A 1,152,500-nucleotide genomic window follows, 5' to 3' on the forward strand; every position below is an offset into this window, starting at 1 on the left:
CTTTACATTTAAAATAAATATTTTTTTTTCACTGTAATAGAAGAGCAGTTAGTTGTCTGCAAGCGTCTGTGTTTCAGGCCTACTTCAGCGTGTGCTCTGCAGACCTGTGCCAGCGTGCTTTGACAGTTGCCACTCATATCTTGTGTCTCTATAGCGTGCTTTTACAACCAAAATTTTTTTCCACTGTAATAGAAGAGCAGTTGCCTGCCTGCCAGCTTCTGTGTGAGGTTCACATTGGATACTGTGCCTATTTGCCCAGTGCCACCACTCATACCTGTTTTAACAATAGGTTAAGCTTTACATTTAAAATAAATATTTTTTTTTCACTGTAATAGAAGAGCAGTTAGTTGTCTGCAAGCGTCTGTGTTTCAGGCCTACTTCAGCGTGTGCGCTGCAGACCTGTGCCAGCGTGCTTTGACAGTTGCCACTCATATCTTGTGTCTCTATAGCGTGCTTTTACAACCAAAATTTTGTTTTACGTTCTCTGCAACTCCACGCACCGACTCATCCAATACGTGAAGATCTGGGGTTTCTCTGACTCTCCTCAGTAGTGTATCAAACAGAGTCTGCACTGTGGTAACACGGACATCTTCAGGACATAACTCAACTATTTGCAGATAGGCAGTCTGCAGCTTCTCTTTCACCTGTTCTCTTCTTTCTCTTATGCGTATTCTTGTCTATATGCAGGTGGTCTCTTGCCTTTCTTTTAACCAATTCGTTCCTTCCATATGGTTTCAAAAGATCTCTGGCATCATTACTTTCAACGCAAATAACATCATCATAGTTAGTCTCCTCATTATTCACCGGGAAGAGAGTGTTTGCACTGACTACCCACAGCATGCTCTTGCCATTGCCTACTCCACCTTCAACGACAGGGTGCAAGTCCCAAGGAGAAGGATCATTCACTTTATTATCTGTCTTTATTTCACAAGTAGTGCCTGGAACATCCTCATGGGTCACAAGATGTAAATCTGGACTAATGTCAACCCCAGGGTCTGGAAAATCATCAATTTGAAATTTTTCGAATAATCCCAGTGGGCTGCCACATTCTTCCTCCTCTGATGGTATTAAAGTTTGCAGAGATTCACTATGGGGTGGTGTCAAGCATTTTGGAGAACAATTAAGCATCTCCATCCCAATACGTTTCAGATGTCCTATCAGCTCTTTCACCCTATGCGATACTATGGGCAGGCTACCCGTGACGTCATTACTCACGGCCCTATTTCACGCGGACACTCTGTGTCAGTGTGTATCATGGTGTCTGTGGACAGGGAACAGTCTATTCTGCTCTGTGTCAGTGTGTATCATGGTCTCTGTGGACGGTGAACAGTCTCTATTCTGCTCTGTGTCAGTGTGTATAATGGTCTCTGTGGACAGGGAACAGTCTCTATTCTGCTCTGTGTCAGTGTGTATCAGGGGTTTTGAGGACAGGTGTCAATCCATATCTGCCAAGTGACCCTATGTAGGGGGAACAGTCCCTATTCTGCTCTGTGTCAGTGTGTATCATGGTCTCTGTGGACGGTGAACAGTCTCTATTCTGCTCTGTGTCAGTGTGTATCATGGTCTCTGTGGACAGGGAACAGTCTCTATTCTGCTCTGTGTCAGTGTGTATCAGGGGTTTTGAGGACAGGTGTCAATCCATATCTGCCAAGTGACCCTATGTAGGGGGAACAGTCCCTATTCTGCTCTGTGTCAGTGTGTATCAGGGGTTTTGAGGACAGGTGTCAATCCATATCTGCCAAGTGACCCTATGCAGGGGGAACAGTCTCTATTCTGCTCTGTGTCAGTGTATATCAGGGATCATTAGGATAGGTGTCAATCCATATCTGCCAAGTGACCCTATGTAGGGGGAACAGTCCCTATTCTGCTCTGTGTCAGTGTGTATCAGGGGTTTTGAGGACAGGTGTCAATCCATATCTGCCAAGTGACCCGATGTAGGGGGAACAGTCTCTATTCTGCTCTGTGTCAGTGTGTATCAGGGCTGGGCTTTGAGGACAGGTGTCAATGTTAGGTGATTTCTGCCCTTTATGGATTAAAAGCAGACTCTGCATCAACTGTGCAATTTTCCATGGGAGTTTTGCCATGGATCCCCCTCTGGCATGCCACAGTCCAGGTGTTAGTCCCCTTGAAACAACTTTTCCATCACTATTGTGGCCAGAAAGAGTCCCTGTTGTTTTTAAAATTCGCCTGCCCATTGAAGTCAATGGCGGATCGCGCGGTTCGCCGGTTCGCGAACATTTGCGGAAGTTCGCGTTCGCCGTTCGCGAACCGAAAATTTCGGGTTCGCGACAACACTAGTTGAGAAAGCAGGGACTCCTTCCTGCTTCCCCCTCAGTGTGCAGCAGCAACTTGGTAGTGGTACAGGCCGCTGCTCTGTCCCTGCTGTTCATTTAGCTCCACTCAATTTTTTTAAACTTGCCACGGCACCTCCTGCCCTTGCATGTGCAAGCTATTTCTGCCGTGGCACCCTGTGCGCCCACACAGCTCACACAGCTTAAGATTGGCAATAGGCCTGCCACTCCTCTATACATATCGGAAAAGCTCTAAGTAAAGAGGGAGAAAAATGCTTGCAGAATATATATTGATATAGTTTGGAAGAGGTATAGAAACTGGGGTAGCAGATTAATTTTGATTTGAGTCTATATGTCCTAACCATGCGATATGTGGTACTGATCACACCCTTCTCTTGAAAATGAGGCTGCATCATAGTGAAGTTTAGCCAATAAAGAATTTTCAAGTCTCTGTGGACCTGCACTCCTAGGTAGCATGAATTGCACATATCTAATAAACTTCATTTCTTCTCTGCCCAATTTTTTCACATAATTGCCTCCTCTCCAGTCTTTCTTTACCTCTTTAATTGCGTAAAAAATCAGACCTTCTTAAAACACTATGTGTTTCTACACCTTTTTTTTTATATTCCTAACATGTTCTGCAATACTGACTTTAACTGGTCTAATAGTTCCAGGTACATACAGCAGGTTGCATGAACATCTTAGGATATATATAACTCCTTTGGAGTGGCACGTCAAGTGGTCTTTTATAATATATGGTTGTTTAGTGATATTGCTTATGTGTGTGTGCTAAATGTCTTCTGACGTTTTTGGTTTCTCGACAAGTAAGACAGGAACCGCATCCAAAAATCCTGTGAGGTTTAGTAAAAAATGGTCAGGTTTTTTGGGGCTTAAACAGCTCTCAACTAAAATACTATTACAATTCTTTGCTCCCATGTAGGTAATTTTTGGAATAGGGGTTAAAATTTTATTTAAAATAGGGTCATCTCTTAATAAGTGCCAATGTTTTTTAATTGCTTGTTGTATTTTTAAATTATGTCCATTATAATTGCAAATTAAGGGTATGAAAAGAAAAAAAGGGACTAGAAGGTGGTAGGCAAAACCCGCCCCTAATAGACCTAGTATCATTTGAAAGGAGGATAGCTCTTAGAGTAACTGGACAAGTGTCTAATTATAGAGCAGAGAAGTAAAAACTATTTGAACTTTAATGGTCCCTCATAAGGAACAAAAATAAAAGTTAATAAAATGTGTACTAACTAAATAGATGATAAATAACAAAACTTTAAAAAGACCAAACGTATATACATTGTTATAGATCCGATATATCCAGTATCTAGCTCTACATAGTATGTTGCAAAGTGTTGCAAAAAGTAGAGAATCTAAATAACTCGTTAGTAGGATCTAAAACAGAGTGGTATATAGATCGGCTACATTAGAGTGAGGAGATTTAGCCGTTATTAACCCTCAAAGATATACAAAGACAATGTTAGGTGAACGGGTATTAGTGGCAGTATGTGGTGATAGTGCCTGAATTCTATCGAGAATGTTAGAGAAAAGACCTGTAAGCCACAATTATGATACCCGGTAACGTAGTAGGCAGATATACCAGTCTGTAAGAGGGTAAAGAGTCAGTGGATAAACCGCTACAAATATGAGCGGTTAGTGACCCAGTTGGTAGCCGTGGTGATTATCTGAGAATGTAGTGACTTAGTAGTACAGCCATAGATTCACCATTAAATAGCTGGTATTCGTCTAGAGCAGAGGTAGGCAACCTACGGCACTAGTGCCGTGCACGGCACTCGAGGTGTCTTTGCACGGCACTCAAGGCTGCTAGAGCCAAACAGGCTCTGGCCTATCAGGAGTCCCAGTAAAGCTTCAAATATCTGCTATTACGAAAAGATGGTGAAGGACAATCCTCAATTTAAGCATTGCAGCACATAGAGGAAATGATCTCAGATCACTTCCTCCAAGCACTTGTGAATGGGAATCCACAACGTAGTAGAGCAGCCTGCAGCTGCTGTTGCAGCTCCTGTCTTTGACCTGTACCAGGCCAGCCTGGTCCCCACTGGAACCCAGGGAAGCCAACCATACTGCTAGATATACACAGATATTGTGGATCAAACCAAGTGTTTATCTGAGTATCTGCTCCTTTCCAAATTGTTCAAATAAATGCGTGCACGTTTTGAAGTAAATTACACTGAGACACAGGTATCAGGTTAATAAAAAACTTCGGAATGTTTACTCAGGGGGCGGCAAGCCCCTTATAAAGGCAAAAATACATCATATGGAAAAATGTAGATAACAGAGAGAATACATCTCTAATTGGTTAAGTGTCTTATCTAATGCACATCCTACAAGGCGTGATGTCACCATCATCCCGGGATTTTACTCCGGATGTAGGCGCCGTCTTGTTACACGAGGTAGTTAGTCGGTGGGAGCGGGTGCTCAACAGCCATTTTGAGTAGATATTGAATACAGGTATACACAGTAAATAGACATTTTTACTATCACTAATTTACATTCATAACACAGAAATGAAGAATAACCCTCCCCTTATACAAATAATACGAACAGCCCACACACAAACATACACACAATCTGCACAAACGTAACCCGCTAACAATCCACATACATGCACACAAACCCCACATGCAGCCTTTCACATGCAATACCCCAAACAGCCCACACGCACTACCAAACACACAATGTGACATATCCATCCACACACAATTCCACAAGCAGCCCTCATACACAGCCCACATTCATATGTATCATACACAATACCATAAACTACTAATGAACATATACAATATAATAGCTCATATACGCACAAATACAATGATGCAAAGCAACTGCAGTAAAAATAACACAAACAGAATACGGCAGCATACACACCTAAATTTAAAAAAATAGGACTGGCACGCTATGGGACATCACAATCCTATATCGGCACAGTGCTGCTAAAAGGTTGCCTACCCCTGGTCTAGAGGTAGGTGCCCCTCAAGCAGTCAAATTGCAAAACTATAATTTAGTAGGCAAAAGCTGCTCAAAGTGTATGGACTTTGTTGAAAATAGATCCTGCTTGGGACCGAGACGTAAATCTAAGTGTCTCGGATAGTGAGGCGGTACATGCCGCCAGAACCCCTAAATCCCAACATACAGAAGCCAATGTACGTCTAGAGGTAGATATAGCTGAATAGAAAGTGGCTTAAAGCCTTCATATGTAGCTCCCTGTAGTACTGTGGGAAATTGAGGGGAGAAGAATATCCCTAATGGCAGATTGCCAAGTAAAGACTAGCACTGGCTTTTAGCCAAAAAAAATCCTTCTTAAGATCTAGACATATATCTGAAGATCTCGAATACATGCAATTAGACCCCAAAGCACCCAAGTCCCACCGTATAGAAGCCAATATCCGTCCGCAGACAAGTATGACTAGTACTATAGGCGATTTGGGGGAAGGGTGTCCCTAAAGGTAGATATCAAAGAAAAAACTAACACTGTACAAAACCTTTTAGAGGTCCTCTTAAATAGATAGAGAGAGAAAAACTCTAATGGTCTAAATTTAAAATAATAAAACATCCGCAGTACAGGAAGAACTGGCTCAACGCGCGTTTCGGCGAACCCTTTCACCTTTGTCAAGAGCTGACTGCGGGCTTGGACGCGCCTCTTTTTAACCCCACAATGGGGTACGCCCATCAAGCGTGACATCATGTGGAGTCCGAGAATCAAATTGACGAGGGGGCGTGTTCACTGATGGAATGGAGGGCGTGATAAAAAGTAGTGTATTAACTCCTAAGTCACCAGATTGGGACTATATCCTGTTTGAATATCCTCACAGAGGATTAGACTTTAATAGGAGTTAAATACTAAACATTAAGTCGCCAAGTATAATGGCAAGAGTAGTTAAATGTTAATCACTAAATAAACCTTCACAGTTTGCCAAACATAATGGCAAAAGAGTATCCTTATTAGAAGGGGTATAAATATGGGGAATTCTCTAATTCTCTTTTCACTATCTGAATCTTTCACACTATATTTATACCCCATCTAATAAGGATACTCTTTTGCCATTATGTTTGGCAAACTGTTGGCTGTTTCTTCGTATCCTTTTTCTACAAATTGCTTTTTCAAGTAACGTGCTTGCTCTATATAATCAGAATCCTCCATGCAATTTCGTCAAATTTTAAGGAATTGTCCATTAGGGGCATCGGTGAGCCATGGTTTGTGGTGGCAACTTGTTTTTTCAATGTAACTATTGTTATCTATGGGTTTAAAATAACTCTTGTTAGTATTGTTGAATCTCGGATGCTGATGTTGAGGTCTAAGAAATTGATCTCAACTGAACTACTGACACTTGTAAGGTGTATGCCCCATTCATTTAGGTTTAGATGCTGAATCACTTTCTTAGACCTCAACATAAGCATCTGGGATTCAAGGGTCATGATGGGGCAGTCTGCGTAGTGTAGCAGGAGGCCTGCTAGCTACTGAGTACACAAGTACTAAACAAAAGATGACCGAAAATAACAGAACAGTGGGTGTGTAGAGAGAGAGCTTGACAAGCTGTGTGAAAACAAGTAACAAGAGTCTCAGCCTTGCGGTCAGCCTATATCCATTATAGGGATGAGACAGTCCCAGATAAGATTGCCAGTCTGCAGACCCGGCGGGGTCAGCTGTGGGTTCCTAGTATGCAGTTGCTGCACGTGCCATCCTCTTTATCTGTCTTCCTACTCCTCATGTATGCTACACAGATGTTGAGTGCTGATACGGATCTACCTTCTACCTTTTTCGAGGCATTCTGGATAGGCCTCCACCACCTTTGTCAGGCAGGTTGATGCTGGGAGCTTCAGAGACTCTGTTTAGGTAACCGGTCAACCTCAGGAACAGACAGAGACTCCCTGTAACTCAGCTTCTTCCAGAAAGCTTGAAACAATGTGTCCAACCGGTGTCAGATGTTGGGCGCTTCTCCCTGCGTGTTCTGGTCGCACACGGTGTCCGCCATCTTACTTGCATCACCGGCATGGTCAGGAATATTTTCAGCACCATCATGCAGCTCTCCTAAATCCCTTTCATCAGATGTTGAGGTTAGTACTGTTTTAAATATTCTATACTCTGCCCTTGGGTTTTTACGCCCAAGATGATCTTGCACTTAATATAGCAGTTCAGAATAATATTGGCCAATAGCTGGAGCATGATTCAGGGTCTTTACCTTCCTTGGGCAGAATGGTGATATGAGCCACTGCAATATCTCTCCCCACTGTCCCCTGCTGAAGTAAGGAGTTGAAAGATGACAATAGGTATGTCAAATACCGTATATACTCGAGTATAAGCCGACCCGAATATAAGCCAAGGCCCCTAATTTTACCCCAAAAAACTGGGAAAACTTATTGACTCGAGTATAAAACTAGGGTGGGAAATGCAGCAGCTACTGGTACATTTCTAAATAAAATTAGATCCTAAAAAAATAGTTAATTGAATATTTATTTATAGTGTGTGTATATCATGAGTGCAGTGTGTGTGTATGAGTGCAGTGTGTGTATGAATGCAGTGTGTGTGTATGAATGCAGTGTGTGTGTGAGTGCAGTGTGTGTATGAATGCAGTGTGTGTGTGTATGAGTGCAGTGTGTGTATGAATGCAGTGTGTGTGTATGAGTGCAGAGTGTGTGTATGAGTGCAGTGTGTGTGTGAGTGCAGTGTGTGTATATGAATGCAGTGTGTGTATGAATGCAGTGTGTGTATGAGTGCAGTGTGTGTATGAATGCAGTGTGTGTGTATGAGTGCAGTGTATGTGTGAGTGCAGTGTGTGTATATGAATGCAGTGTGTGTGTATGAGTGCAGTGTGTGTATGAGTGCAGTGTGTGTATGAATGCAGTGTGTGTGTATATGAATGCAGTGTGTGTGTGAGTGCAGTGTGTGTGTATGAGTGCAGTGTGTGTGCATGAATGAAGTGTGATGCAGTGTGTGTATGTGTTGGTGGGGTGGGCATTTTGATTATTGTTTTTATTAATTATTATTTAAATCATTTTTTGTTCTATTAATATTTATTTTTTAATTATTATTTTAATATTTTTATTATTAATTATTTTATTATTTTATTTTATTAATATTTATTTTTTCGTCCCCCCTCCCTGCTTGATACATGGCAGGGAGGGGGGCTCTCCTTCCCTGGGGGTCCAGTGGCATTGGTAGTTCAGTGGGGGTGGAGGGGGGCTGTCAGAGAGCACTTACCTCTCCTGCAGCTCCTGTCAGCTCCCTTCTCCTCCGCGCCGCTCCGTGCAGCTCCTCTGTCAGCTCACAGTGTAAGTCTCGCGAGAGCCGCACTATGACCCCGCGGCTCTCGCAAGATTTACATTGGGAGCTGACCGAGGTGCTGAACGGACCGGCGAGGAAGAGAAGGGAGCTGACAGGAGCTGCAGGAGAGGTAAGCGCTCACTGCCAGCCCCCAGTATGTATTATGGCAATGTAAATTGCCATAATACAAACACTGACTCGAGTATAAGCCGAGTTGGGGTTTTTCAGCACAAAAAATTTGCTGAAAAACTTGGCTTATACTCGAGTATATACGGTACTTTATAATATTTTTAATACCCAAATACTTTATAATATTTGAGTGGGAATCCATCTGGTCCCAGAGCTCTGTCTGTCATGGAGATCTTGATTGCCTCCTGTAATTCTTCGATTGTTATGTCAGATTCCAGTGGCGAAGCCTCCTCCTCATCTAGAGTATGTGTCACATATGTGGCAAGATATTCCTCAATCATAGCATGCTTCATGGTTATCCCTTCGATGGAGGACCATGTGTTTAAGATATATACCGCAGAGCTGAAAGGATGGTAGCCTCAGCAGCTCCTGCTGCATGAAGCAGAAAACACTAACTTTCACCACCAAAAAGGCTACTACTCGATACAATAAGGCCACCAGGTGAAGGTGGGACATCAAGCTGAAAAAGATGACACCACCCAAGCGACATCCCAAGCAGTATTCATCCGACACTATGGTGAGGTCTACAAGCATGGTAGGCACTGGAGGGACGGCTGCTCTCCTGCTGCTGCGACATGCCGAGAACCTGAACCAGAGCCCTCGTTCCCCCCCATAGACCGTGAGGGTTATCCCGGTCTACCCCAACATGATCCCCCAGCACAGCAGTGAACAAGCGACTTTACTGAGGAGTCCCGGGACTACTAACAGCGGGACTCACAAAATGGCGGATGCCTCCTACAACGCTGACCCAGGTAGTGCAAGGCTGGAGATGGAGCTACACTTAAACAAAATCTTAAAAGCCTTCTGGGGGAAACTAGAGGCCCGCATGAACCCTCCGGTGTCGGAGACTGATCCCAATGATCTGGCACACTGGTCACCACGGATAGCCAAGCGAAGGGGAACAGTAACTCCCCCTACCACTACAGCCACGACAGGCCAACACCAACAAGGGACCAACACGGGACCATGCTAATGGAACCTGCCTAAAAGTCAGCACCAAAGACCCCCACACCCATGAGCAGCGGACCGGCAGAAAACCAAGAGAGGCACAAATAGCCCAAACAGACCGAGGTCAGGCAAAGCATGAAGCCTAAAAGTTCAACAGCACCTACCAGGTCCTCCCAGAGCCTTGGCAGACCGCGATTGGACCAAGAAACATACCACATACAGGGAACTGCAGGGGGTACTTGGGGCACTCCACAGAACTTACACCTTCTCGGCACCAGGACTTTACACTCCCCTATATTCAAGACACCAAAATGGACTCAACGATCCACAGGGAAGGATCACACATGACCCCTGCAAGGCATCGGCTGAGTCGAAGACCGGGACTTTACCTCAGAAACAGTAACTACTGCTTTGTACCTTACACAGAACACTCATATAGGTTTCACTCCTGCTACACCGCATCTATTGATGTTACTTGACTACTCAAGGGACCGGGGGAGGTATCAACCTAAGTACATAGAATGAATGCACATAGCACCCTCGCGAGGCACACCCTCAAGATGACCACGCATACTTTCCTGATAAGTTATACAAGTCATTACACCAACTATAAGCAGATCTAGTTAAATGCAGTGTGCTAGCCTATGTCGTGTCTAACTTCCTTTTTTCGTAGTTAGACATGACCCGATTAACCTGATTGTACTTATATAAAAATGTGCAGCTACTCTACATGACATGACACAGTTTAAGCTTATGATATAATCCTGTTTATTTCTCTATATAAAACAAAAAAGTGCAATGTATTTTATGGCATGTGAATACAAATCTGTTTGCACCAGCTGTTGTGGCAGTGCAAATTACATATTCAATATCTGCACGACCAAAATAAAGAATTAAAAAAAAAAAAAAGATATATAGTGCGGTATATTGTTATGGGCAAATGCAAATATTACAAGTTTTAGAATGAAATGTTGTATTTCTTAACCCCTTAAGGACCAAACTTCTGGAATAAAAGGGAATCATGACATGTCACACATGTCATGTGTCTTTAAGGGGTTAAACTGTGTACTTTGTCTATAAGAGATATTGCAAACTGACAAGGTGTTAGAAATGGAACATATTGTTTTTCATAACTGTTTCTCTAAGCAATAACCTCTTACCTACTTTCAGTGCATAATATATTTATGCCAATTTGTCTTAGCTTAATACAAAACAAGTAATGCAATATCATCTTCAAGGCTATGCTACGTCATCCTGACTTACTCCATTTTGTCCTAGGATAATGGAAATTTAGTATAAACAATAAATAAGACGCTTTGTCTTATAATGACAGAGAGGCGGACATGATGAAATGTTCTGGAGGGTATGTTAATCTATTAAGATATTGCAAGCATTTAGTTTAATCTTATAAACTCTGTTATAAATTATTGTAATGGATTTTATATGTCTATATTTATGTTTTTATTTAATAAATATAAAAGACAAAACTTTATTACTTCCAAGACAATCCTTATTTTATATTGTATTCTCTATTATTTATATATTTTGAATAGAGGATCTCTTACTAACTATGTAAAATTATGGCTAATGATATCGGTATGGTTAGCCCTGCTAAGTTCTGTGCTTTAAGACGTTATAGTGGTAATGTCAGCTACCATGTCCCGTGGAAAGGAGGTGGATTTGTCTGTGTTCACTTTAAATCAGTGTATGTGGAGCCATTGCTGTCTCTTACATAATATGCTAATAACCTACTCAGTGGTGTACAGACAATCCATGGGGCCCCAGTGCGAAATTGATCCATGGGCCCCTCCGTCTTATCCCCCTCTCCCCTCCGACAGACACACACACACATATACATACAGACACACATACTGTGACGGTTAACCCTATGGAGTGGTGGTATCTACCGTCTGGGCATCCTTCTTCCCAGTACTGGAGGCCACGGCAGAGCTCAAACTCAAGGTCCTGCAGAATGGGTAGAGCGGGGCTCCCTCCTCCAGGGACACCTCTTGTTTGCATACCACCTTAGGGCCCGGTAGGCTCCATCCAGCCACAGTTCTTTCCTAACCAACCGCTGAAGTTCCAGGACCACTTGTCCCATGGGTGGACACCCCAGGAAGGACGTCCTCAGCGCTGCTTGTTTTTGACTGCGCTCTTCTCCGCTTAAAAGGATCTCTTCCCATGAACGGTGGGCCCCCTCTAAGGCCTCTAGCCAGAGCTCTCGCCGTATCCCATCTCTCCAGGCCAGCTCCTCCTCGGCTGAAATAGGGCCACACTCCTGGGACCAGGCATTTTGTAGTCTCCACAGGAACTCTTCCTCATAGGGTGACGCAGCTGCGACCCCTATATGTACGCCAATGAACCTACTGCATTTGTTGGAATCTCATAGAACAGGCCCTGGGATTTTTGAAGAGAGAGATAACTGTAATACGTAAATAAGCTCAACAACTCTTTCCTTGCCAGGTGACGTTCATGGTAGAGTGGTTCAGACAATGATAGTTTGTGTTGAGTCTGTAGGTTTGTAATGTTCTGCATGTCATTTTGAATTATGACCAACGTTATGCAGGGTGGCCTGTCAGTGTAAGCACATGTAATGTAGCACAGCATTGTACTGAAGGAGGCGTTACTTGGACTGGTGTGCCCTGTTCCATTCCCCCCGATACCATACCCACGAACAACCCAACAAAACAAGAAGCAGTTAGGCTAGAGCTTGACAAAGCAAGCATGTGACCAGCTGATGGAGAATGGAGGCCGCGAGTGAGCAGTAATCTTCCTGACATTTTTGCCCTGCTCCCTCACATTCTGCTGTGATGTCGGGAGCTGGGATATGACCTAATTCTGGCCTGGCATCACTGAAGAGCACGCGATGAAGCAGAGAACTTGACGATTACAGCAACCCAACTGCATCCCAGGGAAAGGATCCACTACAGTTTTCCTAAATGTTTTAAAATAAAAAAATAACAATAATTTGTTAGTGTATGAGAAAATGTGTGTGTGTGTGTGTATGTGTCTGTCTGGGAGTGTGTATGTGTCTGTCAGTGTGTGTATCTGTAAGAGTGTATGTGTGTGTCTGTCAGTGAGAGTGTGTGTGTGTTTCTGTCAGTGTGTCTGTCAGTGAGTGTGTGTGTGCCTGTCAGTGAGTGTGTCACTTATTTTCCCATACCATGTCGGTCTTGCAGTGGTTGGTCCCACCTCCATGTCTCAGATAATCAATCTTGGATTGGAAGGCTATTGCACATGCACGGCAAAACGCCATGCTGCGGCAATCAGTATCTCCTCATAGAGATGCATCAGAACCACTACATTATAGTGTCCCTTTAAGAATTGCGTTTGTAAATGGCCCCACAGGTAGGCAATACTCCTTTCATGGAGAATGGGAGCTACTGGACGCAAGGCCCATACCAACTTGGGTTTACTTATAAGAGTATAAGAGCAAGTAAGAGTTTTGGTGAAGCATATATTCATAAATGTGCAACTTTGTACAGCCAGAACTAGAAAACTGTTCCGAGCCCTACCTTTTGCATGCATAATGCATAACAAAATATATGATAAATTGTCTAGGATAAGCTTTTTTAGAACTAAAGGTCTAGAGGCCTTTTTGGGACTCTTTTGATTCATATGGCTTCTTATATAAAGATTTTGGTGATTTGCAAATTATATAATTTTAATATACTATCAGATTTGTTACCAACCTTAATTCATATAGAACATACTGTCTATGTCACCAGACCACACTGCCTACTTACCTATCTTCTATTTGCATAATTTCCCCTTCCTGAGCCAGACCTGTTTAATGGTTCTTTTTTTCTTTTCACAGGGTGTGCTAGTTTGGTATGTTTATGCTGCTTAGATAATGTGTACACTTCCTGCTAAAGCCATAATATGACCTTTGTTTTACAATGCATTAAGTATGCTGCATGTGATGTAAGAATCCCCACACTGTACGAAAAGCATTTCTACTTTTTTGCCTCCCCCTCCATACATTGAAAAACTCAAATTAAATATAACTTTAAATGATTGGGGTTTTTTTCAGTGTTTTTAAGGATATCCCAGTATGAGTGCACGCGTTACTATAAATAATAGTACAGCTCAAAGGGATATAGGAAGGTGTCAGGTATGATTCCCTAACCATTTATTTAACTAAACTGTAAATGCTGCAATGTGCTTCTCAACTTGTAAAAAAAAAGTTCACTGTTTATTTTCTCAACTTTTTTAACTGAGAAGCAGTTTCAATTACAGATGGGAGGATTTTGCAAATGTTATTACAAAATAACACAAAGGTGGTTCTCAGCCTTCCTAAATGAGGTACTCGTTTTGGTGAATGGAAAAGAAAAGTCACAGGAAAAAAAAGTTCCTTGATTTAAATACCATAATCAAGTAATTTCAAAACATGTATTAATTAACAATACATGATTGTATATGCTGACGACATCATTAAATTCATACTGACAACATAGTTTTCACAAATGTGAACCAAACATTTAATACAGACATTTTGAGACAAAATATACAGTATGTATATACAGTGTTTTTAATGTTGTCACACACACATTGCTCAACTGTTTAAACTCAGAAATCCATGTGCTAATATCAGTAATATCAATAATGATTGGTTAAAGTTTTTTCACCACTTTTTTTAATTTTCACTTGACCAGGTAAGTAGCCAAACAATAGGGAGAAAGATGGAGCTGAATGAGAGTGAGAAATTGAGCTGGGGAGAGAGGTATGGAGCTGGAGGAGATAAAGATGGAGCTGTAGGTGAGAAGGAGGAAGATGGAGCTGGAGGGGGATGTGGAGATTAAGATGGAGCTTGGGGAAGAAGGAGATGAAGCTGGAGGTGTGAAGGAGGAAGATGGAGCTGGGGGATAGGGAGATTGACATGGAGCTCGGGGGAGAAGGAGATGAAGCTGGAGGTGTGAGGAAAGAAGATGGACCTGGGGGATAGAGAGATTGAGATGGAGCACGGGGGAGAGGGAGATGAAGCTGGAGGTGTGAAGGAGGAAGAAGGAGTTGGAGGGGATAGAGAGATTGAAATGGAGCTAGGGGGAGAAGGAGATGAAGCTGGAGGTGTGAGGAAGGAAGATGGAGCTGGAGATGGATAGGGAGATTGAGATGGAGCTCGGGGAGAAGGAGATGAAGCTGGAGGTGTGAGGGAGGAAGATGGAGCGGAATGGGATAGGGAGATTGAGATGGAGCTCGGGGAGAAGGAGAAGAAGCTGAAGGTGTGAGGGAGGAAGATGGAGTGGGGTGGGATAGGGAGATTGAGATGGAGCTAGGGGGAGTAGGAGATAAAGCTGAAGGTTTGAGGGAGGAAGATGGAGCTGGGTGGGATAGGGAAATTGAGATGGAACCGGGGGAGAAGGAGATGAAGCTGGAAAAGGATATGAAGCTGGGAGGAAGTGACTGACACAATTATAGGGCTGATTTTAAAAATTTCTCCTGGACTGCTTTTTATTCCCAGTCCGGCCTTTAAGAAAATAGCGAAAGTTACTGGTTTAGGGCAAGAATATGAGAAAAGAGACAGAAGGTGGGGAGAGAATACTGTGAAAGTTGAATATGTGGAGCCAAAATTTGGATAGCAGGACAGAGAGTGGTGAATATGGAAAGAAGGGCACTAGGTGCTATGAAAAAAAGGAAAGCAAAAGCACTGGGGGAAGGGGGGCAGATGGGAAGAAGTTCACTTGTAGGGAGCATTGTGGGATAAGTACAGAATGATGTCATCTAAGTGGTACTTATATTTAATGAATGCTCACACAGGCTCTTCACTAAACTCTGAACTAAAGTAAATTGAAAACCAAATTGCAATATTGAATATAGAAAAAGCACTTCAGCTTGCTGTTAAAAAAAAAAAAACTTTTTAAATGATTTATCTGCACAATTTCCTGTATAATCTAATCAGGGCCGGCGCCACCATTAAGCGAACTAGGCATTCCTGAGGAGAGGGTGACGGAGAAGCCAGGTGGCGAGGGAGGCTGTTCTTGCAGCCTCTCACTCCTCGCTTGTGCTCCGTCTGTGATGCCTGGAGCCAGAATATGACATCATTCCGGCCCTGGCATACTAAACAGCGGGTGGGAGGAGTGAGGAGCTGCCCCACACTGGACCCCAGGGAGTGTTTGACTGACAGTGTGTGTGTGTGTGTGTCTGTCAGTGAGTGAGTGTATGTATGTCAGTGAGACTGCCTGTGTGTGTGTGTGTGTGTGTGTCAGTGTTTGACTGTCAGTGTGTGTGTGTGTATCTGTCTGTCTGTCAGTGAGTGAGTGTATGTATGTCAGTGAGTATCTGCCTGTGTGTTTGTGTGTGTCTGTCAGTGAGTGTCTGCCTGTGTGTGTGTTTGTCAGTGAGTGTATGTATATCAGTATGTGTCAGTGAGTGTGTGTTTGTTTGTGTGTGTCTGTCAGTGAGTGAGTGTAAGTCTGTCAGTGATGGTATGTCTGTCAGTAATTGTCTGTTTGTGTGTGTGTGTGTGTGTGTCAGTGAGTGAGTGTATGTCTGTCAGTGAGTGAGTGTATGTCTGTCAGTAAGTGTCTCTGTGTGTGTGTGTGTGTCTGTCTGTCTGTCAATGAGTGAGTTTATGTATGTCAGTGAGTGTGTGTGTGTGTATGTCTATCAGTAAGTGCCTGTGTGTCTGTCTGTCTGTGTGTGTGTGTGTGTGTGTGTGTGTGTGTGTGTGTGTGTCAGTGAGTGTCTGTCAGTGAATGAGTGTATGTATGTCAGTGAGTATCTGCCTGTGTGTGTGTCTGTCAGTGAGTGTCTGCCTGTGTGTGTGTTTGTCAGTGACTGATTGCATGTATATCAGTATATCAGTATGTGTTAGTAAGTGTGTGTTTGTTTGTGTGTGTGTCTGTCAGTGAGTGAGTGTAAGTCTGTCAGTAAGTGTATGTCTGTCAGTAAGTGTCTGTGTGTGTGTGTGTGTGTGTGTGCCTGTCAGCCTGTCAGTGAGTGAGTGTATGTCTGTCAGTAAGTGTCTGTGTGTGTGTCTGTCTGTCTGTCTGTCAGTAGGTGAGTGTATGTCTGTCAGTGATTGTGTGTGTGTGTGTGTCTTTCTGTCGGTCAATGAATGAGTGTATGTATGTCAGTGAGTGTGTGTGTGTCTGTCTGTCTGTCTGTCAGTAAGTGAGTGTATGTCTGTCAGTGATTGTGTGTGTGTCTGTCTGTCTGTCAATGAGTGAGTGTATGTCTGTCAGTAAGTGTCTGTGTGTGTGTGTGTTTGTCAGTGACTGATTGTATGTATATCAGTATATCAGTATGTGTTAGTAAGTGTGTGTTTGTTTGTGTGTGTGTCTGTCAGTGAGTGAGTGTAAGTCTGTCAGTAAGTGTATGTCTGTCAGTAAGTGTCTGTGTGTGTGTGTGCCTGTCAGCCTGTCAGTGAGTGAGTGTATGTCTGTCAGTGATTGTGTGTGTGTGTATGTGTGTGTCTTTCTGTCGGTCAATGAGTGAGTGTATGTATGTCAGTGAGTGTGTGTGTCTGTCTGTCAGTAAGTGAGTGTATGTCTGTCAGTGATTGTATGTGTGTGTGTGTGTCTGTCTGTCAATGAGTGAGTGTATGTCTGTCAGTAAGGGTCTTTGTGTGTGTCTGTCTGTCTGTCAGTAAGTGAGTGTATGTCTGTCAGTGATTGTGTGTGTGTGTGTGTGTGTGTGTGTGTCTGTCTTTCTGTCAATGAGTGAGTGTATGTCTGTCAGTAAGTGTCTGTGTGTGTGTCTGTCTGTCAGTAAGTGAGTGTATGTCTGTCAGTGATTGTATGTTTCTGTCTGTCTGTCAATGAGTGAGTGTGTCTATCAGTGTCTGTGTGTGTGTGTGTGTGTGTGTGTGTATGTGTATGTCTGTCATTGAGTTTCTGTGTGTGTCAGTGAGTGTATGTGTGTCAGTGAGTGAGTTTATGTGTGTCAGTGAGTGTGTGTCTTTCTGTGTGTCTGTCAGTGAGTGTGTGTGTCTGCCAGTGTGTGTCTGTCAGTGAGTGAGTGACATGAGGGGGCAGCAAAATGGATCTTTGCCTAGGGCGGCAGAAATCCTTGCACCGGCCCTGATTTTAATTGTAATTTATGTAGATAAATTATCTGTAAAGGTTTTTTTCTTTTTTTTTGTTTAATTTCGTTTTTATTGAGTTTTAAGTTCCAAGTGGAATCATCAAAACAAGGGGTAAAGAAGAAGGAAGGACATTAATAAGTTGTACATAGTGGGGTTGCACAGATTTATACATTGTTATTAAAATAATTAAACAACAGCGTCAGCATATCCCCAGTATACCGTTGTCATGTTTCAGCGTTACAAAGGTTGTCGGAAGGGGGGGGGGACTTGAGTCTGAGGGTATATGCAGGGGTAAGGGGTTAGGACGTGGGGAAACCTGTTGCTACTAGGCTAGGAAGTGTGTGGAGATCGTTAACCAATGCAGTGTGGCCTATCATACTATTTAGCGCTGCATAATTAGTTCTCTAGTCGCTGGTAGTCGTGAGTGGCGGTGTCGTGGGGGGGTCCTCCAGTAATGAAGCCATGGTTCCCAGGTTTTTGAGTACTTGTCCCTCTTACCCTGGGTTGCCCAATGTACGTCTTCCAATTCCCTGGTCTTTTCTACTTGTTGAACCCACTGTTCCCTTGTGGGGATCCTAATTTGGCGCCAATGTCTAGGTATGAGGGCATTGGCCTCTCCAAGGAGGATGTTCAATAGGCGTTGTTTGTGAGTGTCTAATTGGGACCGGGGCCACCCTAGGAGTATTTGCGAGGGGGATAATTGTGTTCTCAGGGGCATTAGTTTCTTAATAACGGTAAGGATTTGAGTCCAGAATGGAGCTATCCTCTTGCACCCCCACCATATATGTTCCATGTTCCCTTGTGCCTCTTCACATCTCCAGCATCTGTCGCTGACTGTGGGCCAGTAGGTGTGCAGTAGTGCTGGGGTTCTATACCACCTGGTAATACTTTTATAGAATGTCTCTTTACGGGCTATACTAAGTGGGGCTTTCATCCCTGATCCCATAATGTGCGTCCAGTCGGCAGATGACATGTGTATATGGAGCTCTTTCATCCATTTACTCTGAAATGGATGTGTGGGTGGATTACTAGTTTCTGATTGGAGGAGGCGATATATGGCTGAGAGGGGTCTCTTGGTTTTGTTTCCCTGTGTGCATAGGAGTTCAAATGGCGTTTTGGGTCTGTGCGTCCAGTTCAGGAGAACCGAGCGGGTTAGGAAATGGGTCAATTGGGCCCGAGCCATAGCTTCCAACATTGTCTGTCGACAGGTCGGTTTGAGACAGGGCTTTAATGAGGGCGGGTTGTCTGCTGTCAGAATCGTTGCTAAATCTGGGCATGGGTTTCCAGTTAGTCGGGATAGGATATTGCTGCCGTGGCTGTCCTGGAAGTCTGGATTATTCGCCAATGGGAAGAGCGGGGATATTCCTGGGGACAATCCCCAGTTCTCTCTATGTCTCCTCCAGGTTTGGAGTGTGTTGTGGATAAGTGGATGGTGTGTTGGGGAGAGTTTTGTGAGCTGGCATGTTTGCCAGGGTAGGCTGTGGAGGGGTACTGATGCAAAGCTCTGTTCAAGCTTGTACCATGCTTTAGGTGAATCTACACACGTCCATTCCCTGACTCTCGTGAGCAGAATTGCTACGTAGTATTTGTACAGGTGGGGCAGCCCCAACCCACCCAGCTTGGGTGTGGATGTTAATGTGGAGTACGCTAATCTCGCAGGTTTGTGTCCCCACGTGTATTTCGTTAGGGATGTCTTCATGCGTCTAAAGAAGGCAGCCGGGAGGGGTATGGGAAGCGCCTGGAACAAGTACAGGACTCTCGGTAAGATCATCATTTTAATTATATTAACTCGTCCCATTAAGGAGAAGTGGGGCAGGTCCCATTTTTTAAAGTCCCGGTCTATAGCCTCTATAAGGATTGTGAAGTTCTGCGCGTATAGATCTTTGGTGTTAGGCGGACTCCTAGGTATGTTAGTCCTTTTTGTGACCAGGAGAATTCGTGGGAGTCACGGATCTGGGCCTGCAATGTCGGTGTTGTTATCAGTGTTGATCTTAAAGTTTGACAGAGCTCCGAACGTGTTTATCTCTGTTTGTACATGGGTGAGTGATTGGAGAGGGTCTGTAATGGAGAACAGCACGTCATCTGCGAAAGCAGAGACCTTGACCTCGCCCTCTGGATAGCGGTATCCCCTGATTTTTGTGTTATTGCGGACCGTCGCTAGGAACGGCTCTATCGCCAGAACAAATAGGAGGGGGGACAGTGGACATCCCTGACGTGTACCGTTACTTATTTGGAACGGTGCTGATAACTGTCCATTTACCCTGACCGAGGCCGAAGGGCCCCGATACAGAGTTTGTATCCAGTTCCTCATTCTTGGACCAAGACCCAAGTGTTCCAAGACTGTGAATAAGTACACCCAGTCTACCCTGTCAAAGGCTTTTTCAGCATCTATACCTAGTAGTATTGTTGGGATGTTAGTGGAGTTTGCTCCGTGTATGATATTCAATATTCGTAAAGTGTTGTCCCTAGCCTCGCGGCCAGGCACAAAACCTGCTTGATCTGGGTGGATCAAGGTCGGCAATAGAGGTTTAAGACGGTTGGCAATTAGTTTGGCGATCAGTTTAAGGTCGAGGTTGATGAGAGAGATGGGTCTGCAACTCCCACATGCCGCAGGATTCTTCCCTGGTTTGGGAATAATGGAAATGGATGCATTTAACATTGGGGGACATAGGGGGGTGTCCTGTTGTAGCCCATTTAACATTTTAAGTAAGTATGGACCTAAGTCAACTGCCAGTGTTTGATAGTATTGGGCTGTCAGGCCATCTGGGCCGGGGCTTTTGCCCTTTGGAATATTATGAATGGCTGAGGAGAGCTCCGCCAGGGAGAACGGGGCGTCCAGAGCCTGCTCCGACTCAGATGGGATTTTGTGAAGAAGGTTGGCCCTCAAATATTTTTGTAGGTCGTGAGTTGTACCTGTAGGTGGTGGGAGGTTGTAGAGATTGTGATAGAATCCTCGGAAGGCTTTCACTATTTCAGTAGTGGTGTTGCATTGAGTCCCCTGGCTGTCTTTAACATGGGCTATAAAGGATTTCTGGTGTTTGGATTTTAGCGCCCTTGCCAATAGTTTTCCGCTCTTGTTACCATGGGCATAAAAGGAACTTCTTGTTAGTTGGGTTGCCCTGTATGCATAAAGGGAGAGAAGGGATCTAAGTTCTATTCTGAGATCTGTCAGTTTATGAAAGATTTCTGGTGTGGGGTTTTGTTTGTGTAGTGTTTCCTTTTTTTTTTTATGGCCGTCCTTAGGGTGGTCAGTGTGTGTGCACGTTCTTTTTTAATTCTGGATCCCCACTTGATCAGGAGTCCCCTAATCACTCCTTTATGAGCTTCCCAGACCCATGTGTCCGAGACCTCAGCTGTGGAGCTTTCAATGAAATAGTTGCGTAAGGACGCCTGTAGATCCTTGAGTACTCTCGGATCATCCAGGAGGTTCTCATTGAGTCGCCATTGTGGGCTAAAGTCAGTGGTGTCGTGCAGGGAGAGAGTCAGGAAGATCGGAGCATGATCCGACCAAGTAATGTTACCTATACTCGCCTCCGTTAACATGGGAAGAGATTTGTGGTTAATGTGGAACATATCAATCCTAGAGTAGCTTAGGGCGCTTTGGGAGTAGAAGGAATAATCCCTGTCTTGTGGATGTGTTATGTGCCAGCAGTCCATTAGCTGGTGTGCATACAATGCATTTGCTAGAAGGGTACGTTGATGTTGTCGTTTGTCTGTGGAGTGGGTGGAGCTATCCATCGAGTGGTCCAATACCATGTTCCATTCACCTCCCACAACCACCACTCCCTCTGCAAAGCCCTCTAGTTTGTTTAAGCATGACCTAGCGAAGGAGCCCTGGTCCATATTCGGGCGTATATATTAGCCAGTGTTAATAGTGTGCCTTGACACTTCCCCTTAACGAACAAAAACCTCCCTCCCGGGTCCGCTTTCACGGTAGTGTCAGTGAGAGCTGCCCTAGTGTTTACTAAAATTGCTACCCCTCTCGATTTGCTTTTCCCATAGTTGCTATGATAGGATTGTTGAATATGTTTAGACCGAATCCTAGGTTGTATGTCACCCCTGTAGTGCGTTTCCAGAATAAAGATAATGTCAGCTTTCTGTCTGGCTATTTCCTGTGCAAGCATACTGCGTTTTTCAGGAGTGTTGAGTCCCCTCACATTAAGGGACATTAGTTTAAGTGGTGCCATCATAGTAGAGTAATTGGTAACATTTTTTTGTATGGAGGAGCGTCTGCTTGGTTAAGTAGGCAACAGTTGTGAGGGTTGAGGTGGGAGGGAGAAAACACAAACTATATACAAATAAACAGTGTTGTAACATCTTATGTACAAGGAGTTGGCGCTACACTTGATGGAGACTCGGTCGTGTCCTCAAGCCAAAACTAAGCGCCTCTCTGTGGGGGATGGTGGGACTCAATACGTCACGGCCGGGTCCGATGGGGGGGATGATGGAGATATATGGGATTCCCATGGGATGTGTCATATATACCCCGTAGGGCGATAGTCACCATTCCCTAAAAATGCACCCGGATCCGGGCTCCAGTGGGGCTCCTAAATATAACTTAATGTCATAATAGCAATATGTGGAGCCTTACTGGCTCGGCTAGCTTTCTATGACTGATGTAATTGGCGGCAAAATTTAAATTTCAAGGGCAAGTAAAACTTGTAAACCAGGCATGATTTTGCAATCATGAGAATAGAAAAGGATATGTTGGAGTTGTGGAAATGTCTCTCAGGATTCCCCATCTCTGGTCATGCTGGAGGTCTCATAACCCGCCTGAGGTTGACGTCTCCGCTTTTTGGGTGTTCTTTGCCATTTGGGTTTTTGCTGTTGTGGTGCTGCTATCGAGTAAGATAGGCCTGTCCAATCTTCAATCGTAACGTTGGGTAGGCCCAGTGCCCGTTGGAAGTCAGGAACATCTATTGGAGTGGTTATCATATGTGTCCCATTTTGATTTGTCACTGATAGGGCGAACGGGAAGTTCCACCTAAATTTGATCTGCTTTTCCAGTAGAGCCGTGGTGATCGGCTTCAGTGCCCGCCTGGCCTGCAAAGTGGAAGGTGAGAGGTCTTGGAAGACAGTCACGGAGGCGCCATCAAATTTTAATGATTTGTTTTGTCGGGCCTTATGGAATATTTCCTCTTTCAGGGGAAAGTTGTGAATGCGGCATATGAGGTCTCGCGGCTTATCCCTCGGTAGCTGTTTGGGCCGTGCCGCTCTTTGGGCCCTGTCAAATAGGATTGGTGTGTCGGCTGGCCTGGCGAGGATCCTATTAAAGAGAGTAGTCAGTACCTTAATAGGGTCTTCTGTGGAGCCCTCCGGTCACTCCGGAATCCTTCTCACCCTCAAGTTATTCCTTCTCCCTCTGTTGTCCAGGTCATCAAGTTTTCTTTGGAGATAGAATATGGCTTCATGTTGCTGAGATTGTGTGGTGTGGCATTCCGACCAGTGCCGTTCTGCTGCTTCTTCAGAGTCCTCTAGAGCTTGCACTCTAGTTCCTAGCTGCTGGACCTCTGCACTTACAGCCTGCAGTTTCTCACTGAAACAATGCTCCAGTTTCTGGAACATTTCCCTGAGGTATGTCTTCGAGGGCAGTTGGTAAGTAGAGCCCTGATGTCTGTTTCGTCTATTGAGCCCTCTGATGGTGACGGGCTAGACGGCTGACTGCCGCGTGTAGCGCTCGCGGGCGCCATTTTGTGGGGCTGGTGTGACTCCGGGTGTTCTGTAAAGAACCCCCGCAAGGAGGACTTCGCGGGCAGGTTTTCTGCAGCCAGGGTATTCCCCCTGGCGTTACGGGGTTTTTTCGTTGCCATTGCCGCTTAAGTGTGGCCGGGTAGAGCTTATTTACCCCCGATCGGTGCGGAGCTCCTCTACTCTGCTTCCAGTCTCGTCAGAGTCCAGGCCACGCCCCATCAAAGGTTTTTTTCCAACTGACTGGAAAATATTCTGAATCTAAATTCAATCAAATTAAATTGTGCCCTATATCCGAATATGAATTCAGACGAATTTCGGGCAATTCGGACATTCGGGTATGTAACGGATCACCTGGCACCCGACTGAGTACCTCCGTTAATGGATGCTCCTAGTGCTTCCTGAGGACTCCAAGCACTCTGGCAGACACCACAATCACCGAATCCGAGAAACCTTTAAATTCTCCCAAGCATATGAATGCTGTAGACCATTGAATAGGAACCATACGAATAGGCTTGTACTCCTAGCAGTCAACTGGAACAGCATACAATAAATCCTTCCCCCAATAATGAGACGACACATCACTTTGAGGGTAAAACAGGAACTCTGGACTGGCTCATCCAGCCTGGCTTTTATTTCCAACTCACACATACAGGCCACACCCAGGGGGAGGCATAAAAGAACCAATGACATAGATGTTACCTCCCACACATCCCCTCCCCTTAGTGTGACACATAATCCCATTATGCATACAGTGTAAAATATACTTTTACACAACTTTCATAACTTTAAAACCATACATCACATTCACATAAAAATACATATCCACAATCAATCCATTCAGGGGAACAACATATTAAAAAATGGCATGAATCCGACCAGGGGTTCAAAAGTTACTAAAAGTATCTTTTGTTCCTTTCTGGCTGGCAGAAAAACATCCCCACAATGCACCCTGGTTTCCTCCCTTCTGCCCTGGAGTTAATTGGAGAAGTAATCCAATTACCCAGGACTAAAGGCAGACTCCATTAACCACATGGTTGCAAAACGACATAAAACTTTAAAATACATAAAGTCACATTTACACATAACACACAGACATTTCACCTATCCCCAGATAGCTGGGATCTGCACGCACAAAACTACCGAATAGCGTGCAGATCCTACTCACACAGTACAATTGCCATGGAGCTAAAGTCTTTCCCATAGTCTTTCATTATATGAATAGGCTCCATGGTATGGCTATCTGGGGTATCACATTCCCATAAAGTCTGGTCCATAGTCCAAAGGCAAGAGGCGGGCAATCAGCCCCCTCCAAGGACACGTGGCGAGGTCGGTTTCGCCACAGGGTACTTCCGAATGTCCGAATAGCCGAAGTGCCGAATTGCTGAATTACCGAGGTCCCGAAGTTCCGAAGTTGCCGAAGTGCCGAATTGCCGAAGTTCCGAAGCACAGTATTGCCTAAGTACTAATATACTTACCCAGTGGAAGAAGAAGAATGTTACACTGTATACAATTTTAAATAAAAAGTATACAAACATAGCCAGGATTCAGTTGTAAGCATTTGCAACACTTACAACAATCAAGTAACATACATTCATATAAAATGTAAGTTACTTGGCCAGTCAGTGTAATGACAGGAATGAATAAGTAGATAACTCTCTAATTCCCACGGTATTAGGGAGCTATCTACTAAAAGGCTGAAAGACCTGAATTGGTCTTTCATCAAAATTTACTAATACTAAGTAAATATTACTTAGTATTAGTAAATTATGCCCCTACTCGCTATACCGCGAGTAGGGGCATGTCTATTACACAGTGAGCAGCCTGTGGCTGCTCCCTGTAAAAAAACAACAACAACAAAAAAATACGTCCCCCCTCCTAACCTGAAGGGGGACCTATTGCCCCCCACCTAACCCGCACCCCTGAACGGGGACCTAATGTCCTCCCCCCTGGCCCCCACCCCTGAGCGGTGGGTGGAGGCCCTAAATTAGAATGAGGGGGGAGGACCTAATGTCCTCCCCCCTGGCCCCCGCCCCTGACTTGTGAGTGGGGGCCCTAAAATACTAATTAGGGGGGGTCCTAATGTCCTCCCCCCTGGCCCCCACCCCTGAGCGGTGGGTAGGGGCCCTAAAATACTAATTGGGGGGGCCTAAAGTCCTCCCCCCTGGCCCACACCCCTGAGCGGTGGGTGGGGGCCCTAAATTAGAATGAGGGGGGAGGACCTAATGTCCTTTCCCCTGGCCCCCACCCCTGAGCGGTGGGTGGGGGTCCTAAAATAGTAATTAGGGGGGACCTAATGTCCTACCCCTGGCCCCCACCCCTGAGCGGTGGGTGGGGGCCCTAAAATACTAATTGGGGGGACCTAATATCCTCCCCCCGGCCCCCACCCCTGAGCGGTGGGTGGGGGCCCTAAATACTAATTAGGGGGGACCTAATGTCCTCCCCCCTGGCCCCCACCCCTGAGCGGTGGGTGGGGGCCCTAAATTAAAAAAAATAACCCCCCTCCCCTGGGTGACTAGGGGTTCCCAAACCCCTAGTCACTCCCCTTCCCAAAAAAATTAACCCCTACCTACCCCCCTCACCCTAAAAATAATGAAGGGGGACCATTTAACTAAGAACCTGAAAAAAAAAACTTACCATTGATATTTTCTTTCTTCTAAAATCTTCTTATTTCAGCCCCCAAAAAGGCCAAATAAAAAGCCATAATAACCGACGCACTTAAATTTTTTTATTTTTTTTAAATAATCCATCTTCACCCGGCGAGGGCTCCGCACAGACTGAGCTCTGCAGGGCGGGGGAAGGCTTATAAAGCCTTGCCCCGCCCTGCAATTAGGATCAGAGCACTCTGCTTGGTGGGTTTAAGCCATCCAATCAGAGTGTTCTGACAGGTAAATGAAGAGACTGACAGGTAAGTCTCTACATTTACCTGTCACAGCACTCTGATTGGTTGGTTTGAAATCCAACAATCAGAGTGCTCTGTGTCATTTTACACAGTGTCAGAAAGTTCTTTGGAATTTTCCCACCCTGTGTAATTTGACTCATAACTCTGATTGGTGGATTAAGTAACCAATCAGAGAGTTATGAGTCAAATTACACAGCATGGGAAAATTCCAAGGAACTTTCCCACGCTGTGTAAAATGACACAGCGCACTCTGATTGGTGGATTTCAAACCAACCAATCAGAGTGCTGTGACAGGTAAATGTAGAGACCTACCTGTCAGTCTCTTCATTTACCTGTCAGAGCACTCTGATTGGATGGCTTAAACCCACCAATAAGAGTGCTCTGAGCATAATTGCAGGGCGGGGCTAGGCTTTATAAGCCTTCCCCCGCCCTGCAGAGCTCAGTCTGTGCGGAGCACTCGCCGGGTGAAGATGGATTTTTTTTTTTGCGCTCTTTTTTTTTTTTTTTAAGTGCGTCGGTTATTATGGATTTTTATTTGTCCTTTTTTGGGGCTGAAAAAAGAAGATTTTAGAAGAAAGAATACATCAAATGGTAAGTTTTATTTTTTTTCAGGTACTTAGTTAAATGGTCCCCCCTCATTATTTTTAGGGTGAGGGGGGTAGGTAGGGTTTAATTTTTTGGGGGAGGGAGGTGACTAGGGGTTTGGGGACCCCTACTCACCCGAGGAAGGGGGGTTATTTTTTATTTAGGGCCCCCACCCACCGCTCAGGGGTGGGGGTCAGGGGGGAGGACATTAGGTCCCCCCCCTAATTAGTATTTTAGGGCCCCCACCCACCGCCTTGGGGGTGGGGGCAAGGAAGGAGGACATTAGGTCCCCCCCTAATTAGTATTTTAGGGCCCCCACCCACCGCTCCGGGGTGGGGGTCAGGGGGGAGGACATTAGGTCCCCCCTAATCAGTATTTTAGGGCCCCCACCCACCGCCTTGGGGTGGGGGCCAGGGGGAGGACATTAGGACCCCCTTATTAGTATTTAGGGCCCCCACCCACCGCTCAGGGGTGGGGGCCAGGGGGGAGGACGTTAGGTCCCCCCGCTAATTAGTTTTTAGGGCCCCCACCCACCGCTCAGGGGTGACGGCCAGGGGGGAGGACGTTAGGTCCCCCCCTAATTCGTTTTTAGGGCCCCCACCCACCGCTCAGGGGTGGGGGCCATGGGGGAGGTCAATAGGTACCCTCCCTAATTAGTTTTTAGGGCCCCCACCCACCGTTCAGGGGTGGGGACCAGGGGGGAGGACGTTAGGTCCCCTCCCTAATTAGTTTTTAGGGCCCCCACCCACCGTTCAGGGGTGGGGACCAGGGGGGAGGATGTTAGGTCCCCCCCTAATTAGTTTTTAGGGCCCCCACCCGCCTCTCAGATGTGGGGGGCGGGGGGGAGGACAATAGGTCCCCCCCATTATTTTACTTAGGGCCCTCACCCGCGCGCAGGGGTGGGGGACGGGGGGAGGACAATAGGTCCCCCATTATTTTACTTTAGGGCCCCCACCCCTGAGCGGCGGGTGGGGGCCCTAAATAAAAAAATAACCCCCCTTCCCCCGGGTGAATAGGGGTCCCCAAACCCCTAGTCACCTCCCTCCCCCAAAAAATTAAACCCTACCTACCCCCTCACCCTAAAAATAATGAGGGAGGACCATTTAACCTTTAGTTTAAAAGCCCCCACTCACGCATCGCGGGTGGGGCTCGGGAGGGGGGACCCATTTTTTTTATTTTTTTTTAACAGTGAGCAGCCACTTGCTGCTCACTGTTTAATAGACATCCCCCTACTCGCGGGCACAATTTACTAATACTAAGTATACTAATACTAAATTTTTACTTAGTATTAGTAAATTTGGCTGAAAGACCAATTTAGGTCTTTCAGCCTTTTGGTAGATAACTCCCTAATACCGTGGGAATTAGGAAGTTATCTACCAAGCGGCTGCAAGAGATGTTCCGAAATTCCGAAGTCCCGAAGTGCCGAAGTTGCCGAAGTGCCGAATTGCCGAGGTCCCGAAGTTCCAAAATTACCAAATTTCCGAAGTGTCAAAGTGCCGAAGTTCCGAAGTGTCGAAGTCCTGAATTTCAGAATGCCGAACCGAAATTTTTTCCCATGCACATGAAACTATGTTACCTTTTGAAACTCATTGTTACTAATTGTTACTTGTGTTTTCACGTTTCCTCATACATCAAAAAATCATTGACAGCACAGACCGGAACCAAGCCACAGATGAAAGTATGACATGCCATGTATATTCCTTTTTCTGTACCAACTGCAGATATTTGTACCATGCTCAGGCTTTTGCACAAGTCTTTATACAGTGGATATGTCACTACTTCTGTCATTGCAAAAATAAAGAATTATAAAAAAAATATTTAAAACATTTAATCGTGCCCTATTTATGATGCTGATAAATTAGAGCTAAGAGGCCATGCCTGAGGGAGTGAATAAAGGTAAGGAGTATTTTTTATAAGTCTACCTATCATACTTTGTTTTAGGAGCTTTTTGAGTAACAGTGGTGCAAGAATATTTTCAGTAAACAATCTACAACCTAAAATGTAGGAACCTTACCTGTCCTAAGCCTGCGTTGAAAAGCTGTTATACAACTGTAACAAAAACTATATATTCTTTGAATTATTATTTCTGCTTAATGTTGTTACCATTTTGTTTTGCAATCATTGTCGTTTTCATTTTATATTAAAATGAATTATACGAACTTTTAATTTAGGGGTCAAGTAGATCCACTCAAATATGAGATATATGCCACTTCAGGGCCAAGTCCTCTGGCTGCTCAGGGTGTAGATGGCAAATTATGTTAGTCTGGGTGATAATGCAACATAATTAGCAAACATGTTCCTAAAGAATAAGGTGGGACATTGAGCCAAAGGCAGTTTAAGAACCAGAAAGTAGTCCTAGCTATTCTTGCACAAAAGGTCTAACTCGAAATAGGAATGCATTGTGCTTCAGGATTCTTAAAGCATAATGCATTCATAGTTTGTTCTTTATCCCAAGGACATCGATTTAAAACCCAGTATCCAATGGCTGAATGGCTGCCCTCTGCATTCTGATAGGAAAGGGATACTAATGCTTGATCTGCAATAGCAGACATACTGGTAAGAACTCAATCTTTGACTCTATGGTGCAAGTATGAACTTCCTACAGTTAGAACTTGACTAAAATCTTAAAATGCTTAATGTTATGCTAACCATAGCACAACTAGCTTCTTACCCACATTTATGTTATCGTATTACCCCTAACTATTTAATCTAGGCTGTTTTCCAAAAGAGGAGGTTCCTATATGGGCCTCGATTTAATATTTTTAGATAAACTTTGCAAATGATTTTTGGGTACACTTTTAAAAGGATTTTTTTTTTTTTTTAAATATTAAAATATGGGGGCGGGGCCTGACCGCCATGCTGACCGGTCGCAGGCCAAAGAGGCTCCTGATAGACCTGGTCCACTATGGTGAAAAATATAAGCAACAACGCAAAATGAGTGACCGGGAGCTATACCAAGCATTCGGGCAGAAGCTGGAGCCACCGCGGACCCTGAGATCGGGAGTGCCGGAGCCCCCCGCGGGCGACATGGGACTTCGGGGTCTGCGGCCTATGAGGGTGGAGAGCGGGACGGACGGCCGCCGTCCTGTTTGCGAACCTGGCCGCCACTCGATAGCCTTGTGATGCACCTCACAGGCCTCGCTTCCCCCCCCATGGACCGGGGGGGTTATCCCGGTCCCCACCGAGGGGAATCCTCACCCTACATAGCCCAGCATTGGACCTACCTGAAGGCGCGCACCACGAGCCAGGCCTCTAAAATGGCGGCACTGCGATCTGCACTATACCACGCAACCTTGCATGCCTTCAGGCGAAAACAACCCGCTGAGCATCACCCTCACTGAAGATGCCCGCATAGGATCATACCTTCCGACTACATGGAGAACGGGCTGGGGCAGGAGATGGAGAATAGCGTCGGCGAACGGAGCCCACAGAAGCACCACTCACCTGGTATCCCTGAGGCTGGGCCTGGGAAAAAAGGCCGACTGAAACGACTCACTAGCGGCACCAACGGAAAATCTAAGCCGACACCAAAGCAACAGAGCCCATCGGCTGCCCTCCCCACTCGCATATGCCACTAACCGACGAGCGGCTCACCCACACCATGAGATTCTCATGCACAGACCTCCATACCTCATCAACCAACGTAGATGGCGGCCCCAGCATCGGACTTGCCTACCACCCAGAGCCCCCTATGTTACACCACAGCACTCTGGGGACAGGGACATGCATATGGACAGGTCTACCAGCGGTGGTTTTACTTTTAATTTAATTTTTACTTTTTAATTTTGAAAATATTCATGCTCGCTATTGCACGCTACACTGGTATGCTATGCTAATTCACCTATCCTCTAGCTGATGAACCATGCTTAACCGCACTAGCCTGTGTAACCTACTCACATAACTGTATAGCACTGCTCCTTATCTAGCATGCTTTTTCAGTGATAGTGCCTACAACATTGAGTTGGCATAACATGTTCCTTTTGCAGGCAGTGTCCCAGCCTTTTAGTTTATAATATCTGCTAAGTCTATACTTTATTTCCATGACCAACTTAGAAGTCAGCCTGTGTAGCGTGGTCTTGCACTCTCCAGAGTTTCTACCAACTGACCACTCAGTATAAGCATAATCACACTTTAGACTATCTTGTAATATCTTGTTTAGCCATGAACACCAGACCTGACTATGAAGCCTATCTTTATTACTTTTGTTTATTATCTTAAAAAAAAATGTGCAATTGATCTACATATGCCATGTACCTATGTTTTTTAAAGTGCTTATAATTGCTATTGTGGCATTGCAAGCATAACTGTCATCTCCTGCACATCAAAAATAAAGAATCAAAAAAAAAAAATATTAAAATATATAAAAAATATAGTATACATTAAATATTAATATATAAAAAAAAATATCAATATATGAAAATATGACAGGCATTTTTTTAAATATTAAAATCATTTTAAAAGTGTATCCAAAAATATTAAATAATTTGAAAAGCTCTTTCCAAAATATTAAATCAAGTCTATAGTTCACCCAAACATGCAAAAAATACATTATTTTTTTCACACAAAATAAACGTATTGATTTTTTTTTTTTTAAATAAAACATCTGGCATACCTGCAAAAAAGGTTTCGGTAAAAGATACCCTTTTAATATAGACCATCAATTTATAGTAAAGCTGTTTTGTAAAATCCAGACAAACATGCATTTGTAATTTATATATAATCAAGAATTTCTTTAATTAAAATGATTAAATACACATACACCTGACATGCAAGTGTACATAAACTTAGGCAAGGTTTAAATATTGAACGAGGATAATAAAATTTCCTTGACCATACATTATGCATTCTTCTGAACAAAGCCTCACTGTGAGATTTTGCACAGGAGGGAATCCATTAAAAGAAAGAAAAACTAATTGCTTTTACAACCCACTCACTTAAACTGCAAAATAATATGCAACATAGATCACTTACTTTGCAAGGTAATTAAATTATTCTAAATTACTGTGCTTGGCTTCTCAGAATGAGCGACATGGTTTTGCATGGCTCAGATTTAAAAATTGACTTGACTATAACTTCTTTGGATCTGGGCCCATTTGGCTTCTTCTCGGCTTGCATTACAGCCTCGATCAGCCTGCGAAGGTCTGGGTAGACTTCATTCAATTTCATCGTTGCAACTCTATTAAAAATTCCAGTAAACACTATTGGGTGGATTACATGCATACTGTGCATTCTGCTTTATAATGGCCTTTTTTCCACTGGGGGTTGTAAGTCAGCATATTTTTGTTCCCAGGTGAAGTTTACAACAAGATCCAAAACATTCATTTTATATTGGTATATCTAAAAATATTTATTTTAATTAAGTTAAATGCCATTACACAGCCGGCATTTATACCCTTATGGCTTAGTGTATGTCTTGCCTTTTTAACGCTGTTTATTCTTCCTATATATGTGCCATATAAACACCACAAATGAGAGACAGAAGGAGCCTATTGGGCATTCGTTCTAAATGCTCATTTGCTTGTATTGATGTGAATATTGGAAACCACACACAAATGTCTCCCTTGACTTTTAAGGATGAACTGCCATGCGTGTGGTTAAGGCAATATCTGATAGCTACTTACAAGTTAGCGGTTATTTGTAAATGTTTTCTTTTGCTTAAACCCACAATGAAAAAAATAGATCTGTTATAAAAATATCTGCTTCCTATAAATAAGGGTAAGGCTTCTTAATTTATTGATGTGCAACACCCATAATTCTCTGCCAGTCATATAACGGCAAATAATGACGGAGATTGTATATTTGCAATGTCTATTAAGGCAAAAGCTTAACACCCATATAGAGAGGATAGGGAGATTGCAACTATGCAAGGTCAGACTCCCTACACCAGTGGCTCATAAACATCTTAATAAGAACAAAATATTTTGTGCATTGCATTTCCTTGCTTACCTAATTTTCAGTTGTAATATGACTCAGTGACCAATTTTATTAATGACACGGAGGCTCCTATTATGCTATCTCTTTCTTACTTTATTCCTCAGCAGCAAAGAGAAAATATAACTGAAAGAGAAAAAATTTAAAATATGAACAATATATAACAGATACAACCAGATCTGCCTAGTAACAGGGCAGCCAATCAGCTTATAGGAACAGCCCATAAATGTCATGCTATGTACTTCCACTTCCTCTTTCTTTGCTGCTGTCCTCAGACCAGCTAAGTATATTTTTTTCTGTCCTGTATATTTGTGCTTATTACTGTTACCAGGATTGTTTTTACCTGTTGTAGCATTTTGTTTGATTAATTGTTTGATTTATGGTTTCTGTTTCATGTGTTTCTGTGTATTTTATTGACTTTTGTACTTGTATTTGTGTATTTTTACATCCCCTGCGCTCTGCCCGGTTTCCCTGCCTGTTCTGCACTGTTCTTACTACAGGCAAGGATCCCAGGCTAGCAGAGGACGTTTTCTCTTGGAGCTTTTCTGCTCCCTGGTTCCCCCTCCGCAGCCGCATTATCAGCCAGCCCGATCGGTCTCCTCGTACCCGCTGGTGCGAGGGAGTTCCCGGCCATGTGTGGTGCACGCGCTCCCCGGCCATTGACGGGGGAGGAGCTCTGAGGCACCCGCAGCGCGCCCTGCATGCGGCGGCCATCTTTTGCCTCGGCACGCACGTGGCTGGTGTTACTCGGCGGGTCGGCTCCCTGTACCTCTCCCCTATCGTTTTTTACTTACTGTAAAGGTATTTTCCTCAGTGGGTTACTCAACCCCTCTCTGTTTAGGTTATTTGTTTTCCCCATTCAGTCTGTCATTCTGCTGTTAGGGTCCACTTGCTAACCTGTACTTGCCCTGTGAATGTATATTTAAAGGTACAGTTCTACTTACCTTGGATTGGTGTTTCTCTGCTCTGCAAACTATGCAAGCAAGAGGTGGAGGGTCTGATAGCCCCAATTATCCCAGTATGGATCCATTACAGACCCCTATCCATTACAGACCCCTATCACTCAAGAGTTCCAGGCCCTCATTGATTCCACCATGCAGAGGGCGCTGGCCTCGGCCATGGGAACTGTGTCTTCGTCCCTGTCTCATACCATTCAGCAGGCGTTGACACAGCCCCTGGCCCCTTCTATTTGGCCCACTCCCCAGCCTGTGCTACAGCCTCAGGCGAGTCGCAAGGCTCAGGCAAAGACTAAACACGTCTCTCCCGATGTGATGCAGGTGTTACCTGCCCTGACTGACATGCCTATAGCCGTCCAAGATGGCGCGTTACCGCGCAAGAGAGCCGCTGGCCGGGCAAAATCGTCCAGAAAGTGGAAACGAGCGCGTGCCCGTGGTGATGATGGATCGGATACCGATCAGAGTGGGGAGACGGACTCGGATGCCCCTGACTACGCCTCTTATGAGGAAGGGGGCTCCGGCGATGAGGCGGCGTTTGACGCTTCGGCGCTTCCTCCGGGTGAGGGGCAAGGCATATGTGATCCTCAGGGTTAACCCCTGTTCAATCCTGATGACCTTCGCCATCCTCACTCGGCGGAATGGGACCTGCCCGCGCACATTGCTAGTTATCTGGCACTGCGTATGCATACCCCTCTATCCAAGGAGGGGCGCAATAAATTGCGGGCTGAGTGCCTAAGGCCTTCAGTGCCTGATGCGGCGTGCAAGACGTCAGAGGTTGATCCTCAAATTACTCAGTTCCTGGCAAAAACGGGTTGGAAACCCTTCACCGCCCTAGATAAGGCCCAGTCAAACCTGAAGTGTGTTTTTGGCCCAAAGGTTTTCCATGGAGCCGGGAGGTATAGGAGCCGTCTGCCCGGCCGTGGAGCTCGAGGTTCCTCGCGGACTCACAGAGGTTCCTTTACTGCCCCTCGGGCCTACCAGGATTATAAGCCCGCGCCCTTCTTTCCCTCACGCGGGAGACTGTGGCAGAATCGAGGAGGACGTGGACAACCCTCGTACAGACGCCCTTACGGTGAGTACCCCCGAGTGTGTGTTTTTCCGGGCAAGCGTGGGGGGCAGACTAGCTCTGTTTCTCGATATGCGGGGCATGATTACCACAGATTTATGGGTTTTGGATACGGTCAGGGGTTTCCGCCTAGATTTGTTGTCTCCCCCTGTTCAGATTTGTGTCCCACAGGAAATGAAATTACCGGAAGAGCAGTCCGGGTTGATTACCGCAGAGATCGCGGAACTTTCTGCCAAACGAGCTATCCAGGAAATCCCCTACGATCACCCGGGGTTCCTAAGCAATTTGTTCCTCGTTGCCAAGAAAGGCGGAGGAGTCCGGCCGATGATAAACCTCAAACGCCTCAACGGTTTCCTCCGTTACCATCACTTCAAGATGGAAGGTGTTCATTGTCTCAGAGACCTACTCCGCCAAGGAGACTGGATGGTCAAACTGGACCTCAAAGATGCCTATTTGACCATACCCATGGCGGAAGAGCACTGGGACTTATTGCACTTTACGTGGCAAGGACATCAGTGGTGGTTTACCTGTCTGCCGTTTGGTCTATCTTCGGCTCCATGGTGTTTCACAAAGGTGATGAAGCCAGTAGTGGCGTTCCTCAGAGCTCGAGGGGTCCGCATGATTATCTACCTGGACGACATACTGATTATGTCTTCGTCCCCCGACCAACTTCTCAGACACCTGGAATGGACGGTGAATCTTCTGGAAGGCTTAGGTTTCCTCATAAATTGGGAAAAGTCCATTGTAGCCCCAGTACAGAGGATAGAATTCCTAGGTTTCGAGGTCGATTCGTTCGCCCAGTTCTTGTTCCTCCCAGAGGCCAAGTTAAAGTCTATGAAGAAGGAAATAAGGCGTGCGCTGCGGGCCACCTCTCTCTCCGTACGACAACTAGCGAGGGTGATCGGTCTTTTGGCCTCATCGATTCAGGCGATTTTTCCGGGACCACTGTCGGGCCCTACAACTGTCAGGATCGGGACAGGGATCCAACACGCAGAGTACAAACAGTAGCCAGATACGTATACCGGACCTTAGAATGGCCGGACTAACGTAAGTAGTACAGTATAGAATGGTCAAAGACAAGCTGAGGTCGAGGGTAACAGAAGACAGGTAAGCGAGAGACAAGCCGAATCAAGGGTAACAGAGATAAGCAGAGTAAGGTAAACAAGCCGGGTCAAAACCAAAAGGGATAATAGAATACACAAGCACTGAGAGACTAGAACAAGCTAGAACCACGACAGGGCAATGAGCTAATGAAAGAAGCTCTGTTAAATACCCTGTTCAGAGCAGTAACCACGCCTCCGAGGCGTCCTGATTGGTCCTGCAGCAATTGAGTGACAGGTCGTTCCGGAGGAGTGTCCTGATGACAACTTCCTGCCTAGATGCTGTAAAAGGCAGTCACTCCCTCGCGGCCGGCCTTGCATGACCGGATAGACCGTGGAGAAGGGAGCCATCAGGCCGTCTGGATGGAGGAACAGCTAAGTCTCTACCTCTTTCAGAGGTAGAGACCACAGGTACCCTGACAGTACCCCCCCCCTCTCAGATACGCCCACCGGGCGGAATACACCAGGGCGAGAAGGGAATCGAGAGTGAAACGCCCTGCGGAGACGGGGAGCATGCACCTCCTCCTGAGGTACCCAACTTCTCTCCTCAGGACCATAACCCTTCCAATCGACCAGATATTGCAGTTTCCCCCGGGAGATTCGAGAATCAACGATGGAATTGACCTCATACTCCTCCTGACCCTCCACCTGAACTGAGCGGAGAGGGGCGATCGTGGAGGAGAACCTGTTACATATTAATGGTTTTAGCAAGGAAGCATGAAATGAATTAGGAATGCGTAAGGCATTAGGCAACGCTAAACGATACGCAACTGGGTTAATTTGAGACAGTACCCTGTACGGTCCAATATATCGAGGAGCAAATTTCATGGACGGCACTTTTAACCGAATGTTTCTAGTACTTAACCATACTCTATCGCCTGGAACAAACACCGGTGCTGCCCTTCTACGTTTGTCAGCGTGTTTTTTAACCAGCGTAGAATTGTGCAGAAGGATTTGTCGAGTTCGATCCCACAACTTTCTTAAATTGGCAACATGAACATCCACCGACGGTATCCCTTGAGAAGAAGACTCCGAAGGAAGGATGGAAGGATGAAAGCCATAATTCAAGAAAAAAGGGCTAGAATGCGTAGAATCACAAATGAGATTGTTATGTGCAAACTCCGCCCAAGGAATCAAACCGACCCAATCGTCCTGGTGTTATGAAACGAAACAACGTAAATATTGTTCAACTTTTTGGTTAGTGCGTTCAGCAGCTCCATTGGACTGAGGATGATAGGCAGAGGAGAAATTCAATTTGATGCCTAGTTGGAAGCAGAATGATCTCCAAAAACGGGAAACAAATTGGGAGCCTCTGTCAGAGACAATTTGGGAAGGTATCCCATGCAAACGGAAAATCTCCCTGGCGAATATCTCCGCTAACTCGGGCGAAGATGGGAGTTTAGGTAAGGGAATGAAGTGAGCCATTTTAGTAAATCTGTCTACCACAGTGAGGATGACAGTCTGCTTTTTAGAGATAGGCAAATCAACAATGAAGTCCATTGCCAGGCAGGACCAAGGCTTTTCAGGAACCTCTAAAGGGTGCAGAAATCCGCATGGAAGCGAATGGGGTAGCTTGGTCTTGGTACAAACTTTACATGCCCCGATGAATTCTTTAATATCCTTGCGTAAGTCAGGCCACCAAAAATCTTTAGAGACCAGCGCATAAGTCTTGCGGATGCCAGGATGCCCAGCCACCTTGCTGTTATGGAGACAGCGTAGCACCTCCAGTTGGAGAGCGGCAGGAACGAAGTGTCGACCCCCAGGGGTCTGTTTGGGTGCCAAATGCTGAAACTTCATGATCTCAGAAAGCAATGGAGAGTGAATCCTGAGATTCGTGTTCGCGATGATATTCCCCTTAGGAACTATGGAGGACAGAAGTGGTTCAGTTATAGTGGATGGTTCATATTGACGAGACAAAGCATCGGCTTTAGAGTTCTTAGAACCAGGTCTATACGTAAGTACATAATTAAAGTGAGTGAGGAACAAGGCCCAGCGAGCCTGCCTGGCGGACAAGCGCTTAGCCTCCCCAATATAAGACAAGTTCTTATGATCCGCTAGAATAGTAACAGGGTGTAGTGTCCCTTCCAGTAAATGTCTCCACTCCTTTAAAGCCTTAATGACCGCTAACAGTTCCCTCTCCCCGATGTCATATCTGCTCTCAGGCCCAGAAATTTTTTTAGAGAAGAAACCACAAGGGTGTAACGGTTTATCCACCTCTAACCTTTGAGACAGAACAGCCCCAACTCCTGTCTCAGAAGCATCGACCTCGAGCAAGAAAGGCAGAGTCGTATCAGGATGAACTAGAATGGGAGCTGAGGCAAAAAGTTCCTTGAGAGTCTTAAAAGCACCAAGAGCTTCCTCAGACCAGAACTTAGTATCAGCCCCTTGTTTGGTCATATTGGTAATAGGCGCAATGATAGAGGAGTAACCCTTAATGAAGCGCCTATAGTAGTTGGAAAAACCAATAAACCTTTGGATAGCCTTGAGTCCTTTGGGCAAAGGCCAGTCTAAAATAGATTGGAGTTTACCAGGATCCATTTTAAAACCTTCCCCAGAAATCACGTACCCAAGAAAGTCTACCTGAGACTGATCAAAACTGCACTTCTCCAATTTGCAGTATAGACCATGTTGCAGAAGTTTGTGTAACACCTTTCTGACCTGTCTATGGTGAGTCTCAATCTCCTTAGAGTGTATTAGTATGTCGTCCAGGTAAACAATAACACAATCATGCTGAAACTCCCTAAGTACCTCATTAATCAAATCCTGAAATACTGCAGGAGCATTGCATAGTCCAAATGGCACAACAGTGTATTCGTAATGGCCATACCGGGTATTGAATGCCGTCATCCACTCGTGACCTTGCTGGATTCTCACCAAATTGTAAGCCCCTCTGAGATCTAACTTGGTGAAGATTTTGGAGCCCTTAAGACGATCAAATAACTCGGTAATCAGTGGGATAGGATAGGCATTTCTGACAGTTATTTTATTCAAGCCTCGGTAATCGATACAAGGTCTCAGCGTGCCATCCTTCTTCTTAATGAAAAAGAACCCCGCCCCGGCCGGAGAAGAAGACCTCCTGATGAATCCGTTTTCTAAATTCTCCTGAATATACTCTTCTAGAACCGAGTTTTCCTGAACAGACAAAGGATATACATGGCCCCTCGGAGGCATAGTCCCGGGTAGAAGCTTAATTTTACAGTCAAATGACCTGTGTGGCGGCAAAGAATCGGCATTCTTCTTGTCAAACACTGCCCTTAAGTATTTGTCTTTCTGTGGACTGAGTAGGATTCTCCTGTATGTTAATATTAGCTAATGGAGAAACCTTGCACAAACACCGATCCTGGCAGCCCTGGCCCCACGAGAGTATCTCCCCTAACTCCCAATCGATAATAGGGTTATGTTCTTTCAACCATGGATACCCCAGAACTATGGGAACGGAAGGAGACTAAATGAGCAGAAGAGATAACTTCTCCACGTGTAGGATACCAACATTTAAATCAATGGGTATGGTCTCACGAAAGATAACAGGGTCTAGTAGTGGTCTACCATCTATGGCCTCAACGGCCAAGGGTGTCTCCCTTAGCTGGGATGGGAAATTGTTTTTACTAGCAAAGGCTTGGTCGATAAAATTCTCAGCAGCACCGGAATCTATCAAAGCCATAGCCCTTACTACTTCCCTCCCGCAAGTTAAGGAAACTGGTAGTAGAAGCCTGTGATCTTTATAATTAGGAGTAGAGGACAATATAGAAACACCCAAGGCCTGTCCTCTAGAGAGACTTAGGTGCGAGCGTTTCCCGGGCGGTTAGAACAGTTCGAGAGTAAATGACCCTTAGCTCCACAATACATACACAAACCCTCTCTTCTCCTGTACTGTCTTTCCTCCTCAGAGAGGCGGGTATACCCTATCTGCATAGGTTCAGGAAGCAAAGATACCGTGGAGTCAGGACTTGGAAAAGCGGGGGCTAACCTAAAAGAAGGTCTCCGGTTCCTCTCTCGAGTGTTCTGTCTCTCTCTTAAACGTTCATCTATACGAGAGATGAACGAAATTAAATCCTCTAAATTCTCGGGGAGTTCTCTGGTAGCAACCTCATCAAGGATTACTTCAGATAAGCCATTCAAAAATACATCCATATACGCCTGCTCATTCCACTTGACCTCTGACGCCAGAGACCTGAACTCTAGTGCATAATCCACCAGTGTTCGGTTCTCCTGTTTCAGACGCAACAGTAATCTGGCTGCATTAACCTTTCTACCTGGAGGGTCAAATGTTCTTCTAAAAGCAGCTACAAAGGCGTTATAGTTATAAACTAATGGGTTATCGTTCTCCCATAATGGGTTGGCCCATCTCAGAGCTTTCTCAATAAGTAGGGTGATAATAAATCCTACCTTTGCCCTATCTGTAGGATAAGAGCGAGGTTGCAATTCAAAGTGGATACTAATTTGGTTTAAGAAACCACGACACTTCTCAGGAGCCCCACCATAGCGTACTGGGGGGGTAATGCGAGAAGAAGCACCCACTGTGGCTACCTCTAGACCTGAACCGACAGGAGAAACAGGGGTATTACGTATCTCCTCTGGTGGGTTATTGGCACGAGATAATAGAGCCTGTAGCGCAAGCGCCATCTGATCCATTCTGTGATCCATGGCCTCAAACCTAGGATCAGGAGAAGCCAGCTGACTGTTTGTACTTGCAGGATCCATTGGCCCTGTCGTAATGTCAGGATCGGGACAGGGATCCAACACGCAGAGTACAAACAGTAGCCAGATACGTATACCGGACCTTAGAATGGCCGGACTAACGTAAGTAGTACAGTATAGAATGGTCAAAGACAAGCCGAGGTCGAGGGTAACAGAAGACAGGTAAGCGAGAGACAAGCCGAATCAAGGGTAACAGAGATAAGCAGAGTAAGGTAAACAAGCCGGGTCAAAACCAAAAGGGATAATAGAATACACAAGCACTGAGAGACTAGAACAAGCTAGAACCACGACAGGGCAATGAGCTAATGAAAGAAGCTCTGTTAAATACCCTGTTCAGAGCAGTAACCACGCCTCCGAGGCGTCCTGATTGGTCCTGCAGCAATTGAGTGACAGGTCGTTCCGGAGGAGTGTCCTGATGACAACTTCCTGCCTAGATGCTGTAAAAGGCAGTCACTCCCTCGCAGCCGGCCTTGCATGACCGGATAGACCGTGGAGAAGGGAGCCATCAGGCCGTCTGGATGGAGGAACAGCTAAGTCTCTACCTCTTTCAGAGGTAGAGACCACAGGTACCCTGACAACAACGTCTGAAGGGATCCTAACTTCGGTCGGGCGGTTCGTACGAGAGCGAATTGAGCCTGGACAGGGATTCCAAAGAGGAACCGCTGTGGTGGTTGGACCATATGGAGGCTTGGAACGGCCGGGCCATCTTCGGTACCGCTCCGGACGTGGTAATAGAATCGGACGCCAGCCTACATGGTTGGGGCGCTCGCTGCGGCAGTGTCTCCACAGGTGGAAGATAATCCGAAGTCGAGTCGAGGCTGCACATAAATTGCCTGGAACTGCTAGCGGGATCATTCGCCGTTCGGAGTCTTTCTCCGACTCAGGGAAACTGTTGCGTTCTTCTGCGCATGGACAATGTGTCCGCGGTCAGGTATATAAATCACCTGGGTGGATCAAAATCAAAACAACTGGGGAACTTGGCAAAGGACTTCTGGCAGTTTTGCCTCCACAGCGCTGTATCGGTTACGGCTGAACACATCCCGGGATTGGACAACGAATGGGCGGATTGGAATTCGCGTTACTTGAAAGACTCAGGAGATTGGCATCTGCTACCTTCGACCTTTCGACTGATAGATCGGTTATGGGGTCCGTTGCAACTGGATTTGTTCGCGTCCAGACTGATCTCCCAACTGCCCCAATACTTCAGTTGGAGGCCGGACCCAGCGACCACAGCGGTGGATGCGTTCCTACAAATGTGGGCGCAGGGGCGTCATTTTGCATTTCTGCCATTCAACCTGATCTCTCGGACACTGGTGTACTCGTCCAGACAGGATTGTTCGTTGGTCTGCGACCGGATGTGCTTCTGGATCCGGATGGGAACTTGCACGAATTGGTGGATCAGAACCTGCTCCAGCTCATGGCTTGGTTGATCTCAGGGGACCCTGGTGTGTCGCGGACGTTCCGCAAGCTACTGCACGACTCTTGGAGAATGCTTGGGCACCAGGTACCAGAACATCTTACAAATCTGTGTGGCGCGTGTGGTCTGGCTGGTGAGTGGGAAGACTGTTGGATCCACTTTCTGCCCCTCTGAAAGAGGTGCTCAGTTTCTTGACAACGCTTTTTGGATCTGGTTTGGCATACCGCACCATTAATGTCTATAGATCGGCCATCTCAGCCGGGCATCTGGGGATTGACGGATCTCCGATTGGACAACATCCATTTGTGTGTCGCTTGTTGAAGGGTATCCGTTTCTCTAGACCTCCGAGATCCAGGTATTCATCATTTGGGACTAAAACAGTGGGACTAAAACAGTTGTCATGGAAACTAGTTATGCTCTTATGTCTCCTTTCATGCAAGAGAGTCTCGGACGTCAGAGCTTTGGACTGGAACGCGATCTCGTTCACCCCCGAGGGTGTGTCGTTTAACATCTCGAGGAGAACTAAGACGGCTTCTAAGTCGGTGGATTACCCTAGGTGTTCAGTTAGACCTGCCCTGTGTCCTGTGGCTTGTCTCCGAGTTTACTTGGATCGCACTCGCCAGTTGAGGTCATCGGAATTATGTCAACTGTTTATTTCCTTTAGGTCACCGTTTCTCCAGGTCTCCTCGACTACGCTGGCTCGTTGGGTTAAGAGTCTCCTTTCCGCTGCAGGGATTGATACTTCAATCTTTTCAGCTCATTCGGTTAGAGGTGCCATGGCATCGAAGGCTTCTACGATGGGATGTCGTTTGGATGATATCTTGAAGGCGGCGGATTGGTCTAAGGAAACTACCTTCCGCAATTTTTATTTCCGCACGATTGAACATGTTTCCTCGTTAGTTGTGGCTCAGCTTTAAACTAGCATAATAGGAGCCTCCATGTCATTAATAAAATTCCCAGATTTTACTAATAACATGACGTAAAGTCATGATTTTATTAATGACACGGAGGCGAGTATTATTCCTGCCCACCCACCCATGGGTCTGGGTCAGATTTACGATATTGGTTCTTCTTCTCTTACGGTAAGTACCCATGATTTACTTGTTATTAGGTATGCAGTGTAGTCTTTGTATTGTGATATATATGATATACTGACAGTGGTGTATTTTGTATACAGGCCGCATGATTCTGATATGTTGCACTCAGATCCTAAGTTTGGATTTTACCACCTATTTCTCTTCTATTTTACAGCTTGATTTCGTTGTGATGACGTCTACCATGTTGGCGATTGTTAATTCCTGAACTGGATGTTTCGGTTGTTGGGTCTTCGTTTCAGAAGGCAAAGAAGCGGAAGTGGATGTACATAGCAAGACATTAATGGACTGTTCCTATAAGCTGATTGGCTGCCATGTTACTAGGCATATCTGGTTGCATCTGTTATATATTGTTCATATTTTACATATTTTCTCTTTCAGTTATATTTTCTCTTTGCTGCTGAGGAATAAAGTAAGAAAGAGATAGCATAATACTCGCCTCCGTGTCATTCTTTACGTCATGTTATTAGTAAAATCTGGGAATTCTTCAACCGTTATTAAAGCGGCACTGTCATGCCGAACTTACCTTTCCCCAATCGATTCCTCTTCTCTCCCTCTCTCAGGATCTGTTATTCATTTATTCCTGTCTGCTCTAGTTTTCTTTAAAAATTAAGACAAAGTAGGGACTATTTTTCTTCTGGAGGTTTCCTACGCCATGGCCAGCTACGACCAGCGGAGGAGCAAAGTGTGCTTCGTTTTCCGGTGGTCAGAGCAATTTTCCCATAATCCTTCGCTTTCCTCCGTGTTCCCGCGATGCTTCCTGTCAGTATTGCTATTGTCACTATCACTTAGACAGAACGTCGGCAAAACTGCCGAATTGCGTCCTAACAGAATGAGAACAGTTTCTCCATTCGCTGTACTGCGAGTAGGGGCATGTCTAGTAAACAGTGAGCAGCCAGTGGCTGCTCACTGTAAAAAAAAATGTAAAAAACCTATTGCCCCCCCACCCCCACTGCCCCCACCCCTGAATGGCGGGTGGGGGCACTAAAGTAAAATAATGGGGGGACCTATTGTCGTCCCCCCCGGCCCCCACCCCTGAGTGGCAGGTGGGGGCCCTAAATAACAATAAGGGGGGACCTATTGTCCTCCCCCCAGCCCCCACCATGTGTGGTGGGTGGGGGCCCCAAATAACAATGAGGGGGGGGCCTACTGTCCTCCCCCCGGCTCCCACCCCTGCATGGCAGGTGGGGGCCCTAAATAACAATGAGGGGGGAGACCTACTGTCTTCCCCCCGGCCCCCACTCCTGTGCGGTGGGTGGGGGCCCAAAATAACAATGAGGGGGGGTGAACCTACTGTCCTCCCCTACCAGCCCCCACCCCTGAGCGGTGGGTGGGGGCCATAAATAAGAATGTGGGGGGAACCTACTGTCCTCCCCCCAGCCCCCACCCCTGCGCGGCAGGTGGGGGCCCTAAATAACAATAAGGGGGGACCTACTGTCCTCCCCCTCACGGCCCCCACCCCTGCGCGGTGGGTGAGGGCCCTAAATGATAATGAGGGGGACCTACTGTCCTCCCCCCAGCCCCTACCCCTGAGCGGCGGGTGGGGGCCCTAAATGAACCCCCCCCCTTCCAAGGTGACTAGGGGTCCCCAAGCCCCTAGTCACCAACCCCACCCAAATAAAAGCTATCCCCTACCTACCTACCTCTTCCTAAGAATAGTAAGGGGGAATAAAATAACTAACATGTAAATAAAAATAAAACTTACCATTTGATGTCTTCTTTCTTCTAAAATCTTAATTTTTCAGCCCTAAAAAAGGCCAAATAAAAAACCATCACCCGCTCAGGGGTGGGGGCAGGGGGGGGAGGACAGTAGGTGGCTGCTCACTGTTTACTAGCCATGCCCCTACTCGCGGTATAGCGAGTAGGGGCTGAATTTACTAATACTAAGTAATCTTTACTTAGTATTAGTAAATGTGGCTGAAAGACCAATTTAGGTCTTTTAGCCTTTTGGTAGATAGCTCCCTAATACCGTGGGAATTGAGGAGTTATCTACTAAGCGGATGCAAGATGCAGCCACAGCACAAAAAGGGTTGGAGTTTCATTCATTAGAATGAAATTGCAATCCGAACAAAGTCCCGAATTGCGTTCTAACACAAATGGAGAAACTGTTCTCATTCTGTTAGGAGGCAATTCGGCAGTTTTCCCGGCGTGACAGGACATTCGGCAATACTGACAGGATGCATCGCGGGAACAGGGAGGAAAGCTAAGGATTATGGGAAAATTGCTCTGACCACCGGAAACGAGGCACACTGTGCTCCTCCGCTGGTCATGGCATAGGAACCCTCCAGAAGAGAAATAGTCCCTACTTTGTCTTAATTTTTTAAGAAAACTAGAGCAGACAGGAAGAAATGAATAACAGATCCTGACAGAGGGAGAGAAGAGGAATCGATTGGGGAAAGATAAGTTCGGCATGACAGTGCCGCTTTAATTTTGAAAAGTCTCTTCATCAGGCTCTTCCCAATATTAGATGAAACTCCATTGCATTTAGTAAGCAAGGAAAAATATCCGATTTATTGAAGGCAGTTGAGAGGGTCCTTTTGAATATTAATGAGGATTTGTAAAAATGTTCTTAAATGTGTTTTTTTATTTGTAGTGTCCAATCTGTTTGTATTAATTTGCTTATATTGGCTTTTCTCTGTTTGAATGCTAACATTTTCCCAGAAATATCAATTTCAGAAAAGATTACTATATTTAGAGTGGCAGAAAAAAGAAGTTAAACAGAACGCTTTTCCGGTGGAAAAGGTGACAGAAATATTGATAATTCCACTGTGTCGCCACTGTGTACACATGTACAGGGCACAAAAGAATGAACAACTGAAAAAAAATGAAAGATTCAGTCATTTCCACCAAAAAGGCAGAAACCTGACTACAACATTTTGATAAATCTCTCCCTATGTGTCTGTTCCAACTAGCCACTCAATAGCATGGGGACCCAATTTTGGCTCTCGACCCAAGATTTAAGAATAATTATCTTTGACAGAGGTAGAGAGAAAATACAACATAATTACAATAAGGAGCATTATAAAGTCCACCTGACGTATACAATAGCAATCTGCGTTTATTTTGGTAGTATTTGAAGTGTTCAGTAACTCCAGTTTGTTAACTCTTTCTGCAACCATTACTTTATATCTACATGTGTGGAAAAGACCCAGGAACAGAAGGGTGAAAAGGGAACTCATCTGATTTTATAATTGCTTATGATTTGCCAGGGCCGGCGTTACCATAAGGCGGCACAAGCGGCCGCCTTAGGGCGCACGGACCCGAGGGGCGCAAAAATGTCCAAGTGACCGGCGGGAGCACGGAGAACTCCGCTCCCACCGGTCAGTTTCTGCAGCAATCTGCCCAGCTGGCTGGGAAACGTGCAGCCACTGAGGAAAGGGGGCGGAACAGCGAGGAGCGACCGCGGCAAATCTCTGCTGTGGAGAGAGGAGGAAAGCTACAACAGTGCAGCGGGACCTCTGTTTAGTAACTATAAGAAACAGTAAGTGTGTGTGTGTGTGTGTGTAAGAGTTAGTGTGTGTAAGAGTTAGTGTGTGTGTGTGTGTGTAAGAGTTAGTGTGTGTGTGTGTGTGTGTGTGTGTCTATAAGCTGTGTGTGTGTAAGAGACTGTGTGTGTGAGAGAATGTGTGTGTGTTACAGCCAGTGAGTGTAAGAGACTGTTTCTATGTGTCTGTTAGAGCCAGTGAGTGTGTATAAGCAGTGCAAGTGTGTAAGAAACTGTGTGTGTTAGAGCCAGTGTGTGTATGTAAGAGTTAGTGTTTGTGTGTGTGTGTGTGTGTGTGTGTTAGAGCCAGTGTGTGTGTCTGTGTAAGAGTTAGTGTGTGTGTATGTGTGTTAGAGCCAGTGTGTGTGTCTGTGTAAGAGTTAGTGTGTGTGTCTGTGTGTGTAAGAGTTAGTGTGTGTGTAAGAGTTAGTGTGTGTGTGTGTGTGTGGGGGGGTTAGACCCAGTGTGTGTGTGTGTGTGTGTGTGTGTGTGTGTGTGTGTGTGTGTGTGTGTTAGAGCCAGTGTGTGTGTCTGTGTAAGAGTTAGTGTGTGTGTGTTAGAGCCAGTGTGTGTGTCTGTGTAAGAGTTAGTGTGTGTGTGTAAGAGTTAGTGTGTGTGTGTGTGTGTGTGTGTGTGTGTGTGTGTTAGACCCAGTGTGTGTGTGTAAGAGATAATGTGTGTGTGTTAGAGTCAGTGTGTGTTAGAGCCAGTGTGTTTGTTAGAGCCAGTGTGTGTATGTGAGAGTTAGTGTGTGTGTGTGTGTGTGTGTGTGTGTTAGAGCCAGTGTGTGTGTATGTGTAAGAGTTAGTGTGTGTGTCTGTGTGTGTAAGAGTTAGTATGTGTCTGTGTGTGTAAGAGTTAGTGTGTGTGTGTGTGTAACAGTCAGTGTGTGTGTGTGTGTGTTAGAGCCAGTGTGTGTATGTAAGTTAGTGTGTGTGTGTTAGAGCCAGTGTGTGTGTCTGTGTAAGAGTTAGTGTGTGTCTGTGTGTGTAAGTGTTAGTATGTGTCTGTGTGTGTAAGAGTTAGTGTGTGTGTGTGTGTGTGTGTGTGTGTGTCTATAAGCTGTGTGTGTGTAAGAGACTGTGTGTGTGAGAGAATGTGTGTGTGTTACAGCCAGTGAGTGTAAGAGACTGTTTCTATGTGTCTGTTAGAGCCAGTGAGTGTGTATAAGCAGTGCAAGTGTGTAAGAAACTGTGTGTGTTAGAGCCAGTGTGTGTGTATAAGCAGTGTGTGTGTGTGAGTGTGTGTGTAAGCAGTATGTGTGTAATGGTCAGTGTGTGTATGTAACGGTCAGTGTGTGTGTGTGTGTGTGTGTGTGTGTGTGTGTGTGTGTGTGTGTGTGTATGAGCGAGTGAGTGTGTGACGCAAGGGGGTAAAGAAAAGTGGAATGAAGACATACAACACATAAAAAAGAATGCCAAACAGGGGATACAATATACAAAAAGGGAAAACAGGAGAAAAGGGTGGTAAGATGCACAAAAGGGGCAAAAGAATGGGTAAGAGGGACAAAAGTGGGAATATTAGACAGACAGGTGAAGATAAATTTGGGGGACAGAAAAATGTGTCTTCGCCTGTGTAGACAGAAGTCCTTGCACCGGCCCTGTACTTTGCATGTGGATTTTTGCAATGTTTGTAATGTTTGCCCTTAGATATCTGTAGAATACTACGTTGTAGATTTCACTTTATTTTATTTTATCATACAAGATTATTCCTATATGCCACAATTGCTCAATTCTTTGAATTTCAGTTTTCTTCCCTCATTTCCCATTGTCTATCCTTATATGTTACATATGTAGCATCATTCCTAAGTAGTATGTACCCTTGTTTCTTTTGAAGCTCTGCTGTGAATGTATTCATTAAAGGGATATGCATCACTTTGAGACAACTATTTCATTCAAAAGCTTTAGCTTTGAATGAGACAGTTGAATCACTATGGAAGACGGAAAAAAAAAAAACCAAGTAAATTGGATTTTGTTTTCATGTTTAACTGCTTCTTCCTTCTTATGCTTTCCACACCCACTTCAAAAGAGACACTGATCTAACCAATAAGTTTTCTATCCCTAGGAATACTGGTAAAGTGCATTGGACGTGCCTGACAGATTTACACATGTGCAGTTGGAAGATCTCGTCGCCTTGCAACAGTTATGAATACAAAATCATATCTGAAGATTCTACAACTTAGATATTAGATATTTTCTTGATGGTCGGATATACCCTATTTCCCCGATATGGCAGCAGTATCCAGAACGTGATCTGAGGAAGCCGATTGGGCGAAACGCGTCATCACGCACGACGTTACCACGTGATTTCTCTGAAACCCGGAAGTATTTTGTATGCGGCGATCGAGTAAGAAAACCGGCAAGTTTGAACTGTGTTTCCTGTGACCGCTTTATTTTGGGGACATCTCCTGTACGGGCTATAAGAGATATATCACTCTGAATAATCTTATGTATGTACATCTACCAATAAACCAATTTTAAAGGTTGGAACTGCTGCTTTATGGATCCTAAAGGTCTCTAAGTCCTGAGAAAAGAGGACTCATGCCAACTAAGTTAGAGCAGACTTTCACTGCTCTACCATTGTGAGTGTTACTCTTTTATATCCAAGTTTTTTAAATCTTGTGCTACATATTATCCTATGAGATTTCTCTTTGTGTTTATTTTATATATTACCCTGAGGGACATACTGAATTATATGTTCCAGTTGCCATTTGAAAGTGTGCTTTTTCCTTATTGAAGGTACCCTCACGTGTTGCACATTGCACTTGCACTTTAAGTTATTTATGCACTACTTATATACTTATTTATATTTTTTAAAGGTATAGCGCACCTTATTCGTTTTTCTATTGCATGTTCAGTGATGTTGAGCTATTTTTCACTTTGAGGTGCAGCTTTTATAGCAATACATAGTGTTTCACTGATTTGAAAGTCATTTATTATTATTTATATCACATAGCGCCTTTTTTTTGCTTGTATACATATATTGTTTACTGTATTTCGTGTATAGCTCCTGACAAGCAAGGCTGCTCCAACAATGTCACTCTTTGAGTATAGAGATAGAATGAAATGTGGGTTTGATGAAGTTAATGATGCACAGTATGGCAATAATCACATCTCTAACAATGACGATATTGAGATTACATTTAAAGATCTAGAAAAGATTTTGGCGAAAGAAATAAAATATAAATGGGAAATAGCCACCCTAGAAAGATATCTACAAGATAAAATCACACCGAGAGGTCTGAGATTTTCTAAAACTCCGACCTTCGAGAATGAAAAAAATCAGAAATATGTTAAAATGTGGAATGAAGCATTAGAAAGATTTTCGATAGAGATGATGAATATTGTCATATTGTGCAGAAGTGAAGCACTGACTGATATAGACAAAGAGGTTAAAGATATACAAAAAACATTAGAACCAACTGTAGAAACCAGGGACTATGATGAACTAACTAAACAAACTAAAGAGAATCTAAATAGATTAGAAGAACAAGTTAAACAAAACAAATACAGAAAGTACCGAAGGAACATGGACGACTATAAATACAACAAAGTTAGAAATTTCCAGAGATCAACAGATGAACAGATTATGTGAAAAAAGATTTTCCCAGTTACCATAGAAACACCTATGAAAAAAAGAGATCTAATACCAGCTACAATCCATCTAATACAGATCCTAACATCCCTAAATGGAAAACGCCAGATAGTAACAAAAGAAAAGAATGGACAAAAGTTGAACCCTACAACAGACGGGGCTATAGACCCTATAGAAAAAGAAATTCCCCTACTATAAATAGAAACAGAGAAATAGAGCTACGCAACAGATATGATCCACTTGTCCAGGCCAATAAACAGGATGATTTTTTAGAGAAACCGAGGGGGAAAGTGTCTTTCTCCCCCATGAAGAGGAGACGAGACAGAGAGGATGCAGAGGAGGAATCAGATTACAATGACGGAAAAAGAGGAAGGACGTCAAACTGGAGGGAGTGATTAACCTGTCGGACTTTGTACCTAAGGAAGATCAAATTCAGATTCTGAACAAAGGTTTAAAATTCGCCCCCAGTAAGAAATCCAATTCTTTTTCTGCACATGTGGACATTTTAAAATACTCTAGAACCCTTACCATAAAAAGATTTTTTGAAATAAATAAATTTGCCGATACCAAAAAATGTGATACTCATACTACTTTAAAAAATAAGTCAAATTTTTATCCGAGAAACTACAGAACTAGTGCTATTGATATGTTCGAGAAATCTGTTATTGAGGACTTTGAAAAATTAGACAAAAATAATAGCAAGGGACGATTTCAGGGAAATCTTAACCCCAATGAATATAGAGCGTTACAAGAATTAAGAAACAATAGAGAAATCATTATCAAACCCGCGGACAAAGGCGGAAGTATAGTGATTCAGAATACGTCAGATTATTTAAAGGAATGCTACCGCCAATTAGAGGATAAAAAAATATATAAGGAACTGAAGAAAGATCCCACCACAGATATTAAAGGATCTCTCGATGTGCTATTAGACAGAGGCAAAGAGGAAGGTATTTTAAACGATAAAGAATATAAATTTCTTAAGATAGAGTCCCCTAGAACACCGGTCTTTTATGCACTGCCGAAAGTACATAAGGATTTTAATCACCCTCCCGGGAGACCTATCGTGTCCGGGATAGGTTTGATTTCATGCAATCTGTCTAAATATGTAGATATATGGTTACAAAATATGGTAAAAAAATATGCCGTCATATATAAAAGACACCACAGATATGATAAAGGCCCTAAAAGAGATACATTGGACAGAAGGGTATTTTTTAGTCACCTCGGATGTATCTGCTCTTTATACATCTATCCCTCATACATTAGGCTGCAGCACAGTACGAAAGTGTCTACAAAAGTCTAACATTTTATCTAACGAACATATAGATTTTATTATAGATAGTATTAAATGGATTTTAGAGAATAATTATTTTATGTTTAATTCTAGATTTTATATACAACGGGTACGGCTATGGGGACCAGGTTCGCCCCCAGTTATGCAAATTTATTCATGTCAGGTTGGGAAGAAGAAGTCATCTATGGTCATGAAGCATGGGGGACGAACCTGGTCTCATACAGAAGGTATATCGACGATCTGTTCTTTATATGGAGGGGCTCCCAAAGAGATTTGGAGACGTTTCTTAAAGATATAAATATTAATACCTGGGAAATACAGTTAACTAGTAATTTTAGCAAGTCTGATATACATTTTTTGGATCTGGATATTTATGTTGAGGATGGACTTTTAAAAACCAAAATTTTTTTTTAAAAAAGTGGATGCAAACAGCTACGTCCTATACAACAGCGGACACTATACCCCGTGGCTTAATAATATCCCCAAAGGACAACTCCAACGGATTAGAAGAAACTGTACCGATAGTGATAAATTTGAGGAACAAGCTATGGTTGTAATGGAGAAGCTTTCCCAAAAAGAATACCCTAATGAATTGCTGCTAAAAGCCTATGAGGAAGTAAATAAATTGATACGTGTAACGGACCGTTTCAGCCAAAAAGGGGAAAAATGCGTTTAGGCGATAATCCCCTTTTCCATAGACCAGCAGTTACTATAAGCACCAACTTCCCGAACTCCCAAACTGCACGAATTCACCAACTCTCGAACAGCAGACACACGAACCCTGGAAGCAGCCGAACAGGAAAAGCAATATGAACAGCTTACACTCCTGGCAGTCGGCATACAGTCCCCTTTCCCCCCAAGAAAGAGACACACTCCAGCTTCAGGGTTAAACAGCAACTCCTTTACTCAGGGCTACCTGCCCAGTATTTATGCAGGTCTCCCACCTGGTGGACACTCCCCTAGGGGACCAAATGGAAGACTGTAACAAAGGACAGACATAAACCAATTACAGACACACAGCAGTAAACATTCCCACAATGCATCCTGGTTTCCTCCCTTCTGCCCTGGAGATAATTGTAGAGGTAATCCAATTATCTCCCAGGACAAAGACAAGACTCCATTACACATGTGGGGATCTAAATACAGTATTATGCTTTAAAATATATAAAGTCACTTTTATTCCACCCAACACAGACATGTTACATATCCCCAGATAGCTCAGGTCTGGGTGCACATTATTAGGTGAATGGCACCCAGACTACACGAATACAGTTTAATCGCCATGGAGCCAAAGTCTTTAATCACACAAATAGGCTCCATGGTATAGCTATCTGGGTTACTACAATTCCCATAGAAATACCGAATTCCAGTGTTCGGTTAACCTTGTACGATTAGGACCCAGGCGACAGACGGCTCAGCGGTGTTCGTGCAATTAAGTGTCCGTTTATAGTTCCATAGAATCCTCGCCGAACACCGCTGGTCTTTCGCACGATTAAAATGGCCGCTACCTCGTGGTTGGCAAACGAACAAAGGCCACCCAGCGTTCATCAATTAAGCTGCGGTTAACCACAGCTTCTGGGCGGTTAATTGACGGCACACTCCATCTCCTAGGTGGTCCCTCATACGGTAGTTTGTTCGGTAGCTGGAATCTACTGAACACCCCGGCTGAAAGGCACGAATATGCCTTTCTGCAGGTAAAATAAAGCTTTTTAAAGTCTGGTCCATAGTCCAAAGGAAGCAGGCGAGCAACCAGGCTTCTCCAGCTCATAGTGGCGAGGTTGGTTTCGCCACACTTCTCCCCTTTACCAACTAGACTAACAGGGTACCTGACCTCCTGCCGGTCAGTGCCCTGGTTAGTCCAGCAACCCACCCACAAAACACAACTATTAGTACAGCCCCCCCACAATAACTGGGTACTACACCTGAAAAAATTACAAACTTGTCCAGGTCCAGGTGTCTCACCACGGCTGTGTGGGGGGCTGGTAGGCTGCCTTGGTGGGTTGCTGAGGGGGCAGAGACCAGCGGTACTCTGTCCTGTTGCCAGCACTACCACGGGAGTAGTCTGGTTGGAGCCTGGTTGCTGGAGACCGACTGTCTCCCCTTTGGATATATCGCTCTGTGGCTGGGGAACAGGACCGACCGTTCCTACCCCTGGTGCTGTAAGTGCAGAGACTACGGTCCCATCTGCACAGCTGTGGGGCTTAACATCTCCCCTTGGTGGGTTAGGCTGCCGCTGGAGAGAGGGTGTAACAAGCTCCTCTCTCTGGATGGTAAACTGCCGCTGGGGAGAGGGGTTAGCAGGCTCCTCTCCCTGGCACTCTCTCTGCTGGTGGAAAGGGGAACCAGCTGTCTCCCCTTTCATTCTCTGGTCCGGCTGCTGGGGTGCGAGACTGACTGTCTCTGCTCCCTGCAGGACACACTGCCGCTGGGGAGGATGTACGACACCATCAGCTCCCTGGGGTACACACTGCCGCTGGGGAGGGAGGACGCTGTTCTCCTCTCCCTTCACTTCACACTGCCTTCTTGGCATATCACTTTGCTGCTGGGGGGCAGGAACAACTACCTCTGCCCCCTGTAACTCAGCCTGCCGCTGGGGAGGAAGGACTGCACCTTCGGCTCCCTGGGACACACACGGCCGCTGGGGAGGATGGACGACACCATCAGCTCCCTGGGGTACACACTGCCGCTGGGGAGGGAGGACGCTGCTCTCCTCTCCCTTCACTTCACACTGCCTTCTTGGCATATCACTTTGCTGCTGGGGGGCAGGAACAACTACCTCTGCCCCCTGTAACTCAGCCTGCCGCTGGGGAGGAAGGACTGCACCTTCGGCTCCCTGGGACACACACGGCCGCTGGGGAGGATGGACGACACCATCAGCTCCCTGGGGTACACACTGCCGCTGGGGAGGGAGGACGCTGCTCTCCTCTCCCTTCACTTCACACTGCCTTCTTGGCATATCACTTTGCTGCTTGGGGGCAGGAACAACTACCTCTGCCCCCTGTAACTCAGCCTGCCGCTGGGGAGGAAGGACTGCACCTTCAGCTCCCTGGGACACACACGGCCGCTGGGGAGGATGTACGACACCATCAGCTCCCTGGGGTACACACTGCCGCTGGGGAGGGAGGACGCTGCTCTCCTCTCCCTTCACTTCACACTGCCTTCTTGGCATATCACTTTGCTGCTGGGGGGCAGGAACAACTACCTCTGCCCCCTGTAACTCAGCCTGCCGCTGGGGAGGATGGACGACACCATCAGCTCCCTGGGGTACACACTGCCGCTTGGGAGGATGGACGACACCATCAGCTCCCTGGGGTACACACTGCCGTTGGGGATCTGGGCCGACTGCCCAGCATCCCTGTAGGGCCGGTAGAGAGACCTCGGTCCCATCTCCACCTGCCTGCTGGGGGCCTTTCCAGTACCACTCCATGCAGTCCTCTACTTTGGGTTTCTCTGGTTTGTGTTGGAGGAGGATATCGGCTACCTCATCTTCTTGACCACGACTCACCATTAACAGGATGAAATCGTGCTCGAGATCACGTGACCTCTGGTTCTCTTCAAGCAGTTGCTGTATAGCTGCATCAACAATCACCTTCAGGGGATTCGGGCCATATTTGGCTATTCTCCTCATCACCTCAGTAGCAAACTCTACGCCTTCATATCGATAGAACATGACTGCTGGTGGGGACGCTGTACGAGTACTGGCGTTGCCCTTACTTTGTAATCCAGGAATGGTGTTGTCTGTAGCTGTCCCTCTGGTTGTAGGAACGATCCCGCCGCTTGCCACCAATTGTAACGGACCGTTTCAGCCAAAAAGGGGAAAAATGCGTTTAGGCGATAATCCCCTTTTCCATAGACCAGCAGCTACTATAAGCACCAACTTCCCGAACTCCCAAACTGCACGAATTCACCAACTCTCGAACAGCAGACACACGAACCCTGGAAGCAGCCGAACAGGAAAAGCAATATGAACAGCTTACACTCCTGGCAGTCGGCATACAGTCCCCTTTCCCCCCAAGAAAGAGACACACTCCAGCTTCAGGGTTAAACAGCAACTCCTTTACTCAGGGCTACCTGCCCAGTATTTATGCAGGTCTCCCACCTGGTGGACACTCCCCTAGGGGACCAAATGGAAGACTGTAACAAAGGACAGACATAAACCAATTACAGACACACAGCAGTAAACATTCCCACAATGCATCCTGGTTTCCTCCCTTCTGCCCTGGAGATAATTGTAGAGGTAATCCAATTATCTCCCAGGACAAAGACAAGACTCCATTACACATGTGGGGATCTAAATACAGTATTATGCTTTAAAATATATAAAGTCACTTTTATTCCACCCAACACAGACATGTTACATATCCCCAGATAGCTCAGGTCTGGGTGCACATTATTAGGTGAATGGCACCCAGACTACACGAATACAGTTTAATCGCCATGGAGCCAAAGTCTTTAATCACACAAATAGGCTCCATGGTATAGCTATCTGGGTTACTACAATTCCCATAGAAATACCGAATTCCAGTGTTCGGTTAACCTTGTACGATTAGGACCCAGGTGACAGACGGCTCAGCGGTGTTCGTGCAATTAAGTGTCCGTTTATAGTTCCATAGAATCCTCGCCGAACACCGCTGGTCTTTCGCACGATTAAAATGGCCGCTACCTCGTGGTTGGCAAACGAACAAAGGCCACCCAGCGTTCATCAATTAAGCTGCGGTTAACCGCAGCTTCTGGGCGGTTAATTGACGGCACACTCCATCTCCTAGGTGGTCCCTCATACGGTAGTTTGTTCGGTAGCTGGAATCTACTGAACACCCCGGCTGAAAGGCACGAATATGCCTTTCTGCAGGTAAAATAAAGCTTTTTAAAGTCTGGTCCATAGTCCAAAGGAAGCAGGCGAGCAACCAGGCTTCTCCAGCTCATAGTGGCGAGGTTGGTTTCGCCACAATACGTTACTCTTCAAAAACAGAAATGAAAAAGACAAGGACAAGACCCTCCAACCCCTAGTTTTAGATTTTAATAGAGATTCACATAAAATTAAATCTATTATAAATAAGCACTGGCACCTTTTAAAAAAAGATATAGAACTGAGAAACATTATTCCACAAAAACCTTTTATCACCTTTAGAGGTGCAACCAATCTGAAACAAATACTAACGTTTAATCATCCTATAAAGGAAAGGCTAGACACGTTTTTAACAACTAACAAGAAAGGTTTTTATTCATGTGGGACATGTGTAGGATGCAAGTGCAGTAAGAATAGGACCCTCAAAGGCATCAATAAATTTAAAAGCAAACATTCGGATTACGAATTCAGTGTTAAGGACTTACGTGCTTTAGTAAGAACATAATTTATCTACTAATATGTCCATGCGGGCTGCAATATGTAGGTAGAACGATACGCCCACTACATAAGAGGATCTATGAGCACATTAATAACATACGTAAGGGATTTGAATTACATAGTGTCTCCGCACATTTTAAAAGGTGTCACAACAAAGATCCAAGTGGACTAACCTTTGTAGGGATACAAGAAGTTAAAAAATCATGGCGTGGAGGAGACCATATACAGCACATAGGTAGAGAAGAGATTAAATGGGTCCACAAATTAAGCACTTTAGAACCAAAAGGTCTTAATATTGAATTTGACCTGTTTAATTTTTTATAATCTTTTATAGAGGCTTGTATACATATTTTCTATTTTTATATTAATATTATGAAATAATTGTTCTATTTCTCTTTTTATGGTAGGATGTAAGTTTGTCCATTGGGTGTTATCAAAACCAGGAAATGGATACCCAATATATTTACATTTTAATGTGTTAGTAAAGCTGGTAAAATGATGCCCAGCATATTTATATATTTATATATTTTTATTTATTTTTATACATTTTTATACATATGTGTTAATATATTTGAATATACATTTAAAACATAAGAACACATGAGTTATGTTTTTAATATTTGTTTAGTAAAGCTATGTATAAGATGTAAAATTGTTTGTGTATAAAATAATATTGTTTCTATATTTGATAACGATGTTTAGGTGATATACCCCTTATTAAGATCAGACTTTAAACTGATTTGATCCATCAGTAGGTTTTAAATGGTATCCAATAAAAGTTGTCTTTTAAATAAAACACGCCCATAGAGGCTGTTATAAGAACGATATGGCAGCAGTATCCAGAAAGTGATCTGAGGAAGCCGATTGGGCGAAACGCGTCATCACGCACGACGTTACCACGTGATTTCTCTGAAACCCGGAAGTATTTTGTATGCGGCGATCGAGTAAGAAAACCGGCAAGTTTGAACTGTGTTTCCTGTGACCGCTTTATTTTGGGGACATCTCCTGTACGGGCTATAAGAGATATATCACTCTGAATAATCTTATGTATGTACATCTACCAATAAACCAATTTTAAAGGTTGGAACTGCTGCTTTATGGATCCTAAAGGTCTCTAAGTCCTGAGAAAAGAGGACTCATGCCAACTAAGTTAGAGCAGACTTTCACTGCTCTACCATTGTGAGTGTTACTCTTTTATATCCGAGTTTTTTAAATCTTGTGCTACATATTATCCTATGAGATTTCTCTTTGTGTTTATTTTATATATTACCCTGAGGGACATACTGAATTATATGTTCCAGTTGCCATTTGAAAGTGTGCTTTTTCCTTATTGAAGGTACCCTCACGTGTTGCACATTGCACTTGCACTTTAAGTTATTTATGCACTACTTATATACTTATTTATATTTTTTAAAGGTATAGCGCACCTTATTCGTTTTTCTATTGTATGTTCAGTGATGTTGAGCTATTTTTCACTTTGAGGTGCAGCTTTTATAGCAATACATAGTGTTTCACTGATTTGAAAGTCATTTATTATTATTTATATCACATAGCGCCTTTTTTTTGCTTGTATACATATATTGTTTACTGGATATACCCTATTTCCCCAATACACCGCCCCAGCCATGCACATATATGGGGTATGAAATTGAATTGGTTAATTCGACTAGTATGACGTTTCTTGCTTTATTTTGGTTTGTATATTTGTTTAAAAGTGTTTGCTTGGAGGTTTAGAAAAATAATTACAAGTTTACAAGGCTAATCAAAATCACCTATCTTAGCAAACAAATACAGGGGACCCAGTTGTACCATATGGCCATATTGTGTTAAGCAACCACTACGTCACAGTACTGAAAATATCAGAGGGTCCTACACTAATTTTAACATGGAAGATTAACATATTAACTGCAATACTTACTGCTCAAAATTCTTACAGAAACTTTCCTCAATTTATGCTTTCCTGTGGTCACTTACAAAAGGGCACCTATATGGGGCAGGGATTGACCGTCATGTCGTGCAGAAGCATCAGTCATGAGCTCTGTAATTAAATTGCCACAGTTATTGACTTATTGATATGCCGGTTGCTTTACCATATTGTGTGGATGCCTGGTGATGTCTGAGAATTGAGGCACTTCAGATGTTTGCTGACTGCGAAGCTCCGACTATCCTGAACTGATGGCATGTTTCAGCTGCCGAAGCCTACAGCTTTTCATTGAAAACTTCTAGATTAGGCAACATTTGGCACTCCAGATTTTGTGTACCGCATCTCCCATAATGCTCTTACAGCCATAATGCTGGCAAAGCATCAGGAGAGAGGTAGTCCACAACATTTGGAGTGCCGAAGATTGCCTGTCCCTGTTCTAGATGGTATGCCAGAAAATACATTGTTTCTCCTGAGTGGCCACTTTTTATGCAGTACATTTGAACTTGAATGTGAATTTGTTTCTATGATCTGTGGGTACATGGGGCACTAGAGTTACACAGCCAGGTGTGTGTGTGTGTTTAAAGGTAAATTATAGTGCCAGGAAAACAAACTTGTTTTCTTGGCTCTGTAGCTTCCTCTTTTGTCAGGGCCCCTCCTGCAACTCTGAAGGGGTTAATAACCCTTTCTGTCACTTACCTGGGTCCAGCACCGACGTCCCTCCGCCTGCCAGCGGGGGAGACCAAATGCGCATGCGCGGCAATGGCCTTGCTTGCATTAGGATCTAATGCACTGCACTAGAGGGACTTCTGGGTTATTAGACGTCAAAACGACGCTGGACGTCCTTACGCTATGCATGAGGACTTCCAGCGTCGCCGGTATCCCCATAGGAAAACAATGAATAATGCTTTCCTATGGGGATTCTGGCGACGCTAGAAGTCCTTATGCATAGCGTGGGAACGTCCAGCGTCGTTTTGACAACTAAAAGTCGTCTAAGAACCCGGATGTCTCTTTAGTGCAGTAATGGCTAACCTTGACACCATAAATTGTTTCTGAACTACATTTCCTATGTTGCTCAGCTAGCTGTTAGAGTCTAAAAGGTAGCTGAGCATCATGGGAAATGTAGTCCAGAAACAATTTATGGTGTCAAGGTTAGCCATCACTGCTCTAGTGGCTGTCTGGTAGACAGCCACTGTCTGGTAGACAGCCACTAGAGGAGGACTTAACCCTGCAAGGTAATTATTGCCGTTTATAAAACTGCAATAATTACATGCTCAGAGTCAAGATTAAGGGTGATGGGAGTTGGCACCCATACCACTTCAATGGGCTGAAGTGGTCTGGGTGCTTACAGTGTCCCTTTAAGCTAAAGAGAAATAATTGATGATCTGTAACAAAGATCCATAGCTAGCTTTATAAACATAGGCTTAGCAAAGATGGAATTTATCATAAGTGCTATGTACTGTATGAAATATACACCGTATTATTTACAAAGGATTCCCTATGAACAATCTGTTATATGAACGCAACATTTTGCACCTAATTTCTGCCTTCAAATGTTTTTTTCTCAGTCTGCTGTGGTTCGGGATTTTCTTTTTTAAATACAGTATCAATACATATATGGGGTATGAAATTGAACACTATCCATAACAACAAAACAAGTGTAACAAGAGAGAACGGATGCATATTATTTTTACACTTTTTGCTAATGGCAGTAAGCTAAGCATTTAGAAGCATTAAATGAGGAAGCCTTGCAAAACCTTTTTGGTTTGTTCATATTCACCATCAGTGGGTGATAGCCAGTACTCTGCTAAAGGGCCTAGACAATTAATAAGGCCTACATGAACAAACCCCTAAAGAGCCTAGACAATTAATAAGGCCTACATGAACAAACCCCTAAACTGCCTGCCCCCTCTTCACTCCTGAATGGCAGCTTGTGAAAGCCGTGCAGGATATCTGCAAAGGAGCCTACAGCCCACAATCCAGAGCCCTGTGCAAGATTAGTGGACCCAGGGAAGCTAACCTCCAGCTGCAACTTGGTAATTAAAGGGACACTATAGTCACCAGAACAACTACATCTTATTGAATTTGTTCTGGTGAGTAGAATCATTACATAGTTACATAGCTGAAAAGAGACTTGCGTCCATCAAGTTCAGCCTTGTTACCTTCAGGCTTTTTGCTGTAAACAATGTATTTTCAGAGAAAATGCAGTGTTTACATTACAGCCTAGTGATAACTTCACTGGCCACTCCTCAGATGGCTGTTAGATATCCTTCCTGGGTCATGGCTGCCTAAAATGCATCCAAACATTCAGTGTCTCCTCCTTCTGCATGCAGACACTGAATTTTCCTCATAGAGATTCATTGATTCAATTCATCTCTATGAGGAGATGCTGATTGGCCAGGGTTGTGTTTGCATTGTGCTGGCTCTGCCCCTGATCTGCCTCCTTGTCAGTCTCAGCCAATCCTATAGAGAAGCATTGTGATTGGATCAGGCCACCACTTCTGATGATGTCAGCAGACAGCTTGTTATTCTGAGGCAAACAGCATGCAGATCTACAGCTTCAGGCTTTAATACAAGTAAGATTTTTGCTATGTTTAGGGAGGCATGAGGTGCCCAGGGGGGCTAGATGGTGGTTTTAACACTATAGGGTCAGGAATACATGTTTGTGTTTCTGACCCTATAGTGTTCCTTTAAAAAAGGGGAAGGCTAAATAAAACAGTTTACGTGTGTTCACTTGCTGGCTGATATATCCCACCCCTTGACAGGTGCCATTGTAATGATATAATCAATGTAATTCACTTCGTCTATCAGTCGTTTTAAGGTAGTGGCTGATCAGTGTATCAATAAAATTTTCTTTACTGCCATCCTTGGATCATGGCTCTGAAATTTGTAAGTGGTTCTATTTATCTTCACCAGTATTATAATTATTTTATATGTTACGCAATGATTTTTCTCTTATTATTTTGTGTTTGTTTATTCATATTTTTAAGGTTAAACATCCTGATTCATGTAATATATTTTGAGGGGTTATCTACTTTATATTTGTATAAGGTATCCACTAAAGAAGACCTATTTGCACACTTGGGTATTTTTTAAGGCCATTTTTTTAATGGTATTGTCATGCGTACAATGGGGTATTAATTCTCCGGACAAGCACATCATTTTGTCTCTTTGTAAATCAAAGATAAGACCACACCTAAACTATGCCTTGCATTTTTTTGTACCTGTTCTAAAGAAGGATATTATAGTGCTAGAAAAAGTTCAGATGTGGACAACAAAATTAATAAGGGGATTTGAAGATTTTCATAATGAACAAAGGCTACCACATTTAAAATTGTTTAGCTGATGAAAAATAGATCCTTCTAGGTGGTATGATAACAATAAACACATATATTCTGTGTCTAGAAATCTATTCATTAATATGAATATACATAGGACACAAGAACACTCATGGCTGTCGACTAGCTCCTGCAAAACCCGGTCCTCCTCCCAGATATGAGACATCCATTGCGGTAGTGTAAATGTGCATCACTTGCTCATTCCCGCCCTTTGCCCTGTACATGGGGACAAGTGGGTGGGAGGAAAGAAGAAAATGGTGCTCAGAAAGGGAGTGATGGGCTGCCAGGCAGCTTCAAGATACCTGGAACACACGAACAGCAAAGTGATATATGTAATGAAGATAAGAGGACAAATGGGAGGGATAAGAGGGTAAAACCTCACAGTGTATGTTTCAGAAAGTGTTTGTCAGTCTGCTTCAGTCAGTATGTTTGTGTATGTCAGTCTGCATAGGTCAGTGTTTGTGTATGTCAGTCTGCTTGGGTCAGTGGGTGTGTGTGAGTTAGTCTGCATGGGTCATTGCTTGTGTGTGAGTCAGTCTGCATGTGTCCGAGTGTGTGCATCAGTTTGCATGGGTCATTGTGTGTGCATCAGTCTGTATGGGTCAGTGTCAGTGTGTGTGTCAGTCTGCATGAGCGGGTGGAGCAAATAGGGGCGGAACATTTTTTTTGCCTAGAGCAGCAAAAACCCTTGCGCCGACCCTTGTCAGTCGGCATGGGTCAGTGTGTGAGTTAGTCAGCATGAGTCAGTGTGTGAGTCAATCGGCATGGGTCAGTGTGTGTGTTTCAGTCTGAGTGGGTAGAGCAAATGGGGCGGTAACATTTTTTTGCTTAGGGTGGCAAAAATCCTTGTACCGGCCCTGGCAGCAGGTTACTGATAGACTATATTACCTTTGCAGCTGGAAATATAATTAATCTGCAGCAGTAATATGGAGTCAAGAAAGCTTAAGCAACAATCATTGCGACTTAAAATCAGAATCTGAGTAAAATCCAGAGCCTGCAACTTTTTAACTAACCACAGAATTCGTGTCTCAGATCTCAGCTACAAAGTGAAGATGGTGGATACTTGGTAGCTGAGCCTATACTATGCAGTGTGCTGTATGGATTATTAAAATTATTAGTCACAGGCAGCATAGTGCGGTCAGAAATGTTTACATTTTCACTCCTTTCTCTTGTCCTCTCTTGGCTTCACTGGCTTTATTTTTTATTTTTTTTTATTAGATGTTTATTATTTTTTTCTTACTAAAACAATACAAACATTCAGTACAATCCAATATAGTACAAGACAAAGAAATATACAATCACAGGAAGATAGTGTAGTTCTCATTATACTATTTAGAATACGTCATGTAGTCTACATCATATGTTTCATCATAAGTTTCATCCAACTTTTAGTAGGATCAGAGGTATATGTGCACTCTGGTGTGTGCCCAAAGGTGATTATCACCCCAGGCTTCCCTGGCTTTAAATATGAATAATAATTATATATTTTGGTAAATGTCCTTGCTTAATAAGCCCTCAGGCAAACACTCAGGCTATTGGGGAGAGGAAATTAGAATCTTGTACACTTACATTTGGCAGGAACCAGGAGCAGCTGCTGCTGTGCTCACTCTCTGCAACTTTCAAGATGGCTCCCTGTTTCTTTCTGCTGAGGGCACTTTAACCCCACTCTCTGGTGCTATGAGCCAGTGATGGTCCCTGAATAGAAAGGTCATTAGAATGCCCCAACTCATGGGCAGCTGGCTCTGGTGCCTGAATGGCAACTCAAAGGGAGTACCCTGAAATTCCTTCTTAAATGAGACTAGTTATTTGCAAAACATTAGACATGTGCAACTCGTTTCGTTCTGAATGTACATTCGTACGAATTTCATGCCATTCGGATGCTTACTTATGTCCGAAGTGCTGAGGTTCTGACGCGCCGAAGTTCCGAAGTGACTCAGATTTCTGAAAAGTGGCTAAACAAGAGAGAGGGAGGGAAAATTCTGTGATGACAGGAATCTTAACCAATAAGCTAATTCATTTTGTGCAATGTAATGCTTGCTTGCACAATCCTGTTTCACTATTCTCTGTCCAATGAAATGAGCAAATTCTTGTGATTGATGTTAGAGGACAGCCAATTAATGGTGATTTTGTTACTGACACTTGGCCAATGAAGGCACACATAGTCATGTTGGTGGGATAGTATATAAATCAGGCTGTCAGGGTGTTGGCTTGGATTCATGTGGCAAGACTAGTTGTGACAGCTCAAGAGACTGAGAGAGATAAATTACATTACATTTATTGTACTTTACTTGTTGCAAACTTGGGGAGCCACATTGCTTTTAAGTCTGTGTTCCACTGAGACAGAGAGAGAGAGGGAGTTTTGCCCTTTTCTTCTGCATTTTGTTTCTTTTTTGAAGGGGGTGGAGGGTCAGAGAGTGTGTGGCTATACAAGCCAGGTTGTCTGATTGCCAGGGTGTCTCTCTGCTGCACGGTGACTTTACTGCAGTGATTAATTTTGTGTTTTTTAGCTGTTGCCAGGTAGCCTGATTGCCAGGGTATCTCTCTGCTGCACTGTGACTCTGCTACAGTGAATAATTTTGTGTGTTTTAGTTTTCTGTGATTTAAATTAAATAAAAAGTTAATAAAACAAAAGAAACCATAATGGATTGTCCACGTCCTCCTCATATTCTCCCCTCAAGCAAAGTGACTGAAGAAACTGGTAGCCGTCATGTCGCTCCTGGTAGTACCCCTACTAGCTCCTCCACCAGTACTAGTGTTAAGAGGCAGAGCATAGGTAGTGGTACACTTGCTTTCTCTTCAACTCACCTGAAGCGGAGGCAAATGAAACAGCAGGAGCTGCTAGTGCCACCACCCTCTCTGCCCCTAGAACACATACCTTCCCTCCCACCAGCCACCTGGGGTAAATCTCCCACAACTACCCCACTACCACCACCACCACCTGGGGGACCCCACACTGCTCTCCCTATCAGCCATCACTTGCTCTCACTTTGCTCTCTCTATCTCTCACTTGCTTGTTCACACACAAATTGCTTTCTCTCTGCTCTCACACTCTGCTCACTATCTGCTCCTAAACTCTCCACAAAGATGGTGTCACAGGGGTGGGATTATATAGTGTGCAGAAGTGTTGCATGCTGGTAGTGCTCCCTGATTGGCTGCACTATCTGTATAGTGAAAGTAAAATTTTGTACATTGTATATATACCAAACTAACACTACTAATTATTAATTAAACCCAGACCACTTCTTTAAGATTAAGTGGTCTGGATGCTGCTGTGGTCCACTATGCAATGTAAAACATTGCTGTTTAAGAAAAAAACACACAAATGTTTATTTTTCAAAACCAATGACATTCCTAACTGCCGAATGCATGAAACGAATGACATACCGAACTGCCGAATTCCCAAAACGAATGCCCGAATGCCGATTGTCCAAACCATATGCCATTCGGCAGTTCCGAAGTGCCGAACCGAATGCCATTGGTCTGAAATGCCGAAGCCGAAATTTTTTTTTCCTTACCCGAATTTCTGAACCAAATTTTTTGCCCATGCACATCCCTACAAAACATGCTGAAATGCTACAGGCTACAGGTTTTTAATAGTGATGTCGCGAACATAACATTTTCGGTTCGCGAACGGCGAACGCGAACTTCCGCAAACGTTCGCGAACCGCCGAACCGGGCGAACCGCCATAGACTTCAATGGGCAGGCAAATTTTAAAACCCACAGGGACTCTTTCTGGCCACAATAGTGATGGAAAAGTTGTTTCAAGGGGACTAACACCTGTGGCATGCCAGAGGGGAATCCATGGCAAAACTCCCATGGACAATTACACAGTTGGTGCAGAGTCTGGTTTTAATCCATAAAGGGCAGAAATCACCTAACATTCCTGAATCACAATGGATATGGATTGGCACCTGACATATGACATATTGACACCTTGACATATGGATTGACACCTGTCCTCAGAGACCCTGATACACACTGACACAGAGCAGAATAGGGACTGTTCACCATACATAGGGTCACTTGGCAGATATGGATTGACACCTGTCCTCAGGGACCCTGATACACACTGACACAGAGCAGAATAGGGACTGTTCCCCCTACATAGGGTCACTTGGCAGATATGGATTGACACCTGTCCTCAGGGACCCTGATACACACTGACACAGAGCAGAATAGGGACTGTTCCTCCTACATAGGGTCACTTGGCAGATATGGATTGACACCTGTCCTCAGAGACCCTGATACACGCTGACACAGAGCAGAATAGGGACTGTTCCCCCTACATAGGGTCACTTGGCAGATATGGATTGACACCTGTCCTCAGAGACCCTGATACACACTGACACAGAGCAGAATAGGGACTGTTCCCCCTAAATAGGGTCACTTGGCAGATATGGATTGACACCTATCCTAATGATCCCTGATACACACTGACACAGAGCAGAATAGGGACTGTTCCCCCTACATAGGGTCACTTGGCAGATATGGATTGACACCTATCCTAATGATCCCTGATACACACTGACACAGAGCAGAATAGGGTATGTTCCCCCTACATAGGGTCACTTGGCAGATATGGATTGACACCTATCCTAATGATCCCTGATACACACTGACACAGAGCAGAATAGGGAATGTTCCCCCTACATAGGGTCACTTGGCAGATATGGATTGACACCTGTCCTCAGAGACCCTGATACACACTGACACAGAGCAGAATAGGGACTGTTCCCCCTACATAGGGTCACTTGGCAGATATGGATTGACACATATCCTAATGATCCCTGATACACACTGAGACAGAGCAGAATAGGGACTGTTCCCCCTACATAGGGTCACTTGGCAGATATGGATTGACACCTGTCCTCAGAGACCCTGATACACACTGACACAGAGCAGAATAGGGACTGTTCCCCCTACATAGGGTCAATTGGCAGATATGGATTGACACCTGTCCTCAGAGACCCTGATACACACTGACACAGAGCAGAATAGGGACTGTTCCCCCTACATAGGGTCACTTGGCAGATATGGATTGACACCTATCCTAATGATCCCTGATACACATTGACACAGAGCAGAATAGGGACTGTTCCCCCTACATAGGGTCACTTAGCAGATATGGATTGACACCTGTCCTCAGAGACCCTGATACACAGTGACACAGAGCAGAACAGGGACTGTTCCCCCTACATAGGGTCAATTGGCAGATATGGATTGACACCTGTCCTCAGAGACCCTGATACACACTGACACAGAGCAGAATAGGGACTGTTCCCCCTACATAGGGTCACTTGGCAGATATGGATTGACACCTGTCCTCAGAGACCCTGATACACACTCACACCGAGCAGAATAGGGACTGTTCCCCCTACATAGGGTCACTTAGCAGATATGGATTGACACCTGTCCTCAGAGACCCTGATACACAGTGACACAGAGCAGAACAGGGACTGTTTCCCCTACATAGGGTCACTTGGCAGATATGGATTGACACCTGTCCTCAGGGACCCTGATACACACTGACACAGAGCAGAATAGGGACTGTTCCTCCTACATAGGGTCACCATTTTTAGCCCAAGGAAACTCATCTCATCAGGCCTATTTTAGTCAAATGTATCGCCCACTGTCAGTCCCTTCGGGATCCATCCCTCATTCATCTTATAAAGGTGAGGTAATCTAGACTTTTTTGACCTAGGCGACTTCTCTTCTCAGTGACAATACACTGATAGGTCTAAAGTGGAGTTTTTGATGCATCAACTTACTGACAAAGCACTTGAGTGGGCAAATCCTATTTGGGAGGCCAATGGACCTATGGTGCATAATTTCAATAGTTTTCTTACGGCTTTCCGTAGAACTTTTGACACAACTAAAAAGTCAAAGAATGCCACCAGAATATTAATGAGAATCAAACAGGGCTCTAGGTATGTGGCTGACTATGCCATTCAGTTTTGTACCCTTGCTTCACAGGTAGATTGGACCAACAATGGGTTAACTACTGCATTTATGGAAGGTTTAGCTGACACTATATTGGATGAGGTAGCAGCTAGGGAGCTTCCTATTGCATTAGAGGACCTTATTGACTACCTCATTGATATAGATAACAGAATTTGTGACAGGCTCTATACCAAGAACAGGAATAGACGTTTAGTTACACCTAATAACCCCAAAGTTGATTAACCTGAGAGTTTCAGAATATCTGAGGAGGAACCCATGCAATTAGGGGTTGCCAAACTCTCTGATAATGAAAAATTGCATAGAAGAAGGGACGGACTCTGCCTATACTGTGGTAGGAGAGACCATATGATAAAAGAATGTCCTGTGCTTCCGGAAAACTCTTGCACCTAAGACCTTATAGGGGACTGGCCTTGGGTGTGATATCTAAGTCTCCTAAATTGCCTCCTAACCGTTTGCTTCTCCCTGTTTCTCTTCATATGGGAGAGAGTTGTATAGCTGAAAGCATACTAGCCTTGGTTGATTCCGGGGCTGCTGAGAACTTCAAAGACTCTGGTTTTGTTACAAAAAACAACATTCCCATCAGAGAGAGGGAGACACCCTTGGCCATTGAGGCCATAGATGGTAGACCTTTAAGTACTCCAGTTGTTACCCATGAAACTGTACCATTATTCATGTATACAGGGGTTTTACACTTTGAGACTGTTCAGTTCCAGGTTATCACCTCTCCCTCTTCTCATATCGTGTTAGGGTACCCATGGCTACGTTCTCACAATCCCATTTTCGACTGGGAGTCGGGGCAATTAAAATCATGGAGCAAAACCTGCCACGAATCTTATATTATTAAATTCACCCCTTTAAATTTGATTAATGTTCCTACTACTCCTCCTTTGTCTACTGTTATACCTCCTCAGTACTTGTTTCTCAAGACTGTATTCGATAAAAGGGAGGCTGATAAATTACCGCCTCACAGACCCTATGATTGCACTATCGATTTATTGCCTGGCACTATACCTCCAAAGGGCAGGGTGTACCCTTCATCTATTCAAGAAAACCGTATCATGGAGGAGTATGTTAAGGAACTAGAAAAGGGGTTCATTAGGAGATCCTCTTCTCACGCTGGAGCGGGGTTCTTCTTCGTATCTAAGAAAGAAGGTGATTTAAGACCGTGCATCGATTATAGAGGTCTAAATAAAATCACTATCAAAAATGCATACCCTATACCTTTAATCACAGAATTGTTTGACAGGCTGAAACATGCTACTGTATTCACTAAATTGGACCTTAGAGGTGCATACAATTTAATACGTATTAAGAAAGACCACGAATGGAAGACGTCATTCAACACTAGATCCGGTCATTATGAGTATACTGTTATGCCATTTGGTCTTTGCAATGCCCCAGCAGTATTTCAAGAATTTATTCATGACGTTTTAAGAGACTTTATTCACACATTTGTAATTGTGTACTTGGACGACATACTAATATTTTCTACAGATTTACACACTCATCACAGACATGTTACAACAGTCCTGAAGACCCTTCTTGCTAATGGTCTTTATTGTAAACTAGAAAAATGTTTATTTGACCAATCCGAAGTCCAGTTTTTGGGGTATTTGATTTCCGCTAAAGGTTTTCGTATGGATCCCCATAAGCTTTCTGCTGTCATAGAGTGGCCTCTACCACAAAGTTTGAAAGCCATTCAGCGTTTTCTTGGTTTCTCTAACTATTATACACGCTTTATTAAGGGTTTTTCTTCTATTGTAGCACCTATCACCCGTATGACAAAAAAGGGTGGTAATACTCGTGTTTGGTCTCCCGAGGCACTTCAGGCTTTTGAATTTCTTAAAACTACATTCGCCTCTGCACCTATTTTACACCATCCTATCCCCTCACTGCCTTATATTCTTGAAGTTGATGCTTCTGATATCGGGGTGGGTGCTGTTTTGTCCCAAAGAGAGTCGCCTGAAAAGCCATTGCATCCTTGTGGCTTCTTTTCTAGACAAATGTCCAAAGCTGAAAAGAATTATGATGTGGGTAATCGCGAACTCCTTGCTATTATCTTAGCTCTTAAAGAATGGAGACACTTGTTAGAAGGAACTAAGGATCCTATCCTCATTTTTACGGATCACAAGAACCTATCCTACCTTGGTGAAGCGAAAAGATTATCTTCTAGGCAGGCTAGGTGGTCACTGTTTTTGTCCCATTTCAATTATATTATCACCTATAGACCAGGTGATCGTAACATTAAAGCAGACGCTTTGTCCAGACAGTTCGAAACTGCTGACAAACAGGAGATTGATGTTACTCCTGTCATTCCCCCAGACAGGATAATAGCTACTAATATTTTGTCTATTTCTTCATCCCTCTTGCAGGCCATACAGGCGAAACAAAGCATGGCACCCAGCGAGAGTCCTATTGATAAATTGTTCGTTGATGTTCCCGAGAGACGGGATATTCTGTCGTTATATCATGATACTAAGACTGCTGGACATCCTGGTATTTGCAAAAATATGTCAGCTGTTTCTGTATTTTTGGTGGGATTCCTTACGCAAGGATGTCACAGACTATATAGGTGCTTGTACTACTTGAGCCTGTATGAAATCTTCTCGTAGAGTTCCTTGTGGGCTTCTGCATCCGTTACCCGTTCCCGAGAGACCTTGGTCTAACCTATCCATGGATTTTATTGTTGAATCACCCCCTTCGAATGGTTACACAGTTATCCTGATGATAGTAGATCGGTTTTCCAAAATGGCTCACTTTGTGCCTCTTCACAAGTTGCCCACATCCAGGGAACTAGCTCTTATCTACGCTAGAGAGGTATTCCGGTTACATGGTATTCCCGTATTTATTGTGTCCGATATGGGTAGCCAATTTATTTCCAGGTTCTGGAAAGCCTTTTGTTCAGAAATGGGTATTTCTCTCTCATTTTCTTCCGCTTACCATACCCAGTCTAATGGAGCTGCAGAACGTGCCAACCAGTCTCTAGAGCAGTACCTTCGTTGTTTTGTGTCCCACCATCAGAACAATTGGTCTGACCTTCTTCCTTGGGCTGAGTTTGCTCGGAATAACGCCACTCATGATTCTTCCGGCAAAAGCCCTTTTTACATTGTCTATGGCCAGCATCCCGTTGTTCTTCCGGCTGCATTCTCCTCACAGGGCATGCCAGTTCTGGATGAGCATTTGGCTGGTTTGCGTAATACTTGGGAGCAGGTTCAGCATTCTTTGGTGGACTCCGCTGCTGGCCAGAAGGCTCAGGCTGACAAGCATCGCAGAGCGGCTCCTTCTTATGTTGTGGGGGACAGGGTTTTGCTTTCCACGCGGAATATTCGCCTCCGGGTGCCTTCTATGAAATTTGCTCCCCGCTTCATTGGTCCTTATCGTATTCTGCATAAGGTTAATCCTGTTTCATATGCCTTGGCCCTTCCTAAGAATCTGCGTATTCCTAATGTCTTTCACACCTCATTGTTGAAGCCTTACGTACGCAACCGCTATACCCGGCATACTCCCCCTCCCCCTCCTGTCTCTGTGGAGGGTCATGAGGAATTCAAAGTTTCTGCTGTTCTTGACTCTCGTTTCCTTAGGGGTCGACTTCAGTACTTGGTGCATTGGAAGGGCTAGGGGCCTGAGGAGCGCAGTTGGATTTCAGCTGATGCTGTTCACGCTCCCCGCCTTGTGCGTTCTTTCCTTTCTCGTTTTCCTGCCAGACCTGGCCCTACCCGCCCGGAGGGCGTGTCCTCGGGGGGGTACTGTAGCGTTACTTACCTTATCCAGGGGCCGGCCGCGGCCCTCTCTTTGAGCCGCGCGCGGTCCTGCTGCTGCACGAGCCGCGCGCGGCTCATCCGACGGCTGCAACAGGAAGGCGGGCAGTGACCGCGAGAAGCGGTCACGTGTTCCGCCTGAATCTAAGAGCGCGCCGCAGGTCTCGGGCGCGCTCTTAAAAAAACAGCGGGAGCCTAAATTGGCAAAAGGCTCCCATTGGACCCTCCCCATACACTTACCTTTTGGGGCTGTGGATATGACAGAAGCCAATCACATTAATTTAGAAGGTACTCATACTCACCTTTTTCCCTTAGTCCTTGTCCTATCGTGGTTTCTGTTGCAGTTCCCTTTAGCGCTTGTTGTGTTCAGTTGTGTTCCTTCGTATTGACCTTGGCTTTGTTTCTGACTACGTTATCTCTTTATCCTTATCTGTTCTGTTTGCCGGTTTGCTGTTTACTGTGTACCAGACCCCGGCTAGTCCTAGTTTACGCTGTCTCTTTGTGCCCTTGACCTCGGATCGTTCCTGACTCTGTCTCCTCTCATATACGTCGAGTCCGGCCATTCTAAGGTCCGGTAGACGTATCTCTCCTCTGTGTTGTCTTTTGTTGAGTTGAATCCTGCGAGTTGGGGTATATTTTCGTTACAAGTACACGCTGTAGGCCTGACACACCCGCTTGAAGACAAGTAACTGCTATTCAATCTTTAACAGTGAAAAACGTTTTTTGGTTTTAAATGCATGCTATTGTGACACCAGATATTAGTGGCAATGTGCACTTGCAGAGGTTGGGAGAGTATACGCTGTAGGCCTGACACACCCGCTTATAGACAACTAACTGCTATTCAATCTATAACAGTGAAAAAAGTTTTTTGGTTTTAAATGCACGCTATTGTGACACCAGATATGAGTGACAATGTGCACTGGCAGAGGTTGGCAGAGTACACGCTGTAGGCCTGACACACCCACTTGAAGACAACTAACTGCTATTTAATCTATAACAGTGAAAAACGTTTTGGGGTTTTAAATGCACGCTATTGTGACACCAGCTATGAGTGGCAATGTGCACTTGCAGAGGTTGGCAGAGTACACACTGTAGGCCTGACACACTCACTTGAAGACAAGTAACTGCTATTCAATCTATAACAGTGAAAAAAGTTTGTTGGTTTTAAATGCACGCTATTGTGACACCAGATATGGGTGGCAATGTGCACTTGCAGAGGTTGGCAGAGTACATGCTGTAGGCCTGACACACCCGCTTGAAGACAAGTAACTGCTATTCAATCTATAACAGTGAAAAAGTTTTTTGTTTTTAAATGCATGCTATTGTGACACCAGATATGAGTGGCACTGTGCACTGTCAGAGGTTGGCAGAGTACACGCTGTTGGCCTAACACACAGACGCTTGCAGACAACTAACTGCTATTCAACTATTACAGTGAAAAAAAAGTTTTGGGGTTTTTAAAGGCACGCTATTGTGTCACCAGATATGAGTGGCAATGTGCACTTGCAGAGGTTGGCAGAGTACACGCTGTAGGCCTGACACACCGCTTGAAGACAACTAACTGCTATTCAATATATAACAGTGAAAAATGTTTTTGTTTTTAAATGCACGCTATTGCGCCACCAGATATGAGTGGCACTGTACACTGGCAGAGTACACGCTGTTGGCCTGACACACAGACGCTTGCAGACAACTAACTGCTATTCAATCTATAACAGTGAAAAAAGTTTTTTGTTTTTAAATGCACGCTATTGTGACACCAGATATAAGTGGCAATGTGCACTGGCAGAGGTTGGCAGAGTACACGCTGTTGGCCTGACACACAGACGCTTGCAGACAACTAACTGCTATTCAATCTATTACAGTGAAAAAAAAGTTTTTGGGTTTTTAAATGCACGCTATTGTGCCACCAGATATGAGTGGCACTGTGCACTGGCAGAGTACACGCTGTTGGCCTGACACACAGACGCTTGCAGACAACTAACTGCTATTCAATCTATAACAGTGAAAAAAGTTTTTTGTTTTTAAATGCAAGCTATTGTGACACCAGATATGAGTGGTGGCACTGGGCAAGTGGGCACAGTATCCACTGTGAGCCTGACACAAAGACGCTTGCAGACAACTAACTGCTATTCAATCTATTACAGTGAAAAAAGGTTTTGGGGTTTTTAAATGCATGCTATTGTGCCACCAGATATGAGTGGCACTGTGCACTGACAGAGTACACGCTGTTGGCCTGACACACAGACGCTTGTAGACAACTAACTGCTAATTAATCTATTACAGTGAAAAAAAATTTTTGTTTTTAAATGCAAGCTATTGTGACACCAGATATGAGTGGTGGCACTGGGCAAGTGGGAACAGTATCCACTGTGAGCCTGACACATAGACGCTTGCAGACAACTAACTGCTATTCAATCTATTACAGTGAAAAAAAAGTTTTGGGGTTTTTAAATGCACGCTATTGTGCCACCAGATATGAGTTGCACGGTGCACTGGCAGAGTACACGCTGTTGGCCTGACAAACAGACGCTTGCAGACAACTAACTGCTAATTAATCTATTACAGTGAAAAAAAATGTTTTGTTTTTAAATGCAAGCTATTATAACACCAGATATGAGTGGTGGCACTGGGCAAGTGGGCACAGTATCCACTGTGAGCCTGACACAGAATCAGATCACACAAAAAAAAAAGCAGACTGATGTTCTGTTTTAGATCCAGTTCTAGCCCTAAAAAGGGCTTTTTGGGGTGCTGTCCTTACAGCAGAGATCAGATGAGTCCTTCAGGACTGTAGTGGACACTGAATACACTAGCCTAGCTATACATTTCCCTATATAGCTAGCAGCAGCTACACTTTCCCTCCTCTATCTAAGAATGCAGCTTCAGAATGAATCTAAAATGGATGCTGTACAGGAGGTGGGAGGGTCTGGAAGGGAGGGTCTGCTGCTGATTGGCTGGAATGTGTCTGCTGACTGTGAGGCACAAGGTCAAAGTTTAGTCAATGATGACGAGTAGGGGGCGGATCGAACCGCGCATGTGTTCGCCCGCCGTGGCGAACGCGAACACGCTATGTTCGCCAGGAACTATTCGCCAGCGAACAGTTTGGTACATCACTAGTTTTTAATCTGGCCCATTTTAATAACTCTCAAGAAAGCTTCTGTACACAGCCATCAGTTTCAGATTTAAAGATTTTTTTATTATTATTTGGACACACATACACACATGGATGAATATTTGCAAAGCATAATATTCAGGGATATTATTTTTAAATTGTGGGGTAATAGATTCTTGATCCAAGGAGAGATCTAATTGACATTCTGGGATCAAGAAGGATTTTTTTCCTAGCTTGTTTCAAAATTAGAAGTGTTTCAAACTGGGTTTTTTGCCTTCTTTTGGATCAACAGCAAAACAGATATTGAAAGAGGCTGAATTTGGTGGACACGTCTCTTTTCAACTTATGTATTTTTCTTTCTTATGTAACTGCATAGGCAATGACTAGAGTATGTTAATGTACTTTTTCCCTCCAAATTTTTTAGATTACCTCCCCACCTTCCCCTAGAAAAAGAACCTTAATGTTTCTAAACTATTGCAAATAATTTTTTTTCCACCCCACATAAAAACTGGTGGGGTGCTGCCGCAGGTGCCCCTACAGTGTATGGTCTGGTTGGGAAATATATCTCTCCTAGACACAACACACTGCAGATCTATGAGGGAACAAGCCACTTAATGGACTGAACTGATTTATCCCTGTCCTGTGCAGCAGCCCATTCTCTGTTAAGGGGTCTGGTCAAGGGCAGGTGTCCTATAACACTATGCGGTTTTGCTGGGGAAATAGAAATATCTTCCCAAACTGATCACATTCAGTAGCCGCACCAGCCTAAGCCCCTGAACAGACAAAACCAGCTGACTGTTCCCCAGGCAGCAGGGCTGCACTAAAAGGAAGTGATTGCATATCCTTTCTCCACAGAGCACTGCGGATACGGCATGTGGGAGATAGAAAGTTCTTCACTAGACCACAGGCAAGCCACTTTACTGCAAACAAAAAGAATGCAAACAGAAGAGCACTGAAGTCGGGATTTGTGTTTGTATGTGTACAGAAATGTGCATTTGAGTGTATGTGTGTAATTGTGTGTGTGGCAGTGATTATATGTTTGGAGTGGTGTGATTCTGAGTGTGTATTAGTGTTTATCTGAGTGTGTGTTAGTGTTTATCTGTGTGTGGGGTGTGGCGATGTGGCAGTGTGCATTTGTGCATGTGTTTCTTTGTGTCTGAGTGTGGGTCACTCTGCATATCATTGTGTATATGTGTGTATCTGTTATTGTGTAATTGTGTATCTGAATGTCTAGCAGTGTATATTTTTGTGTGTCTGGGGGTTTGTATTGTTGTGTGTGCGTCTACAAATGCATGCCACTGGCAGGGACGGACTGAGCACTCAGACACTTCAATCATGGATTAAAGGCCCGAGGCAGGCAAGGGCCCGGCAGCAGCTGAGCAGTAGTGGGCCAGTTAGGGAGATCAGTAAATCACCATAACTAGTCCACAATGCCAGCTTCATACACTGCACATGCTCTGACCCTGCACATGTTTTGTCAGAGCGCTCAGTGCTGCAGTCACTTCCTGTGTGAGGGGCTCTGAAAGGACAGGATATGACATCACAGCCCCGCCCCAGCACACAGAGAAGCTCCTCCAGGTAACCTAAGCAAGCTGTGTTGTGAGGAAGACAGACAGCAGCACCCAGCCAGCCAACCAGCCAGCCAACCACAGCACGAAGGCAAGGGAGTGGAAGACATATTAATAGGCCTAGGAAGAAAGACAGGAGAGAAATGGGGGTTAGAAAGACAGACTGGAGGAGAGACACAAACAGAGGCTGGGGAAAAGAGAGAGACAAGTGAGGCTTACTGAAGAGACAGACACACAAACACACACACAAACACACTAGATGGACCTCGCACCCAGACCACTTCATTGGTCTGAAGTGGTCTGGGTGCCTATAGTGGTCCTTTAATAGACATGCCTTCACACTAAACACGCACAAACAAATACACACAGACTTTATTCTGGGAATAGTAGAAAACTTTATTGAACTGGGAATAGTAGATAACTGACAAAAGAATTTTGAAGGTCAAAATAACCAATTTAAAAAATATTTTGCAACTCAGGTGATTAAGGTCCATTTTTTGCTGCTTACAATTTTAATTTCTTGTCAGTTTTTCACCATTTATTGCTAAACAACTATGGGATTCATTTACTAAACAGTTATGTTTAGTGACTTGAAAATCAAATCACAAAATTCAGGCTAAAACAGACAAGATGTGAATATAGCAGTGTTCTAAAATGTATCCAATGTATCCGATATTCCGGATTCTGGCAAATATTGGTATCGGCCACTATTAATACTCATGTTGATGATAATGTGAGAGGCGGCAGTGGCCCATCGCACACACGGCAGGCGCTTACATAAGGCGAAAAAAGGGGCCACACTAGGCCGCACCGGCTCTGGGGGTGCAAGAATTGAGTGACCTGCAGGAAGAAAGTGCACAGCGTCACCCCTACCAGTCACTCTGTGTAGCGTGGTCGAGTGGAACAGAGCGGACCGCGGTACAGGAGCTTCAGTTCCTGTACCCAGCCGGACTGACAGGAAGTGCTCACTGAAAGAGCACTTCCTGTCAGTCCGGCCAGTTACAGGAAACTAAAGCTCCTATACCACGGTCCGCTCTGCTTGGCCACACTACTAGAGAGGTAATGAGGCACACCAGGAAGAGGACCACTAAGGAGGGGGACAGGAGCACTAAGGAACAGGGAATGGAGAGGTACACTATGGGCCCAGGAGTGGAGGGGAACACTAAGGGAGAAGGAGGGGAGAGGAACACTAAGGGACAGGGAGGGGAGAGGAAGACTTAAGGAACAGGGAGGGGAGAGGTACACTAAGGGATGGGGAGGGAGGAGGGGGGAGAGAGGAGAGGAACACTAAGGGCCAGGGAAGGGAGAGGAACACTAAATATTCTTAAAAACATAAAAGAAATCTGACTGGCATGTATATTTTTTGCATTTACCGCTTAATATAAAAAAATAATATTAAACATGTTCAGTTAACAGTAGATTTTGGAGAAATTGTTTCTTTTTTCAAAATGGTAAATGTACAGAATATTGGTATTGGTAAGTTATCAGCTATTGGCCTGAAAGTTCACAGATTATCGGTATCAGCTCTAAAAAATCAATATCGGTTGATCCCTAATCCAAACCCCCTATATTTCCTTAAATTTTGCAATTCAATACAATTAACTCTTTAGTGAATAAAATCTTGTGCAGTTGTGTGCGTTTTGGATGTGACAGGGGCCCAGGGCTGAAATATGCCCTGGCGGCCCAGGCTACTATCAGTCAGCCCCTGGTCACTTGGTTTATTTGAGAATCTGTATGTGTATCTATATGTGTATGTCTGGGAATGTGTATGTGTCTGTGAGTTTTTATCTATGTGGTTGACTGGGAGGATGTGTTAAGTGTGCCTGAAAAATGTTTTTTTAATTGGCCCTATGATTTCTGATGGCCGCTTTGATTAGATCACTTCCTTCTAGTTATCTGCAGAGTGGAGAGAACAGAACCCTCACACTGTACATAGCATGGTGCCCACTAGATCCAAGGAAGCAGCAAAAATAGGCAATTAGGAGGGTGGCTAAAACCAATCTGTATATATTTTTGTGTCATTGTGTGACAGTGTGATTGTGTGTGTGTGTGGCGATGTTTATCTGTGTGTGGCAGTGTGTATCTATATGTGTGCCAGTCTGTCTGACAGTGTATACGTGAGTGTGTCTGGGAATGTGTATCTGTTTGTCAGTGTCTGTAACTGTGGTTAATGTATAAAAAGTGTCTGTTCTGAAAAGTAATGCAAATATGAAAAAGGGTGGAGTCACCGAAGGAATGTGCCTGCTGGTTCCAAATCCATCTTCTAACTTGTTTAAAAAACTATCAAAGACGTATTTCAACTAAATGGCAGCTTTTTAAAGAATGCTGGTGGAGTTAAGTATAGTGAAAACGTGTTCTACATACATATTCTTTTCAGTCTAGACAGCAGAGGGCGCTCCAGCTCTGTCTGCGCTAAGCCCTAACCACCTACAGGTAACTTGTTAAATATGAGTATAAGCACAGCTCCAGAATTACAGCAGGCGTCAGCATTTTCCATCAATAGAAAAAAAAAGTCCTAGGTCTCTATTCCTTCTTCGCATAATATTAGTGATCAGCTGTCAGTGAATAGTCCACTGGATGTGCCTACCTTATATTATAGATGATCTGAAATAGCTTCAGCGGCGGCATGAAACACAATAAATCACTCTTATTGATCCATGAAATACCATTGAAGCAATTTAAAGATTATGGCAGACTAACTCGATCTTAGTCTGTCTTATAGGTAGGGAACAAATTACACACATTAACACTAATCGGAACCTGATGCTGCATTGTCTAATTTAATAGCAATTAATATTGCATTTGAATCATTTAAGGGATTAGATAAATTGGCAGTCCCCAGTACATCACTCTTGAGATTGCTAGCAACATATTTTATTGGCAAAATAAACAGAACTTAATTTCTTAATTAACAGATGGAAGGCAGTGTTTTTTATTCAATGCAATCAGTAAGAGAATTCATGCTTATAGCTGAAGGCTAATAATGAGCCCACGTGGAGAAGATGTGTGTAAATGTACACAATGTCTGAACAGAGATTCTCCCCTATTCTGTGCTGCATCACATTTTCTGCAATAAATCATTAAGAGCAAATATTGGGCAAATATTTTAAAATTGAGCGATCACTAAGTACATTGCGTCGGTTTCCATGGTTACTGATCCATTTCTAAATCCGTGTGCACAATTGCCCTTTATGAATTCTATCTGTTGCCACTGAGCTCAATTAATCGAGATATTAAATGGAAATGCGATTAGATACAGAGATCTTGATACTAAAGCTGGATAGGATAGTACCTCCCTCAAGTAAGCAAATTAGTTTTGTAAATTAATGTATCGGAGTGTGTTTTTACCCCCTAGGATGAAAATGATTTAAACTGTTAGTTTAGTAAATTTCACTAAAAACTAAAGAATTTGGGGAGCAGATTTTGGGACCCTTTTGTTGTATATTTGTGGTATGTTGGATAACCAGTAGATACACGACTGTTAAATATCACTACTATATGACCTGCAAGTGATCATTTTAAATATGGATCCATTTATTAAACTGAGGCAGAGTTTTAGCTGGGTTATTAAGAGCAATTTGATAGTTTATTAATAAATACATTTGTTTCTCAGACCGATCTTTCATTAACTAAATCACAACGTGCTGTTTGAAAGACCTGTAGGCATCATTGTACTTTTTATTCAAAATATATTACTTTGTTGTTTTGTTATTAATGCATGCGATTTCATTCAAAATTAATTTATTCTGTTACTTTATTGCAGAATGTCTGTGTTTCATTTTAACTCGTCCATGACCACATTTTAAGAAACTCCTTATTGTACCAATCCTAACATGCAGTCAGTCCTGAAGGGGTTAATGACCTCTAATTCTCCCTCTTAATTTAAAGGCGCATAATGCAGCATTTTTAAATAAATGTCCCCACTTTTATAGTAATTGAATCTCTAATTATCCTTGTGCCTTAACGGAGTCGGGATCTAGAAGAAGCAAAATATGTTGTTTATTTAATTTTTTATGTATTTTTCTTCATGTTTCACCTTAAGTAACCTCACACGATTCCTTGTCAGCCTCCCAGCCAAGTTCCAAGTATATTACATGTAAATATATTTGCATACGGATGTGAAATGTGTATATTGGGTATTTGTCAAAGCAAAGGAATTATATCCTCAACAGTCCGAGAAAGATTTGGATAATACAGGGGAGAGATGGGGAATGGTTCTTATTCAGGTGCATGAAAGAACTTCAAATTCGAATCCTAATTTCTTCCCAAATAGCAATTCTTTCACAGTCCACAATGATCCACAGTCCACAATGATTTAAATATTTACTCACCATTTTTAAAGACATAAATACATAGAACTGATCGAGTTATATAAAAGATTCATAAAAAAAAATACATGTCACATAATTGCGAGTTTAAAATAAATGTGTTCTGTGTTATGTTTTTAATTTAATATTAATGCTGTTTTGTTATTATTATTATTATTATTATTATTATTACTACCACTCCAGAAACACACATACACACACATATATTTAGTTTACACTGTAACAAATAAATCTTACATTTGACTAATTTTTAAACAACCCTTATTCTCAACGGATTTATTGATGTTTGGAATAATATATTAAGTATTGCAATTTCTATTTAATTAGACCACCCTGAATTTTACATTACATTGTTTTGTATGTATACATAGCTGCCCAGATAACATACTTATTAAATGAAAATAACTAGCTACACAGGGATTATTTGTATTGCATATGATACTTGTATCCATTGCGTTGTATTCCATGAGTTATTAACATTGTAGCACTTTTTCTTCTAAACTCAGAGAGAAGAATCCAATGTTTCCCAAGAACTGGAATTGTTTGCACCCACAGTGACTGCTTCCCAGACTGGCCATGGGAAAGAGCCGGACTGAGGTAATGTGGCTGAGAGACGCCTGTTTATTAAGAAAGGGGGTAGTTAGGGTGAAAAGGGGAGATCTGACTATGTATAAACAGCCTCAGGCAGAAAAATAAAGGTTCATCTCTAGGTCTCTGGGAAGTAAATTTCAGAACAGAAAACTTCTTTCACCTGTACTATGTACCACACCATTGAGTGCAGAAATAAACTATTACACCTCAACTGTTTAACTTATATTACAACAATTATATTATGATACAGAGAAAGAAAGCATTCAGTTCATCGTGACCTAAGACAGATGGCATGAATAAGGGCTGTATTTTTAACAAAATATATTCTGTGACAGCATTGTTCAAATTAAGGAATAATTGGGGAATTACAATGAGACATTAATTAATAAAAAATAATTGACTATCCATAATAAATTATAATGCACCCTTAGATTCCAGCAGTGAGCACTGTGTACTGAGTACAATGAAATGGATCATTTTAATATAAGGATGTCAGATCCCCATTTTGCATGGTGTTTATTCTATGCTGTTTCCGAATATTATTATTAAAATTCCTTCCTGGAGGATTTCCACAAAGTCAGGACATGTTTCGAGTTTGCTATAAAAATGCTTTGTAGGATTTATTTTTAAAAACAGGGAGTTTATACTGAAAAATACATTTTTGGTTTGCATAAAGGGACTATGTAAATAGGAAAATATTGACACAAATTATAAAGATGTATTAATGGGCAATCGGTAATCTGAAAAGGAAAATATTATTCAAATGTTTGTTGAATTCTACACATATTTAGTGCTGATGCTACATATTTTGGCAGGTTTTAAAAAGAGATGCAAATGTGCACAGTTTAATGAATTGGCATTTTTTTCATTCCTGACAGTTTGTGGTGTGGAATTATAACGAGCGAACAAGGAGTTGAATAGGATCGTCGTACTTTTATTATATTATATTGATACATCAAGGCTCCAGTCGTTTTTAATAGAAATTATTTTTTTAAACTGAGTATATTTTTAAAGATAAACGTTGTTTTACCCAGGTCTAAAGGTGTGTAGAAATCACCCATTCACATAATTCGTTTTATCCAATTTAACCAAGGGGAGAAGTCAAATTGATCACAAAAGGAAAGGAATTTTAGACATGATAGGGAGAGTTAACAAGCATTCCCTAACAGGTGTCAATGTGTTTGAATATTGTAAGAGGTCTGTAGACAAACAAACATTTGTTCAGTGCTTGGAAGCAAGTCTGTGAATTTACACACATTGAACAGCCCCCCCCCCCCCCCCCCCCTCCTCCCGATTAACCCTATCCTGTAAGAATGGTAGTGAGAGCTTCCCTGCCCACACAGAAATGGCTGCTTTAAAGGACAGTTGCTTCCCACACAGGGTGGTATCATCTTGAAGTTTACCCCATATGTTTGCTTTGATTTACAAGACTCATCCAGCATCAAGGAAAGTGACAACTCAAAGGCTTCGGGTTAATAATGCCAAATGTGCTCCTTAACAAACCCCCTTAGAAAGAAACAAAGAAAGCTTTCTTTAAATTAACAGCAGAAAGTGTGAAGCTCTTGATATACAAACGCTTTAACGAGTGCCCAAAACTTCACACGTTGGTTCGACTTTTCACAATGGCCTTTAATTAGGTCTAATGGGATTTTCAGGTTTGGGGAACTTCTAGTGTGTGCAATATAAATCTTGGTGATTCTCAGTAACCCATGGATAATTATTCTAGGGAAGATAGAGTTAGATCTGTTGGTTTATCCATTACTCGGCGTGTTGTCACAGTTATGTGTATCCTAAATGTTATTTTAGTTCTAACAAGTACATTTCTGATCCCAACAACCCAAAACACAGTGACAAATAGGTGTCATCTACTCTTAATAATATCATTGCAATTAACCAGATGATCACTGCGTACATGTCCTGTTTATTAGACAGAGACATAGACAGACAGACAGACAGACAGACCCCAGAAACATTCTTATTGTTTGCAGTTATAAGAGAATTTGAGAACAGATCGATGTAAGGGTACAGCCAGTGATGTGTGATGTCACTATACAGGGATTGTCAGCCGGCTGTCACAGAAGGGAAGGTTGCCTGCTCTCATGGGTTGGTCATCCAGCTGTTGGCGGTATTAGCATTGATTGAGTTTCTGTAAAGTATTGAGGATGTGAGATATCTGCTCTGCTAATGCTAGCCTCTCTGGTTCAGACATGTATGCAGAGATTTACCTTGAAAAGATGTCAAGGGCGTGAGGGGGGAACTATATTGCAATGTGTGCCTGCAACATATGTATAATTGTATGAGAGTTATATATAACTTCTGTCTGCCTCTCTGTCTGTATCTGTCTGTCTATATCTATCGTTGTGTGTTCGTGGTTTAATGACTCGGTTATTGTGACCACTAATATGAATGACAATAACCACATGAAAGATATGTAATATTAGCTGTGACCCCCATTAGTTGCTCTCCTGTTAGGTCAATGGAGATAGTCGTTACAGGGAGGTATACCAGGAGGGTGTACCCACACATCCAGTCTGACCCTCCCCGTGCCCCGGGTGTGATCCCGTGTAGCAGAGCCTGGCTGGGCCCGGTGTTTGGGGGGCACTGGGTGCCTGGGTGGATCCATTACAGAGGAGCAGAGTGTGTGGTCAGTGCTGGATCCCGCTCCGGCTGCCTGGCCCCCAGTCTATGGAACGCTGTCTGTGTTCTTTCCATTCACAGCACAGTTCCTGCCATCTGATTGGTCCGCAGTGTTCCAATGGGCGGGGCACCAAAACCAACTTAGCTCTGTAAAATTCTATCAGCCTGCTGACCGTGCTCAAAAAGTTCAGAACTTTTCCCAATGCTCCCCCAGCCTGATCCCTGCACCCAGCCTGCACCCATCCTGTCAGTGACTGATCCTTGAACCCAGCCTGGCACCCAGCTTTCCAGTGACTGATCCCCACCCAGGACACTTGTAGGGGACACATTGACTCCATACACTGTGGGAGACTCTATTACTTCTTCATTATCATCATCCTCCTCATCCTCACTGGAGCAGAGCTGCTACGTGTTGATCTAGGAGTAAGGGTACCGGGATCTGCATCCTGGAGCAGGACTGAGTTCACCTGGCTTTACTGTCTGTATCTCTGAGTATCTGGAGAGTCTGAGCCCGGAGTTGTGGGCTCTGAGCGCTGAGTTGGCTCCTTCTCTATGAGTTGACTCTCCAGCTGATCCCGGCCTGGGCAGATCAGGAAGGAGGGAGGAGGGTGTCCGAGCTCTCCGGATTGCCTGTGGATATTGTATGAGTCTTGCTGCCCCCTCTGTGCCCCGTGTGCCCCCCCTGTGCCCTGTGTGAGTGGAGGAGCCATGCAGGCGCGATACTCGGTGTCCAGCCCGAACTCGCTGGGAGTAGTGCCCTACCTGGGGGGGGAGCAGAGCTATTACCGGGCAGCGGCGGCCGCGGCAGCAGCAGGAGGGGGGTACACAGGCATGCCGGCCCCCATGAGCATGTACTCACACCCGGCCCACGAGCAGTACCAGGCCGGCATGGCCAGAGCCTACGGGCCCTACACCCCCCAGCCGCAGCCCAAGGACATGGTGAAACCCCCCTATAGCTACATCGCTCTGATCACCATGGCCATCCAGAACGCCCCCGATAAGAAGATCACCCTGAACGGCATCTACCAGTTCATCATGGAGAGATTCCCCTTCTACCGGGACAACAAGCAGGGCTGGCAGAACAGCATCCGCCACAACCTGTCCCTCAATGAGTGCTTTGTCAAGGTGCCCCGGGATGACAAGAAGCCGGGGAAGGGCAGCTACTGGACCCTGGACCCGGACTCCTACAACATGTTCGAGAACGGCAGCTTTCTGCGCAGGAGGCGGAGGTTCAAGAAGAAGGATGTGATCAAGGACGGGGCCAAGGAGGACAAGGAGCGGCTGATGAAGGACCATGCCGCCCAACCGTGCTCAGCCCAGCGGCAGCCGAGCCAGGCCGGGGGGGAGCAGGAGGGCGGCCCGCAGCCGGTCCGGATTCAGGATATAAAGACCGAGAACGGCTCGGCCTCCCCCCCGCGGGCCATGTCTCCGGCCCTGTCCGCCGTGCCCAAGATAGAGAGCCCGGACAGCAGCAGCAGCATGTCCACCGCTGGCAGCCCGCACAGCATCCCGTCCGCCCGCTCCCTGAGCATGGACTCCGACTCCCACCACCCCCAGCACCACAGCCAGGGCTTCAGCGTGGACAACATCATGACCTCTCTCCGGGGCTCCCCGCAGGGCTCGGGGGACCTGCCAGCTGGACTCATCCCTTCCTCCTCCCGGACTGGCATAGCCCCGGCCCTGTCCATCAACTACCCCTCGGGCCAGGGCACCCTCTACAGCTCGCCCTGCAGCCAGAGCTCCGGCCCGGCCGGGACCTATCACTGCAACATGCAGGCCATGAGCCTGTACTCCGGGGACCGAGCCGGACACCTCACCCCCTCCAACACCCCGGCAGCCAGCACGGTGGAAGAGTCCTTACCTGACTACAACATCACCACCAGCACCACAACCACCTCGGCCCTCAGCCATGGCAGCCAGGAGCACCCCCACCAGAGCCGCCTGCCCTCATGGTACCTGAACCAGGCCGGGGATCTGGGCCACCTGGCCGGGGCCACCTACCCTGGGCAACAGCAGAACTTCCACTCGGTGCGAGAGATGTTTGAGTCCCAGAGGATTGGATTGAACAGCTCCCCTGTGAATGGGAATAGCAGCTGTCAGATGTCCTTCCCATCCAGCCAGTCTCTGTACCGCACCTCGGGGGCATTTGTCTATGACTGCAGCAAATTCTGACCAAAGATCAATCAAAACAAGTTTGAAAAAAAGAAAGAAACTCCTTTATTATTATTAATATTATTATTATATTATTTTTTTTTCTTCTACAAAAAAGGGGGAAAATTGTATAGATATAATTCTCAAATTCCCTCATCCAAAAGTCAAAAAACACCTAGTTTGTACAGAGACACAAATAATGTGTGGTTTGTAAAAGCCAAATCGACACGTAAGTTTCTTCTACTTTTTAGAAAATCGTTATTTTTTCTGTTTGTTTTTTTTGTTTTTGAAGGTATTATTTTGCATATGTTTAAAAGCATATATATATGGCAAGCTTTTATGAACTTGTTCTGAGATGTAAATTGCAATATAGTAATTTATTTTAAAGTGTACTTGGACCAAACGCCAGGCAGTGTTGGCCAGCAGCTCAAAATGAGATATCTGAACTTTAGAGTTCTCATTACAAGGAAGAAAAAATGTACCCAGCATATTTTTATCAATTTGTTTTCTTCTGTTCAAAATATTCTGAAGGCTTAGTATTGTTTGTTTCTTAATAAATTACCATTCTATTTGAATGATAAACATGTCTGACAACTCTTTAAATTTAGTAAAGGCAAACCACGCACAAACATATATACTATACACGATATATCTATCTATCTATCTTTCTTTCTATCTAACTATATATACACATATATAATAATTCTATATATGTGTGTGTGTAAATATATATGTTACATAGTTATGATATATACAACATATAATATATATTATACATATTAATTTATAAATACATTTTTTAAGTATTTGATATGGATGTCACTCGAACAAGATTTTATGTACAGATGTGCTAGAGATTTATGTTTTAATGGGCGGATTTTGAAATATCGATGACATTTTTATTTTACCTAATTGTGTGAAAATCTAAGTGAGATATTTTTGTAGTACTTGTATGAGTTGCTACACTTATACTGTACTTACTACGAAATCACATCCTATGCTCACCCCTTGTCAGGTTAGATATTTTACCAGCAGCTTCCTTAATTTACAAGGTAGACTCCTGAGGCTGTCCTCATCCCCTCCTCCATGTACTGATAAGTCAGGAAATGCAGTAAATTCATTAACTTCTGGTGATCTGTCCTGTCAATCAGTATTTTAAAGTTGATTAGCTGATTAGAGATTTTTAGGCCTGTGCTGAGTCTTTAGATAATGCATCGAGCCTTATCTAGAAGGAGCTTTTAGATGTAATTGTTTGTTGTTAGAGCTGATCGTTAAAGGTTTATTGAGAATTAATAGCAGCTCATATCTATTGTGCAAATATTTCCTCAGCATTTCATTTTATTTTAGGGGTATATTTATTAAACACTTAGTTGTGGAGAGATGACAACAGATTTGTAAAATTTAAGACAGTAAAACATTTTTTTTAAAAGCCTGAATTCAGCTATATTTATTGTACATTTTACAAGTCAGTTGTCATCTCTCCACAAGTCACTGTTTAGCGAATAAACTTTTATTTTGTTTCTATTCTCCCCCTTTATCAGAGTCTAATACAGTTAGTTATTAAGCAGATCTGTCTACACGATATACGTCGAATTACCACACAATCGAATGTTATCTCATAACATTTGAGAAATACATAATAATGCCAAATGAAAATAAATCTACACATATATCTACCGGCTGTTATTAAATGCACCATGAATGGTTTGTCTGTAGTACTGGCATGGAGTTATACTGTAGTGGAAGTGTATACATGTTGCATGCAGTGTGGCTTTCTGGTTAATTCATTCCTGAAGTTTCCTGCTGGTCTTAGGTATCAAGGTGAAAGGTTACTTAAATTGTGTGCACTTTACATTTTATGTGCTACTCGGCTATTAATCTTCCAGTAAACATTTGGGATGCACTGCCATTTATTTAATAGCTGTAATTCATAATAATAGTAATAAAAGTAATAATAATAGTGAACATTACTTTTTAATATCAAACTAATAATTATAATAGTGATACTACTACTGGAAATCTAGCTATAATAAAATTATTATTATTGTTATTAATTATTATTATTATTATTATTATTATTATTATTATTAATTAGGACATGTTTTTTTCTCTTTGATTATTGCTACACGAGCATTTTAATTTATTCCCAAACATGTATCTTCACTGATCAAGTTAGCATAGTGCAGGATTATTGATTAAAAGAGAGATAAAGGACAGAACAGGCTTATTATAAACTCCCTGCCCTGTTTGGTTTGAGGATGTAACAAGAAACCCAACAGGTTAGTCTGAATGTTTTAGTGTGTTTTTCGCTTGATTTATCAGCCAGCCCCTGTCAGCAGTAATATTCGGATTGTATGTTATCCCACGAAATGTCTCGGCTTCGGATTGGTTTTAATGAACGCATTTAGTGCCAAACAATGCAACGAAAGGCATTTCCAAAAAGTCATAATTCGGAGAATTTTGTTTTATTTTGTTGTGCAATGTTGGAGTATTGCTGCTAGTTCAGTCCTAGATAGGAGCTGTATAACTGGCTTCACCTCTGGTCCTGTAGCTGTCTAAATTAAAGTATAACAAAATCACGAACTGACCAGGGAGTCGCACAATTAAGGCTAAAATAGCAGACATTTGAATAATTTTATCATTTTTCCCCATTTGGCTATTTCGGCCTAAGATTTGCAATTGGCAGTTAATTTCCCAAATCTCCTTATTTTAGTGAATACATCTCTCAGTGTGATATGTCTGATTTTGTACAGTTTTCCTGTCTAACTGGATATTCTTCTAATAAACAAGAGATTCCATTATACTACAGCCTGAGCAAGTAACACAATGCAAAGACAATGAAAGACTAACATGCTCAGTAAAAAATAGACAAAAGAGAAAACCGAATATATGTATGTAATTATTACACCATTTGGAGATTATGGTGTGATATTTGTGCATTTACCCACTGTTTATTTATGGAGTGAAATTGATGCAGGTATACAATCAGTGTCACATTTCAGTGTGATCTTGGTGTTAGTGTAAGGGATACCGATATATATATATATATATATATTCAGTAGAAATTGATATATGGTTTTTTTTGTTTGTTTGTTTGTTTACTTTTTCATTTTTCTTTTTGATGTAATTAGGAGACGTGTGTTGTTGCCAGGCTGTGTGTGTACCAGACTAAAAGTGAGCTGGGCAGTGCATGGAGTCACCTATTAGATGGCATCATCCAGCTAGAAGGGTTGTTATGTGTGTGAAACAGGAAAAACAAACATTTCAGACCCGTGACTAATTCTATCCAAATAACACAGTGTTGAACGGAGGATACTTTACCAAACTAGATGGAGGGAGGAGTATGTGTCAGCTATGGCTTCCCTCCATTCTGTTTTATTTGTATTATTGTTTTTGTTTTTTTAATATTGGTTCTAAGAATAAGATTGTTGTTTGTTATTGTTTCTCCTAGTGATTGTGTCTGTATAAGAGATATACATGGAGGGCTGTCACCTGCAGAGAAGTGATCCTAGATCAGGGGGGATATATCCCAGGTCACTGTGTGTCTTTGCTGAGGTCTTTCTAACTATCTCGGGCAGAGCTAGACCTGCATTTGCCTTTTAGGTTAAATCTTAAGGGATCAGCTTTTTTTTTTCTGATTTATGGCTTTTCACATTCTTCTTCCATCAAAAGGGGGAAATTAAGGAGTTTCAACTAAGTAGAATCAGATCTCTCAAAAATCAGATTTAATTAACTTCATTCTCCAGGACAAAGAGTAGCAATAAGAAAATAATATGATAGACAGGTAGGACTGTGGCAGATCAAAGACAGCGGCAACAACAAAATACACACACACACACACATATTTGCTGTAACAGAACATATATATATATATACACACATTTAACGAATTATATATAAATATGTATATACATATATCTATGATATATATATATATATATATATATATATATATATATATATACATATGTATTGGTTCTGCTATATAATAACACACACTAGGGTAAACATTTTCAGGAAAAAAATACAAGTACTTTGCTGATACTTTTAGTTTAATAAAAAGTTAGAGATATTCATACTGCAATGTTCTGTTATTGTATATTAATGTACACACACACACTCCGGCAGGGTTTTTATATAGCTATCCATAGACACGCACTCACAGAGACTACCATTACTGTAAAGATATCATTTTATTGAAGCCTTTTCTAATTCTCACAAACCGTACGCACACTGTGTGTATACATGTATTGGCAGGTACAGTGTATGTGTAAGCTATGTTTCTCTACTTATTCATTATTTGATATATATGTATAATGAATAAGTAGAGAAATGTTGGGGCAGTGTGCATGCCTATAGTCACGCTAAAACTACAAACAGATAGGGTAAAACTAGCTCCACAGACTTTAGAGCCTATTTAGGTATTTATTTATGTATTTATTTACCAGGAAGCATACATTGAGATTTATCTGGGTTTTAAGTATGTCCTAGACCCACAAACATTGCATTGTTACAGTAGAGTACAGTATAACATTAAAATGATAAAATAATATTAAAATACACATATATAAATTTAACACAGAACAGGGAAGAAATATAACCAATTTTCATGGTGACTTTCATAATGTAAACCATAATAGCCGGTACATAATCTGCAGTGCTAGTCATTTCTGAGATATAAATAATAATAATAATAATAATATTGTGTCCATGTAGCTTAGAATAATTCACTAATAATGATAAAGGCTCCCTGGATATTATTCCATCGAGCAGTATGTGACAGTTATAATGTACAGTTATAATGTACAGTCTGGGACAGCCATGCATTATAATAGCTAGCCTGGCACAGAGGGCACTATCGTAGTACTTGGTATTATGGTGGCCCAGTCAGAACTCATACTTGCCAGTCTGCTAACATGTGTCAGTCTCGTTTATTGTCCTCGGAAAATAGCTAATTGTGGGGATCTAAGATTTCAATCTAAGCCAGCCAAGCGGTAGCCATAGCTGTGATAGTTAATGTCATAAAACAGATTATTTTTTTTTTAACCCAAATTTTGAAAATCGGGTTTCATTGTTCTGCATTGGCAGAAATCACATTGCATTAAGGCGTGCATCCAAGTAAACATTTATTTCATTTAATTTATTGAGGATCGAATCATAAAGTGTGATTTGTTTTAATCGACCTAAAATTTAAAAACAAATCATAGAAAAATCATTAAAAAAAAACTAAATATAAAACCTACTAAAAATATAAAAAATACAAAATTAGGTCGAAAATACCAAGTATTTGCCCCCAGAATGAGCCCAATGATTTCACAAACAAGCATTGATTACAATGTTTAACTTAATTTAGATAATAAGCAAATTAAAATTGAACTAAAATGTGTATATAGGGATTTAATATGCGAACTGGTTGCACAAATCAGCCCTGAATTAGGTTGTGTGTAGACAGACTTGGTTCTCCTCATTCGTTTTTTATGGAACAAATGCCAATATTGCAATATTTCCATATCAGGTTAACCGTTTGTATGGTGAGTTACTTGGTTTAACACTTTGACAGCCAGTAGGCCATATGACAAAGGATAAACTGTCTATATGACACAGGGAAAGGCTTTCTTAGAGTGGCAAAGGATACATCTAGCCCAGGCATAGGCAACCTTCGACACTCCAGATGTTTTGGACTACTCCTACCATGATGCTTTGCCAGCACTATGGGTGTTAGAGCATTATGGGGGATGTAGTCCATAACATCTGGAGTGCCGAAGGTTGCCTACCCCTAATCTAGACTAAGTTTTTTTTAAATTAGAAATTAACCGGTTTATGGGGTTTATTCACTAAGCATTGAACTGCAGTTAACTAAAAACCGAATTGCAAAATGTATGAAAAAAGTGCTTCCTTGCTAATTTTCTCAAATGCATTAATTAATCCCAGTTTGTCTACATTATACAATCCCATTCCATTAGGTGTTTAATGAAGAAAACTAAGTCTGCAACATTTAGGGCAAATATCCAAGTTGATAAGAAATGTATAAGAAAGTTGGAGAATGTATTTCAGATCTGCTAGTTTTCTGACATTTAGGCATTTCGATTGGTCAAAATGAGGAAAAAAATAAACCTCAAAGTCTGCTCATTATAAACTGTATTTCTTATTCGGTCATTTTACCGCGATTTAGCAACTGCTTAGTAAATAAGCCATAAGCGGTTATATCTGAGTTTTTAGCTTTTTACATTTTAATAAGTGTCTTTAATATTTCCATCGAATAAAGAGACAGACAGGCAGACAGACAGATAGACAAACAGACAGACACAACTAGAATGTAAGCTCATTGAGCAAGGCCCTCCACCTCTCTATTCCTGTATGTCCAGTTGTCTGGTTACAATTATGTGTCTGTTAGTCCACCCATTGTACAGCGCTACGGAATCTGATGGCGCTATATAAATAATAAAATAATAATACAATAATAATTTTATAAATAGGTGGGTAGGTAGGTAGTACGGTAGGTAGATCTGGGATGCATTGTGCAGTTCACAATACGGACTAGATTTACTAACAGAAAGCTGGGTCAGTTCTGTGTTGTTTTAATAAAAGTATCACCATGGAGACCAGTAGAATGTTTGTGCTAACTGACCCAGTATTGTCCAGGCATGGCAGTAGTCCAGTGTGTAGGTAGCCCATGGCTGTGAATGGCTAGCCGGCTACCTGGCTGGGCCATCACGCTCTCTGCTCATTGTAAAGTTTAGTAAATCCGTCCAGAGGTGGTGCGTGTGTGGATGAATATAACCCTCTCGTTTTAATTATGATCAGGCTCATAAAGTCATTCATTTCATTCCAGAGCTATAAACAAATGTCGCGTTAGTCCAAGATTGATGGGGTCTGTGTAATAAAAGCAGGCCTGGTCAGGAAGGAATAAAATTCAATCAGGGGCTGGGAATCATTTTTCAGGGCAAGGGAAGACAAGAGAGAGACGGGGGTCAGGGAGAGGATGTCGGACCGTGTGCTGGCCCATACACACACATTGATCCTTCTAACAGGCAGAATTGGATTTTGGCTTTTCCAGACACCAGTCACCTTTTGTACCGGCGATCGGCACCGGCGAGATTGTATTTTGTATTTAAAACCCGGATAATATTAATAAACAATATATAGAAGTAGATAGAAAGGCAGAGATAAAGATAGACACTTAGTAATGGAAATATAGCATAGAAATTAAATCTATTTTGTAATGTAAGAATGTTTGTTTTTCTTTAGAGCATAACAGCTTACACATTTAATTTAGTATTTTATTTTTTTCGAAATCGCTCCTATTCTGGTAATGTATCAGTTGAAAGCGCATTAAGTGTAGTGATTGGATTTTTTTTTCAAATGTCTAATTTTGGAAAATCTTATAATAATTCTAAAATTCGAGTAGTTTTCGCCAATTACATATACACATATATGGCAGACTCCATACACACAATGAAACCTTTCTAAATTGCCATCTTATTTTTTTTATTTCATCTTTCTTAATTTGTTGTTACATTCCTACCAGTAAATGCTGTTTCTATATATCCATAGATATGTATTGTGTATATTCAATGTATACTCCTATGTGTCTGTGTGCTTTATACCGTTAGAAACGGGCTTTCCAATTTAGCACGAGTTATTTATACTGTAACATTTACACAAATGCATTACAGCATTACTCGAACACAGATTTAGTAACACAACTGCACCCACATTCATTTTACAGTACAATCATTCTAAGAAAATAATTAATTTTTAATATAAAATGTAAGCAGTACGTTCACGTACAAAGTGCTGTAATAGAAACACAAAGTGCAGTAATACTCAGACACACAAAGTGCAGTAATACTCAGACACACAGAGACCAGTAATACTCAGACACACAGACACACAGAGACCAGTAATACTCAGACACACAGACACACAGAGACCAGTAATACTCAGACACACAGACACACAGAGACCAGTAATACTCAGACACACAGACACACAGAGACCAGTAATACTCAGACACACAGACACACAGAGACCAGTAATACTCAGACACACAGAGACCAGTAATACTCAGACACACAGAGACCAGTACTCAGACAGACACACAAAGCGCAGTAATACTCAGACACACAGAGTGCAGTAATACTCAGACACACAGAGTGCAGTAATACTCAGACACACAGAGACCAGTAATACTCATACGCACAGAGACCAGTACTCAGACAGACACACAAAGTGCAGTAATACTCAGACACACAGAGACCAGTAATACTCAGACACACAGACACACAGAGACCAGTAATACTCAGACACACAGACACACAGAGACCAGTAATACTCAGACACACAGACACACAGAGACCAGTAATACTCAGACACACAGACACACAGAGACCAGTAATACTCAGACACACAGACACACAGAGACCAGTAATACTCAGACACACAGAGACCAGTAATACTCAGACACACAGAGACCAGTACTCAGACAGACACACAAAGCGCAGTAATACTCAGACACACAGAGTGCAGTAATACTCAGACACACAGAGTGCAGTAATACTCAGACACACAGAGACCAGTAATACTCATACGCACAGAGACCAGTACTCAGACAGACACACAAAGTGCAGTAATACTCAGACACACAGACACACAGAGTGCAGTAATACTCAGACACGCAAAGTGCAGTAATACTCAGACACAGTGTACTAATACTCAAAGTGCAGTAATACTCAGACACACAGAGACCAGTAATACTCAGACACAAAGTGCAGTAATACTCAGCCACACAGAGTGCAGTAATACTCAGACACAGTGTACTAATACTCAAAGACCAGTAATACTCAGACACACAGAGACCAGTAATACTCAGACACACAAAGTGCAGTATTCCTCAGACACACGGAGTACAGTAATACTCAGACACACAAAGTGCAGTAATACTCAGACACAGTGTACTAATACTCAAAGTGCAGTAATACTCACAGAGTGAAGTAATACTCACACACAAAGTGCAGTAATACTCATACACTGAGTGTAGTAATGCTTAGACATACAGAATGTAGTAATACGTAGACATAGAGTGCATTAATACTCAGACACAGAGATTCGTAATACTCAGACACAGAGTTCAATAATATTCAGACACAGAGTGCAGTAAAGCTCAGAGACACAGAATACAATAATACTCAGGCACACAGAATCTAGTAATACTCAGACATAGAGTGCAATAATACTCAGACACAGAGATCAGTAATACTCAGACACACAGAGTCCAGAAATACTCAGACACACAAAGTGTAGTAATACACAGATACACAGAGTGCAGTAAAAGTCAGACACACAGAGTGCAGTAATACTCAGACACACAGAGTGCAGTAATATTCAGACACAGAGTGCAGTAATACTCAGATACACAGAGTGCAGTAATACTCAGATACACAGAGTGCAGTAATACGCAGACACACAGAGTGCAGTAAAAGTCAGACACCCAGAGTGCAGTAATATTCAGACACAGAGTGCAGTAATACTCAAAAGTCAGACACACAGAGTGCAGTAATATTCAGACACAGAGTGCAGTAATACTCAGACACAAAGAGTGCAGTAATATTCAGACACAGAGTGCAGCAATACCCAGACACACAGAGTACAGTAAAAGTCAGACACACAGAGTGCATTAATACTCAGACACAGAGTGCAGTAATACTCAGACACACAGAGTGCAGCAAAAGTCAGACACACAGAGTGCAGTAATACTCAGACCGAGTCAAGGATCCACAAGTGTTTCTCAGTGATACACAACACATGGATACCTGGCCACACACACCTTATAGACCTATAATAGTCACCGTCCGATACCTCTCTCAGAACCATGGATCAATAATCCGTACCGAGTGCACTGTGCTATGGGCATACACAATATAAATAATGATTCCTAATGTGCCTGAATGTAATTCGCTCTAGTCTAGGGAATCTCTATGCATCCTGTGCTGCTAAACATAGACAAGGTAAAACTGCAATATGTCCGAATTCTTTATTATTATTTTGTTATTATTATGAGCACCAAGCTTTGTAAATAGATTCGAGATTTATTCCTGGAAAATAACAAATTAAGGTATATGAGTCTCCGGCACTCCATTTTCTGCGCACTCCAACTCCCATCACACCCAGTGGCCAGTGTTGTAGTCGGGCAGCAGCTGGAGTGTCAGAGGTTACATGTTCTGTGTTAACTGTGAGAGGATTTATTGTCTGAGGTAATAGACACAGCAGGCCTGTCAGCCAGGGAACCCAATATGTTATGTGATTATTACATGGGACTAGTGGTCGGATTACGGACTGCAGTTCACTTGTTGTTGTTATGGTTTTAGGGACTACTGGGTGGCAGATATCAACTGCATCGATTGGAAGTAGTTGAGTATTTACACTCCAGCGAGACTGATTAGCAAATAAAGACATGTGTTTCTTTAACAATGGGCAAAGCAGCCTTGGTCCTTTCACCCCAGATAGCTGGAAGAGACTCAGACAGTGCTGCTCCACAGGCTGTGTGTGATTGGAGTCACGCTGCTCTCAGTCCTGTGGGGCATGTAAAGATATAGGGAGCTAGGAGTGGAGCTCTGTGATTACAGCTCCCATACAGCCCATCAGCCAGCATGGGGAGAGAGCTCCAGCAAATACGGTGGAATAGGTCGTGCTGTATATAGTGACTGAGTGCATAGCAGGGACAAGGTAAATCAGTGCCATGGATAAAGTATGTAGAATATTATATGGATGGATGGGGGCAGGCGGTCTCCTGAGCTCTGGATGCAGAGTGCAGCAACCTAGTGCTGGGGGTTCTCTCTCCATTCACTCTCCTGGGGATTCGTTTTGACTGTTTTATGGAGATCTTCCGCCAATGAGATGGTTTTCAGGGGCTCATACAATGTGAATACTCCCCTCCTCTCAGCTCCCGGTTAGTACCGTGAGAGCTACATCAGACATCTCACCATCACAGCAAGCATGCAGGACTGACACTGACACTCTCTAATACAGGGCCTGCACTGCTACAAGGAGAATAGAGACACCCTGCACTGCCACTAGGAGAATAGAGACACCCTGCACTGCCACTAGGAGAATAGAGACAGCCTGCACTGCCACATAGAGACAGCCTGAACAACCACAAGGAGAATAGAGAGACACCCTGCACAGCCACCAGGAGAATAGAGAGACATCCTGCACTGCCACTAGAAGAATAGAGAGACACCCTGCACAACCACAATGAGAATAGAGAGACACCCTGCACAGCCACCAGGAGAATAGAGAGACACCCTGCACAGCCACCAGGAGAATAGAGACACCCTGCACTGTCACAAGGAGAATAGAGAGACACCCTGCACTGCCACTAGGAGAATAGAGACACCCTGCACTGCCACTAGGAGAATAGAGACACCCTGCACTGCCACTAGGAGAATAGAGAGACACCCTGCACTGTCACTAGGAGAATAGAGACACCCTGCACTGTCACTAGGAGAATAGAGAGACACCCTGCACTGTCACTAGGAGAATAGAGAGACACCCTGCACTGCCACTAGGATAATAGAGACACCCTGCACTGCCACTAGGAGAATAGAGACACCCTGCACTGCCACTAGGAGAATAGAGACACCCTGCACTGTCACAAGGATAATAGAGAGACACCCTGCACTGCCACTAGGAGAATAGAGACACTCTGCACTGTCACAAGGAGAATAGAGAGACACCCTGCACTGCCACTAGGAGAATAGAGACACCCTGCACTGCCACTAGGAGAATAGAGACACCATGCACAACCCGAAGAAAAAAAGAACAGACGCCCAGAAGAACCTCAGGGCAAGAGAGAGGCTTCTTGTGCAGTCCTAGAAAAACTCATTGACACGTTATCCGGTATATCTGCAGCTTCTATTCCAGAACTTTAAGAATTAAGCGTGTATTTATTAAACTTCGAATAGATATGAACTGAGAATCGAATCGAATCGAAAAGGTTGGGTATAAAGAGCTGATCTGTGATTATAGCTTATCTGTAGATTTATTTATTTTTTCAAATGAGCACCGAATGCATGTATTTTTTTCAAATCGGTTTTCAATTCCCTAGAATTTGTTTTTAGTGAATAAGGGCAGTCATTCTATTTTTCTATTACTATTAGCTAAAATCTATTTATAAGTGCGTGCTTGTTGCAGTTGGCTATTCTAGATCAGTAACTGTCTGTTTTTTTTTATAAAATCTTCTCGCAAGTGTACATTTTGAATAATAATAAAATGACTGAAGAGAGAGATGTCTATATAGTAACTGTATGCCGAAGTTCTTGGAGCAGTCACCATGGAAACCAAGGCAACACGCCTGCCAATTGCTCCACTTTAGCACTTAGCCTTGTTTTAAAACTCATCACCTTCATACCTTCACACCACCAACTTGCCTGATGAAACTACTTTTTTAGTCCACATATTGTACAGGGCAGCTTGACAAAAGAAGTGATCTGGGTAAACGAATCTTAAGTCCTGCAGTGTTGGAGACTTTTTTCCCAGCTCCCATACGTTGATCTAAATTTTGCATGTCGGCTTAGTGAATAGGTATCTTGGAGTATATTTCCTTTGGTCTTCGGGGCTGTTTGTTGTTCTAGTCGCAGTGCGGTATGTATCATCCGTTCTAAAGCTGTAGATGTGTGATGGAGTGTGAGTGTGTCTTGTCATTAATCCGAGGCACCGAGTTTGCTCTGAATGATTAGCCTCCTGCACTGACAAGTTAGAGAGGAGGAGGAATCGCCTGCAGATACATTAGCTGCTAATAACTCTTGTTTTCATATACTAAACCTTTATCAGAACATAACCGTGTCACACAAGGTAATCTCACTTCCCTCCTATCACCCTCAGCCATGGCAGCTGCCGATCTAATCTGCTCCTATGACGGATTATATGCTAATTAGTAAATACAATGGTTATTATTTCTAATGCAAGCTGTGCAGTCACTGAATTCGGCTATCTATAACAATGTAGCAAATGACAGCATAGAATACCGAACGCCATGCTTAGGAATGCTATTTACTTTAGTTTCTATGGACGACATTGTTACCATTATTGGAGTACACCGATTAATGTGCCATAATTTTAAAGCAGTGTTTTAGTGTGGGATACTTGCAATGCGTGAATAGGATAAGCTTGTTTGAGCAGGGTCCTCAATAACCTATTTTATCATTGTCTCAATTGTTGTTAAATTCCCTCCATTATAATATTGTAAGGCGCTGCGGAATAAGTTGGCGATATATATATATATTAATAATAATAAACTGGGGATTGCAATATTGGATAAGGAGAGGGATCTTGCACTGGTTTTGGGGACATTTAAACCTTGATTTCTAACGGCAGAAAAAGAGAAAGTCACTAATCGATCAGGAGAATACAGATCAGAGTATTGATCCACAGTGTAGAAGTCGACCTATACTCATTAGTAGTAACCTTTTCACTGCCGGAATGCTGTAGAGAAGTCTGATTACCTGATGTCACACACATTGTGTGTTAATATATACTATTAACCCCCCAGCCTGTCAGCACAATACACTCCAGAGATTCCTTTTCTGATGATGCCATTTAATGGCTGTAGTAACGTTGTGCACACACAGTGGCAGAATATCAACGTGATAAATGAGCATTTCTCCAGCAATGCATTGCCATGGGTTCTTTTGTTGGTGTAAATATTTAGCAAGCTGCACTTTATCATTCCCCATCCAACACACACACTCATTATGGATGTGTACTAACTGGGATTGTAAACATGTCTGTCCAGGATAGCTGCTAAACGGAGGTTGATTTGACTATACTGAACAGTTTCAATGTGCGTTTCATTATCAATAGAATGTGTGTGTTAAATCGAGAGAACTCTGTAAAATAGAAGTTAATAATCATTTGCAGATAGATTGTTTCATGTAGATTTTCCCCTAAAATAAAATCCCAATGAAACACACATTATAAGAGGAGACCATATAAAATACAGTCTCTGTGTGCACCTGTAAAGCAAGGTGTTGTGAAGCTGTCTGTGTGATCAAACTCTGCTGGACTGGGCACCTGGATCCCATTAGCAAGAACAGGCTCCTGACCTATGCTTTTCCTACACTTTCAGCAAGATGTCCTCTAAGGATCCAGTCATTTGAGTCCAGGTGTTAAGAGTACTAGGCCAGCAACAGAGTTTCCACTGCAGATCCTTGGAAACTGCACTCCCTCCAAATAACACACAAAGAGACCTCTATCGTTTGCATTTACAGCTCTGTAGCAAGATACAAACAGCAAAAATAAGTCCCAGATTGCTTACATGACTGATATGTTCAGGTACCTACAATATAACAACACATGGCACACACAGTCTGAGATGACTTACCTCTATCTATTACATTTGCATCATTGTAAATATATATTGGAAGAAGTTTAGATTTTTTTTAGTGTGATGAAAGTGTTAAAATTGTTTATTCATTTGTGCAGAATTGAATTAAAGATTGCAGTGAAATTTAACTACAATTAATTAAATCTTAATAACCAGTGTTAAAATGTCAGTGTGCAGAAGCATCATCTGAAATGTAGTTTTAAGGCTTGTTGTACAAGCCATCTGAAATGCTCATTGTTGAGGGACATCTCTATATAATAATAATTAAAAAAAAAAAAAACAACAACTCATATATTTTATTACCTTCTAATCTAAACATGTACATCCTATGTGTCTGCATGTCCATAATCCATGAACGCTGTGCATAAAAAAATACAAATCATTTGGGGTATATTCACTAAGCACACTTTAGTTAATTGGAAATTGAATAGCAAAAGTTAGGCCAAAATAGCAGAGTTGGAAAAATTCACCAACTAAGCTGCAGTCAGAGCGAGGATATTTTAGTCTTTTTTTTGTTTGTTTGTTTTTTGCAATTCTGTTTTCAGTTCCTTGCAGGTTGAGGTTTACTAAGTAAATCCATTAACCCTGTTTAATTCTACAAAGAGGTCTATAAGGTCTACACACTACAAACAATATTTCCACCCACCCAGAAATTGAATATAAGATTTATTTTTTACACAAACCTGGTAATGTGAAGAAACATTTTTTAAGTCCCAGAGTTTGGCAATAGGAACACTTTATATTAGCCCTGAAAAGTTAAATTTTTCATCAGACAAGAAGGACACCTAAATTGCACCAACAAAGGTAAAGGAGGACCGTTGACCAATTAGAGGTTCTCTGATCTCACACTATATCATGGATGGCACTGAAAGGTTTCTACTACGTTTCGGCTGTTTTGAGTACTAGTTCATGACCATTTTAAACATCAGCATTTACATATTTTTCTTTTAACTTTTTTTTTTTTACTCAAACTCAACTAAAATATCTAAAACAAGTTAAATTTTTTTACCTGTCTAGGCCTCGGGGGTAGAAATGAATGTCAAATAAGAAATAAAAAATTAATGGAAGATCCCAGCCCAAATTATGGGCTTATTGACCTCTCAATAACCCGGGTGCCTTGGCAAGAAGGCTCAACCAACATTTACTAACTTTACGGCTTGTAGGTATAGACTTTCTACACTTTACCATTTTCTGAGCTGCTTTGAGATCCTGTGGCTAATTATAGACAGAAGAGACAGGAAAGCGATATGAATGGGGCTATTCTGAAGGAGCGAGGCCACGGGTATAGAGGAGCCTTTTGTCATAAGCTTCTAGACTGCACTGTGCCTCTATACTCTAGCCAAGCTTAAACCTCTGGGCTTACAGATCTTCGGCACAAGCATAATCTAAAAAAGGGCTTTTATGTGAGTAAGGCCTTATACTGAATAAGTGCAAAAAAGAAACATTCAATCAAATAATATATTCTACAAACTATTTGGCTACATAGCTGGTTAACCATTTCAGTAGAGTTTTAACCGTTTCAGGGAGAGGGATTCTAGAAAAACTACAGGGATCTTAATCATGGGAGTAAATATATTATATAAAAAAATAAACAGTGTAATGGAACTGGATTGATTTTCTTTTCTTATCTGTAAGGTTACGAGGAAAACAAACACATAAACTTGGTGAAATGATTGCACGCATTAGCATTTTGTAGAAATGCAATTTAATAAGAAAGAAGAGATATATGAAAGAAGTAGAAAATGGCAAGCTCCAATTGCGTTTCCACGCTTAATAATAATTACACAAAGATCTTACCATATATCTGTGAAAAACAGTAGCAAAATAAAGTAAAATATATGAATGAAGAACCCCATACAAGGTATAAAATAAAGACAAAAAACAAACCCCAATCAAACATCAAGATGTGTTGCAGTACCAGTAATGTGTATGATTAAATAGAGGGACAGTTAATACAGAATATATTGTACTACTAAAATGAGATTCAGCAAGAGGTGGATTATCCAAGGGGTTGCACCAGGCCTTTATTTTTATTCTTCATACTCAGGCGTTGGGATTGGTCTCCATTAAATGGATGTCCGCTTCCACCATCTCCTTCACAAGTTCCTGAAATAAAATTAATTTTCTTTTAATCTATCTTTATGTTGCATATTCACAATTAAATTGAGAAGGGATAGTAACTGTTGTGTGTCCATATATGTATATAGTTACCCTGCCATCAGATTGCAATACTCAGCAAACACAAACATGGAAGAAGTTGTAAATAAGTGTCAGTTTGGGTAGAAGATGTGCACACGTGACTAAGACAGAACACTGTCCATAAATGTCCATGTGGGAAAATATGGTCTTTGTGGCCATACCATAATACACGTGTTGTATATGAATGCAAGTTTCAAGCTCTAAAAATCCGTTCTTTTCAGGACTATAGTTCTTCTGGTAGAACATGGTCCAAAACAAAGAAGAGCCTAACAATAATTTTACAAGTCATAGTGTAATAGGTTCAAATTGACTGTATTGTGTTATGAAGGGGAGGGGGTATCTAAAATATATGAACTACAGTTTTTAATGTATGCGTGTGTGTGTGTATATATATATATATATATATATATATATATATATATTTATTATTATACAAAATCCAGCACACTCACTCATTCACTACACAGCAATTTCAAGTCTCACAGAATGTAAAAATCCTTTTTTTTTTTTTTTAAACACCTAGGCAAAAATAATGGGGGGTTAGTTACAGTATAGGTCAGCCTGCCACAATGTCAAAGTACCCTCATTCTTGGCAGGTCCTACTCTAGCAACCTAATGCCTGCTCATAGGTGTGTGTATGTGTATGTATATATATATATATATATATATATATATAAATTCTAAAGTGTGAATTGTGAGACTTTTTACATTGCTATGTTTTACAGTTTTAAACATGTTTCTGTATATTAAAGAAAAAAATGTCCATAAGGTTTAGAATGTTTCTGTTTCACAATGCCTTACATTACATTTCCATATGCACAGGAAGCTACAGGGCATGCGATTAGTTTCATTTCACATAATCAACTGTTCCAAATATGCTTCAGTTATGAAAAACTGCACCTACATCAAATGATACTCTGCATTGCCATCCTAACTTCTGCTTGGCTTTGCTGCAGTCACCTTGGAGGAATTCCTAATGAAAGAAACAAAAAGCACAATGTAAAGCTGCACTATGTGATACAGAATTTTGACATCTCAATAAGTAAATACATAAACACAAACCCTCACATGCAATCCAAGTAGTAGTTCTCAATAATTAATGGTTTATTACGTTTTTAACGTTTCTGTTATCAGTGTTAAAGCGTCAAGATCTAGTCAACTGGATACATATTATAATGGAAGTACCCCACTATCTTATACATAAACTTATCATTAATCAGAGGTGGTACTAGCACTTTAAGCTGTTGATGAGGACAATTTGAATTTAGTAATTTAGAGCGACACTATAGACACCCAGACCGCCTCAGCTCATTGAAGTTATTGTGAAACTGCAATAATTAATTTGCAGGGTTAACTCCACCTCTACTGGCTGTCCACCAGACAGTCACTAGAGGCATTTCCGGGTCCTCAGCAGACTTCAGGTCACTTGACTTTATCAAAAGGTGTAACAGACATATTCTAATCGGAATATATATTTGTATTTTTCATGTGTTTGTTTACAATTTCAGTTATAGCTTCTTGGACTTCCGTAAAACAGGTGTTCATTATTTATTAAATGATTAAAAAGTTATACTTTTGTCCTAAGGGAAAAGGCTGTTGGCATATCCAGAAGACAAGATTTAAGATAATACATGGGTACATAAAATACTTATAGCTATTTATTTAACTAGGTTAGTTATTTAAAAGAAGAATGGAGTATGGTATTGAGACAGACCATTTTACAATCATATGTGTAACAGTATAAATACGCGCTCCTGTGAGTTGTATTTTTGTGTAGCTTATTGAAACGCACAGCTACAATTAACATTACTTTGAAAAGAGTAACATCATGGTAGGATAGAGAGATCTCAGTCTAAAAGAGGGACTCTACCTCCAAAGAGGAATACTTCAGAAGCATTGCTAAATGAAAACCACCATAGCTCATTTCTGGAAATCAACACCTAATGTACACAGGAGATGCCATAGTGTAAAGCTATATATAATGAGTTTCTGGAAAGGTTAACTAGAATCTGTTATGTTAAATTACATCTAAGGACAATCACAGCAGATTCCTAATGGTATACCAGTGATATGTGTAGTAATGGCTCCCAGTGGTGTCATCACAAGGAATAACAATGCGGAATCTGGAATTCATTTAGTTGTCGGAATCAAGCTATAAGTAGTCCGGTTTAGGACTAGTTCAGCCCTGAATATCACAAGGCTGCAAAGTGTTACAGTGCACACTCAAAAAAAATAAACTACGAAGAAAAAAAAATTTAAGAGTGACGAGTATATTTCCAGCACAAACTAAAATAAAAATAAAAAATAAAATATGTACTGTACCTAAAAAAAAACAAACAAAAAAACATGAATATTAGTGTCTGGTAGAACTGATATAAAACTTGAGTTCAGTTGCCAAGCTTTTTTTTTTTTTTTTAACAAAATGATTAAGTAGAGAGTTTATTCACCAGGCTAATCCGTGTTTCCAGAATGAAAAGCACCCTGAGGGGCTCTTAATAACTCCAATTTGTCCTAAACAATGAAATCAAGCAAGGCCTTGAAGCAACAAAAAGTCTCTGCAAGGCATCACCACTGAGACAATGTACATATTAGGGTGAAAGGTAATGTAAGGGCTAGGCTCCTGCATCTGATTACTCCACAACCTCTAGCATCTCTAACCACAAAGCCGTGTGTGCCATAGCTTCGAACCTAAACACACACATACCACTCAGTCTACTTTAAATTACTTTGGTTACAGTTCATGGTCTCCATTTATCTGAACAACAGACAGATAAATCTGTGCAGATTTCAATTTCTCCTGTGACCAAACCACACTCTGTAAAAACAGCAGAGGCGCACCAGAAATTTAACTGTGCAGCGGTCATGTTACTGCACGGAATGGTTCAAATTATTGTCTTGTTTTGTTTAAAACAGAAGTAAATCACAAAGCAAACACAACAACAAATGATATATTTCACTCTAAATGAAAACACATGCACAGGGGTAAGATGCCCGAAATGGTTAAAGATACAGATTTTCATAATGGTAAAAAGGCTGAATTGTTTTTCGAACATGATTGTGAATAACTAACCTGTTAACTGCTGAATTGGCAAGTAGGGCTCAATTTATAATGTGCAACACTGAGCAATGCTCTACATCTTAATTTAGAAGCAACACCCACTGAGACCATTTTGTTAGATTCTATAAATACATTTCCTGATCAAGATACAAACCCACACAAATAGGTGTAAACGCAAACCATAAACTCTGTGCACTTCTTACTACTGACCGTTATGTATTTTCAGCACCCATAACATTTAAACCTCTGATCATTTTAGGACTGGTAAGCACCCAATTAATACCAACTGGCATCTGTATGTAATTTCAGTGGCATAGCTTGTTCTAAATTACATTAAAGGACTACCAAAATAAAAAGCACCTAAATTGCACCTGTCATGACTAACATGACTTGGCGTTACTTTAAAGAGATTTTAATTTCATCTATACATTACACTAGCCAAGTTGACAGCAAATGTATAGATATCACAATAAATAGATTAAATAAATTAATTTAAAAAACCCAACAAATAAAAAACATACACACACACACACACACACATATATATATATATATATATATATATGTATGTATATGTGTATATATATATGTGTGTGTGTGTGTGTGTTTTATTTGCAGGGTTAATAGATATATAGGATCCCGGTGACTGCAACAGGGGGAGGGGTAACCATTTAGAAAGACACTAAGGGAACACTATAGTGTTAGCAATACAAAACTGTCCATCTCTGACCCCCGCCCCAGTCATGAAATTATTTAAAAACCTTTCTTTCACTTGCCTGATTCAGTGGTGTTTTATATTGCAGGGTTAAACACACTGCACCCAGAGCACTTCAATGAGAGTAAGTGGCTGGGTGCCTATAAAGTCCCCTAAGAAAAAAAACACTTAATCTTAATGCAGTGAATTTCATGCAAACATAATGAAAAATATTGCCATTTTTGAGAAACAGCAACATTTATGTTTCTATGAAACCACGCCTCTATCGGACAGACAGCTACAGGAGACTCTTCCTCGATCAAAAGTCTTCATGTTCAACAATATCCCGCACAACATAATGGTGCTGAAAGGTACTTTATGCACTGGCCTAAAAGTGAGTTTTATAACAATTTTAGGTATATCCCCTTTGAATTTTCACCTTGCTTCTCCTTCAACCAATATGGAGAGGGATACTCAACACGTAAGATACCTCAGAATGCAATCTATTGGATGCTTACTGCACGGGTTATTCAGTCAAAGACCATATATCCTTATACCTACGGGCAGGTGATTCTGATTCCCATTTTGTGCGGGCAAGTCCCATTCTTCTCCAGTGGCTATTGAAACCCACTCCTTAATGGAGAAGCTGCAGGACAAATCCTAGATTCAACCGGCAGACCATTCTTTGACCCGAGGTTAATCCATCACCCCCATTCCACCAAATATGTTCCACCTAGCCATATTGCAGAGTTCTTACAATACTGGCTTAATTGCCCGCTGGACAAGGAAGAGAAATTGAGGGTCGAATGCCCATGTCCTATGGTCCTTTACAAGGTCGCCTGCACGCTGTAATTCAACCCCATGTTGGTGACCTTCCTCAACAGAGCTGGTTGAGACACTTGTAAAGGATTAGAACAGGGCTTGGAGTCTGTGCAGGGAAACGTTATTACACATCTCTGGGCCTATACAGCAGATTTCTATATAGAAATCAGAATTAACAAAGGTTGATAATTCTTGTGTGTAAAGGCATGCAGTGGACTTATTTATTATTAAGAGAATAGTTTGGGAATTACTTCTTTGTCTATTCCAGACAGTGAGGCTAATGAGGGAAACTAACAGATATCATACACTTTCATTTGGCAGAAGCCATAAGCTGCTGAAGCTGTGTTCTCGCTTTCAATATGGATTATTGTAAACCCATTCCTTGGTGCTATGAGGCAATGATGGCGCCTTAATAGAGAGGCCAATAGCATGCCTTCCACTCATGGGCAGCTGGTTCTGCTGTCAAATGGCAGATCAATGCGAGGTCCCTGAAATTCCTTTTTAAAGGAGATTAGGCATGTGCAAATCCTACAAAAATAGGCCAAATTTCAAATCTGTCCAATTCTTTTTACATGCCTAGTTGCTTTGCAGTACCGAAGCCTAATTCAGAAATAAAGATTTTTTAATTATTATTATTTTGGCACACACATAGGCAATAACTGAAATGTTTAAACATACTATTTAAAAATGTTTTTAGCCTATCCCATCCAAGAAAGAAAAATCTTAGTGGTCCCTAATTACTACAAATACATTTTTCCCCCACATAAAAACTAGTGGGGTGCTGCACCATGTGACCCAAGAATGATCCTCCACTGGTGACTCTGACGAGGATTACAAATACATGATATATAACTATACAGAACCTTATTCAACTACTGCCAAGATATGATTGCAACCTCCATAAAATTAACTTGGGCTCTTCATACATCATCCTGATTGTATCACACTATAAATTGTTACATTAACAAAAAAAAGATACCTTACAAGGGAAAACATAATCAGAATATTTTAGTTTATGTAATTGCTGCCAGTAAAGATGTAGAATTAAATGGACAGAATTCTAGTTTTTTTTTTTTTGTGCTCTGCCTAGGTAAGCAGCTTAAAAATTAGGTAAAAACTTTTTGTTAGTAAATAAAAAATATTGTGTTAGACACTGTACTGTTAACCAGTTACTAAGTGCCATCCTTAAGCACCAAAATGTAACTTTGTCTCAAGTTCCAATGCGATTTATATCCCCTCTGGGCACGAGGTGTTGTCACAGGAATGTCTGCCACAACTCCATTGTGATCCTCTGCATCAAAACTCTTCCCCAAAGCATCAACCATGGTAGATCAAACGTCATGACTGCATTATAACAGCAAAAGAGGGTCCCTAGGGCACAAAGTAGACTTTCAGTCGGTAAGAGCAGTATGCACATGCCAATTGTATGTGGGCATTAGACATAATTTTTACATTCTGGCATTTTAAGCAAGCTTGAAAGTACACTATAATCACCAGAAAAACGGCAGCTTAAAGTATGTGGTCTATAGCCTCTCCCTGCAGACTTTTTAGTGTAAGCACTGCCTTTTTCAGAGAAGAGGCAGTGTTTACATTACTGACTAGGAACACCTATAGTGGCAGTCATTTGTACGGCCATTAGAGGTGCTTCCTGGGTCAGTGTTGTCACATAGAAATGCATTGATGTATTGATAGGGGGCCAGGGCCTACATTTTGCTATTTGAACTATAGTGCCAGGAATACATGTTTGTATTCCTGACATTATAGTGTTCCTTCAAGTAATAGAAATGCAGTCATGTTCTTTACCAATGCCCCTAATCAATGTATTTAACATTTTTTATTAACCAGTTTTGTCACACCTACTGATTGACAAAAATTGTATTTCTGCTCTTAAGCTAATTTTTAGAATCTGGATAAAACAAAGGACAAGATAAAATACACAATATTATTTAAAAAATGTAACCCTTTAAATATGTTTGTAAAGAATGGTAAAAAAAAAAAAGAAAAGAGGAACATGAATATAAATGAACAGAATTGTATATATTTGTTTTTGTGGTGAAAGTAACCTCGCCACTTGTACTTGGAGAGGCCTGCTTGCCAGCCTCCTGCCCACAGACTATGGGCCCTGCAGGGAAACTTGTAAAAGACCACCGAACTTGACCGACTGTTAGCACTGATTTCCCTGGAACTGTTTTGGGTATAGGACCATGTGCACGGTCGGTCAAAACTATGACTTCCAGGAAGTTCCTGAACCCCTGAACCGATCTGAGTGATTTTTGGGTATGTTGTTCACCCAGATTGGGGCTATCAGGGGATGTTTTATGGGGTTTTATATGTTCTTAAGGTACTTTTTGGGGTTTCATAAAATTTTATGTTTTTCTGTGCTTGGAGATAATTGGGTTAGATTAGTACAGTTCCTGCTTCAATTATCTCCCAAGCACGGATGAGGGATTTTATTGTTTGTGTATGGGACTGTCTCACTGTTTGACTCTGTTTTTATTGGTTTATTCACTTTGTGTCCCTGTGCCCAACAAGGTCCACCTAGGTGTCACCATTGTTGGGAATCTTGCATAAAAGGCCAGTGTGCCTCCATTAAAACTTCTGTTCCTGCTTACCCTCAACATAGAGTCTCATTTCATGTGTGGGGCAAACGGCTGTATCTATCCTGGGGATTGCTATATCACTATACTCCCCAGGAATTATAATCACTAGCTCTTATAAGAGCTGTTCCTGCTACGCTCTCTGGGAACAGGAGAGGTCTGCCCACTGGAAGCTGGATCCTGGTCTTGGGCCCAGGGTGTGTGAAGGACGGCGAGACCCCGGCGCAGCTGCATCACTGGAAGTGGGGTCTGCAGTGCTTATGGTGTCTGGTGGAGTGCTGGAATTCCTCAGTGAGCACTAGGAGCATCGATTGGGGGAGGCACTCGGTTAGAGTGCCAGGCGGTCCGTCACAGTTTGTATTCCTGGACAGCAGTCTATCAACAAAAGTGCTGCTTTATCATAGATTTATGTGCTAACCATCCATCCTATGTTTCAAATAAACTTCATGCTATTTTTATATAAGAAACATTGTTATGAATGTGTGAAAAAGCATAGATTGAATACTTTTCACATAATTAGCAATTTCATGTATCCCAAACAAATCCATTTGATCTGGGGGAGTAAAAAAAAAAAACCCAAGGCAAAACATGTATATTCTTTATAAACAAATGCTCAAAAATAGTTATGAGTTGAAAACTTATGGAATAAATGTAACAAAATAAAAATTTGCATCACATAAGAGAGTGTACACTGAAGAAAATCTTTCCAGTCATACACAGACGCATATTGTGTGAATCAAACTACTTTAAAAAAAAAAAAATACAAAAACCCCCCCACTTTTTAAAACCTTCGAGAAAAATGTAAAGTATTTTAAAGTAAATACACCACTTCCTGAGCCCTACTTCAGGGTGTGAGAGCTGCATTCATTTGACTGTTTAGGTGAAAGATATGGTCTGAAAGTGTATTTGGTCTAATTCAATTATTGTAATTGAGATTTTGAAACCATTATAGCTGGATACAAAAAAAAAAGGAAAAGGCCACCGTTAAAAGGTTCAGTATGGATAGTAAATCTGAGTTGGGAAAGAAAGAAACACAGCATTGTGTATAACAATCTCACTACTAAAATTGCTTTTTTTGCCTTTAAGACTTTCTAATCCTCTTTTACCATCTAAAGCTATTACAGCAGCTATTGCTAACAGTAACACTACAGATGTCTGAGAACAACATTTTCCAAAATGCTAAGACAACCTGTAGGCTGAAACAGGAGTGTGGGTAGTTGGCTAACATCTGCAGCGCCAAGATTAGCCTTTATTGCCTCAGCAATTATAAACCAGTCTGTTCAAGCTCTTCACCTTGAATCATTCGGTGCAAAATGTATTGACAGTAAATGTAGGGAAAACCTGACATAGTCCACATTTTGTGAGTTGATAGCAAACGAAACCCACCCTTCCATTTTACTCACATTCTCTCCTCCTTTTCTTCTCTTTCTTTCCCCACCAATTTTTAGATCTAAATATCTGAGTCATATGAGAAAACATTAGCCATTGTACTTTGCCATTCCTTTTACACTAGTGAAATATCTTGCTTATATTTAAACACAACTAGTTAGTTAGGATTCAACATTTTTTTCAAAGCATTGCACAGTCCTCTAACCCTGCAGCAGTGGTATAGCAAATTCAAATCCTAGAACACTGCACTCATTACATCCCTGAAGATACTAGCTCATCCAACACTTCACATTAGATGAATTATGCCGTTTTTAAAGCTACTCATAAAGAGGAAAGCTGGGACATGATGGCTCCATCACACATTGCTATAAAACTTAATCAATTGATGGTTGACAACTAAAAGTACTAGTAGACTGTTCCATTTCTTTTACATATTGTGGACTCTGTGGACTTTGGGGCCAAGTGGATGGCATCTCTTGCATAGTTACATAGCTGAAAAGAGACTTGCGTCCATCAAGTTCAGTCTTCCTCACATGTTTTTGCTGTTGATCCAAAAAGAAGGCAAAAAACCCAGTCTGAAGCACTTCCAATTTTGCAACAAACTAGGGAGCAATTCCTTCTTGACCCCAAAATAGCAGCCAGATGTCTCCTTGGATCAAGCAGCTATTACCCCACTAATTAGAAATTATATCCCTGTATGTTATGTTTGTGCAAGTGCTTATCCAATTGCAGTTTAAACATCTGCATGGACTCTGATAAAACCACCTCTTCAGGCAGAGAATTCCATATCCTTATTGCTCTTACTGTAAAAAAATACTTTTCTTTGCCTTAGATGAAATCTCCTTTCTTCCAGCCTAAATGCGTCACCACGTGTCCTATGTATAGCCCTGTTTATGAATAGATTTCCAGATAATGGTTTGTACTGGCCCCGAATATATTTGTATAATGTTATCATATCTCCTCTGAGGCGCCGTTTTTCCAAACTAAAGAGATTTCAATTTTTTAACCTTTCTTCTTAAATAAAATGCTCCATTCCTTTTTTCATGTTTGTAGCTCGTCTCTGCACTTTTTCTAGTGCCATGATATCCTTCTCTAGAACAGGTGCCCAGCATATTCATGGTGTGTTCTTATCAGCGTTTTATAAAGAGGTAAAATTATATTTTCATCCTGAGAATTTATGCCTCTATTTATACATGACAAAACCTTACTGGCCTTAGCAACTGCAGATTGACATTGCATATTGCTGCCTAATTTGTTGTTTATAACAATTCCCAAATCCTTCTCGTGTGTGGTTATCCCTAATTCACTACCATTTAGGGTGTAAGTTGCTTGTGCATTCTTGACCCCGAAGTGCATAACTTTTCATTGCTCTACATTAAATTTCATCTGCCATTTTAGTGCCCAGTCCCCCAATCTATCCAAATCCCTCTGCAGCAAAGCAATATCCTGCTCACATTTTATAACTTTACAAAGTTTTGTGTCATCTGCAAACACTGAAACATGGCTTTCAATGTCTATTTCAAGATCATTTATAAATATGTTTAATAGAAGCGGTCCCAAAATAGAACCCTGAGGGAGACCACTTACCACTTTGGTCCAGCCTGAAAATTTACCATTAATGACAATTCGTTGTAATCTATCCTTAGGCCAGTGTTCTACCCAATTTCTTTAAGTTTGAAGACTAACGATTGTTAGGAACGGTATCAAATGCCTTGGCAAAATCCAAGTAGATCACATTCACTGCAACACCCTGATCTATACTTCTACTTACTTCTTCGTAGAATGCAATTAGGTTAGTTTGACATGACCTATGTTTTATAAAACCATGTTGATTATTGCTGCTAATAAAGTCTTCCCAATGAATTACTGAATATTATCCCTTAATAGCCCTTCAAATATTTTCCAAGCCACAGAAGTTAAGCTCACAGGTCTATAATTTCCAGGCAAGGATTTTGAACCCTTTTTAAACAAAAGAATCTTGAAAGATTAAATACAGAGGTTCACTTATTTTCTCACTTAGCTCCTTAAGTACTCGTGGGTGAATACCATCAGTCCCCAGAGCTTTAATTTTCTTTAACTGCTGAAGCACCTTGTCTCGAATCATCCAATCACAAGTTATCTGCATGTTTTCTTGCAGCAATCATTTGCATATATCTTGCCATAGGATCCTCATTAAAATATGCTGAAGAAAATTACTTATTTAAAATTTCCTCCTTTTCCTGGTCTTCATTAACTAACAGACCCATCTCTGTTTTCAGTGTACCTACACTTTCATTTTTTGTACACTCCCCTCTGTTTAAATAATGTTAATGGTCATGTTTTCTGCCTCCTTAAAGGGATACTCTAAATTCCTACAGAACTTTAACTTACTGTAATGCTGTATGTATAAAGAGTAACTATCTAAAGTGTAGATTTCAATAGAAATTGGAATTTTTATAAATTAACCTGGTTACACCCCCCCCCCCCCTTAGCTGTCAATCAGAAAACAGGTCCTGTTACTTCCTGGTTTGGTTAGCTCAGTGGAGCTAAACTCAAGAGGCAGCAACTGTCCAGATCGCCTGCCTTGCAAAAGCTTATCATCAAGCTACATAGGGAAGTCTCTGATTGGAAAACCTAGGTGAAAGTCTAGGTGAGCAAAGGCAGCAGATAAAATAAGTACAGATTTTACAAGCTGTTTTAGACATACCCCAATGAAAATCATGCATTATTAAATCCATGCATGTTTTCATTTTGGGAATATCCATTAAATAGTGACTTTTTTAAAATTATTTTTTTTTTGGAGGAGGGAAACCAGTGGAGCGTCCTTGTAATATTCTAGTGCAATTATATTACTTCACTTATATTTCTATTGTTCTTAACAAAATTTGAAATTCATGTGTCCTTACATCTCCATCATGCAGCACAGATTGCATCTTGCTTATTGGAGCCCCAGCGGTGGTGGACCTAAACAAGACTACTTTTATGAAATACAGTGTTCTACCAATAATGTATGATGTGTGGTTGTGCATTTATTGACATTCTTCTGGTTCTCTCTATCATATATAAATTTAAAATTATGTGATGTTTTTAATTTGACAATAAAACTTCTTAAAAAGAAAAAAAAATCATATGGAAAAATAAGTAGCCAGGGAAAAATTTCATCTGCTTTTACTACCCTACCTTTAAACAGTTTGCACATTGCTCAGTGTCAGTAAACATTTGCTAACTTCGTCCCACCTCTGTGTCTTGATATGCAGAAAGTAAAAAATGCCTTCTTACGATTTTAATATCCAACAATTCATAGAACCAATTAAGCGATCACATAATTCCCAAACAGTGGCAGAACTAATGTAGAGAAAACCCTGGTGCAGGAAATCTTTTTTTGTGTCCACCTTACCTACTGCAAGGGTGGCCAAAAGGTAGATCACTATCTGTCATACAACTTCCATGAAGCTATGTCAACTGGAGATCTACGATTTGCCCATCCTTTCAGGGTTGTATTTCTTTTTTTTTTTATAAATTCTTTATTTTTGTAATGCATGAAGGTTTAACAATGTGTATGTGGTACCCCGACGGCATTCCACACACTTTTCATTTATGACATTGGGGTACATAGGTAAACTTGCATATATATTTTTTTTTTTCCATTATGAGAGGTCAGCTTTATGGTCAATAGCTTAGAGGGGTGTTCAGCGCTTGAGACAAGGGAGAGTTAAGTAACGTCATGTAGTTATGCATCAAGACTGTCAAACAATATTGTCAGACAGTGGCAAACAATGGGTCCCTGAGACCTGTTAAGATTTGTAACTGAGCATTTTAAAGTGGTGTGAGAATTACCAAGGTGAATAAGTGAGGTACAAGATGTTGGCATAACATACTGGGAGTAGACTGATAAATATACGGAACTGGCAGGCTATACATGTTATCTAGTGGATGCATAGTTAAACAATATTACAGGTTCAAAAATATGTTATGTGTGCAGCACTATGCCACGTTGCTTGCGCTGTGAAATGATTAAAACCAAAAGTGATATTTAAGTAATAAGGCTACACTTGCGTGTGTCTAATGTGGGACATGGTCTTGCTATTAAGTCCCTTGAGGTTACACTGATACGAGTCCCTCTTTGGCCGGGTCCGGTTTGCAATGATTATTTCCCTCAGTGCAGTGCCTTGTGACCTGTTCGGTCTCCCGGTCCTGGAACTCGGCTCCTTGTTGGTTCACCTGATGTCTCGTTGGTGGAGAGTTATATCCTGCTTCAAATGCCCGTGGCTCTCCCCGTGGATGCGGTAGGTAATCGGGAGTGGGTGGGGACAGTTGGTACCTTGGTGCCCGCGGGGGGTCCTCTCTGAGGCCTCAGGTGCCCGGAGCGGGCCCTTGCTTAGGTTCTGCAGGCTCTTTCGTGGGGTCGGTCTGTACAGGTAAGGTGCACGCTTTTTAGACGCCATTTTTGTTGAGAGCGTTTGCCGCCATTTTACACTCTGTTCAGGATCTCGTCCGCAGTAAGGTGGGAATTCTTTGCCATAGGTTCACCACTGTTGCATGGGTCTTGAGGCTTGGGCCGGGATAACCCCCACCGGCCCCAGGGGGGGAGACAGGGCCTGCTCCATGACCCTGAGGGGGTCCGGCGTGATTCAGTCGGGCGGGATAGCGGGGCAGCGGCCGTCTACCCCGCTCACCGCCTAAGTAGGCCTCATCCTGTGCGGACGACTTGAGTCTTTCTGGGGGACTAAAACACGGAGTGCAAGCCTCTCCCCAGGTCCAGTGCCCCCTCATGTATCGGACCGCGTTCTCTGGTCGTTACAAAGGTACCCGTTTAACTTTTACTTAGTAAAATTTCGCTCAATTGCAGGAGCTGTGGTTTTTTGCGGCCGTTCTGCATGGCGGGCAGGCCCCGCCCCCCAGGGTTGTATTTCTAAACAGTGTATGTGCATTTGAAAGTAGTCATGTTTTTGTATGGAGTAAATGGGTGCATGTAGGAGTGTATTTGTACGTACTGTTTGTCACAAACGCACCCTACATCAAGAGTGTGCGTGATGTAGTTGTGGTGGTCAAAAGGGTTAAAGTTCACTATTTGTCTGCACTAGCCCGGAAATAATGATAAAAATCCCTCTTAACACCACCCATACTTAACCATAATACTAATAATATTACTATTTTAACACTGTCACCACCAAGACAATTTATAAATGGGGTGCCTTGGTCCCCCAGGTAACTTGATAATAAAAACCCACCAGATACAACTTAGCACAATACCTATGCAATTGCAAAACACTCATTAGTCTCTTCGGGTAACGTGATTCTTTACCAGACAAAGGCAGAACTTAATAAAGGAATATTTACTATGACAAAAAATAGTCACAGTGCATACGAAAATATAGATGACAATCAAATTAGTTACACCAACAACAGATAAAAACAAAAGAGATAAAATAACAGAAGTCCTAATCAAGTACTCAGGTTTTCAAAGTAAAATTTCCGCCATGGGGTTCTCTGGTAAGGTAGATTCAGACTCACTCAGAATTAGATTCTGGCCCCCAAGCAAGTACAAACACATTTCAGAATCATTAGATATATACCCTGTTAATTACGCCTGGCCTAGAGGTGGAGATAAGGCGGACCTATGAAACAATAAGTGACCACCCCCTTGTGTTCCAGACCAGCATCAATCCAAATGGAAACATTTAGTTTTATCTCCTCTTATGTACTTGCCACAGAAATAAGAATTGCATCTATGAATTTACCAGTTTTCAATCCCATAGATATGTCACACTCCTTACTTGTGACCCAATATAGCGGACATCACAATCCCTTCCCCTATGGTTAAGTTACGCAAATCATGTTTGGACTTGATTAGAAGATTGTGCTTTTCCCATTCTAAATATAATAAAAATGCATATTAAAGAAATTAACTCATCAATTAAGAGGCAGAGGCCATATAAGTGACAGGAACTCACTTCCTCCCAACATCGGCCATATTACAGGGGCATAGTCGTGCTGTTAAAGGGCCACAACACCCAATCGGGCACCTATTCATAAATAACATTGGGTGTCCCGTGCACTTAGGGATACCTTGCATGCAGGCCCTGGTGCTATTGCACCAGCTGCACCGGCAGTAGTTCTGCCGCTGATCCCAAGTGTACCTGTTTAGGAGAAACAGTCCATATTCTAGGGGCACCTATGCCAACTAAATGTAAATGAGAGGACGATATCTCTTGGGACACTTATGCTCAGCAGAGTCAAACTAAATACAAATAAAAGATCATTGATTTACAATCTATATGAACTAAAAACAATGAGCAGTGCAACATAAACTCATTCAAGAGATCCCCATGGATGCGGGACTGCCTCGAGGCTGGAACAAATGGGCGAACTGCATATAATGTCACTTTAATTATAATTTTCATAGAGCAGTTATGATATGCATTGTTAGCATATACATCAAAGCACTATCACTTAATTTGTTTAGGTTTGACACTGCAATTTTTTCATTATCGTAATTTTGCATTATATACATTCACAATTCTCTAACAGATGATTAAAATACACTTTAGTTTATTTAGCACTAGCACTATTTCATTTGTCTCCCACGTTAAAATAAGTGTAGGACCAACCAATACTGGGGTACTGTGAAGTAATGGTGGGCTTAACAAAATATAGCCATATGGAGGAACTGAATAGCCATATTTGTTTGCTGAGATAGGTGATTTTAAGTAGTCTCATGTTCTATTTTTCTGTGTGCACTGTTATTAATCTGTATTATGTATAGGTTTTGGTCATTACAGCAGCACCATTCCTGCAAAATGCATGCTCCGGGTGTAGCCCCAGTTCCTTTTTGCCTTTGCAAGGGTGTGTCAAGTTGTGTGCGTATCTCAGTGTGTATATGAACTTGTGTGTATGTTTCAGTGTGTTAATATGTGTATATATGTGTAAGTCTGTATATATGTAGCGGTGTATGTGTATACATCCAAGCAATCAAACACCAACACAACATGCAAACACACTCCCGCAATCTAACACAAATATTAAATACACACACACTCCTTCACTCAAACACCAATACTACACACAAACATGTATCCACATTTAAAAGCTAACACTACAAGCAAACACACTCCTGCAATCAAGTGCAAACATTAAATAAAAACACTAAAATTGTACACAAACAACCCTTTATTTAAACTCCAACACTACACACAAAAGTAAACTGCATTTAAAAGTCAACACTATACAAATATAACCCTGTATTCAAACACAAACAGTACACCACTGCATTCCAATGGCAACAGTACATACAAATACACCCCTACATGCACAAATATACTCTATACAAAAACATGCTTACATTCAAATGCACAAACCCTACTCACAAATACAACCCTGAAAGGATGGGCATGTGGTAGAACCCCATCTGGCATAGCATTGTTGGAGTTGTACGACAGATCGGGCTCTATCTTTTGGCCAGTCTTGCAGTAGAAGGGGGCAGGGGGAGGGGGCAAGAGACGTTCTTGCACCAGACACCTCTCTACATTAGTTCTATCACTAAATTCACTGCTTGATTCACTATTTATAGAATAAACCCCACTGTTTGTAGTTGAATACATTTGTGAATAAGAGGAATGCTGACTAATAGCAAGAGCATCAAGTAACAAATGACACCCTTTTAAGGATTCTGGACATCTTTAGTTTTGAAATATGTCAAGTAATAGGAGCATATACCATTAGTACACGATATGCAGACTCAGGCAGATTACACTATCAACGATCAGACTTGTCACCCAAACAATCAAGAAAATATTGGAGGTGATTTTTTGAACTTTCCTTTCTACCCAAAGACAAGTTTAGACATCGTTAAACATGATTTTTTGTCCTGCCTTCACTGTGACATAAAAAAGGCAGTTGGATCACAGCTGGAATTGAGAGAGTGAAATCCCTTTCAACATCTCGATCTAATTATGTCATCAATGTTACTCCCCTCCTGTTTAGATTTAAGTGTTTTATGTCAAATTAAGATGTTGGTGGCCGCTGTACAAGTACCACATATCTAGAGTATTACCACCATTTCAAATGTATTCATTCCATCTGCCAAAAAAATTTAGATAATTATCAACCTTTTTTGGTCGATTTTTTAGATTGAATTATGGATGGATTTAATGCTATACATAATTCAAGCTGCCAAACTTGATAAATGGGTTGGCTGACCATAATAAATAATAAACCTTTAATCTATCTCAGTGAAAAGAAAAAAAAAGAAAATACATATCTATTTTAAAAATATCAATGAACAAACGTCACTGGATGCCAACCAAAACTCTTGACACAACCACCTAAACAGTATTTCACATACAGCATTTAAATGCAGCTTTAGGAATTTAAACCTTCTTAAAGTTAAGGATCAAGGCTTTTTTGAGATGCAACAAGTTTGTGACCAAGGCACAAGGCCATGCGTTCATTCTTCCACTATTTCCCACCTTCTGTTTAAGTGCACCAATACTTATTATACAGTTAGGTCTGAAAATATTGGGACACTGACACAAGTTTTGTTATTTTGGTTGTTTACCAAAATAAATTCAAGTTACAGTTAAATAATGAATATGGGCTTAAAGTGGTCTCTTCCTTAATTATTAAAGTGGCCTATTCCTTAATTATGTCTTCATCAGTTAAGCAGGGAAAAGGTCTGAAGTTGATTCCAAGTGTGGCATTTTCATTTGGAAGCTTTCCCTGTGAACAAACAACATGTGGTCAAAGGAGCTCTCAATGCACGCGGAAAAGGCCATCCTTAGGCTGCAAAAACAAACAAACAAAAAAATCCATCAGAGGGATAGCAGGAACATTAGGAGTGGCCTAATCCACACTTTGGTACATTCGGAGAAAAAAAGAACACACTGGTGAGCTCTGAAACACAAAAAGGCCTCGACGTTCACGGAAAACAACAGTGGTGGATGATCGTAGGATTCTTTTGATGGTAAAGAAAAACCCCTTCACACTATCCAGCCCAGGAGACAGATATCACTATCAAAAACCATAAAGTTAACAAGCGCAAACACAAAGGGTTCACTACAAGGTGCAAACTATTCACAATTTACCCTTGGGCTTAAGCTTCTGGTCTTTCTACCATCACAGTACTGCCAAAAAAAAATCAGTGACCCTTTAATAGGATCATCAAAAGTTTAGCCACTGCAACACCTCAAAAGATTGGAAAATGCATTTCTAGCCAGTACTCAAAAATATTTCTAAGTTAGTGTCACTAACAGCTCCCTGTCATAATGGCATGTACAAGCAATCTTAACTAAAAATTCCTTGTTAATTAATTCTACCAATTAAAGGATGAACAAGCACTGTAAGTAATATATACTGGAGCAAAGTTGATAACACAATAAAAACTCATGCACAGAGTGCGTAAAATGTTTTAGAGGTGCCTTTAAGAAAGACAAACGGATTACAATATCCATATAGAACATATTGAAGATAATTAAACACCTGTCATCTATTAGGATAATCAATGCATTTGGCTGTATGTAACCTGAAAACTGTGATGCTTTTTGAAAACCCCTCAAATGTGCAATTTTGTTGTAGATAAAGCGGCACCGAAGAATCTGTATAATCTTTATGGAATACTCATTTTGACTTTGTTGTAATTTCACTGAAATTCCAACTCAGTCAAGAGATATACTGAGACAAAGTAGGAACTAGTATATATCTTACACCTGATACTTCTAGACACTGGGCGGAGCTACCACTGTCTAGAATGTCAATCAGCAATGGCTGTAGGGAATTGGCTCTCTCTATGGAGGAACCTGTGGTCTTGCGGGATCCTCCATAGACGTTAAATCTGTGCTCTCTCACATGCGCTGAAGAGGACCCACCAGAGGAAGTTGACGGCACCCGTGAGGAACAGGTTCAGGTAAGTAAATCTCACCTGTGCCTGTCCCGCCGGCCATTGGGCCCCAAGAAGGTGACATTGCCGATTTAACTTTGCATTATCATTATTATGCATGACATTGCAAATTAACAATGAAACCACAGTTCATGTTCAGTTTTAAAATAATAATGTTTTCTGACTTTGGCATCGTCACCAGCAGAAAAAATTTTTTTTACTTAATTTGGATTGAGAATGCTTTTATACCGATTAATTGATACCGACTGAAAGTCCGTCAACAATATCACTGTTACCAACACTGGATTATAATTTAGGCCAGTGTATGAAAAAACAAAAATTAACATGTGGTGGCATATACAATCAGTGCTATCCCCATATAGTTGTATTAACAGAACAACAGCGCATTTCATCTTCAGCGAATGTGATAACTAATATTATTGTTCTAACATAGCAATATGTTTTAATAACTATGCATTTTCTTCTCACTTCAGGACACAGAAAAAAAGAGGGTCACACAGACTCCGTACACAAATATGCCATAACGTTTAATCAATTGTGCAACAGAAAGAAAAGTTTTCTAATGGTTTCTAAAGCGTAAAAAAAAACCAACTGAATGGTGGGGGCGGGAGGGAGGAAAAGAAAATTTGGATTTGTTTCCATATGCCTTTTTTTATTCATAGATACTGAATATAGAATAAAATGGCACAAAGTTAAGACAAACAGTGGATGAAAACAAGGCCAACTCTTGCTCCTTCCTTGCATTCCTAGAAAACTAGAGCGGTGGAACAGCCGAGGTATCGAGGGAACGAAAGAATGTTTGGGGATTTAGCTTTTATTGTAAACTAGTGGTAAATACAGCTAGAATCACATTTACATGCAAAAGGAAGCAGCTCGAACTGCTCATATTTACACAAAATGTCTTGCTGATCTTGGTTTGAAAAAGAATGAAAGAAAAAAAAAAAGAGAGAAAAACAGACAGGCATTTCCGTTTCCAGAGAAGTTTGAAAATTACGCTTAACTTATCAGTGAAAGCATATCTCCAATTTCATCGTGCACAGGCACGGAAAGCCAAATGCACACTCTGGAAAAAGTGATAATGGAGAGCTGTGACAACACGTACATTGTGCCCTCTTTCTCAGTTTTAGAGTTTTGAGTATCAGCACAAATTAAAGCAGAAACCAGTCCTGTGTTTTAATGACAGGGGGTGATAGGAGACAAGAAGAAAACAGCAAGCTGTCTGGTCTGCTCAGGAAGTTAGGAATCAGTGGCATTGTCCGTCAGCAGGGGCCAAGAGAATTCCGTCAGTGTTCAAACAATGCTTCAGCTCAACCTCAGGGAAATTGAGTCAGTCAGCACTGAGTCTGACAAGCATACAGACACTGGAGATAAAACTGCAAATGGAGAATAACAGAGGGAGCTGCCCCCTGCACTGTGTGCTTCTCCTGGTTAGAGTGTAATTAGTCTCAAGGATGCAATACACACACACACACAATAATCAGCACAAGCTCATAGTGCATCCCACTATTGAATGCATGGAGCGATCAATTCGTTGCACCTAGATGGATTGTTGTTAAGCATGGGTTTATTTAAAGTAGGTGTAAAATGAGAAATACACCCCCCCCCCTTCCCCCCCGCAATGTAATCATGGAAAAGTTTATTGACAACCAATACACTCACATCTCTTAGTGTGTATTGTTTTTTGGTTTTTTTTTTTTAATCATTGCTGAAAATATAAGAATACAGTAAATGTTATTCACATTTAAAAGGTCATAGTAATAGATTAATTAAATAGTAAAATAGTATAGTGCATTTCTAGTTTACAGCTAATACATATTAAAGGGATACTGTAGTCACCAAAACAACTTAAGCTTTATAAAGCAGTTTTGGTGTATAGATCATGCCTCTGAAGTTTCAGTGCTCAATTCACTATCATTTAGGAGTTATATCACTTTTGTTTCTGTCCATGCAGCCCTAGCCACACCTCCCCTGGCTGTGACTCACACAGCCTGCATGAAAAAAAATGGTTTCACTTTCAGTTCAGTTGTAACTCACTTTAAACATTATCTCCTGCGCTCTAAATTGAGCTTTAGTCACACACACGAGGAAGCTATTAACAGTGCAAGGGATCAGAAATTTTAAAGTAAACACAATTTGCCATAAAGGAAGTATGAACATTAGATGAATTTTTACAGGAGGTGTTTAGAAAGGCTGTGTAAGTCACATGTAGGGAGGTGTGACTAGGGTGCATAAACAAAGTGTTTTAGTTCCTAAATGGCAGATAATAGAGCAGTGAGACGGAAGGGACATGATCTATACACCAAAACTGCTTCATTAAGCTAAAGATGTTTTGGTGATTATAGTGTCTCTTTAATATTTCATTTGAAGCTCTGAAACTGTTCCAGAGGGAATTTTTGAGCTAGCCCGGGGATTGTGAATGATTTCAAGAATTATGAACACATACGACCTCTTGGTTACATGTTCTATCTTTCATCTAATAAGTTGTGATTAGGTTCAAAGATGATTTAAAGATGGCTGCTCCCACAGAGCCAGGAAACGTACTTATATGTATTCATTGCAAAATACCACATGCGTTCGATGTGAACTTTAGTTTTAAATAATATAAAAAAATATGATATATCCTCTTTAATAGATAGGTTATAGATGAGGCAGTAATGCCCATTTCATTCCTCCAGAAAGTCAACATTTATTTATTAGACAGAGGACCGTCATTAGTTTATTGTCAGTTATTGGCTGTGAGTAGAATTTTAGCTGTATTATCAGTAATTTAATATGGAGAAACAATAATGCAACCCCATTCCAAAATCAGTCAAATAAATACTTATACCTGTTACCACCATCATTTGGTTATATTTAAAAGTCACTGTCATTAATGCACCCTACTTCAAGAGTGTGCGTGACGTAGTTGTGGTTGTGAAAGGGTTAAATTTCACTATTTGTCTGCACTAGACCGGAAATCATTTTAAAATCCCACTTAACACCACCCACACTTAACCATAATAATATAAATATTACTATTTCAACGCTGCCACAACCAAGGCAATTTATAAATGGGGTGCCTTGGTCCCCCAGGTAACTTAATAATAAAAACCCACCAAATATAACTTACCACAATATCTATGTAATTGCAAAATACTAATTAGTCTCTTCAGGTAACATGATTCTTCACCAGACAAAGGCTGAACTTAATAAAGGAATATTTATTATGAGCAAAAAATAGTCACAGTGCATACACAAATATAGAAGACAATCAAATACAGATAAAAACCAAAAGGGATAAAATAACAGAAGTCCTAAAAACTTACTCAGGTTTTCAAAGTAAAACTTCTACCCAGGGAGTCTCTGCTAAGAAAGGTGGTGACTCACTCAGAATTAGATTCTGGCCCGCAAGCAAGCCCAATACACACTTCAGTATCATTAGATATATACCCTGTGGATTACCAAGCCTTGCCCAGCGGTGTAGGATAAGGCGTTCCTATTGTAACTTTAAGTGACCACCCATTTGTGTTCCAGACCAACATCAATCCAAATTGAAACATTTGGTTCTATCTCCTCTTACATACTTGCCACAGAAATAATATTGCATCTATGAATTTGTTGCCAATCTCCCATTCCATATATATGTCACACTCCTTACTTGTGACCCACTATAGAGGACATCACAATCCCTTCCACTAAGTTACGCAAATCATGTTTGAGCTTGATTAGAAGATTATGCTTGTCCCATTCTAAATATAATAAAAAATTAGGCTTAATTATTAATCTGTGGGTAAATATTAATGTTTCTCTTGGATATGATACTGGAACACAAGGCTAATGGTCATTAACACATCAAAGGACCCCCTAAGAGGGAATCTAGACGAATGGCAATTTAGAGAGTTAGTTTATATTTAAACCAGACTTCCAGGCCACTTATGTGTGACTTCTCACACCTTGCAGAGCCTTTGATTAATCAAAGGATCAATCCATATGGTAAACCATCTGCCCCTTTTTACAATCCTATGCAATTTACATTATCCCTTCTGTCATCTGATCTCTACCAAGTGGCCAATTCATATATACACTACACAAATTACATCAAATGGTAATATTCTATTGTGCAACATTGAATTATGCACTCTTGGCGTGACAGTCACTTTAACTAATTTTTATGCAGATTATTAAAACAAACACACACATTCTACTATATTTTTTTTAATTTTCATTCAATGTTTATTCTAAATATTATGAACATGTGACTTTATCCATGATATCTATAGGATACTACAACCTCCAAAGCAATTAGGATGTGGCTGCTTATTTCAACCAATGAGTGCATTCCCATTTGAAAGAATTGAGAAAAAAAATACTGCTCAGGTGCGCATGGCATCATGTATATATGTGCATACACATGGGTTAAAATATAAAGCAATTACATGCACTATAAGTAGAATAATTATATCTCTAGAATTCTGGTGGAATGTAGCCCTGCAGGTTTACTATTTTTAAAATGTTTGTGTAATAAGTATTTTCCTGACATTAGCAAAACATTTTCCTCCCGTCAACGTCAGGTTCACTAATGCCACTTTTGGTGCCAGGCTTGTTCTCCCAGTGGGTTTCATCAGCTGTGTGACTTCCTCAGTGTACAATCAACAAAGTAAGGACACAATTATATATATATATATATATATATATATATATATATATATATATATATATAAATAAAATAAACAATACACAAGATCCAGCGCACTCTCCTATTTACTAAACAGCAACTTCAATGTTGACAGATTTTATTAGTTTTCAAAAGTTTTTTTAAAAACACCTAATCTAGGCAAAAAAAATAATGGGGATTTAGTTACATTATATGATCATACATTGCATAAGCCTGCCACAACGTCAATGCACCCCATATATATTTATATTTTAAAATTTAGTTTTAGTTGTGTTAATTGTAAGCTGAAATTCAAGCAGTAGAACTCAAGAAATGGGCCGGCTGTTAAAAATAAAACTGGGCAAATAGTTAGAAAAAGCATTTATCAACAACTTTGAGTTCTCAAATCTGATGACGCCATTTATGAGGATATAGGTCACCTCATCTGATATTTTGAATGTAAAGTATAGGTATTGGTTTAAATACTTAAACCAATATTAATCAGCTTCCGAATATGTGCAAAAATCTATGAAAACAGGGAAAAGATAGCTCTTTCGTCCCAAAAATGTACAGATATCACACTCCTGCAGCAACATGCAGAATCGTCATTACAGCGTTTTTCATCCATTCATTATTTGTAGCCTCCATCTTAGGACTGCTGAGAAAGACAATCAGTCCACGAATATTCCATAGTCTAAATAATAAACAGTGACTTTCAGATGATATTTAGAAGATGCTCCTATAGCCTTTTGCAACTGTTGGAAGTAGAACTGTTGGCATGTTCTACTCTGTGTCTTAGATGGGAACCTTGGTAGATTCTCACCAATAGTTTATTGTTGTTTCCTTGATTGCCTGAACTTTAGAAGGTATAGGTAGTCTTGATAAAGTGTAAGTCATCACAAAACGTGTAGATTGCCATAGCTGTGCTGATTTTGTGAGTTTCCACTCTATGTTGACTTGACAGATTTTTAATGAAAATTTCAACAAATTATTTTTTTCATAATAAGCAGTGCTGAATGTCCGTGAAAGTTGATATTTATTATGTTGGCTTCTGATAAGCTTTTATCAGCAGTAATGTCATTGATCTGAACCAATATAAGGCTTATCAAGAGCTGAACCTACAAATTGTGCATTAGTGAGTGAGTTGCTTAAACGTTTTTCTCCTTAGACATTTTAAGCATTGATTTGTTACCACTCTAAGTCAGTTTAACTACTAACAGGTTCTTTATTAAATGGTTAATTTACTAATACAACTCCAAATGAAAAAGTTAAATGATAAAACACTAGTTTCTCTTTTTTTTTTTTCTCGCAGTGTGCCCAATGGAGGAAGTACAAGCCGTGGCCTTTCACATGACATCATAAAAGTCAAAGTTATCACCAGCCACCAAACATCTAGAAAATCATAACATCCTTTCAGGAAAGCTGTGTGGAAAATAATCAGGTTTACTTTGATGAAAGTTTTATTATATAGCCCAGTACTCTGAGCAGTAACTCTTTGTTGGTCTTTACCTGCAGCCACTATTTGATAACCCACTTAAAGCTGCAGGTAGAGACTGGAGAGCGGCTGTTTGACAGGTATTTCCAGTGATATTGCAAGAAAACTCACTTTCACCAGCATTTAAATCTGTTATCAGCAAGTCCACACAGAACTAGAACACATTAAACCGAATGGGTTACAGAATCTTTCGAATTCTTATCTGGATTCTGTCACTATCTCACTATTGGCTACATGATATAAGCTTCTCAGACAGAGCAAGAGTGATACAATTTAATATGTAGCATTGAGGGATTACTTTCCCTTTGTTTACTTAACATTGTTTTTGTAGTTGTAAACTCATTTGAGTAGAAAACTTTCCAAAAGGCTGGTCAAGGATTACAGAAAAATCTTAAAAAAAGAGCAGAGCTTTTTTTAAATAGAAAAATCTCTTGCCATCATCAGCTGCTAATAGGGATATGATAATGACACATTTGGAGATCTGAATTGTTGTGTCACATAATTATGTAAACATAGCTATTCTCAGTTTGCAAACTGAACCCTTTTATAACTCCTATTAATATGAGTCCTATTAGCATTGTACAGCGCTGCGGAATTTGCTGGTACTATATAAATAATAAAATAATAACTATAGTCAATCACCTAGAATTAGAACACATAACAAACCTGTTAAAGTGGCCCAGTCACTCCTCCCCTCCCCGTGGGTGCTTTAGTTTGTGCCCTTAGGCAGCTCAGATTATTTTTCTGTAAAATAAGGTTTGTTTTCAAAGTTATACATAAGGAAAAGTAGGGACTACTTATGAAGAAACCGCAGGAGCTTTAGTCAAACTCCATGTCATTTGTAAAAAAAAAAAAAATGTCATTGGCTGTCAAATTCTTACTCATCTTCTTTCGGCGCTGACTTTCAAAAGATCGCATCGGCAAAGGCAATACACGCCACCTGACGGGTGAACTGGGCATGCGCATTATATGAAGTGCACGCACTACAAAGGACAGAAGAGGAGACTTTTAGTGGGCGCCGTGTATGAAGACCCAGCAGGACTAAATATACCTGCAAAGTCTGAACAGTTAAATGATCATTTTAATTCATCTGTTCATCCTTTGCAGATATATTTCCTTCTGTTTTATAAATATTTAGGGTATAAGTAAAGAATATGGTAGCCCTTGCCTTATAATACTTCATGCAGGTTCTGAAATATAATTGTAGAAGCACAAATATAATTTTATAACAATACTTTAGGTGTAATAAGCAAAAACAAAAATAGTCACACATACTACTTATGGTATTGTAATGAACCTGCTGGTATTTTGGGGAATTTGTATTCCCTGGTTAAAGTATCTTCAGTTCCTAGTGTTCTGGGAGAGCATTTTAAAAAATATTTTTTTTTCTTTTTATACAAAGTTGTGAATTTTTTTTATCTATATAATAAATTATAAAGGTTGGTAAATCCTCCCTGGATCTGCCTTTTAATTAACACTGCTGCATGGTTGCGGGTGAAAGACCCGTCAGAGCAGGTGCTAATGATGATACAATGACACACTGCTAGATAATGTATGTGTAATTGCCATTGATCACACTGGAAGCTATGGTAATTTACATTCTCAAAATGAAGCTATGTAAAGCCTGTATGGGTCTGCAATTCTAATTTTATCAGACGCAGTATCTTCAAACTGAATCTGTCCTCTGTGTGACCTGTGCAGAGTTACACCTACAATTACAAAACATGAAACAAAAGACTTGAATTTGAACACCTATCAACAAAATTGTGCAGAAGTAAGTAACATTTTTACCTGTCAAATTTACCATGGCATTCTAAATGTTTAATAATAATATCAAAAATATCCCATATGCCATTGTAGTTAAAAGGGACACTATAGTCACCAAAACAACTTTAGCTTAAAGGAGCACTATAGTGCCAGGAATGTCCAAATAGTTATTAGGTCCTCCCCTCCCACTCACCCTAATCCAGCGCCGGGCTCCCTCGGCGCTGGTGACCTCTGCTCCCCTGCTGAGGTCAGCTCCTGAGTGGAGCCGAATGCGCATGCGCGGCCAGAGCCACGCGCGCATTCAAACCGCCCATTGGAAAGAATTACTCAATACTTTCCTATGGGCATCTGAACTCAAGATGCGTGAGTTCAATGCGATTTTTGCATTGAGGTTCGCGGTCCTTTAATTAAGCAGTGTTTGTGTATACATCTGAAGTCTCACTGTTCAATTCTCTGCTATTTAGGAGTTTAATTACTTTTGTTTCTGTTTTTGCAACCCAAGCCACACCTGCCCGGGCTGTGACTGAGACAGAGTGCATGAAAACAAAATAGTTCCATTTTCAATCAGATGTAACTTACTTTAAACGTTTTTATCTCCTGCTCTGTAAATTAAACTTGAATTACATACAGCAGGATCCTGTAGGGTCTAGCAAGCTATTAAAACCATTAACAGAGCAGGAAATAAGAAAATATTAAATTAAACAGAATTTGCAATAAAGGTAGTGTAGACATTAGATGACTCTTTACTTGAGGTGTTTTGGAAGGCTGTGCAAGTCACATGCAAGGAGGTGTGGCTAGGGCTGCATAAACAAAGTGACAACTTCTAAATGGCAGATAATTGAGCAGTGAGTCTGCAGGGACATTATCTATACACCATAACTGCTTCATTAAGCTATAGCTGTTTTGGTGACTATAATGTCCTTTAAATGTTGTAACAATGTATTCTATGTTCGCGTGATACACACTACTATAATCTGCTTGTGTCTCTAAGATGATAAACCAATCTTTATACATTAAGCTACTTCCCGAAACTCCTGGAACTGGTTGGACAGTCTTAATTTGGGACACAACTTTTTTGCGCAGCACAATTTCCTTTACCCAGCGTGCCCAACAGTTGCAGAGTCATAAGTGATGCGCAAGGCATTACCAGTCCGCCCGTGTCCTGCATTCATACAATTAAATGTTGGGAGGTGTACAAATCACTCACTGTTTCTTTTTATTTTGCTCCTTTTTATTTTTAGTGTCCTAGACTAACTATTTGGTATCCCAGAGAAAATCAACTGAAAGTTTAATGCATGATAAAGCATGCATAATCGATAATTGCTGGGCATTTCTGCCAATGTATTTGAGCCATATATGTGGAGTTTGCAATGTTCTGTTGCAGCTCTCTTGTAGGACATATCCTATTGTTAGCTGCATCTACTGCTATAGGCAGCAAAGATGATTGGCCAAACCTGAAAGATGAATTAGGTATGTTTAATCTTGGTTCACATTCAAGAGCATGCAGTTATATTGGTCTAAACAAAGAGTTATGTCAATTTACATTCACTTAATAAGAAAATGTCCCATTCATCTTTAGAAAAAGAAATGATCAAAATAGAATATAATTTAAAAAAAATTATGAGAAGGGTTTGGGTATTCAAAATATCTTATCAGTATGAGTGTTAGATTTGTAAAGTAGTTGGAACAGCACCTTATAAAAACTATGGTTATTATTAGCTAATGGAACTATTTTAAAAGAAACACTACATGCACATAAAGGAACACTATAGTCACCTAAATTACTTTAGCTAAATAAAGCAGTTTTAGTGTATAGATCATTCCCCTGCAATTTCACTGCTCAATTCACTGTCATTTAGGAGTTAAATCACTTTGTTTCTGTTTATGCAGCCCTAGCCACACCTCCCCTGGCTATGATTGACAGAGCCTGCATGAAAAAAAAAAAACTGGTTTCACTTTCAAACAGATGTAATTTACCTTACATAATTGTATCTCAATCTCTAAATTGAACTTTAATCACATACAGGAGGCTCTTGCAGGGTCCAGCAAGCTATTAACATAGCAGGGGATAAGAAAATCTTAATTAAACAGAACTTGCAATAAAGAAAGCCTAAATAGGGCTCTCTTTACAGGAAGTGTTTATGGAAGGCTGTGCAAGTCACATGCAGGGAGGTGTGACTAGGGTTCATGAACAAAGGGATTTAACTCCTAAATGGCAGAGGATTGAGCAGTGAGGCTGCAGGGGCATGTTCTATACACCAAAACTGCTTCATTAAGCTAATGTTGTTCAGGTGACTATAGTGTCCCTTTAAGGTATAAGAGTGCATTGTGCTGATTTTTTTTAATGATGCTTGATGCGTGGGTGTGGAAAAAATAAAAAACTGCTTTGCAGTTTCAATAGAATAGAAAAAAGTATAAATTTCCCAAGCATTTCCCCAAAATGTCCCAAGCATTTCCAAAAGTGTATACAAGTCCATACACATATTCCTGGTGCTGGTAGGAATCATTGCAGGAGAAGCAGCTATTCTAAAACCAGATATTAAGGAGAATTGTTTTATTTAATAATGTTTTTTAGATGTATTTAGATGTATTTTTTAGATGTATTATGTTGACTCAAAAAGGAGACTCAACTGCATCATGCAGCGTTACTTTAAGAATAACAAGATTGGCTGAGTGTAATATGGCATTGAGCCCTAACCAACAATACTATAATCATGCTATATAGTGCTGTCTATCTGCTAAAACTCGTTCATTTTATAATGAAAGAATCTTAAAAATTATTAGTCTAACATGAACACGGAGAGCATTTGAGTATAACACAAAATTAATAGCTACACGGCCAAGTTAATTAAACAAACATCTGTTTTAAAACAACTCATAGATCCCTAGTGTGACTATTTATTTTGGCCCCAAATCCCTCTGTCCCTCTTTTCTATCCTAATGTCCCTCTTTTGTAGGATCTCAGTATTTTTGCTTTGCTTACATTTATACCAGACCTTCAGAGCAAAAATAATCCCTGTAATGTGTTTTTAAACTACAATGAATGTGTTTAGAAATCAGTCTGTAAATCAGATACATTGTTCTTATTATAAATTACATTTTAGTTGCACAAATTGGTATTAGTAAGTCATCTAAAACTTCTCAGAACAGCCCAGCTCCTGGTCAGACCCACACCCCTACTATTAAATGTCCTTCTTTGTCCATTGAGATGTTGGGAGGAATGCAACTGGAAATGGCTTTGCAGTAATTATGGGCCAATATGATTTTATTTGTACTCTATTAATTGGAGTGATAACAGCAGAACCATTAATTGTAATTATGGGAAACAGTCAGTTTGTTGGCTACGAATACTCATGTACTTGTAAACATAGTTTAAAACCTGGACACATTCCCTTCTGCAATGTTCCACTTACCCACTGAAATTAAATTTTCTAGCTGCAATGAAACTCGGCTGCCTCTGGGGCATACACATGTTCATATAATTTACAGGTTTCTCAATATCAGAAGAGGGAGGATTGCACTTACTTGTTTAATTTTCACACTTTTACAAAGAAGGACCATTGGCAATGCTTTAAAAACAATCAGTAACTGTTTTCTTTGATTCCTTTGTATATAAGTTTTGTGTGTCTCCAACACAGAAAAAATCCCTACACATTTTCAATTAGTTAATTCTGTGGATAGACATATTTTAAGATTGTGGCATTCAAAGTATATGTAAATCACTCATTTTGGTTCATTGTGAGCCACAAAAACCTTTTCACTACTTGTTGCAAAAAATCAGTTTGAAAAGCTATAGGACAAGGCCATATTACTATTGGCGCCAATGTATTCTGCAGTGCTTTGCAATATTATAATAGAGCTATAGAGTGCTTCATTGCCTACGTTGATTGCCTTTTGAGCTAAAACTCCAGTTGATGGCCAAGTAGAATATTTTTCTTTCTCCTTCTCCAATTGGAAATTGCTAACAATTAATATGAACTGAACCCAGCATTAAAACAGTACGACATGGCCATTAAAACATAGGGAATCCCCAAACAGAAAGGGGGTCTGGGCCTCCCTAATTTATTCTATTACTATCTGGCGGCACAGCTGACACAGATTGCACTGTGGCACTCGCCCTCTGATGAGCGGAAATGGGTAGAGATAGAATCACGAATGATGGGTGCGGATCTCCCCCAGTACGCAATGTGGGTCCCTAGGGAACACAGACCTCTGATCAGGGTTACGTGCCCGGCAATTTTGAACTCCCTCAGACTTTGGGACTCCTATGGACCTAAATTTGCACTGGCGTCTTCCCCATCACCCCTTATGCCGATACTGCGCAACAGAGCGTTTGCCCCGGGAATGGAGGCAAAGAACTTTAGGAATATAGAACGAGCAGGCATACAAAGGATTAACCATATCTACCAGGGCCCCGAGATAATCACTTTTGACGCTCTTAAACAAGAGAGGCATTTCACACCTAGCGATTTCTTTAGATATTTACAGATTAATGACTTCGGCAGACAGTCACATATAAAATCTATAGCACAAAAGAAACTGACATTCTTCAAATCAATATGTCAGTCAGAGATAATCCCCAGAGGTCTCATAACCCAACTGTACACACACCTATGCACGGGAACTAAGGGGGGGACTAGCATATATCGAACGGTGGGAGCGGGATCTTGGGGAAGAACTCAAAGGAATAGAATGGCAGGAGATATGGGAGGCCAGCAGAAACACTTCGGTATGCGTGACATTACAGGAACAATCCTTTAAGATGATGTTGCGATGGTACACGACCCCAGTTATGCTGCTCAAAATGCGCAAAACCATTACTGACGACTGCTGGAGGGGCTGTGGTGTAAAGGGGACATATTTACACATGTGGTGGGAGTGTTCAAGGGTCGCCAGGTTCTGGAGGGACATAAGGGGCCTCCTAGTACAGGTGTTTTCCAGAGCCCCGGATTTGGATCCTTGGGTATATTTATTGAATAGATCCATAGAGAGCTGGACTAGAAGGGAACAAAAACTAATGCATAAAGTCACCCTAGCTGCGAGAAGAGCTATAGCACACACATGGCTACAACCAGATACACCACACACAGCGAGTGTCATAGCAAGAATTAGGGAAGTATCCTTTTTTTTTTTTTAATTCTTTATTTTTGCTGTGCAAGAGTTTGACAAACAAGCTTGCCATGCCACGACGGCAAATACACATATTTCAAAAGGCATACGACTGTGGCATGTAATGGTACTGCACATTTTTTTTTTAAAAGTAATAAACAGGCTGATACATGTAATGTCAGATAATGAGAAGGCAATACGATTGACTGAAACATTCTATATAGGTTGACATTAACATAGTCAAGTAAAATAAATCAAGATAGGGTAACACGCTAAACTGTAGTTAAAGGGACACTCTAGGCACCCAGACCACTTCTGCTCATTGGAGTGGTCTGGGTGCCAACTCCCACTACCCTTAACCCTGCAGCTGTAATTATTGCAGTTTTTTATAAACTGCAATAATTACATTGCAGGGTTAACTCCACCTCTAGTGGCTGTCTACTAGACAGCCACTAGAGGTCACTTCCTGGGTTCTAGCACAGGAAACCTGTGCTAGAGCGTCGCTGGACGTCCTCACGCTGTGTGAGGACCTCCAGCGTCGCTCAAAACCCCATAGGAAAGCATTGAAATGATTTTTCAATGCTTTCCTATGGGGAGACGTAATGCGCATGCGCGGCATTTCCGCGCATGCGCATTACGTCTCCTCGGCCGGTGGGCGAGATCAGTCTCGCCCACCGGCCGACGCAATCACTGGGAGGAGCGTCGCGGAGGCGGAGACAGCGGCGAGGGACATCGCCGCTGTCCCAGGTAAGTGACTGAAGGGGTTTTCACCCCTTCAGTAACCGGGGATTGGGGGGTGGGAGGGAGAGGGACCCTCCAGTGCCAGAAAAACGGATCGTTTTTCTGGCACTGGAGTTTCCCTTTAATTCCTTCGCTGAGTAGCCGCTGGGTACTATTTTCAGTGCATGTGTATGCTAGATTAACAGATTGTACGTTAGTGGCTGGACCAGCACGCCCATAACCGCCGGGGCAGATCCACAGCAAGAGGGAGAATGGTAGCTAAATAGGCTGGTGTGACCATGGAGACGTGCCTCCTAGGGAAGGAGCCCGCCCTGTCCCATCTATCTATATCATTACGGCATGCATTTGTCGTGGGGTAACAGGTTACATGACCTCATACATAGCGGTCAATTAGAGTATGGCATTGCAAAGTTGGAGCACAGTTTTATAGTCATCATAGTAAACATGTTAGGTCATCATATCATGGTAACTGGAAGAGGACTAGCATATTAAATCTACGATACATGGTATTGCTTGGTTGTGTGCCTTATGTGGTATGTGAGATTAACTATAAAGGCATGCAGGAAAAGTTTAATAGTAACTAAAGAAAAGCAGCATAAAACTGAAAATAAAGATTCCCTCTGGAGCTAGAGACAGTGTTGCCCAACTGTGCCACTGTAGATAGGGATTAAAAAAGGTGTATATCTAAATAATATCGTGAGCTGCTTGCAGAGTAGATAATGCAAGATAGTTACCGCATGAGATCATACAGGTCGAGAGTACGAATGAGCTAGTGTGATTTTTGCCTTTCAGAGTTAAAAACAACTTTACATCGAATGGTCCTGTGCGTGGATCTGCCTAGCCGATGCCCATTAATGGCAGGCTGCTAACCCCTGAAAACATAAGTCCACCTTTTCGTGTGTGAGGTCGCTGCCAGCCACAAATGCCTGCGTGCTCCTGCATCCCGCCGACAGACATGCGGCAGAGTCCCTTAACCTGCTCCGGGCCTCTGGGTATTCCTTGTGCTCGTGTTAGTTGCCAACAGGAGTGTACTGTTCGATAGGGCGGTTTGTAAGCACGGACTCGTCTTCCTCCAGAGTGCCGCGCAGAGAAGCAGAGACGAGATGGGAAGGCAGGCCTTTGGTGCTGTCGAGCTGCAGTATGCTTGGATGCCTGGCGATTCGCTGCCACGTGGGGCCCCGACCCAGCGTCGGATCGATGAGCTGCCGCTTCATCCATTACCTCAGCTGTAGCAGGTGAGTTCAGAAGTGCGGATTTAAGTTCCAAGCGCCTCCAGAACGCTTGGCATATACGATTGAACCGCATCTCAAAGCGATCTTTCCATGTCTCGGTCCCTGGATCCCCTCGAGACTGTGGAGATTGAGGCTCGGCGGCCATTTTAGGGTCAGCATGCATGCTTTGCTCCGGCGGGAGATTCGTGCAGCCGGTATACGAAGTTCCCCAGTGGGGACCGGGATAACTCCCACCGGTCCAGGGGGGGGGTTTGCGGGGCATCAAGAGAGTTGCTGCTCAGAGGGGTCCCCATGTCGGGAGATCGGCCGTCTCTCCCGGCCATTAGGTCACTCTCCACTCTAGGCCGCATATGGGAAGTGTGGAAGATCTTGTCAGAAAATCACGGAACAAGTTTCCATGAGCTCCCACTCCTTTCAGCAATGAGCCTCTGTTGTGCAGAGTTGCTAAGATCACAATTATTGTCGATAATAGGTCAAATTAAGCTCAGTTGTGCCAGAGCTCTCTGTATGCACATCTGGTTCACTCGGCAGTCAGGCCCCGCCCCCGGAAGTATACTTAATGGACGACCTGACGGCAAGAGTTAGAGGGACCACAGAGGATTTCCGGAAGCTGTGGGAGCCGTGGGATGACAGCCCACTGAGCTCTTAGATGCTTGGAGGGACTTCAGGGGGTCGCCTCGGTCCCCCCCCCCCTGGTCGCTTGCCCCTTGGCCCCCCGTCTCCTTCGTCTCGTCCTCAGGTGCCCCGCCGAATACTTTGATTTTCCTTCTCTTCCTCCTTCACTCTCTGTCTTTGCTGTTCTTTCTATCCATGTCCTTTTTCTCTCTTTCCTTATCTTCTCAAATCTTCCAGGTTTCACTTTAGTGAAACTCCTTTCTGTTTTTCTTTTTCCTACTCCCGTATGCTTGGATTAGAACACAGCCCCGACATCTACAGGATAAGAAGCAGGAAAATATAGCTAATGAGATCTCTAGTCGTAACCACTAGGTAATAAGCCTAGTGAGGTGCCCATGGGTCCGATTACCCCGGCAGAATTGTTATAGCTAACTAAGAATCTAGGTTACGGCCGGGACGCACTATCTGAAAAATGCACAGTCATATTAGATAGGCCACGAAAAGTTATCTACACTATTATTCTAGAGACAAGTGGTAGGGAGTGTGTCTTGGCTTTCCAGACGGTCAATACTGCCGTGTACGACAAATATAAAGAAAGCACGTTGGTAAATGACGGAGGCATGTGGGTACTGCAGAAATTGTACTAATGTGCGGAGACTGCGAATCAGTCCTGCTGTAAATACTGTATTACAGATGATCGGAGCTGTATTGACAGATGGAAATGTTTATATTGTTTATGTCCAACAAAAATGGAAAAGTGCACATACGCAATGCCTGTCTTACGCTTGCTGTTGTAATATGTTACATGCTACAGGATATATCTATACGAGCTTTGATGGCTCACGAGTTTTGCAATGCACAAATCAAAATAAAGAATTAAAAAAAAAAAACATAGGGAATCATATTTATTAATAGTTACTCTTGGAATTTATTTGCATTTTATCAGTCAGTAACAAAATCTTGTATGATCAGAATGAGAGTAAAAATAGGTCATGGTTCATTCTCTGTGCCCACTATTAGTGGTAGGCCGTTCTTCACCCAGTGAGCTCCATTTCAGAGTGTGTTCTACAATGTGGCAACGGTAACCCTTTCAAGGCAGTGTAACCAGCATGAAGTCACAGTTAGACCATCGTGTTGGGCATTCATATTAATTGTATGTGTTTTACGTAGGGTAAGTCTATGTCCATGTCTAACTAATTAGCATCTTACTCATTTTGAGACCTATGGCAACAGAAAAGCCATCGTGTTAATATCATAGGATCCTAAATACTAACATTGCTGATGAAAACTAACCTTAAAAACTGATATACCAAGTAATCATTCATTGTCTAATATTTTCTGCTTAGCGGATTTACATATGCCATGTCTTAGCAAGATTTTACTTCTGCTTATTCTTAAACATTTATACGGTTTTGTTACGTCAAATCTCAAAAAAGTAAAAATCCACAAACCCAGAGGTACCGTATATGTTAATAATTTACTTTTGGTTTTGGATAACATATCCACAAATGGGAACAATATTTATCTATAAGGGAACCATCATCACAATCTGATTACGACTGGGTGATGGCCCCACTGATAAAGCATCACTCAGAATTTGTGGGAAGGACATGCCATACAAATGCAAAGTCTTACCCTAAAATTATTTTATATAATTTTAATAATTACATTTTTTTTTATGTATATTTATTTGGAGTAAAAACTAAAGGTTTTTGTAGCATGTGATTAACATTTAGTGCAATGCCATTTTTTTGGTCTTGTAATCATAGTTCTTGGATTTTTTTTAAATGACATAATAGTGATATATGCAATCTAGAAATGTTATGATTGCAGAAGAAACATGCACATTAAAACATGTTTTATTTGCTTGAAAACATTGCTGTAATAACTAGCAGGGAGTTGTACGTGTGATCCTAGCTGAACAGAATATGAAATTATTCCATCAAACAAAATCCACCAAAAAACAAAAACACATCAGTCCTTACTACCATTCCCCAAACACTTTATGCATCAAATTTGGAAGCACAGTAATAAAAATCACTACAGAAAAATGTCAGTACTGTGTGGTCTCACCAATCCCAGCACAGTGCCGTCGGGGATACAAATAAATTAGGGGAACAAAAATGATTAAAATCGACATTTAATTGTACTTAGAGGCAAGGAGCAATGTAACAGGATATTACGGATAGGACTGGAACGCTATATAGAAAAAGAAATGCAAATACAGACACAGAGTTGCTTAGTTACCGCTTTGTTGGCAATAGACCCTGCCTTTGGCACTTCAAATAATTATGCTCATGTTTTTATCAAATATTAAAAAATAAATCTAATCAAAGGCTGGGACAACTCATGGCATCGTCTGCTTCTGCACGTAGGCAATGGCTGGCATTCCCTCGCCTTGTGCACTGCTACTCATCTTGACATCACACCTGTCTTACAGGTTAGGAAAATATGATTAATAGGACAAGAAAAAAAAGTTCTAATCCAGACAGCATTAAGAGCGCCTCCCTAAATCACACAATTCTTCCTTCTCTTAACACAGGGCTGCACTGCTTGCTGTTTGCTTGCTTAATAAGTAGGATTAGATGTTTTAAAAGCTGGTTCTGAGGTCAAGGCACACGTACTATGCAAATTAGGTGGTATGGTTAGTAACACTAATCTAGCACAGATTGACAGAATAAGGAGGAGGAGAACTCGGGAAATCATTTATAATGCTCTAGCTTGACGGATATGTATAAAACACACTCAGTCTCTCTCTCTCCATAAGAACCCGTTTACCATACTCAAAGCTAAAAAAATATTTTTGCCGATTTAACAGTGAAATTCCCATTTTATAATTTAACAGATTAAAGGACCACTAAACACAGTTCCTCTAAATGCAATAGTCCTTTCTTTTAACCTGGAAATGTAGAAATTTATGTGAGGAAAACAGTGAATTCAATGCTTACCTAAGATAAGCATTTGAATGTGAGTGCACTGTGCATGTGCATCAGTTTCCAATGCTTCTCTATCATCGGCTTGAAAGCTGCATTACGTTGCTGGGGGCAGAGGGGCCGGCAGCACCAAGGGAGCTTCCGTGCTGGAGAAAAGGTAAGTTACTTACGTTTTTAGTGGAAATGGAAGGACGGGGGCCTAAAGCTAATCTGCAACTAGGGAACGATAACAATTAAAGCCCTTTTAAGGCATCATTAATGGATGGAAAGTAAATATCTAATATTTTGAGCTAAAGAATGATTGCCAACCCCGAATCGACACTACGTGATAAATAATTAAAGCCTATGCCCAGTTAGGTTGATGGTCAAAAGTCATTGATGGGATGCTTATGGAGTGTATGTGTAGCGGAGGCCTGATATTTCACAGGTTAACTCCACTATAGATCCCAGTGAGGCTCAGAAACAAGTAGTAAAAACACCACGAAGCAGTAATTCCAGCAAATAAAGTAATCCACGAATATCCCCATACAGATCCCAATGACTGGACGACACACAGCATCAGGAGCAGAACTAACTTTTAATTCACACAGCCTCCTTTTAAGAGATTATCCCATGCAAGGGAGGGATTTGCAATAATTAGGACAGTAGCCAATAAAGTGATAGTTACCTCCCACACATCTCCTCCCCTTAGTGTGACACATAATCCCATTAAATGTGCTGTACTTTTCCCCAAAACCTGGATGTACCCTAAAACCAGCAGATAGCCTACTACTTAGGATACCCCCTGGTAGCCCTGATCTGGGTGACTAACATATCCAAAATTCACCCAGATCGGACCAGGAGTTCGGGAGTTAGGTGGAGGGTGAAGTTTGACCGACCGCACACGAGGTGGTATCCGAAAAAAGCTCCATGAGTTTTGGCCCTGCGGTCGGTCTCCGTTCGGCAGGTAAATCACATAGTAATCCTTGCCATCCACAGCTACTATTACATTTGCCTTTATTCCCCTGTTCGGTACAGTGTTTATACCAAACGGGGGGCTGCCTAGTCCCTCCGTTCGGGAGTTATGGAGCTCTGGAGGTCTCAGCGGTGTTTGGTTGTTCGAGTGTCTGATTTGAGTTCCAGACACTCGATGACCAAACACCGGTGAGATTTTTGTGCGTAAGATGGCCACCGCGCGTGGTTCATATGCCGAACGGTGACCACACAGGCACTTAGACGGTATCGATTAGGCTGCGGTTTAGAAAGTGTGAATGCTTAACGAGGCGCACACTTCTCACTGGGGTGGTCTGATGGTTCGGTAGTTTCATTCGTATGAAAACTACCGAACCCTCATACGAAAATTATACACACTTTTCCTATAGACATAGATACAATTATACGTATGCATTTTTACACGAATTATACAGGACAGGCTTAATACAATCCGCTACAGTATGTTTTATACCAATAAGAACTTGCAGAGGTGGTTCAGAGGTTGAACACAGTGCAGCCTTTTGTGTTGAATGGCCTAATATGCTTTAAATGTAAGTAAGAAAATTATGAAAAGAGCTACTCCAGATTGGAAATCTCTATGTATTAAAATTCATATTCTTACTGGCACAACAAGAACTCTACACACAAAATACCCCTGCAGATAAAGTGAAATACTTCCACTTGTGGTAGCAATGCGGTTTTAATCCGAGACGGTTTTAGCATATAGGATTCCTCCAGAGAATGAACATTTGCATAAAAATGTCAACTTTTCCAATATGAATACATTTCTATGTTTGCTTTTGATGAATTGGAAACCACCGCACTCAGATAAGAGGTATGCAAAGTATAGTGGTGAGTGGTTGTTCAGGCTGCAAAAAGTGAAGAAAATGCAAAAATAGAAAAATGAAGTCTTTATTGTAACTGCCCTAAAATAAAAAAAATACAGAGCCACAGTGTAAATAGATTAAACTTATAATAAAAATGAATGCACATATTAATAGATTTGTGCCAGAAGTAATGATCAATATTTATATAGATATATATTTGAGATCCAGCGCACTCACTCATTCACTAAATGGCAATTTCAAAGCTGCCACAATGCCAATGTACCGATGTTTGACAGGTCCTATCCTGGAAACCTAACACCTACTCTTATGGGGCCCTGGAATGAAACACGTGTGACAGGGAGGGGTGCAACACTGGAGAGTTGGCCTGGACGCCAATATATAATATATATATATATATGAAACCAAGAGGGCTGCACTCATATGAACATGTATACATTATAATGGTGCTGTTAAGGCCAATTAATACAACATTCAAGATCCAGCGCACTTGCTCATTCACTAAATGGCAATTTCATAAAAAAAAAAAACACTATGGCAAGAAAATAGAAATCTGATATCTATATCTATATATATATTATACATACAACCTAATAAAAAAAAAAACAGGGTTTAGGCGCTCACTAAAATAACCAAATAGAAGGCAGCAATGAACCAGCAGGGCTTCCCAATACCTGCTAATAATAACCAGAAGTGAAAGAAAAACAAAGTGGTACAACCTAATGACTGCAACGCATTTAATATTTTTGTTACATATTTTAAGAAAAGGAGAAATAACTCATTTTTCATCGTAACACAACTAGGCAACTCGTAGGAAACGTGAAATCAATGGGGTCACATATAAATTACTCCCCATCTGATCTTTGTTGATGCTTTGCCTGCGGGGAAATTTCACATTTGTTGCATCAGAAAACAAGGATTATCAGAGGGCAAAAACCACTCCCTGTTGTGTGTGCCAATTCAACTAGATAAACTAAAACAGATATATTTAGTACATAACTATCTTTCAGCATCTATAAGGCATAAAATTTGAAATAAATGAAAATACAAACAAAACATTGTTCAACATGCATAGTAATGTTAAAGGAACAGTTTAGGTATCAAAGCAATTTAATCAAAATTAAATTGTTATGGTGCCAGGATACCCCTCGAATGGTTTAACCCCAAAGTTTTTGTTCCAGTGTCGCGTCGAATCTCCCTGCCTCACTGCTCTTATGTTTTCTAAAATTCTCTTGAAAAATAAAAGTTTCTTTCCAAGCCAGTTTTATGAATGCAGAATCACTGATTGGATTCAGCAAGCCCCTTCTGGTTTAGAGATTTTTAGAAAACAGAAGGGCACAGAGGCCAGGAGATTCTGTGCTGGAACAAAGATTTTGGGATTAAACTGCTTGAGAACAGGAGGTCCCTGGCACAGGCTCACCTTAAGGGGTTAAACTGTTCAAGAACAATTTAACTGCATAAGGTGAGCCTGCGCCAGGGACCCCTTGGCACCATAACAACTTTATTATGCCTGGAGCGTTCCTTTAAATAATGAATCCAGTTACCAAATTTAGTTACCAAAATCTCGGTTTGATTCCATCATCTGAAAACATTTGATAGTTATTGACTTATCAATATGTAATGCCAGCTGAAATGTAAGCAACTGAACCCATATATAGAATGCAGCATTTGCAATCCAGTTAAACCTATGAAACATTGTTGACAAAAACGTTATGATCCAGATCTTAGTTCTTCATTGTGCAGCCTGCAGAGTCTTCACTGCCAGCTCTCAGTAAGCCACAGTATGCACCTAATACATATGTAGAAATGAAGAATTGGGGGTTTTCTGCCGCAGGTGACAGCCGTCATAGGATTGCAGGCAGCAGCCCTCTCCCTGCATTGCTCTGCCCCATACAGTAGGACAAATGAGTGGAACCGAGGCAGAATGTATTTAACCTCCTCCACCTGGTTTGTCAGCTCAGCTTGCAATGTGAGTGGTAGTAAATGTAACTTAACCACATATCCTACCCTCGCTCCACTCACAGTGTATGCTGATTGCGTTCGCGGTAAATGTGTCTCTTCTACTGGTTGTCTCCTTTAGAAAACGGTGAAAAGCACTGATCCAAACAGTTTGCTCCTTTAGAAAAAAAAAACAGTGAAAAGCATTGATCCAAACAGTTTGCTCCTTTTAGAGAAAAAAAAACTGTGAAAAGCACTGATCCAAACAGATACATTTAGGATCCAAGTAGAGATTTAAAAAAAAAAAAAAATACTAGACGTCAAGTGTAATATTTTTAAGAGCCACTGCTCCCTGCCTCCATTGCTGTTTATCTATTTGGATCAAAACCATTAAAGCAATTTACTAAAAAGTTTTGTTTTAGCGTTCAGAGCACACAGGTACTCTTGAAGATATTCCAAGTCTGAGGAGTCAATACCTTGGTTTCATTAACACAATCATAACACTATAAACAAAATTTCAAATTATAGTTCAAATATAGTTCAAAGCGATAAGAGCATCTAGTGCCAATAACTGTGACTTCTAAAATGATTGCCAGCAAAAGCAATCACAGACAAACTCTACAAAGTCCCTTTAAGTGGGAATCCCTCTTAGCATGGTCTATTTTTTTCATTTACTTGCAGTTGTTTTGGTTAGATTTTACATAATGTAAACAGGTGACTAGGACCACCTGTGAGAGCCTTCGTTGCAGATCCTAATGTGACCGTGTCTCTCCAAACAGATCTAAGGACGTAAAACAATGCAGAGATCGAAATACAACACAAACCAGCTTGCAGAAACAACAGTTGCTGAATATAATTATGTAACCAAGTACACAATAATATTTATACACGTATTTCTGCCCTCGAGCAGTGCTAGTAAAACCTTTCACAATCAGCTTTTTTTTCTGTAACCTGAAGTTGAAAAGGTTACAATGCTGCCATTTACAATCCCCTTCCTTCCTCTTTAACACAGGACACTACAGTAAATCTAGACTATGCTAAATCCAGACGTACCCTGGTTTTAGAGAATGCCATGATACTAGGTATTATATGTATATTAGAAAAAGATCAAGATTTATTTACTTCACGTAAATCATAGAATTGTCTACGTGAGACCAAGCAGCTTTGAAAGACAGTTTCCCAAATTCTCCCAGAATTCCATGCAGTAGTAGTATTATTACTGGCGCCAACATATTCTGCAGCGCTGTACAACTAGGGGGAAAAACAGTACAATGTACACAGGCCAATACAAAAGGTGAAGAGGGCCCTGCCAATGAGCGAAGATCTATCCACTGAAGCAATTTTATACAAAGGCTAAATAGCCTGTGAGCTTATAAACTAGATGTTATTAGTATATGCAACTGCTAGGTATCACCTTTTCAATTCACATTTATGCAGATTCTCTTAACAATTACACATTTTTTATTCAAATGCACGGGTTATGATCCGGATCAGAACAGAACAGATTTGTCCATTTGGGGCAGCTCTGGTCCAGTGATGGATATCTGTCTGGCAGCAAATTATCATTAAAGTAGATGTGATATCATTTGATTTAAAGGACCACTCTAGTGCCAGGAAAACATACTCGTTTTCCTGGCACTAGAGTGCCCTGAGGGTGCCCCCACCCTCAGGGACCCCCTCCCGCCCGGCTCTGGAAAGGGGTAAAAACTTACCTTTTTCCAGCGGTGGGCGGAGAGCTCTCCTCCTCCGATCCTCCTCCCCTTCGGCTGAATGCGCACGCGCGGCAAGAGCTGCGCGCGCATTCAGCCAGTCACATAGGAAAGCATTCATAATGCTTTCCTATGGACGCATGCGTGCTCTCACTGTGATTTTCACAGTGAGAATCACGCAAGCGCCTCTAGCGGCTGTCAGTGAGACAGCCACTAGAGGAAATAGGGGAAGGCTTAACCCATTCACAAGCATAGCAGTTTCTCTGAAACTGCTATGTTTATGAAAAAATGGGTTAACCCTAGAAGGACCTGGCACTCAGACCACTTCATTAAGCTGAAGTGGTCCGGGTGCCTAGAGTGGTCCTTTAAGTAAAATTTGAAACTTACTGCTGTGTATCACCTGCATTTTCCAAGGGTTACTGTACACTGCATCTACTTCAAACACAGCAGCCGTGAAATACGGTGTTTTCACAATTCTCCAAAAATGTCATGCTGAATATGCAAAAAAACAAATGCAGGTATCACTTTTTCACATTTCAAACCCACATTAATGCAGGCTCCTTTGGCAATGACATGGTGTTTTAAAATACATTTATATGCCAATGCATGGGTCATGATTAGTATAATTCTGTAAATTTACTTGATTTTATGTATACATTTCTGAAGAGCAATCTATAAAGGAAATATTTTTTTAACTCATGTTTATATGTTAACTATGCATCCCATATTATGAATACATGTTGTGATAACCTTCTTTTAAAGGGACACTATAAGCACCCAGACCAATTCCTCTCTTTGAAGTGGTCTGAGTGCAGTGTCCCTGTCCCCTTTAGTCCTACAATGTAAAGTATTGCAGTTTTTTAAAAAACTCATTTAATTGACTGTTTCAATTTCTTTTCATAGCTGATTGTTGTATTATCTGATTTTGCAAAAAAAGTTTTCATTGATTGTTAAACTTTCCTTGTCTTATGTATCATGTTCATTGGATATTCCTTTGATACTTGTTCTGTCATTGCAAATAGGGATGTGCATGGGAAAAAAAATTTGGTTCAGTTCAGAAATTCAGGTAAGAAAAATAATTCGCACTTCCGAAATTTGGAACTTCAGCAATTCGGGACTTTGGAATTCTGAACATCATTAGGATGAAAATGTCTTGAACAACACAATTGTTACATATTATCACAGCTATGATCTCTGGGAATTGTAGTTGTTAAAAAAGAAAAAAATGTACAAAGCTGATATCCCGGGACTTGTTCACTGTGCAAAGAAATACTAACATAGTCAACAATAGCTTTTCATAGAAAATTAACAAATATCATAATAAAAAGCTCAAATGTGACAAAGACGCTTTAACAGGAGACTTCTGTGACATTCCAGGAACCTGTAGGAGTCCATTTTCTGGCTCCAACTTCCTCAAATACAACATCTAACAAGTCCTCTTATCAGAGGAAGGAGCCTATTAAGATATACTTTTATACTTTAAGATACACTTTTTTTTGCACTCTACTGAAAGAAAACTAATGATTGCAATATATATATATATAGTGATCCTTTATTGCAAATAGCACGGTCCTCTAGGGTATAAAACATTACTTTTAATATAACTCCAGGCTCTTTATTGGGAACTCCACACAGAAGGCAGCATCAAAACAAAAGAAACAATATATCAAAAGTCCCTGTAAACAAAATCTTAGCTCGTCTGAGCGCTTACTAACATTTCATTCCCTATCTATCAATGATAAAACTAAACAAAATACAGGTTTCACCAACCCTGCGTCTTATAAATTCTCTGCACTCCAGCGCTCCGTCACCTTGACTGCCAACTTCTGCACTCCAGCGCTCAGTCACCTTGACTGCCAACTTCTGCACTCCAGCGCTCAGTCACCTTGACTGCCAACTTGGGCAGAACTGGGACATACATGTCAAGGTTTGCCCACAATTAGCGTGAGTTACACTCCCACACCTACTGTATGAACCTGGCTTTGCTGCATTAACCAGTCAACTTACTACATTAAAACCATCCACCCATCTTTAACCACTACCCTAACCTTTAACACTTACACTAATAATTAATTCCTACATTAGCCTTTAACCATTACAGTACCCTAACACTTACAGTGACCCTACACTTCCCCTAACATTAATCCTAACAGGAACCCTAGAAAAAAACTAGCTCTAGCTTACATATATAACTTGATATTGAAATATAAAGATACATAACAGGGGATCCACATACTATGGGAATTAATGCCACCATGCGGTCCTGATGACATTAATAAAACTCTGCTGGATGATGTATCCAGAACTCTTCAATGGCATTATTTATCCATAATGCATGGTTCACAATACCTTATATAGCAATCTATTTCATACATTGAACTTATTTAAATTTCAATAATATATACAATAGCCTCAGCACAATTCACCATAAAATACTCTTGCTTTTGTTTTGGTACATTCAACTAAAAAGCTTCCTGGAAATTCCAGAAAACACAACCGCAGCAACCACAAAATTATCGGCCTTCGAACAAACATGTATGAACAGTCCCACCCACAAAGGCCAAAACTTTCCACCAACTACCTCATTTTAATCATCAACCTCCCCATAGGTGCTCTTACATATGTGTCGGCTTGGGAGAGGGACCTGGGACCACCAAATGAGCTATCTGACTGGCAGGAGATATGGGAAGCCAATGCCTCCATATCTATCTGTGTAAACCATAATGAGCAAGCATATAAAACCTTACTAAGATGGTACCTAACCCCTATCCAACTATACCACATTGGCAGATCAGACTCAGACCTGTGTTGGAAGTGCTGTGGACAGAGGTCGCAAAACTGAAATCCAAACTCCTCCAGTTGGACGTCCCAGACTTCTACTGTTTTACAAACTTCATAGAGATATACCGATGGGGAGATAAAGAGATCACCACATTTAGTTTTTCTTCTTCTTTTAGTTTTCCCATTAGAGTTAAGTTCTGCACTAGAGTGCTCAACCCAAGTTTGAAACCTCTTTACCTATGAAAAACTTGCGGAGGAACGCATAAACCTCGCACATAATCTTAGAGGTGCACTTACTCACAATACTCCCATGCTATATTAGGCACACACGTACCTCAATCCGTATCCTCAGCCTTCCGTAACGCAGTGAAAGTGTAACACCGTAAGCAAACAATACTGTACGTTCCCTTGTCACCATCTTTACGGCTTAATCTAGCAAATTAGGGAAGTTTCACTGTACACCTTTATACATCTAACTCTATTGTAATTCAGAAAAAAAAACTATTACAATCTATGTACTCCTGCAAAACTATGCTTTCCTATTATCATGTACGCCATTTCTTTGCAACCTCAATAAAAAGAAAATTGTAAAATAAAAAAAGTTGGCGATGCCAAGCAATGAAACGCACATTCAAACATCTTAAAATAAAATGTATTAAAATATGTATTTTTTAAAAAAAAACTAATGACAGAGCGAATACATGGTTTCCCTTACATGTAGTATCGGCCCATGGTTTATTATATGCAGCATAGGTTTATTGCTGATCTGTGGCCTTTCTGTGTGATTCACTAGGACACATTTTCGTATATCTACATATATGTTTTACGATAGCACTCTCAAAATCAAAAAGTTACTAACAAAGAAAGTTATTCTTTGCACGAGTTAGCAATTAGAACAATGACAGATGGTGATAGGGGTACACACAAGGCAGCGAGTATTCTACCACACCACTCAAACTGAAAATGCAATATGTTATACTAAATAAATGTAGACAGAGAGGGAGGCCTAGCTCTTCATTAAATTAAGTAGCTGTTCTGCAAGTTCACAACCCAGATGCAAAATGAACTAATGGAAAGCTAAGGCATTACAACCTAGATTACATATAGCTTCATAAAAATCTCCACCCTTTTATTTCACTATAAGAAGATAATTTGCGTAATGACTTAATGGAATGAGAAGGGTGAATAAAGTTATGGTTTACTGCTATGCTCTAACAGTGGCGATTAATTTCAGGATCTTTGAATCGTTTTAATGAAAAAGCACAGTGGATTGAGATATGGCCTCCCATCATATTCCATGGGAGTTGTTAATTATGCTGCAGCGACTCCCACCTCTTACTTGCATACTTAAACATCATCCATTACCATCATGATAGAGAGTCCCTGACACAGTGCCAAGTCTCCAGATGATACCTTCCTTTCACTTCAAATTGTAGCCTACCACCACATAATAATCAGTGATACAAATATGAGCTCTAGAGTTACAAATAGCAGCAAGAAAAAAAATGTTTATAAGCGTGATTTTCTAATGTCTTTCTTTCTAATAAATTTTCATGGCGAACATCCAGCATTGATATTGCAATAGAATCTATAAAAGAACCAAACCTCTAGCATTAGTCATTTGCTTTCTTTTTCGAGGAAACAAATAAGAAACTTTCCCATAATTATAAGAAATAATGAGTTCCATTGGGGAGTTTTTACAGGCTGTAGTGATAGTTACTAAGAGCATCTGTATTTCCCAATAGTACGCTAAACTCTTTTGAATGAAATGTACATCATATATTGGATGCATAAAAAGATATGGTCATTAAATCAGTATACGCAAAAAGAAAGTTCTATATATACAAATAACAGAGAAACAAACCACTGAAATAAATAATCTAATGGTGGAAACAATCTGTTTATGGATTCATTCAAAAGGTCTAAAGACAATAAACATTATCTGTAAGTATACTTCTGGTAGTAGAAAAGGCAGAGAAGGTTCAAAAACTTAGACAATCTAGCTGGAGCTATGTAAACCAATTGCATATGTATTAGAGTTCATCAATCTTTGCTGCAGTTTTCTAAATGGAGGGAATATTGCACCAATAAAATTGATGACGAAGTCCAAGTACATGATTCTTCAACCAAATCACTACAACTACCCTTCCCAGCCATTTAAAACGACTCTATCACTTTTTAGCTTTTCATAAAGATCAGATGTTTATGAAAAGCTATGTTTGACTGCGTTGGAATTTCTTTCAAATTCCAAAGCAATCAAAAGCTATCCATGATACAAAGTAGGGACTACCTTGTCTCATATAATTGGTAAGCTTCAGAAAAAGGATTTTTTTTGTATATCATTTTCCATTAGCTGTCTGTTGCAATGGCTTATGGGAAAATGTTAGTGAGATTATCTGTGGAACTATGGGATATCCTTTAGTCTGATGGGATATTCCATAGACCTTCTACAGTAGTGATGATGGCTACCAGGAGATGAAGTCACCAAGAGCTAAAGAAGTATTTCGGCAAGAAGATGGCGGTGCTGAGGAAGGATGGATTAAAGTAAGTATATCTCTCAAACTGCTCCCTTTTCTCATATAGACATATTACCGGGCTTTAGAGTGGCTCGACTTAATGTTAATAAAGATAGAGACAAAGTCAGTAATAGCCAACGTTAGAATAATAGAAATACGGATATACGAATAAACAAGCTGGGCCAGGATTCCACAAATTCTAAAAGTCAAATATAAGGTCAATATCAGAATATAAAGAGAGACCTCAAGCAGTATCAAGTCAGAAACCACAATAGGGCACTGAACAAGTGCCCAAACAAGCATTATATAGACTTCCATATGTTCTGATTGGTCCAAGTCATCTCTGCAACTCCAAAAAGTCAGATAATTGGGTCATCTAGATGTCGTGGTCACTTTACGGGTGAATATGATGTTTTGCGAATAAACTGTAAACTATATAAAGATGTGCCATTGGAGCTGGCAGTGTCTAAATGAATACATGGAGTATGAAGCTGTAGTTGAACTGTGGATTTGGCCTGCATGAACTAAGAGGAGGAGCAGCAGCTCGCCACTGCCGAATCAGTAAGTAATTTCTCATTCGCTTTATTATGTTTTAGGCCGCGCAGATTGTTCGGCTCATGCGAGCTGAGGAGGGGATCAGTTCGACATTGTTGAACGGGTAAAAGACATTTACAAAGTGGTTTTACAACTGTAATAAGCAAAATACTTAAGAAGTAATTTCTCCTGCTAAAAAGCTTTTCAACATATCAGCATAACTTGAATCCATTCTGTGACGTTTGCCTTGATGTCAACCCTAAGGAAAAAAGGGAAAAAGACCACTCATAGAATGAGTCTCTTGGCGGCAAGGGATGGGTATACCTTTAAAATTGTAGTGCATTCTAATTAAGCTGCGTATTTACACATGACATTCTCACAAAACATAGTTGTGTTTCCTCCACAGCCTAAAGCCGATGTAGGCAAACGTTGCTAGCATTATGGGATATGCCAAAGGTTCTTCATCAAGTCTATTATTGCCCTACCCTCACCCTTTACTTGGAGTAATCACAGGAACCTGATATGTGAGTGTGACACAGGGACATAATGGCTGGGGATCAAGGGAGGTGTTAGGACAGGAGTGTCTACTAGATAGTACAATTCCAGATATTTTGCAAAAAAATAATGTCATATTTTACGATCATCCATTTAGCCTTGAAACACTTGTGAAAATTATAATAAATGAAACAACAGTATGAATGACTAAGGTAGGAACAGATTTATCCATGATGCAAGCTTGCTATGCAGACATTTACATACATACATTTATGTCATTTAACATAAGGGAGTCCTGCACATTGCATTCATTTCTTTGTGGTAATAAAAAAAACAGAAAAAAAACCTTGAATGGGGACAAATTAGGACACGCACTTGACTTTACCAATGAAACTCTAGTAAGTGTCTGTTCTCCTTCATTCACCAAGGACATTTTGGTCAGGGTTATGCTGGGGAAAAGCTCTTCATCAAATGCTTTGATAAGAGAGCCAGATGCGATCAAAGTGTGACTATCCATCTTATCTACGATGCACTATAACTCAGAAATGAAGCTGCACTCTGCTTGCTCCTCCTCACCATTAATAGCCATTCAATCACAGATGAAATTGTTGCACATGCTCCCCCAGCCAGATGTTATCTTTCCCCAGCCTCAACTTATAAACTGAAGCTGAAACCTGAGTGGTTGATGAGACTAGCTAAGCAGTTGTACCTTTGACCTGCTTGCATTAAACTTGCCCAATCAATTTAAGCTTAGTATAAACACTGTTTCCCATAGTCCCTCATGGTTTCAGTGGTGAGAAGAAACGGACTAAGCCTAAACATTTTCTAACAGCAATCTTGTCTTACAACACCAGGGGGATTTGCCCTGCATTGGGGGGCTTTATGAAACCATATGAACATGTTGAAAGTATTAGAGTCATCGAAAACAGAAAAAATTGATGGTGACATTCATTTCTTAAAAATCAAGTCTCTTACCAGCAGTGCGAGTTATTCTAGAACATCGAGAAGTGTTGGAGACCCCCTTCAATAAACAGATTTATATTCCACCCTCTGATAACTTGATCAGGCATATGATTAGCTATTAGGGCACTCTTAAAAGTGTTAGTTCCTTAAAATAATCAAACCTTCCACTCTTCTTAACACTTTAATATTCAGAAAACGTCTTCTGTTGAAACTTTAGAAGCTCGGCTATGGCAGGAAGCCCAGCGCAGCCAAAGGTTCTATCCCTAGAGCTGTAAACCTGTCACAATATGTTATTATTGAAATACAAAATAATCAATACATTACTAAACATATTCCTAAGTGTTATCACAATGGAAATAAATAGCAGAACTCTTGAATGGTAAACTGTGACAAATGTATTCCTTTTGCTTTTATGAGTGAATATATAGTGCTTTGTATCCACAGACCGTTGTACAATATTATGGAATACATAGGCATATTTTTATTACCCAGAATGACAATTCAATATTTAAAAAAAATAAAATAAAATTGATTTGGTCTGCTGCCAGATATCTGAAATATGTATAGTATTAATAGTAATTTATCACATTACTGGAAATATAAATCAGTTTTGTTTTTTTTTGTTAATTAACAAGGGTGAATTTTAAGAAAAAGAAATTGAAAGTGAATTTAATTTTGAATAATTAAAACTTTAATAAAATTAAAAATGAAAATAATGTGGGCGATGTCTACAACTATCTATATTCTAGCTCAAGACATTGTATATACAATACAAACATTTTAGAAAGTCAATTAATCTAGAGAATAGGTAACCCTAAAGGAGAATAGCTGTTTAATAGATGTACCTATTGTTGGTGTGAAATATTCATGCACTGTACAGTCTGCTGTGTTCTACATCAAGTGAAACCACAATTTAATTACAAAATGAAGGCCAAACAGCAGCTTTGCAAAAACAGGAGACAAAGGATTTTTCTAACACACCTGTTAGCAATGCAATGTTGTAATTCTGGGGTTCATTTATCACCATTCACCATTCTCATGTTTGAGCACTATAACCCTGAAATATACACTTTCACTGTCCACGTTTGCTGGACCTTTCAAACATTAGCATATGAAATCCTTCCTTGAATATGAGCAATCTGATTGTGAGTTAGCACAAGTTTGTTGCACTGACGTCTGTATGCTAAATGAGACATGTCAAAATGTGGTCATTCATGTCAACAAGTAACATCAATGTATGAAACTATTTCATAAGGATCTGCTATCCATTGCTGGGTGTATGTAACTCGCTTAGGTCATTCTCACAAGGGAGTCTGTCCATCGCTGTGACAGACAGACAGGCTGTTATTACAGGAAAATTGCATTAAATAATTTTCCTAATGAGGCCTAAATTTCTGCTATGGATTATATACGCCTGATAAAGTACTAACTACTGTCAATGCAAAGATGCAACAAGTGCCATTTACGCTATCCAGCACAGAGCAAACTGTCTCTAGCTATATGTCATGGTGGGAAGGTCCCAACAGTGTACACATATACTAATATGCCTATTCTGTACTTAGTAAATAACACAGGCCAAGTATTGTATATTAGCTTATTTATACACTTACTTTAAAAAAAAAAAAAAAACGAACCCCCAAAAAACAATGCTTGTTATTTTATTTCGTACACTGACATTTATTGCATTAATGGGATTCCTTTAATAGTCTGAAATCTCTGGGCATGTCGCAGCTGGTGATTTACATTGAAATGACTAATGCATGGGCAAGATAACTTCAAATTAATTAATTGCTTAGTTGATATACTGGACTAAAGAAGTTAGTTCATAAGGATTTTTTTAAATGGACGTTAGTGGAAATTCAGACAGGGTGAAAAAGCATTAATGAAAATACAGATGACAGATATCCTTTAGCCCTATCATGACTGCCACTGTATCCTGTACATCAATGTCAATTCATGCAGGTTGTGATGGTTGTTTAATAGCGTACAGCGGCCATTTATTCCCCCACATCCCCAAATTGTGCATCTTGACAATCATTGTAGCGGACCCCTGGTAACTCAACCGGTTACCTCCGCTAATTACTTTCCTTCAGCCTTTCAGGAACCCTTACAGCAAGCAGGCATCCAATTTCCCCCAGTAACTAGACGTCACACATTTTGTGAGTCAAAATCATTGACAATTCGTTATTGGTACACACAGCTTCTATGCACAGGCCCCGCAGAGGGTCTCCACTCTTTCAATACACTTTCGTTTGTCCCAGACAGGAGGAAGGGGGGGGAGGGGATGGGTTACAGATAACCATCTGCTGCTTTGGGAGATACCAACAGGACACAGTTACATACATTTAAACATATTACACACAGGGAGGAAACTTAGGGGCCCCAGGAAGGGAATGGGGTACACACATAAAATCTACATCCCTATCGAATGTACAGAGCCCGAGAAACCATTGTATAAAGTCTGGGGCTTGAGGCTCTGTTCATCCATGAAATCAGTTCCACAGCGTTGCTTGGTTTAGTCAGGTGAATTCAAACTTCTCGCCTAAACCAAGCAATAACCAATCAGTTGAAAGGCACAAACTAATTTGTGCCAATGAGCGCTCAGGGAGGACAGGGGGTTTGCCATCCAATCAGGAGAAAGGGTGAGAAACCCGTTTGCACCAATTCTCGCTCGGGAAGAGAGGAGGTTCGTCGCTCAATCAGGAGAAAGGGCGCGAAACTCAGTTCGAATGGGCGCTTCTTCTCCGATTGGTCGCCTGCGCCCTGCATGGACCAATCAGTGCTCACTCGTGCCGACCTATCAGGAGAAAGGGCGCGAAACTCAGTTCGAATGGGCGCTTCTTCTCCGATTGGTCGCCTGCGCCCTGCATGGACCAATCAGTGCTCACTCGTGCCGACCTATCAGGAGAATGGCGCGAACCCAGTTTGAATGGGAGCTCCGTCTCCTATTGGTCGGCACGGACTTCCAGGTGGCCAGCGGGCCCTTTGTGGCTGTGAAGCCAACTCACAGCCCCAGGGAGCCGGCTGGGGCTCGTGCCTCTCTCCGGTGGCTATCCCCACTTAGGTAGCCCCAGGGAGAGCGCTCTCTGGGCAGCTACGAGCCTGGCCTCGTAGCTCCCGGGTAGGAATGACCGTGATTATTGCTCCGTTAGGAGCAAGTAGGGCAAGCCCCAACACTTGGACTTGAAACCGTGCAGGCATGCCAGTTCGGGATACGAATGCTTCCCCTGGTTGGCGTTCGGCTATACGAACCGGCTGCCACCCAGGGGAGCATTCGTTAATGATTGCCCTTGTTTCAGAAAGCTCTAATGAGAGTTCTAAATGGGAAATCAGGGTGGTCCCCATTCGGGAGACAAACGGGTTCCATCCGTATGAGCTCTCCCGAACGGGGAACAGGCAAACACACAAAATACATACAGATACAAGGGGAAAACACAGAATACAAAGGGAAAACACACAAATAAGCAGTGTAAAAAGTACTCAGTGTATAGTGGTCCGCCACAATCATGTACAGCAACAGACCTCATGTGCCCAAGGTATGTGATTGCCATTGTGCCATGCCATAGAGACTGAATGCCATTTCTATTATGTATTTTATGTCACTAGTGCGGATTCTGGTAAATGTTGACAGGCAATTGTGGAATGTCTCAAGTATGAGACATCCATCAGGAGTTTTGCATAGCTGTTACATTCACTGCCACTCCATAGTGCATGGCTGTAGGCAGCCCCTGTACATGATGCCGGCCACCCTATAGTTTATGGCTGTAGGCAACCTCTACTCGATGCCAGCCACTACATAGTGCAAGACTGAAGGGAGCCTCTGTACCCAATGCCAGCCACTCCATAGTGCAGGGCTTTAGGCAGCCTCTGTATGCGATGCGGGCTACTCCATAGTGCAGGCTGTAGGCAGCCTCTGTACCTGGTGTCGGACACCCCATAGTGCATCCATGTAAGCATCCTCTGTAAATAATGCCGGCCATCCCATAATGCATGGCTGTAGGTAACCTCTGTACCCGATGCCAGCCACTCCATAGTGCATGGCTGCAGGCAGCCTCTGTACCTAATGTCAGCCACTCCATAGTGCATGGCTGTAGGCAGCCTCTGTACCTGATGCCTGCCACTCCATAGTGCATGGCTGTAGGCAGCCTCTGTACCTAATGTCAGCCACTCCATAGTACATGGCTGTAGGCAGCCTCTGTACCTAATGTCGGCCAAACATAGTGCATGGCTGTAGGCAGCCTCTGTACCCTTGATAAGCATGTAGTTGGCTTTTGCTTACTGCCTCACTAGTAGTACAACAATACTGTTTGATTTGCTGCTGGGCCTCCTGACTGTCCTATAAACCGATCAAAGTACCAAGATGCCTTAACTGACAGCTAAGGTAATGTCTTATAGTAATCACTCAGTTTGGGGCATTTTAACAGTCAGAACCAATGGGTAAAGTGTGAATCTATTTTCAGTTACTGTTACATTAATTAATATTCGTGTATTAATTATTGTAAACAAAACTGTGAAAATAAATGGGTTTTGCAATTTCTTTCACATTTTGTTGATATTTTATATATACATCAATATAGAATATGTATAAGTTGGACATAAAGAGAAAAGAGTTAAATTACGGTAATGAACACATGGCAAAAGTTCTTAAAGTCTCAGTCACAAAAGGACAGAATCTCGACAAAATCCATAATCACTACGTGGTTAAGCCTAGTTGTAAAGTGCATTTATACCAATTTCTTAATATAATAATTTTTTTTAAGTGTAGTGTAGGCAATTTCCATAAAAGGGCCGTCTTTATCATAGATTGGACCCTGGGCAAGCATTTGCTTGGGCCCCCTGGACCCTGTTCCCCCCCCCCCACACCCTACCATTCCCCGGCATCAGGGCCGGTGCTACCATTAAGGCGGACTAGGCAGCCGCCAGGAGCGCCGGCCCCCCTAATGCTGCAGCCGCCCGAGTGCTCTGTAGAGCGCCTCAGGCGGCTGCAGCTTCGCCCGGGCTGGTGCGTCCATGAGGGCGCACCGCCCGGGCGCAGCATGAGGAGAGGGGCTGACAGGAGGTAAGTGCTCAGCGCTCCCTCCTGCCACTCCCTCACTGTAGCGTGGCCGAGCGCTGTATGATTCGCCGGTACAGGGAGCATTTGTCTCCTGTACCCGGACGGACTAACAGGAAGTGAACACTGAGTGTTCACTTCCTTTTAGTCCGGCCGGGTACAGGAAACAAAAGCTCACTGTACCCGCGGATCATACAGGGCTCGGCCACACTACAATAGAGGTAGGGGAGGGTGGGTGGAATAAAGGGAGGGGGGGAGAAATAAGTGGAGAGGGAGAGAAATAAATGGGGAGGGAGGGGGGAAATAAATGGAGGGGGGGGAAATAAATGGAGAGGGAGGGAGGGAGGGGCAGGAGAAATAAATGGAGAGGGAGGGGGGAAATAAATGGAGAGGGAGGGGGGAGGAGAAATAAATGGAGGGAGAGGGGGGAGGAGAAATAAATGGAGAGGGAGGGGGGAGAAATAAATGGAGAGGGAGGGGGGGGGAGAAATAAATGGACAGGGAGGGGGAGGAGAAATAAATGGAGAGGGAGGGGAGGAGAAATAAATGGAGAGGGAGGGGGGGAGAAATAAATGGACAGGGAGGGGGGAGAAATAAATGGATAGGGACGGGGGAATAAATGGACAGGGAGGGGGGAGGGAATAAATGGACAGGGAGGGGGGAGGGAATAAATGGACAGGGGGGGGGAATAAATGGACAGGGAGGGGGGGGGAATAAATGGACAGGGAGGGGGGAATAAATGGACAGGGAGGGGGGAATAAATGGACAGGGAGGGGGGATAAATGGACAGGGAGGATGGGGATAAATGGACAGGGAGGGAGGGGGAATAAATGGACAGGCAGGGTGGGGGGAATAAATTGACATGGTGGGGGGGAAGTAATTGACAGGGAGGGGAATTGACGGGTTAGGAGGGGGAATGAGAGTGGGGAGGGGAGAAGAGAGTGACAAGGGAGTGGGGAGAGATTGACATCCATCACACACACACAATGCACCCCTTGCACAGAAAAACACAATGCATTACACACACACACAAGCAATTCAACCCTTACACACAATGCATCCCTTACACACACAGAAACACACAATGCATTCCTTACACACACTCAATGCACCCCTTACACACACTCAATGCACCCCTTACAGACGCACACACTGCATCCCGTACATACACAGAAACACACATTGCAGCCCTTACACATACAAACACAGATTCACACAATGCATTCCTTACACACATATCAGGACATCCCCTACTCCTGTGAACAAACTATTTGGTGGAACATGAAGGTGGACCCTGGGGCCCAGACCATGAGCTGTGTAAAGGGCCTTAAAAAAATGGAGCTGCTTCCCGTTCTCCCAGAACACAAACAGCCTCCAGAGAGCCTGTTCTACACCAAACAAGTGGAGCCAGACTGCAGCTAGAGCCTATAACCATCCTCTAATTTACCTCACATTAAAGGGACACTTTAGTCCCCAGAACCACTGCAGCTTAATGTAGTGGTTCTGGTGTCTATAGCCTGTCCCTGCAGGCCTTTTAATGTAAACACGGCGGCACTGCAGCACTTGCGTTAGTTAACATAGGGTATTGCACTTGCGTTAGTTAACATAGGGTATTTGCCTAGGGCGGCAAAAATCCTTGCACCGGCCCTGCCCGGCATGCATTCACACCCTCCACAACAACACAGTGGCGGAAGTAATGTAGGGATGGCCCTGGTGCAAGATTTTTTTGGGCCTCCCTATTGCAAGGGTGGCCAAAAGGTTAGATCCCCATCTGCCGTGCAACTCCAACAACGCTTTCACAGCTGTGGCTCTACCATTTTCCCATGCTTGCAGGGTTGTATTTAGCACTGAGCAGTGTTTGTGTGTTTGATTAAAAGCATGTTTTTGTATGTAGTATTTCTGTGTGAATGTATGTGGTGTTGGTGTTTGAATGCAAGCGTGCATTTATGTGTAGTGTTGGTTTTTAAATGCAGGGGTGTGCATTTATATATAATTTTGGTGATTAAGACAGAGATGTGTTTGTACGTAGTGTTGACATTTCTGTGCAGGAGTGTATTTGTGTGTAGTGTTGGCATTTAAATGCCGAGATCTTTGCACATATACACATACACTACCACACACACTATGATAAACATACACACACAGATACACACATGCAGATATACAGACACATATACACACTCTGGCACACATACAGTTACAGACACACATATACACCACCTGACACATATGCAGATGCAAATACACACAGATACACACACTGGCACTCATGCAGATACACACACACTGACTACACACAGATACACAGACATATACCGACAAGCATACTGACACTCACAGACAAGCATACTGACACAAACACGGACACTGACAGACATACTGACACACACTGTGACAGACATACTGACACACACTGTGACAGACATACTGACACACACAGACACTGTGACAGACATACTGACACACAGACACTGTGACAGACAAACTGACACACAGACACACTGTGACAGACATACTGACACACAGTGACACCCACACAGACACACACTGACAGACATTGTAACACACACAAACATACTGACACACAAATATACTGACACACAGATATACTGACACGCACAACAACAGAAACAAGAAACCCTGCACACAGGTTCCGCCTGAAAGCTCCAGCCTTCTGTTGTGGAGGTGCTCCGTGCAGAAGGTGGACAATGCTGAATCCACCAGTAGACTCACGGAAGTAGAAGAACACAGGCAACACTCCAGGATCAAGAAGGTAAGTTTATTTCTGGATACACCACCTCACATAGTGCAACGTTTCAGCTCAACAGAGCCTTAATCATGTACTGACACACACACACACACACACTGACAGACATAGTGACACACATGCAAACGTAACATGTTTATAGCCACCCTCCAGTTTCCAACTTTTTATTGGAGGGTGGCTTCCCTGGAGTGGCTTCCTTATTTTTGGGTTGGTTGGGAGTAGGGGCTGTCTCCTTCCCGGCCTGGCCCCCTCCTCTCTGCTTCCTTCCCCCTCCCGCTTGGCTCCAGGGTTCTCTGGGAGGATGTGCTGTCACTTCCTCCCAGCTGCCAATAAGCAAGGGGCCCGGTCGTGCTGTTAAACGGCCACAGCGCCCTAACGGGCCCCTGCTGAAACATACCCACCGGATAGCCCTTAGTGCATGGGCCATCCGGTGGGCCCCCTTACAGTGCTGGCCTCAGTGCAGCCGCACCGCGGCCCATGGGGTAGCTAAAATATTGTGGGGCCACGGGGCAGTTGCTTTGGGCTTCCAGGAGTACCAGGCGCCGGGGCAGCTGCCCTGTGTTTGCCCTGTGTTAAAGATAGCCCTGCTCCATACATATCTATGGCAAAATAGGAGGGGATGGTCATAAACAAACTAACACTGAAATGTTACATGAAATATGACATACTTCTACCTAAACACACACATTAACAAGAGGTTCGTTCTAGAACCAAGCTGTTGCAAGCCCAGAAAAACATACTATATAATACAATTTAAAAAGTAAGTTCAAGAATCTGTGAAAAGATGATACACATGGAGAAAAAAAGTGTTTTTAAAAGCCGACAGTATCTAGGATTGAATCTGTAGATGAATGAGCCATACAGTCCTTGGCCCGATACATTACACAGTGTTCATACTGCAAGTGCAAAGCGTGAAATCCACAGCTGACAGTAAGAGGCCATGTCTGAAATAAATGCCTTTCCTATCAAAAGTATCTCTGCTTACTATGAGTAAGAGCTGCCAATTGCATAAGGCTGCTGCCTGCAAAATAACTTGTGAGTGAGGAACAGCCATTCTGAGCATCTACCTCCCCCAGCTGACACCCAGCAAAACAAAAGACCTTTTGTGTTTAATTTAAGGTGATGCATACCATCCCTAGGCTGACATATACAAACAGTTTAAAAGTCAGTCACTCCAGGGTACATTTCACATCAGCCTACTGCAGTTTATTAAAGACACTGATTGGAGCCTTATGCTTCACTGGTGACACTGTCACTTTCCCGCCCCCTAGTAATAAGCTCCAGATTATTAGCAAAGGGTCGTCTTGGGATTCTAACCAATCTTAAAATAGAAAGATTGTACCATGATAAACCAATATCCTAAATGAATTGTAAGTAACAGAACATTACGTTGTGGCATGTGTGTGCCACTGTGCAGCGGGAGAAAGGAACTGTGTGTTTATATTTTTATTTTCTGGCTTAATAGGCATTCTCTGTAAATGTGTGTCCATTGCTTTCTCAGAGTGTAAGCCTAAAGGCGAGGTCTAGGTTGCTGAAGATTTTATTTTCGAGGAGTTGGACAGGATAGAACACAAGGTCTCACCCACAGCAAATCCATATTAATGTATTAGTCTCGCCATACTTTGCAATTTAACTTCAATCATTATAGATCTCAATGGCACCTTGAAAAGCAGCCAAAATAAAAAGCTTGCTAGTTGCTAAGATAAGGGCACTATGATTAATAAGAAAATGGAAAGCATTGTTTTTTTAAATTATTGTTTAGTAAAGAGTGGACACCACACAGTAAAATTACAGTCAGGAGTGTCAGGAGTTATTGGGTACAGCAATAGCACTTTTATTTGGGCTTTCTATATCAAGATTATACATTTATCGTTTACAGTGCATCAGTTTCACTTCTGCTATTATTTACCCGAAATAGCAAAACCATTCTTTAAAGGAATTTTATAAATAAAAACAACCAAACAAAAAAAAAATGTGTACCCTTTTAAAAAGAGGGACCAGTCAACAGGACTGTGATGCATATTAAAGGAACATCGCATGCAGTTGTTATGGTACCAGGAGAGTCCTGGTGCTTTCCCCCCTCCCCCTTCTCTCCCAAGTTGGCAAAACGTTTAGCTCACTGTTGTGGTTATGGTGCTTGGAGTGTTTCTTTACAGCTTATGGTAAACCAACATATTTAGCTAAATATGCATGTTCTTGTAGTCCAATTGAAAGTGCCAAACAATCTATGTACCCTCACACCAAGTTAGGGCCACCATGGCCATTTAAATAGGGTCGTCTTTTTTATTTTTTTATTTTCTAAGATCACAGAGCTTTATGATGCCCGTGTTTCTGGGTGTTTGGACACTTGGCAGCTGGGCCCTAGTACATTGCACCAGTTGTGCTAACAGTAGTTTTAGCATTAAAATGTTGCTGCAGTAGGTATGTTCAGCATGGACAGATACTCCACCTGTTCACCCTCATCTGTATTTCTGAAACTACGTAGATGGGCTGCCAGAAAACAAAAAAAATGAATCGGGGAAAAAATATATATATATATTTTTAAAAAACGTAAATGAATTGAAATCAGCTCGTTACTTGCCGTTATTGCGCTTTTTAATTTTCAACGTGGGCACCCACCAAAGAAGAGTGCCATCATGTACTTTTATTGGAAGAAAGGGTGCCAAATTAGTGATTAAATAAAATTTGTTCATCTCTGTTTTAACTGGCTTTACCTGCAGTGTAACTTGACTGATTGAAGAGATCAGCCAGATGTCAGCCAAGATTCATATAGCGGTAATGAATAATGAGCATGCTGAAAGTATTCTGACCAAACCTTCAGAAAAAAGGGCCATGAGTTAAATTTACACAACAACTTGGGACACAGAAAACAAATCATCATATAGAGTAAAATTTGAGAATGTAGAATACTTTGATGGAAAAAAATTAGCCTAATAAATATGTCTGTATTAAAATACTGTCATTCACAAGGAAACAAAAGGCCGATAGTTTGAGTTCAACAATCCACCTAAAACCACTAAGTATTGTTGCAATGCAAGAAGATGTTAAATAGTCCTAACATTTATAAATATGTACACTATGGACTTGGTGATCAAGAGTAAAATTTTGAGTAAAGTTTCTTCTAAATAACTTTATATTGATCTTTAAAATGGGTCGAACAATCCACACTTTTTATTAGCCATACACAGTTCAACTTATGTAACACCTGTCACATCAGGATCCACAATACTGAATGCCATGAAACCACACATAGTCTAGAAATAAGGTACAAACGTTTAATGTACACCACAGAAAAACAAAGCAAAAAAATACCCTCTCTATACTCAAACTGTTTGTGTGAAAAGAAAAAGAGTCATGTCTTTTGTTATGCAAAACTAAAAAGTCATAGAGGCATCAACTTTGCATAAAATTCTGGCTTTTCTACAAGCTGGCTAAACCTTGAGAGTACATTTGAGATGATATCTAAAAAGTTTTCAGTTCATTTTCTTTGTATTGTCAGCTCTGCATACCACAATGCTAAATGTAAAAGTCATCTATAGGTCATACCGTTGCCTGAGGTAAAAACTTAACATTTTTTTCCCATCAATAATAACTTTTTTTTTTCCCCTGCAAGGTTTCATAGTTTTACCTTATCTCAACCAATTTGTCTAACTGATACTCTACCCATCTCCCCCTGACCATCTTTTCTATCTGATTGTTAACTAAAAGACAGTCCTGTCAGGAACAACAATACAAGTTGGGTTGGTTTAAGAAAAAAAAAATCAATGACAAAAATATTTGTTAAATTATATCACTTCAATTGTTTTAGGCCTCAATTTAACCCCTTAAGGACACATGACATGTCTGACATGTCATGATTCCCTTTTATTCCAGGAGTTTGGTCCTTAAGGGGTTAACTATAGCTGATCACATTTATCGGTTCCTGATTCACATTTATCGGTTCCTGATAAGACATTTAACGGTTTGCATCCATTTAACTTCCGACATAACCGCTTTATTGTGAGTCGATAATTATTTCTACGAATTTTGTAACTAATTATTCCTTGTATTGAAAATATCAGATAAGGCAATTTAGTCCCATTTATCGGGCACGTAATCTTTGTTAAATGGCTTCATCGGTTTCAAATTCTAAAAGTAGCTAATATATGCTTTTTTACTATTTGCACACTTGTTGCACTAGCAACCAGCGAGCAAATATTTTTAAAAAGCCTAAGGTGGTTTTAAACTTCCCTTATGCTCCAGCTACTATGCCATAGTACTGTACGACGGCTAAGCATAATTCACAAAAAAAAACATGGTCCTAGAGCCCTGAGTGTCGCGCAAGCGTGCCTTATGTGCTCTTATGTTTTTGGGGACAGTTCTATGAAGTCCCCAAAATTGGGACATCAGGGAACAAACGTGGGACAGGGCCCTAAAGCCATGACTGACCCATCAAAACAAGTTGACTGGGAGGCCTGCAATAGGTTAAAAAGTGATGCTGAGCATACAAGCCCTATTTAAGCATTCATTTTTATAAAGTACACAAATAGACCTGATATATTTACAGCCTGAAATGATTAAATATATATCTACTTAATTTACAATAAAAAAATTCAACTAATTGTTTTCTTTGTCTTTTTTTCTGGTTCGATTAATTCAGTTATGAAACTATACATTCAGATTACTCTGATCTAAAATATTATTTTTTATGGTAGATATACATACAGTTCCGCTCTCTCTCTCTCTATATATATATATTAGTTATTCTACCTCAGTCACATGTGTCTAGTAATTGATGCATTGCAAACAGTGAAATGTTGGCCTAAGACTGTCAATCAATAAGCTAAAAATTGCAGTCTGCCTTAAGCAACACACAACATAATTGATAGTTCTTAGGTTGTGTGACAACTTTATCTAGCTGCATAAAATTGCTCTTTTCCCTCCCTGAGGGACCTGTCTTGCTTATTCTTGCCTGAACTATAAATGTATTGTGTACAACAGGCTAGACACGTCCATTAGACAGTTACTATAAAATAGAATATATTTGGACTATCGCTTGCATCCCTTAAAGGACCACTCTAGTGCCAGGGAAGCATACTCGTTTGCCTGGCACTAGAGTGCCCTGAGGGTGCCCCCACCCTCAGGGACCCCCTCCCGCCCAGCTCTGGAAAGGGGAAAGGGGTTAAATCTTACCTTTTTCCAGCGCTGGGCGGAGAGATCTCCTCCTGCTCTCCTCCTCCGATCCTCCTCTTCTCCTCCCCGTCGGCTGAATGCGCACGCGCGGCAAGAGCTGCGCGCGCATTCAGCCGGTCACATAGGAAAGCATTCATAATGCTTTCCTATGGACGCTGGCGTGCTCTCACTGTGAAAATCACAGTGAGAAGCACGCAAGCGCCTCTAGCGGCTGTCAATGAGACAGCCACTAGAGGACATAGGGGGAAGGCTTAACCCATTCATAAACATAGCAGTTTCTCTGAAACTGCTATGTTTATGAAAAAATGGGTTAACCCTAGAAGGACCTGGCACCCAGAAAACCTCATTAAGCTGAAGTGGTCTGGGTGCCTAGAGTGGTCCTTTAAAGGTATATCATCATTTAAAATTATGAGATGCCAATTAAACCTATAACACATTAAAGATTGTCCTTAAAACTTAAAGGGACACTCTAGCACCAAAATAACTACATTTGAATGTAGTAGTCTTGGTAAATTCATGCAGTCACTTTACTCTGGCAACCTAAAGCAATGCAAATGAAAGACAAATGGCATTGTTTACATTTTGCCTCAAGAAAGCCTCTAGAGGCTGTCAATCTGATAGCCACTAAAGGTGCTTCCTCTTTTACAGACTTTTTGATTAATGTTTCTTTATGAAAGGGATCTCACAAAAGCAGTGCGGCAATTGCAGAGTAGGTTCAGTAGGGCCCCCAATGCTTCTCCGTGTGGCTGGTAGGGGCATATCTATTAATCATTTAAATCTAGCAACTGGGCATACATTGTTGTTATTTCATCCGGGGGCCTGTGAAATAACTGGGGTGACAACCCGCCATACAGATGTTATGTGGGTTATTTGACAAAATAAATAAGGGGGAGATTCTTATGTCTTCCCTACCCCCACCCATGACCAGCGGGTGGGGGCTTTTAATATATCAATGGGGGAGGACCTAGCCCATACTCATTGGCAGCAGGAGGACCTAATATTCACATTCATAGGGGAGGACCTAGGGTGCCCCTCCAACCCCCAACACCCACCCATGGGTGACAGGTGGTGTCTCTAACTAATAAAATAAGGGGTGTAGACATGCTATTGAACACTCCCCAAGTAATGGAATATCCCAACCTCTCCTGTGTGGTTAGGAGTCCCCAATCCACCCTCATAAAATTAAATGTCCCTACCTACCCACCCTGACAATAGTGTGTGTGGGGGGGGAGGGGCAATCCGCCCACCCATCCCAATTTCATAACTCTCAATGTATGCTGTCCGTTGTGCATAACAGAAAATCATTGTGTATTAGCCTATTACACTGCATTATACAAGTAAAAACAAAACAAAAACAAAGCAGTACCAGCCAAATAATTACACCATTTGTTGAAATGGCTTTGCAGTCTGCAGTCCATAAATCCAGTTTGACCTCTCTCTCTCTCTCTCTCTCTCTCTCTCACTTTTTTCTTTTTTTTTGCATCCCGATATGAATTGAAATGAACTTTGCAACTTCCTGGAAACCTAATGTAAAAGCTTCAAAGGAATTCCAACTCAACTGGAATCCTTACAACCAAAGAAGTTGTTCTCTTGGTTAGCCAATACATAATGGGGCATGGTGAGAGCCAAAAATAACGCCTGAAAATAGTCTTCATATTTTAGCTTTGAACAATTGTTTGGTGTCATGTTATGAAACATGGACGGACAATGGAATATTCTGTTCTTTGTCTCACCATACACAATGAGGCCAGTGTAATCTGTGGTTTTGAGAAGGTTAATTAGGTTTAACTAAATATTAATCACCCCTTAACGTATATAATCTACACCATATCAGCCGGTTACAAAAACAAAGTTATTATATATTACATGCATACATTTAAAATGAATTAATGCACTAAGATCATTAAAATACTTAAATATAAATGGACCATCATAACAAATCAGCACACTGCCGGTGGAATAAATATTAACAGACATTTTCATTGAGCTGCCAGGTGTGAGAAATACAAACCTCAATCAACAAATAACATATTAATAGGACCTTAAAACAAATGCTAACACCAAAAGGCACACTAAATACAAGTGCTACATTTATTTCGTCCATAAACACATCGATACGTACGGATTGAAATTCTTTCAATCCACACCGTAACGAATGAATTCATTAAGGAAATAATTTATTTTCTTTACGAAGTGATCAGTTCTGGAGTGGATTAAAAAGATTTTGATTTGTACAAATAGATTAATTTATGGACTAAACTATTTTTTTTTATTCTAATGCTAACTAGTGCTTAGTAACAATTATTGAGATATAGGATACTGTAAAGATGTACAGTCCTTAAGGACAGGCTCTTCGAGCAAGGATTCCTTTGTCTTTCATAAGTGCAAATTATTGGCAAAACAACACAAAGGATGGAGCATCCTTCCACATCGCTCAGGATGACTGACTGGAACTGGCATCTACTTGCATGGTGGGTAATAAATGTTCATGCCACCTTCTTAAGGATGCACAAAATCATCTACGAAAGATCCCTGTGTATTGCAGCATCTTCAAAAAAAAAAAAAAAAAAAAGGTTGCACACTTGTACATGCACAACAGCACACCAGGAGCCGGAGACCTGGCGAAAAATACTGGTTCTGCTGTTTATCTAGCTTCCCTTTCTACCCTCTGGTACTAGTATCTAAGCAAACTTAAAAGGACACTATAGTCACATGAACAACTTTAGCTTAATGAAGCAGTGTTGGTGTATAGCTCATGCACCTGCATCCTCACTGCTCAATCCTCTGCCATTTAGGAGTTAAATCCCTTTGTTTATGAACCCTAGTCACACCTCCCTGCATGTGACTTGCACAGCCTTCCATAAACACTTCCTGCAAAGAGAGCCCTATTTAGGCTTTCTTTATTGTGAGTTCTGTTTAATTAATATTTTCTTATCCCCTGCTATGTTAATAGCTTGCTAGACCCTGCAAGAGCCTCCTGTATGTGATTAAAGTTCAATTTAGAGATTGAGATACAATTATTTAAGGTAAATTACATCTGTTTGAAAGTGAAACCATTTTTGTTTTCATGCAGGCTCTGTCAATCATAGCCAGGGGAGGTGTGGCTAGGGCTGCATAAACAGAAACAAAGTGATTTAACTCCTAAATGACAGTGAATTGAGCAGTGAAATTGCAGGGAAATGATCTATATACTAAAACGGCTTTATTTAGCTAAAGTAATTTAGGTGACTATAGTGTTCCTTTAATGTTCTCCATTAAACAATACCACTATATACAGACACACATTGTGGCAGCCAAAATATTTTAATTGAAGTCCTGATAGAACACCACATTATATGGACTTTTATACATCCCTAACTAACTCATCCGCAGCACGTACAATATGAAGGAGTCCACATCCGATAGTGTTAGCCTGGCAGGTTTCCCATTCAACATGATATCTATAAATTACAGAAAAATCCCCAAGACTCTAAATCAAAACCAATCACTGAAGTCATCAGAATGAAGAATTCTTAAAACAATTGCTCACTGATATACCAGTTTCCTACTGATCTAAACCACACTTCTGGTTTTTAGCAGACGGCAGGAAGTAACACTGATTTGCACTCACCACATCCTGCTGTGTTATACCCCAACCTCCTACTGATAAGACAAGTTCCAAAAACTGCAGCAAAATTGCTCCAAAGAGTCAATTGAATATTAAACGGTACATTGAAATTTCAGTGTTTAGAAATACTTTTACACACATATTTTGACATGTTTAAAATAGTCTTTTTCATGTATGACTTGCTTATAATTATAGTTACCCCTTTGAAAAATTAGAACTGCTGAAGTTATTATATGCTCCACGGAATCAAAGATTCCACCTTGTTTTTGGAGACAAACTATTGTTGCATGCATCTTGCTCAGCGTTTTATGGGCTTGTCCTGGTGGAGAAAGATTAGTACAGAAGGGAGTGGAATATGTGGAATACATTTTTGATTTGTGCCAAACTGCTCAGCCAAGAACACACAGGAGTCTACGATTTTATGTGTTCTGATGGCTTCCATTAATTTAACAATGGGAAATATTTTGTTTAACCTCATCAACTTTGAAAGAATATAATACCCACTGCCTTGCACTTAACAAATATCTAATATATGTTCACCATATTACTGGCAAATCTGTCCCGAGTCTGTCTCCAGAGTATGGCTGCACTAACACTTTGTGATATGACTAATGTGGCTATGCTTAATGGTGGATTAAATTAACCAAAACATTCAAATATTATGTTATACTTCTAGGCGAATCGGGAAGCAAATAAACCAACCCAAATACTCTTTTAATTAAATTTATTTCACAGTAATCCTAAACTTCAAATCAGGGTTCACAAGTTCACACAATCATGTCCAGCAGGATTTCACAGGCCCTATTAATAGGCTTTGGCATTTTAGATGTAACTTGCAAAAAGTCTGTTCTGAGATGGGAGAGTAGGACTATAGGAATATAATATATATTATAATATATGTCTAGTGTGCCCAAAACCAGCTGTGCTACTCTGCACATAATTCATTTGGCTTTTAAGGTCTAGTAATAGACTTTTTTTTTTCTTTCTATTACTATTGGCTTTCATTTATATCCAGATAATTATATTTATAAAAATGTTAAATTGTATCTAAATGATATCACACTTACTGGTATACATAAAAGCATTAATGCCATTTAATCACTGATCTGTTGGTTTCTGTGCTATGTGACATAAAAAATATTTAAAGTTTGCAATATATATTCAGTTTTCTGTCAAACAAGAACACATTGCGTGTATACTGTTAAGAAATAATAGCCAATGTGTGCATCACTGCTGTTAAGATCCTTTATTTTTGAAATGACAGCTGACATCTCAAAACTATTTTTTAATATCATAATCCTTGCGTAAAGTTTTGAAAGAATCTTGGGTCAGACAATGTGTTTCCTGTGAGGCTAACAAGGCGTTTGCCTTGGGCCGCACTTTCCAGGAGGTGGCAAAAAATGTCGCCCCCAAGATGCCTTGTTAGCCTTGTTTTAACCCCTTAAGGACCAAACTTCTGGAATAAAAGGGAATCATGACATGTCACACATGTCATGTGTCCTTAAGGGGTTAAGGGGGCACAAGTGCTGGCTGGCTGGCCTCATTTGGGCCCCCCTCCCACGCACATGTTCCATTCCTCGGGTGCCCCGCAGTGATGCCGGGAGCCGGAATATGACATCAGTCCAGCTCCTAGCATCACTATGCGGTGCGCAAGAGAGCTGAACAAGAAGATCACACTCACTCACCGCTTGCTTTACCTGCCCGGCCAACAGCCAGCTCAGAAGCCCCAGCCCATAATCCACTCAGCTCTCGCAATGGTAAGGAGGCTAGGTGTATTTAAATTAAAATTAAGGTAAGTATCGTTGCAAAAACAACCTCTATCAGCAAAAGATACAGGACAGGTTTACATCACTCCAGTTATAACAAAATTGAAATTTTTGTCTCTATCAAACATGTAAAGATTAAAATTGTTAAAAGTGTGAGAACCAAATATACAGTATAAGGACGTTGAGCTAACCTCTAACATGATGGAGCTTTCATAGAAAGATGCTAGCAACAGGGAGTTGATGGGAGCCTAACCTAGCCGTGCTTACAATTTAAATTATGTCACTTGCTAGGTGGAAAGAAAGACAGTTATAAGTATAGAAGTAATAAAGTAGTTACAATGTGGGCTTTGCCAATTAATCTTTAAATATAGAGTATGAACATAGCCAACTGACATGACAATGAAGGGATTACTATGTTAGCTGTCTGAAGGTGTTGATATAAAGGAGGGTAGAAAAAAGTTGTTATGGATTAATAAAGGTTATTATGGCACTAAAAAAAGTGCAGAGGCGGGCTACAAAATTAATAACAGGAATGGAACATATCAGCTATGAAGAAAGGTTAACACATTTAAACCTCTTTAGTTTAGAAAAACGTTGCCTGAGACGGGATATAATAACATTATACAGATATATTCGGGGCCAAAAAATTGGAGAAAATAAGAGTACAGTGGGACCTCGGTTTATGAATTTAATGCGTTCTCCGGGACGTTTCTTATTGCGAAACATTTGTAAACCGAAACGCAGTTTCCCATAGTAATACATTGAAAACCAAGTAATCAGTTCTGGAGGTCAGAAAAAAGTCAAAATGAGCTGGCATGGAAACCAACCCACAATGCAGAACACACAATAAAAAGGCATTCAAACGACGAAGCTCAGCTCCCCACCTTTCCACAGCTTGAGAAATGCACCAAAAAGTCCCAAAACAACTGCAAACAATTTCCAGAATGGCTCCAAAACTTGATGCAAAAGCCGCTCCAACACCTCCACACGCGACGTGGCGAGGCTCCAGCATGCAGGGGCAGTGCTATAAACCTCCCAGGTGCAATGCATCCTGGGGAAACTTGCTTTGTATTGCGAAAAAAAAATTTAAACCGAGGCATTATTTTCAATGGATTTTCATTTGTAAACCGAAAATTATGTTAACCGAGGTGTTTGTATTATCCATAGTTAATACACTCAAAAATAGTAAATGAAACCTTGCAGGTGTAGACAAGGAATTCAGATAAGGGAATTTTTGAGTTATTGCAACTTGTAGAAGATGAAAAATCAGATTAGGTTTTTCCTTTGACAGATGATATAGTACAGAAGTATTTTTGTTACATATTAATGCTTTGTAATATGTAAATGAAAAAAAGTGTTAATAAAAATCTAAACTCTGAGCATAATCACTATGCCTAAACAACCTCTTGCTTGTATGGGTAAAGGCATTTCAATTCTGCACTTAATTCTTGGGAATCAATTTAACCTGAAGGTGTAGTGGGGCTTTACTGTCCTTATCTCCACCCTATCTGCTTAAGTGACATTCTTCTAACACAAAAGAAAGGTCTGATTATCTGATTAACTAATCACCAGTATATACAAAGATGATTGACAATTGCCCCTATTCACAGTCTCATATTATGTTAAAATCCTTAGTGATGTTTTAAAAGCATCAATCACCCGGATTTCACAAAAGATACAAATTACTGCTGCTGGTTAACTTTAGCCTTTTTGGGGCAATTTGCCAAGTGATGATAACTATAGAGAAGGGCATTAAAGACTGTTATGTGCCCGCATTTAAGACTTCAATCTCGTGATCCGGCATATCTAGACTAAATTAGGCTTTATAAAATACAGCTGGACATTTTTGAAGACAGTATTTAAAGGTACATTTTTTCATCATCCAAAACAAATTGGTAGACGTAGGATAAATATGTATTTATTTATTTCAAACATAAAATGCCTTTGAATAACACTATGCCAAAAGTCAAAGTAGAGTGAGATCTAGTGATGCATTGGCATGCATTAAGGAGCATCAGGCTCTTTAAAATGACAATCACGGATAGAATTCTCAGAGGTGGACCCATTTTCTGACACCCAGGGTGAAGTTGTTCTTCCTCGCCCAAACTGTCGATTTTTTTGGGTAGTTATACAGACAGATACTTACATTCATATACGCACAAACAAACATTCACATACTTTCGTTCATATACACACACACACACAAACATTAACATGCTCAGATTCATATACATATACCCAACTTAATATACACAAATTAGAAATAAAAGTGTCTGCACATTTTTTACAAATCTTCCCCAGTCATAGTTATCTCTCAGTGCCCCTCATGTTCAGGTGTTACAGGGATTTGATTTGTCTTTTTTGAGTGTGGCTCAAACCAGGAATAAGATGAGATCTTTAAGCAAGTCCTTAAAATTATAATTATTTATATAGCGCCAACACATTCTGCAGTGCTGTACAATAGGTAAATCAAGACAAAAAAATAATTCTAAAAAAATATGTTTGACATACCGGAACAGTATGGGAATTGGCTTCCCTAGCTTACTATACAAGAATTAATGAGTATGTGCATGCGTTCGATGGCATACTGAAGTGTGCTCACTAATTCCTATTGTAAGTCCAAGATTGGCCTATCACATGTGCACAGCGCAGACTCTCATTTAAAAAAATACAACAGTATTCTTTACCTCTTTGCCAAAGGTTTAGGTGTAAAAACAAATCATGGGAGGCGGGGCCTGACTGCCATGCCGTATGGTTGCATGTGGAGAGAGCTCTGTATGTTAAACTTTAATCTTGACAATTCTTAGGATTATTACTCTGAAGTAACTCTCAATATCTGTGCCTGAGACAAGCCAGATACTCGCTAGCCGAATGTTGCACATTTTGGGTGCACGATTGCCGACCAGAACCTAAAGGAACTCTGCGGCCTACCTCGAGGTGCGGGCGGTGGAGAGAGCAGAGGTTCAGGAAATTCGTGGAAGTCTCTTTTTGACCGACCCATTCGAATTACCAAACGTAGCCATTCGTTAATGTAGTCAGTATATTTCACTTGTTCATGGGCTTCTGCCCACGGAGCGCCGTTCAACTCCCGTTCAAATAGCCGAAGTTCCATGGAAAGTAACTGTTCAGCGGTGCTCGTGCCATCGCATGTCCGATTTAAATTCCATGAACTCGACGACAAAACACAGCGGAACACATTCGACTAAACAAGATGGCCTCTGCCATGTGTTCGACTATACAAAGGGCGACCACCCAGCCGTTCGTCAATTTCGCTGCGGTTAACCATCAGCCTGGGAGGTTGATGGTTAATGGTGATGGTGTGTGGTCCGGCTGTTCGGTGGTTCGAATTGGCACTTCAAACCACTTTGAAAGTTCTAAGAATTATTATCCAAAATCCTAATAGGTAAAAGTAGGGTTTTTAACCATAATAAATTAAAGGGGCTATAGTCACAGGGTAAAAGGCTGGCAAGTAGTCCCCTCCAAACTCCAGTGGTGAAGTGGCTTTCGTCACAGTAGCTATTCCCATTGAGCTGACTAGTCCACTTTTATGACTTCACCTTTATTAATGAAATACTTATACTAACCAGCTGATGTAGTTTACTTTGAAGTAACCAGTGGTATTTCTCCCTCTTGTTAGACACTTGTATTGTCAGTTTGTAAAATCCCCAGTATCACAAGTTCTTTGTTTCCTTCTTACTGACATTCATCTGTATTTTATTCTAAAAAGTGCAGTATACTGACAGTTCATGATCTTCTTATGCCTGTGCATTGTCATATATACTCTTGGAAATGTCAAAATAGGCTTGTATATCCTGCTATGCACTACAAAAATAAAACATATATATATATATTTTACATCACGATAGAAACAAATTAAGTAAAATGCAAATATTTGCTAGCAATTTGGTTATTGCAATGTATAGATGGAACTGTATTCTATATACAGTGCCTTCATGTTTCATGACAGGTACACATTAAAACCAGTGATAAGCTCTTCCTGTAGCCATTCCTTCACATTGTATTACTGTGTTTAGCAGTGTGTGTCATAGCAGTTATCTTTTGCACTCATTTAAATACAATATCAGTGATTTTTCTGTGAGTTATCTTCCTAGAATATATGCTGTCCTTTTAGGCAGTAAGTAACACAGATTTTGGCTGAGTCTGTGCACCTTTTCTTTAATGAGACGGATATGAAACAAGATTACTATATACGTATCAACTGTTTCTTTGGTCATGTCTGTGCTCATTCCCTAAACTAGGAAAAATACGTACAGACTATACTGGTTTATTTAAATAATAACCCAAACCACATAAAAATGAATTCAAAGCTACTAAATAAGACATATACTGTAACATTCATCCTAAAATATAAGTGTGTCACATGTATACAGGGTTGCAAGCAATGGGTACAACCAATAACCTGTTAACAGGCCCAGCCATTCTCTGGGGCCTTCAAGGATTCTTGTAATGCCTTGTAGTCCCATTGGGGAAAGTACCATATTGCAGATCTGTGACCAAGAACAGCCCAGCACAGCTCGCAGCTAATGCTGGATCACAGCTGGACAACAGGGAAGCCACCCTCCTTAGGTAGGTTAATGAGGAGGGTGGCTAAAACAGCTTTCCTTTGTGTGTGTTACTGTCAATGTGTGTTTGGTGTGTGTATGTGTGTGTCTGTCAGTGTATGTGTGTGTGTTTGTCTGTGCATGGCTTTTAGCATGTGTGTGGATGTTTTTCAGTGTGTATTGGTATTTGAGTGTGTCTGGCATTGGGTATCCCTGGGTGTATGTGTCTGCCAGTTACTATCTGGGTATTTGTATTTTGGTATTTGTGTGTATCTGAGTGTGTACGAATGGTATCTATGTGTCAGTGATCATGTGTATGTGTATGGGTGGGTTGTTGGGGGCCCAGCCATTGGGCTTTGAAGGGGCTCCAATTTCAAATGGCAGCCCTGCACGCATAGGTAGTATCATACTTAACACATTTGCTTACTAATAATAAGAACTGACACATTTTATACCTTTTTCCAACACAAAGAATTTCTTTGTTGATTTCATGTCAATAAACTGGATGCTACACTAATCACAGGAAAATGCTGTTTCCACTCTATCACCCTTGGAAAAATGCAGGCGTATTTGTAAAACCGCTGTGGCCTCTTGACATTACTTTTCTTTATCAATTTTGGCTCTGTATCCAAAGTAGAAAGTTTCTGTCAAACCATTTTCTGAGCACAGCTTTTCGCAATGGGCATTTCGGATCCCATCAAGGAGGTCAGAGGACAAGTATCGGAGAGATGCTGCATCATATTTAAAATACCACAATGAGGCAGGAAACCAAGGAGTAGACCTAGATCATTCATTAAATGTTTGACAGTTCTGCTAAGAGCAGATTGACCTGAGGCAAATGGTAGAGCCCTTTGTAGGGATAATTAGCCAGCCAAACTGTTTTCTAATCAACCTCTAATTAGTTGGGCTACAGTGCTCGGGAATGTATAAAAATGGTCAACAACACAAACATGAGGTTTGAATGTGAACATCCCTGCTGTATACTCACTGCATCTAAGTGATGTTAATCTTGGCATCACTTGATTTGTGAAATGTAAGTCACATCATGCAACAAAAGGCATACAGTGAACATCCTTTATAGCACTGACACAGAGGATTAAATATGGCATCTGTGATAATTTGGTAATATAAATTGGGTATTAAAATATTGGTTGGAGATTAATTTGCATAATGTATTTATAAGAAATATATACTTTAAATTACACTTCAAGCTCCAATCAGCTGTAGTGCCTAATTGTGCTAGGAGGCTATGGGTGCTGCCTTTGATTATTTTATCTTCATTATCCAACCAAGAGTATGAATGCATGATCATGCACAATGGGTAACATGATTTGGTTGCATCTTCAGGGATCCTTAAAATCTGGAGTGCCAAAGGTTGCTTATCCCTGTCCTATGTTGTGTCGCCTCTTATTGCACCACATCAACATGAAAAGCATGCTTGTACCACACAGAAAGCCGAGTGGATAACAAGGAAAAATAAACTTCCTGATTATGCAGAGTGCAAGCTTTTGGGTGCTGTAAAATTGTGGGTTTTTTTGTCAAACCATTTGATAATATTCAACAGAATGCAAACCTTTCCAGAGAATCTTAGCACCATAACCACTACAATAAGTTGTAGCACTAGGGAATATATAAGTATCAAATTTGTTTATATATATATATATATATATATGCACTGAAGAGTCTAACAATCTCAAAAACATGTGCGTGAAGCCGCTGAGAGCCCTAGTGTTTAAGTCAATGACTGACCCAATATGCACAGGTGAGATAAGGGCCATACTCTACTCAGTTATACTCTACGTAGGGATTTTGCCATCAAAGTGTAATCTGTCAGTGGTAAGAAAAAGCAGGCAGGAATAAGTGGACTATTACATGTTCTTGGCTACAGGAAGAGGAGAATGATAATGCTGTTGGTATCAGTGTTATCCATTCTTCAAAGACCAACAGGATGTTACAGCTTAATCCTTTTAGTGCCACAGGGGTAAGCGATACACAAAACAGTACAGAGAACCTAGTGTATTAAAGAGACAGGGTCAGTTTCAGGAAAGATTACAAATGTGGGCTGTTTGAGAAACACACACACATTAAAATTCAGAAAATTCACTGTGCATCTATTATATTTCCCAAGGCACACCTTAAAGAAGTAAAAATCTAAAAGACAAAAAATAAGCAAAAAAATATATTGAAATTCCACAATGTTTTATATTAAGCACCTGATTTAGGTATAATACCATGACATAATGATATATTGCATAAGCCTACCACCACCATCAGTGCAGTCCATTTTTGGGAAATTCTCCTCTATGGAAACTTTGTATGAGAACAACACACTTACAAAGTATCCCTCCTCGTGGGGTATTGCAGTTGGTTTAATATGTTTTATCAGTTGGTCTTATCAGCATTCTTACGAAGAATGGTCATTTAGGTGAGTGCATCTTTTCTGTTGTACAGGTCATATGTGTTAGAAAATAATTCCTTCAAGAGTTCTGCTGATCAGTGGCGGCATTAGACTTTGCGAGGCCTTAAGCAAAAAGTAAACACGAGGCCCCTCACTAAAACCCATAGTGAAAAAAATAGGGATTGCATTGTGTCTGTATATAAGGAGTTGTAGTTATATTGAAGTGCGGCCTGCAGCACTGGACACAGAGGCATAGTCTCTGTATTCATCGTTCAGAAGCCTGCAATGACGCTGTTCCCTTTGCCGCGTCAAGGTGAGCTCTGACTCTGTAGTTATGGCATTATTTATTTGCAATCATACTAATTGTTTATACATGATTGAAGCAGTCTTGTATACATATACATAAGTGCTGGTGTGAAGGGGTTATTGAAAACAAAAATGAACATTTTGGTTAGGCAAAAAAGCTTTTAAAAATCATTTACCAAAATAATAAAGTTACAGATAAGAAAACCGTGTGATAAACACTTCCCCACATATTCTATAACCTTTTACATATATATTATCCAAAAGTTCTTTATATGTGTTTCTCCATATGCTGTATATGTGTGTATATTATATGTTCCCACTTCACATTTGCATTGGCCATACCATTCCATCCTCACAATGCAGCCATAGACACACATAGTAATACATACATGCACACATATACACTCTGTTACATACACACTTTGAGACACACACACACAATTACAATGTGTATCTGACTGTGTGTATTTCTGAGTGTGTCTGACATTGTCTACCTGTATATGTGCCTAAGAGTATGTGTCTAACAGTAAGTATCCTTGTGTGTAAATGTGTGTCTCTGTGAACATATGTATATTTGTATCTGGGACTGTATGTGTGTAGGGTAGCTGCGTGCAGTGTGTTGATTGTATGGGGGCTGTCTGTGGTCTTTGTCGAATTTTACGTTGTATTTATGTTGATGCTATGTTTCATAATTGTGTGTGTAAGATGACTGCCTTCAGGGGTGACTTGTGACAGGATGAGTAAAGGGGTAACTGTGGCAGGATGAGTGTAATAGGTTGACGGGGGTGAATGAGACAGGGCGGGTGATGGTGAGTGTGACAGAAGGAGGGAGGGTGAGTGTGCCATGGATGGAGATGGGAGTGTGACAGGGCAAAGGGACGTGAGTGTGACAGGGCAAAGGGACGTGAGTGTGACAGGATTATGGGGTGGGTGTTAAATGTGACACAGTGAGCGTGCCAGGATTGGAGGGGTTAATGAGATGGAGTTAGGGGGGTGAGAATAACAGGACTAGAAGAGATTAATGTGGGTAACAGTGTCTGACAGTGCATGTGGGGTATTTGACAGTGTGTGGGATGGTGAAAGTGTGTATGGAGGTGAGTGTGCGTGGGGTAACATTATGTGTGGGGGGTGACAGTGTGTGGGAAGGCTGTTTTTTAGTGATCAGCCACCCCACATTGACATACCTTTTCTTTCTGCAGTGATGGATTCCATGGTGGTCCAGTGGCCTTGCAATCCGGTCTGCAGTTAAGCCGGGTGCAGATATATTAATATCTCCAGCAGAGGCAGCTCTCTAATTATGCGTGTTAGGCGGCTGCCTGAGGCATCGCACTGACTGGGCCTTACGGCCACCTAGCTCATCTCAGCTCATCAGTCCGTGACCGGGGACCCTGTGGCTTACTTCATATGGCAGAGCTTGCAAGAACTCTTCCACAATGTCTGCACCTTGTGTTAGCTTAAGATTAGTGTGAGTTACAGTTCCTATCTGAAGACTGAAGATTGTGGAACTTGTTGGTAAAAACATCACGTACCTATTCTTTTGACACAGAATAAACACGTGCCCTAAAAAGACCCTAAAAAGTACTGTTCCTACATGTTTATATTTTTATTCCAATAATCTAGTAATAAAGTTTAATTCTTGGAACAAAACGTTCACGTATTACTAGGAGTTAAACAAGAAAAGCATGTAAATTGTGAATAAAATATATATATATATATATATATATATATTCCAAACTTTAAATTGCAACAATTTCACGTGGCAACATGTTGAAGTTGGCTCACGTGATTGCAGCTGGATACAAATCTTATTTATGTCAATTATTAAAGAATATTCTTACATTCCACTAGAAATGTAACCAGTAACAAGGCCAAGATGTTTTCGTTACATGTTTTAATTGTGATTGCCAGAACTGTCACAATCTGAAATGTTCTTATAGCAAGTGACAGCTCAATCGTTCAGACTGAAGATCTGACAAAGGTCTGTTTATTTTGGATAAATGCAATTGGTTTTCTGAAACTGTATTAATTCATGGGCTAGATGACTTGCCCATATCTGATATATGTACAGTGGTATCCAGTTCTCACAATGAATCATACTGTTGGGTTTAAATTTCATTTATTTCTTTGTTTGTATACCTGTAACTCAAGTAGACTTATTTCATTGTGGAACCTGTGTAAGATTTCAGTATTTCAATCTGAAATACATGTCAAGCATAAAGAAATGTTCCTCACACCAATGTTCACATTATATACATATATATATACATATATATATATATATATATATATAATTTTTTTTAAATTACATAAATAAAAAAATATATGTAAATACGATTTGGCGTCACATTCATGCTGTATTTTAATCCTCATTCAAACCTTTTTGATTTGTGGTGAAAGTAACTGGTGTAAACAGTAACAACATGTTCTACAGCTCTGTACACTGCCATGTGACTGACACCTACTTCCTTTCACTGCCATGTGACTGACACCTACTTCCTTTAAGTTATGCTCTACCAAGCAGGTAGTGTCAAGGATTAGAGAGATATTGCAAGAATAGATGTGTATTGATGGCCTTTAGAAGGTTGGCTGATATAATGTAAAGCAGAGGTCAAGGTAGACAGAAATGAGAGACAACTTTAATCCAAACCCAACAGTACCCGAGAGCAGGATGAACAGAAAACTAGCCAAGGTTAGTAATTGGAGCAAAACAGCACTGTAAACGTGCTAAAGGGACAAAAAAATACACACAACAGGGGCAGCATTAAGGCAAAAATGGCCCTAGTGTCAGAAATGGACATATTCTATTATAAAACCAGACAACATCAGAGAGTCAGAAGGTTGACCTGGATCGGTTGATAAGTCAATATGGCAAATGGACCATTTAGTATAACTGATAATTATATCTCCCGTTATTCTATATACTGGGCATCCTCATTTTTGTCAAAAGGCAAAGGATGCCTTGAACCTAGTTGCCAACTGTAAACGCTGTGGTGGATCTTTTACAGTATCCTCGGTTAATCCTAATGTACACGGTTGATACAACAACTATTAGCCATGCCAATGCACTTATAAATACCAATTGAAGAAAGAAGGACTAGGGATTCAAATGCTTTATAAGCACATTAATTGGAACCAGGGGAACACAGTAATGTTTTGACACACAAATTTGGTCTTTGTCAAGCTTTGCAGCTAGAACTACTTCCCCTTTTCTGGGAAGGCTTTGCACAAGTGTTTCTGTGGGAATTTGTGCCCATTTAGCCAAAAGGGCATTTGTGAGGTAGGCACTGATGTTGGATGAGAATGCCTTGCTCAAAATCTTTACTCTAGTTAATCCCAAAGGTGTTTGATGGGGTTGAGGTCAGGGCTCTTTGTGGGCTAGTCAAGTTCTTCCACACCAATATCATCCAACCATGTCTGTAGGGATCTTGCTATGTGCACTGGGGCACATTCATGCTGGAATAGAAAAGGGCTTTCCCCAAACTGTTCCCAATAAGTTGGAAGCGTAGCATTGTCCAAAATGTCTTGGTCCGCTAAAGCATTAAGATTTCCCTTCACTGAAAGTAAAGGGCCTAGTCAACCCCTGAAAAACAGCCCCATACCATTATCCATCCTGCACCAAACTTTACAGTTGGCACAATGTAGTCAGGCCGGTAATGTTCTCCTGGCATCCGTCAAACTCAGACTCGCCCATCAAACTGCCAAACAGTGGCATGTAATTTGTCACTCCACAGAACACTATTCCAGTGCTCCAGAGTCCAGTGGGGGCATGCTTTACGCCATATGATCCTACGCTTGGCATTGTATTTGGTAATGTGAGGCTCATGTGGTTGATTAGCCAGGGGAACCCATTCTATGAAGCTCCAACCACACCATTTTTGTGCTGATATAAATGCCAGTAGAAGATTGTAATTCTTCAGTTATGGAATCAACAGAGCATTGGCGACTTTTAGACACCATGCACCTACGCACTCAGTGACTCTGCTCTGTGACTTTACGTGGTCTTTTGTTTTGTGGCTGAGTTGTGCTGTTTCTAAATGCTTCCACTTTACAATAATACCACTTACAGATGACCATGGATTATCGAGCAGGGATAACGTTCCACGAACTGACATATTGCAAAGATGGCATCCTATCACAGTACCACATGTGACTTCACTGAGCTCTTGAGAATAAACTATATTTTTCACAAATGTTTTGTAAATGCAGACTGCATGGCTAGATGCTTGATTTTATATACCTGTAGCAATGGGTTTGATTGAAACACATAATTCAATAATTAAGAGGTGTGTCTCAGTACTTTTGTCCATTTAGTGTATATATCAGAGGATGGTGGTGGCCCTTTTGTTGTATGTCCCAATGTTAAAAGCACTGTGCATGTGTGCAGATGTACACCCACTTTGCCTGCATCACACATAACAAAATTATCAACATATCTTGCGCAACACAGCTGAGAATCACAGAACACGCACGGCATGCGTAAATGGCCAGACTCATCATCACCAGGCACTGAGCCAAACTCCTCATCACGCAGACTCCGTGTCATCACTCATCAACAGGTAACGAAGGTAATGTAGACGGGGGCAATGTGGCATGGACGTAGATCTGACTTTGGGCATAATAAAATGTAGGCAATGTGGTGTGGTGTTGGCATTACAAAATGGAGGCAAACTGATATATATATATATAGGCAACGTGGCATGTGGGCATAATATACAGCTTGCAATTATATTTGATTTATATTATAACATGCCTATACAGACTTATTAGCCATGAGAGAGGCTGCGACAAAATTATATTGAAACTATTTCAGGTTTACATTTTCACAAGCATTCAGAGCACACATACTTTTAAAACAGGAAAACAAAATTGCACAACATATTTCTGCACACACCAGCTACTACATATTAGAAGGAACATTCGCTGAGAGACATGCAGCAGCGCAGTTTGCCCATGCGTAATGCAGGTTTAAAGCATTTAGGATATGTTTTCACAGTGTGGTAAGTGGTGGCAGTAAATCCACCTGCAGGTGAGGATTTTAGGAAGTCTAGTGCAGGTACACATTTTCAAGAGTGAAGAAAACAATGGTTTTAAATTACATGCTGTATCCCTGGACATTATTCAGAGTTAAAGCATGCTTTCCAGCAAGAGGAAACTTCTCTACCATCACTAATGACCTTATCTTTCATCGGTGGGATCCACCCTTTCAAAGAAAGACAGTTCACATGGTGACTATAATAGCTTACTTTAAAGTCTTTTGTAAGTGTGAACTGCCAAGAAAGTTGAATTATGTGCACTGGTTTTCACATTAGTAGTCGCTGAGGATTTCCTGCAGCTTGTGGGTAATCACAATTTATTGAAGGCATTGAAGGACAGCATAAGGTTTGTGGATCTACATTTGAACTTGCACATCAGTGATTTTATATTTGTATATCTAATAAACAGTCTCTCTCTCTGATAGCAGCATTATGTAAAGCAGACCTTGAGCTGCAGGCTGGAGATACCACTCACGCACGCTCAGCAGTACAGATGTGGGGACCTTGGAGAAAGAGCTCGTGCCATTTCTATCAAGCTAAAGAAACAATAGGCTCATAATATTCCTTAGAGCAGGCAGATGTATTTAGTCAATTCATAAAAATGCTTTATTCTCAAGTCAATTTTTAAGCTACGCAATCCAATCTCAATGCTTTCTACAACCACAACACAAAATGCAGGGAGACAGGAAAAACAGCAAAAGCGCCACTAACATATAACAAACTATCTCTAGACTGTAAGTTCGTTTGAGAAGGGTCCTCATCAACCTATTTTTCCTGTAGCATTTTGTAATTGTCTCATTTATATAAATAAATCTTACTGAGTGGTCTGTGTTGAAAGGGTACTCACACGCACATTGGATTAGCAAGCCCACTGCAATGTCAGTATCATGGGTCTGAATGCGCTTAGTTTAAAAAAAAAAATAATATGTAAGTTATTAATGATAGATGTAAAAATCAACAATGAAAAAAATAACATCAGTCACAAATGCAAACTTGGAAAAAGGCAAGGCTTCATAATACAGCAGTCATATTAGAGTAGAGTATAATATATGGGGAATACTATAGACATAAATATGCAGATTCCAACAAGTCTCAGTATGGACAGGAAACAGACTATTACAATAATGATCCACAAGAAATTGGAAAGTCCATCAAACACGGTCCATCAAAATCAGTGCGGTAACTGAATGGCGACAATGGAAAACGCTCTCCTGAGCATTAAGTCCCAGACTAGGGAAATAAATATTCAGATAGTCTCCCAGACTAGGGAGAGAAAGATTCAGATAGTCTCCCAGACTAGGGAGAGAAAGATTCAGATAGTCTCCCAGACTAGGGAGAGAAAGATTCAGATAGTCTCCCAGACTAGGGAGAGAAAGATTCAGATAGTCTCCCAGACTAGGGAGAGAAAGATTCAGATAGTCTCCCAGACTAGGGAGAGATAGATTCAGATAGTCTCCCAGACTAGGGAGAGATAGATTCAGATAGTCTCCCAGACTAGGGAGAGATAGATTCAGATAGTCTCCCAGACTAGGGAGAGATAGATTCAGATAGTCTCCCAGACTAGGGAGAGAAAGATTCAGATAGTCTCCCAGACTAGGGAGAGATAGATTCAGATAGTCTCCCAGACTAGGGAGAGATAGATTCAGATAGTCTCCCAGACTAGGGAGAGATAGATTCAGATAGTCTCCCAGACTAGGGAGAGAAAGATTCAGATAGTCTCCCAGACTAGGGAGAGATAGATTCAGATAGTTACATAGTTACATAGTTACATAGTTAGATAGCTGAAAAGAGACTTGCGTCCATCAAGTTCAGCCTTCCTCACACCTGTTTTTTGCTGTTGATCCAAAAGAAAAGAAAAAAAAAAAAAAAAAAAAGAAAAAAACCCAGTTTGAAGCACAATTTTGCAACAAGCTAGGACAAAAAATTCCTTCTTGACCCCAGAATGGCAGTCAGATTTATCCTTGAATCAAGCAGTTATTACCCTACATTGAAAGATTATATCCTTGAATATTCTGTCTTTGCAAGTATGCATCTAGTAGCTGTTTGAACATCTGTATGGACTCTGATAAAACCACTTCTTCAGGCAGAGAATTCCACATCCTGATTGTTCTTACAGTAAAAAAACCTTTCCTTTGCCTTAGACGAAATCTTCTTTCTTCCAGTCTAAACGCATGGCCTCGTGTCCTATGTAAAGTCCGGTTTGTGAATAGATTTCCACACAATGGTTTGTATTGGCCCCGAATATATTTGTATAATGTTATCATATCCCCTCTCAGGCGACGTTTTTCTAAACTAAATAGGTTTAAATTTGTTAACCTTTCTTCATAGCTGATATGTTCCATTCCTTTTATTAATTTTGTAGCCCGCCTCTGCACTTTTTCTAGTGCCATGATATCCTTCTTTAGAACAGGTGCCCAAAATTGCACAGCATATTCAATATGTGGTCTTACCAGTGATTTATAGAGAGGCAAAATGATATTCTCGTCCCGAGAATGAATGCCCTTTTTCATGCATGACAATACCTTACTGGCCTTGGCCACTGCTGATTGACATTGCACATTGTTGCATAGTTTGTTGTCTATAACAATTCCCAAGTCCTTTTCGTGTGTTGTTATCCCTAATTCGCTTCCATTAAGGGTATACGTTGCTTGTGTATTCTTTACGCCGAAGTGCATAACTTTGCATTTTTCAACATTAAATTTCATCTGCCATTTGAGTGCCCAGTCCCCCAGTCTATCTAAATCCTTCTGCAGCAAAGTAATATCTTGCTCACATTGTATTATTTTACAAAGTTTTGTGTCATCTGCAAACACTGAAACATGACTTTCAATGCTGTCTTCAAGATCATTTATAAAAATGTTAAATAGAAGGGGTCCCAGAACAGACCCCTGAGGGACACCACTTGCCACCTCTGTCCAGCATGAAAATTTACCATTAACGACAACTCTTTGTATTCTGTTTTTAAGCCAATGTTCTACCCAAGAACAAGCATTTTCATCGAGACCGATTTCCTTGAGTTTGAACACTAATCTTTTGTGTGGAACTGTATCAAATGCCTTGGCAAAATCCAAATAGATCACATCCACTGCAACACCCTGATCTATACTTCTACTTACTTCTTCGTAGAAAGCAATCAAGTTAGTTTGACATGACCTGTGCTTCATAAAACCGTGCTGATTTTTGCTGATAACCATATTCTTCTCAAGGAATTCTTGAATATTATCCCTTAATAACCTTTCAAATATTTTACCAGCCACAGAAGTTAAGCTCACAGGTCTATAATTTCCAGGCAAGGATTTTGAACCCTTTTTGAATATAGGAACCACATCTGCCTTCCTCCAATCCTCCGGAACACTTCCTGAAAGAAAAGAATCTTGAAAGATTAAAAACAGAGGTTCACTTATTTCTACACTTAGTTCCTTAAGTACACGTGGATGGATACCGTCAGGCCCTGGAGCTTTGTTTATATTAACTTTCTTTAGTTGCTGCAGCACATTGTCTTGAGTTAACCAATTACAATTATTCTGCAAGTTTTTAGTAGCAATCATTTGCACATCTATTGCCATGGGTTCTTCTTTAATATATACGGAGGAGAAATAGTTATTTAGAATTCCTGCCTTTTCTTGGTCTTCATTAACCAACACCCCCGTTTCAGTTTTAAGTGTACCTATACTTTCATTTTTGGGTTTTTTGGAATTTATGTACTTAAAAAATGCTTTGGGGTTGGTTTTGCTCTCTTTAGCTATCATTTTTTCATTTTGAAGTTTAGCAAGTTTAATTGCCTTTTTGCACGCATTATTTGCTTTCTTATATCTTTTATAAGATGCATCTGATTTGTCTGATTTAAATGCTTTAAATGCCCTTTTCTTATTTTTAATCTCTTGTTTTACTTCTCTACTAAGCCACATTGGTTTTAATTTGTTTCTTTTATACTTATTTCCCAATGGTACATACTGAGAAATGTACCTTTCTAATATTTGTTGGAAGATGATCCATTTATCCTCAGTGTTCTTTTCACTAAAGAGTTTATGCCAGTCAATATATTGTAAAGCTTCCCTTATCTTATTGAAATTGGCCTTTTTAAAATTATATGTTTTAGTATACCCCATGTGCTAGTCTCCCAGACTAGGGAGAGATAGATTCAGATAGTCTCCCAGACTAGGGAGAGAAAGATTCAGATAGTCTCCCAGTCTAGGGAGAGAAAGATTCAGATAGTCTCCCAGACTAGGGAAAGATAGATTCAGATAGTCTCCCAGACTAGGGAAAGATTCAGATAGTCTCCCAGACTAGGGAGAGAAAGATTCAGATAGTCTCCCAGACTAGGGAGAGATAGATTCAGATAGTCTCCCAGACTAGGGAGAGATAGATTCAGATAGTCTCCCAGACTAGGGAGAGAAAGATTCAGATAGTCTCCCAGACTAGGGAGAGATAGATTCAGATAGTCTCCCAGACTAGGGAGAGATAGATTCAGATAGTCTCCCAGACTAGGGAGAGAAATATTCAGATTGTCTCCCAGTCTAGGGAGAGAAAGATTCAGATAGTCTCCCAGACTAGGGAAAGATAGATTCAGATAGTCTCCCAGACTAGGGAAAGATTCAGATAGTCTCCCAGACTAGGGAGAGAAAGATTCAGATAGTCTCCCAGACTAGGGAGAGATAGATTCAGATAGTCTCCCAGACTAAGGAGAGAAAGATTCAGATAGTCTCCCAGACTAGGGAGAGAGAGATTCAGATAGTCTCCCAGACTAGGGAAAGATAGATTCAGATAGTCTCTGAGATTAGGGAAAGATAGATTCAGATAGTCTCCAAGACTAGGGAAATAAATACTCAGATAGTCTCCAAGTCTGGGGAGAGAAGGATTCAGATAGTCTCCCAGACTAGGGAGAGAAAGACTCTTGTTTGGTCTTGGACTGGAGAAAATAGCTCTCTTTAGAGTAAAATTATCCTGCTCATCCCTGCACTATAATAATAATAATAACAACAAAGTATTTAACCAGGAAAGGCACATTCAGATTACTCAGTTTTTTAAGTACGTCCTAAGGAGGTTACCCTAGCCCTACATCCAGTGGTTGTTACTATTACTCAATTTAATGGTACTCTTTTTATCTACCTCGGAAGAAGGAAGGGCTGAGTCAACCATGCCGACCCAATGGTTGAACAGATTCTACTGATGATGCATTAGTCTCTTAAGGTTATTCATTAAAGAGAATTCCAAGTTAATTTTAGGCCAAACTGGACATATTGTTGGCTTAGAGAAATGCTGCAAGTTGGCTATTTTGGCTTCAAAGTCGAATACTCAGTCAGTTGAGATTTTAAAAAGAGCGCTGGTACTTGGTAATGGGGTGAGCACTACTATAAGGATAGGAGTGCATTTAATAAATGCAGAACAAATTCTATGACACCTGGTAAGGTATTTATCTGTCTACACGTGATTATACCTTTTTTTACCCAGTACGTCTAACTTACTGTGTGCTTAGTCAATAAATCCACTTTATTAAATGGGCTAGAAGTTCAGATAGGCAATCGAACATGGTGGGATCACATACCAATCACGGTCGCGTTCAAAGCTTTATACCCGGCACGAGGGAGAGGTACATTGCGCATTAACCAATCTCTTTTAGACACTAACACCCATCTTACCAAAATTCGGCAAACCATACAGTATCATTTTAAGGAGAACACTGACACCTCCTCCACCATAACGGCTCAGTGGTTGGCCCACAAGGCTGTTGTCAGGGGGGTACTGATTCAGCTGGGCTCTTCGAATAAAAGATGGGTGTACGGCCCAGTTGCGGCTCCTCCACATTTGAGACTCAAAATAAATGCTACCCATCCAAAAAAAACTGACCAAAAGACTAGTGAAGAATGATCTATAAAGAAAAGTGAAGAATGATCTATATACACTATCCTTACAAAAGACGGAAAGACAACTCAGACGCTTAAAGCTCCCATACTACACCCAAGTTGAGAAATCCGGAAAATCGCTGGCTAACAGATTAAAAAAAATTGATTTCTACAAACCAAAATCCCATATGTTAGCGCCACACAAAACATGACATTGTATAACCCCAACACGATTGTGGAAGAACTAGCTAGCTTCTACAATAATCTCTATAATTTAAGTTGCGATCACATGACACACCAACCCACCACGGAGGGCATGGAGAGATTCCTGGTGGAGATCACCCTTCCGCAGATTAGTGATCATCAGACACAAGCGCTCGAAAGCCAGTTTTCCAAAGAGGAAGTTAGGGCTGCTATTCTCTCACTACCTAAACATAAGGCACCAGGCCCGGATGGTTCTCCAACTATTATTTCATTAAATGTGAACCTCTTCTGACCCCCGCACCTCACCAAACTTTACAACCACTTTGAAAATTCAGGTCTAATGTAACAGGAAATGTTAGAAGTCCAATAGTAACCCTGCCCAAACCACTGAATCACCCACTGAATGTACAAACTTAAGACCCATATCGCTGCTGAATGCGGATCTCAAATTATACGCCAAACTATTAGTGTCTAGAATAAAACCACTTTTGCCACACTTAGTGTCACCAGAACAAGCAGGTTTCGTCCCACACAGGCAAGTGGGAGATAATACCAGGCACTTCATCAATCTGATAAACTGGGCACAATTCACCCGCCAACAAGGGATACTATTAACACTGGACGCAGAAAAAGCGTTTCACCGTTTAAACGGGTCATATATGCATAAAACACTATTCAAATTTGGATTTTCCAAATCCTTTTTATCTAGTATAATGGCCCTGTACTCTTGCTCATCAGCAAAAGATTTTATCTCAATTTTTTTTATCCTCCCCTTTCTGCATAACAAATGGTACCCGCCAGGGTTGTCCACTCTCTCATCATTTTTATTCTGTGCCTGGAACCTCTGGTCAGACACATTAAACAGAGTAGAGGGATAACAGGGGTGAATACTCTGGCTGGAGAGGCAAAATTGGCCCTCTTTGCCGACGATATTTCTCTTTTTTTAACTAATCCGTCTCAGGCACTTCCACAGCTGCTAAGTCTCCTGCACACATATGGCAGCGTGTCCTACTATAAAAACAACATACAAAAAACCCAGGCTCTACCAGTGGGGCTTCCAATGGCCCTCTTGAATCAACTCCAGGTGGCACACTCTTTTGATTGGCGTAAACCCTCCATCACTTATCTGGGTATCAAATTAAATAAGTCTAATAACATGCTATCACAAGAAAATCACAATAAAGCGCTGCTCCACAAATTAGAAGATCAATTACGTAAATGGGGGATGGGGGAGGGGTGGAGGTGTTGTGGCTGGGCCGCATACATACCATTAAAATGATGATTTTACATTCTATACCTTTTTCGAACACTCCCCATTGCTCTCCCAAATACGCTTTTTAAACAGTTTCAAATGCTTATTAATGCGCACATTTGGAAGATAAAGTCCCCAAGAATGCCTCAACACCTATTATAGCTCCATCCCAAAAAGGGTGGCTTAGGAATCCCAAAAATTACCTTGTACTATAAAGCCTCACTAATCTCCCAAGCTTTAACGGTACTGACGACCTCTTCACAACCACTTTGGCTCTATCTAGAATATGCGTGCTCGGCCCCAGATGTCATGACACATCTCCTCTGGACTGCTACACCACCAAACCCAACAAAACATACCACTATGCTACCAACTACAAAACACCTTCTTCACACATGGAGGAGACTGGTGCCCTCCCTGTTAGGACCAGGACCAGTACAGTTAATAATATTGGCTCCTTTGGCAGCGCTAACATCTATTACCATTGAACTATACTTACAATCCTGGATAGACAAATTAAACTACATACTTCCTCCGATCTGAACCTCTTTGGCAGCACATGTATGGGCTTACATAGAAACCTCAAAAAAAAAAACTCTCCTTATGCTACAACTCTCAGATAAATACAGGGGACGCACAAAAGCTCCCATACATGTTGACTTGGTAAGCGGATTTAGTGAAAACATTTCACCTGTCAGATTGGCACGCAGCTATTCAAATGACCAAGGCCTCCTCGAGTAGCTTGTCCCATTGAGAAGCATACTGTAAATCCCTGATGAGGTGATACCTGACCCCCACAAAACTAGCTCGGATGTATCTGTCGATCTCTGACGCTTATTGGAGATGCGACAAACATAAAGGTACACTTTACCACATATTTTGGGATTGCCCTGCTGTGCGGCCATATTGTAGTTTAATTGGAGAGTTCCTGTCCTCCACACTACAAATTTAGAATGCTTTTTATTGCAATTAATACCCAACATTAAAAGTATAGAACAAAGAATTTTTGTGATACATGTCCTATTAGCCGCCAAAACTACTTTAGCAGCGAGATGGAAATGGAAATGTGCCCACTTTGCAGGAGGTACTAGACAGAATAGACAAGACAAGCCAATATGAAAAAATGGCATTCAGACTGAAAGGCAAAGAGTCACAATTTGACAAGGAATGGCAAAGTTGGATTAGTTTGCGCAAGAACCAGGTGTCCTAATTAAGGTTAGGTGGTACTTCACATTTTTTTACAGCCAGACACAGTTGGGAGTTACATTAACTGCCCGATTAGTCCCAGCAAGGGCAGGATAGGGGTCCACTCGCTTTACATTAAAGTTGTTCTTTCTGTATCTAGTTGTATACCATGTTATCTCCATATTTCTTGTATACTGATACTACAAGCTGCACAACATTCGTAAAAGGTGACTGTCAAATGGGGGTCGGTGTCTTGCCGCTGTAACTCTAAAAATTGTATTCTATGTATGACACAAGTGACGCTGTATGTAACGCAGAATTGGTAATGTTGTCTGAAATGTATGACGCATGTCATGTAAGAGCCATAGTATTGTGTAATTAACCTGCAAAAAAAAAAATCTTTTCAATAAAACGATTAAAAAACTAATAAATAAATGCAGAACGTAATTCTTCCCTTGTAACAGTACAATGTTTGCCCTGAGACTGGTAGAAATCTGCTCCACGCTGTTTTATCAGCTATTTATTGTATTGCTTTAAACAGCCACGTTGACTATTTTCAGTTCTTTGTTGCCTTTAAATAAAAAAAAGCAAGCAGATTTTTAAAAGTCCATTCTGTTTCACTAAAATATATCAAATGGCACAATAAGAGAAACTGAAAAGCCTTCATAGAACTACGAAGGAAAGGTTATTTTGATCATATTCTTCTTAAGCTAAAAAAAGAGACGTAAGATATCCTTCTGGTAATTCCCAAAGGAGTCAACAGAAAACAGAAGAGACCACACAGATTTCAGCATAATTAAATGTAAAAAAAAATGGTGTCATGGCCTCGACATGAAAGTTTAGAAGATTATAGTCAACTTCTTAATGTGAGCATTCAAAGCCAATATCTTACATTATGTGTGTGTGTGTGCATATATGTATCCAATATATGAATACAGGGAATGTATTAGACTTGATAGCAACCCAAAAAAGATCACTTCTCTTAAATAAACTTAGTGCACTAAAAAAAAACATTGCCAAACACTGCAATAGTTCTTTGTAGTTTTGCATCTGCATTAGTTGTCTCATATGGTAAAATGCCCTAAAACAAAGGCTATTTCCCCCATCAAAACCCACAACTCTAAAAAGCATTTCTAAGAATGTTTAAGAAAATTATGTAAAATGACCTTTGACAGAACCAACAATTAAATATATGACAGAAAGCGACCAAATACGCCTGTATTCCAATTAATTTCAATGTCCTCTTTTGTTAATTAGAGAAATATGGGAAAGAATAAATAAATATATATATAATTTTGTCCTGTTAAATATGAGGTTGTCATCGTGATGTCCACTAGGACAGAAATACTGCAGAATCTTCACATTCTACTCCTTCTCAAATATTCAGCAGAACAAGTGGAATACTATTCTAAAGTTGCAGACACAGCTGTTTTCAACGTCTCATTTGCTATATTAATTACACCTATGCTGCCTAAATTATAGAAGTCTGGACAAGTTGAAGGTTTCCGAAGAATCATTTCTTCTCAAGAGAAATGAGGCTGTACAACATCTTGGCCTGTTTCAAACACATCCTTCATTCCTTGCGTCTTTCTTAAAATGAGCAAACGATTGGGAAGTGGGGGGCGGGAGGAAAATACCATCTAAAACAGGCCTCCTTTTTAGATACTGGCTGGTCTTTGACTTTACCTCAAACACAACATCGTTTTGACATTTTGAAACAAATCTGACACATCTTTTAGAGCAACTGAGACGGGACCAACCGCCATCTTTCATTCAAGTGCAGGCCGAAATGGTGAGCTGGCGTTACGGGATTACTCCAGGAGAATGGTGGGAAATGCCACAACATACATTTCAGTCAACAGAAAAGAAGACTTTTCAGACTTTTTAGCAGTTACCAGCATTGCATTCAGAACAAACCAAGCATCATTTACCTGAGCTTCAGCGAACATCTTGCACATCTTTGTTTACAAAACCAATATCGTAACTAATTTTATAATCCCCCATAAATACGCTGAAATAAAATCTGGGATCAACCAGACCACAGCAGTAGATTAAAGGTTCAGCATTTGCAGATGGCTTCCAACACGCAAAAAACAGCAGGACATGGCCAAAATATCACTCAGAGCCATCCACCCGCCTTTTTACAAGCCACTCTGGAATGAAAAGATTATTTATTTGCTTTCAGGTTAGCTGCTTAACAGAAGAATGTTGCTTTTATTTATTTTTTGTGGGAAAAAAAGGCCGAGGCAGAACAAAGACATTTTTGAGGATCGTGGTTAAGCTAAATTCTGTAGCCAAAGAAATCATAAGTGAGGTAAAAATGAAAAATATAGCTAGCCTTATTATAGAAATAGCTTGTGGCATAAAATAATGTTAGAAGTGAAATCATGGTAGTCAGGCTTCATTAATAGTTTACTAGTATAAGAAACGAACACTGGTATAATAAGATTATAGTCACACGGGCTTATTTACTACAGCGAACATCGAAGTGAATTTCATATGCAAGGTCAAAATCGGAGATATGGAAAAATTCTCTAAGTCACCTATGCTTTCAGTACCGCTACTCTGGCCTAAATTTAAAAAATCTCTTTGAATTCTCACTTTAGTAAATAACCCTGTAAGACTTTAAATCATATCACTTGTGGTTATATAACATAGTCATACTATTATCAGTTTTTGATTTATGCTCTTCATTTGCGTGGGACCGACATTTTAGGGGCAAGTCTCAACGTAACATTTTATACACATCTCCTATGTCAGGAATCTAGAATAAGATTGCTAGGTCATCATGCAGATTTTTATCACTCAGAAAAAAAACCTTCTCTTTATATGTAGGAAAGAAGTACATTAATGGCAGATCTGTTTCCAATACTTGATGAGATACCACAATGTTCTAGTAACAGTGAGCAGGTGGATTAATGTTTGAAACAAGTTCATATATTTTTTAAAAACAAATGGGGCATAGCCGTACTGTTATCTCATTAAATAAATGGTCATTAGCAAACGGTTTCTTTGTCACAGGCTGATTTACATGCAGGAGTTATAACAAGTAGTAATTAACGTAACAAATAGATGTTAATTTGAATAGTAAACATAGAACACATTTGGTCTTCATTGTCATTTTAAATAGAATTATATGGCTTGAGATAAGCATATTTTACAATCCAGGACCTTAAAATTGCTGATACCTATTAATTCACATTATACTCGTTTTTTGTAAAGAGTTAAACTTGTGGTGAGAATAGAAATTATTTCACCAGCTAGGATTAATATTACAAAGTGTTAAATGCTTATTTTGCATATCTTTTTGATCATCATATTAAAAAAAAACAACAAAATTTCTTTCTTTAGAAACCAGTTTTTTTTAAACATGGCTAATCAATAATATATATTGATAATTTATTTGCGTAAATCTGCCAAGAGCGTTGTTAACCATATAGAGTATATATAGATTTTTCTTTATTTTATGCCTGCCGCTTTTGTACTGCTAATAACGATAAATAATCGAAACAACAAACAAAACAAAACAAAAAGAAAGAAAGTTAAAAATATCAACAGAACCAGCAGTGACCTTAGCTGAGCAAACCTTCCTTCTGATTTATGTATTACAACATTCCAGTACTTTCAACTTTCCTGGAGGGTAAAATATATCCATTCTTATTTCTTTTGGCAGCAAATAGAGTCTTTACCTCCTCTCTTAAATCCGTTAATCCCAGCGGAGGGGCCTAAAGAACTGGCTCCTTCAGGAAGGAGGGGTCACTGCATTATCTGATGTCAATATCAATCATGAAATTCTCAAAGTATTCATTCATTTTGCTGTGTGTTCCCTCTGTTATTCCAATAAGCCCCACACTTTCATTGCAGTCGGTGTTACTTATGATACCCCGACACATTTTATCAATATAATCACGTTTATCTTCATACATGTGTGAACTAATTCTCATTGGCAGCCATTTAGATTTTAAGCTTAAACTGCCAATTTTTCAGACTGAAACTGTACTGAATAGATTACTGGACATTTTTTTTTTAAAAGCATGTTTTTTAGGATTTCAAGAAGAAAGGTCACACAGCACAGCATTTACATGGAAAAAAAAATATCACATCATAGCCCAATACAATATTCCACCATGCTCACTTAGATATCTCACTTGGCGAAAGATTAAATAAAGGATTTTAGTAAATGTATGGGCCAAAGTGGGATTACCTCCCGATTTTCTGTTCCCCAGCAATTTGTGCATTCATCATCATCATCCGGGCTCTGATGTCTGTGCCAATCCCTGGTTTCTAGGAGGAACTAATGGTCTTTCCTGTGATGTCACATTTACACATGTTAAGTGGTTACTTGTGATTTGCGCATGTGCAGTGGAGTCATTCACAATATATCATTCACTAATCATAAATTTAATTTCGATTGCTGGAGTGCTGCATTGTCTATTTCAATTTATGTCCTCCTTTTTCCTAAAATAAATCTGTACCTCACCTCTAATCTAGTGTGGGTCTCTGCCAGGCCAATCCATTCCTTGTCATAGAGAAGCATTGTGGTGCTCTGGCACATGAACTGTAGTCACTGTGCTGCGCCAATAGAACACTTCTCAGAGAGAGGCATTGCTTTTTGTTTTAATCAAGTGCTCAAAGACAATAAGAGTACCCTGTCTGTCTGGTTGGCATGCAGGTCATTAATAAAAGTGCGACTTTCTCTTGAAATTGCCATTTTTATAAAATAAAGAAAATGGGACACATGAACAAGATCAGATATTAAGAAAAGAAGAACAGGTTTTGAAAGAGGAAGAAAAGATGAAACAATATGAAAAAGGCAAATTTGAGGTGACAGAGCAACTTTAACAAAAAAATGTGCACTCTGCTAACGGTGTAGCAAAAAATATGCATCTGGTAACATGCAAAACAATAGGATTTTTGTACTCTAGGTGTCTAGACAGTTTATCATTGGATTTCCAGATCACGTATATATAGCAGTGGAACATCACATTCTCCAGATCCAGGCAATTTTTGTATTATGTACAATAGTGCAGGATTTTTGTATCATGTACAATAGTGCAGGATTTTTGTATTACCGGTATGTTCAATAGTGCAGGATTTTTTAAACACGGACCATTTCATACTATGTAGGGTGCTTTGTGTTGTTTAAGTTATGAGCACAGGTGGGCTATTCTTCAATATTTTAGATTACTTACAGACTTATTTATGTAAATGAAAATAATAGGCAAATTACTAGACATATTTATATTAGTTTTCAGTATTTTATTGGATTGCATACACCTTCGGGGAACTTTTTAATTGTGTTCTGTTTTATGAAGTGGTCTAACATTATAAAAGTGAGGCACACGATGTTGCTGAATGGAAGTGGGCACGTTACCATGTATTGGAACACTCTGTAATGTGCTATGTATAGAACTGGGGTACCTTTTTAGACCCTGCCAGAATCCCCTTCTTAGCTTATTAGTGATGTCAGAGGTCACATCATTGCTGCAGGCTTGGTTAAACACAGACATTTAGCCACTTTATGTTAAAGTGTTATAACAGAGATTTACTTTGAGTCCTTGTCACAATTGATCAAACAGCCTGTGTGCATTAGATTGGCCAAAACCTGATACAGCCCCTCGTATTGACTTTTATCTGGATCCCAAAAGAGCCAGCATGGACCTAGCCTTACTGTCATTTAAACGGCTCAATGTTTCATGGCTTCATTGAGCTTGAGCCCTTCAGTTCCAGATGGCACGAGGTGTTCTCTATACCACTTGCTCTTTTCACATCATTGCAAATTCACTGATTTACATAAATGTTCCATGCAACCCCTGATTACTAGATTTGATAACACTGTACTAGTAACATATCATGGTTTGATATTAAAGAGCTACTTATACAAGGTTGCTGGTCACTGGCGTGATTTCAGTTTTAACTGAAATGTAGCTTAAAGGGTTACTCCAACCACCTTGATCAGTTCTGCTTTTAGGGTGGTCATGGAGTAAGCAATCTATATGAGCAGCATTTCAGTTTGAAACACTGACTCTTTAAAGTAATCTGCCATTTTGAGTCGGGTCTAGTTACACAGCCTGGAACTCTGATAAAAAATGTGCAAAAGTGAATTTTGTCATCAGCTCACTCTACGCACTGGTAACAGACATAATCACACAGTCCAATACTCTGCTCATTCCATCTTTTCAAGCTTTGCCTCTCGGTTCACAGCTCATTCTGTCCAGACCTCAATGCCTCCCTACACTGAATTCTCACTAGCTCCCCCCCTTTAGCACTGCCACCGGTACCTCCAGTCCAGCATGTCATACTTACCACTGTCCAGCCGTCTGTACCGGCTTTCTCTTCGGCTCTTCCCATTCATGCATGCAAGGGCCAACAATGCTTCTCTATGAGAAGCATTTGATTGGAACACAGACCAAAAATAAGATGATGCAATGCGGCGAGTGCTTCAGGATTTCAGGTACATTGCTGCCTTTTCCCCCCCTAAGTTTTTAAAATTTATTTTAAAAAGTGTGTGTGTGGAAGGGGAAGGGGGGTGGGGGATTGGCAGTAAGAGCCAGTTGTTGTTAATCCATGTAACCATCTATAGGAAAATTAATATGGATAAACATTTAGCTTGGAGTAAGCCTGTAATTCACAATGTTTTTACATTTATTAGTAAGCTACACTGAATACCTGGCGCAGCCAACACATGCTATGTAACATAGTTTACCCTTCCAATGCTATACACGCACTGCTCTTTGATACTGGAAAGTGAGCAATAAATGAGTATTTTCGGGAATATTTTGCTACATGTATTATAATAAACTTGAATCACTGAGGTAATTTTAAAGCTGAAAATGAGTCACCAAGCTAATTTCATGAACATAATTTGGGTTCTTGACAAAATAAATTAACATTCTTGTCGTGGGCTGGATAATGAAGGCTGCCAAAAGGGGTGTTACACCCCCGGCAGCAATATAAAATATCAAGGTCTGTGCAGCATTTCATATAGAGTAAACAATTAATGCCTCAAACAGGATTAATGATGAGGAGAGTAACAGCTAACATTCCATTTCCTAGTCTTTGTGTGATATGAAACCCAAAGAGCCCTTGTGGTCCTCAATGCTAAGGCCAAATGATTCTATGACTCCATGACTGGTTAGCTCTGTCATACATGGTGTCAGGGAATGGCTCAGAGAAGGAATCCCAAAGTTGCTTCTTGAAGGCACTCATTAAATGTAAACTTGGGCCAGTGTAAAATCACCAAGACTAATAGAAACTCCAGGTCATGATGAAGAGTGTGTCTGCTACACTGAAATCCCAAGAGTGGCTAAATAGCTTTCCTGGAAAAATGACATACAACAGGTAGAGCTGGAAAAAAACATGTTCGCCATACTCTTTGGAAATGGCTACGATACCATTCTCTTACCAAATATCAATATAATGTTCGCATACAAGTGTACACATGAAATAACAATTATGTTTCAGTGTTTGAAATGGATAGATGGAAAGATAGATTTATATAAACATATATACACAAAGACAAATTGTGTTAAAATGAATTATATGGAGAACATTTTATACAAACATATAACATGTTACATTTCAGAACAGTCAAGGATAAAGCAACTTGTTTTAAGGAGGAGCCTCAACTTTAGCCAAACTTAACGGCTAGCTAAAATGTAACTATAAGCTGTCAAACATATTATTCCAAAAAATATTATCATTATTCATAATAATTATTATTATTAATACAATTATTTATTTCAGATTTGTTTCATAATTCTTTCACACAATATTATTGTTAATATTTTGTCCCACATTTATCCCTACAAAGCGGAGCTAAAATTATTTAAAATGATAGAATAGTATATTTTCATTTACATGATTTGTTGGGCAAAGCCTGGCACAGTAAGCAAATGAATTAACTCTTGGAGAGCCGCGGCAGCATTTAAGAACAAGGAATGGTTAAGTCTCTGGAACTATAAACCCATACACTCCCATACTTGAATTTGCATAAAAATCAGAAAAAATTTATTATCATTCCAAACCCCATGCTACATATAGTAATAACTGTGTCTGGGTTACAATTAGGTTGACCTCTAGCATGTAAGCTCATTGAGCAGGGCCCTCCACCTCTCTGTTCCTGTACGTCGAGTTGTCTGGTTACAATTAAATGTCTGTTAGTCCACCCTTTGTACAGCGCTACGGAATTTTGATGGCGCTATAGAAATAATAAAATAATAGTAATAATATTGAAATTGTTACATTTATTCCATTCACAATATCGATTGTGAATGCAAAATTAGTGAGAAAAAAATGTAAAATAAAAAGCAAAAATAACCAGGAAAGACACGAGAGAGAAAATAAATCACAATATCTATTTAACGTATTAATTTACATAGATAAATTATTAAACAAGGTTTGACCAGCAGTTCATATTTATATTGTTTACAACCGAGTGGACTCCCACGTAAATCTAAATGGATGATTTTAAGGATGTTAAAATAAGGTAAAACAAACAACAACAAAAACCACTCACATGTAACTTTCCTAGATTAAACAAAGCACAAGCAGCGTACTGAGAATGCTGAACTAGAAGACACGAATAACATACAGATGGAAATTAGGCAATTGTCTGTCTGTACTATGCCGGCAATAAGGTTTGTTAATGTTAACACCAGAGTTTGTACTGGATAACCGAGCAAATCATCTCCTTGCAGTATGAATAGTCATAGACTGAAGGAGTCGCATTCGTGGGTTTGTGAGCCATGGAAAGGCAGTGACCTGTCACAGAGTTACCAGAGCTGGCATATTAACACATATTGCTTGAGTCAACAAGCAAGGGTTCACCCAAGCTCTAACACATTGACAATGGCTTTATAAGGCCTATAGTGTACATCCTCATTAAAACAAATCCCAGAATGATTCAGTTAAAGATGCTATAATATGAATTTACAGAGTCAGTTCCTACTTAGAGAACACGAGACCTGTAAGGTTGATAAGTTACTCCAACTGCCATTAACCACAGTCAGTGCTGGAGTGAGAAATAACATATGGAGTTTTCCACCCCCTTTAACCTTAAAGGAGGTTTAAAGGAACACTCCTCGACAAAACAATTTCATCTCAGTGAGGTTGTTATGGGGGGCTTCTGTCACCGGGCACCCTCTCAGCTTATTGCTTTAAATGATGTAACATCAAAGTTATTTGTTGTTTTATCAGACGCCCATTTGCCTCCTCACTCCTCTTTGCGGTCACTATACTAAGGAAGGATTGGCTTGGACACGTCATATTTTTTCTGGGTATATTACCAGTGGTTAGGATTATATTTACTATCTATGGTTAAATTAAACCTGTAAAGAGGAAGAAATCACGTTTATAAATGTGCTTAGTGGTTTTAATGGTATCCTGTCTCCATTCTCGCAGTGCACAAATCCTCCTTTTATGCCAGCTGAGGCAGAGCTGCAGAACCCAAATGCCGATCCTGCCATTTATTTATTGGCTGAAAGTGAAATCTAAGCATGCTCAGTCAATCAATGAACCTCTCTGTTCATAAAATATGCACAAGATTAACATGATTTATTCTTGTCCTGAAATGGCTGAAGGATGCGGGAAGTAGAGGTCCACCTCCAGCAGCAATATAAAATATCTAGGTAAGTACAGAATTTCAGCTAATGTTTAGTTTGTGAACCCAAAAAACGGTTGCACCTACTTTGTTTAGAGTGAGTGGGCTTATTTGAAATCACTAGCTTAACTGCTTTTCACTGGGGACATTACTGTTGTACTTTGGAGCATATGGATACAGCCCTGTTTTCTCAATATTTATTGTTTAATGTGATGATGATACTCTTATGGCCTTAATCTAGAAAATGTCAAAATTTCCAGGTTTAATTACAAAAAAAGTAGTGTTGACTAGTTTTAATATTTATAGTTAGGGGTTTTCTTATGGCTTCACAGCTCAACAAAGACACAAACAAGTTAAATCATTGCCAAGTTCAGTTTAACCCCTTAACCCCTTAAGGACCAAACTTCTGGAATAAAAGGGAATCATGACATGTCAGACATGTCATGTGTCCTTAAGGGGTTAATGAGCTGGAGGAGAGAGTAGAGTGCTGCCCTTTAGGAGAGAGCAAGAGACAGGAATGTAAGGTAGAGGTTACTCTGGGAGGCCATAAGCTTTCCTAAAGAGATGGGTTTTAAGGCACTTCTGAAATGATTGAAGACTAGGGGAGAGTCTGATGGCGGTAGGCAGGATATTCCATAGGAAGGGAGCCGCCCGCGTGAAGTCCTGCAAGCACAAGTTGGCCGTACGGGTGCTAGCAGCGGACAGGAAAAGGTCACGGGGGGAGCAGCGAGACAGGGAAGGGGCATACCCATGGATCCGTGAAGAGATATAACAGGGGCTAGAATTGTTCAGTGCTTTATAGGTATGGGTTAAAACTTTGAATTGACTCCTATAGTATACAGGAAGCCAATGTAAGGACTGACAGAGGGGTGAGGAGTGAGAGGATCAACTAGAAAGGAAAATCAGTCTGGCGGTGGGATTCATTACAGACTGTAGCGGGGCAATATGGCTTTTGGCAAGACCAATTAAGAGAGGGTTAGAATAATCCATGCAGGAAATTACTAGAGCATGGACAAGCTCCTTGGTAGCATCTTGCATAAGAAAGGGGTGGATGCGGGCTATATTTTTAAGATAGAATCTACAGGATTTGGCAACATACTGGATTTGAGGCCAGATGTTTTTTTCGGGATAGGTACTACAGTGGCATGTTTACGGTCAGCAGGGACAACGCTAGAAGAGAGAGAGAGCAGTTGACGATGTGTGTTAAGGAAGGCACAAAACAAGGGGAGAGAGATCTGCAAAGGTGAGATGGGATAGGATTGAGCGAGCAAGTGGTGGGGCGAGAGGAGAGGAGAAGTGCAGCCATCTCTTGTTCAGTAGCCGTTAATGTGTTCTATACCCCACTTCCTATAGACTGTAAGCTCGTTTGAGCAGGGTCCTCTTCAACATTTTGTTCCTGTATTTGTAATTGTCCTATTTATAGTTAAATCTCCCCTCTCATAATATTGTAAAGTGCTACGGAATCTGTTGGCGCTATATAAATGGCAATAATAATAATTAAAATGTTGGTGTTGTTTTATAGTGTATGGGTCTTAGTCTGGATTCTTATTTACTGCACATAAGAAGCACATTAACTCAGGTTGCAAGTGCCTGACGCTCCTCACTGGAATCTTAAAAATAGTGCAAGAATTAAGCAGGTGAAGAACTATATGGACAGAGCAAAACATGGGACCACCAGACCAAGCCTACTAAGAATGTCCCTAAATAGGCAAGTTGTCCTATTCCTTAATATAAAACTTTTAAAGCATTCTAACTAATGGACTCAGATTACAGTGGCATGATCTGAGTGGGAGTAAGTCTGATGCTACATCCTGCAATGAAGTCTGTGAGATATATGCAACAAATTAAACTTTTTGCCCTGGGGATTCTAAAGGAAAAAAAATTTTTTTTGGCACTTATTCCTTATTTGTGTCCAATCATTCGAGATATCAGGGATGCTTCTGTGACTGTAACTGCTTGATAAAGAAATAGCCATCTGAATAACTATATCCAGAGTGGAATACAAACATGGATGTATTACAACTCCCGTATGAACACCTACACATAAATTTTATACTGTGGTTCTGCTTGGTCTTGGCTTATCTATTGTTGCGTGTCAATTAGGGAAACCACTTTCTGTCTGCTGGACACATTCCATCTAGCATTACAGTGAAGTAGATGTTAAAGTACAAACATGAAGGTATTAAAAGCTGTATAAAAGTCAGTCACTGAAAGAAATGATCTCATGTATATAACAGCAGCCAAGACATTCAGTGAAGAGTTATGAAATGAGAGAAGTCAGAGGGATAATTGGATTAAGATTGCCTTACGAGAAATCTATGCAGATCACATGTATATCTGTTTTTATCAGAACATGTTGACGATTTGCGAACTGCGGTTGTTTGTTTGGGTGCGGGGCAGTTTCTCATCTTTCAGACTTTTAGAGGTAATAGTCATGTATACAGGTGGAGCACTGGCAACAAAAAAAACAAGGAGTGGTGTTTTCTACATTTGAGTTCGCCCAAAGACATCACACTATTATTACACATAGAGCAAAAGCACTAGAAAGGGATGGAAGTCATTTGTATTTATGGAAGATTAAATGGATGCATGTGCGAAGTATGGACAAACTAATACTCTACTTTGAAAGTAATAATCAAACCCTTAACTGAGAAATTAGTATTCCTTTCTAAACTGATGATTATGGAGATTCAATATATTTGGAGAACTGGGTGAAAGTATTTGTCTAAGGGCGGACTTAAAACTAGTATAACAGAGTTCCTAAACAGTATAAACAGAGGTTTATTTTTTATGAAGATTATAATACATTAATCTTGCAGAATGTTGATGCTGGAAGGAAACAGTGCCACAACACAATAAACACTTTGGTCATAGAGGGGATATGAATTGCTACACAAAGATGTAAAATAACAGAAACCTTTTTTTTTTCTAAAGTGTAATTATGCCAGACATGGTGATGCTATTCATTTATTGAGTGTCAGTAAGATATGTTTGCAGGTCATATGTAAACATTAGAGATGTTTGGAACTGGGAGTAAGAGAGTATTTAATGCCCTTCAGCACCCATTTTGAAAATATTCCATAAAAAAGCATAAATGTTTAAAAGGAATCTGACCCTCTTCCTATGTACATGATTGACAATAAGAATATGACGTACATAGAAAATGTATAACATATCAATGCTTTACATAACTAAAACAATGTATACAACACAAAGTAAACCATATTGAACAGAATCACAGAAGTTGCTATTTGTCTTTACACAGGTATAACCCTAACATTTCCCCTCCATTGTATCGGTTTTACTTAAAGCTCTCCCAGATTATCACATGGAGTGCCTCACATGTGGCCTGGCTTAGCCGGGGGTGGCAGCAGGAGGCCAATTAGGCCTCAAGCAGCTGACCAAACACCAGGAATCACTGCCCTAGAGATTGCATTATCCACGTTTAAGGAGAGAGGGTGGGATTTTCCACTTACCACTTCAGTGGGTCGGTAGTACTTGTGATCTACTCTCACATGGATTCTGCCAGTCTCACTGCAGCGACCAACCTCATCTTCATTCTTGCCTTCCCACCTGTAAAAATGAGAAACACTTTAAGAGCTGCTTTCACACAGTGTGTGTTAAACATTTGGCTGTTTCATTTCAACCCCAAGCATGGTGTCAATCTCCTCTCCCTAGGAGAGTGTAAACTCATTACCAAGAAGAACAAAGGCAGAAGCCAAAATGAAACAAAAATAACTTCCGAAGTTGTCACATTCTTCTCAAGTGTGAAAAAGTCAACTTGTGCATTTGAAATTAAGTAAAGAAACAAACAAACAAACAAACACGCCAGTGACTTATTTAGAATGCATACTTCATCAATAAACAGACTATATCGTTATTGGCTATTTTCAGATTCACTCACACAGTGAAAAATAGACGAAAACGATGCACAAAATAAATAATAGGAAAATAATATGGACTTTACTCCAAATCCAATGATGCTCAACAGATGTCAGAGAACCATGGGAACTGTAATTCTACAGCAACAGGATATATATATCTGTTTTATATATATGCCAATTCTTTTAGTGTTTTAGAACCCATACGGCACAGTTATTATGTCTTCAATTCATTATTTTCCACAATGTGTTGTTCACTTGTGGAGTAAGGCTCAATCTATGTAACCCAGACTGCCCAAGATTAGTGGCCATTATACAAAGTCAAGCAGCTGCCACTATTTTAATTATTTGGTATTTAATTATTGGGAAGAAGACCTAAGAAGACAGATAGATTGCAATGTTCTCTGTGCAGCTCCTCTGCCGGCAGAGTACTGTTGGGAGTAGAGCTCAATTAATGGTGGCAGCTGACTCATGCATCTAAATCCCTATAATCTGGGAAGGTCCACAACCAGGTCTCACATACACATTCAAGATAGATAGAATATACACAAAATGTTTATTGCTTTCTACATGTATAGAAACATTCATTCATAATACCAATTTAAGTCACTATGGTTACTTTATTTTCTGCAATATTCATTCTGAGATTTTTATGTGTATAATTAAGGCAACCAAATCACAAGTAGTATATCTGCAATATACTGCAAACTAAAAACATATCTACAATATATTGTAAATTATATATAAAAAAACAAAAAACAAATACACAACAAAGACAATACTACAAAACCCCAACATTCAGTTTTTTTGAGAGGCTTTGAAAGCATTTTTGCATATTGTAAGTACTGAAAAGCCTTGATGTATTTCAAGGGTCAGAAGTGTACACTCACAAACATATGACCTTCGTGTGAGCTCAGAGGTAGCTTAGAGGTGGTGGGTTACTGGGTATAACAGGAAATACTAAGAATGCCCCTTAACAAATGTCTCAGCAGAGGGGTGCACATTGGATGTTTTGATCGCACAGGATAGAGGAAATGATCCATGAGATAAGGAATGTAGGGATATATCTGGCCTAGGAAAATAAATGTTTGATATAAAAAAATCTTTAAAATGTCCACATTATTTTTGCAACATGTTTTATGTAATGTTTAGTGTGAACATTATTGCATTGTGTTTGGATCGCTTTGCAGTTTGTCTGTCAGTGCCTAGCTGTCCAATGGATCTGGTGCATTTTTATTTGCTTTTCTTGCATAGTATGTACCACAATATGAAAACTGCAGAACCAGGAGCCGCCTGCCAACCTTGATCCACACATTTTTTTTTTTTTTTTTTAAAGAAAGGATGTTTTGAAATTACAAACGTTTAGCAATTCACTGCTATTTATTAAACAAGCTAATATGTAGCGAACTATATTTTTAATTAGCAGTTGAACACTTGTAATACAAACTTTAAAAAATGAAAGTAATATTTTTCATCTAGTAATATGCCTCATTCAGTAAGATAAATTATACTCTTTATCTTCAGATAGTTAATGAGTGATTTCAATTAAGCGCTTGAAGGCATTTAAAGGGACACTATAGTCACCAAAACAACTTTAGCTTTATGAAGCAGTTTTGGCGTATAGATCGCCTTTACGGACCTGAAAGCGTGTACTCCTGAGCTTGGCTATAAGCTCAACTAAATGTGAGTGGTTCTATATACAAGTTTATAATCTATACACTGAATCACAGAGTTGCACTATGAAGATTTAATTTCTTTTTCAGAACATTTTGTTTCAATTTTCATCCACCCTACGACCATTTGGGAAGGGAATACTCCTAAGAGTGTGGACTTAATTGAGTATTGTATGTAGCGCTACACCTTTCTTTTTTGGTATTTGTATTTCGTGTATATGGGAAGTTACACTTGGTGATACAGCGGCTACTGGGTATATCAAGGTTCTGTCAAAAGCGCCAGTATATTTTTCTTATCTATTTGCTATATGTCTGTTAAGTGCACCCACACTTATTACATTTAATTTTGTTCAGGAGAAACAGGGCTTTAATTTCTCATGAACTATTCATATATGAAACATAACTTATTATGAATAAAATGAAAAAAAACTGTGAGAAATTACGTTTAAAAAAAAATAAAATTGTAGTTCCGCCTGACATTTTACTTGTAAATGTCATGATACTGTTCGCTTTTACTGCAATAAAATGCACATATCCATGTATCCATGTGTTTGCTCTCAAATATCGCTCTTTGAGAGCGATCACATGGCTCCCGGGGACCTGATTTGCCGGGGGAGGGCTGCCTGGGCTGTGAGGCAGTCCTCCCGAAGAGGATCGCGGCTGAGGTAAATAGCTGAAGGCTCCAGGGGGCTTAAGCCATTACGGCGTTCTATGCCACCACATTTAAATGGGGACGGCATAGAACGCCATAACGGCGTTAAGGCGTTCATTTAGAATGTTTTATCTCATGCTCTGTTTATCGATTACTAGACCCTGCAGCAGCCTCCTATATGTAATTAAAGATCAATTTACAGAGCAGGAGATACAAACTAAGTCAGAGTAAGTTACATCTGATTGAAATAAAACCATTTTGCTTTCATGCAGTCTGTGTCAATCACAGCCAGGGGATTTGCTGCATTAGCAAAAACAAAAGTGATTTAACTCTTAAAAACAATACTATGTGGTTGGCAAACGTTAATGGTAGTAGCCATATGTTGAGAGATAAGGGTCCTACGTATAAATAGCTTATATTAATAATATGGTGTAACCCGTGCAGATTTGTAATTTTAGGGTTTAACAGGGAAACAAGCCAGAAAGAAAATCACTTTGTAACTATATCCAGCTCACCGACATCAGACAAATAAAAACTTTATAAATGTCACATTTCTACAATATTCAATCGCTGCCTCCCCTCAATAAAGTGTCCATTAAATATTTACATGAGAAAATAAACAGCTAAATGCTATAGGATGCAAAGAGCTTCCAGATTTCCTGCTTCATATTTGGTGTCCAGTCGCTTTCCAATGAAGACTTACTAAAACATTGATTGGAGTACGGAAACATATACTTTCAGCACAGTAAAAGAAGCAGGAGAGAAGATCAGAGAAATAGGCTTCCAGGTTGCAGTCTGAATCAAAGCCCCACTGTGGCCAGGACTAGAACTGCAAGAGAAAACTCCCAAGGTTATGGTTGGTTAAAATGCAACAGGACAAATGTACTTTAGCCCCAGAATCATGACAGTTCTTGCTAAGCACTGTGTCTGACAAGCTTTGCTAAATTTTCTTGTTAATTGATTAATGACAGAAAATTAGGCCAGTGCAAATGTTTTGTATATTAAAATGTTCTACAACGAAAAATGCCAAACAACAAAACAAAGAAATAGTTAAAAGAACAAATTATGTAGCTCAAAGGCTTCTTCTGTCACTCAGAGAAATGGTTAATTTATTTTACATGTCAGTCATCCATGTTGCTCTTGTCAGTCACTAATCAGGACAGTTAACAAATAATGTCTAGATATAATCTAATATATAATCTAATATAGATATATTAGAGAGATAGACAGACAGAAATATAGAAACTAAAATAAGAGTATTGCACAATGATTTTTTTATTTGATGAACAGTGTATATTAAAAGAAAATATTTGGGGAGTTTCTGCTCTTTTTCAGAAATCAATACTGATCAATACAATGGAATTAAACAAATGTTAACTAAGATGTAAGTGATATATTGATTAAAGAGAGGGAGAGTGCAGGGCCGACTTAATAGCAAAGCATAGACCCTGGGCAAAGCAATGCACTGGGGCCCAACCTACACATCCACTCACAGTAATAGAAATTTCAATTATCGCTAAAATTAAGCTTATATTTGTTGCTACCTCCAACAAAATCAATGTTTAAACATTAAAAAACATGCTGTACAGCAGAGATTAATTCACACAAACGTTTGGACAATATAACATGAAAACCAAACAAGTAAGCGTCACAGTAATTTCAGAGACTCATGGAAAATGAGACAATGCTTCTAGCATGCGTGTGTGGTGGGAGGAGGGAAGGAATTGGAAGGAAGGGCTATACAGCAGATCAAAACAGATTTTTGCGTCAAAGAATGCAAACCAGAGTCAAAGAAAAGTAAAACAAAGACATTGTCTCATCATAACTTTCAAACTTCCATTTCTTTCCTTATTTACGTTCAGTAGCTTTAAGATAAACCAGCACTTTGATTAAAGGACCAGTCTCCAACCATAAAGCTCATCAGCTTGCTCATTTTAACGGCACTTTATAAAACTGCATGTTACTTTGAGAAGAAGGCACCTTTATCAATAATTTAAGAAGCATCTCCCCAGCTGTCAATCAAACAGCTGGCGAGGTTCTCCTCCTCTTCTGCTAGCTTCACAAGGCCAATGGAAGTGGTAGGCACACTTTGTTGGGCATGCCTGCCACTGCCTCCCCCAAGTCATATAATGCGGCCGTGCTCGCGCGTCCACAGGGCTCTTAGTTTTTCAGTGACCCTGTTGTCCTCCTCTGCTCCCTTGGATCCTGTGTTCGCCACTCCCATGTCGCCATCAACCCAATTATATATGTGCTGTAATAATATAACCACTCCCTCACTGAAGTGAAAGATAAATAATATAAACGATACTCAAAATAAATAGGACGGCTTCTTCTAGAAACCTTCCCCAATGTCCCATATATCCTACAGTAAAAAAAACAAGACAAACAAGAGATACGAACAATCCTAAATAAATTACTAAAAACACAGAGAACAAAACATCATAGTGTAACACCTTAAAACCTAAATGGCAGTGCAGCTATATTTTATTAAACAAGTAATAAGAAGTAAAGAAACTTGAAAAAGAAGTGTGGCTGGATCTGGATACAGTGTACAAATACCCCTCCTTGAAGAGATGCTCTTTCTAAGATGAACTTTGCAATAAATCTCCATATTGAATCAGAGGATAAAAGAAGTTCAAACTATTGAAAGGGATACCATATTTTTTGCACTCAACTGTTAAAACAAATAAATACGTTTATCATAATGTGGCCAACACAGTGTGTCCAGTGCCCGTGTCTGCAAACTTAACAAAACGTGTTGTGGAAACATTGATTATGTCCAGAGAATACAGAAAGCACATGCACGAAACGCGTAGGGCAGGCACTGGACACACTGTGTTGGTGATATTTTGATATGCCTATTTGAGTTTGGTTTTATTGTGTTGCACTATGATGTTTGTTTCCTTGTTTTGATTTTTAGGATAGGCTGAATTTGTTTTGTTGTTTCTATTAACCCATTTATGTATGTTCACAGAGGCTGCAAACCATTCAACCGCTTTCTCACTTCACCCTCTCCTGCAGATAACCTGCCATGTGGACCTGCAAAACCATGAGGTTAATTTGGAGCTACATGCTTGTACAACAGGCTTTTGAATATTTATTTATGCATAGCAAACCAGTAACCTACCTCATGCTGATGATTTCCATTAACAATGAAACAGCTGTCCATGAAGGGTTCGCTGGCTTTGCATCTTTTCCTAAGTTGTGTTTCAAAGCTGTTTACAGCAAACACAGACTAAAAGGAATCCATGTTTAAAATGGAATGACCCAAAAATGTGATTCTTTGTTAAACTAATTTGCATATGCCCCCGCAGAATCCTTTGCGGTATTAACATTACTGCAGATTTGTGATTTCTGTGGGGAAAGCAAGTCTTATGGCTTGACCGGTGTGCAGGTTTTTGTTTTACATTGTATTAACTATTTATGCATACATAAATATATATATTTTTAAATGTACTATTTTTTTTTGGTGGTGGTGGTGGTGGGGGAGGGGGGAGGAGTGCCCTGGTCACTCCTCCCAGCTTATACAGAGCCCGTGCACGAGGAAGAGGAGGTGTGGAAGGAGTCAGAGTGGGAACTCTGAATCCCATCAGCCTGAGCCACTGAAGCCCAGGGAAGTCACCCTCCTGCACCTAAAAGGTCGGAAACAGGAGGGTGACTAAACCATTGAGCATGTGTGATTGTTTGTGTGTGTCGGTATGTAAGAATGTGTGTGTGTCTATGTATGTGTGTGTTTGTCTCAGTATGTGTGTCTGCATATGTTTCTGTTTGTCTGCATATGTATCTGTATGCCTGTGTATCTGTATATGTCATAGTCAATAGTCAATGTTTCAATCCCAGACCGGGAATTTCCTCAGGACAATGCTAAATTTACAAACACCACTTGCATGCATTTACACAAATAACACATTAAATACATACAAACCTATTCATACTTGGCATGGGTGATTTTAAGTGAGGGTGTGATAAAAGGTATATGAAAGGGTGGCACGTAGGCCAAGGGAAACAACAAAAGAATCAATGAGAGATACACATATAAGTACACCTACAATGCATTGCTGGTGTTCCTTTTTTTTTTTTCGATCCGCATTTTTTTTTTTTTTTTTTTCCTCAAATCCAAGTTACTTAAAAACATGAATGGCTGAAATAAAATATAAAGGAGCGTTGAGTCCCATTGTTGTATCCCCATCACTGCTGACAGCCTACACTATAGTGCAAGGCATACAATAACAGGGGAAGGGAATGATTTGTGTTAATGTGGAAAGCTGGTGGCCTGTAGGATTGATCCCAAACAACAACTAGTAAAATATAACCGGTTGCACTTTATAAATAAATGTGTTTGACAAAAAGAAAAGCCCATGAACGTTCAGGGTATGTTACATAATACAGCATGCCATGTCAGGTATCTGGACAAGGTCCGGTTTAGATGTATTTCTTCATTTCATCGTACAAGACTAGCACAAAAGCACCACCCATTCCTCTGAGGACATTACACCAGGCACCCTTGAAGAAAGCCTTGGTACCTTCATCTTCATATCATGTTCCAGAGTACATGATATCGGCTCCTTTTCTGCCAGACTGCATCATCATTCTTCGACGGACTGTGTCAAATGGATAGGATGCAAAACCTGCCACTGCTGTTACTGTCTGAGCAATCATCCAGCTAATAATGATGTGTGTGTTCTTGGGGTCTGGAAGCATTCCTTTGGCTGTATCATATATTCCAAAATAAGCTGCTCTGTAGATGATAATGCCCTGAACAGATACATTGAAACCTTGGTAAAGGCTTTTAATACCATCGGATTTGGAGATCTTGACTAAGCAGTCACCAAGGCCCTTGAACTCACGATCAGCACCAGCCTTGCCCAAATCAGCAGCCAGCCGTGTTCTGGCAAAGTCAAGAGGGGAAGTGGCACCAGCAGCACCACCAGATGCCAGGATACCGGCAAAGTAGCGCCAGAACTGGGTCCTCTTATCAACATTGTCCAAGAAAATCTGCTTGTACTTGAAGGCGAAGTTGAGGGCCTGAGTTGGGAAATATCGGATCACGTTGGCAAGGTTACCACGCCAGAAAGACACGAAACCTTGTTCTTTGGGAATACGGACAACACAGTCCATAATGCCCTTGTACTGCTTGTCAACGGTAATCTGTTTGCTTGCATGCTGGACTTGCAGGAGAAGCTTGACCCTTTCAATGGGGGCTACAGCAGTCTTGGAGATGGCAGCGGCCACACCGCCGGCCAGGAAGTCCTTGGCGAATGAGATGGCCGCGTCGCTCATGGTGATTTGCCGGTTCGGTCGGTGAGTGGCTTCTGCTGCAGCACTAAAAGCTTCCGAGGGCTGGGGCGGTGGTGTTCCTTTTAAATGATTTCCTTTCCCAGCTCTTGGGATATTTTGGAGGTGCTTGGCATCATTGCTACAGTTAGAAAGCTGTCTTCATTTTCACCGAGCAGACTCCATTACAAGCACAGGAAGGCTGACTTTATTCACATTACAGATACAACTTGTGCCAACTATGTATCTATGTTTTTTGTTTCTTGTACACATTCTCCTGCATAAATGTGAAAGCCTACTTGCCTACTAAATGAAAATCAAAAAGTTATTTGTCATAAGTTGCTTGTAAGGAAATTCATTGGGTATTCTTTTTGTCAGAATTTACAAAGAAAAGCATGTATTTCAAAATATGCCATCTTCCTCTTAATGTTCTGCCAACACTGAATACAGCTCTGTTTTTCAAATATTACATAGACAATCATTTGGAAATGTATTCGAAAAACTAGAAAAAAGTATATAAATATAACATTTTTTTAGGGCCCCCACCCGCCGCTCAGGGGTGGGGGCCAGGGGGGAGGACATTAGCCCCCCCCCCTTATTAGTATTTAGGGCCCTCACCCGCCGCTCAGGGATGCGGGCCAGGGGGGGGACCTTAGGTCCCCCCCATATTTTACTGTAGGGCCCCCACCCACCGCTCAGGGGTGGGGGCCGGGGGGGGGAGGACATTAGGTCCCCCCATTATAATTTAGGGCCCCCACCCACCGCTCAGGGGAGAGGGCCAAGGGGGAGGACATTAGGTCCCCTCCTTATTCTGATTTAGGGCCCCCACCCGCCGCTCAGGGGTGGGGACCAGGGGGGAGGACAATAGGTTCCCCCCCCATCATTTTACGTTAGGGCCACCACCCACTGCTCAGGGGTAGGGGGCCAGGGGGGAGCACATTTGGTCCCCCCCTTATTTTACTGTAGGGCCCCCACCCACCGCTCAGGGGTGGGGGCCAGGGGGGAGGACATTAGGTCCCCCCCATTATAATTTAGGGGCCTCACCCACTGCTCAGGGGTGGGGGCAAGGGGGGAGGACATTAGGTCCCCCCCTTATTCTGATTTAGGGCCCCCACCCGCCGCTCAGGGGTGGGGGCCAGGGGGGAGGACAATAGGTTCCCCCCCATAATTTTACGTTGGGCCCCCACCCGCCACTCAGGGGTGGGGGCCGTGGGGGTACTATTTTTTATTTATTTTTTAAACAGTGAGCAGTCACAGGCTGCTCACTGTTTACTAGACATGCCCCTACTCGCGATATAGCGAGTAGGGGCAAAATTTACTAATACTAAGTAATTTTTACTTAGTATTAGTAAATTTGTCTGAAAGACCAATTTAGGTCTTTCAGCCTTTTGGTAGATAACTCCCTAATACCGTGGGAATTAGGGAGTTATCTACCAAGCGGCTGCAAGAGAAGTCCCGAGGTGCCGAAGTCCCGAAATTCCAAAATGCAGAAGTGACGAAGTTGCCGAATTTCCGAAGTATCGAAGTTGCCGAATTTCCGAAGTGCCGAAGTGCGAAAATCCCGAATTTCGGAATGCCGAACCGAAAATTTTCCCCATGCACATGCCTAGAGTATTTACACTGAGATATAGTGAACACTTTAGAGGTATCTTTAAGAGGATGAGAAATATACTTTATTGTACATAGGAATAATATATACAATATAAATATTGTATATAGGAATTGTACTTGTATTTATAAGCATATCACTTACACCAGGGCTGCCCAAAAGGTAGATCCCTAGACGCTTAAAAACTACAACTTCCATGATGCTCTGGTTCAAATTAAAGTTATTCCAATTCAGCAGGACAATCTTAAATAACAAAGATATATCCTTTTGTTGTCAAATGACCCTGTGAGTCTCCCAACATTTGAAGGTATGAAATTGGGGCAGAAAATGGTGATGGTGTAATGATAAGTTAAGGAAATCCAATTTCGTGCATTCCTATAGCAGGCTGATTCAGGTTCAGTACAGGTAAGATTTGTATTTTTAATTTGGCCATTTAGTCTCCTTATAAAAATGATAAGAACAGTTGTGCTCATCCAATTGCGATAGATAAGGTGTGTAAGAGGTAGATTATTTTAGTGGTAAAGACAGATTTTAACAGACTTTCTTCACACATTAAATGAACAGAGCAGGCCCCATTACAACCTTATCTCAGGGAAGTCATTATCTTAATGGACTACCAATGATAAATGGCTGAACCGAATGATGCAAGATCGTGCTTCATTGAGATTAAGTTGTTATTAGGCCTGCACTAATAATTAAAAGTAATAGTTTCCAGTTGGTTATAGTTTTTCAGTATCCACTGGAGTTGTAGTAACATTGATTGTGGCAGAAGCAGCATGCATAGATAGTCTACGTGGTGATGTTGCCATTTCATATTAGAAGGCAATATGCTGGTGCCGAGAATAGTTGTGTGTTTTAATAAAGCAGTAGATTCCTAGTAAATCCAAATCATGTGTGGTCTTTACTTAAAGGGAACTTGTCATGGCCAAAATTACTTTTGCTCCTTTTAACCCCTTAAGGACACATGACATGTGTGACATGTCATGATTCCTTTTTATTCCAGACGTTTGGTCCTTAAGGGGTTAAAGAGCATCAGATATAATCTATAACAGTTTTTCTAGAAAATGTGTAGATTAAAATAAGATAAAAATCCATTGAAAAATAGGTTTTGCGGCGTAGACTCTCTGCCAAAGTCTTGATTGAAAAGGGAAAGCAGAAGAGACTGCGGGCTTTCTGCCCTCCATGCATAGTTGCTATTGAAGCTCCCTACCAGACTATGCTAGTGCTGGATTGAGAGTACAGAAAAAGAGTGACTGACATCCGTTCGGATTCCAGCATGTCAGTGTCATGGAGTATGTTTGCTCTGCTTGGGATAGTGTCCCAGGCAAGGCAAATCAATGACTAGACCAGTAAGAGTGAGGTTGACTGGAGGTGGATGTTACGGTAGTGTAACACTCACCTCTTTAAGATCAATTCAGCATGGGACCAGAGGCTGGGGTAAGTCATAACAGGAGTCCAACTAATGCTAATATAACTGTTTAACTATGTTAATGAGACCAAGTCCAACTCCTTTTTTACTTCTAAAGTTTGGAGCATAGACCTTTTGTACTTCTTACCATGTTCACATGCTACGATACCTGCAACAGCATTCTGAACCCCTTAAAAAGAATGTCAGCCTCTAACGAAAGCCAACTGTTTGTGTATTATGTTTGGCAAGAAGGATTGTAGGATATTTGTCACTAATTTGTCAACAATTTGAGTCTTAAATAAGAAAGTTGATTAGCCTGATAATGTATGATATTTATGTCAAATACATGCAAAATATATACAGTAGCGGTTTAATTACTAGACTAGAAATTTGGAGAAAAGACAAATACATTGCCAAAATATCACATTTGTAAAAATAAATGTAAAAAATCTCCTTCTCATGCTATATATTCAGAATTTAATATGGAACTTACCAATATATCCGGGCCAACAATCCTTTGAGATAAATATTGTGATATTACATTACTATAACTGCAATAAGAGCACATTTTCCCTTTATTTTACCCAACAATCTTAATCATTTTAGCTCATTGTGAATGCCATTAGTTAATGTAAATCCCTTTATTAAATATAGAAATATAACAGTATGATTTAATATTTCCCTATATACTATCATCTAATCTTTTCTGATCCATTATTTAGATATAAACATTTGGTTTCCCTGAACAATTTTCTAGAAAATAATTTTCGCAGAATTCAGTACAATCAATTTCTCTTTGTGTATGAATGTGTCTAAAGACAGTCGAGTTGGCCACTAGCCAAAGAATATGATGCTCATCCTGTAGGCAGCCATTTTCTCTAGATCTTTAACTATTTCTATTACTAAAATACTTTAAAAAAAAAAAAATATCATTCAATGTTTTATTGAAGCTTTTTAAATGCAGAGGGGGTTATGCATTGTCACAATACAATACAAGTCTCAAGGTACAGTGTGTCATAAAAACAGTAATATGGGATACACTTTTATTTGGTAGCAAGAACTGGGGTGGCTGTACAAGTGGTACTCAACATGGTTTAAGCACGAACTAGCAGGGGAGACAATCTGTGGCATGCAGGTTGATTCATTCACTCGTTGTATATTAGTCATACCTATCCCACCGGTGCCAAATGTAACAACCGGGCCTACTCCTCCGGTCAGGGGTTTCCATAAACATTGGGGGAACTATTTCACATTTGTGCCATATAGCGATGTAACCTGAAGGTTCTTTTTCACTTTTCAAACCCTTACCAGATTTCATTGTCTCTCTGACTTCCCCTCAGAGTATGCATAAGCAATTTCTCTGGTGTAGTGGACCAGTGGGTTAAAGCACGGGTATTATTTATTTGGATATGTTCGGTTTGTGGATTGTAAACTTTTTAGGTGTACCTGTTATCCTTGGTGTGGGTTAGGCCAATTGAGAGAGAGTGACTTTGTCACAGCCTGGTGTGATTTGACAGGGTGTCTGCCGAGACACGGAGATGGGTTTACATCCAGTGGGTATTCATCTAGGGTGGACCATGTAGCCATGGGTTTCATTCAGGGTGGATCAAGGCTTCTCTTAAAGTTTGTGTGTTGGAACCACTCGGAAGGTCTGCCTAGGTAAGACCGGGCGTGGCCGGTTTTGTGGAGTTTATTGGGTGTCAGGTACCACCTGTAAATTAACTTCTTGTGGGCCTCAACGTGGGAGTAACAGTGCCTAATTCCCTTGAGAGCGGTAAGAGATGACTTCTGTGTCAGATGTGAGCAGGTCACACTCAGCGAGCCATTGGGCTATGAATGCCGGGGGTTTTGGTGGTACTGTCTGAAGAATAGTTTGGTAACACAAAGATAGGGATTTGGGTTTGGTTGGGGCCTGCCAACAGCTATCATACAACACATTAAAATTAATATTGCTTGAGTCATCAAGGACAATTTGTGAGCAGACATGTGTGATTATAACGCTTTTGAGTTGCATATATGGCAATACAGAGGAGTTAGATAGGTTAAATTCTCTCCGCAGTTCTGGGAATGGTTTTATATGATTGTGGTGCATTACCTGTGGATATCCTAGTTTGACCCATGAGTTGAGTGAAAGCCAGGGTGATACTACTAGTAGGACCGTTAGTGGGGAACGAGGGTGAAATTTGTGCGTAGTGTGTCCCAATAGCGAAGAGCCAAGATTGTGGTAGAGAGGAGGGTTGTGTCCCTGGGGCGTAATGTTTTAGGGGTACACACAATATTTACCAGGGGCTTGCTAGTGGATTTTGCATTCCCCGTGTCTACCCACTGGAACACGCCTCTGGGGGTGTGTATTTTCACTGCTGTCTCCAGGTTGGCTGCTTTGTAGTAGGTATAAAGGTCTGGTAGGCCTAGCCCACCCCCACTGCCAGTCTCTGCAAAAAGTGGTGGAAAAAGTCCCGGTTTGTGGGTTTCCCACTATGAAGGAGGACAGAACCTGTTGGAGCTTCTTAACCTAAAGGAATCGTGTACACCCCAGTCCTTTGCATCGCAGCCCCACCCGGGCCCAAATCTGGAGCCCAAACGGTGCGGCAAAGCCCAGGCTGAAGTCTTAGCATAAAGTCTAGTAAACTGAACATAATTACAGAAAAACAAAAAGTAACTTGGGAATATGTGGTAACCTCAGCATATGAGAGTAATGGACTAGTGCGCGCTGGTATGAAAGGTAGAGTTATCGTGTGTGCAACATAGTCACTTAGCTGTGGATACTACGCTCCAGTCATTTGGAACTTTGCGTGGGAATCTCTGAGGCTCTTTCACGGAGCCTTGAGTGTGCTGCTGCGGTATTATAATAGCCCATTGCTTGAAAAGTCGCTTGCCTTCTTCTATGGTTAGGATGTGGCGGTCCGTGCCGTTGCGTCTAATAATCAGGCGGGCTGGGGACCCCCATCAATATAAGATATTGGCATCTCACAGAGCTCTCGTAATGGGAGTTAATTCCTTTCTTTTCAGCAGTGTAGATGCAGAGAGGTCGATGAAGAGATGTATACCTGTGAATTTCTCTGGCAAAGTTGGTGTATTTCTTGAGGCCCTTATAATGTTTTCTTTTGTTGAAGCTTCGTAATAACGTCCCAAGGGACTGAGGTTGGTAAGTTTTTCGGCTTCCGTAACCGGTGTATACGGTCAATATGGAAATCTTGTTGTGTGACATCTGGCACCAAGGCTTGGAAGAGGCTTATAGCATATGCCTGAAGGTCTTGAGGCAGAATATCTTGTGTTATTCCCCAAAGGCTTATGATGCTGCGCCTGTCTCTGTCCTCGGGGTCTGCCACTTTGTCAGCGAGGCGGTCCAGTTTACATCTCAGCTAGTGTGTTATGTGCCGATATGATTTCTTTTGTTTTATCTTCGAGAAGCACAGTTCTGTCCCCCAGTGCTTGTATATCAGCTTGTATGTCTCGAGCCATTTTCGTGATGTCCGCCTGTAATGAGGTTTGCAGTTCTTGCAGCATTTTGTGGACCGACAGGTCTGTTGCAGGTGCTGCTTTTGGTGCTGAGACGGAGGTGAGATCACTATGGTCTGAGTTGGCCACCGGTGATCATGGCATGTTGGCGCCATCTTGAGCCTGAGAGCGTGGCGATGTCAGCGCCGAAATTTGTAGCAAAGATTGCTTTTGCCTAGTTTTTTTTCACTGATTTCGATGCCATGCTGGTTAAGGAAGCTGTTGAGGTATAGCACATTCAGTTTGGGGCATACAGTGCTTTTATAATCGCTGTGTTGGGTCGGTTTAGTGAAGAGCTAACAGCTCATGCGACCGTCTCATCGAGCCGCTAGGCCACGTCCCCTAAAATACTTTAAAAAACAAACAAAACAAAACTCTACTATATGTCTTACTTACAACACCGCATTGTGGGGCTAATTCTATCTTTTTATTTAATAGAATTGTTTGTATGAATACAGCAGTGATTTACTCATTTGATGTATGAAAGGCAATTTACACCACTTGTGCTGAAATGTGAATTGATTTGCTTTTAAGTGAACTGCTACTAATGACATCACCCAGTAATATTACAGTTGGTGTTATAATGATGTGGTGTGCTTAGAGAGTAGGCAGATGCTAGACATGCCATTAAATCAGCAGAAGATCGACACTAAAAGTCTAGAAACTGCCTGATATCTGGCTCACACATGGGACTGATTTTGGTGGAAATTTGATGTAATGGATAATGCTGTCAAAAAGTCATTTGGCCACTTTGACCAATTATAGAAGCAAAGAGCAGGGTGTGTGGATGCTCTGCAATCACAGGTTAACAAGCAGAGGCGGCTGATGTATTTTAACAGAAATAAACAGTTGACATTTTTTTTGCAGCCTAGAGATACAATTCCCCGAAACAAAAGTCGTTTTGGCATTTCATGGGATACTGCATGCAGCAGCCTCCATGGTTACAGGTTGAGGTAGTGTTTAACCTTTATCTCCCCCATGTGCATAAAAGATTGATGGTAAAATATTTGAATCTGGAATTGGACCAGGTCCTTCGTCCAGCCATGAAATGACAGAAAAAGGAATCTCTGTCTGACAGAAGATTAATGACACTAGCACAAAATACATGCAGTTACTGTATTCATCGGTGTTAATGGGACATGCAGATTGAGCCAGCATTTCACAGCAAAAGGGGTGTAACCAAATTACTGACACGCAGAGATCTGTCTGTTGCAGATGAATAGTATTTAACCCTTTAATTCGCAAAATACATTTGTCCTGTTTGCAGCAATGATTTTATATATTCATGGATGACATTTTGTAGTTTGCTACATTTCCTAGTTATATTACATTTAATAATGACTTTGGATTTAGGGAAATCTTTACCTTTACGCTAAAGGCATCTATGTGTCCATGGCATCCCCCCGGCATTGCATCCAGGCTAGGAGCCCCTTTCTGTTAAGCTAGTCCTTATGAGGTAGCTATTACTAGTCAGCTGGGAATTTCGAATGGAGAGTTTGGGTTTTAGAACAGAGGGTTTCCCCTCTAAAAGCCACACAATACAATATTCAGATTTTTGTTATAAATTGTTTGACATTTGGAAAGAGAGGGTAACACCAAATAATGTCCAGTCTATAGCAAGAAATAGGAATCGATACTCAACTCTATTGTAAAATATTACTTTAGACCTCTAACTCTTTGAGCTGAATCTCGTAGAAAGAACTTGTTGCCGAAGGCTTCATCAGAGCTACCTATATAAAGCAGGATCACAACTATACAGAACAAGAGATCACGTTTATTTTAAACTGAAATAGTACAACTGCACAGTATGTACCATCACTAATTTGTACCTATTTAAACCATTTGAATATTCAGTGGCCTAAAATCTCCACCTATGGAGAAAGAAATGAATATGTCTCGGAAACAGTAATAATAAACAGGAGCCTTGCCCCAAAGAAATCCACAAACCATTTGGGGTCTTTCACCAAAATTCCCTAAATAAAATAAGTAATACGTCCTAAACTCTAGTATTTGCAAAGATTCTATATTCAGTCATAAATTAACTGACAACATTTTTGGAACATGTAACATGGATTACACATTCAGCAAAATTCCATATTAACCATAATGTATAAATCTGTAAATCATAGATCACTTGGAAAAACCCACAAAATGTTTGATTAATCCATATCGCTTTAAAAAAACAAAAACAATCTATAAGCAGATCTGTGTAATCCATACGACATTTTGTAATTTACATCTGATTGCAATTTTACCACATGACAAGAGGCTTCATATTTTGCATAAACTCTCTTTACTAACTCACATAGCAGTAAAGAAAAAAGGTGAAAACATTAAACAATCAAAATAAAGTAGGAGGTATAGTATTCACAGTAATGAGGCTCCTCCCCCTCTTTCTTTACTGCTCCATCAGCAGACAGGTCAGAGTTTTTGGCTCTTCCCTTTTCACTATTGTATACTATATGTAATTTTTATATAATATATAAATTTATATATATATATTTAAATTTATTATATATTTATATAATACTGGATTTTAACTTATATATGTAGTTTTTATATTTGCTCTATTGTTTTCTACCTTTATTTCATCTGCCCCATTGGGGTTTCGCTCTTGGGGGAGTCTTTTTCCCCCTCCCTGTTTTCTTCACAGGGTCTCTCTCCTTTTCTTCACCCTCTCGGTCCGCCGGCTTTCTCCGCCGTCGGACCGACTGTCTCACACTTTCCCTGAGGGTAACGCTCACCCTCCACCCCCCTTTTTCCTCCACACGGCTTCACAGCCGCTTTCACTGTAGCCGCACGGCGGGAAACCGTTTTTTCCCGCTCCTCCGGCGGCCATCTTGGATCTCGCGTCTCGCGAGATCCACGGCCGCCATCTTGGGAGCATTGCGGTCTCCTCATTCCGGCGCCCGTACACACAGTAACCCGACACAACCAGGCAGGGGTCCCCAGGTCAGTCATCTATAAAGTTATTTACCTGTGCTTGGGGTGTGGCCCCATAATTAAAAACTATTTTACTGCCTACTGGTGCTTTTGCACACTTACAGGGTGAAGCCCTATATTTAGTACCGCTGCTATCAAGTGGATTTCGTGCCACCTATATATATTTGAGCATTTATACCTGGGTGTGGCCCAGAAGAAAAATCCCAATATTCCCTGCTGGGGAAACTGGTGCTTTTTACTACCAGATTTATCATATTCACCCTGCTGGGGTTTGCCTTTTTACACTTCACTGTGTTTTATATATATACCTATACCTACCCTGCTGGGGTTAACTGGGTACTGCAGGTACCCCCCCTTTTTTCTCACTAACTGGGACAGACCCCTAGCCCAACCTTTCCTGTGCTTCAAGCTATTACAGTGGCCCAACTCCTATTATCATGGATACACCTCAAAACCCTGCAGACTTCCAAACCATGATTGCGGAAGCCATCTCCACCTCTATGGAGAAAGCATTATCCAGGGTTATGACGGCAACTGCCGATCAGACTAAAAAAGTCACAACAGCCCAAGCCCATGACTATGACTCTGAGGCTTCAGAATCCCATGCCCAGGCCGACTCACGGCCCAGCAAACGCCACTGGAAGGGCAAGGAAAGGAATGACAACCCGGGCAAAGGCAAGGCACCTGCCAAACGCCACAGGCCAGCCCCACCCACCCCCGCCCATTACTCCTCGGACGAGGGGGAAGAACACACACGCTCCATGGCTGTGTTAGATGAGTGGCAGGCCGCAGATTCCGATCAAGACAATGACTGGGGTTCGGACATGGGATCCCATACGGGTCTCCTACAAGGCACCTTCTTGGACGACATCCAACTGCCGGACGACCCCACACCGGTCCAAGAAGAAGGGGAAGCCATTCTGGACCCCACGGGGCAACGTCTATTCGACCCCCGCAATATACGGCACCCGCGTTCGGGGGACTGGACCCCCCCCGACCATCTCTCCAAATTTATGCACCGTTGGCTCCGCAAACCCCTGGACAAAACGGTGCGCAACCGACTACGTTCGGAATGCCCTCGCCCTTCCCTTCCCGACCACGTGGCCCAAACCCCCGAATTCGACCAGGTCATGAACACATTCATGTCTCGGGGTGGCCGCGACCCCAGGAGAGGAGTGGAGAAGGGCTTCCACGGAGTTCAAGACAAACTCCTAGACTCTATTGGCCCACTTTCCCGCATCATGTTTTTGGCGGACGATGCTTTTACAAGGGCTGACGAATTTGATACCAGCATGGTTAAAGAGTGGGCACACGATATAAGAGAATGGGCACAGAGGTGCTTTTGTTTTGTTGGTAACACCAACGTAGCCCTCTCCTCTGAGAGGCGTAAAGCAGCGCTGCTCCGTATTGACGGAAAGCTGGTGGAATTGGGCACCAAGGAGTTGGGACCGCTTGCACAGGGCAAATTGTTTGTGGAAGCCTTCCTCAAAGAGCTTAATAAGCACGTAAACATTTTCACCTCGCTCAATAAGGCTCAAACTTCAATGAAGCGAGTATTCAGGGGCTACCCCAGTCGGGGTGTTTTTGGACGGGCTGGCTGCTACAGGGGCCAAGCAGCCAGCCGTTTTTGGCCCTCTGGCCCCCGCTCACACAGACCCCAACCCTTCTACCCGGAAGTGGGTTTCAGGCAGCCCTTCTCCTACACCCGTGGAGCAGACAGAGGCAGAGGACCTCGTAGCCGTGGCAGAGCACGCTTCCCCACAGGTAAGCATCATAATGCCTCAATGTCCACTAACCCCGTATACTGCAGGTCGTATCGCTCTGTCTTTTCAGAACTGGACAGCCATCTCCACGGACGCATGGATCCTCCAGACGGTCCAAGGCTACATCATAGATTTTGTGGAAACCCCAGACCGCCCCTCCGTACCCCATTCAGTGCTCCAAGGAAGATCGCCTTCTAATCGATGGCGAACTACAGGAACTCAGGGCCAAAGGAGCGATAGAACCCGCTCACGACCAAAACGGCTTCTTCAGCAACATTTTTCTAGTGAAAAAGAAATCCGGAGACTTACGGCCGGTTATAAACCTAAGGAAGCTCAATGCTTTCGTAACATACAGACATTTCAAGATGGAAGGCATCCATCTCCTAAGAGATCTGCTCCAAGAAGGGGACTGGTTCACAAGACTGGACCTCAAGGACGCCTACCTATCGGTACCCGTCCATACATCCTGCCGACAGTTCCTCAGATTCCGATGGCAAGGCCGCCCCTGGCAGTTTACATGCCTCCCCTTCGGCCTCAGCTCAGCACCGTGGTGCTTCACCAAACTACTGAAGCCAGTAGTGTCTCGACTACGCACTCAAGGAATTCGGTGCATTATTTACCTGGACGACCTGCTACTGTTTTCCTCAGACAGGTACAGTCTAACGCAACACACACAATATACCACCCGACTCCTCACGTCCCTAGGTTTCTTGGTGAACTTTCAAAAGTCGGAAGTATCCCCAGCCCAGAAGATACAATTCCTGGGCTTCGAGATAGATTCCAAGACCAGCACACTACGGCTCCCGACCTCAAAGATCACAGCCATCAAGAAGGAAATACGCAGAGCCATTCGCAGCCACTCCATTCCACTCCGCAACCTGGCTCGGATCGTGGGCTTGCTATCCGCATCTATCCAGGCGATATTCCCGGGTCCACTCCACTACAGAGCGATGCAGCGCTTGAAGGCTTCCTTCCTCCGCCAGAACCCTTCGTACGACCAAACGGTTCCGGTGACGGAGGAAGTCAAAGAAGAACTTGGATGGTGGTTGGACAGCATGGAAGCGTGGAATGGCCGAGCCATCTTCGGGAACACGCCCGACATGGTCCTGGAATCAGATGCCAGCCTCTGGGAATGGGGCGCCACCTGCGAAGGCAGTTCGACGGGAGGCACTTGGACTTCCCAGGAACTCAAACTCCACATCAACTGCCTAGAACTTCTAGCGGGGTCGTTTGCAATTCGCAGCCTAGCGAGAAACCGGACCAACTGCTGCATCCTCCTCCGGATGGACAATGTGTCAGCGGTCCGTTACATCAACAGACTGGGAGGGGCCCGGTCCAGACTCCTCTCAGAGATTACGAAAGAAATATTCGAGTTTTGCCTTCCCTGGAAAATCTCCCTCTTGGCAGAATATCTCCCGGGCGAAACGAACCTGACAGCGGACTGGTTCTCTCGCCATTGGCGGGACAGCAGCGACTGGAGACTGGACCCAACGATCTTCCATCGCCTCTCGGTCAGGAGAGGCCCCCTCCACCTAGACCTCTTCGCATCTCGCAACAACAGGCAGACGGACGAGTACTTCAGCTGGCTACCAGATCTGGAGAGCAAAGCAGTAGACGCCTTTCTCCAACCATGGCCACCCAGGGGCGCTTACGCCTTTCCCCCATTTGCCATGGTGGCAAGGACGATACAATACTTAAAGATGCAACGCGGGTCTCTGCTCCTCGTCACTCCCCTATGGCAGAGCCAACCATGGTTCCCGGACCTTCTAGCGTCATCCTACAGGGATCCTCTCCTCATACCGTCCTACCTGACACTCCTCACAGATCAGAGAGGGAACCCCCATCCTCTCATTCTGGAAGACCGCCTCACTCTAGTAGCCTGGACTCTAACAGGGGCGCTTGGCGGACCGAGGACTTATCGCAGACAGCTAGAGACCTCTTATGGGATTCGTGGGCACCAGGAACCAGACGATGCTATCTTGCAGCATGGAATTCCTGGTCCGCTTGGTGCAGTGAACGGAACTTTGATCCCTTTACGGCACCTGTAACGGCCATCTTGAATTTTCTCTCCCACCTATACTCCGGGGGAGCCGGTCTTACCGATCCCTCAACGTCGTGCGCTCCGCGATTTCAGCGGCTCACGTTCCGGTCCTGGGTACACCCGTCGGGAAAAACCCTCTGGTATGCCACCTCCTCAGGGGCATCAGACTTCAAAGGCCTCCCAGGCCCAAGTACACTCGGTTATGGGACGTGGAAGTCGTCCTACGGTTTCTGCGAGACTGGCCAGATAACGACAGACTCTCACTTCGACAACTGTCGGCCAAACTAACACTCCTACTTTGTCTGGTCTCGTTCCGCAGAGTTTCGGACGTGCGGGCTTTCGACATTGACGCCTTCTCAGTCTCCCCCGAGGGAGTTACCTTCCAAGTGTCACGTCGTACGAAATCGGATTCCTAGCCGGTCTTCTACCCCTTTTTTCCTACGGAACCGCTGCTTTGCGTGGTTTCTGCTCTGCGTCGATATGTTCAGGTCACTTCCCTCCTTCGGGTCTCATCTTCGGGACAACTATTGGTGTCTTATGTTAGACTTCACGTTCCCGTCTCTACTACCACCCTTGCCAGATGGGTACGTTGGATCCTGTCTCTAGCAGGTGTGGAAGACACCTTCGGTGCCCACTCCGTTCGCGGAGAGGCGGCCTCGTCGGCTTTCTCCGCGGGAGCATCACTGGCAGACATCCTACGAGCCGCGGATTGGTCACGCGAAGCGACCTTTCGGACCTTCTATTTCCGCCCAAACTCGGGGGCAGCCGCGTCTCTCCTTCATCAGCGTTAAAAATGCAAAATATGAAGCCTCCTGTCATGTGGTAAAATTGATTATGCTAGCGTTAGTGTACTTATAATCTTAATTTTAGTGACAGGAGGCAAGTATTTTCCCACCCTCCGCACCCTCGAGGGATGAAATCTCATGTAAGTATACCTATACTCTATATATTCCTTCATATATTCTACCTGGTATATATCAGACTTGTACCTTGTTTAACTACAGCTTCGTTACTGTTATCTGTCATACTTAGACTAGTTTACATTTCGTTAGAGTTTGTGCTGGGTTTATTACATTACTGCAAACAGTTGCCAGACCGGTTCCTAACCTTTTCCACGCTCTCTTTCAGCATAACTTCAAGACATTACAGCTTACACTCAGGATGGACATGTTTGGACCTTCCTTCAGAAACCAGGACTTCGCAATTGGAAAAGTCATCTGTTGGTGCATATTTGGATCACCCTAGGACTTCGTACTTGAAAAGTCACCCGTTGGTGCATGTTGCAAGACTTTATCCGTTTAAAAAAAAAAAAATTATTTGTATTTGATGTCGCTCTCGAAAGAGGGGGAGGAGCCTCATTACTGTGAACACTATACCTCCTACTTTCTTTTGATTGGTTAATGTTTTCACCTTTTTTCTTTACTGCTATGTGAGTTAGTAAAGAGAGTTTATGCAAAATACTTGCCTCCTGTCATTACTAAAATTAAGATTATAAGTACACTAACGCTAGCATAATCTTAAATTTTCACTTACCTTGCAGTTTATAGAATCAATACGTAAACACTTATACTAAGGCTTAACAAAGACCCATCTTGGGTTGAACTTTTACCACGTCCTAAAATGTGAAGAGATTTCCCATGTAAGTGAGCAAGTCACCCAAATAGAGGTCAGAAGATGTAAAATGGAAGGATCACACCAGAATAAAAAAAAAAAAATTTAAATTGCAAGCTATTCACTAAATATGAATCAGGGTTAATGTGGACAAATTCTGGGTAACATTTGGCCATATCACAATAAAGAACCATATATATAAAAATGCATGAGATATGCATGGCGATTAAAACCCACCAGCTACTCGCCTACAAATTTCCACTGAAATCAGTAGGGTTGAAGGGATAGCTCATTAAAAATGGAAATTCACGGAGCTCATCTGCTAAGAAGTTTGAGTTAACTTCAAAACTCTAGAACAAGTTGCATAAGTGCCCCATCATGATTAATGAAAACTTTTTCTTTCAATTCCTGTCCAATATACTCAAGTATAAAAACTTTCATTATATTGATTATTTCTGAGATTACTTTTTATTTTAATTTTTTATTTCAATTATTTATTGAGACATTCAGATATACAAGCCGGTGAGAGTAAGCATACATCACTACAATAGGTCGGATACAATAAAGGTTAATCAAAGATATGGCTTAACATGGCCTCAGTGTTACGAATAAATCAGGTAGTGAACTGCCCAGATGCAAGAGGTAAATTCAATGAGATAAACAATGCTATGGTTACTTGCTAACTGAGAGTGGATTAAGTAGAAAGAAATGTTGCAAACTTAGACCTGTGCCAGCTCAGCTTGTGTAGGACCACTTAGAGAGAAACTACAATGAAGAGCTGGAGTGCATAACTAATAGAGAGTGCTTCACCAAGGAGACCTCCAGTGCTGATGCATGAAATACGAAATGCACCTACCATAGACATCTAAATGTAGACTAGATAGTCCCACAGGAACTCAGGAAAACAAAAAGAGAAAAAAACAAACCACAAATAAAAGAAATTACTGTAACTAAGAGCGGTAAGTAGGTGCATGGTGTAAGCATTTGGAGGATTGGCACAGATGCACAATAGTCGCAAGAGGCACAGTTCAGCCGATACCACCACAGGGGAAAGCAGAGTCACGATCTGGTCTGGCATCCTGTGTGCCCCAAATCCCCTGTATTGGCAGGCACAGCATCCAGACGTTGCTGTGCTGGCTCTCACTGTGTTCCGTCCCTCCAGGCTGAGGTAGGGTCAGGTATGTGAGACTTTTGGCCTCTTAGTGGGCAACACGTTGCTGTCACCACGACAGATTGCTTCAGCTGATCCGCCTGGCGCAGGCCATCCACAGAGCCGAAGCTGGTGTCTTCCGCTTAATCCCAGGTGGTAAGCTTTGGGGTGGATGATCACTCCTCTCCCGCTGCACAGATGGGAGAGGTTCAGCTTGTCCCAGAAATCTGCAAAGATTTTGTCGAGTGTGCGGTTAGTGTGAGGTTAGCTTGGGTTGTGTTACTGTCAGTTTGACATGGGGCATCTGCCATTTTGGGTAAGGCAGTACAGCAGAGACTTAGAGCTGTGTTACTGTCAGTTTGACATGGGGCATCTGCCATTTCTGTGTAGCAGTAGAGCAGAGACTCGGAGCTGCATTGACGTCTCCAGGATCATCCCCACTGGTCCAAAATGGGGCGAGGGGGGGAGGGATGAGGCTAACACCACGCAGTGCCAAAGGATCGGCTAGACACCATTGCGCTGGAAAGCAGGATGGCAGCCGTCCACCCCACTCACAGTTTGAGCAGGCCTCAGCCACAAAGTCAGTATATCACCCTCCAAGGGGCTAAAACTCTTCTTGAAAGTCTGGCTTCGGCTCCAGCACCTCTGTGCACAGTGATCTGTAACGTTTAGGCTTTAGGTTGTGAATTTAACAGCTTATTTTGAGCCCATTAGTCAAGAATCTCCAGGAGCTGACCTTTCATGCGACCCTTTAGCATGGCGGCCCAGCCCCACCCCCTCTTCTAAGATTACTTTTAAGTACAGGTAGTTTGAGATTATAATTTAGTGAACTGTCCAAAGTGGACTAAAAATTTAATGATTCCAACATAAAATCTAAATATTGGCTTTCCATGTAGCTGGGAAAACTCAATGCAAAATGAAGTAGCAATTGCTTAGTTTGCCAACATATTGAACTTCACTTAAGCTCATAGCATCAATGGAAGCTCAACCAAAAATAGTTGGGGAAAGGCAGAGCTGTTGGGTAAAAAATAATCTATCCTCAAGTTGTACTTCACTCCCACCATGTTTAGGTACTTTCACTCCCACCGTGTTTAGATACTTTCACTCCCACCGTGTTTAGGTACTTTCACTCCCGCCATGTTTAGGTACTTTCACTCCCACCATGTTTAGGTACTTAACAAGGTGTGTACAGCTGCCCATCCTTTCTTTGAGCATTATTGTTACTGATTTCCTGCACTCATGCAATTTTTCTTACTCTTCTCTATTTCAAAATTGACATTTCTGGTTTCCAATTTGTGCACTGTTGTTTTTCCTCTTCCCTTGTACTTTGAGGGTCTTCTCAGATTGGTTATCTCCCACTTTCTTTTTCTTTATCCCACCCTCCTGAAAGACACACACACATATACATCACGTTACACCTACCAATATGGAATCGCTAATAGTGCTCAAACTCTTTTGTGATTCGAAACATACTGCTTTTAGTGTCTACCATTAATATCACACTAAAAATACATTTATGGTATGCCTAGGTCCAGGATCTAGAGCAGCACGATATTAAAGATGTTGCTAAACCGTACTACTTAAAGCCCTACTTGTTGTATCTTCATGAATTGTTTTCTGCAATCAATTAAATACAGGTATTACAAATCTGCTACATTGCGTGCCATCCTAATTGCATAGAGCATCATCACAATAATGTCACATTAACTTTTTGCTCTTATTAAATACAGTAGAACCTCAACAGTGTTAAAGGAACTGATCAGTAATATCTTACACAGCAGCCTGGAAATAGTGCCAAAAGACTGCCTGATCTCCTCTTGTACTACAATATAAAGCTGGCAACTAGAATACAAAAGTATGCAGTTATTAAAACATTAATAGCTCTCACTCATGAAAAAAGAATCCATCTGCTTCTGTAAGGTAGAGAAGAAATGACTTATGCCCCTTTTAGTGCACTGTACATGTTTTCCTAATCCATATTTCCAAATAACGTACAACTGGCTGGCTTTGATCAGCCAATCACCAAGAAGCCTTCTGGCCAGTATTGCAGTGCAGGGGCTGTGTGCCTTTCCTTCTCGCTCTTGTACAGCTGCTCCTGGTATGTGGACGCAGGGAGGCCAAATGACGATAAAAGGAAGAAAATTGAAAAACATAATAAACAATAAAAATGTAAATGAGGTAAAGTATTCACAAAACCATCATGATTTTATTATCTAGCCTTGAGCAGGAATTTGTATTCACAGTCAAACTATGCAGACTGTGCTCTATAAACAATCTGTACCAACAGCTCAATGCTTGCAGCTTAACAAGACTTTAGCTCAGTAATAACGATATTGTTCATGCCGATTAGAAAAGTGTTCTAGACTAGATTACAATGCTCCTGAAGCAGAACATTTACTTTAAATAATACAAGTAGGTTTTATGATTGCATCACTTGGAAATTAAGGCCTCAGGTTAATTCTATTGACCATATAGACTGTTTTCGGGTAATATATTTTTCAAATTTCAGGCAGTCGAATCCAATAAACAGGTAGGCTGCTCATAAAAAAAAAATAAAACACTGATAAATGTGTATCGGAAGAACATTTATCTGCCTTTTAAAAACTAACCCTGTTAGTATTTAAAAATAAATTGAATAAAAGTCTATGTGGTCATATTGACCCTCACATTATTACAAAGGAGGTTTTCAACCTCCCTTATGCCCCAATTCGTCATGCAGCGGGTGTGAACTTATAAAGTAACCAGTAAACAGCCAGTGTTTGCTCACTGTCAAAAGACTTTCAACTTTGTACCTATTGCTGCCCAGTTTCTAGTGAAGTAAATAGCATACCTGGCACAGGTCCCCCATGTTCCCCCATGGGCATAAGGTGGGGGCTTCAAATAAATGATTAGGTGCATAGGTTATTGTTCATCCTCTGTGCCTCCACCCGTATAGGGGCTATAACATTTTTTAAAATGCAGGGAGACACCCTAGCTCTCATTATAATTAACAGGGAGGATCTAGAGCCCCCCAGGTCCCACCAATAGGCACAGCGGGGGTTATTAATATTGCAATAACCCATGGAGAAATAATGCTTCCTCCAGCCACCACTCATTTGAGGCAGGTGGGCGCTATTTCTATTATTATAACCGGAGGAGGACCCAATGTCCCCTTCAGGACACACCCATTGATGATAGTGGAGCTATAATTAAATTTAGAAGGGGAGTGGCCATGTCATTGTCCATTGCCCTATATTGTGTCTATGTTCTCTCCCTGGGTTGCTAGGGCTAAAGATTCCTCAGCAATATACAGTGTTTACATTGATATTACAGATCCTCTCGTAATGTGCAGTCTGTACAAGGCTTGTATGGAGCTTCCAGTAATGTACAGGGTGTAGTTAGAAATACAGGACTAACCGTAATGTGCAGTGTGTATAGTGATATCACTGAGTCCCTGGTAATGTGCAATTCATATAGGGATTTTTGGAAAAAATGAAGTACGTACAAATTACACATATACTGGCTTTCAAAAGTTTGGGTTCACTTAGATATGTCCTTATTCTCCATCAAAGTATACAGGAAATGAGTTTGAATGGGAAATATAGTAATTAACAAGGTTATAAATAATAACAACAAAGTGTTTAACCAGGAAATGTACATTCAGATATTATCTGGTTTCCACATACGTCCTGGGGATGTTTCTTTTCCCCAACATCGAGGGTATGTTACTATTACCCAATTTAATGGTACTCATTTTATCTACCTCCATGGATAAAGTACAGCGCTATGGAATTGTGCTGGCACTATATAAATAATAAAATAATAAAGGGCTGAGACCACTCTGACATATCGATCATCATAACACTTCATATTACCTGACTCTACTACACAAGTAATTTCTGATTGACAGTGTAACTTGGCAAAATATTTTAGCACAACAAAAAAAAACGTGCCTTCCTCATCTACTCTGTGGGTAAATTGATGCTTAGAGGTCAAATCATCGGCATGGATCCAAAAAATATACTCTTACAAATAGAAAAACTTCATTACATTAGAATCTAAAAAAGAAAATAAAACCCACATGGTCACTAACTACAGCTCGCCAACTAGCAGTCCAACAAAGCAAAATACAGCTCATCAACAAGCCTTTTAGTCTATGTTAGCAACCTTTAGAGCTACAATAGACAAGACAAACATTTTATGAGCATACCCTACTTGCCCATAGAGTACACTCTAAATGACAACTTAACAGATTAGTAAAATACAAAATATTTGAGATAAAATTACCATCAGATAAGCAAACATGTTTTAACAATAATTTAACACACTGGTCTACAATCTAAATTAAACAATGACTTCCACATTCACAATTTTCTTAATACGGTCATTATACAACTCTCATGTCTTCCATGTCTGATATTCTAAATTCTGAGACAATAATGAGAAAAAAAATAAAAAATTGCTGATGCAATTAAGTCCAGGCCAAGTGAGAGTTCAGTTTTGACCCTATTTGACTATCCAACAACAAACAGATCTCCAATTTACTATTATCGCTTGTTGCTGAATAAGCATTTGATCACTTATTAATGCCATACCTTTTTCCGCTGTTAAGACGATTAAGATGACTTTTCTCACAGCCCTAAACATGATCTACCATAATCCTAAAGTGTTCTTTCTCTTTCCTCACACAAACATTTATTCTTTCCAGAGATAGATACCCTTCTCCTGTTTATTATTTGTACCTTCCTTAAAGTCACTCTTACAAGCAGTCCAAGCTAGCCATCTCTGTTGAGACAAAAAATACAAAATGGCAGCTTGTGCTGACGGCACATCCTTGACTATCACAAATCCCTGTACCTCAGTCCCAAGTTAACTCACACTCTTAGATTCCTACCTGGGAGTTTCCGGAAATAAACTGAACTTAGGTAAGATTTATTAACACTAAACCTAACTCTAACAAATAAACTGCAACATACTTACCCCTTTCGTTTTATCTCTTCTCAATTGCTGTATTTGGGGACAAATCGTCAAGCAGAGTTTATCAACACATACATGCTAAACTATAATCACTTAAAGGACCATTATAGTGCCAGGAAAACAAGCCGGGCTGAAGGGGGAGGAAGGGGTTAAATCACTTACCTTTCTCCAGCGCCGGGCTCCCTCGGCGCTGGGGACTCTCCTCCTCCTTCCGACGTCATCGGCTGAATGTGCATGGGCGGCAAGAGCCGCGTGCGCATTCAGTCAGTCCATAGGAAAGCATTCTCAAAGCTTTCCTATGGACGCTGGCGTCTTCTCACTGTAAAAATCACAGTGAGAAGCGCGGAAGTGCCTCTAGCGGCTGTCAATGAGACAGCCACTAGAGGCTGGATTAACCCTAATGTAAACATAGCAGTTTCTCTGAACTGCAATGTTTACAGCAGGCAGGGTTAATCCTAGCTGGACCTGGCATCCAAAACACTTCATTGAGCTGAAGTGGTCTGGGTGCTTATAGTGGTCCTTTAATGTAAGGTTGTACATGACTTACAATCATCTGGGATAAACCTAAAATCTCTTGGTCAGAAAGGATTGAATGCATGAAAACAACTTTATGAACAAGATTCTCTACTTACAGTACACACTCCTCATCCCACTATCTACCATTCATTTTAAATTACTTCAAGTCAAAATAGATCACATCCCAGTGACCTAAAACTAATCCCATCTGCAATCCTTACTGTGGACTACACTTCTCTAAACGCTCTAACCTCTACTCTACTCGTCTCGCTCTTCTTTCATTTTTCTTTTTTTATCATATATATATAAAAATATATATTTCACCGAATATGCGTAGTCTGATTTGTTGTCATAATATTGGTTATGTCATGTGTTTCTCACATGATCCCGCCTGTTTCTTATACATTCAGAGGTCACTAGAAGCTCCACAGAATGCGAATTATCACAGCAACCTATATGCTCCTTTTACAACTGTGACTGAAATTCCTTATGCTTCATGGTCGACATATTACAAACAAACATTGTGGCTACCATCCTTCTTATAGAGGCTAAATTACTATTGCAATCCTTAAAAATGTGTCTTAGAAAACCTGACACAATAGTTGTTTCCGATAACCGTTTATTGCCACGTTTTACTGTGTTCTATGTCAATTACAAAACCATATAAAAATAAAACATTTAAAAAAATATTCTCTAGTTCGTGTTATTTCTGCTCAGTTACCTCCCTTTTAACAGGTTTAACAATATACGTAATCGCAAATTTTACTGCTCTCATGGGTTAAACGTCTAAAATATGTTTATGGTTAGCCATCATCTATTCTGTGATATAATCATTTCTGGAATATGGAATTCAGATTTTTTTTTTTGTGTCCCAGAAATAATAAATGTCAGAACATGTGGCCCTTAGGGTGTTGTCTCTTCTGCTAAAGAGTTTGAAGTTACCTTAACCACTCATCATGGAAACTTTCCTGACTAAGGTCAATCACCCGCGTCTCCTAATGTCTGTTATCTGCTGCTCTAAACTGGATCTGTCTAATGTTCTATTTTACATAACTATAATTCAAACTTTAACTTTTTACTCAAGTACATTAGCTGTATCAGTTGTTAGATAATAAGAACATGTCTTGTTGATATGTAATTTGCTTACACAATTGTCTTCCCGATATGCTTAAAAGCTTTCTCCACAAACTCTCGGACACTGTGGACCTCCCCAGTAGATATCACAAAGTCTTCGGGCTCATCTGTTTGCAACATCAACCACATAGCCTACAAGGAAAACAAACACATCAAAACGGAGTACGACATACTGTAAAACGGAACCAATTCATGCGTTAATTTAACTTCTGAGCCAGATATATTAAAGTATACTGTAACTGTCAGTAAAGCAGAGTATAACTCATTCATGACGTACAATATTTCACACAGAAACACTCTTACTTAAAAGCTATACATAATGATATATTTTGGTACATTAATAACATAAAATGGAAAAACACGGTTAAACATTTTTTCTACAATATTAACCACAGTAAGCAATTACAAGAACGGACATTCTCTTTGGGTTTGATTGGGAGAAGGGTAACCTTTTTCTTTGGAATTTCCATTGCAATATGTTATAGGTTTCTGAGACATTGGGATGATTAATTCAATGCAGATAATGGAAATTAAAATGCAGTGACCAGTTTAATGTAACTTGCAGACACTATCAGGGTTATTCAGTAAACCGTACATTTTTGTGGCAATGCAGAGGCAATAACAGATGATCCTGAAAAATTCTCCAATTCAGTCATAGTCTAAACTTGACTATTTTTGCCTCAGGTTTTTCAAAGTTTAGTGAATAACCCTGAAAGTTACGTTTCTCACATTAAAAGAATCCCATACATTGCGGTCATGAGGTAATGGACTTCCTCTGACTTCCAAACAAATGATAAAAGTACACATTTCTGTTTGTACCTCCTCGTGTTTTTCTCACACAATAACAGCACTTATTGTTCATCTCTTAATGTGAGACCAAGTATATTGTTTAATAGAGCAGTGGAACTCATGCGTTTAAAATACCATACTTCACCATAACAATCTCAAGGCACCAAGAGTGTTCCATCATTACATCGCTGAACATAAGAATAATTGTTACAGTACATCAATACTGTAGGTATACCACTTACTCACACATATATATCCCCCTGACCTAAAAAGAACAATGAAGTGCAACTCCCATCATGCCCACGTATGTAATAAGGTAGAGTGCACAGTACCTTAAGAATGTACCCACTCTTTTTATCTAACTCTTAACCGTAGTAGCACCATTAAATATGGCACTTTTACCCTTACGTACAGTATACCCACTTACCTTTGTACACTCTTACCTCAAAGAGGACAATAAAACGTGACACACTTACGTACAGGTATGCCCACTTACATTTATGCACCTCTTAACCCTAGCAATGGCACTGTAAAGCTGCTCTTTCATGAAAATACCATCAATAGAAATGTATTTTCTTGATGCTCAGCACTTTAAAAGTGCAATTTTACCAGAATGCTTATTAATGTAAAAGCTCAGTGTAGTGGTTATGGTGCAATATGTTTTTTTTTTTTTTTTTTTTATTGTGTCTCCAGATTGCTTTACAGGTTAATGATGTTTCTTCTTTAAAAAAAAAAAAAAAAAAATATTGTATTATTTATATTACATCAGGCAGTTGCTTGTCCAAGTTGCCCCCTTTTATATAATGAAAGACCAGTCAGCAAACACTCCCTTTGTTAGAGGTGACTGTTTTGGTCTTGCTGCACACCTTACTATTAGTTACATTGCATGACATGATCGTACTGAATACCTGGCTTTACAACATGTGCTTGTTTTCAGCTACCCTTTCATCGAATTCCTGGAGAGAATCATGGGCAGAGAAAACGGGACATGAAATATGAAGGTGGGGAAATGTCACGCCACAGTAGTTTCCAACCAAGCAAAGTTGTTTTTTTTTTGGACACTATGAGGGGACCCTATAATCTAAATGGTGTTTAAACACTCCAGCAGTGTAAATAATTGTTTTATTGGTAATGCTGTAGTGATCTTCTAACCCTAAAATTGGCATTGTTGAAATAATTAACAGTTATTCAGTAAATGCTAGATTTTGCAGAATTGACAAAATGTGGCCACAATGGCCAAATCTGACAGGAACGGCAAGTTTCACATTTATTAAAGCCAAATCCGGTCAGAATTCGGTGTGTTGGACTGGATTTGCAGCAATTGACTGGATGCATTCAGTATTGTATCTAGACTGAAATTGGTGCTTTCACATGTGAACCCTATACAAAGTATAGGATTCCGAAGATTTGCAAAGCACCAGTTTTAACAAAATTCAGAATTGAATGCATCTGGTAGGATGCACATTTGCAAATTATTGTTCACTTGCTTTTTACAAGCGAATGATCATTTGTATACATTTTTTTTTTCCTGCAGGGCCTGGTTTCAAAGCATTTAGGTAAGACTTTTAGCCATCAGTCAGCGTTTGGTCCATCAGTCAGACCTAATCCTCAGGCTCGTTCAGAGACCTATACGAAAAATTAGACATTGTTACATAGCATGAACAATGTCCAGATTTTGCATGACGCAGTATGTAGCCAGATGGTTTTGCCCAGTTCTGTACAAGGCTATTTGCACTTTAGTGGATAACCCGTCTAGTGAATGTGTGTCTCACTTTTGTGCTGTGTACAAGTTTGAGTACCTAGAGATACATGTTTAGCGATCTTACGCAATTCTGGTCTCTTTTTTTCTTTTAAAAAAGGTCTCAGTTATCGCGTATCACACACTTCAATACACATTCTTCAGCTGGAATACTAGCAGCAAATTACTGGGAGGTCCAGAATTAATTGACCATATACTCCTTTTGTGTTCCAGTTAGTTAGATACAGGGAGACCAGGCACACTGCTTTCATCTGTGTGTCTGCATGAAGCATATACATGTAGTAAAAGAGGCTAATGAGATAATGCTGAAAACACAAAAGTTGATTTTACTGGTAAGTGTGCAAAACAATGATAGGATCTACAGATACGATAAACCTGACTGCACCTGTAATTCCTCAGCTTCTATATGAGATACATCACTGTCATGTGACATAGTATGATAGGAATTAGAGCACAAGTTCAACTGCTTATACAGAAATGTTAACCCTTTAAGGACCGATTAGAACCAATATGCTGCAAAACCTATGGTGCTTGTAATGTCCCTTTAACTGGATAGTGAATTGTGCATGTGAGTCACTTGCATGCATTAGCTTTTATATGAATTACTTGGATCTCTCTATGTCAGTGATCTGCCACTGGTAAAATAATATATACCTGAAAGTAGGGAGACACGCAAGGTTCAAAACCATACTGATGTTTTACAACATTGTTAATTCTTGAGTGAATTAATCCTGTTTACAGATTTCATTTCAACATGCCCATGAAATCCTATGATTCACCCACGGGTTTTATCATTTGTCAAGATTTTACTTAGCTTGGCCAAATGCCAAATGTTTAGAACATCAAAAACACAAAACCATGGCACAAATCTCTGTTCATATTAATATGGAAATGAAAATCCACACACGTTTTATGAACCTTTAACTTTAAGATGCATTTCATATAAGAAATATTAAGTGTCAAACATCCCCTTTAACCCCTTAAGGACACATGACGTGTGTGACACGTCATGATTCCATTTTATTCCAGAAGTTTGGTCCTTAAGGGGTTAACGTCTCTTGAAAGTCAAGTTTCTGAGGGGGGAAATGTACGCACTTTACGCACCATAAACACTGCATCTTGCTGTATGGTTTAGTTAATGTGTAGTCTCCTGTAGCTGTCCATCTGTTAAAGGGACACTATATGCACACAGACCGTTTTAGCTTATTGAAGTGGTCTGGGTACAAAGTCCCTGTCCCACTTAGTCCTGCAATGTAAATATTTTCTTTTATAAAACTGCAATGATTACATTGTAGTACTAAGACTGCCTACTTAGTACTAAGACTAGTGACTGTTTATCAAACAGTCACTAGAGGTGCTTCCAGGATCCGAAGGGACTCCCTTAAACAATGCTAGATGTCCTCACGCTCTGCATGCGCATTATGCCCCCCTATCGAATAATGTCAGAGGAGGCAGAGTGTGAACCATTGCAAAAGGACATCAGTGTTGGAATTGGGTATGTGACTAAAGAGGTTTTTTAAACCCTTTATGTGCCGGAGGGGTCCGTGAGGGTGGCACTATAGTGCTAAGATTACATATTTTATTCCTAACACTATAGAATCTCTCTAAAATTCAAAATATTTTCAAACGATAGAAGACTTATCTTGGCCTCCAACAGCCTGTAGCCTCTCCTCATATTTGCTGTCTTCATCTTTGGATGGGAGTCATTAGCTGAAATTGTCAGTTGACAACTCCTTAGTCAACTCATTCTGTCCACATTTCGATGGAATCACTATTTTTAAAGTTGATGGGGAACTTTAGCCATGTATGTGAAGAGAGGCAGGATTGCAGGCACCCAGGGGCTTACACACATATCCATCAGTTCAAAAAAGGTTAGAATCTTAGCAGTGCCAGATGTCTCCTGGCACCATAGCCATTACAGTGTACTGTAGTGGTGATGGTGCTTATAGTGTATCTGTAATTTATGCATATTGATGATCACAGATGACCGTAAACAACTCAGAGACGGGTTTTGCCCCCAAATAATAATTTTTATATCAAAATAAAGTTTTATCTTCTTGACTTGAGATACATTATTTAAGGTCAATAGTCTTACTATTTCAATTTAATTCCCATTCCACACTAAAACGCTTACAATATAAGGTGTTCCAAGCAGGGACATTAATTCCATTTGCTACAGGTGGCATTTAGTTGAAGGGTTTCATACAGGGCGATATTTGCCAGTAATCAGCTGCCTACATGTAGTTGTGAGGTGGGGGCTCCTACCGTGAGTACAAATATATGTTTATGTACAGTTTCTGGGTTGTTTTTTTTTAACATTTTTTATTTGTGGTTTTTTTTTTCAGAATTCAATGCATGAACAATAAATTAAAAATGTATCTGATATGCATTTGGTACGATACAGTAGTAGGCAGTTACATACATGGTGTGATACAGGTGAAGTTCGTCCGAATTTCTGTTTGTTTTTTATTAGTGGAGAGAGGGAAAGATGTAGATTGTAAGTTCTTTCGAGCAGGGTCCTCATCAACCTATTGTTCCTTTAACAGTTTATAATTGTCTCATCTATTGTTAAATTCCCCCCTTTATACAATTGTAAAGTGCTTCAGAATATGTTGGTGCACTATAAATAGTAATAATAATGTACTTCTACAACTTTTTTGAGCATCTTCAAATCATAGCACAAGCAACAGAGCTGTGTATTTGTGTGGGGAAGTAGGGGGCGCCAAAGAATTGAGATGTAAATCTGGTCTTGGTTTTAAATATTCAACATATCCCCTTGAAAGAGAATTATAATAATAAGCAAAGCATGATGTCCCATGTGTGCACTACATAATATCAGTGTCCTATAGCCTTTCTCTATGTACCATTTGATATAGATGGGAACAAGAATGGCAATAATTAATTTTTACTAAAGCTATTTCAGTCATAACGGGTTTGCTAGGTACTCTCTTTCCCAATAACCATTCGGGAGTTATTGCATTTCTCCATTACTGGCCTGCTAAGAGAACTGTGCTCTTTAAAAGCCATCTAACTAATCAGTCTCGAGATGCGCATAACAATGAAACATAATCACTTAACAAAAGACTGAATCTACTTGATATTTATTTTGGATCTTCAAGAGGTGGTGCAGGGCTGAGCCAACGAGATGTAGTTGCTGATCCAGGAAATGCTGTTTGGCATGCTGCTTAGAGATCACATATCCTTGTTACATCAACCAGCATGTGACTGGATGGAATTTATATCTATAATACTGCATGCATCATAAACCATTAATGTGCCTATAGAGAAGAAAGATTACTGTGTGAATCTGCTGGTATAAATAGAGATGACTAAGGGAAGCATGCTTTTAATAATTTAAGAACATATACCACTCAGCATTGAAACATGAAAAACTTGGACAGGAACTGCTGGTGAAATGTTCTACATCGTTGGCAATAGAATGGGGAGTATCAGCAAGGTCCTCAGCCAGCCAATCAGGGCTGTACACATGCAGAGTACTGTAAAATCACTCTTGCACATACACAAATGCCCAACATCATACTTTTCATCCCCTCTCTCAAAGCACATCTGTGGTCCAGGATTTGTTAGTATATTCACAGGAAAGGAATAGGGAAATGCCTAAGATTTAGACCATGTGAGGATCACTATCTCACACCCAGGAGATTGTTTAAAGATATTTCTGGGGACTTGTCATGGGACAGAGGGATAGACATCTAACTCAGGACTGTCCTGCCCCATGTTGACAACATAACTTTAGCTAATAACAAGTGGAGTGATGTTTGTTTTATTTTTATAATGGTTAGAGAGATCATGATGAGCTTAATTGGGAACCATTGCTAGTAATAAACTGATTAGTGAAACCACAAAATAAGAAGACACAGCACACAATGTCACTTCCCTCTTCCCGTAAATCCTTGTAGCTGCTGTCAAATGAACACCTTTAGTTTCAGTAAACTCACTGCATTCCATATTCCTTAGCAATAGATGCAATAGTAAGGCCAAAATAACAAAGTCATTCTATTTTAAAACAGTAGCTGCAACGTAAAAAAAAAATTAAAAAAAAATGTACGCTATATTTATCAGGAATTAAAAAAGGAAAAGAAAGGAAGCAGCAAAGTTGCTTTTGAAAACATGATTGGCTAAAATTTGTTTTTGCAGAAATTTGCATAGTATATGAGTTAGCTGTCTGGAACGGGTGCCAGAAATCTGATACAACAATGGTCAGACAGATTCTCCCAGGCCCCTGACCTACCAATTTTTAGGCATTTCCTCTAATAGTTCACATTGTACCAGACCTCAGTCTGAGAATGAGAAATGAGAGCTTATATAAGTGGCTGATTTCTTTTTTTATTTTTAATCTACCATTACTGGGCCTTTATAATAGATTTTTCATATATATTTTTTTTTTTTACATATAGGAAGAAGAAAAACTTTGTTTAAATTTCCGCTGAGTGTAATTAATGGTCTTTGAGATTTAAATGAAGAACAGGTGACATTGTGAAATGGGAAGATAAATGATCTTGTGTTTCAGCGTGATAATGGTTTAGTAATTGCTATAAAAGTTGAGGAATATCGAGGCCCATCATAATGCTAGATCATGCCCAGAGGACAAAGGGCTCTATGTGAGAGGTAGTCAGCCGTATACCTCTCCATACAGCTGCACAGAGGATCTGCTCCATTTATTCCCTGATGGACTGCACAGCTCAGGCAAAAGTTCACCATTGCTCACCTTCCTGTTCACATGCAGAATCACATGACCCATGACACGACTGGGCCACAATCTGAGATACAATCACTGCAACCTCTTGGCTTTTTTTTAACCACATTACATAGGTCACATATTTTAAGAATTGAAGACTTCTTTTCTATTTTTTTTTCTTTTTAGATTAAGTTAAAGTCATGAACTTTACGCTACCTTTATCCACTATATTTATTTGTGTTTATTTTTCTTTTTTAAACCTATCAGGCTATCTATATCAGGCTAGCGTGGAATAATTTAGTAAGCTCAGAAATAAAAAATAAAAAAAAGAAACCTAACAAATGCAGTCAGTGATGCTTGACAGAATGCCAGTGTCAGTGTATTCTCTTGGTTACTAGTGTTGTGGTTCCAGTGATTCACTCTACCTGAGGACAGCCTTAGAGCCATATAAAAGGATTGCCAGTGGAGGTGGTGACTGATAGATGATAAATATGCCAGGTTGAAGCTCTTCGCAGAGCTACGTGACCGGGACACCTGTTCTGCATATTTTACCAACACACGTTGCCAAAATAAAATCTTACACACCTATTCAAGTGATAAAGGCAGGTTTCAAGCTCAGTGTAAAATCCCTGGGCTTTGTAGCATTGTATCAAGGCAACACCCACTGCACAGACACTTGCATGCAATTCACACCTGGACTAGCGAAGGAGAAAAACCTCAAGTGGATTAACATGCTGTGAAATGATTGTGTGACTCCTGTCTGAAGACATTTCAGAGCATGAAACTCCTGGCTAACTTCCCCTTCTTCCGTTCAACATCCCAGCCAGGAATACTTATTAACTGTGCTATCACCCATGACGAACGAGTCTCGTTAATCAAACTGATGGTTAACTTAATTTATCTCTGGTTCATTTTCTTGAGCTCCTGTGTGAGTGATTGAAACACCACTGATCTGCAATTGTAATCATTGTTATTGATGGTCTACATGTCACATCTTGGTGCAAAACTTACAAACATACACACACACGTGTATATATATATAGTATAAAAGGTATAGTGGTAAGTCATTGAGGGCTACTGACTAAACAGTTAATCTGTTTAATAATGCAGTTATTTTAAAACATAAAATGTGTCTTAAAATGTCCCCCAACTCACCGTTCAGTGATTATTATTATTTTCTAATTAAAAAAGTAAAAAATAAAATAAAAAATACAGTGTGTATAAATATATATGAGAAATGGAGAGCCACAGTTTTGAGCCTAGCTAATGTATGAGCTGTTTATAAAATAAATGCTAGTTATTGACCCTTTCAAACACACAGGACACAAAACTACTGCTATCCATTCTCAGGTTTCACATTACCTAGAGAAATTAAACAATTTCAGACCAAATTAATGACCAGAGGATACTGTCTGGCTCACTTATTAACAAATTCAGGAGCGGATGGGAATTTGTTTTGTTACTGAATAAACATTTCTAAACTGTCTATCAGAATACAATCTGCATTTTAATTTTGGTGAATAGGTCAGTCCTCAGGTTCAGGAAATGTGTCCCAGTAATACATATAACCAGAATCTAGAAGTCATTGAAATTCTAGGGGGCAAGTTTGTCAGTGCGAATCGCCTCATTAATTTAGAAAAGACCAATAGTATAATTTGTTTTCAATCGTAATTGCTAATCACTTGGATAATTTCCTGCCTGAGATATGAATATCTTGTGCAATAATATGGGAAGCTGAATACTGTCTGCTCAAACTTAAAACCACTTATAGTTTAGTGATTATGATGAATATAAGATTGCTCATAACATGCAGGCTCCATTGCAACCCACTCATACTATGTTAATAATCCCAATATGCATTCCACTCAATTTAAAGGGAGGTACCCCCAAAGAAGACATGCATTTCTTTTCGGGTATATCTAATAAATTCTTTAAGTGTTCCTATAACTAAAAGTCTAATAGCATGACAGCTTATGTTCAAGTCATGTGGCTGTTGTGCATATGTAATACAGAGTGCTTGCACTTTCCAGACATTCTATATATAAAATAAATATCTAACTCGCACCCTATTACTATTTTATATTGAATTATTAGCGATAACAGATTATGGCAACTGCAAAAGGCAGCATTTAAAGGGCAATATGGGTAGGAGTGTCCTATTGCAGTCTTATCTTCAGGGGTTGTTTTCCAATGGTTTAACCTTGAAATTGGCCCCCAGCAACCCATACCTCTGCCTTATCTCTTCCTTCATCCAAGTTGATGCAGCATCAAGAAGGTATGCTGGGCAGCCGGTGAAAGGACTGATACTTGAGTAGTAGGCAGAGTTACCAGGCGCCAAGGAACCAACTTCATGGTTAAACTGTTGGAAAGTGATTTCATTTCTGAAAGTAAGGATGGTGACTGGACCAGATTTCTATTGGGCAGGACACCCAGATAGTCTCTGGAAGCAGTTTAAGCAGGTAGTATTGCATGTTAGCATGTTAATCTCCCATGTTAAAATTAGTGTAGCACCCATACATATTTGGGCACTGTGACGTAGTGGTGGGCTTAACACAATATGGCCTTATAATGGTACTGAATCCCTATATTTGTTTGCTGAGATAGGTGATTTTAAATAGCCTTGAAAAATATAAAACTGTATTTGTTTGTGTGTGCTGTTCCTTAATCTGTATTTTGTATATATTTTAGTCTTTACTGCAGCATCATTACTGAGAAATGCATGTGCCCACACCTTCCCCCAATTCCCTTTTTAGTCCGGTCTCACTAAACTATTTTCTAGATAAAACAGGAGTACAATTACGTTGGGCAATATATATATATACTTTGGATCTGTGTAGGAAAAGAATGATATACAAGTTGTAATTTTTAAACAGTGATCATTTTAATAAATTAATCTCTTTGACAACCAGAGGTGGGATCAATCATGCACCAAGGGTTAAAGTAGCCGTAATAGGCATAATAAATTCTCAAGTGTGAGTATGACATTGCTCGGGTTATGGTTAATCACATCTACAACAAAGGCATCTTTATGTATCTGTCAAAGAGGGCAGAGCTGCTTTCTTAAACTACAGTGTACAATTAAGTATAATTACATGCATCTTTGTAACTAGAATAAAGGATTGCCCAAATTGATTAAACATATTTGGGTTACTGACAAAACATTCATTCATTTTAATGAGTACATTGGTGAGACCAATCTGTACTTAACATCAAACCAACCCACTGATCGTGAGAGGTTTGCCAAATATGCACTTGTCTTTAGCAAGGCTTTGACCACCAGCAGTCTACAAATACTGATTATCTGCATCCCATGAACACTGTGTAACTCCCGCATCTGTCAGTAGATGGCTGTTAAGCAGGATTCTGTTTAATACCCCTTATACAAAAAAAATAATGTTTTTCTAGTATTAAACCAAAGAGACTACCTCAGATAACCGGAAAAGAAATGTGCTTCCTGTTTCCTAAAACGGCACACATAGATACACACAAAAACAGTTGACAGTATTTGAACTATATTTTTGAGATTTTACGCAAATTATTTCTGTCTCAATTAAAACTTTATTAACATTGCCTATTGCAAACACTCCAATTTTGGATTCCAGCATATTTAAAAGTTTTGTTTAAAACTTTATTAAAACTGACACCACAAGCATTAGAGACTTATGGGGGATTCCAGCTGATATACCAGAAAATATACCACAGTACCACAAACACTGATGCAAGTCCTGGCAAAGTAGGCTGCAAGAACTGTGCCAAAGGAGAATGTGGTGCTGAAACGGATGCATCTAACAGTAAGTTTAAACAGGTTCAATTTCGTTCCATACAAATGGTAAGTTAACTTGAGAAATCCTTTCCCTGTACACAAACATTATCTAGACAAGAATGAAAGAATGATACATTTCTAATCTACTCTCCACTGTTTACCTAAAATAAATGTGAAGTTCACAATGCCACGTAGCACAATTCTCTATTGAAAGAAATACAAAAAGTACATTTTATAGAATATGGTCTTATTGGGTCATTAAAAAAAAATAAAAGCATCCTAAAAGATAGTTTTAATTGCCATATGAGACATCCTTCCCCGGCTAGCTCCCAAGTTTGGATATAGAAAGCTAGAACATGCTGAGTGATACTGGGCCTGGGCAGACCAGTATAATAATAACCAGCCATTACTATGGCTATAAATCAAACTGGCACTGAAATTAGGTAAAATTATAGTAGTGGCATTGTATTTTCAAATATTGATTTAATGCTATTTTTGCTTATGACAGTGAGTGTCAAAATATTGATCTTTCAAAACATGAAGGTATTTGCATAGAGCTTTATTATAGAATGTCAGATGTTTGCCAGAGGCAAAGTAAAATAAGAAAGTGTTAGCTTGGATACCTCCTTAACAATGTAAATGAAAAAGGATTTGCTGTTTTTACATGTGCCAAAATATTATTTCACATAGAATCACTTATTTATTCCACGTTTAGTGGAGGTTTACGACCAGGCCCCCTTTACATTTTGCTAGGCCATGCCCAAGACAGATGTACTCCCTTTCCATCTACACAAACATATAACATTACACATAAACAGGTGTACAGAATCATCGATGCACTTTCCACACACAAAAACATATTTAGCAGCACAATTACACACTAGAACACAGACGTAGATACTCCTTGCCACACAGATGTACACACATTTAGACACATCCCAGCACATAAACATAGGCACATTGTAGACTTTTAGCACTAACGCCAATACAAAATAGCAGACATCTATATGCAAACAATTGAACATCCATAAACAAACACAAATGATATAATTTTATTCTCCATCCCTCTCGTTACCTAACTCACGGAGTGAGGAATAGGGGCTTGGTGCTGCCTCTGGCGTCTAGTGTTGAAGAATTGGAGCTCTGTGCATTGGACAGTGCAGTCCTCCCACGCGCCACCCCTCAACACTTTGCACATTATCAGACAGGCAACATATGCCTCATAAATCCCATATTCTGGGATGCAACTAGCCTCCGTCACAAATGTTCAAATAAAGGATCTCTAAACATGCAGCGTTTCAATCTGAAAAGCTGCACATTCAGTTTCCTACCACCATAACCACTAATAAAAGCAGAAGCGGTCATGGTGGTTGGAGTAACCCTTTAAGCAGAGCTCCCTCTGCTGCTGCATTACAGATCCCAATAGGTTGAATGTGCTAAAGGAATACTTTGTAATCCTGAAACATTGGAACATAAACTCATTAACATATGATAATTTACAGTGTGCAGTGGAAGCTGACACAGAGGGACAATTTCTAAATTAAGAATTGTGTATATAAAGCACTAATATACATTTGTGTTAGTTTATCTATGTTTTTTTTTTTTAATTCTTTATTTTTGTTGCGCAGGTGATTACAAAAACATCGACAAACGCCACAACAGCGTACAAGTGAGTATAAACAGGCTAAACAGTGGCATAGACAATTGCGCATTTTTTTTTTGAGTACAGGCTTAACAATATTATGTTAGCTACAGAAAAAATTGAATATGGTACAGCTATAGGTCAATGATCATAAAATCTGGTTGGTGTGTACAAATTAGGTACTAAAATTCAGATAAGTGGAACCAGTATTCTTGGCTTATGTTGAGCTCCCTTAACCAAAATTTTCATTGCTTCAGTGAAGTATAACCTGTGGTATGTATAATAAGCAGGCTAACCCTGCTTGTCTAGCGTACACGCGTATGTAAACAGGCTAAACAGTGGCATAGATAATTGCGTATTTTTTTGCTTTTGAGTATAGGCTTAACAATTTTTTCCCATTCCAATAGTTTTTGTTGAGCGTGCATGGACAGTTTACCAGCCTGTTTAAGTATATCTTCAGTAATTACCTAGTGTTCATGACATTTATAAAGCATAGTGATCCCACAATAGTGGTCGGTTAGAGGGACATAACATTGCTGTGTTATTATGTTTTGTAGGAGCGTGGCAATGGAGAAGGTTGTACTTTCTCAGTAATTTTAAGTATAGCTTCTCTATGGTCTCGGTTACCAGGGGTTATGTAGGGGGAGCACCAGCTGCTTGTGTGGGGGCCTCTGGTGTGCGTCTGTGTCTCGGTTCCTTACATGCTAGACGGAGTAATTGGGTTTTTGGGCCACTCGTGTTTCTTGTTGTCTGGGGGTTGTGTCCTGTTTTCTGGATTGGTCCCCCTGTTGTCTCTCCTGGTGTCTGGTGTGTTGGTGTCTCGAGTGTCCTATACTTCCTTTTCGTTTATTTCTTCTGGCTTCATGTTTAGTCTGGTAGAGGTTGTTGCATTGCCTATCCCGTCATTCACTCCCGTTAGTCGTTTCTAGTTGTGTGTCTACTAGCTTAGGTGTCTTTGTCCCCCTTTTCGATATTCTTTCGTGTCCCTGTTTAAGGGTGTCCCCTGTGTCAGGGGTATGTGTGCTTGTGATGGGTTAGCGGGGTGTCTAGTGCGGCTCCATGGAAGTGCCCTGGGGGTTCCTATCGTATGTCTCCTTGCGTTAGGGAGAGTCATCCCTTGTTTGGGTGCGTGATGCGTTAGTGGGGCACTACGGTGGGTATCGGGGTTGTTCGGGTTCAGATCTCGTTTCTCCCTAGGTGCGTGGCATGTGAGTCTCTGAGCTTTGGCTGGAAATATGCGTGGGAGTGGTGCGTGTCGTTGCATTGTTGCGAGGGATTCCTGCTGTAGGGGAGGCGCATAGGTTAGTCACGCTAGGGTGTGTGAGCGTTCTTGGCTAGTATTTTTGAGGCCATGGCCATATGAAGGTGGGGGGGAAGTGTCTGAGGGTCCCTATCCCCCCACCCCGCCCGCGGCCCCCCCCCCCCTCTGGGGCCCCATGGAGACCCCCCTCGGTCCTCGTCGGTGTTCAATGGGTGTCCTTGTGTCTGTGTCCGGTCATGTCCCTGGGATTCTTCTTTGGTACCCTAGTTCCTATCTCCGTTTTCTGTTCTTCAGGAATGGGTATTTTATGGTTGTCTGGTCGTCAGCCATCGCAGCCAGTGGAACCATATCTTTTGGTATCTCTGGGTTTGTCCCCTGGCTATTAGGATTAGTTCTTCTATGGTTCTCATGTCTTCAACCCTCGTAATCCAGTCCTTCATGGATGGAATTGCGGTCTTTTTCCAGTATGTTGGGATCAGGCTGCGTGCTGCATTGATTAAGTATGGTATGATTGTTTTTTTGTATGTAGCCAGTGGTAGGGGTGTCAAGTGTACCAGGTAGTTTTCTGGGGTGAGTTCGACTGCGTTGTCTGTTAGTGTGGCGACTGCTTGATGGATTTCTGTCCAAAAGGGTTGGATCCGGGGACATGTCCACCAGATATGGTATAGAGTGCCCAATTCTGTACCGCATCTCCAACATTCCGGTGCACTCGATGTGTGGATGGTTGCGAGTTTCTCGGCGGTTTTATACCAGTGTGATATCATCTTGTATCCCGATTCCTGGTATTTGGTGCTTATGGAGGTTTTGTGCGTCATTGTGAACATTGTGGTCCACTGGTCCTGAGTTAATGGGTGCCCTAGATCTCTCTCCCAGTATCTTACAAAGTAAGGCGGTTGGGCGTTTTCCCTCGGTGTGTTCAGCGTTTGGTATAGTAGTGATATGGCGTGTGGCGTGGGCGCTGGCTGGGTGCAGAAGTTCTCGAACGGAGTGAGTGGTCTTGCCGCCGTTTGGAGATTCGGTATTGTCTTTAGTGCGCTTACTAGTTGATGGTACCTGAGTGTAGTCATCGGGTTTGGAGGTTCGGGTGTAGGTAATTCCGTTAGTGGTGGGATGTTCCCCGTTGCCAGGAGGTGTCGTAGCCTACATGGGGTCGGTAGGCCTAGGCTCGTCATGGTTTGGTTGCTGTTGATCATGTGAAATCTAGGGTTGTCTGTGATATTGTACAAGGGGGATGTCGGGGGGGGCGAGGTCTTTGTTGTCTGCTATTTTCTTCCAGACCCTTAGGGTGGCTGATATTGTGGGATGTCTCTTTCCTGTCCCCTTATCTGTTGAGCGGGCGTCCACGGTAACGTGTGGAGTGGGGGTTGGGTGAAGCTCGCCTCTATAGCGATCCAGAGCTTGTCTTCCGTCCTGAGGGTCCATTCGGCAATTCGTTGGAGGTGGATGGTTCTGTGATATTTGTTGAGGTCGGGGAGGCCCAGACCCCCTTGTGGTTTGGGTTTTGTGAGGATGTCGTATTTTATCCTAGTCTTTCTGTTCCTCCAGACATATCTCGTGAAGGCAGTACGTATTTGGGCCAGGAAGGTCTGGGGGATGAAAATTGGGAGTGTTTGCATCAGGTAAAGGAAGCGTGGTAGGGCGTTCATCTTGAGAACATTTACTCTCCCCAGCCAGGTGATGTGCGGTATGTCCCATTCTCCGAGGTCTTTCAGTATGCGGTCAAGGAGGGGGGGAAGTTGTGGTTGAATATGCGGTGTGGGTCTGCAGTGAGCCAGATGCCTAGGTATTTTATTGCGTCTTTACACCAGCGGAATGGGTATCGCGTTTTTAGGTTTGCCGTTAGGGCGCGTTCGCAGCCTAGGTTTAATATCTCTGACTTTGTATAGTTGATGCTCAGATTTGATAGTGTGTTGTAATCCTCAAATTCTTGCATGATGGCTGGGAGTGAGGTTTGTGGGTCTCGGACTGTAAACAGCAGGTCGTCGGCGTAAGCCGATATCTTACTTTCCCCCCACTGTCCTTGTATGCCTTTGATGTCCAGTCTGCTGCGTACTGCATTCAGGAATGGTTCCAGGCTGAGTACAAATAGCAGAGGTGAGAGGGGGCATCCCTGCCGGGTACCATTGTGTATCTGGAATGGTTTTGATAGTGTGCTGTTGACATAGACACACGCCGTCGGTTTGCTGTAGAGAGCCGCGATCCACGTCCTCATGTTGGGGCCAAACCCTAGGTGTTGTAGCGTCGCGAATAGATAGGTCCAGTCTACTCTATCAAACGCTTTTTCCGCGTCGGTGGATATTAGAAGTGCTGGCGTCTTCTGTACCCTGGCCGCGTACATTAGGTTGATTACTTTGGTGGTGTTGTCTCTGGCCTCTCTATTTTTGAAAAATCCAACCTGGTCCGGGTGTATCAGCTCCGGCAGGAGGGGTTGGATGCGAAGAGCCAGGATTTTGGCGAAAAGTTTCAAGTCCGTATTCAACAGGGAGATTGGTCGGTAGCTTGGACATTCCCTGGGGTCTTTGCCTTCTTTGGGTATCACCACGATGTGCGCCTTTAGTGTGTTCTGGTCGAGGGTCCCCCCCTCCCTGATGGCGTTTAGCATACTCAGTAGATGTGGGGCTAATGTTTTATAGTAGGTTTTGTAGTACTTAACGGTGTAGCCGTCGGGACCCGGGCTTTTCCCAGTCTTGGCTGTTTTCAGTGCCAGGGCTAATTCCTCGGGTGTTATGGGTTCTTCCAGTGTTTGAGCTGTTTCCGCGTCTATTTTGGACGTGAGGTGTTTGGCGAGATATGCGTTGTGTCTGTGGGTCTTGGGTGCGGTAGGGTCTCCCGCCTCCTCTCCCTGGCTGCGGAGGTGGTACAGGGCTTCATAGTACAGTCGGAAGCCATCTGCTATCTCCTTTGGGGTGTGGCGGGTGGCTCCTTTGTAATTGATGTCTGAGATAAAGCATTTTTGTCTGGCTTTCCTTAGGGCCTGTGCCAGGATCTTGCCGCACTTGTTACCGAATTCATAGAAGGTCTTCTGGGCTTGTCTGTATTGGAAGGCGATCCGTTGAGAGAGGTGGGTGTTCAGTGCCGCTCTCGCTGCGACTAGTTGCGCATAGGTGTTGTCGTTGAGTGTGGTTTATGCTGTTTTTCCAGGTCTGCCACTTTCTGCGAGAGGTGTGCTGTTTCTAGCGCGCGCTGTTTTTTCCGTTGTGCGCCATGTCGAATCAGGATGCCACGTATGACACATTTGTGAGCTTCCCACACCTTTTCCGGTGTGGATTCCGGTGTGCAGTTTGTTTGAAAGAAGTGGTCTATGTGGGATTGTATCTCCGTCTGGATTAGGGGATCTTCTATCAGTGACTCGTTTAGTCTCCAAGTCCATTGTTTCAGGTATGGTGTAGGCGAGGTTATCGTGATGATGACCGGGGCATGGTCTGACCAGGACATTGGGGCTATTGTCGCAGAGAGAAGGTTATCTAGATGGCGGTGGCGAAGGAAGAAGTAGTCTATGCGTGAGTACGAATTGTGGGGCGGGGAATAGTACGTATAATCCTTCTCTGTGTGGTGTAGGGTGACCCAGCAGTCTGACATTTGGAATTCGTGCAGGGTAGTTCGCATACCTCTGAGTACATGCTCTGGAAGGGTGGAGTGGCCTGCGGATGTGTCCAGCCTCGGATCCAACGGTGCGTTAAAGTCGCCGCCAAGGATTAGTATGCCATCGCTGAAGAGGTCTAATGCCGTCAGGGTTTTTCTCCCTTGTTAGGGAGGTACAGGTTAGCGAAGGTGAAGCGTGTGGCATGAATTGTGCCCTTCAGGAATAGGTATCTTCCATTGGGGTCTGATAGTTCGTCTTCGATTTGGAACGGTACTTCGGTGGAAAAGAGTATCGCCGTTCCTTTTGATTTTGAGTCCAGGTTGGTGGCGTGGAAACTCAGCGGGTAGTGTTTGTTCGAGAACTTTGGCCTTTTGTCAGTTTTGAAGTGGGTTTCTTGGAAGAATGCTATGGAGACATTTAGGGCTTTCAGTTCTCTCAGTGCCCTTGCACGCTTTTGTGGGGAGTTGAGTCCTTTAGCGTTGATGGTGAGGAGTTTGAAGGCCGAGTGGGTCCGGGGGGTCGCCATCCCCATGCAGGCGGCTGCACGGGGATGGGAGGGCCCGGGAGAGGGGGGAGAGGGTGGGCCGGAGGAGAGGCAAGGTAAGAAGAGAGGGGGGGGGGGCGGGAAGGGCTGCTAGGGGGTCTAGTGGTCACCCACGTGCGCCCGCCGGGACGTTTTTGTCTTCCACCGCCGGGGGCACGCGGGGGAGCTATCTTATGCTGTGGTTGGTCCTTTGCGATGTGTTTGTGTAGGGTGGAGGTTTCGGGAGTGTGTCTTCTCCCTTTGCCTCTTGTGGGTCAGGTTCTATGTGCGGTTGTGTGGTGTTCCTCTCAGTTCGCTATATCCCTCGAATTCGAGGGTGTGAGCCGTATGGACGGCAATAAGGGGCAATCTGCCTCTGGGGTAAGTTCTCACGTACACAGCGAGTGTTCAGTGAGCCTAGCCAGTGGTTTGGCAGTGAGCCCGTGGGGAGGTGGGTGGCGGTCCTTTGCTCGCTAGCAAAGTTCGTCTGGTGGTTTGTTTGGTCAGGTGGCCGGGTCGTCCGAGCCCTGCTACTAGAGCTTTTATGATATGTGGTGAGACCGTGGGTGATACTGCTGGGCAGAAGCGTCAACATGCAACATTCATATTCAACAGAGTTAGAAAAAAAAAAGACATTTGTATAACAAGTTTAAAACATTTGTATGGCAGGTAACGAGGGTAGTTTTTCAAACTGCTAACTTTTAGAGATATGTCCCGGAGGCCGCCAGCGGTCTATTACACTCTCAATGCTTCCCCATTCCATGGTGCGAGTCGTTGGGTGTCTAGTCTGGTCTATGTGTGCGTGTGGTGCGTTTTGGTGGTTGCAGGTGGTGCGTCCATGTGTGTGTGGGAGGTTTGTCGTGCCATGGGGGTCGTGTGGTCATATCCGTCGTTGGGGTTGGGGATAGTTTTTGTGAGTGGTTCGTCATAGTTTGTCGTCCGGTCTGTTCCCTTGTCGGTTCTGAGTCCGTAGTGGGTGGACTGGGTAGGCCTGTCAGTCTTGCGTGGGTTTGCCTGCGGGTTCTGTCAGCGGGGTATGGGTTACTTTTCCGCTGAGGGGGCCGGGTCGTCCCCCTCCCACCCCCATCCGCATCCCCCCCCCACCCCCGCCAGACCCAGTTCCGTGTTCTGAGCTCTCTTGTGTGTGTGCGTTAAGCGCCACGGAGTCTATGGTTCCCACTTAGTTCATGTGGTGGCATACATACATATTGTGACATTGCATATTACATGACTCATATTATATACGACACCGGGTGCTCGTGGGCAGGATCTTCTGGGTGAGTCCGTGAGGGCAGGTTTGGTAAAAAAAACAAAAAAGTCTCTTTGCGGCACAATGTTTCTGTTTGTCTGTCTGTCCTTGCTCTTTGTACGTCTCGTCTAGGGGGACACCTTGGGGTCTGCTTGGGTGTAGAAGGTCGGGCCTCCATTGGCCTCGGGCTTTATTCTTCTTGTGGAGGAATTACTGAGTATTTATATACGATAAACCCAGTGTAAGGTGGAGCGCTATAAAATGAATAAACTTACCCCCCCTGGGGTTTTCAGTATAGCCTAAGGGGGGAGAAAGGTACAATAGTGCAGACTATTAAGTGCAATTTGAGTGAAATAACCAAACAGTGGTTCACTCACATGGGTCTGAGCCTAAATAGGACAGGCTCAGATCTCTCGAGCAGACGTGTCCTTAAGGAGACACGAACCCTTCAGATGCTGATTTTCTAAACTTTCTTTCTGTGGGGTATAATAAAAAACCGAGATCTGGTGCAGTATGTTTCAGGTACCAGTGTGTGCAGATAGATAAAATGTAACTGCTCACCTTTCATAGAGCCTCAGACTTGGCTCTAAGTGTTTCAGCAAATGTGTCTTTAAGGGGACACATACCCTTCTTTTGTTGGAGCGGGAACTGCAGAGTGTAGACTAAATCAGAAGCTCAGGTGGACATATAATAAGTAATAAGAATATATTTATTGGTAAAAATACTTCTGTGTATAACACTATAAAAACAATAAAAATATATAAGTATATATAGAAACAATGTCCAAACTTCTGAGGTGGTCCGAGACGCGTTTCGCCTGGTCGGCTTTCTCAATCGGTGTCTTGCTCTCTTGGTTCCCTGTCTTCTTTTAAATGCTGTTTTTGGGTCCCATTGGTGGATGGTTTCGCGCCCTCCGGTTCCGGTTCAGCTGTGGTCCTGATTGTCTTACTTTCGTTCCGGTTTCGTCGACCGGAAATGACGTTGCGCTGGTTTTCGTCGACCGGAAGTGACGTATCGCTCATGTAAAGTCCTATTTCCTGATAAGTCCATTGTCGCCATTTTGATTACTGGCAGCGATCTAATAGGCAAGTGATACTCCCATAGGGATATAGTGCAGGAGAGATAAGGGCAACATAAAAACTAGTTAAATCCAAGTCTCACACAGGTTAGATATATCCAAGTGTTTCAAATGATCTTAGAAGTGCATTCTATTCTTAGGCATACAGATGCATATATGTTTATACATATCCTTTAGATTGTGATAGTTCTTCTGTATATATAAAGTGCATAGGGTATTCTAGATTCTATACATTGCAAAAATGTTTCAAATAAAAACCGTAGTGGGTGAGTAGTAAGAATAATAAAAATCTGACACCTTCATGCTTTTAGTGCAAATGGAAATTAAAAATACATATGTAGAAAGAAATCTCTACCATATGTAGAGGCAGTGATAAAAGTGCATAAAAAGTTTATAAGAAGTGGCAAAGTTCAAAGTCATTGTTAAGACCATGAGGTGTCAGTGTGTTCAGATTAAATAAATCAAAAGGTTTTTTTGGATGTGGCACTTGCGGTGCATGCAAGAACACACAAAATACAAAAAGACACATCCAGACTTTTAATCACCCCAAAAACCCTAAACAAAGTTTTAAAATAAAAGAACTAATTACATGCTACTCAAAAAAAGTCATATATGTTATTATATGCCCGTGCGGTCTATTTTATGTGGGACGTACGATTCGCAATCTTAACGTACGGATACAAGAGCATATTAGAAATATTAAAAATGGATTTGCAAAACACAGTTTATCAGCACACTTCCTGGAAAAACATGATAAAAACCCAAATAACATGACATTTATGGGTATACATAAACTGGTACCAAATTGGAGAGGGGAGGACCTCATCAAACGTTTGGGGCAATTAGAAATGAGGTGGATTTTTAATCTGAACACACTGACACCTCATGGTCTTAACAATGACTTTGAACTTTGCCACTTCTTATAAACTTTTTATGCACTTTTATCACTGCCTCTACATATGGTAGAGATTTCTTTCTACATATGTATTTTTAATTTCCATTTGCACTAAAAGCATGAAGGTGTCAGATTTTTATTATTCTTACTACTCACCCACTACGGTTTTTATTTGAAACATTTTTGCAATGTATAGAATCTAGAATACCCTATGCACTTTATATATACAGAAGAACTATCACAATCTAAAGGATATGTATAAACATATATGCATCTGTATGCCTAAGAATAGAATGCACTTCTAAGATCATTTGAAACACTTGGATATATCTAACCTGTGTGAGACTTGGATTTAACTAGTTTTTATGTTGCCCTTATCTCTCCTGCACTATATCCCTATGGGAGTATCACTTGCCTATTAGATCGCTGCCAGTAATCAAAATGGCGACAATGGACTTATCAGGAAATAGGACTTTACATGAGCGATACGTCACTTCCGGTCGACGAAAACCAGCGCAACGTCATTTCCGGTCGACGAAACCGGAACGAAAGTAAGACAATCAGGACCACAGCTGAACCGGAACCGGAGGGCGCGAAACCATCCACCAATGGGACCCAAAAACAGCATTTAAAAGAAGACAGGGAACCAAGAGAGCAAGACACCGATTGAGAAAGCCGACCAGGCGAAACGCGTCTCGGACCACCTCAGAAGTTTGGACATTGTTTCTATATATACTTATATATTTTTATTGTTTTTATAGTGTTATACACAGAAGTATTTTTACCAATAAATATATTCTTATTACTTATTATATGTCCACCTGAGCTTCTGATTTAGTCTACACTCTGCAGTTCCCGCTCCAACAAAAGAAGGGTATGTGTCCCCTTAAAGACACATTTGCTGAAACACTTAGAGCCAAGTCTGAGGCTCTATGAAAGGTGAGCAGTTACATTTTATCTATCTGCACACACTGGTACCTGAAACATACTGCACCAGATCTCGGTTTTTTATTATACCCCACAGAAAGAAAGTTTAGAAAATCAGCATCTGAAGGGTTCGTGTCTCCTTAAGGACACGTCTGCTCGAGAGATCTGAGCCTGTCCTATTTAGGCTCAGACCCATGTGAGTGAACCACTGTTTGGTTATTTCACTCAAATTGCACTTAATAGTCTGCACTATTGTACCTTTCTCCCCCCTTAGGCTATACTGAAAACCCCAGGGGGGGTAAGTTTATTCATTTTATAGCGCTCCACCTTACACTGGGTTTATCGTATATAAATACTCAGTAATTCCTCCATATTGTATCTGTGAGTGCCAAGCTGTGAGAGGACGGCACTTTAGGTGGTAGCAGCTCTATACTATTGTACCCTTTTTAAGCGCCACTACACACGAATTCTATAACAAATTTTTTATTCTTCTTGTGCTGTTTGGTGGGGCGGGGCAGCGCCCACGTCCATTCCGTCTGCGTCGATGGGGCGAGTTACCGGTCTGCCGTGGTTTCTTTCGTGGAGGGGGCAGTCTGTCCAGTCTCTAACCGAGGTGGCTGGTAGACCCAGCGTGTCTAGAAAGATGGGGACATCCGCTGGCAGTCGTATTGTAGCTTCAACGTTATCTTTTCTTGCTGTAAGTGCGAACGGGAAGTGCCATCGGTATCTTATATGGTGTTCCTGGAGGAGAGTCGTGATCGGTCTGAGAGCTCTGCACGTTTGCAGGGTGAGGTGGGAGAGGTCATTGTAGAGCTCTACGTTTTGGCCTTTGTACCGCCATGTTCTTTCTGTGCGGGCTCCCTTCATAATTTCGTCTTTCAGCTGGACATCCTGTATGTAGCAGATTACGTCTCTGGGCGGCGCTGTAGGTGTCGGTTTCGGGCGAAGAGCGCGGTGTGCTCTGTCAATGTATAGGCGCGCTTCAGGGGGCCTGTTCAGTATTAGGTTGAAGAGTGGGGTTAGGGTCTCCCTCAGATTTTCTGGGCATGCTGGTTCACGCAGTCCTCTCACTCTAATATTGTTCCTGCGGCTTCTGTTATCCAGGTCTTCTACATGAAGCCGCAGGTCCATAAGCTGTCTGTCGTTATTGTGTGTTAGTTGGGGTACTGGGCCTGCAGATTCCCATGCAGTTTCTAATGTGGCTACTCTTCCCTCCAAATCTGACAGGGAGGTGCGCAGTGAGGCTATCTCTGTACGGAGGGTTGATTTTACCTCCTGGACTATGGTGTGCAAATCCTCTTTCTTTGGGAGGGAGTCAAATAAGACATACCATTTTTGTGAGGGTCCCTCTGTGTCTCGAGTGCCGGCGGAGGTGTGCAGGCTGTCTTCCGACACTGTGGATCCCGAGGAGGCGGGCGCCATGTTGGACGCCTCGTGTTGCGGATCAAGGATCACCGGTGTGCGCAGGTAGGCGTGGATGGAGGCGGATGGTCCGTCCTTCTGTGTCCTCGGTGTGGACGGGGTCATTTGTGCACGTTTCGTGCGGCCCATCGGGTCTCTGGGGGTGCTGAGTGTTGCTGGATTGGGCTGCAGGGCTCGGAGCGCTGTGTTTAAGCCGCCATTCTTTTCGGCGCCAAGCCACGCCCCATCTTATCTATGGTTTATATGTAGAAGTGTCACAATGGCCTGTACACTTGAGGTTTCCATGGTGATTGTATTCCTGCTATCACAGTATCTATAGGGTAGAGACTTTACAGAAGGTTTCTTATTATATCATTTTTTTAAATGGATTCTATAGTGCCAGGAAAACAAAGCCGTTTTCCTGGCACTATAGAATCGTACACACACCCTCCTCCTGCGGCGCTGAATGGGTTAAAACCTTACCTGAATACAGTCACTCGGCACTGGGTCAGGGTCCTCCATTCATCAATAGGAAAAAATTAGAGATGGAGTTAACCATAAGAGGTTATTATTGCAGTTTCTCACTGCAGGGTTAAGGGACATGGGACATTGCACCCAGACCACTTCAATGAGCTGAAGTGGTCTGGGTGCCTACAGTGTCCCTTTAAGCAAAGTGTAAACAACATAGGAGGCTTTGAGATCTAGGTCTCCTCATGGAGATGGCTTCATCAGAGGGATACTACTCAGCCTTAAGCAGTGCTTCTTTGCACAAAACACTGATACCAATTCAATTAAATACATGGGTCTCATGCTTCTAGTGGCTACCTGCATGCCAGTTTCCAGCCTGACTTTAGTAGGTGTTATTGAATGGGGATTGTAACCTTACATGAACCACTTTTTCCCATTTAAGATGTTTAAGTTCATCCTGATCAGAGATTAAATCCAACTGACATTTTTATGGGCAATTAATGATATTTTCTGTTGGTTAGGTCCTGCAGATTGTGACAGTGTTTTATTGATGAATACGTGCTACTATCTACAAGGCATATATTCACTTTTGTTCATCAACCAGTTCACATGGAACGTTGCAGATGGATCAATAATTTATAAATAGAGTTAGAAATGTACTAGCTAACCAGATTCCTGAAAGTTCACCCAAACATTTTTTCACGGTTATTTTCCATGCGATTAAATAAATTACCCCTTTTGCATGAAAGGTGGCTCAGTTTGACAGCATTAGTCACCACTATACCCAATGGGTTGGGTCGAGGTTTCTTTAACCGAACTAAAGAACTAAGTGCCAGGAAAAAAACCCACACTGTTCCCACAAGAAACAACATCAGCCTCAATAGTCACATGTTGGCTGGTTATTACATACCAGATTATTAGCTTGTTTCAATGCTCTTATTGATATCACAAAGAACTATGATGCAACTTGTCTGGAAGAGCATTTAGCTTCTGCCGTTTGTAGTAAGCGCTACTCTCAGCCTCACCCAATTGAATACAATGCAGGATTCTTATTGAATCCCGTTCTGAACAGGTGAAGTCATTGAAAACTATGTGTTTCAATATCCTCCAATAATTATGAAATCAAAACTACTCATTATACTTATTCGTGTTCTTTATTAATTCTAAGACAAGATGAAGGTGAGGTGGGAAGTTTAAAAAAGTACAGAAAATTCTGTTGTAAAGACAAAACAAAGTTTACTAAATCTAGTGAGGACAAGTTGTTCTTTTCTAAAGTTATACAGGAAAAAAGGGGAGAAAAGGCTGCGCCAAGAGATACAATAAAATAAGTCCCAATAAAAATATAAAAAGGATATATATAAATATATATAAAAGTCAATATAAAAAGGAGGATAAATGTCTATGTTGCGCTGGTGTTCTCTCTTCTTATGATGCTTTGGATCCTCCCGTGATATGTAAAATATAAAAGGGAAAAGGACCAATGGTGCAGATTGTGGGGTACGTGGAAAATGAAGAATAAAGATGTAATAAACTCACATTTGTATGAGCTATAACCAGCTCAGGTGGAATGGGCGTTCTGCAGTATAATCCCTGCTAGTAGGATATCAGGAAATTCTGATCCACTGGTGCTGTCCAATTCTCAGGAGAAGGGAGAAAAATATATAACAGATAGTGCTCTCTGAAGATAAGATGTGGTATATACAAAACAAAATAAATATACTAACAGTATACAGTGCAGATGACACTGCACTTGAGATATGGCGTGGGTGGTATAATCCCCACCATAGGATATATAAAATGCCAGGAAAGGATAATATAAAATTGGAGTGATAAAAATATATATAATAAAAATATGAATGGCACAGAGATAAAGCCAAACGTAATTTATTATTAAAAGTATACAATAAAATCCATTAACGCGTTTCACCTCAAGGGTTTTATCAAAATGGAATAACATTTAAAACCTGGCAAGAATAAAATATATATAGGTGCACTGTTACTTTAAAAACGGCGCCAAACATAGCATCAATTAACATTAGCCAATCACAGTTAGGCATAATACATATGAAGGATACAGCTTATAATACTATTAATAGTATTATAAGCTGTATCCTTCATATGTATTATGCCTAACTGTGATTGGCTAATGTTAATTTATGCTATGTTTGGCGCCGTTTTTAAAGTAACAGTGCACCTATATATATTTTATTCTTGCCAGGTTTTAAATGTTATTAATAGTATTATAAGCTGTATCCTTCATATGTATTATGCCTAACTGTGATTGGCTAATGTTAATTGATGCTATGTTTGGCGCCGTTTTTAAAGTAACAGTGCACCTATATATATTTTATTCTTGCCAGGTTTTAAATGTTATTCCATTTTGATAAAACCCTTGAGGTGAAACGCGTTAATGGATTTTATTGTATACTTTTAATAATAAATTACGTTTGGCTTTATCTCTGTGCCATTCATATTTTTATTATATATATTTTTATCACTCCAATTTTATATTATCCTTTCCTGGCATTTTATATATCCTATGGTGGGGATTATACCACCCACGCCATATCTCAAGTGCAGTGTCATCTGCACTGTATACTGTTAGTATATTTATTTTGTTTTGTATATACCACATCTTATCTTCAGAGAGCACTATCTGTTATATATTTTTCTCCCTTCTCCTGAGAATTGGACAGCACCAGTGGATCAGAATTTCCTGATATCCTACTAGCAGGGATTATACTGCAGAACGCCCATTCCACCTAAACTGGTTATAGCTCATACAAATGTGAGTTTATTACATCTTTATTCTTCATTTTCCACGTACCCCACAATCTGCACCATTGGTCCTTTTCCCTTTTATATTTTACATATCACGGGAGGATCCAAAGCATCATAAGAAGAGAGAACACCAGCGCAACAGACATTTATCCTCCTTTTTATATTGACTTTTATATATATTTATATATATCCTTTTTATATTTTTATTGGGACTTATTTTATTGTATCTCTTGGCGCAGCCTTTTCTCCCCCTTTTTTCCTGTACATCCTTATCCCAGAGGGTTAGAGGGTGACCCTCTGTAAGGTTGCTGCCTCCTTTGTATATTATTAGCGCTAACCTACTCTACACTTTTTCTTTTCTAAAGTTAGCCCGAGTGCTTTTGATCTAAACCATTTTTATTTATCATTTATCCGAGGGAGCCCGGCGCTGGATTAAGGTAAGCGGCTGAAGGGGTTTTAACCCCTTCAGCCCAGTGGGAGGGGGACCATGAGAGAGGAGGGGGATCTCATAACCCTATTGTGCCAGGAAAACGGGTTTGTTTTCCTGGCACTATAGTGCTCCTTTAGTGCAGGCATTATCATAAATCTCAGAAGTACTTTATGCTCTTATATGTTCCATCCCGCCGCTCGTGACCCCTTTGTTAGGGGTTCTTAAGCCTATTTCAGTACCTTATACCAGTCACTAGTGCACTTTAAGACTAGCTAAGTTTCTAGTAATAAAACATTATTTTGCACTGTTAGCACAATATAGGCATAGGGACTCACTAATTTCTAAGTTGCTTTATTTATGTTTTTAAAAAATCAGTAATGGAGTACTCAGTGCTTGTTGCTTCCTACTAAGTTCACGGTCGATAAGATGCACTACAGTTTTTTTTCTTTATTTAAAAAAAAAAAGGCATGATTATTCGGTGTGTGATTGTAAACATAATCTTTCAATGCAAGTTCATAGTATTGCTGTGACACCTCTTTTTTTTTTAGATACTCTCCGACTATGTGCCAGTGATAAACTATGTTGATGAAACACAATATTGTCACACTAATGTCTATCTTTACTGTATTTTTATGAGTGCCTCAAAGAAAAGAAAAGAAAAAAAAAACTTTTACAAAAATAATGAAGAATTGCAATCTGTGTGAATCAAGAAGATTCAATGTGGGCTTGTAAACCAGATCTGTGATACATTCAATAAAGCATGCTCTCAACAACACCCTATTACGCTTCATCTACGCCAATACATCTAAAAATGTAAAATCAATACAGAATGAAGTGCTAACTTCTCACAATTGTTGTAACAGATCCCCATATACTCAGGCTGAGTATTTCCGTTATAAGTCTCCCCAAATCTCAAGTGAACCGGTGATCAGAGCTCTTAGCTACCCAAACATCAGCGATACTTGTTGAAGGGTACTACAGGAATTAATTTAATGGGACAAGGTACAGACAATTTATACAAAACATGGACACAGTCAAACCTGCCCTGGAACACTCCTATAGCATGCTCATAACACTCCCACAACACAACTGTGCATAAAGAACACAATGCATAAAAATGCCCAAAAACATAGCAAAGACCTAAAATAACCCCACACATAATATATCCCCAAATAGCTCCTGGTCCCAGCTATGATCCCTGCAAATAGCGTAGCTATTGGATGTACATAGCCCGAAAAATCATTGTACAAAGTCTGGGCTTGAGGCTCTGTACATACCAGCAAATAGTTCCACAGAAACACTTGGCTTAGGCCATTCGATTCAAACTTCGCCCCTAAACCACGCAGTGACCAATCAGCGTTCAGGGAGGGGAGGTGTTCCGCGCTAAGCCCTTTAACTCGCGCTGGCCTATCAGGAGAAAGGGCGCGAACTCAGTTTGCATCGTAGCTAACCAATTATTGAGGAGAGTGTACTATATACTAGAGGCAGGGCTTAACATTGTATTTTCTATGTTACTACGCAGGCCTTAAAACATACTCACCATAGCAAGCTTAGAGGTCTCATGGCACGCTCACCAGCGGTGAATTTCTATTCGTCAAGGCAAAATCTTCACTTACCAATGGCCAGCGGCAAGTGTACATTTTTAGACCTGCAAGAGGTATACACTCACATGGACTAAAACCTTGGATGAGTCTCACAATATAACATGACTGTTTACTAGGCGGCACCTTTCAATCAAGGAATTATCCTAAATTGTGTTTTTGCAGATTTATTTTCTCAAATTGAAATCTTTTAAATATTAAAACAAAACAAAAAACTAAACAATGCACTATATCAGAAAACAGGGTATATAATGCAATCTAATGAAACACTTTTCATCTTCCGTATTTGTTGTAATTTTCTATTATGATATTTTTGTACTCTTGTTTGAGGGATAATTGTAATGTAGGGACACTGTCTCGACAGGACATTCAACAAAACAATGTCAATTGGAATCTGTGTGAAAAGATGGACGGATGCATTGTCTTTGCTATTTTCAAGTGGTTATATGAAAAATGTTTCGTTGATAGATATCCAATCTCAGGCCCATTGTTAGCCTGGTTGCATATTAGCAAATTATAACGTTAGAGATATCCTCTGATTTGGGACAACCTCCTATTTTTTTCTATATATACACACTCATACGGTATTAAAGGGATACACATATTACCATGTACACATAAGGTATTGGGAAGCATCAGAGTCACTGTTGTGTTCATAAATAAAATTGAGTTAATAGAAGTATTTAACTCCTTGATTTTACCATTTGCTTTTTGTTAACTTATATAATCTTTGAGTATGCATTGTAACCCTTTTTGCTATCAAAATCGCAGGAATAATGTGTGAGGGAGGAATACTACAGTAGCACTGTAGAGAATGACACAGTTTATACAACACTGCTTTGTATTATTTTAATACCACCGATGGCATTGCACAACTTGTATTCCTGAATACATTTTGTAAAAATGTGTATTTGCACTATTTACACGGAGTGTATAATGGGCACAACCGCCGTAGGGTAAAGGCATCTGAAAAACAAATTAATTCTCTTGTATATTCTTGTCAATAGGTCTCAACCATTCATCTTAGCAAGTGAAAGTTCGGAAACAGAATGGAGGAAATGGGAAGGAAGAAAGCAAAATGGATAGAAAAACTGTTAAGGCAGAAATAGCTGGTGTGCAAATGTGTAATATGGAAGCGGAAATGCTAGACTGCATCAAAGTACTAGAAGTACAAAGAAAGGAGGAAATCAGAATTAAAACACCTAGAAAGCAGGAAAAGAGGTTAGAGGTGAGAAGCACAAACAATGGGAGCAAGTTGTGCCTCTAAATTGTATAAAGTGGGTTTTATGGATAATGACCATAGATAAAGTAGAGTGTCCTACTTGAGTTGTGCTTTGTGAACAGGTAACATATAATTTAGTAGTATGCAGGGGAAGACGGAGAACATCCTGGGCCCTTAGACCAAAATAGATTTTTCGCTGAGCTGTTCTCACACCAGGAGGTGGCTAATCGTATCAGCCAATCTTTACCTCTCTATTGTTCTCAAAGGAAGGACTGAGTGTATTCCACAAAACCTCTACAGCTTATTGAAGCCATGGCACCGCTTCTGGTTCCTTGCTGAATAGCAAGAGCATGGAATAACCCATAGAAATCTATGAAGGAGCCTGTCAAGACGAGAACTGTAAGATTCCTTAGCAAAATTCTCAAATGCAGGATGATAGTCCTTAAAAAAAACGTGCAATTCTTCTCTACATAGTCATAATGTATTAAACTATATTTTGCAATTTATGGGGGAACTACCCAATCCTGGAATTTACACCATTGAAATCAACTGTAATTCGTTTTGACCTTCTTAATGAGATGCTCTGTTTTCTTTAAAAATTACAAAGAATTAGTAAACAATTTCATAAGCTAGTTCAGATAAGGCATAGCCAGTGCAAACATTGCAAATGAAGAGGAGAAATAGTTAGAAGCATTGACTAATTTCTCCAATTCTCTGTATGCTTTCTCAGTGTTGACTGCCAGGTGCAAAGGATTTTGCTTATACCAATGATTGACAGGAAGCTAATGTGGAGGCTCAGAGTTGCAGGATAAAGAGATGTGGATTAAAGTATTTGAATTTTTTTTTCACAACTCACAAATACATATTGGTTAAGGATAGGTAAACATAATATTAAAAATACTGCGAAGTGATAGTTTAACTTTAGTTTGCATCAATTTCATATATGTGAAAAAAACAAATAGGCACACACTTTATTTCATCCTCACTAGCTCTATGGTGGACATGTTTGATTTGTCTTCTGTAAAGTTTATCGAGAACCCGCAATCTGTAAACTTGAATCGTTTTATTTCTAAAGACGGAATTCTGATGCACTTCGAAGCATAGACAAGACACGTAACACTCTTTAAGAAAAAGATATCAGAATGTGGCAGGATGTGTGCACAAGAAAAATCCCCTGCTGAGAAACCTTAAGAACTGCACCTTTTCATCAGGATGTCTATGTAGCGTTAAGAACTATTGACAAGTAAGAGTGTTTGGCCTTGTGATGGTGACAGCATCTTGGATTAACTGGCAGTTGGGTCATTATTTGACAATGTGAGCAAATATGCAGGTGACTTCAACCAACAAAATAGTGAAAACCCAATAATCTAGCATTCATGTCTACATGACATATTTACCTTACAGATTAACATTTTCACGTTCAGCGCAAAGCTTCTCAAACACAAATGAATGCTTTGTGCTTACCTGAAAGGATGATAAATGACAGAGCAAAGAATGGAACCATAAAAGACATGCCATATTTGATGCAGCAGAGGTAGTTTTTTTGTGTGTGTATTCAGTGGATTTAATAAACTTTTTGATATTTATCTTCAAGAATACAATACTCCTCTAATTCATCTGTTTTGGAATCACATTTCTGAATGTCAAATGTTTCCAACAACTGCAACAATTTGCTTGAATTCAGAACGCCTGCTGGAGCACATGGTTCTCCACTGAATGTTTTCTAAATGACGGCTAAAGTGAAATTCTAGGATATATCCAGGCTTCATTTCTATTTAAGGTGCTCCTACAAGCATGGGAAGGATGGCAAGGACAGCATAGGAACACGTGATCCCCAGGTTAAGCAAGCCATATGCCTAGTCTAAGGATGACCAAGCTGCCAGGAAACAATGAGTTAGTATGATGTCGCTGGAGGTGTTTGCCATTGACTGCTGTGTGAAATGAATGTCATAATACATGCCAGTTGTTATTGGTGCCAATGAAGTTGGTAGAAAAGAGAGCCCGTGTCTCTTACACATGCAGAAATCTGTGCATGTTCCTTCATACTAATGAAGGTTGCAGGGAGGTATGATGGCACACCTTGCAACTCCCATAGCTTCCATCTGTCAAATCTCTGTCTCTCTATATTGCATGTTACACTTGCAAAAACAAAACTATGCATTTGAACTTGCCTCCAGGTCAAAGGTTGACAGCCCTCCCTGCCTACAGGATTGCCCATCAGGACTGGATATAATATATGCATGATAGTCACCTCCATTACGAGAGGAACGTTATAGAGCAGACAGTCCTATCAAATTCATTTTAAAACAGAGCAATGGCGGGGCTCGCAAAACAACTGGAGGATAATTGTCCTCTTGCCCTTCTTGGAGATGCCAGTGCATGCACGGGCAGTGTAAAGGGGCCCTTGGTTTTGTAGTGAGATTGCAAGTTATATGTAAACAGTTGGTCCTGCATAACTGTATTTGCAGTAAACCTTGAGAAGTATTAATCTGTATCTCTGTTGACATCAATGCACATAGACAAATTGCCTGCACTTCTGTACACTGTGTGAGTATTACTTAAAGGGACACTATAGTCACCAAAACAACTTTAGCTTTATGAAGCAGTTTTGGTGTGCAGATCATGCCTCACTGCTCAATTTTCTGCAATTTAGGAGTTTAATCACTTTGTTTATGCAGTCCTAGTCACACCTCCCTGCATGTAACTTGCACAGCTTTCCTAAACACTTGTAAAGTGAGATCTAATGTTTAAACTTCCTTAATTGCACATGCTATTTAAATTAGAATGTCATATCACTTACACTGTTAATAGCTTCCTATACCTTTTAGGAGCCTCCTGTGTGTGATTAAAGTTCAGTTTACAGAGCAGAAGATTAAGAAACATTCTAAAGTAAGTTAACATCTGATTGAAAATAAAACCCTATTGTTTTCTTGCAGTGTGGCTAGGACTGCACAAACAGAAACAAACATGATTTTACTCCTAAATGGCATAAAAATCAGCAGTGAGACTGCAAAGGCATGATTTGTATAAAAAAATTGCTTAATTAAGTTGTTTGGTGACTACGCTGCTCCTTTAAGGTAAGAAGCCATTGTATCATTTAACACAGCATCCCCAACAAACTCACTTCATGCTGACCACTTACATCAAAAGCATTTGAGTCCTTACCATAAGTAGTAATATTGCAACCCAGGTAGTTTAGTTTCCTCAAATAAGGTAAGAATCTCTCTGCTTATCTTGCTGTATGCACCGAGTAAGGCGAGCCAATGTTCTAATGCTTACCCTATGGTCGCAGGGCGGCCGGGCCCCCTGGTGGGCCGGGCCCGGTAGCAGCCGCGACCCCTGTGACCGCGGTATGTACGCCAGTGGTTCAGGAGGCAGATCCAAAAGTACAATGGCAAATTGACAACACTAATAAACTTTATTATTATTGTAATTTATATAGCGCCAACTTATTCTGCAGCGCTTTACAATATTATAAAGTGAGAAATTTAACAAAAATGAGACAACAGCTTTAAAGGCTATTTGGTTTGTAATAAAACTATGCTATTAACCCCTTGTAAATTCAGCTGAGAAGCAAGTTTACTTACAACATTTTACTAAACAGCAGCTGATGTGGATGTTATTACTATTATGCCTGCAATTTCCCCCTTCTTGTTCTTAGATTGGTAAATTAAGAATATGTTTCTTAGTAGTTGAGTTAGCACTCCCCAAGAGAGGGGTATATTGGTGCAGTGAAGAAATATGCTGTGTATGTGACCAAATTTCCATATTTCATATGGGAAATATAATCTTCAGACGCATAGTTTCATGACAGGATGTGCATCGAGACTAAATTGTTTTCTTTATCACTTTTTAGGTCACTGCCTCAAGCATCACTTGTGTTATTGAAATGTACTTGTTTAGGGTGTGTTTAAATGTTTTATGTGATCAGTTACAGACTTGCCCTTCGTTGGCCACTTAGAATTGGGGATTCTAAATAGAAGCTGCTTATTATGATTTCATTGTTAGCTTACTGTACGGCACTGTGGCATTTGTTGGTGTATTTAAAAATACCCATTATACAATATATAATAGGCACGGTCTCTATTCTGTTAGTGCTTGGTTTGTAAAACATTTTCATGTACTTTTGCTTTCGTTTTAAAACAAACAAATAGTGAAAAGGGCTTTAAAATAAATAATAAATAAGTGGACCTCCCTGACGTCTGCTGCTTTCAGCTACCACCTTTCCAGTCCCAGAGTTGACCTCTGAGGCAAGCCAGATGGGATTGGTGGAATGATGTCAAGGAAGTGCTGAAAAGGTGACTTCGGTCTCTGGCAGTTTGTCTGGAGCTAGTTTCCATATGAAATCTCTGGGGGTTGCTACTTTGCAATTTCTCAGGAATGTCTAATTCTCCTCATCCCTCTACCAAGTCTCTCTGGAAGGGTCATAGAGGCCTGTGACATCCCTTGAGGGCACTGCCTAACAAAATTAGCATGAGATAACTTTGGACTCCCTTCCAAACAAGAAAATGCAAGGGGGAGAATTTCATTAAAAGCAGGGGATGAGGTGATCCCAGTTAATCCCAGCCCTGAGCTGCTGCAGAAATGTTCTGTACTCACATTTTGACTTTCATCCACGTTAGAGAGTTCAAGACACGAGCAAATCTAAGCTAACTGTATAGCTTTATAACCATTAGTCACATAGCTGCTTTAGAAAGATGACAATAAACGGCAGGCTACAATGTGCTAGTACTGGTTAAAGGGATGGATGCACAAGGAGGTGAAACACCGGAGAGCAAAAAAGCTGCCCTAGAATATTAAAGGTAGTTCTGTGTTCAAATTTTTTAATGAATGGTTTGGTTACAGGCAGAATTGGGTAAAGATAGGACAGATGGAAATAATTATGCAAATTCAACTAATTCACACAAGCTACAATTAAAATGTGTTGATATTAAAGGCTGTCTCTTTTACATCTAATTATTATCCAATTAATTTCCAAGTCATCATTACACTAATTGCTCCTGCCCTGCCTGTCATCTCTTAATCATGTAACTCAAAAGGCAATGGTTTGTATGTGTTACCAAACACAGCATGGGCAGTTAGTGGTTTTATGTAATGCTAAAGGCCCCAGGTAATAAATAAAAGAATGTATTTGATACAACAGATATTGATAAACAGACATCATTAAGATTTATTTTTTTATTTGCTTTGTGCAAAATGTATGATTTTAAGGAAAATAAAAATAAACCTCTTTAAAAACAATGAAAAAAGCCTGTACTTTATATAGAAGTGATAGCAAGTTGCTGTTATTAAAACACATGAGCAGAGACTCATGTATGCACAATACATCTAGTAACAATCTTCGTAAAAAAAAAATGTAAAAAAAATAAATAGATTTGTTAATTGCTGTATTTTTACATTTGTAGGCTCAGTGTATTCATTTAGCTACAAATTCCTATAAACACATGTTAACGTGATCTAAAGAGGTTCTGATATATTTTGCAATGGCATCTCCATTTGGAATGGCCAAGGGGTAAGCAGAGGTGAGTTATACTTACCTGAAGTACTCCCTCATAGGCTTCACCGTCTTCTTTAATCAGCCCCTGGCACTTCATCAAGCAGGAACTGGGTCACTGCTGTCCTCTCACTGCACAGAGGTCGATGAAGGATCCTGCAGAGATAATCCATTGACCAGCTCTTGCAATGTGTGAGAAGGTGCCTGATTCCCACAGCTGTCGATGGAAGCTCCGCCCATTGACAAGTTCTGTCAACCCCAGGCTTTACCATAAATCCCTAATATGTCTTACATCGTCTTTTGACTACATTGGAATTTCAATTGTGGTAACAGAGCCACATTAAACTTCAGCATATTTAGAGAGGTTTACTAGTAAAAAAAACTACAAATCCCATGATGGAAAGTAGACAAACAGACGGATCAGAGCTAAATGGCCAAACAGAAATTATTGTACTAAAGGCAGCAAACTTAGATTATGGGGGTCCCTCGCAGGCCCCAAAGAGAGATTTTATGGTTAGTTCAAACTGAAGAAGCTGTAATCGCCTGACAACAAGGGGAAAAAATAACAATAAGGACTGGACTATTACATTTGCTGCACCAGATTTTATTATCCATACATCTGGAGTTTTTACTGTTTCTAATTTGTTTTTAAGTTTAAGAAGTGGTATTTTATCTATTTTTAGGCACAATTTATCCTTCTTGTAAATCCCATGATGCATTGGCAATCTTTAGAATAGCAAAGCATTATGGAGTTTGAGCATATACATGTTGGACATTCTGATCTAGGGTAGTAAAATAAACAAGCACAGAATTGACATTCTAAACCACCAGAGTTAGCACAAATATTGTATGTCAATCTGGCACCACAATAGAAACATATATATTTCAAAAAAGAGGGAAGTATCTATATGGCAAGCTCACAATTTAGATAATAATGCTCCCATTGTGATGGAATATCCATGTATTCACAGATTCACTGCTTAGGCAATAATCCCTTTATAGTTCAATCTCAATTCAGCTTATCTTCAGATATCCAGTAGGGCAGTATATCTGATAACCACCACCACAACTATATATGTGAGACTATAAGACTAACTGGTGGTTTATTTTGTTTATAGTTTGGTTTAATAGAGAAAAGCAGCACATGCATTCATTATTTAATATAGATCGTCTGTAGAGATAATCTAGAAAAAGAGCACCCAGATAATATTGATTTACAGAATTGACATTAGCCAGCCTGGAACTCTTTTTCAGGGCTGGCTAATGATGTAATAATATTAATGAAAAAGCTGGGGGTAGCATAATTAAATATCTTTGTCCTACTGAAATGCTACACATACAGACTCCAAGCACCAAGACCACTTCAAATCACTAAAGTGGTCATGGTACTTGGAGTAATGCTTTAACTTGAGTTTTTTTGCCTTGGTAAAACATTATGGAATTCTTAAAGCAGCTCCCTGCCACTGAGAAACTATCATGCAAATCTAAATTGTGGTTAGTTAGGGATGGTTTGTAGCACTGTTAGATTGATAATTTTAGTTTGGAAACACATAAACTTGGACAGTAACTAGGTAACAGAAATTGCTATTGCCCTGAACTATATCTTGACGGCTCCTTCATCTTTTTTTTTGTTAAAGACACTAGTGTTGCTCAGACATTCGTCAGTGAAACATGAAAGATGATTTTCAGGCATTTCAAGATTTCCTGAAAGCTCAGTTTGGAATGCCATATGCTTAACTACAAGGCCAGACAATAGATGACTAAAGAGAGCATATACGTTGGGTGTTCTAAGTAGATTCCAGAGTCTACCACGTTCCCACGTGAAGTCACTTTAGCTAAAGCATGTACATCTGTCTTCCCTATATTGTGCAGTGGGAAGCTCCAACTCTGCACAAGTCAAGTAAGAGCACATGCTGGTCTACATTTTATGTGCTTACAAACACATGATGAGCTAAAATTACACGGAACATGTCCCATGACATCGTTTAAAGTGAGAGAAGAGGCAATAATTCTTTAAGAGCAGGGCCAAATTACTGTGAAGGGATATTCCTACACAGCTGCACATCGTTTTAATATCTCTTAAATCCAAACATTTTATGCCCCTCTACATAATTGTAGCTATTAGAATAGAAAGCAATTCCATTAACATCCCCACAATAGGAACAACTGCATGTGGACTCTAAACTTCACAGCTTACACTTATTTTCTTAAATATATATACACCAGGCAGTCAGGTTTTCAACGTAGCCCTTGTCCCTCACCGAGAAAGGTAAAGTGCAGTAAGGAGAAGAGGATGCCATAATAACATTTCAAACTATATGCCTGCGCTTATGTGTGTGTGAGTGTTTGTCTATATATGAGTGCTAACATCCCTCTGTACTTGTGTGCTAGAATGAATGTACTTGTCTATCTATGTTTGAGAGTGTCCCCATGCTAATTAAGTTGGGGTGTAGGGCCAGTTATGTTTGAGCATTAGTGGATGTGTGTGAATGTATTATCCTTCATGTTTGGGTAATTAGATATTTTGTAAGTGGCTAGTTCTGTATGTGGTTTTATGGATGGAAGCAGAGGAACACACAAAAAAAAAAGACTGCCTCCTGTAAATGTACTGGACAGACAGAGATTTTGTACAACACTAATTTCAGGTAGAGTATGTCTCAAACCATACACCACAGCAACAACACGTTTCCATAAAGCAGTGGCTACAAGGACTATAACATTTGCTATCTTACTGGTGTATGATGTTTGACTACATTAATAAAAGGGTAGAAACTATCTCTATCTAGTATTTACATCCACACGCTTCTGAATGCATGAGCAAAATGAGGCTATTTGTACATATTAATGAGGCATGCCCTTTATTCTCTTTTCAAAAAGTTGAAAATGACTGAATAAATGAATGATAATTCACACATAATAATGGAGTTCAATAATGCTTAAGATGTGATATCAATAAGAACAAAACAGCAATACCAGTCTGGTTAATATTTTTGCTCTCTTATTAACTCGTTTTATGGTTATTAGCCCTTTTGATGTGCTTTGTAGATGTCACATACTTATTTATTTGGAATGTACAAAGCAGTTTCCTGAGATCTATGACCCATGGCTTGCATTGAGATAACGACAGCGTATCTACACCTTTTACTTTACTCTCCTGCTCCCTCTTTCATTACCGTGAGTACCTTGTTTTTCTCCTCTGGTTTGCTGCCTGGATCAATTTATTTTATTTTATTTTACTCGCATATACTGCTTGTCTAAAACGTTTAATAATATTCCATGTTTACTGCGCCTCTGCATTAACATCTATGTACTTTTTATAGATTGTATAAAATATATGTATATATAGTACAGTGATAACGGTAAAAGATTAAAAACACACATAAATTTATTTTGTAGTTTACTAGACACAATATAAATTAACGGAGGCTGTTGGTATGACAGTACATATTAAAAGTCTTTGTCTAAAACCAAATACCAGTATAATCACTGCAATGTCCAGACTGTGTATAGTACTTGCACTTGTGAAAATATGTAACGTGGTCATCACTAGACATATTGGAATGAGTTTAATTTATGGATGTAAATTAATAATAAATGGGGACAATTCATTTAACAGATATACTCCTGAGTGTTTCCTTCCTTTGCAGGGTGTTTCAGCATTTATAAACTGCGAGAACCTGTTAAACAAAAAGTCATACAGATAAAAAAAGAGACTTAAGAAGGAGTGTAAATGGTGCAAATAATAATATATGAAAACACAGAGTACTCTAGAAATGAATCAGTAAAGTTTACAAGTGAAGAACTTAAAAAACTAAGTTAAGGAGGAGGATGACATCACTGTAATTTGAAAGATAGAAAAAAAAATATTTGTTGTCTTTTTTTGGAAATAAATCATATCAGTAATATGCAGTAATCAGACAAGTAACTATGTTCTAAAAAATAATTTAGAAACTTACACTGATAACATGAGATATACAGAATTGTTCACACTAAAGTGAAATGTGTATCAGGTAGGATAAATTCATGCCCTGTGTGAACACAGGCCTCCCAACAGTCCCACTGTCCTGCCGTCCCACTTTGGTTCCCTTGTATCCCACCTCTGTAGAAACCAGAGAACTGTCCCTGGGCAACACAGCACAAGCACAATCTTTAGATGTGTTCCCTCTGTGCAACGGGAACTAGGATCATGTAGAGAACGCTTCAACAGTGCTCCCTGCATTGTCTTAAAGGCTGACGGCTGGCTCAGACAGCACTTACAATGTATTTTATGGCATTTCTTATTATTTATATAGCATCAATGCTTTACAGTCATAGAATGGGGATAACTGACAACGCGTTGTTGACGTACAAAATATTAACAGAGCGAAGGCCATACAAGACCATTAGCAGCGTTTGATGTATGAAAAGACCTGGACTGTCAAACAAGTTTCACAATTATTTTCAAACTAGTAACCAAAAAACTCCACAAAATATATCAGAGACATACTTTTTATGTGCTACCTATACACTTTGAAAATAAATATACGAAAATTAAATATAGTGTAAATATGTTGCCTGTCAACCCTTTGGATTTGTCCATTTAAAATGTCATGAGCAATATATGCTACCATACAGCTAGAATGTATATGTATACATTAAATAATAACAGTCCATACTCTACAAGGAGTACTGGTCAAACTCATGGTAAAGCAGTAAATAAGTACTGCTCCAACTTTAAAAGCAGGTACAAACTATAGTTCAGGGTAGGCAACCTTTGGCACTCCATGTGTTGTGGACTACATCTCTCCTGATGCCAGCAGTATAGCTATAAAAGGATCATGGAAGATGTAGTCAGGGGCAGACCTGCAAATAATCTACCAGATGCCTCCCAATATTACGTTCTGGATGCAAACGTGGATGTAGTACACAACATCTGGAGCACCGAAGGTTGCCTACCTTCTAGTTGAAGGATGAAACAGATTTCTGGAATATCCTCCTTTGTTCTTATACACCATGGATATCAGATGGCCAGTGGCGTACATACCATGATCGCAGGGGTCGCGGCTGCGACCGGGCCCGGCCCATCAGGGGGCCCGGCCGCCCCTGTATGTACCCACTGGGCCAGCCTCTTCTCCTGGGGGCCCCAAGAGCCGGCCACCTCCGGGCCCCCCGAGGCTGGCCCTGCTTACACCCGGCGGCCGGTCAGGCTGGCTGGTGCGCGAGGGAGCACTCTCCCCTGAGTGCTTCCTGTTCAGCTCCCTCGCGCACTGCACTGATACCGGAGCCGGAAGATGACATCATCTGCCGGCATCCCTACGCGGCGCGCGAGGGAGCTGAAGAGGAAGCACTCAGGGGAGAGTGCTCCCTCGCGGACCAGCCAGCCTGACCGGCCGCCTAGGAGCCCAGCAGCACCACTGGACCCCAGGGAATCCCCTCAGCACTCCAAAAGGTAGGGAGGCTGGGGGGATTAAATAAAAAAAAAAACATGTGTAAGTGTGTGTGAGTGTTCGTCTGTGTGAGTGAGTGTTAGTGTAAGTGTGTGTGAGTGTTAGTGTGTTAGTGTGTGTGTGTGTGTGTGAGTGTTAGTGTGTGTGTGTGAGTGAGTGTGTGTGTGAGTGTTAGTGTGAGTGTTAGTGTGTGTGTGTGTGTGTGTGTGTGTGTTAGTGTGAGTGTTGGTGTTTGTGTTAGAGTGTGTGTGTATGCTAGTGAGTGTCAGTAAGTGTGTTACTGTGTGTGTCTGTTACTGAGTGTGTTTGTGTGTGTGTGTTAGTGAGTCTGTTTGTGTGTGTGTGTTAGTGAGTCTGTGTTTGTCAGTGAGAGTGTATGTTTTGTAAGTGAGTGTGTATGTATGTCTGCCGCTGAGTGTGTCAGTAAATGTGTGTGTCTGTTAGCTAGTGTGTATGCATTTGCTCGTGAGATTGTGTGTGTGTGTCTTCAGCACTTACCTTTCTCCAGCGCCGGACTCCCATGGCGCTGGGGATCCCTCCACCTCTCAGCTCCGAATGCGCATGCACGGCAAGAGCCGCGCACGCATTCACACCGTCCATAGGAAAGCATTACTAAATGCTTTCCTATGAACGTTCAGTGTCTTAAAATGGCGGAAGCGCCTCTAGCGGCTGTCAGTGAGAGTGTGTGTGTGTGTGAGTGTGAGTGTTGGTGTTTGTGTTAGAGTGTGTGTGTATGCTAGTGAGTGTCAGTGAGTGTGTTACTGTGTGTGTCTGTTACTGAGTGTGTTTGTGTGTGTGTGTTAGTGAGTTTGTTTGTGTGTGTGTGTTAGTGAGTCTGTGTTTGTCAGTGAGAGTGTATGTTTTGTAAGTGAGTGTGTATGTATGTCTGCCGCTGAGTGTGTCAGTAAATGTGTGTGTCTGTTAGCTAGTGTGTATGCATTTGCTCGTGAGATTGTGTGTGTGTGTCTTCAGCACTTACCTTTCTCCAGCGCCGGACTCCCATGGCGCTGGGGATCCCTCCACCTCTCAGCTCCGAATGCGCATGCACGGCAAGAGCCGCGCACGCATTCACACCGTCCATAGGAAAGCATTACTAAATGCTTTCCTATGAACGTTCAGTGTCTTAAAATGGCGGAAGCGCCTCTAGCGGCTGTCAGTGAGACAGCCACTAGAGGCTGGATTAACCCTCAGTGAAACATAACAGTTTCTCTGAAACTGCTATGCTTTCTGCTGCAGGGTTAAAACTAGAGGGACCTGACACCCAGACCACTTAATTGAGCTGATGTGATCTGGGTGTCTGTAGTAGTCCTTTAAGTGTGTGTGCATCTGCATGCACTGGCGTACATACCGCGGTCGCAGCCCTGCAACCCCTGCGACCAGGTGCCCGCCGCCATGTGTTGCTGCCCCGGCCCGCGCAGAGTAAGCGCGGGGGGGGGGGGGGAGGCACGGATCAATTTTCGCACCGGGGCCCCATGGGTCATGTGTACGCCACTGCAGATGGCTGTATAAAGTTATTTGGTCAATTTTATATTTTATAGTAATTAAAATATTTGCATAGCAACAAAATATAAAAAATATAAATATATGAAATTTTGACTCATTTCAAGACCACAAATATCTGTTCTAATCTATTCATATATCCAGGTTGCACACATGTTTGTATACTTAAAACTACACATGCAGTGCTACAATCTTTGCCCAATGTACATTTCCATACTAGTGTTAGCTTTCATTGGTCAACTTCCGATACCATGACCATTAACCGCTTGAACTACAGTGGCTAAAGCAGGCGTTTCCTTCCTGGTTTCACTATGATTGAAGTAGAACATTAATTATTGTTATAGATTTTTTTTTTTTTATGTAAAGGCTGTGCACACATTGCATGGTAATGTACACATGAAATATATACATGTAACAGGTGAATTATCACTGGTGATCTAGATACAGTGAAAAACAAGCTGAATATAAAAATGAACTATATACTCACGGAGTCCAGCGTCAAATAAGATCCCCATAGGAAAGCATTCAGTAATGCTTTCCTATGGGCAGGTTTAAATGTGCGCACGCCTCTGGCCTCGCATGTGCATTCGGCTCTACTTGGGAGCTGACATCGGCGGGGGAGGAGAGATCCCCAACGCTGAGGGAGCCCGGCACTGGATTAAGATAAGTGGCTGAATGGGTTTTAACCCTTTCAGTGCTAAGGGAGGGGGGCCCTGAGGGAGGGGGGCACTCCAAGAGTGTTTTCCTGGCACTATAGGATCCCTTTAAAACATTCATTGCAGACACAAAGATGCATATCACTGAGAAAAAACATGACCACCATCAGAAAGTAAGACCAATAATGTGAATATGGAACACTTGGCACCAACATACATCATAAAACCATGGCCAAGGTACAAAATGGAGAATGCTTACTGCACTACACAGCACCTTTTGTTGGCCTGATTGGATAGGTAGGTGCATGTAAACTTGGCATGAAATGACACCATGAGGACTGGAATATTAGGGAGAACAAGAAGGATTGCTCAGTGTAAAATGTGTATATGTATAAATAAAACTGACAGTGTGTGAGTGGATGGGCAACAGCATATGTAAGGATGTGAGTGATTGTATATGAGTATCCAGGAGGAAAAGTGTTTGTGAGGCTACACATAGCACAAAATGACACTGGTTTGCAACACCAATAAATGGAATATGAACAAATGTCATGTGGTTGTCAAGCGAGAAAGAAGAGAAAAATTAAGAAATAAAAGGTTACATTAGTTGAAAAAGCAGCCTCTATTTTCTTTGAACACAGATGTAGATATTTCCATCTATATTTCTGGCAGAGGTAGACCAAAATAAGAATATATACATATACAGATCTGAACTGTGCTTGGAAGAGTGTCACGTCCAAAAGCCTCAATGTAAATGAATCCCAATCCACATTATGCCCCAGTACCATGCTGGAATCCATTTATTTGAACATTATGAAATATTTCAGTTTAGTACTCAACACAGTAGGCAATGTGTAGGAACTGGAAATCCTTAAATCCTTCAGTAGGTCTCTGAATTCAGCAAGATGAGTAGTTGAAGTGTGGAAGACAGGCCCAGCAATCAGCTGACAGATCTCAAAGAGAGGCCCAGCAATCAGCTGACAGATTTTGAAGAGAGGCCCAGCAATCAGCTGACAGATTTTGAAGAGAGGCCCAGCAATCAGCTGACATATCTAGAAGAGAGGCCAAGCAATCAGCTGACAGATCTCGAAGAGAGGCCCGGCGATCAGCTGACAGATCTCGAAGAGAGGCCCAGCGATCAGCTGACAGATCTCGAAGAGAGGCCCAGCAATCAGCTGACGGATCTCAAAAAGAGGCCCAGGAATCAGCTGACAGATCTCAAAGAGAGGCCCAGCAATCAGCTGAAGGATCTCGAACAAAGGCCCAGCAATCAGCTGAGAAATCTTGAAGAAAATCCTTAGATCAATGGATGCCCTAAAAGTTGCTTGATTACATTAATGCATTATGACCTGTAAACACCAAATTGTAGTGAGTTGAAATCTGAATTGTAAACTTATGGCTAAAATAGGTGGTTTGGAAAAAAACACTCCAACTTGGCAATAGTCGCACAATGTCTATTTTAGCTTGAATTTGCAAAATTGGATTTCAATTTGTTACATTTCAAAAAATAGTGCCATCCATTTCTGCATGTTTCTATAAAATTTATTATTATTGTAGTAAATTCAGTCAACGCAATATAAATGTAATTAGTCATATCACCATCCCCATGGTGGTGCGTTATTTCTAACAGAAAACCGTTTCTACTTAATCCTTAACAAAAATAAATACATAAATAAATAAATCAATGGATTTAACCACAATCTACTTTGGAAAATGTAATTTCCATAACGTCCTACAAGAGCCCTGCAGCTTTAAGAAACTTAAGTGGTCACTAAACAAAATTTTAACTTGCAATAAAAAGAAAAAAAATAGGCTTGTCTGAGACCTTTATATTAAATTCAATTATTCTAAAATATTAAAGTAAAAAAAAAAAAAAATCTTAATATATATAGAACCCAGTCAGTAAGAAACCTTATCATGAATAATGAACATGCTGGAATTAAAAGCTTTAAACCTGTTAGAAAAGTAATATTAAGTTAGTTATAAATATAGCTGAAATAATCCAGACAGTTTTATGATCCAAGTCCCTCAAATGGAGGGTGCTGAATTCCTTCCTTGGTAATAGTGGTAAGCACAGCTAACAGATGGAAGAGTTGAATGGAAATTTCAATAAAGTAGTCCACAATGAAGCGTTTGTGAGTACAGGGGTGCTCCCTCTCTCTCACTTTCTACAAAAAAAGGAAAAATGGAACTTTGTTTTATTTTGATAGAGTGCCAGAACAGTGCTGCATTCCTTAGAAAGCAGAATAAAGGATCGAGTTAGACTGGCCTTCTCAACACCTTGGCAAAAGCCCCCTTGGGTCCCATTTTACTGGGATGACTATTTATATGACAGGTAAGGGAATAATTTGGTGGGATTTAGTTACACTAGGCCTCCGTGACCCTCAGGTCAAAAGAGCAAATGCAAAAGTGACAATGTGCATAATTGCCCCGTTTAAGATAATGGAATACTGATTGAGGTCAATTATAATAACACCTGAAAGATAAATGAGCCAAGGTTACAGGCTCAGCAGAGATAGCAAACAAAGAAACAGCAAAAGGGCAACAAAGCGTGAGGTGTAACAAGGGGTATTAAACATAGGAGGTTGTTTCCTGAGCTTGCCTGCTTAACTTTTTAGTTTGTAGTCCCCACTCAGATAGGGAACAAGCAACGTTTCTGCATGTAAACACTAGATTTTATAATGCCCGAAAAAAAAACAAACCCTGAAAAAATGTGTCACCAAATAAACTAGTGTCTTAATGACGTGGGGAATAGATTTATTTAACATTTTCTAATGACAGTACTTTTTCCTCTAGGTAGGTGATAAAGATTTAGCGGCACCTACTTTATATATGACCCAGACATTGTGCCCTTCAGAGCTCACATTGTCTCACCAAGTGGTTTCATCCTGCCTTTTGTGGTGGACTGTACCATGTTTTGTCCCAGATTGTTAATTTGCTTCCCATTAAGAAAGACTGAGTTCTTGGGAAACAACCCACCCAATTTACTAGGTTTATTAATAACCCGAGAGTATCTCTAGCTACAAAGCTATTTTTTTTACAGTTAATTACAGGTTACATTGTACTTTTGAAATATAAACAGCCCAAATCGTTTCTTGGGACTGGTTAGGCAAATGCAGTATACAAGTACTTCTGGTTTGAATGAGCACAAAAAAATGTGGAGCTTTCAGAAATGTTTCATCATCATTTATGTATTACTGGCATTTTGTGGCATTGCCGCCGAGCCGCACGTTCCGACTGCTCCATGCGACTGGACAAACCGCGAAGCAGGACGTCTATAAATAGATGTGGACTTAAAGGCCCCCGCCACTCTTAAAGTCACCACGTCATCATTGTGATCCTAATCTGTTTTGGATCGCAGTGATGACGTGGACCTATCAGAACATAGGTAAGCCTGTTCAAGGCTTGTTTTAGCCCCCATCGTGGTTTCTGTTAGATCCTCGTTTAGTGCTCCTAAAGATTCCCTTGTGATTTCCTGTGTTTGACCTCGACTTCATATTTTACCTGTCATTCTGGTATCCTGACCCGGCTTCGTATTTTACTCGTGATTTCTGGTATCCTGACTCGGCTTCGTCTTGACTGAGTATTTCTGTTATCCTGTCCTTGATTTATCTTGACCCTATTTCTTGTTGTATTATACGTTAAGTCCGGCCATTCTAAGGCTCAGTAATACCTATTTCGGATCCACCTTTTGTGGGTTTCCTCTTTCCTGCGTGTTGGGGTACGACTCCCGTGACACATTTATAAAGCACCAATATATCCGCAGTTCTGTACCACTAGGAAAAAGACAGTACAATATAAATAGACCAATACAAAAGATAAAGAGGGCCCTGCCCGAAAGCAAAGATCTAGCCCATGAAAATCTTTTATACAGAATATTTTGCTAGATAGCCCATAAGCTTATAATGTAAAGGTTAAAATGGGGACATGAGACAAGAGGCAATAGGCAATAGGGGGAATTTGGAGGTGATGGTAGAGAGAATTAATTGTATAATTGTAGTAACTGGAAACATGTAAAGGTAATGCGAAGGTGATTTACTCTGAAGTCAAACAGCTGGAAGAGCATGCTATGTAGTTAGAAGGAACTAGGGTTAGTGGACATGAAATGGTTTTGTCGAATAGGGCCTAAGGAATACACAGTTATTTGAAGGACTTTATGTGGGAGGGGAGGGGGGTGGTAGAGTAAAGCAAACACATGTTGTAGACCATGGCTGCTCAATAGGTAGATCCCCAGATGATGTAGAACTACATCTTACATGAAGTTGTAGTTTTACAACATCTGGGGATCCAAGTATTGGGCAGCCATGTGGTATACATTTGAATATTTGCCATCCAAATTCAATCAGCCATAATAATAATAATAATAATCACTACATGTAACTGAAAATACACAATATTACAGTAGTAAACTATGTATCATTATTATAGTAAATAATGTGGAAACAAAGGTAAAATAAATTTCGGTGAAGTATCTTCCAAATTCAATTCGGTATCGTAAAGTGTCAGGGAGAGGTAGAAAGGAAGTGGGAAATTTTCAGTTGCTTTGAGGAGTTGGAATCTTTACACTCCTGAAGAAGAGTATTTGTCCAGCCTCTGGTTAGGGTCAAAATATCTCTAACACCACTGTATAGTCAGACATGTAAAAAACATCTAGCATTATCATAGGCACTTTTCTTTATTATATAAAGAGTGTTAGGAATAATATTTGTTTTGAAAAATGGGTATTTGAACTTAAAGAAATTTATTGTAAGATTGTGCTGCTCTGTAGAGAGCACAAAGGGTTACATGTAACAAAAAGTGTGCTTGCTCTGTGTAAACACTGCGTGAATCCATAAGGACAAGGTGATGTGTATTTGTATTCCAAAACATGACAAACAGCTGTTTGTTTTCACAATTCAATCTTCACAGTTCGGAACAAGAGAGATTAGGCTGATAACACTCATCTTCATCGCCTGATTGATTGTAATGCAGGTGCTGCACTTTGACAGAATTTGTCACAGCTAGCGAAGCACCTACATTATTGTTCACCATGATGAGATCATACAGTATGTGTGCACCCAATAGGAACACACAGCAGTCAGCATAAGAGATGTGCATAGGATTAGCAGTACTACCTCTTCCCCCAATGATGATTGGACAGAAAGTGGATAATATACTGAATAAAAATGAGAACTTTAGCACTGCCATTTTCAGCCCTATCTCCCCTAGAGGTTTTACCCCTTCTTTATAACATATTGTTCCCTTTCTCACCCCCTTCCTTTTTTTCTCTCTAATTGTATTTGTTGCCGAGCATTATCATGGACCAATAAGGACATAGGACCGCAAATTGAGAGGTGGAATGCATCCATGCGTTCCCAAGTAGAAGGAAATGCTCATATAGAATTCAGAGGAAGCAATTACAGTGGAACGCAATACCAACGAAGGAAACCGGACGTACGGCAGATGCAAGTAGACTTTCTGTTCCAACAATGGAACGCAAAACCGGAACCAGAAATTGATTGATCGAAACGCAAGACACCTGAAAGTGGCAGACACAAACCTTTTAAAGAAGGAAGGACTACACATCACTTCCCAGCAAATGAGGAAGCCTCCCAGAGAGGCGAAACACGTTTTGCTAACCACAAGGACTTACTACCAATTCTGTAAGAACTTTTTTTTATTTTTATTGCGTTTATGTTTTGTGCACTTTATAGATAATAAAGCACTTTAATCAATACTTGAATCTGTGGCTACAATCAATAAGTTGAAGGTACTACAACACAGAGAAGAGGGAGTGGGACCCCAAAAATCCCACTAAGCTGATATCTTGAGCCGAGAATTTACTGGCTCTTCACTTGTGAGTGTATCTGCATATATTCATTCACTCCAATACTAATATACAATATTGCGCTAGTGTTTGTCTTTCTTTTTATCTACCTTTAGGACCATACTCCTTAAGAAATTACCATATACAATCCTTTCAAACTACATGTAAGATACTCTGCCTTGTGTATATTTCTGTTTTAAATTTGTTGGTGTGGGTTGAGGGCATCCCACATAGGTGTTAGAGTATCAGATACTGTTTGTAAACTCACTGGGATTTTGTACTCATACTGTCTTAAACTGAATGATCCATTTGAAAAATTAGAAGCAAAATATATACATTTTCTAAATTATAACCTTTTAAAGGGTTTGATCCAGTAATATCTAGTTTATGAACTGAAACTGGAGTTGAAGAGGCAGATGATACCATGGTCAAGCAACATAAAACTGATGCATTAAGTATCTGATGAAGATGAAGAGATCTTAAAGCAGAGCTTCAAATTCGATTGCCATGGTGCCTGACGTACGTTGTGAAGATAGATTATGTAGTTTACAGTCTACTACCAGGAGGGGAATAAGAAACTTTATTTGAAAGAAAAAAAATATCCTCTGTTTTATGAGGGGTATTGTGAGTACCGTTTTTTTTTGGTAGACACCTACCGATGAGAAGAGTGTGAAACAACACAGTGAAATGAAGGATGCGTCATCTTTCCAAAACGAGGCTATGCCTCTCTGTGTTTCTTTTAATGGGGACAGGGGCTCTAGATGAGCTACTCAACCACTTAAAAAATGCATTCCTGCAATGAGGAGGTGCAAATATTTTAGCCACCCTCTCTTTTCTTTTTTTATTTAATAGGTTGGTTGGATGTTAACATGCCAGGCGTTCAGCGTCGCTGGATATTTTACATGGCTTATTCGGGGTACTTCTCTTCTTTTGAGGTGTCTCTATTTTGCGCATCCTTTTCTCTGGCGTTTTATAGAGCTCTCCGGTATTGGTATTGATTAGGAAGGGTTCGAATTCTTCTCTGTTATTTTCTGATGTTTCATGTATTACTGATTCTATTCATCTCTGGATTCATCGGTCCAAGACTAATTGTAGCAGTAACGGAGCAGAGGTGCTGATTTAAGGAGTTGGGGGGGGTGGGGGGAGTTTGTTTCACTCATTTAGGCTGGTTAGGCAATTTGCTGATATCTGCCCTTGGGGAGGTCCTTTTTGGTTCACCAGGAAGTCTCCCCTTATAGGATTTCAATTTACAGAGGTTTTTCGGTGGGTTGCTTAAGTTGTGCTTAGAGGATATAACTTTAGTATCATATTCTTTTCTTATACATGTGGCGACACTGGCCCACGGACATGGTTTTTACAGGAATCAGCTGTGGCCGGTGGGATGATGGGAGTCAGATAGTGCGTGTTTATATGTTCGTCCTCATCTTTTGTAATTTGTTGCATTCCCTGCCCCCGACGGTTATGGTATGGTTGCTTGGGCACTCATACATTTATTGGACCAGCCACTAGGCGGGAGGGAGGAGTTACGGCAGGAACCTTGAGGTGGTTACGTTATGTTGGTATGGAGTTCGAGGTCTGTGGTGAGCTCAGTGCGTCGGGTGGTTTGCAGTTCATTAATATTGGTTGTTCATGCATAATGTCATATATCATGGGCGGTGTATTATTTAAAAAATATAACAAGGAATGATCATTTGATTCTTCTTCATTATTTTGTATTAATTTTTATTTTGCACCCAAGTGCACTTTCCCTCACTGAGGATATATTGGGGGTCACATGGCAATGCCATGTAAATTAACTGCTCTGCTGTGGGATTTTTCTTTTTTTTACTTATATATTTTGTATAAAGTAGCTTAAGAACTGAAATTGAACTTTGCATAAGCTCAATCCATTGCCAAAGATCATGATCTCAATAAGATCTATATAGGCAAGTAAAAAAATAAAAAAAATAAAACAAAACTTGTGGTCATAGAGGTACAGAAAAAAAAAAGAATTAACCACTCCCCCCAAAAAAAGCAAAACCCCCAAAAAACTTTATGCAAGTGCACATATTTGGGCCGATGTGCGAGTTGCCATTTATTGGGAATTACATTATTTTTGTATGCGTTTATTAAGTAATTGTGTGGGGTCTTTTATATGGTTCACAGTACCTCTAAATAGAAGCAGGTGCTCAAAACCCGATTCTCAATACACAATGTACACGTGCACCTAATATGCCCAGTCTCATAAAACTGTGAAAAATATTACCAGTGAATAAACAACCCACTAAATTTGCATAGAGCATCCCATCACATAACTAAATACTGTTCATGAAAAGGTATACCACTTTCACAGATCATCTGACAAGTAATACCTAGAACATGTATAAAGGTACAGAGTGGGGCGAATAATAGACACCATTATGTTTTAGTAGCTGTTTAGTGGTGATGTAAATAGACCCCTACAGTTTACTAGTAGCAGCATTTATTTCAAAGTTTTGAGAGGAATTATGAGCTTCCCTTTTATCCTATTAAGCAACATTCCCAAGAAAAGACAAGCAAATTTAAAAAAAAAGTAATGAGCACTTAAGTGTCTAGAACTAGATGGATGGAGGGAGAGTCATTATCAATGGGGTAAAAGTCAGGAAAAAGGATTAAGGTAGAGAGGAAGAGAAAAAGGACCAAATAATGGAAAACATCTAAGGGAGGGAGGACGGAAGTAAAAAAAACTAAGGAAGGAGAGAGGTAGGGGAAATGACTAGGGGACGGGGCAGACGAGGACTAGGGGGAATGAGGGAAAAGGACAAGGGCGAGATAGGGAGGGTAAAGGACTAGTGGGTATCAAGAGAGAATGTCTAGGGGCAGGGAAGGAAAAGGACTAAGGGGAGAGAGGGAAAAGAAATAGGGGGAGGGAAGAGGACAAGGGGGGACTGAGTGAGGGTAAAGGACAAGGGGTGGGAGTGAGGGAAAAGGACAAGGGGCGGGAGGAAGCAAAAGGACAAGGGGCGGGAGGAAGCAAAAGGACAAGGGGTGGGAGGAAGCAAAAAGACAAGGGGTGGGAAGAGGGAAAAGAACAATGGTCCTTCATAGTGTCCCCCTCCATTCACAACTAGCCTGGATACACTGTGTGGTGCAAAAATAATATAAAGAAGATAGAGGTTGTGTGGAAGGACAATGCTGAAACAAGTATGATAAAGGCCACTTAAAAAAAAAAAAAAGGCCTGACAAGAAATGCCAATTGTCATGAAGAATCTAATTTGGGTCAACCAAAAACAAGTAATGTTAAGGAAAAACGAAATGATGATTGTTTAGGTGGGTTTTATTGTAGTATGGGTAGATCTTTACCCTAATAGTACCAAATTAAACAACCAAATGATTGCTTTCGCCCAGCACATAAGCATTCTTTTTACATCGGTGAAAGAAAGACTCAGTTTAGCTCACATTATCATTTAATGCCTAATAAACGTATACAGATCTCTGCAGACTAAGATTCTTTCTATCACATTGTGCATCATAAAAAGTTTATTACAAACATAGATCTCAAATAGCACTTTAACATGACTTTAGTTCAAGAGGTTGAAATGAGACCCATTGTATCATGTAATTTTGAGTCTTTTAAACAGTTCATCTCAAAATGAAGATTAGAAGATAAAGGGGGAAAAAGCAGAAATCCCCTATACTTTAAAAGACAGAAAAGCTGTCATGGCATGTCAATTGACAAACAGAACTTACTGTGCGCAGCATGTCATAAAATGATGTAGCATGAAAAGTATGGAGAGGTGGAGGCACCATTTGAACACACAGGGTAATGTTTAATTTTACGAAGTGGATTCTTCTAATTAGCTTGTTATTAATAAGGTCATGTAAATAAATGATTACTGCATTCCCCCTCAGGTATTTACCATTGCGTTAATGAAAATATTAATTTACAGCTTTATTTTCAAATATTCTTCTTAGTCATGAGAATGAACAGACCTTCTCTAATGTGAAATATGTAACTTATCGAGGGAACAAGGAACATCAACAATGACTTCCATATCCAGCTCATCTGTTCTTTGGATATGTGTTACACAAACAAGACTTAACATCACAATTGGAAAATTTATAGAATTAGTGGTTACATTGCTTTCAGTGGTATACGGTTTTACAGTAGGTAATATAAAAATAAATAGACCCTACAAGTGCAGGGACACTATTCATTCAGAACTTTTTGCTCATGTTTGATAACATTAGAATTTTGTGTCGTCACTAAATACGAACACAAGCTCTCTCTCTCTCTCTCTCTCTATATATATATATATATATATATATAAAGCCCATATATATATGTATATATATATATATATATATATATATATATATATATATGTATATGTATATATATAAACACACACATATATGGGCTTATTTTTTAATTTATTTTTTTAAATACCTGAAGTTGAAGGGCAGGTTAGCTCCGATATCATGTATTTTTTTCTATATGATATTTTTTTTTTGTAAATATCTGTTTATTTTGGCATGGTGTTTTCCCATCATACAGTTATTTTTTAATCAAGCATGACATAGAACGGTGGAATACACGACTCGCAGGTCTGTGTCAATGAAGCGTAAAACCATGGAACTCGCAGGTTCCTTAAACATTTAGGTAACTTGTGAGACACGCAGGTCTCCATTGTTGTTGGGTTATTAGTTAACAGATGGTTACTAGTCAGTGGTCAGTTGCAGTTACTGTTTCAATATGATATATTTTGTGATATTTTAATTTTTTGAAAAAAATATTTTAAAAGTTTATCTAAAAATATTACATTATTTGGAAAGATCTACTATATAATCAACTATATAAAATCGAGGCCTATGTATCCTGGGTGATTGTTTATTCACATGAGAAGATCGTTCCATGTACATATGCTTAAGGTACTGGTGCTGGTGTAAAGAGAATTTCCCTGCAGTATTAGCAATGTAAGCACTGCCTTTTCTGAGATAAAGCAGAGTTTACATTGTTGCCTAAATCCTCCTATAGTGGCTGTCAGGGCCGCCATCAGGGGGTGACAACCGTGACAGTTGTCACGGGCCCGGCGGCCCTGGGGGGCCCGGACTGCTCTGGCAGTCCTGGGCCCCACTTTCCCTCTCTGCATACATAGATCGCGAATATCGCGATCTATGTGTGCAGCCGCGGGCCCCCGGCTCCCTGTTGCCGCAGAGGGGGCCCAGGCCTCCAGCCTCTTCTCTTCTCCTCCCTGCTAATAACTCTCGCGAGACCCGGTTGCCATGGCAACGCTCCGCGGGTCTCGCGAGAGTTATTGGAGGAGAGAAGAGGAGAAGCTGGAGGCCTGGGCCCCCTCTGCGGCAACAGGGAGCCGGGGGGCCCCACCATGCCACCGGACCACCGGGGATGGAATCTCCCCCCTCCCTAGACACAGGTAAGCAGGGAGGGGGAGAAACAATTTAATTAATCAATTTTTATTTTTTTTTATTTTTTAATAATGTTAAAATGACCCCCCCATCCCCCTCCTCATTACAAATTTACACACACACACTACATACACTGACACAACACACACACACACACACACACACACTACATACACTGACATAACACACACACACACACACACACTACATACACTGACAAAACACACACTGCATACACTGACACAACACACACACACACACTACATACACTGACAAAACACACACACTGCATACACTGACACAACACACACACTACATACACTGACACAACACACACACACACTACATACACTAACACAACACACACTACATACACTGACACAACACACACACTGCATATACCAACACAACACACACTCTGCATACACTGACACAACACACTATGCATGCACTGACACAACACACACTGCATACACTTACACAACCCACACTTTGCATACATTGACACAACACACTCACCGCATACACTAACACAACACACACTCTGCATACACTGACACAACACACACACCGCATACACTAACACAACACACACCGCATACACTGACACAACACACACACCGCATACACTAACACACACACACACACTGCATACACTGACACAACACACACACTGCATACACTGACACAACACACACTCTGCATACACTGACACAACACACTGCATACACTAACACAACACACGCTGCATACACTGACACAACACACACTGCATACACAAACACACACACTGCATACACTAATACAACACACACTGCATACACTAACACACACAGTGCATACACTAATACAATACACACACTGTATTCACTAATACAACATGCACTCTGCATACACTACACACTAACACACTCACTGCATCCACTATACTGACACACACTCTGCATTCGCTACACATTACCACACTCTGCATTCACTACACTAACACACACTCTGCATCCGCTACACACTAACACACTCTGCATTCACTACACTAACACACACTGTGCATCCGCTACACACTAACACACTCTCTGCATTCACTACACTAACACAGACTCTGCATCCGCTACACACTAACACACTCTCTGCATTCACTACACTAACACACACTCTGCATCCGCTACACACTAACACACCCTTTGCATTCACTACACATTAACACACACTCTGCATTCACTACACATTAACACACTCTCTGCATTCACTACACTAACACACTCTCTGCATTCACTACACTAACACACTCTCTGCATTCACTACACTAACACACTCTCTGCATTCACTACACTAAGACACTCTCTGCATTCACTACACATTAACACACACTCTGCATTCACTACACATTTACACACACACTACATTCATTACACTGACACACTCTGCATTCACTACACCCTAACACACACTCTGCATTTATTACACACTAACACACACTCTGCATTCACTAAACTATGCACACACTCTGGATTCACTATACTGACACACACTCTGCATTCACTACACTAACATACACTCTGCATCACCTGTACACACAGCATCCACTACACAAACATCCTGTATTCACAGTACACACACTACATCCACCACAAATTGAAACATTCTGCATTCACTATACACAGACACTGTGTCTAATACACACACTACATCCACTACAGACACTGCATCCACTAAACACATTTCATCTAGTACATACAAACACTACATCCACTACACAAACACACACTACATCACTGTACACACACTACATCCACTACTCAAACACTCTCTGCATTCACTACACATTAACACTCTACATTCACTACACTAACACACACTCTGCATCCGCTACACACTAACACACCCTCTGCATTCACTACACATTAACACACACTCTGCATTCACTACACATTTACAAACACTCTGCATTCGCTGCACTAACACACACACTACATTCATTACACTGACACACTCTGCATTCACTACACACTAACACACACTCTGCATTCATTACACACTAACACACACTCTGCATTCACTAAACTATGCACACACTCTGCATTCACTAAACTATGCACACACTCTGGATTCACTATACGACACACACTCTGCATTAACTGTACACACAGCATCCACTACACAAACATCCTGTATTCACAGTACACACACTACATCCACCACAAATTGAAACACTCTGCATTCACTATACACAGACACTGCGTCTAATACACACACTACATCAACTACAGACACTGCATCCACTAAACACATTTCATCTAGTACATACAAACACTACATCCACTACACAAACACACACTACATCACTGTACACACACTACATCCACTACTCAAACACACTCTGCGTTCACTATACACACTGCATCTGCTACACTAACACACTCTGCATTCACTGCACAAACAGTATCTAATACACACAAACACTACATCCATTACACACATTCTAATTCACTTACACTATACACACCACATTCAGTCCCGCATCATTGTCAGCGGACTAGGTAGGGCGTGGGCGGGCCCGGGAGGGGTCGGGGGGGGGGCCCAGACCTTGTGCTTTGTCAGGGGCCCCAAAATTTCTGATGGCAGCCCTGGTGGCTGTCACTAAGATCCTTCCTGGTGTGTTCTATTATCTTTGTAGGACCAACATTCACGGTCTTCAGAATGCCCCCTATAGAGATGTTTTAAGTCTGTGCATCTGTACTCTCTACGGAGAGATGCCAATGGGTGCAGGGTGGCAATTGCTATGCATGTGCCCTAGCCTCCTGATGATTCCATATGATGAAGCTGTTGATTGGCTGAGATCATCAGTAATAATCATCTTAGTCAAGGCAGGATCAGTGGCTGAGATGAGACAGGCATTCCAGTTTTTTTTAAGGAGGCCCGATAATCAAAATCATTAGCAAAAACACACTCTAATATTAATAATACATGTTTGCATTCCTAATATTAGGAGCATTGAAATCAAGACTGTATTGGAAAAAATGTAAATAAACCTAGTACCCCTATGTTTCATGAAGAACTGGAAGTCCCTATGATGAGTGCATCCCCCATAATGGTAGTATAATAGTCTTCTGACAATGTAGTATGTTGTGTTACTATATTATAGGTATAACAAAGTAAAATCAAAAGAGCATGGGATTTATAGAATAACTTTTATAAAGACAGGATCATTATAAAAACTGATAAAGCCTGCCTTGGAATGTTACCAAAATATATCATAAGACAAAGTAGGAACTACATTATCCTAAGAACCAGATTGTTTTTATTGGCAAAATGTGGCAGCAGGCAAACATTCCTCTGCCAAATCTTGACATATTTCTCAAGTCATTAGTCATGATGGCGGATGGGAACGGGAATCTTCCCATCTGTTCCCACAACAGATACCTATGGCATCGCATTGCATATGTAGGGAATCTCCCATCGATCCCAATTTACAATAGTGACGCAGCTCCTAACATATGGAGCTGTCAGGAGCTAAAACCAGGACCAGGAACAAAAGGGAGGTTTAAAATCAAAGAATGTCTACCTTCTTCTATCCGCGGCGCCTCCATGTAAACAGACGTGATCTCCAGAAGCATTTGTGGGGGAAAAAAATTCTAAAAAATTCCCATAAAAAGTTGCAGAAATAGATTTAAGATTAAAAATGGTCCCTCCTCTCATCTATCAATCAATTCACAGCTTTCAGATCAATGTTAATATCTTTCACTTTGGTGTGGAAATATATAGAGGAAGGAGGTTAAAAATGTTACTATGTGTACATGCTAATAGACTGGCAATGGAAGTAATATATTGGCATTGTCCTGCTTTGGTAAGCATTTCCCATTAGGTCAAACCATGTGGGAGGGGGAGGCAGGAAAGATCATGGCAGGGGTGACGGCACCAGAAAAAAGTATTTAACAGCTCCCAAATGATAAATTACATATTTCTTACTATAGGATGCATAGCACAAAAGAGCTTGTTGTTCATGCTCTGGTAATCTCCTGCATGGATTACTGTAATTCTCTCCTAGTTGGTCTCCGTAGAAGCTGAACAGCCCCGCTACAATTGGTAATTAATGCCGCCGTCAGGCTGATCTTTCTCAACCGTCGGTCCTCCCATACCTCGCCCTCTGTCGATCCTTACACTGGCTTCCTATAGGTGTCAATTCAAAATACTAACCCTTACCTATAATGCACCAACCTACTTTTCTGATTCATAGGTATGCCCCTTCTGTCTCTCCGCTCTTTGTCTCCTGTCCGCTGCTCGCACCCTTACTGCTAGCTCTCACTTGCAGGACTTCTTGCAGGCGGCTCCCTTCCTTTGGAACAGCCTGCCTTCCCCCATCAGACTCTCCAAGAGTCTTCAATTATTTAAAAAGTCCTTCAAAACACATCTGTTCAGAAATGGTTATGGCCTCCCAGAGAACTTATCTATACCTATCCATATCTTTCCTGGTAAAATATTTTATAAATAAATAAATAATATATACCTCCAGTTATGCTACGTTTCCACCTTGTTTAGTGTCCGTCACCCTTGCTGCCCTGTTGTGTATTTGTACCCCACCTCCTCTAGACTGTAAGCTTGTTTGAGCAGGGCCCTCATCTACCTATTGTTCCTGTGTCACTCTGTAAATGTCTCATTTTTTTGTACATTTCCCACCCCTTTATAATATTGTAAAGCTCTGCGGAATTAGTTGGTGTTATATAAATACTACTACTACTACTAATTATAATTACAAAGAGCTACCATTTTTTTGTAGTTGATGTTAGTGGTGATATTTACTTTAATCTATAATATCATTCCCTTTATTTCCATGTGTTACTTTACAGTCTGACAATAAAGAATCGAAATCACTGTTAACTTATTCTTCGTCGGAAGCTCTAGAAGCCATTTTCCAGTAAGTATGCTACATTTTATAATATACCTATACTTTAATAACATTTTCTGCAGCTGTATAACAGCAAAATAATAATTGCCAAATTTGGCTGAAAGAATGAAAAATGTTGTCCATACATTGAAAATATTATTAAATCCTGAAAAATGCAGTGCCACACTGTATAGAGACCCAGCTCTCCTTACAGTGCCTGCCTCCAGCCATACATGTGTTCAGGACAAATAATAGTTTGCTATGGTTTGTTATTTTACAAATACCTTCATTGTTCACATATTTTAGCCGTGCTAGCCAGGGGAAGAGTAAATTAGCTCCCACAAGCCTTAAAACCCACACATGTGGCAAGATGTGCACTATCACAGCACGGCGCAACCGGCAGACTATAAATATTCAGACTTAATAAAATGTCTGAGCAATCGGATAGCACTGATGTGCTTGCTTATTAGTCAGTCTGGTCAGTGCTTAAGGGGCTAATCACAAAGTTGAGAAAGGAGACATCTCAAACAGAAACATAATGTAACTTTTATTAACTCTTCTAAAATAACATCATGTTGTGGTTCCTGATCTATCACTTTCTGATATATTTATTAAAAGTTTCATTTTATTTCTGTATGGAAAAGACACCGATTTTTTTTGTGTATAAAATATTTTACCATGAAAGATACAGGAGATTTCTCGCACAGAATGTTTGTTCTAGATGTCAGAGATGGTGAACTTGGGGCATGGGTGGCTCCACTGGCAATCAGAGACCTCATTTACCAAAGTGATAAATGTCAGGAATTTAAAGTGAATTAAAAACAAATTTAAAATGTAAGGACAAAGTAGCCGAACCAGAAACATATTTCCAATTTGACTATTTTCGTGTTCAATTTGAAATTTGCCCAGATAAGTTTAGGGGAAGGAAACATGGTTAAGAATATAAAAGGTGGAAAAAGAGAAGGAGGAAGGTGAGTGTATGTGTGTAGGGGGACTGTGGTTCCCAGGGAGCTTTTCAAGCGTACTCTTCCCGTAACAATCAGACTATACATTTTGCACATTAGACGCCATTATTTGATTAGGTTTCAATTCCGCTATAACTTTGAACCAGAGGGCCACTAGTGCTTTAAGTGCAACAAAATATATACATATATCTTTTTTTCAATAATTAGATACTACTGTGATACATTTTTGATAGTGGGAAATATAAAATATAATCACTAAATACAGATAAATACTAAGAAAATGACATACTGCTAGCCCAACTAAAAAAGTCACAGAAACAAAACTAAATGAAGAAAAAAAAATATTTACTAGTTGCTAGCTTACTGAATAGAAGTGGGCAAAGCATTTCGTCCGTAATCCAGTTCCTTCCTGCTACCTTCCCTTTCCAGGACTTGTAAAGGTTTGGAGGTAACAGAAAAGGATGTGCTTGCTAAAACATATTTCCTTTACATTCCTGATGAATTTTCGTCTTAGGAACGCTAGCAGGAGATTGGCGGGCTGGTAGTTTCTCTCCCTGCTGTATAGACGCCCTGAAGAAGGTGTACATGTTCAAATGTGACAATACTCACTTTGTATCCCTGGTCAAAATAAATAACGTGTTCAAACATAATTTTTACCATGGACTATCTGTCTTTAACTCGGTAGAGAAAATTTTATTTATAAATGTGCTAGTGCAGAGGTGTTTGGCCTTGGCCATTGAACTGTCGGTTGGCAGAGAATTTTTGGAAGTATAGTCCAAAAACATCTAAAATGCCAAAGTTTGATATCCCTGCATTAGAAGACAGTTCACACCTAACAGTAATGATTTTCTTACTGGAACCCTTGGTCCCATTTATGGATATATAAAATGTTCTCCTGAGATGGACCAGACAATCCCTTCTACTACTTGGTGTATACATCAAAGCTCAGAATGCATGGACAGACACTAAGAGCCCTAACTGCCATCATTCACTACTTGAGGTGCTCTAAACGACAACTTTTATGATGCTGAGCCAAATGCAATGATGGCTCATATTCAAGCTAGTCTTTTTTTTTTAAACTCACTTGTTTTACATTTTAAATAACTTCCACACACACAAAGAAAACAAAAAAGACAACGTTAAAACAAAACATGTAACACTTCACATCGTTCTAGTTAATATCAAAGATTGCTTTGTAATAATACGCTCTTCACTATTTTTATGTTTGCACGACAGCTGTACAACAGTTGAAGGCATGTATCCATGTCTTAGACTAATTTCATGCCTCATTTTGTGCAAGTGAACACCAAAAACAGTGTCGAAAAAGACAGGTATAGTGTAACACCAGCACTTGGGAATCAGTCTTCTGTTTGTTATTAAAAACAGCCTGCACTGAGACAAGCCCAGTCTCAGAAAAGTTCCTGGAAGATCTTTGTTTGTCCTGCTTCCTTCCACATGCTGCCACATATGGCTTAATAGGAGACAACAACATTTACAAGAAATCGCAAAAGAGGGAGAAAGATGATCATCTTTATTAATTTATTTTGTGAATTATGCAGGGTGATGCACACAGGCAATTCTATCTGCAGAATACCAAATAAATTATAATAATATCAAAGTAATTAACAAGCAGTGGTGCACAGAGTTTTTAGTGTTTTTACAGTACATTATGGCATGTTCTTATATAATCTAATGATAATCATTTGATAAGCTTCATTAGGTTGAATTATACTTGCCAGGAATCTGCAACTCAGATACTACATGACTATGCTGCATTTATTGAATTTACAGTCTGGTTATCAGGCGATTTTTAAATCAAGCCAGGGTAATGCTAACTACTAGAATAAAACATAAGTTTAGCCATAGGCAGCAGATAATGTTTAGATCATGGAATTATATATATTGGTCATATATTTAGAGGGTCTATATATACCTGCCTAACTAAACTCACCACATTCCTAAATGTATGACCACCAAACAGGACATGTATTTTATTTATTTATTTTATCACTGTCTTTTTAAACCTGTTGTCGATGTACTTAATTTGACACTTTGGACAAGTTCTAAAACATGCAGCAATTATTTTAAAGAAAAAAAGTGTGTGTGGGGGGAGGTGCAGTTCATTGTCAGTCAATTCTGAATGATGACAAATTGATTGACAGGTGTGCAAAAGAACCATTTAAAAAAAAAAAAAGGTTTGTTTCCCAATCTAAACATTTACTAGCACAATCTATAGATAAAATGTAATGTCCTTTAGAAAGAGCATAAATTAAAGGTCCAATTTTAAAGAAAACAAAGCATCGAGTGCATTATACTTTGGGAAACATATCAACTTGAAGTAATAGAAATGTGATTTTTTTATTTTGCTTTATTTTACCTACCGGTAATTCTAATGTAGGACTCATCATCATTCAGATATATTTTTTTCAGCTTTTTTTCTATAGAACAGAAATGTTTGTGCCGCCATTTGACAAGTCTGTATTTATATTTTTACTCTCTAAAGAAATCCCAAATATTTTCCTGTATGACCTATAAATTCTTGGATATGTTTATTTCCAAAAGGTCAATGCTGGAGAATTATCAGTCTTTCCAACAGTGAGCGCACCATCAGAATGGTCATTTCTCTCAAACTCAATCACTTTCTATGTGATGGAAAAGAGTACAAATTAATTATTATTATGATATTTATATAGCGCCATCAAATTCCGCAGCGCTTTCCAATTAATCAACGTAAACACTTCAATTTCACTGGAGTAAAGGACAGGGCAAACAAATAATGTACAAATATTGTACAATCTAAATCTAAATTTCAAAGAAGAACAAAAATAAATACAAGGGTTCTACAGGATGAAAATAATGCGAAATACCTAGTTTGTTTTTATTCATTGTTTCAATTGAGTTAGTGTTAGAATAAGTGTTACATTTTAATGGACTTACAATACATTGATCAATGACACAAGCTGTACCAAACACTATAATGATTATGAACAATACAAATATTGTACTTCGAAGTAGAAAAGAGAATGAGTTGCGCCTGTTCATCATGCAGTATACTAAATGTGAAGCTTCCAAGAGCAGAAAACGGTTACTAAGGCACTGAAATTCCTTGACAATGGTAGGTTTTCATTTTGGATGAGAGGCAGGATAGACACCCCCACACTCACCTCTGCCAAAGGTCTCCCTGAAGTCAGCAACATAAATGTGGCCTGCCTGAGCAATACTGGAATGCATGTGTTAACAGCAAAGAGAAGGAGGAAAAGATCACGGCTGAATGAACTCACTGTTACCTTTTTTTTTTTAGCATTAGTCTTCTTTTTCCTGATACTGTCTGAATTTGAAACATCTAATTTAATCCATTGAAGGGCCCAGTCTTCCTTTTATTTCCTGTCTGTACTGGAGCAGTCGCCTGTATTAATTATGACTTACTCCAGCTCCTACATGTTTTGCTCTCCAGCTGGCTCACAGCAAGTTTCCTTGGAAGGTAAAATGGACTAAGTGTGCTGATCGGAGGCCGATAGCTGATAAGTCACAGTGTTTAGTAGAAGAGATAAGGAGGGTGGCATGAACTTACATTAAAAAAAGTAATTAGGTGCAATCAATGTTCATTTAGAGCTGGATTACACAGAAACTTAATTATTGAGGGCGCTCAGTTTAAATTTAGGACAACAACCATAAAGTGCTAAAATGTTTTAAAGGAAAACATTAAACTTTGCCGCAGGCTGTAATTAGGGATGGTTTATAATAAAATATATATATATATATATATATATATATATATATATTTATAAAATTACAAAAAAGACCACTTTTCATCTGAAAAAAACATCAGTACAGCGAATTATAATGGCACTAACTGAATAATAAAAATTATTTAAAAAAATAATAAAAATTTAAAGGGATAGCATTGCTCAAACATTGCCCCAACTCTGTCAGCCATAAACTCAGACTTCTCACCACCAATTTTGCTTTTAGTTTCATCCTCTATGTTGGAATCCTTTAACATAATAATTCAAGACATGTTGATTTCTTCTTGGCAAAACTAGGGATCGTCGCTATAAATTTGTAATGTATGTTTATTATAACTGTAAATCATTACATGTTATATTTATTCTCCTCTTTAATCCTGAATAGACACATTCTGCAATTTAAGGTATGATAATAATGTACTATTATATTATTTATTCAATTTTGTTAAAAACCAAAACCCCAAAAAGAAACCATAAACAAAGTTAAAAAATAAATAAAAAATATTTTATCTCTCTCTCTTTCCATATATATATATATATATATATATATATAAAATTAATGGACATGTAGTGAAAGTAAAGAAAGTCAAAACAGCTGTTCGGCATTTTCAAATACAATGTTTACACACGTAATGTCAAATTCTCAAGTCGCTCTTTGGATATTAAACCTCATTTAGTCTGGCTTTGGTTGCTTGCTCTAAGGAAGTCACAAATCTACCTGACACCATTCTTGTTTCTCTCTTTATTCAAGGTAATATAACTGCAGTTTAATCGATTTCAGTAAGCACCCAGTAAGACATGTACTGTCTATATAATGCAGAGAAGCTTGACGTGACTTCAGTGTACTGTAATAATAGGCCAGTGCTCCACTTGGAAAGGCCAAGACTCACACAAAAAAGCAGCTCAGACACTTTATTACAAACCAACAGTGAAGTTTTTTATTGGGCCCCAGAGAAGCAGCCGCGATAATTAGAAAAACACTGCAGAGGTGTTGATCAACACTCACTTATTCTTTAACTCTGCTGTGTCAGTAAAACTGACTGAAACGCTTGAATTAATAAGCATGTCCAGTTCTCTGCATTCAGCCTGAATTGTTGTATTACTTTGACAGAATCGGTGGGCCAAGTTTTATTAATAAAAAAGGGAAAAAAAATATTCCCTCTCATCATTAACTTTTAACTATTTTTCCCAATAAGCCAAAATCAATTTAATGTGGTGAATATTTCTGATGTTGCTCCTAATTAGCTTGCTGCTATGGTAGCAGAATTTGGGCACTCAGAGTTGTTCGTTGTTTGCCAAACCAAGGAACGCAGAGAATTGACATGAAGAAGCTGTCAACTCTCACCATACTGGGATGTTGCTGCTGAGACTCAGTGAAAAATGCATTTGCAGTTAAAAGCCCCTCCCAAAAAGTGATGCCACACCAAATATAAATCCTACTTGCAGGACCTCCAGACAAAAAGCCCCAAAATGACTTACATTTTATGTTGGTTTTGTAAATGTCCACAATGGGGCAGATGGACTGAGCACAGATGCCGACGTTTCCCGGGATTTTTATTATGATTATTAAGTCAGGCTTTGACCAGTGTGGTGCCACAGTCAGTCAGTGCTTATTCCTGTCCTCAATAACAGAACAAATTACAAAGATATAGGACGGTACATTCTCAAAATACCACCAAGAGTACCAAAATAGTCGAGGGAGAACTCAGCCCAATTGACCAGCACAATGAAGTAGTAGAACGGCACAGATATTAAAGGGACACTATAGGCACCGAACAACTACAGCTTAATGTAGTTGTTCTGTGAGTATAGTCAGTCCCTGAAGGCTTTTTTAAATGTAAACACACTGCCTTTTCAGAGAAAAAGCCACTAGAGGCGCTTCCTGGGTCATGCTGCAAAGTGTAGGCGTTGAACATTCCCCATAGAAAAGCATTGATTCAATGATTGAGTGAATGCATCTCTATGAGGAGATACTGATAAGCCAGCGCGGTGTTTGGCTCTCCCCCTCCCACCCCATTGGAAAGCATTGGATTGACTGAGATTGTCAACTCTAAGCCAAATCTTAGCCAAGGAGGCAGGGTGGGGCTGGACATCTAAATAGTGTAATACACTTTTGAATTCTTGACTCTACAGTGCTCCATTATCTTACAACTTTTCAGCTTATAAACAGCTTGAGAAAGGCTCCTGTATGGATATGTTGTATGGTATTATCTGAATAAATCTGTCTGAACCTACTTTATCTGCACGGTCCAATTTTGTTTCATTGTGCATAACAACAGGACTGGCACCGTGAGATGTACACTAAATATACTCTACAAAACATAAATAAATAATCCAGTAATAATATCAACACATTTTCAAACCCATTGCTGATTAGCAGAACTTTAGATAAAACCTGCAAATAAATCTATCCATAAATAATGTTTGCAAGTAACTGTGACCATAAGTACAGATGTCTGTGATTGAGGTAAATGTGACAGACAGACAAAGCAAGGAAGTAGAAGTAGTGTGGAAATAATAGTAGTTAATCTAAACGTTACTCTGATTAATTTATGCTCTTAAAACTTAAACAGGAATTGTGGAAAGTTGGAAAGGGATTAATAATACATTTAGGCCACAGTAGCAACACTAGAAACATAACTCAGCTGGACAATTCTTGCCAAATGGCTACTTGGACCAAGAATTCTCTTGCCAATACTTCACAATGGTCAGTTAATAAGATAAATAAACCCCACTGAGTAAAAAATAAAATAAAAAAATTCTACATTACTCGACAGCACAGCAAAAAAATAAAAAATAAATAAGAAATTGCAATGCTTCTTCCAATTTAGGAAAGAATTAAAGAAAAGAAAGAATAAAAGGGGCCAGCTACCCAGAGATAAAAATGTCAATGTAAAAGTTATTTTGAAGTCACATTCAATGGAACTCTCCCACGGTGTCCTCCACTAATTAAATTCTATAATTGCATCAGTAAATTCCCATGAAATCATTATTAAACATATATTTGATATTGATAGCATACTTCGGTAATAAATAAAGTGCAATCACAACATAATGCTCACAAACCTTGAGTGCTGAACCATTTCTCGTTTCCAGGCCTTATTTTTTATCAGACGTTACATAACGTCTGCTACGTCTGCTAGCAGCATTGCTAAAAAATAGTGGGTTTAAAATATTAAAATATAAAAAATAACACATGCATAACTCAATTGCTATTAAACATACACCCACAATATATACCAGAGAGGTAAGCAGTGTGCAAGGGACTTTGTTAATAAAATGCTGTCAGCAGGAACAGTTTAAATCTAATCTTTATTTTATTTTAAAAACAACTTTATAAAACACAGAACGTGAATATTAACCAGGAAGCCAAGGACACAATTGTTAGAAAAGCTTGATCATGTTGCCTGGTATAATGTATGTGAAAAGTTCAGACATTGCTGCATACTGGAGATATTATTTAATCAACCCTTGTTGATCGTTGAGTGCCACTTTTGCCATTTAACTGGCTTTACTGAATGCCATGCCTCATAAAAACAGGATTTAAATCTTCGTGCAGCGAAGTCAATTTTATTTCTCCTTCAGCTCCACCCCTTGAGATCATTACATTGACTTATAATAGCCCAATCATGTGCAGGACTCCAACAGAATAAACAGAGCCATTCCCATGAAGTAAGTGTAAAATATTAGTGTCCAGACATTCAAGGTATTGTGCAGGTACCTGTGAACCTTTCAGAGTTATATAAGCATGAGACCCTGGCAGTTTGGCTTTTTTAACAGGGTCCATTACCTATAAGAGTTTTATTTGCTTAATAAATTACATTAAAAAAAAGCACAATGGCCAGGTTTCACAGTTGTAAAATTGGCAAACATTGTCAGGGGCTGTTCTCTGGCTATAAATAATCAAATAATGTACAACTCGTGGGCTTTTGTTTTTTTTTCCGTCCAATTCCCAATTGCTTCTCTTTAGACATTACCTTGAAAACATTAAAAAGGTGATTCTATGTAAATTTTTATAGAGTTCATAAATTGCTACAAGCAGATGAAAAGGGACAGATTTGGAGGTAGAAAAAAAAAAAAAGACAAAAATAATAAAATAAATTATATTACAAAAATGTTCATAAAGCGATGAAAGAACAGGGAATGTGTGAGGACAGATTAACAGCAGAAAATCAATATTTTATAGAAAAGGCAAGAAAAGCAGTCTTAATATATGCAAAATTAAAAGACGCAGAGCAACTGAGAACAAGTGAAATGTACCATTTACAACACAATAAATGACAGCAATATCCCTTAAAGGAACAACCTTCATTGGCTGTATCATAGAGCGTTACAGGGAACCTGTCATGACAGATATTGGTAGTAGTTTTCTAATTATCTGCCCTGACTTATCTTATACAATTAAGGATTTTTAATACTAATAGTAATCATTTCCATTACCCCCATCTCTTCATGAGAGCATCAATCATGTATTCGGTGGGTGTTACACGTGCTGTAAGACATACCTCTCCTGTATACCTCTGTTTGGTTCCCATTACAGGCTACAAGTACCCAACACTTTATGTTGCCTTTGTGTAAATATAACTAATATGTTCTCTATCTCCATTCTCAGACTGACTGTCCAAAAGCTGCTACAATAAATTGTTCTGGGTGTTTCTCTCCTTTCTCCATGTTGCTCTCACACAGATCCTACCCCTCCTCCCTACGTCTCCTTTCAGGCATTGCTTTTCCTTAGGCTGAGTTCAAGCAGGAGAGAAACCCAGAGAAGCATTATCTGTGCTGTGCTGATCTGACTGAGATGAGGGTGAAAGGTCTGGGATTTTTTTACCTCTGATTTTAGAGAATTATAGACATTTTCTATCAATTCTGCTAGCACATGTATAGAAATCTGATTCTCAATCATTTAAGATTAAGTATTTGTCATGACCCTTTAATATTTTGGTTTCAGGAGTGATGTTACCTTTAGTCAGGCTTAATGCTTGTTTTACAGCTATCTAAAGAAAGCAGATACCTAAACTATATTTCCAATCCCAGTTGTGTTAAAATACATGTGAACAAGGATTCACTTAAAAGTGTACTTTATTTTAATGTATCTTCAATTTAATTTTTAATTAACAGCCTACATTTAAGTGAAGCAGTTATAGGGAAAAGAAAGTGTTTGAACCATACTGTTCTCGTTTAGGTTTTGTAGCCTGGCTCCTAATTTCAACAACTTACTGTTTAGTGAATAAACAAATCAGAATCATTGAGCATCTTAATACAGGCCACTTAAAGCGGCACTGTCACACCAAACTTACCTTTCTCCTATATTTTCCTCTTCTCTTTCTCTAGTTTTCTTTAAAACATAAGACAGAGTAGGGCCTACTTTGTCTTATGTATTTTTCCTATGATTCACTTTCTTTGACCAAAGGAGGAGCTTAAATCAGCTCCATTTCCTGTGTAAAAGAGAATGGTGAGTACTTTCTATGACACAGGAAATGGAGCTGGCTTAAATACATAAGATGAAAGTAGTCCCTAATTTGTCTTATATTTTAAGGAAAACTAGATCAGATATGAAGAAAAGAAGAACAGATTCTGAAAGATGAAGAAAAGAGGAAACAATAGGAGAAAGGTAAGTTTGGCTTGACAATGCCGCTTTTAAGAAACTGCATGAAACACCTAACACCTATGTGTGTGTGTGTGTGTGTGTGTATATGTATATATATACACACACACACACACACACACACACACACACGTATTATATATATTATAAAAAACACAAATGCTAACTTTATACAGGGATATCATTTCTAATTAGTGGGGGAATAGCTGCTTGATCCAAGGAGACATCTGACTGCTTTTTTGGGGTCAAGAATGATTTTTTTTTTACTAGTTTGTTGCAAAATTGGAAGCTCTTCAGACTGGGTTTTTTTGCCTTCTTTTGGATCAACAGCAAAAACATATGTGAGGAAGGCTGAACTTGATGGGCGCAAGTCTCTTTTCAGTTGTGTAACTATGTAAGTATATGTACTACAAAAGAGTGGAAATACCCCATTTTGAATACCATGAGTTTCCTACATTTGAAAATGGTATGCCATGATGGGGTTAATTCACATTCCTGGGTTACCATAGGCCTCAAAAGGCAACACAGACCCAGCAAACCAATCTGGCAAACTGAATTGGGCAAGCCCTATATATAGGGCTCGACTCCTGCAGGAACGCGTGGCAACGGTGTTCCTGCACTTTTTTTACAGCAGGAACGCTGTTCCCGCAGGCACTCAGGGGACGGCAAAAAGTGTCGCCCCCAGATGCCCCCGTGTTCCCCCTGTCATGGGGGGGCCCAAGAGGTGGCCTATTGGCCACCTGATGGACCCCCTCGGCGGGTGCCTGTCTCCCGATCAGACACGTCGAGGGAGCTGTGTCTCTCTGCTCCCTCTCGCCGCGTGCCTTTTGCTGATGCCGGGAGCCGAAATATGACGTCATATTCTGGCTCCCGGCATCAGTAGACAGCCCACGTGGCGAGAGGGAGCAGAGAGAACACAGCTCCCTCGCCGCGTCTGATCGGGAGACAGTCCCCACTGGACCCCAGGGACAGGTCCACACCAGATCTCCAGGTAAGGAGGCTGGGTGGACATTTTTTTTATTTAAAACAAATAATAATTTGTGAGTGTATGTGTGTCTGTGAGTGTATTTGTGTGTCTGAGTATGTGTGTGTCTGTGAGTGTGTGTTTCTGTGAGTGTATGTGTGTGTGTGTGTGTTTCTGTGAGTGTGTCTGTGTGTGTATGTGTGTGTGTTTGTGTGTGTTTCTGTGAGTGTGTCTGTGAGTGTATGTGTGTGTGTGTCTGAGTTTGTTTGTGTGTCTGAGTGTGTGTCTGTGTGTTTGTGATGTGTGTGTGTCTGTGAATGTATGTCTGTGAGTGTATTTGAGTCTGTGTGTGTGTCTGTGAGTGTGTGTGTCTAAGTATGTATGTGTCTGTGAGTGTGTGTGCACGCGTATATAGATATATACAAGTGTATATTATTTTCGAGGGCCAGGGTTTACGAATAAGTGGCTACTAAAAAAGACTGGACATACCACATTTTGAATACTGTGGGTTGTCTACTTTTACAAATGGTATGCCATGATGGGGTTAATTATCATTCCTGGGCTGCTATATGGGCTCAAAAGCAACATAGGCCCAGCAAACCAATTTGTCAAATTTCAATGTGCAAACAAAGCAAAGGGGAAAGCCCTACATTTGACCCCTGTAAGTTTGCAAAAAACATAAAACCTGTACATTGGGGGCACTGTTGTACTCGGGAGATGTTGCTGAACACATATTGGGGTGTTCATTGTCAGTAACACATAACAGGAACTGAGAATCCATGCCTAAAGTACAACGTGAGAGAGATATAACACAAAAAAATGACTACCCAAAAGTTTGACAAAGACTGTGGTAGAATTAGTGCATGGAAAGTGTTAAAATACCACCATTTGAAATACCCAAGGGTGTCTTCTTTTCAAAATATATATGATGGGGGTAAATTACACTGGCCGGCTTAAAAATTTCCCAAATAGAACATGGCTGCATGATGACCAGCTGTGAAAATTCCCTGTTGGAAAATTGGAATGCACACCCTCCAAATAAGGCCTTTTAGCCCCCAGAGAACCCAACGCACCTATACATGGGTGGTATCACTGTACTCAGGAAGTGTTGCTGAACAGATATCGGGGTGTTCTGTGGCAGTAACCCTTAACCCCTTCAGGACCGCTGACGGTTCAGGACCGTCAGCGGTAAAACGTGCGTTTGGACCGCTGACGGTCCTGAACCGTCATAACGGTTTTGGGCTACTTACCTGATCGCCGTCGGTCCCACGGCGGCGATCAGTGCTCCACTCGGTCCAGGGGGACTGCCTGTCTGCCCGGGCAGTCCCCCCATGGCAGATCAGGACCCCACGGCCATGTGATCACTCGATCACATGACCGCAATAGGGGTCTTTGTATCTGCCTGCAGGGGGACTGTCTGTGCTGACAGGCAGTCTCCCTGCAAGTGAAAAATCAGAAATAAAGTTAAAAAACAAAACAATCAGTGTAAAAAAAATTATAATATGTGTATATATATATGATATATATACATGTATTATATCTATATATATAATATATGCATATGTATCATATATATAATGTCACACTAAGTGTATTTTTATATTTATATATACGTATATTAATATAAAAATACACTTATATTTAAATTACACACGAATATATACAATATATATAATAACTATATATATGGTATATATATATTATTATAAAATACAAATAATATGTTAATAAAAATAAATAACAAAAAATAAAAATAATTTTTAATAATTAAAAAAAAATTATATATATATATTCAATTTTATTCTAACAGTATTTTGATATTGATATATATATATTTATATCAAAATACACTTAGAATGTAATGATATATATATCTATGTATAAATAAATAAATAAAAATAATACGAAATATACATATGTCCACATACAAAATTACATTAATAATTTCATAAATATACACGTAGACGTCAAGTATATAAATATGTATATATATTAAAATTCTACGTGCATATTTATGTAATATTTTTACCTAATTAAGTAATTTTAATGATTGCAATTTGAGGGACCTGCCTGCCAACCCAGGCCAAAAGTCCAGATAATTTAATTTGCTAGCACTGTGCTTAACCCTGTAACTTTCTATGACACCCTAAATCCTGTACATGGGGGTACTGTTTTACTCGGGAGACTTCGCTGAACACAAATATTAGTGTTTCAAAACAGTAAAACATATCACAGCGATGATATTGTCAGTGAAAGTGAAGTTTTTTGCATTTTTCACACACAAACAGCTCTTTCACTGAGGATATTATTGCTGTGATATATTTTACTGTTCTGATACACTAATATTTGTGTTCAGCGAAGTCTCCTGAGTATAACAGTACCCCACATGTAGAGGTTTTATAGTGTTTGTGAAAGTTACAGGGTCAAATATAAGGCTTGATTTTTTTTATTGAAATTTGTCAGATTGGTTAGGTTGCCTTTGACAGCGTATGGTAGCCAAGGAATGAGAATTAGCCCCATGATGGCATACCATTTACAAAAGAAGACAACCCAAGGTATTGCAAATGGGGTATGTTCAGCCTTTTTTAGTAGCCACTTAGTCACAAACACCGGCCAAAGTTAGCGGTTTTTGCATTTTTAACACACAAACAAATATAAATGCTAACTTTGGCCAGTGTTTGTGACTAGGTGGCTACTAAAAAAGACTGGACATACCCCATTTTGAATACCCTGGGTTGTCTACTTTAAAAAATATGTACATGTTAGGTGTGTTTCGGGGATTTATGACAGATAACGGTGTAACAATGTCACTATTGATACATTTAAAATATATATATATTGAAACAGCAATTTCCTACTTGTATTTATAGGCCTATAACTTGCAAAAAAAAGCAATAAAGCATGTAAACACTGGGTGTTTTTAAACTCGGGACAAAATTTTGAATCTATTTAGCAGTTTTTTTCATTAGCTTTTGTAGATAAGTAAAAGATTTTTCAAGTAAAAGTCCAAAAACATGTTTTTTTTTTTATTTTTCACCATATTTCATTATTTTTTTTAAATACAATATATGACATAATATAAATACTGGTATGTAAAGAAAGCCCTTCTTGTCTTGAAAAAAACAATATATAACTTGTATGGGAACCGTAAATGAGAGAGCGGAAAATTACAGCTAAACACAAACACCACAAAAGTGTTAAAACTGCTCTGGTCCTTAACGTACAAACATCGCAAAAACAGGCCGGTCCTGAAGGGGTTAAAGTTCTCAGTACATGTATTATTAAATTGCTATGTGTGTCAAAAAAATCACCAATTATTATTATTTATTTTTTTGGCATAGATTGGTGGTAAAATGGCTGCATGAAAAGAGCATGAAAAGAGTCAAAATACCCCAAGTTTAATACCTTAGGTTGTCTTATTTAAAAAAAAAAATATATATATATATATATATATATAATATATGTGAAGGGTTATTCAGGGATTCCTGACAGATATCAGTGTTACAATGTAACTTGCGTTCATTTTGAAAAAAATGGAAATAGAAAGTGCTACTTGTACTTATTGCCCTATAACTTTCCAAAAAAGCTAAGAACATGTTAACATTGGGTATTTCTAAACTCAGGACAAAATTTTAAAACTATTTAGCACGGGTGTTTTTTGGCGTTTGTGGATGCGCAACAAATTTTGGTGGTCAAAGTTAGAAAAAGTGTGTTTTTTAAAAAATAAATTCATAATATGTTATTACCTTTTTATAGTAAATTATATGATATGATGAAAATAATGGTATCTTTAGAAAGAAAACGGTATATAATATGTGTGGGTACAGTAAATGAGTAAGAGGAAAATTACAGCTAAAAACAAACACCGCGGAAATGTAAAAAGAGCCCTGGTCCTTAACAGTAAGAACATTGAAAAGCTGTCTGGTCCCTAAGGGGTTAAAGAAACACTATAGCGTTAGGAATACAAATGTGTATTACTAATGCTATAGTGCCCCAGCAGGGAGAAAAGGGTACTTTTACTTACCTTTACTCCCTCGCTGCGCCATCTAAGACCAAGAAATTGAAATAGCAGTTACACTCTGCTCTGAAAAAAGTGCCTCTAGTGGCTGTCTGAAAGATAGCCACTGGAGGCATTATAACCCTGCAATGTTTTCAGCTGCATGGTTAAAACAGGACATACCACCCTATCTACTGATGAGATGAGATGGTCTGGGTTTGTATAGTGTTCCTTTAAGCATTATACACAGTATATAAGGATATGCATTTAAATAAAGTTCTATGTTTTCAACCCACAATAGGCACTTTTATACAGCAAACTGAATATGGTTAGCATTTGTAAGGAGGCGATGACTATTTTATTTCTGTATAATTAAATGACTTTTTTTTACTACCACTCCAACTAAAGTTATGAAAATATGCTTGAATAAGGATGTATTTCCCATTGAATGTGCTGCTTTAATAAAACACCTAGTAAACACAAAATAAGTTTAGCAGTTAATGTATGCACAAAAATAAATAAATAAATGTATGTTAAGCCAAAAAAGAAAAACTTTCTTGTGCTCTGTTGGGCCCATTTTAATGGGCAGGTCAGTGACAGTATATGATTGAATGACAAAGCATAATTCACATAAAAAGAGAAAACCGCTTACTGTAACTTTTTGTAATTCCTAATTTTTGGAAATGATAGATTTCTCAAAGACACTGTAGAGCAATAATTCCCATAGAAAATGGCGAGAATATTATAAATGTATCATTCAGTATGGAAGGGTGTTTGTGTTTCACTACAGTTTATGGCAATATGTTGCATTAACACTAAATAATGACCAGATTTTCTTGTTATTTTCTAAACAATTACCTATGCAGTGCAATATGAAGGTAAGTGAATAATTACTTTCGACTTACAAGGGATGGACTTGGCGTCCATTTTAAGTATGAAAAATACAGCGTGCAGAGAGGACAATGGGTACCTTCTTTTGCACTATTGCTGTTCAGCAGTTATGATTTAGAACAAAAATAATGTACCAGCAAAAACATCACTGGAAGGCTATTCCATGCATCCACTACCCTCTCAGTAAAGTAATACTTCCTGATATATTGATACAGTTACCCCTCTAATTTAAGACTATATCCTCTTGTCTCTTTCGTAGTTTTTCTTCCACAACAAGAGGACATAGTCTTAAAGTAGAGGGGCAAAGGTTATAAATTATACAAAAATTATACAGATATACTATTGAGGTACTGAACTTAATTCCATAAATATGACCATAAATATCCTACTAACTGAAACTGTGACATTTAAAAAAAAAAAAAAGCCATTTAATAAATCATGGAAGCAATGATCATCTCTCTCCTAATTGCTCACCTCGTGTGTGAGGTGAAGTGACAGATTAATTAAAAGGAAAATCAGATGGGAATACCTACCAAGTGACCCGAGACAGTCCTTTCTTCTACTGTCCATAAAGTACAGGACACATGCTTCTTTAAAGGACCACTCTAGGCACCCAGACGACTTCAGCTTAATGAAGTGGTCTGGGTGCCAGGTACCTCTAGGATTAACCCTTTTTTTTATAAACATAGCAGTTTCAGAGAAACTGCTATGTTTATAATGAGGGTTAATCCAGCCTCCAAATCCTCTAGTGGCTGTCTCATTGACAGCCGCTAGAGGCGCTTGCGTGCTTCTCACTGTGAAAATCACAGTGAGAGCACGCAAGCGTCCATAGGAAAGCATTGTAAATGCTTTCCTATGCGACCGGCTGAATGTGAGCGCGGCTCCTGCCGCGCATGCGCATTCAGCCGATGACGTCGCGATCAAGATGGAGAGGAGGAGGAAAGCTCCCCGCCCGGCGCTGGAAAAAGAGGTAAGTTTAACCCCTTCCTCTCTCCAGAGCCCGGCGGGAGGGGGTCCCTGAGGGTGGGGGCACCCTCAGGGTACTCTAGTGCCAGGAAAACGAGTATGCTTTCCTGGCACTAGAGTGGTCCTTTAAGCATGTTTGCACATTTGTGCTTATACAAAAGCTCTGCAGCACCACTTGGTGCAATTTAGTGAAGTGATTTGAGCTTGCTGCTTTCATTTTAATACAGTGATATATAGATTTGATAAAGAGAGGGAACACACTTGCGGGAAAAAAAGTCATAGGGTATGCTAAGGCTACAGTTCATAAGATTTACAGCCTTTGCAAGTTCTTTTAATATATAATCCCAATGAATACATACATGTATTCGTTGGGGGAATATCTACTATTTTTTCAGTGCCGTGATAGATACACCAGTTGGTAATGACTTAGCAACAATATTGTAAAAACAGCATGCTTTAGGACTGCTGGGAATTAATAACAAAAAAATCTGTAAACAGAAAACTCTAGGAGATGCCATCTTGAGTTGGTGAGATTTAAACTCGGTTTATCAGTCAGCCTATGCTACTAAGAGTACAGTGTAGGAAGGGCAGTTAAGATTGGTCAGCCCGCAGTGTAAGCCATAGGACCAGTCCAAAATGCCGGACCCGCTTGCCACAACCGGTTCGGTCCTTGTTAGGATGCATGATGTCCAGGATTCAGAGGATGTAGAGGTCCCAGCCTCCGGGTGTGTGAACTGCTGTGCTGTGGGTGCAGCGCCCTGTGGGCCCCCAGCCCAGAACAGGGATAGCAAGCCAGCACAGAGGCTGGCGTGAGCGGCGGTGTGGGAGACGTAAGTACAGGTATTAGATGGGCAAGTCGATTCCAGTAGTTCTGGCAGAGTTGCTCGAATTTTGCCTCAAAACTTTCCCTGCAAGCCTGGTCTACTGAGCCCACTGGACTTAGGAAATGCTGCGGTGCGGTGGGTGGCCATCTTGGTTTAGCCTTATGTTTTTGAGGGAGATGGGATTCAGAGATTTTCTGTTGCGGAGGAGTAGCTTGCCCCAGTGGAGACCAGGATAAATATACCCTCGACCAGAGCGGGGGTGATGGGATTGACTTGAGCTTGCAGTGCTTCAGTCGGAAGAGCAGCAGCCTCCTCCAACCGACAAGCTGGCAGACTCTGTAGGCCGCAATTCCGGACCATGTGATTCCACACCAAATCGGTGCCCACCGATGTCATCAAATTATTCAGTTTGGTAAGCGGTCTGAAGTCTCTTTCTGTCAGTTTTCAGGGTAATTGCTGCACTTTGAAGCACCTTAAGGACAGATGACGGATATATTCCGTCATGATTCCCTTTTATTCCAGAAGTTGTGTCCTTAAGGGGTTAATGGCCCTTGATTGCCAGAGCTATCAGATACATCTGGCCATCTTGAGAGTCAAGTCCCCTCCGCATCCCAAAAGCGGAAGTGCTTTATTGGTGAGGAGTATCTTAGTTTAACCCCAATTTATAAAACTGCCAATTTCTATAAGAAATGTGCACTTTTATAAATTAACTATGGAAAACCCCCTAGATATCAACCAAACAGCCTCACCAATTTTGCAACTTCCTTCCCTTCGCTCCCCTAAGCTAATGGAATGGCAAGCACTTTCTACTTGAGCGCGCCTGCTTCCTCACACACAGACCTTCAAACCAGACGTGAATGCGTGCATGTGGCACCAATTCAGAGGCTTCTCTATAAGAAACCTCTGATTGGTTATTTACCTGAAAAAGTCTGAAAGTCTCCTGCGGGAATAAAGCGGAGGGCTTGCTAAGGCTTTAGTTCATAAGTTCTACAGTATTACTGTATGAATACATGCATGTATTCATTGGAGGAATATCTACTAAACAGTGACTTAATTTATATATATATATATATATATATATATATATACACACATATATATATATATATATATTATATTTTCTCTAACTCAGCTATATTTGCAGCTCCACTATATTGGCCTTGAATTTGCAATTTGCTTGTCAGTTCCGTGGAATTAAATGTTTAGTGAATAACCCTGAAAGCTTCAAACAAAATCTCCATATTTTTTAGTTGATACATGAGATTTTAAGTAGCCTTAAACGGTTTGAAATCATATATTTTGTGTGTGCTCTGTTTTTTTTCTATATATTTTAAGTATATTTATAATACTTTTGGGGTTGTATTCTAGCAGTATATATTTTGGGATTATATGAAAGGCATCAATATAGTTTAAACAGAAACTTAAAAGGAGGAATAATACATGTTTTACAGATATTTCATGGACAAAATATAAAGAAAGAAAAAAAAAACATTTATAACCATCTCCTCTTAACTAAAAATAAATAAAAATAAAATAAATAATATTTTTTTGAAATAAAATTAGGTCAGTACGTTAATCATGCAGTATACTGGAAAAAAAATTTAATTGATCACTATCACTAGCTCAATTAACAAAGATATCGAAAACACGCCCCATAGGGCCCACAACTCTGCAGAACCAAGAAAAGGTTGGCATTCCCCCCTATATGTCAGAGTAACATAACAGAGAGAGTCTGCACAGACCATTATGAGTTTTTTTTAAATTATTATTATTATTCTTTTTTTTCTTGAAAAATATGTACAAAGCAAGCCTCTATTATCCCCGCATGTGTAATGGGTGATTGTGTGATTGTAAAAAAGTAGAAACTGTGCAACTGTGCATTATCCTCCCTCCCCCCCACCCCAATTTCTCTTCTGTAACCCACACCCCACCCACGGAACTGCATAAAATGAACCATAAATAAAGAATTAAAACAATATATTGTCCTTCATTAAAACCAGAGATTTGCCTTTACTGTACTGTACCTTCTCCAGTGATTTAAGTAATTGAAAACACTATCAGCAAAGATGTATGACATTAAGGGAGGAATTTACCCTAGGACACCGACTTTGAGGAATGGATAAGATGGAAATGGCAATTTGTTAGCATTAAACAGCTGTTCATTAAGCATAAGGAAATATGGAATGAGGTAACATGTTTAAAATGGAACACTTAATACTTAGCCTCAGTACCTGTGCTCAACCCATGTATGCCTTATATTCCTATATTTTGCACTCTTTGTCCCTCTCTTACCCCAAACCCACAAATAAACAACGTCTTATTCACTAAAGTCTGCAATATTGGGACTTTAATGTGAAATTCACATTCTAGTCACCGCTAGCCGATTTTCCACATCAGCGATGCTTTAAGTTTAGCAATATTGTTCTAAAAATATAAATTCACTTTACATTTCTGACAAAAAAAAACACCCAAAACTGTGAAAACCCCTGCTAATTCACTCTCAAGCTATTTGTTAAAAAAAGGCAATCCTTGAGATGTTTGTTTTAAATATTTACTCCTAGTTTTGTATGTTTAATGTTTTCTTACTTATTTATGGACCTTAGTGAAGATTCCAGTGCCTACATGTACCCAATAAAACATTTTGCCCATTAAAAAGTTTTTTTTAAAAATGGAAAATAATCTGAGCTTTTAACTGAAGAAAATGTTTGCCCATATCGTTCTATATTTACCTGTCAATAATAAAATGAACCTTTTATTTATACTTTTTATTTATTTTTCATTTTGAATAGTGAAATAACTTGCCCGATTTTTTTTTTTATTATTTATTTTTATTCAAGACAGGAAATATAAATACATTAAATAAAAAAGAAACTACTGTATCAAAATTTTGCTATGGGTACATTATAATATGTTTTTAACTTGAATAACATATGTTTAGTTTTTCCTTTTAACACACAAAGTTTAATTTCTACATGCAACTCAACAAACCCAGGCAAGCATTAGCCAACAGTGATTTAAAAAAAAATACCTACACCTATCTATTTATATCCCACCTCCTATAAACTGTAAGCTTGTTTTGGAAGGGTCCTCATTAACCTATTGTTCCTGTAACATTGTGTAATTATCTCATTTATTGTTGAATTCCCCCCTTTATAATATTGTAAAGCGATGCGGAATAAGTTGCCGCTACATAAATGGCAATAATAATAATAATAATAATAAAAATAATAATAATGTTTTAGGTTTCCTTCCTTTGTATCCCCCAAGTGTATCACATGGAAGAATTACATGAATATATTCGGAGTACGGGTTTAGTGAAGACAAAAAATGTTTACTGAGACACCACTGGTGATTAGGATCAATGAGACGGCTACATGTATGGATGATATGTTTACCAATACTGCTTCATCACAGGCTATAACAACTGCTAGAGTTATAAAGCAAAATATACTACAATACTATGTTTCCTCAAAAAACAGAAAATGCTGGAATAGAAAACAAATCCATACTGTACTGTGAGACAGGAAATGTGTTTTTCCCTCATTTACAGCACTCAGTAATTTATTTGTGCTCTCCCCGCTTGCAGAGTTCGCAGTCACTAGTGTTTCACAAAACAGAAAGACTCCCTGGGGTACTAGAACGCAGCCCGTATTTAATATATGTAACCTAAGAAAACTTCTGCCTTTCTGCTGTGAACTCTGGCTGCTCAAACTCATTCCGCAGTCAGCCTTGCCGAAAGAAATGCTTATTGCCAAGGACCACCAATGTTATACTATGCTGTGCTGGGCCAAACCTTCACAGTATCTCCAAATCGAGGCTGTGGCTGGCCAAAAAAACTCTTCCCCCTCTATTTTTTTTAAAGTAGCTTTAAAGATTAAAATGGGTGAAGACTGTGAAAAAAGTAAAAGGCTTAATTGTTTCGCATGCCCAATGTTTTGATATATAAACTGTGCATCTATTGCCTATGAATAGCCCAGCTGTTAACAATTTTTCCCCTCCTATTTTTAGGTACTAATGGACTTTCCTGCCAAGTGTCGGCTTGCGTAGTGAGTGAGATTTAAAAGCTTCGGTTTAAATCTGTTTGTGACAAAATACATGTAACTCTCACAATGGTGTAGAGGCAGTGAAGGCATTTTACTGCTGTACGCAATATTTATTCATGGGGCAATTAAGAAAGTGCTCTTGAACAAATGACACTTTCGTTTTTTCTCGGTTAATTCTTACCTTTTTACTGTGCTTTAATAAGAATAAAAACATATTAAGTCTTTTGCCTAAAAGCCTGGAATTGAAAGCAAGTCTCTTGTTTCTTTATTCTAACCTAGTGTCCACATCTCACAGAAATCTGTTTTGTTGTGTAATCACATCTGTTTCCAGTGTGATGCTGGTATGCAGACTGTTGTCTATTGGACGGTGTGTTGTGGTAAAGTTTGCCAGGGTTAAAGACAGGGTCAATCTGATTAATAAACTAAAATTAGCTCCTGTCTTTTATCCTGAATGAATGAAAAAGAAGGGGAGGACAGAACAATGTCAATTCTGGGGTGCAATTAAATACAATTTTAGAATCTCTGCAGAGGAAGTCTTGTAGCTGGAGGGAGCATATCGTGGTCTTATGCAACCACAAGTCTTGCAGGATGAGGTGGTCTTTAGGTACCAGCAGGTAGTTATGACAATACATTTTGTAGCAATTGTATAACTGTATGAGCCATTTTTAGTGGTTTCTGTGTAAATCAAATGATTTTGATCATGGGTTCTCACGTGAGATCATATTCAGTAGGTAGATGCAAATAACACGTGGCAGACATCACTATCTCCATCATTCTAGTAGGGAGTCAGAACATCAATACAAGGCAATGGTGTGTGACATGAGGGTGTAACATGGGAAAGGATAGAAACTTATACATCCCAATATTTCAACTGGACAAAGAGGGACCCTTTGGTTTTAGGGGTGAGAGTGGGGGTGGGTGACCAGGTGCACAGCTATTTTGGGAAATTTTAATGACTTACTAATAATATATGCAAGCAAAATGTGATTTAGAACAAGAACAGTGAGATTTCTAAACACATTTATTGTAGTGTAAAGACACATTACTATGGGTACTTTTACAGTAAACTCTGATATACACTTGGGCAGATAGACAATAAGAAACTTGTGGAAAATAGTGACATTAGGATAGGAAAGAGGGACAGAAGGATTTGCACCTACAATAGGGACTGTCCCTCCTAAATAGAGACTATTGGAGCTATTCAAACTGTTAGCGCAGAAGATCTTTAAATGCTGGCCCTAGAATATGTCTGTGCTGCTAGGGGATAAAGAGCTCAAAATAATGTTTACACAGATGAGAAAGGGTATACTAAAAAAAACATAAAAAATTGGATTATACCAGGATTTCTTTTTTACTATTTCTAAAGGACCCATTTATAATACTGTACTTGATGTAAATGACCTCAATGAAGTAATATATTCAATAGTACATTTTTAGGCATTTTCTATAGAAGTATATTGTACTCAGGTTAGCATTTACTGATAACTCAATGCTATCTATACTATAATGGTAGGTTTAAATGTGAACATCCGGGATTAACCCCTTAAGGACACGGCTTAGAAGCCTGTTTTGCACTTAAGGACACAGGCATCGGTTGCTGTTTCTGCTCAACTGCAATTTGCATTTTTCTAATTAATTGCACAGACACATATTATATACTATTTTTAAAGGACAAAACGGCTTTAATGTGATGTGACAGATACATATATTTTTATTTATTATGATAAAAAAAAAAAAGGGAAAACATTTTTCCTCCAGTTTTGGCAATAATTATGTGTGCATAATAAGTGCAGATTGAGAAAAGTTATTCAAATAAATTAATACATTTGTCCTAATATAACTTTATCTGTCATAATTTAACTTTATATGTCCTGATAGTACAGAATGTGTGCAGGATTTCAATTTTTATGATAGTTACAGGTCAGGTTGGTATGTTTGTTTAGAAAGCTTAATAACGACCACTATAAACAAATATATATATATATTAGACATCCTAGGCTATTTACCTAAGGGTGTTTTGACACTTTTTTCAGATTTTTGACATACACACATATAACAAGGTTTTTGAATGTGTATTTCGGAAAGCTGGTGTGTGCCATTCCAATACAAATCCTATATTGTGTTCAGCTACACTTGCTGAGTACAAGGATACCCCCATTCAGTGATGTATTTAGTATCTGAGCTGCCCTAGGCATGACTGAACTTAGGCACTCCGTAATTTACATTTGCCCCACCCCTTCCTGTCAATGCCACACCTCTTCCTGTTAAACGACTAACACACACTTTGACTGACAGACACACACTGATTTGACACAATCAATCACTGACATATACACAATCACTGACATACACACACAATGACACAGACACACATTAACTGACATTCACTCACACATTCACTGACACTCACTCACAGACACACACTGACAGACAGGCAGACACACATACAATCACTCAGAAACAAACACATTCACTGACAGACAGACACACTCACTCACTGACAGACAGCCACACAGTGACAGACATACACACAATCACATAGATACACACTGACAGCCAGACACACACAATCACTCAGACACACACTGACATACACACAATGACAGCCAGACACACACTGACCCCCAACATTAATTAATAAAGAAAGAAATTTCTATTTTAGTTTAAATCCACCCAGCCTCCCTACCTTTGGAAGAGCTGTGTGGATTGTTTTTTACCTGGGGTCCAGTGGGTCTTCTTGCAGGGAGGGAGGCAGAGAGGCAGGCATGCAGGCACTTGGGCGGATAATTGTAATGCAGGAGCGAGGCGCCGGCGAGGGAGCACTGATTTATGAGCTGTCTCTGCTCAGCTCCCTCACGCGCCGCAGAGTGATGCCGGGAGCCGGAATATGACATCATATTCCGGCTCCCGGCATCACTCTGCGGTGCGCGAGGGAACTGAGCAGAGAGCTCACTAGGCAGTGCCCCCTCGCCAGCGCCTCCTGTCCGCCTGGATCTTTAGTTAGCCGAATGCCGCCAGGCTAACAAGGTATTTGCCTGGGCATTTGGGGGCGACGTTTTTTGCCCCCCCCCCCCTGGAAAGTGCCGCCCAAGTGTCGCGGCAAATACGTCCCTGCCCCCTTTGTAGGCCTTTGCCACTATCATGTGAAGCTACAATGCCATATAACAGACCAGGCTATTTCAGTTTTTATAGTTAGAATTTCCATAGCTGGATTTGATGGGCCTATGTTTCATTTTGTGGCATTGTAGCAGTTTGACTGTTCAAATAACTCCACAATGGTCTACCTTTTGTATATGTCTACACTCAGGGTATTTGACATTGTGACTTAACATGCTGCAATTTTTCAACAGTATATGTAAAAATTTACATTAGATACTGTGTTCTGCATTTAAATGGTCATTCTAGGCAGCACAACATCATTACCTTACTGAAGTTGCTATAGTGCCAAGATCCTTCTTTTAAAAATGGTTTAATTTCAGAGATAAATACCATTTTTTTCTGTGTGTAGGGCCAATTTAATGGGATGTGAATAAGCCAGCTAGAATATTCTCTTACTAACCGGCAAGAGAAAGTGTTGTGCAACCTTTGCATCTGAAGTATTGGACGGGCTGTCAACTGTTCCACACACAATTTCAAAGCTCCTGCTACCAGGCTTTCATGCAATTTAACTTTCTAGCTCCCTGATAAAATAGTGAGGTAACCATTTGCTAAACAGTTTACGTGGACTACAACTCTAATCATTATTGTCCAGTGTGTGGCTGAGCCCAATAATAAGTCCACAATAGCTTTATATAGCAAATCATAAAAATGAATACTTAAAGGAACACTTTAGTGGCAGGAATGTAAACATGTATTCCTCACACTATAGTGTTAAACTATTTAGGTGTCGATCCCCTCTCCGATCACGTGATTTGTCCTCAAAGCCTCTTTGATTGGACAATGCCTAGCATTAACATAGAATACTAGGCAAAAAGGTACCTTTTTAGGGATTTGGAAATATTTGGTCTAATTTTAGTAAATGCTGATTTTTTTACAGTGATTAATTATATGCATTTAAACATATATTGATTTTTGGACATAGAGCTTCCCTTTAATTATCTAGAAATGTATCACCACATTTGGAAATCACCAATATTACATGTTAACAGTAATGATTGCAGAATTGGTGATGAGAAATCTTTAATATACAATATTGAGACAAATGCCTGTTTATTCGAGCAATATGAATTCTGCTGGTCACAGAACAGTTCTTTATACATACCTAACTGATGAGAAGACTCTTTGTAATACACCACATATGATATATAGACATACATTTCTAATTATCTGTTTTTAAAATTCACTGGGGAAAACATTTTATTACTCTATCATTTTTTTTTTTTTTTTTTTTAAAGGGCCTCTCAACATTTCTCTTAAATGTATTTCATTGTCTTTCACAAAATTCTGAACTTTAGGACAAAAACAATATACTATGAAGCTGACACTAGAAATACTTCCTGTGATATACATTAACTAGCATTGGTGAAAAGTAAACAAAAAATCGTTAATGGATTGAGGATTGATGTAGCCAATATCAGCCAGTTAAACACTGAATTATACCAATCAGAGTTCCTTATGAAACAGATCAGGAAAGCGCACAATAAATATATTGGCAGATACCCTCACTAACAGTAAGTGAGCGCATAGGTATCTGCCAACAATATTCGGAGTAGAGACAGTGGGGGGGGGGGGGGCATTTAAATAAAAAATGCTAATTTGACAGCTTTTATCCCATGCTGTAGACACGCATGAGTGATAGAAAGAACAGGAAAGTACTGTGGGTGGATCCTGCTGTTCTTTTTCAATTACTAATTATTTGAATTATTATTTCCATGTAGATTAATGGGAAATAGCGTCAAAACTATGATCTTTTAAATCAGCTTCTAGTTAACTGTAGCCTCTTTATAGACTGCACACTAGACAGTTTGTAAAGCCTGAGATACATGGGTTTCATATGATCTCATAGTATGTGTTTCAGAGCTGTCAGACTCTCAAATATCTATAGTGTGTGATCATTTTACATCCCTTTCATTTCTGTTACCATTTGGTGTGTGCAATAAATACTTTGTCACAGTTTATCTTTCTGCATGACCTACAGTTAAAGGAACGCTATAGTATTAGGAATACAAACGTGTATTCCTGACACTATAGTTCTACCAGCCCCCATCAGCAAAGTAAAAGGTAATATTATCCACCTTTTTCCAGCACCATGCGGGTCTCCTTGCGGCTGTCTACGCCCTGCCCACTTGGCTGAAATCATCAACCCATAGGAAAACATTGGGAAGTAAATTGCACATGTGTGGCAAAACGCTCCGCCAATCAGCATCTCCTCATAGAGAGGCATTGAATCAATGCCTCTCTGTGAGGAACGTTCAGCGCCTCCATGCAGAGCGCTGCATGGTGCCCCTAGGCAGTAATGTAAACACTGCTTTACCTCTAAAAAGAACAGAACTATAGTGTCCCTTTAAACTTTAGCTTGCCCCCCTCTCCCCCCACCAAGGCTGCTTAATCTGCCTTGTAGGTCAGCCTTAGTCTGTCCAGTAATATGCTTAGTAATGTCACTATTAGGATGCTCAATATTTAGGGCTTTAAATACTTCATATCCCGAAATCACTTCAGCTTGCCAAAGTGCCTTATGTATGAAGAGTATGTCCTCTTTTATCATTTTACAAAAAGGGCAGATTTCAACAGAAATTGGCATTTTTATAAAGGAAGGAAACACTATTGTTGTTAACGTAGAGGTTCTGGTGTCTATAGCATGTCCCTGCAGGTTTATAGTGATCCTTTAACATTGTTAGACCTCCTCACTGTCAGACAACCAGACAACCAGTCCTGTTACTAATAGGAAAGCCTTGCAGAGACTTCTCACTGAGCTGCATTGGGAAGTCTGTGATTGGACAGACACCGAAAGTGTGAGCTTGGAAAAAAGGAGGGCTTGAAAACGCCATAGAAAAGAGATCAGACGCTTTTTAAACCTGTTTTATCATATAACCCCATAGAAAAAAATGTATTGTTAAATGCATGCATGTTTTCATTGGGAGTATGTTTATGTTTATTAAACAGTCATTTTTACTTTTACTTTTCTAGTTAATCTTTTCAGTGCCAGAGCAGCACAATGCACAGCTACACTGAAGATTTGTGCAATAGTGAGTGGAGCAATATTAAACACAGTATTTAAAAAAAAAAAATGCATACAAACTTATTAGGTTGTTGATGTTTCTTCCAAGAATTAATAGTTGGAATATGTTAGAGAAAAATACAAAAGATACAATAATAGTGCAGATTGTATTAAACACATGTCATGTGTCCTTAAGGGGTTAAAAGGCACCATTTAGCACCCAGATGCTTCTTTTACACTGGAGATTTGTTAACAATGGTTAACAGTAACATGACCGGGTAATACCCAGTCACTTAGGTGAGATTTAGCTGTTGGTCACTTTAGCTGGCAATGGCTTGCTGGTAACAGTTACTGACAACACTGGATATAAGCCTTCAAGCTTTTGAATGCAAGGACACTAAATATCCTTACATGCCGTCAGATACCTCGGATAGGCAGTAACTATAAAGTCATATTGAAAGTAACCCAGCATATTACACATACTCAACTAAATGTATCTACGTGATGCATAAAGGAGCCATGTGACTGCAGGACTGGATAGTGCAGTAAATCTAATATGTGCACATGTGTAATCCTAGTAAACCACATATAGCTATTAATTTTAATTGATGCTTTAATAATGCATACCTCCTTTGTTTTTTAACTTACAATACTTACCTTTGTTCTGTATGTAATCTGTGACAACATGTGGCACTTTTAGCTGTAGATTTCTCACCAGATAACTCAGGTAATGCAAAATAGATACACCTCATCCAAAGCCTTCAAAGGGATGGTATGTAATCCAACCAAATACCTTTTTCAGATGCTTAAAGGAACAACGATGGCTTATGCCAGAGACCACATTTCAGGGTTAGCCTCTTATTGTTGTGTGTTGTTTTGTTCAACATTGCTTATTATCGTTGGGTTTTAGCTTATTATGCAATGGCACACAGCGCACCTTTAGATCATCAGACATGGTACTCAGCACCTGAGCTGCACTTTAGCCTATCTGAGGTCATCCTCCATGTTCAATAAATATGTAGTACATTTATTAAAAGGACTAGATTTTATATAAGGAACCAAGCTGTTGTATAAATGTAGAGCTATCTACACTGAATAAAAAAGGAGCCAACAAAATGTCACGAACATGCAACGTTGACTCATGTTATGTTACTGCTATTATATATATAAAATGTGCACTGCTCAATTGCCACCACTGTATTATCGTTGGGAAATGTTTATGCCTATGAACGCTAATGTGGCAAAGTTACCTGCCTTGAATACCCATGCACTCAAAAATAAAGAATTATAAAAAAAAAAAAAGGAGCCAACAAAAAAGTTGTCTATAGTCACAGACAATGTTTGTGACACATATACAATGAATTCATTATCAACATCAGTGGTTCCAAAACTAGTCCTTATGGCCCACTAACAATCCAGGATTTATGTATTTCCTTTTTTTATTCCAATGGAGATACTGACAAAACTTGAACTGTTGTTGGGTCGTGGGGACTGGTCTTGGAACCACTGTACTATATTAAAGATATATTTTACCTCAATGTGGAAGGCCTTTTCTCTATCTTGGAAAATGAATTCAAATGACGTTTTAAATGACAGATACTTTCCAAACTCTTTCCTATATATATTTTGAAAGCACTATATATTCCTTACTGAGCAAAATAAAAAGTGGCTTTTGTGGATTGGCTATTTGCAAATGAAGACGGCACTTGACATGTAGCACAGCCAAGGATAGCAGGACATTTTACCATGTAACATTACTCTGCTGAAAGCTGTTCAAGAGGCAGATCAAGAACACTTTATGGATTTTTGAACCCCCTAAGTACTAGTCCTTCAACCTACTTGAACACGCTTACACGAAGAAACAGCTGTTAACTGGAAAGGTTGAATAACAATGCTTGGTTAGTATGTTTTGACCCAGTGAAAGGTTTAAAAAATAATGTACATCTTTAACCAACCATCATTTTGTTTTCTGTCCATTTTTGCATATTTATGTGCTGCATATCATGTCCCATACTGCATATGGTAAATACATTTCCTTCTAAATAGATATATGGAACATAGTCTCATTACAAACCTATTTGTGTAAGGGGCAAATAGCCGTATATGGAGTAAGGATCCAGCATAAGCGTAGGATAGTATAAAGGGAGCAGGTCGGTTGTGGTGTGCCGAGACCGACGATACGGTAGGCCTGTAAATAAAGAGGGCCCACCAAGGAGTAAGAAAGTAAAGTCAATGGAAAGAAAAGAGAAAGTGTTGAAATGAGGAGTGGGTGGGAGGGTCATTCTGATGCTGACCTCAAGCGATATGAGTCAGGTAAGGGGTGTCCCTTATATAGGGGAGTGAATTAATTTAAGTCCCTCCCACAAATACAGGCCAAACAGGCCTTAATACTTGTGTAAGGGGCAAATAGCCGTATATGGAGTAAGGATCCAGCATAAGCATAGGATAGTATAAAGGGAGCAAGTCGGTTGTGGTGTGCCGAGACAGACGATACAGTAGGCCTGTAAATAAAGAGGGCAAAAATGAATAATCAAAGATTTAATGCAGTCAACAAATATATACAAATTAACCAGACATTTCCTTAAATGCATTACAGTATTTAATTCCTGGAAGAATTTTGAAGGTAGGAATCTAGGACCGAAAGTGGACACCATTTGTTGTGGGTAGGATAGTACATGAAAGTGAAATGTGATAAGTGGCCAACCAAGTGAGTTCCCCAGAAATATCATGACCTTATGGATGAGTAGTGGCGTTTGTTGATGATATGACATGTGCCTAGTTGTCTGAGTAACAACGGATTGATGACCCTGACCATGATTTACCCCATGCCACAGCAGCTGCTACAATGGGGTAGATCTCCCAAAGGGGCTGAGGTGGTGGAAACATTTCCAAACCTGGATGCCATGGCCAACAGCTCCAAAGCAATCGTTCCCGGTAGATCGCTGCCAAACCCGTGGTAGACGGCGCGTCTAACCATCTGGTTGGAGAAGTGTCAGACAATCCTGGAAGGAACATGCTTTTACCATGCCAAGTGGTTAAGAAATTCCCCCCCCCCATGTGCAGGTCTGCTGTTGCTGAGGTGTCTAGGGACATCCTCTGATCGTCATGTTGGAAGTGTGGAAAAAAGGGGAAAGTACTCTGGATGTGAAAGCGTGGTCTTGTGGTATGATTGGCATGGCAAAATTAAGGAACCTGGTAGGGATTGTAGTTCCTTGCAGTTGTAAGTACTAAGCAAGAGGTAGTGATTGATGTAGTTGAGAATGTTCCCTATTTGTCTTGTGGTAACTTGCGTGTATGGATGCCGACTCAAGTCATATGCCCAGTAATGTGATGATAGTGTCTGGGCCTTCTGTTTCTTATGGGGTACTGGGACGCCTAAGTGGTCAACCAGACTAAGCTGCCGTGAGGCTTCTAGTGAAAAATATGTTATCTTTGATCAACAAGAAGTCTTCTAGATAGTGTATGACTGTAAGACCTCTGGATATGTTATCATAACCAGCACAGAGTATCTGCGAATATCGATAGTAGGCTAATCTGTAGCTCGAAAGTTGAGCGGGGAAAGGATTGCCCAATTTATGCCATGTAAGTGCCAGTGTGTAGGGTAGATGGTAGCCGTTTACTGCGTTGATGATATTGGTCTTACTTAACCAAGCTTCAACCCATGCTTGAGTGATAGCTGTAAAGGTAGATCAATGGTGTTGTATAGTAAGAAAACTCCTCGGAGGGTATGAGGGAGTTGAGTCTTGGGGTAGCGGAGGTGTGGTGCCAATAAGTCTATGGTTAGTCTTTGTTTAAGGGAAGATTCCTTGTGAAAATACCAATGTGTTTGTGTTTGGTGTTATGCTGTAAATTGTGGAGATTGGAAGACCCCTCTGCAAATCTTGGCTATGAGTGTGTTTACAGCCAATGGTTTTGTTGTGCTGACTGTAAGTGAGGGCATGCTATATTCCTTGAAGGTGTGTTTATGATACCTGTATGGGAGCCCTTTGAAGCTCCAGAGCTTTAGTAAATCTACTACAAGTCTGGAAGGGTGATGAGTCAGAAGTGTTGAAAATGCATTGGTGTGTACAGATGGTGAGTACGTTATTTGTAAGTTGTATTGGGACACATGGTTTGTCATGTGCCCTGAACCATTTGAACATATATGCAACAGTCTATATGCAATGCAACTGCTCATATCAATGGTCTCTGGTAGTTCAGAGGTGCTGGTACCTGGAGCCTGAGAGTGCTCGTCCATTTGTTTGGGACAAAATCCCTTCTGTATGGGTACCTGCACAAATAAACATCTCTACATATTCCAAATGCCAACCCAACCAAGGGATGGTCAGTTCCCGATTTACCTGGAATCCCTGGATCTGACCATCACAGATACATCATCATACATATATATGCCTTGCTTCCCCAATGTGCTGACATCATACGTGCAGGGTTAACGTCTTGTGTGTCATAAGAATTGATTGTACCAGGTAACCGAGTTTCGGTTGGTGCTGGTTGTACAGTAGCGTGAGGCCCAGCCTTGTGAGGGCTGTGGTGACCAACTCGAGATTGCCAGTCTGTCATACATTTTTTGGCTCATGAGTTTATGAGTGAGGCTAGCATAGCCTGGGTGTCACCTGAGTTGATGTAGCTGGGCCTTCCCCTGCCTCCGTGTTGTCCGTTGATGTATGGAGGAGTTTGAATAACTCTGCTTTCCTTGCTGTAGCAGGGTAGGGGATTTGTCACCTCCTTAGGTCGGTGGTAATGTGTGGGATCGTCCAGGATCTGATTGCCGCTGGACTAGCAACATCTCCTCTGCTTGAAGGTGTATCAATTCTAGCCGGGGTGCCAGGAAGAGGTGATTCTTCACCATCTTTTTGAGAAATACTTAAATAACAATAATGATTGCAATTATTATTTGTACCCAGGGTTCTTGTACTGGCTTGCTAGCTAAGCCGTAAGGCGAAACGATTAGGCTTTGGTGTTTTTTGGTGACTGGTGAGGCCCTGCTAGTTGCCAAGTGGCTTGAGAGGCTCTATCTATGCTTGGCGCGAGGGGATTTTGTGTGGCCACCGAAAGTTGTGGCAGTATGTTGGCCTCTCGGTGACAGTAACCAGAAAATAGAAAGGGGAGTGACAGGTGAGGCCCTCTCTATGATACAATGCGAGGCGGCTAGCTCACGAGTGGCCTGAGGGGTGTATGCCTCCGAGTGTGAGGTGGGGTGTTGGCCTCGCGGGACAAGTAACCGAAGCATAATGCAGAGAAAAAAGGGGGTAATACCTATTGGGCCCTAGAACCCTAATTGTCAGTATACTATTACTATTCCAGGGAAGGTAAGATATGAATAACTACGTGAGCAGGTGTATGTACCTGGTAGTATGGTATTGAACCTTACAATCCGTATAGGTTTTTTAGTAGTAACTGTAACCTGAATGGATAAAACTGTATGGCATAAGGAAATATGGCATAGACCAAGCTTATCTTAATACGTACAGTATATGTGAAAAGTAAAGTTCCGTGATGTGTAAATATTAAACATCGTAGCAATACTGGTTAAATATGTATCAATCTTAACCCATTAAGTGCCGTATGCACAAGTGAAAATGTGGTCTGTCCCCACCTTGTATGTTGTATGTCCCCTTGCTAGGGGAAAGTCTGTTGCGTGAGCAGCGTGCTGTGAAAAATGTATGTGAACTATATTACCAGTTACGTATATACAGATGCGTCTGCTACTGTGTAATAATATATGTATTTATACCAGATGTTTGATATAGTACTTGCTATGTGAATTGTTGTATGTCTTATTGAATGGTAGGGGTCAGTGAACATGGTGTTGCAAAATGCAAATGCACTGGAGATCTGCCGAGTGCCCTATAGGTGGCATTGTAGTTGGATACTGATTGGTATGTGAAATGTTGTTTGTCTGTTGACCTATAGGTGTCAGTGTTTTGGTGTTTGTAAAACCCCATGAAAATTGGCAATGTACTTGACAGACCTGTAGGTGGCAGTGTTGATAGAACCACTGTTGGTCTTGATGTGAAATGTAAATTATTGTGAATTAAACCTGAAGTTGAGCCTGTGCTGGAGTTTAATTTATGGTTTATGGTTATGTTTAAAACAATCTTATGTGTAATTTATATTGGCTGGTAAATTGTATATGACATGTGAAGACAGTTTTGCTGTTGACCAGTAGGGGTCAGAAATGCTGATCGTATGTTAAAATACCCTTTAACCCCTTAAGGACCAAACTTCTGGAATAAAAGGGGATCATTACATGTCACACATGTCGTGTCTTTAAGGGGTTAATCCTACCGTTTGACAGATAGGAGTCAGTATAAAAGTGAAAATGCTGTAGTTAGTTTGTTTGCTTATGAAGTAAAATAAAGTCTGAGAAGCCTATAGTATACCGATTGACCGGTAGGGGTCAGCATGTAGGCGAAAATGCCGTGGTTAGTTGGTTTGTACATGAAATGCAATAATGTCTGAGAAGCCTGTAGTACACCAAATGACCAGTAGGTGTCAGTGTGTAGGCGCAAATGCAGTGGTTCGTTGATTTGTACATGAAATGCAATAATGTCTAAGTAGCCTGTAGTACACCAAAAACCGGTAGGGGTCAGTGTGTGTAGGTGAAAATGCAGTGGTTTATTGGTTTGTACATGAAAATGCAAAAAACGTCTAAGATACCTGTAGTACACCGAATGACCGATAGGGGTCAGTGTGTAGGTGAAAAATGCGGTGGTTGGTTTTTACATGAACTGCAATAATGTCTGAGAAGCCTGTAGTACACTGAATGACCGGTAGGGGTCAGTGTGCAGACGAAAATGCAGTGGTTCGATGGTTTGTACATGAAATCCAATAATGTCTGAGAAGCCTGTAGTACACCGAATGACCGGTAGGGGTCATTGTGTAGGCGAAAATGCAGTGGTTCGTTGGTTTGTACATGAAATGCGATAATGTCTAAGAAGCCTGTAGTACACCCAAAGACCGGTAGGGGGTTTAAACGAATTATATGCATGAACATGCAATGGTTTTAGAACAGACTTAGACAAAATGCAGCCATAAAGTGAGGTCCTGACCCGTGCATGGTGCAGTGGGACTGATGCCTGGCGTAACGGGTAGGTCGACTTACGGTTTGTGAGTCACTTGGACACCATCCACGGTGATGGATTGAAGAAAGAAGTTGGTAGGCCAGAAAAGCCTGTGGCTGGATTCCTGACACAGCTCTGCTTAGAAAACCTCATGGAGTAATCAGGTAAAATGGCGTCTGGATGACCCAGAAGTGGAAATCATTCTGATGCTGACCTCAAGCGATATGAGTCAGGTAAGGGGTGTCCCTTATATAGGGGAGTGAATTAATTTAAGCCCCTCCCACAAATACAGGCCAAACGGCCTTAATACAGGTGTACATAATTAAATGTCAACAGAATGTAGAAATGGCAAGTAAAAGATGTTGCAAGAAATGTCAAAACTCACCATAAGCACAGTTTTAAAGCAATTTAGCAGCAAAATAGAGCTTTGCACCAATATCTATTGCTGTGTTTTACAAGCCAAAAGAAAAATATTTTTTTTTGTATTTGTATTCACTTTTGTATCACACAGCTATGTAACAATGCCGTTGCCCAACCCATGTTTTCCTTATTAAGGGTTGATAAGCATGTAGGGGTTTATAAAATACCCCTCTCTGTCCCATTAGAGATATATTTGCCAGAAGCTTAAGGAAGCAGGGTGAATAGTCAGTATAGGACCCACCTAAGAGGTTTGCCTTGACGTGGCAGGTGAGCTAAACTCTCATGGCCATTGGAGCAACTAAACCTCCATTTGTTCAAATATGCATAGGGATTTGGGAGGACCACAGGTACCTTTTTCTTTGGTTTTTACTGTATGTATTAGGGCTGATGTGTACTGTGGTCGTTGCCACCGCCAAAGAGTAGTGGGAGTTTGAGTGCAGGACCTGTTTTTTTTTTATAAAGCATCAAAATATGAAAAAAAATCAAACTAAAGAAATAATGTTCACCTCCAACTTTATGAAGACAAAATGAGTGGCTTTTTGGCTACCCAGATGCCACTCACTTTGGGAAAAATATATATTTTTGTTCGATAAACCCAGTCCAGCAGAAGTTAATTGGGTATGTAATTAACTCATATCAATAATTACTAGAGAGGTTAGGTGGAATTGCTGTATAAGCTGGTAGAAGTCATATTATGCTATCAGAGTACATACAGCCCTGTTTAGTCTGGTGTACTAGGCTGTGTGCAGAAATCTCCTGGGTTGTTGGCTAAACATGCACACTGCCATGACTAGGGCACTATCCGGATCAAGAGTGAGGAGGGTACCTGCCATAAACACGAGTTAGATGGATCTGGGACAGCAATAGAATATGCCAAATTTCTAATTTGATGACAATGATCTAGGGAGCAGTCCTATAGCTACAACAACAGCCTCAAACTGTGGCAATTATAAACTGGTTTGTGCCGTGACAGATTAACATCTTTGAACCATTAGCCATGCATTGAGTTGATTTGGAACATACTTGAATCCACAAATTGTGAATTCTTATGCATCATTATCATTTAAGACAGCAATATGATTACATATAAATATCTAATGTAGGCCAAAGTCCCAAGAGTGGATCAATCACTATGGAAACCAACAAAATTTTCATGCAGATTGATGAACACTTAGGGATAACTTCCCAAATTTTGTATTTATTTAGAAAATATTTTACCAGGACGGATACATTGAGATTTCTCTCGTTTTCGATCAATTCGACTTATTGTTTTTTTCTAAATGTATACACAAAGTAATCTTCCCATGTTTATCACTCCACAGAGAAATGGTCTGTATCTAACATAACGAGGAATTTGTCCCCCCAAGCAAAGCAAAAGATTATATAAATAAAAAATATGAATGCCAGGCTTTTTTTAATCAAACAATAGTGATGCTAGAAATTAGGCAGAGGAAACTCTGACATTTGTAAAATCGCATATTTTGTCACTATCTGTATTGCTGGCATTAAACAAAATGCACATATTTATGGTGTGCTAAAGTCACACTAGGAAGGAAGTCTTCAAATACTCTCGATGACATAACAGCAGTGAGTGAAGCTGCTGGCAGTTCCTGAGCATGAGTCCCTAGATATTTGCACAAAGGACAGAAAACTGATGGCGCCACTGGGCCTCCTTGCTAGATCATCCCACAGCTGGATGAGTGAAACGATATGCCACGATAAGGAAGCAAGTGCTGGAAGAAGATCTCGGATGGTATGACTCCTCAGATCCATTAATCACAAGGGCAAGAGGCTGAGTGCAATCTCACTCTGGGATTCACGGTCAAGGCTGCAAGAAAGTTAAACTCGAAAGGGGAGGGGGAGGCACCAGAACATTTCGTAGCATTCTGTGTCCTCTTTCTTTAGGTATGGAAATCTCATCAAGGAGGTGTCGGGATGAAACACAAGATCTGCAGTTTTTCTCCCAGACACTGAGTGATTCACTGCTTTACTGTCCAAGAAGAGGTCGCTGCCATAAAAACTCAAGCAACACCCAGAATTCTTGCAGCTACAATGAATTCTAAACTGATGTATGCACTCTACTTCACTTGTTTATTTTTTTAAGGAAGTCCTTGACACCTTCAATGCTGAAGGGACTTGCAGCACATTCCCATATAAAGTACACTCTAGAGAAATATACATATATTTTTAAAATATCTAATTTAAAGTATGGTCACAATACCCGCAAAAAATAGCCTTCAGTAACCCTAGTAAATTTAAAGGTCATGTTTTAATTGAGTAGAATAGATACACAAAAAGTATTGGTTGGTAAAATGTTTACTATATTTTACACTTAGAAGTGACCGCTTTTGATGTACAGAGGAAAAGTCCCTCAAGTGACACAGGATGCTAATAAATGGTTCTGGAAAAAAACAGAGACTAACTATTCTGTTGAGTGCAGAACGGCCATGCTGCCAATATATTTTCATTCAGCTTGGCACACAACGATGTGTGATACATCACCCCATATACTATTTTTCTTTCAACTATACTACTATAGCACAGACACCAATGAATATAGTAGCTATACATAATGCATTTATAGAAGATTTGGTGGGTCTCATGTGTTTAACACTCCATTGCATGCTGGCTTATAAGGATGGCACAGGGGAGGTATTACTGAATTTAGAAAAATGGCATTCATCTAAAAACAAATATAATTCCAATAATTAACCATTATATTAATAAATGATATGTGACAATATGATGCAGGAGAGGGAATCTTACAAATATGTAATACGTTTTTTCCTCATTTGAAGTGTAACTACATTGCGCCTACAGAGTTGTGATCACATTTGGGACACTCATTTCGCAAAGAACCTATCTATAAAGAAAATCACACATCAAGTATGTACTCTGGGGCCCATGAAGACCAAAAGCTACACATGCAAAATTGGTTGATATGGCTAGAAGTGTGTAATCTCTGCTTTAGCCATATCTACAGTAGATGGATGGGCTGTGGGTGGCCAGGGGCAGTCATTTAGTATTAAACTGCTCAAAAATTGTTTAAGACTGAATGGTGGGGACTCACTGAACAATAACCAATTCAATGATATTAAATGGTTATAGTGTCCCTTTAAGATTGTAAATCTAAGAAACGGTAGAAGAGGGCTATCTTTTCTTCCCTTTATCATTAAATGGCAGGTCTTATATCTATTCAAATAATGTAACCTCACCCTCACCCCTAAAGTGACCATGTCATCTAGGCGATCCCATCTCAAATCATTTAGAGTCGCAGAGATGCCGTGGACCAATCAGAAAGTATGCCAGTGTTTGTGACAAAGTGGCTACTAAAAAAGACTGGACATACCCCATTTGCAATACCTTGGGTTGTCTACTATTGCAAATGGTATGCCATCATAGGGGTAATTTTCATTTTTGGGCTACCATAGGGTCACAAAGGCAACGTAAGCAATCTGGCGAATTTTAATGTGAAAAAAATGAAACACAAACCTTATATTTGACGCTGTAACTTTTGAAAACACCATAAAACCTGTACAATTACGCCCGGTGGCGTTTAGAGCCGCTTAAGAAAGGACGTAATTGTACGCCCTCCGGTCTTAAAGGGTTAATGAAGTATCGCATCTCCATCGATGAAGTGCCTACTAGTGCAGGAGCTGCTTAAATTGAAGAAAAAAAAAGTTAAATGTAAAAACTGGATTTTTTTCCTTTTTTTTGTTTTCCTTTTTTCTTCTCTTTTCTCCTTCCATATTGCAATCCTCAGCAGGAAGGCTGAACTAGATAGCCCACTTTATTAATAGCCAACAACAAAACAATAAAACAGAAAAAAGGAATATCTTTATATCAGGGCTCTCTTTTTCTCTTTATTCTCTCCTTCTCCTTCCTTTACTTCTTTTTCTTTTCAATCTTTTATTTTATGTTAAGTAAACCAAGCAAACAGAAAATAACAGAACTTAGCTTGCCAATATATATTGATATTGATCAGCCACTCTAAATGCCACGCTACTTCCTCTACCTGCTTTCACATTAAGTGCCTCAGCTCCCCTCCTCTTCAGGTGTATTACATCATCACGCCCCTGTGTGTCCCGATCAGGAGTGCAGCCACACGCGCTTCCATTCATCCATCGAGAGAGATTTAGAAAATAGAGGCGTTCTCTCTCGATGGCTGGAGGGAGGCGCATGCCTGCGTGCATCATTTGGTTGTGCCGGAGAACCAAGAGTCACAGATAAACACCACAGCCCACCACAAAAGCTTAAAAAGCCCACTAGTGGGCATTAGGGACAGGTTAACTACCACTGATTTAGAACCTCTGTTTGGAGGATTTGCCATCCCTGTAAGTTGGGGTGCAAGGTCTTGAAGAATCAAATAATGGCTTATTGGCACCACTGTCCCCTGGAGGAAGATGCAATGAACTACACATGGCACAAGCCAACACAGCACAGATTTTTGAAAGAATCAGTAACACCACAAGGAGATCCATAGGCTCATGGGAGATCAAAAGATATATCTTGAGTGAGCGTGCATCTGTACCCTTGGAAGGTGCAGATTAAAGTGATTTTTGTTTCATGATCCAGTGTGTTCTATGAAACTGAGCAAAAACGTAAATTCCCAACAAATCAGGGACCTACTGCTGGATTAACTGCCTAGTGCTGATTCATATAGGAGGACTATTGGGACCACTGAAAGTGATCTGCATCCTTCACATTTTACCCTCCAACAAGCAGCTATGGATCATAACATGCCATGTGTTTAAATGCACACTAAACCACCCCATACGTTTGTCATCCAGCATAGCTCAGAACATCTGCATCTATTGGAGCTGGTACCCTCCGGAGGCAATCAGATGCTCAGCACATTCAGTCTATTACATGGTTTTCTTCAGAGACTTGAGTAATTGGTAGTGAAACTAGTTACCACTTGTGATTCTTAGCATGTAAACTGTAATTCAAACTCAATTTGTTAACTGAACAAATAAACTGAGATTATCAAAAGTGTATTATCAGAAGCATTTACAAAAACACTTGAAATTCCATCAACATTACTACCAAACTTTATTACTTTTATATTCCTTAATCCAAGAAATATACAAACTATTTAGTACACTTAATGACATCCCAAATCCCTGGTGCTTGCTTCTAAACCCCAAAGATGAGCTAAGTGCAAGCATCTAGTCATAAAATACATTAAAAAAGATCATTAAAAAGTCAAATACATAACATCATGTACTGTAAAGTTTAGATATTGAACTTGCACGGCTATTTATCAAAGTGCTCTATTTTGGCTGCAGGACTCAAACCCCAGGAAACCTCGCAGAACAGAGCAGCTCCTTTTCTATTAAATGTGAGGATATTTTATTTGGTTACAAATGAAGTGTGCTTACTTTGACACTGCTGCCTGATGATGAAGTGAGCTGTAGATGGACTAAAAGCAGTTTTCTGCAAGCACAACAGGATCCATCTCAAACAGTAGTATTCAGTTGCTGCAGCAAATGTCTCCCCATATGTTAAACCTAAAAATGTTGGTTCGCTTATTGCAGATCGTGGTTTGGCAGACTGTAGCCCTCCAGCTGTTCTAAGACCATAACCCTCAAGAACCTCAGCCTGCTAGGGAGCAAAAGCCCAAATGAGTTTCCCATCCTAAGTTAGATTACCATTAATGTTAGCGGCAACTACTGTCAAATACTCTATACAACAGAGAACAAATTACAGATACATTGAGATTTATTCATTAAATAATCAATGTAGTGTATTGAAAACCGAGAGGGAATTTCTAGGCTAACACAGTCAAGCTGTGATTATATTGAAAAAAGAATAACAAATCTTTCTTTGAAAAAAACGATTAAAAAAAAAAAGGTTAGATTACCCACATATAACATGTATATCCCACTATAATTGGTAAGAAACAAAAAATTAAAATATAAACTGTATTAGTGTTTAAAGGGCATATCTACATAATAGTGAAAAAGGAAAAAACACACAAAAGTGACTTGTGAAAGTGTAATATTAAAAAGGAGAAACCTAGGGGGGTCTGCCTATCTGGCTTGTATATTTCAATCACAGCAAGCGTGAGAAAATATACTAATTCTTGATCAACCCAAGTAGAAAGATAATATCAAGAAAGACGGCTGTTTAGTAATAAAGTGTTATTCCAATTGGAAGGCTAAAATGTAGCCAATTAATGAGCAGCAGTCTATGGGGATCAGAAGAATAAAGCTTAGCATTTAGACTCAAAATTAGATATATTGTGAAAATTAGAGATATTGGAAAGATTAGAGATATTCAAATAGGTGAACAAAAGTTATGGGTAGATACAATGATAGATATAATGGAAGATAATGGAAGTAAACTGGAATATTAGTAGAGTCTGATTATAAGGAACAGGAGGGTAGGTGTATAGCGTGTTAATTCGCCACCCCCACCTTAATAATTAGACCAAACTCAACTTTAAAAAGGGTGAATATGGGATTTAAAGGGGAAAACAGGAGGGTAGGAGTTCATAGCAGTAATTACCTACCCCTTCCCCACTACATACCACAACCCTGATTGTACACTGGCAATTGACATGAATAGATTCTTCAATTAAAGGCGCAATGTAAGTGAGCCTACAAACATAGAAACATAGAATGTGACAGCAAATAAGTACCATTTGGCCCATCTAGTCTGCCCAATAGAGCACAAATTTATAAAAAAAAAAAAAGTAACCTTTAAAGAGACACACAAAAAAACACTTTTTTAGAGATTTTGCTTCCCTTTTTATCTGACAATATAATATGTACATTTGTCAGAGAACATACCCTCTAGGGGTCATCAGACTGACAGCTGTTACAGACCCTTCCTCCTTATTGAAGACCTTGATTTTTGAAGGTTTCACGTTCAATACTGTCATCTCCATGAGAAGCCTCGGAACGTTGGAGGCAGGGCCGGACTGGCCCACCGGGATACCGGGAAATTTCCCGGTGGGCCGCGGCACCTGGGGGCTGCTCTGGCAATATATGTGCCACCGGGTGGCCGGTCCGGTGGCACATACTTTGAGGGGGCCGGCCGGCAGGCGGCCGCATTGCACGCTGCAGCCTCGCCGGTCCGGCAGCACTGTTATGCTGAGGGCTGAAGGGGGAGGGAGCATATCTCTACCATGCTCCCTCGCGGTTCCCACAATCCCCAGCATAACAGTGCTGCCGGACCGGCGAGGCTGCAGCGTGCAATGCGGCCGGCCCCCTGACTCCTCTCAGGTGTGTGAGGGGGATGGAAGTGGGGGGTTATTAGAGAGAACGACAGAGGGGGGAGGGTGAAAAGAGAGAGAGAGAGACAGAGGGGGGGTGAAAAGAGAGAGAGAGACAGAGGGGGGGGTGAAAAGAGAGAGACAGAGGGGGGGTGAAAAGGGAGAGAGAGAGACAGAGGGGGGGTGAAAAGAGAGAGAGAGAGAGACAGAGGGGGGGGGTGAAAAGAGAGAGAGAGAGACAGAGGGGGGGTGTGAAGAGAGAGAGACAGAGGGGGGGGTGAAGAGAGAGAGAGACAGAGGGGGGGTGAAGAGAGAGAGAGACAGAGGGGGTGAAGAGAGAGAGACAGAGGGGGGGTGAAGAGAGAGAGACAGAGGGGGGGGTGAAGAGAGAGAGACAGAGGGGGGGTGAAGAGAGAGAGACAGAGGGGGTGAAGAGAGAGAGACAGAGGGGGGTGAAGAGAGAGAGACAGAGGGGGGTGAAGAGAGAGAGACAGAGGGGGGTGAAGAGAGAGAGACAGAGGGGGGTGAAGAGAGAGAGAGACAGGGGGGGAATAGAGAGAGAGACGGGGGGGAATAGAGAGAGAGACAGAGGGGGGGAATAGAGAGAGAGACAGAGGGGGGTGAATAGAGAGCGAGACAGAGGGGGGTGAATAGAGAGCGAGACAGAGGGGGGTGAATAGAGAGCGAGACAGAGGGGGGTTGAATAGAGAGAGAGACAGAGGGGGGAGAGTGCCACAGGGAGAGGGAGGAGAGTGAGACACAAGGGGGGAGAGAGGGGCGAATAGAGAGAGACAGAGGGGGAGGGAGAGTGCCACAGGGAAAGGGGGGAGAAAGAGACAGAGGGGGGAGAGTGAGACACAAGGGGAGAAAGAGGGGTGAATAGAGAGAGACAGAGGGGTTGGGAGAGTGCCACAGGGAAAGGAGGGAGAAAGAGACAGAGGGGAGAGAGTGAGACACAAGGGGAGAAAGAGGGGTGAATAGAGAGAGACAGAGGGGGAGGGAGAGTGCCACAGGGAAACTCTAGCCCTGGAGCTACGGGCTAGAGTTCACTCTCACCACTGCGACCACCAGGGATTTCTGGTGGTCCAAGTGGTGAGAGTGAACTCTAGCCCCATACAAACACTGCCCACACACACCATACACATTCACACACTCACACACATGCCCCCCCATACACACATTCCCCTACACACACAGCCACCCATACACACATTGCCCCACGCACCCTACACACTGAACCTTTCACACACATTGCACCCCTCACACATTGCACCACTGCTCCTATACACTACTACAGCCCCATATCCCAGCAGACCCCAGGTAAGTTGTCAAACTGTACTTAAACGGTTTGACTACTTACTCTGGGAGCGGGTCCCGGCACTCCTGGCACCATACCCACTACACAGAGCAGTAGTGGTTATTGTGCATGGATTATTTCTTTAAATAATATATAGGTGCCCCTCCTGAGATCAGGCTCTGGATCCGCCACTGATTTATATTTTATATATATATATATATATATATATATATATATATATATATATATATATATATATAGTTATGCCTAATATATTTACATACAATGTACATTTATATATGCATAATACACTAAGAAATGTCATTGATATGTACAATATGTAATAAGCAGATATTGGCCCAGTCTTGTTGCTAGGTGCATAATCCAGCACAATAACATATTTAAAGTGAAGAGTGCACCCACACGACCTCAAAATAAACAAGATAACGTCATTTTTTACAGTTGTGCCCTACATACATTCACCATTTCAGTCCCATTACCAAGCTTTCCTTAATATGTCATGGTAGTTGGACTGAAACATTGGTTATATGCAAAGGCACGTCTGCTTAAAATAAATCTGCACTCTTTTTTTTTAAGCCTATATGTGCTTTTTTTCACGTTGGAGTAATAATTTTAATTTTAAGTTATCTTTTCTAACTCGGTATCTGCACACTATGCTGGCACGACGCATTATGGGGCTGGTAAATAATTTTTTTCCAGGGCTGCTTTTAATTCCCAGTCCGGCCCTGGTTGGAGGGAGGCAACTGCCATGCATTGGACAAAAGTCATCATAACGTCACATGAGGTAGAGAAGCTGCACCTAGAAGACTGTCTTGGCACTTTTTTTTTTTTTTTTTAATAAGAATAAGTATTAAAGAATCCACTGATGTTAAAAAAAATATATATTTTTATGTTCGAGTGTTCCTTTAAGTTCTGGTTCTCAGACGTCTATAGAAGTGGGTGCACTCTGGCCTGCATTTGTATGTTATGTGGGACATGACTTAGATAAAGCATAGCACAAAGTAAAAAAATTTTGTGTGAAATAAAAGCTGTCATGAACAACCTAATGAAGAGGAATGGTTCAGACAGAAAGGCCTAATGATATCCAGCTGTTGGTATATGTTGCTTGCTGATAAGAGCTTGTTTCAACTTTACAATAGGGAAAGTTTTGGGAAAGGTTAAAAATCCAAATACAGGAAGTCCAGATTTTTTACTTCATCTGCTAGACTTCCTCTGAACTTGCATTCAGTTTATTACATAACATGTTTTACAGTAAAATTATACTTTACATTGAATGGTCTAAATGAATGGGGGTAAGGGGCGTTTTTTTGTGTATTTTTTGTTTTATTTTTTATTTGCCTCAGTGTCTAGAATTGGCTGTCATACACTGTAAATAAATGTACACAATCTTCCTTATCTTCTATGCAGACAGTGCCACTTTGAGCTGCCAGTTCTGTATTCTCAGTAAGAAGTCTAACTCAAATGCTTCAATAACACCAGATCAAAACATCCCGTGGAATCATACGGAGAACTGCAAGATTAATTAAATGTTCATCTGCTGAGAATCATGTAGGAAGGGAAATACAATGATAGGTGTGCTTACCTAAAATATCTATTTATTGGATTTAGAATATGGCTAAAAACATTAAGGCTAAAAATATTCCTCTTGGTTAAAGTGCCATCCTAAACTTTGTCAATAGAAAAATCTGAACTCTTTATATGTATATTTTCTACATACAAGGGCTGAAGTGTCCACTTATCTCTAGCAATTGGTGGGTGACAATGCAGCCCTATAGACTAGAACTTGTGTGTGCTATGGTTTGCAGTGGAGAGTAACCTTTCAGGCATGGCTAGTAGCATATTATTCTGAATTGTAAAGCCTGTATATAGAGATTATATAGATTTATTTACAGATTAAAAGTTTGTAGGATGTGTTTCTAAGGTACACAGGGAGAGAAATGGAGAGAAATGGTACTACGCATGGTCCCATGATGCAGAAATGGCTACAATTTCCCACGCTGGAGCATCCTCTACACCCACACAGGATCACCTTGTGTGACACTGAGAATAGTATTTCTTTCAGAAGTCTCTTGAAGATACGCCAATATAGTGCACATTGCACAGTTGATGAAATAAAATGAATTAATTTATTTATAAAATATTTTACCAGGATGGATACATTGAGATTTCTCTCGTTTTCAAGTATGTCCTGGGTCTTTATCCTCAAAACATTGCATTGTTACAATAGGATAAAATATTCCAAAAACACAATTTACAAACTATATATACACACATATATAAATTTAATACATCACAGGTAATTAATATATTTATCCATGACAGGTGCATTCTGTGCTGAGGTATATTGCCATAGATCTCTTAAAAGATTTTAGATTGAATGAAAATTTGGCTGTGTCACTGAGGTTATTCCATACTTGCGGTGCTCTGTAGGAAACGGAGGATCGAGTCACTTTATTTTTGTATTGTGGTATGTTAAATATCGTGCTAGTACTGGTTCAGAGGTTATAGGAGGTGGGAACAGCTAGGGAGAGCATTCTACTCAGGTAGGGTGGGAGCTTCCCAGAAATACTCTTATGCACAAGGCTGGAAAGATGAAGATTGTGTCGGGACTTCCAGCGATAGCCAGTTTAGCTCTTTTAGCATGTCACAGTGGTGGGTAAAGAAATTACAGTCTAGTACAAAGCAGCAGAACGAATTATATAACGTATTGAGTTTATTAACTCAAAACGCAAGGTAACACAAGAAGATCTTGTTGCATGAACAGGAACAGAGGGTGCCGAGAGCCCTGCTCAAACGCGCTTACATTTTAGAGGGGAGAATCAATATTAATATAGTATGGCTGAAGTTGAGTATTTGTTATTTCCTCTTATGGGTCTGCCTTCTGAAATGAATAACATTTTATAACTCAGCACAATTGTCAGGTCAGCTTCTCCAATATACTTATTTAGGAATATCCCTGAAATGAATTCATTTTATTTTAGATTTGAAATACCTTCATCCATTGTGAGGTACTTCGTTCACCTTTATATAATAAAATGGTTTTGGCCTTTATTTTTTATTTTCATACTGATAGTGTAATCAGTGTTTATATTGAATATTGGATAGTTTCATTTGCATTTCTTTCACAGTACACTAAAATGGTGAATAAGAAAAGTATAATTCTGGAGATAAAACTATTTTTGTGTAGTGTTAACTGCCTGAATTGTCAATTAACCAGCTGAAATACTCTCTTCCTAACTGGCAATATAAGTTTTGCTGTGTACTATTCAGTAAATAGAAGATAAGAAAGCACACAAACAAAGAAAGGTAAATCCATCTAGCTCCACTCCATGCAATACACAAAACACAAGAAGACTCGGCACAATTTGTATATAATCTCAGGTAGATTTATTGTTATTTTGATATTGTTGTACTAAATACATCTATATGATAGCCAATGTGTATCCAATTTGTGCCCTGTCACAATTTCTAAGCTCATGTTGCCTAACTCTCAGGCAATATAACTACTTTTTAGCAAAAGCATAAATTGGTTCTAGCTTCTGACCTCTGCCCTGCCACATGCAACTATGCTGCCAATTTATGTTGTGTCAAATTGACTACAATACATTGTCTGCCCCTACTGGACTACAGAGCCTATCTTTCTCAAGGAATTCTAGATGAGGCTAGTGGAAGTAAAATATACACCTTATGCAATAGTATAGAGAGCTCCGATCAACCTCATCCAGTGGCTGACTGAGCCAGATACAATTTTTATTCAACAATAGCTTTAAAGGGACACTATAGTCACCCAGACCACTTCATCTCAATGAAGTGGTCTGGGTGCCAGGTCCCCCAGGTTTTAACCCTTAACATGTAAACATAACAGTTTCAGAGAAACTGCTATGTTTACATTTGGGATTAATCCAGCCTCTATTGGCTGTCTTCTGGACAACCATTAGAGGCGCATCTGCGACGCTGGAGGCGAATTTCACCTCCATCGCGCAGAGCGTCCATAGGAAAGCATTGAGAAATGCTTTCCTATGGACACTTTGAATGCGCGCGCGGCACTTGCCGAACATGGGCATTCGGCTCCAGTGACGTCGGACGGGGGAGCTGACATCAGACGGGGAGGAGAGGTCACCAGCGCTGAGGGAGCCCGGCACTGGATTAAGGTAAGCTGCTGAAGGGATTTTAACCCCTTCAGCGCCACGGGAGAGGGACACTGAGGGTGGGGGCACTCTTAGGGCACTATAGTGTCAGGAAAACCGCTTTGTTTTCCTGACACTATAGTGAAGCTTTAAATAGAAAGTCATAATTTTAATGGTGACATATGAATTAATACTTAGAAACAGAAGTTGAACCAATACAACCCAACAGCATGATTGTTTTCCCCCTACGGCTTCCTAAATCTAAATAAAACTATCCACCTCTATGTAAAGCATTTGACTGGAAAATGCCCAGAACAAACAAGGAAGTAAATGCCAAGTAAAAAGGGTGTGGGGATTAAATTGCTGCAGAGGCTAGTTCTGCAGCTAAAAAAAAAGTATGGTTTTTTTTTTATGGCATAAGTATGTGGAAATATTAGTATTTCCAAATTACATGAATTTAAAAGTAAATTTGTGGACAAAGAATTTTCCTTTCATATCTGTAAAAACGTCATCTCTACAAACAGTATAAAACTCATTCCTTTTCATACCAATTATGAATAAGAGGGACTACTCAGAATACAATGTTTTGGTGTGTCCTGAAGTTAACTTGGCTTCTAATTGTATTATTTTGTGTATCTAAGCCCACTTTTCTCTTTCAGTAAATTCGTATATAAGAATAGAATTATTTCTATAAAAGGTCAAAAGCAATGAAAACTTGAGAGAAAAACTTATCCACGTTAAAAGCATGCATGGGAATGTAGAAATGACACTAAAATGTGCGACAGATAAGTTATTGTTCTACAGAGAACTAATGGCAAGGAAAACAAGGAAAACAAATTAAATGCAAGAAAACTGTGTTGCTCGAACTTTCCTGTTGGGAGTTCCTTTCAGATTCAGTGGGAAATGTACAGTATTAATAGCTATAAGTATGCTGCACTTTCCCACAGGTCTGGACAGGATCTACACATCAGCTTTAGCTTCTCGGAAAAGGGTGACCCAAATCTACAGCAGGCATTCAAGGCTCTAGAGATCCAGAGAAGGGAAAAGGAGGGCCATAGAGACCTTGAGAATTTAGCCTCAAATTATAACTCACCCAATGTGACCTTTAAACTCTGAAGAAAGCATAAAAACCATGCAACGTGGTGGTCATGGATAGGTATGGCCAAGTCTAGATTTACACAGTTAATGCAAATCCTGAACCCTCCAAGTAAATCCTAAAGGAATGTCTTGGATCAGTAGGAAATCTTAAAGCATAGGAGAGTTCAGAACGCACAATCCTGTCCCTTTGCACTCATTTCATCTACCTTAAGAAAATAGTAGTAGTGATAAATCAGCGAGGGTCCAATTCATGTTTGCAAATTACTGTAACAGCTGGAAAAATAACATTTTTTTAAAGATTCGTTTTGGTAGAACTTAGAGCAGGAAAGATGGCCTTTGAAAGATATATTTCAATGTAATACCAATCTTTGATTGTAGACTTTTCCTTTCCATGTGCATCAGCTTTCTAGTTTCCTTAAATATAAGTGCAATTATAATTCCAGTTTTTATGCTATCGAGACAAAAAATATTATAAACACTAGAAGCATACTAAGTGCTTAAAGGGTTAGACTTTTGAGGTTTTTAAAGGTTCTGATAGGAGTAACCCTTCATAGGCTGATCCTCCTCCCAACATAAAATAAATACAAATTGCTTAAACTTACTTTATAGCACTGAGGCTCCCTTAGCCCACCATCCGTTTATATCATTTCCTCTTGCAGGAGGGGGAAGGAAGTCAGGTAGGGCAGGATGAAGGGAAGGAAATAGCAGCACAGAGAAGGGGGCCGTACATTGGCTGGGGGGTTCTCATATGCCAATTTTGCACAGATTTGATATTGGTCAACCTGAAACTCTTGTTCCAGACTGACTAATAATGATGCCCTAGAACGTTGCCAAAAGGTATAATTACATCTCAGGCAGCAGAAGGGCTAATCTCCATACGTGCACTGTATCCTAGTAAAACACTGCAAATGCAGACACAAGGCTCAATGACTACTTAAAAGCACTTCAGATTACACTGTTTCATTTTATGCCTATAAGTATATAATATACACTGATCAACCACAACATTAAAAGCACATGTCTAATAACCATCCACCTGACCTAAACGTGGTTCATCAGACCAGGCATACTCCTTCCATTTCTCCATGACTGACTTCAGATGTTTATATCTCCATTGAAGGTACTTTCGGCAGTGGACAGGAGTCATCATGTGTATTCAGACTGGTCTGTGGCTACGGGGTCCCATATGCAGCAAACTGTGATGCACTGTGTGTTCTGACACCTTTCTATCATGGCCGGCATTAAAGGGACACTATAATCACGACAACAACTACAGCTTATTGTATTTGTTCTGGTGAGTAGAATCATTACCTTCAGGCTTTTTGCTGTAAACACTGTCTTTTCATAGAAAAGGCAGTGATTACATTACAGCCTAGGGATAACTTAACTGGCCACTAGCCACTGGAGGTGCTTCCTAGGTCGGCGCTGTACAGTGTACAGCACTGACATTCAGTGTCTCCATCCTCTGCATGAAGACACTAAACTTTCCTGGGTAGGGATGGGGAGAGGGAGCAGGGGGCTAAATAGTGTTTTTAACACTATAGGGTTAGGAATACATTTTTGTGTCCCTGGCCCTATGGTGTTCATTTAATGTAAGTTACACCTGATTGAAAGTGGAATTTTTTTTTTCAGCAGGCTGTGTCTGTCACAATCTGTCACCCAAGTTTTGATGAGCCCAAATGCATCTGACAGAGGATCCACATGCCAAAAAAACAATTTAATTAATTTTGCGTTTTGACGTGCATGCGCAATAACCTCCCAATGTATTCTTGTGGAAAAGCATTGTATTGACTGAGATCATTAAGATTGATGATCTAAGCCATGGAGGTAGAGCCAGCCATGGCAAGACTGGTGCAGTGGTGGAGAAAAGGTAAGTAAACTGCCTTTAATCTCCACAGAGAAGGGGGCCGGGAACCTGATGATGTATTCCAGCACTATAGTGTTCCTTTAAATAAGGGCATGTAACATCAAATATATGTACGCAAATGGAAAGAAGAGAGTCCAGGATAGATAAAAGGTGTCAGCCATTTCCTGGATGGGATTGTAGTCACCAAAGCAGAACAAAATACATACAGATGTAAGTATATTTTAGGTTTTGTTTGTGTTTAAATGAATAACTTTTAATTACTAATATTTCTACAATGTATCTCTTTAAAGTGATCTGATTGTAGACAGAATTAGATAAATGAATTATTTTATAATTCAATAATGTTAGAAAAGTTTATCTATAGAATTATCTACAGAAATCGCTATTAAAGTCTATGGGACTTTTTGTAGATAAATCATTTGGACATTTGTTTTAACAGCATTGCATCATTTGCAAAACCTATTAAATCGAGGCAATAGTTGTTAGAAAACACATCAATTCAAACTATATATGTATCTGAATAACATATAATCTCTCAGATATCTTCTTAGAGAGAATTGCCAGTCTCTGTCAATTCACTGCACACCTGCCAACCGTTCATATTTAGGAGAGACAGTAACTACTTTGGATCCAAATCCCTCTGTCCCTTTTCTATCCTAATGTTCCTCTTTTCTAGGTGCTCCATATTGTTGTTGTGTCTGAGTGTATAACAGAGCTCCACAGAAATAATATAGCAATGTGTCTTCAAACTACAATAAGCTACATTGTTCTTCTTCTAAATTACATTTTAATTGCATAAATTGTTATCAGTAAGTCACCCAAAATTTATAAGAACACACATGCCTCTGGCCATAACCCCACTCACACATCTAAAATTAAAGTGTCCCTCTTGGTCAATTGGAAATGTTAAGGCAATTAAAACAATCCACACATTTTTGTACATGATGCCCTAATGTGTAGAAGTAGCCAGCTTTCCATCCTTCCTTTACTTTGCACGCTGTGAAGGGTTGTATAGAGAGAATAATGCAGGGACATCCTCCATCCTGTTACTGTTCCTGTCTAGCCTAAAACCTGGCTTTCCAGGAAGGGATACCCTTTCTTTTCACTGAATTTTTTTAATAGACTGATTTCAAGGAATTACTTAAATAATATTGAATTATAAATCCCTAATAGTGTGCAGTTTTACTTTTTCAAAACACACATATATTATGCATAATTATGTATATATATATATATATATATATATATATATATATAAACATATATATATATATAAAAACACACATATATTTTATATATATATATATATATATACACACACACACATACACTTACACACACAACCTATTGCAGGGGTAGGCAACCTTTTAGCAGCACTGTGCCGATATAGGATTGTGATGTCCCGTAGCGTGCCGGTCCTATTTTTTTTATAAATCGAGGTGTGTGTGCTGCCGTATTCTGCTTGTGTTATTTGTACTGTAATTGCTTTGTATCGTTGTATTTGTGCGTATATATGCAGGGCTGTCTTTAATAATGACTGGACCCTGGGCAAAGCATTTGCTTAGGGCCCCCTGGACCTTGTCCCCCCTCCCAGGCATGCAATCACGTCCTCCACCTCAACACAGTGGCAGACCTAAAGTAGAGAGGTGCAAGAATTCTTGGCGGTCTCCCTGTTGCACGGGTGATAAAAAGGTAGATCCCCATCTGTCGTGCAACTCCAGAAATGCATTGACAGCTGGGGCTCTACCATTTACTCATGTTTGCAGGTCTGTATTTAGCACTAAGCAGTTTTTGTGTGTTTTTGTGGAATATGTTTGTATGTGGTGTTGGCGTGATTGCAAGCACACACACACACATACACACAGATATACTGACACACACAGAGACATACTGACATACACACAGACATGCTGTCATACAAACATACTGACACACACACTCACAGATATACTGACACAGATATACTGACACACACACAGACATACTGACACACACAAAGACATACTGACACATACTGACACACAGACATGCTGACACACAGACATGCTGACACACAGACATACTGACACACACACAAACATACTGACACACACACACTGACAGACATACTGACACAGACATACACTTTAAAACTCACCCTCCAGTTTCCTACCTTTCCTGCTGGTGGCTGAAGGCGTTCGGAGTTGGGGTCTAGAGCTCTTGGCCAGCCCCCCTCCAATCTGCCTACTCTTCTTTCCTGCGTGCTCCTCTCTTTGTGGGAGGAAGTGATGCGTGGCCGTCACTTCCTCCCAGCCTGCTGCCGAAAAGCAAGGGGCCTGCTCGCGCTGTTAAAGCACCTCAGCGTGTGCCGGATCCCTGCTGACAGAAGCCCAGTGGGTGGTCCTTTGTGCATGGGCCACCCGGTGGGCCTCCTTAGTGTGCAGATTACCAGCCAGAGGGTTAGAAATAGTTGAGGCCAGCAGGGCTCACGGTGCAGCTGCCCAGTTTGCCCCACGTTAAAGAAGGCCCTGCGTATATGAGCTATTATATTGTTTATGTTCATGAGTAGTTTATGGTATTGTGTATGATACTAATGAATGTAAGCTGTGTATGGGTGCTGCTTGTGGAATTGTGTGTGTGTGGATGGATATGTCAAAGTGTGTGTTTGGTAGTGTGTGGGGGCTGTTTGGGGTATTGCATGTGGGGTTGTGTGCATGTATGTGGATTGTTAGTGGTGTTTCGTTGTGGATTGTGTGTATGTTTGTGTGTGGGCTGTCCGTATTATTTGTATGAGGGGAGGGTTATTCTGCAGCTCTGTGTATATATAGCAGTGTGGGTGGCTTCCCTGGGTTCCAGTGGGGACTAGTCTGGCCAGGTACAGGTCAAGGACAGGAGCTGCAACAGCAACTGCGAGCTGCTCTACTACAGTGTGGTTTCCTATTCACAAGTGTTGGGAGGAAGTGATCTAAGATCACTACCTCTATGTGCTGCAATGCATAAATTGAGGATTGTCCTTCACCACCTTTTCGGATTAGCAGATATCTGAAGTTTTACTGGGACTCCTGATAGGCCAGAGCCTGTTTGACTCTAGCAGCCTTGAGTGCCGTGCAAAGACACCACGAGTGCCGTGCATGGCACTAGTGCCGTAGGTTGCCTACCCCTGACCTATTGTATAGGGGAGAGTAGGTAATAAATTGCAGCAAGAACTATAGAATTAGCTGTAGGATGGACAGCAGAGAGAACACAATTAAGTTATTTTAATCACTGTTATTATGGATTACTACAGCAACATTGAATAACATTATAATAACTCATTGCCAATGACTGATATGGAAAATACTCATACTATATGGATTTACTTGAAAGATGAAAGCGAGAGATTAGCATAGGGTATGTATTTTCTTATAGCTGCATCCTGTAAGTTTCCTTCTACACCACCTCCACCAGATACATGTTGCTTGGGAGGTATGACTGTTTTGAGGGTTTTCTGTCGATAAGATTCTGTAATTAGGCCCATTATAATTATCAGCACCAGGTTTAATGGGCTCTTAATCCAGCCCTGTATACACTATAGTTTAACATTTCGAGCTGATTCGTTCTGTAGATCACCAGCATGTGTTGTGATGGTCAGTTGGTTTGTGACCACTGGCGTACATATCGTGGTCGCAGGGGTCGAGGCTGTGACCGGGCACCCGCCATCATCTTTTGCGGCCCCGGCCGTCCAAGGGGTCCATCGGGTGGCCCATGTAGTCCATAACATCTGAAGTGCTGAATTAGCCAGGATTGAGTATTCTCATCAGAAATGAATAAAGATGCAGTACTAAATTGCCTTTAGGACTATCATGCTATACATTCTTATTTCATGTGTTTTCCCCACGTTTTGAGTCTTCTACATTTCTCATATGAATTATATGTCTTAACCAGACTTAACAAACACCCTGAAATGCCACCTCAATTCTTACAGCTGCCTTTCGGATTTTACACATTTAACCATGTGACTAATACAAACCACAATCATGCCCAAACTAAACCCAGAGAAGTCTATACATAAGGGGATTAGTGAAATTGTATTTGTGCATTAAAAATAGTAGTATGAATGTGCCAAAATCTATGTACTATACATATGTAACCTGAGATGACATTAGAGCACCAGGCATGTCCTATAACACATTGCACATGATTAACTTCTCTACTTTCTAAAGAAAAAAACAACAACTACCCATTCTATCTACACATTATGTAGAAAGTGTAATTATGGAGCAAAGGTCTAAAAACGGAGCAATCAAATGGAACATTCCATTGTTTTCATGGTAACTGCTACAATTGTAGAACTTTGCCCTTTAATTACTTTTTATACATAACCTAGTATGTTTTAAAAGAATACAATAAAATATGAACAGGTACATTTTTATAAGAATACAAAGTGGTAAATAAACTTGCCATAAACTGTGAACATTTACGTTTTATCCACAGGATAGAACACACATTTAAAAAAAAAAAAAGGTTTATTATATGCATTATTTTCTAAGTAACTGAACATATACTTTTATAAAAGGAAGTAAGGTAGTTGAAAACACTTGATCCGTTGAATTTTCTTGACTGTACAATAAATAAATTTTAAAAAAAACCCACTAAACTGTAGACTTGTGTCTTAATTCAATAATTTGTATGCAATTGTGCGTGCAAACTATGGATAATTATTTGATTGATAAAAAAAAAAAAAAAAACCTTTTCTACATCTTAAGCAATGCCACATATTTTCAGTGTCAAGGCTGAAATTGTTTTGTATCTTGATGGGTAGAAATAAGCAATCACTGTAACCCATGTTGTTATGTTAACAACTGTAAACCACCTGCAATTACCAGCCTGATCCCTAACCTCTGAAAGGTGGTAATCCTGTATTGGTTGTAAGCTGTCAAATTTATTTCCCTTTGGTGAAATATCCCCTGGATTTAATTACAAGTCATTCTCAATACTTTATGGAGTTGAGCCCAAGTGCCGTAGCTTTGACATTTAACCCCGTGACCCTTAAATATTTACCAGCTTTCAAACTGGTTGTGCACAATTATCCCTTCAAGTACAGCAGAGATCCATCATCCCATGGCCAAGAATTACCACGCTGCTCTGTGTGTGCTATGTAATAATGTTTCATTGTCAGTGATATCACACACAGAGTGCGATTAGTCCAGACTATTTCCCTGCTGGAATGAACGTGGTCTGAGAGTAAGTCACTCGCACGCCAACCCCCTCAGAATATATAATAAATGGTAAATCTCTGGGGAATCTGCACACATGACTAAACTTAAGGAGGACATTGTGTTTAATAAACAAATACCTTGAAATATCCAAATACACACCAGTGACAGATTAGGCCCTGCTACAGTTAGGATAAAACCACTTCCGGGAATGAGGAAGGAGAAACATATCACTGAAGATGGCTTGTTATAGCATACCATAAAATACAATGTTGAGCTATGATAGGCTTGTGTATATATGTTTAACCCACATACAATTTTCTAAAGTTATTTTCATACGTCTGTTCGACTACCAGCATGGTTGACTGAGTTGCAATATAAAGCAAGAATAGCTCATTGACAAATTTTAACTGTTTTGTAAGTGTTATATAATACCACTCTAAGTACAATAGTGGTTATAGTGCCAGGAGTATCATGGCGCTCGCCCCCATTGTTAAACTGGGCTTTGCTCAGTTAAACTATCTGAAGCTCCTGCTCAGGAAAGCTTCCAAGTCTCCGTCTTAACTGACAAATACACAAATACACAGTGGTATATTTAATATTTGTTCTGCCCTAGACCCATCGAATCAATGCATCACCATATGCACATCATCATATCCATACTGAAACACCACCTATTTCAGCCACACATACTTTCACAAATGCAACATACATATGCATTAAGCCCCTCTAAATAGTATTTAAATAAGAGCTGAGGTTCCAAAAAAAATTCAGACCCTAATGTTAAAGGGACACTATAATCACCAAAACAAGTTTAGCTTAATGTAGCAGTTTTATGTATAGATCTGAAGTTGCACTCCTCCATTCTCTGCCATTTAGGAGTTAAATCACTTTTGTTTCTGTTTGTGCAGCCCTAGCCACATCTCCTCTGGCTGTGACTGAAACATGCATGAAAACAAAATGGTTATATTTTCAATCAGATGTAACTTACTTTAAAAGTATTCATCAACTGCTCTGTAAATTGAGCTTTAGTTACATACAGGAGGCTCCTGTAGGATCTAGCAATCAATTAACAGAGCAGGAAATAAGAATACAAAATTAAAAAGAATTTGCAATAAAGGAAGTAAAAACATTAGTTGACTCTTTACAGGAAGTGTTTAGGAAGGCTGTGTAAGTCACATGCAGGGAGGTGTGCGTTGGGCTGCATAAACAAAGTGATTTAACTCCTAAATGGCAGAGAATTGAGCAGTAAGGCTGCAGGTACATGATCTATACAGCAAAACTGGTACATTAAGGTAAGGTTGTTTTGGTAACTATAGTGTCCCCTTAGGGTAAAAGGACTACTATAATCACTATAACCACTTCATCACAATGATATAGTCTGTGATCAGGGGCTTGGACGTTTTTCTCCCATAATGTCAAACATTGCCATTTTGGAGAGATTGTAATCTCCAAACTAGTGGCTGTCTCCATGATAGCCAAAAGATGGTGCTTCTCCACCAGCAACCAAATCAGACTGGACTCAATGATTCACTGTGAGTAGCAGTTGATTAACAGAGCTTGGCGATTGCTGCCCTTTGTCTACAAAGCCTCTCTTCGAGAAGCATTTGATTGGACAAAATGTTATCATGCCTGATGACATCAGAGCAGCAGATTGGGCTGCTCAGAAGAGGCTGTCTGGGAGATTGATTTCAAGTAAGATAGGCGTTATCTTAATTAATCTAAATCACTCAGCCCTGCTATTTTAACCATAAAACGGCCTTTCAATTGAATTTACTTGCTTTAACTCAAACTTCGCTCTCTCCTTCTGTCAAAGCTATCCTTGCCTCATTATCCTATGGTGGTCTATAGTTTACGCACAACCCAAGACAGTCTGACAGTAAAGGTGGCGGTATAGGGTTTCTCCTTTCTCCCCACTGCTCCTTCAAACCTTTTCCCACCCCCTTCCCTCTCTTTCTCCTTCTTTGAAATTCACTCAATTTGCTTATTCAAACCCATATATGTAAACATTGCAGTTATTTATCGGCCCCCAGGTTCTCCTCGTCTCTTTCTTGAACATTTTGCTGCATGGCTTCCTTACTTCCTCTTAAGCAATACCCCATCCCTTATTCTAGGGGATTTCAACATTCCCATTAACCCACCCTTGTCCTCAGTAGCCTCAAAACTTATTTCAATCACCTCCTCCTTTGGGCTATCGCAATGGGCTAATTCTCCCCCACATGAAGGCAATATCCTAGATCTTGTTTTTTCAAATGCATGCTCAGTCTCCAATCTCTGTAATACTCCATTTCCTCTATCAGACCACCACCTCCTATGATTTGTTCTCTAGTGCCCCCACACCCTATACCCTCAACCTAACCCCTCGCAACTCAGAGGAATCTGATTTCTCTTGACCTCCAGCAACTCTCAGCTGATCTCCATTCCAAACTCTCATCCACCCCTACATAGGCGTGCGCAGCCTATTGCATTAGGGTGTGCACCCTAAAGCACAAACACATGGCGCGTGTGTATGTGTGTATATATATATATATATATATATTATATATACATATATATATATATATATATACACACTGCTGTGTGCTGTGTGAGGGTGCTGTGTGTGAGGGTGCTGCTAGTGTGCTATGTGGGCGAGGGTGCTGTTTGTGTGCACTGTGTGTGAGGGTGCTGTTTGTGTGCTGTGTGTGTGTGTGGGTGCTGTTTGTGTGCTGTGTGTGTGAGGGTGTTTATTAGGGTCCTGTTAGTGTGCTGTGTGAAGGTGTTGTGTGTGTGTGTGAGGGTGCTGTTTGTGTAATGTGTGGGTGTTGAGTGTTTGTGAGGGTGCTGTTAGTGTGCTGTGTGTGAGTGTGCTGTGTGTTTGTGAGGGTGCTGTTAGTGTAATGTGTGTGAGGGTGCTGTGTGTGTGTGAGGGTGCTGTATGTGTGTGAGGGTGCTGTATGTTTGTAGGTGCTGTGTGTGCTGTATGTGAGGGGGTGCTGTATGTTTGGAGGGATTGTGGGGGTGGAGGTAGGGGCAGATTAGTAAATAACCCCCCTCCCTTCTTACCTTATGTAGGGAGGGGGGATCCTTGCTGCCATGTGCCATCACTGGTGGTCCAGTGGAGAGTGAACCCTAGCGAGATATAAGCGTTGCCATGGCAACGCTCAGACCTCGCAAGAGGAACCCAGCGGTGCTGCTGACTAGAGCTCCCTGGGTCCTCTGCTGCCTCCCTCCATGCTGCTGTGGGCCGGTGAGGTAGATCTTTGATCTCCCCACCAGCCCATGGAGGCTAAAAGCAGAGCCGGTGCTCGGATATCGCTGGCTCTGCATGAGCCGGCAGGGGAGATCCTGAGATCTCTCCTGCCAGTCTCAATCCATAGGCGTACCACGGGGATTAGGGTGTGCCCTAGGCACACGCCTATGCACCCCTACCTTCTCCTGTCCCTCTCTGACTATCTCCTGATATAATGCTACCCTCACCTCTGCCATTGACGCTGCAGCCTTTCTATTGCCTTTCTTCTATTTCTGATTAGATGTCCTCCCGCTATCTGAAACTCAATCTCTCTAAAACAGAGTTTCTTATTTTTCCTCCTCATAACACTGATCCTCCTCCTTCACTCTCCCTGCAGGATGACGGTACCTGCCTCACCCCATCCTTTCAAGCTCGCTGTCTTGGTGTCACTTTTGATCCTGGCCCTTACCTTTGCGCCTCATGTCCAGTCTGTTGCTAAAACCTGTTGATTACAACTTAATAACATTGCCCGCACACGCCCCTTTCTTACACAAGATGCTGCCAAGGAGCTTGTTCATGCTCTAGTACTCTCTTGCATCGATTACTGAATTTCTCTCCTAATTGGTCTCCCCAGAAGCCATACTGCCCCCTACAATCTGTGGTGAATGCTGCTGCCAGGCTGATCTTTCTCTCCTGTCGCTCCTCTCACACCTCACACCTCTGTCAATCCTTACACTGGCTTCCTGTCAGGTGTCAATTTAAAATACCAACCCTTACCTATAAAGCTCTAACCAACTACATTTCTTCACTGATTCATAGGTATGAACCAACCCCTCTCTCCGCTCTACTGGTGACCTTCTCCTTTCTGCTGCTCGCACCCTACTGCAAATTCACACCTGCAAGACTTCTCACGGGCAGCTCATTTCCTTTGGAACAGCCTGCCTACCCGTGTCATACTCTCCCTTAGTCTTTTCAGGATTGCTTATGGCCTCCAAGAGTAACTTCTATCTCTCAAACCTTCATCTTGCTCTCACTTATAGGGCCACACTCCACTCTCACCTCCAGCTCTGCTACTTTCCCACCATGCCTATTTGCTGTCTCTCTCAATACCCTTCCTATTTTTATTTTTTTTTAATCCCCACCTCCTCTAGACTGTAAGCTAATTTGAGCAAGTTCCTCAACTACCTATTGTTCCTGTTACATTTGGTAAATTTGGTAAATACATTTGGTAAATTCCCCTTTTATTGTAAAGCGTTGCGGAATAAGCTGGCGCTATATAAATACCAATAATAATAATAATAATAATTAAGTGACCATAGTATTCCTTTAGTTTATAAATATATATATTGTTTTCTTCTTCTTCTTCTAGAGTGAGTAAGCATATTTTTATAGTAACTCTCCAATGTATGATTAAGAAGTATATTGCTCCGTTCACCATTTAAACTGCATTATTTATGTGGTTATTTTATTAGTCTAATTGTAATGCCCCACCCTCCATATTGAGCCACTGTTATGATTTTAGTTTGAAGTCTCTTCGAAAGAAGACACTCCAAAATGTGTCAGCTCTGTGGCCGTTGAAAAGATTAATCTCTTTTGTAGAAGAAACTTAGATTTGTACACCTTAGTGAGTTAATCCTGTTTATCTTTATATGATCAGTTCACGGTTATGCACAGCTTTCCAGTACAGACTCGTGTTACATGCAACAAAAAGGTAACACGGATTCAAAAGGTCATCTCAGGTTCTTGAAAGGAAGATTACAAGACTGTCATGGAATCTGTATGGCATAAAAAGTAAGCCTGAATGCTCATTGATGCGTCATGGTTTTGATCTCTGACTTAAATATTTGAGGTACGCCTGAAAGGTGCCAAACTGTGTGATGCCTATATAAGTATTTAGGATGCTGGTAGTGAACAAATTATGAGGACTGTCTAGGGGAAGAAAATACTTACATCAGAAAGAGCATCAACAGAATGAGTAGGACCATCAACTACACCATCAGAAGACAAATCATTCAGATGAACACTGTAGACAATGATGCATTGCACGTGTTGCCATCTTCTCTGTTAAGAAACTCTTTGCCCCTATCAGAAATACCTTCCGCAAGTTTGTAAGGTTATTGTGTTTGAGTCGGTTCACATCTGCTATACTTAAATCATGCAGTAGCAGATTAATGTTTTCTATGGAATGTTCCAAAAATAATTCTTTATAAATTGTATAGTAAATACGGTAAGTCGATTCTAGGGTTTACCAAACATGGATTCCATGATCATGGATTTAAAATTAACCATTCAGAATTATTTGAAATGTCTCACAGTCAGGATATCAGTATGTTGGAAGAGAACGTTCTCCTTATCTGGGGGAAGATGGTCTGTCATTTAATTCAAATTACGTAAGGATGTAGTATATTTTCTAACGGAAATTGTGATGCATGTGATTATATCTTTGCCTAAACATATATATAAGTGGATAGCTATATACTATCCACTATATAAGTGGATTTGCCTAAACATATATAAGGGAGGCTCTACCAAAAGCACATTTTAAATCTGCAGCACTGGATTAATACGACTTCAATCTCTGTTCTAACACAATAATATACATATATACATACACACACAAATATATATATATATATATATATATACACATTTTATATATCGCTACGAAGTATCTATCTGACTATGTACTATGTATGTAGCTGACTGTATCTATCTGACTATGTATCTATGTATGCATGTACGTGACTATGTATGTATCTGACTATCTATCTATCTATCTTATGAAATCTAAATGGGATTTACAAAGTTATTCTCACACTGCAGTTTCTCTCATAGTGCAGATAAACTAAGGCAGGGAATTAAAGCCCACTGTGATAAGCCTCCCCACATTGAAATACCTTTATATTTAATGTAATTGGTTCCCTGGTGGTCTGGTGGGTTAGCTTTGGTCTGCAACTCGACAGGGTGCAAAGCTGCAGAACATGTGATCCGCAGCAACGCTCTGATTGGCCGAGCTGGCGAGATCTCTAACGGGCTCTCTCTCTCAGAACAGACTAAATGGAGGGCCCCCTCCAGGTCTACCATAAAGTGAGTTAGGTGTCCGCGAGGCCCCAATCAGCACAAGGCCTTAAGCAGGCGCCTAACTTGCCTAATTAGAGAGTCATCTCTGCTGGCTGGTAATGTACAATTTGTCCACACGCCTTCTCAATGAGAAGCCTCTAATGGGACAATGTCCAGCAAGTCTTTGCTGGAAGGAAATTATTTTTACAACTAATATATGATAGTTTTTTTCATACCTCACTAAAAACAATATGCTACAAATATTGAATATAATGCTTTTGGGGAGTATATCTACTTAACACATGACCTTTTCCCCCCCTTCAATGGAGTATTCCTTTAAATAATCTTATTTGGACTTTAGTGAGAACACCTGTGGCTAAAAGTTGCATGTGCTGAATGTGCTTAGCCCAGATTGCACAATGTCAGCAAAACTAATGACGTCCTCACCCTGCGCTTACTGGGAATATTTCTCTGGTGCACAGATGCAGGACACCAGGAAACAACCTTACGACAGAAGAGAATTGACGGGAAATTGTGACTGTCTAGTTGAGTCGATAAAATATTGTACTGTCATTGCTAATGACTGAAACGAGTAGTAAAACATGAGTGTGTTATAGCTTGTTACAATTACTAACAATAATGTAGTATTAACAATGAAAAAAAAATTACAAGATTATTACTCATTAAAACTCTAACATTACAGATCATATCCACTGGCTGCAGGTAGCGAGTCTGTGGCTGACATGAAAGTTCACAAATGAGTAGTGAAAAGGATCTCACAGACGTGTACAGAAAAACACTTCAAAATACTGATTCCATCTCCAGCTCTGACCAGGAAAACAGTATTATTAGGAGACCTTTTTTTAGGAAACTGTTTCCAATTGCTATCCTTGTCCGTTTTCATTTATTTGACAAAAGCTGTTTTGTGTACACAGGCTGGCAGAGATCCAGGCACTTAATGCATTGGATGAACATTGCTAAGAGGAATTCTTGATGCACCTGTTAATTTTGCCTCTGGGTAAACAGTTGAGGATTCCACTATTTCCTTAAACTGTGTTGGAAGCAAAGAAACAAGAAATTGAAAATGTATATGTGAATATATTATGAAACCTGAGACACGCAGGTTAAAGACAGTATCAAGGACAATCCAGATTCTACAAGACGAAAGAAATAAGCTAGGAGAACACTGAACAAAAAGATTAATCATCTGCACAGCAGGGTAAGAGTTCACTATATTTATCCCAATGATCTTTTCCAGACACAGAAAATGATACATTATTGGATCCAGATCAGAAAACCGCTTTCTAAGACCAACCCCACTAAAGTGTCATTACTTTACCCCTTCTCAAAATCCTGTTGTTACCCTAAACTATCCACTAATTTAGCAATCACCTTCCTCCTTTTCAGCACTGTGGGAATTCGGTATCAGCTGCAAAGGTTCTACTAGCGGAACACCCAAGTTGAATCTAGTAGGGAAGATGGCTATTAGCAGTTAAATATTCCAGACAAATAGAATAACAACCAGAGCATAAATAGAGGCTGAACATGACGTCACCGTGTAACTCCTTATTGTACATTTATCCCTTATCTCAGGGTTAACTACATAAAAGATCATTCAAGACATCAGTTAGTACTTGTTATGCAAATTGTGAACAGGTAAAGCAATAGTTTGTTTTTGCTTCTTGTTTTTTTTTTTATTAAAGGGACACTCCAGGCACCCAGACCACTTCTGCCCATTGGAGTGGTCTGGGTGCCAACTCCCACTACTCTTAACCCTGCAACTGTAATTATTGCAGTTTTTTTATAAACTGCAATAATTACCTTGCAGGGTTAACTCCACCTATAGTGGCTGTCTACTAGACAGCCACTAGAGGTCACTTCCTCCTTCATAGCACAGATTATCTGTGCTAGAGCGTCGCTGGACGTCCTCACGCTTTGTGAGGACCTCCAGCGTTGCTCATTTCCTCATAGGAAAGCATTGAAAATCTTTTTCAATGCTTTCCTATGGGGAGCGCTAATGCGCATTAGGTCTCCTCGGCCGGTGGGCGGGATCAGTCTCGCCCACTGGCCGACGGAGACAGTAGGAGGAGCGGCGTGGAGGAGGAGACAGCGATGAGGGACATCGTTTTCACCCCTTCAGTAACCGGGGATTGGGAGGGAGAGGGTACCTCCAGTGCTTGGAAAACAGATTGTTTTCCTGGCACTGGAGTTTTCCTTTAAGTGGTGTGTTTATAGTAGTATTACTACAGTAATATTATTAGCATTATCCTAGTTACAATTTGTCACCATATATTAAGTGACATCAACAGCCGCTTGCTGTCCACTGCCAGGGAAAATATGTTTCATTTGCTTTTCAGCTGAGCCACATCTGTCACAATTAAATAGAGAAGATCAGGGATTAATTGCACTAAATCATATGAGCCTTAACAAATACAGAGGGTTCAGTATGCCTCCAGAACTGACAAACACACATTTATTGCAGATACTTTAACCCTTCAAATGAGAAAAGGGTACGATGAAGGGCACTGTGAATCCTAAAATACTTAGTTACATCACAACAGCTATGGATTTAGATTTAGATACTCCACACCCTTAAAATGCTTCAGGGGTTAACAGAGTGTCCCCTCTTTCACACTATATAAAAATGCTGATTTAAAAACATAAATTAAAAAGAAAAGAGCACTTTCATTAAAGGGACACTACAGACCCCCAAATAACTTGCTTTAATGCTTTGTGTAACTTTTTTTTATAAAGTGCAGATTTCAATAGAAATTGGCATGTTTCTAAATTAATCTTTTTACTACACCATGACTTTTTTTTTTTTTTTTTAAATTTTTTTTATTTTAATTTTCTTCCTGTGCACAAGATAATACAGAGGTTCACGATGCCACGACAGCATTAGCAAACAGTGAAAACAACATATATGGCATGAGAAAGTGGCACAGTTTTTAAGTATATTAATACATGGGCTAATTATGCTTGTTTAAATGAAAATCACAGAAGATAGATGCACATATTAAACAAGTAACGTTAGAGACCTCGCATCGTATATGTTTGCACGGTAACAAGATTAACACTATAATATATATTTAGCATTAAAGATCAAAGCTTTGCTACTGCAAGGTATGCCTAAGTGATAATTAAACATGCAGTAAGTTGCTCTTAAAGGTATTATGCAAGCTAAGTTTGCCACCCTGAGTGACTGTAGTGGTAGGTGCTAGTGTGGGGATGTTTGGGACACGTGGTGCAGTCTTAAGGTTTAGTTCTTCTGGCTGAGTGTGAGGTGATTGTGGATCCGACAACTTTTTATGCTTTCAGCCTATGCCCGTCATGGGCAGAGTACAGTACCAGGTATTGGGATGACTTATGAGGCGCAGTGACTCAAACAAGGTCGATGCAGTGTCCGTGATGTTTATTGCCTTCTTCTGTATCCCCTGCTCTCCTCTCCCTGCTACATTCTGCTTGTCCTTCTGGCTGCTGGCTCCATAGAATCCCCTGTCTGATGCAGGCCTGCGCTTCCCACCCTCTGTGCTCCGCAGACCCGGTCTTTGTCGCCATTTTCGTGCTTCCTTTGTGCTATGCCTCTTTCGAGGCTGCCGGGGAGCGGGTTTAGGTAGGTGCTCTTGCGAGGTATGTGGGGCGGGTGCCGGTTGTCGGAGGGACAGCGTCCCCCAGAAGTCGGTTAGGAGTTTGTCCAGGAATGCCAGCGTTCTGGACATCACAATGCCATAGTCAGGCATGGATTTCGCAGCCTCCGCCATATTTGGAATGCCATGTGGGGTGTCCATGCTGTTTGAGGCAGGGTCGCTGAATCCTGGTGTAGGGAGTGAGCCTCCAGGGTGGGGACCGGGATCTCCCCCGCCGGTCCAAAGGGGGGGGTTGCAGGGTGCCATCAAGAGTTAGTCAGAGGTCCGCCGGTGCTTGGCTGGAAGAGCGGCCGCCTCTCCCCTCCGCGCTGCTTGCTGGGCCCCACTCCAGCCCCTTGATGGCTTAGTCTGGACGGCTGCTGCCGATCGTGTAAAAACGGTCGCTTGTCACTTGGCGTGCAGTACTTCACTCTCTGGCTCCGAGAGAGCTCCGGTAGTGCGGGTAAGTAGCTTAGGTTCAACGATTTGCCCGGAGCTCTCTGAAAATGCGTCCGGCCGCCATCACAGTCAGGCCCCGCCCCCTCACCATGACTTTTAAGCAGACAACATGTCCTGTTACTTCCTGGTTTGGTTAGCTCAGTGGAGCTAAACTAAATAGGAATGCAACTGCCCAGAGCACCTGCCTTCAAAGACGTCTTATTGAGCTGTATTGGGAAGTCGGTGATTGGACAGCATCAGAAAGTCTGGTTTGAAGAGAAAGACTGCAAACAAGAGATTAAAGGCTTCTGCTTCTGATAATGATTTCATTGAAGGGGTTTGTCTATTTTTTAAATTTGGTCTTTAAGTGTCTTTGTTGCACGATCAGAGTTGTCAGTTGTACTTCCTGTTTTTTTTGTGCCCCAACACAAAGAGGAAGCCATGCTTAGAGAAGCAGTGGATTATATGGTTCTCCATGAAAAGTACTGCAGGCAGAGCACAACTATTTCCTCCCAATACTTCTGAATGAGAAGTACTCTGTTGGTCAGCAGATCAGCACTGTGGCTGGGGACTTGTTTTGCTGCTGGATTTGAGGTATGTCAATTCTTAATTTAGGGGAGCAGGGAGGGCTTAATAAAAAGTCCGGAGGGCGTACATTTACGTCCTTTTTAAAGCGGCTCTAAACGCCGCAGGACGTAAATGTACGCCCTCCGTTTTTTTTTCACTTACCCGGTCGCCGGCGATCGCGGTTGGGGGGACTCCCAGGGAGCCCCCCGCGGCACCTCCGTCCTCTTCAGCCCCCCCCCGGGCCATGTGAGAGTGAGGTCCTTGCGAGGACCTCACAATCACATGGCCGGGATAGCTGGCTGCAGCAATGCCAGCAGGGGGACTAACTGGAATGACAGTTAGTCCCCCTGCTGGCTGAAATCAAATATAAATAAATAAAAATAAGTGTAAAAATAAATAAATTATATTATATATATGTGATCTAAGTATATATATATACACATATACAACACACATACACTGTCTAGATGTATTTTAATATTAATATATATATAATTATATATATATATATTAATATCAAATTACACGTAGACTGATACTGATTAAATATATATAATTATTGTTATATATATATATTTATATATAATATAAAAAAATATGTAAATACGTAAAAAAATAAAATAAAATAAAAAATTAAAAATAAATAATTAAAAATTAAATATTACAAAATATATAGATGTGTTTTATTTTGTTCTAACTGTATTGTGATATTAATATATATATTTATATCAAAATACATGTAGAACGAAATAATATATATATCTATATACATAAATATATACGTATATATCACTATATATACCTATATATAAATAAAAATATTTTTAAAAAATTATATATATATATATATATACGTATATATACATATATTAATTCTACACATATATTTATGTAATAATTTTACATAATTAGGTATCCTAATTAATTACAATTAGCGGGACCTGCCTGACAACCCATGCCGAAAGTATAGGGAATTTAATTTGCTAGCACTGTATTTAACCCTATAACTTTCCAAGACACCATAAAACCTGTACATGGGGGGTACTGTTTTACTCGGGAGACTTCGCTGAACACAAATATTAGTGTTTCAAAACAGTAAAGTCTATTACAACGATGATATCGCCAGTAAAAGTGACGTTTTTTGAATTTTTCACGCACAAACAGCACTTACACGGACGATATTATTGCTGCAATACTTTTTACTGTTTTGAAACACAAATATTTGTGTTCAGCGAAGTCTCCCGAGTACAACAGTACCCCTCATGTACAGGTTTTATGGTGTTTTCAAAAATTACAGCGTCAAATATAAGGCTTGTGTTTCATTTTTTTCACATTAAAATTCGCCAGATTGCTTACGTTGCCTTTATGACCCCAAGGTAGCCCAAGAATTAAAATTACCCCTATGATGGCATACTATTTGCAATAGTAGACAAACCAAGGTATTGCAAATGGGGTATGTCCAGTCTTTTTTAGTAGCCACTTAGTCCCAAACACTGGCCAAAATTGGCGTTTTTTGCATTTTTCACACACAAACAAATACTAACGCTAACTTTGGCCAGTGTTTGTGACCAAATGGCTACTAAAAAAGACTGGACATACCACATTTGCAATACCTTGGGCCGTCTACTATTGCAAATGGTATGCCATTATGGGTGTAAATTTATTTCCTGGGCTACTATACATTCTCAAAGGCAACGTAACCAATCTGGCGAATTTTAATTTCAAATGTAACACGCTATATTTGACCCTGTCACTTCCCAAAACACCATAAAACCTGTACATAGGGGGTACTGTTACACGTGAGACTTTGCTGAATACAAATATGTGTATTTTATTGCAGTAAAAGCAAACAGTATTATGACATTGACAGTTAAAATGTCATGTAGAACTAAAAAAATAAAAAAAATCTTATTTTCTCCCATTTTTTTCATATTAAATTATGTTTCATAGCTAAATATTTGATATTAAATGAAAGCCCTGTTTCCCCTGAGTAAAATTATATATAATAAGGGGGGGTGCATTTAATATGAAAGAGGTGAATTACGGTTGGACAGACATATAGCGCAAATGCCAGGTTTTGTTTACATTTTGTTTCGTTCACAACTTGTACATTTGGCTGCGGTCTTAAGGGGTTAAAATAAATACTTTAAAATACTCAACAGATGGGGTGGAGTCTGACCGCCAAGCTGAACAGACGTGCGGGAAAGAGCTCCTGTCAGGCAGGCAGGAAAAGGGCCAATATCGGCAGCTGTACAGCCCGAAGACCCATCAGGGTGCACTACCCACGTCGGGGGTGCAGCATGGAACCGAAAGATACTTTTCTGGAGCTTATCAGAGCCCAAAAACCCCAAAAAACAACCTGCGGCCTGCGGGAGTTGGAGCCGAGGAGAGACGGCCGCTCTCTTAGACACCGGATCCCCCCGGAATCGTAGCGGATCTCCTCCCCCTCCCCCCCCCGGACCGGTGGGGGTTATTATCCCGGTCCCCACCAGACAAGCAGTCTGAAGCTGACAGCGAATACATGAGGCTACACAGCCTGCAAAGGCACGAGTCTGCCGGAGCATATCTAAAATGGCCGTCCAGCAAGCCATTGAGAGGGAACAAAGAGAGGGAACACAGACAGTCATCCACACTCTCACCCCCTGGAGAAACCCTAGATCGACTCTGCTCGAGCTTCTGCAGGACTCTTTGTGACAGGGGTGTGTCCTACCTTCAAGCGGCTCAGGTGGTTGCCTCGTGGATCCGTCCTGCGACACGCCGCCGCCATTATGGAATCCCACCGCAAGCCTTCAAGGTGGCCAGCCTGCCAAACAAGCGCCAACAACCGCGACAGCTGAAAAAGGACTTGAGCAAACTGGGCGCATGCACCCGCTCCCACTTACGCAGGTATGAGACCGCCGGGCAATCCCAAAGTCCCAGCAACGCACCCGAGCATGGCATCTCAGGCCAGCAAGCCACCAGGTTGCAACCCAAGGCTACAGCAAAATTCCACGCCACAGCACAGAAGATCACGAAGCAAAAACAAGCCGGAGAGGGACTCACAACCAGGGAAGTCATGTATGCTGCCTTACTGAACCCCCACTTTCAGGGTTTATGTTTCCCAGACTTGGGAATTGGCTGACTGTAAACAGATCATTGATCAGTAAAGTCCCTACTAAGCTGGAGACTTCACTATGCATGCTTATTTTATAATGCCTGTTTTCATGTAGTATTATTATTTCCTTTATGCATAATATGTTCTCAAGTTTACTTTTCTTGCTTGTACCCTGTGGAACTAAAGCCTGACAAACATACATATATTTATGCACCCTGTCAACTTAATTGCATAGGTTTTAATCTTCATTTATATATTGCCCATGTTGAAACTAGCAATCCTACTGACAGCACCCTCAGGCGATTATAATATTATACTGGTTACTTATAATGACGAACAGTACCCACTACACCAAACCGGGACCGCAACCTAACCTTGAAGGGCATAGGCTGAGGAGAACAGCGAACTTCGGCAGGTGGACTGTCCATAGGCACATGACACTCCAGTAAAATTACTCATTTGTTTAAACCAAAAACCACCAAGTTTATTTGTATACAGTTGACTCTAGTCCCTCTAACTCAGGCTTAAAAAGTACAACCAAAGTCTCTTACCTATTTGCGTTTACTTTAAAGATACAGAGTATAGCTTTAAAGATGCAGAGTATAGCTTTAAAGATGCAGAGTATAGCTTTAAAGATGCAGAGTATAGCTTTAAAGATACAGAGTATAGCTGAACATTTGCTTTTATTATCGGTACACCTTGTTTAGATATAGAATCGATTACTGCCTTATAATCCAGGAAATGCAATACGCTACATGTTAGCCTTACACTTAACCTGTACATACAGTCATTAGACAGCATAGATATAAATAGGTGTATACAGAAGCCAGTGATATGAGTGTTTCAACTAATACCAGTACTGAAAAGCATGTTACTTGTTTCCTGTACTCTCAGGTGGATGTCTAAGCTCCTTTATGATAGAGATTTAAAGATACGTTAACAGATACCGCTGAATATGAGTATAATTGGCATTAAGCGTGACAATGTTGGAAATATCAGAACCTTTAGTTTACAGCATATTTTGTTTTCCGTCATAACCTTTTCAGATATGGCCTGATGTTATTATTATTTAGAAAAGCGCTGCCAACGAATAGGATATGTTAACTGTCTTGGTGTGACGATATGACATGTTGCCTAGTCAGCATGTAGCTAATCTCAAATCATCTAATGTTATAACTCTCTCTTAACCTACTCAAAAAAAGAAAAAGTGCTGTTTATTCTTATGTAATGTCTTGTCTGTTATCATACTACTTGTGACTGCTATTGGGGCAGAGCAGGTATACTGTTATTTCATGCACAAAAAAATTATAGAATTAAAAAAAAAAAAAAAAATACTCAACAGATACAAATAGGTTTTTATTTGCACAGCTGGAGAGTTCCTGTGGGTGACCTCAACCATACTTAAAGGGTTACATCGACCTTTAAAAATAAAAATAAAAAAATCAAGTATGTGCATTTTGCGTTATAATGCCCTATTGAACCCTATTCACTTGGTTCCCCACGCTGCCGTTATAAACTTGTAAAACAAGATTAAACTTAACTGGAATCAAGTGACGGGTGCAGCTCCTCTCACTGGTTTCAGCATCCCCAACCAACATCACTGGTTCCCCCTCCATAGTCCAATCAAATGCTTCCCATAGAGAGGTCTTTTAAAATAGCAACATGCCACCGGCTCCTCGCTATGTAGTAGACATGCCACTACCTGCAGCATGGCAAATGAGGACATAAGGGAGTTTTAAACCTCCCTTTTACTAACATGACGGTCATATTGTCCTCCATATGCTTGTATGTAATTTCCTTTTTACTGAATAACAGGGTTACAAAGCACATTTAAAGGCGGTTTTATTTCAACCCTTTGACCCAATTACTGAATACAGCTTCTGAAATTCTAGTTGGAATTAAAAGCAGTCTAAATTAGAAAAAAATAAGATCTTAAACAGTTGATAAGGCTTATACTCGATACCAATATGGCATAGAAACTCAAATGGCCAGTCTAAGCACCAAAATCACTTCTTAAGGATTGAACAAACATTTTGATGATTTCACCAGAAGAGGTTCTGCTGCAGTGCGACTGTCCATGAGCTAGAATAAAGCTGAGACAGTATTTTAAAAAGAACAAAAAATAAATACATTTTAAAAATCCTTTTTTTTTTTTGTTTTCTTATATATATGCAAATTAAGACTTTGTTGTCTGTGAAATTAATACACCATTGCAAGAGACAAACATGAAATAAATGCGAGACTAAATAAAAGTGAAAACATTAAGATTGGTATGCAAGATTCTACTGTGTATTTCTAGCTACATTAACTTACATTAAATGGCAGACAGACCATGTTAATTTTCAGTTTTTAGTGCTCACATGCCCAATGGAATGTTTTAAAGCACCAAAATGTTGTTAAACGTTCTCTATATTATGTGCAGCTGCATGGCTTCATACCAGCAACCAAACCTGTTAAATGGGCTAAAACATTAATAAGTATATACTGTATGTATTCTTGTTCATTTTCAATGACAATGTTTACCATAAGCTCTTTTGACTAAAAGCTGTGTTGAATTTCTTGTGTACTATGGAACTTGCCTGTACAATGCAATAAATCGATACTGGGCTCGGAACACTGGCAGGGAGCTAGTGATCTCTGTGAGGCTGTGTGGTCGGGGGTCCAGCTGGGAGGACTGGCAGGATGCCGGGGTTACTGATGTTTGGCAGGCGCTGGGCTATAGCTAGCGATGATCTGGGGTATCCTGGAGCCTTTGAGCTGATTGTCAGACTGATCTGGTGCTGTTAATGTATCAAAGAGGTGCGAGGGGGCCGGAGTCTAGATGCACGCCGGAGCGGTTGCCATTAAGCACGGCTCCAACAAAATAGAGCTGAACCCGGCTGATATCAGCTGATCCACGCACCACACACGGGCACAAGAAACGGGACCTACCTCCGGTCATTCTGCCAAACCCGCAGATGCCCTTCTTTCACGCCTTGGGCGCAAAGCTATGCAAGAGAGGCACTGCGGCCCACACGGGCGTCCACCCACGAGACCTTGCAGGAGAGTTGGAAGCGTGGCTGGAGTCGGGCACACAGCTCACTACTCCAGACTTTTATACCACAGAGGAGATGGATCAGAGGTCTCAAACTCCACAACCAGCAAGGGCCCGGACCACCCAAGAGGCTTCACCCACGAGGTTAGTGGAGGAAGATCCCCACACAGACCAGCCACAGCCATAATTGAAAGGGAGATCCCTCAGAACAGGGGGCCAGATGCTCCAGCATCCAAATAAGACATTAAAGACATGCTGGCAGGCCTGCGACGCAACCTCCATCAAATGTGGCTGACAGACCTGAAGGGGCTTGCAGCTGAAGTACAAACAGTCACAGCCTGTGCCCAGGCCACAGATGAAAAGATGCAAACCCTACGACAAGACCTGAACGATCTGAGAGACACAGTACAAAGGATGCAGGCCTCACACACCACCCTCAAAAGGCAGGTCAAATTGCTGGATGACAGAAGGAGGAGGAAGAACGTGAAAGTAGGGGGTCCCGGAATCGATACCCCTGGATGAACTGCCTCATTTTATACTGTGCCTGGTAACCTCACTGTTGCCCACAAGACAAGCGAAAAACTTCACCTTCGATGGCGTGTACAGGATCGCCACATCGCCGCATGCCGCCCCTTGCGACCTCTTCTTAAGGTGCCAGACGCTATCTGATAAAATGGCGCTAATGGCCGCCATCAAAGGGAAAACGCCATATGAATTTGAAGAGTGCAGCATTGCCTTTGTTCAGGACTTTTTTTAAGCAGGGCCACACTTATATGGCGCAAAAGCATGCAGACCATTACCACCGCTATACAAACTGCAGGTCTCACTTACAGATGGGCAACCCCTAGAGCATTATGGATTAACTAAAGAAGATAAAGCCTACAAGATCATGGACCCGGAGGAGGGCCCATCCTTGCTTGCCACACTGGCGCTCCTAGCCAACACAGGACGGCCACCCACCCAACTAGGGACTCAGGCACACTCGCCAACCTTAACCAGTGGAGCAGACGGAGGCCCAGTAACTTGAAAGATGAGCCACCCACACAAGCAGACCACTGTTTATATTCTCTTTGTTTATACGGCTTCTAAAGTTTGATGTTTAAGGGCCCATGCCAAATCTGTCCCAGCCAACTCAGACGAGACTCGGAAAGAATACTCTGGTGACACATGACATACAACAATCCCCCCAGCACCCCTATAGAACTAGAAAAGTCAGCCACGACTAAATTAGCCTGACAAGCGACCGCATCGAGGTCATCACGACCCGACTAAAATTTATATAGATGCACCCTCATCCACTACATAATGCCTAAGAGCTCTCCCAATGACATTTATCAACCTAGACAAATATACCACGCGAACACATACTTGACGGCGACACATTGAGACAAACAAGCCCAAACGACCACAAGTAACGCCGCATAGTACCTAACCCACTTGAAACATAACACTGGACAGACCCTTATGACTGCCTCGCCCCCTCTCGAAAAGTGCAACTGATATACATGCCATGTACGTCTATTATCTTGTTATCAATGTACTCACTTATTCGCATGATTATGGCAACATATGTTTCGATTATTCTGAATGCACAGAAAATGAAAATAATGAATTTAAAAAAATAAAAAATGCTATAAATCATACATAGGTGGGCAAGAGAAGAAACCTCTCCTTATCAAACCCTCTCTCCACATTTCCAAATTAAGTATAACCCATAGACTATGCACAGCTGCATAAATCTACAAGAATTGGAACTCTTGACCTTAGCATTTACCAACCATATGAAAAAGTATGAAGGGACTTACTGCAAAATGGAATGATACTCTATCACAATATAGTAAAATTTGGCTACCTTTGTTGAACTATACTTTTTGGGATTTAACTTGAAAATAGTCTACGCTATGGTACTTATCTTATCTTTTTTCATGTAAATGTATGATTTATTTTGATAAAAAATTATCTCCCATCTACTTTTTTTTATTTTGTTCTATTTATTTTGCTATATCTTTTGTGTTTGTGGTGATGTTACTTCTAACTCTTTATAACAAAAACATTTTTTTTAAAAAAGGATGGTGAACCTCTTCGATACATGAGTTTCTCTCATTTCTTATCCAACTATGAGACTTTGAATGAATATATAGTGATCACTATCTCAACACTTTAATATCCTCTCCGATTGTATTATTCTGTACACTCTGTACACTTTTTTATGACATTAAAATTCATCTATGGCTCTGTAATGCTTTATTCATTGTTAAATAAAAAGCTTGAAATGTTTGGTCTGATTGTAAAGTTCTGGAAATGTATTTAAAAATACAATTGTATTTTTATCACAAACACAAAAAGAATCATTGTGAATGTGTAACATGGTATATGCCTATAAATTATTTCTTATTTTCGCTTTAACATGTTTTTATTCTTATCATATTTTTTCATATCCCATATACTGTTTCCAGGACTGGAATTCCCTGCAATAATTCTTTGGTGAGCCATGCTAGTTCTTTGTCAGCCCATGACAGCGTGACTGATGGCAGCCTTAGAGTAATTTTACGAGGCTGGTATTATATGGATCTGTGCACATTTAACTGTGTGGACTTGCAGTTTCCTGGTAGTCTAAACACTTTGTCTGAAAGTCCACAATTTGATGGCCTCAAATCCTTTACTAGGCTATACAAATAAAAGCTCACAAGTAATGGGAAATAGACACCAGTTTATCTACACTAGACTGCATTACCCTTTCTTTTCTTCTGAATACTAAGGCTAGTTTATTTTACACTCCAAGTTCCAAGACTTTGTCACATCATAGCACACCAGTACAGCTAAGATATTCACAAGGAATAAAACAAAGTGTGAGTATGCGTGTTTATATATTGGTTATCACCCAAATTATTTCTGCGGGCACTTAGGGTCCAAAGTAGGGACTGGCCCTCATAAATATGGACATTTGTGAGGTATTCTCTTAGATTAAAATAGTTTCCAAATGATGAAGAAAGCATGGTCTAATGCAGTGGTCCTAAAACCAGTCCCGTTTCCATCTAAACCCCTACCATTCCAAGATGCATGGATTATCCAGTTGTGTCTAAGGTGTTTTTTTTTGGGGGGGGGGGGGGGAGGGGGGGTTTAACCCCATTAAGGACCAAACTTCTGGAATAAAAGGGAATCATGACATGTCACACATGTCATGTGTCCTTAAGGGGTTAAAGACACCTATGTTGGAATAGTAGGGGAAACTATTGGTCTAATGTGAACATTGTATTAAAATAAACAGAACTTATTCTATACCTTATTGAACTATTATTATTTTGTAAAAAAAATATATATAAAGGCAGCTATAGTCATGTGTTATTACACAACATTAAATTGGTAATACAGAATATTTCATCACAATAAAACATAGCCGATGTGGACATGAAAGACAAAACCATGAACATCCCTGTTTTTTTGATACACAGAAAAGGCATCAAAAGTAAACAGAAAGGGGGCAGGGCCTGACAGCCGAAAGAGCTCCTCTACGAAAAGCTTGAATCTGACCACAAATCAGGGGTATTGAACCAAATTCCCAACAGCAATCCTTCCCTAGCTACTTACAAGGTAAGCAGGATGAATGCTTCTGAGAAGACAGGCTGTGTGATATCAGCACTGCCAGTGTCCAAGGCCTGCTGCATTGGGGTGGTGGGGACGGCTGCTCCTCCACCTCACACAGTTCCTGCTGGTCTATGTGCCCTGTTTCTCCCCTTTGGACTAGTGGGGGATATCCCGGTTCCCACTGGTGGACTGGTGGATTGAGAGCAGGCCTTAGAGTGCCTTTGGTCTCTATTCTGGGCTACAATAAGCCAAAAAGCAGAGAGGGAAGTTATGACAAGCTCCACACTGACAAACCCTGGAAGTGTCCTCAACCCACAGCCTGCTGGCAGCCTCAACGCACCTAAGCATCAGTCCAACCAGGGTCGACCTCGCTCGCATGGCTCAACCCCTTGACCAGTGTAAGCTCTCTCATAGGCCTGGGGCCAGACGGTAACCATACCCAAGCGTGGAACTGCTGCCTTGTGCCTGAGTCTCCCTTGCCGCATGAGCTCCCTAGCTCTACACTCCATACAGCGCGAGTCTGTGAAAGAGACAATTAGCTTCTATGAACTCTCGGTGTGCACCCTAAGCTTGCCGACCAGCTGAGTAGGCTGAGGGTGCCTTTTATACTGTGTGCTTGCATACGCTCTGAGTACCCTCTGAGATTAAATGCCATTTGCCATACTTAACATGTTTACTCTCACTATAATATACAAAGTTGTGCTTTACCTAGTGCGTCCATTGCCTCCCAACATACCTAATCTGTCTCATGTTAACTTAAGTTCCAGAAGGCTTTACCCAGACGCCAAAGTCTACTACCCAGTGGTAATATTACTAATGGAAATGTCAGTTAATATGTTCCCTATCGCGGACATGTTATAATATGCTGTACTACACTATTCCTACTAACAATAGGTCAGTTAACTAGCCTGCTTATATTAATGCTCATACAAGCATACCTACTGACATTATGTATGACCATGTTTTCTTAGTCAAAAAATTGTGCAGTTAAATCAATGTCATTCGCATTGCCTGTATTAGCTATCACATTACAGGCCTGTTATAAACCCTACAGCAAAAAATATATATATTTTTTTAAAATTGAAAAAAAGTATACAGAAAGACAAATCAAATATATTTTGAACAGTGTCCATGAGGACATCAAAACAGTACATACGCCTCTGCCAGCCAGATTGTCATGTTGCCTGCATTTGTGCCGAGAAAAAGTGGTGTCTATTACGGAGGTAGGTCAAGTGTGGCTCAGGGCATGTAGGTATGTAGCAGCAGCTCCATCTTAGGAGCAGTAACCTCAGAGCGTGCACTATTTGGAGCACTAGGAAAAGAATGTACAAAAATGAGCATGGGGCATGGAGCAAAATCCGAATTCAACTGGCTGCAGCCTACCCACTAGCCATAGTACAGGAGTTTAAAAACACCAAACATAATGCTTGGCTCATATGCCGAGACTACTAATTGACTGGTATGACAAAGACTTAAGTCACTACAATGACAAAGCATGAATATTATAAATAACACTGCTAAGACAAAGGCAAAAAAGTGGAAAGAACTAAAAAAAAAAAAACACATTCCAGTCAATAAAGAGAAAAAAGGACAACAACAAAAAAGAAAGAAAGAAAAAAACGAGTGTGGACACCTCTCCTGGTCTTGTAGGGAAACCCAGCCCTCACAGACTCTAATCTTTGTGATCTCACATATTACCGGTCCGTAGAACGGGCAAATTTAACGTATAAAATAGTCAGAAAGAAAACTGAGATCAAGAGTTTGAGAAAAGAGGACAAACGCTAAATAAGTCAAAGTCACGAACACAGAGAGTAGAGAGACGGTTAAACAAGCCAAAGCCGGTAAGACATCCAAATAAAATATAAGCGCACTCTTGGGTCATCAAGAACCACAACGGCAGTATGCAAATATACATGGGTGAAATGTGTTACGTCACGAGGGGGCAGAGCTAGGTTCTGATACACAAACGTGACAAGAGCAGCCGAATTTTACAAAAAAATTTGTGGTGGGATTTTGTTTTGAATATTTTTATTGTTTTCACAATATAAATGCATGTATCAAACTGATTTGTAAAAAAAAAAGCAAGTGATTGCCCACGCAGGGGTTTAAGCATCGGTTTAAAACAGTGTAAACATTTGGTTGCCTGCGCAGAGGACTGTTTAGCTTAACATTTTTGTTCACAGTTGGTTGCTTTGTGCCTTATACTCTTATGAACTGTGTTGCCCTATTATTTCGGCTACAGCGTTAAGTAAGTGTTTTGTGTTAACTGGTGCGTGCAAGTGCTGTGTGTTTGCTGGTTGCGTAATTGCTTTGTGTTAGCTGTTCGAGCCGTTATCTTATGTTAGTTGGTGTATGCCTTTGGTTTATGTTAGCTGGTTGGCTTCTTTGCTTTGTGTTGGCTGGTGTATGCAAGTGCTTTATGGCAGCTGGTTTGTGTCAGTGCTTTGTGTTAGATAGGTTGCGTGATTGCTGAGACGTTGGAACATACAATGCAGTAATTAGGCAGTATTAAAACATTAGACCTACCTTGCTTATATATAACCAAATAAGATAGTGTACACTGTTCTAACTTTGCAGTAGTAATTCGGATTATCTGCAAGCATTAAGCTTAATCTAAGAATTCAAATAAAGTTTACAGCAATATGTTGAGCTTGGGATACACTTGCCATCTGGCCCACCACCTTAGCACTTGTTTTGAATATCTAATAATGGGCAGCATATATTTGTGTTAGTGAGACAGCTCATTTGCATTGCAATCATACGTCAGGCATGTACCACTAAGCATATAGTCAATCACATTAAAACAGTCAATGCCTGGTAAGGCAGCGTCTAATGTGTCCTGGAAGAGGCATGCAATATAAATAAATGTGTAAAAAATAATATAGTAAACGTTTAAAACTTTTAGCAATACGGGAGCAAGGCTGGCCTTAATATCAGTTCGGTGGGGGACCCTCATGGCACAGCTGCCGTGCATTTCCTGGGCCGCCGAGTCTCCGTCTGTCCTCCCCGCAACAACCCCAGCCCATCGCCAGAGTCCTCCGTGGCTTTGTGGGCAAACGACTCCCACACCTTGAGTCCACAGGCCTCCCTATCCCTGCACCTCCCCATCACCACCAAAGACTCGGCGGAGTGCGTGGCCCGACGTCTCTCCTGGTGCCAGCCGCATACTTAGGACCGGCGCGCGCTTCCCCCGGGCACAGGTCCGCCCCACCGGGCTCACGGCACCAGGGACTTGGCACTCTTGGGACCCCTCAGACCCAGAGGCCAGGGCACTCACTTTCCCAGCAGGCGGGTAATCACCGCGGAGGATCCATCCAGCGCTCAGCTGCACCCAAGTCTGCTCGGGGCGGCCAGATCAGCTCCCCTTGGTTTCTGTTCTGCACAGCTACTCCTTCTCTGGTGTTGCCAAGGTGCCTTTAACCCCTTAAGGACCAAACTTCTGGAATAAAAGGGGATCATGACATGTCACACATGTCATGTGTCCTTAAGGGGTTAAGGAGTGTTCTTGCAGGTTGTGGGGCTCAGCCCTGCCCGGCACTTAGCTTCAGTGACCTCTGTGGCAGCTTGGGCTTCTTTTAATCCCAGTCAGGGTGTTACCTCTGGAGGGTATAACTTCCCCTCCGCGGCTGTGTCTGCTATTGCTGGCTGACCTTCACACGGCCTTCACCAGTGTAGGTGGTCGGCATCCAACTCACGCAGGGGTTCCTGCTGTGGCCCGTGCCACCGCCATGGGACCGGGATAATCCCCCCCCGGCCAAGAGGGGGGAGGCGGGACCGTGCCCCGGGCCGAGGGCCGACCCTTCCCGGGGTGTTTTCCATGTGGCGTGATGTCTCGGTGATATGCTGCTCCGCGGCACCATGCTGCATGTAATGGCCGCTGGTGTTCTGATTCTCGGCCGCATGGAGGCCGGGCCCGGTCCTCTTTGCTTGCCTGACGTGCGGTAAGTGTTGTGCGGGCATCTGGAGTGAGCTGATGCCGGTCTCCGTTCAGGGATGGCGTGGAATAATATTTTTGCGCGGTCTGGGGCTATTTTTAGTGCCTTTTTGCTTGTTTGGCTCTGGAGCCCATGTGGATGGCGTCCACTCGGCCCGGCCCCGCCCCCTTGTGGTGGGATTTTGTGCAATACAAAAACACATTGATCTGTGTAAGCAGTTTTAATCTTGGAATTAATAATCTGGAATTTTATTGGTGAGCTATACAATTGACCATGTGTATGTTATAATATTTTAGCGCAACACCATTTTCTGGTTTATGAACCACAACAGGGCAACTTACTACAGGAAGCCCTGGCTCTATATAGCCAGGGAACTAAAACTATCACCATGGAACACCAAAAGACCCAAATTTGTCCATACGCTGAAATTTTGGACTTTTTCAGTTTGTCTGTGCCGAACAAATCCCCACTCAGTACGTCATGTCATACTGATGTCGGTGTAACTGTATATTGTTGCAATGTCAGTCCCTCCATTGGAACAGGAAGCTCCAACATAGGTAAATTTTACACTATCACACATAGCCAGAACCCCCCCGCCCCCACCTGAAGATGAGCGCAATAACTGGCCAATATTAACAACAGGGAACACAAATAATAACAATAAGGCAATCTTGAGAGTGAAACTGGCAGGCCCATCCGGACCCAGGCACCCATCTGATGCCCCAAGCCAGTCCATGCTTCCACACAATGAGTTCCACAGCACAGTGGGCACTCAGGCACCTTGACAGTCTATATGTCCCCCTGTTCGCAGACCAACTGCCTCCTGCACTTCGGCCAGACCGCCAAAACTCCCTTAGACTTAGATGGATGTCTCCACAAGTCTCTTCCAACACCAGCCACAAATTTAGGATGAGGGACGCAATGTCCATAGCCACCAGTGCACTGGAGGCAAGCACAGTCCCATCACACAGGGCTCACAGTTGTGGGGACAACACTCTCTGGGCCCCCCTCAATCCCATAGTTTCCGGCATGCAGGCAGCTCGGGAAAGCCAGCACCAGCCCAGCAGCCCTAGGGGCCTAGGAAACAGGATTAGGCTGTGCCATAAAGAAGATTAGTATATAATTCCACTGATTCGGTCATCATGCTGACATATGAGCTGGCAGCCACCTCATGAACAGGTGAGTTCTGTGCAGATTTGCACATAGATTTTGGTATCTTTCCTCTGCCGAGGCAAAATCACTGTAAGCAGGCAGTTGTTACAGGATACTACGAGGCGGCATTGAGCATGGACTGAAGCTGTGAGTAGGCTGTAACCGGTGGCGTCTTTGCACATCCAGAGGTGATCAGCTTCATGCCAATATCAAAGTGAAGCCAGGGATATCTGGTGATAAGTCAGGCGATAGCTCGTCAGTAAGTGTTATTTTGGATTGCTTTAGTAGTTTGAGACCACAGCCCAAGAAGATGGCGTCCGTCCAGCTCGGCTGCCTGGCCCCCACCCTCACCTTATTGGATTATAAACAATCAAATCAGCTAAGTGGATATTCAAAGTTGGGACTTGCATCATAAGATACGCTGTTGCACAAAAGTTAATAATTGAAATTCAGTTTTTGCTTGGATAGACGTAGACCTAGCCTTGCTTTCATTTGGATTACATTGGGAGTAACCTGAATATGTTCTACAGAGAGGGTGTTCCATTGCTTGTTATTCTGACTCCTGCTGTTAAGACATTTTTTGTCAGCAATAACAACATTCTTAAACTCTCTCACTGGCAAAGAGGCTGCATTCACTTTAACACATTTGAACTTTGCTCTGCAAATAAACAGCGGCTGCATAGAAACCACTCAAAGAGCCATTCAGGTGAAGAATAAAATATACCAGCAGAGAATATGCAAATGCTTTGATGGTTGCTTACATTCTGGGGTGGACTGAGCCTCTTGTTCTTTCAGACAGCCCAACATTAGGAGGTATGGTGTTCACTTAAACACACAGAATACATCAGGAATTCAGCGCTAATCAACACACAATTTATGCAGAATGGGCAACAACCCAAGCAAAGGAAACCCCTCAAGTCCTTCAATGGATCAAATAAAACACAAAAAAGATGGAGTATGGCTGCGCCAATACGCAAAAATAGTCTTAGAGAGGGTAGGAGGTCTCGTTAGAGTAGCAGTAGACAATCAGGGAAACTTGATAAGACATATTCTCTTCAATGGGAGTGGATACGACTCAGGGTCTTAGTTCGTATATATGAAACAGAGAAGAGGCAGAAAGCAACCAATAGTGCAGTTCGTCTAGAGTCCAAAAGTGCAGTAAGTAACAAAAGGTAGAGAACTCACATTTAAAAGAGCTATGGCCAGCTCTGGTGTGAAGAGCATACAGCGGTATAATCCCCGCTTATGGGATGTGGGAAAATGTATCCGTCAGCACCGTCTGGTAATCCAAAGCTCCAGAGGGAAGATAAAAGGCAACAATAGTGCTGTCAATTGTGATAAAATAGAGTATAAAATAGTGATAAGAGTAATACTCACAAGTGTAGAGCAGAAACACTGCTCTATTGATATAGTGGAATGATCCCCACCTCGGATTTACTTGGAGTGACAGCGTAGGGCAGGCTTACTGCTCGTTGGTATCAGGCTACCTCGGATTTCTTTTGATTAGTAGTAAAAAGCCAAGTAGCAAAGAAAATATATTATCAAATATATTTTAAAATGGTAAATAAAATTTAAAGGAAATTGGCACAAACCAGGTCTATTTGTCCAAAAAAAATCCTTTATTCAGTAGTAAAAGTAAATATAAAACATTCAAATAAGCATTTTGCCGATGTGGCTTTCTCAAAAAAATAAAATTAAAAAAATAGCCATTTTGAGAAAGCCCCATCGCTAGACAGTGGTGTATTTTTGATCTGTGCTGCCCTAGGCATGACGAAATTCGGGCACCTCCTAATTTAAATTTGTCCCGCCCCGTCCTGTCAAGACCACACTGCTTTGATACAATCTGAAAGACACACACAATCACTCACTCACAGACAAATGGATAGACACACACACTCACTGACAGATATACTCATTCAGACACACACACTCACTCACAGACACACATTGACAGACATACACACACTCACAGACACATACTGATAGACATACACACATTCACTTATTCACAGACACACGCTCACTCACAGAAAAACTCTCAGTCTGACAAACACACACAAACTCACCCACATACATACTGACATCTACACACACGCACAGTCACTGAAAGACACACACACTCACAGACACACTGACTCATACACACACACACACACACATTAACTGGCATACATACACACACTGACAGACATACACACACACACATTCACTGACAGAGACAAACACATTTTCCCCCAACACTCACAGATTACTGTTATTTATGTTTTAAATTCAAATCCACCCAGCCTCCCTACCTTTGGGAGAGCTGGGTGGATATTCTTTACCTGCGGTCCAGTGGTGCTGCTGGGCTGGCTGATGGCCACGTTGTTGGGCAGACAGGCAGGAGGGCGTACGGGCAGGCATGCGGGAGGTCGGGTATGCAGGCGGTCATGTGCTTAAAGCAAGCAGCGACTGTGCTGAGCTCTTCCTGCTGGGCTCCTTCATGCGCCACAGAGTAATGCTGGGAGCTGGAATATGACGTCATATTCCGGCTCCCGGCATTACTCTGCTGCGCGTGAGGGAGCTCAGCAGGAAGAGCTCAGCACCCTTGCTGCCTGCATTGCGCGCCCAACCGCTTGGGACAGAACTGGCCGTCTGCCCCGGGGTGGCCTAAAGGTGGCCAGCTGGCCAGCTCTTGGGCCTCCTTAAAATGAGGCTAACAAGGCATTTGCCTGTGCAAAAAACGTTGCCGCCTGGCAAATGCCTTGTTAGCCTCGCAGTAAAAACAGCGCTGCACTGAGATATGGCTTTCAATGCCTATTTCAAAATGATTAATTAATATGTTAAATAGAAGCGGCCCCAGAACAGAACCCTGAAAGACACCACTTAACACTTTTGTCCAGCTTGAAAATGTACCTTTAATGACAACTCTCTGTACTTGATCTTTAAGCCAATGTTCTACCCAAGAACATGAATTGTCATCTAATTATATATCATAGTCATTGCTGCTGCCCAGGAGTAGTGAGAGTTTGAGCGCAGGGCTTATTTTTGTATAGTTATAAAACAAAATATTTGTCTATAGGTGTATGCTTACCTTCTACTGGAGCCCATAAATCACTAGCTCAGAAATTGCAAGGGGGCACGATCCTTCTTTTAACCCGAGGTATAAAGAAATGGAAGGAACTTCATACATTTAACAAGACTTAATTTATAAGTCTAGAAACAAATAAAACGGTTGAATTAAAATATTCGATATCATGTTTTTTTCCCTCTGAGATGCCTTTACCTGATTCAAGCATTTTCAAATCGGTAAGTATTCTTTCCCAGGTTCTCCTATTTAAAGGTGAGGTGAGTCTAAATTAATTCCTCCAATCGGCAAGTAGAATTTGTGTGGGTGGGGATGTAGTCTTTCCTCCTTTAACTAAGTATGTGCATCAGAAGTGATAAATCGCAGTCCATCCAAATATGTCACTTCCAGCAAACCTACACAGACCATTATGCTAATGCGGATATATTGCCGAGGCATCACTTCCGGATTAGGTTTCCGGAAAGACTACTAGGTCCACAATTCTTCAGTTGCCAACATGCTAATATATAATTTCCGGATGGGGTTCCAAAAGGACCACTAAATCCATAATCCTTCACATTATATAGTTTACTCGATAAAATTAAAAAAGCAGAAGATATAAAAAAAAAAAAGCTTGAAAAAATAAAATACTTAATAAAATAACATATTATAGCTTCTTTTGTTAGGAACTACATTTAGGTGAATACATAATACTCATTAAAATGGTGACAGCAGTTAAAATACTTACAAAAAGTGACACAATTCCAAATCTACAAACGACTTTGAGGCTGCACACACAACACAAAACCCATCTTAACTATCACTGTACAGGTGGAATACTGGGAAGCAATTAATAATAATAAAAATAAATATTTTAAAAAGACAGTTTCCTAAGATTGGTGCTCTTCTATGGTGTCACGTGTCACAATAAGAATGTGAGTTAAAAAAGCCCCACACTCTAAATTGTGACTGCTTTAGGCATATTTTAAAACATGGGCCTGGAGCTACTGCTCCAATTTTTATCTGGCCCTAATTTAAAAAAAAAAAAAAAAAAAAACACTGTTAGCATTACAATTTTGCTGAGTAGAATGCATTCACATATCAAAACATTGTTTCCCCTTTAAATTTTTTTTCCATATTTTACTCGAGTCAATCTTGGGCATAAGATCCAAACTTATATAGTGGAGGGGTATATTCTTTTATAACAATATATCCATGATCTTCTCATTTGTCCTTCTCTATCCAACGTTCACAATGGCTGTAAAGTCAGTGTACACACTGGAATACTGTTACAGACTAACATATAGAAAATAGGCCTCTCTCCTCCCCAGACACTGGGCCTCTCCCTCACTGTCTCGCTCAGCGAGCTGGAATTCAGTTTGTCATGCACGGTAACAGAAAAAAGGTCAGACAGAAAGGTCCCTATTATAATAATAGATCATATTAAGCTGTAGCACCAGGAATGAAGACTAAAATAGTTTATTCTCAAAGGGCAAGCATGAAAAAATAATTATATAAAAATGTAGCAAGCATGAATTTAAAAAAGTATACTTTATAACATTTAATTTTGATAACCTAAAACCGATGTATTCAAAAAATTTAAACAATATTCTTATCTAGTATTTAAAAGTAAACATTATCACATTCATGACATTAAAGAGCCCATCAAACACTCAGTAATTCCAGAGACTTAGATAGTGTACAATAATTGGAAAGATCATACATATAAATAACATATTTAATAATGTTAATATTCAAACTTAAGCAGTTTGTAAAGTTGGGAAGTGTGCATTTCTCTTTTAGAGAATGTGACCAGGGATCTGCATTGTTCCAGCAATATATTTGGGGGCTTGTTATAAGAGGTACAAAGGGGGGCATGTCTGTTTTAGGTGATACAACTGGAATTGTCACCAAGGGACAATGAGGAATACAATGCTAGTTATGACTTACACATATGCATTCATAAAGTAAATAATTTGTGGAAATAAAATACACATTTACATTCTAACTAACCTTTCAGCTTTGCATGCTATTTTACGGACAAGATTAACCATTTAAGGAAAGAATTCCCCCCCTCGCTCTTCTCTCTCTCAATCATGCTTTTCCGATTCTACAGGCGTTTTACCCGGCTACTGAACAGGAAGTGCCTCAGCTTCTCCTTTCCTCTCACCCCACCACTTGTCCACGTGATCCTCTTAAACATGCTAGTGTTGTTAAATGGGAGCGGGGACAGCTACCTTTTAACCTCCATCTCATATCTATGCTCCCTTTCTCCGCAAAGCTTATGAAAAAACTTTTCATTACCTATCTGGCATGCATTCTCATTTCATTCTACTGAGACCACTCTGATTAAACAAACAATCTAATAATGGCTGAATCCAAAGGCCATTTCTCTACCTGTATGCCGATGATACACAGGTATATCTCTCCTCCACTGATCTTTCACCCTATCTCCTAGAATGCATCACGGTTGCCTTTATTCCATCTTAGATTGGATGCCTATCTGCTTTCTGAAACACACAGGATCCTCTCCGGGTGCCAAATGCTCTAGGTACGCCCCTACTGTGGTAGTCTTCAATCATTTAAGAAATCCCTCAAAGCCCATCACTTCAGAAAAGCTCATGGCCTCCCGGAGTATATTTCATAAACACGTCCAGTGGCGTACATACCGGGGTCGCAGGGGTCGCGGCTGCGACCGGGCCCGGCCCACCAGGGGGCCCGGCCGCCCTGCGACCCGGTATGTATGTCACTGGGCCAGCCTCTTCTCCTGGGGGGCCCAGGAGCCGGCCACCTCCGGGCCCCCCGAGGCTGGCCCTGCTGTCATCCGGCTGGCCGGTACTGCGGGCGCGCGAGGGAGCACTGTCTCCTGGGTGCTTCCTCTTCAGCTCCCTCGCGCACCGCACTGATACCGGAGCCGGAAGATGACGTCATCTTCCGGCTCCGGCATCAGTACGCGGCGCGCGAGGGAGCTGAAGAGGAAGCACCCAGGAGACAGTGCTCCCTCGCGCGCCCGCCAGCCAGCCTGCCTGCCCACCGGGTGACCGGCCCCCCAGGAGCCCAGCAGCACCACTGGACCCCAGGGAATCCCCTCAGCTCTCCCACAGGTAAGGAGGCTGGGGGGATTTAAAAAAAAAAAGTGTTTGTGAGTGTTAGTGTTAGTGAGTGTGTGTTAGAGTGTGAGTGTATGTTAGTGTGTGTTTGTGAGTGTATGTTAGTGTGTGTTTGTGAGTGTATGTTAGTGTTAGTGAGTGTGTGTTAGAGTGTGAGTGTGTGTTTGTGAGTGTGAGTGTATGTTAGTGTTAGTGAGTATGTGTTAGAGTGTGAGTGTGTGTTAGAGTGTGTTAGTGTTAGTGAGTGTGTGTTAGGGTGTGAGTGTGTGTTTGTGAGTGTGAGTGTATGTTAGTGTTAGTGAGTGTGTGAGTGTGTGTGTGTTTGTGAGTGTGAGTGTATGTTAGTGAGTGTGTGTTTGTGAGTGTGAGTGTATGTTAGTGAGTGTGTGTTTGTGAGTGTATGTTAGTGTTAGTGAGTGTATGTTAGTGTGTGTTTGTGAGTGTTAGTGTGTGAGTGTATGTTAGTGTGTGTTAGAGTGTGAGTGTGTGTTAGTGAGTGTGTTAGTGTGTGTGAGTGTATGTTAGTGTGTGAGTGTGAGTGTGTGTGAGCGTGTGTGTGTTAGTCTTAGAGTGTGTGTGTGAGTGTATGTTAGTGTGTGTGTGTGTGTGTGTGTTAGTGTGTGTGTCTGTTACTGAGTATGTTTGTGTGCATCTGTTAGTGAGTGTGTATGTATGTCTGTCACTGAGTGTGTGTCTGTCAGTAAATGTGTGCGTCTGTTCATGAGAGTCTGTGTGTGTGTGTCTTAAGCACTTACCTTTCTCCAGCGCCGGACTCCCTTGGCGCTGGGAATCTCTCCGCCTCTCAGCTCCGAATACGCATGCGTGGCAAGAGCCACGCGCGCATTCAAACCGCCCATAGGAAAGCATTATTCAATGCTTTCCTATGGACGTTCAGCGTCTTCTCACTGTGATTTTCACAGTGAGAATCGCAGAAAATCCTCTAGCGGCTGTCAATGAGACAGCCACTAGAGGCTGGATTAACCCTCAGTGAAACATAGCCGTTTCTCTGAAACGGCTATGTTTTCAGCTGCAGGGTTAAAACTAGAGACCTGGCACCCAGACCACTTCATTGAGCTGATGTGATCTGGGTGTCTGTAGTGGTCCTTAAAGTGTATGTGTTTATGCATGCACTGGCGTACATACTGCGGTCACACAGGTTGTAGCCCTGCGACCCGGTGCCCGCCGCCATGTGTTGCGGCCCCTGCCCGCGCAGCGTAAGCGCGCGCACGGGGGGGCCCACGGATCAGTTTTCGCACCGGGGCCCCATGGGTTGTGTGTACGCCACTGAACACGTCTCTTGCTCTCTTTTAAAGAGTCACACTCCACTCTCACCTCCAGTACTTGTACTTCTCCACCTTGTTGCCATTCCTATGGTGTCTTTTTACTCCACTCCTCCAGACTGTAAGCTTGTCTGAGCAGGGACTTTATCTACCTTTTGTTCCTGTAACATTTTACATTTGTCTCATTTATTGGTAAATCCCCCTTCTATAATATTGTAAATGGCTGCAGAATAAGTTGGCACTTTATAAATGCCAATAATAATAAAAATGTCCAAGAGTAGTTGCACTAAGAAAGTAGCTGCTGTTAGTTTATATTCTTTATATAGTCTGGTTCACTAAGCAATGTTCCAACCTTATTAAGATCTCAGCAGAGCTGTAGTCTACACATGGTTAGTCCAAGGCTTGGCTCTATCTCCTGAGAGGTGAGAGCTCTGCCCAAGTAGTGCAGACAAAATTTGGATAAAACTAATAAACAAATCTTGGAAACAGGAGTCGGAGGTGGATAGAGATAAAACACATAAAGTGGTTATTGTACTAATAGCAACCCTTTAATGCAATTGGCCAATATCATATTTATTTCACTGAAAGACAAAATGTCCAATAGTATTAATGCCTGTGACATGCCAGTTATCTAATCCAGTTTGTTTCCCATTGCTTAGGCAGCTGAGTATATCTGATGGTTGACAACTCTGGCGTAATATATAGTAATTAAATAAGAAGCAAGCAAGTAATTATAAAGAAGCAAGATGAGGACTTAGTATAATTTTTACCGTACAATAAAACAAAAGTACTGAAATGGGAATAAAAGCAAATTCAGTTTTAAACAGTATTACTGCATTTATTGGGGAATGCAAACACATGGGCAGGGGCCCTATCCTTGATCCAATAATTTTTATATTTTTTTTAAAAGACTCTAGCGGTGCTCATTTCATCCAATATATTTAAAAAGTGCATTTTCCACCCCCAACCCAAGAGGCATCCTATGCAATTTAAAAACTAACAAACTAAGTTCAAGAGTATATGGGGTCAGGAAGGTGTTGGATATAATTCTATGTAAAGAATTTTAAAGACCAATGACATTCCAGGCATGTTATGATAGAAACAAGTTTGCCTAGTGCCTGGACCACAGGAAGATGACATGGTAACTGTCTACAGCTTTATAAAACCATGAACTACCATGATGAATAATTTGATGAAAAACTGTGCACTTCTAAAGCTATACGCACTTCATGAGACAATTTAACAGACATGTGCCTGTGGGAGGAAAATACTTTTTAAATGGATTTCTCCATAATATGCTGCAAATGCTCTCTCTTGTCTCACTTCTTGCTTTAAGACAGCAAATTGACAATGAAAGATAAACATTGCCTGGATATTTTAGATAAATGACAGTGATATTACGCAAGTATAGTCCACAGCAATATTGTTCAGAGGCTCAGTTACTGCCACAGCTGTTTTGCTGCCTTTTGTGTACTATACAGCAAAGTGTATTTGGTATATTTTACAGCAAAGAAATGCTTTGGCGAAGCTTATGCTTACAAAAAAATTCAGGTAAATGTCTTGTAAGGGTTGTCTAAACTCCAGACAAGAAGCAACTCCCTGAGCAAGACCATTAGATTATATATATTTATTTTTTAATTTGAAAACATTGGCATACTTTAATAATATAATCTCAGCCCCCTTCTGTGTTCTCTCGATACTGCCTCCCTTGCCACACGTATTCGTTTCTCTGTGTACCACCTATATGATATATGATATTTTCCTGATTTCTAAAAAGTATCACCAGGTGCTTCATTTCAGTCTCCAACTGGATGTTCTCCCTCTTTTTCAAATTCAGTATTTCAAAAATGTTTCTTCCTTCCTTATAAAACTAATCCTCTGCTATTACTACTGATAGTACTGATAGTACACCCATCAGCCCAATCTTGCAAGTTCACTGCCTTGTTATTATTGTTGAATATGACCTCAACTTTACACTTCATATCCAGTCTGTTGCCAGATTCTCTCTGTCATTTCTACCTTAACATTGTCCACGTTTGCCCTCCTCTTAGGTAAGATGCTGCTAAGGATCTTGTTTACTCTTAATTTCCCTGATCAATTACTGCAATTCTCTCCTTAATGGTCTCTCCAGAAAGTGGCTCTGGGTGTCTGGGCCATATGAGGCTTGGGACCCCTGCAGACCAATATACATCTATAAAAGGGACAGTCCATGTATTGGATTGCAAGTGTATGAAATATGAAAGTATACATGTGTGCATATAGCCACTGTGAGCACTGGTATATATATTTGTGTGTAGTGTGGATGCAGAGTATATTTAAATGCATGTTTTTTGTATACAAGATGGTGTTTTTTTTTACGTGTGTAGCATGTTTGTATAGCATGGCTGTATGTATAAAGAGGGTATTTGTGAATTATGCCAATGTGTTTGCATGTTAGGGGGGGGGGGGTGGAGTGGGGCAGTATGTTTGTATGAATGGATGTATTTATGCAATGTGGCACTATGTTTGTATGACTTTGAGTGTTTGTGTAGTGTGTCAGTATGTTTGCACCATGGGTGTAGTGCCATGTGACTGTATGTGTATGCATGTGATTTAAGTGTGGTGTGCACTCTGCATTCTCACTGTTTTTGTACCCCAATTGTAGTATCTCTTTCCAACAATCCCCCTACATGCCACCTGTTTAATTTATGTAAACATATCTGTACAATTCAAATACAGATTTCAGATAATTTACTTAATTGAGCAATTGTAATCCTCCTACCACAGCCAGTAGTAGCTCATCCTCACCTATCCCTCCCTACAGCCTGCAGTACCAAACTGTATCCCCATCCCTCCCCTTGGTCACTACTAGCCCATTTACCAATGTATCACCATCCTTCCCCATAGCAACCACTAGCCCATTCTCCACTCCTGCCTTCCGCCACAGCCACCACTAGCCCATTCTCCACTCCTGCCTTTCCCCACAACCACCACTAGCCCATTGTTCACCCATGCCTTTTCCCACAGCCAACACTAGCCCATTCTTTAATCCTTTCTCTCCCAAAAGCAAGCACTAGCCCATTCTCCAATCCGGTTTCTCCCCATAGCCACTACTGTCCAACGCTTTTGCTTCAAAAAGTGAACGTTAATCCTTTGGCAATGGTCCACAACTGCCATCAAATATTTGAGGATATGGCTGACAAGAGATTTTCACCAGTTTAACAACAAATTTCCAGTGCCTACTAGACATGTTTTACGACGATATTTACAACAAATAAGTTACATTAATTATGGAATAATTAAAGGGTTTATTTAATACTTTGGAGCGTGGGGAACAGTTTCTGTGTAAATTACCATATTGGGCATTATGGAGAAGGTAACACCACTTCAATTGCTCTAAAACCTAAAGTAAAAGTTTTTTTACTCACCTGGAATCCAGCGCCGGGTGACGTTCTCATCGCTAACTTCCATGCCACCTCCTAATGTCAAAGGGGCTGCACACTGTTCAATCACAGGTTTCTCATAGAGAAGCCTGTGACTGGACCAATTGCCAGCTCAGAGGGCATGCATGCACTCCGGATCACCAGAGGGAGGGTTAAAAAAACAACAACTAAAAAACGCACCAAGAGGGAGGGGGGGGTGCAAGCATTTCCTTGCAAGGGAATAATTTAATATCTGTGCGTGCAATATCTCTTTATGTGTGCAATGTTTAAAGCAGAAACACAGGACCTACAGACTCCTATCACCAGGACTTCAAATCACTGAAGTGGCCATGGTGGTTGGAGTAACCTTTTAACTCATTTCCAGTGCTGAGACTCCTCTGCTTCTCACAGAGAAGCATTGGATTGGGGATGTGCTTTTTTGGCCAAATGTTGTGCTCCTCCAATCAAATCGATTTTCATACCATTCACCATGTCAATTTTTTTTTTTTATTAAAACAAGCATAACCCACAGCATTTAGTAAAACAAACCAAAGAAATATATCACGACAATCATACAGTGTGAAAGTGAAACAGTAATATGCAACCATTTTATTCTACTATAAGTTTTAAATCTATGGTCTTCCTTAGGAATGCCCTGTTGCTCTTCTCACACACATAGGTAAATATATATTTAAATGATCCAGCAAAGTAAAAGAAATATTTTACATTCAAAGGCAAAGAGGCCACTGGCCAGGACAGTCCTAATTAGCATAATATGTTATCTTTGGCAACAGGGTTACATCTTTGCTTTTCTGACCAGAATCCAATTTAGTTCTTAAGGCAGCCTGTTAGGTCAATAAAACAAATGCTTGTTAAAAACGCTTACGCTATGTTCTGAAATGTTTAGATCCCAGTAAGGGCTGTGATTATTCAGACTGAGAGCTGAACTGTAATTTCATCCTGTGAGGGATTATTATGACTTGGAGAAGGAAAAAAAAAAAATGAAGAAATCTAGATTTTGTTTCTAAATTAACAGCTCCTGCTTCTTATCGCTCTGTCCAGATAACCTCTGTTTTCCCTTATGGCTCTAGACTTGAGAACCTGGGAAATGGATTAGGGATGTCAGTTAGTCATTTTATGTCTCTGAATGATAGATTGCTTTTTTTTTGTGTTTATTCCATCCTTCACCAGAAACACTGCCTACAGAAATGTAGGGCTTGGATGCTTAGCTCCGACTGCTAAAACTAAATTATTCAGACACTTCAGAGGAACCACTCAAGGCCTGGTTTTAAGGATGGGGCTCATTTAGTCTAGAAGTCTGACACACACTCATATATTACTAAATATTTACCTCCCGAATTTTAAAAGGACCATTTCAAAGATAGGTAAAAAAAAAAAAAAATAGTTTACTACATATCTGTGTATATTGGCATCTTAATGGTCTAAATTAGGCTATAAAGAGTATGTTTTATGCTCATATAAAAAAAAAAGTGTTTAGTAGATTGTCTGAGTGGTTGGCAGTGCATTGTTATTTAGGTGTTTACTAGAAGGTGCTGTAGCATGTCTCAGTGCATGACTGAGACAGGGGTAAAAATTATGTTTTTTGTTTTTTTGTTTTTTACCAGGGTGAATAAGATAAAATACTGTTTAATGGCTATTTCTACTATTAATCACTCTATAATACAATCTATGTCACTTTAAAAAAACACTATGGCATTAGGAATCCAAACATGTATTTCTAATGGTATAGTGTCCTACTCTCTGCTGAGGTGTCTACCTCCTCCCCAAAATTAAGTAAAAAGGTAAGATTTACTTACCTTTCTTCCCTTGCCATGTCTCTCTGTGGCTGTCCATGCTCCTTGGCTAAGATCATCAATCTTGATGAAGGGAACCATGCTAGGGTACATGCGAGGCAAAACTCCAAGCTGCACCAATCAGCATCTATTTAGTAGAGATGCATTGATTCAATGCATTTCTATAGGGAGCGTTCAGTGTCTCAATACACAGTATGAACGTAGGTCATGCAAAGATTGTAGCACCTCGTCTAGGAAGTATTGCTAGTGTGTCTGAGTGATAGCCACAGGAGGTCGATTTAGGCAGCATTTTAAACACAAACTTTCACTGAAAATACATCATTCTCAAAGGTAACCCTCCGGGACATGCTATACATTCCAGAAACACTACTTTAGGCTGCAGTTGCCCTGGTGTCTAGTGTCCCTTTATTAGCTACATAGTACATTCTAATATTTCTTCTATTTTTATTCTGCTACACTCTTTTTTTATTTATATTAATTTATTTTTCTCCACAAGCTCACCATTTCTGCCACACCTCTCCAACTTGCACGTCCTGGTCTGGGAAGAACTCATGTTAGAAAGGGCATAGTCACAGCAATTGTAGAATCCTCGAATGTAACTATATTTTTTATTTATGTTTATCATAATAATAATAATAATGTCTGACTTTTTTTTGCCAATGACTGCAGTTCTAAGCAATTATGTGTGGAGGGAGTATAGGTTGTTAACGTCCATTGTGTTAAGTCAGAGGGCAACCAGTGACTTCCTCTGGCAGGTAAATGATATTTCATGGTTTTCGCAAACACTAAAACTGTTAACATTACTTATATATAAGGTCTCACATACCCTTGCTAACAATGCACTTATACAAAAGCTGAGTGCAAGTAGGGCTTTAAGTAGCTTCATTAATAAAAACACATGAACAAAGCTACTCCGCAAATTAACATATTTTTCACATATTATTTTTCATGAATCCCAATACTTATTTGATATCGGAACTAAAAAATGAATATAACAATAACAAAATAGTTACTGCACACATGTTTATGGGATATTGATTGAGGAACATTTAGCAAGTTTATGGTCTCAGAAGAACCTGGTATTGGACATAACATAACAATGGACAGAGGTGTACTTTTTTATTTAATTTGTTTTCTTCAATATTTTAAATTGATTATTTCAATAATGCAAAAATAAAGTACACGTAGTACAAGTGTGTGTGTGTGTGTGTATTTTTTATTATTTTTTTAATGTAATATACTAACATAATGCAGAATCAGCAAGAGATACATGGCAAACAGATACATTGTTATTATTCTATAATGATATGGCAAAATATGTGGCACAATCAAGACCGTATAAAACAAATAACTTGTTTCCATGACGATTTGCCCACAGATCTGCTATATATGCTATACTTTTCATTTCCTTTTAAAGGAAACATTGCTGCCATTTTACCATTGGCTTGCACTTCAAGGAATAACAAATATCTACTCCAAATGTAATAAAAGAGGAAACACTTTGAAATGAAAACTTCCAGTGTTTTACTCTATGGGGTAGATTAGGTTAGAGCAGAAATTCTGAGGTGTAGATAAATAAGGATTCCCAAAACAAATGACCTCATTTACAAAGTGGCAAATACGCACTCAAGCGGTACATGAGAATATTGCAATTCTGTGCCATAAAGGACTGAAAACAATCCTACTATATAGCACTGCTTAGGCGACGGTATACAAATGTTTAAACAAGACTAAAATTAAAACCAGCAGTAAACAATCTCTAAAAACCTAGAAAAACACAAACCAGAATTTTTCATTTAAATTTAAATTTTTTTTTTATTGCTACTAATTTCTCTACAGTATATTACAAATTAATATACTGCTTTAGTAAAACAAAGGGGCTTTACATTTTAGTTAAGAAAAAAATATATATATATAAAAAAAAATAAAAAAATCAGAGGTTAAAGCAACAAAAAAAGAGTAAAATTAATTCACTTGAAGGCCAAGAGCTTTAAACCTGGGTTTCAGTAGGCATTCCATCCAGCCAGGCAGGGCTGCAGTAATGTGGGCTTCCACTAACAGAGAGTTCATTGTTTGACCATGGCAGTCACAAAACGCTGCTTTATATCGCCTCACACCACATTTCCAGCGCAAGGCCTATAAGAAACCTAGGCCGGGCTTCATGCTGCACTGAATAACCTACTTTCTCCAGTAAACTGCCCAACATCCCAACCCATGCTCACAAAAATATAGCAGAAGGATGTTGTTTTTTTTGCATAATTTATAACTGACAATTTCTCTTTTATGTGGGATTTGGTAATTTCTCTGTCCTCTCCCCTCCAAAGTCATTGGACTTAGCAAGGTGAAGTCCTTCAAAAAGCAAATCCGCCACATACACCCAGTAAGTAGATAAACATTGCATATTTGGAAGTGTAGTTATTCCACACCTGTTTTACATGTTTATACAGTAATTAAAGATTAATGCCTGTTCCAGACCAGATAAATATATGCACGGTATGAGGAACAAAGCTCGTACTGTTCTAAGCCACTTTCAAATCTTACTGCATTTAACATTATGCTACGAGGTTGAAAAAAGGTAATGTCATGGTACACGGCAGCTCGCGGCCAGCAGCACAAACTAATTATTCAGAGACTTAGCAACGATCACATCTTTTTGAGCAGTTTTCCACTTTAACTCCCGATGTATTTTTATTTATTTTTTTACATTTAGTTTGTCAAGTTACTTTTCGATCTGGGCCATCAATAACAAAATAATTAAATTCTTACAAAATGATTCCTTGTTCTATTTAGGTCAGTATTTGCATTATATGACAGGTTAATCCGTTTGTATTGTTTGATTTCTTGCGTGGGGGTTTACTGTTCTGTGCTAGAAAGTGGCAAACAAATATCAGACAATTTTCAGAAATTCAATTATAATTTAAAACTCCCTAGCCACACTTAACCTGTTAAACATTTTGTGAATTACAGATATTAGGGCAGGCCCTGCACCAGTGCTAAAACTTTGTTGTCAAAATTGTAGGTTCACTTATTCTACTTTACTAAAAGAAAGCTGAACTTAGCTCTGTGTCAGTCCTATAATATGTTACTAATCACGAGTAAACGTGTCATTTCAACTTATTCCACTATTTATTATCCCTGCTTCACCAATGATGAAAACAAACAGTCACAACAATATATTCAGCTGGTTTCATCAAAGGGAATTAAAAATTATTGTTCTGCTAAGTACAGAGGAGTCTCCTTATCATCATAGTTGTATCCCCTCTTTATTGCAGTTTACCAAAATTTTCATCTTTAGCTATACACATACTTACGGTACGTACACAAATAACTTCCGTAAATATTTTTATGAAGGGTAGTTTAAGAATCTGCAACACAATAACTGTAAATAGAGATGATAATACATAATAAACTGTTTTATTAAATCACAGCATATGAAGTCTAATGAGCAAAATGTCATCTTTCATTGTTAGGAAGGAATATAAACAGAATTTCACATGTCTGGGCAGTGGATTATGTGAAAATGTATATATGGCTTGAGAATGTATATATATTTTTTTAAAACCATTTTTATTGTGAATGCATGGTACACAAATCTAACATGAGTGACATTATCATTTATGCTTTTAAGCTGTTATTCGGTAAGTTACATTCATTATTTTGTGATTTTCTCAACATAAACAAAACAGAAAAAAAAAAGCAAAACAAAACAAATAAGAGTTACCAAACCAAATAGGTCATTGTTAATAAGCAAGAGATTGAGCTTAGACAGTTAACTTTAGATGTGGGTGTCCGTCAGGCTCAGCTATTGCCAGTTCTTCCGAGACACTACTTGCGTGGATCAGGGATTATGAGGTGTTGCTGCTCAGGGCAATGGAACGTACAATATTTTGCAGTTTAACAGTTAAGAGCAGAAGAAGGTACACCAAAGAAGGTCTGCGGTTCCATGAATTGTAAGACCAAACTAAATTAAATTGAACAGAACATAGTAAACTAATTGCCGGTTTTCCTTAGCCTCCCGCCCTCCAGCCCAATGGTAAGCCAGTGTTCGGGGATAGGTTGAGCTAAGCCCGTCAAGGAATTACTGCCAGGGAATCTCAACCCGCCAGCACCGCAGCCAAGAACCATGCTGTGTATGACAAAGGGGTTTTTCTCCTTGGTCTTGAAAGATTCGTCTAGGGTGAGTATATATGATCTCCAGGTCAAGAGAATTTTTTTGGCGAGGAGTTCTTTGTTAGTTAGTGTGTCCAACCAATCCATTTTGAGTATGTATATTTTAATATATATACCAGTTACTGTTATCACCAGCAACTGCTGGATTCAAATTTCCTTGACCTTAGAGACCCATTCATAAAAAAAGAAGGGAATACTACTGATAGAACAGGGATCGCAGCCCTATCTACATTAAGAAGGTGAATTTATAAAGATATTTTATCATTTGAAACAGGATGAATTTGATAACAAGGTCTAACGATCTAAAAGTTTATCAAGCATTTTCAAACAGACAAAAATATATATGAATAAATAAACTAAAACAAAAATAAAATGGCAGAAAATGTGAAGATTAACCAAAACGTGTATTTCTCACTCACAAAATTATTTTGCTCTCTGTAGATTATTAGAAAATATAATCCAGTCTCCATTCTGCATTTTAAGGAAGGTTTGTAATGCAAAGTCCCTTTAGTGTCATCCAAAGACAACAAGAGAGCTATGTAACTGCCCACACATTCCCAACTGCATTTCTGAGACAGGGCCACATACCTTAAATTGGTGCTTGAGACCGTAATATTGTGACAAAAAGAACAACAACAATAAACGTCATGTAAATAGACATAAAGCTATGCAGTTTGAATTACATCAGACAGGCAGTTTCGGTTTTCAGGTCAGCTGATGAAGATGAGAATGACCTAGTTATATACAACTAACACAGTACTGACAGCATGTTTTAAAGCAACACATATTTGTGTTTCACAAATCACAGGAGACACAACTACTATTCCAACAAATAATGTAAATAGAAAAGAAAAAAAAAAAGTAAGAGAAGCTTAATTTTACCACCGTTTTCTCATACCTATGGTGGTGTAAATGTTGGTTATAACAAGTGAGGAGAGATGTACGGAGCTAAAACACTCCAGATGGGAGCTGTTTGTAACATGTCTGCTTTGCTGTGTTAGAGTTTCTGACATTTTTACTGCGTGTTGTCCTAGTGATAACGTGCAAGCAAAAAGATATATAGAGATGTTAAACAAAAAATAGAAAAAAAATCAAGATGGAAACTATTAATAGCTTGTACACAGTTATAAGGAAAAGTGAAAACTGCTCCAAAAACAGTGTTATAGGTAGACACTGTGAATTATTATCATTAATATTACTATTGTAAAGCACCAGAATTTTTTGCAGCACTGTACAATATAAATAAACTAAGCATGTTTGCTCTGTTTGATGCAGGGCCGGATTAGGAGGCCATTGGGCCCGACACTGACAATTCCGATAAGTCTAATTACAAAATCGAGTCTGTCCAAAGAGTTGGAAAGTCAACTGTGAATGCATGTAAAGCTGCCAACCAATCATGCAGACAGGCCAACTAAGGGCATACTATGTAGACAGCCCCTGGGCTTTGCACAAGTGCTAATGATGCTCCTGGTCTACACTTTCTGGGAACTGTCCCTTAGCACTCATTTGTCCACTCCTCTTCTTACCTTCTTACTAGCAAGCAGTCTGGGAAAGAGAAAAGGCGAATGTAGTGAGTGTAGGGGGAAAGAAAGGGGATATGACACAGTATTAGAGAGACCGAAGCAGCAGGAGCATTTGCACAGTGCAAAGTCAGCTTTACTTTAACTAATTTAATTGCCACTAATCCACACAAGCTTTGTTCCCCTACATCCCTCTTATGTTTTCATACTTAATTCTCAAAGCAAGAACATGTGAAGCGTAGTTAAATAAATAATTTTACAAAAAGTATGTGCCTATTCCATGAGCATGGGCTGGGAGCTTCAGCTCTATCAGCCCCTACATTAATCCGGCCCTGGTTTGATGGACACTATGTTGTGTTCAGAGGCAGCTTCACTACAGATCACTTTTCGTGTCTCTGTGACATGTCAAAAGAACTGTGGGGATAGTCCAAGCTTTTCCTTATCAAATCATTTGTAAGATAAATAACAATGAAGTGTGTATTGAAGGGGAAATTACACCTTAATGGAATTTATACCAATTAATAAAACTTTGCATGAGATGTCATTTTCTTTTACATTTATATAAGAGACTTAGCAAATGACATTCATAATCCAGATAAGACAAAGAAAAGCCAGGCCAAACACTGAAAATGGGTACTAGGTGTAGAAACATTGCTTCATTTCTCCTTCTTTCTATATCCTTTTTCTATGTGGACTGCCAGGTGGAAATGGCAGAGTTTGTAACATTGGTTGACGGGACGCTAAGATGGAGGCACTCACTTGTCAGATAAAACAGTATGGATTCCTACATTTGGTTTAATGTTTTTAAACCTCACAAATACATATTTTTTTAAATATCAAGATTAGAAAACAGAAAATTAATAATCATGGAAAATGGGAGTTCACCTTTAAGGAACAACAACACTATGTTCGCATTCCAGAGTATATTTCAATTGTATTTTTTTATTTTTTTTATTTCAAGTATGTCCAAGGGTCATTTACAGTCCATTAATATGCATGTAAATGTGTGTTAAAAATACATGAGATATTTAAGGAAGGTTGCCAATGTTTGGCCTGCGACGGGGCAAGTAGTACTGGCAAGTCCTACTGCATTTAATCAGCAGACGAATGGTGCTGTGAGGCTATAGCCTAAAATTACCGTATGCTTGTGGTCAAGAGGACAATGGCCCTTCAACACTCCTTGCCAGCTCTCCCTATAGAAATACTCATATTGGAATGATGTTTGTTTTCTGCAAATCCCCAGTACTTGTTATTCAAGCAGATTCCTAAGTAGTTGAGACCTGTCAGCCAATCCTCCTAATCTTATAGCTTTTGTTAATATTGTTGAATATTTACTCCTAAATCCCAACTGTACAGGAGGGCAATGCAGGGTATACCAGTAGTACGGGTGGATGTGCTAATGACCCTATGGTCGCTTTTCATTGATTTAAAAAAGCATACATCAGAAACAAGTGAATGGAAGCTTGAGTTTTAGTTTATTTGCTCAAATGGGTGAATCTTTATACAAAGTTAAGCAACCTATGTGTCAGTATGCGTGCGTTGCTGTGCAGGCCTTTTAAGTAATACCTATAGGAAAGATGTTTTCTTTAATCTCCCCCTTACTACTGTTATTGAGGTTTTTTTCTTTATGTAAAAGGCTACATATCCTAAATCATGGAAAAAAACAACAACAAACCCTACCCCCCAAAAACAAACAAAAAAACAAAAACGAACTACATAATTAAGGTACATGTGGAGCACATTCACGTTCCTGTAGGACAGACTGACTTGTTTAACTGAGCTTTTTTTTTTCTTCCTTAAATAAGTGTATGCTAACGTCCTTTCGCTAAATCACATTCACTTAAACTATTAAACATATCAACTGCCATTTGTGGTCACCCTTTTAACGTTGCAGATTCACTCTTTCACCAAATAAATGTGTTTAAGAGGCTAAAACTGAATGATTGATGACTAACAAGAGCAAGTTTAAGTGTCTTTCCTTATTTTTTGTATACTTTTAACGGTGCGTTAGTAACCTGATATATGGGGAGGTTTTTACAATCTTACCTCACTCTATGGAATTTTGTCCTGGAAGAACAGCATTGTATTCAAAATGATTTGTCAGATTTGTAAAAGACAAGTTATTTTGTTTTCTTTGCAATTTCCTTGCTCTTGGGCAATGAGGGCCAATCATGGGATTTTAGATGTTGGTGACCTACATTTCCTATAAAAGCTAAGTCAGACAGATTACTTGATCAACAATGCAAATGTAGTTCATGACACCTGAAATGCCAAGGTTGGTCATCACTGTTGTGTGGTTATTTAGTATTGATACATGTTGGTAAATATACAGCTTAAAGAGACAGGATATTTCAGAGTATTTCATTTTAACTGCATTGGAACTGAAATTCTAAAGCAGACAAAATACATCATAAGAAGGCTTAATTTTTATGAAATACTCCAATAAACTTCATTGGCATCGTGCTGAAATTCTAACATAGTCAAAGGACATAAGAAGGCAGGACTTATTTTGCCAAGTTTTGTAACTTTCCAAAGCCACATGCGAGTGATGACTGTGGGAATCAGGCATGTTTGTGCATATCACGCAAGTTTGTCTAAAGATCCTCAGCAGACTTCTGTGTTTTATTCTTCTAAGTTGGTGTTGATTCTGGAAGATGAAGTGCCAGGGGCTGAAGAAATGGCAGAGTCAACACGAGAGAGCTTTGAATAAGCATAAGTCTCCTCATTTAACCCCCCAGGCCGTTGCATAGCAAGAGGGGATGTCACCTTCTGGTCCGCAATCAGGGCATGACAATCACTATTGTCAACGAATGGACATATGTCTCAAGGGGCATGGTCGTACGCTGTGGCCATCTAATAGCTCAACCTTGCTCCTTTAATGATCATGGCAGTGGTGGGAGGAAGTAACAGTAGGCCACTTCCTCCCAGCTAACACTCGTGTAGCAGGGAGGAGGGGAGAACCAAACCCTGCTTCACAACAGCCCCAGCCAGCAAAGGCCACCCTCCTGCACCCAAAAGGTAAGAAACAGGAGGGTGTCTAATAATAAGACCATCATGTGTGTTACTCTGTGTGTATCTGTGTCAGTGTGCACCTGAATGTATGCGTGTATGTCAATGTGTGTAACTGTGTCACTGTGCGTGTATCTGTGTGTAATGGTGTCAGTGACTGTAACTGTGTGTCAATTTTTGTGTAACTGTGTAAAAAACGAATTCTTGCCCACACTACTTTAGTTCCACCACAGCCCCTGCAGGCTCCCAGCAGCCTTCATACTGAAGAGGGGGCCCATCACACACGTTCTTCAGCTTCCAGAAGCTGTCTCCAACTATCGCAATGCCCCGGTCACTACACACACAGGCATACACTAAAAACCCACAGTTCTCAGAGTGGAAGTCCTTCTAGTGTCGGTCAGGAAGACCGCTACTACAGACATATTTAATCCTGCAGTGTAAACATTGCTGTATCTACTTAAAGGGACACTGTAGGCAGCTCACTGAAGTGGTCTGGGTGCAATGTCCCATATCAGTTAACCCCATAGCGGTAATTACTGCAGTTTCTGAGAAACTGCAAAAATTACCTTGCAGGGTTAAGTCCTTCTCTAGTGGAAGTCCTCATGCTACGCATGCATGGGGACTTCCAGCCTCACAGGAATCCTAATGCGAGCACGGCGCATGTGCATTAGGTCTCTCCTGCTGACGTCAGCCGAGGAGTGTGGGCGGAGCCAGATCTAGTGCCAAGGGACATCAGCGCTGGATACAGGTAAGCGACTGAAGGGGTTTTAACCCCTTCAGCTATGTGGGATGAGGGGCGGGAGGGAGGCAGGCACCACGGGATTCTACACTGCCAGGAAAATGGGTTTGTCTTCCTGGCACTAGAGAATCCCTTTAAGGCCCACTGCACCCAGATCACTTCATTAAAATAAAGTTATCTGGGTACCTTCAGTGTTCCATTAATAGACATTGACCTAAGCCTAATCATTTTTTTAAATCTATGTGATTTGTATTTTAGACATGTATGCATTTAGTAAGAAACAAACTTTGGAAACATATATGATTTAAAAACACAACATCCCAGGTAATGTTCTAAACTAACAATACAGCTCATTTAAACAGCTGACATTTTTTTTTTTTTTTTTAAAGCCAGGATTTTCAAGAAAAGAGGTCACCGCAGGGTTTGTGTCACTTCTATAAAATATCAGCTTAAAGACAGCTCCATGACATGGACTTTTGCAACACATGGTTTCAATGTTGGCCTGTAAGAATTCATATTCAACACACACAATATAAAATTATAGTTACATATACTGTTTATATTTCTTTGCAAGAATATTTCCTCTCCACCAACAAACAAACAAAGAAAGAAAGCGAAAAAGAAGAAAGGGCTGTGTGTTTTTAATTTAGTTATGTGTAATTAAATATTTAAGTACATATTTCAAAATGCATGACAAGCATGAGGAGCAGTACTGACCAGTCACAGTATTTCTTTGCCACATGTGACATTGTTCAGAAGGATTCCAATACATCACACAAAGAACAGCTAGCAAGCTGGCAAGTCACATTATTTATTAGAAGCCACACATGTGACAAATTATTTAACTCACTGACTCCTAATAAGTCAAAGAGCAAGCAATTAGCTAACTCACTATGAACGCTGTTTGTGGCAATTTATAGATGCTCTCAAGCTGTCACAGCACTTCAAAGTGCCATTAGGGGAAACCTTTTAATGACTCACTTGAGATGACAAGTATTACACAGCACACATGGCAGCAATGGACTTGGCAAATACTCCATTCTGTGAAGCTTTTTTTCCCCTCTCTCTTTCAACAGCTGTTTACATGTTTGCTGTAAGAACTCATCCCATTTGATTTGAGAACATACACAAAAGCATTAAACAAGGCATGGATTTGCTAAATGTTATAAAAAATAAAATAAAAAATGCTTCCAGATTTCAGGACTCTCTGGTCTGGTGACAAGCTTATGTTCTGCTTAATAGATGCTTGTCATCAAACGGCTAACCTTGCAAACAAGGTGATCCTTACACTGTGCTTAAAAGACATCCCCAATAATATGCAGCAAATTTAGCAGACAGCAGCTTCTAGAAGAGTGTACACTGAGAAAAAGGGCACAGGAACAAAGAAACCTCTCTCATACAGTTCAATATATTAAATGTAATAATAATTAGGCATCATTTTACATTTTATTTTAAAAGATGTGTTTTCATTTCAGCATCCATTATGACTTTTATCCATTTAAAGTGTTTTTTTCCCCCATGAAATAAAGTTTAATTATTAAAAGTACACTCCAAGCCCATAACAACTACAGCACGCTGGGCTGATTATTCTTCCAAGAGCCCTCTGGCCCTGTCCCTCATTGTAAGTAGTCAAACCATTTTAGAAGGATTTCACTTCCTACCTGGGGGGTGCAAATCCCCGCCTCCACTACATCAGACAGAGAGCTTCCGTCGGTACAGGGCTGGTCATTGGCTGAGAGTGATCACCTGATGCTCTCAGCCAGTGAGTTAGACCTGCACCTCAGGGCCTAGCTCAGGATAGCTAACAGAAGCGCCTATGCTGAGGTTTCTGGCAGACGCTGTGCAGGGCTAGCTCATTGGCTGAAAGGGTTTACCGTTTACTCTCAGCAAATGACCTAAGACAGTGATGGCGAACCTTTTTGAGCCCGAGTGCCCAAACCGCAATATATGCCAACTTTTTTTCCCTCAAAGTGCCAACACTGCAATTAAACCTGAATACTGAGGTTTAAGTTTAGAAAAAACAACTTGTACAGTTGTCCGAACTAATTAACATCTTTTGTTTTAAAAGAATAACACAACAGAGAGTTCAATGATACAGATTTTAAATAATGATATAAATAGATAAAATGCAGCTTATATTTATTAGTATCTCCAACAAATGCAATACATACACACAGACTGCAGAACACATTCTTACACCGTCCGCTAAACACATACACACATCGTCCGCTAAACACATACACACATCGTCCGCTAAATACATACACACACACCGTCCGCTAAATACACACACACACACACACACACAGTCCGCTGAGTACACATACAGACAGACTGTTGAATACACACACATACTGCATTGAGGGGTGCAGTGTGTTTGTGTAAGGGTGTGGAGTGCTGTGTGTGTGTGTGTGTGTGTGTGTGTGTGTGTGTGGGGTGTGCTGTATGTGTGTGGGCGGGTAGGGGTGCTGTGCTGTGGGTGGTACTGTGGTGGTAGGGGTCCTGTGGGGGTAAGGGGTAGTAGGGGTGCTGTGGGTGGTAGGGGTGCTGTGGGTGGTTCTGTGGGTGGTAGGGGTGTTGTGGGTGGTACTGTGGTGGTAGGGGTACTGTGGTGGTAGGGGTCCTGTGGGTGGTAGGGGTCCTGTGGGTGGTGCTGTGGGTGGTAAGGGGTGCTGTGGGTGGTAAGGGGTGTTGTGGGTGGTAGGGGTGCTGTGGGTGGTAGGGGTGCTGTGGGTGGTAAGGGGTGCTGTGGGTGGTAAGGGGTGCTGTGGGTGGTTAGGGGTGCTGAGGGTGGTAAGGGGTGCTGTGTGTGGTAAGGGGTGCTGTGGGTGGTTAGGGGTGCTGTGGGTGGTTAGGGGTACTGAGGGTGGTTAGGGGTGCTGAGGGTGGTAAGGGGTGCTGTGGGTGGTAAGGGTGCTGTGGCTGGTAAGGGGTGCTTAGGGTGGTAGGGGTGCTGTGGGGGTAAGGGGTGCTGTGGGGGTAAGGGGTGCTGTGGGTGGTAAGGGGTGCTGAGGGTGGTTAGGGGTGCTGAGGGTGGTAAGGGGTGCTTAGGGTGGTAGGGGTGCTGTGGGGGTAAGGGGTGCTGTGGGGGTAAGGGGTGCTGTGGGTGGTAAGGGGTGCTGAGGGTGGTTAGGGGTGCTGAGGGTGGTAAGGGGTGCTGTGGGTGGTAAGGGGTGCTGTGGGTGGTAAGGGGTGCTGAGGGTGGTTAGGGGTGCTGAGGGTGGTTAGGGGTGCTGAGGGTGGTTAGGGGTGCTGAGGGTGGTAAGGGGTGCTGTGGGTGGTAAGGGTGCTGTGGGTGGTAAGGGGTGCTGAGGGTGGTAAGGGGTGCTGAGGGTGGTAAGGGGTGGTAAGGGGTGCTGTGGGTGGTAAGGGGTAAAAAAACATAACAACCAAAAGAAAAGCTATATTAATGCTGTATGCAGTCATCCCTGGTGGTCTGGTGGTAAGTTTGTTTGTGGCAGCTTCTGTCCTCCTGCGCGATGCTGTGTGGAGCGTTGCCATGGTAACGCGCAGCAACGATCCACACAGCATCGCGCGGGAGGACAGGGGAGCTGCTTGCTAGAGCCCTCCCCCTGCCTCCCGACCCGGAAGCAGAGTAGGCGCCTGCCGTTTCGGGCAGGCAGGTGCCTACTCTGCAGACAGCCAGCAGCCCCCTCTCTCCCGGCGACCTATGGCCGCGTGCCAACAAGGCGGGCCCGGCGTGCCACCTGTGGCACGCGTGCCATAGGTTCGCCATCACTGACCTAAGAAGTCAACTTATTCTAAAACTGTTTGAATACTCTCAAGACTCTCATTGCACCAAAACCACTACTGTGAGCTGCAAATGGTTACGGTGTTTGAAGCGCTTCTATATATCTGATTGTAGCAATGAAAATTTTAATATTGCTTTGCGTCCATGTGTAATGTTAGTAGTTATTATCTAATTTTCTTTATGCTTAGGAAGTTGTCATCCTTCTTTCCTGCTCATGTTACAAGTTTCAATGGGCTACAGGCCCATAAAGTACTTCAACTTGCTGAATTTCTTTATGTGTGAAGAGTGTAAGTCCTCTTATCATGTTTTAAAAATGTGCCTTGTTACAGTCCTATTACTTCTTGATAGTCCAGCTCAGTAGAGCTAAACTCACGAACAATGGAGGATCGTCCATGGGGAATCCGTTTTTGTTGTAATAATAACAAAAAAAAAAAAAAAAAATTGTAAAAAAGAAAATGAAACTAATATTTATATATATATATATATATATTTATATTATATATATTATATTTATATTTATTTATATATACTGGTACATATTTTTTTAAACTTTTTTGTAAACATACCTTTGTGATGTGTCTGTTTGAACATTGTTTTATGTTTGTATTGTTTTTTTGTCTTTTTAATTATTAGTACTGCAGTTTCCCTCTCCTCCCCCTTATTACGTCCCTGTATTACTGCTATGGAGAGTAAAAAAGCATAACTAGATTTGTCATTTGCCCAAAAATCTGATAAATTCCCACAAGAAGTTTTGTTTATTTTGGGGTGGGGGAGTTTACTTTTAAGCTTGTCTTTTCTTCTTTCCTCGTATAACTGAGAACACTGAAAGCTTGCCCATTTTGCTTTGCCCATGACACCTTACACACTCAAAAACACTTGCTTGGGTGTCCACACTGAAAGGCAATCCTGTTATAGTGATGATCACTGTTTTTATCATATGTAGGGTTTTATGTAGTGTTTTCTTTTTAAGAGTCTATAGTACAGCACTACCGAATAAGTTAACACCATATAAATAAAAAATAACTAAACGTTAAGAGAAATTAGAGAGACAACATGAATGTGCAACAATTCCTACTTACACTCCTGTTCAGCAATGAATCCATAAATACAAGTTGAAACAGCACAAATGTGTCCTCATAAATTCCCCATGTGACACTGATCTATGACACACTGGTAGCAGCAACATCTTGAAAAATAGAATACCCAACTCTGTTTGTAAATGTGGGCAGGTACCCTGAGTCACTGTGCTATTTGACCTTTCCCTTCCAGCCCATACAAAACCAGAGGTAATTAAACCTACCATATATCACATATGCACTTTATTAAAATTAAACAATCCACTGATTGTGTTGCAAATATTTCAAACACAGGCACCTTCATGTTACAAGAATACTGGTAATAAAATGCAGTCCATGGAACAGCCACTACCTGAGCTTGGGAAAAACTTCTTGCTGGGTGGGTGCTTATTATTCAGAGAAGACTGTAACAAAACAAGCAACAACTATCTGTTTGTAGCAGGGTAACGTCTTGTGGGATACAAAATCTAGACTTTTAATCACATTCCTATATTTTCAAAACAATATTTGACTTTTGTATTTATTATATAAGAAATTATAAGATGAGAACCTTTCTGTTAAAACATACATTATTTATAAATATATATTTTATGGTAAGGGAGACAAACAGAAGAAGGAACACAAAAAAACCCCAAAACAAATGGATAACAGAAAGAATAGTTTAGTTAGAAAAGTTTGAATAGACAGGAAACATAGAATGTGACTGCAGATAAGAACCGTTCGGCCCATCTAGTCTGCCCAATTTTCTAAAATACTTTCATTAGTCCCTGGCCTTATCTTATAGTTAGGATAGCCTTATGCCTATCCCACGCAAGCTTAAACTCCCTCACTGTGTTAACCTCTACCACTTCAGCTGGAAGGCTTTTCCATTCATCCACTACCCTCTCAGTAAAGTAATACTTCCTGATATTATTTGTAAACCTTTGTCCCTTTAATTTAAGACTATGTCCTCTTGTTGTGGTAGTTTTTCTTCTTTTAAATATAGTCTCCTCCTTTACTGTGTTGATTCCCTTTATGTATTTAAATGTTTCTATCATATCCCCCTGTCTCATCTTTCCTCCAAGCTATACATGTAAAGTTAATTTAACCTTTTCTTGTAAGTTTTATCCTGCAATCCATAAACCAGTTTAGTAGCCTTTATCTGAACTCTCTCTAAAGTATCAATATCCTTCTGAAGATACGGTCTCCAGTACTACATACAATACTCCAAGTGAGGTCTCACCAGTGTTCTCTACAATGGCATGAGCACTTCCCTCTTTCTACTGCTAATACCTCTCCCTATACAACCAAGCATTCTGCTAGCATTTCCTGCTGCTCTATTACATTGTCTGCCTACCTTTAAATCATCAGAAATAATCACCCCTAAATCCCTTTCCTCAGATGTTGAGGTTAAGACTCTATCAAATATTCTGTACTCTGCCCTTGGGTTTTTACGTCCAAGATGCATTATCTTGCACTTATCCACATTAAATGTCAGTTGCCACAACTCTGACCATTTTTCTAGTTTACCTATTTGCCATTTGGCTTATCCCTCCTGGAACATCAACCCTGTTACAACCCTGATTCAATAATGCTGCTGTTAAAGGGATACTATAGTGCTAGGTATACAAATCTTTATTCCAAGCACTATATTTCCTTCTGCCCCCCTTGCACCCACCCCACATATAAATGGTTTAAAAAAAAACAACAACCTTTTATTCACTTCCCTGATTCCAGTGCTGATCTCCCTCGGCGCTGGGTTGGGGCTCTGCCTCCTCTGGCGGGGGAGGAGGGGAGGGCTTATTTCCTATGGGGATATTACTGATACTGGATGTCCTCAAGCAAAGCGTGAGGATGTTCAGTGCCAGTTAGGTGACCAAAAAGCCAGTAAAAAACCTGACAGTGCCTCTAGTTCCTGTCTGGTAGACAGACACTAGAGGCTGCCTTAGTAATGCAATGTGAACATTACAATTTCTCTAAAGGACTAAGTGTGAAAGGGACATTACACCCAGACCACTTTAATGAGCTTAAGTGGTCTGGGTGCCTATAGTGTCCTTGTAAGGTTGCAGCATACAGCTGGATGACCACTAGCCATGTATTGTGTACAAAGCAAATGTTCTACTGTTTACAGAGAAAATATCATCCTGCAACTTAAAATAGCACAGAAAAATGTACCATAGCAAAAATAAGTGTAAACAGGTAAAAACTTCTAACCATTAACAATGGGACAGTTTATCCAAAAACTATAGGAGAAAGAAAAGAAAATAAAGATGCAAGAAAGGTGAAAGGGTCAGTAATAGACTCAAGGAAAGCGGTGGACAGTATGACAGAAGGAGAAAGTAAATAAGAACCAGCGGTACCATCACGGGTAGAAATAGATTTAGGCAGATCATTTTTTGTTGCACAGTTCATTGTTAAAAAAAATATTGTTGTTGTATCCAATCAAAGAGCAGCTGCAAGTACTGTGAATGTTTAATTGTGTGTAACGTTGTATTGTACATGCTTCCCAGCATTGACTTGATGACAAAAGAAAACCCAATGTATTCTTACTGTAAGACACATCCTAAATAACCAAATATGAAACAAAAATATTTGTCCATTTTTTTCCACACAGGATGTTATTGTGTACTAGTTCCTGCAACATGTTTACTTCTATAAAATGACTAGTTATTTCATCTAAGTTTCTTCAAAGACTTCTACATCGGCAGCAGTTGCCTGGACTTAATTCTCCCTTCTTAAGCAGCTGTATTCTGTATTTGATTTATGCGCTCAGGTAAATGTGACTGGGGCCAAATCTTTAAATAATATGTTTGCTGTTTCAAACCAACCATGGTACAAGCATAAATGTAACCTAGGTCAAACATCCAAAAGAATGTGTGCTTCTTGTTACACATGCCCTTATATTTCAAAATCACCCAATGATCACACACCACAAGAAATATCATTAGACTCTATATCAGGGGTTCCCAATTCATTTTCCTGTGGAATCCTTTGACATAGTGTATCAACATCGTGGAAATCGTGACAAGCACACACACTCCCACATTCACTGACAAGCAGGCATACACTCTCACTGACAAACACACAAACACATACAAACTCCCTAACGGGCTGTAAGGGAGCAGTGATCTCCCTGCTCAGCTCCCTCGTGCGCCTCTTAGTGATGCCGGAGCGACGTCATATTCCGGCTTTGGCATCACTGCTGTGGGAGCGAGGGAGCTGAGCAGGGAGATCACTGCCCACTGCTCCCTCGCCGGCCGCGGACATTTTGTTTGCAGAAATTTTGACGGAACCCCATTTGTGTTCTCGCGGTACCTGGAACACCAATTGGGAAACGCTGCTCTATATAATTTTAGCTAAATCTATGAATACGCAACTTACAGATCCTAAAAGAGTATCATTGCACTAGAAGACACCAAGGAAAATTGTAAATGTGGGGGTATTTCGAAACAAGCTGCAATATCTGCATTCTAGCATCAGCATACTTTGGAATAGCCAGTTGTCTCAAAAGCATAAGGAGAAATTAAAGAAACACTATAGCGGTAGGAATACAAATAGGTATTCCTAATGCTATAGCATCTTAGTCACTGTTTAGGTTCAAAGAGGTATTTTACTTATGTTTTTCCCTCGCTCATGCTCTGCTTACTTGACTGAGATCATTGAGATCAATGATCTCAGCCAATCCAATGCTTTCCCATAAAAAAAAGCATTGGGAAACTAGTGCGTGTGACTAAAATACAGTTTTACTCGGCTAATTTTTCAGTGGTTGCTACTAGAAGCAGGTTAACCCTGCAAAGAAAAAGTTGCTACTCCTGGAGAACGGTTATGTTTTCAGCTGCAGGGTTAAAATGCGGAGCACATTGCCCCTCTACCAGTTCACTCAGAGGAAGTGGTTTGGGTGTCTATAGAGATCATTTAAGCAAAAATGTGCCTTATTAAAAAAAAAAAAAAAAAGCCTCATAATCCTACAGCAGCATTGATAAACAATGGCGGATATTCAAACATGAATTGCACCATATGGCTTGCTCTGCAGATGGGTGCTAAACCATCTACAATGAAGTTACCAATATCTTGTTTTGTTGTACTGAGACCCTCTTTCTCACCTTTCTTGCTTTTTATGATGTGTGCTTACTAAACTTATTAAGGAACAGTCACAAAATGTTGATTTTATTTGCAGATAAAGTTAAAAATTACCAACAGATAGGGAAAGGGAGGAGCAGTAATATATATATATATATATATATATATATATATATATCAATGACACAGGCTCTCCCACTCCCACACCACTAAGTGTGTGCGTGTATATATATATATATATTGATGTAAAGTCCGATGTTGTTCAATCCAATGTGTGCGAAGGTGTTGTCAAGGTAGTCCCTCTTAGGCACATTTTCACGCCATTTTGGTCCGTTGGCATAATCTTTCCAAAAACGCAGTGACAACATTTTTCTGAACAAAAAAGGCACATGGACAAAATCTTTTTCTGTGCAAAGGTTTCATTCTTACTTTTTGTTACACAGACATAAATAATTTTGATAGGAGTGAAACAAAAAAAAACTCAATTTGTCTAAATATGCATAGGGATTTGGGGTAGTGCACAGGTAACTCTTTTCTTTAGTTTTTATTGTATGTATTGGGGCTGATGTGTACTGTGGTCATTGCTGCCGCCCAGGAGTAATGGGAGTCTGAGCGCAGGACTTATTTTTGTGTATTTATAAAAATGTTGAACCTGAAACTGTTGACTTGACTTGATCTTCTAATATGACACACTTAGCTTTAATACTAAGACAAGATTAAAGTACAACCTTAAATAATGTGGTCATATAGATTGTATCATACAAAATACTGTGCTGTGTTAGTGATGAAATTGGCCCTTTTATAAACTGGGATTTTAAATAGATACACCACATCAATATAGCTATTCAGCAAGCTGAAGTGCTCTACGGGTGTGGAGTGCTCCTTTAAGCGTACTGTGCTGTTTTAAGGTAAAATAAAAAGAGAATGCATACAGTGCATATGGTGATAACTACATGGATTATACTGCCATTAGGCTTAAACTATGCCCTGGTGGAGATTGTAAACAGGTGAGATACATTGCTTATAGATGAGAAATAAACAGGCTAGGCTAATATATAAAACAGATTAGCATTAATACCACTGGAATTAAAATTTTAATATAACAAATGGCCCTGCACTATTAAACAGTATGGTGGCTTTACTCAGTACTCTCCGGTAGCGTGTGTTCAGCCAATGCCACATGTAGGCCACAGCCGATTCTCCATCTCCAGGCCAGTCATGGTGGCGGACACCCAGGGGTGATACGACCACCGAGAGGCCTTCCGATCGTCTGGGCAACAAGACTGATGTATCTCTGGGTGAGCCTTCTGCTCATAGCTGGAACAAGGAGTCATCCCTTACTTGTTATCTAGTTTAGCAGGCAAACCCAGGTGTTGGGGTCTGGCATGTATGCGCCTCCAATATTTTTGCCATATTTGGATGAATTTGGCCTCAAAGCGCTGTCTTCACTGTGGGCTCTCAGGGTACTCTGGAGGCTGTGTAGGTTGCGTCGTGAGGGCCATCTTTGACTCCTCGTGCAATATGCGGCTCGGCATATGATTCTGCTGCTGCAGATGAGTACCAATGGGCCAAAGAGAAGGGGGAGGGGGGCTGCGGGGCTTCAGAAGTGTAGTCGTTCATAGCGTACCTCGTGTCAGGGAATCGGCCGCCTCCCCCAGCTGCCAGGCCTCCTTCCATGCTAGGCTTCACAGCCAGACCGTCGATGCTTTGTCAGAAATAAATGTTTTGTGTTTATTTTTGCTCCTACTTGTCTCAGCATGAAGCCACCGTTATTCCTGAGTTTTGGTAGCACAACTCCAGGCTGCAAAAGGCAATTTTGAGCTTATCTGAGCTGGAGCTCTCAAAAAACATATCTGGGCATCTTGCCTGTCAGCCCCCCTCCCCCCTTTTCTTTATTTTTTAATGCTGTGCAGATAAGCAACTTAGTTTGCAGTGATGGACAAGAGGTCTGTATCCCCTGACTTCAATCAACCCCCCTGTTTCCACTTCCACCCAGGGCCACGCTCACCACTTCTGCTTTTAGAAGTGGTCATGGAGCAAGGAATCTGTATGTGCAGTGTTTCAGCTTTTTGTTCCGAGCTGCCCAATGTCAACTCTGTGGTAAAATGTCTATCTTCAGTGCGCATTGCATGCTGGTGACAGATATTATCAACTTCTACCCATGCTGTTAGTGTGCCTGCAAAAGTAAGCTCGTTTAGTAGCCTTTTAGTAGGTGTTTTGGTATGTTACATATTTGGTGGCAAATCAAGGACATCATGAAATTGGCATTCTAGTAAGAACTTTTATATAAAGTCTAAGAAATTCATACGATTAACATCAGTACATAGCAGGAAACAATGACCATGACCATTATTAAAGAACATAGTCACAGTGCAATATGTATTTAATCTTTAAAAAAAAGTTCATAAAGTATGCATTTTAATTATTTAATAAAATACATTTTCAAACCAGGAAACTGCTCACATCTTCACGTTTACAAATACACATGAGATGGACATATGGTGCAAACGATTCAGTATGCTTTGCAGAAACCATACCATGTATGTGCTCCATTAGATGCTTTCTTGCATCTTTGGTGCCTGGAGAGTCCTTTTAAAATTGTAGATGTGTCAACTCCCTGGTCCCTGCAGTTTGTTTAGAAGACACAGTCTCAAGCAAAATGATAACATATAACGGATAAGATGTCCCAGGGGCATAAATCACTTGTACTTTACAATGGGCCATCACGTCATCCTTCTCTATATCGCTCATAGTTCCCATGTATTAAATGCAAGAGTTTACAGAGTCTGTCAACCATCTGCCAAGTAACCTCGGATCAAATTACTACACAGACGCATTACCACATCTAGATCATTTTGAACAATATACCCGTGAATAGATTTGACCATTATCACAGATTAAATTAAATCTTATGCTCTGGAAAAGAAGCCATATCATAATATTTTCAGTGCAGGCAGTCTGGGGTTAATGTCAATGCATACATTAAATGAGTTGTCGGAAAGTTGCAGATGAGAAGCAAAGCTCTCAAGAGAACTGAAAAGGAATTTTCAGCATATCAACTTAAAAGTAAATAAATCAGAAACGCTAGGTTACAGGGACTATCTTGTGGCCTGGGATTTTCCCCAATAATCTTAAATCTGGAGTAACCTGAATTCTGTCATCTCAATGCTAAAGGGACAATGTAAGCCAATTCATTTTTCCCGTGGAACCCTTTGACATAATGCACTAACGATGTGCAATCCCCAAAAATGTTTGGCGCAGTAGCGCAGATAGTAGTACTTAGGAGCAGGTGTGCTTTTGTATGTACAGTTGGTGTTTGTATATAATGTTAGCGTTGTGATACAGGGGTATCACAACTCTATGAAGCTGGGAGGAAGTGCTGTCACTTCCTCCCAGCCGGCCTATTCTACAAGGGCCCATTCATGCTCAAAAAGGGCCGCGGCACCCGACCGGGCCCCTGATCAATGGTTGGCAAAATGACGTCAGAACCCCATTTCTGTTCTCGCAAAACCCCGGGGAAACGCTGATCTAAGCACTTGAACCAGTACATCATAATGGAGTGGTATTGATGTGTAGACCATGCCCCTTTTCTCTGAAATTGTAATACCTGTAAGCCAGCAATGTTTATATTTGTTGAAAACAGGCCTCTTGAGGCTGTCAGACTAACAGCCAATACAGGCATTTATGCCATGTGAGCTTTAAAATACCGAAGGTCTTCACGGTCTGCATCATCACACACAGCATGATGATGTTTAATGCGCCCACTGCTTCTCACAGACAATCATTTCAATCAAAGCTTCTCTATGATACACATTGGATTTGTGGAGCACATTGATTGCTGTGTATGTGTTGTAGGCCCCCATGCCTTTCTATGAGAAGCATTTGCTTAGACCAAGAATATTAAGGATGATGGATGTAGAGATGGAGTGACTACGAAGAGTACACTGTCCTGATGCTGATTACTGGTACGTTTTTGGTGAAGATTTTTGTTTGTTTTTTTGAAAGTTTTCTAAAATGGGGAGACCATAATTTAAAGCAATAAAGAAACAAGCTGAGGTTACACATAAATAAAAAATTTTAATGTTAACCTTGGTTTGTTCCTTTAAAATATATACTTATTCCCACTAAAATATTCATCACATTTCTGATTAACTCTAACTAGTACTATTATTACAACAACCCTTATTTATAAATTTTATACACTGTATAGTACAGGGATAGGCAACCTTCGGCACTCCAGATATTTTGGACTACACCTTCCATGATGCTCTGCCAGCATTATGGCTGCAAGAGCATTGTGGGCAGTGGCGGAACTACTACGGTCGCAGGGCCCGTCACTGTGGACTCCTGCGACCTGGCGCCCACCCCCATGTGTTGCGTCCCTGGCCCACCGCACAATAAGGGGCCTATCGGGTGGCCCATGCTGTTAGGGCCACCCAATGGAAATGAATTTCCAAGGGGCCCAGTCAGCGCTGCAGCGTTTTAACAGCGCGACCGGGCCCCCTCTGATGAAATCAGAGGCTGGGAGGAAGTTGCAGCCCCGGTCACTTCCTCCCAGCAAACAGAGAGAGCTGCTCGGGAGTAAGAGAGGAGGGAACCAGAGTGGGAACTCTGATGACTCCCATCAGCCTGAGCCACTGGACCCCAGGGAAAGTCACTCTCCTGCACTAAAATGTAGGAAAATATGTGTCAGTGTGTATGTGTGTGTCTATATGCATGAGTCTCTGTGTGTATGTGTGTGTCTGTATGTGTGTCTGTGTGTATCTGTCTCTGTGTGTATGTGTGTGTTTGTATGTGTGTGTGTATGTATGTATGTGTGTGTACGTATGTGTGTGTCTGTATGTATAGGTCTCTGTGTGTATGTGTATCTGTATGTATGTAAATGTATGTTTGTATGTATGTATGTGTGTGTATCCACGGTCAGCATGATTGTGATTCCTACTGAACCAGACTGAGAGACCATTTAAAGGCTCAGAAACCCTTTGCAGGTGTTATGGCTTACTTAGCTGATTAGAGTGGGACACTGTGAGCCTAGAATATTGCATCTTTTCACAATATTCTAATTTACCGAGATTGTGGATTTGGGGCTTTCATGAGCTGTAAGCCATAATTATCGCACTTATGACAAATCATGGCTTGAACTATCTTGCTTTGCATGTAATGCATCTATCTCATATATTAGTTTCCCCTTTTACGTTGTATTACTGAAATAAATGAACTTTTGAACGATATTCTAATTTTTCGAGTATCACCTGTAGTTATGTTTCTGATTGTGGGAGAAGTAGTCAACAACATCTGGAGTGCTGAAGTTTGATTACCCCTGGTCTAGTATATACTAGGAATGGCAACAGGTAGATCCATGTAGAGAGGGAAAGCATCATGGGTAATGCAGTTCTACAACATATAGGAATCTACCTTTTGCCCACCCCTGCTATATACTGTCAAACCCACTGACATCATAAATACATAAATCCCACAGTTATGTATGTATACTTTGTTTATTGAGTTGCAGCCACATGATCTATGTTTGGTTATTTATGTTAACAAGGAGGTGTTCATGATTGCAAATTCTGTAATATGTAAAAATTAGAATGTGCATTCATGCGGATAATGTTGTAAGCCGAAAACTGCTGCTTATATGCCTATTGTGAAAGTGTATTGATATTGTTATGTGTGCTATGTATAAGTTGTCCTACTTTGGAACAAATAAAGAATTATAAAAACAAAAAAACAAAGAGTTGTATCCAAAAAAAGACTGTGCATCATATATGTCAATATATTATTATGCATAAAGTGCCAACAAATTCAGCATGAGGGCCCTGCTCAAATGAGCTTACTTTCTAGAGGGAATGGGATAACATTGCATATAGATTGCAGTGCAGACAGACAAATAAAATTATGGAATTTTACACTTATATGTTCAGCCTTTATAAAAATATTTGGGAAGTGAAAAACTGTAAGTGTAAAAAAAAATGTCTGCATTTAATCAGAATGCCCACAGACAGTTAAATCATTCAGTATATTGCTAAAAAAGGGTGTATTTAAGTCTGCTATAGCAATCTTTATCAATCTTTGGAATGCAAATGTAATACAAAATTGAGTCTATTTACTCCTCCCCTTTCACGGACTATAGAAATGATATGACCCACTCAAATTTCCTTTACTATTTCAAAACTAGGGGGAGCTTACATTTTCAGCAACCTTGCTGCATTATATCAGTAATTAGTGGTTTCTGGGAGGTAGATGTGTTCCTCTACAGTATGGTAGTCATTCCTAGAGTAAAAAATGTGCGTGAGTGAGGATTTATGGATTTCATAAAATATAAATGTTTATACTCCATGTTGGTAGTGAAGGGGTTAAGACAAAAGAGTCCTTTAGCCCTACAACAACCAACTATGCTTTAAATCTGAAAATACCTGTGGAATTTTAGTCTTTACTGCATACTACTGATGTAATAGTTCTCTGTTTTTGCAATTGCACTGGATTTGCATGCCTAAAGAAATCTAAAGATTCATTTTATATAAATATAATAAAAATGTTTGTGACTTTATTTATACTGCACAAATATGGAAATGTTCCAAAATCTGCATATATTTAAGTACTCAAAAGCACAAACATGAAGCTTACTTAATTTGTAAGGTAATTCATAGGTTATCAAAAATGAAGAGAAATTCACATGGAGACAAGGGACAATATTTCAATATTTTCTTTTTTTTTAAGTTGGTTCATTAACTAAAAGGTTTGTTTTACTTTGCAGTTTATACAGCTGTCAAGTTGTGATTTCTTGCTCTTCATGTTGAAAATTGTCACTGGACAACCATGAAAGAATGCAGTAAAATTAAGATAAAGTACATATATCATGCGATAATATTTCTGTAATTTTATTACCAATAACATGCCAAGTAAATGTTTTTACAAAGATATGTCACCAACATATCAGGTGATCTGTCACATAATACACTGTATTAATCGTAAAAGTTCCTTCATCCAACGGAGACTGTCCTTTAAACATCAAAGGCTTTCACGCTACTTTTTCTTATCAACAGTATCATCAGTTTCACAGCAACTCGATTTTTAGAACATAAGAATCAATGACATGCTGAATTTCAACCGGTGATGTGTACGTTGTAAATCAAATCTAATCTTCAAAAACACTGTATATCTTACAGGGTCACTCTAAATATCACAAGTTATGTTACTTTTATAGGTAATGGTTCAAGGAGTTCCCTGTTCCTGTATCCCTTCCATCCTAATCATAAAATTGAGATTGGCAAAAATCATACATCCCAACAGTCCTAGATTTGGTGGGGCAGTCTCAAATTGGGGCAGTTGTACCTCCGTCTTAGCTTTCTTACCTAATATTCTGTTCAGTACCTTGCAAAAGTATTCACCCCCCATTGGCATTTTTTTTTGTTTTGTTGCCTCACAACCTGGAATTAACATGAATTGTTTGAGGATTTGCATCATTTAATTTATAGAACACAAATTTGCACATTATTTTTATTTAATTGTGAAGCAAACAACAAATAGGACAAAATAACAGAAAAGGTCAATGTGTATAACTATTCACCCCCCTAAAGTCAATACTTTGTAGAGCCACCTTTTGCGGCAATCACAGCTCCAAGTCACTTTGGATAAGTCTCTAAGAGCTTGCCACATCTTACCACTGGGATTTTTTGCCCATTCCTCCTTGCAAAACACCTCCAGCTCCTTCAAGTTGGATGGTTTGCGCTTGTGAACAGCAATCTTTAAGTCTGACCACAGATTTTCTATTAGATTGAGGTCTGGGCTTTGACTAGGCCATTCCAACACATTTACATGTTTGTCTGAAGTATTAATATGTTCTTTAAATCTGTTGTAACGTACTGAGCCATTCTTTCAATATAGTTCTTTCTCTATCAATACCCATTTCCATTTTTGTCTGATATATCACTTGTTCTTTAACTGCCTCCCATACTGGGACTTTTGTAGATTTCCAATTTCTATCGACCAATATTTTAGCCGCTAGCAAAATGTGTATAATCAATATGGAAGATTGCCCAAAGTTTTGGGCTATATGTAATTTCAACAAATAGGTACCCGGGTTTGGATCGATCTTAATGTTAGTCAACACATTTGTCTTACAATTGATCATTTTCCTAAATAAAAAAAAAGATTGGTCCACCTTCCCACCATATTTGCAACATTCCCGCTGCTTGAACCTCACATCGCCAACATTTGTCTGAAGCAACTATATACATTTTAGATATTTTATTTGGTGTTAAGTACCACTTGTTCATTATTGTATACTGTCATTCTACTAGGTTAAGGCAATGTACATTCTCTGAAACCATATTCAGTGTTTTTTTTTCCATTGCTCATAGCTTTAGATTTAGATTTTGTATTATTTGTTCAAGTATTACTTGTTTGTTGGAGGAATCCTTGAGTAAATGCTCTTTAAGATAACCCTTTACTCTAATATATGTAAAGATCTCTTTACTCTCCAAATTATATTCCTCCTTTAAATTGTTAAAATCTTTAATTTTACCATTCTCTATTATATAGTTGATTCCCTTTATCCCTAGATTGATCCAACTCTTTTAACAGATTTAACACGTTATGTTCCATCATTTTATTTGGCTTGTTAGTGATCCCTATACCCAAACATTCTATAGAATTTCTATTACAATTAAATCAAATGTATCAAATAATTTACCTTTAATAATTGGTGTCAAATTAAAAGGGAGGGCTGCGAACTTGTTTAAATTTAGCTTATATCCTGAGTATATAGAAAACTCTCCTATAATGTCCATAACTTTTTCCATAGATATCAGAGGGTCAGTCAACGTAAGTATCAGGTCATCCGCATACATTATAAGTTTTAATGACTCACCTGCAATCTCTACTCTTTTTATGGACTAATTATCTCTTATTTTGTTCGCTAGGGGTTCTATAGTCATCAGCTATAGCAGTGAAGATAATGGGCAACCCTGCCTTGTACCATTCATCAATTGAAGCCAGTCGGAAAAAATACCACTCCCTACTACTCTAGCCGTTGGAAATGTATACAGGACTATTATGGCCATAATAATATTACCCTGTAATCCAAAGCTATATAATGCATTCAAGTGGAGTGTGCATGCAGCACTGGAAGCTTGGAAAATTACTCTCAAGGCATTTAGCCCATGCAGAAGTGCACCAACAGCATTCTGCACATAAGCAGAGTTTGGGCATCCCTTAAACAAACCATCTTCAGTTTATAGTAATTGTTATATTTCTCTGTCAAATGCCATTATTCATTTAATTAATTATTTAGGCATTTAAGTAATAATTAGCTAAGAATCAGCAAGAACCATTTCTTTCTGCAGTACATTTCAGAAACAAAATACTTCCAATATCATGTGTGTATAATTAAATATAGAATAGCCATTAAAATTGTCTCTAGTGCTGTCCAACTTATTAATGGTCAGACTCTGTGTTAACATGAAGCAACACTAGATCAGTGATAAATAGAAGCAAATAATATGAATTCTGAATGTCGCCAAAGGGCTGGTGCCCTTGTTATGGAAGAAAGAAATAGCTCCACCAATGGAACTGTGGTTCCAACGAATGGAAGAACTTAGCTTTATGGAAGACCTGATATTTCGTAGTAGTTGTCACGGTGCCGCGGGTTTTTGTTGGCGTGGCCGCACAGAAACACAGCGGTCAAGCTGACAGAAATAACAAATACTTAACTTACCCGCGGCAGATCAAAGCCCGACTTCCTTCCATCCCAGTTCCCAGAGTGTACGCCGTTACTAGAGATGCCGGCCACTACCAGAAATAGAACCAGACTTATGGCTATGTCATTGGCACCTTGTTTCACCAAACCTGTTGTCCCTGGCCTCTCTGTACAGTCTGAAACCAAACCTATGCAGTTAGGGGTTACTAGACGGTCAGAGGCAGAGAAACAGTATAGGAGAAAGGAGGGTCTTTGTTTATACTGTGGCATAAAAGGACATATGAGAGACTCTTGCCCCATACGTCCGGAAAACTTCCGCACCTAAGAACCTTAACCCCTTAAGGACCAAACTTCTGGAATAAAAGGGAATCATGACGTGTCAGACATGTCATGTGTCCTTAAGGGGTTAAGGGAAAAGGTCTTAGGTGTGATGGAGACGTCCTCTGGTAATAACCAAAGTAGATTCCTTCTTGACATCACCACCCTTTGCAACAAGAAAAGCTTCTCATGCAAAGCCCTGATGGACTCAGGTAACCTCTGATTACCCACAAAACCATGCCTATTAGCATTAGTATAGGAGCTTTACACAAGGGAAACATAACATTTCAGATAATTGCTTCCCCTTCATGTTCCAACATATTAGGATTTCCATGGCTCATCAAGCACAACCCTCATATTGACTGGGCTAAGGGGGAAATATTGGAATAGGGTAAAGACTGTACTGAGAGATGCATGTTACCCATCACTAAGAGAGTGGGCATCATCTCTTTGCCTACTGCGACACCTCAGACCTCCGAAATTCCCATACAGTACTACTAATATTTCAGCCTCTGGTTTCCAAATGGATCCTCGTAAGCTAGAGGCTGTTCTACACTGGCCATTACCTAATGGGTTAAAAGCCATCCAAAGGTTTATTGGTTTTGCATCTGCTGACATCCTGACACTAGCAAATCCTTCATACTGGAGGTTGATGCCTCTGAAACAGGTGTAAGGGCTGTTCTTTCTCAAAGGGAGAGTCAGGATACCCCTTTACATCCTTGCGGTTACTTTTCTAGAAAGTTGTCTCCAGCGGAGCATAACTACGATATTGGCAACAGAGAATTGTTGGCTATTATACTAGTGCTTAAGGAATGGCAACATCTTTTAGAGGGTTCCCCTTCTGATCATAACGGATCACAAAAATTTGGCATATATAAGTGATACTGTATGTGCAGTTTCTAAGGTTCCTCATAAACTTCCATGTGGATTATTACATCCTCTTCCTGTACCCTGTGTTCCATGGTCCCACTTGTTCATGGATTTCATTGTTGAACTTCCGAGTTCTAATGGTTATACTACCATCCTTATGATGGTTGATCGCTTTTCCAAGATGGCTCATTTTATTCCACTAAAAAAATTGCGGTCTTCACAAGATCTGGTTCTTATATTTATACGCGACATTGTCAGAATACATGGTATTCCTCAAAATATTGTATCTGACAGGGGTTCTCAGTTTGTGTCTTGATTTTAGGAAGCTTTTAGTAAAAAGCTGGGAATTGAATTGTCATTCTCTTATTCTTATCATCCCCAAACCAATTGTACAGCTGAGAGGGCTAATCAATCCTTGGAACTATATTTACATTGTTTTGTGAATAGCACACAGGGTAATTGGTATGAATTGCTGCCCTGGGCAGAGTTTGACAGGAACAATGCTACCTATGACTCATCTGGACATAGTCCATTCTTTGTCAATAACGGTCGTCATCCTACTGTTCTGACGGCTGTATTCTCTGAGACTTGGTCCAAAGTTCACTCCACTCTTGAGACTGCGGCTGCTCGTTTCAAATTTCATGCTGATAAACGGCGGGGTGCCAACCCTGTTTACCAGGTGGGTGAGAGGGTGTAGTTATTATCGTGCAACATCAAACTAAAAGTTCCTAGCATTTTTTGATCCATTTTGTGAGAATTAACCCTGTTTCCTATTCTCTAGCGCTCCCGACTCCTTGCGTATTCCTAACTTATTTCATGTTTCCTTACTCAAACCACTTATTTGTAATAGGTATACTGTCCTCGTTGTTCCGCCTCCTGCTTCGATCGTTTCTGGACAGGAGGAGTACGAAGTCTCCTCCATAATTGATTCCAGGTTTTCTCGTGGTTCTTTACAGTATTTAGTCGATTGGAAGGGGCATGGGCCTGACGATCACTCTTGGGTTCCGGCTTCCGACATACATGCTGGCCGCAAGATTCGTTATTTTCCTCTCAAACCTGGTTCTGCCCACCCGGTGGGTGGTCTTCACGTGGGGTGCCGCGGGTTTCTGTCGGCGTGGCCGGACAAAAACACAGCGGTTACGCCAACAGAAATGACAAATACTTAACTCCTTCCATCCCGGTCCCCACCATGTGCGACATTACTAGAGACGCCGGCCACTGCGGTTCCGTTTTTAATAGGGTAATAGCCTTTGCCCATATCAAAGAAAGCGCTTACATGCGTGCGACGTCACAGAAGTGCATGCACGTTTTTGAGTCATAGGCCGCATACAGCCAATTACAGCTTTACGAGGGTCATTTAAACCCAGATTACCTTTTGACCAGTGCCCTGTCATGGTTTTCCTTAGCTGGTTATCCGAGAGAGTGTTCCTGATCGTAGTATTTCTGGTATTTGACTTTGGCTTCGTATGAATTTCCTGATTTCTGGTATCCTTGACTTTTGGCTTACCCTCATCGTTGTGTCTCATTCTGTATCCCTGACCCCGGCAAGTATTTTGACTATTCTTGGATACGTTAAGTCCGGTAATACGTTATCCTTAGTCTTAGGTGTGATACTATTTCTGCGTGCTGGATTAACAGTAATCCTGACAGTAGTGAGTAGCAGTGAGTAGTAGTTAGTACCTGAACATCTGGATTCAGTGGCTTCTGTCAACAGACTCCAGTGAATTCAAGACGATATTGCAATAAAACACTTATAACACCACTTGTAGTGAAGGGGAGATGCAATAGACTGGACACTACACAATTAACTGAGAAAAGGAACTAGACTAAGTGAAGGACTCGTGGAAGTAATGGGAGAGGGATTTAGAGAGATAGAGAGGTTAGAGACTAGACACCCAGAGACACAATGCTATGATGCAGCCCCCTTTTCATAACTGAAAATACTGAGCTTCTTCAAATTTCTCCCCCCACTCCCCAATTTTTTTTCTTCTTCTTCTCTGCTCTGTTCCTCCCTCCCCTTTTTCGTTTATTTAAACTACTCATCACTTTCAACTGACCTCCATGCTAAGCCTCTTTGTCGCTGCCACCATACGGACAATCCGACTGATCACCAGGGCAACAACCTGGCACAGACATTGTTAATGAGACGCTGTACTTCTGACATCATACAGTAATTGTTATATTTCTCTGTCCAGTAAATAACATGCTTGCAACCAACTCCATAAAAATTGAGACCTGCGTGTCTCACATGTTGCGTAGATGTCAACGGAACCTGCAAGTTCCACAGTTTTACATTTACCTGATACAGACCTGCGTGTCTTGTACTACTCTGTTATACCCTGTATTCCATACAAAAAAAAAACACGACAGAAGAATTATCTTGCCGAAATAAACACATATTCACAAAACAAAATAAATAAAAAAAAATAACCAGGCCCTATAAATTAGAATAGGAACTTAAATTTTTTATATGGTTTTGGTAATTACAAAGGGATAGCAGTACTTTCCAATGATATATCCAGTTATTAGTTAAAACACTATTCTGATAAGTGATCATACAATATTTATATGTGAATTATTGTTAGATAGCTAACAAAAAGAAAAGTTATGTATCTAAAATATGTACCAATATATAATCATTACATTTATTTGTATGTTTGTGTGAAATAATAAACACTGCATTATTGAAATCCCAACTGTAAAAATTAGGGTAACATTCCTGAGCTATAACTAAACTGAGTTGGCAAAAAAATTCAAATCATGTACTTTGGCTAACATTTTGCAATTTTATATTTTTGTTACATGACCACTTAGGACAAGGCTAGAACTCTCCTGTCTACTGTCTGAGGTGTATTAGGTAGTTAATGACATCATCTTTCTCTATTCTTGCTAGTGATACTGTTTATTTGCAATGTTTTTGAAAAAGTAAAAGAAGCAAAAAATTATATTTATATTTATTTTTTTAATTCAAAAATCTTATGGGGATGCAGAGTTCATGCATTTCAAATTAATATTTTAAATGAAGGAGAGGACTCAGCATGTTTTAGTTTACATTCTACAGTGTAGTATACTTCATATTCTGAAGGAATTCAAGATAAGAATTTACAAACTGTATGCATTATATAGCATTGAGAACTACACTAATTATGCTTTTCTTCTACTTAGAAACAACTGTGATATATATCTTCAAAATATGTTGACACTAGAGAGAAATTTCTTAATATAACAATACATTTTAATATTAAATAAAACCTGAAGTATGGTAACAAACATTTGATTAACAAGGCTCCAGTATTTGTAATATTCCTACTGACATTCATAATAAACATGTTTTTGATTATTTATCACACATAAATTCTTCTTGGTTTTCATCAAGACTACTAATATTGCACTCGGCATTCTATTATTTTTCAGAGATTATTTTCATAGTCAGACAAAAGAAACAGAAACTTTTTAAAATATCATGTTCTTAAATTTAACATACTAGATACAGAAATAAGTAAAATACATTGATTACAAAAATCTAATTTTGAAAATATACAATAAAAAATAAAAGCATTTTTATAATTTCAGCAGTCAAAAGGATGTGTGTGTTTCACGCGCCTTCTGTATATAAATAGTTAATTGAAACATTACACGGCTTACGAAATTGTCTGCTGTGCCATAATCCCTTTGAGATAATATTCATACACAACTAGGGTGTCTAAAATAAGTAACATTTGCCAAGAAAATGAAATCCGGAGCAGACAATGTCTTTCACATACAGTCATTCAGTGTTAATACCGGACAGACGGCTAACCGAAGTATGTGTGTTCGCAAGACCTCAGAAAGGTGATTACCATACAGAGGGGACATTTTAATCGAATGGAAAAAATATTAGACTTCAAACAATGCATTTATTATAGGAGTAAAACCAAGCCTTTAATTGCAGCCACTTTATCTGAGGAACATTCTTGCTGACTATAAATCTAACAGGGGTTTATTGTGAGTGAGCAGTTATAGTTTATGCAAAGGGAACAATGAAGCATTAAAGAACTGGAAAACCGCTGACCCTTCTTCGAATAACAGAGGAGAATAAAAAAAACAATATCCTCCTTCAACAGCTTTTCAAAGAAAAAAATACAAGCGATTCCCTCCCCCCCCCCAGATCTTTACATATTCATTATTATTCTTTAATATGTCATGATGGTTGCCACGTGGGCCTAGGACATGTGTTCCATTGCAAGTATCTGTGTGATCATACTATGAGACACTGGAAATTTCAGCCAATATAATGCTAGAATATATCACGTACAAGGTTTCACAATCCATGAATGAGACTTTTTGGCTTTAATGTGGTATAACTGCACAATATTAAGAAAGTAAGTGAAATACCTTTAGCACCAAATGGGTACTTGCATCTTAGAAAAATAGAAACATAGGATGTGACGGCAGATCAGAACCATTCGGCCCATTTAGTCTGCTCAATTTTATGTATAATTTCATTAGTCCCTGGCCTTATCTTATAGTTAGGATAGCCTTATGCCTATCCCACGCATGCTTAAACTCCCTCACTGTGTTAACCTCTACCTCTTCAGCTGGAAGGCTATTCCAGAAGTGGTAGAGGTCATATATTACACAGTATACATAATAACACTAGCCATGTTGAAAAAAGTCATCTGTAGTTTGACAATGCAGCTTGGAGATGGAAAGCAAGATGCAATAAATCGTGAAGTACCAAGGGGCACAAATTAACATTTTCCCAGATGCAATTTTAACCTCACAAGTAGCAGATTATTAGATATAATTACTGTATCAGGTTGCAAATGTGTTGTTGATTGTTCATGTTCTCATGGGTAAGACAAAAGGAGATGAATTACAAAAAGTGAACCATTAATAATACCGGATAATGATGTTTAGCGGACGTTTCCCTACCCTGCCAAAGATTATGGATTTTAAAATAGACAGACTGTAAATTAGGCTCCCAGTCAAAAATATGTCTTCACTTGAGTGGCATTTTTTTCCTGCCAGCGAGACTCTTGGCAGTCTTAATGGTCTAAATACGCAACATTGTCCAAATATGGTGGGGTATTTCAAAACACTGGTGATATTAGCATTTTCTTCTGAGCTTAACATAACACAGTCCACTGATTTACCATTCGAGCCCAACAACATATTAAGCTATATCTCAAGCAGTGGAATGCGAGCGATCTATTGGTTCACATAAGTGTTATATCTTAGTGCTTGTGTTTTCAATATGCTTTCTGGATCGCAAGGATATCATATTTCTAAATATTATATTATGAGCTTGTAATATGCAAAGATTATAGGTTTTGTTGTACAGTCTACAGTCAAATGGTTTAAGTGAGACAACCATTAATTTCAGATTTGTCAATTACTTTATCTATATCTCAGTCGAATAATAGATTCATATTGCACACCCATTTTTCCATAATAAACTGTACAGTAGATAATATGCAATAAGGATATTGTGCACTGTTATTGAATAACAACCTACATATCCATCTCCATAATGAACTAGTAACAGGGCGCGTAACTCAAACTGTTACCCAAATGTATTACTGTGAATATAATGCATTGTAACCTCATTAATAACTGAACACTGTGTATGCAGCCACAAACCTATACACTGTCACCTTTTTTGTTTAAATTCACCTTGCACAAACATAAACAAATACATAAAAAGTCCTACTTGAGTCTAGATAATATTTTACAGAAAATGTAACATTCTATGCAAAAACTGAATAATTGGCAAAAATAAAAATAAAAATCTTATAGTTTTGTCAAATCTGAGAGAATCTTAATCTTTATAAACCAAACACCGGCATGCCACATTCATTATCAATTTTGCTGCCCAATAAGGTCTTGTTTGTATCTAACAAACAAATAAACACAGAGCTGTCACTTTGTTTTTCGCTTGTGAAAATCCCCATCACACACACACTTGTGTAGTATTCAATGAGGACATTTGACTGAACAACGGTCATGATGACTTTTGTCCAATCGGTTGCTTCTTTTTATTTTTTTAAATTCTTTATTTTTGTTGTGCACAATAGTAACATATAGCTCTGGTGCGCCACAGCAGCGACATCAGGATAAGTTTAGAAAACATTTGCAATACAGGTAATGGCATATGTTAGTCAGGCACATTTTTAAGTTATTAGGATTATTCTTATTTCAACAGTGTAGATTCTCGCTTGTGTAATTATAAAACATCATTAAAACAATACGGAGGCATCGCTTGTATCAGAATAATAAATGTTGTACCAAAATGCTAATTCGTAGCTCAAGCAATTGCGGTTAGAGTATTTGGCTGCTGGGTATGTGGTAACACGCTAACCTGCTGCTCCTTAACTGCAATTGAACACAAAGCTGACTATGGGTAGCTGATGAGAGCCTAGACAATCTGGTTCCGAACTAGACAGAAGAAATAAAGTAAAAAATAACAAGAGGTAGTCTATGGTATATATTACGGCAGCTCTGTGTATCTTAATTATAAGCGGTGTGATTGGAGCTGTTTGGATAGTCCAGGTAAACCTATTCAGCCGATGCCCGTGCGTGAGGCTGGTTACGGCAGGTTCGTCGGTGGTACAGCTGGAAACTGTTCCCCTGCGTCCCGGAGGTGCAGCTTGTGGGAGACTTTTGTGGGTGACTGCCTGTTTGTGGGGCGCGTTTGCGGTTTCATCCCTGAGGTGAGTATGTGGGTTGAGTGAAGTCGTGGGCTGTCTTGCTGCTTCCCACTCTGTGGTCGTCTTGTTTTCCCCTCTCCCTGGGCGTGGGTGCGCCGCTTGTGCTGGGCTCGTTTGTGGGAAGATTTTTGCACCCTCAGGGAGTGTTGGGGTCTCTGTGGTCGGCCCGGGTGGTCCGCCTTCGGGAGGCCTCATGGGACCTTCGGCAGGGCGCGCATGGTAGTGATGGCTGGCCTCGTCACGTGTGCGTCACTTGGTGCTCATTTCGGTCTAGGGGGCTCCCTTTGGTGATGTCTGCTCCCAGGATGTGCACTTCCCAACTGCCCCTGATTGTGCTGGTCTGCCCTGTGCCCGAGCTTTTGCCAGAATGTCTGGAACAGGTCGTCCAGGCGCTGTTCTAATGTTTTGTGCCGCTCTCCTGTCTCAGTCTCAGTCTCACGACCAGCCGCCGCCATCTTGATTTTGTGACTTGTCCGAGTATGTTGCAGCGGTGGGGAGAAACAGGTGAGTCGAGCTTCTTTCTTGTGACCGGGATAACGCCCACCGGTCGGGGGGGGGGGGGGAGAAGTGTCTTGCTGCGGCTCCTGTCACCGCTGATGCCCCGTCGAGCGGCCGTCTCCCCGCTGCACGGTCCCAGGTAGGCCGCAAGCCTCATATTGTCAGATTGGCTACGCAGGGGCTCGTGAGGGGCACCGTTCGAATCGGTAGCCCCCCCTGAGTAGAGGTAATGTGGGCTTTTGGCTGTAAGCGGTTGTGTTCCGGCATTGTACCCTGTTTTCCCTCTCCCAGACATGGAAGCTCTGTCCAGACACGTCTGGGCTGCTTGCCTGCTTGGCTCCGCCCCCCAATCGGTTGCTTCTTATAGAGAAGCACTGAGGATGTATACGACATGCAGACCAATTGTGATTCATGAGAAATAGCTGTGTGCTATGGCGAATGTGATGTTCTTCGAGAAGTATCTGAAGGAGGAAGTGACTCTAGTGGCGGTCTGGTTGACAGCCATTAGAGGTACATTTTCAGCAAAATGTTTACATGTTTTTTTTCTCAGACACTGCAATGTTTTACTCTGTATGAGAAAAGGGATAGACTCTCCACACCAAATATTCCTTGTCACATTAAGATGCAGTGGTTGTGGTGTTTAGAGTGCCATTTTAAAAAATCCTCAGATATAAATTCATCCTACTATCTTGAAATCATGTGTTTACTTACATGAGTCATATATGCTTTGAAACTTGCCGAAATTTTTTTCAGATTTGTCTATATATACAGGCTGCAAATCTGTATTAGTGGAATCACATTTCTCAGGTCAATATACCGTATTAATAAAACCTTCATATGTAAACAAAATGTTTAAATTGTTGAAACAGAACCACTCTATTGTTTATATACATGTAAGCTAGGTTGAGCTCAAATGTTAACTATTTGTTTGTAAGCCCGCCTATTCCCAGCACTGCGGACTATGCTGGTGTTTTATAAAATAATACATTATGATGCAAGCCATCAATGCCTATATCAGATTTGTAAATTAAACAAAGCAACATTTTAAATTTCCAACAAATTGAACTTTATTTCTGGTGGAATCATCCATGGGGAGACTAACTTTCAAAGTTAGATTTAATTTATTTTTCATTGTACTTTTAATTTTCATTTCTTTTGTTATTTAAAACACGGTCATTGTTATTTTTCATTGTGCATTTAATTTTAATACTATTTTCCCCAAGACAAAACTGTTTTTGTCATTTGAAAAAGCAATAAATAAATAAGTGGTAGAAAGAACAAATCAATGAGAGATGCTTGCTCCTTTATTTTACTCATTCTATTCATATATCAAAAAGCATTTATTTCTGATGATGCAATTAATTACTTACGTACTTATATAATCATCACCATTTAAATTGATTTAAAAAAAAAAAATATATATATATACATATATTTTACATGCACAGGAATGGTTACATCCTTCAGCAAACCATTTTCTAGACTTATCCGGGGATAAATAAATTCAAGAAAATATAGTCGTTGGAGCCAAATTATTGGGTTATTTCCCGGTGTCATTCTGCACACTACTATCAAAGCACTCTGCGTAGCTGGGCGTGATCATGACATGTGACATAATATCATAACTCCACCTTATTAATATAGCAAAGAAAGTAAGAATAAGTTAAATATATATTGAAAAAGTCCACATTTTATATTGATTGGTACATCATTTACCTGAACTGAAAGAAAAAAAAAAAGAAGTTGGTAGAGCCAATTTTCTTTCAAATCGCCAGCCATTTAAATATGAACATTTGCTGCCACAGTCATTTTTGATTAGACATGCTTTCCCAAAAATACAGCTGCAACCATTTTTTATTCCTCGCTTCTTTTCCTATTTCTCCTAGATAAAACCAGACTCTTTTTTTTTGGTACTGAACTTGATCCCGGTTCGCACTGCCAGCTCACCTCCAGCTGCATTTACAAAGTTTCACACTAAACCCCTTGTTTATATCAGTGCTGCAATTAAGACCAGGCCAAGGGGAGAAGTCCCAATGAGGGTGCCAAAAGTGCACAGAGAAAAACCTGCCTTTCAATCTCTCTTTGTAACCAATCCCTCCTGCTCCTTCCATCATGATTTGTGTGTGTGCAAACACACACACACACCAACACACACGCACCCCAGCCCCCGCACTAAAATTACTTGATTCAGTGGCCATTTCAGGACATTTCCACAAACTAAAATGCATTTTCAAGTTGGCCAGAGAAGGGTTTCTGCCATACTGAAATCATTTCCAGGGCTAAATTGGGAAACCTGAGGCCGCTGGGCAATCTTACAGCTGGCTAAACTGAGCCTTGCAATAAAAGGCAGTGTGAATAAGGTATATTGAAGCTAAATTGGATTCGTGTGAAAGGACATTTATTTTGAAGGTCAGAAAGGGAGAATTAATGAACAGATGAAATTAAATTAGGTCAACCAACGTCTTGAAAAAACACATTGAAAACATGCGGTAAATCGAAAAAATGCAGGAAACTCTGACTTAATTTGGTCACATAATCTTAGGAAATATCTCCTACAAAACGTGGTATACAAAACGCAACTTATTTAAAGAGTATCACGCCCAGCACCACATAAATCAGCTCACAGCTCTGTGTCCTGAAGATATACAACACATTTTCAACTCTACTTATACACATGACTATGCATTCAAGCTGGGCAGTTCAAGAAGAGGCCGTAATGCAAGCTTTTGCACTGTCTTATGGTTACCTGCAACTTCCATGCTTTATAATGTCGAGAACCATTTACAAGACTAGAGGGGCAGGAAAAACCTGACCCCAGAATCAAGAGTGGACTAAATGGGTAATATGGGCTTAACCCATAAAAGACAAAATAGAAAAAAGAATAACAAATCTTTCTTTGAAAAAAGGGGGTCCCAAGTCAAGGCTATGGGTAACGATTCTCAAAAAAAGGTTAGATTACCCACATATAACATGTATAACTCACTATAATTGGTAAGAAACAAAAAAATTAACTATAAACTGTATTAGTATTTAAAGGGCATATCTACATAATAGTGAAAAAGGAAAAACACAAAAGTGACTTGTGAAAAGTGTAATCTTAAAGGAGGAGGACGCCATTATAGGCGACTTTATTAGGGTTTCCTAGGGGCTCTGCCATCATGCACTTTGCCAGGATAGTAAGCGTGGCTTCTTTATTTTAGAGCTGCCTCGAAGCAGCCGGAGAGATTTGAGGTGTGTTAGAAACGGTGTGGGACTGATTCTGATTTTCATATGGTTGGGATTTACCTTTAACTCTAAGCACTTGTATCACCCTGGGTATGAGAGTAAGGTTTATGGATTAGGACCTTTAGAAAGGTATGTCAATAGGGAGTCTGTGTGGTATGCTTTAACCCTGGTTTAGGTGCCTTTAGACACAGTATTCACCTAGGTTAGCTACCCTGACTAATCCTGTGGTGGAATCTCGGTAAAAATAAATTTAGTAGGCCGAGATTACCACGTGGCATGTGTACGTGCATATGCTGACGTATCGATCAGTTGGTTGCACGAGGCAAGATACGATCAGTAGTGTACGGAGCATGTGCAAGAATACAGGATATAGTATTCCCCTCCTCCATTGTGCTGGACAGGCCATGCGGTCAAACAGGAAGTTAATTCTTATTTGTGTTGATTGGTTAAGAGAATGTGCGGGTGGAGCTTAATATGGGAGGAGTTATGTGCCTATATAAGGAGCCTGCACTATTGTCCGGGGCTCAGAACTTGCTGTATTTTGGTGACGTTAGTCCCTCTGAGTCCCGATCGGTGATCCAATAAAGAATCTCTTCCTTCCTGAAGAAACCTGTGTCCATCTCTCTGTGCTTCGCTTCCGTCAGTTTCTCCGGTATCAATCCCAGGTACCTCTCATATATATATATATATATATATATATATATATATATATATATATATATATATATATTGACCCAGCCCTTTTGTTTTGTTTTTTAACTATAATCAGAGTTGTGGTTTGTAGTGTGGAAGGTGGCGGGTAATTATTGTTATGAACTCCTACCCTCCTGCTTTCCCCTTTATATGCCATATTCACCTTTTTTAAAGTAGAGTTTGGTCCAATTACACTCCTACATTCACTCACACATTTTCCATACAAAAACATGCTTATATTCTGACGTACAAGAACTGCTCAGTGCAACATTCATTACAAAATATTGCAGGTGTTTTATGCATTTTAAAGTGTGTGGGGGGGGGGGGGGGAAGGAGGGGAGGGGGGGAGATGGGGAGGAGGTGCCATAAGGAGGACCCGCCCTGGGTGCCAAATGATCTAGGTACGCCCCTGCTTATATGGACAGTAGATGCATATTCTGGGTCAGGGGTACCAAGAAATCAGGAATTCATCCAGATAATGAGTGCAACTTAATACCATGGAACATCTGTATATTAAACATTGAAAGGCAATCGAGTGACGTACGTTGTCAAACTTGGATGTTGTGGGGGCAGAGCTTGTCTGCTGATCAGATCAGACGTGTTTTGTCTGAGCTCTTGCAGCTGCTACAGAAAACTGGGGCTAGCTGCGGACCCCACACCTATTCCGACCCAGATCGGTACCTACTCTGCTAAGCTTTTGACGGTGCAGATGGGGATACCTCACACGACCCTGTGTGGCATTGCATTATGGTAACCGAGGATTGAGGCCTACCTAAACTTGAGCTCCGACTGGCGCTTTGTTGTCATCCCCCCTCTGGACCGGTGGGGGTTATCTTGGTCCCCACTGGAGAACACCACTACCTGCAGATGGCGGACATGCTGCAGCCTTGTGAACAGCAACCTGCCATGAATGCACAGAGCGCATGTGAGCTAATACTGCTGCGTCTGGCTGGGGCTTATGACAAATTCTGGGCCATGCCATCAGCCCACCTTGAAGAGCCAAAGGCACCGGTGGAGGAGAAGAGAGCGCGTAGAGAAGAGAGACAGGAAACGAGTGGGCCCCCCCTGGGCGCTCCTTCCACAACAGCGTTGCAGACTCCCACAATTGGCCCACCCAGGCTAAAGACCAACAGGGAAATATTCCCAGTGCATCAGCCACAGACGCGGGGGATCCAGCACCACAGGCGGCTACAGCCCATCAGGATCCACCGCCATCCCGTGCAAGGGAAGAACTTTGTGATACATGGATGCAGGTCTTCATGACGGGCTGGGGGCTGTGGACTCTGCCTCATGATACTGCCCAATCATGTAAGACTGTCACTAAGCTGGGGCATCGGCTAATTCGAGGCTCTACATCCCAAGCACTTGGATAGTAGGTGGTAGGGCCCCCATGTTGGCTTACTCCACTACCCACGGCATGCCAGTCTACACCTACAGTCCTCCAGATGTTTTGCCCTGAGTGAGCACCATTCTATCATTATTTGACTATTTTTCCTGTAATTATGCTGCTTCCCAGCTTATCCTTTATTATGCATGATTAAAACTAAGAGAAGCCGCTTACGATACTATACCAGCTACACGCTGGCTGCTGTGACACCGCCTACCGTAGGTACATACCTCACGCACATACATGGTCTAAGCACCTACCTGCCATCCCAAATGCGATAATAGAGCTACAAACACACCCCATAAATGCGCACCCACCATCACGCCCAACGTGTGTAAAACGCAATCGTCCACAGGGATGCGGACCCAGTGTTCTAATAATCGAGTAACCCTTACCTGAGACGAAACCCATATACTACGCTTGACACACACCTAACGCTTGAACTACACTACTCCAACAGGCATTTCATTCTTAACTACTCTCGAGCACCTAGTTATGCCAGTTACTCCTCTATTGTTAAACATAGATTGATATTCTAGGCATTCCTGTTTTCTTTCTGTACCATTTGAACCGTATGCATGTCTCTACTGAAACATGCCAGTTACGTTACGCTTGTTCATATAACAAAAAATGTGCAATTATTCATGCCACTGTTTAGCCTGTATATAAATGTGTACACTGTTGTGGCATTTGACGATGCTCTGTACCTACCTGCACAACAACAACAAAAATAAAATAAAAAACTTGGATGTTTTAAAGGAAAAGAGAGAAAGTAAATCCCACCTACATATTATAAATTATAACTCAGAAATCATATATTTTACAAATTAAGAGATGCATAACAAACATCTTGAGCAGATTACTAATTTGGTATATTGATTGGGATTAATTTTTGGAACAGTTTATAAGCCCAAAATGTACTAAGCGCCTATGCATGTATTAAAACTTGAAGAAAAAAAAAAAAGAAAGAAGAAATAGCTGAATTTGCCTTTTGTATATAGCCAAATGGATTCACTTTCTCTCTTTTCCTTTAAAACATCCAAGTGTTTTTATTTTTTATTTTGTTGTTGTTGTGGAATGTTGGAATATGCTATTAAGTAACTTAAAACAAGTTTGGAGATACTGGAAAATACATTAGTGACAAACATCTATATAGGCAACATGAATGTAAATCACTAGTAAATTGTAAATATTGCTAGCTAGTATTGTAGAGTGAGGATCATATAGCCAATAAATCATATGAATATTGGAAAGGTTTTACCAAGTAATAAAGGGTGATTATGAAATAAAGAATTCTATTTTTTTTTTTTTTTATTGAATTTCCTTCTATTCACACATTGCTCCAGAGACTTCAGAAATGTAATACAATGGCTTGTCTGGAACCAGTTTTTTTAAGCCACACTGTCACATTTAAGTTTTTTGGATATGCTGCATTGAAATTTCAATAAAATCCCAACAGAATAGAACAATATCAAAAGAAAAAGTAATTACAACTTATAAAGGAGCCAATTTCTGGACAAATGGCACAAAAACACAGAACTTCAATGTCTGCCTGCTCTAGCTTGTCATTTTTTTCTATCAGCTGTTGAAACCGGTATCTTCTTTTGTTGTGTACAATAAATGCTTAGGCCATCTTATTGCACAATTAGATCTGTGGAAGATCTTCAATCCTTTTTTTCTTTATTTTTAAATATTATTCCCATATACTTAACAAGTCATGCAAGGGACTTGCAGAGCATAATGGGAAAGGTGGTTCATTTCCACTTTTAGTCGCCATACACTAATAAAATCATAATATTTCTGAGCTTTGGAGTTGTTACTGTCCACAATCACTGTCAGTATCACTGATGTGACCTGGGACTGTTATATCCTGATTGCTACCTGTTTGTTTCAGACTGTATGTATAGAGCCACTTTGGACTCTGAAGAGTGTATGTAAGTGGGTAATTTACCTATCCACCATTGTACCATATATAATGATAATTGCAAAAATAAATCTGCACAATTATTTTGTATGTGTTTAAAGATATTAATTTAATCAATCCACACACCTTCACCCCTATATATATATATATATATATATATATATATATATATATAAAAATATATACATTAACATATGTGTGTGCGTGCATATTCAGATAAGTACTTAAATAGATTATGCTGTGTCAATAACAATATTAAAGTATCACTATAGGCTCAGGAACACAAAGCATCTAGCCCCCTGCCAATATTTATTATTATAGTGAAATAAAAAAGTGTGTGTGTGTGTGTGTGTATGGGTCTGTTTTTTTTTTTTTTCATGTGCCCCTGTGTGTTTGGGTATATCTATGTATGTATATTAATGTGTGTGTCTGTGTATATATGTCCATATGTGTACGTATGAATGTATGTGTATGCGTGAATTTAAGTATGTGTGAATATGAATGCGTATATGAATGTCAGTATGTGCATGTAGTTTCCCTTAAAAGGGGGGATTAGGGGTGGTGCCGAGGAAGATCCCCAATTGTGTTTTTATAGTCCAGGGGAGGAGGTTTGCCAAAATACATTTACATCTTGGGTGCCACATAACTTAGGTATGCCTCATCCTTTAGTGTCTCTTATTGGGCTTCAGTCTACAGCTGGCGACATGTTCAAGAGATAAGATCAGGATTACAACTGGAGGCATAAGCACAGAGGGGAAGGATACTTATAGTGGCATAATATGTGCGCTTATATCTCCACCTATAATCTGCATATACACCTTGAACTCAATTTCTTGTTATATATTAAAAGATTATCGATGTGTTGACTGGGTTTCTTAAACAAGGGACATTGTTTGGTGCCATGTGCTCTCCTCTATGAAATGAACATCATTGCCAAATGGTCTGCGCTGAGCACACTTCCATCTGTTGTTTAAATATATAAATTGGAACAAATAAAACCTTTGGGTGTTCCCTGTATGGCACACTTTACATGGCTGCTAATGAAAAGAAATTGCCTTTCCTGACATTTTGTATATCTACCCTATCTATAATCACGTCCTGCTTTTAACAAAACCATTTTATTTAAATAAAACTAAAGATTTTTTAAACAACTGCAATACTGTATAAAAACACTTTTTTTTATAAATAATTCTGAAAGGATGCTTAGCTTTTGAAATACAGAGTGACTGAGAAATATTTATATAAGTCGGTTTTTGGGGTTTTTTTTTCATCTTCTTTGAAAGAAAAATGTGTGTACATCCTTCACAGCAAACGGCATAATGAATTTAGGAAAATGAAAAAAAAGGGAGAATTGCATTGTATACTGCTGAGAGAACCACAGGAGTGGAGTGACATACATTAGCTGGCTCCCCTTCCTCTGTTGCTTATCTTTCTGCAGTAGGTTTCTTCTTGGGAAGTCATTTTTCTTTGCAGAGGCTGGAACTACCAACCACCCACTCAGCTCCCAAGAGCCAGGAGAACAAACTTTAAGACATTGTTTTGGTAGTTTCACACAGATACTCCTCTACTTGGCCCTTAAGAAAATGTTCCAAACTCCACTGCAAATTTTAAAGGGATTTGTAAAGCATTACTTTAACTTAAAACAATGCCAAAAGTCAATGTTAAGCCTGTATTACATTAACAGCTTTATAGAAAAAAAGTGTTATTCTTTTAAGTCTTATAAGAAGGACAATCCTCGTTTTTATATTTATTTTTCCTTTTTTTAATTTTTTAATTTTTTATTAATGGACACATAGATTACCCTGTTTTGAATATAATATCTACAAAACATTTAAAAAAAAATAAGATAACTTAATAAATATTTTTTTTATTTTTATTTTTAAATCTGTTGCAGCTAGCAGTTGAATAGACGTCACAGGCTCAGCACAGGTGTGGAATTATCTGCTGAAAATGTACCAAGAAAAGTGAAAAATGAAATGCCATCTTTCTATGGTGAAAATAGAGAAAAATAACAGAAAATGTTAGAAAATATTGTCACTAAAAATGTACCTTACTGGGATGCAACATCACATGTTAACCATATACCCAAATAAACATGCTTTCATGTCATATCAAATTAAAACGTACTTCAAGGTATTAAAAAAACTAGTTAACCTCATACATCTAATCGACTCCCTCGAGATCATCTGCCCATGTGGTCCTATATATATGTGGAACCCTCAACCACCCTGAGGAAACGTACACATGGACATCAGTCTTCTATCTGCATGACCTTAACCAAAGGCAATCATCATTGGGGTAGAATACCAAATATAATTAAAAAAAAATAGTTAACCTCATACATCTAAGAGACTCCCTCAAGATCATCTGCCCATGTGGTCCTATATATATGTGGAACCCTCAACCACCCTGAGGAAACATACATGTGGACATCAGTCTTCTATCTGCATGACCTTAACCAAAGACAATCATCATTGGGGTAGAATACCAAATATAATAACAAAATAAAACAAACACTAATCTATCATTACACCTACTAATCATAAGGATTGGCAGTATAAATGACATTCTATTGCAAGAATAAGCATACTGCACTTGTCAAAATTAAAATTGTACAATACAGCTAGCTTCATTATTGCATGGAAATAGGAAAGGAGAGATGTTTGTTGTTCTTTTGATTGTTCCGAACTCCTATTTAACATCAAGCATGTGGAAGTGCATTGATCTCATAAACATCTGCTCTGATTATGAGATACCTTCACTCTACCCAGATCTTTTATTTCCAAGAGATATAGTGACTGTGGTATCTAATGCCACAGTTCCAAAGACAAGATTTTGCTAAAGATTTTAAATAAACTATTAATATGACTTAAAAACACACACGTCTTTTTGATTTATTCAAATTCATTGTGCAGAAAGGATTGTTTAACCCCTTAAGGACACATGACGTGTGGGACACGTCATGATTCCCTTTTATTCCAGAAGTTTGGTCCTTAAGGGGTTAATGGATCAGTGATGTTTACTAAAGTAAAATATCTCCTAGTGCTTAAAGGGAAACTCCAGTGCCAGGAAAACAATCAGTTTTCCTGGCACTGGAGGGTCCCTCTCCCTCCCACCCCCCAATCCCCGGTTACTGAAGGGGTGAAAACCCCTTCAGTGACTTAACTGAGGCAGCGGCGATGTCCCTCGTCGCTGTCTCCGCCTCCGCGACGCTCCTCCTATCCATTGCGTCGGCCGGTGGGCGAGACTGATCTCGCCCACCGGCCGAGGGGACCTAATGCGCATGCGCGGCAATGCCGCACATGCGCATTACGTCTCCCCATAGGAAAGCATTGAAAAATAATTTCAATGCTTTCCTATGGGGTTTTGAGCGACGCTGGAGGTCCTCACACAGCGTGTGACAGCCACTAGAGGTGGAGTTAACCCTGCAATGTAATTATTGCAGTTTATAAAAAACTGCAATAATTACACTTGCAGGGTTAGGAGTAGTGGGAGTTGGCACCCAGACCACTCCAATGAGCAGAAGTGGTCTGGGTGCCTAGAGGGTCCCCTTAATGTCTGCTAAACGATGCTAGAGGGAATCCCATGTGCAGACAGAGTTAAAGGAACACTATAGTCACCTAAATTACTTTAGCTAAATAAAGCAGTTTTAGTGTATAGATCATTCCCCTGCAATTTCACTGCTCAATTCACTGTAATTTAGGAGTTAAATCACTTTGTTTCTGTTTATGCAGCCCTAGCCACACCTCCCCTGGCTATGATTGACAGAGCCTGCATGAAATAAAAACTGGTTTCACTTTCAAACAGATGTAATTTACCTTAAATAATTGTATCTCAATCTCTAAATTGAACTTTAATCACATACAAGAGGCTCTTGCAGGGTCTAGCAAGCTATTAACATAGCAGGGGATAAGAAAATCTTAATTAAACAGAACTTGCAATAAAGAAAGCCTAAATAGGGCTCTCTTTACAGGAAGTGTTTATGGAAGGCTGTGCAAGTCACATGCAGGGAGGTGTGACTAGGGTTCATAAACAAAGGGATTTAACTCCTAAATGTCAGAGGATTGAGCAGTAAGGCTGCAGGGGCATGATCTACACACCAAAACTGCTTCATTAAGCTAAAGTTGTTCAGGTGACTATAGTGTCCCTTTAGACCATTACAAATTATTCATCTAGTTCTATCATTTATCTTATTTTTCAAACATTCTCCTATCAGATACATCCACTGATCTAGATCAGGGATCCTCAAACTCCGGACCCCCAGATGTTGCTGAACTACAACTCACATGATTCTCTGGCTATCAATGTAATTCAAAGAATCATGGGAGTTGTAGTTCAGCAACATCTGGGGGGTGGGAGTTTGAGGACCCCTGATCTAGATTCTGCAGTATACACTTAGTACAAAATGTGGAATAAATTAAATTCCTTTAAAAGAAACACTATAATAACAATAACCACTACAGCACACTGTAGTGGCTATAGTACCAGGAGTGCCCTGGCACACCCCGCATTGTAAGTAGTCAAACCATTTTAGAAAGTTTTGACTTGCAGCTAGCTCTACTAAGCAAACAACTGGCTGCGCTAGTAAGCCAGCGGATCACATTCAGCCAATGAGCTGGGCCCCGCTGGTCTTACCTCAGACTGCTACCAACTCTCTGAAGGGAGCAGCACCAGGTGGACCCCAGGTAAGTAGTCAAACCGTTCTAAAGCAGTTTTACTACATACCGTACATAGTAATTATGTTTAACCAGTGCATGCATATCAACAAAAATAAAATTCAAGTTTTAGTCCAATATATTTATATCTAAGTCAATACAATAAAAAAAGACAAAATATACAAATAAAAATTGAAATATATACATAATCACTCAGAAATATATGCATAACTTACCCTCCAATACGTATACATGTATCATATCAGAGCAGTACTGCTATCCATATACTAAAACATGTGCAGACCAAACATGAATTATCTTTCCCTACATAATGTTGGCTCTTTTTAAAGTACAGCATATAGTTTTTAAAGATATGAAATGTAAATGTAGAAAGGAAGAAAACAAGAAAGCATCACATATTTAATTATTCCTCCCATTTTGTCTTCCAGATCATACAGTTTGTATGTGCCCACATTTGTATAAAAGATGGGACATACATTGTATTAATGGCAATGGTTGTTCCAAGTATAGGTAAGGCATTGCTTGCCTAAATGATATTATTGTGTCTTATTCTTTCTCAGAGAAAAAAAAAAAAAGGGAAAAAAATAAATCATGTCACGTATACTTGAATTGCTAGATTGTGGCTCATGTGATAGTGTCATTAGAATAGTAGCATTCTGCAATCACTTCAAGTTGGCCAAAGTCAGAATAACTTTAATTGGCATAGCAGTCAGCAGATCAATCGTGGTGCCATGCGTTAACAGTACAGTCATTCAAAATAGGATGGCGTATCATTTATAGCAGACAACACAGCATGCCTAAAGCAGCACAACTACTTAGCCATGAGTTTCTTTGAAAGCAGATGAAAGAAAAATATGTTGTTTTTAAACAGACAACACTACATTTGGTTGTCAAAGAAATACTGCGATTGGTAGGAAAAAAAAGTTATACTTCAAGCACCATAACCATTGCGTACTGTAATGGTTCTTGTGCCAGGAGCACCATGACACTATCGGGTTTTAGTATGTTTTTACAACTTCTATGGGTCTCCTGGGCACCTGTGCCACATTTGGCCATTTCCTGCAAGAGAAGTCAGGTGTCTATTAAATGATCTTATTCAATCAGCAACCCCACATGGTCCTGCTTTGCTAGACAGAGCAATCAGTATTCTCCTATAGGAGAAGAACAGATGCAGCCGCCAGTCATTATCATGTCATATGAATCCCTATCATAATAAATCATCATGAGAATTGGTTCTTGTGGGTACCCTATTTTGCTACAAAACATCCAGCTCAATCAGCATTAGTAGTACTGCTAGTGGTAAATATGCAGCATATCCCATGCTAGCACAGTGTCTTTAAGGATCGGATTTTGATAATGGCATGAAATGTCATTAGTTATTGAGGGCTTTAACATTCTGGATTGCTGAGTCTTCATACAGGATGCCCAAATCCTCCTGTCCCTTTTTATCCAAATGTCCCCTTTTTATAAGCCTAATTTGTTTATATAAGTACATGCAAAAGCTTTGAGGCAATAAAACTTACAATAATATGACTTTAAACCAGTGGCGTACACACAACCCATGGGGCCCTGGTGCGAAAACTGATCCGTGGGCCCCCCCACGCGCGCTTACTCTGTGCGGGCTGGGGCCACAACACAAGGCTGCGACCTGTGTGACCGCGGTATGTACGCCAGTGCATGCATAAACACATACACTTAAAGGACCACTACAGACACCCAGATCACATCAGCTCAATGAAGTGGTCTGGGTGCCAGGTCTCTAGTTTTAACCCTGCAGCTGAAAACATAGCAGTTTCAGAGAAACTGCTATGTTTCACTGAGGGTTAATCCAGCCTCTAGTGGCTGTCTCATTGACAGCAGCTAGAGGATTTTCTGCGATTCTCACTGTGAAAATCACAGTGAGAAGACGCTGAACGTCCATAGGAAAGCATTGAGTAATGCTTTCCTATGGGCGGTTTGAATGCGCACGTGGCTCTTGCCACGCATTCGAAACTGAGAGGCGGATCGGGGCGGAGAGATTCCCAGCGCTAAGGGAGTCCGGCGCTGGAGAAAGGTAAGTGCTTAAGACACACACACACTCTCATGAACAGACGCGCACATTTACTGACAGACACACACACTCACTAACAGATGCACACTCACACATTAACATACACTCACACACACACACACACACACACTAACACACTCACACACTCTAAGACTAACACACTCACTAACACGCACACACACTCACACATTAACATACACTCACACACACACACTCTAAGACTAACACACACACACTAACACACACACACTAACATACACTCACAAACACACACTAACATACACACTAACACTTTTTTTTTAATCCCCCCAGCCTCCTTACCTGTGGGAGAGCTGAGGGGATTCCCTGGGGTCCAGTGGTGTTGCTGGCCCTGCTGTCACCCGGCTGGCCGGTCCTGCGGGCGCGCGAGGGAGCACTGTCTCGCGCGCCGCATACTGATGCCGGAGCCGAAAGATGACATCATCTTCCGGCTCCGGTATCAGTGCGGTGCGCGAGGGAGCTGAAGAGGAAGCACTCAGGAGACAGTGCTCCCTCGCGCGTCCGCAGGACCGGCCAGCCGGGTGACAGCAGGGCCAGCCTCGGGGGGCCCTGAGGTGTCCGGCTCCTGGGCCCCCCAGGAGAAGAGGCTGGCCCAGTGACATACATACCTGGGTCGCAGGGCGGCCTTACCTGTGGGAGAGCTGAGGGGATTCCCTGGGGTCCAGTGGTGTTGCTGGCCCTGCTGTCACCCGGCTGGCCGGTCCTGCGGGCGCGCGAGGGAGCACTGTCTCGCGCGCCGCATACTGATGCCGGAGCCGGAAGATGACATCATCTTCCGGCTCCGGTATCAGTGCGGTGCGCGAGGGAGCTGAAGAGGAAGCACTCAGGAGACAGTGCACCCTCGCGCGCCCGCAGGACCGGCCAGCCGGGTGACAGCAGGGCCAGCCTCGGGGGGCCCTGAGGTGTCCGGCTCCTGGGCCCCCCAGGAGAAGAGGCTGTCCAAGTGACATACATACCTGGGTCGCAGGGCGGCCGGGCCCCCTGGTGGGCCGGGCCCGGTCGCAGCCGCGACCCCTGCGACCCCGGTATGTACGCCACTGCTTTAACCCCTTAAGGACACATGACGTGTGTGACACGTCGTGATTCCCTTTTATTCCAGAAGTTTGGTCATTAAGGGGTTAAACTAATACATGTATTTAGAATAAGCACATCTCCCTTGGCTGTTATTTATTTATTTACATACTTCCTAAAAAAACAAAGCATATTTTTTAGCTTCTCTATTGCCAATAGTGCTTAGTTTCGAATTTCTTATGTTGTGCTCTGTAAATTGCCTGCTAAAACCAGCAGCACCCTCATGTGTGTGATTAAAGTCCAATTATTAGAACAGGAGACCAGAACCTATAAATTAAACACGTCCAGGGTTATTTGCTAAAGTGAAAACTCAATTTGAATTTCAAATTTAAGGGATCAATATAGTCACCTAGACCAATTAATCTCAATGGAGTAGTCTGGGTGCAGTGCCCCTGTCCCCTTAACCCTGGAATGTAAAACAAGGCAGTTTGTGTGAAACTGTAATATTTACATTGCAGGGTTAACTCCTTCTCTGAGTAAAACTCACTCACGTGATGCGGAGGCCACACAGGAAAACATTGATTCAATGCTTTCCTATGGGAAAGGTTGAAACTGCATTCGGTCCCCATTGCTCCTTTCTATGCTGAGAATAGTACCAGGGACATGATCACTATAACTAGAAATACAGGTTTGTATTCCTAATGTTATTGTGTTCCTTTAAGGTCAAAGTACCTGAACTAAGAAAACCCTCTAACTCATCTATGCTGTCAGTTAGGCTACTCTGGCCTTATATTTGAAATTTACTTTGAATCCACACTTTACTAAATAACTCTGATTATTATGTAAGATATGATTGTTTATGTAGCCCTAGTCACACCTTCTTTGGGTAAGACTCACAAAGCTTCCATGAAAAAGAAAAGATTTGATTTCAAAGTGGTTTAACTCCCACATGGCAGGGAATTGAGCAATGAGGCAGTAGGGCATGGTCTATATACACTAAAACGACTTCATTACGCTAAAGTGTTAGTGCTTTGAGGGCTCCTTTAAATATCTCAAATATCCACAACGTGGCCACATGTCATGGAAATACCTCTCTATGACTATTTGAAATGTTGGCGGTTTGGAATACTGGGAGAAATGTTATGGTGTGGAGGCACTGGCTGCTGTGGTTTTGCTAATTTTCAGTGTTCTTATAGTCTCTATTTTTCCTTCAATACATTTGCTTAGATTTAGAGTCTCCCTAAGTTAAGAGGGTAATTCAGGTCTGGAATCAGCTACACCTCAATGGTCAGACCTAAAGAAGGCCGCAATGATTGTCTGGGGTGGCTGAATCTCTCGTGCAGTGGGAACATACTAGCATTTCACACCTGGACTGCTCTTATGAGTGGGATCTGCCTGATATGCAAACAGTATATATTCTCGCTGTGATTGCACAAGTGAGCAAAAATGGTTTTGAGACCAAACACTTTTTTGCCTATTCTCATATTCTCAGTTTTTTCTTTTCTACAGTTTTCCATGATACACAATGCAAAACAAAGACTGTAGAAATATAATTTTGTAGAAGAAAAAAGTACATCAATAAAATAAATGTGTGTAATTCAGTATATGTAGCATACACATTTATAGAGTAAGAGGGGGTGTCTGATGGGTCACAAAGATATGTAGGTAGAAAAAAGTAGAAGAGGGGCGGTAAATCAAGAGGTCCTAAGGTAGTTTGTCATAGCGGGTTAAAAGAGTTAAGAGAGTGTGATCCACAGAGGCTGAAATAGAGCTGTGGAGACTTCCATTTTTTTTTAAATACACACATAGCTCTGTCTTGCAGTTGTCATTTATTTTATTAGAATATAGATCAATGGGTGTGCAAATAAATTATACAATAAAAAATGTGATATTCCATCAAGCTTTGTGAAAAAGTTACTCCAAATATTTTCATGTAAATCAATATGACAAAGTGCACAAGTGACAACAATATTCTCAATATGAACTAGGTACCAATAATTGATTAATAAGTTAAAAACATCAATTAATACTAGAATCACCACACAGGTATAAAAATGATTTTCATAAAAGCACAAACAGATGATATATACTTGCACTAGGTGCACTAGGATGGTTTTTATGTTTTCTATCCTTAGATACTTTTGATTCTCCATAAGGATATTGTGCAAGTATATGTCATCTGTTCGTGCTTTTATGAAAATCACGTTTACACTTGGTGGTGATTTTAGTATAAATTGATGTTTTTAACATATTAATCAATTATTGGTACCTAGTTCATATTGAAAACATTGTTTTCACTTGTGCACTTTGTCATATTGATTTGCATGAAATTATTTGCAGTCACTTTTTCACAAATCTTTGTGAAATATCACATTTTTATTGTATAATTTATTTGTGCACCCATTTATCTATATTTTGTTGTTTGAACCGCTTTACCAGGGTTTTGTGTGGTTGCTGCATGCAGAGATATGTGACACTTTACTATTTAAATATTTATTGCACTTCTTAAAGTGAACCTGCATCATTTTATTCCCTTGGGATTTTTTTAAATGTATTTTATTGGACCAAAGATTATCACTCTGGCCTACCTTAAGCAGGACTGATTTTAGTCCTGAGCCACTATAAAAACATACCAATGGCGTCACGGATAATCAATTTACTGCCTATATATAACACACCTTCACAGCTACTACAAATAGTCATGCTGTGAAGACTGCTACAATTCTCCTTATTTTATCCCTGCACTATATTAAAGCCATATATTATCAGCAACAAGTATTACAATTCTACTAGTTGCATCTGCTACGAATACACAGCAAGAAACATGTGTTGGGAATTTAGTTTAATCTCACAACACAAATCAAAATAACTATGGATGCTTCCTACAGGCAGATACTTAAGTAAGGAGAGATAAAGGATACCAAATCATGCTGATAATGGATGTATAATGCATATAAACAGCCCATATTTAGTAGGTCGTGTGTAGCAAAAGGCATTCAAACATAATATTAATCTCTTTGCACTAGAGATATTTGCATAATGCAGACATTACAGATGATTTTCTCTGTCATTGTATTGATAACACCTAATGATTAATAGCAGATCCAAATAAATAGGAGCTTATGTTAAGCACTTTGTATTTTGATGTAATCACTTTAAGTGGATTAGATGGTATACTATATTATTATATTTTATTTCCTAATTAGGCACATTTGTTTCCTCATCCACAATTTTAGAATAGCAATCTAAAGTAGTCAATTTTTTTTAACTGAAGCCATCACTTTGCTCAGGGGAATAATTAGGATCCACAGGGCACCAGGGGAAGAATAAAAAAAGGTCTCCCTCATCAAACCTCCTTGCTTCTCCATAGGCAATACACCTGAGTGGGATGTGTGTACTGGCTGAGTGTTTGGTTATGCAGGGTTGGCTGAGTGTGATATATATGTGTGACCGAGGGCTGGCTAAGTGTTTGAATTCCTGGTGGTAGAGCTGGATTCTTCCCATAACCCCTCCACATCAAACATAAATCAGGGAGGGCTCAGGTAGGAGGGCAGGCTAGCGGAGGATCAGAGCTGCCATCAGAAATTTTAGGGCCCCTGACACAGCTTAAGATCTGGGCCCCCGGGGCCAGCCCCGAGTCCGCCCACAAGTGTGTGTGTGTATAGTGGATGTGGTATGTGTGTCATGGATGCAGTGTGTATAGTGGATGCAGTGTGTAAGTTTTGTGTAATGTATGTAATGTTTGTATGCATGCATTAGATGCAGAGTGTGTGTGTAGTGAATGCAGGTGTGTGTATAGTGAATGCAGAGTGTGTGTTTTTGTAGTGGATGTAGTGTGTTTGTAGTGAATGTAGTGTGTTTGTAATGAATGTAGTGTGTTTGTAGTGGATGTAGTGTGTATAGTGAATGTAGTGTGTTTGTAGTGAATGCAGTGTGTTTGTAGTGAGTGAAACGTGTGTATAGTGAATGTAGTGTGTGTAGTGCAAAGTGTGTTTAGTGAATGTAGTGTGTGTGTAGTACAAAGTATGTTTAGTGAATGTAGTTCGTGTGTAGTGCAGAGTGTGTTTAGTTAATGTAGTGTTTGTAGTGAGTGCAGAGAGTGTATAGTGAAAGTAGTGCAGAGTGTGTTCCGTGAATGTAGTGTGTGTGTAGTGCAAAATGTGTATAGTGAATGTAGTGTGTGTCTGTAGTGCAAAGTGTGTTTAGTGAATGTAGTGTGTGTCTGTAGCGCAAAGTGTGTTTAGTGAATGTAGTGTGTGTGTGTAGTGCAGAGTGTGTTTAGTAAATGTAGTGTTTGTAGTGAGTGCAGAGTGTGTTTAGTGAATGTAGTGTATGTGTAGTGCAGAGTGTGTTTAGTGAATGTAGTGCAGAGTGTGTTAGTGAACAGTGCAGGGGGCAGGAGCTGCAGTGGGAGCAGGGGGTAGGGGGTGCAGTGGGAGCAGGGGGTAGGGGATGCAGTGGGAGCAGGGGGTAGGGGATGCAGTGGGAGCATGGGGGTAGGGGATGCAGTGGGAGCATGGGGGTAGGGGATGCAGTGGGGGTAGGGGATGCAGTGGGAGCATGGGGATAGGGGATGCAGTGGGGGTAGGGGATGCAGTGGGAGCAGGGGGGTAGGGGATGCAGTGAGAGCGGGAGGGGGGGGGTAGGGGCTCCGAAAACCCTCCCAAACCTTACCTCTCTGGTGGTCCTCTTCTGAAGGAACCTCACAATGCTGACACGCTGCCTGTAAGTCTGCTCAGGGCAGCTCCGCACAGCTCACTCTGCACTGTGACTGGTGATGTCACTTCCTGCAGTACCAGCCGCAGGGAGCTGCCCTGAGCAGTTACAGGCAGCTCAGTAAGGCTGTGTTTGGAGACAGGCACACTGAGGGGCAGCCTAGTGGGGTCTTTGGGAGGGCCCTATAGCTGTCCCTCAGTGTGCCCTGCACGGAGGACATGATTAGTAGCAGCAGGGGCCCGCGGACGGCTGTGCAGGCCCCTTGCTGAGTGCAGGCTGGCTGGGGAGATTGTTTAACTCCCCAGCTCAGCCATTACTTACTGCAGCAGTATGTGGGGCTCGGGGCCCCCCAGGACGGCCGGGCCCATGACAACTGTTATGGTTGTCATGCCCTGATGGCGGCCCTGCGGAGGATTATTGGGAGAGCTCGGTATTGAAGCAGGAGGATGAATCGGGCAGAAGCAAGTGGCAGTGGTCCAAGCAACTCTTGTGAGTGATATACCCCTGGACTCTCTCAAAGAATCCAGAGGTAGATGAGCTGAGCTGCAGCCTGTTTCCATCCCTGGACCCAGGACTGTACTGGAAGTAATAAGCAGACCTAGAAAAAATATGATGACTTATAATGCGTTGCATCACATAGTGTGTATATATATATATATATATTTATATACACACACACACACACACTATCTCACTTATGCACAAGTGCTGCCATTCTGCAGGATATGTGAGTGTTACAACCTCAGTTTCCACCTCTGTCTGATGTTATTAGCTCTGCCTCATTTATTTTATTAGAATATAATTAAATGGGTGCGCAAATAAATTATACAATTAAAAATGTGATATCCCATCAAGCTTTGTGAAAAAGTTACTCCAAATATTTTCATGCAAATCAATATGACAAGGTGCACAAGTGACAACAATATTCTCAATATGAACTAGCTAACATTAATTGATTAATTGACTTGCCAGCACATTGGTGTCAGTGCATTCCATACTCCACCAGCAAGCGTGAGAAACACATTCTGGGGGAGTAATAAAGTGACAGTGAGTGAGTAAATCTACGCCTGACAAAGGACTAAGGTTAAGGATTTTTTATTGACAGGTAAAAGAAGGTCCATATTTCTAAAGAGTATTATATTAAAATCTATACAATTGGTAGCATTTTTGCTAGCACAATGCATAGATGAAATTGAATGCTCTTTTAAATACACCTATTTTATATAGCATTTAATAAAATAAACATATATATATATATATATAAATACACACACACACGTTTGGGAAAATGTCCTTGAACACAGACATGCGCACCAGAGCAGGAAATCCCTTAACTCCTCACTTACAGACCAATTCATTCTACGTCCGGGCCGTAGGAACGGAACCCAGTTGGTAAGTGAGGAGTGTCTGTATTGCAGCTCTGTGTAATTCATCACAGTGATCCTGTCTGTATAAAATAGTTATGAGTATCTCCTTATTGTGCAGAGCTCTGTGTTATTTCTCTGTATATCACTCAGCTCTACCTGTTGTATGGGTATCTCTGTGGTCTGCCGAGCTCTGTGTATTTTATAGGTTATCTTTGTATTGTGCCAATTTTGTCTCAGCTCTGTGTGGTATGGTTATCTCTGTATTGTGCTTAACTCTATGTATTTTATAGATATATTTATGCTGTGCCCAGCTTGTTTTATTGTATGTGCATCTCTGTACTGTCTAGGGATGAGTAAAATTCTGGGGGAGGAGTCTGGCACCCCACCATCTTAAAACTTCATCAGACACCAAATAGCAGCCAGGAGAAACTTGACTCTATCGTGCCACTTTCAAATTGTATGTGTAGCATTAGATTTCATTGTTAGCTAGGTGACCAAGTAGGTCAAACCTTCCTGAATAATGAAACCACTTTGCTATATCTTTATGCCAATCAATTATTCTGCCTGTTGTATTGTTTTATTTTCCTACACCAATTACATATAATACACATTACATGTTATTGTTTGGCTTTTTATTGATTTACGTGGCTCTGTGTTTATATGTCACTGCCACATGTCTCTTTAAAACAAAAAACAAAACCTAAATTGACTCTCTATATCTCAACCTCCTTCCTGACCTAATGTGACCGTCTCATCACCATACGTTCATGCCAACTCATCTGGTCTCACTACCTTCTTTCACAATGTACCCACCAGTCTGACCACTAACACGTGCTCATTAATGAATTTGTTATTGGCTAATCTATAAAGATCTATAAAAATGTAAAGAGCCATGGATCAGGGTATGTTAAATAAATTATATTTGATCGTTTTAGGATTTGCTATGCTACTGAGACACATTAGATTCCTCTGTTAACTCTGTCATTAAATGAGTGTACAAAACTTGTTCCTGTAGAAGTAATTGTATTTGTAATAAGTTGTACTTTCCACTGGCTCATTGTACAGCACAGTGGAATTTTTTGGACCAATAAAAACTCTAATGTAAATGAAATGATTGTTTCAATATCAACTTTGGCATTTAATATAAAGTAAAATAACAGTATTTCCAGAATCCGAACCTGTTGCAAGTTTCCAGTGCTACTGCTGTCTATTACGAATAAGTTATAGGTTTAGGTCTATCACTTGGTGTGTTTTTTTTTTTTTAACTTGTTCAGGACTACGAAAAGGAAAAAAAAAATTGATCTCATAATAGTGCATACTTATCAGGTTAGGGACAAATTTCTCAAACTCCTGCTCTTTTAACTTTGTGACGTTTGACAGTTGTGTGACGTTTTATAAAAATATTATTTTATATAAAAATAGTGAGATACTGGCATTAAAACACATCTGGGATCTGACAAAGAAAATTGCAGCGGTAGTGCCACATTTTTGTGCCTGCCTGACAAATTGCCATTTAAACAATTATAATCAAGCAGGAATTAGCAAACTCAATTACTTTAATTATTTCTTAGTTTTTAGTCTGCTTTTAATGTTGCATGGTACAGAATGCGTCTAGTTTCCTGAGAGGTAGACTCCATAAAACACATTGGGAATAGATGTGAACACATCCCCCCTCCCCACGACCGCCTCCATGTTCCTGGGTGGGCACTTGCTTAGGGAGTCGGTAAGCTGTATTGCCTGAACAAGGCAGCCTGCTACTCTCCTGAAGCACATCTGTAGTTTATATCAGGCCTTTAATTAATCCTCAGTGAAAGCCAAGCAATGACATTTTGACTGAGCAGGCTCCAGTTTTGGACAGGTCTTGATTTATTACGACTGAGTCTCAACCAACTTTGATTTATTTCAGCTTTGGGGAGGAGGCAGAGCAGAGAACAGAAAAAGCACTGTTGCTTGTAAAAGGTGTGTGACGCAAGGAAGGACCTCCCATTACAAGAACTGAAATGACAAAATTCAGACACATTAAAGGAAAGGGAAAACATGCCCTGAGCTCTCTAGGTCTAGGCAAACTTCATTAAGCAAAGACTGGTTGCATTGTCTTCTAGTGACAATCTAGGAAACCTAGGTCTTATCTAAGACAAAAACAGCAAATCCCTGATCACTCATCAGGACTAATCGTGTGCAATCTGATGATCACAGTGAGGGAGACTTGCTGCATTACTGCTGATGTGCTAAAGTCCTGCAGAGGAAGGAGTGTAACTAGGCTGCCAGGAGTGATATCCTTACAAAGTCATTTATCATTTCCTACTCTGAAACCAACTGCAAAGAGGGGCTAAATGATGAACACAATGAGAATCACAATCAGTAAATAAAACTATTAAAAGGACCATCACACTCACAAATAATGTTAACATGGATATCTGCAGCAGCGTGTTTTGAGTAACATCCTGCTAATGGCTGGCTTAATGTATTGGGAATTGTGTGCCAATGCTAGCTGAATAGTCACATGCTGATCTTTCTGCTACAAACGGATTGAACAAACAGATACGCACTTACAAATTGCAAGACAAAATATATCATGCTCTCTCCACCAACGACATGGTGCCCTAATGCCATTTACTGTTTCCTATACACAGTATTACATAATCCCCAAGCAGGAACAGTATCTACAGGCTCCTCTACAGAAGAACACCAGATAGGTGCTTCATAAAGAGGGCTATTCACTAAAGTATGAATTAAACCAAAAAAGGTTTTGTTAAATGAATTTGAGCTGATGAATACTATAGTCATTCCTGCCGCCCAAGAGCAGAGTGGGTTTCAACGCATGTCTTATTTCTGTGTAAATTGTTGGGAATTCAACATGAATTTGAGGTTTTAGGCCAAAGACGCCTAATTGGAAATATGTTCTATGTCAATTGTGTTCTACTTAATTCTCTGTATAAAAAAATCAGGTCTCTGTCATGGTATCTGTTTAGAATAGTGCTGTCAAAATAGCTTTATTTATTAAATCTGTATTGTGCTGCAGCATTACATAGGCATTTCTTAGAGTGTGCTTTGTCCATGGCAGGTTAGGGGGTACATGAGTGTAGGACCATTCCTAACACAGTGGCTACATTTAAAGGGACACTGTGGGCATCAGCACAACTTAAATGGACATTCCACTACTCACATACAAAATCAAATTAATATTTAGTAAATATATGATCACATATGTATGGTTGCATTTAATGATGCATTTTATTGTTGGTATATCTTAAAACAGCTTGCAAAAGCTTCAGTTGTCTTGTCTTCAAGTTTTGCAAGCCTTCCCCATCTAGCCCAGCCCAGAAGTTCTGTGGCTGTCCAATCACAGACTTACAACTGCAGCTCAATGAGAAGTCTTAACAACACAGGTGTTCTGAGCAATTGCTGCCTCTTGAGTTTAGCTCCACTGAGCTAGCCAAACCAGGAAGTAACACGACATGTCTGTTTGACAGCCAGTGGGGATGTATGAAGGTTAATTATAAAAGTGTAAATGTCTACAGAAATTTGCACTTTTTATACAATGAAAGCACTTCAGCAAGCTAAGTGCTGATTAAGTGCATTTGATAGGTTTTACTCTCATATTCATTTAGTATTTGTTACATAGCTGCCAACATACTCTGCCCACCGTCCAGGACAGAGATGGCAGGGAAGAGAGCAGGCGTGCAGGGGGTGGGTTTGCCCATCAAGGGGGTTGGCCCCTATCTGTCAAGGGGGCGGACCTGTCCCGTAAGAAGGTGGCCAGGTTGACTGAGAGGTGCTCCCTCCAGCAGACTGAGTGCATGGTCATTGTGCCCAGTTCCCTATTACATTTTGTAGGTATATATATATATATAGCTTTACAAATTTCTGCAGCATAACTACCCACCCTGCACAATCTCTCCTAATTTCAGAAAACATCAGTGTGCATAAACAGTCCGTCCAATCTAATCACTGACCTACTATTATCTGATACCCTTCCCCATTAGCACTTTAAAATGGTAGATAATATGACGACAGTGATTAGCTATGGGGCAATCAGATATATGTTTTGTGAAAAGGGGAAGTGTGGTGTTGATCTCCAGAAATATTTGAATAAGGAGAAAAATACAGCATAAATTGAGGTCAAACTGTGTAAGAAAAAATTGTAGCAAATTGTTTTGGGTTCCTGTAGTGTCATTTTGAGTTTTGGGGACTAGCCATGTTAATTAGGGGATACTCTCATCAATCTAAGTCATAACATTTCTAGCTCAGAGTGATTGGGATTACAGTCCACAACATCTCAAACATCAAGGTTCTGTTAGTATACACTCCACAGGAGTTACAGGTTAAACAGGCGTACCCCCACACTTAAAGAAGGCAACCTTTTTAGTGCTGTGCCAAAATAATACAGACCCTTGGATTACTAGCCCTTTTTTTTTTCTTTTTAACAAAGAATACAATGTTAAAGGGACACTATAGTCGCCAGAACAACTACAGCTTATTGCATTTGTTCTGGTAAGTAGAGTCATTCCTGTCAGGCTTTTGCTATAAACACTGTTGGTCTCCACTGACCACTCATCAGATGGCTGCTCAAGCTGCTTCCTTGGGCAGTGCTGCAGAGTAAGCAGCACTGACATTCATTGTCTCCTCCCCCCCACCTCCCCAACCCCTCTCTGCATGCTGAAACTGACCTTTCCTCAAAGAGATGCATTGATTAAATGAATCTCTATGAGGAGATGCTGATTGACCAGGGCTGTGTTTGGCTTCTGTTGGCTCTGCCCCTGGTCTGCCTCCTTGACAGTCTCAGTCAATTCTATAGGGATGCATTGTAATTGGCTCAGACCACAACTTCTGATGAAGTCAGCAGACGGGAGCAGGTCAGAGGCAGTTCACAGGCAGAGCCAGCAGCTTCAGACTTGAATACAAGTAAGAGTTTACTATATTTAGGGAGGCAAGAGGGGGCAGGGGGGCTAGATGGTGGTTTTAACACTATAGCGTCAGGAATACATGTTTATATTCCTGACCCTATAGTGCTCCTTTAAGAAAAGGAATGTGCCCCGATGTGTGTCCCTCTCTAACACTCAAGTGCCCTTCTACATATTGTTTTATGCATCTCTCTCCCTCTCTGTGCCATTCTTTTGTCTGCAACATGTAGCATTCACATTCTGCATGATTCTTCAATACATTTCTACATACTACAGTGCAGCAATCCTATTAACACCCTGCACTTGTGTCTATTCCTCTCATCCAGGGTGTCTTCTTCTGACCATCATCTTTGTGCTTTCCATTACACATCTATTGTAATTATGACGGCCATGATACTGCTGCCTCCCTGCTCAGACTCTTTTTCTTGTGCATAACAATTGCTCTGTGTCCTTTAATGGGAAGTTGATATGAATGATACTACCCTTGCCTCTGTCCATGCACAGATCCAGTATTGAAACATATACCAAGTCCTGGAAGTAGAAGCTCACACTACAAATTAGAAGTTTTGGGCCCTTTTATGCCATGGAACAGTGGAGCAACTTTTGTTGGTTCTATCCACTTGATCAGCACACTAAAGCAAATATTTGGTCGTACTGGGAGTTCGTCTAATCTCCCCATTCAACCCATTATTCAAAATCACAAGTTCCTGACTGCCGTAGGACACTTGGTCCATGCCAAAACAGGCATGTCCATGCCAAAACGTTAACTAGCAGGGTCAAGGTACTTATGTACGGTTGCAAGCATTACGACTGTGCCCTATTAATGCTACTATTCTAATAATTCAAAGGAAATTACAAATTCTTTGTAATGAAGCATGTTACTTTAAACACAATTTTGACAGAGAAATTTTAAAAGGATGCCTGTGAAATTGGGCTAAATTAAGGTAATGCTTTGCTGTTTACATGATCCAGTGTTTCAGCATGCTAGACATAATCTCCACATCTGCAAGAAGAATGATAAGCAATTTTGGCATTTTTGCTATGTTTGTGTTCAACCGGAATTTCAATCTTTTGCATTTATTGCACCAACACATATTATATACCGTTAAATGGTTTCAATTTGATGTGACATGTGCATATATAGATTCTCATTTAGTATAGAAAAATTACAGAAGAATGCAAAAAAATAACAAATGATGTTTACATAATATATGCTTTGTGGTTCACAAACCTGATGTGCATTACTCTTATAAAAAAAAAAGACCTGACCATTTCAGTTTTTACAGTTAGAATTTTGATACATGGATTTGATTGGCCTAGTTCTAATTCTCAAAATAGCATTGGAAACACACTCATCCACATATTAACCACAAGGTGTTTAGCTGAAGGAGTTTAGCACATCTTTCATGCAACAATCCAACAAAGAAAAATATCTAGGCACTCAGGGGTTATTCCAAAGCAGATGTAATGAAGTAAAGTGTAACTCAGGAACAAGCAACGTTTCGACCCATATCAGAGGTCTTTGTCAAGCAAACCCACAATATACAAAGTGCATATACAGGGTGGGTCAAAATTCAGAGTAGGATTTGACTGGTAAATAACTTATCTGTTAGTAGTTACTTTTTTTGTTGCAGATACTTATTATAACAGAGTCTTGGGGGATTCATCATAATCATGATAATTTCATGAAGGAACAATGAGTAAAAATTGTGTAAAATGGCAAGTCTATAATTCTGATGCAAAAAAGAAAAGTGTGGTTTCAATGAGTGGTTCATGAGGCTACTACCAATACAGCCAGGAACAATGGACAACTGTTCGGCGAGCAGATAATTTAAAGAAATTCCCGGATTAATTGGCCACCACGTTCACCTTTTTCGCTCCCAATTTATTCCTGTGGGGATATCTGAAGTAGCAGGTGTACGTAAAAAAAAAAATGTGTACACTTGAGCAGCTCAAAAAGAATATCTGTGCAGAAATTCGAGAGCTAGAGCCTCAAACATTAACTAACGTTATGAAAAAACCAGCAGCCTGGGGTCCAGTAGGGCTGCTGAGCGGCTGGCGTGCAGGCGGCGATGGAGCAGTGATCTCCCTGCTCCGCTCCCATTCTTAGTGATGCCGGAGCAACGTCATATTCCGGCTCCACTCCTGTGCGCGCGAGATCACTGCTCCCTCGCGTGCCCGCGGCCATTTTGTTTTTAAAAATTTTGGCTGGGAAACGCTGGTGTAAGGTATACAGATATGTGTGTGTACCTTTAAGCACTATGCTCTTGACTAAATCTAAACTAACTCTTGACTAAATTCTTTGTAGATTTTGCACTAAGCAATTACCGGTATTTGCTTTATGCAATAGCCTAAAGAAATCACAACTGTCAGTGTAAAAATAAATAAAAAAGGAATGACTAAATAACTCAATAAATATTTATATAGATTATTGTGGCCTTATATAATTGATTACAATTGATTTTGGCCTTATATAATTGATTTTGGCTTGAAAAACAAGTTAAGGAAGTATTATCAACCTTAGTTCCAGACAAATCATTGCACACAATTGTATTCATTTTTACAATGTCATTATCATCAATATATTAGACAAGATGTTTCTGTTTTCTGGTTTGCTGACAATTAGACTTTCTTTTCCCATGGTCAATATTTTATGCTTCCCAAATATATTTTATGATCCTATTTAATAATATTGGGAAACATGTGGGTGCATTAAAATACATAGGCATTACACACAACTCTGGATTTGTTCCAATCACATAAAGTCTTTCTTCAGAGTGTGGGAGAGTTGTTGATTAAAATTTTCTGCCCTGGGGAGGAGGGGTGGGGATAGGGTAATGGTTACTAACTTTTCCCATTAGTCTCTTGAAAGAGTTAACATGGCAAGGCTGTAATGAGTAATGAATCAAACTTCCCAGAAACATTCATCTTAAGGAGTAATTAGAAGGAATCCAAAACGGACCGTTACCACTGTACAACGTTTGATTGTATGAAAGAACTAGGTCTTATTAGACGAATATTAAGCAAACCTTCGTCATGACTTTGATTAGCTGCTCTGTGGTTAGGAAACACATTTGGAAAGTATAAGACACTTTTTTGGTTGACCTTTATATTTGTTCTAAAGCATATTGCCCATAAACCTGGGCAATAATTCAGGACTTTAATATAATTTTTTACAATTCATTTTCTTTTGTAACACTAAATTGCACAGGGCACATCATATTTTAGAGTGCTTCTTACTGGGGTTATCTCTGATCCATTTTATGTATTTGCATGACCATCCATAGAAATCTACCTAATTACACCATATTTTCTGCAAATGGCACAAGGCCCAACAGTGTACACTCATGACAGAAAATAAAGTAATATGCACACATTGGTGTATTTGGCTAAGACTGATTGATGGTAGGGAGGCCTAAGTGTAATTGTGTGTAAGGGTTGTATGTGAGCATGATATGTAAAATACCACCACTAAACCACCAGTGATTATACTACCCTTTGCAGGTGTTATATTGCCTCGTAGTCTAGTGGGGGTATGATCCATGGTGGTCCCAGGGTCCTGCTGGCTTCATACTTGGGGCAGTGCAAAGTCAAACGATATTCTTACCCAGTGTACATTGATTGGAGTTAAATCCTTTTATTGCTTATTTTGGATCTCTACCTGCTTATAGTTACTTGTATTGTCTTTGTTCTGTTCTCATCTCATAGATGGCAAGCCTATCCCCATTCTATGATTGCAAAGCGCTGCAGAACATAATACTAATCGTCATCATCGCTATTACATGTTCTGGAATTATAGAACTTTGTCTTCCTTATACCAAATCAGGCTGCTCAACTCGAGTGCTGCTGCTGCGTTTTCACAAAAAGCACACAGTCAATCACAGCAAAATAAGTTAGGCTGAGCAGTCGTTGGACAGATAGCAATAGAGTCTGACCCAACATTGATGCTCAGTCAGACAGAAAAGTGAGTGTTTCTCAAAAAAAATAAAATATATATATATACATTGTTTCAAAACGAAAGATCAATAAATTTCACTGAATGTGTAATTTCAAAAAAATTGAATAAACTTTTAAAACACGATAATTGAACATTTAACGGCATATGTGCTTTAAGCTGGCATCCTACATTCAGAATCCCAGATGTTTCCTTTGATATGTTGCTTTAAACAGAATTAAAAAAAAATATATATATATATATATATATATATATGGACGGCAGAAAACAGAGCTATACAACTTTTCAGATACAGAGATGTTTCTTCACAGACCACTATATTAATAAAGGAAATGCAATGGCTTTCATATATATGAATGAAACCAGAAGCATAATTATAATGACTTACTAAATATAAATTCCAATTTAATAACTTGAGATTTATGCTTCAATAGATCCAAGTACAACTTACACCTATTTGCATCATTTACACCTATACAACTGTACAGCATAGTGTTACTAGTGTCACATTGTGATGTCACTTGATGTATGTGGCCAAATATCTACCAGAGGGGCCCTGGCTGTGATCCAGACCAAACTGTTACTGCAAGCAATACATATTCACGGTTAATTTCAAAGAGCACTCAAAAGGTTAACTTTGATTTTTGAAGTGATAAATACAATTTTCCTTAACCTGTAAGCCTTTCCAATACATGTCTGGCACCCAAGGGCTATTTGTATGTGTGCAATTGTATTTAGATGTGACCTTATGATAAACAGCGAAAAAACACTTCTTTGACCCAGGCTGACCTATCTTGTTACAGAGGACAATACGTTTTAGTATCGCAAATCTAGTAATCCATGTAACTGTATAAAATAAAAGTTTGTCTATTCATAATCCCAAAATATTTTATTTCCATGGCACCTTTTAATAGAGAAAAGTACTTATGAAAGACATAGTTTGTTTTGTTGTGTGTGTGTGTGTCTGTACACACACAGACACAGGTAAAATATGACACACACTTGTTGCATATAGATCGAACATTAAAGGGACAAAATAGTCACCAGTACATCAATAACTTAGTGAGAAAAATAGCTTCAGAGAAAAAGCTGTGTTTACATTACTGCCTAGTAATACCTCCTAGTCACTAAGACAGCCACTAGAGGTGCTTCCTCACTCAGCACTGCACAGTACCTATGTTAAGTGTCTCCACGCTCTGCATGGAGACGCTGAACACTCCCCATAGAGATGCATTGATTCAATTCAGGAGAGGAGATGCTGATTAGCGTACCTCCCACAACCCCTCCACTCCTTGACCAGTTTGCTAACCATGAGGCATATACTAGGATAAGCTTTCCCTTGATTGGATGGGGAGTGGCCTCACACCCTCACTTGCTAAATGACCATTCTGTTTAATTGTAGGAGCTAGTACAACGGGATGTTTAAAATTCTGACTGAGGGTTAGTTATCTGCATTTGCCTTTGACGAAGGTGCCGATCATAGCACCAAAACACACGTCAGGTGTGTGTTCATTCTCACTCCCTCACATTTCACGCATTATGGAGAGCACTTATCATTGTCTTTTTGTTTCTTTTAGTTTAATCACTGTATTGCCTCATGTGAATGGGCTACTCAGTAATACATTATGAGCTATATGATCTGTTGCTAATACTCTTTTTCCCCTGTTAATACATTTTCTTCACGGACTCTCTATCTGCCTTTTTATGGTATGTAGGCACATTCTCTGTTTTATGGTGTACCGAGGTAGTCGCAGGGATTATGGTTACTAGCTATTTTATTTCACCTGTAGGATATCTAGAAATATTCTCTACCTTTGGGTACATGTAGGTTGCCATAGTCTTCACTAGTATTAGCTGCAATATGTATCCATTGTTCTTTGCCTCCCCTCTGGTTTAGTCTACTGTGAGGTTAGTAGGTTCTATTTTGGATTTCCTTTTCGGGGCATATCCACTAGCATTTGAAGATCTCTATGTTATTTTCATTGCTATTAATTTTATGTATCCTAATAAAGTTTCTTCCCAACATTTTTATCTTGGATATCCCCAGCCTGGCGAGCTATTTTGAGTTGTATACCCCTGAGCCCCTATACCCCTTTTTTCTATTACTAGATATGTTTCTTACATGAGTTCAAGTCTACTCTCCCAGGGCTGCATAGTTAGTGACATCTGTCCGTTAAAGTCTTTCAGTATTGGAATAAAATGGAGCCAATGTTATGACCTGGTCCCTGAAAGAGCACGACCTTTCAGCCCAGCATATGTTTCACAAACCACCCTGTGATATTTGAGAAAAATGTCTGAAAAAAAGGTGTTTTTTTTCTAATGGATTTAAAATTATTTATTTCCAATTGATCTTTGCCTTCTCCTTCTTTTCTTTATCTAACATTAGCTGCATGGCAAGCATGTTTTACAAATCATATTGTATAATCAATCTCCATCATTCCCTGAAGTTATACCATAATTCCATGTGTCATATTATACCAAGGCTTGGAAATAAAAAATAAAAAAAACGTAATTACTTAAATGGGTTTATAAATAAAATACTTTTATAGTGGATCTATTATCCCTCTAAACTATTAATTATAGCAGATCTGTAATTTGCAAGTTTGTTGCATACTTTGCAAAGTAATCTGTAGGTGCCACTACTGCAGAGTAAAATACCGGTACTAAGATCCATGGAGGAATCTGCAAGAGGTTGCATAGACTATGTCTCGCAGTGAGTGAGATGATGGCTGATACCAACAAACTTTACTTACGACTGCTCCAAGAACTGGACAAATGTTTACAGTGAAGCTCTGCCTTTTGTAAACTTTTATACATTTGAGGCATGCCCATACATTTTATTGTTTTATCTGTATCTTTTTTTTTTTTTTTTATCTGTATTAGAATGTTGGCCCTATCATGTGGTTGGGAGTTGACAAATTGTTGCCTTTATCACCTCTATTATTAGCATATTTCAATTACACTTGTTACTTAAGAGCACTTTCTCAAATTTCTTCTCCTTTCCTGTGGCAACATCTTGCCGCCATTCCCCTATGATACCTTGATCATCTGAAAAAGTGAGCATTAAAATCCATTTCCTACATAGTTGTTGAGAGCATATAGAGGTTTTACTTTCACCAATTTTTTTATAGCTGGAAGTTTTATACAGCACACACAGCTCATATTACAGTAACCTGATGGCTAAGCATCGTGAGCACTGTATTCCAGAATGGTGCAGGGTGATGTTGATCCACCCATCTCAATTTCAGTCAACAGTTGGATTTTGATCGTGCAAATAGAATCCCTGACTTCTTAACTGGGTATCTGTGATTTTTAATGGCAACAAGAAAAACCAGTGAGATACAGAATGGCTTTACAGGGAAGCAAAGCATCCTGTATAATGGTTTAATCATTCCATACTCATCTACTGGGTCATATTAGTGTCAGCCACAGAATGTCAAGCTCTCTCACGAAAACACACATTCTCTGCAATTTGGTAGATCAATACAAACTTACTCAATGGGGCCTGATGCAATACACCCAAAGTCGACGGGGCCTGATGCAATACACCCAAAGTCGACGGGGCCTGATGCAATACACCCAAAGTTATTAAAATAACTTAGTGGTGTACTAGCAAAACTATTAATGGATTTATTTAGCAAATCATTGTTAACAGGAGTAGTCCCAGAAGATTGGAAATCAGCGAATGTTGTACCCATTCACAAGAAAGGTAGTAGGGAGGAGTCGGGCAACTATAGGCCAGTAAGCCTTACTTCAGTAGTGGGAAAAGTGATGGAAACCATGTTAAAGGATAGGATTGTTGAACATCTAAAATCACATGGATTTCAAGATCAGAGACAACATATGTTTACTTCAGGGAGATCATGCCAAACTAATCTAATTGATTTTTTTGATTGGGTAACTAAAATAATCAGGGTGGTGTAGTAGACATTGCTTACCTAGATTTCAGTAAGGCTTTTGACACTGTTCCACATATAAGGCTTATCAATACACTGCAGTCTTTAAGTTTGGATTCTGATATTGTTGAATGGGTAAGGCAGTGGCTAAATGACAGGCAACAGAGGGTTGTAGTCAACGGAGTATATTCGAAGCATGGTCTAGTTACCAGTGGGGTACCTCAGGTATCTGTACTTGTACCCATTCTCTTTAATATTTCTATTAGTGATATTGCAGCAGGTCTTGATGGTAAGGTATGTCTTTTTGCTGATGATACTAAGATATGTAACAGTGTTGATGTTCCAGGAAGCATAAGCCAAATGGAAAATGATTTAGAAAAATTAGAAAAATGGTCAGAGCTGTGGCAACTGACATTTAATGTGGATAAGTGCAAGATAATGCACCTTGGACGTAAAAACCCAAGGGCAGAGTATAGGATATTTGATACCCTACTAACCTCAACATCTGAGGAAAGGGAGATTTTGGAGTAATTATTTCAGATGACTTAAAGGTAGGGAGACAATGTAATAGAGCAGCTGGAAATGCTAGCAGAATGATTGGTTGTATAGGGAGAGGCATTGACAGTAGAAAGAGAGAAGTGCTCATGCCATTGTACAGAACACTGGTGAGACCTCACTTGGAGTATTGTACGCAGTACTGGAGACCATATCTCCAGAAGGATATTGATACTTTGGAGAGAGTTCAGAGAAGGGCTACTAAACTGGTTCATGGATTGCAGGATAAAACTTGCCAGGAAAGGTTAAAAGAACTTAACATGTATAGCTTGGAGGAAAGACGAGACAGGGGGGATATGATAGAAACATTTAAATACATAAACGGAATCAACACAGTAAAGGAGGAGGCTATATTTAAAAGAAGGAGAACTACCACAACAAGAGGACATAGTCTTACATTAGAGCGGCAAAGGTTTAAAAATAACTTCAGGAAGTATTACTCTACTGAGAGGGTAGTGGATGCATGGAATAGCCTTCCAGCTGAAGTGGTAGAGGTTAACACAGTGAGGGAGTTTAAGCATGCGTGGGATAGGCATATGGCTATCCTAGACTTCAGATAAGGCCTGGGACTAATTAAAAGTATTTTGAAATATTGGGCAGACTAGATGGGCCGAATGGTTCTTATCTGGCGTCACATTCTATGTTTCTGAAACTCTACAATATTTATTCAGGAAACTCCAAGCACTCTTTGTTTTTTTACTAGCATGAACAATGAAGGCAGTCTTCAAATAAACATCTCAGTATTATTTTATATGGATCATATTGGCAAAAATGGGGAGATAATAGATTATCTATGCTTCCCCCTGCAGTTACTTTTATTAAAGAGGAAACAGTTGTGAACTCATTACTTTGAATTCCTGGTGTCTCTTTAACCAAATGTATTGGAGTTGCTTGTCAGTGATGCAGGCTACCTTAGGCCTAAGCCTATTATGTTTATTTCCCCTGTTCACTGCAACCAATTTCCTCTTCACGCAATAGACCATCTCCCTGCAACCGAGAACCACCAAGCTCTTCTGAATATAAATACAATTTGTCAATAACTCCATATGTTAATGGCCCGGATATACAGTTGTACTGTGCATGCAGCATCTTGTTTAACCCCTTAAGACCGCAGCCAAATGTACAAGTTGTGATCCAAAAAAAAACCCGTAAACAAAACCTGGCATTTGCGCTATATGTCTGTCCAACCATAATTCACCTCTTTCATATTAAATGCACCCACACTTATTATATATCATTTTATTCAGGGGAAACAGGGCTTTCGTTTAACATCAAATATTTAGGTATGGAACATAATTTAATATGAAAAAAATATAAAAAATGGGAGAAAATAAGAATTTTTTAAATTGTTTTAGTTCTATGTGACATTTTAACTGTGCATGTCAAAACACTGTTTGCTTTTACTGCAATACAATACACATATTTGTATTCAGCTATGTCTCACGTGTAAAACAGTACCCCCTATCTACAGGTTTTATGGTGTTTTGGGAAGTTACAGGGTCAAATATAGCGTGTTACATATTTCAGTTTTTTTCACATTGAAATTCGCCAGATTGGTTACGTTGCCTTTGAGACCATATGGTAGCCCAGGAATAAGAATTACCCCCATGATGGCATAACATTTGCAAAAGTAGACAACCCAAGGTATTGCAAATGGAGTATGTCCAGTCTTTTTTAGTAGCCACTTGGTCACAAACACTGGCCAAAGTTAGTGTTAATATTTGAAAATGCAAAAAACTAATTTGAATGCAAATTTTGGCCAGTGTTTGTGACTAAGTGGCTACTAAAAAAAACTGAACATACCCTATTTGCAATACCCTGGGTTGTCTACTATTGCAAATGGTATGCCATCATGGGGATAATTTTCATTCCTGGGCTACCATACGGTCTCAAAGGCAACCTGGCGAATTTTAATGTGAAAAAACTGAAACGCAAACCTTATATTTGACTCTGTAACTTTTGAAAACACCATAAAACCTGTACATGAGGGGTACTGTTATACTCAGGAGACTTCGCTGAACACAAATATTAGTGTTTCAAAACAGTAAAACGTATTACAACAATTATATTGTCAGTGTAAGTGCCATTTGTGTGTGAAAAATGCAAAAAATGTCACTGTCACTGACGATATCGTCGTTGTAATATATTTTACTGTTTTGAAACACTAATATTTGTGTTCAGCGAAGTCTTCTGAGTAAAACAGTACCCCCCATGTACAGGTTTTATGGTGTCTTGGAAAGGGTTAAATATAGTGCTAGCAAATTTAATTCCCTGACCTTTCGGCCTGGGTTGTCAGGCAGGTCCTGCAAATTGTAATTAATAAAATGACCTAATTATGTAAAATAATTACATAAATATATATGTAGAATTATTATATATATATATATATATATGTGTGTGTGTGTGTGTATATATATATATATATGTATATATTTTTTTTATTATTTTTATTTATATATAGGTATATATAGTGATATATACATATATACTTATGTATATAGATATATATATATTATTTCGTTCTACATGTATTTTGATATAAATATATATATATATATATATATATATTAATTTTAAAATACAGTTAGAACGAAATTACGCATGTTTATATATTTTTTATCTATTATTTTTTTATTTTTTTTTATTTTATTTTTTTACATATTTATTTATTTTGTATTATATATAAATATATATAATGAAAATTATATATATATATATATATATATATTTAATCAATATCATTGTACGTGTATTTTGATAATATATATATATATAATTATGTATATGTTAATATTAAAATACACAGACAGTGTATGTATGTTTATGTGTATATGTGTATATGTGTGTATATATATACTTAGATCATATATATAATAAATATATATATGATCTAAGTATATATAATCTTATTTTTACACTGTTTTAAAATTTTTAACATCATTACAGGCACTCCCCCTGCTGGCATTGACATGGACGGTGTAACGGACGCCTTCCGCTGACGGATGCTCCTAGTGCTTCCTGAGGACTCCCAGCACTGCAGACGACACCAGAACCACCGCAGACTCCACACCCGCCGTAGCTTAACTGGAGCCGCGCCGTCTTCCTTCCAGCCTGAATGAACCTCCAGTATTCAGGACCGTGTGGGAAAGACCTCTCCTCCAAGGAGAGGGTATCAGGAACAAGAACAAGTGATTAAAGCTCAAGGGAGTATGCAGCGCATAGCAATCCCCAATGTGATATAGCTGTTCCCTCCAATAACGGGACAAGGCTACGTATTGAGGGTCAAGAAGAAGTCTGATGTTTAATGACATGGATTCTGCTTTTATGCAGTGCTCCCCTGCAAGGGAGACGCCCACAGGCAATTAAGCATTAACCAATCAAACAGTGGTTACAACCCACATATTCCCTCTCCTCTGCTTGGGAGATAATTGAGTTTCTTACCGTATCTACTCAATTATGTCCAAGCTAAAACTTATATTTTTTTTATGCATTTTCATAACTTCCCCATTTTACATGGTACATGAACAGAACTTGCATTCTTATGAACAACATAAATTGTGGAACAACATATTCAAAATTCGTGAGAATCCGTCCAGTGGTTCCGGAGATATTAAAAAGTCTCTTTGGACCGACCGCACGCCTGTTTGCATGCCCAAAAACAGTTCCACAGATTCAGGCTGTGCGGTCGGTCTATTTCTGCCCTGAAAATGACAAAGTCCCATCTGAAGATGGCGTTCGAATCGTTGAACTCACTTCGACTTTTGTCGAAGTGTCGAAGTGAAACCGGGGTTGTTTCCGTGGTGTTATAGTGTCTACCAGAGGTCTGTTTTACACCCAGAAATGACAAAGTCCCGTTCGAACGTGTGTTCGAATCTTCGAACGGGACTTAGTCTCCAGCCGCAGTGTCAAAGGGTAGGGGAAGGTACAGCTCACCGCGTGCGACTGGATTAAAATGGCCGCCGCCACGTGTTCGACTGTAATGGCGGCCACTTCGACGGCTTCGGCACTTTGACAGCATTCGAAGTGCTAGTTTAAACGTTGTAATACTGCTCCCAAGTATTTAAAGGGCCAGGAACAGCATACAAAAATCCATTGTGCCCAAATATACTTCTTGAAGGGTTAATACACCCCAGGGCCATAGTCTCAGGGCAGGAGGCTAGCAACCAGGCTTCTCCAGTTCACAGTGGCGAGGTTGGTTCCGCCACAGACGGCTATGCCATCCATGTGATCGCAGGGTCCTCGCGATCACATGGCCCTGGAGGGCCGAAGAGGACAGAGGGGGACTCCCTGGGCTCCCAGGTAAGTCCCCCATACCGCGATCGCCGGCGTGGGATCGCCGGCGACCGGGTAAGTACAAAAGATCGCAGGACGTTCTATGCCGTCCTGCGGCGTTTAGAGCCACCAAAATAAGGACGGCATAGAACGTCCTGCGGTCTTAAGGGGTTAAATGTGCAGTGAGCAGATGTTTATTATACAAGAAGTTCAACTAATTAAAACAAGTTTATGAACCTGACAAAAAATGTTTACAAACAAACTATTGATCTTGTAACATTTTGTGTTTGTCTCATTTATTATTACATTTCCCACCTTTCTAATATTGTAAAGCGCCGCGGAATAAGTTGGTGCTATATAAATAATAATAATATAATGGAGAAAAGCCCCAATTCAATATCTCCATTTAAATCTGGTAATAATAAAAAAAGATGTTTTCTTGAAATCATTCACAGAAGGGAATACTTGACTAACTAACTATAACACGGTGTTGTTTGAAACAAATGAATTACAAAAAAAATTACATGAGCCTCATCAATGCTATTTTAAAGAAGGCCTGACTTGTTAGGTACTTTTCAAACTCAGTGATGTCAAACAAGTCAGCTGCACCATACATTAAAAATAGAACTGCAAACGTCTAAATGGGAAGATGAATATAGAAAATATTTTTTTTTATCCTAGTAGAATAAACAAAACCATAAATATACATGAATGAAATAACAATATTAGGAAAGGAAAATTGTCAAAAGATATTGCAAACCGTTAAAGGGAAACTATAGTGCCAGGAAAACAAACTAGTTTTCCTGGCACTGTAGCTTCCCCTTCTGTCAAGGCCCACCCCTGTGGTGCAAAAAAGGTTAATAACCCCTTCTGTCACTACCTGGGTCCAGCGCCGATGTCCCTCGGCACTGGCTCAGCTCTGCCCACGCTCCTCCCTGGTGGGGGACACCTAAAACGCATGCGTGGCAATGGTTTATAAAAACTGCAATAATTACATGCTCAGGGTTACAGGTGATGGGAGTTGGCACCCAGACCATTTTAATCGGCTGAAGTGGTTTGGGTGCCTACAGTGTCCCTTTAATTTGCCTTGTGAGAGGCACATATTTAACCCATGTGTTTAATTTGTATAAAACAAGGACGATCCTTTGGCAATAAATTTGATAATAAAGATTGCAAAAATATTATAAAAAAATGTGGTTGGCAACCACAAGACAAAGAAGTCCCGGAATAAACCCCTCCCCCCTCCCCCCCCCCCCCCCCCAACAAAAGAAAAAAAACAACTAAATGGTATATATCCACATCTTAACATATTTGGTGGTAAACAGTGTTTTAAGGGACAGAATAAAATAAAATAAACAAATTATATATATATATAGTTGTAGTTAATACAATTTAAAAAAAAAAATCTGCACACCAGTCAAGCCATAAGACTTGCTTTTCCCACATCACTGCGAATTTGTGATTTCTGTGGGAAAAGCAAGTCTTATTGATACCGGAGAAACTGACGGAAGCCAAGCACAGAGAGATGGACACAGGTTTCTTCAGGAAGGAAGAGATTCTTTATTGGATCACCGATCGGGACTCAGAGGGACTAGCGTCACCAAAATACAGCAAAGTCTGAGTACTGAATACATAGAGTACATTCCTTATATAGCACTGTAGCTCCTCCCACAATTAACTACACCCACACATACCCTTAACCTATTTAATAAATAGAGTCTAAACTCATCCATCCGGTCTAACCACGTGGCTCATCTGATACAAAGGAGAGGGACGCGTAATTCCAGTTCTTACATTCCTGCACCTGGTCAGTACAGTGATGACAGTATCTTAGCTACGTGTTATTAACTAACTGATACTACAAACATATATACATACATATGCCTTGTGGCAATCTTAGCCTGCTAAACTTGTATTTTACTGGAATTACATCACATTATGGCTTGACTGGTGTGTAGATTTTTCTTTAACATTGTACTGACTATCCACAGACTTCAGGTGGAAGGGGTTTTCAATCACAACTTTTCCCCCACTATAACCATGTGGTTCATATAAATAAATAAATAAATATATATATATATATATATATATATATATATATATATATATATATATATTGTGTTTTCTCTTTTAGGGTAAGCAATACTATGCTGTACCAGGTGTTGAGGTTCATTTAAGACACAACTGTCACATAATCAAATACATGGCTTATATTGTGCTCACTCCCTCACACACAAACTAATGCTACTGATCCCTAAGTACAAGTCTAGACTCGTGGTGTTCATGGGATAAACCAAAACCAACGATGATGTTAAATTGGCACTTGGGGGGAAAAAAAGTAAAATTTTCTGTCATGTTAGGAGTACATCATGGATGTACTTCCATGTCCTGGTACACAGATTTCTGTACAGATGTTATATGGTTCCTGGAATTGTGATTCACAGTAGTATTTATGCTTTGTGGGATTGCTTTAACATGTAACGGTTCTGATACACAGTTTTAAACTATTGTGGAAAAATGACTAGTTAGGTCCCCGGCACCCTCTCTTTACTTTAAAAAGGTGATTTTACTCTGTGAGTTAACGAGAGGAAGGTAGCACTACCACGAGATATGTACTGGACGGCCAGATACAAATGTACACAGTGGCTAAGCAAATGTTAACCTTTGCTTTTGTATTGAACCAAATGTTTTGCAATACATGTGGCATTGCTGTTTGTCTTGGAATAAATAAAAGAATTTAAAAAAAAGGTGATTTTACTCACCTTTTCTCCCATGCTGGTTTCACTGCGGCTGGCCCAGCCTTGCACTGCCCCCATGGCTTAGATGATCAAATGTGACGATCTCAGACAATCCAATGCTTTCCCATAGTAAAGCATGAGAGGTAGAAGACTGCGTCAATTAGCATCTCCTCATAGAGATACATTGATTCAAAGACGAGCTTTAAGATAATGAACGCCTGTGCAGCAGTGACCCAGAAAGCACCTCTAGTGGATGTCTGAAAAGGCAGTGTTTACATTAAAAAGCCTGCAGGGCCATGCTATAGACCACAGAACAACTACATTAAGCTAAAGTTGATCTGGTGACTATAGTGTTCCTTTAACACAATTTGATCTGTATAGATAAAAATATATATATTTATCCAGTATGTTGCCAAGTCCTGTAGATTCAATCTTAAAAACATAGCCCGCATCCTTCCCTTTCTTACGCAAGATGCTACCAAGGAGCTTGTCCCCGCTTTAGTAATTTCCTGCATGGATTATTGTAACCCTCTCCTAATTGGTCTTCCCAAAAGCCGTATTGCCCTGCTACAGTTTGTAATGAATGCTGCCGCCAAACTGATTTTCCTCTCTAGTCAGTCCTTACATTGGCTTCCTGTATCCTATAAAAGCCAATTCAAAGTGCTAACCCATACCTATAAAGCACTGAACAATTCTAGCCCCTCATATCTCTTCACAGATCCATAGGTATGCCTCTTCTCGGTCTCTGCGCTCGCACCCGTACGGCCAACTCAAGCTTGCAGGACTTCTCGAGGGCAGCTCCCTTCCTATGAAATAGCCTGCCTATTTTCAATCATTTAAGAAGTGCCTTAAAACCCATCTCGTTAGGAAAGCTTATGGTCTCCCAGAGTAATCTCTACCTCACATACCTTTCTCTTGCTCTCTGTTAAAGGCCAGCACTTTACACTCTCCTCCAGCTCTGCTTGACTCAGGGACGTATCTTACACGAGGCAAACAAGGCATCTGCCTTGGGCGGCACTTTGCAGGGGGCGGCAAAAAAAGCAGCCCCCAAACGACCAAGCAGATCCCTTGCTTGCCTCATGTCCTGGGGGGGCTCAAGAGCAGGCAACGGGCAGCGAGGGAGCATAGTCACCTGAGCTCTTTCTGCTCAGCTCCCTTTGCGCCGCTTAATGAAGCCGGGAGCCAGAATATGACGTCAGACCGGCTCCCAGCACCACTAAGCGGCACGCGAGGGAACTGAGCAGGAAAATCAGAGCTCCATCGCTGCCTACTCTGCCTGTCCGCCCCCTGCCTGCCCGCCCAGCAGCCCTAATAGACAGGTAAGTAATCCACTTTAGCTCTCCCAGGGAAGCTGGGTGGATTTAAAATAATAAAAAAAAATAATAATAATTTGTGAGTGTTGGTGGTAATGTCTGTCTATGTGTCTGTGAGTAAATGAGTGTGTGTATCTGTGAGTGTCTGTGAGTTAATGTGTGTGTGTGTCTATTAGTGTGTGTGTCTAAGTGAATGTGTGTGTGTGTCTATAAGTGTGTGTCTAAGTGAATGTATGTGTGTGTGTCTCTAAGTGTGTGTGTCTGTGTCTGTAAGTGTGTGTCTCTAAGTGAATGTGTGTGTGAGTGAATGTGTGCGTGTGTCTGTGAGTGAATGTGTGTGTGTCAGTGAGTTTGTGCATCTGTCAGTGAGAGTGTGCGTCTGTCAGTGTGTGTCCAAGTAATAGTGTGTCTGTCTATCAGTGTGTCAAATCAGTGAGTGTGTGTGTGTCTGTCATTGTTTGTCAGTGTATATGAGTAAAAAAAGGTAAAAAAAAAAAACAACGTTTCGGCTGAAAAGCCTTTGTCAAGGGAGCTCCCTTGACAAAGGCTTTTCAGCCGAAACGTTGTTGTTTTTTTGATTGACTCTGTCCCTGCTTCTCACTTATCTTGGTATGGTTTTTTGCATTTTTTATATGTTTGGGTTTTGTTTATGCTTTATACTATATTGGTCTGTTTGTATGATATTTCTGTTATTTATATACCACGCATTGCGTGTTCATATGTGTTTGTATACATATGTTGTTTTGGTAAATGCTTTTTTATAGCATGACTTTGTATTTCTGTGGATACTATTTAAAGAGACAGACCCAGAGTATATACCCATGTAAATAAAGTTTGTTAATTTCATATATATAAAGATTTTTGGTGTGCTCCTTGCTCTATTCACATTGTTATATTTTTGGGGTTCTTTAGGGGATAGAGCCCTATGTGGGTGAGCACCCTACATATATTACATTAGCCTTTTCCTGGGGCTAATTCAACGTTTAGTCGAGTGTGCCCACCTTGTCTCATTTTTTTTATACTCCTAAATAGGGAGACTTGAGAGGAACACATTTTCTGTATCATTAGAAATGATATTATTTGATTTCACAAAGGAACATATAGCAGAATCCAGATGGGTGGGGCACCAAACTCTGATAAGTGGATTCTCAGAACATTTCGAAGAAAGTGTAATGATTTTTGGACGTCTGTATGAGAAATGCTCTTGAGCTGCTCGCCTGAAAATATCTTTTACTGGTAACTAGTGGATTCTCAGAGTGCTCTGGAGTTGAGGAATTTAACTCCATTACCAATGATTTAGAATAAAATATCTTCACCATTTGCTGCACGGCTAGATAATAACTACTTGCAAACTGCACCCCATCCCCCATAAAAAAGTGTGGAAATGTATAAGGCCTTTTAGGGAGCAAAGTAATAGAGGCGGTAAGAGAGCAATGCAACCAGAGAGATTCCCAGAGGGGAGAGTTTGATTTCTGCTAAAGGAGGCCTGTCTGTTAGTGTAACTTAGGACCATTAACCCTTGATTGATGGTTATTGTGACAGCAAGAGAGGTAACTCTCATAGTTAAATTGTAAAATTTGTGATATTACTCGTCTATATGGAACGTTATCTTCACCTTTGCAGTTATTGTCAACATGATTTACAATAGTTTGTATTAAAAAATACTAAAAATATGTTTATAAAATAGCATGTGGTTTTCAGGAATGTAATAATACTGAGCGATTAAAAGAAAATCTTCACTGTTAAAGGTCTTAAAAATGCATGCAGTTTGGAATGCCTACACACTGATCCTGATTTAAATATAAACTACTAAACAAACTGGCAGAGCAGGGATGTTTCAACACTAGACACATGCTTATGATATTTAACCCCTTAAGGACCAAACTTCTGGAATAAAAGGGAATCATGACATGTCACACATGTCATGTGTCCTTAAGGGGTTTTAAACAAGCACTCTGAACACTCTAAGCACTATAGCCACTGCAGATTATTGAAGTTGCATTGGTTCAAAGAGTCTGTGACCATTTCCTACCCAGTATGTGTCAAACCAGCCCCAGCGCTCTAAGACTATCATTGCTGTCCAAAGTTGGCTATGCTCATGCAGAAGTTCACTACAAAGTGGCAGCAGTGTTGGTCTGTATACACTGGAAGAGCTGTTTTTTTGTCTAGCCTGTAGAAAAGGGTTTGTTAAAACCTGCACCAAAACCACTACAATGAGCTGTAGAGGTCATCCTGCTAAAACTGTTGTTTTTTTTGTTTGTTTTTCAATAAGCCTGCAGCAAAATATTTGTTTGGGTTTCAGAGGGTTTATTTTCTGAATTCCCTGTTCATTTTTAGTTGCAATTCAACTCTTCGCTTTATAGTGATAGTCGCTGGTTTAGAAATTGAGCAAAAAGGTAAGTTCCCAAAATTAGTCAGTTGATTCCCCAACTGCTCACTATACACTATCTGCAAATTCTATTTTCTTAACCACTGAATAAAATCACAACATTCTTAATTGTCCAATAGGTTTTCATTTTTCAGTAATGATTTAATGAGGCTAGTGCATAGTCATGATATTTTAGGGAATGACTCCAGGTAGTAAGCGAACTATGAAGCCACACCTGTTTAAGCGCCTTAAAAGTACTAAGAACACATATGCAGAAGACCTTAAGAGTCAGAGACAAAGTAATAATTTATTTTTTATTTTTATGAAACATCATACTTTACTGTGGGGTAGTAATGCAGCCTTAATTAGAATCTTAATACATGAAAATATATTTTTAAGACTTGCATTCACTGTAATAAATCTACCCGTTGCTTCCCTCTGTAAGAATCCTAATCATCCCCTGTAGGAATCCTACATCCATTTGTATTAAGGATTTGATATTCTCAAAAGACTCTCGTCTCATTCTGATAAAATAGACTCCAGCCAAACACTGACACAGCCATCTGTTCATATTATACATTTAGACTGAAAAATATAAATACCATTTAAATAAAAAATAAATAAATAAATAAAAATTGTTAGAGGATTTTAATACTTGCTTTGCTAGGACTTGTAGATAAAGTGTTAGTCTGTGGTAAAAGCCAATTTCTGAGCTAATGTGTAAACTACAGACTATTTTGCATTAGATGTCACATCCCAGTTACAACCACCCAAGAACTGTGTGTATATAATACAATAACCATGCCCCGCAGAGAAGGTCAAACACCAGCCCTGTCAATTTGGGAGTATAGGAACCCCGAAGGTCAGCAGACATATTATAGATCACGGTTGTTCTGATAGTGGTGATGGGGGAGTAGCTGTGTTGATTAGCTGTCAGATTGTTCTGGGAATGCTCTTACGTCATCATTCTCATTTTTTCAACAACTTTTTGGACCTTTGTTCCGCTTTATTTGGCAAATATTGAATCAATGTAGAAAGAAATGAGAATCCAGTGCTTGCGACTAATAGATTAGAAAGGGAAATAATGATAACACTTTAGAGGACGCTGATGGAGAAAACAGCATATATGATGTGTTGTCTTACATTAGGTGATTATCTGGAATTTATGGCATAACTTCTCAACTAGAAATAAAGAAACTCACCAGAAAATATAAACAAAAATAGATATTGTCCCCTAGACTGTAAGCTTGTTTGAGCAGGGCCCTCATCTACCTATTGTTCCTGTGTCACTGTGTAATTGTCGCATTTATTGTAAATTGACCCCCCTTTGATAATATTGTAAAGCGCTGCGGAATTAGTTGGTGCTATATAAAAAACAATAATAATATTTAGGTATATATATATATGGCTGATGTTAATGGACCCACATGCTCATTTTAGAGTATTTACCTGCTTTATATACCTTACCTTTGGTCCATTATCCATCAAAAAGAAGATGATCAATTCCTTATGTGATTTACTGCAATGTGAGCAAATTAATTCACAGCATTCAGATTAAAAAAAATAGAACTTTCATATTGTTTTGGTGTCCAGGAAATTATATTACCGTACTGTATTTGTTCTATTATCTAAAGTGCTAAATCCAAACTGGTTTAAACATGAATTTTCTAAATATATTGCAGGAAGCATTCAAAGCTTCCCCATTTTTTATGCTCAACCTGTTGTAGTTTTATTTTTGATAACTTTTGAAATATTATGTTCTTGGACAACACACTGAATGCATATTTTGGATGATTTTGCATTTTGTATAACACTTTATGAGCTGGAGTTCTGCTGCATTTACTGAGCAGCACAGAGTTCTCACCGCCAATTTCCTGGTACCAGCTGTCTAATCCATAGGCTTTTTGATGTGACATCACATCCCTCCAACTAAGACTCATTCAAGTGTGCCGTTCAGTAAATACCTACAGCTCCTGCTTCTGTTTCCAAGCTTTGAACAACCAGAGACTGTGCATGATCCTAAGGAATAAAGGCATTAGGCAGAGCAATCAGGTGGAGTGATAACAAATATTCATATGGTGAGGAACTGTTTGAACTACAGGAAAGGCAGATACATGTTGCATACCTACCAACATTTGCGCATTACTCCCAGGTTGGGGGATATGCAATCGAGAAGCTCTAATGACTCGTCAATTGCGTCACTCGTAACAATTATAATAGGCAAGTCTGCATTGAAAGGGGCATGATAGCTTGTGTGGCTGGTCAGTTAGCGTCAGGACCATACAGGGAGTGCTGCTGAAGCTTGCACCTGCTGCACAGAACATCTAATTATGCACTCGTATTGTGCTGTCTGCAGTACAGGACACTGAAATTTGGACTGTTGGCATGCGTGTGGGTAAGGCTATAGGTTTATAATAACGAGTGGATGTTTAGTGATGTGGAGAATAGACATACTAAAGGTGTTATTAAAGGGACACTTGGGGCACCATAACAACTTTATCTCAATTAAGTCATTATTGGAGGTCCGGGGCACCATCTTACCATAGAGTGTAAAACCATTAGCAACTCACCTTTCTAAAGCATTTCTCTCAATCAGCAGCCAGTGATAGGGCTGAGAGTGTCAGTTGAAATTCTCAGAGTATCACTGCTGCCCAAGTGAAAGGCTTCCAAAGGACAGGCACCGTTGAGAGGACTCTGGTGTTAAACAATACACAAACATTTTATCCCACTAGCGTAAGACGGTGCTCACACCCTTAGACACCATAACAAATTAATTGAGATAAAGTTGTTATTTCACTAGGAGTGGTCCTTTAAAGGGTCACATTTAGTATAATCAAAATTTAGCATTATTGAAATGTTGAATATGCTGCATATTGCACCCTGTAGCTACTCTTAGCTCTGACAGTAGCCTAAACTGGCATTGATTTTTATCCAGAGTGAGAGTTTTGTGCTGTCTATGTCAAGTTTGTTAAATTTCACCAAGCCAAGACTGTGCATAAGCAAATCATGGCTCTTGCAAGAGCTTGACATAGTCCAGTTAAAGAGTTACTCCAAGCGCCATGGCCACTTCAGAGTAATTCCATCATTGGGACATCATTAGCCAGCCCAAAACAAGAGTTCCGGGTGGCTAATGCTAAATCTGTGCATATTGAACTTCTGACATGAGCATGCCCAACATGCTGATGATAGACTTCCACTGGCAGCCTATGTCCATGCCCTATGCCCTCCATGCCGCCCAGGTCCTCCCACAGTCTGCCCCCACTGACATCTGTCCGCCTTCCAGCAAGCGGGTGTAATGTTAGCAGGTAGTGGGATGAATGCCTCGGTGCTGGAATAGAGATAAGTTTTCTGACATCACTGTTTTTTGCTTGGAGTAAAGCTTTAATTAAGTGACATCCTAACAATAATGGGCTTTAACACCTTTATGAAGTATGGACATGTCTTGACATTATGGTGTTAGCAGGATTAAATTTGTCTCTCAGCTGAGGCTATTTTTAGTGGCCCCAGACTGACATATGAGCTGTATGCACTGTTCAAAATATTTAAATCTCCATTGGCTGGCATGAGACAGCTTGAGAAATTTCACAATTGGCATGTACTGGTAGTTACACTAGTCGCCAGCTAAGTCCTAAAAGAAAGGCCATCCTACACTTGTGGCATGGTGTAACTGGTATGATGCTTGGGTGGTGGATGGCTGTTACTAGATACTCTTGCTAGTGAAGATTCCAGCAATAGCCAGGTCTCACCATAATTGCCACGACCTGCTTCTTGAGGGTGCTTTAAACAATCACCACACCTGTCATCAGCTGCATAAGTGATGTTGAAATACATGGTACAGAGGGGTTAAGGTATATATATATATTTTTGTATGTTTAATGTATTATCTATAACACTCTGGAGAATTTTAAAATGAGATTGGGGGGTGAATTCTGGAGGAGAGTGTTGGAGAAAATCTTGAAAACAAGGACTGGATAAAAATTAGGACTGGATATAGCAGATATACTGAGAAGGAATAAATATTCAACAATGATAAACCAGCTGAGAAAGATTAGGAAAGGTGGTGTGTTGCGAGAGACATGTTACTGCATAGTGGCATACTATGATACAGGGATTTATTCTCTAAACAGTGATTTGTGGGGAACTTACAGGGACATTGTAAAATTATCATTGAAAAATAGCTGATCTAATTCAGTTATCAATTTCATTGCCAACTGACTACAGTTTCTTATTCAGTATATTTGAATTTCTTTCCACGTCATTGTATGGAAAATGTCATGATATGGAATCAGTCTTCAACTATGCTATAATCATACATGAACAGGGAATATGAGGTGATTGTAGGGCCAACAGGAGCCCATGTTTAGCGCTTAGGCTTGTTTTGAAATTATCCACCTCTGATTCTAATTAATAATTACACACACTTGAGATATTATTTCGGTAGATTAAATATCCGTCCAGATATTCGTTTTGTATTTGACTTTATCCACAAAAATATCTCCCCATCCACACACAATTTTACAGTAAATCACTGTGCACCTAACTCATCTCAGCTACAGACTGTTATTTATAATGTCATGAAATATATTTAAAGCTTCTTTCAAACTGGTCTGAAATTCGAATTTGCCCAATGAAAATAAGTAACATGCAATAATATCAATGGATAATGTTTAACAGAACTAACAAAACAGCATAACAGAAATCTCTGTGTATCCTTCTTGGTGAAATATTTAATAAATAAAAATGTTTATGAAAACTATGCTTTAAACCCGTCCAAAAACAAAATCAGTACCATTTCCTATACGAATATCACACTTACCCCTAAAATCATTATCTGATCTGAGTTGTAATGAGCCATGGTAAGTACAGACATTCACTATTATACTTTTTAAGGATGGCTGTGTCCTATAAGATTTTCCAAGCTGTTCAAACTGGTCTAAGTAGAGAAGAGGCGGCTTAAAACCAAAAGATAATTACTAAATAGGTCAGACTCATTTATGCAACAATGTTATGGAATCTGGAAACGTTAAACATGAAAGAAATTACAGCATGGCCTAATTTTTCCATCAATCCTGTTAATTTGAAAGACCACCGATGTTTTAAGACCACTTAAAAACTATAGGGGTGGCCTTGATAATCAGGCACATCTACTTAGTGCAGCACAGGAAATCTTCCCAGATGGTACAGCTTTCTTCTATATGCAAATTTCGTCCACGAACGTGCATTACCGAGAAGAAACCAATAGTTAAAATACAAAAGTTTCAGCTCATGTCATAATATGTAGATGTGTCCATTTGTTGAAATCATTGTTTCTGTTTTGAGGAAAATATATATTTTTTTTTTTATCAAAAAAGTTTCAAATCTGATTGTTGTTCTTGTCATCATAATTTTTACTATTGTATTATAACAGAAATTCTAAATAATTGTGAACTGCCTTGTTTACCTAGCAGTGAAAAGATGGTAGAGCATATTGATATTTTCTTTTCCGACACCATATGACGAATATATTAGAATTACAATAAATGTCTCTTAAAACCAACCTACAACACAGCTAAAGTTGTCAGATTTAATGTAAAAATACCTAAAATGTATGTGAAATTTAACACTTTATTTACCTTTATCATTTTGCATAAAAGTGCTTTACATGCTCAAATGCAGGCAATCTGTTGGCAGTAGTTTGTAAATACTAAATAATAATACTTCTAAAACACACTACTACGTACATTACAACAATGTGGGAGGCATGTATGCAGGAAGGGAGAGTGGGCGGGATGTTTTCTGAAATGTTCAGCCAATGGTGTTCAGCGCAGTAAGGTTACCGTGTAAAGAAGCAGCGCGTCTCATGATGGACGCATGCTGCACTGAATGGGAACATTTCCATGGTGTCCCTAGAAATGGAACCACAGGCAATACATCTAGGAAGGCAGGATAAATCCATTTAATTACTAAGGTCTCAGTAGATCTGGGACAGCTGGGAGGGATGATAATAAATAATAATACATATATTCTATTCACCCATATAGACTATTTTATGAGACATTATTTTGTATTATTGTTATTAGCATTTATAATGTGCATACAGCACTTTACACTATTATGAAAGGGGGAATTAACAATAAATAAGACAATTGCAAAGTGGTACAGGAACAACAGGTTGATGAGGACCATGCTCAAATGAGGTTAGAATCTAGAGGTTTTGTTAATACAAATATAAACGCAAAACAAACCCATTTTTTTATGTTATCAACATGTGCACTATAAATAGAATTTGGACTTGTCACACTTAAAAGCTAGCTTCAGTAAAGAAGAAACAAAAATCAGAAGAATCCAAAATCAGAGGAGGAAAAACAATGTGGTCCTCTCTTCCCTTTTGACAGAAATCACTAATGGGGTGGGAGGGGGGGAACTGTCCACCTCTGGCTTTATTGCAGCAAAGAGATTAGATGTGTCTAAGGTTTCAGTGAGTGATTAACTAGGATCGGACTCCTGCAAGAAAGGAAAGAAGTGAGCTATTCAACAGCTGCTGATTGTTTATTTTTACAGCTTAAAGATGCAATGAAAACATGAGCAGCAATGAAAGACATAATCAGAATTAGTCAATGTGTGAGCGTGCTTCTATCCAGGGGGGATTTCTGATAGTCCATCCTTCTGTAAGTTGAATGCAATTGTTAGGTCTGTCACACAACAAAGGCACAGAAGAGATAGCTTGTAGACCAGCCATGAAGTACTGTATCAATCAACTGATGAATTGACTAGTGATTAGTCATGAATGAAGTAAAAAAATGGAATAAGTAGTTCATTAGTTTTACTAATGTATAGATTAAGCCAATCATTTTATTAGTTTGTTAATTGGCAAAACATTTAAATGCCAAATCAGGTTCATATTATACAGTATTTCCCCACCTATGTTTTCCTAGTCTACCATAAATGCCAGTCTAGAAGCAAGAATAAATCATTTTACATATTTGCTTAGTATTATATAGCAACAACTTTGCAGGTTAGCAGTGTTGCCTAAGGAAATGAATGATGAAAAATAAAACACAGTGGCTTCCTGTGATGACACAATTCATTTAATCCTCACTGCTGAGTAGGTTGAGGAAAATATTACCGATGGCTATCATACGTTTATGCACAATATAAACGTTTTTTTGTAATATTGTATCCTATTGTAACAATGCAGTATTTGTGGACCCAGGACAAACTCGAAAACGAGAGAAAGCTCAATGTATACGTCCTGGTAAAATATTTTATAATTAAATAAATATATGGGTATTCAGTTGTATTAGGGGACAATGAGGGATAGTAACACAAAACTATTTGTGAAGCTGATATAGAAGGAATTTGCGTCTATCTGAGCAGAACAATGCAGCACAAAACGTCCTCCTATTGGCAGAGTAACTTAATTAGAAACACTAAGACTGCTGCTATATACAGTATTCAGGTGTTCTGGACCGTTTTATGTGCCATAGACCCATTCGAAGAGGTGAGTCTATAAATGTTCTATCATGTCAATGCAGTAATGAGTATAACATGATATCTTGAGATTTATCCGACAATTCCAAAGTGATATCAAATTATCTGTGATATCTATTGGTGACAGAGTCACTGCTAGTGTAGTTTGTAGTCTGTATTGTAATTTTTTTTTTAGGTGTTAGGGAAAGTAAACGTCATTTTTTTTTCTCCACGCATTTACATATTCGTATGACCTAGTAAAATGAAAGTTAGCAAACCACAATGTATTCCAACAAAAGGAATGGAAAAAAAAAAGTATTGATTCGATCTTACCATTGAGACGTTGTTTAAAATCAAAATAAATCGTCATTTCTAATTCATAATTACGGTGTATGTGTAATCTTCATTATTTGCGGCAAAGATCCAGGACCTGCTGCTTATTGAAACTGTGGCTGAGTTGGAGAACGGTTCCAGATCAGCTACTTTTGCCTCAGTTTAGCCATTTGGATTTAATTTGTGAAAACGTGAAGTTTAGTGAATTACCCTGCATGTTTAAGGTATTCAGTCTTCAAAATCAAACTCAAACCAAGTAAACCAAGTGATCACATTATAGGCTTTAGATTAGTTGGTATATTGCAAGGCATTTAAGCACATTCACGAAATAGATTAACCAAATAAACCAAAATGCTTTTTTTTTTTTTTTTTATCGATTTTGTTTTAAATAATAAATGTATTTAATTAAATATCATTTTTTTTTTTTAATATTTTTTTTGAGTGTATGTAAAAGCATTGGGTTTCCATCAACATGTGTAAATACAAGGCTACAGAAATGATTTCCCCATAGTTCCATCAGTAGATTCTGACAACACTCTGCTTAAATGACTGTACTTGTTTCTCGGTGTCACTGGGTTTTATTTATTATTCTTTGTCTGTCAAATGGCAATGTCATCTTGCAACTTGTCTTTAACCAAATGTAAAATTAACCTACAAGGACTGAATTTATCCATTATTATTTCAAGGGTCGAGACATATGGAAAATGTTCTTGCAGTACCTTTGTAATGTCTAACATGTCAGACTGTAAACAGAGATATCTTGTGTTGTGCAAAACCTGCTAAGAATTGCACTAGAAAGTATTTCAACCATTTTATCATTACTTAATTCATACGTTGTATGACAATAAGTAATAAAATGCTTTTTTAGTGTTGGTTGCCTATTTTCTTCCTTTTTATAGAATGTATTGTTGTACAGTTGATCTAACATTTTTTTCTAATCAAAAGGAAATTACAGTCCCTACATTTATACGTTTGTAAACCGCAGGGCACCTTGGAAGAAAAAGCAAAGTTTTCATTTATAAATAAAAAATAAAAACATTCTAACAATTCAGACATTAAAGGAACACTCCACGACCATAAATACATGTATTTATACAACTGCAGTGTTGTGAAGTTTGTTGGGCACTTCTATGCTGTAAAAATATAGAGGGTACTTTGCCTCTAATTGAGCAGTAACAGGATCTCTCAATTCAGCTGCGCTCTACCTCCAGGAATGATGACATTGGGAAGCAGGGGGCATGTAGTGGTTATTGCTGTGGTGCTCTGGCAATGCTTTTCATAGAGAAGCATTGGATCTGATGTTTCTTAATGAGAAGCACAGCCTTCCAAGTTTGTGCTATAGCTGGAAATAGGGACACCAGCACCATTCAGCTAGTGTTTACAATCAAAGTCGATGTTTCAGTCTCCTTGAGATACTTTTATCTTGATAAAAATCTCTAACAGAAATTGAAATGCCAAATTTGTTTATATACACTAGCTGAATAAAAGCAGCACTATTATTGTATGTAGATGGAAAATAACAGATGACATTCATATCTTGTAATACCCTTTTTACTGGGCTAACATTATTGTAGTTCTTAAATGAAAAATTTCAAACTAGACAAAAGTGTTAAGTGGAGCGCCCCACTTCTCTTAAATCTGTTTAGGAATGCTCTTGAAATGGAAATTAAAAGTATATATAGGTGTTTACAGATTAAACAATACTAGGTGATGTAATATAGTCTGAACATTATAATAGCTTCTCTACAGAGGGATTTCAATAAATTGGGGGATTGGGCAGGCTAGTGGCAGATGAGATTCAATGCGAGTAAATGTAAAGTCATGCATTTTGGCAGGGCCGTCTTTAATTTTGTTTGGACCCTGGGCAAGCATTTACTTGGGCCCCCTGACTACATATAGATACGCACAAATACAATACCTGACACACACGCAGATACACACTGACCGCATATAGATACACACAAGAACATACAGATACACACAAGAACATACAGATACACACAAGAACATACAGATACACACAGACTACATATAGATACACTGAGACACACAGATACAAACACTGGCATACATGCAGATACAAAAGTACACACACTGACTTCATATAGATACACCGACACACACACTGACACACATGCAGACACACAGATACACAACCTGACACACATGCAGATATACAGATACAAACACTGACACATACAGATACAAACACAAATGGACAACATACAGACACAGAGACACATTCTGACAGACGTACTGACACAGCCATACTGAAACACACATACAAAAAGACATACTCAACCACACAGACACTGACGGACTCACACACACACACACAGACATACAGATACACTGACAGACATACTGGCACATATACACACAGACAGATGGACATACTGAAACACACAGACATACAGAACCACACGGACACTGACAGACTCACACATAGACATACAGACATTCTGGCACACATACACACAGACAGACAGACATACTGAAACACACATACAGACATACTGACAGACTCTCACACACACACACACACACACACATACATACATACTGACACACTGACAGACTCACACACTGACAGACTCACACACTGACAGACTCACACACTGACAGACTCACACACTGACAGACTCACACACTGACAGACTCACACACTGACAGACTCACACACTGACAGACTCACACACTGACAGACTCACACACTGACAGACTCACACACTGACAGACATGCCCACATACATACATACATACATACATACTGAACCACACAGACACTGACAGACTCACACACACAGACATACAGATACACTGACAGACATACTGGCACACTAACACATACACACATACATATATACATATATACTGAAACACACACACATACATATATATACTGAAACACACACACATACACTCAGACACTCATGCAAAATGTGATAACCACCCTCCAGTTTCTTACCTTTTCCTGGAGGGTGGCTTCCCTGGGGTCTAGTGGGCTGGCTGGGGTGGCTGGGAGTTAAGCTCTCCCGGCCTGGCCCCCTCCGGTACAGCTTCTTCCTCCCGCGCGGCTCCTGTTTCTGTGGGAGGAAGTGACGCGCAGCTGCCGAAAAGCATGGGCCAGGTCGCGCTGTTAAAGCGCCACAGCACCCGACCGGGCCCCTGCTGACACAGGCCCACCAGGTGGCCCTAAGTGCATGGGCCACCCGATGGGCCCCCATAGTTTGCGGGCAGAGGGCAAACGGAGCAGCTGTCTTGGGCCCCCCAGCAGGGACAGGGCCCGGGGCAGCTGCCCCGTTTGCCCCGCGTTAAAGACGGCCCTGCATTTTGGAATAAAGAACCCACAAGCAACTTATAACTTAAATGGGGTTGAGGTAGGGATAACATCAAATGAAAAGAACCTGGGAACAATTATAGATCATAAACTAGGAAAGAGTATGCAATGCAGGTCTGCCACTGCAAAAGCTAGTAAGATGCTATCATGTATGAAAAGGTGTATGAATTCAAGTGATCAAAATATAAATGTGCCTCTTTACCCCCTTAGTGATCAGACCGTTTTTCAATTGTATTACCGTTAAGGACCAGGGCTGTTTTTTCCATTTCTGCAGTGTTATTGAGTTTAGCTGTAATTTTCCTCATTTACAGTACCCACACATATTATATAATTTTTTTCTTGAAATTAAATGGTCTTTCTAAAGATACCATTATTTTCATATCATATAATTTACAATAAAAATAATTATGAAAGGACGACAAAAATGTATAAACACACTTTTTCTAACGTTGACCCCCAAAATCTGTTAAGCATCTACTACCGACAACAAACACCCGTTCTAAATAGTTTCTAAATTTTGTCCCGAAATTAGAAATACTAAATATTAACATGTTCTTAGCTTTTGTTTGCAAGTTATAGGGCTATAAGTACAAGTAGGACATTGCGGTTTCAAAATATATATATTTCAAATTTATCAATAGTGACACTGTTATCACTGTCATAAATCTCTGAATCACACCTCACATGTACATATTTTTTTTTTAAAGTAGACAACCCAGGGTATTCAATATGGGGTATGTCCAGTCTTTTTATTAGTAGCCATTTAATCACAATCACTGGTCAAAGTTAGCATATATATATTTGTTTGTGTGTTAAAAATGCAAAAAACTATTATGAACGCTAACTTTTGCCAGTGTATGTGACTAAATGGCTACTAAAAAAGACTGAACATACCCCATTTGCAATACCCTGGGTTGTCTTCTTTTGCAAATGGTACGCCATCACGGGGGGGGGGGGGGGTAATTCTCGTTCCTGGGCTACCATACGCTCTCAAATGCAATATAACCAATATGGCAAATTTCAATGTAAAAAAACGGAATATCAAGCCTTATATTTGACCCTGTAACTTTCAAAAACACTATAAAACCTTTACATGGGGGGTACTGTTATACTTGGGAGACTTGGCTGAACAAATATTAATGTTTCAAAACAATAAAACGTATCACAACAATATCATCAGTGAAAGTGCCGTTTGTGTGTGAAAAATGCAAAAAACTTCACTTTCACTAACAATATTATCGCTGTGATTTGTTTTACTGTTTTGAAACACTAATATTTGTCCTCAGCGAAGTCTCCCGAGTATAACAGTAACCCCCATGTACAGGTTTTAGGGTGTAATGGAAAGTTACAGGGTTAAATACAGTACTATTGCAGTTTCGGCCTGGGTTCTCAGGCAGGTCCCTCAAATTGCAATCAATAAAATTAATTATGTAAAAATATTACAGAAATATGCATGTAGAATTTAAATATATATACAAATTTATATATTCGAAATCTATGTGTATATTTATGAAATTATTTTTGTAATTATAAAAATATATATATATATATATATATATATATATATTTCATATTTTTATTTATATATGCATAAAAATATATTATTTCATTCTAAGTGTATTTTGATATTAATATTTATATATAAATATATATATATATATATATCAAAATACAGTTAAAATAAAATAAAATATAATTATTATTTTTTTACATTTTGTATTTACTTATTATTTCATAATATATATACAAAATATATACAGTTATTATATATTTTATATATATATATATATATATATATACACGTTTGTACTTTAATTATAAGTGTATTTTTATATTAATACAAATACAGTAGATTAGTGTTCAAACTCAAGGAAATCGGTCTAGATGAAGATGCTTGTTCTTGGGTAGGACACTGGCTTAAAAATAGAGTACAAAGAATTGTCATTAATGGTAAATTTTCAAGCTGGACAGAGGTGGCGAGTGGTGTCCCTCAGGGGTCTGTTCTGGGACCCCTTCTATTTAACATGTTTATAAATCTTGAAAAAAGCATTGAAAGTCATGTTTCAGTGTTTGCAGATGACACAAAACTCTGTAAAATAATACAATGTGAGCAAGATATTACTTTGCTGAGGGATTTAGATAGACTGGGGGACTTGGCACTCAAATGGCAGATGAAATGTAATGTTATGTTATGCACTTCGGCGTAAAGAATACCCAAGCAACGTATGCCCTTAATGGAAGCGAATTAGGGATAACAACACACGAAAAGGACTTGGGAATTGTTTTAGACAACAAACTATACAACAATGTGCAATGTCAATCAGCAGTGGCTAAGGCCAGTAAGGTATTGTCATGCATGAAAAAGGGCATTTTGCCTTCTTTTGGATCAACAGCAAAAAACAAATGTGAGGAAGGCTGAACTTGATGGACGCAAGTCTCTTTTCAGCTATGTAACTATGTAATTAATATAAAAATACACACACACATATATATATATATATATATATATATATATATCTCACATACATACATATACACTTATTTTATTTATTATCATATATCATTTTTATTTTTCAGAAGCAGGGAGACTGCCTGTCAGTTCAGGCAGTCCCCCTGCAGGCAGATGCAAGAACGCCTATTGCGGCCATGTGACTGCTCGTTCAGAGCGATCGCATGGCACGTGGGGGCCTAATTTGCTGTCAGGCAGGCAGTCGCCCCAGACCGGGATAAACACTGACCACCAGCAGGGGAACGGCGGAGATCAGGTAAGTAATAAGGAATGCCACAGACATACTTAAGGAGTTATAAATGAATTTTAACACACACCTGTGTGGTACAAGATTGGGCACCAGTTTTTAAAAAGGATATGGCAAAATAAGAAAAAGTGCTAAGCTACAAAATTATTTTCTATATGTATTATCATTATTATTTTATCATTTATATAGCGCCATCAGATTCCGTAGCGCTGTACAATGGGTGGACTAACAGACATGTAATTGTAACCAGACAACTGGACGTACAGGAACAGAGATGTGGAGGGCCCTGCTCAATGAGCTTACATTCTAGAGGGAGTGGGGTATAGTGACACAAAGGGTAAAAGTAGGGGTATGAAGTAGGTTGTTAGAAAAGTATTCACTGAGGGCTTAGTAGGTAATTTTTGACAGTTGCAGGAGAGGAGTCATAGTGGGGTGGGGGATAAAAACCTGCTAACAGTTTAATTGATATGCTTTCTTGAAGAAGTGAGTTTTCAAAGATTTTTTGAATGAGTGGAGACTGGGTGGAAGTCTTACGGAGAAGGGAAGGGAGTTCCACATAAGAGGTGCAGCCTTAGAGAAATCTTGGAGGCGAGCATCAGAGGTGGGAGTACGGACAGAGGATATATGTAGGTCTTTGGCAGAGCATAGAGGGCCTCGATGGGACATACTTGTGTATTAGGAAGGATAGGTAGGTTGGAGCAGCATTATGTAGGGACTTGTAAGCAAGCACTAGAATTTTAAATTGAGTCCTATATCTTACTAGAAGCCAATGCAGGGACTGACAGAGCGGGGAGGCGTGTGAAGTGCGAGCGGACAGGAAAATGAGCCTCGTCCCCGCATTCATTATAGATTGCAGCAGTGCAATCTAGGAACACGTAAGACCACTGAGAAGGGTATTGAAGTAGTCAAGGCGAGAGAGAACAACAGCATGGACCAGTACCTTTTCCGGGGTTATATAGGGGCGGATGAGCATTATGTTTTTGAGATGGAAGCGACAGGATTTGGTTATTGACTGGATATGAGGGGTGAAGGAGAGGTTGGAGTCAAAAAGAACACCCAGGCAGTGAGCCTGCGAGGTAGAGGTGATGGTAGCACCATTGACTTGGAGTAGATATAAAAAAAAAAAAAAAAGATGCAATTAATGGTAGGTGAGCAGGTTGGTGATTCGAGGTGAAATTTTATTTCCATTCACAGCTGGCTAATGACACTCCAGTGACACATGTCTGTTAGCATAGGGAGTTAAATTCCATGTACCCTCTCATGAGCTGCATCGGCAAAACACAAGCATCAGGGGCTCGAAGTGTTTGCCCTATATCCATATGTGTTGCTTAAACATCATGGGCCTATACAACTACTAGTATGGGATACACTTAGCCTTTGCATTTACCATTTCTTTAGCAATCAGATTTCTGTGTATCAGTTCGGAAGGTGGACAAGCCTAGGTATAATGCCTGTGATTATATGGACTCCCCACTGTTTACTTTGGGTATCCGTATCACAGTGGGGTGCCCTCAAAGACACAGTACAGCTCTTTAGGTTATTAAACCAATTTTTGCATTGTTACCTGACTTGTTAATCAAGTTGCGATTTAGTAAAAATCACTACATGCCATCACATGTGTTACAATCTTTACCTCACTGGCAACAACATGTCTCCCTAGACTTTCCCATTACTGCTACATACTAGTTTGATGCATGTTGTTGAAATGTTATTTCATTTATTTTATCAACAATATTTGTGTTTAGTATCATATAGATAGATTGGTATACCTACCTGATCAGAGTAAACTCACTACTAAGCTCTCTACTTCACACATTTTGAAAGGAAGAGTTATTATGGTATATTTGGCTTCAGTGATCACATACCTAACACTAATACCAACTGTAAATCATGTTATATGTGATTAGATCTAAGCAGCATGCACAGACTATTTTCTAGCTAAGTACATGTGGTGAGGTTACATTCACAATAATGTATTACCTATCCAGCATTTAGGCAACATACCCCTATTTTGTTAAGATTGTGTTCTATCTTTACATATTTGTTGCTTTGATTCATCAAATCAAATATTTTTTTTGGTGATAACGGTATAGACTATAGTTGTTTAATGTAATAATAAATAACAGCAGGAAGATTAGTCCTGGCAACATAGTCTTTACACATTTGTTACACTAATCAGGTCGACCCTTTATTCAACAGTGATAGTTAATTTACTACTGTGCTGATCTGTCCATGATATCTGTGTTGAATTGTTTTTATAACGTTTACATATGTTAAGCGTACATTCAGCATATACAAATTTTTACTGCATCATCGCCTACGCAGAGGCTCTGCTTGTATAACAAAGGTAGTAGAAAATGCGCCTATGCAGAGGCTAACTTTTAGCAATACTTTACAGTTTCATAGTGTTTTATGTGTTATCAGCGTAGTGGCTCGGTTATTTGCAACATTGGCCTATTTCAGTGCGCAACTGTGGTTGACTCTTATATAGTTATATGTGGGTTGGCTTGTGGTGTCTGGAAGGTTTGTGGTGTGAAGAGTATGTGTCCTCGGGATCCTTATGATTAGGCGTTTGGTCCAATGGGTTTGATCCCTTTTGAGTACCACTGTTGGGTGTAATATAGAAGTCTGAGGTGTCGTTGTCATCAGGGTCGTTAATTGGCGTGATTATCCTGGGCAGTCTGAGTACTTGTGGCGCCGTGTGTCCTAGTGTGTCGTTTGTTGGGTTTGGTGTCGGTCGGTGTCCTACCCCATAGCAGTTCAAGTCGTAGCCCTGCCAATAACTATGCATTTTAAGGCTAGCCTGTTGCTTGGCACTCTCTATGGGTTCCTGTAGTGGGTGCTGTGTGGTTTTTGGTGCTTGTTTGTGTGTATGGTTACCCTGCTTCCCCGCGTCTCGCTGTCTGTGAGGGATGGCGTCCGGTATGATATCAGGCGTTACTGTGTTGGCATTGTCCTATTGCTGAAGAGGTGGGTGCCATCTGTGTGTATTGAGCTGTGCCTCGTGCGTCGTGTAGGGATGTAGCAATTCAGGTGCTGGCCATGTGTCTGCTCCCGAGTCATGTGGAAAGCTTGGGCAGTGTGGGTGGGTTACATTGTGTGCCTGCATCTCCTGGTCCGAGTGGCAGGGTGCTGTTCGTTACACTACTGGGTCCTATGCCGACCTGGTTCTTTTGTGGATGTGTGGGTTGTCTGGATTGGATCTTGGAATTGGTCAGTAATTGGATCATGTATGGTGTTGTGGGCGACCACGGGTCTTTACGTGTCGCGATATTAATGGCGTGTGAAAAGTCTGTGGATGGTGTGTTTCCTCCCAGCTCGGAGCCTGGGTCCCGCTGGAACGCGGTTAGGGTAGTGCAGTGGTGTGTCTGGGTCGTAGGGGGTGGTCGTGGTCATTGTCCTGTATTTAGTGCGTCCGTCTGGGTAGGGAGGAAGGGTGTCCATGATATCTGTACTTCCTTAGGGTAAAGGTTCCATACCCTCAATATTCATTGTGGATTTTTAAATGCATAATTTAGGTAATATTTTATGTGGTTATATGTTGGATTCTTTTAAGAAGTTTTTAATAAAAGCTATGTTTTATTTTGGATCTATTCATGATTTCACATACTTTTTGTTTCTACCAACTCCCACTGCATATTGTCTAGTTTTGTCTATATGTGTAGTGTTTCCTACTGAAATGCATCCCATACAGACTCCAGGCAACTTGACCACTTCAAATCACGGAAGAGGTCTTAGTGCTTGGAGTAACCTTATAAGCATTCATACAAAAATACAGACACATAACTGCAGTATATTTCACAAAAAAACACGTATATTTAAGGCATTGGCCTGTAGTTGTGGGAGTGGCTTGATTGCCCGTTAAAAGGGCTGACAATCCACTCCCAACTTATCATGGATTGTCTGGCGAGTCTGAGGACTACTTCTGGTTTCAGTCCGCCATGTTGTTTCTTACCTGATTGTCCCTCGTGGTCCTGGCTCCGGTTCTACGCTTACCTGACCACTTTCCAAATAGTTCGTTATCCCACGGCCCCTTCCGGCGTCCTCGCAGCCCGGTCTCGGCACAGCTAGCGATTCCAGAACCGTAAGTTACATACTTACCGTAAAGCAACGGTCGCAAAGTGACACGCTTTCACGGTAAGGTTTTCGTTTACTTCGGCCGTTCGGTTAAAGTCTCTGTTCGTTAACTTACATAGCTGTCCGTCGATTTGCAGGCGCATTCGTTAAAATGTTCCAGTTAGTTTTATACACAGTTTGCCATACGTGTTAGTTTTGTGCTTTAAACGCACAAATGCAGTCATTCATTTTGTTTCTCTACTCTGTACGTTCGTATGTTTCATCAAGTCATTTCATACAAATTCGTTTCAAATTTTGCAAAACATACGAACGACTAGGTTAAACTATTATTCTATGCAGGGGAATCCTCCCTGTTCGGCAGTTTTAATAGCTATGACACTGTTCACGAATTCAGCTGCTAGACCTGATTGTTAAGTCAGATGCCCCCTATTGGTAATAAACTATATTACAGTTAAAATTAGGTGTTTATGAGTTGTGGTTTTGTATATAATTTAGACTGGTTGAGATATATATATATATATATATATATATATATGTAACTGACTGTTGTCATGATGTAGTTTCCACAGTTTCATTATGGGAATTAAGCTTATGATCTTCAAATAACTTGATTTGTGATAATTTGTCAGAATATTTGCCTTATTAGGTTATTTTAGGTTTTACTACTATAACTTAGTATTTCGTATACATAGAAACATAGAATGTGACAGCAGATAAGAACCATTTGGCCCCTCTGGTCTGCCCAATTTTCTAATACTATCATTGGTCCCTGGCCTTATTTTAGGCCTTATGCCTATCCCATGCATGCTTAAACTCTGTTACTGTGTTAACCTCTACTACTTCAGCTGGAAGGTTATTCCATGCATCCACTACCCTCTCAGTAAAGTAATACTTCCGGATAAATTTTTTTTAAACCTTTGTCCCTCTAATTTAAGACTATGTCCTCGTGTTGTGGTAGTCCTCCTTATTTTAAATATAGTCTCCTCCTTTACTGTGTTGATTCCCTTTATGTATTTAAATGTTTCTATCATATCCCCCCTGTCTCGTCTTTCCTCCAAGCTATACATGTTAAGATCCTTTCCTGGTAAGTTTTATTCTGCAATCCATGAACCATGGATACATTAAAATTTCATTTTACTTGGGTGCCCTGGTCATACTGACGGTTGCTTTACAAGCACAAAAACCCGTCATCTGCCTCTGTCATATTCTCTCTGCTTGCCAATAGTATATGGTAGGTTCCTTGTTATAATTCGGGCCCACGATCTGGCCCACTACAATGTACCCATACGCAAAAATACTCATGCAAGTCCTATCCATGGGTCGCAGCACGTCATCTACTGCCACCCTCTCGTTCATATTTTTCCGCTTAGCATCAGCCTGACTCACACTTTCAGGTACGATGTCATAACCCTGTACATTTTCTATTTTTAGTGTGGTACTGGCTTTCTGAGATTTAGGTTGTCCAAATAGGTTTCTGTTTCTGGTCTTAATCCATGAGGTAGTGGTCCCGCGAGGCCGACACCCATCCTCATACTCAGAGGTAAACGTCCCTCGGGCCAAATCATAGTTAGCCGCCTCGCAGGGTCGCATAGAGAGGGCCTACCATGTCACTCCCATTCTATCTTATGCTTTAGTTATCACCGAGAATCCGACACCCCGCCACAACATGTCGGTGGTCTCATATTTCCCCTCGGGCCAACGCATAGGTAGCGCCTCTCATGCCGCTTGGCAATTAGTAGGGACTCCTCTGTCACGTTCTCAATAGCATAATTATTCGCCGCTTGGCATCTAGCTAGCCTACCAGTACCCGGCCACTTTTGTCTCAGAATAGTAATGTTTGCTGTGGAATCTATTTTGGGGTACACTTCTTTTTGCCACCTTAACCTAAAATTACTCAAAACCATGGTGCCCTGGATAATATTTCGTCACTTTCCCGTAACAACCAAACCAACCATTATTAGAACTTCACGGCTCCATCCCTAAGACATCTATATTGCATGCTTTAAGTTCGCTTACTATTAACTAGGCTCGGCCTAAATGCAAACCTTTTTTCAGGACACTCCTTCCGTATAGGTGCAGCATCTGCATCCTCCTCCAACTACATTCTAGCTCATATCATCAAGGCTATGGGACGCTGGAAACCCTCCTCCTATACTCTTTACATTCCAAACCCAGTTTAAGAGTTAAGACAAGCTTTTCATGACTCGTCCAAATAAAAAATGTTTTGTTATGTGAATAAATTTTGTATGGTACTTTTCTTTTTGCCCACTTTTATTACAGGCCTACTGCTTTGTCGGTTCCGGCACACCACAACCGACTGGTGTCCATTTGTATATGTTTATTAGTTTAATATGTTATGTTACCTTTTTCCATTACGGCCAAATTGCCCCGACTACAAATTTAAGGCCTTGGCCTGTAGTTGTGGGAGGGGCTTGATTTCCCCTTAAAAGGGCTAACAATCCACTCCCAACTTATCGTGGATTGTCTGGCGAGTCACCCCTCCCACCACTCCCTCTAATCATATCACCCTCTAAGGTGGGCCCACTTTTATTACAGGCCTACTGCTTTGTCGGTTCCAGCACACCACAACCGACTGGTGTCCATTTGTATATGTTTATTAGTTTAATATGTTATGTTACCTTTTTCCATTACGGCCAGATTGCCCCAACTACAAATATATACATATATAAATACGAACTCAAACTTTATCTATGCATACCTGGCTTATATACACTTATGAAAGCCCCTGTATGACTACCCTTTTAAATACATACCCGTAACATAGCCACTTAACCTATTCATTTTCACTGCAGACTGCCAAACACATACCGTAACCTTGTGTTTAGCAGCATTCAATGCATTGAAGAGCATATGTGTTTACTGCAGGCCTCCCAACAGTACCACTTCTGGCAGTACGGTCCTAATTTCAGAGTCCTGTTCCACCATCCTGCTTTAGATGCCTGGTATCTTGGAACACCGGGAACTGTCCCCAGGCATCACATAGCAACCACTACATTAGGTGCACTCACGCAGTGCAGGAGGTACTAGAACCATGTAAGGAGCACTTCAGCAGGGCACCCTTCTGAAGACTGGTGGCTGGCCATGTTGGTGACTCTAGTAACGCTTGCCCACTCCTTCCCAATTCTTCCATCCCAATTATGGGGAGGTATGCCATAGTTAAAGCAGAAATTCTAGCACTGCTGTACTGTATGTACAGTGTATATTTACCATTTATTATAACTGTTTTTAAGTTAACCTTTTCACAAAGGAAAAAAAAAAACATCAGTAGTTAGCTCTTTTACAGCCATAACTAGCATGTTCTTATAAATCTTCCTGAACCATCCGTATGTGTCGAACCTAAATTCTTTCTTGTGCTAACTGAATGGGCTGGAGGCACTTTTGGTGGTGTTTGGAATGTGTGTTGTCCCATATCCTTGTATCACTCTTCTACCATTGGCAATAGATATGTATTTATTATGACAATTATCTGGTGGGGCTGTGAGCCCTTATGGTAGAGCCGACACTGGAGGAATTACATTGGGGAAAAAACGTGTCAGGGAGTAGGGAAATAAATATGCTAGAACAACATATAATGTAAATGCAGCCATAGGTGATGTCAGTTTTTGTTCACCAACATGAATATATTTATTTCCATTGTTCAGGAGCGAGAGTAAATGTCAATTGCAGTTCCTACAATTTGATTCAATACTGGTGAGTTTGTTCTATAAGTGAACTGAAAGAAAAATATTTATTTCAACTAAACCTGCAGCCATTTTGAGTGTATGTTCCACATGGCCTCCGTGTGGACTTCTATTTTTATAATGTTCACGTTAGAGCTGCTGTTCAAATGAAGAGTAATGTATATCTAAACACTATTTAATGGGAACGTCTCCAAGTAATTTAAGGAAGTGAGATTAGTCTGCTTTCACACTGCCCTCCTCCTCCATGCAAATTTTCATGTTGACTACATCCTTTCTTGATACTAACCATCTCAATTACAATCATCGGCTACTACCCCTCTTCCCAATCTTTGTTAAGTGCCTGCACAGAGAACTTAAGTCTTGGGTTGGATCCCAACTACCCATGTCAACAGAATTATGGCTTTTGTATGTTTTATTTTATTTCATTATTGTTTCTTTTGTTTTAACAAACGTTTTTTTGAAAATACTTTTTTATAGTAGTAGCAGAAGAGTGGTGCGTTTGTGAACACATGCATTAAATGCATTATACAAGTCATCACTTATAATTAAACATAATTTTTGCAGGTCCTATCCATAGCACATAGAGTTAAAAAAAAAATCACAAAAAAAAGTATTACAGCATATGGGTTTCATAGTTCCAATTTTATATCGTTTGCAAAAAAAAAATAAAAAAAATAAAATAAAGTAGAGATGAACTGAAGATAAATAATTATTTAATGCCTACTTTAGTAAAACTGGGGGTCTCCTCAATCATGTGTGTTCTGAGATGTCATTCACTATTTCAACCGTTTGAAATCACACACATTTTGTTTTTAGCATTTCTAAAGGGTACCAAAAGATGTATTGAAAATCTCTTGAAAATGTCTTTATTTGAATTATTACCCAGCTTTGAAAGAACGATTGATCGAATGTCAAAAAAGCACATTTCTTTCACATTCTTATGTGAACACTAATTTATTTCTTTAACCGATTCCCAAGTTAATTTGTTGAGAAGATAATTGCATGTTGGATACAGTAATTGAAACATTTTGTTCTTTATGCACCATAGGTTAGCTTTCTCGACTAACACTAATTAGTGATTTCACAGTGTAGCGTATGTTAGATCTGTAGCATGTATTTATGATGTATAGAATGTAAACATATCAAATACCAGTACAGACAGAAAATAATTCTGAGGAAATGGCATGACATTAATTTAATTATAGTTTAGGACTGTCATATAAAAATAAATAAATGCCCGATGTATTAGAATTCCAGTAGAAGGGAAAAAAAATAATAAAATTCAAAAAGCTTACATAATCTATTATTTTGGAATGGTGCATTTTAGAATGAAAAGGCAAGGTTCCTTATAGAATCTTTACGTTTCTCACCTTTACTCAATAACATTAAGTTAAGATAAGGCAGTGGGGTTTATTCACTAAACTGGTAAGAAAACTGACAGCAGAATTATACATTTTAGGCCAAAAAAATCTCCAACTCAGTTATTCTCCAGATTGATTTTTAATTATTTCTTTACTTCAACAATGTCATTTTGCTTTTATTTTTCCATTTTGGATTGATTTTTTCCCCTACTTTTGGCCAGTTCAATGTTTCTCTTTTCTTCTCTAAATGTTGCCAAATTGGATTCCAGTTCACTGTTTAGTATATGTACCCTATATTTTATTGATCATGATTTCCCAACAGACTTTCATGGTAAACCAAAGTGCAAATAGAAAAAACGTTATTAGAAACAGTGCTAGACTACTGTTAATCTACCCTTAAGCAGCCAGCAGAAGAATGAAAACCTTCATTTTCTTCAGTATTATAAGATTTATTTTCTGTTCAGGTCACGCCTGGGGTAGACCAGTATTTTACTCAACTCCCTGAACTGAAACTGAGAACACAACGGGGTTAGCTTTCCTCCCCTGGCATAATATCACAAGTTACCCCCTGTAGATCAGACAGTTTTATTTAGAAACGGTGCATTAGGAATTTCAGCCACACAAAACCCACTGTTATTATGAGGAGAATCTGGCCAATAGCCTACCTCAACGTAGTCCTTGGCATGACCCCAATCTCGCTTGGCATCTAGATTTCCAAGACTGAAACACTCCATCTGTCCGAGGTGAATCTTAGCTACTGAACGGCTAATTTTTCGGGTTACGAAATTTGCTCCTGGAATAGAGATAAAAGATATTGTCAGAAATGTTGCGCCAAGGGCTAAAATTCTGGCAGAACCCCATCACTTTTCCACCTCAAAGCAATTTCTTTTATTCTGCAATCCTCGTATCTGATCCCTCATACCCCCTCACAAAAACTAAGGCATCGTTCATCATCTGAGTAAGCTAAGAAGCTCCAATTGCTGGAGCTGCGGGCTCCTCTTTCACATCTCCCTTTTCTGAAAACTTCTTAAGCATTCCTAATTCACTGCTTCAATATTCAATCTAGGCAGAAGGCCAAGGAAAATCAATCGGAATGTCAGTTTATAAACATAAAATGCAAAAGGTTATACAAAGGGAAACACTAGCATGGAAGACAGACATCTAAGACCACCCCAGCTTCAGAATTAAGGACAACTAGGAATATTCTTTTTGCCTTTTAATAAAGCAGCTGGCAAAGTCTTGTAAAATATTGCATTTATTTTTTTTCTAACAGTTAAAAATTGATAGATGGGACTTTCTGTACTACATTCTCTACAATAGGCCACTGAACATTTATTAGTATTGCTGTTTGCATACTTTGTATTATTGTTGTATACTTACTGCATTAATTATTTTGCCATCTTGCATTTTTGAATGTAGAAAATACAATTAGCTATCACATTTAGCCCTTACATACATATACATTATCCACCTGTCTGCTCTTCAGTCTCCAGCCAGGTGGGGGAAAAAAACCCTATAATTGTGTCTTTCCACTTGTAGGAACGAAAGCAAAACAGATTCAATATGGTCGTACTTTACTAATATGGCAGGTTAGGTTCCAGATCATTGCTGTAAAGCAAATCATATGTTTTTTTTTTTTCATTTGCTAGTGCATATAAAAGCCTTAATACATATTTACACTATACAATGCTACCGCCATACGTATTGCTAACTTTAAAACAGTGGACATTCATCATCTGAGTATAATTGAAAAGTTTTGTTTTAGCGAGGCATAGTGCAGTAAAATATTACTGTATCAATATACCTCTGACCAGGTTTAGTTGAGAAAGCAATGCCGGTAGGAGAATTGAAGGAAGGGGACCATGTTATGCAATGCAAAGGGCAGAGTACAGACTATTTGATAGTCCTAACCTCAACATCTGAGGAAAGGGATTTAGGGGTATTTTTTTCAGATGACTTAAAGGTAGGCAGACAATGTAATAGAGCAGCAGGAAATGCTAGCAGAATGCTTGGTTGTATAGGGAGAGGTATTAGCAGTAGAAAGAGAGAAGTGCTCATGCCATTGAACAGAACATTGGTGAGACCTCACTTGGAGTATTGTACGCAGTACTGGAGACCGTATCTTGAGAAGGATATTGATACTTTAGAGAGAGTTCAGAGAAGGGCTACTAAACGGGTTCATGGATTGCAGGATAAAACTTACAAGGAAAGTTTAAAGGAACTTAACATGTATAGCTTGGAGGAAAGACGAGATAGGGGGGATATGATAGATACATTTAAATACATAAAGGGAATCATTATTTTTAGCAATAAGGAATCTAGATTATATCTATACCAACCTGAACGTGAACTTGTCATCCATGTGTGGATGACTGGTTTTCTTTCAATCAGAAATACCAGACATAACTTCCTCTACCACACAATAGAACATACTTGATCTTAGATTATCAAGTGGTGCAAACATGAAATTACATATTTAGGAGAGTGGTGTAGCGTAGTTACATGCATTTGATTTATTTTTGTTAGAAACTGAACTCCCAGGTAGGGAGTATGCAGCAATGATAAAAAATATACATTTGTAGTTGGAAGCATCTCTCAAACAAGCACATGTAGGCTGCTGTCTACTCTGCTAGCTAGTTAAATGCACAATACAAACACTATAGCCTTTACAGCACACTATAGTGGTTTTGGTGTCAGGAGTACATTGGTGCCACCAAGGTAGTAAAACCGTTTTAGAATGTTTTGACTTTTTACCTGAGGTCCGCTGGGCACAGCTCCCCACCTCCTATCAGCAGCCAGGAAGTCAGCATTTCCTGGTTAGGAGCTTTGGTTAGCTCTCCTGAGCTGCCCCCTACCTCATTGGCCTAGAGGATGAGCTGATTGCTCTCAGCCCTGCACCACCAGGTTTAGCTCAGAAATCGAGCTTCAGGCTGTAGTGGAGGTAAGGAGAGACATCCTTTGGGCCACAAGAAAAAGGGCACTCCTGAAACCTTAACCATTACATTGCGTTGGGAATGGTAGTAGCACTTTGTGTATTCCTTGTAATCAGCCCTGGTTACAATAGTTGTAACAAGATTATGTACATTTTATTTTATTTTTTTGAGGAAATATTTACCAATTGTATTCAAATATGTTTATTCATACATTATTAATAAACACAGAACCAGTATGAGTAATAAAAAGATTATGTTGAGAATTATCTTTATGTAAGCCTACCAAAGAGAGCTCTCTGAGCTGATCTGTACAATGCAACTCTGCACTAAAGAACTTCAGCCTTAACGCCTCAGGATTTAAATGAATATTTCTAGGACAGAGTTCTTTTTGCCAGGCTAAAGATGCCAAAAAATCAGAGCAAACAGATGTGCTACTGAATAACGAAGCAGCAGAAAGTGCCAAGGATATTATATCACTGCACAGACAAGAACTGTTTTAAATAGTGCTAATAGTATTATATATCAAAGGATCACTCCCACTTTCTTCATTCAAACAAATAAGTACTGTTTTATTGGTAAGCGGGATTTAAAGGAAATTAAACTTTTGCTCATAAAACCACTTACAATGCCCACGTGCTTACGCAACCTACCTGTGAAGCTCACTGTTTCCACATGGACTGTATGCAGCAGACAAAGTGTTTGTTCATATGTATAATGCAAGATGACAAGGACAGCAACCTACCTCATTTCTTAAATGTTAATAAATGTAAAACAATGTACTCCATGCTCACAGAACAAATGGGTTACTGACTTAAAGGGACATGATGGTTACCAAAACAAGTACAGCTTAATGTAATGATTGTTATGTCCCTGCAGTCTCAGCAATGTAAACGCTTCCTTTTAACATTGCTGCCTAGTAACACCTCTGGGTGCAGTCACTCAGATGCCCACTAGAGGAACTTCTTATTTCATTGTAGTGCCTACGTACAGCGTCTCCACCCCTGCATGGAGGTGCTAAATGCTCCCCATAGAGATATATTGATTCGATGCATCTCTATGAGGAGATGCTGATTGGCACAGCACAGCGTTTTGCTTTCCCATGGGAAAGCATTGTATTGGCTGAGATTGTCGAGATTGTCGATCTCAGCCAGACCAATACGGTGATTGAGAAAAGGAGAATTAAAAACATTTTTACTCTGTTCTGAGGGTAGGGACAGATACCCCAGCACTATAGTGTTAGGGACACATGTCTGTATTCCTAATACACTAGTGTTCCTTTAAAAGTCATCTGTCATATTTTTATTTTTTTTTGTATTATGGCGTGCATTTGGTTTCCCTATTTATTTATTTTTATTCAAATACTTTTTTTTCCCCAAAAGTTATGCATAAGGCAAAATAGAGAATTTCTTTGCTGGTTGACACAAGTTGACAAAAGTGTGAAGCTTTAGTCAAGAAGCATATATTTTGTCAGCTTTGTCATTGGCCAGCCACTTCTCACTCACCTTCCTCCAGCATTGTGTCAAAGGCGAGCCTCCTGAGGTCTAACATGCATGCGCTAAAAATGACAGAGGTAGCATGTCCAGCAAACACCATCTTGGAAATCAGGCAGTATGTAATGTGATAATGTGAAAAAAGATCAGTTTCATTGTCGTGGGGTCAAAAGGTAAGCAGCTAACAGGAAGGTGGCTGCAAATATAAACATTAGGACATGTGTGTCATATTATGTTGTGTGTGTGTGTGTATGTATGTATGTACGTACGTACGTGTCAGAGTGCACATCCGTGTGTGTATATATGTCAGTGTGTGTATCTGTATGTTAGGGTGTGTACATGTGTCACTGTGGGCATGCATCTGTGTGTGTGCACACCTGCATTTAAAATCCAACATTACATACAAACACTCATGTATTCAAATACAAACACTGCACACAACTACACCACTGCATTCCAAATGTAATATAGAACAAGAACAATGTATCTTTTTTATACAGACTGATTTTTAAACATATTTATTGTAGTTTAAAGACACAGTTTAAAGAGTATTATTACTGTGTAGTTCTGTTATATATTAAAACATACCAATAATACTGAGCTCCTAGAAAAGAGGGACAAGATTTAAGCCCAAAAAGGGACAGCGGGGTTTGAGCCTAACACCAATTTATACTTTACAAACTCTGCGTCTCTGCCTGCTTTTTGCCCCTCATGCACAGTCGTACTTTCTTCCACCTTCTGTCTTTTTGTTCTTTGTTTTTATTTAATTATCTTCTCTTCTATTCTTTTTGGGGGTTTTCTGACATCCCGTTTACAAAACTTTGGCTGCATAGGCATATTGTAGCTTTTGGCCTAACCAATTACTTGTCCTTTTACATGCCCAGTTTTGTATAGTTTTGTTCTATATCTTACACCTGCCTCCTCTATCCCACATCATAGTGTCAATTAACATAGCTGCACATCCTCAGATAGCACATGAAAGGTTTCTGGAACTTGTAGTTCAGTTTACATAACTAAAAAAGGTGGTAATTAAACTCCCAGTACCAGAAAACCCTGCTTCAAGTAGTACTGAGGTGGAATACAGAGAGCTATGAGCTCTGCTGTTTAGACCCATTCCTCTACCTTTCATGAGTTAAACCCATTCAACATGCTAGACTCAATCGACACGAATCAGAGACTCTGAGTCCTGATTGGTGAAGCAACTTTTTGAAGTTTAGGTCTAATGATGTCATTATTATTATAATTTATAAAGCACCAACAAATATGTCACTAACAGGCATATTTGCAACAAGATGAGTTTGACGTACAGGAACAGAAGGTGCTGAAGGCTCTGCTCAAATGAGCTTACATTCTAGAGCAATATCTGTAGACTTTCACAACATAAAGGAACTTTAAAATTAAGTAGCTGTTTTACCCTTTATTTTGGATGGCTTTGTATAATTTTAAATAATTTGTCTATATAGTGCATTAAAAAGGAGGCGTCACTTCCTGCCTTTTTACATTGTTAACTTCTAAAGGTAACATACTTCTGCTTCCAACAATCACTGATAACATACTAGACATCCCTAATTTCATACTTTCAACCACAGTGCAATGTAATAAGAATTAGGGTAGAATTTTAAAATATCTTGCAGTATACACCATTTTAAAAAATATATACTGTACATGCAATTTACAGTAGTCATTAAGACTATTGACGTTAACATGCCCCAAGAATGATATGACATTTTCAATGCCATAGTTATATTAGACTTAAATAAAAATCTGTTTAATTGTGTGCAAGCTGAAAATCATGAATAGCACCACCTATTTAAATAAGGTCAGGCATATTTGTGGTCTTCAAGGAATGGGACTGAACAGCCCAACTGTAGCTTATGGTTACAGCTGTTCAGCTATAAAATTCTTAACAAATTACTTTTTTTCTGTGCACATTTTTAAAGAGCACACTTGCCATATAAACTGTTGAAGGCAATATAACAGAATTATATTTAAGAGGGGAGAAAATAGTATATATTGAGGTATCTCATTGTTTGATGCTGCCTGATCTAGAATCTGTTTTTTAACAAGGTTTTAGCAATTGAAATTATCTAGAAACTAGACAAATGGTAACAGGGTTAAAATATTTTATTGATTAAATATATGCATCCATCCAATAACTTTATGAGCACAGCTAACCACTAGGGTTAAACATCTATTATGCTTTACAAAGAATGCACCTTTATAAAACAGTAGAATAGATAAACACACACATACGTACACAGAATTCAAAGTATGTATCTCTAAAAGCCACTATTAACACCTGGTGACACATCTATATGAATATAAATATAATACAAAACTGTGAAGAAAACTTAACTTGTAACGGAACAGAAGACCGTGATGTCAGCTGTACAGATTTTATAAATCTATTGATTTATAAGACAAGGTCTCTCCAGTGTTAGAAGTGGAGATGGAGATTGGTGCCCAGTGGACCACGGGTAAAAACTTAAAATGTCCAAAAAAACTATTTGACTATTTATTATGTGGGGCCCCAGGACACAACAGGCACCATAACCACTACAGTTTGCTACAGGCTGTTAGCTTTTGTTCAATGTTACCTAAATTTGTTATCATGACTTGTAGGTATTGTCTTATTTTAAAATAAATAAATGCACTAATAAAAACAAATCGTTTTTTTATTTTTTATTATTATAAAAATTTCTTTTAATTCTTTTTTTTTTTTTTTTTTTTAAAAACACCAATCAAAAAACATGCCAGGAAATATTACTGAACCGACAAATAAAATGGGGAAAACCTTTGCACTTATTCCTGAACCCAATATGACCCCATTTAGGGGACTTGTCCTTACATTTTCCACAGTCCCTGCCATCTGCTTCAACTCATATGGTAATCTTTGGCTTCCCTATAGAGAATTGACTGGGTCCTGGCTCTGATCAGACTGGGCGTAGTAAGAAGACAGTGAGAATGTCATAGTTGACCGACCAGACTACGAAGATCAGAGAGATTACGCTTCATTTGCTCATTGCATGTTGCCAAAAGCAACACTGTTTAACTGCAGGTACTCAAAACCCAACAGGCATGTTTAAAGGAATGTTTGGGTTTTAAAGAAACCATTTATAATGTAGATGTGTTAGGGGATATCTACCACCTTCTGGCAATTATTCATTTGTGAGTCTTAGAACAAAAATAATAAATAATAATACTAATAAAGCAAAATCCAACAATGGCTTTTCCAACACAGCATACACTCAACACTTTAAAAAATAATTCAAACAAATGCATAACCTTATATTATCGCAATCAGACACTATTGTTAACTGTATAAAACTGGTCATAATTTTATTATGGATGCCTTTAAGCAAATGCCAGATATGTGACTACTCCGTTGAGATGAGCCATTCATAATTAGTAGAGAGTCGACACGTGAATAATTACATACTTATAATACCTGTTCTTAAGTTTGATTATGATGAGCCCTATATAGAGATTTATATTTACGTTTTTCACTGATTTAATAGGTTTTGTTTCAAAGCTAGTTAAAACAAAACTTTGTCAGTAGTCGTAATGAGGAATACTTTGATTGCAAATTAGATGTGTTTATCATGAATTTACGGTCTGCAGGGTACTCCTCTATGTTTCGAGGAGCATACATACCATCGCTGGTAGGTATGGAATTGGAATAGGGGTGAGTGGGCCTCTTGTGTCACTGGTGATGCCCATATCGGGTGGGGCCAGTCCAGGTGAACTGACAGCATCCTGAGCTGGCCCCACTCATGGCAAACCATGTTATTTATTTATTAATTAATGTTCATACTAATAAAGTCATAATTGGCAGAGGTTAATAAGACATGTACTTTTTCACTTGCAAATATTTTAATTCATGAAAAAATGTAAATGAAAGTACTTGACAAGCTTGTTGATTAGCTTCATAGCATATATTACCCAAATATACCCAAATTAACACCCAAATGAAGTCTCGGTGCAATAGAGATACAATGTGGGGTTTAATAAGTGAATACATAAAAAATGCTAAAAAAATAGAGCTGTTACATTCTATCACAATTCAACCTTAAATAAAACTGCAACCTTTGGCACTTCAGATGTGGTGAACTACATCTCCCATAGTGCTCTTAAAGAGGGAGTGCCAAAGGTTGCCTACCCTTAGTCTATAGCATTGTACTCTGGTGGATGTTCATGCAAAACAAAAATATAAAAAAAAAAAGAAAAAAAAAAGAAAAGAGAAGAAGGAAAAAGATTGCTTCTTAAATATTATCTAATGAATTGGTAATTGCCATTGCCATTTACCTTTGGTGGTATATATACACATCCCAATATATCACTGATAAACCATTTAAATAAGCATATAATCTAAGTCTACATAAAAAGACAGATCAATAGGCAAAACACGATGTATAAAGCATCAACAGTCACCCCAGCATGTGCATTCTGTAACCTCAAAATACCCTTTTGAAGCTACTGTCAGCCGGGGTTATTTTGAATTAAGTGACCAGTTTCATAAAATGTTTGACATGGACTTCATTTTTTAACTGCTATGAAAATTAAAAATAACAAGGGAGCACATTGGGCATTCTGTTACGTTGACCTTAGACCGCAGTCTTTTTTTTTTTTTTGCCTTTTATTACCAAGCAGGAAAACTTTTGATCTAGTTTCAGCATTTTGACAGCCTACATGGTCAAGACAAATGGCTGTAAAACAAGGCAATTGGACTTCCTACTGCTAACATATCTTATTTGGCTCCCATGACACAGTGTCTCTGTTATTCAGCCTTGCCATGGCAAAGTAAATGTATATGTTACACACAAAACAGATGAAGGCAATCAGCCTTTTCATAATGATATCGTCTTGACCAAGCAAAGCAAATAACTGTGACTTTGCTGTAATAACTGTTTCTAATACTTCATTTATTGTTTAAACTGTTTATGAAACACTCCAAGCAAGGCTTGGATCCAGGGGAACAAATAATTGCAGACTGAGGGCAGCATCTAAGCATTTTGTATCTGTGAGTAAACACTGCAGCAATTGTTAAGAAGTGGGATACATCAATTAAGAGATTTCTGAACTGAACTCATTTTTATTCCTCAAAATCAGACCATTGAAGTCTACAGCCCTGAAAAAAAGAAAAAGAGAAAAGTAAAAGGGAACTAAACAATGTGCATTAAAGGAGCATTACAACTCTTTCTAGAGTGCAAAGAGTCTGCAGTGCTGTCTTAATGTTACATGTCAAACCACTTTCGGGAAAAAATGGGATTCTTCCAGAGCCTCCGCCCTAACCCCTCATCTGCTTCAGCAAATATGGAAATACATTTTTGCATTAACATATCCATCTTTTGGTGGATATGATAGGCTGGGAGCACTAGGGACTGATTAGTACAGCTCCCTCAGCCTTTCATTACTGTCCAAAGTGAGATGGGCTTATGAAGAAGTTGACTGTCTGTTGGCACCAGAAAAATCAATGACTCTAAAACAGTTTTGACATAAACTGGAGGATGTTGCCCATGGACACATTGCACCATTTTCAATGAGCTGTAGTAATTCTGGTATGAAGAGTGCCCCTCTTACTTTTCTAAAAATTCTATTAGATAAATCCAACACAAATACACTACATACAGGACAACCGGGCAGGATGGTTATGATTTGGATCTTGTAGGCAGTCATAATAAGTTATTCACTAAACACCGGATTTTGTAAATTCCGAAAATTACAGAATTTCCACCACATTAGCAATTCTCAAATTTACTAAAGCCAAATGTGATCGAAATTCAGTTGGTCTGAATTAATTTAGAGCAATCACCCGAATGCATTCGGTATCCAGATTAAAATTGGTGCTTTTGCATCCAAATCCTACACAAAGTATAAGATTCAGGGGATTCACAAAACACAGTTTTAATCAAATGTGGGACCGAATGCAACAGGGTATGCATCCAGAAATTATTATTCACTTGCTTTAAAACCAGTGAATGATAATTTTAAGTACTGGGCAAATAAAAACAAAAATCAAAAACAAAAATCAGAAAACAACAGTTAATTATGTGGTGGCTGGCCAGCACTTACTAACAAAGCTGACGCATTAAAAAAGTAATGTATAAATAAGTAGGCCTAAGAGGGTCAAAAAGAGCCCCATATTAGTATAATGGAGGTTTGAAACCCTCCTATACCCTCACCTGCCGTATATCTACTAAACATTTAAAACTAATGACTTCGGAGGCATTGCTGCCCAGTGGCTAGAAAGGGCCCCATTACATGAGGACTCTAAGGGGACACTATGTCCTCCCCCATGAATATTATAATAACCCTCAATAACGGACCACCAATGTGGGTGGGGTGGACACAAGGATACTCCTCTCTTTATTTTTATTAAACATCTCCACTACGGGTAGGGACATGGAGATGGAAAGCAATCTGTCCATCCTCATTACTTATTTAAAAGTCTCCCTCACACATGTGGCCAGCATGCAAATCATTCGGATTAATTAAAAAATATGGATTTGTGTCATTCGGTGTGGAATTTAGTTGTCCGGCGGGGTTTTATTTGGCTGAAAACAGGGAACAAATGCAGGCCCAATTGGGGCCTGCATTACAAAATCAGGACTTTGTAAAATTGCATGTACAATATCTGGCTTTTGCAGTCCAAATGGCCCTGTATGCAGCCGGATGGTTTTGCTCCATTTGGTACAGTACCATTCGAACTTTAGTTAATAACCACATACAATAAGACTAGAATCCAAATAACAGGCAGCAAGAATTGAAAGAAAGCGTGCTTTTCACCTAGCAATACATTACATAGGAGTAGCAAAATCCATTGAGGTGCACATTGATTGGCCCATGTCACCCCTGCGATATAAAAAATGCAGGAATATATATAGTTTACTAAAAAGATATAAAGAACTGACAAATGTTATTTTATTATAGTACTACTGTAATCATATAAATAATTTCTGTTACTACTATTTACTGTAGCCTTGGAAATATACTCCTATAGGCTAGCACTTTACGGAGCTGATATTTTCCACTTTTATTTTATGCATTTTTATTGCCCAAGACACATGTTTCTACATTCCTGGTTTGCCTGCACGTTTTATGTAGCGCATGCAGTGGTGTATTTAGAATTTGTGCTGCCCTAGGCAAGACGGCGCTCGGGGATCTCCCCCTAATTTAAATTTTCCCCTCCCCTTCCTGTCAAGGCCGCACTTTAACTGACAAACGCACACTCTCACTGACAGACGCACGCACTCACTGACCGACGCACACACACATTCACTCACATAGACACACATATACACACACACTTACAGACACACACACACACTTACAGACACATAAAGTTACAGACATATACACACATTTCTCCCAACACTAACAAATTATTATTTTTAAAATTTTATTTTAAATCCTCCCAGCCTCCCTGGGAGAGCTGGAGTGGATTCCTTACCTGTCCAGTAGGGCTGCTGGTCGGGCAGGCAGGAGGCGGACAGGCTGAGTAGGCAGAGAGGGAGCTTTAATCTTCCTGCTCAGCTCCCTCGTGCGCCGCTTAGTGATGCTGGGAGCCAGTCTGATGTCATATTATGGCTACCGGCTTCATTAAGCGGCGTGGAGGGAGCTGAGCAGGAAGAGCTCAGGTGAGTATGCTCCCTCGCTGCCCGCTGCCAGCCTCAGGGGGGCTCAATAGTGGCCAGCTGGCCAGCTCTTGAGCCCCCCAGGGTACGAGGCAAGCAAGGTATCTGCCTGAGCTTTTTTTGACGCCCCCTGCAAAGTGCTACCCAAGGCAGATCCCTTGTTTGCGTCGCGGAAGACACGTCCCTGAGCGCATACATGCGTTTTTAACAGCATTGGTTTGTGTGATTTCCATGTTACGAATGCACTCTTTCTTTTTTACATCACCCTGGTTTGTTAGAGACACCCACTTCGCAAGTGTGCTTCATGACATAATTACATCTTGCACAATGCCAGGGCGGCGGTACATCTTTTGCGGTCCACTTAGTATAGGAGGTTTTATTCGCGTTCCATTAGCTGGTGCTTTTTTCAACTTCTTGCCCTGCCCCTCATGTTTGTCTGTGACATTAGATAAGATATGGCGAGTTAGACAAAGGACAATATGAAGGGTAAAATGGGAACAGGAAAAAAAAAACTTTTAAAAGGTATATGAAATACAGGTACAGCAGTAACAAAATAAAGTCTTAGTAATAGAGATAAGAAAAAGCCTATAGGTGCCTGGATACATTTTCTCCTTTCTCCTCAAGAAGAAGGACAAGCAGTGAATGAGACTGCATTTATCTCTACCAAAGCCTGTTGAATATTGTATTCTGAAGGAGAAAAGAAATTCACATTTGGCATCCAGCTTTACTTCGCAAGTGATGATCTCACCAGGAATCCTAGGTGGAGATTATACAACCCATACTGATTAATCTCAGCGGGATACCTGCTCAGAAAATTGTGAGTACATTTTATCTTTTATTACTCCTGGTCTATTACTTTTATAGAGAACACTATTGTTGCCTTTTATTATTTTGTTTCTGTTTTTATACACACCTGGCTGCTATGACATCTGCTGACTGTACCTTCTATTGATATCCTATAAGTGGGGGATCAATACCACTGCATGCTCATCACACTAGAGCTGGTTAAAGCTCTATGATCTTTGAGTAGTAAATGTGGAAGTCTATATTTGTGCACTTTACTTTGGACTTATTACACTATTGGAGTCTTATTTCTCTCCCTTTTATTATATATACCTATGGACCCTGAGCATTCCGGTGACTATCAAGTTTAAAGAAGGAGAAAACCTATCCAGGCACCTATAGACTTTTTCTTATCTCTATTACTAAGACTTTATTTTGTTACGGCTGCTATTGTCTTAGGGTACCTGTATTTCATATACCCTTTAAAAGTTTTATTTCCTGTTCCCATTTTACCCTTCATATTGTCCTTTGACGTACCCTATATCTTTGTCTATTAACCCATTATTCAAGGGTTCTTGGAGAGAATTTCTCTTTTTAGGTGTGCTGCCCCATTCTTTTTTTTTTTAATTTTTTAATTTTTTTAAGATATGGTGAGTGACTAGTGACACTAATTGTCTTAATTATTTTATTGTACACTGTATTTAAAGGCTTATTATCTTGTGGTTTATTAGCTTGACAAAGCCCTTATTGGAGTTTGAAAAAAATTATTTAAATTAATTTATCTAAATTTCACTGGAGCTCCGTTGAGGAGCAACACAATTTTCTCTATGTGTGCTTGCCTGTATCTGTGTGTGCCTGTGTTTACCTGTATGTACCTGCTTGCATCTCTGTATGCCTGTCTGTGTGTGTCTGTGTATTTCGGTAAGTAGCTGTGAGTGTATCATGAGGCATGTTAAGCAGTGTTTGGGGACAAGCCAGGTTGGGGATTTAGAAAGGGTCACCAAGGGGGCGGGGCCGGACCGCCATGCAGGCAGGTCGCATGTCTGAGCAGCTCCTGAGGGCTTTATCTTAAAGAGCTGAATTTTGGCAGAGCCGGTACCAACTCGGAGCCCAGAAGCAATAATCTGCTACTTGCTTGACAGCTGGTGCTGGTGCTGGTGCTGGTCCCGGATCCGGGAATACTAAAGCATGAAACAAACAATCGAGACTCCGGAATTTGAGGTCTAGTCGAGCGAGGAGCGGGGTGGACGGCCGCCTCCTTGCTTCCTTGTTCGCTGCCCCACACTGGCTCTCCCATGGAGCAACTGACTGGTCCCGTTCCCCCCCCTTTGGACCGGTGGGGGTCATCCCGGTCCCCACCAGCACACTTCTCTGCCAGACCTGCTAAACCACAAAGGCGATCAGCACCGCTAAACACACCTAAGATGGCGGCACCTCATGTTCCTGAACAACACGAGGCAGCAGAGGCACACAAGATGTGGAAGAAGGTCTCTATGCTGCCTTATGGGGAGCCCTGCACACGCCTCTGGAGAGAGCTGGGAGATTGAAACCTGCAGCTCGGCTTACCAATCGCCGACCCGGCGCCTCTACATACTGAAAGGTACCTGCGTCCATGCCTCCCGATCAGCCATCATCAGCCTGAGCAGTGAGATGTGAAGGGAGAGATCCCAGAAGACAACACACTGGCTCTGATCTGGGGAGTAACCACGGCTAAAGCCTTGCTAAAACAGCGTGAAGAGGCCCCAAAATCTGGCGTGCTGCCCCCTGAGCATATCTGGGGATGGAAGTGCGAAAATGGGGAATTCCAACTTGCCACAATCAGCATCTCTTCGAGCCTGGGTCAGGAGAACTCTCACAGCCCACTCAGTACACCCAGTCTGGGCATAGGCTGAACTCTTTTTTTTTTTTACCACATTAAGTTACTCAGCTCCCAACAGCCTCCATACTGTTTACTCTTGTTTATTACTAATGTTGTTTTTTTTTTTTTTTTTTTTTGTTTAAATGTGTCTAAATGTGTATGATCTTGCTGGTTTATGAGCTGATTGCCTAGTCTTAATTCCAACATACCTTGTCTATCATGCAGGCCTGGCATATATGTCACTATAAAGATGTGCTGGCGGTATTTCTAACCAGGCCACTGGTAATCATACAGCATCTCTCAAAGTCTCTTGTAACTTCCTTACAGTGGCCCTAGTATAAGCAGTAACATACCTTAATTTAGTATACTGACAACTGATTAAACTTCTTGACATGCATAATACAAGCTTGCAATTTCCTCTACTCGATGTTTTTTGTGCATGACGAGGTTTCTCACCTTTTTGAATGTTTATAAAAAAAAAAAGTGCAAGTCTTTAGACATGACCTGTTGTATACCTGCAATATACTTTGTCATATTACTTATCAATGTCATGTCACTATCTACTTATGTTTCCTTCCATGCACTACTAAAATAAAGAATTAAAAAAAAAAAAAAAGAAAGGGTCACCAAATATTTTTTTTGCTCAAGCTCTGGATTTTTACACCTTGCAATGCCCCTGTGCCCAGTTATGTGTTGAAGTGTGAATTAATGCAACACTGAACAAAGGACGGATTGTTTTTTGTTCAGTAAGGGGTATGTCTGTCCAAATTACTTGAAGTTCGGCCTGGCATGACTGCATTCCAGGCTACCTGCCAATCTGCCCACTGAGGGCAGACCATGCAAAGATAACTATTTCAGTGCTCCCTGCAGGGCCTTAGTACCCTGAGTATAGTGCGAGTGTGTCTAATGATGCGCTCGTGCGAGACTTTTTGGGGACAGTCTCCTTGTGTTCCACTTTTTCACACTGCTTAATGGCAATTTGTATCCTCACTATCAAGGCTATCCCACTCCAGGTTGGGATCTATTATATCAAGACTGTGAGAAGAAATCATGTATGTTATTCAAGGCTCTTATTTAGTCAGTGTTAGTGAGTGCAATGCTATATTACATATACATAGTGGTGACAGGGGTACTACACAACTGTTTGTCTCTTCATTTTAGGACTTGCTGTTCCCCCACTACTTGCTCTATATACTTTATCTATCTAGTATGACTTTTTAGTAAGATCAAGGCAAATAAAATTAAGCTATTTTAATTAAGCTTTTCCTCAGTCTTAAATTCCCTTAAAACTGATGAAGAGTATGAAATAGCATTAATAAATTCAACTAAGTGGTTTTGAAGACACAATCTAAGAGCAAGGAAACATTTATATCATTCTCATTTTGTTTTCAAAATTTGTTTTTCATATTTTAACAAGTTTTATATTTATATACAATCAGCAGTGTTATTGGTGTGTCGCTTTGAGGGTTAAATATTATTGAGTATGTCAATTTTGGAAAATCAGAAGAGTATAATTAAAACCTTTTTTTAAAATGTAAACTCCCAAAACTCAATTCATTGAAACTTCAATCTTTAAATAAACCCTTCTCTTTAATCAAAATACAAAACACAATAAAATAGTTAAAAAGAAGCCCAGATGGCTTCTCCGTAATTTTTTGCAAAACATTTGAAAAAATAATTTCATAATTTTTACAGCAGACTTTTAATGAATTCACTACTAGTACATGTATTCCACAAGAATTACTACAAGCCAATGTTCTCCCGATTCCTAAACCGGGTAAGGATCCGGATACCCTGTCAATCTATCGCGCTATCTCCTTGATTAATTAGACATCAATATATTTTCTAAGATACTGGCAGAAAGAATACAACTAGTAATCCCTGGTCGATAATACTTGAAAAATTATAAATTTGATAAAACACTCATATGTTTATGATGCTTTTTTTATGTTTTTATATCTTTAGACGCAGAAAAAGCATTCGACAAGGTGAGCTGGAGCTTCCTTGATTTGGTTCTGGAGACATTTGGCCTGATTTTTTTAAGGATAGTACAATGGCACTTTTTACAATTCCTCAAGGTAGAGTTATAGGCCTTGATATGATATCTGACTGGTTTGACATAAAGAACGGAACTAGACAAGGTTTCCCATTGACGCCATTGCTGTGTATTCTACCGAACCCCTAGAACAAACTGATCCACGGTCTAAACATTTTTATGCAGACAATATTCTTCTTACTCAAACTAATCCAATAAAATCAATCCCCCATGTTCTAGAACTAATAAAATAGTTGGCCAAGTATTCTGGATACAAAATTAATATGAACAAGACTTAATTATTAACAATACATTTAACGGCAGAGGAAACACTGAGAAAGGGGTAAAGGCATCTACTCTCTCAGTTTAAGAATCTATTTATGGCTTTTATCTGGAAAGGTAAAATACCAAAAATCTCATATTATACTCTAATTAAAAGAGTTGAACAAGGTGGAATAAATTTCAAAGATATAATAGAATTGCACGATAGTACTATGTTTACTTATTTTTTAAAATGGGATAATCAGATAGCTCCAAACCCAGGATGAAAGACAATGGAAGAAAGATCTAGGTCTAGAATATCCCTATTTAATTTAGCATGGATCACTCAATTTATTACAAAACTTTTTTTATCATTGAATATAATTGTAAATGATATAAGAACAGCATTAAAAATATTTAAAAACAAATTAGGGATTTTGAACCAGCTCCTCCTGTCTACACCTATTGAAGTTTTACAGATCTATATACGAGGTATTGATTTAAAGGGACACTATGGTCACTTGAACAACTACAACTTATTGAATTTGTTCTGGTGAGTAGAATCATTACCTTCAGGCTTTTTTGCTGTAAACACTGTATTTTCAGAGAAAATGCAGTGTTTACATTACAGTCTAGTTATAACTTCCCTGGCCACTCCTCAGATAGCTGTTAGAGATCCTTCCTGGGTCATGGCTGCCTAAAATGCATCCAAACATTCGGTATCTCCTCCCTCATCATGCAGACACTGAACTTTCCTCATAGAGATTAATTGATTCAATTAATCTCTATGAGGAGATGCTGATTGGCCAGGGCTGTGTTTGAATCATGCTGGCTCTGCCCCTGATCTGCCTCTTTGTCAGTCTCAGCCAATCCTATGGGGAAGCACTGTGATTGGATCAGGCTACCACTTCTGATGATGTCAGCACACTGCTTGTTTTTATGAGTCTAACAGCATGCAGAGTTACAACTTCAAGCTTGAATACAGTAAGATTTTTACTATATTTATGGAGGCATGAGGGGCCCAGGGTGGCTAGATGGTTATGATTTCTCCTAAAGAGAGGGGGGAGGCAAAAAATAAGTCAACCTGCCCAATTAGAACTCAAGAAAGAAATATAGATGAGATTGGAATGGGTAGACTTCTCTTAGATAAAGGACATAATAGCAAACTCTATTTGATTACTCAAACCTACTCTGATATCCTAAGATGACTGAAAATTATACTAGATATATTTCCCCACATGCCCATTTCACCACCCTTACGATATTACCATATAAGATATTTTGATTTCATGATTCTTAGTCCCAATATATCTTATTCTGTATGTTCATTATGTCTGTGTAGAATGAATGTTGCTTAGAACTATATCTGTCAGGCTTATTTTAGCTTTATAAATAATAATACTGACTTAGTCAGCTTAGTATATACTAGTTTTACTTTATCGTCGCACTTTCTAATTGTTTGTCTTGTAATATGTCTAGGTAAAATAAATGTTTAAATATTAAATAAAGTTTTTTTTTATTAGCATATATAATAATGCTTTGAAATAGATTAACAAAGAATAGTCAAATACAAAAAACTAAAATAAACAAATGGTATTGTTGGCTGGTATGAAATTAGAATTAATTTCTTTTAAAAAAGGCCAAATACCTATCTGAAGTTTCAAAAAATGCAATATATATATATATATATATATATATATATATATATATATATATATATTTTTTTTTTTTTTAAATACAAACTCAATGGAGTAGTCATGATGTTTTTAATTTTGTTGTAATTTAACACCTTCATGACCTTGGACGTACCAGGTACGTCCGACAAAAAACGGTCGTTAACGACCCCGGACGTACTTGGTACGTCCGCGCCAATCAGGCACTATTTACTTACCTGGACTGGCGATCTGCTGCAATCCCGGTCTGGGGGGGCTGCCAGAAAGCCTAGCAGTCCCCTGCAGCAGCTCTGGCCACTCCGGCCCTCCAGGGCCATGTGATAACCATGATCACATGGCCGCAATAAGAGTCTATGGAGCTGCAAGCTGAGCTGTCAGGCAGTCCCCCAAGCTGCTAAAAAGTAAAAAAATAAAATAAGAAATACATTTATTATACATATATTATACATGTATAATATTTTATAAAATAATTAAAGCATTGTTTAATATATTATACATAGATAATGCATATTTGATTTCATTATAAGTGTACTTTGAGATATATATACACTTATAATTAAGTCCCACTTAATTATATATATATATACACTTATAATATATATATTGAGATATATATACACTTATAATATATATACGTCCCAGGTCCCAGCACTCAATGCTCCCGGTCTTTTAACCCCTTAAGACCGCAGGACGTACTATGCCGTCCTTATTTTGGTGGCTCTAAACGCCGCAGGACGGCATAGTACGTCCTGGGCGGTCTTCAGCCCCACGTGGCCGGCGGAACATGGCCGCTGCAGATCGCGGTCGGGGGGCATGCCTGGCCCCCCAGGCAGCCCCCCTGTGCCTGGGGACCGCGGTCTGCAGCTTCCGATCGCAGTGACAGGCTGTCACTGCGATCGGTATTTACCATGTGTCAGCCGATTTGAAATCGGCTGACACATGGAGCCGGCCGCATTCTTCTGCAGCAGATCGCGGTCGGGGGACATGCCTGGCCCCCCAGGCAGCCCCCCTGGGGTCAGTGACCGCGATCTGAACTGTCAGGCTGCAGTCTGATCACACTGACAGGCTGCCATAGCCTGTCAGTGCGATCAGTGTTACTATGTGTCAGCCCATTGGCTGACACATGTAACTGCAGCCATTAGCCCCCTACAGATCGCGGTGGGGGCATGCCTGTACCTCCCAGGCATCCCCCTGTGGCCAATTACCGCGATCTGTAGGAGGTGATCACAGTGACAGCCAGTCACTGTGATCACTGTTAGTATGTGTCAGCCAATGATCTCAGATCACTGGCTGACACATTGTCTCTGCCCCTCTCCTCACCTCACTTCGATCTGAGAGAGAGAGGCAGAGAGATCGTGGTTTTTGCAGCTCCTGTGGAAAAAGAAAGTTTAATTTTTTTTTCAAAGTTTTAAAATTTATATTTTATTTAACCCTTTCAGTGCTGATCACAGCATATTACTGTGATCAACCTGATTAGGGTATTTATTTATTATTTTTTTTTTGGATCAAAAAAAAATTATTTCTAATTTTTTTTGATCCTTTGTGTCAGTCGCAGCAACCCAAATCTCCATTACCCTTTCCCCGCTGCCGTGATCACTATACTGTACAGTATATCTGCTGTACAGTACTGTATCAGTGATCACTGTGATCAGAGGGCTCTCTGATCAGACTGACCTTTTTTAGGGTTATTTTTACATATCAAAAAATAACCCTTTCAGTTTTAAAAACTTTTTTGGGTCAAAAAAATTATTTCTAATTTTTTTTGACCCTTTGTGTCAGTCGCAGCAACCCAAATCTCCATTACCCTTTCCCCGCTGCCGTGATCACTATACTGTACAGTATATCTGCTGTACAGTACTGTATCAGTGATCACTGTGATCAGAGGGCTCTCTGATCAGACTGACCTTTTTTAGGGTTATTTTTACAGATCAAAAAATAACCCTTTCAGTTTTAAAAACTTTTTTGGGTCAAAAAAATTATTTCTAATTTTTTTTGACCCTTTGTGTCAGTCGCAGCAACCCAAATCTCCCTTAACCCTTTCCCCGCTGCCGTGATCACTAAACTGTACAGTTTATCTGCTGTACAGTACTGTATCAGTGATCACTGTGATCAGAGGGCTCTCTGATCAGACTGACTTTTTTTTAAGGGTTATTTTTATAGATCTGAAAATAACCCTTTCAGTGTACTGATTGCAGCTGCCTATACTGTGATCAGTACATTTATATTATTTTTTGAGGGCGGGTAGTAGGTGTTAGGCAGGTAGATAATTAATTACCCACTTTAGTATATAAATTAATTAATTTGTCCCCCTAGAATGGCACGTCGCTACTCAGCCGAGGAGGCGTATGCCATTCTGGCAGGCAGTGATAGTGACACTCTGCAAGACAGTGACACTATCACTGCCTCTGACATTGAGCCTCTGAGTGAGACCTCAAGTGATGGTGCCCCACCACCACTCACAAGAGGACGCTCAGCAAGCCCAATGCCAGGCGGAGACTGGGTGCCTCCAAATATGATGGCCCCAGAAATACCGCCGTTCACTGTTACACCTGGCATCACTGTAACAGTGGACGACTGCGAGCCAATTCGTTTTTTTGAGCTCTTTATGTCAGACGATATATTTGAGCTCATGGCTCAGCAAACGAATTTGTTTGCTATGCAGTATCTCTCTGCACATCCGGGGTCCCATCATGGTCGCAGGAATATGTGGAGACCCACGGATGTCGCAGAGATGAAGCGGTTTTGGGCTTTAACCCTAATGATGGGTATTGTAAAAAAGCCCAGTATCAGGTCCTACTGGAGCAAGCAACGTATCCTGGCTACACCTCTTTTCCCTGAGGTTATGTTGAGGGATCGCTACCTGCAACTGCTGCGATTCCTTCATTTTAATGATAACTCGCTGTGTCCCCCTAGAAACGACCCACTGTTTGACAGGCTATATAAAATTCGGCCCTTTATTCAACTCCTGTCAGACAAATTTTCTGAAAATTATGTCCCCGATAAAGATATTTCAATTGACGAGTCCCTTATGAAATTTAAAGGTCGACTGCTATTTAAGCAATATATTCCATCGAAGCGGTCCCGATATGGCGTTAAATTTTATAAATTATGTGAATCCTGTACTGGTTACACATGGGCGTTTCGCATTTACCAGGGGAAGGATAGCCATCTTGACCCACCAGGATGCCCTGATTCTGTGGGTACAAGTGGCAAGATTGTTTGGGATCTAATCCTTCCCTTGTTGAATAAGGGATATAGGCTATGGGTTGACAATTATTATACCAGTATAGAATTATTTAAAAATTTATATTGTTTTGAAACCCTAGCCTGTGGCACAGTGAGGAAGAATCGCAGGGGTTTCCCCCAAGCCCTGGCAAGTGGCAGAAGCAGTAGAGGTTCCTCTTCAGCTCTCCGCCAGGATGAGTTGCTTGCTCTTCGCTTCAGAGATAGGAAAGATGTATACATGCTGTCTACGATGCATGACGAAAGTACAGTGCCAGTGTCTGTGAGAGGTAGCACTGAGCATCTGGAAAAGCCGAAGTGCATTGTAGACTACAGCAAGTTTATGGGGGGAGTAGACTTGGCTGACCAATGCATACAGCCCTATCTGGTGAACCGAAAAACTAGGACCTGGTACAAGAAAATTGCAATCTACGTGAGCCAGATTGCAATTTTCAATGCCTATGTCCTCTATACAAAAGAGGTCATAGGTAGGCCCTGCCCTTTCCTCGAATTCACATTAAGCATTTTGTCCCGTATGTTATTTACCCAGCCCCCCAATCCCACTTTGGAATCAGGAGATCTCCAAAGACTTTGTGGCAAACACTTCCCTTCCCGAATCCCACCCACCCCTAGTAAAAAAGCTCCCCAAAAAAAGTGCCGTGTTTGCTACAAGAAAGGAGTCCGAAAGGACTCCAGTTTTTATTGTCCAACCTGCCCATCTCTACCCGCCCTCTGCATAACAGACTGTTTCAAAGTCTACCATACAGAGCTGAATTTCTGAATCACTCTGTATGGGACTTTGGCAGTTTGTTTGCTTGATTTACCTGGATTTCTGACCTCGGCTTGTCCTGACTACGCTTTGTTAGCTGCCTGTACCGACCCATTGGCTTGTTTTACCGACTACTCTGAATTCTGGATTCCCCTGACCTTGGCCTGTCCCTGTTTACGCTAGCCATTCTAAAGTGGCTACACCAAACAACTCAAAATACTACATTTGTAGTACTTGAAATGTGACTTCCCAATAAAAAACTGATCACAGGGTTAATGCTGTGATTAGCACTGAAAGGGTTACAAAAAATAGTTTATTTTTTTCGTTTTTTTTACTTCTCAAACTTTTCGCACAGTGACTCTCTATGTGATATCAAAGATCTATCTGCCTCTCTCTGCCTTCAGATCAAAGTGTATGTGGGGTACTGTTCTATTCATGTGATATAATAAAAACCTGGAAACATGGTACATGTAGGTACTGTTATATTCAAAAGACAGTGTTAAATCAAAATACTAAGTCTCTAGTGCACTAACTAATATCAGGATTATGACATTTCCAGTGAAAATGCTATTTATCTGATTAAAAAGACAAAAATCAAAGTAGAAATCACTACATGGGCCCAGCATTTCTGTTAAAATGGCTAGACCTAACATCTCAAATTATGCCATTTGTTATACTCTGGGGTGCCTACTTTTGAAAATGGTTTGCCATAACGGTGGGAATGTTATTACCCAGGCTGCCATACTCTCTGAAAAGCTACATAGGCCCAGAAAATAATATTGGCAAACTTACAAGCTGAAAGGGCATCTAATATATTTCGCCCTGTGACTTATCAGTAAAATCTGAAATAATAGTACGTGGGGGTACCGTTATATTCAGAAGACAGTGTTAAATCAAAATACCAAGTCTCTAGTGCACTAACTAATATCTGTATTATGACATTTCCAGTGAAAATGCTATTTATCTGATTAAAAAGACAAAAATCAAAGTAGAAATCGCTACATGGGCCCAGCATTTCTGTTAAAATGGCTAGACCTAACATCTCAAATTATGCCATTTGTTATACTCTGGGGTGCCTACTTTTGAAAATGGTTTGCCATAACGGTGGGAATGTTATTACCCAGGCTGCCATGCTCTCTCAAAGGCGAGAGAGACCCAGAAAATCACTTTGTTAAATTGCCAACTTTGAAAAGGACATCTAATATTTTTGTCCCCATGACTTCCCCCCCCAAAACAGAGAATCTAGTACATGGGGGTACTGTTACATTCAGGAGACAATGTTAAATACAAATAGTGAGGCTTTGTTGCAATAACTCATATCAGGAATATGAAATGTCCTGTGAAAATGGAGTTCATGTGCGTGAAAAAGCACAAATAAAGCTATAACCCCTATGTGGGCCCTTCATTTCTGATAAAGTGGTTAGACCAAACATCTTGCAATGCACCATTTCTTATACTCTGGGTTGCCTACTTTTGAAAATGGTATGCCATAATAGTGGAAATGTTATTACCCAGGCTGCCATGCTCTCTCAAATGCGATATAGGCCCAGAAAATCACTTTGCCAAATTTCAATGTAATAAAGCCTAAATGGATAAGCCGTATATATGACCGTGTAACTTTCCAAAACACCATAAAACCTATACATGGGGGGTACCATGGCACTCGTGAGACCTCACTGAGCAGAACTAGGAGTGTTTCAGGGCAGTAAACTATATACTAACAATAATATTATCAGTGAAAGTACAGATTTTATGTGAAAAATGCAAAAAAAACAAACAAACACTAAATTTGGCTAGGGTTTGTGCCCAAGTGGCTACTACAAAAGACTGGGCATACCCCATTTTGAATACCCTGGGATGTCTACTTTTTCAAATGGTATGCCATGATGGGGGTAATTTTCATTTCTTGGCTGCCATACGGTCTCAAAGGCAGCCTGGACACTGCAAACTAATCTGACAAATTTCAAGGTGAAAAAGCATAAATGGATAAGCCGTATATATGACCCTGAAACTTTCCAAAACCCCATAAAACCTATACATGGGGGGTACCATGGCGCTCGTGAGACCTCACTGAGCAGAACTAGGAGTGTTTCAGGGCAGTAAACTATATACTAACAATAATATTATCAGTGAAAGTACAGATTTTATGTGAAAAATGCAAAAAAAACAAACAAACACTAAATTTGGCTAGGGTTTGTGCCCAAGTGGCTACTAGAAAAGACTGGGCATACCCCATTTTGAATACCCTGGGATGTCTACTTTTTCAAATGGTATGCCATGATGGGGGTAATTTTCATTTCTTGGCTGCCATACGGTCTCAAAGGCAGCCTGGACACTGCAAACTAATCTGACAAATTTCAAGGTGAAAAAGCATAAATGGATAAGCCGTATATATGACCCTGAAACTTTCCAAAACCCCATAAAACCTATACATGGGGGGTACCATGGCGCTCGTGAGACCTCACTGAGCAGAACTAGGAGTGTTTCAGGGCAGTAAACTATATACTAACAATAATATTATCAGTGAAAGTACAGATTTTATGTGAAAAATGCAAAAAAAACAAACAAACACTAAATTTGGCTAGGGTTTGTGCCCAAGTGACTACTAGAAAAGACTGGGCATACCCCATTTTGAATACCCTGGGATGTCTACTTTTTCAAATGGTATGCCATGATGGGGGTAATTTTCATTTCTTGGCTGCCATACGGTCTCAAAGGCAGCCTGGACACTGCAAACTAATCTGACAAATTTCAAGGTGAAAAAGCATAAATGGATAAGCCGTATATATGACCCTGAAACTTTCCAAAACCCCATAAAACCTATACATGGGGGGTACCATGGCGCTCGTGAGACCTCACTGAGCAGAACTAGGAGTGTTTCAGGGCAGTAAACTATATACTAACAATAATATTATCAGTGAAAGTACAGATTTTATGTGAAAAATGCAAAAAAAACAAACAAACACTAAATTTGGCTAGGGTTTGTGCCCAAGTGACTACTAGAAAAGACTGGGCATACCCCATTTTGAATACCCTGGGATGTCTACTTTTTCAAATGGTATGCCATGATGGGGGTAATTTTCATTTCTTGGCTGCCATACGGTCTCAAAGGCAGCCTGGACACTGCAAACTAATCTGACAAATTTCAAGGTGAAAAAGCATAAATGGATAAGCCGTATATATGACCCTGAAACTTTCCAAAACCCCATAAAACCTATACATGGGGGGTACCATGGCGCTCGTGAGACCTCACTGAGCAGAACTAGGAGTGTTTCAGGGCAGTAAACTATATACTAACAATAATATTATCAGTGAAAGTACAGATTTTATGTGAAAAATGCAAAAAAAACAAACAAACACTAAATTTGGCTAGGGTTTGTGCCCAAGTGACTACTAGAAAAGACTGGGCATACCCCATTTTGAATACCCTGGGATGTCTACTTTTTCAAATGGTATGCCATGATGGGGGTAATTTTCATTTCTTGGCTGCCATACGGTCTCAAAGGCAGCCTGGACACTGCAAACTAATCTGACAAATTTCAAGGTGAAAAAGCATAAATGGATAAGCCGTATATATGACCCTGAAACTTTTCAAAACCCCATAAAACCTATACATGGGGGGTACCATGGCGCTCGTGAGACCTCACTGAGCAGAACTAGGAGTGTTTCAGGGCAGTAAACTATATACTAACAATAATATTATCAGTGAAAGTACAGATTTTATGTGAAAAATGCAAAAAAAACAAACAAACACTAAATTTGGCTAGGGTTTGTGCCCAAGTGGCTACTAGAAAAGACTCGGCATACCCCATTTTGAATACCCTGGGATGTCTACTATTTCAAATGGTATGCCATGATGGGGGTAATTTTCATTTCTTGGCTGCCATACGGTCTCAAAGGCAGCCTGGACACTGCAAACTAATCTGACAAATTTCAAGGTGAAAAAGCATAAATGGATAAGCCGTATATATGACCCTGAAACTTTCCAAAACCCCATAAAACCTATACATGGGGGGTACCATGGCGCTCGTGAGACCTCACTGAGCAGAACTAGGAGTGTTTCAGGGCAGTAAACTATATACTAACAATAATATTATCAGTGAAAGTACAGATTTTATGTGAAAAATGCAAAAAAAAAAAACAAACACTAAATTTGGCTAGGGTTTGTGCTCAAGTGGCTACTACAAAAGACTGGGCATACCCCATTTTGAATACCCTGGGATGTCTACTTTTTCAAATGGTATGCCATGATGGGGGTAATTTTCATTTCTTGGCTGCCATACGGTCTCAAAGGCAGCCTGGACACTGCAAACTAATCTGACAAATTTCAAGGTGAAAAAGCATAAATGGATAAGCCGTATATATGACCCTGAAACTTTCCAAAACCCCATAAAACCTATACATGGGGGGTACCATGGCGCTCGTGAGACATCACTGAGCAGAACTAGGAGTGTTTCAGGGCAGTAAACTATATACTAACAATAATATTATCAGTGAAAGTACAGATTTTATGTAAAAAAAAGAAAACACAAAAAAAAACGCTAACTTTGGCTAGGGTTTGTGCCCAAGTGGCTACTACAAAAGACTGGCCATACCCCATTTTGAATACCCTGGGATGTCTACTTTTTCAAATGGTATGCCATGATGGGGGTAATTTTCATTTCTGGGCTGCCATACGGTCTAAAAGGCAACCTAGGTCACTCAAACCAATCTGTCAAATTTCTATGCAGAAAATAAAATAATGGACAAGTCGTATATTTGACCCTGTAACTTTCCAAAACCCCATAAAACCTATACATGGGGGGTACTGTTTTACTCGTGAGACATTTCTGAATACAAATATGTATGTTTTATTGCAGGAAAACCGAATAGTATTCTGACATTAACAGTTAAATTGCCATGCTGAAATTGAAAAATAACAAGATTTCATAATTTTTTCAAGTTTTTTAGATTTTATTCATATAAAATGGAGTTCCATACATGAATGTTTGATATTAAATGAAAGCCCTGTTTCCCCTGAACAAAATGATATATAATAAGTGTGGGTGCACTTAGTATGAAAGAGGTAAATTATTGTTGAACAGACATATAGTAAAATTCTGTGGTTTGTTTACATTTTTTTTGGATCACAACTTGTACATTTGGCTGCGGTCTTAAGGGGTTAATGCTCCGGTGCTGTCTCCAACCAAAAGGTATACGATAACAGTAGAGAGCACTCAGGAGTCTTTCAAGCTAAATTTCATCTGTTGCTTTATTGAGCAATTACAAATTCACACGACGTTTCAGTCTGTAAAAGAATTTTCAAGGTCTTCAAAAAAGTATTTTACAGACTGAAACGTAGACTGGAACGTTGTGTGAATTTGTAATTGCTCAATAAAGCAACAGATGAAATTTACCTTGAAAGACTCCTGAGTGCTCTCTACTGGTATCGTGTGTGTGTATATATATATATATATATATATATATATATATATATATATACACAAACACAATAATAATGTATTTTAACTCCTTCCCGACCTCGAACATACCAGGTATGTCCAACAAAAAACGGTCGTTAATGAACTTGGACGTACCTGGTGCGTCTGCGGCAAATAGACGCCATTTACTTATCTAGAAAGGCGATCCGCGGTGATCCTGGTCAGGGGGGACTGCCAGAGAGCCCAGCAGTCTCCCTGCAGCAGCTCCGGCCCTCCAGGGCCATGTGGAGCAATAGGAGTCTATGGAGCTGCAAGCAGGGCGGACTACCTGAGCTTTCAGGCAGTCCCCCAGACAGCTAAAAGTAAAATAAATAAATAAATATAATCAGGTTAATATATTATATATGTATAATATAATATAAAATACACACACATGTATTATATACACACAAATTATATGTACATACACACACACATATTATATGTATGTGTGTATATTATTATTATTATTATTATTATTATTATTATATAGCGCCATCAGATTCTGTAGCGCTGTACAATGGCTGGGCTAACAGACATGTAATTGTAACCAGACAACTGGATGTACAGGAACAGAGAGGTGGAGGGTGACAAAGTGTAAAAGTAGGGGTACAAAGTAGGTTGTTGGAATAAAAACCTGCTAACAGTTTAATTGATATGCTTTCTTGAAGGAGTGAGTTTTCAATGATCTTTTGAACTAATGGAGACTGGGTGAAAGTCTTTTGGAGAAGGGAAGGGAGTTCCACAGAAAAGGTGCAGCCCTGGAGAAATCTTAGAGGCGAGCATTTGAGGTGGGAGTCAGGACAGAGGATATACGTAGCTCTTTGGCAGAGCATAGGGGCCTTGACGGGACATACTTGTGTATTAGGGAGGATAGGTAGGTTGGAGCAGCATTATGTAGGGACTTGTAAGCAAGCACCAGAATTTTAAATTGAGCCCTATATCTAACTGGAAGCCAATGCCGGGACTGACAGAGCAGGGAGTTGCGAGCGGACAGGAAAATGAGCCTCGCCCCCGCATTCATTATAAATTGCAGCAGTGCAATCTAGGAACACGTAAGACCACTGAGAAGGGGATTGCCGTAGTCAAGGCGAGAGAGAACAACAGCACGGACCAGCACCTTAGCCGCATCTGGCGTTAAATAGGAGCGGATGTTTTTTGAGTTGGAAGCGACAGGATTTGGGGACTTATTGGACATGATGGGTGAAGGAGAGGTTGGAGTCAAAAAGAACACCCAGGCAGCGAGCCTGCGAGGTAGAAGTGATGGTAGCGCCATTGACTTGGAAGGAGACAGACACAGGAGAGGTAAAACTTGAGGGAGGAAAGACCATTAATTCTGTTATGGACAGGTTGAGTTTAAGGGAATGAGCAGCTATCCAGTTGGAAATCGCAGAGAGGCAGTCAGAGACATGAGTCAAGATGGGCGGAGAGAGATCAGGAGAGGACAGGTAGATTTGCGTGTCATCTGCATAGAAATGATAACGGAAGCAAAAGGAGTTGATGAGTTTGCCAAGGGAGGTGGTATACATAGAGAACATTAGGGGACTAAGGACAGAACCTTGGGGGACGCCGACAGAGAGTGGTTGGGGAGGGGGGGGGGGGAAGAGGGGCAGAGTCAGAGAAAGAAACACTGAAAGAGTGCTGGGTGAGGTAGGAGGAGCACCAGGAGAGAGCAGTATCCCGTAGACCAAAATTATGGAGAATGCGGAGAAGATGTTGATGATCAAAAGTTTCAAACGCAGCCGAAAGATCAAGGAGAATTAGGATTGAGTAATGGCTGCGAGATTTAGCAGCAATTAAATCGTTGGATAATTTGGTCTCAGCTGATTCGACAGAATGACCAGTGCGGAATCCAGACTGAAGGGGGTCAAGCAGAGAGTTGGATTGGAGAAAGTCAGTCAGTTTGGTGTACACTACTTTTTCGAGGATCTTGGAGGCAAATGGCAGTAGCGAAATAAGGCGGTAGTTGGGGTCAAGGCTGGGCTTTTTCAGAATTGGGGTTACAGTTGCGTGTTTGAAGGGTGAGGGAAATGTGCCAGAGGAAAGGGAGATAATGAAAATTTTAGTGAGAGGAAGAGCAAGAGAGGGAGACAAAGTGCGGATGAGATATGAGGGAATAGGTTTGAGGGAACAGGTGGTGGGGCGGGAGGACCAGAGCAAAGCAGAAACCTCTTCTGCTGTAGCTGGTGCGAATAAGTGTAGAATTGGTAGGGGAAGGAGAGAAATTAGAGATCTCTTCTCTGATTGTAGAGATCTTCTCAGTGAAGTGAGATGCACAGTTTGTGGCAGACAAGGTGATAGAAGGAGGGGGAGTAAAAGGGCGAAGACGAGCATCAAAAGTGTGAAATAGATTTTTTTGGGTTGATGGGACAGTGTACTTATGAGGGTGTTAAAGTAATTTACTTTTGCGGCGGAAAGAGCCAGGCTGTAGGAGCAAAGCATACATTTATAGTGGAAGAAGTCAGATGCAAAGTGAGACTTTCTCCAGCAGCGTTCAGCAGTTCTAGAACATTTTTGGAGGTAACGGGTCAGTTTGGTGTGCCAGGGATGTAGTTGGGGGCGCTTGCTGCGTTTAATTGTAGGAGGTGCCATGATGTTGAGTTGAGAGGATATACACACACACACATGTAATATATATTTATATATATTTACATTTATATATATATATATCTATATATATATATATAAATATACACACACACATTCTACATATATATTTAACTATTAACTACATAATTATTTGATTTTATCATTATAACCTGCCTGACAACCCAGGCAGACAATCCAAAGAATTCAATTGGCAAGCCCTTTGTTTAACCCCGTAGCTTTCCAAAACACCATAAAACCTTTACATGGGGGTTATTGCTATACTTGGGAGACTTGGCTGAACATAAATATGAGTGTTTTTAAAAGTAAAACTTATCACAACGATGATATCAATAGTAAAAGTGCAGTTTTTGTTTAAAAAAATTCAAAAAAACAAATAAAAACACTAACATTGGCCAGCGTTTGTGACTAAGTGGCTACTACAAAAGACTGGAAATACCCCATTTTGAATACCCTGGGTTTTCCACATTTAAAAATGGTATGCCATGATGAGGTTAATTCACATTCCTGGGCTACCATATGGTCTCAAAAGGCAACATAGACCCAGCAAACCAATCTGGCAAACTACATTGGGCAAGTCCTATATTGACCCTGTAACTTTCCAAAACACCATAAAACTTTTACATGTGGGGTATTGTTATACTCAGGAGACTTCAATGAATACAAATATGAGTGTTTAAAACCTGTACATTGGGGGAACTGTTGTACTCAGGAGATGTAGCTGGACACATATTGGGGTGTTCTTTGTCAATAACACATAACAGAAACCGGGGTTCCATGCCTCAAGTACAATGTGAGAGAAAAATAACACAAAGAAATGACTACTCAAAAGTTTGAAAAAGGTTGGTGGTAGAATTAGTGCATGTAAAGTGTTAAAATACCACCATTTGAAATACCCTAGGGTGTCTACTTTTCAAAAATATATGGTTTGATAGTGGTAAATTATGTTGGCCGGCTTCAAAAAAGTCCCAAATATGACATGGGTGCATAATGACCAGCTGTGAAAATTCCAAGTCTGAAAACTGGAATGCACACCCTCCAAATAAGGTCTTTTAGCCCCCAGAGAACCCAACGCGTCTATACATGGGTGGTATTACTGTACCCAGGAGATGTTGCTGAACACATATTGGGGTGTTCTGTGGCAGTAGCCCTTAAAGTTCTCAATACATGTATTATTAAATGTGTGTCAAAAGAGTCACCAATTATTATTTTTTTTAATTTGGCATAGATTGGTGGTAAAATGGTTGCATGAAAAGAGTCAAAATACCCCAAGTGTATCACCTTAGGTTATTTTCTTTAAAAAAATATATATACATGTAAAGGGTTATTCAGGGATTCCTGACAGATATCAGTGTTACAATGTAAATTAATTAAACGTTAATTTTGAAAAAAATTGTTTGGAAATAGCAAAGTGCTTCTTGTACTTATAGCCCTATAACTTGCAAAATAAAAAAGCCAAGAACATGTTAACATTGGGTATTTCTAAACTCAGGACAAAAGTTAGAAACTATTTAGCACGGGTGTTTTTTGGCGGTTGTAGATGTGTAACAGATTTTGGGGGTCAAAGATAGAAAAAGTGTGTTTTTTAAAAACAATTCACCATATTTTATAAATTATTTATAGTAAATTATACATGATATGATGAAAATAATGGCATCTTTAGAAAGACTATTTCATGGCAAGAAAAACGCTATATATTATGTGTGGGTACAGTAAATGAGTAAGAGGAAAATTGCAGCGAAACACAAACACCGCTGAAATGTAAAAACAGCCTTCGTCCATAACGGTAAAAAAAATAGAAAAATTGATTTGTCGGGGCTCCGGGAGAGGAGGAGTGAGGACGGAGCGCGACGTGATGTGACGTGAGCGCGCACCAGGAGGTGGAGCTTAACGGGGGTAACGGAACGGGAGGAAGGTGCAGCCACGAGGGAATGGCGTATGGCGTCTAGGCTGAGTCCGACGGGGAAACGATAAGCAGCAGCAGCCCAGTCTGGAGTAATGCGGACGCAGCTATGAGGAGATGAGGACTTGGGGTATATACAAATATAAGGCATGAATGCTGTGTGAAGTTATAATCGATTATCCGGCCGTATACATGACTATCAGCTGGTAAATAACTACAACGATTTTCTTGTTTGGTTTACTCTGAAGAAGTGGCCGATATTATATTATACTTTGAAATATAAGTGTTGGAATTGCAAGAATATAGAGCTGAATTTGAACCCTTTTTTTTTTTTTGTTGGCTGATACTAAGGGACTTTTTGCAAACAATCTCCTAAATAACAGGATTATAATAATACGGGATGAAAAACAGTATAGAGGTCAAAATATAATAAGTGGTTTAATACTATGAAAAGTTTATGACCACAAGAATTGATTGCAACGACCGACTGCTCAAATAATAGATGAGCAGAAAAGCTATTAGCTTATCTATCACCTGGTAAACAACTATAAGGATTTTTGTTGCGTTTGTTTTGATGAAGTGGCTGATACCACTTAAAATATAATCGCTGGAACTGTAAGTTTATAGGTTTGAAATTAAAAACGTTTGATTTTTTCCGATTGGAACTATTGGACCTCTAATAGGACCTTATTTGGACCTCTGGACCTCTTGTAAATAATCTTGTAAATAATCTTGTAAATAATAGGATCATACAACTGGAAGAGAAAAACAGTACAAAGGCCAAAACATAATAAGGGGTTTTAGCACTCCAAAAAGGTTATGACCATAGACCATAGAAATTGACCAAAAGAACTGATTGTCCCAAGAAAGAGAAAGAAAGGGAGAAATTTTCAGGGATAAAGTGGAAAGAAAAAGGAGAGAGGAAGAGAAAGGAATACAGAATTTCCATATTGGTTTCTTGATATAATATTAAGTAAAGATGGCGATGCCAAAGATCTCAAAAAAAAACCAAGGAGGTCAAAAAAGATAATAAAAATGAAAAAACTGTTGCAAACTTCTTCTCACCACATAGTAAACAGAGTGAAGATCTATCTTTTCTGGACGAATCAACATTGGAAGATAAAAGATGCTCAATAATTAATTTCCAGGACTTTATAAAGATAAGTCTAGATAATCAAACTGAAATTTTCAAGAAAGAATTAGAAAACAGTACAGCTCAAATGACAAGACAAATGGAAGAAATTAACAGAAAAATAGCTAAAGTGGAAGAAACTCAAGAACAAATAACTAACCACTATAATCTAATTACAGAAGAACAAATTAAGACAAAGGTGGAATTAAAAAATTTAGAAGATTGACTAAACATGATGGAAGAAAAAATGAGAGCTAAAAACATAAGGATAAAAAATATCCCAGAAGCTATTTCGCATGATAAAATCAAGGATTATTTGAACGGTCTGTTTGCAGCATTAAATCTACAACCTCAAGTTTCGGCAGTGTGTATGGAAAATATATATAGAATTAAGAAACCCCAAGGAATCCAGAACGCCTTTCCTAGAGATACGATTGTTACTCTTCATTCCCTGATAGCTAAGCAGCAAATAATAAATGCAATAAGAAGCAAAAAATTTTCAGAAGATGACAAATTCAAAGATATCCAAATTTACCAAGATTTATCCAGAGCAGTAAAAATGGAGAGAAAAAGCTATTTTGAAAAATTGAAACCATTGAAAGAAAGAAATATTGGATATCAATGGGGACCAGGCAAGGCTATTACAATAAACTGGAATGATAGAAGAAAAGTATTTCTGAACCCAAAAGAACTAGAAGAATGGACATCTCAACAATTTAAGTAATAAGGACAAAAACGCAAGAGCTCTGGCGAAAAAGGGAAGAGGAGTGGAGACAGTGATAAAAGATGGGAGAAAGAAGGGATTTTTTTTTTTTTTTTTTTTTTTTCTTCTCTTCCCCGCTCTCCCCATGCAATGAGTAATGTTAAGAAGCAATTGGTTGGGTTTCCTAAAAAGGAGGAGGAAAGAAAAAAGAAAAAGGGGGAAAAAAGAGGAAAATCTTGTATACGGGGGGAACGGTTGGTATGAGGGGGAAATGTTAAATGATGGTAAAACTAATATTTACATAATTAATTAATAATAGGTTAATAGGAGTATTGAATGTGATATTTGAAATGTGATTCGTAGTCACGGATAAGCTCAATATGAGATTTCACAAATATAAATACACTAGATGGAGTGGGTCAAGGGATATAATTTTAACGGGATTTTTCTTTTCTTTTTTTTTTTTTTTTTGGTATAAGGGGAAATAGGGAGTAATGGTAAAATAATATGAGCAATTAAGTACCAAGAGTAACACTATATTTTCACCAATGGAGTTATGAGATGTATTTTGGGATTTAGAGAGGATTTTTGATGAAAAGTGCAAAGGATCACAGGAGCTATTATAAATAATAAGATGGATATAAAGATATTTGCACAAATGGAGGGGTGATATTTTGATTGTGATATGTTGATAAGGGATATGTAAAAATGGATAAATGAATAAGAGATCTCCTAAACAAAGGGGAAAAAAAAAAGAAAAAAAAAAGAGGAAAGAATTTATATAATAGATGGAGTGTGTTTAGGGGATATAACTGAACACGATAATATAGCACTTTGTATGATTAAGGTGAAATAAGGGATTAAGGGTAAATTAATAAAAACAAGTAAATATTAAGGGAAAATATATAGTTTCACCAAAAGTTTTGTGAGATGAATTAGTGATCTATGGAAGATTATAAATAAATAGAATGGATATATTGCTATGTGCACATTGGAAATGGAGGGGTGATATTTTGATTGTGATATGTTAATAAGGGATATGTAAAAATGGATAAATTAATAAAGAGATCTCCTAAACAAAAAGGAAAGAAGGAGAAGGAGAAGAAAGGAGAAAAAGAAGGGAAAAAAATGTATACAATAGATGGAGTGTGTTTAGGGGATATAAATGATCACGATAATATAGCACTTTGTATGATTAAGGTGAAATAAGTGATTAAGGGTAAACTAATAAGAACAATTAAGTATTAAGGGAAAATATATAGTTTCACCAAAAGTTTTGTGAGATGAATTAGTGATCTATGGAAGATTATAAATAAATAGAATGGATATATTGCTTTGTGCACATTGGAAGGGAATTTTTTTTTTTTTTTTGTTCTTCTTTTCTCCCCCCTCTCTCCCCTTTCTCTGTCTCACTGAGTGGGACCAAGGGGAAAGGAGGGAGGGGGAAATAATGTCTGCCTATTTAAACAAATACATAAGAATGCTCTGATTGCCCCTGAGTAGCTACCACTTTAAGGTCAGAGATAGACCTTAGCCCTAGACGGTACACAAGATATTGTCAAGGCTTACAGGTTGAAGAGATGATTAATATTTATTATCTCTTGAAACAACAAGTAAGAATGATTGGGAATGAGTTTCTCTGTTTTATGAGAGCTCAGACGTGTGTGAATGATGTGGGAGGGATGGCAGCAGGAATAGGCGTTACTTGAAAAATATAACTAGCATGAAGTGTATTTCATTAAATGTACAAGGGCTAAATACCCCATATAAAAGAGTTATGATGAGAGAATTGCTCAAAAAAAAAGGAATAGATTTAGCGATGTTGCAAGAGACACATTGGAAACGAGAAGATAGAAATAGGTGGACCTATGAAGGATATGAGATAATTTCACAAGCTGCCTTGAATAAGAAAAAGAAAAGAGGAGTGGCCATAATCCTTTCAAAAAATATAAATAGAGAAATCATATACGAAGATGTAGACATAGAAGGACGGTATCAGATACTAATATGTAAGTTGGACGAGATAGTTTACACCTTGGTAAACGTATACCTCCCAAACATACTACCAACGAAATGTCTTAAAGAAATCATGGAAAAAGTAGATAAAGTCAAAACAGGATTATTAGTCATCTCAGGAGACTTTAATTGTGTGGTGGATACAGTTCTAGACAAAAAAACAAAAAATAATAAACCCATAACTAAACATTTGATAAATCAAGCTAGGATCTTGAGAAATATACTTCTAGAAAATAACTTATTAGATATATGGAGAGTATTTAATTCAGAGGAAAGAGAATACACGCACACCTCAAGGGTACACTCCTCACTCTCCAGAATAGACTATGTGTTGGGGGAAGCTAATTAAGTAGAACAAATAAAAACCATATATATATAGAAGAGAATGTCTGGTCAGACCATAGTTATATTATTTTTTCTATAAATGATGTCAAAAAATATAGACCTAATACGACATGGCGTCTAGATGATAGTATTTTGAAGAATAGTAAAGAACAACTACAAATTAAAGAACTGATTCAACTGTACTTTAAAGAAAATATCTCAGAAGAACTCCCAATAACCACTATATGGTGTGCATTTAAAGCTGTAGTACGGGGGTATCTGATCAAACTTAAAAAAAGGATCCAAAGGGATAGAGGTCTGACTAGAGAAAAACTATATATAGAATACTATCTGTTGGCCAGAAGAAATAAAAGATTTTTAAATAATGAATCATCTAAACAACTATCTGAGATTAAAATGAAAATAGAAAAAATGGAGAAAGAACGAATAGAGAAAAATCTAGAGAGGATGAAATCCAATTTTTACTATGATAGTAATAGGATCAATAAATGGTTAACAAAAAAACTTAAGATCACAAAAAATGGTAAAAATAGGATTAGTAGCATTAGAAATGAATCAATAATTTGTAGAAAACCAGAAACAATAGCAAAGGCATTTCAAATATACTATGAAAAATTGTATAATTTACCAAATCAATCAAAAGAAGAGGCTATAAATGATTACCTGAGGGAAATTAATTTCCCCAGGGTTTCTGAAGATCAAAAAATAATGCTTAATGCCCCTCTACAAATTAGGGAATTTACAGGTGCTATTAAAAAACTTGTGAACTATAAGACCCCTGGCCCAGACGGTCTGACCAATAGATTCTATAAGATATATGGAGATATTTTGGTAGAATATTTGACTAGAACATATAATGAAATCTCATTGAAAGGTACAGGCCCCAAAGAATTATTACAGGCAAACATAATCCCTATTCATAAAAAAGATAAGGATCCGCAAGATTTAAAGAACTATCGTCCGATCTCACTTATTAACGTCGATTCAAAACTGTTTTCATCTATATTGGCAGATAGGTTGAAGAAGATAATTATGGAACTGGTAGATAGAGACCAGATAGGGTTTGTCCCAACTAGACAGGCTAGTACTAATATAAGAAGAATGATCAATGTTCTGGATTGGAGTGATAGAACGCGAATTCCCCTCCTGACCCTGTCACTGGATGCAGAAAAGGCCTTTGACAGGGTCGGGTGGGGATACATGATGGGGGTGTTAAGGGCAATGGGCATAGATGGTTGGATGTTGTCAGCAATAGGCTCTATTTACCAAAATCCCATGGCGAGAGTAGTCGGCATAGATCTATGCTCAGATTGGTTTCCATTGAAAAATGGCACACGGCAAGGGTGTCCACTCTCACCTATTCTATATATTCTTTCAATGGAACCCTTTGCAATTAGAATAAGAGAAAACCCAGATATTCGGGGAGTACCAACCTCCGATAGAGAATTAAAAATAAGTATGTATGCAGACGATACCATCTTGACCCTCATAGACCCAACCAGATCAATTGACAACTTGATAAAAGAAATAGAAATATTTAGTACTATCTCAAACTACAAAATAAACTCAGATAAAACAATTGTGTTATTTAAGAACTGTAGCAAAGAGTGGAAAAATGATTTTTTGAAGACATATTGCTTTACGGATGCGAAGGGGAGTTTTGAATATCTAGGGGTAATATTAACAGATAAATTGGACAAAATGGTGGAGATTAATTTTACTAGGCTTCTGAAGTCCACTGGGATATCGTTAAAAAAATGGAACCCCCTGTTTCTTAGTTGGCTGGGAAGGATAAATGTAATAAATGCGTATATAGTGCCTAGATGGACATACTTTTTTAGAATGGTTCCTCTAAAAATCCCATTGCCATGGCTGGAGATAACACAGAGGGTTATTAAAAACTTTATCTGGAAGGGGAAAAAACCAAGGATTAGGTTAGATCAATTAACAAATACTGTAGAGCATGGAGGGGTGAACTTTCCGAATATAGTAGGTCACTATGAAGCCTCTATCATACCATACCATACACAGTTATTAACCAAAAAAGATTCTGAAAAATCTGGCTGGTTTGGTTTAGAGACTCAAGACCTAAATGGAAAAGAACTATTTAGATATATCTGGCAACCCAAGAAGATCGGGCAAGAAATTAATAGTGTAATTCTAAAATATTTACTGAATGACTGGAATAAGATTAGAAAAAAACTAAAAATCTTGGGAATTATTTTTGGGTTTATGAAGATAGAAATACTAGAAGCCCTAATGCCAGACTTAAAAATAGATTCTTGGAAGGATATGAAAATTGAAAATTTGAAAGATATATTAAGAGGAGATAAAATCAAAGATTTTTTAACTTTATCTAAGGAATTTGGTCTCCCTCAGGCTGAGGTTTTTCGTTATTTAAGAATAAAATCCTTTATAGATAAATCACTTGCTAAGAGTAATATAATCAGTAGTATCCTCATAAAACAGATTTTTGGAAACAATAACTCTCGGAAAAACATGGCAAATTGCTATGATAAGAGCAATCCCTAAAAATATAAGGTCCAAACAAATAAAAAGTTGGGAAAAAGAATGTAATCTAAAAATAGACCCAATAAAGTGGGGAAATATGTTGACACAGTTAAAAAGGAATGTTCACAATGTTACACTGTTTGAGACACATTATAAAGTTTGCTATCGTTGGTATTTAGTGCCAATGAGACTAAATAGAATTGATCACAATGAATCTAAAATATGTTGGAGATGTGGAAGCAACTTGGGAAGTTTTATTCATATTTGGTGGAGTTGTAGATTAATTAAGAATTTATGGGATGAGCTCTTTAGAAAACTGTATGTTTGGGACAAAATTATGATAGAAAAATCCCCAACAACGGCCCTTTTACACCTTCAATGGCCTGATTTACTAATATACCAACAATTTTTGGTCTGCCATTCTTTTATGGCAGCAAAGATTCTGATAGCAAGAGGATGGAAGAACTCTGTGACAATTGAGGTTAACAATTAATACTTCAAATTAAAAATGAAATAGGGCTTTTTAAGAGGAGGGATATTGTACAGAAATATGAAATGGGTAAGAAATGTCTAAAATTTTTAGAAAATAATGAGCAATAACAATAACTATTTAGGATGTATACACTGAAGTGTTTAAATGATAAAATTGATTACCGTATATACTCGAGTATAAGCCGAGTTTTTCAGCACATTTTTTCTGCTGAAAAACCCCAACTCGGCTTATACTCGAGTCAATAGTCTGTATTATGGCAATTTTCATTGCCATAATACAGACTGGGGGCTGCAGAGATGTTACTTACCTCTCCTGCAGCTCCTGTCAGCTTTCTCCTCCTCCGCGCCGTCCGTTCAGCACCTCGGTCAGCTCCCAGTGACTTACAGTGTGAGCTGACAGAGGGAGCTGACCGGACGGCGCGGAGGAGGAGAGAGCTGACAGGAGCTGCAGGAGAGGTAAGTAACATCTCTGCAGCCCCCACAGCCCCCCCACTGAACTACCAACCCCACTGGACCACCAGGGAAGGAGCCCCCCCTCCCTGGCCAGCTAGCAAGCAGGGAGGGGGGACGAAACAAAAATAAATGAATAATAATAATAAAAAATAACATTACAAATAATAAATAATAATACAAAAAATATGAAAATAATGAAAAAAAATAATAAGTAAATAAAAAAAAATAATGAAAAAAAATAATAATAAAATTGCCCACCCCCCCAAGGCTCTGCAACACACACACACACACACACACACTGCACTCATACACACTGCACTCATACACACACACACACACACACACACTGCACTCATACACACACACTGCATTCATACACACTGCACTCATACACACACTGCATTCATACACACACTGCATTCATACACACACTGCACTCATACACACACTGCACTCATACACACACACACACTGCATTCATACACACACTGCATTCATACACACTGCACTCATACACACTGCATTCATACACACTGCATTCATACACGCTGCACTCATATACACACACTGCACTCATACGCACACTGCACTCATACACACACTGCACTCATACACACACTGCACTCATACACACACACACTGCACTCATACACACACACTGCACTCATACACAAACACTGCATTCATACACACACACTGCATTCATACACACGCTGCACTCATACACACACGCTGCACTCATACACACACACTGCATTCATACACACACACTGCATTCATACACACACACTGCATTCATTATATACACACACTGGAAATAAATATTCAATTAATATAAATTTTTTAGGATCTAATTTTATTTAGAAATTTACCAGTAGCTGCTGCATTTCCCACCCTAGTCTTATACTCGAGTCAATAAGTTTTCCCAGTTTTTTGGGGTAAAATTAGGGGCCTCGGCTTATATTCGGGTCGGCTTATACTCGAGTATATACGGTATGTATGTATAACTGATCCTATTGTATGTTGCGGTCTACTCCCACTTTGTATGTATGCAGGACTTAGAATGAACTTCGATGGAAGGTATATGATATAGCTTGAATGGTTTGATGGTCAATACTACTGTCGTAACTGTTTATATTTTTGTATTTTGTATGATGTATGTACTTTGATATTGACTCAAAAATCTTTTTTAAAATCAAATAAAGATATATTTAAAAAAAAAAAAAAAAAAAGAAAAATTGATTTGTCACTAAGGGGATATTTAGGATAGTTTGCAATTATGTTAGATTGCTATATTTGGGATTTTTATTTTCCAATTTTTTTCGAATTATGTTTTAAACATTAGAGCAATTGATAATGTTGCTTACTAGTAGTTGCAACAGCCATTTTTTTTTTATATACATTTTTGCCTCCCTTCTGTAAGATAATATTTAATATTTTGCATTATGAGATTACATCTTGGGTTGTATCACATATTTAAATTTATTTTAGTTCACAGAGTGTTTCTTTTTTTTGGCATTGAGCAGTAGATTATTGTGAACCATCTTGTTAGTTTTAACTGGGTAGAGGAGGAGGTACAGAGGCACATGTATAAATATTCTCCTTTTGGCACTGCCACTTCTTAATTTTGTATTCCTATACTGTTGTAGACAATAACTGTGTAATCAATATAATTCTGTGAAACATTTAGGAAAACATGTAAATGTTTCAATAGTTTGCAGTCTGGATTCAAAAAACTTGCCTTTATGCTATTTTCTGTAGGTGTCCACAAGCTGGGACAGGCAAATTATAATTATTATGAAAGGGGCACCCATCTACAATTGTTGGAAGAGTTTGTAAGCAGTCACTGAGCTAATTATATGATTAAAGATGCCATTCACATTTTTGGACTCTGACAAAACAAAAAGACAAAACCCCTAAACCCATAAACACACCCTCGTCACAATGTGAGACCTACAGAATCTCCATATTCTGGGCAAAAATCAAAAGAATATCTGAATTTTGGAAGTATTCATGTTTCTCCATCACACATCCTCACCTACATACTATAAAAAAATGTTTTATTGTTTGTATGGTAAACATTATCAATCCTGGAGGAATGCTCTATTCTGGAGGAATCACATCATCAAAGACTTATCTTTACCAGTGTAGGTAAGATGAATACACAGCTATTTGGTATCCTTGATCAGTGTTTATTAACTTATCAGAGTTGCACCCTCTCCTGGATTGCTCCCACATCAATTTCTCTATTCGAGCATGGATATTATATTCCCTCAAACTATTAATTTTCTCTTACCCCATCATTTTTAATTTTGGTTACATCACTATGATATTGATCATGTGTTGTTGATTACTCTCATCATTATAAGTAAACCCATAATGAATTAATGTTTTTATCTCTTGGACTTTCTTGATTATTTCACTGTTTACTTGTTTATGTTACCAGTATACAATTATTTTCCAGAACTTTAACCCCTTAACGACGAGTGACGGACGAGGTCCGTCACTCAGGGGAAAGCGTTAATGACGAGTGACGGACTTTGTCCGTCACGCATTAAAATTAACACCCGATTGCTGCAGTACCGGCGATCGCGGGGTTAACGCTGTTGCTGGGTGCCTCCGAGTCAGGGGCAGACCAGCGGCAGCAAATCCCGACATCCCAGCCCAGGTGATCGCTGTGACAGCCAGTCACAGCGGTCACAATGCTGCTGGGATATCTGATCCGCCTGGAGAAAGATGGATCGGTGCTACATTGTGTCCCAGAAGAATAGCTAAGTTTAAAAAAAGTCCCTAATCCCTTTCCCCTTTATTTAAAAAAAAAAATAAAAATAACCCTTTCCCTGCTGCTTGATCACTGCTAGCAGTGATCAATATACAGGTCACAGTACTTTACTGTGATCTATTTTTTATTTTTTATTTTTTTACTTTCAAGGGTTAATTTTTTTTTGTTTTTTTGTAACCCTAAGGGGTTAAATTTTATTATTTGATTTTATTAATTTGTGATTTAGTTATTTTGGTGGGTGGAATTTAGTGGGAATTAGAGAATAAAATAAAATAAAAAATAAATAAATATATTTTTAGTTACATAGAAACATAGAATGTGACGGCAGATAAGAACCATTCGGCCCATCTAGTCTGCCCAGTTTTCTAAATACTTTCATTAGTCCCTGGCATTATCTTATAGTTAGGATAGCCTTATGCCTATCCCACGCATGCTTAAACTCCTTTACTGTTTTAACCTCTACCACTTCAGCTGGAAGGCTATTCCATGCATCCACTACCCTCTCAGTAAAGTAATACTTCCTGATATTATTTTTAAACCTTTGTCCCTCTAATTTTAGACTATGTCCTCTGGTTGTGGTAGTTTTTCTTCTTTTAAATATAGACTCTTCCTTTACTGTGTTGATTCCCTTTATGTATTTAAATGTTTAGAGTTTTGTTAGCTGTGTTAGCTGTATTAACAATGTTTAGAAAGTATAGCGCAGAGGAGGCTTATGCCCTGTTAGCGGCCGACTCAGAGGCGACTGACACTGCCTCAGAGAGTGAAGCAGGGAGTGACGCAGGGGACAGGGACTATGTGCCAGATACTGCAGGACCATCAGGGGAAATCGACAATTCCCCTAATGCTGAACATGGCGCAGATGACTGGGTACTCCATAATAATTTTTCCCCAGACATCCCAGTGTTTACAGCCAATCCTGGCATACAGGCGGACCTGTCTGCCTATAGTGCGCTGGATGTTATGCAGCTGTTCTTGGGGGATGAGATTGTTGGGGAGATAGTCACCCAGACTAATCTCTATGCGGAGCAATATCTGGCACGCAATCCAGACTTTCTTATCTCCAGGAAAGAGAGATGGAACCCAACCAGTGTGCCAGAATTGAAACAATTCTGAGCACTGACCATGTTAATGGGGCTAATTAAAAAGCCCACAATTAGGATGTATTGGGCTAAACATCCTATTTGTAATAACCCCATTTTTGCCGAGACAATGACAAGGGAAAGATATGAAGACATACTAAGATTCATGCACTTTAGTGATCATAACAAGTGCCCCCCAAAAGGTGATCCACAGTATGATCTTCTTTACAAAATACGCCCTTTAATTGCACACTTTAACAGTAAATTTGCCACTATATATACCCCCAATAAAAACATTTCCATTGACAAGTCCCTAATGAAGTTTAAGGGAAGACTGGGGTTTAGACAATATATCCCATCCAAAAGATCCCGATATGGGATCAAATTTTATAAACCATGTGAAAGTGGCAGTGGCTACGTTTACACCTTCCGTGTATACGAAGGAAGGGATAGCCACCTTGATCCCCCAGGTTGCCCCCAGATATATAGTAGGGACAAGTGGGAAAATTGTCTGGGACTTAATAATGCCACTACTTAATAAAGGTTATCATCTATACATCGATAACTTTTATAATAGCATCCCACTGTTAAAAATGTTGTACTGCTTCGGGACCGTGGCCTGTGGCACTATTCAGAGTCGCACAGGTTTCCCAAAGGCTCTAGCGAACAAAAAAATGAAAAGGGGGGAAACAGCAGCTCTCTGCCAGAATGAACTGCAGGAACTCAAGTACAGGGATAAAAAGGATGTTTTCATCTTAACCACCATCCATGGTGAAAACACTCGGAGGGTCGCAGTTCGTGGCAGAGACTAATGTAAACGGGTGCCAGTCTGCATACGGCAATATAATCGGCATATGGGGGGCGTTGACCTGTCCGATCAACTGATGCAGCCGTATTTGATCATGAGAAAGACCAGGGCATGGTATAAAAAAGTGGGCATTTACCTGATGCAGATGGCAATCCACAATGCCTTTGTCATTTTTAAAAAGGCAATGCTGGGCTGAAAGGCACTTTTCTTTCTTTCCAGTTTGAGCTAATTTCTAAGCTGCTAGAATGCCACACAAGGAGACCATCAGTGGAGCCTAGCAGAAGAATGGAGGCAGGTCACTTCTGCTTTAAGATTCCACCAACCCCTAAAAAACAAAACCCCCAGGAAAGGTGCAGGGTATGTTACAAGAGGGGCGTAAGAGTTGAGACCAGCTATTACTGCCCTGATTGTGTCAGGGTACCTGTGGTCTCTACCTCTGAAAGAGGTAGAGACTTAGCTGTTCCTCCATCCAGACGGCCTGATGGCTCCCTTCTCCACGGTCTATCCGGTCATGCAAGGCCGGCCGCGAGGGAGTGACTGCCTTTTACAGCATCTAGGCAGGAAGTTGTCATCAGGACACTCCTCCGGAACGACCTGTCACTCAATTGCTGCAGGACCAATAAGGACGCCTCGGAGGCGTGGCTACTGCTCTGAACAGGGTATTTAACAGAGCTTCTTTCATTAGCTCATTGCCCTGTCGTGGTTCTAGCTTGTTCTAGTCACTCAGTGCTTGTGTATTCTATTATCCCTTTTGGTTTTGACCCGGCTTGTTTACCTTACTCTGCTTATCTCTGTTACCCTTGATTCGGCTTGTCTCTCGCTTACCTGTCTTCTGTTACCCTCGACCTCGGCTTGTCTTTGACCATTCTATACTGTACTACTTACGTTAGTCCGGCCATTCTAAGGTCCGGTATACGTATCTGGCTACTGTTTGTACTCTGCGTGTTGGATCCCTGTCCCGATCCTGACAGATTGCCCCTCTCAGCCCGGCCTATGTATTGGCCATTGTTTTAAAATTTTTCACACCCAGGCCGAATAAGTAGACCAGTTTTGGGGTGTGATTTTTTGTCATCTGTCTGATTGGTTACCGAATCTTGGCTTTGTCTACCATTTATCCTGTCTTCTCTGATCCTTGACCTCGGCTTGTCCTATCGTTGTTCCGTTTCTCTTTACTCCTTTGACCTCGGCTTGTACCTTGACAATTCTCTGCTTGTATAGCCCGGCCATTCTAAGGACCGGTATTACAAGTTTCTCTCTCTGTGTTCTCTCTCTTTGTGGTCTGTCTGTGTTTTGGTTTCGGAATCCATGACAGCTTTGCCCGGGACGCAGATGACTGTGTACTACCCCCGGATCCTCCGGATAAGTTTACCCCAACTATTCCCCCTTTTCACAGCAAATAGTATGCACTTGTTCATAATTTGAATTGATGAGCTGCTTATACTTAAAATATATGAGGCCTTTGAGAGGTAATTTGCAGTCCTGAGCTGCTAAAATGAGACTTGGGCCCAGCATCCACTTTTGAAAAATATGGAAGTGGTGTGTCTCCAATGTGCCCCTTCAACATCCACATAACCATGAAAAAGGTACACATGTGGGTATCGTTGCACTAAGATGACACAGCTGAGCAACATATTAGGTGTTATACTGCCATAGCACACATAAGGATAGCAAAATATACAGTAACATCTCCAAGTGTGTGTCAAAAAGGCCCAGCATCAAAATTCAAAGTTTGGTAAAAACTGATATGGCTTGGTCTCCTATATGGCACTGTAGCTTCACGAAATAGTGCCAAAGACATACAATGGGGGTGTCATTTTACTCAGCAGATGTAACTGAACACAAAATAAAACTTTGTACAGGAATAGCACACACCAACTTTAAAAAATACACACGAGAAGTTCTTTGTTATAAGTTTGCGTGCCAAAACCCCCCAAAAAACACAATTTTACTCCAATATTTAGCAGAGGTTGGCGGTGAAATGGCTACGTAGAAAGTGTCAAAACAACCCTAGGTAAATAGCCTGTGATGTCTACTTTATATAAATATATACTTTTGTGTGGCAATTTTGTTTTCTTTTATGGCTATTAAGCTTACAAGACAAACATACCAAATTCTAAAATTGTTCCACATTAAAAGTTTATTTTACTCCTTGTGCTTTGTGACCTGTAACTACCAAAAAAACTTAAAATCCCAGACACATTATATATTCTGTAATTCAGAACAACTAAATGAATTTATTTTTAATTACTTTCCTTAACCTGCACTAATTATGTACACATTATTATTGCAAAAACTGTAAAAAAAACACAAAAATTCATTTTTTTGCATATTTCTGTATTTTTTTTATAATAAATAAGTATATATATATATATATATATATATATATATATATATATATATATATATATATATGTATATATATGTGTGTGTTACAACAAATTAAAGCCCTTTCTGTCCTTTAAAAAACGGTATATAATATGTGTCGGTGCAATAAATTAGTAAAATGCAAATTGCAGTTGAACGCAAATAGCAAAAAATGCAAAAAATGCTGTTTTCATTAAATGAAAGACAAGCTTCTGAAGCTCTGTCCTTAAGGGGTTAAGGAGCACTATAGTGCCAGGAAAACAAACTTGTTTTCCTGGCAATATAGGGTCATTAGGTCCCCCCACCCTCAGGGCCCTCCTCCCGCTGGGCTAAAGGGGTTAAAACCCCATTCAGCCACTTACCTTTCTCCAGCGCCGGGGAACTCTCCACCCCCTGCCAATGCGTGCGCATTAAAACAGCCCATATGAAAGCATTACTCAATGCTTTCCTATGGACGTCCAGCGTCTTCTCACTGTGATTTTCACAGTGAGAAGCGCGGAAGTGCCTCTAGCGGCTGTCAGTGAGACAGCCACTAGGGGCTGGATTAACACTCAGTGAAACATAGCAGTTTCTCTGAAACTGCTATGTTTTCAGCTGCAGGGTTAAAACTAGAGGGGCCTGGCACCCAGACCACTTCATTGAGCTGAAGTGATCTGGGTGCCTATAGCGGTCCTTTAAACAAAATCATATGCAGAAAAAAATACAATACACGTGTATTATGTGTCCTGCAACCAATAAAGATAGAAACATATTGGTTTTGTCTGTAAACATTATTCTAGATATATAAAGTTAAAATAATTCATAAATGGTATTCCCTACTGTCATATACATTCATTCAAATCACGAAAATAAAGATTTTTATTTAATGCATGTCTCATCGTTATGTAACTGTCAACAATTCCACAAGATGCCTGTGGCAATGGGCTTACAATATTCCTATTCTATAAACTAAAGTTATTTCCCTGTGATATATCTTTTGCTAGGGAGTTGTAAGGGGTTAAAACCCCTTCAGTGACTTACCTGAATCCAGCGCCGATGTCCCTCGGCGCTGGGTCAGGCTACGCCCGCGCTCTTCCTCTGCCGATGTCAGCCGGCAGGGGGTGACCTATTGAGCATGCGCGGCAATGGCCGCATGCACGCATTAAACACCCCCATAGGAAAGCATTATTCAATGCTTTCCTATGGGGATTCCGGCGACGCTGGAGATCCTCATGCATAGCGTGAGGACGTCCAGCGTCGTTTAAAACACTTTTCGTGTTCTAAGAACCCCGAAGTCCCTCTAGTGGCTGTCTAATAGAAAGCCACTAGCAGAGGACTTAACCCTGCAAGGTAATTATTGCAGTTTACAAAAACTGCAATAATTACACTTGCAGGGTTAAGGGTAGTGGGAGTTGGCACCCAGACCACTCCAAAGGGCAGAAGTGCACTGGGTGCCTGGAGTGTCCTTTTAAAAGGACCAAAAATACATAAAAATAGAACCAGAGCAGAAAGTGAACTAAACATCAGACACACTGAAGAACAATAAACCCCAAGTTGAATATGTTGCTAGACCAAATAAACAAATTTGAAAAATTATGGAGTTGTGCCATAAGTCTATACAATACCATAACATCTTTGGATTTTGAAATGTTAAAATAACTGCAAAGCTTATTAAGGAGTTGCTTCCTAACAAAGCAATTACACATTTGGCATAATCCCATAGGTTTGAAAAGAGAGGGATAAAAAAGACTGAGGGATTCATTTTTAAATAACCCGGGTTACCGGTTTTAAAACCCTTCATAGCATTATACAGATATGTGGCTGTTATCTGTCACTGATTATAGTAAAGTGGAGGTGGAGTAACAACACATAGTTACATAACTGAAAAAGAGACTAGCGTCCATCAAGTTCAGCCTTCCTCATCACTGTTCAAATGTTTCAAACAGTCAATGAGCGTTACACAGAGTTTGTAAGAATTTTTCAGATTGACAAGCAAGATTTTATTAAGACACGGAGGCTCCTATTATGCTGCACTCTTTCTTTATTTACCTCAGCAGCAAAGAAAAATAACATTAAAGGACCACTATAGTGCCAGGAAAACATACTCGTTTTCCTGGCACTATAGTGCCCTGAGGGTGCCCCCACCCTCAGTGTCCCCCTCCCGCCCGGCTCTGGAAAGGGGAAAAGGGGTAAAACTTACCTTTTTCCAGCGCTGGGCGGGGAGCTCTCTGCCTCCGATCCTCCTCCGTTCCGCCCCGTCGTCTGAATGCGCACGCGCGGCAAGAGCTGCGCGCGCATTCAGCCGGTCGCATAGGAAAGCATTATCAATGCTTTCCTATGGACGCTTGCGTGTTCTCACTTTGATTTTCACAGTGTGAATCACGCAAGCGCCTCTAGCGGCTGTCAATGAGACAGCCGCTAGAGGCTTTGGGGTAAGGCTTAACCCATTTATAATGTTTATAAAAAAAATGGGTTAACCCTAGCTGGACCTGGCATCCAGACCACTTCATTAAGCTGAAGTGGTCTGGGTGCCTAGAGTGGTCCTTTAAATCAGTATAAAAGAAACCAGTAAATAACATGAGGTATATCTTCCTAGCAACAGGAACAGCCAATCAGCATCCTCTTTCTTTGCTGCTACCTCAGTTAAGTGACACTGGGTCCCATGGTTCTTAACTGTGGAATCTTCTTTATTCATATTATTACTATGGTTAATATAGTTATTAAATTTTAATTATAATATTTTCAAGTTTATAAATATATTTAGTTACTTCATTTTAACTTAATTTGATTTATTACTTCATTTGCTTCAGTTATATGCTTTATTGTACATCCTTTGATAATTTCTTTCCCTTCTGACCTCCCTCGCCCCAAGATTACCATCAATTGGGGCTCAGGGACGTCTTTGAGGATCTTTATCCCCTGAATTTTGCTGTTTTTTCCCCTTCATTTATCTGTGTGGCCGCTGCTCTGCCACCAGCTTCCAGAAATCCAAGTTGGGGTTTAGTTATAGTGGCAGCCTGGCAGCTCCTGTGTTTTTATATTACAATTGCTATGTTTTCACTATTGTGAGTACTTTCATTTCTTTATCCTGTTTAGTTATTTATTTATTTTTTTTACTTGAGGGTTACTCAACCCTTTCCTTTTGGTATTATTTATTCATCCCGTTAGGTTTGTTTGTATATTTATGATGCAGTCTGGCAAGATCTTTCTGGGTCTACAGCAAACATGCAGATTAATGTAGAAGCCTCTCCAGGTATCTCTGGAGATGAGGCTGAATTTCTGCTTTACTGATCCTGCTGACATGCAGGCTTTCATTGACACTTCCATGGCAAAAACAATGACAAGGCCCTGGTGTCAGGCCGCAATGCCTGATATAAGGCTAAACACTCCTCCAAAACAATAGAGATGGATAGTTCCATACCTGTCACGGATGGCGCGATTAATTTACCACCGTGCAAAAGAGCTACTAGTCGGGCAAAATCAACTAGACTTTGGAAAAGGGCAAAAGCACACCTGAACTCTGAATTTCTGATCCTGATAATGAAATTACTGATGAAGAGGATGCTAATCCCGTTTGGGATACACGTCCTGTTAAACCTACCAAGATTTAGGTAGATTATGCAGACTCAGGGACACCGATAGGATCTTGGACACTCAATGTGAACCCCTATTCGAACCTGACGACCTATGTCACCCAGTGGTCTCCTCTGACCATCTAGCCAAGTATATTGCATCCAGAGTACGCAAGCCTTTTGAGAAGGCAAAGTGAAATAAATTGCGGGCTGAATGGCCACGCCGAACAGTGCCTGATGACTTATGTAAAACGCTATCAGTCGACCCTAAGATCATTCCATTCCTGAGTAAGACAGGATGGAAGCCATCTAAAGGCTTAGATTTTCATTGCAAAACTGTTGTGATAAAATCCTGGGCATCTTGGGCTCAGCAGCCAAGATCTTTGAAGCAGTAGAGGATGATCTAGAATTAGATTGCGCCATCTTAAGTGGTTAGATCCAGAGAGTGATTTAAGTTGGCAACACCAACCATGCGGTTGTCACAGAACGCCACAAATCGATTTTGCTCAGGATTGAGCTCAAACGTTTAACTATGGCTCCGAACGAGCCAGATAACACAGGCAAAAGGTTTTCTCTTTGGGGACAACTTTGTAAAATAATTGGGCTCCTTTGTCCAGCTAAACAAACAGAAGTTATTTTAGATAGAACCAAGGCTCTTATAATTGCCGAGCCAATTTCTTTGAACAACCTCCTTCCCACAAAGTGGTCGACCCTGGGTTGTTAGTGGCCTAAGAGGTGCTCCTAAGAAGTCTTCACAATTTCCATTCTTCCTTACTGATCCATCATTTAATCAGATGCTAAGGTTCTTCACGCTGTGAAAGGGTATTGCATAGACCTCGTTTCTCTACCTGTTCAATGTTCCCCATCAAGGGAAATTGTTTTTTCCCAATGAGACGCAGACCTTGTCTCCGTGGACAATCAATCGTAGAGATTCCGGCCCATACCCTGGGTTACGTGAGCAACCTTTTCTTGTTTCCCAAAAAAGGCAATGGTATCTGTCCAGTGATACATTTGAGACAGCTCAATAGTTATGAGCATATCAGCACTTCCAAGATGGAAGGAGGGCATTGTTTAAGAGATCTTCTCCAACCAGCAGATTGGATGGCCAAATTGGATCTGCAGGATGCATATCTCACAGTGCCTATCCCAGTACAACATCAAGATCGAGAACTTCCTGCAATTTACATGGTAGGGCAGTAAATAGAGGTTCAGGTGCCTCCCATTCGGACTGTCTTTGGCTCCATGGTGCTTCACCAAGCTCACGTCTTATAATATATTTAGACGGCATTTTCATACTGGCTCAGTCTATTCAATTCATCCGGACATACCTTGCATGGACTCTGTTAGAGAACCTAGGCTTCCTGATCAATTGGGAGAAATCCATTATCGTTCCCACGTAACAAATCAAATTTCTGGGTTATATTGGATTATTGTAGATTCTACCCTTCAAACTCTACACCAGGGGTTCTCAACCCAGTCGTCGGGACCCCCTACCGGTCCGGGATTTGGGGATTGCCTGGGTGTGTCTGGGGTGTTTGGAAAAGGGGAAAAAGGACACCTTAGACTCTGGGGTATTTTTTTTTCTTTTTCTGGGCGCCTTGGACACACCCGGGTGGTCCCTAGGCCCTGGACTGGTAGGGGGTCCTTGAGGACAATATCAAAAAGGAGATAGGCGAACACTAGCAACCTCTCAGCTCTCTCTCAAACAACTGTTGAGAATGTTAGGCCTTCTAGCGGCATCTATACAGGCCATTTTTCCAGGTCTTCTTGGCTATCGAGCCCTACAACGATTACAAACTTCATCTCAAGGGCAGCGCATCATACACAGATATGGTAACTCTGGACTCAGAAGCAGAGGATGAACTCCAATGGTGGCTTCTTCACATGGAAGCTTGGAATAAGTGCACCATATTTTGTACAGCTCCAGATTTGATAATCAAATCCGACGCAAGTTTGCACGGTTGGGGTGCTCAATGCGGAACTATTTCCACCAAGGGCAGATAATCAAACCTGGAATCGACACTTCACATCAATTGTTTGGAACATCTGGTTCCTTTGCAGTCCACAGTTTCTCCCCAACTCAAGCCCAATGTGCTATCCTTCTGAAGATGGACAACGTGTCAGTAGTCCGCTACATCAATCACTTGGAGGCACAAAATACAAAAGTCTGACCTACATGCCTCGTGATTGCTGGCAATTTTGCCTGAGACACAGTATTTCAGTCACGGCAGAATATATTCAAGGTCTCTCCAACACTACGAAGGACTGGTATTCACGCCAACTCAGAGATTCCAGCGACTGGCACTTGGAGTCCTTGGTCTTCCAAGACATCTGGAACCTATGGGGCTATTGTAAATAGATATTTTCGCTTCTCGATTGAATGCTCAACTTCCCCGTTTTTTCAGTTGGAGACCAGATCCGATAGCACTGGCTATGAATGTTTTCTCCAAGGAATTACAATATTCTGCCCTTTGCACTGATTCCCTATTGCCTTTCCATCTACATCGCCAGTCCGGCACCTGGTGATCGTGGCTCCTCTATCGCTGTCCCAACCATAGTTCTCTCCTCTTCAGGAGATGGTTATCGACCTTCCATCTCTCGAGTGCCTTCTTCAGGATCCAGACGGTGTACCTCATCCCCTTGTTCTCCAAGGTCTCTTGCATCTCATAGCGTAGTCTATTTCAGGGAACCTTGGTCGGTCAAGGGAGTTTTGCAACCAACTCCCCAACTTATCAAGGATGCACCCAACACGAGACAAACTTATAAATCTGCTTGGAGCAGATTGCATAGTTGGTGCATGAAATTAAATTGAAATCCAATTCATGTCTGTCCTCCATTTTTCTGACTTCTATGATGAAGGTAAAGTCTATTGCACTGTGGACCTTACCGATCGTCCATTTCTGTTGGCCTTAAAAGTTTCGATTTGACGCCTGTCGGTTGACATCCTGTCATATATTGACTTCTCTGAGGAATATTGCTCATCTACCCTTACCACGATACTCTGTCTTGTGGGACGTCTCTATTGGCTTGAATTTTTTTCTTGCAAGAGGTTTTTCTGACGTATGAGCTCTTGAGGTGGTTGCTCGTTCCTTTACTCCAGAAGATGTCCTCTTTGACATTTCACGGAGGACAAAAACCTCCTCTAAAATCAATTTTACCCAGTTTTCCCTGATAGATCTCTCCAATGCCCTGTTGTATACTAATGGGCGTGTGAACATCGTTCCACTACGTTACGGAATCCTTTGAAACAGGAACTCTTCATCTCCTTCCAAAAGTCGCGTCTTTCGGTGTCTACTCTACCCTGGTGGGTCAAATACGTTACGTCTCTAGCAGGTATTGATACCTATGTGTCTGTGCCTCATTTGGTTTGTGGGGAAATGACTTCTAAGGCTTCCTCGATTGGTTGTCGCTTGGAGGATATTATGAGAGCGGCTGGTCTTCAGAGTCTACATTCCATAATTTCTACTTTAGACCTTTTCAACACTTCACAGGAGACATAATTTCACAGCTTTGAACTAGCATAATAGGAGCCTCCGTGTCTTAATAAAATTTACAGATTTTACTATTAACATGACGTAAAGTCATGATTTTATTAATGACACGGAGGCGAGTATTATCCCTCCCTCCCATTCCCTGGAGGTTTGGTCTTCTCTGGGTAAGTTGACTTCACGGTAAGTCTTTTTTGATTACTGGGTTTTATCCTTGTTAATGACTGTCAAGAGCTTAAGGTTTAACTAAACTGAATTTCATGTTATGTATATATATATATATATATATATATATGATATTCCATGTAATGCAAATTTATGCATCCAGTTTTATACTTGGATATTACCATATTCTCCTTTCTCTTCCAGCTTGACTTTGTGATCCAGTTTAAGGCTCGTATACCCTCTAATTGGAGCCCACTTTTTATTTGGATTTGTTGTCTTTGTTCGGGATCGCAAGAAAGAGGAAGTAGTATACTGGATACTGCCTATTGAGAGGATGCTGATTGGCTGTTCCTGTTGCTAGGAAGATATACCTTATGTTATTTACTGGTTTCTTTTATACTGATTTAATGTTATTTTTCTTTGCTGCTGAGGTAAATAAAGAAAGAGTGCAGCATAATACTCGCCTCCGTGTCATTAATAAAATCATGACTTTACGTCATGTTAATAGTAAAATCTGTAAATTCAATTCTACAGGACACAACAGTTTACCAGGCTTCAACTCAATAAATTGCAGCTTGAAGTTAAATTACCTAGAGAACTATAAATGGTGAACATCAGCTGATTTTAAGTAGGCGATGACAGACATGCAAATTCAAATTTAGTGTATTTTGTGGTGTGTTTTAGTTTGTTTATTTATAAATCCGAGACATTGTTTAGAATCACAAAAAAGGTAAACCAACAACCTGTATGTCACATTGGAACAAACATATTGACAAGACAGTTTAACAAGTTTCCTGGGTCTCACCATGAACTTGCTGTTGCCTCCATGGGGGGACAGGGGGAGTTTGGAATTTATCTATATATATATATATATGTATATGTGTGTAAAAAACAGATACAATTCGTATCTTGCAATACCTTTTTTATTGGACTAACCAAATTTTTTAATTAAATTATGTTAGTCCAATAAAAAAGGTATTACAATATACGAATTGTATCTGTTTTTTACATCTACATCACTGGACTAATACGGCTACAATCTCTACATATATATATATATATATATATATATATATATATATATATATATATATATATATATAAATCCAGAAATACCTTGCACACAGGCTAACATTGATGTAATCGTGGATGCAGAGTGCCAGACTGTAGTTACGTTAATATATCAAGATAGAAGGTATGGTCCGCATTCACGGCCTTTTTAAAACATACCTTTTAATATTACATTATTAAAAAAGCAATGAACATGATGCTAAACAGCGTCAATGGTTCAGTCCCTGGTTGGGACTTTCCTCAGGACAGCATCAGTATATATATATGTATTTATGTATTATTAATTGTTGTTATTGCTTCTGTCTTTTTATTTCTATTTTTGTTTTAAAGCAGTGAGTTGCTTTTGCATATGTAACAAATGTAAATACAATGTATGAAACTAGATCCATTATATTCAATATAAGCTTATTTGTAGTTTACACTAATGTGCCACAAAGTCGTAGGAGACGTTCAGACTATGCTTACAGTTCTACCCAGCAGCCCTCATCATCACACCTCTACCCTTGTTCCCTATAGACAAAATTGTTCTACAGGCCAATAAAAAATAAATCTCACATATTTTTAAAAGTACCGTATTTTTATTAATCACAGTACTGTCAGTCACTAAGGTTATACATTATTTCAGAGCTCAAAAAGTAGAAGAAGAAAAAAACTACTAATCTGCAACTTATTAACCCTTAGCTGTAATGTCTGCTAGCCGCAAGTACATGCCGAGTCATGACTTGAAGGGGCTGTTAAAATTGTAAAAAAAAAAAAAAAAAAAATTGTTACTAAGAGAGTACGTTTTTAGCAGACATTGTATGCTCAGTTGCTAACTGTTCTTGAGTGCCATTACCTGCTGTTTATCAGTCAACACATTTAGATGTCATTACTTTCTAACATGCTTTTGCTACTATGGTAACCAGGTGATACAAATACAGGTGCAAGTTTCAGATTTTAAATTTGTTCCTAATTAGTCATTGCCACTTTGCAAGCACATACAAAAACACATAACGGATGTTAAAGACGCTCCTTTGTGAATCATAAAGAAAAGATGTTTGCAATATGATGGTTTAATGATGTGTACAGTTTGACATCTCTTAAGAGTCTTTCTACAGGAATATCAATGCATTTTGGAAGGATGTAATATCCTTCTTTTTTATTTAATCATTCATATTAAATAAAAATCCAACACTTTTGCTAGGCAGCCAGCATCCACCCTTAGATAAATGTACTATTTACTAATTACTTTTATTCTGAAAAAAAAAAAAAAAAGCAATGTTTCACTGCACTGTTCCTAGTGTTACTCAGACAGACATTAGAGGTGCTTACGACGAAATAGCAGAAGAAAACTCTGCTAATCAAATGGTCTCACAGATGGCCACAAATGCACACTAGCCTCTCAATGATTTCCTATGGGAAAGCATTTAATTGGCTTAGATAATCGATCTTGATGGGTTTCACTTTCACCTGTCCACTCTATGAGCACTCGACTGGACCATCTCACAGGAGGCCATGACGTTGCTGGGGTAGGACAGTGGTGCAGGCCACGGGAACTTCTGTGCTCGTGAGTAGTAAAAATAAAAAAATAAAGGATTTTTAACCCTTTCTATGCCGAACCTTAGTGTCACAGGAGCTGTACCCCAACACGCAGGAAATAAGAAACCCACAAAAGGTGGATCCAAAAGGCATATTACTGAGCCTTAGAATGGCAGGACTTAACGCTTTAATATTGCGATAATCAAGGTCAAGGATACAGAAATACACAAAGTCAAGACAAAGCCGCGTCAGGATTCCAGAAAATACAAGTCTAATATGAAGCCGAGGTCAAGATACCAGAAATCACAAGGTCAATACGAAGCCGAGTCAGGATACCAGAAGTCACAAAGTCAAATACGAAGCCGAGGTCAAACACAGAAAATCACTAGGGAATCATTAGGAGCACAAAGGGAGGATCTATACAGAAACCAAGATAGGGCAACGAATGGAGGTTAAAACAAGAATGGAGGCTCATAAGAGTTTCTATTGGTCCACTTCATCTCTGCGAGCCCAAACCACATTGGGTCGCATAGATGACTTGGTCCCTTTAAGATAATGACGTCATGGCTTAATTTTAATTTATTTCTAGGGGCTGCAGTTTGTCCCGCGAACCGGCAGAGGGAGCTGTTCGCGGGACCGAATGTAAGCATTCTATTCATGCTGTGCGGCCACGTGGAGCATTTAGGCCGCGCAGTCTAAGGAGAGAAGTGGCACGGGCACCGGGTAAAGGTAAGTTTGTGACACACAGAGAGGGTGCACCGAATACACCCTCTTTGAACTCTATGGTTTTACATATCAGGACATGATATGATATGATATGGTTTTACATTACACAATGACATAATTTATTTAACAAAAATAAAGCCAAAATGCAGTAGCCATGTTTGAAAAGCAGACCTTATGATTCAATAGCTTGTAGTACGACCTGTAGCAGCAATAACTTGAAACAATTGGTTTTGGTATATCTGTATCAGTCTTTCACATCGTTGTGAAGGAATTTTGTCCCACTCTTCTTTACAATGTAGCTTCAGGCAATTGAGGTTTGCTGGCATTTGTTTATGCACAGCTCTCCGAAGGTCCCGCCACAGAATTTCAAATAGACTGAGGTCTGCACTTTGACTGGGCCATTGCAACACCTTGTTTCTTTTCTTTTTCAGCCATTCTAATGTAGATTTGCTGGTGAGCTTGTTATCATTGTCTTGTTGCATGACCCAATTTCGACCAAGCTTTAGCTGTAGGACAGATGGCCTCACATTTGACTCTAGAATACTTTGCTATACAGAGGAGTTCATGGTCAACTCAATGACTGCAAGGTTCCCAGGTCTTGTGACTGCAGAAAAAGCCCAAATCATCACCTCTCTACCACTGTGCTTGACAGTTAGTATGAGGTGTTTTTGCTGATATACGGCGTTTGGTTTTAACCAAATGTGGCATTGTGCATAATTACCAAACATTTCCACTTTGGTCTCATCTGTGCAAAAGACCTTGTTCCAGAAGTTTTGTTGTTTGCTCAGATGCAACTTTGCAAACCTAAGCCATGCTGTAATTTTCTTTTTAAAGATAAAAAGGCTTTCAACCCTTCCAAAAAAAATCATACATGTTCAGTCTTTTTATAATTGTACTTTCATATACTGTAACATCTAACATGCTAACTGAGGCCTGTAGAGTCTGAGATGTAACTCGTTTTTTTGTTTTTTTTGCAATTTCTCTGAGCATTGCATGGTCTGGTCTTTGGGTGAATTTGCTGGAATGTCCACTCCTGGGAAGATTGTCAAATAACTTGAATGTTTTCCACTTCTAAATAATCTTTCTTACTGTAGAATGATAGACTTTAAATTGTTTTGAAATTGCTGTATACCCCTTAACAGTTTGATAGGAAGCAGCAATTGCCTCTCTAAGATCATTGCTGATGTCTTTTCTACTTAGCATTGTGTTAACACACACTTGAATGCTCCACAGCAGAAAAATGCTAAAACGTTGGCTTTTATAGAGGTGGTCACATGTGCTGATGATCAATTAAACAAGGGGATTTGAGCAGCATCTGTCTGTTACCATGAAAACAATAAGAGTGTACTACGTTTTTTTTTTTTTACAAATGGTTCCCATTTGGCTTGTTATATAAATCATGACACAGTGTAATATGTCATGTTTTGTTCATCTGAGATTGCATTTACCCAATTGAAGACCTGCTAAGGAACAGATGATTGTTATTATGTCTCGATATGTAAAACCATAGAATTTAAAGAGGGTGTACTTTCTTTTATTCCGATGACTGTATGTATCTTTGTGTTGAGGTAAGTGATTGTGCATAGCTAGTTGAATGTTTGTGTGGCTTTTTTGGGGGGGGAGGGGGGAGAAATGTGTGTGTCTGTGTGGCTATATTCTAATTTTTGTTTAAATGAAAAAAATAAAAAGACACAAAACTAAATGAGCAGCCAATAACTTGATCAATATTCTTTAATAATAAATTAATTGTAGTTAACATGGCCTATGTAAAAAACTAGAAGCAACATTGAAATGTGTTACGTTTTTGCTTCTCTTGCACTAGATGAGTTAAGCATACAGTGCCCTCCATCGGTGTTATCTACAGACTCCGTGCCAGCTTTTACATAATCTGCATATGACACACCACCCTATATGAACACAATTATTCGACCTGAATGTCACGTGCCATGTTTAATCCCCAATCTCTGAGCAGAGCTGCAACTTCAAAGGGCTCTAAATATCTCATGGTTAAATATAGACAGCAACAAACTACATGTTTAGCATGCCTTTGTAAATCTACTTACAATTTTGGCTAATGTTAAAACCTAAGGTCAAAAAAAAAAAAATCTTACTTTCTTCCAGTAAAACATTACGTACATCAGAATTTATCATTTTTGTTATAGCGGTAACAATATCAATAGTATCACAGGATCAAATAATATTTTTATAATGTAAATAAACTGTTATTTTGAATATTCTGCCCTTTTCCCCTACCACATTGCATCAGTGACCTTATTATAACTTAATACAGCCAGAAAATAAGCTATTGGAAAGCATGACCCTAGCACGAGAAGAGCGGACATTCCTACCAAGCATAATAATGATACCCATCATACGGTTGTGGGGAGATAAAGGATAGGTAAAGTTCCTGAGAATAGATCACATGTGCGATGTGGTAAAATAGGTAGAAATAGAGAAATAAAAATATAATTCTGGGATTCTATTCCTATATATATGGTAGAAATGGGCATGACATTTAGGCATCAGAGGCGATATGACTAAACCGAAGGGGACATTTTTATTGTAAGAACCAAAACAAAATAATGCCCCTGTAACAGAGCAGGCAACACAATATCTGTAAGGAAGGTGTAGCAGAAATGAACTGTCCTCTGCTCAGGATTTGACCTTTCATGACATGTTATTGCATGGTATAAAAAATGAGTATAATATGGGTTTAATGACTGTCCCTCAATTGTTGCTTTATTTTTTAGCAATGGAAAATGCAAGTTATTCATCAAAGAAATTGCAAATTTTAGGCAAAATCAAGTGAATCTGAGCAAATTCAACAAACTAGTTTTTTTGTAGCTCATTTATTAAGGCCTAAAACATACAAATCCTTGATGAATTCCTGACAGTTCAATTTTAGTTACTAAATAGAACATGCACTAACAGCTTAATGGCTTTAGGGCGTTCTGTGCCGTCCTACATAAAGTGGTCTTTAATCCCTGTAGGGCTGTATAGAACACCCTGCATATTTGGTGCTCAAATATATAGCTCAAATTCACGCTTTTGTTTTGATTCAGAATATGGACAATTACCTCCATCCTTACGGGGTTAATATGGTAATGAACTACAATGTTTCAACCTGTCTCTATGTATATATACTGTTCACATTAGTGAGCAAATAAATAAAAATACAAAAAAAAATTAAAAAACAGCATCATTACTGTTTGATTTGTCAAATTAAAATTTTTTTTTTTTTTTTTTAAATATGTTTTTATTTTTTTTTGTGCAGCACGGTATAACAGGCTTGCAAAGCCTCAACAGTCATGTCAAACATTTGAAGTCATACGAGTCATAACAGTGTTGTGGCACATAATGCACATGCACAATAAAAAAAAAAAAGAAAGGGTTATAAGAAACATGCGCAGGTACATAGCCAGTTTAAATTCTATGAACATTTTAGGAGTGCAATAGAGAAGACAAACATTATTAATAAGCTTGAGACACGTTGGGGGCATGCTATCCTACTAACTGGAGGCTGATGATGGTAAACCTTAATTGTGTAGCACAAGACAGCAGGTTGTGGCTTGTACTAAACTTACACCTCCATCACTCTGTGGTAACAGGCCTCTGTCAGGAGGGGTGGGTTTAAGAGCCTGGCTTAGGGCCAGGTAAAACCTGCGCGTATCTCACCTGTGGTTTGGGCAGGTGTGCCACTAAGTGTCAGGATTACTAGTTGATCCAGCAGAAATAGTATCACACCAAGGACTAAGGAAAATGTCTAACCAGACCTTAGAATGGCCGGACTTAACGTACTCAAGAATTGTCAAAATACTTGCCGAGGTCAGGGATAAAGAATGAGACATAACGATGAGGGAAAGCCAAAAGTCAAGCATACCAGAAACAAGGGAAGTCAAAATAAAGCCAAAGTCAAAAAACAGAATAATACGATCAGGAACAACACTCTCTGATAACCAACAAAGGGAAACCACGACAGGACACTGATCAAATGGCAATTTTGGTTTAAATAACCCTCCTAAAGCTGTAATTGGCTGTATGTGGCCTCTGACCCAAAAACGTGCATGCACGTCTATGACGTGACGTCGCACGCACGTAAGCGCCATCTTTAATGTAGGCATAGGCTATATCCCCATTAAAACCGGAACCGCACTGGCCGGCGTCTCTAGGAACACCGCACACGCTGGGGACTGGGACGGAAGGAGGTTGGGTAGTGGTCTGCGTCGAGCAAGGTAAGTATTTATTATTTCTGTCGGCGTGACTGCTGTGTTTCTGTGCGGCCACGCTGACAGAATCCTGCCGAGCCGTGACACTAAGAAAATAAAGAAGGAGAAAGATTTATAAAGAAAAGTCTAACCAACGTCGAACCACAGTGTGTGTAAGTCCCATGCATCCAGGTCGCCTACTTTCCACCTCAGGTAGTTGCTGCTGCGTATGCCGCAGGCACTGCTTTCTTCGGGATGAACGGCGTGATTGTGTTCGGATCCCAGTGGTGAGTCGCCGATGTCGTTGCTTGGTTGCTAGGCTGTTGTAGTGAGTCCCCTGGAAGGCCTAGTTTGGTGAGGAGTGCAGGGGTTTCACAATTATCCGTGATCGAGTGCACCGCATCTCCCTGTCTCACTTGTAAGGCACGTGGGGATCTCTAGCGGTATTCTTTGTCATGGCTGCGGTATAGGGCTGTAAGGAGTTGCAGCGTTTTGCGCCATTGTAGCGTCTCGCCGGATAGATCTGCGAAGAAAGAGAAAGCCATGTTCTCAAAATTAAGTGAGTTAGTCCCTTTAAGTGGCCCTTGTACCAACGCCTTGTCTGCTCCGCTGCATAACTGCACAATCAGGTCTCAATGTGCTGATTCAGGTGCTCTCCTTGGTTTTGGAACCCGGAAGATCCTGTCCCGGTTTATATTTCTGAACTGCTTGGGCTCCAGTAATTGAGCCTTGAGTCTTCGGATGAGATGTAGGAGCTCTGCGGCGGGTATGCCAATCGGAATTCCCCTGATTTTCAAATTGTTGCGGCGTCACATGTCTTCCAGCATGGCAAATCGTAGGTCAGAGGCTGCTTGTCGTTTGGTAAGCATTTGTATGTCTAGATGGAGCTGAGCTATAGTTTGAGTGTGCTGCTCGGAGGTGACTTCCACTGCGACTATGCAGCATACTAGGCCCATGATGTCAGTGCGGAGTAGGGCCACATCCGCCTGTATGGAACTCTGGAGAGCCCTCAGCATGTTCTGGAGCATTTCTGCCATAACCGGTCTGGAGTCTCCGGTCTTGGGCTTAGGTTAAGGCTGTAATGACAGTATTTGTCCACCTCCCTCTTCATCTGGGGACAGCTCTTCAAAGTCTTCTGAGAAATCTCCCAGTTTGGCTTTCATCTTGGGCCCATATGCGCCATGCGCTTGGTGGAGAAGATCTCCAATATTCACGCCCGGTTTGGGTCTGTCAGGTTTCAACTTTTTAGTTTTCCTGCCCATGTTAGGGGCGATGGAGCTGCGGTAGTGAGGCTCAAAAATCAGGTATTATAGCCGGGATTTTCTTTATAGTAGCCCAGAGCTCATTGATCGTGCCTCCGCTCTGGTCAGTTGCTCGGCTCCGCCCAGTGTTATTTTTTTTAGGGTCACTTTAACTGCCACCAATTAAGATTTGATATATCATCCAATAAAAATACATTGGCGGTATATTCACAGAAAGTTTTTTTATTACAAGGAAAAATAGCTTGCAGTTCTTTTTAAACTTTTTTTAAATTACCTTGAATTATCACTTAAATTATATGTCTGATTATCAGCACAAGCAGAACTCACTGATTATGAATTGAGATATATGTATATTAGAGTGATATCAATTTTAGAGTCTGCTAAAGAGATTTAGAAATGACATAGATCCCTGCTGGGTTTTATTTTGGTTCATTTCACATTTAAGAATAGATCTGTATTGAATGATGCCAATGATAAGTATGTTTAAAACCTAAAAGGTGCTGTTTCTTTAAATTTCCTGGAAGTTAACATTTGTGCCAATACACATACAATGTTTTGAGCGTGGGTTGGAGAAAAGATAAATATATCCATAAAAACATAAGAAATACACAGTAAGTGAAAAAATATGTTGCTATCCAGGCAAACCTTGCTTTAAGCAAAGAGAGTCTCAAATGTCAAAAGAAATTTGCATCCTGACAATACAAAATAGCTTTCCGTTTTCTTCCTCTTACTCATTTTCATGTGCATGACCTTGGCATTGAGTATACGCATTTAAACTACAATCCAATACTCAAATACTTCTGTTAACTACTTCATTGATTTTTGGGCACATAGACTTAATACATAGCAAGATGGCAGTTTAACAGAGAACTGTTGCAAACTCATTTCTATATATGGCATGACAATGACAACAAATAAAGAAAAATTTATTTTTCCTAAATGGATACTAAAGTGCCAGAAAACCAAAAAAAATGTCCTGGCTTTGTAGCTACATATAGTGCCCAAATTTAGCAAGCCTTTGCCGCCCAGTGCAGAAGGGGTTAAAACCCCCTTCTGTCACTTACCTGAGTTCAGCACCGATGTCCCTCTGAGCTGGCTCCTCCACAGTTAACGTCACTCGGTGGGGGAGACCAAATGTGCATGCGTGGAATGGCCTCACTCACATTAGTATTACCCCATAGAAAAGCATTATACAATGTTTTCCTATAATGTTTCAGGTGAAACAGAATGTCGTCATGCATAGCGCGAGTACGTCTAGCATCAGTTAGACCAAAAAGTCGCCTAACAACCAGAAAGTCCCTCTGGTAGCTGTCTGGTAGAGAGCCACTAGAGGTGGAGTTAATCCATAAAGGTAATTATTGCAGTTTATTGAAAACTGCAACAAAATACCTTTGTAGGGTCAAGGGGACCTGGAAATATGCACCCAGACGACTTCAATGAGCTGATGTGGTCTGGGTGCCTGTAGTGTCCCTTTAAATAAAAATAAATATTATTATTATTATTATTATTATATATAGTGAGGGGAAAAAAGTATTCAATCCCCTGCTGATTTTGAACGTTTGCCCACTGACAAAGAAATGATCAGTCTATGATTTTAATTGCGTTTCAATATGACATTATTTTTCAATCTTTGTGGCATATTGTGGGTTGACAGTAATACAAACAGTTGCACAAAGAGGTTAACATGAACATAATACTAGAACTAAAAATATGCAGACTATTAATGAAGATACTTTTAATAAAACAAATTATATTTCTGAGGTTTAATTAATGCTTAAGAAGTAGATGTAACAAAGGAACGTCCAACACTAGCCCTTCAGCTGTTACAAAGTATGCAAAGTATGTTACAAAGATGTTACAAAGATATAAGAAATCCCTCACGAGACACTTCCTCAACGCCGCCAAAAGCGTAATCTCTGCCAGATGGAAAACAAAAGACACCCCCACCGTTGCCCAATGGACGGAAAAAGTCGAGGAGATATACGCAATGGAATCCCTCACGGCGGAATTACATGGATCGCAGGAGCGATGTACCAAACTCTGGGCCCCCTGGATCACATATGTGGCCCGCCGCGCGGGGGAGCAGTCGGAGAGGGGGCGTGGGGGCCCAGCCAGACGGCATGGCGCACCCGGGACCCGGGAGTGAGGCCACGTAGGGAGGCATCAGGCTCCCGACCACACTGACGCAGTAAGAGTAAGTAGAAGTGGAGAAGTGCTACACATGTCAAGCATAAGGTAATATTTACCTGTTAGTTAATTGCCCTACTAAACTATAACAGTTGCTTAAAATGTTTGCACTTTTGTTACTTTTTTTCTTTATTGTATTGGATCCATAAATAGAATCTTTCACCTATGCTGTTTGTTACTGTATTTGTGGACCCACGTGTTTAGTTTCTATTTGCGTACTAAATAGTTACAAATAAAAGTTTCCAATATTTTTCACAAGCTATTAAAAGGAATAAATGTACCTGGAAAATAAATAATATATGCTCTCACACATGGGACTAAATCAATATTATAGGACTATACCTAGAAGACAAATGGACTAGTTGCATTTAATTTATTATTTATTAATTTTTTATTTTATTATTATGGCTTAGACAAAAATGGCAATTTTGGGGGGAAAGTAGCAGCCATACACAATGATGAAGTTATCAAATAGTACAATAACAACTTTAGAAAATCCCTGTCTCTTTAAATCTAGTAAAGAGAAATGCTCCTATAACAGCCACCCAGGCAGACCATTTATCCAGCATAGCACAGCCTAGGCATCTGGTTTAGTCATTATCCAGCTACATTGATCCTGAAATGATGTTTTCTCTGGATTAGTAATGAAACCTGTTGTTGTGCGACGATAAGTTTGCTGCTTTGTGGTTTTTTACTTCTATAAATTGTTTTATTTCTGGGCACAAGAGAAAGAATAATTTGGTAAATTGTGATTTCATAAAATGATTTTGTGGTGCTGGCAGTGACTTACACAAATGAAAGAAGCCATGGATTTTTCGGATAGCATTTTTCTAATTCAGCACACATGTGTTAAGACTATTACTACTTGATCACAGGTAAGTCAGTAGAATAATATAAGTAACGTCAAAGCAAACTCATTATTTCTTAAAGAGATGCTCCAGGGAGAATTAACAGGGCATTTTTACTGCATTATATACATTTGTATTTTGTGGTGCAGGTTAAAAAATACATTTATAGCTTTTGTCAATGATAACCACAGATAGTGAGATCGTATACAAGAAGACATAGTAACTATATATATATATATATATATATATATATATATATATATATATTACCCACAGTAAAGATAGGTAGTTCATACATTATATATACAGTTGCAAGAAAAAGTATGTGAACCCTTTGGAATGATGGATTTCTGAACAAATTGGTCATAAAATGTGATCTGATCATCATCTAAGTCACAACAATAGACAATCACAGTCTGCTTAAACTAATAACACACAAAGAATGAAATGTTGCCATGTTTTTATTGAACACACCATGTAAACATTCACAGTGCAGGTGGAAAAAGTATGTGAACCCCTAGACTAATGACATCTCCAAGAGCTAATTGGAGTGAGATGTCAGCCAACTGGAGTCCAATCAATGAGATGAGATTGGAGGTGTTGGTTACAGCTGCCCTGCCCTATAAAAACACACACCAGTTCTGGGTTTGCTTTTCACAAGAAGCATTGCCTGATGTGAATGATGCCTCGCACAAAAGAGCTGTCAGAAGACCTACTATTAAGAATTGTTGACTTGCATAAAGCTGGAAAGGGTTATAAAAGTATCTCCAAAAGCCTTGCTCAGTCCACGATAACAAATTGTCTATAAATGGAGAAAGTTCGGCACTGCTGCTACTCTCCCTAGGAGTGGCCGCCCTGTAAAGATTACTGCAAGAGCACAGCGCAGACTGCTCAATGAGGTGAAGAAGAATCCTAGAGTGTCAGCTAAAGACTTACAAAAGTCATTGGCAAATGCTAACATGCCTGTCAGCGAATCTACAATACGTAAAACACTAAACAAGAATGGATTTCATGGGAGGATACCACAGAGGAAGCCACTGCTGTCCAAACAAAACATTGCTACACGTTTACAGTTTGCACAAGAGCACCTGGATGTTCCACAGCAGTACTGGCAAAATATTCTGTGGACAGATGAAACCAAAGTTGAGTTGTTTGGAAGAAACACACAACACTATGTGTGGCGAAAAAGAGGCACAGCACACCAACATCAAAACCTCATCCCAACTGTGAAGTATGGTGGTGGGGGCATCATGGTCTGGGGCTGCTTTGCTGCGTCAGGGCCTGGACGGATTGCTATGATCGAAGGAAAAATTAATTCCCAAGTTTATCAAGCCATTTTGCAGGAGAACTTAAGGCCATCTGTCTACCAGCTGAAGCTCAACGGAAGATGGGTGTTGCAACAGGACAATGACCCAAAGCATAGAAGTAAATCAACAACAGAATGGCTTAAACAGAAGAAAATACGCCTTCTGAAGTGGCCCAGTCAGAGTCCTGACCTCAACCCAAATTTAGATGCTGTGGCATGACCTCAAGAAAACGATTCACACCAGACATCCCAAGAATATTGCTGAACTGAAACAGTTCTGTAAAGAGGAATGGTCAAGAATTACTCCTGACCGTTGTGCACGTCTGATCTGCAACTACAGGAAACGTTTGGTTGAAGTTATTGCTGCCAAAGGAGGTTCAACCAGTTATTAAATCCAAGGGTTCACATACTTTTTCCACCTGCACTGTGAATGTTTACATGGTGTGTTCTATAAAAACATGGCAACATTTCATTCTTTGTTTGTTATTAGTTTAAGCAGACTGTGATTGTCTATTGTTGTGACTTAGATGATGATCAGATCACATTTTATGACCAACTTGTGCAGAAATCCATAGCATTCCAAAGGGTTCACATACTTTTTCTTGCAACTGTATAACACATTAAAATAATTAAAGAAAAATGCTTATGTGTGCATACCCCACCTTTGTAGATCTTCCCAAGTATCTGGTCTTCCTTATCATTTCTAAAAAATTATAAGTAACGTACAAACCCACACAACGCACTCCTAACCAGGGGCGTATTAGCCGCGAGGTAAACAAGGCATTTGCCTTGGGTGGCATTTTCCAGGGGGCGGCAAAAAAAGCAGCCCCCAAACGCCCAGGGCAAATGCCTTGTTAGCCTTGCGGCTAACTGACATGCCGTCTGGGCGGGCGGCGGGCTGCTGGGCAGTGCTGGCGGGCGGGTGGCCGGCGAGGGAGCACTTCCTCTGAGCTGTCTGCTCAGCTCCCTCGCGCGCCGCAGAGTGAGGCTGGGAGCCGGAATGACATCATATTCCGGCTCCGCCTCCCAGCCTCACTGTGCGGCGCGCGAGGGAGCTGAGCAGACAGCTCAGAGGAAGTGCTCCCTCGCCGGCCGCCCGCCCGCCAGCACTGCCCAGCAGCCACTGGACCACCAGGGAGAAATAGGACCCCCCCCAGCATTCCCAAAGGTAAGGAGGCTGGGGGGGGTAAATTTAAGAAAAAAAAAATGTGTTAAATATGTGAGTGAGTATGTGTGTATGTCTGTTAGTGTGTGTGTGTGTGTATGTCTGTTAGTGTGTGTGTGTGTGTGTGTATGTCTGTTAGTGTGTGTGTATGTATGTCTGTTAGTGTGTGTGTGTGTGTGTGTGTGTGTGTGAATGTCTGTTAGTATGTGTGTGTGAATGTCTGTTAGTGTGTCTGTGTATGTCTGTTAGTGTGTGTGTGTGAATGTATGTTAGTGTGTCTGTGTATGTCTGTTAGTGTGTCTGTGTATGTCTGTTAGTGTGTGTGTATGTCTGTTAGTGTGTGTGTGTGTGTGTGTGTGTGTATGTCTGTTAGTGTGTGTGTGTATGTATGTATGTTAGTGTGTATGTCTCTTAGTGTGTGTGTGTATGTCTGTTAGTGTGTGTGTGTATGTCTGTTAGTGTGTGTGTGTGAATGTCTGTTAGTGTGTGTGTGTGTGTGTGTGTGAATGTATGTTAGTGTGTCTGTGTATGTCTGTTAGTGTGTGTGTGTGTGTGAATGTATGTTAGTGTGTCTGTGTGTCTGTTAGTGTGTGTGTATGTCTGTTAGTGTGTGTGTATGTCTGTTAGTGTGTGTGTGTATGTCTGTTAGTGTGTGTGTATGTATGTCTGTTAGTGTGTGTGTGTGTGTGTATGCATGTCTGTTAGTGTGAGTGTGTGTGTATCTGCTAGTGAGTGTGAGTGTGTCTGTAAGTGTGTGTGTGTTTCTGTTAGCGAGTGTATGTTTCTGTTAGCTAGTGTATGCGTATCTGTAAGTGAATGTGTGTGTATTTAGAAGGCGGGGCGGGGGAAGGGTGTGGGTGGTGCGGGCGGGGGTAAGGGTTGGATGGGGGTGGTGCGGGCGGGAGGGGGGCGCCTGAGTTTTGTCCTGCCTAGGGCAGCACAAAACCAGGATACACCACTGCTCCTAACCCTCCACTGTCAAAATGGACGACCAAACCCTGCAACACCCCCTAGATGTAGCAAATGCCTTTAATAATTATTTTGTTGGATGTGCTACCACCTTGAGTGCTAAGATAACAAATGACATGTTCTCAGACTACAAATGCAGATCAGGCCCTGCTAAATTTGATAAATCCTCATATAGACAGATTCAATTTTAGACCTTTGCCTGTTCGTATCATTATTAAACACTGTAATATTGTAACTGGTTTCATTCATATGTGTCCGATCGATCGCAATATGTGTCCATTTCTCGCAATATGTGTCCATTTCTGACAGTGCATCCCTCTCTTTCCTGGTCACGTGTGGTATCCCCCAAGGCTACCTAATCTGTCCTCTAATATTCAAATTTTTTCATAAATGATCTGCCTAAAATCTGCAAGCCTCGACTGTACAGATGCAGACAACAGCGTAATTTACACTAGCAAACCACATCTTGAGGCTGTGCTCCAAAACCAATTTGCAGAGATAGAAAAGTGGAACGGTGCTTAAATTTCATAAATTGAAAAATTCAGAGCTATGCATCAAAACAAAATAAAATATTACAGTGACCGTAGTTCACTTGTTTAGGTATGTTGCTACACCCCAATCTATCTTATGGCCTCCATATTGAAAAACTCTAATCAAAACTTTATCCAAAACTTTATCAAAAACTAGGTGCCCTGTACAGAAACAAATCCTGCCTAAGCCCCACGGTAAGGAAGCAGATTGTGCAAGAAATGCTAATGCCAGTCATTGAATATGAGGATGTAATGTATGCACCTGCACTGCAAACCCACCTTTATAATACTATGTTGTATAATGCGTTCTCCTGCTTTGTGCTACAAGGAAATTACATGACCCACCATTGTGACATGTTAAAACAGCTAAACTGGCTATCACAGGAATCCAGACGCACCCTTCATCTTTACAGCGTTGTGTTTTAGACCTTATCTGGGAAGCTCCCACCGTATCTGAGTAGAATGCTCACCCCACCTCCTATAATCTCAGATCCAGTACCTGCCCCTTATTTAGTATAACGCATTATGAAAAGAAAGTGACTCGATCCTCATTTTCTTTTAGAGCACCACAATTATGGAACGACCTACCAGACACAATTAAAGTTTCCTCCACTCTAAAGTCCTTTAAGATATCCCTGTCATTATATCTCACTAGAAAATGCACCTGCAATCATGGTTGATTATATTTTACTTGTTCTGTGTTAGATTCTATGTATATTTTAAGACTACTTTGTATTTTTATTTATTACACTGTACTCTATTGTAACAATGCAATGTCAGCCCAGGACATACTTGAAAACGAGAGAAATCTCAATGTATCCTTCCTGGTAAAATATGTTATTCATAAATAATCATACAGATATTGTAAAGGCAATTCCAGCCCATGAATGGGATGCTTAGTGAGCAAGTGCACATAAATGAGGAAACATATGCCCATGTTGTCTAATGCAAGTAAATAGAAAAACATTTCAGTGGTGCTAGTAGATTTGTAATCTCTCTTAATCTCTTAAACAAAAGAAAATAATTCAGATTTTTCCACATGACAGAAAGCTTCACATTTTGCTTATTTCTCTCTTAAACTCCACAGCAGCACCAGTTACACAATAACAAAAATCAACCAATTAGAAGCAATAAAGGTTAATTTAAGTCCCATACGGTGGCCATCTTGTTTTATCCCAGGCCCACGCTCTTGTTTCTTTGACTGCGGCCTCTTCCAAGCTATCCTTTTTCAGGTACTGTGTCATATTCTAATTGGCTGACAATTGAAGATTCTACAGGAACACATAATCACATAGAATTTCTTAAATTAAATTACAGGACATGCTACTTTTGTAAAATGCAATGGAATATGCTGGCACTAAATTAACAATAATAATGATAAGGCAGGGCTTGACACATTTGCTTGGAATCTAGGAGCCAGCTAGAAAAGTTAGGAGCCAGAGAAATCAACGCCAAAAATACAATTCTTAAAGGGACACTATAGTCACCAGAACCACTACAGCTTAATGCAGTTGTTCTGAAGTCTATATTCTGTCCCTGAACGCTTTTCAATGTAAACATTGACTTTTTTTAGACAAAAGGCAGTGTTTACATTGCTGCCTGGTAACACCACTAGCAACAGTCACTCAGATGGCCTCTAGAGGTGCTTCCTGGATCAGTGCTTCACAATGTGCAGCACCTATGTTAATGTTCCCTATAGAGATGCATTGATTCAATGCACCTCTATGAGAAGTTAAATTGGTGCAGTGGCATTTTGCTGTGCATGCGCTATGGTCTCCCAATGCTTTCCTCGGGGGAAGCATTGGATTGGCTGAGATCGTCAAGATTGATAATCTCAGCCATGGAGGTAGGGCCAGCCGTAGCGTCATCAGCACAGCGTGGGGAAAAAAGGTGAGTAAAAACACTCACGGACATACAAAAACACACACTCACAGACACGCATACTCAGACATACAGACGCACTCACAGGTATACAGACAGACACATAAACACACATAAGACACACACACACACAGACATACAGACAGACACATAAGACACACACACAGACATACAGACAGACACACACAGTCACACACTCGCTCACCGACATATTGTCAGGGTACCTGAAGTCTCTACCTCGAAGGAGGTTAGACTTCCCGACGGCCGTTCTCTCAGCGGGGCTGATTCATCCAATCCTCACAGCTCTCATAGTCATTCCCACGCCGGCCGCCAGAGTCCCGCTTCCTTTTATGACACGACGCTCAGGAGTCGACGTCATGACGGCAATCACATCCCGACCTGTCAATCTAGTTCGGAACAACCAATCAGGGCTCGGCAAGGGCGGAGTCATCAATTAAAGAACCGGGGTATAAAAGAGGGATGTGTGTAATGGTTCATTGCCCTGTCGTGGTTCTAGCTTGTCTGGTTCCTCAGTGCTCTTATGTTTATTGTTCTATTTGGTTTTGACTCGGCTTGTACTATCGTTCCTGTTTACCTCTCGTGTCCTTTGACCTCGGCTTGTCTCTCGCTTACCTGTTCTCTCATTCCCTCGACCCCGGCAGGTCTCTGACTATTCTCTGCTCTCTCCTTACGTTAGTCCGGCCATTCTAAGGTCCGGTATACGTACATCTCTCCTGTTCCTACTCTGCGTGTTGGATCCCTGTCCCGATCCTGACATTAGGACAGGGCCATGGATCCTGCAGGTACAAACGCTCAGCTTGGTTCGCCTGACTCGAGGTTTGAAGCCATGGACCATAGAATGGACCAAATGGCTCTAGCACTGCAAGCATTACTATCCCATCCAAGTAATCAAGCAGAGGAGATGCGTACTCCATCTATCTCTCTTGCTAACACAGGCCTAGAGGTAGCCACAGGGGGAACTTCTTCCCGTGTTACTTCCCCTTTACGGTATGGCGGTGCTCCGGATACTTGTTGTGGTTTCCTAAACCAGATAGGAATTCATTTTGAATTACAACCCCGTGCCTACCCTACAGACAGGGCGAAGGTTGGATTCATAATATCGCTATTCATTGACAAAGCTCTTAGATGGGCTAACCCTCTGTGGGAGAATGATAATCCAGTAGTCTATAACTATAATGCTTTCATTACTACTTTTAGGCGGACTTTTGATCCCCCAGGGAGAAAGGCCAGTGCTGCTAGATTACTATTACGTCTTAGACAGCATTGTCTAACCCTTGTGGATTATGCGCTAGAGTTCAGATCCTTGGCGGCAGAGGTCAAGTGGAATGAACAAGCCTATATGGACGTATTTCTGAACGGATTGTCAGATGCGATCTTAGACGAGGTTGCCACAAGGGATCTTCCTGAAAATTTAGAGGAATTAATTTCATTTATTTCTCGTATAGATGAACGCATGAGACAGAGGCAGAACACTCGTGATAATGGTTATAGATCTTCCTTGAGACTAACTCCCGCATTTCAGAATTCTGAATCTACTATTCTAGCTCTCCCAGAACCTATGCAGATTGGTAACACTCACCTTTCAGAGAATGAAAGACAATATAGGAAAAGGGAGGGTCGGTGTATGTATTGTGGAGTAGGAGGCCACCTACGCCTTAATTGCCCTAACCGTCCGGGAAACGCTCGCACCTAAGTTTCTCCAGAGGACAGGCCTTGGGTGTTTCTATTTTGTCCTCTACTTATGATTACAGGGATCATAGGCTACTATTACAGGTTTCTTTAACTTGGGAAAAGGGAGTACTTAAAGCTATGGCATTAATAGATTCCGGAGCAGCTGAAAGCTTTATTGATCAAACCTTTGTCAAGAAACATTCTATCCCATCTCAGTTAAAGGAGACTCCCTTGGCCGTTGAGGCCATAGATGGTAGACCGTTATTAGATCCAGTTATTTCTCGTGAAACTTTACCAGTTAAACTAACCATTGGTATTTTACACGAGGAGGAGATTTCTCTCATGCTTATCTCATCCCCTTCAGTTCCTATAGTTTTGGGGTATCCCTGGCTTAAAAAGCATAACCCTACTATTGATTGGGAACAAGGTGAAATAGTCTCTTGGGGTCAAGGTTGCCAGAAAGGTTGTGTACAGAAAGTCTCACCGTTGTGCCTAGTGGACACACCTAGTAACTCTAACAAGCCCACAGATTTACAGATACCTTCCCAATACCAGGATTTAAAGGCAGTCTTTGATAAGAGGAAGGCTGATACTTTACCCCCACACAGGTCCTTTGATTGTAAGATTAATCTCCTACCTGGTACTATGCCCCCGAGGGGCAATGTATATCCTCTATCCACTAAGGAGAACTTAGTCTTAGAGGAGTACATTCAGGAGAATCTAGACAAAGGCTTTATTAGGAGATCCTCTTCTCCAGCCGGAGCCGGTTTCTTTTTTGTAGATAAAAAAGACGGCACACTACGGCCTTGCATTGATTATCGGGGCTTGAACAAAATAACAATCAGAAATGCTTATCCGATCCCCCTAATTACTGAGCTATTTGATCGCCTGAAAGGTTCTAAGATTTTTACCAAGTTAGATCTGAGGGGAGCTTATAACTTGGTGAGAATTCAGCAGGGTGATGAATGGAAAACGGCTTTCAATACCCGGTATGGCCACTATGAGTACAGGGTAATGCCCTTCGGGCTTTGCAATGCCCCTGCTGTATTCCAGGACTTGATTAATGAGGTTCTTAGGGAATTTCAACATGAATGTGTTATAGTTTATTTGGATGATATACTAATACATTCTAGAGAGTCTGAGATTCATCACAAACAAGTCAGAAGGGTATTGCATAAACTTCTACAGCATGGGTTGTACTGCAAATTGGAGAAGTGTAGCTTTGACCAATCTCAGGTAAATTTTCTTGGTTGCGTTATTTCTGGAGAGGGGTTTAAGATGGACCCTGTTAAACTCCAATCTATCTTGGATTGGCCATTGCCCAAGGGACTCAAGGCCATTCAGAGGTTTATCGGTTTCTCGAATTACTATAGGCGCTTCATTAAGGGGTACTCGTCTATTATCGCTCCTATTACCAACATGACTAAACAGGGTGCTGATACTAAGACATGGTCTCCAGAAGCGCTTGTTGCTTTCAGTACTCTCAAGGAACAGTTTGCCTCAGCACCGATATTAGTTCATCCAGACACTTCCTTGCCTTTCTTACTCGAGGTAGACGCCTCAGAGACAGGTGTAGGCGCTATTCTGTCCCAAAGGTTAAGTTTGAATAAACCACTGCATCCATGTGGTTTTTTTCCAGGAAATTGTCTGGGCCTGAGAGCAGGTATGATATTGGAAACAGGGAACTGTTAGCTGTAATTTTGGCTTTGAAGGAGTGGAGACATTTGTTGGAAGGGACTTTACACCCGGTTACTATTTTGACGGATCACAAGAATTTGTCATATATAGGGGAAGCCAAGCGATTATCTGCCAGGCAGGCTCGTTGGTCTTTGTTCCTTACTCATTTCAACTATGTTCTCACTTATAGACCTGGTTCTAAGAATTCTAAGGCCGATGCATTGTCCCGCCAACACGAACCTTCTACTATGCCTGATATGTTTTTTTTCTTCTATAGTTCCCAAGCGTAATATTGTTGCCAGCACTAGCATTAAGATTCACTCTCCGTTGCTGGATGAGATCAAGAAGTTACAACATCTGGCACCCGGACCTATTCCGGGGGACCGTTACTTCGTTCCTCCTAAACTCCAACTGGAACTTATGCAGTGTTTTCATAACAGTAAATTTGCCGGACATCCTGGCATACGCAAGTCATGTTCTTTGATTTCTAAAGATTTCTGGTGGCCTTCATTACGTAAGGATCTTAAGGAATTCGTCGGGGCATGTGATGTCTGTATGAGGACTAAACAACCTCATACGCTTCCATGTGGGCTTTTGCACCCCCTAGAAATTCCTGTGAAACCATGGTCTTGTCTGGCTATGGACTTCATCGTTGATTTACCGGTTTCTAAAAAACATACGGTTATCCTCACAGTAATTGACAGGTTTACCAAAATGGCTCATTTTGTACCTCTGCTCAAATTGCCCTCTTCTCCCGAATTGGCTGAAATTTTCGCGAGGGAGATTTTTCGTTTACATGGGATTCCTTCTGAAATCATTTCTGATAGAGGTTCCCAATTTGTTTCCCGGTTTTGGAGATCCTTCTGTTCCCAGCTTGGTATCAAATTAAATTTTTCCTCTGCCTATCATCCCCAGTCCAATGGGGCTGCCGAACGCACCAACCAAAAGGTTGAACAGTTCTTGCGCTGTTTTGTTTCTGAACACCAGGACGATTGGGTCGGTCTGATTCCTTGGGCGGAGTTTGCGCACAACAACAGTGTTTGCGATTCTACTCGTTCTAGCCCCTTTTTCATGAATTATGGCTTTCATCCTTCCGTTGGCCTCCCCCTCCCAGGGGATACCGTCGGTTGATATTCATGTTGCCAATCTGAGGAAGTTGTGGGATCAGACTCGACAAATCCTTATTCATAATTCCATGGTGTCCAAACGACACGCTGACAAACGCAGAAGGGTGGCTCCTGTATTCTCTCCGGGTGATAGGGTATGGTTGAGTACCAGAAACATCCGCTTGAAAGTTCCTTCCATGAAATTTGCTCCTCGTTACATAGGCCCTTACAGGGTTCTGTCTCGGATAAATCCTGTTGCATATCGTCTGGCTCTTCCGCCTGCTTTACGCATCCCGAACTCCTTTCATGTTTCTTTATTGAAGCCTTTGGTATGTAACAGGTTTTCCTCCACTGTGCCTTCCCCTCGTTCTGTCCAGGTTGAGGGTCAGGAGGAGTATGAGATCAATTCCATCCTCGATTCTCGGATTTCTCGGGGGAAGGTGCAATATCTTGTTGACTGGAAAGGATATGGTCCTGAGGAGAGGTTTTGGGTGGTCCAGGAGGATGTGCATGCTCCTCGCCTTCTCAGGGCTTTTCATGCTCGCTTTCCGTCTCGCCCCGGTTCCTTCCGCCCGGTGGGCGTTTCTGAGGGGGGGGTACTGTCAGGGTACCTGAAGTCTCTACCTCGGAGGAGGTTAGACTTCCCGACGGCCGTTCTCTCAGCGGGGCTGATTCATCCAATCCTCACAGCTCTCATAGTCATTCCCACGCCGGTCGCGAGAGTCCCGCTTCCTTTTATGACACGACGCTCAGGAGTCGACGTCATGACGGCAATCACATCCCGACCTGTCAATCTAGTTCGGAACAACCAATCAGGGCTCAGCAAGGGCGGAGTCATCAATTAAAGGACCGGGGTATAAAAGAGGGATGTGTGTAATGGTTCATTGCCCTGTCGTGGTTCTAACTTGTCTGGTTCCTCAGTGCTCTTATGTTTATTGTTCTATTTGGTTTTGACTCGGCTTGTACTATCGTTCCTGTTTACCTCTCGTGTCCTTTGACCTCGGCTTGTCTCTCGCTTACCTGTTCTCTCGTTCCCTCGACCCCGGCTTATCTCTGACTATTCTCTGCTCTCTCCTTACGTTAGTCCGGCCATTCTAAGGTCCGGTATACGTACATCTCTCCTGTTCGTACTCTGCGTGTTGGATCCCTGTCCCGATCCTGACACATATAGACAGACAGAGACACACACACACACACAAACACACTCACAGACACACTTACTCACAAGTAATTACTTATTTAAATCCACTCAGGCTTCTTACTTCTGCAGAGCTGGAGTGGATAGGCTTTCACTGGGGTCCAGTGGGGCTGCTGTCATCTCCCTACTCAGCTCCCTACCGCGCATGGTTTAGTGGGCCGAGGGGCCGGAGAGACATCATAACCCGGCTCCTGGCATCACTACAAGCCGCGCGAGGGGGCAGGGCAGGGAGATTACAGCTCCCTTGCTGCTGCATTAAGTCATCCGCCCGCCCGCCTCCCTCTGCACTCCATTACCTGTCCGCTCCTCCGTCAGCTGTCCGCCTCCCTTAGCTCTTTATAGGCTGACCGCCCCCCTACCTCCCTCAGCAATAAATGAGCCGGCCGCCCCACTTCCTGTGTCAGCCACCCCCCTGCTTCTCACAGCTCTCCCTGAGCCGGTACCTGTCTCCCTCCCTTACGTCTCAATGAGCCGGCTGGCCGCCTCCCTCAGTTAGTAGTCCGCCTCAGCCCTGCGTGATCCGACTGCCTGCCTCTGCTCTCAGGCTGCCGGTCACCTCGAGGGCTAAACAGGCTCACAAATCCCAGGTGTCAGGACACATTTCCTGGTCGCCATGGCGACCTGGTGCCTGGGATTTGTCAAGCCCTGTGATAAGTAAAAACATAAATAATCTGATCTCAACATATGCAAGTAGTATATTTTAAAATATTATGAATATATTCATATTCAATGTGGGATATTAATCAGTAAAACTTCCAAATGGACATGAGCTCCTTGAAGTATTATTCACATTTTATGATGAATAGAAAGTCTCTCCTTCTGATTACGGGTTTATATGGTATGCATAGCACTCATAAAATATATATTGGAATGCCTAGGATTGTCTAAAAGGTGACACTCAAATTAGTAGTCTAGGCAGAGAGTACCACAAAAAATAAAACATATCCATTGCATTTGAAATAACCACAGGACTATAAAAAGTTATCTTTACTGTTTTCAGGTTTTATTTGCAAATGTCCTGGTGTCTAGCTAGCCTGCAGAAAATCCTAAGGCTTGAGACCAGCTTGATGACTTGTATTTTTAGCTACCACCATAGGAGCCATATCCCTGCTACTCTACGCAAACCTTGCCAACAATGCGTACCGAGATGTCAATTAAAAATACCGCCAGTGACATGAACAAGATGTGTTGTCAGACATTCAATACAATCCTGCACAATCACACTACTTTAGCAATGGAGAAGGGGTACTGCTAGGACCCTCTGCGTAGCACCCCTCCCGTCACCTGGGGGATCTATATTTCACTTTGCAGCCTGAGGAACACTACACTAATGATTTAAAAACAAAAAACAAAAACATTAACAATATAAGGTGTGTGAGCGATAGGAAGCCTAGTAAGAATGATAAACATATGATAGAGCATGCAAACCTTTTTTCAGGGATTTGTTTTGCCCCCAAACTGGAAAGTAAGTGATAATTTTCGATGTATTTATAAGGTCAATTTACAGTATCATATGTTGCACTCTTTACCTTGTGGCACTAAATCACAAGGGGCTCTTTTGCCTGGGAAATGCAATTTCTTTTGTATGTTCAGGACTGTTTAAAATACACAAACACTGAGCACAAGGTGTTCCCTACTTGCAGCACCTCACAAAATTATTTTACAATCCTATCAAGTGACCTGTTTTATAACACTCTTGGAATTATTTTTATATTAAGTCCATATTATTTAATTATTGCTTATTCTCAATAAAAGAGTTAGAATAATAGATTATTGCCAGCTTGACAAACATTTTCATCATAATGGCCTAATAATATAGAATAGTGGTAACTTCAAGCATAATCAGAAGAATGCTATCTAGGAAGGCCATAAGGTGTTCTGTGCATTTTTTTTTTTTTTTTTTTACTCTATTGCTTTTTACAGTGAAGTCAGTTTTATGCTTAGCTATAGATGCCCAGGTCCATTTCTGCACATTATGACTTCATAACTGTATATGAAGTAGCCGTGGATACCTTTTCATTGCAATGTTTAAAATTGATGCACTACAATAAAATAGCAGTGTTGATAATTAAACTCTAGGATTAACTCCACACAGGGCTAATATATGGATTTGGTAGCTATTTAACTTTTTTTTGCAGAAGTTAGAAATATTTTAGTCACTAGCCCCACACATAGAGAAAACTCACAACTTTAAATCTGTCAAACTGCTGTAGGGGAAAGTTCTTGCAGATTTCACATCACATTAAAACTAGATGTTCCTGATTTTAATTTGGATAATTGGCACACTAAATCAATTCAAAATATATATATGACTTTTTCTTAAATAATTCTTTAATGTCTTTTCTGAAAAGGTAAATTTGGCCTAGCAGATAATATGCAATTAGAACAAAATTAATTATTAATAAAATAAAAGATAAATTTTCCATTCAAAATTTAGATGAAAATGATACAGGAAAAGCATTATCTGATTTGGAAAAAACATACGTACATAACCCTAATAAACGCGGTACTATATCTCAATGTTACTCTTATCTAATGCCCACACCTAGATTAAAAGATGATTACATACTTGCATGGGAGGAATGGCTTAAATTTGTAAATTTGAGTTGCACAGTGCTCAAATCATTGGGAAAACAATTTCAAAATAATGCATAGATGAAAAAAGTGAACTCCAGATATCCAGATAAATATTGGAGAAACTGTGGAATAATTAGCTCACTTTCACATGTTTTTTTGGTATTGTCCCAAACTCACACAATTTTGGCAGCAAATACATAAATTAATCCAAATAGTAAATTCTAATATTACTGTACTCACTTTAGAATTGGCTTTATTCAAATTCTTCCCTGATACTATTGAAAAATGTATAATTGGACATATCCTTTTAGCTGCTACTATGGTCATCCCCATATACTGGAGATCACCAACAATCCCTACTATTAAATACGTTTTTAATTGTAAACTAGATATTAAAGGGGCACTATAGTCACCCAGACCACTTCAGCACAATGAAGTGGTCTGGGTGCCAGGTCCCTCAGGTTTTAACCCTTCACATGTAAACATAGCAGTTTCAGAGAAACATAACAGGGTTAATCCAACCTCTAGTGGCTGTCTTTCTGACAGCCACTACAGGCGCTTCTGTGAGTCTGGATGCGAAATTAGCATCCAGCATGCAGAACGTCCATTGGAAAGCATTGAGAAATGCTTTCCTATGGACTGTTAGAATTTGCGCACGGCTCTTCCTGCGCATGCGGATTCCGCTCCACTCTGGAGCTGACGTAGGCAGGGGAGGAGAGGTCACCAGCCCGGCGCTGGATTAAGGTAAGCTGCTTAAGGGGTTTTAACCTCTTCAGCGCCACAGGAGGGGGACCCTGAGAGTTTGTTTTCCTGACACTATAGTGATCCTTTAAGGGGTAGGAACTGGCTCTCGGACAACCTTTTTGCAGTTAGATAACCTTAGACGAATGGGAAACAAAGATTAAAAGAGAATATAGGTTTTGATTGCTTGCATAAAGAAATGTATTTGGAAAATTGTTTGACAACAAAAAATGTTATACTATTGCGCAATTATCTGAACTAGGTATCCCCTTCCACTTTTTCTCCCTTCTTCCTTTGCCTCCCCACTCCAAATTTTTTTGTTTTTTTTTGTTTTACTTATTAACATTGAAGTTTAATTGCATAGTTCATTCATGCCAATATGTTATCACAACAAAAGTTGACTATAAAGTGCCTGTTCAATACTTTCATCATTGATTTACATATGGGCTGGATAAATATTTACTCTTTTTATGTATAACATACACTGTGTGCAGAATTATTAGGCAAATGAGTATTTTGACCACATCATCCTCTTTATGCATGTTGTCTTACTCCAAGCTGTATAGGCTCGAAAGCCTACTACCAATTAAGCATATTAGGTGATGTGCATCTCTGTAATGAGAAGGGGTGTGGTCTAATGACATCAACACCCTATATCAGGTGTGCATAATTATTAGGCAACTTCCTTTCCTTTGGCAAAATGGGTCAAAAGAAGGACTTGACAGGCTCAGAAAAGTCAAAAATAGTGAGATATCTTGCAGAGGGATGCAGCACTCTTAAAATTGCAAAGCTTCTGAAGCGTGATCATCGAACAATCAAGATTTTCATTCAAAATAGTCAACAGGGTCGCAAGAAGCGTGTGGAGAAACCAAGGCGCAAAATAACTGCCCATGAACTGAGAAAAGTCAAGCGTGCAGCTGCCAAGATGCCACTTGCCACCAGTTTGGCCATATTTCAGAGCTGCAACATCACTGAAATGCCCGAAAGCACAAGGTGTGCAATACTCAGAGACATGGCCAAGGTAAGAAAGGCTGAAAGACGACCATCACTGAACAAGACACACAAGCTGAAACGTCAAGACTGGGCCAAGAAATATCTCAAGACTGATTTTTCTAAGGTTTTATGGACTGATGAAATGAGAGTGAGTCTTGATGGGCCAGATGGATGGATTGGTAAAGGGCAGAGAGCTCCAGTCCGACTCAGACGCCAGCAAGGTGGAGGTGGAGTACTGGTTTGGGCTGGTATCATCAAAGATGAGCTTGTGGGGCCTTTTCGGGTTGAGGATGGAGTCAAGCTCAACTCCCAGTTTCTGGAAGACACCTTCTTCAAGCAGTGGTACAGGAAGAAGTCTGCATCCTTCAAGAAAAACATGATTTTCATGCAGGACAATGCTCCATCACACGCGTCCAAGTACTCCACAGCGTGGCTGGCAAGAAAGGGTATAAAAGAAGAAAATCTAATGACATGGCCTCCTTGTTCACCTGATCTGAACCCCATTGAGAACCTGTGGTCCATCATCAAATGTGAGATTTACAAGGAGGGAAAACAGTACACCTCTCTGAACAGTGTCTGGGAGGCTGTGGTTGCTGCTGCACGCAATGTTGATGGTGAACAGATCAAAACACTGACAGAATCCATGGATGACAGGCTTTTGAGTGTCCTTGCAAAGAAAGGTGGCTATATTGGTCACTGATTTGTTTTTGTTTTGTTTTTGAATGTCAGAAATGTATATTTGTGAATGTTGAGATGTTATATTGGTTTCACTGGTAAAAATAAATAATTGAAATGGGTATATATTTGTTTTTTGTTAAGTTGCCTAATAATTATGCACAGTAATAGTCACCTGCACACACAGATATCCCCCTAAAATAGCTAAAACTAAAAACAAACTAAAAACTACTTCCAAAAATATTCAGCTTTGATATTAATGAGTTTTGTGGGTTAATTGAGAACATGGTTGTTGTTCAATAATAAAATTAATCCTCAAAAATACAACTTGCCTAATAATTCTGCACTCCCTGTATATGTTAGTTTCTTTTACATTATAAAAGTTATTGTAAAATATATCTTTAAAAAAATATATTTGAAAGAATTATCAATTTCGGCCAATCCAATGCTTTCCTATGGGATTGGCTTAGATGATCAATTCTGATAATCTCAACCAAGGAGGCGGATTGGGGGAAGGCTAGCTCTGGCAGACCCACGTGGCGTTTGAAAAAAGGTGAGATGTAATACTACCTAAAAGGGCAAGGGAATAGTGTTTTTAACACCATAGAGTTAGGAATACACATTTATATTCCTGACCCTTGAGTGTTCCTTTAAGCAACAGTTTTAAACTGCATAAAAGTTGTGCTGTGCTTGATGTGTCCCTTTAGAAGAGCACAGCTCCAAAACCACATCATCCTAACCCTTTATAAACGACGCATCGGAAATAGACTCAGTGCAGACAGCACTAGGAATGTCTTCCGGAATTTCAGAACCGACCACCAAAGCACCGAGGCAAAAGCCCCCACACACCTGGGACATTTCCAAAGTAAAACTGTTCCAGCCAGCAGGACCCACCACTCCACTCTCTACCGCATTCAGAGCGCAAAGGGCTAATCGGCACCTAACGGGCACCTGAGACTTTGAAGGGAACACATAGGATCTGGCCAAAAGGACTGTGCATTCAATCAACCGCTGAGTTTGTTTTTATGTTTGTTTTTTATTTGATTTTGGTTTTCTTTGACTTTACGTTTCTCTGTCTCCTGCTTGTTTAAGTCTAAACTGTTCGCACACTGGGGTCCTGACAGGCACACCCACACATGACACCATAGCCAACATTCCCTCTCACACAACTGACCGCGTATACAACCACCACATGAGGAACGTAGGAAGGAGAGCGGTACCATTCCTCCTTAGACGGGAAACTGCACCCCTCCACGTGTGGGCCACATAACACTGTGCACGGCTCCACTAAATATACCCCCAAAGTACTGTATGTCCTGCCCTTCTAACAGCCACGAGGCTGACACTAGGTGGACACAGAGCACAACCAACACTAGCCAAACCGCTCCATAAAGGGACAGGCCACAGTGCGACACTAACCCCCCAGTCCTCCCAAGCTTGGGGATACAGAGCATTCCACCCAGCAACTCTAGCATCCATTAACACTACAGACAGGCGACTTACCTTTCTACATTTAAAATTACAGTTCGATATGTTATTCTACTCATGTGTTTTTCTTTCTTGCATACTTTTAAAACAAAACTGGGCATGGAATATATATTACCTGTACTATTCTTTGAATTTACGATTGTAAAATAGCAACTACTGAAACTGCGTGAACCTTATGCCCGCACAAAATTAAGAATAAAAACAAACCAAAAAAAAACAACAACAAAAAAAAAAAAAAACATCATACTGATGAAGTGGTTTTTGTGCATGGATGCTGACTCTATTCTCTGCCAATGTAAAACATTGCCATTTCTGAGAAATGTTAATATTTACGTTTGTCAGACTGACAGACTATCACAGAAGGCAGAGTGGCTGCATCGAGGAGATTGATCTGGTGCTGGAATAAAGATACTTTCTATGACTTTTTAAAAACTTTATTTACATTGTAGTCGTAACAATAATATAAACACTTGGGGGAAAATTTTTAAATAAATATATTTACTTTTATTGTTGGAGTACTCTTTTAAAAATGACACCTTGTCAAGTTATTGCTCTATCAAATATTTATTAGTATAATTAGTTGCATTAGTGCTTGAAGGATAAATTCCAGATGTGGTCAGTCCAATACTTTTTTACTTTTAACATCCCAGAAGAAATAAAATGTTCTTGTCACTAAAACCAAACAAAAACAGAAAATATCAACAAAAGCATTGTTTTAATAATGGTAACTTCTGAAGGAATATTAGTGAGATTCATACCGCCTGCTGCTAAGTAATAGCCTGGGTGTAAAACGTTTATTGCTTTTCTGCAACATTTTCATGCTTATCCCCAGGAGTCTCTTTATGCTAATTGTTCCCAGGACAAATGTAATCCATCGGGGACCTCTTATTTTCAGTGGTTCATTAAGGCTATTATTTAAACTTACACAGAATTTTGGTGTAATTATTGAATCATATAGTACTAAGCTTATAACTGTCTTGCTATACAAAAATGTAGCGATGTTTAAAATATGGTAACAGCAATAAAACTATGCAAGGCACGGATTTCAAGCTTTTTAAACAGCCTTGCACTGTCGAAATAATTAACACCAAAGGATTTTAGGGCATTACATTTGTTTTGTTAGGTGAACAAAACAGAGCTAAATTTGACAAAGCTATCCGGCAAACAATATAACTACATGCCTAGAATCTCTAATACTTATGGGTAGCAGCGTCATATATAAATTAAAAGTATTGTGATTCACTTTATTGCATCACATTTTTTACATATCTGCCCACGCACTCATCACTAAACTATGCATTTCTGTAATCACAAAGTAGTTCAGTTCTTTTATGTTCCACCGTGGTCACGTCACTGATGCACATGCACGTTTTGGAGTCACAAGGTCAAGTCTGACCAATCATTGCCTTACTAGGGCTATTTAAACCCAAACCTGCCTTTCTGTTAGTTCCCTGCTGTGGTTTCCACTTGTTGTGTTTATCTTGTGATTTGATATTTTAAGTTTTGCTTGCTCTTGACTATTCTAATTCTAGTATCATTGATTTACTGCAGACATAGGCAACCTTCTATCATGGTTGTGTGCTAACCCAACACGCAGTATGTAAACCCACAGAAAACCCAAGCCCGTATTACTGAACCTTAGAATGGTCGGATTTAACGTAGGTAGAAAAGAGTAGTCAGAGGATAGCCAAAAATCAGAATACCAGAGATCAGGAGAACGATACAAGAATAGCCAGGTCAGGATACCAGAAATCAGGAGGTCAAAATACAAGCCGAGTCAGGGAACCAGAAAACAGGAACGTCAAAAGCCAAGCCGGGTCAGTACACAGAAACAACAGTAAATACGAAAGGAGAATCAAAGAGCACTAAGAGGAACACAGGGAACCACAATAGGGCAAGGAACAAGGCAAAAGGTGCCCCTTTTACAATGGAGCATCTTTAGCTTTAAGGCCATGCCCCCCAAATATTTGTGGCTGGTATTGATGACGCGGGACCACGCCAATGACGTCATGACGTCGGCGCGTATGCGCCACGTCATAAAAAGGGATGTGACTCTAGCGTCCGGCGTGGGACATGCTGAACTTGTTGGAAGACGAGTCTGCCCTGGATCCTGCACCACGTGGGCGCGATGGAATAAGGTAAGAGATTGTGCCACCTTCGGCACTCCAGATGTTTTGGACTTCACCTCCCATGATGCTTTGCCAGCATTATGGGTGTAAAAGCATTATGGGGGATGTAGTCCACAACAACTAGAGTCTTTCTGTCTCATTCTGTACCCCATATCTTGGCTTGTTCTTGACCATTCTATATTAATTTAAGTCCAGCCACTCTAATGCCCGGTAATACGTATTTTATGTTATTGTGTTTTTTACTTAAGCATTATATATATATATATATATATATATATATATATTTAGTCCAGACTCTGGCACTCAACCTTAAAGCAACATATATGCAATGTATATTACCAGGGTGCCTCCAGGCCAGTAGATAGAAAGTAAGAATCAGGAGCACTCGCTTGGATTTTTCAACAGTGGATCAAGTGTTTAATCACAACTTTAACATCAACGTTTCGACCCTTCAGGGTCTTTATCAAGATAGTGATAATGCACATAGCATACAAATATATACACAAAAGTGAGTGATTAACTTACCCCACCTGTGTGAAGTGATTCCGGAAGTGCAATTAGCCGGGCGGAGTGTGTGTGGAAAAATGAGAAAGTCCGCATCATGACGTTCATGCGTGCGTGCGCGATGACGTGCGTGCGTGCGTGATGACGTGCGTGCGTGGAAACGTGCCCCCCCGCGTGATGACATCATCACGAGAGAAATAACCATGGTAACAACACAATCCCAGTGTAGCTACCCATACCAAGGAGGAACAAATTAAAAGAATAAAAGAATTCTATATACAGCTAGAGAGGGAAGAAGATATATAGACATGTGTAGCCATACCATAAATTAAGACCCACAATGGTAACTAAGTAAGCAAACCCAAAGGAAGTGTGGACATAAGGTGAGTATGTGTACTGAATCAAACCCAATATATGGGAAAGTAAGTCCTAAAATAATAGGATCTAAACCAGGAAAATGCAATAACGCAAGTGCCCATAAGACAACATGGAATATCTGTGCATGTATAAGTGTGGAAGAAATGTAAGAAATCTGACAACAGTGTGTGTATAAATCTGAAAGTGAGATCTGGAATGTGTGAACCATAAGAAGGAGGGATAAGTCCTACCCTGCAGGTGAGCCAATATGTGTGAGAGCAAAGAAAAAAGAAAGAAAGAAAAAGACCAAAAAGAAATAAAGAAAAGTGAAGAAATGAGCCAATGAAGATACCTCCGTCCCCATAGCAAATACAAGAACCCCAATGAAAACACATAACAACATAAACAAGTCTGCATCCCCGGGTTAAATAATCTATAGCTGTAACCAATTGGTAGACCTCACTATAAGCCTGTCCATATATATAAAAATGTGAATAATACTGGCCCCCTATCTCTTGAATAGGAGAGAGCCCATAAGGTTAGAACAGCTTGTCAAATATCTCCATAATAGACCCTCACTGCCCTCCTAACCTCAAGATCTAAGGAAAGAAGGAAAACAATATAAAAACCCTACGTAACAGGACATAGCCGATGAAGAATAGTACAAAAGAATGTATACCAAAGCAAACGTCTTGATTATAGACGTATGGCCCGTCTCGAGCCAGCCTGGCCCTGATGATAAACTTCTCTAAACAAAAACTACAAACCAATACATGATAGCGATCAGCTTTTGGAAAACGGAAGATCCAAATCAAAGGAAAAGAGAACAAAACCAATCTAGATAATCTAACGAGTATCTAAAAATGAAGAAAATGAGATATACTCATTAAGTCCCCTGGGTTGTAGGGTGTCCAATCGTTTGATCCAAAAGGTCTCTTTCTGGAGTAGTAGTTTGGATCGATCCCCACCTCTCATGAGGGTTGGTATCACATCGATGGCGATAAATTTCAAGGTGGGTAGTCTATGGTTAAATTCCAAGAAGTGCTTGGCCACCGGCTTGTCTGTTTTCCCATCTCTATAGGCTGTCATAATTGATGATCGGTGCCCCCTGATTCTGTCTCGGAGTGTGAGATCCGTCTTCCCCACGTAGCATAATCCACATGGGCATGAGATGAGATATATCACGTGGTCTGTCAGGCAAGAGATATAATGATTAATCTTGTATCTAGTGCCCGAGTGTGGATGTGCAAATGTAGAACCAGGTAGCATATGTCCACACGTGACACATCCCGTACACCTGAAGCACCCCATCTTAGTGGGTTTAGTAGAAGTCAGCTTTTCTCTTGGTAAATCTGTTTTCATCAGTAGATCCTTGAGACTTTTATTCCTACTATAGGCAATTCTAGGGGGATTGGAGAAAATGGTACTCAGAGAGTTGTCAGCAGATAGAATATCCCAGCGTTTTTTAATACTCCGTGAGATGTTCCCACTGGCTGAATTGAATGTCATCGGGATCGTAATTTGTGGGACATTGTATCGGGTGGTGCCTTTGACATAGATCTCTCGTGCCCGTTTAAGGGCTTGTTCAAGCGTATCCTTATAGTATCCCCTTTCCAAGAATGCTCTTTGCATCATCCCAAGTTGTGTTTCACAATTTGTGCTGTCGGAATTGTTCCTCAGTACCCTGAGGAATTGGGAGATGGGTAAAGACTTTTTTAATGCCTGAGGGTGAAAGCTCGTGGAGTGCAATAACGTATTCCGGTCAGATGGTTTCTTATATAGGCTATAGCCAATTTTGTTGTGACATTTGTATACTTCTACATCCAAGAATTGTATCTTGTCAGTGCTCCAATGAAGTGTGAGTTCCACAGGGGATTCATCATTATTGATCACATTAATCATGGACTGTAGTTCTTCCACTGCTCCAGACCAAATGATAAAAATATCGTCCACAAACCTGTGGTATGAAATAATGTGGGCACTAAACATATCCAAAATCTTGTTACGCTCAAAAATGTACATGTAGCAGTTGGCGTAGGATGGAGCTATGGCCGATCCCATCGCAGTTCCCCGAAGTTGTATATAGAAATTCTTTTCAAATCTGAAATAATTATGAAACAATAGAAACTCCAAACATTCTAACAAGAATTCTATGGGGGGGCCATGGTAACAGTTGCTCTCGCATAACCAAGTACGAAGTGCTGCCATCCCTGCATCATGCGGGATAATCGTAAACAGACTTTTCACATCAATAGTAGCAAATATTACTGGTGAATCTGGTAAAGTGAGCTCTTTGATCTTCCCCAGGAAATCCTGAGTGTCCTTCAGGGATGTAGGTATGGTCTCAATGCTAGTTTTACAATGGTAATCCACAAATTTAGCCAAGGGTTCTAATAGACCCCCTCTTGCCGAAACGATCGGTCTGCCCGGAGGTGTATTGGGGTTCTTGTGTACCTTCGGTAATGTGTACAATACCGGGATTTTCGGGTGTTCATTTATCAGGTATGCCGCCGTGTATTCATCAATCCATCCTGAAGCCATACCTTGGTCCACTAATATTCGAAGTTTTTTCAAAAAAGAGGTGGTAGGATCAAAGGTGATCATCTGGTATGTAACATTGTCACTCAATTGGTTGAGAATTTCAGCTCTATAATCCGAGTAGTTTTGGATGACTATGGCACCTCCTTTATCCGCTGGTCGAATCGTTATAGTATGGTCTTTCTTCAGATCCTGCAATGCCACTTTCTCCCCAGCAGTCATGTTTTCTCCCATAGGTTTATGCTGGAGAAGAGTCTGGTTTATATCTTGTCGGATTAGTTGTCCAAACGTCTTAATTGAGGCCTGAGAGGTTTTCGGTTCCCATATGTTCTTCAATTTAAATGGATGTTTTTCTTTATTGCCCCATTGGTCCCGTGTAATGTTCAAATTGAGAGTACGGTTCATCTTAAATAATTCAACATCCAATGCGAACTTATCTGGTTTAGAAAATGGTACAAATGTCAGTCCCTTAGACAGTATGCTAATGTGATCCCTTGTTAACTGTTTAGTTGATAGGTTGAATACGGGGTTTATTTCTTCTTCATTGGTGGTTTGGACCTGAGTTTTATAGATCCTGCCCCTCTGTCCCCTCCTGATAGGTCTATGTTTGTGTTTGCTCTTGCTGCCAATGTTGATGGTGGTGGGTCGTTGGGGTGTTGTCCCCCACCTAAAAAATGTTGGGAGGAATCATATCTCATTTGGGTTCCCATTCGTTGCCTTGAGTCTGCGCCCTCAGTTTCAGACATTGATTCTGCAGAGCTAGTATCAATGGACATGAATTGTGGTTTCCTAATCCTCATTTTCTGCCGTGGAAATTGCGGTCTCCGTCTCTCTCCCCCACATAACCAGTGATATACCTGATGATGCGTGTAGTCGTGATCAACCTTTGCCAGTTTTTGCTTCTTAAATTTAATCAAATCGTTTCTATATCGCATAATCTCATCTTGTAGTTTAATCATCTGTTGTGCAGAAGCTGAAGCCGTTATTAGTGATGTATTGGATGTTTCCACCTTGTTAATCGACTCTTTGACTACCACCAATTCATTCTTCACCTCCTCCACAGTGATAATCATCCAATCTAAAGCACACTTATTGGCTATACCAGCCCATTTGCGACAAAATTCAGGGTTCTGTCTGCCGATGGTAGGTGCATTGCGTACCCTAAATCCTCTAGGGATCCTTTTGGATCTATAGTAATCAGAGATAAATATCCCGTGCAGATCCAAATCTACTTCTCGCCTTTTTAACTTGATCAGTTCATTATATACATCCCTGATGGAATCCACATGCTGTAATTCATCAGTGCCCTTCGGCCACAAAATATTCTCTGCCTCCGCTTCTGAGATTTGTAGTATCTCGGCAGTGTCCACTAGGGCCCCAGCCCTAAGTAAAAAATCCTCCATGGAAAAGTGCTTGATCAAAGATCAAGTGGAATCAATCCCCAAACTTGATGGTAGTAAGATAATATAGGTAAATAATACGGTGGTGCTAACAGAGAGTGTGTGGCAAGCACACTTACAATATATTTAGTCCAGACTCTGGCACTCAACCTTAAAGCAACATATATGCAATGTATATTACCAGGGTGCCTCCAGGCCAGTAGATAGAAAGTAAGAATCAGGAGCACTCGCTTGGATTTTTCAACAGTGGATCAAGTGTTTAATCACAACTTTAACATCAACGTTTCGACCCTTCAGGGTCTTTATCAAGATAGTGATAATGCACATAGCATACAAATATATACACAAAAGTGAGTGATTAACTTACCCCACCTGTGTGAAGTGATTCCGGAAGTGCAATTAGCCGGGCGGAGTGTGTGTGGAAAAATGAGAAAGTCCGCATCATGACGTTCATGCGTGCGTGCGCGATGACGTGCGTGCGTGCGTGATGACGTGCGTGCGTGGAAACGTGCCCCCCCGCGTGATGACATCATCACGAGAGAAATAACCATGGTAACAACACAATCCCAGTGTAGCTACCCATACCAAGGAGGAACAAATTAAAAGAATAAAAGAATTCTATATACAGCTAGAGAGGGAAGAAGATATATAGACATGTGTAGCCATACCATAAATTAAGACCCACAATGGTAACTAAGTAAGCAAACCCAAAGGAAGTGTGGACATAAGGTGAGTATGTGTACTGAATCAAACCCAATATATGGGAAAGTAAGTCCTAAAATAATAGGATCTAAACCAGGAAAATGCAATAACGCAAGTGCCCATAAGACAACATGGAATATCTGTGCATGTATAAGTGTGGAAGAAATGTAAGAAATCTGACAACAGTGTGTGTATAAATCTGAAAGTGAGATCTGGAATGTGTGAACCATAAGAAGGAGGGATAAGTCCTACCCTGCAGGTGAGCCAATATGTGTGAGAGCAAAGAAAAAAGAAAGAAAGAAAAAGACCAAAAAGAAATAAAGAAAAGTGAAGAAATGAGCCAATGAAGATACCTCCGTCCCCATAGCAAATACAAGAACCCCAATGAAAACACATAACAACATAAACAAGTCTGCATCCCCGGGTTAAATAATCTATAGCTGTAACCAATTGGTTACAGCTATAGATTATTTAACCCGGGGATGCAGACTTGTTTATGTTGTTATGTGTTTTCATTGGGGTTCTTGTATTTGCTATGGGGACGGAGGTATCTTCATTGGCTCATTTCTTCACTTTTCTTTATTTCTTTTTGGTCTTTTTCTTTCTTTCTTTTTTCTTTGCTCTCACACATATTGGCTCACCTGCAGGGTAGGACTTATCCCTCCTTCTTATGGTTCACACATTCCAGATCTCACTTTCAGATTTATACACACACTGTTGTCAGATTTCTTACATTTCTTCCACACTTATACATGCACAGATATTCCATGTTGTCTTATGGGCACTTGCGTTATTGCATTTTCCTGGTTTAGATCCTATTATTTTAGGACTTACTTTCCCATATATTGGGTTTGATTCAGTACACATACTCACCTTATGTCCACACTTCCTTTGGGTTTGCTTACTTAGTTACCATTGTGGGTCTTAATTTATGGTATGGCTACACATGTCTATATATCTTCTTCCCTCTCTAGCTGTATATAGAATTCTTTTATTCTTTTAATTTGTTCCTCCTTGGTATGGGTAGCTACACTGGGATTGTGTTGTTACCATGGTTATTTCTCTCGTGATGATGTCATCACGCGGGGGGGCACGTTTCCACGCACGCACGTCATCACGCACGCACGCACGTCATCGCGCACGCACGCATGAACGTCATGATGCGGACTTTCTCATTTTTCCACACACACTCCGCCCGGCTAATTGCACTTCCGGAATCACTTCACACAGGTGGGGTAAGTTAATCACTCACTTTTGTGTATATATTTGTATGCTATGTGCATTATCACTATCTTGATAAAGACCCTGAAGGGTCGAAACGTTGATGTTAAAGTTGTGATTAAACACTTGATCCACTGTTGAAAAATCCAAGCGAGTGCTCCTGATTCTTACTTTCTATCTACTGGCCTGGAGGCACCCTGGTAATATACATTGCATATATGTTGCTTTAAGGTTGAGTGCCAGAGTCTGGACTAAATATATTGTAAGTGTGCTTGCCACACACTCTCTGTTAGCACCACCGTATTATTTACCTATATTATCTTACTACCATCAAGTTTGGGGATTGATTCCACTTGATCTTTGATCAAGCACTTTTCCATGGAGGATTTTTTACTTAGGGCTGGGGCCCTAGTGGACACTGCCGAGATACTACAAATCTCAGAAGCGGAGGCAGAGAATATTTTGTGGCCGAAGGGCACTGATGAATTACAGCATGTGGATTCCATCAGGGATGTATATAATGAACTGATCAAGTTAAAAAGGCGAGAAGTAGATTTGGATCTGCACGGGATATTTATCTCTGATTACTATAGATCCAAAAGGATCCCTAGAGGATTTAGGGTACGCAATGCACCTACCATCGGCAGACAGAACCCTGAATTTTGTCGCAAATGGGCTGGTATAGCCAATAAGTGTGCTTTAGATTGGATGATTATCACTGTGGAGGAGGTGAAGAATGAATTGGTGGTAGTCAAAGAGTCGATTAACAAGGTGGAAACATCCAATACATCACTAATAACGGCTTCAGCTTCTGCACAACAGATGATTAAACTACAAGATGAGATTATGCGATATAGAAACGATTTGATTAAATTTAAGAAGCAAAAACTGGCAAAGGTTGATCACGACTACACGCATCATCAGGTATATCACTGGTTATGTGGGGGAGAGAGACGGAGACCGCAATTTCCACGGCAGAAAATGAGGATTAGGAAACCACAATTCATGTCCATTGATACTAGCTCTGCAGAATCAATGTCTGAAACTGAGGGCGCAGACTCAAGGCAACGAATGGGAACCCAAATGAGATATGATTCCTCCCAACATTTTTTAGGTGGGGGACAACACCCCAACGACCCACCACCATCAACATTGGCAGCAAGAGCAAACACAAACATAGACCTATCAGGAGGGGACAGAGGGGCAGGATCTATAAAACTCAGGTCCAAACCACCAATGAAGAAGAAATAAACCCCGTATTCAACCTATCAACTAAACAGTTAACAAGGGATCACATTAGCATACTGTCTAAGGGACTGACATTTGTACCATTTTCTAAACCAGATAAGTTCGCATTGGATGTTGAATTATTTAAGATGAACCGTACTCTCAATTTGAACATTACACGGGACCAATGGGGCAATAAAGAAAAACATCCATTTAAATTGAAGAACATATGGGAACCGAAAACCTCTCAGGCCTCAATTAAGACGTTTGGACAACTAATCCGACAAGATATAAACCAGACTCTTCTCCAGCATAAACCTATGGGAGAAAACATGACTGCTGGGGAGAAAGTGGCATTGCAGGATCTGAAGAAAGACCATACTATAACGATTCGACCAGCGGATAAAGGAGGTGCCATAGTCATCCAAAACTACTCGGATTATAGAGCTGAAATTCTCAACCAATTGAGTGACAATGTTACATACCAGATGATCACCTTTGATCCTACCACCTCTTTTTTGAAAAAACTTCGAATATTAGTGGACCAAGGTATGGCTTCAGGATGGATTGATGAATACACGGCGGCATACCTGATAAATGAACACCCGAAAATCCCGGTATTGTACACATTACCGAAGGTACACAAGAACCCCAATACACCTCCGGGCAGACCGATCGTTTCGGCAAGAGGGGGTCTATTAGAACCCTTGGCTAAATTTGTGGATTACCATTGTAAAACTAGCATTGAGACCATACCTACATCCCTGAAGGACACTCAGGATTTCCTGGGGAAGATCAAAGAGCTCACTTTACCAGATTCACCAGTAATATTTGCTACTATTGATGTGAAAAGTCTGTTTACGATTATCCCGCATGATGCAGGGATGGCAGCACTTCGTACTTGGTTATGCGAGAGCAACTGTTACCATGGCCCCCCCATAGAATTCTTGTTAGAATGTTTGGAGTTTCTATTGTTTCATAATTATTTCAGATTTGAAAAGAATTTCTATATACAACTTCGGGGAACTGCGATGGGATCGGCCATAGCTCCATCCTACGCCAACTGCTACATGTACATTTTTGAGCGTAACAAGATTTTGGATATGTTTAGTGCCCACATTATTTCATACCACAGGTTTGTGGACGATATTTTTATCATTTGGTCTGGAGCAGTGGAAGAACTACAGTCCATGATTAATGTGATCAATAATGATGAATCCCCTGTGGAACTCACACTTCATTGGAGCACTGACAAGATACAATTCTTGGATGTAGAAGTATACAAATGTCACAACAAAATTGGCTATAGCCTATATAAGAAACCATCTGACCGGAATACGTTATTGCACTCCACGAGCTTTCACCCTCAGGCATTAAAAAAGTCTTTACCCATCTCCCAATTCCTCAGGGTACTGAGGAACAATTCCGACAGCACAAATTGTGAAACACAACTTGGGATGATGCAAAGAGCATTCTTGGAAAGGGGATACTATAAGGATACGCTTGAACAAGCCCTTAAACGGGCACGAGAGATCTATGTCAAAGGCACCACCCGATACAATGTCCCACAAATTACGATCCCGATGACATTCAATTCAGCCAGTGGGAACATCTCACGGAGTATTAAAAAACGCTGGGATATTCTATCTGCTGACAACTCTCTGAGTACCATTTTCTCCAATCCCCCTAGAATTGCCTATAGTAGGAATAAAAGTCTCAAGGATCTACTGATGAAAACAGATTTACCAAGAGAAAAGCTGACTTCTACTAAACCCACTAAGATGGGGTGCTTCAGGTGTACGGGATGTGTCACGTGTGGACATATGCTACCTGGTTCTACATTTGCACATCCACACTCGGGCACTAGATACAAGATTAATCATTATATCTCTTGCCTGACAGACCACGTGATATATCTCATCTCATGCCCATGTGGATTATGCTACGTGGGGAAGACGGATCTCACACTCCGAGACAGAATCAGGGGGCACCGATCATCAATTATGACAGCCTATAGAGATGGGAAAACAGACAAGCCGGTGGCCAAGCACTTCTTGGAATTTAACCATAGACTACCCACCTTGAAATTTATCGCCATCGATGTGATACCAACCCTCATGAGAGGTGGGGATCGATCCAAACTACTACTCCAGAAAGAGACCTTTTGGATCAAACGATTGGACACCCTACAACCCAGGGGACTTAATGAGTATATCTCATTTTCTTCATTTTTAGATACTCGTTAGATTATCTAGATTGGTTTTGTTCTCTTTTCCTTTGATTTGGATCTTCCGTTTTCCAAAAGCTGATCGCTATCATGTATTGGTTTGTAGTTTTTGTTTAGAGAAGTTTATCATCAGGGCCAGGCTGGCTCGAGACGGGCCATACGTCTATAATCAAGACGTTTGCTTTGGTATACATTCTTTTGTACTATTCTTCATCGGCTATGTCCTGTTACGTAGGGTTTTTATATTGTTTTCCTTCTTTCCTTAGATCTTGAGGTTAGGAGGGCAGTGAGGGTCTATTATGGAGATATTTGACAAGCTGTTCTAACCTTATGGGCTCTCTCCTATTCAAGAGATAGGGGGCCAGTATTATTCACATTTTTATATATATGGACAGGCTTATAGTGAGGTCTACCAATTGGTTACAGCTATAGATTATTTAACCCGGGGATGCAGACTTGTTTATGTTGTTATGTGTTTTCATTGGGGTTCTTGTATTTGCTATGGGGACGGAGGTATCTTCATTGGCTCATTTCTTCACTTTTCTTTATTTCTTTTTGGTCTTTTTCTTTCTTTCTTTTTTCTTTGCTCTCACACATATTGGCTCACCTGCAGGGTAGGACTTATCCCTCCTTCTTATGGTTCACACATTCCAGATCTCACTTTCAGATTTATACACACACTGTTGTCAGATTTCTTACATTTCTTCCACACTTATACATGCACAGATATTCCATGTTGTCTTATGGGCACTTGCGTTATTGCATTTTCCTGGTTTAGATCCTATTATTTTAGGACTTACTTTCCCATATATTGGGTTTGATTCAGTACACATACTCACCTTATGTCCACACTTCCTTTGGGTTTGCTTACTTAGTTACCATTGTGGGTCTTAATTTATGGTATGGCTACACATGTCTATATATCTTCTTCCCTCTCTAGCTGTATATAGAATTCTTTTATTCTTTTAATTTGTTCCTCCTTGGTATGGGTAGCTACACTGGGATTGTGTTGTTACCATGGTTATTTCTCTCGTGATGATGTCATCACGCGGGGGGGCACGTTTCCACGCACGCACGTCATCACGCACGCACGCACGTCATCGCGCACGCACGCATGAACGTCATGATGCGGACTTTCTCATTTTTCCACACACACTCCGCCCGGCTAATTGCACTTCCGGAATCACTTCACACAGGTGGGGTAAGTTAATCACTCACTTTTGTGTATATATTTGTATGCTATGTGCATTATCACTATCTTGATAAAGACCCTGAAGGGTCGAAACGTTGATGTTAAAGTTGTGATTAAACACTTGATCCACTGTTGAAAAATCCAAGCGAGTGCTCCTGATTCTTACTTTCTATATATATATATATATATTTCAATACTTATCCAAACCTTCTCTATAGTTAACAGAATATTGCTCTATTGGCAAAGAGCATTGTAAAATGTAGTTTACTGCACAGCACACCCTCTCATATTGTCAGGGGAGTCACGTCGAGATCCAATCAAAGGCTTGGACAATTTTAACAGCTCAAGGCGCATGTGCATGCTCTGAGCCAGGGAGAGGTAGTGAAGGAGGGAATGGAGCAAGAGGGAGGGGAGTTTAAACAAATAGCAGAGGGGGTAGGAGGAACAGAGTTCTGGGCTGTTTATGTAATCTGTGCTGGGGGTACATCTGTCTCCCAGCACACAATTAAAAAATATCTATGGATGTGCAGTGTTTCAAGCTGAAACACTGCACATGCTGACTCATATTACCATGACCACTTAAAAAAGCAGAAGTGGTCTTGATAGTTGGAGTAATCCTTTAAATTGTTTAAAAAAAAAAAAAAGAATAAAATATGCTTTGAAATGTTTTATAAAACTATCCCAGTGAGCAACGGTATTTGGCTCCACAAAGCTCTCCGCTCTCTAAATCTTCATTGATTGCCAAGCTTTGACGCCATGTGTACAATCTGAGTTTTCTTGTTCCCGTAGCTTATCGCTGTGTCAAAATAATGGAATGTGCATGTACAAACAACCTTCTCCCAGTCATCTGTTTCGTTTGTTCTCAATGTGTATCACCATTGATTTCTGTGCAGCGTTAATATATGAGTTTGTACTGTCTCGTCTGGCATGGCTTTAACATAGATACAGAAGTATGTGCTCTGTCACTTTAATCTTTACTGTTTCTAATCCATTCACACACTAAAATATGTGACAGGATCAGCCATCTAGAATCGTCTTCATTAAATGACTTCATTTTTACAAAAAGAACATAAAAGGGCTTTTTAACCTTTTGTTCACTAAAAAGGATAGTATGGGATGCATTCTCACATAGTTATTTACTGAAATGCTGTTGGAAATCAAACTTGAATACAAATTTTAGGCCACAATAGTCAAAATGGAAGGAATATTTGAAAACTCAGCTTTGCATTCATTTTAACTATATAGGTCTAAAATTTTAAATTCACTCTGAATTTCTAAAAGCTCAAATTAGAAGTTTTTATTGCTAAACGGTGAATTGAAAATCCAGTTTGCTAAATTAAATCCAACATAGCCAAGTCCAACATAGCCAAGTCAGAAATATACCTGTGTTGGTTGGCTTTATCTGTTACTTTCATCAAATTGCTTAAAAATTTAATGTTTAGTTCACCATAATAGTGAAAAGACATTCTCTCTAGTCCTCCTCCTTATCTGATGCTTAAAGTTGGTCTTAGCGAATATTTTAGATAGCCCTATAACACATAGGTCTTTAATATTGCTGGATAACATTTTCAAATTATTTAATATTTTTTGATAAACTCTTAAAATTATGTAAAAATTTTAATTTTGTGATATTTTGATGTACTGATTTCTTGTTTTATATAGGATATATTTTTGTATTTTAATATTCTGGAAATAGATATATTTTTACAGTTTATCCAAAAATGTTATATGAACCACTGGGCTTTGTCTTCCCAGTTTATTAGAAAAAGTCAAACTTCTCAAAGATCCATGTCTGATAAAATTTGGCAGCCTCGGTTCCAATTTGTATCCTCCACTCAGAGCAGATAGTGTTAACTCCACTATTAAGCAAAGCGTTCACATATGCATTGCAAGGTCCTTTCTATTAACTGGTCATACGAGACATGTAGCTGTATGATAATGTTTTTTGTTTCCCTTTTGAGTTTCTTATTTTTATGTTCATTTCTTGAGAATTGGTAATATCTCAATTATTGTTGACTTGTACCTACAACTGTCTCTTAAAGGGACACTCCAGGCACCCAGACCACTTCTGCTAATTGGAGTGGTCTGGGTGCCAACTCCCACTACTCTTAACCCTGCACGTGTAATTATTGCAGTTTTTTATAAACTGCAATAATTACCTTGCAGGGTTAACTCCACCTCTAGTGGCTGTCTACTAGACAGCCACTAGAGGGAACTTCCTGCTCTATAGCACAGATTATCTGTGCTAGAGCATCGCTGGACGCCCGCACGCTGTGTGAGGACCTCCAGCTTCGCTCAAATCCCCATAGGAAAGCATTGAAATTCGTTTTCAATGCTTTCCTATGGAGAGACCTAATGCGCATGCGCAGCATTGTCGCGCATGCGCATTAGGTCTCCTCGCCCGATGGGCGGGATCAGTCTCGCCAACCGGCCGACGGAGTAAGAAGGAGGAGCGGCGCGGAGGAGGAGACAGCGACGAGGGACATCGTCGCTGCCTCAGGTGACTGAAGGGGTTTTCACCCCTTCAGTAACCGGGGATTGGGGGGTGGGAGGGAGAGGGAACCTTCCCTTTAATTGAACAACTTTGTAAAAGCAAAAAAAAAAAAAACACACCCACACACACGACAAAGTTATTGGGACACACCTGTTAATTATTGAATTCAGGTGTTTCAAACAGACCCATTGCCACAGGTGTATAAGCTCAAGCACCTAGCCACGAAGCGGAAAACCATGTAAAGTCACAAAGAAGGGTCATAAAGTGCTGAGGCGCATCGTGCGTAAAAGTCGCCAATGATCTGCTGATCCTATAGCGGAAGAGTTCCAAAGTTCCTCTGACATAAATATCAGTACAAAAACTGTGCAGCGGGAGCTTCATGCTATAGGTTTCCATGGCAGAGCAGCTGCATGCAAGCCTCACATCAACAAGTACAAAGCCAAGCGTCAGAACGAGTGGTGTATAGCACGCTGCCATTGGACTCTGGAGTAGTGGAAACATGTTCTGTGGATGAAAAAATCCTGTGTCTCTGTTTGGCAGTCTGATGGGCGAGTCTGGATTTGGCAGAAGCCAGTAGAACGCCTGCACCAACTGTAGTTTGGTGGAGGAGGGATAATGGCTTATGATATATGTATATCTATCTATATCGTAATGGAGTAATTAAAAACTATACTATATATATATATAATAAAAACATGCACATACATACACACACATAAACTATATATAATTATTATTATTTAAAAAAAAACACTTCCATACAAGAGGAAACTATATTTTAGCAAGATCCTAAAAAACACACTTTCATTCACATGCCTGTGAAAACATGGTAACAAGCTTTACACGTGTTCTACAGATGTACGTCTATGTACAATGCTCTCTTAAGAAACAGTTTTTCCAGATCTAAATGTGTGCAAATGTTTATCCGCCAAAAGCAGCGTCTGCACCTACTTGTTATCATACAAGTATTCTGGTCTGTCTGAATGAGGAAGGATGGAGAATAATTTTACAAACGTTTCTGAAACCTCCATCTACGCTCATAAACATGGCATGGGAGAGGTCAGCCAGTCAGAAAAAAAAAAACTATTTACACTGATGTCATCATCACCTTACCCTGGGAATATTTTGCACATGTAATGAACATGGAGCCTGGGAATCTGGAAATGTGATAGGAACTCCGTCCCTTTAGGCCAAAATGTAAAAAGAAAAATGTTTTAGCGGAATATTAAAATACATAAAAATATATATATATATATATATATATATATATATATATCTGTCTGTGTGTGTGAGTACAAATTGTTAAAATAGATGTCACAGAGCACTGGAGTAATGTTCTATCATGTGTCTTATAAGGAAACAAAGAACAAAAAAAAGTAAAATTTGATTGACTGAAAGTGGTAATGATTTTCTACGGAACAGAAATGCATTAATACAGTAATATTAAACATAGGATGTTCTATGAATCCAAAGGCCTGCTGACCACATGACATTCCAAAATGTTTTTATATGTACTCTTCCTAATTCGACTGAAAAATCTTTGTGGTCTTCTGGATTATGTCATCTATCTGATGGAGTTTGGCATGTGATTCAAAATTATATAATGATATAGTGAAATAACGCAACTACTTATTTAAAAACAAAATGATGGTGCTAATGTAAGGAATCCCATTGACAACTACATAGATATCACCTTCAAACTGAAAATACATAATTACATTAAAAAGTACATATAGTAATAGACAAAAATAAATAAATACATAAACAGCACGTGTACATATACGGTCTTGTTCCCCTCAACTAATAAGACCACATGAAATTTAGGTTTGGGAAGAAAATATTAAAATTATTATATGGAATTACCACCAGAAATGTTCTCTTACTCAGCGATTTATGGGGTTTCAGAATACCGCAACATATATTTCCCATTCTGTACTATATTAAATTCTCATTAATTCAACATAATTACTAGTTATTTTTAGGATTTTTTTTTTATTTACTTCTAATTAATGTAGCATAAAATATAAGCTGCTAGTGCTAGATTGTATTTTATTGAGTTCTAATGGGTGATTAAAATGCAATGCAAAATTCCTACATGGTTTGACCTGTTTCACACGCTATGTCTCTGCCTGACTATATGTCTACATTGCTGTTTAAAGCAGCACTGTCACTGTCTGGGGACTTTGCATAATTTGGCTGGGGTGTGTGCAGATAAATGCGCAGGTAATGGTGAGATTTAAATACCTGAACGTGTCCCTCGGGGAGGGGAGCGGCCATCTTCTTTCGGATGGTCCTCTTCTGCCCCTGGTGTTTCAGCGCCAAGAGCCAACGTCACTGCTGTACCCTCACACATGCTCCATAGACACAGCTAATAACTCTGCACCCATCACTGGTGTCGGCTAGGACAGTTAGAGATGGTGGTAGCTTCCACTAGAGGACAAAATATCAGACAAAGTGGTCCCTACTTTGTCTAAGGATATATTTTGACTAGGTTGGAATTCCAGTGAAATTCCAACACAGTCAGTATGAGTATTTTATAAATATTTTATCTTTTTGAAATACTAATTTTGCAGGGAGGAGGGTGACAGTGCCACCTAAGGTCAAAATATGATCTAACAGGTCAGAATTAAAAGGGTGTGCCTACCAAGTAGGCTGCTTGTGAAATGCTGGGCATCTGGCACTATACAAGTGATTTTAACAACCTTGGTGTTTATCACAGACAGAGTACAAGCGTGCATTGTTTTAAAGAACCAGTCAGGGAGGAAATACTGGTTACCTAGAACACTGAAGCAATTGTTTTCCAATAACCACTTGACCCTGGCACCTAGCACTCCCTTATGCTATGCATTGTGACATATTTCAAGGAGCTAGGAATGGTCCATAGAGCAGAGTGCAGTTGAGTGAAGTAACATAATTTAACAGCAGTAATAATACATCAATGGCTTGCTTTATAGGAAATGTCTAAGCAAGTCATTACCTAAAATATTGAATAAATGCACCTTTAATTGCCAAAACTGTTCCTTGTTTTACTCATTAACTCTCTCTGTGTGAGTTAATATCTTAGCCTGTGACATTACTGTAGTATATCTATTATTTTAAACTTTGTCTCATGCCACCTACTGAAAGCAGGATTGTCTGATTTCCATAATAGGTTCCCCTATATTTGTGCAATGTTCATTATATTAGCACTTGATGTGAATATTTTTTTTCATGAATTATAAACCAAACCAAGATAAGTTCTGGACAAATCTGAACAGACACAAAGGTTTTGCACTTAAATCTTTCCTGATGGCGATAATGTTTTGTTAAATGCAAAATACTCTGCACTTCCTTCAACCAATACAAAATTAAACTATTCAAACCCAGTACACATTTACTGCAGTGTTATTTTCATGCATATGTTTAACATCTTCTTTATAAATACATACAGTGATTTCATATTACCAATTACTTTACAAATCTATATTTTGCCTTGAGATGTAATTGAGGATTGCAATTTCATTGTATTATATAATAAATCTCTGTACCAAAATAACTCATATATTACCTCTATATAACTAACTTATCAAATTGAAAAACAAAACAAAACAAGATATCTTCTCTACCTGGTGAAATGTTTAGTTTGTCACACACTATGTTTCCATGCAGAATATTACACTTAAAGGACCACTATAGGCACCCAGATTACTTCAGCTCAATGAAGTGGTGTGGGTGCCAGATCCCTCTAGTTTTAACCCTGCAGCTGTAAACATAGCTGAAACTGCTATGTTTCACTGAGGGTTAATCCAGCCTCTAGTGGCTGTCTCACTGACAGCCACGAGAGGCCGCTTCCGTGGTTCTCACAACGCTGACTTCCATAGGAAAGCATTGAGTAATGCTTTCCTATGAGCGGTTTGAATGCGCGCACGGCTCTTGCCTATCTGGCAAGAGGGGTGGTCAACATATAGTCATCCAGCCATAGCAGAACTGCAACTTCCACGATGCTTTGTCAATATATATTTCACAGAAACAATAATTGACCAGTAGCCTATTAATACACACAAACCTTTTCAAATTTCAGTACTCTTCTTGTAGATTGTTACATTGGTTTGTTAACTAAACTATACATTTAAAGGGAATCTTCAGATCATTATCTTTATGTGTGAAGAGTGTGTCCTCTTTTTATTCCATTTTACAAAAAGTGCAGATTTCAACGGAAAATTATACTTTTATAAAGTAAGCTTGTTACACCCCCTGGCTTTCAATAAGACAACCGGTTCTGTTACTTCCTGGTTTGGTTAGCTCAGTGGAGTTCAACTCAAGAGGCAGACAAGTGCTCAGAGCACATGCCTTGCAAAGGCTTCTTATTGAGCTGCATTGGGAAATCTGTGATTTGACAACTACTGAAAGTCTGGGCTGGGTTAAAAGGGAAGAGCTTGCAAAGGCTGCAGTCAAGAGATCTGCAGCTATTACAATCTGTTTTTAGATATACCCCCAATGAAAAAAATACATAATTAAATGCATGCACACACGCTTTCATCGGGGCAGACAACCATTGATTTTTATTGTTTTTTTTGTGTTTATGCAATGAAATATCCCTTTAAATACATTTATACTGGCTATTTAAAAACATTCTCTTGCATATTTTGTAAATTAGTAATAGTTTCTGTGTGGATCTTGTTGTCCTCTTTTCTTTAACTTGAAATGCTTTGCTATTCTGAGTTCACATTTCATCTTTGTGCCAAACATCTACTTGACCCCAAACGTCTGACTTCTACTTGACAAAGAGGCAGCAAACTGTTATAAATATTGCTAAAGCCTACTCTAACCTTGTTTCTACTCTATCGATTTTATCTATGGCAGAGGAAGACCACCTCGGCACTCCAGATGTTATGGACTACATATCCCATAAAGCTTTTACAGTCATAATACTGGCAAAGCATCACGGGAGACGTAGTCCACAACATCTGGAGTGCGGACAGTTGCCTACCACTGATCTAGGGGATGCAAGTAAAATTATTCTGTGCCTGCATATGAATACACAGATCTACATGTTAACACAAAATTTCTATTTACAACTCTAGAAAGAAAAACCTGTTCACCTCTCCGTGGGCTCTCGTGGTTGAAGAGAATGCCATTAACTGCAAACAGGTTGTAAGCTTCTCTGAAATTTACCACAATCCAATAGGCATAGAGTTTGGCAGCACCTGCAGACAGAAAAATACATCAATCAGTCCACAATTTCCACAGCCATTCACAAGCATATGTTTAAAATCAACTCTTTAATTTAGAAAGCATTGGTTTAATCAACAGAGCACAAAAACATGCTTGTTAACATTTTTTTAAAGTTCCTAAGATATTATTTACAAACACTTGCACTTATATTACCGGTCTACCTTGCTTAGAAAATAACATTTCTTAGAATGCACCTGAAACACACTTGTAATATTAAAACTTTTTAATCATATGACACTGGAAGATACATTGACATAGAGGATCAAATGAACGTAGATCATCACTAATCCGCTGGCGAAGTGGAGCCAAGGGCAGCATATAATTAATGAGGAATGAGTTTTGTGGTCTTAAGGCAATCCTGATTAAATCAGAATGGCTGGGTTTCACAACCGAAGCTCAGACATCACCCATTTTGAGGTTACAAAAGTCTGCAAAAGCGCAATAAATGACACAAGTTGGCATGTGCTTTTTCACTGCTTTATTTTATATATATATATATATATATATATATATATATATATATATATATATATATATATATATATATATATATATATATATATATATATATATATATATATATATATATATATATATATATATAAATACATAGCTTGGCACTCACCCTTCCTCCAAAAAAATCACAGCGTTTTATGCCTAGGTGAAATCCCGCATTGTAAATATATGAAGATGAATGAAGAGATGCACTCTCAGGACTTTTATAAAGATAATAAGGAATTTATTCCAAGTAAAGGTATTACATCAAATCATGATTTCATCAATGGCTACTGGCAAGTCAGCCTGAGGTGAATGCAGTCCAGCTCACTGAGCAGGAAGCACTCTCTGCAGGGTCCTAGTGCTGTGATTGTAGTGCAAGTGAGTCTAGTGATGTGCACTAGCTGCGTGTTTTGGGAACAGTTCCTTGTGTTCCCAATAGTTAAACACAAGGCAACAAAGCCAGGAAGTTGGAGGACCTGAAAATAGGGACTGTCCTGGAGAAACCAGGAAGGTTGGGAGGCATGGGTTGTATGTCACCAGCGACTATTGATTACATGAAGAACAGTGGGGAAATCAAATGGGAATAGCACAATTTAAACCGCTTATATATTTTTCTCACTCTGCTACTTTGGCCTATACACAGGCATAATCAGAAAAAGTAGTCAACTTACCGTACGGTGACCTAGGGTAAAATGGAGTGGTTTCCCTTTGGGGGATTTCCTGAACCTTGCCATACAGTTCACTGGTTGAGGCTTGGTAAAACTTCACAGAGTTAATAAGGCCGCAGGTTTTAATAGCATCTAGAAGACGTAAAGTACCAACTCCATCGACGTCTGCAGTATACTCTGCCAAGTCAAATGAGATCTACGGAAACAAAGTAAATAATACGTTCACATGTTCTAAACATCCACAATCTAAAAAACACCTACATTTGTGTATAAATCAATGTACAAAGCTTTTATTTTCAGTTACAAATGCTACTAGCATATATCACTTTGATTTGTATAAATATAAATTTACTAAATAATATGACTAGTTCGATAAAATATACAGACATATCTCAAAGACAGAGGTGATATATTAAGATACACCAGTTGGCACATCTTTCACTCCAATGAGGGAGTCTAACTGTTTCTATAACATTTCACATAGTGCATTCAAAGCAAACTTTAGTATAATACAGAATAATTACAAAAGTATTGGATAGTGTTTTATAAAATGGAACGGTAAGATCTTGTTCAGTCAATGCAATAAACAAAATTGAAGCAGTTACAGGGGTGAACAGAGCTGCAGAGGGAAGAAAAAATACCTACCTACTTCTGTGACACGTCTGTATTCAGAATGTGTTCACCCATGATGCAATGGATGTGTAATGGCCACCGGAGCATCTTCACAGAAATGCCATACAAGCACATGCTTTTTAGGCATTCTTGCGTATGCAATGCATGGGTTCATTCCAAGAATGCATGTACATAAACAAATAAAATTGCTAAGATGTTTAGTATAATACTCCATATCTAACTTTTGGTTAGCTATTGGGTTTACATTTAATGGCTAAAACAGAACTGTCACTACCTTGGAATTTTTTTAAAAATTCCAATGTAGTGACAGTTCTGTTTTAGTCTTTGGTCAAATTATGTAAGGCATGACCATGGTGCCTGATTTTTCAACTGTAGCATTACCATAGTTATCGTTTCTTCAACTGTTGTGTGATATATATAAAAAAATAATCCTGCACAATCCCTTCACTAAACTTTCATGGGGTCTTAAAAGCACGGAGGGCAGTGCTGCTGTTTTTTGTTGGAAGTTTCCTGTTCAAAGCATGGGGGACCCAATTTTGGATTTGACGTAAAGGACTGCTATAGGAAGACCCAGTGAAAGCATTCCCCCAATATATACAGTTAGAAACAATATTTATTTGTGTTCTAAGCAAATACAAAAGAACAAAACAAGCATCACTAGTGTAGCTACCATTTTGTCCAAAGTAGTATTATTATTTTTTTTTTAAATGCAGCATGTTTGTTTTACCATTTTGACACCTTAAATCAACCTCACCATATTATTTAAACTCACAAGGACCAAACACACGACATATTTTGATTATGTACATTAAAGCAGCTCTGTCATCTCTCCCCCCTTCCAAAATGAGAATTTGATAAAGAGAAAGATAACATGAACACAGTCAAAAAATATACTGAGACAAAAAGGTAGCGCTACGTTTTGTTAATCATTGTCACGTTCACAGCCTGCAAACTGAAGATGAGTGGGAAAATGCTCTCTGTCAGGGTTAATAACTAAAGTGAGAATTCAAACTCAATTTCAAATGTAAGGTGATAACAGCAGAATCTGAAAAATTCTCTAAGTCTGCTTTCCTTTCAGGTCAGCTACATTGGCCTTAACTTTGAATTCTCACTTTAGTAAATAACCCTGTCTGTCTATGGAGGATCCCACGGTCTACTCCATAGACCTCAGTGTTGCACTTTCACCCATGTACGAGAGTACAACTGTAATGTGGGCTGCTCGCAGATAAAGCACCAGAGGCTGAAGATGATCTGGCTCAAAGATAAATATAACAACCTCCTTTGCACTAGTCAGAAAATTATGTACAGATCCCAGATGGTGACAGATCCGCTTTAAATACAGTGGGTTCAATTGAATGTATTAACAAACAGTAATTGCACATTAATGTGTGTTAATTAATTGCAGCAGGGTTTACAGCCAAATTAGCATAGGGGGTTTGGAGCTGAAGCTCCAGGTCCACACATTGCAATATACCCAAGATGTCTGATTTGTTTATATCTATTTGAACAAGCTGCTGCTTTGAAGTACACATCACATGTGGGCAGGGAGGTACCTGGTTGATCAGAATGACACATGAAGTACCAAAGGTTGGTTTGGCACTCTATATACAATCTGGATCTGCCATATGATGAGTAATTCCTCTGCACCATGTCCATTGCAAACCATACCTCTCTCTGTGCCCTTTAAACAATAGTTCAACATGCATTATGACCCATAGACAGTGTCTTATTGTACACATTGCTTTCCCAACAGAGTCCCCTAATCCTCAGACTGAACGTAAACATTGATCTTACAAACATGAAATTCCCAATTTATGAATGCATGTGTGAATGGTTTCATATATAGGTGCAAAGTCTAGTTTCAGACATAGATCTGGTTTATAATTTGTAATTCTGGCATAAAAAAACATGACCATTTTGTAATTAGGCCCACACTAATAGTCAGCGCTAATATTCACCTATGGCCTTACCCCAGCATTGCCTGAAGTTTCAGCCAGGAAAGCATATTCTCTAAATTCCCAGCATTCGAAACCATAATAAATAGGAGGTATTTGGATTAAAATGTCTTTAGAGTGGAAAAGGGTTAAAAAGGTCTTAAAGGTGTACTATATTTAACAATAGTGTGGACTCTAAACCATTTACAATACAATATTTTTAAAGTTAATCTTTCATTTGCCTAAAATAATGGAGCAGCCAACAATAATGCAATTTATTCATAAAAAATGTTAATATACTTGTTAAATTAGCGTTCGTTTGAATATAATCCCAAAGTCAACATAAAAAACCTCCAGAGATTACACAACTTCATAAGCACATGTACTAGTGGTTTGATTAGCGTGTTGGTCTTCCTTCCATCTTGTCACACATATACAGACACATACAATACATGTGCAGTCACACACAGACTATTCCTCTACAATGACCATGTTTATCTTTTGGCGGATTGGAAGGATTATATCTGCGGGAGAATTCACAGGAATTGTGCTTTATATAAAAGTGGTGATGATGATGGCATATACTTGGCAGCAGCAAGGTTAAAGACATTATTTCCAGGAAGTACTGTGCCCAGTTAATAATTATGACTATCTACAGTATGAGGATTGATACAGCATATATATGTAACATGTTTCCATGACCGAGGTGTCACTGTGTTCTGGCATGTGAACGGTGCCCGGGATATTCGCAGCAGGAAAGTGCACTGCTGCAGAAAGGTGTTGCTGGCATAACAGGGGCACAGTGGGTTGATTGAAATACTGTGTTTTGACAGCAGATTGTCACTCATAAAACACTAGCAGTATTTTCAAGCTAGGAGCAATTATTTCCTATGCACAGAAAGGTCATCTTAAATACTCATAAGCCCCAGCCTATAAATGACAGTGTGTGGTCAGCCGGTGCTTTTTCACCTCTGCTCTCAATTACAGGGAGAATGCGACTTTCACTATAAAAGCTAACCAGATGTACACATCACAAAGAGGGCAACTCTGTTTATAGACATGATACTAGTTACTTTGCTACTTGAATGTGAGCTTTTACATGATGTGCCCACCCTTCAGTGCGATATTGAACAATTAATTCTAACTACAGGATTAAAACGGCCATTTTACTGTGAGCAAGGAGACGCCTTGCTTCTGTGATGAACAGGCAATATGCCTTGGAGTCTTAATCACTAGAACACAAGTCCTCCTGCTGTCACTACAAAGAATGGAGAGAGAGAGAGAGAGAGAGAGAGAGAGAGAGAGAGAGAGATAGATTAGCTTAGTTTATAAAAGCTGATCCCAATGTGTCCAAAGACCCTGTTGGTTTTTGTATACAGACTAATTATACCAAAATATACCTTTTCATAACATTAAAATGAAAATAGGTATTATTGTGGTTTCAAGATGGAAAGGTGGAAATATAGAATATAAATTAACAAATAAATTGGATTACTTCATTCAACACTGACAGGTATGCAGTTCTGAGTGGTATGAGGGATGCGGCGTGACGGAATTAAGGCTGAGTGGAATATTGTCATATTAATGAATGAGAGGGGATGAAGTGCAACTCAGTATCAGATATTGCTTCAAGGGTTGCAATAATCCTCCAGCAGATACACCCTAAAATACCTGACAGCTTGTTACTTTGTCCTAAATGGAAAATATATGTTGAGGCTGTATTCAGCATTTAAGTGACAAATTACAATTATTGTATAGCTATTAGTTACACGTATGATTCATGGGAATATTTGCAATAAACAAGTTTCACTCATTCAGTAGCAACACATATTATATCGTATCTTGATTACCTCAATTCTAATTCGATATTGAATAGCTTTTGACATTGTTAAATACTATAGTGTATACATTTCAGCAAACAGCCATGGGAAAAAAAAAAAAATACTCCCTTTTTGAATTATATGGTTTTACAGATCAGGACATAACAATTATCTGAACCGTAGCAGGTCTTAAAAGTAGGTAAATACAGCCTCAGATGAACAACAAATGACATATGACACCATGTTATGATTTATTTAAAAAACAAAAAAACAAAAAGGAGAAACCTTGTGTGAAAAACTAAGTACACTTTACTGCTTCCATAGGATTAAGAGGCTAAGTAGTAGACAGGTGCTGCAAATCAAACGTCCTTGATTAATTCATCATCAGCAAGTGTGACCACCTCTATAAAATCCAAAGTTTTAGCAGTCGGGAGCATTCAGGTGTGTGTTAACACAATGCCAAGGAAGAAAGACATCAGCAATGATCTTAGAGAAGCAATTGTTGCTGGCCATCAAAGTGGGAAGGGTCACAAGACAATTTCCAGACGACTTAAATTCCATCAGTGTACTACAGTGAGAAAGTTCTTTCAAAAGTGGAAAACATTCAAGACAGTTGCCAATCATCCCGGGGGTGGAGGTCCCAGCAAATTGCAAAATTGCAAAAATTGCTCAGAGAAATTGCAAAAAACAATAACTACTCCACAGGCCTCGGTTTGCATGGCTAATGTTAAAGTTCATGACAGTAAAATTAGGAAAAAACTAAGCAAGTTTGGTTGATTTGGAAGGCTTGTCTGGATAAAGCCACTTTTCTCTAAAAAGAACATGACAGCATGGCTTAGATTTGCAAAGTTGCAACTAAACAAACTACAAGACCTCTGGAACAATGTCCTTTGGACAGATGAGACCAAAGTGGAGATGTTTGGCCATAATGCACAGCGCCACTTTTGTTGAAAACCAAACACAGCATATTAGCACAAACACCTCATACCATCTGTCAAGCACAGTGGTGGAGGAGGAATTATGTTGGCTTGTTTTGCAACCACGTGACCTGGGAACCTTTCAGTAATTGAGTCAACCACAAACTCCTCTGTATACCAAAATATACCAGAGACAAATATGAGGCCATCTGGCTGACAGCTAAAGTTTGGCCGAAATTGGGTCATGCAACAGGAAAACGATATTGAGCACACCAGCAAATCTGCAACAAAATAGCTGAAAAATAAAATAATCAAGGTGTTGTAATGGCCCAGTGAAAGTCCAGACCTCAACCCAATTGAAATGCAGTGGGGGAACCTTAAGAGAGCTGTGCATAAACAGAAAAGCTAAATAAAGTGAGGCGACGTTGTAAAGAAGAGTTGGCCAAACGATGTGAAAGACTGATACAGTCATACAGAAAACGATTACCGTATATACTCGAGTATAAGCCGAGTTTTTTAGCACATTTTTTGTGCTAAAAAAACCCAACTCGGCTTATACTCGAGTCAATAGTCTGTATTATGGCAATTTGCATTGCCATAATACAGACTGGGGGGAGAGGGGGGCTGGCAGAGCTGTAACTTACCTTTCCTGCAGCTCCTGTCAGCTTCCTCCTCCTCCGCGCCGTCCGTTCAGCACCTCGGTCAGCTCCCAGTGTAAGTCTCGCGAGAGCCGCGGCTCTCGCGAGACTTACACTGGGAGCTGACAGAGGGAGCTGCACGGACGGCGCGGAGGAGGAGAGAGCTGACAGGAGCTGCAGGAAAGGTAAGTTACAGCTCTGCCAGCCCCCCTCTCCCCCCCACTGAACTACCAATGCTGGACCACCAGGGAGTGAGAGCCCCCCTCCCTGGCCAGCTAGCAAGCAGGGAGGGGGGCCGAAAAAAAAAATTAGTAATAATAAAAAAATAATAATAATTAAATAATACAAAATAATAATTAAATTAAATAAATATAAATAATAAATAATAATTAAAAAAATTAAAATAATAAAAAAATAAAAAATAAATTGCCCACCCCCCACCAAGGCTCTGCCAGCCCCCCTCTCCCCCCCACTGAACTACCAATGCTGGACCACCAGGGAGTGAGAGCCCCCCTCCCTGGCCAGCTAGCAAGCAGGGAGGGGGGCCGAAAAAAAAAAATTGTAATAATAAAAAAAAAATAATAATTAAATAATACAAAAATAATAATTAAATTAAATAAATATAAATAATAATAAATAATAATTAAAAAAAATTAAAATAATAAAAAAATAAAAAATAAATTGCCCACCCCCCACCAAGGCTCTGCAACACACACACACACACACACACTGCACTCATACACACACTGCACTCATACACACGCTGCACTCATACACACGCTGCACTCATACACACACTGCATTCATACACTCACGCTGCATTCATACACTCACGCTGCATTCATACACTCACGCTGCATTCATACACTCACGCTGCACTCATACACACACGCTGCACTCATACACACACTGCATTCATACACTCACACTGCATTCATACACACGCTGCACTCATACACACTGCATTCATACACACACACACTGCATTCATTATACACACACTGTAAATAAATATTCAATTAATATATTTTTTTTAGGATCTAATTTTATTTAGAAATTTACCAGTAGCTGCTGCATTTCTCACCCTAGTCTTATACTCGAGTCAATAAGTTTTCCCAGTTTTTTGGGGTAAAATTAGGGGCCTCGGCTTATATTCGGGTCGGCTTATACTCGAGTATATACGGTACTTCAAGTTATTGTTGCTAAAGGTGGTACTACAAGCTATTGAATCATAAGGTGTACTTAGTTTTTCACAATTGACTTCTCCGTTTTGGATTTATTTTTTCTAAAATAAATCATGACATGGTGTAATATGTTGTGTTGTTCATCTGAGGTTGTATTTACCGAATTTTAAGTCCTGCTAAGGAACAGATGATTGTTTAATATGTCCTGATATGTAAATCCATAGAATTCAAGAGAGTGTACTCTCTTTTTCACGTGACTGTATAGAGTGTTTCTCAAAATCTCACAAAATAAAACCAACACTTTCTGTTTTGCTTAATACACAGGGAAAGTGCTGAAAGATTGTACAATATAAAGATGTCTATAACAATGAAGACATTAGCACAGCATTATACTGTTGCTGTTACTGCTTTTCTTCTGACTTAGCAGTGAGGTTCGATAAGAGTAAAACTGCAAATGTATACAAAGATGGCTATTTCATACAACGAATAAGCTTATTTTCCCCAAGGTGACTCTCTGTAGTCATTCTTTGGGACCCAAGGAACATTTTAGTGTTAGGAATACAAATTTGTATCCGTTTAGGTTACAGGGCCCCACCAGTAGTTTTCTTTGAAGAGCTGATCTCCACGGGTGGCCCTTCTCTGAGATTATCTGATTGAAATAGCAGAGTTTTACTCTGCTATTTCAACTGAAGCACCTCTAGTAGCTGCCTGAGTGACAGCCATTAGTAATGTAAACCCAGCAATGTTTTCAGCTGCAGAGTTAAAACGGGATGTGGGATGAAGTGGTATGGGTGCAAATAATCTGTCCTACTTTTTTACCCATTTGTCCCTCCAAGTTTAAGGATCACTATAGGGTCAAGAACACAAACCAGTATTCCTGACCCTATAGTGTTAAAACCACCATCTAGCCCCCCTGAGCCCCTCATGCCTCCATAAATATAGCAAACTCTTACTGTATTCAAACTTGAAGCTGTAACTCTGCATGCTGTTAGACTCAGAAAAACAAGCAGTATGCTGACATGTGGTAGCCTGATCCAATCACAATGCTTCCCCATAGGATTGGCTGAGACTGACAAGGAGGCAGATCAGGGGCAGAGCCAGCATGATTCAAACACAGCCCTGGCCAATCAGCACTTCCTCATGGAGATGAATTGAATCAATGAATCTCTATGAGGAAAGTTCAGTGCCTGCATGCAGAGGGAGGAGACACTGAATGTTTGGATGCATTTTAGGCAGCCATGACCCAGGAAGGATCTCTAACAGCTATCTGAGGAGTGTCCAGTGAAGTTATCACTAGGCTGTGATGTAAACACTGCATTTTCTCTGAAAAGACCGTGTTTACAGCAAAAAAGCCTGAAGGTAGTGATTCTACTCACAAAAACAAATTCAATAAGCTGTAGTTGTTCTGGTGACTATAGTGTCCCTTTAAAATTGAGAATTGTTTATATGTAGGCATGCATCCTAGAGTTGGACAGCAACATAACTAACATCAGTGTGCCTTTGAAGTACATTAAAAAGGTCTATAAATTATTTTGTTCAAATAAAATGCTTTACTAAATCTAAATTTATTAAGTAATTTAAAATGTTCTTAGGAATCACAAGCACAGTGAAACCTATTAAAGGATTCAGTACCGCCATCCTGATTTTTTTTCCTGGTGTCTTTCATCCATCGCGTCTTTGGCAACTCCCCTGAAGGCTTGCTCACCTGTCCTAACACATAACTCTCAATGTTGAGAGGTATTCATTGGGTTTAAAATACTGTTCATAGAAAAAAAGTAACTAAATAGCTTGAAGGTGCACTTAAAAGGATCCCATAGTGCAGGGAAAACAAAGCCGTTTTCCTGGCTCTATAAGTTTAAAAGGTGCCCCCCTTCCTCAGGGGAAAATCTGATGCTGGAGTTCCTCATGCAGAGCATGAGGACGTCCAGCGTCAGAAAACTGACTTAAGTTCAGTTTCGTTTCCGGAAGCACCCCCAGTGGCTGCCCACTATAGGCAGACTTAGAGTTGCAATGTAAGCATTGCAGTTCTCTGGAACTGCAATGTTTAACATTGCAGCACTACTAAGTGTAATAGGGACATAGCACTCAGACCACTTCAATGAGCTGAAGTGGTCTGGGTGCCTACAGTGTCTCTTTAATAACCCATTGCCATGCAGTGCATATGGTGCAAAGATAAAAAAGGAATAAATACTGGGCACATTTCATACCTCGGGATACTTTATCATAAGTCAATATTAAGCACACACTAGGCAATACTACAGAGCTGCATTTAAATGTTATGTGTATATCCCCACACAAAAAAGAACTATATTATTTTATTTTTTCATTATTTGAATGTAAAACCTTAAGACATTAGGTCAAGTTCTGGCAGATTCTGTGCTTCGCTAACCTAAATTGGGAATGGAGCCAGAGTTGAAAAATACGCCTTATGTTGCCAAGAAATGAAAAATCTAGGTACTTGAAAAAAGAATATAAAGAACACAGGACATAACAATAGTTGTAACCAAGTTCACTACTTAAAGACTTTATTGGAAAACACATTTATGAACAATAGAAATTTCATGGAGATTAATTTTATGACAGTGAAAGTGAATAATGGTCATCCCAATTAAGAAAAATATATTTCTTCATTCCAGACTGAGGACAGAAAGAAAATACAGTTTATTCATATGTTCGGCTTGCTGACAGAATTGTGTAACATTTTAAGAGTAACAAAGATACAGCTGACCTTTATTAGAATAAAACATATTTGACAGATAAATGTTAAAGTGGTTTTGTCACCACCCTGTCACTTTTAAAAATTTCACATAGATATAATCTTTACAAAATGCTCATACTGACTGCATTGGAATTTTATTGAAATCAAAAGAACTCATACGACATAAGAACACAATGGGGGCTGCCCATTTATTATTGAACAACAACCATGTTCTCAATGAACCCAAAAAACTCATTAATATCAAAGCTGAATATTTTTGGAAGTAGTTTTTAGTTTGTTTTTAGTTTTAGCTATTTTAGGGGGATATCTGTGTGTGCAGGTGACTATTACTGTGCATAATTATTAGGCAACTTAACAAAAAACAAATATATACCCATTTCAATTATTTATTTTTACCAGTGAAACCAATATAACATCTCAACATTCACAAATATACATTTCTGACATTCAAAAACATAACAAAAACAAATCAGTGACCAATATAGCCACCTTTCTTTGCAAGGACACTCAAAAGCCTGCCATCCATGGATTCTGTCAGTGTTTTGATCTGTTCACCATCAACATTGCGTGCAGCAGCAACCACAGCCTCCCAGACACTGTTCAGAGAGGTGTACTGTTTTCCCTCCTTGTAAATCTCACATTTGATGATGGACCACAGGTTCTCAATGGGTTTCAGATCAGGTGAACAAGGAGGCCATGTCATTAGATTTTCTTCTTTTATACCCTTTCTTGCCAGCCACGCTGTGGAGTACTTGGACGCGTGTGATGGAGCATTGTCCTGCATGAAAATCATGTTTTTCTTGAAGGATGCAGACTTCTTCCTGTACCACTGCTTGAAGAAGGTGTCTTCCAGAAACTGGGAGTTGAGCTTGACTCCATCCTCAACCCGAAAAGGCCCCACAAGCTCATCTTTGATGATACCAGCCCAAACCAGTACTCCACCTCCACCTTGCTGGCGTCTGAGTCGGACTGGAGCTCTCTGCCCTTTACCAATCCATCCATCTGGCCCATCAAGACTCACTCTCATTTCATCAGTCCATAAAACCTTAGAAAAATCAGTCTTGAGATATTTCTTGGCCCAGTCTTGACGTTTCAGCTTGTGTGTCTTGTTCAGTGGTGGTCGTCTTTCAGCCTTTCTTACCTTGGCCATGTCTCTGAGTATTGCACACCTTGTGCTTTTGGGCACTCCAGTGATGTTGCAGCTCTGAAATATGGCCAAACTGGTGGCAAGTGGCATCTTGGCAGCTGCACGCTTGACTTTTCTCAGTTCATGGGCAGTTATTTTGCGCCTTGGTTTCTCCACACGCTTCTTGCGACCCTGTTGACTATTTTGAATGAAACGCTTGATTGTTCGATGATCACGCTTCAGAAGCTTTGCAATTTTAAGAGTGCTGCATCCCTCTGCAAGATATCTCACTATTTTTGACTTTTCTGAGCCTGTCAAGTCCTTCTTTTGACCCATTTTGCCAAAGGAAAGGAAGTTGCCTAATAATTATGCACACCTGATATAGGGTGTTGATGTCATTAGACCACACCCCTTCTCATTACAGAGATGCACATCACCTAATATGCTTAATTGGTAGTAGGCTTTCGAGCCTATACAGCTTGGAGTAAGACAACATGCATAAAGAGGATGATGTGGTCAAAATACTCATTTGCCTAATAATTCTGCACACAGTGTATATAGGAATGCACTATATTTAAGGATGCCATTATTATTTGGTTTAGAGCAGTGATGGCGAACCTATGGCACGTGTGCCACAGGTGGCACGCAGAGCCCTCTCTGTGGGCATGCGGCCACAGGTTCGCCATTAATGCAAAATAGGCGCCTGTCTGCCCGAAACGGCAGGCGCCTACTCTGCTTCCGGGTCGGGAGGCAGGGGGAGGGATCTGTAAAGCAGCTCCCCTGTCCTCCCGCGTGATGCTGTGTGGAGCGTTTCCGCTCGTTACCATGGCAACGCTCCACACAGCATCGCGCGGGAGGACAGGGGAGCTGCTTCACAGATCCCTCCTCCTCCTGCCTCCCGACACGGAAGCAGTGCTTACCACCACCAGACCACCAGGGATGACTGTGTCTCCCCCCCCCTTCATTAAAGGTAAGAAGGGGGGGGAGGGGAGGAGAAGATAATTTAATATACTTTTTTTTTGTATTGTATGTATTCAGCAGTCTGTGTGTGTGTGTGTATTCAGCGGACTGTGTGTGTATGTATTCAGCGGTCTGTGTGTGTGTACTCAGCAGTCTGTGTATGTGTATTCAGCAGACTGTGTGTGTGTATTCATCAGTCTCTGTATTCAGCAGTCTTGTGTGTGTGTGTGTATTCAGCAGTCTGGGTGTGTATGTATTGCATTTGTATTGCATTTGTGTGTATGTATAATATATATCCTGGTTGTGTGAGTGGTAACCAACTGAGGTATCAATAAGGATAGAAATATTACAAGACCCCCAGACCCATTATACAAGCAGGCATGTCACATTTGGGGGTCTTTGCAAAACATACAAAGACCCTAGAAGGTAACAGAGATACAATAACATGCATATTAGATTCACACATATATTCTAAATAATTGAATAGGACAGTTTCTCATGCGGCAAAACACTGATTCAGGATGCTAGGAGGGATGAACAGGGTTTTTTAAAGCAGAATGGGGAATATGTGCAGCATGTCAGCCTGGTGGAAATGCAGGGCAACAAGAAGCTTTGCCATTCATCACAGCCCATGTCCAGAGTGCTGAAGATGTAAGTTCATTAGAAATGTGGTAAAATGGCTTTGCACTTTATTATGCCCTTCCTATAGTGCCACCAGACGATGGGAAATGGAACAGAGATCCTAAATTGAGACTGTCCCTCTGCATCACTGATTGTTGCTAGTATGATGCTTTTTCTACTGAACTAAAACTTTACAGGCAACAGCTCTTAGAAACTACCGCTTTATCCAAGACAAATACATGTCCATATGTATGCTTTAATAAAGGTACAGTTTTTCCCATGCTATTATATAAATATACACACACACACGCGCACAGTTGGTAAATTCCCTGACTACAAAGCCTGTTCAAAAATGCAAGGTCATAGGTTCAAATACTGGCAGGGTCAACTCACCCCTTCATCCTTCGAGCTCAATAAAATGAGTACCATTAAATTGGGTAACAATAACACCTATTACTATTCTACTACCGAGAGTGTGCGCTGAAAAGCCCTTTGAGTCCTACTGGGAGAAAGGCGCTACATAAATACTAGTTGTTATTATTATTACATGGCATTTGTGAGCAGAATGCCATGCTCATGTTATTTTATCTTATTATAGATTTCATGAAATCTATCTAGTACAGACCATTTTAACTAGAACATAAAGCTGGAAATTGAATAGTTTACATTCAATGTGAATAATCAAACATAAATAAAAAAAAAAAATAAACATTGGCTTAATTGCCGGGCAACAGATGTCCTGCTCTGTATGACAAAGTCACAAAGAAGAGATTTCAGGAAAATCAGATACAGGATTTGAAGCTAAGTGTAGCATTTCTTTTAAAAAAATAAGTTATTTTCATAGCTCAGGTATAGACAGTAGTAATAGGTGCAGAGTTAATCCTAAAAACAAAAAAAGTATTGTATATAACCTATAAAGAAATAGCTTCCCAAGGTAGCCTTCCCAGATAGGTACCTTACGAAATGGTCTATAAAGGAATAAAAGAATATTGGATACAGCTGTACAACCTAAAATAAAAATTTAGAAAACATTTATATTTATATACAAGATATGACACGAGAGATTGCACACTCACAGAATGTAGAGTTTATAATCGCCTGTAGGGTGCCTCCCGCGATATAGTTGGCACGGCTAAACAAGACCTTCTTTCCCACTAGTAACGGAATTACAGGAACCAAACGAAGCAGGAATCAGGTAAAGTATAAAAAAAATACATTTATTTTTAAAATAAAATAATTAAAAGAATAAGCTCAGTCCTATGCGTTTCGTTCTATATATAAACTTCTTCAGGGTCTTAGTGCAATAAAAATACAATCAAGAATGCAGTATAACAAAAATAAACCGCCTCAAACACTACAGCATCCTGCTCCCTCATTTATCATAGTTTAAAAAAAACAACAAAAAACGTATTTTTCTATCACAGAGTCTCCCTTTACACATCAGGCCTCTTCGCTTCATTCCCTCGCTGGTGCAATTAATTGCTCCTCGTACCTAGGCATGTGTACCTATGAGCTGCAAAGTTAGGTTTTACTGAGTCAGTGCAGTGGAAGCTCCTCCAGTGGCTGTCAGCATGACATCCACAAGAGGCATGTTTAGCCCTTCAAGGTAAACCTTGCCCTATCTGAAAAATGACCTTTACTTTGATGGGCTAATCATACAGGATCACTGCACCCAGAATACCTGTCTAAGAAAAAATGGTTTGAGTGACTTCAGTGGTTTATTAATAGTAACAAGATGTCATTGTCAGAGTCCAATAATGATGCCTGGCTCTGGCTAAGCATATTGGTAGTTGCTTATTTGAAATAGAAATGAAACTAACATCCTGAAAGCAAGTGAAAGGAAGTTGGAATTTAGAGTTCAGCCAACGAGTAATCAGAGCAAACCCAGCATGCCATGCAGAAGTTGTAAGCAGTGTGATCAGAATGCTGGCATTGAAAACTGATGCAGGTAGACTTATAGAATTGCCATTACGATTCATTAAACTACAAACTTGATAATGCAAATGTAGGTCAGAATAGTGCTCAGCAAATTCAATTATGGGGCAAAATGAGATTCGCCACACTTTGCAAATCTAGGATCCTATGGATCAGATGGGAATAATACATTAATATGTTCATGTAACAGACTCCTACAAAGAAGCTCTCTGGCTTTTACAAAAGTCTATGCGACCCCTGTGATGGAAATATCTCCATTCAGTTCCAAAGGAGTAAACAAGTAGAGAACAAGAAGCATTTTTTTCGGTACATTCAGAAATAATCCAATGGGCACAACAAAAACATATGAACTGGAGAGTGGAACATGGCACCAAGGGTGTGTACAGGCACAATACTTTGATTGGTCCCCATTTTGTGGCTGCAGGTTTCATGTCCCCACACTGTGTATTTGATTGCCCCGTCTTCCATTATCACGATTATCCCTTCAAGACTTATCTTGTGTTCGTATATGACATGGGGAGGGCTTTTTAGCACTCAATCCAGTGGATAGCTGTGTGATACCTCTGAAGAAGCTTGGGTTGCTAAACAAGTAATGTTGAAGTACCAAGTTGCCTTGCTAGTTCCTGGAGGTCCCTAGTGTCACAGAGAAAGTACAGATGCAGTATAAGTATTAGGCACAATATTCTAAGGCAGGGGTAGGCAACCTTTTAGCAGCACTGTGCCGATATAGGATTGTGATGTCCCGTAGCGTGTCGGTCCTATATTTTTTAATTTAGGTGTGCATGCTGCCGTATTCTGCTTGTTATTTTTACTGCAGTTGCTTTGCATCATTGTATTTGTGCGTATATGAGCTATTATATTGTATATGTTCATTAGTAGTTTATGGTATTGTGTATGATACATCTGAATGTGGGCTGTGTATGGGGGCTGCCTGTGGAATTGTGTGTGTGGATAGATATGCCACATTGTGTGTTTGGTAGTGTGTGTATGTGTGTGAGCTGTTTGGGGTATTGCATGTGAGAGGCTGCATGTGGGGTTTGTGTGCATGTATGTGGATTGTTAGCGGGTTACGTTTGTGCAGATTGTGTGTATGTTTGTGTGTGGGCTGTTCGTATTATTTGTATATGGGGAGGGTTATTCTTCATTTCTGTGTTATGAATGTAAATTAGTGATAGTAAAAATGTGTATACCTGTATTCAATATCTACTCAAAATGGCTGCTAGAGCACCCGCTCCCACCGACTAACTACCTCGTGTAACAAGATGGCGCCTACATCCGGAGTAAATTCCCGGGATGATGGTGACATGACGCCTCGTAGGATGTGCATTAAGACACTTAACACCTAACCAATTAGAGATGTATTCTCTCTGTTATCTACATTTTTGCATATGATGTATTTTTGCCTTTATAAGGGGCTTGCCGCCCCCTGAGTAAACATTCCAAAGTTTTTTATTAACCTGATACCTGTGTCTCAGTGTGATTTACTTCAAAACGTGCACGCATTTATTTTAACAATTTGGAAAGGAGCAGATACTCAGATAAACACTTGGTTTGATCCACAATATCTGTGTGTATCTAGCAGTATGGTTGGCTTCCCTGGGTTCCAGTGGGGACCAGGCTGGCCTGGTACAGGTCAAAGACAGGAGCTGCAACAGCAGCTGCAGGCTGCTCTACTACGTTGTGGATTCCCATTCACAAGTGCTTGGAGGAAGTGATCTGAGATCATTTCCTCTATGTGCTGCAATGCATAAATTGAGGATTGTCCTTCACCATCTTTTCGTATTAGCAGATATTTGAAGTTTTACTGGGACTCCTGATAGACCAGAGCCTGTTTGGCTCTAGCAGCCTTGAGTGCCGTGCAAAGACACCTCGAGTGCCGTGCACGGCACTAGTGCCGTAGGTTGCCTACCTCTGTTCTAAGGCATAGATAAAGGAAGTATAATGAATTTATTAATTGGCTTGCAGGCCTAACAACACTGAAAAATGCATGCTTGTAACATATTTCGTTTGAATATCTGTATATGTTGAGTGTATGCCGCTGTGCAAATGCATGTATGGTTAAATATAATGTTAGAATTGGTTATGGTAAAGGAGGGTTTAAAGCTAGAGAGAGGCTATAGAGTTATATTACATAGGGTGTTCAGTGTTAAAGGACCACTCTAGTGCCAGGAAAACATACTCGTTTTCCTGGCACTAGAGTGCCCTGAGGGTGCCCCCACCCTCAGGGACCCACTCCCGCCGGGCTCTGGGGGGAGGAAGGGGTTAAACTTACCTCTTTCTCCAGCGCCGGGCGGGGAGCTCTACTCCTCCTCCTCTTCTTCCTCGCGACGTCATCGGCTGAATGCGCATGCGCGGCAGGAGCCGCGCTCGCATTCAGCCGGTTGCATAGGAAAGCATTCATAATGCTTTCCTATGGACGCTTGCGTGCTCTCACTGTGATTTTCACAGTGAGAAGCACGCAAGCGCCTCTAGCGGCTTAACCCTCAGAATAAACATAGCAGTTTCTCTGAAACTGCTATGTTTATAAAAAAAAAGGGTAAAAGCTAGCTGGACCTGGCACCCAGACCACTTCATTAAGCTGAAGTGGTCTGGGTGCCTAGAGTGGTCCTTTAAAACTGTATTCCTAACACTAGAGAGACCCTCTGCCTCCATGTACCCCTCTCCAGGTACCTCTGGTCATGAAAAACTGTTAAACTGTAGGAAGCGCCTCTAGTAGACAGACACTAGAGGCAGTCTTAACCCTGTAATGAAAACACTGCAGTTTCTCTCAAACTGCAATGTTTTACCCTGCAGGGCTAAGTGGACAGGGATACTGCACCCAGAGCGTTTCAATGCAACCACATGGACTTGGTGCCTGTAGTGTCCCTTTAGGAAGATTAAAGGTTTAAGATGGGTTAAAGTTGTAGCATAAGGGTGGTTTAGGATTATTAGGCTTAATGTTCAAGTGGGGTTAAATTTAGCATTTGGGTGCAGGGGGTGTTTTAGGAATATTGAGTTTAGGGCTAGAGATGGCTTAAATTCAGTATTGGGGTACATGAGGGTTTATTTTCAGATTTAGACTTTGAGTGCGGGAGTAAATACATAATTAATTAGTTAATACAATGCAAAGTATTCACCCTCCTACATCTTTTCCATGAGAAGTGTCTGATTGGACTGCAGGTGGCCCCAGTGACGTGAGGACGGGGAGTGGAAGGCAGCACCAGAAGCTTTGCGCGGTGCTGGATTCCAGGTAAGTTGAATTTAATGCAATCGGGGTGGAGGGGTCACCTCAATAATGTCCAATAGGACATTTTACACAGAAATGTTCACCCTGCTCCAAAGGGTTAAAGTTACCTTTTAAAACCTTAGTACTTTTGTATCAAGAATGCTGCTTTAAAATAAAACACTACCCATGATCAATTATTAACAGTTAGTTTGATAATTTCAGTTTATGTATGCCAGGTAAAACCAGAAATAAATTTATAAAACCAAACATGTTATAAAGGAGAATAGTGCTTACTATGGGTATACATGCATAACTTGTTTTAACTGTAACTCATGTTTGGAGTATAAGTACTTTTTCTTTGGGTCATTGTATTAACTAATTAATTATATTAGTTGGAAAATAAATGTATGTGCCTCTCCAAAGAGGCACAGTCAAGGTCTCTGAATTTTAGCAATGAACGATTTACTATCCTGGCGGAGGAGTGAAATGCTTTAAAAATGTGATAAATGAAGCAGATAATGTTTGGCCAAGACTGGAGCATCTTGCATAGATCATCAATCCAACACTATGCCCTCTGTACTTTACTCCCATGCAGTCTCAACCAAATGGAATTTTCTCTACGCACAGCTATTCTGGGCTAGTCTGTCACTGCGTAGTGAATCATGTGCCCACCCAGCTTTTAGTGCTTGACAGCCATATGCAAAACTCTATTCTGAAAGGAAAATAACACAACAAAAACTTAATAAATAAAGAGATCCATTCACAATCCAGTAAAATTGACATGATTAGAGAAGGGTTGGTTACAGGTTTTTCCCAACATATTATACCTTAGATTATTGCATGTGATCTCATTCCCTGTGCTAACAGTCCATGTGGTAACAAAGCGTGAGGGTGGGGGAAGCTAAAGTGCCAGGAAAACAAGTTTGTATTCTGGGCACTTTAGTTTCCCTTTAACAAAGAAGTTTGGTGTATTGATTATGCCCCTGTAGCCTCACTGCTCAATTCTCTGCCATTTAGGAGTTAAATCACTTGTGTTTCTGTTTATTCAGCCCTAGCCGCACCTCCCCTGTTGTAACTCACACAGCCAACATGAAAACAATGATTGAATCAGATGTTAACTTGCTTTATAAGTTTTTTTTTATATCCTGCTCTGTAAATTCTGCTTTACTCACACATAGGAGGTTCATTTAGGGTTAGAAAAAAAATTTATAAACACAGCAAGTGAACTAATTTTAAATTAAACAGAATGTGCAATAAAGGAAGTTTAAACATTAGAGGTCTTTTTACGGGAAGATTTTAGAAAGGCTGTGCAAATCACATGAAACAAGGAGTGACTTGGGCTGTATAAACAAAGTGATTATTGTAGGTGCTAAGGTTCAGTAGGGGTTAGTGTTAGTTAGTTCAGGTATTAAGGGACACTAAAGTTACCAAAACAACTTTAGCTTAGTATATCAATTTTGGTGTATAGATCATGTCCCTGTGGTCTTACTGTTCAATTCCCTGCCATTTAGGAGTTAAATCACTTTGTTTATGCAGCCCTAGGCACACATCCATGCATGTGACTTACACAGCCTTCCTAAACACTTCCTGTAAAGAGCCATCTAAAGCTTATACTTCCTTTATTGCAAATTCTGTTTAATTTTGAATTCTTATCTCCAGTTCTGTTAATACCTTGTTAAAATATGCAGGAGCCTCCTGTGTGTAATTAACGCCCAATTTACAGAGAGGATTTAAACACTTTAAAATTAAAATTACAACAGATTGAAAATTAAATCTTTTTTTTTTTTTTTTTTTCATGCAGGATGTGTCAGTCACAGGCAGGGGAGGTGTAACTAGGGCTGCAAAAAACGAAATAAAACTCCTAACTGGCAGAGAATTGAGTAGTTAGAATGTGGGGGCATGGTCTATACACCAAAACTGCTACAATTAACTAAACTTGTTTTGGTGTCCCTTTAAAGGGACACTCCAGGCACCCAGACCACTTCGGCTCATTGGAGTGGTCTGGGTGCCAACTCCCACTACCCTTAACTCTGCAAGTGTAATTATTGCAGTTTTTTTTAAACTGCAATAATTACCTTGCAGGGTTAAGTCCTCCCCTAGTGGCTGTCTATTAGACAGCCACTAGAGGGACTTCCTGCTTCATAGCACAGGTTTTCTGTGCTAGAGCGTCGCTGGACGTCCTCACGCTGTGTGAGGACCTCCAGCGTCGCTCTATTCCCCATAGGGAAGCATTGAAATTAATTTTCAATGCTTTCCTATGGGGTGCGCTAATGCGCATGCGCGGCATTGCCGCGCATGCGCATTAGGTCTCCTCGGCCGGCGGGCGAGATCAGTCTCGCCCACCGGCCGACGTAAGTAGAAGGAGGAGCGGCAGGGGAGGAGGAAGCAGCGACGTGGGACCTGTCGCTGCCCCTGGTAAGTCACTGAAGGGGTTTTCACCCCTTCAGCAACTGGGGATTGGGGGGTGGGAGGGAGAGGGACCCTCCAGTGCCAGGAAAACGGATCGTTTTCCTGGCACTGGAGTTTCCCTTTAATATGTATCGATGTTAGTGTAATGTAGAGGCTACTATTTTTACTAGGAAGTACTGTTTGTTTACACAGATAGCACATACTTTTTTTTTATATTCTGTGTATAGATTGTTGTTCTTAGAAACATAAAAATTAAAGGCCAGTAAATTGAAAACTATTTTGATATAATATTATTATTATTATTTATATAGCGCCATCAGACTCCATAGCGCTGTACAATGGGTGGACTAACAGACATGTAATTGTAACCAAACAACTGGACGTACAGGAACAGAGGGGTGGAGGGCCCTGCTCCATGAGCTTACATTCTAGAGGGAGTGGGGTATAGTGACACAAAGGGTAAAAGTAGGGGTACAAAGTAGGTTGTTAGAAAAATATTAATTGAGGGCTTGGTAGGCAATATTTAACAGTTGCAGGGGAGGAGTCATTGAGGGTGGGGGATGAAAACCTGCTAACAGTTTAATTGATATGCTTTCTTGAAGAAGATAGTTTTCAATGACTTTTTGAATGAGCGGAGACTGGGTAAAATTCTTACGGAGAAGGGAAGGGAGTTCCACAGAAGAGGTCCAGCCCTGGAAAAGTCTTGGAGGCGAGCATTGAGCAGGTGGGAGTACGGGCAGAGGATATACCTAGGTCTTTGGCAGAGCGTAGGGGTCTCGATGGAACATACTTGTGTATTAGGGAGAATAAGTAGGATGGAGCAGCATTATGTAGGGACTTGTAAGCAAGCACCAACATTTGAAATTGAGCCCTATATCTAACTGGAAGCCAATGCAGGGACTGACAGAGTGGGGAGGCGTGAGAGGTGCAGGTGGACAGGAAAATTAGCCTCCTGGGAACATGTAATGCAGTAGTCCAGGCGACAGAGAACAAGAGCATGGGCCAGCACCTTAGCCGCATCCGGGGTTAAATAGGGACGGATGCGAGCTATGTTTTTGAGATGGAAGCGACAGGTTTTGACGATTGATTGGACATGAGGGGTGAAGGAGAGGTTGGAGTCAAAACTAACACCCAGGATGCGAGCCTGTGAGGTAGAGATGATGGTAGCGCCATTGACTTGGAAAGAGACAGACACAGGGGTATTAACACTTGAGGGAGGAAAGACCAGAAGTTCTGTTTTAGACAGGTTGAGTTTAAGGAAGTGAGCAGCCATCCATTTGGAAATCGAAGAGAGGCAGTCAGAGACACGAGTCAAGACGGGTGGAGAGAGATCAGGAGAGGACAGGTAGATTTGCGTGTCATCTGCATAGAAATGATAACGGAAGCCAAAGGAGCTGATGAGTTTACCAAGAGAGGCAGTGTAGATAGAGAACAGTAGGGGACCAAGGACAGAACCTTGAGGGACGCCGACAGAGAGTGGTTGGGGGGGAAGAGGCAGAGTCAGAGAAAGAAACACTGAAAGAGTGTTGGGAGAGGTAGGAGGAGCACCAGGAGAGAACAGTATCCCATAGACCAAAATTACGGAGAATGCAAAGAAGATGTTGATGATCAACAGTATCAAAGGCAGCGGAAAGATCAAGGAGATTTAGGATTGAGTAATGGCCGCGAGATTTAGCAGCAATTAAATCGTTGGATACTTTGGTCACAGCTGTTTCGACAGAATGACCAGCGCGGAATCCAGACTGAAGGGGGTCAAGCAGAGAGTTGGTTTCGAGAAAGTCAGTCAGTCTGGTGTACACAACTCTCTCGAGGATCTTGGAGGCAAATGGCAGTAGCGAGATAGGGCGGTAGTTGGATGGGGAGTTGGGGTCAAGGCTGGGCTTTTTCAGAATTGGGGTTACAGTTGCGTGTTTGAAGGGTGAGGGAAATGTGCCTGAGGAAAGGGAGATTGAAAATTTTAGTGAGGGGAAGAGCAAGAGAGGGAGACATAGTGCGGATGAGATATGAAGGAATAGGATCAAGGGAACAGATGGTGGGGAGGGAGGACCGGAGCAGAGCAGAAACCTCTTCTGCTGTAGCAGGTGTGAATGAGTGTAGAGTGGTGGAGGGAGTGGGGTTGGGCGATGTAATGGTAGGGGAAGGAGAGAAATTAGCGATCTCTTCTCTGATTGTAGAGATCTTCTCAGTGAAGTGAGATGCAAAGCTTGTGGCGGACAAGGTGGTAGAAGGAGGGGGATTAACAGGGCGAAGAAGAGCATCAAAAGTGTGAAATAGGTGTTTGGGTTGATGGGACAGTTTACTTATGAGGGTATTAAAGTAATGTACTTTTGCAGCAGAGAGAGCCAGGCTGTAGGAGCGTAGCATAAATTTATAGTGGAGGAAGTCAGATGCAAAGTGAGACTTTCTCCAGCAGCGTTCAGCAGTTCTAGAACATTTTTGGAGGTAACGGGTCAGTTTGGTGTGCCAGGGATGTAGTTGGGGGCGCTTGCTGCGTTTAATTGTAGGAGGTGCCATGATGTCGAGTTGAGATAATCTGAATTTCATTAAGTTTTGAAAGGAAAAACATTTTTATTTAAAAATTAAGTGTATGTAAAAGTGTAATATAAACACTTCTATTTTTAGTATACGACAAGATCATTCAGCCATATACATACACCTTGGGTCAGACAGTATTTAAAAGCCGTCCGCTAGTCTCTGTGGTCTTCTCCGATTCATTCCCTGAACAGAAGCAGGATAGACCATAGAGAATAACTAGCATAATTCAAACACTGTCTGACCCAAGATATATGTTTTCCCTTTTAAAACTTGATGAAAGAATCATTATTAAAATAAAAACTGTTTTGAAGTGAGAGTTGTTAAAATTATATAAATTTTCATTTGATCATTTATTTGTTCATCTGTGACAGAAATATCAAGGTAATGAAAAGCTATACACAGTATACAGTGTGCCATTTCTTACATTATATCAAATGTTATTATAAAAGGATACTTCCCAACATTTCCAAACTGACAAAGTAGGGCACTTGCATTTTAGTGGTTTGTGAGTGTGGCCAGGGCAGGACCATTTAACCCCTTAAGGACACATGACATGTCTGACACGTCATTATTCCATTTTATTCCAGAAGTTTGGTCCTTAAGGGGTTAAAGAAATTTTAGGTGACTTACTAATAATTTATGCAACTGAAATATAACTGCCCATCATAAACAGGAGCACCTGGGAAGTATGCTAAAGAATAATGCTCAATAAGTCATTATTTATTAAAAAAATAAAACTGTCGAAAAAGGTTTGCAGTAACATTTTACCAGTCCCTGCAGATAGAACGAGAAGCCTACACACAGCCACCAAATGAAGACAGGGTTCAAAACCACAATTTAATAGAACATATTTGTCAGGTATAATAAAACAGTGTAGGGGGCGGGGCCGGGCCGCCAAGATGGACGGTCGCAGGAGAGCTCGGCTCCTGCAAAGTTCAAACAATTCTGCTAGAAACTTAAGCTTTACAGCTCTCACAGCTACCTACCACTGCGACCCATAAGGCATAAAGGCTACCGGATCCGAGGAGAGGCTGGCTCCGGTAGTTTCAGTCCCTCGGAGGTGAGATCTCCGCGACTAACAGCGGGAACTTAGCCGGCGGTGAGTGGGGTGGACGGCCTCCACCCCACTATCCTGCCTAACGTAGCCTGAACGGCACTTCGACTCACCGCGGACCCGGCCCTGTTTCCTCCCCCCTCTGGACCGGGGGGGTGATCCCGGTCCTCGCCCCATAGCCGCACTCACAGCGTGGCAGCAGAGCTCCGGCGGAGCACACAGGCCCAGGGCCCAAACCTAAGATGGCGGAGGCCATGTGCGGCATAGCTGATGCAGATGGAGATGGAGGAGGGAAAACGTCAAGTAAGCGTCGAGTAAGCACCATAGTACCTGTCACCAGCGACTAACCCGAAGTTGTCTGCCAGCACAAAGACCCAGGGAGCTGAAGCCCGGAACAAAAGGCACCCTCCCCTCGCCCACTGCAAGGAGCCTCCTGCCTACCAACCCCGGAACCATGAAACACCCAGCCCGCAGACATGCAGCAGGACAAGGCTCATAGCAGACGCAGAAAACCCCAGAGGACACTGGAAGGCAGACCACCATCTTCTCACCCACAGCCTGAGGGACAGAACGGGACTTGATTGGCCCACTCACTGCTGGCAATCGCAACACACGCGGCAGCAACAACACAGTGCCTTACTACTGGAATGTACCCTGCCCACGGAGGGCGCAGGCTGAGTGAGGCTGCATGGGGGGACCCGGGACTGCTGACTTTTTCTTCACCCAATAACGTATTATAATTTTGTTTAGTAATCCAGCTCATTATTTAGTTTATTGGTTAAATCTTTGCCCTGACTAGTTACTTATATACATTAAACAGATTGTCCTGGCACTATAATTAAACCAAAATGTGCCTGCTAATATGCAAAAGGAGGGCCTCCTAGGGGGAATAAACAACTGTTAAGTTTTGCCACTCTATCTTTTGCTATCGTTCCTCTCTAGTCTAGTTAGATGTTTAATTATTTTTATGATCAAACGTAGATTCTAGTCAAAGTCTAGACAAGCCCGCCTACTCACAATCATATATAATTTTAATTTATCACCAACTGCCGGAACGTATACCTCTTTATTTTACAAGCCTCCTGCGAGCATTATCTACTTACCCTAAACGCAGCTGGCTCGACCCCAGGGGTCAATACAATAATCTAGTCCACCGTCTATATAATCAATTAACATTTAAACGAGGCCAACTGCGCAATACCTAGCATGTAACCAAACCATCATGACACAAGCAATCGCAGTAGTGCCCTGTCCAGCATGTTACTCAGATATAACTATTACCTAAGCAACCTTATTTCTAGAAATGTTTTGCCTATTTTATATGACCTATCTAAGTTGCGTTTATGCTCCACAAAAGTTAATTTGTGAATTATCTTGATTAACTGAACACTAAATATAAAAATGTGCAAGCTTTAACATACTCCTGATTGTTATAAATGTTTTGAAAACGCATGGGGAACGCCGTCGGGGTACCCCAGGCATGTTGTTCTCTTATTTGCACTACGAAAATAAAGAATTAAAAAATAAAAAAATTTAAAAAAATAAAACAGTGTAACATGTATTTGTTTTAACAGCTACTTAATAAAGGAATCAATATAGTGAGTGTATATGCCTTGTTGCAGTTACTCTATTGAAGCTTCATTTGTCATTTCTGCTGACTGATTAAGCTCAGCTTACTGTGAATTGTCCCCTGGCTTCTCAGTCTGAGTCCCTGCAGTCCCAGCATGTGATAAAGCCAAGGGTGCGGAGGTTAAACAGAATCACCCCTATCCATGCTGGTTTATATTTCCTGCTGTGTTTGACGTTTTGGAAAAAGAAATGCTAAGGTAAACGGGACACTCCAGGCTTAAAATGACCCCCAACAACCCAAGTTGTTTCCAAGTGCTAAACAAAACAGGGGGGATATAATTTACCAAAAACAGAAAACACGGGCCAGCATCCATAGCCTATATCACTAATAACTACTACACTAAGCAGAAGAAGTTGTGGTGCTTAGAGTACACTAAATTCAAGCCAAACTCTGGTACATTCTGGAAATGGTTCAGCATCTCCATAATAACGCAACCTAGAATTTTCCTTATACTTTATTATTTTTATACTTCTGTGTGACACTTAAAAAAAATATATAATTGTTTTAGAGAGAAACGCAGATTTCAAAGTAGACAATGGTAATATTTTAAATAACTTTTGTATTTGGAAAAGGCTGATTTTATTTTGGTATGTCTACATGGATGTACAGTGGCCCATTATCAGCAACCATATGTCCTGTGTTATAATGGCAGGTTGTGTTTGCTAATCCAAACCTATAAGTTAAAAAGGCCCTTTTACAATTATGTTAGCACAACTGAAAACTGTTGTTTCGATTAAAGAAGCAATGAAACTGGCCTTCATTACACTAGTTGAGTATCTGGAACATCATGGGAGGTGTAGTCCAAAACATCTGGAGTGCCGAAGGTTGCCTATGCCAGCCCTATACCCTATACCCATACATACTGCTTCTCCTATACACATAAGTTAAAGGTTACTGCAGCTCCAGTAATGGTTGTTTTATTTGTTTTTCTAAATTTCTAGATACATCTTAGAATGCTGAAAAATACTGTACTCTTCTACTCTAACACAGGAAAAAAAAGACAACAAAAAAGTATACATAAGTGTACAGTATATTTACCGTATTTATTCGAGTATAACGCGCACCCCTAATTTTCGATTAAAAATCGGTATAAAATTTTGTACCGATTTTTAATCTAAAATTAGGGTTGCTCGTTATACTCGAATAAATATTAGCCCAGCAGAAGAGGGAGGGGGTGCTCCGATAATACCTCCCAGGACCGCCGGGCAGCAAGCGTTTACTCACCTCCCTGCAGCTCCTCCAGCTCCCCAGTGTAAATCTCGCGAGACCCGCGGCCGTCAGAGCTGGCCGCGGGTCTCGCGAGATTTACACTGGGGAGCTGGAGGAGCTGCAGGGAGGTGAGTAAACGCTTGCTGCCCGCCACCCCAGGACCGCAGGGCTTGTAATGAGCCCGGCGGTCCTGGGAGGTATTATCGGAGCACCCACTCCCTCCCTCTTCTGCTGGGCTAATATTTATTCGAGTATAACGCGCACCCCTAATTTTAGATTAAAAATCGGTACAAAATTTTGCGCTTTATACTCGAATAAATACGGTAACTGTACATTAGACTGCCATGTAGCTGTGTTATATACTCACACATATATACATATCTCCCAGCATTGCAGCTAAGAGAATCGTGACAAAGTGGGTCACTTAAGGGTGTTGTCACGGATGTAAACTGTGTCACTGGCAACACCCATAACGGGAGGTGGGCCCTCCGACTGAAGGGGGCTTGTGAGCCTGGCGTGCTTGACAGCCTCCCGGCCAGCCCCTACATAAATGACCATGGTCCCAGTGCACGTTGTACAGTGTAAGCTTGTAGTATGCTACCTGAGGCTATTCCCTATTGTCACCGAATGCCAGAAAACAGGGAGATGGCGGGAAAAAAGTGAGATGGCGGAACAGGACCCTGAAATCTAAAGTGTCATGCCAAAAGCAGGAAAATTGGGAGGCATGCATATACCAAATATTATAAGCACATAGAAAAACAGGGCTACTAGGACAGAAAAGAGGAGCCTGCAAACCAGTGGAACTGCTGGAACAGTGAAAACACTGGAAACATGTAAAACAAAAGTTATTTTGCTAGGCAATTATGCAGCTTCAGGTTTTTGTCAATACACCACCTGTTTCCTAAAAATATGTCCTTGGCCTCTAAAAATACATTGCATCTCAACGTTCCATAATAGATCCAGGCAAGTTCCATTAAGTCACAAAAACAGAGAGCATCTCTTTATAACTGCAAACACCTTTTTTTGGCAACTTTAATGAGGAAAACTCATTAAGGTATGAGTGGGAGTATAAATGGAACTGTTTTTACTTTAATCAACTAACGTGAGTATTTCTAAAGACAGCATGTATGAGATAATGATCCAAGTGCATTACGAATTAATAGACGTTCAGGCTTTCTATTCATGGAGGGAAAATATCTAATTTAAGCTTTACCAAACAACTCCAAAGGCTTTTTGTTAATTAACAGATGTGAATAAAGTATGACCCAGAATCATTAATTCTGTATTACATTCTAAATTAGCATATTCCTAGCAACTTGAATTTTAAGGTGTCAGTGAATTTTTTTTTTTTTTTTAGCCTGCGCTTTTTATGTGTATGTACTTGGTGGTACAAATGGATATTGAGGTTTAGCTTCTAATTGAAGTATAGTCACTGATAAAAGAGTAATGCAGATGTATCTTACAGGTACAATAAGGAAAATAAAAACAGATGGTAACATTAATGTGTTCTACAGAAATGTAACTTTATGCTGAGAGACACTGCACCTTTTCTACCTTATATCTTTTATAAATGCCTCCTAAAGGAAAATGTAATAAAAATAAGTTTAGGGCTAAATATATCCTGAGAACAAGCTTTCTCCTTTGATATCTTTTTTAAAGTTTCATTAGAGTGATATGACAAAATAAAGACATTGGTAATTTTATCAGACCTAGATAATATTAGTTGCTTTTTTTTTTAACATTAAGAACAATCTTTACTGGTTTACAAATTAATATAATAATAATAATAATAATAATAATAATAATAATAAAGAATAGCTATATTATAAAACTAATAAAACTGTGGTAATTTATACAGACTCTACATCTGAACTGATTCTGACCTGCTATTGTAAACTGTATAGGGTTACAGAAAAGGAATACGTTTTCCCTGCCCATATCCAGCATTGAACAAGCTTGGTTACCCCCATTTTAAAATTATACCTACAGCCACATCAACTCTGGCAGTCAAGGATATGTTTTAATGTACAACCAGCACTGTTCCAAAGAAAACATTTATTTTATATACTTTCTTTAGACAGATGCCCACAATCAAAACAAGGTTTTAATTAATTTAAATTGCATGCACAAGAAAAGGCCTGTGAAAAATTATTCTGCTGTTCGTCAACAATAATGTGGGATCCCCCACAGAGCCCTAAGCTGTGCCTACAAACAGTTATGTGAGCAGTGATACAAGTCTAGGCAAGTGAAGCTGCCACAAGAAGATAGAGCTGCATTTGGGGAACATGTTCTCCAGCATCGCCTGGTTAATCAAGGACCACGGATGTACTAGGTACGCACGACCAAAAATGGTCCTTATGGACCGCGGACATAACAGCGCTCTAAGGGTTTTGCAGCGATGCCTCGATGTCGAGGCATCCTGCAATACCTCTCCTGACTGCCGGGCCGCTGAGCGATCACTTCCGGGTTGCCCCACATGGCGCCCAGCAGTGTAGCAGAGCATTGGAAGCCATCGGGCAGGCTTCCGATGCTTTGCCTGTGTGATGAGTGCCTCGGGGGTAGAGACACTCAGTGATTGAAAGCTTTTGAAAGATAGGATGTAAACATCTTTGATAAAAGAACCAAAGATTGATTTTTAAAGAGGGAAACAAAATAAAGATTAAAAAATCTGAGCAAGTTAAGCCACAAATTAGGCGATGAAAAAGGGATTTGTTTTTAACTTTTACCAAATCAGCTTGTGTATGAGGGTGACACAACATGGTATGCACTTCTCAAAATAAATAAAAAGATTAGAACAAAACAGCAGTACAGCCTAAACCCAATTCTCCCTGGTATGTGATCAATGGATATACTAGAACAGGCCATGAATAGCTTTTACTGTTCTACCTAAAAACTTTAGAGCACTTCCAAGTAGGTTGTATAGCGCTGAGGAGGCGTATGCTATCCTGCGTTAGAGTCTGACGAGTCTATGCCTGACCACGACCCTGATTTTGACCCAGTCAGGTGCTCAGATACATCACTAGATACAGTATCTGCTGCTAGTGATGTATCTAGTGATGTTTCTGTGGCTGCTAGTCCCCCTGCCAGAAGGACACGTGCTGCTCCAGCTGGCAGTGCTGCTGAGGAGTGAGTAGCACCTCATCGCCAGTGGCCAGATATCCCATCCTTCACCCCAAATACTGGCATCAATGTGGATGTTGCAGGATTTAGCCCCCAACAGTTTATTGGAGGTGTTTCTGTGCGATGATGTATTGGGGAACATTGTCGTCCAAACTAATTTATATGCCCATCAGTTCCGTGCTGCAAACCCTGACTCTTTTTTGGCAAAGCAGCAATGGGCCCCCATCGATGTGCCAGAATTAAAAAAAATAATTGCCATTGACAATGCTGATGGGCATCATAAAAAAGCCCTCCATCCGCTCCTACTGGAGCAGTAGCCCCATCATGTCGAGGAAGAGGTATGAAATGATTCTACATTTCTTACACTTCAGCAACAACAGCCTGTGGCTCCCTATAGAGCATCCCCAGTTTGACAGGCTGTATAAAAAAAAGTGATTACCCACTTCGCTGCCAGGTTTGCAGAGACTTGGAAGGAATATATGTGTGGATGAATCCTTGATGAAGTATAAGGGAAAGCTGGGATTCAAGCAGTATATTCCTTCCAAGCACTCTAGGTATGGTGTAAAGGTGTAGAAGCTCTGTGAGAGCGAGACTGGGTATACTCAGGCCTTCCGGGTGTACGAGGGAAAGGATAGCCACCTTGACCCTCCAGATTGCCCAGAACATATGGGAACCAGTGGCAAGATTGTCTGGGACCTGATATTCCCTCTGATGAATAAAGGGTACCACTTGTATATAGACATTTTTTATACAAGTGTCCCTTTGTTCAAGCTACTGTATTGTATTGATACATTACCTTGCGGTACAATCAGAAAGAACTGCACAGGATTCCCAGGACAACTTGCACACACCCAGCTACGAAGGGGAGAGACCTCAGCTCTGCGCCAAGAGGAGCTGTTGGCAGTTAAGTACAGAGACAAGAAAGATGGGTAGATAAGCATCACTTAGTGTGAAAATTAGGTTTAGATGGTAATCCCCTTAAATACACACATGGTGGAATAGTGCAGTGCTAGAAAAAAGGCTTACCCATACAATATGGGAAGTTTCTCATAGGTAGCCGAAAAAGACAAAAAAATAGAGAAACATGTGATAGTACAATACTGCTACAAACAACTGGTATGCACACTGTAAGTTAGAGAAATATATGCTCACAAATCAAGAGCCTTTTAGACATTATGGCTCTGAACATATGTGCTTGCTGTGCCTTTAAGGTAGCAACAGGAACCTTCTTGTGTGTCCCCTTCGTAAGTCAGAGTAGAGTGAGTGTACATGGAAGACAAACAAGCAGCAGAAGATAGTGCAGATGGTAATGAACTTCTAGGATTCCAACTTTAAAAGTGAAATAAAAGTTGTTCACCTGATTCTGGAACCCATAAATGACTGGCTCCGAGTTTGTGCTTTTACTTGCCAATATGAGGAGTGGCAAGGGACCCCCTTTAAATATGGATCAGCATGGAACAGATGGTCCAAGAGGATGATAACTTCTCAAAACTTGTATTAATTACAAAAAAAATATAAAAGTGCTCCAAATTGGAGATAAAAACAAATATCTACATAAAAGTAAAATAATAAAATCATCTTGGCATCCGAGGCGCGTTTTGCCCGCTGTGCAGGCTTTTTCAATCAGCATACCGTACTTTGTCCATCTGACTTCCATGTTTATAGGGCAGGTCCTTCCTTCGTTCGTCCAATCAGTGGTCCGTTCGGCAAGAGGAGTGATTCCTACTCAGCTGGTTCGTATGATCATCCGTTAATACGAATGCTGAGACTGTCCTTGCAGAAAACAACCTGGAGTGTTTTCTTGCAATAACCAACAGGCTCCCCTAAATCACACACAAATGTGTGTGTATAAATGCAAATTGAAAAATTACCACCACACATTTTCTCCAATTTTTTGGGGCTACAACAGTTGCATCAAAGGCATCAAAACCTTCCATATACAATACCTTGGGTTGTCAACTTTTCAAATATTCATGGCATATTCACGTTCATGGCAAGAAAATACATTGGGATATGTAAAAAGGCCCCCAAAAAGAATATAGGCAAATTTGAAAAACACATGTCAGAGGTTAGGCATTGCACCTCCCCCAAACAACCCAACAAACCTATGCATAGGTGGTATCACTGTACCCAGGAGATGTTGCTGAATACATATTGGGGTGTTCTTTGTCAGTAACACATAACAGGAACTGAGAATCCATGTCTAAAGTACAATGTGAGAGAAAAAATAACAGAAAAAATGACTACCCAAAAGTTTGACAAAGACTGGTGGTAGAATAAGTGCATGGAAAGTGTTAAAATGCCATCATTTGAAATATCCTAGGGTGTCTACTTTTCACAAATATATGGTTTGATGGGGGTAAATTACATTGGCCGGCTTAAAAAAATATCCCAAATAGGAATGGTAATAAAATGGTTGCATGAAAAGAGTCAAAATACCCCAAGTTTAATACCTTAGGTGGTCTTCTTAAAAAAATATATACATGTGAAGGGTTATTCAGGGATTCCTGACAAATATCAGTGTTACAATGTAACATTTGTTAATTTTTAAAAAAACAAAATGGCTTGAAAACAGCAAAGTGCTACTTGTACTTATTGCCCTATAACTTGCACACACAAAAAAAGCTAAGAACATGTTAACTTTGGGTATTTCTAAACTCAGGACAAAATTTAGAAACTATTTAGCATGGGCGTTTTTTGGCAGTTGTAGATGTGTAACAGATTTTTTTTCGGAAAAGTGTGTTTTTTAAATTTTTTCATCATATTTTTTTTTATAGTAAATGATATGATGAAAATAATGGTATCTTTAGAAAGACTATTTAATGGCAAGAAAAACTGTATATAATATGTGTGGGTACAGTAAATGAGTAAGAAGAAAATTACAGCTAAACATAAACACTGCAGAAATGTAAAAACAGCCCTGGTACTTAACGGTAAGAAAATTGAAAAACGATCTGGTCACTAAGTGCTTAATAGGTACACCTAGACAACTAGACAGGCTGACCAGATCCACTTCAATGCATTGCTTCCCAAATCATTACAAATGGGATAGTCGACCTGTAGTCTGAAATCACAATTTTAATTATTTTCATTAAACAATGGTGTTAATAAATCAAGGATACAAGATAAAAAAAAAAAGAATCCAGTGTTACAAAGAAATCATTAGTATTACAGAAGGAAAAGCAATAAATGTCATACTGTATTAAAGAGACAGTCTGTAAACTACCATAAATGGGGATGGACTAAGCCAGTGTAAAAAATCTTTTTTTTTTTTGTTATCCAACATGCATTTCCCTTTGACTACAACCTCTTCTACTCACAACCAACCCTGGAGAGGTGAATAGAAGTTTTCCTACAAACCCATATTAACTAGGGACATCCTGCCAATCCACATTACTACAGCTATTTATATTATCGTATGTCAATCAACAAGGCAATGTTATCTCTCTGTTCAGTTTATACTTTAGCGCAGCATATTGGCTAGTTTATATCCATATAGAGCTGCAATGGATACTTGTTTATTGTTCAAGTAAAGTGAGGCTGAAACCATACACATTGTCAATTACACAAAAATATAATCAGCATAACATATAGGATATTTAAATGTGAAAATCCTGAAAAGTAACAGCCTTCATTCCATGGTCCATACGTCAGCACATTTTAAAACATATTGTATTAGCATGTAGCAATCATGACATTTCTTCATATGTCCAGTGTTTTCGGTGGTAAGGCAGGAGGTATTCGTCATAACATAGCCAATGCCACCTGTGCTTTATGTGTGGTATTAATACTCTACAATGTCAAGCAGTCAGACTTGGACTTATCCCAGAAACCCTTCCCAGACTGCTACCCACCCCTAAAGCTTAACGTTATAACGTTGATCGTAAGAGACCAGAAAGACATATCAAGACTTAAAAGATTTAGAAATACACTTCTCAGTAAGTTATTTTTTTACATTGAAAATAGTCTATATTCACATGGAATGTTGCTAAACTAATGTGCATAGATAGTCATTTCTCAAACCATTCCCACCCATAACCGCTTAATGGTGATTGACGCTCTTTCATATCAGGAAATGTTTTTTCACCCCTTAGAGACATAATCTGTGGACTTGTACTAGACTCAGAGGGGCTGCATATTAGTCAGATCCATTGTTAATCATGAAAATGAAAACAGGCCTCCATTTCACATCGATGATTTATGAGCCCAAATGGTCTTTTCTTAACTGGGATTTTCCTGAAGGGCTCGTTGTCATAAATAAGGATGCCACATTCCATAATTTCTGCCTCTTGACTGAACTCTAAGCTCTTCCATGTTAGCACAGCTACACAGGGATGTATACAAATTATTGGAGAACACTATAGTCTTCTACATGGATAAATAGAATTACAGTACCATCAAATTGAAATTCTTACAATATTAAAAAGATAAAACAAATCTGCTTTTAGGAAACTGTAATGCTTTGATTAATGCTCCAGATTTAAACAATTATAGGAGTTGAAAAATATATGTAAATGAAAGTTATGGAATAAACATAGTTTTTGATTATTGTCCAACGAAGCCTGCAAAGTACAGTGCAGCATACAGTGCTGTCACTAGTTTATCATTACCTGTGGAATTTCTGGCCGGTTATGATGATCTCAATCCCAGCTATATTCTAAATGAGGATGAAACAAGTTGACTAATGCAGCTTTTAGTTTTGCTCAGCTCTTTGTTTTTATCTATTCCTGCAGACAGTCAGTAAATTCCAATGGTTCATTCTCCATTGAGAAATGCTCAACATGAAAATATCTTTACTTTGTCACTCAGACCTTAGAACTCAGATATTACAGAAATATGAATCTTTTTTTTTGGTGACCAGAAAGACAAAATGGGGTTTACTTAGAATAAGTAACTTTGAGACAATTTTTTTTAAAAACAGTGGTGTTATACTCCATGAAACCAATGGAATGCTCCAAAATACTGCTATGTCAATAGAACTTTCCCCATAGCTGTTCTTTATACAGTGAGTACAGGGAATAAGAATTTGGATATAAAGGCATTTTATTGCCAAATGCTTCCGCACATCTGATTTAAAATAACGCAAACTATGAGTCACAGTGTCAGTTTTAATTTGAAAGCATTTATATCCATAAATACCTTTGCAGGAATATATAGATCCTGTCTATCAAGGGAACAAATGCTATTGCACATTTTTTTTTTAAAGGACAATAGTATGCACCCAGAAAACTTAATCTCAATGAAGTGGTCTTGGTGCAGTGGCCTTGTAGTTTTAGTCTTGTAATGTAAAACATTGCATTTGGTAGATGCAGCAACGTTCACATTGCAGGGCTAAACACGCCGCTAGTGGCTATCTTACTGACAGCCACTAGAGTGTGCTTCCACCGCTATTATCTTGACAGCCACTAGAGGGTGCTTCCACCACTATAACAGACTGTTCTTCATTTAATGCTTCTCATTGAAAGAATTTGATTGGGGGAGTGTGCAATATTTCCGAATGTGGAGTGGGCAGCTGCAAAGACTGTGTCTCGCAGTAAAATATATTAATGCTGCATTTTTCTCGCATTCATCTTATGATCTCAAAAAAAAAAAAAAAAAAAAAGATTATTTGCAGGACTGTATGTTCTCTTTAAAAAGAGCACTCATATTATTACTTGTTTGCAAAAAAACTTTAATCAATAGCTGCCTGAAGTGTGTGAACTATCAGATGCTAGACATCTTCCCTGTTTTCTTCTCAAGACTTTACTGCAGCCATCTTCTTTTAAATTTTGTTTGTTTCTGTGCACTTTTCCTGTCACACTTGTAAAAAGGCATGGTCCGATCACAACAGCAAGCATTTTCCATCAATACACATCAGGGTATCAATATTCATATGCAATCTACATTCAATTGCATTCCATGAAAATGAACCCTCAGATCAGATATGGTCGTCTCACAATTAAATATTTCTATAATTTTTGGGCTGTTCAATTTCTCTTTCCATGCATGTATTCATTGGGGGTCACTTCACAGGGAAATAGCCAACCAGAGGATTCTCAGGGAGAAGCCTCTGAAGGGCTCCCTCTGTGCAAGCGCATGAACAGCATACTGATCTGAGGTCTGGATGCTGGTCTGAGGTGTCCATGGTGGAGGCAGGGGAGCTAACTGAAGCAGGAAGAAATGGGGGTTCTATTAATTATTTATAAAAGTGCAGATTTCTAGTAAAAATTGTCACTTTTATAAACTGTCATTATTATGGGATACTCCAAGCAAGCTGAAGTGCTCTATCGGAGTGGCCCTTTAGAAAAATACCAAATGTTTCTCCAAACAGATGGGTTTTGAGATAAAGTGAGCGCCTTGATTAAGGAAATGGGACAGGTGGCAGATACTGCCTGGACATCACAGTGAAAAATGTGGCACTCCGTGGTGACTATTCTGTCACAAAAATGGGGTGTGATATACTAGAAGATCTTCACTGAGAATCGTATGCACCACTGGTTAGTAAAACAGATAAACACTTTTAGACTTTTGATGACATGATTCTAAACTCTGTGGTTAAGACGCAGAATTAGCAGGACTGAGAGCTCTGTCTTTATTGTGCTGCCTATCTCCAGCTGAGAGAAGCTTTCCACTTCCCATGTGTCCCAGCTGTTCTCTGTACATTTGGCTTTAATCAGGTGTAGGGCAGGAACTTTACATCCTGTTGCCTTGCACTGATTAGGAGGAGTCAGATTTTACAAATTGGCAGAACTCTTTCCTCAGTGTTCATGGGGTGATGAATCATTTTGCATTGACACATTGATAGGCCCATTACACAAAGCAGACACCTCTGCAAGGAATGACAACCATCATGCACATACACACATAAACCTTTCAATATAAAGTTTTCCCTTCAACAAGCAAAGCCAAATGATTTAGTATGGCACCTAAATAGTTCATGATTATATGTCAATGCTTATGTAACATTGTTACTTAAAAAGTAATAGATAACAAAATAACAAGTTCGGAAAGTCGTTGATACACATATCTCCATTTAGAATGATCATACGATATATATATCTGTAGTCAATAGGGTTTGAACTAATACATAAGTATTGTAGAATATTCAATATGTTTTGTATATTTACAGGGAGTTTTCTTATATACATTTTCAAATTTTAAATGTATGTTAGGAAGCTGAATTAGTGGTACATATAAAACATACAAAATAGTTTATATTATAGATATTATAGATATTTCAAATAGAAACCAAATTAGCCATAAAATGTGCTTTTGTAACTTAATTCAGATTAGAGGGGGGGGTGGGGGGGGAGCAAAAATAACAAAACATCTGTGGTTTCTAATCTCCTTTAGTATAAATATTGTGACAGGAAAAAAAAAAGAAAATGAGGAAGAAAGAGGAGAAAAATTAAGGAGAATAAAATGGAAGAAAGGAAGGAAAAATCTTTCACTAAACAGGTAATGTTTATCATTTGTTAAATTATCTTGTGCAATAACCAAATAACCGTTCATTCAAAAACAAGAATAAAATGCATGCCGTGTTTATTAACCTGTAATAGAGCATTCTATATTGAATTCATCTTTTAAAAAAAACAAGTGCAAATATTTGGCAAGTTCGTTACAATGTAATAAAAATGTTTTACATGAGATCCAGATGAACAAAAGCTCTTCTTGGGATCCACGTGTTTGTATCCCAAAGGATATTTTTATTTACTAACTATTCCAAAGAAATAAAAAAGGGAAAGACAGTGGACGTGCATGTAAAAGAATGTTTTTTGCGGCATGACATTATATTTAGTACTCGCCCAATGACACATTTATGGTGTTAACCACTATAGAAATTTATTGGAGTAAGTTTACAATGCACAGCAGAGCAAGTTAAAGGCAGACCAAGTCAAATGCACACCACCTGGTTTGCTTTAAGGACCTCCTGGTGTGTGAATATATCAATTCCCTTTAGGTCAGGTGGAGGTCTCTTCACACCCTTTCAAACCTCATCTGTCTGAAAGACATTTCCTTCATTAATCAAAATGCTACCAGGAAGGAGTTTGCTCTTCCCAAATGTTCCTGTCACATGAGCATCATATGTCAAAGCAGCTTCCCCAGCAAACTTGTGGCAGGTTCCATTTGCATAGATATAGCTGTGATATTGTCAATGATGTGAAAAGTAAAGATTATGCACAGATTGAATCAATCACAGTACAAGCTTCTGGTTAATTTACAGGAACTTTCTTAGAAGATATACTGCCTAAGCAGTATATATAAATGAGTCATAATAGCTTATTTATTAATACAGGGCTCTCTTTATTTATTAGGAAAAAAGCAATGGGTTGCTAAGGATCACTGTACAACCAAGAAATAGCTAGTGGATGTAGGGAAGGAAAGAGGGAACTAGCATGTTGCTATTTTAGCTACTGAACAATATGTAGAGAGAAAGGGTGGGATGGTAGTCATAAGATTATAACTTGTGTGTACAGTTGCTATTTTACGCCATTTTACAAACTAAAATCTAACATAATTTACAGGGTTCTTCACTAAACATCAGATTTTGTCTGGATGGACAAAACCGTGGAGAAATGGCAATTCCCATGTTTACTAAAGTGAGTCATTTATCAACAAGAAATGCTGAAGTAAATGAATCCCAAGGCAGTATCCACAAAAACATGGTTGACTTGGCAATTCTAATTGAGTAACAATATAAATTTCCAAATAATTATTCAGATCATTTAACTTTTTACCTCTGTCAAGATATGAAGTTATCCCAACACGCAAATCTAGGACAGCTCATAGAAAGTGTAACATACTGGTCCTTGGATGTGTTAGGGTTAACATATGAAACACAGGTAGAATGGTCAAGAGACAAGCAGAGGTCAATTTGTACAGAATAATGACAGAGCAGTTAAACAAGCCAATGTCAGGATTGGAGAAGTCATTCTACAAGCCAAACTCAATAACCAGTTTATGTAATGGAAACATGAATGCATGTGCTTGCTACTAGAGCCTATAGAACAGGCATTACGTTGGAGTGAGCATATGTTATAACATCTTGCCTCACGGCATGGGACAAAACCCAACTGATCCGTATCAAAACTGGGTGGTAAGGTTCCAGACGGTTAGCAAGAATTTTGGCAAAAAGTTTCACATGACATTTGATGAGGGAGATGGGTCTATAGCTCTTGCTGTGGAAACTACAGACCCGTGAGCTTAATATATGTGGTTGGGGAAATAGTTGAAGGGCTAGTAGGGAAAAATATTAGAGAAGGGAAGAACTAATTTTGAACAAACATTTAATTAGCAGGTATCAAGATGGTTTTATAAAAAACAAGTCATGCAAAAGTAATTTAATTGTATTCTGTGAAGACATAACAGAAATATAGATCAGGGTGATTCAGTAGATGTTATCCAGTAGATACTTGGATTTCTCTAAGGCATTTGATATAGGTCCACACAAAAGGTCACTAGTAAAACTGAAATTAGTTTAGAAGAAAAATCATGATCTTGGAAAAGAACACTTAAAGATCTATCTTAAAGATAGGGTGCAGAGAGTAGTTGTATATGAAAAATATTCCAATTGAATAAAAATGGTAAATGCAGTGCCTCAGGCTTCTGTCCTGGGTCCAATTCGCTTTAATCGGTTTATAAATTATCTAAACTGGGCATTTCAAGTCATTTTTCGATGTTTGTAGATGACACAAAACTAGGTAGGAAAATACAGTCTGAACATGACATAAGTTCACTACAGAGGGATTTGGATAAATTGGGGAACTGGGCAGAGAGATGAGATTCAATACGGGTAAATGTAAAGTCATGCATTTTGGAATGAGGAACCCACAAGCCAGTTATACATTAAATGGGTTAAGTTAGGGATAACATTAAATGAAAAGGACTTGAGAACACTGTCCTTTCTCGCCTTGACTACTGTAATCTGCTTCTCAGTGCTCTTATGTGCTCTCAACTTGTGCCATTACAGTCCATAATGAATGCGGCGGCGAGGCTCATCTTCCTGTCCGCCCACACCTCACCCTTCTGTCAGTCCCCAACATTGGCTTCCTGGAAGATACAGGGCTCAATTTAAAATTCTGGTTATTGTTTTAAAATATCTACTTAATGCTGCCCCCACCTATCTATCCTCCCTAATACACAAGTATGTGCCGTCTAAGCTCTTACGCTCTGCTGAAGACTTACGTCTATTTCTGTCCGTACTCCCACCTCTGAGGCTCACCTTCAAGACTTTTCGAGGGCTGCACCGTTCCTATGGAACTCACTTCGTTCCTCCATTGGATGCTCACCCAGTCTCCACTCCTTCAAAAAATCATTAAAAAAAACACCTTCTTCATAAAAGCGTATCAATCAAACTGTTAATAGCTTCTGACTGATTCCTCTCTTGCAACTGTCATTAGTTTAATACTATCCCTACCTTTTGAGTCACTTTACCCCACTTCCTCTAGCATGTAAGCTCATTGAGCAGGGCCCTCAACCCCTCTGTTCCTGTGTGTCCAACTTGTCTGGTTACAACTACATGTTTGTTCGTCCACCTATTGTAAAGCGCTGCAGAATTTTTTGGAGCTCTATAAATAATAACATAATAATAATAATAATAATAATAATAATAGATCACAAACTAGGCAACAGTATGCAATTCCGCTCTACCATTCCGAAAGATAGTCAGGTGCTGTCATATATAAAAAGGGTATTGATTTATGTGATCAAATTCAATAGGATATTTCTAAACTAGAAAAAGTGCAGAGGTGAGTTACAAAATAAGTAAGGGGGATAAAGGCTAGAAAAACTGGATTTGTTTTCTGTAGAAAAAAGGCACCTCAGAAGGTATATGATAGCACTATACAAACATGCACAGGATCAGTATAAACCACTATGTGCTAACCTGCTCAATAGCAGGAGGATACAACAGACAAGAGGTCACCCATTGAGACTGGAAGAAAGGCATTTTCGCTTGCAGCAGAGATGTGAAATTCTCTGACTAAAGAGGTTGTCTTATCAAATTCTATAGATCATTTTTAAAATTAGATTGGATGCTTTTTTGCACAAACAGAATATGTAAGGATATAATTGATATAGTATAGTGCCCTTTACTAATATTGGCACCTTTGGTATATGAGCAAAGAAAGCTTTGAAAATTTGTCTTTATTGTTTAACCTTTTGATCTTCTATATAAAAAAAAAAAAAAAAATACACAAAATTATTTGCAACCCTATGATTTCATATGAGAAAAAAATATATTTGAAATATATTTCCATTTATATTTTAAATTAGTACACCTGGGTGACTAGGATCAGGAAATTGTTCAACTATAACTTCCTGTTTCACAGGATTATCAATGTAAGGTAACGGATAGGCCAAATTCCCTTAGTCATTCATAACAATGGGTATAAAATATAGCTGTAATTTGCAGCAAAAGGTTGTTGAGCTTTAAAAAAAAAAATGGGAAGTGGCTATTAGAAAATACCAAAAGCATTGAAAATCCCATTTCCACCATCAGGGCAATAATTAAGAAGTTCCAGTCAACTGGAAATGTTATAAATCAACCTTGAAGAGGACGTGTGCCTATATCGTCTGAACGCACTGTAAAGAAAATGGCAGAAAAAAATCTCCAAAGATCTCCACAGCTAGAGAAATGCATAAGTTAGTTGCGTCTTGGGGTCAGAAAGTATCAAAAACTACAATCAGACGTTACCTACATCACCACAAATGGTTTGGAAAAGTTTCAAGAAAAAAGTCCTCTACTCTCATCCAAAAACAAACTCAAGCGCTTTCAGTTTGCCGAAATATATTATATGCCAGCAGATAAGAACCATCTGGCATATCTAGTTTGCCCAATTAAACCATATATTTTCATTAGTCCCTGACCTTACCTTATTTCTCTCCTGCCTTACCCTCCAGTCTCCAAGTTATCCAGTAAATAACAAGGTGCTAGTGCTTATGTTCATGCCTAGCATGGCTGGTTTAGCCAAGCAAGTGTATTTGGCTAACATCTATAGGCGCCTTTAATGTCCAAAATGAGTTAAACATGGGACTAGTTATATGATTACATCATGCGGTGAAAGTATCTGATGTAACCTGGATTTGACATGACCTATGGAAAATACTTTGATCCAACAGTCACTAAAAAGTTCTAAGCTACCTTGGAAAACAATGGCATCCCAACAAATGTTAGGCAGGATATTTATTAAATGGATTATGTGAATACACCAAACAACTAGTTTAATTTCCCCCTCTCTTTCTGCTGCTCAAACACTTAATATACACGTGCTTGCATTTAACTCAACCATTATGTTAAGTTTAAAGGCACAATATAGTCACCAGAATTACTACCGCTTAATGTTGTATCTATAGCATGTCCCTGCAGTCTTAGCACTGTAAACACTAACTTGTCAGAGAAAAGGCAGTGTGTATCTTACTGCCTAGGAACACCGCTAGTGGCAGTCACTGAAAGGTGCATCCTTTTCAAACTATTTTTATTGAACAGTATTTATAAAAAAAAAAAAAAAATTCACATTAATTTGGTATATAAAGAAATCAACATTTAACAATAGAAACAAGTAGAAATAAGAAGGGAATGGGGGGAGAAAATATAATGATCAAAAAGAAACAAAAAAGGGAGGGGACGGATACTATCCAAATGTATAATAATAAAATAGTAGAATTTTTTTTTTCTAGACAAAATCTAATCAATTATATGTCTAAATATATTGTATATCAATATGTAACAGGGTGTGTGGAATTGTCTACAGGAGAAATTCTTTGCTCTATCATTTTCCCAGGAGTCCCAATGAAACTGCAAATTCACTTTTTGAGGTGAGGGTTGCCGCAACACCAGTTCATACCTTTTGTTATCGAGCACTAAAATCAATGCTTCCTTAATTGATGGTAAAGTAGTAGACTTCCAATAACAAGGTATGATCGACAAGGTGCTTCCTATCATGCTCTGCATGGAGGCGCTTAAGTTCCCCATAGAGATGTATTGGATCAAAGCGCTGCATTTTGTTGTGCATATGCAATAGCCTCCCAGTGTTTTCCAATGGGAAAGCATTGGATTTGCGGAGATCATAAAGATTGATGATCTCAGCCATGGAGGCGGATCCAGCCAGAGGAGATTGAGGTTGGGAACCTAAATAGTGATTCCTGCACTACAGTGTCAGGCATACATGTTTGTATTCCTGACACTATAGTTTTCCATTAAATATCCCTACCACCCCACATACTTACATGAGAGATTTCACCATAATTCAATTTATAATTTAGTGCATGGGTTTTATTTTAGGTTGAATAAGTAGAACGAGACAACAAAAAACTGATTATCTCTACCAATTATGTTTATAACAGCATAGACTCCGAATGGCACTGTACATTTGCAGCAAAACAGAAGCACTCATTTATGTACATTCGTCCACAGCATTATGATTCTCTGACTCAGCAAATGTCATAAAAAAATACATAATTATCTAGAAAGTGAGACACAGAATTGATAAACCAAAATAAAAGTAGATATTGAGGGATTTTTTTAAATGTATTGTTTTAAATAGCCTCTTGTTTATTAATCTTAACTACTTGTGCAAATCCACAAGAATGAGCTAGTAAAATATATTGCATTTTACATTATCAATTAACCAATTAGGTTTCAATTAAGCAAGATACGAAATATGCAAGCCAAGTTTCCATATAAACTTAAGTGGGAAAATATATTAAACTAACAGGCCTGAGCTATACTTCAACAGAGTGCCCACATAGCACTTGGATCTTAATGTTTGGAGAGAGACCCAATTACATAGACAGTATTTGCTTGGAAACCCAGTCTTTAGTTATAACAGTAACTCAGTGAACCACGTATGAACTATCTTCACTAGACAATACACTTGGAACTAAGTACTGTTACCCCCTCCCCCACTTCTCACTGGTACTTGGATCTGAGACTTTAAATATTTTTTGAATTTTGGGGTGAGGGAGGTTGTGTGAATTTATCTAGAATTTTAGCTAGATCACAAATTACTTATGAGGTCTATGTGTATTGTTTGTACCATTTGCATATTATTCATTATTATTAAACAGAGTATGTCTGAAGATCAACCAGGTGGAGAAGATATGGAGCTTACTGATTCTTTTTGGAATTGTAGAGAATACTACTATAGTAAGCTAGGCAATTGCTTAGGGCCTTACAATATTTTAGGAAGTCCCACTGGTAACGCCCATGAGATATTCATAAGGACCCAATGGTTGAGAACCAACGAGGGTGCCATATAGTACAGTAATTTGCAACATAGTAAGTATCTGGGTTTCTACTAAAGAAACATATAAGAAAGCAAATATTGTACCAGCAGTTCAGTGTCTGCTAAATCATGTGATTGCAATGCAATCTGGTGTGTGTAACTGTGTTTAGTATGTGTGTGTGTGGTGTGTAATTGGTGTATTGGCTTATGTAATGTATGCAAGTGTTTTGGCTGTGTGTGATGTTTACTGGCTGTGTGTGACGTGTGTGGTGTGTACTGGCTGTGTGACGTGTGCGGGGGATTGTCAGTTGTGTGTAATGTGTGTAGGAGGTGTGGACTGTGTGTAATGTGAGTATATGGGTGCTCTATGATTTTGCATCTCCACTGCTTATATTTCATGCAAGGAAGGGGGGTGCTGTAATCACTGGTAGTCCTGTGGGGATTAAAATTCCCTGGTAGTTTAGCAGGAGTTAAATATACACATATTTGAGCTGTGTACTTTCCTAAGTACTGCAATTATATTTACAACATATATATCAGATAATTATGACTTTGTTGGAATAGACACTTTAAAAAAAAAAAGAGGACACAATACGATATCTGAAATATGTAACTGCCCCTCTGCAGTAAAACAGGAAAATGTTTAATCATTCCCAAAACACCATCAGTACAAATGTGTTCAATGCAACACATTATGAAGCTGTACTAAAATGTCCAAACAATGCATCTTGGTGACTTGGGACAAAAGGTCAATTGGCAGGGATGTGCCTTTAAGAGCATACAAAGACTTGATCCTTACTTCTGTATAGAGAAAGGAAGCCTATTACACTAAAGGAAGGATGCCCACTTTAAATAAGGAAATGAGTTTGCAGGATGCACACATGCTGCTTTCTATTAATGACAACCAATGTCTTGGAGAAAAATTGTAGATAAGATCAAAAAAAAAACAAAAAAAACTGTTCATACCTGTCAGAAGCATCTAACATGCAGCATTTACTGAGTACAATAAATTATATATTCTAGGATACAAAAAAGTATAAAAATAATAAACCATACAATCATTTTCTAATTTTAAACGGGAACACCTCAAATTCCTCTTAGAAAGATTTTTTTGAAAATGGTGCTTTAACCCCTTAAGGACACATGACATGTCTGACATGTCATGATTCCCTTTTATTCCAGAAGTTTGGTCCTTAAGGGGTTAAAGGGACACTATAGCCACCAGAACAACTACAGCTTATTGCATTTGTTCTGGTGGGTAGAATCATTCCCTTCAGGCTTTTTGCTGTAAACACTGTCTTTTCAGAGAAAAAGCAGTGTTTACATTACAGCCTAGTGATACCTCACTGGCCACTCTTAAGATGTTGTTAGAGATCCTTCCTGAGTCATGGCTGCCTAAAATGCATCCAAACATTCAGTGTCTCCTCCGTCTGCATGTAGACACTGAACTTTCCTTATAGAGATTAATTGATTCAATTCATCTCTATGAGGAGATGCTGATTGGTCAGGGCTGTGTTTGAATAATGCTGGCTCTGCCCCTGATCTGCCTCTTTGTCAGTCTCAGCCAATCCTATGGAGAAGCACTGTGATTGGATCAGGCCACCACTTCTGATGATGTCAGCAGACTGCTTGTTTTTCTGAGTCTAACAGCATGCAGAGTTACAGCTTCAGGCTTGAATACAGCAAGATTTTGCTATATTTATGGAGGCATGAGGGGCCCTTGGGTTCAAGCAGGAATATGTAATTATTGGCAACACAGGAAAACCTAAGAACCAGCATTGAGGGCAAATTGTTGCTACTAATACTAATCACTAACTTACATTTTTCCATTGAAATGAGCAATTCCAAATAGCAAGACAGTCTGAAAAATAAAACTTACAACAGCAGAACTAAGGACTCGACAATCATAACACCAAGAACTTTACACTACACTCAAAGTAAGCAGTATGTACTTTGACAGAGGAAACGTGTTCACTCCGACAAGGACGAGAGCCTTCTTTAATGTAACATAGATACCGTGTAGAGACAGAACTAACACTATTTTGTATGATTCAGTCAAGCAATATGTTTCTAATAAGTTGATGGTCGTTTATTATTGACAACAGGTGAAGAAGCTCCCTGGTCAGAGAGGTGTTTAGCACAATGCCAGTTGAACGTGTAAAAAGGAAAAGTTTCAAATCCAGCAGTTGGAAAGAATTCCTTGTTTGTTATTTTTGTCTTGGGGCCCAAGCAACTTTAAAGACTTTTTGGAAAAACTGTGTGTAATAGTGGTCCAAAGTCTGAACAAGTATTTAATTTAGTTTTCGAAAAAGCAAAATGCTCTGTCTGTGTTCCTTTGGAGTATGAGAAAGCATTTTTGAGAGAGAAAGGTGGTAATACCTGGATCATGAAGTTGCTTTTATTCTTGTAGCAGTAAATGGAATTTCTATCTCATTTCAGGAATGATAACACTGTGATAATCATTAACAGAAAGAACATTGAGGTATAACTTAGTTGTTAAAGTATGAAAAATGTACTAGACATGTGTCCCTGATATATGACCAGAATAGAAAAAAGAACCCTCTCTTTATGGAGCACAGCGACACATCAGTAGAGGTGCACTGAGAGCAGGTGCCCTAGGCACAATAAACTCTGCTGGGTTCAGTAGTTTTCTAGGGGTTCTGTGGGCTAGATGCCTAGGTACATTCTTGAATGCTCAGCAGCAAGGTAGAGGCAGTTGAGAAGATCAAGAACTGTTGGATGAAATATTGTTGAGATATTACACTGTGAATTGTAAACATCATGGATTCATGGATATATCTTTAGGAGGAGGTAAATGAAGGAAATAGCCGTGTATAATTAAAGGATCACTAGTGTCAGGAAAACAAAGCGGTTTTCCTGACACTATAGTGCTCTGAGGGTGCCTCCACTCTCAGGGTCCCCCTCCTGTGGCGCTGAAGGGGTTAAAACCCCTTCAGCAGCTTGCCTTATTCCAGCGCCGGGCACCCTTGGCGCTGTTGACCTCTCCTCCCCCGCCGCCTTCAGCTCCCTCTGCCGACGTCAGCGGAGCCGAATGCGCATGCGCAGCAAGTGCCGCGCACGCATTCAAGCTGTCAATAGGAAAGCATTTCTCAATGCTTTCCTATGGACGCTCTGTTCTGCGTGATGGAGGCATAATATGCCTCCAGCGTCGCAAATGCGCCTCTAGTGGCTGTCCAGAAGACAGCCACTAGAGGCTGTCTTAAACCTGCAATGTAAACATAGCAGTTTCTATAAAACTGCTATGTTTGCATCTGAAGGGTTAAAACCTGAGGAACCTGGCACCCAGACCACTTCATTGTGCTGAAGTGGTCTGGGAGACTATACTGTCCCTTTAATACCCTCTTGTGCGCATACTGTTACTAGATATGTGTTTAGGCTGTGTAGCTTGTTTTAAAATTAAGTGCTGACGAACATATATCACTATTAACATAGGTGCCAACAGTCCTCTGTCCCGCAAGGTAGGCAGGTAATGGAGGCAGTTATGTACTAATAAAGGAAAAAGTATACCAATTTTCTTGTATTTGTATGCAAAGACACACATCAAAAGCTAAATGTGTATACACTAAGGAAACCACATTAACCCCTTAACGACGAGTGACGGACGAGGTCCGTCACTCAGGGGAATGCGTTAATGACGAGTGACGGACCTCGTCTGTCACCCGTTAAAATTAACCCCAGATCGCCGCAATCGCGGCGATCGCGGGGTTAATGGTGCTCCGGTCTGCCTCTGCATTAGAGGCAGACCGGGAGCACCGGATCGGGCTGTCAGAGTACATGTGCCCGCTCTGACAGCATGCCAGAGCGGGCACATGTGCTCTCTATACTCACCTCCGCCTCCCTGCACTTCCTGGTTCTGTGTGAAGTGCAGGGAGCCGGATCTTCAGTGATCCTGCCCCCTGGTGGAAAGAAAATATAGTCAAATTAAAATCCCCCCCCCTTTACCCATTTTAATAAAAAATTAACCCCTTCCCTGCCAATTGATCACTGACTACAGTGATCAATTGGCAGGGATTACATTTTACTAAGATCTGATTTTTTTTTTAACCCCTGAGGGTTAATTCTTTTTTTTTTTAACCCTCAGGGGTTCAATTTATTTAATTAATTAATTTAAATATTTTAAAATTATAAATTTAGCTAGCTGGGGAGGGTGGAAGTTAGTGGGGAATTGGGGGATTTAGTATTACGCTAACTAGTGGTTAACGTTAAAAAAAGTTTAAAAATACGCTTTAAAAAGTTAAAAAATTAAGTTAAAAAAAAAGTTTTAATAACATTTAAGTAAAAAATGTAAAAAAATAAACCCTTTACCCAGTCCAAATAAAAATTAACCCCTTCCCTGCCAGTCGATCACTGCCTACAGTGATCAAAATACAGATCACAGTATTATACTGTTCTAATTTTTTTTTTAACCCCTGACGATTAACTTTTATTTATTTTTTAACCCTCAGGGGTTAAATTTATTTAATTAACTAATTTAAATATTGTATAATTAAATATTTTGCTAGCTGGGGTGGGTGGGAGTTATGGGAAAATGGGGAATTTACTGTTAGTGCTGCTTACTGCTAGTTAGGGGTTAACGTAAAAAAAAAGCTTAGAAAAATTTTAAATCTGTAAAAAAAAGTTTTACGAAAGTTTAGGAAACTTTAAAAAAATGAATAATCAAAACAAAAGTTTAAAAAATAGTTTTAAAAAGTAAAAAAAGTTTTAAAAAGTAAAAAAATACATTTAATAACGCTCATTACCACTACACCTGGTACAAGCTAGCGGAAAAATGATCCCACGCTAAGGTTCAAAATATGCCTTTTGAAATACCCTGGGATGTCTTCTTTAAGAAATGGTATGGCTTTATGGGGTATTTGGTTTATATAGCCTGGTAAAATACTCTAAAATGGGACATGGGCACAGCGTAAAAATTTAAAGTTTGAAAAAAAATGGAATGGCTGTGTCCCAAATGTGCCCCTCCGATGTCCACATATACCTGGCAAAGGTACATACGGGGGTATTTTTGTACTCAGCAGACATAGCTGAGCAACATATGAAGTATTATACAGTGGTAGTACACATAAGGTTTGCAAAATATACTGTGCAAACTCACTTTGTGTGTCAAAAAGGCAGAAAAAACGCTTATTACCACTACACCTGGTACAAGCTAGCGGAAAAATGATCCCACGCTAAGGTTCAAAATATGCCTTTTGAAATACCCTGGGATGTCTTCTTTAAGAAATGGTATGGCTTTATGGGGTATTTGGATTATATAGCCTGGTAAAATACTCTAAAATGGGACATGGGCACAGCGTAAAAATTCAAAATTTGAAAAAAAATGGAATGGCTCTGTCCCAAATGTGCCCCTCCGATGTCCACATATACCTGGCAAAGGTACATACGGGGGTATTTTTGTACTCAGCAGACATAGCTGAGCAACATATGAAGTATTATACAGTGGTAGTACACATAAGGTTTGCAAAATATACTGTGCAAACTCACTTTGTGTGTCAAAAAGGCAGAAAAAACGCTTATTACCACTACACCTGGTACAAGCTAGCGGAAAAATGATCCCACGCTAAGGTTCAAAATATGCCTTTTGAAATACCCTGGGGTGTCTACTTTAAGAAATGGTAGGCCTTTGTGGGGTAGTTTGAATTTAAAACCTGCAAAGATGCTTGGAAATTGCACATAGGCCCGGCGTCAAAATTCAAAGTTCGGTCAAAACTGATATGGCTTGGTCTCCTATATGGCACTGTAGCTTCACAAAATAGTGCCATAGACATACAATGGGGGTGTCCTTTTACTCAGAAGACTTAGCTGAGCATAATTTGGGGGGTTTGAACTTAGTGGCACACATGAAATATACAAAATGCCCAGCAAAAATGCAATCCGTATGTAAAAAATGCACAAAATTATTTTTTACCACATACTTTGGCATGTAATGGTAAAAAAATGGGGGCATGTTAAGGCACAATATGCACCTTATGAGATACCCTGGAGTGTCTTCTTTTACAAATGGTAGGCCTTTGTGGGGTGTTTTGAACAGTAAAACTGTTATAATACCCCAAATGGAAGCATAGGCTCATTAAATCCGTCTCTCAAAATTCTACTGTGAATACTGAAAAGGACAGGTCTCCTGTATGGCACTGTAGCTTCACGAAATAGTGCCATAGACATACAATGGGGGTGTCCTTTTACTCAGAAGACTTAGCTGAGCATAATTTGGGGGGTTTGAACTTAGTGGCACACATGAAATATACAAAATGGCCAGCAAAAATGCAATCCGTATGTAAAATATGCACAAAATTATTTTTTACCACATACTTTGGCATGTAATGGTAAAAAAATGGGGGCATGTTAAGGCACAATATGCACCTTACGAGATACCCTGGAGTGTCTACTTTTACAAATGGTAGGCCTTTGTGGGGTTTTTTTGAACAGTCAAACTACTATAATACCCCAAATGGAAGCATAGGCTCATTAAATCCGTCTCTCAAAATTCTACTGTGAATACTGAAAAGGACAGGTCTCCTATATGGCACTGTAGCTTCACGAAATAGTGCCAAAGACATACAATGGGGGTACCGTTGTACTCAGCAGAAGTAACTGAACACATAATAAAACTTTGTACAGGAATAGCACACACCAAATTTACAAAATACACATGAGAAGTTCTTTGTTATAAGTTTGTGTGCGAAAACCCCCAAAAAACACAATTTTACTCCAATATTTAGCAGAGGTTGGCGGTAAAATGGCTACGTAGAAAGTGTCAAAACAACCTTAGGTAAATAGCCTGTGGTGTCTACTTTATATAAATATATACTTTTGTGTGGCAATTTTGTTTTCTTTTATGGCTATTAGGCTTACAAGACAAACATACCAAATTCTAAAATCGCTCCACATAAAAAGTTTATTTTACTCCTTGTGCTTTGTGACCTGTAACTACCAAAAAAAAACTGAAAATCCCAGACACATTATATATTCTGTAATTCAGAACAACTAAATGAATTTATTTTTAATTACTTTCCTTAACCTGCACTAATTATGTACACATTATTATTGCAAAAACTGTAAAAAAAAACACACAAAAATTCATTTTTTTGCATATTTCTGTATTTTTTTTTATAATAAATAAGCATTTATATATACATGTGTTACATCAAATTAAAGCCCTTTCTGTCCTTTAAAAAACGGTATATAATATGTGTCGGTGCAATAAATTAGTAAAATGCAAATTGCAGTTGAACGCAAATAGCAAAAAATGCAAAAAATGCCGTTGTCATTAAGTGAAAGACAAGCTTCTGAAGCTCTGTCCTTAAGGGGTTAAACATGCTATAGAAGAAGAGGTTCATAAACCTTGCCACATTACTTTATTACTTTGCTTCTAAATCAACCAACTGACGTAGTAACCCCAGACTATAGCATATGTTTTATGGCAGGATATATGGCCCAATACTATACTACAGAATGAAAAGTCTATTTTAAAGTGTCAATTAGGAAATGAATTAAAAAGAAAGCCATATATTTACCACATGAATGCCATCATGGTGAGAAATCTAGTGTATTACTTACCAATGTAGCAGTCAAGAATTTAAAATAATTTTGTATCCCTTTAGTAAGAGACAGTGTGACACCATGATTTTTGGTTCTTCTGTATCAATAAAACATAAAATTCAGCTTTATATAAAGAGGTTCAATAACAGTTTCATATATGACTGACTCTAAGAAAGCCAAAAACCACACATTGCATGCACACTATATCCCTGTGTAGACTTTGTAGAAATAATAATAATTATATATATTTCATGTGTAGTCAACAAAATATATCTGCACACACCCCAACGTTTAATGATAATGCCGCATTAAAGGAACACTCCAAGTACCATAACTACTACAGTGCACTGTAGTAGTTAGTGAGCCAGGAGTGTCGCTTTGTGGATGTTACTCTTCATGTAACACTCACCTCTTGTCCGTCCTCTACCTCTCCTGGTCAGTGATGTCGGTACGCTGGCTTCATTGCCAGTGTTGGAACGGAGTGATGTCACTGCTTTTCTATACTCCCTAGTCAGCGTTAGAAACGTTAGCATGCAATTTTCCATAGCAACCGCAATGTATGCGCTAAAGTTGCTATGGGAGGAAAGCAGAGGGACCTCCTTTTGGGAGGTCTTTTCTGCTCTCCCTTGTCAGTCAATGTCTCAGCACTGACTGACAGTTGGGAGGAAAACTTATTTTTAAAATAGGGTTTTCTCCTAATCTATAAATTTGCTCGCAGAATGGATAGATAAAATCTTATGCTCAATCTAGTGAGCATAAATTGTTTGGGGAATACAAGGTGCCCTTTAACATTTTTAAGCAATAATTCAAGCATTATTTTTTTATGTGACCAGTCCTCTTCAAGAAGAGTATTTAAAGATCTTTTGTATATGCAGCACACAACAATTCAACTCTTCAACTTTACAAAAACTAATATTTCATTGTGAAAAATCATTTGTGAAAAATGCAAACGTCAAACATTTCCATACTGTGAGGAGTTGGTGGGAGAAAACCAATTTAACCACTGACTCCTACTTAAAATCAAATGAGAAAAATCAGTAAAGCCTAATTAAATGATAAAATAAGCTAGTCCTGCTGACAGATTTATGGTCCTGCTGGAGAAAAGACATTAAGATAACAAAGTGTTAATAAAATTAGCAGTTTCTAGATAAAGATCTAAACACAACCAATTATCTCTACTGTGCTATATTCTTAAACAATAGTAATTCTATATATTTCTAATCCAAATATAGTTAGAATGCAGTACACTGGAAGAATATCTTTTGATAAACACAAATGTAATGGGTAGGAGACTATTTTTATATGATACAGATAAGTTACTCATAATTCTTTATGCAAGTTAATTTTTCATTCTGACACTTACTTGGCCAAAGTCTTGTTACTATTTTTGTAATCAAAGTATTAATCAAAACTAATGGTGGCTCTCTCACTAATGGTGGACAATTGGTGGTAATTAACCATGATCACCTCACTGCTGGGAATTAACAAAAGAATGTCACATTCACTGGATGTGAAATTTAGTACACAAAAGACAAATGGAAGTTAAAGGGGGTTAGCGTGTATCTCTGTTAATGTTATGTAAAGAAATTTAGCAAACAGTGAAACATATAAGGCGAAAAAAGAGAAAACACAGGTTTAAAAAAAATGGCAATTTGAATCGTAAAAAAATAAAAGAAATTAAAAAAACAATTAATTAAAAAAAAAAAAATATATATATATATATATATACGGTATATAAAAAGAAGGGTCTGGCTGCACTCATCTGAACATGCTTAAATGGGGTGCTGCTGGAGGCCAATAAGTACAGTAAAAATGAAAATCCAGCGTACTCCCTTATCTACTAAACAGCTACTTTTGTGCTGACAGATTTTGCTAGTTTTATTAAAAACACTTAATCTAGGCAAAAAATAATGGGGGTTTAGTTACATTATATGATCATACATTGCATAAGCCTGCCACAACACACACACACACACACATATATATATATATATATATATATATATATATATATACACACACACACACACAAACACACAGCTTTTAAAATGACAATATTTTTTATATATTTTAAATACCGTATATTTCTATACATTACATATTGTTTTATATTTTCATATTTTTTGAAAAATGGATTTTAAATGTTTATCCAAAAATATTAAATAATTAAAAAGCTTATCTAAATATATTAAACTGAGGCCTTAGCAAATTAAAATTCCATGTTAATTTCTTAAGGTAGAAATAGCTTTATCATGGATTGTTGGAGGTGTGAAATTTCACTACAATAGTGTCCATTTCTTTATTAAAGAAAACTTTGATACTGGCATGTAGCCCAACAGCCACAATAAATGCTGTTTTACAAAACCCTGTTTGCAATAAGGGAGAAACAAATGATGCAGTTAATTAAAGTATGGTACAATTAAGTAATGTACAGGTCCAGATATTAAAGAATCTGCAGAGAACATTATTTAGCCCCATTAATGGATGAACAACAGTTATACTGACTCTATGTATTCATATGCTAATATTTTGGGCATACCATGTGCCTTGGCAGCCACATTATATACTGTTGATAATAGTACTTCAAGAATAAATTAATAATTTGAATAATAACAGATCCATCTCATGATTGTAAGCTTGTTTGAGTAGGGCCTACTTTACCTCTAAATATCCCCTTTCTATAATTGCAAAGTGCTGCAGAATAGGCTGGTGCTATGTAAATGCGAATATGAATAATGTACTAAGTGTATGGTGCTAAAAAACAACAACTGTGCAATGTAAATAATAATACACAAATTGTTAGCTGTTTATTATAGAAAGCAAAAGCATTGTGAACAGCATCATTTTAAGTAAGGTTTATATGTGGAAAATGACAATATATTAATTAGGTACCTTTTTTTTTACCATGTTTTTCCCCAATATCCAAAAAGAGATTAATAGAAATAAAATGAGTTAAGAACACTGATATGCGGTGTGCCAATCGAACAACATGTTAGTCAGCTTGGCTCTTTGCCTCCCTCTAGTGAGATAACGTGGTTCTTGAATTTATCACAGGTTAAACATAACCGAATGAGTTTCCACATTTTAAAGTAGTTTTCTATGTTTTAACTCTTTGAGTGCGACAGTTAACCACTTTCATATGGGCCTCTTCCTGAACTAGTCATATTGCTCATTTAAAGCACACCTGTCACCTCAAAACAGTTTTTTTATTTTATTTTATAATTATTTCATCAAGTATTCAAACAAAAATGCAGATTTTTTAAAAAATTAAGTATATGTAAAAAAAACAAACAAATGAAAAATCTCCTCTCTACCTTTAGTATAGGACAGGATTGTTCAGCCATTTACATGCATCTTAGGTCAGACAGTCGTTAAAAACAGACAGTTAGTCTTTAAGGTCTCGAACCTTGACTCAAATACTGTCTGACCCAAGGTGTAAGTATAAAGATAGGGATGTGTTTAACTCAATATTTTACATATACTTAATTTAAAAAAATAATATATCTCCTTTCAATACTTGAAAGGTTTATTATAATAAAAAAAATAGGTTTGAGGTGACAGTTGTCTATTAAGGGTTGACACTGCTGTGTTTAAGTTATGTTCGTACTTCAAAACTGAAGCAAGGGGAGAGGATAAGATACAATATCTGTTTTTATTAAAACATTTAAGAAAAACATACACAAAGAAAATAATAAGGTACCACATTTTATTATTATGACATACATACACACATTCATACTATTATCTGTGGAACATCTTGCAACTAAAATTACAAGTGGCTGGAGAGAAGGTCATAAAACACTGGAGGTCATTTAGTGCATACATATGCAATAGTAGTTATTACGATCATACACCGGCAGTAGAACAATCAGTTCTTCTGTTCATACATGCTGGCAAAAGTATTTAGGAATCATACACGAATAATCATATTTTTGGTAAAGTTTGTCAGCAGATCCTTTCAGAAATCTTACCACATTCCTCCCAGATATTTTACAGATTTGCTTGAGATTAACACATTGTCTTATTTAATTACAAATTGTGTCCCCCCAGGTTCACGGACACTATAGAACTCCCTAAAGCGACACTCTAGGCACTAAAACTACTTCATAATTCAGCTTAGTTACCATTAAACAGCACGGTTTACATGAGTCTGATAACATTGCCTCTCTTGGCTGTCAGACAGACAGCCCCTGAAGTCTCTTTCCCATTTAGATCTTTAAAGGAACACTCCACATACCTAAAGCACTTTAACTTGATTCCGTGCTTTATGTATGAAATGATTTTCCTCATTTTACAAAGAGTGCAGTTTTCAATAGAAATTGGCACTTTTATAAATTAACATGCCTGGCTGTCAATTAGACCACAGAATCTGTTACTTCTTGGTAGTTTAGCTCAGTGTAGTTAAACTCAAGAGGAAGCAATTTCCTAGAGAACCTGCTTTGGAAAGACTTCTCAATGAGCTGCATTGGGAAGTTTGTCATTGGATGGCAACAGAAAGTCTGAGCTAGGGAAGAAGAGGAGGGCTTTCAAATACTGCTGGCAAGAGATCTTCAGTTTTTGCAAGCTGTTTTTAGATATCCTCTAATGAATAATTAAATGCATGCAGGTTTTCATTGGAATATACCTACTACATTTTTCAAATAATTAAAAAAAAAAACATTTTCACTCGAGTGTTCCTTTAAAAACAGAATGTCTTCACATCTGCTGTCTTTTCACACAGTGTGATGACACAGAATGTTGTCATTGTTGCTATCAGTTTACAGAGTAGATCCTCTCATGCTATAAAGTGAACTGCTCCAGGAGGATAACATATGTATCCTGTAAACTCACACAGGTTTGTGGAATACGATTAAGTCCATATAACAAAAAGAGATATCCATGATTAAAGTGTCTATTACTGATGAGGGAGGGATCCGTTGTTAGCTGCAGGCCAAAGCAAACTTTAATAATATGTTTTTATTTATTTATTTATTTATTTTTATTCTTTATTTTTACTGTGCATGTAAATTGTACAGGCTGGCGAGAGGTGCCCCAAAAGCAATCCTCCGGCTTTTTCCCACGCTTAACATGCGGGGCACATGAGTGACAGGCACATTTTATTTTTAAATCAAGCTTAAACATTTGGCTTTAAACACGGTTTATTTGTATTTTAATGCATTATCTATATCCAATAAACTGTGTATTTTCATAGAGTTTCCTACAGAATCATATACATAAGTTTTGGAAATAAAAGGAGGTCATATATATTTGGCAATTATAAACAAAATAAGTAAAACTGGTATTTATTTAGTTTTTTACTAGAAAATAATATTCAGTGGCCATTTACAAATAGCTATAATAAAAAAACAACAACAATCTAAGAGCTCTATGGTAATTTCAGCTAAGTACACATACAAACACATCTCAGCACACCTTTACGCCATTAAACTGTGGCACTTGCAATATATATGATCAAGTTACCCTTAACTTAACCCACTGTTCAATTTAAAATTTTTTTTTTTTTTAAAGACTCAACTCAAACTGGCTTTGTATACAGCATTCATACTGAAAAAACAGCTGTTCACTGACAGACTGCTAGCTGGGACCTAAATATGTGACTGAAGTGGTTAAACCACATCCCTCACATTCTGATAAAGTGCTTTGATAAGCAGACTATAGTAGTAAAAACACTGCAAAGCCTGTGCTAGACCTTACATGAATTAATGGCTTTTTTCATTGAAGGTATATGAATCTTTTTTTTTTCCCCTTATATATTCTGGGGCTTTTATAAATATGTATATATTATTTATTTTACTCAATTGCCACAATAATAGCATTTGCTTTAAGTAAATGGAGACACAAATACTTGGAACCGTCAGTCATAGAAAACTGTGACCTTTCTAAAAAAACATAGGCAGAAACTAGAATAAAAAGGATTTATTTTCTAGTTCAAAATAAAGTCAGTCACACCATGGCTTCAATTATGCACAGCATCATCAAAGTTCATTTCTGTGACACCTAAGAAATGTGAAAAATTTCCAAGATTAAATTAATGAGACAAGTAAATGCTATAAATTGAATGTTCAGAAAATGTTACTATATAAAATACAATGTTAAATCTACACACCAGTCAAGCCATACGACTTGCTTTTCCCACAGAAATCCCAAATCTGCAGTGATGTTACTACCACAAAGGATTCTGGGTGGGCATATGCAAATTAGTTGAACAAAGAATTCTATTTTAGTATACACACAAACACATAATAACATGTTCTGAAAATTTAATTTATAGCATTTACTTGTATGTGTGTATATATATATATATATATATTTGTTATGCATACATACACATTTACATATATAACAAACAATACTTCTGAATAATATTATCTCAGTGATATAAGTGTAATACAAAAGTTACTTGCACTGTCTACATGAGTGATAAGCAGGAGGTCATCTCTAAACTCACACAAAATGGCTACAAAAGGAAAAGTCCAGGTTCCAGGTACTACCTAGGAACAAGTAGAAAAAGCTACAGCGGGCATCTTATTTAAAAAAAAAAAAAAAAAACTGGATAACTGTAGATCGAAAAAAAAACATTGTGTTGTCTTTCAAATCTTAATTTAATAACAAAAGGTGTCAAATGTCAAGTGTCTTACACAAGAAAGGTTACTGATAGGTAGAAAACGTCACTTTGTATATAAGCTGAAATCTTTAATTATACAGGAGACACATAAAAAATATATCTTTTTTAATTTAATTGGGGTGGGGCAAGGGCACTCTTGTTCATTTTCCTGACCCAATGCACCACCACCCATGGATACATAGCCTTTACTACCAATTGAAAATTCCATGTCATGAGAAACAACTGCCGGCAGACAGCTCCTTTCATTCCTGCAAGACCCTATTGATATAAGAGTGGAAAGTCATGTGACAAACTTTGCTCGGCTGATATGAGAAAGAAGGTGCCTAAGTTCTATCAACATCTGGAATCCACAGCAAGGTTATAAAGGCTCAGTAGGTATACATCCCCTGCTAATGGTGCAGCTATTACAAATGTAATGTAACACAAGGGTCATCAGAGCCCCAGGAGTATTAGTGACACAAATGTTCATGGTGTTTTAAATAGGTTTTCTCATAGTCCATGTGTCCAGAACCTTTTTTTGGTTACCAAAAAACAAGTGATTTTGTGCTGGTGTCTCTGTCCCAATTTTTTTTTTAGTCTGTTGGTAGCAAGATGTAAAGCAGACCCTAAACAGTTTGTATTTTCTCTGATTCTTTTCATCAAGTAGAATGAACATTAGTTTAGCACACATGTACTGCTCCATCTTTCAGTACTGAAGCAACCTAGAAGTAGCTTTGGCTAAATTAAAGAGAGGCGAGCTCATTACAGTGGCATGTGATCCATACTCTACCTACTACTCAAGAATTCACCTTCATGGCCAACTTTATCAGTCAGTACATGGATCAGGCATTTTAAATCAAAAATCGACCATGCTCAAATTCTCAAAGGAATTACTCTGAAGGGAATCTATTTCTAATGAAATGTGAACATTTAGTCATATTGCACCATGATGACCTTAAACACAACTTCTACAGACTTTTTCAGCTGCTTATCGGAGAGGAGGCACAGCTTGTATATGGCCCACACTGCCGGAGTGACTCTGCAGCAGGGTCTCTGAGAAGGATTCCACGATGCTCTTATGTGACAGAGGCGCAGAAACCTAAATCGTGATCATCTCTTGGTCCACCTGCACATCCAGATCTGACCTTACCTTCGAGCTCTAGTGATCTTCAGTCTGGGACCACAGAGAGGCATTGCTCCAAGGCCATGGCCGACGTGCTACCTTTTCCAGCTTGCCGAGTGGCCGTTGATTTCACAAAGCTGATCTGCGGTAGAGCAGCAAACCATGTGGAGGTCCTGTGATTTTGAGTGGTTAGATGTGGGACTGTTGCTGGCCCAGAAGGGGAATCGGCTAATAGTCTTTTACTCATAAAGGGATCTCCATTGCTCTTATTATAACACATACTCCCGGTATACTCTGCTGTGTTTCCATTGGCTATGCTTATCATTTTATATCTGACTCACCTAACATTCCTAGTCTATTATTTTCTCTATTATATGTGCCTTCTTTGCATGCTATAAAAACAAAACAAAAAAACAGTGCAGTATCTTTGTAGTCATGTATCCATAAGCGTGTATGTTTATTCCTTGCAAATATTATCTAGAACTTAAGTTTTGTATGGTAATACATTTTTTATACAAAAAAATGCAGTGATACAAAGTTACCGTAAATCAAGTCTGTCGTCCTTATGTTCCTTTTAATATTTTGGTTTAATAAATGAACACTCAAATGTAATAAACGCATTTAAATATCTGAACGACATGTTATTGGTCATCACAAAATTAGACCCTCATTTTTGCAGTGACTATAACAGATGCAAATATTATGCCATCATCCATCAAATCCTGGATACAGGATTAGTCCTCATTATCTAAAAGTAAATACAGTTGTTAGAAGTGTGAGACATTGCTGAATGTACTGTGTGACCAAGGAAGCCTAAGTTTGCTATAAAATGATCCTGACTGTTTTATGAAAAACAACCTTCTATGTAGATTTAACTCTAACACAAAATTTAGCTGGTTTAAAAATGATGTTTGGTTGTTCAAGAGGAAACAAACAAACAAACAAATGATAATGGGGATATGTGCCTGTAATTTCCCCGTTTCACTGACCATGTGAAATGCTATCAATCCCATGTTCTTATTTTACCTACAGTAAGATAGTTTAATTCCAACTTTATCTATTGATGCCTTTGTCCTTTTACAATTTCCTACAAGTTATCGCCAGTATTGCAATGCGATTGATAATGCAGTTTCTATTATGGACCTTTCAAGCCACACATCCTGGATGACTAAAACTTAATCGCCTACAATTGTATCATTTTAAAGGAATGTTGTTTCAAAGTTATATGGCAGAAAACAGCTATTTCCTTGCAGATAGGAACACAATAGGCAGTCGCAAATCCTAAGCCTACTTGTTTCAGCAGTGGTAAAAATGACATAAAAAAAAACCTCCAAAAGGCATATCTTGTTGGGCATATTTTAAAAGTGTCACTTAACTCTCAGATTTGCTTTAGATGTTTTTCATAATTATGCAAAATGGACAATTAAGTCATTGTAGAATTGTCTATGTTTGTAAAATGTTCTAAATGTAATAATGTATTATATTATACTACAAAAAAAATATATTACCAACATTTAATTTGGTTTAAAAAAAAATGTTTTATTAGGCTAAAGCATAACACAATTTATCAGGAAAAAGGTACAAAAGCAATGCAATATAGCATGTTACCCAATACACTCAGAATAGCATTGTATTTTTACATGCTTAAAGGAACACTCCAAACACCAAAAGCACTCATGTCTGCTGTAGTGATTATGGTGTCAGGAGTGCTGTACTGATGTTCTCTGCAAATAAGTGAAGTATAGCGTGGCACATGCTTGGCTCAGCAGAGCTAACCGGATTCTACTGCAAGGAGAATCTGGAAATTGTTTGATAAATTACACTAGAATATGGACCTGGACACTAATTTCACCATAAACCCTTAACACCGTTAGGGCATTGTATGCTGTCCTACATAAAGTATGCTTTAAAGTCTGTAGGGTGGCATAGAACATCCTGCATATTTGGTGTGAGCTCAGTTAAATCCCTGCTCAAACCAGGGAGTCACAGTTCTCAATGGATACCTGGGGTTTCCCTCTGTCAGCTGGGGCTATTTGTACTGGTCCCAGACTTTTTAATGATCTATTTGAAATGCTGCAAATAGCTATGTAAATTGGCATTTAAATGCCTATAACTATATTGCAGAGTGAGCAGGGTTAAATCCCTGCTCAAACCTGGAAACCCAAGAATCGATTGAAACCTGGGGCTTCACTCTGTCAGCTAGGGCCCCAGACTTTTTTGATGAGCAGCAAGCACTGCATATAGCCCTTTTTACATACATAGGGAACCCTGCAACTGAGCAACCAAGCTCAGCTACTGTGATTCTCTCACTGGATGTGTCCATGCCCCAATGGCATTTTAATCAGTACTGGGCTTTGTCAGTTGCCGTGCACCGATTCCAATGCACTGGGCATATTATATTCTATGAAAAGACAGGAAGCTGTCATATTAAAAATAACCCTTAGATGGCAGCAGCATAACATTCTGAACTAGCTGAGACTTCCCTCTGATATTACGATTAAATTAGGGATTCTTGTTATGGATTAAGATTAGGTTTAGCATAAATATTAGGTATGTATTTAAAATGGGTTTATAATTAATTTTAGGATTGAGGTTATGTTTAAGATTAGGGTTTTTATTCAGCAAGGGAAACCCTTTGCTGAAATCCACAAAGAAATTCCTTTGCTGACATTAGCAGATGTCTCTGCTGACATTAGAAGACCCTCTAAAACTATTTAAAGGGTTAGGATTGAGATTATGATTAAGGTTATAATTAGGGAATGAGTTAGGAGTAAGGTGAGGTTTATTATTAGATTTAGGGTTAGACTTGATATCGCAAAATCAGCCATGAGCCGATCAAATCCATTGCATAAATTCTAACTGTAAAAACTAAAATTATACCGTCTTTAACACAACGCTGTAGCTTTACAGAACCTTGGCAAAGGCAGTGGGGTATTAATTGTGCTCAGGAGATGTAGCTGAGCACATTATGGAGTTTTGCACAGTAGTAGTGCACATTAGGTTTATGAAATCCACAGTAAAAAATTTTTTGTTATATGTGTATATATTAAAAATCAGAAGATAAATAAATTTCACTACAATATTTAGCAGAGATCGGCAGTTAAATGGCTATATAATATACATCGAAATACAGGTAAATAGACGGTAATGTCTTACGTTATATAAATATATACTTTTGTGTGGCAATTGTGTTTTCTGTGACAGGTATTAAAGGATAACTATAGGGTCAGGAACACAAACATGTATTTCTGACCCTATAGTGTTACCACCACCATCTAGCCCCCCTGGGCCCCTCATGCCTCCATAAATATAGTAAAAAATATTACAGTATTCAAGCCTGAAGCTGTAAATCTGCATGCTGTTAGACTCAGAAAAACAAGCAGTCTGCTGACATGTGGTAGCCTGATCCAATCACAGTGCTTCCCCATAGGATTGGCTGAGACTGACAAAGAGGCAGCTCACGGGCAGAGCCAGCATGATTCAAACACAGCCCTGGCCAATCAGCATCTCCTCATAGAGGTGGATTGAATCAATGAATCTCTATGAGGAAAGTTCAGTGTCTGCATGCAGAGGGAGGAGATACTGAATCACAGGATGCTGTGCACAGTGCTGCCCTGTGCTCTGCTGACAGCAGATCTGAGTGGATGGAGGTATATTATGCCTCCATCAACTCCGAAGTCCCTCTGGTTGCTCCACATTGAAATTGTATTTTACTCCTTATCTTTTGTGACCTATAACTACCAATATATATATATATATATATATATATATATATATATATATATAACAGAAATCCTAGACTAATTATACCCTCTGTAAACCTGAACAAAAATCTATTTATTTTAAATTAGTTTTCATACGCTGCACTAATTATGCATATATTATTAATGCGAAAAATTACAAAAGATTTTTTGCATGTTTGTGTAATTTTTGATAATATAAATGAGAAGTTATATATGTATATGTAACATCAAATTAAAGTCTTTCTATGCTTTAAGAAACAATATATAATATGCATACTTGAAGAGAAACACTTCAATAATGGTGGAACAAACATATAGCTCAAATTGAAGGTTTTGTTTTGGTTCAGAACGTGGACAATTATGCCCATCCTTAAGGGGTTAAGGATCTATTAACTAAATATTGAATTTGCTTTAGCAAATCCAGCTGATTTCACTTGGCTCAGCTCTCCTGCATTTGTGTTAAAATTCCAAAGTGGTTCACTGTATTTACTACCAAGTGAATACTACCCAAAATATTTTCAAATGAATCTCATTGCTGAGATAAGATTGAAAAAGCACTGCTGAAATGCAACCAAATTATAAATGAATTCCCCTGATTGAAATAAACAAATACATGAAGCTAATAATAGCTTTTTCTTTTGGGGAGGGAATTCAGACTTAAGATATCTATTTAAGGTTGAGAGGGTTTGGGGTAGCATTAGGGTTACTTAGGATTATTAAGGCTCAGAATCTTTGTTTTGAATTCCATGGTCTGTATCAGGGGAATTGTAACAACCAAATGAGTTGCAATCCAGCTGTTTGTGATTAGTTGAGCCACCCATGTTATATGAAGATTCAGCTCATTTCAATAGACAACTGAACTACAGCTGAATTGATGTGCAAAATCAGTTGAAATAGCGAATTTAGCTTTTTGTGAATACCCACGTAGGTTAAAACAGACCAAATGTGGCATTTGGCTTTTATGCAGTTGCCATTCATTGTTCGTATATAGCCCACTTAGTCTGGGCTTCAGTAATAGGCTGTTTGTGTAAGATTTAGATTTTCAAAACATTTTACAGAAATGACTAATTAGTCTAAACTGTCAACTACATACCATTTCAGGTTTAAATGTACAATGAATACCTTTACACATTTTCATAGGAAATCAAGTGGCTGTTCCATCATTAAAATGTATGATAACATATTGCAATACTCAATTTTGCTATTGTATCACTGGATTTCGATGGCTATTTAAAACTCAGAACCGACAACGAATAATCGCAAACTATTTCACTATTACCATATATAGATTTCAACCCATTTACTAGAGATTCATAATTTGATAATCCTTGCCCTAAAACAAATACATTCAGCTAAGTTTACATCACAACCAAGTTTCAAAAGTGGAAAATATACTTTAAGATACACCATAAATTTTCACGTCAAACACTTATGTGAAAGGCACAAGATATCAAAGGAAGGAGAGGAGTGTATGTGAAAAATCTAAAAATATTCCACATACATTTTTACAGTAATTAAAATTGTCAAAAATGATTAAATATTTCCACTATTTACTGCCAATGGTCCAGACAAGTCTCAGCGTCTGGCAATCTAGTAGTCTGATACCAAGTATAAATAACGAGACAATTTTTAAGGGAACGAGAATGCCCCATTTCTTCCCATGATTCATCACATCTCGAAAGAAGATGGAGTATGTGAAACATAGAATCTTGATGAAGGCTAACATTTTAGGGCTTAGAAATCTCAAAGGAAAACATTCCAACATCAGTTACATTTTATTCACATAATCTTAACAAAGACCAATCGGTCGAAACGTTGTAGTTCTGTGAGAGTAATATTTATCTGGTCACCATTATGGATTTACTTTGCTTTCTCTGTGCTTTTTGACATAGAGAGAACTGTTAATGTATTATCTGTTTTTCTTACCGGTTGCCTTTGAAACCATATGGCAGCTCAGGAATAAAAATTACCTACACCAAGCATACTATTTGCATAAGTAGATAATACTGGGTATTCAAAATGGGGTATGTCCAGTCTTTTTTTTTAGTAGTCACTAAGTCACATGCCCTGGCCAAAGTCCATGTTTATATTTATTATTTGCATTTTTCACCAACAATCTGCATTTTCACTGATGATATCACCATCATTGTAAATTTGACTGCTCTAAAACATCATTTATCTGTGTTCAGCTACGTCTCTTGAGTACAACAGTACCCACCATGTACATGGGAGTCAGTGTCTCAGGCATTCTACATTAGGTAAAGACAGCATATGGTAAAAAAAGGAACGAAAGGATCAATAGTCTGGTTAATGATGTTTAACACTTTACTACACTTCTATTTTATCCCTCCCTCTCTGTCGCGGCTCCCTGCTCGCCGCGATGCGCGTCAGTGCCTGAGCGGCACGACCGCGCCAGCATGCTGAGCTTATCTGCCGCTCGGGGAAAAACCAAGATGGCGCCGACCATGCGGTCGGCGCAATCAATGGCTCCGCCCCCCCAAATTATACAAACGTGAGCACGACGTCAACGCACACGCACGTTCTTGGGTCAGAGGTCACCCTCTGACCAATCAGAACCTAGAGAGGGATATTTAAATCCCTGATTCACCCCAGTACCTTGCCCTGTCGTGGTTTCTTGTTCCTGGTTCCCGAGAGTGCGTTTTTCCTTGTGATTCTGATATTCTGGTATTTTGATCTTGGCTTTTCCTGGTTATTCCGATTTCTGGTTCCCCTGACTTGGCTTGTTTAAACGGTATTGTGTATTTCTGGCTTCCTTGACCTCGGCTTTCCCTTTGACCATTCTCTGTCTCTAACGTATTAGTCCAGCCATTCTAAGGTCCGGTTTACGTTCTGTCCTTTTATTTCCTTTCTTATTTCTATGTACATGTTTACATAGTTTCTACGTGTTGGACCACCCTAGCAGTCGTGACAGTCCCTTTCTTTCCTTTGCTCCCTATACCTAATATAGAATGCCTGAGACTAACTCCCACCCATTTGTCTCCCTCTAATTTTGTGAATTTTTACTGTATATTGCATTATATGTCTGCCTTTAGGATTGTTATATAAGAATTTATCTACTGTCTAATAATTTTATTTTATTATTTCGATTTATTATGTGTCTTTTGCTGCATTGACAAGGTGTGTTATTTTCCTTTTCTTTGGCAATTTCAGACCACTGTAGTGCTTTCTGTTGGTCCAGCCTGATGCTGTGCCCGTGTACCTTGTTTCCTAGCATCACATGGCCGGAACCAGCAATAAGGCGGCGGACCTCAGATTGGAGTCCCCTCCTCCTCCTTCACTTTGGGGGTAATTTTGTGATGTTATTTCACATTTCCTTATAAAATGATGAGTGCTACATTGATGGTTAAGGACAAGATGAATTGAGAAAGAACCTTGCCCAAAGATGCTTGTTCTTCAATTAAAGCTGTAGTACTTGTTGCACACACTTGTGATTGCGCTTCCCTCCTTTTTTCTAAATTTTGTTTGCATCAGATCAATACACAATCGCAGAACACAAAATACATTTCATAGCAAACAGGGAGACGGGTGGCTTGGACTAAACCATTATTTAAAGCAAGATTCCGCAACTCCACAGTAACTACATCCACAGCAGCGACACAATGAGCACACCAACAGTGGCATTGTATATGACAGTGGCATTCATTGAACCACAAACATGAACTTAAGAAGCTCGAGTTACCTTGGCTAACTAACCAGCAATGGCTTCAATCCAGTCGACTGTACAAGGAATGCCAATACTGAATACTGGCATTGTATACATATAATATATGTGGGGTCTTCATGCTTGTTGCTCACTTAACCCACCACCTACAACTGCTATAGCTCGTAATAAGTTCAAAACATGGCTATGGGCTGATTGAAATCTCTACTGAAAACTTGGCAAGGAGGCAAACAACGTTTTCACAGCACTTATGGCATAACCACCTATAATCTAGAACATAATGTAGCTTTTATATGAAGCCCTAACACAAGGAATACTGTGCTTTGAGGTATTAAACTTAAGCAAGTTGTTTCTCAGTTTAGCAGCTTATAACAATTACCTTATTGTCACTGGGTCCACTGTGCACAGAAAGTCTGATTTCATGTAACAATCCTGTTGCATGCTGTCATGTCTGGGGATAATGACTCTGGTATTTGCACTGTTCAAAATCCTACCTCAGCTAGGATTTTTTTTATACTCATTTTCTTTCTCCCTCTCTGGAGCAGAACATTTTAATCCTTTGGAACTTCACAAGTGTGTGCTGACATCATGGCCTTTAGTAATTCTCCCCGCCACTGATGGCTGTTCCAAGTGGTGAAAGGTATTTTTGGTTCACCTTAGTACAGGTGTTTCAGTTTTAGGTTTCAAGCCCAGTCTTACTTTTTAACATTAAATAGTTAGTAATACATCAAATCTGTTTTCAGTCATCATTTCTATAAATGTTTCATCAATTCTAATTGAGAGCAATTTGCAATGAGTATGGGTAACCTCAAGGGATGATCAGTGCTTCTGATTATTAGGTAAACTCTCTTGGCCTCTATTTCTTCTTACTTTCCCCAACAAAAAAAAAAAAATGTACGTATCTATACACTATAGAGGATACAGAGTTAACTCTCATGGTAAATATGTGCGACAAGTGATAAAAAAAATAATAATAATCTAAATGTTACTGGAACAGTTTAAAACTGGCATTATATACTTATAGATATGTGGGGTTTCAATCTTATAGCTTGTATACGCTTAGGAAGTGAAGCAGTGACTGACTTTAGTCAAACGGAGTAGATTGCTTTATTTAGATCAGTGTTCTGCAACCTTTTAACACCCGCGGCTCGACGAAAAAAAGATAAATAATTTGCGGACCGGCGACAGACAGAAATAAAAAACAATGGTATGTGTGAGGGATGCAGTGTGTGTGTGAGAGGGGTGCAATGTGTGTGTGTGGTGGGCAGAGTGTGTAAGAGTGTGGGGGAGAATTATTGTAGGTCTGTGGGGCTGGAGGGTAGCTTAATAAATTATAAAAACAAATTTAATTTAAAAAAATAATAATAATTTTGATATCTCCCCTCCCTGTTTACCTTTGCCTGGGAGGGAGGACAGTGCTAATCCCTGGTGGTTCATTGGGAAGCCCGGGTAGTCTAAGGGGTGAGGGTGAACTCTAGCAGCCTCGGGTAACCATGGCAACGCTCTGCGCTTGCGAGAGGAGAACCTGGCGGAGGTGCAGGTTAGAGCTCCCCGGGGTCCTCTTTCCCTCCCCTGCTGGCTGCAACATTTCAGTGCTAGAGGGCCAGTGAGGGAGATCTCTGATCTCCTCTCCGGCCATGCACGGCCGGCAGGGGAGAGGGAGGCAAGGTTCCCAGTGCTATGATCATATGACCGGGAAAATATTTTGTGTGAATTTATTGACGGGTTATGGACCAGCAATAAATTCTTGCGGACCGACAACGGTCCGTGGACCACCGGTTTGACACCACTGATTTAGATTATAGGATGATGGTCCCAGGAAGGAGACTCACTTTTATGTTAAAAAGAGCAAGCCGATTTTATTTAAATTAGAGTAAGTGCACTGTAATTTTAACCGTTGAAGTGAAGTATGACGAAAAAAAAAAGACTGAAGTCTTTAGGTCATAGAACTAGTTGTCTTTCCCTGTGTCTGTAGATTTTGTGAGCAGCAGATACGTTTTGAGAATATAGCAGTTGTCTGAAAAACGACTTTGTTAATTTGAGCAGACATATATTGAGCAGGCATTATTTACATTAAAGCAAAACTGTTACTGTCTGTGGATTTTGCATAATTTGCAAAGACCCATGACAGTGACATCACTGCTGGGGGTCCGCTGGCCAAGGGGAGGAGCACAGAAAGGTGAGTTTAACTTACCTGAATCTGTCCCTGCATGCCCCGCCATCCTTTTCTGACCAGTCCTCTTCTGCATGTGCGAGAGTACATTATTGAGGTCTATGGAGGATCCCACGAAACCCTCCAGAGACAGAGCAAATTCCCTGCACCCGTCTCTGGTGATGGCTGGGGAACTGACATATCTTGACTGCAGTAGCTCCACCTAGTGTCAAGAAGTGTCAGGTGGAGAAAATATACAGAGACAATGCAGTCCCTACCTTTTCTCAGTATATCTTTTGAATGGGTTGGAAGTTCAGTGAAATCGTTATAAAAATACACATTTTGCATGGAGATAGTGACAGTGCCACTATATGTTTTTGAAGGGTATGTGACTTTGCAAAACAGAAACAAAAATATTATGCTCCAACCCCAGATTTAAGATGGCACAGTTGTTGTGAGTACAGCATGGCAACATTTAAAAAGACAGGTAGTCTCCTAAGGGGAAATTAAGGAACTTAGAAACAGAATCCTACAGCAAGCCCACTGTATTCCTCTGATGTAATAAGCAAATAACCGGTCTCACTCCAAACACGGCCAGTGAAACCTTTAAGAGACCTCTTAAAAGGTTCAGATTAATACTATAATTATAACGAGTAAAACAAATGTGTGACATAGTAAGAAATGCAAAATGATCTAAACCTAGATGTATTTTGTGTCTTTATTTTTCATTACCCACTATGTCAGTTTTATTTGATCGTTTTCTGTTTTGATTTTTGCTCGTTATATTTGCAGAATAAAGCGGAACCTATTAATATGAATCAACAAGATTTAAGTGGTCTTAAAGGATGAATTGTGAAGTAGGCCGCGCTTTGCTTTTCTACTGTTTGTATGTTCTCACAATAATGGTATCCTACATTAAATGGATGGCACCATTATAAATGTATACATGTGTAAAGGACACAACTAAGTTGCTTCAGATTTGCAACACGTGAATTTATTCTATAAAAAGCAAATCTCACTGTACAGTAAAGTATTTAACCTGGCTTCTGGTTTGAAAGCTGTTTGTAAGCGTTGTGGAAATGTCATTTTTTTTTCTGCTTAGACTTGCCATATGATTGTTGTATTATTCCCTGGCATCACTTTCTCTGTGTGGAATCATTTAGATACAGCTGTTCACACTGTCAGATGATAATTCATCCAGTTTGTGTTTAATAAAAAAAAATAAAAAAAATCCTCTCTTGTTTTTACAATCTAAAAACTATGTATAACAGCATTCTCCATAATACTAGTCTACATCATATGATTGTACTAAGTGCTAAGAAACATTTTATTTAATTTTATTGTAAAAACCATCAATACAAAATAATACATTGAGGAAAAAACATCAACTATGTATGTATAAATTATGGGGATTGCAAATAAGTACTTGCTTTGCTCTAGAACAGGCATAGGCAACCTTCGGCATTCCAGATGTTTTGGACTACACCTTCCATGATGCTTTGCCAGCATTATGGGTGTCAGAGCATTAAGGTGGATGTAGTCCAACACATCTGGAGTGCAAAAGGTTGCCTATCCCTGCTCTAGAACATCTGTATTTTACAGAAGACAGGGACTGTTTTTAGCTGATCCTTAACAGCACATTTTGGCCAGTGGCCACCATCTAATGTCTAGACGTGCATTTCAACAATTGTATACAAGCCGTGTACGTGAAATGTAAAAATAAAAAAATTAAAAACGCAGAAAGTGGTATAAAAATGCAAGTATACCGTCTTTTCTACCTACTCAAAGAAACACTGAGGTTTTTTTCTTAGATAAACTATGCATATAATAAAATACAAGTCACATAAGCAGTGATGCAATATACAAGTTAGGTTTGAATTTTACTCTTTCGGTGTTCATTAGGAATCTCTGCTGTATATTACACATGCTAGATTCTTAATGCCTGCCTTGCTCTTCCTTTATATCCCTGTACCGGATTCACACACCCTCTTACTCCTCTCATTGGCTGCATCAAATTGACGGGATTATCATAGTTTAGTTATGGAGTATCACTCAGTAACTAAACTGTGTTCTTTCAATAATGGTCTCATACATAGCACTGCCTGGTAGAGCCAACAGAAAACATGTCCTGTTCAGAAAACGAGACACATCAATCAATCAAAGGAGGGCAAGTCCATAGCAGACTATACAGTCAATGGGCAGCCAGTAGGACGCAATAAATGAGCAAGCAGGTGATTTAGATGGAGGAAGAGGAAAGACCAGACACCAGGGATTTGGAATGTTTAATAATGAGTTATTGACATCATCCAAGGCATCTTGTATGAATCTGATGCCAAACAGGAACTGGATGGACTGCTACTCTATTGGAGATAAAGAACACTGAAAAAGCTTAAAGGACCACTATAGTGCCAGGAAAACATACTCGTTTTCCTGCCACTATAGTGCCCTGAGGGTGCTCCCAACCTCAGGGACCCCCTCCCGCCCGGCTCTGGGGAGAAGAAAGGGTTAAAACTTACCTTTATTCCAGCGCCGGGCGGGGAGCTCTCCTCCTCCGATCCTCCTCCTCTTCAGCTGAATGCGCATGCGCGGCAAGAGCTGCGCGCGCATTCAGCCGGTCGCATAGGAAAGCATTTACAATGCTTTCCTATGGACGCTTGCGTGCTCTCACTGTGATTTTCACAGTGAGAATCACGCAAGCGCCTCTAGCGGCTGTCAGTGAGACAGCCACTAGAGGATTTAGAGGCTGGCTTAACCCTTATATAAACATAGCAGTTTCTCTGAAACTGCTATGTTTATATAAAAAAGGGTTAAACCTAGCTGGACCTGGCACCCAGACCACTTCATTAAGCTGATGTGGTCTGGGTGCCTAGAGTGGTCCTTTAAAAATTGAAGGGACCTTTTTACATTACGGCTTATACGACTTCTATTTTGTAATTAAACCATTAAAAAAAAACAACAAAAAACAACCCTCAGTGTTTATTTAAGCAAGTTTAGGAATATTCTATAAAAACATCCGGTTTTCTTGGTAACTTTACTAAAGACAGACTGTCACTTCCCTGATATTAGCAGAGCCAAATAGCTAAAAATTATTTTTAAAAACACCCCAAAATAAACTATGAAGAATTTATATATATATATATATATATATATATATATATATATATAATTTTTATTAAATTTATTATTATTATTATTTTTTTACATCCAATCTTTACCAGGGAACACTTGGCAAAACATATAATTAGTTCACCCCTGCTTGTGCTCACGCAGAATTTCTCCATTAGTTTCACAAGAGCAAACAAGGCGTCATCGGGTGGTGAAGTCACCCAGAACACAGTGGATCAAAGATTTTTTTTATTTTACTTTTTGTCCCCACTTACCACCGCTGCTTTACTCACACCAGTAAATGCTGAAATTATGTTTAGAGGGGTGAGGGAATGAGTAACTGTTGCAACTCTGGAAGAGACAGTTTGTCACTATTCATGTCCAATAGCAACCACTATTATGCCATTATATTGTTATTTTATAATCTATGTTCTGTTATTCAGCTTCCTCCCTGTCTTCGGTTTGTGCATAAAAGCCTCAGTGCAAATCTTGGCACCCCTGCTGAGTTGGTGGTGCGCAACCAATACAGTTTGGTAAGAAAAATGTTACAGCTCTCATCAACCATGACTAATGATGATATAGATAGTAGCCAAGGATATATTTTAATAGAAACAGATGTGCAGAATTTACAAGAGAAAACAGCAGTGAGTTTTAGTCTACAGAAGATTCCTTTGAGGCTGGCACACTGGCGTGACAGCCCTGCACCCCACGTAGTCCAAATACACCCATTAGAATGTTGCTGTTATGACAAATAGCCAATTCACACAGAGAAGCACATGTTCTAAATTCTTCATTGTGAGCTCTCCGGGCACATCAATAGTAACAGGGACCGCAGCAAAGTACTGTACCCCCCCCCCCCCCCCCGGACAGGCGGGGGTTATCGCGGTCACCATATAGCAGCCGTACGCATCCACACCTCTCTACTGGTTGGCCAGCGCTGCACACTCGGTTGAGCCGCAGAGACCAAGATGGCAACAGCTGACCACGAGACGGAGACAGGCGAGCAGCACAAAACGCTGGAACAGCGTCTGGACGACCTGTTCAAAAGATTCTGGCGAAAGCTCCGACACAACGCACACAAAAAAATGCAGGTACAGCAGGGATACACACCTCCCGGGGGCCGAAAACAGCAGGGGAAACCCCCCGGGTTGCAGCAATCAACAAGCGCTGAACACGAGGCTGGGCCCAGCAGCGCTACCACGTGCGCCCTGCCGAAGAGACCACAGGGTCCCTCGAGAGCGGCCAAACCTGGCCAGCTGCAGAGACTGCCATACTCCCTCAGGGCGCGCAAAGCACACCATGGAAAAATCCTGTATAAGCGGCGCCAATATGCTCAGGGAGGGGGAAGAACAAGGCACCCAAAAGGCAAAATGCACCAAGACCACTCCCGACCTAACCTACAACACTTATCTGCTACAGGGACAGTCACATAAGCGCTCTCCACTAACGGGCGATCACCCGCACGAATCTCCTGCAAGCTGCATCCCTGGTACGCCTGGAAGCAGACCTCATCGGCACCATCGAAGGCCCCACCGGAACCGGCCTTGCACAGAGGCATTGGCTAAACAGACCCACCTGGACTATCCATACAGTCCTAGGCAGGGGAAAAGACTGACACTGACCGGGGCCACCTATACCCCACCATTGCAATGCCTACTAACATAATTCACTGTATTATTGCTCTAATGTTTTACTCTCAGGTTTTATGCTTTGTTTCCACTGTGCTTGCTATTAGCTACTAATACATATAAATACTCACTGTCATCTACTGAATTCTCAAAAGCAGTTTCGTTGTTCTAGTTAACCGTGCTCCCTTATTAATCTCTCACCTACCGAGGCAGCTGTTATAAGTAACATGTTAACGTTGATGGGGGGCTACAGTGGGTTTATCTTTCTGCTTGGTATCTGCTGGCTAGATGTACCAGCCTGTAACACTAGCTTAATGTATAATAATGTGGCCTAAGACGGTTTACCTAGCTTGATGTGCCTACCTATTGTTAAATAGTACAGGACCATCATATGCATCCCATTAGGCAACGTGTTTTCTCTACCTTGCAAGCAGATTATTGTCTACCTGCATGCTGCCTAATGCTCGACTAATCTCACTTACGTGTACCTAAATGTCTCTGCAAGTTACCCCTTTACGTGTGTTTTATAGGCATGCAATATACGTTTTTCATATCATAACCACTCATATCTGAGTGTCTCACAGTTACCGCTTCAACCATACACCTATACACATCGGACATGCATGTATCACTTGTGCCCTAGCTATTTCACAAAAAATTTGTGCAGTTACCTCTTGTGCTTTAACCTTAACAAAAAATGTGCAGACGCAGCAAAATGGAGCAAAGTAATCACTCTCAAGATTAATTTCTTATGTAATCTGTTTCATTGTGAATTTTGCATGTTCCTGCATACGTTATTGTGACGATGCAGGATGATTTGTTCACCTATGCACAACAAAAATAAAGAATTTAAAAAAAAAAATCTTCATTGTCCATGTGTGAACAATTTCAAATAAAACTGATCTTTGATGAGGCTGCATGTGTCTGCTGAGTCAGTACGGGAGTGTGTCACTGTCATCACTTCTTTTCTTACAACCAGTAGAAAATTACTTGGGAGAGAGTGCTGATATCATCCACCTGGGTGGTCTAAAACAAGACCTTAGTTATCCATTATGTAGCCACTGTCCCATTCAAGACAGCTATCAATGTAACAATAATAAGCTGGTTATCCAGGCAAACAAAAAAAAACTTGCAAATGTGTTTTTTTCCACTACAAGCTTTATAGTGATATACTATTTCAAAATATATGCATAAAGTCGAAAAAAAAAAAAAATCAGCAACTTTTTCAAGTCAGTTACTTTGGTCTAAATTTTAAACATGTTTGTCAAAGCATACCAATTTACCAATTCACTATTTAAAGTGTAACTTTTATGTGGCTGTTTTTTGCCCAACACTATAACATTAAAGTTTTCTATGGGGAATACTATTTCATTTGAACTGTACATCTGGCTCTCCTGGCACAGCCTTTGGACATGTACGTGTACAGCACTACGTAAGGAATGCTTGTGTGCATGTGCTCACATACAACATTTATTTGTAGCTGCTCCTGTGCGCATAAGCAGACCTGGGGAATCATGGGGCTGGCGATGTCACCTGGACACGGATGTACTGTGGAGGAAGTGTGTTATTTACTTATGCACTTCTCACTCCAACAAGTGTATTAATAGTGTTTATGCAAGATTGAGGCATTGTCACGTCCAGCAAGGTTCTGATTTAAAGGAACACTTCAGGCATTACAACTACTGCTTACTGTAGTGGTTATAGTGTTTGGAGTGCCCTGGCACACTCCCAGAGTCAGTAGTAAAACTATTTAAGAGCAGTTTTGGTACTTACCTGGGTACCACAGGGCAGATCAACGCTTCCAGTGCTGTTGGAACCTCCATTCAAGGAGCTTCCATTTACCTCCACTGAGTTGGTCTGTGCAGGACGGTGCTCACTGATTGAACACTCTCAGCCAATGAGTTCTGCCCTGCACGGCCAGGCTTAGTTCAGCAGGATAAGCAGTAGTGGTGCCATAGTGGTTTTCGTGCCAGGAATACCCTGGCACCTTCCCATTGTAAGTAGTCAACCCATCTGTGAATGATCTGACAATTTACCTCTGTCCCAGCAGGTGACTCCTCTTCTGGAGCTTCTGTTAGTTTCCAAGCATAACACTCCCAGCCAATGAGCTAAGCCCTACAACAGCCAGGCTAGTTCAGGGCTGCAGTTCCCGTGCTGTAGAGGAGGAGGTAACTGGCGCACGAAGGACCTTAGTTAAGTTGTCAAACTATTTGCACCTGTTTAATTACACTGAGAGGATGCCAGTGCACACTTGGAACCATAACTGCTGCATTGGGTGGTAGTGGTTATGGATGCATTGTCCTTTAATAAATAAATCACAAAGGAATTAGCATTTTTTTCCACATCCATCCTTCCTAAAATCTAGGACTTCAATATTCGCACAATGGCACAGAGCAATTACAGTAGGATGGGAAATGTTTAACACAGATACATTTATTGTTATAACAGCATGTTTTAAAACACTATTAATAATATAATCTCTGATTTATGAACAAATCTTGCAACCGAGCATAAACTCTGGTGGAAATAAGATGAAAAAATAGCCATGGTCATTATTGCCCAAACTATTAAATCAAAATTGAAGATATGACCATAATTTATTGCATATTTGATAAAGAGGAATTAAAAAAAAAAAAAATTTAATAAATAATACAACATTTCATGGTATGTAATGGTAAAAAGCTTATTTGGAACCTTCTAGGGGTGATTGAGTGAAAGTTATAGTTTCAATTACAGAGGCATGTATGAAAAGTGACCAGAAATAGAGAAGGGTGGGTGAGGCTGAAGTCTTTAAGCAGCCGTCTAACATGATAAAACCAGCCAGCTGTTTAATGGGATTGAATGGTCACCTTTTTCATACTAAGGCAGAGAAGCAAGAGGTTAATGATCTTCTACTCCGTACCAACCACACACGCACAAACATCCAGTCTGCTAACAATTAAGCATTTTTCTCAAAGCTGTACTGAACTAACAAGACTAATAAATCAACTAAATCCACATTTTATAATGTTATGAAATACAATCCTGTTCTTGGATATATTGAACCTGGTTTAGCTTAGAATCACTGCTCATTTTTCGCTGGAATATATTAGGACCTTCTCTGGCAGACTAAGGCTAACATTTGTTTGATTACACTTGCATTTTACGTGTAGGCATTGATGAAGTTGGATCACACGAATACTACAGCAAGTTTTGTCACCCCTGCCAAAACACACACATGTAACCTGTGGAAAAATAAAACATGCTCACATGTTTTAGTGTGCCCTGGTTAGGTGAAGGTATCCTAGAGGTGAATGGGGACCCAGGGAGTTCGATAACGATTACTTGTCTTAAATACTGAAATTCAACACCATCGCCTACAATTTTCGTACAATAAGTAGCGCCATGTTAATTAATAAATACTAAAGATTTATAGCATGGTTTGTGTATTTAGAAGCATTAAATCCTCTTCTCTCTCTTTTACTTTCTGTTCCACTCTGCCTCACCGACTTTTTAAGGAAGCTATTGGTAGTTTGTAGAAACAAGTGACAGAGTTAACAAAAGACACTTAAACCTAATTTTCCCTGGGTCCGGCTCATGGCCTATATACGCATACACACATCTCCCCACCATGGCTTAGATTCAAGCAAGCGCATGACCACTATCAAACCAAAATGAAAGTTTGTCTCAAGCTTATCCCCAACTGGAAATCCCATTGCTTTTGTCTCACAACACTGTCATGTTTGACACCCATGTTCGATGCTAGCTGATTGGTTCACTCTTATATTTGTGCTTCATGTACCTTTCCCTGCATTGATTTCATAAATGAAAACTGAAACCTAAATAAAGATTGTGTAAAAAATGATTCATTTAAAAAAAATAATAATAATTCTGTTATCTTATGTTACCCACAGTGTTACCCCTTCTCCCATCCCCATCTCTTGTAAATTTCTTTAGAAGGCTAACTTAAAATAATATTGGACAGGCTCTCAAATACCAACAGTTAGCTGCACAGATTTAAATTTTTATTTATGTGAATATTTGCCCCCATTGGCAACAGAAGAATATGAATAATAGACATCATTTGTAATGTACTATGTAAATATTGAATAAAAAAAAAAAAAGATACAAAAAAAAGAATATTCTCCTCTAAATATTAATTGCGCAAATTTCAAGGGTCCCCAGAAAACAGAGAGGGATCTTTGCCAATGTTAGTCATGCCACAGTTTGCAATAAGAGCACGTGGGAAAATGACATAAACCCAAGCATGAAACCACACGTAGTTCAGTTTACCTTTTTTGCGTTGAGAGTTGAACAGTGCGGCATTTATGACAATGAGTAGCTTCCTTCGTGGGAATTTTTTTAGCCCCGTTTAAATCATTACTAGCGGGCAGTTCCTAATACTATCTGCATTGATGAGCCTAAACATGGTGGTGTAATGTTAATGACTGCATCAAACAGGAAACTGTTGAACATGTGATGGACCTCCATGTATGTATCATCTTTTGTCAGCATGATGATAATAGACACCTAATATGCACAGAATTAACATTAGCAGGCCCGGGCTGCCTAATGACATTCCCAGAGATGGAGTTACACCTCCAGCAGCAAATTTAAATATCTCTATATTTGAAGTGTTTTAAACTGCAACACTACACATACAGGCTCCAAGCACAATGACCACTTTAAATAACTGAAATTGTCGTGGTGCTTAGAGTAACCGTTTATCAATGATTGTCAATGTTTTATTCAGTGGAGTCATTTCTAGAGAAATAACTGTTGCCCTTTAATGCAGTTCTCTAAATGAGAGGTTAAGGTTCTGTACAAAGTAATTTTATGATCCAACTCCAACGGTTTCAAATGAAAATTAAAAATAACTCCCTAATCTATATTGGAAACACGCTTAAAAAGTAATGCAGACTTGACATAATAGAATTTGTTGAAGAAACATTTAAACAATGCATGTAAACCTGAGCACGATTCAAAGCCTACCTCTTGAAGGCATGTTCCAAGTCCAATAAAGAGAGTTAATGCTACAATGGCTGTCAGATACATGCAAGTCAAAACACAATCTATGTTAAACAAAGCAAGCACACAGCACCAAATTTCAGCAGCACTAAATAATATCCCAGCTGTCATTTTGTCAAATAGCTTGGCACTGTTCCACTGCAAGACAAAAGTCACTGTTGTTTGTAGGGCAAATTTGCTTTAAGCAAAATAGACTGACTGAAAGGTGACTAAATATATCTCAACATATAACAAATGCTGATTGCCAGTGGCTGGAAAAATATCTATAATTTTAGGTACTGTGGCAAATATAGCTACCTGCAAAACAATGTAAATGCTTCTATAATTAATATGTTAAAATTATATATAACTTGATGGGTAAATTTAGATAAAACTGTTGCATAATTGAAAGTGATGATACCCGGAAAATAATCCCCATACATAATGCATTTGGGAAATGCAATTATATCTCTATTATACTGCCAAACAAACAATACCTCATGCTGTGTTTCCAACAAATATAGCTAAACACTGTCAATCTTGCTGAATGCTTACAGAATGACATGAAACAGTTAGCCAATCAGGTTACAAGGTAGCTTATAAATACTGCTGACAATGTTCCGAAGTCCTCTTTGTTTGCAACCGAAAAAGGTTATAATCAAACAAAATAAAAGTAATCCAGCAAATGATGTATAACTTGAGTGAAGAACACAACGAGAATCCCTGAATAAGAAGTACCCTTCCAGAAACCAATAGTAGTTGGACATGATGAAGAGAGTCTTAGTTCTTATCTGCTGTTACATTCTATGTTTCTAAGAAATAAATCCAAGAAATAACAATGTAAATAAAACAAATAGGAGGGAAAATGATAGAGTGGGATAATACTTGCCCCAGTGACATCATGGTTTAGCAAAATCAAATAACTTTATTACAAGATATGGGGACTTAATTGGTTTAAAAAAAATAAATAGAAAATAAAAGTAGATTTATTAGACCAATCAGCAGATTACATAATATCTTCCAATCTACCTCTTGTTGTAAAGATTTTAGAAACCATCTAACCTCAGGAAATATGTGAACTGAACACAGAAATATCAATCTCAATCTCGACTAAATCCAAAAACCATCTGACCGAACGAGTGAGACTTACATTTGTAACTGGTTTATGAGAACTTAGAAAAGATAGTAATAGATGAGGAAATTCTGAATTTCTAAGAAACTACCATATATACTCGAGTATAAGTCTAGTTTTTCCGCACATTTTTTGTGCTGAAAAAACCCCACTCGACTTATACTTGAGTCAATGTCTGTATTATGGCAACTTACATTGCCATAATACAGACTAGGACCGCCGGGCTCATTACAAGCCCGGCGGTCCTGTTGGGGGCTGGCAGGAAGCATTTACAACCTTTCCTGCAGCTCCATTCTCCTGCATTCTGGTCAGCTCCCCTGTAAATCTCGCAAGAGCCGCGGAGTCAGAGCGTTCCCACAGGTTACCGTGGCAACGCTCCGCGCGGCACGCAGACCGCGAGACTTACAGGGGAGCTGACCGGAACGCAGGAGAAGGGAGCTGACAGGAGCTGCAGGAAAGATAAGTAAACGCTTCCTGCCAGCCCCCCTCCTGCACAGTACACACCACTGGACAACCAGGGACAAAAATAAAAAAATAATAAAAAAATAATAATAAAATAAAATGGAAAAATGTAATAAAAAAATATTAAAATAAAAAATAATTATAATATTAAAATAAAAAATTAGAATATTTAAATAAAAAAAATTAAAATAATAAAAATGCCCTCCCCCCACACACTACACACACACACTCTGCATTATATACACACACACTCATACAAACACACACTCTGCATTCACACAAACACACAGAGTGTGCTTATATAATGCAGAGTGTGTGTTTGTATGAGTGTGTGTATATATAATGCAGAGTGTGTGTGTGTGTGTTTGTATGAGTGTGTGTGTATATAATGCAGAGTGTGTGTTTGTATGAGTGTGTATGTATATAATTATAAAAATCACAGAATTTCATAGCCCCAAGTTTTACCCTCGACTTATCCACGAGGCATAGCATATTTCACAATTGTTGGTCACAAAACTGCACTCGACTTATACATGAGATCGACTTATACACGAGTATATACGGTAAGTATGGTCTTCATATTCCTTTAAACACAAAACTGGGCAAAGAAGGATAAAATACCAATGAAATATTTGTTTTAGTTCAACATGAGATGTGAAAAGAAACTCCCTCTCGGATGTAGAAATGTGAGGTTCAATTTAAAGCACGAACATTTCAAACCCATTTACAAAAAAGAAGACATAATAACATAAACAATTTACCGGAAAGTTGGCAAAGAGTGAGTTCATCATTGTCTGACCAGGAGAACTTGATTGACATCCCAAATAAGTGTACTTAGACAAAGGTTGTCTAAAAATGTGAAAACCTTTCTTCAAACGGCATACTGGAGGATGTCTTCCTGCAGAAGAGCATAAAAATCGAAGATCATAAAAATCCATCAAGACTTGCAGAGATTGCTGATTTAGAAAGGTTAATACTTAGATAAGCGTTCCCCAATTCAGACAAAAAAAAATCCAAATAGCTGTTACAGGAGAAGATATGGGATACAAATCCCTTTCCACATACCAGCAAGACCAGAATCTCCAGGCATTTTTAATATGATTTTTTGGTACCTGGGTCCCATGCTTCAGCAAGTAATTTTGAAGTTGCTTCTGAAACTTGATGGATATTTTAAGATTCCCTGATATCAACCAGACCATGAGTTGAAATAGGTTCTCCTGAACTAATGGGTGATGTTCTCCATCTGTATTGGTCCACGGAAAATGAGAAACATGTCTTGGCTGATCTATTGATTGTTGCAGACGTTGAGGGTACCACGGTTGTGATGGCCACATTAAAGTTATGAGAACCAGAAGTCCTTTCTGACTACGTAAATAGAGGATTGTATGAGCAATCATCGAGAAAGGAGAAAACACATAATTGCAGCATAAGGACCAATCCTAAAAAAGGACACCTACGGCCTCTGCTTCTGGGTATGATCTCCTACTGAAGGATCTTGGAAGTTAAGTGTTCAGTCTGGGGGCAAATAGATCTATGGACAGTGTACTCCAAAGATCCAAAATTCTAGAGAATATTTATCTGTTTAATTGCCAATTGCTGCTATCCGAAAGGTATCTTCAATTCCAATCCGCAGTTATGTTGTTCAAACCGGGATATATTCCGCTTGTACAGATATATTTATTTGTTAAGGCAAAAAGTCCAAAAAACTCTTTTGCTAGAGTTAATGAGTGAGTTCCATCTAAATGGTTGACATAGCGAGCTGCCGAGATATTGTCCATCCTTAACAGGATACAGCAATCTGCCTTGTCCTTTGTGAAGCTCTCTACTGCAAAGGGACCTGCTGAAAGTTTCATATAATTGATGTGAAGATTCATTTCTAGAAAGGACCATCTTCCATCTGTTGATATATGACCACATCATGTTCCCCAGCCATGATTGCTGGCGTTAATGATTTGATTTTCGTCTATTAAGTAGCATTTTTTGCAATTGATTTAGATTTAGAACAACATTCTAATTAAAAAGTAGCATTTAGGGATCCCACTAAATTAGAGGTTAAAATAGACTCTTCGGATGACTGAGCTTGAATTATCGCTTAGGAAATAGATTTAGTCAAAGTGGATGACATAATGTACGTAGCTGAGATAATTGCTGGAGGAATAGACTTATTAATAGTCTGGTCAATATTTTGAACAGAAGAATCAGACTACGCTTTTAGCAATTCATCGTCTTAAAGGACCACTCTAGTGCCAGGAAAATATACTCGTTTTCCTGGCACCAGAGTGCCCTGAGGGTGCCCCCACCCTCAGGGACCCACTCCCGCCGGGCTCTGGGGGGAGGAAGGGGTTAAACTTACCTCTTTCTCCAGCGCCGGGCGGGGAGCTCTACTCCTCCTCCTCTTCTTCCTCGCGACGTCATCGGCTGAATGCGCATGCGCGGCAGGAGCCGCGCTCGCATTCAGCCGGTCGCATAGGAAAGCATTCATAATGCTTTCCTATGGACGCTTGCGTGCTCTCACTGTGATTTTCACAGTGAGAAGCACGCAAGCGCCTCTAGCGGCTGTCAGTGAGACAGCCACTAGAGGCTCTGGAGGCTGGCTTAACCCTCAGAATAAACATAGCAGTTTCTCTGAAACTGCTATGTTTATAAAAAAAAAAGGTAAAAGCTAGCTGGACCTGGCACCCAGACCACTTCATTAAGCTGAAGTGGTCTGGGTGCCTAGAGTGGTCCTTTAATTATAATAATAATTAAGAAGATGAATGATCAACTTTGCCAGGTTTAACTGAGCTATATGAGCCTGTGGGAGTATTACTATCCATGTCGTTAGGCATGAAGGAAAAAAAATTATTGATTGAATGAATTAAAATGTTCTAATAATAAGGAAATGGTGAATAAAGTCCTAAATTGTGTAAAATATTTTTTTTGTAGTAGTTATTATAATAAACGTCAGGAGCAGAAAAAAAATTCTGATTAAAATTCACCTCAACCAAAATTCCCTAGCCACACAAAATTGCCCAGCCAAGCAAGAAGACACAGTGGGGCAGACTGGTTCGCAAGCCTAACTGTTAAAAATGAGCGTAGAAACTGCAAATTTGAGCTGAATGGCTGTCATGAATATGCAGAAATGCACTATATATGTTCATTCTGTCGGAATGGCTAAATGGCGAAACGTCCAAAATCGCAAATTGCAGCATATGAGAAATTTGTGGGAAAATGTGCAAATGTGAATGGTACAAAAAGGCTGAACACGAGCTGCACGAGGCTATAACAGCTGCTGACAGTAAAGTAAAAAAAAAAAGAAATTGCCTAACACAAAAACACCTAACACAGTTTCACATTTGAGTGATACAGACCTGCATGTCTTGTACTACTCTGATATATGTTGTATTTGATAAAAAAAAACACACACACAAAAAAAATCACGAAAGGGAATACATACAACCAATTACATTAGAGAAACAAATAAATAGTTTAATTAAATATATAAAAAAACTAACATTTTATAACAAAGCTAACGCAAAATCAAATAACACACAGTATAAAAAAAAAAACACGAAGATCATCAGAGAAAAATAAGCAAAATTCAAGACAATATTTTATAAACCAAAAATAAATTCAGTTTTTTTTTTTATGTATAGCTAATACTCAAAGGGAACACAGATGCACTTAAAGCAAAGAAAGAGGACTTTGAAACGTTTTCTAGAGCAGGTGTTCCCAACCCAGTGCTCAAGTACCCCCTACCAGTCCAGGATTTAGGGATTACCATGTTGTGTCTAAAGTGTTTTTTTTTTTTTTTTTTTTTAGACACAACTGGGTAGTCCCTAAATCCTGGACTGTTAGGGGGTAGTTAAGGACTGGGTTGGGAACCACTGGTTCAGCATATATATAATCTACATAGTAACCTGGTTCAATGTGTAAAAAGATGACGCTACTAACTTTTAAATTACAAAAAAAAGAAAAATGAACCTTTAAAAAAAAAAAGAATAATAAAAAAGCTGCACCTTACACTGTGTTTAAGCCTAAACAGCTACCTACAAAAAAAGAATACAAAGTGTGCTGTGCCTTTAAAACCACAATATATCTAGTGAACCACAATCTGAAAGTGCAATATATAATATACAAAGCGCACAATTGAATGACTAACACAAAAGTGCATGTGTTTAAACACACTAATCAAGTGTTTGCGAGATGTGCAAGTGCATGTGCTTTATACAATAAAACTGTACTGTATGCAGTTAGTGAACATGTACCATACAGATACAGTGGGTATCAGGGCCGCACTGGGAAAACAATTTGGGCCGGGCATTTTTTTAATCCCAGCGGCCCACTGAGATGGCCAGAAGAGGTGTGTTTTGTCTTCACCAATGGTAAGCACACCCCCTCTGAAAGTGAGGATGTTGGTTCAATGCTCTTCCAGGGGAGACCATGAACAGAGCTCTGCTGCAGAGATCTAGCATGAGAAAAAGGCCCTGTATTTGTTCTGTGCTTCGCAAGCATTTCTATTAACATGCTTGTGCTGTGTTTGCTTGTAACTTGTCTCTGGTGTCTCAATAAGTGGGATACCAGGAGACAAAAGGGACAGGAAAGAGTATAGTGCATGTGTTTGGAGCCTGCTTGTAGGATTGCGTGTGTGTAGAGTGAGCGGATTGCGTGTGTGTAGAGTGAGCCGATTGTGGTGTGGTATTGTGTAAATAGGTCGGTTTCAGGTGAGTTGTGTTTGTGGGGTAATGTGTGGCGTCGCTGTGGGGGGGGCAGAGGGGGCCATGGCCCCCCCTACATCATGCTGTGCCCCCCCTTGGGCCCCCCCAAATGCCAGCAACTTGCTGGCCATGTGCTTAGATTATATTCCCTCGGGCTGTAACAGTCTGTGACTGCCCGAGGGAATGCAGGAGAGAGGAGCTGGAATGGTGCTGGAGGCTGTCTGTGGCCGGAGGAAGCACTGACAGGCTCCCAGGCACAGGCCCAACCCCCAAACGAGGCCACGCCTCCCGCACATAAGCCCCGCCCCCACCGTTAAGAAGCAGCCCTTGCTGCTGCTGCAAAGGCCAGAAGATGGCTGACCCCCAGCAACAGGTAAGCTTGATGTACTCAGGTGTGTGTGTGTGTCTCTGCTAGTGAGGAAGCTTGTGTGTGTGTGTGTGTCTCTGCTAGTGAGGAAGCTTGTGTGTGTGTGGACTCAACAGTCTCTGTGTGTGTGTGGTGTGTATGGACTCAGCAGTGTGTGTGTGCATGGACTCAGCAGTCTGTGTGTGCATGGACTCAGCAGTCTGTGTGTGTATGGACTCAGCAGTGTGTGTGTGTATGGACTCAGCAGTGTGTGTGTGTGTGTGTGTGTGTGTATGGACTCAGCAGTCTGTGTATGTGTGTATGGACTCAGCAGTCTGTGTGTGTGTATGGACTCAGCAGTCTGTGTATGTGTGTGTGTGGGTATGGACTCAGCAGTCTGTGTGTGTATGGACTCAGCAGTCTGTGTGAGTGTGTGTGTGTGTGTGTGTATGGACTCAGCAGTCTGTGTGTGCATGGACTCAGCAGTCTGTGTGTGTATGGACTCAGCAGTGTGTGTGTGTATGGACTCAGCAGTGTGTGTGTGTGTGTGTGTGTGTGTGTATGGACTCAGCAGTCTGTGTATGTGTGTATGGACTCAGCAGTCTGTGTGTGTGTATGGACTCAGCAGTCTGTGTATGTGTGTGTGTGGGTATGGACTCAGCAGTCTGTGTGTGTATGGACTCAGCAGTCTGTGTGAGTGTGTGTGTGTGTGTGTATGGACTCAGCAGTCTGTGTGTGTGTGTGTGTGTGTATGGACTCAGCAGTCTGTGTATGTGTATGTGTGTGTGTATGTGTATGGACTCAGCAGTCTGTGTGTGTATGGACTCAGCAGTCTGTGTGTGTATGGACTCAGCAGTCTGTGTGTGTATGGACTCAGCAGTCTGTGTGTGTATGGACTCAGCAGTCTGTGTGTGTATGGACTCAGCAGTCTGTGTGTGTATGGACTCAGCAGTCTGTGTGTGTATGGACTCAGCAGTCTGTGTGAGTGTGTGTGTGTGTGTGTGTGTATGGACTCAGCAGTCTGTGTGTGTGTGTGTATGGACTCAGCAGTCTGTGTATGTGTGTGTGTGTGTATGTGTATGGACTCAGCAGTCTGTGTGTGTATGGACTCAGCAGTCTGTGTGTGTGTGTGTGTGTGTGTGTGTGTGTGTGTGTATGGACTCAGCAGTCTGTGTGTGTGTGTGTATGGACTCAGCAGTCTGTGTGTATGTGTGTATGGACTCAGCAGTCTGTGTTTGAGTATGGACTCAGCAGTCTGTGTGTGTGTGTGTGTGTGTGTGTGTATGGACTCAGCAGTCTGTGTGTATGTGTGTATGGACTCAGCAGTCTGTGTGTATGTGTGTATGGACTCAGCAGTCTGTGTGTGTGTGTGTATGGACTCAGCAGTCTGTGTGTGTGTGTGTGTATGGACTCAGCAGCCTGTGTGTGTGTGTATGGACTCAGCAGCAGGGCCGCCATCAGGGCATGACAACCATAACGGTTGTCATGGGCCCGGCGGTCCTGGGGGGCCCGAGCCCCACATTCATTATGTGCATATATATATCTATATCTATATCTATATATATATATATATATATATATATATATATATATATATAGCGATTTTCGCTATATATATGTGCACAGAGGGCACCCTGCTACCTGTACAAGGAAGAGGGGGCCCAGCAGCACACTCTGTCCTCCTTTCCAGCTGCTCTCTAACTTTCCTGCGCCCTGCGGCCGCCAGAGCGTTGCCACGGGTTACTGTGGCAACGTTTTGCACAGAACGCAGGCTTGTCTCGCAAGAGTTAGTCAGAGAGGAGCTGGAAAGGAAGACAGTGTGTGCTGCTGGGCCCCCTCTTCAATGTACCACGGCTGGCTCCCTCCACCATGCCACTGGACCAACAGGTAAGAACCAGGGAGGGAGGAATAAAATTGAAATATACACAAATAAATAAAATAAAAAATACTCCCCTCCCCCCTATTTTACACACACACTGAATCCTTACAAGCACACTCTGCACTACACACTACATTCACTAAACACACACACTACACTACACATACACTACATTCATTAAACACACTCTGCACTCACTACAAACACTACATTTACTAAACACACTCTGCACCACACACACACACACCACATTCACTAAACACACTTTGCTCTACACACACACTACATTCACTATACACATTTTGCTCTACACACACACACACTACATTCACTATACACATTTTGCACTACACACATACACTACATTCACTAAACACACTCTGCACTCACTACAAACACTACATTCACTAAACACACTCTGCACTACATTCACTAAACACACTTTGCACTACATACACACTACATTCGCTAAACACACTTTGCACTACACACACACTACATTCACTATACACTACATTTACTAAACACGCTTGGCACTACACACACACACACACACACACTACATTCACTAAACACACTTTGCACTACACACAAACACTGCACTCACTACAAACACACTACATTTACTAAACACACTTTGCACTCACTACAAACACACTACATTTACTAAACACACTTTGCACTCACTACAAACACACTACATGCTCTATACACACTACATCCACTACAAAAACACACTCTGCATTCACTATACATACCTACATTCACTACACACACACACTCTGCATCTAATGCATGCATACAAACATTACATACATTACACAAAATATACAATCTGCATCCATGACACACATACTGCATCCACTACACACATTCAACATCTACTATACACACTGCATCCATGACATATATCTATATCTATATATATCTATACACACACACACACACTTTATCCTTGTGAGCGGACTCAGGGCTGGCCCCGGGGGCCCAGATCTTAAGCTGTATCAGGGGCCCTAAAATGTCTGATGGCAGCCCGGCTCAGCAGTCTGTGTGTGTGTAAGGAATCAGCAGTCTGTGTGTTTGTCTGTGTGTGTGTGTCTGTGTGTGTGTATGGACTTAGCAGTCTGTGTGTGTGTGTGTGTGTGTGTACGGACTCAGCAGTCTGTGTGTGTGTATATGGACTCAGCAGTCTCTGTGTGTGTGTGTATGAACTCAGCAGTCTGTATGTGTGTAAGGACTCAGCAATCTCTGTGTGTGTGTGGACTCAGCAGTCTCTGCGTGTGTATGGACTCAGCAGTCTCTGCGTGTGTATGGACTCAGCAGTTTCTGTGTGTGTATGGACTCAGCAGTCTGTGTGTCTGTGTGTGTATGGACTCAGCAGTCTGTGTATGTGTGTGTATGGACTCAGCAGTCTGTGTGTATGTGTGTGTGTGTGTGTATGGACTCAGCAGTGTGTATGTGTGTGGACTCAGCAGTCTGTGTGTCTGTGTGTGTGTGTATGTATGAACTCAGCAGTCTGTATGTGTGTAAGGACTCAGCAATCTCTGTGTGTGTGTGTGGACTCAGCAGTCTCTGCGTGTGTATGGACTCAGCAGTCTCTGTGTGTGTATGGAGTCAGCAGTCTGTGTGTATGGACTCAGCAGAATGTGTGTCTGTGTGTGTATGGACTCAGCAGTCTGTGTGTCTATAGACTCAGCAGTCTGTGTGTCTGTGTATGGACTCAGCAGTCTGTGTATGTGTGTGTGTATGGACTCAGCAGTCTGTGTGTATGTGTGTGTGTGTATGGACTCAGCAGTCTGTGTGTGTATGGATTCAGCAGTCTGTGTGTGTGTGTATGGATTCAGCAGTCTGTGTGTGTGTATGGATTCAGCAGTCTGCGTGTGTGTATGGACTCAGCAGTCTGTATGTCTGTGTGTGTGTGTGTGTGTATGGATTCACCAGTCTGCGTGTGTGTGTGTCTGTGTGTGTGTATGGACTCAGCAGTCTCTGTGTGTGTGTGTATGAACTCAGCAGTCTGTATGTGTGTAAGGACTCCGCAATCTCTGTGTGTGTGTGGACTCAGCAGTCTCTGCGTGTGTATGGACTCAGCAGTTTCTGCGTGTGTATGGACTCAGCAGTCTGTGTGTCTGTGTGTGTGTATGGACTCAGCAGTCTGTGTGTCTGTGTGTGTGTATGGACTCAGCAGTCTGTGTGTCTGTGTGTGTTTATGGACTCAGCAGCCTGTGTATGTGTGTGTATGGACTCAGCAGTCTGTGTATGTGTGTGTATGGACTCAGCAGTCTGTGTGTATGTGTGTGTGTATGGACTCAGCAGTGTGTATGTGTGTGGACTCAGCAGTCTGTGTGTCTGTGTGTGTGTGTATGTATGAACTCAGCAGTCTGTATGTGTGTAAGGACTCAGCAATCTGTGTGTGTGTGTGTGGACTCAGCAGTCTCTGCGTGTGTATGGACTCAGCAGTTTCTGCGTGTGTATGGACTCAGCAGTCTGTGTGTCTGTGTGTGTGTATGGACTCAGCAGTCTGTGTGTCTGTGTGTGTGTATGGACTCAGCAGTCTGTGTGTCTGTGTGTGTGTATGGACTCAGCAGCCTGTGTATGTGTGTGTATGGACTCAGCAGTCTGTGCATGTGTGTGTATGGACTCAGCAGTCTGTGTATGTGTGTGTATGGACTCAGCAGTCTGTGTGTATGTGTGTGTGTGTGTGTATGGACTCAGCAGTGTGTATGTGTGTGGACTCAGCAGTCTGTGTGTCTGTGTGTGTGTGTATGTATGAACTCAGCAGTCTGTATGTGTGTAAAGACTCAGCAATCTGTGTGTGTGTGTGTGGACTCAGCAGTATCTGCGTGTGTATGGAGTCAGCAATCAGTGTGTGTATGGACTCAGCAGTTTCTGTGTGTGTATGGACTCAGCAGTCTGTGTGTCTGTGTGTGTATGGACTCAGCAGTCTGTGTATGTGTGTGTATGGACTCAGCAGTCTGTGTGTATGTGTGTGTGTGTGTGTGTGTGTATGGACTCAGCAGTGTGTATGTGTGTGGACTCAGCAGTCTGTGTGTCTGTGTGTGTGTGTATGTATGAACTCAGCAGTCTGTATGTGTGTAAGGACTCAGCAATCTCTGTGTGTGTGTGTGGACTCAGCAGTCTCTGCGTGTGTATGGACTCAGCAGTCTCTGTGTGTGTATGGAGTCAGCAGTCTGTGTGTGTATGGACTCAGCAGAATGTGTGTCTGTGTGTGTATGGACTCAGCAGTCTGTGTGTCTATAGACTCAGCAGTCTGTGTGTCTGTGTATGGACTCAGCAGTCTGTGTATGTGTGTGTGTATGGACTCAGCAGTCTGTGTGTATGTGTGTGTGTGTGTATGGACTCAGCAGTCTGTGTGTATGGATTCAGCAGTCTGTGTGTGTGTGTATGGATTCAGCAGTCTGTGTGTGTGTATGGATTCAGCAGTCTGCGTGTGTGTATGGACTCAGCAGTCTGTATGTCTGTGTGTGTGTGTGTGTATGGATTCACCTGTCTGCGTGTGTGTGTGTGTCTGTGTGTGTGTATGGACTCAGCAGTCTCTGTGTGTGTGTGTATGAACTCAGCAGTCTGTATGTGTGTAAGGACTCAGCAATCTCTGTGTGTGTGTGGACTCAGCAGTCTCTGCGTGTGTATGGACTCAGCAGTTTCTGCGTGTGTATGGACTCAGCAGTCTGTGTGTCTGTGTGTGTGTATGGACTCAGCAGTCTGTGTGTTTGTGTGTGTGTATGGACTCAGCAGTCTGTGTGTCTGTATGTGTTTATGGACTCAGCAGCCTGTGTATGTGTGTGTATGGACTCAGCAGTCTGTGTATGTGTGTGTGTGGACTCAGCAGTCTGTGTGTATGTGTGTGTGTGTGTGTGTGTATGGACTCAGCAGTGTGTATGTGTGTGGACTCAGCAGTCTGTGTGTCTGTGTGTGTGTGTATGTATGAACTCAGCAGTCTGTATGTGTGTAAGGACTCAGCAATCTGTGTGTGTGTGTGTGGACTCAGCAGTCTCTGCGTGTGTATGGACTCAGCAGTTTCTGCGTGTGTATGGACTCAGCAGTCTGTGTGTCTGTGTGTGTGTATGGACTCAGCAGTCTGTGTGTGTGTATGGACTCAGCAGTCTGTGTGTCTGTGTGTGTGTATGGACTCAGCAGCCTGTGTATGTGTGTGTATGGACTCAGCAGTCTGTGTATGTGTGTGTATGGACTCAGCAGTCTGTGTATGTGTGTGTATGGACTCAGCAGTCTGTGTGTATGTGTGTGTGTGTGTGTATGGACTCAGCAGTGTGTATGTGTGTGGACTCAGCAGTCTGTGTGTCTGTGTGTGTGTGTATGTATGAACTCAGCAGTCTGTATGTGTGTAAAGACTCAGCAATCTGTGTGTGTGTGTGGACTCAGCAGTATCTGCGTGTGTATGGACTCAGCAGTCTCTGTGTGTGTATGGAGTCAGCAGTCTGTGTGTGTATGGACTCAGCAGTCTGTGTGTCTGTGTTTGTATGGACTCAGCAGTCTGTGTATGTGTGTGTGTATGGACTCAGCAGTCTGTGTGTATGTGTGTGTGTGTATGGACTCAGCAGTCTGTGTGTGTATGGATTCAGCAGTCTGCGTGTGTGTATGGAATCAGCAGTCTGTATGTCTGTGTGTGTGTGTATGGATTCACCAGTCTGCGTGTGTGTGTGTGTCTGTGTGTGTGTATGGACTCAGCAGTCTGTGTGTGTGTCTGTGTGTGTGTATGGACTCAGCAGTCTGTATGTCTGTGTGTGTGTATGGACTCAGCAGTCTGTGTGTACGTGTATAAATCAGCCTGTGTGCATTCAGCAACGCCTGTGTGCATTCAGGAGTCTGTGTGCATTCAGAAATCTGTGTGTGGGTGTGTATGTGTTCAGCAGTCTCTTGGTGTTCGTATTAAGTGTACTGTGTGTATGTACTCAGCAGTCTGTATGTGTGTAAGGACTCAGCAATCTCTGTGTGTGTGTGTGGACTCAGCAGTCTCTGCGTGTGTATGGACTCAGCAGTCTGTGTGTCTGTGGGTGTATGGACTCAGCAGTCTGTGTGTCTGTGTGTGTATGGACTCAGCAGTCTGTGTATGTGTGTGTATGGACTCAGCAGTCTGTGTGTATGGACTCAGCAGTCTGTGTGTATGTGTGTGTATGGACTCAGCAGTCTGTGTGTATGTGTGTGTGTGTGTATGGACTCAGCAGTCTGTGTGTGTGTATGGATTCAGCAGTCTGTGTGTGTGTATGGATTCAGCAGTCTCTGTGTGTGTATGGATTCAGCAGTCTGTGTGTGTGTATGGATTCAGCAGTCTGCGTGTGTGTATGGACTCAGCAGTCTGTATGTCTGTGTGTGTGTGTGTATGGATTCACCAGTCTGTGTGTGTGTGTCTGTGTGTGTGTGTGTGTGTGTGTGTATGAGTGTAAGGACTCAGCAATCTGTGTGTGTGTGTGTGGACTCAGCAGTCTCTGCGTGTGTGTGGACTCAGCAGTCTCTGCGTGTGTATGGACTCAGCAGTCTCTGCGTGTGTATGGACTCAGCAGTCTGTGTGTCTGTGGGTGTATGGACTCAGCAGTCTGGGTGTCTGTGTGTGTATGTGTGTGTATGGACTCAGCAGTGTGTGTGTATGTGTGTGTGTGTGTATGGACTCAGCAGTCTGTGTGTGTGTGTGGATTCAGCAGTCTCTGTGTGTGTATGGATTCAGCAGTCTGTGTGTGTATGGATTCAGCAGTCTGTGTGTGTGTATGGATTCAGCAGTCTGCGTGTGTATATGGACTCAGCAGTCTGCGTGTGTATATGGACTCAGCAGTCTGTATGTCTGTGTGTGTGTGTGTATGGATTCACCAGTCTGTGTGTGTGTGTGTGTCTGTGTGTGTGTATGGACTCAGCAGTCTGTGTGTGTGTCTGTGTGTGTGTATGGACTCAGCAGTCTGTATGTCTGTGTGTGTGTATGGACTCAGCAGTCTGTGTGTACGTGTATAAATCAGCCTGTGTGCATTCAGCAACGCCTGTGTGCATTCAGGAGTCTGTGTGCATTCAGAAATCTGTGTGTGGGTGTGTATGTGTTCAGCAGTCTCTTGGTGTTCGTATTAAGTGTACTGTGTGTATGTACTCAGCAGTCTATCAATGATTAAAAATTTTATTCCTGCGAGTTGTTGTGTAGGAAGGGCCCCAGTGCACTGCTTTGCCCGGGGGCCCTTAACGCTGTTAAGATGGTACTGCTTGTGTGTGTCAGTGAGCTTGTCTTTAGTGAGCTTGTGTGTGTCCCTGAACTTCTTTGTAGTAAGCCTTGTGTTTATACAAGTGAGCTTGTCTGTAATAAACTTGTGTGTGAGTCAGAGAGTTTTGTCTGTCAGTAAGCCTATTTGCGCATGTCAGTGAGCTTGTGTGCTTACTGTACAATATATATTTATTGATTTGCAGAAATGGCATACATTTTTTTCCAGGGCTGCTTTGGATTCTCAGTTTGGCTCTGCCAGCAAGTGCGCTTTACCACTGAATCATCTGTGTGAGCTGCCGCACACTTTAGCCCTGTTACACGCGTCTGGGAGCTGCTGTTGACAGGTACTAGTAGTTTAGAGATTGGGACATGGGGTATATGCTCAACTATCTGTATCATACTATAGTGCTTTTCTCTGTATAATACAGATCTGTGTGTGTATAATATCCCGGGATAGTCAGTGTTCCTGTATAGTGCTGCTCTCTGTCTTGGGATATTATACACAAACAGACCTGTATTATACAGAGAGCAGCACTATACAGGGAGCACTGACTGTCCCAATTTATTATACACACAACCCTGTATTATACAGAGAGCACTGACTGTCCAGGGATATTATACACAGACAGTAATTGATAGCTGTACTGCAAAATGTCCTTTGAATTTTTTTTCAAATGTTGGCAACTATGGCACTGTATCAAAGGAAATGTGTTTGTTTTTTTAATAATCCCTGGTGGAAAATAATGAATCCTCCACCAGGGATTATAAAAAAACAAAACAAAACAACACATTGTGTCGGGGGCAGGGCTTAACATGCGGCAGGGGCGGGGTCAAACTGCGGCGAGGGCGGGGTTGAATGTGCCACCCTTCTTTTGTCCCTGGCCCACCATGTGCCCCCCTAAAAATGAATCCTAGAGACACCACTGAGAGAGTGAGAGAGTGTATAGGTAGCATAGTGTGTGTAGAGGTTGTAAAGAGTGTGTTTAGGGAATGTAGCATGTGTTTGCTTACAAGGAATCAAGTGTGTACATAGGGAATCCAGAGTTTGTATGTCAGGAATGAAGTGTGTGTGAAGAGGATCTATTGTGTGTGAGGGTGCTATGTACGAGTGACTGTGCTGTGTGTATATATGTTTGGAGGCATTGTGTGTGGTGGGGGGGAGACAGATTAACGTAAACATATATTTTTTTACATTTTAAATTAAAAGAGGGTACTATGCCCCCTCCCTTCTTACCTTTTGACTGGGAGGGGGGACAGTAATGCCATACCTGGTGGTTCTAGTGGTTAGTGAACTCAAGCCTGCGGGCATTGCCATGGTAACTGCGGCAACGCTCCGACCTCGCAAGAAGAACCCGGCGGAGCTGCAAGCCAGAGCTCCCCGGGTCCTCTCCTGTCTCCTTCCCCAGCCGGAGGACACCTTTCACTGCCTGGGGGCCAGTGAGGGAGATCTTTAATGGCACACAGCAGGGAGATCTTTGATGGCACACAGCTTTGAAGTCACACAGCAGGGCTGGCGCTCGGATAGCATGGGCCGGAAGGGGAGATCTCTTGATCTTCCCTGTTGGCATCGGCCCAAGGCCATCGCTGCCCACCGGTTATTTGCCCGGTTAATGGTCAGTTCGGGCCTGGTGGGTATTGTGCCAATTCAGGTGTTAAGTGAAAACACAGATAACTTACATTCAAAAATCTAATGAACTGGACAAATGTGCAAAATAATCAGACTCTCCAGGGAAGATCATGTAAAAGAAAACCAAAAAGGAGAAAACAGTAGCATTGCTGACAAAACAGTGTGCTTTCTAATAGAGCAACACTCACAGGTACAGAGCAGAGGAATCTGCTCTGACTATATTTGCTCCAATGGAATCAAAGCATTAAACTTGTAGAGTTAAACACTTTATTAAACAGGTAAGAACAACCAGAAAAACCCTCTTGGGTACAGTCAACCCTCAGCAGAAGCTTGTCCTCTGTCCTCTGATCAATCGCTGGCTATTGGAAATCTCAGGAACGGGGTTGTTGCTTCTTTGCTTCTGGGAGGTGGGGCTACACTGGCGTAACGTGGGGACGTGATGACGTGTTTCGCCAATGACGTCAGCTTCCTACATAGTAAGACAGCCACTAGAGGCTGGATTAACCCCAAATATAAGCATAGCAGTTTCCTGAAGGGTTAAAATCTGAGGGATCTGGCACCCAGACCACTTCATTGAGCGGAAGTGGTCTGGGTGACTATAGTGTCCCTTTAATGGTGTAAGCTGTTGTATGAGCCTGGTCATTTCTTGTTTTTGTTTGATCTTATTTATCTTGTAATAAAGATGATCTTATGGTCATTAGAAATAGTTTTGTCTCGAACCGAATAGCCAGTCATGGAGCCACACTAGCATCCCCGGGCCTGGTGCACTTGGTATCTTTCTACTTTCCTATCCCTCTCTCAACTCTTCCCTTTCTTCCTAACTTTGTTTCACTGACTTTTACCACTTCACTCTACTCTTGGCTCACGCCTGTCCGGTATTAGCAAAGGTTGCTGGGAAAACAATACGCGTAGATACAAGTAACAAGTAATCAGCAATTTATGACATACGCACAGTCACAGGAACACGGGTACCGAGTACTCGACCGGACGGAAGGTCAGAGACTAACAATACAATAGCCGATGTAGGCAAGTTTGGCTACTTCAGCCTATTTTTGTTTGTTACATGTTTACTAGACTACATAACGCTTATAATAACTAAAATTAAAATGAACGCATTTTGACGATACAGTAGGCCAAGCTACAAGGTAACTAACAATACACAGGGATGTAATACCACTAAACAAACTGTGAAATCATGTATGTATATGGCATAACCTGTTGAGTGCAATGTGTATGTCAAATGCTTCAACCAAAAATAAAGTATTAAATAAAAAAATAAAAAATAGTTTTGTGCATTTTTATTATATCAGATGCATACATGATTAATTTCCATGTTCTGTCAATCTCTATGATATGCATTCAAAGGGTACATCCCCTCTCATAATATTGTAAAGCGCTACGGAATCTGTTGGCGCTATATAAATTGCAATAATAATAATAATAATAATACATTTCTCTGCAGGGTTTATCCACCAAAACCACTTCATTAATATGCAGTGTGCTGGTGCTTATAATGTCCCTTTAAATTCCCAACAGTGAAAATAGCGTTCTAGCTAAAATGGAGTAAATGCTACGTAACCTCACAGAACTATTAGCCATAGGGGAACAACTTGCCATAGACATTTAAAAAAAAAAAATACAGGTCTGAAATGCATTTGGGATGTCGAATCTTGGTGACCTTCCTGCTCTACATAATAGATTGGTTTATATATATATATATTACACACACAAACACTATACACACTAAACATGTGCATATTTCTAATTATTTGCTTCTTTTGGCTCAGATTTGTGGTTCTGCAGGTGGTCAGGTTTGCTGTTTAGTTCAGGACTGGCATTGGAGGACATCCAAGCGTAATTCTTATCAGATTTCATACATTTTGGGACAAACTATATGTCCTTCCCACTGAATGAAACTGGACTGTTCTTTTCCAAGAACAACAATTCTACCTCTCCCAAGATCATTCCAACTTAGTCTAGCAAAGGAAAACAAAGTTAAATATCTCCAAAATGCTGAGGTGGCAGAACTTTTACATTAAACTTCTACAAACACTTTGTCCAATGATGATCAGATTACAAGATGAACAAATGAACACTGATATGTTTTTTAAACACATATTACCATGCAGTGTATAAAGCCACTTTGCTTTCTTATATGACTAGACACTTTGGATACTGGCAGCCATTTTAGAGCGCCGGTGGTTCATCTATTTAAAGTTTTTTAAAGGGTTTATTTTTTCATTATTTTTAAGTAAACCTGACAGTAAACTTCTCCAGTGTGCTACTGCTGTCATGATCAGAGGTCCATAGCGTTTACATGAACTTAACACCCATGTCATGGTTCTGCCACTATCCAATGCTATTAGTCCAAAACAAGCAATCCTCCTGACTCTAATAAGCTGAATTCATCACAGTGCATCAGTTATGAGAGAGATCTACTGACATGGGGAAAGACTGGGTGAAAACTGGAGGGGGTCTGCAAAGCACATGGAGAGGGGCACATAGATATATAGGGAGCAAACACACTTGATAATTTACAGGAAGAAAACCCCATATATAATCTCTACAACAACAAAACAATAACTTTAAATCAGAACACAAAAATTAGTGAACAATGTATAAATCTAATTAGAACAAAAATGTAAATTAGGGGAGTAGCACCAGCACCCAATCTAATTGGACGCAAGCAGTGTAAGCTCCATTTCCTTTAGCTGCATACAGGGATTTCTGACGTGAAATACCCTACTTACATCCCGACCATGGAGCACCTACCCCTCCAACACCGATGGGGAAGAAGTCTAAAAAATATCGGGCTGATCCGGACCCTGGGTCCCGAGATATTGGGAGATAGCTCCACCAGCATGCCAGGCCCGAGAAAGCCAAAATGGCGACGAAGGAGGCTTATACTACAGCTTCCTCGGACGAGGACAACCTTCGTGAAAATCTCTCCACCTTTCCACAAATGCCGACACCCGCACCTACATCTGTACATCTGCAGTAGGTGACACTACGCCCTCCACCAAGGCAGATATCAAGGCCCTGTCCCAAGAAATCAAGGCAATGTTCCAAGCAGACATGGCTGTGGTGAAAGGGGAGGGGGCCACGCTCACCACCCGCATTGGAGCAGCTGAAGCAGACTTGGGCGCAACAAGAGTGGCACAGACAGCCACATACGTGGCCTTTAACTCCCTGCAGAAAAGCAACACTGACCTGCTAAATTGCATGGCCAACCTGGAGGATAGACCCTGGGCAAGGAATGTGAAGCTGAGTCCCTGAGACGACTACTGCTGCAGAACTACAATTTACTACTCAACAGATCAACTCCTAAAACATTATATATTTATTTATGGAACTTCATGTGTTGCTGGTTATCGAATTGTTTATATAAATGTAAAAAAATAAAAATAAATCTGATAACAGAAGCAAATATATGGCTGTATTCTGCAGCCACTTTGTTTAGATGGCTGTGATGAAGGGCAATTTAGTTACATCAAAGCGCAATATAAAATGTATTTACATAGCGAGAACTTGCTTTGCTGGAATTGTTGCACAGATACATATACTGTATTATATGACCAGTATTGGCATTTGTTGCACGATTAGTTTTCTTATCTGAGAATCTAAACAGGATTTGTTTATGAATATAGTGCCTTGATTGGGATAGAGTTTGGATGACAGTCTTTCAATATGCAGAGATTGGGATCTTACCACATTCCAAGATATTTATATGAACTGACTGTGGCCAAGTTAAAGTTCGATTTTTTCTTAATGTTAAGCTGTGGATAATTTAGTTTAAATAATTAAGGTTTTGTTCCAAATACCATTGCAACCATTTTGTTAGTTTAGTTTAAGGAAAAGGTTTGTTTTTAGTGATCCATCTTTGAACCTCTGAGAATTCATTCTGAAACATAAAACCCAGATGTAAACACAATACCGTTTAAGTCCATTACAAATTTTATAGTCCAGCACAAACTAGAATCGTGCCCTTCCCTAATCCACTATTCCCTCTTACCTATACTTCTCTTTTCAGTCCCTATTTCCCCCTTGTACGGCTTCAGTAGGGGGTCTTGAGTCACAAATTTGGGGCACTATAGCCTCAGATCTTTTTTTTCCTAACCTGCAAAACCAGCACTACCTTAAAATGCACCATACAATGTTGATCCATACAGAGAGGTGCCTTTATGGGCGTGTGGGGAGAGAAAAGATCTCACCGGTCTTTGGCAACACTGTACCTTCCCCTACACATATATCCTGAATCTCCAGCACACAATGCATCTCTTACACACAGAATACATTCCTTGCAATCCCAAATGTATCCTACATGCCTCGCACACACTAAATAATATTCCTTACACACACTACTACCCCATTACACACTGCATCACCAGCAGAAATACACTACATCTCATACACACAGTGTCCTCTATACACACTCCGTAAATAACCCAAACATACACTGCATCACCTATGAACATTCTACAGTCTCTATAAAAATAGTACTCTCCCTCTTTATAGCCACTAGAGACATATACTACACCACAAACACAAAACAAAGATATATTTACAAAGACACTACCCCACAAACAGCCCCATTAACACATATCACATTATTCTGTGTTTTTAGAGTTTTGTGTCACATTACTCTACAAATTACTGTAAGATTTTGTGCTCGTCTGTGCCTGCGTATGCCTGTATGTACCTGTCTGTGCTTGTCTATGTCTACGTGTACCTGTGTGTTTATCAGTGGAATTGAGGAAGTGCAGGGGTGGAATGTTGGGGCTGGGCAAAGGCTGGGGCATTAAGAAGAGGTCTCGACATTTTTGGAGGGGTCATGCCCTGGATGTTTTTTTATCATAGCAATGTCCCTTGCATAGATGTGATTCCCTTTTTGCTTTTTTGTTTACCTACAGTCATGGGAAAAAGAAAGTACACCCTCTTTGAATTCTATGGTTTAACATATCAGGACATAACAATCATCCCTACCTTAGTACATCCTAAAATTAGATAAATACAACCTCAGATGAGCAACAACACATGCCGTATTACACCATGTCACGATTTATTTAACAAAACTAGTGCCAAAATGGAGAAACCATGTGTGAAAAACTAGCAATAACTTGAAGTAACCGTTTTCTGCATGACTTTATCAATCTCTCACATCATTGTGGAGGAATTGGATAAGCAGTGTTTGGCTTTCAACTAAGCATTATGGCCAAACATTTTCACTTTTGTTTTGTTTGTCCATAGGACATTGTTCCCGAAGTCTTGTGGTTTGTTTAGACGCAACTTTGCAAACATAAGCCGTGCTGCCCTGTTCTTTTTAGAAAGAAGAGGCTTTCTGCTGGCAACCCTTCTAAACAAACCATACTTGTTCAGTCTTTTTCTAGTTATACGGTCATAAACTTTAACATTTAACATGTAGAGTCTGAGATGTAACTATTGGGTATTTTGCAATTTTCTGAGCATCGCATGGTATGAACTTTTGGTGAATTTACTTGGATGATTGGCAACGGTCTTGAAAGTTTTCCACTTTTGAATAATCTCTCTCACTGTAGAATTATGTACTCTAAGTTGTTTGGAAATGGGCTCATAACCTTTACCAATTTGATGGGCAGCAACAATTGCTCCTCTAAGATTGTTGCTGATGTCTTTCCTACTTGTTGTTGTTGTTAAGATGAGGTTATATTTCCCTAATTGTATGACCTACTAAGGAACAGATGATTGTTATTATGTCTTGATATGCAAAACCATAGAATTCAGAAAGGTGCACTTTATATTTCCATGACTAATTAGGTTTTGCTTTTTATTTTATTTTTTGGTACTGTTAAGTGGTTTTCATCAGCACCCTTTTGTTGCATTTGTCACTGGGTGTGGGGTATATAGGAAAATGTTGAGCACTTTAAATATATTAGATGAAAAGTTTGAGAAACATTGATATATCTAAAAACACAAAAACTGTTTAACCTGATAATATTTGTTGTATTTTCTGATTTGATAATAGATCCAAGTAGTCTAAATTCCTGTCAGAATCAATGCAATCAATGTCTTCCATGTGACTATAGAAAGCTTGTCAACAGTTTTTCTGTTTGTTTTGTTTTTTTGTTAAAGAAAGGTGAGGTTTGCTGCAGACAAATTTGAATGATACTTTGCAGTATATCAGTCTTGCAAAAATGCAGCTAGACTAGCATTCTTGAGCAATTCATAAAAGGCCAACTATCAACACATAAGAACACGCTGCCACTCACATTTCAGCCTGATCTGACAAGCATCTGAAAAAAAATGTTCAGGGAGCATATAGAATATATGTACATGAAACGGACTAATGCTCATAATTAGTAATATCATCCCTGAAGTATAAATGAATAACTAGTGTCAAACGTAGGACACCAGGCTACACATCATGTTAGTGAATGGGTTGCTAAAATGTAGATCCTGAACTACTAAAACTCCCATGATGTTTTGTCGGCCTTAAATTCTACAGCAGCCGGTGATCTACCTATTAGTTACCGTATCTATGTTTTAGCATGACAGATGCACGACTTTCACAAAACGCTTATAATTTTGAAAGGGTTAGTAAAAAATATCAGAAATGGTCATATTAACTTCTAGGAACATTTTGTTTTTATGTTTGATATGAGTAATAATAATTAGTGAAAAATTATACTATACATATTATTGTTTGCTAGTTTTAATAAGTATTTGAAAGTGGTATGAAAGCCAAATGAAAGAGTAAAACGAAAAATAAAATAATTAAAGAAGTACAGGTACTCCTCACTTACCAACCGTGTTCCGTTCCTACAACCCGGTTGTAGAATGAATTGGTTGGTAAGTGAGGAGTTAAGGGATTCCCTTCTCTGCTGCGTTCTTCCATGTTGGGGGAAATGTCCCTGAACATAGACAACAGAGCAGGGAAGCCCCCTAATCGATTGAAAAATTATGGAGCCAGCGCTGTATTTAGCGCAAGGCTAACAAGGCATTTGCTTTGGACGCCATTTTCAGGAGGGTGGCAAAAACTTCTGCCCCCCAAACTCCCTTGCAGATGCTTTGTTAGCCTTATTTCAGGGGGGAGGGGGGGCCCAAGGTGGGCATCTGCTTATTATGGAGGCAGGCGGCGAGAGATCATTGTCCCCCGAGCTCTTCCTGCTCAGCATGCGCGCCCTGCAGTGATCCCTGGAGCTGGAATATGACGTCACTCTGGCTCCCGGCATCACTAAGTGGCACGTGAGGAAGCTAAGCAGGAAGTTCAAAGCTCCCTCTCCATCTGAATTGACCATCCGCCCGTTCAGCACCACACGAGCCAGCCCAGCCAGCCGCAGCCTCATTGGACCCCAGGGACATCAACCACACTGGGCCTCAGGGACATCAGCCACACTGGACACCATAGAATCCACTCCAGCTCTCCCTAAAGGTAAGGAGATATATAATATATATATATCTCATATATATGTAACGTCATTCTAAGTGTATTTTAAGATTAATATATGTACTTATATTAACATTACAATACATTACATATCACGTTATATATATATATATATATATATATATATATATATATATATATATATATATATATATATATATATATATATATATATATAAGATGTATATTACATAGTTACATAGCTGAAAAGAGACTTGCGTCCATCAAGTTCAGCCTTCCTCACATATGTTGTTGCTGTTGATCCAAAAGAAGGCAAAAAAACCTAGTCTGAAGCGCTTCCAATTTTGACACAAACTAGGAAAAAAATCCTTCTTGACCCCAAAATAGCAGTCAGATGTCTCCTTGGATCAAGCAGCTATTACCCCACTAATTAGAAATTATATCCCTGTATGTTATGTTTTTGTAAGTATTTATCCAATTGCAGTTTAAACATCTGTAGTGACTCTGACAAAACCACCTCTTCAGGCAGAGAATTCCATATCCTTATTGCTCTTACTGTATAAAAACCTTTTTTTTGCCTTAGATGAAATCTCCTTTCTTCCAAATAAATGTGTGGCCTCGTGTCCTATGCATAGCCCTGTTTATGAATAGATTTCCATATAAAGGTTTGTACTGGCCCCGAATATATTTGTATAAAGTTATCATATCCCCTCTCAGGCGCCGTTTTTCCAAACTAAACAGATTAAATTGTTTTAACCTTTCTTCATAACCAAAATGCTCCATTCCTTTTATCAATTTCGTAGCTCGTCTCTGGACCTTTTCTAGTGCCATGATATCTTTCTTTAGAACAGGCGCCCAAAATTGCACAGCATATTCAAGGTGTGGTCTTACCAGCGATTTATAAAGAGGCATATATATATTTTATATATACATATTTAATTTATTTTAAAACATGTTTAATTATTATTTTTTTTACTTTCCACAGCCAGCTCTTTGAAAGCGATCACATGGCCCCAGGGGGCCTCATTTGCCGGGGGAGGGCTGCCTGGGCTGTCAGGCAGCCCTCCAGAATAGGATCACGGCGGACGTAAATCCACCTGAGCTCCTGGGGCTGAAAGCCGTTACAGTGTTCTATGCCGCCGCAATGGCTTTAAAGCCCATTTAATGTGGGACAGCATAGAACGCAGTAATGGCGTTAAGGGGTTAAATACTTAAATTTTAGAGCCTAAATCGGTTTAAAGCAACCTGGTTATAGGGAAGTTAAAATGTAAATTTTTCCCTTAACCATTTATTATTAGCCTGCAAAGTTTTCAGCTGAGTGATGACAGATGCAGTTATTGAACAAAAAAATATAAATATAAAAACAACTATTAAGTGTTTTTTTTTAGAAAAATGACATGAATTTATACGATTGCAGTGCAATCGTACCGTGCCATCATGTGTCATTAATTTGGCACATTACACAAAATGGAACAGTTAGTAAAAAATTACAAAGTACAACTTCGAATGATTGGATAGAATGTTTTATTTGCACATCAATAAATCTGTATGTCGGTCACGTAAATGCTCACTATAATAGAAAAGGACAGATGAACAGTTATATTTCAATAAACAAATTACGTTTTTGAAAGATAACAGTGATTAGTCTACTACTGACCTTTCTAGTGCTTACTGCAATATAGACACAGTTTGGATAGCTTCAGGTGGCAAAGTTAAGTTTCTCTCTAAACACAAATATACAGAAAAAAATAATTCTAAGAAGAAAAAAAAGCAACTTGTTATATGCTAAGATTGTATTTGATGAACATGAAAACTCTCTAGACCTGCCCTTCAAGATCCCGGTATAACAAGCACTTTGGAACATTGCATTACTTCTACAGTTGTGGATAGTATCATTTTGTGTAACCAGTTTTCCACAATACAGATTTTCCATCTGCCATAGGGATGGTCTAACTCATGGTTCGTCAACCTGGTCCCTACCGCCCACTAGTGGGCGTTTCAGGATTCCAGGTGGGCGTTAGGGATTTCCAGGTTGATGGTGTGGGCGGGCGGGTGCGAGCCAGCAGTACCCGTGCGACTGGGTACCGCTGTGCCCATTTGCGGCTCAGGCCCGCGCAGTAAACCGCCGGGGCCACCTTCCAAAGTGTCCATCGGGTGGCCCATGCTGTCAGGGCCACCCGATGGATGCGGATTGTAAGGGGGCCCGGTCAGCGCTGGGCGCTTTAACAGCACGACCGGGACCCCTGTGATGACATCACAGAGCTGGGAGGAAGTGATTCCCCGGTCACTCCTCCCAGCTAAAACTGAGAGCCGCGCGGGAGGAAGCAGTGGGAACTCTGACTCCCATCCACCTGAGCCACCACTGGACCCCAGGAAAAGTCACCCTCCTGCACCTTAAAGGTAGGAAACAGGAGGGTGACTTAAATATAATGTGTGTGTTTGTTTGTGTGTGAGTGTCTTTGTAGGTATGTCTTGTGTATGTGTGTGTCTTTGTATGTCTTGTGTGTGTGTCTGTCTGTATGTGTCTTTGTATGTATGTCTTGTGTGTGTGTATGTGTCTGTCTGTATATATGTGTGTCTTGTCTTTGTATGTATGTGTCATTGTATGTGTCTTGTGTGTCTGCATGTGTGTGTGTCTATGTATGTCTTATATGTGTGTCTGCATGTCTGTGTGTGTCTGTTTGTATGTATGTGTCTTGTATGTATGCCTGTCTGTGTGCCTATCTGCGTCTTTGTGTGTGTATGTATGTGTGTCTTGTGTGTATGTGTGTCTGTATGTGTGTATGTGTCTGTACGTGTGTCTTGTGTGTGTGTGTCTTGTATGTGTGTGTGTGTGTCGTATGTGTGTCTTTGTGTGTGTGTCTTGTATGTGTGTCTGTATGTGTGCCTGTCTGTTATAGTGGACTATAGTAAGTGGGCTACCTAGCTTAGCCTTCCTACTGGGAGAGGAGATGAGCTGACGCACAAATGAGAAATCAAGTCGTCTGAATATCACTGAAAGAGACCTTCGTTTGTTCCTTACGAAAATCGAACCAGATATTAAATATTTAGTCTCGCAGCATCAACCTCAAGGATCTCATTAATCACTAGTAAAGGTAATTTCAATGTACTTTATTGTTTTCTCATTAAACTTTATAAAGTTAAAAACCTTATAAACCTGCATTAAGTAGAAATAAAAAGATAAATGTACGTACATTTATTTTTTTTTTAAAACACCCTCCTTTCTTAAAAATATTCCGCATTTGCGCGAAAACTGGTGGGCGGTAAGGAAATTTTTTCAACCAAAAAGATGCATTAGTGGGCGGTAGGTAGAAAAAGGTTGACTACCACTGGTCTAACTAATTAAACCTTTGGGGTTAGGACCCTTCATTCATGGCTACATGGGAAAATTAGTACCCTAACCAATATCCCTTGATGTGTAAGGGAGATAATAATAATAATATAATTAATAATAATAAAATCTAAACTTGAATGCGGTCTACAACCAATAGCAAACCATTATCTATAAATGTAACCTTCAATATTGTGCAGGCCCCACACAGTTCTGCTGGGGTGCTCAGTTTTTTTCAACGATCCATTATCCAACTTTTGTAGTATGCCAACTGATAACCATTAAAATTCACCAAGGAAGTTACATTACATAGTTTAAAAGAATCTAACTAAAACTCCAATGTGGTGTTTGAAATTAAATATTTGCCATCTTATCTATTCTAGAACTAACTGACTAATTGAGGCATGCTATATAGCTATAAAGGACAAGGCTGGCTTTATACAAACAGATTTAACAGAAAGCAGCCTTCGGTGTTTAACAGAAACACCTGAGCAAGTGAAATATTAATATCTTACATTGCATTTCCACTTCAAAGTGCAGGACATTCCGCTAGTGCAACACAGATGCTTGGCGTATTTATTTATTTTTTGGTTTCTGGGCTTGAAGTAATGTCTTTTAACAGTCCAAAATACATAAGTAATTTCTTCATTTTTTCCCTGAAACAAGCATTCTACTATGAAATCCAAATAACCCTGAAGATATGCCAAACTCCGCTGAGCCAAGATACTGCCCCCTCAAAAAATAAAAATAAAATTGCATCCTTCTCCTGTTTTCAATTATACTACACAAAACTGACATAAAGAAGGCAATTACAGAGGGTGCACTTCACTTGGTATTTTACGGTCTTGAAGTGAAATATGTAAAGGGTATAAGGAGTACATGAAAATCTGTCATCTATAAAGAAACTCCGCCCCCCCCCCTCCCTGCACCCACCAGCGTAAGATCTAAGCTGCTGCAGGTCACGTGATTCTTTACATAGTTTTGGTATAGTTAATTCTGTATACTAGAATATGGTATTTGCTCTTTGAGATGTCTTTCGCATGTTGATTTGTACTTTAAATATAGAACCAGGTGTTCAAATCATGTGCTAATTTACACAAAGGTGGCAGGTTGGAGAATACGAAAATCAATATAATTTACTACTAGTGATATCACTGGCCAAACTGAAGAGACCAAAAAAGGGAGAACCTGTATCTAGGACCAGAGTCTTGTTGGTTCTGGGGCTGCACTATTTAGCCATCATTATTGCTCGAGGCGGTCTAATATAAGACAGAACGGGACATTCTTCTTGTCTAAGCTCACAATCCAGTTAAATTACAATAAGCTATTTCATTTAACTACAGTTTATGAAAAACAGGAGAGGAATACAAAATTACGAATAATCTGCTTATTGAGGTTTATTAACAAATGTGTTACAAGGTCACGTAAGTAATACGACAATAAATTGACATTGTCTTTTAAAATCAATAACATATGCACAGAATGAATACTAGTTGGAATACTAATTTGGAATTGCGAGAATGCAGAAAGGTAATATGCACATAGCAGGTTTCAATGAGTTTCCCGAGTTGACCAGTGGTGGATAGCAGTCAATACAATTGTTACAATCTCTGTGGCATATTGTTGTTAGGCAAAGCAAGATCCAACACAAAACAAATATTTGTGTAAGTGTCCATGCAACATTATAGAAGGGATGTTAGTCCACCTATTGCAAAGCGTTGCAGAATTTGTTGATACTACTAATAATAAATAATTACCGTATGTATTAAAACACCTTTGAAGGGATATTATAAATACAGGGTTTATAAGGATCTCTTTAGTCACAAAATGTTCACGTTTCTGTAATGATGTATGAGTAGGAATAATAACTTTTGTGTGAAAATGCAAAGTCAGTTTAATCTTCAGTGGCTGACAGAAAAGATAATGAATAGCATTTAATCTCTTCTTTTATCTGTGGTTATGGGAGTATTAGCCTGAAAATTGCACTATATATATAACATTCCTTAACTCTCAATTTTAGATTATTCCCTCATGGGCAAAAAAATGACAGTTTAACAGGTAAAATGGGTATTTCTGTGAAATCTTTTACTTGTAGGATGATTATTTGATAGAAATATGCCTTTTATCACATTTTTGGGGAGAACATTTTCCATGAGTGGAACCCCAAAGTGTTAAAAGAGTGTCTTGTAGCAACATGTGTTTAATACTGTAAGGACAAGATGTTCACCTGATGTTTCCCACAGCACAGATTGCAGCCAAGTCTTGTCTCCTACTAGGCTGATGTTGTACTACTGTAACTTCCATCAAGCTCTGTCAACCTACCTAGCGTCATCGGAGTTACAGTATAACAACATCTACATTGCTGAATAGTCTGGGTTAGCCATTGCAGCATATACCGGATTAGTTGTGAAAGTCTGATGGAGGGTTACAATGACTAATAACAGAAAATGATAAATAGCCCATCACACTTCCAAAGCTATAGGATTGTTATGTATAATCTACAACAGGGGAAGGGGACTGACTGGCTGTTCTACAGGAAGCTCTTACTCTTTATATCTCACCTTGATCAGACCCTAAGTGATCAGCTGAGATGCTTAGCCAATAAAATATCTTCCAAATATGGATGGAATTGATACTGCAAATACAGAAGTAGAACTTCTGCGTTAACAACGGGCATTCAAGGTTTGGGCTGATGGTGTTTTAGGGACCAGTGGTTTTGGTCAAATTGTATTAGAACAGTCTGTACCAGAACAGGAGGACAGCATTAAAGCAGCGTAATAGCACCCCCTAACCACCGCATTGGCAAGTAGTGGTTACGATGCATACAATATATTCTTTTAAAATTAAGATCACTCCTTTCAGTTTGATATCACATCTTTCAAGCTGTGCAAAATTAAATTGGTGACTGCCACCAATGTTTGTGTGTTAATTTGGTGGTGGTGCACAAAGTCTGTATGTGCAGTATTTCGATATGATATTTGCTACTTACAAGAGTTCAGGGTTGGCTAATGTTAGTTCTGTGCATACTGGATGCCCTGTCAGAATGCACAGCGTGCTGGCACAGGCATCCAATGGCGGCATGGCTTCCCACCACCAATGCCAACATTGTCCTCCCTGATGTCCCTTTTGTTAGACAAAAAAAGCAACAAAAAAAAACACTGCAAAATATATTTGACATAAAAAACAAACAAACAAAAAAAAACCTTATAGAACAGTATTCATCAATTTAGATGTCATTTTTACGATCTGAGAATGTGAAGAAAGATATTGGCAATTATTAATCATGTGTAAGAAGACTGTGTTTTAGTGAAAACAGCATACACGTGTATGAAGGTCAGCGATATGGCAACATATTTCCATTTACAACATGTCTGCTAAGTATCCAGCGCAGATTCCCAGTATGCGATCTTATCTTACCTTATTGTGCTTTTGTGTAAAAATAAAATATTCTGATGTGTGTGTAATGAAGGAACACGGTGTTCATTTAAGAACTTCAGTTACAAATGCATCAAACACGCATTTGTCAGAGCAAATTTGTACCCCAGAGTTCTTGAGTTAAATGACGGGACTCTTTTTCAGCTGATTCCAATCAGCTGTGCAAGAAGCTATAAGAGAATGCAAAGCATGCACATCTTATCAGACTTACTCATTTTAGGTTAACCTAACAGAAAGCATACTTGCTGTGGCTGATCTATGTCAGCTTGAATTACTAGCCTTCTTCCACAATTCCAAATTTCTATTGTCTGTGACACTCTGCTGCCATCTATATGTCAGAAAGCAATTAATCAGCTTAAGGCACATATCCAACAGAAAAAGAAAGTGAAGGTACGGAGTAAGAAGAACGAATGCCTCAAAAACACAAGCACAAATACCAACCAAAAAATATTTTTTAGGAAAAATCAGATACTTACAAAAAATGTTTCATACCGTTAATTAGAATATAATATAGGCAAATGGGAACCAATCTAAAAACAACTGGGTTTGTTCACTAAATTGGAAAATAAAACTGGAAAAACTATTCAAATTTAATATTTAGGCCCAATGTTTCACAAACCGTTCTAACAATGGCTGGACAGACCTTGTATATTATGTTCTGTAAATTATATATATATATATATATATATATATATATATATGCAAAAGACAACATTTAACAAAAAACAAACAAACACTATTTATTAGCACAACATTTCAGTTTGACGGAGCAAACTTTCTGCTTCACAGCCTTCCTTACTTGTTTCCATCCCCTATACCCAAGTTAATCCTGCATTTCCATCTTATAATATTTATTTCAGTATGAAGTTACATTCTTGGCCTGGCAAGACATTTAAAGAAGAGCTATTATAATGGAATACCAAATAATAAATTATCTTAAATTTAAGTAACTAAATCACAATTGCAAATAAAGCTGAATAGGCAAATCAGGAGGGGGTGGGGAGGCAGAGTGTTCGGTAATGCCAGGAATACAGCTTTGTGTCCTTTATCACCCCCTCCCCAAAGCAGTTATTTGTCCTTCCTATTTTTTCTTGTTGTTGGGATCATGCATAATAGGCACCTTGTGCATATAATGTAAATGTTATCTCAACAAATTCAGTAATTACACATTTCCTCTCAGTCTACCAGCCTGTTTCTGCACTAAGAAATACGGTATGTCTGATGTTGCCTTTTGGAAACATCATGATTCTGTGTCAGGAAGCACACTATTGTGCAGACTTCCATTAATATATGACTTGACAAAGAGTGGGTGTCTAGTTAGAGAAATAATTAGACATAGTTGATATGTATTTAGAGAGAGCAGATATGGAGATAAAGGGGTGCTATGAGTACCATAACTACTATAACTTATTGTAGTGGTTGTGGTTTGAAGAGTCTGTTGTGCTGTATTAAAAAAAAAAAATGTGACTCTCCCGTTGCCTACAGCCCAGGCCCTCTATTTTGTCTTGGTTAATGCAGAAACAAACTTTCACATCATCTTGTCCAACTTTAGGTGACAATGATGGGTTAGCTTAGCGCTCTCAGCCTATGTAAATTGGTAAGTGGTGTTGGTGTATATAACATGCCCTTGCAGTCTCACTGCTCAATCCTCTGCCATTTAGCAGTTAAATCACTTTGTGTATGCAGCCCTGGTTACATCACCAAGTCAAAGAGCCTCTATAATATAGTGTTTATAAAAAAAAAAAAAAGTATTTTTTTACCCTTTAAGGACGGGACTGTTTTGGCCATGTTGTACGTTAATTACTAGAGCTGTTTTAACACTTTTGTGGTGTTTGTGTTTAGCTGTAATTTTCTTCTCTCTCATTTACGGTTCCCATGCAAATTATATATTATTTTTTTCAGGACAAGAAGGGCTTTCTTTACATACCATTATTTGTATCATGTCATATATTTTACTTTAAGAAAAAAATTATAAAATATGGTAAAAAATTGAAAAAAAAACATGTTTTTGGACTTTTACTTGAAAAACCTTTTACTTATCTAAAAAAACTACTAAATAGATTCAAAATGTTGCCCTGAGTTTAAAAACCCAGTGTTTACATGCTTTTTTTGCAAGTGATAGGGCTATAAGTACAAGTAGGAAATTGCTGTTTCAAAAAATATATTTTTTTAATATATCAATAGTGACATTGTAACACTATTATCTGTCATAAATCTCTGAATTCCACCTCACATGTACATATTTTTTTTAAAGTAGACAACCCAGGGTATGTCCAGTCTGTTTTAGTAGCCACTTAGTCACAAACACTGGCCAAAGCTAGCATTTATATTTGTTTGGGTGTTAAAAATGCAAAAAACAATTATGAACGCTAACTTTGGCCAGTGTTTGTGACTAAGTGGCTACTAAAAAAGGCTGAACACGCCCCATTTGCAATACCTTGGGTTGTCTTCTTTTAGAAACAGATCCTTCAACCTTTCCTGGTAAGTTTTATCCTGCAATCCATGAACCAGTTTAGTAGCCCTTCTCTGAACTCTCTCTAAAGTATCAATATCCTTCTGGAGATACGGTCTCCAGTACTGCGTACAATACTGCAAGTGAGGTCTCACCAGTGTTCTGTACAATGGCATGAGCACTTCCCTCTTTCTACTGCTAATACCTCTACCTATACAACCAAGCATTCTGCTAGCATTTCCTGCTGCTTTGTTACATTGTCTGCCTACCTTTAAGTCATCAGAAATAATCACCCCTAAATCCCTTCCCTCGGATGTTGAGGTTAGGACTCAAATATTCTGTACTCTGCCCTTGGGTTTTTACGTCCAATATGCATTATCTTGCACTTATCCACATTAAATGTCAGCTGCCACAACTCTGACCATTTTTCTAGTTTACCTATTTGCCATTTGGCTTATCCCTCCTGGAACATCAACGCTGTTACATATCTTAGTATCATCAGCAAAAAGACATACCTTACCATGAAGACCTTCTGCAATATCACCAATAAAATATTAATGATGCATAAGTGCAATTTCTGCACTATCAATGTGGATGCATTAGGGAGCATTTTCTTTGCAGATCACTACACTACACTACGGTACACAGAGCTGTAGTGGTGGTTATGGTGTATAGCCACTTTAAGCTCTGTCCCTATTAACATTATTGGTCTCTTTATAAGGCTGCTGAATTTAAGAGTGGGTGCAATACTCTGATAAGGACAGACCACATGCACATGGTTATGGGTCAAAAGCCAATGGGTAATGAGGGGTGCAGCTGTGCGCTAGTAGGGGAGATCAGTGGTTCTTTAAGCCTTAGATTAGTATGAATGTGGAATTAGAGAAACCTAATATTTATTTCAAGATAGGGGGTTCAGTGTTTGAGACTCAGTGTCTATATAACACCAGTAAAGAGACACTATAGGCAACAAGACCCTGTCCCTGTCCGCTTAATCGTGAAATGTAAAGCTGTTTATATTGCAAGGTTAAGACTGCCTCTAGAGACTGGGTACCAGACAACTACTAGAGGCGTTTTCTGCATTTACTGAAAAACAATACTGGAGATGCATTGCATGAGGACATCCAATGTCTTCAAACTCAGAGCTTGAAATAAGGGGAGTGTAAAAAAGGTTTTTAACCCTTTATTTGCCTGAGGCGAGTGTGGGGGCAGCCAAAGGAACAGTTTAGCTTCAGGAATATCTTCAGGAACATCTTTGTACTCGAAAACACTAAAGTGTTCTTTAAGGTGAGCACTTTTGTTCTCTTATTAAACCATATAGATGCTGAAGATGGATATTGCAAGGTTGTATTAACATTTTTGCTGTTAAATGGCCTGAAACGCCTTTCCTGGACCGGCACCTTTCTTCTTCTTTTCTTCTTACTCTTTTCCTCTATGTCTCTCTCTGTTCCCCTTCTTGCTATTGCTCGCCTATAATCCTCCCATTTTTCTTTGCTTTCCTTGTTTTTTTTTTTTACAAAGAAAAATACTCTGACGGTTGTTTCTTTTTTCTCTTTCGCACATGGAAATACACCAAAAGCGCATGCTACAACTATGCTGCCTTTTCACTTACTTGCACATATATAATGATACTGGTCTGTGCTACATTGTATTTTTACTCGGCACAAATATATTGTGCACTTACTAATCTTGATGTTATGTACTATTCCATGCTGGCATTGCAAAAATAAATTATAAAAAAATAAAATCTTTGCTGTTTTGCAGCTCCCTGTTAAAGGGGGTAGTCTTGCCTCTTAATGTACATGTGGAGAAAGCATGTGATAATATAACATGAGATTTCTGCTACCCCCTTGGGAAGACATTAGTACACTATATGTTTGCAAGGTTCCAGCTCTTCCCTTTTCAATCTGTATATTTACGCAATCGTCACGTGATGTCTAGTCATCTGCAGATAAATTACATTTAATTATTAAAACAATATTTGCTTTATTTCTCGGTATAGTAAAGACAAAGCATGCACTAATTCAAAGATGAATTGTATATGGCACAAAAAGAATTTCTTTGTGTGGTCTGGTAATAGCTTGAAAACCACAAACTCCACCTAGATCTTAAGAAGGAAAAAAAAAAAGTTACAAGCATACTTTTTCCCAGTAACATGTGCATTGGCATTTGTGGATAGCTGCAAGTTACAAGCAATAAACAAAATGAACACAAAATAATAAGAAACCTAGCAACAGAAATAATAGTTATCTGCATGTAATAATCCATTGCGATTTTGAATTGGTTGGCATAATAACCAAAGAATTCTGGGAGGGCGACAGCAATTTACTAAGAAAATTTGATTCCTCCCCTGACCGAAAAAGCATGCATTAAACAATTGTGTTGTGTATATATCAAATAAATAATGCATTATCTCTGTGAAATGTATTCACTTAACAGTGAATTAAAATATAATAATCCACAGATTTTCACAGACAGAAGTCCCATGCGCTTGAAACACAACTCAACATACAGCAATCTTCCTTCTACGGTACAGAACATTTAAGAAAGAAAATTATAACAGTCATGGAAGTAAAAAAAAAATATATATATACAAATGTCTTGCATTCTACTCAACTCTAAACATGCCAAACTCTGATAAACTTAATTATAAATAATTCAATCCAGTGATCTTGTTTAAACATTTATTATATTGCATTAGGTGATGTTATGCACATAGGGAATGCACTCCGAGGTTTGAAATAATTATTGCAAAGGTCATCCAAATTCTAAAGAGCAATGCGTTAGGATAAAAGGGTAAACAGAAACATTTTCAACTTTAGTAATGTCTATGATTGTTGATAGTTTTTGCTTCTGGATTAACAAAAGTTTGATCACAAACAGAGTATTGAAGAAAGGAAAGAGCCCTTTATTTATACACAGATATAAGCAACTGTTTGTAAGCAATTTTCTACCTACTAACCTTGCTTTGTCAAAGCATAGGCTCGATTTAATACCATAAAACAAGCAAAACAAAAAACAAAAAAACAGATGACATAAAATTACAATCTGTTTTGCTATTTAATCCCCCTTAAAATGCTACATTATACACATGGGGGGAAAAAAAACGGTCTCCAAAAATACAGCATAAAGTAATGTAACAAGCAAATTCAGTTCCTATTAACTATATTCAACAAACATGAACTACGAGGAAAAAAGTGCAGCAAACATTGGGAAATGTATTCCTGGTCTTGGCCTAATTATCAGTCCTTGCTCATAGCAAATTTACTTCCCTAACCAAACTTCTAACATTCCCTCAGCTGTGTGATAATAAAACTACAGTGTCTTAGGTCCTCAACAACAACCAGTCATTATTTTTAATGAGTATTATAGAATGATTTATACAAATATTGTAGGGAAAATCTAGTAAGGGTCTAGAAGTAAAAATTAGTTTCCCAAAATTTAAAGGATAAACAGGCCAGAAAGAAGGCATAATATGTATCACACTTGAGAAATGGCAGCAAGTGGGCCGTAAAAGTGGTCATATCAGTTCCAGTCAAGAAGGGTGGCACGCATGAAGAGTGTTGTGAATGTGCTTTCAGAGGAGCAGAAATGTCTAGAAGGGGGGCGGGGCCTGGCAGCCAATGGAGACAGACATGTGCCGCTGGGGCTCCTCTGTGTTACCTTGAATAATACCTATTTTAAGGGTAATACTCTGCTATTTCCCAATAAACACCAGCCTTAAGCTGTTGGACAAGCAGTACTGTCAATATAAACAGTTTTGAAAAGCCAGATTGTGTGCAGCCAGTGCTGATAGCCTAGGGGGCCTGATGTTGCAGTGGGGGTGAGGGAAGAGGCTGATCCTCTACCCTGCATCACCAAGTCGCTGTCTTCGGACCCTGTCCCCCCCTTCAAAGCGGTGGGGGATACCCCAGCCCCCACTGACGTGCTGATCACATACTCATTGTGAAACCTGGCTGCTCAGATGATTCTTGGTGACCTGTGTGCTAAGATGGCCCCAGATGACGTTACATCAGAATGTGACGTGGGGTTGCGTGTCTCTGTGCACCTCCAGGTCCTTCACAGTCGCAGCACTGACCGACACACACTCACTGACAGACATACGGGCACTCACTCACTGACAGACAGACACACACACAGACAGACACACATTTACACATTCTTGCACACACTCACAAATTATTTTATTTATTGCTGATTGCTCCCTACCTTTGGGAGCTGGTGTGGGGCCTCTCCATGGGATCCAGTGGGAATCTTCTCTCTGGATGTCTCCCTTCCTGCTCCCTCACATACGCAGCTTAGTGATGCCGGGCCGGAATGACGTCAGATTCCGGCACCTGGCACCACAGAGGGCACGTGCGAGCAGTGAGGAGCAGGAAGAACAGACTGCGCTCGCTGCCGCCAGCTTCCAGCTTCCTCACAAGCCGGCCTGGTAAATTTTAGCAGAGTAGGCACCTGCAATGTGTGGAGAGCAGGTGTCTACTGTGCCTTAACAGTAAGCATCTACTTGCTTGGCCTAAAGCAACGATTGAGGCCCAGCCTGGCCCGCCTCTAAGCCGTGACAAAGCACATCCTGCCTTGTGAGGTCCTACTCGGGCATCGACAGTACCGAAGCGGAGGAAGGCACTCAGGTAGAAGCTTTGCACCAAAGACTCTGTTCTACAGCTGGCCACTACATTCCTAGAACACAGTTCACAAAGGGACTTTCCCGTAGTTGCTGATCAAAATCTCGGAAGGTCCACTCTCACTATGGGAAACTGCAGTGAGACAGAAAACCCAAGATCAAGTCCTGGTTGTAGTCTGAGTTGGGATGTGTGAGACCAGAGTGCAGGACTAGGTTAAGAGTCTGGGGCTGGGGCTGGTGGGGTACTGATTTGTGGGATGTTTATCATATTGGGGAAGATTGTGCTGTGTAGAGGGCATAGACTGAGATTAATGTATTGGCAGTGGAGCCTGCCGACCTCCATACTATTAACTTAATTTTTAACGGTCAACAGTTCTGTGGCATATTGCATTGTTTGTTTTCATTGAGGTTGGCCAAGAGGCCTAGTGGAATTATTCTTCGTTTAATTAGTCTGTTCCTAATCATAGGCTAAAAGCCTACTATATGCTAAGTCACTACCAGTGCAACTGTCCTACTTTATGTTAATGTGACCTCTTTAGTTCTGATCTCATCACTATGTATTTTCCTTTCATGATATTATTCTATCTTATAAAATGAGGCTCTTGAGCTCTGTGAGTGGCATGTAGTGTTTCCTTGTCTAGCTAAGTTATCTAGTTTATATTTGGTAACTCAATTGAGCATTTGTACTATAATGTGCATGTTGAATACTATTTACACGTCTAAGCATTTTTGTCACAACTATACTATGTTTTTTATACGCACTGTGTCTCAATAAAAATGTCAGTGACAAAAAAAAAGATACTTGTGCTAATTTCAAACTATGGGAAGCATCACCTCACTATTGGTGACTGGAGCACAATTATTGACAGGGCATAAAATGACATGTATCTCAAAGAAATATTCTCGGAGTCCACTATACTAAGGGTAGTCAGCTTTTAACCTTTGCTTTTAGTAAAAAAAAAGTAACTTAGAAGGTAAATCATTGAATAAATCATTCCTAGGCAGAAATACCACTTCAATGTAATAAATTGAAAACAAGAAGCTTTAATCGTGTAAAAGGTTAATGTGTCATGTAGAATACTGTGCAAAGGCAGGGGCAACATTATACAAATACTAATCAAAGTTACATTGATTGAACTTTAAGTACTAAAAATCCACATTGTTTTTTAAACGGCGGCAACTAATTACACTTGTCATATGCAGACTTAACAAAACCTCCCATGAAAATACAGCTCATTTCACTTTTAACTAATGCTACAGCTGAGGCAGTATTTTGTTTCCGTAGATTTGATACTCAGAGACCTTACTAAGCTGAATGAGTTACTGTTGTGCATATTCATGCACCTCCTTGAGTAAACATACATCACATTCACTAAACCAATTCACTCAGAAATGGCTAAAAACTGTTCAGGGCATATTTCGTTCCCGCTATTCAAATGAAATCATGTTACTGTGAAGAGCTATATTAAGAATCACTCGAGTAAAGTAATCTCACTCCCTGCCACATTGCGTCAAGAACATTGCATCAAGCTTGTCTGTATGCAACAAACTGTGAGTCACCGTCCTCACTGCTTGGGAGTAATTCTCCTGTCAGTCTTTCCCAGACCCTGTGCATTCATTCCAAGAACCAATTTCATCTTCATTGGTTTCCTCCAGGAAACCAGACCAACTTCCTATCATTTTATTTTACATGCATTCTGCACAGCCCAAATAAAACTGACTGGAAGTGAGAGTGATAAAAACCGTTATTCTGCACAATTGCAAGCCAAAACAAACACTGACAAATAGACCAAAGAAGCAAAACAAACAGAAAAGCTGGTCATGTTTTTTGTATACACTAGTCAAAGCATAAAATATAACCCTGAGGCTCTTTTTATTGTGGTTATAAGGCGATCATTTTAAAGCATGATTAAATTCAAAATAAATAAATAAACTTTGCTCAAGTACATAAACACTCCTCCTGTTCACAGGTATGTAGATCTATTCAATACAGTACACAATGCATTAATGTGTACAATCACTGCTTGTGTCTACACCAGGCTGGTTATGCTACACACTAAATGATAGTACAATATTTAACATTACATACAGTATCCCCAAAACCATAATCGCACAGCTGTTCACAAGTAGAAAGGTAAGCACACATGTGATGACAGTGAATTATTCACAGGGACTGGGGGCTGTGGAGAGTAGGACTAAGTAGTGTGTTAGCTGACCTGTGAAATTACTATGAAATAGGAGTGAAAATTGGAGGGTTCCAAACACCATTGCAACAGTTTACAGTTTTGTCAGAATTTAGGAACTCTAGAGGTTTGTTGTTGATATTTTTTTTTAAATCATCAATCTTTCAGGAGAAATCCTGCTACAAAACAGTTTCAAAGTGGAATACGTTTGTTAGATTTAAAATAAAATACGCTGGTCTATGCATATTTGTTGTTGTGCTATGCACTTACATTTAACATTCGAAAATTATTTGAAACTTACATTTGTAAGTTACATAGAGAACAAAGCTGTAAATATTATCGTAAGAGCACAAATCACATAAGGAAAAAATGTGACTATTAAAGGACCGCTAAACGCACAAGACCACTTTTATAAAGTAGTCTGGGTACAGTGGTCCTGTATTTTTTTTACTAGAAACGGCAATATTTACATTGGAGGGTTAAACATACTTCTTCTTCTAGTGGCTGTCTACCAGCCAGCCAGCAGCAAATAGAGATACTTTCTGAGCAACAATGACTGAAATTTGGCCATGTGAACAAATGCAGCTCATAGGAAAGCACTGAATTCATTGCTTCCCTATTAGAACCTTTTTGCTGGCCGCACACACACGCTTCGTCCACTATGCTCCTTTGTGAATCGATGCCTCCATGGTGGCATTGCAGGAGGAGCAGCAGCACCACCAAGGGATTCTCAGCACTTGGGGGTAAAAAGGATTGTTTTTTACAAATATGTATTGAACACTGGCGTGCCATAAATCTGAATAGTGACTAGGGAGCTAGTGTTAGTAATACAGGTTTGTATTCTTAATGCTATAGTACTCCTTTAAGCACCTAAGGACTACATGACAGTCTACGCAGTCATGCAGTGCAGAGCTTTAATGCCCACTGATGGTATAAACTGTCACAAAGTTAAAGTACCAGCAAGGTTAAGTTCCTGCTGGTAACAAGGAACCATACCAGAGGGTTACCTCTGCCAGCTATGGCCACAGTTAATGGCTGACAGATGAGCTAAGTGCATTTTAAATAAGCATGGCGCATAACCCTTTAAATCCATTTAAGTACAATTACACTCAGCCGCGGTCATTTTAAATGTCCCCAGTATGAGGGAGACCCAAACCTGCCAGGTTATAGGTGCTGGACTTTGCCAACTTTTGCAAATCAAAATAGTTCAATGAGAACAAACCTCTGAGCTGTAGATACAAATTACTGAACAGCTCCACCAGATGAAGCATTGTGCAAACAATGAGTGAAGTTCAGTCTGGCTGCGGGGATATTCCACCTCTTGATAACTCTTGTATTTTCTTGCAAGAGAGTGTTTGGAAAGGAGCGAATATCCAATGCCTTATGTTTTTTGCAAAGGCACCATATATGGGAGCAATTTGGGTAGCATTGTTGTCCTTTTCGCTTTGCCTGGTGACCTAGGAAATGATCAGACACACAGTCCTCTTATAATGGACCTGCTCAGTGATGAGTAGCTATCAGCGCATATGGAGCATAAGGATTTGGTCGCGTAAATCTCAAAAAATTTGACTTTGAGGAAGGTCCAGTTGAATGGGTATTGTGCTTGCCGAGTCTATCCTGAAAGTCATAGGCTCAGGGTCTCAGTATGGTCGGGTTTCTGCTTATGATCTGAAATATCAAAGGAGGATTTTTATTAAAGCATCAGAAGACCCACAGTCGGTGAGTATGAGTTGTGTCATCAGCAAATAAAGATATTTTGAAGTCCCACCTGAAGACTGTGATCCCTTTGATTTCCTCTCCTCATTAGATAGAGATGGAAAGTGGCTATATGTCCAGGGCAAAAAGGAGGGGAGAACATGGATAATAATGGCCTATCTAGTTCCATTTGGGGTCACAATTGGCTCATATGGATAATACGGTCTTAACAACTACAGAGTGTGAGCCATAGGGCTGATATTAAATGTAGGAATCATCCCTAAACCCCAAACGATTGAAGATTGTTTAGTCTCTGTCCCTGTCAAATGCTTTTGCAGCACCCAGTTATATCAGCTGTTATCAACTTGATCCCTGACGAAGGTGCACACGTCTGTGAACCGAAACGCACGTCGGGCATTTTTTCCTTTCTCACCAGGCACTTAAGCAGTTGGAACACAATGGGTTAGAAAACCTGCTCATTTAAGCAGCATGGTTTCGTTAGATTAACACTTTTTTTAAGTTTTATTTCCTATTTCTTTTTCCTCTGACTATTTAGTTAGATTAAAAGGGAGAGAGGTTTTGTCTATATCTAATTCTAGCTGGTTATTTTTAATAATCCTCATTACAAGTTGCATTAGTTTATACTGATACTCAATGAGCCAGCGGAACACATATATGACTACTAGATGACTCTTTGAACTAGTCACAGCAGCCTGGCAATACTCTTGAGCTCCAAGGGAATATTGCATTTAATCTATTGCTAAGCCTATCACGAGGTAAATATTTGGGATTGCAACTGTTAAGCATATAATTTCAATACCGGAGTAACTGGAATTAAACTTTTTAACACAGTTGAGCTTAATTCTAATTGTGAAAGGATATCCCACTAGGTCTTTCTCTACTGAACGATATTGATTTAATCCAGTGTAAGCGTGACTATAGCTCTAGAGTCAATATATTTACTCTGTATCAGCTATACCCATGTGCAACATTTCTAGCAACTTTAATTATGCCCTCTCCCTGTATCTTTGATCCAATTTAACTATATTTAACTTGTATCCGATTCCCCTACAGAGGCATATAGGAGAATTGGATCTCTGCTAATTTTTATAGTCAGAGACTTAGCCGAAAAGCTTTGACTTACAATTCTGACCACAACCACTTTGTGGTGAAGTGTTTTAACTTCAGTATATACATTTAATTTTCTGTCCAGATAACGCCTACATACAGAGTTTAATCTCTGGTGGGAGTTATAACTTTATTTTATCAGATGTGATAGCATCAAACAGCAGGGGTTCAGGCAGACAGCATCACATAGAAAAGAAAATTTAAGAATTGGGTGATATAATTAAAAATATATGAGCTATAAAACATCTAAATAGTAGATGCAGGGTGCAGAAGCAAAAACATACAATCACTGTGGAATCCATATCTGACTTTGGAATAAGAAGCAAAGAAAAAAAAAAGGAGCCCCCAGCTTTAGATGCCCATTTCGAGGTGACCACAGGTGTGTATGTATGTATATGAGGTGTTGTTGAACTATATTGTCACTTTTATTACAACCTTCATTTAGCACATATTGATTTGCATTGTGAGTATATTCATCCAAGCACTAACACTTTAATTGTTTAGTTTTGATACTGTTTTTAATTGCGTTTATTACGTTTTTGTATACTCACAATGCTCAAACAATTGCTTAACTTTATATACTTTAGCACTATTTAATTTGTCTCCCACATTTGGAGTTAGTGTAGGACCCACTGATATTGGGGTACTGTAAAGTAGTGATGGGCTTAACAACATATGGACATATGGTGGAACTGAATCCTCATATTTATTTTCTTAGATTTGGCAAATTTAAGTAGCCTGATTAGATTATTAGTATATTATTGTGTGTGCGCCGTAACCTAATTTGTAGCATGTTTGGAATAAGAAGGGCATCCTAGTTGCACATATACCAAGCATATATAACTGACCCCTGATCAATCCGGCTTTCTTCCAAATCACTCAACTTCGAATGCCCTCTTAAAAGTTTGCAATGACATTCAAATTGGCATGGATCAAGGAGACTTAACTGGAGCTATTTTCCTTGATTTTGCCAAGGCATTTGACACGGTAGACCATGGCATTCTTTTGCAAAACTTAAAAACTCAGGCATTGGTTATCGTCCACTAACCTGGTTTCAATCGTAAGTTTCAGACTGATTGCAATATGTGGCCATTTCTGAGAGCGCTTCCCTTCCTCTTCCAGTCACGTGTGGTGGTCCCCAAGGCTCCATACTCGGCCCCCTGCTATTCACACTATTTATATAAATGATCTGCATAACGTCTGCAAATCCTCAACTGTTCACATGTATGCAGATGACAGTAATCTACACTAGTAAACCCAAGCTACCGCAGCTTGAGGCTGTGCTCCAAAACCAATTCACAGCGTTAGAAAAGTGGATAGCGGATAACAAAGTCTTCCTAAACACTGACAAAACTGTTACAATGATCTTTGGAACTGTACCTAAATTACATAAACTACAAAATCAACAATTGTGTATCAGAACAAATTCAAATAGCACACTGACAGCAGTCTGCTCTTTTATCTAGGTATGCTGCTAGACCCCAATCTATCCTTTGGCCTTCACATTGAAAAAAACTCTTTAAAACTTTACCCAAAACTAGGTGCCCTGTACAGAAACAAATCCTGCCTAAGCCTTACAGTAAGGAAACAGATGCTGATGCCGGTCATGGATTATGGGGATGTAGTGTATGCACCCGCACCGCAAACCCACCTTAATAAACTTAATACATTATATAATTTGCTCTGCCACTTTGTACTAGACTGTAATTACTTTACCAACCACTGTGACATGTTAAAAGAGCTAAACTGGCTGTCACTGGAATCCCGATGCACTCTTCATCTTTCCAGCCTTGTGCATAAGAGCTTTTCTGGGAAGCTCTCACCCTACCCGAGTAGAATGTTCTCCCCAGCTGTTCCCACCTCCTATAACCTCCGATCTAGTACTAGCACAATATTTAGCATACAGCAATACAAAAATAAAGTGGCTGGATCCTCCTTTTCCTAAAGAGCACCGAAATGACGAAATAACCTCAGGGACACAGTCAAATCTTTATAAAATTTTAACCCCTTAACGCCGTTACAGCGTTCTATGCCGTCCCTATTTAAATGGGCTTTAAAGCTGTTGCGGCGGCATAGAACGCCGTAACGGCTTTCAGCCCCAGGAGCCCCAGGAGAAAATCAGGCCCCTGAGGCCATGTGATCGCTCTCAAAGATGGATCTGCCAGCAGGGGGACTGTCTGAAATGTCAGACAGTCCCCCTGCTGGTGGATAGTGTAAAAAAAAAATTATTTAACAGGTTTTAAAATAAAATAAATGTGTGTATATATATATATAAAATAAATATGTATTATATATATAAATCTTATATATATGTAACGTCATACGTAATGTATTTTAATATTAATATTATTTGTTAATATTATTATTTGTTGATATTTATAGAGCGCCGTCAAATTCCGCAGCGCTTTACAATGGGTGGACGAACAGACATGTAGTTGTAACCAGACAAGTTGGACACACAGGAACAGAGGGGTTGAGGGCCCTGCTCAATGAGCTTACATGCTAGAGGGAGTGGGGTAAAATGACACAAAAAGGTAAGGATAGTATTAGACTATAAACAGTTGCAGAAGAGGAATCAGTTGGGAGCTATTAACAGTTTAATTGATACGCTTTTATGAAGAAGTGGGTTTTTAACGATCTTTTGAAGGAGTGGCGACTGGGTGAGCATCTAACGGAGGAGGGAAGCGAGTTCCACAGGAATGGTGCAGCCCTCGAGAAATCTTGAAGGCGAGCATCAGAGGTGGTAGTACGGACAGAAGATAGACGTAAGTCTTCAGCAGATCGTAAGGGCCTAGACGGGACATACTTGTGTATAAGGGAGGATAGATAGGTGGGAGCAGCTTGAACATGAGGCTTGAAGGAGAGGTCGGAGTCAAAGAGAACACCTAGGCAGCGAGCCTGCGTGGTGGAGCTGATGTTAGCACCATTGATTTGGAGGGAGGGAGACACAGGAGTAACAACACTTGAGGGAGGAAAGACCAGAAGTTCTGTTTTGGTCAAGTTTAGTTTAAGGAAGTGGGCAGCCATCCAGTTAGAAACAACAGAGAGGCAGTCAGAGACACTAGTCAAGAGGGACGGGGAGAGATCAGGAGAGGACAGGTAGATTTGCGTGTCATCTGCATAGAAATGATATTGGAAGCCAAAGGAGCTAATGAGTTTACCAAGGGAGGCAGTATCGATGGAGAACAGTAGGGGACCAAGGACTGAACCTTGGGGGACACCAACAGAGAGGAGTTGGGGAGAAGAAGCAGAGCCAGAGAAAGAAACACTGAAAGAGCGCTGGGAGAGGTAGGAGGAGCACCAGGAGAGAGCAATATCTTGTAGACCGATATTGCTAAGGATGAGAAGAAGCTGTTGATGATCAACAGTTTCAAAAGCCGCAGACAGGTCAAGGAGATTTAGGATAGAGTAGTGACCACGAGATTTTGCAGCAAGTAGATAATTGGATACTTTGGTCAGTGCCGTTTCCACAGAGTGCTTAGCGCGGAAACCAGACTGAAGCGGGTCTAGCAGAGAGTTGGACTCGAAGAAGTCTGTCAATCTCGCATACACAATTCTTTCAAGGATCTTGGATGCAAAAGGCAGGAGCGAGATAGGACAATAGTTGGAAGGGGAGTTAGGGTCAAGATTGGGCTTCTTTAGAATTGGGGTTACAGTTGCATGTTTGAAGGGCGATGGAAATATACCAGAGGAGAGAGAGAGATTGAGAATTTTAGTGAGAGGTGGAGAAAGAGAAGAAGACAGAGTACGGATGAGATGCGAGGGAATTGGATCTAGGGAGCAGGTGGTGGGGCGGGAGGACTGGAGCAGAGCAGAAACCTCTTCCAATGTAGCGGGTGCGAATGAACATAGAACAGCAGAGGGAGTTTTTGGAGGTATTAAGTGAGCTTGGTGTGCCAGGGTTGTTGTTGGGGGGGCCTGCGGCGTTTAAATGTACAAGGTGCCATGATGTCTTGTTGAGAGGAGAGGGTGGAATTGTAGAAGGAGGTTGCAGAACTAGGACAGGTGAGGTTTGATATATAAGTACATATATTAGTATATATTAGTATTAAAATACACTTAGAATATAATATATGTATCATACATCTATATATATATATATATATATATATATATTATATTATATTTGTATATACATGTATAATTGCAATAATAAATAAATAAAATAATAAAAGAAATAAAATGTTTTTTTACAAAATTAAAACAAATTATATATACATATGTAATTTCATTCTAACTGTATTTTGTTATTTATATATATATATATATATATACAAATAACCGCAAATATATATATATATATATATATATATATATATATATATATATATATATAAAAATATATATACACATAGATATATATATATATATATATATATATAATTACATAAATAACTACATAAGTGTACATGTAGACTTTAAATACATATATATATATTAAAATTCTACGTGTATATTTAAGTGATCTTTTAACATAATTATGTGAATGGCCAAATATTAGTTTTTTGTTTTTTTCACACAAAAACAAATATGAATGATAACTTTGGCCAGTGTTTGTGACTAAGTGGCTACTACAAAAGACTGGACATACCCCACTTGCAATACCTTGGCTAGTCTACTTTTGCAAATCTTATGCCATCATGGGGGTAAATCTCATTCCTGGGCTACCACACGGTCTCAAAGGTAACATTACTAATCTAGCAAATTTAAATGTGAAAAACATGAAAAATGGAATGTGCTATATTTGACCCTTTAACTTTCCAAATCACCGTAAAAACTGTTAATGGGGGCTACTGTTGTACTTGTGAGACTTTGCTGAATCCAAATATGTGCTATTTTTGCAGTAAAATCTAGCAGTATTATGACATTTACAGCTAAAATGTGAGGCGGAACTACAAATTGTTTTAAAAAAAATTTAATTTCTCAGTTTTTTTTATTTTATTAATAATAAATTATGTTTCATATATGAACAGTTCATGTGACATTAAATCCCTGTTTCTCCTGAACAAAATGATATATAATAAGTGTGGGTGCACTTAATATGAAAGAGGTAAATTACGGTTGAACAGACATATAGCGCAAATTCCAGTTTTTGTTTACATTTTGTTTTGATCAGAACGTGTACTATTGACTCCGTCCTGAAGGGGTTAAGAGATCTATGGCAATATACCTCAGCACAGAATGCACCTGTCATAGTTGAATATATTTATTACCTGTTATATTTATTACATTTATATATATGTGTGTATGTCTGTATATATATATATATATATATATATATATATATATATTTTTTTTTTTTTTTTTTTGTATAATGTATCCTATTCTATCAATACAATGTTTTGTGGACCCAGGGCATACTTGAAAACGAGAGAAACTCAATGTATCCATCCTGGTAAAATATTTTATAAATAAAATAACAATTGGAGAACATGTACAACTGAGGTAAGCTTGTTACACCCCAGTTAGAATGTAAGTAATTAATGAATCCATACTAAAATTATAATTCATACCTGCAAGGCAAGGGTTCTATATGGCATTTAAGAGACATGCCATACTTTGTCTTGCTATACAGTTTCCGATGTTGCCATCATATAGACCTGTGTGCCAATTGTGTAGATTATTGAGTCTAGCCTACATGAAAATGCATTGGAAACATACACAAATGTAGTCCAAGTGCACAAGAATGCACATAGAGTTAGTATATCTTCCTTACAGTGAGAATTTAAACAAATGTAGATGGGAGAAAAAAAGCTGGATGTTAAGTTAAGTTCTGGCATAGATCCTGTGAGAAACTAAGCACAGAACAAAAATCCTAATTTATTAAATATATTTTTTTAAACAAAACATGCCCAGTGACGTTCAAACTTTCTAGTCTAGCTAGTAAAGAATTACAGTTAAGCTTTGCTAACAATCCTGATCAATATCAAGTAATAATATATATTTCACAGCAAGACATTATGTTGAGTTCATATTCCCGTGTGTGTTAGAGGGGATGAGTGCAGGGAAAATCATTGCAGTGAGTCAGTAAGAAAGGTCCCCTCTGGATGAACTGTCAGTAGCTATTGCAAAATCCCAAATAGGCAGGGCAGAATAAGGAGTCATGTGGAAATGCCATAATGTCTACATTGTGGTTTGGAAATCACCACACACATTTTGTCACCTCTTGTCCCCATTTTCCAGAAAAAAAAGATTCCATTTATGTGCTAACAAGTCAAGATTGTTTTGTAACTGATGAATCTTGTTCTTGTCTGCCAGGTCACACAACTGTCTGTCACAACCACATTGGCTAAAAGAAATAGGAGTTGTTCACACAAAAACAATGACAAGTAAGGGTTTTACCTTTATTTTGAATGCTTACTTATCACTAGAAGATTTAACAATTAATATGTAGTAGAGAGTCACTCGTTTTATTTCCAGGTGCTGGAGATGATGGGCTCCAGTTCTTGAGCCCCACAATTTGTCAATAAAGTGACATATTTAGTGACATATTTTATTCAACCAGACCAAAAACAGCTCAACATTTCAGCATATCAGTCTCTTTGTCAAGCCTTTGTAAACTTTTTTTTTAAAATCTTTATTTTTGAATGACAAAAATGCAGCATATTATGTATATTCAGGCTTGCGCAGAAGCCAAAATGTTTGACCGTCAATGTCGTGTTACGGAATACATTAATTTCATGTTAAAGTAGCTGTGACAGTATGTGGTGCCTTGTTAAAATCCTTCAACTTTTACTTATACTGTTATTGAGTAAAATCAAAATAAACATTAACAGTTAAACTCAACATTTTTCAAATGGTAAGTGTTTATTTTTTTGTTTCCACTTTTCTTCTGGCTAGTGTTGTTAGCTATACTCCCATTTAACATTTTTCATGTTTAAGTGAAAAAATTTAAATTATATGAATCTTATTTTTTCAGTGAAGCACTGTCTTTGCAGGCAACGGGGACATTTTGCTACACTAACATATTTTAATTCTTATTGGTACATATAAAAAAAAGGAACACCGCTACACAACCACGCATAAAACAATCTAACAAATAACTTTTGTTAATTTGTATAACCTCAGTCTTTCTTTAATAGACTGTAAGCAGTGAAGAACACAAACAGCATGTATTTACTCAGTTAAGAAATATTGCAACGAGGAGTAGAACCCTTACAAGTCTGATTAAAGCATTTGAGAAGTTGCAAGGTGATGTGCTATCTGGTCTCAAAACCATGGAAACAAATTTTTAAAAAGCCTCTTCATTTGCCATCCATTTGCTAAAGGCCTATGGATAGGGTTACCATATCCACCATGTTTTCCGGGATATAGACATACTACAGTCCTACCCTTTTCCTGTGCTGCCCATTTATGAAAACATGGCATGTATGGTATCCCTACCTACAGATATCCATTTTGAATAAAACTATAAAAGGAAAAAAAAATGGCTGATTCTGAAAGCCTGAAGTTTGCCGTGACCAGTGGTGGCTGGTCCATAGTGGCAATTAGTGCAGCATCTCACCAGATAATTGTCATAATTAAAAATAAATAATGCACAAATTTAAACACAATAAAGGTGCACTATGGCGCTTATAATGTTGGATATGTATCACTCCATCGACAGATACTTCATATCTCTGTTTTCTAACAATGGTCTATTGTTTTGTCACATTTACAAAAACAAGATTGTCAAAAAATGAATAAAAAAAATAAGTATTAGGATCTCTGGTGAGTCCCAAACAGGGATATTTAGTAGCTGCTACTCTGCTCTTTTTAAGTTACAAAATTCTTTCCACTCTGGCTGGACTTTATTGTTACAATGTTGTTTCATTGACTGACTCCGTTTTATATTCTTTTCAGAGAGACTTATCTAGCCAGCTGTGGTTACATATATCACTAGCTGGTCTCCATTATTTTAACAGCCACTTATAGTACAAAACACAAAGATAAAGCACCGCGCTTACAGCAGCAGTAGCTTAGTATCCAACAGCTTAAAATACATAGTAAAAACAAAGAGAACGTTACCTGCGCTCTGGCCTAAATCCCCATGTGCGTTTAAACAAAATGGAGGCTCTTTAGTTGTATTCCAATGGCCATTTGAATATATAAGCTCACCAGCCACGTCAAGGCAAGCCTCAATAGGTGAGTCCTACACTAGCCATTAGATATGCTGATATCAGCCAAGAATCTCCAGTGAGACAGGAAGGGGTATTTTAAAAACCCTTTAACATGTAACCCTTTATAGGGCTTCTACACACACAATAAACTTTGCTGGTATCAGACAAAGTGAGACAGAAAGGGGTGTTTTATAAACCCATTAACATTTAACCCTTTATAGGGCTTCTACACATTCAATAAACTCTGCTGGTATCAGACAAAGTTTAAACGTCTCTAATGAGACATGAAGGGGTGTTTTATAAACCCCTACATACTTTACCCTGAATAGGGCTATAACATATACAAATCACCTTGCTGGTATCAGCTAAAAGGCAAATTTCTCTGATGAGACAGGAAGGGGTGCTGCCCCTACATACTTATAAAGTCTTAATAAGACAACGTGGGGAGGCTGGCAGCAATGTAACATAGCTGAGTGATACAAAATTCATATACAAAACACAAAGATAAAGCACCACGCTTACAGCAGCAGTAGCTTAGTATCCAACAGCTTAAAATACATAGTAAAAACAAAGAGAACGTTACCTGCGCTCTGGCCTAAATCCCCATGTGCGTTTAAACAAAATGGAGGCTCTTTAGTTGTATTCCAATGGCCATTTGAATATATAAGCTCACCAGCCACGTCAAGGCAAACCTCAATAGGTGAGTCCTACACTAGCCATTAGATATGCTGATATCAGCCAAGAATCTCCAGTGAGACAGGAAGGGGTATTTTGTGTAGAAGCCCTATAAAGGGTTAAATGTTAATGGGTTTATAAAACACCCCTTTCTGTCTCACTTTGTCTGATACCAGCAAAGTTTATTGTGTGTGTAGAAGCCCTATAAAGGGTTACATGTTAAAGGGTTTTTAAAATACCCCTTCCTGTCTCACTGGAGATTCTTGGCTGATATCAGCATATCTAATGGCTAGTGTAGGACTCACCTATTGAGGCTTGCCTTGACGTGGCTGGTGAGCTTATATATTCAAATGGCCATTGGAATACAACTAAAGAGCCTCCATTTTGTTTAAACGCACATGGGGATTTAGGCCAGAGCGCAGGTAACGTTCTCTTTGTTTTTACTAGCCACTTATAGTAGTTTGCTTTTGAGCCATTATTGCACAGTGGGTCAAGACTGTCTTGTCTTGGTTTTTAGTACATTCGGTGCATAATTTTCATTTTATAATGTCCATGTCTATACTTTGTTTTCAATCAATAAGGCATCATATATCCATGTAACTTCCATAAAAGTGACCTGAACAGCATTAATGAGCATTTACAGCCAAAAGAAACAGCCAGTGTCTTAATGAATGTCAAGAGCACTCTCTCATTTCAGATTGTAGTCATATGTAAAAAATCTCATGATCTGCCAGCCTGGTCAACCCCAGATACTGCAGTTCACTATGAAAAATCCCAGGTCACTAGTCCAGGCCCCTCCCCCTTCCCCCAGAAAAATCTTTACTCCCTTAAAGGGACACTTTAGTCACCAAAACAACTTTAGCTTAAGGAAGCAGTTTTTGTCTATAGATCATGCCACTGAAGTCTCACTGCTCAATTCTCTGCCATTTAGCAGATAAATCACTTTTGTTTCTGTTTATGCAGCTCTAGCCACACCTCCCCTGGCTGTGACATACACGGGGAAAAATTGTCCCATTTTTAATCACGTTAACTTACTTTAAATGGTTTTATCTCCTGCTGTGTAAGTTGCACTTTATTCACATACAGAAGGCTCCTGTCAGGTCTAGCAAGCTATTAGCAGTACAGGAGATACACAATTCTAAATTAAACAGAATTTGCAATAAAGGCAGAATAAACATTAGATTGACCTTTACATGATATGTTAAGGAAGGTTGTGCAAGTCATATGCTGTGGCTAGGGCTGTAAAAAAAAGTTATTTAATTCCTAAATGGCAGAGAATTGAGCAGTGAGACAGTGGGAGCATGATCTATACATCCAAACTGCTTAATTAAAGGACCACTATAGTGCCAGAAAAGCACTGTATGGTTTTTAGGTCCCGTCCCCCCACCCTCAGGGTCCCACTCCCGCTTGGAAAGTCCACTTACCTTTCTCCAGCGCCGGGCTCGCGGGGAATTCAAACCGCCCATAGGAAAGCATTTCTCAATGCTTTCCTATGGACGTCCAGCGTCTTCTCACTGTGATATTCCCAATGATAAGCGTGGAAGCGCCTCTAGTGGCTGTCAGTGAGACAGCCACTAGAGGCTGGATTAACCCTCAGTGTAAACATAGCAGTTCCTCTGAAACTACTATGTTTTCAGCTGCAAGGTTAAAACTAGACAGACCTGGCACCCAGACCACTTCATTGAGCTGAAGTGGTCTGGGTGCCTACAGAGTTGATTTAAGCTAAAGATGTTTTGGTGACCTTAGTGTCGCTTTAGGTTTCTAAAGTGAAATAGGATCAGACCAGACAGACATGCCATTCATTCTCTCATTGCTAACAATGATGGTGGTGATGTGAACAGGAAATATAAATGTGCACATGGTTTATGGATAAAAAAGATATCACAGTTTATTTGGCATTTAAATATTCTAACATATTTCAAAGAATAGGTTGAGGACTTCACATTAAAGAAGTCTCTTTTCTAATCATGCAAGATGACCAATGGATAATAAGGTCAACAACAAGTACAGGAGAGACTCCTCAGAGCATGAGAATTAAAGAGAGTGTGTAGCATGGCAATGCTCAAACAAAAGGTAAAGGTTTCTTAGATTTCATCCTCTCACTCCTGAACAGTGGGTGGTGCAAAATTTAATTAGATAGATAGATATGTCCTACTCATGGCTATGGAGATTAAATGTTGCAGCAGACTGTCACTCACACTCAATCCTGGTTGACAGGCAAAGCTTATCTAAACAGTAAACGTATCTCAGGTATGCATGGGGTGTGGGAGGTATTTTTATTCTAAGACCCATTTGGACATTGATGGAGTTTTAATAAAACCAAAATGGTCACCAATATTTTGGCAAATAGTTGTAAACATAGCATTACAGAAAGATTATCCTCAATCCAAAGAATGTATAAAATATTGAATGCTTGTCCCTGGGAGTTAGGGGGCATTTTTAAAAATCTAATTCATGTTATTGTAGAAGGGTCTAAAGTGATGAAAAAGTAAAAGGCTTTGTCCTACTGGGAATAGAAAAAAAGTTAAAGTAAAAATAATGAAAACAGTTTAAGGTTGGGATGAGAATCTAGACACTGGAGGTGGAAATCAGGTTTGCTAGGATGAGTTAGAGCTTCACGATATTACCAGAATTCACCGAGCCATCGGAAAATAACAAGGTCATGGAAATTGGTTATAAAAGATTGTGTGCAAACTCAGGAGTGTATTAGGTTACTGTGACGGAATCTCCTATGCACCGGGCTTGAGGAGAAGCCGGCTTACTGCCCAGAGACTATAGGCTCTGTCTCAAGTGCCCGTAAAGAATCAAAGGGGGTTTGTCACTAAAGAAAGGGGTTCTCGTGGACTTTTGGACACAGTGGGGAGTCTATCTTGTAGTTGGGTGTAAGACGATTAACACCCCAAATAGAGTAGCATAGGGGGGAGGGGACTACGTCACTTGCCATTCTGTTGTGTAGAGGACCCCCCTGGAGGAGGAATCAACATTTGGCCTGTATAAATAGATGAGTGTGGAATAAAGTTTATCATTCTACCTCCTACATTGGATCTCGGCTAATGTCTGGGGGGAAAGGCTATAATCACTGCTACTGTACATATGAGAAAGTATCTAGCGAAAGGGTTATAATTTGGCAGCCCTTCCAGCGGGAAAATCCCCCAGAAATCCCAGTTCAGATTTGGTGACTGGGTCTGAAGTGCGCCATCGTACCCTTATAGCGTTGAGGAAGTTCACCTGCCGGAGGTACTCAGCCCGAGTATAGGAGATAGAAAAACAAGTAGTTTAGGAATATACGGTAATATTAACCCCTTCACTACCAACACTTTCTGTTGACGAAAAGATATTAGCATAACATGTAGTTGAAGTAAGAGATGCATAGTGAGAACCTAAACATATAACACAGCAACTTTGTTTTTAGAATGTTGTGTAGACAAACCTAAAAATCTAGAAACAGAGAGAAATAGGCGCTCTCTATGACACAACAAACCTAAAAATCAAAATGATATTTTAGACACCACACTGGGTCTGAAAAGTTAGCATAAAAACAAAAATGCTTTATTTTTTTTTACATAAAGTGAAGTGACAAAAAAGTTACATAAATACCTTGCTTACGGGTATTTGAAAGGACACCTAAGGCATTACTAGCAGTACAGCTTACTGGGAATGGTAACAGAATGTAAAACTGATGTCTGCTTTTATGTATAATGCCCACATACAGTAAATACAGTCAAATCATATATTCCAAAAAAACATATTTGAAACTGTGCTATCAATCTCTGGACTGCTAATGCAATGCTGACAGTGAAATTGTAGAGTCCATTCATTCCTTTCCCATTCCAGACTGTATGAATAATATGACCCATTGAAACTTCAAACACAGTTAGAAAGCAGGGGGTGAGCTTACATTTTCAGAAAATTTACAGGCATAACAGTGACTAGTGTCTTCTGGCAGACACATTTGTTACTCTACATACTGGTAATGATATCTAGAGTATAAATGAGGATGAGTAAGGCTTTATGAACTAGATTTCATACTGCAAAATGCATGAAGAAAAACAGTTCATCCTCGTTATTGAAGTAATAATGAAGTAAATATTTGTTTAAATAAAAAAAATAAAAAAAATTAATTTGCAAAATGGCATCACTTCTTACCCTTATACCATATAGGTTACATGTTTAACTTTAAACTACTTTTTAATACACAGCTTGTAATCTTCAATTAAGCCTATGTGACCTGTCCAGCCACTATCTCCAGTTATCTTGATCCTAACCTACTTTTTCAAGACGTGGAATAAACTGACACTATAGGCACCCAGACCACGTTATCTCATTGAAGTAATCTGGATGCACTGTCCCTGCTCTCTTAACCCTGCAATGTAAAACATTGCAATTTCAGAGAAACTGCAATGTTTACATTGCTAGGTTGAGACTGCCTCCAGTGTGTACTGTCTTCCAGACATCTACTAGAGGATCTTCTTTGTGGTTCACTGATTTTAACTTTGTGAAACAGTGCTGATCATCCTCATGCTTTGCATGAGTCCAGCGTCTTCAAATCTTCCACAGAAAAGCATTGTTTCATCTCGCTGTGCATGCACATTAGGTTCCCCACACCGCTAACGTTGAAGGTGAGGACAGAACCAGCGCCAATAGACTTTGGTGCTAAAATGAGGAAACTGTTAAAAGGGTTTTTTAAGCCTTTCAACACGCCTTTAAAGGATGTCCTTCTAACTTCTTCAACTTTGCCTTATAGAGCTATTGTTTGCATGGATCTATGGAATATTATTTTATTCACTATGATCTTTTATTGTGCATTATCAAATGTTTCTTTTCGCATTGTTGACCACCTGTCCAAATGAATATACTATAACAAAAAAAGTTTATGGTTTTATACTGAGATTCATGAGGGAAAAGTCTCATTTATGGAAGAAAATAACACACACTTACGGGTGACTTATATTCACAGTTCAAAACATTATTGGAGAGTCAGATTTGTGCGACTTTATATGAGAGAAATAAACATTGGTAGTCCTTACCTTGACATGGCTCTGTGCTCCCAGATTGTATACTTCAGAAGGTTTTACTTCATTGATGATTTTAACCAGGCAGGTGCTGTCAGTAAGATCTCCATAGTGCAACTTCATGTCTTTAAAACAGAATAAAACGTTAAAGTTATTCTAACACAAAAAAAATGCAACTTTGCAGTCATTTAAAAAAAAAAAAAAAAAAATGTGGTTAGCTTTGAAAATAAACAACATATATCTTCCCTAAGAGATCCAAAATTATAGTTTACCATGATTTTTTCTATCTATTGTATTAGCAGAGTGGTAATCCACATACTTTAGTATTTAAGATGGATTAGTGAATCAGACACTTTGCTATCAATTGCTTATACAATGATTGTTAACCCTTTATAATTGTATGATATCATGGGATTCTTTCAATCCTTGTCCTAAAGGTATGAAGGTTGACAAAACCATGGAAATCTTAAATAGCATTAAAAATAAATATTTAATTATAACTTGATAAAATCATAAGGTATTATGTAAATCAAACTCAAGTTCAGCATGTTTTCTCACAGCAATGTTCTATTGTTATACTGGAAAGCACACAATACACATCACATAAGAAGACATTCTTCTTTTACATGCCTGCTCTGACAGGATGCAAAGTATATATTGTATTAACAGGTTGCATTAGAGTAGAGTTTTGGACAAGGACTGTACAGTAGGTCATACTTGTTTAATTCTAATTTGGAATAAAATGGTTTACTTCTATATACTTGAGATTGAGGAACACCAGTTCACACATCTAGACACCATATTAGAAATACATAATTCTGTTAGATAGAAAATCCACATCTCCAAGCTTTGAGGTTGAGTACTGTATAACTTGCTTTCCACTTGAAAATATTCTTAGTTCCCAACAAGAGTCTGCGACTGCCAAAGAGATGTCACAACTTTCACTATTTTGGAATCGAAGGTCAAGGAAGTAACAAACCAAATATCGTCAACCCTACAACAAATTCAGATTATATTAAGAGTAGAAGAAATAATAAATATATTTTAAGGAGACCAGAGTCCATAACACCTGCCCTTCTTATTCAGAAACGCCAAACTTGACTACCCATTAGTACCTTATGTATAAAAAACATGTTGCCACTACTGTTGAAACTAGGAGAGCACATTACTCATGTGCAACTAATTCCCTGGACCAGACAAAACACAGATCAGTTGTTTTTATCCTTTTATATTTCGCAGAAAAGAGTACTGTCATGTAGAATACACCAGAAAGGCTTCTTTTTCACTTTTTGAGGACAATTCTGTCCTCAAAATGCAAGAAATCAAGAAGTCTTAAAGAAGTTTAACAATGGAAAATATGGCAGGTTTTTACAGTGTTGGATGGATACCTGTAATACATAAGTAAATCACTGTGAATAAAAACAGAGTAGGTGCTGGGTCCAATGACATAGCAATTGTTTTGGAATATAGAACTATTTTTTCCAAAAAAATTTGGGGCAAAAATAAATAAATAAATAAATAAATAAACAGCCTGCATCCTATATTTTGAAGGTACACACAATGTCTAAGTGACCGGCAGGAAAGGGGAGCTATGTCAGGGTGACTGGCAGGAGGGGAGCACACAGAGTTAACCTTACTGCGTGTCATTTACTCTAGTGTGGTCTCACTGAGAGTAGCAAGCAGCTTGTGGTCAGACTGCAGGGATTCTCCAAATCCTATTGTTCAATGCAGGCCAGGTAAGCAAAGAAAAGTAAAGGTGCCTGATGCATATAGAAGTGTTAACGTGGAAACGTCTCTTTCTCATTATTATGTTTACTTATCCTTATATTTAATAGACATATATTTGTGAGTTTTCAAAATTAGAATTAAATGTAGAAATACAGAAGGATGGGGGGGGGGGAAAGGCGCATTTAGAGGTCTGCAAGACGTGAAATAAACATCAAGGATAATAACGCAAAAGCTGTTAGGGGCTCCTTAAATATCATTTAAGATTTGAAGTCATATGATAGTGCCCCCAAAATAATAATGTGACGGAAGCTCCCAAGCCATGGACTTTTGGACAGGCTTGAAGGCAAGCTTCTTCAGACTATGGACCTGGTCTCCAGAGCCCCTAAAATAAGCTATTGTCTTTGTGGGGAGGGGTCTGGGCCCCCCCTGATGCTCACTGTGCTTCTCAGCCAGAGTTGAGAACCTCTGGGGATCTCCTGAACTTATTTTACACAATGAGCTCCTTACTGGGAGATACGCTGAAAAAGTCTGTAACTGTTCTTTGTATCAAGACTGTGCCAAAGTTCAGTCAATCTTTAAGCAGGTATCGTTCAGTCCCTAGACTTCCAAATTGAGAGCTATTTGGAGGGGAATTGGAGAGGCAAGAAGACATCAGGTGATATATAGGGCTTGAGAGCGCTCCACTCCCCAGAGGTCTGGGAAAACCCTATTTGGAGACCAGGACTAAGGCACTGCACAGCTGAACCTCCTTGCCAGATTAGAGAAAACCTGCAATGGGGTAAAACTTTAACACTTTAGTGGGCGCAGATTCTTCAATCAGGGTGCTATTTGGACTGCGAGGGTGCTCAGTGACAAGCTTTCCGGGAATATATACCGTGTGAGGATAAGGTTCCGAGAAAGGTGGTTCTGGCAGACAATTTGTATGCTGTGCCTCTAGGACTATGAGGGCGCAGCAGGGAGCCAAGGTTTTTAGTTGGGGATAATGTAATTAAGTCTCCAGACAGAGGGACAATTGTAGTGTCCATTTCATTTGATGGAGGACCCCCTGCAGGGAGTGTCAACAATTCTGTGTTCTGTACAATCAAGTTCATTATGAGCTGCAAATCACTGCAGCCTGGTCCAGTGGAAGATGTTCTTGAGCTTCGGTGACTGAGTCTGAAGTGCTCCAGAGTCCTCTGGTAGAAGCAAGGAAACTGACGTGCCAGAGGTACTATGTCGAAGTACGGGAGCTCCGCCAAACCTACCCTTTTCAAATCAGGGCTGTGCCAGCTGCAATGCCACTGCTAACAAAACATGTCAAAGCAGACATAGAGCCCCCAGGTCTTTACCAGAAGAGGGGGAACTAATCCCTCCAACACATATGTTATACAACTAAGACTTACTCAGCGAAGTGTGTCATTTAATAGCACACATTTAAAAAATGCAAGGAAACAATAAGCAAGATTTAACTAGCTGTGCAGTTATATTGTATTTGACACAGACCAACAAGGTGGTCACTTTGTGATGGGAATCCAGCATGGTCAAAATTTAGTAGGCCGAAATCTCCACGTGGCATATGCTAAATAGTATCTGGTTACAAACAGTTGGATGAGTCATCAGTATACTGAGCATGTGTGGAAGTTGATAGAAAATTCCTTTGTCTTCAACAAGCCATGTGGTCTGCCATATAAGGTGATCCTGAATATCCTGTGTGCTGATTGGTCTGAGGAATATAGGAGGGGTTATACTGTATGGGAGGGGATATGCTGTTAACAAAAGTCCTGTGAACAATGTATTTGGCTATCAGATATTTTTGGAACAGGAGTTCATCTGAGACCCGATCGGTACGTGAATAAAGGCCTTTTACTTCCTGAAGACCTGTGTCCAAATCTCTATGTGTGGCTTCTGCGGTTTGTTCCTGTTATTTCCCCTGTAACAACTTGGAACCTTTTCAATCCATGTAACATGTGAATAAGAGTTAGCAAATGCATAACACCAAACAGAAACTTCCTTACTTCCTTCTATATGTGCTTGTGGATTCTTGTACAGATGTTCAATCCTCCCAGTGTTGAAAGAACTTGATCGACGTACAATACCATGAACCTGTGAATGACAGTAAATCAAAACATTATTCATCCCATACGACAAGCTTACATAGGTGCGTATTGTAACGTACTGTGCATGGAATGTACAGCAAGTCTTGCAAGAGTTCTAAATATGCAGCTTGGAAATTGTGAAACCTGGAAAATAGAAAAACAAGTTGACGTCTAACATATATACTACTTTGTGGTCCTTTTCCATAGCCAGATAAAACTCTTATACCACTTGGTTGGTTTAGTAATAAATGTGGAATCATGAAGGTTTCAACTAAATTTAACTTTTAAGACTGTAAATGGCCTACAAAAGTTTTTAAAACAGACTGGAGTCCAAGTACTATTTCTTCTTTATATTTACACTGATCAATACCAACAGTAGCTTTACATAAAACAGTTGATGTTTTCAGAAACAAAGCCTGAAATGGAAACAGATCATTATATAAGCATTTTAAAAAGTGTTAACTATTTTCAATGGGAATTGTAAATGTCACAAGAACTTTCTTAGGAATTTAGCTTTGAGCGTTCTATAGAAAAATTTAGAGCTGAAAAATAACTCTCCAAAACCCCTGCACTTAACACACCCTTGGAAAAATTGGGATAATCAGGACTGAAAATGCTACTTACTATGACTCACAGGAAAGAAGAATGAGCTCTGTGTATGCTCTGTCAAAGGGATAAAGAGCTCATCGTGACTGGTGGATTTGGGAGTAAAGGTGAAACATTGTTCCAAATATAGAGGTATCTATCAGAGGAAAATATCAGGAAAACTTAAAAGAAACGGTGTCACCAACCAAGTGAAAGGCTTGAAGGGTTTCCCATCCTGATGTGGCATTAAATGATTTGAGGTAATTTGAGGTAAGGAGAAATCAAAGGGGATTAAGATGGTATTAGTAGTGGATGAGTGGATGTATTTGCTTGTTAGTGTCTCACGCCAAAAACTCAAAGTGGGAGGGATTGTTCATTAAGACTTAAAGAATGAGCGAGTTTGAGTTCAGTGATCGCAAGGAAAATTCACTATTGGAAATAGGTATACTATATTTTCCAGTAATAACTAATCGTTGGGGGGGGGGGGGGGAGGGGGGTTAGGGGTAGACATATCTATAACCCTGTCTGTGAGAGTTGATTTCTTGAAGGTAAAACAGGATTTTTGGGAATCTTGACTTCCTTTGGGTTTTGCCCAAATAAAGGTATCATCGTTTACACAAGGTTTGCCTCCAAACAAACAAACAAAAAAACAAACAAAAAAAAAGAGCAAAGTGGATTTGACACACTTTAAGTAACAGGATGAAATGTGGATGGATAGGATTTGCAAAAGATATAGCATATACATAATGATCTAAATTTTGAGAACATCTGGAATCCTCCTCCACATTTCGAATTTTCCCATGAATTTATGGAAACTGCTCTCTATTTAAGTTAAAGGGACACTCTAAACACCAAAACACATATATATATATATATATATATATATACATACACACACACACACATATATATTATATATATATATATATATATATATATATATATATATATATATATATATATAATATATACACACACACCAGAGTTATATATATATATATATATATATATATATATATATATAATTTAACCTTAGTATATTCTGATAATATATATATATCAAAATACATTAAGAATATATTAATAAGCATATTTATTCATTTCTAATTCAGACTGATACCTCAATAGGCACATTTACAATTCCTGCCCCTCCTCTACAAACATTTAATCCCCCCCATAAAATCCCTCCCCCCCCCCCATCTCTATCAAAACAGATACAAAAACCAAGGCAATGCACAATTCATACAAATTCCTTTGAAGTTCATGGATGGTTTAAAAAACACTTGGCTAACTACATATTACAGCTCTCTATAGTAGTCATTTTGGAAGAACTTATGTCTAATTCCAATTATATTAAGGAAGTAGAGACTAGTGTTTGCAGTGTGAATCAGATGTAATATGTGCCCAACAGACATTTGCCAATTCAAAAGCTGGAAAAGAGGAAGATCTGGGGAATTAAAGTTGAAGGAAAAAAAAAAAGTTATTGATCTTATCGAACCCATTCATGCCATTACTAGTATATCTTACATGGCATCCTACCCACATCATTAAATGCAGAATAACAACAATTACATTAAAATTAAACAAACTCATTGAGTGGGCCCAGTTTCATTAAAGGACCACTATAGGCACCCAGACCATTTTAGCTTAATGAAGTGGTCTGGGTGCCAGGTCCAGCTAGGTTTAACCCTTTTTGCTGTAAACATGGCAGTTTCAGAGAAACGGCTATGTTTACCTATGGGTTAATCCAGCCTCTAGTGGTTGTCTCATTGACAGCCGCTAGAGGCGCTTCCGCGCTTCTCACTGTGATTTTCACAGTGAGAAGACGCCAGCGTCCATAGGAAAGCATTGGGAATGCTTTCCTATGAGACTGGCTAAATGTGCGCGCGGCTCTTGCCCCGCATGCGCATTCAGCTGGTGACGGAAGAAGAGGGAGGAGAGGAGAGTCCCCTGCCCAGCGCTAGGGAAAGAGGTAAGTTTAACCCCTTCCAACCCCTAGAGTCCGGCGGGAGGGGGACCCTGAGGGTGGGGGCACCCTCAGGGCTCTATAGTGGTCCTTTAAATGACAAATCTAAGCTACATACATGAAAATGTAATCTAAACAAATTTACAAATAATGGTTACCTTCCCTGTAGCTGCTACTATGAACCAAGAAACCATCCAGCTGCCCAGCCCTCAAGCAATTTAATGGGTAAATGTCTCTTCTCTGGAATTAACATAAATTATTACTAGAGTGAAGACTTTATCATAAAATTATCTTTTTTTTTTCTATTTCTAGTAAAGAATTATCAAATTGCGTCATAATCCAGTTCAGACAAGGCAAAGCCAGGTTCAAACACTGCAAAGAAGACGTAGAAACATTGTTTCAATTTCTCATGTCTCTGTACTTTCTCTACATTTACAGCCAGGTGCAAAGAACAGGATTTGTAAGAATGATTGACAGGAAGCTGATGTGCAAAATTGCAAGATGACAAAGTGTGGATTTCTCCATTCAATTTTATTTTTCACATCTCACAAATACATATATGCCAAAAATATAGGAGTTTGTAAACATAACATTAGAAATTATAGGATATTATAATATGCCTTTAACTTTCTAACTTCCAAATCATTAATCGATTTTGGCTTTTGACCTCTGTCCCTCTTAGGTGCAGAAGTAAGAGGGGGGAAGAGAAAAGGCCACTCTGTTTGGAAACCATGGTCCCATGAAAATTAGTGCACAAAATTGGCATGCCATTATATTAATGGCCACAGAAAAATAAAGCTGAAAAATGGCACTTAAATTACTATCCCACAGTGTGAATGTGTTTATAACAATCTCTAACTCTTAATATAATCACCAATTTGTATAAGAAGTTTTGGAATTAAGATTTGTCCTCAATGAGAAATCTTTGATTGATCAATGCTCAGCACTAAGCCAAATATGAAACCTGGACAAACAGAGAGCGCATTAGCTGCATTTAAAGATACGGAGTTCCTCTTAAACTAAACCACCCTCGATCCTCACAGCCTATCACGGTTATCAAAAACAGATGGATTTGCATTGATAATGTGGAAGTGTAACTATAGATACCTAAATGAACCTGAAAATCATTTCTTTTTTTTTTTAGAAATTTATATTTTAAAGAGACAATGCTCAATGTGTCAAGTGTTTTCATTTATTGAGAAAAAAATATATATATTACTTGTGTATGTCCCTTTTTTATCTTACGCTTCCCCTACATCACACGATCAATACCCAGCATGACACAGATGAATAAAAAAAAAAAAAAAAAATGAGATTGACAGGTGGAAAAGGGTGTTTAATAAAAGTGCTGATTTCACTTTTATCAAGTGTGCCTTCAGGGTCAGGAAATGTAACCCTAAAACAAACAGCAAGCTTGGCACTATAGCTCCCCCTGCCCTTCCCCTGGGGATATACTATATAACTAACAAACCCCATAACAGACGTTTATGGAATAAGATTATATTCCATTTACCAGAATTAGTTAATAATTACTAGCTGGTGAGGAAGTGAGCTGACCGCAGGTAGATACACTACACAATGATTCTTGTGGCAATTTTTGAAGGTGCGTAAGGTATGTTTGTTTTCATTTTTTTTCATTTTAAGGCATTATTCCTACAATGCATTTAAAGGTACAGTGTTCGGAATACAAACCTGTATTCCTAACTCTATAGTTTCCTAGTTCATTGTTAGTTTTCAGTGCCTTCCCCCCACTGCAATAAAATAATATATAAATTTTAAAAAAAGGTTTTACTTAAATTTTGGCCTCATGGAGAAGCATTGGTGGCTGATGCTCATGCACGACGAGTGCAGCATATGCATCCAAATGCTGTTCACATGAAAGCACTGAATTAAATGTAATGCTTTTCTATGAGCTGCATGTGATGACGTTTCTTTTTACGGTTGAATTTGATGGACTTTAGTCTTTTTTCAACCTAGACAGCTGTGTAGCTATGTTGTAGAGGAAGTGCATCTAGTGGTGGTCAGAAAACCTGCCATTTTTATACTGCAGGGTTAAAAAAAAAATGGGTCACTGCACCCAGACCACTTTATTGAGATGAAGTAGTTTGCATAACTAATTTTACTAAATAGGGAGTACATGTTTCGCCAAAGTTCTTTTAATATAATCTACTAGTAGAGTGCCACTAGAAAAACCTCAATTGGCCTGGCATACCCCCACTAAGGGTGTTGAAACTGAACTAATGGTTTTAAATAAACTTAAAAGTAACACGCCAAGCACCATAGCCACTACAACATGCTGCCTCCCTCCACTTACAGCCATCAGAGAGCTGGAAGCTCTTGGTTTGAGCTATGCTGGTGGTGCAGGGCTTAGCTGATTGGCTGAGAGCAGGTCTTCGCACAAAAAGAGCTAATGGAGGCTCATGCTTAGGATCCTCATCCCATTCTAAAGGGTTTAACTACTTACAATGGGAGGGGAGATTTTTCGGACACTCCTGATACCATAACAATTAGTGCATCAGGAGTACTTGGAGTGTTTCTTTAATTTGCTTATTTACACATTGTGCAGACACACTAATAAAAACTCACCCATAAGAAGATGAGGATGTTTAATCTGTCTATATATGAAGCAGCTCAATGTCCGTGTGCACACAGCCTCACTTAGCTTTTGTTTGGTAGCAGAAAAAAAATAAAAAATAAAAAATAAATAAATAAATTTCTCTGCAATTCTCTTACACCATTCTTGATTACATTTTGTCATCTTCTTATGAGTGAGTTTTTATTAGACATACCGGAATCACATTGTGTACAACCCATGAGTTGACACTGTGCACCATCCTTCTGAAATGTGATGAAAGCCTCCTGATTTAGCTGACAGCAAGAAAAACTGTCCTGCCAACTATTTAATGGTTGGCACTCTAACAGATCATGCAAACATAACAAATATGTAGGGACCCACTGCAGAGAGTCGTAAACCAGTAATCACATTTTCACCCTTTTTATTTAATTTTCTTCCTTTTAAAGGAGGAAAAAAATAAATAAATAAAAAATAAACTTTCTCCCTTTTACATGGAGGAAAAACACAAAAAACTTGTCAACTAGCTAATCTATAACAAGTATCAATGCAAGAACTGATGACAGCAGAGGCTTTTAACGTCTAGCACAGGTGTAATGTAAACATGGCAAGACAAACTGTGTGTTAACTGGATAATCTGGTTAGGAATGCTAGAAGTAAGTATCCTATTCAAAGAGAGAGAAATATGTATTGCTTTGAATATACTCAAAAGCATTTTTTCATCTTTGAAATCTTTTAACTTGACTTGACTACTCTGCATTTACCAACAGTACCCTTTTCTGTCCAAACAATCTCTACTTATCACAATTTTTATTTTTTTTGTTAATTAGAAACAGGACTTAATCTATCACAGCATGCTTAATGTATGTGATGAGCACAATATTACTCACAGTCTCTCAAATTGCATTCTACCAACAAAGTTGCAAAAGGCTTGGAAAAATGTGTCACTTTACCAGTTATTTAAAAACTTCTTTGAAGATTTTTGTGATAAGTAAATTCAAAATATAATTTTGCATAAATAAACAGTAGTTAACCCCTTAAGGACACATGACATGTCTGACATGTCATGATTCCCTTTTATTCCAGATGTGTGGTCCTTAAGGGGTTAAAGGGACACTGTAGGCACCCAGACCACTTAAGCTCATTGAAGTGGTCTGGTGAAATGTACCATGTCCCTTAAAACTCTACAGTGGTAATTATTGCAGTTTTCTGAGAAACTGCAATAATTACATCTGAGGGTTGTCTATGCAAGCATAGCCATTGCTGCGCATGCACATTAGGTATCCCCCGCCAGCTGACATCAGTAGGGGAGGAGTGTGGGCATTGGTGCTAGATTCAGGTAAGTGATTGAAGGGGTTTTTAACCCCTTCAGCTCAGTGGGGGGGTGGGGCGAGAGGAACGGGGCACCTCAGGAGCCTATAGTGCCAGGAAAATGGGTTTGTTTTCCTGTTTTTTTTTTGGGGGGGGGGGGGTTAAAGAAAAAAAGAGTATTCCTGTGGAGCCAATGTCTTCATAGAATTGTATAAATTCTGAAGTTGTTCACAAAACATTTCCATCAATTTGTACAACTTATCTTTGTTTAATATGAAATGAACAGTCATTAATGCCAAGAGTAGTCATTCCGTACTTTCCCAGCACTAAGTCTCCTCATATCTGATGCTAAACAGAAATCAAAAAGCTGGTAATGAACAAATTATCTGTTTAACCCTTTGGTTGAAATGTGTATGTCTTATGTTTTGTTTTGTGTATCCTATTCATTCCATACCTTTACAGAAACAAAATCCCCATCATGCATCACTGGCCTGCCACCATTTTTCCCGCCCATACCGTCCCACTTCACAGGACACTGATATGCGGGGGAGGAGAGGGCATGAAACTGTGATTTATACTTTAGCTCCCAGCTTCTATTATGCAGAAAATGAATCACGGAACTCTATAATGATGCCCTGCATCCAACTAGTAAAACTACTTATTTGATAAAAAAAACAGCTGAATTAATGTAAAAAATATTAACATAAAATATGTGGATTTGTCAGTGCTTCCCTATGGGACGCATTCTGTGGACAATGGCAGTATTTCACATTTATATTTATTTAATATGCTATCACTGCAAATGTGCCAATTCAGTCAGCAGAGGTAACAGAGGGTCTCCGTTAGACTCCACTTAAAGACAGCATACAAAACACTTACAAAAAAACCCTCATAAAGGCTGGACTGGGATTGAAAATAGTCCCATGCATTTATACCACACATCAGCCAATTTAAAGGGACTCTCCAGGCAGCCGAATTTACTCACCTGGTTCCAGTGCCGCGCTCCCTATTTTGAAGCCGCGCCCCCTATTTTGTCAAAATGACAAAATAGGCGGGCGCGAGCAGGGAGCAATCAGACGCTTCCATTTGGAAGCGTCATTGCTCCCTTGTGCACATGCGCGGCTTCGCCACACATGCGCGCATACTTCAGAGGGCGGCATTCATGCCGCCCTCTGAAGTGCTGAGCGCACTACCGCGCATGCACGCGGTGTGCGCGGCCGTGAGCTGAGCTGACTGACAGCTCAGCTCGCTGTCTTTGCCCGCCCCCCTCCTCTGCTGACAGGCTGGAGAGAGAAGGCGCGCACACAGTGCCTTCTCTCTCCTGCACATGTCAGAAGTATTTTAATACGTCTGACGTGTACAGGGCCTTTCTAGGGCCCTGCATGATAGGAAGTCCCTCTGGTGGCCGTCTGAGTGACGGCCACTGGAGATATTCCTATCAATCAATGTAAACACTGTATTTTCTCTGAAAATACAGTGTTTACATTAGATTGCCTGCAGGGAGCTATAGATCATACCTGAACAACTACATTAAGCTGTAGTTGTTCAGGTGACTATAGTGTCCCTTTAACACACTTGACCTCAAACTGTCCCAAACTCCTGTAAAACACTCCCTCTGCAGCCTGATTGTGTATGAATGTGGAATTTATTTGCTCTGAATGGCAATATGTGTTAATATGAGGGTGGCAGCATGTATGAATATGAGGATGTATCAATATAATGTGGCAGTGAGTGTAAATGTATGGCTGAATTTGCATAGATTTGTGGGGAATGTGTGCCTATGGCTTTCTTTGGATTGTTTGTGTATATAAGGTAGTGCAGTCATTATGGTTCTCTTTTCACCCGCATACTCTATTCATCCCCACTCATTTACTATGCATTCTCATTCTCTGTTTACCACCTCTGATTTACCCTGCACACCCAATTCTCTGATTTAATCTGCATTGAAGTAAACGTTAACTCGTAAGATGGAGTAAACTTGGAATTAATAATAAAATTAATAACTATAAATAATAACTTAAAAACAGATTCCACACTCCTTCCTTTCGGCAATTCAATAATATTTATTAATAGAGGCTAATCAAACAAATAAACAATACATATACATTTGAAATAGGCTAGTATATGTTGCTACCAAAACTAGTCATTGATTACATGGAAAGTAAACTAAATTAACATAGTGAAACAGGCATGGACACATGATACAGTCAGTTACCACTCCATTGATCATCAGCTGAGAGTAAGAGAAAGAGAGAGAGGGTGTGTATAGTGGGGAGAGGGAGTAGAGAGAGAGAGTGAGGAGGGTAAATTCAAAGAGAGAAAGAATGTGCTATTCACAGGGCTTTTAACAGGTTAGCCCTTCCTTCTGCTGGACACACCTCCTTCAGTCAATCCCTTAGGATCTAACAGAACCAGAGTGCCTCCTGGGGGAAGGGAGATTGCACTGGAAGGGAATGGAGGAGGAGTTTATCAATAACCCAACTGGTTTTGCCTGGTGAAAGGCCATACGCTTCACAGAGGACTCCATTATTGCCTATGGGTAGAATGGGGCTTGAATCCCTGTATTAGAACACAATAACACTCAATTGGCGTACAGTTTGGCTGTTAATCGGTCCCCCCAACTTATTACATGCATACCCATTCTTTTTAATCCCCTTCTTAAAATGATGGATCACATAGCCAGTTAGCTATCAGATGATCGCAATTGCAGAGGTGATAACGTTATAACACCATGTATATACAGTTAGGTCCGGAAATATTTTGACACACAGGTTTTGTTATTTCAGCTGTTTATCAAAATAAATGCAAGTTACAGTTTAAATAATAAATATGGGCTTAAAGTGCACCTTTAATTTGAAGATATTCACATCCAATTAGAGGAAGGGTTCAGAAATTACAGCTCTTTAATATGTAGCCCCCTCTTTTTCAAGGGACCAAAAGTAAGTGAATAAATGGCTTAAAAGTGGTTTTATGGATAGATGTAAGCTATTATTTTGATATGTCTTCATCAATTAAGCAGGTACAAGGTCTGGAGTTCATTCCAGGTGTGGCATTCACATTTGGAAGCTGTTCCTGTTATCCCATAACATGTGGTAAAAGGAGTTCTCAATGCAAGTGAAATCTTTAGGCAGCAAAAAACAAAAAACAAAAGCTGAAACATTAGGAGTAGCCAAATCAACAGTTTGGTACATTCTGAGAAAAAAAAAAAAAAGAATGCGCTGATGAGCTTTGCAACACAAAAAGGACTAGACAGTGGTGGATGATCGTATGATCCTTTCCATGGTAAAGAAAACCCCATCACAACATCTAGCCAAGTGAAGAACACTCTTCAAGATGAAGCACATCATTGTCCAAGTCGACCATAAAGAGAAGACTTCTTAAGAGCAAATGCAGAAGGTTCACCACAATGTGCAAACCGTTCATTAGTTGAATAGAAAGGCCAGATTAGACTTTGTTCAAAAACTGGGCTGGCTCTTTCAGATGCTTTTTGGCAGTGGTCTTTTGATATGTAATAAACCTGTGCCAGAGTGATGGAAGAAAAAAGTATAAAGAAGGCCTGGAACGGCTCATGATCCGAAGCATACCATATTATCTGTAAAACACGGTGGAGGCAGTGATGGCATTGGCATGAAAGGCTTCCTACGTCACTAATGTTTATTTATAATGTAATAGAAGATAGAAGCTGATGGATGAATTGAGATGTGTATAGGTATAGATTGTCTGCTCAGATTCAGCCAAATTTAGTGAAGATGATTGGATGGACAATGACCAAAAACATACTGTGAAAGCAACGCAGGATGTTTTTTTAAGGCAAAGAAGTGGGAAATTCTGCAATGGCAGAGTCAATCACATTCAGTCACATTCTATTGGTGACTCCTCCCCTTTTCAGTGTTTGCACCAATTTTCAGAACAGGGCACTTTTTATACATTTAAAAAAAATTAGAATAGGTTTTCCATTTATAAAAACGGCACCCTAAAGGGACACTGTAGATCCCTTGTGCACTTTAGCTTACTGAAATGCTTTAGCTTTAAAAAAAAGCTCGTCCTCTTTTTTTTTCTTCTTCATTTTACCAAAAGTGCAGATTTCGTTAAAAATTTGAACTGTTATAAATTGACCTTGTTACAACAGCTCTGGCTTTCAAGAAGACAACGGGTCCTGTTATTTTCTAGTTGTTTAGTTCAATGACGCTAGACTCAAGAGCCAAGCAATTGCCCAAAGCCCCTGCCAAAGACTTCTCATTGAGCTGTATTGGAAAGCTTGGGATTGGACAGAAAATAGAAAGTTTAGGCAGGGTTAGAAGAGGAGGGCTTGCATAGGCAGCAGACAAGAGAACTGCAGCTTTTAGGTATATCCAAATGAAAAAAAAGTGTGAAGGTACCACCCCATGCTTTTATATGGGGTATATCTACAAACCAGTATGTGTGTGTGTGGGGGGGGGGGGGATAATTGTTGGTTGTTTTTTTGGGGGGGGGAGGGGAGGACCGTGGAGTGTCACTTTGCCCAGGAGGAGGTTCCAACTTTGTTTATAGTACCTGTTATTTTTATGTTTATGAGGTGTGAAACAAATGTTTGCCTTTAAAAGTATTGTCTCTCCCTGAGTTAAAATGGTGTTCTCCACACATCCGGCCCAACGACAGCTAAAAAATTTAATCAGATGGAATTGTAAAGTGACGTGGAACAGAGTACATATGTTCAATGTTGCTGAAGGGTGGCATCTGATTCAGAAACAATTTAGAATGGAGGTGGACACAAGTAGACCTCCCAATTAGACTTTACATCAAAATGCATTGTGCTACTGGGGCAGGCCAGTGTGAGAGTACTGAGTGCGTATTCTACTCTTTTTTATTTGAGTCCTGGATTTTAATGTATAGTAGCACTATTTATATTTAATTGTGTGCAATTGTTTTAAAATAAAATGTATTCTTGTATGGAAAACTCCTCTGATATTTCAAGGTCTGAATATTGATTCCAATAACCTATGAAAAGGGCACCACTATGCTGTGAATATAGAGTCTGTCTATGGCTCTGTATCACGTGAGTAATTTATTTTATCACCACATTTATTCCTTTGTCCACCAGACATTACTCTATGAGATTATTTTCTTTTTAAAAGATGTGAAGAGTTCCTTGCAGCGTACCTGAACTCTAGGAAGAGGAGTTTATAATTACATCTTGTTGTTGGGGGTCATTCACCTTGAACTGGGTATACTTTACTTTTTTACTGTTCAGATTTTATTTATTTATTTTATTTATTTACTGTGATCATCTTTTTAGAGCTGCACATGCACTGTCCATAAATCTAATTTTATTAAAGACACGAAGGCTCATATTATGCATAACTCTTTCTTTATTTCCTCAGCAGCAAAGATAGAGGAATATAAATATTATCGAAATTGAAAGTAAAAACTGTACAGGCATAACAGGCAGCCAATAACATAACATAGGAAGTAGCTATATAAGTCCTGTGTCTCCCACAATCCCCCTCTTTCTTTGCTGCTTCCTCAGACAGCTAAGTATCCTGTTTAGCTCTCTTACTTGCAATTGAATTGTTGTTATTTTACTGAATTTACTTGCTTTTATTATTATTGCATTTATTATTTATTGTTATTTATCTTATTCTTCAATTTTACATTGCTCGTTTTCACACCTTAGTGTGCCTTGGGGTTTTTCCCCTTTGCCGGGAGATTGTCTCCCTGCCCTCCCCTGCGGGTGCCAGCAGTGGTTTTCTGCCGCGGCCGTTCCTTACTTCGCGGCCACGGCTGCGTGCACTCCCCTGCCCGCTCACGGACTCCCCGCGCGGGCAGAGTGCACGCAGCCCTTCCCCCGACGGGTGCACGACCGCGAGCACTTCCCTCGCGTGCGGCGGCCATCTTGGACGGACCCCCACGAGGTCTGCATCCTAGCTGCCGTGCGGTCGGTCGCCTCGATCTCTCCTGGGCACACTAACGGTCTGATTACTATTATTGTTCTATACTCACTTCTGTGCTGTGGGTTACTCAACCCTTCACTTCTCTCCTGCCCCACTTCAATAGCTTGCCATTAGATTTGCCAATAGATTGCCATTATGCAGGATAGGGATGATGGGCCTAAAGGTCCCTCTGGGGACTTTAACATGGAGAATGCTGAGAGTGCTATGGCCTCTCAGGAATTTCAAGCCTTGCTAGAAGCCACTATGGCTTCTTCACTGCAGAAGGCTATTGCCTCAGCCATGGGGGCTGTCTCCTCCTCCTTTACCCACTCCCTCCATTCTATGGTTTTGCCTGCAATGGCCTCCCCGGCTCCCCAGGGTGGGGGTCCCCTTCACCTACCCAATGCCTGGGGCCCGTAAGGCTATGGACAAGTCTAAAAATGTCGGCTCCCACTCCTCGATGCAGGCTCTGCCTGCCATGACTGACACGCCAGAGGCGGTCACAGATGGCGCGCACCCCACGCGCAAAAGAGCCCCTGGCCGGGCTAAAAAGGCTAGATTGTGGAAACGGGCTAGGGCCCTTGATGATGGGTCGGATTCCGACCGGAGTGTGGAGGACGAATCCGACATTATGGAGTATGACTCCTTTGATTATATTGAATCTGGAGAGGATTTGCCCCTTACGGGCGTGAACCCCTCGGGGTCCTCTGCCAAGGCCCGGGGTCAGATATTAGGCCCCTCTGGGGACGACAAAGCAATCCTTGACCCGCAGGGTAACCCCCTGTTTGATCCAGACGACCTGCGTCACCCCAGGTCCGCTGAATGGGTCCCCCCGGACCATATTGCCCAGTACGTGGCTAAGCGCATCCGCACGCCCCTTTCTAGAGAAGGCCGCAATAAACTGCGCGCCAAATGCCCGCGCCCTACCCTCCCGGGCGCTGCCTGTAAGACCCCAGACATTGACCCGCAGATTGCCCAGTTCTTAAATAAGTCGGGCTGGAAGCCCAAGAAGGGCCTTGACCATTCCCTGAAGGGGTGCCAGGACAAGATCCTGGATACGCTAGGACCCCTCTCGAAGCTATACGAGCTTCTCGATTCTGCCAGGACTGGCGACTCGGTCTTAGATATTGATGTGGCCGTAGGTTGGGTCCAACGGGCCATATGCTTACTGGGGAACGCCAATACGGCGATGTCTACAGAGAGGCGTAAAGCTATTCTCTTAAAGATCGACCCTAAGCTGGTCACCATGAACGTGGCGGAGCCTGAGCCGACCGATGAGGGTTTGCTGTCCGGCACCTCCTTCGTTAAGGACATGGGGTCGTATGTCAAGACCTTCACTGCTATTGACAAGGCACAGGCAAACATGAAGCGCATGTTCGCGCCTAAGGTTTTCGGAGGGGCCGGGCGTAGCAGGAACCGTCCACCCGGCCATGGTTTCCGAGGCGCATTCCGCGCAACCAGAGGTTCCTTTTTTCCCTCCCGGGGATTTCAGAACCAGAGAACCCCTCCCTTCTTCCCAGCCAGAGGTCGGGCTTGGGGCTCCAGATACCCCTCGCGGTGGTACCCCCAGCAGACGTCCTTACGGTGAGTACCCTTTCTTTCCCTCCCGTTCAAGTGGCGGGGAGGCTGGCTATACCGAGAGTGGGAAAATATCACCTCGGATGCTTGGGTTCTGCAATGTGTGCAAGGGTATCGCCTAGAGTTTGTTTCCATGCCTGTCCAGTTTTGTCCCCCCAGAGAACTGTCTCTTCCACCGGATCAGGACGAGATGATTTCCACGGAAGTCGTGGAAATGTTGTCCAAGGGCGCTATAGAGGAATTGCCGTTCGCCGCCGTAGGCTTTACGAGCAATCTGTTCCTGGTGCCCAAGAAAGGGGGCGGAGTTCGCCCTGTGATAAATCTTCGCCCCCTCAACGCCTTCCTATGTTACCAACACTTCCAGATGGAAGGTATACACTGCCTCAGAGACCTTCTACGCCAGTCGGACTGGCTAGCCAAACTGGACCTGAAGGACGCTTACTTCATGGTACCCATTGCTTTGGAGTTCAGAGACTACCTCCATTTCACATGGCACGGGCGTCGTTGGCGCTTCACTTGCCTGCCTTTCGGTCTCTCCTCGGCTCCCTGGTGCTTCACCAAGCTCATGAAGCCTGTAGTGGCGTTCCTCCGAACCCGCGGGGTTCGCCTCATTATTTACCTGGACGACATTTTGATTTTGTCCCAATCAAAGGAGGACCTCCTCCTACATCTGGAGTGGACTACCAGCCTGCTACAGAAGCTGGGTTTTCTGATCAACTGGGACAAGTCGGTCCTAGTTCCCGCCCAGTCCATAGAGTTCCTGGGCTTCAGAGTGGATTCCGTCCAACAATTTCTGTTCCTACCGTGTTCAAAGGTGAGAGCCATCCAGAAGGAAATTCGAAGGGCTCTTCGTGTCTCAGACTTATCCGTCAGACAACTGGCGAGAATAATAGGCCTTCTCACGGCCTCTATTCAAGCGATCTTCCCAGGCCCGCTACATTACCGGGCCCTCCAGCGGCTCAAAGGGTCACACCTTCGGTCAGGTCACTCCTACGAGTCTCGGATACGTTTGGACGCGGAGTCCAGGGACGAATTGGTGTGATGGTTGGCACACATGGAGGCATGGAACGGGAGAGCAATTTTCGGCTCCATCCCAGATGTAGTGATCGAGTCCGATGCCAGTTTGCACTGCTGGGGTGCTCTTTGTGGCAACGTTTCCACAGGAGGCAGATGGTCCGACATGGAGAAGTCGTTACACATCAACTGCTTGGAACTCCTGGCAGGGGCGTTCGCGATCCGCAGCCTTACCCCAGGACGGGCGAATTGCTGCGTTCTCCTCAAGATGGACAACGTGTCGGCGGTCCGCTACATAAATCACCTGGGGGGTACGAAGTCCAAGATGTTGGCGATTCTGGCAAAAGATTTCTGGCAGTTCTGCCTCTACAACAACGTTTCGGTAACAGCGGAACACATTCCGGGTCTGGACAATTCGGGAGCGGATTGGAATTCCAGACACTTAAGAGACTCTGGAGATTGGCGTTTACACGCTTCGGTGTTCAGAGCCTGGACATGCTGTGGGGAAGATTCCAGATGGATCTGTTCGCATCTCGGCTGAACACTCAGCTGCCGGAGTTCTACAGTTGGAGGCCGGACCCAGCCGCGGTGGCGACAGATGCCTTTCTCCAAGAATGGCCACGGGGTCATCTGTACGCTTTTCCCCCGTTCAACATGATCGCGCGCACGATCTCGAAGATGGATCGCCACGACTGTCGTATCGCTTGATGGAGTTATCGATAGATTACCCTCGGCTGATACCTGTCTTCCAGGACCTCCTTCTGGATCCGGATGGGAACTCACACGAGCTGGTGTTGCAACACCAGCTACCCCTGATAGCGTGGTTCCTTTCAGGGGACCTTGGACTGTCCCAGACGTTCCGCAGGCAACTCTCCTGCTCCTCGATAACGCCTGGGCCCCAGGCACCCGTACAGCCTATCGAGCTTCATGGAGATCGTGGTCTGGTTGGTGCATGGAACGGGCAGTGGATCCCGTATCTGCCCCTCTATGTTTGATCCTGGAATTCCTCATGTCCCTGTTTGACTCGGGCAAGGCATACCGCACGATCAATCTCTCCCGCTCGGCTATTTCGGCCGGCCACAAGGGTTTGGATGGTTCCCCTGTAGGCAGACATCCTTTTGTATGTCGTCTTCTAGAGGGTATTCGCCTTGCTCGTCCTCCTCGGCCTCGTTTCTCGGCCTTTTGGGATGTCAACATGATGTTGCAGTTCCTCTCATCATGGTACCCTAACCAAGAACTGACTTTAAAACGATTGTCATCCAAGTTGGTGATGCTACTCTGTTTGATCTCTTGCAAGAGGGTCTCTGACGTCAGGGCCCTGGATTGGGACGCCGTTGCATTCACCCCAGAGGGTGTTACTTTTGACATATCCAGGAGGACTAAATCTGCATCCAAGTCATTTTCATACCCCAGATTTTCTGAGTGTCCGGCGCTCTGCCCGGTGGATTGCATCAAAGTTTACCTGGATGTTACGCGCTCTCTTCGCTCAGCCGATCTACACGATTTGTTTGTATCTTTTAAGTCTCCTCATCGGCCAGTTTCGACACCTACTCTGGCACGTTGGGTGCGTTGGCTGTTAGCCTCTGCGGGTATAGACACCTCTGTATTTACGCCTCATTCTGTGCGAGGCGCGATGGCTTCGAAAGCTTCCTCAGTCAGATGCCGTCTGGAAGATATTATGCGAGCGGCAGATTGGTCCCGAGAATCGACCTTTCGAGATTTCTATTTCAGACCTATTGAACACATCGCATCTCGAGTGGTGGCACAGCTTTGAACTTGCATAATATGAGCCTACGTGTCTTTAATAAAATTCCCAGATTTTACTAGTAACATGACGTAAAGTCATGATTTTATTAAAGACACGGAGGCGAGTATTATTCCCTCCCACCCTCCCGGTGTGGATTTGGGATAGGAGATGCTTCGATACTATTCAGGTATGTTTTTTCAATCAGGTCTGTATTTATATCATGTGTTTAGATCATGTATTTTTATCATGTATTTTTATCATGTATTTTTATCATGTTTTGGATGATTTTGAACGCTTTTGCTGGTTTCTAATTCTATATATTTTATATTTCAGAATCCAGTTTTATGTATGGCTCCTCACGTTTGGTAATTATCTGGTAAGTCTACAGTTTTGAGTTTGGAAATTACCATATTTTTCTATCTTTTGTAGCTTGAAGTTTTCGCATTGTTTCCCGTTTCCTGTTTGGATCTAATGGAACATCGTCCATCTTACCTGGTCTTCGGTTTCGCAAGAAAGAGGGGGATTGTGGGAGACACAGGACTTATATAGCTACTTCTTATGTTATGTGATTGGCTGCCTGTTATGCCTGTACAGTTTTTACTTTCAATTTCGATAATATTTATATTCCTCTATCTTTGCTGCTGAGGAAATAAAGAAAGAGTTATGCATAATACTCGCCTCCGTGTCTTTAATAAAATCATGACTTTACGTCATGTTACTAGTAAAATCTGGGAATTGTAAAGTACTGTACACACAGGAAGTTCCTAAGCACTTTACTATATTTATAATGTTATACCCTTGTGGATGGGTCTGAGGAATCCTTGGGGCATGAAGTGCAGCTCAGTCTTCACTAGTTCATTCTCTTTGGCTTGATGACGTATGTTAACCGACTTGGAATGAGGTAGACTTTACAATGAACCTCTTAAAAACAATGAATACATTTGTGGAGCATTTGCCCATAAGTATATTATTGTCAGTCTAATATTTATAGCAATTTCCTCCTTTTCCTCTTCTAACTGAAACCTCACTAACAACAAATAGTAAATGACATTTTCATCTGCTTGAAAAATCAGACACAAAGCAGAAAGGTTAAAGTGCAAGAACAAGTGAAAATCATAGTATTTCTGAAATGTCGACACGGTGGCGTCAAAGCAAGTAATTCTTCACGGAAGTCATTAGACAAGCCCATCATTTCAAAGAGCAGAGCAAAGATGCTATAAGTTCAAGTCCACTACAAAAATAAATACAACACGGGAAAGGGAGATAAAACAAACCAAGTAAAAATATTACAGGGAATTATAAAATATAATGTAATGAACTGCTAAATATTCCCAAAATAAGAGAAAAAGAACTATAGTAGATGAGATGAAAGACTGTATACAGAAATAAGTAGAAATAAGGCATACGTTATCAATAAATTGTATTGCAATAATAAGCACATAAAACCCAAAATAAATGGAGGGAAAGCAACCCCCTGCCCTGTATCAAGTTGTCATACATTAAACTATACTGTGCAGTACATGCACAAAATACACTATATATTTAATACGGAATATACTCACTATCAGGGTTATTCACTAATGTATATACTGCCAAGAATTCAAAGTGAGCTTCAAAGTCATCTTTGAGAATTCCAATTTGGCCTACAATTCCTGTTGACAATGTGTGTTTAGAGGGAAATTAAGGCAGTGATTGGGATGTAGTCTGAGTGAGTGGAAAATTGGGGGTGTAATGTGCGTGGGCTGGGAAGATAAGGCCTGTAGTGTATGTGTGCAGGAGATAGGGACTGTTGTGCTTGGGGGTGAAAGGGACTGTTGTGTGTGCTGAGGGGTCAACAGGTTGTTGTGTGTGTGTTTAAGGGGAGCTAGGGGCTGCATTGTGATATCACTTCCCCACACACTGCAAGGATGACAGGGATTGCCCATGGCAGTAAAGCAGAGGACTGCCATGACTGCTGGCCCAGAGGCAACCCTTGCGCCAATAAAGTAAATATATCGGGCTGCCCTGGGGCCATGCTGATTCACATGGTACCAGTCAAATCAATCGGGGAATTTTTTTAAAAAAAATATGGATACATACCTGCTTATATATGTATGCTTTGTAACCCCCATAGTAACCCTGACACTGTACAGTACTTAGGTAGCTTTTAGTGAACCTTTAAGGTACTTGGGAGCTTGAATATTGTACTACAGTGATTTCCAGACTTTCTAGACTGACATACACATCAAGGAGAGAAACATTTCCAACCAATGTTTATTTAGCTCACTGATGGGTTATTATTATTTTAATATTTATATAGTGCCAGCAAATTCCATAGCGCTGTACAATGGGATATAAATGTAATATTTACTTACAGCCTAATTAGAAAGAAAAACTTCATTTAATTAACAGTATAAAAAAGTGGATAGTACCTTAACTTGAGTACCATTAAATGTGGTAATGTCAGAGATATTGTGTAGGAATGAAATACATATATAGTGTGTGATAAAAAGAATACATGCATAATAGCAAAAACGCAATTTAGCTAATATGCCATGAGATGCTAAAGTAAAGAAACAAGATGTTTTTCTCAAAGTATGACCCTGTCAGCTAAAAGAGTTAGACAGTGAGTAAATACATCTGTGTCAATAAAAGATAAGAACACAGATAAGACAAGTTAATTATAAGCACATGTTCAGCAAACACACATATATCGTTATGATGTATATAAATTAAGTTTCATTATTTATAAAGATAGAAATATAGCGTAATATATCCTAAGTTAGCAATTTACATATATAGAAACGATATACATATAAAAATGTAATTATCAATAGAGATAAATTAAGCTAGACAGCATAAATATCCTGAAATTGCCATAACTCTTAGGTGAGCAAAGACACATTGGTTTATTGGTGTGAGACCAAAGTCCACATTGAGAGAAAAGAAGAAATGCTGACCAAACCATCTTGAAATTAAACATTCCTAAATTGTCCTAAACAAAGTTTAACCCTATATGATAAAAGCTGGTAACATTCCTGTCGTAGACAACAGCTTCACCTGCTGTTTAAGACATATATATATATATATATATATATATATATATCAAAATGACGTCAACACCCATTAACATAATGACTTGTCCCAAAATGTCATTGGACCAGGTCAGAAGGTTAACAGATAAGGAATGACATATAACTTCATGGTATAAACACACACACAAAAAACCCACACATAAACAGAGACACACGCAAGGAGAGAGGAGATGGGACACAAGACAAGAGACGGACAAGAAGACCTCTTGAAACTATCTTTAAAATAACATCCAGAACATCGATCGGTAAATATAAGTAATTGTAAAACTATAAAATTACATAACTAAAAGCCAATATTTTCTGGGTAAAAGTTGATACGAAATCCGCCAGATTGGGTTTCATGATAGCTTATGATAGAGATTGATATCTCAAACTGCAGACTGGAATATTAATCAAAATCATGAAATAAAAAAAAAATTAAAAAAAATAGAATATCAAGAGTTACCCAGGAATAGCAATCCTATAACAGTCTAGGAAATATTTATCAGATAAGAACTGTTTTACCCAAACCTGCAAGAATTTAGTTACTGGATTAATCAATCATAATCAATTACTCTGAAACAGCATTGAGCTGGTTAACCTTCTGTGCTAGCTGATACAACATTGTCGTAGAACTTTGTGTATAGATCACCTGAGTAAATAATTAACTCTGTCCAGCTAAGTTTAATGAAGGGTGTTTACAATAAGCAAACAATCCACGTGTGTTTGTAAATTGTACTAAGAAGTAAAAAGCTAAGATTGTATTTTAAGATCCTGAAAAATTCTGTCTTTAAATTATAATTATCCATATGCTTATAAAACTCATATGGTTCCTTATAATTTAACAAATAGTAACATTCTATTTGTTGATTGTCTCAATCAATAGTGTATGAAGAACATATTCCATATACTAACCCGGTTGATTAAAGTTGTCTGAACTAACAATCCTATCACTCTAAAGAGTTTGAAATTGTTACTGAGATTGTGATACTGTACTATGCCATATCTTGTTCAATGTTATTGCAAACTATTCACTAATTACCATGTATAATTATACGTATTGACAAAAATAAATATTATAATTTTATAAAAAGCTTTGATATTGATGTATGAAGTATTAAATTCAAACAACGCACTCCAGGTCTAAAGAGGTAAGCAAGGTGAATGGTTAGAGTTAGGACCCACCTAGGGGGGTCTGCCTTGACGTTGGCTCATCCTCTCATGGCCATTGGTGGGCTCATCCTCTCATGGCCATTGGAGGTAACTAAAAAACCTCCATTTGTTTGAAAAATACATAGGGATTAAGGAGAGGAGAGAGCGCAGGTAACTTGTTTTTCTTTGGTTTTTACTATATATTGGGGCTGATGTGTACTGTAGTCATTTGCAGTCGCCCAGTGATGGGAGTGAGCACAGGACTTATCTGTCTGCTAAAGAGTTAATATAGTGAGTAACTCTTCGCTTTAAATAATAATTGGAAATAAGCGCCAATAAAATATCAACCCCTGATATTTTAATACAAATTATTAATTTAAATTTTATGAAAATATTATTTTAAATGTATTAAAAATAATTAATACAAAATTAGTCCCCATAAATAACCTCACAATAATAACATCCCTTGGATGCTGAGCAAAAGTAAAATCCCCAGGATGTAACCTGAATGCGCCTTTACTGGTTAAACACTTTGTTGTTATTTATCTCATCTCCTACAAGTGTTGTTTATTTTTTCATTTTCCCTTTCATTTTTTGGGGTGCTGCATTTTCTTTGCCTATTTTCATATTTCTGCCCAGCCTTTTCCATTCAGTCTCTTTCTTTTATTACTACATTCCTTTCTTTCATTTAGTTGGTTTACATGTTCTCTTTTCACACCTCTATAACCCCAATGATTACATTACATTATCTTTTCTCCATGTAGCTGTATACATTTATCCCTCTCTTTCCATTTCATATATTCATTCTCTATTTCTCATTATTCCTCTGAATTTTCAATTCAGGTTAGTTTGTTTTTCATCCAACACGTGTCTTTTTTATACACTTGTCTTTAGAGGTATATAGCTTGCGATACCTGCAAGTCTAGCTAGCATCTGCAGCTACAGCTGTAATCAAATTCTCCTATCCTTATTTTTGTATGATTAATATTAAAGTGACACTATAGTCAACAAAACAACTTTAGCCTAATGAAGAGTATTTTGTGTATAGATCATGCCTCTGCAGTCTCACTGCTCAATTCACTGCCATTTAGGAGTTATATCACATTTTTTTTCTGCTAATTCAGCCATATCCACAGTCTGTCACTTAAAGGGATTGGAATTCTCCAGTGCCAGGAAGACATATTAGTTTTCCTGGCACTGCAGGACCCTGTAGTGCCCCTCTCCCTCCCACCCCAAGTTGCTGAAGGGGTTAAAACAGCCACTAGAGGAGGGCTTAACCCTGCAAGGTAATTATTGCAGTTTACAAAAAACTGCAATAATTACACTTGCAGGGTTAAGGGTAGTGGGAGTTGGCACCCAGACCACTCCCAATAGGCAGAAGTGGTTTGGGTGCGTGGAGTGTCCCTTTAAACAGCTAGCATTAATATAAGGTTTTATTTTCTAACACTTGTTAACTAACTTGAGAAGTGTTTATCTCCTCTTCTGTAAATTGAGCTTTTATCACATACAGGAGGCTCTTACAAGATCTAGTAAGCTATTAACAGTGCGGGATATAAAGAAAGTCTAAATTAAACATAATGTGCAATAAAGGAAGTGTAAACATTGGATCTCACTTTACAGGAAGTGTTTAAGAAGGCTGTGCACATTACAAGCAGGGAGTGTGGCTAGCATTGAATAAACAATTTAACTCCTAAATGGCAGAAACGTGAGCAGTGAGACAGCTGGGACATGACCAATACACCAAATTTGCTTCATTAAGATAAAATTGTTTTGGTGACTATAGTGTCTTTTTACTTTAGCTTTGTGTAACAAGAAGACAATAAATAGGTTTGGTAACCGAAAAAGAAAATAACAAGACAACAAAAAAATGCACTTTAAATAATTGTGATATTTTCATGTATTTCAGATAAAATGGACACATTTGCCTAGCTTGTTAATCTTTTGTCTAGATTAGATGTATTCATTAGGCATGTGCACCAGTGAAATTTTCATTCCGTACGAATGATTTCGTTCTAAATAAAAAATGTATTTGTCAATCCTGAATTTCGTCCACAAACCATTCGTTTTCTAACATAATTCGTAAAAAAAAAAATTGTTTTAAAAACCTATGCATTAAACCTATGGGAGTTACTATGACCCCCATATTAATAAAAGGGAGGTTAAATCTTCCCACATGCCCCTACTCGCGGTATGCCACAAATAGGGGCATGTTGCCTAAATAGCGAGCAGCCACTGGCTGTCATAAAACTAAATATAAATCAGTATGGGGGTCACTCTCACCCCCATATTGATAAAAGGGAGGTTAAATCCTCCAGCATGCCCCTACTCGCGGCATGCCTAAACAGTGAGCAGCCAGTGGCCCGCAGGTGGGGGCTATCAATATAAATGGGGGACCTAATGAAATAAATAATGGGGGGGACCTAATGTCCCCCCCAGGTCCCCATCCATGGAGGGTAGAGACCACAAATAATAAAATAACTGAGGGTCACCAAGCCCCTGGTCACTCCCCACCACCCCCCCCCCCCCCGCAATAAAAAAAAACCTAGCTACCCCCTCACCCTAGTAATAGTGGGGGGAAGAGGGAAATAAACTAAACCTGTAAAATAAAATTTCATTTGAGGTCTTCTTTTCTTTCTTCAGCCCCCCAAAAAGCCAAATAAAAATCCATAATACGCTTCGCAACTACAAAAAAAAATAAAAAAAAAATTATTGACCTTTACTCTTGGAGGGCACGGCACAGAATGAGCTCTGCAGGGCTGGAAAAGGCTTATAAAGCCTCCCCACGCCCCGCAATTAGGCTGAGTTCAAGCCAACCAGAGTGCTCTGACAGGTAAATGAAGAGACTGAGAGGTAAGTCTCTACATTTACCTGTCACAGCACTCTGATTGGTTGGCTTGAAATCCAGCCACTGGCTGCTCGCTGTCATTTAAAACATATAAATGTATCCTATATAGAGGTGTTAGAACTACGGTAAGAGTATGTGTAAAAAGTAGCTATTTAGATCTAAATAGCTACTTTTTCATATGGCAACATTTTTATAGTTTTTGCTATAACTTTTGGTTACATGTACTCTTACCGTAGCTCTCTATCACTTCTATTTAAAATACTGGTTTATTTACATCCAGTTTTAAATTAATTTAGGCGATATGCCCCTAGTAAAGGGCACAGGTAGGGGCAAGCTGCAAGATTTTACCTGTGCCAGGTCCCCTCTTATTGCACTAGTGACTGGGCAGCAGTAGGAGGATTTAACCTCCCTTTTATCAATATGGGGGTCATAATACCCCCATAGGTTTTAATGCTCGGGCTTGGGGGGGGGGGGGGGAGGAGGGGGGAGAGGGGCTGGAAGGAATAGTTATTTATTTATTACAAGAAGGGAGCTGGTAGCGCTGCCGGCTCCCCTCTTTTTTTGTCTGTGTGCGCAGTTAATTCCCCTGCAGCACAGAGTCTATTAAACGAACTAAACGAAAAGGTAATGCATTCGGCATTTGCCCTTTTGTTTCATTTATATTTTGTAGGGCTTTCGTTTATGTTTTAGTAAACGAATAAGAAAAAAAAACAGAATTTTCGGACTAAATCGTATTCGTACGAAAACGAATGCATATGTCTAGTACGCATATGCTGAATCTCCAGCTGATAGGCAACTACTAAAAGAAACCTATGAAAGTCAAAATCACACTGTAATGGTTCATGGGAATTAACAAGTGGAGGTCCAACATCTGACAGTAAGCACACCAAGCAAATATTTCTCTTAATTACACAGAAGGCCTTCATTCTCACATACAGGGCATCACAAACCCACACTAAGTAGCACAGAAAATGAAAGGAAAGCAAAGGCATTGTTTGTTGGAAATGCTATAATAATTCAAAGACCGAAAAAAACAAAACAATATACTGGACTGTATTAACCCCTTAAGGACCGCTGACGGTTCAGGACCGTCAGCGGTAAAATGTGCGTTTGGACCGCTGACGGTCCTGAACCGTCATAACGGTCAGGGGCTACTTACCTGATCGTCGTCGGTCCCACGGCGGCGATCAGCTCTCCTCCCGGTCCAGGGGGACTGCCTGTCTGCCCGGGCAGTCCCCCCTCGGCAGATCAGGATCACTCGATCACATGACCGCAATAGGGGTCCATGTGTCTGCCTGCAGGGGGACTGTCTGTGCTGACAGGCAGTCTCCCTGCATCTGTAAAATCAAAAATAAAGTGTAAAAAAAAAACAATCAGTGTAAAAAAAAAAAATAATATGTGTATATATATATGATATATATACATGTATTATATCTATATATCTATATATAATATATGTATATATATCATATATATAATACTAAGTGTATTTTTATATTTATATATACGTATATTAATATAAAAATACACTTATATTTAAATTACACACAAATATATACAATATATATAATAACTATATATATATATTATTATAAAATACAAATAATATGTTAATAAAAATAAATAACAACAAATAAAAATAATTTTTAATAATTAAAAAAAATTACATATATATATATGCAATTTTATTCTAACAGTATTTTGATATTGATATATATATATTTATATCAAAATACACTTAGAATGTAATGATATATATATCTATGTATAAATAAATAAATAAAAATAATACGAAATATACATATGTCCACATACATAATTACATAAATAATTTCATAAATATACACGTAGATGTCAAATATATAAATATGTATATACCGTATATACTCGAGTATAAGCCGACCCGAATATAAGCAATGAATGCAGTGTGCGCGTATGAGTGCAGTGCGCGTATGAGTGCAGTGTGTGAGTGCAGTGCGTGTATGAGTGCAGTGTGTGTGCGTATATATTAATTGAATATTTATTTCCAGTGTGTGTATATAATGAATGCAGTGTCTATGAGTGCAGTGTGTGTGAGTGCAGTGTGTGTGAGTGCAGTGTGTGTGTGATGCAGTGTGTGTGTGTGATGCAGTGTGTGTGTGTGATGCAGTGTGTGTGTGAGTGCAGTGTGTGTTTGTGTATGTGTTGGTGGGGGTGGGCATTTAATATATTATTAATTATTATTTTTTTTTTATTTTTTTTATATTATTTTTTTTTTTTGTATTATTATTTAATTATTATTTTTATTTATTTTTTTAATTATATTTTTTTTCGGCCCCCCTCCCTGCTTGATACATGGCAGGGAGGGGGGCTCCTTCCCTGGTGGTCCAGTGTCATTGGTAGTTCAGTGGGGGGGGAGAGGGGAGCTGGCAGAGCTGTACTTACCTTTCCTGCAGCTCCTGTCAGCTCTCTCCTCCTCCGCGCGGTCTGTGCAGCTCCCTCTGTCAGCTCCCAGTGTAAGTCTCGCGAGAGCCGCGGCTCTCGCGAGACTTACACTGGGAGCTGACCGAGGTGCTGAACGGACGGCGCGGAGGAGGAGAGAGCTGACAGGAGCTGCAGGAAAGGTAAGTACAGCTCCCCTCTCCCCCCAGTACAGCTCCCCTCTCCCCCCAGTCTGCAATGCAAATTGCCATAACACAGACTATGACTCGAGTATAAGCCGAGTTGGGGTTTTTCAGCACAAAAAATGTGCTGAAAAACTCGGCTTATACTCGAGTATATACGGTATATTAAAATTCTACGTGCATATTTATGTAATATTTTTACCTAATTAAGTAATTTTAATGATTGCAATTTGAGGGACCTGCCTGCCAACCCAGGCCAAAAGTCCAGATAATTTAATTTGCTAGCACTGTGTTTAACCCTGTAACTTTCTATGACACCCTAAATGCTGTACATGGGGGTACTGTTTTACTCGGGAGACTTCGCTGAATATAAATATTAGTGTTTCAAAACAGTAAAACATATCACAGCGATGATATTGTCAGTGAAAGTGAAGTTTTTTGCATTTTTCACACACAAACAGCTCTTTCACTGAGGATATTATTGCTGTGATATATTTTACTGTTCTGATACACTAATATTTGTGTTCAGCGAAGTCTCCTGAGTATAACAGTACCCCACATGTAGAGGTTTTATAGTGTTTGTGAAAGTTACAGGGTCAAATATAAGGCTTGATTTTACTTTTTTTTTTATTGAAATTTATCAGATTGGTTAGGTTGCCTTTGAGAGCCTATGGTATCCAAGGAATGAGAATTAGCCCCATGATGGCATACCATTTGCAAAAGAAGACAACCCAAGGTATTGCAAATGGGGTATGTTCAGCCTTTTTTAGTAGCCACTTAGTCACAAACACCGGCCAAAGTTAGCGGTTTTTGCATTTTTAACACACAAACAAATATAAATGCTAACTTTGGCCAGTGTTTGTGACTATGTGGCTACTAAAAAAGACTGGATATACCCCATTTTGAATACCCTGGGTTGTCTACTTTAAAAAATATGTACATGTTAGGTGTGTTTCGGGGATTTATGACAGATAACGGTGTAACAATGTCACTATTGATACATTTAAAATATATATATATTGAAACAGCAATTTCCTACTTGTATTTATAGGCCTATAACTTGCAAAAAAAGCAATAAAGCATGTAAACACTGGGTGTTTTTAAACTCGGGACAAAATTTTGAATCTATTTAGCAGTTTTTTTCATTAGCTTTTGTAGATAAGTAAAAGATTTTTCAAGTAAAAGTCCAAAAACATGTTTTTTTTTTTTTTCCACCATATTTTATTTTTTTTTTTAAATACAATATATGACATAATATAAATACTGGTATGTAAAGAAAGTCCTTCTTGTCGTGAAAAAAACAATATATAACTTGTATGGGAACCGTAAATGAGAGAGCGGAAAATTACAGCTAAACACAAACACCACAAAAGTGTTAAAACTGCTCTGGTCCTTAACGTACAAACATCGCAAAAACAGGCCGGTCCTGAAGGGGTTAAGAATTAGTGTTCATGGAATGGTTTCAGACTAGGGGTTGCATCAGAACCTAGATTATTGTAGAAGATGGATGGTATGTCTGTTTTTAAGCCATTTTGTAAGCACCAGTTCTTCTCTACTTTTGTTTAGAATGTACCATTAAAGTTCCCTTATTAACATATTCTAATATCTAAAAATGCCCAGTATGCCAGCTGCTGAATGCCCAGTATGCCAGTAAACTAAATATAACCTTCTAAATAGAATCTAGAATGATTGGTAAGAAAACAGAGCCCTCTAAGTTCAGTTTTCAATGTGAGCCTGCCATGGATTAACAAGGTTTTTATTGCTTAGTGTAATTTCTGAATTAAAGTGACTTCATTGGGAGTGTGTTTTTTATGAAGTACATTACATCATAAATTATTTCTTAATTCTTTACAGCCTTGGCCTGTACAGGTTGCTGCTTATCTGACCTTTCTGGGAAGTATACACATCAGTTATACCCTGAGGAGGCAAGAAAATACACTAGTGGACCCTGTGCGATAAATAGTACAATAAGCTGGAGTGATTACAGGCCATGCTGCACATTCTTTTTGTTATCTAGGTTTCCAATGGAAAACACACAAGAGAGGACAGCAGAAGAGGAAGTTCTGGATCCTGATACATCCAAGTGATTGCATCAGTCTGTCCCTTCTCAGTCACTTACCTCGTAACCCTTTTCCAAGAGGAACTCTGCCAAATACGAGCCATCCTGGAAACAAGAAAATAAATTAATTAGCAAATGTAGTCATGGAATGAAAATGTGAATAGAGTGTCAAACATTGTTACAGAAATATTTTAGAAATGAAACGAGTAAATAACAACATGCTAAACCATCTTCCAGGTCAAGTATAGAAAAATCTGCATATTATGTGTTCAAACAAAGATTTGGCATTTGATGAGTTAAAGCCAGTGCACATAAGACAATCAAAAACACAACATGATAATTCAGAAAGTGTTGAAAAGTTGAATGCTGGCAAGAGAATTACAAAGTTTACAGCTAAAAAAAAAATAGTTGGAACCGGCAAATAAACGACGTGTACCTGACAATATCCCACCGAACCTACCAATCTGACACAGCAGAGTAGCGGTGAGACCCCCGAGGCTCAGTTAGCCGGATCGCCGGACTCGGAGAGGCAACCTGCTGCGGAGATAGGGTTGCGGCCTACCAACGGGTGCAGGCGCGGGAGAGGCGGCCGACCTCCCCGCCAGCGGCTCGGCGGAAAGCGCTGTAATCCCCAAGACCCCGTTCACCCCCCCTGGCCGGTGAGGGATATCCCGGCACAATCAATCAAGCGACTGTACCAAGCACCCTAAAACTGTGAGCGAGCTGTACCGACCACACAACTCGCAATCCCACGAAGCACTTGAGGCCCAGCCAAAATGGCCGTCCAGCGGGGAGCATGGAAAAAGAAAGAGGTCAGCCATACTACACCCCATCCTCTGGAAACCCTAGACCAGCTGTGTCTGACTTTCTGCACAACACTGTTGGACAGGGGGGTGACCTACCAGCGAGCAGCACAACTTGTGGCCTCGTGGATTAGGCCAACCACCCGCCGACGCCACTACGAGCGCCCATCTCTGGCCTTTCAGGCGGCCGCGCAGCCACCGATAGCCGGTATGGCAGGCCGCGAGGCCACACGTACTGGGTGCACACACCCGCCTTCGCCCACACTGGAGCGAGACAACCAAGCAGGCCGCCCTAAGACGCAGCGCAAATCCCCACACCAGCAAGACCCCCCTCCTCTTCAGGGCACTACTAAGCTCCACGCTACTGAATCCCACACTACACGCCTTCCCGGGCCGAGAGTAACTGGGCACAATACCCAAAAGTGCCGGCCACACAGGCGGAGAGAAGCGAAACGACGACCCAGCTGGCGACCAAAACTCACCGCACTACCCCGAAAGGGACGACCCTGGACCAATACGGATCCCAGGCTCGTGGCAGGAGGACACCAGCTCTCACAAGGCTCCGGGGCAGGAGAGGAGACCCGACAACTGGACGCCACGCTCCCCCACAGCTGGGTTGGAATTCCGGCATACGACCCAAGCTTGGCGACCACCATGTCCACGGCAGGGTAGCGGCAACTCCAGTACACACTAAGAACTGCTACTATCCCCGGCCCACCTGTCAAGCTTCCAGAGCCGGCATCGGCTGAGAGGGGTGGACTGGACTGAACCAGTAATGTTTGTTACCTCACATTTTTCTGTTCTTTTCTCTCTTCTTGCTTTATCTACTTTTTCTTAATATTTGTACACTAATATGCATAGCTGGATGTCTTGAACACTGTAATTGTTTTCCCTGTTTCATAACACGTTCCTAATTTTAAGCAGTCTTTCACATACTACCACTCAACCAGAGCCTGTTACTCTGCTAACCACATATCACAATAAGATATTCTTCATGTTTAGTATACGACCAGACCTAGTAACATAAGCTTAACCTATTCACACTGACGCACTATCTCTATACATGGATCAGCAATCTCTATGTCATAACTTGCCGTCATGGGTGACTGGTTGAGTTACACGCAATCTTAAACGCAAACTTAACCTAGCAACTTGCATGATATACAATAATGCGATACTTATCAGCTTGTTATCTATGTACTATCAAAAAAAAAAAAAAAGGTGCATTGTCTATCTACTACCCACTGTAACTGATGTTTTGAATTCAACGTATGGAATGCCGTTGGGGTACCATATGTATGCCTGTAACCATTATAAGCACTGCAAAAATAAAGAATTAAAAAAAAAAAAAATAGTTGAGCTGGGCAACACACACACACACAGTCATGCTAGCACATTGTTCGGTACAGATGTCAAAACCAGGTGGTTAGCCAGGCCAGGTATAAAATACAAAACAAAAACATATAATAATGCATGCAAACATCATCCCCAGAATGTATAATAAAGCAGCTGACTCTGCCACTATTTTTTTTTTCTTCTTCTTAAATAAATCTGTTCTCCCAATAAAAGTAAAAGAAGCAAAACCCCTGGAAAGTAATATGTGTTCTCTATGATTTACACATTGTGGAATTCCCATAAGAGAAAACCAAAAATGAACATTTCTCTCCGCTGTAAGATAGCCTTGTCTGTAAAATGCAAATAATAAAAAATGTGGGTTGGGGGGGGAGGAGGCTGAAGTGCTGAAGACAGAGGGGAAAAAGGAAAGGGAAAGAGCTGTGTGGATTTAATAAGTTGATGTGAAACAGACCTGACCAGGATTGAACCCTGTCAATAAGGTCTTGTTCTTCTCACCCAAGCTATTTCTCAGACTTTCCAACCACATTGGAACATTCTGAACTAGCAGTGGCACTTGCTTCCTCACTACTTCCTTTCCAGGTCTATCGAGTGATAGGCCTAGGATTTGCATTGAGATGGAAACAGGCAGCAAGTGCTACTGGTGTCTGGCTGACGCACAGCTCAGCTGATTTACTGTCTGGCAACGTAACACACACACACACACAACACAGATTGATGTGGAACTACTTCTGCACCCATAGGCCGCAATTTCTACTTGGTGTCAGTTTTCAAAAAGGGTACAGCAATGCAGCCATTGTTGATGTCTATAATCGGAGCATTGATTCCAGCCCAATGTCTGTGCCAAGATCCCCTAATGAAATCAGGAGAGGAGGAACATTCCAGGAGTGCTGAATGTGATAAAATACACAGGTTTGTTTGTCCAGAGCTAGAATTCCTTTTTCCGCAAAGGGCCACAGGCTATCAACTTTGATGATGTTTGACCATATATATTAACACAAGTTGTGTATGCATGTACTCGCTAATTCAAAGTAAACACTTTGAACTTCTTACTTATGAGAAGGCTAAAAGAATAAAATGGCTCTCTTAAGGAGTCTTTAGAAACCATAACAGTAACGGCTTCAGTCCTAAAAAGTGTGTGAGGGGCTGCATAGTTAGCAACACGCAGGAATATTCTGCATTACGGTCATGCAGGGGAGTTTACCAAACCCTCTCAAAGTCATTTATTGTTAACACTGATCTATGGACTTTTGAACATCCAGTGCACTTAAAGAAGAAATCTGGCACTGCTCTCTATGTACTATAATGTGTGATCTTTTCGATTATTATTTTTACATTTTGGTACACTTATTTATTTATAATAAATAATGAAAAAAATGTGGGCTATAATAAATAAAGCTAAGAAAGTAAAGTCATACAAAGACTTGTTTAGGTTTATACTTATGGTAGTAGTGTTTATAGGAATGAGCATAATCCAATTACCGGTAATCCTAATTTTTAATTTACAAGCGATAAATAAGTGCTTATTAGTAGGAAAATGGGAAAAAATGGGAAAATGGGAAAATAGTTCATGATTGGTCAGAAATATTTTTCACTACCAGAATAAAAAAGTTTCTCATAAACCTCGTGAAATTGGGTGGTCAGGCGTGGGAGGACCTGTTTCAAAGCAGTAATACCATTATTTTTCTCTCACTTCAATTTATCACATTGTGACAGCACCAGCCTTGCAATAAAATGAGACTAAAGTTAAAGGGGCATTCTACGCAAAAAAAAAATAACAGCATGCCCCAAGTGTTATTTCCTGGTTTTGCGACAATCTGTTTTCAAGAGGTTAAACACTAACCAAGGGTCATGTACACCTGTTCCCTGGTCCTTCACTAAACATATTGCTATTGCAAAAATAAAAACAACTGCTGTATTAATTATATCAAAATCTAAAGGGTATTTATTGATTGAGTATCAGCATGCTCCTGAAAATTGCAGTAAGTAATAATAATAATAATAATACTTGTTACTAAACATCCACATGACCAACGGCAGCCAAACCTAGCAAGCTGTCATGGATGACTATAACGATCACTTGCTTTTTGTGTAGTCCATAAACATTCTGTACCGCAGTATGCAGAACATATAGGCTACGAGAGTGAAGATAATATAGGAGGGATGCCTAAGAATCAACCATGATTAACTATATACTACTAAACAGAATTGTGTAAGTACATTGTTTATGGTAGCACATAAACCACTAATTTATTACTCCAATCGTCACAACCACACCAGCCCACTGTTTCATGCCTCAGCTCCAAGCACCAGGACCACTGAAACGGTCAGGCGCTTGCCAAATCCAGCAAAAAGACTATGTCCCTGATGACAAAGGTATACATAGTCTTTTTGCTGGATTTGGCAAGCGCCTGAACCGTATTAAAAAGATTGTAAATGCTACATTTACGTTTAAGAGACAGTAGTTTTTGAATTTTCGAAAATATGTGTGGGGTTTATCAATATTTTTTTTTCATCCCAACATACTTAGTACAGAGCTACGTACGTAAAAAAGCTCTCGGTAATTTTTGCGACCCAGAAGCTGGTGTAAGCAGCACTATTTCTCCCAAATTCTATTAACCAGTTGTAAAAAGAAAAACAAATGCATCATTATACTAAAAGCTCTCTGCCTTCCCTTTAACCCCTTAAGGACCAAACTTCTGTAATAAAAGGGAATCATGACATGTCACACATGTCATGTGTCCTTAAGGGGTTAAGAGCATGTAATAACAGCAACTGATATATAATATTTCAAAATACTGACATCCACATCATTTGTGTACGGTAAGTTTGTTACATCCATATTGCTTTAACACAGAGAACATAAAGCCCAAAGTAAGTTCAGGAAGACCAAAACAAAAACAAAAAAAACATTTACATGCCCTTTCACAAAGAAGCCTTTAAAGTGTCAAAGCATATTACATTCAAAACAAAAAAATCCTCAATTTTCCTATTTGCTGTTTCAAATCACATAAACCCAGATACCGTACATGTAATGGACTTTAAAAGCTGTGGATAGAGCAATCTCTACTTTTAGGAGGTTATAACATTTGCATTCATAGTATTTGTACCAAAGTCACTCTTTTATTATTATTATTTTTTTTTTAAACAGAAGTTTTCCCAAATTTCTACACATCCCGGAAACTACAGGAAATGGTAAGGAAACCTCCCAGTCTCCCTTCTGCTCAGAGTATGGTTTTCAGAAGTATTTTGATCAGGTTAATAACAACGTGTCAGAGCCAAACAGCATACTGTAGTGTTCTTGTTTAAAGCTTTATGCTATGCCAAAAAAAGAAATTACTTCATTACTTTATTTTCAGAAAGCTGACATTGAAGTGATTTTGCACAGCAAGAATACCACTGAAGAAAAAAAAACCTAGCCTTATTGCTAAAATGTATACATTAGGCAATTTGTTTCACTGGATGCTCATAAAACAAAATAGGAGGGGAAAACAGCTTTTTAATTGTGCAGTAAATCTTCCACGAAACAGCACAGTTTGAAATATATGAAAGCCATTGAAGTTTTTTAAGTCCGGTTCCATATTTAAAGAAGGAGGAGCAGAGAGCATTTTGGAATATTATGTAATGGTGGAAAGGGTCATTGTGTCATGAAATTGACAGATGCTTTTTAATTAGCCACCAAAGCAGACCTGTCCAACATAGTTAGGAATTGATCCTTGTATTTTTCTCTGTTATATGACTTCCAGTCTGGCTCCTCGTATAAAAGGTCCACTGGCCAACTGGCAATGGAAAAGAAGACTTAACAGTACTAGAAAAAAAAAACGCTAGATCTAGCTGTGTAATAAACGCATTTTTATGAAACGCTGGATTTGTTTTTTTTATCTATCGCTACAAGTGACCAACAGAATACTGGTGATTTTGTAACTGAACAAAGGAGATGCTTAGTTGAAATAAAAACAGAGCCTTCAAAATTTACTCAACCATTTTATCTGTATTTTGCAAATAAGGTTTTACTTCATACTTAACAGTTACGAGAACACAATCAAAATGGTTTATTCACTAAATAGTTAAACAGTAGTGAACTGAAAATTGAATGTATAATGGAGACAAAATCAGAAAGTTCTGGAAAATTCTACAACTCATCTAAAGACTGGATTCTATTTGCTACAATTCAGTGTTTACTGAATAACCCCACTCGCCTCTGTTTCAGCTGAATCTGTTTAAATGGTGTAGAAAAGGTCAAAAGTGCCTACTGGGGGTGGGGGGCAAGGGGGCTGGACTCCATACTGGAAGGCTGCAGACTGCTGGAGCTCCTGCTTAAACACAAAATAAAAGAAAAATAAATGTGTCTACTAGGATAACTGATACATGCAGATATATTTCAAGAGAAATTACCTGTTTGCAAGTATTGTTTAAAGGAATACATGTGTATTCCTTACCCTATAGAGTTAAAAACACTACTTAGCCCTTCAGCCCCCTTAAATAGTGTTAAAATTCACCTTCTTTCCGGGCCTGCTGACGCTGGCCTCAACCTGCCTCCTTGGCTGACAAAATCAAAATTGATGATCTCAGTTAACCAATTGGATTGGCTAAGATCGTCAATTTGATGATATCAGCCAAGTAGGCGTGGGAGCCAAATGCTGCACTGACCAATCAGCATCTCCTCATAGAGATGCACTGAATCAATGCATCTCAACGGGAAGAGTTCAGCATCTCCATGCACTGACACAAGTAGCACCTCTAGTGGCCATCTGAGTGACTGCCACTGAAGGTGTCCATAGGGAGAAATTTAAAAGGTGCAGGGACAGGCTATAGAAATCAGAACTACATTAAGTTCTGGTGACTATAGTGTCCCTTTAATATAAATGTGCTGTGCACACTTGCCCCACTGATTTAGGTGTAATTGATGTTAAAGCAGCCACATCAGGATACCAGTTTTTGGTAAATTAAAACTGTATTTCACCTTTTTCAGTTGACCCACACTTGCTCTATTTTTGCCCCACTTACATTGAATAGGGTGTCGTATGACAAGTTACAATCTATGAGTCAAATCTGTTTTCCTTAAAAAAATAATAATAATAATAATAATAATAATTTGATTACACTGAACGACAAGACATGTTTGACAGTGTACAAAAGCTGTATTATCCAACAACATTTTCAACTTTTGACAACAAAATTAAATAAATGAAACAACCAATAAGTCATTAACTTATTTTATTGGGGGTCAACAATGTTTTTATTTTATTTTAATGCAGCCTAGAGGTGCTGGGAGTTAAAACAGCACTTTGATTCTCTAATCTGCAAGTGTGACAGGGTTAATTAGCAAGGAATACAGGGGATGATGATTTAGAGGGCTACTGGAGAGTTTGGATGTATCCCTGGCTCAGGGCCCATGTAACATTTTATGCAGTTATTGGATGTTTTCCCTTTAGTTACAGCACAGAATACGACAGCAAATACTTTTTTTTCTTGTATTGATTCCTAGAGTTATTTTTATTTCCCATGATTAAACTAATCCTGACTTGTGTAAAGGTAGTTTTGGAGGAGAACCAGGTTAGCAAAAGCACTGACAATCAGACTGACTTTTTAATCAATTGTCTCTTGAAGCTGCATAGAACCCCTGGTGTCATTACACCAGTTAACCCCTTCATGACAGATTACTTGCCAGAATGAGCATTCCATGAATGGGTTTGCTGAAGCATTAGTAACAAAAAAAAATAATAATAAAAACATTGGTAAGATTGTGGACTTTGGCAGCTTACAGCACAATGGATAACAACTAAAACTAAAGCTGTGAAAAGGGTATAATGCCACTTAAAGAAAATAAAACAAAAAGTAAAACACTATGTAAATAAATTGAGTTGCAGTATAATTAAATTATAATAATATAGTTCAGTACTGTAATGGAAGCTTCCCCAGCTTTCATTGGCTACCCAATGTACTCCCATGTTATCTAATGCCAATTAAACATAGATAATATGATTTGTGGAAGAGCTTCAAGGCCAGCCTGTTTTTAAGACTATGGACCCTCAGTTATGACTGAAACTGGATTCAGCAGATACTGTGGCTAACCACCCAGTTTAACATGACTTTCTATATTGTATGGTTGGACTTAAGCAACAGAAGGACTCCAGACCCCCAAACCACTTCAGCTTGCCAAAGTGCATTTTGGGTAAAGAATGGTCCTAATTTTTATTTTATTTATGTCATTTTGCAAAAAGTGTAGATTTCAATAGAAATTTGCACTTTTATGAATTAACCTTGTTAAATCCTCTGGCTTTCAATTAGAAAACCGGTCGCATTACTTCCTGGTTTGGTTAGCTCAGTGGAGCGAAACTCAAGAGGCAGCAACTGCTCAAAGCACCTGCCTGGCAAAGACTTCTCATTAAACTGCATTGGGAAGTCTGTGATTGGACAGCCACATAAAGTATGGGCAAGGTTAAAAGGGGAAGGCTTGCAAAGGCTGCAGACAAGTAATACACATCTATTGCAAGCAGCTTTTAGTTACACCCCTCAATTAATTCATTGGGGGTATATATCTACTAAACAGTGAGTTCTATTTTTTATTTTTTGGGGGGGCAGTGGTGTCACTTGAAATGTACCAAGTATCCGCTGTGTGCGTTTCCTTCTTCCCCTTTTTGGTTGCTTTCCCACTATTATTGGTTGACATGTGTTCACTGTTAAAAAAAAAAAAAAGGCTTGTATACAAACCCTGTGTGAGTCTAAATAAAGCAGTACTGTCCCCCACTTTATGTGTCTTGTTGATATTTGATTAACTGGAGGAACTTCTGCTGGAACCATTTCTCTGTCTGGAAGATCCTTGGCACAATTAGATGGGTAGCTCTGTAGAAGAAAAGGCTCTCTGCTATATTTCCCTTTTAGGAGAAGGGAACACAGAACAGCATAGGTATGAATCCCATGCCTTGGATCCTTGAAGTCCACCTGTTTCCGGCTACAATTATGTGTGGTAATGAACTTATAATAATAATAAAACAAAAACTCAACTAGTAAGGTTATTGTTAATTAAGGATTGGCCTAAGGCAGCACAGTTGTTTCCATTTGCTTGTGAAATTAATCTTCTTGGTACTTGCCTTATTATCCTTTAGATCAAAATTAAATCAGAACTTACTTTCAAGAGAAGAGTACGCTGATAGATAAGGCCAGTGGGGGTTAATGTATGTAGGGAGGAAACAATACATATTTACATTGAGACTTATTTTCACATATTTAGATAAAGAAGGCGTCAAGATATTTGATCAAGCTTTTCCCATCTATTGTTCCAAAACCATAGCCTCAGATAAGAAGCATCTGTAATTCCTCAAGAGAAATAATAGGAATGGAAGGGAAAAAGGCAATAGCTTTCCTAAATGAGAAAGTGTTATTTTCCCATTTAAAAGTATTTTGCACAGAAGACAAAATGGACTGTGCTGCTCATCAACGCATCATAGCATAACATAATAGCATTCTGAATTAATACGATTTTTGTGATTCTCTTTTCAATAGCTGCCAATGTTGTAAATTATATCACTTTGTATTATATCACTGTATAGAAATGTGAGTTATTGGGGCTCATGCATTTCTACCTTATGCAATGCTGGAAAAAAACGTATAAACCTTTTAAACAGCATTTTCTGTAACAATATATGTGTACAAATATGCAATTTTTGCAGAGACAACCCAAGGCAACATGTCTGCTTCCATGGTATTGCCTCTTGATAAGAGGAAGGGAGAATTGCTCACCTAAAGCTATCCCTCGTCAGTGTTTCAATATACTGGATCAGCATCTTCCTTTATTGACAGGAGCCGTTTCACAGGCACACTCTTGTGCATGCATAAGAATGCAAAAGTGGCGGTTCTATAGAAGATCATGCAGGATACAGATTTTCTCACAAATGATCAATGAATTGCAGCAGCCATTCACCATGCATCACTGCAGAAGAGGTCTGTACATCCTGTGAGAAATGGCAAGGTATAGAGGAAGCTCCTTTCTATGTCTATGGGAAATGGCAAGATATGAAAGCAGCATCGCCACCATATGCCACGTATTCCCAAACTTACTGGTAGTTTGTACTTTCCTCTGACAGCTTCTGATTGTGTTGGAATTTCAATTATATTCGTATATTTTTGCATGGATATATCCATCAATCTGATGCTCCGTCTGTAAATTTACTGGTTATTATCTGCTCAATTTGTAAAGCACTGTGGGTGTATACACACCATTAAATAAATACAAATGAAAGTTTTTTTTTACCGTAAGAACAATAAGGATGTGGGATTCTCTGCCTAAAGAAGTAGTTTTATCAGAGTCCATCCAGATGTTCAAACAGCTACTAGATGCATACTTGCAAAAACAGAATATTCAAGGATATAATCTTTCAATGTACGGTAATAACTACTTGATCCAAGGATAAATCTGACTGACATTCTGGGGTCAAGAAGGAATTTTTTTCCTAGCTTGTTGCAAAATTGGAAGTGCTTCAAACTGTTTTTTTTTTTTTTGCCTTCTTTTGGATCAACAGCAAAAAACAAATGTAAGGAAGGCTGAACTTGATGGACGCAAGTCTCTTTTCAGCTATGTACCTATGTAACATTTGCCAAATGTTTGTGATATTACAGAGCCAAATTAACGGCCAGAAAAAAATGTGATTTGGTTAAAGGGACATTGTAGGCACCTAGACCACTTCTGCTCATTGGAGTGGTCTGGGTGCCAACTCCCACTACTCCTAACCCTGTAAGTGTAATTATTGCAGTTTTTTATAAACAGCAATAATTACCTTGCAGGGTTAACTCCACCTCTAGTGGCTGTCTACTAGACAGCCACTAGAGGTCTCTTCCTGGTCCATAGCACAGGAAACCTGTGCTAGAACGTCGCTGGACGTCCTCACGCTGTGTGAGGACCTCCAGCGTTGCTCAAATCCCCATAGGAAAGCATTTAAATTTGTTTTCAATGCTTTCCTATAGGGAGACCTAATGCGCATGCGCGGAATTGCCGCGCATGCGCATTAGGTCTGCTCGGCCGGTGGGCGGGATCAGTCTCGCTCGCCGGCCGACGGAGCCAGTAGGAGGAGCGGCAGGGGAGGAGCAGGCAGCGACGTGGGACATGTCGCTGCCTCCGGTAAGTGACTGAAGGGGTTTTCACCCCTTCAGTAACTGGGGATTGGTGGGTGGGAGGGAGAGGGACCCTCCAGTGCCAGGAAAACGGATTGTTTTCCTGGCACTGGAGTTTCCCTTTAAACTGTATTCGCATACGCGAATATCTAATATGTTAAAAAAAAATCAGCTACATTTCTGTTTACTAATTCAGCTATTTGCAATCAGCCCAATTAAAAACTAAATAAAAACAAAATATTTTCATTCACTATAACTTACTTTTCTGATACAACCCAAGGAGCCTATAGGTCCAGAAAAAAAACAAAAAACAAAACAATGCACAGCAAATCGCTGGCATACAAAATATTATTTGCATCTTGCAATGTTCAAATTACTACAGATTTTCAAACAACGCTTTCTTTTTCAATGACATTAATTTGGAAATAACAGATTCTCATTTGGGTCAATGCAGTTTCGATTTAGTAAATGGACATACGAATTGAGAATATTTTATCAGTCAACCTGAAATGAAGTGAGTGAGCTAAAAGAAAAGTCACCAAATCTGTCAATCTGGCATTCAGTGAATAATACTAATAGAAGATGCTATCAAACAGATACTACAGCCCAGTGACAACCAGACAGGTCTCAAGCACTCCCACGAGAAAGAGCAGACAGCAATTTAACATCTGCAGAACAGTATTTATAGAAATGTTAAAAAGGTCTTTGTGACTCCTCCACTCCACAAATTTCCACTGCCAAATTAAATTCTTATATTGGAAAACTATTTTCCAGACATCTGTTGCTCTCTATCCCTGCCTGCTTGCTGGAAGCTGGCACTTTACAGCTGTTATTTTTAGGTCAAATGGGACTGCAAGGCATTTATATTTATGTGTGTGTGTGTGTGTGTGTGTGTGTGTGTAGGGGGTTGTATACAAATGTAATAGTAAGATATGTCAAATAATATAGTAACAAAACTTTGTGTACATTATTCACAAGTTTGTTATTAAGACACCTGTTCGGTCCTCACATCTTTTGTAACATGTACATTAGTAACAATGGGATCCCAAACATATATCACTGTTTCCTTATAAATAAATTCCACACACACTGGCCTTGATTTAGAAAAGCTTTCGAAATGTTTCAGTAGGGTTAGAAAAACTTTTCAAATGATTTATCTGCAAACATTCCTGTGAAGAATCACCCTCCATTCATTCGATTCGTTCCCTCCCTGCTATTTTATTCGTTAAATGTATGATTCGGTACTTTCAATTCGTTATAATCCCTTGTTCGGTAAAATAGCTATTTTACCAAACGAGGACCACCCTGGGTAGTAATTAGAACGTAGAATCTCGTGTTATTACACGAAACCGCAAGCTAATTGAGTGGTTCTGGGTGGCCGCCATTTCGGGACCCGAACACGTGGTGAGAACAATGGATGGCGGCCATCTTAAAACTTCTGAACGCGGTAAGCGGGACTTAGGCGTCAAACGCCTGGAACTATTTTCGGCATGGCCCTCCAGCACGCCCCGGTCCTCCATGGAAGTCCCGTCTGACCTATTTCCACGAACTGTACATGAACGGCGTTCGGGAAGTTCAAAGTACCAAATGAGAGGAGCACTTTCCACTAACTCTCTGGATTCTAACCATGGTAATTTTCGTGTAGATTGACCCGAATGGAGACCGGCTCTTGGCCCCAAGTTCAGCATGTTGCTCAAACCCAATTGTCTAGCCTGGCCCAGAGGAGGAGTTTTGTATTGCATAAATTGTGTGCCCTGTATCCCAGTAAATCAGTCTTGTTCCAGCCGACCAGTATATGTTCATGAGTAGTTTGTGGTATTGTGTATGATACCTATGAATGTGGCTGTGTATGGGGGCTGCTTGTGAATTTGTGTGTGTGGATGGATATTTCACATAGTGTGTTTGGTAGTGTGTGTATGTGTGGGGCTGTTTCGGGTATTGCTTATGAGAGGCTGCATGTGGGGTTGTGTGCATGTATATGGATTGTTAGTGGTGTTGAGTTTGTGGGTATTGTGTGTATGTTTGTGTGTGGGCTGTTCATATTATTTGTATGAGGGGAGGGTTATTCTGCATTTCTGTGTATATCTAGAACTGTGGGTGGGCTCCTTGGGTACCAGTGGGGCCCAGGCTGGCCTGATACAGATCAAGGACAGGAGCTGCAACAGCAGCTGCGGGCTGCTTGATTACAGTGTGGATTCCCATTCACAAGTGCTGGGAGGAAGTGATCTGAGATCACTTCCTCTACGTGCTGCAATGCATAAATTGAGTATTGTCCTTCACGACCTTTTTGAATTAGCAAATATATCTGAAATTTCACTGGGACTCCTGATAGGCCAGAGCCTGTATGGCTCTAGCAGCCTTGAGTGCAGTGGCGTCACTGGGGCGGTCATTACTTTTCAAAACAGGAAATAAGGATTGTCTGAGAGATTTCAGTAATATCCTCATTTGGGGAGTATTCACTACAGAATTTATTTTGGGCTTTTTGAAAGCATTATAAATCATTTATATGCCACTCCACAGGTGACAGTCTCTTTTTACAACACACTAGGAATTATGGGAAGTTCCATGCACGACTGAGTCAGAGCAACTGTATTTAAATTTCTAGACAGCATCTTATTATACTGGCAACGTCCACACTTTGTACAGATGAACTGAAAGGGAACACTGAATAATTAAACAAATTTATGGAGATGTTCATTATAATTGTACACAATGTATAACCATAACAAAACTTGTTAAAGTGACATAAATGGCAATAAATATTAGAAGAGAGATGCTGAATACTGCAGAATGTGTACATCTTTGGAACCACTTGGATAACAAAGTTTAAAGTAATACTTGAATGCTAAAAAAATAAATAAAAAAAACACCATGGAAAAAATAGGGAGAAAAATAAAATCTCATAGGGAAGCACTGGACTAATGTTTCCCTATCGAAGTTGTAACTTGAGCATTGACTGCCAGGGGATGCTCCTAAATTAATCCATAAAGATACCCATTTCTCTTGAAATGTTGACCTGAGACAAGGGAGACCACCTGTTTACTTCTAGAGCACTTCAACAAGCAAAAGTACTTTAGGCGTAGAAAGTGTTCCTTTAAATAACATTGAATCAAAATAAAACTAATGCACAAAGACACATGCTTGCAATTTTGAGAATATATGATGTCTGTGAATTCATGTGAGGCTTTAATTATACCCCTTTAGTAAGGAAGGAATCCACAGAGTCCTCTTAAGCAGTTGATGACCAGGATACAAAGCGGTTTTCCGGACACTATGGTGCCCTAAGGATGCCCCCACCCTCAGGGGTCCCCCTGCTGTGGCAGTGAAAGGGTTAAAACACCTTCAGCTACTTACCTTTACCCAGCGCTTGGGCTCCCTCGGCGCTGGTGACCTCTCCTCCCCCTCCGACGTCAGCTCCCGAGTGGAGCGGAATGCGTATGCGCGGCAAGTGCCGTGCGCGCATTCAAAATGTCTATAGGAAAGCATTTCTCAATGCTTTCCTATGGACGTTCTGCACGCTGGATGCGAATTTCGCATCCAGCATCGCAGATGCGCCTCTAGCGGCTGTCAGGAAGAGGTTGGATTAACCCTGCTATGTAAACTATGTTTACATGTGAAGGGTTAAAACCTGGCACCCAGACCACTTCATTGAGCTGAACTGGTCTGGGTGACTATAGTGTCCCTTTAACAATTAATTTGATTTTAGTAGGCAGAATACACTGAGCTTTCTATTGTTTTCATTTATGTTGTGAAATGCTCTAACAAAATTATAAAATATCACAAAATTAAACATCCACAAAATAGTTATGGTGCAAAGAGGCTGTTGGTGCCAACCCACTTTTTGGTCAAACTGTTTGTGAGCACTCATAGGCTGCTCCTTCTCCACCTGCTTCGATAATGCAGGAATTACACTTCCACATTAATCAATATGATCCAACCTAGATGGTAATGATTGTTTGAAACAGTGACTGTCAGCCCAGTGTCCATCACTATCCAACCTATCCAAGTTGGAGGAATTATTATTAAAAAAAAATCAATGCCGCCTTTAATTATTTGTCACACCGCTCAAAGAGTTTGGTAAAAACACAATAACTATGACAGTGAGTTGCAGTGGTTATTGCGCTTGACTGTTCATTTAAACAAAGAGTTTGGTTTGTGGAAAAAATAATCTTATCCAAGAGTTTAAGCTGATGTAAAATGTAAAAACAATGTAATGGGGAGTACTAAATGGTATTATTTTCATAAACTAGTTTAGCAGCAATTTTTTTTATTTTGATCTTCAATGGAGTCACAGAATGAGGTATGGAAATCTATATAAAGTGCTCCAAAAATGTAGGACTATTTAGTTAATATGAAACAAAATTTAAGTCAATAGCGAGTGACTGTCCCCAAGTGACAGTGATGCACTTCTAAATATGTGTGTTAGATATGAGAAAATAAAAATACTATATTCCTCACATTTGTTTGCAGTTCTCCCAATGCTGTTTCCCTCTGATTATAATCAAGGGACAGGAAAATGAATGCAGTTGGGGAATTGTTACCAAGTTAAACCTTTACACTAGTTTGGCAATCGATAAAGGAGTCAAAATTCTGGACAGCTTCCAAAAAAAGAGTTCAACTTCCATAGTTTGTAGCTGAAAATAATTAAAAGATGGGTGGATGTCCTGTGTTAGGAAACCTTACAACCCTTGGTCTGAACCTAGCTGGACAGTCTCTTGAAAATGTCTCCCTTAACGCTTGGAAGGAAGCATCTTACTTCCTTAATTCTAAGAGATCCTAATATGACGTTTCCACCTACCTGTGTGTGACTGACAGAGAAAAGCTGTGCCCATATATTATTCAAATGACAACCGGCTAAGATGGGGATGTCTGCTTTTCCAATTAAGTCTAAAACTTGGCACATACTACTTTTGTGAGGAAGAAATGCCCCTAACAGATTTGTGTCCTATAAGCCTATGCACCATGAGTCTTTATAAAAGCTTTAGCGCTTCTCGAACTGCTGCATGTGTCTAATTCAGAGGGGTTTTTTTATAAACAAAAAAAAGTTTAATTTTAAACAGAAATAACATTCTTAAAGATACACTATAGTCACAAGAACCACTACAGCTTAACCCCTTAACCACTGAGCTTTAGAAGCTTGTCTTTCACTTAATGACAACAGCATTTTGTTCATTTTTTGCTGTTTGCGTTCAACTGTAATTTGCATTTTATTACCCCCATTGTATGTCTTTGGCACTATTTCGTGAAGCTACAGTGCCATATAGGAGACCTGTCCTTTTCAGTATTCACAGTAGAATTTTGAGAGACGGATTTAATGAGCCTATGCTTCCTTTTGGGGTATTATAACAGTTTCACTGTTCAAAAAAACAAACACAAAGGCCTACCATTTGTAAGGTGCATATTGTGCCTTAACATGCCCCCATATTTTCACCAATATATGCTAAAGTATGTGATAAAAAATAATTTTGTGCGTTTTTTACATATGGATTGCATTTTTGCTGGGCATTTTGTATATTTCACATGTGCCACTAAGTTCAAACCCCCCAAATTATGCTCGGCTAAGTCTTCTGAGTAAAAAGACACCCCCAATAAATGTCTTTGGCACTATTTCGTGAAGCTACAGTGCCATATAGGAGACCAAGCCATGTCAGTTTGAATTTTGACGCTGGGCCTATGTGCAATTTCCAAGCATCTTAGCAGGGTTTAAATTCAAACTACCCCACAAAGGCCTACCATTTCTTAAAGGAGACACCCCAGGGTATTTCAAAAGATATATTTTGAACCTTAGCGTGGGATCATTTTTCCGCTAGTTTGTACCAAGTGTAGTGGTAATAAGTGTTTTTTCTGCCTTTTTGAAACACAAAGTGAGTTTGCACAGTATATTTTGCAAACCTTATGTGTGCTACGATTGTATAACACTTCATATTTTGCTCAGCTATGTCGTCTGAGTACAGCAATACCACCATATGTACCTTTGCCAGGTATATGTGGATGTTGAAGGGGCGCATTTGAGACGCAGCCATTCAGTTTTTTTCTAACTTTGAAGTTTTACGCAGTGTCCATGTTCCAATTTGGAGTAGTTTAGATGGTTGGTTATTGAAACTTCCCCACAAACACATACTATTTATTAAAGAATACACCCTGGGGTAATTCAAAAGGCATATTTTGAACCTTAGCGTGGGCTCATTTTTTCTCTAGTTTGTTCCAGGTGTAGTGGTAATGAGCGTTTTTAAATGTATTTTTTTACTTTTTGAAACTTTTTTACTTTTAAAATCTAGTTTTTAAACTTTTGTTTTGCTTATTAATTTTTTTGAAACTTTCTTAAAACTTTTGTTTTTTTTACAGATTTAACATTTTTCTAAGCTTTTTTTTTTTAGCGTTAACCCCTAACTAGCAGTAAGCAGCACTAACAGTAAATTCCTCATTTTCCCATAACTCCCACCCACCCCAGCTAGCAAAATATTTAATTATAAAATATTTCAATTAATTAAATAAATTGAACCCCTGAGGGTTAAAATATAAATAAAAGTTAATCCTCAGGGGTTAAAAAAAATTAGATCACAGTATAATACTGTGATCTGTATTTTGATCACTGTAGGCAGTGATCGACTGGCAGGGAAGGGGTTAATTTTTATTTGGACTGGGTAAAGGGTTTATTTTTTTATTTTTTACTTAAACGTTATTAAAACTTTTTTTAGCTTAATTTTTAACTTTATAAAGTTTATTTTAAAACTTTTAACGTTAACCCCTAGTTAGCCTAACATCAAATCCCCCAATTCCCCACTAACTTCCACCCACCCCAGCTGGCTAAATATATAATTTTAAAATATTTAAATTAATTAAATAAATGTAACCCCTGAGGGTAAAAAAAAAAAAAAAAAGAAGAATTAAGAATTAAGGGGTTAAAAAAATGTAATCCCTGCCAATTGATCACTGTAGTCAGTGATCAATTGGCAGGAAAGGGGTTAATTTTTAATTAAAATGAGTAAAGGGGGTGGGATTTTAAATTAACTTTTTTTTTCTTTTTTTTTTAACAAGAGGCAGGATCAGCCCTGTTCCGGCTCCCTGCACTTTACACAGAACCAGGAAGTGCAGGGAGGCGGAAGGTACCGGTAAGTATACTAAGCACATGTGCTGGGGCAGCACTATCGGATGCTCCCAGTCTGCCTCTAATACAGAGGCAGACCGGAGCACCATTAACCCCGCGATCGTCGCAATAGCGGCGATCCGGGGGTAAATTTTACATTTTAACTCGTCGTTATGGCAATCCCCTGAGTGACGGACCTTGTCAGTCACTCGTCGTTCAGGACTGAGTCAAATGTACATGTTTTGATCAAAACAAAACGTAAACAAAATCTGGAATTTGATTATACGTCTGTTCAACAGTAATTCGACTCTTTCATATTAAGTGCACACACACTTATTATATCAGGGGAAACAGGGCTTTCATTTAACATCAAATATTTAGCTATGAAACATAACTTAATAATATGAATAAAATATTTTAAAAAATTGGGGAAAATAGGAAATTTTTTAAAAATGTTAGTACTACATGACATTTTAACTGTGAATGTCATAATACTGTTTGCTTTTATTGCAATAAAATACACATATTTGTATTCATCGATGTCTCACGTGTAAAACAGTAGTTGTGGGGGAACAATAGGTCTCCCATTCATCATGTAGGGTCCCCACCCGGAGTATCATTGGAAAACATTCCTAGACACAGGAAGTGGAGCATACTTAAGCTCCTCCCTGAGTCTCAGAAAGAGAGTCATAGGAAAAATACATAAGACATAATATAGAAGTATTCCCTTATTTTGTCTTATGTTTTTATTTAGAAATAGATGAAAAATGGAAAAAAACAAACAAACAAAAAAACACGGGAAGTAAGAAAAGAGGAAGAGAAAAGGAAGCAACAAGAAAAAGATAAGTATGGCGTGACAGTGCCACTTTAAAGGGACTCTATAGTCACCTGAACAACAAAACCTAATCTAGTTGTTCTGGTGTTTATAGTCTGTCCCTGAATGCAATTTCATGTAAACACTAACATTTTAGAGAAAATGGTAGTGTTTACAATTACTGCCTAAGGAAACCTCCAGTGGCAGTCATTTAGACGGCCACTAGAGGTGCTTCCTGGGTCAGTACTGCACAATGTGCATGAACTTTCCCATAGAGATGCATGGATTCAATGCATCTCTATGAGATTGACAATTTCAGCCAATGCAATGCTTTCCTATGGTAATGCATTGGATTGGTTGAGATTGTAAATTCTGATGATCTCGGCCAAGGAGGTGGATCGAGGGTGGGGCCAGCACCGGCAGACTCTTACAATGCTGGAAAAATTGTAAGTTTTAATACTTGTTAAGGCTGGGACCGGTAACATAAATAGTGTTTTTAACACTATAGGATCAGGAATACACGTTGGATTCCTGGCCCAATAGTGTTCCTTCAATGCTTTTACTGCACGATTACAAAGTTATTTAGTGGTCCAATGTTAATGTACCTGGCACAGCGCTTAATCCCACATAACAAATTTAGATTCATATTAAAATGTAATTGCATCAAGTTTTTTTTTTCTAATTTCTAACCTTCTCTGACTCATTGGGACACTATTTCTAGAATTCCTCACCCTTCCCGTGAAAACGTATTTCCTTGCAGGTCCCTTGAGTCTCTCACCATCCAATTTTAGACAATCAGACACATATACAGCAAAAGGGAGTAGGTCAGGGTACTACGGATTCACGTTAGCTCCTTGAGCCCCTATAAATATTACACATAAATTTATATATTTAAACCCCTTCTTGGCTGGTGATGTACAAAGGCAATTAAAATAGAAATATTTGTTTAACCTATTTTAATGAAAGACTGAATTATTTATTTTCTACTAGTATGGTTACTGTAAATATACAGAGAATTGCTTCCTGTGTAGGTATAGGCTTAAGTGAAATATGACATAACAGAGAAAGTATACAGTCAAGGTTATTTACTAAACTGAGAATTCAAAGTGGATTTAAAATTTACGGTCAAAAAATATATGCTTCCAGTTCAGCTACTCTGGCCTTAAATTTTAAATTCACTTTGAATTCACCTTAAGGTCAATTTATTATGCTATTACTTTGCACATTCACTGTAGTCTTTCTGATCAAACTGATTATACTAAGTAAGATTGAGGTTCTAAGCTTCCTTATTATTATTAATTTGAATTATCATCTAACAATATATACATATCTTCCAGTCTAATTGACAGGTACCTGCCCAGCAACTTAGACTTGGCATAAGTCATGTAGCCTATGCCTGTGCTTATATGTTTCTTTTAATGTCTTTGTGATAATGTGCTTGCTATCGATGTCAATGCTTATTTTGTCTGTACTCTTTTTTTTTATTTTTTTTTTTTACAAAAAAAAAAAAAGAAAAAGGTGCAGTCTATCATATTCCAAGCTGGATATTAACACTTGTGGCTTCAAATTTTGTAACTGTGAAATCCATGCTTTAATACTATGGACAAACGACTTCTAAGAGATGTTTTTATACATGTTGTCAATTCTAAGATACAGTCATATAATCAGCTATAAAAAAAAACAACATTTGGAGACAACTACAAGGACATAAAGATATTTCTAGATATCTCATTATCTGAAATTCATTGATAAGACTCGAAAAGAAAGGGACTCCCCCCCCTCTCTTTACCGCATCACTTTATAATGAGATAACCGAAGCGGCAAAAAATGAAATTACTATAGAATTCAATATTGGCATGTAGCAGGGTTAATGGCCTTTACTTATGAAATCAGCTCTCAATTTTTTGATAATTATCACAAGCACGTCTTGCTTAATTTGTATATAGATTGATGACAGTACCACAACTTAAAATCAACTCTATAGATTACGATCTAATTCTGCTTAACTATTATTGAAATATTATTATTACAAGCAATTAATATTGATTCAGTGAGATTACGATGCTGACAACCAAAGTTAAGTTCTAATATTAATAATATTTTTAAAGTTTTAATCACATATATTTAAATTCTCTAATTTTTGGGGGCGGGGCCGGACCGCCGAGCTGGCTGGTCGCACGCAGGACCAGCTCCTGCAACTTATAATGGAAACACACACAAACCTAAAGATTTTCGACCCCAAACTGACCGGCAATGGCGGCCCCCACCGGGCGGAGTATCCTGGAACCAGGGTGAGGCTGGCCTGATAGGCTTCAGTCCCCTGGTAGAGAAAGCCGACATGACTCCATTGAGGCCTACCCCGGTGGCAAGCGGGGCGGACGGCCGCCGCCCTGCAGCACACCGTCCAGCACTCGGAGTCAGACCCACGGGGACACCGGCCCCGTACCCCCCCCTTTGGACCGGGGGGGTGATCCCGGTCTACACACCCTCGAGGCCCGACCACTACAGCCGATCGGCAGAAAGCGCGACCTGAGACCGCATGGGGAGCAACAAAATGGCCGCCGCACCTAACATAAGCACTAGGCCCAAATCAAGATGGCCAGAACTGGGCCCGCCCGCACACGAATCGGACAACCTGCGCCCACGACTCCCAGCAGTACCTACCTGACGACGAACAAGGCATGGAGCGGCCCCAACTGTGTGTCCCTCAGTGATACCGCGGAGGTGCAGACGCAGACGGATGCCGCGATCTGAGCATCAGCCACGACGGCACGGCCCTCTAAACCGGCCGCCTCTCACCTGAGCCGGCTACCCAGGAGGGTCCCTGACGGCGAGCATCCAGCAGAGCTGAACACGTGAGCCGGAAAGCCCACACGCTGCTGACCCAACAACCGATCAGGATGGGCCTCAGAGGGGCGCTGCACCAGAGCGGATGGTGGCTGCGGATCGGTGGAGCGATCTGCTCAAATATTCTGGACTCAGGTTACTCGGGTTACTCAGTGATCCTCTAAGAACAGCGGCTGAAAGAACTAAAGGCAATCTTTAAGATTCTTTAGATCATAGTCTGTAATCCAATCATATGCTGTGTTAGCGGTAGTCAGATCTACCAACAGCCTGATAGTTCACTCGTGAGTCACTAGCCTCTGAGTTTAAATATAGCTGCAACCTCACTGGTGTCTTAACTGCCTCCCTACCACTAATAGGCACAGCACAGTCGAGGTATTATAGCCATTCTCAGGGTCAGTCAGCCAAGCCTCATGTAACTTTAGCAAGTTAATCACCTTTGGTTACCTAAACGCTTACTGCTAGCCTGTTCAGCAAGTACCAGTATTACTGTATTATTTTATTACTAAACCTTCATGTCAGTTTTCATACTGCTTTTCCACGCTTTATATTGCCTCTTACACTGACATAACTGTTGATTAACCTTGAACCAAGCCTGAATTTAATACCAAAAAATGTGCAGATGTAACCTATGCCGATTAATGCCCGGTACCTGCTGTTGTGGCAGTGCCGGAATGTTTGTCATCATTATGCACACAAAAATAAAGAATTAAAAAAAAAAAAAAAATCTCTAATTTTAGTACACTGTATCCAATCTACTTAATCAGTATCATATTTTAATTCCCTTTATAATTTACTGATTAACAACAAATAATTTATGTGTATCAATAATATTCCATGTTAACTTGGACACGTCCTGACAACATTATGGTTTTATTTAATATGGTTCTTTTACATTTTGGGGCTATATCACAAAAGCTTATACTAGTTCATAATTTACTGATATATATATATATATATATATATTCAGTCAGGAAATGTTATTGTCACAAAGGTCGACATTTCAGTTCCCAATAGGAACTTTCATAAGGACACAAGAACACAAACAGGTACATATAAATGGCTTATATACTCATACATAGATAGATTAATGTTTATAGTGTGGCTAGGCACCCGGTGTCATTTGGCTGGAGGAAGGAGTGCAAAGGCTAGTATTATATATATATTTACACAGGGAGTGCAGAATTATTAGGCAAGTTGTATTTTTGAGGATTCATTTTATTATTGAACAACAACCATGTTCTCAATGTTCCCAAAAAACTCATTAATATCAAAGCTGAATATTTTTGGAAGTAGTTTTTAGTTTGTTTTTAGTTATAGCTATTTTAGGGGGATATCTGTGTGTGCAGGTGACAATTACTGTGCATAATTATTAGGCAACTTAACAAAAAACAAATATATACCCATTTCAATTATTTATTTTTACCAGTGAAACCAATATAACATCTCAACATTCACAAATATACATTTCTGACATTCAAAAACATAACAAAAACAAATCAGTGACCAATATAGCCACCTTTCTTTGCAAGGACACTCAAAAGCCTGCCATCCATGGATTCTGTCAGTGTTTTGATCTGTTCACCATCAACATTGCGTGCAGCAGCAACCACAGCCTCCCAGACACTGTTCAGAGAGGTGTACTGTTTTCCCTCCTTGTAAATCTCACATTTGATGATGGACCACAGGTTCTCAATGGGGTTCAGATCAGGTGAACAAGGAGGCCATGTCATTAGATTTTCTTCTTTTATACCCTTTCTTGCCAGCCACGCTGTGGAGTACTTGGACGCGTGTGATGGAGCATTGTCCTGCATGAAAATCATGTTTTTCTTGAAGGATGCAGACTTCATCCTGTACCACTGCTTGAAGAAGGTGTCTTCCAGAAACTGGCAGTAGGACTGGGAGTTGAGCTTGACTCCATCCTCAACCCGAAAAGGCCCCACAAGCCCATCTTTGATGATACCAGCCCAAACCAGTACTCCATCTCCACCTTGCTGGCGTCTGAGTCGGACTGGAGCTCTCTGCCCTTTACCAATCCATCCATCTGGCCCATCAAGACTCACTCTCATTTCATCAGTCCATAAAACCTTAGAAAAATCAGTCTTCAGATATTTCTTGGCCCAGTCTTGACGTTTCAGCTTGTGTGTCTTGTTCAGTGGTGGTCGTCTTTCAGCCTTTCTTACCTTGGCCATGTCTCTGAGTATTGCACACCTTGTGCTTTTGGGCACTCCAGTGATGTTGCAGCTCTCAAATATGGCCAAACTGGTGGCAAGTGGCATCTTGGCAGCTGCACGCTTGACTCTTCTCAGTTCATGGGCAGTTATTTTGCGCCTTGGTTTCTCCACACGCTTCTTGCGACCCTGTTGACTATTTTGAATGAAACGCTTGATTGTTCGATGATCACGCTTCAGAAGCTTTGCAATTTTAAGAGTGCTGCATCCCTCTGCAAGATATCTCACTATTTTTGACTTTTCTGAGCCTGTCAAGTCCTTCTTTTGACCCATTTTGCCAAAGAAAATGAAGTTGCCTAAGAATTATGCACATCTGATATAGGGTGTTGATGTCATTAGACCACACCCCTTCTCATTACAGAGATGCACATCACCTAATATGCTTAATTGGTAGTAGGCTTTCGAGCCTATACAGCTTGGAGTAAGACAACATGCATAAAGAGGATGATGTGGTCAAAATACTCATTTGCCTAATAATTCTGCACTCCCTGTATATATATATATATATATATATATATATACATATATATATTTTTTTTTCCTTTTTATCCCTGCACACACACTTTTTAGATTTTTCCAAATGCCGGGTGCATTCCAGCCACAGCCAAAGATAATAGAAAAATTATTGAAAAAAGGCTTGCACTCACGGTCTTTTTCTGAACTGATCCTGATGAAAGCCACGGACGATGGCTGAAACGTTGATGTCACGTTCACATAGAGTTTGAAGGAGCTCAACTGCAGATTTCTGATTAATTAGATGTGAATGTGAGGAGTTGAGGAAATAAAGAGATGACAGTTCACCAGGGAGTTAACTGATACTGTGTCTTTAATATATTTGATTGAAGAAACACAGGTACTGTATCTTTAAATGGTTCAAGTTTGTTGAGTGGATTCTTAGATTAATTTATACAATTGAATTGAAGCAATAATATGAAGGAAGCAATGTAGATTTAACTTGCAGAGATTCGTTTTAGCTTAATTGATAGAAAACATCTCATATGGAGGTAGAAAGGAAAATGATTTGGAATTACTCCTATAATGATAGGAGGATGTGTGAGCAGGCTGAGCTTGAGCTCAGTAGTCAGGGAAAGTTCGTATAATACAGCAAGGTAACTTAGCTTCCAGAGGAGTTGAAGTTGGTTCCAGAGTGCCTTCCGGAGAGGTTCCGTGGAGAGAGGTCGAGAGGAGTCAAGTGCTAGCCGTGGTCGAGGAAGGAGAAGGAGGTTAGTCGTTTACGAGTCCGGTTCGGTACACAGGTAAGTTTGTAGAGAAAAGTTGCAGCCGGTTTAATTCCGCGGTACTCTGTTCATTAATCCAGCGTCTGTTGCCTGGCGCGGTCGCATTATGTAGCGTAATGAGACCGCGTCAGAGGGGGGGTGTGGCTACAGTCCGTCAACCCGGAAGAGACAGGCAGCGCAGGTAACGGCCATGACAGTATCCCCCCTGTAACGAGCACCCACCGGGTGCTATCCACGTGGTTTGGACGGATAACGTTTGTGGAATGCTGTACGCAGCCTATCAGCATGAATCACAGAGGAATCTTCCCATGAATCTTCATCAACTCCATAACCCTTCCATCTAATGAGGTACTGTAGAGAGCCACGATGGATCCTTGAATCAAGAATTTTATGGACCTCGTATTCCTCAGTACCATGTACCAAAATAGGATCAGGAGAAGAGATTACATTCATTTGAAAAGGATCAGGATGATAGGGCTTGAGCAAGGACACATGAAAGACGGGGTGAAGCTTAAAAGTAGGTGGAAGCTTCAATTTCACAACATTAGAGTTAATGATAGACATTATCTGAAAAGGGCCAAGAAACAGGGAACTCAACTTCTTCGAGGGACGGTTGGTGGAGAGGTTTTTTGAGGAGAGCCAGACAAAATCGCCAACTTTGTAAGAAGGGGAAGGTTGTCTCTTAGCATCAAAAAACTTCTTCTGGTTAGAAGATGCCACTTCAAGATTTTCATGTAATTGTCGAAATAAGGAGGACATATGAGAGATTTGATCCGAGACAGTGGGGTTAGATGAAGGAATGATTTGAGAAGGAAATGAGGAGGGATGAAATCCATAATTGGAGAAGAAGGGAGTCATTTTGCTACTTGTATGAACTGAGTTGTTATAAGCAAATTCGGCCATAGGTAACCACGTCATCCAATCATCCTGTAGGTGGGAACAATAACAACGTAAATACTGTTCCAGGCATTGGTTAACTCTTTCAGTTTGCCCGTTGGTTTGAGGATGATAAGCGGAAGATAGTTTACGTTGGATACGAAGGGAAGTACATAATGCATTCCAGAATTTGGAGGTAAACTGGGTTCCGCGGTCCTATATGATTTCATCTGGGAGTCCATGAAGTTTTACAATGTTATCGAGAAATGTTTTTGAAAGTTCCGATGATGAAGGTAACTTCTTCAAAGGAATGAAATGGGACATCTTTGTGAATCGGTCTACTACTACTAAAATGGTAGAATGGTGTTGAGAAGGGGGAAGTTCCACCAGGAAGTCCATAGAGATGGATTGCCAAGGTCTCTCTGGAACTGGTAGGTTCATCAACTGACCAAAGGGTTGATGATGGTCAGATTTGGATCTTTGACAGGTTGAACAGTTTTTCACGTAGGATTCGATGGTGCTGTCCTGACGCGGCCACCAATAATATCTTTTGGATAATTCGAGGGTCTTTTTAATACCTGGATGACCTGCCAGAGGAGAGTCATGAATGGATTCAAGTATTTTATTCCTAAACGGGGGAGGAATGTAAATTCTATCATGAAAATAATAGAGACCGTCCTTCAGTGATAATTTCGTTGATTTAGGAAGGTCAAGAGCATCTGGATGAAGACCTTTTATGTCATCTTTAAGGGATGTGACAATTCCGATGACTGTATGGGGGTTTTCTACTTCAGGTTCTTGATGAATTCTGGAGAGGGCATCCGCCTTTTTGTTCCTTGTCCCAGGTCTAAAAACGATTTGAAAATTAAACCGGGAGAAGAAGAGGTTCCATCTTACTTGTCTCGCAGACAGAGTTTTGTTGGAGTGAAGATATTCAAGGTTTTTATGGTCAGTATAAATTATTATAGGAGTTTGTGTTCCTTCTAGAAGATGTCTCCAGTTTTCTAAAGCTAATTTTATGCTTAATAATTCTTTTTCTCCTATAGGGTAATTCTTTTCAGCCGGAGACATGGAACGGGAAAAGAAGGCAACAGGGTGAAGAGGATCTTGAGGAGTTTTGTGTTGGGAAAGGACAACTCCGAGAGCAGTTTCTGAAGCATCTGTTTCAAGGACATATAGACATGTGGGATCAGGGAGTTGAAGGATAGGAGCAGTTGTAAACCTTCTTTTCAATTCATCGAAAGCCTTTTGGGCCTTTTCATTCCAATTGAAAGCATGTTTTTTGCTGTTAAGTGAATTAAGTGAATGAGTTACATCAGAGTAATTTTTAATGAATTTCCTGTAGAAGTTAGAAAAGCCCAAGAACCGTTGTAATTCTTTTACGTTAGAAGGAATGGGCCAGTTGAGGATACAACTGATTTTTGAGTTATCCATTCCAATTGAATGAGGAGTGATAACGTAACCTAAGAAGGTTATTTCGTTGACATTAACCCCTTAAGGACCAAACTTCTGGAATAAAAGGGAATCATGACATGTCACACATGTCATGTGTCCTTAAGGGGTTAAAGAGACATTTTTCTGGTTTAGCGTATAATTTATGAGTTCGAAGTCTGGATAACACCCATCTCACGTGTTTTTTGTGTTCTTCAGGTGTATTGGAGTATATAAGAATATCATCTAAGTAAATTATAACACAGACGTCCAGAAGATCCCTGAAGATGTCATTTATGAAATGTTGAAAGGTGGCAGGGGCATTGCAGAGGCCAAAAGGCATCACGAGATACTCGTAGAGACCATATCTAGTTCTGAAGGCAGTTTTCCATTCATCGTTGGCTTTGATTCTAACGAGATTGTATGCCCCACGGAGGTCAAGCTTAGTATAGATAGTGGCTGTTTTTAACCTTTCAATTAGCTCGTTTATCAGGGGAAGAGGATAGCGATTTTTGACTGTTATCTTATTTAAAGCTCTGTAATCAATGATGGGGCGGATGGTCTGGTCCTTATTCCTCACAAAAAACACACTGGAGGCAGCAGGTGAGCTGGAAGGTCTAATGAATCCCTTACGGAGGTTTTCCTCCAAGTATTCCTTGAGGATTTTTAATTCAGATTCAGAGAGAGGGTATATGTGCCCAAAAGGTATGGGGGCACCAGGTATGAGGTCGATAGGGCAGTCGTAGGGACGATGAGGTGGAAGTGTCTCAGCTTCCTTTTTACTGAATACATCAGAGAACTCTGAATAGCAAGAAGGTATAGATGGTTCTTCGATAGTTTGGAGGAGTGAAATATGTTGTAAGCACGTTTCCTTACAGTACACGGAGTTAAAAGCGAGAGAAAAGGGAGACCAGGTGATTTGAGGGTTGTGGTCCCTTAGCCAATTGATTCCTAGGATGACCGGATAAAGGGGAGAAGAGATAACATCGAAAATGAGGTATTCGGTATGAGTGTTAAGTGAAGTTGTTCGTATAGGAATAGTTTATTTTGTGATAGGACCCGAGGCTATGAGGGAGCCATCAATTACTCTGACAGAGACAGAAGTGCTTTTACGGACACAAGGAATTTTATTTTTGATTACAAAGGATGAATCGATGAACACTCCGTTAGCCCCAGAGTCAACGATGGCTTCAGTCGTTATTCTTTCTTTGTCCCACTGTAATATGAGAGAAATGGAGAAAAATTGAGTGGATGATTTAGGAGGGAGTGCACTCAGTATAGAAGTGGTATGAGCATGCTTACCACTCCATGGTCTTTTCAATAGAGGGCAGTCCGGGATTAAGTGGTCTTGTGAGGCACAGTACATGCAAAGGTTAAGTAGTCGTCTTCTAGATTTTTCTTCTAGTGTGAGAGGACTTCTTATAGTGCCAATTTCCATAGGTTCGTTAGGCAATGAAGGTTTTTCAGCAAGTTTTGGAGAAGCAGCTGGTTTCCTAATTGATGAACCTGAGAGAGCTCTTTCAGCCTTTCTTTCCCTAAGCCGTCTGTCAATACTGATAGATAGTTGAATAAGAGCGGTTAATGTAGCAGGGAGTTCAGTTCGAGAAAGTTCATCTTTTACTCCTTCGGATAACCCAATTCGAAATTGGTTGCGCAGGGTTATATTGTTCCATTGAGTTTCTATTGCCCATCTCTTGAACTCAGCTATGTAATCCTCAACAGGTCTATGCTTTTGCTGGAGGGTTCGGATGGTTAGATCAGCTGTAGACTGTTTATTAGGATCTTCGTAAAGGAGAGACATAGCTTCAAAGAACTCGTCCAATGAGTCTAAGATGGGATCATCATTTTCCAAGAAGGAGTGGGCCCAGGCCATAGGTTCACCTCTTAGGAAGGAGATAACTGAACAAACCTTAGATCTTTCGGTGGGATAAGATTGGGGTTTTAGAGCAATCAATAGTTTGCAGGAGTTTAGGAACTCCCTGTATTTTGATCAATCTCCAGAAAACTTCTCCGGATTACAGACAGCAGGTTCACTGGCTGAGTGCATAACAGCATGAGGAGTGTGGGTTTGTAAGTCTCTGACATAAGTAAGAATCCGTTCATTTGTAACCTGGAGATCTTGCATGCCTTGAGCAAGTGTATCGACTCTTTGATTCAGCATCGTCAATTTTGAATCGAAATCTGCTGGATCCATTACAAGGCTGGATTAATCTGTCACGTTCACATAGAGTTTGAAGGAGCTCAACTGCAGATTTCTGATTAATTAGATGTGAATGTGAGGAGTTGAGGAAATAAAGAGATGACAGTTCACCAGGGAGTTAACTGATACTGCGTCTTTAATATATTTGATTGAAGAAACACAGGTACTGTATCTTTAAATGGTTCAAGTTTGTTGAGTGGATTCTTAGATTAATTTATACAATTGAATTGAAGCAATAATATGAAGGAAGCAATGTAGATTTAACTTGCAGAGATTCGTTTTAGCTTAATTGATAGAAAACATCTCATATGGAGGTAGAAAGGAAAATGATTTGGAATTACTCCTATAACGATAGGAGGATGTGTGAGCAGGCTGAGCTTGAGCTCAGTAGTCAGGGAAAGTTCGTATAATACAGCAAGGTAACTTAGCTTCCAGAGGAGTTGAAGTTGGTTCCAGAGTGCCTTCCGGAGAGGTTCCGTGGAGAGAGGTCGAGAGGAGTCAAGTGCTAGCCGTGGTCGAGGAAGGAGAAGGAGGTTAGTCGTTTACGAGTCCGGTTCGGTACACAGGTAAGTTAGTAGAGAAAAGTTGCAGCCGGTTTAATTCCGCGGTACGCTGTTCATTAATCCAGCGTCTGTTGCCTGGCGCGGTCGCATTATGTAGCGCAATGAGACCGCGTCAGAGGGGGGGTGTGGCTACAGTGCGGCAACCCGGAAGAGACAGGCAGCGCAGGTAACGGCCATGACAGTTGATTTTGACTATGACTATGTTTTAACAAGAAATGGAATAAAGAAAGAAATCTTTACAAAAGAAAAAGACCGTGAGTGCAAGCCTTTTTCCAATAGTTTTTTTTATTTTTATTTTTTTTATTTTAGTATTTCACTTCATTCGTATAAGTTCATCATATGACCTCAATTTAATATTACAGTTTATTCATCACTTTGTAATTTTAATCAAATTTCATTGCTAACTAGAAGTACTAGTATTTGGTGATGACAATGAATGTCAAATAAAAAAAAAAAAAATCTTTCAAACTTCTATTCCTGTAAGTTTTTGAAACTTTACATTTGTATATTGCATTATTATTATTATTGCCATTTATATAGCGCCAACAGATTCCGTAGCGCTTTACAATATTATAAGAGGGGGGATTTATCTATAAATAGGACAATTACAAGAAAACTTACAGGAATGATAGGTTGAAGAGGACCCTGCTCAAATGAGCTTACAGTCTATAGGAGGTGAGGTGTAAAACACCATAGGATAGGGAATAGAAATCAAAATAGGTGGGACTGAAGCTGAGCTGGAGGAGAGGGTAGCGTGCTGCCCTTCAGGAAAGAGCAAGAGACAGGTATGTGAGGTAGAGGTTACTCTGGGATGCCATAAGCTTTCCTAAAAAGATGGGTTTTAAGGCACTTCTTAAACGATTGAAGAGTAGGAGTGAGTCTGACGGGGGAAGGCAGGCTGTTCCATAGAAAGGGAGCCGCCCGTGAGAAGTCCTGCAAGCGTAAGTTGGCTGTACGGGTGCGAGTAGTGGACAGGAGAAGGTACCGGGCAGAGTGGCGAGACCATGAAGGGGCATACCTATGGATCTGTGAAGAGATATAAGGGGGTAAGAATTGGTCAATGCTTTATGGGTATGGGTTAGCATTTTGAATTGACTCCTATAGGATACAGGAAGCCAATGTAAGGTCTGACTGGGTGCGAGACTTCCTCCAGGAGCGTTCAGCACAACGGGAGCATCTTTGCAGGTAGCGTGTGGATTTAGTATGCCACGGTTGGGGGGTGTGTCCTCTTCGAGGTGCGTGTTTGGAGCCATGTTTGCTCTGACTAAGGCTTTAGTGCTGCAAGACGTGCTGGCTGTGAGTCCTGAGCAACCTTTAAATGTGCCTGTTGTGCTCACAAACTAGTATACACCTTATTGCGAAGATTAATTCACAGGAAGTAGATCGTCCATATACTGAGCAATATTATTTCTCACTTATTCAATTCAACTAATTTACAACATCTCTTAAATACTTTATTCCTTATAGATTAATATCAAGTCTATGGAAATGTTCTCTTAAAGGAACACTATAGGCTCAGGAACACAAACATGTATTCTTGACCCCATAGTGTTAAAACCATTATCTAGCTCCCCTTGACCCTCCCTAAATATAGTAAAATCTTACTTGTATTCAAGTCTGCAGCTGCTGCCTCTGCCCCTGAACTGCCTGCTGATATCAACAGAAGTGATGGTTTGAGACAATCACAATGTTTCCCCATAGGATTGGCTGAGACTGTCAAGGAGGCAGATCAGGGGCAGAGCCAGTACAAGCCAAACACAGCACTGGTCAATCAGCATCTCTTCATAAAGATGCATTGAATCAATGCATCTCGATGAGGAAAGTTCAGTATCTGCATGCAGAGGGTGGAGAAACTGAATGGCAGTACGGCACAGTGTGCAGCACTGCCCCAGGAAGTACCTCTAATAGCCATCTGAGGTGTGGCCAGTGGAGGTATCCCTAGGCTGTAATATAAACACTGCATTTTTTTCTGAAAAGACAGTGTTTACTGCAAAAAGCCTGAAGGGAATTATTCTACTCACCAGAACAAATACAATAAGCTGTAGTTAATTTGGTGACTATAGTGTCCCTTTAATATACACCTAGACGCGTCAGGACAAAATTATTTCGTTCTAATTTTGTGCTTAAGATCAAATTTTAATGACTATTACATTTAAAATATTTTTATATCCTACTATTCAGCACAACTTATCAACACACAAAGATCATCTCTTAGACCCTCCCTTTATCGTGGGAGGTGTGAGGGAAGAAAAGTGACTAGAATATAAATATGGACTATAGGGAGAGGTTGGGGGTTATGAGATTTATACATGTAATAAGCATTCAATTTCCTGATAAATTAATATTAGCACTTTTATTTTATTTACATATTGGTTGATAATAGTATTCTGATGTAGATCAACTATATCTACTATTGCCAATTATTTGCCATTTAATTACTATTGAACTATAATTAACTATCACAAGCACTTAATATTGATTTAAGCCAGATGATGGTGGCAATATCTAAAGTTAAGGGAACACTATAGATTCAGAAATACAAACGTGAATTCCTGACCCTGTAGTGTGAAAACACTAATTACCCGACCACCCCACCCTGTGCCCCTAAAAAGAAAACTCACCTGTATTCCAGCGCTGAGCAGATCCGCCAGCAATGGCTCTGCCTTCAATCTGCCTTCTTGGTTATGATAATCAGAACTAATGATCTCAGCCAATCCATAGGACAGCATTGGAACTACATTGAGCATGCACAGCAAAAGGTTCTGCTGGCCAATCAGCATCTCATCATAGAGATGCAGTAGCTCAATGCATCTCTATGGGGAAAGTTCAGTGTCTCTATGCAGAGCGTGGAGACGCTGAACGTCAGTGCTGCACGTTGTGTAACACTGACCCAGGAAGCACCTCAAGTGGCTGCCACTGGAGGTGTCCATAGCCAGTAATAAAAGGCAGTGTTTACAGCAAAAAGTCTACAGGGACCAACTATACTCACTGGATCAACTACATTAAGCTGTAGTTGTTGAGGTGACTATAGTGTCCCTATATTATTATTATTTTATTATTTATATAGCGCCAGCAAATTCCGTAGCACTGTACAATGGGTGGACTAACAGACACGTAATTCTAACCAGACAAATGGACGCACAGGAACAGAGGGGTTGAGGGCCCTGCTCAATGAGCTTACATGCTAGAGGGAGTGGGGTATAGTGACACAAAGGGTATAAGTAGGGGTAATGAAATAGGTAGCTAGAAAAATAATCACTGAGAACTTAGCAGTTTATTTTGACAGTTGCAAAAGAGAAGTCATGGGGGGGGGGGGACGACACACATCCTGATTAAGTGTGTTTTCAAAGATTTTTTTAAAGGAGTGGAGACTGGGTGAAAGTCTAACGGAGATGGGAAGGGAGTTCCACAGTAAAGGTGCAACCCTGGAGGCGAGCATCAGATGTGGGAGTATGGACAGAGGATAGACGTAGGTCTTCGGCAGAGCGCAGGGGCCTCAACGGGACATATTTGTCTAGTAGGGAGGATAGGTAGGTTGGAGCAGCATCCCTTTAAATTCTAATACCCAATACTTTAATTACGTAACAGTTTGAATCACTAATCTTTGTACACTGTATTCTTTACAGATTAGTAAGATTTTTTATAAAAGGTATATTATTGCTTAACTTTACCTAAATTTCACAGTTGATTACAAACACTCATTATTAAAGGGACACTACAGTAACCCAGACCACTTCAGCTTAATGAAGTGGTCTGGGTGCCAGGTCCCTCAGGTTTTAACCCTTCAGAAGTAAACATAGCAGTTTCAGAGAAACTGCTATGTTTACATTTGGGGTTAATCCAGCCTCTAGTGGCTGTTTTCCCCATACCTATCTACCTCCTTTTCCCTTGCTTCGCGGCTTCCGACCGCATTCAGGAACCGGCGGTTCCCCCTTCCACGGGAGAGCCGCCTGGCTTGTTTTATTAGCCGCGGGAGTTTTTCTTTCTCTCTGTGCGGCTGAGTCTTTCCCACGCTGACAACGGCCGCAAGCTCTGTGCAATCGCGCCCATTGTGAGGGGAGCAGCCGGATACGGCCATTGGCGCGCTTTCCCGGCTGAAAGCGCGCATAGGCGGGAAATCTCTGTGGGATTTCTTGCCTTCCATCGCTGGCTGACGGCTCCAGGCTCCTCTGGCAGGGTATACACCAGATTGAATTCATAATAATAATAATACTAATTTTTTTTATATAATTCTTTATTTTTCTGTGCAAGTGATTGACAAACGTGTTTAACGTGCCACAACAGCACACATACGTTTTACATCATAGACATTATCATGGCACAGGTAAGTTGCACATTTTTTCTTTTTTATAATAAACATGGCTGGCTAGTATACGTCATGAGGTACAGAAACAAAAATGGGAGATGCATTATGCTTAGCTGACTGACAGTATATTGAGTAGTTATAAGAATCGTCAGATTATACAAGCTTGGACCAAGAAGTTATATGACATGAGTATTTGTACGATTTGTTACTATAAGGGATATCTCAGAGATTGGCTGACAGAGGATTTCCTATGCATTTTCAAACAGACAAGCTCGCAGTGTTACTATAATAATACTAATTTAATCATTTTCATCATTGTATTTCACTGTTTAGTTCAGTATTCAGTTCAATTCGATTGTAGTGTGGGTTACTCAGCCCTATCGAACATTTTTCTTCAAGGATTATTGATCAGCTTTAAAACTGCATATATGCGAGCCTCAGTGTCTGTAATAAAATTAGAAGATTTTACTATTTACATGACGTAAAGTCATGATTTTATTAAAGACACGGAGGCGAGTATAATTCCCTCCCGCCCATCCGCGTAAGGGGATACAGTTATATATTTATGATCCAGGATCTACGGTAAGGCTCATACGACATGATTGAATTGTTTCATAAGTTTAGACTTTTATGGTAAAGATAAGGAGTTTTTTGGTTAAGTTGGAATGCTTGAATTTATGATTATATCGTTATAGGATATACAAATAGTTGGGAGATAAGATTTTACCACATTTGTTTTTCATTACAGCCTAAATTGTAAATACGGATAATTTCGTCATCAACTGATTGGACGTTATTGGATGTTAATTCATTCTATGGAAGGTCGCAGGCAGAAAGAGGAGGAGTGACAGATGACAGCCCCTTTTCATATGGACACTGTGACATTATTGGCTGCCACTGTTTCTAGGCAGATTTAGATGTTAATGTTTAAAAAAAAAAAATCATATTTTCTCTCAAAATTTCTTGCTGCTGAGGGAATAAATAAGAAAGAGATTGCATATATACTCGCCTCTGTGTCTTTAATAAAATCATGACTTTACGTCATGTAAATAGTAAAATCTTGGCATTATTTAATATATTGCTTGTGTTTGCCTTGGAGGGATGGGGGGGGGGGGGGGGTTAAACTTGTGGCCCTCAGGGGTTGGGTATATTCTGCTGGTGGTGCACAAGCCCACTGACCTCACTACCCTCACGGCTTACCCGCCCTCCAATGTCCATCCAGGTACCAGCCGCTACATTGCTACGACGCCCGACGAAGCAGCCCTATAAATGGCGCCGGAGACGCCGCCGCCACTCACCCATAAAACACACGCGTCCATACAGGGAGGCGGCTGTCACCCGACCGAAGATACCGACACCCACTTCCAGTACACAGCCACAGCTCCACATGAGGACCCTGAAGAACCAACGTTCTTACCTACACGGATTTACACAGGCAGCGAAAGGGATCCGACAAGTCCAACCGGGAAGGCCCACCTATGACCGCTCTTATAAAGCCGGCAAGCGATCCTATCCAACCACAACACTCATACACAAGCAGGGCATAGGTTGAACATACCATAACACCCAAGCACTGATCCGCTGCCACGGGAAGGCCAGAAGACTGATGTATCAGCCTCACATGCACGTACACTGGGACTCCCACCTGCTGTTAACGCTACAGCCTGTCTGATACAACTTAAAGCATATAGTCTGGCTTATTAAGCAAGACTTTACTTGTAAAGCAATTTATTTTACAGCATATAATGAAGCATGTCTTTTTAATACATCTGCTGTACGTCATTAACTTGCACTATCTTTTTCCATGCCGCATTGTCTTACGCTTTTATCTTGACATACCATGCCATACGCTTACATGTACCTAACTATGTCATTTGAATGTTTAGCATAGCAAGCCTACTGAAAACTTCTGATGCCGCATAGTTTATGATTTTCACGAAATGAATCAATATAACCTAAGGGCCTGTGACTCGTAAGATAGACATGTATGCATTGTCTCAGTCAGTAAAGTAAACAGTCTAGAACTTAGATATGTTTATATGTTTAGAACTTTATTGACACATAGCACTTGAGGGCTCTACTAGACGGCTAGCAGGCTGTAACCTTTTACCACTTACTCTATCAGACCCAGTGAGATTTTGCTGTATGCCATCAGACCGGTGGCCATTTCAGTCACGTTAAAATTAGCAAGTTTCTGCTTCCCTGCCCCCGTGGCCAGCGGTACACTTAAGTATCTCAGCATGTTATCCAAAGCCGCTAACAGCTCGAAATATGCCTTCTCTGACCGCCCCCTGATGTTATGCTTGGGGAGGCGGTGAGAGAGCGTTTTTACTGGCGGAGTTTAAACTGTATGTTCATCTATTTGTATAACACAACGGCCAATGTAAACAACATTAAGCATTGATTAATCTATTTAATCTATTTTATTTTCTTCTAGTTAATCGTATTACCTAAACTATCTCTAAACATAAAAATTGTGCTTGATTTTGCATGTACCTATATGTTTCAAATGTATGTTAAGCGTTGGAGGAATACCTTTGGGGTACCTTGCAACAACATGTTATAAGCTTATGCACTACAAAAATAAAGAATTAAAAAAAAAAAAATTAATTTTCAACGCAAAGATTTGAATGACCATAGTTCACTCTATCTATGTACTCATACACTCATAATATTGCTGCAATCTGTTAGCAAACTTCTACACTCTCCCTATTGCACCTTCGTGGGTGCCGATTAAATAAAGTGTCCCTGTAGGTATCCCTCAATCATATAGAGTTCCTCTGATAGTGGGGAAAAAAAAATCCCCCGATCTACAAATAAACCCCTCTCCTCCTCGTAGAGAAAAATAAAAATAAAAAAATCAAATAATAGAGTGGAAAAATACATTTGTGGATAGTGAAGTGATTAAAATAAAATAATCCCGACGCGCTTTTCGGTGCTCTGGGAGGGACCGTCGTCAGGGAAGAAAAAGATTGTTTGGCAGCACAAGCATTTTTGTTATATTATGCACAACAAAAATAAAGACTTTTTAAAAATGTATATTATATTTTTAAAAGAGACTTATGATAATAAAATGATTTTATAATGTAACTTTATTGTTTACTTGTAATATCTAGTTAATTCAATATGTGAAAAGAAAAATCGATTAACAAAGATTTATAAAAAATTAAAAAAACAACAAAAAACGACTCTCACATGGAGTGGGGTTAGGGGGGGAGGACTGTCACATGGAGGGGGGAGGAGGGAGGCATAGACGCTAGAAGAACTGACTGGAAGGAGGGCAGCGCCTTCCCTCCTTCCAGTCACCAGGCGATTGCCCGCCCAGGCAGCTCTTGCTGACAATATTGCAAGGCAGACATGCTATATTAGAAACGTGCCTGCTACTTTCGTTAGCTCAGTGAAGCTAACGGAAGTAGGTAGTAAATCTGCCCAGTTGTTTGACAGCTAGGAGACATTACAATTTTGAAATATAGAAGTTCTAATTTCACAATGAAATTGTCACTTTTATTAATGGGGATTTTAAAGGGATACTCCACAGACATACAGCAATTACGCAAGCTGAAGTGCTCTATGGTTGTGGAGTGCTCCTTTAACCCCACACATAGAAAGCTGTACAATTACCAGTCACTAATATTGACGCATTCCCTGTTGACTTATCCTACTTTAATATTCTTCCTGGACATATATTCCAGTGAGCTGCATGGTTCAGTTTTACTTTGTGTTCTATTTTTAAAAATTGCTAAACATTTTTTTATTTGCTTAATCTTCTTGTATGAGAATGCACCTGCATTTTTAATAGCACTCCAAAACAAAGAATTAAATAAAACAAAGAGTTAAATAAAAATAAACAAACAGAATACTTCCAGCTTCCTTTGATGCACAGCAAGAACAGTATTGTCCAAGAGGATGACTACAGAAATAGTGGAGTCTACTAATGACAATAAGGACATAGAGTAATAATTGACCAGATGACTCGCTGACAGATTTGTATACCTTCTTCTTTATTTTGCAGTCCAGTCACAAATACTAGACAGAGGAATGCAGAATAAATTATTCTTGGTTCCTATGCAACACAAGCACAATATGAACTACAAAAGGAAAATGTTCCATATATATATCAGAATACCATACATCAAATCCCATGAAGATGGAAATCTAATGAACAGCAGATCATGTAAAGTAGGAACACAATCAATCACTTTTAATGGCTGAACTATCTTGTAGGAGATTTGATAGCATTCATGTAAGGATTTCTGTAAACTCAATTAGTTGGCAGATTCATGGCACTGACATGTTAAAACAAAATGGAGCAACCCAGTGATTTAAATACGCAATAAAAAGTGTCTGTTCACCAAGGTCAAAAGCAGGTTAAACGTCTCATCTGATGTTAACTGCCTATTTAATAGCGGTTGTACAGACAAGTCAGCCATTTACAGATACCCTCATATGCTGTCAAATGCCACTGACAGGAATTTAAAAGGCCCTATTTAGAAGCCTTGATGGCATTCTTGGCAAAAAGAGAACCAGAAATTAGGTAATAGTATATATATTATTATAGCAGCATATACAAAGTCAGTTTGAATGCCCCTAAGCTGTAAAGGGAAATCATGGGAACTAGAAGTACCTCTAATCTCTTCCCCTGATTTGCTGGAGATCTGTCTTTGTTGCACAGATTTTAATAACTCTGCTTCTATGTGCTAAGCAGAAGGATAAAAGACATTCGGTACATGTGCTCTGTATATTGAAAGTCCTAATGGATTCATCTCTCCAGCTACCAGGAACAATAGGAAGGAAGAGTAATAATCTTATTGGTTCTGCCCTTGCTAGAAGAAGTAAATGGATATTGAAGTTGGAGTGGCAGAAAAAAAAAAAAAAACCCAATTAAAGTGATATGTGTCTTAAATAGTAAATTGAAGGGGATCACAGTTATACCTAGGTTACGTGGCACCCGGGCAGAAATGTATTTTGCTCCCTCTTAAACTATACATGCATACATACACATATATACATACATACACACATATATATAAATGATGTCTCACTGTGCACCCCCATCCCCTTTTGTTAGGGAAATTACACACACATACTCAAAATCACACACATATATACATTCATATATATACACAGAGATTTATACACACACACACTAGAAAATAAACAAACTTAATTTTCATTTTATCTACATTTTTGGGGGAGGTGGTGGGATCACAGTGAGGTCCACCCAATCTCCATTTTATTGCCTGGAGTGGAACCTCATCCCTGGGGTCCAGTGGTTTGCTACTGGGATCAGTTTCTGTCCCGATTGCCTAGCTCTGTAATAATTGAGGGGTTGGGGTGACGTTACATCCTGACTCCAACATAATCCCAAAAGCCCCCTTAGAGCCTGCTCCACATTTAATGCCAAGGCAGCAGCAGAGCCTTCACCAGCCATGTGGCACCCCCACCAGCAATGCACTAGTATGCAGGTGCCTGCCCTGGCAGGAGAGGTGCTCGGTGCGTATTTTCTACCACCCCAGTTATTGCTTTTCTGTAGGGGATATATCAAGATGATATATCATTGCTAGTATTCAGTTGAATTTTGGAAAATACACAGGTACCATTTTTAGCTATAAGAATATTTCATATGTTATCCAGCAACCTCTAATAAAAGAAGATTGAAAAGCACCTTTTACTGACCACAGATCTATCGTAAACACAGAATAATATTTGACACATTACTCACCAATACCGGTAATTCCAGGTATTAAGGACAAAGTCTGACAACGCTTTTAGAGAAACAAGAAGATGGTATGGGAATGCAAAACATCAAAGAAAAATAATAGTAGTTATAATAATAATGAAGAGCCAATAATGATTATGAAATTAGCTAAATATTTTCAATAAAAACAATTCATCCAAAATGTTCACATATACAGTATTTTCAGGAATGAGTTTTAAATGTATGCTCTATCAGCAGGGTATTCTGATTTGGCCTATACATATCAGATAAAATAATGCTAGGTTTTGAAAAGGATTTCCTATTAACTTGAACTTCAAGGCTTTACAGGCACACAAGGTAATGTGAGTCCAGGCTTAGTGTTCGTATGACCTTTTGACATTGATCAAATTATACCATAAATGTTGCAAGCAATAAAAGTTACATTTTTAAACAAAAACAAATGACATGCTGAACACCACGCAAATCTGTTTGTACAGAAGCACTACTATAGGAGTGTTGCAGAATAATGATTCAAACAAGCTAACAGTAATTTAAAAGGTTAGTAAACACTTAACCTAGATATTTGGTACCCCTCCTAAATGCCTCTGGGTGTTTCCAGAAGAACACACTGAGGCCCATTGTTACTTTTCTTCCCCTTAACCATTCTGTCAAACAAGCACTAAAAACCTTAAACAACCTACACAGTTTCACTTATCAAGATGTGACTAATCAAAGAGTGAGACTGAAATTACTGCACAAAGAATAATTATTTGTATGCAAGATGTGGTGTCATTTTAAATTGGCTAACTAAATTAGTACTCTCGTTCCAAAAATTTAATTGAGCCCTGGAGCGCTGCGCTACATGTTACATCATTATGTAGGAGGGGAAAATATTTTTAATAACGTGTTCATTTGCTGTAGTATATATGTATACACACATATTAATTGTGTTTTCAAATCCCATAATGCATGGCAAACAGTGTATAAAGAAAATCATAAAGCATATTGTGACTGACAAGGAGTATTGTCTGGCCCCTAATTTCAGGAGCAGGACAGGAGACTGAAATGTTTGGATATTCTTATATTTAACAAATATGTATTTGTAGGGAGTGAAAATGAATCCCTTAAAGGACCACTCCACACTCCAAAAGCCAAAAGCACTTCAGTTTGTTAAAGTGCTTTATGGATGAAGAGTATCCTAGTTTAACCCCAGATTATAAAAGTGCTGATTTCTATGAGGAATCTGTACTCTTACAAATTAATTAGAGAACATCCAATTGGCTCTCAAGCAAACAGCCAGGAACATTTGAAGCCTCCTTCCATTAGCTCTGGTGACCGCCAAGAGTGACAGGCAGGCACTACTTAAAGGGACATTCTAGACACCTAAAGCACTTTAGCTTACTGAAAGCTTTATGTGTTAAGAGTGTGTCCTCTTTTTCATTTTGCAAAAAGTGCAAATTTCAAGTAGACAGCAGGTAATATTACTATCTGGCTTGGTCAGCTCAATGGAGCTAAACTAAAGAGTCAGCAATTGCTCAGACCACCTTCCTTGCAAAAACTTCTTATTGAGCTGCATTGGGAGACTTTTAATTGGACAGCCACAGAACGTCTGGATGGGGTTAGAAGGGGAGGGTTTGCAACAAGCAGCAGACAAGAGAACTGCAGTTTGCAGGTTGTTTTTTGAATGCAAAACCTGCATTCTAAAAATGATAGGTCTCGATTCAATGCTTTCCTCTCCATAGGAAAGCATTGAATCAAGACCTATCATTTACAAATCGAGAGGCTTCTCAATGAGAAATCTCTGGTTATTTCCCTGTGAAGAGAGTCTCTTCAGGAAAAAATAGGAGGGCTTGCTAAGGCTGCCTTTGCATGCTCTTTTACGATACACCCACAATGAATACATGCATGTACTCATTTGGGGTATATCTACTAAACAGTGATTTTTTTTGTCACAGTTACATTTTTTGCCCATTTGGGCAGTGTAGTGTTCTTTTAATGATGCATGACATAATTATTCTGCCATGGATGTCTTTTCCTTGAGAGCACATGACAAACTAATTTCTTCATGTGGTATTTTACCAGCAGGGACAGGGGTCTTTACACCACCCTGCACACTAAGAGGAGTCAATTAGCAGACATTCTTAATCCCTCTGTGAAACACTCCTCGTGCCACTTTAAGAACCTCCTCTATTATAAGAAATGTGGTCGGCTCCTGATGCGATTGCTACATCACTGAAAAACACAACTCTACATCTGCAAAAGTGAAAGTTGCCTTGAAGAGCATGCACCACCTCCCTTCCACTATTTAAGAGGCTTTTCTACAATACTACCAACACCTACACAACATAGCTTGAACTACCACACTGGATACTAAAATGAATCAGTGTGCCAACATGATAAATTACATTTGCTCAACAGACTTGAAGAAACTTAGTACCGCGGAGCATGAGATCTTGGAGGACCCCATGTTGATGTTGTTTTTTCCCTAAGCAGTCCAAAGCATGGGGATCTCTTTGATCTGACAACTTTTCGCTATTAAATTACAAAATGTTTTTCCCTGACCCAAGTCAACTTTTCTTGGATGTGTTCAACTTCATTTTAGATTGCACTGCCCATTCTGTCTCCTTTACTGTTGCAAACATAACTCTTATATCCAAGGAGGGCAAAGATCCATTGTTGTGTTCTAGTTATTCACCTATCTTGGTCTTAAACATTGACCTTCAACTTCTCTCCAAGATCCTCTCTCCTTCCATGCCAGCTTTAATGTACATGGATTAAGCAGACTTTATCCCGTTTGTCTGTGAAAATATAATCAGAGTTTTAAACCTTATGCTCCAGGCAAGTGGTTGTAGGACCTCATCCCTCCTGCTGTCATCTAACATGAAAAGGGCATTTCACATGGTGGACTGGTGTCTGATGTTTGCAACACTGGAGGAGTCGGAGATGGACCCCAAATTTCTTATCTGCATTTGAGCCTTTTATTCTGACCCAGAGGCCTGAATCCACATCAGTGTCGCACACTCTCAGATCCTTTCAACATACAGAAGTGCACTAGGCAGGGTTCACCAGTTTTATTTGCCATAATGCTTGAACCTTTTCTTAATATGATCTGCAGTGATGCAAGGACTGCGTGTTGCACACATCACCACAAAGTTTTAGCGTATGTGTAACAAAACCACAAAACTTCTTACATGCTATTTTGATGGAATCAGAGCTATATAAGTTTCAGTTTCGAATCTCAAAATTAAATTACCGTGTTTATCGGCGTATAACACGCCCCGGCGTATAACACCTAATTTTAAGAAGGAAATTTCCCCCCCTCCCATAGTATTCTCCCCCCCTCATCCCATAGTGTTCCCCCCCCCTTTCCCTAGTATTCTCCCCCCCCTCCCATAGTATTTTCCACCCCCTCCCATAGTGTTCCCCCCTCATCCCATAGTGTTCTCCCCCCCTCCCCTTGTCCCATAGTGCACTTTCCCTCCCCATGTCCCATAATTACTTACCTGTCTTGAAGCGTGGGCCGGCTTCACAGCGCGCACCGCGGTACAGGAACTTCAATTTCAGGGTGAAAGGAAGTGTGCACACTGAGTGCGCACTTCCTTTTAGTCCCGCCGGAAACCGGAACCTGAAATTGAAGTTCCAGTACCGCGGTGCGCGCTGAACACCGGCCCACGCTTCAAGACAGGTAAGTAAACCTTCACATTCGCTCCATAAGACGCACAGACATTTCCCCTCACTTTTGAGGGGGAAAAAAGTGCGTCTTATGGAGCGAAAAATATGTATATCGGCGTATAACACGCACACATCATTTGCCCCCTATTTTCAGGGAGAAATAGTGCGTGTTATACGCCAATAAATACGGTATTTAAAATCGAAAATTCTCAACATATATATTCCCTGGTCTCATTTATCGGTGCACGCAGCCTGTTTTTTCCAATCTATTAGTGCCACTCCCAAAATGTGCTAGTTCAAACCGCTCAGTGAAGAGCTTCAAAGATTCATCAAGCCACACAGGTTTTAGATTTTATTTGAATGTGTCATCATCACAGTAAACCTGGTAGCCATTCCTTGGCTCCGTAAAGAATTCCTAAGATGCCTGACAGACTTAAGCCGCTTTGTATAGGTGGGACTGTACACTGGTGAGAATTGTGGAGAGCAAGCTATAAAGTTGTATTAAAACTATCGTATGATCCTCCTGCCATATGAAATACCCTGGAGTGTCTACTTTTACAAATGGTAGGCCTTTGTGTTTTTTTTGAACAGTTAAACTGCTATTATGCCCCAAATTAAAACATAGGCCCATCAAATCCATCTCTCCAAATTCTACTGTAAATACTGAAATGGACAGGTCTCCTATATGGCACTATAGCTTCACGAAATAGTGCCAACGACATACAATGGGGGTATAGTTGTACTCAGCAGATGTAGCTGAACACAAAAAGTTTTGTACAGGAATAGCACACACGAGAAAATCTTTTGTTATAAGTTTGTGTGTCAAAAAACAAACAAAAACACAATTTTACTCCAATATTTAGCAGAGATTGGCGGTGAAATGGCTATGTAAAAAGTGTCAAAATAACCTTAGGTAAAAAGCCTGTGATGTCTGCTTTATATAAATATATACTTTTGTGTGGCAATTTTGTTTTCTTTTATGGCTATTAAGCTTACAAGACAAACATACCAAATTCTAAAATTGCTCCGAATTAAAAATCCTAGACACATTATATAATCTGTAAATCAGAAAAACTAAATTGATTTATTTTTAATTACTTTCCTTAACCTGCACAAATTATGCAGACATTATTGCAAAAACTGTACAAAAAAAAACAATATTTTTCAATTTTTTTTTTAATAGTAAATAAGCATTTATATATGTATATGTTACATCAAATTAAAGCCCCTTTTGTCCTTTAAGAAACTGTATATAATATGTGTTGGTGCAATAAATTTGTAAAATGCAAATTGCAGTTGAACGCAAACAGCAAAAAATGCAAAAATTGCTTGTGGAAGACAAGCTTTTGAAGCTGTATCCTTAAGGGGTTAACAAGTGTTTGTTTACAGGGATATTGTTAGACTCTCAGCCCTGCTATGAATGAGGGCAGCCATTTACTTGACCCTCACTCGAATACACACACAAAGCACTGTTATCTTCAGTCAGGTAAGAGCATGTTCCTGACCGAAGGATTAGGAAATGGCATTTAAATATTAATGGCACGTCAATATTATAAGTTTTGCCCTTTTGCCATTGAAAGAAAATTAAAAAATCTACATAAAAACGGTCTGTTTCACATAACAGTCAGTATACAGATCAGCTTAGACTTGCATCAAATACCCAACTTGCAGAAGAAATATCTAGTAGCTGGAGGAGGAGAAACACAAACTTTTTTTTTTCTGTTTCTCTTCCTCCAGTGCAATGTGTGCCCTGGCTGTGCCAAGACTGAACTGGATTGTGGTGCAATTTACTTAGTCCATTTTTATTTAAAAGAGAATAGAGACACATATAAAAAGCAAGAAAATTTTATAGGTAATTTTCAGTTTTTTATTCAATTCATCAGTGTCCTGAAAGCCTAAAATGTATATAAATTAATTTATACAAACAAATTAGGCAAGGACCTGCTAAATTTCAGGTTCCTTTATTGTTCAGCAAGCTAAACGGATTTTAAATGCAATTTCACATCTCAAATGTATGTTTTAGTTGCTCTAATATATACTAATACATTGATTTCAACTATTTGGAATATATACAGACAAATGTGCAAAGTAAGGTATCCAGATACTGCAATGAATAACTGCAACCACACACCAAAAACAGAAGGCTATGTGCATCCAGAAACACAGCTAAATCGATTTTGTAACAAGTAATAAATCTGTTCACAGCCTATACGCCTTGCTTTTAAATCATGAGGCACAATTCTGGGGCCATCTACTGGCATGTATGTTCATAACAGCCTCAACAGGGGGGGGGGGAAAGAAGCTTTGAATTTCACATTTGAGTACAACACAATTAGTTATTAATTACACCACAGTACACTCTTTAGATACGTGCTGATAATACGAATGAGGTTTGGATTTGCGTTAAGATTGAAAACATTCGGGCATTGCAAAGTAGCATCTGAATGGACTTGAATGTCCAAATCGATTTCAGCCGGTCCAGGTGCAACCAACGAAATAAAAGAAAAAAAAAAACACTTAAGAGCATGAAGGTTGGAAAGTAAGTGGTTGATGGTCAGCTGCTGATAGACTGTTGCCACAAAAAAGTTTAACAATATAAATAAAGAAGTCTATGGATGTCAACAACTATTTGGTGGATTTTACCCTCCTTTAACCTCCATCTGACACATACATGCTGCAGGTGGGGTTATATCTACTCAACAGTGACCAGACAGCAGCTGCCAAACCATAAATACCTCTGGACAGTGGGGCAGCGTATTTAAATAATTGTAAGAATGGGAATATATTAATACCCAACCCGACTTCTCAAGGCATACGATATTACCAGTCAGGCATCCAGTGACTGATTACCATTTAGTAGATATCTCCCCGCCTGCAGCATGTCAGGTAGAGGTTAAGGGAAGATCGGGGTCATATTAACCTCTAGAGGCTTTTTTTTTTGTGGCAGCTGCTTAGCAACAGTTGGTGAGCCGCCACAACTTGCATTGCTTAGAGGTGTTTTTTCCCCAATTAATTTATTTGCCAAATAGCAAGTTCTTTCCAGGCAGGATACAATTGAAATCTGACAAATACCCACGGCTAATATGCAAATCCTATATTTTATAATAGACAGAAAGTAACTTAATAGGGGAACACCAGATACAGTGGTGAATGACCTCTAGTTGGAAAATAAGACCAAATACAACTACCATAACCACTTTGTCACTGCAAGAATAGCCACCACCCACGGTTAAAGAGGATACAAATTATAGGTGCCTATTAAATTAATCAATAGTATTTACAGGACTTGGTGGAAATGGAACTTAAAGGGAATCTCCAGTGCCAGGAAAACGATCTGTTTTCCTGGCACTGGCGGGTCCCTCTCCCTCCTACCCCCCAATCCCCGGTTACTGAAGGGGTGAAAACCCCTTCAGTCACTTACCTGAGGGAGCGGCGATGTCCCTCGCCGCTGTCTCCTCCTACGCGACGCTCCTCCTCTTCATTGCGTCGGCCGGTGGGCGAGACTGATCCCGCCCACCGGCCGAGGAGACCTAATGCGCATGCGTGGCAATGCCGCGCATGCGCATTACGTTTCCCCATAGGAAAGCATTGAAAAATAATTTCAATGCTTTCCTATGGGGAAATGAGCGACGCTGGAGGTCCTCACACAGCGTGAGGACGTCCAGCGACGCTCTAGCACAGAAAACCTGTGCTATGAAGGAGGAAGTGACCTCTAGTGGCTGTCTAGTAGACAGCCACTAGAGGTGGAGTTAACCCTGCAAGGTAATTATTGCAGTTTATAAAAAAACTGCAATAATTACACTTGCCGGGTTAAGAGTAGTGGGAGTTGGCACCCAGACCACTCCAATGGGCAGAAGTGGTCTGGGTGCCTGGAGTGTCCCTTTAAGGATAAAAATAAAATAGTGAAAATATCTTAATACATTGTTATATTTTATAATGTATGCAAATGTAAAATTACTGGTTCTTAAACAAGACTCTGAATGGTACAAACAAAAAATTTGCTAATTTCAGTCGAAATGGCCATAACTTAGTAAGTGAATAAGCTTGATGGAATTGTTGTGAAATTTAAATAGAATTACATTTTTTTTATCAAAATCGTCAAACTGGAGATTTTTGCAAATTCAGCTATTTTGGCGTTACAGTATGCAATTCTCTGGTCAATTTAAAGTTTAGTGAATATACAAAACAATTTACATTAATTTTAAAAACGTAATTTACTTTTTTGAAAAACATTTTTTAACTCAAAATAGTTATGACAGAATGAACCTCACTTGTGAAGGTGCATTTTGTAATTATAGTTTAAAAATAAATAATACCTAAGTGATAGATCATTGACAAAACAGTAAATATTAATAAGTTCAGAACTGCAAAATTATCATAATTCATGTTTTTTTTTTTTTTTTTTTGTTTTTTTAAAGGAGCTTTAACCAGGTCTTTTGATTTATTGGGGCAAGAAATACAGAAAAAGTAAAATGTTGCTGGTTAGTGCTAGGCTACTAAAACAAGCTTGGAAAACACAATCTGCTATATTGTTTTAAATATGCTTTTTAAGTAGGGTAAGCTTTTATGTACTAAATCCTTTGGCATGGCCACATTTAAAAAAAATGCATGGTTACTACGGTCGAATCACACCACACAAAAGAAAGTATGAAACAGAGCTGCAGCTATAAATTAAAACTAAATTTTGCTGGACAGAAAGGGAAAAACTGTTGAAGATATGCTTCCTTGAAGACAGCTCTTAAATATATACACTGAAATAAGCGTGATCTGTCTAACACAGACATCACTTCAAGCTACATGATTGACCAGCGAATACCAGAGATCTCAGCACTGATTCATCTACACGTTTTATTACATTTATTTAATTTTACAGCTCCCAGCTAAGCGCAAACAGATGTGTGTTGCTTCTACAATTTCATATGAGAGGTTTACATTTTCATTATCCTTGCTGGGTTGTAGTACTCTCAGAGAGTCAGACATGCATCATGATGTTAACTGGTTGCGAGGTATAAGACAAGTGCACATGGGATTGTTATCAGAGAGTCCCAATACGCATGGTTTAGTGCTAGGGGCTTCTAGACAATTCTTTTGTCTGTAAGACTTTTGGTCTGTAAAAATTACAAATTCAAAAATGTCAAAGATGAAAATTAGCAAGCCATCAAACCTCCATCTTATTCACCAGCAACCACATTTTACTCACCAGTCACCCCATATCAAACACCCATCTTAATCACGAGCCACCATTATTAACCCCTTAAGGAAACATGACATGTGTGACATGTCATGATTCCCTTTTATTCCAGAAGTTTGGTCATTAAGGGGTTAAAATCCTGCATTATTCACACCACTCCATCTTATTCACTAGTACCCTCCTTATCAGACCCCAATCTTATTCAATAGTCTTCCTCATCAAGTCCACATACAGTGCCTTGCAAAAGTATTCACCCCCTTGACTTTTGACCTATTTTGTTACATTACAGCATTAAGTTCAATGTTTTATTAATCTGAATTTTATTTGATGGATCAGAACACAGTCTAAGTTGGTGAAGTGAAATGAGGAAAATATATACATAAAACTATTTTTTTAAAACAGAAAATTGGCATGTGCGTATGTATTCACCCCCTTTGTTATGATGCCCATAAAAAGCTCTTGTGCAACCAATTACCTTCAAAAGTCACATAATTAGTGAAATATGTCCACCTGTGTGCAATCTAAGTGTCACATGATCTGTCATTGCAAATACACACACCTTTTTTGAAAGGCCCCAGAGGCTGCAACACCTAAGCAAGAGGCACCACTAACCAAACACTGCCATGAAGACCAAGGAACTCTCCAAACAAGTAAAGGACAATGTTATTGAGAAAAACAAGTCAGGGTTAGGTTATAAAAAAAAATATCCAAATCTTTGATGATCCGCAGGAGCACCATCAAATCTATCATAACCAAATGGAAAGAACATGGCACAACAGCAAACCTGCTAAGAGACGGCCGTCCACCAAAACTCACGGATCAGGCAAGGAGGGCATTAATCAGAGAGGCAGCACAGAGACCAAAGGTAACCCTGGAGGAGCTGCAGAGTTCCACAGCAGAGACTGGAGTATCTGTATATAGGACAACAAAAAGCCGTACGCTCCATAGAGTTGGGCTTTATGGCAGAGTGGCCAGAAGAAAGCCATTACTTTCAGCAAAAAACAAAATGGCACATTTTGAGTTTGCGAAAAGGCATGTGGGAGACTCCCAAAATGTATGGAGGAAGGTGCTCTGGTCTGATGAGACCAGAAAACGCTATGTCTGGTGCAAACCAACACATCACATCACCCAAAGAACACCATCCCCACAGTGAAACATGGTGGTGGCAGCATCATGCTGTAGGGATGTTTTTCCGCAGCCGGGACTGGGAAAATGGTCAGAGTTGAAGGAAAGATGGATGGTGCTATACATACAGGGATATTCTTGAGCAAAATCTGTACCACTCTGTGCGTGATTTGAGGCTTTGACGGAGGTTCACCTTCCAGCATGAAAATGACTCCAAACACACTGCTAAAGCAACACTTGAGTTGTTTAAGGGGAAACATGTAAATGTGTTGGAATGGCCTAGTCAAAGCCCAGACCTCAATCCAATAGAAAATCTGTGGTCAGACTTAAAGATTGCTGTTCACAAGCACAAACCATCCAACTTGAAGGAGCTGGAGCATTTTTGCAAGGAGGAATAGGCAAAAATCCCAGTGGTAAGATGTGGCAAGCTCATAGAGACTTATCCAAAGCGACTTGGAGCTGTGATTGCCGCAAAAGGTGGCTCTACAAAGTATTGACTTTAGGGTGGTGAATAGTTATGCACACACATTGACTTTTTCTGTTATTTTGTCCTATTTGTTGTTTGCTTTACAATAAAAAAATAAAAAAAACTAATCTTCAAATTTGTGGGTATGTTCTGTAAATTAAATGATACATATCCTCAAATACTTTTGCAAGGCACTGTATCATTCTAAAAAAATTCTTATCAAACTCCCACATTGTTTATATATTATATGTATATCTATTTTGCCTTAACAGAATACTATAGTGTCAGGAATATAAACACGTATTCCTGACGCTATAGTTCAAATAGCTCAGTTTAGGTCTCTTGCCCCCGTTAGAAAGAGCTTGTTTACTTACCTTATTTCCAGAGTTGCACAAGTCTCGTTGTGGCTGGCCCCACCATGTGTATGTGTGTGTGTGTGTATATATATATATATATATATATATATATACATATATATATATATACATATATACATATATATATATATATATATATATATATACATATATATATATATATACATACATATATATATATAAATAAAACAATAAATCACAATAGTGTACACCATAAAATATGGAGTGTAAAATACTATGAAAAAATAAAAAACCTACTCATGGGGAGCGTGGCCGACAGAGCCACAGCACAGACGTGTCCCAATTGAGCTAAGCAGCAGAAACGCTAGTACTCAACAATTTTAATACCTTTTGAGCTTCAAGGGGACACAGACTTGTCACCCCTCCCCCCCCCCCCCCCCAACAGATGACAATATGGGGAGCAAGCACAGCAAATTTCAACTCGGAGAGAACCCTAGAATGCCCAAAATTAGGCTATCCTTTGAGAGGCCTGCTCTGCCAGATGGCGCCTGAACTTCGGAAGGAGGATGAGGCCTCAGAGGAGTCGTACGAAGAGAAGAACTCACCTCTCGGGACTGGGAGGCTGAATTGGACGCTGCTCCTTCCACAAAAGGAGATATTAAAAGATTCCTGGCCGACCTGAGGGAAGTGTGGATGGCCAACCTGAGAGAGACACAGGAGGAGATATGGGTTCTCCACCAGAAAGTCCAGGGGATGGAATCCAGGGAGAGTACCCGCGACACACTGCTGCAGGCTACCACGGGTCTGGTGGAGAACCTGGCCCAACAAGTACTGAGACTTAACAGGGCGGTCTCAGCGATAGAGTCCCTGCTCAGGCTCCTGCACATCCGCCTGCACGGAATCCCAGAGAGGATAGGGGATGAAGCCCTTTATTCAGAGGCTGATCGTTTCCATTGGCCTCAAGGGGGGCACCGACCCCACGCTGATATCAACCGCATTCCGGATCCGCATAGCGACGACCGGAGCACCGAGAGACATAATACTGGTCACCAGGGATGTCACAGTTCGTGCTGCCGTCCAGGCCGCTCCAAAGACATGGGGAAGTTCCAATTTGAAGGTTGCACAGTGGCAGTATTCAGCGACCTACCATTTCCCATCTTGATGGAAAAGAGGCTTCTGGCTCCAGTAGCTGGTCAGCTGAGGGAACATTCGGTGAGATACCTCGCTGATTGTCCCGCAAGGAGACACCAATCTGACCCTGACCTCCTCTGGGGACAAGGAGGCATGCCTGCGACAACTGAAGCCAGTGGGACTAACAGAGGGAACAGCAGCTTACAGCAAAGGAACTGTGACTTGAATAATACTGAGGATTAGACCAGTAGGTCTGCGATCAGCTCCAGTTGATTAACCTGCTAAATTTATGTTTGCGTTGCTAAATATATATTTGAGATGCTTTCAGGTACTAGTTAGCTATTGTTATATATCTTGGTTACAGAGATGACGCATTTATATACATACAGTATGGGACACTACTGTCTATTATATTGGTTTGAATTGAAAATACGTATGCAGTATAGGAATATGGTGACCCATATCTTAGCTCAAATGAATATAGGAATGCAACATAGGATTATATGGTCGTATGGCTTAGTTTAACGAGACTAACTACAGTAGATGACTCTTACAACTTTCTGCCCTGGTCCAGAGAGAATACATAGGGCTGATATACCAACCACGGGTCGGGTGTCTTAAATACAGCGATTGTGAACTTAGGGCCCTACGACTCAGTATAAAGCGGCTATCTGTAATTAGCTAGGTCATGTGGCCATGAAACCTAGTTCAACGTGACTATAGGTGAGCAGCACTCCAGGCTATCTCCATATACCCTAGACTACAGTGACTATATACATATATCATCCTAGACGACATAACACTGATGTGTATACTGGGTTTCCACAATTTGCATCTGCCCATGCTTGCTGAGCCAAGCTATTACAATTGTGTATCCATGTCTTAGTTTTGTTACTTTTATAACCATACAATGATCAAAGAGTGTTCTATTTGTACAAACCCAAATAAAATACAAATTACAACAAAAAAAAAACCTACTCACATGCTTAAGAGCCAAGTATGGTTTCCTCAATCCCATGTGCTTAAGTGGTATTATCCCCACCAAGGATATTGCCCAAAGATCCAGCAGCAGCAAAAGCAGGTCCAATAAAAAAGTAATAAAAAAGCAAATAAGATTTAAAAAAAAAAGACAAATCAGTATTTAGAACACGCGTTTCACCTAAACATAGGCTTTCTCAAAAGTGTATTACAGGATACATGGGACCATAGCTGCTTACGTAGGGAGGCAAAAGTTTTTTTTTTGTTTTTTTAAATAACAGTTTTTGTGACATCATAGTCACATGACTAAAATAATTAACAAAAATATAAAAAAAAATGGTAAAAGGACTACATAATCTGAAAGCGCAGGGTGGTAGGAGGTAAGTATATGTAGCATATATAAAAAAACAAGCATTTCTTTTGCTCTAAAATAACTTTACAGAGTGTAAAGATGGTTACAAAAAAAATTCAAGATGGCGCCGCGGACTGAGTCATGTAAATGACTGGCCCGGTCGCATTGGTGATTATAAGGGGACTTAACAGGGTGACTGCACAATTTATCATATGTATACAAACTTGTCTTTTACATACTACATTATTAGTTTCTTCCGTTTTTTTCTTCTTCTCGTTACATACCCCCAAATAAGCACTATTTAGGCGCAGCACCTACCTCCTGTGTTACCCAGTTTTTACCGGACAAGAGAGACTCCGTACTTGGCGTTTTAGCTGCCATTGGACTGTAATCATCTTACACAAGCACTGAATTATAATAGTGTGTTATGCACTATTTACAATGATGCACAGTAGCAGCCTCCCAGCCTCTGGCGCCCAACTGGACACCATCTTTCCTCAATGCACTATTTAGTGTGTCTGCTTCATCAGGAAGTGATTTATCACATAAGCCCCTGTTGGGCAAGTTCCACTCATCACATTGTAACTGTGGCAAATAGAACTGAATAAGGAACTTTTAAAAAGGTGTTCCTTGCAAGTTATGTTTCATGTAGAATCTAAATGATCAGACTCTGTTTAGCATTTTTCATTTGTCTAGTGAAACAAAAGATCACAATTTCCTTTTACACATTTTGTGTGCAAACACATATTTTACACTGGTTTTAAAAGCATTAAAGGAACACCATAGGATCAGAAACACCAACATTTATTCCTCACCCTATAGTGTTCTAACACCATCTAAATATAGCCCTCTAATTATAGTAACTTACCTCTATTCCAGTCTGCTCCTGCTGACTCTGCCCCTGATCTGCCTGCTTGGCTGACATCATCAGAAGTAGTGATCAGGACCAATTGCAATGCTTTCTAAGCATTGGAATGTCTGAGCTTGTCAAGGAGGCAAATCAGGGACAGAACCAGCACGAGCTGGTGCATCTCTATGAGGTAAGTTCAGTGCCTCAATGGAGAGGGTGGAAACACTGAATGTCAGTGCTGCTGTGCAGCACTGCCCCCAGGAAGCACCTCTAGTAGCCATCCAAGGAGTGGCCAGTGGAGGTATCCCTAGGCTTTAATGCAAACAGCATTTTCTCTGAAAATACATTGTTTACTGCAAAAAGTCTGAATGGACTGATTCTACTCACCAGAACAAATACAGCTTAATGCATTTGTTCTCATCATTTAGGATTGGGTAATAAAATCTCTTAAAAAACAGAAATTTTAAAAACCGTAAATACTTTTTTCCATAGTATAGCAGCAGTACACTAAGGATGTTCTGCAACCCGCGGGACAAGTAGCCTGTATCTAAAAATCTAAAATGTAAAACAAATTAGTAATTCCACAGCCTTGTAGCTTAAAATGGTCATCATTAACCCCTGCAGGTTAGTAATAGCAAGAAGAAGAAAAATTCTCCAGACCGAAATATATGCCAAAGTACAAATGTATTACAAACTTGGGAGAGAATATAGTAAGTAAAAAATAAATTTATGGTACCGTAAGTAAAATTTCCGTTTTTCCTGTCCTATAGTGGCAGTATATTAGGGATGTCGCGAGTTTGTAATACCTTATGCCCAAAAGATGCTTCTGCCAAAGAAAATATGTCAAGCCTGTAATGGCAGATGAAAGAGTTGAATGAAAACTATCACTTTTTCGGCACAAGAGTAGCTATAGCTCTGGTAGAATGAGTGGTTATGCCCATTACAGCTTGTATGCCATGTTGAGAGTGTCTTAAGCCAGCGAGCAATACTTGGTTTAGAATCTTCCTTGCCCTTGTGAAATCCCATGAAATGAATTAAGAGAATTTATGCAAAGTGTGGATCTTCGTAGATAGATTTTTAATGCTAAAGATTGTGACTGGCAGAGTGGTGCTGAGAACGTTGGGTATAAAAGATGTTTCGGATGTAGAATCACTTTATCTTGATGAGAGGTGGTAAACTTAAAAGATGATAATGCTTGAATTGATATTTGAAATGCCATTTTGAAAGATAACTTCAAAGGAATGTTTTCTATTGGAAGGACGCAATTGCCAGATAACCTTAAAAAATCTTATCAAAATATCTGAAACCCGAAAGTGACTAAGTGCAGAAACTTGCACTTTGAGTGGGCATAAACCCAAACTCGAAGTTAGCCCATCTTGTGCGAACTTTGATAACACGCACAGGAGAATTAGTGCTGAGAAAACGTGTTTTGACACCAGAAAATGGAACTTGTTCCATATTCTGAGGTAGATTTTCTAAGTGTAATTTCTAGTTGATTTTAACCATCTTCAATGTCTTTATTTAGTAGATTTACAATTGCAGCTTTTAGGCTTTTTAGCCTGAATGCTTGAAGGGCTTTTGTTGATATCTCTTTGTTCTAAGGTATTTGTGTAAAAAATTGAAGTTTAAATGGTGTGCTATGTGAAAGTGCCTTGAGTTCTGAGAATCACCCCCAATTGGGCCAATAGGGAATTATGGCAATGATGGACACTTTGTACTTCCTGCTCTTTTGCAAGATTGTTGGAACTAGAGCCACCTGGGAAAATATATATACAAACCAAACTTTCCACAGGATTGAGAGTCCATCAAGAAAATCTGGGTAGTCTTTTTTGTTCAGGGAAGAAAAGGCCAAACATTCTTGTTTGTTCTTGTAGCCATTATATCTACAGAAGGGATCCCGAATCTTGCAGTAATTTCTCTCAATATTTCGTTACTTAAGGACCAATATGTTTGCTTCCATTCTGATTGGCTTACATCATCCAAAATTGTGTGTATACATCTGGTTTCTGTTGCAGATATGTCTTCTAAATTCTCTTCTGCCCATTCCAAAATTACAGAGCAGAGTACAGACAAACTTCTAAATCTTGTGCCTCCTTGTCTGTTTATATACGTTACTGTGGTAAGGTTGTCTGATTGAATAGGTACTGTGTGACCTCAGATTTAATCCAGAAAGGCTAGAGGTGCTTTCCATACTGCCTTCATTTCTCTGAAATCTGAAGATTATTTTGTGTCTCTGTGACTCTTGTTTTATAATTCTGTTTGTTTTTTTAAAAGTAATTCTAGGCATGCTGTTAAGAAGCCTGATTCTTGACTAAAGAAATTGGGAGAATGTTTTTTTGTAACCATGCTTTATGGTATTCACTATCCATGTTTTTTATGTAAGTTCCCATTGTTGAATGAATGCTTTAAGTTTTCCTTCAACCTGTATCCTAGCATCATAATTTACAACATTCTTATCTCTTGGTTTGAAATCCTGTTGCTGTCTCAGAAATGTACAGAATCTGTCAGTTATACTGATCAAATCTTTAATTTCTGGGAAAATATTCTTTTTTCCACTTGTTTCTTCAATCTTGTGGAAGAACCTCAATTTTTTTATATTTGTTTGATACATTTTTCCAAGTGAGCACCGGAAAGCTTATTTCTTTCAAATGGGAGTTCATATAAGGCAGTCCTAAGGCAGCGTCTGCTGACCACGACATAACCATATAGCCCTTCTGGCTACAGAAGACAGGCCCATGTTCCTAGCACAAAGTTTAAGGGATTCATCTGTCATGTCACAAATAAATTCATTAACCAATCTAATAGGAAAAAAGGGTCTTGGCTTGGATCTCCTGATAAGCAATCCTCAAGTGCTTGAAGCCACACATTCTGAGCTCTGGCTATTACTGCTCCAGAAATGATCGCTTGACTAGGAATAGCAGCTGACTGAAAAATATGTCTGCAAGATGTCTCTTTTACCCATTGGATCTCTTAGATCAGTTACCTCTCCAATTGGTAGTGTAGTATTGTTTTGATAGCTGAGACAATAGTACATCTACCAGAGCTTCATAGGATTCAGAATCCTGCAACTTAAAAAGGTTTTTAAATTGCTTTGAAATGAAATCCCTTTTCTCAGGATTCTTCCATTCCTTCTGCATCCAGCTTAATAAATTAAACCATTTTTTCCTTCTTTTTACCAAAATCAACTTCATCTATTACCTGAGAGACCTCTTTTAAAACTTACTCATTTCTTCCACTGGAAAGCCTTCGATTTCCGAATCCTTGATTGCGATTGAAGACTTTGAGCTACTCAAAATATTTCTGATGACAAATCCGAAGGAGATGGGGAACTAGGTCTCTTTTTCCCCTCACCGTTTTTCCTGCATACTGGAATACTCTGTGGTCTTGACATAAGATTCCTTAAAACCTTGGAATATCTGTGTCAAATTTTCTTGAAACCAGTTCGAGAATGAAGGCATCTTTACACAATTTTTTTTGGATCCACCCAGTAATGAATTAGCACATTCAGTGCAGGACAGGTGTTTGGATTTTATTATAGCTTTTAGTTTGGTCTCAGGGGGAGGTGGACCTTATTAGTAAAAATAGGACATCTGTAATATAAAAAATACATTTACAAAAAAGAAGGAACGGGGGCGGAGCCTAGCAGCCGATCTGACTGGTCGCACACACAGTGAGCTCCGTGAAACAAACCTTGCATAAAGATATAAGCCTGAATTTTTCACGACAAAATCGACGATCCAGAATCAGGAGACGACCAGCACCCAGCCCGGTTGCACCCAGACGCCTCTTGGACTTATCAACGCCACTACGGCCTACTTATTGGAGCGGTGTGGGAGACGCGGCCGATCTCCCCGCCGGCCCATCTGCTGCCCAAGTGAGCGCCGGTGAGGCTCCAGATCCCCCCCCCGCCAGTGGGGGTTATCCTGGCCCTAGCATACAGGCTCTACGTACCTGTTAACAGTGAGCAGACGACCAAGCTAACGAATCCACTAAAAGAAACTTGTCCCTACACAGCAGCCAAGATGGCGGATGCCAAGCTACATACCCTACCACGAGGCCTGATAGACACCACGCTAACCCGTCTGGACGCCATCTTTGCGGCTTTCTGGGAAAAATTGGAGGAGAGGCAATGTACAATGATCGTGCCGCAAACCTCACCCCGTGAAGCAGAGCACAGCATGCCTACCACACTGCCTCGAAAGAGAGATGGAGGGACAGCCTGTCCTCCACATATGAGCCTGACCCGTGCAAAGCCCAAGACCCGCTCCCGCATCCCCGGTAAGGGGTCCTTGAGGGAGACAATCCCAAGACTCAGTCCACAACTGCGGAAGAAGACAAACAGCGGCTACCCCGCGACCACATTAGTCCCCGGTTCTGCCCACAGCACCAGGAATGCTCGAGGAGGGGGGAGCCGCACAAGGGATCCCAAGGCAGCGGGAGACCGACAGAAAGGTCAACAGCGGACCAGCGTGCGAAGAGCCTGTAAATCAGGCATGAGAATCTCTTACCAGACGGCAAAACACACCGGAGGGCGGGACACATCCCTCCACCTGACTTACCATCAAGGTATTCTCTTACCGGGACTTACCTCACCGGGCAGGACAAAAATCAAGAAGAGCCCGTTCCCATACCCATGCCGAACGACAAAGAGAAACGGAGCTCCGACATATGGCTGTTGGAGACCGGGGCAGATGCCCCCTGAGGAACATTTTATTTGGCTACCGGGACTTTACCTGACTGGCATAGGCTGAAACTAGTGCATTCCGCAACCTGTCAGCCACAAGGACTCGAGCTATATGTGCCTACCAACCCATTAACAACCAGCGGTACTCTCCTCAGTTACATGCCCTTAATATGTTTATTCATGTCTCGCATATGTTTTTTCTTATGCCTATCCTAGGAGCCCCAATATATATGTATGCATTATTATGATGTGCTGGACTCCTGACCCACAAGCTTCCCCATGGTAGCAAACAGGGAAACATGGAACCACTCCAAACACTGCCCACTTTTTAATGTTTATAATGTTTGAAGTTTACAAGTGTAAGGGCACCCTCAAGCACCAGGGAATCCATGAGCGAGCGTGTCCCAATGGGAACAGCCAGCAGTCACCTGTATACCCTGACGACCCCCATCCTGATGGACTTATACTTGCCTTTCTGCTTTATAATTGCATACGGTAAATCACCTGTCCACTTTAGAAATCTGAAACTGGCATGCTTACTAATGCAGTGCTCCCCATCTATGTCTCTCCTCTGATTTTTCTTGTCTGTCAGACCCCTCTTGATGCTCAACTAAAATGAGAATCCACATAGTAGTAGACATGGTATAAATGTATTTAATGGCTCTATTACAGGATTATTACACGTTTTGGATAAACAGCCTGTTTAAATCACATGTACATTGTTACTAGCTCATGTAACCACGTTAGCCTGTTTCTGATTTTAGCATGTTATAATCACTTTTACAAGCAGCATCTCACTTACTGTGTTCGCGAGTTTTTAATATTTGAGTTAAGCTTCCATAACAGGGAAATATTGAACCTGCATATTTATTTTCGGCGAAGTTTGAGCACCCACTCCCTTACAACTAGCTAATGTTAAGCGAATTAAACTGGATGCCGACTAATCCTGACTACAAAAGCAATGTTCAACCATAATATATAAAAAAGAGGTACAAATGTTAAGGAAATGTTCGATACCATTGTTAGTGAATCCTATACTGTATCCTAAATGCACATTTCCCTCTCTCTATTCTGTATCCCATCTAATATACCTCAATAAAATACAGATTGACAAAAAAAAAAAAAGAAGGAAACTTTTGGTATTTTGGTGGAAAATAGAGGTCTTCTAAAGCTAAAGAAAGTTTCTCTAACTTTAGAAAACTTCAGACCATGAGAGGGGCTAGTGATGTGGAAAAACCTGATCTGACAAGCACCCTTGCTGTCAGAAAGGTTGTTACAGCCTTAAAGGGATACGATAGCCAATAGAACAACTACAGCTTAATGTAGTTATTCTGGGATCTACAGCCTATCCTTGAAAGCTTTTAATACAAACACTGCATTTTTTTAAAGAAAAGGCAGTGTTTGCATTACTGCCTAGGAACACCTCTAGAGTCAGTCATTCAACGGGCACCAGAGATGCATTCTGGGACAGTGCAGCACAGTGTGCAGCACTGAGCTCAGGATCTCGACACTCTGCATGGAGATGCAGAACGCTCCCCATAGAAATCCAGTGATTCAACGCATTGGCGCAGTGCAGCTTTTTGACGTGCTTATACAATAGCCATCCAATGCTTTCCTAGGCTTAAATCGTCCTGTTTGATTATCTCAGACAAGCTGGCCACGACGAGACTTGTGCGGTGGTGGAAATAAGGCGAGTAAAATCAACTTTTTAACAGGGGGCCAGTCACCTAAAAAGCAGTTTTGGAACTATAATGTCAGGAATACATATTTGTGTTCCTGACACTATAATGTTCATTTAAATATCTTTAAATTTAATGACAAAAAAAGCTTTTTAACATGTTGTGTACAGTAGCGCGCTTGGAATGCAAACAGGAAAAAATACAATAGATACTTTCCACTATAACCAGTACACTGCTTTTTTGAAGTTTGCAAATATACATACAGAGAGAGAGAGAGAGAGAGAGAGAGAGAGAGAGACACACACACACACACATATTATATACATATATATTCACACACATATAGATAGATAGATCTATGAGTCTCATGCTACGTCACATTTGAAGCCAAATACTTACAAATGAAATTATTCTAATTGTGTGTTTGGAATGTCAGAACTGCAATGAACCTACCCAACCTTCAAACTAAAACACATTCAATAGGAAAAAATATATCTAATCTGGCTCCAGTTCACAATTCAAAATAGTAAATGTGAAAGAAAATGCAGGGAAGGTCATTTAGTTCCTGTCCACCCACTGTACTATAGTTACTCTGAATTTAAAAAAGGAATTTCATTTTAGACGGATAAAAAAAAACAAAAAATTAATTTTAAAAGAAGTCTAGAGACTCACAACAGCATTCACACAGGGCTCCCACAGAGAGTCTACTGTACAAATTCTAGTGAAACTTGGCATTTTCTCTCAAGTAAGTCAATAACAGGAACTTAATCATAAATGCCCTGGTTTCCGGTTATAACACAGTATTCTCAGCTGTTCAGCCAATTGCACACAGGTAGAAAAGCAAATTATATTAAATACTGCCAAGAAAATGCTGTGTTTCTTTTGTAAGCATTTGTTCCTAAGTTATTCAGTCTCTACATAAAAAAAAAACTAGCTTTATGTATTTTTGTTAATGTATTTTTTGTGGTTATTTCTATTCACAGACGTCTATTAGTCCATGGAATTTCAGTAATCTTGAAAATTGAAAAGCACTCTCTAAAACAATGTTTAAATATTTACACATGTATAGACTATCTTACAAAACCCATCAAACTTTTACAATTATAAAAACTGGACATATTATATCTTGATAATATTTCAGGGGGACCATTGTTAAGTCAGTTTGTTTCTATCTGGCCTTAGGTTATTATGTTACAGTGCGCATTCAGAGTCATCAGGAATTGAAATGTTCTTGGCATACGCGACATCATCAAGCAATTAAAGTAGCGTTTAAAGTGACACTGTCATGCCGAACTTAGCTTTCTTTAATCGATTCCTATTCTCCCCCTCTGTCAGGATCTGTGCTTAATTTCTTCCTGTCTGCTCTAGTTTTCTTTAAAACATAAGACAAAGTAGGGACTGTCTTATGGAGGTTTCCTACGCCTGACAATCTCTGACCAGCTGAGGAGCATAGTATGCTTCATTTCCGGTGGTCAGAGCAATTTTCCCACAAATCTCACCTTTCCTCCATGTTCCCGTGATGCTTTCTTTCACTTTTTCCAAACGTCCTGTCACTTAGACAGAACGCCGATAAAACTGCCGAATTGCGTCCTAACAGAATGAGAACAGTTTCTCTATTCGTGTTAGGATGCATTTCAGGACTTTGTTCATATCGGAATTTCATGTGAATGAATTAAACTACGATCCTATTCGTGCCACGGCTGCATCTTGCAGCCGCTTTTCCCACGGTATTAGGGAGCTATCTACCAAAAGGCTGAAAGACCTAAATTGGTCGTTCAGTCAAATTTACTAATACTAAGTAAAGGTTACTTAGTGTTAGTAATTTCTGCCCCTACTCGCTATGCCGTAGGGTTTATTTTATTTTATTTTTTACAAGTCCGACGGGTATTATGGTTTCTATTTGGCCTTTTTGGGGGCTGAAAAATGAAGATTTTAGAAAAAAAGAAGACATCAAATGGTAAGTTTTATTTATTTATTTTTTACAGGTACTTAGTTATTGTATTCCCCCCTCACTATTTTTAGGGTGAGAGGTGTAGGTAGGGGTTTATTAATTTTAGTTTTGGGTGGGGGGACCACCACAATAGGTGTCCCCCCCACATTCTCATTTATGGTCCCCACCCACTGGTAATGGTTGGAGGCCAGGGGGGAGGACAATAGGTCCCTCTCCCCCCCCCCCCATTTTCATTTAGGGCCCCCACCCTCTGCTCATGGGTGGGGGCCAGGGGCTCGCTAGTTAAAACGTGCCTTTTATTTTTTTTTACAACAGTAAACAGCCACAGGCTGTTCACTGTTTAGTAGACATGCCCCTACTCGTGGAATAGCGAGTAGGGGCATTCAGGAGATTTAAATTTCCCTTATGCTATTATGGGGGTCATATTGATCCCCATAAAGTGAGGGAGGACATGGGGGGCTTAGGAAGTGGCGGGGAGCACTGCTCCCTGACGCTTCTATTTTTACATGTTACAAGGAGGGAGCTGCGTGCCGGTAGCTTCCTCCTTGTAATAAACTGAACAAACAAACGAACACCGATATTGTTTGTTCGCCTGACGTTTCTATTCATTCATTCGTCTTTCTGACGAATAAACGAATAGATGAAATTCCCGTTCGAATGCCTAAGTGTTTAACTGGGCATGCGCAGGAATTTCACAGCGCTATTTAGTGTGGGCAGATGACGTTTCCCACAGGGCCTTCATCTACCCACACAAAGATGGCGGCGCCCAGGACCTAGGTCCGGGCAGAAAATAAAGTTTAAAAACTAGGTAATATGGAGTGCTTAGGGGCATTTGGGGGTGACTAGGGGGTCAATTAGATGTAGTGGAGTCGGAAAGGGGAGGGGGTTAAAAGAAAACAAAAAAAAACAGGATTCGCCATGACAATGCCGCTTTAAAACAGCATAACCACTACAGCCCATTCCAGAGTAATCTGTCAAACTAAGCACGGTTTACAACCGCATGGTTTAGCAACAACACAGTGTCTGGTCTTCTGGAGCATTGGCATTCATTCATTGGATGAGGGCATAGACTGAGCTTTCTCAGCCAATAAATAAGTAGAACAAAACGGATATCTGGATCCTCCAGCTCTGATAATATTGAATGTAACACAAGTGATCTGCAAGACGCAGGTAGGTTTCAAAACAGCTTGCCAGAATACACTGAGATGGGCCAGGGAATTCCTGGCTCCCTAACTACTTCATAAGGCCATGGTAGTTATGGTACTGTGTGTTCGTTTCTCTAATGAAACCTAGACCCTTTTCCTCAACCACCACAGTGGAATGCTGACAGTTCAACAAATTGGAGATTCTACTTGGCATGTGCAAGCCTGCTTTTTGAAGACTGTCCAATTGTCAGATTATCAAATGGTATTTGCAGTTACAGATTTGATTTAAATAATATTTATCTGTTGTGATTAATGCTTCTAACTGGTATATATGCGTGTGTTAGTCCAATTATTGCAATAATTTACTGACATGAATATGGCACAAAATTAACATTTATTCTCATGTATGCTCCACATTTTCAATGTAGCAGAGAAGGGTGCAGCCTTTAGGTGCAATGGAAAGTCATGTCACTGAGCTTGTAAGTTATGTTGCTTTGAGTATCCCATTAGAGTTCAGCTAGTGCTTCAGCATGTAGGTAGCCTTCTTGTAAATGGAACACAATTTTCAGATTCTCAGTAAGGCTTAGTGGAAATGAAAACTAAAAAACACTGCAACTCAGTGTGGAGGGCATGTCTGCCAAAACAGTATATAACCAAGCTACCAAATGGACTAGAGATCTTAAAGGGATCCTATAGTGCCAGGAAAACAAGCCTTCTTTTCCTGGCACTATAGGCTCCTGGAGTGCCCCCTCCCGCAGGGCTGAAGGTGTTAAAATCCCTTCAGCTACTTACTTGAATCCAGTCCCTCGAGCCGGGTCAGGCTCTGCCCACGCTCCTCCCCCATTGACATCAGCCAGCAGGGGAGACCTAATGAGCATGCGCGGCAATGGCCGCACGCGCATTAGACCTCCCCATAGGAAAGCATTATTCAATGCTTTCCTATGGGGTAAATCTGACGCTGGAGGTCAGTGAGAACATCCAGCGTCAGATAACTGGCCAGAATCCGGAAGCCCTCTAGTGGTTGCCTGTTAGACAGCCACAGAGGGCAGGCTTAGAGCTGAAATGTATACATTGCAGTTCTATGGAACTGCAAAGTTTTACATTGCAGCACTAAGTGCAAAAGTGTCACAGACCACCACTTGGTAAACAGGATTGGCACCACGCCGCTTGTCAGCCTGAACTTTAGTACGTCTAGAGGCTGCCTGTAATGCCATATTCACCGAAGCCCACAAGTCTCGGACAGAAGCTAAGCGGGCGTCCAAAGCAGGAATATCAGTGCCCGAAAAAATCAGAAGGTAATACAGTGGGGTGATAACCATTATTCACAAAAAAAGGGGCTATGATTGGAGGATTCATGAGTCGCATTATTTCTGGCAAATTCGGCCATCGGCAGGAGTTCAGACCAGTTTGACTGATTGACATCAATAAAACAACGTAAATAGGATTCTAAGGCCTGATTGGCCCTCTACGCTGCACCATTGGTCTGAGGGTGATACGAAGAGGAAAAAGTTCTATGCCCAACTGCTTACAGAAAGAACGCCAAAACCTAGAAATAAATTGGGTACCTCTGCCTGAAACAATGTTTTTCGGTACCCCATGTAACCGAAAGATTTCACGCAAGAATATTAGGACAAGATCTTGAGAAGATGGCATTTTTTTAAGAGGTATAAAATGCACCGTCTTGGAGAATCTATCAACCATGAAGATAGTGTTATACCCATTGAATTGGGGAGATCCACAATGAAGTCCATGGCTAGATGGGAACATGGAGCGTCTGGTATTGGAAGTGGCTGCAACAACCCAGGAGGAGATTTATGAGGGGCTTTAGAGACTGCACATATTCGACATGCCCCTACGTAATCTTTGACATCGCCCCTAAGCGTCGGTCACCAAAATTTCCTAGAAATGTCAGAGAGGGTTTAATGTATCCCAGGATATCCAGCTGTCAAATTATCATGAAATAACCCAAGCTCTTTTGTACTTAATTATGGCGCAACTAACAGTTTGTCCGGTGGTCTCTCAACGGGTGCCTGAGTTTGATCTGCTATTATGGCACATAAGAGTGGAGAAGACACTTTGGAAATTGTTGTAGCAACAAGACACTCAGGAGGTACAATCGAGAACACCTCTTGCTCGGGAACCTCATCTGTCTCAAACTGTCTAGACAGCGCATCTGCCTTTGTGTTCTTGGTACCAGGTCTGTACGTCATAATAAAATTGAAACGGGAAAGGAATAGTGACCATCTAGCCTGTCTGGAGGACAATCTCTTAGCATCCCTGATATAAGCCAAGTTCTTGTGATCGGTAAAAATCAAAAGTGGCTCTTTGGTACCTTCTAAGAGATGCCTCCATTCTTTGAGAGCGAGAACAATGGCCAGTAACTCCCTATTCCCGATGTCATAGTGTTTCTCAGCAAGAGTTAGTTTTCGCGAAAAAAACCCACAGGGATGTAAATGTGCATCAGGACTCTCTTGTTGAGACAGAATGGCTCCTACTCCTGTCTCTGACGTATCCACTTCCAAAATAAAAGGTTTAGCAGGATTGGGGTGTGTCATAACAGGTGCTGAAGCAAATAAAGATTTTAATTTCTCAAATGCCTCTTTTGCCTCCTTGGGCCAAGAATTACAATTAGCTCCTTTTCGGGTAAGGTTGGTGATAGGAGCTATCACGGATGAAAAACCTTTAATGAATTTGCGGTAGTAGTTTGCAAATCCAATAAAGCGTTGTATAGCTTTAACGCCTTTGGGTAACGGCCATTGCAATACTGCCTCCAGTTTGCGTGGGTCCATTTTGAAGCCAGAAGGGGATATTACATATCCAAGGAATTGTTTTTCAGTCTAGTCAAAATGGCACTTTTCTAGCTTGCAATATAAGCCATTCTCAAGCAAAGTTTTTAACACGGTTTTCACATGTTCGTGATGAGTACATAGGTCTGGGGAATAGATTAGAATATCATCTAGGTACACCAGCACAAACATGTGGAGGTATTCTCTGAGGACATAGTTTATAAAGTCTTGGAATCTCGTTGGAGCGTTGCACAAACCAAATGGCATGACCAGGTACTCATAATGTCCCATTCTGGCATTGAACGCCGTTTTCCACTCGTGTCCCTCCTTAATTCTGACTAAGTTGTTTGCGCTCCTTAGGTCGATTTCGGTAAATACTCTGGCACCTTTTAGCCTGTCTAATAGTTCAAAAATAAGGGCGATTGGGTAGGTGTTCTTAATTGTTATTTTATTTAGGCAACTATAGTCGATGCAAGGGTGTAGGTCTCATTTTTTTAGAGACGAAGAAGAACCCAGCCCCAGCAGGTGAAGAGGATGTATGTGGCCGTTTCTCAGAGCATATTTTATATACTCTTCCAAACATAGAGTTTCTTGAGGAGACAGCGCATAGACTCCCCCTTTCGGAGGCATAGTGCCCGGTAGCAGATTAATGGCACAGTCATAGGGTCTATGCGGTGGTAATACCTCTGACTGAACCTTATTAAAAACTTCTTTAACCTCTACATACTGCGGTGGAATTTCTGTGGTTAAGAGAGGTGCAGTAGGTACATTGATAGCACCAACACGTTGTGGCATATGGTGTTCACAATGACTTTTGCAATTCTCTCCCCAACCCACAATCTCTCCTTTAATCCAATCTAGGTGTGGATTGTGTTTCTGGAGCCAAGGGAAACCGAGTATCACAGGGCAGGAAGGGGAAGAAATAATCTGGAAAACCAATTCCTCAGAATGTAAGATGCCTACTGAGACAGTGATAGGTAATGTTTCCTGAGTGATGAGAGGTTGGGTAAGAGGTCTCCCATCAATGACCTCAACTGCAATGGGTCTATCTTTCTGCCTCAATGACAGGAGATGTTTAGCAGAGAATTCTCTATCAAGGAAATTCTCCGATCATGGCCTCACACTGAATAGTAGTTTTCTTACAGAGTAATTTTTACAAGGAAACGGTTCTTAGTCAATTTGGGGGACATATACATCACACCTAAGGTTGGTCCCCGAACGTGCCTCAGGCGCGCATGTTTTCCGGCCGATCCGGACAGGAGACCCTTAGATGTCCCTTCCTCCCACAATAAAGACACAACCCCTTGTTTCATCTGTGCTGTCTCTTTGCCTCAGTGAGCTTAGTAATCCCCAATTGCATGGGATCAGCTTCTGGAAGTGGAACTGGGTTGGAAAAACGAGGGGCTATAGATAGGTTGGTACGTCTTGTATGTTGTTTTGTTCCTCTCTCTCTCTCCCTCCCTGAGTCTTTTGTCCATGTCAATCATGTAGGCTATATAAACATTAAGATTGACAGGAAGGTCTCTAGCAGCAGTCTCATCCTGTATATTCTCAGGCAAACCCTCAGAAAAGGAAGCCACCAGACCACTGTTAGTCCAGTCCACCTCAGAGGCTAACGTCCTAAATTCTATAGCATAGTCAGCTACAGAACGACTGCCTTGCTTAATTCTCATCAGGGCTTTGGCTGCATTCTTCTCTATTCCCATAGGCTCAAAGGTAGCTTTTAATGCTGTTAGGAACTCACTATAATTACGGGCAATGGAATTGCCGCTCTCCCATAAGGGGTTGGACCAAGTTAAAGCCTTAACCGTTAGCTGATTCATAAGAAAGCCAATCTTTGACCTAGCCGTTGGGAAGGAGCCAGGGGAAGGGAATAGTACACGCACTCTCAGGAACCAGGACAGGAAACCATGGCCCCCACTGCACAGTCCATTCCACCGGACCACCAGGGAATGCCATATCCCCCTCCTTGGCCAAGTAGGAAGCATGGAGGGAGGACTAAAAAAAGAATTTAAATAAAAAGTGCCCCCACCCCATTTTACACAAATTACATACCTACAGAAACACACACAAACACACTCTGCATTATATACACACTACACAAACACACTGCATTCACTATACACACATACTACACAAACACACACAATCTGCATTCACTATACACACACTACACAAACACACACTCTGCATTCATTATATACACACACTACACAAACACACTGCATTCACTATACACACACTCTGCATTCACTATATATATATATACACACACACACACACACTACATAAAAACACACAGCTCCCATGGCATGTATATTTTGTGCATTTACCTTTAGAAATATAGTTTATTTTTTCAAAATGGTAAATGTACAGAATATCGGTAAGTTATCGGCTATCGGCCTGAAAGTTCACAGATTATCGGTATCGGCTTTAAAAAATCAATAACGGTTGATCCCTATTACTTTGCCACATTTGGAACACTCAAGCCTCCATCTTTCATGGCAGTGCAAGTACTTGTCAAGGAAACCCTCGGGGGCCTGCATTTCTATATGTGTGCATTTATTGTCTTTTGGTATTTCTTTAAAAGCGCTATAGGTATTTCAATTGGTAGTGTTTAAAATAGAAACTAAAATTGTGGTAACGCAAGAATTTTCAATGCATTAATCCGTCCTAACCACAAAGTCCTAGTCCTACACCAACCCTATAAAGTTTAGGATATTTTAATCTGTAGTTTGTAATGGTTTTGCTTCAAATTAATATGATTTGAAAATGACAAGTGTGTCCTTAAATAAGCTATAGTGTATTTTCTCTATTCAAAATAATTTAAGGCCTGTAATTCATTCAGTTGGTGATGCAGAATATTTACAGAAAGCACCTGGGTTTTGGCCGTGTTATTTTTATAATAAGACACTTTGCCATATGCTTCGAGGAACGCTATTACGGGTTTCAGAGAAAAATGCTGGCGAGTAAGAAATAATAAAATATTGTCTGCAAATACAGCATTTTTTTGGTTGCCTTTTGGTGTAGGGACTCCGTCTATATCCTTATCATGTTTGATCCGATAAATCAAAGGCCCCGGATCTGCCTGCCTCCATCCTGCTATAACAAGATCATACTACCTAAAGACAGACCTGTAAAGAGCTACTGTGGAAACATTGGGTCCCATTCCTGTTTTCTGAAGAATGTACATCTCAATACTAACTTATCAGGAGGCCTCCTTGATTCTTTATGGGTGAGATCTGACCAGACCCTAACACAGAACGTCTTTGCTTATTTTTTGTATTATATATTTTTTATTAATTTTTCCCATTTTTTTTTCTATTTTTCCTATTTTTGCTTCTTCGTCCATTTTTGGGACAATTTAATAGACACCTAGACCACTCTTCATGTACTTTGATTGCACAGATGACTTATTTCTCCATTTTCTTAATAAAAGGTTTAGCTCATTCCAAAGGATCATTGGTAGGCAGTGTGTTGTATATTTTATATTGTGGTTACTTTAGACTTTTGCAATAGTGGATTATATTTATGGTGATTAGGCACTTATCACTTTAGTTTTCTTTTGCACTTTGCATTGCAAAGTATATTTAACATTGTATGGGATAGACGAACACTACCTAATTTTACTGTGTTAATAAATTTTAATTTAATTACCGTATTTTTCGCTCCATAAGACGCACCTCACCATAAGACGCACCTAGTTTTTAGAGGAAGAAACCCAGAAAAAAAATATTCTGAACAAACTGTCCCATAGTGTTTCTTACTATGGGACAGTTTGTTCAGAATATTTTTTTTCTCCCCTGTCCCATAGTGTCCCCCCCCTCCCATAGTCTTCATCCACCCCCTCCCCATAGTCTTCATCTACCCCCTCCCCATAGTCTTCATCCACCCCCTCCCCATAGTCTTCATCCACCCCCTCCCCATAGTCTTCATCCACCCCCTCCCCATAGTCTTCATCCACCCCCTCCCCATAGTCTTCATCCAACCTCTCCCCATAGTCTTCATCCAACCCCTCCCCATAGTCTTCATCCAACCCCTCCCCATAGTCTTCATCCAACCCCTCCCCATAGTCTTCATCCAACCCCTCCCCATAGTCTTCATCCACCCCCTCCCCATAGTCTTCATCCACCCCCTCCCCATAGTCTTCATCCACCCCCTCCCCATAGTCTTCATCCACCCCCTCCCCATAGTCTTCATCCACCCCCTCCCCATAGTCTTCATCCCCCCCCTTCCCATAGACTTCATCTCCCCCCTTCCCATAGACTTCATCCACCCCCTTCCCATAGACTTCATCTCCCCCCCTCCCCATAGACTTCATCTCCCCCCCTCCCCATAGACTTCATCTCCCCCCTCCCCATAGACTTCATCTCCCCCCCTCCCCATAGACTTCATCTCCCCCCCTCCCCATAGACTTCATCTCCCCCCCTCCCCATAGACTTCATCTCCCCCCCTCCCCATAGACTTCATCTCCCCCCCTCCCCATAGACTTCATCTCCCCCCCTCCCCATAGACTTCATCTCCCCCCCTCCCCATAGACTTCATCTCCCCCCCTCCCCATAGACTTCATCTCCCCCCTCTCCCCATAGACTTCATCTCCCCCCTCTCCCCATAGACTTCATCTCCCCCCCTCCCCATAGACTTCATCTCCCCCCTTCCCATAGACTTCATCTCGCCCCTCCCCATATACTTCATCTCCCTCCCTCCCCAGACTTCATCTCCCCCCCTCCCCATAGACTTCATCTCCCCCCTCCCCATAGACTTCATCTCCCCCCTTCCCATAGACTTCATCTCGCCCCTCCCCATAGACTTCATCTCCCCCCTCCCCATAGACTTCATCTCCCCCCTCCCCATAGACTTCATCTCCCCCCTCCCCATAGACTTCATCTCCCCCCTCCCCATAGACTTCATCTCCCCCCTCCCCATAGACTTCATCTCCCCCCTCCCCATAGACTTCATCTCCCCCCTCCCCATAGACTTCATCTCCCCCCTCCCCATAGACTTCATCTCCCCCCCTCCCCATAGACTTCATCTCCCCCCCTCCCCATAGACTTCATCTCCCCCCCTCCCCATAGACTTCATCTCCCCCCCTCCCCATAGACTTCATCTCCCCTCTCCCCATAGACTTCATCTCCCCCTCCCTCCCCATAGACTTCATCTCCCCCTCCCTCCCCATAGACTTCATCCCCCTCCCCATATTCTTCTCTTCTATCCCATATTCTCCTCTTCCATACTGTCCCCCTCCCCTTGTCCCATAATTACTTACCTGTCTTGTAGCGTTGGCCGGCAGCACAGGGCGCACTGCGGTACTGGAACTTGAATTTCAGGTTCCGGTTTCCGGCGGGACTGAAAGGAAGTGCGTACTCAGCTTGTGCACACTTCCTTTCAGTCCCGCCGGAAACCGGAACCTGAAATTCAAGTTCCAGTACCGCGGTGCGCCCTGTGCTGCCGGCCAACGCTACAAGACAGGTAAGTAAAGCTTCATATTCGCTGCATAAGACGCACAGACATTTCCCCTCACTTTTGAGGGGAAAAAAAGTGCGTCTTATGGAGCGAAAAATACGGTATCTTTTCCTGCAACTAGAGTGTGGTATCCTTTGGTATTTTGGTATTATATAATTTTGGTTTTTAGAGGTGACCCAGATACCTGCACCTTACATGTGATTGTGTGCAAGTACTCTCTGTATTTTTTTGGTTACATTGTATATTACAAGGGCATTTTAAAAATGCCTTCTGCATTTCCATTACAGGTTGCTTTGTATACCTTTAAGTATAGTCTTTATTGGATAGGATGATATAAAATTGGAATTGTTTGGAAAAGTAGAGAACATGTGATGTATGCTAATCAGGCATAACTTGATAGTACAGTAAGATTGTCTTAATTTAAAGGATCACTATTGAGTCAGGAACACAAACATGTATTCCTGACCCTATAGTGTTAACACCACCATCTAGCCCCCCTGGGCCCCTCATGCCTACATACATATAGCAAAATCTTACTGTATTCAAGCCTGAAGCTGTAGATCTGCATGCTGTTAGTCTCAGAAAAAAAACAAGCAGTCTGCTGACATCATTAGAAGTGGTGGCCTAATCCAATCACAGTGCTTCCCCATAGGATTGGCTGAGACTGACAAGGGGGCAGATCCAGCATGATTCAAACATAGCCCTGGACAATCAGCATCTCCTCATAGAGGTGAATTGAATCAATTAATCCCTATGAGGAAAGTTCAGTGTCTGCATGCAGAGGGAGGATATACTGAATGTTTGGATGCATTTTAAGTAGCCATGACCCAGGAAGTATCTCTAACAGCTATCTGAGGAGTGGCCAGTGAAGTTATCACTAGGCGTAGTGTAAAAACTGAATTTTTTCTGAAAAGACAGTGTTTACAGCAAAAAGCCTGAAGGTAATGATTCTACTCACCAGAACAAATTCAATAAGCTGTAGTTGTTCTGGTGACTATAGTGTCCCTTTAAGCTGGCAAAAAGTAGCGAACCTACCAGAGATGTTAAATCAATCAAGTTGGTTATGTTATGTTCTGCTATGAATCTTTTGTATAAGGACGAGTATTAAGTGATAGATCCATTTTGTCGATACATGGCTATGGTTCAACAACTCATCTAATCCATTATTAGGTCTTGGAATGCCTGGAACTGGCTGTATCCAGTCGTGAGGCAGTAGGAAGAGTTTCCTGGAATGCCTGGAACTGAAAGCGAGATAACTGGTCAGCTGCTGTATTGCGGTCTGTCTGTGCGTGTGCTCAGCAGTCTGTCTGTGCGTGTGCTCAGCAGTCTGTCTGTGCGTGTGCTCAGCAGTCTGTCTGTGCGTGTGCTCAGCAGTCTGTCTGTGCGTGTGCTCAGCAGTCTGTCTGTGCGTGTGCTCAGCAGTCTGTCTGTGCGTGTGCTCAGCAGTCTGTCTGTGCGTGTGCTCAGCAGTCTGTCTGTGCGTGTGCTCAGCAGTCTGTCTGTGCGTGTGCTCAGCAGTCTGTCTGTGCGTGTGCTCAGCAGTCTGTCTGTGCGTGTGCTCAGCAGTCTGTCTGTGCGTGTGCTCAGCAGTCTGTCTGTGCGTGTGCTCAGCAGTCTGTCTGTGCGTGTGCTCAGCAGTCTGTCTGTGCGTGTGCTCAGCAGTCTGTCTGTGCGTGTATCCAGCTTCCAGAAGGTCGACCTCTCCGAATTCCAGAGAGCAGGAACAGGAACAAGCTCTTAGCAGAGCGTAGTGATTATACCCTGGGGAGTAAAGTGATTATAGCAATCCCCAGAGTGTAGTTGTTCTCCAATCCCCCAAACATGAGCCGAAACTTCATGAAGGTACAAGATGATCTCTTTAATCAACACACAGGGCTTTCTTTTATACAAGTTTTCAGGCCAGAGGCACACCCCCTGGACCTGGTGGTAAACTGTGACAAAAGGGTCACAAGCCAATGGGAACACTAATTAACAAAATAACACTCCCACATACACAGTAAAACCCCTCCCCTCTATCCTGGAGATAATTGGCTTAAGGAACTGCAGTAAACTCAATTATCTCCAGGTACAGAAAATATCTCCATTTTACACCAACAGTAATATACATAAAAATACATAATTAATATTACATTACACAGAACCCCCACATTTATCCCCAGACAGCTCGGATTTGAGCGCCCAATATAGGTGAACAGCGCTCAGACCCAACGAACAGAGTAAATTTGCCATAGGGTTAAAGTTTAGCATGGGCTGATGAGAGATTGAGGAGGAACAAAGCAGTCAGTTTAAACTGGTCTGGCAGTATCCCTGGGACAACGCCCTGCTGGAGAACAATGGGACAGGAAATGGGGGAAGGGGAAGAGGAAGAGGCACACCTTCCCAGGGCTTCAAAGGGGCAGCAAAAGTCTTTTAAAAGTCCCAATATGCCCACATATAGTTTTTAAAGGGCTATACTACCCCAGGGCCAGAGTCATGAGGCAGGAGGCTGGCAATCAGGCTCATCCAAAAGCCATGGGAAAAGGGCAGTTGGTCACATAAAAACCCAGTGACAAAAGGCAGTTTGTCACAATATCTGCTTGGGGGCAAACAAAGGGAAATCAGTTATTGGTTGGGATATGTTATAAACCACCAAATGTAAATATTAATGAGGAAGAACAGCTGTTAGAGCAAATTGGCAAAGCTGCAAATCTGGGTAACACGTTAATTACTGGAGATTTTAATTAACCGGACATAAATTGGGATAGAGTGACTAGGTTTTTGAATGTGTTAAATTACACCTTCATGTCACAACTGGTACAAGCACCAACTATAAAGGATGCTTGTCTGGATCTTGTAATAACAAACAATGTTGATCTTTTGACCCACATTCAAGTAGGGGAGCCTTTGGGAAATAGTGATCACAATATAGTAATTTTTGAAATAATCTCAAAAAAGCAAAAGCACGTGGAGTATACTAAAACGTATAACTTTTAAAAAGCCAATTTCCATAAGATTAGGGCAGCTCTACAACATAACGACTGGCATAAACTCCTTAGTGAAACAAACACGGAGGATAAATGGAAACTCTTCAAACAAATATTAAAAAGGTACATTTCTCAGTATGTACCATTGGGTAATAAATATAAAAGAAACACATTGAAACCAGTGTGGCTTAGTAGAGAAGTAAAACAAGAGATTAAAGATAAGAAAATGGCATTTAAAGCATTTAAATAGGACAAATCAGGGGCATCCTATATAAGATATAAGGAAGCCAATAATGCTTGCAAAAAAGGCAAATAAAGTGGCTAAACTAGAAAATGAGAAATTGATAGCCAAAGAATGCAAAATCATCCCCAAACTTTTTTCAAGTACATAAATTCTAAAAAAAAAAAAAAAAAAATTAAAGTGTAGGTACACTGGAAACAAAGATGGGTCTGTTAGTTAATGAAGACCAGGAAAAGGCAGACATTTTAAATAACTATTTTTCTTCAGTATATATTAATGAGGATCATATGGCAAGAGATATGCAAATGATTGCTGCAAAACAACTTGCAGATAACTTGTGACTGCATGACTCAAGACAAGGTGCTACAGCAGTTAAAGAAAATTAATGTAAATAAAGCTCTGGGGCCTGATGGTATTCACCCACAAATAATTAAGGGGCTAAGTGGGGAAATAAGTGAACCTCTGTATTTAATATTTCAAGATTCTTTTGTTTTAGGTATTGTACCAGAAGATTAGAGGAAGGCAGATGTCGTTCCTAAATTTAAAAAGGCTTCAAAATCCTTGCCTGGAAATTATAGACCTGTGAGCAATTTTTAACTTCTGTGACTGGGAAAATATTTGAAGGGCTATTAAGGGGTAATATTCAGACATTCTTTGGGAAGAACTTTGTTATTAGCAATAATCAGCATGGTTTTATGAAACATAGGTCATGTCAAACTAACCTAATTACATTCTACGAAGAAGTAAGTAGAAGTATAGATCAGGGTGTTGCAGTGGATATGATCTACTTGAATTTTGCCAAGGCATTTGATATGGTTCCTCACAATAGGTTAGTCTTCAAACTAAAAGAAATTGGTCTAGATTAATATTCTTGTTCTTGGGTAGAGTACAAAGAGTTGTCATTAATGGTAAATTTTCAGGCTGGACAAAAGTGGTAAGTGGTGTCCATCAGGGTTCTTTTTTGACACCGCTTCTATTTAACATATTTATAAATGATCTTGCATAAGGCATTGAAAGTCATGTTTCAGTGTTTGCAGATGACACAAAACTTTGTAAAGTAATAAAATGTGAGCAGGGTATTGCTTTGCTGCAGAGGGATTTAGATAGATTGGGGGACTGGGCACTAAAATGGCAGATGAAATGTAATGTAGAGAAATGCAAAGTCATGCACTTTGGGGTCAAGAATGCACAAGCAACTTACACCCTAAATGGTAGTAAATTAGGGATAAGGATTTGGGATTTGTTATAGATGACAAATTAGGCAGCAATATGCAATGTCGATCTGCAGTTGCTAAGGCCAGTAAGGTATTGTCATGTATAGAGGCATAAATTCTGGTAAGACCACACCTTGAATATGTTGTGAAATTTTGGCACCTGTTCTAAAGAAGGATATCATGGCACTAGAAAAAGTGCAGGGACGAGCTACAAAATTGATAAAAGGAATGGAGCATTTTAGTTACGAAGAAAGGTTAAAAAATGTAAATCTCTTTAGTTTGGAAAAACAAAGCCTCAGAGGGGATATGTTAACATTATACAAATATATTCGGGGCCAGTACAAACCATTATCTGGAAATCTATTCATAAACAGGGCTATACATAGGACATGAGGCAACACATTTAGGCTGGAAGAAAGGAGATTTCATCTAAAGGCAAAGAAAATGATTTTTTACAGTAAGAGCAATAAGCATATGGAATTTAGGAATCGACCGATTATCGGTCTAGCCGATATTCAGTGTTTTCAGCAATATCGGCCTTTAGAGATACCGATATTGCTGATAATGCAGACCAGGACCGCCGAGCCCATGACAAGCCTAGCGGTCCTGGAGGGTCCGCAGCAAGCTCTTACCTTCCCAGCAGCTCCCTTCAGCTCCCCTGTCTAAATCTCGGGGACTCGTGAGATTTAGACAGGGGAGCTGAAGGGAGCTGCTGGGAAGGTAAGTAAGGGCTTGCTGCCGGCCCCCCACTGAACAGTCCATACCACCAGGGAATGCTATACCCCACCCGCCTTAAAAAATGATTAAATAAAAATGTACCCCCCCATTTTACACACATTACATACCTACACAAACACACACACTCTGCATTATATAAACACACTACACATACTGCATTCACTATACACACACAGGGCCGGATTAACATAGGGGCTGATTGAGCTGCAGCTCCAGGCCCAGGCCCAGGCCCATGGAATAGGCCCATTTACAAAAAAAAAATTGTTACTCTTGGGTTTGCCACCTGATTGGTATTTTACTGGCACAGCCGGTATTTGAGGCTGCCTGGCCTTGCCGGTATTGCAGTAATACCGGCAATACAAATGCAGATATTTTTCTCAGTATAAACCAAGATTACTCTGCAATACCAGCACCAGCCAGTAGGGGTCACTGTGTGTGGAGAGAGGCAGGGATAGGAAGTTACAGCATATCCCTCTCTGCCGCTCTCTACTCACTGATCCGCAGGGGAGCAACTACACAGCACAGAGAGTTCAAACAGCAGCTCCCAGTCTGCAGAGACAGACTACAGCTCAGGGAAGTGAAGGATGGGGAGAAAGGCAGCAGGGAAACATAGGGACACTGAGACACTAGGGGACACAGACAATAGTGGACAAAGACACTTGGGGACACTGAGAGACATTGGGATGCTGAGACACATGGGGATGCTGAGAGACATAGGGACATTGGGAGACACATTGGGACATGGAGACACTGTCTCCATGTCTCACAGTGTACCCATGTCTCCCAGCCAATGTCCCTAGTGTCTCAGTGTCCCCTAGTCTCCCAGTGTCCCCACATTTTTCAGTGTCTCCATGTCTCTCAGCCAATGTCCCTAGTGTCTCAGTGTCCCCATGTCTCCCAGCCAGTGTCCCTAGTGTCTCAGTGTCCCCATATCCCCCAGCCAGTGTCCCTAGTGTCTGTGTCCTCATGTCTCCCAGTTTACCTAAGTGTCTGTGTCCCCATGCCTCCCAACCAGTGTCCCTAGTGTCTCAGTGTCCCCTAGTCTCCCAGTGTCTCCCAGTGTCCCCTAGTCTCCCCTAGTCTTCCAGTGTTCCCTAGTCTCCCAGTGTCTGTGTCCCCATGTCTCCCAGTGTCCCCATGTCTGTATCCACAAGTGCCCCTATGTCTCCCAGTGTCCCCAAGTGTCTCAGTGTCCCCTGGTGTCTCTGTGTCTCCAGGTGTCTCACTGTGTCAACATGTCTCTCAGTGTCCCCTAGTATCCTAGTGACACAGGAAACACTGAGACATGGGGACATAGGGAGATGTGAGGACACTGGGAGACTAGGGGACTGGGCAACATGGGGACACTGACACTGTGATACATAGGGACACTGATGCTAGGCTGGCCTTCCAATTCTTTGGACAGAAATGCCCCCTTTTTGGGCATGTTCGCCCCTTTTGGCAGTTCTGGTCACGTGATTTGCATCAGTGGCCCACCCTTTTACCCCACCCATTGACTTCCTGCTTCACTGGATACTGCTGTTACGGGGTATGGATTTACTTGAAAGATGAAAGCATAAATTAGAGAGAGATTAGCATAGAGTATGTGTTTTCTTATAGCTGCATCCTTTGTGTTTCCCTCCAGCACCATCTCCATCAGATACATGATGCTTAGGAGGTCTGACTGTTTGTGTTTTTGGTCGTTAAGATTCTGAAATTAGGCCCCATCATAATTGTCAGCACCAGGCCCACTGGGCTCTTAATCTGGCCTTGTACACACACTACACAAACACACACTCTGCATTCATTATATACACACACATTACACAGACATTACATTCACTACACGCACACACACGCACACTACATAAACACACACTCTGCATTCATTCATTATATACACACTACACAAACACACTGCATTCACTATACACACACTGCATTCACTTTACGCACACTACACACACACTGCATTGACTTTACGTACACTACACACACACTACACACAAACTGCATTCATTATACACATACTACACACTACACAAACACACTCTGCATTAATTCTATACACACTACACAAACACTCACTGCATTCACTATACACACTACACAAACACACTCTGCATTCATTATATACACACTACGCAAACACACACTGCATCCACTACACATACACACCCCTACACAAACACACACACTGCATCCACTAATCAAATACTCTCACTGCATTGGCTACACACACATATATTCTTGAAAACATAAAAAATTCTGACTGACATGTATATTTTGTGCATTTACCTTAAAAAAACAATAATAATAATAATAATAATAATAATAAACTTGTTCGGTTAACAGTAGATTTGTGTAGAAATTGTTTATTTTTTCAAAATGGTAAATGTACAGAATATCAGTAAGTTATTGGCTATCGGCCTGAAAGTTCACAGATTATCCGTATCGGCTCTAAAAAATCAATATGGGTCAATCCCTAATGGAATTCTCTGCCTGAAGATGTGGTTTTATCAGAGTCCATACAGATGTTTAACCCCTTAAGGACCAAACTTCTGGAATAAAAGGGAATCATGACATGTCACACATGTCATGTGTCCTTAAGGGGTTAAACAGCAATCGGATAAATACTTCCAAAAACATAACATACAGAGATATAATTTCTAATTAGCGGGGTAATAGCTGCTTGATCCAAGGAGATATCTGACTGCCATTTTGGGGTCAAAAAGGAATTCTTTCCTAGTTTGTTGCAAAATTGGAAGCGCTTCAGACTGGGTTTTTTGCCTTCTTTTGGATCAACAGCAAAAACATATGTGAGGAAGGCTGAACTTGATGGACGCAAGTCTCTTTTCAGCTATGTAACCATGTAAATGTACACCCGCATTTGAAAGTGAACATAACATTCAAACACACCCCTGCAATAAAACACACCCCTGCAATAAAACACAAACATTACATACAAACACACTTGCTCCTCTCCCCTCATGCTGCGGCTGCCTCCTCTCCCTTCCGCATGACGCTGGGAGGAAGTGACAGGCTGTCACTTCCAGCCGGCCTACGTTACAGGTGCAGTGTTAGCAGGATATTACTTTTCTGCATAGAAACTTGCATAATAAGGGTACTAGCCAGTCATGTTGCAGATGAGATGAGGGACACTACAGTCCCAAAACAAAGATAGTTTAACCCCTTAAGGGTAAAACGTGCGTTTGGACCGCTGACGGTCCTGAACCGTCATAACGGTCTTGGGCAACTTACCTGATCGCCGTCGGTCCCACGGCGGCGATCAGCTCTCCTCCCGGTCCAGGGGGACTGCCTGTCTGCCCGGGCAGTCCCCCCTCGGCAGATCAGGACCCCACGGCCATGTGATCACTCGATCACATGACCGCAATAGGGGTCCATGTGTCTGCCTGCAGGGGGACTGTCTGTGCTGACAGGCAGTCTCCCTGCAAGTGAAAAATCAAAAAAATAAAGTAAAAAAAAAAAATCAGTGTAAAAAAAAATATAATATGTATATATATATATATATATACACACACATGTATTATATCTATATATACCTATATATAATATATGTATATATATCATATATATATATAATGTCATACTAAGTGTATTTTTATATATACGTATATTAATATAAAAATACACTTATATTTAAATTACACACGAATATATACAATATATATAATAACCATATATATGGTATATATATATTATTATAAAATACAAATAATATGTTAATAAAAATAAATAACAAAAAATAAAAATAATTTTTAATAATTAAAAAAAATTATATATATATATGCAAATATATTCTAACAGTATTTTAATATTGATATATATATATATATATATATTTATATCAAAATACACTTAAAATGTAATGATATATATATATTTATGTATAAATAAATAAATAAAAATAATACGAAATATACATATGTCCACATACATAATTACATAAATAATTTCATAAATATACACGTAGACGTCAAATATATAAATATGTATATATATTAAAATTATACGTGCATATTTATGTAATATTTTTACCTAATTAAGTAATTTTAATGATTGCAATTCGAGGGACCTGCCTGCCAACCCAGGCCGAAAGTCCAGATAATTTAATTTGCTAGCACTGTGTTTAACCCTGTAACTTTCTATGACACCCTAAATCCTGTACATGGGGGTACTGTTTTACTCGGGAGACTTCGTTGAACACAAATATTAGTGTTTCAAAACAGTAAAAAATATCACAGCGATGATATTGTCAGTGAAAGTGAAGTTTTTTGCATTTTTCACACGCAAACAGCTCTTTCACTGAGGATATTATTGCTGTGATATATTTTACTGTTCTGATACACTAATATTTGTGTTCAGCGAAGTCTCCTGAGTATAACAGTACCCCACATGTAGACGTTTTATAGTGTTTGTGAAAGTTACAGGGTCAAATATAAGGCTTGATTTTACTTTTTTTTTTTTTTATTGAAATTTGTCAGATTGGTTAGGTTGCCTTTGAGAGCGTATGTTAGCCAAGGAATGAGAATTAGCCCCATGATGGCATACCATTTGCAAAAGAAGACAACCCAAGGTATTGCAAATGGGGTATGTTCAGCCTTTTTTAGTAGCCACCTAGTCACAAACACTGGCCAAAGTTAGCGTTTTTTGCATTTTTAACACACAAACAAATATAAATGCTAACTTTGGCCAGTGTTTGTGACTAGGTGGCTACTAAAAAAGACTGGACATACCCCATTTTGAATACCCTGGGTTGTCTACTTTAAAAAAATATGTACATGTTAGGTGTGTTTCGGGCATTTATGACAGATAACGGTGTTACAATGTCACTATTGATACATTTAAAATGTATATATATATTGAAACAGCAATTTCCTACTTGTATTTATAGGCCTATAACTTGCAAAAAAAAGCAATAAAGCATGTAAACACTGGGTGTTTTTAAACTCGGGATAAAATTTTGAATCTATTTAGCAGTTTTTTTCATTAGCTTTTGTAGATAAGTAAAAGATTTTTCAAGTAAAAGTCCAAAAACATGTTTTTTTTTAAATTTTTCACCATATTTTTTCATTTTTTTTTTAGTACAATATATGACATAATACAAATAATGGTATGTAAAGAAAGCCCTTCTCGTCGTGAAAAAAACAATATATAACTTGTATGGGAACCGTAAATGAGAGAGCGGAAAATTACAGCTAAACACAAACACCACAAAAGTGTTAAAACTGCTCTGGTCCTTAACGTACAAACATCGCAAAAACAGGCCGGTCCTTAAGGGGTTAATAAAGCAGTTTTTTGTGTATAGATCATGCCTCTGGAGTTTCACTGCTCAATTCACTGCCATTTAGGAATCACTTTTGTTTCTGTTTATGCAGTCCTAGCCACATCTCCCCTGGCTGTGACTGACAGCCTGCATGAAAACAAAATGGTTTCATTTTCAATCAGATGTTAATCAAGTTAAAAGTTTGTATCTCCAGTTCTGTAAATTTTACTTTAATTACATACATCAGGCTACTTCAGGGTCTAGCCAGCTATTAACAGAGCAGGAGATAATACATTCCAAAGTAAACAGAATTTGCCATAAAAGATGTGTAAATATTGGATGACTCTTTACAGGAACGGTTTAGGAATGTTGTGGATGTCACATGCATGGAGTTGTGCCTAGGGCTGTATAAACAAAGTGGTTTAACGCCTAAATGGCAGATAATTGAGCAGTGATACTATAAGCCAGCGCTTCCCAATTGGTGTTCCGCGAGAACACAAATGGGGTTCCGACAAAATTTGGGGAAACAAAATGGCTGCCGCTATAATTGAGGCAGGCGACGAGGGAGCACTCTCCCTTGCTCAGCTCCCTCGCACGCACATCAGTGATGCCAGAGCCGGAATATGACGTCACTCCGGCATCACTAAGAGGCGCGCAAGGGAGGTGAGCAGGAAGATCACTGCTCCCTCGCCGCCCGCACTGTACAGCCGCACGCCAGCCGCTCAGCAGTCCCATTGGACCCCAGCCGCTCAGCCCAGCAGCCCCACTGGACCCCAGGGACTGCACGCCAGCCGCTCAGCCCAGCAGCCCCACTTGACCACAGGGAAATAGAGACTCCATACCAGCACTCCCAAAGGTAGGTCTGTGTCTGTTAAGGAGTTTGTATGTGTGTTTGTCAGTGAGTGTGTATGTGTGCTTGTCAGTGAGTGTGTGAATGTGTATGTGTTCGTCAGTGACAATGCATATGTGTTTGTATGTGTGTCTGTCAGAGTATGTGTGTTTCTCAGTGAGAGTGCATCATAGTGTGTGTATGTGAGTGTGTGTGTACCTGTGTGTCAAGTTGTGTGTGTGTGTATCTGTGTGCCACTATGTGCAAGTGTGTGTGTGTATCAGATACATACACACACACAGATACACACACTGGCACATACAAACACAGATACACACACCTTGACACGCAGATACATACACACACACACACATATATACACACTGTGTGTCACGGTGTGTATCTGTGTGTCAGATTCATACACACTGACACATAGATACCCACACCTTGATACACAGACACATTGGCACATAGACACACACCTTGACACACAGATATATCCACACTGTGTGTATCTGTGTGCCACTATGTGCCAGTGTGTGTGTGTGTCAGATACACACTGACAAACACACTGGCACATACAAACACAGATACACACACCTTGACACATACTGGGGGGTGGGGGGACTATATCAAAGGGTTCCACAGGAAACATTAATTGGGAATCCCTGCTATAAGGGTATGATCTATACACCAAAACTGCTTCATTAAGCTAAAGTTGTTTTGTGAATATAGTGTCCCTTTAAGATAGATACATTTAAAAACAATATTAATAATATGTACAAAAATGTATCCCCTAATTAGAAAAAACAAAACAAAAACTATGGGGTCGATATGACCCCCATATTGCTATAAGGGAAGTTGTCCATGGGCATCAGGTGAAGGCTTTAAATTAAATAATGGGAGTTGAACAGACCACTGGGCACAAAAAAACACCTCTTCTTGAGTAACTGTATAATATACACCTCCAACGGGAACAGAAAAAACAAAAAAAACAAAGGAGACCACGCTTGGTGTAATATCAAATCCCAGTGCTACTCAATAAGGTACTAAATGCACAGAAGCCCACTTGTTTAGAGCCTGTTTCCAAAAAGGCTCCTGCAAATGTGAGTGTATTACTCACCACCATTTAGAGCACATTGTTATGTAATATTAGATGTTGACAAAACTGTACTATCTGAGTTTTTATGTTGATTTCTCATGTAATTATATCACATTCCTGAAATTGGAAATTGTAGTATTTTTTAGAGCTTCAATTTTTACATTGCCATAATACAGACCAGGACCGCCGGGCTCATGAAAAGCCCGGTGGTCCTGGGGGGGGGGCGGCAGCAAGCTGTTACTTACCTTTGTAGCAGCTCCGGTCAGTTCCGTTCACCTCCACCGTTCAGCTCACAGTGTAAGTCTCGCGAGACCCGCGGGTGTCAGGTTACTGTGGCAACGCTTTGCGCGGCACGCAGACCGCGAGACTTACACTGTGAGCTGAACGGGGGAGGTGAGCGGAGCTGCTACAAAAGGTAAGTACAACAATAAGTACTGCCGTCCCCCCCCTGCACAGCTCATGCCACTGGACCACCAGGGATTCACATAGCCCCCCTCCCTGGCCAGGCAAAAAGCAGGGAGGGGGGACAAAAAATAAAATTAAACAATTCATTAAAAAAATAATAATAATATTACAATAATACAAACAAATATTTAAATAAAATACAAATATTTAAATAATAAAAATGCCCTCCCCCCCACCCAGTTTACACACACTACACAAACACACACACACTGCATTAATTATATACACACATACTGCATTCATTATATATATATATATATATATATATATATATACACACACACACACTGCATTCATTATATACACACATACTGCATTCATTATATATATACATACACACACACTGCATTCACACTACACAAACACACACTGCATTCATTATATACACACACTACAGAAACACACACTGTAAATAAATATTCAATTAATGTAATTTTATTGGGATCTATTTTTATTTAGAAATGTACCAGTAGCTGCTGCATTTCCCATCCAAGGCTTATACTCGAGTCAATAAGTTCCCAGTTTTTTGTGGTAAAATTAGGGGCCTCGACTTATATTCAGGTCGACTTATACTCGAGTATATATGGTAAATAAGCAGTAATAACATTTGTGTGAGGTGCCCAAAACAGTGCATGCCAGGGACACTGGTAGACATTTTTTTATTCATGTAACAGGTTGTGTGTGTGCACGCATGTTTTTTTTTCCTCCTGATTTAAACACTGCAACAAATAACATGCCATGATGCAAAAGAAGTATTGAAATTGTTGCATACGAGTGTCACCTTCAGCTTTCACACAGGACACTATACAACAAATACACTACATGCAGCCACTCATGATGCCAATAATATATACTGTATATAGTTTTGCACATCTAGTCTTACAGATCAGGAACCTTTAAACTTGAAAAATGGCAGGCATTGCATACAGCTCTGTGATGTACACACTCAATGAATGGTTTCCAGCTACAGTGACAAAATGAAACAATATTAACAAAATGGTGATGGGTTATGGGTTCTTGTAGTGAATGACCCAGGAAACACATTTTTTAATGCTTTCCAGAAACGTGTCATAGATGTATATCATTATAAGTGCTTTACTGCCATATGTTGCCAGATGCTGCCCTAATAATTGGGCTTACTGGCACAGATACACAGAGCTGTCCAATCAGACCATGGGATGCTAGTGATAAAGGCTATGGCTATAGGGATACATCCTTACCTGTCCAGTAATGCCAGTGATGAGGGCTATCTTCCTGGGTGTTTGGTCTGTAGTGGGGGACCCTGCCCCATTGCCCTGGTGGTGTGCCATGCTGACCCAGTGACAGGCTCAGTTACAGAGTCTGGTATCAGGAGTGAGAGCACAGGTTCAGAGGTGACAGCCTAATCACAGCAACGTGGGTAAGGAAGCAGTGACAGGTAGGTCAGGCTGCTGCCTGTTGGTATTTCTATGGAGGGATGGCAGAGGGCACAGGGTACCAGGTAGTGAGTGTAGCCTGAGGTGCAATAAAAACTCTCTCACTGTTAACACACATACAAGCTTCCCTCTGAGCAGCGCGCATGCGCATACACACACCACACACATCCCTCCCGGAAGCGCAGCAGCAGCAGCCACCGGCGCGAGCTGACACACTGCGCATGCGTGGACCCGGCGCGCGTCTCGATGAGATGAAGACCCGCGAGTTGTTGGGCATTACCATGGAGATAAGTATCCAGTGCCTGCAGAATGGAACCTCTGAACATCCCTAGAGGACTGCCCGGGGTCACGTGATCTCTAGGTCCCACAGGGCTGCCAGCGCTCTTAATGTGCAGTCTGTGACCATAGAGATGGATGGAGGGTCGGGTAATGCAAACAGAACACCCACTAATGAAATAATTCCAAATATAGAACGCCACTGTCATCACCATGTGTGTCTGCTTAGAGGATTTGCACAGGTTATGTTTGCATGGCGTTATGTTAATTTATAAAGCCTGCAAGCTGCATTAGCTTGAGTATTTTTTAAAGCTACACCTTACCCTTCATAACCACTCCAGCAGGCTGCACCCAGTATATACCGCTATCTAAGCGCCAAACCGCTTGCAAATACTTAGCTTCGCCGGGTCCATTTCAGGGTGTTCTGGCACCAAATATTGTTCGTATATTGTATTATTATTTAATTTCTTTGTAATGTTGTATCTTATTGTAACAATGCAATGTTTTGTGGACCCAGGACACACTTGAAAATCAGAGAAATCTCAATGTATCCATCCTGGTAAAATATTTTATAACTAAATAAAATAACCAATACTGCTATAATTGCTGTGGTAATCTTGATTATCCTTTAAAATTTTTCTCAAAACTTTAACAGAAAGAGGGTGCATACACATATTTTACCGCTGCCAGAAAATGTTAAACATATGTAATCCCCATCAGGGCCGGACTGGGAAGAAAATTCGGCCCGGGCATTTTTTTTTTTTTTTGTCAATCATTTTTTTTATTGATGTACAGAAACGCATGGGGTACAGAAAGGAGATTGGGAAACAGTACAGTTCATACATAGCAGGTATGGTCTAGTACAGTGCATAGCAACCCAAATCTCCTATAGATCGTATGTTGTGGTAAACCCTTGGAACTAAAACTTTATAACATGTCATAACATAGTGTTCGGCAAATCTCTCAATTGAGGGATCATTTAACTGTTCGCCAACCTGAATTCTTTTCCTTTTGTTTTTGTTCTCCTATGTATATGTCTTTCCTTCCCTTCTCCTCCAATTCTTCCCTTTCTCCCCTCCCTTCCATTCCCCTCTCTCTTCCTCTCTCCCCCCCCTTCTCCTTCCTCTTTCATCCTTTCCTCTCTTTCCGTAGGAATTGCCATCCCTGTGTAGTGATGTTTTCAAGTTAGGTAGTGGCTGAAGCCACGTGTGTGGAGGTAGATTTCGCGTTCAGGCGAATGGTGAGCAGCGTATGTGTAGGATTAGTGTTTTTCCTTTCTTTTTTCTTTTCTTTCCCCCCTTCCTTCCCTCTTTCCCTCTTTCCCTCTTTTTGGGGGGGGGGGGGGGAATGTTGCTTCTTAGTCTGATCTGGCAAGAGGGTTCCCACGGTGGAAGGTCGTGTAATGGCCTGTACGTGTCACGGGTGTGGGGCGCCGTCAGTTGTATATGGGTGATGGGTGGGGCGTGTTATGGGCCGTCTCCTGTTGCGTGTTACTGTAGGCTATGTGCGTGTCACGTCCGAGTTGGTCACTCGATGAATTACTGCTGTCTGTCCCAGTCATCAGTCCTGGTTTGGGTTTCGGATTAGAAGTCCTGCGTCAGTGCCCCTTCTGTTCGAGTGTCTCCTTCAGATGTGCCCCATCCCCATGCACGTTCCCTATATATGCGTCCGCTTAAGTCGTGAGCTTCGCTCTCGCTACGTGTCTCCGTCCCGACTCCGCTGGGCCCCTATACCTCCAGCCGGGGGGGTGGCGAATAGGCAAGGTGGGAAAGCAGGGCGGGGGAGTGAGGGTCACGGGAGAGGAGAGAAAAAAAAAGGGGGGGGGCGGAAGATCCGGTATCTCCCTAGGTCCCGACATCTAGGCGGTGTCCGGCCCCTGCGGCCATGGTCTGTCTTTGGGCCATGAAGGTACACCAGGGGAAGCACGTGATGGCGCATTTGTCTCCTGTTCCGTGCAGCGATGCCGTGAGGGATTCCATACTATATATATCCTCCACCCGGGTCATCCACTGCTCCACTGTCGGCGGCTCCGCCGAGCACCATTTAAGTGGGATGAGGGATTTGGCTGCATTAAGCAGGTGTTTGGTGAGGGAGCGTTTATAGGTGGCAATAGGGCGTGTGGTGTGGTGGAGTAACATTGGCAGGGGCTGGAACGGCAGTTCCGGATCTGCTATGCTCTTGATTTTGGAGTGGATTTGTTTCAAGTACTGCTGAATTTTGGGACATGACCACCAGATGTGGATGTCTGTCCCCCCCTCGGCTCCACATCTCCAGCAGGTGTCTGGGAGCTCGCTATTCATGCGGTGTAGTCTTGCTGGGGTCCTGTACCAGTTGACCATAATTTTATAATTAAGCTCTTGGATTTTTGAGCAAACTGTGCCTTGATGTGTTAGGACGTGAATCTTCTCCCACTGTTGGTCCGTTATAGTCTGTTCCGTGGCTCACTCCCAGTGTGACATGTATCTCGGTGGCGCCCGTGGGGCGGTCGTAAGCATCATGGTGTAAAGGAGGGTCATCCCCTTCAGCGGCCGGTCTCTGGCTGCGCACATGTGTTCGAAGGCGGTGAGCTCTCTGTGGAACAGGTGTTTGCCTGCCGTGGCCCGGTAGTAATGTTGTATCTGAAGGTATCGGAACCTATCCATTAGTGAGGTGGGGCCCTCCGGCCTCAGCTCCCTGAGTGGCTTCAGTCCCGTCGCGGAACATAAGTGCTTCATGTAAGTCCAGTCCGTGCTCCCGAGACCCGTCACGTCTACAGGCCGTAGGCCGTCAGCGATTTCCGGGTTATGGGTGTTAGCCGTCAAGGGGCCCGGCGTCGTAGTAAGCCTTTCTGTCAATCGGGTGGTGATCCATATCTGCATCGTGGCCCGGATAAATGGGTTTCGGGTCATGGTGAGGCACTTTAGGGGGTGCCTCGTCCACACTGCGGATGGTAGTTTATGGGCCGTTTGGTTGTTCTCTAGTTCGCGCCAGATTTTGTCTGAAGTTGGGACGTGCCAGTCCACCAGACGTAGTGGGTTGCTCTGTAGTTTATTATCGAGGGGAGTCCCAGTCCCCCCATTCGTTTGGGCAGAGACAGGAGCGCCCCGTTAACTCTGGGTCGACCCGTTTTCCATACAAATCGTATTATTTCGGTGTTGAGCGTCCGAAAGAAGGCTCTGGGTATCATGATCGGAATAGTTTGAAATAGATAGAGGAGTCTCGGGAGCAGGTTTAACTTCAGTGCATTGATTCTCCCGAGCCAGGAGATACACAGGCTACCCCAGGTCGTCATATCTTTTTGCAGTGTGCGGAGGATGGGTATGAAATTCTCTTGGTAGAGGCGAGTTGTGTCTCTGGTGAGCCAGATCCCTAAGTATTTGATCTTGTCTGCGCACCATCTAAAGGGGTACTGCGTTCGGATGTGGGATGTGTCCGAGGTGGGCAGACGGAGTGGGCAGGCTTCTGATTTATCAGTATTGAGCTTTAGATTGGAAAGGGTTCCATACTCGCGGAACCTAGCTAATAGGTTCGGTAGTGAGACGAGTGGGTTGGCCAGGAAGAAGAGGAGGTCATCCGCATAGGCCGCAACTCTCTGTTCCATGCCATTGCAGATGAGGCCCGTTATTCCCCCATCCCGTCTGACCGCCCCCAGGAAGGGTTCCAGGGAGAGGGCAAACAGGAGGGGGGACAGGGGACACCCCTGCCTTGTGCCATTGCGGATGTTGAACGGCTGCGATAAGGCGCCATTGATGCGCAAACGGGCTGTGGGTGTTGTATAGAGGGAGGCGATCCATGTTAACATGTGCGGTCCGAATGCCACCGCACGGAGCGTCGCCAACATGAATCGCCAGTCCACCCGATCGAACGCCTTCTCGGCGTCGGTCGAGAGGAGTAGGATCCCCCTCCGGCCGTCCCCTGCCATGTGGATCACATTGAGGGCTCGGATTGTATTATCGCGTGCCTCCCTTCCGGGGACAAATCCCACCTGATCCGGGTGCACCAGGTCCGGCAGCACGCGTCCAACCCTCATGGCCAATACTTTGGTGAACAGTTTCAGATCGGCATTAAGTAAGGAAATCGGCCTGTAGCTGGAGCAGTTCGCCAAGTCCTTTCCTTCCTTTGGGATTAGCGAGATAGTGGCTGCCAACGTGTCCCGTGGGAGGTCGCCGCCCTCAAGCAGGTGGTTGAGGCTACTTAGTAGATGGGGCAGCAGGATATCTTGACATTTTTTATAATATGCCGCGGTGAGGCCATCCGGGCCTTGTGCTTTGTGGGCTTTAGTGATCTTGAAGGCGTGCTTGAGCTCCTCTAGGGAAACCGATTCCTCCATTGCCGATCTCTGGTCGTCCGTTAGGGTCCGAGACACGTGTTGTTCCAGGTAGGATGCTATTTTGGTCTCGCGTCATGCTTGCGCAGTAGCCTCTTGGGCTGTTGGTATATTATAGAGTTCCGTATAGTAGTGGTGGAAAGCCTTCGCTATCCCATTAGGCATTTGAATAAGCGTACCGGTTCGGTCCCGGATTTTAGATATGTGTGAGAGTCTTCGCTCCCGTTGCAGTCTTCTGGCCAGGAGCCTCCCGCATTTGTCAGAGTATTCGTAGAAATGTCTACGTGATTTGCGGATGGTCCGGAGGAGGCCCTGTGAAAGCAGCTGCCTGAGTTTCCTTCGTGGCTCCAGGAGATCTTTATAGGTGTCTTCTGACAGAGTGGTCTTATGGAGAGCTTCTAGTGTTGCTACTTGTAGCGCCAGTTGCGTGGTCTCTTGCCGCATGGCCTTCTTCCTGTGAGTGCCGTGGCGCACCAGAAAGCCCCGGATCAAGCACTTGTGTGCCTCCCATACTGTCTGGGGCGCCACGTCCGGAGTGGAATTCTCCTCGAAGTACCTCTGTAGTGCGTCTCTCATCTCCATGGTCGTTGCTAGGTCTTCCAAGACTTGTTCGTTGATTCTCCACTGTCTCTCCCGTGGCTTATAGAGCGGGGAGGCGATGGTGGTCAGGACCGGCGCATGGTCGGACCAGGTGGCCGCCCGGATCTCGCTGGATAGCAGAAGCGAGAGGAAAATGTAGTCCAATCTGCTGTAGTGGTTGTGGATAGCAGAGTAACACGAGTAGTCCCTTTCTGTCGGGTGGGCCACCCTCCACGAGTCCACCAGCCCTGAGCTCCTGAGAGCCGCCAGGGCTTTACGTTGGTATGAGGCCGGGAGCGAGCTAGATCCTAGGGATGTGTCGAGTCGTGGATCTAATGCTAGGTTAAGATCTCCTGCTAGTATTACTATGCCCTCCCTAAAGCGTTCTAGGGTGCGCAGCGTGCGTATCAGGAATTTATGTTGCGCTGTGTTAGGCGCGTAAACACACGCCAAGGTGTAAAGTTGTCCGGCGATCGTGCCCTTCACAAATATATAGCGGCCTTCCGGGTCCGCCATCGCAGCCTGGCCCTGGAAGAGCACCGTGTGGGCAATGAGAACCGCCACCCCTGCCTTTTTAGCGTGTGGGTGGTTTGCAAAGTACCCGGTATGCAAGCGAGAGTCTCGCAATGCCGGGGCGTTACGCCCCTGGAAGTGCGTTTCCTGGATAAATGCGATCGACGTACGTGTAGACCAGAGCGTGCGTAAAAGATGAGAGTGCCTTTCCGGCATATTCAGACCTCTGGCATTGTTGGACCAGAGGCGGAGCTCCGCCGGTGTGAAGTCATGGTACCGGAAATCCGAGGTGGGGAGGAGAGAGAAGAGAAGAAGAGAAAAAAAAAAGGGGGGGGAGAAGGGATGGGGAGCGAGAGGAGCCCGGTGAGGGGTCCGACCCGGTCAGAGTCTGGGTTACGCGGCCCGGAGCTGTCCCGTGGGTCCTCCTACTTCTCACCACCCCTCCTGTCCGTGCGAGTCTCCCGGTTTGTAAGGTATCGTGTAGAACTCAACGCACTGGGCAGGCCCAGGGGTTGTGAGTCCAGCGAATGCCGGGTGCCCCTAGATCCTGCCGTGTGTACCTATGTAGTTGTGCGTCTGTTATTAGAGCGTGGTCACCGCCCAGAGTCTGTCACACTGTGTACCCAATGTGGTCTGGTGTGTTAGTATATTCCAGTCGGTGTGTCGTCAGCGTCCCTTGACCGTCACCGTCTCTCGAGAATGGTTATTACCCTCTATGGTAGCCTAGTGTAGTGCGTGTAGCTAGTATGAGTGTGTGGTTAGTGGATTCAGAGAAAGACTCCAGTGTGAACTCCATGTCCCGGGTGTACCGCCCGCCTCTATGCATGGCCATGACTGAGCTTTTGTGGGCTGGACCCCCACCCCCATCCCATCCCAGCACAGCCCGGCCCGCGTGCATCGACACCTGCTTTTAACGGTCATCTTGTGGGTTATACTGCTGTGCATAGTGTCCAAAAGAGGGGGGGGAAGGGCCAAGCGGTCATGTGTCCCTGTGTCAAGCTACCTAGGTGATATGTGGGTCCTCCATCCCAAGTACCTAGCATCAGGGTCCCCGCCCCCCCCCCCCTGCCCCCAGCCACGGCAAAGCCCCATATATTGACCCCAGTCCCCCTCGGTGAGCGGATCATAGACAAGGTGTCAGAAAATGTCCCACCCGCCTCAGGCCCGCTGCTTTGCCCAATATAAATTACAGGTGTTGGCCCAACGGGGCCGCAGGCATCCACCCCCAGTAGGCTCTATGTGGGGCCTAAGTGTTACTGTTGGGGACAGGGGAGTAGCTTTGGTGAAGAAATTGAGGTATCTCAAAGCAAATGTAAGCTGGGCTGGCTCATTCATCTCTATTGTGGCCGCTACCTCTACCCTATTCACATTGGAGGTCCGTGACAGTTGAACATTTCCAGTTCCAAGTTCTCCACTAGCAGACTCCATCTATAGCATGCTGCTCCAGGAGGGGGGGAGGTTGCGGGGGGGGGGGGGAGGGGTCCCAAATCAAGCGGCTTTCCTTACATGGAGCTCTCCATCCCGAGTATGCAGCATCGGGTCCCCCCATCCCCAGGAGCGTCCCCTCCATGCTCAGATGTCCCCTCCAGATGCGCAGAATAGAGGCTAGGCATGAGTTTGCGTCCAGGTGCCATGTAGCTGGGGGGGGGTTACAGTTCATATAACGTGCTGTTGGGGCCACAGCTAACCAAGTCTCAGGGAGGAGACCAAGTCCCGCAGGGCACGGGGGGAGGGGGGAGGATGAGACCCACCGTTAGCTTCAATCATGCGGTGAGGTCGTAGAGTCCCCGGTCAGAGTCACAGGTTACTCCTCTGCCCCCGCTGGTCCTCCCCAGCGGCGTGGCGGCGACATGCGGCCCAGGCTGGTGGCGGATGGCTGTAGGCCCACATCTTCACCTCTTCTGTGGCCCACTGGTTTCTCCAGGAGCCAGTTGCGAATCCGTGTGTGCGGCAGGTGGAGTGCCCGGAGAAATCGTGGGGCGTCATCCGGCAACTTAATCGTGTGCCACGTGGTTCCCTGCCGGGCTTGTAGACTGAAGGGGAATCCCCACTTATATGGTATTCCCTTGTCGCGGAGGGCCGTGGTGATAGGCCGCAAAGCCCTTCTGGTGTCCAGTGTGAGGCCGGAGAGGTCTTGAAAGAGCGCCAGCTCGGCTCCCCGAAACTTGATGGTCGTCAGCGTCCTGGCCGCCTTCATGATCTGCTCCTTCAGTGGGAAGGATTGGAGGCAGCATACCACATCTCTAGGTCTGCCGTCAAGCCTGGCTTGCCCCAGTGCTCGGTGGGCCCGGTCGAGATTGATGTCGGGTGGTGCATCCGGGCCCAGGATCTGGCGGAAGAGCTGTGCCAGAGAGTCCACCAGGGGTTCGGTGTCCGGCTCTGGGAGGCCCCGGACCCTGATATTATGCCTCCTGCTCCGATTTTCCAGATCTTCAACCTGGCGCCTTAAGGTGAGTAGCAGGTTGCCTTGGCGTGTGGCCGCTGTCTCTGCCGCTCTGTGTTGCTGGCAGCTGAGCCACGCCTCCGCTTCAACCGCGTCCACTCTTGTTTCCAGCGCGGTGTGGTCTGAGCGGAGGCCCTGTAGATCCTCCCGGACCACCTCCCGTATTTCCCTCACGAGTGCTCCAGTGTCTGCCTTGGTCAGCATGTTGCTCCCGATTCGGGAGAGTTCCGCCCTGATGGAATGGAGGGCACCGTCCGGGCTACAGTCAGGAATGGAGTCTCCTCCACTAGTTACGCTGGGTGACACCGCCGCCATGATGTCCGACGGCGCGCTGTTTCGGGATCCCGCCGGGGTGCTGATAAAGTCATCCAGCATGCCCGTGCAGCGTCTCGGTGATCCCGGTATTGTGCTCCCAGCTCCATTGTGCTTCTTTGTCCGCACCATTGTTGTTAAATTAGGGTGTTGTGCTAATTATGGCGGTTCAGGCCTAGGAGCTCGCCTAATGTGCGACCGTCTCCATGAACAGTTAGGCCACGCCCCCCCGGGCATTTTTTAATTACAGCGGCTCACTAAAAAGTGGGTGGGGCCAGATAGGGTGTGTTTTGTCATCACCAATGACAAGCACGCCCCATCACAAACTAAGCATGTTGGTTCAATGCTCTTCCAGGGTAGACCATCCGCAGAGCTCTGCTGAAGAGCTCTAACATGAGAAAAGACCCTGTATTTGTTCTGCACAGCGCAAGCAAATTTAATAACATGCTTGCACTGTGTTTGCTTGAAATTTGTTTCTGGTGTCTCCATAGATGGGATACCAGTAGACAAAAATGCTAGGAAAGCGTATTGTGCTGTGTGTGCGAGAGAGGTGCAGTGAATGTGTGTGAGGGGGTGTAGCATGGGTGCTGTGTTTGCGTGAGGATGCTATGTGGGTAAGGGTGCAGTGTGTGAGTGATGGGTGCTGTGTTTGCATGAGGGTGCTGTGAGTGTCAGTGGTGCAGTGTGTTTGAGGGTGCTGTGAGTGTCAGTGCTGCTGGGTGCAGTGTGTGTGTGTGAGGGTGCTATGAGTGTTAGGTGTGCAGGCTCCGAATCTCGCGAGAGGATCCCGGTGGAGCTGTAAGTTAGAGCTCCTCCGGGTTCCTCTCCTGGCTGTCTCCCTCCCTCTCTTCCCCGCCGGTCGCAATATACTACATGTGGGCCGGTGAGGGAGATACCGGCCTGTCGTGGACTACTGCGGGGCCGGCGCTCGGATAGTGCCGGCCCTGCATAGACCGGCATGGGAGATCCTGTGATCTCCCCTGCCGGCCTCGGACCGTGGCCTACCGGGACAGGGGGAGAGGGGAAAAACACTATGGGACGGGGGTGGGGGTAAAGAACACTATGGGACAGGGGGTTGGAGAGAAAAGAACACTATGGGATGAGAAAAGAACACTATGGGACAGGGGAGGGGGGGAAGAACACTATGGGATGGGGAAATAACACTGGGACAGGGGATGGGAGAAAAGAACACTATGGGACAGGGGATGGGAGAAAAAGAACACTATGGGACTGGGGAGGAGGGAGGAAAGAACACAAAAAAAGAGGGAGGGGAGAGGAACATTAAGACTGGGGGGGTCATATTAGATTAAATTCATTAAAAAGTCTAATATTAATAAAATTAAAGGAAACAAATCATTTTGTAAAATCATTTGGGGAAAAAAAGTCATTCTCAGTTTTGGGTTTCGGCCCAGAATTTTCATTTCGGTGCATCCCTACGCATCAGCTTCTTCAATCCTGACATATTAGCATCCTGTTCTGTATGGGTAATCACTTAGACTCATAATAGAATCAGAACTCTTTACCAACTTCCAGATAAATTCCCTTTTTTTTTGCATATTTACAAATTCATACCTATACTCAAATGGGCTTGCCATACCTAAAAGCCAATGACTGGACTGACTAGACTACATTTTTTTTGGATGGTTCCCAACCTCACTGTTCAAGTTACTATATGGTTATATTCAAACAATCTTAGGTCAGTCTGTATCTACTAGTCATATCAAGTGTACAAAATAATTTTTTCCACTGATGGCATTCTCACTATGACAAACACATTGCAAATTGTTATATTGTTCCCAGTTCCTTTGTAGCAAGAGATGGATTATAAGGCTACCTAGCTTCTTACTCCCTATACTGAATGCCTTTTGGGAATTGTTCTCAAATAAACAAATTTTGCAAAAGAAATACAAACTGGTATTGAACCTCTTTTACACCTTTTCGTGTCGCTATCCCCGAAGTTGAATATTATTGGTATTTTTTTTTTATATATAGTACCACAAATAGGTCTGCACTAATGGTCCTGGCAGCTGCCAGAAAACAAAATCCTGCATTGGATTTCATTCAATAAATGGTATTGTGTCACAGTACATTTCTTTATGTATTTAGATTGGACTGAGTTGAATCCATCCAAACTAAAGAATGTACAGTATCCCAATTTTTTTACATGCTTATATACACACTCTTGATCATCAACTTAAAGCTCTTAGTTGTAAAATTTTCACTACCTGGTACTCTACAAATCTTTTGTGGGAGATTTTCACTTTAATATGATTATTTATCAATTATATATACAGTTGCAAGAAAAAGTATGTGAACCCTTTGGAATGATATGGATTTCTGCACAAATTGGTCATAAAATGTGATATGATCATCATCTAAGCAGAGTAAATGGTGAGAACCGCACTCATTCCCAACGGCCAAGGGTGCTCCAGAGCAGGACCAGCAATCCCAGAACAATAGGCAGAGAAGAAAAACTCACAGACACTCCAAATTCAAGCCGCAGGCAGTTTTATTGTAGCAGAATGCAACGCAACGTTTCGACTGGGAAGGTCTTTTTCAAGCTTGAAAAAGACCTTCCCGGTCGAAACGTTGCGTTGCATTCTGCTACAATATAACTGCCTGCGGCTTGAATTTGGAGTGCCTGTGAGCTTTTTTTCTCTGCCTGATCATCATCTAAGTCACAACAATAGACAGTCACAGTCTGCTTAAACTAATAACACACAGAGAATGAAATGTTGCAATGTTTTTATTGAACACACCATGTAAACATTCACAGTGCAGGTGGAAAAAGTATGTGAACCCCTAGACTAATGACATCTCCAAGAGGTAATTGGAGTGAGATGTCAGCCAACTGGAGTCCAATCAAAGAGATGAGATTGGAGGTGTTGGTTACAGCTGCCCTGCCTTATAAAAACACACACCAGTTCTGGGTTTTCTTTTCACAAGAAGCATTGCCTGATGTGAATGATGCCTCGCACAAAAGAGCTCTCAGAAGACCTGCGATTAAGAATTGTTGACTTGCATAAAGCTGGTAAGACAAATTGTCTATAAATGGAGAAAGTTCAGCACTGCTGCTACACTCCCTAGGAGTGGCCGTCCAGTAAAGATGACTGCAAGAGCACAGCACAGACTGCTCAATAAGGTGAAGAAGAATCCAAGAGTGTCAGCTAAAGACTTACAAAAGTCACTGGCAAATGCTAACATCCCTGTTAGCGAATCTACAATACGTAAAACACTAAACAAGAATGGATTTCATGGGAGGATACCACAGAGGAAGCCACTGCTGTCCAAACACGTTTACAGTTTACGATCTTCAATGCTTTCCTATGAGGAAATGAGCAACGCTGGAGGTCCTCTTCTTATTTTGCAACAAACTAGAAAAAAATCCCTTCTTGACTTTAAAATGGAACAAGAAGCTATTATCCCACATATGAAAATGTATATCCCTGGATATTATGTTTTTGTAAGTATTCACCCAGTTACTGTTTAAACATCTGTACATATTCTGATAAAACCACCTCTTCAGGCAGAGAATTCCACATCCTTATTGTTCTTTCAATAAAAAAAATTAAAAAATGCTTTCCTTAGACTAAGCCTCCTTTCTTTCAGTATAAATGTGTGAGCCTTTGTCCTATTTATGAATATATTTCCAATCTATGATTTGTATTGGCCCCGAATATGTTTTTTTTTTTTTTTTTTTTAATAAATACTATATATAATAAATATATCATATGTATGGTATACCTAAAGAAAGAAAAACATAGATTGCAATGGAAAACATAACAAAAGTGCCAAAAAAAAATCCACATTTTTTTAAAGTTTATTCTGCACATCTTGGAAAAAATGTCACAGTCACAAATGCACATAATTTAGGAAAAAGCTCAATCATGGAAGGGTTAAGCACATTTCCAGGTGTTGTGGCTTGGCTAAAAACACATGAGTGTTACCTGGTTGCAGCAAGTTGTTGAATGAAGAGCAAGATCCCAAATGCTGGCATACAGAAGGACCACATATGTGGAGATAATTGGACACATATGGTGCCCAGCCGTGAACTATTCTGTAACATGTTCACCTATGAAAGTTAGCAAAATTGAACTATACATCTGGTCTTACAAAGTGTTCTCAGTGAGCTGTACTATGACTCGCTTAGAATGTTTATAAAAAGAATAGTCTGCAGGATTTCTTTGGAACAGAAAATAGTCAGGATAGTGGTTATTTTGGCCTAACGCTTGCAAATATGAGTGGTTATTCACTGAAAAAGTGAACTGAAGTGATTTAAAAAAACTGCAATCACTGCAATCAAATTGCAAAATGCAAGCTAAAAAGTCCAAGACATCACTGTAGTAGAGTTGATTTATTTTTAAAACTCAATAGCTTTGCAATGTAGTTTTAAACATACTACAATTCACTGTTTTGTGAATATATCTCTATCCTTTATTTACTACAATATACTGTAGTATTTGACTTATTTGTGTATACACTATTACTGAGTCATCTGAGTTGTATAAAAAATATAATTCTGCTATCTTCTTTGCAAATTGTGCAAATCCATATCTGCCAAGTGACCCTATGTAGGGGGAACAGTCCCTATTCTGCTCTGTGTCAGTGTGTATCAGGGATCCTTAGGATAGGTGTCAATCCATATCTGCCAAGTGACCCTATGTAGGGGGAAAAGTCCCTATTCTGCTCTGTGTCAGTGTGTATCAGGGATCCTTAGGATAGATGTCAATCCATATCTGCCAAGTGACCCTATGTAGGGGGAAAAGTCCCTATTCTGCTCTGTGTCAGTGTGTATCAGGGATCCTTAGGATAGGTGTCAATCCATATCTGCCAAGTGACCGTATGTAGGGGGAACAGTCCCTATTCTGCTCTGTGTCAGTGTCTGGGGGGAGTACCTGCAGTAATACAGAGTGTCTGGAGGGAGTATCTGCAGTAACACAGGGTGTCTGGAGGGAGTATCTGCAGTAACACAGGGTGTCTGGAGGGAGTATCTGCAGTAACACAGGGTGTCTGGAGGGAGTATCTGCAGTAACACAGGGTGTCTGGAGGGAGTATCTGCAGTAACACAGGGTGTCTGGAGGGAGTATCTGCAGTAACACAGAGTGTCTGGAGGGAGTATCTGCAGTAACACAGGGTGTCTGGAGGGAGTATCTGCAGTAATACAGAGTGTCTGGGGGGAGTATCTGCTTGTAACATTTATGTGCACTGAAAAAAAAATTGAAAAAATAAAATAAAATGGTTGCAGCTTCCGAATGAATCTAAAATGGATGCTGTCCAGTAGGTGGGAGGGTCTGCTAGGGAGGGTGTGCTGCTGACTGGCTGGAATGTGTCTGCTGACTGTGAGGTACAAGGTCAAAGTTTACTCAATGATAAAGAATAGGGGGCGGACCGAACATCGCATGTGTTCGCCCGCGGTGGCGAACGCGAACATGCTATGTTCGCTGGGAACTATTCGCCAGTGAACCGTTCGGGACATCACTACACAGTACATTGATAAAGGGGTATGATGGGGGGGTGCGCTGTGAAGATATTCCGCACAGGGCGCCTTAAGGCCTAAGGCCGGCCCTGCTTGTCACCAATGGGGTTCCTCAGGGATCTGTACTTGGATCCATTCACTTTAATATTTTTATTAGTGATATTGCAGAAGGCCTTGATGGTAAGGTATGTCTTTTTGCTGATGATACTCAATTGAAGTCTCTATTGGGGCCTGGAGGCGACTGTTTCTAACAGAGGTTCTCTAATGGACACTGAGATAGCCTCTGCTAAAAAGACCCCCCTCCATGGCCCATTAGCCCTCAATTGTAGTCTGTACTGGGGCCTAGAGGGGATTATTGCACTTTTGTTCCTTGTGTCTGTAACGGACCGTTTCATCAGACAAGGGGTTAAAATCCGTTTAGGCGATATGCCCCTTTCTGAGAGACAGGCACAGCTACTGCAGAACACCAAACTCCCGAACTGGATACAAAATAGCACTCCAAACTGGAACCTCACGAATAGCTGCTAGCAGACGAACAGGAAAAGCAGACATCAGCTTACACTCCTAGCAATCAATCTCCAACAGCATACAGTGAATCCCCCCAAGAACGAGACAAGGCTCCGTGTTGAGGGTCAAGCAGTGGTCTCAGGTCTGGAACACCCAGCCTGCTTTTTTTTTTTTTTAATTCTTTATTTTGGTTGTGCAGGTGGTTACAATAATTCAATAAGTGCCACAACGGCGTGTTTCAGTTGTTATACAAGTTAAGCAGTGGCATGATAGATTGCACATTTTTATATTTAACATGCTGAACTAAACAGTTGATTTCTCGGAATACAGGTGAATGAAATAAAATAAAGTGAATTAAGGTCATTGGATGCTTAGCCTTGCAGGGCCGCCTATGCTATGGTAGAGATTGCATAAGCACGTTTAGAACAGAGCAGTGTCTGGCTACAGAGTACAGAAAAGTAACTAAGCTATGAATGTTTAGGTAATAGAAATAACAGTACTTGCAATGAGGGATTCAATATACAATATAAGTAGGCATGGCTTGGTAGATTTGAATCGATTAGCGGTATCTCATTACTTACGTATTAATAAAACAACGTTGAACAGTGACGGTAATGCACTTGATGAACACAATAGAAACACATGACAAAACATAATAAAGTATCGTAAAATAAAATAAGGCTTACGATGCCACTACGGATAAGGTAAGCGGTTATCCATACATGTTGTAACGATTGTTAGGCATTAGTGTAGGCTGCTCATTGTTATATGTGTGTTGCTGTCACCGGTCTGGTGGTCACTACATTACTGAGCTTAAAAGGTGTGGTACACAATTTACACAGTACAACATGGGTAATAGGAGGTCAAAACTAGGGCTTAGAGCATTGCTTATCAGGGTGGCAGTACCAGTGTCGCTCAGGTGTGCGTTTATTTTAGATAACCTGCTCTTTTTAATGTAGCAGAGAGTATGCTAGGTAAGCTGCATATTTTAGTGTGTGACGTTTGCCATAGGAATTTGAGATATTACCAGTCCATGAACATAGTCCATTTGTGGCTTAAGTTATGCTTCGGGGTCCGGGTACTCAGCTGGATCGTGTGCTCTGAACCGTCCAGCAATCTGTCACCCGTGTGCAGCAGCGTGGTAGTCACTGCATCCTATGCCCAGCACTGGCAGAGTCCGCAGGCTGTTGCTGACCTTCTTGTCATAGTGATCGCAGGGCTCGGTGTCTCCAGTTCGGGGGTTAGTTCCAGGACGTCGCTTTACAGTGAGCAGTGTCCCCTGCACTTGTATCACAGTGTTGGTTGAGGGGTGGCGCTCTTTTCCGTTGTGGAAGCCGGTGTTCAGGTAAGGTATTTTAATAATGTGCACCTTTGTTAGATTGGGGGTCTCGGCTTTGTTGGTGTGTGGATGAGAGCGTGTGTCCGAGAAGCCTGGCGTTGGGTCCTGTCTTGATGCCTTTCGGTATCTATTGAGTCGGACGGCCATCTTGGATGCGTGGGGCACCTGTGTGTAGTGCCTGCGTCGCGTTGTCGGTCGCAACCATGAGGCCACCATCTGCTCAGCTTGACGGTAAGTTACTCCCCGATTTCGCAGTGCTGCCCTGAGACCAGCGCAGGTCCGGTCTAATATTGTCATAGGGGATGTGTATGTCCCTGAGCGGGTATTCCGCCTGCGCAGCTCACCCAGCCTGCTTTTTATTACAGTTGTGCACATACAGGACACACCCAGGGGGAGGCATAAAACAATCAATCAAGTAACAGTACAACCCACACATCCCCTCCCCTCAGATAAGCAATTAACATAATTATTACATACAGTAAAAATACAGTTTCCACACATACTCGGTAACTTTAAAACCATACATTACATTCACATAAAAATACATATCCACAATCAATCCATTCAGGGGAACAACATATTAAAAAATGGCATGAATCAGACCAGGGGTTCAAAAGTAAGTAAAGTATCTTTAAAACCCCTGTCAGCATGGCTAAATCTGGTTCACACAGGTTTTACAGAGGCCTCTATCCTGGAGACAATGGGGGGAAGTAATCCAATTATCCAGGGATAGAGGCAGACTCCATTGTGCACATGGTTACACAAAGACAGTAAAACACTTTAAAATACATAAAGTTACTTTTTATACATAACACACAGACATGTAACATATCCCCAGATAGCTGGGATCTGAACGCACAAAACTACCGAATAGCGCGCAGATCCTATTCACACAGTTCAATTGCCATGGAGCTAATGTCTTTCCCATAGTCTTTCATTATATGAATAGGCTCCATGGCATAGCTATCTGGGGGTATCACCGCTCACACAGGGCAAGTACCGAATGGCCCCACTGTGTTTAAAGGGCCAGAATGAGTGACATGCACTCTGTTAGGGCCGAATACGTTTTTTAAAAGGGCCCAATCTCCCAGGGACCATAATCACATGGCAAGAGGCTGGCAAGCAGTCCTCTCCAGGCCCAAGTGGCGAAGGGCACTTCGTCACAGTGTCTAAAGATTGTTTTGGGTGTGGCTGTGGGTGGCGCTTGCTGCGGAGCATGGGTGGGGCCTGTAAGGGGGCCCTTGATTTATTTTGCCCGGGGGCCCTGAGGGTTCTCAGTCCGCCCCTGATCAGATACCATACCTACAATAATGGCCACATCTAGTTGTGGTCCCGGCACTTGTAACCCCTTGAACCTGACACTGTTTAATCCCCTGGTATTCCTGTACAAATGGGGCAACTGCCATGGTTTGCAGATATATGGCACGGGAACCATACTATATTTGAATATTGAAACTGAAGTCTTAAACAAAGAGACCCACCAGGTTTTTCAATCTTTTTATGAAGAAATAGGATAGTACCCCGTCCCAAATCTGAAGGGTTGTTACAGAACCCCCTAATTGAGAATGGGTAGATCTGGTCCAGAATTTGAGACTTTTTGTATGTACTCTCACGTTTTTGGAGCAGCAAATGTATAATTCTTCTGATAGGACTACCTCCTGGTGATCCACAACCAATGCAATTGAACCATCCCCTAGTCCCCTTTGGTATTTACACACATCTGAAAGATGTATGGACCGATTTGTCTGCAAGGTCCACCTAGATAGCACCCAATGATATGTATTGGATTTGTGGCCTTAAGGCCTACTCTGAACTCCCCAGAGATTGATCGGGAACCTGTGTTCTAGGAACTTTTAAATCTTCCTTCTTCTTGCTTCCCCTAAGGGAGGGTAAGATACTTCCTTGGTCTATGAATAGCTCTTAAGGCCGCAAAGGGCACTGACGATAGGTCAATGGTAAAGATAATGAGTGGCCCCCTGAACAAATAATTTATTATTATGATCCTTCTACATGGGCTGAGAATGGAACTTATGATGTTGAATCAAATAATCAGGTTACAAGCTGTAGTTGAAATTGTGACCAATGAAGCTTTTGGCCAAACAGAATACCAGAATGTGGTCTGTTATCTATCAGAACCGCCTAGCCTTAGACTACTAGATTGGTATGGTATTTCCGGTTATGATGCATATTGGCCACCTGTATCCAGGTGTTGAAGCATCAAAAGGGGGAATGTGGTAGAAGCTACAGGATGTTTAAGTAAAGTTCAGTACTCACATAGTTAAAACTACTGTGCAACTATCTTGGACCCTGGCACATGTGTGTAATGTCAGGAACGCCCACTAGTAGATAACATGTGTAAGAGATAAGTTTTAGTTTAATAATTGGATGTAATTTTGTATTCTCTGTATATGTATGGAATACGTCATTTGTGGTATATATTCTTTGTTCTCTTGTAAACGTGTGCTCAGTTGAGTATTCCAAGACTATTGTCTGACTGAGATATTTGCAGCTGCAAATAAATCAATGTTTGCTTCCTGGAATCCGTGTCCATTCTCTTATGTACGTCTTAGCCTTGAGTTCCTATAACAGTTATGGGTGAAATCCCTAGAAACAGCTTATATAAATGGCCTAATTCAACATAAACATGCAACCCCAGTAAGATCCAAAAGCCCCTCAAGCCCCAGAGAAGTGAGAGCAAGGAAGGGAGAGGGCAGAAACCAAGAATAAGGTAGAAATACAATAAATAACATAGAAAAAACACAGCCGCATATCATACAGAAGCACAGCAAGAACAAACAGCAAAGTATATTAAAAAAAAATTACAGAAACAACTTCAAAGAGGCAATAGAAACATAAAGTAATGGAGAAGAGTAATACTCTGACCTGTCTGCTTGACGGAGCAGCAAAAAAAGAGGAAGTGATGAGGTTGCCTTATGTACATCCTACTCTCTTGTGATTGGTTCTTTTTTTCCATGTGTTTCTTTGCTGCTGTGTGGAGCTAGTAAAGAGAGATTATGCAAAATATGAAGCATACTGTCATGTTGTAAAATTATATTTGACCTTATAACTTTCCAATGCACCATGAAACCTGGACATGGGAGGTACTGTTATATTTGTGAGACATTACTAAATATCAAATATGAATGTTTTAGAGCAGTAAACATATAATGATGATGATATCATTGGTGAAAGGGCAGTTTATTTCTGAAAAATGCAAAAAAACAAATATGAATGTTAACTTTGGCCAGGGTTTGTGACTAAGTGGCTACAAAAAAAATGGCTGGACATACCCCATTTGAAATATTCTGGGTTGTCTACTTTTGCAAATAGTATGCATAATGGTATGGTATGTCATGATTGAGATCATTTTCATTCCTGGGCTGCCATACGGCCTCAAAGGCAACATATGCCCATTAAAACAATCCCTTGTGTAAGGGATGCAATGTATGTATGTAATGTAATGCAGTGTGTGTGCCTGTAAGGGGTGCATTGAGTGTGCGTAAGTGATGCATTAAGAGAAGCAGTGTTTGTGTGTGTGTGGAGGGGGGGATGCATTGTGTGCTTCTGTGTATGTGTGCAAGGGCTGCATGTGTGTGCGTGTTTGTGAGGTATGCATTGTGTGTTTCTGTGTGATTGTAGGATGCATTGTATGTTTCAGTGTGTCTGTGTGTGAGTAGGGATGCATTCTGTTCATGTGTAAGGATAGGGGTAAGATATGGGCTAAGAGGGGAGCAGCTCTTTATTTTTATGATTATATTTATTTTAATATAATTTTTTGTATATATTTCCCTTGTGTGTCTCTAACCCCCCCCCCCCCCACTTTGTATGTTTCCTACATCCAAGCAACCCCTTTGCATGTCTTACTCCCCCAAGCCCCTTTGTGTCTTACTCTTCCCAGCTTCTTGGTGTGTTTCTTTTCCCCCCAGGCCCCTCTGTGTGTCTCCCTCACAAGCGACTCTGTGTGTCTCCCTCCTGAGCCCCTCTGTGTGTTTCTGTCTCCCCTACTAGCCCTTCTGTGCTTCTCTTTCACCCCTTCCTCTCTGTGTTTCTTACACTACCCCATTCCCTGTTGTGCCTCCTACCTCTTTGTAGTGTGGCCGGGCGGCGCGGAACCGCGGTACAGGAGCTTCTATTTCCTGTACCCAGCCGGACTGACATGAAGTGCTCACTGAGAGCGCACTTCCTTTCAGTCACGCTACAAAGACTGACTGGCAGGAGGGAGCGCTGTGCGCTTTGCTCCTGCCGGGACACTCCAGTGTGCCCTAGGCTACTGCCTAAGTCGACTATAGGAAGCACTGGCCCTGGCAGTTCATGTAGTGTGTAAAGTGTGGTTAGAGGGGTGATCTGTTTTTTAAAAATGTATTAAGTTTATTCCCCCCTCCCTGCTTCTTACTTGTGGCCATGGAGGCGGGACACTAATTTGCCTGGTGGTCCAGTGTCACATTATGCTGTGTCCTGTGGAGAGGGGGCCCAGAAGTCTAATATTCCCCTCCTCCAGCTTCATGTCTTCTCCTCTCATGAGCCACGTGAGCATTGCCGCGTGTTGCTATGGCAATGCTCAGCGGGGCACAGAATGCATGCCAGAGCGTTGTCATGGCAACCCGTGGTAACGCTCTCTGGGCTTGCGAGAGGAGAAGATATGAATCTGAAGGAGTGGAAGATCAGACTTCCTCGCCACAGGACAAGATATCGGGGGCCCAGAATTGCATATATATATATATATATATATAGTGGTAATCAGACTTGAGAAAGGGAGGTTATCCCGAAAGCTTGTCACTAAAAAATTCTGTTAGTCCAATAAAAAAGGTATTACAAGATACGAATTTTATCTGTTTTTTACATATATATATATATATATATATATAAATAAAAAGCAAAAAGAGTCCTTGCACACAAGCTAAATATAAACAAAAAAGGCTTTGCCGGGTGCCATCCAAGGTTCAATTATCCAGGAAAACAATACATGTAGCTGCACTCACGGTTGGAGATTAAAATCTTCAATGCTTTATTTCTTTCATTAAAAAATAGATCGACGTTTCAGTCCAGCTTGTGGACTTTCCTCCATCTATTTTTTAATGAAAGAAATAAAGCATTGAAGATTTTAATCTCCAACCGTGAGTGCAGCTACATGTATTGTTTTCCTATATATATATATATATATATATATATAAATATATATGTGTATGTGTATATATATATATATATATATATATATATATATATAGGCACAGCATCTTAAAGTGTACAGGGCAGCAAAATGCAGGCCCACTGGGTGAGCCGGCCCTGAATGCAACGCAGAACTTAAAAAGTAGCAATATCTCTTAATGTCTCAATTTTGAATTTTTTTTATTCATATAAAATTATGTTTCATATATAAATATTCAAGGCTCGAGTCCTGCAGGAACGCATGGGAATGGCGTTCCTGCACTTTTTCTTAAGCAGGAATGCCATTCCTGCTAGTAATCGTGCAGGACCTGCCCTGCTACCTGCACACAGGGGCCATCACACGCTGTGTTCCCTCTCCAGCTCTAACTCTCGCGAGACCCACGGCTGTCAGAGCGTTGCCACTGGTTACCACGGCAACACTCCGCACAGGCGAGTCTCGCGAGAGTTAGAGCTGGAGAGGGAACACAGCGTGTGATGGACCCTGTGTGCAGCAGCTGCCTCCCTCCACCGGACCACCAGCCGATCTCCCCCTCCCTGACAAGGTAAGAAGCAGGGAGGGGGGAATAAAACAAAACTCTGCACTCACTACAAACACACTACATTCATTATACACACTCTGCACTCACTACAAACACACTCTGCATTCATTATACACACTCTGCACTCACTACAAACACTCTACATTCATTATACACACTATGCACTCACTGCAAACACACTACATTCACACTTTGCACTCACTACACACTACATTCATTATACACACTGCTCTCACTACACACACTACATTCATTATACACATTCTGCACTCACTACAAACACACTACATTTATTATACTCACTGCACTCACTACAAACACTTCATTATACACACTCTGCACTCACCACAAACACACTACATTTATTATACACAATCTGCACTCACTACAAACACACTGCATTCATTATACACACTCTACACTTACTACAAACACACTACATTCATTATACACACTCTACACTTACTACAAACACACTACATTCATTATACACACATTGCACTCACAACAAACACGCTACATTCATTATACACACTCTGCACTCACTACAAACACACTCAATTTATTATACACACTGCACTCACTACAAACACACTACATTCATTATACACACTACACTCACTACAAACACACTACATGCATTATTCATACTCTGCATTCACTACAAACACACTACATTCATTATACACACCCTGCACTGCACTATATGCATAGGAGTGTAATTTTTTATTTTAAGGATTGGCAGGGGGGAGGGGGGGATCTTGGGTGAGTTCCCACACTTTTTTCCCCCAGGACTTGACCCCTGTAAATATTAGATGGGAAATGAAAATCCTGTTTGTCCAGAAATATATATAATAAGTGTAGGTGCACTTAATATGAAAGAGGTAAATTATAGATCAGCAGGCATATACCTCAAATTACAGATTTTGTTACCTTAAACCCCATTAAGGGTTTAAGGTAAGACATACTGGAACCTTCTTGTACCATAATAACTTCATTATGATGAAGTTGTTATGGTCCTTGGAGTGTGACTTTAAATTAAGTTATTTGTATGCAATGTAGTTTAGAAACAGCTTAAATTAAGTTAAAGCAATACCATAAAAAATATTAAATGTTTCAGTCTGTTTTATGTCTGGTATATGCCATAATGGAAGCCTAAGCTATTTTAAGGTGCTTCTTCCACCAGACAGAAAAAAACATATATTTCCTATAATAAACAATGGTATATTTATGCTGGAGTGATTCGTGTGTTTCTGGGTTTCTTTAACAAAAATTATCACTCCAGTTCACAGCAGGATTAGCACCTACAACCCTAAAATAAGTAATATGTTTAGGCGATCATGTGAGTGCAGACAGAAATTTGATGCCTACTACTATTGAGACAAGAAATGAGTTGAATATTCGATCCATAGACATGGCAATCAATCTTCAGCTTTGACAGAATGCTCAAGCCTGGTCTGTGCTGGTTCTCATACACTGTGACAGACCCCACATGTGATACAAGATTTGTGTTAGCCTTTATTCAAATGTGAAAAGAGTGAGACTTTGGTGATTCAGGGGACATGTGCAGGGAATGTAATCTGCTACACTGCCCAGGACATTGGAGATAAAACATGTCTCTTTTCTAATGTTTCAATGATTACATGTAGGATCATGACAAATAGTTTTTAGAAAACTATTACTCTTACACAGTGGGGCTTTTTTTTTTTGCTTCTAAAAAATACTAAAGTATTTTATGGGTTTTGCAACACAGATAACTTAATTTGACATTGGTAATATAACACTAACTGTTTGATCTTGTCTGCCCATTATTCTGATTTTCTGAAAGACTACAGAAAAACTTTATATGTTTCTCAGACACACTATGTATTCCCACTTGGACCTTTAAAATCTACTCCAGAGTTTTCAAGTGCCTGGGGCTACCTTGAGGAGACATTCAAGATTGCTTTAAAAACTACCCTAGGGCCTCCACACTACTTCTAATTGCATTATTTTAACTTAAATGTTTTGGTTTGGATTTTACTTCAGTAAGTTAATTAGGTCAGGACAGCAGTGGCATCCCTACTAAAAGTCACTGCTTGAGTGGTAATCCCACCTATGTTTCAGTAGACTGCTAAATGTTGGTGTTTGTTTATCAACCACATCATTTTTCATCCGGAAAGGTATAGAAATTACCCTAAAAGAGTTAAAGGGACACTCTAGTCACCAAAGCAACTTTAGCTTAATGAAGCCGTTTTGGTGTATATATCATGCCCCTGCAGTCTCACTTCTCAATTCTCTGCCATTTAGGAGTTAAATCACTTTATTTATGAACCCTAGTCACACCACCCTGCATATGACTTGTACAGCCTCCCTAAACACTTCCTGTAAAGAGTCTGCTACAATTTATCCTTCCTTTATTGCAAGTTCTGTTAAATTTAGATTTTCTTATCCCCTGCTATGTTAATAGCTTGCTAGACCCTGCAAGAGCCTCCTGTATGTGATTAAAGTTCAATTTACAGAGAAAGAGATACATTTGTCTGATTGAAAGTGAAGCCAGTTTTTTTCATGCAGGCTGTGTCAATCAGAGCCAGGGGAGGTGTGACAAGGGCTGCATAAACAGAAACAAAGTGATTTAACTCCTAAATGGCAGAGAATTGAGCAGTGAAACCTGAGAGGCATGACCTACACACAAAAAAACGCTTCATTAAGCTAAAGTTGTTTAGGTGACTATAGTGTTCTTTTAATTAAATATTTAAAGAGTGTTTATAAAAATGTTTCCAACATAAATGCATTTCATACATAATCCATAAAACATATTTTCAGGAAAAGGGTTAACCAGCCAATTTATCTGAAGAAGCACATTCTTAGTTGAGATAAAAGGAGCTATTTAAATATAACTAGGAAACAAAAACAACAGTAAAATCTAGACTTAATTTTATTTGTAATTATAGCTGTAACAATCAAGAAAAGAAAAAAAAATGCTCTCTATTAAGGAATGATCCTAGGTTAGATGGGTCTTCCAGCTTCAGCACATCGAAGATAATCAAACCCCACCCCCCCCAAAAAAAAAAAACTGGAAGAATCATTGATCCTTACACATAAAAGAATAGAGGAGCACACTAGAATATAATTCCCAGATTTTACTATTAACATGACATAAAGTCATGATTTTATTAAAGGCGAGAATTATGCATTCTCTTTCTATTTATTTCCCTCAGCAGCAAGAATGAGAGAAAAAACTTTAACTTAAAACATATAATACAATATACTGCCTAGTGACAGGGAAGCCAATCAACAGATAGTATATACTATAACAGTAACGGTCCAATCAGTGAACTTCCTCTTTCTTGGGATCCGCAACCGAAGACCAGGACATTCTGAACAAAACCAAAACTTTCTCCTGTCACGGTCCGGGAACCATCCAGAGAAATCAAACTGTTGAGAGATAAAATAGATGGTAATATTCGTTTCTATGACTGTGTGTCACATAACCAACATGTGATGTATAATCAAGTATTCCGCAACCAAACCATAATAAACATAAACCATTCTACGATATATATTTACTCACACTCCGAAAACACATACCCTAGTCACCCCGGTGGGGGTGGGCGGGAATAATACTTGTCTCCGTGTCATTAATAAAAACATGACTTTACGTCACGTTAATAGTAAAATCTGGGAGTTTTATTAATGACATGGAGGCTCATGTTATGCAAGTTCAAAGCTGAACTATCACCCTAGAGGAAATATGCTCAATCGGACAGAAATAGAAATTACGAAATGTAGAGTCATTAGACCAGTCTGCAGCCCACTACAGAAGTTTTGGAAGCCATGGCACCCCTAACGGAGTGTGCCGAAAACAATGTATCCACTCTGGCCATTGCAATTCCGTCACGTATCCAACAGACACTGGGAGATGTGGTATCCGAAATGAAATGAAGAGCTGGTGATGACCATCGGGGCGAATGGAGCGTGTTCTTTCCAAATAGGTTTTCACATATAAAACTGGGCACAATGCAGGTTTATCCGGAAATCTTGAGTAGAATACATATTTAGTAGAAGACTTCGTCCTGCAAGTAATATCGAAAGACATTCTTTCTGGAAGGAAAACCAGAACATCCCAGTCCAATGCTTGTACATCCAACACCCGTTTGCATGATACCAGGCAGAGTAGCATGAGTATCTTCCAAGAGAGTTGTTTAAGGGATAACGTGTCATCTGGAAACCAAGATTCCAACCAACGTAACACCACATTGACGTCCCAGAATGAGGTATATCTTGCCCGAGGGGGTCTCAAAAACTTTATTCCTTTTAGTAGTCTACAGACTAGTGGGTGTCTCCCGACAGGGGATCCATCGAGAGCACAATGTCCCCCGGATATCGCGAATCGTAACACGTTGACTGTCCTGTAGGCCTTTCCAGAGTCTAAGATGAAAGTCAGGAAATGAAGGACCATATTCAGAGGGGCAGTAGCTGGATTCAAAGCTCGTTCCACGAACCAGCCAGCCCAAAATCGCCATACAGTCCGGTATGCTGACCTTGTGCCTGAGGCCCACGCATTCGTGAAGAGTAGATTGTGGAACGCCAGGGATAATCCAGGTACTCCTGAAACTAACCAAGCCACCAGTTGAAGATAACCCTGCTCTACCAGATCGTGTGCCTTCCCATCTGGGTCCGTCAGGAGCCAAGGTATCGTTGGGATTAGGCGCGAGAGACATCACCAGAAGGCGCGGGACCCATGGTTGAGTTTTCCACAATGGTGTGATGATCACCAGAGAGCACCTGTGTCTGCATAGGTATGTCAGGGTCTGAGGAATCAGCTTGAAATGCGTAAAGCCGCTTGGCCGGCCATCTCTGCAGGAATGCATCCACCGCTAGTGCGTTTGGGTCTGGCCTCCAGCTGTAGTAACGAGGTAGCTGGGAGTTCAGTCTGGAGGCAAACAGGTCGATATTGCCGCAGCGCGCACCCCAGCCGTGTAAGCTGGCATCTGACTCGATAACCATGTCTGGTGTAGTCCCGAAGATTGCCCGGCCGTTCCATGCCTCCATGTGGGCAAGCCACCATTGCAATTCCTCCTGAGCTTCGGAATCCAGAGTGAGACGTGACTCATAAGAGTGGTCTAGTCTCAGGGAAGAACCTTTGATCCTCTCGAGTGCTCGGTAGTGAAGTGGCCCAGGGAATATCGCTGGATGGAAGAGGCGAGTAGCCCTATCATCCTCGCTAGTTGTCATCCTCGCTAGTTGTCGTACCTACAAGTCCCGAGCTCGAAGGGTACGTTTGATCTCTTTCCTCATGGTTCTGAGCTTGATGTCCGGCAGATAGAGGAACTGGGCGACAGAATCCACGTTGAATCCCAGAAACTCTATCGTCTGAGTTGGGTGTAGAATCGATTTTTCCCAATTGATGAGAAAACCCAGGTCTTGCAAAAGCCGTACTGTCCATCGCATGTGTGTATGGAGACGTTCTGGTGAGCGCGACATTATGAGGATGTCGTCTAGATAAATGATCAGGCGTACTCCTCACTCTCGTAGGGATGCCACCACTGGTTTCATAAATTTGGGGAAGCACCATGGAGCAGAAGAGAGTCAGAATGGAAGAGTCCGAATGGAAGACAGGTGAACCTCCAACCTCCTTTCTTGGGAACCAAGAACAGATTGCTCGTAAATCCTTTAGAGTGGTATGGAACTTCTTGGATCGCATATTTTGCAAACTATTCTGCCACCTTGGAAGAAATAAGATCTTCCTGATCCTTGGGCAGCCGGGCTTCGGAAGGCTGGTGAACCTGAAATGGGTCGAGACGGAAGCCCCTGACCGTCTGCCATACACAAGCATCTGAAGACCGCAATTCCCAAGTCTAAGTAAACATAGCTAATCTGCCCCAGACCCCTGTGGGGAAAGAATGGGGAAGTATGGTACTCACCGTATGGTCTGCGACTTGAGGTATATCCTCAGGGACCACGGGACAACCAGGATCTTCCGCGTGATGGGAAGAAGGGTGAAGGCTGGTGGTCAAAACACTAAAGTAAAATAAAGCTAAAAAGCAAAACAACTAAATCCTAGCAACTTATTTTGTTGTTTTGCTTTTTTAGCTTTATTTTATTTTAGTGTTTTTTTTATATATACTTTATACAATAAACAGCAGTCTTTTTCACCTGAATCCTGAGTCCGGCTCTCCATACTCGCAGCGTAATTGCTACAGGTAGAGGTGTCCTGGATTAGCCCCCCAAAACCATCGGGGGAGGCACCCTTCTGCGATTAATCCTACAACATCTTGTGAGTGCAATTTGTGTCTGCGCTATTTACTTTTTACAAAACAGTGTTACACTATATATGTTCCTTTTGTTTTTCCCTAATCTCATTTGTAGATCTACAGCCACACTCTCCAAAATACTTGCTGCTTCTATGCCATAGGTGGCTCACCTCTAAAATTTAATGGAGAAGGTACCACAAAGTGGGATCACCCCTAAAAAACCTGTCACTAACAGAGTGGTCAGGTAACTATATATGTGGACATAACTGTGGTAATGAAATGCTCACCCTCAGCTAATGCCCAACATGAATGGTCAAGCGTGAAAAAAGGTGGATTCCCTTTAACACCAGAAAGGAGACACTAATAGTCCCTATGCTATCGGGGGCTCACCCCTAAAATATCCAAGTGGTGGAGTGATGGAATTCCTCGGTGAGCACTATGAGCACCTGTCACCAACAGAGTGGTCAGATGATCATATATGGGGGCTCATCCCATTTGTATAGCAGGGGGCTCAACCCTGCATGCAGATGTACATACAGTCTGCATTCTCAGTCATCCAATGTAAATGTTATATGAGATAGTTATAGCCAGTATCCAGTAGATGTACTTATTAATATGGAGTATTATTGTTGGAAATGATAAGCACACAGTGTCAGGATCCCGCGGGCGGCTGCGAGGGGAGGCTGCAGTCCGCTCGCGGCACTCACCCTCCAGCCGTCCGCGGTCCCCTTCTCCTCGTGCGCTCTGCGAGCGGCATCCTCCCAGCCTCGGATGCCGCCCGCGTCTTCCTCTACGTCCCCCAGCGGCAGCATGCATGACGCTGCACGCTGGGAGACCGCCCAATTTATTAACACCTTAACACCGCAGCCAAATGTACAAGTTGTGAACGAAACAAAATGTAAACAAAACCTGGCATTTGCGCTATATGTCTGTCAAACCGTAATTCACCTCTTTCATATTAAATGCACCCCCCCTTATTATATATCATTTTATTCAGGGGAAACAGGGCTTTCATTTAATATCAAATATTTAGCTATGCAACATAATTTAATATGAAAAACATGGGAGAAAATAAGATTTTTTTTTATTTTTTAGTTCTACATGACATTTTAACTGTCAATGTCATAATACGGTTTGCTTTTACTGCAATAAAATACACATATTTGTATTCAGCAAAGTCTCACGTGTAAAACAGTACCCCCTATGTACAGGTTTTATGGTGTTTTTGGAAGTTACAGGGTCAAATATAGCGTGTTACATTTGAAATTGAAATTTGTCAGATTGGTTACGTTGCCTTTGAGACTGTATAGTAGCCCAGGAAATAAATTTACACCCATAATGGCATACCATTTGCAAAAGTAGACGACCCAAGGTATAGAAAATGGGGTATGTCCAGTCTTTTTTAGTAGCCATTTGGTCACAAACACTGGCCAAAGTTAGCGTTAGTATTTGTTTGTGTGTGAAAAATGCAAAAAACGCCAATTTTGGCCAGTGTTTGTGACTAAGTGGCTACTAAAAAAGACTGGACATACCCCATTTGCAATACCTTGGGTTGTCTACTATTGCAAATAGTATGTCATCATAGGGGTAATCTTCATTATTGGGCTACCATAGGGTCATAAAGGCAACGTAAGCAATCTGGCGAATTTTAATGTGAAAAAAATGAAACACAAGCCTTATATTTGACGCTGTAATTTTTGAAAACACCATAAAACCTGTACATGAGGGGAGACTTCGCTGAACACAAATATTTGTGTTTCAAAACAGTAAAAAGTATTGCAGCAGTAATATCGTCCGTGTAAGTGCTGTTTGTGCGTGAAAAATGCAAAAAACGTCACTTTTACTGGCGATATCATCGTTGTAATACATTTTACTGTTTTGAAACACTAATATTTGTGTTCAGCAAAGTCTCCCGAGTAAAACAGTACCCCCCATGTACAGGTTTTATGGTGTCTTGGAAAGTTATAGGGTTAAATATAGTGCTAGCAAATTAAATTCCTTATACTTTCGGCATGGGTTGTCAGGCAGGTCCCGCTAATTGTAATTAATTAGGATACCTAATTATGTAAAATTATTACATAAATATATGTGTAGAATTAATATATGTATATATATATACATATGTGTATATATACGTATATATATATATATTTTTTTAAATATTTTTATTTATATATAGGTATATATATAGTGATATATACGTATATATTTATGTATATAGATATATATTATTTCGTTCTACGTGTATTTTGATATAAATTTATATATATTAATATCACAATACAGTTAGAACGAAATAAAACACATCTATATATTTTTTAATATTTTATTTTTAATTATTTTTTTTATTTAATTTTCTTACGTATTTACATATTTATTTTTTTATATTATTTATAAATATATATATAACAATAATTATATATATATTTAATCAGTATCAGTCTACGTGTAATTTGATATTAATATATATATATAATTATATATATATTAATATTAAAATACACCTAGACGGTGTATGTGTATGTGTGTATATGTGTATATATATACTTAGATCATATATATATAATATATATATGATCTAAGTATATATATATTTTTTTTTTTACACTTTTAACTTAATTTTATTTTATTTCAGCCAGCAGGGGGACCAACTGTCATTACAGTTGGTCCCCCTGCTGGCAATGCCTGAGCCAGCTATACCGGCCATGTGATTGTGAGGTCCTCGCAAGGACCTCACTCTCACATGACCGGGAGGGACCGGAGGAGGCAGATCTGCCTCGGGGGGGCTCCCTGGGAGTCCCCCCAACCGCGATCGCTGGCGTGGGACCACCGGCGACCGGGTAAGTTAAAAAAAAAAGGCGGGCGTATATTTACGTCCTGCGGCGTTTAGAGCCGCTTTTAAAAGGACGTAAATATACGTCCGCCGGACTTAAGGGGTTAAACGCCTGGGTCAGCCACCTGACCCGGCATTAAAGGCACAGTGCCTCAATCACAGTGGGAGGTCTAGATATCTCCCACGTGTGATTGTTAATTCTGATTGGAAATTATCCAATCAGAGTTAACCTTATGATTTAAATACTTACCTTTCCTGTTCCTCCCTGCCCTGTTGTGGTCTTTGCTTGCTAGCACTGCTACTGAACTTGTGTTTCTGGTTACGTACTGTCTGGCTTGTTTATCTGACTTTGTGACTTTCTCCTACCCTTTGACCTCGGCTTGTTTCTCGTTATTCTGTCTTCTGGTTCCCCTTACTCGGCTTGTCTCCTGTCTATTCTTTGTGTGCTTAGCCCGGCCACTCTAAGGTCCGGTACTGCACCTTTCCTGTGTGTGTGTTAGCGTGTTTGCTTCCCGGAATCGTGACACACAGGCCCTGATCATGTAAAATCCCAAACTGGAACAGAAAGCAAGATGAGATTCAAGGTGGCCATTGCACGCACATGGTGTGGCGAAACAATCTCCCACAGCCCCGAAGACACTGATCAAAGTAAACAGAAGTGCCCCAGCCACACAAAGTGCCCAAAGAAACCCTGGTACAATAAGTTGATGCCGCGCCACAATCGTGAAGGTGTCGGCCACGAGGCAAAGGCAATAGGAGACAGGCTAGAAGAGCCAGTAGGAATAAAAAATTGTAAAGGATAAAATAAAAGCCAAGATGTGGAGATAACCAGGGGGACAGATGGAAAACAGGTGGAAGGGCATACAACAAAATATTTAAAAAGTGGTAAACATTGGTAAGAAACATATATACCCACTAAATATAATGTAATAGCAATAAGAAGAGCAAATACTCTGACCTGTGTAGCAAGACAGGAATAGCAAAGAAAGAGAGACCTGGGATGTCTTAGCCTTATATTATATATTATATCATTTCTGATTGGTTGTTAGTGTTAGATTGATCTGTGCAGCTGAAGTTAAAGAACCACTATAGTGCCAGGAAAACATACTCGTTTTCCTGGCTCTTTTGGGTCCTTGGGTCCCCCTACCCTCTGGGTCCCCCCTCCCCCCCCCCCCCCCCCCCGGGCTGAAGGCTCCCTCGGCGCTGGGGACTCTCCTCCTCCTTTCCCGTCATCGGCTGAATGCTCTTGCGCGGCAAGAGCCGCGCACACATTCAGCCAGTCTCATAGGAAAGCATTGTCAACGCTTTCCTATGGACGCTGGCGTCTTCTTACTGTGAAAATCACAGTGAGAAGCGCAGAAGCGCCTCTAGCGGCTGTCAATGAGACAGCCACTAGAGGCTGGATTAACCCATTTGTAAACATAGCAGTTTCTCTGAAACTTCTATGTTTACAGCAGAAAGGGTTAATCATAGAGGGACCTGGCACCCAGACCACTTCATTAAGCTGAAGTGGTCTGGGTGCCTATAGTGGTCCTTTAAGTAAAGAGATTTTAATACAACATATGAAGCATATGGCATGTGGTAAAATTAGGTAAAGTTGAGATTATTTGGATTTTTGATATTTTAAGATCTCATGGATTAACTATTAAATTTGATTTATGTCACTTTTCACATATATAAATGTAGTTTTTGCCAAACCAATTGGCCAAAACAGTAAAGCTGCCACCAATTCTAGACAGGATTTCCACAAGATTTTTGGTTTTGTCTATGACTTTTTGTGCCAATTTAGCCTAAAGAATACATATGAAGCCAGGCACTGTGTGTATTTGGAATCCAGACCAGACTAATTTTGGATTGAACACCCAACCCCTCCACTAGATGCCTCATTGGAAGTTACTCCAGGAAAGCATATATTTGAGGAGAGTCTCTGAAAGCAGTTTAAGCAGTAGATATTGCAGTTAGCATGTCGATCTCTATGTTAAAGTTAGTGTAGGACACACCGATATTGGGGTACTGTGACATAGTGGTGGACATAACACAATATGTCTGTGATGGACTGCCTTGCACTCTGACTGAGTGCCTCCGCCAATCGATGCTCATAGTGCTCACCGAGAAATTCCAACACTCCACCAGACACCATAAGCACTGCAGACCCCACTTCCAGCGTTGAAGCTGCGCCGGGGTCTCGCCGTCCTTCACCCACCCTAGACCCAAGACCAGGATCCATCTTCCAGTGGGCAGACCTCTCCTACTCCCATCAGGAACAGCAGTTATAAGAGCTAGTGATTATAATTACTGGGGAGTATAGTGATATAGCAATCCCCAGGATAGATACAGCCGTTTCCCCCACACATGAGATGAGACTATGTTGAGGGTAAGCAGGAACAGAATTTTAATGGAGGCACTCTGGCCTTTTATGCAAGTTTCCCAACAAGGGTGACACCCAGGTGGACCTTGTTGGGTACAGGGACACACAGCAGTGCTTCGGTGGGCAGACACCAGCGGTGCTCTGTCCTGTAGCCAGCGTTGCAGCTGGGTAGTGGGGTGAGTTGCTAGCTCCTGGATCAAGTACCAGGGGAGGGCAGAGGCTCCGTCCTGCACTCTGTCCGGTTGCCAGCGCTTCTGCTAGTAGTGATGGGTACATAGTGCTGCCCTGAAGCAAGGGGGCAGGTAGGGCAGAGGCTAGCAGTGCTCTGCCCAGTTGCTAGCATTTCTGCTGGGGTGGCCTGCAGATAGTCAGGCTCTGGACAAGGGGAAAGGGGAGAGCAGAGGCTAACTGCGATCTTCCCTGGTGCCAGTGCTTCTGCTGGTGTGACGGGTACATAGTACTGCCCTGTAACAAAGGGGCAGGTAAGGCAGGGGCCAGCAGCGCTCTGCCCTGATGCCAGCTCTTCTGCTGAAAGGGGGTCAGTGGTTATGGTAGTCCCATCCACTAACCCCAGGACCTTGCTGGGAATTGACTGGGGAGGAGAGAAAGCGCTTACCTCCTCCTCCTGGTACCCCTGCGGGTTTAGTTGTAGATCTGGACCGGCCGTCCAGCATCCCTGCATATCCGGCACAGAGACCACGGTCCCATCTGTATCATTGGGGTCAGGGGTTTTGTCCCCCTGTAGTTAGTGAGAAATACCAGCTGTTGCCTCTCCCTGAAAGATGCACTGCTGCTGGGTAGAGAGACTGGTTGTCTCCTTTCCCTGTAGGATGCACTGCCGCTGGGGAGAGAGACCAGTTGTCTCCTCTCCCTGTAGGATGCACTGCTGCTGGGTAGAGAGACTGGTTGTCTCCTTTCCCTGCAGGATGCACTGCCACTGGGGAGAGAGAATGGTTGTCTCTTCTCCCCGTAGGATGCACTGCCACTGGGGAGAGAGACCCGTTGTCTCCTCTCCCTGTGAGGTGCACTGCCACTGGGGAGAGAGACCGGTTGTTTCCTCTCCCTGTGAGGTGCACTGCCACTGGGGAGAGAGACCGGTTGTCTCCTCTCCCTGTGAGGTGCATTGCTGCTGGGGAGAGAGACCGGTTGTCTCCTCTCCCTGTGAGGTGCACTGCCGCTTGGGAGAGAGACCGGTTGTCTCCTCTCCCTGTAACTCCAGCTGCCGCTGGGGATCTGGGCCGGCTGCCCAGCATCCCTGTAGGGCCAATAGATAGACCTCGGTCCCATCTCTACCTGCCATTTGAGGTTGCTCTCAGTGCCAGTCTATGAGGTCCCCCAGAACTTTGAAATAAGGACCACCTGCCTCCTCTCCCGTTATCTTCGGTTGCAGCTGAGGATCTGGGCCGGCTGCCCAGCATCCCTGTTGGGCCGGTGGAGAGACTTTGGTCCCATCTCCACTTGCCTATTGGGGTTCCTCACAGGACCAGTCTATGATGTCCCCTACTTTGGGTACCTCCGGCTGCCTCTGGGGAGAAAGACTAACCTCCTTTCGTTGGAGACTTCTTTTCCTCGCTTTAGCCATCAGGAACTCTTGGTCCCTCTTTGCTTGTCTTTCGACGGTTACCTGGTTCCAGGTCACCTGGAAGGTATCCATGGATACATCAGGGCCATATCAGGCCACTCGCTGCCTCACCTCAGCCAGCAAATCTTCGCAAGAGTCAGGGTATGCAATACTTGCATGCTCCAAGTCAATGGACACCTCTGCTGCACGAATGCTAGCGTTGCCCTCACTATAATCAACACGTTACCGGTGTCTCCTGGATGCTTCTCCTCACACTATAATGCCATCGCGCTGCTGTTACCAAATGTGATGGACCGCTTGGCACTCTGGCCGAGTGCCTCCTCCAATTGATGCTCCTATTGCTCACCGAGGAATTCCAACACTCCACTAGACACCATAAGCACTGCAGACCCCACCTCCAATTATGCAGCTGCGACGGGGTTTCGCCGTCCTTCACCCACACTGGACCCAAGACCAGGATCCAGCTTCCAGTGGGCAGACCTCTCCTACTCCTCTTATAAGAGTGTAGCAGGAACAGCTCTTATAAGAGCTAGTAATTATAATTCCTGGGGAGTATAGTGATATAGCACTGGGAGCAACAGCAGGGACCGGTCACATGCAGGAGAGGTCCCTGAGGGACTTAGCCCTATAAGCTGAAATATGCGGCTCCTAAGCTAAACTGAGCCCAGAATGACTGCAAAATAAACACATGGCTGTTGGTGATGCAGCAGACCCAGAGATCGGGAGTTTTTGGAGCCTGGGAGGACGATATAAGACTTTGGTGTCTGCGACCTAATTGAGGGAGAGGTGGTGTGGATAGCCGCCATCCTGCTTTTCCCCCCCTGGCTATCACACGCCGGCTCTGTGACGTGGTCCTGGTCCCATTTCCTCCCCCCCACAGGTCCGGTGGGGGCTATCCCGGTCCTGCAACAGCAGGGAGGGGAACGCTACAATTTCATCTACACCCAGTCTCCCGCACTCTGAAGCTAAAATGGCCGCCACCTAAGCCTCCATGAGAATGTCCGCGCTCAGCAGCCTACATGCGGAATCCCTAAGGAGGCCGTGGAAGGATCGCTGCCTCGATTCATGGGCTCCCTACCACCACGAATACGAAAGTCCAACAGTTGAAAAAGGACTCTCGGCAGCAACCACCCGCATCCCAGCAGCGGCGCTCCAGCAACTACTCACCTAAGCCATGAGCCTGGAGAAGAAGAAACCTCACATCGCCGTCTGACACCTGGTCAGACCCACGTGCGGACTCTGATGCCAACTCCAGATAAAGCCAGATCAGAGAATGCAAGATATGAGCCTGTGTTGCGACCTGAGACAGGCAGAGCAGAACTAGCTGGGTTTACCACTAGACCGGGATGCCATTCCTATCATGCTTAGCCAAGCCGGTGGAGGGAGGTGGCAGAGGAGTTATCCAGACCAGCTAATCTGTATATGTGCCCTTAGCATTAACCCTTGTCTCTATATATTCCATGACAAGGCCCAAAGTGGCATTCTAACTACTCTCTTACCTAACCTGTTTGCTACTCATATACTACTCCTTTACTTAGAACATGCTTAGGCTCATCCACATGTTTTTTTATAATATGCTAGATTGAATCTATAATGCATGACATACAGGGCTAACATAAAGTATGTAGCAAGCCTGTTATTCGAAGTTTACTTTCAGTTTAAATTTCCTTTATTTAATTGCAAATGTACGATACTCCTGACATGTTGTGATTACCCTCTGAAACACTGCTTGCACTATGCAAACTCACTGACATGTTACTGCTCAACTATAAGCTAATTTAATGCATGTGAAGACTCTTCTTACCTTAAGCCAACCTGTTTCTGAATGCTGTTTAAAAAAAAAAAAAAAAAAAAAAGTGTGCTGTTAACTGAACTGCCATACTAATGTTTATCATTTTGTCATCGATAGGCTTGCTAAAGCTGTTGTGGCAAGGCAAGCGTGTAATGTTAATCTGCATACACAAAAAAAAGTGCACCAGTGAAATCTTTCGTACGAATGAATTTATATTAAATAATTTCATTCGTCCATTCCGAACTTCGGCCATAAAACAATAGTTTTTTGGATGAAATTCGGTAAAAAAAACAATTCATTTTCACCCATTAGGATGAAAATAACACGGCCTATGCGCAAGAAAAAAAAAGCAAGGAGGGAGCCGGCAGCGCTACCAGCTCCATCCTTGTAATAAATATTAACAATTCCTAACCCTCCCCCCCCCGCATTAAAAACTATGGGGATCACTGTGACCCCCATATTAATAAAAGGGAGGATAAATTCTCCAGCATACCCCTACTCGTGGCATGCTAGTGCAATATTGCTGCCCAGTCGCTAATGCAATAAGGGGGGACCTGGCACAGGTCCCCCCCGTCCCCCCATGGTGGGGAACCCAAATAACAAAAATGCGAGGGGGGACATAGTGCTCCCCGTCTCAGGCTGCAGGGAGAACCAGCGTTTTTTGTTTCTTCTCCGTGCTGTGGGGTTAATTCTCCTGCAGCACGGAGTACACCGGCAGAGAAGTCTCCTGATGCAGAGAGAGCTAGTAATAGCATTAGCCACCAGAGTGGGGAGATTTTTTTGTTTCTCCTCAGTGCTGTGGGGGTTAATTCTCCTGCAGCACAGAGTCTATTAAACAAAAGAACTGAAATAACGATAACGAATGCACATGTCTAGTAAATAATTAGAGAAATTGCTGCGAAATAGACACATTTAATATCCAGGCGAATTAAATGATAGTGAAATTTATAGAGAAAGGCTATAATATTAAATCATTAGAAGAGGGTATTGATGCAACAGTGAATGTTGTAGCAATGTGAACTTGACTGAAATGCGGCAGCATTATTTAATTATTTGGAGCTCCAACATGCCACAAATGGGTGAAGGCTGGGTGACACTAGGTTCCCCCTGTGATATTATGTTATATATAGCCCCAAATGACCATGACTTGACTGAAATGCGGCAGCGAGGTAAGGCTGAATACTACATTTCCCATCATGCCACGGAAGAGGTCCGCAATGTGTCATTTGGGTTAAATCCTTTAACCCCTTAAGGACACATGACATGTGTGACATGTCATGATTCCCTTTTATTCCAGAAGTTTGGTCCTTAAGGGGTTAAAACTGATGTGATATATTGCACTATTATCTTTTCTTATTCTGTTTTGCTCTGAGGTTCTCTAAAAACAGAAACGGTTGACCTCTAATAAGTGTATGTATATATCTTACTAGACACTGTTTTTTTGTATACACTTCTATCTTTTGGCGCAGTTTACCACATCCTTTTTTTGTCACATAAATCAGAGGTGCTTCTGCTGTGTTACTCAGCCTTAACAGCTACTACCTTGTCTAGTCCAATTCCTCTTTATATGTTGAGGTGGGTAGATATTGAGTTTCCTCTACAGGTGGAAGGCCTTTTCCGCTCAATGGTAGGTGGTATCTTTCACCAACGCACGTACATAAAATGTACCTAGCTGCTTTTGTCATTATGTTGGAGATATCGTAGTGCCTAAAGAAATCCATGCCTTATAACTCCATATTCTTATAGTGACACAATTTTACTTAGCCAGAACCTAACATTTGCCCAAGTCTCACTCCTTGAAGCAAGTGGTGGATTGGGTGTACATTGATAGTGTCTAGGGACACCATATCTTCCTATATGCCTCTATCATGGTGCTCAGGCATAATCCTGTGGGAGTTATGGTCAGAATGTCTTTCTACTAGGCTAAAAGCTTATGGGGAGACCACTTGAACGGATTTTCCCTATATAAGGGAAAGCAGGACGATTTTTGTATGAATACAAATTTTTGTAAAGAATGTCAAACTGAAAACTATGGTGCATTTTAGCCACTCATATTTGCTCGTAGTACCTATATTTGAGATTTCATCATTCATTTTTTAAAGTTTGTGGTAATATTTTTTCACAATGACAAAATGGGCATGACAATTATTAGGGCCACCAACTGCCACCAATGTGTGAAGGTTGTGGTGTGAACATTAGGTCACCCTGTTTATTATTAATAGAATCCACACCTACCACCCATGGGTGGGGATTTGAGGTGAGACATTAATACTCCCTCATTATTTAATTATTTGGAGCTCCACCATGCCACAAATGGGTGAATGCTGGGTGACACTAGGTTACTAGGTTTCCCCTGTGATATTATATGTTATATATAGCCCCAAATGACCATGACTGGGGGCACCTTAGAATGTTTCCCCCATTTTCTTTTAATAAAGAGCCACCACCTGCTAGCCACCGTGATATTGCTGTAATTTGTCTATTTCCCCATTATGTATTTTAAATTACCAAATGACCAATGAGTGGGACTATTTCCACCCTCGTTATTTAATGGGCTACCTACCCATTGCTGCCCAGTCACTAGTTTGAAATATTTAGTAGATATGTGTGGCGGCCCTTTCATATCCCTGTTCGGTTACCTGTATTCCACTTTGATTTTCCCGAACAAATTGTGTTCCCCCTGGTTCAGTACCTTCCTTCTACGTATTAATAAAAGTATGTTCCCTGACAGATGGCGGCCATTTTGTTTTCCCGAACGCTCCCAACGGTACTTTGCCACGAACGCCCTGGAACTATATTCGGACACTTAACCACGCGGTTCCCGGCCTATCGGTTTTACTGTTTTGCCTCATTTATCAACATGCTGGGAGAGCACTAATTGGAGGGAAGGTACTGGGGGAGAGAAGGAACAATTGCTTCCTAAGAGCCAGGGGGAGCACCCATTTATGTGACCGCAGGAACTCCTGATATTTGACCAGCCAAGATCACTTTTGCTCTGGAACTATTTTGGGCTTTGCCCACGTGTGCGGCCGGTCAAAACGTTACCCCGGTGGTGATTGGACAATTCCTTATGGATCAAGGCGCTATCTGGACAACTTGGGTGCTCGGACAAGAGCTATCTGGGGTTGTATGGCATGTGGGGTTCCTGTGTGCAGGGGCGTACCTAGAGCATTTGGCACCCGGGGCGGGTCCTATTTTTGGCACCCCCCCCCCCCAACTTTAAAATGTAAAAAGCAACCACAATTTTTTTTTTTTTTATGTATTTAGTATTAAGCAGTGTTTATGCTTTTAAATGTAAGCATGTTTTTGTATGGAGTATGTTTGAGTGAATGTAGGATGTGTGTCTGTATGTGGTGTTGGCGTTTGAATGCAGGCATGCATTTTTATGTAGTGTGGTTTTTGAAGGCAGTGGTGTGGTTATATATAATGGTGACGTTGAAATGCAGGGTTGTATTTGTGTGTAGTGTTGGCGAGATTCTGAGATGTATGCACATATACACATACACACACCTAAATACACACTGACACACATGCAGATACATAGACACATAGGAACAATATATAGGGGGTAAGATACCACAATCCAAACTGGGGGGGGGGGGCACTAAAACTTTTCACTAAGGGATGGGGTAATGTGCTGCCATTGGCAGCATGCAGTGCACGTTGGCATCAGTCAACAAATTTGCATATAATTCACATTAGCCACCCAGATTTCTTGTTCGTGGGCTAGCTGACTTCCTTAACGTCGATCTTTGTTTATCAGATAACTCCCTTATTTGCTATCCTTATGTGGGATTGCCATATTTAGGGACACCAAATAAGGATAAGGGAGCCATCTGCTAAACAGAACCCTAATTTGGTATCTTTAAATATGGAAATCTCCCATAAGGACACCAATTTAGAGAATTATCAACTAAACAGCTAAAAGATGAATTTAAAAAAAAAAACTTTTCCTAATTTCAGTTGTTTAGTAGATAACGCCCTTATTTGTTATCCTTATGTGGGATTGCAATATTTAAGGACACCAAATAAGGGAGCTATGTACCAAACACATACACATTTATATACACACACAATAACACAATAGGTGTATGTCTGTGTGTATATCTGTGATTGTGTGTGTGTATGTATATATATACACGTGTGTATGTATGTGACGTTTGCGTGTGTATATCTAATTATGTGTGTTTGTAATTGTATGTGTGTGGGTCTGTGATTGTATATGTCTGTGTTTATGTGTGTGGTTGTGTGTGTATCTCTGTAGTTAAGTGTGTTGTGTGTGTATATATGTGTGTGTATATATATATATATATAAATATATATACACACACACACACACACACACACTTAACTACAGAGATACACACACAACCACACACATAAACACATACATACACAATCACAGACCCACACACATACAATTACAAACACACATAATTAGATATACACACGCAAACATCACATACATGCACACATTTAATAATTAAGAGGTCCACCCAGCCTCCCTACCTTGCTCTGGGAGGGCTAGAGTGGATCCTCAGTCCCTGGTAGTCAGTGGTTGCTGCTGGGATCTCTGTGCTCTTCATGCACACGTCCCTTGCACATCCTGTAATATGACGCCGATGCTTGGATGATGTTATGTGCCGACTCACTGCAGGGCGAAGACAGTCAGATACAGTCAGATGTACACAGTTATACGCATATACTGTCAAATACAGCCACATGCACACCGTACCAAACACATAGTCACTTGCACACTGTCAAACGCACAGCTACAGGCAGACAGTCACACACACACAGCTACAGGCAGACAGTCACACACACACACAGTCTCACACACACACAATTACAGGCGGACTGTAACATAGTTACAGGCAGCACACAGTCACACACACTCAGTGACATGCAGACAGTCCCAGGTAGACAATCACAGGCAGACATTCATACATACAGGCACAGGCAGACAGTCACACACACAGTCACCAAAAGTCAGTCTCATGCACAGTCACAGGCAGACATTCACACACACAGGCACAGGCAGACAGTCACAGACGTAGTCACAGGTAGACAGCCACAGGCAGACATTCACACACAGTCACATATAGCCACAGGCAGACATTCACACACAGTCACAGATAGCCACAGGCAGACATTCACACACAGTCACAGATAGCCACAGGCAGACATTCACACACAGTCACAGATAGCCACAGGCAGACATTCACACACACAGTCACAGATAGTCACAGGCAGACATTCACACACACACACACACAGTCACAGATAGTCACAGGCAGACATTCACACACACAGTCACAGATAGTCACAGGCAGACATTCACACACACAGTCACAGATAGTCACAGGCAGACATTCACACACACAGTCACAGATAGTCACAGGCAGACATTCACACACACAGTCACAGATAGTCACAGGCAGACATTCACACACACACACAGTCGCAGGCAGACATTCACACACATTCACAGACACAGGCAGACATTCACACACAGTCACAGACAGTCACAGGCAGACATTCACACACAGTCACAGACAGTCAAAGGCAGGGATTCACACACAGTCACAGATAGTCACAGGCAGACATTCACACACACAGTCACAGATAGTCACAGGCAGTGGCGTACGTACCGCGGTCGCAGGGGTCGCAGCTGCGACCGGGCACGGCACTCCAGGGGGCCCGGCCGCCCTGCGGCCCCCCGCGACCGGTTACCAGCTGCCATGCTTTGCAAACCGCCGGGGCCGCATGTTAAGGGGCCACCTGATGGACATGGATTGTAAGGGGGCCCGGTCTGCGCTGAGCGCTTTAAGAGCGCGACCGGACCCCCTGTGATGAGATCATCACACGCTGGGAGGAAGTGACCGCACGTCACTCCTCCCAGCATACTGAGAGCCCGCGCGGAAGGAAACAGAAAGGAGGAGGGAGTCAGAGTGAGAACTCTGACTCCCATCAGGCTGAGCCACCACTGGACCCCAGGGAAATCACACATGGTAGGAAACATTTTGTGTCTCTGTATGTGTGTATGTATGTGTGTCTGTGTCTCTGTATGTGTGTATCCGTATGTATGTATGTCTGTGTGTGTCTGTCTCTTTGTGTGTGACTCTGTGTTTGTATGTATGTGTGTGTGTCTCTGTGTGTATGTTTGTCTGTGTCTTTGTCTCTGTATGTGTGTGTGTATGTGTGTGTATGTGTTTATGTATGTTTGTGTCTGTGTCTCTGTATGTGTGTATGATTGTATGTGTGTATCTCTGTATGTGTGTATGTATGTGTGTATGTGTGTGTCTGTCTCTGTATGTGTGTATCTGTATGTATGGCTGTGTATGTATGTGTGTGTCTGTGTCTCTGTATGTATGTGTCTGCATGTGTGTATGTATGTGTCTGTCGGGGGTGTGTGAATGTGTTTGTGTCTGTATGTATGTGTCGGGGGGGAAGGACCCACAGTCAGGGGGGAGAGGGTCAGGGTAGGGGGGGGGGGGCACGGATCAGATTCGCCACTGGTCACAGGCAGACATTCACACACAGTCACAGACAGTCACAGGCAGACATTCACACACAGTCACAGACAGTCAAAGGCAGGGATTCACACTCACAGACAGTCACAAGCAGTTTCACACACACAGTCACAGACAGTCAAAGGCAGGGATTCACACACACAGTCACAAGCAGTTTCACACACACACACTCTCTCTCTCTCTCTCTCTCTCTTACTTACTGGTGGAGGAGTCCAGTCAGTGAGTCCCTGGTGTGTTGGAGTTGGGGAAGCAGGGCCTCCTTCCTGCTTCCCCTCAGTGTGCTGCAGTGAAAGGCAGCAAATGGAGGCTGGCTGTAGCTCCGCCCCCGCATCCGGTTTGGCTCCGCCCCCATTTCTCCGTGCAGTACACTGTACTGCTGAATTCCCAGCCCCTGCGTGTGTGAGCTGTGTGGCTCCAGGCGCCCTGTGCAGCCACACAGCTCACAGAGTCACAAGCCCTGGAGGCACCCCCTTACCTGGTGGCACCCCCCTAACTGGTGGCACCCGGGGCGGACCGCACCCCCCGCCCCCCCCTTAGTACGCCACTGCCTGTGTGTTTTAACTGTGTTTTCTGTGTTCTGCTTTCTGTATCTAGGGGATAGTTAACTTACCGGTCTTTGACTCAATTATCTCCCGGGCACAGAAATGCCTGGGCGGAGATTATATGAATTGACTGGAAAGCAACATGCTGGGGTCTGTACATAAAAGGCCGGGTTTGGCACAATAAAACAAGTTGTACTCCCAGAACTTTGTGTTGTCAAGTTACTGGGGGAATGGGCTATATTCACTAAGCGGCTCTTTGTTTCAGCTCAAGAGGATTTCGGCAAAGATATTCAGTCTCAGGATTGCAGTTCCACTACGATATGTCCCCATCTGCCACATGACAAGTGGTGTATAGGGAAGTTTTTAAGCCTCCCTTATAGTAATATGGGTGTCTTATTGTATCCCGTAGGATTTAATTTATTTATTTACAATTTAATAAGGCAGCTGGCTAGCAAGCACTGGCCAGCTGCCACTGAATTGATCCGCAGCGGATTTTTTAACTATTTGCCCACTGGCTGGTATCGCTTTGAAGCATTTGGCTGATAGCAATTTGAAACATTCTGTCCAGCTAAAATCTGGACCTAATTCAGGGCCATTTGATGCCTGAGTTGCAAAATGAGGACATTGTTAAACAGTGTGAACATTGTCTGCATTTTGCAGACCAAGTGGCCCATATGCAGCTGGATGGTTTTGCCCCATTATAACCTTGGCACTCATCATTTCCATCTGCTTTACTTAGAGGGACATTACAGTCACCAGAACAACAACAGCGTATTGCATTTGTTCTGGTGAGTAGAATCATTCCCTTCAGGCTTTTCACTGTAAACACTGTCTTTTCAGAGTTTATATTACAGCCTAGTGATAACTCCATTGGCCACTCCTCAGATGGCTGCTAGAAGTGCTTCCTTGGGCAGTGCTGCAAAGTAAGCAGCACTGCCATTCAGTGTCTCTCCCCCGCAACTTCCCTGCATGCAGACACTGAACTTTCCTCATAGAGATGATTGATCCAGTGTATCTCTATGAGGAGATGCTGATTGGCTAGGGCTGTATTTGACATGTGCTGGCTCTGCCCCTGATCTGCCCCCTTGACAGTCTCAGCCAATCCTATGGGGAAGCATTGTGATTGGCTCAAACCACCACTTCTGATGATGTTAGAGGACAGCAGGCAGGTCAAAGGGCAGAGCCAGCAGCTATAGGGTAGGAATACTTTTGTTTCTTTAAAACAATAAAATGTTTTTTAGGGGAAAATGTATTGGAGGAATGTTTTTGGGACTCCGTCTCTTTACCTGTTCCTGAGCCAGCTGATCACAACAACACATCCATCATATGCACTCTTGTCTGAGGGCTAGAGATAGGACTGTGTGTGAGGTTCAGTCTGCCATGCCAAATGCTAGGAAGGAACCTATCATTTCACAGCTTTGTCCTGGTGCACCTGCTCCAAAAATCCCATCTAATTTCGCCGCAGCAAATATCCCTACTACCGTCTGTTGTTTCAGCTCCATTATTACACAGACTCCAAGCAGATTCGAGATTCAGGGGAAGAGTAACCATGCACACTCAGAATTACACTCTTTGGCAGGTCTGAAGAAAAGTTGAGACACCATACAAATTCTGGGCAGGTTGTAATGCATGCTGATTAATGTAACTTTTTGTACACGTCAGGACCACTTTCACTAGTGTTTCCACTGTGTGCTGCTGCAATGGTTCAGACAGAATGATGCAAAGTCATAATAAAGCTTACTATTGTTCCTCATGTACGGAATGAATTCATGATCTGTTTTTTTTCCAAGAAATCATGACTAAACAGATGTTTTGTTGCATAAAGGCTAAAATAGCAAGTTTCTGGCAATAGCATGTTCTGTAACAAGAATCTGTACATATGCTGCCCTCTAGTGATAACTCACAGAATCACAAAGAGTATCAGATTATCCTTTATTATACATTGCTGGGGGTTATTTATTATTGTTGTGTTCAAATTGTACATTGAAAAAGCCCATGTACACAAAGAAAAACTCAAGATAGATCTTACAGTTACTCTCATACACTCAAACCACAGTTTCAAACAGTAAAAACAAAAATATTTGAACATATAAATTCAAGTTAAAGGAACAATGAAACACAATTTTTTTTAATAAATAAATGGGAAGAACCGAGAACTCCAAATGTGCTATATTTAGGGAAAAATTCCCACGTTTGGTTTAAAGTTTATATAAAGTTGTCAGTTATTTGTTAAAAGCAACTTGGAAACCCATGGAGGATACTACACGGCAGACAGAGGGATTCCACATTTCACATGATTCCTTTTCTAGGATCGATAGGTTTTTAGTTACCCCAGCATTCCTTGTTGATTGACAATCCTTTTTACATCCAGACACACCCTTGACTTGAGCGGGAGGGTTGTGGGGTGATGCGATAAGCCATCATTGAGTTTAGTAGTGTTTAGTGTTCCTGTTTGTTCAGTTTCCCAATTATTCTACACTAAAAGTGCTTCCCGACACCACAAAATCATCAACATGACACAAGGGTTGTCAACTCTACCCCTCATTACCCTCTCGAGAATAATGTTCTTCCCTCTTTAGCAATACAGGCGCATTTCTTCCCTTGACACACAACATGGTATCATTACGGTCTTGTGGGGGTGTCGGGCCGCTGGCTGGGGACTTTATTTGGGTGTGGACTTGGTGCAGAGTTTTTGCCTCACTCTGCGATTTGGAGTGTAGAGTGGCACCGCCGCTTGCTGGTTGGGGAGGTTCTTGGTCCCTCATTTCAAACTTGTAAGGAAAATGTTCGATCCATACCTTTGCAGACTATTTAAATAATTACTTTATAAAAAGTAGATGGGTTAGGAACTATATATCTCTTGCATCACTTGTTGAAATGTCACAATGACGTCCTCAGGGACACTAGATAAAATCAAACAGACTGTTATCAACAGCTTAGTGGGACTGGACATTTGAATGTTCTTTTGTATAGTTAATCAGCTCCATTTCACGTAGAAAAAGTGAATATGCACCTTTTTTCACCTCCACTGCCTCTATTGCTGTTGTAGCTTACTTATTCTAACATCCCAATTGAATTCGTGCTTATGGCTACCGGTACGGTTTAACATCATATCACGACTCTCTTGATTTACAATATGCATTTATTCACTGTTCCTCCTCCTTCAACAGTTTTTCGAAGGAATACCTACATTTTACACAAAGACTGTAAATGATGCCAGCCCTCCCCACACTGTACAGGATTCTGTATGAACAATACTGGGTGGTGGAGTACAGTTAAATTGGGGGGGGGGGGGGAGGGGGGAAGGGGGGGGGGGGACACTTTACAAATACCAGAAAGGTTTTTAATAACACTGGCCTCAATTTAATTCTGCTAGGTAAGCTTTTCAAATGATCACAGTCTGTTAGAAAAATTTCTAAAATTACACATCTCCAAAAATTCATCGACTTTAAAGGGACACTGCAGGCACACAGATCACTTCAGCAGAGAACTGCGATATTTATATTGCAGCTCTAAGTCTGCCCTCTGTGGCTGTCAAACAGACAGTCACTAGAGGGCTTTCGGAATCTAAACTAGGCATGTGCATGGGGAAAATTTTCAGTTCGGTTCTGTTCGGCATTCCGAAATGTGGGACTTCCGCAATTCTAGACTTCCGCAATTTGGCCCTTCGGAACTTCAGCAACTTCGGAACTTCGGCACTTCAGAACTTCGGAATTTCGGGACTTCGGCACTTCTCTTGCAGCCGCTTAGTTGATAACTCCCTAATTCCCACGGTATTAGGGAGTTATCTACCAAATGGCTGAAAGACCTATCTTGGTCTTTCAGCCATATTTACTAAGTAAAAATGACTTAGTATTAGTACATTTTGCCCCTACTCGCTATACCGCGAGTAGGGGGCATGTCTATTAAACAGCCCCCATGCTGTGTAATTTGACTCATAACACTCTGATTAATTACTTAACCCACCAATCAGTGTTATGAGTCAAATTTCACAGCGTGGGAAAATTCCAAAGAACTTTCAAGCCAACCAATCAGAGTGCTGTGACAGGTAAATGTAGAGACTTACCTGTCAGTCGCTTCATTTACCTGTCAGAGCACTCTTATTGGATGGCTTAAACCCACCAATCAGAGTGCTCTGAGCCTAATTGCATGGCCCGCCCTGCAGAGCTCCGTAGAATCACTCACATGTACTAGAGCCATGACAAGGTTCTATATATTATGCTCCAGCACGCCCCCACCCCTTCATTTGGATAGAAGAGGAGTCTTGAACACACAAGCCAATAAGTCAGAGAAAAAAATAGTTTTATTGTTTAAAATCAATATTAGAAATTGGCAAGGAAAGCCAAAAATTCTAAAGAAATGGTGAAATAAAGTAAACACCTGTCACCAATAATAAGCTTTCCAAAAGCAAAACACATTACAACTAAAAGGTTTTGTTCAGGTGCCTATAGTATCCAGTCCCAACAATAGTATTTATTGGGTCCATGTGATGAGTCTGTCCCTTCCTCCAGGTGTTCCACCTTATTCAGCGTAATGTAACCATCAGGATCAAAGGGTGCACCTCTGTCACGTTCACATAGAGTTTGATGGAGCTCAACTGCAGATTTCAGATTAATTAGATGTGAATGTGATAAATTGAGGAATTAAAGAGATGAAAGTTCACCATAGAATTCACTTATACTGTGTCTTTAGTATCTTGATTGAAGAAACATAGGTACTGTATCTTTAATTACTTCAGGATTGCTGAGTGGATTCTTAGACAATCTTACACAATTGAATTGCAGCAATAAAATGAAGAAAGGTAATGCAGATTAACTTGCAGAGATTTGATTTAACTCAATTGATAGAAAACATCTGAGCTGGAGACTGAAGGGTTAATGAATATGCATTACTCCTATAACGATAGGAGAATGTGCGAGCAGGCTAACGCTTGAGAGCTCAGTAGTCAGGGAAAAGTTTGTATAACACAGTGAGGTAACTTAGCTTCCAGTGGATTGAAGTTGGTCCCAGAGTGCCCTCCGGGGAAGTTCCGTTGGAGAGAGGTCGAGAGGAGTCAAAGTTCTAGCCGTGGTCGAGGGAAGGAGAAGGAGGTTAGTCGAGTACGAGTCCGGTTCGGTACACAGGTAAATTGTAGAGAAGAGTTGCAGCCGGTTTAATTCCGCGGTACGCTGTTCATTAATCCAGCGTCTGTTGTCTGGCGCGGTCGCATTATTTAGCGCACTGAGACCGCGTCAGAGAGGGGGTGTGGTTACAGTCCGTCAACCCGGAAGAGACAGGAATTACTGGTAACGGCCATGACAACCTCTATCTTCTATGTAAGTCTGAATCACGTAATCTCAGCAATATTGTGTCACATGTATATATATTTTTTTGTTTTGTCCATATGTATATAGTACTATTAGGTGTGTGTTGTAGTCAGTCTCTTCTGTCTATTGGGACCTTTTAGAGATTTAGACTTTTATTAAAAGTTAAGTTTTATCTTATACATATATTTCTTTAGTATTCCATTGTTATATAACATTGCATTCTCCGCCTCTCTCTTTCTTTATGTAAACAAAGGGGTTATCCCCCATCTAGGAGGTATGCATAGGCAATAATTATTGTCAGTTATTTTTCTTCCTCTTCTCTACTTTCTCTATTTTTGTAGTATATCGTGTCACATGGTTCCAGCATTGTACTCATCAAATAGGAAATACCTCAGACACCATATGGGAAACTGGAAAAACTATAGCAGTACCCTTAAGCAATTGGGAATGCTGACAGAACACAATGACACATATCTTGAAAAAATAATAATTAAAACTGAAAGGATATAGATGTATATAACACTATAAGAAATCCTTCTCTTTAAACAGCAACATTTTTAAAGGCACTACTACATTGACTGGAAGTTAAGATGCAGGCACTCATTTAAAGGGACACTATAGGCACCCAGACTAATACATCTAATTAAAATGGTCTGGCTGCAGTGTCCCTGCCCCCCTTAGTCATCCAATGGAAATCATTGTGATTTTAGAGAAACTGCAATGATTACATTGCAAGACTAAGACTGCCTCTAAAGGCTGTCAATCAGATAGCCACTAGAGGCACTTCCTGGTGGCTAGGCGATTTTAGGAACATGTAAAAATGTGTCAGTTGGAGGCTGCTGGAGGTACAAGGTATGCAATCATATATGCCTGCAATCTGACCAGTATAACCTATTCAGTATGAAGGAACATTCACGAGGAAGATCTATGCATGTGTAAGAGACACAGACCCTGTTTCCCACTTACTCCATTGCTGCAACTGACAATGTAATATTTATAAAGGCAATGGCGATAGTATTACCTCAACCAGAGGTCAATGGCAAACAACCCCAGGGACATCAAAAATACTCATTGTCATTTATCAGCCTGGTCAGCCTCAAATGCCAAAGTCAACCAAGAAATATGTCAATAGGCCAGTCCAGGCTTGAAGAATATAAGCAACCAACCCATGCGCAGGCCCACTCGGTACTGGTGTAGGAACGACCCTGCAAAATTCCTGCCTGCTTCCTCACTCTTACAGAATGGTGCAAACAGATATCACACCATGCTCCTGTTTTTTTTACATTTTCATAGAAACTGGTTTGAGGCTGCAGCCCATGAATCATTTGCTAGCCATTCCTTGCTACTGGACCAGGAGGCAAAAGCCAACCTTGACTGCCCTCCCATGCACTGGCTGGCTTATCTAGTAAAATCTATAAAGGCACTGCTGCATTGTGTATTTGTTATACTATCTATAGAGGCACAGCATGGTTTATCTACCAACTATCTATAGAGGCATAGTATGAGGTATGTACTAAATTATCTGTAAAGGGTTAAGTGTAATTTATTTATGATTCTTATTAGCAGACAGGATGAGAATGTGCAAGGTTAAATCTGTTTTTCCAACTACGTGTGTGTTATATTATGATAAAAGCATGCAGGCATTTGAACATGTAATATGACACATGATATATATATAACCCCACCAACCACAAAATGCACATACATATAAAAATAATACATATACATTCAGAGGTAACGTTTTATTTTACATTACAAGATGCATGGTTGGACAGATTACTAAGTTATTTTTGGATACATCAGCACAGCAGGAAATAAATCAATATCTATGATTAAAAAATGTGTTTGGACCATTATTTCATGATATTTAAGCTATAAAATGGAAGATCATGCCGACAGGAAGAAATCTGGCCTTTTGTGGTTGGGTGACTGTTTTTAATGGCACACTCAGAATGTAATGCAAGTCACATAAATCAGGTACTACACATGCAGAAATAGTGCAAGTGATTCAGATTTGAGATAGCAAGCTGCATGATACAGATACCAACATATGCTTGTACTAGAATTATAGGTTATTAACTTTGTAGGTCAAATATGGTAAATCGAAACTTACAAGACAAAAGTTATTTGATGAATTTAAAGTGAAAATTTTAAATTAAAGGAACACTGTAGTCGTCAGAACCACTACAACGTAATGTACTGGTTCTCATTTAACCTGCATGTCCCTGCAGGCTTTGAATGTTTGTAGTCCTGACACTACAGTGTTCCTTTAAATGTAATACTTGTGGGCAGTAATTGGATATAATTTGTATTTAAGAAAATGACTCACAATAGTAAAGACCTATTTTCTTGTTAGCGCTATCAGTGGTGCTCTAGAAATTAGTAACAGACGAATTACAAATGTATTGTCAAATGTTTTGAGAGCTTAAATGAAACACCTGGGGGATTTAATTACACCCATCAGCAACACAATTCCTGCACATGGTGAAAATTGTGGGATTCTCTGCACTTAATGACATAAAGAGAGTGTTGATATGGGTTAAAAGCTGCAGGACACTGATATAGATTTTTAACTCTATAAACACTAAGTGAGAGATCAGTTAAAGTGTCAGGTGTAGTTAACATCCTGATACAAAGAAGTCCCTACTTTGTCTCAGTAGATCTGGATTCTATTTTTATGAAACACTAATTTCACAGGGTGATGCGAGGGGGCGGAGGGGACAGTGCTGCTTTAATTACCCATTCTATGCCTGCTGCTCATCTTATCTCCTTACACCTACTTCCTCAACCTCCCAACAACCTCCACATTAACCCCTGTATGCTGCACTCCCCCTCTTTTATCTCATGCCCCGCACTATTTTCTCTATTCTCTCCATCCTTCTCCCACTCGATCTCGTCCCAGATCCCATCCATATAAAACCCGCTCACACCTGGATTCCGCGCTAGTCACTCTGTTTAACAGCTGTGACTGCAAAATCCCAAAGCAACTAGTGTAACCTAATTCTCCTCGACCTTTCTGCTGCTTTTGACATTGTTGATCATCAACAGCTTTTTCTCATCCTCAGTAATCTCGGTGTACAAGATACCGCTCTTTCCTGGTACTTCCTGTATGTGATTAAAGTTCAATTTACAGAACAGGATATAAAACTTCTAACACAAGTTAATATCAGAGTGAAAATTAAACAATTTTTTCATGCAGGAGGTGTAGCTAGGTCTGCATACACTGAAACAAAAGTGATTTAACTTGTACATGGCAGAGAATTGAGCAGTGAGACTGCAGGGACAGGATATATAAACTAAAACTGCTCTATTAAGCTAAAGTTGTTTTAATGCTTACAGTGTCCCTTTAACTGGGGGAAAATGCAAGTTAGGTATCTAGACATGCCTTTTATATTGCCTGATGACGACGATGCATTAATTGTCATTCTAATTGGTTGGTTTTGAAAGTCAGCAAAGTCACAAGTCTCACTAGTAATTACATTCTCCGATACCATGTCTGGGATTCCTGTTTGTTTGCTATTTCAATGAATTGTAAAGTATATTTTATGCTTTAAATGTATGTGTATGTGTTTTTTTCAGTGCTGCAGCTATGAGCTAACCTCAACTTCCTTTGATCTGATGACTGTTGAAGCACTACTCTGGGACTACCAGTTTTGGTCTGTAAAACACACAGCTGCACAATTATATATAATGTTGCCTTTTGAACAATGTTTCTATTTCTTCTCATTTGCATTGTATGCCCTGGCTATGCCTGAACGGAACTAATATGTGATGGTAAATGCTAAATCTTTATTGTACATTTTATAGGAAATAGAGAATCATATATAAAAAGGGTCAATCATGTTATAGGTGGTTTACAGTGTTTTATTGAATGGTGAAATCTCCAGAGAAGGGATGATTCCCCTTTAAATCAGTGTTAATTCTCAGGAAATTCATCAAAGGATGTGTTTTGAGCAGTTAACATCAGTAAATGACAACAAATAGTTAGACTTTTGGCTGCATTTCAACAGCTTTCTATTTGATGCCCAGGGTGTTATTAAAAGGCTTAGAAAGGTTGAGGCAGAAGAGAGAAAGCTTAAATATACAGAGACAGTTACGAGTTGTATGATGACATTCAGCTGTGTGTGTGTCTGGTTTTCTCCTTAATACCAAATTACACATCATAGCCTTGTCTTGGAGAGATTAAATTCTAATTGCCTGAGGGACGCATTACATGCCTGACAATTAGATACAACTCCCTTACCCTTAAATCTATGTTAATAAAATGTCATATTTTATTCCTCCATGTGGGATATTTGTACTTATGCAAAACTACACAATTGCCTTTTCAATCAAATCATGCAGTCATGCATAAAATGTATTAAAGAAGATTGTTTTGTATGGTTTTTGATTCTTTTGCCTTATTATGTCATTGGTATCAATTAGATCATGCAGTGAGATTACGTCTGTCACTTCTAATTCATCTTTCATTAAACGCCCCCTGTTGGGCAAAGTGTCTGCGCCTGTCACATCCTTCACACTCTAGGACACTCTAGGTTTTTATCTCCTAAAAATATGTCAACACGTATACAGAAAGAGGGTATATTAGCAGGTTTGCTAATTTATTTTATTCAGAATTTTGAATATGACAAAACTACAGTTTTGGAAACAGAAATAATTTAGGGAAAAATGAGTAACGGAGCTTTACCACCTGCTACAGGAAACTAACAAGGCATGAACAAATAGAAATGGAGGAAGAGATAAAGGAGGGTGGAAATGGGGAAAGAGATCCCAGAAAACGAGATGCCAGTGGGTTAAAGCATATTGGGGAAGAGAAGTGGAATGAGAATGTAAGAGCCCCTAAGCACCTCAAATCATCCTAATCCACATGTGACTTTAATTTCTCTGTAAATATATACCAATCCTAGGAGGAGTCCAGATTCCATATACTGATTCACGCTTTTGTTGCTGCTGTAAGTTCTTTACAGGAACGGAGCTTCTCATTATACACCATGCATTTCCAGAAGGAGGTTGAGTTGGGTAAGTGAGATGGAAGTGTGTCTTCAGTAAGCTGTGTAATTATAATGCTAAATGTCCAGTAGGCCACCATGGACTTTTGGGAGGATAACAATAGTAATTGATGCCATTTCTTATGTCAAAAGATTTAATTATGTATTGTCCGAAATGACTACAGCTAACCATAACTTGCAGAGAATATGTCAGAGACCAGAGGTAGAAAAATACAGGCTAGTCACATATACAGATCCTTAGAGGGGTCAGGCTCAACATGAATGCCTGAAGAAGTAAAATATACAAAGTAGCAACAGGTAGGTGAATATCCTCTCCAAGCTCTGCATGATTAAGCTAGCTGAAATCGATGGATACCAGAATTCAGGAATAAAGGTAAAACTAGTCACTAAATTGGATTTTAAGGATATAAATAGCAAAAGCCTGTACATCATTTTTGCATTGCAAGGATGTGCGTGCTCAAGAATGCTCGACTGACTCAAGTCATGTTCACAATGATCCAACTTACTAGAACTATATATTTGATGACATTTCCAGTTTGGGTGTTCTCTTATAGCAGACATATGGCTGCATTACTTCTATTCTATCAGGAGGTTACATTGATATTATTAGCAACTGTTGCAAGCCCTATTGTGATTTTCCCCCCTGTATTCTAATTGACTGCATAACAGCAGTAAACTTGGGGACTGCAGAAACTCGGTGTAGGTGTTGCAGGTTGTTTGATGCTTTGACCTTATAAGCAAACGCACTGTTTTTCATAGCTTCCACCCTCATTAGGAGGCTCTAAGGTTCTGTCCGGACAGTCTCTTTTTTTTATATAGACTGCTAGACACTATACCATAGATATTTAGACATTTTAGCATTTTTCTGGTATATTTGTTATATAGTTTCCTTTTTTACGAGCATTAGCCTGCACCACTATAACAGTCTCCAAGTGTTTATATATAGAAATAGATATAGAACATTGGGCTTGCTATCTGGTTTTGTTCATTATAGTCCTTTCTGCTTCTACACCTACCCCTGACAGCCAGCTCCTACAAGTCCATTCCAACCTCTCCCGCCCCCAATATCTGTAGAGCCTTTCAGGCTCTCTTTATTTTTGTGTGGTTTTTCCAGTGTCTTCATGCTTATAATCATAATTTATAATAAAATTGTGTACCTATTGTTTTTATTCGATCTTTTTAAGGGTCCTTTTGTGTCCTTTGAGTCTTCAAGCCCGTTGGACATTTATGTGTAGTGATGTCGCGAGCATAAAATCTTCGGTTCGCGAACGGCGAACGCGAACTTCCGCAAACGTTTGCGAACCGGCGAACCGGGCGAACCGCCATAGACTTCAATGGGCAGGCGAATTTTAAAACCCACAGGGACTCTTTCTGGCCACAATAGTGATGGAAAAGTTGTTTCAAGGGGACTAACACCTGGACTGTGGCATGCCGGAGGGGGATCCATGGCAAAACTCCCATGGAAAATTACACAGTTGATGCAGAGTCTGATGGTTTTAATCCATAAAGGGCCTAAATCACCTAACATTCCTAAATCACAATGGATATGGATTGACACCTGACATATGACATATTGACACCTTGACATATGGATTGACACCTGTCCTCAGAGACCCTGATACACACTGACACAGAGCAGAAAAAGGACTGTTCCCCCTACATAGGGTCACTTGGCAGATATGGATTGACACCTGTCCTCAGGGACCCTGATACACACTGACACAGAGCAGAATAGGGACTCTTCCCCCTACATAGGGTCACTTGGCAGATATGGATTGACACCTGTCCTCAGGGACCCTGATACACACTGACACAGAGCAGAATAGGGACTGTTCCCCCTACATAGGGTCACTTGGCAGATATGGATTGACACCTTTCCTCAGAGACCCTGACACACACTGACACAGAGCAGAATAGGGACTGTTCCCCCTACATAGGGTCACTTGGCAGATATGGATTGACACCTGTCCTCAGGGACCCTGATACACACTGACACAGAGCAGAATAGGGACTGTTCCTCCTACATAGGGTCACTTGGCAGATATGGATTAACACCTGTCCTCAGGGACACTGATACACACTGACACAGAGCAGAATAGGGACTGTTCCCCCTACATAGGGTCACTTGGCAGATATGGATTGACACCTGTCCTCAGAGACCCTGATACACACTGACACAGAGCAGAATAGGGACTGTTCCCCCTACATAGGGTCACTTGGCAGATATGGATTGACACCTGTCCTCAGGGACCCTGATACACACTGACACAGAGCAGAATAGGGACTGTTCCCCCTACATAGGGCCACTTGGCAGATATGGATTGACACCTGTCCTCAGGGACCCTGATACACACTGACACAGAGCAGAATAGGGACTGTTCCCCCTACATAGGGTCACTTTGCAGATATGGATTGACACCTGTCCTCAGGGACCCTGATACACACTGACACAGAGCAGAATAGGGAATGTTCCCCCTACATAGGGTCACTTGGCAGATATGGATTGACACCTGTCCTCAGGGACCCTGATACACACTGACACAGAGCAGAATAGGGACTGTTCCTCCTACATAGGGTCACCATTTTTAGCCCAAGGCAGCTCATCTCATCAGGCCTTTTTTAGTCGAATGTATCGCCCACTGTCAGTCCCTTCGGGATCCATCCCTCATTCATCTTAATAAAAGTGAGGTAATCTAAACTTTTTTGATCTAGGCGACTTCTCTTCTCAGTGACAATACCTCCTGCTGCACTGAAGGTCCTTTCTGACAGGACACTTGAAGCGGGGCAGGCCAGAAGTTCTATTGCAAATTGGGATAGCTCAGGCCACAGGTCAAGCCTGCACACCCAGTAGTCAAGGGGTTCATCGCTCCTCAGAGTGTCGATATCTGCAGTTAAGGCGAGGTAGTCTGCTACCTGTCGGTCGAGTCGTTCTCTGAGGGTGGATCCCGAAGGGCTGTGGCGATGCGTAGGACTTAAAAAGCTCCGCATGTCCTCCATCAACAACACGTCTTTAAAGCGTCCTGTCCTTGCCGGCGTGGTCGTGGGAGGAGGAGGATTACTTTCACCTCTTCCCCTGTTAGATTCCCGTTGTGCTGTGACATCACCCTTATACGCTGTGTAAAGCATACTTTTTAATTTATTTTGCAAATGCTGCATCCTTTCCGACTTGTTGTAATTTGGTAACATTTCAGCCACTTTCTGCTTATACCGGGGTCTAGTAGCGTGGACACCCAGTACAGGTGGTTCTCCTTCAGCCTTTTTATACGAGGGTCCCTCAACAGGCACGACAGCATGAAAGACCCCATTTGCACAAGGTTGGATGCCGAGCTACTCATTTCCCATTCCTCCTTCTCAGTGATCTCAATAAAGGTATGTTCTTCCCCCCAGCCACGTACAACACCACGGGTACCAGATAGGTGACAACGAGCACCCTGGGATGCCTGTTGTGGTTGGTCTTCCTCCTCCTCCTCAAAGCCACATTCCTCCTCTGACTCCTCTTCCTCACAATCCTCTTCCAGCGTTGCCGCGGGTCCAGCAAGCGATGCTGATAAGGCTGTTTCTGGTGGTGATGGTGACCACAACTCTTCCTCTTCCTCTTCACGCTCATCTACGGCCTGATCCAGCACTCTTCGCAGGGCACGCTCCAGGAAGAAAACAAATGGTATGATGTCACTGATGGTGCCTTCGGTGCGACTGACTAGGTTTGTCACCTCCTCAAAAGGACGCATGAGCCTACAGGCATTGCACAGTAACGTGGCAAAAAAAATTCCCAGCTCCCCAGAGGCTGTCCTAGCACCCCGGTCATACAAATATTCATTAACGGCTTTTTCTTGTTGGAGCAGGCGGTCGAACATTAGGAGTGTTGAATTCCAACGTGTCGGGCTGTCGCAAATCAAGCGCCTCACTGGCATGTTGTTTCGCTGCTGGATATCTGCAAAGTGCGCCATGGCCGTGTAGGAATGCCTGAAATGGCCACACACCTTCCTTGCCTGCTTCAGGACTTAAGCCTGTGTACTTATGCACAAAGCGTTGTACAATCAGATTACACACATGTGCCATGCACGGCACATGTGACAACTTGCCCAACTTCAATGCCGCCAACAAATTTGTTCCATTGTCACAAACCACTTTGCCGATATCCAGTTGCTGCGGAGTCAGCCACTTTTCCACCTGTGCGTTCAGGGTGGACAGGAGTGCTTTCAAGCAAGTCAAACCCAAGACGGCGTGACACTGCCGTATCCGGGATGTGGAATAGTACCTGGGGAGCTGGTAGTAGCAGGAGGAGTAGAGGAGGTGGCAGCAGGCCTGCCTGCAAGTCGTGGCGGTGTCACCAACTCCTCTGCAGAGCCACGCATTCCATGCTTAGCAGCCGTCAGCAGGTTTACCCAATGCGCAGTGTAGGTGATATACCTGCCCTGACCATGCTTTGCAGACCAGGTATCAGTGGTCAGATGGACCCTTGCCCCAACACTGTATGCCAGACATGCCATTACTTCCTTTTGCACAATCGAGTACAGGTTGGGGATTGCCTTTTGTGAAAATAAATTTCGTCCAGGTACCTTCCACTGCGGTGTCCCAATAGCCACAAATTTTTTGAACGCCTCAGACTCCACCAGCTTGTAAGGTAAAAGCTGGCGGGCTAATAGTTCAGACAAGCCAGCTGTCAGACGCTGGGCAAGGGGGTGACTTTCTGACATTGGCTTCTTACGCTCAAACATGTCCTTGACAGACACCTGACTGTGGGCAGATGAGCGGGAACTGCTCAAGGCGAGAGACGGAGTGGCGGATGGTTGAGAGGGGGCAAGGAGGACAGCAGTGGTTGACGTGGCTGAAGATGCTGGACCAGGAGGAGGATGGCGGCTTTGAGTTTGTGTGCTGCTTGTACTCATGTGTTGATCCCATAGGCGTTTGTGATGTGCGATCATGTGCCTACGCAAAGCAGTTGTACCTAGGTGGGTGTTGGACTTCCCACGACTCAGTTTCTTTTTGCTGTCTGACTGTGCCACTAGCTCCTTGCGACGACCTCCCCCTGCTTCCAACTCGTCTCCTCCTCCTCTCTGTCTCCCCATCTGAACTTTCGCCCTGTTCTTCTTCTTGCCGAGCGGGCACCCACGTGACATCCATGGACGCATCGTCATCATCAACCGCTTCACTTGTATCTGACAACTAAGCAAAGGAAGCAGCAGTGGGTACAACATCATCATCACACCGTACTTCCATGTGTGTAATGCTGCCTGACTGAGACATATCCCGTTATCTACATCCTCTGGCAATAATGGTTGCGCATCACTCATTTCTTCAAACGGATGTGTAAATAACTCCTCTGACAGATAAAGTGAAGCGGCTGTGGTGCTAGTGTTGGTGGTGGCAACGGGCGGGTGAGTGGTATCTTGAGAGGTGCCCGAAGCTAAGCTGGAGGAGGATGGTGTGTCAAGGTTCCGAGCGGAAGCTGTAGAAGATTGGGTGTCCTGTGTTAGCCAGTCAACTATGTCCTCAGAACTTTTCAAGTTCAGGGTACGTGGCCTCTGAAAATTGGGCATTATTCTAGGGTAAAAGGGAATCACAGCACCACGACCACGACGGCCCCTGTGGGGTGGCCTGCCTCTGCCTGTCATTTTTTTGGGATTAGTGGTACTATGCGTGCAAGCTACTGTGAGACCAGATATGAGTGGCAATGTGCACTGGCAGAGGTTGGCAGAGTACACGCTGTAGGCCTGACACACCCGCTTGAAGACAAGTAACTGCTATTCAATCTATAACAGTGCAAAATGTTTTTTGGTTTTAAATGCACGCTATTGTGACACCAGATATGAGTGGCAATGTGCACTTGCAGAGGTTGGCAGAGTACACGCTGTAGGCCTGACACACCCGCTTGAAGACAAGTAACTGCTATTCAATCTATAACAGTGCAAAATGTTTTTTGGTTTTAAATGCACGCTATTGTGACACTAGATATGAGTGGCAATGTGCACTTGCAGAGGTTGGCACAGTACACGCTGTAGGCCTGACACCCGCTTGCAGACAAGTAACTGCTATTCAATCTATAACAGTGAAAATAGTTTTTTGGTTTTAAATGCACGCTATTGTGACACCAGATATGAGTGGCATTGTGCACTTGCAGAGGTTGGCAGAGTACACGCTGTGGTTCGACACACCCGCTTGAAGACAACTAACTGCTATTCAATCTATAACAGTAAAAATAGTTTTTTTTGGTTTTAAATGCACGCTATTGTGACACCAGATATGAGTGGCATTGTGCACTTGCAGAGGTTGGCAGAGCACACGCTGTAGGCCTGACACACCCGCTTGAAGACAACTAACTGCTATTCAATCTATAACAGTGAAAAAGGTTTCTTGGTTTTAAATGCACACTATTGTGACACCAGATATGAGTGGCAATGTGCACTTGCAGAGGTTGGCAGAGTACACGCTGTAGGCCTGACACCCGCTTGCAGACAAGTAACTGCTATTCAATCTATAACAGTGAAAATAGTTTTTTGGTTTTAAATGCACGCTATTGTGACACCAGATATGAGTGGCAATGTGCACTTGCAGAGGTTGGCAGAGTACACGCTGTAGGCCTGACACACCCGCTTGAAGACAACTAACTGCTATTCAATCTATAACAGTGAAAAAAGTTTTTGGGTTTTAAATGCACGCTATTGTGCCACCAGATATGAGTGGCAATGTGCACTTGCAGAGGTTGGCAGAATACACGCTGTAGGCCTGACACCCGCTTGCAGACAAGTAACTACTATTCAATCTATAACAGTGAAAAAAGTTTTTGGGTTTTAAATGCACGCTATTGTGACACCAGATATGAGTGGCAATGTGCACTTGCAGAGGTTGGCAGAGTACACATTGTAGGCCTGACACACCCGCTTGAAGACAACTAACTGCTATTCAATCTATAACAGTGAAAAAAGTTTTTTGGTTTTAAATGCACGCTATTGTGACACCAGATATGAGTGGCAATGTGCACTTGCAGAGGTTGGCAGAGTACACGCTGTAGGCCTGACACCCGCTTGCAGACAAGTAACTGCTATTCAATCTATAACAGTGAAAAAAGTTGTTTGGTTTTAAATGCACGCTATTGTGACACCAGATATGAGTGGCAATGTGCACTTGCAGAGGTTGGCAGAGTACATGCTGTAGGCCTGACACCCGCTTGCAGACAAGTAACTGCTATTCAATCTATAACAGTGAAAAAAGTTTTTTGGTTTTAAATGCACGCTATTGTGACACCAGATATGAGTGGCAATGTGCACTTGCAGAGGTTGGCAGAGTACACGCTGTAGGCCTGACACACCCGCTTGAAGACAACTAACTGCTATTCAATCTATAACAGTGAAAAAAGTTTTTTGGTCTTAAATGCACACTATTGTGACACCAGATATGAGTGGCAATGTGCACTTGCAGAGGTTGGCAGAGTACACGCTGTAGGCCTGACACCCGCTTGCAGACAAGTAACTGCTATTCAATCTATAACAGTGAAAATAGTTTTTTGGTTTTAAATGCACGCTATTGTGACACCAGATATGAGTGGCAATGTGCACTTGCAGAGGTTGGCAGAGTACACGCTGTAGGCCTGACACACCCGCTTGAAGACAACTAACTGCTCTTCAATCTATAACAGTGAAAAAAGTTTTTGGGTTTTAAATGCACGCTATTGTGCCACCAGATATGAGTGGCAATGTGCACTGGCAGAGGTTGGCAGAGTACACGCTGTTGGCCTGACACACAGACGCTTGCAGACAACTAACTGCTATTCAATCTATTACAGTGAAAAAAAAGTTTTTGTTTTTTTAAATGCATGCTATTGTGCCACCAGATATGAGTGGCACTGTGCACTGGCAGAGTACACGCTGTTGGCCTGACACACAGACGCTTGCAGACAACTAACTGCTATTCAATCTATAACAGTGAAAAAAAAAATTGTTTTTAAATGCACACTATTGTGACACCAGATATGAGTGGCACTGTGCACTGGCAGAGGTTGGCAGAGTACACGCTGTAGGCCTGACACACAGACGCTTGCAGACAACTAACTGCTATTCAATCTATTACAGTGATACAGTTCGGTACATCACTATTTATGTGTTTGTTTGTGTTTGACTTTTAGGGTTACCCCCTTTTCAGGTTCCCTTTACACACCATCAATCCCCTTGAGGGACTAGTCTTTTTTTGGTTTCATTTCCAGTTTGCAGCATCATAGATGCATTTCATACACTACTCATTTTTATAGAAATTTTAATTTCTGGAAGAAAAGGAACAAACATTGAAAGTGGAAGAAACCAGTAACTTGGTATATGTGAACTTAAAGGAAGTATATTGGAGGAATGAGTAAAAGATAAAGCACGGGTGGGTGCAGTGTAATTTTGATTGCCATAGCATCTATTGAGCAAACCAAGAGAGGAAAAAAAATGTTTGCAAAATAAAGTCTGTGATTCTGGTAATGGGATAATGAGAATTTCTGATTTTATCATGCATATATGAAGAGTACATCATTATTGTACCGCTCAAACCACTGATGATGGAGTTCATCATCAGATTCCAGTAAAGACTCCAGTAACAAAACATTGATGGTTGCCTTTATGCGTGTTACGTGCCCCATTGAGAGACCCATTATTCTTCACTCTTGGCAATGGACCAATATATTGTCAGGATAAGCTAAACCCTAACACACAGAACTTAGATCAGACAGAAAATGTATATAACAGAGACATTGTATATTACCAGTCCTTAGAGTTGCCTGGGCATACAGCAAAAAAAGATCTACCGTATATACTCGAGTATAAGCCGACCCGAATATAAGCCGAGGCCCCTAATTTTTCCCCAAAAAACTGGGAAAACTTATTGACTCGAGTATAAGACTAGGGTGGGAAATGCAGCAGCTACTGGTAAATTTCTAAATAAAATTAGATCCTAAAAAAAATATATTAATTGAATATTTATTTACAGTGTGTGTATAATGAATGCAGTGTGTGCGTATGAGTGCAGCGTGTGTGTGTATGAGTGCAGCGTGTGTGTATGAGTGCAGTGTGTGTATGAGTGCAGCGTGTGTGTGTATGAGTGCAGCGTGTGTATGAGTGCAGCGTGTGTATGAGTGCAGCGTGTGTATGAGTGCAGTGTGTGTGTGTATGAATGCAGTGTGTGTGTGTATGAATGCAGTGTGTGTGAGTGCAGTGTGTGTGTATGAGTGCAGTGTGTGTGTGTATGAGTGCAGTGTGTGTATGAATGCAGTGTGTGTATGAATGCAGTGTATGAATGCAGTGTGTGCAGGGCCGGTGCAAGGATATTTGCCCCCCCCCCATATGTCCTGACCTCCCCTCCTCCTCCCTCAGTGGTCCTTACCTCCCCACCCCCGGGTTCCTTCACCCCCCTCCCCCAGTGGTCCTGACTCACCCCTCCCCTAGTGGTCCTTACCCTCCCCTCCCCTAGTGGTCCTTACTTCCCCCTCCCCTCCCCTAGTGGTCCTTACTTCCCCCTCCCCTCCCCTAGTGGTCCTTATCCCCCCCTCCCTCCCATAGTGGTCCTTATCCCCCCCTCCCTCCCATAGTGGTCCTTATCCCCCTCCCTCCCATAGTGGTCCTTATCCCCCCCTCCCTCCCTCCCATAGTGGTCCTTATCCCCCCCTCCCTCCCATAGTGTTCCTTTTCTCCCCCCCTCCCTCCCATAGTGGTCCTTATCCCACCCCCCTCCCTCCGATAGTGGTCCTTATCCCCCCCTCCCTTCCATAGTGGTCCTTATCCCCCCCCTCCCTCCCATAGTGGTCCTTATCCCCCCCTCCCTCCCATAGTGGTCCTTATCCCCCCCCTCCCTCCCATAGCGGTCCTTATACCCCCCCTCCCTCCCATAGTGGTCCTTATCCCACCCCCTCCCTCCCATAGTGGTCCTTATACCCCCCCTCCTCCCACAGTGGTCCTTATACCCCCTTTTTTTTATTATTATTTTTTTATTATTATTATTATTATTATTATTATTTTTTATTATTATTTCTTATTTTATTTATATTTTTATTTATTTTTCGTCCCCCCTCCCTGCTTGATACATGGCAGGGAGGGGGGCTCTCCTTCCCTGGTGGTCCAGTGGCAGTTCAGTGGGGGGGAGAGGGGGGCTGGCAGAGCTGTAACTTACCTGTTCTGCAGCTCCTGTCAGCTCTCTCCTCCTCTGCGCCGTCCGTGCAGCTCCCTCTGTCAGCTCCCAGTGTAAGTCTCGCGAGAGCCGCGGCTCTCGCGAGACTTACACTGGGAGCTGACCGAGGTGCTGAACGGACGGCGCGGAGGAGGAGAGAGCTGACAGGAGCTGCAGGAGAGGTAAGTTACAGCTCTGCCAGCCCCCCTCTCCCCCAGTCTGTATTATGGCAATGTAAATTGCCATAATACAGACCTTGACTCGAGTATAAGCCGAGTTGGGGTTTTTCAGCCCAAAAAATGTGCTGAAAAACTCGGCTTATACTCGAGTATATACGGTAATATAATGTAAAAGAGAACATGGTCATGCATGACCTTATGGTAGATTAATCATTTCATTCTGCAAAAACATTGGAAAACAGTTTAGTGTCTTCATTCAACAGGGAGGTCAGACGGTAGCACACATGGTAGGGTTCTTATGATCCCTTTAGAGAATGGAAATGGAGAAGGGGTTTACAGGTCTTGTAAGTTGTAAGTTCCAAGGCTTTTTCGTCTAAAGAGCTCTTCTTCTAAGAAAGTAATTTCAGTCTCCAACGTAAGCATTGCCCTCCAGTCCTGAGTGGACGCGTTTCATCTTAACAGTAAGACATCCAGAAAGGAAGGCCCCTGAGGAAGTCCTACTGTTAAGACGAAATGCGTAAGGCCCATATAGTGCTTTACTTCTATGCTGTGATTTTTAAAAATATTTCTTATTTTAACCCTTGAAAAGCATATTGTACTTGAATGAATTTGTTGTTAGCTGCACTTCGCACTTTTTTCCAGGATTCTCAAGTGATATGTTGATGGGCTTTTTAAACCTCTTACATCTTGTAAGTGTAATACAATTTACATTGTTGCACTATGGCTGTTTTCTATTTCTTTTACATGCACGTATGAGCATACAGTGAACCATACAGTCCAGAGGAAACCATCCTTGGTTGATGAGCATTTACCTATATACAGGTTAGACTCAAAAATTAGAATATCGTGAAAAAGTTAATTTATTTCAGTAATGCAACGTAAAAGGGGAAACTAATATATGAGATAGACGCATTACATGCAAAGCAAGATAGTTCAAGCCGAGATTTCTCATAAGTGCGATGATTATGGCTTACAGCTCATGAAAACCCCAAATCCACAATCTCAGTAAATTAGAATATTGTGAAAAGGTGCAATATTCTAGGCTCACAGTGTCCCACTCTAATCAGCTAAGTAAGCCATAACACCTGCAAAGGGTCCTTGAGCCTTTAAATGGTGTCTCAGTCTGGTTCAGTAAGAATCACAATCATGGGGAAGACTGCTGACCTGACAGTTGTGCAGAAAACCATCACTGACACCCTCCATAAAGAGGGAAAGCCTCAAAAGGTAATTGAGAAGTAAGTTGGATGTTCCCAAAGTGCTGTATCAAAGCACATTAATAGAAAGTTATGTGGAAGTGAAAAGTGTGGAAGGAAAAGGTGCACAGGCAGCAGGGATGACCGCAGCCTGAAGAGAATTGTCAGGAAAAGGCCATTCAAAAGTGTTAGGGACTTTCACAAGGAATGGACTGAGACTGGAGTCAGTGCATCAAGAGCCACCACACACAGACGGATCCTGGACATGGGCTTCAGATGTCGGATTCCTCTTGTCAAGCCGCTCCTGAACAACAAACAACGTCAGAAGCGTCTTACATGGGCTAAAGAAAAATAGACCTGGTCTGTTGCTCAGTGGTCCAAAGTCCTCTTTCCTGATGAGAGCAACTTTTGCATCTCATTTGGAAACCAAGGACCCAGAGTCTGGAGGAAGAATGGAGAGGCACACACTGCAAGATGCTTGAAGTCCAGTGTGAAGTTTCCACAGTCTGTGTTGATCTGGGGAGCCATGTCAGCTGCTGGTGTTGGTTCACTGTGCTTCATTAAGTCCAGGGTCAACGCAGCCGTCTACCAGGAGATATTGTAGCTTCCTTCTGCAGACGAGCTTTATGGGGATGCTGACTTCATTTTCCAGCAGGAACCTCTTGGCACCTGCCCACACTGCCAAAAGCACCAAAGCCTGGTTTAATGACCGTGGGATTACTGTGCTTGATTGGCCAGCAAACTCGCTGACCTGAACCCCATAGAGAATCTATGGGGCATTGCCAAGAGAAAGATGAGAGACATGAGACTGAACAATGCAGAAGAGCTGAAGGCCGCTATTGAAGCATCCTGGTCTTCCATAACACCTCAGCAGTGCCACAGGCTGATATGTTCCATGCAGGGCCGGATTAACATAGGGGCTGATGGAGCTGCAGCTCCAGGCCCAGGCCCATGGAATAGGCCCATTGATTTAAAAAAAAAATGTAAAAAAAAAAATATATATATTTTTTTGTCACACATTACTCTTAGGGATTCCACCTGGCTTTTATTTTATTGGCACAACCAGTATTTGAGGCTGCCTGGCTGGTGTCAATATTGCAGTGATACTGGCAATACAAATGCTGGTATTTTTCTCAGTATAAACAAGAGATTACTATGCAATACCAGCACTGGCCAGTAGGGGTCACTGTATGTGGAGACAGGCAGGGATAGGAAGTTCCAGAAAATCCCTCCCTGCCTATCTATACTCACTGATCTGCAGGGGTGCAGCTACAGAGAGTCCAGACAGCAACTCCCACCCTGCAGAGACAGCCTACAGCTCAGAGAAGTAAGGGATGGGGGAAAGGCTGCAAGGAGACATACACTGAGACACTAAGGGACATTGGAAGACATTATGACACAGACACATGGGGACACAGTGTCCCCATGTCTCCCAGCCAGTGTCCGTGGTGTCTCAGTGCCCCCTAGTCTCCCAGTGACCCCCAGTCTCCCGGTGCCCCCAGTCTGCCAGTGTCTCACTGTCCCCATGTCTCCTAGTGCCTCAAGTGTCTCAATGTCCACATGTCTCCAAGCTAGTGTCCCTAGTGTATGTGGCCCTGGTCTCTCAGTGTCCCCATGTCTCCTAGTGCCCCCATGTCTCAATGTCCCCATGTCCCCCAGCCAGTGTCTCTAGTGTCTGTGTCCCTGGTGTCTGTGTCCCCATGTCTTCAAGTGTCCCCTATTTTCCCAGTGTCCCCATGTGTCCCAGCCAGAGTCCCCTAGTCTCCCAGTGTCACTGGTGTCTCAGTGTCCCTAGGTCTCCCCGTGTCCCCAGGTCTCCCCGTCTTCCTAGTGTCCTAGTGACATGGGGACCCTGGGATACATGGGGACACAGGGAGACATGGGGCATTGAGACACTGTGACACATAGGATCACTGGGAGACCTGGGGACACGACACTAGGGGACACTGGGAGACATGGGGCACTGAGACACTGATACATAGGAACACTGAGACCTGGAGTAATCGACACATGGGGGCACTGAGTCATGAGGGTACTGGGAGACATGGGGGCACTGGGAGGAATCCATCTATACAGCAGAATCAAACTAAGTAGTTTTTGGGTGATTTTACAGCATTTTCTCTTATGTCACTCCTTGTGATTTACATCATGTGATGTCACCCATGCATATTTAATTATGCAAATTAGTAAGGCCGGTATGTTTTTCCAAGAAAGGTGGCAACCCTAACTACTTTTCACATACTCTTACTTAAGTATGGAAACGTAAGAGGGATGTATGGGAACAAAACTTGTGTGGACTGGCTGACAATTAATATAGTTAAAGGGACACTATAATCACAAGAACAACTACAGCTTATTGAATTTGTTCTGGTGAGTAAAATCATTACCTTCAGGCTTTTTGCTGTAAACACTGTCTCTTCAGAGAAATGCAGTGTTTACATTACAGCCTAGGGATAACTTCACTGGCCACTCCTCAGATAACTGTTAGAGATCCTTCCTGGGTTATGGCTGCCTACAATGCATCCAAACATTCAGTGTCTCCTCCCTCTGCACGTTCACACTGAACTTTCCTCATAGAGATTCATTGATTCAATTCATCTCTATGAGGAGATGCTGATTGGCCAGGGCTGTGTTTGAATCATGTTGGCCCTGCCCCTGATCTGCCTCTTTGTCAGTCTCAGCCAATCCTATGGGGAAGCACTGTGATTGGATCAGGCCACCTCTTCTAATGATGTCAGCAGACTGCTTGTGTTTCTGAGTCTAACAGCATGCAAAGTTACAGCTTCAGGCTTGAATACAGTAAGATTTTGCTATACTTATGGAGGCATGAGGGGCCCAGGGGGGCTAGATTGTGGTGTTAACACTATAGGGTCAGGAATACATGTTTGTGTTCCTGACCCTATAGTGATCCTTTAAGGTAATGCTGACTTTGGTCTCTCTAACACTGTGGCATGTTCCCTTTCTTCTACACTCACTACACACAGCTTTTCTCTGTCCCAGACTATATACCAGGAGCGTCTGCTTGTAGTAAGAAGGTAAGGAGACAAGTGGACCAGCGAGTGCTAGGGGACAGTCCTTAGAAAGCGTTGAGCGAGCGCATCATTAGATGCATTTATGCCAAGCTCTGGGTGCTGTCTGCATAGTATGCCCTTAGTTGGCCAGCTGCATGATTGGCAGTCAGCCTGACATGCATTCATGCCAGGCTGGCCTTCTAATTCTTTGGGCAGACATGTCCTCTTTTTGGGCATGTTACATGATTTGTGTCAGTGGTACACCCTTTTACCGTGCCCATTGACTTCCTGCTTGACTGGATGTTGCTGTTAGGGGTTATGGATTTACTTGAAAGATGAAAACATAAATTAGAGAGAGATTAGCCTAGGGTATGTGTTTTCTTATAGCTGCTGTTTTCTTTCTATCCAGCACCATCTCCATCAGATACATGACGCTTGGGAGTGTTTTACTGTTTTTGGTCGATATGATTCTGTAATTAGGCCCGTCATAATTGTCAGCACCAGGCCCACTGGGCTCTTAATCTGGCCCTGGTTCCATGCCACGCCGAAGTGAGTCAGTAATTCCTGCAAAAGGGGTCCAAACCAAGTACTGAGTCCATATGCATGCTTATACTTTTCAGAGGTCCAATATTGTTTATGTACACTCCTTTTTTTATTGATTGTATGAAATATTCTAATTTACTGAGATTGTGGATTTGGGGTTTTCATGAGCTGTAAGCCATAATCATTGCACTTATGACAATTCACGGCTTGAACTATCTTGCTTTGCATGTAATGCGTCTATCTCATATATTAGTTTCCCCTTTTACGTTGCATTACTGAAATAAATGAACTTTTGCACGATATTCTAATTTTTTTGAGTATCACCTGTATGTGAGTTTAACCTTGAATTTACTTTTAGCAAAAGTGTTTAGGACGTATTGCACTATTTTGGTCCTTTGTAAATATACTTTTTGCAATTTATATTGAGGATTTTAAAGGAACCTTTTATATCTACAATATTTAGTGAAAAGGGTAAATATACCTGTTTCATTTTATTGTGTGTAAACTTGCACTGCATGATTGAGAGGGATGTGTTAGTCTGCTTGGTATTTGTTCACTTCTGATTCTCCTAGATCCAAGAGCATAGGGGATATCCACTTCAATGCTAAAGCAGTGGTTTTCAATAAGTGTGTGGCCACAAGCCATCTGAAAGTGTACGCCAAACACATTGAGAAAAGTACAACAATGGTTAGAAGTGGAAAAAGTCCATCCACCAGAGTTGTAGTGATTGTAGGATACAGTGGGGCATAACCTCAGAATGAAATAAGAAAAGAAAGAAGGACTAGAGGGTTGCAGATTGAAAAAAAATCTGCCCCTCTCTTAGACCTTGTATCCTATGAGGAGAAACTGCTCTATAAGTATTTGGACGGTGTCTAGATAGAGAGCAAAAAACTAGAACAATATACTCTTTATTGATCCTTATGAGGGACCAATAAAGAGTATATTGTTCTAGTTGTTTGCTCTCTATCTAGGCACCATCCAAATACATGTAGAGCAGTTTCTCCTCATAGGATACAAGGTCTAATAGGGGGTTAGATTTTTTCAATCTGCAACCCCTCTAGTCCTTCTTTCTTTTCTTACCAAACACATTGACTTTAGGCCAGTAACTAGTTGAATGTAATCCTAAAAAGCGTCTCTGTCAAACCGAACTTACATTTCCCCAATTGCTGACTATTCTCTTCCTCTCTCCTACTCTGTCTTTCTTTTTTCATTTTCCAGCAATTTCTAACTAAAAACATAAGACAAAGTATGGGCTACTTTGTCTTATGTATTTTTCCTATACTTGACCTTTGACACAAGGAGGAGCTTAAAGGGACTCTCCAGTACCAGGAAAACAAACCGTTTTCCTGGCACTGCAGGTCCCCTCTCCCTCCCACCCCCCACCCCAGGTTGTTGAATGGGGTTAAAACCCCTTCAGTGACTTACCTGTATCCAGCGCTGATGTCCCTCGGCGCTGGTTCAGGGTCCGCTCACGCTCCTCCCCCGCCGCCGTCATCCGGCGGGGGAGACCTATTGCGCATGTGTGGCCGACGACGGGGGAGACCTAATGCGCACGCGCATTAGACCTCCCCATAGGAAAGCATTGAAAATGCTTTCAATGCTTTCTGATGGGGATTTCAGCAACGCTGGAGGTCCTCACATCGCATAGAAAATCTGTGATATAAACCCGGAAGTGCCCTCTAGTGGCTGTCTAGTAGACAGCCACTAGAGGAGGAGTTAACCCTGCAAGGTAAATATTGCAGTTTATGAAAACTGCAATATTTACAGTTGCAGGGTTAAGGGTAGTGGGAGTTGGCACTCAGACCACTCCAATGGGCAGAAGTGGTCTGGGTGCCTGAAGTGTCCCTTTAAGTACTCAGCCCTCCTCTGTATTCTCTCGTTTCCTCCTTTTGTGATTCTCAAACGTTCTGTCATGTAGGCTAGGGCGCCAGCGTAATGACTGAATTTCATCTGAACTGAATGTCGACAGTTGCTCCATTCATTTTCCGACAAAATTTGGTAATTTTTTAGGACGGAATTTCATTTGGAAGAATTCCGACCAGGGCAGCGGCTGCATCTTGCAACCATCTAGTCTATCCTAAATGGATACACTGTGGGGGCTATGGTCCCTCCCACCCATTAGCAGCAGGTGGGGCCCTAAATGGTCCCCCTCCAACCCCCACCCAATATAACTGCAATCCCACAAGTATAGGGAACTATCTACTAAAAAGCAGAAATATTAAAATTGGTAATTTAACCAACTTAATTAAGTAAAAAATACTTAGTATTAGTAAATAAGGGAGGTTAAATTCTCCCTCCTGTCCTTACTCGCTGTGCCACGAGTAGGGGCATTTGTACTAAACAGTGAGCAGCCAGTGCCTACTCGTTGCTGTAAAAAAAGAACCCCCAATTCAATAAAAAGAGACCTGGCACAGGTTTCCCATGCCCCCATGCTGGGGCACTTAATATATAATTACCCTCCAACCCCCACTTATGTCCTATGGGTGGGGGCTATTAAACTAAATGGGTAACTAGTGTACCCCCCAGCACCACTCGGTAGTGCATGGTGGCCCTAAGTGTACCCCCCCAGCACCCATCCATAAGCTTCGGGTTGGGGCTCTGTATGATAATGGGGGTTTCCTCCAGCCCCCACACATTAGCAATTGGGATGCCCCAAACTATAATAGAAACATAGAATGTGACGGCAGATAAGAACCATTTGGCCCATCAGGTCTGCCCAATTTTCTAAATACTTTCATTAGCCCCTGGCCTTATCTTATAGTTAGGATAGTCTTTTGCCTATCCCACGCATGCTTAAACTCCTTTACTGTGTTAACCTCTACCACTTCAGCTGGAAGGCTATTCCATGCATCCACTACCCTCTCAGTAAAGTAATACTTCCTGATATTATTTTTAAACCTTTGTCCCTCTAATTTAAGACTATGTCCTCTTGTTGTGGTAGTTTTTCTTCTTTTAATTATAGTCTCCTCCTTTACTGTGTTGGTTCCCTTTATGTATTTAAATGTTTTTATCACATCCCTCCTGTCTCGTCTTTCCTCCAAGCTATACATGTTAAGATCCTTTAACCTTTCCTGGTAAGTTTTATCCTGCAATCTATGAACCAGTTTAGTAGCCCTTCTCTGAATTCTCTCTACGGTATCAATATCCTTCTGAAGATACGGTCTCCAGTACTGCGTACAATACTCCAAGTGAGGTCTCACCAAATTTCTGTACAATGGCATGAGCACTTCCCTCTTTCTACTGCTAATACCTCTCCCTATACAACCAGGCATTCTGCTAGCATTTCCTGGTGCTCTATTACATTGTCTGCCTATCTTTAAGTCATCAGAAATAATCACCCCTAAATCCCTTTCCTCGGATGTTGAGGTTAGGACTCTATCAAATATTCTGTACTCTGCCCTTGGGTTTTTCCGTCCAAGATGCATTATCTTGCACTTATCCACATTAAATGTCAGTTGCCACAACTCTGACCATTTTTCTAGTTTACCTAAATCATTTGCCATTTGGCTTATCCCTCCTGGAACATCAACCCTGTTACATATCTTAGTATCATCAGCAAAAAGACATGCCTTACCATCAAGACCTTCTGCAATATCACTAATAAAAATATTAAAGAGAATGGGTCCAAGTACAGATCCTTGAGGTACCCCACTGGTGACAAGCACAAGCTTTGAATAAACTCCATTAACTACAACCCTCTGTTGCCTGTCACTCAGTCACTGTCCTACCCATTCAACAATATTGGAATCCAAACTTAAAGATCACAGTTTATTGATAAGCCTTCTATGTGCAACAGTGTCAAAAGCCTTACTGAAATCTAGGTAAGCAATGTCTACTGCACCACCCTGATCTATTATTTTAGTTACCCAATCAAAAAAATAAATAAGATTAGTTTGGCATGATCTTCCTGAAGTAAACCCATGTTGTCTCTGATCTTGAAATCCATGTTCAACAATCCTATCCTTTAACAGGGTTTCTATCACTTTCCCCACTACTGAAGTAAGGCTTAATGGCCTATAGTTGCTCGACTCCTCCCTACTACCGTTCTTGTGAATGGGCACAACATTCGCTAACTTCCAATCTTCTGGGACTACTCCTGTTAACAATGATTGGTTAAATAAATTTGTTAATGGTTTTGCTAGTACACCACTAAGCTCTTTTAATAGCTCTGGGTGTATTCCATCAGGTCCCATTGACTTATTTGTCTTTACTTTTGACAGTTGAAATAGAACCTCTTCCTCTGTAAACTCACGTGTAATAAATGACTCATTTATCCTTTTTTTTTTTTTTTTTGTCAATCTTTCTTTTATTGAGGCATGTGGTTATGGTGGTACAGAATAAAGAGAGGGAGACTTGCAGGGGTTATACAGGTTAGGGACATCATAACAAATTGCAATATCTCCTAGGATTAACAGCCTCATTTCATATTATATAAACAGGCTTAACTTAGAGGGTACAAAATAAAGTAAAGAAGTCAAGGTGATGGACATTATGTATGATATACATGGCTTAATAGCGCAAATTCTTAGCAGTAACAGGCGAATAATTGTTATAGTAAAACATGGGTAAAAACACCCTGGGAATTTGCGCCAGGCTCAATAACAGGAATATCTCGAGGATCATCATGAGGATAGCTGTCCGAGCCCAAGAGTGTTACAGAATAAGAGACAGCAGAGTGGCATGCATAGTGGTAACGTTAATGGTAATACAATAAGCACTTATTATAGAGTAGCAAGCTCAGTTAGTCTAGTTTGTATAGTATAAAGATCGGGTAAAACATTGTGCTGTGTGAGTTCCTTGCAGACTATAATTAAAGAAGATGCCAATAGGCTAAACTAGCTTGTCTACATCAGCATCGGCTGAGTAGAGATATGACAATATGCGATTAGCTGATAATTTGCTCTCTGAGCTGCCACTAAGTAGGAGCTGTACATGCTAGGTAGCAGGAGACAGGGTAAAGTTAAAACGATAAGGTTACATTTGAGTTATAGACATGCAAATATATATATAATAACTGTAGCATAACCTTACTGTTGTGCATCTGGGTTGGATAATCTTTTAGTGCGTCTCGTTAGTTCCGCAGCTGATTTTATCACACTTAAAAACGAATAAAGCTCACGTGTGCTCTATGCCATGTTGTATAGCCACTATGTTTGCTAAGACATAACTAGGTTACATACTATATCATGCTAATTTGTGTTAGTAGATGCTTTAGAGTCCATAGTTCAGTTGGTCAAACTGTAGTTTCTGCGTCGCGGGCTGGATTGTTGGCTGTGGGCCGCAGCCTGCTGGATTCTGGGTTACCTCACCCGATGCCCGTTCTGGCGGCTCTGCATGCGTGACCGGGTAAGCGTGAGTCGCACCAGCTCCCTCTGGATAGGATTGCCGGCAGCGTCTGCAGGTGGGTCAGCGAGGAGTGGAAGTGGTTGCTGCAGGGGGCTTCTCCCTTCTTCTGGGCATAGTGTGGGGTTGGCAACTTGTGTCCACAGACTCGGTTGCCTCTCGGGGCCGGGTCTTTCCCGTGGTGGGTGCTGTGGAGGGTCCTGGTGGTCATCCGCCGCCTGCGGCGGGCGGCTCTCTGGTGATGTGGTCGGTGTATAGGAGGGAATCTCCTAACGTTCCCCTGCCCGGATGGGTGTACCGCCCGTCGGTGCGTGGCGGTTGTTCCTGGGGTCTGCCCACTCTGCCTCGTAGTTTGGGGCTGCCTCACCTCTTCCATGCGTTTAGAGGTTTGGTGTGCCATCCGCTCATCCAACATCTTCCAGAACCGGTTGAGCAGTGTGTCTAGCCTCTCATGTAGAGGCTGGGTGGAGGCTTGCTCCATAGTTGGGCCTGATGTCGCCATTTTAGGTGCGGTCGCTTGGTTTTGCGTTTCGCGCTCTCGGCTGTTCTCACCCGTTGCACTTAATTTAGGCTTCGGGTACACGCTTGAGTGGACCAGGATAACCCCCTCTGGTCCTGGGGGGGGGGGGGTTGGAAGGCCCGATGCTGCGGGTGCTGCTTGTTTTGGCGGGTAGGGAGAGCGGCCGTCTCTCCCTTCCACCATGCGTTGTAGGCCCCAAGTTCCCGGCCCGGATTCTCAGCGTGTTTACAGGCTTGTAAGATGTCATTCTGTACCCCAGCTAGCATAGTGCCGGTTGCTGTGTTGGAAGGACCGATTCGGGTAAGGTTTCCTCCGTTTGTCGCCGAAAATCGGGCCCAGGCTCGGGAGCTCGCAGAAAGCGTGTCTGCTCAGCTCCCCGGTCAGGCCCCGCTCCCCATTTATCCTTTTTCTTAACTGAGGTCCCTTACCTTCATTTTCATCTGTAAATACCAAACAAAAATATTAATTGAGGCAGTCAGCTATACCTTTATCCTCTTCTACATACCTTCCTTCTTTTGTTTTTAATCGAACTAATCCTTGTTTTACTTTTCTTTTCTCATTTATGTATCTAAAAAAGTTTTGTCCCCCTTTTTTACTGACTGTGCTATTTTCTCTTGTGTGTGTGATTTGGAGACTCTTATAACTTGCTTAGCCTCTTTCTGCCCAATCTTATAGATCATTCTGTCTTCCTTACTCGTTTTTTTTTTTTATAATTACTAAATGCTAACTTTTTTTTTAAAGTTTTTTACTATTTTGGCCACATCTGCGGAGTACCACAGTGGTTTCTTAAATTTTTTGCTTTTACTGACATGCCTAATGCAATTTTCTGTTGCCTTCAGTAGTGCAACTTTTAAATAATCCCATTTCTCTTGGATTTCATTTAAATTGCTCCAGTCTGATAATGACTCTTTTACACATATTCTAATTTTAGAAAAGTCTGTTTTTCTAAAGTCTAAAACTTTTGTTTTTGTGTGGTGGGACTCAGTCACTGTTCTTATATTAAATCACACTGACTGATTATCACTGGATCCTAAAATTTCACCTACAGTAATATCTGATACCAAATCTCCATTTGTTATCACTAAATATAGTATGGCCTCTTTACGAGTTGGCTCCTCAACAACTTGTTTTAGAGACAATCCCAGTAGGGAGTTTAGAATATGTGTGCTCCTGGCACAATCAGCTATTTTTGTTTTCCAATTCACATCAGGAAGATTAAAGTCACCCATGATGATAACTTCCCCCTTCATTGTCATTTTAGCTATTTCCTTAACTAGTAGATTATCTAACTCTTCAATTTGTCCTGGGGGCCTATAAATCACACCTACACGAGTTACTGCGTGATTACCAAATTCCAACGTAACCCAAACGGACTCTATGTTCACCTCACTAATTTTTATTAGGCTAGATTTTATGCTATCCTTCACATATAGGGCCACCCCTCCCCCTTTCTTGCCTTCCCTGTCTTTTCTATATAAAGAGTACCCTGGTATTGCTATGTCCCAGTCATTTTTCTCATTATACTATGTCTCAGTAACAGCGACTAAATCTACACTATCAGTTGCCATAATGGGGGAACCTATTGTCCCCCTCAGCTCCCACCTATTGGCAGCGGGTAGGGGCTAATTGTAAAAATAACTCCCCTCAGTGACTAGGGGACCAAAGCCCCTAGTAACCCCCCCCCCATAAACAATTACCCTACTTATCCCCATCACCCTAATAGTGAGGTTGGGCAATAAAATAAATACCTGGAAAAAAAAAGTCACCATTAAATGTCTTTTTTATTTCTTCCATCTTCTTTTGTCATCCGCAAAAAAGGCCAAATATAAATCCACGAAGTCACGATGAACTATTAAAAAAATCTATTTTTTTAAAAAAAAAGACTATCGCAAAAAAAAAATAAAAAGCCATAAAAAAAATCCCAACCCAAAAAAATATTGCATCTTCACCTAGCGAGGGCTCCACTTCTGTTTTTACATATTACAAGAAGGAAGCCACGAGCCAGCATCCCCCTCCTTGTCATAAACTAAACAAACACAATTACAATTTGGTCTTCATTCGTTTGTCATCATTTCTATTCCTTCATTCGTCTTTCTGACAAATGGACGAAAAGCCAAAGTTTGGTCCAAAATTTGTACAAAAGGGAATGCCCAAGTCTACAGTGGGCATGCATGGGAATTTCACAGTCCGAGCTAGTGTGTGCAGATGAAGGCCCCGTGGTACACATAATCAGGGAAAACTAAAATAGCAGCGTCTACGTCATATATCCAGAGAAGACATTTAAGCAGTGCAATGGGAGACATAGAGGCGTTAGGGGGTGACTAAAGAGACAATAAAATATAATATGTATTTTATATTAAAGGGACACTTCTTTGAAATTAACACCACTAAATAAAGCATTAAAATCAGCTATAAACTCTGTTAAAAGAACACTCCAGGCCTCATAAGCACTAATTAACTGTACAGCAGAGCTTAGCTATGGGAAGCTTACAGAAGCTCTGGCTAAGAATCTTCCGACCCCAGATTAGAAATCGCTCAAAAATAGGTTTATTGCTTACAGTGGGGGCTGGGGAGACACCGAGGCAATCCTGGCACCATAACCACTGTATTGCACTGAGAGCTAAGATGGAGGTGTCAGGATAAAGAGGTATCTTTCTACATTTAATTTTCTTTTTCACACTTGTTAACTGTGTATTAAAAACATGCAAAATGAGTCAGCATTGCAATGGTTTTTCTCATCTGGCAATTAATTAAAACTAATGATTGCTATATGGGAAATCTACCAATATTGACCTAAAACTGGGGCTATATCCCACCCTAAGTCTACAAGTAGCATTCTGACACCATTATTCAGGGCCGCCACCAGAAATTTTGGGGCCCCTAACTCAGCTTAGGGTCGGGGCCACCTCCAAATACCGCCCACTGGGTCCACACACAGACACAAACGCACACACTGATACAAAAGGACACAGATACATACTAACAGACACACATACTGAAACAGACATACACGCATACAGGCATACATACTGACACACACATACTGAGACATGCACACAGGCATACATAGTGACAGACAGACACATACTAACATACATACAGACACACATGCAAGAGGACATAAAGACACATACATACATACAGACACCGACATACATACATACATACACACATTCATACATACAGACACTGATATCCATACACACATACATTCATAATGGCATACAGACATACACAGACATACATTCATAATGGCATACAGAAATACATACATACATACATACAGACTGACATACATGCATATATACAGACATACTGACAGACATACATGCATACAGACATCCATACACACATACACACAGACCTACGTCCATAATGATATGCAGACATACATTCATACATATATAATAACATACAGACATACATATATACATACATACAGACAGGCATACATGTATGCATACAGACATACACAAACATACATAGACAGACATACATACGTAGACATACATGCATGCAGTCAGACACAGACATACACACAGACATGCATCCAGACATACATACATAGACATACATGCATACATACAGACATACACACATACATGCATGCATACAGACATACATACATAAACATACATACAGACATACACACATGCATACAGACATACATACATAGACATACGGACAGACATACATGCGCAGACAGACATACGTGCGCAGACAGACATACATGCGCAGACAGACAGACATACACAGACAGACATACATACACATACATGCATCCAGACACACAGACATACATGCATACAGACAGACATCAACATACAGACAGACATCGACATACAGACAGACATCATGCATGCATCCAGACAGACATACATACATACAGACAGACAGACATACATGCATACAGACACACAGACATACATACAGACAGACATACACATACATACATGCATACAGACACACAGACATACATACATACAGACACACAGACATACAGACAGACAGACATAGACATACAGACATACAGACAGACATGCATGCATCCATACATACAGACAGACAGACAGACAGACATAGACATACATACAGATATACATACACAGACAGACATACATACATACACATACATGCATCCAGACACACAGACATACATGCATACAGACAGACATACACGCATACAGACAGACAGACATAGACATAGACAGCCATGCATGCATCCAGACAGACATACATACATAGACATACATGCATACAGACATACATGCATACATACATGCATACAGACACACAGACAGACAGACAGACATACATACACATACATGCATACAGACACACATAGACATACACACACACAGCTCATTTCCCAGCCACCCTCCTGTCTCTTACCTTTTCTTTGCAGGAGGGTGGCTGGGGATGATGGGAGTCGGCGCTGCTCCCTCTTCACGCCTGGGCGCGCGTGCTACTCCCGCGCGGAGTGAGCTGGGAGGAAGTGACCACTTCCTCCCAGCAGCACTTGCGGCTGCTTTTTTTTTTTAAATGGGCCCGGTCGCGCTATGCAACGGCCACAGCGCTGACCGGGCCCCTGAAGGAGGGGGCTCATTGGGTGGCCCTAAGTGTGTGGGCCTCCCGATGGGCCCCACGTGATGGGCCCCCCAGGGCCGCCGGGCCCGTGACAACTGTTATGGTTGTCACCCCCTGATGGCGGCCCTGCCATTATTAGCAGGGGCTCCAGCCCTTGTGAGCAATGCCCCTGCTAATAAGTCTTAGCTAGAAGAATGCCCTACATATATTGCATACCTCTCTATTAAGGCTGCAATTAAATATGACATTAGAAATCCAGTGATGTTAAAAAAAGATAGGAGGGTGGAAATGTTTATTTCCATGAAGTGTTTCTTGGTAAAAAAAACATTTGACAACCATACCCTAAATTCAACGTCCATTTAAATAAAGTGTGAATTGTTGGGTATTCAAAGTGAATTTAAATTTTAGGCCAAAAATAACCCTATCTATTCACTGGAAACACTCAAAATAGTGTGGCAAGCTAGAGTCAAGAATTCTTTAGAATATCTAAATAAGGAAAGCTACATAACCAACAGCAGTTCACAAAACAGACATATTAGACACATTAGCGTGTAGTAGTTAATGTTATGATATATATACCAACTACTTGTTATTTTTGTATTGAGTCATGTATGTTTATTAATAGACCTGGAAACAGTAACCACACAATTTGTGTGGTTGAAAGTAGGCTATTAGGTTTAAAAAATAACCACCCCCCTCCCTCTCCCACCCCCCCTCCCCACCCAAAACCCTTCTACCTATTAAGAAATTAAATATCCTACAAAAATGAAAAACAAAATAAATGTATTTTTTGGTGCATCTGTGACACAAAAGGAGATGCTTTTGATTATGCAATTATCAAAGTGCAGAAAAAGACACTTTTGGAAAGAGGAGTATATTTTACATATTAAAACATTCAATTTGTTGCATGTTCCATCACTATGGGGGGGCTGGCACAGAGGCAGCTGCTTTTGGGCCACTATCTTGCAGGGCTGCCAAAGGGGTTGTGAGCTGCAGGTCCAAACCATTCTTCTGAAAATAAACATAGTGGGAGGTTTTGGGATGTCTGCACAGTTCTGCAGCAGTTAGACAACAGACAGGAATTGTGCACGGTCTTTGCTAGTCCAGCACTGTGTGGGTTTGTGCTTAGACTGGTGACCCACAATCTTAGTGTTCTCTAGGCATTGGCTGGCCAAGATATTTCCAGCTGGACTGCAGTTTCTGACACTGACCATGCTGCCAGACTAAAGTGAGCATTTGTAATGTCCCTGGAGGTGTGAGAAACAGAATCTGTGCCTTTTAGACAAACACAGATCTCTTTAGAATACTTACCCATACATTTGCAGGTCATACTGATAAAGAACACAGGATTATATGGTGGCACACTTTGCAACTCAAGCAGCTATATGTCAAATCTATATCTATATTGCAAACTCCGTGTAAATAGAACAATCCACACTGAGATCTGTTACTTTTCGTGCAAAAAGGCCATTCATTTGTACTTTCTTCACAAGCCAAAAGTTGCCTGCCCTGCCCTCCCATGTCCATCACTAAACGTTTTTCTAAAATGTTAGATACTTTTTGCCGATATGCAACTGAGTGGGAATTTTCATCCATCTCAACATGTGTCCTCGATTATAGATCTAAAAATTTAAAATGTTAGTTTCTATGTTTAAATGACTTAATACCACCAGCCTATATGTATTTGTAGTGACAGCTAGTTTACTATTCCCAAACTTTAAGGCCACACAACCACAATATATCCATTTATATGTATTTCTCTAGTTTGCAGGCCTTTTGGCTAATACCTATTCCTTAATTTTTCTTGGGTACACTTAAAAACATGGATTTGCAATATTACACCTTAAAACATAAATATAGATGGGTTAGGTCCTATTGCTATGGAATTATGTACTTGAGCCACTTGTTAGAAAACCAACATCTGCCAAAATATACATTGTAACCATAGAAACAAAGTGTGAGTTTCACTACAGAAGTCTTTTTAACTTAAGGCTCAGAGGTGTGACACCTTGTATGCGTTACCATGAAATATACCATGTTCTCGAAGGAAAAAAACCTTGTGAAATATAAACATATTCAATAAATATATAGCTTAGAAAGGAGCACGGATGCCATGGAAACCGTGCCATGACCTATTATATATTGCCAAAACCCTTTATTCTTTCTGTAGTTTATTTGGCTCACCTCAAAACTCAGCGGGCTCAGCTTCGTGGATGTCATGCATGTCAAGTTTTAAAGCTGCTTTTAAACACCTTATAAACGAATCCTTTTCATGGTCTAATGCTGAAACATGAAAAACCCACTGTATTTACGTGTGTGTGTATATATATTACACATATAAAATGATGCACCAGAATATTACAATTCTGTAATTTTAACCCCTTAAGGACACATGACATGTTGGACATGTCATGATTCCCTTTTATTCCAGAGGTTTGGTCCTTAAGGGGTTAATGTTGGAATGGAATTTCACTTACAAATGTCTGGCATAGGGATACCTTTATACAATGACAAATTAGTCTCAATTGAGATTTGTTTTACAACTTACTCCTTAATAGTCTTTCTTCTATGAACCATATGCAATACGAAATGACAAAAAAAATCATCCCCACCTTTAGTATATGACAGGATCCTTCAGCCATATACATGCACCTTGGGTCAGACAGTGTTTGAAAACTCTGTGGTCTCTGTGGTCTTCACTGCTTCCTCACTCTTTACTCAGAAGGAGGAAAGACCATAGAGACTAACTGTTGGTTTTAAAACACTGCCTGACCCAGGCCCGGACTCATGGGACGAGGAAATCACAGGATCTCCCTGGCCAGTCCATCTGAGCGCCGGCCCCGCTGTTTTCCATGACGAACGATCCCCCTCACCGGCCCACATGCAGTGAAAGGTGGTCGCCCGCTGGGGAGGGAGACAGCCAGGAGAGGAACCCTGGAGGAGCTCTATCTTACAGTTCTGCCGGGTTCCTCTCGCGAGATCCGAGATCCGAAGTGCCCCAGGTCTCGCGAGAGTGAACTCTAGCCCCACAGGCTAGAGTTCACTCACCACTAACACCACCAGGGATGGTACCAGCATAGTCCCTCCTCCCAGGCTAAAGGTAAGAAAGGAGGGGGGGATACATTCAATTTTCTTTTGTTTTTTTTAATGAATATATATTGATAATCTGCCCCCCAACACACAAGCCCTCCAAACATAGTCACACACCAGCACCCTCACACACACACTGCACCCCTGTCACTCACAGCATCCTCACTCACACACATAGCACCCCCCCACACACACACACACACTGCAACCCTGACACTCACAGCACACTCACTCACACACACACTGCACCCTCACACACACAGCTTCCTCACACGCTTACACACACTCCACCCCACACACACACCCACTACATCCCTCACACACACACACTGCACCCAACAATCACACTGCACCCCGACACACAAACTGCACCCCTGGCACTCACAGCACCCTCACACACACACAGCTTCCTCACATGCACATAGCACCCACACAGCACACTGCACCCCTCACACATACACAGCACCCTTACCCACACAGCACCCCTCTTGCACACACACTACACCCCCCCCCCCCACACACACATACACACACACATCACAATACTCTTTTCTGGCATTTTTGTATCCTGGTATCCCATCTATGGAGACAACAGAGACAAATTTCAAGCAAACACAGTGCAAACATGTTATTAAATTTGCTTGCGCTGTGCAGAACAAATACAGGGCCTTTTCCTCATGCTAGAGCTCTTCAGCAGAGCTCTGCGCATGGTCTGCCATGTAAGAGCATTGAACCAACATGCTCACTCTGTGATGGGGCAGGCTTGTCATTGGTGATGACAAAACACACCCTATTTGGCCTCGCCCCCTTTTCTTCCCAGTCTGGCCCTGGTCTGACCCAAGGTGCATGTATATGGCTGAAGGATTCTGCCATATACTAAAAATAGGGATTAGTTTTGGTCATTTTGTTTTACATTTAAATTTAAAACTTGATGAAAGGATTATTATATTAAAAATAGTTTTGGTGACAGTTGTCCTCTGTCCTATTATACAGAGAAGCATATTATTTTAGGTGCTGGTCTCTTTCTAGTTTGTATGTGTTGTGTATGTGCTATAGAACAAGGAGATAAATGCTTGTTATCCAGGGCATCGGAGCGATTTCATTGTATTAATAAGAGCTGTGTTATTGCTTCTGTGAATTAGAACTTCTTTTGAGCATATAAGAAAAATAATATACTCTCAGATCAATCTTCAGATAAGGTAAAAGTAAAATTCTGTGTAATACTTCTAAAGTTTTATTGATAATCCAGCATTAGAGAAAATGGGATTAGTGAATCAGAAGTCCTAGTCAGTAGCTATATGATATCACATGGACTAGTGAAACCAATAATATAGCCGGTCAAGTACTGTATAAACTCGAGTATAAGTCGACCCGAATATAAGTCGAGACCCCTAATTTTACCCCCCAAAAATGGGAAAACTTATTGACTCGAGTATAAGACTAGGGTGGGAAATGCAGCAGCTATTGGTAAATATCTAAATAAAATTATATCCCCAAAAAATTATATTAATTGAATATTTATTTACAGTGTGTGTATATAATGAATGCAGTGTGTGTGTGTGTGTGTGTATGAGTGCAGTGTATGAGTGCGTGTGTGTGTGTGAATGCAGTTTGTGTGTATGAGTGCAGTGTGTGTGTGTGTGTATGAGTGCGTGTGTGTGTATGAATGCAGTGTGTGTGTATGAATGCAGTGTGTGTGTGTGTGTGTATGAGTGTGTGTGTGTATGAATGCAGTTTGTGTGTATGAGTGCAGTTTGTGTGTGTGTGTATGAGTGCGTGTGTGTGTATGAATGCAGTGTGTGTGTGTGTGTATGAATGCAGTGTGTGTGTGTGTATGAATGCAGTGTGTGTCTATGAGTGCAGTGTGTGTGTGTATGAATTCAGTGTGTGTATGTGATGCAGAGCCTTGGTGGGGGGTGGGCATTTTTATTATTTTTTTTTAAAATCATTTTTTTGTTATATTATTAATATTATTATTTCTTTATTTTTTTTTATATTATTTCATTTTATTATTATTTTTTTTTTTTTTAAATCGTCCCCCCTCCCTGCTTGTTAGCTGGCCAGGGAGGGGGGCTCTCATTCCCTGGTGGTCCAGGGGTGTGCACTGTCTAGGAGGGGGGCTGGCAGCGAGCTGTTACTTACCTTCACAGCAGCTCCTGTCAGCTCCCTTCTCCTCCGCGCCGGTCCATGCAGCTTCCTTCACCTCCAGTGTAAGTCTCGCTGCCGTGCGGAGTACCGTGACAACGCTCTGACCCCGCGGCTCTTGCGAGACTTACACTGGGAGCTGACCGGACGGGCGCGGAGGAGAAGGGAGCTGACAGGAGCTGCTGTGAAGGTAAGTAACTGCTCGCTGTCAGCCCCCAACAGCCCCTTGTCTGTAGTATGGCAATGTAAGTTGCCACAATACAGACATTTACTCGAGTATAAGTCGAGTTGGGGTTTTTTAGCACAAAAAATGTGCTGAAAAACTCGACTTATACTCGAGTATATACGGTACTCTTTATACCAAAGGCCTTCCTTTATTAGGTTTTTACAGACAATGAGATGGAATTTTTAAGGGGTATTAGAAAGCTGTTTAGTAGATGAGGCCCTAGATGCAGAAAAAGCAGTAAGCACAATCAGGAATGCAGTACACAAGGGTCAGACAAAGAATGGTCGGGGAAGCAAAGGTCAGGACAGGTGGCACAGGATCCTTGTCAGGAGTCAGGCAGGGGTCAAATATCAGAAGGCAATAGCACAGGCAACACAACAGGAGCAAAGTATAACTGAGCAAAGAGTCAAGGGTTGGTGGAGCTTAAAAAGGCAGAGGAGGCATGTCCACTTACTGCAGCTTGCTTCGGCACGCGCACCATAGGATTAACTCTGCCCAGAGAAGTCAATCTCCCTTCTGTGGAGCCGCACCTGGGAAGCATGATTGCCTGTCCCTGGAGGACCATAAGCAGCGGGCATCAGTGGGTGGGCTAACACGCAGAATCACTCTCCGGCACCTGGTCTCCGTGTAGAGAGAGGTAGACACAGCATGAAAGCACGAGGCAGGTAGGGAGGGGAGAGAGGATATGACAAGGGGAAGTTCAGAAAAAGTGGTAAAGATCCATACATGATATATAAAAAAATACTATAGAAAAGTAATTTCACATATGAGGCAGAGCCTAACTGTTGAGCTAGCCGGACGTATCTTGGCCAAGCTCTGGGAATATATCACTGATTTAGCCGTTTTTTCTGACAATTTTTTTTTTTTTTTTAAATTCTTTATTTTTTCACTCAATAGCAAGTACAAGTGCACATCAGCTTATGGGCTTACGCAGAAGCCAACTTTGTCGACATTGTGGCATAATACAGCGTGACATTCACAAAATTATGAGCCTCAGCTCTCTTATTGAAACCGATGTCCCTCTCACCCTCGCCGTCAGATCATCCATGATTCTACATTCTTTAATTCTGGATATAACTCCAGTGAACTCTGGTCCCTCCGGAGTGAGCCACGCTGTCGCTATCGCTCAGCGTGCACACAAAGTAATCTTGTGTACTAATTTCTGTTCCCGTGTTGTCCATCCTTCCACCGATCTGTTTAATAAGTAAATCCACGGATCTAATCTCAGAGGTCTACCAAAGAGCTGCAGCATTAGGCCCTCTACTGACTTCCAGAATCCGTGTAACTTAGCTAGGAGGGTGTCCATTTTGTTTGCCTTTTCGAAAAAGGTCCGTTTTGACCAGATCATGGCTTTAGCCGCATCATCCAGCATTAAAGTGCGGATGTCCCTTCTGACTGCTTCCAGTTGTGCGAAGATGCTAGCCGATGGCGCCATTTGATGTTTGTGCTCAAGGGTTCTGAGTTGACCCATCAGAGATTCAAGTGCCATGTGTTTCATTTTCTTTTTTCTGGTGGCCAATTTGATTAAGGTCCCTCTAATGACCACTTTATGTGCCGCCCAAACTGTACTTGCGCTCACATCCGGGGTGGTGTTCAATGCAAAGTATTCAATGATTCCTTGCCTAGTCTGTTCTAAGATCTCCGGGTCCTGAAGCAGGGACGTATTTAGTTTCCACGTCCATGGTGAAGCAACGCATAGGTTTCCCAGCGTGATGGAAACGTCCGCGTGGTCTGACCAGGAGATGTTGCCCACCTGCGATCCGGCTGTTCGGGACATGCCTGCTGCATTAGTCAGGAAAAGGTCTATCCTAGAGTACGTCCCATGGGGGGCTGAGTAAAAGGTGTAGTCCTTAACCCCTGGGTGTTGAGCTCTCCATATGTCCACCAGATCCGTGTCAGCCATGAAGTCCTGAAGCAGGCGGTCCTGACCTCCCCTACCCTGCGACCTAGGAGTACCCATCCGCGAGCTCCTATCTACGGCCGGGCACGGTGCTGCGTTAAAGTCACCTCCCATAAATACCATTCCGTGTGGTAGCGCTGATAATTTATCCTTGATCCCGCTCCAGAACTCTTTATCTGGTTGATTAGGTGCGTAGATGTTAATCAAGTGTATGTTATGGGAATGTAGGACGCCGGAGACAATAACGAACCGTCCTTCCGTGTCCGCCTCGTAGTGTGTTTCGCGGAAGGGGCAACTACTTGAAGTATCGCCACCCCATTGCGTTTGCGAAGGGTCCTAGCTTCATAGGAACCGGCAAAAGCGTGGTCTTTCAACCTGAACTTGGCCTGTTTGGGCAGATGAGTTTCCTGTATAAATGCAATGGCCGATTTAGATCATCTCAGTTCCTTAAATAGGAGTCTGCGCTTCCTTGGTGCATTCAGGCCCTTAACGTTCAGAGAGAGTATCTTAATCTCCATCATGCCGTCTGTTTAGGGCCTTATGGAAACCCCGATGCCTCTTGTCGTGGCACGTACCCCGTCGGGGCTCCGTGAGAGACCTTGTGGTAGACCCCCGCCCTCGCCGCCCCTCTGGGGAAGAATAAAAGGAATGTAAAGAGGGGTAAAGAGGAAGTAAAGTATAAGAAGAAGACTGCATCTGGACACAGTCCGATGCACAGAGATTCTGGTCTTATCAAATGACATAACGATATGGGGAACGTCGTCCCATTTCCCTGCCACGATCAACGTTGGGAGGAACAATGGATTCCCGAGCTCCACCACCTAGGCACCGCTTACGTGATATTTGGACCTCTATATCAGCGGGAAATGCAATCGTATTGAATGGTCTATAAGTATTCCCTTATCCCCCTCCACCATCCTTAGCTCTATTCTGATGCCTCTACGCCATCCCGTCACTTACTCTGGGCCCAAGAATGGGTCAGTAGGTGTCTACCCCCGCTGCCCTTCGGTGTTACACTACCGCCCTCCTAGACATACCCTTCGCCCCCCCATAACCTCGTGAGGAAAACGTTGGACAATTCACAACATGTCACAAACAGGTGATTGCTATATGGTGGTAGGACATTGCCCCCAAAACACTCAATACGGAACTCTCAGCAAAAGGAAAGCGACTGTTTGTCAAAGATAGTTGCACCTGTATGCTTTAAACAATACATTTACAAATGTAAACATTCTACAGCAGTAATCGTGGTATTTTAAGCGTATAACCAGTAGAAAACTTAGGTGTGCCATGTAAGGTCTCTCTCATGAGCCCTATCCCCTTATTCGTGCTTTATTGGGTTGGTCTTTGTTTAAGTTTTGACCAGTTTAGTTTTTCTGGGGAGTTTTTAGTGTTTTGTTATTTGTTTTCGTGTTTCTTAACCACAATTTTAGTTATATCCCTTTACGTTGAATTATTTACACTCATTATTAATAGTATAATCATTAGGTTTGTATTTTTTAAGTTTTTTTTTTATTTTATTTTTATTTTTTTGTTTTGTTTCTTGTTTTTTAACATCGAAATACGTTTGTTGCAAATTCCTAAGCCTTTAAACGTGTAATGATAAATTACTGGTTTGAATTCAACACTCTTCCACGCTGTCTGGGGTATATACAGCCCCACCCACGTCCCTAATCCCCTCCACATCCACCCCTCAGTTAAATCCTATCCGAATCTCAGGATGGTTCAATATTCCCAGCAGGGGGAGTCTAACCACACGGAGCGCATGGCCTTCTCTGTCCGCTACTCGCCATCTCAGGTTCTGTATGGAGGGGGTAGGGGGAGGCTGACATGTTTGCGGGAAGAAAATCGCCATACCCACCCATATCGTCTATCGTATAAACCAGGAGATATAAAAGATACCATGTAAATCACATACAAATATAACTAATCGCGTCACTAGCTCACGGCTGTGCCTCCCAGGCGCAACCCAGTCCTCCCTCCACCGCAAAGGCCATCCACCCGGGCGGACAGTCGCCCCCACCTCCCAGCCCACCGTGGGGTATACCCCAGACCGGCCGGCGGGGGCAAGCAACCGCACAGGAAGCGACCCCGCGGAAATCGAGCTGCCCGGGGCAGGCCCCACTCGCGGCATGCAAATTGGACACTTGGGAAATTACACAGGGTCAACAGTATTCCATTCTAGGTGCTATCATGCAGTGGGTTACATCGACTCAAAATCTGCAAACTACATGCATCCCTTTGCAAACTAACCATAATGGCGCAGGTTATTCAACATGAGCCGTTTATTGGCAGTACCTATCGTGGGTTGTACATGACTTCCTCGCCTATGATCCCTGTGTCCCCAGCTTACCATCCCCCCCCTATGAAAGCAGTAACAAACTGTCCCACCCACCACTCATTACCACGGCACCCTACAAGCCTCTTAATTAAAGTTGTTAAGTCAACATTTTACAGTTTACGTTTTTTCTATATGTAGGTCTCGTATTGTTTAATGATATGCCATATGTTAGATTAGTTTTAAGTACTTTTTGTGGCATCTCAATTTTGTGAATACACATACTACATTGCCTAGCATTCCAGTATTGCTAAGTAGTAGTTTAAATGTTTAAGTCTTATTTTGGGGAGTGCTTTTTAGTTATTTTTGGGGTGAGTTTTGCTATTTTTATAGTGATTCTGTTTTCCTTTTTTCTTGTTTTTTTTTGTTTTTTTGTTTTTGTTTGTTCTTTTTTGGGGGGGGGTATTATTTTCAACTTATTTATATTTTTCGTTTTGTTTTACGTGTGTTTTAACAAAGATTAACCCTTATGGAAAAGGCAAACGGGTGACTAGCCCTGTGATCCCCAAGTATTAACAAAAACATGTGGTACAAATACTATAACGAAATGTCATTGTCCGTGAAAAGCGGAGGATGTCCCGGGCCTCCCACCCTCCGCAGGTCGGCCCCCAAAACATACCCCATCTGAAGCAAACCCCAAACGCCAGGGGCCCAGCTCCGGGTGTAGGAGCCCCGACTCCCGTAGGTAGAAGCTGCCAACCATCAGGGCAGTCCGGCTGTGGGAGATGAGGGCCTCCAGGGGGCCCACTCGTGGGCCACCATCTCGTGGCGAAAGCCAGAAAATAGAGGCAAAGGAGACAATCGAATGTGGGGGCACAAGTCACAATGGGTTAGCCCACAAAAGGAAGGCCCAGCGTTAAAAACCCACAATCCCGGACCCCCGCCCAACCAAAACCACTGCTACCGTATCCCCAAACACAAAAGGGTCCCAATTCAAATGCTTGATTGCAGAAGGCCTTCAAAGTGGGTGAGAAAAAAATAGTTAAAGACAGATTAGAGGAAAATCCCCGGCGTAACATAACCTCTAAAAAACCCCAGGCCTGTGCCCCCCGCCCAACAAACCGCAGGATCTTCTTCCAGCCATGAAGAGGAAAAAAAAAGGGGACGGAGAGACATAAAGGTATACGATACCACAGGGAATCATCGCTGGCTCCTGGTTCCCGCACCACGCCAATCCGCCTGAAGGTGTGGAAGCTCCTCCGATCCCATTGCCAGGTCTGGTAGGTCTGAGGGTGGTGGTATTCCCAGTCCCTGGAACAGGCGCTTCGGGTCACCTCCCGGTGTCAAGATGTGGGTTCTGCCATCGCGGAAGATCATTAGTTTAAATGGGAAGCCCCAGGCATATTTCAGGCCTGCACCTCGCAGAGCCCCAGTGATGGTCCCTCCTCCTCTGAAGCGTTGAGGGCGCCAGGTCCTGGTATAGAGAAATCAGGGCTCCGTCATGCCGGATAGGCCCGTCTCTGCCCTTCTTCATCAATGCTTCCTTCGTCCTGAAATAGAGGAAGTTTATTATAACATCCCTCGGGGTGTTGGCGTCGGTCCTTTGTGTTTTCATTGCCCTGTGAGCCCTCTCGATGTGCCACTGTTCTTCCGGGATATCTGGAAGGAGAGGCTTAAGGATCGAAAATATGAGCTCGAGCAGGTTCTCGTCCGGGCCTTCAGGTAAGCCCCTCAGACGGAGGTTGTTCCTCCTAGAGCGGTTGGTAATGTCCTCCAGGGCCAGGTCCATGTCGACCACGTGTGTAGTCAGGCGGTTAACTCTGTCGGTTACTCCATTGTGGGCCTGAGTGGTCGCCTCCATGCGGTCTTCTAACTTGGCCGTGCGCTCTCCCAGTGCGCTTATGTCAGCCTGCAGTACGGCCGTGGATCTGGCGATTTCCCCCGCTAGGAATGTTTTAACCTCCGCCAGCTTTGCCAGGACTGTGTGCTGGTCCGCAGATGAGGGTACTCTGTCAGCACCGGGTGAGGAATGCGCGGATCCCCCGTCGCCATCTTGGCTGCCAGTTCTGCCATGCCGGGGCGTGGTAAGGAGGTCCAGAACGGAGCCCCCAGATTCCGTAGCCCTCTTGGCCTGTTTCTTGGGGGGTCTCCTCTCCATAATTCGGTGTTAGGGGAGAGGGAATCAGCTGAATAAAGGTCGCTTTAGTAGTTTAAGGTGCCGGTGGAGCGGAGCTCTAGTGAAGCACGACCGTTCTCATCGACTGTCAGGCCACCCCCCCCTTTCTGACAATTTTATAAAGACAGACATCAGCTGTACACTCTTATGGGCTCCTGAATCTCAAATTTGCAGTCCGGTTGTTGGCAGTTGACATGATTTTCTGTGATAGGACAAGACTGTGGCTGACAGACGACTTGAGTGGGGGAAGGAGGGCGTTCTCCTAGCACCCAGGTTGACTGCATGGACCCAATGTGCTTCCACCTCCTGGACTGGTGGGGATTATCTGGTCCCCACTGTGGTGCTGACCGTCTTACCTTTGCTGCATCTATTGTTTTCCGATGAGTGGACTCACTGCAACCAGCATGCTAATATGGCTGCCGATGAAATGTCTACACCTCTCCAAACTCCCACTACTTGTGCCTTGCATGAATAGTGATTTAATAGGGCCTTTGAGAATATATGTACGCAATTTTGGGCTTGGATTCATCGATGAATGGAGCAATCTGTGGCAGTAGCTGAAATCCAGCCTGACCCCTTATGAAGCAACGTCAAGCTGCAATCTGCCAGGCGAGACCATGATGCTACGCAGACAGTGCTGAAGCGGAGGCAGACAACTCAGAAGAAGCCTTGACATTGACGACTCAGTCCTGATGTGGATCGCAACTCTCCTGGGCCATGGTTCAAATTGGGATATTTTCCAGCACAATAAGCACAGCCTAGGAAGGTCCTTACCCAGTGTAAGATGAAGCAGTCTGACAGAGGAACCCGAGACCAAGTCCTGGTCACAGTTCGAGACAGGACTTGTGAGTCCAGTGCATTGAACTATATTACAGCCTGGGGCTGGTGGAGTGCAGATATGCGGGACTTGAGACTACACTACTGTCAGTGCAGTATACATGAAATGATGGGCATCGGCTGAATATCTTGTTTGTAATAAACCTCCGTTGCCTCATTATAAGTGGCTCTCTAGATTTCTGTGGGCAGTTATGTCTATAGCTTTATTTTCTTTGACATCTCTTTATACAATTAGCACCCGGTCTACTTTCAATAGTTTTCTTCTTTCTTTCTCTTACTAACCATCAGTATTATGTTAACATACCACTAGTATGTTCCCATTGCAGTATTGTTTTACTCAGCATTCACCTTGTCTGTAAGGTCTTCTCAGCTTAATTGTATTGTGTTAACTCACCTCTGAAAGCATAGTTTATACCTCTTGTTTTGGACAAGTATGTCTAGCCTGTTTCTATTATATTTTCTAAAACTTTAAAAATGATGCAGCCTCTGATAGGAGTTTCTCCCTCTATGCATGTTTATATTCTTTCTAAGCCTATGTGCACAGATGCAAGTTTGGTATAACTTCTTTGTTTCCCTTTTCATGTACCTTTTTCAAGCTTCAATAAAAAAAAAAAAAAAAAAAGAGATTGACAAAATGCCATCATTACACTTAATGCTTTATAGAATATAAAATATTACAATATAAAACATTATTAAGTATTACTTGTAACATATACGCAAGGTTCAGACACTGAAAACTAATAGAAACAAAATTGTTTAAAAAAAGTGAAAAATGTGCTTCTTCTTTATTTACTTATCCTCATTCAAAAATCATTTCAATAACCACTTTGCAGTGTACTGGGTACTTTTCGGAATCATTACTCACTTTGGGTGACCAGTGATAGACTGAGCAGGAGAGGAAGTGGGACCTGTGCCTAGGGAATTCTAATTAATTAATTACTCAAGTGTTAAACCATTTGAAGGTAAGATGTGGCAAGTGCCTTCTTGGCACTATAACCACTTCAATAAAATGAAGTGGTCATTTAATCAATATAATTCCATGACCTACATATGGATATATAGAAAAGGTCATCTGCCTCTTGCACCTGTTGAAGAACTATTATCTTTTGGTAGGATTTGATGACTTTACCATACAGGAAAACTTTAAAGTCATTAAAGTTTTGGTGGCGGTCATTGGTATGTATGGAATCTCATTCCATGAAGAAGAGAAACTATAATTAACTGTAGCGAATTAATCATAACTGTACGAAAAAGGGGATTATTTACTAATTTCTACTGGCTCCATACTAGTTTATCCTAAAAGGTTCCTTCAAACTTTAAGCATCTTAACACCATCCCTCCTGCTCTGGTGACCAAGAGGACAGTTTATTATGTTACCATTTAAATATATGTTATGAACACAAACCGGGTTATTATCTAAAGCTAATGCCTGCCCTGCAATTTGAATCGACCAATAAATTCCTAAGAGACTTGCCTCTTTTATTGGCTAATCTTGGCATAGTTTAAATCACCTCATTTCTTGGACATCTTTTTGCAAGAACCAGCCAGGGCTTACCTAACATGGGTAAGACATGTCTATTATGAAGGCCATAAAAGCTTTAAAGAAAACCTCAGGTTTCATGCCAATAGGTGCCTATTTGTAGACAAACTTATATAAGAGAGAACTAACATTTAATTAGACAGAAAAGTAGCTAATTAAGTACATGAGTTATGCTTATTTCATCCATATCCATTCATAACATTATCTGACTATAAAGGATGTATCAGCAGATGTTCTGAAGATCATTTAATTTTCATTCAAAATCTGGTGAGGTTAAAGTTATGAATTGCCGCAGTTTTCCTCTCCACCCTGCATTCTCTATTTTCAAAATCACTAGCAGTTTCTAAAGGGTGGTTGGCAGGCAGCTATATAAATGGTCAAATAGCAGAAGGTGTTGTGTGCGCTATTATCTCATTCACACTCTCCTTCTTTCATTTACCCTTTTTATGCAGGACATGGTAGATTTACCTCTTTGCAGAACCAAAAAAGTGTTTTCCTAGCTGCTAATGAGGTCCCAGCAGTGTTCAACCAAAACAGGCAATTATTGCAGCGTGGTATCTTACTGAAAGTGATTTGCTATGCCGCAGATTTTAGTAAAGAAGTCTATGTTGTTTATGTGAATAAAAGAGCAAGTTTTATATAAAACTGTAGCACAATGGGACAATATTAGACTCTAAAGGGAAATGTTGCCAGCTATATTCACTGTATATCACAGCATGGGACGTTGTTTTTGCTGTTCATTTTTAATTTAATATCCACCTTCTATATGGCACTGACACAATATAAACCTCCCTGTGTGTTACAGTCATTAATATTAATAGTAATCTATTCACCTCTGTTAGGCACTATTAAATAACTGTGATCCCAGGTCGATTTTATAATGCCTAATTTTTCTGAAATTAATGGGGCAACACAACTGGTTCTTGGAGTTTTCCCCCTCTCCTTTGAGTGCCAGAAAGAAATTCACTGTATTTTTGGTAAAAAAATAATTAATGTTAAATTGAACACAGGATTGCAGAAAATGTGATAATAAGAAAATGTATTTGGTATGTTATGCATGTTGATTCTATCACCCTTGCTTACCACTTTACTATCCAAAGTTTAGCAGGCATGACCTGGGTTTGTTCTGTGGGATACAGCATCTGGGGATTACGGTAAATGTTCCCAATCTGCAACGGACAAGGAATTCACTCTATAACCACAGAGCTATCAGCATGGGCTGCCCCAAGAAGAGTGGGCAGACAGACAATCAGTTAACCTGCCAGTCACACATGGTTGGCGGGCATACCTCTTTTCAGACAGACCCGCCATGACAGATGGGCCTGGCCATTTGTTCTGTCCCTCCATACCTACCTTTGTTAGGAGATATGCACTCTTATACTCAAACGAGCTAAATATCTCAAATTCAACAGTCACATTTATTTTTGACCCCGTTAATCACTCAGAAATGTTTTAAACCAATTTTGCACCACCTGTGGCCCTCTGGATGTTTTTTTTAACTACAACACCCATGATTCATTTAAAGAAACAGCCAACGCCCATGTTTTATTAATGAAACTGATAGCCAAAGAATCATAGCGAATAGCCAGTGGATCATGGGAGTTGTAGTTAAAAACATCTCGGGGGGAGCAGGTTGGGCAGGCCTGTTTTAACTGAACACTACAAGCACAATAACCATTGTGATTATGATGCCAGGCGTACCCTAATACTCAACCAATATATGCAGTCAAACCATGGTTGAACAGTTTGACCTTTTACCTGGACTGTTGGACATCACTTCCTGCCTTTTTCTCTTTGCTCTTGAGTGTTGAAAACTCCTGCTAGGAACTTCTGTTAGTTCTCCTGAGCTAATTTTTTTTATTTTTTATTTTTTATTTTTGTGGTGCATGATATCAATACATACAAGCTCGGAGTTCCCCATCAGCAATCCTCAAGCATGTTGTCATGAATAACTGTTGGAGTACTTGAGAAAACATTCACATTTTGGAATATAATATAGTAACAACAGATACAGCTGCGCTTCCATAGTGCGTCATAAGGAAGAGATTACACTAGAGTGTCGTGTCAGCGAAATTGTTGCTAACAAGCATGAAAAGTAGAGTGTACTGGGGAAGCTATAGCATGAAAATGCTAAAACAAAGATGTGTGTACCACTGGCTGGTGCCGGGTAAGGCGTATATGGCTATTCAAACATATAGAGCAGCGTTGTGAAACTCTGTTGCATGGTGCGCTAATTTTACACAAGCGTTTAAGGTAAAAACAGATAAAAGTTGTGCAGTGCTCTGCTAATCCCCCCTGTCAGGATGCTTAAGGTATAGTGTAAGAGAGTACGAACAAAACAAACTGATGGAAAGATGCCCTAATAATAACTGTTAGTGGTCCTCAAGTTCCTATTCCCTAAAGTAAAATGTTACTTTAACATGGAAGGCCCAGCACAGTGCTGTATAATAAAGGACATGTAGTTATAGCAGGAGTAGATGAGAGCAGGCTAAAAGACAAGGTGAGCTATAGAGAACGCTATGCCATAATTAGGTTACGTGATAACGTAGACTGGGTTGGTGCCACTTGGAGAGATTCGCTCAGCCTATGCTCAGCCTATGCCGGCTGTTGGCTTGCTCAAGACAGAGTCCCAGGATTCTGCAGAGGGAGCGCACTGGGGGACAGACTTCCCCAGGCCCAGGCCGTTATGCAAGCAAGCATCGCTGATCCATGGGCATGGGGGCTCAAACAGTCCAAGCCCTGCCCCATGTTGGAGAGACAAAAGGCCCTGTTGTTGTGTCTCTGCTGGAAGAGGATGGTCTCCTGCCTGTGCAGTGGCGTCACTAGGGGGGGGCCAGAGGGGGCCATGGCCCCCCCTACATTATGCAGTGCCCCCCCTTGTGCCCCCCCAATTCAAATTAAGGTCGGGAGCTCTGCCTCCCTTCTCACGCTGCAGCAGCACTGTAACTGGTGGACTTTTCCCACAAGCGGCCAGAGGGGGCGCTGTGTGCTGGGAGGACTTCCTCCAGGATCACAGAGAGCAGCGCAGGGGAGAGACAGGGAGAGGAAGATCAGCTCTGCACAGAGGCATCCAGGCAGCTGCTGGTAAGTGTTACTCAGTCTGGGGGGGGTATGGATCAGTCTGTGTGTAGGGGGGGGGGGGGCAGTCTGTGTGTGTATGGATCAGTCTGTGTGTATGTATGGGTCAGTCTGTGTATGTATGGATCAGTCTGTGTGTGCGTATGGATCAGTCTGTGTGTGTGTGTATGGATCAGTCTGTGTGTGTTTGTATGGATCAGTCTGTGTATGTATGGGTCAGTCTGCGTATGTATGGGTCAGTCTGTGTGTGTATGGATCAGTCTGTGTGTAGGGGGGTCAGTCTGTGTGTGTATGGATCAGTCTGTGTGTATGTATGGGTCAGTCTGTGTATGTATGGGTCAGTCTGTGTATGTATGGATCAGTCTGTGTATGTATGGATCAGTCTGTTTGTGGATCAACGAGTTTGTTTTCCTGGCACTATAGTGGTCCTTTATATATATATCTATATATATATATCTATATATATATATAGATATATATATATATATATAAACATAAAAAATTGAGAGCACTCCATGGATTTTATGAATCAAAAAAAGTGTATTAAATCAAACGCATATAAATCAACGTTTCGACCGTCTAGCGGTCTTTATCAAGATCTTGATAAAGACCGCTAGACGGTCGAAACGTTGATTTATATGCGTTTGATTTAATACACTCTTTTTGATTCATAAAATCCATGGAGTGCTCTCTATTTTTTCTGTTTATATCATTGCACGGAGAGGCACCTGGTAGTTGCTGAATTATCTTTTGTTTGGGATGAGTGCCAGAAACAGCTACAATTTATATATATACAACTCCTTAATAAGCACACAGTGCAACCCCAATACACATATACTCACAATGCAGCCCCTACATGCACATGCACACACTTTCAGGCCCTTCCAGCACACACACACATATTTTCTCACACAATCACAATTTAATATTTTTGTTTCAATTTAAATCCACCCAGCCTTTGGGAGAGCTGAGTGGATCTTTGACCTGGCGTCCAGTGTGTCTACTCCAAGTCTTCCTGCAGTTTCTCTCTGCTCCTCTGTGCGCTCTCTGAAGTGATGCTGGGGGCGGAGTGACGTTATGTTACTAAACAGCGCACAAGGGAGCAGAGAGGAACTTCAGGAAGGTTACTGCTCCCTCACGCATCATCTCCATGCTCCCTGCGTCGGCCGGCTCTAATGTTTCCTGCGCGACTTAGCAAAGGGCTGACAAATGCCAGGGTGAAATGGCTAGTCGTCATGGCGACCTGGCGCCTGGAATTTGTCGAGCCCTCTGTGTGTGTATGTATGTGCCCCTCTTATTTTGTCCCTGGCCCCTTATGTGCCCCCCCTAAGTTTGAATCCTGGAGACGCCACTGTGCTTGTGTGGTCGATGCGTCAGGGTCTTGCCCTTAGTAGCCTTTGGCCCAGGTGGGCTTGAAACACGGGTTCCTTGTGTTTGGGACATTAGAGCACCCGGAGGAGTCTCACCACCCCCATTCCTCTCCCGGTCTCCTTTGCCGGCTGATGTTGTACATCAGTAATCCGTCTTGCCTCCAGGGTGGCCCAAAAGTGGTCAAAGATTGCATCTCCTGAGTTTTCTTATGCAGTGCATGGCCAGTTCATTGGTGAAGATTATAAGCTGGTCACTATCTGTCCATGAGTTAAACCATGCTTAGCTCATGGGTCTTTAAGAGGCAAGCAGCAGCACCTAGCATAACTCCGCTAAGAAGTTAAACCAGTCTAGATATGACCACTTTGACATTGGGGAGGCACGAGGGCACTCCTATCATCCCCACAGCCATAACAGCGTACTGTAGTGGTTATAGTGCCCCTAGTGTTCCTTTAATTTAAGCTCACGTCATGCAAAAATAATTTTTTTAACAGGTCAAAGAAGTACATTAAAGTCATTGAGCGTGCCTATTTTTACATTTAGTGTCCAAGAAAGTTTGCATTTTATAGCATGCTTCATCACTGGTTTCAGATAGTGTGAATGAATTGTCCTCTTACATTGCTATAACAGTCTACACATATTTTTTTCATTTTAAATAAATGCAGAAAAATATTCATGAAAAATTGATTAAGTGTACAAATTGTACAATCTTTTTTTGTCTTTTGCTTTTGTGGGCTCTAAAGGTATTTATTGAACTGCTGGACAGCAACTGCCATCCGTAAGGAACATGTGTCCTTGAAATTACCCACTTGTAGAATAGAAAGGTTTGACTTATATTATTATTATTATTTCTTTAGTGCCAAAAAATTCTGTAGTGCTTTACAATGGGTGGACTAACAAACATGTAATTGTAACCAGACAAGTTGGACACACAGGAACAGAGTGGTTGAGGGCAGTGCTCAATGAGCTTACATGCTAGAGGGAGAGGGGTATAGTGGCACAAAGGGTAAGGGAAGTAGTAGGGGAGTAGATTGGTAGAATAGTATTCACTGAAGACTTAGTGTTTTTTTTTTTTAATGACAGTTACCTGGGTCGGATGTAGGGGTCTGACCCGGTGAAGTGTTATCAGTGGGTTGGTCATGGCACTGGTTTCATATTTGGGTCAGCAGGGGTTTGGTAGTGGTTGCTATGCCGGTTGGCGAGTCATGTGAGTAAGTCTATGGTACGCCCTACCTCTTGGTAGTGATGTTGTGGGCTTGCGCTCAGTGATGACTACTCGTGAGGGGTAGTAGCCCTACCTAGGGGCTGTCTGGGGGGTGAGTTCTGTAGTGCATGGTCTACGGACGCGGTAGTGTGGGCCAGCGCCTTCTCTAGCAGGCTCTCGTAGGAAGTATTAAGCTAGTGACGTAACTTGTGTAACATGAGCAAATATGCGTGAACAGTAAATGGAGTATAGGCATTATGTAACATTAACATTTTGTGTCGCCTTTGAACAGGCAAGGATAGGAGACTTCCCCCCCCCCCAACCCGTCAAGTGGTCTGAGTGTCCATTCTCTGCCTTCTTGGTATGAATATTTCCGCGGTTGCCGGATTCCAGGCTTGGGCGGTGTTTTGGTCGGGCTTGTTCGGTAGGCCCAGTTTTGTTAGGAGTGCGGGAGCTTCAGTCCCCGAGGAGAGTTTGTGTGTGGTCCCCTGGTGGGTGATTAGTAAGGAGCGTGGGTTTCCCCAGCTGTATGGTATCCCCGCTGTACGCAGCTGACTGGTGAGATCAGAGAGTAATTTTCTCCATTGGAGAGTGGTTTTGGTTAGGTCCTGATAGAAGGTTAGTTGGGACTCTTCGAAATCAAGTGGGGTCTTGCCTTTGATTGCATTCATGATGTGCCCCTTGTCTTGGGGTAGGACGCAGCGGACGATAAAATCTCCGGCCAGAGTAGTAGCGGCCCTGGGAGGTGTGGGTAGGCGGTATATTCCTGCGAATGGGAGCTTCCTTGTTGTTGCAGGTGGTAGCAGTGATTGCATGAGTCTTCTCATATAGTGCGGCAGGTCCTCTTTGGTTACTGAGGCGGTTATGCCCCTGATTTTTATGTGGTTGCGTCGATTTTTTATTTTTTTTGGCAATCTTTATTATTAGCTTTTGTCATTGGTACAATTCGACATTTAGTGAACAGAATAGAATACATAGTAATAGCTTTTATGACATGTGAGATCAAACAGCAGGTTGCGTTGATTTTTATCCTCTTGCGCTGCCATTTGTACTGTCAGGAGGTGGTGGCTGTGTTGCAGCTGAAGGAGGTATTCTTTCAGTGTGGAGATTTCTCCCTGGATTACCCTTATTTCTCCCTCTGTATTAACTACTTTCTCAGTGATCTGTTGCATGCTCGTTTTGAGTGCAGGTAAGTCTGCTGCCAGTAGGCGCTGTATGTCTGCAGCCAGGGCCAGATTAACATAGGGGCTGATGGAGCTGCAGCTCCAGGCCCATGGAATAGGCCCATTTTTTTTTTACACACTACTCTTAGGTTTGCCACCTGACAGGTATTTTACCAGCACAGCCATTTTTTGAGGCTGCCTGCCCGTGCCGGTATTGCAGTAATACCGGCAATACAAATGCAGATATTTATCTCAGTATAAACGGAGATTACTCCGCAATACCAGCACCAGCCAGTAGGGGTCACTGTGTGTGGAGAGAGGCAGGGATAGGAAGTTACAGCATATACCCCCCTGGCTCTGTCTACTCACTGATCTGCATGGGGGGGGGGGGGGGACAGCTACACAGCACAGAGAGTCCAGACAGCAGCTCCCAGCCTGCAGAGACAGCCTACAGCTCAGGTAAGTGAAGTATGGGGGGAAAGGCAGCAGGGAGACATGGGGACACTGAGACACAATGGGACACTGAGAAACATGGGGACACTGAAACTGAAACTAGGGGACACTGAGACATGGGGACGCTGAGACACATGGGGACACTGTGAGACATAGGGACATTGGGAGACACATTGGGACACGGAGACACTAGGGACACAGTATCTCCATGTCTCCCAGTGTCCCCATGTCTCCCAGCCAGTGTCCCTAGTGTCTCAGTGCCCCCATGGCTCTCAGTGTCCCCCAGTATCTGTGTCCCCATGTATCTGTGTCCCCAGTGTCCCCAAATGTCTGTGTCCCCATGTCTCCCAGTGTCCCCAAATGTCTGTGTCCCCATGTCTCCCAGTGTCCACATGTCTCCCAGCCAGTGCCCCTAGTGTCTCAGTGTCCCCATGTCTCCCAGTGTCCCCATGTCTCCCAGCCATTGCCCCTAGTGTCTCAGTGTCCCCATGTCTCCCAGTGTCACTATGTCTCCTAGCCAGTGTCCCTAGTGTCTCAGTGTCCCCATGTCTCCCAGTGTCTGTGTCCAATGTATCTCAGTGTCCCTAGTGTCCCCATGTCTCCCAATGTCCCCAAATGTCTGAGTGTCCCCATGTCTCCCAGTGTCCCCATGTCTATGTCCACAAGTGCCCCATGTCTCCCAGTGTACCCAAGTGTCTCCATGCCTCCCAGCCAGTGTCCCTAGAGTCTCAGTGTCCCCATGTCTCGCAGTGTCCCCTAGTCTCCCAGTGTCTGTGTCCCCATGTCTCTCAGTGTCCCTAGTGTCTCAGTGTCCCCATGTCTCTCAGTGTCCCTAGTGTCTCAGTGTCCCCATGTCTCCCAGTGTCTGTGTCCCCATGTCTCTGTGTTCCTAGTGTCTGTGTCCCCATTTCTCCCAGTGTCCCCATTGACTTCCTGCTTCACTGGACACTGCTGTTAGTGGGTATGGATTTACTTGAAAGCATAAATTAGAGAGAGAGATTAGCATAGAGTATGTGTTTTCTTAAAGCTGCATCCTTTGAGTTTCCCTCCAACACCATCTCCATCAGATACATGACGCTTGAGAGGTATGACTGTTTTAGTGTTTTTGGTCGATAAGATTCTTGTCACGACTGCTAGTGTAGTCCAGCACGCAGAACTATGTAACATCTACATAGACAGAACAGAATGGCCGGACTAATACGTTAAAAACAGAGAATGGTCAAGGGATAGCCGAGGTCAAGGAAGCCAGAAATATACAATACCATTTAACAAGCCAAGTCAGGGAAGCCAGAAATCAAAATAGTCAGGAATAGCCAAGGTCAAAATCGATTTAAAAGCACTCTAATGGGGGCAAATACCCCGACACAGATAGTCCCCACACAAACAATATTATCCTGCATCGCTGGAGTGACTTTGAAGCTCCATACTTTTGGGGCCTTGTGCTGCCCTGACGGTAGAAACGGCCGATTGCTACATCTGGGGTGAACCGGGCTTTTATTCTTGTGGACAGTCTGAGCCCCCTACTCCCCCACCCTCTGGGCAGGCGGAGGATACCCAGCCCCCACCAAGCAAGCACTTACCTCTACAATGCTCCTGGGCGACAACAGTGAAAACGGGCTAAATGGCCAACAGCAACGCTGCACAAACTCACCTGCAACTCAGCAGCTGGGAAGCAGATTTCCTGCAAAGATTTGACAACATGTGCCATCAGTATTCGAGAAGCTGGGAGGAGCGGCGAAAGCCATCTATGATGCCCTCACCCATGGTGCTACCTCCAGACAGATCTCCAGTTCGATGTCCCTCCCCCCTGGGCGGAGAACCCAAAAGTTTGCGCAACTACCCGCAGTCCACTCCGAAGCCCTCTTCCAGGGATGGTGAGAGAGGCTTATGGCCATGGTGAACTGGGTCCCACTAACACCTGGGACTGTTGTGATGATGCACGGCTCAGCAACACGGGAGGCGCAAATTCCCTGCTGCATCTGCCTGCACTCGGTCTGACCATCACGGGCATAGGCTGAGAGGACTATCTTTAACTGGTTTGAGAATACATCCAGGCTATGCACTAAAATTTAAAGGACCACTATAGGCACCCAGACCACTTCAGCTCAGTGCTATGTTTACAATAGGGTTAATCCAGCCTCTAGTGCAGTGATGGCGAACCTTTTTGAGACCGAGTGCCCAAACCGAAATACAATACAACTTTTTTTTCCTTAAAGTGCCAACACGGCAATTAAACCTCAATACTGAGGTTTAAGTTTAGAAAAAACAACTCGTACTGTTGTCCGAACTAATTAACAACTTTGTTTTAAAAGAACACAACAACAGAGAGTTCAATGATACAAATTTTAAATAATGATATAAATAGATAAAATTAAGCTTATATTTATTAGTATCTCTAACAAATGCAATACATACACACAGAGACTGCTGAATACATACACACAGTCTGCTGAATATACACACACAAGACTGCTGAATACAGATACTGATGAATACACATACAGACAGACTGCTGAGTACACACACAGTCCGCTGAATACACACACATACAGTCTGCTGAATACACATACAGACAGACTGCTGAGTACACACACACAGACTGCTGAATACATACACACACAGTCCGCTGAATACACACACACATACAGTCCGCTGAATACACACACTGCTGAGTACACACACACACACACACAGACTGCTGAATACACACACACAGACTGTTGAATACACACACATACTGCATTGAGGGGTGTAGTGTATGTGTTTGTGTCTGGGGTGCTGTGTGTGTGCTGTGTGTGAGGAGTGCTGTGTGTGTGTGTGAGGGCTGCTGTGTGTGTGTGTGTGTGTGTGTGTGTGTGTGAGGGCTGCTGTGTGTGTGTATGAGGGGTGGTGTTTGTGTGTGTGTGTGTGACTGTGTGAAGGGTGGTGTGTGTGTGTGTGTGTGAGGGGTGGTGTGTGTGTGTGTGTATGAGGGGTGCTGTGTGTGTGTGTATGAGGGGTGTAGTGTGTGTATGAGGGGTGGTGTGTGTGTGTGTGAGAGGTGCTGTGTGTGAGAGAGGGTGCTGTGCTGTGTGGGGGGTAGGGGTGCTGGTCGGGGGTAGGGGTACTAGGCAGGGGTAAGGGTGCTGTGCTGTGAGGAGTAGGGGTGCTGTGTGTGTTGTGGGGGTGCTGTGTGAGGGGGGTAGGGCTGCTGTGTGGGGGGGTAGGGGTGCTGTGTATGGGGGGTAGGGCTGTTGTGTGTGTGTGTGGGGGGGAAGGGTGGGGGGGTGCTGGGTGTGGGGGAGGGATGCTGGGGGGAAAGGGGTGCTGGAGAGGGGAGGGGTGCTCTGCTGTGTGGGGGTAAGTGTGCTGTGTGGGGGTAGGGGTGCTGTGTGTGGGGGGGTAAGGGTGCTGTGTGGGGGGGTAGGGGTGCTGTGTGTGTGGGGGGTAAGGGTGCTGTGTGGGGGGTAAGGGTGCTGTGTGTGGGGGTAAGGGTGCAGTGTGTGAGGGGTAGGGGTGCTGTGTGGGGGGGTAGGGGTGCTGTGTGTGAGGGGTAGGGGTGCTGTGGGGGGTGTAGGGGTGCTGTGTGGGGGTGTAGGGGTGCTGTGTGGGGGGGTAGGGGTGCTGTGGAGGGGTAGGGGTAAAGGTGTTTAAAAAAAAAAAAAGTATGGTAAATCGGTATCCCCCCCCTCCCTCCTGCTTACCTTTAATGAAGGGGGGGGGGGCACAGCCATCCCTGGTGGTCCGGTGGTGGCAAGCACTGCTTCCGGGTCGGGAGGACTGGGGGAGGGATCTGTGAAGCAGCTCCCCTGTCCTCCCACGCGATGCTGTGTGGAGCGTTGCCATGGTAACGCGCAGCAACGCTCCACACAGCTTCGCACGGGAGGACAGGGGAGCTGCTTCACAGATCCCTCCCCCTGCCTCCCGACCCGGAAGTAGAGTAGGCGCCTGCCGTTTATGGCAGGCAGGTGCCTACTCTGCATTGATGGCAAACCTATGGCCGCGTGCCCACAGAAAGGGCCCGGCGTGCCACCTGTGGCATGCGTGCCACCTGTGGCATACGTGCCATAGGTTCGCCATCACTGCTCTAGTGGCTGTCTCATTGAGTTTGATTTCCTGGCACTATAGTGGTCCTTTAATTTTGTCATTTCTGTCTTCTCCCACAACTTGATTTTAATTTGAATTTTTTAAGCCCCTTCACTTGCAACCAACGTTGAGGTTTTAATATTAGCCCTATGTTTACATAGCTAGGTGGCCTTACTTTTAAGCATACACTGGCATTGTTAAAAAGCTACTACTCATGGGCATAGAGCCCAGAAACTAACTTAGTTTATACAACCAGTGCTTTTACCACACATTTCACCCTGTTAACCTTCTCAATCCAGGCTTTCTAGCTTGCATTATTTACATAAAATATGCAAACTAAGCTCTACGGTTTTGTTTTCTCATGACATGTTTATAACAATTTATCTTGCTTAACAGTATGAATTGCTGCCATGTACCATCCAAGCAACACAACAAAAATAAAGAATTAAAAAAAAATACATTTAATTCATTTTAATCCCTATTGTCTCTTCAAAGAGCATTGTATTTTGCATCATCTGAAAACAGAATAATTATAGCTTTACCCTGTTTATTGGGGACATGTAGAATGTAAATTTTTAATGGTTTAATTTTACTTGTATATATAATGGTCTTTTATATAGTGCATGTCCACTTTAGGAACCTGCAGAGTATCTACCTGTCCTCTAATACGGCTCTTATATAACACGATTTGAACTCTTGCACCATGTCCAGAGCCTTTGCATAACAGTAACACGCCAACACGTAAGTAAGAGTATTTCAATATACGAACATATAAAAATAATAACCAGGCTGGGACAATACAAGATTTTAACTGGAAATAAATATTCTAAAAATATTAGTGTTTTAGCTATTATTTGTTGATAAAAAACATTATTTAGGTTAATCAAAACAAGCAATGTGTTTAATGACCTTCTCGTTTATTTATTTCCAATTCAATTTTTGGGGGTTGGATATAAATAGTTTTAACATACACTGTATATATCAGAGTTTACTGCTGCAAGGGGCTGTCATTCTGAATACAATATACTGTACTTTTATATAATATTGCATTGCCAATTACTTTTTCATAAAGGTAACATTGTTAAACACATACAGTCCATCAAACCTCCCATTTATAAATTTGTTCAGCTGGAAGATGCCAGTTACAATTCATATTTTAATGAAAAATGTAAGTTCAATTGTGCATATATTCCTATTTGAAATGATTTAAGAATTTATATTCCCCTTATGCAATATATTGCCTGAATCAGTAGGCTATTATTATACCTATAAAGAGAATTGTGCTGACTTTCATATAATGGTTAAGTTGCCTCATGTATACTTAATGGGTTTATAGTCAATTTGTAATACATTTGGCATTTATCTTGTTCCATCTGGTGAAAGTGTATACTTGTTTCAGCTTATTCTAAGCAGTTTTTTTATGGTCGGAAAGGAAACTTTGAAAAGGCGCACTGCTATGTGAAACACTAGTACTTTAATTAATGACTGAAACACAATTAAACTAGCGTACATTTAATTAAAACTCAGTTTACAATCTTCACAGCAGTGGGTGGAAAAAGTGGTATATTGATTGCATTTAAATGGCCTTTTCACTGTACAGCTCTGTGGAGAATATGGTCACTTCATAAATACAATTATAACAAACATAATAGGGGTTTATTCACTAAACACCAACGTAACAAATTAAAAATCAAAAGCAAAATCCAGGGGCAAATAGCCATGCTGGAGTCCATGGTGTCCATGGTGGAGAATTTTTTTTACAAAACTGCAGTTTCAAACGAAATTTTGCAATTTTGTTTTCAATTTGCACAAATTGTGTTTAGTGAATAAATCCCAACAATTACAATGACACAATTAAAATTGTAGATTTAAAAACAAACTACTAAGTATTTCTATAAGCGGGCTGCCAAATTTTATGAGCATTTGCATTTGTGACATATTTTTAAGGCTCTAGCGATGCTGTCATCTGAATGCCGTAGATGCTACATCCATTAACTACCTTTGGGCAGTATTAAACACCAAACTGAATTTATTCTGCACCTGCTATGCGTGTTCTGTAAATGTGCTGAAAATGTGGTATGAACGAGTGTTTTAGAATGTAGTATTTCTGCAGTGACCTATTCTTTGACAGTTTTGTAGTATATAACATAATATATAAAATCTCAAAAATGAATTTAACTTACTTTAATTAGACTTTTCCAAATGTAAAAATGGCCCCTATTACAATTATTGATGGTGACTACTTTAGCACTGATTATTATACTATGCCTATTCTGGCATTTGGGAACCCATTGAATTGGCATAGGGACCCACATTTGGATCACAACACAGGAGTGAAGTACCAATTAATTGTAAAGTCAAACTAAAGCCATTCTTAAATGACCTCTAATACATTTTGAAGACATTTTCTCATCCTTTAATTTAACATGTGATATGTCTGTTTAATGACATTTCCAGGTTTCAAAGGTACATTGAGTTGAACCTAAAAACAAAACATAATGCCATGGCCACATATACAGTAAGGTGTATTGAGTAATATACATGTAAACCAAGGCTCAGTACACACAAAGACAGGGCAGCCGTAGATTGTTAACCCTATCTTGTTGGTCCTGTGGCATTACCCTTACGTGTAATATGAAGACATAGGTGTAACAGTGTCCAATAAGTCTTGATGCACCATATGTAAAATATTTGGTTTTCTGTACCATCCTGACAATAATCTAAGATTTGATTCCTGAATTTAAGAAATCTTTATGCTTTGCTGGTACAACATACATTTTTTGATTCTTCTTTTTTCTGGGGCCACCTCCCAGGGGTATATGTGCCTAGGAATTGTTAGGGTACCACTGGACAAAAATATAGTTGTTAGAAATCCAATATTCGTCTGTTTAGTTTCTCAAGTGTTTGTACAAAGAAAATAATTTTTCAGCCACCACCACTAGCAATAATCAGCATGGTTTTATGAAACGCAGGTCATGTCAAACTAACCTAATTGCATTCTACGAAGAAGTAAGTAGAAGTATAGATCAGGGTGTTGCAGTGGATGTGATCTACTTGGATTTTGCCAAGGCATTTGATACGGTTCCTCACAATAGGTTAGTCTTCAAACTAAAAAAAATTGGTCTAGATGATTATTCTTGTTCTTGGGTAGACACAAAACTTTGTAAAGTAATAAAATGTGAGCAGGATATTGCTTTGCTGCAAAAAAAAGAGACAAGCTACAAAATTGATAAAAGGAATGGAGCATTTTAGTTACGAAAAAATGTAAATCTCTTTAGTTTGGAAAAATGGTGCTTCAGAGGGGATATAATAACATTGTACAAATATATTCGGGGCCAGTACAAACCATTATCTGAAAATCTGTTCATAAACAGGGCTATACATAGGACACGAGGTCACACATTTAGGCTGGAAGAAAGGAGATTTCATCTAAGGCAAAGGAAAGTTTTTTTTACAGTAAGAGTAATAAAGATATGGAATTCTCTGCCTGAAGAGGTGGTTTTATCAGAGTCCATACAGATGTTTAAACTGAAATTGGATAAATACTTGCAAAAACATAACATACAGGGATATAATTTCTAATTAGTGGGGTAATAGCTGCTTGATCCAAGGAGACATCTAACTGCTATTTTGGGGTCAAGAAGGAAGTTTTTCCTAGTTTGTTGCAAAATTGGAAGCGCTACAGACTAGGTTTTTTGCCTTCTTTTGGATCAACAGCAAAAACATATATGAGAAAGGCTGAACTTGATGGACGCAGGTCTCTTTTCAGCCTGCGTCCATTTGACCCACGATGAAAAAAAAGCCCTTCTAGACCTCCAAAACAATATAACCATACAAATCAAAGAAGCTGACAAAGGGAAACCTATTGTTATACAGGATAAAGAGGAATACAACAAAGAAGCTTATAGACTATTGAGGGATCAAGCAACTTACAGAAAATTGGATGTAGATCCAACTCAAGATTTTAAGAGGAATCTGCTCACACTTCTATCAGGAGCAAAAACAAAAGGGAACTTGAATCAAGAAGAATTCTGATTTTTATATCAAGAGAACCCAGTCATAGCTATCTTCTACCATTTACAAAAAATCCACAACGATTTACATCATCCCTCTGGCAAACCTATCATATCTGGTATAGATTCTCTAACCAGTTATATGTCAGCTTATGTGGACTTCTATCTCCAAGTTATGGTAGTATATTTGGATTCTTATTTGAAATATACATCACATCTCTTACAACTGATTCCCCATATTGAATGGACACAAGACTGCTATCTAGTCAGTCTTGACGTGACATCCCTATACACCAGTATTCCACATGAAATTGGAAGAGCAGCAGTAAAGTATTTTTTGGATCTGTTTAATGAGATCAATAAAGATCCACAAGAGTTTTTATTAGACTGCATCAGTTTTGAACTTGAACATAGCTATTGCCTTTTTGATAAAAAATCTATTTTATCTTCAACTTGCGGGAACTGCTATGGGAACAAAACTAGCACCCTCATATGCCAATCTAACTATGGGATGGTGGGAAAGCCAATATATATCTGGAATAACAACCCTTTTAAGAAAAATCTGATATTTTACAAACGCTTCATTGATGATATATTTCTGGCGTGGCGAGGAGATGAAAACCATCTTCAATTCATCAACCATACCAACTCCAACACTCTTAATTTGAAATTTACGTATGAAGTTAGTAAAACAAATATTACATTCTTAGATCTTTACATATTCGCGGATGAACATGGGCACTTACAAACCAAAAACCATTGCAAGAAAGTAGATTGCAATGGGTTTCTTGACGCTCGAAGCGCTAATCATCAAGGTTGGATACGTAATATTCAAAAAAGTCAATATATGAGGATCAAAAGGAATTGCAGTCAACATACAGACCTAGAGGAAGAACTTCAAAATCTCACAACCAGATTTGTGCAAAACCACTACAAATACCAACAATTGATGACAATCTGTGATGAAGTTCGTAACATGGACGGAGAAAAACTAATTTCCAAAAAATCTTTCAAGAAAAATGAAACAATATCCAATGGAGTAATAACAAAACCTCTCCCGAACTTTGTGACTACATACAATTCAGCAGCGGAAGAAATCAAAAGAATCATGTGGAAACATTGGCCTATTGTAGCTCAAGATTCTTTGATGAACATAGAAAATGGCAGAAAACCAAGAATTGTATTTAGGAAAAACCAGACCGTTAAGAACATGATTGCTCCAAGTGAGACATGAAAAAAGAACAAAAGTGGCATCTTACCAATACATGAAATATATTGATGTGGAAGGAAGAACTACACTACTTGCCCATTAATCAAAACAAGAGACAATAAATATTTCTCATCGAAACACAATAATGAAGATAAAAGATACAAAATAAAAAGCTTTATCAACTGTAATACATCTTATGTTGTTTATCTATTAGAATGCCCTTGCGGCAAACTATATATAGGCCGTACTTGCAGAAAATTAAAAGCAAGAATTGGTGAACACGTAAGAGCCATAAGGAAAAAATTTACAAATCATGTTGTCCCTCTACACTTCCTTGAGACACATAAAGGAGACCCACAAGGTCTAAGCGTAAAGGCTATAGAAAGCATTTGCCCCACTAAGAGAGGTGGAGACAGACTTAGGACCCTGAGACAAAGGGAGTCATATTGGATCTTCAAAATGGGAACCTTATTTAATGGTGGATTAAACAAGGACTTAGATCTAGCTGCCTTCTAAATAGTACATTTTCTTACCTCTCAATTATATAACAAAGTAAAACAGATCAAGAAAAATCCCTTTTTAAAAAAATGTATTATTTTTTTTAATTTTTTTTTTTATATATCTTTTAACATAATATTTCTATGGATTACCCAGTAAGAATTTTTCATACAAATCTTCCCTTCAATTTGAATATACAATAATACCCTTTCTGCTCCTAAAAATACAGATGGATGATCTCTCAGATATCCATCCGATTTCCTGATTCTTTCTTAACTTCCACTTCTGCTTTATATTTGCTATACTCCTTTAAACCGTGTAGGAATGTACACTTTCATTCATATTTTTTATATATATCCTGTATTTGTACTTATTGATCTATTTTTTCATACATATTGTATATATATATTTTCTACAATATTTAGTAGATTTTTTTTACATGTCTATCTTCAATTACCATTTTTACTTTTATTTATACAGATTTTTGTTTTGTCTTTTTCCTTTTTCACTTTAATTTCTCTCTCTCTTATTTTTCCTGATTGGACTTTACAACATTTATTTATTACTTTGAGCCCCTCTAAAAAATATACCAAGAATAGATTTCATTCATCTAGCGATAAAGTGCAAGTTCCATAACTTCTAAAAGTATCCATATTATTTTGTTATTTTTAATTTATTACGTTGTTATTGTTCATTTATTACATTCCAACATTGGATACAGAAGTAAACACAGGTGATAGATATGATTCAAAGTTTTTCTCCTATATAAACAATACATGGCTCTATCGGCAGTTATACTGCATCCCTGAAGACGTGAGCGCAGAACTCACGAAACGCGTAGGATTGAGCAACAGAGCAATTGAACTAGTTCAGTGACTTATAGAGCCCACGGATGATTAGGTTTTAGCTTGTGATTCCTACAAAGCAGTTTGAACGAAGAGCACAGCGTTTTACCTACCCAGGATACTGTACTTGATTTTTTTTACTTTCTATTTGTTCTATTTCAACGTTTTATTTTTCACTGACCTGTCCACCACGATCACTTGAGGGAATCTGCAACTCCTTTGCAGGATCTACAAACATAGGAGGATGCTACACATCCATTAACTCCTCCACAACAGGACCCAGCAGGAGTGCACTCCAGTATCTGGAATCAGTTTTTTTTTTCTCTTAACATTCTCACAACCTTTTGGTGTATTTTTTATATATATGGACTGTTTGTTTTATTTTAGTTTCTTACAATACAAGATACCCCCCAGGTGGGATCTCCATCTGTTTAACCGGACATTCTATTTACCTACAAATGTTCATTTCTATTTTAATTAATTTTTTTATATACATATATTTGCTTGTCATAATAATTTAAATACATTCTTTATACTTTATTTACTGTAGCATCTTGCACTTTATTATATTCTGTATATACTACTCTTGAACATTCTGTTGTATTTCAATCCAGTGTCATGTCAAAAAAGCAGGCTAACATGATTGCTCAGATTTTCCACGATCGAAAGGAAGCCCTTTAAACAGATGATACAGGCCCTTGCTCCGCAATATTTACTTCCCTTGAAATTCAATTTTGGCAGGAACATCCCATCACTGGATCATTCTAGTAATACTACTATTGATGTAGCAGCTAGCGAAGGCTTTCAGTTTATCGAGTGCTCCTAATTGCCAGCATGGCTTCCTCTCATTGATGGCACACTGGTGGCAGCCAGCAGTCCTTGGGTATGGTGGTGGTAGTGGCAGTCTGTCAATGTCTCCTGGTACATGCTAAACACAATTCAGCAAACACATTGCAGACAATAAGGCCAGTGGTGGAACTAAGACAGAGAAGACCCTGGTGCATACATTTTTTGGGCCCCCATTGCAAAGAATGGAAAAAAAAGGTAAATCTCCATCTCTACCACAATGTTTGAGCCCATCCTTGCAGGGTTGTATTTAGCAGTGTTTGTATATTTGAATAAAACCATGGTTTTTGTATGGCGTATGTATATGTGAATATAACGTATTTATGTAAAGTGTTGTGTGTTTTTATGTAATGTTGCCATTTGAAAGCAGTGGTTTTCTTGTGTGTCGTTTTTGCCTTTGATTGTAGGGGTGTGTCTGTATGTAGTGTTGATGTTTGAATGCAGGGTTGTATTTGTGTGTAGTGTTGGAGTTTGAATGCTGAGATGAATGCACATATACATGACATGTGCACAGTCGCCTTGTCGGAATATGCACAAAACCCCCACCAATACCCATTCCCATAAAAGACACTGACACCAGGGTTTTGGCAAAAGTATATCACAGCTTTTATTTATTATTAACATAAATTATAAGGTCATTGTCAACATCAGGCCCACGTTGGCCTGCACAATTACAACAGCAGTTTACAATTTAACCCCTTGACAATGACCCACCCCCACGTAACATAATACCCAAACATTGCAACATATTAACTTAACATTGAAACATGAACATTGCCACCGAAGGGCACCATCCATTGCCACCAAAGGGCACCACAAGTGTAGGGGCATACCGAGACACCCCTACACACCCTGGTTCGAAACTTCCTACGAGCTCGAACCTACCAAACCAGTCCAAAGGCCTACCTATTAGCCCTGAACTCCAAACTTTCCCTCCATCTCACTCTTTTCTCCCCCCCGACTTTACTCTCCATCCCCCGCCGCTGTGACCAAACGGGAAACACCTGAAAGCAAAGGGAGGGTGGGTGGGACAACAACAGGTAAGTGTAACTTTCGATTAAAAGTGACCGTTAGCTCTAAAATGGCCGCTACTTATACTCCCCTAATAACTCCACCCCACTCCATATCCTTAGGCCAACCCCCCAACCACTGACCACTAGCTGGCCTGTCTCCTGGCAATGTCAAGGCCCACTCCCCTTAGCTAAGCTGCTCCATGGGCTACATATACACTGTCACACATATACACACACACATACTGACACACATTCGGATACACAAAGACACAAAAATACAGACATACAGAAGCACAGTTATGCACATTGTAGATACACAGACACACTAACACGCATGCAGATGCACTGACACAAATACAGATGCAGAGACACACAGAGACAAACACAGGCACACATGCACATACACAAAAAAAACCAATGCAGTTACACAGACATACAGATACACAGACATACAGATACATACAAAGGTACACAGACACACATACTGCCAACATTGTCAAACTACTATAACAGGGTTCCTTGCTGTTTTGCTCACATCCTACAATGAACGGTACAGTTTACAAAGCCAATTCATCCGTGCAAACCTTACTGGAACTTTGCAGCAGAATTGCTGGGCATTTCTACTATAGCATGAGGGCACACTGTGGAACACCACATTAGACATTCTTGAAATAAATTGTATAGGGAGAGGTATGTATAGGGAGAGGTATTCGCAGTAGAAAGAGGGAAGTGCTCATGCCATTGTACAGAACACTGGTGAGACCTCACTTTAAGTATTGTACGCAGTACTGGAGACCATATCTTCAGAAGGATATTGATACTTTAGAGAGAGTTCAGAGAAGGGCTACTAAACTGGTTCATGGATTGGAGGATAAAACTTACAAGGAAAGGTTAAATGATCTTAACATGTATAGCTTGGAGGAAAGACGAGACAGGGGGGATATCATAAAAACATTTAAATACATAAAGGGAATCAACACAACAAATGAGGAGACTATATTTAAAAGGAGAAAAACTACCACAACAAGAGGACATAATCTTAAAAGAGAGGGGCAAAGGTTTAAAAATAATTTCAGGAAGTATTACTTTACTGAGAGGGTAGTGGATGCATGGAATAGCCTTCCAGCTGAAGTGGTAGAGGTTAACACAGTAAAGGAGTTTAAGCACGCGTGGGATAGGCAGAAGGCTATCCTAGACTTAAGATAAGGCTAATGAAAGTATTTAGAAAATTGGGCAGACTAGATGAGCCGAATGGTTCTTATCTGCCGTCACATTCTATGTTTCTTTTTTTTTTTTTTTGTCAATCTTTCTTTTTTTTTTGTCAATCTTTCTTTTATTGAGGCATATCAGATGGGGTACAGAAACAAAGAGAGGGAAATGCAAAAATGGCTTACAATAAATGGTTAGTACATCGTTAGCTTTGAAAGATTACATTTCCTGAGTGATGATGCCTCATTTTTTTATTGTATTAACGTGTCGTGTAACAAAAGCGTGTTGTCGCTATTATCTATGCCTGTCCTGCTAGACTATTAGAAAGTAACAGTAAACTATGCAAAAACGTAGGCATGTAGTAAATAAGTAGTATGCGAGGACATAGCAGAAAAAACAACGAGTGGTATTCGTAGGGTACATGTTAGCATTCCTTGTACTATGTTATGAGGAATTACACAGTTTTATATTATTGTAACAATCATCCGCTTGGCTAAACAGTGAGGACATTAATACAATATGAAAAGGTAGCTTATTTTACCAGTCATGACTGGATATAACCTCGCTAGTGTTTTAAATTAGCTAGTTTTGAGTGTCATAGAGTAACATAAGAACCGATTGATTCAGGCTGGGTCTAACTTTTATACAAGGGGGGGATCATATAAGGTTAGTGTGCTTTCTGCACTGACATGTAGTAGTAACAGGCTGAGTGGGCTATGTGCTTAATGGCTGCGTTGCCATATGCTAGGTGTTAGTATAAAACAAGGGAGGCTATCAAGTGCTTCAGTGATTAACCCTGTAGTGAAAAGGCAAGTCTCCCATTTAAACAATAGGTGTGTGCTAGGCTGAAGGTTAAACATAACGGTATTGTTATCATACTCTTGAGGATAATCGGGTGCATATGTGCCGCAGGTGACCGGTGTTAAGATGCATCTTGCTGTGTTTCAGAGTCAGTCCAGGGGACAGGCAATAAACCCCAAAGGAGTGTGTTGGCTGTTTTGCCTGTGGTGTGTCCATAGCAGTTTAGCCAATACCTGTTGGGTGCTGGATGCAGTCCAGGTATGAGTGGCAGTCCTGTATGGCAAAGCTGCTAGGTGCAGGCAGGTAGGTTGGTTCCTTGATCGCTTTTGGGGGGATCCCTTTCCTCCTTTCTGGCTGTAGTTGTGGCCTTGTTGGTAAACCTCTGAGTCTCCCCGGTCTGCCATGGGTACCTCGTATAGCGGGTGTGTGTTGTCGGCGGTGTCTGCGTTGGTCTGCGGACTGGTGTCTGTGTATTTCCTCCCGCTACGTGTTCAAAGCCCGTCTGGGGTCTTGGAGCGGTTTTGCTGGTAAGTGAGCGGCTAGTGTGCTGAGTTTCCATCTTAGCTCTGCTGGCTGTATGGTGTGCGTGGGCCCCCCCAGAGTGTTTCTGTAGTTTGATTAACTGTGGGCCATGCATGTGGGGTCTCCGCTTGTGTCGGGGTCTGGGCAGGCGGCGTCTGGTGTGTTGTCCACGATTCATGAGTCGGGGTAGAGCCCTCGCGCGCATCTCCCCGGTTGATGGTTCATTAGGGCGTTTTAGCGCCAGTCTGTGTGTAGAGGGGATGTTGGGCTGTCGGGAGGCTGTTTGGGGTGCCTTGGTCTGTGCCAGCTTGGCCCATAGTTGTGCCCAGAAGTAGTCGAAGGCTGCTGCTATACTGTCTTCCCGGGGGATCCCGTTTGCAGGCTCCACTTGTGGTAGCTGAGTAATTGTAAGCCCAGGGGCTTGGTTGGCAGCCGCCATTTTGACCGCTGAGTGTGAGTAGCTCGCGGTCGCCTGAGCTGGTAGAGGCCTGCGACCCTGAGTGGCGTGGACCGGGATGACCCCCACCGGTCTGAGGGGGGGGGGGGGGAACGTGGGCTCTGCGGTAGGTCTGCCGGGTATAAAGTTGGCGGGAGAGCGGCCGTCTCTCCCGCACTGCCCTTGTGAGTAGGCCGCATGTTAATGCCGTGCGGCGTATCAGCCCGAGCAGGCCTCCGTGGCTGGATCGGGGCACCCGGCTCTCGATTTGCTCGTTTATGGTATTGGGGTGATCGCCCGGGTGTCCCCAGATTGGTAAGAGCTGACCTGAAGTTGGACGTGCCAAGTTTCGTGGGGTTTTCCCCCAAAAAGTCGTTTAGTCTCAGGAGCTGGGACTCGGCACGTCTGTTCTGCTCGACCGCTCGGCTCCGCCCCGCTTTTTTTTTTTTGACAATCTTTATTTTAGTTCACGAAGTACAGGTGAGGTAAAATGCAGTTTTATAGAACAACATCAACAGGATATGGTAAAGCGGTTGTACAACCTGCATGGAAATAGGCGAAAATAAACAAGGCCCAGGGCACCTCTTAGGAGAAACAGTTGAGTACATGAAGTCACTAATGATAGTTCGAGAGCAGTTAACAGAATTTACGAACTTATCAACAAAACAGGGGAGGCACATCGGCCTATACTCTTACACATTGCACGATCAAACCGGGAACGTTGAACAAGCAGTGGTAAATGTTAGGGGGCTGTTCGGCATCTTGGTGACTGCAGGTAAAGTTAATGTGTTCCAGCCGTTTCGGGGGGTATGGTTGGGGCGTGTTGGGGAGGATTCCCCGGTCTGTGACTGCGGAGGATGCAGACGTATCGGTCAGCTGTGTGAAGTCAGGGTGACAGCATCTGTCTGCTAAGGTAGAGGTCGTATCGGGGCATGTTCCCCGCGAGGGAGTCAGAGTACTCCAGCCTCGGAGTTCGGATCGGTGTGGTGGCGAGGACAACAGTCCCTTGGCCAGGGATCCGCTGGTTAGGCTGGTATATATAGCACAGCTAAGGGGGGCTATGTGAATAGGAAATGTGTGGGGTCCTATCGAGGTGGTTCTGGAATGAGTGGCTCTTCGGTTCGGTGATTCTGACGTTTACCATTCTGGGGTTCGACTTGTGAGTGTTATCACGGGGTCGATCTTGGGGGGGGGGAAGTGTGGCGGGGGGGTTGGGATGAACGGCTCTTGGGAGGAGGCATAACCGTCCCTCAAGTCAATAGGGAGGGGAAAGGGGGGGGGGAGAGGGGGAAAGGGAGGTAAGGGGGAGAGAGGCGGAGGCCTTCGGAGCCTGGCCCCGCCCGTCGCCAGGTACCACAGCCATGGCGTCCAGGTGCGGGTGCATTTCTCTTGCCTGTCATGTAGTGCCGCCGTGAGTGATTCCAAGTGGTATATCTCCCCCACCCTATCCATCCACTGCCGGAGAGTGGGCGCATCCTTTTGTTTCCACCTAGTTGGGATTAGTGTAATGGCTGCTGTCAGTAGGTGTTTAATTAGGGATTTTTTGTATGCCGAGATGGACATGTCCGTGTGATGTAGGAGCATGGTGAGGGGATGGAGCGGTAAGGCAATGTCTGTAATGAGTCGGATGGTCTCTCTAATTATTGTCCAGAATGGTGCGATGTCAGGGCAGCTCCACCAAATGTGGATAAAGGAGCCGTCGGGGGCACCGCATCTCCAGCATTCATCTGGCATCTCTGGGTCTATACGGTGCAGAACGTCTGGGGTCCTATACCAGTGTGTGAGAATCTTAAAGCTTGTCTCCTGAGATTCACATTCTATGTAAATTACAGGTGATTGGTGCAAATACGGTTACAATGTGTGGCAATGCTGCCACTTATAAACATTTTTTACATGGTGGCATTTTTAGGAACCAGCATTCCGAGAAAAAAAAAAGCCTTAAGGTTATTTACAAACAACCATATATAAAACTAAAAAATGAACTGCATTAAACCTGACTCAATAAAAATCTGAAGCGGTCATGAGTGCATAAAGTGCATTTGTTTGAAATAACTGCTAAAACAATTAAACAAAATCTACTACTACAAACCATCACATATATAAAAAAAATAATACAGGAACAATAATACAGGTTCCCCCACTCCCCCCAGTATTCTTCTTGTAATAGTGTGTGGATATATACTATGGACTGTGTTGATATTACTGAGAAATGTTTTTTTCCTTTAACCTCTGCCCTTGCCCTGAGGAAATAACGTTTGGTTTCTTAACTATTTGGACTCACCCCTCCTTTTTCCCATGCAGCACGGAAAAGGTCAGCATTGGATGTTCACTTTTTGTTATTATGATGGATGGAAGAATACAAACTGTGCTCTCAGCTGCAATAATAGATATGGCATGGAGAAATATACTGTATGTTTGAATCATGTATCTGCCCTCTAGCAAATAAAGACACCTGACTCTACCTTTCTATATTACCTCCCACCAGTTCATCTGGAATAATTCTCTGCTTTGGAATGAAAACCAGCATGTAGTAAGGCTGTCAGATGTTAGCAAGATGGACACATAATTATATCACTACTTAGAGCTATTTTAATATAAATATACCTGTAAGGCATTGAGAATTCTCATGAAAGTGAAATTCTTCTAAGTATCCTGTGCGGTACAGATGGGATTGCCTAGAATAGGTCAAATTCACTCAAAAGTATTATATTTAGTACAGGTGGAAGAAGACAAGTTTTAGATCAGTGATATAAAAACTCAAGTAAAGGTTGCAACAGGTCCCCTTTTATAACATAAATATGTGAGTGGTCCCATTGTTCTTGGACTCACATGATTAAACAGATTTACAAGTACAGTTCAAAATCGAAATAACAAATACAACAGTTTTTAAACATTTTTAAACATTAAAATAATAAACTACTGATTACAATTTAAAGATTTGAATGATTCTTTTTAGTAAATCATTTATATTGATATGTCTGTATTTGTGTGCGTTTTTGCATGGTCTTCTTTCCTTTTCCACAAATTGTGCGTAATATTTTATGACATTCAAAAAATAAAAATAATATGGGATAACACAAATGTATATCCCTATGTGAAAAAAACAGCTTCTATTCCTACAAGCTTACATACATAAATAATCAAATGGACAGCTCAGTTTGGGTTGTATATTCCAAACAGACCTTTATTGTTTATTGCAGTCTATTACAGATGAATATAGTAAACACAGGGAGGAAACATGGGAAAGAGTGCAACTGCATGTGTCGTGACACAATGCCACTTCCTTTGAGTCATCATCGACAGTCGAAAGAATAATCAAACCTAACCTTAATTCATTAATTACCCAATTAAAAACTCTTTATCCAAATTGTCATCCACTATCTTGACTGTTGGCAAGTCAAAATAAATAAATAACACATTGTTATGCATTATGTCACCAAAAGAGTAAAAAAAAATAGTAAAAAAGTTAATGAAGAAAAAAAAGGTTAATGTATATACAGTGGTACCTCGGTTTCCAAACGCCCTCGGTTAACATCATTTTCGGTTTACAAATGAAAAATCCATTGAAAATAGTGCCTCGGTTTCCAAAAAGTTTCGCAATACGAAGCGTGTTTTTCCAGGATGCATTGCACCTGAGAGTTTTATAGCACGCTGCAGTCTGTGGGTAGAGGCATTGGAGTGTAGAGGCATTGGAGGTGTTGGAGCGGCTTTTGCATTGAGTTTTGGAGCCATTCTGGACTTTTCTTGCATTGGTTTTGGGACTTTTTGGAACTTTTTGGGTGCATTTCTCAAGCGGTGGAAAGGTAGGAAGCTGAGCTACGTCATTTGCATGCCTTTTACTGTGTGTTCTGCATTGTGGGTTGGTTTCCACGCCAGCTTATTTTGATTTTTTTTCTGACCTCCCGAACGGATTAATTGGTTTTCAATGCATTCCTATGGGAAACCGCATTTCGGTTTACAAATTTTTCGCAATAAGAAACCCGTAGTCCCGGAGAATGCATTAAATTCGGAAACCGAGGTACCGCTGAATTCGTATATGGTTTTGTGTGATCTTATTGGCATTTCTGGAAATCTTCTTTCTGAATCTTCTTTCTGCCTAATATTTAAGGAAATTAAAAATAAATAATATATTGTATAACAGATTCTATCTCAGTGTATTGCCTTATGTGTTTTATCATATTTACAGGGTTGGTATTGCTTTAAGTCCTTGTGTATGGAGGTTTCATGTGATGTAGAAGAGGGTGAATGATAGACATGGTATTAACTAGCAAAGCATAGTCATTATGTTCTTGAAGGATCTCACTTCTGTGGGGCCTAGGTTTGAAGTTTTCTTGAGGGACCCAGAAATTATTAAAGTCTGCAAATGCCATGGATGGTAAGGGGGAAGTTGAAGACTAAGACCCAAAATGAAACTGTCATAAGAAACTCAAAGAAACTAAATTCCACATGCTTATAACAGCTGCATGGTAACCTGAACATGAACAGGTCAATGGTTCAAGATATTCCCAACAACATAGATGATTAGAATCAATCTCTAAATTAAAACCTACAAGCACTACCAAATATGAATCTAAACAGTACTAATATATGAGGCACACATAAAGAATCCTCTGAGATTTCGTTAACTTTTTTCAGGCTTTTACAACAAAGGTGACTAAGGAAGCAAGACAGTTAAAACATGTTTTGATTTATTAGTTTACTGTACATCTATTATATTTATATTTTAATAAATTGCTAATTGTATAATAAACCTGAATTTAGATCCTCTGCGTTTGTAGAGGGTAAAATTACTCACTTAAAGGAGAGTTGTTGCTCGGTAACACACACAGGGCTTTAACCTTTATCCTGAATTGCAAGGCTCTCAAACACGCAAATGTAAAATGTTGCACATATTTGCTTTTAATTACTTTTCACAATAAAGTGCTATTTTCTGCAAATTCTATTTATTCTCTATATGAAGAGAGGAGAAGAGAGGAAGAAAAACTAGAGGGAAAAAAAGAGGGAAAAGACCCATAACGCCCTGAGTGTTCCGAACCGTCCTTTTAAAGATCTGAGAAAAGACAGTGTTTACATTGCCCCTAGGGACATCTCCAAGTGGCAACTCCTCAGATGGCCACTGGAGATGCTTCCCAGGGCAGTGGTGCACAGTAGGCAGCACTGCCGTTTAGTGACTCCACGCTCTGCATGGGGATTCTGGATTTTCTGCATAGAGATGCATTGGTTCAATGCATCTCTATGAAGAAGTGCTAAATTAGCCAACACAGCATTTGGCCCTGCCCCCATCTTGCCTCCTTGCAGATTTTAGCCAATCCAATGCTTTCCCATAGAAACATAGAATGTGATGGCAGATAAGAACCATTCGGCCCATCTAGTCTGCCCAATTTTCTAAATACTCTTAGTCGTCCCTGGCCTTATCTTATAGCTAGAATAGCCTTATGCCTATCCCACACATGCATAAACTCCTTTACTGTGTTAACCTCTACCACTTCAGATGGAAGGCTATTCCATGCATCCACTACCCTCTCAGTAAAGTAATACTTCCTGATATTATTTTTTAATCTTTGCCCCTCTAATTTAAGACTATGTCCTTTTGTTGTGGTAGTTTTTCTTCTTTTATATATAATGTCCTCCTTTACTGTTTTAATTCCCTTTATGTATTTAAATGTTTCTATCATATCCCCCCTGTCTCGTCTTTCCTCCAAGCTATACATGTTAAGATCCTTTAACCTTCCCTGGTAAGTTTTATCCTGCAATCCAGGAACCAGTTTAGTAGCCCTTCTCTGAACTCGCTCTAAAGTATTAATATCCTTCTGGACAATACAGTCTCCAGTACTGCGTACAATACTCCAAGTGAGGTCTCACCAGTGTTCTGCACAATGGCATGAGCACTTCCCTCTTTCTACTGCTAATACCTCTCCCTATACAACCAAGCATTATGCTATCATTTCCTGCTGCTCTATTACATTGTCTGCCTACCTTTAAGTCATCAGAAATAAACCTCCCTAAATCCCTTTCCTCGGATGTTGAGGTTAGGACTCTATCACATATTCTGTACTCTGCCCTTGGGTTTTTACATCCAAGAAGCATTATCTTGCACTTATCCACATTAAATGTCAGTTGCCACAACTGACCATTTTTCTAGTTTACCTAAATCATTTGCAGTAAGGTTTTAATACCCTTTAAGGGTTTAACTCTATAGGAATACATGTTTGTGTTCCTGACCATATAGTGTTCCTTTAATAAGCCCTGAAAGTGCTCTGTTCTAAAAAGTGGTCTAAATTACTAAACGTGGGCAATCACCATGGAAACCAGTGGGACCTACAGACACAGTCCATTGTGGCACCATATAAAAATATACAGAAAATGGGATACAGCTGGATATCTAAAACAAAAAATAACAAATAATAGTGCAACACTGTTGGAGGAGGTTTGCAGTGCCCCCACTTTATATGGAACTAACAGACTCCAGATGAAAAGAACGCATTGCGGTTGCCTTCCCCCTAGGGGAGGTCTGGTTTCTTAGTTAGAATGGTGCTTTTGGATCCAAATCAGGAATCAGGTAGGTAGGTAGAAAATGATTTATTACAAATAAATTGAATCAAATTTTTTTTAAAAATTGGTGGTATCCCATTGTACAGCGCTACAGAATTTGTTGGCGCTATTTAAATAATAAAATAATAATAAAAATAATAATAATAATATCACCGGTCCTACGTGTTTCGTTTCTATGGAAACTTCCTCAGAGACCACCTTTTATGCAATCATAAAAACATAAAAAATATGTCTATCAATTTCATGTCCTACCCTTCCCTTTCCATCCCCTTTTTAAATAGGGTTCTTCCTGATTCTTTCTGGTGTGTTCATGGGTGTTGTCTTCTAATTTGCCAATCACTGAAGCTTGTTTCTCTTTCACATCGCTGATCGTAATCTTCTTTATCTCCGTTGTGTATACCTCCATGTGGCTGCTATACTTCCGGCTTGCGTTCCATATTGTGTGTTCCAAATGTTCACAAAACTTTATTGTCCATGTAATCACAGAGCAATCTCGGAATTGGAGAGAGGAAGTTACTCAATAGCCGTAATTCAGATACATTAAGCGAGTACCTACCCAAAGTCCTTTGGTGGGGCCGCTATATTGATGATATCTTGATTGTCTGGCAGGGTACCCCCCAGGAGTTCTCAGATTTGGTAGGATTACTTAATTGTAACGATGAAAATCTCCGCTTTACGTCCGAATTCGGAGGACGCTCACTCAACTTCTTGGATGTGACCATCGATATTAGAGAAGATGGCACATTACACTCTACTCTATTTAGGAAACCCACGGCAACCAACTCTCTCCTACACTGGACCAGTTACCACCCTCGACCCCTCAAGGAGGGCATTCCGGTGGGTCAATATCTCCGACTTCGGAGAAACTGTAGTGACACTCAGGACTTTATTGCTAAAGCAAAACAACTCCGACAACATTTCAAGGAAAAGGGTTATCCTAACCGTTGTTTAAAAAGAGCCTACAAGAGGGCACTACAAACTGATAGGGGCGACCTTTTGTGTGATCTTATACCTAATAAGACCAACACTAATAAGGACGCAGGAACCATCCGTATGATTGCAACATTCGACAAGGGGTGGCCAGAAGTGCGGAAGTCACTTGAAAGATTCTGGCCTATCCTACTGAATGATGTACATCTCAAGGGGGTCCTCAGCCCACATGTGAACATTACAGCTAGGAGGGGACGCAACATTCGTGACTTGTTGGTCCCTAGTCATTTCTCCACTAAACCACAACCACGTGCAACTTGGTTAGGCACTCCTCCAACGGGCACATACGGCTGTGGTAGATGCGTAGCCTGCAAGTTCATCCTCAAAAACTCTAAAACTGTCAGCGATAGCCAAGGACTGGGCTCCTTTAAAGTCAAAAGTTTTTTTAACTGTAGCACAAAGGGCCTAGTATACCTGCTTTCGTGTAACTGTGGACAGAAATATGTGGGGAAAACTTTTAGGGCTTTCAAGGACAGGATCATGGAACATGTGAGATCCCCTAGGTACCGTCTCGAGACACCTATCTCGAGACATCTGAGTGAATCTCACCAGGGGGACTCCAACAACCCCAGGTTCTGTGGTCTGGAACTGGTAAAAAGGACATCTAGACGCGGAGATTACGATAGAGTACTTAGACAAAGGGAATCCAGATGGATATATGAACTCAAAACACTTCAACCTCTAGGCTTGAATGAGGGCTTCTCGTTTGCCCCCTTCATATAATCGCCAGAGTGGACCTCTACACGGTGTTTTGAGTCATATACATTCCATCTCTTTTCCCTCCCTGTTTACTTCTAATTTTACCTCTATTTTTATATTCATCTCTATTTTTAGCTTCATTTTTCTCTATATATATATTTGTATATATATATATATATATATATATATATGTATATTTACATCTGAACTTGCTATTACCAGCCTCATTGAAATACACTATCACCACTCTATTTGTCTATTATGTATATACTTTGTTTATTTTTTATACTTTTCTTTATGCTATTGATTTAGTCCCCTCTCTCTCCATCCTCTTTTCCCTCTGTTTCTCACCTCTGTCCTCTATGTGCCAGTAATGTTGTTATATTTAAGATCCCATTTATCTGGGCTGATAAGCTATATAATTACTTACACAATCTAAGAGTTTTAACAAGGTACCTGAACATTGCCCAGACTAAAGGTTAAATCCCTCTCTCATATATATATTAAGTGCGGCACAAATTCGCTCCATGCTCTTTTCGGCATCTATGCTGACCGTTCTGTCCTGAACAGCTTGGAGACTCTCCATACTCTAAGTTTGACGCGCATGCGCGGACGCTTTGAAGGGACATGCGCAATACGGAGGTTCGGAGACTCTCCATACTCTAAGTTTGACGCGCATGCGCGGACGCTTTGAAGGGACATGCGCAGTACGGAGTTTTGGAGATTACCTTACACTCCAAGTTTGACACGCATGCGCGGAAGCTACGTGTAGACATGCGCAGTACTAGGAGGATTGGATGAGACCGGTTCAGGAGATTAGCGGCAGCTGATAGGAGGTATGTAGGAGGTATTTAAAAGAGGGAGGGGGAGACCTCTATCGATGCACTTTTTTCCAGCCCTTGAGAAAGGCGGTTAGTCCGCCGAAACGCGCGTTGGGCTTTCTTTGCAGTCTTGTTGCTTTTACCAGACCTCTAGTTGACCCTTAATGTGTCACAGCTATGCTGGGGAGATCGTTTCTGGCTATGTACTGCTGGGGTTTTTTCTGAGTATTTAGTTTGAAGTTTTTAATAGGTTGATCTATACAGCTTCTGTGCATCTGGATCTGTGTTACATTGATTCCTACTTACCATTTCCTTCTCAAACTATACAATCTCACCTATCCTTTCGATTTCCACCCTATGCTAGTGACTATGTATTTTCTGACCTTGTATAAGGTTCAATGAGTATTGCAATTATAACTTTGGACACTTATTTGCTCCTAGTTTAATTGCCACAGTAGATAGCATTCTGTATTGTTATCATCACCCTTAGCACTGACTCTTTATAACGTTTATACTGCTACATCTAGGAGTGATTAATACATACTATCTTTATCTCATAACCTTGCATTTCAAGGCAAGATTCATTTACGGGTCCTTAGGCTGTAAATACTGTATACTGTATATATTCCTTATTTGTATATTTCTAATAAAATTTATTTATTTTCTATAGACGTTTTGATTTGGGGGTGGCTTTGAAGGAGAGCTGCCTGTTTCTATACGAGGGGGGCTCTCTCTCATTTTCTGTTTTTCTGTATATTACTCAATAGCCAACAGTATTTTTACTTATTTTCACCTTTGTTTTTTGGATCAGAGCAAATACCAAAGTTATACTTGATCTATTGTGTGTATTTTTACTTTTTTTTTATCACAGTGACCCCTTATGGCAAATCGAAATTCATAGAGTAAGGAACTTGTCCACTTTGAAATAATCCATAATTCTTTACAAAAATGTAATAAATAATGAGCCCCAAAATAGGCTCCTTATAACAATAATTAATCATTCAAATGAGCAAGAAATTAAATGAGATAATACGATTAGATTATGTTGATCATTTTTTTCTATTCCAATACATAGTAGTTTTTTTAGATCCAACATGGGACAAGAGTTGAAGTGCACCAGAACCGAGTGGGACACAAGACCCTTTCTAATGTTGTTGGCATGTTCCAACAATCTGACCTTTAATAAACGCTTAGTTCGTCCTACATGTTGCTTGCCGCATGGACACTGCAGTAGATAAACAACATAGTCCGTGCGGCAATCAATTGGCGCTTTGATGGAAAATATTTCTCCCGTTATATTGCTATTAAATGTGGTGGTCTTTAGTATATTCATAGTATTGCAGGCTTTACACCTACCAAAGTTTTCAATGTTTCTTTTTTTTTTTTTATTCTTTATTTTTGCAGTGCATATTGAGTTAACATACGTGCGTGAGGTACCCCAACGTCAATCCTCATGCAATGTTGAGACACATGTAATAATGGGGTAGTTGAGAATACGTGCACATTTTTATGTTTAAGCAGATAGGCTAGTAATACTTGAGTAAACTATGGTAAATAAGTATGCTTAGTAAAGCAGGTTAGGTATAACTGTTGCATTAGATCAGGGGTTCTCAACCCTGTCCTCAGGACCCCCTACCAATCCAGGATTTGGGGATTACCTGGGTGTGTCTACGGTGTTTAGAAAAAGGGAAAAAGGCACACCTACCAGTCCAGGATGAAAAAACACCTTAGACACACCCAGGTAATCCCTAAACCCTGGACTGGTAGGGGGTCCTTGAGGACAAGGTTGAGAACCCCTGCATTAGATCAAATAATGAATACAAAAGCAGATTGTCATCCGTTAATTCCTCTCTCAATGTAAATTAGCTAGCTTAGCCTATGTGTCAAGTAGGAGTGGACAGAGGAGTAACAAAAGAACGTGAGAACATGGCATGCACATTTGTGTTTGTAATAGCTAGTGAGATGTATGTGATCTGTAAGGCTATGCGACATCCTAGGCTATGTGGTGTGTAGGTAGGTACTCTGTCTACCCATATACAAGTGCTACTGGCTTTTTGATCTCACTGCTTGCTGCATTAACACGTTTATGACTTGCTCTGGGACTGCACAAGGTAATGAAGTTTAGGCTAAATAAGAGTAAATGAAACAGGCCTAAGCTAAGCATGTGTGGTATGGATTAGTAGTTTTTATCCCTTTTACATGGCTGCAAGTTCCTTACTTTATGAATTTCGATTTGCCATAAGGGGTCACTGTGATAAAAAAAAGTACAAATACAAAAAAATACACACAATAGATCAAGTATAACTTCAGTATTTGCTCTGATCCAAAAAACAAAGGTGAAAATAAATAAAAAATTCTGTTGGCTATTGAGTAACTTCCTCTCTCCAATAGATATTAAACTATTCCGAGATTGCTCTGTGATTACATGGACAATAACGTTTTGTGAACATTTGGAACACACGAAATGGAACGCAAGCCGGAAGTATAGCAGCCACATGGAGGTATACACAACGGAGATAGAGAAGATTACGATCAGCAGTGTGAAAGAGAAACAAGCTTCAGTGATTGGCAAATTAGAAGACAACACCCATGAACACACCAGAAAGAATCAGGAAGAACCCTATTTAAAAAGGGGATGGAAAGGGAAGGGTAGGACATGAAATTGTTAGACATATTTTTTATGTTTTTATGATTGCATAAAAGGTGGTCCCTGAGGAAGTTTCCATAGAAACGAAACGCGTAGGACCACTGATATACCACCAATTTTAAAATATTTATTTTATTCAATTTATTTGTAATAAATCATTTTCTACCTACCTACCTGATTCCTGATTTGGATCCAAAAGCACCATTTTGACTAAGAAACCAGACCTCCCCTAGGGGGAAGGCAACCACAATGCGTTCTTTTCATCTGGAGTCTGTGAGTTATATAAAGTGGGGGCACTGCAAACCTCCTCCAACAGTGTTGCACTATTATTTGTTATTTTTTGTTTTAGATATCCAGCTGTATCCCATTTTCTGTATATTTTTATATCTGTGTGAGGTCACCATCAGGAAAGGGACCTTGTGAAGCTGTACTACTAAATTAAGTAGTTTTTTTCCATACACTGTCACTTTGGGGTGTATTGGACACGTTTTGTGTTTTGCATTGTTGCACTATGTTTTAGAAGACAACACTTGTAGAAATCTTCCCCTTTGGGTTGTGAGAGCTGCTGAGGTAAATTGCACTAATATATTTTTTGGTAATTTTTATTCGTTGTTCTTCTTTTATTTATTTTTTATTTATTCAGGCATTGTTTCACTAAACATGGATTTGTAATGTATTAAAAACAAAAAAACAAGTGCTGTTTTGGAAACATTTGCCAACTTGGCTATAGTTTCACCCTGCATATGGCAATTTAGTTGAACATTTATATCTATGATCAGTATCCTGTAGGCCTTCAAGCACATTTAGAGTAAAGTAAGTTACTGACATTATCTATTGTAGTTCAGCACTCAAAAGAAAATACTTCTCCAGGCACATACAGTGATATATGTGTCCTTCAAAATAAGCCATCCAACGGGTCGAGTTTTCCACTATGAACAGAGAAATAACTCATACAGATCCAGACTAGCCATGTTTCATACGACTCTTTGACTAAATAGGACAATGAAAAAATATGCAAAGCCAAAGCATGTTTCACACTGACTTGGAGGACATAAATAGTCAGAAAACAATCAGAGCAAAAAAGGAGCATGACTATATTACATACAGTGGTGTACGGGACAGAGTGAAGCTTTTATTGGACCAAATACAGGAACGTTTTGCAAATAAAGAAGAGCAGCTAAAGTATCTGGAAATGGGTGTATCTGAAACTACATTTCTCACAGAAATCTCTGATCTGTGACAGCATGTGAACATATGCATGTGTACTGACATAAGGAAAATCGGAGTGGAGCTCTGTACTGACTTCAAAAAAGCCAGGTATAAAAAAAATAAAAAATAAAAATAATAAAAAAAACTCAGCCAGCTGTTTTTTTGACATGGTATCGGACAGAAAAAAAATATATAGAAATGTTATAGATTCCAATAGGACAATGCAGAACCCTACTATTCAAATCCTTTAACACAACACAGATGGCAAATACTTGTTTAATTATATTTAATGTAAAACAGACACTACCTTACTAATCCTACTCATTTCAGAAAATAAAGAATGTGCTGTTTAAAATGGTATAATGTTCAACACATTTGCAGGCATTTGAAGATATGTACAGTCAAATATTATATTCTTAATATTGTATCCAATGGAAGCCTTACATTTAAACACCAACAATGAAATTTTCATGTCATAGAATATATAATGCATGAACATACTTTTGTTTGTGGCACACTCATTCCCTAGTAAATTTACAGTTATATGCAAGTATTTTTTTATTCAGGATAACTATCAATAGTAGCTAATCTATACTTACTTCCCTACTATTCTGATGGGATATTTATTTTATATTACCATGTTCTAAAAGAGAACATTCACTGATCAGCCACAACACAGAACTACCGGCCTAATATCGAGTAGGCCCTCCATATACTGCCAAAACAGCTGTGATGTGTCAAGGTGGCCTAAATTACTCATCAATACCTCACTAAATATGCACTGTGGTATCTTGCACCAAGAAATTAGCAGCAAATTATTTTAGTCCTGGAAGTTGCGATGTGATTTGGATCGGATTTGTTGTTCCAGCACAAACCACAGATGCTCAAACATACTGGGATCTGGGGAATTTAGAAGCCAAGGCAACACCTTGAATTCTTTGTCACGTTCGTCAAACCATTCCTGGTCATTGCCATCAGGGAACACCATGGCCCTGAAGGAATGTACATGCTCTGCAACAATCATTAGGTAGGTGGCACATATCCCAATAACATTCACATGAGTGCCAGGGTTTCCTAGCAGATCAATGCCTAAAATAGAAACACTGCCTCCGCCGGCCTGCTTTCTTCCCATTGTGTCATGCTGCCCATCTCTTTCCCAAGTAAACGACACACACGCACCCAGCCATCTACCTGATATAAAAGAAAATGTGATTTATCAGACCAGACAACCTTTTTCCATTGTTTCATGGTCCAGTTCTGATGCTCATGTCCCCATTGAAGGCATATTCAACTGTGGACAGGGGCCATCATGGGCACTCTGACCGTACTGTAGCTGTGCAGCGCCATATGTAGCAAACTGTAATATAATTTGTGTTCTGACATGACCAGCATTATGTTTTTAAGCAATCTGGGATCCTGTAGCTCTTCTGTGTGATAGAACCAGACAAACTTGCCTTCTTTACCCATGTGCCCAAAGTTTAACAATAACTTTTTCAGGAACTACGTGTCCCATTCTGCTATCTGTATTATTCCTGCCAAAAACCTTAATAAAGGACAGGAAATATAACTCTGAAACTGGTATAAATAGATCCTCCCCCTTCCCATCAGGCAGTCTTTGTAACTAGCTTCACAACTCCTATAGTATATGGTGGGATCATAATGCTGCCATGAATAATGATCAGGAAAAGAAAATTACAGTAAGTATGAAGCAAATTTTCCTTTTTTCCTGACATTATTCATGGCAGCATTTACTCATGGGGAATACCCAAGCAGTATTATATAGACGGAGGGACAGCGTTCAAATGCAGCTAATAGTTATAAAAACCATTATCGACCTGCATCAACCTTAGAATATCAATAGGATATTGTCATAAAACCTGTTCAGACAAGTTAATTTACCCTATAGGCTGCTAGGTCAGCAACCCCCTGGCATTCAAAGTCTGAAATATCCTGAGAGCCAGATAGGAATTAAGGTCATGATAACCAAACCTAGAGAAGGAACAAGGCTAGAGTAATACAAGACAAACTCTCGTAAGAAATAAGGAACCCATCTTGTAATGGATAAAAAATAAATAAATTTAGAGAACCTTCATGAAACCCAGACACGGTCTAGAATTATAGATCTATTATGTCAACAATAGAAGATAATGTCCTTCTCTGACATAAATTAAAAACTAAATGGATGGCATCATCAAATCAGAACCTTGACAAAGGCATAACTTCCAGAGATCATACTGGAACAAGCAGATACTGTTGGATGAGAATGGACACACCATGCTATTAAACAGGGGGAGAATTACACTGAGAATCCTACTACTTACTGGATGTATTTATTAAAGACGATTCACACCGTTTCATCTTGCTTAGTGAACTACTTACCTGTAGATACAGGAACAAATCAATATCTGCCTGTCAGAAAGAGGCAGAGCCTAGTAGAGAAATAAGAGAGTTTGTTATTTATTAAAAACACTGCAACAATGACAATATACTGCAAAAAGCAGACTCACAACCATACCTCACACTGTGAATGAATTGATCAGTTACAGGAGAGGTAGAAACCAAAAACATAAATAGATATTACTAGGCAAAGACAAGAAGAATCATATCATATAGATTAGTTTAAAAAAAATATTGGTATGAACCATAGAGTTTGTGGCAACTACTAAATTATAAGTAGGCAATGTAGTACCTACATTCAAAGATCAACATATTGTAAATAGTACAGATTAGGCCAAACAGTAGAATCAAAATGATTAGAGACTGTTGTGCAATATAAGTAGGAGATATGTAATAGGCAGGATACTGATGAGAAGGTGGTAACCAGAGGCACATGATCCATTGTGGCAACAGACACACAATAAGCAGGATAGTAGAAGATATTCAGTTATCCTTATGAGAACAAACAACCGCATACTTACTCTGACCCAGTGGCATACATACTGCGGTCGCAGGGGTCGCAGCTGCGACTGAGCCCATCACTCCAGGGGGCCCGGCCGCCCTGCGGTCCTCTGCGACCGGGTGCCTCCCGCCATGTGTTGTGGCCCCGGCCCGCATGGCAAACCGCCTGGGCCACATGGTCAAAGGACCCATGCTGTTGGGAGGGGGACGGAGGGGGATGGAGGGGGGGGGGAGGGGGAGCATGGTTCAGTTTCACACCAGGGCCCCATGGATTGTGTGTACACCACTGCTCTGACCTTATCTTAACATAGTAAGGAAGTACTTATGGCAGAGCCTATGGTGATAATAAGATCATTCTGCGGCTTTTTTTTATCTGCAAATATATCAACACCAATACAAGCATATAATCCACAAGTATTACAATGCAATGTTATACACTTATACAGATCTAGGTACAGAGACCATGTAAAACATATCAGCCAAATGAAAGCCACACATTGGTTGCAAATTCCAGATATAAGGGCACCTAGAAGAATCCCCATGAATATCAGAACAGAGGTCTGTAATGGAACTTCATGTTCAGGGATTTCTTTAATTGTTCTGGTAGCAGGTGAATTGTACCTGAAATAATAAACCTGGTAGAATGGTCTGGGGACTCGAAAGACCTTCCAATGTCAAGTAAAATGCTTGCAATACATAGTATCAAAGTTACATGGAGCATATTGCAGAAAGGAAATTATAATGTTCCCTTTCACAAAAGGGGAATCGGTGGGAAATTCTGATCCTTAACCCCTTAAGAACCAAAAGCATGCCACCCTTGACATATATTAAAGTGATTGCCAAATTCCAAGTTTCCAATTTATAAAGATTATGCGTGACATGTCATGATTCCCTTTTATTCCAGAAGTTTGGTCCTTAAGGGGTTAAGGAAATTTACTCAGTTGTAAAAAATATTTTAAACCAATTCCAAAACATTGAGCTAAAATCTGAATAAAAATTATAAACCAGACCAGGAGTAGTGAATTATATGCGGTTTGCACCCCCCTGGTGCTTTCTCAACATCGATGTTGAGAAAGCACCAAGGGGGTGCAAAACGCGTCCAGGGTACTCACCTCATCTCTTTTTGGGTAGCAGTGGGGGTGGTCTCTCTCTCATCTGGCAGCAGCAGGTATTGCAAATCTGTTTCATTTTTGCCTGGATACTTGGAGTATGATTAACATTTCAATTCATTGCATGCTGTTTGCATAATACCATATGTATAGATGACTGCATTTTTATTTGGAAAGGGGACCTTTTAACATTGGAAACCTTTAAACAATACCTCAATTTTAAGCCTTACAATCTTAAGTTCACTTTTTTTTTTTAAAGATTCTTTATTTTTCATTTTCAAGGTACAAGAAAACAGTTGTACAGATGGAAGAAAAAACATTTGGGTTAGTGGGATGGTAATAACATAGTGGTAGTGTAACAGTTTGGGTAGGTTGGGTTGTGGCATCAGAGCAAATGGGGTTGTTTCTTTTGGTTATGTCTTCTGTTTGTGGGCCGTGTTTGGTGGAGGTCTTGTGGCTCTGTTAGGTGTTGTGAGCGTGGTAGGTCGGGTTTCTCTCCATGTGGATGGGTCAGGTTAGGGTGTTGTGCCCCATTTCAGGTGTGTGATCGGCTTGGCTAATTTGTTAGTTTATGGTTGTGGCATAGTTGGCGGGGTTTGTGTGCCATTGGGGGGGTACGAGGTGGTTTGGTGCTGTTAATTGTTTATAGTGGGTGTGGTGGTTTGGGGGATGAGGAATTCGGGGGGGTTCTTGCTGTCCTCCCGGGGCCTCCTCCGGGTCCCGGTTGGGTGATTTGGGTGGGTGGTGGGGTTTGTGTTGGTATCTTAATGATGTTTGCTGATCAGTGGAGAGGGTGTGGGTTTTTACCATGGTGGGGCGGTGGGGTTCTCAAGCCATGGGTCCCAGATTTTGTGGAAGGATTTCGGGGTATCGTGTATTTGTGCTGTTAGTTTGTCCATGTCTATGTTGTCTGTTATTATATGGAGTATTTGGTTGTGGGTAGGTACGTGTGGGGTGGACCATGTTTCTGCTATTGCTCTGCGGGTGGCTAAGGCTATTCTAGCTATTAATTTGTTTTCGTTGCGGGTGAAGGTGTCGATGGGTTTAGAGAGCAAGAGCGCCCACGGATCCAGGGGTACAGGTCTGCAGAGGAGTTTGGTTAGGAGGTTTGTAATGGACGTCCATAGGGGGGTGAGTTTGGGGCAGGTCCACCAGCAGTGGAGGAAGGTGCCTGTGTCTCCGCATAGTTTCCAGCAGAGGTTTGAGGGGGATCGTTTCATGGCCTTCAGGCGGTGGGATGTGAGATACCACCTGAAGAGCATTTTATAAGCCTGCTCCTTGTGGGTGACGCAAATTGAAATGGATTTGGTGGTCGACCATATGTCAGCCCAATCTGTGGGTTCCTCTGGGGGTCCTAAGTCTTTTTCCCATGCAGAGATGTATGGGAGTGTGACCTGGGTGTGGTGAGTTGTTAGGGTTAGGTATAGTTCGGATATTTGGCTTTTGCGAGCCGGTGCGCAGAGGCTCGTTTTCTCGAATTGCGTGAGGGTCGATGTGGCTGCCAGTCTGACTTCGCTTGTTGATGCAAAGCTGCGGAGCTGTAGGTAGCGAAAGTAGTCGAATGTCGTCAGGGAGTCGGGGTTGGGTATGTCTGCGAATTGTAGGAGTTTGCCGTCTGGGTAGAGGTGTTTTAGTCTGTTAATGGTCCTTTCTTCAAAACGGGCATAGTGTTGTGGTGTTAGGCCAGGTGGGAACATTTTGTTGCGTAATATAGGGGTGAGGGGGGATATGCCCGTGGATAGGTCGAATTTGTCGCTGAGGTGGTCCCAGAGGTCTAATGAATGGATGATTGTTGGGGGTGTGGGGGGTGGTATTTGTCTGTGTTGTCTTTGTAGCCACATGTATTGGGATGGGTCGTCGCGTACGAAGATGAGGTGTTCGAGGTCTACCCATCGCTTGTGAGTTGGGGGGGAGGTGCCAGTGTTGGATCTGCGTTAAGTGCGCTGCATGAAGGTAATGTGTGAAGTTGGGGAGGCCTAGTCCGCCTGATGGTGTAGGGACATATAGGGTGGATCGGCGGATCCGAGGTTTCTTTCCGTTCCATATAAAGTGATCTATTGCCGTTTGTAGCTGTTTGAGGTCTGTCTTTTTACATGGGATGGGTAGTGCTTGGAAGGCGTAGAGAAACTTGGGTAGTAGGTTCATCTTTATAGATGTTATTCTACCCAGCCATGAGATGTTCATGGGTTTCCAGCGTTGGAGGTCTGCATGTGCTTTGCGGAAGAGTGGATGGTAATTAGTGTTGTACAGGGTGGCGGTGTCGTTGGTAATCTGTATGCCGAGGTAGGTTATCGCCGTTGGACGAATGCGGAAGGGAAATGTATGTTTTAGAGTGTGGAGAGTGTCTGCTGAGAGGTTGAGTGGAAGGAGTTCCGATTTGGTGGCATTAAGTTGGTATCCAGAGATTGTGGAATAGGTTTGTAGTGTTGAGAGGAGTGCAGTGAGGGACGGGGTGGGGTTGGACAGAGTCAGGAGAATGTCATCTGCGTATGCTGCAATGGTGAAAGTCTCGACTTTTATGCGTATTCCCTCGATTTGCTGGTTGTTTCTTATGGTTTCTAGGAGGGGTTCAAGGGATAGTGCAAAAAGGAGGGGGGATAGTGGGCAGCCTTGGCACGTGCCGTTGAGGATGGGGAAGGAGGGGGGGCTATGTTCGGGATCAGGAGTTGTGCCGTTGGGTTGTGGTACATGGCTTGTAGGAATCGAGCAAGCTCGGGTGGGAATCCGAACTTGCTCAAGACCCTGTATAGGTAGGGCCATAGAAGGCGGTCGAAAGCTTTTTCCGCATCCAGTGAGAGTATTGCTGTTGGGATGTGTCTGTGGTTGGATACCCATACCAGGTCGATGACTCGCCTTGTGTTGTCTTGTGCTTGTCTCTGTGGGATGAAGCCGACCTGGTCTGGGTTGATCAGTTTGTTTAAGAGGGGGTTTATCCTGTTTGTCATTACTTTGGTCAGCAGTTTTAGGTCTTGGTTCAGGAGGGAGATGGGGCGGTAGTGACCTGGTTCCTCATGTGGTTTTCCTGGCTTTGGTATTAGGGTGATATTTGCTTGTGTCATATCTTGGGGTAAGTGTTCACCTGAAAGCATTGCATTGTAGACTTTGCATAGTCTGGGGGTGAGGATGTCTCCGCAGGTCTTATAGTATAGGGCTGTTAGGCCGTCTGGGCCTGGGCTTTTGTTAGGTTTTAATGTTTTTATTGCTGCCGTTAGTTCTTCGGGTGTGATTTCCGCTGCTATGGAGGTTCTGGCTTCGTTGGTGAGGGATGGGAGGGAGAGTTTTTGAAGAAAGGTGTCGGTCTGGGAAAGAATTAAGTCGGAGGGGGGGTCCGGGGAGTGGTTGTATAGGGTTGCAAAGTATTTTTGAAAGGTTTCGCCTATCTTGTGTGGGATGTCGGTGGGTGTTCCATCTGGGGTGCGTATTTTGGTGATTCGCTTTGTGTCTGTGAGGGTTCTGAGTCTTTTGGCTAGCATAGAGTTGGCCTTGTTTCCCTTCTCATAGAATTTTTGCTTCGTCCAGGCCAGTGCTTTAGTGGTGGCTGTTAGGGAGAGGCTTCTGAGTAGGGCTCTGGCTGCTATAAGTTGCTCAAGGGTGGAGGGGTTCGGGTCTTGTTTGTGTTGCGTTTCTAGGTGGCCGATCTCTGCCAGGGTTTTGACTAATTGTCTGTTGTGTTGTTTTTTGCGTGCCGTCGCCATAGCTATCAGTTTGCCTCTTATGACAGGCTTGTGGGCTGCCCAGAGTGTGATCGGGGATGCTACTGAGTGGTCATGTAGTGTAAAGTATTCTGTTATTTCTTTGGCTAGGGTGGTTGTGACCATTTTGTCGTGGAGAAGTTGTGGGTTTAGTTTCCATGTCCATGGTCTGGTCATGTTGGGGATTGTGAATGTGAGTGAGATGTCTGCATGATCAGACCATGTGATGTTGCCGATGGAGGTTTGTGTGATTCGTGGTGTGAGGCCTGAGGAGGTTAGAAAGTAGTCTATACGGGAGTAGGTGTCATGGGGGTGGGAGTAAAATGTGTAGTCATGGGTCGAGGGGTGTTGGGCTCTCCATATGTCAAGGAGGCTGTTTTTGTTCAGGAAATGTGAGAAGAGTGCGTCGTTGGGTGATGGGCGCGTTCCGTTGGGGCATTTGGTGGTCCGGTCTATGATCGGTGTGTGGGCTGCATTACAGTCTCCTCCTATTATTGTGAAGGTGGCATTGTGCATTGCTAAGTGTGCTGAGAACGTAGGCCAGAACGTCGGGTCAGGAGATGTGGGGGCATATAGGGATGAGATAGCGTAGGTTGTAGGGCCGATTTTGCCTGTTATCGTCTTAAGTTCACTTTTAACCAGTCCCAAGAGAAAATAGAATTTTTAGATCTGGAAATTTATTTAAAAGATAAAATTGAAATAAAAACTTTTAGAAAAACTGTCGCCTGTAACAGCTTCATCCCGAACAACAGCTTTCACAAAAGAACATGGCTAAGCAATATACCATTTAGCCAATTTAGGAGAATCAAACGCAACTGAAATACGCACTAAACAAATAGAAGAAATTAAACTTAAATTCCAAGCAAAATGTTATCCTAAAGAAATATTAAACCAAGCTATAACTAAAACTATGGAAATACCACGTAAACAAATTTTACAAACTAAACAAAAAACTCAAACAACAAATTCAGACATTCCAGTGCTCATAACAAGATTTGATAATCAAACACACAAGATACGTAATATTTTACAAAAAAAATGGAACATTTTAAAAGCAGACCCTCAATTAGACCAAATATTAGGTCACAGACCAAAAATTATTCACTCAAAGGCCCCCAATCTAAACACTTTATTAGCACCAACGACCAAAAGACAAAAAGACAAAAAAAGACATTAGTTCCACCTATTTAAAAGCAAAATGATGTTTTTGGAAATTTAAGAAATGCAGAGCCTGTAACAACCTCCACAAATTAAAGAATTTACCCATCCTCAAACTAAAGAGAAATTAAAAATAAAAACTCATCTGAATTGCAATACCACAGGTCTTATTTATTTACTAAGTTGCCCTTGTAATAAATTTCCTATAGGACGGACCAAAATGGCCTTAAAAACCAGAGTAGACGAACATCAAAAAAGGCCTTCACTCACACAACTTATCAAAACATTTCCATATGACACATGCAAGAAATGAGTCTCAAATTCATGGCAATACAGAAGGTTAATATTCCATGGAGAGGAGGAGACTTAGAAAAAAAGAACTGGATAAAGCAGAAGCCAAGTGGATTTTCCAGTTAGACACCTTGGAACCCAAAGGGTTAAATATGGAATTTAAATTAAATGCATTTTTACCATTTTTATTATTATTTTTATAGCGGTGGGGGTGGTCTCTCTCTCATCTGGCAGCAGCAGGTATTGCTATGATTTTGATACTTTTTCATTTTATCCAATATTCCTATTTTTTGCAAATCTGTTTTATTTTTGCCTGGATACTTGGAATATGGTTAACATTTCAATTCATTGTATGCTGTTTGCATAATACCATGCCTGCCTTGATATTCATCATGTATGAGGACTACCATGATACATTTTCTGCCATATTTAGTTTTTTGCACTAATTATCAATAAATGTGAATTTTTGCAACTTATTCCTTCCCTCATTTATTCGCATAGAAATCTATCTTTTCTGTGGATTACAGGGGTTTATCCCTGAGTGCGGACCATAACTTTATTCTATGAAGTATTGTCTATGTTTGGGAAAGGTCCTGCACCAGAATTTAACCTCACTTATTATAAAGGACTTTTGAATTTCCTGTTATTTAATATATTATCACTTGGAGTGGCAGCATCGTTTGTGGATGGATCTCACTGCCCATTCACACTTTTTCTGTTCTATTTTGTTATGTATTGAGGTTTATGCAGTCCACCTTCCAGTAGATGGCAGCATAGTGAAGTTATGCACTTGTTCTGTTGTGTTAGTCTCTCTTGTGTTATGTCATTTATGTGTGTGTACTGAAGTAAAGAGAAGTTCTATTTGACTACAATGTCTGAGAGCCATTTGTGAATATATAACATGCTAAAACACTAAATTTTTGCATAACTATTACAGATGTGCTTTTTGCTGGGTCTTCATGGATAAGAGGCTGAACCCTGGACTGGCTTCATGTAGGCAGTAGATCACATTTATTGTGAAATAGGGGTTACCCAGGTTGGGGACTCAGAGATATGCTGTTGCTGGGTTTTCAGCCCTGGCATGCAGTGGACCATTTTCATCCCCTGAGGGAGAGGTTGGGCCCTGGCAGGGCTACAAAAATATTGTCTGGTGAGCATAAAAGAAAAATCTAGAACTGCATAAGCAGACTCCTTCCAAATGGCTGTGAAGGATAGGAAAAAAAGACTGCCTGATTAGAAGGGGGAGGATCTATTTATACCAGTTTCAGAGTTCTATTTCCTGTCCTTTCTGCTGTGAGGGGAGGAGCTAACCCATGAGTAAATGCTGCCATGATTGATCAGGAAAAAAGGATACTCCTGGTTACTCCTGTGTCTGTCTCCCTCCAAGTCAACGGTGCTACCATCAGCTCCACCACGCAGGCTCGCTGCCTAGGTGTTCTCTTTGACTCCGACCTCTCCTTCAAGCCTCATGTTCAATCTATCGCCAAATCCTGTCATTTCCATCTCAAAAACATTGCGCACATCTGCCCCTACTTATTGCCAGATGCGACTAAGGTGTTGGTCCATTCCACTGTCCTTTCTCGCCCTGACTACTGTAATCCGCATCTCAGTGGTCTTACGTGCTCCCAACTTGCGCCGTTGCAGTCCATAATGAATGTGGCAGCGAGGCTCATCTTCCTGTCCGCCCGCACCTCCCATGCCTCACCCTTCTGTCAGTCCCTACATTGGCTTCCTATAAAATATAGAGCTCAATTTAAAATTCTGGTTCTTGCTATCAAATCTCTACAGAATGCTGCTCCCACCTATCTATCCTCCCTTATACACAAGTATGTCCCGTCTAGGCCCTTACGATCTGCTGAAGACTTATGTCTATCTTCTGTCCGAACTCCCACCTCTGATGCTCACCTTCAAGATTTCTCGAGGGCTGCACCGTTCCTGTGGAACGCTCTTCCCTCCTCTGTTAGATGCTCACCCAGTCTCCACTCCTTCAAAAAAATCGTTAAACACCCACTTCTTCATAAAAGCGTATCAATTGAACTGTTAATAGCTCCTGACTGATTCCTCTTCTGCAACTGTCATTAGTCAAATACTATCCTTACATTTTTGTGTCATTTTACCCCACTCCCTCTAGCATGTAAGCTCATTGAGCAGGGCCCTCAACCCCCTCTGTTCCTGTGTGTCCAACTTGTCTGGTTACAACTACATGTCTGTTCGTCCACCCGTTGTAAAGCGCTGCGAAATTTGATGGCGCTATATAAATATCATAATGATAATAATAATAATAATAATAATAATAATCTAATGGAGCCTAAACACATGACTCATAATGGTTAAGTGCCATGTTTAGGCAATGTTCTATCTCCAGATGAAATTTGTTTTATTGTCTCTGTCAGTAACTAGCTAGATACAGCAGTATGCTAATATAACACTCGAATCAATGACTCAGGCTCCCACACAAGCACAGCAAGGGTGAAACACACAGTGTCACTATTGGTCTGTCTCTAACAATAACTGTAGTTAAGGTGTTTGGAAGAATTCAGCTTGGAAGTATACATTGTTTTACTTCTCATATGTTCTCTCTATTGGCCAGTTGTTACTTGATCTGTAAATAAAATCAGCATTTACTGTCGGTCACCTAACCATCAATAATATTTTTTTTTGCTACCATTTGATTGGGCAGAAGATACAGCCCATATGACTGGGCAGACCTCTTATCCATCATGGCAAACCAAGCTGTGTAATTGCCCCATCAAAAAAACAAAAACTGTTGATTACAGTGGAAACCCCCTGCTGGGATCTGTGCATAAAAGGCAGAGTTTGGCTCATTAAAATCAGTTTTACTCTCAGAACTATGTGTCGTCTAATTACTGGGAGGGAAAATGGGAGGGGAAAGGGCTAATCACTGTTCCAGCTCGCGGAGGATTCAGTGGCGAAAGTCCTTGTAAGGACTAGAGCTCCCAGGACTGTGTGTTGTCTAGTACCTGGGAGGAAATAGAGCTAGTCCCCTATCCTGCTCAAGGACAGAGAGGCTCCAGGAGGACGCCAGTCAAGCCATGGCGACTGGGGCAGAAGCGCTGAGGTTTTCCCCGTTCAATCTAGAAAGCAGTCCTTAGCGGAGGTACCCATCCGGGATACAGGGAGCTCCGCTACACACCCTTTATTCTGACTGCCAGGAATGGCACTCTGAACTGTGACTCGACATGAGCATGTTTGGACTTATGCAAGTCGGTTTCCACAAATAATTGTACATGGATGTTTGACTTAATTGCACTTCTGCTCGAATCTAATCTCCAAGTCTACCAGGCAAAACAATAGCACGGAGCCTCAGATGAGTTCAACATATATTAAGGTAATTTACATTAAGGCACTGGACTTACATTTGAAATTGACTTTGAATTCTTACTTTATTGGATAATCCAGTATAATTGTAATTATCTCTGAGAATTAGCAGATCTGCCTTTAGGAGCTACATATTCTTTGAAAATTGCTATAGTATTGGTATTTTACATGAATAGTTTCAGTGCATAAGAATGCATGGTATTAACCCTTTTCCGAGAAAAATGTTTGATGGCTATACATCTTGGGAATGCTTTCTACACCACAAATGCTTTTACCTAGACCTTGTAATGTTTATGTTGGCAATACATGCTGGTTTGCAATTGAGTCTGAGTCACTACTGGAAATATAGAAAGTGTCCCCATCCATCATGCTATGACCAACCAGAACTCTGATGTGGCATCAAATCAAATCCAATTAAATAACTGACAAACTAGTGTCTCATGCTAGTGGTGGTGAAAAGCTATAAACCTGTCAGGATTTATTTTTCAACATAATTTCGCCTCCAACACTAGCATTACAGATGACAGAAAACATTTACTTACGAAACCCCCCACCCCCCACAGAATTTAATATCATCTCATAAAAATATTTGCTATCATATTCCCTGATGTACATCGTGAAACACCCTCTTTTGATTACCTAGAATGTCTTGTGTACCACGAACTGGAAAAAGTTCTGATTCTTGTAATTCTTCTGACTATTCTTCCCTGTGCTTATGTATTTCCAACTAGTGAAAGCCAAAGCACTACTCTAACATAACACTAACAGGGATGGAAAATATATCCAAGCCAGGAGGCAGAGCTCAACAGTGGGGGCAGATGCCATTTCTTGGGTCTCCTAGTGACCATCTGCTTAATCAAACATTTGTTTGAGTTTAGTCTGGGGTTTAAATTCTATTCTACTCAAATTCAGGAAACTACCAGGAGATACCTGTTTTATACCAGTGGACTGCCGCTGCTTAGACCATTCTTCGCGGACTACTTCCTTAAGTGGTACTGCACCGGCTCGCAACTGCTCCTGCATCTTGTACACTCACCAAATGCACCAATGAGCAGCAGATCGCGTAAGTCAAGGCCTACTCCTGAAAGTCCAGCCAGGGCCCTTGGAGATATGTTCTTCTGGTCTGCTGCACCTAAAGGACCACAGCCTGCAGAGACCTGCCCATCGTTCTTGAAAGCAGGCAAGGAAGAACAGGAGGAGTCTCCTCATACTGCCACCTCCCGAGACGATAGTTTCTTGGGGCTGATGATACACCATCTACAAAGGAGGACATTAAAAACCTTTTCAGTAACATGAAAACACATGTTTTCTTCTGATCTGTCCATTAACAAAGAGAAACTTCACTCTATTACAGCGAGGTCAAGGCGGCGGAGGAAGATAAAACCAACTTGCGCCAAACTATGGTGACTATGACTTAGGCTGTACAGCAACTCCACTTGTGCAGAGGGAACTTGCTGGCATTTCTAATCTGGACAGCCTGTACGGGTGGGACCAGTCTGATATGCTTCAGATACGTTCTCTTTGTAATGGCACTAGATGAGCTAAAACCAGCTTGAGATGTGAGCGGGGACCCACTGAAGGGCAGGCTAATTGAGCTGTTGTCTGTTCTTACCTCTCTTGCTACTTGTTTTTTTCTGTACACCAACTCTAAGCTTTCCAGTAAGCTCTTGTCTTGCAAATTGATATTCTGGATGAGCAGAGTAGAAGAAAGAACATACAGGTTTGTTGTGTAGGGGAGACAGTATCTGTGGAAGAGCTACCTCACTTTTTCAGAGGCTCCTTCTTTCCTCAAATATATACAAACAAAATGTGTGAACACAACCCCAGTGAAAATAGTGATAATTGAAAACGAACCGGAACTTCCCTATGTTAGGTGAAGTGTCCAGAAAAGGTCCCCAAAGACTTCCTCTTGTCTTCAGCAAATATATACAAATAGAATAGTGGATAATCTGCTAAATACAGATAAAATGGAAAAACATAGCGCCTGTGTGAGAGTAAATGAAGATGTATAATTTACAATTGGCCACTCACAAATTGTAAGATGTAAAACAGCTTTGAATGAAATCATTCTCTTCAATATTTTCTATGTTCATCTTCATACTCCCATCAGTGGGTTGGAATATTAACTGCAAGAAAGGGCAGAAGCCTTGAGCAGCTGCCTGCAGGACACTGAAACAGAAATGGTGGAAAACCATTTTTTACCCCACCATTTCTGTTTCAGTGTCCTGCAGACAGCTGCTCAAGGCTTCTGCCCTTTCTTGCAGTTAATATTCCAACCCACTGATGGGAGTATGAAGATGAACATAGAAAATATTGAAGAAAATGATTTCATTCAAAGCTGTTTTCCATCTTACAATTTGTGAGTGGCCAATTGTAAATTATACATCTTCATTTACTCTCACACAGTTAAGCGCTATGTTTTTCCATTTTATCTGTATTTAGCAGATTATCCCCTATCCTTCTTTCCTCAATACTGACATCTGTATGCTGGGATGTCATTGTCCAATGCCAATCACTTAGTGATAAAAATCGCATTATGGATGTGCTTAAACACAAGACACCATGAGCTTGAAAACAACCAGCTTTCCTTCGTTCAGGACTAGCACAAATCGATTCTCCATTGGTGTTGTGCCATGGGCACAGTAACCAAAACTCTATGTGATGCTGGATGCAGAGAAATGGTCTCCTTCATATAGCATCTCACTGCTATGCAGCTTTTGGACTATACCTGTCCTCTGAGCCACCTGCAGGGATCCTTTTTGTTACCCTTTTTGTACCTGGAAAAACCCAATGGCTCACCGGAGGATGCTGTTTCTTTGCCTCTTTGCCTTCTTTGTTATCTTTTTTTTCATTCTTAATTTGTCATTCATCATGATAGTAAGACACATGCACACAGTGTTATTGCTAGTACAAAGGATCAACATTATCACATAGATGCGTCGTCAGCATGAGAAAAACATGGTGAATGAGGATTTTTTTTAAAGAATGATGTAAAAACACAAGAAATCAACAATAAAGGCTATCATATCTATTCCTTAAGGGGAAGTGGTGGCATCAGTAAAATTCACGAGTATTACTATAGGGGTTAAACTCCTGACCTTAACAGCCTTCGTCAATAAGGGAGTTCCTATCAAAATCTGGGGCCGGGAAGAGTTGCTGTGGGAATGAGTTACAAGAAGTTGACTTTTAAAACAGGTTATGTTAAAGCACCGGACGAAAGGTCTACATACAGTGAGGGGGAAAAGTATTTGATCCCCTGCTGATTTTGAACGTTTGCCCACTGACAAAAGAATGATCAGTCTATAATTTTAATGGTAGTTGTATTTTAACAGTGAGACACAGAATAAAAAAAATAATAAATCCAGAAAAATGCATGTAAACAAAGTTATAAATTGATTTGCATGTCAATGAGTGAAATAAGTATTTGATCCCCTATTAATCATCAAGATTTCTGGCTCCCAGGTGTCTTTTATACAGGTAACGAGCTGAGATTAGGAGCACTCTCTTAAAGGGAGTGCTCCTAATCTCAGCTCGTTACCTGTATAAACGACACCTGTCCAAAGAAGCAATCAATCAATCAATCAGATTCCAAACTCTCCACCATGGCCAAGACCAAAGAGCTGTCCAAGGATGTCGTGGACAATATTGTAGACCTACACAAGACTGGAATGGGCTACAAGACCATTGTCAAACAGCTTGGTAAGAAGGTGACAACAGTTGGTGCGATTATTCACAAATGGAAGCAACACAAAATAACGGCCAGTCTCCCTCGGTCTGGTGCTCCATGCAAGATCTCACCTCGTGGAGTTTAAATGATCATGAGAATGGTTAGGAATCAGCCCGGGACTCCACGGAGGCAGGCCCGGACTGGACATCGGGCATACTGGGCAAATGCCCAGTGGGCAGCGATGGCCATGGGCCGAGGACGGCAGGGGAGATCACAGGATCTCCCCTGTCGGCCCAAGCAGAGCTGGCGCTATCTGAGCACCGGCCCTGCTGTGTGCCTTCATGGGCCGGTGGGGAGATCAAAAGCCCACAGGAACTGACATGCGGACGGTAGCTGGAGAGGGAGAGGAGGACCCGGGGAGCTCTAGTCGGAGTGTTGCCGCGGTTACCATGGCAATGCTCTGATCTTGCGAGAGTAAACTCTAGCACTGCAGACTAGAGTTCACTCACCACTAGGATCACCAGTGATTCCCTCCTCCCCCCCTTCCCCAGACAGAGGGAGGGAGGGGGGATATAAAGTTGTTGTTTTTTATTTTAAAGAAAAAAAAAATATTTAATATATTTAAATTAATATGTCCCCCCCACACACACACAATCCCTCCAAACATATTCACACACAACACACTCACACAGCACTCTCACACTCACGGCACCCTCACACACACACAGCACCCTCACACACACACAGCACCTTCACAAACACACAGCACCCACACACTTACAGCCCCCTCTCACTTACAGCACCCTCACACTCACTGCACCCTCACACACACACAGCACCCTCACACACACACAGCACCATCATACTCACATAGCACCCTTACACACGGCACCCTTACACACATGGCACCCTCACACTCACACTCACGGCACCCTCACACTCATAGCACCCTCACACAAACACAGCACCCTCACACTCACAGCACCCTCACACATACTGCACCCTCACTCACACTCACGGCACCCTCACAGCACCCTAAACATATACACAGCACACCCAACACACTGCTTCCAAACAAAATATGTATATATATATATATATATATATATACTACAGCACCTCCTCACAAACACACACACTGCACCACTACAAACATTACATTCAGGATACACGCTAGATCCTTTACCCAACTCTGGATCATCTAATCTACACACACACACAAATACACACACTAGATCACTATATACACTCTGAATCCTCTATACACACACACATAGATCTCCTATACACACTCTGGGTCCTTCACACACTAGATTACCTACACACACTGCACCAACTACACACAGTACATTCCTGACATACAAGCTCTGGATCCCTATGCACACACTACATTCCTTGTAAGCAAAATCATACTACAGTCTCTAAACACACATTTTCTACAACCCCTACACACACTACATCACTTACAAACAGACACACACACTACAGCCCGTATGCACACACTCGCTACATCCTCTATACACACTCTACCCCCTATACACACACTCTCTACAGCCCCTAGCCACACATATTACACCACAAACACAAATGAAATTGACCTATTTACACAATACCACACCACAATCAACTCACTCTACACACACGCAATCCCACAAGCAGGCTCCAAACACATGCACGATACGCTTTCCTGGCCCTTTTGTCCTCTGTTATCATACTTATGGAGACACCAGAGAGAAGTTAAAAGCAAACACAGCACAAGCATGTTACTAAATTTGCTTGCGCTGTGCAGAACAAATACAGGGCCTTTTTCTAATGCTAGAGCTCTTCAGCAGGACTCACTTTGAGAGGGGGCCTACTTGTCATTAGTCATGACAAAACACACCCTCTCTGGTCCAGTGGCGGATCCGGGGAGGGGGGGATGGGGTGGTGGGGGTGGTGGGAAATGGGGCATCTATACTGAATTTTCTGCTGGCATAGGGTGAGTAGAAGTTGCTGCAGGGCCTTGCATCATGTTATAGTACTCTGAGTGAGGTCAGGGAAGAATGATAGAGACAAACCCTCAAACACCAATGGGGTCCTCTCTTGGAACACCGCCATGATAAGGGCCTTGTCCTGTAGGGTCATGACTTGCACAATGGTCAATGGTCTTTGGTGCTCGATGAGGCCTCCTAGATGGTAAGGCAAGAGTTGACACTTTAATTGGCCTCCTTGACAAAGGGAATGTCATCTGCAATATTCGTCCGTTGTTCTGTCAGCATGCTCTTTAGTAGGTCTGCTGTGATGACATGGATGGAAGACTGTTGCCTTGTCCTGTCTGCAATCTAGCCGAAACCCCTTCACCTGGGTTGAATGGTATGTCCTCTGAGGATAATGAGGATTCCTCATCTGCCATCGCCATTTTGTCCCATATGGACTTTTGAGATCCCGCAGAAGTACTCCGGTGTCCATTCTTGGTGTGCCTTTATCAGCCCTAGTTTTTTTGTTTTTCCTTCCCATGTCACCTTCTCACAGCAAAAGGGGTAGTACAATCAGGTTTTCTCCTTGAAAACCACTATTTTATTGCGTTAGAAATAAAGAAAGTGTGACAGCTTCGTTCAGCTGCTAGCTCCGTCCCCATTTGTTATCTTTTGAATTTTTTTTTTCTGCTATGTTGCCTCTCTAGGTTGATTCAAGCATCCTTACGGTAGGACAGGGGCTTCTATGGACAGTAAGCAGTTTATTTCCTTTTTTCTTTTTTATCCCCCCCTCCCTGCTTCTTACCTGTGGCCAGGGAGGAGGGGGCATTTCACTTCCTGATGGTCAGGTGGCTTAGTGCAGGCCCCTGCTTGCTTCAAGACTGAATGCTACATCTCCGGCAGCCAGGCAGCAGCTCCTCTCCTTCTCTCGCATGCATGTAATGTGAAACTTTGCCATGGCAACCCATGACAACGCTCAGACAGCCAAGCTCGGGAGAAATGGAGGCTATAGTCTCTTGGGCACACTTTTCATTATACTACACAGCAGCGCCTGCAGTGCAGATATATATATATATATATATATATATATATATATATTTGCTAATACTTTGCACTCACCCTTCTTGTTGTTTAAAATGTTATCCGCTTTGGTACAATCCCGTGTTGGGGATTTGGTACAATCCCGTGTTGGTATATATATATCAGAAAAAAGGGGTGCACTCACAGGTCTTTTCCGTGTAATAATCGTGTTCTTTTTTAAAAAAAATTACATAGTTCACAAAAAAATACAGTGATCAACGTTTCGACCCCTCAGGGTCTTTCTTTTGAGAAATACCCCAAGAGGTTGAAACGTTGATCACTGTATTACATCTCTAATTAATTAATATATATATATATGTGTGTGTGTGTGTGTGTGTATCTATCAATATTCGCCTTGAGTATCGAATCTTTAAGAGACTTTGTTTTCACTGCCAGTGGCAAAGGATTACAAGATCAGAGAGAGATTATCTCTCCCCAAGCTGTCTGGGCCCAACAGGGCCAATGGTTATCATTTTTATCTGCCATGTAAAAATGAGTGTATGGCCTACCAATATTAGGGTACTGTGGCGTAGTGGTGGGCTTACCATGATATGGCTATATGTATATTCACTGAATCACCATATTTATTTCCTAACATAGGGGATTTTAAAGTGGCACTTTCATTGTCTGGGGACTTTGCAGATTTACAAAGAACCCCAATGATTACATCTCAGCAGGGCATCTGGTGGCTGGGGAAGGCAGGCAAAGGTGAGTTTAACTTATCTGAATCTGTCCCCTTGTGTGCAGTCCTCTTATGCTTCTGGGGCTTTAGCACCAGGAACCAAGGTCTCTGCTGTACTCTCACACATGTATAAGAGTGCAACAATGAGATCACACTGCGGGATCCTCCATAGATAAAGCCAATTCCCTGCAGCCGTCACTGGTGATAGCTGGGGAACTGATACTTTTAGACGGCGGTATTTCCACCCAGTGTCTAGAAGTGTCAGGCGTAGGAAATATACTGAGATAGTATAGTCCCTACTTTGTCTCAGTATATTTCTTGAAAATCCAACAACCAATAAATTTCATTAAGATTATATCTTTATGAAATACTAATTTTTAAGGAGGGCGGACAGTGCCTCTTTAAGTAGCCTTTTAAAATGTAAAATTTGATTTTTTTCATGTTTGCGCTTAATTTGTTTTGTATATATTTTGGTCTATATGGCAACACCACTTCTGAGAAATGCATGTTCCGGTTGTGCTCCTAATTCCCCTTTTTTCTCTGTATATTTGGGATCCAGACCAGATTCCTTTTGACATCCTTCCCCTACTATTGGTTCTCCTCTGCAGGTGGCCACAGGAAAGCATACATTTGAGGAGAGTCTCAGGAAGCAGTTTAATCAGTGGGTATGTATCTCCAATGTTAAGATTAGTGCAGGACCCACCGATACTGGTGTACTGTGACGTAGTGGTGTACTGTGACGTAGTGGTGTACTGTGATGTAGTGGTGTACTGCGCGACGTAGTGGTGGGCTTAATGCTATAAGGCCATATGGTAGAAATGATTCTGTTTGCAAAAAGAGGTAATTTTACAGCCTTTAGCCTTACAAAAATGAAAACTATATTTTGATTGTGTATGCGCGCTGTTCCTTAATCTGTAGTTCATTTATGTAATCCCCTTATAATGAATTAAAAAAGGAGTTCATGTTAAAATCCTTCACATATTTTTATGTAGGGTTTAGAGGACCGTGTCCTTAATACAATTACTCTTTAAAATAAAAGTCAATTTTTTTTTATAAAATATGCACAGTGGTTCCAATGAGAAAGGCAGGACTGGCTGATCAATTTAGCTAATTCTTTTTCTGCATAATGTCAATGTCAGGGGAGGGGATGATCCTAAATACATATTCACTATCCTTAGAACAATTGGTTCAACACTAGGACCTGCAGAGAGGCAATAAAATATAGGAGGAAAGTCAATTGTCAAGGGGTGCCAAAGTACAACTGAATGAAAAATCATGCAGATTCAGGGATGCCAAAGGACATGGAATCTGATAATCAAGTTAAGTTCAAATCCAATGAACAAATGATCAATAGGAAATGCAGAATCAGCAGACAACCACAAAACCTCTTCTCTGTAGGTCTCTGCAGGTCCTGCGTTCCCACAGAAAACCATGTACATTCAGAGATGTGCAGTTCTTAATCATATTTCAGCTTTCTATTTCATTACATCTCTAATTAATTTAAAAAAGGGCAATTAAGTACAGCCTTGAGCACCTCTTTAAATTCGGTGCATGGTACCTGCTATTAAGGAACTTAAAAACCTGATCTTTATTAGAATTGCTTTTAACGATGATGTTTAAATTTGTTGATTGCAATTAATGTCATATGTAAGGAACCCCGATAATTGCTTTGAGTTAAAACTATGTTTACATTTATGATAATTCCTTTGAAAAAACTAGCTTAGCGTGATCTTACAAATTGTACAGTTCAACTGTTTAAACGTCAAATTGTTTTGCTTCATATTCCAAAATCAGAGCATTAATCATTAAATGCAGAACAGCAAAATAAAATGTACATTATTAATCTACTGATTTGCAACCAACCATCAAATGTTTTGATGTTACAAAAATGTATTTTGGAATTGGATGCTTGAAGCATAATATGCAGAGAGGGTGGTTAGATAACAATTGCAAAAAATATCCTGCCTATCAAAATCCTTCCTACAAAGTATATTCCATTTATAGATATAGTGTAGTTGAGAAAACAAACAAATAAACGTGTAACAGTCATTTAACTAACATAGGCCTTGATTTAATATTTTTTCACAATATTTTTGGATGATATTTTAAAATGATTTTTTAAACATATTACAATATAAAAAAAGAAATAATATAATAAATATATATTCCTATAAAAAAATATATATTACAAAATTAAAATGTTTTTCATAATATTAGATCATTTTAAAAGTTTATCCAAACATCAAAAGCATGTCCAACAAAAGTGAGAACACCGTAAATAATATGAAATTTTAAAAATATTGTTATGGACATTAAAAACTACTTGTACTGATAGCATGTTTCTGTACATTGTATTCCTGTAATTTGATTTCAGAGTATAAAGGTTTGCAATTTCACAAATGTTTCATGTGAATATACCAATAATTATTAAATAGACACAATACAGGTGACAAATGACATCAAATCCAATGATCCCCTAGGAAAAAGAGTGCCTTATGCTAATATCCTTTAATCTTTCTATTGCTACCATACAGGAACGTTACCTCTGTTTAATGCTCAGTGGAAAGGTCCACATAGGTAAATTATGCAGCTACTATAATAATCAGAGGAAAGTCACCCACCCCTCCCCCTTTGCCAATTTTTTGGGCCGTTGGTATTCCATTGTACAATAATAGATTATGGTATATATCAAGACAAACAACTATACCACGGACAGAAACTTTAGTACATACTTAAAAAAAGAATAGCCTTACAGTATTAGGACACAATATATTTATTTTTGATTACCAGGAGGCAGAGTGTTACAGCTCTAAAACACATTATTGTATGTAAATATAAAAAAAAAAAAAATCCATCCAAAGCTATAGGGCCTATATATGCAACATACTCAAATGACAAAGTTACATAGCTGTATAGTAACCATTTTAATTAATTTTATTTTTCTTGGCATATAGTTTTCTTCATCTTTAGTTTTCTGTTTAATTTTTGTATTCTACTTTTAAAATGAGGCTTGCGGGGGAGGGTGTGGAGCTAGCAAGAGAACTGAGTGGACGCACTTACTTGGGCTCTGGACCCTTTGATTGAAAAACAGCACTTAATTAGTGAAATTAGAGCATACACCCGATTACAAACCCGATATTACCAGAATCACCCTCCTCGAGGCATCCACGAGTGCCTATGACAACAGGCTATCCTCGGTCAAAAAAAAGCTCAAGGAAATCCAGCAACAACAACACAATACAAGTGAGAGGGTAGATATACTAGAACTAGAAGACCAGCAGAGAGGATTTAATGTGAACATTACGGGGATACCAGAGACAGTAAGTCTTACTGACCTACCACACTACATTCGGCGCTTAATCACTTGATTGCTGCGTCCTAAACAGGCCAAAATGATACAGCTGGATGGCATGTTCAGACTGCCAAGACTGGTGACCGCCCCTGCAGCAGCATCCCCTGGCCTTATTCTTCGCTTTAGATCACTCTAAGATAAGGCCTTTCTCCTACCATCAGTGCGGGGGAAAACGCCTCTACACATTGAGGGCTCCACGCCTGCAGTACTTCCCTGACCTCACCAGGAGCTCACAAACCTAGCGCAAAGTCCTGCAACCTCTCCTGCAGCAACTCAGATCCAGAAATGTTGCATACCGATGGTAGACAACAAGACTGCTGCTCTTCACACATCAGGGAGCTACCCACAGAGCAAAGAGTTATCAGGAGCTAGTGTAACTCCCACATCAGCTCGGCATACCGGAGCCCACAAGAATGGACGGAGCAAGCCTATCCAAACTGGACCCCTCCACAATTACAGAGTTTACTCCACGCGAATCTCCACGACCCTTAACCTCCCGGGAAGCCACCTGACTGGCTGCGCCCAGGGCTACCTGGGGACTTTCCACTAAGCTGCCTTGCTAGTTTAATACCATTGCTCAACACTGTTGCTTAATGCTGTTTTTCATTTTTCTTTACTTATTGATTTTATATATATAAGTACACTGGCCCAGACTCCGTAAGCCCACCACGTAACCACCACAACAGGCCCCTTAGAGTCCACTCACCCTAGTGTAATCACATTGAAGTTACAGTAATGGCCTCTCATCCACTCCCCTCCCCCCTTGGTTCTTAGTCAGTCTCCTTGTTAAAGGATTGTTAGGATACCTTACGGGGTGATTCCTTCCCCTCTCCTTCAGAACTTTCTGGATATTTACTACTCTTACTTACCCAGGGGAGACCACCCCACAGCCATCTCTGTAATCCAACTATGTATTATTTTAGGTTTATTTTTTATTTTCAGACATTACTCGGTTGATTAACTTTTATTGTAGTACGTTTTAAAAAACGAAACACTTCATTACACATATTTTTTCTCTAATTGATGATGTATGGGATTATTCTATATTCCTATATACATGTCAGTACTCATAACAAGATGTATCCCTCGTGGAATTAAATAAATAAAGAATAAAAAGAAAATTTGCTTCTCATCTCAGTCTAACAGTGTTACCTCTCAATGCTATGTCTATTTACGCTCGGTTAAAAGATCTGCACTAACATCACATGAAAGTTTTGAATCACAGATGCACCACAAAAAGGTCTTATCACCCTGATATATACATATATAATGTATCTCGTTGGGAGAATGAAGAAACCTAAGATACACAGACCAATGGGAAACAGACCTCAATCAAACTCTGGAGAGAAGTGATTGTGAAGATATTTTGGAGGCAATCTCAAAGTCCTCAGTGTGTGTAACATTACCAAAACAATCTTATAAGACGCTACTAAGGTGGTACACAACAGCAATAAAACTGTTCAATATGGATAGAACTACATCTGACCTGTGTTTGAGGGGTTGTGGATTGCATAGGACGTGCATCTACATGTGGTGGAAATGTCCTACAGTGGTCAATTATTGGGTGATGTTGAAAGATGTTATGTTTTTAAACGACCTGTTGAGCTAGACCCATGGCTGTTCCTGCTTGCAAGGCCCGTAGTTAGATTCCTGTTCAATAGAATCACACTGACAGCTAGACACAGATTTGGCATAGATGTGGTTGGAGATTGAGATCCTTGAAAATTAACTTATAAAATAAAGGATAGCCATCTCACGACTTACTGTGCTGGTTCAAAATACACTACAAGCATTCGATAAAGTAGGGCAGCCATGGGAAGAATCATGTGATAGTTTGGAGGGATAGTTTGAGGCCTGGTTTTTGGAGGGTACTGGTGCTGGAATCCATGGGAGAGATCCCCCCACACCCCACACTCCAGTTATTTTTCTCCCCTCTCCTTTTTCTTACTACCTTACCCATCCACTTTTTTCTTTTTTTTTTTTTGTAAATCTTTATTGAGGTAAAGACATCAGTGTAACAAAACATATGCTGTATCAACAACATCAATATACTTAAGTTTAACATGAGCAAATCAATGGTACATCTGAACAATGAGTTTGCGAATAACCACTGTTACGACTTAACAATCCACATGCGTGGTTGTTTTTTTTTTTTTTTTTTGTGTTCTCTTCATTGTTTATTTTTCATGCATGTAAGAAAAGTTTGTGGGTGATTATATCACAATGAATAGCATAATCGGAAGTTTAAAGGTAAGGGTGTGGCACATGGTCAGCATTAAATCGTAGTCTGAGTATACCTGCTAGTGCAATTAAGATTAAATCCATCGTTCAAGTGTAGGACATAGCATAGGAGGATCCACTTGGTGTTCTATATTTAACAATTAGGATAGATCAGATATCCATGACATTTTACCCGCCATTACCCACTAGAGCCGAGCTATAGCAATTGGGTTCGTGAGATTGGCCTTATCCTAGGTCTCGCAGATCTCAACAAAACCACCCCACGGGGGAGCAGTGAATGTCATTACCCCTAGCCCGTCGGTAGGAAGCAGGTGTATCCCTTCCGTCTAAAGTCAGTAACCAGAGTCGGTCTTCATGGTTGTGTCCTCTCCAAAAGCATTTCTGGCTTGGGTCTGTCAGTGCTCGAGTGTAGTGGTACATGGGTCGTGGATGTGATCAGTCGCATTTTGAGGTATAAGTTCGTCAATGTATCATTCCACTGTATCCTAGCCCCCCTAGTCTGAGGTCATGTGCGAATTAATGGGGTATAGTGCGTGTTAAGTAGGTGATCATCTCCTTCCCATCTACTGCGTAATTGCGTGGTGAGTAATATTAAGGTCGTGGTGGAGAAGGCCATGTCATTTTTGCTATGGTGCAGGTAGTTCGAGATTCTAAGCAATATTGCCTGTGCTTGGGTTGTTAGGGAGAACGGGGGGGGGGGGAGGGGGTGGGAAAGGGGAGGGGGAGGGAGGGAGGTGCAGGGACCATGGTCGGTCACGGTGGTTCTGTAAGTTACGGTATGTAGTGTAGCGGTCAGTTTGTATCTTGAGACTTTAGTGATTAGGCGTTGGGGGTAGGTAGTAGTGGCACAATGCCTCGTGTGCTATGAGTTAGGAACTGGTAGTGTGCAATGTTGTGCAGGTGTCCACCACCGTCCTCTCTGCTCCCGAGTGCCCCTATACTGGCACCTCACTGGCATGTTATACTAAGTAGCGATTGGAAGGTGGGCAAGGCGAGAAGGCGGGATAGAGGGGGGGGGGGGGTTAGGGTTGGTCGCGGTCCATTACGTGGGACCCATCCCCGCAGATGTTCCCTCCGCTGCCCCGGCAGTACCATTGTCTCGCCGGTATCGCGATATATATTGGAACCACGGGAACCACATCTCTGCGTGTTTAGTTCCACGGTCCGTCAGGGAGGCATATGCCGCCTCAGCTGCCTGTATATCCTCGACTCGTTGTATCCATTCCTCCTTAGAGGGTGTCTTGGTTGTTTTCCAGTGGACCGGTATGGAAGCTTTTGCTGCGTTCAGGAGGTGCCGGAGTATCGATTTCTTATATACCGGGATTGGTTGCGTCAAGATATTGAGTAACGCTAGTCCTGCGTTCCAGTCTGCTATGTCCCCCAGGATAGATGTTATCTCATCTCTTATCATTATCCAATATGCGGTGATGTCTCTGCACGACCACCAAATGTGGGCCATAGTGCCCCTGTCCGTATTGCAGCGCCAACAGGTAGGAGAGATGGATGGGAAGATCTGGTGCAGTCTTGTCGGTGTTCTGTACCACGATGAGATCAACTTATAATTTACCTCTTGATAATGCGAGCTCATAGAGCTCTTCTGTTGCCAGATGAGTGCCTTATCCCATTGAGGGGCTGAGAAGGTCATTCCCAGTTGTTCTTCCCATTGTCGTTGGAATGTACCGGTGGTGGGTATATCGGCCGTAATAAGGTTCTGGTAAAGTACCGAGATTGCATGGTCCAGGGGGTCGCCCTCGTAGCAAAGATTCTCGAACCAAGATAGATTCCGGTGTAAGCGATCCTTGTGGGGCATGGTATTGTAGTAGTGTGTCAGTTGTATGTACCTCAAGACGACGATGGGGGTCTGAGGTTCACCGTCCAGCAGCGAGTCTAGAGTGCGAAGCTTCCCAGCCCCCAATACTCTGTATATTGGGATATATGTCCCAGTGGTTGTGATAGGCCATGCGCCGGGTGGGAGCCCTCCTCCCACCGATTTGTTATGTGTCAAAGGGGTCATCGGGCTAGGAATGGGAGAGATGTGAGTTTGGCCTCTCATGGTCCTCCATCCCTGGATCGTCTGTAGGACTGTCCCTTCCTCTCGGTGTTGTGAGACAGTATGCCCATCGCCTCCCCAGATCTTAGCCTCGATCGTAGGGCCTATAAGGCCTCTGTCCAGCTCCACCCATTGTTTCCATGGTGCTTTCGCGTGCCAGTCCAGGATACGCTGTAGTACTGTGGCTTGGTAGTACTTCTTGAAGTCCGGCAGTGCTAGGCCTCCTCGCTGTCTGGGTCGGGTAAGTATGTCATACCGCAGCCTGGATCTTGCGCCTCGCCACACATAACGGATAACTGCCGATTTCAGGGGAGAAAAGAAGGTTGTTGGTAGAGCAACTGGGATGGTCTGCATTAGGTAGAGGAGTCTCGGGAGTATGTTCATTTTCAGAACTGCAATACGACCATGCCAGGAGATGTGCGGGTACGACCATTTGGTCAGGTCAGCGACTATCTTTTGTGACATGGGTTGAAAGTTGAACCTGTATATGTCCGATGGGTCAGTGGGTATCCAGAGGCCGAGGTACTTCATTTTGTCCTGACACCATCGGAACGTGAAGTGCGGTTTCAGTGAATCGTATTCTGAAGAGGGTAACGTGAGATTCAAGGCTTCGCATTTCGCAAGATTGAGCTTGAACCCAGATAGTTTCCCGTATTTTTCAATTTCAGAGAGGAGGCAAGGTAGGGTGGTTCTGGGGTTGCGTATAAAGAAAAGCAGATCATCCGCATACGCGGCTACCTTGTGACATTTCTCCTTCCATTCGTATCCCTGGATGTCGGGGTTCAAGCGGATCGACTGAAGTAGTGGTTCTAGCGTTATTGCGAACAGCAGGGGCGATAACGGGCACCCCTGGCGGGTGCCGTTATTGATTGCGAAGTCGGTTGTCGTGGCTCCATTAACTCTGATCGTGGCCCGGGGTCTGCTATACAACGCCGCTATCCAGGTGAGTAGCCTTTGTCCGCAGCCCATCTGTTGAAGAGTCGCTATCATAAAGTTCCAATTAACGCGATCGAACGCTTTTTCAGCGTACGTCGACAACAGCATTAGGGGAGTTTTCGATCGCCTGACGTGGTGCTGAATGGAGAAGAGTCGGAGAGTGCTATCTCTAGCCTCCCTGCCCGGGATAAAACCGGTTTGGTCAACGTGGATCAAATCTGGAAGGAGTTGTTTCAATCTAGTGGCCAGGACCTTGGTAAATAGTTTAGCATCCACATTGAGCAGTGAGATCGGGCGGTAACTAGCGCAGGCCAGCGGGTCTTTCCCTGGTTTTAATAGTACCGTGATGGTGGCTGCCAGTGATTCCAGTCCGAAGTTTCCCCCTTCCCCAGCTTCATTAATGGCCTTGGTCAGCCATGGAAGCAGGGTATCGGATAATTTTTTGTAATACCCGACCGAAAAGCCATCCGGTCCCGGAGCCTTGCCGGTTTTGGAAGATTTAAGAGCTGCCGTGAGTTCTTCAGTGCTAACCGGGGAGTCCAGTATCGAGGCCGCGTCCCGTGTAATTGTGTTCGCGATGGTGCTGCGTAGGTATTCCTGGATCCGCGCAGTCTGTCGTGTCGGAGATCCTCTGTCCGCCGGTGAAGGCAGGTTGTACAGGTTTTGGTAGTATACCCTAAATTCCTCCGCGATTTTTTGTGGAAGGGGCGACACTTCTCCTGTCGCGAGCCGTATTTTGTGTATCTGTCTGTGAGGCGAAGGACCCTTGAGAATTCTTGCCAGGTATTTGCCCCCTTTATTCGCGTGAGCGTAGTAGAAGCCTTTCGAGCGCCGTAGCGTCCTGAGGTGCTTTTTCAGGATGAGTTCTCTAAGGTTTCTTCTCTTTTCCATCAGTTCGCCATATACTGCGTTAAGATGGGTTCTTTTGTGCTGGCGTTCCAGGAGCGCTATAGAGTGGTAGAGGTCGGTCATTGCTTGCATCGCTTCTCGTCGCTTGATCGTGGCAGTGCGTATGAGTACTCCTCGAATGACACTTTTATGGGCTTCCCAGATGGTGATGGGGGATATCCCGGGAGTATCATTGTCCCTGAAAAATTGTTCCAGCTCTTGAGTGATTTGTGTTCTGGTCCCTGGGTCTGACAGGAGAGTTTCGTTAAGTCGCCATGTCCACCTAGATGGCCGAAATAGAGGGGACTCTAATTCCATTATAACAGAGCTATGGTCTGACCATGCAGCCGGTTCGATATCGGCTTTACGTAGCCTAGATAAGCCTTCCTGTGTAATAAAGAGGAAATCGATGCGGGAGTATCGGTCATGTAAGGCTGAGTAATACGTATAGTCCTTAGACGTGGGATTTAGGGTTCTCCAGCAGTCGACCAGCCTCATAGAGCTCAGAGAGTCTCGGATGCTTTTAATGTGGCGTTGTGACAGGCAGCTATGCCCTGATGAGGAGTCTAGGGTCGGATCCAAAGGAGCGTTAAAATCGCCTCCTACCAGAAGGATCCCTTCCGTAAAATCTTCCAGTTTGTGTAAAACATTACGTAGAAAGGGGGCCTGTTTCTTATTGGGGGCGTATATCGTCGCTAAAGTGTAAACTTTGTCGGTCATAACGCCCTTTAAAAAGAGGTATCGCCCTTGCGGGTCAGTTTCTCGCTCTAGTTCCCGGAACGATAACTCGGCCGCCACAACAATAGCTACTCCTGCCCTGTGGGCCGATGGGTGGTTGCAGAAGTAAGTGTCAGGGTAATGCCTATTGTGCAATCTGGGCGCTGAGCCTTCCCTGAAATGGGTTTCCTGTAGCATGGCAATCGAGATCTGCTGTTTCTTCAGCGCTCTAAGTAAATGCGACCTGCGTTCCGGAGCATTTAAGCCTCTGCAGTTTTGTGTGAGGACCCTCAGGGGGGTGCAACGGTACGCCATGGCCAAATCGCGATCTATGCGGTTCGAGCGTCAGTCAGGTCTAGGGCCCACAATACAGGACCGCGCCAAGGAGTGGAAGAAAGGGAGGGAGGCAGGAAAGAGATGAGTTAGCCTGTGAGGTACCAGGGGGGGGGGATTCCTCAGGAGTTCGAGGCGGCTGGGAAGAGAGTCAGTCAATGAGTGTAACGAGTAGGGTTGGAAAGATCCCAACTACTAACAGTGGTCGTCTTCAATGATCGGGTGTGTCCTGAGTCTAGGAGAATTAACGTAAACTAGGTCCTTTCCCTCGGGAGGGGGGGGGGAGGAGGAACAAGTGCTGCAACCAGCGCCGATAAGCACCAGACCTGGGACCTGCCCAGAGGTCGGGAAAGCCTACAGCCTGGCTGAGAAGCCTGAGCACTAGTGAAGGTGTGGGTAGCGTGATGCAGGGTCCGCACCAGATGTAGTGGTAGAGTAGATAACGAAAGGTGTTAGGAATGTAGGGAATGTGAGGTTACCCGTCTCCTCCCTCTTATCTATTTTGAGTGCTAGGCTTACTTATGCGTCGTGTGTAAATGGTCACATGTGTCAAACGTGTACAGACATTATATGCAATATCGTATTAACTTTCAACATTACAGTCTTGTTTCACAGCCAGACATATCAACTCTTTAAGTAAAATACTAAATACAAGATAGAAAACATGAAATACTAAGTATCAATCATAGAATGGTATAAAATAAAGACTACCCCTGTGTCCTGGTTCAGGTCCCCTTAGGCTATGTGTTACCCACTGAATTCCTGTGTCATCTTTCCCCGTGTCCCTGCTCCCCTCCGGGCCATGTCAACTTTGCGGTGTATATACGGCCCTCTCTCCCCAGGAATAAGACCATCCCCTACCCTTAGGAGTGTGGGTTTGTGTGAACCTCGAGATCAGGGTCATTGTCATTGTCACCCCTGCCCACCCGATGGTGAGATTGCCGATGGGTTGTCAGACACGTTGAGGTCATGAAGTGGGCAGTGTGTGCGTGGTACTTCCCATAGTTATGGTTAGATATCAATCACCGGGGAGGCTCATAGAGGTCTGAGGTGTATGTGTCTTGCCGTGCACTATCAAAGCTCATTTACAAATATCTACTGTTCATTGCATCGTGTGGCATGTATGACATGGGTGAAATTCTAAAGACCCCGTTCCCAGTACCTAACAGCAATGTAACGGTGATAGAGTCAGGTAGCATACAAATGGGAAACAGTGTGTAAACATATATCAGGCAATATAGAGTCCATATAATTAACATTGAGATTGCATATTCACGTGTTCTGCTATGTTGCCGTCTGAACTGATGTCCCAAGACTGGTATCGGCAGGCAGCTTGGAGACTGGCCCCAAAACCCCAAAGTCCCCAACCCGATATCCCCCACCCCACATATATTTCCAGAGCCCCGGTAGCAGCGGAATCAGGGGGGCGGGGAGGGTAATGCAGGGGGAGCGGCACCGTATCAGACATAGCGCCAGGAGTCTATAGTCCCGGAGGGGGCCCCATTCAGGAAAAAATAACCCCAATGTACCTGAGGGTGTCAGCTGTGAGTATTCCGTCCCCATCGTCGGGCGTGTGGAACACAGGCAACAATCTTCCCATGGTAGGACAGTGAGGTACCTCCAAGGCAAGCTGGAACTGCAATGGCGTTGAGGTGGGGCGAAGAGCAGGCCGGGGAAAGTGAGGATAACCAGGATGATCCTTGATAGCCTTCATCGGGTAGGATTTTTATTCTTCAGGAGAGGTTGGGTTTCTGCGCCGCCTGGTGAGCTCAGGTGGTGGGGATCTTGCTTCCCTGCGTCTGCTCCCTCTTTGCGGTCTTGGGGGCAGGCCTGGGGGGCCTAATATCCAATTCGGTACTGGCAGCGGGGGGAGGCCGAGTTCTTCCAGGAATCCCGGTATGTCTTCTGGCCCCCTAAGAGATATCCAGCGGTTACCTTGTCGTGCCATGAGGGCGAATGGGAATCCCCATTTATACGTGATGCGGCGGTCCCTGAGGGCAGTAGTGACCGGGCGGAGTGCGCGGCGTGCTTCCAGGGTTAACGGGGACAAGTCATTAAATAACGATACCTGTGCCCCCCGGTAGGGCCATGCCGGTCGGTCCCGTGCTTTTTGCATGATAGCATCTTTCGTTGGGAAGGAATGTAGGCAACAGAGAATGTCCCTCGAGCCTTCCTCCACAGTTCGCGGTCGTAGTGTTCTATGGGCTCTTTCAAATTCAATCACGTGTGGGGTGGGAGTCTGGAGTATAGAGTGGAATAACTCCGTCAGCACCCCCTCCACGTTCTCGGTGCCCTCCGATTCCGGCACGCCACGGACTCGGATATTACACCTCCTGCCCCTGTTATCTACATCCTCAAGGTGCCTCCTCATGGACAAGAGCATCCCTCCCTGGTGTGCCACGGCTGTGTCTGTAGTTTGGAGGCGCGCTGTGAAGGCCGCAGCAGACTCCTCCACTGCGGTGATGCGGCCCGTGTGTGCGGTTACCTCTGCGCGGAGCCCCGCCAGTTCTGCCCTTACCGCCTCTTGGATGGATGTGGTAAGGGTCTGTAGGTCGGTTTTAGTGACCATTGCTGCTGTTAGGGTCTGCAGTTTCTCTTCAATCCTCTCGAAGGGAGCGGTGCCAGAGTCCGCCGCAGGCGGCGACGCCATCTTGGGGCTGCTCGGCTCCCCGCTCGTGGTAGGATGCGGGTGCAGAAAAGTGTCCAGGGGTCTTTGAAGTTGTTTCCTCGGAGTCTGGGGGTTGTCTGGTCGCTTCGTGCGACCCATTTAGCCTTGGTAAGCGCTATTAAGAGCTGTTACGAGGGATGTTGGAGCGGAGCTCTTCTCTCACGCGTCCATCTTGGTCGGCACCTAAACCACGCCCCCCATCCACTTTTTTCATGTTGTTACTCTAACTTTTCTTTAAAATTTGATTACTGAAGGCATAGTATGATTTCATGCAAATGCATCACGATGGGATGCAGTTGTATCTATATATAAGTATTTGATACTGAATTTTAGCTGTCCAGCAGAATTCGGTCCGGTTGAAATCCAGACTTAATTCTGGCTTATTCAGTATAGCATAACCCAGACATTGCTAAATAATATGAACAATGTTCAGATTTTGCAGTCCAAATGGCTTATACACAATGGAATTTTTTGGCCCCATTTGGTATGTAACCATTTGAACGTTATTGAATAACCCTTTCTGTGTCCTGCTTTATATATAGGTCTTTAAACTATACTTTGTGGATTCATGGACAACCATCAATCCATAGTGGATAGAAACCTAGAATTTATTTTATTCATAGTTTTTCCCAAAATGTGCCCTATATCCTTATACTTACTGAATCATTATATTTCGGATTGCAATACCAGAAAGTGTATTGCCTACTTTACAGCCTATGTTAAGTTGATAGCCGTCAGCCTGCAGTTGGCCAAATTTACTTTGTCATGAGACAAAGAATGGGCATTAGCATTGTAAGCTAATGAATATTTTGACTGAGCCATACTTGTTAAAATTACTAATAACGCACTTGCTGATTTTTATGTGTACTACTTAAACACAGTTTTAGACAGACAATACAATTTTCTACTGCCTTATCTACTGGATCTTCAGGTGTTTATAGGCGGACAATCATTTACTAAAAAATACAGACTCATTTAAAAAACAGATTTTCTGTTTCTTTTGAACTGCACATAATTATGTTTTTTTATGTTAACTTCATGGCAGCAAAACGGTAATGTCTGCATATTATTTTGAATGATGACTTTCACATTCAGATATTCAGATATTTTTTAGATTGTAGACAATAAGTCATTTCCTTGGAGAATGATAGCTGAAAAAACATCTGACCAAGGAATGAAAGTATAATGGCAGATATGTTCCCCTGATGTCCTGTTCGTCTACATTTATTTATTATCTTATTAAGTGTAATAAAGATTTATGAAAGCATGACGTCTAATGATATGAGAGAAACTATACAAATCAGATGAGAATATGCTTAAGTGTTTGATATATATTTAAATAAATGCCATATGCAAGTAATTATATAAAAATGCAAGGTGACTGACAGAGTTTTTGAAAGTATCATACTAATTCTTCTTTACTGTGGAGAGACACTGACACTTGCGTGTTTTGTTAAATCATTTATTCCTTAACTACATAGTTCATTTTATTTAAAAAATGTTTAACATTTATTTTCTGTTTTGACTGCTGTTGAGATGCCTAAACATAACATCATGTACATTTACAATTTTCCTTTTATTCATTTGTTCTTTACAAGAGGTAGGATTTAAAAGTTTTGTTGATAATATTTTACACCATTTCTTGAACTATTATAGACAGTGATTTAAATATCTAAAATAAATTATGTCCAGGTACTCAGGATTGCTGCAGAAAAGCAGGTTTATTGGAACAAAAAGGGGAATGTTTTGGCCTACACAGAGGCCTTTATCGAGCTTGATAATTTAGTTAATTTCGTATGAGGTGGCGGCCATCTTGTCCCGCGAACTCAGGCAGTGGTGTTTGGGCATAGAGCTCATGGAACTAAAATCGGACACAGAAACTCCCGAACACCGCTGGACTTCCATCATCGCCTGCGGTCGGTTCTACCCCACATAGAAAGGCACTGTTCGGTGAAAACATTCCCACGAACAAGGGGAACAGGCTACATAAGTAGCTTAAGGATTCTGTTCAGTGTTTTATGTACTTTTGTGCTCCAGAAAGAGACCGACCATTAGCCATGATTTCCTGGAACTGTTTTGGGCAAAAGACCATGTGCACGGTCGGTCAAAAATGTGACTTGAAAATGAAAATCCCGAACCCCTGAATCAATCTGGGTGATTTTTGGATATGTTGGTCACCCAGATCCGGGCTATCAAGAAATGTGACTTTTGTGGGGTTTTCATGTGTTTCTGGGGTATTTTGTTTTTTTTGTTATATTGTATGTTTTTGTACCTGAGAGATAATTTAATTATATGTGGATATACTCTGCTGGAGTATAGGGGATCCAGGTCCGGATTAACATAGGGGCTAAAGGAGCTGCAGCTCCAGGCCCAGGCCCAGACCCATGGAATAGTCCCATTGATTTTTTCCACAAAACAAATGTTGTTGTTTTTTTTACACACAACTCTTAGTAGTGGGTGTTATTTATTTGAGGCTGCCTGGCCGTGCCAATATTGCAGTATTACCGGCAATACAAATGCCAGCATTTTTCTCAGTATAAACAGAGATTACTCTGCAATACCAGCACTGGGCAGTAGGGGTCGCTGTGTGTGTGGAGAGAGGCAGGGATAGGAAGTTACAGCATATACCTACATCTCTCTACTCACTGATCCGTGGGGGAGCATCTACACAGCACAGATAGTCCAGGTAAAGGCATGGTGACACTGAGACACTAGGGGACTGTCACGTTTTCATCTGCTTATAAAAATGTGGTTAATGACATTTGCTGAGCAGCAATTATGCAAATGAAACCTGGTAACTGAATTTGGGGTCAAAGGCCGGTTACAGCCTATCAGATCTAGAGGGGGGGTATTTAGGCCCAGTTCTCATCAAACAGCTGGATCAAACAGTAATCCTGACAGGGACACTGTGAGACATGGGGTCACAGGGAGACCTCTGGGAACGCTGAGACACTTGGAGACACTTGGGGACACAGAGACATGGGGACACTGAGACACTAGTGGACGCTGGGAGACATGGGGATACATACACTTGGGGACACAGATACACATGGGGACACTGAGAAATAGGGAAACACACATGGGGACACTGAGACACTTGGGGACACAATGTCTCCAAGTGTTTCAGTGTCCCCATGTCTCCCTGCCAGTATCCCTGGTGTCTCAGTGTCCCCATGTCTCCCAGTGTCTGTGTCCCTAGTGTCTCAGTGTTCCCATGTGTCTGTGTCCCCATGTCTATCAGTGTCCACTAGTTACATGGAGACACAGACACTAGGGGACACTGGGAGACATGGGGACACTGGGAGACATGGGGACACTGGGAGACATGGGGCACTGAGACACTGTGATACATAGGGACACTGTGATACATAGTCTGTGTCCCCCAGTATCCCCAAGTCTCCCAGTGTCTCCACGTCTCACAGTGTCCCCATGTGTCACAGTGTCCCCTAGTAACATATTTTCTTTTACTCCTTGTGATTTACATAATGTGATGTCACGCATACATAATTCGTTATGCAAATTAGTAGGGCCTGTATTTTTTCCAAGAACGTTTTTTCCAACTCCCTTTAAGTCATGCAACCCATATCTCACATGAGTTACATGTATTACTTATTTTTTAGTTGAAGGGGCTATTCCCACGATTGCATGGCATTGGTTAATAATTTTTAAGGTTTAAGATTTAGTAACTCCTTATATTGTTTAAGGTAAAAAAAATATATATTTTTAATATCAATTATTGTATTATGTGTTTATATTTCAATTGTTCTTTTTGGGCTTATTTGCCCCTTGTGAATTTTTTTTAAGCGACGTTTCTAATTTATCTATCATGACCACTTTACTTTACTTCAAGGAGGGTATATATACCCCGTCTGTGGATAGCGGATCCTTGTCTTGAGAAAGTCCTCCATAGAGGACGAAACGTGTAGACGATCCGCTATCCATCATTCTCGCTGTATCTCCAAACCGATTTCATTTATGGTCTGGGAGTGATTTTTGGCAACTGCCGTGATTGGATCTACACACACTGCCTATCTCGTGGTTAGGAGTCGGCGTGCTCCCCTCAACTCACCCGAAGGTCGGGCAGACAGGGTAAGTTGCTCTGGCTTACCCCCAGAGTTTTTTCAACTCTGGGATATTTCTCATTGCCAGCCAGAGCCCACCTAAATGGTGGGAACAATTGACGCCATGACCTCGTCTACGGAGGCAGATCAGGCCCTGATGTTTCAGTAATCCTTGCCAACGTGAATAGAGACTTAGTGCAGGCTTGGAGAGGGCACAATGCTCACTGGGACAGACACTACAGCTGCCTCTGTACTGCATCTCAAATTCAAGCGGTCCCATACAGCTGGGGTTCAAACCCCGCTGGAGGAACAACGACAGGTTGGACAGTGCTGAAGACCCGGAGGGCATAGGTTGAGTGGAGATAACTTATTCTACAAATTTTTCTGGGGTTTTGTCTCCATTCACTTTTCCTCTCAAGGGACAGTGTCACCGTTGCTATGTACCTGGCACTTGCCTATAAAACAGCTAAAAAACAGCTGCAAATTGCGTGTATTTAACTCATTGTTCAGTGTTGTATTACCTGTGTTTAACACAATGCCACATGTACTTAGAATATTATGAGCAAGCCAGTGGCATACACATAACCCATGGGGCCCCGGTGATACAGGCACACAGACCGAGAGACAGGCACACATACATACAGACAAGACACACATACATACAAACAAACAAACAAACAGACAGGCACACACACATACATACAGACAGACACAGACACATACACATGACAAACATACATACAAAGACACATACAAACAGGCAGGCATACATACATACATACAAGACACACATACATACATACAAACAGACAGGCAGGCACACATACATACAGACAGACAGACAGACACATACAGACAGACACACACACACACACACAAGACGCACATAAATACAAAGACACATACATACATAAAAATAGACAGGCAAACATACAGACACACACACACACAAGACATACATACAAAACACATATATACAAACAGACAGGCACACATACATACAGACAAGACACACATACATACATACAAACAGACAGACTGGCACAAATACATACAAACAAACAAACAAACAAACAAACAAAGACACATACAAACAGACAGGCATACATACATACAAACAGACAGACAGGCACACATACATACAAACAAACAAACACACACACAAACATAACGTTTAAGTCACCCTCCTGTTTCCTACCTTTTAGGTGCAGGAAAGTGACTTTCCCTGGGGTCCAGTGGTGGCTTAGGTTGATGGGAGTCAGAGTTCCCACTATGACTCCTTCTGCTTCATCCTGCGTGGGCTGTCAGTAATAGCTGGGAGGAGTGGTAGGAGCACAGGTGGAAAAGGAGAAATAGACAGTTATTTACTAATTTCCAAAGTGTAGCAAATTTTAATCTGAACTGCAAAATTATGGCTAAAATAGCAACTGAATGCCTATAACTGAATTCAGCTTGAAATTCACTTTACAACTTTTTTCTGTTTTAATATACTGCATTTCAATTCAATAATAACACAGTGCGCCCCCCCGAGACTGGGATCTGGATCTATCCTGATTAGTACACCCATTATATATTTTTTTTATTTAAGTGAACATTTTTTTACCACTACAGGTTATCCATGACAGTTTTATCAAAGCTGCTCTCTCTACCGTTCATATTCCCCTGTATTGAGTTGGCTCTGCTATGTATAGAGCAGAGTGACTTGCTGGGCAACAAAAGCTCTTCTAAAAAGTAGTTTTGAAAGGATTTAAAACATATTCTCAAAGTCTTTCGATATGCACAAAAAAAAAAAAAGGTTTCATCCTTCCATTTTGTAATTCTGATCCTATGTTAAATGTCATCCATGGCGTAGAATACTATACTACTCCCTTGTGGTTTCCAGAACATGTTTTGCTTTGTCCACTAGACTTTGCAAATATCCAAGACAATAGATTTATCAAGAAATGGATTAAAATGATTTTTTTTCAGGTGAACTGTCTGAAACAAATTATACAAGGCTAATGCTGACCTACTCTCTCGAGGATCTTCAGAAACCTGCGAAGATGGCAATTACTATATATGTAATTCAATACTTTGGCAGAAAAATGCCTCCACCCTATCATTCACTGTCTAGCACCAACGATGTAGGCAAGAAGGAGATGGCATATTTGTGCATGGAGAGGGTGATACTGCCAAAGAATAGCATGTGACCTATATAGTAAGTTTCTGTACAAATTTATGTACAGAGGTTGAATCAATATGAAAGATGATCTTTTTGATGGTAGATCAGTAGAATATGCATTTTCTGCCTTCTGTAAATAGGTAATAGGAAAATACCTGAAATACACTGACTCTATGCCAAAAAAGAAAGTCTAAAACATTCTATAGTTTTATATTTCCTTGTCTATAATTTACCTTAATGTAAACATATTCATGTGTTATATTCATATGCCTAAAATTATTATGTGTATGGCCAAAATAGCCCAAGACAACAAAAGTACAGGGCAACACATCCAATTTTCCTAATGGTCTACGAGCTTGTTGAAGTCTTCCTTTGTATGTGGGTGGTAGAAGTATCAGCTGACAGAGGGAAGTTAATACATAAAGCTGGCCACCCAAGACCTGAAGTCACTTCTGACACTACAGATCCTGGAACTTGGAAGGCACCTACTTCTCCTGCCAAAAAAACCCAACCCCTGCTATGGGCACTCTTGGACAGATTGGTCTTTGGCAGCTCATGGAAGGGAGCAAAAGAACACAGGAGGAGAGCAGACAAGCTTGGGTTTCACTTAAACACTCTCAAATGACCGCTGTACAATGCTGCAATGTTGTTCAGTATTGTTAAAACAAAAATCCTCTCACTTCAGACCAAGTGGTGTGGTGAAGATTAGTATGCATTGTTCTAGAATTTCATGAGATTCTTTCTATCCCTTGCTCTGGTGGTCCTCCGGAATATTTGTTATTTTTAGCCTTGATAAGTACATCTGGTTTTGATTCCAGCATCCTAGTTTGCCTGAAAGTTGAAAAGGGTGCTTTCTCAAATTGAATTTCTCACAAATATCACAGTGGGATGAGAACCAGAAGAAGATCGAGCTTGTCACAGCAAACCCCATCTCTATCTCAGCCCTTGGGCTTGTAAAACCTGGCGCAAATCAGTTTCACCTGTTTAGCTAAGTGAATACATGTTAAAAGTAATAAAAACTATTAGTGCAATCAGATATTTCTCTGCATGTGTTCTCAAGTAAAAACGAGTGAACTCTCCCTGACCCGGCCTGTCACACACATCTCCCTTTGTCCTTTTAAATTGGGACCAGAACCTGCGTGGTTCCTCTTACCCAGTGGCTATGTTGTTACTGATATATATGTAAGTTGGTGCTGAGCCCAAAGACTTGCTTTGCTTTTGCAATTTAAAGCAATTAGCTGTTAATCTAAGATGAAGTGAGATGGATGGGGTGCAAGCGGGTCACATACTGGTGGGTGATTTACGGCAGGGTTGTTTAAATGTTTCTATTGGGTATTCTGAAAGTCGTTTAGAAATTATTTCATTTAGATGCAATTATCCTATTAAGATTTATTCACACTACAATGTGTTGAGATGTAAGTCAGCTGATTTGTGGTATACATATTAATGAAGTCCTTAAATCTAAATGAATAGTCCTGACTTACAGATTGTCACTAATATTATTTTGACACATATATCTAGAATTGTGTATATATATATATATATATATATATATATATATATATATATATATATATATATACACACACACACACACCCCTCCCCCATTATGTTTTAAAGTTAGATTTCGAATAAGGTCTAGTACATTACCCAGTCTGCCTAAGACTGCCTAAGACTGGTGGGTGTTACTATCCCAGAAAGCAGCTGCTATTTGTGACAACTGTGCTTAATTCGGCCTCTCTACAAGAATCACATTGTTTAAGCCTACTCAGTTAATCGCAGCAGCTACATATATTATTATTATTATGATTTTATAAAGTGCCAACAAGTTTTGTAACGCTGTACAATGGGAGGACTAACAGACAAGTATTTGTAACCAGACAAGTTGGACACACAGGAACAGAGGGATTGAGGGCCCTGCTCAATGAGCTTACATGCAAGAGGGGGGTATAGTGACAGGGTAGGGTAGGAAAGTAGGTTGCTAGGATAATGTTCATTGTTTTGTTTTGATGACAGTTTCAGGAGAGGAATAAGGGTGCAGGGAGGGAAAGCTATTCACGGTTTAATTGATATGTTTTCCTAAAGAAGTAAGTTTTCAAAGATTTTTTGAAGGAGTGGAGATTGGATGATAGTCTAACGGAGAGGGGAAGGGCATTCCATTAGAACAGTGCAGCCCTAGATAAGTCCTTAAGGTGAGCATCAGAGGTAGGAGTATGATCAGAGGTTAGACGTAGGTCTCCAGCAGAGCATAGCGGCCTAGATGGGACATATTTGTGTATTAGGGAGGATAAGTAGGTATTGAACTGCTACTCAGGACTGTAAATCTGGCTAACATAAACGTATGCGCTAACAATACAATTATTATATAACATATAATATTAAAGCGGCACTGTCATGCCGAACTTACCTTTCCTCAATCTCTTCCTCTTCTCCCCCTCTCTCGGGATCTGTTATTCTTTTCTTCCTGTCTTCTTTAGTTTTCTTTAAAATCATAAGACAAAGTAGGGACTCTGTCTTATGGAGGATTCCTCCGCTTGACCAGCTCTGACCAGCGGAGGAGCAAAGTGTGCTTTATTTCCGCTGGTCAGACCAATTTTCCCATGATCCCTAGCTTTCCTCCCAGTTCCCACAATGCTTCCTGTCAGTATTGCCGAACGTCCTGTCACTTAGACAGAACGCCGGCAAAACTGCCGAATTGCATCCTAACAGAATGAGCACTGTTTCTCCATTGGTGTTAGGATGCAATTCGGTACTTTGTTCGGATCGGAATTTCATTCAAATGAATGAAACTCCGATCCTATTCATTGCTGTGGCTGCATCTTGCAGCCGCTTAGTAGATAACTCCCTAATTCCCACGGTATCAGGGAGCTATCTACTAAAAGGCTGAAAGACCTAAATTGGTCTTTCAGACAAATTTACTAACACTAAGTAAAAATGACTTGGTATTAGTAAATAATATGCCCCTACTCGCTATACCGCGAGTAGGGGCATGTCTAGTAAGCAGTGAGCAGCCTGTGGCTGCTCACTGTAAAAAAATAAATAAAAAAAATATTGCCCCCCACCCCTAAACGACGGGTGGGGGCTGTAAAGTAAAATAAGGGAGGGAGACCTATTGTCCCCCCCCCGGCCCCCACCCCTGAGCGGTGGGTGGGGGCCATAAAGATAATGAGGGGGGGGGACCTACTGTCCTCCCCCCGGCCCCCACCCCTGGGCGGCGGGTGGGGGCCATAATGGTAATAAAGGGGGGGGGGACCTACTGTCCTCCCCCCGGCCCCCACCCCTGGGCGGCGGGTGGGGGCCATAATGGTAATAAGAGGGGGGGGGGACCTACTGTCCTCCCCCCCGGCCCCCACCCCTGGGCGGCGGGTGGGGGCCATAATGGTAATAAGAGGGGGGGGGACCTACTGTCCTCCCCCCGGCCCCCACCCCTGGCCGGCGGGTGGGGGCCATAATGGTAATAAGAGGGGGGGGGGACCTACTGTCCTCCCCCCCCGGCCCCCACCCCTGGCCGGCGGGTGGGGGCCATAATGGTAACAAGAGGGGGGGGGACCTACTGTCCTCCCCCCCCCGGCCCCCACCCCTGGGGGGCGGTGTGCGGGCCATAATAGTAGTAGGGGGGGGACCTACTGTCCTCCCCCCCCGGCCCCCACCCCTGGGCGGCGGGTGGGGGCCATAATAGTAGTAGGGGGGGGGACCTACTGTCCTCCCCCCCCGGCCCCCACCCCTGGGCGGCGGGTGGGGGCCATCATAGTAATAAGGAGGGGGGGGCTACTGCCCCCCCCGGCCCCCACCCCTGGGCGGCGGGTGGGGGCACTAAGTAAATTCCCCCCCCATCAAGGTGACTAGGGGTGCCCAAGCCCCTAGTCACCCACCCCCCACCCAAATAAAAAATGCCCCTACCTACCCCCCTCACCCTAAAAAATAGTGAGGGGGGAATAAAATTGCTAACCTGTAAAGTAAAATTAAACTTACCATTCGACGTCTTCTTTTTTCTAAAATCTTCATTTTTCAGCCCCAAAAAAGGGCAAATAAAAAACCATCATAGCCGTCGAACTAAAAATAAAATAAAAAACCCGAGCGCAAAAAAAAAAAAAAACCCGACGAAAAAGAAAAAACCAGAGCGCACATAAAATAATCCATCTTCACCCATGGAGGGCTCCGCGCAGACTGAGCTCCGCAGGGCGGGGCAAGGCTTATAAAGCCTTGCCCCGCCCTGCAATTAGCCTAAGAACACTCTGATTGGTGGGTTTAAGCCAATCAGAGTGCTCTTTGTCATTTTACAAGCGTGGGAAAGTTCTTTGGAATTTTCCCACGCTTGTAAAATGACACAGAGCACTGTAATTGGATGGCTTGAAATCCATCCAATCACAGTGCTCTGTGTCATTTTACAAGCGTGGGAAAATTCAACTTTCCCACGCTTGTAAAATGACACAGAGCACTGTGATTGGATGGATTTCAAGCCATCCAATCACAGTGCTCTGTGTCATTTTACAAGCGTGGGAAAATTCCAAAGAACTTTCCCACGCTTGTAAAATGACAAAGAGCACTCTGATTGGCTTAAACCCACCAATCAGAGTGTTCTTAGGCTAATTGCAGGGCGGGGCAAGGCTTTATAAGCCTTGCCCCGCCCTGCGGAGCTCAGTCTGCGCGGAGCCCTCCATGGGTGAAGATGGATTATTTTTTTGTGCGCTCGGGTTTTTTCTTTTTCGTCAGGTTTTTTTTTGCGCTCGTTTTTTTTATTTTATTTTTAGTTCGACGGCTATGATGGTTTTTTATTTGGCCTTTTTTGGGGCTGAAAATGAAGATTTTAGAAAAAAGAAGACGTCGAATGGTAAGTTGAATTTTACTTTACAGGTTAGCAATTTTATTCCCCCCTCACTATTTTTTAGGGTGAGGGGGGTAGGTAGGGGCATTTTTTATTTGGGTGGGGGGTGGGTGACTAGGGGCTTGGGCACCCCTAGTCACCTTGATGGGGGGGGGGGAAGAATTTACTTAGTGCCCCCACCCGCCGCCCAGGGGTGGGGGCGGAGGGAGGACAGTAGGTCCCCCCCCATTATCGTTATGGCCGCCGCCCAGGGGTGGGGGCCGGGGAGGAGGACAGTAGGTCCCCCCCCCTTTTACCATTAGGGCCCCCACCCGCCGCCCAGGGGTGGGGGCCGGGGGCTGGAGGACAGTAGATCCCCCCCCTTATTACTATTATGGCCCCCACCCGCCGCCCAGGGGTGGGGGCCGGGGGGGAGGACAGTAGGTCCCCCCCTATTACTATTATGGCCCCCACCTGCCGCCCAGGGGTGGGGGCCGGGGGCTGGAGAACAGTAGGTCCCCCCCCCTTATTACTATTAGAGCCCCCACCCGCCGCCCAGGGGTGGGGGCCGGGGGCTGGGGGCCGGGGGCCAGGGGTGGGGGCCGGGGGGTGGAGGACAGTAGGTCCCCCCCTTATTACTATTATGGCCCCCACCCGCCGCCCAGGGGTGGGGGCCTGAGGGGAGGACAGTAGGTCCCCCCTCATTCCCATTATGGCCCCCACCCGCCGTCCAGGGGTGGGGGCCGGCGGGGGAGGACAGTAGGTCCCCCGTCCCCCCCTTATTACCCTTTCTTTTTTTTTTTTTACAGTGAGCAGCCACAGGCTGCTCACTGTTTAGTGGACATGCCCCTACTCGCGGTATAGCGAGTAGGGGCATTGGGGAGATTTTAATCTCCCTTGTGCTATTATGGGGGTCATATTGACCCCCATAGAGTGAGGAGGGGACCTGGGGGGCACTGCTCCCTGCCGCTTCTGTCTTTACATATTGCAAGGAGGGAGCTGAACGCCGGTAGCTCCCTCCTTGTAATAAACCGAACAAACAAACGAACACTGATACACAGTGTTAGTTTGTTCGTCTGATTTTTTCTATTCATTCATTCGTCTGTCTGATGAATGAATGAATAGGTGAAATTCCCGTTCGCATGTCCAGATGTTTCACTGGGCATGTGCGGGAATCTCAGGGCTATCTAGTGTGGGTAGATGACGTGTCCCACAGGGACTTCACCTACCCACACAAAGATGGCGGCGCCCTGAATATAGATCGGGGCAGAAAATAAAGAATAAAAAATAGGTAATGTGGGGGGCATAGGGGCATTTGGGGGTGACTAGGGGGTCGATTGGATGTAGTTGAGGCGGGAGGGGGGTTAAAAAAAAACGGAATTCGGCATGACAGTGCCGCTTTAAGCAAGCATACAAAAAAAATGGTAAATTCCTGACAGTTTTCAATAGATAGATTGTTTTACATTCTAGTCCAATTGGTGCATTTGCTAATTTTCTGGTAAAAAACACAATATATAATAATATACAGATTATTTTAAACTATTAATATAATTTATAATACAAAATCACATCTATTGGGCATGTTTACCTGTTTGAATTGAAACCACATATTCTTGCTAGGTGTCAGACCTTCTCCTGAAGTAGCAGCGGAGCACTGGGAATCCCTTTTTTGTGAAAAACTGGGTGGAGAGGCATTTGAGTCAGCAAATTAGGCCACCTTGACACTGGCATATTTTGGGGGGAGCGTGGAAAAAATAGGGCTTTGGCGATGGGAGTTTGCCAGCCATTTAACAGCTCCAGACTTGATACCAGCTCAACCCTTCCCCCCGGCCCTCCCCCCCAATGCATGGAAGGAGTCGAGTTTCCCTTAGATACAAACAATGGTGTTTGTCTTTGTTTTTGTTTTTTTGTAGCAGACAGTTACCCCTTGTTCTATATCAGGGGTGCCCAATAGGTAGATCTCCAGATATTGTACGACTACAACTCCCACGATGCCTCACATGCCTTTAGAATGCCTATATAATGACAAAGCATCATGGAAGCTGTCATTTTAAAATATCTGGGTATTTACCTTTGGGGCACCCCTGCTCTATATCGTACATCACTGAAAGAAATAGGTTACTCATGCATAGTGAAGGTTCAGGACAGCTTCAAAATAGCACCTCAAAATCAGCCGTGCTTGGATTTTATTTCTACGTGGAACAAGTTGTTTGTTTTTTTCTAAACATCAAATTTTGGCTGGAAAAAATAATTTGTTGCAATTAATTTATTGGTTCAGTTCAGATAAAATTAATTGGAATGCCATGCAAATTTTGTCTAGTTAGTAATTAATTCTGGATTAACTGCTGAACTACTGCTTAATCCTTCCAATGACCCATCTATCTCCTTATACCCTGTGTGATGGAAGATTGTGTGTGTGGGGAATTCAAATTAATATATACCCTCAACTATTAATATATACAATCAACCTACGGTATATTCAGCTTTCCATCCTATTACTATTATCAGGAGTTTTTATTAATTCTCCCTTTCTCCAAAAGTCTCCTATATTTCTTCCTCCTCCATGACAAATCTCTTCCCTCCTCCACTATAATGATCTTCCCAGGGCTGAACTTACATGTCAAAAATCCCCTCAATAGAGGTTAACAAGCATGCGAGTGGTCCACAGTTCATGGATTTGTTCGGTTCCTGAACAATAAAGGGAAACCACACAAAGTCTTTTAATAGATATCCCCTCCCACTACAACACCGACAGATTATAGCTATACTTAGGGACGGAGATCGTACCAACACCCCCCAGCTACATCTAGCACAGACCGGCCGATACATCTCCGTGGAATATCACACGACTTTCTACATACGTACCATGCGAAACTCCACTAGCAATGGTCTGCTCACTACAGGCAATGACAACACACCTCGCACTCGTCCGTAGGGGGCATCGAAGATGGAAGGGGGGAACCTCCCCACACCTATCTCCCTTACCTTACCCTCATTCTATCTAACCAACTTTCTGAACGACACCATACCCATTGTTGACGGGAGGGAAACAACAGCTATTCATTATTCATAGTATAGCTGACTGCAATAGACATGGATAGAACATGGGGGCAACCCGAGAGTAAAAAAGCTGACCTAACGCACACACCCACCTCACAAAGGAAGGTGACTTACTTGGAAATACATTCCCCAGATACTTAGACATATTACGTACCCCCTGGTCATATCCGTATCCACATCTTTAGCACATCATGCACTGCACCAAAACTTGTTACGTTGCAACTTGTAACCAACATGCCAAATGCTAATTGCTATACTTATTTGCACTGTTATATCTGGGGGCCTGCGAGCCTCATACTCTCCATGTTCCATATTAATAAAACAGATTTAAAAAAAAAAAAATAGATACCCCCTGTTTCCCCTCTCCAAAAGAAGAAGAATGAAAAATGTGTTAATTGAACATTGCAGGCATAAATTGATTGCAGAGTTGCAGGAGCTGTTATACAATGTGCATCACTCAGTGCTGTCCCTGCTCTTCCTGCAAGGCATTTAGTTATTTAACAAAATAACTGTATCTGCAGCTCTTCTTTCAAACATAGAAGGCTGACCTCAGGGATCTGTACTTGGACCCATTCTCTTTAATATTTTTATTAGTGATATTGCAGAAGATCTTGATGGTAAGGTATGTATTTTTGCTGATGATACTAAGATATGTAACAGGGTTGATGTTCCAGGAGGGATAAGCCAAATGGCTAATGATTTAGGTAAACTAGAAAAATGGTCAGAGTTGTGGCAACTGACATTTAATGTGGATAAGTGCAAGATAATGCATATTGGACGTAAAAACCCAAGGGCAGAGTACAGAATATTTTATAGAGTCCTAACCTCAACATCTGAGGAAAGGGATTTAGGGGTGATTATTTCTGATGACTTAAAGGTAGGCAGACAATGTAACAGAGCAGCAGGAAATGCTAGCAGAATGCTTGGTTGTATAGGGAGAGGTTGTACCATATACCCAGATAGCTCAGGTCTGAGTGCACATTATTAGGTGAATGGCACTCAGACCACACAAATACAGTTTAATTGCCATGGAGCCAAAGTCTTTAATTACACTAATATGCTCCATGGCATGGCTATCTGGGTTAAAACATTCCTCCAACACAAAATACTGAATTTCCATGCATTCACCAAATCCATACGAATTAGAACCAGGGGCTGGAGGTTCAGCGGTGCCTGCACGTAAAAGTGTCCGATTTTGGTGCATGAAAGCCGGTCAGAAAAGCGCTGGCTGCCCGGGGAGCTCCAGAACACCGCCACCTAGCGGCCGCTAAGTGTAACAGCGGCCACCCAGTAACAATCAATTAAGCTGCGGTTAACCGCAGCTTCAGGGAGGTAAATTGGCAGCACACTCCAGCTCCTGGGTGGCCAATTAACGGCGCCGGACGGCTTCCCACGGCTCTGGGAAGGTTGCAAACAGGCTGTTTGTTCGGTAGATAGAATCTAGATAGAATCTACCGAACGGCTGTGCAGAAAGGGAGAAATAAATCCTTCTGCACAGTAAAATTAACCCTTTAGCTGCCGGCCCATAATCCAAAGGCAGCAGGCGGGCGACCAGGCTCCTCCAATGCAATGTGGCGAGATTGGTCTCGTCACAGAGGTATTAGCAGTAGAAAGAGGGAAGTTCTCATGCCATTGTACAGAACACTGGTGAGACCTCACTTGGAGTATTGTACGCAGTACTGGAGACCGTATCTTCAGAAGGACCTTAGAGAGAGTTCAGAGAAGGGCTACTAAACTGGATCATGGATTGCAGGATAAAACTTACCAGGAAAGGTTAAAGGATCTTAACATGTATAGCTTGGAGGAAAGACGAGACAGGAGGATATGATAGAAACATTTAAATACATAAAGGGAATCAACACAGTAAAGGAGGAGACTATATTTAAAAGAAGAAAAACTACCACAACAAGAGGACATAGTCTTAAATTAGAGGGACAAAGGTTTAACAATAATATTAGGAAGTATTACTTTACTGAGAGGGTAGTGGATGCATGGAATAGCCTTCCAGCTGAAGTGGTAGAGGTTAACATAGTTAAGGAGTTTAAGCATGCGTGGGATAGGCATAAGGCTATCCTAACTATAAGATAAGGCCAGGGACTAATGAAAGTATTTAAAAAATTGGGCAGACTAGATGGGCCGAATGGTTCTTATCTGCCGTCACATTCTATGTTTCTATGTTTTTATGTTTCTGACTGAATGTCAGGAACAGAGTTACCCTAACACGCAAACCTAAAGGTACACTACCGGTCCTTAGAGTGCCCGGGTTAGTGCCTGAGACAGATATATGAAATGTTTGCAAGCAGACAGAGAATAAATGAGAGACAAGCAGAAGTCAGGATTACAGAAATACACGGAATCGATAGCCAGGCCAAGATCAGGACAACAGAGAGCAAGAATAAATAAAAACACGTTACCTGCACTCTCTCCTTAATCCCTATGTATTTTTAAACAAATGGAGGTCTTTTCGTTACCTCCAATGGCCATGAGAGGATGAGCCCACCTGCCAACGTCAAGGCAGACCCTGGGTCAGCTGTGTTTGCAAGTTAAAGTGTCCGGTTTAAGTTCCATGAACTCAATGACAAAACACCGCTGCCTGCATTCAGGCGAACAAGATGGCCGCCACCACGTGTTCGTGCACACGACCGACGGCCACCCAGCCGACCACTTAGAACACTGAGGTGTAAATTGTAATTGAGGTCAATAGAGGTTAACAAGCATGCGAGTGGTCCACAGTTCATGGGTTTGTTCGGTTCCCCGAACAATAAAGGGAAACCACACGAACAAAGTCTTTTAACAGGTCTTTTACATGGCCAATAGTCTTTGGGCAGGTGGCTAGCCCCTTCGGGGCTCATGTTTGCTCAGAGGCAATGAATGTTTATGTAAGTGCTCTGCAAGGATGGAGACTCTGTGTTGGCAGGGCAAAGTGCATATCTGAAACTATTAGTGCCTGTGATGGTACATAGGAACAAACTCTTTGCAACACCAAGAGACAACTAATGCCTAAATGCATTTGTTTTAAATTAACATCATCATTACAGTGTCTTTATTTACCTATCTGAAATGTAATGATTATTGATTTTTTTTTTTTTTTTTGCTTGTTGAGCAAGGCTTAAGAATTTGGAGATAGTGTATGCAATCTGCATATTACATAGGGCTCACATTGAAGGACATGCTAAGAGAGGAGTAACATTAGGTTAGAAAGATGGTTACTAGTGGCAATATGTTTTCCAAGTTCTTCAACAGCGGACCATCACAATTTTATAGACTGTACAATTGTCCATGGCTCTCTATGAGCCTAATACTAGCGGTCATCTTCCCATTTTAGGAAAGTGACTGTTGTAGATTAAACTTACGTATTTTCCATTTAATTAATGTAAAACAATTCCATGTATTTGCACTCTGTAATTTGGTAAATGTCTGATGCATTAATATTTCATTAGTTAAAAGGTCTTCAAGAAGCATACTGCAATCAGCCCAGGTACGTATTATGAGGAAATTTGAACTGGGCTATTTTTTTTCAAATCTATGATTAGTGAGTATGTTTTTCGGTTTGTGACATCATAATATGTACTAACACATCTGTAAATAATTTGCTTCAATTGAATAATGCCATTCATATACATGTTCCAAATACCTAATGAGTTAGTTGAATATGCCAAAAATGTTGCTTGTGGTAGAGGCAGCCTACACTGTACAATGCCTTTTTATATATTAAAACACAATTTCTAATGACTCTTTAGTGTTTTAAAATTACAAATGTCATACTACACCTCGATCACGCTATAATATTTTCTAAGAGCTGAGACCACAGCATTAGGAATGTGTATTTTCAGATTATTGCAGATGTTAAATGTACTTGAATTACAAACATAGGAAGTATTTTATATTCTTTTTTTGCATTACTTTGTGATGGTTGACAAGCACGCTTTCTTTTCAGTGCAACTCATAGCTGAAAACATTTGTAAATGGAATTTTCATTTTAACTTATTGTTACAGTGTTTTGTATCTGACCCCAATCACACCATATACATGTTTAAATAAATTAGACAAAAACTGAGTTCTACGGTGATATTTCTATAATTTTTATCCATAAAACCATGGAAGACAATAAGTAAATGAAAGGCCTTAAATGGATATTCCAAACACCATAACTACTACAGCCTGCTTTAGTGCTTATTGTGGTGACTGCTGTGACCTGGCTCCCTCTCAGAGTACGTAGCCAAACCAGTTGGCAACAATTTAACAACTTTCCTAAGTCAGCCAAGCACCAGTTGTCTCATGCTATGCCCTCAGAAACTCCTGCACTGAGCTAAGCCCAGTGATGTAGGGCAAAGTTAATTGGCTGAGAGCACTAAACTGATGCTCATGGGAACTAATTGACAGTTCTAGCAAGAGCCTCTGGCTCAAAGGAAGGACTACTTGAGGGGGTTCCAGAGCTCTCCTGGCATCATAACCACTACAGCAGGTTGTAGAGGTTATCATGCTTAAAGTGTTCCTTTCATAACCACATGCGACAATGATTGGGTGGAAGAGGCAAAAAATACAATTTTTTTTTTCAAATCTGTTTATAATACAAATGTTATTTTATTTTTTGCAAAATAAATCTTCATCATTCCCCATATCTAAGGTAGTCCACACAACAGTCAAAGGTTCTTCCAGTTTACATTTTGATATTTGAGAACCCACATTTATTCCAAGTTTTTTTTTATTGCAAATAGTTTTTATGACAAAAAAGAGAGATATGGTAAGAGTCAAAAGTACAATTCTATATAACAGGAATATTACAGATAATAGAACATTGTAAAGTTATCTAACAGTAATAATAAAACTAATAATACACCATACAATGGTAATAAAGTTTTCTAACTTTAAATCTAATTTTGTTAGTGTTTTTATATGAGTTTATTAACGTGTGTAAAAGTGTTTGTTGGTAATCAAATTATCAAAATACAGAAAGATAAGAAAGGGGGAAGGAAGGAGTGGGGGAAGGTCGGTGGTAAAATTAATGGGTTAGAAAAGAAGATATCATTCAGGTAAAGTCCTAAATGTATATTTGATCCAGACATGTCAGGTTTTGATGTGTTACTAGGTTACCTCTAAGACAATTTTTACATTTCATGTGAGAATTCCACATGAACATATCAATAGTTGGGGTTTCATCCTTCCTTCTCTTTGCTATGCACAATTTTCCAGTAGTGCAGATTTTATGGCAGTAGGTCAATGTGGTAAGCCTTAATTATATTGTAGAACTGTTACCATTCAAAAGAGTCAAAAATAGGTCAGGAGACACAAGTGTATCCAGTACGCCACTTAATATCTGAAAGGTTTGACAACAGAAGGTCATTATTTTAGTGCATGTCCACCACATGGGATAGAATGATGCACATTCTCCACAATTTCTTGGACACATCGGGGATCTATCCTTGAAGATATGTGAAAGACGAACTGGATCTATGTACCACTTGTACCCATTTTCCTTGATCGCAGTACAGAGTGATAGTTTATAGCAATTAGCAAATATTTTTGTCCATTAGTTTTCATCTAGCTTGCCTCCAATATCATCTTCCACTTGTTTCTGGCATCTCATCTTTACTCTGGGTAAATTATTGGATAGGAAGTTGTGTATTGTTGATATTAATCCACTGTCTTATATTTATTATATTATACGCTTGAATGGAAACAGGTGGTTTTGACCCATGTGGTAAATATCCCAAAAAGAGGCAGATATCACACCATCATTAGTTTATTTATTGTCCACCAAGTTTAGTCATCTGGGCTTCTTGGTAGAAGAGTGGCGTCTGCCAGTCTGGGCGCAACTGTTGATACATAGTTAAACATAGTTTACAGAAAATAAATATTGATTCTAACTTGAACAACAGGAGAGAATTTGCTCACCTCACATTCAAAGGTAGAACTTATTTTTAGAACAATTTTGACATTCACAGGATTGGTGTTACTCCAAATATTCCTGGCCAATCTGGATATGAAAGTCCATAAGCAAAAGAGAAGCCTTGCACTCAGAGGATGACCAACTATTTTTTAAGCTTGCAGCTATTAAGCCATAATAGTTTATTGGTTCATTATAAAACAACCATAAAAAATTCAAAAGAGAGAAGAACTTTGATTAAGTCTTGAATTTGTACATAAAATATGTCAGACTTTGTGGTGGTCTTAGAATGGCTGTTGATATTTCTGTATTGTTATGTTTTTACATGTTATCATATATAACATTTTATTTTAACCCCTTCAGGACGGAGTCAATAGTACACGTTCTGATCAAAACAAAACGTAAACAAAAACTGGAATTTGCGCTATATGTCTGTTCACCCATAGTTCCCCTCTTTCAAATTATATGCACCCACACTTATTATATATCATTTTGTTCAGGAGAAACAGGGCTTTAATCTATCATTAACTATTCATATATGGAACATAATTTATTATGAATAAAATTTAAAAAAAATTGAGAAAATTCGATTTTTTTTAAAATGTGCATTTCCGTCTGACATTTTAACTGTGAATGTCATAACACTGTTAGGTTTTACTGCAAAAAAATGCACAGATTTGTAATCAGCAATGTCTCACGAGTACAACAGTACCCCCCATTAACAGGTTTTATGTTGTTTTGGAAAGTTACAGGGTCAAATATAGAACATTCCATTTTCAAATTGAAATTTTCCAGATTAGTAATGTTACCTTTGAGACGGTGTGGTAGCCAGGAATGAGCATTACCCCCATAATGGCATAGCATTTGAAAAAGTAGACAAGCCAAGGTATTGAAAGTGGGGTATGTTTAGTCTTTTTTAGTAGCCACTTAGTCACAAACACTGGCCAAAGTTAGCGTTCATATTTGTTTTTGTGTGAAAAAAGCAAAAAACGAATATTTGGCCAGTGTTTGTGACTAAGTGGCTACTAAGAAAGACTGGACATACCCCACTTGCAATACCTCGGGTTGTCTACTTTTGCAAATGGTATGCCATCATGGGGGCATATATATATATTAATAACAAAATACAGTTAGAATGAAATTACATATGCATATATAATTTATATTAAATTTTGTTTCAATATTTTATTTATTTATTTTATTATTTTATTTATTTATTATTTTAATTATACGTATTTATATATAATATATATATGTACATCTATTATATATATAATATATATACATATATAATATATATATATATATATGTAACATCATTCTAAGTGTATTTTAATATTAATATATGTACTTATATTAATATTAAAATACACTTTGTATGACGTTACATATATATAATATGTATATATATTATATATATATAATATATATACATATTATATATATATATAAATATATTTATTTTATTTTTACACATGTCTAATTTTTTTTTTTTACACCTCCTACCAGCAGGGGGACTGTCTGATATTTCAGACAGTCCCCCTGCTGGCAGATCCACAGCCAGCTATAGGAGGCCATGTGATCGCTCTTTGAGAGCGATCACATGGCCCCCGGGGGCCTCATTTGCCGGAAGGGGACTGCCTGGGCTCTCAGGCAGCCCCCCAGAAGAGGATCGCGGCGGAGGTAAGTACACCTCTCTTCTTGGGGGCTTAAGCCGTTACGGCGTACCATGCCGTCGCAACGGCTTTAAAGCCCATTTAATGCGTGACGGCATGGTACGCCATAACGGCGTTAAGGGGTTAATAACCAACCAAAACCATGAACATTCTTTACATTGCTCTTAGTGCATATTTTTTTTATCTCTTTCATCTATTACATATGAAACCCGAATATTTTTTCAAAAAAATCCATGTGACCAACTTTACCAATTGTTGATGTTGTCTCTGGGTCTGGATTTTAAACCTTCTTGTGTCATGAGTAATTCAGACTTATGACAAAGTTTTGGAGAGACCATTGTGAATGTTTTGAGAATTGTAGATTGTAGAACAAACAAGTATAGTACAGCAAATAATGCAGAATAATAACAGACAATAACCTGTCCAATCACAGACAAAAGCCCAGCACACAAGCTGACACAAGTACACAGAAAAAACAAACCCCAAGAAGAAGAAGCAAGGGAGGTAAAAATTAGGGATAGATAATAAAAAAAAAAGCAGGATCACTTGCCAGAAATAAAAAAAGTATAAAAAACGTAATTCATGCGACCAGTCTGCAGACATCAGGATATGGGGAAGCAACGCAAACTATGCCAATGCAGAAGATGCTCCTGCACCCAGAACAAAATGAGCCCCAAAAGATAGTCCAACACCAGCTAAGGCAAGAAGCCAACAGATCCACCAAAAGACGGCAAAATTTCCAAACGTACGAAAGCAAAAGCTTCCCAGCCAAGAAAAATGCAAAAGGGATGTAGCCTCAAGCGTCTGAATGACAAGTGATCAGTATGTTGCCACACAAAGGCAAGGTTACTCCCCAAAAAATATAGTAACTAAATCATTTTTAGTACTACAGATGATGGACAACATGACACCATCCAGAGAGAGGGAAAAATCATCTATATTCAAAGCCCTGCAAGCCACCAAGATGATACCAAGCAAAGGAGCAGCATAAACTTAACAGACAGCTGACGAAAAGAAAGCTGAGCATTGTGAGGACAGTCCTGTAAAAAATAGGGAATGCAGCATCCCACACATGCGAATCTTTGGGCAGAGGTGAGAAAGGCAAATGCCCCTAAGCAGCCGACATATAATTGGCCCACTGGTATGCCATCCAAAGGAATATGGGCTGCTGGGATGATGGATCAGAATGGATTTCCAGTCTGATTACCTGTGCAAAATACCCATAAAGAAAGCTCATGATAATATCTACAGGGAAAGTAAAGGGATCAAGGTTCCATGTACCAGAGATACTAACTTGATCATGAGCTGATGTATCCCCTCTGGGTGCCTGGTGCCCAGGAGTCCCAAAGCTGGTCTATAGTAGGATAAAATAGGCCTGCAACATTCCAAAATCACTGTCCAAGCCACCACAGGGGCACCATAGGATGCGGATTCCCAGGGGAACGTGTAACAGAATAGGAATATTGGGAGCAGAAGAGGGCCCAGGAAGGACCGTGCAAGCAGGTTGGGAAACCACAGTTGGCTGAACACATCAATATCAGGAGGAAAATAAACATCTGAAAAAAAAATATCCGATAGAGCAACCTGGCAACAATGGAAAATTGGGGAAATGCGTACAAACCATGCTCCAGCCACGTTTTCATACCCCAGATCCAGAAGACAACTGAAGAACCTCTCCATCTGATGGTTAACAATGAGAACGAATATAGCCAAGCTTGTTGATGTACTTGACAGCAAATATGTTATCCATCTACAGGAGGACGCAGCTATTAGACATGTTTCATGCCAGACTGTGAATGGCGAAGGACCCTGCAATTAATTCCAGTTAATATGGAGATTCCTCTGTCAAAAACCCTCCACCTGTGGAACGATTAGCTCAAGAGGTTCCCCAACCTGATAGGCTGATGTCAGACTCCAGAACAAAATTCAATTAGCAGACAAAGATTGCATGGAGAGCAGAGAAAGTAATATGCCATCTGTACCACAAACTAATAATACTCAAATAGAGTACTCAGAAGAGATGCCAATCGGAGCGGGGACCCAGCGATGGGCAGGCTATTTCAGCTGCTGTCCGTTCTCAGTACACTCTAGCACCTTGTATTTTTCTCTCCATTAGTTTAAAGGGTAATCCAGACGTGGACCTCTTGTTCATGGTGCCTAGAGAGATATCAGCTATGCCTCACTGATGATGCCTAACAAGGTTGAAACGATCGTCTGGGGTTGTTGCCTCTCATGCAGAGGGAACTTGCTGGCATTTTGGATCTGGACTGCCCGTATGGGTGGGACCAGTCTGATATGCTTCAGATATGTTCTCTCTGTAATGGCACAAGATGAGCTGAAACCAGCTTGACATCTGAGCAGGGACCCACCGAAGGGCAGGCTATTTCAGCTGCTTTCCGTTCTCAGTACACTCTGGCACCTTGTTTTTTGCTCTCCAATCTCTAAAGGAGTTTAAGGAGAAAGTTACAGAAAAAGAATAATTCCGCAGTACTTCAAAGACTATGTCTCAGATCTCAGAAGTCATGACCATGTAGAAACAAAGATTAATTATTGTTAGAAGGTGTCACTGTTCTGGCTGAATGCTATGAAATGGCTGTAACGGAATGCAGTATAATAATACACGATATCCGTTGGTATCCTCAGGAAATCCACAGTCGGAGTAGAAAGCACGGCAATATCCCCAATCCTCCCAATAACCGGACGAAACACAGTTTGGGAGTCAACTGACTGGCTTTATTCACAGCTGGCATATTTATACAGTTCCCCATACAAGGGGTTTCCATACAGTAAATCCAGGGGATTTCTCCCATCATGCAATATGACTTTCCCAGCAGGCATTGCTGCACGAGAAGGATACTCCCACTAAAATGGACGATTAAGTGGATTATCCCCTCATGCAGCAAAACTGACAATTTGCTTTAAAATACATAATTCACACAATATTCGGTACTTTGGAATAACCGAACATTCGGTAGGTAGCTGGGGTCGAAGCGCATACTTTGTGAGAATACCGCTCCGATCCCAGCTGAACTAACCGAACGCCGCACAGAATACATTTAAACATTGAAGTTAGTTTAAAAGTACCGAATAAGTACGGGGAACATAATGTACCGAACGTGGAACTCCCGAACGCTCTGGAAGTCCAGCGGTGTTCGGATCATTGAGTAGCCGTTTTCAGTTCCAGGCTCTCGACGACCGAACACCGCTGCAGAGACAAAGGATCCAAGATGGCCGACCGCCGCATGGTCGGTAGTCGAACGACGGCCACCTAGGAGAGCCCTTAATTACCGATTGCAACAATGTTGCAATCGGTTAATTGGTGCCACACGACCTGTGAATGTGTGGTCGACCTGGGGAGCCCACATTCGTACGGTGAACGGCCAAGATAGCCGTGTTTCGTCGTACGAATACTTGGTATGCTGGCAGCAGACGGCTGCCAGCATGCGAACGGCCATAATACAACACATATACATTTAACGGTACACATTATACAGTCAGCCTACGGACAACCTGTGATGAATATAGTTCAGAAGTGGCTAGGTTTGCCACAATGCTCCCCCAGAACCAAGCCGGCATACACAGTCTGATCCCAACGGATCGGCTTGGGGATGTCCGGGAGAGTACTCACAGATCACTTCTCGAGTTCAGTCTGTCTGGATAACCCGTCAGCGTTACCGTTTTGTTTTCCTGGCCGATAATGGATGGTAAAGTCAAAGGGCTGCAGCGCCAAACTCCAGCGCAGCAGCCTGGCATTGTCCCCAGATACACGGTTTAGCCACACCAACGGGTTATGATCTGTGAGTAAGGAAAAAGGTTGTCCGTACAAATATGGCTGTAACTTTTTGAGGGCCCACACCACGGCCAGGCATTCTTTCTCAATGGCGGCGTAGCTCACTTCACGAGGCAGCAACTTGCGGCTTAAGTGAGCTACGGGGTGTTCTCCGCCATCGGCTCCCACTTGGCTCAGTACTGCCCCCAATCCAAACATTGAAGCGTCTGTGTGAACAAGAAATCTTTTAGTTGGATCAGGAGCAGTTAACACAGGAGCATTAGTTAGAGCTGTCTTGAGTTGTTGAAATGCCTGCTCACACTCTGGGGCCCAGACAACCAGTCGGGGAAGGTTCTTTTTAGTCAGGTCCGTTAGGGGTTTGGCCAGGGTGCTATAGTCGGGAACAAACTTCCTGTAATAGCCGGCCGTCCCTAAGAATGCCAGCACTTGAGTCTTAGTCCTGGGGGTAGGCCACTTTGCTACGGCCTCAATCTTGGCTGGCTCGGGTCTCTGCTGCCCACACCCTACTCGGTGTCCCAGATACTGCACCTCGGCCATACCTATATGGCACTTGCTAGGCTTTAACGTTAACCCAGCCTCCCCAATACGATCTAGGATCGCCCCTATATGGTGTAGGTGGTCTTCCCAGGTTTGGCTAAAGATGGCTATGTCATCTAGATAGGCACAGGCATATTCCTGAAAACCGTCCAGTAGCCGATCTACCATCCGCTGAAAGGTAGCCGGAGCGTTTTTCATTCCGAAAGGCATGACCTTGAACTGGTACAGGCCAAACGGAGTGACAAACGCCGACTTGGGGATGGCGTCATCGGCTAGAGGAATTTGCCAGTATCCCTTACACAAGTCAATGGTAGTGAGATACTGGCCCCGTGCCATCTTATCTAACAGCTCGTCTATCCGGGCATCGGGTAGGCATCAGACACCGTTTTGTCATTTAGCCTCCGGTAGTCGACACAGAATCGGGTGGTGCCATCCTTTTTAGGTACCAGGACTACCGGCGATGCCCAGGGGCTATCGGAGGGTTCGATAACCCCTAGCTGTAACATTTCATCCAGTTCGGCTTTCATATGGGTACAGACTGATTCCGGAACCCTATATGGAGCCTGCCGCATAGGTAACTGTCCCGGGGTTTCCACTCGGTGGGTGGCTAGCGGAGTGTACCCAGGTAAATTGGAGAAGGTAGCCCCTTTAGCTACAATCAGCGCTTGTACCTGGGCATGCTCCTGGGGGCTTAGCCGCTCCCCCAGCTGAACTCCCCGGGAGGGCTCTATCGGTTCCTCTGGTTCTAGTAAGTCAGGTAAGGGTAGGTTTTCCTGATCCTCTAAGGAGGAGGCACAGATTGCCGTCACATCCTCGATCCTCTCATGGTAGGGTTTGAGCATGTTCACGTGGAGCATGCGTCTCTTCCCTACCCCTGAGCAGGGGCCAATCACATAGGTAGTGTCGCATCGCTGCTCCACTACCTGGTATGGGCCTTGCCAGACGGCCTGCAGCTTATCTGTGCGGACGGGTTTTAAAATTAAAACCTTCTGTCCCACCTGAAAGCTGCGGTCTCGGGCTCCCCTATCGTACCAGCGTCGCTGGCGTTTCTGGGCCGCCTGGAGGTTGGTGTGCACAGCCTGAGTTAGCGCCTCCAAACGGTCCCTGAACTCCAGTACGTATGATACGATAGGGGTCTCGTTAGTAGTACTCTCTCCTTCCCAGTGTTCCCTAATTAAGTTTAAGGGTCCCCGCACCCTCCTCCCAAATAGTAACTCAAACGGGGAGAATCCTGTCGACTCCTGGGGAACCTCTCTATATGCAAAGAGTAGGTGAGGTAGGAACCTCTCCCAGTCTTTGTGGGTCTCCCCGAACGTCCGAAGCATCTGCTTCAGCGTCCCGTTGAACCTCTCACATAGTCCATTGGACTGGGGGTGGTAGGCGGAATTAACTATTGGCTTAATGCCACATACCTTCCACATATGTTGGGTAACTTCGGCCGTAAATTGGGTGCCTCGGTCCGATATTATCTCTTGGGGGAACCCTACCCGGGAAAACACTTTCACTAAAGCTTCAGCTACGGTCTCTGCATGGATATTCGTGAGGGCCACAGCTTCGGGGTACCTGGTGGCGTAGTCCACTACAGTTAAAATGTACCTTTTGCCAGAGGGACTGGGTTTTGGCAGGGGCCCTACGATATCCACCGCTACCCTGCTGAAGGGTTCTGCGATAATGGGTAGGGGACATAGCTTGGCCTTGTGGCGATCTCCTCGTTTACCTACTCGCTGGCAGACGTCGCAGGAGGTGCAATACTGGCGCACATCCTGAGAGATCCCGGGCCAGAAAAAGGCATGCGTTAAGCGATATCGGGTACGGGTCATCCCTAGGTGTCCTGACAAGGGGATATCATGAGCGATTCTAAGCAGCTCCTGCCTGTATTTCTGAGGTACCACTAGTTGTTTGTTAGTCAGGGTGACAGATCCCCCCACATCCTTAGCCGTGACCCGGTATAATAACTCTTTTTCCCAGGTGTACCGCTCCCCCTCTAGCCCTGCTTGGTCCGCTTGTGTCCGGTCCCTATATATTTGTAGGGTGGGGTCTGTCTGGACTTCGGTCGCAAAGGTAGTCGGGGTATCCCAGGACATGGGGGTCGGTTGGGGGTCATGGTCTCTTACCTGAGCCTCAGAGTGTATCGGTGTGGCCATGGTGCGAGCCTGCTGCCGGGTGGTTACGGGGTGGGCCTCTTGGTATGGAGCCTGGGGAGTAAAAGCAGAAGTCATCTGGCCCAAGTCATTCCCCAGCACAACATCTGCAGGTAAATTCTGCATAAGCCCCACTTCCACAGTGCCCTCTCCCACACCCCAATCCAAATGTACCTTGGCGGTGGGTAGCCGGTATACTGCTCCCCCGGCCACCCGTACTGCCACTGAGCCGCCAGTGTGGGTTGCGCCTGGTACCAAATGTGGTGCAACCAAAGTTAGAGTGGCTCCCGAATCCCGGAGCCCTTGTACCTCCTTCCCCTCTAGGGTTACTAGCTGCCGGTGATGTTGCCGGTTGTCGGTGGCTCGGACCGACATGACTTCGTGGAGCACCCCTAGAGGCTCCTCGATTTGAGCGCTCAGCAATTCCTGGGTGGCGGGTGCTACCTGGTAGTGGTGCGCAGCAGCCCTTGGTGCTAAATTTTGTCGCACCTGATTCCACGCTTGTCGGCTCCGGTTTTGGGTGCACTCCCGAGAAATGTGTCCCCACTGCTTGCAGGTGTGACACTGAATGTTAGCCCGGCCGTTGTATCGTGAGGGGGGTGGTGGAGTATTCAGTGCTGGCCTGTGCAGGGGTACGGTGGGGCCGGTAGGAGTAAAAGTATTGGGTGGCCCGGTAATCCGAGGGAGAGTCTTAGTCTGGGGTCCGTGATGCCTCCTGGCATCAAAATGTTGATCCGCCAATCTAGCGGCTTCCGGTAGGGTGAGTGGTTTACGGTCTCTCACCCATTCTTGTGCCTCTGGGGACAAACCATTAAAGAACTGTTCCAGCAGCATTAACTGTCGCAACTCCTCCATATTAGTAGCGTTGCTGGCCTGTATCCAGCCTAGTGATGCTTGATCCAGCTTGTGCGCCCATTCTGCGTGAGAATCTTTCTCAGGTTTGCGCAAGCCCCTGAACTTGCGCCGGTACGCCTCTGGGGTAATAGCATACCTCTCCAAGATCGCCCTCTTTACTTTAGGGTAATCCTTGCTGTCCTCTCGAGGCACAGCACGGTAGGCTTCAGCTGCCCTACCCGATAATTTGCCTGCCAGCAGCGGCACCCATACTGCGGGTTCCAAATCGTGCAAATCGCACAGCCGCTCAAAATCCTGTAAATACCCATCAATTTCATCCTTTTCTTCACAAAACGCTTTAAATGCGTGATGTGGGACTTTGGGCTTTACCTGTCCGTAGGTGGAGGCAGTAACAGACTCTGCCCTAGGCGGTGTCTCTGGGGTGCGGGTCGTCATCACATAATCATGTACATCCGATACCAGCACGGTCAATATTTCCAACGGTACTGGTTGCGGTAGAAACGCCAACCTGGTTCGTAGCTCTTTCTGGAATGGGGTCTCTTCCATGGCTGGTGGAGGTGTAGCGCTGCGGGCTCCGTCTCCCTCCATCAGTTCAGCGATCAGCACAGCCTTAGATTTGTTGCTGGCTATCTTACCCCTGGCTTCCAGTAGCTCTTTTAAAGTCTGTCGTTTCAGTATGGTATAATCAATCTCCATACGAATTGCCCTTGCTTTCCTTGTTCGGTAGTTCCAGTTTACACGAACGCTGCTTTTCGGCTGTAAGGTTCGGATCCCGTCGCTTGCCACCAATTGTAACGGAATGCAGTATAATAATACACGATATCCGTTGGTATCCTCAGGAAATCCACAGTCGGAGTAGAAAGCACGGCAATATCCCCAATCCTCCCAATAACCGGACGAAACACAGTTTGGGAGTCAACTGACTGGCTTTATTCACAGCTGGCATATTTATACAGTTCCCCATACAAGGGGTTTCCATACAGTAAATCCAGGGGATTTCTCCCATCATGCAATATGACTTTCCCAGCAGGCATTGCTGCACGAGAAGGATACTCCCACTAAAATGGACGATTAAGTGGATTATCCCCTCGTGCAGCAAAACTGACAATTTGCTTTAACCCCTTAAGGACCAAACTTCTGGAATAAAAGGGAATCATGACGTGTCACACACGTCATGTGTCCTTAAGGGGTTAAAATACATAATTCACACAATATTCGGTACTTTGGAATAACCGAACGTTCGGTAGGTAGCTGGGGTCGAAGCGCATACTTTGTGAGAATACCGCTCCGATCCCAGCTGAACTAACCGAACGCCGCACAGAATACATTTAAACATTGAAGTTAGTTTAAAAGTACCGAATAAGTACGGGGAACATAATGTACCGAACGCGGAACTCCCGAACGCTCTGGAAGTCCAGCGGTGTTCGGATCATTGAGTAGCCGTTTTCAGTTCCAGGCTCTCAACGACCGAACACCGCTGCAGAGACAAAGGATCCAAGATGGCCGACCGCCGCATGGTCGGTAGTCGAACGACGGCCACCTAGGAGAGCCCTTAATTACCGATTGCAACAATGTTGCAATCGGTTAATTGGTGCCACACGACCTGTGAATGTGTGGTCGACCTGGGGAGCCCACATTCGTACGGTGAACGGCCAAGATAGCCGTGTTTCGTCGTACGAATACTTGGTATGCTGGCAGCAGACGGCTGCCAGCATGCGAACGGCCATAATACAACACATATACATTTAACGGTACACATTATACAGTCAGCCTACGGACAACCTGTGATGAATATAGTTCAGAAGTGGCTAGGTTTGCCACAATGGCACATCACTTTGACCACTTTGCCAGAAGGGAAACTTTCAGTGGGGGTTCAATGAATGTATACAATAAAGAACAAAACTAATGGATCAGAAACATGTAATGATTACAGTAGGCGAAATAGCAAAGTCAAGTACAAGCCAAATCATAGAACCAGTAAATCACAGACAATCAGGATCACGCTATTGGAATCTCAAGGAAACCACAACAGGGCAATGAGTGTGATCAGGACAGGTTCTCATTTAGGTCATGAGCCTATAACCTACTCACATCACTCATGTGTGCCCAAAATGTAGATGTGCATTGTGATGACTGCCAGCTCGAATTTTGACACAGAGATGTGCACCTATTAAATGATGCACAATCTGGCACAAGACATCCGGAAGCGGAATGTCTCAACTCTTGCAATCATTTATATAGTGTTAAAAAACGTACCGTCCATTAAATGCATATCTGCAAAGATAATATAACCATAAATATATTTGTGATTATTCAAGTAATACAATATATCCCCAAAGATACATAAGTGCCAATCAGTGTATATTTATAAAGGGGATTTTTATTTAATATTTATAGAGGGTATTTTTTTTTTTATTCCTAGTATATTGAACTTTGTTTGCCTAACTAAATACCTTCTCTTTGTAAACATCAGGAAGAAATGTGCAAATACACAGTGTTAGAGAATCTTTTTTAACCCCTTAACTCTGTTACGGCGTTCTATGCCGTCCCGGCTTTAAAGGGCTTTAAAGCCGTTGCGGCGGCATAAAACGCCGTAACGGCTTAAGCCCCCAGGAAGTGAGATCTACTTACCTCCGCTGCGATCCTCTTCTGGAGGGCTGTCTGACAGCCCAGGCAGACCTCCCCCGGCAAATAAGGCCCCCAGGGGGCCATGTGATCGCTCTCAAAGAGCGATCACATGGCCCCCTATAGCTGGCTGTGGATCTGCCAGCAGGGGGACTGTCTAAAATATCAGACAGTCCCCCTGCTGGTAGGTAGTGTAAAAAAAAAATTAGAAATGTTTAAAATTAAATTAAGAGTATTTATATATATATATATATATATATATATATATATATATATATATATATATATATATATATATATAATATATGTAAATATATATATAATATATATATACATATTATATATATATGTAACGTCATACAAAGTGTATTTTAATATTAGTATATATATTAATATTAAAATACACTTAGAATGACGTTACATATATATAATATGTATATATATATTATATATATAATAGATATATACACATATATTATATATATATATATATATATATATATATATATACATATAATTACAATAATAAATAAATAAAATAAAATAAATAAAATATTGAAACAAAATTTAATATAAATTATATATTCATATGTAATTTCATTCTAACTGTATTTTGTTATTAATATATATATTTCCTGGCTAATCATGGCAGCATTTAACATATGGGTTTAGCTCCTCCCTCTAACCCTCAGGACAGGAAACACAATCAATCAAACAATTCAGCCTACCTTCCCCTAGTATATTAGGTACCCCAGTATCCTCCACACCTCAGTCTTTTCCTTTCCTGCTAGCCCTAGGACATGTTTGATATGGTCTTGTCCCTGTGGAGGTCAGCCTCCCTCCTCAGGAAGCCCAGGCACATGTAGCCCAATCTCCATGGAGTTGGGAACCCCTGGGAGCCTGGGTGGTTAGTTCCACAGGCTGTGGGAATCCTCTGGCGTCCTGTGTGTGCTACAGACCTCGATCAGACGATCAGCATGACGGTAAGACGCTCGCGCATGCGCAATGCGTCCGACCGTACTCAGAGTGAATTTTGCCCATAACCAAAATGGCGGTTTCGCGATCTCGCGACTAAGTGCGCATGTGCGATCCTTTAAAGGTGCAGAGAAATTTGAAATGGCGGTATTTAGACTAAAAAACGCTCGTTTTCGTTCCCTTCAAAGATACAGTGCTCTAGTAGACTGTTCTTAAATCTCTGCAGGTAAGTGAATTACTTTTCTTTTACAATCTTCATAATATTGGGCTGGGAATACATTATCTTTTTTTTAATGTTCTTAGCCCTACAGTCAGTATGGATCCATCATCCCCTTCTGCAAAATCAACGAGATCTGCAATAGGTCATAGGTGAGCAATATTTTTATTTTTCTTCACGTTACTAAAAAGAGTGCATAGAGGGTACAGTCTTATGACTTCTGTATCTTACAGCCCTTGTGACCGGTCCTGTCCCAGATCCCCATCGAGGAGAAGGGAGAAACCGGCAACCTGCCCTGGATGTGGAACAAGGCCTATGGATAACTGCAGGCTCTGCAGAAGATGCTTAGCCATGGTCGCAGGAGAATCTGATCGCCAGAAGTCACCGCAAGCCTCTACCTCCTCAGCCAAGGATATTGCTTATTGGATTAAGCAAGCAGTGGTGGAGGGAATTGCTGAATCTCACAAGAATAAGAGATCAAGAGGTGAGACCTTCGGCATGGATTCAGATCAGTCTGACGATGAATACAGACAGCCTTCAGCTTACCTGGATTTAGAGCCAATCTCTTCCAGTGAAGAGGAGTATATGGAACAACCTTGCTCCTTGGACTCCAAAGCTATGGAGCATTTGATTATGGCTGTTAGAAGAACATTGGATTTGCCGGAAGAGGCCAAAGAATGTTCAGCTTCTGACAGACACTTTGGAGATTTGCATAAGAAAAGACCTTCCTTCCCAGTTCACAGCTCTATTAAAGACCTGATGAGGAACGAGTGGCAAATTCCTAGTAAAAGGATTACTAGTCAAGGAAGGCTTTCGAAGTTATACCCGATCAAAGAGGAGGATTCCAGATTGTGGACTACGGTCCCTAAAGTTGATGCTCCTATCATTAAGGTTGCTAAAAGATCTACGCTTCCGATTGATAGCAATGCTTCCCTTAAGGAGCCCATGGAGAAAAGGATTTACGCTGATTTATCTAAAGCATTCATGACAACGGGTTTAGGTTGCCATCCGGCTGTATCCATTTGTGCTTTGTCTAGAGCCATGCGTTCCTGGTTGCTTGACTTGGAGGATGACATCGATAAAGGTGTTAGTAGACGTCAGATGGCGGAATCCTTAAGAGATATCAAACTCGCCAGTGACTGGCTTTTGGAATCCTCCACTGACCTCATTAGAATTCTTTCTAAGGTTATGGCTCATTCAGTCACAGCTAGAAGGGCGCTTTGGCTGAGGTCCTGGGGGGCAGACCTTTCCTCTAAGAATAATTTTTGCTCACTTCCCTTTATGGGAGAAGTGCTTCTTGGGAAGCCGCTGGATGAAGCTATTAAAAAAGCGGCCGAGGTTAAACAGGTCATGCTGCCACAAGATAGACGTCCTAAGAGACCTCATTTGGACCGCAGACCTTTTAGGGATCAAGGCTACTTTAGGGAAAGTAAGACCTACAGACCGGGCAGAGAATTCTCGAGGCATTCCAATTGGAAGAGCGGCCAGAATGTAAAATCCTCTAGGGGCAAGACGCAGACTTCTTCCTTTCGCCCCAACAAGCAATTCTGAAGGTGGCTTACTCCAGGTTCCTCGAGTGGGAGCACGTCTTTCATTCTTTCAGAGGGCCTGGGAAATCAGCGGAGGTTATCATCTGGAATTCGAAGAGATTGTCCTGCCGGGGTATTTTCAGGAGCCATCATCTCCTGAAGAAGAAAGATGCCATACGCTAGACCTGAGGAGGTGTCTTTCCACATATATTGGTCGCTCAGCTAATTGGAGAAAGTATCCCCAATTGTTTGAGATACCTTGGGGTTCTCGTAAAGGTGAAGGAGCCTCTGTCGCTACCCTTCGTTCCTGGACTGTTCAGGCTATTTCTAGAGCTTACAGAACGAAACAGGTTCCAGTTCCCAAGGACATCAAGGCACATTCCACAAGGTCCATTGCTACTTCATGGGCTGCAGAGTCAGGAGTTCCTGCAGAGAGCATCTGTAAAGCTGCCAATTGGTCATCTTTGAAGACCTTTGTACGTCACTACAGAGTGGATATCTCTTCTCATTCTGATTCAGAATTTGGCCTATCGGTCTTGAACTCTTATAAGCCTTAAGTGGATATTAAACAATTTTTGTAGCATGACTTACCCTCCCTGAGTGGTTATTGCTTTGGGAATCCCATATGTTAAATGCTGCCATGATTAGCCAGGAATAGAGAAAATGTATTGATACTTACCGTAATTTTCTTTTCCTGGCTATTATTCATGGCAGCATTTGGTCTCCCACCTTCTCTTGGTTTATTTGTCTTGTTACTGGACTGAGGTGTGGAGGATACTGGGGTACCTAATATACTAGGGAAAGGTAGGCTTAATTGTTTTATTGATTGTGTTTCCTGTCCTGAGGGTTAGAGGGAGGAGCTAAACCCATATGTTAAATGCTGCCATGAATAATAGCCAGGAAAAGAAAATTACGGTAAGTATCAATACATTTTCTCTAATATATATTGGTAACAAAATACACTTATAATGACATTCTATATATATCTATCTATACATAAAATACAAATAACCACAAATATATATAGATATATAGATAAATACATATAATTGCATAAAAGATTACATTAGTATACACATATAATTTAAATACCTATAAATGCATATATATTAAAATTCTACGTGTATATTTAAATAATCTTTTAACATAATTATGTGATTTTATTAATTAAAATTTGATTGACATGCCTGACAAAACAGGGAGAAAGTGCAGATAATTTAATTCGCAAGCACTATATTTGACCCTGTAACTCTCCAAGACACCATAAAACCTATACATAGGGGGTACTGTTTTACTTGGGAGACTTCGCTGAACTCAAATATTAGTGTTTCAAACTGGTAAATTGTATTACAACGATGATATTTTAAGTAAAAGTTACGTTTTTTGCATTTTTTTTACAAACGAACGGCACTTTTATGGACTATATTATTGTTGTAATATGTTTTACTGTTTTAAAACACTAATATTTGTGTTTGGTGAAGTCTCCCGAGAATAACAGTACCCCCCATGTACAGGTTTTATGGTGTTTTGGAAAGTTAGAGAGTCACATATAAGGCTTGCATTTCATTTCTTTGACATTGAAATTTGCCAGATTGGTTATGTTGCCTTTGAGAGCGTATGGTAGCCCAGGAATGAGAATTACCCCCATGATGGCATACCATTTGCAAAAGTAAACAACCCGAGGTATTGCAAGTGGGGTATGTCCAGTCTTTCTTAGTAGCCACTTAGTCACAAACACTGGCCAAATATTAGTTTTTTGCTTTTTTCACACAAAAACAAATTTGAACGCTAACTTTGGCCAGTGTTTGTGACTTACCTGCAATGTAAATGAGGTTCTTTTCTGTCAGCTGAGGCACTGCCAGTGTTTAAATATTTAGACCCAGTTTATTTCTATCTTGAAGATTAACAACTGTCCCATGTCTCACCATATATAGTCCAGCATGTTTGTACTCTCATCTCTTTTATTTCTATAGCAACCAGTTAATTTACATGTGAGGCATTGGATAGTTTGTTTATGTTTATTTATTTATTTATTTTTTTAAAAAGTGCAATTATCTCATGCCATGGCAATGTATTCTCCTGTAAAGTTAATGCAATGTTTGTCAACGCTGGTGTGGTGCCACAAGCCTGTTTGTTCTTCTTTGCACAATAAAAATAAAGAATAAAAAAAACAAATGGGAAGAGTTTGGGAAGGTGCTGCCCACATTTTCTTCGCCCTCAGCCCCTCGTTTTTGTGGCTATAAAATATTGCAAGCAAGGTTAACTCTTTAAAGCTACTCCCAAGCACCACAAGGGAACATATGCCTGAGGCAACTTCCAGGTCTCAACAGCATTGGGTGAATGAGAGTGATCTTATGTGCAATGAACTTATGTGGAACTAGTGACCTTATATGTACTGAGTTGTGTGTAATGAGCTGCCTGTGGTGAGCTTTTGTGTAGTGAGCTTGTGCATAGTGAGCTGTGTGTTGTGAGCTGTGTGTAGTGAGCTTTCTGCAGTAAGCTGTGTGTAGTAAGCTGTGTGTAGTGAGCTTGTGGGTGTGTGTATCAGTGAGCTTTCTGTAATCAAATAAAACCATGAAACACTCCAGGTATGCCAACAGCTAGAGCTTTATCCAGGGTAATCCCACCCTGCAGAAAGTATAACGTTGTGCATCATTTGCAGCCAATAATTTCCTAACATTGAAGAAATGTCAATCCTCTCCTTTATTCTCATCCAGCAGTCATAAAATATTACCGCTATTGTAGTGTGGGCAGACATAGGACCTTAATGAAAAATACACAACGCTTTTCTGTCCATGCCAGTCTGTGACACTTTTCCATTCCTAAATCGTGGTCCATACTATTCTATCATCAAGGAAGACAAATTATGCAATCCACACACCGGTCAAGTGTTTAACGTTAAAGATTATTTTACTTGTGAATCCACTCATGTTGTCTGCATGTTATCGTGCCCATGTGGCCTTCTCTACTTTTAGCTCATAACCATAAGAGGCCTAAATAAGGAGTTTGTATTGAGTTCATGTTTCTGAATATTTAGCACGTTCTTGAAGAAATGTTCATTCATGCAATGTTCCATTATTTTTACAGTTTCTTGACTGCATGTCTCCAGTTTCTGATAATTGTAACTTTGTGTCCACCAATGTCATGGCAGCTCCATAGTGAAAGAATCTGATAACTCCAGTGACCATTTATACCTTGGAATCTCATACTGAGTGTGCAAACTCATTATTTTTGTAAATTGCTATTCATATTTGGATATATACATAGTATTTACCTCTATATAGTTCATTGGCACTTATTTGTACATTTTAAAATTAATTGTAATTGCATTATTTTTATTTTATTCCATGTCATTTATTTCTACCTACCACTAAGTCAAGTGGGGTTACATGATGCATTAGTGAATGTTTATATACACGTTTTTAATCGTAGCTATTTGTAAGTAAGGCTGTTCAGCTAAAATTCTTACTTTTTTCAGGGTAGAAATATCCCCCTATTAAAGTTCTACCTGGAGTGTTGCAGACTTTAATTTGATTCCAGTTTCCATCAGATTTATGTTTCCGAGAATACAGAGCACCTCCACAGTGTATGGGCGGCAAGATCAGGTGAAATTTGTGTGCAGCAATTTTGTTGTTAGTGAGGTTTGTGTATTGAGTTGAGTGTATGGAGTTTGTTGTATGTGTCAGTGTGCTACATGTAGTGACCTGTGTGTAGTTAGCTTGTTGTTTGTGTTAGGAGCTTCCTGTAGTGAGCTTATGTGCAAGAGAGCACGGCTGGAACACATTAACCAATACTCACCTCCATGAAAACCCCAGTTGATTGACAGCCTCAAACACCAATAGGGTATTATAGAGGCTTGTTAAGCTCTGATGCATACACAGCCAGGGTTGTTTACTAAAACTGAATTCAAAGTTGATTTGAAATTTATGGCCGAGGGGCATGGCTTAAGTGTTGATGTAGTCGGACGTTTGGGCAGAGAGCTCCACTGCAACATCCAGAAAAAAACACTTGCCATCTGACTTTCAGAAACTAAAAGGGCATACTTATGTCCATACGCTCCCTGAGAATCCAATGAAGTCATCCCAAAAGAAATCAAAATCAAATGAAGCCACTATGACTTTGGTTTTCTTCTAAAGTTAAAGACCGCCTGACAACAAAGATGGTGCATCAAGGAGCATGAGGAGGGTGCAGGAGGATCAAGATAATGGAGTTTTGGACTGCACTTCGTGCTCCAATGACACCACTCTGATTTTACCCCACATGAAAGCTGATAATGATTATTTATTTAGTGAAATTGGGAGTAATTCTCAGGAGGTTCATCTTGAAATCCAGGCCTTAAGGGCCTGAATGGCCATTCTGGAGACTCGAGTGGAGTTTGTGACCAAAGACCATAATCTACTAGTAGCCTATAACAATGATTGGAACACTCGTTTAATGGCTGTGGAGACCTATATTGAGGACCTCACTTATCGCTCCATGCGCAATAATGTCCGGATCTGAGGAGCAATGGAGGTGGCCGCTGAGGGCCCATTCAATGTAAATGTACTGGAGATCATTAGACCCCTTCTACCTGAGATCTCAGAAGCTAGATGGGAGATAGATAGGGCTTGTAACGGACCGTTTCACTTACAAGAGTATAAAACCCAGTTTAGGCGATATCCCCCTTTTCCATAGACCAGCAACTACAGCAATCACCAATCTCCCGAACTGCAAACTGTACGAATTCTGGAAACTCCCGAACTGGAAACACACGAACCCTGGAATCAGCCGAACAGGAAAAGCATACAATCTGCTTACACTCCTGGCAGTCAGCATACAATCCAGTTCCCCAAAAAACGAGACGACACATCGGTTTGAGGGTCAAGCATAATCTGAGGTCCTGGCACACCCAGCCTGGTTTTTATTACGGTTGTGCACATACAGGACACACCCAGGGGGAGGCATAAAATAACCAATCAAGTAACAGTACAACCCACACATCCCCTCCCCTCAGATAAGCAGTTAACATAATTTATTACATACAGTAAAAATACAGTTTCCACACATACTCTGTAACTTTAAAACCATACATCACATCCACATAAAAATACATATCCACAATCAATACATTCAGGGGAACAACATATTAAAAAATGGCATGAATCAGACCAGGGGTTCAAAAGTTAGTAAAAGTATCTTTTGTTCCCCCTGGCTGGCAGTATTTTAATCTGTCTCAAACAGGAAAAGTAAAACATCCCCACAATGCATCCTGGCTACCTCCCTTCTGCCCTGGAGATAATTGGAGAAGTAATCCAATTATCTCCCAGGTCAAAGACAAGACTCCATTACACATGTGGGGACCTAAATACAGGATTATGTTTTAAAATATATAAAGTTACTTTTTATACATTAAACACAGACATGTAACATATCCCCAGATAGCTCAGGTCTGCGTGCACATTATTAGGTGAATGGCACGCAGACCACACAAATACAGTTTAATTGCCATGGAGCCAAAGTCTTTCATTATATGAATAGGCTCCATGGCATAGCTATCTGGGGGTATCACTGCTCACACAGGGCAAGTACCGAATGGCCCCACTGTGTTTAAAGGGCCAGAATGAGTGACATGCACTCTGTTAGGGCCGAATACGTTTTGTAAAAGGGCCCAATCTCCCAGGGCCATAGTCCAAAGGCAAGAGGCGGGCAAGCAGCCCCCTCCAAGGACACGTGGCGAGGTCGGTTTCGCCACAGGGCTCATTGTGCCCTTAGAGCACTGAACAAGGAGGGGCGACAGCCAAGAGACATAGTCCGATTTAACTTTTGTAGTACGAAGGAAGCTATCATTTGAAAGTGCTGAGGCTCTGGGGCCTCTTACCTGGGGATGCCTTTACAGATATTCCAAGACCTCTTACCTGTTACTTTACAAAACGTTGTGGAGAATCAGTACATTCTCACAACATCCAATTTGCATGGGGTCACCCACTTAAATTAATGGCTATCAGGAATGGTCGTGCAATCATTCTACTTCCTACTAAACTTTGAGAGGTCTTCTGTACGAAGAGTTTTTACTTCTCAGCACCATAAATATAAGGGGCTTTTGGCTTAAGAACGGATCCGACAGTGCTTTGGGAGTCGAGGAACCCTCCAGGTGCCTGGGTGGCTAATCAGAGGTTTCCCCTGGATGTGCCCCTGGCCCAGCACAAGGTTGGAAGTCTAATATGACTTCCGGCTTAACAGATACAGTTAATGCACCTCCAGAACTCTAGAACGCGTTAGGTGATATGGCTAAGGAGACAGTTTTATGGTGCATTCTGCAAAAAAAAATTTTATTTTGTGCAAAAACTATGAAGATTTGAGCATGCGAATAAAAAACAACATATTAGGTCATCTATCAAATCTATCAAATGCATTAACAGTCTATTGGTGCCTGGAGTGTCCCTTTAAATTCCATTGCCAAATCAAAGTTTTTTTTCCCCTGGTTTTATAGCACTATAAGCACCGCAAACAACTGCAGTGGTTTTATTGCTTAAAGTGCAGCACGTGAGTGAACTTATTTTTTACATTTTCGTTCAAAAGGAAAGTTAGTCGTAATTTTTTCCAAACTCTCCTCTATAGCATTACATTTCACACCGCACACTTCCAGTGATACATGCAGACATGTGCAAAAATAAACCTTATCACTCTAAAACTAAGTAAAACAACAGGGTAAAGTCAATATAAATAATTGTTTAAAGGACCACTATATGCAGTTTAATGAAGTGGTCTGGGTGCCAGGTCCCTCTAGGATTAACCCTTTCTGCTGTAAACATAGTATTTTCAGAGAAACTGCTATGTTTATAATAGGGTTAATCCAGCCTCTAGTGGCTGTCTCATTGACAGCCGCTAGAGGCGCTTCCGCGATTAGGAAAGCATTGAGAATGCTTTCCTATGAGACTGGCTGAATGCGCGTGCATGCATATTCAGCCGATGACGGGAAAGGAGGAGGAGAGTCCCCAGCGCCAAGGGAGCCCGGCGCTAGAAACAAGGTAAGGGATTAACCCCTTCCTCCCCCTAGAGCCCGGCAGGAGGGAGGGACCCAGAGGGTGAGGGGGACCCAAGGACCCTATAGAGCCAGGAAAACGAGTATGTTTTCCTGGCACTATAGTGGTCCTTAAGCACAGAATGCTTTATGGAGTCCTTAAAACAATCACTTCTCCTATGATAGATAACTAAGACACTGATGGTGTAATACTTTTGAGACCATCCACAAAATATCTATCTACTCCTTATCAACATTTTAGCTTTTGGACCAACAAAGGTCATTTTCAAAGAGCTCTCTCCATCTTGTTCAGTACACAGTGACTTTATCAGCATCAAAATAACTATGGGGAAACTGGAAATCAGGTCACTTCTGGCTCTATGGCATTCTCTGTACACATGTTCTGTGATGCACACAGATACACACAGTTCAGTTTTAGTAAAACTTAATACAAAATTGCAAGACAGTCTCCACCATGGACACAAACTTTACTTTCATCATTTCATTCAATTTTCAAAAATCTATTTTTCTTATCTTTTCTGCACATAAAGGCTAAAAATAGAATTCAAAAAATTAAATACTGTTTTCCGCTTTACTTAAAAAGGCATACGGCAAATTTAACATAACAGCCCATGAAATAAATTTGTGCTAATACAGTAAATCATTCCCTTACATATATGCACACATTGACACGAAATATGTGACATTATTCAACTCAAGAAAAAATATATATAATTTGAAAAAATGAAAAAGCAATTTTAAAAAATCTGAAAAAAATGATGTTTTTCTTGTTCTCTTCACAGGTGTGCCCACTATAGATGGGTGCCAACTGGCAAAAATAAATGGTTCATAACATGCTGATGGAAAACTAAATGCGTATGAATTGGACTTACTTTCTATGTAGCATGATACATTCTTTATGTGGGTTAATTTCTGATTCTTTAGTAGGAAATCTGTGCTTCTCAGGACAGCTTTCTAAATTATAAACAAATGTGTTTTAATTAGAATTAAGCCACACTATGCACCTCTTCGTGATTTCAGTTAGAACTAATAAATCATTCTGTGCTTAATATGAAGCCATTTTTTTTTCGAATTACTTTGTCTAGACACTAAAAATGTGCCTAAAAGGAAATTTTGGACTGCTGAGAGGGAGAGTCTAAAGAGTCATTTGGCTTAATTTCGTCTCAGGGGATATAAAAGCATGTGTGCCTGCTTAAGAAATTGATTAATTATACTTCTTTATTTAATGTTAGTTTCACAATTTAAGTTGTGACTTGAAAATAATGTGTTACTGAAAAAAAAAATCCATACTTCTATTTTTTTTTCTTGTTAGCATTTATTAAGTATTTTTTTTTTATTATTATATCAATACTAGTAATGGCTATACAAAATGCTATGCAAATTAAGTTCATCGTATATGTTATGTTCATATGAATGATTCATGTACTTCACATTTGTTCTAATCTTATTTGGTTATATATAGCAGTTCAGTTTCTATCTTATATAGTGAACATTGTTTTAAACTATTTTAAAACTTTTTTTTGTAGCTAATGTCTTTGGTCATATTGCCTATCTTACCAACATGCTTTCCAGGAGAGAAAGTGAGTGTCTTTGGGTTCTTTTTTCAGGACATTCAAATTTCGTCCATATGTCGGTGTAGGCAGTGACGGATCCAGGGGGGGGGGCAACGGGGCAATTGCCCCCCCCCCCCCCCCGAGAATACCGACGGTCTCCCTCTCCCTCCCCTGCCAGCCCTGCAATGTGTGTGCGGACCGGAGGGGAGATCACAGAGATCTCCCTCCCCGGTCCGCAGGCACTGTGCTGGGGGCCGGCGGGGGAGGGTGGGAGTGAGAGGGAGGACCCGGAGGTCAGGCTGCAGCTCCTCCGGGTCCTCCTCTCGCGAGATCTACCACGGCAACGCTCCAAATCTCGCGAGAGTGAACTCTAGCCCGGGAGCGTGGGCTAGAGTTCACTCTCCCCACTGGGACCACCAAGGAATCGCCCACCGGACCACCAGGGAAATGTCCCCCCTCCCCCAGTAAAGGTAAGAAGGGAGGGAGGACATAGAATATTTATTTCAATAAAAAATATATATATATTTTAAAAAAAAGCCCCCATACCCTTATATCACACACACACACTGCCCCCATACACACACACTGCCCCACATACACACACACTGCCCCCTTACACACACACTGCCCCCATACACACACACTGCCCCCCATACACACACTGCCCCCTTACACACACACTGCCCCCTTACACACACACTGCCCCATACACCCATACTGCCCCCATACACCCATACTGCCCCCATACACCCATACTGCCCCCCATACACACACACTGCCCCCATACACTCACACTGCCCCCCATACACACACACTGCCCCCCATACACCCACACTGCGCCCCATACACCCACACTGCCCCCATACACACACACTGCCCCCATACACCCACACTGCCCCCCATACACCTACACTGCCCCCATACACCCACACTGCTCCCCCATACACACATACTGCCCCCATACACCCACACTGCGCCCCATACACACACACTGCCCCCATACACCCATACTGCCCCCCATACACACAAACTGCCCCCATACACCCATACTGCCCCCCATACACCCATACTGCCCCCATACACACACACACACTGCCCCCATACACACACACTGCCCCCCATACACCCACACTGCCCCCCCCATACACACACACTGCCCCCCATACACACACACTGCCCCCCATACACCCACACTGCCCCCCATACACACACTCTGCCCCCCATACACACACACTGCCCCCCATACACCCACACTGCTCCCCCATACACACATACTGCCCCCATACACCCACACTGCCCCCATACACACACACTGCCCCCCATACACCCATACTGCCCCCATACACACAAACTGCCCCCATACACCCATACTGCCCCCATACATCCATACTGCCCCCCATACACACACACTGCCCCCATACACACACACTGCCCCCATACACCCACACTGCCCCCCATACACACACACTGCCCCCCATACACACACACTGCTCCCCATACACCCACACTGCCCCCCATACACCCACACTGCTCCCCCATACACCCACACTGCCCCCCATACACCCACACTGCCCCCCATACACACAAACTGCCCCCATACACACACACTGCCCCCCATACACCCACATTGCCCCCCATACACACACACTGCCCCCATACACCCACACTGCCCCCCATACACCTACACTGCCCCCATACACCCACACTGCTCCCCCATACACACATACTGCCCCCATACACCCACACTGCCCCCATACACACACACTGCCCCCCATACACCCATACTGCCCCCCATACACACAAACTGCCCCCATACACCCATACTGCCCCCCATACACACACACACACTGCCCCCATACACCCACACTGCCCCCCATACACACACACTGCCCCCCATACACCCACACTGCCCCCCATACACACACTCTGCCCCCATACACACACACTGCCCCCCATACACCCACACTGCTCCCCCATACAAACATACTGCCCCATACACCCACACTGCCCCCATACACACACACTGCCCCCCATACACCCATACTGCCCCCATACACACAAACTGCCCCCATACACCCATACTGCCCCCATACATCCATACTGCCCCCCATACACACACACTGCCCCCATACACACACACTGCCCCCATACACCCACACTGCCCCCCATACACACACACTGCCCCCCATACACCCACACTGCCCCCCATACACCCACACTGCTCCCCCATACACCCACACTGCCCCCCATACACCCACACTGCCCCCCATACACACAAACTGCCCCCATACACACACACTGCCCCCCATACACCCATACTGCCCCCCATACACCCACACTGCCCCCCATACACCCACACTGCCCCCCATACACCCACACTGCCCCCATACACACACACTGCCCCCATACACACACACTGCCCCCCATACACACACACTGCCCCCCATACACCACCCCCATACACCCATACTGCCCCCCCATACACACACACTGCCCCCATACACACACACAGACCCCCATACTGCCCCATACACACAAACTGACCCCCATAGACCCGTACTGACCCCCATACTGCCCCCTCATACACACACACTGCCCCCCATACTGCCCCCCATACACACACACTGCCCCCATACACTGCCGCCCCATATACACACATTGCCCACACTCACACATACACTGCAATACTCACACACACACACTGCAACTGTTACACACACATACTGTCCCACACATACACTGCATCCCTGACATACACTGCCGCTCTCACACACGCTCACACACTGTCCCCCTCACACACACACTGCACTCCTTACACATTGCACCACTCACACACACTACTGCTCCTATGCACTACTACAGCCCCATTTCCCAGCAGACTTCAGGTAAGTTGTCAAACTGTTCTTAAACGGTTTGACTACTTACTCTGGGAGGGGGTCCCGGCACTATAGACACCATAACCACTACACTGAGCTGTAGTGGTTATTGTGTCTGGATTATTTCTTTAAATAATCTACAAGTGCCCCTCCCGAGATCAGGCTCTGGATCCGCCACTGGGTGTAGCTCAGTAGAATTTCGTTACCGAAAACCCAATTTGGGAACTGAATCACATGAACCAAAAGGGTGTGAAAATGGGCCGATCAGTCTACTGAAAAATATGTACATAGTATATTATTCTGTATATATATTGCAGTATACTGATTTTCCTGTCATTTGGTTCATAAATTACCAACCTCTTTAATGCTCCCTTGTCGCAAATAGCACTAGATGAAATGAAAAATAAAATTAAGAAATAAAAATAATGACATGTATTTATATTATTATTTATTTATTAAGTACTCCTGCTGTGGTCATAACATTTCCAACTAATACATGTGATATATATTGCCTGCTTCCCCATTCACAATGTTTCCGGCAAAGTTCTAATGGTGAGCCACGAATAACACATCTTGATCTTGTACTGGGGTGGCATATTTAAATGGGAGGCGCATGATAAGGACAACTAGCAATTAAATTTTTTTTCCCTACCTATATAATTGCTGCAACCCACCCACATGAAAAGACAGTTGTCCCTTAGAGCAGATGCATAAGGACATCAATAGTCTTGTCAATCCAGCTGCAGGTCCATCAGTATGGATGCAGCATAATTTTTACGAGATCACCATCTTGTCATTCTGGCTCTGAGTTAACCTAAAATTATGTGAGCTGTGACTTTCATGCATTTTGATTTATTTGGGTTGGTGTTCTGTTTGACACAGTGGGCCTGCACAAAAATGATGCAACATGACGCAGCTTTCTTGGTTTCTCATAGCCCTTAAGCATGCTATACTGTTGTTCCTATTTCACCAGTTCCTGACTTGGCCATGTCCTTCACCCTGAGCTTGTCTAATCCTTGTATCTCTGTGCATCAGACCCCACTACATTCCTCACCTTACCTCACCTAGGTTTAGTCCTAGTTCTGATATCCTGTGCATCAGACCAGCTACGTTCCTAAACCCGAGTTTTACTTGTCCTGCATTTTGTATACTAGTCCTCTCTAGTTTTTGTGTTGTTGTTTATCCTGGCCTGAATTGCATTACTATTAGTCCTGATATTTCCCATTTCTTTCCTATTTCTATAGTCCAGCTACTATAAGGTCCGAAATATAATTCCTACTGTACCTTTGTTAGGCTGCTGACGTATATCTTGCTGAGGATACTCTTGTACCCTGACAAGATGTTTAATGTCATACTGTTGAGAAGTTACATATCATAAACTCTTATTGAGATAGGAGTAGTTATTTACCCTTAGTAGTCTCTTGGTGTTATAAAAAAAAAAAAAAATTCTTAAAACTTTTATAGATTTTGGTAAACCACACAAAAATATAATTTTTGACCTAATAATTCTTCTATAGAAAACCAATGAAATGCTGGACTGAGTTATTGTTTTGGTGATGGCAGTTATGGTGGTTATTTCTTTTTAGGCATCACAATGAAGGTTACGGTACCCATTACCAATCCTCAAAAGTAGTGCTGGGAAAAGTGTTTGGAATGCATGTCATATGTTTTCAATAGACTTGTGCATTTTGGGAAAGTTTGGTTCAGCCAAAATAATTATTCCCAAAGTTGACATTTTTTTCTGAATTTCCAACAATCATTCATGTCCTTTTTCCTTGTTCTTTTTGTGTTTGTTATAAATCCATATGGTGGTTCAGAGATACTGAACTCAGCAAAAAAGGCAAACATACTAAATTCAGCCGAATGGCAATTTGGCCAAATCTGACTGCACAGGTCCAGTCTGCAACTGGTTGAGCATCTTCTCACATTGTACTATACTTCTAGAGATAAGTTGAGTAGGTCCTTGTTTACCACTTCTTGTGTTGTGTTGCATGTACTTACTACAGCTGACATTCGAGAAAGTCAATATTTTCTGCAACATAGAATTTGCATCCGAGACATGCTAAATTGAAATGGAAAAGACACATGCATGCACAAAATACTCTTGCCAACACTATGTTACATAAAGGTATATGCATACAAAATAAAGAGGAAACATTCTTATGTTCACAAATTAATAAGGTGCTACTGCAATAACTAAAACAATTGTATTAAATAGGAGATTCAGTACACTCTGCACATAACAAGCTATTAATCCACAATTAATTACAAACAACTGAAATGAAAAACAGGGTCTGTTACTTATTAGGGCCATGAAGATTCTTAGCCTGCCAAATATGCCAAATTACATCCACATGGCTTAAAACTGTGTACTTTAGACTCTCCCACAATTCTATCACATCCATTAGAAAATAATCCACTTGCTAAGACATGCTAGTAATTTCGAGTGTTTGCAGCAGACCATTAATGAGGCACCTGGGGCAGGCAGATATTGAGTTATCTAGTATATCTCAATGACAAGTTTTAAGGCAGACAGAAATGATTGGATTGATCTCACACACTGAGGCACCTACCTGCCAGTTTAATACGTGACTGCCAATATAGTCAGGGTGAACAGATCCACCATGTTTACTGGGACACATATAATTTTGTCATATTTATGAAAATGCATGAAAACGGTTGCCCTGCGGTATGTTTAATGCATATTATGCAAGATTCTTCATTGCCTAATTACTTAATTAAAGGGTTCTTTTTATCATTCTTTATTTTTATTGTGCAGGAAGCATACAGAAGCATAGGGAGCCATAACATACTCGACATGTATTGCGTCGTTACACTGATACATTCTTGTCGCATGATAAAAAATGCACGTTTTAACAAGAAACATATACTAGACACTAAGCATGTCCAAGTATCTCAACACAGTTTGCAGTGTCCCAGTGAATCAAAAACCTTAGTCTTCAAATTAATACATATTCAGCATCTTAAGCATCTCATTGAGCTTCTGTACATTATATGGATTACAAGTATGCCATTATAGACCATGGATTGTGCCCTATAGGACAGGGCATGAGAAGGAGAGAGGAAAGGAAAGAAAGAAAGAAAGAAAGAAAGAAAGAAACAAGAAAGGAGGGGGTGAGGGGAGCCGGCAGAGGGGTGACCAGGGGCCCAGGGCCCCCCAGAGGGTGGCAGGCCCCAGGAACCCTCTCACAATGCTGCATATTCCAGGGAACTGGAGAGATTCCAACTCCCCCTCAAGTGTCAAGCGCCCATAGGACTGCCTTCCCCCGGTTCACATAGCTTTTTGAACGCCTTAGTGGTTCCTCGTACTCTTGCTGTCAGATCATCCATCAAATGGATCTCTTTGATTCTAGATATCACGCTTGCTATATGTGGTAATTCTTGGTTTATTCAAGTGAATGCTATTGCCCGTCGAGCGGCTAATGTGATTTTGTGTATCAGTGTCTGTTCCCTTCTGATCCATCCATCAATGGATCTATTTAGTAGATATACCCATGGGTATAGATCTGGAGCTCTGGAAAACACCCGGGCCAATAGGCCTTTTATAGTCCTCCAGATTATCCGTATGAGTGGGCACTCCCACCACATATGTATGCCGCATCCCCTCCAGCATACATCAGAGGTGGATTTGTGCATCTTATAGAGTTTGACCGGGGTTGTATACCAGCGGAACATCATCTTAAACTATTATTCCTGTAGGGTGACACAGACGGAAGCAGTGTTGCTAGCCTCCCAGATCTCCTGCCATTCCACCCCCTCGAATTCCTCTCCCAGATCCCTCTCCCACTGATCGATGTACGTCAGGCTACCCCACTCCCCTGTCTCTGAGCAAAGGTGGGTGTAAAGCAGCGTTATGCGACCTCTAGGCTTGGTATCCGATGTACAGATACGTTCATAGAACGTCATTGGTCTGTTCGCTGCTTCTTTTATATAGGGTTGTTTAGCAAAATCCCTGACCTGTAGATACCTAAAGTAGTCAGCCGGTGTAAGGTGTTGTGCTTGTTTGAGTTCATCAAAAATGATGATCTCGGAGCCCTGGTACAAGTGGGCTCCTCTGAAGGCCCGTTTCGTTCTAAGTTTCGGAAATTTATAGCTGTCATGCCTGGGAGAAGTGCCTTGTTACGCAGGAATGGCATGAGGGGGGAGGGGGATGACACGAGACCATACTTCTGCCCACACGAGTGCCAAAGTCTAAGCGAATTAAGAACTGCCGGCAAGTGACTCGGACCATAGGTCTATGTTCCCTGGGAACCCACATTATGAATTGGGGTAAGTCTGCTCCCATCATGAGCGATTCTATTTCCACCCCTTTCCTTTCATAACATTTCAACTTGTGTTAGCTGTGCTGCTATGTAATAAAAAAACAAGTTAGGGAGACCTAGGCCGCCTCTCTTTTTTGGGCGGTACAGAACATGTCTTGATACCCTATGTCTTTTGTTTTGCCATATAAAGTTCCCTATCGCCTGCTGTAGGGGTGTAAGTTGTGCCTTGGTCAAGTGTATCGGCAGTGCCTGGAACAGAAAAAGGATTCATGGCAGGACATTCATTTTTACAGAATGGATCCGCCCTATCCAAGAAATGGGCTTATCAGTCCACTGTTCCATGTCTTTGATCAATGTTTTCCATAAAGGCATGTAGTTGTAGTTATACAGGGCCCCAGGGTCAGCGGTTACATTATTCTTTAGGTGTTTTAGGGAGCTTTTTTTCTATGTGAATGTTATGCGTACTGTGTATCAGGGCTGTGTCCGCCGCAGTCATTCCTATTGGAAGCGCACTTGATTTAGACATGTTTGCCTTGTAACCCGATATCTCCCCTTAGTCGTAGAGATCCTCTCTCATAGCAGCCATAGAGTCTATCGGCCTCGTAAGTGTTAAGAGCACATCATCCGCATATGCTGCTACTAATAAATCCCTGTCTCCCACCTTGACCCCTTGTATGTGAGGGGGCCGACGAAGTTCTTGTAGGAGGGGTTCCAATATGAGTACAAACAGGGGGGTGGACAGTGGGCAGCCCTGTCTAGTGCCATGATATAGTTGGAAAGGGGAGAGAGGGGTACCTGAGATCTGTACATGTGCTCTAACATTGCTGTACATGGCCCTCACTACAGTGATGTATTTGTCCTGGAAACCTAAGTGTGTCAGTAGGGTAAAGAGATATGGCCATTTTACCCTATCAAAGACCTTTTCGGCATCTATTGAGACTACTAGAGTAGGTGTATTTGTGGCCACTTGCTTCCATATGAGATCCATGTTCATACAAGTGTTTTCAAAAAGTTGTCTCCCTAGTATAAAGCCTACTTGATCTGCGTCGATTAGGGACATTAAGTATGGTGTAAGTCTGTCTGCCTGGATCTTGGCTAAATTCTTCATGTCGTGATTTATCAGTGATATGGGTCTGTAACTGCCAGGTAGCAGTGGGTCTTTGTCTGGCCTGTGTTTGATGTTCTAGTGTTTTGAGTTCTGTCAGGAGTCATTCTAAACTTTTTCTTTTCTGTTTTTTTTTTTATGGTCGCCAATTCGAATTAGGGATCCTCTCACAACCGTCTTATGGGCTGCCCACATGCGCCCAGGCCTCAGAGAGAAGGTGAAGATTATGAAAGACAGAAATAAGGGAAAGAAAGACGTCACAGTATGGTCGTACTGGAAGGTGGAGACAATTCGTCTGGTCTTAACATTCGCCAGACCTGTGTGGGGTACATGATCCGGCACTTCCACGAAGCACTGAGCTTGTAAGAGCTGAGGTTCCATGAGCCATCACCTTTCAACACTGCATTGCTATTGTATAACATCTTAAGAGTGCTACTACGTAATACTCAATAGAGTTTAACAAAAATATAGAACATAATATTGTAACTAGCGGTAGACTACTACTTCCAAACTTACACTTTTGGTATTGTATCCGGGTATAGTGAGCTCATATCTGTTTAATTACCACTCATTGGGAGCAGATCACTGCATCTCAGCTGGGAAGAGGACTGGCAGACGGGGGTGGAGGGGATACCCCCGGCTTGTATAGGCTCTCTACACTTCAGGGTGCCCCAGTGGACCTTGTGAGCCTCCTCTACACCACCCATACCATAGGCTTTATGCAGCCCGCTATGGGCTCCGAATTGAGGTCAGACCAAGGGGCATATGTGTTTAGGGCCAAAACTGTGGGGTAGGATATAGATCCCAGGGTGTGCGCAGGTGCTACAGGATAGTTCATACTGAGCAGGCTGCGGTATAGGTGCCACAAGTTAGGTGGCAGTGAGCCCCTTCCTGTTTAGGTTTATATGCCTGGGCTTCTCGTGTGAAAAAAGTTAAGGCTCGGCGTAAAGTGGGGGACTCTGTTACCTCTTATGATGATCTTATCAATAAAAGGTTTTTTTTAATTCCCCCCCCTCTATTTCTCTTCCTCCTCTTAGGTGCGTTCGTGAGCTACTCCCAGCTGTCAGAGAGTTGTCATGGCCCCATGAGGGAGTGTGGTGCCTGATCGCATACAAATATGTTATCCCCTTGTGCCTAAGAATCGCCCCCTACTGAAGCCCCCATTGGGCAGTTTATTCAGACTCCCCCTACTATGGCGCTACAGTAGTTAACAGGTTTTGCTTTTTGCCCCGGGTTCCCTCAGGTATCCCATGAAACAGTGTGGGGGTTAACAGCTCCTCGAATCATCCCTCTCTCCATACGCTACTGCCATTTACACGTGTCCATTACAGCAGTCTTGCCAGGGAATGTGTCATCAGTCAAGCGTAGCCCGGGCAGCACAGTAAAAAACTTTTTGCAGGAGTGTGACAAGCATAGCATGACATGAGCTCAGCTTATATCATTACATACATTGACTGACTGCCCCACATCGTATCGCCAACCCCTACTCTCTCACAACCGCCTCTCCCTGGGGAGGTTTTCCCACCCCCAATCTTAGGATACATGAAATGTGTGATAGTCCCAAGGTAAGGCCGCCCAATAGGGCCCCAAGTCAAACACTCCAGTGGTCCATCCTCTGCGGAGGGTCCCGCAGTCCACAGTTGGGACACCACCTGCCCCAGCCTCTCAAGGTTGTAGTCCCCAATCTGGCTAGTAGGTTGTGAGGTCTCCCCCGCTCCAGTATCCAGTGGTTACTCCCCCTTGCTGTATCCAGTGATTGGTGCCCGGCGCCAGCCTGGTTTCCCCCAGCACAACTGGGCAACAGCCCCAGACCCCAGCTCACTGTTGGACCACACAAGCCTGAGAACCTCATTCAGACCCCCACCTTCACTGCTACAGTCCGGTCACTAGGCCCCCCACCTCCCAATAGTCCCAGAAAGGGTCTGCGGTGTGTGTGCTAATGTCCCCCATCCCGTCATACGATACCCTCCGGAGGTCTCAGTGGCCTCGAGCTCCAGCTTCATGCAATTCAGTCGGGAGTTCCTCCAACGGAGCAGTAACAGCTAGTAAATTCAGAGGGGGCATACGGCTCAGGTCCCGGAAGAAGCACTGCGGATCACCCCGACTGACAGGACCTGCACTCTGCCGGCCCGGAATGCCATCAGGCAGAAGGGGAAGCCCCATGAGTATTGGATCCCAGCCCAAGGCCTCAGTTATGGGCTTCCAGTCTCTTCGGCGCTGGAGAGTGCTAGGCTCCAGGTCCTGATATAAGATGAGTTCGGCTCCATGGTGCTTGATGGGTCCCTCCATACTCTTCCGAAGCAAGGCCTCTTTAGTCGGGAAGTGAAGGAATTTGATGATCACGTCTCTGGGAGAGTTAGCTTCAGGTCTCCTTGACAGGAGGGCCCTATGTGCTTGTTCCATATGCCACAAGCCATCCAAGATGTCAGGCAGCAACGGCTCAAAGATGGTGAGCAGCATGTCTTGGAGGTGGGCTTCTCCCTCTCTCTCCAGTAGGCCTCTGACCCGGAGATTGTTGAGTCGCGACCGGTTGGCAATGTCCTCTACCGCCAGGTACCTATATGTCTTCTCACCCTATTTTACTTATTTGTCTTGCCGCTTCTTTTCTGCTTTAACATCTGCTGCTGTTTCCCTCTTTCTCTTTTTTTCCAGATTACATCTTGATTTTGAATGCATATCACACATAGAGCAGTGTAATATTTGGGAATTTTATCTAACTTTCACTCTTTACCTAGATTCTCAAGCTTCTGAAAAAAACATTGTTTTTTTCAAAATAAAGCTGCAGCTGTAGGTTAGAAAAAAGATTTTTGCCATTTATTAGTTGGACTTTTGAGCTGATCAACATACGTGCAAACATTAGACAATGCTGACAAAAAACATGGCATAAATAGTAAGTTACAGCTGCAAACAGGGGAACCAACACCATCAGCTCTGTTAAACACAAAAACAAACAAACAAACAAACATTTATTGGGTCCATTATATTATTGTTATTAATATTGTTGGCATTTATATAGTGACCAACTTATTCCACAATGTTTTACAGCACCCATCTCAACCGAGGAACTGATGCACGCTATCAAAAGGGCAAAGACGGGCAAAGCGCCAGGCCCAGATGGCCTCCCCCTCTCGTACTATAAGACATTCCCCCAAGATCTCATCCCAAAACTGCATACAGCCCTCAATTCAATACTGGAAGAGGCCACATCAACGGCCCAGTTTACGTCGGCGAACATCACCCTCCTCCCAAAGGAGGGGAAGGACCCTACACTATGCCACAGCTACCGCCCAATCTCCATACTGAACACAGATCTTAGACTCCTGGCCAGTGTCCTGGCGGCGCGCCTAGTACCACTACTACCCAAAACAGTACACCCGGACCAAACGGGATTCATCCCAGGGAGAGAGGTACGGGATAACACCATCAGAGCCCTGAACATCATAGCCCAGGCCAGATCGATGAAGACCCCTGTATTTCTCCTGTCCACAGATGCTGAAAAAGCGTTCGACAGAGTGGACTGGGACCTGATGTTTGGCACACTTCAGAACCTCTGCGTTGGACCAAACAACCTCTCCAGGGCGAAGGCATTATACACACGCCCAACAGCCCGCATTAAGATCAACGGAGCACTGACAGACCAAGTCCAGATTGTCAGGGTACCTGTGGTCTCTACCTCCGAAAGAGGTAGAGTCTTAGCAGTTCCTTCATCCGGACGGTCTGATGGCTTCCTTCCTCGCGGTCTATCCGCTCGTGCAAAGCCGGCCGCGAGGGAGTGACTGCCTTTTACAGCATCACGTCCGGAAGTACGTCAGGACACTACCGGAACGACCTGTCAGTCAAGTGCTGCAGGACCAATCAGGACGCCTCAGAGGCGTGGTTACTTTTCGGAACAGGTTATTTAACGGAGCTTCTCTCGTCAGCTCATTGCCCTGTCGTGGTTCTAGCTTGTTCTAGTCACTCAGTGCTTGTGTTCTGCTTATCCCCTTTGGTTTTGACCCGGCTTGTTTATTCTACTCTGCTTACCTCTGTATCCTTGATTCGGCTTGTCTCTCGCTCTCCTGCCTTCTGTTACCCTCGACCTCGGCTTGTCTTTGACTATTCTCTCAGTACTACTTACGTTAGTCCGGCCATTCTAAGGTCCGGTAGACGTATCTGGCTACTGTTTGTACGCTGCGTGTTGGATCCCTGTCCCGATCCTGACACAGATCCATAATGGGACCAGGCAGGGCTGCCCGTTATCGCATCTGCTCTTCGCACTGATGCTAGAACCCTTCCTTAACAGAATAAGACAAAACGACGATATACAAGGGATGAAAATCGTAAGGACCCACCACAAAACCCTGGCCTACGCAGATGACCTCTTATTTATAGTCACGGCCCTGGAACCCTCCTTGCGAGCTATCCAGTCGGAATTCGAGACATATGGCCGAGTATCAAACTTCCAAATTAATTATTCAAAGTCAGAAATACTTGGTTTCTCCATCAATCGCACATTTAGACAGACACTCCAGCAACAATACCCATACTGTTGGTGCGACCAGCACATGTGATACTTGGGAGTATGGCTTACACCAAACCCGGCAGACCTCTAAGCTCACAACTACCTCAATATACTGAAAAAGGCAACAGACGAACTACGTACATGGAATTCCTACTAAATATCCTGGCTGGGCAGGGTGAACGCTGGCTGGGCAGGGTGAACACTGTCTGCTGCCTAAGCTCCTCTTCATATTCCAGACAGTGTGAATATGAAAATGGAGGTCCGCAGATTCGTATGGAAGGGCAAGTCCCCATGCCTAGCGCATTCCCAACTGACGCTGCCCAAACTCCGGGGAGGTCTAGCGCTCCAGATTTTGAGAAATATTACCAGGCAAAGCACCTTACCAGGGTCATTAGCTGGTCAGTAGAGGGCAGCACGCAACCTCACTTCAGATGACTTCCTACAACACTTCACCGGACCATGAGCAGGAACGCAAAGGGAGACACGGGCGAGCCCGGGGGGACTTAGGATGAGTCCCCGGGGAGCGGCAGTCCGGAGCGGCGGAGGAGGGCGCAGACCCACGTGACATCCCTTCCCCACCCCCCCCACCCCAACAGGAATACCGAATACAGACCAATGACCATGAACACCTACAACGACCCAGACTCACCGATATACTACTCTGACCGCACACCAACGAAACCCGGGCACTAAGCACTACACACTACCCACTGACGCCTAACATGCTACCTATGCCACGAAACATGAAACCAAGACCCGTGGACACCCACGACACCACACATGATCCAAACACCACCCAACCACATGATTAATGCTAGACAGCCCACACAACCACAATGTACCGGGACAGAACATGAATCAGTAGAGCACAGGGTAGCACCCCATCCCATAGACTAGGGGACACCAACACACAATAAACCCACTCCTGCAACCCTGCCACCCCACACTGAGGGGAAGCAGACACACAACGAGCACTCAAGTAGCTACATCACTACCAGACACACAAGACACTGATCAATACACACCACATAAACAACGACAATCTCCCGCCACTGAACACAGGAACATACCTGCAATGGGACACCTGACCAAAAAACACACTATATTAACCACAGACACCGGGATACGGAGAAGCAGAAGAAACATACACACATGTGAGCACCAGCCAAATATAAAGCACTCCATATGAGAACCCACAAATTGGGCCACAAAACTTACAAGCTATATGATAAAAAAATTACCAACAGGGCTCTTACCAGGAATGATATGGATGTTGACACCCACCGATACTGAATCAACCAAAACCAACAAACAAAACACCAGGGTACACAGCGCAGCAGACACGCAGATCACCCTGACTAAACCTGACAAAAAAAAATAACCTTTGACGGCAACGATGCCCCAGACTGCCCTACTACACACACTGGTCAACCCTCAAAGAGATCAAGCCCACATGACCAAGCACCAAACATGAGGATTCATGGGATCCACACACTCAACACTACAGACCATCCACACACCACACGCCAACCCATATATGACTATATAAGTTTATTTATTGTTGCCTGCAGAAACAGGCCATTTTCGAAAATAACCTTGTTATTGCACAGGTAGCACATCTAACTCTATGAAAAATCAATGTAATGCTTTAAACAGCCTCTGCGTAGGCACATTTACTGTTGCCCGTGCTACACGAGCAGAGCCTCTGCGTAGGCGATGAAACAGAAATAGTTTGAACGTGTAATGTGTACGCTTAACATATATCTACGAAATAAAAACCATTTAACACAAAATGTTACAGGACCAATAGGTTGATGAAGAACCTGCTTGATAGATCTTACAATCAATGAGACCAAGGCATGTAATAAGACAAAAGATGATTAACTCTCTCATTTTTTTTTATATATATAAATTAAAACGTAAGGGATTAATATTGTTTACATATTGCCCCTACCACCTACATCCTTCTCTGCCAGTATATAATTCTGCATACACCATATTATGCATCATATTTTATCATATCAATATTTCCGTTATACACATTAGTATTGTGTTATATTGAGCTTTTATTTTATTTAACATGTAGCATCACATGATGATCAAAACGTGTATTACAAATATACATTCATTTTGTTTAACCCCTTAAGGACACATGACATGTGTGACATGTCATGATTTCCTTTTATTCCAGAAATTTGGTCCTTAAGGGGTTAAATAAAAAAACCTTCTGATTTCTGTATCAAAAGGGTGTTTTATTTTTAAGTTTGCTAAATCTTCAACTGCCGTATTGATATAATTATCAAAGCGCTACGATTTTTCTGACTGCTTCTTAAAAGGCCAATATACCATAGAGTTCAAACCTTACCGACTACGGTTTGGGTAATACGAAGCTTTAGACACCAATATATTAGAAAAATTAACAAAATTAGCCTTTCATAACAGGCCACCTTTGATTCGTAGTGTTGGTGGCCTCATCTCACTGGCTGAACTCCCACTGACTCTAAGCAGTGAAGAAACAGACAGATTTACTGTTCTCGCTTAGCTGGGCCTTCCTGTGACCTAAGCAAAACCCTTTGCCTTTTTCCCACATCGCTGTGTTAAAGCCCAGCTACAGTATTCCGTTTATTTTTTCAGGTGAGTAAATGCTGTATCGAATACTGGTTTCTCAGTTGCTTTTAATTAGACTTCTGGAATCTGGTCTTTCATCTGGGCGGAATCTGCGTCACTTCACTCTAGCTATTTTCAGTCCTGAAGCTGTGGGTTTTTTCTTTTATGCATCTAATTGAAGGCACGCAGGAACGAAGTAAGAGCTAATCCCAATAACCTGAGATGTTTTTAAGGTTATGATAAAACCACACATTTTTACAGCCACTTTCTTGATTATTTTTTCTTTACAACCGCTTCCCTTTGGGTCTATGAATAGTGTAAACTAAAAAAGCAGCAGGCAAGGTCATTTTTGCTTGTTTTTCTAAGCTTTCTGAAAGAAAATAGACAAGGAATGAAGTAAACAAAATGATTTTATCATGTTTTATTGCCATCATATGAAGACATGCTCCTCCCCCCAGAAACAGTACATTTTAAAAACACGTGTTTTTAAAGTCATGAAAAGTCTTTTTTAATATACAAAAAATAGATAAATATTATGTTAGCATGTACCAGCATGTAATCTGCCCTTCTAGTTTAGGGACCAACGCAATAAGTCAGCTGAGCATTGGGGAGCTCTCTGCTGAAGAATCGTTGATGGGCTTTGCGAGGTATTAAATCGGACTACGGTATATTGCATTGCCTTCAGGACAATTGGCCTCTTACTGCCTCATTGGGTAACTGGTGGTTAGATGCCATTATAAGTTCAGAACAGAGACTACATTTGTAGAGGTAAAAAGAAGATGGAGTTTATTGTCACTGTCCTTCATATGGGGTTGTATACATAGTTCATGACTAGAGCTAATGGGTGGTTGCTATGAGCTCACAGACACGTATATATTGGTTTGTATCAATAATTGGGTGGGCTTGAACCTGCAGTGATTTATGCAAACTACATAGATTACATAGGTTGGCAGGGGTTCTGATTTAAAGATTTAATAGCTTGTGCAATCCTAGGAAAACAATATCATATATCAACTTGTAACATAACAATGTGTGTTGTAATAGAAGGCACACCACATGTGTGATGACACAGACCATTTGTTTCTCTCGAGGGACTGGTCTAGTCCAGTTTGCATGTCATATTGTAATACCTCTGAGAAAACAAGGGGCTAGCTGCACTCACCTAAACATGCTTAATTGCGATGCTGATGGGGGCCAATAAGTACAGTAAAAACGAAAAACCAATGCACTCCCTTATCTGCTAAACAGCTATTTTGCTAGTTTTATAAAAAAAAAAAAACACCTAATCTAGGCAAAAAATCATGGGGGTTTAGTTACATTGTATGATCATACATTGCACAAGCCTGTCACAACATCAATGTACCCTATCTTTATAATAAAACTAGCAAAATAGCTGTTTAGCAGATAAGGGAGCGAGCTGGATTTTCATTGATATTGTAATACCTCTACAAATGATAGAGCAGCAGCTCTTGATCTCACAATAAGCCCGTGGTCAATAGAGACGAGTCAGATAGAGTAAACCTGCAGGTTGTTATTGTACTAAGTCTAGTAAAATTCAGGCAATGATTTTTAATCTGCCAGGGTTCTTTGCTTGCTGGAATTGTGTTAAAGAGTGGCACTAAGCATATAAAACAGATGCACATTCTAAGCCTGGAAACTTCAGATCTGTGAGCTTAATAAATGTAGTTGGAAGCTTATTTATTTATATATTTATTCAGAAAACAAGGGGAAGGAAGATAGTAGAATAATCTTACTCCTGAGTGGGGGTTTGACCCCTAGTGTAACGAAATGCACTATAAAACTAAACAATAAGGAAGGGAGACAGGAGAAGGGACAGGATAAATGATAGAGTGTCCTGCAGAGTGGTAGTTGCCATCGTTATAGAGGGGTGACCTTAGGATAGGTTGGGCTCGGGGAGATCACAAAAGAGGAAAGATAATTAAAACTTCACTTTTAATGTAAATAGTTAAAAGGGGGGTATACAAACACATTTTAGTTCAAATAACTGTTGTAAGAAATCCTCAAGTGATACAGTTACACTGGACACTGCCTGTTAACAGAGGGAAATTCCACTGTGGGAAAAACAGCTACAAATTATTATGTGTCAATAATGTATCGATATACCAGTATCCGGGCTCAAGGAAAAATAGCCAAGTCCCAGTGAGCTGCACTGAAGCTGTTAACAAAGCTGATAACAATATTTAACGAAACTGCAGTGTCTGGACTCCAAAGCTTGAGAGTGCCGGTATACTGCAGAAAATAGCACCCAAGTCATTAAGCCAGTTCCTGCAGAATCTACCAGGCAACATTTAGCAGTTTGTACCTCCTAGTTACCATACTGCAGATACTCCCGCCAGCACATACCTCTAGATCAGTGATGGCGAACCTATGGCACGCGTGCCACAGGTGGCACGCCGGGCCCGCTCTGCTGGCACGCGGCCATAGGTCGCCGGGAGAGAGGGGGCCGCTGGCTGTCTGCAGAGTAGGCACCTGCCTGCCCGAAACGGCAGGTGCCTACTCTGCTTCCGGGTCGGGAGGCAGGGGGAGGGCTCTAGCAAGCAGCTCCCCTGTCCTCCCGCGCGATGCTGTGTGGAGCGTTGCCGCGCGTTACCATGGCAACGCTCCACACAGCATCGCGCGGGAGGACAGAAGAGCTGCTAGCTAGCTGCCACAAACAAACTTACCACCGGACCACCAGGGATCGCTGTGGCCCCCCCCTCCCCGCCCCCCCTTCACCAAAGGTAAGAGGAAGGGAGGGGGGGGATACAGCATTGATATATATTTTCTTTTGTTTTTGTTTTTTATGTATTTTTACCCCTACCACCCACAGCACCCCTTACCCCCACAGCACCCCTTACCACCCCTTACCCCCACAGCACCCCTTACCACCCATTACCCCCACAGCACCCCTTACCACCCCTTACCCCCGCAGCACCCCTTACCACCCATTACCCCCGCAGCACCCCTTACCACCCATTACCCCCACAGCACCCCTTACCCCCACAGCACCCCTTACCACCCCTTACCCCCACAGCACCCCTTACCACCCCTTACCCCCACAGCACCCCTTACCACCCCTTACCCCCACAGCACCCCTTACCACCCATTAGTCCCACAGCACCCCTTACCACCCATTACCCCACAGCACCCCTTACCACCCCTTACCCCCACAGCACCCCTTACCACCCCTTACCCCCACAGCACCCCTTACCACCCATTACCCCCACAGCACCCCTTACCACCCATTACCCCCACAGCACCCCTTACCACCCATTACCCCCACAGCACCCCTTACCACCCACAGCACCCCTTACCACCCATTACCCCCACAGCACCCCTTACCCCCACAGCACCCCTTACCCCCACAGCACCCCTTACCCCCACAGCACCCCTTACCACCCCTTACCCCCACAGCACCCTTACCCCCACAGCACCCCTTACCACCCATTACCCCCACAGCACCCCTTACCACCCATTACCCCCACAGCACCCCTTACCACCCACAGCACCCCTTACCACCCATTACCCCCACAGCACCCCTTACCCCCACAGCACCCCTTACCACCCCTTACCCCCACAGCACCCCTTACCACCCCTTACCCCCACAGCACCCCTTACCCCCACAGCACCCTTACCCCCACAGCACCCCTTACCACCCATTACCCCCACAGCACCCCTTACCCCCACAGCACCCCTTACCCCTACAGCACCCCTTACCACCCATTACCCCCACAGCACCCCTTACCCCCACAGCACCCCTTACCACCCCTTACCCCCACAGCACCCCTTACCCCCACATCACCCCTTACCCCCACATCACCCCTTACCCCCACAGCACCCCTTACCCCCACAGCACCCCTTACCACCCATTACCCCCACAGCACCCCTTACCCCCACAGCACCCCTTACCACCCCTTACCCCTACAGCACCCCTTACCCCCACAGCACCCCTACCACCCCTTACCCCCACAGCACCCCTTACCACCCCTTACCCCCACAGCACCCTTACCCCCACAGCACCCATTACCCCCACAGCACCCCTTACCCCCACAGCACCCCTTACCCCTATAGCACCCCTTACCACCCCTTACCCCCACAGCACCCCTTACCCCCACATCACCCCTTACCCCCACAGCACCCCTTACCACCCCTTACCCCCACAGCACCCCTTACCCCCACAGCACCCCTTACCACCCATTACCCCCACAGCACCCCTTACCCCCACAGCACCCCTTACCACCCATTACCCCCACAGCACCCCTTACCCCCACAGCACCCCTTACCACCCCTTACCCCTACAGCACCCCTTACCCCCACAGCACCCCTACCACCCCTTACCCCCACAGCACCCCTTACCACCCCTTACCCCCACAGCACCCCTTACCACCCCTTACCCCCACATCACCCCTTACCACCCCTACCACCCACAGCACCCCTTACCACCCCTACCACCCACAGCACCCCTACCCGCCCACACACACACAGCACACCCCACACACAATGAGCACACCCCCCACACACTGCACCCCACACACACACAGCCCTCCACACCCTTACACACACACACTGCACCCCTCAATGCAGTATGTGTGTGTATTCAGCAGTCTGTCTGTATGTGTACTCAGCGGACTGTGTGTGTGTGTATTTAGCGGACTGTGTGTTTATGTATTTAGCTGATGGGGAGTGTGTATTTAGTGGAGGGTGTGTGTGTATGTATTTAGCGGACGGTGTGTGTATGTATTTAGCAGACTGTGAGAATGTGTTCTGCAGTCTGTGTGTATGTATTGCATTTGTTGGAGATACTAATAAATATAAGCTGAATTTTATCTATTTGTATCATTATTTAAAATCTGTATCATTGAACTCTCTGTTGTGTTCTTCTTTTAAAACAAAAGTTGTTAATTAGTTCGGACAACTGTACAAGTTGTTTTTTCTAAACTTAAACCTCAGTATTCAGGTTTAATTGCAGTGTTGGCACTTTGAGGAAAAAAAAGTTGGCATTTATTGCGGTTTGGGCACTCGGGCTCAAAAAGGTTCGCCATCACTGCTCTAGATGCTATTTCTCACAGTCTTTAACACAGGACCCTGTCATCATTTCTGAGATGCTATTTTCTGGGGGATAGATCCTCTTTCCCAAGATTGAACTATTCTTTGTCCATTATCCTGTATGTAATCCTGTTTACTTATTATTTTTGTGGTTGCTGTTTAATCAGTGGAAGACTGTGAGTGCACTACCTTTTGGTTATAAATATATAGAAACCCGGTAGCTTGCCCTTCAGTTAGTCCCCATTCAGGTCTCAAAATAGTTTTCGCTATTACAAAGAGAACCAGTACCGAGGCATATAGGACTGATCCTGCCTGTGAGGGCAGTCCAGAACGGAAATGCTGGCAAGTCCTCTCTGCACAAGACATAAAGCAACTCCGGACGATTGTTAAGGTTTTAAGGTATTAATAAAGGTTCCAGTCTATTGTAATATACTTAAATGTTACTTTTTGATGGTATTCTTTGCAGGTGTGAGCAAACGAGGAGTTAGTAAGGTAGCACATGATTTCACTTGTAATTTATAAATAAAATGTGGAGATATTATCCTGTGCAATTTTATGATGTAAAATTCTGTAAAAAGTCTGTAAAAATATAGTTCTAAAATTAATTAAGAATTTGTAGCCCACAACTTAATAGAAATTAAAAGCCACTATTGTGGGCCCATCTATCTACACAAAATGAAACCTACATTGAGAGCAGGACTCCTTATGCAGTCACTGAAAGCATTGGCATCAAAACCAAAATACATAAGAAATAACATGTACTTAAGATTTTTTTCATCGTCATGTATTATGTAAGTCATAGCACAGTACTGAGTGCACAAGCCTTGGACAAAAGCCAACATGTCACCAAAAAGATATTAAAATAAACAGAATCATATTTAGCTTTTCTTTTGCACTTTACCAATATTACACAAATGTTCCATATTACTGACATTACACAGTCAGTTAGGCAAACATATAAAAGGGGGAACCAGTCTGGCTGTCATAACTGCAGATGGCAGGATTTATTAAGCTGTGCAAGGGTAAGGTCTCTGCAGACTTTGTCCAAAGTAGACCTGACTCCAATTCCAATATAATAGCTAAGTGTTAAGAGTTCTGCCCGAAACAGAGTTTGATGAAGATTCAAAACCACCCATGGTACAAAGATATTGATATTAAACTATAAAATTAGCAACTACTCTGTCTCACATACATGAAATACAAATGTATTTATTTCAGGAAAATGTCTGATACAAAAAATTACACACAATGTATTACCAACAGGTCCTTACTTTAACTTAAAGATTTACATTTAAAGGGACACTCTAAGCACCAAAACAATTTTAGCTTTATAAAGAGGTTTTGCATGCCCCTGCAGTCTCACTGCTCAATACTGCCCTTTAGGAGTTAACTCACTTTGTTTATGCAGTCCTAGATACCCCTCCTTGGCTGTGACTGCCACAGCCTCTTTACACTAAAAAGGAGCTCAATTTTGTTTTACTTAAACTTGCTGAAAAGGAGCTCAATTTTGTAGTAGCTTTCCTGTTTGTACAGTGTGTTATAGCGATAATTAAATATAGAATATCTTATATTCTGCTATGTTAATTTTCTGCTAGAGCCTGAACCAGCCCCCTGTTAATAAACATAGTAGGAGATCAAAACTTCTCAACCAAACACACTGTGCTGTAAAAATGAAATATTGTTTTCTATCAGGCTGTATGAGTCACAGTTAGAGGAGGTTTGGTGAGGGCTGCATAAGCGAATGATATGACTCCTAAATATTTTAGAATGGACCAGTGAAACTTCAGGGGCATGATCTATAAAACAAAACTGCTTCTTTAAGATAAAGTTGTTTTTGTACTTGGAGTAACCATTTAAAGTTCTCCAACTCAATCATAGTTACAACTAGACTGCTTTTCCCTCAGCTTGTTCCTCCTACCTCTCCCAGCACTATTTTAGTGTTCCTTTCTCTGGCTCTGCCTCTCCTCCCCAACCCCTCTCTGTACTTGGCCCCTACTTTTCTCTATCTATACCTCCTTCCTTGGTAAACTCATCAGCTACTTTTGCTTCCATTATCATTTATATGCGGATGACACACAAATCTACCTGTCCTCTGCTGATCTCCCTCCGCCCATTTTAACTCTTGTCTCTGACTGCCTCTCTGCGATTTCCAACTGGATGGCTGCTCACTTTTCAATTTCCTGGACAGCATCCATTTTAGATTCATTTGGAAGCTGCATACATTTTCATTTATTTATTTTTATTTGTTTTTTAAATTCTTTATTTTTGTAGTGCATGGAGGTATAACAAATGAGCATGTGGTACCCCAACGGCATTCCTCATGCTTTTCAAGTAACAATTGTAACAATAGGGTATATGTTAATACCCTAGTCTGCGCGGAGTCCTCCATGGGTGAAGATGGATTAATTTTTTTTTTGCGCTCGGGTTTTTTATTTTTATTTGGCCTTTTTTGGGGCTGAAAAATGAAGATTTTAGAAAAAAGAAGACGTTGAATAGTAAGTAGAATTTTACTTTACAGGGTAGTAATTTTATTCCCCCCTCACTATTTTTTAGGGTGAGGGGGGTAGGTATGGGGCTTTTTTTTTTTTTTTAATTCTTTATTTTTGCACACGATAGGTAAGGCAAACATAATACAACTTGAAGGCTTACGCAGAAGCCACAATATAAAATAGCAGACTTATAAACATGAGAATTGGCATCAGCCCATATTACAAACCGCTTTATAAAATCTGAACAATTTGCCCCCCATCGAGGATTTTGTGTTTTTATATAGCTATGTTATCGAAAGTCTGCATGCTTGCATAATATAGGCATGGTAATAGTAATATGACCGAGTGGCTTGCGCTGAAGCCGAGATGTTAATCAGAGTTGAGTACACAATGGACGCTATCAGTCCATAAGCCAAGCCTCAGCATGTAGGCCATTCCACCTGCCTACCCTCTATGATTTGTGAGAAATAATGAGGCTGCGTATCTTTAAGAGAAGCCCCAACTCTATCCATGTGAGGCTGTACTTCAGGCATCCTCAACTCTCTATCGGTATACTCATGCCTGAGTGAGAGAATTAAATATGGACAACATAGACTAAAAACAAAAAGAAAAATTCAGAATGGAAATCAGATACGGCACCCTTGTGAGTCAAGGGTTTAGTAAGAACGAAAAAGAAAAAAACAGAAAGAAGAGAAAAGGCGATGAAAAAGGAAAGGTAAAGTAGAAGGAGGAGAGTATTATGAGGATAGAAGTCGGGAGGGGGAAGGGGGGGGGAGGCATACGAGGTTAAAGCAACTCAGTCCTGCAATGACCCCGTAGGGTCAGATCCCGAATTAAAACCGGAGATCTCTCACCTCAATCGTTACTGGAGCCCATTACGCTATTGTCCCAGGGTGCCCATGTCCTCTGAAAGGCCACGGTTGTACCTCTCATTCTAGCAGTCAGATCGTCCATGATTCTGCTTTCCTTTATCCTAGAGATCACCCCCCCAAACTCCGGGCCATCAGGTGATAGCCACGCCGTCGCTACCGCTCTGCGTGCGCTTAAAGTTATCGCCCGTACTAGTTTCTGCTCTCCTCTCGTCCATCCCTCAATAGTCCTATTTAACAAGTAGATCCATGGGTCCAAGGCCAGTGGTCTGCCAAAGATCTGCCGCATCAGGTCCTCAACAGACTTCCAGAAACCGTGGATTTTCGGGCCCTCCCACCACATGTGGAGATACGTGCCTCTGAATCTGCATCCCCTCCAGCACTCGTCCGTATCTGTCTTGCGCATTTTGTGTAAAGTGAGGTATGGGGCTTTTTTATTTGGATGTGTGACTAGGGGCTTGGGGACCCCTAGTCACCTTTGATGTGGAGGGGGAATTTTCATTTAGGGCCCCCACCCGCCGCTCAGGGGTGGGGGCTGGGGGGGAAAGTAGGTCCCCCTCCTTATTGTTGTTTAGGGCCCCCACCCACAGCTCAGGGGTGGGGGCCGGGGGGAGGACAGTAGGTATATAGAGGGGAGCCATGCTACTCTGTATATAGAGAGGAGCCATGTTTACACTGTATATAGAGGGAGCCATGTTACTCTGTATATAGAGAGGAGCCATGTTTACACTGTATATAGAGGGGAGCCATGTTACTCTGTGTATAGAGGGAGCCATGTTATTCTGTATATAGAGGGAGCCATGTTTACACGGTATATAGAGGAAAGCCATGTTACTCTGTATATAGAGGGAGCCATGTTACTCTGTATATAGAGGGGAGCCATGTTACTCTGTATATAGAGAGGAGCCATGTTTACACTGTATATAGAGGGAGCCATGTTACTCTGTATATAGAGAGGAGCCATGTTTACACTGTATATAGAGGGGAGCCATGTTACTCTGTATATAGAGGGAGCCATGTTATTCTGTATATAGAGGGAGCCATGTTTACACGGTATATAGAGGGAAGCCATGTTACTCTGTATATAGAGGGAGCCATGTTACTCTGTATATAGAGAGGAGCCATGTTTACACTGTATATAGAGGGAGCCATGTTACTCTGTATATAGAGAGGAGCCATGTTTACACTGTATATAGAGGGGAGCCATGTTACTCTGTATATAGAGGGAGCCATGTTATTCTGTATATAGAGGGAGCCATGTTTACACGGTATATAGAGGGAAGCCATGTTACTCTGTATATAGAGAGGAGCCATGTTTACACTTTAATAGAGGGAGCCATGTTACTCTGTATATAGAGGGAGCCATGTTACACTGTATATAGAGGGGAGCCATGTTACTCTGTATATAGAGGGAGCCATGTTATTCTGTATATAGAGGGAGCCATGTTTACACGGTATATAGAGGGAAGCCATGTTACTCTGTATATAGAGGGAGCCATGTTACTCTGTATATAGAGGGAGCCATGTTACACTGTATATAGAGGGGAGCCATGTTACTCTGTTAATAGAGGGAGCCATGTTATTCTGTATATAGAGGGAGCCAGTGAAGCGGGCGTAATCCTTACACTACCTGATCGATACAACATCATACCTGATGTTTTAAAGCACGTTATTCCAAACAATTTAGGAATGTTAGGTGATTTATGCCCTTTATGGATTAAAACCAGACTCTGCATCAACTATGTAATTTTCCATGGGAGTTTTGCCATGGATCCCCCTCCGGCATGCCACTGTCCAGATGTTAGTCCCCTTGAAACAACTTTTCCATCACTATTGTGGCTAGAAAGAGTCCCTGTGGGTTTTAAAAATCGCCTGCCCATTGAAGTCTATGGCGGTTCGCCCGGTTCGCCAGTTCGCGAACATTTGCGGAAGTTCGCGTTTGCCGTTCGTGAACCGAAAATTTTATGTTTGTGACATCACTAACCCCAATATGTGTTCAGCAACATCTCCGGAGTACAGGGCCCCCAATGTACAGGTTTTATGGGTTTTTGCAAACTTACAGGGGTCAAATGTAGGGCTTTCCCCTTTTCCACGTTTGCACATTGAGATTTGCCAGATTGGCTTGCTTGGCCTATGTTGCCTTTGAGACCGTATAGCAGCATAGGAATGAAAATTAACCCCATCATGGCATACTATTTGTAAAAGTAGACAACCCAGGGTATTCAAAATGGGTTATGTCCAGTCTTTTTAGTAGACACTTGGGCACAAACGCTGACCAAAGTTAGCGTTTTTATTTGTTTTTTGCATTTTGTTTTTTTACACAAAAACTGCACTTTTACTGGTGATTTCATAGTCGTGATATGTTTTACTGTTTTAAACACTCATATTTCAATACCCCCCATGCAGGCCCGGAATAGCCATCGGGCACACCGGGCAAATGCCAGGGGCCGAGGCCGGCAGGGGAAGGTCCCATGATCTCCCCTGCCGGTCTATGCAGGGCCGGCACTATCCGAGCGCCGGCCCCGCTGTGTGCCATGGCGGGCCGGTGAGGAGATCAGAGATCGCCCTCACCGGCCCACTTAAATAGACCTGCGGCTGGGGAGGGAGGGAGAGGACCCGGCAGAGCTCTATCTTGCAACTCCGCCGGGTTCCTCTCGCGAGATCGGGAGCGTTGCTATGGAAACACCCCCGATCTCGCGAGAGTGAACTCTAGCCCCTAGGCTAGAGTTCACTCACCACTGGATCACCAGGGATCCTGTGCGACTGCCGGTCCCCCCCCCCTCCCAGGTACCACCATGCCTGTCCCCCCCTCCCAGGCTAAAGGTAAGAAGGGGGGGGGGGATTTAATGCCTTCTTAGTTTTTTTTATTTGTTTATTTACCCCCCTTAGTTTTTTTATTTGTTTATTTTACCCCCTAGTTTTTTATTTTATTTACCCCCCATAGTTTTATTATTTGTTTATTTACCCCCCTTAGTTTTTTTATTTGTTTATTTGACCCCCTAGTTTTTTTATTTTATTTGCCCCCCTTAGTTTTATTATTTGTTTATTTACCCCCCTTAGTTTTATTATTTGTTTATTTACCCCCTAGTTTTTTTTGTTTATTTACCCCCCTTAGTTTTATTATTTGTTTATTTACCCCCCCCCTTAGTTTTTTATTTGTTTATTTACCCCCCTTAGTTTTATTATTTGTTTATTTACCCCCCATAGTTGTTTTATTTGTTTATTTACCCCCCTTAGTTTTATTATTTGTTTATTTACCCCCCTTAGTTTTTTATTTGTTTATTTACCCCCCTTAGTTTTATTATTTGTTTATTCACTCTCCCCCCCCCCTCGGTTTTATTATTTGTTTATTTACCCCCCTTAGTTTTTTATTTGTTTATTTACCCCCCTTAGTTTTATTATTTGTTTATTTACACCCCCCCCCCGGTTTTATTATTTGTTTATTTACCCCCCCCCCCCCCCGGTTTTATTATTTGTTTATTTACCCCCTTAGTTTTATTATTTGTTTATTTGACCCCTAGTTTTTTTGTTTATTTACCCCCCTTAGTTTTATTATTTGTTTATTTACCCCCCTTAGTTTTTTATTTGTTTATTTACCCCCCTTAGTTTTATTATTTGTTTATTTACCCCCCTAGTTTTTTTATTTGTTTATTTACCCCCTTAGTTTTATTATTTGTTTATTTACCCCCTTAGTTTTTTATTTGTTTATTTACCCCCCTTAGTTTTATTATTTGTTTATTTACCCTCCCCCCCCCGTTTTTTTATTTGTTTATTTACCCACACAACATTTACACACAGCACTCTCACACACATCACACTCAGCACTCTCACACACATCACTCACACACAGCACACTCACACACATCACTCACAGACAGCACACTCACACACATCACTCACACACAGCACTCATCATACACAGCACTCTCACACTCAGCACTCACAACACTATCACACTTAGCACTCTCACACACATCACACTCACCACTCTCACACACATCACACTCAGCACTCTCACACACATCACACTCAGCACTCACACACATCATACATCACACTCAGCACTCACACACATCACACACATCACACACATCACACACAACACTCTCACACATATCACACACAACACTCTCACACACATCACACACAACACTCTCACACACATCACACAAAACACTCTCACACACATCACACAAAACACTCTCACACAAAACACTCTCACACACAACACTCTCACACACATCATACACAGCACCCACACACACATCACACAAACCACTCTCACACACAACACTCTCACACACATCATACACAGCACCCACACACACATCCTACACTGCACCCACACACACACACATCACACACAGCCCTCTCACACACATCACTCACACACAGCACCATCACACAAATCAATCACACACACTGCACCCTCACACACACTGCACCCTCACACACACTGCACCATCACACACACAACACACACACCACCCTCACACACACACCACCCTCACACACACATCACCCTCACACACACATCACACCTCACACACACATCACACCTCACACACAGCATCCATCACACACACATACTGCACCCCTAACATACACACACAACCCCCCCTCCCCGATACACTGCATCACACACATACACAATACTTCCAAACATATTTATATAATATAGCACCCCTCACACACATACTGCACCCCTAAACACATTACATTCCAGACACACACTACATCCTTTACCCAACTCTGGATCATCTACACACATACACACACTAGATCCCTATATACACTCTGAATCCGTTATATACGCACACTCACTAGATCTCCTATACACATTCTGGGTCCTTCAAACACACACTGGACTCATATATATATATATATATATATATATATATATATATATACACATACATACATACATACATACATACATACATACATACATACACACACACACACACACACACACACCACACACACTCTGGATCCCCTATACACACACCAGATTTCTTGTAAGCAAACACATACTACACCCCTAAACACACACTATCTACAAACACTACATCACCTAAACACACACACACTATAGCCTGTATGCACACACTTGCTACATTCCCCTATACACACATTTTCTACAGTCCCTAGCCACATATGCATTACATTACACCACAATCACAACACGACTAAAATCGACCTTATTACACAATACCACACCACAATCAGCTCACTCTACACACACGTAATACCACAAGCAGGCTCCAAACACATGCACAATACTCTTTCCTGGCATTGTAGTCTCCTGGTATCCATTTATAGAGACACCAGAGACAAGTTGCAAGGAAACACAGTGCAAGCATGTTATTAAATTTGCTTGCGCTGTGCAGAACAAATACAGGGCTTTTTTCTCATGCTAGAGCTCTTTAGCAGAGTTCTGCGTATGGTCTGCCCTGGAAGAGCATTGAACCAACATGCTCACTTTGAGAGGGGGCGTGTTTGTCATTAGTGATGACAAAACACACACCCTCTCTGCCCCGCCCCCTTCTTAGTGGGCCGCTGTGATTAAAAAATGCCCGGGCCGAATTTTCTTCCCAGTCCGGCCCTGCCCCCATGTACAGGTTTTATGGTGTTTTTGAAAGTTACAGGGTCAGTATAGGGCTTGCCCAATTCAGTTTGCCAGATTGGTTTTCTGGGTCTGTGTAGCATTTTGAGACCATATGGTAGCCCAGGAATGTGAAATAACTCCATCATGGCAAACCCAGGGTATTTAAAATGGGGTATATCCAGCCTTTTGTAGTAGCCAAAGTTAGCATTTTTCTTAGTTTTTTATAAATTCCCCCCCCCTCCCCCCCGCAATATATATATATATATATATATATATTAATTTCAAAATACAGTTAGAATAGCATTATATATATAAATAGAATAGCATTATATATGTAACTGTCACCTGTCCTGATGAAAGCTCCATGTTGGAGCTGAAACGTTGATATTTTATATGGAATAAATAAAAGCTAAATTTTACTACTTCAACCAAGTCCCAGGAGTGCACTTGTTTCTACACCCATTGCCACAACCAGCACCGGGCACTACAAAAGTCTTCTTGGAGTGCAAGCTACTACAATGTATATATATATATATATATATATATATATAACTTTCCACATGTCCCACATTAACTGCTCCCGGTCTTGTTAATGCCTCGGTGCAAACTCCGACCATAAGTATATATAAGTTTTTGTTGAAGTGCACTCACAGGACTCAATAATATTTCTAATCGTGGTGTTTATTCAAGCATCAAGTAATACAAAGAAGTGTCGACGTTTCAGTCCTTGACGGACTTTTTTTTAAAAAGTCCGGCAAGGACTGAAACGTCGACACTTCTTTGTATTACTTGTGAGTGCACTTCAACAAGAACCTATATATATATATGTTACTATATATATATATATATATATATATACTACAGTACCTTGCACTCAGGCTGCAAACTACGTGGCCGGGGCTACAACATCCAATATGCAAATAGATGGCTGCTCTCACGGTCTTTCAATAAAAATTTGCTTTTATTCAAAAATAGTTAAAAACTGGATCAACGTTTCAGTCCCCCATAGGGACTTTCTTCAGGATCATAAAGAAAGTCCCTATGGGGGACTGAAACGTTGATCCAGTTTTTAACTTTTTTGGAATAAAAGCTAATTGTTATTGCAAGACCGCGAGTGCAGCCATCCATTTGTTATTATTTGTATATTATATATATGTTATATATATATATATACATATATACATGTTATATATACATATGTATATTTTTTTAATTTATTAATTTAATTTAAATTTTTTTTACTTTTATTAACTTTATTTTACATTTTTCACCAGCAGGGGGACTGCCTGTCAGTTCAGGCAGTCTCCCTGCTGGCAGCACTGTGGACACATGGCCCCTGGGGGTCCTACAGTGCAGAGGGGGGACTGTCTCAGCCTAGACAGTCCCCCTCAGAAGAAGACCGATCCCCCGCTGGCGATCGGTAAGTACATAGGAAGGGTAGAGGGTTATTTTTGTATTTAATTTTTTTTTTACTATTACTGAGTGCCTCGACCCTTCGAGGTGCTCAGTACAGGCAGAGCATCGTAAGCCTGTCTGATGGCTTCCAATGTTCTGCTCTACACTGCCTGGTGCCACGTGCGACAACCCGGAAATGATCGCTCCGGGGGGCAGTGAGGGGGGTATTCCATGATGCCTCGATATCGAAGCATCGTATAATACCCTTAGAGCGGCTTCCAGTGCTCATTTTGGCCGCGGATGTACAGGGTACGTCAGCGGTCGTTAATGATCGTTTTTTGGCTGAAGTACCCTGTACGTCCACGGTCACTAATGGCTTAAACTCAACCACTCCAAAACAGAATTTCTGGTCTTTCCTCTCTCAAGTTTTGCTACTCCTGTTTCTGTCTGCCTCCACGTCAACGGCGCTACCATCACCTTTACCATACCAGTTGATTGACAAATTCTGCAGTTTCATCTCAAAAACATAGCAAGCATCCACCCCTATTTAACGCCAGACACAGCTAAGGTGCTGGTCCATGCCGTTATACTCTCTCGCCTTGACTACTGCAATTCCCTTCTCAGTGGTCTTACGTGTTTCCAGATTGCACCATTGCAATCTATAATGAATGCGGCGATGAGGCTCATTTTCCTGTCCGCCCGCACTTTCCAAGCCTCCCCCCTCTGTTAGTCCCTACATTAGCTTCCAGTTAGATACAGGGCTTAATGTAAGATTCTGCTTGCCTTCAAGTCTCTACATAATGCTGCTCCAACCTACCTATCCTCCTTAATACACAAGTATTTATTACATTTTTTTATATAAATTTTGTTTCGTTCATCAAAAGTTTTTTATTTTATATCATTTTTTTTTGTTCATCAAAAGTTTCTTAATATACAAGTATGTCCCGTCTAGGACCCTGCGCTCTACCGAGGACCTACGTCTATCCTCTTCTGTACTCCCACATCTGATGCTTGCTTTCAAGACTTCTCCAGGACTGCACCTTTTCTGTGGAACTCCTTCCTTTCTACGTTAGACTTTCACCCAGTCTCCACTCCTTCAAAAAAACATTGAAAACTCACTTCTTCAGGAAAGCATATCAATTAAACTGTTAACAGCTTTTCGTCCAAAACCCTGACTCCTCTCATACAACTGTCAAAAATAACCTACTAAGCCTTGAGTGAATACTCTTCTAGCATTCTACTTTGATACTCCCTTTAGCATTTAAGCTCATTAAGCTGGGCCCTCAATCCCTCTGTTCCTGTGCGTCCAATTTGTCTAGTTACAATTACGTATCTGTTAGTCCACCCCTTGTCTGTTAGTCCAACACCTTGATTATTTTTGGTGTATTGTAACAACATACTAACTGTGTTTTCAAATCATTATATATGCCTATCTTTCTTTTTTTTTTTTTTTTTATCTTTATTTTTTTCTTTTCTTTTCAATTGTTTTAAACATTTAACAAATTGTAATATTTGTACTTCTATAGTCAATATTCAATTCATACAGATTTACTCATAAAAAAAGAGAAACATTTAGGCCTCTTTACAATAGAGGATTTAGCATTAAATATCTAATAGTACATATATTATACAAATTTACAATATAACACAAGACAGTGTAGCAGCGAAATAGGAAATTTTAAGAATTTTTCTTAGATAGAGTGGGAGGAGCTTTAGATATAGCTTATATATTTTCAATGTTCAAGGTATACTTAGTTGGAATTACTTCCAATTAATCGAAATTTACTCGTCAAGTATTTCCCATGTCAATCAATTCTAGGCATTTCATCCAAACAGATACTTTTTTACTTAATTTTTGTTTGCTCAGCATCAACTCCATTTTTATCTGAAACTCGAGTTGTTTTTTTACATTCTTCCAAGGGACCTCTAAATCTTTTTTCCACCATCTCGCAACAACTATTTTAACAGCTAAAAAAGATGTATAAGGGTTACTTTTAATTCATACGCCATAGGTGGCCAATTTAGATGTAGCAAAACAACCTCTGGGGAAATTTTTAACTCGAGTTTTAGATTTTTGGATATAAACTTATTATCAACCAAAGATTTCTTAATTTGTGACAATCCCACCAGATATGTCTGAAGTTATCTCTTGCACAATTACATCTCCAGCAAACAGGATTAGTTGAAGGATATATTTTGTTTAATTTCTCCGGTACTAAATACCACCTATTTAGGACTTTAAAGTGTGTTTCTAACAAGTTTAGTGAATGTATGTTCTTCTTAACATCCATCATTGAAGAACCCCATTGTTTCATATTGATATCAATGTTTAAATCTTTTTTCCATACATTATATCCTTAACACTTACTTTGGTTCATATTAGAGCTTTAGAAAGTGGTTTATTGATTTTTTTTTTTTTTTTTAAGTAAAGAGTAAATCAATCAAATTGCTCAAATTCGATTTTGGTGTAATAAGGTGTGTAGACATATAACTTTTAAGTCTTAAAAAAATTAAACACTTCTCTAGGTGGAAGGTTATATGCACATGTTATTTGAGCAAAAGTTTTGATTGTTCCTTCTATCAATAAATGTTCTAATCATAATATCCCTAGTTTTTTCCAATTATTGAGATTTAAATCTTCCACCTGATTTTCCACAGTATTTAATTCCAAATAGCTCGGAACTTTTTTTTCTATATTTAATGTTTTTTTTTATTTTAGAGCAGTTATTTAATAACGGAGTTAAAATAACATTGGAATAATCTTTTTTTGAGGTTTTATTTATATTCCAAATTAAACAATCTAAACTAGAAACTTCTCCTGCTCTCATTTCCATCTTATACCATCCTTCGTTTTTATTTTCTTCTACTTGCATTCTTTAAATATGCAAGATTGTGGCTGCTTTAAAGTTGTTCATTAATGGATAAGCAAGTCCGCCCTTATGTAGTTTTTGTACTAATATTGATTGTTTTAATCTTGGCTTCTTACCTTTCCAAATATGTTGAGTAAAACTTTTTTGTATTAACTCAAGCCAATGGATCGGAATGTGGAGAGGTAACCTTTGGAACAAATAGTTCCACTTTGGTATTACATATGAATTGATCACATTTATTCGTCCCCAAAAAGTAATTTCTAAGTTTCTGCGATCTTTTAACCATTTGTTGAGTTTTAATAATAATGCCCAAAAAATTATCTCCATAATCCTATTAACCTCTCTAGTGATTTTAATTCTTAGATAATCCATATTGTCTTTGACACAAATAAAGTCATAACTGTTTTTAATCTCTTGTTGCGTTTTTTATCGAGATTAATATCTAAAATCAAGGATTTATTTATTTGTGACAGTGATTAGAATATCGTCAGCATATAAACTGATCTTTTGGTCTTCATCTATTATTTTGTAACCTTTGATCTTTTTGTTGTTTCTAATATTTTCAGCCAATGGTTCAATGGACAATAAATAAAGTAATGGTGAAAGGGGGCATCCTTTTCGAGTCCCATTTTTAAGTTGGAACCATGGGGCAATAATATTAGGTCCTATAGTACGTGCAACTGGATTTACATAGAGAGCCATAATGGCTTTCTTAATCCAGCCTTCTAATCCGTAATGTGATAAAACAGCTTCTAGATATTTCCAGCTGACTCTGTCAAATGCTTTTTCAGCATCAATCGACAGAGTCAGAACTGGAATCTCATTTCTGTTTGCATCATCTAAGATGTTTACAATTCTTCTCATACCTGTATAAGAATTTCTACCTGGAACATAACCTATTTGATCTCTATGGATAATTAATGGAAGAAGTTTCTTTATTCTAACAGCCAAAACTGAAGCATATAGTTTAGTATCTACGTCTATTAAAGATATTGGACGATAATTTTTAATATCAGTAGGATTTTTATCGTTTTTTAAGATTGGCAAAATATTGGCTTTCAACATCTCTGCTGGGAGAAATCCTCTATTAGCAGCTGTGTTGAAAGCATTAGTCAAATGAGGACATATTAAATCTTTAAATGTTTTATAGAATAAGTTATTAAACCCATCAGGGCCTGGTGTTTTTGATCTTTCTAGCTCATTTATGACTTTCATAATCTCATCCATAGTTATGGGTTTATTTAAAAGTTCCTTATCAATTGCTGTTAGTTGAAATTTATAGTTTCCAAGTATTTTTTAATATCATCATCTGTGGTATTTTGAGATATATTGTATAAGTTGCTATAGAATTCATTAAAATGTTTTCCTATTTCTCTAGGAGTTATTGCTGTTTTTCCATTATGTATTAATTTTTCCACTTTGTTCTGTCCCTTTTGTTTTGTAAGTTTTTGAGATAGCATTTTATCAGCTCTATTACCTTTAGAATAATATTTAAGTTTTAATCTATCCATGTTTTTAACCGTTCTTTCTATTAATTTTTGCTTTATATTTTCTTTCAATGTTGATATTTTCTCATAAATATCAGGGGATGGAGATTGTTTATTTATATGAGTCATATTTCTTAATTCAGTATATGAATAAGATAGAGTAATGTTTTTATCAAGTTGACTTTGTAATTTGATAAAATGGCCCCTTATTACAGCCTTAAAGGCACACCACAAAATAGATGGATCAGTATTTTCTGAAATATTTTCTTTAAAATTATTTTTTATATCATTTTCTATATTGGTTTTATTTGTTTCAGAACAAAGCAGATTATCACTCAAGCGCCAAGTATATGTTTATCTTTTGATTATACAAAAGCCTATTTCACACAACACACCATTATGATCCGTCCAAACTATTTCGTTAATGTTTTTTTTTTTTAATCATATCGATAATACTCGGATCTACCCAAATTATATCCAATCTTGAATAAGAAAAATGAACTTTAGAGAAATGCGTGTAATCTCTCTCATTAGGATTATAAATTCTCCAAATATCAAATAAATTGTATTCATCTTTAATCTTCTTTAATGCTTTAGCCTGTTTTATCACCATTTGATTTAAATTATTTCCTTTCATTAATTTTTTGTCTATCTGTGGGTCCAGTACAGCATTGAAATCGCCTGCTAATATTAACTTTCCCACTTTAATTTCATCTACTTTTTCTAGTATGGTTTTTAAATAGGAAGCTGGTGAATAATTTGGAAGATATATATTACATAATGTAAAAAGTATGGAATCAATTTTACATATTACAATCAAATATCTGCCTTTAACATCTTGTACTTGATGAATAATTTCGACTTTGATTTTTTTTCTCCAAATACCATAGCTACTCCACATTTCTTTTTAATCTTTATTAGAAGCCTGAATTATAAGCGGAAATCTTTTTCCTCCCCAATTCTGTTTATCTGTTTGCCTCCAATGAGTTTCTTGTAGAAATATTAAATGTAATTGCTTTTCACTTAAATATTTATATAGTGGCGGGCGGAGCTAGCTGGCTAACGGAGCGGTCGCATGCACCCTGAGCTCCGACGCCGAACACGATTGAAAACCCACATTACCCTGATCGGAACAACGGGTCTACACTCCCAAAACATTACCTGAAGCAGGAGAACATGGGCAAACACTCCCGCAAATCTCGGGGGTCGGGTGAGCACAACACCCGAGATATTAGCTTTTTACTCACCCAGACACCCAGGCCTAAAATGGCGGACCGCAGGGCAGAAACACCTCACGGCTCCACATCGGCCTCCGAGGAGGAAGATCCTGAACCGGAGGAGACTCAGCTGCACAATCGAAGTGGCAGAGTTGTCCCCCAGAGGCAACCTGACCCGCAGCTGGCTACAAAAACAGACATAACTGCGATGGTGGCGGAGCTCAAAACGTACATAGCCTCTGAAATGGCGGTCCTGAAAACAGACCTCAGCAGACTAGCGGGCAGGATACAATCCACGGAGGATAATGTCCACGGCCTCGGAGTTAAACAGGACATCACTACAGCCCAACTGCAGGGAGTAACCCTCGCATGTGCAGAACTGACAGCGAAGGTGGGACAGTTGGAAGATGCGGCAAGACAGCGCAACCTCAAAATTAGAGGGATTCCAAACAACATTGATGCTGGAGAGCTCCCACAGTACGTCAGGAGATTACTCTCCACTACACTGACACCCAAGCAGACTAAAGGTATGCAACTTGATGGGATATACCGCCTCCCGGGTAGCCTCACAACCAAACCTCGGGGTCAAGGGATGTCATTGTTTGCTTTCGGTCACGAACTGAAAAGGACATATTTCTGGCACAGACTAAAGGCCAATCACCATTCCTCTTTGAACAGCACGCACTGTGCTTTTTCCAGGACCTCAGCAGATCCACACTGCAGTGGCGCGCCACATTGAAGGAGGTGACAACTCAACTGCGCACAGCAGAAATCCCGTACCGGTGGGGGACCCCGCGGGCACTTGTGGTAGAGAGAAATGGCAAAAAACACAGACTCACCTCAATGTCCGACGCCAATAAATTTCTGCACTCCCTGGGACTGACTGCTACTACCACCGCCAGTCCGAACGGCTCAACACACGTATGGGATGTCGACAACATAGCGGTTTTTACGCCCGCCAACTCGAAGGCCCCAGGATGAGGTGCCTCATGGACAGACTCTCTCTTTGCTGACATACAGCCTACAGTTATGCTTGCGTTATGTACTGTTGTACTCAAGTAACTGGTTTTGTTTATATTCTTTTCTTTTTATGTTCCGACTCATTTACCCTTAGATGAGTCCCACGGGACTAGCGGCCCTACATGGGTAGTTCACGCCTTTGTGCAAAGCGCTATTACCAGCAAGCGCTCCTAAAACACAACCCCCCCCCCAAAAAGCTCCGGGGATATGGAGCTTACTTAACTCCCCATTAGGCTCAATGCACTTCCGCTGATAATGTGCACAACACAGCCCATAAAAGCTGACAGGACACCGCTATATCCATTAACCACCCGCATTGGGGTTCCTGGGAACCAATACTTTCTGCTACCCACCTGCCACTAAGTTTTCCATTCCATGCCTTGGCGTGGCTCATTCACCGAGCTAAACTTTGGCAGCCTCGCTGACTCAATGTCTCTCCCGGCAACCCACCTTGCGGCCGGCTATCGGTGGCAAACGTACAAATGTATACACAGTGATAAACCTAGCCTGTTCCTCACGTCCTAGCTGGCCTTCCTTACATGAAGGGCAGTAATGGACTGCAACCACACTAGTATCACGACACTCCTCAACATTACTGCGCAATGTACAGTTTTTCACCAATGCATCATGTTATTATCATAAAAGGTGCCTTATCGCTGACATATGTTGATAACCCTAATGTTAACCTCAACCTATATTTTATTTCTAGCACTAATTGTCATTATATGCCTGTTACCCATATTGGCACTACAAAAATAAAGAATTAAAAAAATATATATATATTTATATAGTAGAGCTCTTTTTGCTATAGTATTCATACCCTGAACATTGAGTGTAAGCATTTTTATCATGTTACTTCTCGAGACATCTTTGGATCCTTCTCCACCCCATAATCACCAATATCTTTCCCTATTGCTGCAAAAACATATACATGACAACACAAAAAACATAAATTTAAAATCCTTGGAGGGAATCCTCCCTTCATAGCACAAATACTGTAAATTTTCATTTAGAAAATCAGTCTTTACTGTGTCTTTAAACTAGACACTAAGTAGGTATGTCCGGAAGGAAATGATACTGTTTACAATTCTACAATTTTACAATTTTACCCCGAAAAAAAAAATTTAAAAAAATATTTTAAACACATTATATCCCACCTTTCCCTTATCCCTTTCCCCTTTTTCCTTTCTCTTTTTTTTCCTTTTCCCCTTCCTCTGCTTTCCCTTTCAAACGTGTTTCTTCTTAAAATATTTACTATACATATTTCAACAAAATTACAAACAAATTTCGTCAATATTTACCATATTTTGGTTACAAGTGTATTCAATCTTATTATCTATTACTAATGTGTAAGTTTATTAATTATTTTTAGTTGTGTGTAAATAGCGTTCATTAAACTATCATTCTGAATTTTAGGTCGCATTTGTATTAATATCTAAACGTGTATTTCCCTTTTCACACCTCCTTTCATTTATTTGTATACCTTTATTACTTTAATAAATTATTATCCCAGCAAATTACTCTTGTGCTTGCTTATTTTATATATTAGTATAAGCTTATAAGCTAGACAAGTGAAGTTTACAAGTGAAGCTTTCAAATCAAACTTACTACTTTATTGTGTCTAAATTAACTAAATTAAAAAGTCTCTTTACCATGAAGAGAAAGAGAGAAAAAATAAAAAAAAATAAAAAAAAGTTGCTTTTTATCTTCTTTCGTTACAGTCTTTTTATCTTTCTTCTTTAATACTGGTTAACCAGCTATTTGCTTCATTTACATCCGAAAAAAAATTATTTTCTTGTTTCCAGATAAACTTTAAAGATGTCGGAAGGCCCCATTGAAATCTGATGTCATTTTTTCTTAGAAAGTCTGTCACGATTGAAAAGGATTTTCTCCAAGTCCTAGTAAAATAGGATAAATCTTGCAAAAAAATTACATCTTTATAAATAAGGTTTATTCGGGGTTTAATGCGGCTGGCTTTCATTAGATTATCTCTCATTGATAATGAGGAAAAGCTCACTATCACGTCTCTTGGAAGATGTGAAGCAATTGTATTAGGTTTGTGGATTTGATGGAAATTTTCTATTTGATGGTCATCTGTAGGCATTTCAGGTAGGACTTCTTTAAATAAGTTGCTTAGATATTCTTTTAATTTTTCATTAGTAATTTCTTCAGGAACCCCTCTAATTCTTATATTACTTTTTCTTGATCTATCTTCCAAAGCTGTTTTTTTTTTTTTTCAAGGTTATCAGCTTTGTTTGTTAAAAACTGCATTTTTGTCTTAATTGTTTTTATTTGAGTTCCAAACACTTCAAGTTTTTTTTCCACTTCTACCACTGATACTGCAACATTTTTAATATCTTGTTTTATGTCCTTAAAACTTAAGAGCATGTCTTGTTTTAATGTATTAAGATCTTGTTTTAATGTATTAAGTTGTAGCTCCAACAATTGTTTGAGTTGATCTTGTATGCTGGTTGAAGCAGTTACTTGAGATTGTAGTGGAGATTGGGCAGTTGGAACTTCCAAATTAATGTTGGAGGTATTAGCCGGGTGTGTTGTGCATTCAATTTTCTGTTCCTGCCCATCTTTAATGGGAGTTATAAAAAAGCCAGACAACCTCTTTTCTGTTTGTTGAGCTGATTTAGTTTCTTTCTTCTTTTCCATAGTAGTTTTTCTAGTTGCCATTTTGTTTCTTAACAACTACTTCGTAGAAACTTTTAATTGAATAATCTACCTTATTATTACTCAATATCACTTTTGTTTTGAGTGATTAATTTAATTGGATTGGATTGATTATATACTTTAAATATGGCTTTTAGAAGAAGTTTATTTTCACTATTTTTCCAGCAATTAAGCAGTCAAAAGAAAAAAAAAGAATGAAAAGAAAAAAATGTCAAATTTCAATTATTACCAATCTCCTCTTACTATATATGGAGATTTTATCTCAAGCCAATATTTATATACAGATATGTTGATGTATTAATATGTTGCAGTAAATTCAGAGGTACTCACAGTTCTACTTATAGCTTTTAGGAGATTTCTGAGGTTTTTTTTATTTCTTTCTTATTTGTCCAAAAAGAAAACCCTCCTGTTCTCTGTGTAGAAAAAGGAAACGCTCGGCAGATCTTCTCTACGTCAAAACCCATCAGCACCTATCAATATGCGCTTCAAACATCAAGTGCCACTATACTGCCACACTAGCTCTCCAACCCTCCAAGTTTTCCCCCAACACCCAGCCAAACAATATTCACGCGGCAGCATGGTTAGCTTGTCTCCACGCTCGTTCTCCTCATCTCCTCATCTCCATTCCAAACACGCCCACCTCTAGCACGTGTGACGTCTCACGTCATCACGTACCTCAAGCCTGATCTCTACCGAGGACCTACCTCTATCCTGTTCTGTACTCCCACATCTGATGCTCGCTTTCAAGACTTCTCCAGGACTGCACCTTTTCTGTGGAACTCCTTCCTTTCTACGTTAGACTTTCACCCAGTCTCCACTCCTTCAAAAAAACATTGAAAACTCACTTCTTCAGGAAAGCATATCAATTAAACTGTTAACAGCTTTTCGTCCAAAACCCTGACTCCTCTCATACAACTGTCAAAAAAACCCTACTAAGCCTTGAGTGAATACTCTTCTAGCATTATACTTTGATACTCCCTTTAGCATGTAAGCTCATTGAGCTGGGCCCTCAATCCCTCTGTTCCTGTGTGTCCAATTTGTCTAGTTACAATTACGTATCTGTTAGTCCACCCATTGTACAGCTCTGCAGAATTGGCTGGCACTATATAAATAATAAAATAATAATAATAATGAGAAAAACACCTTGATTATTTTTGGTGTATTGTAGCAACATACTAACTGTGTTTTCAAATCATTATATATTCCTATCTTTCATTAATGACATGCTTTATTTAATGGAAATGTAGAAATGAAATTGTATTTTGGTGGGTTTAAAAAAAAAAGTATAATTCTTTATATTTGTTGTGCATTGTAAGAACAAGACAGAATTAGACAAGGCATCACATCAAGACATTAAGGTATAATAACATTGAGGTTCAAGCTAACCTGAATAACTGCACATTTTTAAGTAGAGAACAAGATAGAATAGTACAATTTTTATGATAAGGGGAAATAAGCTTCAAGACTGATTGTCAATCAGATCATTATTCCAGCCCCCACGTCTCAATGGGTAAAGCATAAACGTCCAAAGAACAATAAGGCATGTGTTGCAATATTAGAAGAAAAAAAAATAATGCTTTCAATATGGGAGTTAGGGGTAGGCAATCACTACAAGGACAAAAATGTAAAAAAAGAATATTCTAGGCAAGTCAGAGCTCCACCAGTATGCAGGAGGGGACAATGAACAAGATCTCCAGCTCCCCATTCAGCCGATGCCCTGCAAGGGCAGGACACAGTCCCCCAACATGATATAGAGTGGGGAGCCTATTGACCTAGATGCTGTTAGTTTGGCCACAGGGTGGTGAGTCATTCCTCCTTGTGCCCTCTGCCCTCCTCTGCTTACTACAGCCTGTTTAGGAATCCCACTGCTTGCCCCATGTGTGCCCAGCTCTGATACAGGCCTGCACACCGCTCTCCTCAATGTTTTCCGGTTTGCGTCTTTTGTTGTGGTGTACCGATGATGCCTCCGCTGCCTCTGGAGAGTTGGATGCTTGAGAGCTTCTGGTTGGCTTGGTGCGTGTGAGGATAACCGTTGAGAGAGGCCTCTGTGGTCTCCAAGCGTTGGAGAGGAGTGGACTTCTTACCCTAAGAAATCAAGATATTCACCTCCACAACCTATCACTTAGACTTTGGAGCTGTTAAGGGGGGAGGGGCCAAAGCGGAGGGGTAGCGGGGAGACTGGATGACACTTGGAGTCCTGCCTGTGACGGTCTGGGAGATCAGCCAACTCTCCCTTCCTCAGTGCCTGCTAGGCCTCACTGGAGTTCGGCATCTGGTATGATTCTGGAGACCGCTGGAAGTGTTCCAGGTCGATCAGTCAATTTCTGTAGCTGCGATTATGTTGCTGCAATTATGTTGCTGCGACCCCTGCGACCGCGGTATGTACCCCAGTGCATGCAGATACACATACGCTTAAATGATCACTATATAGGCACCCAGACCACTTCAGCTCAATGAAGTGGTCTGGGTACCAGGTCCCTCTTGTTTTGACGCTGCAGCTGAAAACATAGCAGTTTCAGAGAAACTGCTATGTTTCACTGAGGGTTAATCCAGCCTCTAGTAGCTGTCCTCACTGACAGCCGCTATAGGCGCTTGCGCGATTCTCACTGTGAAAGTCACAGTGAGAAGATGCTGGACGTCCATAGGAAAGCATTGAGTAACGCTTTCCTATGGGCGGTTTGAATGCGTGCGCGGCTCTTGCCGCGCATGCGCATTTGGAGCTGAGAGGCGAATCGGGGCGGAGAGATCCACAGCACCAAGGAAGCCTGGCGCTGGAGAAAGTGTTTAAACCCTTTAGCCCAGCGGGAGGTGGGCCACAAGGGTGGGAGGGACCTAAGGAATAAATAGTGCCAGGAAAACGAGTTTGTTTTCCTGGCACTCTAGTGGTCCTTTAATGACAAACATTCAGATACACATACAGACAAACAGATACCCATGCAGACCAAGAGATACACATACAGATCCACATACAGGCACACACACGTACACACATACACACACACACACACATACAGACACACACTCATAGTGACAGACCCACATACCCACTCACTGACAAACACATATACACTCTCACTAACAAACACACACTCACTAACAGACACACACACACTCTCACGAACAGACGCATACACATTAGCTAACAGACACACACATTTACTGACAGATACACACTTAGTAATAGACATACATACACACTCACTGACAGACAGACGCACATACACACTCACTTACAAAACATACACTCTCACTAACAAACACACACTCAATAACAGACACCATACAGACTCACTAACAGACACACACTCAATAACAGACACACACTCAATAACAGACACACACAAACTAACACACACAGTAACACACTAACACACATACACACTCAAATTTTTTTAAAATTTAATCCCCCGGGCCTCCCTACCTTTGGGAGTGCTGAGGGAATTCCAGCTTTCCCTGGGGTCCAGTGGGGCGGCTGGTCACTGCAGGCGGCGAGGGAGCACTGGTCCCCCTGTTCAGCTCCCTCGCGCGCTGCTTACTGATGCCAGAGTGACTTCACATTCCAGCTCCGGCATCACTGCGGTCCGCGCAAGGGAGCTGGGCAGAGAGAGCTCAGGAGAGATTGCTCCCTCACACACCCGTCCATAAAGTGACGCCACTGCCAGCTCCTGGGCCCCCCTGTAGAAGAGGCTGGCAAAATGTGGCGTACATACCCAGGTCGCAGGGTGGCCAGGCCCCCTGGAGGGCCGGGCCCGGTCGCAGACCTGCGACCCCAGTATGTACGCCAGTGGTATAGTAGGAGTAGGGTGAGTCGGATCTTCCTTCACATACTTGTACCCAGGCCTGCATCTTCAAGCCATGGACTCGGAGTCTCCATAGGACCAAAATAGGAAACTTTGATGTTGATAGACCCCCACTTGTGTGGATGATGCTTCGGATTGTAACACTTGGCAGTCTGTAGCATAGGTGGATGCACAGACGTAGCATCTGACACTTGTGGGTTCACTGTGACCTCACTCTTCCTCTCTTCTCACCGATTGGATCAACCTCTTGAGGCTAGCAAGAAGGTGCTGCTATTGTTGCTTCCAACATTGCCCAGAAGTGCGCAAATATCGTCTCTAACTTCAGCAGGGTATGTTCAGTAAAGGCATGCTGATTCTGCATCAGGATTTTCCTATGATGAGTATAGGCATCCACCATCTTGGCTAGATCAACCATACAAATGAGGTAGCCAGGAGTGGTAGATATCAATGGAGGAGATGAGTATGGTGGTTCAGAGGGGACCCCCGTGGTTCAACGGGTTAGGGGACTGAGGCAGCAAGAAGGTTCTGGGATGAGGTTGTGTTGTGTGGAGCAGGAGAGCAGCCTCCTCTCCCGCTAATACCTTCACAAGGCCTTGCCTGATGCAGCAATAAAACTAGCGGCTGGCATTTTAGGAACCCGGCCGAAGGCCCACTGCTCATGTCAGAGGGAGAGTAAGTCCCAAAAGGTGGTGGATGAGTGTGCCGGGAGTTAGGATTGTCCTGTATGTATCGAGTTATTGGAGGAGCAAACACATAATGTGACCGATCGCCATACTGGCCAAGTCTGCCCCCATCTATATACACATTTTGACGAGATTATGATTAAATGATTACTGAACAATTTCAGGTGTGGTAATATTTATTAATTCGGACAATTAACCGTTTTTGTTTTTTTTGCATAACTAGAATAATTGCCCTTCCACCAAGTTTTTTTCATGCTGGCTCCTTTTTCATATTTGTTGAATCTTAAAGTTACATTACTCCAACGCTTTTCAGACTCTGCACTCCAAACAATGACTTTATTTCCAGATTTCCTGATACTGTCCACAACTACATCCTGTCTTACCGTCTTCTCTACATGACCCCTGATTACCTGAATCTTGACTTGTCTACTTTACTATGTACATACCTTAGTATATAAATTGAAGACACAATTGTGATCCCCTTTGCTAGATTCCCCTATAACTTGATTGCATTTCTTCAGTAATGATCTTTTCATTTTCTGCTATTACAAATCTCTTGTATGCTGTTATACCAACCAGGCATTTCCAAAGGGTGGTATTTACCAATAAGTTTGTTCTCAAATCCAGAAATAGAGGCTGCAGCTCCTCAATTTTATATCCAATAGACCATGACGGTGTTTATTATTATTATTTTTAAAATTATTTTCTATGGATTTCATGACTTTCATGTAGTTGTAAAATGAAGGCAGAATATGCAGCCTTTAACATTTACATAAACATTTGCATTTCTACCAATAAGCGATTTTATACAATGAGCTAATCTCAATTTCTACTAAAGTAATGCAGACCCTTCAATATCTTCCAGTTCTCTAATCTCTAATTTGCTTCACGTACTTGCAAGAAACAGAATAGCCAACGCTTGACAGTTATCCTATTAATATATTTCCTCACCTTTGACGTGATATATTAGCAGTCTTTACAACGTTCCGCACTAGTTTTTGCGAAGATGGAATCCATGCTGAGTAGAAGAGTACTTGCATCTTACAGATGAACTGTGTAGCACATTGAAATGAGCTGGAATGTTGGTCACACAGGTGTTGAGCACAGTATTGCCTCACAAAGATGTCTTTTACAGTGCATTCTGCAGGGTCGGAGCCTTCTTGTCAGCGTCTCATAGACTTAGGGGTATGTGGATGGCAAATTCCAACCTCAGAGATATATGGTATATTCACAGGGAAAAAAAAATATTTCAACAGGAAAATGTTTTATGTGAACCACAAATGTAGGAAAAACGGCTGACACACACAGCTGTGTAGCCATTATACCAAAAATATTTTCGCAAAACTAGTAAGATGTCAGAGGTTGAGCAAAAAGAAATAGGTCAAGATAGACAGACATACACATGGAAGGAAGGATTCCGAATTATAGTATTATGCATATTTGTCTGTTATTGCCTCACCGTTAAAATGTCCGTTAAAAAAAAATAAAATGTCAAAATGTATTTCAAAAGTACACAATACTCACTTACTACTAAATACCTAAATGAAGCAAACAAGAAAAAATAAAATACACTGAAAAAATACCGTACATTTAAAGTTCAATGCAAAACTCTTCAGACTTCATGGTTTTTGTCATTTTTCTAGAGAAGGTAAATTAAAACCCTTGGGGAACTACCCACACCTACATTTTTCTTGGAAAAAAATAATCTCTTCCAGATATTTTAATAATTCCTGACATTTAATAAAGACATAACTTATGTAACACAGGGCCAATACTTACAACACAAAATGGATGATTACCAACTAAAATGGAGTCCTGTATACACCTCCAATACTGCCTCACCAGTAATAAATTAAAAATAAAAACCAATGGTCCAGTACTCTCCAAAAAAAGTAGTGTTGTTTTATTTAGTGCACAGCAGAAAGCCCACAAATAACAACATTTCCACTCCTGTGTTAGTAGTAAATTAAGCAGAACAGTTCTTATAGCATGATATTATAGTTTTAACATATCCCCACATAGTTAATACATTTGGTTATTGTAGCATTCAAAGGTTTAGATAACATAATTATTTTTGTTAATGGACCCATGGTTCATGTATTACTTGGGTAAGTGACTCATTATGGTAACCACAATACTTGTGAGTTTTGGATATGATGAGCAGAGTACTGTGATGTAATCTGGAGTAGGATATGAGATATCCGAGAAAGAAATAAGATACAGAATTATGTGTCTTCATCTTTAGAGATGGCAAGGCTTAACAATAAAATCTCCAAGGAGGTGAACAGTGAAAAAGCCTGAGAATAGACTGCAATAAAATAACCTAACCAGGAATACAACAAAATTAGGATCACAGAACCAGGACTTTTGGGTATTCAGCCAAGCCAGGTCACAAGGCAGTACACAGATCATAAAACCAAAGTACTAAGAAACACTAAGCAACACTAAAGAAGTGAATGCTACAAAAATGTGTACACGGTTTCAGATTATATAGGCCTTCTCTCTTCTCTGAAATTGCAAATTAGGTTGTTGGCTCAGCAACAGAAGTGAAAGATATAAGGTAACCAGAACAAATGATTCTGGAATATGTCTTATGTGACACATGCATGTACATGATTGAGTGGTCATAAATGGAGAGTAACGGAGAGCATCATTGCCGTGAGACGACGAGGTGAAGAAACAGACATATGACAATTCATTATAATTTTTCTGTATTTTTAAGCATTTACAGTAATGCTCCAATCCCTGCCTCCACAACTGATGACGGAGATCTGGAAGCTTGTATGCAGGACCTTCCGTTAGCTTCCGTGAGCTAAGCCCTGGCGTGCTAATTGCTCTCTGCCAATGAGCTAATCCCTGTACTGTAGGTTTTAGCTTGTATAGATAACTTCCAACTCTCCATCTTCAGTGGAGGCAGGGAGCAGCACTGGATATTAGGTAAAAAATCAAATCACTCTAAAATGTTTGACTGATTACAGTGGGGCAGTCGCCAGGTTAAAGCCCACTGTAGTAGTTATGGTGGTCGGAATGCTCCTTATATCCTGTCTGGCTTTTATTTGTCTATTATGTGTCTATTTTTTCCAGATATATCCACATATATATGCATTATATATTCATGCATATATGCTGTCATGCATTTGTTCACAGGCACATGGTGTCACACATCACTTACAAACTGACAAACAGTAACACACATTTATAGACATGTTAGCAAGGATTGTATTGTGTAAGTACAAACCTGATTATGTTTATGGGGAAGTGACCGTCAGCTGGGTAAGGAGCAAAATGAGTAAAATGCATTACTAACTACACATTGCTCTTGTTTACTCTTTTCTTTGACATGCCTTATTGAAGGGTCTGCATTCTTTGACACTTTTGCAATTTTCCAAAAGGTAATATATAAAGCAGCAGGTAATTGACAAAGCAATATAAACAGATCAAGAGGGCCCTGCTCGAATCATCTTATAGTCTAGCAGGCAACTATAGAAACCTATCTTAATAAAGAAATAACTCACATACGTGTCATGTAATAATTCTCAGGTCAAGGAGAACAGTTTTGGTCAGAGCATTTGTATAAAAAAATATAAGCAATAGAAAGAGCAACATAGAGTCTAGAGTTTATAAGTGACATAAATAACAATATAAGTGCACATATTAAAGATTATTCTGCAACAACTGCAATAAATCATTTTTGACTTGGGAGAGGGGACTCTCTCTTTACTTCTGTTTAACCTAGAGGGATGAAGTACTTTTCCTTTGAAAGGGGAAAATCGTCGTAATAAATGAGAAGTTGTGTGTCCACCTAGGAGGCAAGGTGATAACTGTTGAAAAAAATAAAAATAAAAATAAAAATTCACACAATGTAAAATTTTTGCATGATATCTTTAAATTTGAATTTTTGGGCATATTAAAGTTATTTACTAAAGATGCATGATCTACTAAAAATACAATATATAGTTAGTAAGGATAGCTGCCAGAACATTGAGTGATAATATAGAGGTGATATTGGTCAAGAGAGGTTTAGAGTCCAAACTCTACAAGTGGCTTTATCCATCCATGCATATGATCACACAGTGCAATGTGGACTTTAGTGGGTTTCAGGATGCAGGCTTACTGCAGCCCTTTCTACATCTTTAACCCTTTAAGTCACCAGTGATTTGGTGGCACAGAAAGTGGCACAGTGAGTCATTGTGTCTAAGTTCTGATATAGCCCACCACTCATAGTTCATCACTGGTTTAAGATCAAAATGCTTTCTCGTGTCATGCAAATGTTTGCAAATCACGACAAAAGTGAGATTTCTCATATTGAGGGGAAAATTGAGGCAATTCCAAACTTTTGTGAAACTGCTTGAAATCGGTTTAACATAATACAAAAGAACGTCATATTTACAGCATAATTGTTGCACTTATCTGTAGTGGCCATGGTGGTTAGAATGTTCAGTTTCAGCTATTTGCATTTGCCTACTCTACAATATCTGCTAGGAGGCACAATAATACCGCAGGTGTCATTATGCAACCCATTCTATCCCTCTTTTAAGCTCACAAAAATATACAGGATTCAGTGTTCGAAGCAAGAAAACACATTTAGGTATTGTGGCGAAAGGAACAAGAGACTCCAGTATAACAGATCTGGTACAAGTATACTTTGAAGTATTATATCAGTAGTTCACATGATCTCTCATGTTGTAATATGCATATATTTTTCACTCTGTAAAATGTCTCTGTGTGTGTAAAAAAAAATGTCAGGTTTATAGAATATCCACAAGCACATAGCACCAGTGTTGCATTTTCATATAAATCTTTTCATATGTGCACTGTATAGGAACTAAACATGCAGCATATTATACGTTTATATTATTATTATTATCATTATTATCATTATATAAAATGCCAGCAAATTCCACAGCGCTGTACAATGGGTGAACTAACAGACACATATTTGTAACAAGATGAGTTGCACAGAAGGGCCCTGCTCAAACGGGCTTACAGCTAGAGGGATATCACGTATACAATGTTATACAATATATACATTATTTTCACTAGATATTCTGGATATTAAAGGTATATTTGAATGTATCTCCATGTGTACACTGCAAGTTTACACAAGGTTTCTTTACTTTATTGATTTTCCACTAGTACACAAAACAGCAGCGTGTGCAGGAAAACTTGAATTGGGCAGCCCTTGTTTTATCCTTTTAAAACTGTAAGCAGTAATCTGGAAGCCATTGAAAGTGTATACAATTCAGTATTGAAGGGGCATTATGTCCTTTCAATTTCTTATTCACAGCAGACTGCAGTTCAAATAAGCATGGCAATGCCTAGCAATCTCATTTTAAATCAACATACTGAACAAGACATTCCTGTGGCTTTAATATCTTGCTGACGACGCAATGGTATGTTCAGATTGGAAGCAAGGAATTAGATACATATATTTTCCACAAATAAATCATATTGAATGTGACATTCCAGAATGATAAAGAAGGTTCTTTTTTTGTTTGTTTTTAACCCCTCAAGGACCAAGCTTAATTTGTTTGTTTTTCACTTATGGGCCCAAGCATTTTTTTGCATTTACCCTGTTTGTGTTGAACTGCAATTTCCATCTTCCTCATAAACTATACCAACACATATTATATACAATTTAAAAACGGACAAAGTGGCTTTAGTTTGACGTGACATTTACATGTATAAATTCTCATTTGTTATGAAAATATACACACAAAATAAAAAATAAAAGAAACTTTCTGTGAGCTTTGAAGTTGCTGTTTAGTGGATGAGTGAGTGCGCTTGATCCTAGGTATTGTATAAATGGCCCCAGCAGCACCCTATTTATGCATGTTTAGGTGAGTGCAGCCCCCTGGTTTCATATGTCTCATTTTGGGGCATTATAGCAGTTTGACTGGTAAAATTACTCCACAAAGACCTACCATTTGTAAAAGTAGACACTCCAAGGTATCTCATATGGTGTATATTGTGCCTTAGCGTTCTGCCAATTTTTTCACCAGTTTATGTCAAAGTTTGTGATATATACTTTCTATGTCTGTCCAATCACAGACTTCCCAATACAGCTTAAGCTCTTCCCGACCGCGGACGTACAAGGTACAGGGTACATCCGCCAAGAAATGTCCGTTAACGACCTTGGGTGTACCCTGAACGTCCGCGGTAATTCGGAGCCCGGTACTCACCTGGACCGGCGATACTGGTCGGGGGGACTGCCTGACACCCCAGCAGTCCCCATGCAGCAGCTCCAGCCTCTCCGGCCCTACAGGGCCATGTAATCACTATGATCACATGACAGCAATAGCAGTCTATGTAGATGCCAGCAGGGGGACTGCCTGAGCAATCAGGCAGTCCCTTAGGCACCTAAAATGTGTAAAATAAATACATATATTATACATATATCATATATGTTTAAAATATTATAAAATAATTAAAGCATTTTATATTATATTATACATATATAATACACATATAAGAGTTCATTATAAGTGTACTTTGAGATATATACACATATCTCAAAATACACTTATAATGTAATCAGATATATGCATTATATATGTATCATATATTATAAGAGGCTTTGATTATTTTGTAATATATTATACATATATACGAAACAAAAATATGTGTGTGTGCATCTATATATATACACACACACACATTATATATATATATACATACACACGTATTATATGTGTCTATATACATATATATATATATATATACACACATAATATAATATAAATTTAAAAAACTATTTTATAATTTTATAAACAACTACATATATATTTAACTATTAATTTTACATGATTATTTGATTTTATTAATTATAATTTGAGGGACCTACCTGATAACCCAGACAGACAGTCCAGAGAATTTAATTGGCAAGCCCTATATTAAACCCCGTAACAAGACTGTACATACCCCAGTTTGAATACCCTGGGTTGTCTACATTTGCAAATGGTATGCCATGATGGGGTTAATTTACATTCCTGGGCTACCGTATGGTCTCAAAAGGCAATATCCCGCAAGCCAATCTGGCAAACTGAAATGGGCAAGCTGTATATTGACCCTGTAACTTTCCAAAACACCATAAAACCTGTACATGGGGGGTACTGTTTTACTCGGGAGACTTCGCTGAACACAAATATTAGTGTTTCAAATCAGTAAAACATGTCACAGCGATGATTTTGTCAGTGAAAGTGACGTTTTTTGCATTTTTCATACACAAATGGCACTTTCACTGATGATATCATTGTTGTTATACGTTTTACTGTTTTAAAACACTAATATTTGTGTTCAGCGAAGTCTCGTGAGTATAACAGTCTCCCCCATGTACAGGTTTTATAGTGGTTTTTAAAAGTTACAGGCTCAAATATAAGGCTTGATTATAATTTGTTTCACATTGAAATTTGCCAGATTGGTTATATTGATTTTGAGAGCGTATGGTAGCCCAGGAATGAGAATTACCCCCATGATGGCCTACCATTTGCAAAAGAACACAGCCCAAGGTATTGCAAATGGGGTATGTTCCGTGATTTATAGTAGCCACTAAGTCACAAACACTGGCCAAAGTTAGCGTTCATAATAGTTTTTTTGCATTTTTAACACACAAACAAATATAAATGCCAACTTTGGCCAGTGTTTGTGACTAAGTGGCTACTAAAAAAGACTGGAGATACCCCATATTAAATACCCTGGGTTGTCTACTAAAAAAAAAAATATGATTTGATGGGGGTAAATTACATTGGCCAGCTTCAAAAATGTCTCAAATAGGACATGGGTGCATGATGACCAGATGTGAAAATTCCACGTTGGAAAACTGGAATGCGCACCCAGAGAACCCGACACACCTGTACATGAATGGTATCCCTGTATTCAGGAGATGTTGCTGAACACATATTGGGTGTTCTTTGGCAGTAACACCTAACAGAAGCTGATAATCCATGCCTAAGGTACAATGTGTGTGGAAAATAACACAAAAAAAATGACTACCCAAACGTTTGACAAAGACTGGTGGTAGAATTAGAGCATGGAAAGTGTTAAAATACCACCATTTGAAATACCCTAGAGCAGTGTTTCCCAACTGGGGTTCTGAGGAACACCAATTGGGGTTCCGACAAAAGTTTAAAAAATAAAATGGCAGTGGGCGGTGAGGGAGCAGTGAGCAGTGATTTCCCTGCTCAGCTCCCTCGTAGCAGTGATATTGTAGCTGGAATATGATGTCACACCGGCCCCGGCATCACTAAGAGGCTCGCCGCCCGCATGCCAGCCGCAAGAGTATATGTGTGTTTGTCAGTGAGAGTAAATGTGTGCTTGTCAGTGAGTGTGTAAGAGTGTATGTGTTTATCAGTGAGAATGTATGTGTTCTTGTCAGTGAGAGTGTATATGTGTTTGAATGTTTGTCTGTAAAAGAGTATGTGTGTTTGTCAGAGTGTATGTGTGTCTGTCAAATAGTATGTGTGTCTGAGTATTTCAGTGTGTGTATCTGTGTGTCAAGGTTTGTGTATGTGCCACTGTCTGTATCTAAGTGTGTGTGTGTGTATATGTGCCACTGTGTATCAGTGTGTTTGTATGTGCCTGTATGTATCTGTGGGTGTGTCAGTGTGGATATGTGCCAGTGTGTATCTGTGGGTGCCAGTGTGTGTGTGTACCTGAGTCAGTGTGTGTATGTGCCAGTGTGTATCTGGGGGTGCAAGTGTGTGTATATGTCACTGTGTGTATCTGAGTGTGTATGTATTTTTGACTCAAGATGTGTGTGTCAGTGTGTATCTGAGTGTGTGTATTTGTTTGTCAAGGTGTGTGTCTGTGTGTCAGTGTGTATCTGTGTGCCAGTGTGTGTGTGTGTGTGTGTGTGTGTATCTGTGTGTCAGATACATACAAACACACACAAAGATACACACTGACACAGATATACACACACTGGCGCATATAAACACAGATATACGCACCTTGACACACCGGCACATACAAACACAGATACACACATTTTGAAACATAGATACACATACCTTGACACCCAGATACATGCACACATGCACACACACACAGAGATACAAGGTGTATGTATCTGTGTCAGTGTGTGTATCTGTGTGCCACTATCTGCCAGTGTGTGTGTAATTTGTGTGTCAGATTCATATAGATTTATATAGAATATGTTGGATCTATATAAAAGCTAATAATTCAAAAATATTAAAATTAATATTGAATTAGTTAACCAGGAAGGATACATTTGCAGGGATGTTCACTAATGTTTGAATTGCAAAATATTAGTTATAATTCAGTGTTCGGTGAATAAACCCCCCACATCATCCATGTATGATGTAATGTTTGTGTTGTCTGTGTATGTGATAGTAGGTGTGATGACTGTGTGTGATATGTATGCTATGTGTTGGCTGTGTGTGATATTTGTAATGGGTGTATTAACAGTGTGTGAAACGCGTGTATTGTTGTATGCCATACACACACACACACAGAGTCAGACGGCATACACACACAGGAAGACACCCACACACACACACAGAGGCAGACAGTCACACACACACACACACAGTCACACACACAGGCAGACAGTCACACACACAGGCAGACAGTCACGCACACACACACAAGCAGACAGTCATACACACACCCACACAGGCAGTCACACACACACAGTCATACACACAGACACACCCACACAGGAAGACAGTCACACACACACACAGACACACAGGCAGACAGTAACACACACACACACAGACACACACAGGCAGACAGTCACACACACACAGTCATACACACAGACACACCCATACAGGCAGACAATCACCCACACACCCACACAGGCAGACAGTCACACACACACACAGACACACCCACACAGGCAGACAGTCACACACACACACACAGACACACAGGCAGACAGTCACACGCACACTGACAATCACACAGTTACCTGTGGAGTTCATTGTGGAGGCAGTGCAGCTCCTGGAGACTGTTTGGTGGGGAAGCAGGGACTCCTTCCTGCTTCCCCTGCAGCAGTTTTCCGGCGCTTATAGCTCCGCCCCCACCGCACGGGAAGCTCCACCCCCGCCGCAAATTTTTTAACAATTATTTTAAATCCCGGCCGGCCATGTGTGAGCTGTGTCGGCCGCAGGGCGCCCCCTGCTCCATGGCGCCCTGTGCGGCCGCACAGTTTGCACACCCCTAAGGCCGGCCCTGACTCCCACCAGTCTCACTAAAGACATGTACATTCCACTAATACTGTTTTAAATACTGTTTTAAATACTGATTAAAGGAAATCTCACCCTAGCTCTAACCGTAACCCTCACCCTAACCTTAACTCTCAAAGGTTCATTACAGAGTACTAAAAGACAAGCTATAAAAACACAGCCATCAGTTAAAGGTATGTCTATAATTATAATATAACTCTTTATAAGAGCCATTGAAAATAAAGCAGGTGTAACATACAATGATACAAGAAAACATTGCCTGCCTGACATTTTGATACAGCTCAAAAACCAGTGCAAAACATAGAAGCCTCACACTACAATAATAATTGTAATAATAATAAAAAAAATACAGAAAGTCCATTGAAGAAATTAGGTGTATATAAAGTTGACGTTTTTAAATTAGATTTTTCAAATGAACCTCGACCTATTAGCTACTTCATTATTAGCCTATTATTGGTTAAACAGCTTGAACGGAGCAAATAACTTTAGTTTACTATTGCACCGACCTTAGAACAAGCATGTCAAACTCGCGGCCCACAATGGACATCTTCGCGGCCTGGCGAGCTGCGAGTACATGCTTGGTGTTAAAGCAGAGTAGGCACCTGCTTTCCCCACAATGCAAGGGCCTACTCTGCGATAATTTACCAGGCCGAGGAGGAGGGCCAGCGAGGGAGCTCAGTGTTCCTGCTCCCTCGCGCGCGCCATCTGTAGTGAAGCTGGGCGCCGGAATATGACGTCATATTCCGGCACCACTTAACTGCGCGCGAGGGAGCAGTGAGGAGCAGGAAGGAGATCTCCAGACAGAAGATCCCCACTGGACCCAAGGTAGAGGCCCCACATCAGCTCCCAAAGGTAGGGAGCAATAAAAAAAAGTTATGTGTGTGCAAGAATGTGTAAATGTGTATGTGTGTGTCTGCCAGTGTGTGTGTCTGTCAGTGAGTATGTGTGTGTCTGTGTATGTGTCAGTGAGTGTTTGTGTGTGTGTGTGTCTGTCAGTGAGTGTGTCTGTCTATGTGTGTCAGTGTGTGTCTGTCAGTGAGTGTGTCTGTCTGTGAGTCTGTCAGTGAGTGTGTGTGTCTGTTTGTGTCTATCTGTGTGTGTCTGTGTGTCTGTCAGTGAGTATGTGTCTGTCAGTGAGTGAGTGAGTCTGTGTGTGTGTTGGTCACTTTGCATTGGCTGCGACTGGACAGTGGAGTACCCGGAGGCACGCAATGCCACGTCACATTCCGATGTGACATCGATGTGCTCCACCTTCACAGGGTTTCAAGAATTAGCGGGAAGATCAGATTTGGCACAGGGTGCGGATGGCGCCATTTGTGGTATACCAGAGGCCGGACTTCGGAGTCGCATACTAGCAGCGACAATTTGAGTGGAGTCTGCTTGTTGGCTACAGGGGAGTGCTGGGATTTAGTAGAGGGGAAGAACTTGGATTTAGTATATGGGGGGACTGGGGCTTAGTGGGGGGGGGGGGCGGCTGGGACTTAGTAGAGTGGGGTGCTGTGGTTTAGTAGAGGGGGATGCTCTTTTTTTTTTTTTATACTGCACTTTTCAAAATAAACCTACGTTTCTATGAAAATATAAGGTGTTTTTTTTGCGGCCCACATAAACTTAAACCTTGTTTATGTGGCCTGTGCTAGCCTTTGGGGTTGACATGCTTGCCTTAGAACATTGCTTACTACTGGAGCTGGTTTATTCTTCAAGTAGAAACATTTGTGAAGAAACAAATTGTTAGTTAATCTAATCCTCATGTTTTCACCTGCAACACAATAACCTCTTTTCCAGAAAAGCAATTTCATAATTCACTGTCTGATATTCCGAGAGATCCTTCAGTAGGAACATGATATTGTTTTTTCGACCATATGTTATCTATTATTTCTTTTGTAGCACATCATTTTAAATATGTAGCGACTACTATAAATTGTAATCAGATCCCACTTAACTATCCAGCTATGCCAAATAGCAGCTACTGTAGCACTGCATGCAGATTGCAAGTTTAATATCATCATGACAACAGTGACCTCTACTGGCAGATGTAGAAACCTACTAGTTTTAGCTTGATTATAATAAACATAAGGCTTTTGGATACAAATGTGATACTGGATCAAAGTTCTAAAACGAGAGCAATCGTTATGAAAATTGGACCTGTCCAATATTGCTCTTATAACTCTACCCTGTGTGTTTAAATAGCTTTACTGTAATAACATCTACAATGTCTGATGAAAGGTGTTCATCAAACCTTTAATGGTCATGCCTTCTTAATATCATTCATATATTACCATAACATATTTAGCATACTTAAAGGGATTGATTTGAATATTAGGGCTGGGATACACATGACTATGAATATGTGTCAGGATTTACATTTTGCCCTATTTTATTATAGGTCCAAATTTGTGTCCAAATTGCAGAATTTGTCTACAACAGCAAAAGTATAAAAAAGAAAAAAAAAATATTCAAATTATTTTGCATAAAAAATTATGCTAAATTAAAAGTTGCATTTCTATAACAATTACTGCAATGTTGTTGATGAGAATAGAAACGAAGAATCTTAAAATAAATTAAAAAAAATAGCTGCAATGGAGATTTGTATAGATATCCCATCTAAAATTATATAGCCTCAGCCTCAACAAACAAGAAATGATATGATATATTTGGAGATCGCAGTTTGTTAGTATTTTAAGGTACCAAAATGTAACTCCTGAATATCAAACCCCCCTCCTGCCCCTCTGTTTCTATGGTACAAATTATAATTTTTAATTGTATGTGTCTAGTACATATACATTAACTGTGTATATATTTGTATCTGCATATATATGCAAGTGTTTGTTTACAAACATATATTTCTTCCACTCACTCTTGTTCTCATTCTTGATCTGAATAACAATGTTTTTTGTAAAATACACAGATCTTAGAACTGTCATTTCAATTGTAAAATATTGAATTTTTAATATTTTTTGGGGGGTGGAAGAGGGGCGCAAAAAGTCTTTGAACACACTACATTCTTTTTTATTGATAACTATATTAGTCATAGTATAAAACACTTTGTACCCCAAATCATAAATTCAATTAATAGTGCCATCAAGCTTATATTAAAGATTGCAAAGAAATCCATGTTTTTTTTTTCTTCTAATTACTAAGTTGAACATAGAGTCAAGCAATAACATTTAATATATAAATTGTTTCATGTTAAATATTAGGAAAATATGCATTGCCCTTGTGCCTTTTCATATAGTATTGATGCTTTCTCTATATTATATATATTTTTTTCCTTTGTGCTTTTCTTCCCGTTGTTTGGCTTTCATTGTTTGTTTTACATCTATCTGGCTAAACTCTTCCTCACTCTTGCAATGTACGATGACCGTGCCAAGCACAACATATCCCATGGAGTAGTTCTCCGAAATGGCTTCACTAAAGCGGCAAGTGGAGAAGGTACACGTCAGTGCAATAAAAAAAATATAAAAATTAGTTGTTTTATCTGAATAACAATTTATTCATCCATCATAAGGTCACGAAGTCTGACGCTATTTTACCAAAGCAAAGTTAAAGACGCCAGTTGAGTTCATATCCTGAACCGCACTTGGGCAGCTCAGACTTGGGTTTGGAAAGGAATGAAAGACTTCGTAATCTTGAATTTTTATTAGTGTTGTAGAATAAACCATTGTCTTACATGCAGCACATACAATTAAAAGAAATCTATTATATTGTAACAAATTGAAATAAACCAAAAGTATGTGGTTCAAGTACACTTGAGTACTGAAAAATAGTTAATTAAATCAACTAGGAATATGATATATAAAGTATTTCTAATTATTTGCAAGTAAATGCATCAAGGTGTTTCCCTCCTGTGAACTCACACAATATCGAATAATGGCAATTCGTTGATAAACACAAATGTGGCAGTAAAATAATTTGTATTTAAGATACCAAGAAACATGGTAGAGGCCTTTTTATAAAGCCCTGTGTTTTACCAAACTGGGTGTGTGATATTTGTAATGGGTGTATTAACAGTGTGTGAAACGCGTGTATTGGTTGTATGTGATACACACACACACACACAGAGTCAGACGGCAACACACACAGGAAGACACCCACACACACACACAGAGGCAGACAGTCACACATACACACACACACAGGCAGACAGTCACACACAAGCAGACAGTCACGCACACACACACACACACACACACAGTCACGCACACACACACACACACACACAGTCATACACACAGACACACACACAGTCATACACAAAGACACACCCACACAGGCAGACACAGAGACACACCCACACAGGCAGACAGTAACACACACACAGACACACAGGCAGACAGTAACACACACACCCACACACACACACACAGACAGACAGTCACACACACAAACAAACACACAGTCACACACACACACACACAGTCATACACACAGACACACCCATACAGGCAGACAATCACACACACACACCCACACCCACACAGGCAGACAGTCACACACACACACACATAGACACACCCACACAGGCAGACAGTCACACACACACACAGCCACACAGGCAGACAGTAACACACACACACACAGGCAGACAGTAACACACACACACACAGGCAGACAGTCACACACAGAGACACACAGGCAGACAGTCACACGCACACTGACAATCACACAGTTACCTGTGGAGTTCATTGTGGAGGCAGTGCAGCTCCTGGAGACTGTTTGGTGGGGAAGCAGGGACTCCTTGCTGCTTCCCCTGCAGCAGTTTTCCGGCGCTTATAGCTCCGCCCCCGCCGCACGGGAAGCTCCGCCCCTGCCGCAAATTTTTTAACAATTATTTTATTATTTTAAATCCCGGCCGGCCATGTGTGAGCTGTGTCGGCCGCAGGGCGCCCCCTGCGGCCGCACAGTTTGCACACCCCTAAGGCCGTCCCTGATTCCCACCAGTCTCACAAAAGACATGTACATTCCACTAATACTGTAAGATTAAAGGAAATCTCACCCTAGCTCTAACCGTAACCCTCACCCTAACCTTAACTCTCAAAGGTTCATTACAGAGTACTAAAAGACAAGCTATAAAAACACAGCCATCAGTTAAAGGTATGTCTATAATTACAATATAACTATTTATAACAGCCATTGAAAATAAAGCAGGTGTAACATACAATGATACAAGAAAACATTGCCTGCCTGACATTTTGATACAGCTCAAAAACCAGTGCAAAACATAGAAGCCTCACACTACAATAATAATTGTAATAATAATAAAAAAAATACAGAAAGTCCATTGAAGAAATGAGGTGTATATAAAGTTGACGTTTTTAAATTAGATTTTTCAAATTAACCTCGACCTATTAGCTACTTCATTATTAGCCTATTATTGGTTAAACAGCTTGAACGGAGCACATAACTTTAGTTTACTATTGCACCGACCTTAGAACAAGCATGTCAAACTCGCGGCCCACAATGGACATCTTCGCGGCCTGGCGAGCTGCGAGTACAAGCTTGGTGTTAAAGCAGAGTAGGCACCTGCTTTCCCCACAATGCAAGGGCCTACACTGCGATAATTTACCAGGCCAAGGAGGAGGGCCAGCGAGGGAGATCAAGTGTTCCTGCTCCTCACTGCTCCCTCGCGCACGCCATCTGTAGTGAAGCTGGGCGCCGGAATATGACGTCATCTTCCGGCACCACTAAACTGCGCGCGAGAGAGCAGTGAGGAGCAGGAAGGAGATCTCCAGACAAAAGATCCCCACTGGACCCAAGGTAGAGGCCCCACATCAGCTCCCAAAGGGAGCAATAAAGAAAGTTATGTGTGTGCAAGAATGTGTAAATGTGGATGAGTTTCTGCCTTCAAAATGATGAGTGCTAATTGAATCCATCGTTTACCAAGCATCTTTGACTTGAATTAGTTGTTTTATGATATTTAATAGCCGACATTATTCAGCAAGATGCAAAATAGGGACTGAGTTTTGGGGGATTCTTAAGGGTGAATTTTGATGTTTACATAAATTAACCTCATTAGCAAGGATTTTTTTTTCTCTTTTTTTTCTCTACAAGATGGGCCAAGAAAATATTTTTGTTCAGAGATAAACCTTGTTACGAATTTTCCATCTATGTGTATATCAGGCTAACTAGATATGTATGTGGCACAAGTCCCGCTTCTGCCGATGTCTTCCAACTGTAAATGTTTAGCCCTATATTAGAAACCATTGCTAGCAACCATAGGTGTGAAACATGCAAGCACCTGCTCTCATGCAAATGTTGAAGTTCATGAATTGGGCATGAGCTAGCTTCCAACTAGATCAAAACAGAATGAAAGAAATATGAAAACTTTGGGAGAACTATTGAGCATTAATAGTGACATATACATTCACACACAAAAACTTAACATACGTAGGATTAATTGCAATGCATTGCTTGCATTTTAGGATCCTATATTGACCAATAAGTTAATGAGCATTGTTAAAATAAAAAAGTAATAACATGATTTACTTTTAAATCTTGCTCCCTCTCCAAATGGAAACATGACTTTAATGTTAGTCTGACACCTCCTGAATAAAGGCAGATATTTATCAAATCTTATTAAACAACTATTGTTTAATACTTTCAGATAACTAATTAAAAAATATTTATTCTCTTTTTATTTAAGAGCTGAAGCAGTGCCTTACCAATACACCTATATTTCTATTTTTCACTTTTTAATTCTGTATTTTTTTTTAGACTTGTACATATATTTATACACATGGATCAATCAATATCTTAAAAAATAAATTTACATATAATACGAACAGACAAGGTGAATATACTTAAAATAAACATAATACCAATAAGAGCCACAAAAGGTAAGGACGAGCACTATACCTATCTTTCAATCTCCATAAATTTTAGTTTAGATGATCACGGTTTCGTTCATTATATTGTATTTTTGCAGCCTAGTGTTTTGAGACTAATTGTTTGATATTTGTTGCCATGGTTATATGAAGTATTACTTTGTTATGAATATTTGTGTCTGTCTTTCTTTAGAAATCGATTTGGATTATTATTGTCCACGTGGCTATACCTGTTTATCAATACTTCAAAACCTAATTAAATAATTCAAATCCCAATTTATTTCTTGACAACATTATGAAGGAAATATAAAGTGATTTTCCATTGGTATTTAGATGCACAGAAACATATTTTTACCAAAACTTCACAGATTTTTGATTGTGGTCACTTTTTCAAGTGTGGTGAACTTGCCCAAAGATACAGAATGTTGTTCCAGTGCGAATACTGACAAAATCTGGGCAATTGGCGTGTCTGGTGACTGGGTCAGGAACCATTGCTATTGATTAGTTGCAAACATGTATGTATTTATTATCAGACATTATCCTATCACTGCTATCAGCTTTGATTTAAACTCGATAAAATTATTTAAATATCCAGTTAACCATTCAACTTCCTTTCAAGAGGCTTCGTTATTTACCTCCATAGACCATCTCATGATCATCATCTATGTATTTTGATGTATTTCTGTGTATTCTATCTAACATCAAGGTACAGAAAAATGTTGCAAAAAAAAAACAACAAAACGCTTGATGTATTTAAATAAAATGTTTTTATTTCATCTACAGTTTGCTTTTTTACGTGCGGACATTGAAAAAAATACAAGTTAAATGCATATTACATTGCTTGAACATGGATAAACCGGCATAGGTTTAGCATAGATAGAAGCAGCTTCAGGAGTAATGGTAGATCTATTAATCACACTTTTGGATGCTTCCGAAATAGTGCCATGTGATTGGCTCTTGCAGAATATAGAGAAACTATCATCATTTTGTTTGTTACTATTGTTATAGTACCTTAAACAGTGCACACTAGCTTTCCAACTATTATAGGTGTCAGTTTTATACAACTGATATTACTTGACTGCTGTATTCATCAGAGATTAAATGGATTTAGAACTTGTTCCTTTCATTATAATGAAGAAGCACTACTAGTTTTAAGCAGTAAAATGTATATGATTTTTCAGAGATACTGTATGCCTATAACTTTATTATATGGAAGGCCATAGACCTGTAAAATTAATGCTCAGCTGATGGAACTTATAGCATTTTTTCACATTATAATAAAGCCCATTTATTAACTCACATGCTTTGAGTCATGAACATCTCCATATTTTCCCACAACCAACAATACTTACACATCTTTAGTTACCTTTAACAGTCCATGGAGCTGTATCTGCATAGCTAGGTCATATACAAAGACACTAAATCAGCTCAGTTTGTCGATAACACACCAGATAAATGTCATTATGCTTAAATGGGGGCTTAATAAGGATTAAGGTTCAATGCTTCAACATCTCTAATACAATATATTTGAAAGAGAGTATCATAATTCATAATAAAATCTGATTATAATATATATTTTTTTTTAGCAGGAACTGCAATTAGTTAAGAATAGTATAATAAACTCAAACACAGAAAATCACGGAACACCTTATTATAAACACTATTCTATGGTACACAGGATCGCATGATTGTTTTAAATGTTTCAACAAAATATAGTTTTCTCTTGAAAGTGTCCCTTTGATATTAAGCTTCTACCATTGAATACTAAAACAAAATACAGTCGTTTTAAGATAGCCTTCATGGAAGGCACTATAGAGTTATTGTACTTTCCAGAGCCATTTATTAATTTCCATGTATGACGTGCCAAATATCAATTGTGATCACTCTCAGCTGTTTGTGTGTAATCATTTCCTACAGTCATATACCAAAAATGATCATTTGAGGATTCTGGTTTAAAGAACATCACGCTATACTAAAGTAAAAAACTATGCAATTTAGTGGTCAATGCCAATCAAACTATTCTATACATTTTCAGTGCCAGAAATCAAGTAAAACATTACTACATTTTGGCATGTTTTAGAATCTTATTAGCAGAGGCGTGCATATCGTTTTGGTAATTCAGCTGAGCACCATGGGAAATATCACTGTCCTAGAGCTAAAACCGTTGCAAGAAGTTGTTTTCACACATTTAGTCTTGTAAAAGGCAAGCAGTGTCTTTAAACACACCAAGTAAAATATATACATTGTAGGGTGTGCAGAAAAGAGAGTTTAAGGCATAACAAATAACATCTGAAACTTTATATGCACCCAGTCACAAAGGATGTAGAAATCCGTCACACAGTTTGCAAAAAGAAATCTGTACATCTTATCGCTATATATCCTATTTTCACAATACAGGGTATGTGCAAATACATTTAGCTTGCCCATACATTATGCAGTAAATAGTGATATAATATTATCTGTGGTCCTAAATTAACTGCAATGCAAAAGCAAGGCTCTGTCTTTATTTAAATCTGAATCTCCCAAGTCATGCAATTTAGACAGACATACTTGTTGAGCTGAATGGACTCAAACTGCATCTTAAACTGTGGTTTAATAGATTATTGACAAAAAAGAATATGGATCGGTTGGCTGCAGCAAGTGCCTCTGTGCTGGAAACGAGGTGAGTAAAATATATTTAGCTTAACATTTTAAACATCGAAGGGAGTGGGATGGACAGAAGTAACAGTAATAAAATGGAACGAATTGTACTGAAAGAAAATATATTATTTTCAAAACTATAGGTTTCCTTTAAGGCACTGGTTTCCAACCCAGTCCTCAAGTACCCCTAACAGTACAGGATTTATGGATTACCCAGTTGTTTCTAAGGTGTTATTTAAAAAAAAAAAAAAAAAAAAAACCTTTATACAAAACAGTGTAATCCCTAAATCCAGAACTGTTAGTGGGTACTTGAAAACTGGGTTGGGAACCCCAGGTTTAATATTTTTTTTTACTTTATAGAGTTTATCCACTAAACAATGGTTTATCATTTATTTAAATAGTTTTCTGGCTACTCTCCCGACATTTTGCAACTAATTTGTCAAGTCATCAGAACACACTGTAATGTAAATAATTCTCTATTTCAGATGACCGAGTTACATTTTTATACATATACATTTTCCATGTAGGTGGTTAAATCCCAGGCATAGATCATGAACACTATCACATCTGACCTAACAGGCTGTAAGGATGTATCAATAGGATGCAATAGAATGATATATCTGTGGGATAAAATAGAATTCTGTAACTATTCTATTGTGAACTTTTTGTTCTGTGCCACTCATTTTCTGTTATTTTTCATTACAATTACAAATAATTGTTCTAAATATCTGCACCACTGAAATTCAGTTCGATGTGTTGACTATGTTCTGTTTTATTGCCATATATTTTGATGGATCAACAGTTATCAATTACCAATGCAAAGGATGCCATGAAAATACTGTTTGGTTCACCATATGTTTTCTAACATAATATGCCATGTTTCCATTATTAAAATGGAAAACACCTGAAGGGCTTTTGTATAATAGCATCAACATCCAGTACACCAAACTGTGCAAAATAGAAAAGGGCGTTTTATACAAAAATTGCCAAACCGGAAAGATTATCTATCTCCAGCAATTTTTCCAGTTTTGTTAGCTTATCTTAAAGCTTACATTTCCTTATTACAGTTGTCTATAATTCATGGTTTATTGCAGTGGTGGCAACCTTTGGAACGTTAAATGTTGTAGACTACATCACCCATAATGCTCTTAAAGCTAAAAGGCTGGCAAAGCATCATGGGAGATCTAGCTCGCCTATCCCTGGTATAGTGAAAAACCACAAAGTGTCTCCATATTGTGGAAATAGTAAGTAACCCTTCATAAAAAAACAAAAACAAAGTATAATTAATTCAGGTTACGAGGTACCTTCACATATTTTTGAGTTTACGGTAGCTTTCTGTAGCAACATACTAATATTTTAATATTCTGTCATTTGATTTAACCCATTCAGAAAGGTTGGTAAGCCCACTGCACACGAACTTACAGTTTTTCATTTCACGCAGGCAAAATGTCATTACACAGTGTACTCTAAGTATACAGCAAACGGAAATACCAATCCTCTACACTGGGGTTCATGGAGACAAGCTAGACAGTTACTGTCTATATTGTCATCAAACCTTTCAGACGTTTGATAACTGATAAAATGCCATGAGAGGTTATAAATATGGAGTAAAACTGTATTGATTAAAATTTGATTTTCTGAAATTGTGAGTGAATTTGCAGTTAGAAACCTGGTAAGTATTGCACTTATAAATGATACAAGACTTGACAAAGCAGAACTGTACAATAATTGTAAACTAGTTTTAACTGGCTTTCTGATATTACTGGATTCTTGGTGATTTAACACATACAGGGAAAACATTGCTGTGATGTTTTCAGACTACTCATAAAAAACTAGTAAGACTCTGGTAATGGAATCAGGGGGTGGCTTACTCCTAACATGTGAAAAAGAAAACCGAATTCAGCTCAGGAAATGTCCCAGAACCCATCCTATCGTTAAAGTGGCGGTGGTCCAGATGATAAATGCTCAAGAAATTTCAAGGAAGGTCAGAACTGATCTTTTTTTTTTTGACTGTTCACAGCAGAAACCACACAGCAGTGTTTCTGAAAAACAAAACAGAGCATTAGTTGGTTCAGCAGTTCATAATCTTTTTCTCCCCTTTCGTTATTTTTATTACTTCAGGCTACTCTACCCTTCAAAAACCGTTGATTGTATTACTTGTTTGGGAACATGAGTGGGGATTATAAAAGGCCATTGTCTGCAGTGCTGATACGTATTTAAATGTTCATTGTATGATTTAATGTTTTTCTAATCCACAGTTAGATATCTCGTAAATCACATTCACTGTTTAATATAATCTGAACATCCAAAACATGAAATTCACATTCTAAATATCAATTTAAAAATAAATACAATAAAGGAATAGTTTCAAAGTTCAGTGGATTGGACATGGTGTTAATTAAAATATGGATTTCTTGCAAATAACAGAGGGTAGTAGGTGTAAAAGCTATACAATGTGATGTATGTACTAAAAATAATTGTATTTCTCTTTGACATCACAGCAAACAGCTAATCCTGTTTTTGGATACATTTAAACCACAATCTAAAATATAGACACACACACACATCTAACAAATACATTAAACTGAAGGCACCAGCACTAGGTTCCAAAACATACCAGCTACAGGCAAAGAAACTACACATGTTCTAGTTAGATATCAAATAAATTCTAGGGTTGACTGTGACTTAATACATGTATCTGGGTGTGGGGCCTTAAGTGACTGCTATAAATATATTTTAATATTAAAAACTGTTGTGCTTCACACTGTGACAGAGTACAGTATTTTAGTAGGTGTAATTATTGTCTATTTCTTAGAAGACTTATACATCACTCTAGGCATTTAAACCCCGGCAAAACTAAAACTCAACAAGATTGCTTGGCACATTCATTCATCCCAATCCAACAGTGATTAAATATGTATACTGGACCAGTAAGTACGACCTGTGTCTATACATGCATATACACAAAAATAGAAACCATCGGAAATTGCATATAATGTAAGAATGCATTCCAGAACTGTGATGTATCTGATATGAATTTAATTAGCATATTGTTTTTAAACAAAGCAGTTGCAAAAATACCAGTAAAAAGCATTCCCTTTAAATCTCGCTCTTGTGGGAAAATAACAGATATATCAGTAAGTAGTATTTTTATTGGAATACACATAAAGAGATATAAGAAAGCTGAATAGATGCTACATACAGAACCCCAAACAGAATCCTACTGCCCTTGTATGTGTTAAAACATATACCAAAATATTAACCCCCACCAAAAAAGGCAGAATTAGACCTGATAATAAAAGTCAACAGTTAAAGAGAATAATGAGACCAAAGAGGGGAGGTTGAATATGTGTAACATAAAGACTGTGCATCATACAGGACATTTTACCATTCAAATTTCCACAAACCTTCAGCTTGTTACTTCTCTGCAATATGTCATTGCTCAACAGGTGCTTCAGACACAGAACAGCTCTTATGTGTTCTCTAAAATGGAAACAAATTAATGGGGTTATTTTATTATGGCGTTATGAGCAAAGCACATGTAAAGTGAATCACACTACAGGGTACATAACTCAAATCACAGTGTACATGCTCACGTTGGTGAATGTTTATTAAGACAATACGGTATGTACCAAAGCTTCAATCTCTATGCTGCTAGCCTCGACTAAAAGTCACTCACCAATGGATGCCTGACGGATCCATGGATTTTGACTTGCCCATGGCTAATGAATGGGTGCAAATTTTGAGCTCTGGTTTAAACTTTCGATACTTCAACTCCATTGGCTATTGTAATTTTTAAAGTCAATTGGCATTATTTACATTGTTTTTCACTCTTGTCAAATTTTGAGACCATTTCTCATAAGATTGTCAAGTTAAGAAAATAAATCTGGAAGTGTATTTACTAATCGGCAAACTATGGTGTACTGACAAGCGAATTGCAGAATTTATGACTGGACTGATCATCTGTAGAATTTTAATAATGTATCTGTTTTGGTCAAACGTGAAATCCTATAGTATTTAGCATTTATATGTTGCAGCTTTCAGTAGTGATTAACGAAAATACCTTCCTGCAACATTAAAATGTTTTCATAGTAGAAGGCAGTACCTTTCAATATTATTATATTTCATTTGTGTCTAAGAATGGTTTAGGATTAGGCAAAATTAATTCAAACATACACATCATGTCAATATTATATCATGTGAGAGGAGAATAATATTTAGTTTATGTAAGCAGGGAGAGTGTGTCAGGTTACTAGTTTGGTGTGGGGGGTAACCCCTAATTGAAATATGTAAGAACGAAGGGAAAGGGAGGATCAGAGGTAGATAATAACTCATACCTCATAACCCTGACCTTTCAAAGTACAACAGCAACCCATAAACAAATAATTAAAACATAACCTTTATTGAATGAATATAAAACCAAAAGTATCAGGTAATATTAAGTGTAACGGTAATATAGCCTTATACAGGCTGTGAAAATATAACAACTTCTCTAAATGTAGGAAAGAGGAAGGGAAATTAAACAATAAGTAACAAAAAATAATAACCAAAATATTTGAAACAAAATATGAAAATCTAATTTGGCTGAAAGAAATGGGGGAGGGAAGGTGTACTGACTACAACAATAGCGGTCAGAGAGACAAATAACTTCAGGGAATAGGGAGGGGAGAGTAATGAACAATGAAAGAGATAGAGATATTTTGTTAAATATAGGTTTTTCCTATCACCTAAAAGTGCCTTCATGGGCACCCCTTAAAAAATAATCTAAATTCTCATATCCTCCCAAAATCCCCAAATTTGTAAAAAGAAAAGGACACCTTCCCCGCACACCAACAGCTAACCATTAATTAAATAATGAAATAGATGAATAGATTCATATTAAAATCACAGCGTGGTGGCTATCTAAAAATTACATTAAGCTGCAACAGTTCCTACGCGCGTTTCGCTAAGTAGTAGCTCTTCCAGGGGAGAAAAGCTACTACTACTACTTAGCGAAATGCATGTCTCCCCTCCCCTTTTCCCTGTAGTTCTTTGTCTCTCTGACCGCTAAGGTTGTAGTCAGTACATCTTCCCTCCCCCTTTCTTTCAGCTATATTAGATTTTCATATTTTTGTTTAAACTATTTTGGTTATTATTTTTCGTTACTTATTGTTTAATTTCCCTTCCTCTTTCCTACATTTAGAGAAGTTGTTATATTTTCACAGCCTGTATAAGGCTATATTACCATTACACTTAATATTACCTGATACTTTTGGTTTTATATTTATTCAATAAAGGTTATGTTTCAATTGTTTGTTTATGGGTTGCTGCAGTACTTTAAAAGGTCAGGGTTTTGAGGTATAAGTTATTATCTACCTCCGATCCTCCCTTTCCCTTCGCTCTTACATGTGAGAGGAGAATATTTAAAATAAATTATGTGATAAATTTGTTTCTTAGCTAACCATGGCAGCATATACCAATGGTTTAGCCCTACCCCGAACAGCACATAGATCAGGAAAAAGGACAACATTCTATGAGAGGGCTCCTTTTTTTTGTGACTCTCACTGTTTTATTCTGTCTCCCACACAACAGATGGATAGGGCAAAAAACTTATTTTATGCTCACTAGGTTAGAAAAATAGTGGTTCCAAGTCATAGGTCACTAACCAGTATAGAAAAAGAGAAATTTCCAGTGTGATTGCAAGGCATTCGAAATGAGTTGATTTAGATAAAGCTGAAATCCAAGGCAGCTATTGAGATCAGAAGTTTAAAGGGACACTATAGTCACCTGAACAGCTTTAGCTTAATGAAGCAGTGTTGGTGTATAGCTCATGCCCTGCAGCCTCACTGCTCAATCCTCTGCCATTTAGGAGTTAAATCCCTTTGTTTATGAACCCTAGTCACACCTCCCTGCATGTGACTTGCACAGCCTTCCATAAATACTTCCTGTAAAGAGAGCCCTATTTAGGCTTTCTTTATTGCAAGTTGTGTTTAATTAAGATTTTCTTATCCCGTGCTATGTTAATAGCTTGCTAGACCCTGCAAGAGCCTCCTGTATGTGATTAAAGTTCAATTTAGAGATTGAGATAAAATTATTTAAGGTAAATTACATCTGTTTGAAAGTGAAACCAGTTTTTTTTTCATGCAGGCTCTGTCAATCATAGCCAGGGGAGGTGTGGCTAGGGCTGCATAAACAGAAACAAAGTGATTTAACTCCTAAATGACAGTGAATTGAGCAGTGAAATTGCAGGGGAATGATCTATACACTAAAACTGCTTTATTTAGCTAAAGTAATTTAGGTGACTATAGTGTTCCTTTAATTCATACTTTAGTGAATAACTGTCATCTATCTAATCTTTTCATTCCTATTGATCTTGTAATGCTTGGTTGCAAGTGCATTTCATCCATAATCATAGTCTGATACTGCCACCTGCTGGTAATATCTGGCATAGTTATATTGCCATTTGTTTCAATGCATTGAAGGGTTCAGTAATCTACAATTTATCAGTTGCCATAGAACTTCAATGAAATAGCACTACCCCAGTTTATTATTGCAGAGTTAATCCTAAACCCATTACATTGGGGCTACTAGTCCTTCATATGTTGTTCATTGGGTGCAAGTTAGCAACCCCTTAAATGAAATACAAACACAAAATAGATAATTACAAAAATTAAGGTAAAAAGAGAAAAATATAGGGAGACTTATGTAAAAACACATAATGCATGTTATGTGCTTTTACATAAGTCTGTGTATATCTGTTTTTTGTTTGTATAGTTGAGTAATTTAATTTAAATATTCTCCAACAGTTCTCACATTTGAGAGAAGGTCTAACACTTGTGTTAAATCAGACAGTGCTTCTACATAGCTGCAGCACAACAGTGGGAAAAAAGACAACTGGAGGGCTCTGGCACGACCAAATGAATGCACAATATGAAGGCAGGTAGACAGGAAGTATTTTACTTATATATGTACTCACGGTTTCTTAAACATCCCAAGGCAGTGGCCTATATGTGTTAATCAGGGAGCCACTGTTTAGCAGTCAAAAAAGCACCTCTGGGATTATTCACTAAAGTGAGAAGTGTGTGTATTCCGTTCAGTTATATTTTACAATTTAGTAATTAACTCTGCAACTGCAAACCAACGGTATGATCACATCTATGTATAACATAAAGCACAAATACTTCTGCTGCATAGCGGTTTACTCATGTTTTCATGCATTGTGTGAATATAACTAACACACAAAACGTAAGCAATACTTGTTAAATTAGCATAACTTTAAATTAGTATTAGATGACCAGTGCCAATGGCAGTTTAACACCAAATTCAATATCAAACTCAGAACACAAGACTGGGCAAGGAGCACACCTGCTGGCTGATTCTAAAGTGCAGTTCGGAATCTGAGAGCCACGGATGTTTTAAGGATTCAGTTGCACTCATTCTCCAACTAGAGAAGAACCAAAAACATAAGAGAAAACATGTAGGGGTCATGACAAGAAGAATAGATGATTATAGACATATATCTCCAACATAAGGTAAAAACACGCTTTCCTTACCACTTCTCCTTTACTAGCAACTTAATAATGAAATCTTTGGCTGCTTCAGAAATCTTTTGAAATTCTTCTTCTTCAAAATCATATTCGCACGCCACTATGTTGTTGAGAGTTTCATTGTCATCTTCACCCAGAAATGGTGAGAGCCCACTAAGGCTGAAATTGTAAAAAAAAAAAAAAAAAAAAAAGTGGTTATTTTTTAGCAGAAAATTTGAAACAGTCATATATGTCCTTCCTGACGATCCCGGCGTAGCGGATGAAACGCGTGTTGAGTGCGCGGGTACTTGATTTTTTTTTTACTCTTGACTCTTATTGAAACACTGTTTCTTCAAATGTGGCCTTTGGAGTAAGTTTTTGCACTACACTATGATACTATTGTTACATTACAAGCCCTAGGCCATTACACGATAGGAATACAAGTTAAAATACCAGCACAATGGAGACCCCTAGCGGCGGCTCTGGAGTTTACACAAGAAGGGATTCAGAGGGATTGCTATACTTACTTTATTAATCAGTATATTTTCTCTACATTTATTGTACTTTTTCATATAGCTAACTCACCTTTAATAGTTGTTGATAGTAAATTGAGCCGTTTTTTTACCCATATATTTTCACAAATGGGTGATTAGATGATGAATATATGCTATATTTTAATTATCATAATAAAAGTTATTTTAAATCTGCTTTCTTTTCTCCACATCTCCCTTTTTCAGTTTAGTGCTAAGTGTCTGTCTCATCCAAAACTCTGTAACTATGGAGTAACTTTTCATCAAGCATCACATCCACCAGTTTGTAGTATCTGAAATCAGCTGCCTGCCTGTATCTCCATTCAAATCCTATTAACAAATACTAATAATTAAACTGTTTTGTACATCTTTTAAATATACAACTCTAACATTTTCAGCTGTGTCAATGTATGTGTTCACATAGTATCATTCCAGTGTTAGATACTGTAAGAAATACTTTGAGAAATAATATTACTATATTTCATTATTTTTTAATTTATCAACATGCATTTTAATTGGTTATGTACTTCTATGGATGTGCACTCAAAATATCCATTTTCTTTTCTATGTACTGTTTTTTTTTTTTTTTTTTTTTTAAATGTTAAGGGTATCTGGTATTTAGGGGTTACATAAGACTATTCATGTTTAAAATGAGAAATTATTGATGAATATAATGTAGTTAAATATAATTTGGAAAAGCTATATTAATTAATTGCTCTAAATGCAAAAACAGTAAGTAATTAACACAGGAAATACTATGATTTAAAGTGTGGATTGTCAGGAATGCAAAGTAAATTTAAAATGTTAAGACAACATAACTCCACTAGAAACATTTTTTTAAGTTAGATGTGTTTTTGCCTATAGTTTGTAATCCACACACTACCAACAAATCAAACTTTAGTAAATAACCCTGCAATTTGACAATCTTACATATATAACACCCTTTGATGTTTTACTTCCCTTCATTCAGGCTCAGAGACCTTGTTCTTTGTTAAAATTACAAAATGTTTATTGCTGTATAACATAGGTGCAGTTTTAAATAAAACATTTTTTTTTAGAAAACCTTACTAAATACTGCTGTATGAATACAGGCTATTTTTGTTTGTCTGTTCAGTAAAAGTGACTAAACACTATTTTCATCAGGAAACCAAAAAATGGTGTGCAAAAAATAGCAAATAGTTTTATAGCCAACTCACAGCATGTAGGCAATTACTCCCACACTCCACATGTCTGTGGGAAAAGAGACAAAATCATAGTTCACAACTTCAGGGGCAAGAAATTCTGGAGTACCAAAGTGTACTTTCAACTTTTCCCTTGGCTTATACCTAAAACAAAAAGAGAGACAAAACATCAATAAAAAGAAAAACAAAAACAGACTTTCTCCAAACGGAACAGACAATTTTCCCAATCTAATAATGAAATGCAGAATCATTTCTTCCAGTGCGCCTTCACACATCTGAATGACAGAGAACATAAACAATTCTCCAACACGCAATGAGTAATAATCAGCAACGGAATAAGCTGGCACACAACATTACAAGAGAAATGCCAAAAGTTGAATCCACATAAATCAAAATGCAGCAGATTTTGTAAACTGTTTGACAGTAATTGCATTTTAATATAAAAATCTGGATCTGCCAGTTTTGCTTTTTCAAATATAATTGTGAACATAAACCTGCAATTATGACCCAAATTGCCAGTCTTGACATCATTTGTTGGGGGTTTTATCACTAAACATTGTTTAAAGTTAAGATGATAAGTAAAATCCCAAAGTTCATAAAAAAATAGCTGACTTAGATTTTATGACATACATTTTATGTGGCTAAGTTGGCAATTCGTCATTTATTGAAGAGACCAAGTGCGTTACATGTCCCTTAACCTCTAGACCAGGTGTAACTTGGCAATTCATAATTTATTTCATAAGCCCAATGCGTTACATGTCCCTTAACCTCTAGACCAGGTGTAGGCAAACTTCAGCACATCAGATGCTGTGGACTACATCTGCCATAATGCTCTTACAGCCATAATGCTGGCAAAACATCAGGGAAGGCATAGTCCACAAAATCTGGAGTGCAGGAGGATGCCTACTACTGCTCTAGACCCACTCCTGCTACAGCTGTATCACGTTAAAGTCTGAGTTTTCTTTTAATATTAGACTTCCAGAACCACTTGGCCAGGATTCTACCAGTATAGTGTGAAGAAATTGTCTAATTGTTTCCAGCCTTGATTAATGTAGCCCTCTCCTTATTGGGCTGAAAAGCACACAGATTGCCCCTTCACATGCTTCTGCCATACTCAACAATTGTACGTCCTACAGCTGTCAAACCTCACCCCTCTATACGTTGACTTTCCGCTTTAGCAAGGGTTTGGTTTAAAGTTCTTGTGCTAATCTACAAATCTCTTCATAACTGTGCCCCTGCCTACATCTCCTCACTCATTAGCAGATATGCTCCAACCTGGATTCTTCAATCCGCCAATGATCCGTTACTCTGCCATTCTTGAACCTGCACCCCAGACTCTCACCTGCAGGTCTTCTCCAGGGCTGCCCCTTCCTCATGGAATGCCCTCCCTTGCCTCATTCGACTCTCCCTGTCTCTTCAAAAAATCCCTAAAAGCACACTTATTTACAGAAGCCTATCAGCTCTCCCCTTAACACCTCACCCCTTATAACCTCACTCGGCAATCTCCCATCTATTCTACTCCCTCTCCTCCCAAAGACGCTCCCCATCCCCTAGGTACATCCAGATCACAGAACACTTTATCCCCTTCCCTCTTTTTATGTATCTGTCCCTAATCCTTTTATATTGTAAACTTAGGGCCTCTTCACCTACTGTTTTTGGATGTCAGACAGGTTTTGTTAATATTAATTGTTTTCCTTTTTTCCCTATTGTATAGCACTGCAGAATATGTTGACGCTATTCAAAAAATTATAATTGGATGAAAATAGTCAGAAAGTCAATCCATTAGATGGGTGTATCCCCCAATCAATTAGATGGGTATAGCCCCAACTGTACATTCATGAAGTACATAAAAAATAAACAAATAAATAAATTCATAAAAAAATGCATCCTTTGATACTATTCCAAAGGTTAGATGACTAAGTACCCCCTCCTTTGTAATTGTTAAATTGCCAATTATTTATAGAATGCTAACAAATGATAAACTTCTGGACATATTAAAGGATGCTTTATTTAACTAGCTTTAATTCATCCTAAGTTGATCCTTATACTATTGGTTTTAATAAAAGATCAAGCCTCATGAATTAAGCATGCATGGGATAGGCATAAGGCCATCCTAGATATAATAGACTAATGAGTATTTTGAAATACTGGGCAGACTAGATGGGCCGAATGGTTCTTATCTGCCGTCACATTCTATGTTTCTATGAATCCCTTTGATGTGAATTTCTCTTTTGGAAAGTGGTACATGCCACTTGGTGTAACAGTACTTCAAAATGTATTTTTGATGCTGTAGTTGACATTACTTTCATATAATTACATTTATTACACACTGTATCATGAATTCTACACCCTTTCTTGTTTTTGTGTTTTCCAGGTTTAGTGCTTTCCATGGCTAAGTTTGATGATTATCTGCATGGTATTTATGAGAAATAAAAGAAGTACAGAGTGTTCGCTGCATACAAGACGTACCTTCTAGCTAGTCCAAAATCAATAATTTTGATCTGATAATCTGCCCGATTCACGCACATAATATTTTCTGGCTATAAAGAAAACAAATAAATGAATTAATATGTATGAAATATGCACATGTTAACATACCAAGATCTCACATTCCAATGTCTGGCAATTCATTGTACTATTTATGCCTTTGCTTATACAGCAAGTATACAGCTCCCGCGGTATCAGCAGACAGTGCGCGAGGGAGCAGAGCGGTGAGATTAGAGCTCCCTCGCCGCGTCTGATCTCAGCACAGCCGCACGCCGCCCAGCAGGACCCCAGGGAAGGATGCATTATCCACACCAGCTCTCCAGGTAGGGAGGCTGGGTGGAAAATGTGTATTTATTAAAATAATTAGTGAATGTATGTGATGTGTGTGTCTGTGAGTGACAGCGTGTGCGTCTGTGAGTGACAGCGTGTGCGTCTGTGAGTGACAGCGTGTGCGTCTGTGAGTGACAGCGTGTGCGTCTGTGAGTGACAGCGTATGCGTCTGTGAGTGACAGAGTGTGTGCGTCTGTGAGTGATGGCGTGTGTGCATGTGAGTGTATGAGTGTGTCTGTCGGTGTATGATGAGTGTGTTTGTCAGTGTATGAGTGTGTGTCTGTCAAATCAGTGAGAGTATGTTTGTCATTGAGTATGTGTGTGACTATCCGTGTGTCTGTCAATGAGTGTCAATGAGTCTGTGTCTGTCAGTGACGTCTGTGTGTTTGTCATTGAGTGTGTGACTGTCAATGTGTACAGAGTGTAGCGGAGCGGAGCGCGGTACAGGAGCTTCTGTTTCCTGTACCTGGCCAGACTGACAGGAGGTGCTCACAGAGAGAGCACTCCCTGTCAGTTCGGCCGGTACAGAAAACTGAAGCTCCTTTAGGGGATCTGCTCCGCTATGCAATGCAACAATAGAGGTAGGAGGTACACCAGGAAGGGGAGTGTAACCACTAAAGGAATGTGGGGTGCACCAAGGGACAGGGAGGGAATGGGAGAGAAACACCAAGAGACAGGGAAAAGAGGGGGGAGGGGAGAAAAACACTAAGGGACAGGGAAGGGACCACTAATGGTCGGGGAGGGGAAAGGGGCTTGTTAAGAGGCACATAGGTGAAGATGTTTTTTTTGGTGGGGCGGAAAAATGCATCTTCGCCTATGTACCTAAAAATCCAAGCACCGGCCCTGACTATGGAGCCACATGGACATAAAATATAAGAAGAGACCGAGGGAAGTACAGTCAGTGTGAACACTTTAAACAAAGAAAATGTAATTGGAAAAATCTGATCTACAAAGAACTTACTAATGCTGCTCCCCACTACCTGTCCTCACTAATCAACAAATATACTCCAGCAACCACCCTAAGACCTAACTATAACCTGCTCCTTTCATTTTACCATGCCAGACTGCAGGACGGTGTGGTACCAATCCTCTGAAACGTAACACCCTATGCTGTCAGATTTTCCCCCAGTTTGCCTTTCCCCTAAAGACATTCTTGTTCAGGGAAGCATAGCACTCAACTCAGTAACTAACGCATTCCACCTACCCAATAAGTGCCATAATTTCACTCAATGTTAACATAATTCTTACCCTTGCAGTCCCCACCTACTTTGTCTCACCCCTTCTATCCAACTAGATTGTAAGTTTTCATGGTAATAGGGCCCTCAACTTCTCCTGTGTTTGTTTGTCAAATTTTGTATTGTCTTGTTGTTCTTTTGTCTTTTTACTTGTGCAAGTTGAATCCACAAAAAGTGCCATGGAATGTGCTAGAGCATGACCAATAAGGTATAATAATAATAATAATAATAATAATAAAAATGCTAAGGTCATATTGAATTTCTAATTTCCTGCATCATAAACAATGTTTTGTTGTTTACAAAAACAGTAAAATTTTTGCAATGTTTAAAGTTTCAGATTTTATTGAAAACTTGATTTCCCCCCTGCCATTGGTTTTAACCATGGTAAAGATTATACATCTGTGTTTAAAACTCCCGCTAGGACCCACAAGTGTCACTGAATACACAAAGTAATGTTCATTTAATTGAATGTTTTACTTTCTGAACGCAGTGGAGGTAAGTACTGGTGCATATTGAAAAGGTAACAAACTGAAGGAAAAAGTGGCGCTTAAAAGATTTAAATCTGGTGCTGCTACAAACATCCAAATATTGGTGCATGTTTAAAAAAAAATACAATAACAATCATTAAACAGTGAATTCTAGTGAACAGATAAGTAAATTGTATATTTTAAACCAAAGTGGCAAATGTGAACAAATTCTCCAGCTCACCTATTGTAGAATATTACACATTCTATGTTCCTATTCATAATCACAATGTTGTTATTATAGCTTTCAAGTCCGTTTTCAATTTAGCAAATCCTACTTTTTAGTGAATAAACCCTCATGTCACATCTCTGCCATAGCTTTTAAAGTTAGTATCCCGTGTACACTACCACTCTTAATGCTGGTGTTGGCTGTGCAAGTAAAATACATGTTTTATTTGCTTAGTAGCATACTTATGCCAACTTACCTTAAGATCTAAATGTATAATGTACATCTGGTGCATATATTGAATCCCTTCACAGATCTGCTTTATGAATAAGACTGTATCCACTTCAGACAGGTTGCAACTTTCATCAATTATTCTGTCAAACAATTCACCTCCCTCCACACTATTGAAAGAAAAAAATAATTATACGGTATTAATTTTAATAATAAGTAATGTAGCTAGAAAGTATTAAATGTAATATAATTTATAAATGTATTTTTTTAATCCATTTGGCAGCAGTAACAAATCTGACACTGTTATCTAAACTGGTTGTATTTTTATTTATTTTATTTTAAATATTATTAACTTTTGAAGCTGAAAGCAAAATAGTGATTTTAATTGCAATAAAACCAAATATTTCAAATTGCATCAACATCTGGTGGTCTCTGTTTATGATCTGATATGTTTGTATTGTTTAATTGACATAATGCATGGCATGATAAATATTTTATCTTTTTCAAGTTTAAAATTTTAAATGTCAGACGAAGATGATGGGGAAGAGGTTGATAGAACTGTATGACTTAATAGTGCAAGTGTTATTTGGGGGAATACTGTAAGGGTAAAAAAATGCTTCTAAACCAGTGTGTCAGATGATATAGGCCAGAAATCTTGGGATCTATTTAATAGAAATGCATATCTTTTGGTTTTGGGGGGTACTACGACAAACTATGCAACATGAGGCATTCTTTCTCTCTCTCAGTATTACATGGGACCTGTGGCTAACAAAAAATTAGCCAGGATATAAAACGGTTTTGAACTGAATAGTGCACAAAAAGGGTTAAATCACCACCAAGTGTATGGAAATATTATTGCTTGGATAAACTGTGCAGGACTTTCACCAATTTCATAGAGGTTGCATAGTAAGGCACACATGCAAGCAGATCAGAGATACATAGAATAACACTATTAGAGATGTTTATTGTAAAAAAAAACACAGAAAATATATTTATACCTCCTGACTGTTCAAATAGACAAAAAGGGACAAGTTAATTTTAAAGATTCAACGCTGCATACAACTCATTAGTTAGTCTGGGCCAATAAAATGGTCGATGCCTGGGACTCCCTGGCGTGAGCAGGGATTTAACCCTGCTTACCCTGGCTTGTGATTTAAAACCCCATTTAAATGCCTGTATGCAGGCAGCACTCACTTTCAGTGTTTCAGATAGCATATTGGTCAGTCTGATGCCCCTAGTAAGAAGGAATGACATCTACACCTTTAAGGCATATAGGTTACAACTTTATTTATTTTTTGCAAACAGAATGCAAGTCAAAGTCACCCCACAGCTTTTATGGATGTCATGCCTTGAGTAGACACTTTATTGTATTCACCCCTCTGACTCTCTTTTTGAGGCACTGAAGCAGGGTGACTGTTTATGAAACATAATGTTTTAAAACCTCATTTAAAGGGGAGCTCTCACTACTTTGAAATTTACACCACTAAATAAAACTTTGAAAAAGACCTATAACTCGTGTTAAACCTTTTTATGAAATGCATTATTTTCTTTTAATGTTAAAGATTTAGCAAATTACGTCATAACCAAGGCAGAGACAAGCAAATATTGCAAATGAGGAGGAGATATAGAAACACTGCTTCATTTCTCTTCTCTGTCTCCTTACTCTATGCTGACTGCCTGGTGCAAACGGCAGAGCTTATAACAAGCACTGACAGGGTGCTAAGATGGAGGCTTCATTTGCAGGATAAAGAGGTGTAGATTTCTACATTTAATTGCATTTTTCCCATCTCACAAATTCATACTTGTTTATTACAGGGTTAAGTAAAGTAACAGCTCCTCTTTAACCAGTAAAGGGCAAGGCCTATTCAATGTCGTAATCTTAGGCAGCATATAGTAGAGAGACAAATGTCAATCCTAGTAAATACAAAGAAATGTTACCTGCGATCTGGCCTAAAGCTCTGGCCTAATGCCAGAGCGCAGGTAACTTTCTCTTTGTTTTTACTATGTATTTTGAGAAGTTAGATACTAAGATACTGCTGCTGTAAGCGCAGAGCTTTATTTTTGTGTTTGTGTTTAACCCCTTAAGGACACATGACATGTGTGACATGTCATGATTCCCTTTTATTCCAGATGTTTGGTCCTTAAGGGGTTAAAAGGCAATCCTACTCAAACATCAACCTGAGATTTGGTTGAATTTCTGGTCTCCACAGTATATTCCATCAATAATGTGACTACAAACAGTTGGAAATTGTTTAAATATTCTACACTCAGGTTGGCTGACATGGGTGTTGGTGACCTCACATCCCAAAATAACAATCCACCCTTGCTTCTGCCAGGTGGAGGAGGAGACCTGGGAACAGATTTAGTAAGAGGGAATTCCATATCTGGTTTAAACTTGGGTGTCATGTGGGGTGAATTGTCAAAACAGCTTCATGAAATCCTCATATGGACGCATGTCTTTGAGCAGAATGAGTACAGACATTGGACAGACACAGCAGTCAGCAATCAGCAATTCATGACTTGATGAAAAAATAATAACCCAGGCCAAGTACATATTCTGATCAGGCTATTCTTATTCTAAATATATTCAATGGATTTTCAGTATTGGGTGTACATTTTGTTTCTGGATATTTTACATAGATTTAGTCCACTGAATGTTACATAAGAGGAGATGTTTCAAATTAGCACTAGGGTCATTCATAATGTGTACTTTACTTAATGCACTATGTGGTGGAACCCGCCTCGCCGCTGGACATTGGAGGGGCCTGGCTTCCTGCCTCCTACCTGCTGACTATGGCCCCTGGAAAATTGGTACGTTTTAAAGAACTATATTTGGGCATGTAATATTTTATATTACTGCTACTGGACCTTTAAGGGCCATCCGTGGACCTATTGGGACTTTTTGGGATAATGTACCTTTAAGACTGTGGAGCATATTACAGTAATACTGCCTTTAATATTATGTATGTATTTATGTGTTCAGTTAACCTGGGATATGTATGCAGCATTCGTCTGATTGTTCGGTAGAATCACTCCATTCATTATATTGAGTGAAACTACCGAACAACCAGACCACCCAGGAATAAGTGTGCCTCCAATTACCGTTTGCAAAAATTTTGCAAACGGGTAATTGGCAATCAGTGCAGTGTGGTCTTTGTCCTCTGGGTTGCCGCCATTCGGGAAACGAACACGTGGCGGCGGCCATCTTAAACTCCCGAACAGCGGTGTTTTGCAGTCGAGTGTCTGGAACTAAAATCGGACACTCGACTAGGCAAACACCGCTGAGACCTCCAGACTTCCAGTATTTTGTGTGGAAACGGCGGGCCGTTCAGTGGAAAGAACCCCACGAACTAGGGGGATCCTCCTTAGGCTCCATAACCCAGGCAATTTGTATGTTTATTCCCTTGTCTGTGACCGACCGCAGGGCCAAAATGCATGGAACCATTTTTAAAGGGGTATCCCTATGTTTAGGGGTACATCCAGAAACCCAGGGAATTTGTGTCTGGAATAATGGGATTATGTGTCACAATAAGGGGAGGGGATGTGTGGGTTGCAACCGTGATGCTATTGGATATTTTACACCTCCCCTGTGGGCAGTCTTATATGTGTAAGATGGAAATAAAAGCCAGGCTGGATGTGCCAGTCCAGAGTTCCTGTTTTAACCCTCAAAGTGAAGTGTCGTCTCATTCTTGGGGGAGGATTTATTGTATGCTGTTCCAGTTTGACTGCTAGGAGTGTAAACCTATTCATATTGGTTTCCTATTCAACTGTCTACAGCATTCATATGCTTGAGAGGATTTATATGCTTCTTCGGTTCGGTGATTGTGGTGTCTGCCAGAGTGTGTGGAGTCCTCAGGAAACGCTAGGAGCATCCTTCAACGGAGGTACCCAGTCGGGGTGCCAGGCGATCCGTTACACACTATAACTAGATTTATTAAGTATTATTAGATGACCACTGCTGTGTCAAGTTAGCTTACTCTGGAATCTTTAACAGCTGTGATCCATGGCTTCAAACGTACCAGTTAGACATGCCAGACTATTATTTACCTTAGCCTGGGTTTCACACATTTGTTTTTAGATGTAAAACATACTAAACATGTCTAAAAAGTGCAAAGTCAAAAAATCTCAAATGTAAGCAGTGAACTAGTTACGATCTTTTTTTTTTTTTTTTTTTTTTAAATTCTTTATTTTTTGTGCAGGTAAGTACAAAATCTTTGTCAGCGCGCCACAACAGCGTACGTATATGTATAACTTTACAGATTAGATAGTGGCATGAGTTTCTTGCACATTTTTATCGAATATAATAAGGGTTAACGTTATGATTCTATAGGTTAGATATTAAACTTATTCAAACGAGTTTTTACCGTGACAGTGAAAAATAAAAATAAAAAAATAAATTAAAAAAAATGAACTGTTGCTGGCTTTTGTCTATAGGTTAAATAGTAAACACATTCAATCTAGCTTAACATTACAGCGAAAAATAGGCTGTTACATGTTTTTGTTGCAGGAATACACTATTATTCATATTATTCCCAGCATTGGTTCGTGTTTTCAGTTACACAAGTTTTACATGTTTAAGGAATATAGTAGAGTATCGCGTTATGAATCTATGGGTTAAGCCAGGTGATCGTTGCAGACTACGTGTATAGCAAATGTGTGTTACAGGCTAGTAGCATGATATGCAGGTTAGATACAAGCTGTGGGATAGTGTCCGGCTCTGCTATCTTGTAATAAAGGTAAGGTTACAACACATGTCCTATAGTCTGGTGTAGTATGGTATCGTGTATGACTTTATGGTGTGTGTTGTGGGGAAGACAGTTGAAGTGAGCCATGGCGGTGTCACTATTTTTGCAAGCTAGGTTGTCTGATTGTGGAGAGTGGCAGGTTTAAGCATGCAATTATTGGATATGCACTGTAAAGCCTTGCAGGGCGACATATGTAGAGTCCTCATAGTGTAAATACCATCGCAGCCAGCACAAGGCTCAATGATGTGAAAAACAAAAAGAAAAAACAAACAAACAAAAAAACAAACAAACGTGGAATCAAACTTAGAGGTTTGGTCACCAACAGCCACTGGTGGAGTCAGCATGAGCAATATATCTATCAACTCATCGTTGGTGGTAAGTGTCCCGTTTAACCAACGCCTGCCTGTGGTATTTCACAGTCCCGTTTAGGCTCCCATGTGATATTCCTTTGCGTAGGGTTGTTGGTCGGTTGTAGCCGTCTTGGTGTCTCTGGTCCTTGTCGTTGAGGTGGGCTGCGACTAACCGGGGGCAGGGTGAGACTCTTGGCGTGTCGGCCCTCTAGGCCCATCTTGTCGGGGCCGGTAGCTGCAGGGTCTGAGGATCTCCGAAGCCCCCCGTCTCGCTTTCTGCGCCAAACTCTTTTTGGGTGTCTATGTGTCATTCGGGTCAGGGGGGGATTGCGGTGTCTTTTCCTGCGTGGCTGTGTTACCCGTGGTCTGGCTCCATTTGTCAGCCATAGCCGGTCGTTACCGTTTGATTGCTCCCGCCCTGCCGCCCAGTTCCTCGCCGCCTGGTCGCTGCGGTGTGTGGGCGCCATGTGCGCGGGCAAATTCTTGGGTGGAGGGGGCTCCTTTGGGCCGCCATGCCATGTGCCTGCGGTGTTCGGGCGCCCCGGCTGTGTGTTAGCGCTCCGTCTGGATGTGGGTGCCTGAATAAGGGCCTCCAGCTTTTCCCACAGTTCTCTGAAGATGCGGCTGTAGCGGAGCTCTGTTTCCTTCCTGATCTCTCGTCGTGCTGCAGTGGGTGAGCTTTTCGTCCTGTTGTCGGTATCTGCGTTTGTGTCTATGCCTAAACTATGTTGTGGTCGCTTAGTCCGTTTTACTGAGGCAAATGTAGCCGCCATCTTAGGAGCTCCGGGTCCCCCTCTGCCTGGGTAAGTCTTGGGCTTAGTCAAGGGATATAGGGCCCTAGGTTCTCCGTTGGGCGGGGACCGGGATGTCCCCCACCGGTCCAAAGGGGGGGGGGTGCGTGTAGTGCACTCTGCTGGTTGCTTGCGGTTGGCGGGAGAGCGGCCGTCTCTCCTCGCCACCTTCCATGGTAGGCCTCACTTTGCCGGTGTGGTGCCCGTTGTCTTAAGAGTCGAGTTTAGCATCCTTCGATTCCGGCGGGTCACCCTGACTCTGCGAGCCCCCTCACAGGAGGTTTGTGGCTCTATAGCCCGATTAAACCGTGGATTTTGTAGCCATACTACAGGAGCTCAAGCATGGCACGTCTTGCTGGCTCGCGAGTTAGGCTCCGCCCCCCACGATCTTTTTTTTTAAAACATTTTTTTTTTTTTAAACAATCACGGTTATTAAAGTTAGAATTTTCAGAAATTCTACTTTTAGGATAAAATAACCAACTTGGAAACATTCACTGATATCCTTAGTTCTGACATTTTGGTCTAAAATTTGAAATTCACTTTGAATTCACTTTGCATTTATGGCAATTCATTCTACATTGAATAACCCTAAAAATGTTAGGAAGTAAAATTAAAGAATTATTATTTTTAACAGGCAGAACCTAATATGTGTAAAAGAAATGGTGAAAACTCCTAAAGCCCGAGTGCTTTAAGGGTCAACCTGGTGTCCCCTCTTACACTTTCAATAGAAAACCGCACTTTTATAAATACACTAATTTGAATCCTCCCAGTTGTCTGAGAGGGGTGTGATGCCCTTCTTGATTGCTTTGTGCCCCAAAAGAGGAAGGATATACTTCTCACAGAGAAGCATTGTATTTAGTGCTTCTCTGTGAGAAACATTGCAGAGTAAACAAGACTCCCAAACACTTCTTGATGAGAAGCATTTGATTGGCTTTGATATCCTCAATTCTGACAGGTGGAGTTACAGTGAGAGACCATCTCACCATTGGATTGCATTTAAATTGAACCTTAATTTAGGAAAGAGGCAGTACCAAATAATCCAAATTCAATTTTAAAACACTCCAGCATCTTAAATCAAGCTTTAAAAAAAAAAAATTTAAACACTAGTGTTCCTTTAACTTTAGTGTCTCCCTCTCACTTATAGTTATGAGTCTAGCTCCCAAAGCTCATATCTGTTATCACTATTTATTGATACATTGGCTATCTGCGCTTTATAAGCTGTGCACATGTAAGCATACAGCATCATAATCTAGAAAAACAAAGAACACATAAAATTGTCTTCTAAGAACAATTCTCGTAGCCTGAAAGAATAACTTTTACATATGTTACAGGATGACGTTGACCCCCAATTCAAAGCTGTGTCTAGATAATGCACGAAATTGTTGGGAAAAAAATGAAACCCAATAAAAGATCTTGAATTTGATGCAAATCACCAGGATTTTTAACATCTGCAGCAGGAAATGTGAAAAGCTCTCAATGAGAGTGTTTCAATGGTTTGAACAAAGAACATAAAAGGTGATAAATATGTCATGAAAAGGGATGGCAGCTGTGTGTGTCAGGGCGGTAAAATGCACTTTAAAACTGGGTAATAATAGTGATTTTGTGGACTGGTGATGATTATCTTGAGTTATATGGGTAGAGGAAGGTAAAGATTGAATATAAAAAGGATACAAATTCGGTGAATGGCTGTACTGCGTGGAAGGAGACTTTAATACAGCAATTGTAATTAGTATTGATGGATGATGCCAGCCTGTGTGATCAGCACTGCACAGAAAAGCCTGCCCTAAGCCCCGAGCCCAACTAACATAGCCAGCAATAGGCAATTGTCAAGGGATAGTCAGTAGTTATGGGGGAATGTGTTCTAAATAAACACATGTGAAGACAGACAGATACATTTTGTCATTATGTGACTAAAAGAAAACAGAGACTTACAATTCCATAACGAGCACAATATCATTTCTGGACTCAAATGCATCATATAGTTGCACAAGGTTATTATGACTCAACTGGTTCATAACTTGTATCTCATTTTTCACTTCTTCCTGCAAATAAAAGACATGATGTGGATCTGTCAGTTCTGTCCTTAGTAATAAAACATTGGAACAAACATTTCGATTACTGCGTGAGAAGGTTTATATTCCAAAAACAATTCAAATAAATGGGTAACTGTGATTTTAAGTATTCCAGATATAGACCTCCCAAGCAGCCTATAGATATTGTAATGGAAGCCTCCGTTAACTTCGCACTTGGAGAGGACTTAAAAAATTTAGGTTTAAGCCATTTGCAAACAGTTCAATAAATTAAAGTAATATGTCATCCAGAACTTCCTAGCACTATAATAACTTTGATAAAAAGGAAGTTGTTATGGTGCCAAGACTGTTTCTTTAAACCACTTTGTTTTCTGCTCCTCAATAGGCACCACGCCATCATTATTAACATGTATTACTTGGTGTCAGAGGAGAATACAACATATCTCCTTTTTTTATTTAGGGTATTGATTATTTTTGAAAGCAGTCTATGATGTGTTGTTAGATTGCTGCATCAGGTGAAGAATGCATACCTGGCTTTGTATTATACCGTGCATTACACAATTTGCATCTGCATATTATGTGAAATGCTGCAAATCTGGTATTATGATAAATGTGACCTAATGAGGAATGATGAACATATTTTGAACTCACCTTTTCTTTGTGACCTTTTGCTTTGATAACTTTTGCAGCCAGTTTTAAACCGGAAGACTTTTCTATGCATCTGTGTACTTGACCAAACCTTCCACTGTAGAAAATAAATAGTGAAAGAAATGGAAAATATTTCAACATGTAGCATCTTGCATGATTTTGTCCATTTGTATGTCCAGAATATCAGTGTTCACATAACAATGTCACATTAATTTAATAAATATATAAATGCCTGAATTAGAACATTTAGAATCTCAATCTGTCCTATACCAAAGCCTTGGAAACCTTCCAATTATTTATGAAATGGTTCCAGGTAGATAGAGGGACCTGAGCAGTACTTTGGGATTGTTACCTCTTCTCAACTAATGCTGTAGCAGGATGCGCAGTCTCTCATTACTATTTTCAGAACAAATCATGATGTAATATAAAGTTTTCTTTATTGTACCTTGTTATATTTATAAAAAAACATAAAACTATTTTTCTTACTTCAAATTCACCTATTCAAAATATCAACTCCTTCACTATCAAATTATCATAGCATTATGCTTCTGGACACATGACATGTGTGACATGTGATGATTTCCTTTTATTCCAGAAGTTTGGTCCTTAATGGGTAAAACAGGAGAATTACAGCTAGCATATAAGCATTGGAAGAAACAGCATTTTTGTAGATATTACGGTTACTTAAAAATGTGTACTTTATATTGAAATGTTTTTGGATTGGCATTTACACATTTTTAGGAAGGTAAAGTTTAGAACGGGTAAAGCCAACAAATTTGATTGTGGGTTATCCTATAAATTACTGTAGTACTGTCACTACTTACCCTCCAAGTAACTCCGTCCTTTCCACATTATAGAAGCTATTTATTTGGGCATGTTTAGCTGAGACAATTCGATGGTCGAACGGTGCTGAAGGAGATGGTGCAACTTCTATAATAGAATAAAAATTTACTGAGGTTCATGCTAGTTTGTATTTTGTAATCGCATATGCTTGTTTAATCAGGGTTTTTACCTCCCCTTTTGATATATTTTATTGAATGATACTACAAAAATCTCTTTAAAATGCATATATTTACCAATCACCATTCAATCTACACTGAGAGACTTTTTCAAAATGTTCTGGATTGGCAAAAACTAAAGCTTACAAAGTACTATTTTGTGAATAATTCTTTCTAAAAAGCTTCTTGTGGAACCTGAGTCAAAGTATTGTTTTTATTGGTTAGACCAGGGGCACAATTGTATTAGAAAACACTAGATAGCTGCATATAGGTCACCATTCTACATAACCAAGTAGTCTAAGTTACTGTCTTGTTCAAGTCTTTGCCATAAAATATCATGCCTATAATGTATTTATTAGTAATCTGTTTTGTTTTTTTTAAGTTGGCCCATATCTGTAGAACGCTGCCCTGTATATCCAGTTTGGAATTTAATTCTCTTTATGTAAAAGAAACATGTTGCCTGTTTTAATCTATAATATATATTTTGTAAAGTATTATGATAGCAGATACATGTGCTATATCACTTCAAAGTGTCAAACGAATACACTATTCTAACTTTACTAACAATAGACTGATTTTAGAACTATACTATGGCAATATTATTAATCAGTTTATTCTGTGATATACAAGGCTGGCTTTCTGAAAGCATACAATGCATTAGCTAAGTTTGCAGTGCTTCATGGGAGAAAATTGGCATAAATTTATACTCTCATATAATTTATCTAATCAAATATCTTGTCCAATGTTACCTAAATCTGGCGGATTTTGTACAGTCCTCTTTCTACTTATACCACACAAACAAAGCACATTAATACCCAGTAGTCTTTTTTTCCTTAACCCCTTAAGGACCAAACTTCTGGAATAAAAGGGAATCATGACGTGTCAGACACGTCATGTGTCCTTAAGGGGTTAAGGGTCTGAGAATGTCATTCAGTGTTGGTTTTGAAGGTTCTATTAAAAGGATACACTCAAGCACCAGCCTACCCAATATGCATTGGAGTTTTTGGACTCATATTCATTCAGTATTTTTCTCCACATTGTTAGTTTTACTAAAAAAGGAAAACATAGTTTTGCAGGTTTTTGCAATGTAACTCTGACCACTATTTCATAAAAATATTTCCTTATTAGACGTGCTCTGAGTATGTAGTCACCTCAACCAATGACAGACCAGTATGAGCCAAGTTGCTGACATGACTCCACCCCAGACCATTCACGGATAAACAGGGAGAAAACACAGCATGAATATAAGGCCCAATCCTATCAAATGCACTTTGACAAGTTGGCAACAAGCTGTGTTGGTACCTAGGGTGCTCCTTTGAAAGAACACTCCAAACTCTAAACCTTGCTGACAGGGTTAGGGATAACAGAGTTCCCCTTCTTGTACAATAGTGCAGATTTTAAGAGAAATCTGGATTAGGGGGTAAATAACCTGTTATATAAGGGAGCTGCAAAAATGGCAACAATCTAAATGACCTTCAAAACACTTGAGTATTACAAATAACATCACGTCAGGGGGCCCGGCCACCTTGTCGACCCCTGCGACAGTGGACCGGCATAATTTGAGGTTTGCTGGGTTAAAAGTAGGAGGGCAATACTCCCCTTCTGCCACTGTCTGTAGCGTTTTCAAATGGACCGACAGGACTTAGAGAGCACTTTCTGTCAGACCATGTAATGCTGCGAGCAGGTACAGGAAGGGAGGAAGGAGAGACACATGGAGGGGCTGGGGGGTTGGGAATGAGATACATGAGGAGGGTGCTGTGGGGGAATGAGAATCATGGAGGGGAGAATGAGATAAATGGAGTGGTCGGGGGAGTGAATGAGACACATGGAGGGGCTGGTGTGGGGGATGGGTCACATGAAGGTGCTAGGGGGAATACAACCCATTTAGGGGGAGGGGGGATGAGACACATGGAGGAGCAGAGGGGAAGGATGAGACACATGGAGGCGCTATGGGAGATAAGACACATGGAGGGGCTGATGGGAAGGGAATAAGACACATGGAGACACAAAAAGGGGCTGAGTGGCTGAGTGAGACACATGGAGGGGCTGGGGTGGAGTGAGACTCATGGAGGGGATGGGGTGGAATGAGACAAATGGAGGGGTGGAGGATTGGAGACACATGGGGGGCTGGGGAGGAATGAGACACATTGAGGAGTGGGTGGATAAAACACATGGAGGGGCAAGGGGGAGCGAATGAGACACATGGAGGTGCTGGTGAAGAGGAAGAGACATGAAGATGCTGTGGGAGATTAGACACATGGAGGGACTGAGTTTGAGAGTGAGACACATGGAGGGGATGGAGGGAATTAGACCCATTGGAGGGTGGGTGAAAGAGAAACATGGAGGCGCTGGGGGAGAGGGAATAAGGCACATGGAGGGTCTGGGGGAAGCAATGAGACACATTGAGGGTTGGGCAGGATGAGGAGGGAGAGGGAATGAGACACATGGATCGGCTGGGGGGAGAATGAGACACAGGGGGGGGGGGGGGGCAGGGCAAATATTTGCGCCAGTGCCTGGTGGTTTCTAGTTATACCTCTTAATAGAAGAGCATATTTTTAAGGCATCCTATCAGGCACAAAGATACATTAGTCAGTGTTTACTAGATTATGGCATTTCTTAAAGTTTGTACTTTTTTGCTGAAAAAGTTCAATATGTACCAAAATGATTGCTTTGTGCTTCACAGCCCTTAAATGGTAACACAATTATTCTAACAAATTAAAAGCACAGCAAGCATAGCAAAATACAAACTGCCCAACATTATTTCTGGTAGCATTAATTAGCAGCATTACATATTTGGTTTTAGTCAGGCCCAGCAGTGCCCCTGTGCTTTGTTGACAACAATCTCTTACCAAGGAAGAACCGTGCCTCTTTCTCTTTTAATAAGGCCTGCTCACTTGCTTCATCTGTATCTTTCTTTTTATGTGGTTCCTCATTGGCGATTATTTGGTCTAATAATTCCTCTTTAGTATCTTGAGTAGCAAACTCCTCTTCTGTGTTCTTGACGTCCAACCTGCTCTTCTTGCTTTCCTGTGTTTCGTGATCTTCAATGGCTACGTAACGTTTACTTTTCAAACCAGGATCACAGTGGCAGTTTTCACCACTCTGTAACAGATTCATTGACATTTCTTCATCTTCTTCTGGCAGAGCCTGTTCATCATGTTTACTATCATCATAAAAACATAAATTAAATGATCAAATAATTTGTTGTCTCCTGTGATTGGTTTTCAGCTCGTATGCCACTTGACACATATCCCTGTCCTCTACTATTCTATTTCCTTTTCTTTACCTTTGTATTTTCCGGTATTATTTCTTGCTGGTTGTTTTTGCCAAAATATATATATTATTTTATCCTACAATGATGCATATTTTACATTAAGTCCACACCACACAAATATGCATTTTTGCCACATTAAAAGCATATCCATTTCTGCTTATGGAATGTTGTTTTGAAACTAGTAGAGCGTTTAATTGATGTAATGTTTTAAATATGTATTACTTTTCATGCAATGTTATTACAAAAATGCATTATTTCCTCAGTGTTGTAAACCTACCCTTATAGCTGTATTGGGCAAGATGACATGATTATAGGAGATATCACATGTATTATGACGTGCAAGTCATAAAACAATGCTGTGTCAAATTATGAAGAATATCAATATCCAGATATTGTACTTCCCCAATAGCTAAGCAATGTATAGGTCCAATACTATGTCTATGTACACTGATCAGCCACAATATTAAAACCTCCTGCCTGATATTCTGTAGGTTCCCCTTATGCTGCCAAAACATATCTGATGCATTGAGACATGGACTCCATGGACTTCACAAGACCTATGAACGTGTCTCCATGGATCAGATTTGTTGTTCCAGCACAGCCCACAGATGCTCAAATGTATTGAGATCTGGGTAATTTGGAGGCTGAGGCAACACCTTGAACTTGTCATGTTTCTCAAACTATTTCTGAACATTTTTTGCAGTGTGACAGGGTGCATTATCCTGTTTAAAAAGAGGCCACTGCTATTAGGGAACGTCATTCCCATGAAGTGGTGCATGTGGTCTGTAACAAATCTGTGGGTAAGTGGTACGTATCAAAGTAACATCCACATGAATACTAAGACCCCAGGTTTCTCAACATAACATTGCCCAGAGAATAGCACTGCCTCAGCTTGCCTGCCTTCTTCCCAGCCTGCTGCCATAATTGGACTAGACGGGCTATCCTTCACTCCCCATGTGCATCAATGAGCCTTGAGTGCCTAAGACCCTGATGCTGGTTCACCGGTCTTCCTTGCACCACTTTTGGTAGGTACTAACCTCTACATACCGGGAACACCCCTCAAGACTTTTTTGGAGATGCTCTAATCAAGTAGTCTAGCCATCACTATTTGGCACTTGTCAAAGTCACTCAGATCTTTTTACTTGCCCATTTTTCCTGCTTCAAAGACATGAAATTCAAGGACTGACTGTTCACTTGCTGCCCAATATATCCTACCCTTTGACAGGTGCATTGTAACGACTAATCAATGTTATGCACTTCACCTGTCAGTGGTTTCCACTTTGTGGCCAGGGCCGTCTTTCCGCATGGGCACTTGACCGGGGGCCCCACATGAATAGGGACCCCACAGCATTGCCATGTACCAGGCCAACAGGGGAAATCCTTCTTTACGGAGAGCCGGCCAAGCTTACTTGTTTTGGGCCCTCTCGGGCCGGTGAGGAGATCAACGATCTCCCTCAATGGCCAAAAGGCCCTTCATTAGAGAGAGGGAGGGAAAGAGGACCTGGGAGGCAGTTCCTCCCACGAGCATGCTGATCCGCATGTTGCCGTGGTAATGCTCCAATACAACATTCTGCTTGCGGTAGGAGTGAAGATAGTCTGCAGCCAGAGGAGCTGAGGGCTGTAGATCATTACTTACCATCAGACCACCAGGGATGGCAGTGCCCCCACCCTTCTTCTTACCTTTGGTGGGAGGGGGGACATGAAGCTTTTTAAAAAAAATAAAAATATCAAAAAATCCCTTTTCCTTATGCACCCTCGACCCCCCCCCCCCCCACACACACACACACACACTGCACCCCTCACTGCTGTCTGCCTTTAAGTATTCAGCAGTCTGTGTGTTTGTATTGTATGAATGTATTGCATTTGTTGGAGGTACCAATAAATATAAGCTTAATTGTATTTTACTGCTTTGCCCAGGGGCCCATAATGTTGTTAAGATGGCACTGTTTGTGGCTGATCACTGTACATCTGTTTAACCTTTCTTTTCATAGCAAAGAAAAAAATATATAGTGTGCCTTCTTGCAGTTATGCCGATATGCATATACAAAGTGAATGTTGGCATGAGGATTTGGA

At 40.8% G+C, this 1,152,500-nt stretch overlaps 4 protein-coding genes across 6 annotated transcripts in view; 1 reads left to right on the plus strand and 3 right to left on the minus strand.

Annotated features, from left to right (window-relative positions):
• Positions 1-84,277: 84,277 nt before the first annotated feature.
• FOXC1 (forkhead box C1) lies at positions 84,278-86,847 on the plus strand. Its single transcript, XM_063451787.1, has one exon. The coding sequence runs from the start codon at positions 84,823-84,825 to the stop codon at positions 86,284-86,286; it is 1,464 nt and encodes a 487-aa protein (XP_063307857.1). The 5' UTR covers positions 84,278-84,822; the 3' UTR covers positions 86,287-86,847.
• Positions 86,848-101,662: 14,815 nt separating this feature from the next.
• Positions 101,663-854,375, minus strand: GMDS (GDP-mannose 4,6-dehydratase). The gene is made up of 11 exons (XM_063451788.1): positions 854,052-854,375; positions 767,708-767,752; positions 739,173-739,260; positions 735,466-735,575; positions 600,649-600,841; positions 599,347-599,451; positions 494,609-494,736; positions 235,431-235,549; positions 204,785-204,881; positions 103,752-103,820; positions 101,663-102,754 (listed from the first exon to the last, which is right to left on the minus strand). Exons 1-11 carry the CDS (start codon positions 854,139-854,141, stop codon positions 102,692-102,694), a joined length of 1,107 nt encoding a protein of 368 aa, XP_063307858.1. The 5' UTR covers positions 854,142-854,375; the 3' UTR covers positions 101,663-102,691.
• LOC134607952 (ADP/ATP translocase 2-like) lies at positions 212,051-212,854 on the minus strand. The gene has a single exon (XM_063450552.1). The coding sequence runs from the start codon at positions 212,792-212,794 to the stop codon at positions 212,051-212,053; it is 744 nt and encodes a 247-aa protein (XP_063306622.1). The 5' UTR covers positions 212,795-212,854.
• A 269,432-nt stretch (positions 854,376-1,123,807) lies between the features above and the next one.
• MYLK4 (myosin light chain kinase family member 4) overlaps positions 1,123,808-1,152,500 on the minus strand; it is a 143,919-nt gene continuing 115,226 nt past the window's right edge. For all 3 annotated transcript variants that reach the window (XM_063451794.1, XM_063451795.1, XM_063451793.1), the window contains 11 exons: positions 1,150,003-1,150,316; positions 1,146,980-1,147,085; positions 1,146,159-1,146,252; positions 1,145,410-1,145,519; positions 1,137,620-1,137,761; positions 1,135,088-1,135,158; positions 1,132,634-1,132,762; positions 1,130,935-1,131,087; positions 1,130,747-1,130,825; positions 1,126,810-1,126,885; positions 1,123,808-1,125,444 (listed from right to left, as the gene is read on the minus strand). In XM_063451794.1, the coding sequence (XP_063307864.1) occupies positions 1,126,838-1,126,885; positions 1,130,747-1,130,825; positions 1,130,935-1,131,087; positions 1,132,634-1,132,762; positions 1,135,088-1,135,158; positions 1,137,620-1,137,761; positions 1,145,410-1,145,519; positions 1,146,159-1,146,252; positions 1,146,980-1,147,085; positions 1,150,003-1,150,316 (1,246 nt within the window). In that variant the 3' untranslated portion in view covers positions 1,123,808-1,125,444; positions 1,126,810-1,126,837. The remainder of the gene's footprint in view (positions 1,125,445-1,126,809; positions 1,126,886-1,130,746; positions 1,130,826-1,130,934; positions 1,131,088-1,132,633; positions 1,132,763-1,135,087; positions 1,135,159-1,137,619; positions 1,137,762-1,145,409; positions 1,145,520-1,146,158; positions 1,146,253-1,146,979; positions 1,147,086-1,150,002; positions 1,150,317-1,152,500) is intronic.

Source organism: Pelobates fuscus, chromosome 4 (genome assembly GCF_036172605.1).
Source record: "Pelobates fuscus isolate aPelFus1 chromosome 4, aPelFus1.pri, whole genome shotgun sequence".
Lineage (NCBI taxonomy): Eukaryota > Metazoa > Chordata > Amphibia > Anura > Pelobatidae > Pelobates > Pelobates fuscus.

Coding starts and splice junctions, on each gene's coding strand:
- FOXC1 (XM_063451787.1), top strand. CDS start 84,823: ATGCAGGCGCGATACTCGGTGTCCAGCCCGAACTCGCTGGGAGTAGTG.
- LOC134607952 (XM_063450552.1), bottom strand. CDS start 212,794: ATGAGCGACGCGGCCATCTCATTCGCCAAGGACTTCCTGGCCGGCGGT.
- GMDS (XM_063451788.1), bottom strand. CDS start 854,141: ATGGCACACCACCAGGGCAATGGGGCAGGGTCCCCCACTACAGACCAA. Junction 599,452..600,648: donor TTACCCTAGGTCACCGTACG/GTAAGTTGACTA, acceptor TTCTGTCTGCAG/GTGCTGCCAAACTCTATGCC. Junction 494,737..599,346: donor CCACGAGAGCCCACGGAGAG/GTGAACAGGTTT, acceptor TCTCTATTCCAG/GAGCAAATTTCGTAACCCGA.